The 1153433-nt window shown below is 37.7% G+C and overlaps 10 protein-coding genes, 5 long non-coding RNA genes and 1 pseudogene across 70 annotated transcripts; 8 read left to right on the top strand and 8 right to left on the bottom strand.

Moving 5' to 3' along the window:
• Positions 1–22577: 22577 nt before the first annotated feature.
• CCNA1 (cyclin A1) lies at positions 22578–32288 on the top strand. 8 transcript variants are annotated; one of them, XM_082435231.1, is made up of 9 exons: positions 22578–22930; positions 23735–23920; positions 26813–27059; positions 27247–27371; positions 28116–28339; positions 29447–29651; positions 30609–30722; positions 31587–31720; positions 32027–32288. In XM_082435231.1, the coding sequence occupies exons 2-9, from the start codon at positions 23756–23758 to the stop codon at positions 32076–32078; spliced, it is 1266 nt and encodes a 421-aa protein (XP_082291357.1). In that variant the 5' UTR covers positions 22578–22930; positions 23735–23755; the 3' UTR covers positions 32079–32288. The 8 variants fall into 8 exon arrangements, with proteins under 8 accessions (XP_082291357.1, XP_082291355.1, XP_082291354.1 ...); XM_082435229.1 differs by having other exon boundaries at positions 23732–23920; XM_082435228.1 differs by lacking the exon at positions 22578–22930 and adding an exon at positions 23082–23235.
• Positions 32289–183862: 151574 nt separating this feature from the next.
• Positions 183863–187515, bottom strand: LOC309647854 (TIP41-like protein pseudogene; annotated as a pseudogene). Its single transcript has one exon. The product of its transcript is annotated as a TIP41-like protein pseudogene (transcript).
• Positions 187516–208626: 21111 nt separating this feature from the next.
• On the bottom strand, positions 208627–211902 carry LOC309647909. The gene is made up of 2 exons (XR_014256388.1): positions 209299–211902; positions 208627–208984 (listed from the first exon to the last, which is right to left on the bottom strand). It is a non-coding gene; the product is annotated as an uncharacterized lncRNA (long non-coding RNA).
• A 47-nt stretch (positions 211903–211949) lies between these two features.
• On the top strand, positions 211950–242210 carry SERTM1 (serine rich and transmembrane domain containing 1). Of its 2 annotated transcripts, none has more exons than XR_014256333.1 (3): positions 211950–216289; positions 218106–218170; positions 230715–239610. XR_014256333.1 is itself a non-coding variant. In XM_082435779.1 (3 exons), the coding sequence occupies exon 3, from the start codon at positions 239614–239616 to the stop codon at positions 239935–239937; it is 324 nt and encodes a 107-aa protein (XP_082291905.1). In that variant the 5' UTR covers positions 216040–216289; positions 218106–218170; positions 239436–239613; the 3' UTR covers positions 239938–242210. The 2 variants fall into 2 exon arrangements, 1 of the variants encoding a protein (XP_082291905.1); XM_082435779.1 differs by having other exon boundaries at positions 216040–216289; positions 239436–242210.
• Positions 242211–315656: 73446 nt separating this feature from the next.
• On the top strand, positions 315657–323423 carry RFXAP (regulatory factor X associated protein). 2 transcript variants are annotated; one of them, XM_082435760.1, is made up of 4 exons: positions 315796–316430; positions 319897–320004; positions 321964–322153; positions 323129–323423. In XM_082435760.1, the coding sequence occupies exons 1-3, from the start codon at positions 315948–315950 to the stop codon at positions 322072–322074; spliced, it is 702 nt and encodes a 233-aa protein (XP_082291886.1). In that variant the 5' UTR covers positions 315796–315947; the 3' UTR covers positions 322075–322153; positions 323129–323423. The 2 variants fall into 2 exon arrangements, with proteins under 2 accessions (XP_082291887.1, XP_082291886.1); XM_082435761.1 differs by having other exon boundaries at positions 315657–316430; positions 321964–323423.
• A 12659-nt stretch (positions 323424–336082) lies between these two features.
• Positions 336083–394872, bottom strand: SMAD9 (SMAD family member 9). Of its 5 annotated transcripts, none has more exons than XM_082435704.1 (6): positions 394677–394872; positions 358588–359253; positions 352762–353019; positions 348908–349129; positions 339629–339885; positions 336083–336721 (listed from the first exon to the last, which is right to left on the bottom strand). In XM_082435704.1, the coding sequence occupies exons 2-6, from the start codon at positions 359027–359029 to the stop codon at positions 336578–336580; spliced, it is 1323 nt and encodes a 440-aa protein (XP_082291830.1). In that variant the 5' UTR covers positions 359030–359253; positions 394677–394872; the 3' UTR covers positions 336083–336577. The 5 variants fall into 5 exon arrangements, with proteins under 5 accessions (XP_082291830.1, XP_082291833.1, XP_082291832.1 ...); XM_082435707.1 differs by having other exon boundaries at positions 358618–359253; positions 394677–394840; XM_082435706.1 differs by lacking the exon at positions 394677–394872 and adding an exon at positions 394569–394633.
• A 3504-nt stretch (positions 394873–398376) lies between these two features.
• Positions 398377–402263, top strand: LOC309647895. The gene is made up of 2 exons (XR_014256374.1): positions 398377–401380; positions 401689–402263. It is a non-coding gene; the product is annotated as an uncharacterized lncRNA (long non-coding RNA).
• A 1289-nt stretch (positions 402264–403552) lies between these two features.
• On the bottom strand, positions 403553–442869 carry ALG5 (ALG5 dolichyl-phosphate beta-glucosyltransferase). 5 transcript variants are annotated; one of them, XM_082435722.1, is made up of 10 exons: positions 442672–442869; positions 438264–438435; positions 437859–437905; positions 435695–435763; positions 431013–431105; positions 427108–427221; positions 417730–417789; positions 412886–413037; positions 405835–405920; positions 403553–403759 (listed from the first exon to the last, which is right to left on the bottom strand). In XM_082435722.1, exons 2-10 carry the CDS (start codon positions 438400–438402, stop codon positions 403644–403646), a joined length of 876 nt encoding a protein of 291 aa, XP_082291848.1. In that variant the 5' UTR covers positions 438403–438435; positions 442672–442869; the 3' UTR covers positions 403553–403643. The 5 variants fall into 5 exon arrangements, with proteins under 5 accessions (XP_082291848.1, XP_082291845.1, XP_082291846.1 ...); XM_082435719.1 differs by lacking the exon at positions 442672–442869 and adding an exon at positions 441812–441976; XM_082435720.1 differs by lacking the exon at positions 442672–442869 and adding an exon at positions 441812–441945 and having other exon boundaries at positions 438264–438404.
• On the top strand, positions 405927–435688 carry LOC309647889. Its single transcript, XR_014256366.1, has 3 exons — positions 405927–412685; positions 415553–415696; positions 431225–435688. It is a non-coding gene; the product is annotated as an uncharacterized lncRNA (long non-coding RNA).
• Positions 442870–443146: 277 nt separating the features above from the next.
• EXOSC8 (exosome component 8) lies at positions 443147–449510 on the top strand. Its single transcript, XM_082435754.1, has 11 exons — positions 443147–443194; positions 444317–444353; positions 444603–444666; positions 445458–445531; positions 446598–446643; positions 447351–447456; positions 447545–447590; positions 447802–447898; positions 448201–448321; positions 448549–448655; positions 449294–449510. The coding sequence occupies exons 1-11, from the start codon at positions 443178–443180 to the stop codon at positions 449407–449409; spliced, it is 831 nt and encodes a 276-aa protein (XP_082291880.1). The 5' UTR covers positions 443147–443177; the 3' UTR covers positions 449410–449510.
• Positions 449422–489305, bottom strand: SUPT20H (SPT20 homolog, SAGA complex component). 26 transcript variants are annotated; one of them, XM_082435600.1, is made up of 26 exons: positions 489166–489305; positions 486878–486973; positions 483559–483594; positions 482844–482902; positions 482304–482370; positions 479734–479863; positions 478641–478744; positions 475775–475891; positions 475597–475650; positions 473255–473394; positions 471312–471468; positions 471154–471210; positions 468251–468322; positions 466918–467075; positions 465396–465422; positions 464801–464833; positions 464120–464237; positions 463460–463562; positions 463168–463326; positions 461140–461446; positions 460436–460590; positions 458085–458140; positions 456071–456187; positions 452225–452330; positions 450681–450784; positions 449422–449922 (listed from the first exon to the last, which is right to left on the bottom strand). In XM_082435600.1, exons 2-26 carry the CDS (start codon positions 486878–486880, stop codon positions 449782–449784), a joined length of 2580 nt encoding a protein of 859 aa, XP_082291726.1. In that variant the 5' UTR covers positions 486881–486973; positions 489166–489305; the 3' UTR covers positions 449422–449781. The 26 variants fall into 26 exon arrangements, 24 of the variants coding, with proteins under 24 accessions (XP_082291726.1, XP_082291718.1, XP_082291709.1 ...); XM_082435592.1 differs by lacking the exon at positions 489166–489305 and adding an exon at positions 488911–489077 and having other exon boundaries at positions 461140–461209; positions 463460–463559; positions 479734–479860; XM_082435583.1 differs by lacking the exon at positions 489166–489305 and adding an exon at positions 488797–489069.
• Positions 475859–478516, top strand: LOC309647903. Its single transcript, XR_014256382.1, has 2 exons — positions 475859–475968; positions 476303–478516. It is a non-coding gene; the product is annotated as an uncharacterized lncRNA (long non-coding RNA).
• Positions 489306–489377: 72 nt separating the features above from the next.
• LOC309647875 (uncharacterized protein) lies at positions 489378–910066 on the top strand. Of its 7 annotated transcripts, XR_014256336.1 has the most exons (8): positions 489378–489515; positions 550941–551046; positions 680283–680326; positions 685559–685625; positions 792418–792490; positions 887544–887644; positions 899103–899197; positions 909983–910066. XR_014256336.1 is itself a non-coding variant. In XM_082435781.1 (4 exons), exons 1-4 carry the CDS (start codon positions 489447–489449, stop codon positions 851076–851078), a joined length of 318 nt encoding a protein of 105 aa, XP_082291907.1. In that variant the 5' UTR covers positions 489378–489446; the 3' UTR covers positions 851079–857383. The 7 variants fall into 7 exon arrangements, 1 of the variants encoding a protein (XP_082291907.1); XR_014256335.1 differs by lacking the exon at positions 887544–887644; XR_014256337.1 differs by lacking the exons at positions 792418–792490; positions 887544–887644 and adding an exon at positions 697418–697526.
• LOC309647899 lies at positions 558272–604962 on the bottom strand. The gene is made up of 3 exons (XR_014256378.1): positions 582662–604962; positions 570791–577325; positions 558272–570580 (listed from the first exon to the last, which is right to left on the bottom strand). It is a non-coding gene; the product is annotated as an uncharacterized lncRNA (long non-coding RNA).
• Positions 877290–911526, bottom strand: POSTN (periostin). Of its 4 annotated transcripts, XM_082435578.1 has the most exons (23): positions 911362–911495; positions 909968–910066; positions 906271–906335; positions 904397–904554; positions 902098–902262; positions 901009–901155; positions 900347–900488; positions 898964–899176; positions 897853–897987; positions 896546–896694; positions 894853–894989; positions 894134–894264; positions 893487–893617; positions 893278–893380; positions 893102–893169; positions 892335–892380; positions 889305–889385; positions 886143–886232; positions 885378–885467; positions 884542–884619; positions 884077–884160; positions 879651–879692; positions 877290–878094 (listed from the first exon to the last, which is right to left on the bottom strand). In XM_082435578.1, the coding sequence occupies exons 1-23, from the start codon at positions 911478–911480 to the stop codon at positions 878057–878059; spliced, it is 2511 nt and encodes an 836-aa protein (XP_082291704.1). In that variant the 5' UTR covers positions 911481–911495; the 3' UTR covers positions 877290–878056. The 4 variants fall into 4 exon arrangements, with proteins under 4 accessions (XP_082291704.1, XP_082291706.1, XP_082291705.1 ...); XM_082435580.1 differs by lacking the exon at positions 884077–884160 and having other exon boundaries at positions 911362–911526; XM_082435579.1 differs by lacking the exon at positions 889305–889385 and having other exon boundaries at positions 911362–911526.
• A 38406-nt stretch (positions 911527–949932) lies between these two features.
• On the bottom strand, positions 949933–1121585 carry TRPC4 (transient receptor potential cation channel subfamily C member 4). 4 transcript variants are annotated; one of them, XM_082435554.1, is made up of 11 exons: positions 1115520–1121585; positions 1066200–1066604; positions 1036328–1036846; positions 1000703–1001039; positions 984048–984187; positions 973709–974022; positions 966641–966836; positions 963018–963212; positions 952603–952644; positions 952388–952477; positions 949933–950900 (listed from the first exon to the last, which is right to left on the bottom strand). In XM_082435554.1, the coding sequence occupies exons 2-11, from the start codon at positions 1066575–1066577 to the stop codon at positions 950178–950180; spliced, it is 2934 nt and encodes a 977-aa protein (XP_082291680.1). In that variant the 5' UTR covers positions 1066578–1066604; positions 1115520–1121585; the 3' UTR covers positions 949933–950177. The 4 variants fall into 4 exon arrangements, with proteins under 4 accessions (XP_082291680.1, XP_082291679.1, XP_082291681.1 ...); XM_082435553.1 differs by lacking the exon at positions 1115520–1121585 and adding an exon at positions 1114254–1115356; XM_082435555.1 differs by lacking the exons at positions 1036328–1036846; positions 1066200–1066604; positions 1115520–1121585 and adding an exon at positions 1026362–1034236.
• Between the last annotated feature and the right edge of the window lie 31848 nt (positions 1121586–1153433).

Here is a 1153433-nt window from a genome sequence, read left to right as displayed (position 1 = left end):
TATCAAAGAGTCAACAATTCTGTTCTCCCATCCCATTGCTTGTAGCTTCTACTTTATTTCAAGTATTTGACTATGCACAGAGCCCTGTGGCATGGTTCCAGGTCCACGCTGTGCACCAAATAACAGCTTAGAGATATTTTTCTTGATGAAGAACGCTGGTCTATAGTCCAGAACACTGGACTACACATACGGAATTTAAATTGGGGAAACTTTAACTCTGTATAAATCTGGAAGATAATACAAAATCATATTTTACTGTCCTTACTCTCAGCATGACATTGTTCAAGGAACAAACTAAAATGAGTTACTCTTCTGTAAGAAGAAGCTTGACTAAGAACGACTATTTGACTTCCTGTGTTTCTGGTGCAGCACAAACTCTCAGTTCCAGACAGGCTGCTGTGGTCTAGAAAGAACTTTTCACTGGGCTTCTGGAGAAACAGAATAGAGCTCCCCTCTAGAACTCATTAGCTATACCAGGATCTTGGGCAATCTCTTAATCATTCCGAATCTTTTTTTTTTTTTTAAATTAATTAATTAATTTATTTTTGGCTGTGTTGGGTCTTCGTTTCTGTGCGAGGGCTTTCCCCAATTGCGGCAAGTGGGGACCACTCTTCATCGCGGTGCGCGGGCCTCTCACTATCGCGGCCTCTCTTGTTGCAGAGCACAGGCTCCAGACACGCAGGCTCAGCAGTTGTGGCTCACGGGGCCAGTCGCTCCGCGGCATGTGGGATCCTCCCAGACCAGGGCTCAAACCCGTGTCCCCTGCACTAGCAGGCAGACTCTCAACCACTGCACCACCAGGGAAGCCCCCATTCCGAATCTTATATGCAACGTTGTGCTAACAATAGTTATGAAAAAGGTGTTTTCCGTAGTGGCTGCACAACTTTATATTCCCGCCAAGCCTTCCCTTTCTCCACGTCCTCGCCAACACTTGTCATTTCTTATCTTTTTGGTACTAGCTACTCTAACATGTGTGAGTTTATATCTTTCATGTGGTTTTGATTTGTATTTACCTGAAGATTAGTGATGTCGAACACCTTTTCATCTACCTATTGGCCATTTATGAGTCTACTTTGGAAAACTGTCTATTCAGACCTTCTGCCCATTTTTTAATCACATTTGTTTTGCTATTGAGTTGTATGAGGGTTTTTTTAACATATTTTGGATAGTAACCCTTTATCAGATATATGATCTGTATATATTTTCTCCCATTTTGCAGGTTGCCTTTTGATTTTGTTGATGGCTTCCTTTGCTGTGCCAAAGCTTTTTAGTTTGATGTAGTCCCACTGGCTTATTTTTGTTTTTGTTGCCTCTGTTTTGGGTGTCAAATCATTGTGAATGATCTTAATGCCACTGAATTATGTACTGAAAATAGTTCAAATAGTAAATTTTATGTTATGCCTGTTTTACCACAACAAAAAAAAATCACAAACCAAGATTAACCTTGAGTGTGTCTTTCTATAGATCAGCTTGCCATTTCCACACCTAAAATGTCCTTTCTGATATTTGTTGTCAATTTCTTTGCCTCTGTTTTGAACTCTACATACCCATCTGACCATGCATGAGCCAGAATCATGCTTGAGCCGTTAACGGCCTGACCATCAGGCTCCCTCCCTTTTAATCTGGCTTCATCTAAGTGCCTGAAATGGTACCTTGCCTAATACTTGCACCCTCCATTTATGTCCCTAACTTTTCCTCTGCTTGTGGTTGGGGGATTGTATGTCATGCTCTATTCTCTCCCCCTGGCTTAGCTCTCCTTCCTATAGGGCCTCAACTTTGCTGCCCTGTTTGTTCACCATCAACAGTGAGGGCTGACAGAACAGATGCGAGTGCAACACACATCCTCTGCCTCATTACTATCCCCAGATCCCAGCACACATTTGTTACATCTGTGAAGTCTGGCTGGGGTGGTGCTTGAAATAGCATTCTCCTTTTTTCAACAGATTGAGACTTTTATAGAAATATTGATACTTAAAATTTAGAATGAAGTTATATATTTACCATATTCTTCATCTATACCAAATGCTAATTAAAAATCTCAACTCATTTATGATAAAGAACACTACATGACATATGTTGGCTGGAAATAACTATATCCCCATTGTGGTGACACATCTCTACTGCAAGGAAACTGCTGGATCCAGATATTCTCCTCTTTCTCCTCCTAGACCATTGAGTCTGCAATGCAGTCTGAAAAATAACTGGTTATTATGAAACATACCAAGCCATAATGTGACTCTTCATTACTAAAGAACAACAAATTATTATATGCTCAGCTGGAGAAGGCATTGCTTTGAGAGGAAAATCTTTTGATAATGAAAGTATTCGTGACTTGATAATACATCCTGACATCTCAAACGTGTTTTTAGAATGATTGTGACTCCACAAGGAGTAAATAAGCTTGGTGCCATTTGGACATGTCATTAGTTATTAGAAAACTATTCAGGGAAGCAACCCCTTTCGTATTCATGCACCCATGCACTTGTGCATGCATTCCACAAACACTACTAAGTGTCTACCACCGGTCAAGCACTGTTCTAGGACCTATGGGTATAGTGACAAACATATGAGGGTAAGTGTGAGGTTCTTTTCCTTTCCTTTCTATTCTTGGAGTTTATATTTGATCTTCATTTGAGTTCTTTTTGACCCCAGGCTCTCCAAAAACTTTAATTTTCTGGAAGTTGTTTGAGGATGGCCACCAAGGCCAGACACAATGGAACCTCCTCCACTCTCAGTCCAAACAGCCCTATTTCTCTTTCTTAGGAGGTTTCTCTGACTCCTGAGACAACGTCCCACATCCATTCTGAACAATGTCCATAGGTAAAGTCTTGTGAAAAAAAAATCACCTTCTTTAAACTGTAACACAAAGTGTCTGCCCCCTAAAATAGAATTGGCTGCTCTTTTCACTTTCTGAAACTCTATCAGGAAACCTAAGTAATCACTAGAATTCTGAAATTTGAATATATTCAAATTTAATATTTAATTTAATATTTTTAACTTTGGCTTATGTGACTCATAAAGCATTAGAGATATTAGCTTTACAATCTTCCTTGCAGAAAAAAAATCAATTTTCTTTTGGTCTCAGCTGTATAAATTGGAAATTGGCTGAAGGGATTTTAGCAAAAGGCAAATCTATCATTATCAAATTAGGAGCATTAGTAAGAAACTACAACAGAGACTATATTTTGGTTGTTTATACTTTCGGTGAAACTGTGTAAAACAAGATCATCCCTCCTGGAAATAAAATTTTAGAGAAGCAGGATAATTTCAGGATCTATCGAGTCCATCCCACTTGAGGTTTTTAAAAAAATAATTTTTATGAAATTCTAATCATCATTAATACAGGAATGCTAAGTTGTCAAGGAGTAATTAAAAATTTGTCCAAGCCCAAAGAGATTGCCTATTTGGCAACTGAAAAAGGAGAAATTTCCCTTTGCGGCTATGAATTAGGAAAGAAAATTTCTAAACCATTTAGTTTGCAAAGATGTCTTGCATTCTCTTCAGGAAAAGACTGGGACTTGATATCTACCTGATGATGTAAAAACTTTGAGATTTTTCAGCAAGATGATAATAGTACAAGCTCCATAAAGCGCTGAGTAACAGGCATATCAATCCTACCCTGGCACTGAAAATACCAGACAGGAAGATTTCCTAAGTATATTAGTTATCTTGTTGCTACTATAACAAATTACCACAAATTGTGTGGCTTGAAATAGCACACATTTATCCTCTCACAGTTCAGCCTCTCACAGTTGAAGGCTTGTACCTTTGACCAGCATTTCCCCATCTCCCCAACTCCTCAGCAACAAGTAACCACCATCCTACTGTCTGTTTCTGTGAGTTCGACTTTTTTTTTTTAAGATTCCACATATAAGTGAGGTCATACGGTATTTGTCTTTCTCTGCCTGGCTAGTTTCACTTAGCCTAATGCCCTCTAGATTCATTCATGTTGTTGCAAATGGCAGGTATTGCTTGTACAGCAACTCCTTCTCAGCTGGAGAGTCTCCTGACACTCTTACCAGTTATAACCAAGGAAGTGAGTTGGGGTGGGTGTGGGCCTGTGCTTGATCTTAAAAAGATAAGCTAGCATCTCACTGCCCAGAATGACAGGACAAGCTGCACAGAGAAGGAGGCTTGCAGTTGAATGGAATTTCATACCACTTGCTCTTACATCATCTTCTGCTTGTCTACAACTAAGCCCTGTCCGATGGGGGAGTCAAGGTATCAGGGGTAAGAAATCACTAAGATTATAAGATGTGGTTGGAGCAGGAAAAATATCCTTTCACTTCTACTTAAACCACAACATGCTTAGATATCCCAGAAAAATTTTGTTCTCACCTTTGCAATATGCCAACTGTTCTAAAATCAGTAGCACTTGACCCAGTTTGGAAATATGAGGGTGGATGTAACAGAATGGGACAAAAGGACATGTAGGTAGGGGAGTGAGTATTGAAAATGGTATGTGGGCTGGAGAAGGAATTAAAGGACAATGAGGTATTGATCAACTATGCAGCTGCTATTTGCTAATTAATACGATAGCTGTGAAATAAGAAAAGAAGTAAAAAATGTGATATCAAGTTAGTGATTATTTCAGGATGAAATTATTACTAGAATAATTACTAGTATGATAATTATTTGTTTTAAGCATTGTTTTTTACACAAAATCATGCTCATTAACAACTTTAAAAAGTGACATGATTCCAGTACAGTCCGAAGCTGATAATTGATACTATAAATATCTTGTAACATAACTAAAAAGAAATGTGGATTTAGCTATAGAAATGTAATTACACTTGCAACTTCTTTTGAGAGATTGGTATTTGAAATGCCAATTTGAAATGCTTCCAATTATTTTAAAATCTGTTTTTTGTTATATGACAAATTTGAGGAAATTTAAAAGTAATATTAAAATGTTTAAAGTTAATGGAAATTCTAAAACTGCCTCATAAATATTTTATTAAAATCTGTGGAATGCTAATGTATTTTAGCATTCTATGGCTTTAAAGCCCTCAGATCCAAAGCCCACAGATCCAAAACATGCATCTGTAAAAATCTCCCAATGTGTTATAAAATGTCAGCAAGGGTTCCTTGCGTAAAAGGCACCTAGCTGTTCAACCAATCAAAATTTGAGCACAGTACTTTAGGAACAGAAATTCAGAGATCTACCTCTTCATGCTTTTCTTTATGCTGCAGAGTTGGACATAGCCTGGAGGATCTCAGAGCAGGATGGATGTTTCTTAGGACATTAGATAATCATACCTATTATTGCAATAGAAATATTGCCAAGGAGAAATATTGCTGGCAGGTGAGAATTATCTTGGATGACTCCATAGTCCTCATCTTTGTTAGGCTGAGAAAAAGAAATATAACCAGTGGGTTTGAAGTTGATGGAATTCTAGGGGGTTGATTTATTCTAGCCAAAAGGGAGACTCATAAACCTAAAAATTAAGGTATTAATTTACAATGGGAGCAATAACAGGCAGGATAATTCGGTACCTGCCATTGGTTAAGGGTACTCTGTCCTGAAATCCGCTCAGAGGAGAAAATACGAGGCTGAATGCAGAGGTGGAATAAAGGGAATGAGGGGTTGACCAACAATGAATGCTCTTTGCAACACTGGAGACACATTTATCCAGATACTGGCTCCTTTTCATCGATCTGCTGTTATCTTAGGTAGCTAAAGGGCTGTCTGGTCTCCACAGTACATGTACATTACATCTCTAGTAAGCTCATTTGGCTGATGATATATATTTAAAATATTTTGAGGTTGGCTGATCTCTTTAGCACTTTGTTAGTTCTCCACGTTTTTCATGTTGGATGGCCATATTTTCTGATATTATCCCTAATTTTTTAGATGTTTTCTTGTACTGCTCTACAGACTGGTGTTCAATTGTATCTTCGTCTTCAAGTGGAAATCCCATCTTATGATTAACCTGCCACATAGATGGCACAAGATATATCTAAAAGGCAAATCTAACCATGTGACTGCCCAGCTTAAAAACACTTCAGTAATTTCCTGCTGTCCATGTACTAAAGCCTAAACAACTTAGCATGCCTGACCAAGTGCTTCCTGAGCTGACCCGTGCCTTTCTCTCAAGCCCTGTCTTTAGCAGTGGCCCCAGCCCCTCTTTTTTCATGCTAAGGCCACGTGAAACTTTTTTGCGGTTCCTCTAACATGTTATATGATTTCACACGGATCCTCTCTGCACACACATGCATCCTTCCCTCTGGCACGCCCTTGATTCCCCTGCTGGCTTGGAAATACTTTTTCTATGAAGTCTTCTCCATTCTCCTTGGGTTTCAGAATCAATCACTCCCTCCTTTGTTCTCCTAAGTGTCTAGACTATTTCAATCACAGCATCTCTAACATCGTGCTTCCTGTACTTATTCATATATCTGTCCAGACAGCAAGCCGTTTTGTATCTCCAGTGTCTGGCACAAACCCTGGCACAAAGCAAGTAATCAATGTTTGCTGAAAACATGAATAAAAGTCTTAAATTTATAAATTTGCAGCCTACAGTACTGAAAGATACAAAAAAAAAAAAAGGGGGAGAAAGAGGGAGGCCACATGTTAAAATCTTTGAAGGATGAAGCCAAGGACTGCTCACATATAGGATGATTCCCATGACAGGAGAAAGTAATGTGATGGAGGAGAAATTTATGAAGGAGATTAAATGCTTTGATAACCCTGCCAAATTTTATCCCCTAAATTATGATGTTATAATATTTATATAGATTTATCCATATTTTCAAAGTTCTTTGTTTACTATTCCTTCTTTTATCTCAGTTCTTCCTTGTGGAATAATTTTACTTCTTTCTGAAGTAAGGAAAATGTCTTTCTTTTGTTCACATTCTTGAGTCACATTTTAGCTAGGTAAAGTACTCTACTTTGATGTTACTGTCTCTCAGCATCTTGAGGATATTATACTTTTCACCCTATTCTGACTTCCATTGTTACTTTAAGAGGTCAGCTGATTGTCAATGTTTCAGAGATAATCTGTTTTTTTCTCCAATTGTGCATTTCTTTTTACTTATCCTACTTGGGATATAGCGTGCTTTCTGAATCTGATACATATACACATACATATATATGTAAAGCTATGTATCATACATATTAAATTTCTTATACATATAAGAAATTATATATATGTTAAGAAGTACATATTAAAATAATTTATTGAGATGAAATTCATGTAGCAAAATTAACTATTTGAAAGTGAACAATTTAGTGCCCTAACTCATATTTTAGAATATTGTCTCTGCCCTATTCTGTTTATTCTCTTTCAGGAACTCCAAGTTATCTTCAAATTTTTTTTTTTTAATTTATTTATTTTTGGCTGCATTGGGTCCTTGTTGCTGCGCACACGGGCTTTCTTTAGTTGTAGCGAGCAGGGGCTCCTCTTTGCTGCGGTGTGCGGGCTTCTCATTGCAGTGGCTTCTCTTGTTGAGGAGCATGGGCTCTAGGCACGCAGGCTTCAGTAGTTGTGGCACATGGGCTCAGTAGTTGTGGCTCGCAGGCTCTAGAGCGCAGGCTCAGTAGTTGTGGCCCATGGGCTTAGTTGCTCCGGGGTATGTGGGATCTTCCCAGACCAGGGCTCAAACCCATATCCCCTGCAGTGGCAGGACGATTCTTAACCACTGCACCACCAGGGAAGCCTTATCTTCAATATTTTTATTCTATCATCTATGATTCTGATCTCTCTTTTATTTTCTCTCTCTGTGCTATATCATGTGTAATTTCTTTAGTTCCATCTTTGACTTCAATGTCTCTTCAGCTGTGACTATTCTGCTGTAGATAATATTTTTTCTTGTGATGAGAAATTTTAAGATCTACTTTCTTAGTAACTTTCAAATATGCAATACAGTATTATTAACTATAGTCCCCATGCTGTATATTACACCCCCACGACTTATTTATTTTATAACTGGAAGTTTGTACCTTTTGACTCCCTTTACCCACTTCACTTACCCCCCTCCCCCATTCTGGCAACAACCAATCTATTCTCTGTATCTGAGTTTGTTTGTTTTTTTTTTTAAAGATTCCACATATAAGTAAGATTATACAATATTTGTCTTTCTCTGCCTGACTGATTTCACTTAGCATAATGCCCTCAAGTTCCATGTTGTTACAAATGGCAAGACCTCCTTCTTTTTTATGGCTGAATAACACTCCATTACACACACACACACATATATATGTGTGTACACATCTTCTTTATCCATTTATCTATCCATGGACACATAGGTTGCTTTCATCAATGACAATATTTTTAATTTTTGGAAGTTATATTTGGTTCTTTTCCGAACTTCCTGGTCATTTATGATACTCTGCAGTTCTTTACTCATATTTTTGGTACCTTTAGAGGAACCACATTGAAACTGACAGCTGGCCTCTGTAAACACTTATTTTATATTATCCATGTGATAATTTCAATATCTGAAATCCTTTGGTATCTTATTCAGCCATGACTTTTTGCTCATGGTGACTTATTTCCTCATGTTTTTTTTTTTTTTGCCATTTTATGTTGGTGTCACCAGTAAAGCCCATTAACAATGCCTGGGGAATAAAAATAGAATCTGGGTAATAAAATAAAGTCTAACCTTTCTTTCCTTTGTGCTTAGTCTAGTTTCACTTGCTCATAGGTGCTGCGCCTTGAGCCTTGCACATCAGACCCGAGGTCCTGGTGCCAAAGACTGCGCAGGCACCTCGGCTCCGTGGGCAGAAGCGCAGCTATGACACTCAATCCAAGATGGCGGTGGGGCCGTGTGCAGAGGCGCTGTGCCCACCCAGCACTGTGATCTGGAGCCTGAGCAGCGCAGCTGCCCCCAGCCCCCCAGGAACCCCACCCCCTCCCCGAGATCCCTGTAAAGCAGCCCTGCCCACGGATCGTCGGGAGACCATGTCCTCTAGAGCCAGAGCTCACACCTCTCCATTCTTTTCAAAGACTAAAGCCTTCCTTTGCTTCTGAACCTAAATCAGTCTCGTTCTATTGGCTCCAACAACACTGGGCAGAGGGACCCTTGCTGGGGGCCGACTTGGGAGGGCTGGTAACATTGGGAGCTCACATTTGGCTGATTTGGGGAACCCTAAGTTCTGAGCTGAGAGTATATATCTCCATAGAAGGCCTGTATTTGCTTCTGCCAGGTGCTCCAAGACACTGCCAACCTTTAAATGTTTGGTGCTTCCTGGGTGCTGTAGGTAGTATGATTTGAAACACAAATCCAAGTGAAAGGGCCAAAGTTAAAAATTCTCAGGTGAGAATTCCTGGGTTTTATATTAGTTTTTTACCCAGAGCAGGAGTCAGAATACAAAGTTTCCTGTTTTTCTCCCTTTTCCCAGGGGCAAAAAAAAAATTTTTTTTCTAGTTCACCATTTTAATGAGGGGGAAGCCTTTTGAGTTCACTAGTGTCTTCTGGGGCCTGAATTCTAACTCTGCTTTGCTCAGGTCTAAGGCCTTCCTTCTTATTCCCAAACAATCATTAAAACCCAAGGTTCTTTTTACTATATTTGAGATGTTTTTGTGGGGTAATAGTTAATTTTGCAGTATGTGCTACATCACTGAAAGGAACTACAGTCTTTGACAGTGGACATACCTTCTGGACCATTTCATATTAAATATGTAAAGAAATCAGGAATTATGACTTAAGAACCATATAAAGTCTGGTAATAATTAGCACTTTTTGATAAAGAACAAAAATATCAGCTAGTTGATATATGACAAAAGTTAATGTATGTAATGAAATTCTGAGAATTGTATTTTAGGATAATACAGATAATATGTTTATTCTAACATGATAGCCACAAGACTACTAGTGCAATTTGGTACTAATGAATATCATTACTCGGTTGGGGTGTTCAAGGTTTTAGGTTTAGCACCCTAAAAATGTATCTTTTTATATATTGTTAAAGGAAATTGGCTTTGATCCATGAGTATGTATGTATACACTGAGAGTAGTTCACAGTAGAACCTGTTAGTTTAAACCATGTGAAGCTAACATATATCTTCCTTGAAAAGAATTCCACTAAAAAGGAACCAACTGTCCCTTAAAGGTCATTTAGTACAAGTTCCATCTAATATCAAATTTGTGGTGTTTCATAGAAATTCCATTCTTACCAATAGATTGGTGAAGGTATGCTACTTTTTAGATTTTGACACTTACTTTTTGCAGATTGTTATTAAATGGAGGAAAACCAGCCACTTTTCATGTTAATATTCTAGGAGCTCTACATCAGTTTCTAGTCCAGCGGTAGATTAACCAGAACATCTCTTAAAGATATCTAGTTTAGATTTACTCTGGGGAACCACTAACTCATTCATATTGAGCCAAAGGGAAGCTGGGAACAGACAGACTCAGGAGCCAGCTTCTCTATTTCAGTATTTGTAGAACTCACCAGGGAGTCACGGGGAATCCTCACACAGCCTGGGGGAAAGTTCCTTCTCTGTAAACATGAAAGCTGAAACACATGTAGATTGTTAGGGTGCTTATTAATAAATGAACGCAATGGAATAATAATAAGGATGATGATGATGATGATTAAAGAAACAAGGCTCTAGTTCCCTGCTGTTCAGATCATCTTGAGGTCAGCTGAGGCCTCATGGCTAGATTAGCTTTCATATATTAGTCCCTTCTTTATGTAAGATCCCTAGGTATTCTCTTATTTTGTATGTTCTCGGGTATACATTTTATTCTTGTCAACCTGAGGATTATAAACCAGGAGACAGTCTTTTTTTTTTTTTTTTTCTTATCTTTTGGCTGCGCCACGTGGCATGTGGGATCTTAGTTCCCCGACCAGGGATTGAACTTGCACCCCCTGCATTGGAAGCATGGAGTCTTAACCACTGGACCACCAGGAAGTTCCTCGGGTATATATTTTAAATAATTTTTAACAATTAATTAATTTATTTTTGGCTGCGTTGTGTCTCCGTTGCTGCGCACGGGCTTTTCTATAGTTGTGGCGAGTGGGGGTTACTCTTCGTTGCGCTAAGCGGGCTTCTCATTGCCGTGGCTTCTTTTGTTGCGGAGCATGGGCTCTAGGCGTGCTGGCTGCAGTAGTTGTGGCACGCGGGCTTCAGTAGTTGTGGCACGCGGGCTTCAGTAGTTATGGTGCACAGGCTTAGTTGCTCCGGGCTCAGTAGTTGTGGTGCACAGGCTTAGTTGCTCCGCAGCATGTGGGATCTTCCCAGACCAGGGCTCGAACCCGTGTCCCCTGCATTGGCAGGCAGATTCTCAACCACTGCGCCACCAGGGAAGCCCATTTTAAATAATTTTTGTGAAATTTATCTGGCATCTAGGTGTTCTGCTGCAGGAGGATTTAAAAACACCTGTCTACCCTCTTGCCAGAAGCAGACTATCCCAGCCATCTTGTATCCTTTATTTTTGATTCTTAGTAGGTAACTGTCATGTTTTTGTTAAATGCAATAATAAGCACATCTGTCAGATCACTGTTAAAAACAAAACTGAGAGAGATTCTATCAGCTTCATTTCTGAGCAGTAGTTTATCCCAAATATATGTGTTTTCTCAGCTGACCTTTTTGTTCAGTGTTTGACTTTGGAATTTCAAGAAAACAAAATAAGTAAGAGAAATAATGTCAAAACAGCCCTTTTAATTTTCTTTCCAAAGTAACTTTAGATAATGCATTGCCATTTGTAACTTGGTCCTTTTTCTGGAGTTGTTTTCTTTGTCTTAGCAAACAAATAACAACAACAACAACAAAAATCTCTGATGTCTCTAAATACTCTATTTTTCCTAGAGCTTCTATGATATCTCTGTAGTGTAAGTAAATCTGAAAAGCTTTGCGGATAAATGTTTGAAAATGAATTTTATATCATTTCTAAAATCTGGCAAGGGAAATTATCTCTAAAGATATCAATCTCATTGACTTGGAAGCTTAATTAAACCTTAATCACCTTTTCAATATTTTCATTGTTGAGGAGTGCATGTTCCCATAAGGTAAAGAGTCAGCCATCTAGAGCTTGAAAGATAAATATATAATTTTCATAAAGGTCCTGAAATCCTTAGACACTGGTTGAGCAATAACACAGAATTAAATAGAACTGTCAGCACCGAATCTATCAGTGAGACTGAGAGTCATAGCCGGTGACCTGTGCTCCAGAGGGAGGAGCTTGGGCCCTTGTGCAAGAGAGGGTATTTGAAAATGTCACTGTTTTAAATCTAGAGTTTAATACAGAATTTAAAACAATTGGTAGGATCGATTCACAGCCGCTATTAGAAAAGTAGGGAGGAGATTATAAATTCTGAGGACAGGAGCCCATGTCTCTCTTGTGTACTGTTGGCTTCCCAATACCTAAGAAAGTTCCTGCCACAGAGTAGGTGCCCAATAAATGTTTGCTGGAAAATAGATGGGATGAATACAGAAACAGGAAGGGACAATAAAGCTTTATAGTTTTATGTACAGTTCGGATTCTCAGCTGAGAGCCTTCCCATGAATCCAAATTCTGCCCATTTACAGCTTAACAGTAGGAGAAGACTGCAAGATTGTTAGAGAGAAAATAGAAATCACTATTTTACTTTCATTCTAAATACGTTCTAAAAAATACTTATATAGACACCCAGAATGGATAAATATCAGGTTAATTTTTAGAAATCAGATATAAAAACATAAACTAAAATGTTTGGTAATACTTATTATTTTGTGAAACATCCTAGCAACTGCAAAAATATAATCAATTGATAAATTACAAGTCAAACTTATCATTGTAAGGTATTATATGAAAGAATATATTCATTCAAACTTTTTAAAAGTTCTACGAATATGTTAAATCAAAGGTAGCAGTAAGGGCTGGATTTGAGAGTATTTTAGAGGCATATCTAGAAAGCTACTAAGGAAATCAGAAGTTTGGAGTTATGCCTATTTCTGTTCTGAGAAACAGTATTTCATAATAGTAAAATAATTCCTATTTATTATATGTAAAATATAATGAATTTCAGTTCTTAAATTATAAGCTTTTTCCAAAGGTAACATGCAGTGTATTTTTTTTGTCCCAAAAGAACATAAGAATGTTCAGAAAAAAATTGGTGTGCAATTTTGTTTTTACATAATTCAGATCCCTATCTCTCCCCAAAAGTGCACTTTCAAAGTGGAAAATGAAGAGAGCAGCTCATAGGAAAAAATGATTAAACAAAGTCTTTTTGATTAATGACTTAAATCAAAATTTGAATGGATATGTTTAAATCAGTTCCACCCTGAAAAACCCTTAGAATACTTTGCTACAGATTATTAATTTATTCAAATGGGTTAGAATTTGCATTTTATTTATCACATAGAAATCACTGCTATTGTTGAGCTGACAGATGGTCAATCCTCAACAGATTGCAGTTTATTAGAAGGAAAGAGGAACATTACACCCCAACATATCTGGGGAACATGCCCAGCCCTGTTCCTCCAGCTTCAGAAGCTTTTCTCCTTTATTTCTCTCAGTGGGATTCAATTCTTTTTCACTGTTCCTTCCTCACAACTGCTTTGGTCTCTGCTTGAAATCAACAGAAACTTTAATCTGAAGGTCAGAAGTTTTCATTTTGCTTATTCCTCTTGTCTTAGCAACACAAGAAATTTGTTTTTTTCTGTATTTGTTCAGTAAAAGGATACAAAGCCAGCTTCCTACAAAACGCAGACAACTTAAAAATGGTTCAGTTCTAGTGGGATAGAATACTGACTATGGATTCAAAGTAAACAAAAAGAAACAAAGAAAATATCTACTATTTTCATCACCTCGGATATTGCTCAGAGTATTATTTCCAAATCCCATTTATAAAGTACACATTACGTCATCACTGTTTATTTGAACTTGTTTTCATTAACTGGGTAAATAAATTTCCTGGTTATTTTCCCAAAGGGCTGGCATAGCAACACTTGGTTAGACTGATCTCTCTAACTCCCCAGCTTCCTGTCTCTCCCTCCAGCCTGAATTACAAACTCTCCACTTCTCTCTTTTTAGCACCTGTTTCTGCCACCTTCAGTAAAAATTTGTAGTTTGTTCTAAATGAATTCTCTTGGGTTTGAAAGCCAAAAATAACTCATAACTCTAGCTATATATCATCTATATTCATTGAAATTGTAAAGATTTCTCCCAGAAAATTTCTACTTGAAAAACCTATCATCTTAATAATGTTCCTAATGTTATCCCCAGCACATCTCTAGAATTTTTAATCACTAGAGTGTTCTTGCTTTATCAAGTAAATTAATATACAAAGGAAAACGCTATGGAATCTATTAAAAAATAATCCTACTCAATTAAGGAGACTACAGAGAGAAATGATTTGTTTCCCATAATATCAAGAAGCAGAACTGTGAGCACACTGCTGCATAAATTAACTCTTCTTCTGGAAAGCAGAAGGTCGTTCCTACAGATGAAGTGCTTCCTTCCGTCAGGAAGCAGGAAACAAAACAATAGATCCCAAAGAAGGACGGATCTTGGGTGCTGATGAAATACTGGTAGAGAGATGAAGATTTCACAAACACTGGTACCAATCTGAGAGGTGAGTTCTCAAATCAAGGAAGGAGGGTATGAATTTGGTCACAAAATTCAACATACAATTTTAGTAACAAAAATAAAACTTAAGCTGAAATTTATATAAACGATTATATAAGTCCAGCATTCAGCAAATCCAAGTAAATAGTTACAGCTATAAAATGAAATGGTGAAGGTTTAACTCACCAGGTGAACAGAATCCAACTTGATCTTTCAGTTGTGCTGGTTCTATCTCTGGATTATTGCCTGATCGGGGAAAAGGAGGAACTTTTCATTTTAACAAGGAAAAATGCAATTTCTGGATGAATTTTCCTTGTTCATTTATAAATGGGTCTTCTTTATGAATCACATGGTGAAGTCAATACTTCTCATAGAGCCTACACTGAATAGATGGTTTTGTGTCAATATTTATTTGTGCACTTTATCCCAAATTATGGTATAAGAATAACTTAGGAGGAAGCTAGACAAGATAAACTTTCACATTTGCATATACAGTAGAATTAGACTGTCCATGATGCCTCAGTGCTCTGTGACTGTTCTCAACCATCAAATATTCTAATCCTGCATTGACCAATATGGTAGCTGCTAGCTAGACATAACTATGTAAATTAAGGTAAAAATTCAGTTCTTCAGTTGAACTGGCTACATTTCAATGCTCAATCGCTATACTTGGCCACTCATTATTGTATTGGACAGTGAGGATATAGAACATTTCCGTCATTGCAGAAAGTTCTATTGGACAGTGCTGTTGGTCTGATCCTGTAACTCACCTGGATAATTTACTTCATTAATAATGATTTTTTTCTTATTCAGCAATTAATATTGTTTATTATAGGAAATTCAAAAACTATAGATATGCCAAATGAATTTACTTATAATCAGCTAATCCTATGATGCACAGATAACTACTAAATACTTGGTATTTATTGTTGGTGCTTTTTCTAAGCATATAAAAATTTTTAAAAATGCAACATACTAAACACTGTTTTTATACTTTTATATCTCCTAAAATTATGAACATTTCTGTATGTTATTTTAAAAATCTACATTATTTTACATGGTTGCATAATAGTTATTCAGACTACTGCTATCTTTGTGATATCTCTGCTATATTTTATTTATGATCACTTTCTTAGGTAAATCCTGGAATTAGAAGTCATGTGCGTTAATTTATTTCTGAAACTTCACTTTCAGGAGCTGAATTTTGAAAGAGAGAGAAGTCTGAACCCAAGTGTCCTCATCTGTGTAAAACAAGATTTAATGAAATAACTTCCATCCCCTTCCAGCTTTCCAAGTCTAAGAATGTTTTCAATGAGTGCCAAAATCTGAAGTTACTAAAGAGGAAAAAAGAAACAAACACATAGGCTTGAGAAAGCAAATTTAAGAAATCAGTATGTTTTCTCTCTTGGACACATACAGTATTACATGAGTTCAGGGATTTGGGAGAGCAGGGAAAAGATATGACCACAGGGTGGCAGTAGCACACAATGAGCTTTATTTCGGTGCTGCTTTGAGAGGTTTGCATGGGGGGCGTGGAGGGGTAGATGGGAAGTTCCACCAACCATGACACCGTCAGGAAACAATGGTGTGGGGTCACCACCCAAAAGAAAAAGAGAGCAAGGGCATTCCTGGGAAAGAGAGGAAACGGAGAGGGAAGTTACATGTCCAGTGGTGTCACTCTGCAGCACGATGGGGCAGAGAGCTCCAAAGGGCAGCAGGGACTTGGGGGCTTTTAAAGTCCCAGGGTTTGTTTATCTAAGGCTAACAGATGCTGGGTACAGTTTCATAGGACATGCAAAGCAGGCAGGCTCTAAATGACTAAAACCTATGCTTATTGGGGGTGTATTTAAAACAATTGGATGTGCCAGAATTTGAGTTTAGGACTGGCCGGCTTTTGAGCTAATGGTCCTGGCCTGCTGTGAACAAGTTAACAACACTGGGCCAACATACACAGGCCATCTTTGGCTCATTTACGTAACAAGTGTAAATTACATCTTATTATTCAGTCATTTAATCTGCAAACATTAAATGCCTACTCTGTTCTGGGCACTGTGCCTGGAGATCCTACAAAGTTGAATAAGATGCAGTCCTTGACCTCAGGGGGCTTATTGTCCTGGAAGAGGGCCTCTTGAATGGAAGAGTGATACCCTGAAACAGCAAATGGGAAGCTGTGGATCTTTTATTCTTCATGGGTTTTCCTGGTATAATCATGTAACTGCTAATTACAGTGGGGATACTAGACAAACACTTGAAAAATGTGTTACAATCTCCATTACCTTCATCCCCATCATCACCCCCTGAAAACAGGTGCAATTCAATATTATCATAATTCATATATACATAGGGATGGAGATGGAGGGTCCTGGGCAGGTATTAGGAAAGACTTCTATCATTATGATGTACAAAATTAAACTTGTTCTTCACTTCCTTTTTCCTCTGAAACCAGTTAATCTGGCATTCCTACTTCTGTCAACCTTACTATTGCTCCATCAACCTGACCTAGAAATTGCAAAATTATGTTTGCCTCCATCTTCTCCTTCAAAACAAACATACAGTCAGTTGCTAAGTCATGTGGATTCCACACTCATGGTGACTTTATTGAGCCTCTTTTCCTTTCTGTGCCCACAGCATGGTCCTGGTTCAGGTGTTCATATCCTCCAGCAATTGTTTCCTAACGCATCTCCTACTCCCAAATCCTGGGCTATTCATTGCTCTCAGATTGTTTTCCTATAAATATAGTTCTAATGTTGTCATTCCTCTGTCCAAAAGTCTCACAGCAAACTCCTCACTCTGGCACTCAGGACCCTACATGATGATCCCAAAGATTCTGATCGTCTACTATCACCAACCTGTATTCTTTATTATAAACTCAGGCGCCACAAAGCACCAGCATTCCCCAGAACTTGTTTTGCAATTTCTTTCTCTGTGTCTTTACTCATGCAATATTTTCTTCCCAAAACAATCACCCCAAACCCTGCTTATCAAAACCGGATCTAAATTTCAAGGCTAAACACAAAAGCGCCATCTTCAGGAAAACTTTCCTGATTTTCTTAATTAACTGAAAACTCACCTGGACCTTAACCAGAACTTTCTCTGGACTTCTTAGACAACAGCCTCACTCTACCTTGTGGGTAATCATTTGTGTATTTGTTTTCTTCCTCTGTAAGACTGAACTTTGAGCAAGACTATTATTCACTTATGTAACCCCATGTCTCCCCTATGTCTATCACAACAATTAAAATGTGTTGCACTCTTCATTATAGAACACAATGCACTTCATATGGACACAGTGGTTTTGACTGACTGTTGACTAGGCAAAAGGTTCATTAATGATAAAAATTAATTCTGGTAATATGGACAAAAACACTAAGCTGCCTCAGTTAGTCAAAATATATTAGATGCCTAAGAAAGAACACATATACACGCAGTCAGCTTTATGACTCATTGCTATAAGGAAAAGTTATATGTGATTGAGATATTTTTTATCCAGATAGAATTTTCATATAGTGAGGACTATATGAACTCTTTAGGCTAGATAGTCCTGATAGTAATAAAAAAGGCATAAGAAGCCTGCAACAAGATTTTGATTTTTTTGGTCTTTAGCATGAAAAATTTTGTTTTGCTAAAAATCTAAGTTCAGAATGGGAACCAATCTCATTTGTTGCGACCACTGTTGATATTAATTTACAGATGAGCAATAAAAGGACTGAGGTAATGCAAAACAAATTTTACAAATATTCTGTGATTTACCGGCAGGAGGATTTAATTAACAAAAATATTAATATGCAGAAAATATTAATAAATGATTACTGTAGTGAAGAGGACATGAGCCTGTTTTCAGATATGGTATTCATCCAGACAAAGTCACAGACAGGTGATGTGAAGATTCCATAACGTTTTCAATTAGAGATTCAGAGAATTGGAGATAAATGTAAAACACAGGAAATCTATTTTATAGAATTAACAGTGTCATAGAACTGATGGTAAAATAATTGATTTTCACAGAAAAACTGGTATAAGCAGTACTATAAATTAAAAAGATATAGCCAATAAATGACAGCTAACTTTAATGATGCAATGGCCTCATAACAACATATGGGTCATCAGATGAATTTTAGATCTAGGAAAGGTTGGGTAAAATCCAGGTTCTTGACTTCCTCTAATAATAAACTGATTTTCAGTAAAGATCTGGCAACTCAAAACTTTTCAAATTATTTAAACCACAATGGTTCCATCGTCCCACTGAAACTTATTTTCCCCTTGGTACAGAGTTTTGGGGAGGTTACTGCCAGAGGCCTCAAGTCTGCAGTGATGGGTATCTAATTTTAATAGTGCACCCCTAGGTGAGCACATTACTGGGGGCTGACTCACGGTTACTAAAGTCACCAGAACCAGCTTCCTCTCACCCAGGTTGCTGGGAAGTGGACTTCTTCATGAGATAGTTGCTGTGGAGTCTGCCCCAGAACCAGGAGAGACAGTCTTGAGGGGTATTTTGAGACACCACAGTTTATTGCTTTCCCTTGGGAGACAGTGGATAAACACTGCTGAAAATTCTTGTCCTTTGGGTTTCCCCTTTCTAGAATAAATGTAGACTATACCATCTGTCCTGCAAAAAAAAATTGTTTACTCTAATCATCTTTATTATCAGATCTGGATACTGCTTCCAAATCTCCACAGCAACATGCATTCTTCCTTTTTGCTAAGTTCTTACTGCTCTGTTCATACATCTGTGTACCCATGATGAAATAAACACTAATTATGCTGCACCTTATATAACAATCTATTTACCTTCTCCTTGTCTCAATAAAAAGCTCCTTGAGAGCAGGGATCCTTTTTAATTGTCCCATATCCAGCTACTGCCTGGTATAAGATGGATGCTCAAAAAAATATTTGTAAAATGAGTGAATGAATAGTAGACTTTGGCTACTATCATGTATGTATTCAAACTATTTTCATTCAGAGAAAGTGACTTTACAAACTTCAGTGAAAACTAACTTCACCTGTTACGTATTAAGGGATCCACTTTGCACCACCCAAGGATATAAGCTTCCTAAGGAGGTAAATTTTTTGGCTGCTTCTCAAACTGGACTCACTGGATCCTTTGGTCAAGTGGGCTAAAATGTCACAAATCGCCTGCCATCCCCCGCATCTGTCCCTCATCTTACCACATAGTTATGTTCTAAATTTAAATGTATATTGAGAATGGCAGAGGCATGACCATGAACAGGCAAAATAAGTCCCTAAAAGGGACAGAGGTCCTTAAAAAAAAATAGCTCTTCTACTTTTTCATCTCTTTTTCATCCCTATGCTGAAAATCAACTTGATTTCATACAAATGAATGAAAACTGAAATGTTTGAACAGAAGGTTAATTACTAGCTACAATGAGCAAATGGAAGAGAAGTAATAACAGCTTCTGAACTGCCAGGTAATTGCTGGCAAACAGAAAACACTGTCTTTGAACTGAAATTTGGAGGGGGGAGGAATCAGTTTTAATAGGACTTTGGGGATTTAAAAATCCCTAGTAAAGAATTTAGCTGTCATCCTTATCATGGAAATTAATCCTAGCATCAAAACTAGCTGAGCACTGAATATCAGGCAGGAAGTGCTGACCAAGTAAATTTTTAAACTAAGAAATTGTTATATTAGTATATAAGTTATATCAAATACTTTAGACATTAAAGATGTAATTATAATAAAATGTATTGTTCACTTCTCAATATATTAACAAATAGTTTATGTAATTACGCAGACATTGAAAATCTACTCGACTTTGAGTCCTAATTCTGATTTTGTTACACTAATAGCAAAATTATTGATATAATTATGAATCTCACTAAAACTGCATAATTTGTGAGAAAGTCCTTTCTTTCTCTCTGCTCCTATTTTTCCTAATTATAAGGCGAAGTTTTCCATTTAAATTTTTTATAAAAATTGTGCACCTATTAGGTGAGTGTGTTTTTATGCCATCAATCATTACTTGTTCAAATATTTAGTGACGATTTTTTAAAAAAACTCTGGAAATCCATAAGTATTGCACAAGTTATATAAATATCTGAATTTATATGTATGCACATATAAAAAAATACATAAAAGTTCACCTGAATTACTCTCCAATTTAAGATCTGAGCAGAGGACTTCAATGATTTAATACTGAATTCTAAGGCAGCACAACAATAAACTCATAAGCCACATATCATTTCGCTTTGCCAAGTTTAACAAAGTGGATGGAGAAAGAAGAAAGATGGTAACATGTAATGATAATAATAATATTTCATATTCATTAAGACCGGATTAGGCTGCAGCTATTCACATGAGAGAGGGTAGGGGAAAACAGGTATGAAATAATCCGAGGGTCCCATCTGGTTAAGAGTTATTTTCTTTTTAAAAGGTATTTTTCAGACTAAAGACAGCTGAGAGGCTCCAGACACCTTAGTAGCCTCCTCTTCTGGTCCTGACCAGATTTGAGTCAGGACACCCAGCTTCAAAGAGCTGCGTCTCCAGAGGCCAGCGCTACCCTTTCCTTGCTTGAGCTTCAGTCTCAGAAAAGAGGATCAAGACAACAGGCTCCAGGAACAAACATTGCACTGGCTCCTTTGTCTTGGAAGAAAGGCAGAGCATGAGGTTCTCGGTCACTTTTGTCAAGGAAATCAGATCAAAAGGGATGTACAGAGGGTCAGGTCACGTTGAGTGCACGAACTCTAGTCCTGCCAAAGCAACCCTGGCTCTTGGCAAAACTTGTTCCTGAGTCCAAAGTGAATCCCCGCCACTGAGGCCTTCAGCGTCCCCAGAAATCACAACAGTGTCGTCAGATGGAGGAGGAGTCCCAAGAAGACTTTCAAAAGCGGCGCTAGGCGGGAAGGGAGCAGAAAGGCTCTTTTCCTCCCCCAGAGAGCAGTACCTTTTTACAAAGCCCAGCACTTGGTGCCTGCCTACATCTGTTGTCGCAATCAAGATGTTACCATAGCTCCTGTGTTGCCTTCATATTCAGAGGCACAGGAATTGCAGGGTGCACAGGGATCGGATCGCTGCTTCGCAATGAATGAAAGTTGGTGATAAACGTAGAGAAGTTAGTTTCATATTAAACAAAATCCATTTCTGCTCTCCTCCTGCATCCAGCACTGATTTCCAAGATGCTTCCGAACTGCCCCTTAACATCTGACTCGAACAAACGCTTTCATCCTCACTTTCTGTAGAATACTTCAATTTTCCCATTAAATTAACGCATACCCAGCTCACTGGGTGAACACATTAATAAATACTTAAGAAAAAATTTTTGGTAAGATTAACAATCATTTCCATTCAAAATAAGGTGATAAGTAACCAGTTCTTAAAACGGCCATTTGAATGGTTTTAGTGGTCTGCTTTAGAAACTTTGGGATGAGTGTTTAAAAAAATAAAAACACACAAAAGCAGTAACATATGTAATATGTGTGTGTGCACGCGCGCATGCACACACGAATATTTTCAAAAAATAAAGATTCTTCTACCTGTCTTGCCAGTTACCTCTGCAGGTGCCAGGCCTCCCTAGTTTCCAAGGACCTCTCTTCCCTTCCTGAGTGGCCAGGGCCCCTTCTCCCTACCCTCATCTCTACCCCAAATTATGTCCCCTGCTTCCTCCCCACCTTGCCATGGACCCCGATCCAAGGATTCCCTCCCCACGTGGCCAGGCTCCCCCCACCCGCCCCTACCTCCGAGGCTCACCACTGTTCCCCTCAACGTCCCAGGCCCCATTGCTGCCACCCGCGTTCCTGCCTCTTCCTGGGCCACTATCTCCGCGTTCCTGGACCAGCTTCACGCTGTGGCTGCCGAACCGGTCGGGGAAAACCTCTCGTGGGGACTGCGAGCACCACGTGCGACCCTAAAACCCCAGATCTCCTCTCCCGCCCTGCCGGGTTACATGCACCAGAACCCGGGCCAGCCAGGAGCGGCCTCTGGTGCGCAAGGGCCCAAAATGACCGAGGACACGCCGCCACCACGAATTAAGGGGCCCCGGAGCAAACCAGGGGCCAACTCGCTGCTACTTGGCCTCTCTCTGGGAGGAGGTGTAGGTGTGTGAACCGGGGAAAGGGAGCGAGCCGCGCTCTCAGGCGGGCGCGGTCAAGTCGCCGCGGCCTGCGCAGCCCCGAGGGCCCTGCGTCGCTCTCCCGAGCCAAGGTTCTCAGGAGCGGGCCGCGGAAAAGACGTTAGCGGGAGGAGTTAGCGGCTGTTGGGAGAACAGGTTCAAGGAAACAGTCCCTTCCAAACCCCGGCCTTCGCGGGGCGGGCCTCCTTCCTCCCTTCCAGACTTCTGCCACAAGAGGCGCGGGTACCCACGGCGACCGCCCGCCCGGGCACGCCCGAGCAGGTCCGGGTAGGAGGAGCCGGGGTCCGTCGCCGGTTGGCCCCACCCGGCCCTGAACGCCCAGGGGTCGCGTGCATCCACCCGGAGCATGCCAGGTGAGGGGACGCCATAGCGATGCGGCCTCAGAACGCGCACGCCCCCTGCGGTTGGCATGGAAACGGTCCCCGCGAGGCCCGGGAGCTCCGCTGATTGGCCGATTTAACAGACGCGGGGAGGGGGTCTTGAAAGTAAATAGCTCTGAGCGCTGGGCCACCGAAGCTGGGACTTCGGCGCCCAGACTGGAATCTATTAACATCTCGGTCTTCTTCCGCCCCGCCCCGCCCCCTTCGGCGGCTCCTCATTCCCAGTCTTCGTGTGCACTTGCTAATTGTTGGAGACAGATGTATAAAGATATAAGACGGTGAAGAGCGAGGCCCGCTGTGGGTTCCAAGCAGGTTTTGGGGCCTTCTGTCTTGTGGGAGGAGGGCCGCGGAAGAGCACCCTGCTTATCACTTGGGAAAGGGACGTACTTTCCCACAGTGATGTATCCTGGGTCATTTGTTTGCAGGCAGCGGCGTGGTGGGGTGACGGATAAGCATCATAGCCGGAAAGACACGGGCTTGTAGGTTTGGACTCCCAATTAACGTGGGGCTTAGTGTCTCGGCTTGGAGGTTTGTCAGATGTCTCTCTCCTTCCAGCCGTCAACCAGATCTTGGAAGAAAGCCTGGAGAGATTCAAATCACTGTTTTGGTTCAAAGCAGCTTTGATCGCTTGCACTGTGACTTAGGCCCTTTCAGCCCTAATAATTGCAGGGAAGATATCTACAGTGCTCTCTCTTCTGGAGATTCGCTGCATTCCTGGAGCCCCTCGTGGAAGAGGTTGACTAACCGGCTTGTCTGTTTCTCCTTCCTTGCTAGCAGTAGCCTGTGGAGACTGAGGCTATGCATCTCAGCAGCTCCAAGAGCGGAGTAGTGCTGGCTCCAGTGTCCCGAGGTCCTGATGCCTGTCAGATGATAACCAGAGCCCAGCTTGTCCAGGATCCGCCACAAAGAACAGTACTAGGGGTGCTAACTGAGAATGGGCAGTACAGGAGGACCTGTGGCCAGGTAATGCCTGAGAAGAGCCGGGAAGGCTACTCGTTGAGAAGGGCTCTCATGTCTTGGTGGGAGGTGGGTTTCTCTTGAAATTTTACCTCCAAACTCTTCTTGAGTATTCAACCATGGAATCTGGACTATAGGGACATTGACTTTTTTTTTTTATTTAAAGATCACATTGTCAGGTCCCTTTTCCAACTAGAAACATGAATAATTTTCTTTGTTATTTTGCCAATATCAAGGAAATAACACATACTGTTTAGGTCAAGTATGTGTAAAGTCAGTTAAGTTCTGGGCTAAAAGGGAATGTGAATGCCCCAAAATAAACTATGGAACTGGGGATCTTCCAGATTGGAGTGGTATTCAGATTGATCTAGGCTGTGCCTGAAGCATCCTGGATAACCTTTGTTAAGCTCATTGGTGATGGTGTTAGAATCAGGATTGGATCCGGCTATACTAGATAACTTCCAAATGCATGCTTCAAAAGTCGGCTTCTCCTCAGGACAACGGACAGTTAGGCAAACGGATCATGGGCCATCTGATATCAGTTGCTTGTGCTTAACTGATCATAGGTACCTCCCTTAACAGACTGTAAACAAATTCAGGCACTTAAAATGCGAATGAGGAGTTTGGATCCTTAAGAATGAATTTTGAAATTAAAAAAAATATTCCTCAAGTATGTTATTAGACAAGCTTCTCATAACTGTGCCTTAAGCCTGTACTGCACATCTATAGTGGAATGAAGTTGGCAATAGTACAGTGGAATAGGTGGGCAGGTATTCTTTCCATTGTATAGGTGAGAAAATTTGAGAGGTTTAAGAACCCGCCCCCCTCAAAAAAAAGTCATGACGGAGGCCAGATCAGAAGCCTCATCTACTGACTCCTCTACTGACTGTTCAAGGCATCTGTGTTTTGGTGGCATCTGGTTATGGGAGAAAATTACCCAAAGTAATCTGTTACAAGCTTTGGAAAAAACTGAGTAAAGGTGGTTTTAACAAACTTAATTTGCTTAGCGATGTTTACTTCTTTAAACTTGAAGTCTAAAACCTCTCATGAATTGGTAGTTAATCCTATGCTCACTTTAAATTCCTAACCGTTAGCTAACCTCTATGTTGCCAGGCACTACCTCTACATTTCCCGGTTCTATTCCTCTACAACCTTCTTATAGAAACCTTCTATTTTATACTTTCCCTTCTCTCTTTATCCTCCAAAGCCTCTATCTCCATCCTTCCTCTCAGCTAATAACTTTATATCCTATTTTCCTAGAAATATAGATGTAACCAGAAGGGAATTTCCACATGCTCCCATGTATCATATACTCTGCCATCCCCCTCCTGCTTCATGACCCATGTGTCCCTGCTCTTAAGTTATGTGAACCCCCATGTGTGCAGCACACCTGATGCCCTCTTGCCTCTTCAAGGATATCATTCCATCAGCTCTTCTTTCTCAGTTTTCTCTTCTCTACTGGGTCAAACCCAGAAGCATGCAAATATATTGTGATTTTTTTTTTTTTTCAGTCTTAAAAACCTTTCATCTACAAAGCTCTTGGCAGCAACTGTCCCATTTACGGCAGTGTTTCCTGAGAGTTTGTCTACTGTAAACTCCATCAGGCTGAGGATTTTGGACATCAGGTTTTCTGCTGTATTCCCAGTGTTTAGAATAGTGCCTAGCCAGGGTAGCACGCAAATGTTTGTTGAATGAATACTCTGTCTCAAATTCTTCTCTTGTTGTCTTTGACTCAATTCTTAATCCTTTCCTTACTTGACTGATTGGCAGCATTTGACACTATTGATCACTCTTTATTCCTTGAAATAGTTTCTTCTCACTCAGCCTGGAAAACACGGCTCTCTCCTGGTTTCCCACCTAGCTCACTGGCCACACCTCCTCAATATCTTGGTTCTTCCTCATCCAATATCTAAAAGCCTCTAGCTTTTGCCAGGGCTTAGTATTTGATCTGAATCTGCACGCACTCCCTTGGCAATCTCTTCAAGTCTCCTGGCATTAAATACCATCTATCTGTTGATGACTCCTCCTTCTAGCTCCAGTCTGGACCTCTCAGCTATGTTGCAGGCTCACATGGTGAGCTGCCTACTTGATGTCTCCACTTGGATCATGCAGTAGGCATCTCAAACTTAGGCAAAACCAAACACCAACCCTGGCCCCAGACTGCTCTTCCCAAAGTCTTCCTCATCTCAGTAAACGAAATATCCATCCTTCCTGTTATTCAACCCCAAAACCTTCGTCATCCTTGACCCTTCTTTTTCTTCCACCCCACATCTAATTTGCTGAGAAAATACTATTGGCTGTATTTTAAAAATGTCTAGAACCTCATTTATTATTCTCATTATGTCATATAATAAGGTTCTACATCTTATAGGAGAATTTATGCGTAGTATGCATTTCTAAAATCATCATGTTTCTAAGTACCTAGGTTTAAATGGGACCTTTACAGGAGCCTGTTGACTAAAAGTTAACTATTTAAGGAGGACAATAGGAACTCAGTAACTGTGTGTCAAGAACCTTGCTGGGTTGGTATAAAAGCCTGTCATGCTACAAGCACAAAAACTGATTTACAATTTTCCACCCACATGTGGTACCTAGTTCACTTTGGAGAAGAGCTATAGTTTTTCTTTTTTTCTATAATCTTGAGTTCCCTTTGATAAATATGTGAGGAAGATGACAAATTTTAGGTAGCTCCTTTCCCAAATGTCAGATGTAGACAAAGATAAGGGCAAAGTCATCCTTTGGAAGCTTCATTTTCTGAAATTCAATTGCAGACATAGATATTTCAATTTAAGATTCCTCTCATCTTTCCAGCCTGCTGGTTTGAGTCACATGGGTTCTTAGCACCTATGAGGGCTACGGGGGGGGGGGCCTCTAACAAAAAACTTAACCCTTTTCTAGGGGATCACAACACTCAAGTGTTTCTCTGGGTCAGAAAATGTCTTCCCTCCAGCTGGAAAGGAAGCGCTGTCTGACAGCAGGGTTCAGGTGCCAGCCAAGCAAGGATTTGACATGTACATGGATGAGCCTGAGCAAGGGGACAGAGACAGCTGCACAGGGCGAGAGGGGATGGCATTTGAGGATGCCTATGAAGTACACACCAGCACACTCAAGTCAGACCTTCACTTCCTGCTGGATTTTAACACAGGTAATGGGACTCACCTGTGGCTGATGGTACCCTGTCTTTGTAATCATCTGCAGCGTTTAGTAGCATATAACTAGCAAGAGAACACCCTGAAGTAGTAACTATTTTCACAACTGCCTGTAGAGGGTTAGTGGATGGAACTAGTTTTTAAATTAAATGTTCTTACCTGATAATGTTGAACCCCCTGCAGTTTCCCCTATGCTGGTAGATCCATCTCTCCACTCCCAGTCTGAAGATGCATCAGATTTTGGTACAGATGTGACAAATGTGACTGAATATGCTGAAGAAATTCATCAGTACCTTAGAGAAGCTGAAGTGAGTTTTCCCAACTTCTCCTTCAATTTCCAGCACCCCAAACACTTCATATTAAGATAGTTATACACTCTTGGCCATAACCACTAGTGAATGGCATTCTTGTGACATCTAAACATGAGAACATTTATGAAAAATAATAGTTGTGAGGTGAGTAGCAGTTATCTGGACTATTTCTCTTTGACTCAGAGGGTTTGTATGTTAAGTATTTCACTCTTGGGGATAACGATTATTGCCATTTTCCCCCTCCTTTAAGTCATCTGTTAACTAATTGCATTACAGAACCAGAATTTCACACTTTCTTCCATATCATGGTAAAGATGTATCTGGCTCTTGACTGAGTTTCCTGCTAACCTCTGCTCATGATATTTTTAAAGATTTATTTATTTATTTATTTATGGCTGTGTTGGGTCTTCGTTTCTGTGCGAGGGATTTCTCCAGTTGCGGCAAGCGGGGGCCACTCTTCATCGCGGTGCATGGGCCTCTCACTATCGCGGCCTCTCTTGTTGCGGAGCACAGGCTCCAGACGCGCAGGCTCAGTAGTTGTGGCTCACGGGCCTAGTTGCTCCGCGGCATGTGGGATCTTCTCAGACCAGGGTTCGAACCCGTGTCCCCTGCACTGGCAGGCAGATTCTCAACCACTGCTCCACCAGGGAAGCCCGAGATTTTTAAAAATAGCAACTGTTCTGTGGAGTAATCTTTCTAACATAGCAACTATTTGAATATCAAAACTCTTTCCCCAAACAGATAAGACACAGGCCCAAAGTGCACTACATGAGGAAACAACCAGACATCACAGAAGGCATGCGAACGATTCTGGTAGACTGGCTGGTTGAGGTGGGAGAAGAATATAACTTTGGGGCAGAGACTCTCTACCTGGCCGTCAACTTCCTGGACAGGTTTCTTTCCTGCATGTCTGTTCTGAGAGGGAAACTGCAGCTTGTAGGAACAGCAGCTCTTCTCCTGGCTTCGTAAGTGTTCTTCAGCTCCAATAATGTGAAACTTCAGCCTGTCAAAACACTTGATTTCCGTTCCCATTTATTGGAGAAATGCAGTGCTTGATAAGTAAAACTTATTCATGCCTCCTTTGATAGAATGTCATCATTTTTACAGTGTTTACTGAGAATCTGAATCTTACCACATGTTCACTCTTCAATTTGGATGTTTAAGATCCTCTTAACAAGAATTACAATATCATGACTAAGGCAGCCATCAGCTCAAATTCAGGATCCAATTTAACTATTTTGTGGTGTAGTCTTTTGGCTGTATTCTAGTATGAGTAAATGTCCTATTAAAAGAGATTTTGGTTATATAAAACCCTTCTTCATGGTCTAGCAAGTGACTCATAATAACACAGTTTATTTGGTTATAGTGAATAAACTATTTTAGCTGGTTCTTGTTACTATCAATCATTCATAACAATATCTAATTGTGTAGAAAAGGGCTAGGTTGCGGCTAATCTTCTTTTAAATAAGTGACCTGCTACTGAATGGTAGTTTCCTTTCTATTCTTCTGGTCTCAGACATTATACTTACTAATGCCTAAAATTTTGCAAAAATTTCCCTACAGAAAGGAGAAACAAAAACAAAACCAAAGAATTGATAACAGTGAAATTGTATCATTATCTATCTCTTGGATACATAGCATCTTTTGCTAATTCAATAGAGAAAACTGAACATGATCTTACAAAAAAATCTAAGACCGAAGGAGTTTTTTCCTACCATTGTGTTCAACATAACATTCTTTTCCACAAGATGATTTGAAGTCTATAGAATTAAGGGGAATTTACCCACATGTCTGTCATTCAGAATCTTTCAGCATATGAGAAGCCAAAACCTAAAATTCCCAGTTGGAAATTGTTTCTTTACTATCCCATAGCAGCAAGTACAACACAGCCTTGTCATACTCATGTTCTTGTTCTGGAAACGAGCTCCTCCTCTTTTCACACCTGTACCATTTCGTGATTTGTAAGTGATACTTAAGTCTGCAAGGGCCATGTGAGAGGCATGGTTGTGACAGCACAAGAGGGAGAGCACAGGGTCAAAGCTTTACTTCCCCAAACTCTTTCCCTTCTGTAGGAAATATGAAGAAATATATCCACCTGAAGTAGATGAGTTTGTCTATATAACTGATGATACCTACACAAAACGACAACTGCTGAGAATGGAACACCTGTTCCTGAAGGTCCTGGCTTTTGACCTGACAGTGCCAACCACCAACCAGTTTCTCCTTCAGTACTTAAGGAGGCAAGGAGTGTGTGTCAGGACTGAGAACCTGGCCAAGGTAGGCCACGTGACTTCCAAGAACTTCAGTGCCAACTGGATAAAAAAAGCAGCCTCCTTCAGTTCTTCCTTCCTTTTCAGTTCTCTGCCTTGGGCCCAGAAAAGCTTTTTGGCAACTGGAAGAGAACTAATTCTAAGAACATGACTTCTGCTTACGAGACATTACTAGTAATCGTGTTTGGCAGACATGGGTTGTCTAATCACCCAGGTCTTAGAAAAAATTTAAGCTTGGAAACTGTTCTCTTGTTATATACAGACCACATGCAAGCAATACCTCTTAGGTTTACAGAATGGGAACAAGATAAATATGGCTCTATTTGGCTCTAATCTCATCCTAACTTGTTAAGTAATGAAGCACTATTTGGTCATTTGGAGTTCTAGAACTTTAGTTGAAGGCACTAAAGTATTGGTTTGGAAAACTTGGTTCCCGTCCGTAATGATCTAATATATCTGGTATTTATATGCTATGCAAAGAGTAATAAGGATGTCTCTATAAAGTTCCCAATATGTTTCTTTTAATTTGATAAGTTCCCACTGGTACTGTTCTAGCCTCTGCACTGCATGTATTTGCCTGATAAATTAATAGCTTTAACATGGACATATTTTTGCCTTTGGATGAAGGCTCTAGTCCGCTCCAGTGGCCAGAGCAATGCTACTTGACCAGCATAAACCTGCACTACTAGTATAAATAACCCTCACGTATACTGTACGGTTAGGCCAAATACTTGCCTATCCATTTTGAAATTTACTTGAAATTTATTACAATGTAAATGTTATTCTGGTTATGGACAGGCATAGCAATTATTAACCCAGTGAATAATTTTGAGCATCTATTTCTGCACTCATCACTAGATGCACACTGAACAAAGATGACAGTTTGTCCCCTTGACATTTCTAGGTTTGCTTGTAACCTTAGTCAAATTCCTAATTCCAATGAGATTTTCTCTCTTGTGCTTAGTATGTAGCAGAACTGAGTCTCCTTGAAGCTGACCCATTCTTGAAATACCTTCCTTCACTGATCGCTGCAGCTGCTTATTGCCTGGCAAACTATACTGTGAACAGGCACTTCTGGGTAAGATTCTAGTTGCTTCTTTCTAGATGAACCTCAAGGCCTATCTAAAGTCTGCTCAGTAACCCTGAAGGCTTAGAATGGGCTGGCCTCTTATGAAGGAGAGTTAGTTAGCTTAATAAGGAACTGGTTGCCTTACCAGCAGACTACAACGTGCTGCTGAGTACTGCAGGTCAGTCTTCATGGCTTGGACTCAGTGGCGTAGCTCACTGGGAGCAGAGGTTGCAGAAAGTCAAGGGGATGGTGGTGGCATGCTCATTGAATGGAAGCAGGTCTGGAAACCTCAACACCCACCTTTATGCAAGGAGGGCTGTTGTAGTGTAAGCATTGACCACTTCAAGGCAAAAGATGCTGACTTTTCCCCTCTGTGTAAAATAACCTGGGTCTAATTAGGATGGTCAGAGGTTGTATCAGGCTTTCAAAGGAACAGGGCAGTTAGCATTGCTTCTTGGCTTGTGACGGTTGGCAAGATTAGAGATGGGCCCCTAAGATTTGGTTCTGAAGGCTCACTTTGTGCTACAAGAGTGGGGCATCTACTTTTATTTTTCTAGAATTCTTGTTTTTCTGAATTTGGCTAAGACTCATTCATATTCTATTTAAATAAAGTGTACAGGTAAGTAGAGGCTCTTTAGAGGCCAGTAAAAAATCCTGCTCATGAGAGAATAAACTGTGCCCAAATTGAGCATTATAATTGTACAATATGAGCAAATTTAGAACTCTGTTTTTCCTAATATCTTATTTCTAAAGTCTCTGAGGAAGGATTACAGTTTCTTTTGAGATGAACATGGATACTTACTAAGATTTCAGATTTCTCATATCTTATAAAGCTATATGATGCAATTTTCTTTTGTCTTTTGTTTTGATTAGCCAGAAACCCTTGCTACGTTTACAGGCTATTCATTAAGTGAAATTGTGCCTTGCCTGAGTGAGCTGCATAAAGTGTGCCTGGGTATACCCCATCGACCTCAGCAAGCGATTAGGGAGAAGTACAAGGCTTCAAAGTAAGCTCCTGAAATTCTCTTATCTAGGCTCACTATTTAAAGCTTTAACGAGTGATAGTAATTTCAGAATTAAAAATAGAACAAATTGTATATCTGGTGCTAGGATGGAAAAGTAAGGTTTCATGTCAAATCAAGAAAATCAGTTTGGAGGGGCCTAGATTTATAATTTGTCAGCGTGTAGTACATCTAGTCAGCTAGCTCCTTCCCTTCTGTTAAAACTACTAGAAAGTTTTCTGTGGCCCACATGAGATTTTATGAAACCAAAGTCCTTGGCTTGAGCTGAACTTGCTTTGGGTCTCATTTCAGGTACATGCACGTGTCTCTCGTGGAACCACCTGCAGTCCTTCCTCTACGATAAGTTTCAGAACCGAAGCGCTTTCAGAACTTAATCTCCAGATCAACAGAATTGGTCTTGATTTTTATAGGTTTCTGCAGGTTGGGTCAAACTAGTGTTGCTATGATATAGATGACATATTTTTTAGAATGTAAATGTATTGAGGTTCTCTTAGACATTGGTAGCTTGTAATATAGTCTAAACTTCCTAAAGAATAAACAACTTGCCTTCTGACCACATGTTAGGCTTATTTACTGATTACCATGGCTGACACACTTGCCTGGAATTTTAGTTGAGAGTATTACAAATGTCATCTTTATTTCAAGAATGCTTCTGTGTTGGTTTTATAAATCCGGCATGCTATTAGGATGAAGTGTTCTGAGGAATCCAGAGACTTTCATGTGTGGTAAATAGCTACTCTGAGACTCTTTCCTTCCTGTCTTTTTACTCCTCATGTAGCTCTCCATAAATTGGCAAGGGATGAACTCCAAGCCTAAACAGATTAGTGAAGGGATGTAAACAAGCACGGTCTATTCTAGTTTCCCCTATTGGACCCTAGGCAGTAAAGACAGTGGGTTGAGGACTGAATTGGTCAGGTAACTCTGAGGGGTAATTTACATGTAATTCTAAGTCAGAGAAATGATGCTTACTTTGTAAAGGGATACCATTATGTCAACGTCCAGTTCTGATTTAGTCACCCATCAAGCATATATTTTAGCCCTAGAGGATGGTCAGAGAGGTAGAAAAAGAAAATTTTACCAGAGGATGGGACCTCAGAATAATTAAGCTAATCTCTCATATTCGTCCCTTGGAAGATATCCACGCTAAACGCAGCTCAAACTCAAATTATTCACGATCCTACTGTTCAACTCACTACACATTCATATATGGCTCCTTTCAGCAGCACTGACATAGTACATGAGATGAGGAAAACTGAAGCAAAAACACACTGTTTCAACTTTCTTTTAAAGATTGGTAGGCAAATCAAGAGTAGACTTGGCCTTGAGGGAGAGTGGTGCTACTGGGAATTGAATAGAAATTTTGTTAATCTCCAGATTAGTAGCCCTGGATTGGTAGGCCCTGGAGGCACACTGGCCTTCTGGCGGTGTGTGTTCTGCCTCGAAGAAAGGGATGATGTGGGGATTCCCTGGTGGCGCAGTGGTTAAGAATCCGCCTGCCAATGCAGGGGACACGGGTTCAAGCCCTGGTCCGGGAAGATCCCACATGCCGCGGAGCAAGTAAGCCCGTGCGCCACAACTCCTGAGACTGCGCTCTAGAGCCCACGAGCCACAACTACTGAGCCCGCGTGCCACAACTACTGAAGCCCGTGTGCCTAGAGCCTGTGCTCCGCAACAAGAGAAGCCACCACAATGAGAAGCCCACGCACCGCAACGAAGGGTAGCCCCCTCTCGCCACAACTAGAAAAAGCCCGTGCGCAGCAACGGAGACCCAATACAGCCAAAAATATATAAATAAAATAAGTAAATTTATAAAAAAAAAAAAAAAAAGAAAGGGATGATGTGGATTTAGGCCTTTAAAATAATGGCATAGCATCTCATTTCAGCCTTATTTTTCCTCTCTTTTCCTCCCCGGCGAGCACTGAAAGCAAGAGCCAGGGAAGTGGGAAGATTGACGTATCTGTTTGGAGTGGACAATTTGATGTGGCAGTTCTGACATTTAGGGCTAGAGAAGGGCTGGGAAAGATGCAGAACGTTGAGATGATACGTCAAAGTAGACTGTCTCACAGAAATAAAACGTAATAGGGGTTATTTTCCCGATGCCTGAATCCATCTCTGTCCTCGTGATCCGGCTGTCACTGCCTTGGCTTAGTTCCCGTCATTTCTCATATGCACCCCTCATGGTAGCAACCTCCTGATGGCTCTTCAGTTTCCTTTTCCCTGTTTCCAGGGTTTTCTGAAATGAAGTTGATGGCATCTCTTTCCTGCGTCTAATTCTTCAATGCCGCATCACCACCGGGATAAGATAGGGGGCATGCAGGCTCTTGAATGAGCCAGACCCTGCCCACTCCGATCTAACAGCTTCTGCTTTAGTTAACCCATGTCGAGTCCCTTCTAGTTCCCTGATCGCCTTGTCCTGCCTTCCTTTACTCCCTCCCACACGCTGATCTCTCTCTCTAAACATTTCCCACTTCCCTTTACTGCTTGGCAACCTCCGAGGTGATTCTTTAGATCTAGCCTTTGGCCTCACAACCCCATCAGCCTCAGGGTAAATGTCTCTCACGATAACTGGCTGCTACTTGTTTTGTCTCCCCTCCTAGAGCACACATTTCATCCCTGTCCTCCTAGCATCTGGCTTCATCCTAGAGATTCAATAATATTTTGTTGAATGAATGAATGGATTATACCTTTTATAGGCAATCACTAGCCCTCAATTTAATCAAATCTAAAGTGATATTGCTGGGAAGCATAAAGCTTTTCAAAGTACATTTGGATAAAATGAGTTTAAAAGGAAAAAATCGCAATTGGAGGTAAGAGTATATGGTATCCATGTATTGTACAAAGTTCACTCTCTTCATAATTCTTACATTCATTTTAGTATAAGAAACCAGATGATAAAGGAAAACTGTCATTAGGGTCTTGAAACAAAAGGCATGTCTTAGATGAGAATGGGGAACACAGTGGCTGTTCTGAGAGGCACATCCAGGGCTCTGCTGTCTTTACATATTCCTCCATCTGCCTTAGAGGATTCACAAGAGAAGTCTCCTAAACACTCTTCTGAACACTTTCTTAGCACCGTACCATAGTCAGGGCCTCTTCATATGCAACCCTCCTTTCTCCCTTCTCTCCTTCACAGGGGTCGGACCAGCATCATGATCTGAAGGCTCTCCCTTCCTCCTCCAGTTCCTCCCCTTTTTATCTCATAGGTGGTGTGTTCCCCCAATAAATTTCTTGCACATCTACTCCTGTCTTGATGTCTGTTTTGGGGAGGCCCCAGACTCACCCAGAAGCCTAAGAGGTAGGAATAAACGGTATTTCCCAAATGTACTTGACTAGAGAAAATGTTCTTTACACAAACTTGTCAGTGTTTAAAAGGACACTAATGGGGGCTTCCCTGGTGGCGCAGTGGTTGAGAATCTGCCTGCTAATGCAGGGGACACGGGTTGGAGCCCTGGTCTGGGAAGATCCCACATGCCGCGGAGCAACTAGCCCCGTGAGCCACAATTACTGAGCCTGCGCGTCTGGAGCCTGTGCTCCGCAACAAGAGAGGCCGCGATAGTGAGAGGCCCGCGCACCGCGATGAAGAGTGGCCCCCGCTGGCCGCAACTGGAGAAAGCCCTCACAGAAAGGAGGACCCAACACAGCCAAATATAAATAAATAAATAAATTTAAAAAAAAAAAAACTTTAAAAAAAATAAATAAAAGGACACTAATGTTTCAAAGAACATGGATCAGAAATGCTGTCCTAGGGAAAAAGGATTAATGTTTACCCAAGCTGATCTACATTTTAATTTCTATGTTATTTATAATTTGATTTGTACAGATATGTTTAAATTATCTGTTAGTAAATTTTGTATAATTCTTTCATAGTCTTATCCAATTATTTCAGTGTTCTGAACTTAAAGAATCCTTCAGATTATATTAAGGAAGATTCCTAACTGCTTAGATGCAATTGATATTATAGCTGTTGCCCTGGTACCCAGACAGAGGAGGGGTCACCCAGGCAAGCAACAGCTGTCTTCCTTGGGTCCCCTGGGGGTAAGCTGTTAAATGCCATTAATGCAAATCACCAAGATAGTGACTGACTATATATTAAATATTGACACAAGAGGGATTTCTGGAATACTTAAAAATGTCTGAGACGTTCTTAGGCTTTTAGTGATTCTATTATATTATCCCATTCAGGAGAAACTAAAGTTATGATTACTAACGTCTGACAGTATAGAATGCTAAAAATTTATACCCCTTTGGCACTGGCTTTTTGAGAGGAATTGAGACCCCAAGGTAAATATAAGTATTATATATAGGAGAATCCTTCGGGCATTGTGTTTTGAAAATTATTCAAAGATTCTTAAAATTATCTGTCCATTGACAAATATTGAATGAATGGATAAAGAAAATGTAGTACATACATACAATGGAATATTATTCAGCCTTAAAAAGAAAGGAAACTCTGACACATGATACAACACGGATTAACCTTGAGGATATTACGCTAAGGTTATGAAATAAGCCCATCACATGAAGACAAATACTGTATGATTCCGCTTCTGTGAAGTACCTAGAGTCGTCACATTCATAGAAACAGAAAGTAGAATAGGAGTTGCCAGGGGCTTGGTAAGGGGAAATGGGGGAGTTGTTGTTTAACAGATATAGAGCTTCAGTTCTGCAAGATGAAAAGGTTCTAGAGATGGGTTGCGCAACAATATAAATATACTTAACACTACTGAGCTGTACACTTAAATGTGGTTAAGATGGTAAATTTTATGTTATATATATTTTTCCACAATTTAAAAAATATAATCTGAGAAGTTTCACACTGGTGTTTTTAAGCATGAATATAAGAATAGTCCATCTTGTGGGAAAATACCAGCTCCTTAAGAGCAGAAATGCTATTTTATTGATTTTTGTATCCCCTACTGTTTTGCTGCTCAAAGTGTGGTCCATGGGTCAGCAACAGCAGCAGCATCTGGGGAGCCTGTTAGAGATGGACGACCTTGGATCCCACCGCGGATTTACTGAATCTAAACCTGAATTTTAATAAGACACCCAGGTGATTCACATGCACACTAAAGTTTGAAAGGCACTGCCCTACAGCACCTAACTCAGAAATGTAAGAGTTTAGTCTGTTGTTTGCAGACTAGACTCTACAAGATGTGATAAATGCATTCAACTTCTTTGCTCTAAGAGTTGCCGTCAACTCTAGACCTCATCATTACATATCTGCTAGAAATAAACAGTGAGCCAAGATTTATATACATTTAAGGTGGGATTTTTAAAAAGTAATATTCTATTTGATTCTCCATCCTGCATCTGGAACAAACACTGAACTTGAAGACGGAGCCAACTGCCACCCTCCCACTCTCTTTTGACCACTTAATGACCTCTATGTGGCAGTATAACTCTGAGAATGTACAGAAAAGTCAGCATTTAGTCTCTAGATAATGATCATTCCTGTGCTCTGAAATGTTCATCCCACAACCAAGTAGCAGAAGAAGACGATGGGTGAGGCCTTTGCTTATGGGGGGAGGCCCTCAAAGCTTTTCTCTCCTCCTTCCCTTCCTCTCTCTCGTTAACTCAAGAAGCCAAGCATCCCAGATCTGGCCGTATCATGGTACTATATACTCGACTGCCCCCCTACTTCAACCTAGGATGCTTAATGAGAAAGGAACTCCACAAACTATGGAAAGCTCAAGCTCAGGATCCAGGAGCTCTCATGGCTCCTTCTCCTGGAGCAGCCCTGCGCTTGGGTCTAAGGGGGTGGGCGGATGGATAGGCCTCAGATGGAATCTTCCAGCAAGCCTTCTCCTTGAGCAACACCTCGTGGTGTGCCCTGTAACTACTATGAGCCCCAGGTGTTACCGTATTTGCAGTAGTGAGAGTGGAGGATCTAGGCAAGAATGGTTTGTGTCCACAGATACGTGTGCAGTGGTTGGAGGCATCAGCAATTAGTACATTCTCTGACCGTTAAACATGCTGACCTATCACGCAGAGCTTTTGTAGCTCTGGGCTGGAGAGACTAGCCACTGCATGTGTTAACGGGGTGACAGTGCCTGAGAATTCAATGCTACACTGGCTGGAAAAAGAATTACTATCTTGCATTTTTATTGTATATACACTTTTCAAATCACTTTCAACTACGCCATCTCATTTGATCCTCACAAGATTTTGCGAGCATAAATAAGACAGGCATTATTAGCCCCATTTTACAGAAAACTAACCCAAGTCTTGGCAAGTTTAGAGTTAAGTCTGCAATGGTAGTTGACAGCAGTGGCTCAAACCCACTCACTTCACTCATTCCTTAACCACAAGCAAATAACTTAATGCCTCTGGGATGCAGTTTTCTTATCTGTAAACAGTAATGAAAATAATTGGGTCTCGCCCACAAGGTGGATGATACACCTGACGTCTATAGCATAGTGGCCGCCTGCACACAGTAAGAGGCGGTAGCCATTAGTTACTGTGATTCCTGCCAGAGAGCCCACAGCTAATGTGCGATTACGTTAGAACTGGGACTCAAACCATCTTCTTCTGGTTCCAAGTCCAGCAGTGTTCCCATTATGCATCAGCATGAGAGATTTTAGACGCAGCTCAGGCTTCATCTCCTTCAAGATGTATTCTCTCTCCCATGGCATTTCTGGCCACGTGTCCCACCGCTCCTTCCTAGTTGCATTCTGTACATCACTAGCTCACCACGCTGTGTATAAATCTCCTAGACTCTAAGCTCCCTCAGGACTGGGACCACGTCTCATTTGTCTTGGTATCACCAGAGCTAGATCATTGCCAGCACATAGTAAGCACAGTCAATGTTTGTTAACCTTAACTCAAGGATGGCACCCTGATACGAATTTTGATAGGAAGCAGTCTTCTGTACAACATTTGCCACAGAGATCACACCGTATCCCTCTGCCTGTGTTTCTTCATTCTGTTTGACCCCCTTTTGTCTTTTCCCCCCCCTTTTGTCTTTTATCTCTTCTCCTAGAGATCTATTTATTAGCTACGCCTATAATTCTCCAATTCTCATGCAGTGTTTGAATAAAATCACAGTTTAGCTCCAGCTGTGTAGATTTCTGCAACCCAATATAAAGCTCCTGCCTGCTGCTGAGAAAACACACAGATGAGATTTATAATCAGATTTCAGGGGAATGTGGCATGTTGTCAAGGTTTCATTTCTGGCCAAAAAGGAGGGAGGAACTGAAAATGGGGCTGCCAGAAGATGAAAATGTCAGGTAGCGTGAAACTCAAGACTCTAAACAATTGGAGGAGGCTATGATTGTCTTTGTTGCTGCTGTTGTTTTGGCTTTTTGTCTAATTCAAGAAAAGTGAATTATACTTGAGCAAATCAAAGTCACTGCAGATTATACATATGAATGCATATCTATAAATATACAGAGATATACATGCATATATGGAGGTATATGTACATATGGCTTTGTTTTCTGGAATTAGAAATTTCCATCCTGTATAGCAAAGCCTTGATATATAAGCCCATCTTCTTATTTAATCAGTGTTATTAATATTAATAAATTATTCAAAATGCTTACTATGAGATAATAAAAGTCATAATCATAACCCATTGTCAAGCAATAGCTATTGTATACAACGCATTGAATGACGTGACCATTAGCCATTTACTAAATGGAGCTCCATTCTAATAAACAGTTTTAAGGAGGAATTTCATAAGCTTAGGGGAGCATTTCAAGGCAACAATTCATTAACTAAACATAATCAATCTATCTTTTCCTTCCATATTAGAAATCTTATCGCTTTGGACGATGTATTGGAAAAACAGTTTTTGCTATTTTTGCAAGTCATCATGAGAAGGAAAACATAGTAATTGCTTAACTTCCAAACTTCCAAAAGGATGTAATAAAATATTTAGTGCTACTTTAATATGTGAAATACACGAATAAGGGCTCTTTAGATTGGTACAACTATTTTTAAGCTCTTCTATCCTTAAGAGAATAACAACCCTGCTTAATTGAAAACATTACACTCTCTGTATTTCCTTGGTTTGAGAAAATATAAGCAGATTTGACTTCACATTGTTTTGGTAAGAGCATAGTCAGCTGATGAAAGGTGGGCTGTGACCTGTTAGTCAATGACAGCCTGAGCTAACCAGGAGATGGTCAGGGTAGTTTTAAAATCAGTGGGTAACACAGTCTCATGGTAAAGTCGAGTGATGATTTTTTTCAGACACCTAATGTTGCAAAAAAGCCACAGTATTAATTTTTATTATAGTTGTAATTTAAACTGGCTCTCCAATTTTGAAATGATTACATAAAAGCATTGATTGGTGCCTAAAACACATTTGCTCAGGTGAAGTGAGCAGTTTTTAAATAAACAGCTTACATTTCCCTCACTTTAGAAAATAATGAGAGAATACAGTCTCCTATGCATTCAAAGCTTTGATGCATTTGCCTTCATGGTAATATAGTATCACTTAGTTTCTGATGATGGATTAGCTGTGCCTTAAGGAAAAAGATAGTATTTTCTGTGAGTGACCTTAACGACCTCAGCTTCAGAAGAAGAAATGATGAAAGCATTAACACCCAAGTTCTGCATTGAATGGCCTTGAACAGGTCCTGCTTTCACTGCCTGGTTAGAAAAACTTGGCTGAGAGCAAGAAGTGCTTGTAATCCTTTTAGTTGTCTTTTACCTACTGTTTGCCCAGAGGCTAGGTTTAATTTGAGTGATGGCTCCTGCGGTCTCAGTGTATGTAACTTTGATTGAGGTTAAGGAAAGAAGGAAGAAGCATTCCACCAGGCAGGTTTAGGAGGAGATGTCTAAGCTTTAAGTCACCTGCGAGATGTTAGAACACAAAACTTCAACAGAGAGTAAAATAAATTTGAAGATCTAATTGGGTTTATTCAGTGATTCATGACGGGGAGCATCCCATCTAGCAAGTAGAGAGAGACTCCCAGGAGTTGTACAGAGTGAGAGGCTTTCAGAGGCAGAAGGAGGGTGGGGCAAGGAAGTTAGCAAAGAAAAGAGAATTATTTTAAGCCTGGACATCTTGGAGGGGAGGAAATGTAAGTGGTCTTACCTTGCAGACTACCTCCTTAGTGCTAATCAAAATTTCCGATTGATTGAGTATAAAGGTCATAATCTCGAAAGAGGCTGAAACTGCAACAAAGTCTTGGTGTGCTGTCCCTGGGAACAAAGGATTCTGTTTGCGGCTTGTTAATTTTTCTTGTAACAGGGACTATCACGAGAGAGAGTTCTATGTTTTAGGAGTCCTGAAAGACAGGATTCCAGGCCAATTTAGAGAAAGAATGTGGAAAGAAAAAAAAGATTCCAAGAGAAAATAATCTAAGCCAAAAACTCTGATGAGAAGCCAAGGGTACAGTTCAGAAATGCTGTTTAAAGTATGAATAATAGGCTGTTTTAAAGCCCAGTCTTCAGGAAAAAACTCTCAGAGGAGCCCTGACCCAATCTTTATTTTAGACTCACCCTGTCCCTAGATCTCTGAGTTGCTGTCATTGTACATTGTAGAATACCAGTATGATATTGCTACAGAAGAAATGGTCAACGTCTCACTGGATCAACTGGGAGTTTCTCATTTCCTAGGGGAGGTAAGAACATGACGAGGTGAGGAAAGGAATTTAGCCAGTGATGTGCTAAATGTTTCACAACTGGCTCCCAGGGAGGTTGCATATATATATATATATATATATATATATATATATATATATATATATATATATATATATACACACACACACACACACACATATATTTATTATAAATTGTACAAATGTAAAGAATATGTAGCACACAATTTATGAATATATAATAATAGAATATATAATACTCTTCACTCTATATCCCATATAGCTAAATGATTAAATGATTCTTATAGAATACTTTTGTTGATTTTTGCCAAACTCTTGCATCCATGGCCGATCTATAGTTGCAGTTGAGAAATGGATATAGCTCTTACCTGAATGTTGGTAGATATTTTCATTTAAGTCAATGAATAAGATTATGTAAAACAAGAAAGATGTATGTTGGAACTTACTTGTTTGTCAATGACTTTGAGTACTGGAAGAATAGTTCTTCAGTTTTTTATACTATTCACAATGCAATGACCGAACATATGACACATTTAAAAAGTTTAATCTGGATTATTTACATTGTCTCTATCACTTTCTTAAGTGCAAACCAGGGATTGGCCAACTTTTTCTGCTAAGGGCCAGATAGTAACTGTTTCAAGCTTTGCGGACCATATGGTCTCTATTTCAACTATCTCTTTCTATACAACTCTGCCATTGTAGTATGAAAGTAGCCATAGACATGTTGACCTGAAACAAACAGACTACAAGATATTTCTCTAGCAAAGATGGGTTTATGCAGAATCAGCAGATAATTGCAATTTGGGGTCTGCAACCATGGCGAGCCGAGTACAGGTCCCTGCACGGACTTACACCACATTTCAAGCACTCAATAACCACATGTGGCTAGTGGTTGCCACACTGTACAATGAAGCTGTATAATATACATAGTATGTTGCACTAAAGGAGTATTAAATAACAACATAATAAGTGGTGACACTCAATCAGAGGTTGCCTTTGCCACGTTTCATTCATTCATTCACTCATTTATCTGATATTGGCTGAGCACCTAGTTCACAAGCAAGTGTAGGGACAGAAGGAAAACTAATCCATGGTCCATGCTTTCAGGGAATTCAGAGTCAAGCAGGAGACATAAGAGAACTGACAAATAAAAATAATTAGGATGGGGAAAGTTAAAAGTGCCACAAGAGAAGCACAGAGAGAGAAAATGCTATGGGGCTTCAGCAGAGGGAGAGGCTCTATCTAGCTAGAAGATCAAGGAAATTTGGGGTCATTTAAACTGAAAGAAAAAAAAAAAAAAAAGATGGGTAGAGAGTAGGCATTCAGAGTTATGGAGAAGGGCACTCCAGGCAGAGGAAACAGCTAGAACAAAGGCATGGAGGTGAGCCAAGCATGGAGTGTCCGTGAAAGGTTCTCTAAGCTTGGAGCTTAAGATGAGTGAAGAGAAGGAAGGTGAAAGGCTTGAGGGGAAGGCAGTGGACAGTCATTACAGCCTATGAGCTAGGGACAGATGCCATCTTCTGAAGTTTACTCTAACAATGCCATACATAATTTGAAAGAAATATTGAGAGATGGTGACGGGACATCTGGAATCCTTTGGGTGAGAGGTATTGAAATCATGAACTAGAAGAAGGAAAATGAAAATAAAAAGGAGAGGACGGGGCTTCCCTGGTGGCGCAGTGGTTTAGAATCCGCCTGCCAATGCAGTGGACACGGGTTCAAGCCCTGACCCAGAAAGATCCCACATGCCATGGAGCAACTAAGCCCGTGTGCCACAAGTACTAAGCCTGGGCTCTAGAGCCCGCGAGCCACAACTACTGAAGTCCGCGTGCCTAGAGCCTGTGCTCCGCAACAAGAGAAGCCACCACAATAAGAAGCCCGCGCACTGCAACAAAGAGTAACTCCTCCCCCCCCCCGCCCCCCCGGCTCGCTGCAACTAGAGAAAGCCCGCGCGCAGCAACAAAGACAAAAGAAAGGACGACGCAAGAAATACTATTAGAGGTTGAATGAATATGATTGGCAACTGCATGGAATGAGGAGAGAAAAGAGTTGGAGATGCTGGGGTGTCTAGTGTAGTATTGATGCACTAACAGCAGCAAACAAAGGAAATCTGGGAGGGAAGATGATGACCCAGTTAGGGACATACTGAATTTCGTTGATAAATTTTTATTGTTGAAATAAATAAGTAATAAAGATATTTGATCTTCTTTTAAGTACACACGTAGAGAGGAAATAAACTAGTGTTTAGGGAAGTTGGGACTCTTTCCCCTCAGCATCTATAACTTCAGGCAAGCAGCCCCACATCTCTGTGCATCACTCCACTGACCAGTACTGATCATTTTTTGAGGTCAGATCTATATTTCTTTCTATTATCTATTAATCTTGCTTTAAGTCTTTAATAGAAATGTTGCTCCTCTGCCAAAAGGAGGAATGTATCAGGGAGGGTACATTCCCTGGGGTCCCTAGCTAGAATACATGAGAAATGCAACTGCTAACCTGAAAAAAAGAGGGAATTCAGAGTCCTTAGCCTGCATACATTTTCAGGGTCTGGTTCCAAATGCATGTAAGTAAATTGAGGCATGCTTCCCTGGAGAAAAGAGACATTCCCATCCGCCATGTTGCATAACCTGAGGGCATCAATTCACATCACATAGTATACTATGTTGTATACCCGGGGTACAATGTGAACAGTTCTTCCTGGTCCTCTCCAACACTGCAATATTGGAGAGCTTGCTGCTGCTCTCATTGGTATCATATGATTAATGGGGTTGGGCGGGGAGTAGAAAGGAATCATGTTACCCTTTGTTCTTCATTTTAGGCAAGACTAGGAACCTAGGTTTTTAGGTCCTTAAAGATTGCAGGGTACTTATCAAAGAAGTAAAAGTAATATCAGTGCTATAGATACAGTCCAACATTATTTTCAGAACAGATATTGCCATTATAATATACTGATATTAATACTAACCAGGGATCCAAGGATTTCTGGACAAATTCTCTTCTTATCAATAAAGATAGAGTTGCCATTGCTGTAATGTTCTATGGGGTAAGCACATTCTGCATCTGCCTGTCTCCTCCACAAAAGGGCTTATATATCTAGAGAAGGTGAGGTCTTCCGTAAGGGAAGAGGAAGATTATAAATCTTCATTACTCAATGTAGGACGAGAAATTTTAGATCCCAAGATAATGCAACAAAAGAGTGATGATAGTGTTTGTTTTCTTAGGCTGTTGATGTGTGAATATTATTGACCAAAAATTTAATCCTGGTATCTTGGGACTGTAGCAGAATTCTAGGACTTCATTTCCTAATGTCTTCATTACAGCTGTAAATCTCAAAATAAATACAATCCTTACAAGGAACACATCAGCAGCTGGGGTAATGAAATGCTACTTGCCTTCTGCTAGGTAGACTTAAATTAAGCAAAATGTGTGCTCTTCATTACATAATAATTCTTTACAGGCAAATGTTTCACAGTAAAAATCTGCTCCTTTTTACCAAAAGGAGCAACTTATCAGGGAGGGTTCCATCCCTGGGGTCCCTGGGCATGTGCATGGAGATGCTCAAGCTCAAATGCAAAAGATAAATGGGACCTGATATTTTTGGGCTCCTGGAGCCCCACTAATCAGATGATTGGGCACAAAGATGGGTTTTTTCTTCTCAGATTGGAAATGCATTTGCCATGGAAAATCAACCAAATAATCAACAAATATTTATTGAAGACAACCATCGTCCTCGTTGTCATCAACTACAACAAACATTTATTTGTGTGGGTAACATTACCCATACAAGGGGTGAAAAAGCTGTAAGACATGAATTAGGCCACAGAGGATCAAATATCTCTAGTAGGGGAAACTAGATTTTAAGATGTAAATTTCAACGGAAAGTATATGGTAAGAGACATAGATAGACATAGCCACTTTAGTGAGCATTATTCTAGATTCTATGAGACACTTAATAAGAAGTGTAAGAACTAATTTCTGTGCTGAGGGAAACCACAGTTTAATTGGGGAATGGGCTGAATATAAAACAGTACGAGAACAAGAGGATATTATACTATAAAGAGCTAAGTAGTAAGATGCAGAAAAAGGACCTGTGAAGATCGGAAGGAGAGAAAGAGAGCAAGCAATATGGCGTCGCTAGTCAGGGATGCCTCCCTAGAGTGGAGGGGGCTTTATGAGTCCTTTAAAGTCAGGGAGACTTTGAAGACGTGAAGGGGAGAAGGGAGGGTTAATGGCTTCAAGTGAAAATCTCCTCAGTTTTGCAGACCAACTTTGAAATGTTGGTCTGCAAAGCATTTATTCAACATTTACTCAGTGTCCTGATGGGGGGATCAGACTATTCTGAATGGGAGGTGAGGAGCAGGGCATTGTGCCTACAACTTTAGGCTCCACTGGCGGGCATGCTCTTGTGTTTGGGAACCAGTTTTTTGTTCATTCAGTAAACATTGACCAAGGGCCTCTCATGTGCTAATATTGTGCTGGGTGCTAGGATACACAGGCAGGACACGATACATACGCATCAAAAATATGGCAGAATGAACAGGTTTAATTACAATCTAACGTGATTGGATAAATGCAGGGATTTAGAGGAACACAGAGGAGAATTCCCAAACTCAGACTTGGGAAGTCGGGAAGAGTTGAGATGTGAAGGATGAATAGGGGTTAGTCAGGCAAGGGACTTGGGATTGGAGAAGGCATATCCAGGTGGCAGGAATGATGTGGGTAGCAAGCCTACCTGGCTGGGTTTGAGAACACAAAGTTGTTCTGTTCAGCTGGAGTGGAGAAGCAAGGGTTGAGGTTGGTGATATAGGCAGATGTCAAATGGTAAAATATTTCTAAGCTGTGTTAAGGAATTTGGACTTTATCCTGAGGACACTGGAGAGTCAGTGAATCATTTTAAACTGGGGATCGACATGATAGCATCTGTTCAGAAACCTCATCCAGGCTGCAGTAATGGAGAATGGATTGGATGGTCCAGGTTCAAAGCTGATGTTACTTACTGTGGCATGTTCACTCCCACACAAAATAAGAAGGGGAGAAGGAGGTGGTCCTGTCTCCTCCATCCATGCCTATTTGTCTACCTCTTGACTCAAGATTGCACAGTTTATTCTTAGGACCATGGAATTCTTATCCTTAGTATCTACAGGAAGGTTCTTCTGATTCTATCTGGATCCACCCCAGCAACAGGTAATGGCTGCTCGAATTTCTGTCTGCTCACCCTGAGAGCACACATAACAATCACAGGATTCAGCCCGATGATGTTGTGGAGAAGAAAACACCAGAGAATTGTAGTAACTCAATTTAAAGTCTGCTGAAAGCTTTAGTAAAGGCTTCTATGGCTGTTCAGAGAAATTGCATGAGGTAAGAAAGCCATCACCACAGTCACAGAAGAAGAGATGGTATTTCAACAAAATTAAAATGTTCTCTCAGGAAAGGCTCCATCATGCCCTTGAATAACTTTTGAGATCTTGAGGTAAAGGGAAGGGACATGTGTGATAAGAAACTATGTTCCGGTTATACACAGCATTCGGCTTATGTTCCAAGAGCTCCAAATCTGTTTTTTCTTTTCCTTTTTCATCTCAGGCGGTATAAGAGCAAAATTGAGCTTATTTCACAAACTGTACTTCTAGTAAAATTTTAAAGTACTTAAAAGGTTATTTTGAAAATGAGATAATAAAATGGGACATCTGTGCATTCTTTTTATTCTAGGATTCTGAAATAGTAAGCAGCCCAGAAGCATTCCAGGTTAGCAGAATCTGTGTGTGATTGCAGTTGTTAATATGCACAATTAAATGCTGATTCCAATCATCAGGCTGCCAGATATAAATACTGCTTGGGGAGGGTTGTCTTATAAGATGACAAGACTAATAGTGCAAACGTTGCAACACCATTCAAAGGAGGAAGGAAGGCATTCTGGAATTTTACTAAAAATAGGATGCTTGTAACTGAGAAAGGAAATTAGAAGTGCATGCTCTATCCGTGGAAGTTGACCATACATTCCATTCCAAATAGCAGCACTCACTTCCAAACCACTCTTTGAGCTAAAAGGAGCTTCAAAGGAGGAAGAATAAGAGATTGCTAGATCTTTTGTTATTTGGACAATAGATCCTTTCTTCCTTCCCTTCATGTAACTGTACAGCTTTAACTGAATAAATAAGAAATTAGTGGAACAAATAAATATGAATAAGAGGGTCTAAGCATAAGAAACAACGGTTGCATTTCTGCAATATTTAATGTGTTTTCTAAAACCAACACACACACTTAATTTTGCTCTATGAACAGATTTTTTTCAGTTGCATGTGGGGAATTATATTATTGTTTTGATCCATTACTTTTAGGTTCTTATCCCAATTGCATGAAACTACTTAAACAGAAGGAAACATGATCTTGGAAAGAGAAGATAGTCAGAGAGTTTAACTCTGACATTCAGACATGAGAAAAAGCATCTTATTGGAGAGCATATCCTACTGAAAAAGCAATTTATTTCTGGCACAACAAGGATACTAAACTTCCTTTTTGTTGGCACATTTAATCCATTTTTGGAATCCTTAGTAATTTTAAATTTCTAATGCTTGAAGCTAAGCCCAAACCTGAACACTTTCACGGGGATAAGAGTTGAAGAGGAGAAAGCACTTTGGAAAGTTCTGCAGCAACCCAGATGAGAGATGGTGGTGGGAAAAAAGGAGATGGTGAGAAGTAGACTGACTCAAGTTACATTTAGGAAGATGTGGTGCAGAAGAAGAGAAGAATCAAGGAGGACTTCCATGTTTTTGAGCATCTGGATGGTGGTGGTGCTATTTAAAGAGATGGGGAAGAGTTGTGCATGGGGAAAGGATAGAGCAGAGTGCAGATAAGAGTTCTGTCCTGACCTCCCTCTTTCCTTTCTTTCCTCCTCTCTCCCTCTTTCCTTCCCTCCATTCTTTTCTTCCTTCCAAGGAGGGTGGGAAGGCAGGTGGACAGAGGATGGAGCCCACACAGATGAGTATTTTAGGGGGTTGGGGGCTTTGTAAGGACTGGGCCTGCACAAAGAAGTTGTGAAGAGGCAGCCTGGCGGGATCAGGAGATTGACTACATAAGGGGGATTAAGCAAATAGTAAATACATCGAGGAAACCCGGAGCCGGGTTTCTCACTGTTGGGGAAGAAGGTACAAATATGGAAAGGGGGAAAGCTAGAATGAACCCTGTGGTGTTGGAGGGGAATTGGCTATATCTATGTGAATTCCAATGTGTGCGTGTGCCTATGTTTGTACCTATACATGTATGCATACTTCATATGTACACACAAATGTGTATATGCATATGTAGGTATATATGTGTGTGTTTGTACATTAATGTACATATATTTCCTAGATCTGTCCAACATCCATGCTGAAAAAAATACAAAGCAAAAGCCACATATTTCCCTGTGTAAAGCTACATTGTATAGTAACTGGAATACTATTCAGAGCAGTGGCTAGAATTAAACAGTAAAACTATATACAAAGAAATAACCTAGTGGAAGTGATGTCGTGCAGCAATGAACACATCTGACGCTCAGTTCTTGATTTCTAAAGAGTACTCTCCACTGAACTACTCAAATGAGACGCTCCTTAAAGAACTGGCTGACTCTAGGGCTGGGCAGGGAAAAGAACAAGATGAGCTTGCAACACCTTTTTGCACCAGAAAGTAAGGAAGAGCTCAAAGAATGATGGGGCTATGTCAATAACACACAGAAGCCGTCTTGAAGAGGCTTTTCCTGGTCAAATATGGGACAACTTGAGCATCAAAATAAGTAAAGACAGCCATGGATTACAATTCATTGAATAATAAGGGAATACATGGATGCACACTGATATAAATAAACAAATAACTGAAAGAAGATGAAGCTTTTCTTTATAGTAGAATGCCAACACATAAGTGTAAAAGGAATAATGGAATTAGAGAAATGCCATTTGTCAACCGTCATAGTAATAATTGATTCAGGCAAAAATTATTGATGATGCTAAAGATAGTGGGTGAATGTGGGATGCAGAAGGGGATTTTGTTATAGTCTCAAAGCAACTCCCTATGAAATACTCATTAATTACTAAGGGTGAAATGTAACTTCACAGTGGAGAAACCTGAAAGAAAGCTTCTTAATCAAGTAATCAAAGTTAAAATATGAGGAAACCTCAAACAAACTCATACTGAAGGACAGCCTGCAAAATGACTTACCTGTAACCTTAAAGGTCATGAAAGTAAGGAAGGACAAAGGAACTATTCCACAAAACTAAAATCAGAACTACCATATGACCCAGCAATTCCATTCCTAGGTATATATATATTAAAAAAAAACCCTCCAAAATAAAAACACTAATTAGAAAAGATGCATGCCCCTCAATGTTCATAGCAGAGTTATTTACAGTAGCCAAGATATGGAAGCAACCTGTGTCCATCAACAGATGAACAGATAAAGAAGACGTGGTATATATACAACGGAATACTACTCAGCCATAAAAAAAGAACAAAATTTTGCCATTTGCAGCAACGTGGATGGACTTGGAGGGCATTATGCTAAGTGAAACAAGTCAGAGAAAGATCTCTATGAGATCACTTATATGTGGAGTCTAAGAAATACAACAGACTAGTGAATATAACAAAAAAGAAGCAGACTCACAGAAACAGAGAACAAACCAGTGGTTACAGTGGTGGTGGTGGGGCAATATAGGGGTGGGAGCGTGGAAGGCACAAACTGCCGGGCGTAAGATAGGCCTAAGGATGTACTGTACAACACAGGGAATACAGCCAATATCTTGTAATAACTGTAAATGGAAAGTAAACTTAAAAATTGTATACAAATTAAAAAAAAAATTAAAAATTGCTGTTGGACTCAATGACAGATTCATGAGATAGCTCTTAAGCTTCTGCTCAGAAGTGATACATGTTCCTTCCTCTCTCATCTTATTGGCCAAAGTAAGGCATATGGTCAACTCTGATGTTGATGGAGAGGGTGTAGTATAATCCTTCCATAGAAAGGGACACAGCCAGGAGGGGGATGCAGCACCACTGTGTCTGGTGGAATCTCAGGAAAATACTGAAGACCCCAGGTACAAACCTTTGTTCCTTAACCTGAGGAGTCCAGATGTTCCAGGGCTGACATCCATGCCCTGGAAGAAGGCAAACCTGGACTACAGAAGGCCCAGGAGGATGGGCTTCGTAGGGAAGAGTAGCAAAAATGTTAACCAACAGTATAATCTCTATAAATTAAAAACAATTTAGCTCTCTCCAGCTTAAAAAAAAAAAAACCTGTATGCTTCCACTATACCATGTTTCCTCCCCTCTTTTGGTTGGCTTAAAAGTATTAAAAGTCTCCATTAAAATGCAATTCTTATCCAGAAGGGGAGGCTCATTAGGCCAGTATCAGCCAATATTTTAATTTGATTTAATTCACTGTTTTCCAAAGTTTGAGAAATGCAGCACCATTGCTACATAGATGATATTAGTAGCACATGGGTGAATATATTTTATTTTAACAGTTCTACATATATATTTCTCCTCATGTACGTTAAACTAAGTAACACATCAAACCTGCAACTTCACAGATATTATTGATTAAAATGAAATTAAGGGCTTCCCTGGTGGCGCAGTGGTTGAGAGTCTGCCTGCCAATGCAGGAGACACGGGTTCGGGCCCTGGTCTGGGAGGATCCCACATGCCGCGGAGCAGCTGGGCCCGTGATCCACAACTGCTGGGCCTGCGCGTCTGGAGCGTGTGCTCTGCAACAAGAGAGGCTGCGATAGTGAGAGGCCTGCGCACCGCGATGAAGAGTGGCCCCCGCTCGCCGCAACTAGGGAGGGCCCTTGCGCAGAAACGAAGACCCAACACAGCCAAAAATAAATAAATAAATAAATAAAATTAAAAAAAAAATGAAATTAAAACAATTATTTACAGTTAAAAAGTAAGTCATTTAAAATAAAAATACTAGGTGAATAACAGTGCAGGTAGTTTAAAGACAAAGCAAAAAATGTGAGGATGGCTGACAAATGACAAAAGTTTAGGAGACACCAACTTTGTTTATCAGATTAACTAGTTATTTCCCCACGGAAAGGGAAGGTACGTGGGGAAGACACGTTTGTACGGTAGTGGGTGTGAACGTGGGAGGGATCATGGAGATGTTGTTGAGTCTCTGGATCCCTGAGGTTTGAGAAGACATGTCACCACACGGGTCATAATAAGGGGGCCACAGAAGTTAAGGAGGACCACAGAAATGTGACATGGAGAAAAAGATCCCTGTTTCCTCGTATTATTGTGCAGAGATGGCTTGGCTCTGGTGTTTAGTGACCGGCAGGCTTTCTTCTAGGTGGTGAATGGCCAGCCTACTGAAGGAGGAATATGTCTTTGTAGACATCTTTGCAATGAAGACAGACACTCATTAGATTGAGATGATTTAGGTACCTGCCTATTGCAAAAGCTGCCCTGACATCCCCAAAGGCATTATGGCTGTGGCAGATTGATGGATGAGAATTCTGTGACAGTCAGGGTAGATGAACAGGAATCTTATTTTTCTGCAATACTAGCTTGAGGATTTAGCAGACAATAGCATTTCTCTTAAGGCTGCCATCTTACAACACCAGTGTTCATAACATCTTTGAAAATAAAATGCTCCAAGTTTGTAGAGGAAGCTGGCCTGTACTGAAAGCAGCAATAAAGAGTGCCTTTGAAGTCCTGTCTTTTCCAGTGTCTTCTGATTCTGGGTTTCATGCGAACAAAAGCCTTCCTAAAGTTCTCCCAAGCCTCCCTGGAGCCGTCCTCATTCCCCAGCGTGCTGGACAATAACGTCAGCTTGGGAAGCAACCTTCTGTTTCCCAACCCCAGGAAATGCCTCAGCTGTGAGTGCTTCCGAGCTCACGGCAGGGCAGGGGGACGTCTGACCTCCCAGTGGACTGAATATAGGAAAGAGTGCTCGTGACTTGATGGCTTTAGGCCAGTTGGTTATAAGGTTCAGACAATTCCCTCCGTAATGAGATCTGAACATCAAAGTTGCTCACTTGCAAATTAACTGCCCCAATTCGGCTAACATATAGAATGCCCTTTGGAGGAATGGCATTTTTCTACCTCAGGGTCAGAAAAACTGCATAATTAGAGTTTCAGTCTTGTGAATATATCAAGAACTGCCAGGCTGGGTCAGGCACATGCATTAACTAGCAGTGGGCCTTAGGTGGATACTCCCGTCTCTGGACCTTGGTTTCATCATTTTAAAGTTAGAGGTTTCACAGACTTGTGGTTGCCTAGGGGGAGGGGGTCTGGGGGGGGATGATTTGGGAGTTTGGGATCAGCAGATGCAAACTATTATATAGAGAATGGATAAACAACAAGGTCCTACTGTATAGCACAGGGAACTATATTCAGTATCCTGGGATAAACCAAGTGGAAAAGAATATGAAAAAGAATGTATCGATCTATCTGTCTATCTGAATCACTTTGCTGTACAGAGGAAGTTAACACAACTTTGTAAATCAACTGTATTTCAGTAAAATAAATTAAAAAAGATAAAGTTAGAGGTTTCAAACAGATAATTGTTAACTGCCCTCCCACTTTAACAAGCTATATGCCAGCACATTTCCAAAGGTGATCATCAATTTGTTCTAGTGTGTCAGGTGCAAGAAACTGGGGCTTAGGGAAGAAAAGGAGAAGATATTTATCTCTCACACATACAGAGGAAGACTTTGTGCATGTCTGGCATTAACCGTTCAAGGTCAGTCCTGTACAGGGTCATCTGATCTAGCAGGCATTTACTTGTGGGCAATGAATGAGCGAATGTTAACAAAAAGGAAGAACAAGTTTAGTCATCGAAGTGGCCTCTGACAATGGCATGGGTGGATCACTGCATCTTTTTACCCAAGCATCATTCAAAATAGTAACCTAAAAGCTTTCTTGTTTTGGTTTGTTTCCTGAAGCTCCTTTGATCTGTCCCATGTATCTGGGAAGACTCAGTCATTTCCTGCCTGTTTACTCTGAGTCAACTTGTACCCTAAGGAAATATGAGCTTTGCGTTCATTCTGCTTGAATGCATTGATATTTTGTGTGAGCTGACTGCCCATTTTCGGGAGGGGTCAACAGGGTGGCAGCCTTGAGGAATCAGGTACAAGCCCTCCTTCTCTGAAAGAACTAAGAGCCTGAATAAGAAACACAAATATCTGTTTCAATGAACTTCAACAATTTCAAGAGCTAAATCTCCTACTGCCTATTATTTTGAAATTTTCATTCTCTGCTCTTAGGTCTGCAAAGGATATATATTTATTCCTCTATTCATTCGTTTGTAAATAATTCAATTCCAGTTTGCTGCAACCCCTGTGTAGCACGAGGGGTACAAAGGTGTCTCTGCCACAGTCCCTGACCTGAGAACTCACCCTTGAGTTTGGGAGACAGCCATGTTAAGAGCTCATTAAAGAACTATATTAGTTAGTGGTGGTTGCCAGAGGCTGGGGGCGGGGTGTGGTGAAGGGGGTCAAAAGGTACAAACTTCCAGTTATAAAAGAATAAGTCATGAGGATGTAACATACAACATGGTGACTATAATAATAACTATAATAAAAACCATACAGTTAATACTGTATGGTATATTTGAAAGTTGCTAGGAGAATATATCTTAAGTCTTCATTATAAGAAAAAAAATTTGTAACTATGTATGATGATGGATGTCAACTAGACATATGGTGATGATCATTTCACAATATATACAGATATTGAAAAAAAAAGAATTATATTAGTCAGGGCTCTTGGTTTGTTCATGAAAAAAACTCAACTTCAAACAGCTCAGGCTTACAGGGACATTTATTAGATCAGGAAGAGATAGGGGGCAGCCAACATTCAGTTTTCTTTATATAATATTCTAAATTCTGGGTCTTCTTATTTTGAAAAAAAAACAGGATATTCTAGAAAGACGGGGATGTATTCTAAAAGAAAACCATAAACTATAGCTGAGAGTGGGTGCCCCTTATATATGGCACAAGTGCTTTAGCCTTTGCATCAACCCGCCATCTGCACTGAGTTTGCATATGTATTTATATCATTCCTGGTCACTCATTTGTATTTCTCATTTCTTCTCCTTAAGCATTTGAATTATTAGGCCCTTGGATGAGAAGAAGGTCAAACTGGAGGTGGGAAGACCAGTTGGTAAGCTATTGCAACACCATCTTCAAGAAAAGATGATGGCAAAGCAGATGGAGAGTCAAGAACAGTGGCGAGATATTTTGGTCATGGTGACAGAACTTGGTCAGTGAAGGATTATGGATTTTCACTTCTTCAAAGATATTTTTGGAAGCTTCTGCATTTTTTTCCTTTATGTATTTATCTCGAAGTTTATAGAAATCTCCAAGACATTAAGTCTTTTTCTTTCTGAAGGAACAAACCAAGACTCTGGAGAAGATAAGTCAGGAGAGGCCCGGCTAAGCATCCATAAACAGTAAGCTAGTCTAGGCCCAGGTGGAGTCCAGGGAGACCTGCTAAGGAAGGGGAGGCAGCTATTCTGCACTTAGGGAAGCAAAGCAAGATCCAGAGACTCAGATGTCAGACACATCATGTCAGGGGCCCAGGGAAAAACCCAGGCAACAAGACTCAGAGGCCTTGGCTTTGAGGGCAATGACAGGTCAGAATCCACTGAAGAGTCTGAGTAACAGTCACGGGATGGAAAGAGTGTGTGTGTGTGTGTGTGTGTGTGTGTGTGTGTGTGTGTGTGTGTGTGTGTGTGAAGAGGATCAAGCTGAGCCTCCGGCTGGAGGAATTAGGTGGGAGTGAGGAACTGGGGAGCCGGAAGCAAGGCATTTCTTGACACTTGGGGGATTTTCCTCTCTGAGGATTCTGCTCGTGTCTCCCTCTGTGTGTTACCTGCTGTTCTCAGGTCATTCCACCTAGAGACCTACAGACCAAGCCCAGTGGTCTGATTCTCCCCAAGGCAAGAGGAAGAAAGGAATCTCTTTCTTTGAGTCCTTTCATTATATATGGCATTTTCTTATTTAGTCTTCACAAGACACTAAGAAGAAGGCAGTTTACTCAGAGGTAGAGGCAGCTACCCATATTTGGCTTCCAGAGATTATTTTCTCTTGATTTCTCTGTTCTTGCTGGATTTCAGACCCATGGATTCACTCTGTCTTGCACATACTCTGTTTTCCACAGTACATTGTTTCCTGGGACCTTGGCTGGATCTCGGACCCAGAAGCTTCCTCAAAGTGGATGTGAGCGATGTTGCCTTGAGGGAGCAGAAAAGACTTCACACAGGTTCAGGTGACATATGAGGTGGGCCTTAAAGATGAGAAAGACATTTCAAGGTGGTGATAAAAGTAGAGAAAAAGGTATTTTAAGGAAAGAAAAAGGTATATGTAAAGGGCAACCAGGTTGAAGAATTTGTGTTTTTTCCTGAAGAGCTAAAGGGATGGAGGGAGCGCCCCAAGATTCTTTATAATTCTTCCCAGCTGTTTTCTGACTCTTCTTGGCCAAGATTCTCTTTCTTTTCAATTAATATCTGATTTAAAAAAATATTTTAGGTAGAGTAAAAAGAGATTCCAAAAAGCTTATAGTGTCCTTTAAGGGTTTAAATATTTAAAACCTATTTTAAATGTATAATTTTATTAGAGAACTTTGGGAAATTACTAATAATCTCACCATCTAATTATACTTACTAACACTATAGAGTATTTCTAGTTTTTTTTTTTTTTGTATGCTCAATGAACTAAATTGAAATCGTTTTCTACGGGCAATATTTTTATCACTTGCATCCTTAAATTTTTAATTATAATTAACGTAAATATCTGAGAACACTTTTGTTCTGTTGTTCATTTTTTTTTTCTCAAGTATTTGGAGAAAAATATTTGGCCTTTTAAAGTTGGAGATTCTTACTTCAGACAAATCCTGGGAAACGGCGAATGTTTCAAATGGTTCAAAATAAAGTATCAATTTTTGTCGATTTTGGATTTTTAGTGAAGATTAACTAGCACAACATGGTTCAATAATTCCATCTATAGCTGAAGTATATGTGTTAAATCTTCTCTGTCAATCTCTACTGAGGAGTTAATTTATCTTCGCTCTACCTTTCACTCCCTGTGTGATTTTGGACAAGTCATTTTACCTTTCTGTGCCTCAGCTTTCTCATTTTTGAAATGAAAATGATTTTATTTCAGACACCTTAGAAATGACTACTTATGTGTTTACGGCTATTGATGACAGTAGTAAAGTCAGAGGAAAAATTTGAATCTACTTTTCAGTAGAGATTCAGATATATTCTGAGTATCAAAATTTTAAATAATTTTGTTAAAAATAGATTTTTTTTAACAAATAATTTTGTTAAAAATAGATTAAGGTTTTCCTAATATCTTCCCATTGGGGAGAAAGCTTTCACCTCAGTTGACAGGATCAAAGAACGTTCTCCCTTCCATTAGTATGCAGGCACTTCTCCAGCAATCTAATCGACTTTGAAAAGACAAGGAATACATTCACTTTCTCACATTCATAGTCCCTGGAAATGAAAGGTAGCAAAATCCAGCACCATTTCTTCATTAAACTTAGGAACAGGGTTCATTCTTTAATTGAATTCTTATCTAATGAGCTTTAAGGCAACGTGAGAACTTGAATTTTGACGTTTATTATCTATGTTAATTAAGACAAAATCACAATTGTCTAGTTCTTGTCTGCCTCCTTTCACCCTTATATACTACATCACTTCTCACATCCAAAGTATGTTTATTGTTGATTAAATGATAGGGAGCATTTTTCAATTATATTATTTTTTAAATTGAGGTATAATTGACATACATCATATTAGTTTCAGGTGTACAGAATAATGATTTGATATTTTATATACTGCATATGATCACCACAATAAATCTAGTCAACATCTGTCATCATACATAGTTACAGAATTTATTTTTCTCATGATGAGAACTTTTCAGACTTTACTCTCTTAGCAACTTTCAAATATGCAATAGAGTATTATTAACTGTGGTCACAATGATGCACATTACGTACCCATGACTTATTTATTTTCTACCTGGGAGTTTGTACGTTTTGACTCCCTTCATCTATTTTTCCCATTCCACCCACAACCCTCCTGCTTTTGGCAACAACCAATCTGTTCTCTGTACCTATGAACTTGGTGGGTGTTTTTTGTTTTTTGTTTTTTGGTTTGTTTTGTTTAGATTCCACTTATAAGTAAGATCATATAGTATTTGTCTTTCTCTGTCCAACTTATTTCACTTAGCATAATGCCCGCATCTATGTTGTCACACATGGCAAAATTTCTTTCCTTTTTATGGCTGAATAATATTGCATTACATTTATATTTCACATTTTCTTTATCCGTGCATCCATTAATAGACACTTAGGTTGTTTTCATACCTTGGCTATTGTAAATACTGCTACAATGAACATGGGGGTGTACATATCTTTTGAAGTCAGTGTTTTCATTTTCTTCTAATACATTACCCAAAAGTGGAATTGCTGGATCATACAGTAGTTCTATTTTTAGTTTTTTGAGGAACCTCCACATCGTTTTCCATAATGGCTGCACCAATTTATGTTCCCACAAGCACTGCACAAGTGTTCCCTTTTCTCCACATCCTGGCCAACACTTCTTATCTTGTCTTTTTAATAATATTTATTCTAACAGGTGTGAAGTGATATCTCATTGTGGCTTTGATTTGCACTTCCTTGATGATTCGTGATGTTGAGCATTTTTTTATGTACCTGTTAGTCATCTGCATGTCTTTTTTGGAAAGAAGTCTATTCAGATCTTCTGCCCATTTTAAAATTGGATTATTTGTTTTTTTGCTATTGAGTTGTATGAGTTCTTTATATATTTTGGATATCAACGCTCTATCAGATATATGATTTACAAATTTTTCTCCCATTCGGTAGATTGCCTTTTCATTTTCTTGATGGTTTCCTTTGATGTGCAGAAGCTTTTTAGTTTGATGTAGTCCCAAGAGTGAGTGTATTTTATGAAAAGCATATATTAGAGCTAGAGGTATAATTTATCCCTCTTTCTTTCTCAAGGGATTAGTAATTTAGCAATTTAGCTCTTGGGTTGATGACTGGGTTCAGAGCAGAAGCCATGGTAAATGTAAATAGCAGTGATTTGAGGGTTCTAAAAGTGCTAGTTTTGGGACTTCCCTGGTGGCGCAGCGGTTGGGAGTCCACCTGCCAATGCAGGGGACACAGGTTGGAGCCCTGGTCCAGGAGGATCCCGCATGCCGTGGAGCAACTGGGCCAGTGTGCCACAAGTGCTGAGCCTGCACTCTGGAGCCCACAGGCCACAATTGCTGAGCCCATGCGCCACAACTACTGAAGCCTGCACGCCTGGAGCCTGTGCTCTGCAACAGGAGAGGCCACCACAGTAAGAGGCCCATGCACTGCAGGGAAGAGTGTCCCCCACTTGCTGCAGCTTGTGGGGGTGGGGGTCTGCACGCAGCAACGAAGACCCAACGCAGCCAAAAATAAATAAATAAATAAATTAATTAATTAATTTAGAAAAAAAAATAAAAGTGCTAGTGTTCAGGAAGAAGGTTGCCTTCTGAGAGGGAATAAATAAATGAGTTTACATGACTCTACACTAATGAGAATATATACTGCTCAAACAATAGCTGACACCAGTAAGACCTTAAGTAGTGATGCTTCAGTGAAACTTTCCAGGGTTTGGTGTAATGGGAAAAAATTACTGCCAAGCATTATGAAAAGACCGTCTTTATCTCTGATAACATTCTGAGTTCTGAAATATACTTTGATATTAATGTAGTCACCTTAGATTTCTTTTAGTTAGTGTTAGAATTGTATTTCTTTTTCCTTTTAACCATTTGTGACTTTTTATTTAAAGTGTTTTCCTTTTAAACAGCATACAGTTGGGTCTTGCTTCTTTTATATATTCTGATAATCTTGGTATTTTAATTGGGAAGTTTAGACCATTTCCATTTAATGTAATTATTGATTTTATTAGGTGTGCATTTATCATCTTGCTATTTATTAGCTGTCCATTCTATCTGTTCTTTATTTCCTTTTTTTCTTTCCCTTGTTGGATTAACTGTATCTTTAAAAATTATTTCATCTTTTCTCTTATGTTGTCTTATAAGTGGTAACTCTTTGTTCTGTATTTATAGTTCTGGATTGATGGTCTATAGTACACATTTTCACCTGTCACATTCTAGCTTCAAGTGAAATTACAAGACATCACTAATAGTAAAAGCAACTTACAATATATACTTCCTTTTCTCCCCTCCCATTCTTTGTGCTATCATTGTCATACATCTTCATTTTATACATATTATAAACCTCACACTGCCTTATTATTTTTATTTAGAAAGTCAATTATCTATAAATATACTTAAATAGTAAGAAAAAAACTTAAATATTTACCCCTGTAGTTGCCATTTCCAGCACTCTTCATTTCTTTGTATAGATTTACATTTCCACCTGGTATCATTTTCTTTCTGACTGAAGAACTTGCTTTAACATTTCTTCCCTTTATGTCTCTAATAGTGTGGGTGTGCTGATGATGAATTCATTCAACTTTTGTAAGTGTGAAGAAGACTTTATTTTGTCTTCCTTTTTGAAAGGAAATTTTGCTGGATATAGATTTCTATGTTGGCCACTTTTTTCTCTCAGTACTTTGAAGATGTTGCTTTACCTGTCTTCTCACTTAAATTGTGCCGTATCTTAAAAACCATTGTTTTGGGTTTCCCTGGTGGCGCAGTGGTTAAGAATCTGCCTGTCCTCTGGGAGGAGCCGGAGAGAACTGGAGGGTGATTGCCCCACCCACTCGGGCACAGGGAGCCTGCTGAACTCCCAGGTCAGTTCCCTGCCCTCCAAGGCCCCCCCTTTTCCCCTGGCCAAATTGGTCCTGGGGCATAAGAGGGAGGCTGGGGAGATCAGGAGAGGCAGGCAGTAGGGGCCCTCCCAGGCCAGAGTAGCACAGCCCCCAGGGTCTTTTCCAGACCTGGGGGGTCCTAAGCATAGGCCCCACCCACCAAACAAACTTCGCCCTTGCTTAGGCCCCACCCTCTACAGCCAAGGCCTTCCCCCCACCCCCTTTTTTTCCCTCCTCTTCTTTTTTACTATTGTGGTACTGATGTACCTTCCAGTTGTCGATTCATCTATATTTTTATTTTTATATTCTTTCTAACGTATCTGTTAGCTTCCTAGTCTAATTTTATTTTTTACTTTGTTATTGTTTTTTGGGGTTTTTTTGCCTCTCCACGCAGCTTGCATGACCTTGGTTCATGAGCCGGGGTCGGGCCGAAGCTCCTGCAGTGGGAGCTCTGAGTCCGAGCCACTGGACTAACAGAGAACCTCAGAGCCCAGAAAATATTCATCTGAGTGAGGTCTCACGGAGTTCCTCATCTCAGCACAAAGACCCAGACCTACCCAATAGCCTACAAGCTCCAGTGTTGGAAGCCTCAGGCCAAACAACCAGTAAGACAGGAGTACAATCCCACTCATAAAAAAAAAAAAAAAAATGAGACGGCAAAAAAATATGTCACAGATGAAGGAGCAAGATAAAAACCTACAAGACCAAATAAATGAAGAGGAAATAGGCAGTCTACCTGAAAAAGAATTCAGAAATGATAGTAAAGATGATCCAGAATCTTGGAAATAGAATGGAGGCATGAATTGAGAAAATACAAGAAATGTTTAACAAAGATCTAGAAGAACTAAAGAACAAACAAACAGACATGAACAGCACAATAACTGAAATGAAAAACACACTAGAAGGAATCAATAACAGAATACCTGAGGCAGAAGAACGAATAAGTGAGCCGGAGGACAAAATGGTGGAAATAACTGCTAAGGAGCAGAATAAAGAAAAAAGAATGAGAAGAATTGAAGACAATCCCAGAGACCTCTGGGGCCACACTAAACACACCAACATTCAAGTTATAGGGGTCCCAGAAGAAAAAGAGAAAAAGAAAGTGTCTGAGAAAATATTTGAAGAGATTATAGTTGAAAACTTCCCTAACATAGGAAAGGAAATAGTCACCCAAGTCCAGGAAGCACAGAGAGTCCCATACAGGATAAACCCTAGGAAAAACACACCAAGTAACAAAAATGAAATTCAAAGAAAGACTATTAGAAGCAGCAAGGGAAAAACAAAAAATAACATACAAAGGAATCACCATAAGGTTATCAGCTGATTTTTCAGTGGAAACTTTGCAGGCCAGAAGGGAGTGGCAGGATATACTTAAAGTGATGAAAGAAAAAACCTACAACCAAGATTACTCTACCCAGCAAGTATCTCATTCAGAGTCAATGTAGAGGTCAAAGCTTTTCATACAAGCAAAAGCTAAGAGAATTCAGCACCACCAAACCAGCTTTACAACAAATGCTAAAGGCACTTCTCTGGGCGGGAAACACAAAAGAAGAAAAAGACCCACAAAAACAAACCCAAAACAATCAAGAAAATGGTAATAGGAACATACATATTGATAATAACCTGGAATGTAAATGGATTAAAAGCTCCAACCAAAAGACACAGACTAGCTGAATGGATACAAAAACAAGACCCATATATATGTTGTCTACAACAGACGCACTTCAGACCCAGGAAACATACAGATTGAAAGTGAAGGGATGGAAAAAGATATTCCATCCAAATGGAAATCAAAAGAAAGCTGGAGTAGCAATATCCGTATCAGATAAAATAGACTTTAAAATAAAGACTGTTACAAGAGATAAGGAGGGACACCACATAATGATCAAAGGATCAACCCAAGAACAAGATATAACAATTATAAATGTTTATGCACCCAACATAAGAGCACCTCAATACAGAAGGTAAATGCTAACAACCATAAAAGGGGAAATTGACAATAACACAGTAATAGTAGGGGACTTTAACACCCCACTTACACCAATGAACAGATCGTCCAAACAGAAGATAAATAAGGAAACACAAGCTTTTAAATGACACAAAAGACCACATAGATCTAATTGATATTTATAGTACATTCCACCCAAAAGTGGCAGAATACACTTTCTTCTCAAGTGCGCATGGAACATTCTCCAGGATAGATCACATCTTGGGTCACAAATCAAGCTTTGGAAAATTTAAGAAAATTGAAATCATATCAAGCATCTTTTCTGACCACAGCACTATGAGACTGGAAATCAATTACAGGAAAAAAAAAAAACCTGTAAAAAACCCAAATACATGGAGGCTAAACACTGCGCTACTAAATAACCAAGAGATCACTGAAGAAATCAAATAAGAAATTTAAAAAAATACATAGAAACAAATGACTATGAAAACACAATGACCCAAAACCTATGGGATGCAGCAAAAGCAGTTCTAAGAGGGAAGTTTATAGCAATACAAACTCACTTCAAGAAGCAAGAAAAATCTCAAATAAACAATCTAACACTACACTTAAAACAAGTAGAGAAAGAAGAACACAGAAAACTCAAAGTCAGTAGAAGGAATGAAATCATAAATATCAGAGCAGAAATAAATGAAATAGAAATAAAGAAAACAATAGCAAAGATCAATGAAACTAAAAGCTGGTTCTTTGAGAAGTTAAACAAAATTGATAAATCCTTAGCCAGACTCATCAAGAAAAAAAGGGGGAGGACACAAATCAATAAAATAAGAAATGAAAAAGGAGAAATCACAACTGACACTGCAGAAATGCAAAGGATTGTAAGAGACTGCTAAAAACAACTCTATGCCAATAAAATGGACAACCACGAAGAAATGGACAAATTCTTGGAAAGGTACAATTTTCTAAGACTAAACCAGGAAGAATTAGAAAATATAAACAGACCTATCACAAGTAATGAAATTGAAACCATAATTAAAAATCTTCCAAGAAACATAAGTCCAGGACCAGACAGCTTCACAGGCGAATTCTATCAAACATTTAGAGAAGAGCTAACACCCATCCTTCTCAAACTCTTCCAAAAAGTTGCAGAGGGAGAAACACTCCCAAACTCATTCTGCAAAGCCACAATTACCCTGATACCAAAACCAGAAAAAGATATCACAAAAACAAAAATTATAGACCAATATCAATAATGAACATAGATGCAAAAATCCTGAACTAAATACTAGCAAACAGAATCCAACAGCACATTAAAAGGATCATACACCATGATCAAGTGGGATTTATCCCAGGGATGCAAGGATTCTTCAGTATATGCAAATCAATCATTGTGATATACCACATTAACAAATTAAGGAATAAAAACCATATGATCATCTCAATACATGCAGAAAAAGCTTTTGACAAAATTCAACACCCACTTATGATAAAAACTCTCCAGAAAGTGGGCATAGAGGGAACCTACCTCAACATAATAAAGGCCATATATGACAAACCCACACAGTGAGCATCATATTCAATGGTGAAAAAGTGGAAGCATTTCCTCTAAGATCAGGAACGAGACAAGGATGTCCACTCTTGCCACTCTTATTCAGCATAGTTTTGGAAGTCCTAGCCATGGCAATCAGAGAAGAAGAAGAAATAAAAGGAATACAAATTGGAAAAGAAGAAGTAAAACTGTCACTGTTTGCAGATGACATGATACTATACATAGAAAGTCCTAAAGATGCCACCAGAAAACTAGTAGAACTAATCAATGAATTTGGTAAGGCTGCAGGATACAAGATTAATGCACAGAAATATCTGGCATTCCTATACAGCAACAATGAAAAATCAGAAAGAGAAATTAAGGAAACACTCCCATTTACCACTGCAACAAAAAGAATAAAATACCTGGGAATAAACCTGCCTAAGGAGGCAAAAGACTTGTACTCAGAAAACTGTAAAACACTGATGAAAGAAATCAAAGATGACATAAACAGATGGAGAAATATGCCATGTTCTTGGATTGGAAGAATCAATATTGTGAAAATGACTGTACTACCCAAAGCAATCTACAGATTCAATGCAATCCCTATCAAACTACCAATGGCATTCTTCACAGAATTAGAACAAAAAATTTTACAATTCGTATGGAAACACAAAAGACCCCGAATAGCCAAAGCGATCTTGAGAAAGAAAAATGGAGCTGGAGGAATCAGGCTCCCGGACTTCAAACTATACCACAAAGCTACAGTAATCAAGACAGTACAGTATTGGCACATAAACAGAAATATAGATCAATTGTACAGGATAGAATGCCCAGAGATAAACCCCCACACATATGGGCACCTAATTTATGACAAAGGAGGCAAGAATATACAGTGGAGAAAAGACAGCCTCTTCAATAAGTGGTGCTGGGAAAACTGGACAGCTACATGTAAAAGAATGAAATTAGAACACTCCCTAACACCACACACAAAAATAAACTCCAAATAGATTAAAGACTTAAATGTAAGACCAGATACTACAAAGCTCTTAGAGGAAAACATAGGAAGAACACTCTTTGACATAAATCACAGCAAGATCTTTTTTGACCCACCTCCTAGAGTAATGGAAATAAAAACAAAAATAAACAAATGGGACTTAATTAACATTAAAAGCTGTTGCACAGCAAAGGAAACCATAAACAAGACAGAAAGAGAACCCTCAGAATGGGAGAAAATATTTGCAAATGAAACAACAAAGGATTAATCTCCAAAATATACTAACGGCTCATTGAGCTCAATATCAAAAAAACAAACAATCCAGTTAAAAAATGGGCAGAAGACCTCAATAGACATTTCACCAAAGAAGACATACAGATGGCCAAGAGGCACATGAAAAGATGCTCAACATCACTAATTATTAGAGAAATGCAAACCAAAACTACAATGAGGTGTCACTTCATGCCGGTCAGAATGGCCATTAAAAAAAATCTAGAAACAATAACTGCCAGAAAGGGTGTGGTGAAAAGGGAACCCTCTTGCACTGTTGGTGGGAATGGAAATTGATACAACCACTATGGAAAACAGTATGGAGGTTCCTTAAAAAACTAAAAATAGAACTACCATATGACCCAGCAATCCCACCACTGGGCATATACCCTGAGAAAACCATAATTCAAAAAGAGACATGTACCACAATGTTCATTGCAGCGCTATTTAAAATAGCCAGGACATGGAACCAACCTAAATGCGCATCGACAGATGAATGGATAAAGAAGATGTGGTAAGTATATACAATGGAATATTACTCAGCCATAAAAAGGAAACTGAGTTATTTGTAGTGAGGTGGATGGACCTAGAGTCTGTCATACAGAGTGAAGTAAGTCAGAAAGAGAAAAACAAATACCGTATGCTAACACATATATATGCAATCTAAAAATAAAAAACAATGGTACTGATGAACCCAGTTGCAGGGCAGGAATAAAGAGGTAGACACAGAGAATGGACTTGAGGACTTGGGGTGGGAGGGTGAAGCTGGGGCGAAGTGAGAGTAGCGTCGACATATGTACACTACCAAATGTAAAATAGTTGGCTAGTGGGAAGCAGCAGCATAGCACAGGGAGATCGGCTCCGTGTTTTGCTATGACCTAGAGGGGTGGGGTAGGGAGGATGGGAGGGAGGCTAAAGAGGGAGGGGATGTGGGGACATGTGTATGCATATGGCTGATTCGCTTTGTTGTGCACCAGAAACTAGCACAGTATTGTGAAGCAATTATACTCCAATAAAGATCTATTAAAAAAAAAAAAAAAGAAACCGCCTGGCAATGCAGGGGACGTGGGTTCAAGTCCTGCTCTGGGAAGATCCCACATGCCGCGGAGCAACTAAGCCCGAGTGCCACAACTACTGAAGCCCACGCACCTAGAACCTGGGCTCCGCAACAAGAGAAACTACTGCAGTGAGAAGCCTACACAGAGCAACGAAGAATATCCCCCACTTGCCGCAACTAGAGAAAGCCCACACGCAGCAACGAAAACCCAACACAGCAATGAAGACTCAATGCAGTCATAAACAAATAAATAAATAAATTTAAAAATTTTTAAAAATTTTAAATAAAAATAAACCCATTGTTTCATACACTTTGTCCATTTTATGTTTGCTTTAGGTGAGACCACAAATCCCTTCTTCTCTTATTCCATGTTGTTGGAAATATAAGGCTGGAACTAATTTTTTTTCTTTTTAAATTGAAGTACAATTGACTTACAATATTATATTAGCTTCAGGTGTACAACATAGTAATTCAATATTTTTATACATTGCAAAATAACCACCACAATAAGTCCAGTTACCATCTGTCACCAGGCAATGTTATTACAACATCATCGACTATATTCCCCATGACTCATTTATTTTGCAACTGTAAGTTTGTACCTTTTAATCTCCCTCACCTATTTCACTCATTGCCCCATGCCACGCCCCTCTGGCAACCTCCAGTTTTGGAGCTAAATTTTTAATTTAACTTAATTCAAATTATTTTAAATTTAAATAGTCACATGTAGCTAGTGGCCCCCACATTGATCAGGACAGTCTAGGGAATGAGGGGGAGATGAGCTGCCTAAAGTGGAACAAGCCTATGATTTGGTTTCATGAGATGTACTGAGAGTTGTACATTGGACAGCTCCCTGAGACTCGCTTCCTTGGCCAGTGACTTTGAGACTAGAGAGTGTTCCTGTGACCATGCTTGACAATAACTGCTTGATGATGAAATGAAGTCCATTACCCCTTCTTCATGGTTCTCTGCTAGTCTGAGAGCATTAATTTGCAGAAATCTGGTTTTCTTTCTCACTTCAAAGGGCTGTGTCTTGCTACTATTCTGTTATGACCCTGGGTAGAATGCCTGCCGTGGGAGCACTCAGGAAGTGCTTCAATTGACTGACAGGACAATAGTATTGATATGTTGCTGTGATTTTATGTTTATGAAATGAAAGCTCATCTCTTTCCATTTGTGGAGTTAAGAACTGACACTAGTAAATGCAACACTGAGCGTTTTCCCATTCATAAAGATGATTAACCCAGACAACTTAAAATCTTAAGAACAGCAGTTTTTGTTTTGTTTTTAAAATCAATTAGTCTCTTGTTAAGGACGCAAGTAGCACTTACCTGCTTAATTTATTTCAATTAAGATAGTCAGAGTTTGTTTGAAGAATTATAGTGTTGAGTCTCAGACTGTTGTCTAGTATCAAAGAATATTACGTGCTTTGATATGGTAGTTTATCTGGGCCATAAGTCTAGTGGTAGATTTTTCCTACAGTTGAGTTTACTGGAAGGAATACTTCTGTTTTTTGGTGCCTCCACCAAAAAGGTAGATAGGCTTGAAACATTCATTTATCCCCAAACTATTTATTATCTACTATGTTCCAGGCATTGGAGATAAAAACAATAAACAAAACAAACAAAAATCTCTCACTTCATAGATATTATATTCTAACTGGAAGAAATAGTCAATAAACAAATAAGCAAAATATTTAGAATGTGAGATGGTAATAAGTGCTATGAAGTAGAATAAAGCAGAAGAGGGGAGTAGGGAGTTCCAGGATGGCTGCAATTTTAAATAGGATGGTCTAGAAAGCCCACTGAGAAGGAGATATTTGAACAGAGGACTGAAGGAGGTGAAGGAGTGAGCCACTCATATATTTGGGTAAGAGCATTTCTGGTAGAAGGAACAGCAACTGCAAATGCCCTCAGGCAGGAATGTGCATGGCACACGCCTGTGCAAGCAACAGCAAGGGAGCATTTTAGACCTCGGAATACAGCTTGGATTTTCCAACTGTGAAACAGACTCTGCCAACCTCATCATTCATCCTCTTACTATTATCACCCATGCACTGTACTGTCTTTGACTAATTTATAACTTTATGTATATATGAATTTATTTTTTTATACTCTGTTATTCTAAAACTGTTTTTGATAACTTGTAACTAGACCTTTGTCTTCTCTTTTCCCTTGAATTCAACTATTAGAGTAATTTTCCTAAAACACCATTTTAATCTTGTTTCTCCCTTTCTCAGGAACCTAAAACTGCTTATTTAATCAATTTCAAAATTTTGATTTTGTTGTTCAAAGTATTCTGTCAACTGGTATGATATCCTTCATACACCCTACCTCCAAATTTCCCCTCTATATGTCATGTTTATTCCCATCCATGCATAAGATCATGCTGGTCCCCTTGCCTTGAGTTCCCCTCATTTCTCATAGCCAATTCATTTTGTACATATCCTTAAAATCAAAACTCACATCTACCTCACTTATTTATTTAAATTTAAGCATATATTATCTTCTATCAACCAGGCACAGAACAACTCGAAACCTATGTGATTAACATTAGCCCTGAACGACTGATTGCTTTCCTTTTCCTGGACTCCTACAGCAATCTAAGCTATACAGCAGAACGTTATATTTCATGAAATATTCTTGTTATGTTTCTATTTTCAGTACATCTTTTCTCCAAGGGTAAGTTGCAAATCCCTTGAGGGCAGCAGCTTTGTCTTATGTTACTTTGCATTTTCCACATGCCTAGTATAGTAGAAGCAAATTAAATATTTGTTGATAGATTGATTTTATTCTAAAGGGTTTTTAGAAGCTGTCACAGCAATCTTCTGAAGATCTTCTTTTTAAATTATATTTCGTTACCCTCCCATCTTATTGATTAAGTAAATATGGCACTGTGATAAATGGAGAGTATTTCACTGGCCAGAGGGGTCATCCAAGTCTTTTGTAAAAATGGATGAAAGATGTACCATCCACTTTCTCCTGCCAGTGAATGGCATTTTGATATGAACAGAAACTGCAGGACACTGACTGCTTTAACAGTGATAGACGTGGTCTAAAGCAGATGATATTGAGTGCTGTGCTTGAGATGAGCACATCCATCATATCTCCCTCTCCGCAGTGGGTGAACAAATCCCGAGGTTCCCATTGTTCACGATGGGACAAGACACATCTTCCTCTTTCCTAATGCAGCAAGACAGCTGTGTAAATTTTCATGGCATCTTCGAGGTATCCACAGAACCATGCCTTATAAAATGATCATATTCTGCAACTAGGCTCCAGCCACGCTGGGTTCCTATCTCTTCCTCAGCTATGTCAAGCCCTATCCTACCCTCATGCCTTCTACATTTGCTGTACTCCATTCCTGAAATGCTCTTCTCTCAACCCTGCAAAGGTTCATTTTCCTTCTTCAGCTCTCAGCTCAAATATTGTCCTTTAGGCAGTCTCCCCTGACCACTTCTTTTTTTTTTTTTAATTTATTTATTCATTTATTTATGGCTGCATTGGGTCTTTGTTGCTGCGCACGGGCTTTCTCTAGCTGTGGCAAGTCCGGGCTACTCTTTATTGCGGTGTGCGGGCTTCTCACTGCAGTGGCCTCTCTTGTTTCAGAGCACTGGCTCTAGGCGTGCAGGCTTCAGTAGTTGCGGCATGTGGGCTCAGTAGTTGTGGCTTGCGGGTTCTAGAGTGCAGGTTCAGTAGTTGTGGCGCATGGGCTTAGCTGCTCTGCGGCATGTGGGATCTTCCCAGACCAGGGCTCGAACCCGTGTCCCCTGCATTGGCAGGCGGGTTCTTAACCACTGCGCCAACAGGGAAGCCCTCCCCTGACCACTCTTATTTAAAGAAGATGTCCTTCCCCGTCCCCTACTAACACCCCCTATTTTTAGTACTGTTATGTCACCTCTTTATTTCTTTCATAGTATGTATCCCAGTCGAGGTTGAGCAGAGATCTGATGCTTGGTAGGCCCTCAGTAAAAATTTGTTGAGTGAAAGAACAAATGAGCTATTGTAAAAATAGCCACATGTGGTTTACCAGCATCGTTCATCACCCCATGATCCATAGGAAGAGCGATGTACACAATCCACATGTGCAGCGCTCAACTCTCAGGAATTTCTAGTTTTAGTAATTACTATTGCTCTTATTTGTACAAATAGGAGTAAAAAAATTAAAATGAGAAATGCCCTATAGATCCATATCACTCTCCAGTCCTGTTTTTTGTTCCCTAAATAGCCTTAGCTTCTCTTAATAACCTTCTGGTTATCTCTTAGCTCTGTGGGTTTAACTCTGATTAAACTCATTTAGTCTTTCTCTCAACCACAGGGCAGTGCTAATGTGAATCAGAATCCTTCATGTGTGCTGTGCTTTACTGCACATAAACCATTTGCATCTTTACAAGAGCTCTGTGCATTGGACAGAGCACGCAGCCCATTGAGATCCATTGTATAGATGAGGAAGAGGTTCAAAAAAATAAGTGACTTAACTAAGGTCACACAGGTAGAAAATGAGAGTGAAGGCACAGAGGGGCAAAGGGAGGCTCTGGCTGCATTTGGAGGTATGCTGTCATGGCATCTGAAAATCTTATTGTCAGCGTCTTTCTGCATGGTGACAGTGAGAACAGACCATGAGACAATCAGGTCCCCATCTGTGGAATGGAAATCATCAACACCCTCTACTCCTGTCAGGATGGTAGCAGTGGTGGTTAGTTCAGAAAAGCAGAGTGTTTCCATGCTCTCAGCCACTTGTATTTGGTTTTCCATCCTTCCCTGGCTGCCCTCTATTCCTTTTGTCAGTAGGCTTGCATTTATCTTAAGTTAATCTGGGCATTCTGCCATCAGCCTATCTTTCTGGATGTTCTTTTCTTATTAATTTAAGAGTACATAATATGATATCAAAAGATGTGCTTTGATATGGAAACAAAATTTGATTTTAAAGAAGACACTCCCAAATTACAATGATCCTAAATAAGATTTTTGAGACTTCTTCTATGACAGAATTACCTAGGGGAGAGATAGGTCTAAGAGCATGTCCTGGTAGAAGAAAAAATTTATCAAGCTCACCAGAAAGATGATGTATGTCTGTGATTGCATGGACATGCATATTTTATTGTGCTGGTCTGTAGATGGAAACAGTGGGTGTGTTACTGAAAGGAACTTGAGTAGAATTGAAAGGAATGATCTCAGACAGCCTGCTGAGCCTGCCAGGAAAGGGATCTTTCGGCTCCTTTAATGCCTGTCTGAAATTGGCATGTTTCGGGGGTGGGGAGGGTCTGCCTCTCAGGCCATGTAACAACTGTGCCCTGAAGTCACGTGATCGGTGACTAGCCCAGCCCCTTCATTGGCTGGGGTCTTGAGTAAGTCACCTTTCCTTTCTGGGTCTCAGCTTCCTCCTCTGAGGAAACAGCATCACTGGCTACCCTCTTTGCCATAGTTGTGGGGATCAAGTGGGAAACACGTGCCAGACAGAACACTGGCATCCATTAAAATTCACATAGGAAGAGGCTTTCTTCACGTTATTAATGCAGAGGTAGGCTTGCTCTTTGTTAGTTCTGCTAATGACTTCAATGTGTCCCTTTGGTATTTCTTCAGCTCTGCCTTTTAACGGTCATTTCATTTCAGCTCAGGATATGGAAGCCGCTTAAGGATCTTGCTCTCATCTGTGCCTTCCTGTGTCTAGACTAGTGAGGCAGACTTGCATTAAATATAATTTTGGTGCTGGCAGGCCAGCTGCTGTCAAGGATATCATGGAATGTGACCTTACATTGCCTATAGATGTTAAATACTGCTTGTAGGTGACCCAGAAATTCTGTCCATGTCTCTAGTCTGCATACTAAGTCTCTTCATCAATCAGAAGCAAGCATGTAGGGTAATCTGTTTTGCTGAAGGTCCCATAGGAATTTGTTGCTATTGCTGACATGAGAAAAAGGCAAAAAAGAAAGGCCAATTTATTTCCAGGCTTTTGCATAGTAGCAGATGTTTCCTGTGCAAAAGTAACATCAAAGCAGCATGTTATATTTGCATAGTATCATATGGTTTTAAAAAACAAATGTTGTTTTAATAATTACACAAGGAATTATGAATATATTCTCATTAAAAAATTTCAAACATAGAAATACGTAGAGGCGATGGTTTCCTCTGGGAAAAGAGGGGAACTTCAGGTGATGTGGGAGGTGTCGGTTAAAGGACACTTCATTTTAGATTTTATATTGAAATTTTAGGGTGAGTCCTTTCATAGTTTTTTATAAGCATTTGAATATATATAGGTACAGATAAAAATATATAAAGAAAATTTTATTTATATAAGTGGAATTATACTAAACATGTTGTTTAGCAATTTTCTTACTTACTTTGACTTGAAGAGTTTTCTAAGTCATTACAAAATAAACCTGCTGTATTGAAAATATATAGCTAATATAAAATAAACAACAAGGTTCTACTGTATAGTGCAGGGAACTATATTCAATATCTTGTAATAATCTATAACGGAAAAGAATATGAAAAAGAATAAAAATATACACACATAGCTAAATGGCATTCCCAGAATATGCCATAATTTAATTGATCACTTCTCTATATACAAACACTGATTTTGGATTTGTTGATATAACAATGTTGCCATAAGCATCCTTGTGCATACATCTTTCTTCACATGCACCAGTATTTCTTTCAATAGGATAGAAAACTGGAAGTCTGCTGAGTAAGACTCAGTTTCCTTTCCTGTAAAATTGGTTTACAATAACCTATACCTCAAGGGTATTTTGAGAATTAAAAATTAAAATTAAATGTTCAAAGTGTAAATGCAAGTCCATTCTCTCTCTCAAAGTCTTTTTTAAAAATTAATTTAAAATACTTTTTTCCCTCACTTTTCTCAGGATCATTTTTACTCCTCTCTATTCTATATTAAGGTGTTTGATGTGCAGAAGAATAAGTCAAACAACTATTTAAGTTCTTCTCCTCTGCCTTCAATTCCATTCTGTTCCTCTTGAGAAGGTGCAGAGTCCTCTGAAGAGTGTTGTAGTTCTGCATGATTCTGCCCTCTCCTCTCCATCTCTGTTTCCTCTTTCTTATCCTTGCTTTGTCTCTTCTTCCCTTCCTTTCTTTTCATAAGCAAGATGGAGACAGCCAGCTGGGTAACTTGTCTATATGAGGCTGGGGGAAGCAGAAGGCGAGGGGTGGAGCTGCTGGGGTGTAAAGATGCAGGGACAAGCTGAGAGCTGGGGCAGGACCAGAGCTGAGTCTAGGAGCCAAGTGCAAGGAGCCAAGTCTAAGATGCGTTAGCATTTAATGGTTTAAATGAATCCCTTGGATGGGCCCATTACCAGCTTCTCAGGATGTAATGGAGCAGGCTGAGAGGGTACAGACAGAGGGGCCAGGCAGCGCAGGGGATGTGCTGAGGTCTGGCAGCCCAGGGAGCCGCTTGGAGCTGGGACTTGGTCTCTCATTTGGTTGCCTCAAGCCCTGGTGTGCACAGTTCTCTCGGGGCAAGCCTGGCCAAAGTCAAGTAGAGGAGAAGGATTTGTTTCTAGTTCTTGTATGCTATCTTCTGCAACATTCCAATATGTTAACCTGTTTAAACTCCCCTGTTAAATGTGAGCATATGTGACAGTGTTTTCTCCCTTAAACCTTTTCCTCTCCCTTGAAATGCATCATTTCTTAATATCTTGCATATATGTTTTGAAGGGAAGGACTAAAGCCAGGTTGCAGTCTGTAGGCTCAGGCCACCTCCGATTAAGTGAGAACACCCCTGCAGATGTTATAACTGGAGGTGTGGGGTCTGAAATAGCTCAGAAAGCTGACCTCTGTTTACAGAGCTTGGCACTCGCCCCGAGGCAGTGTATGTTAGCCAGCAGGATAAAATAGGTCCTGACCCTTTCCCTTGTGGCTCTTGCTGCTCTACATAATGATGCCCATTAATTGCCGAGAAGGTGATGAAGCAGAGACCTCTCTGCAGACATTAACGAGAGACGATTTAAGCTGCTGCTGACTTTAGATGTTAGCACCACTCAGCCGGTGTCTTCATATGGCTGCACAAATTTCTCTTCATTCATCTGTTTTATTCCCCGAGGAGGCTAGGGTCATACACATAGGCTAGAAGTCCAGAAGGGACTTCACGGGATCAGTTTGCCTTGTCCTGACTAACCAGCCCTTGGTGTGTTTAATAAACACCCTTTGATATAAACAGAGAGGAAGAGGAAACATGGCATATCCAGGCTTAGCTCTTCAATCTCTTAATTCTTTCCTCGGAAACTCTGCAAGTGAATCCATGCTGTTCATTACGCTCCCCCAAGAAACACGATGAGCTATTCTTTGGGGCCAGATTTTCAACCTACGGTCCTCTGAGAATAGTTCCCATATTGTGGAAGAGATGAGTACGTGGTCCAATGAGTCAAGAGGGATAAAAGCACAATCTATTTGAAAAAAAGACATGGCTTGGTGGCTAAAGAATGTGAATCCAGGTTTATCCCGTATATGACATTTAACTCAGAGCCTCAGGCATGCCATTTTATGTTACAAAAAACTTAGGAAGTGTTACAGCTGCTTAGGTGCTGGGCTGTTCCCCAAATTTTTGCCTTCAACGTGCTTTAGATTTTAATTCAAAGTATGGAATAACATGGCCACAAAATGCTGATGGAAGTCTTTGGCTTCTCAATTGAATTGAGGCAACTTGGGACTTTCTTACATTTGTTTCTATGTTATCCTTAAAAAACACATGCTACTCCTCTGCATCTCATCGTGATGACACAAAGAGCTCTCTCAACATTATCCTTGACTCTTCTGCCTCTTTCATCCCAGGAAAACAAAGCTTTGAATCGCTTCTGTTCCTGTCTCCTTCTTTTTATCTTATTTCAATATCTGTTTTCCCACCAGTCTTTACATCCAGAAAATTCTCCCACTTTCTTCCCAATAATAATTCTTCCTACCTCTAGTCCTCCTATTTTATTTCACTTTTCAAATTTCCTTTGCCTGTTTAAAATCATTTAAAGATTTTTCATTTACGGACTGGGGCATGATTGTTTTCACCAATCATGATAAAAATATCTCCTTTAGCTTTTAGTACCTAGCACAGTACCCACCATATGCTACATGGTCCATAAATATTTTTTGAATAAATGAATGAATACCTGCCCCTTCACAAAAAGCACTTGATTATAAAATGTAAAATGTGAATCATGGATGCATGCCTATTTATTGGGATAATAATGATATGACGTCAAAGTTGCATTGGACTCTACTTTGCGAGAAGCACATTGTTGCCTCTGCCTGAAGTGCCTTTACCTCACCCAGGGGCTCCCCAATTCCTCACCCCGACCACTTCCTACCAGTCCTTTAGGACTTGGTGTGGGGGGACTTGGCTTAAGAGGACTCCTCTTTTGTGCTTCCAGAGCATACTCTGTATATCTCTATCTAGCTCTTATCTCATGGGACTGGCATTTCCTCCTGTCTCTTTCCCCTCATCCCAGTAGACTGAGTTATTCTTCACTGGCTCGCTGGTGCCTCACAAGTGTCCTGAGACACTGAAAGCAAACAGTGCATGTTTGGAGAATGGATCAGTGAAGACTTTTGAGAAATGTGAGTGAGTAAGAAGGGAGATTGGAAGGCTTTTAGAAGAGGGACAAAGAGACTAGGACATGGGACTTCCCTGGTGGCAGAGTGGTTAAGAATCCGCCTGCCAATGCAGGGGACACAGGTTCGAGCCCTGGTCCAGGAAGATCCCACATGCTGCGGAGCAACTAAGCCCGTGAGCCACAACTGAGCCCAAGTGCCGCAAATACTGAAGCCTGCAAGCCTAGAACCCATGCTCCTCAACAAGAGAAGCCACTGCAATGAGAAGCTGGCACCCCAACGAAGAGTAGCCCCCGCTCGCCACAACTAGAGAAAGCCTGCGCGCAGCAATGAAGACCCAATGCAGCCAAAAATAAATAAATAAATAAATAAAATTTATTAAAAAAAAAAAAAAAGAGAGACTAAGACATGCTTTTTGAGAATGGGGGCAAGAGCCAATCTGAAGGCGTCACGAATTTTCAAGAGATGGAGGAGGCTGTCTCAAAGTCAGAGACTGAGGGGTGAGAGGTGGAGAGAGCACGGTCCATTTGTTCAGATAACTCTAGCATGTACCATCTTGGCGTTTCTTCTCTACTGTGTGTTCTGTCCCCACCACACATGGCGGCATGGAATTATCTTCTCTTTTCTTACTTGTGAGTGCTCTATGAGATCTTCAGCTCCTTCAGGCAGGAAAGAATAATGTCCCAGGGTTGCGTTTATGTGTGGTTCTGTGGCCAGGTGCTGAGTAAAGACTTGCTATCTCCTTGATCAGTGTTTCCTGATGGCTCCCTTCAGGGACAAGGGGCACATCTGTTGTAGGTGACCTGTCCTCCAGAGGTAAGTTTTGCTGGCAAATGATTGTTACAATTATGCTTATCCCTACCACCCAAAGACTCTAATTACACCTTGAGAAGCCAACGGTGCAGAATGTTTGAGTTTGCATTTCCTGACTTTGCTGCTAGGGAGAGAATTTGTATGTGTGGACATTGATTTGGATCCATATAGATCAGTAGTTCCCCTAGGGGCCCATGATGAAGGTAGCTGTATGTATGTGTGTGTGTGTGTGTGTGTGTGTGTGTGTGTGTGTGTGTGTGTGTAGGGGAGTGGTACTGGTATTATTTTCAAGATTTCAAAATCTTGAATCTGTTTGCTTTCAGTGTCTCAGGACACTTGCGAGGCACCAGGGAGCCAGTGATTCAATGGAATCAGCCTGTTTGTGTGAAATAAGATAATACAGTCTAACTAAACAATGTCTTTCTTGGCTGTGGACTAGAATTCTATTTGGGGATAGAAAATAAAATTTTATTTCATTATAGAGTGTAGAAAGGATGGATACCTTTTAAAGCCAGAAAGATTTGTGTTCAATTTGCAGCTCTGTCATTTTCCCACTGTGTGACCTTATTCAAGTTATTAGCCTCTCTGATTCCAGGTTTCCCCGCTGGGAAAAAGGGAATAATACCTACAAGTCTGGACTGTTGTGAGATTAAGTAGAATTCTATTTGCAGAGTGTCCAGTACATAGTAATTACTAAATAAGTGGGAGTTGTGAATATTTTGATGACCACTGTTCTAAACATTAAACTTATATGTCCCATTCTGATCAGAAGCTTCAATAGCTTACAGCCCCACCTTTTATTGTTCTCTCTGTGCCAGGTCCCATGTGGAGGGATTTTCATAAATTATCTCATCTAATCTTCATAACAACTCTACAAAATAGGCACTACTGCACTGCTATCATCCCCACTTTCTAGAAGAAAAAAAACAGAGGCTGGGAAGATCTATAATTTTCCTAATCACGTTGGTAGTAGATAGTGGAGTCAATATTACAGTACAGCTCGTCTGACTTCAGAACCCTCTAACAAGTGTGATTCACTGAGGTCCAATCCTACATGTCTTTTAAAATTTACCCCAAACGGGGAAGGCAGCTCTTGTTAAGAGATACAGTTTGCTATTTAAATTCTTTTAAAACATGGGGGTTACAAGGGGAAAAAAATCATGAAATGGGTCTTAGGTGATGAAAAGGTTGTGAATGGCTGCTTCAGATAGAGCAGAAATACTCTTGCCTTTAGAAGAGTTGGAAAGAGAATAATTGAAATAGTGTGAAAGAAACACTAGGACCGTAAAATGGTTCAGATTAAGTTTTCTGAGTAAGAGACAAGCAAAAGCAACAGAGCCTCCAATATGTTTCATTTCTAGGAGATAACCTAAACCGTGGAGGGGCTTGATGTACACAAGCTCCAAGATGAGGAAAGTGGGACAGCTTCTAAAACCCAAAGCCCAGGATGTTCACTTACAGTGGTCGACTCAGCCAGGCTATTAACATGCCATGCATAACATTACTGGATGTGAAAGAAGTATAATGAAATTATTATTTATCAAATACTTCACCGCTTGCAATGTATGGGTAATTAATCCACATACAGCTAAACAGTTGGGAAAAGGAATTACTAACTTGTGCCTTCTCTATTCCTGAATGATGGACTGCAAGGTCATTTGGGTCTCTCCATGTGACGGGGCTATTCCAGGCTCTTGCATTATTACAAGTCTATAGCATTAGATCATCACAACTGAAATGCAAAGAGGTGGGTATTATTATTAATTTGAAATCAAACTTACTGAGGTAAATGAAGGGCGAATGAAGGAGGAGGAAACCAAGGTGTCTTTTATAACGTAGTGTCCAAAGCTACACACCATCACTTCTGCTTAATTCTATTGGAATCAGAAGTGAGTCTCTAAATCCAGCCCATTTTCAAGGGGAGAGGAATTAATTTACACCTTTTTAATAGAGGAGTATCAAAGAATTTGTGGACATATTTGTAACTACCACATGAAGGAAGGTTCAAAGTTCATTTCTTTCCCATAAGGATATCCAGTTGTTCTACCATAATTTATTGAAAAGATTTTCCCTTCCCTATGGTAGGCATCATTAGTTCTATTGGGCTGGCCAAAAAGTTCGTTTGGGTTTTTCCGTTAGATCTTACAGAAAAACCCAAACAAACTTTTTGGCCAACCCAATATTTTCTTTTCCAAATGAATAGCACTAATGGTTATATTTCAAAAGCAAACTGAATTTTTTAAAAAGTCAAGTCTACAGCAAAAATGATTAAAATAAAGTTATATGTATATAAGTGAAAAAATTCAAACGATGATATTAATTTCTAATAATGTACTTTCTGTAAGTTTGTATTTTAAATTGTAATAGTTAATACAATCTTGGGACATTAATGTTGGAAGAAATCTAAGACATTAGCTAATTTATCTCGGTTGTTTTATGAATGTAGAAACAGAAGTGCTGGGAGATGAAATGAATGGCTCAGGACATAGGAAAGATAGAGGCAGATCTAAGAATCTTAGCTATTTTGTCTCCTGACCTAGTAATCTTTCTAATTTATCAAAATGTGAAAAGTCCTTGACATGAAAAGTCTTGGTCTTGGTTTCTAAAACTATCACCAAAGTCCATAAGAGGCACGTTTAATCTCACCTTGTTAATTACATTCCTGCAGAGCCAGTCTTGTTTCCTCCATTCCTTCCCTTATTCCCAGATTTGTTCTGTTCCATCCAACCGTCCATTCACTTATTTATTAATTCACAAATATTTGGTGAATGTCTCCTGTGGGCCAACCATTGGTCCAACTGCTCAGGATTCAAGTAATAAAAGAACACAATCTTCACCCTCAAGGACCACAGAGTCTACCTTCCTCCTGTAAGCAACAACATATCATTTCTCTCCATGAGACCAGCTTTTGGACCCCAAGGCCATTTGTCTATCAGGTCATCATCCAGTGTATTAGTCTGCTCAGGCCACCATAACCAATACCATAGACCAATACCACAGAAACTTACTATCCCCTAGTTCTGGAGTCTGAAAGTCCAAGATCAGGGTGCCAGCACAGTCAAGTTCTGTTGAGGATGCTCTTCCTGGCTTGCAAATGGCAGCCTTCTTGCTGTGTCCTGTCCTCACATGATGAAGAGAGTGAGGCCACGAATCCCATCATGAGGGCCCTACCCTCATGACCTAATCTAACCCTAATTACCCCCAAAGACCCTTTCTCTAAATACCATCTCATTTGGGGTTAGGGCTTCAACATATGAATTTGGGGGGGGGGAGATAAAATCATTTAGTCATAACACCCAGAAACCAAAATCTCTGAGAAAAAAACTGTATTTCCTAAAGTTATGGGGATTGCAAATGCTAGCCAATATTCCATGTGAAGGAATTGCAGAGTGACAGAGGACTTCTGTCACCAGAGTAGATTTTTTTCCCCCCAGCTTTTACTAAACTTCCTAAAGAAATCTGCAAAAGAAAATGCTAGGACTTTGAGGAATTAGTCATAGAATGTTTCACTTTTAGCTTTCATAACTGGGGTCAATATCATATGTGTTGAGTGGTTGAGTATGTGTTAGATATTTGAGTTGCAAATTGGCAATTCATTCTGGCACTGGAATTAAGGTGCTTCAGTGGGATGTGAGCACAAAAATCACTCCTGTTCCTTGAAAGGCTGCTTCTGCAGGAGAACTGTACATTATAAAGCTTTATTCTATGCCTTTTATGATCCAACCATCATCAATGCATGGAAGGAGGAGGGCTTTGAGATATGCCATGTGACAATAGTTCCTCTCTGCGTCCTCCACGTCACAATTACGGCTGCCACCGGCTGTACTGTACTCTGCAGGGGCATTCACTAGCAGAACCTCATGACGTGGTCAGACGTGGTTAAGGTGAGTGAAGAGTTTTAGTAAATCTCACCCATGGTTTTAGACAAGAGAGGTCTATTACTACAGTTGGTGCAGTCCAGACAGAGTGTAAAGTCCACCCAACAGGGCTGCTGCTTTGATGATGCAGCCACCTTGTGATAAATACCAGCGGCAGCTCAGTGGAGAGCACAGAGGCAGAGGCTGCTGGGGGTGGCTTCACCTGAGTTCTGCTGTGGGTGGAGGATAAAAACCAAAAGTTAATTGGCCAGATTATCTCTTCATAGAACTGGAAGGAAGAATGGAAATTAAGCAAATGTAAATAAGAAGTTTCAAATCAAATCTGATCTCTGGATTTGTATCAAAGGGCTAAGGAATACAACTCTCATTACAAAAGAGGCGACTTTTCCCCTGAGAATAGTTTGTGACATCCCCTATGAAAGGATAAGAGGGTTCTTGGTGATAACACAGAGACTGACTCTGGAAAGGAAAGGAATTTATCAAATGGACACTGTGTGCTCACAGAATCATTGAGAGAACCAGGCTTGAGGCTCTGCAGCCACGAGTCACCATGGGTCACCCTGGGGAACAGGCTAAGAGGGAACACTGCTTTGCAGCTGCCAGGCGTTGGATGGGGCAGCTTGCTCCCTGCTGCCGCTGGCCCTGGACTTCGGGACACCTATTACCACTGTTACCAGAAGATTCCCAGAGTTCTTTCTCCTTTGCCATAATGGCTCCCAAGTCAAAGGCTAGGAGGATGGGGCTGATTGGTGCCTAGGTCACCTGACCAGGCCTAGTTGCAAGGGGGGCTGGGAAAGTGAGTATCTGGCATTTCCAGCTTCCAAGTGGGACATAACCCCTGATTCTGTCTAAAACACATATGGGGTTGGGGGGGATTCACCAAATACAGGAACAGAGTTCAGAAACTGGGCAACTCTCTTAAGAAAAAAGTCATATTAGTTTGAAAAGTTCTAGTTTCTGATGAAGGAAGAAAAGAGGGTAAGTAATGGCATCTAAATGTAGCTAATGACTGGGGGGACTGATTAACTAGGAGAAAGTTCTCTGCTCCCAAAAAGGATCTGGGAAGGACAGAGTTCAGTGGCTCTCAGCCTTGACTTCAATTAGGATCACCTGGGGAGCTTTCAAAAACTGCTATTACCAGGACTCCACTCTAGACTAATTAAGTCAAAATTCTTGGAAGTGAATGAAGTGTTAAAACCTCCCTAGTGATTCTAATGTGTGGCTAGGATTGAAACCACTGAATTACACCTAAGGTACCTGGAGAAGAGAAACAGGTGGGCAGGTGCTCAGAGAGGGCATCGATCCACAGCCCCTTTCAGCAAGTTTGGTGTTTTTCTGATCGGAGCTACTGAGTGACAGCAGGAATCATCTTGTAACTCATCGTCATCTTTAAAGGCCTAACATGATGCAGACATGTGAAGCTTTTTCAAACCTGAAAAACATTGTTGCACGATGAAGAAAAGCTCTCTTATCCAGGCAGTGGAGGAGGGAAGAGGGCAGGGACCTGTGTAGGTCAAGTCCCAGCTCTGGGAAGCTGTGGGCTTAGAAACCAGAGCCGGAGCCCCCCACCCAAACTCTCCTTCATTTGCTTTAGAATAATTCACTCGTCTACGCACATGAGCAGTGTGGGTGGAAAGTGAACAAAGCCTGAGTTTGGACCTTAGAAGAGATGCCCCAGTGTGCTCAGCTGGGCAAAATGCTCCAAAGAGTCCTGGTAGCCTGTTCAGGAAACTCAGGGGGAGGCAGCAGCAGGACGAGCTGTCTCAGGGCTGGATGCCTTTGTGAATCACACAGCCTTTCTGGCCCAGTGCAGCCTTTGGCTCAGCCAGGAAAGATCTGGAATACCGAATGCCTCTGGGTTTATTTAAGAGCACTACTCGGGAAGGAGGGAGGTTTGGAATCCAAGTGAATTTCCACAATACTAAATTTGCTCCCTGATTTCAGACTAGTTGGAAGATGAAAGGAAATCATTTAGCAAAGAATGTGTATCAGGGAGCCGAGCATTTAATGAAAAAGCCAGTGGTAGCAAATATCAATATTTGCCTTCCAAAGCAAACACCTGAGAGGAAACGTTTGGAGCAAGACGGGAGAGGGAGAGGCATTGATAGAAGCAGAAGGTCACCAGCAGGCCCCGTCCCACCCAGCTGTGGCCCAGTGCCTTCATCAGTCTCTATTTGCTGGTTAGGAATGTGATGTATGAAGCCACTGCCAGCAGAGATGCTGTCTTTGCCCTTTGTGCTGCCCCTTTAAGGTGGTTTGGGTGTAACCTTGGAGGGTAGATTCTAAAGGGCACTGTGCTGATGGATGCTTCCAATTCAACTACCTGACAGCCACTGCCGGTGAAACCACCCAACTGCTCACATGTCCATGTCTGCTTCCATCCTCTTTTGAAACATAAGAAAGTGGGGCTGGAATTAATAATGACAGCAGGAGCTTTCTGAGTGTTGTTTTATGTTTTCAGAACAAATTATTGGCTGCAAGAGCAGTTTGAAAAAAAAAAGACCATTAAAAGGATTAATGGAAATGCACGGTACTAATTAGGCTGCAGTGGTACAGAGCACTGAGAATTGCTGGCCCTTTTAAACACCTCTTACTTGACACTTGAAATTATTTAATTTCATCAATTGGAGTAGGAAAAATGGGCCTTCAAAAGAGAGTGATTTTCTTCCATATTTATAATGGTAAGGTTTGTGTTTGGCACATAATTTAACAAATATTTATTGATTGTCTGCTATTGGTTCAGGATGAACACTTCAAAGTCCTTGTTCTTGCAAAACTGATATTTTAATGGGAGAGAGAGAACCTTAAACTATTAATTTCCATCAAATAGAGTTAGTCATAGCATTGAGGTAAGCGGTGAGAGATGAGAGGCTATGAAAGCAGGGAGGGCAGACGGTACGGAAACTGGACCCTAAACTGATATCTTCTTTTAAGGAAAGAAATGGCATTCTGGGTGGTGTGTGTGTATGGGGGGTGGGTGGACCTCAAGCAGTTTGTTATTTACGCAGCCCAGAGTGCAAGTCAGGAAACGGTGGGATGAAGACAAAGACCCAGGAAGGGGCGTGTCTCTGCAGGCTCTCTATGCCAAGCTAAGCAGTTTGGATCTTTCTTGGTACATCAGAGGATCTTGAAATTCAATTGCATGAGAATCATTTAGAACCCAACACATATTACCTTAGCCAGGTGATCAAGGTCAACATCAACACAGATAAATCATGCTGGGGGTATGGACCCTTGGAAGGATGTGATGAAAGTGGCACATTGCCTCTGTGGTCTGCTTCCCCAAAACCCGTGACCCCTGTCTAATCATGAGAAAACACCAGACAAATCCAAACTGAAGGACATTCTATAAAACACCTGACCAGTACTCCTCAAAACTCTCAAGGTCATCATAATCACGGAAAAAAAATCATTTAGGATTTTGCCACTTGAAGTGTGGTCCCTAGACCAGTTCCCCTGGGAGCTGCAGCTGCTTTTTTCATGTTAATTAATCAGTCAGCAGATCTTCTGTGCATTCCAACAGAGCACACTGCCAGCACTGATGTAGTGCCTTGGTTCTCAAGCTCTGGTGTGCATCCGAGTCACCTGACAGCTTGTTAAACCATCTCTAGGTTTCACCCCTACCGTATGTGACTCAGTAGATTGAGACGGGGCCTCAGAATTTGCATTTCTCTCAAGTTCCCAGGGATGCTGATGCTGCTGGTCTGGGGACCACACTTGCAGAATCACTGGTGCAGTGGTCACTGTTCTGCACTGCCTGCCCAGACGCCCTGTGGGACTGAGGGACTTATTGCTCCTGCCTATGGGGATGCCACTGGCTACAGCTCTTGTCCCCTAGCTGTCGGCCCCTTTAGGAATTGCCCACAGCTGAAGAGAGCTTTGGGCCTAAGGTTCTGCCCCTTCCCTAGCACAGCCTGTATACAATAATTGATGGATAAAGCAGTATAAAGGGACCCCTCACCCCAGGGTGAAGACTCAGAAGGGCCATCTCAGTGTCAGAGTCCCTGAGGGGTTGACTACAACCCTTGTCAAGACTGCATTGCTCCTCAACTTTCCCCCCAGCTTATACTGTGGCCACATAGGCGCTCCCGTATGACCATCAGGAAAGGACAAAAGCAGACCTTGGCTCATGGGTAGGTTTGCTTGGTGGGAAGGAGCAAGACAAAAAACAAGCACAGCTGCAGGAAACCTACTCAAGGGTTACCCTGAAACACAGTGGTGAGAGGAAATCCTCCCAATGGCAGAGTACACTGACAAGAGCAAGTCACATAGCCAAACCCCAAGTCGGAGGGGCAGGGCTGTAGACTGCATCTATGGGAGGCACTCAGAGCTACCCAGCAAAGGAGGCAGGTGCACGATTTTATTACAGGAGAGTGGTGAAGAATTGGGAACAATTCAATCTGTCAGAGGTTGGGTGGACAGTACAGATATGCAAACATTTTTTTTTAATGTTCATTATGTACATTAAAAAAATTTTTTTTAACATCTTTACTGGAGTATAATTGCTTTATAATGGTGTGTTAGTTTCTGCTTTATAACAAAGTGAGTCAGCTGTACGTATACATATATCCCCATATCCGCTCCCTCTTGCGTCTCCCTCCCTCCCACCCTCCCTATGCCACCCCTCGGGGTGGTCACAAAGCACCGAGCTTATCTCCCTGTGCTATGCAGCTGCTTCCCACTAGCTGTCTATTTTACATTTGGTAGTATATATATGTCCATGCCACTCTCTCACTTCGTCCGAGCTTACCCTTCCCCCTCCCCATGTCCTCAAGTCCATTCTCTATGTCTGCATCTTTATTCCCGTCCTGCCCCTAGGTTCTTCAGAACCTTTTTTTTTTTTTTTTTAGATTCCATATATATGTATTAGCATACGGTATTTGTTTTTCTCTTTCTGACTTACTTCACTCTGTATGACAGACTCTAGGTCCATCCACCTCACTACAAATAACTCAGTTTCGTTCCCTTTTATGGCTGAGTAATATTCCATTGTATATAAGTGCCACATCTTCTTTATTCATTCATCTGTCAGTGGACACTTAGGTTGCTTCCATGTCCTGGCTATTGTACAAAGAGCTGCAATGAACATTGTGGTACATGACTCTTTTTGAATTATGGTTTTCTCAGAGTATATGCCCAGTAGTGGGATTGCTGGGTTGTATGGTAGTTCTATTTTTAGTTTTTTAAGGAAACTCCATACTGTTCTCCATAGTGTCTGTATCAATTTCCATTCCCACCAACAGTGGAAGAGGGTTCCCTTTTCTCCATACCCTCTCCAGCATTTATTGTTTGTAGAGTTTTTGATAATGGCCATTCTGACTGGTGTGAGGTGATACCTCATTGATTTGCATTTCTCCAGTGATTAGTGATGTTGAGCATCCTTTCATGTGTTTGTTGGCAATCTCTGTATCTTCTTTGGAGAAATGTCTATTTAGGTCTTCTGCCCATTTTTGCATTGGGTTGTTTGTTTTTTGATATTCAGCTGCATGAGCTGCTTATATATTTTGGAGATTAATCCTTTGTCAGTTGCTTCATTTGCAAATATTTTTTCCCATTCTGAAGGTTGTCTTTTCGTCTTGTTTATGGTTTCCTTTGCTGTGCAAAAGCTGTTAAGTTTCATTATGTCCCATTTGTTTATTTTTGTTTTTATTTCCATTTCTCTAGGACATGGGTCAAAAAGGATCTTGCTGTGATTTATGTCATAGAATGTTCTGCCAAAGTTTTCCTCTAAGAGTTTTATAGTGTCTGGCCTTACATTTAGGTCTTTAATCCATTTTGAGTTTATTTTTGTGTATGGTGTTAGGGAGTGTTCTAATTTCATTCTTTTACATGTAGCTGTCCAGTTTTCCCAGAACCACTTATTGAAGAGGCTGTCTTTCCTCTATTGTATATTCTTGCCTACTTTATCAAAGATAAGGTGACCATATGTGCGTGGGTTTATCTGTGGGCTTTCTATCCTGTTCCATTGATCTATATTTCTGTTTTTGTGCCAGTACCATAATGTCTTGATTACTGTAGCTTTGTAGTGTAGTCTGAAGTCCAGGAGCCTGATTCCTCCAGTTCCGTTTTTCTTTCTCAAGATTGCTTTGGTTATTCGGGGTCCTTTGTGTTTCCATACAAATTGTGAAATTTTTTGTTCTAGTTCTGTGAAAAATGCCAGTGGTAGTTTGATAGGGATTGAACCTGTGGATTGCTTTTGGTAGTATAATCATTTTCACAATGTTGATTCTTCCAATCCAAGAACATGGTATATCTCTCCATCTGTTTGTATCATCTTTGATTTCTTTCATCAGTGTCTTATTGTTTTCTGCATACAGGTCTTTTGTCTCCTTAGGTAGGCTTATTCCTAGGTATTTTATTCTTTTTGTTGCAGTGGTAAATGGGAGTGTTCCCTTAATATCTCTTTCAGATTTTTCATCATTAGTGTATAGAAATGCAAGAGATTTCTGTGCATTAATTTTGTATCCTGCTACTTTACCAAATTCATTGATTAGCTCTAGTAGTTTTCTGGTAGCATCTTTAGGATTCTCTATGTATAGTAACATGTCATCTGCAAACAGTGACAGTTTTACTTCTTCTTTTCCAATCTGGATTCCTTTTATTTCTTTTTCTTCTCTGATTGTTGTGGCTGAAACTTCCAAAACTATATTGAATAATAGTGGTGAGAGTGGGCAACCTTGTCTTGTTCCTGATCTTAGAGGAAATGGTTTCAGTTTTTCACCATTGAGAAAGATGTTAGCTGTGGGTTTGTCATATAGGGCCTTTATTATGTTGAGGTAACTTCCCTCTGTGCCTACTTTCTGGAGAGTTTTCATCATAAATGGGTGTTGAATTTTGTCAAAAGCTTTTTCTGCATCTATTGAGATGATCATATGGTTTTTATCCTTCAATTTGTTAATATGGTGTATCACATTGATTGATGTGCATATATTGAAGGATCACTGCATTCCTGGGATAAACCCCACTTGATCATGGTGTATGATCCTTTTAATGTGTTGCTGGATTCTGTTTTGCTAGGATTTTTGCATCTGTATTCATCAGTGATATTGGTCTGTAATTTTCTTTTTTTGTGATAACTTTTTTTAAAAAAAATTGTTTCTTTTTTTTTTTAAATTTTTATTTATTTATTTATTTATTTATTTATGGCTGTGTTGGGTCTTCGTTTCTGTGCAAGGGCTTTCTCTAGTTGCGGCAAGTGGGGACCACTCTTCATCGCGGTGCGCGGGCCTCTCACTGTCGTGGCCTCTCTTGTTGCGGAGCACAGGCTCCAGACGCGCAGGCTCAGTAACTGTGGCTCACGGACCCAGCTGCTCCGCGGCATGTGGGATATTCCCAGAAAAGGGCTCGAACCTGTGTCCCTTGCATTGGCAGGCAGATTCTCAACCACTGCGCCACCAGGGAAGCCCTTGTGATATCTTTGTCTGGTTTTGGTATCAGGGTGAGGGATGCCTCATAGAATGAGTTGGGGAGTGTTCCTCCCTCTGCTATATTTTGGAAAAGTTTGAGAAAGAAAGGTGTTAGATCTTCTCTAAATGTTTGATTGAATTCGCCTGTGAAGCCATCTGGTCCTGGGCTTTTGTTTGTTGGAAGAGTTTTAATCACAGTTTCAATTTCAGTGCTTGTGATTGGTCTGCTTATATTTTCTATTTCTTCCTGGTTCAGTCTTGGAAGGTTGTGCTTTTCTGAGAATTTGTCAATTTCTTCCAGGTTGTCCATTTTATTGGCATGTAGTTGCTTGTAGTAGTATCTCATGATCCTTTGTATTTCTGCAGTGTCAGTTGTTACTTCTCCTTTTTCATTTCTAATTCTATTGATTTCACTCTTCTCCCTTTTTTTCTTGATGAGTCTGGCTAATGGTTTATCAATTTTGTTTTCCTTCTCAGAGAACCAGCTTTTAGTTTTATTGATCTTTGCTATTGTTTCCTTCATTTCTTTTTCATTTATTTCTGATCTGATCTTTATGATTTCTTTCCTTCTGCTAACTTTGGGGTTTTCTTGTTTTTCTTTCTCTAATTGCTTTAGGTGTAAGGTTAGGTTATTTATTTGAGATGTTTCTTGTTTCTTGAGGTAGGATTGTATTGCTATAAACTTCCCTCTTAGAACTGCTTTTGCTGCATCCCATAGGTTTTGGGTGGTCGTGTTATCATTGTCACTTGTTTCTAGGTATTTTTGGATTTCCTCTTTGATTTCTTCAGTGATCTCTTGGTTATTTAATAGTGTACTGTTTAGCCTCCATGTGTTTGTATTTTTTACAGTTTTTTTCCTGTAATTGATATCTAGTCTCATCGCGTTGTGGTTGGAAAAATACTTCAAGCAATTTCAATTTTCCTAAATTTACCAAGGCTTGATTTGTGACCCAAGATATGATCTATCCTTGAGAATGTTCCATGAGCACTCGTGAAGAAAGTGTATTCTGTTGTTTTTGGATGGAATGCCCTATAAACGTCAATTAAGTCCATCTTGCTTAGTGTGTCATTTAAAGCTTGTGTTTCCTTATTTATTTTCATTTGGATGATCTGTCCACTGGTGAAAGTGGGGTGTTAAAGTACCCTACTATTATTGTGTTACTGTCAATTTCCCCTTTTATGGCTGTTAGCATTTGCCTTATGTATTGAGGTGCTCCTATGTTGGGTGTATAAATATTTACAATTGTTATATCTTCTTCTTCTTGGATTGATCCTTTGATCATTATGTAGTGTCCTTCTTTGTCTCTTGTAATAGTCTTTATTTTAAAGTCTATTCTGTCTGATATGAGAATTGCTATTCCAGCTTTCTTTTGATTTCCTTTGCATGGAATATCTTTTTCCATCCCCTCACTTTCAGTCTGTATGTGTCCCTAGGTCTGAAGTGGGTCTCTTGTAGACAGCATATATATTGGTCTTGTTTTTGTATTCATTCAGCCAGTCTATGTCTTTTGGTTGGAGCATTTAATCCATTCACATTTAAGGTGATTATCGATATGTATATTCCTATTACCATTTTCTTAATTGTTTTGGGTTTGTTATTGTAGGTCTTTTCCTTCTCTTGTGTTTCCTGCCTAGAGAAGTTCCTTTAGCATTTGTTGTAAAGCTGGTTTGGTGGTGCTGAATTCTCTTAGCTTTTGCTTGTCTGTAAAGGTTTTAATTTCTCCGTTGAATATGAATGAGATCCTTGCTGGGTAGAGTAATCTTGGTTGTAGGTTTTTCCCTTTCTTCATTTTAAGTATGTCCTGCCACTCCCTTCTGGCTTGCAGAGTTTCTGCTGAAAGATCGGCTGTTAACCTTATGGGGATTCCCTTTTTATGTTATTTGTTGCTTTTTCCTTGCTGCCTTTAATATTTTTTCTTTGTATTTAAAATTTGATAGTTTGATTAATATGTATCTTGGCATGTTTCTCCTTGGATTTATCCTGTATGGGACTCTCTGCATTTCCTGGACTTGATTTACTATTTCCTTTCCCATATTAGGGATGTTTTCAACTATAATCTCTTCAAATATTTTCTCAGTCCCTTTCTTTTCCTCTTCTTCTTCTGGGACCCCTATAATTAGAATGTTGGTGCTTTTAATGTTGTCCCAGAGGTCTCTGAGGCCGTCCTCAATTCTTTTCATTCTTTTTTCTTTATTCTACTCTATGGTAGTTATTTTCACTATTTTATCTTCCAGGTCACTTATTCATTCTTGTGCCTCAGTTATTCTGCTATTGATTCCTTCTAGAGAATTTTTAACTTCATTTATTATGTTGTTCATCATTGTTTGTTTGCTCTTTAGTTGTCGTTGTTAAACATTTCTTGTATTTTCTCCATTCTATTTCTAAGATTTTGGGTCATCTTTACTATCATTACTCTGATTCTTTTTCAGGTAGACTGCCTATTTCCTCTTCATTTGTTTGGTCTGGTGGGTTTTTACCTTGCTCCTTCATCTGCTGTGTATTTCTCTGTCTTCTCATTTGGCTTAACTTACTGTGTTTGGGGTCTCCTTTTTGCAGGCTGCACGTTCATAGTTCCCGTTGTTTTTGGTGTCTGCCCCCGGTAGGTAAGGTTGGTTCAGTGGGTTGTGTAGGCTTCCTGGTGGAGGGGACTGGTGCCTGTGTTCTGGTAGATGAATTTGGATCTTGTCTTTCTGGTGGGCAGGACCGCGTCCAGTGGTGTGTTTTGGGGTATCTGTAAACTTATTAAGATTTTAGGCAGCCTCTCTGCTAATGGGTGGGGTTGTGTTCCTGTCTTGCTAGTTGTTTGGCATGGGGTGACCAGCACTGTAGCTTGCTGGTCATTGAGTGGAGCTGGGTCTTAGCGTTGAGATGGAGATCTCTGGGAGAGCTCTCGCCAGTTGATATTATGAGGGGCCAGGAGGTCTCTGGTGGACCAATGTCCTGAACTCAGCTCTCCCACCTGAGAGGCTCAGGCCTGACACCCGGCCGGAGCACCAAGACCCTGTCAGCCACACGGCTTAATTTCACACAAAAGTTGATTCAGCTATCTTCGTGGGACAGCTCTCCTACGTGGCTCTCCTATAAGTGATGCTTCCAGGTATTCATCCTCCTTTCCCTTGTGACTATGCTTTCTCGGAGTCCTTTGATTTCAGCTTCCATGGCTGGAGGAAAGATAACATAGAAGACATTTCCCTTGGCAGGGATTATTTCAGTAGCTCTGTCTTTGTTTCATCCTTATTCCAAGAGAGGCATTCAGTTCAATCCAGTGGTGCCAGTCCCCTCCAAGTGAACACTGCAACAGCGAGTCCTCTGCACGTGCTGGTGACACACTCCTTGTGGTGGTCTCTCTGACCACCAACGCCAGGACCACGACCCGTTGGAGCAGCTCTAGTAGCTGAAGCGGGTCAAGACCGCAGATGGTGAGAGTGTGGTCATTGCCCTGAGTGTGGACACAGGCTGGCAGCCATGCAGGCAGAGGCCATCCAGAACCGACCTATAAACATCTGGTTTTTTTAAATATGGAAAGCATCATGATGTAGATTTGAGAGAGTATTACAGGGATACAGAGAAAGGGCATTTATCCCAGTCTGGAGTGTGTAGCACGATAAGGAAACATTCTGTTAGGAAGTCACATCTGAAATAAACGAATAGGCTAACTCCAGGCAGAGTTATCAAGGTGGAGGATGAAGATCTGGGGAGTGTCAGAGATGAGGTTAGAAAAATAGGGAGATGACTAAGTCTCGCTATATCTTGACGGCCTCAAAAAGGAATTTGAAATTTATTCTGAGACACTGGAGAGCCACTGAGGGGTGGTAAGCAAGGTTCATGATCAGACATAGGTTTAAAAATAATTATTCTGGCAGCAAGGTGGGGGATGGTTTGGAGAGCAAAGACTGGCAAGGAAACAGAGACATGAATGTGCAAGTCCTGGCAACAGTTCAGGCAAGAGATGGTGAGAATAACAGTCCGTCTCCCTTAAGAACTCAGGCTTCCTGAGACAGACTAAGTCTGAATCCTGTTTCTGCCATTAAGGTCAGGGGCTAAGCCTTGCTAAACCTCAATTTCCTCATCTGCAAAATGAGTATAATAACAGCACCTCCTGATAGGGTATTTGTGAGGGTTGAATCAGAAAATGCCTAGAAGGGAATTAGCATAAGCACTCAAGTGTTAACTGTAGCTGTTATTTCTGGAGAGCGTGAACTGGTACAGAAGTAGGAGGGCTTGAAAGGAGGGAAATTGCCACCTGCCGTGAAGGAACATGAAGGAATGAAAAAGGAGGTGGAAGGATCACCCAGAGCGCGAGTGTGGAGGTGGAGTTGATTCAGGCCTACAACCTGGCTCTGCTCTTAGGAACATCCATCCCCAGATTCAGTAAATATTTCCTGGGCACTGACTCCGTGCCATGCAGCGGGATCTGGCCGTGACCCACACATGAACACAAGACTCTTGGTGTTAAGTGATCTCCTCTCAGGGTCTGTGACATTGTAAAATCACTCCAGGCTGAAAGCATTCATTTGGCAATGTCTTCCTTTTCATCCTGTGTGGGCTCTACTGTACCAGTTCATGTCTTCATGATAAGACAGTTAATAAAGTTAAGAGAAATAAATATATTCTGTCCTCCCTTAAAAATCACCTGTGGGAGGGTTGTAACTATCCGAAGATATAAAGGTGTTGCTTGGAATTCAAAGCCTTTCAGCTGTTTGAGAGGTTCTTCGAATCTTAAAAGCAACCACGGAAGTAGTTGCAAGTAAGTGACCTGCTATTTATCTACATGTGTTTGCAAAGTTCAATTAGTTTAAATACTTCATTGCTGCTCAGTATGATTTTGCGTGGGTTTTGCTTTCTGTATATGCAGGTACATTGCTGATTCTTAGCTGTTGGGACTAATAGAAAATAAAAAAGTTGATGTGAACTACAGCAAAGCATTTGTCCTGTTGGGAGGGTTTCTTATTACAAACCTGTGCATTTGGTTCTGTAATCTTTCCTCATGGGCCAAGCATCACCTTCTCTGCTGGTGTAAGTATGGGCTGCTTTATCTGTGCTACAGGAATCCGTGTGATGTTCATGATATCAAATTTAATTGTACTCCCCCAAAACCCTTCCATTGCCATGTCACTTGCCTGTGACAATACAATTATTGTTACAACAGTACTGTAACCAGTAAGCTGCCTGGAAATGTATAAAGAAAATTGTATCCACACACTGTCCCAGCTTTCCTTCCCCATGAGGAAGGACCTGGGAGATTAAGGACACACAGGACCCTCTTTTTCCTCTGCATGCATCACTCTCTCTGCGAGCCCACCCCAGGCTCCCACCCAGCTTTTTGAATTGTGCTTCCCCGCAAAGCACAGCTCAAGTACCATTATCCCTGTGCAGATTTCTGTGCTTCAGTCTCTTCCTACAACACAGTCTGTGTGCTAGACTGCCTCTGTGCTGGAGAGGGGAAGGTATGGAGGCAGGATGGGAGGCCAGTGTGAAATAAACAAAGACCAACCAAATCGGAACAGGCAAGGGCTGTTTATTCAGAGCTTGCTGTAGCAAGGAAGCCAGCCATCATCACTGAGACACAAAGGTAGGTAGGCCACCTACCTTTTAAATCCCAGCTCTGCCATTCACCTATTGAACATGAGGATAATAATAGTACCTACCTCATGGTGTACTATTAATTGTTAAATGTAAATTAAATTAGTTATTATAGTGACGTGATTAGAACAGTTCCTGACCCAAAGTCAGTGTTAGCTATTCTTGTTACCCTGGAACAAGGGTGATGTCATTAGCTGACAGCCTGTCAAGAGGGGACCAGGCTTTGAAGCAAACGTTGGACAAGTTTGCACCTCCAGGTGAGGCTCAGGAGCGAGACTGATTTTTCTCTCTACCTTGTATACTCCCAAGGGCACCACAGCATGTGTACTTGCTAAGGAATGAATGTTTGTGCCCCCTCAAAATTCATATGTTGAAGCCTTAATCCCCAATGTGAAGGTACTTGGAGGAAGTGCCTTTGGGAGGTAAACAGGCTTAGGTAAAGTCATGAGGATGGGGTCCCCACAGTGGGATTAGTGTCCTTATAGAGGAGACCAGAGAGCTTGCTTTCTCTCTCTGAGTACATGCACCAAGGAAAGGCCATGTGAGGATGTAACAAGAAGATGGCTATCTGCAAACCAGGGAGTGGGTTCTCACCAGACACTGGACTCTGCCAGCACCATCATCTTGGACTTCCCAGCTTCCAGGACTGTGAGAAATAAATGTTTGTTGTTTAAGTCACCCAGTCTATGGTATTTCATTATAGCAGCCTAAACTAAGATGGGACTTCCTCTTGTTTTGGTTAAGGCATCTCTTTTAATTTGTAATGGTTACTGTACCCCACCCCCTAAGGAATTAGCAACACTACCCCTCAGGCAAACAGCATTATTGGTCTGAAAAGTTAAATTACCAGTGCCATGAGTAAAATGTAAAATGAGTAAAAAAGTAAAAAGATTGACAATTTTCGTCTTAAAGATATCTTATATGTGTTTAGTGCTTTACGGCTTACAAATAATATTTTGTTGATAGCGATTTCAGGCAAATAAAATAATTGTTTTTGACTGCTAAGGAATGCAGAGCATGGATACTAAATTACAAATTCACACAACCCTTTCTAATACCTAGTTTTCAGTTAGTTAGCATCCTAGAACTTTAAATTCACACTGGTATTTTCCACTGCCATTTCTAAGCAGCTGATTTAGTTTTCAAGTATGACTCATAAGCACATATTAATGCTAGTGAATTATTTACTAACTTTGAATCTTATGAAAACATCTTGTCTAACCTATATTTATTTGTTTATATAAGATCTACTTTAAAGTCTTTCCGCTGATGAAGTGAATGGCAAAGCATCTGTGTATACATGTACTTTCTCAAGTACTGTTGTTACCAGAGTTGCCACTAGACCCTTGCTCAAAACCTACCAACCCCTCTCTTTAACAGAAACTAACATATATCTTTAAGTCACAGGGTTTGGACACAAAGAAAGGAAGCTAAAGAAAGAGAAAAGCAAAAACCAGATAGAATCATTTGAAACCAAGACGGCGACAAATCTGACCTCCAACAGACCCTGATTTTACTGTCCTACACTGATTTTACTACATTAGCAAACTGAATGACACATCTACAGGTGGCCATGACCAGAAGTCACTGACCAAAAAAGGAAGAAAATAGGTAGCACCCCATTTCCAGGAAAGCCCCACCTCTTTCCCAGAAAACTAATGCATAAGCCTGCCCATCATTACTCTCACTCCTCCCACCATTGTCCTTACTCCTTAAAAGCAAATCCCTTGGCCAGACTAGCGTCCAACTGGGGGTCCATACAACCTAATTAGGTAATGCTATTTTCTATCCTTTGATCATTTCACTGCAGATAATAAGAAAGGAAAGGATGTGGTAAAATCCAAAGAGAATCTTAAAAATCAACCCCCCTTTTATCCCTGTGAATTGTAGTCTTTTATTTAAAAGAGATTTAAGAAGCCTGATAATTTATTCCACACATGTGTGGATGAATTGTCATCCGTAGTATGGATAGCCTTGCTCAGAAAATAAACACATGTTAAATGCTAGCCGAAGTGTCATTAATTTTCCCAACAGTCATAAACATATATTAAAGATGTAATGAGCAGAAATTTGTTTTACCATCATTACGTAGAACAAGAAAGATGGACCTCTTAAAGAGGACATTAAATGCCTACTGAATAAAGGCCAAAATGGGCTCTGCTCTTCCCTTGGAATTTCTATTAGGCTAAAGAACATACAGCAACTAACCATTCAATTTGCTGACAAAACGGAAGCAAGCAAAATTCTAAAATCATGGTGATTTAATACATTTGAAGAAATGTATCACATTCTTTATATTTAAAAAATAATCCAACACACCTGTGGTTTGGAAGTGCCATATTTTCCAGCATTTTAGCCAATATTGCAGTTAAGTTGCCAGGCTATTTCACTAAGGAGTTTTGGTGTCCTATGTCTCTGGATTCTTACCCAACCATTTGAAGCTGGTGCTCCTGTGATTAAAACCATTCAGCAAGGATGCTTTTCTAATTAAAAAGAATTTTCCTGTCAATTAAGTATTATCTTTTCATTTACAAAAATGTCAAAATTCTTGGATGTTAGCCTGTATGTGCAGGTATCTTAATAACAAGGCAAATAAATATTGATTGAATCACCAGCTGATTAAATGAATCTGTCTCAATTCTGCTGTTCCTTTCATGGCTACCAGTGAAATTAGCTGATTCCTAGATGGACTTAAAATTCCAGCCATATAATCTTCAGGGTGCCTTGACTTTGCTTAGCAATAAGAAAAACAGTAATTTTGATGGAGTTGCTAACTCTGGATAAAAGGAAGAGCTTAGCTTTGTCACCCTTTGGTATTTTGTCTCAAATGTGTAATGTTTGCCCTTTTATTTCAAAAGAGGATTTATTTTACCCAGAGTTGATTAAACCTCATGGATATTTGCAGTTTTCAAGGATTCACAACACTTTCTTCTCCATGTATTTGCAGACTTAGTTCTTCCCTTTCTTGTGAATCTTCTTCTTCAGTCTGTCCTTTGGCCCACAGTGGACGAGAGCAGAAAGAAGTGGAGATAAGATTCAAACAAACCTATTTTGCAAGTTGCTCTGGACTGAATATTTGTGTCCCTCCAAAATGTGTATGTTGAAATCCTAACCTAGGTGAGGATTTTGGGAGGTGGGCCTTCGGGAGGTGATTTGGTCATGAGAGTGGAGCCCTCATGAATGGGATTAGTCCTTACAAAAGTGGCCCCAGAGATACTCCTCGTCCCTTCTTTCCACCACATGAAGTTATAGCAAAAAGATAGTGTCAAGGAATGGGCTCTCACCAGACCCTGGACTGGCTGAATCTGCTAGCACCTTGGACTTGGACCTCCCAGGCTCCAAACTGTGAGAAATACATTTCTGTTGTTTACAAGCCATCCAGTCTCTGGCACTTTGTTATAACAGCCCACAGGGACAAAGGCATGGTTGAGGAGAGCTCTGGTGAAGACGTAATGGAGGCGGCTGACAGCGTTGTCATAGCTAAGTTTGCTGGGCTACTGGAGTTCTGCATTCCCAGACTCTCCAGCGTCACATAGGGAGTCCCACTCGGGCACACTGGAATCAGTGACGGCTACAGCTTTGGCAGGCTTTCTATTAGACATGTTCGGCCAAGCTTGACTTCAAGAGCAGGAGTCTCTGACATAGTCTGATGGCCAATTGAAATTTAGAAAATTTAAGCTTCGTGAAAGTGATGGCATACGACCTGATTCTACAAAACGAATACTAATACCTGATAGTTGCTCTGATTATTAACTTCTGTGAGTCCTGGAGCTGAGTTCCCATCTAAATGTTTTTTGTTGTTGTTGTTTAATTTACTTTGGATGACTGTTAGTTTACATATATATGTATCTGTATATATATATACATACATGATCCATAAAAATAATACTCAACCTCATCCAGAGTCCTTTGCCTTTACCAGGAAGGAGTAAAAACAACCAATAATCTGGGTAAATGCCAAGGGCTGTGGATTAATGAAATTAGTGGATTAGTGACCAATATTCTATTCTCCCATATCAGTAAACAAAACCTCAGTGCAAATACCTTTCTCTTTCTGTTAGAAGAGGCAGCCTGTTTAGGTGGCAAGCAAGAACCCAGACCCTGTGACAGGATAACAAAGAGGTGACAAAGGCTCTAGGCACAGCAGACCAGGGTTTGAATCCTACCCCAGCCTCATATTACCTGTGGGTCCTTGGGCCAGTAACTTAACCTCGCCATGCTTTAGTTTCCTTATCTTGTCTGGAAAATGGGGATATGAAAATACCTATCTTTAGGATTGTTCTGAGTATTAAATGAGATAGTACTGCCACAGAATAAGCATCCAACAGATATTTGCTTTTAAAAAGTGGATTCCAATCCTTATCATCTAGAAAACATCTATTGGAAACAGCTTAAAATTATCACATCTTCTCCTGACTGGCAGTCTGGGTTGGAGGGCGCCCCATGCTTGTTACAACGGTGGTATGAGAGCCCCAGCGAAAGAGTTGGAATTTAGAGGACGAACATTATTCATGCATGAACATGATCTCCCAGGGAGCAACAAGCCACGTGGCAGCTGGCTGATTCCTTAGCTTCCCTGGAAAAGGAGAAAAGTACAAAAGGTGGCCTTTTTTGCATCAGTTTTCAGGCAGGAAGATCAACCCAGAAATCCCACAGACATGGAGAATCAAGCCGTTCAAGGTCCAATAAAATGCTAGACCACCCAATTTTCTTCCAATTGCCCTGTCAGTCCTTGCATAATTAACCAGTCCAACTGATGATAAGGTCTCCCTTCTTGAGTTGCAAAATAGATGGAAATAAAGGAAAGGAGAAAAGCGTATAGCTACATTCAGGCTCTTCAACCTTCAGCAGCTTTTATGGCTTTCCAAATACTTTAAAAATGTTAATTGACATGCTGGCTTTTTTTTTTTCTTAAAAAAAATTAAACTTTACTGATATCTAATATATCGATTGATGCTGGTAGCCACACTTGTCTGTACATGAGTTGTGTTATAATGGTAAGAGAAATCTCCTGAGAGGAATTTGTGTGCTGTAGGGTGACACACTGTTTTTATTTATCATCTTTCCAAGCAGACTAAAGTCATAGCAAAGGTGTACTCCTTTGACCTAATATAGGAAGATACAGAAATAGCACAACCATAGTAAATTTGTGCCAGAGAGAAGAAAATGTTTTCCTTCCCAGTCCTTTCTGGAAAGCACCAAAGACTCCTCTTCCCATGAGAATAGACAATATCTACTCACGCATTTGGTCAATGAGAAGATTGCACTTAGGCCATTTGATAACTGTGCTTTCAACATGTACACACACTCCCACTCGCCCCTCTGCAGACTCATAACTCTTCTGGATTATTTGTTCTTGGAGAAAACTAAGCACAGAAAGGCAGGAGACATATCCCAGGGACATAGATAAATACGCCTAATTATAGACTGAGCTATTAGCATGACATGAATTGCAGTTTCTGAAAATGATCTGACAGCCGGAGAAAGCTCCCCTGTCACTGGCCTCGCCTGTGTGTTGGTGAGCAGGGCCCTGCAAGGAGCAGTCACTGCTGTGACACACTTCCTAGCTGGTTCTGCAGCTCCCACGCATCAATGGCTTCCCCTTTGCTTTGCTCATGAAAATGAGTTCCATATTTCCAGTCACTTCTTTTTTTAGGGACTGAACACAGCTGCTGGCTGTGCTTTCCTGGGTGTTGCGGATGTTTCTCAGTTTACTAGTCAACAGCTAACACCCAGGTGGACACAGCTGAAGGCAGAGTCCCATTTGTCCAAAGCCCACCGCTCACCCCCCAACGGAGAACTGAAAATCCGCTCTGCAGCACCTCCTACTCCAGGGAGATTTCCCCGTCCTTTATTCCTTTAACCCTCATCATTCATTTAGATCATATCAAACACTAGTTCATGCTCAAATTCCCTATGTTTGGTGAATACTAAGTGAACATGAATTCGTCTTCTCTCTGGATTTTATTTTATAGCATTAGGACCAATGATGAGATTTCCCCCCTCTATTTACAAAGCACCCAACCCTGTCCAGAAAAAAAGGTGAAGGATTTTGGTGCTTGGGCCTGGACCTGGCATGTGTGGTGTATATACATGGCAAATGGGGTTTTTCACAAATGTGAAATGGGTGCTGAGCCTCTGGTTGAGTTTATTTGGGAAAGAGGCTCTTAAAATATTCAGGGACCAGTTTGGAAACAAATACAGACTATGTGGAATGGAGTGGGAGTAGGGGTTACATCTGTAAAGGGGTAGTATTTAAACATTATTAATGTACTCTCTTTTAGCCTGCCTGAGTTATTCACCTTGGTCTGGGTTGGCCCAAGATATCTATCTAAATGCAGGGATGGGGAAGGGTTTGAGAAATATTAGAGAAAGATTGCAGAGAGAAAGCTGGAGGTAATATTTAACTGCTCCCATGCAAATTGGGATTTCACAACAGAGCAATAGCCTCGAAAACCAGGTGGCTGTTGTGATAGAGAATTTGCTGAATGCTTTTACATATTTATTCTCACTTGCTTTTAGTACGTCCATGGCCATGCCTGGAAGAATTATATTGCCCGATTTTCCTCTAGTGAGAAGACAACCTTTCTGTCTTTGATAGCAAAGCTAGAAGCCCTGATAGCCGATGACATAAAACCCCAGGGTTTGGGCTTAGAGAGGCAGGGGGTCTCTTCTCACCAGCAACTGGGAAAGGAGTGAGACCCTCCCTTACACACAATTGGACTCTATTCTAGGGATAGAAGCAGAGAAAGGGGGAGGGGAAGGGCTACCTAAATGACTATGTTTTTTTTCTTTTTTCTAAAGTACCTAAACATTAGCTGAAGGGTTGCACATACAAACACAATAGATCAAATTTAAACTGGATTGGACAGTTAGTGAACCGTGTTCTTTCTAACTAGTGGGTAGAGACTTGGGAGAAATGCCAGGTCAGAGTCCTGCTAAAGGGTTTGGCAAATGGGCAGATTTATGCTCCTCATTTGCAAGAGAGATGCCATTATCTTTAGGACATGCTGAGACATTCTTCCCCTTTGCCAAATTCTAGTACCTCTGAGAGTGACTTGCTTTTTATTGCTTTTCTTTTCATCCTTTCTTTAAATTTTATTTACTTATTTCTTTCAAAAGATCCATCCTGCATCTCTTTGAGGAAAATGAAAGCTCATATTAAGCCAAATATAATAAGCTGCACTATAAATAACCCGGATACTCTACCAAGTTAGACATGCGTTTACAATCATTCGGGCTGTCAACTGGTTTTGCTCAGAAGAAGCTTCTGGCTGAGTTTATTTGGGAAAGGGGCTCTCTTGAAATTTCTACGGACAATTTTAGAAACTAATATGGAATATGTGAAATGCAGGCTGTGACTTATGGTGCTTCCACAAACAAGCTTGTGTCGTTTGTGGAAAGATGACAGTGACATGTTTCCCTAATGCCTCCAAGCCTGATCTTGGGGTCCTGTGGGTCCTGGTTCTCAGACACCCCTTCCCTTGAAAGGAGGCAGTGACTCAGTTCAGAGTCAAAGGCACCCAGGTTTGATTAGTAGCCCCCTCATTTCATTGCACTGATGTCATTAGATGAGACAATCCATGTAGAATTAAACCTTCCACAAATGGAAACTGTTGCACTTGTGATCTTCATTTTTTACATGGTAACTGAGTACTGATCAAAGGTAATTTGAGTTTTCCTCAAATAGCAAATGTTCAAATAAGCAAAATTCTCTAGCCAACTTGCTTGTAAGCATCCATCCTGTACTCCTGGGGTCCCAGGGTCAGAAGTCCAGGAAAATGGCAGATTTCATGTCCATACATATGACAAGGTGATGACAGGAAGAATCATAATTGCTAGCATTTATTGAGTGCTTAGTGTGTGTGAGGCCATGTCCAAGCACTTCCCAAGAACTCTCTCATTTAATCTTCAGAGCGACCCTATAAGTCAGGTACTATTTATCATTCTCATTTTATAGATGAGAAAACAGAGATTGGAGATATCAAATAATTGCCCAGGATCAGCAGCCAGCAAGTGGCAATGCTACATGAAAAGTTAGGAGATGATAGTCAGGTGACCACAGAGCCTAACACCTAAGCAGTCAATAACCCCAGGAAAGTCAAGAGACAATCTCCTGTCTCATGTTTGGTGGGAGCCTGTTGTCTTGTCCCTCTCCACCATTCTATGGGCAAAAGGACCCTAAATTGAACTCTGCTACAAATTAGATGTGCAGAAAAAATACAATGTCTTTTTTGTGTGTACGACCTGGTCTTTCCACTGGTAAGCAAGGACACAAACAACTAAGGGTTCCACCCAGAAAAGCTGTGAAAACTAAGATGTAGATTGGGCAGAAAGATAAAAAGAGAAAGTAGGTTTGGGAGGGTCCACTGGGGGACAGGAGGACTTCTGAGCTGCCAGAGAAAAGCTTAGGAATTCTACGTACTCATGAAGAAGGAGAGAACTGTACAGAATGGATGATGGCCAGAGGGAGAAAAGTAACAGGCACAAGAGCTTCCCTCATGTAATCTGGGGATTCTTGAATGTACATGTCTGTGCTGTAAGTAAAGGCTCTGCAATCAAAGAGAGGAGAGATCCAGGAAGGAATATGTAGGATAGCTTCTATTATTACTATAAATATCCACTCCTATTTGTATATCACTTTACAGCCTGTAATGTCCTTTCATATAATCTCACCAGATACTCCAGCAATAATTGTTCCAACCTTAGGTCCTTTTCCATGTGGGTCACTGGAAAGCAATTAGCACGTGTAAAGAAACCAAGATGGCAGACACTTCATGCTTCAAAGCTAATCATCTCCCAGTAGTTTTATTTGTTCATTTGTTTTTATGTAAGTTGTTCATCGTGAATAGAACTGGGGACAACAAAGGTTACAGCATATAAAACCATCCTCGGTGACATTAAAATGCTGATCCTTGTCCTTTGGGGAGGCCCTGCCTGGGACAGCCCTCACACATGGTTCCAAAGCTTGTAAATGAATCACAAGACCTTCAACACATCAGGGTCTTTTATAAGGGAAGCACAAACAGACCCCAATTAAGAGTTTTCTTATTGTTCTTCCAGGCTGGTCGCAAATTTGAACAGGTTTCAGTCATGGATGGTATTGGGTGGCTGTGACATATGCTATTTTGCAAAGGGTGCGTACAGTTAACCACCGACTTTGTACACATGGATTACCCAGATGGTGAGGATCACACTTTCCCATCCATCTGCCTGATCACCCTGAGGTCAGGATGTGTGCTTCTCCTTTCAGCCCCTCTCCTCCACCCCAACCAGCTGGGAAGATTATCTTTGGTTTTCAGTTACCCACTAAAATGCTTCCTTCCTTGGGAATTCACCGCTCACATTAAGCAGTCCCTACCCCCACCCCTGCCCCCGCCTCTTATCAGATGATTGACAAGGCAATAAAAGAGGTGAAGTAGTGATTATTTTACCGAGAGTCAGAGGGAGCAGCATATACAGAGCACCACTTGATTTAAATTGGCAGATTTCCACTCGGGGAAATTTGCCAAACACTGGCACAGATCGAGCTGCCTGCCAGTGGGGCCGAGTTCCCAACACAGTTGGCTGGTGGCAGCGACACATCCCGAAGGCGGCTCCAGCTGTGGCCGACTGCAGTGCTTCCTGCTGTAGAGAGAAGTGCTTCCTGGCCCTTCAGAGAGCAGATGGGCCCTTCATGGGACCAGACGCAAAGCCACCTTTCCCTCTTTTTCCATATTCCCCCATGAGTCCAGTTTTAGGGGTTCTACTGCCCACATGCACAACTGTCCTGATTGATGTTTAAAAGCAATACACACAAATGCCTCTCTGTCTATCTGTCTATATGAACATATATGCATATGTGAATATGTATGCATAAATATATATGTGTGTGTGTGTGTATATATATATATATATATATATATATATATATATATATATATATATATATATATATATATATATGAATCTCAAAAACAGTTTTGTCAAAAGTGAGACTATGAGTCTTGATTAAAATCTCATGTTAAAATAAATGCTGGAGAGGGTGTGGAGAAAAGGGAACCCTCTTGCACTGTCGGTGGAACTGTAAATTGATACAGCCACTATGGAGAACAGTATGGAGGTTCCTTAAAAAACTAAAAATACAACTACCATATGACCTAGCAATCCCACTGCTGGGCATATACCCTGAGAAAACCATAACTCAAAAAGAGTCACGTACCACAATGTTCATTGCAGCTCTATGTACAATAGCCAGGACATGGAAGCAACCTAGGTGTCCATCGACAGATGAATGGATAAAGAAGATGTGGCACATATATACAATGGAATATTACTCAGCCATAGAAAGAAACGAAATTGAGTTATTTGTAGTGAGGTGGATGGACCTAGAGTCTGTCATACAGAGTGAAGTAAGTCACAAAGAGAAAAACAAATACCGTATGCTAACACATATATATGGAATCTAAAAAAAAAAAAAAAAAAAAAGGTTGTGAAGAACCTAGGGGCAGGACAGGAATAAAGATGCAGATGTAGAGAATGGACTTGAGGACATGGGGAGGGGGAAGGGTAAGCTGGGACGAAGTGAGAGAGTGGCATGGACATATATACACTACCAAATATAAAACCGATAGCTAGTGGGAAGCAGCCACATAGCACAGGGAGATCTGCTCGGTGCTTTGTGACCACCTAGAGAGGTGGGATAGGGAGGGTGGGAGGGAGGGAGATGCAAGAGGGAAGAGATGGGGATATATGTATATGTATAGCTGATTCACTTTGTTATAAAGTAGAAACTAACACACAATTGTAAAGCAATTATACTCCAATAAAGATGTTAAAAAAAAAACACCTCATGTTAAAAATTGTTGATGTTCTTATCTTCTGCTGGTTCCCAGAAAATGAAATACTTGCTCTTCTCACCTTTGCTCATTTCCACTTAAGCCAACACACCCTTCTTGCCAGGGACCAGAAAGACAGCCTCTTTGATTCACACCTGTATGTGATAAGGTTTTCTCAGAGGGGAGCTAGAGGCATTGCCCAGAACTTCCCAGGGGCTTGGAGGAAAGCGATTTTAAAGCAAAATTGTTCATGCAAAATAGCTTGAGTTTGTATTGGGAGAGGACAGTAACCGCCAGTTCTAAGTTCCTTTATCATGTGTTTCTTCATTCGTTCACTCAGTGCATATTTATCAAGAGCTTGTTCTGTACTACCCTTGAGGGCACAGACAAATCAATGTGAGACATATTCTCCCAAGGAGCTTATAGTATAAATGGGGGAAAGAATTCCTCTAGTACCACCTTAAATCACCCACTCTGTGCTTTTCAAAACACTTTCACATCACTGTCCCCTTTGATCTCGTGGAAACAGGCAATGCTGGCATTTTTCTCCTCTTTGACAGGTAAGGAGACCAAGGCCTGTTTAGGTTGTGCTGTCAGTCATCGGTGGAGCCAGCACCAGAACCACTCACTAACTGTGTGACTCAGGGCAGGTTCCCTGACTGCTCAGAGCCTTAGTTTTCTCATCTGTAAAAAGGATCTGAGTAATACCTCTCAATAAAGTTTATAAGGTGCTTGGCACCATGCCTAGCACATAGCAGGTGCTCAATAAACAGTAGTTATTCTTAGAAATGGTGGCTATTCTAAGACAGAGTCTTAGTTACTGCTGCTGTTATGAAGATACTGCTGTGAAGATGATGGTGCCATATGGGCCTGGCTCTCCTTGGATTCTCTGAAGCAATACCTACCTCACTTTTAGCCCTTGGGGTCACAAATGGACCTTAGTTGAGAGATGGTAAAGCAGGTTTAGTGGGCGGAATCCTCATCTCTTTTTTGCAATCCATCCCATTGCATGCATGTGTGTGCATGTGTGTGTGCACATTCATACTCAGGGCCATCTCTAGTCACCATCACTTCAACCCTTCTCCAGCTGCGGTAGAAATGGGGTCAGGTAACTCCAAGGAGAAGGCAGATGTGCCATAGGAGGCCTGCAGGGACCTGAGTGGTTGTTAGGTTACCATCCTCCTGAGACTAGTCTGCTTCCTCTGGCCAGGAGACTCCAGAGATTCAAGCGGACTTGGAGTCGTCCCTGCTGGTCAGTCTCCAGTCTTGAGGTCTTTGCTTTTAAGGTCCCCCAGGAATGTGGATCTGCACCAAAGCAGATTTGCAGTAAACCTGGGAAGACTTCCTGACCTTGATTTCTGTGGCTGGGCTGACCCTGGGCGGGAGAAGGAAGCCAGCAGTGGGGTAGGACCAGGGCAGGAGTCCCTGCACCTGCCTTTGTTTCCTGGATACCAGACAAGGCTGGAGATCAGTGGGCTGTGCTTTAATAGAAGGAGGTATTTCAGGGGTTTTTAAGTGAAAAGATGGAGTGCAGGATGGATAGGGAATAGTTCTGTGAATATAATGGTGATGAACAAGGTCGTGCTCACAGCCAAGGAGGTTTGAGATGGCAGGAGAGGATTCCTGACACAGCCTCAGTCAGCTGCTCAACTCTAAACCTAGTAACTATTTTTCATGCATTTGCTCAGAATTTGGCAAAGAAGCCATTTTCAGTTCCACTCAACAAATATTTACAGAGCACTTACTATATGCCAGTCGTGGTGCTAGTTATGAAGATACAGTAGTGAATGAAGCACACAGGGCCCGTCCTCATGGAGCTCACAGTCTAGAGGAAGATAGAAAGTGAACTAGTAATGAAAGTGTGATGAGTATTATTAAAGGCAAGTATATAGAAACACACACCCGGGAATAACTTGAGAGACCCTACAGCCTGGTGTTTAGAGTGCGAGCTCCAGAGCCAGACAGTCTCCATGTGAACCCTGGCTCTGCTATTTGCTAACATACTTAGATACTTAGCCTTGCTTAACCTCCTGTGAAATGGGATGGTAATAATAATATTATTTACTTCATAGGGTATTGTGAGAACAAATATATAAATGTGTATGTATATACACATTTATATATGTATAAGTAATTAGATCAGTGAATGACACAACATACTAAATACCCAACTGATGTGAGTTATCATATGAATTTTTCCTTGGTTTAGTGGGTCATTCTTTTTTTTAAAAGTTAATTAATTAATTAATTAATTTTATTTTCTTTAAGAATCATATCCTTATTAACTCTTTTCATGGTATTAACTTCAGGATAAAAGGACAAAACCACTTTCTGTCTCAGCTATAGATAGTTTTATTCCTGACAATGTTGAGGATATGCATTTTGGTTGAGGGTTGGAACAAAATTCTAGTTACTATCTTTTATGCAGAAACAAAAGAAAGAAGGATCAGTTTTCTGAGAGTCCAGCAAGAAGAAGGTTTGTGAGTGTTATCACTCACTGGTGACCTAAGGCCAGCCCCCAGTCCTAAGTACAAGTGGATAACCTGAGAGCCTCATAGGAAGTTATTAAAATGAGCAAGTATGATGGATAAGACTCTAGAAATTGGCGTCAAGCATAGGACTGACTAAATCTCATCCTAAATGTGACTGAGGCATTTTTCAGAGGGAATAAAGGCTAATTAATAAAGATTGGCTATTTTTCTTGGAATGAGCATCTCAAGGCACTCAACTCACTGAGAGAAAAAAAGTGGTATTGACTCAGCCTTCAAACCAGATATTGATGGGGCACCAGAAGCCATCCACACAACACAAACACTTTCTTGTCATTTCCTTGTCAGCAGAGAGAACAGAAATCTGCCAACATTATAGTCAAAGATCTTGCAAGACTTTCAGAGAACCCATCAGAAGTGTTCTCTGAGGAGGATGTAGCATCTTAGAACAAGGAGCTCAAGTGCATTTCCCGGTCACTCCCAGAGCTTGCACCACCCCAGAGAGCCATGGCTGAGATTAGAAGCCCAGGTTTCAACCCTCTAACTCAGAGGACTTTCTTCTCCTTTTGTTTCCATACATTAAAAACTCTGATATTGTCTTAGTCAGTTCGAGCTGCTATTAACAAAATACCATGCACTGGGTGGCTTAAACAACAAACATTTATTTCTCACAGTTCTGGAGGCTGGGAAGTCCAGGATCGAAGTGTCAGCAGATCCGATATCTGGTGAGAGCCTGCTTCCTGGTTCATAGACAGCCATCTGCTTATTGCATTCTTGACTGGTGGAGAAAAGAGAGCTTCATGCTCTCTTGTGACTCTTATAAGGGCACTAATCCCATTTATGAGAGTCTCATCCTCATGATCTCATCTAAACCTAATCACCTCTCAAAGGCCCTACCTCCTTATACACTCCCATTGGGGGTTAGGTTTCAACATATGAATTTTGTGGGGACATGAACAGTCCATAATAGATGTATTCACTAGTCACCCAGTTTTAGAATTTGGAAGGACCTTAGAAATGCCATAATCCAAACCCTTTGTTTTACAGATGAGGAAACTGAAGTCCAGGAAGGGTATAACTTTTTTAGAACTTCATTTGGTAAATGTCAGGGCTGCGATGAGAACCCAGATGTCACTTGCTTTGTCCACACCTCCTTCTGCTACCTTGGCTATTGTTTGCCATTTGCAGGCTAATTCTCTGTCATTTCCAGGCTCTGTGCTTGTTAGAAGCAACTGGAAGGCATGGACGATACCATGGGTGATGTTTGCTGTCAGTCAATGGTTTCAGATTCACAAAGTTAGCACTGTCTGGTTGGGTTATTATTTTTAAATCACTTGATCGCTAATGGTGGGCAATGTTTATGGCTGTGTGGTTTTAATAATCAGGCTTTCCTCTGGTAGAGTGTTCCCCCTTCTCATGGCTGCTTCTTCTTCAGGTCAACTCAAATGCAAACCCTGCCCTGATGTTCCACCTAAGCAGACCCAATGCTCCTTGTTTGGGGGTTCCATCTGCTATTTAGATCTCTCCATCAGGAACCATGAATCTTAGTATCATTTTTAATTTACTTGCCTGTCATCCCATTAGATCATATGCTCCATGGGATCAGGGGCCACACCTTTTAATTTTGTTTCCCTGGAGTCTAGTCTGTTTGCTGAAGAACAGTTCATCCACCAGAGCAGGAGGAGAGACAAAGAACCTGGCCACTGGCTCAGAAAATCGTATGAGGTTGTAGGAGCACATGAATGTTGTCTTCTGGTCTCCTCTGCTCGCTCTGTGAAATGGAAAGCACGGTCTCCACCTGAGAGTGAGGATGGGGCAGGGGGAAGTTTGGAGGTCAGAGGAGAGAAGAGAAGGTGTGAGGTTATCAGGAAAGTGAGAGAGGGAATGGGGGGAGTGGTCTAGGGGTGAGGTGCTTGTCTAGGACAGCAGGTGAGGGACTGGACCAGGGAAATGTCAGAGCATCTCTAAGCAGCACTAGGGCCCACTCGAGGTTAGGAGTCATGAGTTCCAAGTGAGACCACAGACAAGGCTGGATGTGTTTTCCGGAAGCAGTCATTATGCAGCTGAAGATTCAGAGTTGATAGAGGGTTGTACTTAACAAGGGTCAGGGTTTTGCCAAGCGACAGCCACAGTGGACAGAGAAGTAAGGACGCAATGGAGTAATGCCAGTGAGTCATTATAAGATCGACCATTCAGTTGCAGCTGGGTGGGAAGCACAGTAAGAAATGAGGGGGTGAGAACAGTGGTGGGTCCATATGAGAGTCAAACAATTATTGAGATCAGCCTGCTGGTGGAGAGAGTGAACAGACACCTAGGGGGAAACTTAAATGGCTGGAGGATTCACTTCATGGAGGCTGAAAAGGAAACAAATTCTCCTCTTGAAATACTGTCACCAAAGGCAATGCAGATGGTTTGGGGCCATATTTCAGGGAGCATGACTCCCATAGGTTCTTGTCCAAAGAGTACAAGATTCTTCTTGTCTCATTCTTTTTTTCACTCTTTTGTTCATTCCACAAATGCCTATTGAGACCTAGCAGATCACAGTCCTGAGACGTGTCAGGGAAGACGAGTCCCTGCAGGCAGGAAGGCCACACCGGGGCAGAGGGTGGGGAAGCTCACAGAGCCAGGCATGGGGCTGGGTGCTTTCGTGCATTCCCCCACCTTTCTCTAGAGTATTATCCACCCTGTTCTACAGATGAGGAAACTGAGGTTCAGGGAGGTTATGTTACTTGCCATAGTTCACCCAGTACGTATACGTGTGGGGCGCTTAGACCCATCTTCAGTTCTGTTAGGCTCTTTGTGCTACAGAGAATCAGGCCACCGCATGGATATCCCCAGCACACTTGAAATGGTCCCTGTATTTATCCCATACGTTCCTCCAAGTAAGAAATTTTTTTGTGATCTCCCCAAATTCCAAAAGAGTGGTGGATCAGAGTGGTTTAGAGCAGTGGTTTTCAAGAGCTGGGCTGTGGCAAAAACAAGAAAATAAAGAAAATGTAATGTTCATCTGTACAGGACAGAAAGGACTGCTGAGTATGTCCTTTGACTAAATAACACTGGTATTAAGATATCCTTTAGCTTAATTCCTTTTTGCTATGAAAACATCTGTCTTATTATGATATGAAAGCAAACAGTAGATAATAGTTTGCCTGCTTGCTTCTTTTGATGTCCATACTAGGCAGAATAAATAGTTGGCACTAGATTAGTCCCATCATGGTTTTGGTCATTTTAGCAGTCCATGAAATTGAAAGTCTGGGAACCACTTGTTTGGAGCAAGCAGAGTCCACGAGCCTGTCCTGAACTGACCTGGCAGGGTCTGCGGGGACAGGCGGGTCTTTGCTTTGTGGCTTCTCTGCCTTCCCTGAGTTGATGGAAGTGATGGAGAGACTCTTGGGCTCGGGAACCCTTCCTTTCCTTAGTGTGTGTACAGATCCATGCCTGAGTCAGCTTCTATCTCATCTACCCTATAAGCAGATCTGAAGTTAGCCTGCTCTCTCTTTAGTCTCTGAATGCTCTGAGGATGAAGTGTCCACAACCTGACATCAGGGTAGACTCTCTCAGGCTGGGGCTGCCAGGAAGATTCAAGGAAAGGGTGTGGAAATCAGAGCTCCCAGCAGCTGCTGCCTGCTGGGGACAGTGAATGCCGGCCCCACCTCCTAATCAGAGGTTTGTTTCCTGATGGTGCAGCACTGAACATGCTGGCCAGTGTTTCCTTGGTGCCGTGGTAACCAGCAAGCAGACCCACAGCAACTAGACATTGGATAGTGAGCAGCTCCAAGGTGAAGGAAGTGATGTTTCTTGGACCAGCTGTGGAACACTACCTTAGCCTTGCTCGTTTGGGCTCACAGGGACTGTCCATCACATCCTAGTGAGTAAAGATGAAAAGATCAGAGAAGACCAATGACTTCTGCTCAGAAAAGGCTACTGAGTAATGGCTGTCACAATGGTTTTCTTAAACCAAGTTGCAACAGGACATAAGTTGCTAAGCTTGAAAGAAAAGTCTTTGTCATAGTTGTTTTCATCCTTTGTTTCTCTCACATTCTCTCCTTCATTAAAATCAATGTCATCTCCTTCTTCTTCTTCCTTGTTTAGTTTATGGACCTCTTTTAATTTACGCTGCTCATAATACACAGTGTAGTGTGGTGGCCCCGAGTATAGGATCTGGATTTCCAGGATTTTCACCCTGTCACCAATACATATGGATATTTTGAACTCGGGCACATTATTTAATTTCTTAGGGATCATTTTTTGTCTGTAAAAGGAGATAACAATAGCATCCATTTCTCAGGTGTTGTTGTGGGTATCACGTGAGAAAATGCCGGTGAAGCACTAGAAGTGGTGACCACAGAATAAGCATGCAATAAATGTTAGTTTCTGTGACTACCTTTAAAAAGTACAGAATATGCAGGGAATGGGTTGTACAGACTCATGTCAACAAGCATTTATTAAACACTTATCATCGTCTTGGTGTTTGAAGAGGACGGCGGAACTGCAGATGAAGTCTTTACTTCCTGGTGTCACGCTATTGGTGCTACTGGTTTTGCTCATTGTTTAAGGTATGACTTAATCATCGCCTCCCGAGAGTCCTTCCCTTGGGTTCCTGGTTATGAGGACAACCTCAAGATTACTGCCCCTTCTTGCTTTACTATTTTAACCCCTCAGCCAGGGATATAATTTCAACAAGGCAAGTTCCTAGTTTGGGTAGCAAATTAGAGCTTTGGGGAAACCACTTTATATACCCAAAGTCAAAAAGTACCCAAGTGACCTGAAAAAAAAATCAATGTAGCTTTCAAAACTCTGTACATTATTCTAGCAACACAGACAGAAAATCTGACTAAGTTACTTTTCCTAAAACACCTAAGCCTGTCTTATAGAATAATTCAGTTCTCAGCTTAGACCCAGCAGTACTATTTACTTCTCTTGGGACAGAAATGGTTGCACTTAGAAGGAATGTTGTATTTGCTCAAAAGTAAATACTGCTGTAACTCCAGTAGCACATGAGGCCTGAGACACAGGGGAATATATACCTGCTGGCTCTGTGAGGTGTACAAGGGCAGGGAGGGAATACATTTGGAGAGCTGCAGTGTATCGAGTGACCCTGAGCAGACACTGCCTTCCTACTGTGTATCCTCATTGACAGAATTGCTTACTAGTTTGGAAACTCGATAGCCCACTGCTTCTGTTTTATCCTACGAATTTTACCAGGAGAGTTCATGTTGCATTAAAGAAGTTAGCTTTTCTTCCAATGCTTTAATAACATTTGTTCACTAATGCAAAATGAATCAAAATTTTAATTCACTCTCCGATGCTCAGTAGCATGTCCATCTTTGAATACATTGATTTTAACTTTGTTTTAAAGCAAGATGATTGTGCTCTCATAAAATCATTGGAGATGCGGGGCTCTGATCGATAAGCTTTTACCATGAAGAACGACTTTCATTCCAAAGAAAGTGCCACAGCTTCACTTCAGTGAAATTCCAATAAAATGACCCATTCAACTGATACAAACTTTAGACTTGCTCTTTGATTTGAAAAATCTTCACAGGAAAAGAAAACCAAGTGAAAAGATCAAGCAAACAGAACTTCAAACATTTTGTCTTGAATACTACATGGTTAAAGAGAGGATTTTGTTTGTGATCCATGCGGAAGAAAACAGGGCTTTTATGATCAACCATGAAAATGGTACTCAATGAAACATGTTCTTTTAGGGTTTTTAAAAAATTGGGAATTCTGTAAAAAGTGGTAGTATTTTATTTCAATTACGGTATATAAAAAGTCCCTAAGCTTCATGAATTCTGCTTGTGCATTTTTATTAATAATTATATTAAAATGTAATCTCAATTTCATAATTTGTTTCCTTTACTTTTTACTGTTTTGACAAGGATCAGCCTTCCTCACCCTCCAAAAATGCCATAGGCTTCATAAACAAGGATCTTTTCTTAAACTTTATTTTTGTATACAGTAAAATTTACTCTTTGTGGTGTAGAGTTCTGTGGGTTTTGAATAATGTATAGAGTTATTTATCCATCATGATACAGAGCAATTTCATCACCTCCAAAAATTCCTTTTGCTGCCCCTTAGTCATCAACCCTCCCCACTCCCCACCCCCTCAATCCCTGTCAACAACTGGTCTGTTTTCTGTCTCTATAGCTTTGCCTTTTCCAGAATGTCACATAAAGGGAATCATATAGTATGTAGCCTTTTGGGTCTAGACTCTCTCACTTAGCAAAATGCTTTTGGGATTCATCCATGTTGGTATGTGCATAATCTTTTGTATCTTGTTATCGCTAAGTAGTATTCCATTATATGTATAACCACAATTTGATTTTCTGTTTACCTGCTTATGGAAATTTGGGTTGTTTTTAGTTTGGGGGCAGCTATGAGTAAAGCTGATTATAAACATTCATATACAGGGTTTTATGTGAACATAAGGTTTCATTTCCTTTAGGTATATACCTAGGAATAAGGATTATTGGATTACTTGATAAGTATATGTTTAACTTTATAAGAAACTACACAACTATTTCCCAAGGTAGCTGTGCAATTTTGCATCCCCTTCAGCTATATATGAGAATTCTGGCTGCTCTGTGTCCTTGCGAGCACTTGTTATTGTTAGTTTCTTTATACTTTATACTTTCTAATAGGAATATAGTGGTATCTCATTGCAGTTTTAATTTGTATCTCCCTATGGTTATTGCTGTTAGTATCTTTCCATGTATTTATTTCCATCGGTATATCTTCTTTGGTGAAATACCTGTTCAGATCTTTTGTCTACTTTTTTTTTTTTTTTTTTTTTTTAAAAACACCTTTATTTATTTATTTTTAATTAATTTATTTATTTTTGGCTGTGTTGGGTCTTCGTTTCTGTGCGAGGGCTTTCTCTAGTTGCGGCAAGCGGGGGCCACTCTTCATCGCGGTGCGCGGGCCTCTCACTATCGCGGCCTCTCCCGTTGCGGAGCACAGGCTCCAGACGCGCAGGCTCAGTAGTTGTGGCTCACGGGCCTAGTTGCTCCGCGGCATGTGGGATCTTCCCAGACCAGGGCTCGAACCCGTGTCCCCTGCATTGGCAGGCAGATTCTTAACCACTGCGCCACCAGGGAAGCCCCCTACTTTTTTTTATTGGATTGTTTGTTTTATAATTGTTGAGTTTTGAGTGTTCTTTATATATTCTGCATATGTCTTTGTCAGATATATAATTAGCAAATATTTTTCTCCTGGTCTGTAGCTTGTTTTTTCATTCTATTAAAAGTATCCTTTACAGAGAAAAAGGTTTTGATTTTGATAAAGTCCAATTTATTGCTTTTTTCTCTTTTATGGATTATGCTTTCGTTGCTGCAGAAAAACTCTTTTTCTAACTCAAGGCAAGGATCTCTTTTTAGTGTCAAAAAATTTTACAACCCTCCAGGGAATTGCAGTTGCACTCTTTAGTATCCATTAATTGAAAAAATACGTAATGACAAAATTTTAATTAATCACTACAGGTTCTATGCTTTTAAAAAATGGGGATCTCTCCACCTCCCACAGATCTGAACCCTCAGTATCATATGCAGATGCAGGATGCTCACCATTCTAACTGAGAATGTCCCACTCGACTTCCTCCTGCCTCCCTGCATCAGCTAGGATTCTGTCGTGGCAACAGAATCAGACTCTGGTCTTGCTTAAGTTTATCAGGAGTTCATAGAATCAGTGAGAAGGATAGAGAACAATGTTTGGAAACAGACAGGTGATTCCAGCAGTTTCTGGAAGCCATAACTACAACCAATAAAACAGAGTATTAGTCTTGCTCTGCCACTAGTATGCTCAGGCCATGATGGCTTTCATTAATTAACTCCTGCTGTTTTCAGACTCTTTGTTCAATAACCCAATATTCAAATCCCAGACAAATTCCCCTTGTAGCTGTTCATTTGTTAGGATGTGACACTCAACTATAGATGCCCAGGGAGTAGATTTATGTCATAAAATCGGGTCCTGGCATCAAACACTATGCGATCATAAAACGTCCTTTGTTCATTGAAACAGGAAGCCAGAAATCCATATCAGTGTTCAATTTAACTCCACAAACATTCATCAAGGGCCTACATGAAAATACCCACAATGTTGTGGTGGCTTGGGGCACTGTGACTCTTCCTAGGAAAGTCAGGGTAGGGTTCACAGACGATGTGACATTTGGAAGGATAAGTAGGGGTTACCAGAGGCAGAAGAGAAAGAAAAGATTATTTCAAGAAGAGAAGGGTGAATAGTTTACTGTAACATGGGGAGAAGGTAGGGGGAGTGAGTGGTTGGGAAGAAGATAGTGATAATAGAACAGAACCAATTGTAGGAGCCCAAGTTTGGACTTTATCCTATTAGCAAGATGGAACAAAACCCCAAGCTGGCTTTTGGAGTGGAGGTGGGGGACTCAGGGAGTGAAGTGATCACAGAAATTGCTAGAGCAATAAGAAAGCCTGGATTTTCTTATGTGTTATCTTTGAGATACAAGAATTGCTATTGTTTTGATAATGTCTTCCTGGCAAAGGACCGGATGGAATATCAGAGAACTGCAGAGTGGATGGGACTTTAGATATTGTCCAAAGGTAGCTAACTTCTCTATGCTTCAAAAAGAGAAACTGAACCCCAGAAAGGTGCAGTGATTTACAAAGACATTTACAGTAATGATCCAAGGTCTCTGCCATGGCCAAGGCTCCCAGTGGCCTGGGTCACTCCCAGTGGCAGAGCTGGGTTCATATTGAAGTAACTGACTTGATGCTCCTGGCTCCTGCTTTCCAGGAAATGTCACAGTGGGCTATGTAGAACACTATTCCTATGAGATATCTGCAAGGAAAGAGTTCTGGCGTCACGTAAGTTGGGAAATGCTACAGACCCACCCTCCAGAGTGTATTAACATAACGGAAATTCTAAGGAAGCCCACAGTAAAGGAACTTGTTTAGCTCTTTTTGACCAAGGTTTCCCATGTTTATTTGCCTACAAGATCACAGTTTGCCTAAAACCTATTAAATAAACAATTATTGGGCTTCCCTGGTGGCGCAGTGGTTGAGAATCTGCCTGCTAATGCAGGGGACACGGGTTTGAGCCCTGGTCTGGGAAGATCCCACATGCCGCGGAGCAACTGGGCCCGTGGGCCACAACTGCTGAGCCTGCGCGTCTGGAGCCCGTGCTCCGCAACAAGAGAGGCCGCGATAGTGAGAGGCCCGCGCACCGCGATGAACAGTGGCCCCTGCTTGCCGCAACTAGAGAAAGCCCTCGCACAGAAACGAAGACCCAACACAGCCAAAAATAAATAAATAAATTAATTAATTAATTAAAAAAAAAAGTGCATGTGAATTTAAAAAATTAAAAAAAAAAAAACAATCATCTGCTTGGTGGTTTGAGTCACAGTCCAAAATAGGCTAGGAGATAATGAAGCTACAAACTAGAAGCAGAAGTCCTAGGTGGTTACCGCTCCTAGGAGGGCACACAGGGAGAATGAAGCTCTTTAAGGCTTACACTCACCAGGCTCTAAAAACCAGCAAAACTCCTGTTTTCCCGGAAACACATAACTGATTAGCTTTCTTTTACTTTTATGAAACAGACAAAAGATAAGTTATCAGTAAGTTAATATTGAGTAATATATGTATGAACTAATCAGGACATAGCTTTATAATTATATAAGATATAGGAAATTGTGGGTGAACCTGTCCCAACTTCAGGCCACATTCCACATACACATACATACAGACTTTTCTTCTTTCACTTCATGTGGGAGATAACTATGAGTAAGATACACTGCTACCCAATAAGGAGCTCAGGATAATTTGGACAGGGGGTCATAATTTTCTTGGTTTTAATTCCCATTTAAAAACCTGGAAAATCTGGAGAGCCCAGGGCTCTTCTCCTTGCAAACATACTAGTCACAAGGTATGAAAGAAACATCTAATATCAAGCAAAAAGCAATGGTAGCATCTGATGCCTTTCCTCCAAGGTTCCCAACATCTTTCCAGTTTTGGCTCAGGCTTTCCTGCCATCATCTGTGGGTCTCTCCTGTGGGTTCTACTGCCCATTCCGCTGGCAGGAGCTTCTCTCAGGTGGGTCTCTGGACACAGCTTCCTGCCAGCACGCCTCCTGGCCCTCTGCCTCCTTCACGCTGTGCATTCATCTGGAGGTCTTCCTGGGCATTACCAAAAAAGAGTCTGAAAATCTCTTTCCTCTAACAGAGCCACTGCCAAGCTTGTTCAGAGGAATAAATGGCTAGATCAATGGGTTTCTCTTCCTGCATCGGTTTGGTTGAGTGTCTGCCAGGCACTAGGCTAGGTGGTGGATACAAAGGTAGATAAGACACTGTTCTTGCCCTTAAGGACTTTATGGTCTACGGGGAAAAATGTCACACTTGCAGACCATTTAAATTATCTGGCAAGTGCTACAGTAGAGATATAAACAGAGTGTCTGGACACCTGACCTAGCCTTGGAGCTGTAGGAGGACACCTCCTGGTTCCAGTGTAATTTCCTCTGCTGGACTATGGCCCGGCACCTGGAGTACAGATGGTCACTGAAAGGCGAGACTTATGTCCTCAAAGAGAACACATTCAGATTTGGATTTCTTTTTTCCCTGACTTCACTGTCACAGACGCCATGCCCATCAAGGGTAACACTCTCCTCCCCAGAGGACTTGTGTTCTTTCAAACCCTAGAGTGAGTTGGAATTCTCCTTTCAAAGGATCACATCTAGCTGTGTCTGAGGGTTGGCTCAGCCCCTGGTGCTTATCTGTCCCTTCCCTTGAGGCACCAGGACAAAAACACTAGCCCTCTCAAACCCACCATTGTTTATATTGCAAAGAAAGATTAAGTAACATTCAATGTAACTGCAGTGTAAAATTCAGTTTTATATTGCACTCTAAGTTTGTAAAAGCAATCATCAGAATATGGTGCTCAAGATACTATTATAAAATAATACTTTTTAAAAAAAAGACATCAGAAGCTACATATGCAAATAGCTGTCATTCCTTTTAAGATGGTTCTGCTGGGCAGTTATAAACATAAAATATGCCATAATAGCATTACATAATCTCACAGAAAAATCAATCTTACTACTTTCATAAAATTTTTATCCTGTTTTTTGACCCAAACAATATTACTGAGTATGATCACCCATCTTATTTCTCTGACATTGATTCCAAATTACTTCTGATTTTTTTCCAGAAATAAAGTCTGATCTTATTAGATGGAATTATAATGTCCCTCTTTTGCTTAACATTCCACTGAAGCTGGCTTTCCATTGTTCTTCAGATAAAGGTTAAAATCCTTAGCATTATGTGGTAGATTGTATTATTGTTACCAAATATTTGCTGCTCCTCCCATCCCATTGACAAACGAGACGTGAGTGGAAGTGCATATGCCGCCAGTTCCAGACAGATGCTTTGAAAGCTGTATGGTAGCTCACCAAGAGTCTTTCCCCTCTGCCATAGAGTAGGTATATCCTGTTAAAAGTTGTTCCTTTAGCTCTTGTCCCTGAATGGAAATGTGGAGCAGAGTCTCAGTCAGCTTCCTATGAACACATGAACAGAGCAGTAAATAACCCTTTGTTGTATGAGCCAGAGATTTTGGGGATATTTGTTATCACAGCATAATGTAGCCTATGCTGACTAAGACACATGCCTAGAAGGCCCTGCATGATCTGCTGCCCTCATTTGTCCCAAGCACACCTTTCACCACTCTCCCTCTCTTCACCATATTCTGTGCCACCCATTCTGACCTTCTCTGTATTTCTTGAAACTCTAAAGCCCTTCCTGCTTGAGGACCTTTACATGTTCATTTTGCTTGGAATACGATTTTTTGGCTGCATACTACCACCCCTTCTACCCCCTTCCCATCGCAAACGCCTACTCATTCTTTAAGTCTCAGGGAAGCTGTCTTTACCTTCTCCAGAAAAAAACATGAAAATAGTTACTATAACTGTATTCCATATGTTCAAAACTGAATTAAAGACATGGAAGATACAGAAAAAAGACCCACATAGAACTTCTAGAAATGTAAGCTACAACGTCTGAAATGAATAAAACATCAGATAGCATCAACAACAGATTATATATTGCAAAGGAAGGGGTTACTGAACAAGACAGGAAATCAGCAAGGATATAGATGAATTAAACAACACTATCAACCAACTTGACCTAACACTGACCCAACAACACTCTTTTCAAGTTCACACAGAACATTTACCAAGATAGACCAGATTCTGGGCCATAAAACAAGTCAATAAATTTAAAATAATTCACGTAATACAAAATATGCACTCCAACACAGGAATTAAATTAGAAATTGAAGCAGAAAAATTATGAAAAATCTCCAAATATTTGGAAACTAAACAACACATTTCTAAATAACCCATAGGTCAAAGAAGAAAGCAAAAAGGAAATTAGAAACTATTCTGAACTGAATGAATGTGAAAACACAACATATCAGGTTTTGTGGGTGAACTCAGGGGGAAATTTTAGTACTAGACACTTTTATTGGAGAAGAAGAAATGCCTCAGATCAATGACTTCAGCTTCCACTTTAAGAAACAAGAAAAGGAAGGGCAAGTGAGAACCAAAGTAAGCAGAAGAAAGGAAATAATAAAGACCAAGGTGGGGGAAAATCAATGAAATAAAAAACAAAAAAAAACATAGAGAAAAATCAATAGAACCAAATGATAATTTTTAGAGAAGATGAATAAAACTGACAAACCTCAAACTAGGATGATCAGAAAAAAAGAGAGAGAAGACACAAATTAAAAATATCAGGAATGAGAGAGGTGACATTACTATAAGCTCTACAGATTAAAGCATAAAAAGGGAATATAATGAACAACTTTATGCCAATGGATTTGAAAACTTAGAAGAAATGAACAAATTCAGAAAGACAGAAATTAACAAAGCTCAATCAAGAAGAAATATAACCCAAATAACCCTATTAGACATTGAAGACCTTGAATTTTTAATTAAAAACTTACCAATAAAGAACACCGCAGGTCCATGTGATAACACTGATGGATTCCACAAAACATTTAAGGAAGAAATAATAACAATTTTATAATCTTAAAAAAATGAAGAGGATGGAATAATTCCCAACTCATTCTATGAGAACAGCATTACTCTGATACCAAAACTACATAAAGACATTACCAAAAAAGCAAACTATAGACCAATATCCTTCATGAACATAGATACAAAAATTCTTTTAAATTGTTAACAAATCAAATCCAACAAAAAATAAAAACAAATATACACCATGACCAAGTGGGGTTTATGCCAGGCATGCAAGGTTGACTTATTAACCAAAAACAATCGATGTAATTCCCCATATTAACAAACTAAGAAACAAAACAAAACTATATGATCATCTTAAGAGACATAGACAAGGCATTTGACAAAATTCACATCCATTCCTCTCAGCAAACTTGGAGTTTGCTCCAAGTTTGGAGTAGAATTGAACTTCTTGACCCTGATAAAAGTCATCAAAGAAAAACATACAAGTAACATCATACTTAATGATGAAAGACAGAATATTTTCCTGCTAAGATCAAGAAGACAAAAGGATGGCCACTCTCACCACTTTTATTCAAGATGTACTGGAGGTCTGGCCTGTACAATTAGGCAAGAATAAAAAATTAAAAAAAAAGAAAACTGGAAATCTCACACACTCTTTGTGGGAATGTAAAATAGCACAGCAACTTTGTAAACCATTGACAGAATCTTATAAAGTCACACTTCCCAAAGGATCCTACTCTCCTAGGTATTATCCAAGGGAAATGAAAGCATACATTCACACAAAGACTTGTACACATATTTATAGCAGTTTTATTCATAATCACCAAAAAACTGAAAATACCCAAATGTTCTTCAGCAAATGAATTATAAACAAAATGTGGCATATCAAGACAATGGACTACTACTTAGCAAGAAAAAGGAATTAGCTATTGATGTATGTAATAACATGGATAAATCTCAAAATAATTATGATGAGTTAAAGAAATTATGAATGAAAGGGGAAAAAAGTACATACTGTATGATTCCATTTATATAAAATTTGAGAAAATGCAAACTCTATAGTGACACAAAGGTGATCTTTGGTTTCTTGGAGGGACCAGAAAGGGGCCAGTGTGAGGAAAGGAATAGAGAAACTAAACTCCATAAGTAAGAATTCTGTTCTTTTTTATTTTTGTATCCCCAGTGCACATTATTGTGTCTGGCACAGAGTACATACATAATAAATAGTATTTGAAAGAATAAAAATGCATGTGGAGAAACATTCCATGACTAGCATAAATGATTAAGAGTGTAGGTTCTGAAATCAGATGAATGATACTAGCCCACAAACTCTGAAAAACTGTGAGTGTAATTTAACCACACTATACATTTAAAAATATACTAAAAAGGAAGAAAAGATTACCCACATCTCATAGGTGATTGTAAGGATAAGGATTAAATGTGATAACTTACTTATAAGTCTTGGCACAGGATGGCTGAACATAAGGAAATCAATCAATATAATACATCACATTTAATAGAATGAAGGAAAAAATGATAAACAAGAAGAGGATGCCCAGTTTCACCTCTTCTATCCAACATTGAACTAGGCGGTCTATCCAGAGCAATTAAGCAAGAAAAAGAAACAAAAGGCATCCAAGTAGGAAGGAAATAAGTAAAATCATCTCTGTTCCCCAATGACATTATCCTATATAAAGAAAACATCAGAGAATCCACAAAAAAACTATTAGCGCTAATGAATTCAGCAAAGTTGCAGAATACATGATCAACAAAAAAATCAGTTTTGTTTCTTTACACCAGCAATGAATAATTTGAAAATAAAATTTAAAAAAACTATTCCATTTACACTAGTACCCAAAAGAATAAAATACTTAGGGATAAATTTAAACAAAGAGGTGAAAGACATTCACTGAAAACTACAAAACATCACTGAAAGGTATAAAGAAGAGCTAAATAGATGGAGAGACATCTCATGTTCATGGATTGGAAGACTTAATATTATTAAGATGGCAATAGTATCCAAAGTGATCTACAGATTGAATGCAATCTCTATCAAAATCCCAACAGCCTTTTTTACAGATGTGAAAGCCATGTGGATTTGAAAGGGGCTCTGAATAGCCAAAACAATCTTAAAAATGAAGAACAAAGTTGGAGAAGTCATACTCCCTGATTTCAAAACCTACCTCAAAGCTATAGTCATCAAAACAAGGTGGTATTGGCATAGCATAGACATACAGATCAACAGAATAGAATTGAGAGTCCAGAAATAAACCCATACATCTATCTCAAATTGATTTTTGACAAGGGTACTGAGACCATTCGATGGAGAAACAACAGTCTCTTCAACAAATAATGGTGCTGGGACAACTAGATATCCACATGTAAACAAATCCTTACCTCACACTGTATACAAAAATTAACTCAAAATGAATCAACAACAAAAATATAAGAGCTAAACCCATAATACTCTTAGAAGAAAACATAGGAGTAAATCTTCATTACTTTGGGTTTGGCAATGGATCCTTAGATATGATATCAAAAGCTTAAGTGAGCAATAAAAGAAAAAAATAAATTGGACTTTAAATTAAAAACTTTTGTTCATCAAAGGACATTATCAAGAAAGTTAAAAGAGAACCTATAGAATTGAGAGAATATTTGCAAATCATATATCTGATAAGGTCTAGTACCCAAAATATATATAAAAAACTCTTACAACTCAGTAATAAAAAAGATAAGTAACCTAATTTAAAAAATGGGCAAGGGAGGTAAATAGATATTTCTCCAAAGAAGATGTACAAAGGGCCAACAAGCACATGAAAAGATGCTCAGCATCATTAGTCATCAGGGAAATGCAAATCAAAACCACAATGAGATACCACTTCACACCCACCAGGATGGCACTAACCAAAAAAAAAAAAAAAAAAGGAAAATTAGTGTTACCAAAGATATGGAGAGAAATTGGAAGCCTAACACATTGCTAGTAGGCATGTAAAATGTTCTAACTGTTACAGAAAGCAGCTTGGAGTTCTTTTAAAAAATAAATGTAGAATTACTGTATAACCTAGTAATTCTTCTCCTAGGTATATACCCCGAAGAATTTAAAACAATACATACACATGCATGTTCATAACAGCACTATTTGCAATAACCAAAGCTGGAAACATCCCAAATGTCCATCAGGGGATGAATGGATAATCAAATCATGGTATATACATACAATGTAACATTATTTAGCCATAAAAAGAAATGGAATACTAATAGATGCTACAACATGGATGAACCTCAAAACATTATGCTAAGTGAAAGAAGCCAGACACAGAAGGCAGAATCATGTTGTATGATTCCATTAGGTAAAAAATCCAGAATAGGTAAATCCATAAGTAGAATGCAGGTTGGTGGTTGCCAGAAGCTGGGGGTGAGAGGAGTGAAAAGTTAACTGCTTGATGGATACAGATTCCTTCCAAGGTGATGCAACTAGAACTGTTTTGAAACTAGACAGAAGTGGTGGTTGCACAACATTGTGAATCCACAAACGTTGCTGAATTGTTCACTTTAAAATGGTTAATTTTTTGTTATGTGGATTTCTTCACAATTTTTAAAAAAGTGTTTGACACAGTGCCTGGAGCACTGTAAGCTCTTGAGAAAAAATAACCATTAGAATTTTATTGTAGCTTTATCTATAGTAGCTGAAAATTAGAAGCAACATAAATATGGAACATTAGGTACATTAAGGTACATCCGTATATTGAAATATTCTGCAGTCATTCAAAAAACAAGTAAAAGGATATTTAGTAATCACGGAGAATAGTCAGTGTGTTAAGTTCAGTATTTGTAAGCAGAAACACCTCAATAAATATGTTAAAAGTCTTGTTCACCACACTTTACATTCATCTCAAGTTTTATGGTAGCTCTCCAAAAGCCAAAATATTCAATTTCCCAAACTAGAACACTCCAAACCCACATCAATTCAGGATTAAATGTATTTTCATATCTTAGATTGAATTCAAGTCCAGAAGCTGAGATTTGAAATCTGATTTCTACCATTTGAACCTGAACTTGCCTTATTTCCTAGAGTCACGACTCCCTTTGTGTATCAATACCATTCTTTGTCCTGCCCGCTCTTGACTGCCATCGTTCTTCTCTTATTCTCCCCTAACAAGGATATTTCTCCTTACTTCTCACTTCTGACTCATATTTTATCCACCGTTCCAGTCCTATTACTTTCCAGAGGAACCTTCTTTAATCCCAGCCCCCTGGCTGTCCCTATATGTCCATGGCTCTCTAGAGATCGCCCAGACTTCTCATTCTGTCTGGTGTTGTGATTATTCCTGCACACGTCTTATTTCCCCTGCCAGACCAAGGCTGAGACCTACTCATATTTGTAATGCCTAAGGTATCTGTCAGAGTGCTCTGCTCTGATCGTAGTAGGTGTTCAATAAATGTTTATGAAATTGAATGGAATTTCTGAAACAGATGGGTGACTTATTCAGATGCCAGGACATAAATGCAAACTGTTTCCTGTAGTGTCTATGTTTAATCAGACACTGCTCTGCTCTCTGCATGGTAAGTGCTGCCACATGTTTATTCAATACAACATTCATCAACACTAAACTATAATGTCACTGGGACATGGACTGGGCCACCTGGGGATGATTTACAATTTATGGACAAATCACCATTAGCATTTACCACTTTTCACTTGACATCACCTTCAAGATCCCCTTCCTTCTCTGGTGCTCATGCATTCAGAGGGCTCTTCTCATACTCACATGATCTGACCACCAGATTACTAGACACTCTGATCAAGTTACCTTCTAACATATGGAATATAGAGGTTACAATCCACAAATTAAAGGTTAGTAATGTCCCTTGGTTTGCTTTATTGAGTTTTCAGTTTGACATTTGAATAATGAGGGGGTCTCCTTAAGGACTAGAAAGCTGAACTTTTTTCTCATACATTAAATTTGTGCAGAGCTAAATTTAGGGCAGACTAGTGGGATGGATTTGCTGGGGTGACAAAACATTACTGTATTTTAAAATGGTGCCTGTTAATTCGTATTTTTGGTGAGCTATAACTTGCCTTATTCCCTTGGGACTAGACAGCACCCTGTAGATGAAGTAATAATAGAAATGATAACAATAATAAATAGAAATAATAGTAGTAGAACTAGTAATAATGCAGTAGAAATAATAATAATAATAATAATACTCCTCAGCTGACGGATTCTATGCAAGTTGCATGTATGCCTGTAGGCAACACCACCAGCCCAGCATGCTGACGACTGGCTCACATAGGCAGTTGTGTTCAGCAGAAGTCTGAAGCCATATAGTACCTCACTTAATGCTGTTTACTGGAAGTGAGGTATTATTCATTTTAATATCTAAAATGGAAAACTTTTAATATGCCTCCCAAGATAATCTTTGATTCCAAAACTAGCAAAAGAAAATGGAAGAGAGTTTCACTGGCAAGAGAGCCAGAAAGAACTTTTAAACAGATTTTGAACAAGGCTCTTTTGCCTATAGTCATGTGACCTCTACACTTAGTGAGTAGAAGGGACTAATATTACAAAGAAGGAGGGGGTTCTACGGAAGCCCGTGGGCTCTGAATTCAGAACTGCATCATTCAAATCCCATTTCTACCACTTGGGAGAAACTGTGCGTGTCTTTGGGCATGTTACACAAGCTAAGTCTCAATTTTATCACTTGGAAATTGAGGATAATAATGCTACCTACCACACAGGATCGTTACGAGCATGAAATGAGATACATCAATATAAACGAATCAGTACTCAGCATGTAATAAGCGCTCAGAAAATATTAGCCCCTTGTTATTATTCAATTATGAACAGAAAAATTATGAAATGGAAGATAGCTACAAATAAGTTAAACTGTTATGCTCTGTACATTTAATATATCTTTTCTTCTGTGATAGAAAAGCAGTTTCTTTCTGCTCCGCTAAATGTGTTAAACAAATGTTTAAAGGGGTTTTTTAAAGGCACCAAATTATTAGCCTTCCTGAAGTGCACACATGCCTCGGTCCAACCATGAATGTGCTCAATATGGCTCACTGAGAAAAGAAATAAATGTTAAAGGAAACTAATCTCCAAAGATAACAACTTGACAAAACAAAACAATAGTTCCAAACAACTTTGTATATTAAATCAACAGGACCTCCAGGTTACTAAATCTCTAGCAGGCCAGGCCATTTTATCCACCAGAAATGATTAAACCCCAACAAAACACGACCTATTCCACATTGCAGATCCATCATTGTCATTTCAACTATCACTTGATTATATCAAAGAATCTTTATAGGCCAGCGATCCCAAGCCTGGGTAATCCAAGACAAACAGCTTTAAAAAAAATCGTTTTAAGTGTCTTCCAGGACAACCCTCATTAGGCCTGAACAGAAGAGGAACGAATTAGACCACGTTATTCCATTTCTCAGTGTGTGCCTAAGCCATCTTGGAAATGATTCATGGGCACCCGGATTTGTTTTTGAAAGACAGGGGGAGTAGAGAAGTGGAAGGACCCTTCCTTCCTTCGGTACTGCCTGCCTATCTGATCTTAAAACAACTGCTGTTTTCTTACTTGTCAAACCTGGGTAACAATTTTAACTTACTTACTTGGTATGAGGTTTAACTAAAATAATATATGTGAAAGTGCTTTTGAAACTGTAAAACTCTTGTAAAGTGTTGGTTACTCTTGGAGAGAGAAGAGCTCTCTGCCCCTTTTCTCCATCTCACCCTCCAACACCCACATCCACACCTATGCTCAAACAGACTTGCTCCAGACTTTCCATTAAGACTATGAATCTTTCACCAACACCCACTTGCCTTGGTCTTCTACCACCATTATAGCAGTCAGGATCCAAGATGAATGCATAAGAAAGAGTTGGGTCCAACACCAGTTACCCTGATCAAAATTTCCAGTATAAAAAGAAATCTAGCTCTTGGCTGTTTTGTTTGTTTTTGATGATTTTAATAGGGATTCCTTGTACCTATTACCACTCCTACTTTCCAAGGTTCTGGCCAATCATACACCACCCCAGAGAACAAATAACCAAATGGGATCCAAAGTATCCATTTTATTAACCCCACAATCTCTCATCATCTCCAAAGGAGAATTCTAGGAAAAAAATAGAAGAAATGGCTTGAGACCAGAAGTCACACTGGGGCTTCCTACTTCCTCCCCCACTGAATGGAAGACGCTGAGGCTCATGGAGCATGTGTGACCTGTCTTACGACTCAGGTTCGTGGCTGCCAGCCTAGCTGCATGAGAAGCACTCAGAGATATTGTGTGTTTTCTACGTGGAGTGAGACGACACAAAAAACCCAACTTTCACAACAGGAAGGCACATGTCGTGATTTATTTTTCCAGAAAGGAATGAATATGGGTCACGGCTGGCTGATCCATTTCCACTCTCTTCCCTGACACTTCTATGGGCAAAGACATTGCAGGAAAGGAGGAGGGACTGGCATAAACGAAGCTTTAAAAGACATAGCTAAAAACATGTAGCCCTCGTTTAAATTCTGATTTGCACCAACCAACTGGAAGAAGACATCTTTGAGGCAAATTGTGACATTTGGGTATGGAGTATCACATGGTATCAAGGAATTACTTATTTTTTTAAGATAATAATGGCAAGAAAGACATTTTAAAAATTCTTACCAGTTAGAGATGCATATTGAAGCATGTAAAGGTAAAATGACGAGAGTCTAGGTTTTAAGTTAAAATACTGCAGTTAAAAAAATGATAATGGGAAAAAGGAATGAACAAAATGACAAAATACTGACAATTATTGAAGCTGGTTAATGCATACTAAGGGTTTAGTATGCCACTCTCTCTCCTTCTTAAATTTTTTTTTTACATTTGAAAATTCCTCTAATTAAAGCTTGTTTGTTTTCCAATTAAAAACAAAAAACAAAAAAAACCCGTGAGGACTATGGGTATAATATGTGTCTGTTGGATGGAGAAGTCCAGTAGGTAAACATTGCTTGTCTGTTCTAAGTTGTTTGCCTTAAATTACAGGAAAAGCAAGGCTTTGAGAGCCTGCCTTTAAATCATCTTCATTGAATATAAAGTATTTGAAAAAATATTTTCAGTTTTAAATTTAAATTTCAAATGTTTTCCCTTTGGATGGAAGGTAGTATATTAGTCAGTGTTCTCCAGAGAAATAGCACCAATAGGAAATAGATAAATATAAATAAATAAATAAATAAATTTATATACATAAAAGATTTATTATAAGTAGTTGGCTCACACGATTATGGGGGCTGGTAGTTCCCAAGACTGACGGGGTGAGTTAGCAAACTGGAGACCCAGGAGAGCCAATGATTTAGTTCCAGTCTGAATCTGAAGTTCTGAGAACCAGAAGAGCTGATGGTGTAGTTCTACTCCAAAGCTCAATAGCTTCAAGACCCAGGAAGAGCCAATGTCCCAGTTCAAGGACAGTCAGGCAGGAAAAATTCTCTTCCTCTAGCAAGGTCAGCCTTTTTGTTCTATTAAGACCTTCAATTGACTCGATGAAGAGAGCAATCTGCCTTACTCAGTCTACCAATTCAAATGTTAATCTCATCTAGAAACACCCTCACCGACACATCCAGAATAATGTTTGGGGAAATGTCTGGACACTCCATGGGCCAGTCAAGTTAACACATAAAATTAACTATTGCAGAAAATAATTAATATTTACAACTCCAATTTTTTGTCTGAGAGCCATAAGTACTATGGTTCCATCGGCCTTATAAGTCATATATATTAGTCGTATATTCTTATTACAGAATTGAGAAGAAACAACTTGATTACCTACTTCTTAAGTTGTTAAATGATCAAAGCAATGTTTCCTATTTTAATTACAGAATAAGTTTTACATTTGAACTTTCTTACTTTTCCACTCTACTAAGCCTCTTTCTTTCAAAGAACGCCTCTCACAGGAACTGACAACTGAGTATTCAAGCTGTTTTTACACTTTCAGCTCTGGATGATATTTTGATGAAAGACCTGCAAGTACATCAAGTTACTGCCCAAAAGCTTCGTCAGAAGTCTGGATCTAATGGTGCTATTTTCAATGGTCTCTGAAGAGGTGATAATTAGCTTTCATTAAACATAATAAATATTAATGTAAGTCAGAAACAAAGTACAGACAGAATTGTATTATACACATTAATAATGCAAGGGTTTGGTCTGTGGACTATATGGAGCTCCTCAGGAATGATAAATGGTTGAAGACAACACTGAGAGTCTCTGGTTTACACAAAGGAAGTTCTCTTTATATGTGCCAGTACTGAAGACTGAAATAAAATGAATAGTCTAAAAGTACATTCCCAGATTTCTGCTTAGCTTTGAATTCAAAACTGAGGGGTGTTCAATGTAAATATTTTTTGAGTTCCATTTCTTTAGCTTTGTGTATTATTTAAATGTTTAAAAAAGCAGTCTAGGGCTTCCCTGGTGGCGCAGTGGTTGAGAATCTGCCTGCCAATGCAGGGATCACGGGTTCGAGCCCTGGTCTGGGAAGATCCCACATGCCACGGAGCAACTGGGCCCGTGAGCCACAACTACTGAGCCTGTGCGTCTGGAGCCTGTGCTCTGCAACAAGAGAGGCCGCAACAGTGAGAGGTGTGCGCACTGCGATGAAGAGTGGCCCCCACTTGCTGCAACTAGAGAAAGCCCTCGCACAGAAACGAAGACCCAACACAGCCAAAAATAAAAAAAAAATAAATAAATAATTAAATAATTTAAAAAAAAAAAGCAGTCTATATCGTGAGGCCAGGGAATTGCATCAAACAATACCAAATATGTAGAGACTTAAATAGCCATTTATAAGAATACATTGAGGTGAGGAGGGATGGATATCTTCATTGAGGAGGGTTCTCAGCAAAACTCACATGAAAGTTTAAAATTGGAAAAAAATTAAACCACAATTAGTTACCACTACATACCAGAATGGCTAATGAATGACCATATCAAGTGTTGGTGAGGATGTGGAACTCTCATGAGAAGGCACTGATTGAGGAAAGGCTGAACCCAGGTACCTGGCTCTCCCTAGAATTGAGAGTCAGAGTGGGGGCCGGTCAAGATCAGTTAGAATCCAGTTAGACTGTTGGTAACAAATTGGAAAATCCCTCATACCCCATCCATCTAGGGAGAGATAACAAACTTTCAGGGTGTCACCATGATTACTCAATAGAAGAACATAAAAGTTTCTAATAACCTACTCCATTTACTTAAATGCTGTAATCTAAAAATGGATTCCACATTGAGAGTTTATGTGGAAATAGTCTTTAAAATCCAGTGGAACTTTCAACAGATGGTGCTGAATATCCATTTGGAAAAAAGTGAATCCTGAGGCTTACTTCATACAATATATAAAAATGAATTCAAAATGGATCTTACACCTAAATGTGACAGGTAAAATGATCAAGGTTGCAGAAAAAAACATTGGAGAATACAATAATGACTTTGAGGTTAGGCAAAGATTTCTTAAACAGGATATAAAAAGCACATATCAAAAGAAAATAATTAGATAAGTTGTACTTCAGCAAAATGAAAAACTCTTGTTCATCAAAAGCCACCATCAAGAAAGTAAAAAGGCAAGCTACAGATGCAAAGAACATATTCTCAGTAACATATGTAATCGAGGACTTATATCCAAAGTATAAGTATATATATATATATATATATTTTTGAATTGTATTTAATTAATTTATTTATTTTATACAGCAGGTTCTTATTAGTTATCTATTTTGTACATATTAGTGCATATATGTCAATCCCAATCTCCCAGTTCATGCCACCACCCCACTCCCCTGCTTTCCCCCCTTGGTGTCCATATGTTTCTTCTCTGCAACTGTGTCTCTATTTCTGCCTTGCAAACCAGTTCATCTGTACCATTTTTCTAGATTCCACATATATGCGTTAATATATGATACTTGTTTCTTTCTTTCTGACTTACTTCACTCTGTATGACAGTCTCTAGGTCCATCCACATCTCTACAAATGACCCAATTCCGTTCCTTTTTATGGCTGAGTAATAGTCCATTGTATATATGTACCACAACTTCTTTATCCATTCGTCTGTTGATGGGCATTTAGGTTGCTTCCATGACCTGGCTATTGTAAATAGTGCTGCAATGAACATTGGGGTGCATGTGTCTTTTTGAATTATGGTTTTCTCAGGGTATATGCCCAGTAGTGGGATTGCTGGGTCATATAGTAATTCTATTTTTAGTTTTTTAAGGAACCTCTATACTGTTCTCCATAGTGGCTGTATCAATTTACGTTCCCATCAACAGTGCAAGAGTGTTCCCTTTTCTCCACACCCTCTCCAGCATTTACTGTTTGTAGATTTTCTGATGATGTACATTCTAACTGGTGTGAGGTGATACCTCATTGTAGTTTTGATTTGCATTTCTCTAATAATTAGTGATGCTGAGCATCTTTTCATGTGTCTCTTGGCCATCTGAATGTCTTCTTTGGAGAAATGTCTATTTAGGTCTTCTGCCCATTTTTGGATTGGGTTATTTGCTACTCTAATATTGAGCTGCATGAGCTGTTTATATAATTTGGAGATTAATCCTTTGGCCGTTGATTCATTTGCAAATATTTTCTCCCATTCTGAGGGTTGTCTTTTCATCTTGTTTATGGTTTCCTTTGCTGTGCAAAAGCTTTTGTTTCATTAGGTCACATTTGTTTAGTTTTGTTTTTATTTCCATTACTCTAGGAAGTGGGTCAAAAAAGATCTTGCTGTGATTTATGTCAAAGAGTGTTCTACCTATGGTTTCCTCTAAGAGTTTTATAGTGTCCAGTCTTACATTTAGGTCTTTAATCCATTTTGAGTTTATTTTTGTGTATGATGTTAGGGAGTGTTCTGATTTCATTCTTTTACATGTGGCTGTCCAGTTTTCCCACCACCACTTATTGAAGAGACTGTCTTCCCTCCATTGTATATCCTTGCCTCCTGTGTCATAGATTAGTTGACCATAAGTGTGTGTCTTCCCTCCATTGTATATCCTTGCCTCCTTTGTCATAGATTAGTTGACCATAAGCGTGTGGGTTTACCTCTGGGCTTTCTATCCTGTTCCATTGATCAATACTTCTGTTTTTCTGCCAGTACCATATTGTCTTGATTAAGGTAGCTTTGTAGTATAGTCTGAAGTCAGGGAGTCTGAATCCTCTAGCTCCGTTTTTTCCCCTCAAGATTGCTTTGGCTCTTCAGGGTCTTTTGTGTCTCCATACAAATTTTAAGACATTTTGTTCTAGTTCTGTAAAAAATGCCATTGGTAATTTGATAGGGATTGCATTGCATCTGTAGATTGCTTTGGGTAGCATAGTCATTTTCACAATATTGATTCTTCCAATCCAAGAACATGGTATATCTCTCCATCTGTTTGTGTCAACTTTGATTTCTTTCATCAGTGTTTTATAGTTTTCTGAGTACAGGTCTTTTACCTCCTTAGGTAGGTTTATTCCTAGGTATTTTATTCTTTTTGTTGTAATGGTGAATGGGAGTGTTTCCTTAATTTCTCTTTCTGATCTTTCATTGTTAGTGTATAGGAATGCAAGAGATTTCTGTGCATTAATTTTGTATCCTGCAACTTTACCAAATTCATTGATTAGCTCTAGTAGTTTTCTGGTGGCATCTTTAGGATTCTCTATGTATAGTATCATGTTATCTGCAAACAGTGACAGTTTTACTTCTTCTTTTCCAATTTGGATTCCTTTTATTTCTTTTTCTTCTCTGATTGCCATGGCTAGGACTTCCAAAACTATGTTGAATAATAGTGGTGAGAGTGGACAGCCTTATCTTGTTCCTGATCTTAGAGGAAATGCTTCCAGTTTTTCACCATTGAGAATGATGTTTGCTGTGTGTTTGCCATATATGGCCTTTATTATGTTGAGGTAGGTTCCCTCTATGCCCATTTTCTGGAGAGTTTTTATCATAAATGGGTGTTGAATTTTGTCAAAAGCTTTTTCTGCATCTATTGAGATGATCATATGGTTTTTATTCTTCAATTTGTTAATATGGTGCATCACATTGATTGATTTACGTATACTGAAGAATCCTTGCATCCCTGGGATAAATCCCACTAGATCACGGTGTATTATCTTTTTAATGTGTTGTTGGATTCTGTTAGCTAGTATTTTGTTGAGGATTTTTGCATCTATATTCATCAGTGATATTGGTCTGCAATTTTCTTTTTTTGTAGTATCTTTGTCTGGTTTTGGTATCAGGGTGATGGTGGCCTCATAGAATGAGTTTGGGAGTGTTCCTTCCTCTGCAGCTTTGTGGAAGAATTTGAGAAGGATGGGTGTTAGCTCTTCTCTAAATGTTTGATAGAATTCACCTGTGAAGCCATCTGGTCCTGGACTTTTGTTTGCTGGAAGATTTTTAATCACAGTTTCAGTTTCATTACTTGTGATTGGTCTGTTCATATTTTCTATTTCTTCCTGGTTCAGTCTTGGAAGGTTATACCTTTCTAAGAATTTGTCCATTTCTTCCAGTTTGTCCATTTTATTGGCATAGAGTTGCTTGTAGTAGTCTCTTAGGATGCTTTGTATTTCTGCAGTGTCCATTGTAACTTCTCCTTTTTCATTTCTAATTTTATTGATTTGAGTCCTCTCCCTCATTTTCTTGATGAGTCTGGCTAAAGGTTTATTAATTTTTTTTGTCTTCTCAAAGAAACAGCTTTTAGTTTTATTCATCTTTGCTACTTTTTTCTTTGTCTCTGTTTCATTTATTTCTGCTCTGATCTTTATGATTTCTTTCCTTCTACTACCTTTGGGTATTGTTTGTTCTTCTTTCTCTAGTGTAATCTGCTGTTTTTGGATGGAATGTCCTATAAATATCAATTAAATCTATCTGGTCTATTGTGTCATTTAAAGCTTGTGTTTCCTTATTAATTTTCTGTCTGGATGATCTGTCCATTGGTGTAAGTGAGGTGTTAAAGTCCCCCACTATTATTGTGTTCCTGTCGATTTCCTCTTTTATAGCTGTTAGCAGTTGCCTTATGTATTGAGGTGATCCTATGTTGGGTGCATACATATTTATAATTGTTGTATCTTCTTCTTGGATTGGTCCCTTGATCATTATGTAGTGTCCTTCCTTGTCTCTTGTAACATTCTTTATTTTAAAGTCTATTTTATCTGATATGAGTATTGCTACTAAAGCCTTCTTTTGATTTCCATTTGCATGGAATATCTTTTGCCATCCCCTCACTTCCAGTCTGTATGTGTCACTAAGTCTGAAGTGGGTCTCTTGTAGACAGCATATATATGGGTCTTGTTTTTGTATCCATTCAGCGAGCTTGTGTCTTTTGGTTGGAGCATTTAATCCATTCAAATTTAAGGTAATTATAGATATGTATGTTCCTCTTACCATTTTCTTAATTGTTTTGGGTTTTTTTTTTTTTTTAGGTCCTTTTCTTCTCTTGTGTTTCCCACTTGGAGAAATTCCTTTAGCATTTGTTGTAGAGCTTTTTTGGTGGTGCTGAATCCTCTTAGCTTTTGCTTGTCTGTAAAGCTTTTGACTTCTCTGTTTAATCTGAATGAGATCCTTGCCACGTAGAGTCATCTTGGTTATAGGTTCTTCCCTTTCAACCCTTTAAATATATCATGCTACTCCCTTCTGGCTTATAGAGCTTCTGCTGAAAAATCAGCTGTTAACCTTATGGGAGTTCCCTTGTATGTTATTTGTCATTTTTCCCTTGTTGATTTTAACCATTTTTCTTTGTCTTTAATTTTTGTCAGTTTGAGTACTATGTGTCTCAGCATGTTTCTCCTTGGGTTTACCCTGCCTGGGACTCTCCTGTGCTTCCTGGACTTGGGTGACTATTTCCTTTTCCATGTTAGGGGAGTTTTTTACTATAATCTCTTCAAATATTTTCTTGGGTCCTTTCTCTCTCTCTTCTCCTTCTGGGACGCCTCTAATGCAAATGTTGGTGCGTTTATTGTTGTTCCTGTGGTCTCTTAGGCTGTCTTCATTTCTTTTCATTCTTTTTTCTTTATTCTGTTCCACGGCAGTGAATTCCACCATTCTGTCTTCCAGGTCACTTATCTGTTCTTCTGCTTCAGTTATTCTCCTATTGATTCCTTCTAGTGTATTTTTCATTTCAGTTACTGAATTGTTCATCTCTGTTTGTTTGTTCTTTAATTGTTCTAGGTGTTTGTTCTTTAATTCTTCTAGGTCTTTGTTAAACATTTCTTGCATCTTCTCCATCTTTACCTCCATTCTTTTTCTGAGGTCCTGGATCATCTTTACCCTCATTATTCTGAATTCTTTTTCTGGAAGGTTGCCTATCTCCACTTCATTTAGTTGTTTTTCTGGGGTTTTATCTTGTTCCTTCATCTGGTACATAGTCCTCTGCCTTTTCATTTTGTCTATCTTTCTGTGAATGTGGTTTTTGTTCCACAGGCTTCAGGACTGTAGTACTTCTTGCTTCTGCTGTCTGCTCTCTGGTGGATGAAGCTATCTAAGAGGCTTGTGCAAGCTTCTGGATGGGAGGGACTGGTGGTGGGTAGAGCTGGGTGTTGCTCTGGTGGGCAGAGCTCAGTAAAACTTTAATCCGCTTGTCTGCTGATGGGTGGGGCTGAGTTCCCTCCCCATTGGTTGTTTGGCCTGAGGCAACCCAGTACTGGAGCCTACAGGCCCTTTGATGGGGCTAATGGCAGACTCCTGGAGGTCTCATGCCAAGGAGTACTTCCCAGAACTTTTGCTGCCAGTGTCCTTGTCCCCGTGGTGAGCCACAGCCATCCCCTGCCTCTGCAGGAGACCCTCCAACACTAGCAGGTAGGTCTGGTTCAGTCTCCTATGGGGTCACTGCTCCTTCCCCCTGGGTCCTGATGTGCACACTACTTTGTGTGTGCCCTCCAAGAGTGGAGTCTCTGTTTCCCCCAGTCCTGTCGAAGTCCTGCAGTCAAATCCTGCTAGCCTTCAAAGTCTGATTCTCTGGGAATTCCTCCTCCCCTTGCTGGGCCCCCAGGTTGGGAAGCCTGACGTGGGGCTCAGAACCTTCACTCCAGTGGGTGGACTTCTGTGGTATAATTGTTCTCCAGTTTGTGAGTCACCCACCCAGCGGTTATGGGATGTGATTTTATTGTGATTGCATGCCTCCTACCGTCTCATTGTGGCTTCTCATTTGTCTTTGGATGTGGGGTATCTTTTTTGGTGAGTTCCAGTATCTTCCTGTTGATGATTGTTCAGCAGTTAGTTGTGATTCTGATGCTCTCGCAAGAGGGAATAAGCGCACGTCCATCTACTCCACCATTTTGAACCAATCTCTTAAGTATGTATTGTTTTAAATATCACAAATCTATAAGGAAAAATTCAAAACACCTAACTAAAAACGGGTTAAATAAGTTTAAACCACAGTTAGTTACTGGTGCATGAAAGGATGGCTAAAATGAAAATGACCGACACCCCAAATATTGGCAAGGATGTGGAGGAATTGGAATTCTCATATACTGCTCAATGGAGTTTAAAATGTTACAATCACTTTGGAAAACAGCTTGGAGTTTCTTATAAAACTAAATATACATTTACTATATGACATTGTTCCAGCAATTCCACTCAGGTATTTACCCAAGAGAAATGAAAACATATGTGTACACAAAGACATATCTACACATATGTTCATAATAGTTCTATTCAGTTGTTATTTATAATAGCAAAAATTGGAAATAAATGTCCATCAACAGATGAACTGATAAACAAATTGTGGAACATCTATACAAGACTACTGTTCAGCAATGAAAAGGAATGAACTACTGATATGCCCAACAGCATAGATGCACCTCCAAAACATTATAGTCAGTGAAAGAAGCCAGACACAAAAGAGTACATACTGTACAATTCTATTTATATAAAATTCTAGAGCAAGCAACTAACCTCTACTGACAAATCAGATCAGTGTTTGGATGGAGCTGTGGGTGTGGACGTTGACTGCAAATAGGCATGAAGGAACTTCTGGGGGTGATGGAAATGTTCTATATCTTGATTGTGGTGGCAGTTACATAAGTATATATGTTTGTCAAAACTCATCAAACTGAACACTTAAAATTAGTTGATTTTATTCTATTATATAAATTATATCTCATTACAAATGATTTGTTTTTTTAAATTGGCTAACAACTGAAACAGGCACTTGACAAAAGAAGATTTCCAAATGACCAATAAGCATATGAAAATATGCTCAATATCATTATTAATCAAGGAAATGAAAATTAAAGCCATGATGAGATGTCAGTACACACCCATTAAAATGGCCGAAATTTAAATATCTGACAAATTTTGGCAAGGATGTGGAGTGAGGGGGAACAGAATATGGCACCCAAAGTATGCTAACTTTCAGGGGAAGCCTAGAAGTTTTCAATTCAGTGTGAATGACCGTCTGGAGGGGATTCCTGTACAGAAAATGAGGAGAGTCAAGAATATCCCATGAGTTCCTCTCAAGGACCTATTACAATTGATATGTTCAGATTCTGGGCTAGAGAAGAACTTGGTCCCAAATAAGCAGAATTTTCAGTGGTTCTCATTTGCTCTCCCCAATGGCTCACAAAGAGTGTCTTTACCAACAAAGTGTTTCCCTCCTGCCACGTATTTCTGTCTTAGAGCAAATCTGCTTTATGAAGGCAAAGTTTATTTCATTCCTGTATCAAACAGAGCACAACCAGATTCTGTCACCCCATAGTTCAAAGTATTGCATTTTATAATAGTTATTTGAGAAAGAAACCCGTAGAATTAAAATTCTTCTCAAGAGTGTAAACTGCTAAAAGAATTGGCCGTGAAAAGTATTTGACAAATATATATTTTTCTCTTTTGAATTCACTAGCACAGAATCAATTTTACTTTGTGAATGTCAGTTTCTGGAGTAGGATACAGGTTTCTCACATAGTTCCTTTACCCTCTGAAACACTAGGGTTGCTTAAATATGAGGAATAACGAATGCAGTATTTGAGCAAAGATGTCAAGGAGACCACTTGAGTATTTTCTGTGTAATGGTAAATATCTCCATCTAGGGTTTCTTCCTTTTTGAAGTAGAATTGATTGAATTTTTTTTAAACACAATGAGTTGCTAATAACTTATCACCAACAACATGCCTTGAAACATTCACCACATGTGCTCTTTGAGCCCCTGCTTCCATTCAGCAGGCATTTTTAAAGAGGAATGTCTAACCCAGTCCTTTGTAAACTGGATATAGTACCAATTATATTGTACATTTCCTGAAAAACAAACAAACAAAAAATCCTAATGTATGAGATCTTCCATTTTCTTTAGGGAAAAATTATATATTACACAAAAGAGCCCTAGTATTTAATGAAAAAATTTAAAGTCTCTTATAGCGTGTTCCATAACCAGCCAACAACTCTTTGCTCTGCCCCTTTTCCATTTATCTCTTCCCAGATCACATCTGTCCCTATCCTCCACCTGCAAAACAGACTGAATCTGAGATGCTACCCAGTTCATGTTTTTGTAGTAAGCATTTTTGAGCACTTGGTATGTGGCAGACCCTTATTTGCTTGGACTTTCACTTAAAGTACCCAGAATAGGGCCTATCAGCAATTTTGTGAAATGGATTCTATCCTCAGAAACATGATATGAAAGTGAAGAAATATGTCTAGATTGTGGTTTGATAAGTTGTTTATAATCTAGCAGCAGCGTGCTGTTGGACTGGATCTAGGCACGGCAATATGGATTGCACTGTGTCGGCATTTCTCTCTGCAGAGAGAAAGCAGGTCCAGAATCAATATTCATGAGCTCTTCCTTTGGTTTTCTTGATCGGCAGAAATCTGTTTTCTTCCAATCTGCATTCCTCCCCCAGGCTCTGTCAGTCTTTAGCAAGGCCGGAGATTGAATTCCCAAATATCCATGATCTGTCTGTAGGTTAAAATTGCTATTCACATCTGTCAGCTTTTGCTTACAAAATGATCTTTCACCTTCCCAGAGAGAAGCCAGTTATTTCAAGGCAAGGTGCCCGTCACCTTGAAGGAAATATTTTAAACCTGTTAAGCAAATCAAATAAAGGAAGAATTCTGTAGGAACATAAGTGAAACAAGATGATTTTAGTAAGAGTCTTTAACTTTAGTCACTGCTAGGGACTTTTGGAGTCCAAATACTACTTTAGAATCTTTCCACCTGAATTTGAGATAGAACTTCTGTTTCATTTTAAAAAATAAACAAATTTCTATTGGATGTTCTTGTGTACTGTGTGTTTCTTTAGTAAAAAGGAGTCTCATATTAACAAGTCAAGTGTTTGAACTTTACTGCTGTCATTAGTGGTATCTTTACTCTTTCAGCAGAAGACACCCAAGCATTTAGAGCCCAATGGATCTTTTAAATTGATGCATAATATGCATATGATAAAGTATGTAAAGTGCAGATCTGCTTAAAGATGGAAATACAAGGCAGGTGGGAAGCATTTTGTTTGTAAAGAAATTCCTTGTGGGTCATTGGGGAGAGTAAATGAGAACCACTGAAAATTCTGCTTATTTGAGACCAAGTTCCTCTCTAGCCCAGAATCTGAGTGAAGTAGAAGGTCTCTGGGAGGAACCCATGGGATATTCTTGACTCTCCTCATTTTCTGTACAGGAATCCCCTCCAGACAGTCATTCACACTGAAGTGAAAACTTCTAGGCTTCCCCTGAAATTTAGCCCATTTCTCCAATGAATAAAACTAGTTGTGAGGCAGTTCTTTTTTATAAGCTTTAATCTGCTTGCCTTCTGCTTTCTGTCATTGTTTCCTCCCATTTCTGTTCCCTAGAAAAACAGTGAGTAGATCTTTTCTTTTTCGTACACAATTACCTCTCAGATATTTGAAGGCAGCTAATGTGTCTCCCCTTAAAACTTCCACAGGCCAAAGTCCCCTGGTTCTTTGAACTGTCTCTTAAAGAACACTTCTCCCCTTCTTGGCCATCTTGTCTTAGAGGCTTTCAACTTTTCAGTATCCATCTTAAATTGGGGTGCCCAAAATTGAAAGCAATATTCTGCTGTAATCAGACCAGTGGGAAACCCAGCGGGATTAGCACTTTCTGTGATTTGGACACCACCATCCTATTAACATAATCTGGAATTTTTTTTAATTTTAGCAACTACATCAGTTTGTTGGCTCCTGCTATGGACAAAGCAAAACTCTAAAATCTTTTTCATATAAACTGGTGCCAAAACCCATTTCCCCATTTAGTAGTCAGGCAGTTGTTTTTAAAGGTAAATACAGAATAGAACACTGGTTTTGCCTATCATTCCAACCTGTCAAGACTATTTCGAATCTTGATTTTATCATCAGTCTTATTCATTCCCTTTTCCAGCTTTCTGTCACCTTCAAACTTGATAAGCGTGTCTTCTATGTTTTCATCAAGTCACAGAAAAAAATGTCAAACAGGACAGAGCTCTGCAGCTTGCCTCTGTAGATTTCCCTCCAAATTCATGAACTTTTCCACCAAATATTTTGGAGTACCTACTATATACCTGAAACCATGTCAAGAGAAAAATAGCTAACTAAAATATATATATAAAATTTGGTCTCTGAAAAAACAAAACAAAATAAGATATAGTCTCTTATTTTAGATAATTTTTTCATTTAATAGATTGTACAATGCTGTTGATATTTTTAGGCCGAGTATTTTAAAGCAACAATTATTCTATGAAACTTTGATTTTTTCCATTACATCAGACACAAGAATACCCTGGAGACTTGGTCAAGCACCTAACTAAGCCAGGATACCAGGTCTCTGGTAGATCTCTATACCTAGAATGTTATCAAAGGAGAGAGTAAGTTTGACCAACCCTTATCTTAGTAAAACTGCATGGACCCCTAGTGATCATCATATTTTTTATAAAATGGGGCAGCAAATATAGTCCAGCATCTACTAGCTGTGTGACCTTGAACAAATACTGATTTCTCTGGCACTGAGTTTCTACATCTGCATTGTGATAAGAACAATGAATACATCACACAATTGTTATGGGAATGGAATTATTTGAATATGTAAATTATCATTAAAAATTAGTTTCCTTTCTCCTAAAAGTTCACCATGTGACAGTCTCTTCAAGAATTTTTCCAGACCTCAATCTTGTTAGTCTATATTCTGAATTCAATTACTTCGTCTTTTGCAAAGTAGGGTAACATTTCTCTGTCTCCACTGTTCAGGCCTTTCCTCACTCTCCGTGACTTTGCTGCGAGATCTTAGAAGGCTGAGATCACATCTATGGCTCCTTCTGGGGCCTGGGATGTTCTTTTTCTGGCTCTAGAAATGAGAATGCTTCTTTTACGTGACTAAGTCCCTTTCTAAACGGCTCCTCAGTTATGTTGGGCTACAATTTCTTTGTTACATGTTTTTCTGCACTTTTCTATTTGAATTCCTCTCTCGTCTCTGAAAACCATGAAAATAAAAACAGGAGCTAAGTGATTCTGCCTTCTTTCTGAGATTGAGTAACTCAGATTAGCCATGCTAACTTTAAAAGCTTATGGATCTGTTAGCCTTTCTAACTTTAAAAGCTTATGGATCTGTTAGCCTTTCTAACTCTAAAAGCTTACGGATCTGGTAGGCTTGCTAACTCCAAAAGCTAATGGATCTGTACTTACAGATTTGATTTCCAACTACGTGTCAGGGAGTAAAGTCTCACAGTTGGTGCTACCCAGTGCTCTTCCAGAGTTTAGTTGAGAAAACTAGTATTTGTAAAGGATTGCCTGAATGGTATGTAATCCATACACCTCTCTAATACTCTATTGCTTCCATCTTCCTGCCCATCTCCCAAATGTTGTTTGTATATTCTTAGTAACATTGCTCAGCTTGATAATATTTACATTTTGTTCAGAAACATAATTCCCATAGTAGTTTAGTAATCATTCTACAATTAGACAAATTCAGTGCTCATTACTGGCCCCTTCCCACCATGGTCTCTCTATCCCTGAGTTCTTCATTTTGAGTCTTTTAATTATCTGGATTTTTTGTCAGCTTGTTTCTCCAAGAAAAACCCTCGTATACTCAATTCTGAGCTGCTTCTCTCCTGAGAAGGTCTGCCTGTGTTCGTTATACTTGAATGACATCTGCACTTGGTATGACATTCTTTGGTCACACTACTTTCCACATGTCTTGATATAAACTGTTCCACTGTCTTCACCATGGAAAAGTCTAAGGCCAGCCTGATTTATCTCTTCTTACAGGGTATTCTCTTTCTTTCTTTCTGGACCGATTAAGAATTATTTCTTTTTCCTTAAAGTTTAGTAGCTTAGCTCTGATATGTATCACTGTTGAACATTCTGTATCAAAATTTTCCAGAATCTAGTAATCTTTCAACCTGGAAACTTTTCTTTTGTGTGTGTGTTGGGGGGGAGTGTTGGGGGTTCTCTTGTATTTTATCTTTGAATACGTCATTTATTCCATTTTTTTGGTTTCTATACTTCAATGTTGTCAATGATCTTTATGTAGGACCCTCTTGTCTATATTCTATAACAGCTTTTTCCTACTCTCTCTACTTTCTGTATTTTTTAATCTTAATTTATAGTGATAATCTCAAGCCTTTCCTCTAATTGTCAGAATTTAATTTTAATGGAGTCTGTTCTCTTCCTTGATGTTTTAGTTTTATTTATTAGTCATTTTAATACTCTATTTCCTTAGTTTTACAACTTTTCTTCATGTCATTCAGTTATTTTAACATCCTTGTCTTTTAGCATGTTAATGTTTTTTATTAAGTTATTCTACAGCAGAAGCAATTGTGTTATATTTCCATCTGTTCCTTGATTTATGTTTTCTCTGAGGTCCAGTGCTTTGTCTTGTGTATCATGTATTTCGGGTTTTTTAACTTTAGCAACTGACATAACAATTCTGCCTACAGCATACCTCGTTCTATGCATTTTGCTACAAGTTTTGTGGCAACCCTGCATTGAGCAAGTCTATTAGCACCATTTTTCCTACAGCATTTGCTCACTTTCTGTCACATTATGGTAATTCTTACAATATTTCAAACTTTTTATTATTATTATATTTGTTATGGTGATGTGTGATCAATGATTTCTGATGTTGTTATTGTAATTGTTTAGGGCACCATAAACCATACCCATGTAAGATAGAAAACTTAATTGATAAATGTCATGTGGTCTCTGCTCCACCAACCAACTGTTCCCTCATCTCTCTCCCTCTTGGGCCTCCCAATCTGTGAGACATAACAATATTGAAATTAGGTCAATTACTAACCCAACAATGGCCTCCTCCTCAAGTGAAAGGAAGAGTCACATGTCTCTCACTTTAAATCAAAAGCTAGAAATGATTAAGCTTAGTGTGGAAGGCATGTTGAAAGCTGAGATAGGCCAACAGCTAGGCTTCTTGTGCCAACGAGTTAGCCAAGCTGTGAATGCAAAGGAAAAGTTCTTGAAGGAAATTAAAAGTGCTACTCCAGTGAACATATGAATGATAAGAAGTAAAACAGCCTCATTGCTGATATGGAAAAAGTTTTAGTAGTCTGGATAGAAGATCAAACCAGCCATAACATTCCCTTAAACCAAAGCCTAATCCAGAGCAAGACCCTGGATTAGCTCTATTCAATTCTATGAAGGCTAAGAGAGGTGAGGAAGGTGAAGAAGAAAAGTCTGAAGCTAGCAGAGGTTGGTTCATGAGGTTTAAAAAAAGTCATCTCCATAACATAAAAGCACTGATGTAGAAGTTGCAGCAAGTTATACAGAAAATCTAGCTAAGATAATTAATGAAGGTGGCTACACTAAACAACATATTTTCAGTGTAGATAAAACAGCCTTACAATGGAAGAAGATGCCATCTATGGACTTTAATAGCTAGAGAGGAAAAGTCAATGCCTGGCTTCAAAGCTTCAAAGGACAGGCTGACTCTCTTGTTAGGGGCTAACACAATTGGTGACTTGAAGTTGAAGCCAGTGCTCATTTACCATTCTGAAAATCCTGGGGCCCTTAAGAATTATGCTAAATCTACTCTGCCTGTGCCCTATAAATGGAACAACAAAGTCTGGATGACAGCACATCTCTTTACAGCATAGTTTACTGAATATTTCAAGCCCACTGTTGAGACATAATGCTCAGATGAAAAGATGCCTTTCAAAATATTACTGCTCATTAACAATGCACCTGGTCACCCAAGAACTCTGATGGAGCTGGACAATGAGATTAATGTTGTTTTCATGCCTGTTAATACAACATACATTCTGTAGCCCATGGATCAAGGAGTAATTTCAACTTTCAAGTTTTATTTAAGAAATACATTTCATAAGGCTATAGCTGCCATGGACAGTGACTCTTCTGATGGATCAAAGTCAATTGAAAACATCCTGGAAAGTACTCATTATTCTAGGTGCCATTAAGAACATTAGTGATTCATGGGAAGAGATCCAAATATCAACATTAATGGACTTTGGAAGAAGTTGATTACAATCCTCATGGATGACTTTGAGGGGTTCAAGATTTCAATGGAGGAAGTCACTGCAGATGTGGTAGAAATAGCAAGAGATCTAGAATTAGAAGTGGAGCCTGAAGATGTGCCTGAATTGCTGCAATCTCATGATAAAACTTTCACAGATGAGGAGTTGCTTCCTATGGATGAGCAAAGAAAGTGGTTTCTTGAGAGGGAATCTACTCCTGGTGAAGATGCTGTGAAGATTGTTGAAACTGTTCCTGAAAGTGGGGTCCAACTGCTCATTGCTCAAAAGCCAATAAAGAGGCAAGGTTGGTGGAAAGGATAGTTTGCTATATTTTGGATGCTGGCAACTAGGAAGTGGTGTTGGGGGAGGGCTGACTCCTGTCCAAAGCCTGACTCTCCCCCCTTTCCTGCCCCCAACAACCAGTGGAAAAGAGGTTTTATAGATGGAGGGAGGGGGCTACATGTAGAAATAGCATAACCAGCTCTGACATTCATCTTGAAATTGGCCATGTGGTGATCTGATGAGCATCATCTTGATTGTTTTAAGTACAGTTAATCTTTAGTTCCAGGGTCGGTTTTTTCCCATTTCCTTGAGGCCAATTCTCGGAATTGTGGCAGCTTACGTCATGGCTACAGTCTGGTGGGAGTTTCAGTATCTACAAGACAGCTCACAAGTTATGGCTCGGAATATTATCTATAGCCCCTGAGAGGGAACTAAAGGTCCTTGACTATGCTTAAAGACTAAACAATTATTATTTGGTCTCCTTGACTGTTTTCCTTTGTTTCTGCATTTTCTCACTTCTCTGATTAAACTTATTCTTTGGCTAAAGTTTTTCCCAAGACAAAAGGCAGGCAGAGGACCATAGGGTCCTGCTGTTTCAAAATGACAACAAAGGATTTACAATATTACATAAACTTAGTTGATAAAGCAGTGGCAGAGTTTGAGAGGACTGACTCCAATTTTGAAAGAAGTTCTACTGTGGGTAAAATGCTATCAAACACCACTTCATGCTACAGAGAAATCATTTGTGAAAGGAAGCGTCAATTGATGTGGCAAACTTCACTGTGGACTTATTTTAAGAAATTATCACAGCCACCCCACCTTCAGCACCCACCACCCTGATCAGTCAGCAGCCATCAACATCCGGGCAAGACCCTCCACCAGCAAAAAGATTCTGACTCACTGAAGAGTCAAAGAATGGTTAGCATTTTAAACAATAAAGTATTTTTAAATTAAGGTATATACGTTTTTCAGGCATAATGCTATTGCACACTTAATAGACTACATTATAATGTAAACATAACTTTTATATGCCCTAGGAAACCAAAAAGTTTGTGTGACTCGCTTCATTGCGATATTCGCTTTATTGCAGTGGTCTGGAACTGAACCCACAGTACCTCTGAGGTGTGACTGTAATTGCTTTGTGACTCCTTTTCATCCAGCTCATTTTAGAGGGATTCTGTCTAACGTTCTATTATTCCTGTCTCCCTTCCCATTCAATCCGACTAGAATATTTTCTACTTCCAACCTAGTTAAGGACTTAACATATTATATTCTGCTTACTTTTCTATGGACTGAGGTAGCGGTGGGAAGAAAAGAAACTATGGTCTGCATTTTCCTTTGAGATTCTGTTAGATGTTTTATACCTGAGTTTGTGCCACTTAATCTGGGAATGCATCTGATGCTCAAGGAGAACATCTTTACGCTTTCCAGCCTGTGGTGCTCCAGTGCCTCTCCCTCAGACAGAGTCAGCACTTTACAGGTTCATCTGTTTCTCTTTAGCTGTTACTTCCACTATTCTTCATTCAGAGGGTACACTCTCCTCTTGCTTCTCTCCAGATTTGGGGATACTTGTGTGTCATCTCAGGATTTTCTCAACATATTAATGTGCTACCTGGAAAAGGGGCAAGTTAGGAATGTAGCTGTATAGCCCTTCTATGCTTTGCTCCAAAATCTGTGTCTTTTCTTAGTTGCCAGGTTTTTAAGTGTATTGCATTGGGCTTTCCCTTCCCCCCATTTCTTGTTAGTTTTTACTCTATTTTGCTCATTTTGTTAGGTATTAGGGAAGGAAAACCCTGGGGTGCCATTTTAACCCTGCTTTGTGTTGAAAGCCCTCCATTCTGTCTTTTGGAAGACACACAGCAGAGATTTCTCTCCAGCCTCAGGACAGGGATGGTTGAACTTCCAGGCAAACAGTCTGTCTTTATCCTATGGATTCTGAGGACTGAGTAACTGATCATGCTTGTCACTTAGAATCTAATATGAGACCCATTTTTAGCAAAGTGAACAAGATCACAGCACATGTATTTCGGTCCTTTCCGTATATCTGGCTTCATCTTATTTTTCTTATCCTTATTTCCCTTTATTTTCTCACTTTTAAAAAGATCTTGTTTCACTGTAAGTGTCTCTGTGAATAACCTCAGATCCTTTAGGGAAGAAGGTGAGGTACAAGTATTTAAATAAACAGTCGCACCAACATTCCTCTCCGCCTCCCTCAGGGTGATAGGTCCATTTCCTTGCTCTGCTAGCTTTGACTTGGCTCAAAAACAAATGCTTTGTCGTTTTCGTCAGCATCCTTTGAGAGCTAGGGTTGCTTTAGCTCTCTTGACATTATTCTTAAGGTTGATGCCAAAATTGTGTTTGTTCTTGGTTACATGCCCTTCCTTCCATCTGAACTGAAATACAATTTACTTCTGCTTTTCTTAAAATATCTGCTTCTCTTTGCATCCTAATACAGCTTAAAGATCCACAGGCAGCACAGGTACAGGGTGGATAAGATACCTGGATATTAATAAACTATCTAAAAATACTTGTAGCAGAAAATTTTTGAGACTCAAAGCTATCGGGCTTTGAGAAGAAAAGCTGTATGTGTTTGATATGCCATCTGAAGCCTGGGTAATAAATAGGAGCAGGAAAAAAATATTTTAAAATTCTAATGTTTGCTTTATCTTTTAAAAATAAAATAAAAATTTCAGAGAAAGTTGATATCCCTTTGACCCTACCTTTATCCCAATCCCATCTGTGCTTCAGGCTCCCATCATCTTGAATTTGATGTATTTATTTGAGTCTTTTATCAGCTTTGTATACTTAAGTGTGTCCCTAAATAGTATTTAAATCCATAGACTAGGAATTCATTTCTGTGACTATGGATGGATTACTGTGCTCCTGTCTAAGGCCACCCTCACTTTGAACACTGGATTCTCCCAGTCTTGCTTCATCAAGAATATCCCTCCAGCCATTATTCCTTTGTCTTTCCCGTGTCATGAAAATTTCCCTCTCTACTGGATTGTTCCCAATGGCATAAAATGTGCTTAAACATTTCTATCTTTAAAAAAGTCTACTCTAACCTACGTCCCTCCTCTGGCTGCCATCACATCCCTCTGTTCTCATTTAGCTCTTCATCTGTGTAGAGACATCTGTCTCTAGTTCCTCTCCTGCTGTTTTCTCACATCCCCACCGGAGGTTTCCATCCTCACCGCTCCACCAAAACAGCTCTCATCCAGCCATCATCCTGAGTCCTCATTTCACTTAATCCATCTGAATAATTTCACAGAGTTGATCACTCTTGGCTTCTAGAATACCTTCTTCACTTGGCTTTCAGAACACCCCTCTCTTGCTTCACCCACTCTCTTCCTGCTTCATTGTCAGCTCTTTCTGTGTCTCCCCAGCCTCTAACCAATGGGATGCCCAGGGCTCTTTTCCTTCTCTCCTCTCTCCATACCCCTCCCTAAACTGTTCCGCACAGCCTCGTGGCTTCTCCACCATCTATACACCAATAACTCCTCTAATTTGCATGTCACTCTCCATTCACAATTTTATCTGCCGGAAGAGAAAAATCTCTCAAAACATTGCAGCACAATAGATATCTAATCCCTTTCTTCCTCTGGGGGATATTCCTCCTGCAATGGTCTTTTTGTTTTGGTCGCATTTCTCTCTAAGTCTGCCGCACATTTTCACCCCAAGATCTCCTCTCATCTGTCTCCTGTATTGGATTTCTTGTTTAATGATCCACAAAGATTTCACTTTCTTGTTTTATTTTCTCACTTCCATAGAGCATAGTCCCTAACTGCATCTGTAGAAGGAGGTAAAATGTTTGAGATCTTTGAATGTCTGACTATGCCTCCATGCTAACCTCACATTGTTTAAATATTTGGCTTAGTATAGATTCTAGTTTAGAAATTATTTACCTCAGAATGCTTTAAAAATTGCTCTTTTTTTTTTAAAGCTTCCAGTGTTGCTGTTTTCCTTTGTATATGACTTTCTGTGGGGTTTTTTGTTGTTGTTGTTTTTTATTTTTTTCCTCTTTGGACATCTTAAAATTTCTCCCTGAGGCCAGTGCTGAAATTTTGTGCTGATATGTTTTGATGTGGATCTTCATTCTGCCATTATGCTGGGGACTTGATGGCTCTGACATGCTGAGGACATGTGTCTTCTGGTTCTGGAGAATGTTCTTTAATTATAATTTCCTCCTCCTCCATTTTCTTTCCTTCTGTTTCTGGAACTACTGTTATTCCGATGTTGGACCTTCTGGATTGGCCTCTAATTTTATCATTTTTTAATATTTTTCATCTTTTTATCTATTCTCGACTTTTAGAGATTTCCTCTTCCTTATTGTCTAAACCTTCTGTTAGACTTTTCATTTCTGTTACCAAATTTTTATTTCTAAGCTTTTTTGCTCACCAAATACTCCTTTTTAAAAGCATTCTGTTTCTGCTTCATGGTTGCAATATCTTAATGTTTTTTAAAAAATATTTCTTCTCCAATCTTGCCTCTTATCTTCTTTAATTTCCTTTTCTAATTTTTCTTTAGTTATTGTGGGGGGAGGAGGAGGAGAGAATTTCTGCTTTTCATGTTGGAGACTTTCCTCAGCTTGTGGTCACTGGATTTCTGGTCATATTCAAGAGTGGGGCAGTAAAAGCTGATTGGAGGCTTTGAATAAATCAGTGAGTCTGCAGGTGATTTGGCTGGGCTGTTTCACTCAGAGACGTGCCACTGTCAGTATCTATAGATCTTGTCTCTTAGCAAGTCAGAACTCCTAGGGAATAATCTTCCAATTTCTGCTTTGAAGACATAAACCTGGCTGCTAGAAGAAAGAGAGGAAAGGGGGCACTCACATTTCAGAATGTGAATTTTCACTTATTTCCATATTCAATATTGTACCTTTTCCTTCCATTGGATCTTGCATCCTACAGAGTGCTGGTTCACCTTCTCCAGAGGGTTAGAAAAGTGCCTTCTCCTAGCTACGAACAGAGAATGGATTATGAAGATCTACTTGCTCCCGAGTGAACTTTCAATCCATCTTCTTTTTTTGGCCTCTATCTTTCCCTCTGCTTTCGGTACCTGGTACTACCAATTTCCAAGCCTTTCTATGATACCAAAATATTGTTAGTGTCCTTCTTCCCTTCTTTCTTTGTCCTTATGGGGTTTCTAATTTTTTTTTTAATCCTTAAAATGTTATTTAGTGAGATTTAGAGAGGTGGTGGAGGGAAACCTGTGCTTTCATTCTATTGCTTTATTACTTAAACATTAATTTTTAATGATGTCTTCTCTCTTATAGATCTTTGTAATTTTGATATAAAAAAGTTTTAATATCATCTTCTATGAATTTATGTTGTATTTAAGAAACCCTCCCATCTCAAGTTTATAGGTTGTTTGTTGTTGTTGTTGTTTTGTTTTTTTTGGTTTTCTGTTAATAGTTAAAATATTTTCACAGGCAGATTTTCTAATCCTTCTGCAATTACTATTTAAATATGATGTGAATATTTAAGAGTATTTTATTTCCATATGAGAATCTAGTGTTTAAATATCATCAATTGAATGATTCATCTTTCTCATATTGATTTTAATGCCACCTCTATTATATTTAAAGTTTTCATATATGATTAGGTCTATTTCTGACCTTTGTGATCTCTTATTTAGATCTGTTTGTTTCTGCTTAAGTATCACACTGTTTTAATACTATAGTTATTAATGAGTTTGATATCTGGCAGGGCAAAGCCCCCTCCCTACTTGTTCTTTTTCTCAATTTTTGTTTGGTTATTCTTAGGTATTTACTATTTTGTACAGATTTTAGAAGTAGATTTAAAATAAGCAGATTTAACATAAGGTGCCATACAATTTTTCTGGAGTGATATTGATTGGAATTAGTAAACCAACTTATGACATCATCAAGTTTTTACATCTATAAACAAATATACCAGTCCATTTATTTAGGTTTTCTTATTTCCATCAATATAATAGGTTGAACCATATGGAGTTACCCATACTTAAAAATTTTTGACTTACAAAAAAAGAATTTCACATAGTTCAATCTACAGTTTAAAAGTACTCCAGAAAGCTCTTACACATCTTTTGATAGATCCATTTCTGTTACTTTTTTTTCTTACTATTGCAAATAGAGTTTTGTCTTGTTATGTTTTCTAATTGTTTACTAGGAGTACTGTTGATTTCGTTTCATTAATTTTAGAGCCACCAACATTCTGAACTAGCTTGTTAGTTTTAAAAACTGATTCAGAGATAGTTTTCCTACTCTATTCCTTACTTTCTGGGAGCAATAAAAGAGGAATAATCATTTTCTGCAGGCTTAATAAAATTCACCCGTAAAATCATATGACATGAGTATAATTTTATAGGGGAAATTTAAAAAATCAAAGTTTTAAATTTATTCAGGTTTTCTACTATTTGAATCAATTTTGGTAATCTACATTTTTCTAAGTGTTTTTCATTTTATTTACACTTACAGAATCATTGGCATTAATTTGTAATATTCATAATTTTAAGAAGTCTCTATTATATCTGTAGGTCTGTTACTTTATTGTTCTAAATTGTTTAACTTTCCTCTATTGATCAGTCTTGACAGAACTTTGACTATTTTATGTCTTTTCAAAGACCTAGCTTTTGTTAACTACTTTAATTTTCTTGTTATTTTTGATTAAATGCATTTTTGCTTTTGCTTTTCTAATTATTTTATTATAATTTATTAGGTTTAATTCTTAATGTTCTTTAATTCCTTGAGTTGAAAATAGATTATTTCTTTTCAAGCCTTCTTGTTGTCTAATAAATACATTTATATATAAAAATTTCCATTTAAGTACTGCTTTATCTGCATCCCATGAATCATTAATATGTATTTTTGTTACTATTCACTTCTAAATATTTCATATTTAATCCATGAATTAATTATTGGCATTCTGAACATTCTTTTAAAAGTTGATATCTAATTTTATTATATTGTTATCAGAGAGTGTGGTCTGAATGATATTAAGTGTTTGCAGTTTGTTGAGTCTTCCTTTGAGACAGAGGTCTGATCAATTTTTATAAATGTTTCAGGTCTTGAGAAGAATGTGTATCTATTTCTTAGGCACAGAGCTCTATATATCTATTACATCAAGAAAGTTTACAGTGCCATTCAGATCTAATATATTTGGATTATATTTTTGTCTACTGAACTTTCCAAGAAGGCATGTTAAAATATTCTATGATTATTATTGATTTATTCATTTCTCTGTGATTTCCTCAGTGTTTGCTTTATATATTTTGAGGCTAAGTTATTTAGGATAATAGAGTTTTCTTGGTGGGTTAGTCTTTTGATTAGTATGAAATGTCTTCCATTATCCCTATTAATGCAACTTGCTTTGAGTTCTATTTGGACAAGTATTAATTTCTCAAACCAGGTATCTTTGGTTAGTATTTCCCTGTTATACCTTGTTCATCCTTTTATTTTCAATCTTTTCTTCAGTGTCATTTTACTTCATAAAGCTGTATTTTAAAAAATTTATCAATTTCAGAGTCTTTTAGTTTGTTGTTTTTTTTTAAAATTTATTTATTTATTTATTTTTGGCTATATTGGGTCCTCGTTTCTGTGCGAGGGCTTTCTCCAGTTGTGGCAGGCAGGGGCCACTCTTCATCGCGGTGCGCGGGCCTCTCACCATCGTGGCCTCTCCCGTTGTGGAGCACAGGCTCCAGACGCGCAGGCTCAGTAATTGTAGCTCACGGGCCCAGTTGCTCCGCGGCATGTGGGATCTTCCCAGACCAGGGCCCAAACCCGGGCCCCCTGCATTGGCAGGCAACTCTCAACCACTGCGCCACCAGGGAAGCCCGAGTCTTTTAGTTTTAATGAATGAGTTGAACCCATGTGCATTCGTTTTGATTACTGAAATGTTTGGACTCATTTCTACCATTTTGCTTTTACTTTTGTATTGACCATGAGTTCTCTTTGCTTTTTTTTTACTTCCTCCAGTCAGTGAATTGTTACAATCTAATAACTCATATCTTTTTTAAAATTATGTATAATTTTAAGCTTTTATCTCAGATATTTCCTTTTTGCCACATTCACTTTGATCAGTTTCTGGATTTCCTATTAATAATGTTATAACTTTTTAATCTATCCACCATCTGTCTTAAATTATCTTCCCTGTTTTCTATCTCAACTTCTCACGGCTGTGTTCATCAGTTCTATCTTCTTGTTAGGTAATTTTCTCTACAACTGTATTAAATCCACTGTTCATCCTATCTCTCCTTTTTAAAAAAATTATTGAGATTTTCAAGATTTCCAGTGGTATTGTTTTTTATATCTGCTTGCTCTTGCTACATAACCTTTCCTTCTCATTGGAAGGATGCTAATAGTTTTTCTAAAAAAACTCCATGAACAGCTTCAGCATGCATATTTTACAATTCTTTGTTACTTCTTCAATATTTCTATCTCCTTGGGTATGAATTCTCCCATTTGTTACATAAGTTGACTACCTCTCAATGATGCAATTCCTCATGTGTTTGTTACTTTTGTCTGAGATCTTACCTCATACAGGAACTTTTTTTCTCATGCAAAGTCCTCATCTCATGTGTTTTTTCAGTTGCCTCAGTGAGGTCCTCCAGGTTGAACAGAGACAAACCAGTCTTCAGTTGGAACCTTGCAGGCTTTATCCATGTGAGGAGAATTAGTGAGGATGTCATGTCCACATACCGTCTTGGCAAAGATGTTCTCATGGCTGTCTCTCTTTTCTTTCAAGATCACAAAAAACTGGCACAATTGTGGCCATGTCTTGCGGTTTCAAATAAAGTTAATTCAGGCCATTTCACTGTTAGGAGAGCTATCTGGCACCCAGCTTCATTCTGGTCTTTTGCCACAAGAGAGCTACGGCCATCAGCCACTTCTTTGTGAGCCCTATAATACTCGAACACATTTTCTGCATCCACTCACTTTTTTCTGGGAGCCCCATGGCTTCAATCTCCACTATGGCCCCTTTAGTATTCCTGGAACATGGAAATTCCTCTACCACCCCTTTTAAACAGAGTTATCTATTTTAAATATATTCCATATATTCCATATCTAATTTGTATAATTAAAATACTGAGTATATTTTAATATTTAAAAAATATATTTCATTAAAATTCCTATTCTCTGAGAGCAAAAAAGAGATGATTTTGTAGTTGCTCACTCAACCATATTAATTGATGTCCAAATCCACTTACCAAATATTTTTCTTTTAAGAGTATTATATGTTCCAAATAGTTCTTATTTACAATGATAAGAAGACGCATATAGCAACTTTGGAATAAGAACTAAGCTCCACAAAACAAAAGCAAAAGCAAACAAAAAGATCTGAAGAATCACTATTATACTTTTGTTTTATGAAATTTTGAAATATCATAAGAATGCCATTTGTATCTCACAGAAGAATGGTATTTAAAAAAAATTTTCCTGTATTAGACATTATTAAATACAGATTTTCATGGATATTTTCATATACTTTTCATTATTATATAGTGTCAAAGTAATTAAAGCAATGGATATTTTTCTAACAGTCTGAAATTATTCTTCACTTAATAACAACCGCATATAGATATATAGTGTTATTATTGATTTTTGTCAAGGATATCTTACCCTTACTTTAAAATTTCACATCTATGTATCCAGGGAAATTTTACTTGGGACATTACAACTCCTTCCTGCAATAAAGGTTTTGTTACAGAATGTATTTAGTGCACACATAGCACGGTTCTCATGTGAACTTCTTTTCAACTTTATAGTGGACAAGGTAAACCTGGTCTTAATGACTTTCCATATACTACATGTTTTTCAAAAGAAGAGGAAAAAGGAAAATCTTAATTTTTTGCTTCATGACTTGCTCACCCAAAAAATAAAAAATAAAGATTTTCTTGCTTCCTTAAAATCTAGACATTATGGCTTCAATACCTTTATAATTCAGTTTTGTGGTTTACATTTTAAGCACATAGCAGAATAAAAATCTTATGATTCCCAAAGGATCTACAGAGTAATCCTTATTTGTTCTACTGAATATTACTGGATTTCTATTTATGAATCCCAGATACAAAATGAGATTCTAAAAATGGTTTGAGGGCTTTCATTTCTTATCTTTTTAATGTCTGTAGACTTCAAAGTGATAACTTGTCTTTCATTTCTGGTATTGATCATTAGTGTTCTCTCTCTTTTCTCTTGATTGGTCTAGCTAAGCGTTTGTCGAAATCTTTTCAAAGAACTAGTATTTGACTTTGTAAATTTTCTCTATTGCCCATTTTCTACTTTTTAAAAAAAAGTTTTGCTCCTATATTTATTATTTCCTACTTTTTGTTTATTTTTAGTTTAATTTATTCTTCTCTAACTTCATAACATGGAACTTCAGGTGACCGATTTTATATTTTTCTTTTTTTAAAATATAGTCTCTTAAAACTACACTTTCCTCTACTCAGTGCTTTAGCTGCATTTCACAGACTTTGATAGGTTGAATTATACTTATCACTGAATTAAAAATACGTTCTAATTTCTCTTGTATTTCTTCTTTGATCTGTGAATAACTTAATAATGCAATAATAACGGTTCTGTTTAATTTCCAAGTATTTGTGTTTTCCTCTGAAATAAGATTATTCTTACTGATTTGTTTCAGACAATATATTTTTATGATTTCAATTCTTTTAAACCTATTGAAACTTGTTTTATGGCCCAACATATAGTGAGTCTTGAAGAATGAACTATGCATTTGAAGAGAAGTCTATTTTGCAGTTCAACAAATGGTTCTATAAATTTTAATTAGATCATAGGGATTATAGGGTTGTTAAAATCATCTATGTCTACTAATTTTTGAAGTCTAGATGTTGTATCAATTGCTAAGAAAGGAGTCCTAAATATAATACTATGTGAAACTATCTATCTTTTCCTTTATTCTGTCTATCTTTGCTTCATGTACTGTAAAGCCCTATTGTTAGGCCCATACACATTACAATTACGTCTACCTGATGATTTATCTTTCCTCATAATGAAATATCCCTATTATCTCTGCTGATATTCTTTGTCTGGAAGTTTATCTGATATGAATATAGCCACTCCAGCGTTCTTATACTTACTGTGTGCAATCTTTTCACATCCATCTATTTTCAACCTGTGTCTTTCAAATTAAAGTACTTCTCTTACGAGCAACATATATTAGAGTCTTGCTTCTGTCCATACTGACAATCTCTGCCTTTTAATTCTAGTGCTTTAGATCACTAGCATTTAATGTAATTATTGATATGGTTGGATTTAGGTCTACCACTTTATTATTTGTTTTCTGTTCGTCTCTTCTGGTTTTTTTTGTTCCTCTAGTCCCCTTTCCCTGCCTTCTTTTGGATTAATTAAATATTTTTTAGTATTTCTGCAATGGGCTAAATGTGTTCCCGAAATATGCATATGTTGAAGCCTTAATCCCCATTGTGATAGTATTTGGGCATGGGGCCTTTGGGAGGTAATTAGATCATGAGGGTGGAGCCCTCATGATGGGATAAGTGCCTTTAAAAGAAGAGATTCTATAAGAGGTGATCTCTCTTGGCCAGCTGTTTGCAAACCAGGAAGAGGGTTCTCACCAGACCCAAATATGCTCATGCCTTGATCTTGGACTTCCCAGCTTCCAGAGCTGTAAGAAATAAATGTTTCTTGTTTAAATCACCCAGTCCATGCTATTTTTGTTCTAGTGGCCTGGACTAAGACAATACTATCATTTATCTGTTGGATCTTTAAACTGTACCTCTTTGACTCTTTTATTTTATTTATTTTTTCTTTTATTAATATTTGTAGGGATTACAATATATGCACCTAACTTTTCATATCTACTAAGAGTTAACATGGTTCCATTTCCCATAATATGTAGAAATTCTACACCTATATAGGGTCCTTTAACCTCCCCATCACCAGATGTCTTTTATGAGTCAATTGTCATATGCATTACATCTACATATAGTAAACATCCCCCAAGACAATGTTATAATTTTTGCTTTAAACAGTCATTTTTAGAGAATTTAAGAAAATAGTCATTTATATTTAATCAGATATTTGTGATTTCTGATGTTCTTCATTCATTTTTTAAAATCCTGACTTACTTCTGGTAAATATATAGTATCTATTTTCTGTACACTTGTGACCCATGGATTGTTCCAGCAAGGCAGATTGCCTCTCCTACACCTTCTGATGGGACTGTGGGCAGTGGCAGCCATAAGGACAGTGGGGTGGAAAGAGCCCTGGGGGTCTTCCTATCTATGACTTGGGCATCGTAAAGTCCGGTAGTTGAACTCTGATCATGAGGGTTTGATAATTTTCTTTCATTTTATAGTGAAGTATTAACTCTATTTACTATAGCTGATTTTAAAAATCATTGTTTTAAATTTGGACTCTGTATTAATTTTTAAGTTCTGAACTAAAAAAAGTAAATAAAATTCAGGCCCCTCACATGTTCCAGTTTTCCTACCCTGAAGCCTGTCATTATTCTATTATTCTGAGTGTTTGCAGAGGAGAGGAGAAAAAACAGGTTATAGTTATCTCACTATAGATTTATAAGGAACTGGTTACCTCTAGTTCCTTATAAATCTTAATTAGAAAGGTTTCATGGTAATGCTTTCAGCTTACCTAATCCATTTCTTCCTTGTAAAGCTTTTAAACTTTGCACAGTCAGGAATGGCTTTCATCTGGTGCACTAACGAAATCAAAATAAAAATGCAGATTGAGCTATCAGCTACTTAATACCAGTAATCCTAGAAGTGCAGAGCAGCAGGTGAATAATGATAGAGGACCAAAACTGGCAGAAGCGGAAAAACAAGCTGTATGTAGTTCACCAAACTTCCCAGGATTCTTGACAACAAATCAATTCACCCTACCAAATGCTTTCTTGAGGACCTAATTTCTTCAAGCCATTAAGAAATTCAAAAAAGAGCCTGTGTTTAAGTATATAATTATATTTTTGCACTGCATGTAAAGACCGATATTAAATCATCATCTAGTAGCATCTTGTAGGTATAATAATGTTTCCACCCCATCCATGAATAATCTGTGGGTGTCTTAAAATGTAGTGCATTAACATAAAATTTGAGGTATAGTAAGGCCAACAGATTGGAAGACAATTGCCTGAAAAGATAGTTTGTTACTCACAGTTCTCAAGAGAAGGTGTCATGGCATGCCACAGTGGGCCACACAGGGAAGCGTCATGGTTGGTCAGGAGACAGAGGGAGAGGGAGGAACTATGGGCAAGAGTCTTTATTGTGGTTTCCATGGAAGGAACCGGTGAGTCAAGGTAAACAGGCTCAAGATTGACTAGTGTGAGTAATTTCAACAGGCTCTGGGGCATAGAGGCTTCTCTAGTTGTCTGGTACCTGCCCCTGGGGTGACTAGGGCAGTGGGATAATGGTCCAGAGTGTGAGAGCCTAATAAAGGAGGTGGTTGGGGTGTGGGCTCTAGATTGGTTGGTTTGCATTTGAAAAGCACACTTGAGAGCCAATTGTCTACTGTCTCTAGCACCTGGCTCATCCGGGGAGGGGCAGCCCTCCAGGGTCAGCTAGGTCCCCGAAGTCAAAGTATCAGAATACAGAAAACAAAAGACATGGTTAATACAGTGGGCGCTCAATATCCATAATCCCACTCATCTCTGTGCCACTTTGCAGTTCAGTCAGTTTCCAAGCACAAGCTCAATTTCTACATTTCAGCATGTGTACTATTTACTCAGCCCTCGGGGTCTCAGAGATTACAGTGCAAACAACGGAAGCTTTCTGTTGACTTAAAAAGCTAGATAAAAACAATAGCAGCTCTGAAACAAAAGTTAATTCTCTACATTTTCATGATAATGCATTTGCTCTAGAGAGTGGAAGTTGCATAAAATAGAAATATCATTGACATAAGCGCTTGAAAAAAGCTCAGAAAGCCGCAATTACACACAGCAGAAGTGAGAGGGAAGAATTTTCACATTATCATTTGCTTCCAATATCAAAAGCAGCTATACCTTCTCACCATCAAATTAAAATAAAATTGCAAGCATTTCAAGATATACTAGAAATATTAACCTAAGGATTCCTATGAGCCATAGGGAGAACCTTAACTCCCAAGGGATAAGCTTGACAATTCTCCTTTCTCCTCAGTCCCAAATACATCTCACTCAGGTCACAGTGTATTTCCAAGAGTGCTGGCTGAAGCCCTGACTTGTGGGGAAGGGAGCGGGGTGGGGTTGGGGTCAGGTGGTTGAAGTCTTGCCTCATTAGTAGCTAGGTATTCAGGGTGGAGACTCCACACGTAGTATGCTCTGGTTTTATAGCCAGACTTCAGGAGTTTGAAGTATGTATCTTGCCATTTTGTTCATGCTTTTACGTGACACGAGATAAAGAAAAGAGCTGAGATTTTGAAGTAGTGGTGCTCAGGACCCTTCCCTAGAGGAAGCAGGTAAACCCTCCCAGAGAGCTGATAAGTGACCAGTGGCTTTTGGAAATCCATGACTGAGGCTTATGAACACCAAGCAGATCCAAACGTGGCTCTGGTAACTGTGGTTACACAGTTGGCAGAAATGCCAAAAGGAAATACTGTGACAAGACAAAGGAGGCTGCCTCATTCAAGTGAGAAAGAGAATTGTAAATTTCCTGTGATTTGCAACATCACAATGATGGGCTGTTCCTGTGGAACAAAAAGGTGGAAAATCTGACCTAATGGGGAGGTTGGGAACAAGGTTCCTCCCTTCTCTGAGTGATATGTACAGATCTGAACAGTGGAGAAAACCTGGCAGGTAAATAGAAACAGAGTTGGCCAGTTTCCTCCCTATTTGCTAACTTCCCAACAATCTGCAGATTGCTACTGTCTCCATCATATGGAGGGAACAAAGGCTTATGGAGGTTAATAAGAGACTCAAGATCAAGTACCTAACAAGAAAGTGAAAGAAGTCTTATTTCATATCGCAGACTCTTCACTACAGCGTCATTGTCTTTCTGGCCGTCAATTAGCCTATTAGAAGCATCATTCCACTAGAACACAGAGGATAGTGTCTACTGAGATATTTAACACCTAACCAAGCATACTGAAAAAAATATCTTAGAATTCGTGGAATAATTTTTATACTGGTAAAAGGACAAAACTTAAGTAAGTAACATTTAGCCAGAAATATGGAAGTTTGATAACTTCAGTTACCAAAGAATTAAAAATGCTTACAGAGGATTAAAAATATACCAGATAAAATGAAAACTCAGACAGCTATTTAAATAAAGGCTCTCTTTAAATAATAATGTGGCAGGACTTCCCTGGTGGCACAGTGGTTAAGAATCTGCCTGCCACAGTGCAGGGGATTCAGGTTCGATCCCTGGTCCGGGAAGATCCCACATGCCACAGAGCAACTAAGCTGGTGCGCCACAACTACTGAGCCTGCGCTCTAGAGCCCGCGAGCCACAACTACTGAGACCACATGCCACAACTACTGAAGCCCACACTCCCTAGAGCCCGTGCTCCTCAACAAGAGAAGCCACTACAATGAGAAGCCCGCGCACCGCAATGAAGAGTAGCCCCTGCTCGCCGCAACTAGAGAAAGCCCGCGCGCAGCAATGAAGACCCAATGCAGCCAAAATAATAATAATAATAAATAATAATAATAATGTGGCAATAATTATTTAGCTTTAAATTTTCTCTCCGACACAATTCTCTACCCTCCTCTTTAGAGATTTTACAAAAAGCAAGAAAAATATCAGTGAGGTCAATTATTGATCATAAAGTTGATTGCCTCTTTATCTCTGGTCTTATAAAACTGAACAAAATGGCAAAATACATATATTTCAGATTTTTAAAGTCTGAGCTTACAAATTCCTTTTGCATTTTCCCTTTCCTCTAATCTCTTCTTATGTTTCAGCCACAAAGATATTCTTTTTGTGATATCTTCACTACCCTCAAGAATCTATAAATTCTTGTGGCTAAGAAAAATCTACACAGCCCATCATAATGGAAGGGGGAGGCATGAGTGGTGGGCCAGAGAACAAATTTTGAAATGCAGATCACAACCCACCTCTTCCACTCACCCAGCCTTCTCCAGCCACATCACAGGCAAGCACCACTGCTCTCTTGGGCCACAATTTGAAATCCTAATATAAAAGGCAAAATAAGACTTCAAAATATTTTCTACATTTTCTCTGTCTTTTATCCCACAATTTTTGAAAATTTAATTCTGACGGGAATGTAATGAAAAAAACTGACTATGGTTGAACACATCCAAGAAATATGTTTTGCAGAATTCAACTGTCTCAGAGTTTACATGGCTGAATTCTTTTTAGTCAATCATCTTATTTATTTTAACAATTTTCTAAATTGGCATATTTATTTGTCTTATTTTACCTTCAAAACTACCCTAAAATTCCTAAGTTTTAAACATTCATGTTAGCATTCCTGTTCTCGTATTCAAAATATAAGAGGATCGTCTTGGGATTGATTGCAGTGAAACACTGGTAAAATCTAGACAGTAAACAAAAATACTAGCACAGAATGCAGACTCAAACCCAGAGAAAATCTGATATGTTTCCAAAATACATTATTTAAGCTCCCTATACTTAAAAGAATTCTCTTGTTTTGTTATTTGCAGTCAGTTCTTAAAGAATTCAGAAATTGAGAAAGTTGGTAAATTAAGGTTGTCAGAAAAGGAGTCCTTAAAAATATGTGGTTAAAATTGGGAGGAGAAGGTACACACTCAATGTCAAGGAAGATGTCCTAGCATCATTGGATTATTATAGAATCACTTAACAGTATGGTTAGAGGCTTGTAGCCAGAAAAGATCTCCAGACTGCATGTTGTAAGGAACCATGTTATTCTGGCACAGCCAAAGACCAGATGATCTGTTAAGTCTTTCTGTCATTTAACTTCTCCAATACCATGATATGCAGGTGTGTAAAACCCTTATATAAATTTCTGGGCATTGCAAGATATTCTGAAGGAAGAATGAGAGAGAAGAGCTCCATTGATCTTAAGGAAACTCGTGTCTGCACATATTTCAAAACTAAAGCGATTTCCAGCTTTCTGATCAAATGGATTAAGTTTTAGTTGCATCCATAAATTCTCCTGAAGAGTCTGGGGATTACAGTGGCTTAGATACCTTTAAGATTAAAAGAATAGTTTGGGAGAAATGGTAGACGGCTCTGGGAAGAAGGCCCTTGGCCAGCACAGCCCCCTGGGGTTCTGACTCAGGCAGGTGAAGTTGGCTATAGTGGGTTGATTGTAAATTAATTTCACATTATCCCCAAAGTAGGTCTTGATCTCATGTGCATTTTGTCCACAGTTAAGGAAGTCATCATTTTCTGAAAAACTCTGTTTACGGCAAATCAAGAGTAATCCAAATACATTTTAAAATTACATAAATAGAAGTAATCAGATTTACCCTAATGCTCCAACTCATTTTGGGGCTCTCTAAGAAGATGAAGCCCTTATCCATTTCCAGGCTGGACTTCAGCTTGCTGTCTCACTGTATATCCTCCTGCAATAACTCCTCCAGAAATCACTTTTGCTTCTGAAAGCTCAGTACTTGGGTTTATTATTCTAAGGTCATCAGGGAATTTGTAAACTCCTTAACTGTCTCAACATTTAGCTTTTGAAAATCAGTTTTAAATCATCCATCACCACTGATTAGGAGGGAACACAGGATGGGGCCTGGCCTGACTCCAAGTCAGCATCAGAGTTGTATGGGGTCAGGTCAGGACAATGGCCCTGCAGCCTCTAATCCCAGAGGGTTATTTCTCTCCAGCCAGTTCTACAGACATTAATTTGGACAGACCTGGAGTTCCCTCACCTCTCATTTTTTTTTATAACATCTTTACTGGAGTATAATTGCTTTACATTGTTGTGTTAGTTGCTGCTGTATAACAAAGTGAATCAGCTATACGTATACATATATCCCCATATCCCCTCCCTCTAACCCTCCCTATCCCACCCCTCTAGGTGGACACAAAGCACCGAGCTGATCTCCCTGTGCTATGTGGCTGCTTCCCACTAGCTATCTATTTTACATTCGGTAGTGTATATAAGTCCATGCCACTCTCTCACTTCGTCCCAGCTTACCCTTCCCCCTCCCCGTGTCCTCAAGTCCATTCTCTACGTCTGTGTCATTATTCCTGTCTTGCCCCTAGGTTCATCAGAACCACTTTTTTTTAGATTCCATATATATGTGTTAGCATAAGGTATTTGTTTTTCTCTTTCTGACTTACTTCACTCTGTATGACAGACTCTAGGTCCATCCACCTCACTACAAATAACTCAATTTCATTTCTTTTTATGGCTGAGTAATATTTCATTGTATATATGTGCCACATCTTCGTTATCCATTCATCTGTCGCCTCATCTCTATTTTTTTTAAATGGACTTTTGGGATTTAAAGGTGAAAGGGGTTAAATTCTTAACTTGTATTGGGATAATATCAAAGGACACAGCTAAATAAATGATTCCAAACTAAGGTCTTGTTCCAAGTGCATACTTTTAAGACAATGACATATATGTTCTTGGGCTTGCCTCATGACTCTAAAGTAAGGATAAATGAACCCTCTGAAATTATACTTAGAATTTTGCATATGTCGACTATGTGCAATTTTCATCAGAAACTCAAAAAGGTCTCTGGCCCAAAAATGAGTTAAGAACCACTGCTCTGAAGGAACAGTTGTTTCCCAAACAAATAGTGGGATCATTGAATTCAATTCTGCAAATAACTGAGCCATCAGAGGTCAGAAGTCTAAAATGGGTACACAGGGCTGCATTCCTTCTGGAAACTCTAGCAGAGAATCTGTCTCCTTGCCTTTTCCAGCTTCCAGAGGCTGCCTATGTTATTTGACTTGCAGTCTTTTCCTCCATCTTCAAAGCCAGTAGTGGAGCATCTTCTCTCCTCTCTTCTCTTCTCCCTCTCTCTTTTAGGGACCTTTGTGATTACATCAGGATCTCCACATCTCGAGATCCTTAACTTAACTCACATCTGCAAAGTCCTTTTTGCTGTATAAAGTAACATAGTGACAGGTTCTAGGAATTAGGATGTGGACATCTTTGGAAGGCCATAATTCAGTTCTGGACTACCTACGGTCTACTGCCCACCTTTGGGCTTGGGCTGGGGTGCAGGAAGGGGTCAGCTTTGCCTTCTGTGTTCCCATGGAGTTATTGCCTCTGTGTCTATAGTACCTGAGGGCGGTGGTGGTGGCAGGCATCCTTTACCCTTCAGTGACTGTAAAGATAATAGCTTAGACACCAACCTCCAACCTCACTCCTGCACACAAACTTCTTGAATAGCTCTGACACAGCTATATTGTGAAAACCTCTTACAATGTGTCACTGAAGTGGATCATTTTGAACCCTACCAGATCCATCCCCCCCAACTAAAAAAACTAATAATAATAATTCTTAGTGGATTAAATAGCTAAATGCGAAAAGCAAAATTATAAAGCTTTTTAGAAGGGAATATAAGAAATATCTTCATGACTTTGAGATACGAAGGAATTTCTTAGATAACAAAAATCTCTCATAATAAAATGAAAGGGTGCTAAATTTGACAATAGAACATTTCCTCATTGAGCCACTATAAAAAGAGTGAAAAGATAAACCACAGAGTAGAAGAAGATATTTGCAGCACACATAATAGATGAAGGATTAGTATGCAGAACATATAAAGAACCTCTGTAATTAAAAGACAGACATGCAATTTTTGAAATATGCAAAATTCTTGAACTGGCTCTTCACAGGAAAGGAAACCCAATAGCCACTTACATGAGGGTGAATTCAACTTCATTAGCAATCAGAGAAATGCAAATTTATACCACAAGGAGACACCACAATATGCTCATTAACATTAGCAAATATCAAAAAGACTGAAAATACTCGACATACGTGTTTGTGTAAATGTGGAACATCAGATACTCTTATTTACTGCTGGTGAGGAGGTAAATGGGAACCACCACTTTGGAAAACAGAGTGTTGTTATCCAGTACGTTGGAAGATATATATACCATATAACCCAGTTACTCCATGTTAGGTTTATTCTCTGGAGATATGTGTGTGTGTGTACAGGAGAATACATATACAAGTATGCTCATAGTAGCATAGTTTGTAATTCCCCAAACTGGAAACAACCCAAATATCCATTAACAGTAGAATGGACGTATAATAATATACACAGTGGAACACTATACAGCAAGGAAAATCAGTAAACCCAATGCTCCCTCGTTCTATTTGACATTTATTGAACTTTATTCTAGGAACTGAGCCAGAAAGTCAAAATAGATTAAGACCAAACCCTCCCTTAGAATAACTCACAGGAAAAAAACCCCCAAAAAACAAGTAAACTAATACTTACAGTTGAATGTGACACTAGTAAAGCATTACACTCAAAAAGAATGCTTTATAGACATCTCACTGCATCTTTCCCCCCCTCTTTTAGCTAAAAAAACCTCTTTTCTCCTCACTCTTCTCTTTGAAATTAAAACAGAATCAAGTTGAGATGTATAGTATATTAGAAAGGGAAAATGGTAAATTCCAACACCAAGAGCAAATCTGAATGGCTCAAATCCCATAGACTTTCAGAGTAATTTCTATGTTGTCTTATGATTAGACATAGCCATGTCTTTCTGGAGCAATTGCTTGCTGTTTAATCTTATGGGCTCTGTGAATCATGAAATTAATCAGGCCTCTTTTATGAATTGGCTTCTAGATGATTAGAATCAAATTTGTATCCACCCCAGAAGCATAGATGATGCATTTTTTTTCTTTTCCACATCTTTATTGGAGTATAATTGCTTTACAATGTTGTGTTACTTTCTGCTGTACAACAAAGTGAATCATCTATATGTATACATATATCCCCATAACCCCTCCCTCTTGAGCCTCCCTCCCACCCTGGACCTAGAGTCTGTCATACTGAGTGAAGTAAGTCAGAAAGAGAAAAACAAATACCATACGCTAATGCATATATATGGAATCTAAAAAAAACGGTACTGATGAACCTAGTGGGACGGCAGGAATAAAGACGCAGATGTAGAGAACAGACTTGAGGACACAGGGGGTGAAGGGGAAGCTGGGACAAAGTGAGAGTAGCACTGACATATATACACTACCAAATATAAAATAGATGGCTAGTGGGAAGCTGCCGCATAGCACAGGGAGATCAACTCGATGCTTTGAGATGACGCATTTTTATGTCACATTCCTTGATCTCTATTTTTCCCTTTTCCTTTTCATCTGCTTCTAATGTACCTTATTGTATTCCATTACCTACATTTTATACATAAAGGCAAGGATGACGCATTTTTATGTCACATTCCTTGATCTCTATTTTTCCCTTTTCCTTTTCATCTGCTTCTAATGTACCTTATTGTATTCCATTACCTACATTTTATACATAAAGGCAAGAATAAATCCTTTCCGTAACAAGCTAGGCAACAGATGAATGAGTAGTATGGGATAGGATAGGTTAGGGTAGGATAGAATAGAATATTGTCTCATCCTTCTTCCACTTGCTTCCAGGAACAGCAAGCGTTTTGAGGGAGGAGACTATATAACCATCGTTATCACCCCAGCATAATGCCAATCACAGAGTAGGTGTTTGAGACCATGTTGCAAGATATACAAGCTCAGAATCACAATCATTTACTACAACAAATATTTATTTCTTATTCACTTTATATGTAGTCTGCAGGTCAGCTGGGCTCTGCTAGGCTTGGTACCACCTATTTCTCATTCTGGAATCTAGGCTGAAGGAGAAGCCATTACCTAAGACCCCATACTGGGGGCTGGCTTCAGCCATGCCATATGATGACATTTAAAGCTTCTGTTCAGCCATAACAAAGGTCATGCCTGGTCATTCCCATTGGCCAAAGCATGCCAGGAGAGGGGAATCATGACCTGTGAATATTCAATAAACATTTGTTAAATGAGTGTTGCAATCGTTACAGTGGTAGTTTAGCTACAATACGTGGTGAGATTCCTGTGCCATGAACAATTGCTCTCAGGTAAACAACACCCCACCCAGCCCCTAGATTTGCCTCACAGAAGATTAGTTGTGGAAGAGGGATGAATCCGAACAACCAGAGCAAAATATTTCCTCTATCCCTCATAGTGCAATGAGCAGTGCCAATGAAAAGTGAGACAGGAGAGTTCGGAGGCTGATTAATTCTTAATCTGTTAGAACAAACTTCACTGTGCATAAGAATCACCTAGGGAGCTTGTTAAAAAATATAGATTTCCACTGACACTGAATCTACAAGACCAGGAGCTTATGTTTATAAACTCTCCTTGTGTTTCTGAAGCACAGCCTGTTGTGGGAAGCTTGCTCTAGAGTCGGGGCAGCTCTGCCTGAGAGGCAGAAGACTTCTCAGGCCCCGGCACTCTTGAGACCCAGGAAGGAGCAGCCTGTCTTTCCCTCTACCACAAGGAGACATGTGGGGAAGAGCCGGGTCCAATCCCCTGGGCTCGCCCCGTACCTGAGCGTGCCTCTCTTACCGTGGAATTGCAGACACTGTGGTGATCTGTGTCCAGGTCTGAACAACCACCTGAATGTTGGGAACTCATCTTGTTTGCCTTCACATCCCCAGTGCCAACCCAGGACTTAAACAGAATAAATGCCTATTGGATAAATTAATGTCTCCTTAGTGATCCCAATCCATCCCAGCAGTAGTTCTCAGACCTTAGCGTGGGCAAAATCAGCTGGGGGACTTGTCAGCAGATCACTGGCCTCACCCCCAGAGTTCCTGATTCATGAGATCTGGGGAGGGGCCGAAGGGCCAAGCACTTGTATCTCTAACAAGCTCCCAAGTAAGGGGCGGTGCAGGCCCATACTTGGAGAACACCTGCCTTAGAATTCTGAACTTCAGCTTTTTTACCTATCAAATTAGAAAAACAGAACCTGCTCAAAAGCTTAACCTCTTAATAGGCTTCAGAATTTCACACCACTTTGCCTTGGCTTTAAGTGTCCAATCATATCAGTCCACAAACTTAGATGTGACAAAATCTATCTTTAGTACCCTATTACTGGATTCATTTTAGTTCAAAAGGCCCCCGAGGGCAGAAATCTTTGGTCCCTGCTGTATCCTAAGAACAGTCTTGGCACGTAGTTGACTGCCTTAGAAATGTTTGCTGGGTGGATGAACGAGTGATCCCAGCAGCAGCCTCTGGTCTTCACGCCTCACCTGGTCTAGTAGTCAGGCAATGCCCTGCTGCTCCTGTAGCCAATGATGCTGGTGGGTGTGATTTATGGTATATGTTATTTTTTTTTTTGCCAAGAGTGAGACCGAGCTCTCGCTCTCCTCAGCCTGGGGCAAGGTTCTTAGGAGGAAGATGCCAGCTCTCTGCTTTCAAAAGTCTTGGTGGAAAAACTCTAATTCTCCAGCCTTTCCTTTTTGAAAAAAAAAATTAAGTAAAACTACATCTCTTACAAAACAGAAGACTTTGGCTTTTAAATTTATTGTTTTGGAGGGCCTCCCTGGCCATCCAGTGGTTAAGACTTCACCTTCCAATGCAGGGGGTGCAGGTTTGATCCCTGGTTGGGGAGCCAGGATCCCACATGCCTCGCAGCCAAAAACCAAAACATAAAACAGAAGCAATATTGTAACAAATTCAATAAAGACTTTAAAAATAGTCCACATCAAAAAAATCTTTAAAAATAAATAAATAAATTTATTGTTTTGGCTTTGAATTTCATGCACCTAATTTGGAACTCAAAGCCTAAAATTTGACCCATTTTTCACAATGGATATTTTTCTGTCCTTGCAGAGCAAGAAGCTTCAGCCTTACTTTCGCAAGTAAATGGCCTTAGACAGGCCTTTTATTTATAGCCTGTCTAAAGGGCTCTAAGTAAAAGGAATGAAAGAAGAATGCATCAATTAGTATTTCAAAATAGTATCCACCTACACTTTATTTTGTTTATATCATATAAACATGTAAGATATCATATTACATGATCATCATCTTACATGATTATATGATCGTATTACATCAGCATCATAAGCAAACAAAATCCCATAGGAAATGCTCCTTTAGGTATAGAACTTAAATGCCTTTTGAAGAAGATGTGGTAGCATCTAGCAGCAGAGGGGATCCATCCATCCTTTGACAGTCTTTACTGGTGGACCCTGGGGGTCTCACAAACTCATTAACAGTGCAAATAGGTCATTTCTACTCAAGGAATTTCTGAAGAGAACATTCTGTCAGGAAGCCCCCCAGTCACAGCCTGCTCTGTGGCAGCTGTAATGTAAGTACTGTAAGTAACGTTGTCAGAAAGGTAGGTTTGCTTTCATGTCAGGAAGAATGAAAATGGGCAACAACAAGATTTGCAAAGGATCACGCCTCCTGTTGCCATCTCTGTCTTGCTATTAACTCAGCTGAAGGGAACTCAGTGCCCAGACCAGGAGAACGTGAAGGGAAGTGAGGGAATGAAGATGTTCTGAAATATGGGTGCCCTGGTGTGTCTGGGTCCTGCTTATCCCCAGGGTGCCCCAACTGTAGGTTTTGGAAGCAGCAGGCAACTCTGTAAACACTGACTTAAGAGGCTGGAGGAAGGGACTATTTATTGCATGTCTGTCACATACTGAGCACTCTGCAGGCATTATCTTATTTAATCATTAAAACAGTTCAAATGCAAAACCAGTGATGCAGGGATTGTGCATTTTGCAGATGAGGAAACTGAAGTCTGTCACTTGCCCAAGATGACACAAAGCAAGATCTGAACCCTCGTTTGTAACTTCAAGCCTATGCTCTTTCCATGACAACACAGATCTCTGCCTTCAAGGATCAAAGAAAGAGAACAGAGCAGCCACGACAGATGAGTGGCAATCAGGGAAGTGGGCCCTTGTCAGATGCCACATCGTGTGCTGGGCTTCTTGCATGATAACGTGTCTGGTTTTCCTTCCCAGAGATGCACGTCAGTGCAGGAGCTGGATGGGGACCCCGGTGGAGCAGTCAGAGGAAGAACCCATATTCTGTCTCGTGGTGAGCTCCTCCTTCAGAAGTGTGAGGGAAGGCAGATGGTTCAGGATACAGGCCATGCAGAGGGGGATGAGCCCGCAGAGAGGCTTTCCCTGACGTTTCTCTCAGGGAATTTCTGAGATTGGCTTTAGACCACCCTCCCTCACCAACTCAACTCCCCAAGCATGTGGATCTTTAAATAAAGCTCAAAACTGGAGATTCTCCAGGAATGGGAATGAGAGGAGGGCAGGGCATCCTGTTTATATCCAGTTGTAGAGGGGACTTTCCTTTGGCGCTGAAGAAAGCAAACCAAAACAAAATCCATCTGTTTATTTGGAGATCCTCATCCAAGTGAGCAGGGACAGTGTCAGGATAAACACTCTTTAGATTTCATTTGGAAAAATCTACTCCGTCAGTCTCTCCACACTGAGACCTCAGGTGACCTCCCTGACTTGGCCAGTTTCTCAAAGGACCCACCTGGGAATGGGAATGGCAATAGCCTTGAAAGTATGTCCAAGCTCAGAGGTAGCCTGTCTGAGAGCTTCCTGAACCTCCTTCCTTGATCTTCACTGTGCCTCCCCAGGTCAACCTGGGCAAGGAGAGGCGGGCTCACATTCTGGCAGGTAGAGAACAGCAGTCTCCAGCTGCTGTGAGGGCCACTCAGCTCCTGCAGTGTCCTTCTTAGAGCTGCTCACTCTGGGAACTGCGCCCCTTCTAACAGCAACCTCTGCTCCCACATGTCTTTTCCGTTCCGGTTGCTCCATTTTACATCAGTCTTGCCTCTACCTTTCCATGTTCCTGCCTCATCGGCTCAGCTCTGTTTGATCTAATCCAGAGAGATCTCCCTCTAGACCAGTGGTCCCCAACATTTTTGGCACCAGGGACTGGTTTCATGGAAGACAATTTTTCCATGGACCGGGGTGGTGGGAGGATGTTTCTGGGATGATTCAAACGTATTACATTTATTGTGCACTTTATTTCTATTATTATTACATTGTAATATATAATGAAATAATTATACAACTCTCCATAATGCAGAATCAGGGGGAGCCCTGAGCTTGTTTCCTGCAACTAGATGGTCCCATCTGGGGGTGGTGGGAGACAGTGACACCCGAAGTGTGTTACTTTTGTCCAGTCTACTCCATAATCTCGTTTTGGTTGCTGTCACTGCAGAACACCCTGCTTCACAAACACAGGATGTTGGAAATGGAAGCAGGCTTTTCAGTGCTTTTGTGGCAGTCTCAGGACATTCCATCTTGACTTTAATCCAGAATGTAAGGAGATTGTCAATGTAAGAAGTTGTCTCAAACGTACTTTTAAGGCCACTGTCATTTGCAATCTCAAGCAGTTGATCCTCTTCTAGCACGGACAAAGTCGATTCACCTGGCTTATTCACAAATGGGTCGCGGATCCATTCCTTCCCAGTTCGGGGGTCTTTTGTGGTTGAGAAGTAATGATTAAACTTCTTTGAAAGCTGAGATAGGTGATCATGCGCCAGCTGGGAGAAAGAAGGCCCTGGCTCAGTCTATTTCAAAGTCTCTGCTAATGTCTAAAACATGTCAAAAATCCCAATGTTCACTCGTCGCCCCCATAATTCCAGTTTGGCTTTGAATGCAGCCACTTTATCTGCCGACTTGAACACAGTTGTCGTTCTCCCCTGAAGTGACAGATTGAGTTCATGGAGCAGGTTGAATATGTCACACAAGTAAGCAAGTTTTGCAACCCATTCTGTGTCAGTGAAATGTGCTGCCAGTGGTGACTGTTTTTCTAAAAGAAATCTCTGGAGCGGTTCTCAGAACTCAAAAACCCTGGCCAGTGATCTACCTTTAGAAAGCCATCTCACTTCTGTGTATAAGAGAAGACGTGTGTGCTCTGCGTCCATCTCCTCACAGAGCTGCGTGAACAGACGTGAGTTAAGGCCATGTACTTCGATGTGGTTGATAGTTTTAATCACATCCTGCAAAACGTTGTTAAGTTCAGTAGACATTTTTCGTCTAGCCAGCACTTCTCTATGGATGACACAGGGCATAGACACACATTCAGAAGCGACCTCTTCGACCCGAGTAGTGAAACCAGAAAGCCGTCCAGTCATGGCAGCCACTCTGTCCGTGCATATACGGACACAAAATGACCAATTCAGTTTTCCTGATATGTAATCATTCAAAGACTTGAATAGTTCTGCAGCTGTGGTGTTGGTTGGCAACAAAAGTGCACATAACACACCCTCACACACATCCTCCTGAAAAATATATCACACAAAAACAAGCATTGTTGCCTTGTTGTCAACATCGCTAGACTCGTCAACCTGGATTGCGTACCACGGTGACTCATTAATCCTCTCTAACAATTGTGCCTCAATATCCTCTGCTATTTCATCAATTCATATAGTTATGGTGCTAGCCGAAAGAGGAACACGTGCCACCTTTTGAACTGCAGTCTCTCTTAAAAGTTCACGACAAATGTCCTTAGCAGCGGGCAGGATCAACTCTTCACCAACAGTAAAGGGCTTCTAAGCTTTAGCAATGTGGTTAGCCACTAAGAATGATGCTCTCAGTGCAGACACATTTGATGAAGTGGTGGCCTTCAATAATTGCTTCTTCTCTTCGTGTTCACATTTTTTTCTTTTGAAAAACTCCAAAGGCTTGTCTTTTAATGCAGGGTGCTTGGTCTCCATGCGGCAAAGCAGTTTTGAAGGTTTCATGGATTTGTTGGATAGAGAGTCACCACATATTATACAAAGCGGGCTTGGAGAATGTGAAATCACCTGTTGCAATGAACCCATAATTTAAGTAGGACTCTTGGTTTTTTCTTTTAAATGCAGCTTTCTTTTTGTTGGCAGTATTAGAGTCTTCTGCTCTCTCATCATTGGGTCTTTCCCCCTTTTCAAAGAAGCTCTCCAGCGACATTTGTCTTTTACTCATTTTGGCTAGGGTTAGCTTGTGGGCTTACCAAATCTGTGACTGAGACAAGTGTGCAGTGCAGGAAAGAGGCGCGGATGGAAGTGGTAAATAAAATAATGGGCGGGCCGTGTGCGGACTAAAATAAGTGTCCGATTCTGACTTAAAGCCTTCCACCAGATGCAGCTTTACAATTGAAGTACGTCAACTCACTTGCCACTATAAAACCTGCCACCAGATGCCCCTTAATTGTCACTTGCCGCTCACTGATAGGGTTTTGATATGAGTCTGCAAGCAATTGATTTATTATGGTCTCTGTGCAGTCAAACCTCTCTGCTAATGATAATCTGTACTTGCAGCCACTCCCCAGCACTAGCATCACTGCCTCAGCTCCACCTCAGATCATCAGGCATTAGATTCTCATAAGGAGCGCACAACCTAGATCCCTCACATGCGCGGTTCACAGTAAGGTTCGCGCTCCTATGAGAATCTAATGCTGCCGCTGATCTGACAGGAGGTGGAGCTCAGGTGGCAATGTGAGCAATGGGGAGCGGCTGTAAATACAGATGAAGCTTCTCTCTCTGGCCTGCTGCTCACCTCCTGCTGTGTGGCCCAGTACCAGTCCGTGGCCTGGGGGTTGGGGACCCCTGCTCTAGACACTGCTAGCATTCCTCCAATATTACCCCAAGCTCCTATTGATTTTAGTTGTTCCTTTTCTTTCCTTCATGGAACACCCATCTCTCTTGTCTGGTTTCTTAATAGCGATCCCTGCTATGGCTCTAAACTATCTGATACTAGTCAGTTTCCCTTGAAGTTCAATGTGGTAAGGTTCATATTCCCTTTCACAAGTTTTGGTAACGCAATAGGATAGAAACAGAATGGCTTTGGAATCAAATACATTTATAAATTGGATGAGTTTGGGAAAATTCCATACCTTCCTGAGGCTCCATTTCCTCATCAGCAAAGTGAATGTGTGAATGATTACTTCACATGGTTGTAGGAAAGATTAAATGAGATAAAGTGCGTATCACAGTGCCAGGTGGCCAGATATATGCGGGGAAACTTATGTCCTTTTCTCTTTGTCTTCAAAATACTATATGTATTCCAAAAATGTCATGGTTCTTTCCCTGAAATCTGTCTTCCCCACCCAACAACTCACACTGCATTGCTATCGAGTGGGATTTGCAAAGCTAGTGTTCCAGCAGAACTCCCTGCAGGCTCTATGTTCAGGAAGAATAATTTCTTCGATTTATGTCTCCCTGGGCCTGCATATCTGAGAAGGACAAGGGGAAAATTTCAATGGCCTGCTTGTCAATAAACCCTTTTCTATAGAAGACTTCTATTTTAAAATAACAGTTACTGATTTTTAAAATGGGTTTAATCAATGGGGTAAAACCACAAACCACTTTCACATTTGCACTCTCAGATTTCCTCTGCCCACCCCTTGATGACAGCTTATGTAGAGTCCATAGCTGTCCTATCAATTCCAGCTACTTAAAAAAAAGTCGTATTTAGTACTAACTGACTTTTGGATATTAAAAGGTTTGATCCCATCTAGTACCAAAACTTGAAGCTCACAGCCAGTTCATAGCTTCTCCCCTCCACCTGCTACCAGCTCAGGGCTCAGCTTTGGCTCAGAACCCTGCAGTGGGCAAGAGCTGATATAATGACTTTTGCCCTTTCTCTGCCTAATCTTCTGGCTCTTTCAAATCAGGGAAAGGGAGGCAGGCAAAGGCTAAGGCCACTGGTGCTCTCTCTTGGCTAGTGCTAGTTGGCTGCTACACCCTCCCATCTGGCAGGCATATATACAAATGCTGCTTTTGTCATGGCATCACTTAGGGTTCTTTGGAGCCCTCCCCCTGCCCCCGCTCCACCCCCCCCCCCCAGAACACTCTCATTTCCTGACAGGGACAGTGAACTATTCAGCAGACATTTAGAGACCTCCTTCTCACTTCAGTGCCAGCCCCAGGCAGCCCATCCCAACCCCGCTCAGGGCAGCAGTCACTCAGCCCAGGAGTCAGCACTTGGAGCAAGGTCCCATCAAGACAGTTCAAGCCTGGTGACAACTGCCACATTCTCTAGGTCCTCAAGGAAGTCTTGTGTCGTTCCACAACAAATGGGAAAGGCATACCTCACTCCTCGCCCCATGTCGGTTGGTTAATGGGCTTCTCCAGCTGTCCTCCTACCTTCAGTGGATTCCAGACAGAAGTCAGTCATGAGTCTTTATGTTCACAGATGCCCCTGGAACATCTACGGAAACCCATGTCAACCTCTTGCTGCCCTTCACTTCTTCCACTTCAGTGCACCTAGTTGGCCCGGCAGTGTCTGTAGCTCAGTGAGTGTAGAGCCAGGAGTGAGAGGCCAAATGTCTCTCCTGTCAGGCACCCCCCAGTCTTGGTAAGCTTGTCTCTCAGACCCACAACTTGGCTTGGAGGTTGGAAATGCCTCACTAACACCCTAGGCCAATATAGCTGCCTTTCCTTGATGACCATTTCTCTTACATAGGCTGATGGTGGCTGGAGGTAGGGGACAGGGTTGACCAAATCTGATATCTTTGAGTAGGTCTGGTCTAGATGTGTCCAGCACTTCTCTTTAGACACCAGAAGCAACTTTTGCCTATTTTCTCAGGTTTAGGGATTCAACTAAAATTCCAAGAAAACAGAAAATATAGTCCCATTCAGCATCTTGTATAAATTTAAATAATAAATGACATCATAATTACTGCTTATATGCCACATACAAGCTATACTTTAATTGTTCTTAAGATACAACTAAAGCAAGATTTTAAGACAGAACCCAATTATCTTTCTTAATTCAATCTTTTAAAATGACTATCTTATGAGAACTTCCCTTTAATTTCTGCTTTATAGAATATAAAGCCTTCTGTATATGATAAGAGTCATTTAGTTCAGCAGTTGCTATAAGCCAGTCATGACAGTAACCTCTCTTATTCAGCAGCACATACACGTCAAGCATATACTACATGCTTGATGGATACCTATAATTTGTAAAAACAACACTGCAAAGTGGCTGTTCTCCTGCCATTTATTTCATTTCACAACTGAGGAAAATGAGACTCAGATTAAGAACTGGATCAAGGTTACACATCTAGTAAAGATGCAGCATGGAATTTTGCCTGTCTGACTCCAGTGGGTAGAGTCATATCCGTATCCATGTTACAGCTCAAACAGCAGCTTACAGCTCTGCCTATTTTTAAAGTCGCAGAATAATAGCTTTTTAAGATAAGATTTCCCAACCTAGAATTCACCAAACACTATTCAACAGGAGGTAAAAATGAGTACTGGAGAGAGGGCAGGGTAAAATAAGTTTGAGAAATGGTGGGTTAGTAAAGTTAAATACTTTTATTTACTGTACCATTTCTTAGAGACAATTTTTAATGTTATTCTTTGACATGTAAAACTGCATATATTTAAGGTATACAACTTGATGTATATATACATTGTGAAAAGATCACGAAAATCAAGCTAAATAACTTATCTACCACCTCTACAAGGTACAATTGTCTCTGTGTGTGTGTGTGTGTGTGTGTGTGTGTGTGTGTGTGTCTTGAGAAGATTTAACTTAAGATCTATCCTCTTACATTTCAAGTATCCAAACAGGATTGTTAACTATCATCACCACACTGTACACTGAATTGCCAAAACTCATCTTGCATAACTGAAATTTGTACCCCAACATTTCCTCATTTCCCCCCTTTCTTAGAGACTTTAACATGCAGATGTATATTTTGACTGGTTGCAGGGAGTGAGGGAGAGATAAGCAGTAAATCACAGTGTTTCCCAGTTTTATTGTCTGCATGTCTTATTCCCTCATTTAGGACAATCTTACTGACCTCTTCTGGAACAGAACTCTGTGGCTCTGTGACCCACTGGATCTGTGCAGAGGTTGGTGGAAGATGAACACCTGGAGTTAGACAGGCTCTGCCATGTGGCTCCATTGGTAGCCTGGGCTTTGCCAATTTTTTATTGGTGAGCTCTCCCTCAAAATATCCTTTTCCTAAAACCTCTATTCTTTAACCTTGCTTCTTCCAGATCACTGACAAAACAAAGACAGAGAAAGAGGACACAGCCTCTCTTCCTTCCCAGCACATCCTTCTATGTTGCCTTCTGTTCCGTATATGGTCCCACGGGTGGCTCAATTGTCATCATGGTGAAACCAGCCCCTACTCATCCTTCTCCATGACACTTATTCTTCTGGACTTTTCAAAATAAGAAATAAAGAATCTAATAATGCTCAATCTTTAAAGAAGGAGATTTCTTTAACTTAAAATGAATTTGATAATCAGGCTTTCATTCAAGCTCCTTTAGGGCCCTTACTATTTTTTTTCCTTTTGTGTGTATTTGGAAACATTTTTCTGATATGCAACAGAATAGTCCTAAAGCATAATTATGTGAGCATTTCTTTACTCTGATCTTCCACAGTATAATATTCTTCCTTGGCCATAGCACTCACCTGCCATCCTCTCCTATTGGGAACCCACCCCACTCACTCCTGTGGCCCTAGGTTACCCTCTTTAGAGGTCTGCAACTTGAATTACATCAATTCCACTTACAATCCATAATGCTCAAATTTGTTTTAAAATAAAATTTTAATATTAGAATAGTTTTAGATTTATAGAGAAGTTCTGAGGGTAGAACAGAGAGTTCTCATATACCCCATTCCTAGCTCCCCAATTATTACCTTACATTAGGATGGTAGGTTGGTCACAATTAATGAACCAATACTGATACATTATTATTAACTGAAGTCCATATTTTATTCATATTTCCTTAGTTTTTACCTAATGTTCTTTCTCCTCTCCAGGATACCACAGTACATTTAATTGTCTTGTGTCCTTAGACTCTGCTTGGCTGTGACAGTTTCTCAGACTTGCTTTGTTTGTGATGACCTTGACATTTTTAAGGAGTACTGGTCAGATGGTTTGTAGACTGTCTCCCAGTTGGGGTCTGTATAATGTTTTTCTCATGATTAGACAAGATAACGAGTTTTGGGGAGGAAGATCAAAAACTGCCATTCTCACCACATTGTATCAAGGGTATGAAAGTAAGAAATAACCAAAAACATGACTTATCACTCTTGATGTTGACATTGATAACCTAGCTGAGGTGGTGTTTGTCAGGTATTTCCATTGGAAAGTTTCTCCCCCCTCCCCTTTCCATACAATATTCTTTGGAAGGAAGTCACTACGTGAAGGTTATACTTAAGGAGGAGAGAGTTTTGCTCCAACTCCTTGAGGGCGAGTATCTACATAATTTATTTAGAATTCTTATGCATAGGAGACATATCTCCTCTCTCCCATTTATTTATTTATTTATTCATTCATCAATCACATATATCAGTAAGGACTCATGGATGTTTATTTTATACTTTGGGCTATCATCCAATATGATTTTGCTGTTCAAGTTGTTCTAGATTTGCCCATTGGGAGCTCTTTCAGGTGGCTCCTATGTCTCTTTTACATACCCCACCATTGTGTGGTTTTCCTTCTTCCCTCCCTCCCTCCCTCCCTTCCTTCCTTCCCTCCACTGCTTCCTTACTTTCTGACACTATACGTTGCTCCAAGCTCATCTTCTGTATTCCCTGACATCATGCTCTAATTTGCTCTGTCACTTTTCTCCAGATTCTGTGCCCCTGTCTCACAGTGCTTAACTTAGAACCACAATTCCTATGGTAATTAGTATGTTTTTGAATAAGTACAATGATTTGACATGACAGACTATTCCAGTAAGCTTTAATGTTAATGAAACTGCATTTAGAGAAGATAAGAATTAGGTTCATTATGAAGTATTTAATTTATACAGCCAATTATAAACTGTATGCATGAATGGAGAGAAGAGAAGAGAATGGAAAAAGAGATAAGCCAAACTAATTTCTATTTCATTTGAAATAGTCAGACACCTACAACTAGATACCTACTCCCTCCCTGCCTGCAAACTTCAACGAAGTGGTGGTTCCACTTATCTCTGTCCTGAGATCTGGCTGGACAGGAAGTGAGGAAGGCCTAGGTTTCTCCAAAAACTCTACAGGATAAATATTCAAGGACTGTTGAGAAAGGAATCATCAAAAAAATAAGGTTACTGCAAAAATACAGCACAGTTTATCTGTTTTATTTTAAAACATTTGGTCATCAAACCAGGGAATCTTTGGTCTGACATAATACAGTTTACCATGGACCATTTCTTATTGTCTCTACCCCGTTCTAAAACCTTCCCACTCAAGGGGCTTCCCTGGTGGCACAGTGGTTTAAGAATATGCCTGCCAATGCAGGGGACACGGGTTTGATCCTTGGTCCGGGAAGATCCCACATGCCACGGAGCAACTAAACCTGTGGGCCACAACCACTGAGCCTGAGCTCTAGAGCCTACAAGCCACAACTACTGAGCCCGCATGCCACAACTACTGAAGCCTGCGTGCCTAGAGCCGGTGCTCTGCAACAAGAGGAGCCACCACAGTGAGAAGCCTGTGCAAAGCAATGAATAGTAGTCCCCGCTCACCACAACTAGAGAAAGCCTGCACGTAGCAACAAAGACCCAACGCAGCCAAAAATAAATAAATAAATAAATAAAATAAGACCTTCCCACTCAAACCCTAATTTTCATTAAATGGCTTACTATGATAGTGAGCAAAGGAATGCTCAGTATCACAAAATCTGATGGTCAACAACTGACTGAAAGTTTGAAGAAGATTGAAATTGTTCTGGCGAACTAATATATATGGCAGATTAAAGAAGTGTTAATTGTCAACATTATATTGCAAGAAAAAAGCAATATAAGATTTCCTTAGGAACATTTCCATTTTCTCAGAATTATGTGTAATAATGTGCCCCTATTAGAAAGTCCTGTAATCCCTCCATGGGCCAAGTTTCAAATCAGATATCAGAAAGTTCACACTCGTGTTAATCAAAGCTTCCAACTTCATTCAAATTACAATTCTTTCTCCTCCCTCCAGGTGAATCACGTTCTAGGGGAGAAAGGTATTACCAGTTTCTTCTCTCTTTCTAGCTACTGTCTCAGACCCCTCTGAGGTTGTAGGGAAGAAAGATTAGGGAAACAGGAAAGTTCCTTCTTACCTGGTGCTGTCTTAGCTCGCCTTACATTTTGAGTCTGAGTGATGTTTAAAGGTGATGCAGTCCTTCTGTATGCTTTTGTGGGTCCTTGGACTCCTTTCCCCCCATTCACCGGAGAACTTTCATCCACACTTCCCTTAATGCCAATGATAACCCTATTCCAGCTCACTTTACTCCTAGGAATTCATCAGTCTGCCTCTAGGTACCCTCCACTGAGGCCCCACCACTTCTCCAGGTAGCCCTATTAGACAGGACTTAACCCACAATGATCATGGAAAATTCTTGTGCTTCCTTTTCTCTGACAATCTTGGAATCCAGGCTCACCCCTTTGGCATCCACCTCTTCTTCAGCTCATCTGTCATCAGCTACCCAGGCTATCACTTATCTTTTGGTCTCAGAGGGAGTTAGTCACCAGTATACCATGTCCTTCTAATTTCAGAAAAATTAAAGTGTGTGTTTGGAGAGAGGTGAACCATCTCTAGGGACGACTAATACAGTAGCACCATGATTTAAACAAGGTCATGACCATCCCCAGTCTATCAGCCTCATCCTCTGATGGGCTAAGGTGCCACATCCTTATGACAACACCCAGAGGCAGAAAGAAGAACCTTATTTCCGTTGGGTCTCCTTTCAAGATAGAAAAGGAAAAGTTTCCCAGAAGCTGGCTGTGTGACTCCCCCTCCTCAGTATCACATTCCCAAGCCTTGGCCTGTCACTGGCAAGAATTATTACTGTTCTGGGGCTAGTGATGGGACTCACCTCCCAGGAAACAACTACCCACTCAGAGAAGGGCAAAAACCTGAGCAAATCTGGATTCTGTTAGAAAGAAGGAAAGGGTTGTCGGGTGGGCAACCAGTGTGGTCGCTATGACCTTGCCTTCCCGTTTGTGGAGATGGGGCTCAAAGTTCTGGAGCAGCCCTTCTAAAGAATGCCCACCCCAAAGTGGCCTTCAGACATCTAAGGCTTCTTTCAAGGCAAATTGAGAAGTCACCATCTTTCAGAGATCTCTGGGAGAGAGTTCCACACACTCAGAAAATCTCTCCACTGGAAAATCTTTCCCATTTCCTCCAGATTTATATTCTTTTAAATAAGGACAGAGCCTTTAATTTCTCATAAATATTTACTGCATTCTATATGAATAGCATCCCCTGGAGCATAACATAGAATTCAATATTGCTGGGGTTCCCTGGAGTTGCTCATCAAGGAAACCATCAAATACAAGTGTTATTGGGGATATATGTTGACTAAGGAAGCACTCTAGCATAAATGAGTTTTGATCAATATATACAAAAACATCACACTTGGTCCATAACAGCTTTGACTGTGGAGAGAAGGTAATAGAACAATGGGTCTCTGATGGGGTCATTGCCAGCTAGTGCCTTTACTGAATTAGGAAAAGGCACCTCTTCCTCTGAGGTGGCAATCCCACTAGATGGGGCAGAGCCCAAGCTTCCCATGACCTGTGGCTCTGGTTATGGAAAGCTTTTGAAGAAAGGGAGTTTCCACCAAGAAAAGGAAAAGGTACTTAAAGGAACAGCAGGGATGGGGAAAGTATTTTGTTTGGAGTTAATCTGTTTCCTTCCATTGTGGAGCTACCATCTCATCATCCAGATGCATTGAGGCCAGACTTCTGTGAAGTCTGGAGCTTGTACATATTTTTTTACCCACGTGGCTCATCTTAGGACTACATCCTAAGCTTTCTTTTCTTCTCACCCCACATATTCTCCCTGAGTTAATTCGTCAACTCTCCCAGGTTTGATTCACATGTATCCACTGAGGACTCCCAATCTGTATATCCAGCCAGCCCAGGCCTCTCTCCTGGACTCCAGATTCATCTATCCAACTGTCTACTGGTGGCTTCACTGGGGGATAGAAAGGTGGGTTTAATGATTTCATTATGTTTTTCTGTATTTTATAAATTGTCTTATAATTAGCATATGTTTCTATGATAATCATAAAAACGTTATTAATTGAAAAATAACATAGCAGACATGAGAAATGTTACTGATTCTTTACTGTGTCACTGCTCTGTGAGAGTTACTAAAGGGTTGTGCTAAAGGGTTGTGTTTATTCTGGCATTTAATCTCCTCTACAATAGTAAAGAGTGGGCGTTATCCTCTTCACATAATAGATGAAGAAACTGAGTCTCAAAGAAATCACGGTCACACAGCTAACATATTACAGAGCCTGAATTTGCACCTAGAACTGTCTGGCTTCAAAAGCTTTGCTTTTTCGAATGCATGTGCTCTCCCAGCAACAGTGCAGACTCAGTGGGGAGGAAAACAAAAACAAAGCAAAAGGAACCCATTGCTAGACCTTGACCTGTATTTCTAGATGCCCTATAACTATTCTAAACATTTATGTAACTTCATGAAGTTATTCAATTGATCAACTAAAAAACACTTTAACAGTTCAAAAAGATGTATTGAGCATCTGCTTTATGTCAGGCATAGTGCAAGGGGTGGGGGCACAAAGATGCATAAGACAGAGCACACGTCCTTTGTCATGGGAGGGGGCATATAAACGGATAGTTGTGATATAACTTGATAAGTGATTAAACTCAGGAAGGCTCTGAGGAAAGACACCTAGCTCCCTGGTGTTCAGTGAAGCTTTCGCAGGCAACAACTGCTGAGCCAAGTCCAGAAAGATGAGCAAACTAAGAATGTGCATTTGGGAGCCATCAGTAGACAGGTCACTGTGGAGGTCCTGAGTAGATGTGGAGGCCCAAGGAGCCGATGTGGACAGGGAAGTAGAGCAGTTGAGAAAGGAACTCTGGGAAGAACAAGAGATTGGGGGTGGCCAGAAGAACAGGGACTATGAAGGAGGTCAGTGAGGAAGGGTAAGAGAGGAAGAAGGAGAATTGGCAAGAGATTTTCCCCCAGAACCCACGAGAGTAGAAAATTCCAGGGAAGAGGGAATGACCAACAGTGTCAGATGCAGAAGAGAAGTTTAATAACAAGAGAGCTGAAAATTATTGTTCAGATTGGATGTTATGACAGCCATGGATGGTCTTTGTCAAAGAGATGTTGTCAGGAGGTGAGGACAAAAGACAGACTACAGAGGGTGTAAGAGTGATGTAGTGTAAGTGCTGACATGAAGATTTTTTTGATTGTAATATAAGTGCCGGACGTTAGGCTTTTGATCGAGGAGGCATTCATTTCAAAGACATCCATCAAGAGTAAACATATTGCATGCTGTATGACACAGCTACTAGCAAACCAACTAGATAAGGAACCAGGCAATCCCCACCCATGAAGTACCTCTTTTAGAAGGTCTAGGGTAGCCTAGATAACTGATGGCTTGAGTGACCTCGCTTTTCCCTTCCTGCTCCCTAATTCCCACTCCTGCGTTTCAACTTTTTCAATAAAGAGTGAGCCTGTGCAACCCTAGACACCCTACCCTTGGACCTTAATAAAGGCAAGTCCAAGGTCCACACTTCCTCCCCCTCCCTCTATCCAAGACCTCGTTGTGTGGCCCTGGGTGTTCCATGTACCTTTCGGATTTGTGGGTAATAAATCTATTCTTCAAAGTTCCCCGATGGTTGTTGCTGAGGTGTGTCCTACAATCATAATAAGAACCATAAGGGCTGGTCCAGTCACAGCACTGGTGTGGTCAGGGAAATGTCTGTGGGGCTCATCACAAGCAGTATGGTCCCAGGCGAGGGTCTCAGGCATTCCTAGCCCATAGTATCACCATCAATAGGCTGAGACCAACACAAATGAATGCAGAGATCAAGAAGTAGAATAGGCAATGTGAATTAACTTTTCAAGAAGCCTGGTTGTGAAGTGAAGGAGAGATGGGGGCAGTAAAGGGACCATGCAGGCTCAAGGAAAAGAGTTTGGGGGGTTTGACACTTAAATACATTTTTATGGATTATGGAAAAAGAGCCTATGATGAGGAAAAGCTTGAAAATATAAATTCCAGTAAGGTAATTGATAGAACAATGGCATTCAGAGAGGAAGGAGGGGTTACTCTTGTACAAGAGTAAGGATATGTCCTTTGAAACTAGAGGGAGAAGGCAAGGATGAGCATAGGGACAGTAGATAAGTTAGTGGATGAGAATGGCAGCAGCGAATAATCCAAAGAGTGAGAGGTCTGGAGGCCAGGGGCTAGGGAGGGAGCTGGAGGATTGTGGATGTTTGTGACAGACACCAAGGGAAATGACTGAGAGCAAGGCTGACCATGGGGAAGACTTCAGATGTGTGATGGCAACAGTCTCCAAAGTACCGTGATGTTTTTATCTAGCAGTGTTTGATTGCCCCGAGGCAGGAGAGTAGAAGATTTGGGGAATGATCTGGGGCTGGTGGTGTACCTCAGAAGGAAAGGTAATCAAGAATGTTGATGAGGAAATGATTCAAATCATCAATTACAATGTCTGGTCTGAGTAGGGACATGAGTGAGGCCAGATAGGGCTGAAGACCTGCTTCTACTCTCTATCAGATGACCTTCCACGGGGAATTTAACCAAGAACCAGGAGCAGTGCATCTGTGATACTCAAACCTTATCACAGCGATCACTCTCCCTAAATTATTAAAGGCCATCAGAAATCCCCCTCAAGGTCAATCTTAATCAAGCCTGGCTGTACATCAGAATTACACAGGGAGCTTCTAAAAAAGACATATGGAGATTCCAATGACAATGGTCTGGGATGAGGCCAGGGTAAAGGTATTTTAAAAAACATCCTAATGTTTCTAAAGTATATCCAGATTTTTGAGCCATTAGTTTGGATAACCAACCTCCAGTTATCCATGTCAAGGGCAAGTTGAGAGAGAATTGCAGGGTCTGGGAGGAACACAGATAACTGAATTCTATAGGCAACCCCAAATCTCATTTATGCTAATGGCTTCAGCCTTTTTTTTTTGTAATTACTTATTGTTTATTCTCCTCTTACAAAAAGACACTTGGAACACATAAATATAAAATGGTGTATGTCTTGATTAGCAATGGGCAAATATAAGTTTTCTTGGCATTCTCCACAGGAACAAACTAATGAAGTTTTCAAAAGTACACTCATCCAATCCACCTCCCACCTTCTTCTATAAAATGGTCAATTCTACAATTTTTAACAATGGATTCTCAAAATAAGTAATTTAAGACTGACTCAGGGACTAAGACATCTGAATCAAGTTAAAAATATATGTGTAATATGATGCTGCCCAGAAATCTCTAATTCAACTAATAAATATTATTACAGTTTTTCATTTTTTATAATTTATATGACTAAAGAGTCTGTTCTGTTCAAATCTGCATGGCAAATAAAATAAACAGTAAAGCAGAGTACAATATATACACTTTTCTGTCCTAAGAGAAAACATTAAGTACCGGTATATTTAACATACACTGAACATGCCATGTATTTTCTTAAAGCCAACAAAGCCTGATTTCCTATACATTGCAGGTGATGTAGCAGAAAGCAAACAAATACCCAAATCATTTGTGACCAAATTTAGCTAATAAAATTAGCTAAAAAAACAATATACACAACAACACACCAGAGTCTGAGTAATGATGAATATCCAACTGTATTTGTTTCACTAAAATTTATCTTCAGGCTAATATCTGAAGAGTTTTGCTAATACTTACAATTAAATATCCTTCCTTAATGATTTATGTATCAAGTGGAAATATGTACAACAGCTGTTTCAAACCAGAAAAAAAGGGGGTAATTCTTTTCCCCTGCCCTTTAAATAAAATATTTTTTTAAATCCATTTAAAGTTAATTTCTTACTTGGTGCTTTATAGCCACTTCCTACTTTATGGAGACCATTTTAAAAGGCAGAAAAGAATATAAAATGTTTAAAGGGTCACCATCAAAATAACCAAATGGATTTCAAATTTACTTTTGTAAACTTTCTGTACTACTTAGATCTTGTACTAATTACTTACACTTTACTGGATCCCCGATAATGTTAAAAACATGAATCTTTTTTTTTTTTTTTTTTTTTGGCCATGCTGCGCAGCTTGCTGGATCTTAGGTCCCTGACCAGGGACTGAACCCAGGCCCTTGGCAGTGAAAGCGTGGAGTCCTAACCATTGGACTGCCAGGGAATTTCCCAAAACATGAATTTAAAAAAAGAAAAACTGGCTTTTAGATTTTAAAATAAGCCCCTTCCTCCTCCACAGCTACCCTTCAAATATTTTAAGCAGAAAATTAATCTGGTTGCTTTAGAGACTGATGTAATTTTTGCTTAAACTGTAACACTTAAAACTTTTTAGGACCAATATCAAATTCAATATCCAAAAGATTTATTCACTCTGAGGGTGCGTGGAAGGTGTAAGTAAAAAACGTCAGTACAAATAGAACCACACATAAGAAAAAGCACCTAAAGATGGAGGAGAGACAGCTCTGACATCCTGTCAGTGGCAAACCATGATTGTGTGTTTCCATGGACATAACACCTTAAGTTCTCCAAAAACCTAGTTTGTTTCTATGTCTGAAACTTTCTTTAAACTTCAAAAGCCAATTAAAATTTAGGAGGGTAATTTTTTTTTTAATTTCTGGGTATAGATCATTTGAGATCAATTTCCTAGGAGGCAAGTCATGACTCCCCAGAAGTGTGAATAAACATCAAAAAAACCAAGGTAAAGAGCCACTACATCAACGAGAACAATTAGGAATCATATGAAAGTCACAAGGTGTTACGATTCACTGATTTAAAGTAACTTCCTCATGGTAGAAGATAGTGTTTCATGACAGATATAGGTTATGGCCACTGCTTCTGAGAGATACACACATCACCCCCTACTGGTGAGACCCCACTATGTGACAATTTAGAAATCTGAATTTAACTCCAGAAGATATAAATTTCTGGAATATGAATTTGAAGACAGAGAGTACAACAGCAGTTGAGTGGAAACTGCCTGCGACACTCTTTTATTTATTTATTTTTCCTTTAAGGCTACAGAAAATCTGCACATGGACAAGGCAATTAATTCTCATAATAAAAATACCCCCTCCAAATAGCCCCAAGGTCTCCAGTCAGATTGCACGGTCAGTATATGCTGTAATAAATTCTATTCCACAGATGTACATTCTTTTGAGTCTGCAGGGTTAGGATCAATTCCTTCTGGAAATATTAGCTTCTCACAAACTGCCTCCTTTATTGGCAAATACTGTGATATTTCATTAGGTTCCGTGAAGAGGGAAGGTGAAACATGCATTAAATTAGCAATTTTGCTCTCTCGTGAGGTATATTCTCGTAACATGTAGGTCTTGTCAGCCTCATGGTAAAGTCTTGTGTCATTCATCCTAATAAGCACCCCATCAATTCTCAAGAAAAACCGCAACAGCAAGAAAAAGCTAGAAGGCATTACTCTAATTTTCATACTCAGGTTTGAAACTCCATGATCATGAAGTTCATCCTCAAACAGGAGAACTTCTTCAAAAAACTTAATCTGTTCTCTGGCTTTCAATTTCTCTGTATCTATATGATCTGTTGTAGGTACAATCTTTAGCTTAAGTGATTCTCCAAGTAACGTCCCCTTATAATCTGTTGTATAGGTCCAATCATACGGTTTCACAACCTCCTTACAGTGCTCACCCTCCATCCTGCTTTCCTGCCACTCTTCAGCACAGGCTACTTTAAGCATTCCTTGGTAGTTGTTCACACATCTTAATGCATCTGTAGCACTGAACTCAATCCCAAAGCCAGAGCCATGCTGGATTCTTAAAACGTTGTCTCCAAACATCATTTCAGGGAGAGATGGCATATGCAATTCATCAGCTAACTTCTCCACATCCGCTGACTTCATTATGTGGGTCTTGGACGCCGTCAGCTTCCAGGGCCCGAAGGAGAAGTCCTGGTGGCTGCTCTGGAAGCCGTGGATCATCACGGCCGCAGCGGGGCCCGCGTGGGCCACACGGAACAGGCTGGAGCAGTGGCGGCAGCGGCAGCCGCGGCCGACACCGGGCTTCAGCCTTTTTATTTTTTTAACTAGGTGGTAATTAGTACCAAAATCAACTGTCTTGATTTTCTTTCCTTATTTCTGTCACTCATGATAAAATAGAGGTGCTAATTAACAGTGAAATGGCCTGAAGGCAGCCAAAAGGCAAGAGAAAAAAGGGAAAGAGAAGTGTGTGGTTCCATAAATGGGATCTTTGTCCTTGTTAGCAGGTTTAACATGCATATGGTCTTTACCATGCGCCAGGCTCCATTCTAAGAATTCCACATGTAACTCATTTCTTCTCACAACAACTCTATGAGTCAGGTTCTTTCATTGTGCCCATTTTACAGCTGAGGAAACTGTGGCACAAAGATAGTACTGTAAAGTCATAAAGCTAGGCACTGGTGGGGATGACACTGCATGCACGCTATCTGATTCCACAGTCCTCCTTTAACCATTACACGTATGTATTCAGGAAGCTAATAAACTCATTAAGAAAAGGAGAATATATTAAAGAAAGGAAAAGTCAGAGAACTCTGTGGTTATCATTCAGAAAGTCAAGACACATATATATATATTTTTTAAATTAATTAATTAATTTATTAATTTATTTTTGGCTGTGTTGGGTCTTCGTTTCTGTGCGAGGGCTTTCTCTAGTTGTGGCAAGCAGGGGCCACTCTTCATTGCGGTGCACCGGCCTCTCACTATCACGGCCTCTCTTGTTGTGGAGCGCAGGCTCCAGACGCGCAGGCTCAGTAGTTGTGGCTCACAGGCCTAGTTGCTCCGCGGCATGTGGGATCCTCCCAGACCAGGGCTCGAAACTGTGTCCCCTGCATTAGCAGGCATATTCTCAACCACTGCGTCACCAGGGCAGCCCAAGACATATATTTCTAAATGGATCTTGAATGCTAATTTTTTTTTCTGGCTGTATCGCTGATTCACAATGTGGCAACAGTTCCTGAGCCAACACTTTAAAGAAATCACTTTTTCAGATGCAAAACTAGTTTTTTTGTTAAATTGTTTAGTACCTGAAAGGTAATACAATTTACCTTAAAGCTAAATCCCTAGGTGAAGTGGCTGATAGATTATTACCATCCTCCTAAAAATATCTGCTCAAATGAACGGATAGATTATAAGTAAAATTTCCAAACTCTCTGCTTGTACAGATTTCCTCAATAGTAAGATTTCCATCTTGCCTACCTCATCTGTATGCATTGCACCTATCAGGTAACAGAACCTTCATTCAATTAGGGTTTTATTAAACCTCCATCATGTAGTTAATTCTATCTCTTTCAAAATGTCAGAATCTACTGCCTCATGGAATGCTGTGTATAGTCAGTTTATAAGTTATCTAGGTGTTCATGGTGTGCTTTGCTTTTGCTTTCATGTTAATTAAATTACTCGTATAAATTATTGCAGAATGTCCCAGATGATGGAGATCAGGCAAATGCCAGGGTGCTCATTAATATTTCCTCAACACTTGCAGGAAGGAAAGCATTGCTACTTGTCTCTGGTCCCCTCTCTCCCAAGTGGTTCTCAGCCTTGGCTGCGCATCAGAATTGCCTGGAGATCTTTAAAAATTATGGATGCCTGGGTCCCACCCCTGGAGATTCTGATATCATTGATCTGGGCATTGGAATAAGGAATTTTAAGAGATTTCCAGGTGATTCTAGTGTGTAGCCTGGGTTAGGAATCCATTCCTCAGGAGCTAGCAAGACTGTGGGTAAAAGCAATAAATGAGAGGAGGTATATCTTTCAAAGCCACCCGCATTTTTTTTTTACACTACGTGACTCACAAATCTCTGGGGCTGTCACCCTCTCTCTAGCTTGTAGAAGTTTTTTTGAAATAGGTATAACCTTAGTATTTTATTTGAATTCAGTTCCTTTGGGTAATTGTACTGTGTGCTTATAAAATGTCTGAGCGTTTCGCTTGAGTCACTGAGACATCGTGTAAACCAATAATTCTTTAAGACCCACTCGTGTATGCTAGGAACACTGAAGCATTTTAATTGGGAGATTTTGCTTCTGGTCCAGTGGTTCAAAAGTCAGAGAAGCATATTTTCAAGCAGACAGGCTGCTGTGAGAGTTCCTGCAGTGATATGAAGTTACATACCTGTATTTACTTAATAGCACATATCCGTCTTACTTATTATAAGTAAATGTAACAGATTCAACAGATTTTGAAGAGCAAAAATACAATGTCTTTACCTAAAACAATGACTAAAAGACATGCATGTCTTCCTTCAACAGTTTCCCACAACCCACCCTGAGAAAGAATAGGGAACGTCACCAGGGAAATGACAGGGTGTCCAGGAGACTGTTTACTGTCACTGAGCATAAGGCCCTTTCACATTCAGACTCCATCCCCCCTTTAACAGCATGTGACCATGAGCTAATTAGGTAGCCCATCTATGCCTCCATTTTGTCATCTGCAGCATGGGATAATAGTGGTCTGTAACTCATGGGCTGATGTAGGTTAAGTAAATTAATACATGTAAAATTCTTCGAACAGACTTGGGCACCTGGTAAGCACTCAAATATTAGCTAAAATAATGCTGTTTTTTCAAGACCCTAGGATTGGAAGCCATCAATTTCACCCAACAATTTAGCTACCTCTGTGAGAGGTGGCAGAACTGGCCCTGGTGGACACAAGGGGCAGGAGACTCAAGGACCCTCAGCCGTAAGCTTCCGCCTTCTTCCTCTAATATTTAAAGGGATCAAAGAGGCATCTTCTCCACCTACTGGTTCCATTCACCTGTCTGAAATTTATTTTCCTCACTCTTCAGAACTGCAGGCTCCATGAAAGCAAGGATAATGTATGTTTTACTCACCAATATGCACCCAGTAATTATCCTGGGGTCTGGCACTCAAGAAGTGAGCAACGAAGTGTTGATTAATCTGGAAGTCACGGTAGGGTAATATATTATCAGCTACTAACACTTCAGCTTAAATCAGACCATGCACTTTAGTTCTGTCACCTAATGGTTTTCAGGTGTGTACAGATAATGAATAAATTGTGACGGGAGAAGGGAAAGGCTCGGGGGGTTGCATGGTCTCATTTAAGCTGAAGTATTTCTTGCTCTTCTTATAAGGACACCATTCCTATTGGATTGGATTCCCAATCCACTAGGGCCTCATTTAACCTTAATTGCCTTCCTAAAGGCACATCTCCAAATACTGTCACAATGGGGTTAGGGCTTCAACATATGGATTTGGAGGGGGAGACACAATTCAGGCCACAACCCTAGGGTTTGCTGCGCCTTGTACATGAGGAACAAGCTCTCGAGTCACGGTTCTGCAGGTGTGGGCCAGCAGCATCAGCATCACCCGGGAACTTGCTAGAAATACAAATTTGGGAGCCGGCCCACATCTAATGAATCAGAAACTCTGAAGATGGGGCCCAGCAAACTGTCATAACAAGCCCTCCTGGTGATTCTGATGCAGATTAAAATTTGAACACCACTATATTATGTTAAAGTATCAAAACAAAATTAAATCAGCCCTGCAGCCTAGTAATGTGATGTGGTGAAAAGAGTTACTTAAAAAAACTCTTTGCAACAACCCTGGAAGGTAGACAGGGAAGATACCATGAACTCTATTTTTGTATGAAGAACCAGGGGCACAGTGCTGTCACTGAGTTACCCAAGGCCACCCGTTATCGCAGAGTAGAAGCAGCAATCAGGCTCAGGTCTCCTGATTTACTGTCAAGACGGCCGGTGCTTCCTACCAATCTCCTCTGATAAATCCAGTTCTACAAATCACAATCCGTGGTCTTTCTATTTTCTCCTTTTTACAGTTCTGAGTGTTAGTAAACTCCACATCTACATCCATTATTAGTCACATTATTATTTTTCAAATGAAAGCTTTCTTCTAGCCATGACTGCGTGGTCAAAATCATCATTGATAAATACAGCACAAGCTCACTAAAATTAATTTAGGATTGGGTGTCTACAGTTGTGAATCAGATGCAGAGAAATCTGAATGCATCCTTGGAACACTGTGGACAAAATCAATGAACAAAAATGTAGCAAGCCAAAAGTAGTGTTAGAGCTCTGGGCGAAATTTGAGAAAGCAGAGAGAGACCATTGAAGACGTTCAGTCAGCACTTTAAGGAGATGTATTGAAGTCTGGTCCCTCTCTACCAGGAACATCCTTTGGCTTTTGTTTCCTTCTGAGAAAATCTCCACCTCCATCAGCCTACTCCAGGAAGTCTATGATCTGTGAGAGCTGAATGCAAACCCTGGGGAAATCAACAGTTGGGGAAGCCAAACATTGCCTGGGAAACTGGCAATGGTGAAGAAAATTCTGGGGTTAGAGCATAACAGGAAAATGACTTCCTAACTGCTTCCAAATGCTTCCCATACAACGCCTTTGCGGCATGCCAGGTTGTGCTGGCTGCATCCACACACAAAACAAACCAAAGCAAACCGTAAAATGCACTTCTGTGCCCAGAATTTTTATTGGGATTAAGTGCTCATCCCCTAAATTTCTGCTACTAACTTAGTGACTTGCTGGTTTACTTAAGGTAGAACGTCATCTATTTTTTTTTAAACATTATTTTTGGAGTATAATTGCTTTACAATGGTGTGTTAGTTTCTGCTGTTTAATAAAGTGAATCATCTCTATGTATACATATATCCCCATATCCCCTCCCTCTTGCGTCTCCCTCCCACCCTCCCTATCCCACCCTCCCTATCCCACCCCTCTAGGTGGAAACAAAGCACCGAGCTGATCTCCCTGTGCTATGCAGCTGCTTCCCACTAGCTATTTGTTTTACAAGTCATCTATTTCTACAGTTTAAGTATAGTTTAAGGTTTGGTTCTCAATCTTTCCCGCACATTTGAATCAGGTGAGGAGTGCTTAACAATCCCACATCCAGGCTGCATCCCAGGCCAATTAAATCTGAGTTCCTGGGGTTTAGTTCCCCAGGCATTAGTATTTTGTAAACTCCCTTGGTGATTCCAATGCACAGCCAAGGTCCAGAGCCACTGCTCAAAAGTACTATTTTCTTTTCTTCATCCCTCTCACAACAATTACAAAAAAGATACAAGAAAGGAATTTAATCAAGAAAGAAAAATTAGAAAAATTCACCCCTTAAAGAATAAAACAGAACTGAGTGGTAATTATATTATTTTCAGCCCTCACCAGATAAATGCCTGTGTTAAATCCAACTTCTTTATGTCATTGTTTTATTCCCCAGCATCTGGCTAGAATTTAATATAGAAAGAACAAAAGCAAAATTACAGAAATCTTTCTGTAAGATGTGTCTCCTAGCAAGGGAGGAGGGACATTGATCAATTACACCTTAAGAAGAAAAGTAAGTGGACTTCAATGCAGCTGGGAAGGTTTCCAATAGACATACACTCTTGATTGGGCTCAAAGTCTTTGTCCTAATCATCAGTCAGGTTTTTTTGTTTGTTTTTTTGTCTTTTGGGTTTTTTTTTAAGTATAGTTGATTTACAATATTGTATTAGTTTCAGGTATACAGCATAGTGATTCAGTTATTTTTTCTGATTATAATCCATTATAGGTTATTACAGACATTATATATAATTCCCTGTGCCATACAGTAAATCCTTGTTGCTTGTCTAGTTTATGTATAGTAGTTTGTATCTGTTAATCTAATCTGTCCTTCCCCCCTCCCTTTCCCCTTAAATATTGCCATTTGCAGCAATGTGGATGGACCTAGAGAATATTATGTTTAGTAAAGTAAGTCAGACAAAGAAAGACAAATACTTTATCACTTACATGTGGAATCTAAAAAAAAAAGAGTCATCATCAGTTGTTTTTGATTATCCCTGAGAACACTGGTTTTCCCAAGTCTGTCAATGAAGGAAAAAAAAACTGACTAGTTTTACCCTCTCATTCTTCCACATCCTTCTGAAGAAAGACCAGCACTGTGTTTTAAAATCTATGAAAGGTTATGCAGAATAATCCTGGAGGAGGAGAGGATGGAGGGTGACACCACTGGAAGCAGGGAAGCTTGAGGGAGATTCCATGAGCTCCTTCTGCTCCTGTACTGGGAAAGGCAATAGGGCGGTGGCACATCCCTCCACTCCCTTGTCAAGATGCTACCAGGTGGCAGAACTTCTAAAGGGGTGGATCAGGAATGCTGTGGACGGTACGCTGGCTGCTGAGGCCATGGAGGTGTCACTAAAGACCCATGCTTGACCTTGACCCAGAGCAGCAGGGCTTCCACCCTCCAGGACCCCGTGGGCTTGGACACAGTCCAGTGAGGAGTGAGGGGGGCTCTTTCCCAGACGCTGAAACCCCTCTGTCCACCTAGACATAAAGGAAGGGGTCTCCATTATGCCTGAGATGGAATTTGATGGTGACCTGGTAGGATGGGGGCTTGAAGATTAATCTTGACTTAAGGGTTTTAAAAGAATGTTAAATGTTTACACTCAAAATTGTAGAGTAAAATTCACACCAACTATCCTGGTGTTTCACAGACTGACCTAGTCTCAAGAGCTGAGGGCTATAAGCATCAGGACACATGTAAATTCCAGTTCCAAGACTGAGTCACTCGTGTAAAGAGAATGGACTTTCTAAACATCCAGTGCTGCCCACTTTTGGAGCATCGCCAGACTTTTCAGGATAGGCCTGAGACACAAAGATTTGTCGTCAAAAGTCCAGGAGTACAGTATGTGCTTGAAAGACATAATTTCGTTTTTACCTCTGGCAGTTTCTCTGGGTACCGGAATGCACAGCTAAGCAGGGAATGTGTACGTAACCTGAGGCTTCCTCTCTATAAGCAGATTTCACTTATTCATCCAATAAACTTTTACTGAGTTTCTACTGAAGGCCAGTGCTGGGGAATAAAACACTGAGGGCTATCCTGGCTAAAGTGGGATTTAACACAGGCATTTACATCTGTTCTCTCTTTAATTCCCACTAAATGACAGCTGAAGACATAAACCATGGCAAGAAAGAGGACTGTAACTGAGGAACAGTCATGAACATGTGGCCACGAAAAAACAAACAGAGGAGAAGCAGGTGACGTTTTAGTCCAGAGATCGCTGGAATCCACACCAGCAGAAGTGGAAACCGAGAAGCAAAGTGATTTTCCCACAGAAGCTCGGAGCAAGTCAGGAACGGGCAGTACCAGCTGCCTCTAAAAGGAAGGGCAAAAGTGAGGCTGAAGACAGCAAGATTGGTTAAAATAGTATTATATTTAAGAAGCACCTCTGCCAAAGACCAGAGGTTTACTCTCTGGAGAGGGTGAACCAGAGGTATTCTGTACAGGAAACACAGAGCACAGCTGACGGCGGGTGAGATCACTGTCGTAAAAACAAGAATTAGGCAAAAGTTTAGGGACTTATAAGACCCCTGCCTAGCCCACATCATCCACAAGCCTTCTACACCACTGGGAGCCAGGCTCAGGCCCCCTACGCAGGAGAATGGAAGACAGTTCTGGTCAGCCCGAGACAGAATCTGACCAGCCCGAGGGAGAAGGATTGGGGGCCCCTAATGAAACAGGGCAGCCAGATCACCCTAGAGTGAAGCCCAGCAGTGAACAAACAGGGAAGTTATTTTCACACAGAACTTCCAATCAACAACTGGATGGCCTCATTCTTAATTAGGACCAGACAGGCAAGGATTGCTGGATGCTTGAGGATTAAAGTAAATAAATAGGGGAAAGAAGATACTCAGAGGAAATAGAAACAATGCAAGGAGAAGATAATTTAAAAAGAAAGCCTGTCATTAATATCTCAGAGACATGAGACTGCACCAATGAAATAAGAATGGAAGGAAACAAAGAATAAATAAAATGAGAGTGCTCTTAAAAGTCTGAGTAGGAGTTTGCTAGATTTAAAGATGGGGAAGGCAATTTGAAGGAAAGAAATGTCAGGTGTGAAATCACAAAAAAAGAGAAACATCAGGGCAAGGGCACTCACGTATGGAGGAATAGCAGGAGTTACAACTGTAGAGTGGCCAGATCATTAGGACCCCGTGGGTCAAGGTAAGGTGTTTACTCTGTATTTGATAATGGGTTCTAAGCAGGGAACTACATGAGTTGAATAGCAGCAGTGTAAAAGATGAATTGAAATGGGTCCTGAGGAGGGAGGAAGAGTGAGGGCACTAATTAGGAGACTCTTGCAGTAACCCTGCACGAAGCAGAATAAAGCAGCGGCAGTCGTGAAGGAAAGGAGAAAATGGATTGCAGTTAGAAAGAGAAAGGATGGAGGGCTGAAAATGAGAGGGAGGAGACTGTGATGACTCCCGGGTGACCTCTGACTTAGGTGGACCAGAGGGCAGAGGTGCCAGTCATCAAGATAGGGATACAGGAAGAGGACCAGATTGGAAGGGAATACAACTCAAACATGTTGCTTTTGAGTTGCTCGTAGGACGTCCAAGTGGACATACCCAATAGTTAGGCACTTGGGTTTGTAGCTCAGCGGAGGGATGTGCTAAACTGATCACTGCACAGGTGGCAACAGAATGTATCCACGTGAGAGAAGTCACCCAGAGAAGACACAGTAAGAAAACCGCAAGCCCAAAGATGGATCCCTGGGGAACACTGACCTTTAGCGAGTAGGTGAAGGAACAGGAGTCACAGAAAGATAATGCATGATTCATACACATCCAAACCTGTGACTCTCTTAAGAAACTGTGATTTCGTTACCCCAAATAGCTCTCTGCTAGTCTTTAGAATCCATGATTTCACTGAGTTCAGGCAGTTTAGGAAAGGAAAAGGAGAATGAATCCTCTCCCCCTGTTGGCTGTACAAGACATACATGAAGAAAAAATGACTCCCGATGTATGGGCAATGGAACAAATGATGGGCATAAGAAACCCAGGAAGAACGTTTTGGGGAGAAGATTGTGAGTCCCATTTTTGATAAAAACTGGTAGTGGTTAGGGGAGGACCGTAAAGAAAGCTTATTATCTTGATCACTTCATGCAATGAACATGACTTGTACAAATCACAGCAGAGTCTCCCAACCAACCTTTTCTTCCTTTCGTGGCAAGTATCCCACATGTGGCAAGTGAACTCAGCCTTCCCATGTTTAGAAAACATAGTTAAACATATCAGTGTGTGCATGTGGGCTAAATGGGTTTGTTGCTTTTTGAAACAAGTCTAGAGCCTTTATTGAGAAGATCAGGTTGAGAGACTAAGGCAGGAGGGCACTATTCGGCCTTCGAGCCATCATCCATCGGACACTTACTCCTCTCTTTAGGGAGGACAAGTAAAACTCACAGAAGTTTTAGAAAATTCCACTCCTACCTCAGAATCTCTATTCTTCTGTCTCTGTAGCAGTGGGTTCAGTGGAGTAGTGCATATGAAGAAAGAAAATAAGAGAACTGAGAAGAAAAAAAAGATCCTAAGACTATCCATTATTTCTTGGCACTGTCAGAGCAATCAGAAACAATCAACAAACACACACTAAATATGATAGGTTGCTGTCAGGAAGGCAAGACATGCAACATGCTCTGCCCTGCATGACAGTGAATTAGACAGTGAATTCATTTTTGAAGGGAAGCTAAACCAGTACCTCAAGAACAAGAACAAGGAACCCTGTGCTCCAGACCTTAACTGGCAAGTGGTATAAGCTGGGGAACATTCTTCTTCCTTGCTCAGAAACCAGACTTCTAAAATAAGGATTGATAATAACATTGACCCTGTTCATAGGAAGGTTGTTAGGATTGACTTAGAAATTATTATAAAATTACTTTGTAAATATTGTATTAGATCAGAATACCTAACTCCAGGCAACATATCTTTGCAGTTGAAATAAAGTTTGGAACTTCTTAGACTGTTCATCATTGCCATAAAAAGAGAATGAAATATAAATATATTAGCAAATATTAAAATCCCTTTGCCCTTAATGAGTTAATTTGGAACAATGGATTACATTGCTCACTTAGCCACACAAATCAATACAATTTCAGTTGAGTTACATGCCAAATCCAGACAATTTTTTAAAAGACACTTGATGGTTTTCATCAAATAAATTAACATCAGTTTTAGAAATGTGGGTATAAGAATATTGTATCAGACAGAGTCCTGACAGGAAACAGAATCTAAATCAGGTGGTTCAAGGAAATTTCATAAAAATGTGGGCCAAGATAAGGAACTGACAGAAGATGTTGATGCCCCTAGAAATTAGCCAGAATAAGTGGTTACCACTCTTGGACCTAGAGTGATAGGGAAGATAGGACATTTCAGGAACCAATGGAGTTGAGGAATCCAGATTTTGCCAGAAAACTCTGCCCAAAGCAGGGATGGAACAGGGAAAACACAGCACAACCTCTCTCTCCCACCACTTACCTTATTCACATCTCATTCAATATTTTTGTTTGATTATAAAATCGCTGCTGGTTCAGATCACTAAATCCTAGTGCTGCTGCCTTTGCATGACAATCAGTAGATCACAGGCTTACAGAGTTGAGGCAGAATTAGGTATTTGGGGAACTAAATACAAATGCAAGGTAACAGCATAATTGGGTTAACCTTGAGAAGCAAATATATTCATATTAAACATCAGTACTAAGTCCTAGTCATTGGATTCAGGAACACAAAACAGTTACTCTAAAATGGAAAATCCAGTTCATGAGTTGAGATATTACCTGTTACACCTCCCAACCTCCAGTCTCCTACTGGTGCTGACCACTGGTTGAACCCAAACAGAAGCCAAAGAGTCAGGAGTTGCAGTTCATAGGGTCAGCCTCCTAGGGCACAGAGGAGGGTTGAGAAGGGCACAGAGTGGACTGAAGGGGTGGTAAATGGAGAGTAACCAGCATATATAACCCCCATAATTTTTAATACATACTATCAGCCCAGCTTTAAAAATAAGGTTTGTGTCTTCCGTTTAACTCATTTATGAGTCACTGAAATATCCTACTCTACATTATTCTTATGGCAATGCCAACTGGCAACAAGTTCTATGTGGGCCCGGGTTTTAATTAGGTATTCACTTGACTGTAAATAGCAAAAAACCCAGTGACTTAAATAAGTGAGATTCACCCAAAAGAAGTTTGGAGGCAGTAGGCTGCTAGCACTGTCAGCCCTCAGAGACATCAGAGCCAGAGTCAGCCATTTTGGGGGCTTTTTACTTCGTGCATTTCACCTCAAGGTTGCAAGAAAGCTGCTACAGCTCCAGACATCATGCCTTCAAGGAAAGAGGAAGGCAGAAAGGAAAAGAGCAATGCCAGTTGCATCTGTCCATTTTTATCGGGAAAGCAAATGCTTTCCTAGAAAGCCCAGCCAAATTCCACCTTTGTTTCATTGGCCACAACTGCAATACACTTCTAACTGCAAAAGAGGCTTTATAAGCATGTATTTAGGTTAATCTTTCCACTCTTAATAAAATCTGGCTTCTGGCAGCAAGCAGGAAGTGGGAAGATATTCAATAGGTAATATTTAATAGGTAACAGATATCATTTGTATATTTTATAGTTTATTACATTAGCTACTCAAAAGAAGCCCATTAATACTTATTAAACATTAGATAAGAAAAAGCAATGTTCACTTACTCTTTTGCTTCTCTAGTTAATGAGCCAAAGGGGTAGTGAGCCTGTCATCTGAAAGCCATTATTCTGTCAACCACCATCAACCCATTTCTTACAGCAGATGGGAGAACTGATTTAAAAGAAATATCTCAACTCAAGAAAATGACTTTATCCTTCTTAGGATAATTATTTTGTGTTCTTGAATCCTAGTCATTACTAGGGCTTATATTTAGAACTAATATATTTGCTTCTCGAAATTAGCCCAATTATGCTGTTAACGAATTTGTATTTAACTCCCAAATATACCTGCTTCTGTATCATCTCTACAAGACTGTGATCTACTGATCGCTATGCGAAGGCAGCAGCACTGGGATTTAGAAATCTGAATCAGTAGAGGTTTTATTTTCATTAGAAATATTGAATAAGATGTCCCTGGATGTACCATTTTGATCAGTTACAAAATATAACATGCCGTAGACCAAGAGATATTACACTCTACTGCCTTATAGTCAGTGATCCTACTGCTCATGTTAATGAGTAATAGTCATTATTCATTAATAGCCAAGTAACAGTCATTTAACAGAGGAGGGAGCACAGAAACCACATTTCAGACGTCACGGTGACAGTGATCCATCCCACTTGTACATACCCAGGATGGTGTGTGGCCTTGAGCTGCTGTCATTTCAGTGGGTTTTTTAATTTTTTTAATCATTTTTTTATTCTGCATTGCATCTATTATTCATGTGAATCCTAGGGCAAAGCTAATCTTCCTGCCACATCACCTTGTTGTTCTGCCATACAACCTTTCTGGCCACTTCTGCCCCAGAGCACTCTTGACGGAGCATTTGTTATACAATCAGCCTACAATGTAAACCTCTCCTTCTGGGATTAACTTGCCACTGACTCCCAAAGGGGAAGGAAAATCATATTTTAGATTGCAGAGTTTAAAATCTGAACAATTCAGGTACATTCAAAACATTGAGACAATAACATTTCAAAGGCAGCCTGATACAAAACCCTAAATGATATTCAATTTAGTCATACTGTTTTATGTTTTAGTTAATCAATATTGTTGACATATAACAGAAAAAGATTCCATGGTCATAGTGAGCCCCAGGAGACTGTAGGCTATAACTCTTGTGATACTTTAAAAATTAAAAGTTTGAAATGGGGTTGGATGGTCATGAAAGTCAGTCCTTCACATATTATGGGCAAAAAACACTCAGGCATCTCCTGAGATTCTTCCTTAAAACACAGCTAGTAGGACATGCCACCATTTTCCCTTTTTTCTTTTTTTTTTTAAACATCTTTCCCTTCCTCGATCCTGCTGCTGAGAACATGGCTGAAGCTCTTAGCACCATCTTGGATCATGGGGACAAAGGTCACATCTTAGGGATGGTGGGATAATAAACTGGAAGGAGCCTGGGTCCCTGAGGACCTCAAGGAGTAGTTCTGGGCTTTCCATTCCCAGATCCCTATGTGAAACAGAAACAAGCTTCTCTCCTGTGGGTCTTTATTATTCACTGTCAAACACAATGCTAACAGCTAAAAGCTCAGGTAATAACAATAACAACAGCTAATATTTATTGCCCTCTGACTTTGTCAGATACTGTGCTGAGCACTTTATTTGCATTACCATCTTCAACCTTCAGAACAACCTGTGATGCAGGTACTATTATTTTACAGAGGAGAAAACTATAACTCGAGGAAGTTAATTAACTGACCAAGGCGATGCAGCCAGTAAGTGGTAGAAATGGGATTCAAGCCCAGCCATCTGACTCCAGCACCCATGCTCGGGTCATTAACCATGGTGGGGAATATCTTTGTGACTATGACTCATGGTTCCTCTTTACAGTACATCTATTTCATTTCAAGCAATATTTTTTGCCTCAGTTTTTGGAACTTCCCTACTTCCAAACACCCTACCTGTTAATCAAATACTTACTTTAATAGGTTACAATACTCTGTGTTATCCAAGGTTAAGGAAGACGGATGAAATTTATTCTGATGGAGAATACACATAACTGGCTTGTGCTTTGTAGCAAAAGACATAATTTCATTTTCCTAACTGCTGCACAATGGGGAAAAAAGAAGTAAAAGACAGAGACAACATCTTGAAGAATGATTCAGTAAGGAAGGATGTGGTCAGAGAACAATCTGCATTCAGTACTGTTCCAATGCAATCCTCCACAACATAATATTTAAAGTACTTTATAGGTCAGCAGCCTAAATCCTTCTTTAAAAAGAAATTGTCATTATCCCTAAAAGGAAAATACATTTACTCCATATTTAGGGTGGGTTGGTACTTAAGGTCATTTTATACAAATGACATTTTTGTTGATAAAGTCTAGGACAAGGAAACCCAGTTTCTATGTAGGTACTAGACTTTTTTCTGGACTCAGGGTTTTTAAAGATAATTATGGTATTGGAATGTCCAAAGAGAAATATGGATGAAGGATGAAAGAGATTGGAAATTAACCCTTTAACCTTATTCCACATGGCTAGAACTTCATATCAAATGCTAGGCTTCACAATTTAAGGCTCAGAATTTTGAGAGAGAAGGAAGTCAAGAGACCATAGTCTGGTGCCTTAAATAACGGAGGGAAATTGAGGTCCAGTAAGGACCTGGTCAAGACTACACAGTAGGAAGAATGACAAGTAGAAGTCAGAACCCCGAACCCCTAACTGAGGCTCCATCCACTAGGCCATATGGCTTATGAGAGACACAGAGAGCTTGGAGAGCCTCAGAAAAGGCTGAGGGCTGGAAAATAGGGTGTGGAATGAAAGGTCAGAGGATCTGGGATTAGTTAACTTGAAAGGAAGAGACCGAAGGGATGCCTGAATAATTTCTCAGAACAACAACAACAAAAATCTTCTTATCTCTCCTAATGAGATAGATAATAAAAGTTTTCTCCACAGTGTTGCCCATGCTGTTCTTTCCATTTTAAATGTGGCTTTCCTTTACTCTCCACCTACCCAAATATAACTTCCCTTCAGTGTCATTATAGAAGACCTAGGTCTTTCTAAACCTTCCCCAGATGAGTCCATTAACATTGAACTTTATCTTCTCAGGTTTCCTCCTTTAGCGCTTACGGTTGGGACCACAAAGATTGTCACATACATTGTCATTATGACTAAATGTTTCACTGGGGTGTTTCTCCTTTGGAGAAATCTATCCCAGTCCTTCAACTTGTAATCCTTCTGTCATGTAACCCTCCATGGAACTTCTATCATGGTTAGGATTGACCTTAGACTAGATACTCAACACTTGTAGAATTTAATTAATCTATGGCATTGTATCAATAATTTATGTTAAATATAAAATATATTTTTCTAATGGTGAATGTTATCATTAAGTAGTATACAAAATATACTGTAAACTTCCTTAAAAACAGATATATTATCTATCTGGAAAATTTAAGGTCTGAAAGCAGAAGGATGCATGGATGAATTACAATCTTTTTTCAAGTCTGAGCCTTATGATTCTGTCATTATGTACATTGAATTAAAAATATGTATTATAGATCCCAAATATACTTCATTTAGAGATGGACGTAGAGGTTTCAGCTATCTCTAACATTGATTCAAACCATTGCAAGTCTAGCTGATGAATTAATTGATGAGATATTTGTCATGATTTTTCTGTGGCACATAAATAAATAAGTTGAATGGTTGATTCAATAATCATATGATTAGAATGTTCTAGATCTATCTAAGTAATGAGAATCATATGCTAAAAGCCACATATATTGCTCTGATGTTACAAAAGATGATGGATTATAGATGTGTTCACTCTTTATGACTCTATTACCTATAATATTTATAAAATATAATTTTTTCACAAATTTTTCTGTAGACTTTTTTTTCAATTTTCTTATTTGTACTTACGCATTTACTGAAGTAAGTGATATGCTGGAGAAGAGAGGATACCACTAAATAACCTTGGCAGATGAAAAGAGAAAATCCCTTATAAGAGACCACCTTGCTGCATGCTTTAAAAGATCACTCTTACAGATCTCTACTGCTGTTTTAACTAACATCACTCTAATCTCATCCTTCCAAGCGTTCTACTTTCACTATAAAACATAAGCACGGGGACTTGTCCTTTTGTTAGCATGTAAATCTATTAATATAATAAACATGCTATTTGGGATAATGAATTACCTGATCTCCAGTGGAGCTCATTAAACTGTTGCCTCTCAAACTGCCTTCCTAAGGGGCAGACCTCTTTAAAAAATTAATGGGAGTCATGAATTGAGTTTGTGAAATATGTAGCATCTCCTTTCAGTAACAGCTACAAGTTTCCTATAGACAAAGATGGTATTTGGCTCACTCTGGGAGGTTTTCTTGTCTAATAATGTTAAAATAATACAATTTTAGAATAAGTAGGGCTTTTAAATGTCATTTTAAAATGACATTTTAAATGCTTAATGAAAAGCAAGAACTTAAGTGTCTTTGTCACTTCACCATATTTCAGGATTCTACTTTGCCTGATTTAAGGTCACTTGAAAAACAGCCATGCTTGACAGCAGGATTTGAAAGGTGGCAGTGTCTGGAATAGTTCTCTCAATGCCAACATGGATCCACAGTGAAGTTAATGAAGCTGACCCTTCAGGGTCTCTCCCTTGCACAGAGCTATGAATGTCATGAGCTATGAACGTCCTAGTGTCCTAGAAGGGACCAGCAAGCAAGGTTCTAATCAGGAAGCATTCCTATGTATTCATTTCTGGTAAGCTGCCTAAAGAGATCTCTGAATCTTCAAGCCTTCCATAATTTGTTGTGGTTTATTTCCTCATTTTAACGAAGATCCCTTTTATAACTTTGTATTTTTTTTCTTAGAGGCACCCCAAAATCATATGTTTCAGGCTCTATAAAACCTAGATCTGTCCCTGTCCAACAGCAAGAAGGATTTCATTGCAAAGGAAATTTGTTGCAAAAAATCTGTTTAGTTGACATTTTCTAACTAAGTTTCATTAGCTTCACCAAGGCCCCCAATGTAATTTGTGTGAATATAGCCAAACGGTCTGCATAAATCATCATTTGGATATCCGGAGTTAAGGACATGAACACTAGGCCTCAGGGGCAAATGAGAGCCCTAGTTTAGATATAGCACCACGGACTCATAACAATAGGTGGATCAGTGCAACAAAAATGACCAAGCAGATGTTAATTCCGATCTTACTACCAGGTAGGAAACTCCTACAGGGTCTGCATGAGGTTCTGGCACATCGAGTAAAAGTCAAGGGAAAAGGCATAATCTATCCTGTGTCAAACAATAATCACTATTGAGGCTGCAAAGAACAAAGAGCTTCATTTGAGGTCTTAGGAATTGCAATTCAAGAGACACAGACTCCGATAAAACCGTTTAGAATGTTCCTGGAGAATAGAAAGAGTTGGGGGCTTATAAATGCAAAAGCCACCACAAGGTTGTTCAAGAACTATGACTGACTTTGATACAATAAAGGAAACATTTGACCTTAAGGGATAGGCTGTCACAAATTATTTTAGAGTAAGGGTCGGATAAGCATCTTGAGTTTCTGGAACACTGGGCAGATGTTCTGGGTGCCTATGTTAAGATAAGAAGTGGTCCAAGTTCAGATTTCTCCAGTCCGAGAGGTGCTTGAGTCACATGTCTTTAGTGCCCTCCCAGCTCTATTTTAGATATGTCTCTTGTCAATACCAACTCCATTTTGATTTTCCTTTTATACCTGAAATCTCTCAGCAAAAACTGAGTTCAGAGACACAGAAAATTCAGCAGTCAGTGCATACCATGACAAATAACGTGGCACAGAGATTCAAGCCAGTATGAGAAAAAAAAAAAAAAGGTATCAAAGACTCACAGGGCCCTCTGAACACCATGTATTCTGCTGAATCTATTCTGCTGAGCTAAGGCATCACAAATTGTATACGAATCCACTTCTGATTCACTGATACTTGTCAATTATCCTGCAAGAGATGGGCTAAGAGCACATAAATGGTCGGCACCCAATTAGGAAAACATATTTCTCTCACTTTTAATTTCATGACTTAGTAACATGTCCTATACTCTAGAAAATTCACCTACCTTAATAACAAGGATATGGCAGTCCTCCACTGTAGTCAAGATGGAGTAGGTTGTTTTTAAAAACAAATTATTTTAAGGTAACTTCTACCATCTGAATGAAATAAATTTTCAATATTTAAAATAAATCTTTTTCTAATATTCTCCACAAAACTTAAAAAGTCAGAAGACAGTCTCTCCCAAGATAAGAAGTACAACTGCTCAGCCCAATGGGTAAAGGCATTGGTGGTGGGAGATGGGGGGTGGGAAGGGGTGGCGAGGGTTGGAGACAGGGAGATAAAAGATCAAGGTTAAAGCTTGTGAGAAGACTCATTGACTTTCTCAGGAGAAACTGGCTATTAGCCAACACCTTAGGACAGCAGTACTCCAAGTATGGACCATGGACCTCTGAGGGTCCCTGAAGCCACTTGCAGAATATTTGAAAATTCAAAACTATTTTCATAATAATAATATTATTTGCCTTTTTTCATTGCATTGTTTTGCATCAATGGTACAGAAGCAACGATGGGTAAAACTGTTGGTGGCTGAACACAAATCAAGGCAGTGGCCCCAAACTGTACCAGTATCATGTACTAGTTTAATGTGAAATCAGTGTGCTACTATAATGTACATTGTACTTCACTGCCACTTACTGGTAGGAGAAAAAAAAAAAAACCAGAGAAGAGTTTCACCTTACAATGACTGTTATGAAGCAATATAAATTATTAACTTTATTAAATGTAGGCCCTTGGATGTATATCATTTTTTATACTCTGTTTGATGAAATGGGAAGTATGCAAAAAGTACCTCTACTACATACCGAAGTATGATGGTTGTCTCAAAAAGAAGCACTTAGATGGTTGTTCGAGTTGTGAACTAAACTAGCCACTTTTTTCACAGAATACCATTTTTTACTTGAATTGGTAAAGAATCATGTTTATTTAGACTTGGGTATTTGGCAGACATTTTCTCAACAATGAACCAGTGAGACTATCACTTCAAGGAAAACAACTGACAGTTTTGTTGCCAAGGATAAAATTCAAGCTTTGCAGTGAAAATTAGAATTTTAGAAAAATTGTATCTGCCAGTGTAAGCTTGGCAGCTTTCCAATGCTCAAAGACTTTTCTGATGATTAGTAACATTAACAAATATAACATTTTACATTGTATAATGAAATATGTCAACATTTGAAAGAGCTGCGTAATTCAGTGAATCAATATTCCAAATGACCAATGCATCATGTTACAAAATGCATCATATTACAAAATATATGGGTAAAATATCAATTTAAAGTACAAAATAAACCAATAAATTTTAGTGTAACAGAATTTGAAAAGTTCATGGATATGGCTTCAGATTCCATAATGCAACTCACTTTTCAGAAACCAGCATTTGGTGTCACATCTAAGACTAGCCACAAACTATCTGAAAAGGTTATTAAAATACTCCATTTTCCAAGTATATATGTGGGATTTCTTAAAACATATCAACCAAAACAAGACATCACAACAACTTGGTAGTAGCTTTAAAATATGTCCACAGATTCTCTGACAATCCTCCCCTCAACAGGTGAATTCTGAGGGTCAGACCTTTTTTATTGAAATATAGTTGATTTGCAATGTTGTATTAGTGTCAGGTGTACAACAAAGTGATTCGGTTATACATGTATGTATATCTATTCTTTTTCAGATTCTTTTCCCTTATAGGTTATTACAAAATATTGAGTATAGTTCTCTGTGCTATGCAGTAGGTCCTTGTTGGTTATCTATTTCATATATAGTAGTGTGTATATGTTAATCCCAAACTCCTAATTTATCCCTCCCTGCCCTTTCTCCTTTGATAACCATAAGTTTGTTTTCTATGACTGTGGATCTATTTCTGTTTTGTATGTAAGTTCATTTGTATCATTTTTTTTAGATTCTACATATAAGTGATATCATATGATAATATGTCTCTGTCTGGCTTACTTCACTTAGTATGATAATCTCTAGGTATATCCATGTTGCTGCAAATGGCATCACTTCATTCTTTTTTATGGCTAAGTAATATCCCATTGTATATATATACCACATCTTCTTTACCCATTCCTCTGTCAATGAACATTTAGGTTGCTTCCATGTCTTGGCTACTCTAAGTAGTGCTGCAATGAACATTGCGGTGGTGGGGGGTGGTACATGCATCTTTTTTTTCTTATTTGGCTGAGTTGGGTCTTAGTTGTGGCATGCAGGATCTTTCATTGCAGTGCGTGGGCTTCTCTCTAGTTGTGGCACGTGGGTTCTTTAGTTGTGGCACGCGGGCTCCAGAGCGCACAGGCTCAGTAGTTGCGGCGCACGGGCTCAGTTGCCCCATGGCATGTGGGAACTTAGTTCCCCGACCAGGGATCGAACTTTCATCCCTTGCATTGGAAGGCGTATTCTTTACCACTGGACCACCATGGAAGTCCCACAGGTATCTTTTTGAATTATGGTTTTCTCCATATATATGCCCAGGAGCAGGAGTGCTAGGTCATACGGTGGCTCAATTTTTAGTGTTTTAAGGAACCTCCATAGAGTTCTCCAGAGTGGCTGTAACAATTTACATTCCCACCAACACTGTAAGAGGGTTCCTTTTTCTCCTCACTGTCCCCAGCATTTATTATTTGTAGACTTTTTGATGATGGCCATTCTGACTGATGTGAGGTGATACCTCATTGTAGTTTTGATTTGCATGTCTCTAATAATTAGCGACGTTGAGTATCTTTTCATGTGCTTTTTGGCCTTCTGTATTTCTTCTTTTCTGAGGGTCAGACTTAATGACTCATTTCTAGCAAACAGAATGTAACAAAAGTGACAATGTGTGACTTACAATAGTTCATAAAGGCACTGTGGTTTTCTCCTTGCTCTCTCTCAGAAAACCTGGGGGAGGCCAGCTGCCATGCTGTGAGGACACCAAAAGATTTGAGAACCTTAGCCTTCAGTGACAGGTCAAAGGATCAAGCCAAACGTCTGCATCTTGACAATGTGAGGCAAATATTCCCTTTAGGTAACTTCGAGATTCAGCTACTGCCCAACAGAGAATCAGTCTTCTTGTGGATCATGGATCATATATTATACCAGGATTTGGGTAAATCCAGCCCACTGTCTGCTTTTATAAATAAAGATTTATTGGAACACAGCCAGGCCTATCTGTTTACATATGGTCTGTGGCTGCTTACAATAGCAGAGGTGAAGTTGTCACAAAAACTCTACAGCGTACAACCTGAAAAGCTTAAAATAGGTACTATTTGGCCATTTACAGAATAAGTTTGCTTACATTGATGTGCTTTGATTTGCTCTGTTTGTGCAGTTTGTACTCATTTTTTCCCAATGAAATTTCAAGGTATGGCTTTTTCTAGGGATCAGAAACTTTCTCCTCTCTCCCTCTTATCCTTGTCTAACCAACACCACAGATGAGTAACTGATTCAATGCCAGAGGGTGGTTGGTTAATATTCCAAATGCCATTACACTGAGGGTTAGTTTTCAATTTATAAATTTTGAGGGTACACAAACATTCAGTCTATAGCAGTAATCAAGGAATTTTAATACCATATAAATTTGTTTCCCACCATCATCCATTTAAAAGTACATAAAAGTGCTTTGTAAATTGACGGTTTACATCTTCCTTTCTATTTGAACCTGTACTTCCAGTCTACGTATCCTCCCTGGCAACTAAATTTTATATTGTATTTTTGTACTCACAAGTTTTGTATTCATCACCTTCATTTCTCTGCAACAAATATATAGAGTTGACCCCTTGAACAACATGGGATTGAACTGCTCAGGTCCACTTATACACAGATTTTTTCAATAGTAAATATGACAGTACTACAGGTTCTGGGGTTGGTAGAATCCCAGGATGTGGAACCGCAGATATGCAGAAACAGTGGATAAGGAGGGCCAACTATAAATTAAACTCAAACGTTTGACAGTGTGGAGGGAGGGTGCCCCTAACCCTCCCATTGTTCAAGGGTCAACTGTCTATAAACTGAAGTTTTAATATAAGTTTACATTTTCTGTGAGCATAAGGCTCTAAGTGTTAAAAATTTTCTTCTAGATCAATTACTATTATAATTATTATCAATGTACAATTGACAAAAATTTTCATATATTAAAGCTTTTTACCAAAACAAATTTATTTTAAAATTTTATAAATATTAAACATAAAAACTAATATTTTATTGAAAGTTCTTCTCTTAATAAAGGAGGACACTTTTTTCTAACTAATTATTTCATCCATAGGTGAATTTACTTGTTTCTAGATTAAATTATATCAAATATAGGCCATCGATTATATTATTATTTTCCATAGTAAGATTTGGGATCAGTGAGGTATATGCCTTTCTCATGTGTAGTAGGAGTAGGGGTATTAGAAATGCCTGTGAGTTCTCAGGGGGATCAATTTAAGAAAAATAATCAATATGAAGTTGAAGTTTTCCTTAAAACTATCATTTGCACAAGTTCTCTCTTGGAAAGCCTTCCTGTACCTTATGGGAACCGAGTCTGAAGCTCACTGAAGTGAGGACCCGTGAAATCTCAGAGGGGTAAGGAGAGAAGTGAGGACAAGAGTGAATGATGGGGCTTCCCTGGTGGCGCAGTGGTTGAGAATCTGCCTGCCAATGCAGGGGACACGGGTTCGAGCCCTGGTCTGGGAGGATCCCGCATGCCGCGGAGCCGCTGGGCCCGTGAGCCACAACTACTGAGCATGCGCGTCTGGAGCCTGTGCTCCACAACAGGAGGGGCCGCGATAGTGAGAGGCCCGCGCACCGCGATGAAGAGTGGCCCCCGCTCGCGGCAGCTAGGGAAAGCCCTCGCACAGAAACGAAGACCCAACACAGCCAAAAATAAATAAATAAATAATTAATTTAAAAAAAAAAAAAGAGTGAATGATGAACAATCACAAGAGGTAGTGACAATAACTGAAAAGGAAAGAAAAGAACAGAAAAAGGAACAGTAATAAATTAAAAAACAGGATGTCATCAGATTTAGTTCATACTTACTCAAGTACCAGAATTCAAAAATCATGTGGCTCTAAGAGGACATTAAGAAATTTAAGAAATGTATACTGCCTATTTTTAGGGAAATATGGGCTCCCTTCTCCTCCTCCTTCCCCCAAATATGGTATATGCATAGAGGAAAAATAAATCACATTCTGTGGAAAAAAAAAAAAAGAGTGGATGATCAATTGTGAAAAGCTGTAGGGCCACTGGTTTGGAGAATTGGTTAAGTGGAAGTTCATGGTGAAGTAGGAAAAGGAAAACCAAGAGAAAGACAGCAAGAGAATGGGAAATAAAATTTGTTTTAAGAAAAAAAGGAGAGAAAACAAGAAAGGCAAGATGGGAGTGTTTGCACACTGTTATGGGGGGGACACAGGGGGAAGTACCAGGACCACAGCATGTCCAGCAAGGTCTGTTTTCTCAGACATCTTCATGATGACCATCTACTCCAGCTCAAGTCTATCTTGTTCACGACTGTGGACAAGTTCCTGGCACACGGGAGGCGCTCAAAAAAGATGTGTTGACTAATGGAACGTATTTATGAAATTTAGACTGCAAGGCACTATTCAGGGAAAGCTTTCTCTACCTATCTGCCTTGACTATCAATGTAAGAAGTGAAAATACAATTACTATATTTATAGTTTTGGAGCAACTCTTCCCGATTTTTGTAACATGTACTTTGTATAGCAATACCTTCTGGGGTTCTTCTAAAAGACATTTTTAACATATGAAAATTATAGCCCACTCTGCAATAGTAGCCCTATGGGGTCTGCTGCTCTTCACTCCCCTTCCCCTGCAGGGTTTGTGGAAATCTCATGCTTTCCTATTCTGCACACATAATACTCTGCTCATATTTATTGTGCTGAAAGAATCAGATCCAATTCTGTTTTCTTCTCTTTTTGACTTTAGAGCACATTTGCTCAAGATGCATATTTTCCCAGGCTGCTGATTGCTGATTTGTTTTCACCTGGATGTCTGGGGAGGTGGTGCCCACACACCAACTCTCCACCTGACAGTCAACACCACTCACAGCCACTGCTCACATCACTCACACCACTGCTGATGAGGATTCCTCTGAGCAAAGCCACAAAATAAGGCAAAGAATAGAGCAGATGTGTTTGGCTCAGAACCATTTCAGTAACGATTTTCTATTTTCTTGCAGATGATCAACTCTAGTATTGTTAAACTATTATACTTCTGGGTTTTTAACTGTTTTTCCACAAGAGCAAGTATATTTTCATCACCTGAAGGCTCATGCCTAAGTAGATTTTCCCAACAGTATTTGAGGGTTGGACTGAGGCATGGAGAGCAAAGCTATTGTCAGACACTGGAAATTCCCAGTGACAGACACTATGGGATAGAATTCAGCCCAAATATTTCAAACCCCTTTAGCTCCCTGCCTTCACCTTCCCTCCCAACCCTATTTCTTGCTAATTCTTTCAAAATTAGCTTTTCTATCCTAACAGCCCAAGTTGCCCTTTTGCTGTTATGAAATTACAAACCGCGTCAAGGCAAGCCCATCTCTGAGAAGTACCTAAGAGGCACATTATGAACTGCAAAGCTCCCACGGAGCAATTTGAAATGATGAATATCCTTTTCAAACATCCTTTTCAAAATTGCACATGGACTTCAGCCAGTCACAAGACAGAGATGTGGAGGATGCGTTCAACTCCCCATCTGCTTTTCACATTGCTCAGCACTGATTTATAACCCACAGTAAGTCACTTGGCCACACAAACGTAGCTGATGGGCAAACGCAGCCCCCAGCATCTAAGAAAGAAAAGATGGGTCCCTAGCATTAATATTTTTCTCCTACCTGCACCCCGATGTGACTCACTGCTACTCCGAGAAGAGTTCTACCCACTAGTCTCAGAAGAAGAAAAACACCAAACCCTGAGGTACATTTTAGACTTTGAGAAAATAAATAAAGCTCTGTAGGGATAACTTCAGACTTCTGCTTCCATTAAAGCAGCTTCAGTGCATCTTCTCTCCCTTCAAACACAGCAGCATGCGTAAATTCGTTCCTTCCTGTGTCAAGCCTCATTAACAGAATCACTTTTTTTTTTCTAGAATGTGTACCATTTACTGGCTAGGTGAGACACATAGATATTTCCTTTTGCACAAGCCATGAGAGGGCACTGTATGTTGCAGGAGATAAAGTGAAGGCTGCGGCAATGAATGCAAGTAACCCCAAGGCACGACTAATGTAATTTCTGAGCAGAATCTCAAAGCGGGCAGACAAGACGACCATCTTACTCTCCACTTTAGCCCAGCCCCACCTCCTGTAAGAGCTGAAGGGTAACAGAAATTATGCAAGGTCGTACTCCGGGGCCGCAGAAGGCAGATGGTGAAGTGAGAATGTTTGCTGCCATTTTGGCCGCACTGCCCCCGGCACTCTTCACACTGGCTGCCCACCAGGACATTCCCTCGTGGGAATGTTCCATTAGACAGTCCCTTAGAATGTCCCTGGGACCTCTCACCGCCATTTTCTATTATCTATTCCCCACCCTCCCCGCCCTTGTGTCTGATTTGTCTGCCCTATAACCAGCTCATCTCCTAAGTATCAGACCTCTAAGAGTTCAAATTTAAGAACGAACTCATTTAATCTGCTCAGGTGCTAGTGGCTAATGCAGAGAAAAACACCTCTGGCTCGTCTTTCCCTCCAGGGAATAGAGTACATTTTAAACAGGGACTTCTTATAAACCATTATTTTCCAGCCCAGAGGAAGGGTTCTGCTGCTGGGAAACTTCAAGGAAGATAGGAAAAGAAAGGACATCTTTGGAGAGGCAGGTCAGTGACTTCTGAGATATACTATTTGACAGCTGTTTCCTGTGTCCTGGTCATAGCATCACTGTAATCTTTGGGACCCTTTGGTCATATGGAATAGTCTTATCCTGGTTACCTCAAATAATAGGCAAGTTATTGTAAGGATATACATTGAAATGAGAACCTGGAATTTCAAGGGAACCCAAGAATAGCTATGGCTAATTAGTTTCACAGAAATGGAAATGCAGTTTGGAAAATGGAAAATACTTCCAATTCAAGGAAAATCTAGAGCTTGGAGAGCAGGGGCTCATCCATTCCCTCACCATCATGGGGACTTAATGCCTCTGGCTTCTGCTTCCTTGCAGCTGTCAGCCAACCACCTCTTCCTCTCCTCTGCATGTGCTTTGACATCTGCTAGATCACAACTTTTGCTTATTCATAACTCCTGCTTACTCACAATTTCAGCCTACACATAGCCCCTGGGCGTGTGCTTTTAGCTTCTGTTCTGGATTCTAACTGACCCACTCACATATTTCCAGTTTGAATGTCCTAGAAGGAGAACTTACCCGGATCAGTTTATTAGCATTGTGCTGGTTGAGGTAGAGCCTTAGTACCAGGCCTCAGCCAAAGCACTCTTATTTGCTAAGAATCAGTTTGGCTGGTTTAAGGGAAAAAAAATTTATTGAAAGGATATTGGATTTTCAGAGAGAGGCTCAGAAAATGAACAGAAACAAAGGGAGGCTGAGAAGCCAGAATCACAGCCAAATCATACCTCCAAATTAGCTGAGAGCAGACACTACTGCCATCACTGAACAGGAGGAGCTGTAACTTGTAACTGACACCTGGGCACTGGAAACCAGATCTCACTGCTTGTCCCCCTGCCCTTGCTGGCCCTGGAAACTGGACATTGTTGCAATCACTGCCAGAAAGAGCCCTCCTCATCGCAGTTCCCTGTGTGACCAAGTCCCAATTCCAGGTCTAAGGAAGGTATATTTGATTGGCCAAGTCTAGGTCACATACTCTCACCCCAGCTGCATGGGGGTTGGGTGGTGATGGGAGAGCAGGAAGGAGTATACGGCCTTTCAGGCTTCATCAGTGGGAGATGGGCTCTGCCTCTCACCGAGTCTCAAACAGTGGCTAGATGATGGGCACCTAAGAAAAAAATGTGGACATCCATCACACGAAGCAGAGTAAGTGAGCTCTGCTTAGGGGAGCAGACAGCGCTCTTCACTCAGCAGGGGGCTGTGGGCAAGGAGGGCCTTTTGACTGGCCAGTGCAAGACAATCTCATGACCAAAAGAGCACGGGGAATTCTTTCATGTGCACTGTTTGAAGCCTCACAAGGCACACTTATATTCAAAGTAGGTGTTTATAGGTCTGTCTGCCTGGTTGGTCTGTAAGCATTTTAGGGCAGAGACTCTGTCTTCTTTATTTTTATCTCCCTAGTGCCCGGGGCACTGCCTGGCATATAGCAGATGCTCCAAAAATGTCTGACGAATTTAATAAGACCGTGGTCCAGGAATTTTTCCATAGCATTAGATAACACAAATTTCTCCATGCTTTTGGGAAGACCATGATTTAAACAAGCAAATAAACAAGAAGGACTATCGAAACATCATGAAAAGGCAAAAGAAGTAAGAATTTTTATGACCCACGCTCTCCTCCGAGTTATCAGTTCCTTCACAGGGCATAGATCTCTGAAATTGTGGCAGATGGAAAGTGGGAACTGCTTGAAAAAAGAGACATGGAGGCATGAGAGAGAGGATGGAGTTTGGGAAGGAATCATTAAAAGGGGGGCAGAGATGAAGGAATCAAGGAAAGGAAGCAGAGAGTTAGTCCAGGGAGTATTAGAAACAGAATGTAAGTTTCCTGATAACCTAGAAGGAAATTAGAGAACAGACAAAGTAATTCTGAATGCTGCTTTCATGGCAGCAAGGAAGAAAAGATGGAGCTAATATTTTTAAGCACTTATTATATGCAAGACAATTGCTAGGAATGGTGTGTGTGTGTGGTGTGTGTGTTTAACTCTCACAACAACCTAATAATGTGGACACTTATTTCCATTTTATAGATAAGGAAAATGAGGCTTAGAGAAGTTAAGTGATTGGCTTAAGTCACAGAGATAATAAATGACAGCATCAGAATTTAATGACTCTCCATCTGATTCCAAATTCCACACTTTTTTGTTTCACCAATCCATCTCTCTCTGAATAAGACAGAAAAGGGTTGCGGGAAAGATGGGATGACCATGCTTGCTAGAAGCTTGGAACTATGTCTCTAAACTGTGCCTGCAAACTCCCAGGACCTTGAGTGGTACCTGACCTACTTCTGAAGACTTTCTTTGGAAGCAAATTTGACAATTAAAATTTTTTAGATCATTTGTATATGAAATTAAAAAAAATAAAGACACGGGAAGCTTTGCCTCCCTATCAATTTTGAAATCGCTTGTGGCAATTTGTTACAGCAGCTCTAAGAAACCAAGTTCAGGACATACCAAGAAAACCCTTAGAGATTATTTATTTATTACTTACTTCGTATTGAAATGCAATTGGTATATAGCAAAGCAATGATTTCATGGAAATTACTGCTTATGATGAGTCTAAGTAAAAATCTAAGTACCTAATAGAGCAGGTGGTAGATGGATATAATAAAATTCATGAAAGTGGCATGTGAACGGGTAAAGTTTAGGGTACAAATGCAAGTGTGCTGGGAGAGAAGCAGGTCTCAGAATCTGCCCTTTGGACAATGCAGCTCATTCCAGCATCCTGCATTTTAGATCCTATATAGAAAGATTCATATAGAAAAGGTTGACACACAGACAATTCTCCTGGAGAAGGAAAGGGGAGAGATAGAGCCTTTGCTCACTTACCAAAGGGGCCTCAGAGGTAAGCCCGCCACCCCCATCCATCTCTACCTGGAGAACCACCGAACATGGGCACAGCTACCATGACCCCAGGAGCTGGGCACTGGTAGGTGGCAGTATTTGTGCAAATTTATATGGTCCCTGAGACTTGAGCAGCATTTTTAAATACTGATTTGTACGATTTGCTTTCCTGGCCACAGGGGGATGACGTCAGGGTGAATGCAGCAGGACAGGCAGGCAGGGACAGGCAGGGACTGGAGGAGAAGGTGGCCACACCAACACCTCCCAGGGCTCAGCCCTTCGCAGGCCATAGAGCCACCTGGACTGTTGACTGTCAAAGCGCAAGAGACCTCAGGTATCAAATAATCCAAGCCTCTCACTTTCCGGTTGAAAAACAGGAATCCAGAATCGCTGGATTCCTGTTTTTCAGAATCGCTGGGTGAAGGTCACAGGGCTGCCTAGTAACCGGAGTTAGTCATATCAGTTAAAGGCTCCCTTTCCAGAGTTCTTTTAAGATGTATGACTCTCTCTAAGCCAGTGACCCAACAGAGAGTTTTATGATTGCCTGTCTCCCTGGCAGTGAGAGGAACTGCAATCCTACTCAGCTCATCTGATGATCAGGCAGAGGATTCAGAGGGGAAAGAAGAGAAACGCCGAAGGAGAGACGTCTGAGGCGCGGCCCACAGGACCGGGCGAGGGCCCCATACAGCTCACAGCTGGGCTTGCGGTGATGCACCTGGACTCGTGGTTTGGACGGGGTGCTGCGCGGACTCATAAATGATAAGAGAAGAAACTTGGCAGGGAGTAGATGCTTTTGCCTTTAGACAGAGGTCCTTGAGTCTCCAAGGAAACTGCGTCCCCTCCCTCGGTACACACGCGCGCACAAAAGTTGGGGGCACCACACCTGCCTCCCCAGATGGGGCTCCCTGCGCAAACGCCTCCTCCTCCTCCAGGATTTTCCAACGCCGGCGCAAGCTCCTCCCTCGCCCGAGCGGGGCTCCAGTCCTAGCCCCAAGCGCCCGCCCGAGCGGCGGCTGGGGGGCGGCGGGGAGTGGGTCCCGCTCGCCGTCATTGGCTGTGCGGCTGGGGGCGGAAGGAAGACTTCGGCTGCGCCCGCCGCCCCAGTGAGCCCCACATTCCCGCGGACGGCTTCGCGGGCGCGGATCGGCGGGACCCGGGCGCCCGCGAGGAGGTCGGCGCAGCCCGGTCCCACCCCGAGCGCGGGAGCCGGCGGAGCAGATCAGCGCGTCCCTATCGGCAGGTCAGTGAGGGGCTCCCGACGCCGCCCGTGAGCAGTCGCAGGGGAGTGGGCGCCAGGGACGCCCCGGAAGGGGGCTCGCCCTCTGCCACGGGCGCCCTGTCTCCCCCCCTGGGGCGGCCTCGGGTCGCGGAGGCTCCGCTCCCTCCTGAGCCGCCTCGCAAACTCTCCCCGGCTCTCAGCGGTTTGGCTCCTTGCTCTGGACACCCCCGAATCTGTCCCCTTCGTGCCGGCTACGTCCTTACTGCCGGCTAGCAGCCTCCGCTGCCCGGCTCTCCCTGTTCTCGGGGTGACTTCATGGGGCTACAGTAGGACGCAATGTCCTTGGTCCCGGGATGACCCGCTTCTGTCCCGGACGCAGGGAGCCGGGGAGGTCTGCCCTCGCGTCTGCCGCTGCAGAGGTTGATTGATTTCCCTGTGCAAGTGCAGATAGTTCTGCACTTTGCGGAGCGTGTCTCTAGGTGCATTCTGATTATTCCTGCCTTTGTGGTGTGTGCGGTCACGCTTGTGTGTGGCGCCTACCTGGATTTCTGGGGTCATCCGTCCCTTCCTGGGGACTCGCTGCGCACACACTGACAGCCGCTTTGTACCTTACCTTGCTCGCGTGAGTCTTTTCACCTGTCTCCGGCGGCTCCAAATCCGGTTAAGTTCTACCTGGCGCAGAACATCCTGGCGTTCCCCAGCCGTGGTTTCCCGAGCTCTTGGTTGTAGGAAAACGCACCAGCTACCTTTCCCTTTTCCCTGATCTGATGAGACGCTGGAATCCTGCGTTTCCCTGCCGAGGTGCATGGATCATGGGCAGATTGTTTGAGTTCTAATTGAGGAGGGAGGTGTGTGATGTGCCGTCCTGCGGGGAGTTGAAGGACCCCTTCATTCACAGAAACATCCTGTTGAGTACCAGACCAGGTTAGCGGGCTGCACCTGCTCGCTTTCCACCGCCAGACGCCTGGGGCCCCGTTGGTCCCGGGTGGTGTCAGACTCCAGAGACAGGGTCCGTTTCCTATTGTCCTTCGTTTCCTCTGCCCGTTAAATTTCCTTCGGAAAATTCTCTGCTTAAGTATTAAGCACTTGGGTGGTTCTTTGCGGAGGATAATGGGATCCGATGGCTACATGACGTCTCAAAGCCATTGCATTTGGTTCAGTCCAAACTCCAGGTGCAAAGGGCGGGAAATAGGCAGCGATTACCTCCTGGGCAGTCCCAGGCCGACCCGAGGGACCATGCCCCAAGATCTTTCTTCTCAGGTGCTTTTCACTTTAGATTTTTCAGATTTATTGTCAGACAATTGCCTATCAACGGGAGAAGAGTCAAGATAAGCAATACTCTTCTTCAAAGGTTTACCTCATAATGCAGTCTTGCAGCCCAACGCATCCTTAAAAAAAAGAAAAAAAAAAGCAGTATTTAGCCTGTGTTTTAGCTTATTCGTGATCTAGCTCCTAGACATGCTTAAATATATTTTGTGACTAAACTGCTTTATTTTGCTAAGTATAAAGGCATTTTGCCCCACTCTCACCCCCCGCCACTTACACCCTTTATAATCAGCACGTAGCTCATAGGTAACGTGAATGGGCTCTTGAAGTGTGTGTTAGTGAGACTGTCTCGCATTGACACCACCCCACAGAGCACGTCCCAGTCACCTTCAAGTGCTGGGCATTGTGGGGAATGGGGAACCATTTGCCAACCTCAGAAGTATTCTGGGAATAATGAGTTCCAGAAAATGGGTGGGGTATTCCATTTTTGTGTTTGTGTTTGAAGTTTATTATTTATTTGGCTTTTTTTTTATTTTTTATTTTTTTACTATTTTTGATTCCTCTACATAAGGCAAAGTGCTTGAAGAGCTCACCACACGCACATTTACGGTTCTCATTAAAGAAGCCTCACGTAAGGTAAGATCCATTCTGTTCTCCCTGCTGTTGGTTAGTTCAATTCAACAGATTTTACTGGATGTCTGTGATGTAAAGTGATAAATAACGGTATGCCGGTGTGTGGCTTCAAATCTATCAGAAGGTTTATTTGCAGGCTTCCTGAGTTTCTTTTTTATTTTTATTTTTTAATGAGGGCAGATGAAGGATGACAGAGCTGATTGGTGAGAATGATTAATCACACTAATCATTAAGTAAACTTGGAGTCATACATTTTTTCGAAGAATGAAAGATTAAGCCATCACAGGCAAAATTCTCTGATTTGGCCTCTACTCTAGATCAAGTCTCAGCCCATTTGATAATATTTCTTCTCTGGGCTTACTCTTCTCTCTGTGCTTGTAAAGTCTGTAGAATTTATATTTAACTGTTTTATATTTAAATATTTTTTTAAGATTTACTTAGTTATTAGGGAAAAGCAAAAAGTGAAATTATGGCTGAATTTTTGTATTTTGCTCGTTTGGGTTTTTTAAATAGTAATTTAAGAACCTGGAAAATTATGAAAAGCCTTTGACATCAGGCACTGGTGTAGGTCCCACTTGCCTGGCTCCTGACACCCATGAACCATTCAGTAAACATTTGTTAAATGAAACTAGAAGCCAAAAAGTAGTGTGGTGGAAGAATCTTCTTCAAATAGATATATACGGAACATATTGTATACTTACATTACTACATTAATACAAAGCATCACAGACTTAACTTTTATAGACTATTTCATTATTGTTCATATTGACAACTAAAAAAACAATAAAGCCTTCAAGTTAGTTAATGGAATTAGGGAACCCAACAGAGAGGAAGCTCAAATTAAGTGCCTGAGTTGGCAGGATCCCTTTTAGCTAACAGATGTACCTACAGAAATCAGGCCAGAGGCTTAGATTCAGTAGCCCATGATACCACATGTGGACTAGCCTTCGACGCAGAACTGGAAAGTCCATCTGTGCGTCCACTGGACTTTGCAGGTCCAGGGTAGCAGGCTACCGAGCCACATTCTAGGGCCTCATCACCTGTGATTCTGATTTGTGGCAGATATCTCTGTGGGAGAGAGCGCTCTGAGATGCTCAGTCGCGTGACGCAAAACGCCTTCTTCAAGAGTTCCTTATGAATAGAATCCGTGCTCGCACTTGCATTACCAGGAAATAGTTATTATTTAGTCTACACTAAGTTTTGGAAACAACAACCACAAAAAAAATGGAGATTCTGAGTAGTCAAGTAGCCATATACAATTTAACAGTATCTCTAAACACGACTTGGCACAATCCAGCCAGAACAGTGTCAATATTTCAATCCTCTGAATTCATATCAGGAACAGGATAGACTGTCATTAATATTTCCTGAGTTCCTAACTTTTAAATTATTATTTATTAAGTTGTATTAAGATGGGAGATCAGTCGGTCCAGACTTATGATTTGTATTATGGGCTTGAACGTTGATGCTGATGCTGTTACAGGCAACAGTGAACAGGTCTGGAAATTGTTAGCCTATAACAGTTGTTAAAAAGCGTGACTTAAGAAGGTAACAGCCCTGAATACAATTTTTGATGGGAAACAAAAGCATAGGTGGCTGTAAGAACCTGTTTCGGACTCAGAAAGACAGGAAGATGACTTAACCATAGTTAGAATACTAAAGTAATTCATTCAGGGAACATTTAACATATAGATTCCCTGCCCAGGGGTAGCCAAGACAGCAGCCTTCCTGATTCATTTGTCACGGTAGTCTAGTACTGATCAACAGTGCCTGGCTATCTGTCAACTGTTGCCAATTAAGCTGGTTTGGTTCTTACTCGCTTTCAATTTTCCTATGACCAGGATTATAACAGAGGGATTTATCTTCTCATTTCTTAAATAGAACATTCAGAACATGCTGTAAAATGCAACTGTAACAGAAAGTGCAGTCAAGTTCTATTGGGCAGGTTGACTTACTGGCCTCAGCCTGAGAGTCTTAAACTTTGAAATAAAAGGTACATATGAATCATTTCAAAGGCTTGTGTTAAGTGTATACGTTACAAAAAAAGAAGGAAGAGGAGGAAGAGAAAGAGTTCTGGGTTCAAAAATCAGTTATGTTTTCACTGCATAAGCTATAATTAAATTTTATTTCTATTTCTTCATGAAAATACCCATATTGTTTTTCTGATTAAAATTCAATTCATATTCTTTGTACCAACATTCAAATACAGACATACACAAAACAGAATATGAACATACCCATAATATCACCCGCTAACAAATCATATGTTAACAGCTTGGTGCATAACCTCTTCTTTCCTTTAGTTTAGTTTAGTCTGGTTTGGTTTGGTTTTGCACGCCTCTAAAATTGTGGACGCATGTGTAGTAGCAGTGGCCGTGCTAGTAGTTTTTTTTTTTTTTACAAAAACAGAATCATACTATGCACGAGTCTGAAGCTTACTTTTTGACTCTGCCATACATCTTTCCATGCTAGAACATATAATCCTTTTGATTACACCAGAATCCTCCATTTGTATGACTCTTCCATCATTCATTTAACGAATCCTTGACTCATGGTCATCTTGGTAGCTCCAATGTTTAGCTACAGTGTACATCTTTGTGCATGTGCATCTTAAATTTGTCTGATTTTTTTCCCATAGGGTAAATTATCAGAATTCATTATTTATATTATTAGCCTATATGCCATATATTTTTGGGTAAAAAAGGAAGCACTCAATAATTCATCCAACAAGTAGTAGATATTCCCCACTGTGACCCAGAGTGTCTTCTATATGCCCAACATATTTTTTGCACTTAAAAAACAATTTTTATTGCTATTTAACATTCATAGAGAAAACACACAAGTCATAAGTACATAATTTATAATTTGTGTGTTCAACTTGAACACACTCATATAAATGGAATCCAGGTCAAAAAATAAAATATTTACCAATCCCCTCCTTTGTGCTTTTCACGTGCCTTGGCAACCAACTGATTATTCTAACAATTACTCATGAGAAAGTCCTTCGTGAGTTTGTTGACCTTGATTTTCATAGTCGAGTGCTAAATTATGGGAACTACGCCTTTAAGATTGACAGTGGAATATTGACTGATGCTTCTCAGACCTTCAAGGACTCCTTGTCAACAAAATTGGCCTGGTTCAGCTGAATTAGTTTCCAAGATCCTTCATTCTGTCCTCTTATCACTTTATCATCCCTAGCAATTTTGGTCTTATATTTATCCATTTGATCCTGCTTGGCTCATATTTGGATTGATATGATAAATTAAACTTTGGATAACAAAAGAAACTGAGTAACTTGTTTTTCATTTGATTTCCTCTTGTTGGCCACCCAGCTCAGATGAGTATGGATGGATTTAGAGTTGGAAAAGGAATCCTGGGCTCTCAGTTTGTGGTTTCTGTCTCCAGCTGTCTCCTTCTGCCATCCTTTGTCTTAAGGAGTACAAATAATGACCTTCAAAATTTACTTAACTTTTGGAGACCTCAGTTTCTTGATTTTTAAGGACTTCCAGCTCCTCGATTCTATGAAAAACGTTTTCCTTTAATGTTGTGGTTGTTGTTTCTTGTTTGGTTTTTGTTTTGGTATCGTTAGATTTGTTTTTTCACAGAGGAAAGTTAATATTGAGTGACCGTAAGGAGAGACGGAATGAGTTAGATACATGAAAAGTGTTTTGAGTTAGTTCCACAATGAATGAGAAGAGAAAATATTTGCTTCTTTTCCGCCCATGTGTTTTCATTCCTCGTACTATTCTTCTAAGAAGCTGAGGTCTGGATCAGTTTCCTCGCACGATACTGCTGATACTGATCACTCTCAGGCTGAGCACAGCAGTGAGCACAATACTGATCCCTGCTCACATCACCACGGCTATGATCTAGATGAAGTGCTACTCAAAATACAGTTCACGCACCAGCGCCAGCCCTTGAATTGTTAATTACTCATTCACCATGAGAGATGGAACCTGAGTCAGAATATACATCAAGTAAGGTACTAAGAACACTTTTTAGTTTAGATGACTTTTTTGTTAGTAAGACCTTCTTGATGAAGGAAGCAGTGCTTTGCAAGTTCCTCTTCTCACAAGGACTCGTAACCCATATAATTCCTGAGGGAGCCAAGTGGCTACTCTGAGTGGCATTGATCTCTAATGTGGGACTTTGTAGTTAAATTGAGAAATTTATAAAAATGTAAACATTTTCTCCTTCTGTACTGATTTTCTATTGAAATTGGGGTTTTTTTGAGGGGAGGTTGTGTTTATCCTTGAGATAGAGTGACTAACAGCACCACGGTACATGATGTTGCTGAATGCAGTAAATTATAATACCCTTCCCTACAATGATCAGCGTATTGTCCTTGACCCTTTTTATCTCCACAGACGAGCACAGGGACAAAGGTTGTGATTATAAGGGACTTGGTAATTTTCAAAGGATGGGATTATCATAGAATTTAACTTAACACTTTAAATAAAAAACAATTCATCTTACTTCCACATCCAGTCACATCTTCACTGACTCACTGTGGTAAACTCCCTTTTGATTTTTATTGTGCTCTTCAGAATACATTCGTTCCAACCACTCAGCTATGTTCATGATAATGTATTTCAGTATTAACAGCAGATTCCTCCATCCTTTCCTCAATTATCCTGGTGGACACCTGACTTAATAAAATCTTTGTTGAATATTGTTGAGAGACACAATCGTTTGATAAAAGTATGGTCAGAGTTTCCTCTGGAGCCTGGAACTATTAATTTTATTGCCATAACTAAAATATTTATAAATTTAGTGAGTATTCATAATTTTTCTTTACTATTGAATAATTACCCTTCGACTAATCAATATGAATTAATACAAGATCATGTATTCATTCATTCATTCAATAAATATTATCGTGCAACCAAAAATAGAACAAATAGGGACTACCTCTCCAAGAAGCTTCAAGTTTCTTCATTTCTTTATCCTTTCAATCCTGCAACCATCCAACAAATACTTATTGAGCATCTTTATACCAGAAACTGTGCTGAATCATGGATAGAAAGATGAATCCTTGGAGAGACCTTCAAGATGGAGGAGGAGTAAGATGTGGAGATCACCTTCCTCCCCACAAATACATCAGAAATACATCTACATGTGGAACAACTCCTACAGAACACCTACTGAATGCTGGCAGAAGACCTCAGTCTTCCCAAAAGGCAAAAAACTCCCCACGTACCTGGGTAGGGCAAAGGAAAAAAGAAAAAACAGAGACAAAAGAATAGGGATGGGACCTGCACCTCACGGAGGGAGCTGTGAAGGAGGAAAGGTTTCCACACACTAGGAAGCCCCTTCACTGGCGGAGACTGGGGGTGGTGGGGGAGAAGCATCAGAGCCAAGGAGGAGATCACAGCAACAGGGGTGCAGAGGGCAAAGCGGAGAGTTTCCCACACAGAGGATTGGTGCCAACCAGCACTCACCGGCCAGAGAGGCTTGTCTGCTCACCTGCGCTGGGAGCTGAGGTTCGGGCTTTGGAGGTCAGATCCCAGTAAGAGGACTGGAGTTGGCTGTGTAAACACAGCCTGAAGGGGGCTAGTGCACCACAGCTAGCTGGGAGGGAGTCCGGGAAAAGTCTGGAACTGCCTAAGAGGCAAGAGACCATTGTTTCAGGTGCGCGAGGAGAGGAGATTCAGAGCACCGCCTAAACGAGCTCCAGAGATGGGCGTGAGCCGCGGCTATCAGCGCGGACCCCAGAGATGGGCATGAGATGCTAAGGCTGCAGCTGCAGCCACCAAGAAACCTGTGTGCAAGCACAGGTCACTATCCACACCTCCCCTCCCAGAGTCTGTGCAGCCCGCCACTGCCAGGGTCCCGTGATCCAGGGACAACTTCCCCGGGAGAACACATGGCGCGCCTCAGGCTGGTGCAACATCATGCCAGCCCCTGCCGCCACAGACTTGCTCCGAACTCCGTACCTCTCCCTCCCCCCGGCCTGAGTGAGCCAGAGCCCCGAATCAGCTGCTCCTTTAACCCCATCCTGTCTGGGCACAGAACAGACGCCCTCAGGTGACCTACATGCAGAGGCAGGGCCAAATCCAAAGCTGAAACCCAGGAGCTGTGTGAACAAAGAAGAGAAAGGGAAATCTCTCCCAGCAGCCTCAGGAGCAGCGGATTAAATCTCCACAATCAACTTGATGTACCCTGCATCTCTGGAATACCTGAATAGACAACAAATCTTCCCAAAATTGAGGCGGTGGACTTTGGGAGCAACTGTAGACTTGGGGTTTGCTTTCTGCACCTAATTTGTTTCTGGTTTTATGTTTATCTTAGTTTAGTATTTAGAGTTTATTATCATTGGTAGATTTGTTTATTGATTTGGTTGCTCTTTTCCTTTTTTTTTTATATATAGATATATTTTTCCTTTTTTTCTTTTTGTGAGTATATATGTGTATGCTTCTTTGTGTGGATTTTGTCTGTATAGCTTTGCTTTTACCATTTGTCCTAGGGTTCTGTCTGTCCTTTTTTTTTTTCTTTAGTATAGTTTTTAGCGCTTGTTATCACTGGTGGACTTGTTTTTTGGTTTGGTTGCTCTCTTCTTTCTTTCCTTCTTTTTTTTTATTACTTTTTAACTATTTTATTTCTAATAATTTTTAAAATTGTTTATTTTGATAACTTTTATTTTATTATTTTTTATTTTTTTCTTTCTGTATTTTTTTCTCCCTTTTCTTCTGAGCCATGTGGCTGACAGGGTCTTGGTGCTCTGGCTGGGTGTCAGGCCTGAGCCATTGACGTGGGAGAGCTGAGTTCAGGACATTGGTCCACCAGAGACCTCCCGGCTCCACGTAATATCAAACAGTGAAAGCTCTCCCAGAGATCTCCATCTCAATGCTAAGACCCAGCTCCACTCAACGACCAGCAAGCTACAGTGCTGGACACCCTATGCCAAACAACTAGCAAGACAGGAACACAGCCCCACCCATTAGCAGAGAGGCTGCCTAAAATCATAATAAGGTCACAGACACCTCAAAAACACAACACCAGACCCAGTCCTGCCCACCAGAATGACAAGATCCAGCCTCATCCACCAGAACACAGGCACCAGTCCCCTCCACCAGGAAGCCTACACAACCCACTGAACCAACCTTAGCCACTGGGGGCAGACACCAAAAACAACGGGAAATACGAAGCTGGAGCCTGCAAAAAGGAGACCCCAAACACAGTAAGATAAGCAAAATGAGAAGACAGAGCAACACACAGCAGATGATGGAGCAAGGTTAAAAACCCACCAGACCAAACAAATGAAGAGGAAATAGGCAGTCTACCTGAAAAAGAATTCAGAGTAATGATAGTAAAGATGATCCAAGATCTTGGAAATAGAATGGAGAAAATACAAGAAATGTTTAACAATGAGCTAAAAGAACTAAAGAGCAAACAAACAATGATGAACAACACAATAAATGAAATTAAAAATTCGCTAGAAGGAATCAATAGCAGAATAACTGAGACAGAAGAACGGATAAGTGACCTGGAAGATAAAAGAGTGGAAATAACTACCACAGAGCAGAATAAAGAAAAAAGAATGAAAAGAATTGACGACAGTCTCAGAGACCTCTGGGACAACATTAAAAGCACCAATGTTCGAATTATAGGGGTCCCCGAAGAAGAAGAGAAAAAGAAAGGGTCTGAGAAAATATTTGAGGAGATTATAGTTGAAAACTTCCCTAATATGGGAAAGGAAATAGTCAATCAAATCCAGGAAGCACAGAGAGTCCCATACAGGATAAATCCAAGGAGAAACACACCAAGACACATATTAATCAAACTACCAAAAATTAAATACAAAGAAAAAATATTAAAAGCAGCAAGAGAAAAACATCAAATAACATACAAGAGCATCCCCATAAGCTTAACAGCTGATCTTACAGCAGAAACTCTGCAAGCCAGAAGGGAGTGGCAGGACATATTTAAAGTGATGAAAGGGAAAAACCTACAACCAAGATTACTCTACCCAGCAAGGATCTCATTCAGATTCAACAGAGAAATTAAAACCTTTACAGACAAGCAAAAGCTAAGAGAATTCAGCACCACCAAACCAGCTTTACAACAAATGCTAAAGGAACTTCTCTAGGCAGGAAACACAAGAGAAGGAAAAGACCTACAATAACAAACTCAAAACAATTAAGAAAATGGTAATAGGAACATACATATCGATAACTACCTTAAATGTAAATGGATTAAATGCTCCAACCAAAAGACATAGACTGGCTGAATGGATACAAAAACAAGACCTGTATATATGCTGTCTACAAGAGACCCACTTCAGACCTAGGGACATATACAGACTGAGTGTGAGGGGATGGAAAAAGATATTCCATGCAAATGGAAATCAAAAGAAAGCTGGAGTAGCAATTCTCATATCAGACAAAATAGACTTTAAAATAAAGACTATTACAAGAAACAAAGAAGGACACTACATAATGATCAAGGCATCAATCCAAGAAAAAGACAGAACAATTGTAAATATTTATGCACCCATCATAGGAGCACCTCAATACATAAGGCAAATGGTTACAGCCATAAAAGTGGAAATCGACAGTAACACAATAATAGTAGGGGACTTTAACACCCCACTTTCACCAATGGACAGATCATCCAAAATGAAAATAAATAAGGAAACACAAGCTTTAAATGACACATTAAACAAGATGCACTTAATTGATATTTATAGGACATTCCATCCAAAAACAACAGAATACACTTTCTTCTCAAGTGCTCATGGAACATTCTCCAGGATAGAGTATATCTTGGGTCACAAATCAAGCCTTGGTAAATTTAAGAAAATTGAATTCGTATGAAGTATCTTTTCCGACCACAACGCTATGAGACTAGATATCAATTACAGGAAAAAATCTGTAAAAAATACAAACACATCAAGCTAAACAATACATTACTAAATAACCAAGAGATCACTGAAGAAATCAAAGAGGAAATCAAAAAATACCTTGAAACAAATGACAATGAAAACACAACAACCCAAAACCTATGGGATGCAGCAAAAGCAGTTCTAAGAGGGAAGTTTATAGCAATACAATCTTACCTCAAGAAACAAGAAACATCTCAAATTAACAACCTAACCTTACACGTAAAGCAATTAGAGAAAGAAGAACAAAAAATCCCAAAGTTAGCAGAAGGAAAGAAATCATAAAGATCAGATCAGAAATAAATGAAAAAGAAATGAAGGAAACAGTAGCAAAGATCAATAAAATTAAAAGCTGGTTCTTTGAGAAGATAAACAAAATTGATAAACCATTAGCCAGTCTCATCAAGGAAAAAAGGGAGAAGACTGAAATCAATAGAATTAGAAATGAAAAAGGAGAAGTAACAACTGACACTGCTGAAATACAAAGGATCATGAGAGATTACTACAAGCAACTATATGCCAATAAAATGGACAACCTGGAAGAAATGGACAAGTTCCTAGAAAAGCACAACCTTCTGAGACTGAACCAGGAAGAAATAGAAAATATAAACAGACCAATCCCAAGCACTGAAATTGAGACTATGATTAAAAATCTTCCAACAAACAAAAGCCCAGGACCAGATGGCTTCACAGGCAAATTCTATCAAACATTTAGAGAAGAGCTAACACCTATCCTTCTCAAACTCTTCCAAAATATAGCAGAGGGAGAAACACTCCCAAACTCATTCTACGAGGCCACCATCACCCTGATACCAAAACCAGACAAAGATGTCACAAAAAAAGAAAACTACAGGCCAATATCACTGATAAATATAGATGCAAAAATCCTCAACAAAATACTAGCAAACAGAATCTAACAGCCCATTAAAAGGATCATACACCATGATCAAGTGGGGTTTACCCCAGGAATGCAAGGATTCTTCAATATACGCAAATTAATCAATGTGATGAAACATATTAACAAGTTGAAGGAGAAAAACCATATGATCATCTCAATAGATGCAGAAAAAGCTTTCGACAAAATTCAACACCCATTTATGATAAAAACCCTCCAGAAAGTAGGCATAGAGGGCACTTAACTCAACATAATACTGACAGAAGCTGGCTCGAACTCACACAGTTACTGCAGCAGAGGGAAGGGATGTGGCAAATCTCACACGGAGTCTTACATTTTCTACCCAGAAGTGACACATGTCACTTTTCCCCAAATTTTATTGGTCAAAACAAGTCATGTGGCCACCCTAATTTCAGAGGGGGTGGAAACATGCAGCCCTACAACATACCTGGACAGAGGGAAGAATGGCAGAAACATGCAAACATCACCAAGGACCATAGGTCTCAAATTTATCCCTCTTTCACTTCCAACCTCTCCAGAGAGAAGAAATGTAATGAACATAAAATTTGGAGACATAGGGATATAGATTTGAATGCCAGTCCTGCTTCTATGTGGCTGGGTGACCCTGGGCAAGCTTTTAAATTCTCTGATCCTTAATTTTCTCATTGGTTAAAGAAAGGTGAGGTATAATAATAACTAGAGTAAAGAGCTGTGAAGATTAAAGAATATACACCTGCACCATGCATGCGCACACACACACACACACACACACAACTAGTATATGCTTTTATTTAATACATATTGGCTGCTGTCATTCATTTTGTTGTTGTTTTTCCAAACTAGTTTGTCTGGACATTCCTTCTCCTATACAAGAATCCCGGGTCCACCTTTCCCTGCCTGTCATGTTCTGTTCCCATTCCACAATGATTTGGGGATGCTCCCACCATCCCTTCCCCTCTACTTCCCACAACTCTTCTGGCATGATGTGCCCCCTACATCCCAGGGCTCATGACTGAAATAAAAGAGAACTTAGATGTAAGAGCAGTGAGTGATGTGTGAACGTGTGTTTCTGACCAAGGCTATTCCTACAATTGAATAAAAAGCACAGGGCACACAACCTTAAAGGGTAAGGTGAAGAGCTCAACCCTGATAAAGGGCAAACCAAAGTCTGTTAAATCTTGTATAAGATACTCATGATTTCCATGAGTAAAACCATATTTATTTATATTTTTTAAAAGAATGTGTAACTCTTTTATATAGGTCATCAGTGTAGCAGTCTGTTTTCTACAAATAATTACTTATTATTCTCCAATTTGACCTCCTTGCATTTTTAAGCTGAAATACATTCTGGGAGAATCTGAGCCTACACTTGTTTACTGCATCCATATTGTCTTTGACAGATTCTGGTCTTGAGTTGTTATCTCATATGACAACAGGCTGCCGGGGACTTGATTTCCTCCCACACTTGATAGCCTGCCATGTCATTTTGTTCCATGTTACAAGGAACATGTAGACATTCTCTTTGTTAGCCAGACTTTTGAGTTCATTGTGCTGCCTGAGAGAGAGGGAGAGAGAGAGAGAGAGGATGCATGAGAGAATATTAAGGCAAGCTCTGCTGCTCTGTTCACACAAAGGATTAGCAGGACCGTGGAAAGTCCCACATGGGAACTTGCTTTCCTGATGAAGGACACAATGTCCTCTTTTCTGTCTTCTGCCTTCCCTGGTGAACCTGGAAGTCCTGGTAGAAGAGTAATTTCAGAGCCATGAGAGAGCACTTTGTCTCCTTATAGGGTTGGTGTTTTATATAACCTCTGCCTAAAATCTGACTCATCTGGTACTCATCAATTTAGGGTACCTACCTAGAGCCTCAGTCATATGATTGCTGATGACTGATGAAAAGCACTGTTAACATCAATGCTCCATATTTTCTTTTCATTTGCAGCTGCATTTTGCGACAACTAGATTCATTCTTAAAATTGTTTATTGGCTCCTATTTCAAAAGATACTGGACCCTGGACTGTAAGAGAGTTGATGTGGTTGGGTTTAGCCTCTTGCCACACTAGAGGATTCACCCAAACCAGGGCAGTCAGAGAGGTGGTTGATAGTTTTAAGAATTGTAAGGAGTGTGACTTCTTTAATCTGCTGAACTTGGTGTTTGAAGACTGTTTGGTGCTTACTGCCTAAATCAAGTCTCCCACTTGTACTGTGTTTATTTGCTGCTCGGGCCCTGTGTGGAACCTGGAGCTCACTGGCTATTGGCGGATCTCAGTGAGCTTCCCCAGAGTCCACCCACACATTAGTCCTCATTAGGAGACAACTCTCTCTCGAACCTTGAGGGCATTTTGCTAAGTGAAATAAGTCAAACCAAGAAAGACAAATACCACACGATCTCACTTATACGTGGAATCTAAAGAAACCAAAAACAAAAAAACAAGCTCATAGATAGAACAGATTGGAGGGGGTAGGGTGTGTGTGAAATGGGTGAAGGTGGTCAAAAGGTACAAATTTCCAGTTATAAAATAAATAAGTCATGGGGCTATAACATACAGTATGGTGACTATAGTTAATAATACTGCATTGTATATTTGAAGTTGCTAAGACAGTAGATCTTAAAAGTGCTCATCGCAAGGAAAAAAATGTAACTATGGATGGTGGCAGATGTTGACTTATTGTGGTGATCGTCTTGCAGTATACAAATATCAAGTCATTATGTTGTACACCCCAAACTAATACAATGTTATATGTCAATTATATCTCAATTTTTTAAAAAGAAAGAAAACTACTCTCTCTTGACTCAAGATGGCTCCAAAGCCCCTCCCTTTGACTGGGTATTTAAACTGCAAGAAAGATATCCTTGACCTCATCTGAAGACGACTGATGATGTAAGATGAACATTACTGGATCCCATGATCCTGGAGACCCAGATTGAGATTCAGACCAGTGGATGGTGGCAGAGTGAAGTCATGAGCAAGGCTGGCTGGCCAGTCACCATTCCTGGTCTTCAGGCAGCATCTCCCACCACCATGGGTCCAGTTCCCTTGGACATATTAAACTTCCTCTAACTCATTCTCTGATGCTTCACCTCCTGTACCTGTGGATTAGTGGGCAAGATGGTAGCAGCAAATATTTGAACTTCTCCAATGCCCATTGAAGAATCAAGCTTAATCAGTGTATTTCTTTAGAAGCTTCAGACATTTTGGCTGACTTACTACATATTATACTAAGCATATTTCTTAATATCCTCGGGGATAAATCATTTTTCCCCAAGTCGTATGTTGAAAAACTCCAATCCTACTGAAAAGTTGCAAGAATAATAACAATGGACACCTATACGTCCTTTAACTAGACTAGTCAGTTGTTAACATTTTAACGCATTTGCTTTATCATCCTTTCTTTCTTTCTGTATGTGTACTTATTTTTTTATTTTGGCTGAACCATTTGAGAGTTAGCTGCTGAAACTGTGACACTTTATAATTACATACTTTGAACATGTACTTCCTAATAACAAGAACATTCTCCTATATCACACTTAGGAAATTTAATATTGATATAATGCAATTATACAATGTACAGTCTATGTCCAGATTTCCCCTGTTATCCTAATAATGTCCTTTATAACAATGTTGTTTTTTCTTTTAATTGGTCCAAGGATCTTTCATCACATTAGAGGATAAATCTTGAAATCTGCATCCTACTTTTTCTTCTCTGATTATTCAGCTGACTACTAAATAATGTAATATGGCCAAAACTGTATGTAACCAGAACTTAGCCTGCCTAAGCTGCCAATTACTAAGCATTATTCTTTTTAAATATCCATTTCACTGTGGAAAGCATCATCATATGTTGACTGCCAGCCATGGAAGAATGAGAGAACTTATTTAGCAAAATTCATATGTACGAATTATGCTAAGCACTGGGCTAATATCCAGAAGGGATGGGCAATGTACACACTATGTAATCAACTAAGGTTCTATTTGTAGTTGTATTATGAGGGACGATGGTTCATTATTTCAAGTAAACACTATGCCTTGGTTAAAAATATCATCATGTAGATGACTCCATGAGCTTGAGTCCCCGCTGGGAAATGCAAGACTTAAAACACTTATACGTACTTGTCATATTCCAATCCATTTCTAAGGAATAGGCTACAACGCATCTTAGTTTAAACAAATACATGATTAGAGTTGTCAATAGAGAAATATAAATAGTGGCCTGTTTCATTAGTTTGCTAACACTGAAGTTCTTTTTAGACAACCTATGTCATCACTTGTTTTTTCCAGATTGTACCTGTACATGTTATTTTATAGATAGAGAACGGTTATTAGTTTTTGGCATATTCTTAAGTGCAAAATTAGAGAAGTGGACATATTAGATAATTTATGTTCCTCTCTTCCATATGCCTCAATTCTCAAGATATTTTAAGTGGAAATTAAGTTTGGGGCTTAAGTTATGTAGTGAATGAAACATTTACTATAGATCCATTCTTATGTTGAAAATTTACAAGACAAATGAATATTTACAAGAGAACGTACACAAAACAATAGACATTTACAGAAACATACACAAACAGAAAGGTTTTCACTGAACACATTAACCTGGATGCCAATGGGAGATGAAGGGAGATGGAGTGAGGAATTCAGAGAAAGAGGGATCAGTGGTGACAATTAGCCACAAACAGAGGAATATGTATTTAAAGAGGGAGGTAACAGTAGAAACAAGAAAAGAAGGAGTGGCATTTGTTGGGAGTCATACAAGCTCTCTTATTTTCTTCTTATACTGTGTGGCACCAGTGGCCCATGGCTGCCCACTTCTGAGGAGTCTGCTTAAATTTAGGGTGGACTTCATCAAATGCTTATAGAAAACACATATTTCCAAGCTCTTCCCTGTTTCCTTAGAGCAGCTTTAGAGGCACCCAAAGGCCTCTGGAGCGTGAGAGAGTAGACTGGGGATACCTTGTGGTCTACCTATAAAGGTTTCAAAAAAAGAGTTATGACAATCGCAAAATTAAGTTTACGAGAACAAAATCTTCCCACCTATCATACTCTGTAAGGAGACTGTTAAGAGCATTTCCTGATTGGACAAAAACTATATTTGATACAAATTATTTTAACTATGGAGACAGAATGAAAGACAACGGAAAAGGAGGAAAGACCATTCTCCAACCAGAGCATGGTTGAATGAGAATTTCAAAAACATGTCTAGTATAATTAAAAATAAGCAAGCTTTTGTGTATACTAATGCTATAATTCAACCAATTCTAGCTGCTCCAAGAATAAAAAGTATTTTTTCTTACTACTCTTCTAAAATATTAGAAATGATCCGAGCTGAGTAGAGGGAGCGAACTGAACCCAAAAGTCCTCATTAAAAATGCTGTAACATCTTGAAAGGTTGATCTTTCTTCTTAACCATCTTTCTTCACACTGATTCATTTCAACCTTGCCTATGATCTTCATGTCATTATTTCTTTGGCTGTTTGTTTTTTTCTCTAAATCAAGTGTTTAGCCAATAGCCTTTTCTCCTGCTCCCTAAAAATGACTTTCATTGTTTTGCTACTTCTTAACCAGTTCATGCTTCCTTCATCCTTTAAGTTGCCACTTTTCTCATTTTGATTTAGACTAAGTGTGTTACCCAAGATGGGTCCAGTTTCCCCAGAGCGCAGGACACAGCCCTCCTTGGTCTTTTCTAGACATAATAAAAGAATCATGAAAAATACTATGCCTAGAACTGGTTTTATATTTGACCTTTTTATCCAGAAAATTATCCACTTAAACTCTTTTTCTAAGGGAGTATCATTTTAAAATAATTATTCTTACTAAGGCAGTGATTTGGACATAAAATCTTCACAAGAAATTTAGATACAGCAAAAATTTATTAAGAATAATAGTTTGATTTCCCCAGGAAAATACTGCTATATAAATGCAAGGGAAGTCATATCTATCAATATAATTACTTTTTAGGCCATATAAAGATAGATGGTCAAAACAGTTACATTCTAATTCCCTTCTGAAATACTTTCTTGTGTGTGTGTGTGTGTGTGTTTTTTTTTTTGTAGCTTTACTCAATCTACACTGTTTTGCATGTCAAGAAATGTATATTCTGAATGTTTGTGGATTATACCTTATGTGGATAACTAACTTTTAAAAATTAGGGCAAAATAATTAGTCTAACAGAAAAGTATTCTGAATATAGTATAATTTAATTATTTTGCTGAGCCCGAGGCTAATCCAGAGAGATAAAAGTAATCACCGAGGTAAAGAGAGATAATAAGAGATTGGACTGAATCCAAAGCCACCTAAGGACCTACCCTAGAGATTGACTTTTAATGTAAATTACAGATACCAAGCTGTTACTCTGACATTTCTTTAATTTTCACCAAAGTACCATAAAAAAGTTCTGATTACATTTTCTGATCATTCTTTTGAACCCCAGATAAAGGACTGTTCTTTTTAATTTTTCTGGCTGCCATTGTCCAGTCTAGACCATGAATTCCAGGGCTTATTCAGAATCTTCATCTCTCCACACTTCTTTTCATGAGATGGTTCTCGAACTCTATGAGATAGCAGATAGACTCAGTCTTTTTTCTTTACTTGCTTTTGTTTTTTATTGCACTGATACAGGGAATCACAGTGAGATTCTACTCATTTTCACACAAAATTCTTCTCTCAAAGCATTGTATTGATTAAGTAGGAGCAGTTCTCAAATAGGCGAATACATGGATGGACTTAATCAGCTCTGAATAAGCTTAGTAGTAAGATAATAAACTTTATTTTCCTTATTGCAAGCCTGAGGTAAGTGCTGCCATTGACTGCAAGTCAAGGTTTACATTTAGAGAAGAGTGAGTGGCTAGTCTGCATTGTCAGCACCAGTCTTCTCTCACCTAGCACAACCGAAAAGGCCACTAGACAAAGAGAAAGTGTTAAGGGAAAAGATAATCATGCAAATTGTAAAGGAAAGCTCAAGGTCTTGTATAAAACATTTAACATGTAACAAGGTCTTGTATAAACATGCTGTTTTCTAAGTAGAACTAAAAACAGCTGTGCTCAGATGTGACAGTTTCCCTTCTACATTCTGGAGATGGTAGTTTCTGTATTCTACAGAGAAAGAAACCCAGTGTATCATCTAAAACTATTCATTACATTATACTATTAAATTTTACATTTGTAGACCAGAAAAAGCCTTTACCGTATCACGTTAATACTTTATCAAATCGTTGCTAATGGTTTGGGAGAGCACCTTTTGGAGAATGACACAGCAGGGCTTGATAAGGATGAAATGTTGATTTGACATCATAACATCTAGGGGACTCTTTGAATAATGTCTGCAAGGGAACAAAGCAGCTTGTCCCAGTTTTCCACAACAAAAAAAACCTTTCAGAGAGTTGTTATTCACATAGAAATGTATTTAAATAAAGGTCAGAAACTCAAGAGATTGCTGTGACAGATTTGAGGTTGACTATAGGCAGAGTTTTATACACGTTGCATTGTAGAAGTCAAGGCCCTGGCAGAGGCTCTGCCCGCAGGCTGGCGGCCAGGGGTCTGGCGATGCTTAGGTGAGAGAACTCAGAGTTGAGGACCTGTCAGCTCTTCTTCCTTTTACCAAGCAGCAAGGTACACACCAGAGAGTATGCTTTGTTCCTCCAAAACTTTACAGCCCTAATCACCCCATGGGAAGGAAAGCTTCCATTCTTTCAGAGGAGTCACAGTGGCCGGGCGCTGAGTGACATGGAAGCAGAGACCCACCCCCCTGCCAAGGTCTGACTTATCCGTGCGGTCCCTCCATCTCCCCACCCCGCTGGGCTCATGGTGAGATTACAGTCAGTCCTTGCTCACTTCAGGAGGTGACTGCCTTTTGTAGATTTCTTTTCAGCACAGTTCTTTATTCCAAGAGACAAAGGGAAAGCTGGCTGACCATGAACTTAAACATCTCCACAGATCTTCATTTATAATATTGTGATCTCACTGTCTCATTTTCCTTTCTCAAAAATCACTTTCTGAGAATGGCTCAGAAAAAAAGCATCACAATCCCCACATGGCTTTAGGTGCCACCTGAAATGAGAGTCTGCTGTCACTGCCCCTAGATAGGTCAAGGCTATGCATTTAAGATGAAGTCGCTTTCTTCTTTCCTTTGAACCCAATCTGTTTGGGAGAAACAGCCCAAAAAGCAGCATCTTGAAACACACTTGTTTGATTTTGTTTCCACAGTACCGTCTTGGGCCTCATTCACACTGTCCCATAATAATTCCTGCTCTACCTCCCTTACAAACACATACAATTTGGATCGTCCTCAGCATTATACATAGACTGTCAAAACATTCACCAGAGAGAAAGAAGATTTATCAATTTTTAAAACATCTATAAGAAAATGAGAACTAATGTCATCAAATTAAAATGATTTCTAACACTGCATATGCTCTGTTGTTTCAGAGTAGAAGAGTGAAACGAAATTCGTATATCTGTCATTTTAAATTAAGAAGTATTCTGGAAGTAATATTAAATCTAAAGTATTGGGGGTAGGATGTTTAGAGAAGATACTTAATTGTGAAATGTCAAATAAGGACACAAGGTTTCATCTGTTCATTTCTACCATCTTCCAATGTCACTTGGAAGATCAGATGCTTTCCCCAAATCTTAACCTCATTTGCTATAAACTATTCCATAGACACTTGAGGCTCACAGTGGGCTTTTGTCTGAAAGAAGGTGATCTTCAGGATGTGAAAAGTACTCTTGGAATATTTACACTGTAAAGAGATACCTTTGTTTTAGCAAGTGGTCTGGCAGCCAGTTGTGAGCCCTGCCGTTGAATTGCTAGTGACATTATCTGTGCCTCCAACCTCACCTCCAGAAAATGATACAGTTCTGTTTAGTGAAGGTGCTTTTAGAAAAATCAGCCAATTCCAGCTGAATTGATGACCTGCACGTGTCAGAATTATTGGACTAGCAGAGACCTGGAAGTTCCTCTAGTCTTTCTAGGCATTGAGAAATAACTGTCTACCGGCCCTTTACTTGGATGGCCTTTTATTATTTTCGAAGTATGATTTTGGACACGGTATCACATCCTAACTTAGGATCTCGTGGAGAGGTAGGAAAGGTATCATTGGACAAATGGGAAAACTGAAATATCAAGACTGAACTGTGAGCTTGTTCAAAATAAGTGGCAGCTGGGAACTAATTACCTGAGTCTCGTCATTTTCTCTTCCTACAACATCTGAGGAAACTAAGAACGCTGTTCAGGCATGGGTTCTTGTCACTCCTCTGTCACTGACTAGCTGTGAACCCTGAGTAAATCACAATTTCTTTGCTGATCAGTTTCCTCATCTGCAAAATGGGAATAATAATTCCTGCTCTACCTCCCTTACAAACTAGTTTGTGTGAGGAACAACATAAAATGCACAGCCCCTACCTTCTTGCCCATTCCAGAAAAAGACGATGTAAAATCATTACTACCAAACGATAGGAAAATTGAGACCGGATGGTATAAAGGGTGAGGATGGGCAGAGCTGAAAGTCCTGGCTTATCTTCTAATTAGATACAATTCTTTTGTCAAATCGATCAGCTTCTTTGTTCTCAGTTTCCTCAGCTAGACTTAGGAGATCATACCAAAACATCTTGAAGATTTCTTTTGACTCAGCCCATGAGAGTCTTTCCTAGTTTTCTTGCCTATACATCACGCTGTCTCTGAGATGCTGCTGTTTTCCCTAAAGATGAGCGGCTAGAGCATTTATGTGCTGTATAAGACAAGGTATTGCCAGCTCACTGTAACACATGTGCAGTCCCCCTGTGATTCTCTCTCTCTCTCTTTTTAAGGATTGTTAGGAGCCTGTAGCAGCCTAGTGGAATTAAAATCACCAGGTAAAGTTTAATGAGGAGTAGGAGTCAAATTATTTTAGGAAGTACTAAAACTGCCCGTGGCCTCCTCTGAGGAGTCACTAAGATGATTAGCCTGCTTGACTGCCGGCAGGGCAGCCCTCTCAGAAGGGTCCCCTCCTTCCCAGGGATCATAAGTGCCACTCAGCCACAGCCACAGCGGCCACTGTCAGCCCCTCAAGGAATCAGCCACTTAATTAGATTTGGGGAACGGAAGGGAAAGGCAAGCTTTCAAGGTAAAATGCAGGGCAGAGGTTAGGGAAAGGGAAAGCCAGGGCACAGTGGATATTTTCACATTAGCGTTTCCCTACATGCGATGCAAGGAAATTGGAAATTTACAACAAAATGATCTAATGCCATAAAGAGCTAGGAAGAGCATCTTTTCTGGATTTGAGGAAAGACAGTCATCCATCGGGAGGGATCATTCTTCCTCAGGCTGCTTCCCTCACACCCGCACAAACTAGGCAAAAGCTGGCTATGACTTCCCCAGTCATGGACGCGAGGGTGTCAGAGGCACATGGCACCCGCACCCACGCCTGGAGCCTGAAGAATCATGCTCTGCCCCAGGGCTACCTGCCTGATTCAGTCCACTTTGTTTCCAGTGTTCCTCACAGGGACACTGTAAGGAGGGGGAACATGGCCAAGAGCATTTCTTTCTCTGCACCCATTCACACACACACACACACAACACACACCAAACACACACCACACACACACACACAAACACACACACACACACACAACCCACACACACAGTAAACTCATTTTGGCCCAATCTTAACAATTTACAAAGTGCTTCCCTGTCTATTATCTTGATCCCTGCGTAACACAGTGAGGGAATGGGGCAGGTACTATATACCATTTTACAGATGAGAATAGTGAAGCTCAGAAAATGTAGGTAATTTGCCCAACTTCCCAAAGATAAAGGAGAATTCAGGCCTCAAACTTAAGTCTCCTGACAGCAAAGCTAGTACTCTTTCTACCATTCAGAGGAAATCCAACCTTTATTCTTCTAAGTTAATCTAAAGGTTTTTTACTGAATGCCTAAAATATGCAGAACAAAGTACAGAGGTAGACCGAAAAGAAAAGAAATATGTAGAAATGGCCCCCAAGCTCAAGAAGATATATTTTTATAAACAAATTAGCAAATTATGAAAAGCAAACTTACATGTGCAGTGATTCTCCAAAGCGTACTAGAAGGAAATACTGGTCTGGAATTATGCTAGTGGGCTGGAGAGTGCAGGGAATTCATTTTCTGGAGGAGGAAGGTTTGGAGCTAACTTTTGGGGTCCTATTCTCAGAGCATGCACTTGGAGCATCTGTTGAAATCTCAGCAGATGGAACGTATCAGAAATATATTTTCCTTTTTATTTCATTTTTAGTTCCTTGGAGAAACCTGGCACCTAGGGTACTGTGGAGATCAAATAAAAGTGCATTTTTATATCATCATTTGTAATATAAAGACAGAAACATTACTTGTTCCTGGGGAAATTATTTCATTCTTTTCCCTCCCCGGTGGATTTTATAATTAAGCCTTTGCTGAAGTGAAAACTGGAAGTGAGATTCAAAAGTAATTTTTTCTGAATAATGCACTCAGTTGTTTTGGGTTTTTTGTCTTTGTTTTTGCAGTGATGGACACCTGATACCCTGCTGCCTTTGCTTGGAAACCGAGTTTTGTTGTACTGATTTAACCACCCTCAATGTTTGCTGATGCTAGCATGACAAAAAGAATGCTGATTCTGTCCCTGTTGACCCCTGTGTGAAACTGACTTTTCATATACTGTGCATTCTTTGACCTTCCATAAAGATGTCTGAACCTGACTCTTCATCTGTATTCTCGGGGAGTATGGAGAATGGAACTTTCCTCGAGCTATTTCCCACATCCCTGTCCACATCGGTGGACCCGTCCTCAGGCCACCTGTCAAATGTCTATATCTATGTGTCCATATTCCTCAGCCTGTTAGCCTTCCTGCTTCTACTTTTAATCATTGCCCTCCAGAGGCTCAAAAATATCATCTCCTCCAGTTCCTCCTACCCGGAGTATCCAAGCGACGCTGGAAGTTCTTTCACCAACTTGGAAGTCTGCAGTATTTCCTCGCAAAGGTCCACTTTTTCAAACCTTTCCTCCTGAAGAAATGTAAGAATCCTTCAATGCTGCGGCCCTCGGGGAGTTTTCCCTTGGGAAGTGTCGCATGAAGTAGGTGCCTCAGGAAAGAAACGCCCATTTTGTTCTTTTCCACTGATTAGACCCAGTTCTCCTTCTCCTTCAGCCCTGATTTCTTTTCCTGTTCATGATGCTTTTCATCGTGAATGCCAGAGTTGATGCTGACAGAAATGCATGCAAGGTGCAGAATTTCACCCAGACTTCTTGGTGAATCTGGGGCTGGCTTCTTCTCAGTGGGTCAGGCCACTCTGTTGGACACCCGAGGCAGAACTCACCTGAGGCGGCCTCGCAGAGGATGCTGGATCAGGGCTCTGCACTTGGCTTCTCTTACAAAACCGTAAAATCAACGGAGTCAGCAGAAACTGGCTAAGTGAAGTCTGAGCAATGTGGAAGATATTATCCATATTTAAAAGATAAAGTGGAAATACCAATTTAAAAAAAAAGAGTCAATTTAGATTTCATGTATAACATCTCTAAAACCGGGGGCAAAAATATTTTAAATGTTTTCTAAATCACATTTATTGATGAATTAAGTCATATGTGGAAAAGTTCTGGAAGACTTTAACTTTTAATGGCGAGACAAATATGTGTTATAATGCCATTTGTAATGTATTTCTGCCTCTTGGGTTTTTACCTACTTATGTTATAGTCATAATGCCCCTACATGGTGGAATTCTTTGTGATAATTGCTGTTGCTATTACTAAGAGAAGCGCCAGAACAGACGCCAGGCCGTTTATTTTATATCTGTAATTCCCATCAATGGAATCACACATATGGAAAATACTCATTTAGTTGTATTTTGTACAGTAATAACTCCTCGCAGTTGTGTATGTTCCTTTATTCAGTTTCACAGTCTTTATAAGTTTAGTGCAGAATTATAGTAAGACTCCGAGATGTCAGATGTTTGTTCACTCACATTAGGTTGCAAAACTTAGAAGACTCAATAGCTAATATCCGTGTTATTATATACTCCATGAATGTTACAGGTCTCTGATAACTTGTTGTTGTGTGTTAACATAATACTCTACATTAGGATTCCAGGATGTGGATTTATGTTTAAAACTGTAAACACTCACGTTGGGTAGCTGCTGGGAGCTTAGTGATCCTGGGGCTGCCATACTGTGGTCAGCCAAGCACACCTGAACTCGGGCTTTGTCCATGAAATGAGCCACATGCATGAACATAGACATGGAATATGGAGGGAATCAAGCTGCCCCTAACAACCCAACAAAGCAAGCAAACTGTGGCTTCTTAAGAGTAAGAATTTTAATTTAATTTTTAAAATAAATGGTCCACGGCATAAACACTGAATGTATTCAGCCTACGAAGCCCACTGCATCAACATGCCCCTGTCTGCCCATGGCAACTGGATCTTTCTTGTCCAAAACATTTACTAATCTTAAGTGGTGGGCCTTCAACCCACCCTTTGGTTTGGTTGTGTGGCATCTCCATCCAGAACTGGGATGGGATAAAGAATCCACCATTTCCACAGGGTCTATCTTTGTCATTCTAAAATGCTGAGAGAAATGCGGATCGGTAAGTGAGGATCAGAAGGTTTTTTTTTTTTTTTTTTTTTTAATCCATAAGCCTCACTTAAATCAGACCACATTGAAAGGTTTATATATATCAAAAATGTCCTCAAACACCATAAGACCTGCACAGAGTTGCTGCCCTAAAATGTATAATTAGTGAAAATTTTGCCTTTGCTGTCATTTAAAGCATGGCAGTGTGTTAGAATGTTATTATGTAGTATAAATGCTGGACTAGAAAAACTCTGCTATTTTAGACCATTATAGCATTCTGTGTGTGTATGTGTGTGTGTGTGTGTGTGTGTGTCTGTACACAACACATTCTCAGAATATATAATATATATATTCACACACTCCCAATTAAGAGTTGTGTGAAAGCTGCACAGGATTACAGAGGCATCTATATTACACTTTTGCTCTTTGATTAATCTTGTGCTATTTTGGTTACCAAGGAAGAAAGGACTTGGATGAACTGATTTTAAAAAATAAAGGAGCAAATTTGCCACACAACAGTACAATCTTAGTATGATCTGTTCTAAGGGGTAACTTTATACTCTTTCCTTCTGGAAGAGATTTAAAGGCTTCTAAAAGTAAAACTAACTTTTTTTTAAAATTTGCAGTCACACCCCCCCTCCCCCTCCCCCTGCCATGATGTTTCTAGCTCTCAAGGTTAATTAGAGTGATTGGAAGCAACATTCAAAGATGTAAAATAGGATTTGTCATTCCCAGCTTGTCAGGATAACAGATTGTACAACTTGAGATGAATTTGTGTTAAGAAGTTCAGAAAGGTTGGAAGACTGGTTTATAAATAAAGAAATCAAGCCCACTGAAAGCCTGGCTCTTCTCTTATTGTTTGTTCTCAGTGAGGTGGTCCGCAAGCTTCTCTCCTAGGGAGGCTTTTCCTTCACGTCCTCTCTGAAGCAGGGTCAATAATTAGTGGCCCAAATGTCAGCCTCTCCCCACCTCTGAAGGGTCCCCTCCCTGTGGGGCAGTGAGACCCACACTTCCCTGATCAGAAGAATCACCTGGATGCCTGGGAAATATTCAGGTTCTGGGGCCACAGTCCAGACCTCAGGAGTGGAGCCAGGGAGCTGGTATTTTTAACAAGGACCCGGGTGATGCTCATGGTCAGTAGGACACTGTGGCAGAGACAGGGTCGCATGTATTGCTCACGTGTATCTGTGGAGGACAGGGAGGTCTTGCCCCTGGACCGCTGCCTAAGTAACTGCTGTCCCTCCAAGCAAAGTGTCCCCTCGCCCCTCACACGGCTCACAGCCCTGCCCACTGGGGGCGACGGGGCTGAACTCCAGGCCACCTTCCTAGGTGGAAAGCGGCTGCCATCACACTGGGCTCCGTGGAAGAGGGACGTAAGGAAAGTCACAGCCCTTCTTCCCCGCAGCACCTCTTTCACAAGATCATGTGCCTATAACAGACTAGGTTAGAGGACTGGGGGGTCACCGATGAGATTTATCAAATGAAAGAAAATGTTTTACACGGTATCCAAACTAGACTATCCCCACAATCCAAAGGAAAACAACAGCACATGAATGAACAGCGAATGAAAAGGAAACGTTCTCCAAGAAAAATCCCAGTGTCTAGACTTGCTGCCTGAGGTTTGCCTTTCCCCACTGAAGAGGCTCCCACTTCAGACCAATGCCAGGTCCCCCTGTCCTTTAGGAGGCCCTCTAGGATCGGTCCTACTTGGTACAACACACAGAACCCAAGCTTCAGCACTGCACTTCCCAGAGCCTGAGTTACTCAGAACAGGGTGTGCGCGGAGGCAGTAGTTCCCGTGGGTGGTTGGGGGGAGGCTGAAGCGGAAGAGTCCAAGGGGAGCTCTGGGGCTCCCAGGCCAGCTCCCTTCGGTCTATCCCCCTGAGAAGGCAACTGTGCTCTTTCTTCCCGGTTACCAGTGGGCAGCTCTCAGAATCCCACGTGTGTGTGTGTGTGGTGTGTGTGTGTAGCATACACTCTCACACACACACAAACCTCCCAGGAACAAACAACAATTCTCAGTGTTCAAAGACAACACAGTTTACACAGGCCACTGACTTCACTATAACCCTGCCCTCAACAGTGAGCGGAGCACACTAGCTCCTCCTTATCCATTCCTCAACTTCAAAACCATGCCTAAACATCTCTATTTTGTAAGAGACAATTCCTAGTAATGCTCCCTTCATTACAACAGAGCTCACTGATTCCTGTAGTCACTTCACATCTGACTATGCAGAGCCCTCATCAAACCATTCCAAGTACTGACTGCTGTTCTTTATCTTAGCTCTGATCCTTTCTGAGGGAGGGTGTGCCACCCTGAACACTGTAGCGAGACATCATTATCCTCAGGTATTTATTAAATAAACAAGTAAGTCCATTGTCACTAAGCATAACAAGCAGATATAGTTCCTTCCCTCAGGAAGCTTATAATCTAGTGAAGAAAATACAGAAACAAATGAACAAACAATATGTATAATTACAATTACAGTTAGCTCTATGAAGAGAATAAAATGGTGAAATGATAGACAAGAAGGGAAACTCACTTAAGATATGGTGGTCAGGAAGGGCCTTTCTGATGAGATCACATGTAAGCATTGAAACACACTGGGAAGAGTATTTTTTCAAAGGGAGTAGCATGTACAAAGGCCCTGTGGCAGGAAAGATCTCAGCTCTTGTGAGCAGGAAAGTCAGAGTGCTGAGGTGCACAGCACGAAGTTGGAGTGGTGGGCAGGGGCAGATTACACAAGGCCTAGTAGGTTAGAGTAGGAATTTGAGTTTTATTTGGAGAGCAGGGGGAATCCATAGAAGGGTTTTAAGCAGAGAAGTTAAATAACTGAATTTATGTTTAAGAAAGATTACTCTAGCTGCTTGTGGGAAACAGACCAGAGATGGACACAAAGTTCTATTCGGATCCACCCTGGGTGGGGTATGGGAGTGGGTGGAGAGTTGTTCTCCCTGCTACAAATATCTGTTCATCTTCTAGCCATGGAAACGGTCTTAGCTTAGAACGAGTGTTACCACACAACTCCCTTCCTCCTCCACACGCTCACCTCTCTCCCTCCCTCCCTCTCCCCTCCCTCCTTCTCTCTCTCCCTCTCCTTCTCCCCCCACCTCCCCACCTTCTCAGATTCCCCTCCTCTCCTCTCCTCACTTGTCCCCATTTGGCCCTGGTCTAAAGTCTTTCAATCATTTTCAGTCCATGTAACTCTTACTCCAGTATTTTTAACGTGATGTGTGCCTAATGTTCCAATAAAACTCTAATACTGCAGTAAAGTTGAAGTGTTTAAAATTTTGCTACTTTTAAAATTCCATTCCTGAAAAAGCAGTCATGCTTTATCTCCTATATGGCTTATTCTTTATGATTCTAGCCTCTTGTGAATAGTTGACATTTTTGGGTAGTTTATGCTCAGTTATCTGCCTGCCCTGTTTAACTCACTCCATGTGCCATGGAACACAGGGTGTGGATTCAGACAGAGGCTGTTTCAAATCCTTAAGCCCTAATTATTACCTCTGTGACCTTAGGCAACCTCTCTGAGCCGCCATGATCTTAATAACATAAAGAGAATACTAACTTCCTTACAGGTTGTAAAAATTAAGCAGAAATGGTATGTAAACCATCTAAAACCACATTGCTTAATATGTGCTGAGTAGTACTGTGTGTGCAAATATCAAGCAAACACTGGGTAGAACTTTTGGCTCCTGACAGTTCAAATACCCCTGTGTTATCCCGCCTACTATCTACTCTCTCTACCTTCATGAATTTAATTCCTCTTCCAGTCTTCTTTCTTTCACACCTCCAACTTAACCTTTCATTCATTTGGCCCTACCAGTTCTGCTGTCATCTTGCTTCCCTTACTCCCTCTCTAAGCTCCCGTGGCCTCAGCGAAGAAGCACGAGGCCCTGTTGACTTATTCCAGCCTATCCCCTTCCCAAGGTCTGCGGGCTTTGGGGACAGAGTCATGTGTCATAATGTGAGCAATAATGGCGGAAAGACAGTTCAAGAATGAAGCCTACTGGTGAGCACCGTGTGACGTATGAAGCATCACGAATATGCTGGAGAGATTTGGGGTTACAGTCAAAATTGGAATCACCCTAGGAAAGTCAGGGTGGGATGAGACAGTGCCTGGAGATGTCAGGCAACACGGTGCCTCTGCATATTTGCCCAAATCATCCAGTGTTGCCCAATGAACCAGTACCTCTGGACTCCCAGTATGTGCTGTTTAGTTGCACACCATATTACTGGTTCCCAGACTGTCTTTATGCCCTTATATTTCGAGGAGTCTTTGTACTACTTCTCCCTGGCATTCAAGAATGTAAACTTACTGAAGAATTTTTGCACATTGCTACTTCTGGAGTATTATATTTCAAAAAAGTATTTTACAGTTTCTTTATAACAAAATCCACTCAACCCCAAAGCTGTAGTAACTCTGATAATTCAGAAGCTAATTCAAGATCTCCCAGTGACCCAGAATTATCATTATAAACAACATTTTTAGCTCTATAGGCATAAATGCCAGTCCGGAGGGAGTTCTGGTTAACAAAATGCCAGATTCATTTGTTTACTATAATATCAGTTGTAATAATATTAAAAGTATCTAAACATGCTTACTACTAGCAATAAAAGTAAACTTATTTAGCTCAAGACCGTTATTCAAGCAGGAATAATAATAATGACAAATAACATTAATTGCCAACACTTACATAGTCACTATTGCATGTCACTCTTTTAAGAACTTTGTGTATGCACTCCTAACACTCCTTGCAGTAGATACTATTATTATTCCCATTTTACAGATGAGGAAACTGAGGAAAGTCACAAAGCTAGTGAATGGCAGAATAATCAGGACTCCAAGCCAAAAAATCAGGCTTTAAGTTCCTCAACTTAACTACTGCTCTTTACTCCTCTCTTCCTTTCACTCAGAAATCGTCATTTTTAATAGATATATTTGGGAAAATGTTAACTCACAAAGGTGACTGAGGAATAACTATATAACCAAATATTAAACTTTGCAATATGTCCCAGGCCAGTATAAATGTGTACCTGCTGAAAATGGAGAGAAGAACACAGGCTATTGCTGTCTTATCTAACCACGGACACAGGTCCCACACAGCCTCCTTTCTCACACACGTGCCCAAGCTGGAGCCAGGAACACTGAGCAGGGGCCCTACTTCCAGAGCATGGACACGAAGACGTCTCAGCTCCACAGCAGCTGGGAGCAGAGAACACACATACAAGGCACACAGAGAGCCCCTCCTTGGGGCAGACTCATTCCTAATGAAAAGAAGAGGTATTCATTCCTTCAGCAAATACTTATTGCTCACCTACTATATGCCAGGATTGTTCTTTGCTCTTAGGGTTCAACAGTAAGCAAAACAGACCAAAGCCCTTCAAGAAGTTTGTATTCTAGTGGAGGAGACAGACAATAGCATGATAAATAAGTAAAATACATTGTAGGTCAGATAATTTAAGTGCATAGGAGAAAAAATAAAGTAGGAAAAGGAAACATAAAGAATTGAGTGTAACTGGAAGTTTAGACCAGGTGGAAAGAGAGGCCTTTCTGAGACGATGCTATTTGAGTTGCAAAGAGCATCTTTTTGAGCTATCTTTCCCCAAAATGAAATTACATCCCAAAGGATGATCATCTGAGGATTACAGTGTAAAAATAATTATTGAGTCTCTATTATTTCAATCACTCAGAGTCGGCCAACAAAAAGACCACAAATCAAAACAGAGTTTTCACAGATTTACCTGGGGAAAAAAAAGGAACAACAACAACAAAAATTCCTCACACATCAAATTGACCTCTTCTTCCTCTGTCTTCCATCTATTGATTGGGTCTATATGCTCTGCTTATTCACACAGAGGATAAACATATGAAAACAAGTGGTTGCAAAGTTAAAAATGATATTAACCATTTGCTTTTGCTATCCATTTCCAAATGTCTTGGTGATTTTTTTCACTTCATAGACACGAATGCACACTTTTGCGTCATGCCAACCCAGCCTCAGCTAAATGGTTAGAGGTGGGAACAAACTGCTATTAGAATTTACAAAGCCATAAAATTAGCTCTACTGGAAGTAAGTATAAGGTACAGCAAACACACAGAGGAAGAAGCCTGCTCCAAGTTGAGGACGCCTGAGCCAGCTCTTCGCCATGTATATGGGCGCTGAAGACGGCATTCCTGCAGCAACAGAAGTTCAAAGCCGTGGCGGTCAAGAGGGCTTAGTATGTGTGAGGAATCATACAGCGTTACATGCCGTTAGCATATAACACACAGACAGGAAGGCAGATCAGCACTGCACTGGCTTCCAAAGTGTCTAGGCCCTCCGCTCCTGGTGCAGCATCTTAATTCCTGGGGTCCTGGTGTCTGAGTGGCATCTCCAAGCCTGTAGCTCAATACCCGTTGCAGCACTTTTACAGGGTGGAGAGAGGGAACCTGAAATCCAAGATCAAGGACAAGCGGCCATGCACAAAGAGACCATCCTCCTCGCCACCTTCCTACATACACCTCCATCTCTGAGGATCTGAGGGCGAGCTTCCTGCTGGACCCCAGGATGACAAAGTGGCTAGTTAGGGCTCTTGCAGGGCGTGGTGGGAGATGGTCCCCACCAGCCAGGACGTAAACCATCAGGCCTTGTCTGCCACAGGAGGCTGGGGCATTATCCTGTAGCTGGGGGCTTGCTGTGGAGCCCTCATAAGCAGGGGAATGACATGACCATACGCTTCCTGAGTTTTTTGAAACTTGGAGTCATAATACATATGAAAGTGCTTTGCAAACTTTAAAGTCTTTTTTTTCCAGCCATATGATGGCATAGTGATGTTTGCAGAATGCATGAGGAAGTGAAAGACAGACCAACCATGCAGGAACAAATTCCCTCTACTCCCAGAAGAAGGGCAGCATGAGAACCCTGAATCCCATGAGGAGAACTGATCACAATGATTTCATGGGCATCATCCAAAAAATCGGTGGCAACGACTTGAATCAGAGGCTAAGAATCTTTCCACGTGTCAATTTCACCCTGGAAGCTCTAGAAAATACTCTTTTGCTTAGAAAAGCCAGTGGAAAGAAATCAGGCTGAGAGATATGTAACCACAGCTTGGATCACTGAGTTTTTGAATTGAGAAGGAGTTTGATAAGGCAGGGCATACCATATGTCATGAAAATGTTCATGAGGACATGAGGAAAGTAGTAATAAGCCAAAGAACCCAATAAATTGCTGAACAGGGAAAAGCATCCTATTCGGTTCAGTAAATCTGGCATCTTTGAGACTTTAAACCTCTTGCTGTCTGTGCTAGGGCAGCTCTCAATCAGCTGTTCCATATAAATATCAGAGTCTTTCAAGCTTATTTGTACTCTTTGCTTCAGTGATCCTGCAGGCAATTTATCCTACACTGTTTATAAGGCTAAATGAAATCCACAGTTCTGCCTGAATTCTTTTTCCCCTCTAGAGATTTTACTGCCTCCTGGTTTGGGTTCCCTCCAAATTGTGAGAATAGTGTATTCGGCTACATCCTCCCTCCCCCTTCCTTCTGATGCTGTCCTTCATTAACCCCAAAGGTTCCTCTTCTCCAGCGATTCCATTGGCTTCCTCAACTCTTCCCAGGAACAAGCAGCCTCTCATTCAGGGAGTTGTCTGCCCTGTGCTCAGAATCCACAACACCAGCTGGCTTGTTCTTCTGCACCCTGGGCCACTTCAAACTGTCCTGACTGTGATCCCAGCAAAGCCAATGTTCTAGAGACATTTATACTCCAGTCTATAAAGGTTTCTCCATAGGATCTGATTTTCAATTACACTGCCATGAGAACTTATTGAAGGAGGAAATTGATTTATGACATCATATGCATGGTCCCATCTTTTGTGACAGAGCTCACTACCTGATATAACTTTACAAAAAACATTTAGCATGATCAGCTTTGTTTTGGTGGTGGAATGGCTTTTTCTTACTCTTGATACTACCTCTGTTCCAAAATATAACTAAAATATGTGTAGAAATAGTTCACTCTAATCTTGATACCACTCTTTCTTCCTACATTAATGCCATGTTCAGCATATCAAATCTGACACAATAATTTAGCAAAGGAATGTCATCATGTATGAAGAGTAGCATTTTTAAAGGTTGTTCTTCTCCTTATGATACGCTCTCTTATTCTCTGGATGGGCTTCCCTGGTCCTAACTTAAGTTGTGGGGAGAGAGCAAATAGGAAAGATGTCAAGACCCTGGGAACATGGCTCCAGAAACCAAGGTTGCTAGGAACAGGCAGAGCAGTTATGGAGGGAAATTATCTAGTTTATAAAGAGTGGTTCTTAGGAGGGCACTTGAGTGAGCCAATGAAATGGTCCAAAGCAGCAAGGGGACCTCAGCCTTCACCCTCTCTCCTCCTCATGTCATCTAGACTATGCAAAAGATCTGTCACCACCTCCTCTGCTTCCATTCACTCATCAACCTGCTGCAGTCTGGTTTCTGCAAACACACACACACACACACACACACACACACCTTTTACTAAAATCGCTGTGCTCTTTGAAGGTCACCAACAACTTTTTCGTCATTAAATTCAGTGGACACACCTCTATCCTTCCCCCCTGCCACGAGGACTCCCTGCAGAGTCTGACACAGTGCTGAACATCCCCTCCCGAAAACTCTCTCTCCTCCTTGCTTTACAACCCCACACTCCCCCGGCATTCCTCTGGCCACTGTTTGCCAATCGTTTTCTCTGCATCTTTTTTCTTGACTCTTCTTTTAAATGTTAGTGTTCCTCAGATATTTGTCATTGGTCATCTTTTCTTTTCATCCACAATCACATCCACTCCCATGGAGTCACTTCTGTTTACATGCTTATGACTCTCAGTCAACCTACAGTCCAACTACCTCCTGGCCCAAACTCAGCACATCCAACCCTGATGTCCTCATCTTCCTGCCCTCTGCCCCACAGCCTGCTCCCTCTCTGATATCTTCCATGCTTGGCTCCTCCTACTGCCTCACCCACATTCAAACAGTCTCAAAAGCCTGACCAACAGATCTCCAAAGATCTCCTGAATTCACTCACTTCTCCCCAGTACCATTGTTCTATTGCAGGCCACTTAGCTCCAATCCTTAATTAATTAATTAATTTAATTAATTAATTCTAGCTTCCACAGTCATTCTCCTCCAATCCCTTGTCCAATCTGCAGCTAAAGTAATGTTAAGAAAATTCAGATCTGATCCATCATTTACCATCCTTCAGTGGCTTTCCATTAAAATAAAGATAAAATCTCTCCAGTGGTTGGTTGTAAAGCCTTCAGGCAATGTCCCTCTGTTCTTTATTTCTTACAGCTCCCCCAGCCTTCTCTTCGCAGTCAGTCCTGCGCACATGCTCCACCCACCCCAACAGGTAAGGAAGGACCTGCAATACCCCCCCAACCCCCCACTCCCCTCCCATCTTTGCACAAGCAGCTTCCTGTGCCTGTAAACACTAATACCTCTCCCCTTCCCTAAGGCCTGGCTAGATCATACACATCCTTTAGCTTATCACTTAGATGTCAGTTCCTCTGTGGGTCTTCTGTGACCCTCTCAGGCCAGGTCAGGTATTCCTTATGGGTTTCATACCGCTCCCTGTTGGTAAATACACAGCACACATCACTGTGTTGATTCATCTGTCTCCCGGGCACATGATACTCTAAGCTTGCAAGTTATCCTCACAGCCCAAGGCCCAGCACATGAGCTTCCCTCCATAAAGAGCCCACAAATGATTGAGTGTCATCTAAGAAACACAGAATTAAATTTCCCTCAGGCTCATTAGTAATTCCATACAGAATTCATTTAGAGTAACAAACAAAATAAAATTCATTTAAAAATATTTGTTTATAAGCTACACAATACCTCATAAAACGAGTGAAAACAGGAAAAAAAATCTTAGTTTAAATGGTTTTCCCAACTCATTTAACTGCATAAAGCTCAGAGTAGCCTCTTCCAGTGTTTGCACTTCCCAATCTGCAGGCTGCCCAAGGCTTTGGACCTGTTCCTTTCAGCTTCTACAGGCCAGAGGAGAATATTCACACTCCATCCTACGCCCTCCCTATGGACTGTATGCCCCCAGCTTCACTGATTCTCTTTTGGGTCCACTTTCTCTTTGCCAAAGGAAGCTCTGTGACTCAGCAGCTTACAATCTGCCTTCTTAAACAAGTAGACTTTTTGCTCAAGCAAACACAATTAACCACTACATACCACACAACAATCAAGTTAGAAAAACACTGAATAGATCTCTGTATAATTAGAAAATATCTCCTTATAAGCTGCACATAGCTAGAATCATAATGTTTTTTCAGGGTTAGATGGCAATTCAGCCACGCTTGGCCACGTTGTCATAGTGAATGCTCAACTGCAACAAAGAATTCCTCATGAAGGAAGTGTGCTACTCTGATTTCTTTCTCGCAGGATAAAGATGCTGTTTTACCAAAAATAATCTATACCTTGGCATCCAGTGAAATGCAAATTTGATGAAAATAAAAGACTCCATTAAAAGCAAGGACAAGAAAGCCTCTGGTTCATACAATGTGCAGATTGAGAACTTTGGTGGATTTTAGAAATGTGGGCTACAGGTTGTGTGCTGAATGCATTACTATAGGTTTTATAGGTGGTCTGTTCCTAATACGTGTGAAAATACACCCTATGTAAAACCCTTAATATTTACTGCAATCACTGTACAGAGTTTATCCTAAATTTGTGCCTCTTTGTACTTCCCGACAGTAGGAATACAGAAAGTTGAAAGATTGGTAGCCTCAAAGATTTTTAAATACAGATTTAGAAGGTCTGAATATTTTAGGTCCCCGTTATATAGGTTCTGTGATTCACTAAATAATTACTCCTCACGGATGCAGACCCTGTCCTCAGGTAGCTCACGGTCTGGTGGAGGTGGGGAGGAGGGGAAGGAAAAAGGAAAAGGAAGAAACAAACACAAGCTAAGTGTCTGCTGCAGGACAGGCACTATGTAAGATGTTATATATAATTTCACTTCATCCTCACGATGACTCCATGTGGTTGCGATCATTAGCTCTGTCAGAGAAAGAAGGAGAGGCTCAGAGAGATCTGTTCCCTAAGATTATCCTGGTGGTAACTTGCTGCAAAGCAATGTGATAAGAGCTGTAGGAGCAGGAGAAGGAGGCAGGCCCACGTAACTGAGTGGTGATGATATCATCAAGTGGGATAAGAAATAGAAAGGTGGGAAGGAGGTCTGCAAGGTTGGACATAATGAATTTGGAGGTCCCAATTTTGATGTCTCTGTTGACGAGGTCCTTTAGACAGCTGGAAATACGGGTCTGGAGTTGACAGGAATGCCAGGCTGAAGACATGAATGAGATTCCCTAGGTGTTCTGTACAAATCCAGAAGAGAAGAGGCTAACGACTGAACTTTGGGGTTAAAACACACATAAAATAAAATAAAACTGATACACCTCTAGCCAGGCTAACTTAAAAAAATAGACAGAAGACACAAATTACTAACATTAAAAATGAAAGAGGAGCCAACCCTCCTGATCCCTATTATCCTTTTAATGATCCCATGGACATTAAGAGGATAATAAAGGAGTATTATGAACAACTATATGCCTACAAATTTGATAACCTTTTTTTTTTTTTTTCTAAAAGATTTTTCACCAATCCTGAATCTTTAGAGCAATAGTATCAATGGCTTTCATAAAGGTAATTCTATGGGAAAGCCAAAGAAATTATGCCAGGGTATAAATATATGTGGTTGTATGAGTTACTCAGAAAGTAATTCTGGGTAGAACAGTAAATGCGTAGTGAAGTCTTCTTTTGATAACCATACATTTGAGGTGTTCTTGGTAAGTATGAACATAGTCATTTCATTTGCAGTTTAAAGACATACCCCTGTGCTTTGGTCCTGTGAAAGAAACAAACTTAAGTTCATCTCAGTGTGGAGATGCGCTTCTGTTTGAGGAGTAGGTTGGAGGAACACTGAAAAACACAGCCAAGATTTTTCTTAAGAAGTAGCTTTATATATATTCCAGTGCAGAGAGTAAAATCCTCAATACTTTATAAGGGAGTATGACTCAATTTAGACAGAAAACTGTTAGAAATGAAGTCTGATCTCTTTGTAAAAAGTGAACTATACCTTCAACTTGGCCATAAAGTAATTTCAGTGAATAACCATTAGAATTTTTAGCTCAATGATATAGCTTTCTGATTTATACCTTAAAATGAACTATATAAAACACATACCTAGCTAACATAATGAGTTTATTCTCAAAGTGGAGTTATTAAATACAAGCCAATTGGTTGAAGTATATAAACTTACATTTATTCCTTTTGTTTGGAATTATTATTCTGTGGTAGATTTTTCCCCTTTTCTTTCTTTTTTAAATTGTGGTAAAAATCCCTTTTGTTTTGTAATAATCTAGTGGGAGGAAATGTATTGAATTAATTATGAGTAAAAGAACTCCTGGAATCAGACTAGATTTTAACCCTAGATGTAATAATCTACTCAACCTTTTGGAGCAGTATATGATACCTACTTCATAGGATTTCCAAAAAATTAAATATCATACTAAAATTGCTCAACGCAGTGCATGACCCAATAAATACTACTTCTATAATAAAGCTTTAAAAAAAAAAGGCACGTAAAAGGAGAGGAATCCAGCAATAAGATGAAGGAGGAGTTGTGTGAAATGCAAGGAGTGGGAGAACATGGTGTCATGGAATATAAACTGCAGAGTAGAAGCAGGTGTCCAAAGAGGGCTGCATCAACTTTGACTTTCAGTTTGAAAGAGCCTGGCTGTGTTATAGGCTGAGAAGGAGCCTGATGGAGTGGAGAGGCAGAAGATGGACCAGAAAGGGGACAGTCTTCTCTCCCTGGATGGCAAGATCCATCTAACATGGCAGGCCCAGGTTTGTCTTTTCACCCCTTCACTTCCAGACCTAGCAAAGGGCTGTGTATAGCATTTCAGAAATGTTTGTTGAATGAATGAATGAACGATTTAAATAATTAATACTTAAAAGATCCCAGAGAAGATGGGAGGAAATGAGATGCAGAGTGCAGATGGTTGAGATCAGCCCTGGTCAAGAGGAGGGTCATCTCTTCCTTTGAAACTGGAATCACTAGCACTGAGAATGTTGCTAAAACAGAAGAGACACTCAAATGTTTGTGGATTAAATGAATGAAATTATATGTAGGGTGTTATCAAAACATAGCTCATCTCATCAGTGTTCCTTAATTTCATAGTTAGAAAATTCTATTTAAAAAAATAATAAGTCTAGTAAACTAAATTGAACTTTGGTCATCAACAATGGTTTTGCAGTAGACATGCTAAGACAGCCTTCTCTTGATTTTTCACCATGAATAGCAGAAGCCTTTCTCCGTTGATGGTTTAAATGTTATGCCTAAAAAAGGAAACTGATTATTGAGCATTGTAGAAATTAGGTTATTTTCAAATACGATGAAGATTCTCATGTTGCTATAATGCAGGATATATTCATGCATAAATAAAGATGAATGCATAAAAATAAGAATGAAATGTGGAAATTTGCTCTTCTAACTTGGTGTTAATACAAAGGATGAGGATAGAGACCACAGGAAGAAAAGAGAGAGATTGTTAAGAAACTCTTTTGAAAATAAAAGAATCCTGTGACTGAGAAAAAAGAAATATAAATTCTGTATATTTAAGAAATATAAATTCTGTAGAGAATTTAGAAATCCCTTAGGAGGGTTTACCTTTTCCATTTGTGTCCTCCAAGTGCCATCCAAGGCAACTGGGTAACCCTGGCCCCCAGATAAGAGCAGATTCTGCACCACACAGCTCTCTGTCACAGAAATGCCAGCCATCACATTTCCCTCTGGATTTGAGTTTTCTACTCTGACTTGGAAAGTCTGCATTTCCGCAGACACTGGCTTCTATATTCCAGCTGAAATATCACTTTGTTGCCTGTCCAGGATTCCACTAACAGGAATGCAAAGCCAGTCATTTTCAAATGAAGTGACTGTTCCTACAGGTTAGGGAACACTGGAGAATCGTGACATCGTCCCAAATTGTTCAGTGAATAAACTTGTTTAGCTATTTTCCCAGATTCCTAATCAAACACCAATTTTCTCCCAGCCCCACCCCCACCCAATATTTGGATAATAAGGGATGATAAAAGAATGTCTTTTCCTTCCATTCCCATTGTCCCTACACGGTCAACCAGAACTGAATAATTGCAATAACTTGGAAAACTACTACAATTTCCAGACTGTTTTCTCCCAAGTCTGATCCAGTCTGTACCACACTGCCAGAGAAATCTTCCAAACATATACATTATTCACCATTTCGAAGCCCTGCTCAAGAACCTACAATGGCTCCTACTGCCTTCCACATCAAGTCTTTAATTCCTTTGTGCAGCTTTTAAGACCCTCAGAATTTGGCTCCATTGCTACTTATTTATACTCCTGCCCTCCCAGGCCCCCTCCTCATGGACAGAACCATCTCCTTTCTGCAGGGCCCTGATGCCTAGCCTGTCCTATCTCCACTCCCCTACCAGTTGATATGTCTTCCTCCCCCCTCCAACCCCCTCCCAACTCCTCCTACATCCCTCCAGGGCCAAGTTAAACGCTACGCCTTCCACAGGGTTGCCCAACTCTTCCAGTGCCTGTTGAGCACTCTTCCTGCCAGGGGCAGACAAAGTCAAAACTAGGTAATATTTGGGAGGGGGAGGGTACTTAATTGTGCTTTGTTTGGAAGGCCCGTTTGGAAATATGTCTTAAATTTCTTTCTGTGTCTCCTATATAACCTAGGGAAGGGCAAGGCAAGTAGTAGATGTAAACACTTGCTGAGTTCTTGATTGTATAGTGTGTACCTGTCCTTTAGCTCTGAGGCCACAGAACTTTATCTCTGGTTGAATGTCAGCAGCTGGAGAACCGGTTACTAACATTCTTACTACAAACCCAATTGTCACATTACATCTTTAGCAAATGCAAATCTATAACTGGTTGAGTCAGAGAAACTTCTGTAACTTCATTCAGTGTTAACCAAAATGTAATGTTTGCCTCTGGCAAGTTTCACTGTTTTCTCATTTATGTGCAGTTGGATTGGAATCCGTGCTCTATTTTAAAGGTGATAAAAAGCTAATGAGAAGAAATGATGGGGGAGTTTATGGCTGTGGAACTTTAAGTTTCGGTCAACCCCAACTCCTAAATTCATGTATTCATGTTGCCTGAAAGTCTTTCCATGACCTCATTTAGTGTCTGTTTAATACTTTTGACTCCTTGAGGAGAGACATGACTGATGTGGAAAGAAAGGGAACTCTGGACTCTTGATTTAACTTTAAACATCTTCCTTCCTCAGATGCTTACAGAAGTTCCAGGCCTTTCCTAGACTCTCCTCAGTCTGTTTCTTCAATCATTTCAAATATTAGAATTAGCTTCCCCCTGGATTTTTATTCTAAATGTTAATGATACATTAACAGAAAAACCAGAAATAAATAGCGTCATATTTTTGGTTTTCTGTGATTATTTATGTCTCTGCCTTCAGAATGAAATCATTTCCTTCCTGCCTCATCAGAAGGCTGAATTTAGGTAACAGAGTGTAGCTGTGGACCTAAGCGAGATTTCAAAACAGAAAAAGAATTTCACAGCTGACTATGTTTGTCTCCATTGCCATTACCAGTCTGTCTTTGTTGAATGCTGGCCCTGTGCTCCCTGGAAACCACATATTCCTCCTTCAAGACCCAATTCAAATGTCTTTCAGTGAAATCTCCTCTAGCTCCCCCAGGCAGAGTTGGGCCTCTCTTCTTCATATTCCAAATATTTATTGAGCACCTGCTTTCCATTACTCAGTCCCTTATGCTCTTGCCATAATGCACTTTCTGGAGTCTGTCAGTCCATCTCCTCTCACTCAACCTGCACAGGGTGAGTAGTAGTACGTTTCACTCACTTTCGTACCCACCTGCACGATGCCTAGCACGGCTCTGTGGAATGATTTACACCATAAACTACAGGAGGCACTGGTTCCAGAGAAGCTGCTCGAGTAACATCAAAGATGGATGGATCAATTCATCTGGGCTGAGGTTTCGAAGTGGAAGAGTCTGTTTGGGCTCCTGGCCACCAGCAATGAAGGGAATGGATGGGGAAATGGAGTTGAAGGCCTGAGAGTTTGCGCCATCAACAGAAACCATCTAAATAGCTCCTGAATTTGCCTTCTATCGCCTTTCAATTACCACTGCCTCTGACTTCTTCGGGCCTTCCTCCTGTCTTGCCTGAATTTACTAATGAGCTTTAAACTGGTCTCCTTAACTCTAGTATAGGATTCTATTACTCCCTAGTCTCCTGTAATCCAACATGACTATGGGCCGAATCTTTCTAAAAACTAATCCAATATTCGTTTGCTTAAAATCCTTTTAGTACTTAAAATCTTGCAGTCACACACGCACACACAGGCATTCACGCGTGCATGGGCACACAATACGCACATGCACACACATAAGGCCTTCAGTCTGAAATCCAGATCCCTTTTTGTGATGTTCAAGTCCATCCATGATCCAGCCCTTCCTTTCTTGTCACCGTGACCCCTCCATGCACACCCTGGTCTCAGTAGCTCTAAGCTACTGGAAGTTCTCTGAAATTTCCAAACTATCATAACTTGATGCCTTGGCGTACGATGGTCCTTCTTCCTGGAACAAAACCCACTGCATCAATAACCCAACTTTCAGGTTATAGCTAAAGAGGCACCTCATTGGAGATGCTTTCCTTGACCACTGCCTGCTGCCTGGCTGGGTTAGGTACCCAGTGCACGAGCTGCCACACCACCCATCCCTCCAGCTCAGAACGTCTCACGTGGTGTTGCACCTGTCTGACTCCGCCAGGACACTGAACTCCTTGCAGACTGGCCCTCCTTATTTGCATCTGTCACTGCCTCAGTGGGTCCTTCCCTGGCCATCCCACTTCAAAGAACACACACATCTGTCTGTGAACACACACACACACACACACAATTTTCCCTGTTCCCATTCCCTGCTTTATATTTCTCTCCATAACATCTATCACTTTCTAATATACTATATAATTTACTAACTTATTTTGTTTACCACCTATTTCTCCACTAGAGGTAAACTGCAGGAGGGTAAGAATTTGAAAGCCCATATTTTTCTGAACTGTCTTCAATTTCCCTGGTCTTATAATTTCCATTCTACCTGGCTCTAATGTTGAGTCCCCAAGAAATAACCACTCGCACCTTTCCCAGGGAAACTGCTGGGGTCCTTTTGTTCTTGCTTGTGACTACCCATATCACCAATATTCTGTTTTGCTAAAAGTTGAAGGCCAGAATGCTTGAAACTGCTCTGGTTTCTGTTGCCAGAATTTCTATTACCTGCTCTCAGACTGACTCCTTTTCTTCATCACTTTGAAGCAGCTGCTTTAGAGGTTGTCTTCCTTGCTGCCCATCAAGTTAATAAAGAGAAACCTTTTATTCCTCTATTTGTTTTTTGTTTGTGTGGATTTTCTGCTTATTTCAACATGTCTTGTCTGTTTCCTCCACTGCTGGATTCGGAGAGTCTAGAACAATGCCTGACAGAGAGCAGGTGTCTATGAAATATTTGTCAAATAATAGAATTTGTATCTTCAGTGTTTTCTATGACACCTGGCACATAATAGGCCCTCAATACATGTTAATTAAATAAACTAACAAAGGACTGGAAGAAACAGGGATGCAGAATTACATCAAGGAAGTAGATGAAAATGCAATTCTAGATTCCTTCTTTCTCATATTCTACACCTAATCAATCACCAAGTGGTCAGTTCACTTCTTAAAAAACCTTCCTAATATTTTCTTTTTTTCCTGCCACTTCTACTACTTAATTCATGCCCCTGTTATCTCTATCCTGGACTATTAGTTCCCATGCCTTCGGTCTTGCTCTTCTCCAATCCAGCCTACTCTTAGTGACATTGCTAAAATGTGTCTAGGAGTATCCCTCCCCTGATTGGTGAATCCCACTATCTGAGGGATCGAGTTTAGATTCCTCTGCAAGAACAAGGCCCTTCATGACCTGGTTCCTTTCCATCCTCCCCTTCTACTCTGCTTCCACCCTACTCCACATGTACTCTGCACTCTTGCCACTTCCAGACTACTGCAGTTCTTTAAGGAGCTCTTTTGCGTTTCTGTGTCTCTGTTCTCTTTGCTTGGAACAGTGCTCATCTACTTTGTATACCTGAGGAACTGTTGTTTATCTTCCAAAATTTCGCTTAAATGTCACTTCCTCTTTGACCCCAAGTAAAATCTGTTGCTCCTTCCTACGCTTTTCAAGGCCCTCATCACCCTGTAAGTGTCATCGGTTGCTCCTGTGTCTGTCTTCCTCCATCTCAGGACTATGTCTGATGCACCTTTGTATATACAGAGCTCAGCTCCATGGTTGGCATCCAGTAAGGGGAAAATAAATATTTTTTATTACAAAGACTTACATACTAAGCTAAATGAATCAAAGTCCTGCTTTGTGGAAATTAGTCAATTTTTAGCCTTTATGAAGCCCATCTGGCATATTTCAAATTCTAATGACAGTTATGGATTCTTGGTTGAACCTTCCTCTGTGGGTTTCATGGTCAATGATTTTTAAGGATTTTCTTCGGTTAAATTTTATGTTTTTATGCTAAGAAGCCCTTTCCGAGGCAGACCTTTTCACCCACATTTTTCTCCTTCTGTATTATGCACGGTTTATACAACTTGTAGAAAGCCAGGTTGTTTTATAGGTTCAAAACCACAGGGTAATGTTCCTCGTTTTGTACCTGATTCATTCTACACGGTGATATTAACGCTCTGGCAATTCTCCTGAGTTGTCACTGGGACTCGGCTCACTGCTATCCTGAAGTTAAAGCTGAGAATTTGAGCATGGGCTTTTTCTAAACCGTAAGAAGATAGGCTTAGGGATTTTAAAAAGACTCTCAGCCCATCCTCAAAAGCTGATGTTAACATGAAGAGTTATTGCCCCCATCCCTCATCTTAGTTTATGACATAAATTATACTTTTGGAAGTTCCTGCAACTATTATTGCCTCTTCTTTCTGCTTAAAAAGCAAAATGGAAAATAAAACAATGAAAAATACAATTAGCTTAAAGATAATTTACCAAAAGAGAATTGATAATATTAAGCAAACAAGGTAGAATTAGATTGAGTTTTATCCCAAGAGTTATCTGTGAATGCAGAGTCAAGGAAAAAGACAAAATTATATTCAGGAGGGAAGCAAGATTGGAATTCAGAAGAGACAGGATGGGGTAATGGAGTGAAAGGGCAAGACAAGGGCACTGATGGGCAGCGAGGATGATGGCTTGAAGTGTCAAGAAAACAAAGCAGATCAGAGTAGGTGAGACTCAGCTACTCAGGAAAATAAGTCATGAATATTCCATGTTGTAGGTTCCTATCTAGGCACATTTATTAAAGGTACCACACCAAATTCATCACCATCTGTGTACTCAGGGTAGCGTGCTAGGTCAGAGCCACATCACACGTCATGTCTTATTCTCAACTAACAGCACAACTTCAGTGATTCCACAGCAAATCCAAAACATTGAAATATAGTCAATATCATCCCTGAATTATATATCTGAAATAAGTCACATTATAAAAAAAATATTTCAGCAAGACTGAAAAACTTTGAAAGTACAACTATTCTGTTATGAATCTTAAAAACTTGGCTGTGCAGAGACAAAATGAAAATGATCTTCAACCCGAGATGTTTAGAAAGGTAATGTTTTGTGGGTTAAGGACCACTTGAGCAGAAATGAGAATAATTGGCTGAAGGAGTTTCAGTGTTGTCTGAATAGAAAACGTGAATTTCGACTAAGCACTTTCATTAGTGAAGTACTCACCCACGTCCACTGTGGAAATTCTCTGGGGTGGGTGGGCTTTCTCACGCCAGGCACTGACTTCCTAGGTTTGACTGCTACAGGCTGCCATCGCCATCTGGGGGGAAGCTGAATTGGAAGCCGGTGACTCTAATTTACTCATGTGATAATTTGCCTGGAGGTTTCTATTCCAAATGGTCTCCCAGCTTCCCTTCCAGGACGAATTAAAAGCAGCTAATTCACCACTCCTGGACTTGACTGGAATACCAGAATCAATGGACATGCTCTTTCAAGGGAGAAGAGCCTAATTTTGGAAATGTGAATATTTTAGGGGCGCCGTAACATATATCTAAGGATGTTTCTTTCTTCCTGGTGAAACGTGCGACTTTCTATAAAAATATCCCAGACCCAAGCCTTCCATTTTCTCACACAAGGACACCTGGCCTTTTGAAAGGTTGTGTCGCTCTTGTGACAGAAGAATCTGTAGCATAAAGAACCCAGTACTCTCTGGGGAGTTTTTCATTCTGAGAACACATGAAGGACTCTCCAGTTCTCTCCCCCTCACAAATACTCTAAAACTGTGCCGTATAGTGGAGTGGCCACAAGCCCCTGAAATGGGCTGGTCTGAATTGAGATGTGCTGGAAATGTACAATACATACCAGATTTCTAAGACTTAGTACCAAAAAAATGTAAAACATCTCATTAATAATTTCTTACATTGATTACTTGTTAATATGATAATATCCTATCATATGATGATATATTAGATCAAATGAAAAACACTGCTAAAATTGGTTTTACCTGTTTCTTTTTTTTAATGTGGCTACTAGAAAATTACAATTTTATATGTGTCATGCATTATATTCTTACTAGACAGTGTTCCATTAAAATTGTGAAAATCCAACCCTTTCCTAACTACTAGAGTCAGACGGAACCCAGCAGGCAAGCCAGCTTTGAAAGGCTGAGCTGGAAATTTAGATTCTAGATGCTGAGATGAAGGGTCACACAAACAACAAAGCAACAGGAGTTACCCTGGTAAGCAAGGTGATGGGCAAAGAAACAGGCAAATAAACCACGAGGCCCAGGTTTCCATGGGTGTTTCAGGATGGAAGCTCTGGTTCTCAAATTGTGGTCCTTTGACCAACAGCATCAGCATCAACTTGGAACCTGTTAGACATGCAAATCCTCAGGTCCCATCCTTGACCTACTGAATCAGAAACTTTGAGAGTGGGACCCAGTAATCTCTGTTTTAATAAGCCCTCCCAGGTGATTCTGACACACTCTTGATTTTAGAACCACTTCGATATCTCATGTAACATCTGCCTGCTCTGTGGGCTGCAATGAGTTGTCACCCCACTGAACAAGTGAAGAAGCTGTGTGATAAAGAAATGAAGAAACTTGCCACAATCATGTAACCTTAAGTGGTTAAAAAAAAAAAAAAAATCAGGCTTTCAGTTCCTAAGTTTCTAATCCTAGGGTCGATACACTTAATCAGATGTAAAATCAATAAGAAAAACAAAAAGAAGAGAAACAGGGGATCTAGATCAGTGATTGTTAAGTTTTTTGGAGTCACCAACCTGAGAATCTGAGGAAACTCTGGTCCCTCTTCCACAAAAATGAACTTTAATGCAACACTGATATAACTTCAGGAGCCCATTCGACCCCTTGAGGGTCCTGCCTGCCTTCAAATTTATAATCCCTCATGTAGAAACCCAAATTGGATGATGAGTCATTCTTGGTAGTAAATTAGTCCCCCTTTATAGGAATAGGGTTTTGCATGGATAATGCTTCCTACTAATATACACTGAAGGAAAAATTTTGTCTTAAATGTTTGCTAGTTGAGAACTGTGTTTCTTCTATTGGCTTAACTGGGAACAAAATGCTCATTAGTGGCTTATAACCTCAACTGCCTTTTAGCAGAGGAAGTAGCAGTCACGGAACTGATCCTGAAATCTAAAACAGGCTGGGTCTTGGGGACAGAGGGCCACGGACCTTGGTCACATTTGGCTGTAACGTCAGAGTTTTGCTACAAAACGAGTAAAGGACCTTGCTTGTAGCGTCTGTCTCTGCCATTTGAGAATAGTGTTAATGACAGGAATTTCTACCTGTGATAGCTTTGGAGCAAATCAGGCTGAAAAAATTAATGTGCAATAAACGTGCCTTTGTGTTGGCAGCACAGAGGCTATTTGCAGAGCCTGAAGCTGTTTGATAAGCACAGCACAGCTCATTTTTAACCTGACTTGAAACTTTTATAATTTATTCCCAGACAATGGTGATCAAATGCTTGGGGCTTGTGGTAAAGGAGAGGCTGGTCTCTTTTTATCCACCTGCAAAAATAAAGCTGAACATTTGTTCCTTCATAAAAGGGAAAGTCGGTTGTCTTGAACTGTATTGGTAAATCCTTATTGTTTCTTTAATAAGTAGTTCTACATTTCAGAAGATAGGAAAGTATCAAGGGTGAATACATACGTCTATTCATTTGGCATTATGCCTTGAAGTCACAGGCAGTCACTGATGTAAATGGATTGAGTTCTGAAAGTCTGTACTTGGGAAATTTTTTCCATAAAAAATATAAATAATATTTATTACATATATTGGCCTTGTTTTTTTCTAACTACATGAAATATTAGTTTAAACATGTCTTTGGAATCACCCTGCAAAACCTAACCATTATTCATGGCACTATTTCCATGGGGCAATACAATTAATGTTAGAAACCTATTTAAACCTACCACTGGCAAAAAGAGAGACTTTTACTACCTTCTGTGACTCTGGAAGACAGATCAGGGATTTTTCTTTTCATGGGCTCTGGTGGAAGCACTTTTTCCTTCCCTCTGACAGCTAGTTTTACAAGCGGGAGGGAATTCGCCCCCTGGTGGTGATCACATATAAGCATGAAATATTCATAAACCAGGTGTTCACTCATTACAAACTGCTTATGCATTCCTTCACTCCTCCACCATGAGATTTTAAAATACATCTTTATATCTCCCCAAACATCTAGAGCATTAGCTTGCATCTGGGAGACAATCTGCAAGTTTGTTGAATAATTATTAAAGACACTGACTCTTCAGTGACAATTGAACAAGACTGAATGACATTCTTGCAAGCTCCTGGCATAAAATCATAAGCAAAAGGGTTTTTCTTCCAATATGAGTGCACCAATATAGGGTTTACTTTAAAGTGGTTCCCAATAGTACTAATAAATTTCTAACAAACTAGTCCCTAAGTTGAAATTTCTGTGCCCAGCTTTTGCAAACACCACACCTTACACACACACACACACACATACACACACACACACACACACACCCTACATATCACATTTAATGTTCCAGTTAAACTGGTCTTCTTGTCATTCCCCAGACACAATTTTCACTGTCCCTCCCCCTTTGCCTTTATTTATGGTTTTCCTTTGGCCCTACTGCCTAGAAGGGATTCCCTTTTTCTTTCTATATTGCCTTAAATCTCATGGTCTAACACTCCTAACTTCTAGCAATATGAAGAAAAATTATTCCACCTTTCTTTCCTGAGATATATTGAGAACCTAGAATATCCAATGCTGGGGACATCGTGATCTCTCTTGTCTTAAAAAATGAAAACAGGAAACAAATCAAAAACATTTTGTCTGAACTACCCTGCCTAAGTAATTAACACCTTCTTATATTTTAGCTTATCTCTAATTTCCTATTTCACACAGTCCAAAACTTTATTATATAACATCTTGTTCAGATGTTTCTAAACTAGATGATAAGTTCCTGCGCTGAAAACTTTTCCTAAACTTCTCGTATTTCTTCATTTATTAATTCACTCCAGGGATTGCTTACCACATTTATTCATTCGTTTACCTAATTAACTCATTCAATGAGCACCTATGAAACATAAGTCAGATATTTTGATAATATATTGGGTTTATTGTGCTTAGTACAGGGCTATTTCTCATTATGTGTGAGATGGAAGGCTTGTTGCTATAAAATCAAACAAGAGTAACCGTTAAATGGTGTTTGCCAATATCCTGACATAATGATCCTGGTTCTGCTTCAGTTTAGCATAATCCCCTTACGTCTAGTTGAGATCTTACTGTATGTGTCAGCCAAGAGGTGTAGTGGGGAAAAACATGGACCTTGAGGAACAAGAGTGGAGATGTTCATGCCTGAAAGCTTCAACTTTTCACTGTGAAACATGGTGCGATGTCACCCGCTGAGAACAAAGATGGCAGCAGGGAGTTTGGGACTTAAGGAAAAGTGAATAATCCCTGGGAGGAAAGCAAGAGACTGCTCCCTAGAGAAGCACGAAAGGATTGCTTTGAGGGTCTCACTGAGATTTGGGGACCAAAAACATATAGTAACAACAATCTGTGTTTTCCTCCAGTAACATTCAGTACCTAGGGATACGGGCAGAAAAGACCAATTCTACGTTTAGCCGAGGTCAGGACTTGGAAGGCTGATACCATTGGAGGAAACAGTTGGAAAGAGACTTGTAGTCAGGGAAGGGAGGGAAGCGATGAGGCGAAGAGGTGCCTGAGGGACTGAAGAACTCAGTGGGGCACGGTGGGTGAAAGTTGGACCACTAAGGAGCTGTGGGCAGAGATTATTTTTGTATTGGAGCTTCCAGCCTCAGAAATGAAGCTGTTCTTGGTGAGAATGAGGTTGAGGATGGGTTGCTCATGGAGAATGGAAGTCCAGGTTTTGTAAGTTAAGGAGGTGAAGTTGAAGCTTGATGGATTGCTCACCAGATGTGAATGCTGTCTATAACTACGGCAGGAGCTCTGGAAGTCACGACTCCTGTGAGTCAGGTGCCAAAATCTTCAATAAATGAAGACTGGTGGGATGGGGAGAATGGTAGAGCCCCATGGCCATGAAACCCAAAGAAGGGCTATTAGAAAAATGCAAAAGGGAATTTTGCCTATTAGTGAAGCTTAATTGGTTTATAGTTTGTTTCATTCTATGAAGCTGCTTAACTTTCCAATTTAATAAATCAAAAAACGTAAGTATGGCTGATAAGTGTGCCAACTGAAGAATGTCTCTAGCCATCCAGCTCTACAAGGATTGATTCATTAACCACTGAAGTTGCTGACCTTTAATACACCTTGAAAGGAGTTCAGGGTGGACATCAGGAATGAGACACTCTGTGCTCTGGGAAAACTGACACAACAGGCCTTTAGACAGTGTGATAGTTTCAGAAGAAAGTTTTATGAACCCAAACTCATGCATCTTCCCATACTTAGAAAAGCCCTAAAACCATTAACTAAGGTGTCGGTTCTTCATGACTAGCAACAAACTTCTACTGGGATGTGTGCTTGGTTGCTTGCACCCTCTTTGCCAAACTCACATATATACTGACCTCCCCTCTTACCTCTTGGAACAATTTCTCAGAGTTATCTGAGAGGCTATCTCCTGGGCTATAGTCCTCAGTAAGACACTGAATAAACTCTACTCACAGCTTTTACACTGTGCATTTTTTTTAAAGTTGACAAGTATATCAAACGTATACAAATTCAGAAATAAATACTTAGAAAAAACTTAGTTCTATTGTTTTCTTTTAATGAGAGGCAATTTATCAGCCATCATGCATTTCCTATCTCATTTAAAAATATCACAAACTGACATTTTGCTAATGTATTACACTTACTCAAAATCATATTTTGTTTTATCTAAGCTTCGGGTAGCATTTAAGTGTTGTCCTGGGAAACTTGTTTACAAGGATTAAGCCCAAGATTAAATATTTTAATGACTAGATGGGGGAATGTTTTCTTTCTGCATCACTTCTCACCCAATTTAGGATATAAAGTATAAATCTTTTTGCAACAAACAAAGCTCCTTGAGAATCAGAGTCTGATTTCAAAACTAAGAAAATGTCATATTAAGTTTTTAAAACTTAAAACAGAAGGATAGTATGGAAACTCAAAGTGATAATGTTAAAGGTTAGGCATAAATCTTTATTTCTTCATCCCCTATAGGAGGAACTATAATCTACTGGTTAGAATTTCATTATAAGTGATCTCTATATTGTAAGAGAGCCCATAGAGAGGGCTGTCACCTCCATCATTTATGCTCCTTTAAATTCTCAAGAATATCACTGGACTTAGCTAAATAATAATCAGGTCACTACTGAGAATTGTTCCTTCTCAGCTAAGCAGTAACCAGGAAAGATCAAGGCATATAGCTACAATTCCAAGTGCATAAGGCACAAGCAAGTTGTTCTTCCAACTGTTCCCTTAAACGCTTGTGGATTTTTAGTGCATGGAACTGAATTAAATGGCAGGAATTTGCAGAGATAACCAGCCCAGGTCTCTACAAAATAAGGAAGGAAAAAAAAGAGGGAGGCAGTGAACCCCGTTAGTATCAAGTCAGACATTTTGGTCGGGGCTGGGCAGGTTTGGTGAGGAATGGAACCAGACAGAGGAAGGGGCTGCATGTCTGTAGAGTTGGAATGGTGACCTGGTCCTGGCTGGTGCTCTCAGAGTTTCCACAGGACTATCCTGACGTGAACTTGAGCTTCCTGTTAGGCCCTTGAACTATGCAAGAATGCTTCCCAAGTGATAACCCTGGACTCCTATGCCTCAGCCCAACTCTACACCTGCTCCTCTAGGCAAACTCTCCACCTCATCCGTCACCTCATCCCTGTGAGTAACTTCATGGAACACATTAGTTATGTGCCATGCATACTAAATTAAAATCTCTTTTAGGCCTCATCCCCACCAGCATCAAATGGGGTGATGTTGGTGTGGAGTTCCCTTGTGTCTTTGAGAAGGCTGAGGTTTACTTGAAGGTTAAGTCTTCATCTTTGCCCCTTCTGCTGATTCCCCATGTGCATGTGATGGGAGTGAACCATGAGAAACCTGAGAGCTCTCTCAAGATCGCCAGGAATGCCATCTGAACCACCAACCACAATGGCTCTCCTGCCCAAGATTATCCATGAAACTTTCACATTGCGGAGGACTCGCCATCACAGTCCATGCCATCAACGCTACCCAGAGACTGATGGTGGCCCCTCTGGCAAACCACGGTGTGAGGGTCATGGTGCTGTCCAGAGCATCATCCTTGCAACCAAAGGCACTGCCAAGAGTGTGTTCTGGATCTGACCTGCCATCTAGAGAAAGCTGCTGAATTCGACAACATCACAAATGTGGTGGAGCAGGTGTCAGAGGGCCCCTGAAGAGCATCCTGGGCAACACTGAGGACTAGATGCTCTCCTGTGACTTTAACAGAGTCATTCACTTCTCCACCTTGACGCAGGGCCTGGCATTGCCCTCAGTGACCCTTTTGTTAAGCTTATTTGTTGGTATGAATTTGGCTACAGCAACCATGTGATAGACCTCATGGTCCACGTGGTTCCAAGGCATAAGGTTTCCCTGGAAAACAAGCCTAATAGCCTTGAGGTAGAGAGAGGTTCTCAGCTGCTGAGAAGTCCTTGCCTCACCTCTAGCCCCCACCACAGTGAGAAACTCCCATCCCCCACACAATTCCCATTCCAAGCACCTGAAGAACCCTACCTTGTCAGGTACCATCAGCACAATCAATGATACACTGTACTCAGAGGAGGGAAATCTACATGAGTTCCCCTCTGAGAATCACATCCAAGCTCTTTAGTATGGCCTTTCTCTTCATAATTGAGCTCTCAGATTACTTTTCTGTGCTCACTTCAAACCATTCATCCAACCCAATAGCCTATACTTCAGCCATATTGACCTATTTGCTGCATTCTAACAACTCTGTTTTAGTGAACACTATTTCCTTTCCTTGAATGCTCTTTCTATGATCTTTGGCTACCTGATAGATGACAGCTAATCTTGAGGTAATTAATATAACAGAGTGTCAAAGAAGGAAGTCAGAAAGGGCTGTGGAAGAAAGGTCTTGATAATGAAGAGTTAGCAGTATATTATTACTCACTGATAAGCAAATCACTGATGATTATTGGTTGTGAAATAGCTAGACATATGATGTTACTGAAGAGGCATGACCCAAATGTCACCTCTTCTTCATTGTTTTCCCTATCCCCATTCCCCACCTCCTAATAAAATATCTTCCTGCTAGAATTATTTCCTCCTCTACTATAATGAGACGGCCAATCCATCACTTGTGAGTTCTTTCATTCCTAAGGTTCTAACAAAGATATGAAGTTTCTTCCCTTCTAAGGTTCTCATTTCTAAGGTTTACTTAGAAGGATTCCATTCCTTCCAGCCTCTTCTCTGAGTCCTTATAATATTATATTCATCTTTCCCTCTTTATTGGGGTCTTCCAGTCTATCTACAGTTATGTACAGGTGCCCCCACCCTGAGTCACTTGACCTTAGTTCCCTTCTAGCTAACATCAGTATTTCTAAACTTTCTCACCCAACAGTTCCGGTGGGCAATATACTGACTGGTATGTCCTCTGTTTTGTTATTAAGGTGTTTCTCCACAGCCCCTTTCAGCTTCCTCCTTCATGCTTTCCACTGTTATCCCAGTTCCCTCAAGGTCATTTAACCAAAAAAAAAAAAAAAAAAAAAAAAAAAAAAATTGAGATACCAAATGCAAAGGCCTTACTTTAATTTCTATTTGACATAGATGATCTGTCCCAGCTCTTGAAATGCTCTCCTCTCCATCGTCTTCTTTCAGGACACCACAACGCCCCTGTTTTCTCCTATCTTTTCAAGCACACCCTTCAGACTCTCACTTGGATTCCTCCCTCCTCTTCCTCCTTCACCCTAGATATACCCTGGATTCTCATCTCTTTAACAGATGTTTTACTTTCACAATTTTAGCTATGATTCCTGTATGGATTAGTCCCGTATGTAAGCCTTGACCTCTCTACCAAGCTCTGGTTCTGACTTCTGTCTGCCTATGGGATGCTTCCACTTATGGATACCACCAACACTTGGTACGACACCTCTACAACTAATTTTCATTAACTCTTTTCCAAAGACACCTGTGTGTCTATGTCTTAACATTTCCCTTCCAGAAGAACCACACTGAAACCATGACCAAGAGATAAAGAGCTCTGCTACTTTTAAGGGCTTCCAAAAATGATAATTTCCTAAGCTTCTTTGGCAAACAAACTTTATAAACCAGGCTACAGAGAACTGAAGGAAAATGACGATCCTTTTAAATCTTAAGGTAGAGTTCTGTATTTTAAGGCTATAGATTTAAAAAAAGGCTAATTTTATAAGGAAAATCCCTTTTAGGGAAGCACATAAAGAGATTTAGATAGATTCTTTAAAAGACAAGATAGGCTTAAGAGTACTTACCTTAGAGGGATTATTTATGTAAGATATAAGGCAAAAAGAGATCTTGGAAAAATAAGATGCTGTATGAATGCAAAGATTGTTTCACTCTAATTATGTTAATTTAATTCATTTACTCCATGGGGATCATGCTTAAAGATTTCAAAAGATTTAGTCATCTGCCTCTGTTACAGATTTACTTTAACTTTTATCTCTTCGGCTATCTACCTTTTCGTCTAGAGGCTTTTGGTACAAAATGTTTCCATTAGAAGAAATATTTGACTAACCCTTTATAATATGAACAGAATAACATCTATTCTGGATTGCTAGCTGTTCTTTGAATAATAAATCTTCCCGCAGTTAAAAATGGATAATTAAGGTCTGTTTTAGAGACTTGATTTCAGAGAAAGGAAGCTCAGTAATTAAAGTGAGAATGAAAAAATGAAAATGAAAACTGATCAGGAGTGAATAACAATTTTCCACTTCCATTTAAAGGAATCTCTCAGGCACTAAATTTTATTCACATTGCCACACAGGCTACTCAAACTATTTATCTGCTTTCCAAATCGTCTCAGATTTTGGGTAAAGGAAATGTAAGCTATGTTATTTTGGCTCTGTAAGATAAACAGGAATGAAAAGCAATTCAAAAGTTCATGTTGCAGTGGAGGCTGAGAAAGAGGGAAAAAAGAGCAAGGATGTGTTGAGCAGGAGAAACTGGCCAAGCCCCTCTGCCCATTTCCTCCCCACCATGGCCTCTTCCTGGGAGAATCCCAGGCAGGCAAGGTCACTATGCCAGTTTTAAGGTTGCTGTGTCTTCAAAACCCATCTGCCTGTCAACATCCTTAAGCTGGCAAGGAACTGCTAGTCATAAGGGGCTGCTGTAGGTCTCCAGGACAGACTGTTCTACAAGAGGACCAAAGATATAACTAACCGCAAACAAGGATGCCCTTTATCCACTCTCATGGCGTGGCACTCAAATACATTCAACACCATCGTGGCTTTTAGGTCAGCCCTAACAACAGGAGAGAGGCACCCAACTCCTGTGAGAGAACCCCCAAACACCTGAACCATCCTCTCCAAGAAAATCTCAAAATCTCATGGAAACTACCAGGAGAGGACCACAAGATGAAAATAAAGCTCTCTTTTTTTTTCTAGACTAATAACGTTGACATTTCCAACGACAATCCACAGCATTCATACCAAACTAAATTGATTAATTATCTCACTTGTCACCTTCATAAAAGTTTAAGTTCTACTTGAGATGACTGGAGAACAGCTTAGCAAAAGTCAAACAAACTAAAACCAAAACCACTAATTGCTCATTATCAGTTGAAGGAGTTTAATTTTTAATATAACCTCTATTCCCTAAACTCTGTTTAATGAAGAAACTAAAGTATTAAAGACATCAATCTGCATAGGTAAGTCTTTAATACTTACAAAAAGTCTAAAGATAATCAAAACAGCCTATTATTAAAGGTTATATGTGGGAGAGTTGGGGGGTTTGATGATGCTCTTGTGGACTCCAGGTAGGCTGGCTCTAAATAGTGTTTGGTTGCACATCTGTGCATGTGTTCAATCTGTTTGGTAATCTTAAACACTCTATCTATGTCAACTGTTGTATTTATATTAACTTTTTTTTTTTCAGATGATAGCTTTGAGTGGCATACAGAGGTATGGCTATCTTTCCAAATGATTTTTGTAAAATATAATAGAAGGATTGTGTCCAAAGCATTGGATAGTTTATTTTTGTTCCACTATTTTTTACCATACATGCACAAACTCAATTGCAATAATATACTTGAAACTTCTCAGAATAATTACTTCATTATTTTAATGTCTGAGAATTACAAATTACTGAATAGGACACAATTCCTGATGCCACAGAGGGCAGGGAGGTGAGCCCAGAGCTTCTGTGGGTTGGCTCCAGCCAGAGCCCTGGCAGGGCGACATGTGGGTCTGAATGGCAGCTGCCTCACTCCAGGCAACTAGGGGTTGCAGGTCCTGCTTCATGGAAGCAGAGCCTTGCGGGAAGTATGTGCAGACCTGAGGCACCTCCCTGTATGTGTAAAGTGGCAGCTTGGACCCCCAGTGACAAGTCCCTTGGGTGAAGTTCCTGCATAGCCACTGGGAGTGGGGGCAGCTCTCCCCAGCATGGCCGCTGCTCCCCAGCCCCGCAGAGTTGATCCCTTATTGAGAATCCTGATTTATTTTCTAATCTAATTTGACACTCGCTTTTAACTGGCAAGTTTGGACCATTTACATCTATTTTTATTGCAATATCCTTGAAAATATTTCTATTGTTCTATTTTGTGTTTTCTATTTGTCCTGCTATTTTGATGCTTTTTCTCTCCCTTCCTTTTTTCCTTTTGATTCCATTTTTTAAAGTTACCTAATTTCCTTCTGAAATGTTGAAAGTTATTCACTATATTTTTATTTTATTTAACCCTTATATATAACTTAAAATTAAAGTTAATATCTCCACCTTCCTCTAACAAATAAAAGATCTTAGAAAGTTTTAACTAAAACCACTTGCTTGCCAGATACTCTTACCCCATTTCCATTTCGAACTTAATTTTTTTTACCTGCAAAATTAAATATTTTTGTCATAGACTCAACATTTTAGATTTAACCATATGTTAACCTTTGCTCATCATTTCTTCTTGCATCTCAGACACACCTTTAGTTTCTCTTTTCTTCTTCCTAAGGTAAGTTGTTTAGAAGCTTTAATGAGGATCAGTTGGTAACAAACTCCGAATTCGTTTGCTGAAAATGTCTTTATTTTGCCCTCATTCTTGAATGCAGTTTTAACTAGATATATATTACCAGATAGACAATTCTTTTTTTTTTTCAGCATTTTGAAAATATTGTTCTCCATCTCCGTTGTTGATGTTGAGAAGTCAGCTCTCTCACTAATCAATAGAGTCCCCCAAAGGGTGGTCCGTGGAGCTTGTTAGAAATGTATATCTCAGACCCCAGCCTAGACCAACTGAATCAGAATGACTGAGATCCTCCAGTGTGTATTTGTTAAGTAAAATCTCTTAGAAAATGTTCAAGACAAGTTATATTACTTAGATTTTCATATTGCAATGTGTTTCTTCGACAGAAAGATCCCCATGTTATATTTTTTGTCAATATGCAATAATTTATTTCTTAAATGCTTCTCAGTGAAGAAACAGCCGAGCTGAAATAATCCAAGATCTTTGACTTTAAAATTAATAGTTATATTCATAGACTGCACGGAAAAGCCGTTTTCTGATAGTTCAGGGACCTTTCATCAAATTTGGTGATTCAGTGATCTCCACAGAAAAAAATGTCAGCAGTTTGGGAATACTGGAACAATAGCCTCGTCTGGGCCCCTCCGTGCTTCCCCTCCACTGGCAAGCAAGAGAAGGATAAAAAGCTTGAGCAGAAATAAAATCAGACACAGAACCTAATGGGGGAAGAGGCATATTTTTCCTTACCATGCTGATGGATGAATGGGAAACTTAAGACTTGAGTGTTTTAAAAGCTGGTGCTTTTAAGACTAATTATCTGTAATGACAATATGTCTGCCTGCTATGTAAATAAGAACCTGGAATCAGACACGTCTGTCATAATGAAATGTGACACGAGGGAGATTAGACAAAAGCTTTCTGTACAGTGAGATCTTGGATAAACTCTTCCTCCGACTAATAAAATGTTCAATTGTTTGAGATGCTTGCACTGAGACTGGGATGGCAACAGGATCAGATTGTTGCAGGAGTTTTGTATGGATGAGTTATGCAGATCCAACCTGACTAGTTCATGAAAGCTCAGTGGAGGCTGTAAAAATCTATCCGCCAGCCATCGCCATTATCTGCGTAGGGTTGAGGGATCCACAGGGAGCTGAGGACTAGTACCTGACGTCATTTTATCGGTTTATTTACATAGAGGAGCTCTTTCCGAAGAAATCCCTTTTTTCTCTCTCTCTCTCCATCCAGAAACCCTCATAAAACAGGCAGAAACTATTGCGACCTGAGCCTTCCCCTGCCTCACTCCCTCTTTCTCCTGTAACTTCCACCTTTCCCTTTCAGCTGGCTCTTTCCCATGAGCCTAAATCTGTACACATGTGTCTCCCATCTCAAAAAAGGAATTAACAGAAAACAAAGGAAGTCCTCTTTGAATTCTGCCTACCCACTTGGCAACAAGTTTCTCACTCTCTCCCTTCACACTCAACTCACTGAAAGAGTGGTGCATTTCCATATCCTCCCTTTCATTCTCAAACCCGTTCTAGCCTGGCTTCTGCCTGGATTCGGCTGTGAAATTCCTCTTGGTAAAATCACCAACAGCAGCAAGGTGGCAATGTCTTAGTCCTCACCTGGTTGGCCATCTCCAGGGCACCCAGCTCCACTGATAACTCCCTCTCTTCTGGAGTTTCTGTACTCCCTTGGCCTCTAGGACCCCACTTCTCCTGCTGCATCTCACTTCCACCTTCTGCCCCCATCTCCTCTTCGTTGATCCTCCCATTAAACATTGGTAAGCCCCAGACTTCATTATGGGGCCCCTTCTCTTCACACCCACAGCCTCCCCACAAGGCTGAGAATCCCAAAATCTGTTATGTGCTGTTCAAACTCCTTCTTCATCCATCCTCACATAGATGTTCCACAGACACCTCAAATTCAATGTGACCAGAAAGGCTTTATTAAAAAAAAAAAAGAAAAAAGAAAAACAAAAAGGGTTTCCTTCTGTATTTCTTATCCTCTCAGTTACTCTAAACAGTAACCAAGAGATCAGCTTTGTCTCTTCTCTCTTCCCCAAAGTCTAGCCTCAATATCACTGAGTCCCATGGACGTCCCTCCGTCTTACCTGTCCCCTCTCTCCATTCTCAGTGGCACCACCGTAGTTCACATACTCGTTATCCCCTGGCTGGAATACTGCCTCCTAACCAGTCTTCCTGTCTTTATATTTGCTCCCTTCCAGCCCATTCACTTTACTCCCACCAGGGTGATCTGCTAAAGTTGCAAGCTTCAATCTGTTGTTGAAACCCTGCCTACTGGACATAAACTTATGCACCCTCCCAGATCTTTCAGCCTCCCTGTCTCCTCAACCATGGCCACTTCCAACCCCTCAGCACATGCCTGTGGAGATCTTCTTCCTGAACCCAGGGCCTGGAGCTTCTAACTCCCCTCCACCACTTCCAGACTCAGAGGAAGCACCACGTGTTAGTCCAGGTCCTCTGAGAAGCAAATGCCAAGATGCGAATAGACATGCAATGCAGACCTGATCCTGACAGAAGGAGAGAAGAATGGAAATGTGGATGGAAGTGTCCTAGACTGCAGTGCAGTTCTAAGGAAATTTTGGCAGGGCCACTGGGAAGTCCTCAAGCTAAATCTCCTGTGAGAGGAGTCCCCTGTCTCCTAGGAATAGATCTGTCTTAATATTTCTGCTATGATCAATCACTGGGGCAGAGAAGGAAGTGTGGCCTCTGTACAGCACAGCATATTTTCAGACCCACCAAGCAGTACTGTTGGACAGACGTGGCAGCAACCCAATGTATGATGGAAGTGGCACATTTGGGATGGGGCTGGAGCAGGTCCAAAACTATGAGTAAATTACCAGTAACTTCTGGTCCAGGCTGCCATGCTACCTACTTCTACCGTATCAATGCCTCGCCTTCAACCCATGGATTTCCACTGACCAACTCTCAGAGGAAGAAAAGACAGGACTGGCTCACAGATGTATCAGAATGCTGTGCTGGTGTAGCTGGAAATGGACAGTTGTCACATGATAGCCCCAATTGTCAGTAACCCTGAAAGATGGTCTGATGTGGATGACTGACCTTGTCCAGCCAGTGCTTGTGCAACAGGCCCATGACCAGACCAGGGGTGACCAGGGTAGCAGGGATGAAGACCATGCATGGGCCTAATAAAAAGGGCTTCTTGTCTTATGGCCAATCTGGTTATAGCCACTTTTGAGCGGTCAGTGTGCCAGCAACAGAGACTGAAGCTGTGCCCTCAACACATCACCGTCCTTTGAGGTGTCATCCTACAGCCTAGCTAGTGGCAAGTCATTGACATCAGAGTTTTTCCACATTGGAGGAGAGAGTAATTATTACTCCATACCAACACTGATACAAATTGTGGATGTGGGGTTGCCTTTCCTTTATCATCACCACCACCAAAGCGCTTACAGAACACTTCATCTCTCAACATGTTTTCCACACAATGTTCACTCCAACACGGGACCTTTTCTAGAGCAAAGGAGGTGCAGAAATGGGCTTGTCACCAGGGGACTCACTGATAATACCAGGTATCCCACCACCTAAAAGCAGCCAGACCAACAGAATGATAAGCAGCCTGTTGAAGGCTTAGCTATGGGTCTAGTATCTTGCAGGGTTTGGTTGCTGTCTTCTAGGAAGTGACATACTAGCCAAATCAATAGCTGATATATAGCATTATGCCTCCAACAGTAAGAATATATGGGTCTAAGAACCAAGTGAAGTAGAAGTAGCCTCCTCACCACACAGGGGTCCATTTGAAATATTTGTGCTTTTATTCCCTATAATCTAAGGTCCTGCACAATTAGAGGTCCTAGTTCCCAGGGAAGGAGCATTTCTGCCTGTGTGAATAATGAGTTTCTTTGAACTTAAAGTTAACGACTACCTGACCACTTGGGGCTTTCATGCCAATAGTTCAACAGGCAAGGAAATGATTTACTGTCTGATTGATGTAATTAAGGAGTTGGTGTTGACCCTCCACAAAATGGGGTCATAGAGGATAATATCTGAAACCCAAGGGATTCACTAGGTCTCTCTCAGCACTGCCATGCCCACTGATAATGGTTAATGGAAAATACAGCAACCATGACCCAAAAAGTACAGGACAAATAAAGGGTCAGTCCACTTGAAGTTCTGGGTCATTCCAGCAGGAAAGCAACTTAGACCAGCTGACAGTTGGCCGCAGGTAGGGAAATACAGAATGTCTGATAGAGGAGAGAGATGATAAATGTCAATTAGAGCCTCAGGACCAGCCCCAGTACAGAAATTGTAGCTTATTCCACCAACCCACTTGCCTTAAGTGTTTCTGCAAATCACAACTAGTCACCATCTTGAAGGCGGCTCTGTGACTGTTTGACTTGGGGAAGCAGTGAGCGCAGCCTGTTCTCACAACAATGGAAGCCCTGTAGTGTATGAGGGAGCCACACACAATGGAAGGTCACAAGCAGATCTGAGGAGCACAAGAGGTCATCTACATAGGGCACATCCTATATCGGCCATTTGTTCTGCCACAATGACCAGTTCCATGTGGGCTCACGCAGTCCTGCTGTTAAGGCAGACACCTGGAGTCTCTGGTCCCTCTTCCTATTCCTAGACTCAGATGAAGCACCACACTATGAGGCACGGAACCTGGCTCTCCAGAAGGTGCCAGATGATGCAAGCCAGAAGTCCAGGGAGTTAACATTCTGCAGGTGAACTCTGTTCGATGGGAGACAAGAGAAGGGAGGGTGCTAGCAGATGAACTCCCTCTCCATACACCCTCTGACGGACAGCTCTGAGACACAGTTCTTCTGTACAGCCTACTTGGGGGTGTTTCATGTGGCTGAGAAACTGGCTGTTTCTTCATGAAGCAACAGCCAGCTCCATAACGTAAGACATTGCGTTAGCTCCCATCCGTCCATGACTCATTTCACTTTCCCTCTATCACACTCCCTGACATTACCCTTCCCAGGACAGCATTAGCATTTAATCCTTGCCTCGGGTTCTGTTTGGTGAAGAACCTGGGCGAAGTCTCATTTCACTGCTTACTCTACCTAAAGAAATCCTCAGATACGGCTTGCTGACATTTCCAGTCTCATCACGTGATGGTCCCCTCGCTGACATTTCCAGTCTCATCACGTGATGGTCCCCGGATCTCATCCTTTGGTAAACCAAGCAGACTAACTGACAGGTTTCTGAGCTGCCCCCTTTTTCACAGCATCTGCAACTGCTCTTTCTTCTGCCTGGACAGTGCTCCCCTAGCCACTCCCTCTGTGAACTTCCAACCATGCCATGAATCAAGTTGGACAATAGTCAATCCAGTACTTCACAAAATATCATTAAAATGAATGAGAATATTTAGAAGCCTCTTTTGAGTCTCCTTACCTTAATACTGAAAGATTAAAAAGACAAAAAGCTACACATGATTGGATAAACACTAACTCTTCCTATTATGGTAAAAATACTTGAAGTACAAGGAAACAAATATGGAGACAATCCAAAACACATTCATTTATCAGCAAATATCACTGAAAGATTCTCAGCAAACACTGCTTAAAATGTAAAAAGATAAATGTTAAATTGTAAATTATAGCAGGTTTTCTGTATATATAGAAAAGAGTAAAGATATTCCTAACAAGTCAGTGTATGAGATTTCTAGTCGGGTTCAAAAAAGAAATACAAAAATAATTCATTTTCTTATGGACAACTAAAGGAAAACATGTACCAAAGAAGATGTATTCTCAACAGTAACTTATTTAATAAAAACAAGCTTTATGGAAAAATATGCTTAATGGAATAGCTACTTTAAGTGGAATAAAAATATTCTGGGATAAAGTCAAAAAGACATTTCCACATATGAAACCCTGCACTGCTTCATTCATAGTCAAGATGTTACAGCAAAGAAGTTGAAGCCAGAAGTGCATCAAGTGCTAGAGATGTCAAAAATATAGTTACTTTCTATGAAGACAAGACCTTTAAAATAGAGTAGACTCTTTCACAATACTTTGTAATGATGTGGGGAATAACCATGATAATCTTTTGAATGACACAGAGGATTCTGGGGGGTTATTTGTGGCAAAATACATAAAAGCCTTGTTGACTATCAAGGTATTATACAAACACCATGCTACAAATTTGCTCTCTTTCTCTGGGATGACAAGTGGCTGTCAGGATATGCTGTTTGGAAGATATTTTCAAAGACATAAACACCCTTAATCACTTCCTTCAAGGTAGAGCTGCCGTTTTGATAATTTTGATTTCAATAATGAGTTGAGAAAATAACTGCTTCTTGAAAGAAACATACTCTGGGGAGAGTATTTTGAAAAATAAATGTTTGAAATTATTTCCATAATTACCTGATGAGACAACTGAAAACAATGTGTGCTGTCTGTAACAACTCTCTTATGTGCTCACTTTTAAGAAGTTGAAAATAAATATTTCAAACCTATTTTTAAATCATCCACATGTGAGATTTCAGTTAAACTATATCCACTTACAAAAATACAAAAAATTCAGGACCTTTTGATGACTTTGAACAAACAGTTGACTGATATCAGGGAAGATGGACATCTGGTGGGCAATTTTCAACTAAAATCTTTGCATAATCAGTGAATGGAATTGAAAAACCAGCATCACGACCCAGCAGGCACAACCAACCATGAACATCTCCAATTTGGATATACGTATCTTTGTGAGGTATCTTTTTCACTAGGGCCACCATTAGATCCAACTATGGAAAGAAACTGAACTTACTATAGAATAATTATTATAGAAGTTAAAATCATGTTTTTCAAAAACAATGTAGCATATTCAATCACAGGGATATGCACTGAAAATTTTTTAATATAATTGCTTATTTCATCTTTGTCTCATCCTTTAAGAATTTCATTTTTTTTTCTGTTTGGTACATAATTCATGTATATAATAAATAAAAATACATGACTACTTGGCAACGATTTCTTGGATATGACACCAAGAGCACAGGGAACAAAAGAAAAATAGATAAATTGGACTTCCCCAAAATAACAAACTTTTGTCCATCAAAAGACAATATCAAGGGAGTTCCCTGGTGGTCCAGTGATTAGGACTCGGCGCTTTCACTGCTGTGGGCCCAGGGTTCAATTCCTGGCCAGGGAATTAAGATCCCGCAAGCTGTGCAGCACAGCCAAAAAAAAAAAAAAAAAGACAATATCAAAAGAGTGAAAAGGCAACCTATATAGAATGGGAAAGAATATTTGCAAATCTGATAAGGGATTAATAGCCAGAATATATTTTTTAAAACTGCTGCAACTCAACAACAAAAAACAAACAACTCAATTTAAAAATGGGCCAAGTACTTGGATAAACATTTCTCCAAAGAAGATATACAAATGGTCAATAAGCACATGAAAAGATGCTCAACATCACTAGTCATTAGGGAAATGTAAATCAAAACCACAAAGAGATACTACTTCATATCCATTAAGATGACTTATTTAAAAAAAAAGGAAGAAAATAACAGGTGTTGGTGAGAATGTGGAGAAATTAGAACCCTCATATATTGCTGATGGGAATGTAAAATGGTGCAACCACTGTGGAAAACAGTATGGCAGTTCCTCAGAAAGTTAAATATAGAATTATCATATGATCCACCAATTTCATTTCGAGGTATATACCCAAAGAAATTGAAAGCAGGGACTTGAACAATACCTGTACACCAATGTTCACAGCAGCATTATTCACAATAAGCCAAAAGGTAGAAATAACCCAAATGTCCACTGACAGATGAACAGATAAACAAACATGATATATACATACAATGGAATATTATTCAGGCTTAACATGGAAGGATATTCTGAGACATGCTGCAATATGCATGAAACTTGAAGGCATTATGCAAAATGAAATAAGCCAGACACAGAAGGACAAATATTGTAAGAGTACACTTATTTGAGGTACCTAGAGCAGTCAAATTCATAGAGACAGAAAGTAGAATGGTGGTTGCCAGGAGCTGGAGAAGGGGAGAATGGGAAGTTATTGTTTAATGGGAACAAAGTTTCAGTTTGGGAAGAGTTGGCTGCACCACAATATGAATGTTCTTAAAGTCACTGAACTGTACACTTAAAATGATAACTTTTATGTTATGTATATTTTACCACAATACAAAAATAAAAAAAGAGTCCATGATCAAAATGTATGTATATCTGAATGATAGACAGTAAGGGTAGATGATGGAGGTTTCTTTATCCTCAGCACAACACATGTTCAATTAATTCTTGTGGAAGGAAGAAAGGGAGGAAAGAAGTTTGTCTTGGAAATAAGGCATGGAGGCTTATTTCCTGTGTATCTCTTTGAAGGAAACAACTATTGGGCACCTTGAGTGATACCAGCAATATATTCTCTTAGTACATAGAGACTTTTCTCAACATCTATCCTGTCCTTCTCCTCCTTTCCAAATTCTGTTCTCACAGTGTTTTCAACTTCACAGCAGCTGTCAGATTTGCAAATGCTAAGTGGAACTTCTGATAACTGATAAGCACGCTGCAGTGAATGTGGTAGGAGAACTCTGTGCCCTGGTTCCTAAGCACGCAAAAGGAGCTACATTCAGGCAAAAGTCTCCCATGGAACTTACATGCAGAAGAAAAGTCTATCCATGTGCCTAATACCACGCAGGAATGACTGTCAGGTTCAGTGAAGTAAGTATGCAGATCCAAGATCCGGAGCCTAGTTATGAGGAATTACCATACACCAACTTTGCCTGCTCAGTCTTCTTCCTCCAAAGTCTATGTTTGGGACCTTATTTTAATTGAAATCTTTGGAATTAAACGCTATTAACAGTATGACAGACAATATGGGGTAATTCTTCTAAAAGATAATGAAATTTAAAAAGCCTATAATACTTTCAGCTTAAAATTTCATTCTATGCCTAGGGCAAGTGTCAAAGGCAACAGTCTCCTTTTATTAAAGATCACTTGGAAGATAGATAATATTTAGTATGTGTAATGATAAATCTACAAAGAAAAAGAAATATCAAAAGGCTGCTGTTAGAATCTGTGGTATCCCAATGTTTAAACACTGAAAAACCAGTGCTAATCTTCAGATATAGAAGTTAGTGGAATTCTTCCTTTAAAAAAAATGATATTCTGACAGTACATTCTTATATAAATATTAATGCATTTTCTTTTACCAAAAAAAAAAAAAAATGACGTCAGCAACTCTGCTAGCTAGGATACAAGATTTAAATGCATATGGGGCTTCCCATATGAGCAGTGGTTGAGAATCTGCCTGCTAATGCAGGGGACACGGGTTCGAGCCCTGGTCTGGGAAGATCCCACATGCCGTGGAGCAACTAGGCCCGTGAGCCACAATTACTGAGCCTGCGCGTCTGGAGCCTGTGCTCCGCAACAAGAGAGGCCGCGACAGTGAGAGGCCCGCGCACCGCGATGAAGAGTGGCCCCCACTTGCCACAACTAGAGAAAGCCCTTGCACAGAAACGAAGACCCAACACAGCCAAAAATAAATAAATAAATAAATAAATAAATAAATAAATAAATAAATAAAAAGAAAATACACATAATCAACCATTAGGAATAAAAGATATGAAAATATTTTTTAAAAAACGCATAGGGAGGAAATAAAATGTCATGGGAATATGGGGTTGAAGAATCCTTGTTTTACCATTATTTTAAAGTCTCCTCATTAGAAGAGCATATGGCAGGGACCACATCATTTTTGCTCATTTCTATATCCTCAGAACCTTTCAACAATGCCTGGCACTCGCGGTAGGTATTTTGTAAATATTTGTTAAATGTATAAATAAAAGAACAAAGTTAGGCATCTATTAACTGTATTTCAAAGGAAAATTACCAAAATAGGCCACAAATTTGTTTACTTACAGAACTGAAACTCCATCTCACTAGAATGACATGCTTGGAACATGACTAGCTAGCGGCAGAGTCTAAAGGTAGACTAGTCTTTTCATTCCTCTCCCCTGAAATTTGTGCTAAAATCACTTAAGCTTAGAGAGCCGAGCGGAGCCTGACCCTTTATACTATGATATCAAGCTTTTCTCTAGCCATTGCCCAACAGCTAAAGTAGGAAATAGGAAAGTGGAGGATGGGGGCCCCAGATCTCCTCACCCACTAGGAAGAATGGAAGAGGGAAAACTTCAACAGAAGTGGGAGCAGATGCTGAAAAAGCAAGGAAGAAGAAGAGGGGGATACAGGAGGACTCATCCTTACCTGATCTGAGGATTCACCACCGTTTTCACAATTCAATTCATCCACTCTGAATTAATGTTCTCTAGGGTCCTTTTCAATACTAACTTTCAATACCAAAGAACTGAATACAATCTTAAATATTTCTTTTCTACACCGAATGTATACCATACTATTGAGCTTAAAGGAGATGCACTGCTATACACCAAGACAAAAACAATGTTTCATAAAATTAGGATTGTTTTTCCAACTACAGTTTTTTGGGTAATACGTAGTTACATTCCAAGACTTTTTAAAAAGACTAAACAACTTTTATGTTACTGAAAAAGAATTAAATAACTTTCCATGTTTGCTCAAAAACATGTAAGAGAGGGAAAAAAACTGTAAAACAAATAATATTAAGCTCCAGAAAAGAGGAACATTGTATTTGTTTTTAAATGTGTTATAAAAAGTGATGATCTAGTTAGAAAGCACTGGTCAGTGTATATGGTAGAAAAGCAATGTCTGTTCTTCTGCCATTTCTTCAGTTTTAGTAGAGCCAATGTTGAGATTTATCAGCAGCAGATTAGTCAAACCCATCTGCAGGATTTGCTAATTCAGTCATGAAAATAAGCACAGAGTTCAGGTATCAGGGAAGAATACAATGGTATTTCCCTCTTTTATGTTGCAAGTATTTAGTTTTTGTTTTGTTTTGTTTTGTTTTTATGAATGAAAAGGTAGTTTAATGTCAAGAATATATATCAATAGATTTTTTTATACATCTTTATTGGATTATAATTGCTTTACAATGGTGTGTTAGTTTCTGCTTTATGACAAAGTGAATCAGTTATACATATACATATGTCCCCATATCTCTTCCCTCTTGCGCCTCCCTCCCTCCCACCCTCCCTATCCCACCCCTCTAGGTGGTCACAAAGCACCGAGCTGATATCCCTGTGCTATGCGGCTGCTTCCCACTAGCTATCTATTTTACATTTGGTAGTGTATATATGTCCATGCCACTCTCTCACTTTGTCCCAGCTTACCCTTACCCTTCCCCGGCAAATATTTAGTTTTCACAGTAATCTTTATGGGGGTGGGGAGAGTTGAAAGTGAAAATGAGAGCTGTTCCCAAGGAAATAAGTGCCTTGTAGCCTATTCAATATAAGACGGGGTGCCCTTCTTCCAACATATACTCAGCAAATGCATGCTGATATTTTCCTCACCTGGGGTATTGTGTTCGGAATCTATTTCTATACAGCAGAGACTGTTATACTGGCCAATCCTTTCCAAAGTCTATCTCTTGAGAATTACAAAGAATGTTAATAGATCCTACAAGCAAAACAAAATCTGTAATCAAAATGTGTGAAAGACCCTGGCTGAAAGAAAATTAGAATGGTTTCTTTGCTCCCAGTTTTTCAGACTCCCTTAATATGCTAATATGAATAGAGAATCTTCAAGAAGGGGATCTAAAAAGCAGTGTTTTCCAAAATTTTTGGCAGCTTTTTTCCTCAAAGCTTCCCTCTCCATTTGTGTCAGAAAAGGCAGCCCAAGCCCTTCTTATCTCTAACTCCGTAGTGGAAATCAATTCTCGTATTACTTCCCTATTCAAAATCTGTCAGCAAGTTAAAATACTTCAGGGTATTTTAACACCAAATTCTGATTTGGGCCTGTAAATATGGCTCCTGCCTAAATCTGCAGCTTCTTCCCTTACTTCTCCCCAGTTCAGCCCCTAGAAGGTGCTCTGCTCTCTCTGGGCCTTTGCAGTTATGCCCCTGCTGCAGAACTGCCAGCCACCCTGGGAAAGGCTTCTCTGCCCACCCTGGGGTCTGCGTTTCTGATGCTTGTGCTTTGATGCCTCCGTTCTCCCGACTGTTCACTTTTGTCTCTCACAGGCCTTCTGCATCACAGGTGCCCTATAAATATTTGTTGAAGAAAGGGATGGATGAGTGATGAGTTTTCACCTAACAGAAGTGATGGGGAGGGGGAAGGGAGGAGTTTAATGTCAACAGGATGCTAAAGAACACTGCTATTCAACTCCTGGTTTTCCATGTGATATATTGTATGCAGCCTCTTTGAATCACCAAGGAACTGGCCAAAACCCTAACCATTTACAGTAAAGAGAAAATTTCAGTTTTATTTTTAACTATATTAGACATATAAACATCCTACAGCGTAATATCTACACACTTATATTCTTCCACCCACGGGTGAGTCACCCTTCTAACGATTCTACTTTTCCATTACTACTAGATTCCCTTTCTTGACACTTGAGGACTAATTAGCAAGAAGCTGATTTTTTTTTTCAGTATTGTTTTTTTTGGGGGAAGGAAAAATAATGATTCCAAATAAATATCAAACCACTGTAGAGTGGTACACTTATGCCTTATGAAGCTGGACATACAGATCTGATTGGGTATTCGGGGTTCAGGATTTAGGAACTGGGATATTGCTCTGCAAATGAGCTAATATCACCAACCATCTGTGACTCCATAACTCCACGGCTCCACCCATGCACTTGGGCAGTCCCCAGAGTTGCGCTCTCAACGGCCTGCTAACACCACTATCAAACCGCTAATGGATTTTCCTGCTTCTCTGCTCGAGTACAATGGAAGGACTCTGTGCTAAAACTTCCAATTAGTAAGAGGGAAAAAAAAAAAGTGCAATAATTTTCTGAAATCATAAACTGGGAGGTTTACTTTCTACTTCCTCATTCTGTTTTCTTTCCCTCTCCAGTTTAATATAGTTTCAAAGTCAAATTTAAGACATGTCTTAACTTACTATTTATATGGATTATGGTAATCACGGCTGCATTTATGCATAAAGTAATCATCTATTTGTTGTGACCACCTATAGCGTGTGCTTCCCTTCTCAAAAATAATACCACTCCTACCTATTCTGAAAGCCTGAAAAACTGAGAGCTGGAGTCTAAGATAAGACCTGTCTTCTTGGAGAAGTCTGTCAGGTGTGGCCTTATGTAATATAATGCTTTATATTAAAATAACATTTGACTCATATATATTCACCCAAGTCTGAAGGCACTAGATACCTAAAGGGTCAAATTGTTTGGAAAAATAAAACTGTATCCCTAAAGAGTTCACTTCACAGTTTTGTTTAGTGATAGAAGTGGTTTGAATTTTATATATATATATATATATAAACAATATATATATATATATATACATAATTCATTTTTGTCTGCCCATTTAATCTATCATAGTGCTAAGCACTTCATAAATATTTGGTGAATTGAATAAATCAATATTCTTGACACTGACAAGAACTTAATTTAAAAAAAAAAATGAAGCAAAAATCAGAACATTTGTTCTGCAAAAGATAGAATTAATTGGTGTTAAATGTGTCAGAAACTTTGATTCACTGTGGCTTAGAAAGATGGCCCCAGAGTAATGGGATGAATGTGTCCTGATCCTGGGATAATGCAAACAAATTGCACTCAAAGAAGCAGGTTGGGTTTGATTCTGCTCTCAACATACAGGCAGTGTCTGGCCTGGTTTGTCTGACACCATATCTCTATACAAGTTAGTGAACAGAACACTGACTCTGGTATGATCTTTGCTTTATATACACTGATTTAACACTAGTTCTCTCTTTCTGTATTACCCATCCTGAGGCAAAGCAAAATATTTCTAATTGAAAACATCACTCATGGCTCCTGAGAACACTTACTCAAAGATGTTGTGGTAGGTTGAAAAATGGCTTCCTAAGAGATATCCAAGTCTTAATCCCTGGAATTTATGAATGTTACCTTATTTAGGAAAAAAAAAGTATGATTAAGTTAAGGACTTTGAGATGGGAAGGTTATCCTGGACTATCCAGTTGGGCACTAAATGCCATCACATTCCATTAAGATACCTTAAATGCTTTAAATGTATCCTTATAAGAGAGAGATTAGAGACAGACACAAGGAGGAAAAAGTAATGTAAAGATGGAGCAGAGACTGGAGTGATGCAGCCATGAGCCAAGGAATGCTGGCTGCCACCAGAAGCCAGAAGAGGCATGATAGTGTTCTTCCCTAGAGTCTCCAGAGGGAGCGTGGCCTTGCCAACACTTTGATTTCAGACCTCTAGCCTCCAGAACTGTGAGAGAATAAATTTCTGTTGTTTTAAGCCACCAAGTTTGTGGTCATTTGTTATAGCAGCCACAGAAACCTGTGGTGTAGTTTTCCCCCAAAGAAATTATAGACTAGGAACGGCAATAACACAGGTTCATAAATGATAGTCCTTGGGGACTATTACAGAATTACTCAGAAGGATTTTTCAAAGATATGCCCTTGTGAGTCACCATGTCACTAATGCGGCCCTCAGGTGTGTTGAGGAGAAACAAGGCTGAGAGGAAATGGTATAGACCCAGCTTCCCACCCAGCATTCCCACAGCACTGTGCCTTCAGTGGGCTGCAGGTCTGCTACAAGAAACTGATCCTGCAAGCTTCAGTACTGCTGGTAAGTTCTTGAGGGGTCAGAGTTCCTCAGTCACCTCCAGCCATGAGCAGCTTCAATGTGAAGTTCCTTGAAGAGTGGCTAACGCAGAGTGGGATCTGATGAAGTTCCCTGTGGAACCCATACTGTTCCATGGTGGCCATCAAGAACTTGAAGAGATCATCATTTCAAAAGTCTTGGTTAAGAATTGAATGCAAGCAAGAGGGAAGAGATATGGGAACATATGTATATGTATAACTGATTCACTTTGTTATAAAGCAGAAACTAACACACCATTGTAAAGCAATTATACTACAATAAAGATGTTAAAAAAAAAAAAGAATTGAATGCAAGTCATTCAAGCATAAAACCTGTTAAAAAGAAGTTATATTCACAGAAACAAACTCCAGTTTCTCAACGAAAAGTTTTTTAAAAAATATTTTTGGAGGTTTTCATTCTATTTCTCTTATCAGACTTATATAATATAAAGAAACTATAACAAGTTTTTTCTACCAAACCTCCCATGTACTTGTCAGTGAAAAAAATGTTGCCTGCCATATCAGTAAACAAAGGATGCTGCAGCCATCAAGCCATCACATTACAGCCACCCCACAGTGAGCCCCGAGGGAACTCAGGATAGAAACAGAAAGCCTGCCATCAAGCAGTCAACTGCTGCAGCCACCCCCAAAGGTGCACCCTGAGGAGACTCGGAATGAGAAAGCACAGGATCCTGGCCCCAGATAGCTGAGGTGCATATCAGAGGAATGATTTCAGTGAGCCCAGACTCTTGCATCTTCCCATACATAGAAAAGTGCTAAATTCCTTAACTTGAGATACCTAGTTTTCTTTAATTAACAGTAACCTTTTGACTACCTGGTCTCTGTTGCAAAAACTCCTATGTATCCCGGCTCCTCCATTACCTCTTTGGAGCTGTCCCTCAGAGCTATCTGAGAGGCTGTGTCTGGGCTTAAGTTTTCAGTTTTGTCTGCCAAATAAAACATAATTCTCAACTTTTAGGTTTTGCATTTTTTTCAGTCGACATAGTCATCCTAAAATTCCCTCTTGTTTATCCCCAGTGTGCCATAATATCATTTTTCTGTGTGTGCTAGGATATAAAAAAAGGTTGAGAATCACTGATATAGATATTCAAGTGGCTAAAATCAGATTCTTGTAGAATATCTACATTGCAGAAGAGGGTGGTGAAGAAAAGACACAAAGGGAACAGGTATCCAGCATTTGGGAGACAGATAAATGCCTCAATCTGCCCCATGAGGTTGAAAATTTCCTCAAAGGAAGTGGGTTTCAATGCTGGGCCACCAAAACAGATGATAAATGTCCACAACAGGTCAATGATGTCAAATGTCAAAGAAAAGTGAAATAAAGACTGAAAGGTATCCACTGGATTTGGTCATTAGAAATCACGGGAACTGCTGGCAAGATCAGTGCCAGGACTGACATGAAAAGGCCAGCCACAGGGAGGGGAGGTGTGAATGGGAAGAAAGGAGCCGGGCACAGAAAGAATAAACTGTTCTTTTAAGGTTATCATCGGGCACAGAAAGAATAAACTGTTCTTTTAAGGTTATCATCGATGGTAATGAGAGAAAGATAGTGGAAGGGGAGGGGACCAAGGATCAGAGGCACTTTGTGAACTGTGAGACTTGAGTGTGTTTACACTTTACAGGTAAATAGCCAGCCCAGGGGAGAGTTTAAAGATGCAAAAATTGTAACTGTGGATGAAGGGATACACTTGACAGTGAAAAGCTCCTGAAGGAGCTGGAGGGGATGAGACTGAGCCCAGGTAAAATGGTTGATCTTGGGCAGGTTGAGAAGGCAGCAAGGATGGGGAAAATAACTTTATCAACCAGAAATTAGGAAGTTGAAGTGGCTCCAGCTGGAATATTTCTTCTCTCTGTTTCCCAGGGATGTAGACTGAAGCATATGAGAAATGAAAAAACGCCATTGGGTTTGGTGATTGGAAGGTCCTTTGTGACCTCTGCAAGGGCAGTTTTAGTGCTTCATTGAGCAGATATCTATCATACTGGTGGACGGAGCACTAGACTGGAGGTCCTGACACAGGAGTCCTGGATTCTAGATGTAGCTCTTCACCAAATTAGCTCTTCATAATTGAAAGCACCTTTTGGGGACCTGTTTCTCCAAAATGAAAGGGTTGGATGAAACGATGACTACATGGTCATGTCCAACACTTACAATTTTTATCTACTATATATAAGGAACAAGGCTGGCCATAGTATGAAATATAAGGGTGCAGTAAGAGGCAAGGATTGGGCCCTCAGAGGCATCATTGCCTCGAAAAGCAAATTATTACTAGTAAAAAGTCATCCTGCCAGGGTCAAGGTCACGGGTCAGGGGAAAAGCATTGAAATTTACATTTGAAGGGAAAATATGTGACCAATTTCTGGTATGATTTTTTAAACTCCTTAGTATCAAACTTGGGCTGAAAATTTCAAGACTTTGACCACTAACAAAGTTATTTCTCAGTATGAAAAATCTGAGGAAAGAATGAGCCATAAATTTAGGGGTCTTACTAAGTGGAAAGATTTGTTATTGATTTGAATATTCTGAGTCTGTCCTGTGGGATGTTTAGCACAACACACTTGATGGAAAGTTGTGATTGCACATGTCATATTTTTTAAGACAAAATAGATCTGCCAACTCCTGAGCTAAAGGAACAGAAAATATAAGCACACATAATGAAGACTAGAAATTTGATATAAAAAAGTATTATGTTGTCTGATACATCATCCCACCAACATGTTCATTATAATGCATTCTTTTGTTCTATCCTATTCAGAATTTCTAGCTGTCTGTTTGTACGTTGATTTTACACCTCCCACCACAAAGCTTGGAGACAATGATGAGTATCTTCCCATACTCTAAATGATGCAGTATGAGGAGGAGGACATTTCTATTTCTTTAATCTCTATTGAAATGCTCACATGGTTCATTTGTTCAGTTCCAATTCTTTGGTGTCTTGTCACTCCTTTTGAATATACTGATGTCTAGCCTGAGCTCCCTATCCCAAAAGGGATCCTTAGTATATCTCTGATTAGATTGCAAGGGCTACCAATTAAGCTTTGAAGAAGAGGTATGTTCAAAGGGGGATGGACTATTAATCTAGAGGTGTGTCTGTATCATTCTAGTACATCATTATCAAGACCAAATCACCCACCATCAGTAAATAATTGTCCGTTGTGATAAAGTAGTTTGTGGTCACTTACCTCCTCCCCCTCCCCAAAGTCCCTGCTTCTATGTCTAGCGTCTCCAAGTTTCTTAATAAGAGCCCAGATTAAAAGCTAGACCCCTTGCTTGGTATCATTTCTGAGCTTCATAGGAATGAACAAGATGAGATGAAACAAATCCAAGGAGTCAGGGCAGGTCCTGGTCTCTGAGGAAGTGGGTGCTGAAGTAATGGGCTAGATCACGAGCAAGAGCTAAGCTCTCTTTCCTGGACAGAGCAGACGAAGCAGATAGTAGGCAGCTATGGACCAAAAACTGCACTATGGGCTAAGGAAAAGAGGGAAAGTGCAGGGAACATTTAGTCTGGGGTTGGGGGGATACAGGTATAGGAGGCACAGTGTAGAGAACTGATGAAAAGTATGGCTTTATGATTTATTGTTTATGGGAGTGAGAAGGAAGGAAAAGGGAACAGAATGATGATTTCCAGGTTTTTAGTTCAATGGATGAGGTATTTGCTAACAACTGAGATACAGAATAAAGAGCAAAAGTGAGTTCGTAGGGTAAGATAAAGAATTTAGTTTGGAATATGCTTGAGTGGCTGTGGGATATCCATGGAGGGATGTAGATCTGACAGTAGGGTGTATGAGACTGATACCTGAAGGAAAGGTCTCCTCCAATGTTCATTACGGCACTATTTACAATAGCCAGGACATGGAAGCAACCTAAATGTCCATCGACAGATGAATGGATAAAGAAGATATGGTACATATATACAATGGAATATTAGTCAGCCATTAAAGAAGAATGAAATAATGTCATTTTCAGCAACATGGATGGACCTAGAGACTATCATACTGAGTGAGGTAAGTCAGACACAGAAAGACAAATATCACATGATATTGCTTATATGTGGAATCTAAAAAAATGGTACAAATGAACTTATTTACAAAACAGAAATAGAGTCACAGATGTAGAAAACAAACTTATGGTTACCAACGGGGGGAAGGGGAAGGGAGGGATAAATTGGGAGATTGGAATTGACATATAAACACTACTATATATAAAATAGATAACTAACAATGACCTACTGTATAGCACAGGGAACTCTACTCAATACTCTGTAATGACCTATATGGGAAAAGAATTTTAAAAAGAGTGGATATATGTATACATATAACTGATTCACTTTGCTGTACAGCAGAAACTAATACAACATTGTAAATCAACTATACTCCAATAAAAATTAATTAAAAAAAAAAAAAAAGAAAGGTCTATCTGAGCTGAAGGTATTTGGAGTCACCAGAATCCGAATGTATATTATTAGACCTAGGAGAGCAGAAGACAGCAACCAGAGAGTATGGACCTGAGAGGAGAGGAAGGTCATGAACGGAATTCTGGGGAATACCATGGAAAGGCCCACAACAGCAGTGGTAAAGGAGGCCAAAGATATTAGAAAAACTAACTAAGTTGTCTGAGGGAAAACAATTTCTAGAAGAAATTCACATTCCACAGAGAGGACTGATAAGCAAAGGACTGAAAAGAATCCATTGAATTTAGCAATTAAGAAGTCATTGGGAAACTAACTGAGGGCAGATTGATAGAGTGTGTGGCAAGTTAGAGTTTAAGATATTTGAAATGGAAAATTCCAATGATGATAAAATCCAGTGGGGAGAGGGGCATGCCTAAGGAGTAGGGCGTTAAAACGGAAAGTAAAGATCAATAGAGTTAAGGTCACAGAACATAAAACCAGATGTGTGGTTGAAATATTCCAGGATGGCTCTTTGTGTAGCTGGGAATCACTGAATGAAGTACCAAAATCTCCCGGGGAATTTGCAGATAGCTGGCCCACCAATTAAAAGAGTTAGGAGGTGGGGAGAGAGGGTGGTGTGGTCACAGTTTCTAAGCATTAAACGAGGACAGGTACTGCCATGAGGGGATGGGTAAAATAATGGGAATCAGCAAACAGGAGCCTGGTTGATACTGAATAACCCCACTCTCCACCACCAGCAGCAGGCCTGAAATATCAGGTGTCAGAGAACAAGTCCTTCCTGTCGGAAAGAGCTGAAAAAGATATGGCATCTTGTAGGAAGGAAGGGTGAAGTGAATGTTCTGTGAAGGTGTTAAAGCAAAAGAGGGGATTCCTTAAAATAGAATATGATTCCCAAATACCTAGTCATAAGGACTGTGGGCCAATAAAGTGTGAGAGTCAGAGGGAAGGGCACTGAGCTGAAGAGTAGAGGGTACACATGGAAGAGACGGGAGGTGATGGGAATGAGATGAGGAGGAAGCAGGGATGGAACCGGTTGACCTCAATACCCAGACGCAGGCACAGGTTGTTTGGGTGTCTGAATGGACCTGGCATTCCACATGGACCTCGCTGAGGTGGGAGGGATGGGTTGCACCTCCTAGTTTCCTGGCTGAGTTTCTTTGCTTCCTCAGAGAAAATGGTTAGAAGGAGAAATGAGATTTGGCAATTGAGAGAGTTTTGTCCTTAGAATGTGACAACTAAAAAATGTTGCTTGCCATCCTGCTCTACAAGGATTGAGTCATAAGCCACTGTAGCTGCTGACCTTTAATACACCCTGAAAGGAGGTCAGGGTGAAGATCAGGATAAGATACTCTGTGCTCTGGGAAAACTGGCAGAACAGGCCTTCAGATAGTTATATATTTTCAGTAGAAATTTTTTATGAACCTGTATTTTTGATCTTCCCATTCTTAGAAAAGCACTAAAACCATTAACTAAGATTACTGTTTCTTGGTAACTAAGCAGCAACTGTCTACCAAGATGTGTGCTTGGTTACATATACCCCCTTCGCCAAAATCATATAGATATATGTATACTGACCTCCCCCCTTACCTGCTGGAAGAGTTCCCCAGAGCTCTCTGAGAGGCTGTCTCCCTGGCTACAGTCCTCAGTAAGACACTGAGTAAACTTAACTCACAGTGAGTTTTTTTTAAGTCAACAGATGGTAAAGTGAAGAATGCTATAAACAGATACCAGCAGTCCATCTCAGCATTTGCACACCCTTTCTATCCCCTCAGGGTTACTTTTTTCCCCGTGAATCACTATCATGGCACCTTTTTATAAAGCTGGTTTTCCTTTGCCAACTTGGCTTCTTTGAAGATAGATCGACTATCCCATTTTGATGCCCAGAAGCCAAGGAACAGTAACTGATAGGGGTGGAGAGGGAGGAAAAGGGAGGTCAGTGAATGCCTAAGAGGGCAGCCTAGATGGGGAGAAGTCATCAGTAGAGGAGGTGCTTGCTTTTTTCTTTCATTCCATTTTTTTCAAATTTGCAACAGTGCGACAAGGGTCAAGAATGAATTCTCACTACTCTTAGCGTCCCGTTTCCTCTTTCTCATCAAGTTTCCCTTCTTCCAGAACCCTCAAAAGTCTCCTCCACTATCTCCCTTCCTTCATGCACTCCTTCATGTTCATTGAGTATATTTGCTTGGGCAAAGCCCTGAGTTTGACGCTGAAGGGAGTATATCAAGATGTCCTTAGTGTAAAGGGACAATGACAGCTGAGAGGCAACAGGGAGAGAGAGCCCTGGAGATGGACTAAGAAGGCCTGGGTGTGAGCCCTAGCTACTCCATTAGTAATTTTAGGATTTTGGAAAAGATACCTAACCTGATTACCTATCCAATGGAGATAGTAATACATACTTCAGAAAAATTTTATGACAATTAAATAAAATATGTCAAAGTACTTCTGAAATTATAAAACCCCATAGGATGGAATATGGTAAGTGGAGCGAGAAAGGTCCCAATAGAGTGGTTTGGATAATATTCATAGGAGAGAACACACCCCCACCACACATGACTGCTGATATTTTCCTTATGCTTTTACTATTTACAAGATACAAATCACAGCTCCACGTAAACAGTCTCAGAATTTCTTCTCAGGTCAAGTAGGCCAACAGTCTGTTCAGTGGTATTTTGTAAGCTAAAATTGTAAGTCACAAGTAATTATTCTTTTTTCCTAGTAAATGGCTTAAATTAGGCAAGATTCAAATAGATAATTTTATGTATTGAATCATGGGATAGATAAACAGAAACTTCCCATAGAGATAGGAAAATCTTGTATATCTTTAGCCTCGAAGAACTTCTGATGGTGACAACATAAATGTCACTGTGAGTGAGAGTTGAACTTTTTTTCATGTACTGCTATCTTAAAACCCCTTATACCATTCTAAAGTTCCTTCCAACCCCCAAATCTGAATGCATGAATAATTTTTGAATTGCAGCAAGTTTTCACACTTGTGAGTAAAAGCCAACTCCATTACTATTTTATAATCTGAACTTTTGTTTCAATTTTTTGAAAAGGAATGCTGATTCCAGTCCAAGAAAGGCATTTTATCTGAATTGCTTAGGCACTCTTTATTCATACTTGTGAATCATGGGCGCAAAAACACAGACACAAAATCTGTCAGAAAATGTGAATGTCTTTAAAAACACCTTTATGTGAGAAATCATTAACATAAGATGGTGAGGTATGAAGTAAAATGAATTGCATAGATAACAGCATAAGCAGACATTACTCTTAAAGCAACTTATGAAGGATTTGCATTTATTTAAATGAGGCAAACAATTGCTAACATGTATTGAATATTTGCTTTGTAGTAAGTACAGTGGTTGCCACTATACCCTTATTAATTCACTTAATCCTCACAACAACCCTATGGGTTTGAGGCACCACCAACCTGTTTTCCACAGCAACTGTACCATTTTTTTAAAAAAACTTCCTTTTAATGTATCTAATTCGAAATGTTTAAAGAATGCAACAGTATTTTGATATTACAGTATTAACATAGTGAGTGATTAAAGATCTGCACATCTTTGTAACAGTAACACATTAAGTTAAAAAATTACCTCAGAATTGGTAAATACAAAATTGTCAAACTCCTAGAAGCAGAGAGTAGAATGGTGGTTGCCAGAGGCTGGGAGGAGGAGGAAGGTACTGGGAGGTATTAGTCAAAGGGCATGAAGTTCCAATTATGAAAAATCAGTAAATCCTAGAGATCTACTGTAGAGCCTATAGTTAACCATAGTGTATTGTATACTGAAAAATGTGCTGAGAGGGCAGATCTTATGTTAAGTGTTCTTATCATATATACATTAAAATAATAATAGTAATAATAAACAAAGGGGTGGGAGGAAGCTTTTGGAGGTGATGGATATGTTTATGGCATAGATTGTAGTGGTGGTTTCATGAGTGTATACTTATCTCCAAACTCATCAAGTTGTATATCTCAAACATGTACAGCTTTTTGTATGTCAGTCAGACCTCATTCGTTTTTTTTTTTAAAGCAATTTGTGGGATGATAGTTTGAGACTGAATATCTTGTTTTCCAACAACTTTTCTCCCAGTAGTTTTAGCCTCTAATGATGATTCTTGCCTGAATCAATTACGACAGTAGTAATTAGAGCATGGTGATTTTCTAGTTCTGTCATTTTTAATATGTCTTATTTTTTAATATTCAGCAAAATATCTGGCTTTCAAAAGTAAGAACTCCCTTAGAGCACATGGAGGCTTCTCAGTGTGCTGAGAGTATAAATTTCCTAAATTTGATGTATCTGAATGCTCTACAGAAGGAAGAACAATCTTGTTGTGTTCTAGAATAAGCACATATACACAAAAGTTGTTGAGAGACTGCGTCCTTACTCTGCTATTATAAAAGTGCAAAAGTCTGATGATCTGGCCATTAATATGGATGCTTCTGCCTCTGGAGAAGGTGATCAGAAAACACAATAAAAACAGGACTATTCATGCTGCCATAGTTATAAATCACATTTTCAATCAGGCAGTTCCCTTCCGGACAGTTTCATTTAGTTTTAGCCTTTTCTTCTCAGTCACATGTGGATCATATTCTAGATGAATTAAAACCTGCTAAAAATGAGAATGGCACACACAAAGCCCTATGACTCATAGGGGATGAACCCCTAACACGATGTGGGAGCCCACGTCGTCCTCCACTTACACCATCTTTTTATTGATGGGCATCATCAAACAGCGCTGAATGCTTAATGTTCTCGTGTTTTCTGGTGTTGTACATCTTGGAGAAAGATTATCGCTACAACGAACAGCCTGAAATTTCAAGCATGCTCTTTCCCTACAATAGGTCGCTGCTCTGGAACTTTAGCGCCTGGGCTGAGTAGGAACTGTGCTCAGCACATTTCAGCCCTCCCACCCGCACTCGCTTTGCTCAGCTCTGGAATTTCTATCGCAGCTCCCACAGCGGCCATGCACACCTGACTCAGGTTACAAGGAGGCCCTCAGAACCTTGAAAGTACCATCCTATTTCTCCTCTAAGAGATGTTCTCTTGGAAGGACCAATCAAGCTAGGAAATAAAATGAATTGTCAGGAAACTAGAAGCATCTCCACCCCTCAAAAAAATAAAGGTGTCATACAGCAACTTCCTGATTGTTTCTAGTTATTTCATATTTGGAACATTTAAATGCCTGAAATGATGGTGGTGATTTGCTTCCTGTAGTGCAAACCCATATTTTAAAATATTTTATATTTATAGATAAATAAAGGATTAAAAATATATATTTAATATTTTGTTATTTATATTTTGATATGGTCAACATTTGGCCCATTAACTTTTTTTTGAAAGGGTAATTTTTAAAAAAGATCTAGTTAAAATGATATAAATATTAGCATGGAGAGTTTGTCTAAAGAGTGAAGATGGCCTTCCTCTTATGGACAGGTATTGCTGTCACATAGTTTGGGCTTGGAAACTATGAGAAACCTTACGAAATTGTTGAAGAAGTGGAAAAGCCCCTATCAACTATATTCCCAATTCCCAGCCCTCTGTGTGCACACCGTGTACCTTCACTAAAACACATGACTGACATCAGGAAAGAAGTCAAGTTAAGTACTAGTCAGGACTCCATTGGATTTAACCTAACAAACTAGCTTAAACAAAAATCGACTTTATGGCCTTCCCTGGTGGCGCAGTGGTTAAGAATCTGCCTGCCAATGCAGAGGACATGGGTTCAAGCCCTGGTCTGGGAAGATCCCACATGCCACGGAGCAACTAAGCCCATGCACCACAATTACTGAGCCTGTGCTCTAGAGCCCGCGAGCCACAACTACTGAGCCCGTGTGCCACAACTACTGAAGCCCATGCGCCTAGAGCCCGTGCTCCGCAACAAGAGAAGCCACTGCAATGAGAAGCCTGCTCACTGCAACGAAGAGTAGCTCCTGCTTGCTGCAACTAGAGAAAGCCTGCTCGCAGCAAGACCCAACACAGCCAAAAATAAATAAATAAATTTATTTTTTTTTAAATCGACTTTATTGGCTCACAAAAATGAAAAGTCAAGAGGCACATTTGGCAGGGTGGATTCAGGAGTTCAAACAATGTTATCTGGACTCTGTCTCTCCTTCCTCAGCCCTGCTTTCCTCTGTGTGTAGCTTCACCCTCAGACAGGCTTTTCTCATGCACCAAGAATGCTCACCACCTACTCTCCACTTACATAGTACTTAGAGGCAGAGATTTCAGAGGAAAAGACACAAGCTGTTCTTACCTGGCATCTAAATATACATGATAAACTGTAATTTAAGAAGAAACAAAAACAGTCTGCTCATAAACTATTTGTATTTATATTTGCTAATGGGAGAAGACTTTTGAGGAGGTGGTAGTTGATGGCAGAGGGGTGCATGAAAGGCACACTTTGGATGGTGCATTACTCTTTCTGCATCATTCTCTTCACCTTTCAGAGAGTTTGTGATTATCTTGCACTGAATATAGCACAGGAAAATATCATTAGTGCAAAATTATGGGTAAACATAGTAGTGCTTCAAAATGTGAAAATACTGCGCATGTAAAGCAAGATCCTTCCACCTCAATTCTCTTACAGAGAACAGTCTTGATTCAGCAAAATTGTACAATTCACACTTGTTCCTTTGATATTCTCTGACTAGGAACTGTGTGTCAAGTCAATTGATGAGTGTGTTTTTGCCTGAAATGGAAATTTAAAATAACAACTGTAATATATTTATTTAGTGTGTTACTGGGTAAAAAAAAAAAAAAAAAAAAAAGACATTAAGCTAGAAAAAAAAGGAGTAATTGTCTAAAAAGTGGTAGAATTTTTCAGGTTATTAACTGAGCATACATTATGTGAGATAAATATGTATTTGAAGGATTATAACTGAGACTTTTCCACAGTTGATGAAAGATATGAATCCTTAGGTTTGGGAAGCACAATGATCCTCAAGCAAGACGAATCAAGGAAATATACACCCAGACATTTCACAGGGAAACTGAAGAACACCAAGGGCAAGGAAAAAGTTTTAAAAGCAGCTGGAGAGAGAAGACAAATTACTTACAAAAACACAATAGCTAAGTTGACAACTGACTTCTCAACAGCAATAACAGAATCCAGAAAACAGTGGAATAATACCCTCAAAGTTCTGATGGAAAATAATTGCCAATCTAAAACATATACCCAACTAAATCATACCTTAAGAATGAGAATGAAACAAGGACATTTCAGACAAACAGCAACCAAGAAGGTTTTCAAACTACTCTCACTAAAAAACTTATAAAGGGTAAAATTCAAAAAGAGAGAATATGAGATGCAAGAATAAATGGTTTGAGAAATATCTGAGTTTTTAAATTTACTTGTGCATTTTTGTAAATGAATTAGTACGGTATATGCCCTCCTTGTTATGCAATTAGTAACCTTCTACACATACTCATCTTTGCTTTGCCTTGTTTGCTTAACTTATAACCTGGCAGTATTTTCTCAGCAGTATAAAAAGCTAGTTCACAAGCACTTTTCAAGTCTATGATTGTGTCATGTTTGCTATTGTCTCACTGGGGATAGCAAGCTGCACAGCCAAGGTGAGAGTCAGCATGGGAGGAAACAGCCCAAAGCTGTGGACAAAGGGAACTGTGAGCAATCTGAGGGTCACTGCTGCAGCATTCTACTACCTTGCGCAACACAGATCCTATGATGTTGGCTCAGATGCCTGGGGTTCTGCAGGATTTGGACCAAAGATCTTGGCACACAGCTGCCTCTAGTATTCTATCCTTCATTCTGTAAAGGTAGAGACAGCCTAGCAATATTGAAAACATTTCAATCTCTCTACACAGTAGGCCCTCACATAGTTATGCCAGAGCCACTGCATAGAGGGACTGTGTGTTTTCTGAAGCCTGTAATGATCTGCAGACTGGGTCAGACCTCTTGAGAGCAATTTCTCAAACCACTTGTAATTAGGAATGGAGAGGGTGGAAAGATACATCACCTAATAATGATGTTAATTAAATAAAAGTGCTTGACCCTTTGAGGATAAGAAAGTACAGTGGATAGGTACGCTGGAGCTGTTATTTCCTAGATTCTCTTTCATGCCTTGTTCTGTGTTAGCATAGGCAATGAGAGACATTTTGCTAGAGATTCACAAGGCAGAAGTGAAGTAGGGGCCATCTTTTTATGCTCAAAAGTTTGGGGCAGGGCACAAGGCACTCAGGCACATCATCTCACTCGGTTGATGGGGGCGGTAGGGGGGCCCACAACTGTTCAGCTCCTACAGGATCCTTCCTTAGCTTCTCCAACTTTCAAGTCAGGTGCACGTTTACCTCCCGGACAAAGGGCGCCAGCACCTCCTACAGGACAGCCTCATCATCACGGGTGGAGGCTAAGTGACCAGTGTGCATTCTAGTCCTTCCCCGGGTGCTTCAGTTCAGCATTGCAAGTTCCAGTTCACATCCGTCTTCCTTTCCCAACCATCTGCCCCAAGCATGTCAGGCCCCAGCACCAGATACAGAAACAATACCGACTCACATAGACTTTCTAATCAACTCCCACAATGATATAAGGTCAATGTGTTTGTTATCTATGGCTGCACAACAAATTACCTCAAAACAATAGAAATATTTACTGTTTCACACAGTTTTTGTGGGTCAGCAATCTGGAAGTTGTTTAGTGGGTACTTCTGTCCTATGAGGTTGCAGTCAAGATGCCAGCATCAGGGAGTTCCCTGGTGGCACAGTGGTTAAGAATCCGCCTGCCAATGCAGGGTTTGAGCCCTGGTCTGGGAAGATCCCACATGCCGCGGAGCAACTAAGCCCGTGCACCACAACTACTGAGCCTGTGCTCTAAAGCCCGCGCTCCACAACTACTGAAGCCCATATGCCTAGAGCCGGCACTCCGCAAGAAGAGAAGCCACCGCAATGAGAAGCCCCGTGCACCACAACAAAGGGTAGCCCCTGCTTGCCTCAACTAGAGAAAGCCCGCGCACAGCAACGAAGACCCAATGCAGCCAAAAATAAATAAATAAATAAATAAATAAAATAAAATTAAAAAAAAAGATGCCAGCAGTGGTCTGCAAACTTTTTCTCTGAAGGCCAGATAACAAATACTGTCGATTTTGTGGGCGATACAGTCTCTGTTGCAACTACTCAATTCTGCTGTGAAGGGGCAAAAGCAGCCATGGATAATACATTTACAAATGTTTGCAGCTGTGCCCCAACAGAACTTTATTTACAAAAATAGGCAGCAGGCTGGTTGGCGTGGTGAGTCAATCTGCCAATCCCCGATCTAAAGGTTTAACTGTGGTGGGGGCATCTGTTCCTAAAATGGCTCACTCGGCAATTTGATGCTGGCTATTAGCAGGAGATAGTCCCTCATCTCTCCTGCTCAAGTGTCCCCAAAACACAGTGGCCAGTTTCCCCCAGTGAGCGATCCAAGAGAACAGACAGAAGCAGCAATGTCCTTATGGCCTCATAAGTCACACATTATCACTTCCGTTATGTTCTGTTGGTCATACAGACCAAGACTAATACATTGTGGGAGGGGTCTACACAAAGGCACAAATACCAGCGATCACTGGGTGAGGTATCTTGAAGCCTGGTTACTGTATAGTCAATTCCCCAAAAGAAATAATATCCCCCCTGGTTTTGCCTCTCTGGTCCTACCCTGACTGATACAGGAGATAGAATAGTATAAACTTTAAATGCTAACAACAACAACAAAAAACAGTCAATATGGAAAATTGCTTCATTATAGCCCAAGCAAGTTCTAAATTAATTCTAAATGCCCATACCTAGACATGCCTTATCAAAAAAAAAAAATTAAAAATCCTACAAATATCCAAGTAGAGAGCAGGAAAAGCAGCTTTCCTTAAAAGGACCAGAATTAAGATGCTTTCCCCAGACTTCCCTGAAACACTGAGTTCCTAAAGATAATGGCAAATTTGTAAAGATTTAGAGGGAGGAAATGTAATTAAGAATTCTATTCCCAGCCCAAGTGTGTTCTTATGCAAAGACAAAGATCTAGAAATTAAACACCTTGTGGATACCCTGCTGACTGAGGAGATTCAAAATTAAGAACAAAAGAATAGGAAAACCAAAATCAGTTAAGTACCGGGACTCAGGCATAAATAACTGCTGTAAATACGATCACAAAATTCATTATAAAAGCAAAACTATTGAAAATAAAGAAACAGGGTTAGAGAATGAGTAAGTAAGAGGGATCCACCCCTCTGATTAATGATACAAAGCCCGGGAATTAGGAGAAAAAAAGGATGGAAATAAAAGCAGATGAAATTGCCTCTTGCATGAGGAAGGAAAAAAATGCCGACATCTACACCAAGGCCTGAAAGAAAAGCAGGAGTTGGCCAGAAGAATGGTGGGTTTTCTGGTGGCCACAGCAGAAGCCCATCCACTCTGGCTGAGGTAAACAGCAGTTTATGGGAAGGATATCAGGATTTCATAGAAGCAGTGAAAGGGCAGAAGTGCCAGATTCAGAAAGAGAAACAGGCAACGCTGGGGGCTGGTCACCAAGGTCATCTGCACTGGTATCAGAGCATTGCCCCGGGATGCAGGCGCCCTAACCAGGTGTCTGCCCTTGTGTCCTTCTGCCCTGGACTCGAGGTCCCCAAGGAGAGAGCCTGGTTGAAGCCGCCCGCTGCTGGCTGGAGGAAGACAGGACTTTCCCTGATGGCCCCACAGAGACAGCGCACCAGCCAGAAGGGGTTCAGGAAACCGAAGACTCAACAGGAAGAGGGTGGGGGTCAGCGCTTCCAAAACAGTAACTGTTCCCTCCCTCGGGGATGACCGACCTGGGCTGGTGAGGGGAGTGGAAGCAGACCACAAAGGGCCTTGTAAGTCATGCTGAGAAGTGTGTCCATTTTCCAGATGAAAATGGGAAATAAATGAAAGCTTTGGAGCAGGAGAGTAACAGATTCCATTTAGATTTTAGAAAGACGGCTCTGGCTGCTGAAAACATGCAAACCCGTGCACCAAACTGGTGTGGCTTCCAGCAGCCTAAGGTCGCATGTTTGGAACAGTGATGAGTTTTTGCCTGGAAAAGCTCCAGGTTACCAAAAGAACTTACCCTTTGTTCCAGCCAACAGCTGAGAGAGGCCCCTGACCTCCCTTTTCTGAGACTATTTATTTTAAAAGCTTCAATTGTAAATCCTTCTTATGTCCTACAGAAAATTCTGCCTGTACCTCCCATAGCCCAAGAGTGTCTTTAAGGACCTCTAAGCTGTTCCTTTGAAATGTAATCCTAAGGACAGGGCCTGTCTCCCACCCTCTGTGGGAGGGTATACTAACTTCAGCAAATGTGTTAGCAGGCACTGATGGCCGAATCACCCAGACAGGAACCACTTACCTGTTTTTTGTAATTTCTTCACATCCCTGACTCTGCTCCAGCCCCCACTCACTCCCTCTCCCTACTCCCTCACTCTCCCTTTAAAACACCCAGTCACCTAGGCACAGGTCAGAGTTGAACTTGGGATACCCTGGGGTCTCTCCTTTATTCCAATAAAATCCATCTTTACCTAGTGTCTGGTTTTGTTCATCTTTGACACTGCAATGTGGAGACAGAATTGGAGGGAGACTAATTGGAGACAGTTGCAGAGATCCCTGTATAACAGGAATGGCCCAAACCAAAGTAACATCTCTGAGTGGTGGAGGAGCACATGAGGGCTCAAGAGAGGAAATAAACTTAAGATCAGTGGATTTTGGTAACTGACTCTGGGGACCAGCCAAGAGAGCCAAAGTATCAGAATAGTGAAAAAAAATTTTATGCTGAAAAACTGTGTTCCCTACCCCTCCAAATAATTGATATGCTCTACGCTATCCACTCATAAGAATGAGGGAACTGGTCATTTGGCTCAGAACCAAATTTAAATCTCATTCATAGCAATAATATGGACTCTTGTCATTTGTGGTTTTCTTTTCCTTGATCCTGACTTTTACCATCTATACTTATTTTATTGTTATGCTGTGTATATCCTTTTTTGGTAAGGTGTCTAAAATACCTTAAAATGACAAAATAACCAAAGAACTCATCAGTCCCATATCCTCAGTCAAAACCATTTTCCCCACTCTATGACCTAAATCACAGCAAGATCCTTTTTGACCCACCTCCTAGAGTAATGAAAATGAAAACAAAAATAAACAAATGGGACCGAATGAAACTTAAAAGCTTTTGCACAGCAAAGGAAACCATAAACAAGATGAAAAGACAACCCTCAGATGGGAGAAAATATTTGCAAACGAAGCAACTGACAAAGGATTAATCTCCAAAATATACAAGCAGCTCATGCAGCTCAATATAAAAAAAACAAACAACCCAATCCAAAAATGGGTAGAAGACCTAAATAGACATTTCACCAAGGAAGACATACAGATGGCCAACAAATACATGGAAAGATGCTCAACTTCACTAATCATTAGAGCAATGCAAATCAAAACCACAATGAGGTATCACCTCACACCAGTCAGAATGGTCATCATCAAAAAATCTAGAAACAATAAATGCTGGAAAGAGTGTGGAGAAAAGGGAACCCTCCTGCACTGTTGGTGGGAATGTAAATTGATACAGCCACTATGGAGAACAGTATGGAGGCTCCTTAAAAAACTAAAAATAGAACTACCATATGACCCAGCAATCCCACTCCTGGGCATATACCCTGAGAAAACCATAATTCAAAAAGAGACATGTACCACAATGTTCATTGCAGCACTATTTACAATAGCCAGGACATGAAAGCAACCTAAATGTCCATCAACAGATGAATGCATAAAGAAGATGTGGCACATATATACAATGGAATATTACTCAGCCATAAAAAGGAATGAAACTGAGTTATTTGTAGTGAGGTGGATGGATCTAGAGTCTGTCATACAGAGTGAAGTAAGTCAGAAAGAGAAAAACAAATACCGTACTCTAATGCATATATATGGAAACTAAAAAAGCAGTACTGATGAACCTAGTGGCAGGGCAGGAATAAAGACGCAGACATAGAGAATGGACTTGAGGACACAGGTGGTGGAAGGGGAAGCTGGGATGAAGTAAGAGCGTAGCATTGACATATGTACACTACCAAACGTAAAGTGGATGGCTAGTGGGAAGCTGCTGCATAGCACAGGGAGATCAACTCGATGCTTTGTGATGACCTAGAGGGATGGGATAGGGAGGGTGGGAGGGAGGCTCAAGAGGGAGGAGATATGGGGATATATGTATACGTATAGCTGATTCACTTTGTTGTACAGCAGAAACTGACACGAGCATTGTGAAGCAATTATACTCCAATAAAGATGTGGAAAAAAAAAAAAGAAAAAACCACTTTCCTGTCTTCCTCACTTACTAATGGTGCCATCCATTCCCCCATAACTAGCTTTCAGACCTCATCAACTAGCAGTGACTCTTCCCCCTGCCTTTCCTTTGTTGCTCACAATCAGATTGTCTGCATGTGAAGAAATTTTTAAATCAGTCCCCTCCTTTTCATTCCTACTTGCTATGAGTTTAATCTTTTCTTCTTGCTTAAAAATTCCATTAGCCTCCTAGCCAGTTTCTTCACACCTTCTGACTATGCATCATTCCCATATTAAATTCTGATTATTTTTACTTTTCTGTTTTAAAACTCTGATGATGCACCAGAGCTAATAAATTAAGTTCAAACCCTTCATTCTGGCTTTAAAGATTTCCTCTTAGTATATTTTACTATAAAAAAAGCTACAAACACTTTTAGAATCTCCTAAACTGAGTGCACATGTGGGTGAGGTGGGGGGGTATCTACTTTTCTTTGCTTCATGTTTCTTTCCAGGTCCCAGATACCCCTGGCCTCTCACTCATGGAGGGGGAGGAAGAGTGAATAATGCTAGTGGCAGATGTGGGAGCTGTAGCTCAATGGTTCCTCCCTCTCCTGGGTGTGCCTGCCTGCTGAGAACATGCACTCTGGGCCTCTCTTAGACTTGACATAAGCTTGCTGTAGAGAGGCCTTGCCCCTGGGAGGGGAAGGGACAAGGGGAGTGCTGGGATTATGCAGGATGGACAAGCCCCAATCCAGTTCTGAGGTTTGGCATCAGGAATTCCATTGTTGCCACACATTTGAATGAATTTGAAGACCAAGACTAAAACATATGAAAATTGAGGCTTCTGGAGGCTGGAGGAATTGATTGGTATAATTTCAGTTCTGTGAGGACTATACCAAGCTCAGGCCATGCAGGGATTTTTAATCTTTTCACAGTTTTTCACAGCTAATACTTTGTGCTTGATTTTTCATGAAGTTGGCTCTTAGCTGCTTCAGCCAGTGTGAATGAGTTTAAGCCTCGGCTGCCTGAAGATTTTGATCTGCTGGCTTTGTATACAGGCAAGGGCTCTCTCTATATTGCCTGGGCTGCAGGCACTGACCACTTCAGGTGATCTAGAACATTAGCCACACAGGCCTTAGCAAGCAAACCTGGGTTGAGGTAGAATTTACTCTGTGGGTAGCTGCAGATGACCTTGAATAATACATGCCCAGGTAGGTCTATGCCTGAAGATAGGGCTGATATAGGGATTTAACCATCAGGAGACAGCCTTTGAGTCCCAGTGAAGTCTTTGTTGCCTTGAAAGAGGCAGAGTTTCAGCAGCATATTTTCCTGCTTCTGCTGTGGTTTTTAAATTTTAATTGTTTTTTTTTAACTGAAGTATAGTTGATTTACAATGTTGTGTCCACCTGTGGTTTTCAGCCAGGTCGGTAAAGATAGGTAAGTTCCACATGGGTCACTGAGCAATAGCATATGAGATTCTAGCTTTAAATTGTTAACATTAAGCTCAGATAGGTAGTACCAGATCTTACTGCCCAAATTCTATTTTACACTCAGAGCCAGAGGAATTAGTCTTAAATTTATGTTTCTTGTCAACAGTCTCGAGTCACCCCCAACTATGCAAACTCAAGATGGCCCAAATTTGTTAATTTCATGAGTTCAAGCCAAGGCTTTAGATTTCAGACTGAAATCATAGGCTCAACCATAAAAGGATGGTATATTTACAATAAGAACAAATGGGCATCCGTATTGAAAAAAAAAATGCCGTCTTCTTAGATTATACTAGAGAAATAACTGAAATAAATTATTGCTGACCCAAAGACAAATAAAAATGCTGACCATTTTAAAATACTGTCTCTAGGGGGACATGATTGCTCAAAATCTCACAGAAAAACTGGAGTGAAAAACGTCAGTCTTCATATCAGAACATAAGCATAGGGAAAACTAAAATAAAAGAAAGGAAGAGACAGATTAAGCTGGAAGAATATTTCTTAGGAGTAAGGTTTAAATCTTAGAAGATATATTAAACAGAAATTAAACTAAAATGAGACCTCAAAGACCTTTAGATATAAAAGGAAAAGAAAAACACACTAAGGTTCTAACTGGTATTAAAGAAGGTTTTAGATAGAGGGAATATATTTGGTTGTTACTAGATTAGAAACAGTAAATCAAAAAGTTTCAAAATTATCCTGCCAAAATCTGTTATGTACTGAATTGTGTCTCCCTACAATTTACATGTTGAAGATCTACCCTCCAATGTGACTGTACTTAGAGAGGTTTTTAAAGAGGTAATTAAGGCTAAATGAGGTCCTAAGGGTGAGGCCCTAATCCAATAGTCCTGGTGTCCATATAAGAAGATGAAAAGACACCAGGGATCCTTCTAGCTCCATGTGCACAGAGAAAAGCCCATGTGAGGACACAGCAAGAAGACAGACATTTGCAAGCAAGGAGAGAGGCCTCAGGAAAAACCAAATCTGCCAATACCTTGATCTTGGACTTGTCAGCCTCCAGAATGATGAGAAAATAAATGCCTATTGTTTAAGCTACCCAGTCCATGGTATTTTGTCATGGCAGCCTGTTATAGGCTGAATATTTGTGTCCCTCCAAAATTTATATATAAAGGTTGAAGCCTTAACCTCCAGTGTGGCTATATTCAGAGATGGGGCCTCTACGGAAGTAATTAAGGTTAAATGAGGTCATAAGGGTGGGTGGGGACTTGATCCAATACGAATTAGTACCCTTATAAGAAGAGACAGGAAAAGGCCTGTGCTCTTGCGCTCTCTCTCTCTCTCCACTAGCACAAAGAGGAGGCCATATGAGCACACAGTGAGATGGCAGCCACCTATAAGCCAAGAGAAAAGGCCTCAGAAGAAAATCTATCTTATTGGCACCTTGATCTTGGACTTCCCAGCATGCAAACTCCTTAGCAGGGAAGACAAGCCTTTCCAAAACCTGGTTTCTATGTACTTCCCTGAATGGTTTCTTGATACCATGCAGGTACCTCTGCATCCTGGGTGCCAGTTGTACCTTCCAGTTGTAGGCCTCTGAGCTTTATAAACTTTATCATATGTTTCTTCTGTCTGTCATGCCCTTTTATCTTAGTCCATGTAGATCTTGCATGGCTCAACTTAAGGTATCTTATCACTTCTTCTCTGAAGCTCTTAAGTCTTCCAGGTAGAATTACCCATGCATTCATAGCACCTATAACATTTTATTTTTCTTAATATTTTGTCAGTGCTTATTAAATTCTAAGTGAGTGGTTCTCAAACGATGTGATGTAGGCCCCTAGAAGGCATTTTGCAAATGCAAGGAGCATTTTTGGTTGTCATAAGATTGGAGCTTTGGAGAACTCTACAAATGTTCAGTGTGTAGGGCCAGGGATGCGAGATGCCTGCAATATGCAGACAGGCCGGTACCAAAAAGGAACTGTAGGCATCATGTCCAACTTCTGAATGTTCTTCTGGGCTTCCATGTAGGTGAAAAACTTATTAATTGTCTGAGTTGAGATTCAAATTCTGGTTTATATATAACCAAAAGTATGAATTCATGGTATTAATGTATATTGAACTCACAGGAATGTAACTACCATATAAACTGAGGAAAGAATGCATTTGGTTTTTGTTCAGAACTTTACCAAGAGTTGTTCTCATTACAGAAAGCCAGGTCACCAAGAGTAGCAGCATGGGTGATATTTGAGTCACCAAAACAACACAACTGCATTGGTCTGCGTTTGTAGCTATAGAATCATGGTGATTCAAAGCAAATGTACAAATTTCCTCATTTAGCTCTTCTTTCAAAATGTCAAATATAGATTTTAAATATGGACAAGTATTCAGTTAAATATTAGAAGCTGGGTTTTACAGTTTTTTGTACAAATGAACAGTCACCAACGTGCCTACTCTGCCAGCGTGCTTTTTCTCATTAAGCCGACAAACACATCAAGATTAAGCGAGCATTTTACAAAGCAACATGTTGATTAAATTGGAAGAGATATATATTTCTATATTTAAAGAATACTAAAAACTGCAATACTGTCCCTGGAACGTTTGACAATGTTCTATGCAGAAGGAGACAGGTCTCATTGTTTTCTACAGAACAACGTAAATGATCACAAAATATGGCATGCCACACAATATTCAAGAAAAATTAGTCTTAGCTGTATAAAAGATAACTACAAAGAGGAAGAAAAGATCATATTAAATCATTTCCTCTATTCCACTGCAATGCTGCTTTAAGAGGGTTACAAAAGACACTGAAATCAGCTGCATGATGTAAACGAGTAGATGAAAGCATCCTTTATGATAAACAAGCTTTACCATTTGCATATGTAAAGTTTCCAAGGCCTGAAAAAATTGTAGCAAAAATGTCATTTTCAAAATGACTGACAATGAATACAAAAGAATTGTCAATATTTGAAACCCTCAAAATTACTTAAAAGAAAAAAAAACTTTTCCAACATCATTACTTATTTAACAGATGGAGAGTCAGTAATGTTAGTTCAGAGCCAATTTAAAAAAGAACCACCAAATGTTTTTACAAAGTCATTTCATTATTCATTAGCAATACTTAATTACCAAGAATCTTAGAGAAAGAGGCCACAGATCAATGAATGTTTAAAAGTAATCCCTTCAATGACAGATTACCCATAATTTATCAAATGTCAATGAAGAGTTTGAATGTCTTGTCCAAATAAGATGGCTCTCCAAGAAATTTTTTTTTTTAAAGATTTGGCTCACATTATGGACTTATGTGGAATTTTTGATGTAATCAATGAAAAAAATAAATATCAAATTTGAAATACTGCAAAACAATGAGGTATATCTTTTAAGCTATATTTGCAAAGGTCTTTCTCTTTATTCAATTTATAAATATTTAAATTTATATTTTGTATATAATATGCATATTTTTTAATATACAGAAAAATTGAAAGACTAGGACAATAAACATACTTATCCTCACTACCTAGATTCAAAAATTTATTTTGCCATAATTGCTTCCTATACGTATGTATATTTTAGCTAAAACATTTCAAAATAAAATATACATATCATGCCACTTCATCCCTGTATTCTCAAGCATAAATCTCCTAAACATAAGGGTATTCTCTTACATAACCACTATGTCATTACCACATCAAAAAAATTTTGGAATAATTATCTAATGTAACCTAATACTCAGTCCATTTTCAAATGCCTCCAACTGTCCCCTAGATACCTTTGATTATTGTTTTTTGTTATTGTTTTTAAGGGGGACTCGAATCAAGTTTCACATATTGCATTTGTTTGTTGTATTCAGTCTCTTTTAATCCAAAACATTTGTCGACCCTATCTTTAAAAAAAATTTTTTTTTACATTGACTTAGTTCCACCAGACCAGTCATCTTTTAGAATTTCCACATTCTAGATGTTTCTGATTGTCTCCTCATTGTGTGGTTTAACTTATTCCTCCCTCCCTCCCCTATAAACAGGAAATTATAGGTTTCATTCGATTCATGTTAAACATTTTTGGCCAGAATACATCCTATGTGATGCTGATACTTCCTATTTGCTCACATAGGAGATCGGAGAGGTTGACTCTACCCCTATTACTAATGCAATTACCTGGGTTAGAAGGGGCAGTCAGATCTCTCCAATGTAAATGCACATTTACAGTGTAAATGAGGTCCCTCTTAAACTTAAAGGAAAGGGGATCAATCTCATTACAGTGCAGGGAATTATCGTGGCTTTTTCGACAAATCGAATATTTTAATATAACCTTGTTCACTGATGATTTTTATACTTTCCAGCTTTGCAGCATAATCTATCTAACATGAGGATAGATGAAAGGATACTGACTCAGAAACAGATTGCTCTCATGTGGATGCTATGATGATTAGATTTAAAGATCAGTTAACATTTTATAACACCAGATGGGGTGGTTTTAAGCAGATGTGGAACATGTTAGCCAGAATTTTCAAGAAAAATTAATTGAGCTTCAAGACTTTGAGGACAAAGCATGATTTAATCAGTCTAATTTAAAAGGTTTGGGATCCAGCTAAGACTTTCACACCCACTTGTCTAAAAAGAAGCTAAGTTATGGCAGCATTTTCTACTACCTATATAGTTGAGAATGGTTTCAGTCCGTGCACTTACTATAAAAGTCTACAGGACATTTTAAACTAACGTTAATAGACAGTACAAAATATTAAAACAGACATCGGAAACACAGACATGTCCTTGAATCTTAAAGAAAGGTACTGTTTTCAAATATTTCATATTTTTATATAATCTAAAAATTTCTAAGTAGTATGATAAGACATTATGTTATGAAATTTACATTTGAAACTATGTATTTATTTTTTGGTTACTTTTTTTTTCCCCTGTTTAATTCTGATACTCAGAGTCCCCAGAGGCCTAGCACAATCTCTCCATAGCCTTTTGTATGAATATGCTCTAAAATTAGATAATGGTGATGGCTGCACAACTCCATAAATATATTTAAAAACACTGAATTGTATCCTTTAAGTGGGTGAACTTTATGATATAGAAATATCCCAATAAGGTTTTTAAAAAAGAATGATTGATTGATTGAATAAATCTTAAACTCATAGTCCCCATCCTTGACAAATCATAGGACTTTATCAAATGTTCAGCCAATTATGATTTTACACTTTCATTTGAAATTCTAGGTATTCTCAGAATATCAAACATACAAATACATTTTATATCCAAAGCAAAATATAAATTACTATTTTATTTTAACCATCAGAACAAACTTTATTCAATACACCAACTCAGCAGCATAGTGTAAATTCAAGAGAAGGGAAATATTGACTTGTTTTTTCCTATATTGGTAACTTACATTAAGCTCAATTAAACAACAAATGATACCTAAGAGGTAAGGGATAACTTGTCCAGGGTGGATCCCTTGCAGGCAGAGCTTCATAGAAACCTGTTTCAGCCAACTACATAAGAAATAAACCCTGGTCAGTCTCAAGGATTGGATCCTGGCACCTGATCTCACCTGGGAAGGAGCTGGTGCTTCCCTAGCTGAGCTGGCAGATTAGGGCTGAAGCCAAGGTTCTGCAGAGTCACACTACCTTGGATCTTAATTCCTCACTATGCCAGGGGAGGGGCTGATGCTATCCTATGCTTGCAGTTTAAAGCTCCATAGCCTAAGGGTCTCAGTTGGATTCCTCTCCCAGAGTCTAACATCTGGCCCTTAGAAGGCAATGGGCAACAGTGGTTTGACACAAATACTATTGCACCCCATGCCCAGCTTGACATTGTTCCAGAAGGCTTGGTGCCTTTCCAGCTTGGTCCTTTGCCTTTTTGACATACCATTAGTATACCCTTATCCATCCTAAATATATTTCTAGAAAGACTACTGGAATGGATAAAGATTTTAAACATTGTTCAGATTTTTAAATTGAAGCACAGTATTGTGTTAGTTTCAGGTATACAGCAAAGTGATCTAGTTATATATTTTTTTCAGATTTTTTTCCCTCATAGGTTATTACAAGATATTGAATACAGTTCCCTGTGCTATACAGTAAATTCTTGTTGCTTATCTATTTTATGTATACTAGTTTGTAGAGTCAAATTTTCATATTTATTTACTTTGTTAAAGAAAAGAAAAATCCAAGATAGCTTTTTATCATATTGAGAAAATACAGATGTACGAATGTATAGTGTTGAACATTAAACATCACCTTAGAGTTACTGTCAAGCTAGAAGTTACTTGACAATTACTTTCCCCCCTTTTTTTCCTTTTGGAAAAATTAAGTACTTCTGTTATTAATCATTGGTTAATAAACCTGGCACTTTGGGCTTCCCTGGTGGCGCAGTGGTTGAGAATCTGCCTGCCAATGCAGGGGACACGGGTTCGAGCCCTGGTCTGGGGGGATCCCACATGCCGCGGAGCAACTGGGCCCGTGAGCCACAACTACTGAGCCTGCGCGTCTGGAGCCTGTGCTCCGCAACAAGAGAGGCCGCGATAATGAGAGGCCCGCGCACCGCGATGAAGAGTGGCCCCCGCTTGCCGCAACTAGAGAAAGCCCTCGCACAGAAACGAAGACCCAACACAGCCAAAAATAAATAAATAAATTAATTAATTTAAAAAAAAAACCTGCTGTCATTTATTAAATACTATATAACAGGAATTTGTACTAGGATTTAAACAGTACTACCCTCAGTGATATGCTCGTAAATTTTTTAAAACAAGTTAACTGATATAAAGAATGTTTAGCACACAATTTACAATTAATGATACAATACATAAGACTCTTATTTATTATACTTCAGTATGACTTGCCATTTCTTGCAAAATCCACTATCAGTTTTTATAATTATTTCACCAACAATAGTGTCACAAATTCAAACAATAAATAAATGCTTGACTGATTTTTCTCTAATACAGCAAGGAAGTTGCTCACGTTATTGACCAAGAGTGTAGTTCTGACATGAATGTTGGCGGAGATTTTGTTTACATTAAGGACAAAAGTGAAACAATGAAGATGTATGCCAAAACTTCACTTGTTTTTCAATGACGTAAGCGACTTTTTTGCTGAAATAATGAGAGTTGTCAAAAAATGAAAGAATATTTCCTCAGTTGGGGGGAGGGGGTATTGACAATGTGACAGCCCCAGACATGAAACATTTTAAGTTTAATCTTCGTTAACATTTTTACTATTACTTTCTTAAGTCTGGAGACAACCAACAATAATTCAAGCCTGCTTTGTAGCATTTGACAATTTCCATGGTGTAAATATTCCCACCATGGCTGGTTTCAAGTTACCAACATACCACTGAATGCAGAGTTGGGAAGAAATATGCAGTATCATACCACTAACCAGTATTTCCACATACACATACAATAGACATAAATAATCTTACCAGCAGAGCTAAGAGTAAAACAATTAGAAAGAGATGAGTTTCAAGTTTTTTAGCCTTTGTTTCTAACATAATTTAACTGTAAATTTATGGAATTTAATTTTTAAATGAATTCGTGAAATTTTAACAGTGGGCACTCATCAACTGGCTCTAGCACACAACCAACCGACTGCCCGTTTTACCACTGAGAAAACTGAAGCTCAGAGAGGCAGTCACTAACTAGTCCTGGTCACACAGCACAGTGCCAGCCAGGTCGGTCTAATTGCAAACCTTCTCCCTTCCACCGTGCCTCTCCTTCAAATGTAGCTGGTGACCGACCCACACATCAACACCCAAACACTAACGTCAATGGATTGGTCATTTGTTGGATAACCATTGCTTTCCTTTCCAATAGGTGGAATGGGAACTCTGACCAGGGCAGGGGGAAGAAATAAAAGGAAAGAGCACATCTACCCGACAGTTTTGCTCAGGACATGGCAGGATCCGACCCTTCCCGAGACGTGGCTGGGTCAAGATTCAGCAACCAGCAATCGTGTGACAACTGGTAGAAATGATAGATCATTGTGTGGGTTTTTTTTTTTTTTAACATTTGTCATTCAGTATTCCTTTTCACACATTTTCACTATAGTTACTGAAAACGTTATTTAAGACTTACCTTAGAGGTCACAGCAAAGGTCAAGTATTAAAAATCAAATAAGTTTCCAAGAGAGAAAACGGTTTCAGGAGTAAATCATTTAGTTCTCCACACAAATACTCCTTGGCCCCCGGTCTGGTCCACTCCTTCTCCACGGTACCATTTTCAAATCGGCCGCCTCTGCCTTCCTTGACTGCTAATTACTGGGGCCCGGTTGTGACACTGCCACATCCCAGCATCACATCTCCGTTTTCAGTCAGCTTTTCAGTCAGAAATATTTTAATGAGCGTCCTGACGCCACATAAGATTGCTCAGGAACAATCTGAATTTACATTGTGGAGTTCCAGTACAAAGTGCTTTGAAACGTTTTAGGCAGAGTAGGTTCCAGGCAAAAAGCACCTCAAGACCTCAAGTGCGCTCAGCAAACCGGCGGACGCCGGCGGTGCCCGCGCGGCGCAGCTTCTCCCGCCAGAGCCCACAGCACATGCGCAGTCAGACCCTCCGGCGGCCGCTCAGCTCCGCCCCTCGGAGACGCCGGGTTCCCTGAAAGGCACAGAGCGTAGAGACGCTCAAGCGCGGGCTGCAGCCGCGCAGGCGCAGTCGGGGCGCCATCGCGGAGCCAACCAGTTTTCCTCTCGCGGGTACCGGGTCGTTGGTTTGCTAAGTGCAGTTGGGCCCGGCAGGTGCTGAAGGGTTGGGGTCGTGGACCCCCGCCAGGTCTCAGCAGCACGGAGGTGCAGGCTGTCGCCGAGGGCGCGGGGCCGGGCGCCGCTAGCGGCGCGCTCCGCCCCGGGGCCCCCGCCCCTGCCCCCGGCCAGGCCCGGGCTCCAGCCCCCGTCCCAGCCGCGGCCTCGCAGTTCACCCTGCTGGTGATGCGCCCCTGTGGAGGGCCGGACGAGGCTGTGGCCGAGGGCGTCCTGCGGCAGGCTCCGGCCCTGGGGGGCAGCGCCGGGGCGGGCAAGCCCGTTCGGTACCTGTGCGAAGTGGCTGGGGATGGCGAGGAGGAGGTGGGGGAAGACGAGACAGACCTGCTGGACACTTCGGACCCCCCGGGGGGAGGCGAGAGCACGGCTAGTTTGGAGGATCTGGAGGACGAGGAGACCCACTCTGGGGGAGAGGGCGGCAGCGGTGGAGCCCGGAGACGGGGCAGCGGCGGGGGCAGCATGAGCAAGACCTGCACCTACGAGGGCTGCAGCGAGACCACGAGCCAGGTGGCCAAGCAGCGCAAGCCGTGGATGTGCAAGAAACACCGCAACAAGATGTACAAGGATAAGTACAAGAAGAAGAAAAGCGACCAGGCCCTGAACTGCGGTGGGGCCGCCCAGGCTGGCAGCGCAGGAAACGTCAAACTTGAGGTATCAGCTGGGGTCTGGGGGAGTGGGAGGTGGAAAAAGAAACCCCACTCTGGCCGCCTACCGCCTCCCAGATGCGCCAGGTTGCTGTGGCTGGACTTGTGGCTGAGAGTTAATGAGTACTTGCCCTCAAGTACAGTTTATACAAACATATGCAAAGCCTGAACGGTTCTGGTGCATCTTTGTGAGAGATGAATAAATCTCAATGAAAATGATGTGACATGTCAGCAAAGCTGTCGTTTCAAAGATGTAGGATATGGGCTGGAAGGGCAGATAGTAAATGATTGACCTGATTCATCACTAGAGGAGCAGGCAAAGAGACTTAGGAACCTGCGTGAAATTGGTACTTTGGAGAAGATAATCTCTTCCTGTTTTCACTACCGTATTCTCGGTATCCTTTTCTTAGTATACCTATTCTTAGTACCCTGTTCTCAGTACCCCTATTTAGAGTACTCTTTTAGTGTTCTTAGTGTTATTTTCTCAGTTAAACCTATTCTCAGTTCTCTGTTTTTAGTACTCTGTGCTTAGTACTACTGTGTTCTCAGTGTCCTGTTCCCAGTTGATATAGTCTTAGTATCCCAATTCTCAGTAAATAAGCCACTTATTACAGAATAAAATAGTCATTTGTCCCTCTGTTTGTCCCAAACGTACCCATTCACTTCAGAATTCTTTACAGAGAGAGGAGATAATATACTTCTTTTCAAGAAGGAAGTATTTTACCTGTAGCAACTTTTTTTTTTTAATTGCCCAGCATTTACATCTACAGTTTGAGGAAAATGTACAAAAGGCAAATAGATACTGAATTCGAATCTCTCCCTCCACCCCCCCACAAAAAGAGCCTTAATAATTTTCCTATTCTAAAATAATTTGCATGATTTTTTTAGGGAAGAGAATTAATTGCTATAAGCAACAAGTAATAGCCGTTTATCTTACAGTATGGGACACTTTACCAGTTCTGAGGAATCAAGAGCTGTAAGTCTTTGTTGAACTGAGTGTAAAGAAAATAACTAACAGGGACAGGCAGGATACATTAAGGGCCAACTGTGTACAGTGGTGCTTTAGTAGTGGAGAGGACAGATCATTGTAGGCTAAGATATTCTAGAAAGGCTTTGCAAAGAAAATACAACTCAGTATAAGCCAGAAAGGACGGCTAATAGTATGTGCTTAATCAGCTAAGTTTCTTAATGTGCCAGGCACTGTGCTAAACTGTAAATGGAGCCTCACACCCTTCAGCAATGAGATAAGTACTATATTTTACATACGTGGAACCAAGGCACAGCGAGGTTAAGTGACTTGGCCTAGGTCATGCAGCCAGCAAGTACTCAAACCCAAGCAATCTGGTTCTAGAGCCTTCACTCTTATCCCCACACTATACTGCGTCCCTAGAATTTTGGTGATGAAAAGAAAGAGAATACATTTTAATAAAGGAAGGGAAGTGGGAATACAGAAGGCACTTTTGGGAAGGCAGCAAGGGGACCATTCTAGCTAAAGCAGAATATTTATGTGAAAAATTCACAAAAGATAAATTTAAGAGTTTGAAGCCAATTTTTGTATGATGTTGAATGCCAGGCAATGGATTTTGAATTCGGAGTCTTCAAAAGAAAGTTCCTAGTTAGGAAGTAACAGGGGCTCCTACTCTGATGGGGTGGATTAAAGTCAAGAGCCTATAGATTTAGAGATGTTTTAGGAGATGATTATAGTAGGACTGGTAGGTGGTGATGGGGTCTTCTGCCACAGTGTGAGCAGCAAGATTAGAAATTAAGGTATTTAAAAATCAGTACTTCTTACACAAATCAAGGTTAAATGAGAAACAAATGTATATAATATTTAGTCGATGTATCTAAAAATTATGCTGTGTGAGAGACACATAAAGGAACCAGAGATGAAAGAACTGACCTGTGGGATTGATCATTATCATTAGATATCTAAAAGACTATCATTTGGAAGAAGCAGTAGACTTATTTTGCATAGTTCTGGAGTAACCAGGACTCTTAGGTGAAAATCAGAGGGGTTATGTGTTTCAGCTCAACTTAAGTAAACGCTCCCTACATGTTAGATATTCAAAACCAAATAGGATGCTTCAAAAGTTGGTAACTCCTTAGGACAAAAAGTGTTGAAAATTTTTGAAAAGGGAATTCCAACACTTGTAGAAGTTTGAACTAGATGACTCAAGTTTATTTTCACTACAAGCTTCTGTGATTTTGTGTTATTAACATTCAGAATGTACACAGTGCTGTGTGTGAGGTTGTGAGAATGTAGGGTACTCCACCATCAATTTTGGCATCCCATTTCTTGTGCAGTAAAAATGAAGCATAGTCCCATAAGTAGTTAATCCTATGGGGAGAGAGGAAGGAAAAAGTTATTTTTGTTTTCTCTGGGTATTAGATTCCTCTTTTTACACTTTTTTATATTGTGAGGCTTAAAATGTTAAGGGATTGAACATTTTTTTTAACATCAGATTGATAAACTTCTCATAGTGAAAGAGATAAAGAAAGGGAGTATTCTAATAGACAACTCAGAGGACATTAGAAAGAAGGTCAAGAGAAAAAAACAGCTTCAATAATAACCAAAATGAAGAGCAGACTAAGAGTGAATTCATACGTGCCATGGCTTATGTGACTTTATATTTAGTCAGAAGTTTTGGATGTGGTCAGTATTGTATCATGGTTTTATAAGAGTCAGAATGTTTCAGTGAACTAACATTTTGTTAGCCAGGAAAATTGTATTTAAGATTTTATCAGGTCAGTGGGGATACATAGTTGGTAGTAAGCGCTGCTGATTTTGAGGAAGGATGTCTCAAAGAGTATGGTGTTATTTTAGGACTTGCCTGTTTTGTCTACACCAGTGGCAGGAGATTACTAATACCAGTGCTTTCCAGTCTTTTCAAAGCCAGTTTGTCATTTTTCTCCTGGTGACTTCCAAATTTTGAAATCTTTGTGTATCAATTGCTTCTTTGAGTAATATTTTACTCCCCCTCCCCTTTTGCTGTTGTTAATTTGTTTGTTGTTGTTTTGTTGGGCAAAAAACTATCAAGAGTGTTGCATTAGCACTACATAAATGGCCTTTGAGTTCATATATTCCATCCAAAGGCAGGCCAGCTTTGGTTTGACCTGGATAGCTTTATCTGAAGAGAATGTTCAGTTTCCACTTGGCACTTTTTTGTAATATTGAAAATCGCTCACAAATGTTAAAATAGGTCCCCTACCCTACCCTACTATTGATTTTTGAGATCTTCTGGAGACTGAAGATCCCAGGTTGGAAGTCCTGGAGGGAGAGGGAGTGAGGCATGTTATATAAAGTTAACTGCCAACACTTTGCCTAATGACTTAAAGAGGGACTTTCTCAAAGGCTCCCAGGAACTGGGCAAGAAGAGAAGCAAAGACCTGTTCATTACATCATCGAAATGCCTCTAATCATGGATTATTATATCAACATTTAATCCTATTTGCATTTTTATCTTTTATCCCAGGAAAGTGCAGATAATATACTCTCCATTGTTAAACAGAGAACAGGATCTTTTGGGGATCGACCTGCAAGACCTACTCTTTTAGAACAAGTGTTAAATCAGAAAAGACTGGTAAATATCTGTTTGTAAAGTAGTTACAAATCTAACAGAAGTTGTTTGTTATAAATGGAACTATTTAGCTTCTGAGATCTTAAAATTTGTTAAACTGGTCATCAGAATAGAATTGTGGGGGCTTCCCTGGTGGCGCAGTGGTTGAGAATCCGCCTGCCAATGCAGGGGACACGGGTTCGAGCCCTGGTCTGGGAAGATCCCACATGCCGCGGAGCGGCTGGGCCCGTGAGCCACAATTACTGAGCCTGCACGTCTGGAGCCTGTGCTCCGCAACAAGAGAGGCCGCGATAGTGAGAGGCCCGCGCACCGCGATGAAGAGTGGCCCCCCACTTGCCACAACTAGAGAAAGCCCTCGCACAGAAACGAAGACCCAACACAGCCAAAAATAAATAAATAAATAAATTAAAAAAAAAAAAAAAAAAGAATAGAATTGTGCCTCTGCCAGTACACGTTGGAATCTCATAAAGACAAAATTACAAAATATAATTTCACTACATAAAAATGAATATTGTAGTTAAAAATAGTGGTAAAAATAAAAATGCAAACTTGAAAATACATATAGGAAAAACATTTGCAACAAATATGTAAAAGACTGTGGTTGGTATGGTTGACATTTTTATCACACAGGTGAGGAAAAAATTTTGGCCTCAATACATTGCAAAAAATATAAACAGAAAAAAGCAGAATGCTTCCCTTATATGATATGGAAAGATATTTCATATCAGTAAAAATCACACAATAAACAGTACAATAAGTGAAAACTATTTAAATGATAACACTCAGTGATGTTGAGGGTTCCATGAAAGGGACTCATTCTGCTGATGGCATCTTGTATTAGGACAGCAGTTTAGAAAGCAGCTGGGCGGTCTGTATCAGGAGTCCTTAAAATGGTCATCCCTTCACTCAGAAATCATACTTACTGTGAAGACATTCTCAGGAAACAAATCCTAAATATGGATAAATTAAGCATAAGGATATTTGCCAGAAATGTTTTTATCACAAACAGTAAAATGGTAGTTTAAACAGCCTCAATGTCCAACTGTCTCATAACAGCTAAGTAGACTTTAGTACATTTACTTAATAAAGGTTGGGCAGTCTTTACAAATAAATTTTAAAGAAAAGTAATAAATAGGAAATATACTATGCTGTAATATTAAATTTTAAAAATCAGTATTTAATGATAATGTTTCCACCTTATTTGGTTTATCTTGTTCACTTTATTAGGTTCAAGGTTTTTTTACCTTCATCAATTTATATAAGTATTTTATTTTAATAAAAACATATTAGCCATAGTCTATTATATTTGTCATATGAGTATAACTATATTTAAAAATGGTGAGTGTATAAAACTGTGTTGGTTGTTTCAGAGCAGTTGTATTTCTTTTCTGAAATTTTGGTAATGTGCTAATATTACTTTTATTATACATGTATACCTATATATACACACACATACCTATACACACAGACACATACCATTTTTAATTTCTCAGAAAGACTTAGTAAGCTAGTGGGAGGAACTTGAGTTCCAGTACTAGTCATACATGTATGTGTTTCTAAACTGGCATTTACCCATGTTCACATGGTGTGCCTTTTCATTTCCTTTTTTTTCTTGCTGTAATCCAGTGCTGTTCTTGGCTCTTATGTTTCGTAAAGGGTATACATGCTGGCATATCATAAAAGCATTTCCTTTGTGTGCAAAATCACCAATAAGATCAGGCTTCACCCGTGAGTTTTAGGTTTTAGTATTTGATGTATGACATCAAATTTTACTATTATTAGTTTGCAGTTTAATTGCAGTACATCAGATGCAGAAGTGAATTCAATTTAGGCATGTTTCGTTTCGTAAGCATATTGTATCTTGTGTAAGGATATAGCAGAGTAATTTTATAGCATGAATATGATCTAATCCCATAAAAATAATGCTATTAATAAATATATTTTTTATTTTTCCTTTTTAAGTCATTACTAAGAAGTCCAGAAGTGGTGCAGTTTTTACAGAAACAGCAACAGCTATTAAATCAGCAAGTTTTGGAGCAAAGACAACAGCAGTTTCCAGGAACATCAGTGTGAGCGAATTTATCAAGAAGTCCTACACGTTTTTTATCTTATTGTAGTGGATGGACATATTTTTATACTAAAGATAAATGGGGTAAGATTTGCCAGTAGAAGGTAAACAGTCATTTTCCTGTGAATGTATGTGTGCATTTGGGGACAAATAAGTATTGCACGTTGTGCATCTAATCCTTTCAGATCACTGTGGATTTGAAGAAATCAGCTTATCTTTCCAAAGTAATATTTAATTACAATGTTTTTTTAAACAAAATGTTTCTCTTCAGTCATTGTTACTGAAGGTAATGAAGCAGTTGCTTTCTGTGGAAGTCACGAAGTTAATAGATATTAATCTTGAATCATCTAACTCAGTGATTCTCATCAAGGGGCAGTTGGAAACATATGGGTATGTTTTTGCTTGTCACGGCGACCTTGAAAACTGCTGGGTTTTAGTGAATGGGACAGGAATGCTAGGTGTCTGGAATGGTCCTCCACAACTAAGAATTATGTTACACGCAATGCCAATAATCCCCGTTAAGAAACACTGAGAGCTACTTGTGATGATAAAATGTAGTTGGGGCACCTAGAACTGGGTTCTCGTAATAACCTTTTCTTTGCAGTTAAGACTGGAGCTGTCAAAGAGGTAAGCATATTTTCTGTGTATAAGGAAAGTGATCATTGTTAAATAGCTGTGAGATTAGGATGTGCATCTCCTTTCAGAGATGTGCTGGTAAAACCCGAGAGAGATTAACCAAGTACCCTGGAATGAGTGCATCTCCTAAAGTTGGCTTCTCTATTTCTTGTTACCTATTAGTATTGATCTCATTTAAAACAGACACTCTTGTGTGTTGAATTTGTGAACAGTACAAATGTATCTCATCCCACCAATGTCAGGACAAAATTACTTTTTTATACTCATTTTTTTTAAAAAAAAGAGATCCTGAATATAAGAATAACACTCCAGCATTTTGTGTTTTTCAAAATTGAGCTATTTTAAGATTGTGTTATTCCTAAGTAATGTTCAAAGAGTGATGGGTAATCTGGATAGATACTTTTTTCTTGTATTTTCTCCTAGGAAAACTTTTAAAAGGCAAAGCTTACCAATAAGAGTATCAAGTCAAATGTCAAGAAAGTATTTCCAGTGTTAGGACAATAAATGCATGTGCCTCAAGTTAAACTGTGCAAAAATTTGTTAGTTTCTTGGGTTTTAAGCTCTGAAATATATATCAAGTTAAACTTAGTCATGGCTGTTCTAAGATGTACTTAAGGACAGAAGGAATCTTTATGTTCATTTTTATATGTGTTTTATACCTGCATATCTGTGCAAAAATGCTTTTACCAGAATTATTCATTAAAGTCCAGTTACTGACCTTTGAGTTGTCCGAGTCACTTATTCTATTCTTTAGTTGCTCCGCACCGGATACAGAGGAATTCATTTCCATTTGTTATTAACTGTTAGCTTGTTTTCTTACTTATGGTGTTGGGAGCTTTATTGAATCCCTAGAGTATAAGTTAACTTTTGTAGTAAAAAGAAAACAAAAAAACCCAGCTTATCCTTCTTCAAATGGAACACGAGGATTAGGAAAGGAGGGAAAGTAATAGGCCAGTGAGAGCTGAATTAAAAGAAAAGGAATTGAATTTATATATATATATATTACATATATATATATATAATATATATATATATAATATATATATATAATATATATTATAGAAAACAATAAGGTTTTTACATATTTAGGGTAGATTTATTGCAATGTGTCCCCAACTTTTTTATCCCTGCATATATTTATAACTCTTGTCATATGACTTTGCTGTTCCTCCCACCGAGAGGTTGAGTTTATTTACCCCTTAAATCTGGAGGACTGGCCCTGTGACTTGTTTTGGCCAGTAGAATACAGAGGAAATAATAACATGGCAGCTCTGAGTAGACAGACTTCCAAAGGTTTTGAACACTTCGGCTAGTCCTTTTAGAATGCTACCCAGCTGCCATGGTAACAAACCCAGACCAGCACAACCTGCAGGATAATGAGACACATGGCCCAGTCACCTCTGTTGTACCAGCCAATAGCCAGTAAACAATCAGATATGTGAGTGAGGCTGTGCTAGACTAGCTGTGCCCCAGCCAGCCTGCTGGCTGACTGCAGGTGCATTTGATCTGGTCCAGACTGGCAGAACCACCCAGCTGACCTGTAGACTTGTGGGCAACAATACTTATGATTGTAAGCCACAGAGTTGTGGGATGGTTTGTTATGCAGCATTCTTGAAACAGTAGGTAACTGATACACCTAACTGTATAGTTGTTGCTGTGTAACAAATCACCCCAAAATTTAGTGGCTTAAAAACAATTTATTATTATTTCTCACAGTTCTGTATATGATTACTATGGCTTTAAATAACTCTGCAAAAGCTTTCAAGGTAGGTGTGGTAGACTGCACTTTCCAAAGATGGCCACAACAAAATCTCCTATCCCACATGTTCTTATGTGATGTGGCCCATTAAGAACTAGATTTTATTTTTCTGCCCCCTTGAGTTTGAGTAGGCCCTGTGACTGCTCTAACCACATGACAAAGTGATGTTATCCTAGTTGATTTGAGTCTAGAGGAAAGGAGATATAGTAAGTGTAGATATGGTATGTTTGCAGTAATAACGTAAAGGCATTCACAGCTTGCATGTTCCAGCAAAGTCATCTGCTATTGTAGACTTGGGGAAAGGAGCAGAAAGAAGTCATCTGCTAATATGGAGTGGGAGAGTTGATAAGAGGCTGTAGGAAAAGGAAAAATTAGAAAGACATTGAAGTCTGTGAGAAAGATGGTTAGTAGCTAGTAGCCTGCTAATAGTCCCCTGATAACTTTTTTCCTTCTTTCATAATAATAGAAGTTTTGGTTGGGAATGTACCCACCTAACAATACAGCCGATTCTCATGGAATGTCATGCGAAAGAATCCAGACACAAATGATGTGTGGATGATTCAATTTGTATAAAGTACAGAAGCAGGTGAAACTATTATTGTTAGAACACAGAGGAGTGGTTTCCCTTTGGGTGGGGATAGAGCCTAGAAGGAGGCATGAGGAGGCTTCAGGGGTTCTGGTGATGCTCTCGTTTTGTCCTGGATGCTGGTTATGCATGTATGTTCTGTTAATGAAAGGTCAGCAAGCTATGCATGTATGATTTTTGTACTTTTCAGTATATATTTTTTATTTCAGTTAAAAAAAATTTTAAGACTGTTTTTCAGCTGCCCTTGCAGTTGGGTGTGGCCGTGTAAGTTATGGCCAATGGGCTATGAACAGAGAAGATGTGTGCAACTTCCAGGTGGTGCCCTGAAACAGGAGACAGGCAGCCCATTTCCCCTCCTCCATCCTGCTGCGTGGAATGTGGACAGAGCAGCACATCATCTGTAGACCAAATGAAGGTAATTCATTGGGAAAGCCAGAACAAGAGAAAAAGAACCTGTGTCCTTGGATGGCCTTGGGGAGCAGAGCTACTATCCTAACCTGTTTTGGACTAGGGACCTCCTGTTTTTGGACTACTACATCAAAGAGAGATAGAATTTCTTGTGTCTGCCATGGCTAGTAAGGTGTCTCTGTTATATCCAGCCAGGTCTATATCCTCAATAATACTGTGTGTAAAGGGATTGATGAGTTGGGCATTAAAGGTTTGGCCTGGAAGCCAGGAGCCTGAAATGGCAGTCTGCAGTCAGGTGACAGTATATCTCAGGGCTCCACCAGCCATAGAGGAGGAAAGATAAATGGCAAGCTTGAGCTCAGATTCATTTAGAGGAATAAGTGGCGGAAGTTAGGATGCTTTACTCTCAGGAATAGAAGCTAGAGTTCTCGCTGAACAGAGAAGAAATGAGGCCAACAGGGAATGTAGTTTTCTATGACATTGCAAAACAAGTGTAGGAAGAATCAGAGAGCACGAGGTACTTCAGCCAGGAAACTAGCAGTATTCATTACAATGAATGAGCAACTGCCCCGATCTTTATTACACTACTCTGTAACAGTATTATTTTATAGATGCAGAAGCAGGCTTGCAGAGGTTAAGCTGCTTGCTCAAGATCACACAGCTCTTGGACTTAAATCTAGTAAGCAGTGTGATCTATGTACATGATCATGATGAGGCCAGTGCAGTTTGAACGTGAACTTTACGTTTACCAGTGGATGCACTGTCACTGGGCCATGAGAATAAAGCCTTTGTATATTAAGACTTGAGTTTTAGAATGTGTTAAATGACAGATTTTATTTAAACCAACCCTTATTGTGTTACTTTAGAACACAATTTAGAAGGTACTTTCCTATGTGCTAATTCCTTTGAACCTCAAAACATGGCATGGCAAGTATTGTCCCTGTTTTTGGATGAGGAAAGAAAGAGAGAAGTGACATAAATAACAGGTCTTACTATTAGAGGCAGAGTTAAGATTTGAAGCTAAATCTTCTGCCTCCGAAAATGATGCTTTTGCCACAGTAGAATGTTGTTGCTAAATCAGCAGCTATCACTTTTAAGTACCTAGTTTCGCACTCAGTAGGCACTTCAGTAAAGGCTAAATTTTTAAAAAACTTTCTGTATGCACACGTATATAATTTTATATAAATACAGGAGTGTAATCATATCGTATATATGGAGGGGTGGTTTTTTTTTGGCTTTCCCCTTTTGTTCCTTTTTGTGGTTCCCCCACCCGTCTTCCATGTATGTCAACAACCCAGCAGGGATTCTTCTTTTTTTTATGTTTCTATAATTTTCTATAGATACACATATATACACATCTTGCAACTGTCACTGTTACATAAAAATGTGGGTGTATTATACACATGTCAGTATACTGCTTTTTTACACACCAGTACCGTGTAGAAGGTCCCTGAGTCACTTGCGTAGCTCGAACTCATTGCTTCAGTGGCTGCAGAGCAGCTCATGATGTGAATGTACCATCATATTCAATCATTCCACTGTTGGTGTCTGGTTTTCTGCCACTGTGAGCAAAGCTGCAGCAAACGTCCTTGTGGTGTGTCCCTGTGTAGTGGTGTTTACTGCTGGTTCTCTGGCCTTGGGGTGGATTCTCAGGAGTGGGATTGTTGGGTGGAGGGAGATCCACAGATACCTGTTTCCTTTAAATAGATCCTGTTATATTCGTTTCCCCTCAAAAGGCTGTATCACTTCACGCGCCCATCAGCAACAAGGGACAATTTCTTTTCCTCGCATTTTTGCCAGCAGTAGGAGTTACTGTTCTTTTTTAACTCTTGCCTTTCTGATAGCTATGTACTGCTAATTGTTAACACTTATTAGTGTTTCCCTGAATGCTGGTAAATTTGAGCACCTTTTCACATGCTTGTTGGCTACTTAGATTTGCTCTTCTGTGAATTGCCTCCTCGTGTCTTTTGTCTATTTTTCTATTAGGCTCCTTTTTTCTACTCAGTGTGCAAAAGTCTGGTGACTATTATAAAAATTAACCCTATGTCGTATTTATTTATTTTATTCCACTTCTAAAATTGGTCTGTTTACCTTTTTATGGTATTTCTTGCCATGCAAGCTTTCAATTTTTGAATATTTGAACATATCTGACACTTCTTTTATGGCTTCTAGGTTCTCAGTCTTGGTTTAAAAGGTCTCAATTTGCGATCTTTCAAATGATTGTTGATTTACAACTTCCTGTTTCTTTTTCTAGAATTGGAAAATATAATTAATACGGATATTGGCAGCTAGTCCTGATTTCCTTTGTGTAACTAATTGACATGGAAATTTTAGTGTTCTTATCATCATCACTCCCTCAGTTTCTAGCTTTAACTATGAAAATGAGTGTTATAATCATGACTACAGATGCTGTTGAATGGTACATACATAGGACCTGTATTCAGATAGCAGTTTATTTGGAGATAGGCTGAACTGTCATTTGTTTAGCAGACTTGCCTCACTATAGGAAAAAAAACTGATCAAAATACTGCCTTTATTGAGTTTACAGTTAATATTTGCAAAACATTTTAGTGAGAATACTTGACATGTTTACTAATTAGATGAGTTGATCTCATCTTCTAATCAGGACATGGGCTACTTTCCCTATTATCCTTAACATGTATTACTCCACCCTCTAAATAATAGTTTGTACTATTCTAATGCATCGAGATAAGCTTTTTTATTATTATTATATACTGCAGCAAACTAAATAGATCTTTTCTCTTCGTAGCTTTACCCTAGTAATATTGAAATGCATGTAGCCTTTCTTAAGGTGCATTCACTGAGCACAGATACTGATTTTCATGAGCTATTTGTAGTTTGGGCTTAAAAGGGCCCAGGAGTATATGCAACAGGAAAACAAAAACAGAGAGCTAAGGAAAACAACCAGAAAAGATAGTTATGACTAGTGAGATTTTCTGTTTGTTTTCCTCTCTTATATATAATTGCAACTTGGGTCACATACTGTCCTCAGTTGGAGACCACTGTCCACTAATAAGATTTTACACTGGTTGCCTTTGAAAATCTAGTAAGGAGCAGGATATATTAACATCAAATATTTGCACAAAAATTTATTACTATTATGGTAATATATCATATTAAAATACACATACACACCTGTACTTCACCATCATGTTGATTAGAACCATCTGCGGCAGTGATGGGTGATTGTGACAGCATTATTTCTTTTCAGAAAATGAGGGACCCCGAGGCTTAGAGAAATCAGTATTTTTCTAAGATCACCAAAAGTTGTCTGCCAGTATGGAAACTCAAGCAGTGTCGTGCTCAGAGACCCTGTTTTCAGGCTCCTGTCACATTTGCAGAGCTGGCCTTTTCTTTCTAAAATAGCCTTCAGGACCGGGACACCTTGCCTTTTGTGCCAGTGCGTGGACCCTTGTGGCCTGGGATCTGCCTGTCCAAGACAGCCACGTGTTCCTCTCTTATCCAGGTACCTGTCTCTCTTCTTACGTTCAAATGCTATGTTACCGTGTTTCCTGTGTCTCTTCTATTTCTTATTCACCTCTCCAGTGCCAGCAACAATCAACATTGCCCTTTGCTTCCTAGTCCCAGACATTTGCTACCTTTAAATGGGGTTTAAAGTCCATCCAGGACCTCACTTTCTTGAACACTTCCTGCTTTGTTAGCAGTTGGAAAATGACCACATCCTCTGCCCAGGCCAGGCACCGCCCATTCCGAAGGGCAATGAGAATTTAAAACAGAGATGCACAGAGTAATTCTCAGGTACCCAGTTTGGAAAGGAACGTGGGGTGCTTTCTGACCAGCAGAGCTCTAGGCTGTCTGGACTCTTCTCTGGCCACAAGATGAAGGTCAGAGGCTGGGATCACCACAGCGGTGGTGGGAACAGCAGTATCCTCAGAGGCCAGTGCTGCCTTACTGCCTGCACCGTACCTCGCTGGGAAATGTCATAGCTCGCCTCTGGTGTCAGTAGGAGGTGGCAATTGAATGCTTTACCTGTAGCAACCAGACTGGCAAGTCTTCCCACGTGGTCTGGGAAAGAAAAGTGTTTTGAACAGAGATCTCTTAAACAGCGGTTTCACTGGCAGAGCAAATGGAGCCGGGGTACTGTTCAGAACCAGAGTGGCAACCATATCATAAATTGTAGGTGCTTCCACTGGTCAGGATGGCCATCATCAAAAAATCTACAAACAATAAATGCTGGAGAGGGAGTGGAGAAAAGGGAACCCTCTTGCACTGTTGGTGGGAATGTAAACTGATACAGCCACTAGAGAACAGTATGGAGGTTCCTTAAAAAACTGAAAATAGAACTACCATACGACCCAGCAATCCCACTCCTGGGCATATACCCAGAGAAAACCATAATTCAAAAAGACATGCACTCCAACATTCATTGCAGCACTATTTACACTAGCCAGGTCATGGAATCAACCTAAGTGTCCATTGACAGATGAATGGATAAAGAAGATGTGGCACTTATATACAATGGAATATTACTCAGCCATAAAAAGAAATGAAATTGAGTTATCTGTAGTCAGGTGGATGGATCTAGAGACTGTCATACAGAGTGAAGTAAGTCAAAAGAGAAAAATACCATATGCTAATGCATATATATGGAATCTAAAAAAAAATGGTTCTGAAGAACCTAGGGGCAGGACAGGAATAAAGACACAGACATAGACAATGGACTTGAGGACATGGGGAGGGGGAAGGATAAGCTGGGAAGAAGTGAGAGAGTGGCATGGACTTATGTATACTACCGGATGTAAAATAGCTAGCTAGTGGGAAGCAGCCGCATAGCACAGGGAGATCAGCTTGGTGCTTTGTGTCCACCTAGAGGGGTGGGATAGGGAGGGTGGGAGGGAGACGCAAGAGGGAGGGGATATGGGAATATATGTATATGTATAGCTGACTCACTTTGTTATACAGCAGAAACTAACCATTGTAAAGCAATTATACTCCAATAAAGATGTTTAAAAAAAAAAAAATTGTAGGTGCTTCCAAACAGGCATGCCTGTGCTTTGCGATGAGAAGCTACTCCCACCTGAGGCTTCTGGATGAAGCAAAGAAAAAGTTTCATCAACATTCCACATGTTTATGACTAGTTATCTAACACACCACCCCAAAGCAGAGTGGCTTACCATAATCACCTTCCTGCCCAACCCACAATGTTAAGGGTTGGCTGAGCTTAGCTGAGGGGTTCTGGTGGTCGGGCTTGGGGTGTCTCCTGAGGCTGCATTCAGATGGGCGTATGGCTGTGGTTGGTACATTCAAGACAGCTTCTCAGCCTCCAGAGCAGGGCTTAGCAAACTGGGACACCCCACCCCAGGCCAGATCCAACCCGCAGCTCATTTCTGTACTGCCGCAGGCTAAGAATAGTTTTTACAGTTTTAAATGGTTGAAAACAAATCAAAAGAAAATCATCTCATGATGTGAAAATTACATGAAATTCAAATTTCAGTGTCTATAAGGTTTCATTGGAACACAGCCATGCCCATCCACTTACACATTGTTTAGGGTGGCTTTTGCACTACAATGGCAGAGTTGAGTAGTTATAACAGTCACAAAGGCCACATGGCCGGCAAAGCTGAAAATATTTACTGTCTGCCCCTTGATAGAAAAAGTCTTCTTACCCCTACTCCTGAGCCTCTCTCCACAGGCATCTTCATTAAACATCAGTGGGTTATTTTTAGAATGTTTAGTTTTCTTCTTTCTAAATGATGAGGTTAGAGAAAATTTAGCCTGTCACTTGCAAACATTATCTCCAAATAACATACTGCAGGTGTGAGTAATTTCTGGCTTAAAGAAAACAAACCTGAATATAATTTTCATTATATTCACTCCATTTAACATCATCTTTCAGATTACTGGAGTAAATCTGAGGCCATACATAACATTTTTATCAGATGCATGCAAATAATGGAATCATCAGTGATCATACAGAGATAAACGTTCAGAACTGTTACCTTTTTTATACTCCTTGTTAACTTGTTACATCAGAATTCCTATGCATCTTGTCTTTGCTCAAATTCACATTTTGAAAATAAGTGCTTAGAATAAAAACAATTTTAACAGTTTAACTGTCAAAGTTATCTTCCCTTGCTACTGCTGTGCAGCTGAAACTTTGCAAACTAAATCATAAGCATGTTTCTCTCATCCCCACCAGCTGCAGCATGGTCACTGGACATGTAATTGAAGGCTTGCAATTATTTTTATTTTGAAGAGAAGAAATTAAATAATTGCTGATTTTAAAAAAGGAGAATGAGACAAATACCATTTCTGCCTTTATAATGTGAACCCCAAATGCCTTCCTAAACAAACAACAGCTGGAAAATGCTGAACACGAATAGATACAATCCTTGCCCTTAAAAAGCTCCCAGCTTCATAGAGACAGATGGACAAGAAAACAATATGGTGCAGGAATTGATAACTGACCGTCGATGAGCACGAATTATGATGGGAGCACAGAGATCAGGCACCTAGGCTGGTTTAGAAATGTCTTGGAGACTTGCTAAGGGAACTGATGGGAAGGAAGGCAAGGTGTATCAGCCCAGAAGCTTTCCTGGGTACCCATCCAGGGCCTGATAGAGGTGTCATTGCTTGGTCCCCTGGCAGCCTGTCACAACTGATAGCACACTGACCTTTATTGGTTTACTTGTTCATTTCCTCCACAGATGATAAGCTTCTTTAAGGCAGAAACTGTGTTGTCATTGCCATCTATGGTGCCTGCCTGGTAGTAGCTGATGCACAAGAATCGTCTAATAAACGAATACGTGGAAGTTCCTAGGATGATGAAAATATTCCTTCTCTTAGATGGGCTAATGTTTAAAGACAATATTTTATGTCTATACAGTGATATATTTAAAAATCTGTACTAGTTAGTGGTTGAAGTGCCAATACCAAATTTTGGTTGCAAGAACAGGGTCAGGAACCATGGGAGATGCAAAGACAAGCAAGACACAAACACTGCTTTCCATAAACTTACAGCTTCATAATCCTCACCTGTATCGAACCAGAATAGCTTGTCTTTCATCTGTTTACACTTTGGAACTCCACAAAATATTTCTTTTGACTAAAGGGCTCCATTTCTTTAAAAATAAAAAAAGGAAAACTTTGATTAAGTTAAGGCAGCTAAGTTTTCTCAAAATATTTATGTATTTAACCCCTTCCATTTATAGACTGGAAGGAAATTTAAATGGAGGGAATAGAACATTTACATTTTTAGATATGTTCATATTCCTCCTGGATTTCATCTTAGTTTTTCCTCAGTTGCCTTCTTTAGCACCTTTCTAATAGGTAATATATAGCAATGTACAGATGTATGCAGTAATAAAATTGTTCATTCTCTCCTATATACTGTAATATCACTTAATATTTGCTAATATCCAGAAAAAAAGCTTCTATGCATATCCTTTCTAAAATTACTGCAAAGTATCTTCAAAGTTCTATATTCTTTTCTATTTTATATATGAATATATATATTTTCTATTTTATATATAAATGTGTATATGTTAATTCCAACCTCCTAATTTATCCCTCCCTGCAAGGTTCTATATTTAATGCCAGTTATTCTGAGGTGTTTAATTCAAAACTGTTACCTAATTTCTCTATAGGATGTTGGATTTCAAAAACATCCTATTTTCAAAATAGGATGGTTTAAGATCATCTTAAGGACTCATATGCAACAAATCCTTCTATGACGTTTGCAGGGAAAAATGAGCCAAAAGACACATAGGCACAGTATTCTTTATTATAAACAATCAGGTAACAGTGTAAGTGTGAATTTGAAGGATAATTGAAGCCTAGCTACAATAATCAAAAACATTACTTAAATAGAAATGGTTTCTTTTTTGTTGGTTTGTTTTACATTAATTTGAACTTAACATATGCCAGGATCACCTAATCTTGTCATATAGTTCAGCTGTTAAATCCTTAATAGAAAAAGATGAAATTTGGAATGCATGTTATATTTTGCTTTATTTGTTGACTATATATACCAAATATTCAGGACATACTCAAAGTTAAGCAGGTGCTTAAAGTCTAGCAAGTGGTACTTATAAAATGCTTTTGTTGCTGTGATGGGGGTATTCAGTTCCTAGGAAGACAATGAAAAGGAAATTCTAAATGCTAGGTTGTTGTACAACTTCTCCTGATTTATACTGAGTGTAAAAAAAAGAATAACAAAACATAAATGTATTGAGAAGTGACATCTTAATAGTTCCAAAGCACTGGCAGGTATTAAAATATCATCTAACTAAAACAAACTTTTCACATCTCAAATTTTTAATAAAAAAACACAAAAAACAGGCTTGAACAACACCATAAATGTTCTGGGTCTTGTGAGCAGGCCAGATGTTGTTATTCTCTATTGCACAATCCTTGTCTATGGCAACCTTAAACATGTTTGGCTGATGCAATTAATGGCTTAGCATGTCCACTTTGCTCACTATCCTATAAAAGAATGCTATGACATTTTTTGGATTGTCTATCTCAAGGAATGAATGCTAAATGAGCACATTTAGAAGTTTGAAATCAAATACTGCATTACAATTTTTAACAATTCTTGCCAGCAAAAATGTTAAAAGGCTGATTTAAAATGTGACTCTTACAGTGACTGAAGGATTAACTTCTCATCAATTCTAAATTCTCTGAATTTCACAGTATCTTAATAAAGGCTTTTGGTGAGATAGGACTGGTAATGATGCATACGTACCACTTTAATCATTTATTTTTTGAAGAAATAATTTGGATTCACTGGAATATTTTGTCCTGGTTTCCCAAAGCTGCATGAAAATTCAATGTATTTTTTCATGTCATTTATAAGCAACTAGTACCGATTAATCCTGTAAAGGTATAAGACTACCAGAGGAGGAGTTTGACCACTGATGGAGAGATTCAGAAAGCTATGTTTGCTCTCTGGAGCCCAAACCACGTGTACCTAATGCTCTTTCATGCAACAGTACTTGTATGAGGATGACTTCACCATATTAATGTCTTTTCCAAGAAAAGGGGAGATGGGGAATTATTGGAAAATAGGGAAGCAAAAGGAGAAAAACCCAATTTTGAGACACAGAAGAAAAGTAGCATTTATCCAAGGAAGTCTTCAACCATTACTTGATTGCTCAGAAGAGAAGGGAAATCAGCTTCAAAATAGAGATAATTAAGAAGTCAATTATACTTTTTTTCAAGCATAAGAAAGATTGCATGGTTTGTTTTAAAAGTTCTTGAAACATGAAGATGATTCTACAAACAGATTTACTCTTAAGACTTACAGCTCCAGAGGGCTGGGACGGGTCTCTTGTTTACACTCGATTCTACAGTACCTAACATTGTGCCAGGCACATACATAGTTGATGCACCAATATACTACGGAGTTTGCTAAACACTAAATGGCCCACCTAGATTTAATGTACAATGTAATATTTTCTACTGTATATGGGGAAGCCTCTATTAGGTGACACTAGTCATTACAAGAGGTGACAGCAGTAGCTCACACATATATCTTTTTCACATGATCATTCCTACCTTGAATACAATTTAATGAGAAACAACTACTATGCACTAATGCTAGAAAGAGTTGAGACAGAATGTATAAATGAAGAAACCTGGATCACTGAAGTACCGTCTGTTACAAGCATAATTACCTTCTTAAATTACACATTTTAAAAAGAGTGTGAAATATTTTTCCAAGCAATGCAGTGTTTAGTGGGTGGGAATTATTATATATATATGAAAGTACCTAGGAATTTGGGAAATTTTCCTCTCTTTATCATCCAAGGGTAAATAAGAACAGGTTTTGATGTTGTGGATACATTTTTTAAAATGTCCTGTTATTCAGGACCACTGTTCCTCAGAAATGATAGGGATTGTGAAATTATTATCTTACTTGGGAAGTTATTTCCAGGTATGAAGCTTTAGTTTTAGAAGAGGCTACCACATATGACCAGCAGATCATTTAATCAATAGAAACACTAAGTTAAATAACTCAAATTTGATCACAGCGGTGTGTCTAGATTTTCTCAAAGGCTTCACCACTGTTTTAGTCATCTGTGAATAGTTAATATTTGCCAGCATGTGAGGAAAATGTGGCAAAAGGCATGCCCTCACCTAGAGACTTTGAACGTGGGAATGTGAGAAGGTATAAGTAAACAGGGTGCTTTTGTCCAATGCTCTTATTTTACTGCTTCCGCACACAGGACTGACTGACATACATGGCCGTAGAGCTCACTGTGCAGACTCAGAAATCTGCAGAGCTGCCTGACATGAATCACCAGGAAAACAGGAACCCGAGATTTCCTATGTGGAAAGCAGGCATCTCTGTGGGTGATTCTCAGACTAAGTTCTGGTCTTATTTTGCAACTGGGGGATATAGCTCCTTTCATGCTATTTTCATATTTATCTTCCCATATTAGACTCATTCATTTTTTTTACAGTGGTAGATAATGAGGCAACATGACTCTCAGCTTCACAGTTTCTTTCTTTTCCCATCACAGTTTAATCTGTTTAAAATGTACCGTTCATATCAGCACAATAGTCCAGCTATAGGTATTTCAACTTCAGAAATAAAGTTTATGTGACTTACCTTATGTAACTGATTTTACAAGCTTGATTATTTTTTTTTTGGCCAGTAGCACTAACAGTGAGGTTATTTAAATTTTACGGGTTTGACAGCTTTGTTTTGTCCTAAAGTGTTATTTGCTCTAGTGCTGCTAGTACCTGATTTTTGCTACGTAAACAGTTTTAATATTTTTCCAGATTGGCCACACAACATGCCTTACATGACATGGTGGACTAAAGCTGCCTTTATTCTACCAACACCCTTCAAATACTGTTCCTACAGTTGCCTCTCATTTGTTCTCTCCCACAAAAGAAGCTGCTGCTTATTACAGTGTAGGCACAAAAAACCTGCTTTTCTAATTGCACTGTACTGGCATCAGGTTAACTAGAAAGCACAAAACAAATGGTGATACAAAATGTGAATAGTATATATTATATGTATTTACACATGTACTTAGAAACTTCAGTTAGTTGCAAATCTGAAATGATATAAGCCACTGCCTGCAATAGCATCTATCCTATAGAAATGTGGATTAAGACAGGACTGTTAAGACACTGAAGAAATCGGGTTGTGTGGAGAGCCCATTTGAGTCAGAACTTTGTCCAACCACTGCAGTGGTCCATGAAGGTGAATCTCAATCCAGCAGGGCGTGCTCGTGACATCCTGGCGATGATACTCGGCTCCCCAACCCTGAAAAGCAAAAACGGAGCGGAGTGGTTGTGCCAGACTTTACAGGCAGCCTTCAGAGGCCCCAGCAGGCCCGGTGGACACAGCCCACCCAACCCGGGGCAGCTCCTGGGACCTGAGAACGTGAACTCCACGTTCCTGCAAGTACAGCATGACTTTTGCATCAACCAGATACCCTGAGTCCCCATCCATGGTTTCCTCCTGGGTTCACAACTAAATTCATGGACCTAGAGAGGGCCTGGGTTCTAGCCATGCCGGAGACCCTGGCAAATCACTTCCTCTTCCACAGGGAAAGGAGCTTGAACTCATGTTCACCCCCTTAACGCTGAAGACCCGTGTTCTGTACAAAGTGGTTGCTCACTACAGACCAGTGACTGGATCTGAACGTTGTAAAGCGAGGGCTGAGGGCGCTCTTGGTTATTCAGGATTGATGAACAAAGCTTGTTTCTCCTCTCCCCCGCTGGCTCACTTCTGGCAATTTGCCATTTGTGACCATCCATAGGAGAGACAGTAAAAATAAAGACAGTAAGTTCAGTCAACATCCACCACCTCACATGGATGCAATTTTTTCTTGTGATGAGAACTTGTACATTTCTTTTACACTGATCATCTGTACTTATATTTGCTAGGGATTTATGTTTTTAAAAGTCCCTGCAATATAATTATAGTTTATTTTCTGTGAATTGTGTAGTTTTATGAATTTAAAGGTTGCATATCTGAGAAATACATCTTGCTGATCTTAGGAAAATAAGATTTCTATGCAAGCTTATGTTACAGTGAAATAATTACGTCTGAGATATTGGCCTTTTATCCTAATTTGAAAAACACAGGCCTAGAAAAAAGTAACCGCCAAGTCAAATGGTTGTTCGTTAATGGCAATTTAACGCCCTCTGCTGGCTCTGAAGCATCAGAACGTTTGAAAAGATTTTCAGGTATTTAATTGCCTGACAGTGTGAAAATACTTTTAAAGCTTAACAGTAAATTTGAATAAAACTGCTTTGTCACCATGAAAGAAATGGATTCAAGAAGTCATTTTTTCAATTGGAAACTCTATTCTCGATTCTTATTTTTAAAATAATTACTAAAATTATATATACAATAAAGACATAATGGACTTCCCTGGTGGTGCAGTGGTTAAGAATCCGCCTGCCAATGCAGGGGACACCACGGGTTCGAGCCCTGGTCTGGGAAGATCCCACATGCTGAGGAGCAACTAAGCCCGTGCACCACAACTACTGAGCCTGCGCTCTACAGCCCGTGAGCCACAATTACTGAAGCTCGCTTGCCTAGAGCCCGTGCTCTGCAACAAGAGAAGCCACCGCAATGAGAAGCCCACGCACCACAATGAAGAGTAGCCCTGCTCGCCGCAACTAGAGAAAGCCTGCGCACAGCAACAAAGACCCAACGCAGCCAAAAATAAATAAATAAAATAAAATTAAAAAAAAAAGTACAGAAAAACAGGACACATTTTTTAAGATAATTTTGAAGGATTAATAAATAAATTTTACTTTGAAAAAACCTGGAACAAGCCATACTGATTCCTATATGACAATGGGAAAACTGTGTACATATACTCAGTTTGATAAACAAGCTCAGATTTGGAAATATTAGAATTATTTGCAAGTGCTTTGCGAGGGATGAAACAGCAGACGATGAAACTGAGGTCTTTAGCTTCAACGTGCAAATCCAGTTTTTTTCCTTCCCGCTAAGTAACTTTTCCTCCGTTCTCCAACCTTCACATCAATTTTAATAAAATCTAATTTGATAAATTCAACAAATATTCATAAACAGAACATCTACTGCTGTCTCAGAATTAATCACAACCCCCATAATGTTTCTATCCCAATTTGTTTATACCTTTATAAACAGCACTTAATTCATACTATCTTGTATTAGAGTCAGTTCTGTCTGTTTTGTAGCTTATTTATAAATATGACTGCTCCATTTGCCTGTATGCTTTGTAAGAGTAAGGAGAGTGTCTTATTTGATTCAGGTAAATTCACCAACATTTACTGAGTGACCACAGGTGCTCAGCAATTTGAGGGATGGAAGAATCTCTGTAGCATTAAGTCCTATACAATTATCATTGTCACTTTATCTTATGCGTTAAAAAAAAAATCAGATAACTATCTTAACTCGGTTTTCCTCCAAAAGTAATATGCTTAAGAATTTTCTTAAAATTGCTAAACAAGAGATTTCATACTCATGGAGAAGCTCTTCCAAAAAACAATTGACATATGTACACTACCAAATGTAAAATAGATAGCTAGTAGGAAGCAGCCGCATAGCACAGGGAGATCAGCTCGGTGCTTTGTGACCACCTAGAGGGGTGGGATAGGGAGGGTGGGAGGGAGACGCAAGAGGGAGGGGATATGGGGATATATGTATACATATAGCTGATTCACTTTGTTGTACAGCAGAAACTAACATACCATTGTAAAGCAATTATACTCCAATAAAGATGTTAAAAAAAAAAAAAAAGATAGCATAGCTACCTTGTTTGATCAGTTGTTAGTTAGGGGAGCAGGGATTTGATTTGAAATCTGTTCGCTTACAAAGCTCATGCTTTTCCCAGCTAAGCTGCTGATCAGGAAAGCTGTACATTGTTTGGTAAAATTTGGACTCTGCAGTTTCCCTACTCTTGCCATTACCTGTAGGTAGAATTTTGACTTCTAGGATATTGTTTGTTTTACTTTTACTGTAAAATTTATAATAAAAATTTAAATTAAATTTGTATTTACTTTAAAAAAAAAAAACAAAAAAAACAATTAAATAGAGCACCCCCACCCCCACCCCCTGGCAAACTGCTGTCTACTTGCCCTGGCTGTCTAACTGCCACGTCAACCAAAGAGTGCTTTTGGTTTTATTTTTCATTTTCCATCTTACCATCGGGAAGCAAGCACTCCTCACCTTGACAAAACTCATCCGGATGGTGCACATCTTAGTCAACTCATAAACGACTTCAAATCCGTGGTGGACAGACTGGGCGAGCAGCTGAGCGAACAGCTGGTTGTTGAAGACCTTGAGGCTGCAGCCGCTGGGGATCTTGCAGACGGTGGCCGGGTGAAAGCCGTGCTGATAGTTGCAGTTCCGGCTCTGCACAAAGATGCTGCTGTCACTCACGCACTCGGCGTAGACCTCTCCCCCGACGTAGTACAGGTGCACGCCTACGAGGCAAACACAGTCTTCCAACACCAGCACCGACTTTTCGCTTGGATGCATCACCCTTCCCTTCTCATCCACCTCTGTAACCTCAAGAGATGTGACTAGCAACTGTGAGGTTAATTTTAATATCACCAATCATCAATTAGTACCACACGTGCCCCAAAGGCTGACTTGCTTTAATTATCATCTATATTTTTTCCATGAGTCCATTTAAAAATGGATTGCAACCCAGGTTTACGATCAGGACCAAGAACACAGAAGTAGGCTCTCGTGTACTACTCCCATCACTTGCTCAATCTCACGCTTGTTCCTTCTAAAAGGAAGATCTCATAATATTAGATGCAAAATAAATACATAATGCAGAACACATCAAAAAAAAAAAAAAAAAGAACTGGACACAGATAGTACCATGGTAATACTTAGGTGCATACACTAAACCTACTTCAGAGAGAACAATAAATGAAGTTTAAATTTTATTTCACCAACAATTATAAATCCATTTCTCTTAATAAATACCTCAAAGAGGCCCATTTTATTTTAAAGCTTATCACCTACAGTTATAGGTCATAGAAACAATGCCTCTTTTTACCTACAAACGGTGAAATTTGTGCCACGTTTTCAGATAAAATATAAAAACTCACAATCAAAATGTAGTTTATGCTACTTTATCTCACATTCTTAGAGCTGAAAGGCAAAGCGTCCTGAGAACGCTGCTGCTCAGAGTAAATTTCAGTTGTTGCTTTCCCTCCCAATGTCTGGGTTTAAGATTCCACATAAATTTATAACAAGGGACTGGGGTTAGGTGAGATGGAGATGTTCTAGTCTAGTGAGTATTAAGCACCAGAACGATTGTTCCCCAACCTTTTAGCAGGAACAAAGTGCTCCAGCACTAAGTGTCAACATGACTGTAAGTACAATCGCTGTGCAGCGGCAAAAGGGGTTTGTAGAAATGATACTGAATGTACTTACAGTGATAGACTTGGGATCTTTTAAAAATAAAAATAAAACATTTAAAAGTAATAGAATTGAAGACCTCCAGGGGTTCTCAGACCCTGGTGTGCATAACTCCGCATTTAGAAAACATTTCGGACACAGCCGCAGCAATGGAGGCACTTCTGCATTATACTTCCCGCCAGCTTTATGGCTTCCTTTTCTGATCTCCTTTCCCTTAATACAATTTTAGAGAAGAGTGGTTTTCAGTATTAGGTATCCCAACCACAGACTCCAACACAGTCTGAAGAAATGGACCCAGGGTCACAATGATAAAGCACAGCTCTTGATATTCAGGCCAAGGTTCCCCTCTCAGCACCGAGATCAGACCAGCTCCCCTTCCTCTGCTCAGCCTTCCTCTCCCTTTTCTTCCTCATCTCCATCATTCTTTCCCCTAAACGGCCCGGGGTTTGACACCCGTGGCCCTGGCCGTGAGGAGAAGGCAGAAGGACTGTCCTAATTAGCTGGGACATAGTTACTTGGCTGCAGCGACATGTTGGAGGTTAGGCAGGGGCAAATCCAAGCAGACTTCCTTTAAAAACTCCCAGGGGGAAGGCCTGCCTCTGGGGTAGCTGTGAGTTTTTTCAAAGTGAGAGCGAGCAGGTGGTAAAAGAGCCAGAACATGAGGCTGCTAAGTGTTTAGTATGTCTTTGAATTGAATGACCTTCAAATATATAATTCTCCCAGAACCTATTAAGGAGAACAGATTTTTGTTATCTGACTCTGGTGTTTATTTAGGGGAGGATTTTCAGTCCTGTTAAAGTCTCATCCGCAGCCACAGACATGCTGGCAGAGCACGGAAAGCAGAGAAAAGACTGAACGAGGAGGCAGTAGTTTAGCATCCTGAGCGAGAAGAAGGGGCAGAGCCAATGGGATGCACCCGCAGAAGCCGGAGCCAGTCCTCAGTACCGGGACCAGGGGGAATTCAACCCCACTGCGAAGGAGGCTGGATTTGGGCTAGAGACAGCGGCATCGAAGGAGTCAAGTAAGCAAGGGATTTTATTTGCATCCATTTGACAGGCCAGAAGAGTGGCTTCAAACCACATGTGTGAGATGCTAGATCGCCACAGAGAACAGTGAGCAGTAAGGATTAACGCCCAGAGAAGGTGCTACCTGAGACAAGAGAGAAGCCCGGCGACGGGGTCCTCGGGCAAGTTGTACCCACACCTCGGACTACCTCTCTTCTCAGGCTGCATCTTTCTTCATCTGAGTTTTCCATCTGTGTGTGCCTGCACCCACCCCTTAGGAGATTAGGGAGTCTGGAGTCCTGTGTGGTGGTTAATTAGGACTCTTTGGGCTTGATTTGGATCTGCTGAGTCAGGCTGCAGGTAGGTCCCTTCTGGCATCTTCTGTAGCCTTGAATGACAGAGGTGATGGAGGGGAGGCGGGGAGGACAGCGGCTTAGTTAGGCTGGTGAGTGGGTTCCAATGCTGTGGAACCTACTAACAGTCAGAGGGGGACGTCCCGAAGTGGAAGGAATATGCAAGGATCCCCTCCGGAGTGGGAGTGGGGGTGGGGAAATGATATCCCTGCGGAAAGTAGATCTCATCACCCCACAGCCCAGCTCAGAGAACCCTGATGCCTCTCCACTCTGCTTGGAAAACACCCTGAACTTATGAGCACAAACTCAACACCCTCCCTGGAGTTGGTAATTGATATTCCCCTTGGCTTTGCTGCCCTCTCTTCTGCACAACTATTTTATTTTTTTCCCATTAAAAAATGCACTGTTTATTGAAATACAAGTGAACTATCCAACTAAACGCTGTGAAGAAGTGTTAATCGTACTGACTTAGAAACTCTATGAAATGCAGCGTGACATTCTCTTGAGTCCAGGCCATCTAAAGTAAGATCAAGATTTCAAAGGAACCCAAAGGCACAGGGCCTCACCAGTCTTTACTCCCCATCAAAGACGCACAACTATTCTGAAATCTGCTGACTGTCAGGATCCTCTGGAGCTTGAAGAAAGTGCATATTTCTGAGGGTAATTAATGACGATACTCTCAGAAATTCCTTATGTAGTTAGACGTATACTTAAATACATGGGAGAAAGGATACGAGGTCTGAGATTTGCTTTAAAATACTCTTGTAAAAATACTGTGATGGGACTGGGGAAAAGAATGGTACAGAACGTGACTCATTATTGAAGCTGGAGATGGTCACATGAAAATTTATTACATGACTCTACTTTTGTGTAAGCTTGAAATTTTCCAAAATAAAAAAAATTTTTAGTGTATGATCAAAAAATAACATAAAAGCAAAGATTTCCAGATCTACACCGGGGCTTTGGTCCAGAGGATGGAGGTGGGCCCGCCCAGGACAGTGCCTGCAGCTGTGCACTGCACAAACCCAGGGTGTGCCTCAGTCTTCCGAGATTTGTACAGTTATTAGAAGACTCCTCCAGCAGATGGCAGAAACTTCTCTTGAGAAATGGGTTCCTTCCAGTTCACACAAAGCCACTTCTGGGCTGGTAGCAAAATCAGTCCCCTAAAGCTATACTTGAAGACTTTAAGTCTCTCTGGACAATATGATGAACAAGCAGCTTTGGTCCCAACTGACCTACGCTGAATGCCCACTGTGCACTCGCACACTCGGCAACTCTGCCAGGGTGGGTGAACCGTGATGCTTTCTCTCTCACCACTACTTCAGTGACCCCAGCATGCCTGGACATGCCCGGTCCCACCCCATCTTCACAGGAGCAACAAGACCCACTAGAGGAAATTTATAAAATACAGAGATGCAAAGAATAAAGATCGGCCACAAATCCACAGCCCAGAAATATTCAAAGCTAATATGTGTCATATACCTTTCAGTCTTTTATGTACACATTTTAAACAAAATTAGGATCATCCTCTACAGGATCTTTTATAACCTTTTTTCACGTATTAAAATAGTGTGAACATTTTCTCATGATATGAAGTATTCTGCAATGCCCTGTGTAATAACTGCAACAGTATGATATTCTGTGTTAAAATTTTTTAGGATTTGCTTTTTCAGGGATGAGAAACCTTATACACATTCAAAGGCAGAATGGAAAGGACATTTTGAGACTGGGAAACTAAATCCATTGAGAAAGAAGCAATCCAAAAATCACCCTGAGGACTTCCCTGGTGGCGCAGTGCTTAAGAATCCGCCTGCCAATGCAGGGGACACGGGTTCGAGCCCTGGTCTGGGAAGATCCCACATGCCGTGGAGCAACTAAGCCCGTGTGCCACAACTACTGAGCCTGCGCTCTAGAGCCCGTGAGCCACAACTACTGAAGCCCACGCGCTTAGAGCCCATGCTTGGCAAGAAAGAGAAACCACCACAATGAGAAGCCCGTGCACCACAACGTAGAGTAGCCCCCGCTCGCCGCAACTAGAGAAAGCCCACGCACAGCAAGGAAGACCCAACGCAGCCAAAAATAAATAAATTTATACATAAAAAAAAAATCACCCTGAGATGCAGACCCTCCTTCTAAGGAACTGACAAACCAAACCCTTGCCTCAGGATAATTCCTTTCATAAAACATGGAAGCATTACTAGGATTCTACAGAACAAGCTGAGATGTGCAAGAAAATAAAGATTCATTAAAAGGTGAAAAACTAATTCCAAGAGCAATTCAGTGATTTGGAATCTATGATAATTATGTTCAGGGAAGGTCTCGGTTTGCCTCGGTAAGTTCAATCCCTGGGGCTAATGCCTCAGGAATTATCATAATTACCCACTCCTTCTCCCATGAGAGGAAGAACAGCCAGCAGCCAGGACACACGCAGCATGTCTGCAGCTGCAAAGGAGAAACCTGCCCGTCCTACTCCAAGTGTCCTTTCACACCAAGAACCCGGCACAGGCTCATTACGAGGGTCAATGGCTCTGACTTCAGTTACAGCACAAATCATAGGTGCTCAGAAATGACAGTGCCATTGATTAGGATTATATTAAGTTGTGCATTTCTAAGAAATATAATCCAACCTCAATGACCTTAAGAGCAGCACATGTATGTCCATGCAGTCCGTTCAAAACTGCGGTTTTCCTCATTATTTGGAAATCGGGGCCATCCTAAAAGCCACTCTAAAAAAGCAGGCACATATTATACTCCAGTGATCCAAGTTGGCTATTACATCACTCCCAAAACATCAGGAAATAACCTTCACTTTATTTTGCGCAGTCACAGATAGGTATGATATGTCAGCAGTTCTTCATCTTTTTTTCTGCAAAGATCCTTATAATCCTCCGATGGAGCTCTGTGTAACTCAGTGAGGTACTCCTTTTCTAGAATATTCTTGTGGGGAAAACACAAAATCTTCTCTGATTTACATTTTTAAAGTAAATCATTGTAAAATTTCATCACTTTAGTACTATGAGGGCCTTATTTCAAGATCTCAGAGGTGATTCTGACATATCATGCCTGCAGCATATGATAAGTATTTTCATTCCATATCGAAAGACTCAATTCCTCAAGCGCTGAACTAAGAGGGGTGCCGAGATGAAAAAGCAGGAGGGTCCCTCCCCTCCAGCAGAAGGGAGCAACTGGACCTTACAGACAGAGCCATGGGTGCAAACCCACATCACTCGTGGGACCATGGGTACGCTGCTGAATTCTCTGAGCTTCCATTGCCTCATCCATAAAATGGGACTAAGAAATCCTAACTTGTAGGGTGACAATAAAAATAACATGAGTAAGAGTCTGCCAGGGTGCCTCAAACACATTAGGGAAAATCAGTGGGGGCAGCTATCAGTCATTTGAAAGAGTTCAAGTGGTCTGCCTGGTTTTCAAGGAAGAATATGGACAGACTTCATGTAGAATGCACTCTTCCAGGTTCTTTGAAGTCCTGCCTCTGATACTGAAGCAGCAGCTCCTGGCTATTCTAGTGCTAACTAGCCTACGGCTTTTTAAAGCACTTGGCTAGAGAGGTCAAAGCAATAGGTTTGTTACTGTTGTAAGGATACAAATAAAGGCTTGGTACCAAGCCTGCTGCCTCACAGTGCATTGCATTAGATGGAAAGCAGGATGAAAGAGCACGGGTGAGTCAGCATAAACCATCACCGCCACACAAAACAACTCAAAGTACATGCCCTGCTGACCGGTGGTGGCATGAACTTCCTTTAGAGGACCAGCCATCTTCCCTAACTTAAGTGGCAAGGAACACAAACCGGAAGTGACCTCAAAGCAACTGATAACTACTGAGGGGAGAAATGGCCCATCATTAACCATAATAAAAAGATTTTTTTTGTAGATACCTTCCACCCTTGCCCCACCCCCCACCCCCCTACAGTCTCATCTCGATATAACAGCCAGGGGATCCTTTTGAAGTGAAAACTCAGATCTATAAACTCCAACTTAACTCCATCTTCCTATGTCACACAGGCAAAGTTAAAGCACTCTACATGGCTTCTAGGCCCTGAGACCGGGTCCTGTCCCCGCTTCTTCTATGACTTCCTCACTCCCTTGCTCACTCTGTTCCGTTCACTTTGGCGTCCCTGCTATTCCTCACTATGCCAGGCAGGCTTCAGGGCCTTTGTACCTGCTGTTTCCCTTTGCTTGGAAAGCTTTCCCCACTGGTACCCACACTGTCGATTCCCTCTTTAGCTCTCGGCTTAGATGTCACCTCCTTAGGAAGCCTGCCCTGGCTACCCTCCCCATTCCCTTTCCCTCCTTTGTTTTTCTCTGGACAATTATCATTTGACGTGTGTGTGTGTGTGTGCGCGTGTATTATTTCTTGTTTGTCTTTCCTTAGTTGTAGGTAATCCACGAAGCCAGGGATTTTTGTTTTGTCTTGTTTGTTTCCCATTGCTGCATCCCTAGTGGCAGAACCATCTGGCTAAGATTAAATGCTCAATAAATATTTGCGAGATGAATGCATAGCTGTGAAGTCTGAGTGCCTCTAGTAACTAACTCCACAGAACACGTTAACTTGTTCACTAACCTCAAGGTGCATCTGGCTGCAAACTTACTCAGGCTGGTGCTCCAGGAAGCCATGCAGCTCAGAACCAGAAAATCCACGGGGGCCCCTGAGAGAGAGCCCCCTGACCTCACAGAAAACCAATAGCTCTGCTTTGAAATATTCCATGCCATGCTTTATGGCATGGCTTGTAGCCCCTTAAAAAATTATCTTTTCACATTAGGACAATTCCAAAGCAGCTTTCTGAGAAAATTGTGCCTTGGGGACCATGTTGAGGGTGGAGTGCCCTTCCATCCAGGTGAGCATTTCCTAGGCTTGCTGGTTTTTGTAACAGGTCATCAGTCCTGGCTCTTGCTCCTATGTTTTTTTTTTAACCCTGTGGATTATCTCTCAATTACTAACATGACACCAACCCTGTACATCTGTCCATCCACATCAGCAGCACCTTGAACAAACTACTTGCAGAAAGTTTCCCAGAAGGTATTTAACAGTCCTTGCATATTTTAATTCTATTTTTAGATCAAGTGGCATAAGTAGAAGTCTAATATGCAGACCAATCTGTAAAGCCCTATAGCAAACAGCTCTACAACATTACGTTTTAACGTTCTACCTTTAGATTTCACGTGAAGATTCTTATAAAAATCATTTAAAAGTAAAACCATACCTGAGATATTTAAGATTTCAGTCAAAATATTACTTCCTTTGAGGAATGACTATGTTTCCTCCTTTGGGATAAAAGTTACATTACAGATTAAGTTTCCTTTTTCTGACCTCCAGAGGAAAAGTTTAATCACAATCACAATGGTTACAATTACAATGGTAACTCTTGGAGATGACATACGTGTATTCTTCTCTCCCACTCACCCCCAGGCTCCTGATTTTCTATTTTTCATTTATCATTTCACTGTAAAGGTTTCTTGTAAGCCACCTCAAAGCTACTATGGAAAGATACAGGATAAAATAAACAGAAAGTAACTTTTGCCATTAAGAGTCAACGTGAGTGAAGGAACTCAGCCTGCCTCTAGTCAGTGGTCTGTAGGTTTACAACAGGAGACATTTAGGAGGTACGTTAGGAAGAATACAGGAAGCATCATAAGTGAAATATTGAATCTCCCTTGGAAATTTGAAATAAAAGGCTCGTGGCTACTTCCCAAGGTGGTATAAGTGCTAGACGGGGAGAGAAAAGATCAAATGACTCTGAAGGTTCTTTACACCTGTGATTCCAGAGTATAACAGTGGACAACCAGGCACCATTCAGACACTGCCAACTATTCGAATAGAAAAGAAAAGAACTTAAAATCCTCAACGAGGCCTCATGCTCAGCTGGGATTGGTCATGCCAATGAGACAGGCTCCAAAAGCATCACAGCCAGACCCCAGTGAGGCCTGTGCTTATTCCGCTGTTGTAACAATGCCTGGACACAGGAGAACCCCAATCCCCTACCAAAGGCTTCCTGACATTAATAAGTCAACGATTTTTTAAACTGCCTAGCTTCTCAGTCTCTAAAGGTAACTTCACCTGATATAAATAATCATCCAGCCAGAACTCCTCTTCTTCAGAAGTTATCCTATTTAGCATTTCAGGCAATTCAAAAATAATTCAAAATACTTCTCTTCAATAATACCATCCTGGGACTTCCCTGGCGGTCCAGTGGTGGTAAAGAATCTGCCTTCCAATGCAGGGGATGCAGGTTCGATCCCTGGTCGGGGAACTAAGATCCCACATGCCATGGGGCAACTAAGCCTGCGTGCCACAACTACAGAGCCCACATGCCCTGGAGCCTGCATGCCACAATTAGAAAAAACCCGCATGCCACAGCTAGAGAGAAGCCAGCACGCCGCAACTAAGACCTGACGCAGCCAAATAAATAAATGAATAAAAATAATAATTTCATCCTGTTTTCATATTTATCATCTTGTTCGTCTTCCTAATACCCACCCTACGCCACCCCCCAGAAGATGCTGTGCCGACCTCAGAGGTAGAGACACTAAGGTTACAAAACCTCCCATGCTTTTCCCAACAATATCCCCAGAACAGTCTCCCAGATCCCAGCCCTGGGATCATCCCACTAGGCCATGCAGCCAATCCATGGCTTATTTCTATTTTCACGTTTTAGCTCAGAAGAATATAGGAAGGAACTACATGTTGCTTTTACCCTTTCCTATGTGTCTTCTGGTATTTTCTATCGTTGAGTTTCTGTTTACATTAGAAAGAAGTCCGAGACAGAATCTGTTCCTGTTATTTGAAGGGTCTGTGAATCCATCAATAAGCACACTTCGGGAGGAAGCCTGGAACGTCTCCCCAACACGGTTGTTCAGTTCATAGTAGGCGACTGAGCACCAGTGCTGTGGCTCCTCGTAGCAAACCGGCCGAAAATCTGAAAGAAAACGGACCAGACAGGACATCACTACTGCCACGCTCGTGCCTCCCAGCTCACGACTCCACCAGGAAACTGTGGTTATCGCTGTTCACCAGAAAGTTGGCTGCAAGACCCAGCAGGCTGCTGTGTGATCTTTACAAACCTGCCTCTCTCACGGAAGCTGTTGGCAGGTAGCTCATCTGGTCCACGTACCTGTGCACAGGGGCCACCGCCCTCGTGATTCTCCCATGGTTGGAGGCTTTGTAAACATGTTTACTAGAATTGAGGGGCCAGGCAACAGCGATGTGAGTGGATCCATGTAAACTTCATCCCCCCTAAAGGAAACACAGCTAAAAGGAAGCTGCCAGGTCACCTCATCTTTACAGATGACAGCATCTTACTGTTGCAGTGCCAAACTGAATCCCCATGGCAAAGAGTATCCTTTTCTAACGACCTAAAGCTGAAAAAAATTTGTTCGAATATGTAAAAATCAAACCAAAAACACTGCATAGGATTTTATTTAAGAAAGAAAAAACAATGTCCACATGGACTCACATTCTCCTTTGTGTACATATGGGATAATTATGGCATAAAAGTATTTTAAAGGGAGAGGTCTATTTCATTAGGAAATCCATGAATGTTATGTTTTCACCCCAAATTTTTCCAAGTTAAGTTGCCACTAACCCAAATTTGGAGGTTTTTTTTTTCTTCGCCACTCACATTCTTTCTCTGCCTTTCTATTGATTATAGTATCTTTCTTTTCTTTGAATATTCTAGTAATTCTTGTGTCTAGAGTGTGTTCCTATACGCACTAAAATATGAACTTACGAAACAGATAAATTAGGGGGTTATTATGTGATTTCCAAATGGACCTTCACTTATGAAAGAATTCCCTCTGAGATACTTTAGATAGTAAAGCCCTTTGACCTTCCCTGCTCGGTGTGGTTCCTGGAACTGCAGCCACTGCATCACCTGGGAGCTTGTTAGGAATGCAGATTCTTGAAAAGCATCCCAGATCTGGGGAATCAAAATCTGCATTTATACAAGATCGCCATGTGGTCTGTATGAACATTAAAGTTGAGCAATATTTATCTAGCCTATTGCAGGACACAAATAAAATTATGTAAAAACTATATACATATTTTGAAGTGCACTCCTCTAAGCCAAATGAGAGACATTACTATAAACCTACTCTAGTAAAGAAACACAAATGGGACAAAATTACTAACTTCTTAAATACCTAATTCCATACTAAAACATCCAGAACTACAGACTTCTAAATGTTCAGTTAAAATTTAAAATTTACTTGTTCTACTAACCAGGATAACCCACAAAACATTCACTCTATGGGACTGAGGAATGCCAAAGTCAAAATGCGAAACCACGCTATCTGCCCCTGAAAACACTTATGAAACAGCAGGCCGGCACGTTTTGTTTTCTTTTGCTTTTTTCTTTGTTTTCCAGAAGGGAGGTGGTAATAGGAAGTACTCTTGGAAAACAGCTACATTTGGCTGTTCATCTGCCAGGTGACCTCTGTTCGGCACTGACAGTACTAAGTGACTCTCAGCTGTGGCATTTACAGGTCAGGCATTCTGGGTCCCTGGGGCTTTGGCGGCATGATAAGGCGGGGGTGGTGTGTCAACTAAAAGAAAGCAGTAAAACAAAGGAACATCAGACTGATAGACTACACAAGGACAGCTTGAGTCAACCCTTTCTGCCGCTAAACTCCTGGCTTTGGTGGAGAGTGTCACTGCTACAGAGAGACCACTAATGTAAGGGGGCCATTCTACGGTGACACTGGGACAGTCCTCCAGGAGAAACTGGTGGTCCTGAGCCCCTCACTAGAGGGTTGATTCGCTGTCCCTCTGACTTATGAGTTATTATTGGGTTCAAATGACTTGATGATGAGATCTTCAAATCTAGGAGCTATTCTCCTAGCTTTTCTCTATAGTCTGTTATCTGGCTTTCAAAACAGAGAACGCTAAACCTCCTTTGAAGTTAATTTAATTTTCAGTTCCTCTGGTGCCATGGATTGTACAATGGCCAAAGGGAAACTCTGACTCAACACAGTTCAAAATACGGCCCCCAAAACACAGAATGGCTGAAACCTGATTATAAGCTTGTGCCCAAGGCATGCTGAGAAGGGCTCTTCTCCCCAAATATCAGTTTTATGATCAGATGATCATAATTAGGCAAATGGTATGCATTCAGTAGATAACATGTTATCAGAAATTAATTCAAAACAATAAAAACTCCTGAGGCAGAGAGAAAACTCTTTATCGAGGACCTCAGAAGAAATGATTCCTTCTGTCTACATTCCTAATGTCGGTTCAGAATGGTCTTGTTATGTTAGCAGTGGAGTTCAACGGCATTAACTCCACTGCCTTTGTTGAACTGAATCGTCCATCCAAGTAGTTCTCACACTTAAGTGGGCATAAAAATCACCAGTGGAACCTGTTAAAATGCAGATTTCTGGGCCCACCCCCCGAAATTGTGAGTCAATAGATCAGTGGCTGGATGCAGCCATGCAGGTTTTAACAGGCATTGCTGATGATTCTAATGCACGTGGTCCACGGACCACACCGCAGTGCCAGTGATAAGGCATTTCCCTAAGAGAAAATGAACTGTGACCCTGGTGCAAAAGTTATAAAGGGGGCTCTTTTGTAGGTCCTTGAGTCGATCTATCTACAAAATTAAGGGGCTGAACGTAGAGTTCATATGACCCATCGGTTCCATTCCTAGGTATGTACCCAAAGGAAGTAAAAGCAGGGACTCGAACAAATACTTGAACATCAATGTTCATGGCAACATTACTCACAAGAGCCAAAGGTAGAAACAACCCAAATATCCATCAACCAATGAATGGATTTTTTTTAAATGTGGTATATCCATACAATGGACTATTGTTCAGTTACAAAAATGGAGTAACTGATACTGCTACAATGTGGATGGACTGTGAAAAACACCGTGCTAAGTGAAATAAGTCAGACACAAAAAACTCCACAAATATTGTACGGTTCCATTTATATAAGGTACCTAGAATAGGCAAATCCATAGAGGCAGAAAGTAGATAAAAGCTTACCAGGGGCTAGAGGAAGAGGTAATGGGGACCTACTGCTTAACAGGCACAGAGTTTCTGTTTGGGGTGATGAAAAAATTTTGGAAAGAGATCGTGGTGATGGTTGCACAACAGTGTGAATGTACTTAATGCCACTGGATTGTACAGGGATAAATTGGAAGATTGGGATTGACATATACACACTACTATATATAAAATAGGTAACTAACAGGGACCTCCTGTATAGCACAGGGAGTGTTACTCCATACTCTGTAATGGCCTATATGGAAAAAGAATCTAAAAAAAGAGTTGATATATGTACATCTATAACTGTTTCACTTTGCTGTACACCTGAAACTAACACAACATTGTAAATCAATTATACCCCAATAAAAATTAAAAAAAGAAAGAAAGAAATTGATAACTGCTCCAAAATGGGTAGAGTCCCGATCAGGTTAGAGGGTGGGCAGGGTCCAACGGTCCGCAGGAAACTGCTGTGTGAGCTGCAAGTGGCAGCGCTGCTTTTTACGATGGCCCCGCCTACACAACCGTGTTGGGTACTGTATCCCGGGAGACCGCGGCTTTCACTGACCTGAGTGCTGGAAGGGGCTCTCCGGCTCGGAAGGGCTTCCCGGGGAGTGAGGGTAGCCGGCCGTGCACGGGGACTGCGGGAACGGGGGCCCGGGCGACGGAGGGAAGGCCGGGCACGGAGGCTGCTGGAAGGAGTCGGGGTAGGTGGCGTTGTGAGGCATGAGCGGCTCGCTGTGCAGGGACGCGCTGCGGAACTTGGCCAGGAGGCTCAGCTGCGGGTTGTACTCGCTGTGTCTGGGCACAAGCACGGGAGGCAGAACTGGGGGGAGGAAGGAACCGGTGCGTTAGAACCTCGGCTCATCCGCCCAAAGGAGAGTGGACGCGGGTTGCTTTTCGTCTGTCCATTTCTGGGTGATAAGCTCCTGTTTTTCCTTTGGGAACCACCTGCCCACCATTCTGTGTGCTCATCGTGACACTGTCCACGAAGGTCCCATCTCCTCCTCAAAAGAGAGCTTGGGAATCAAGCTGAAGCAATGGTTTCTCTCCTCGCAGCCAATTAACGAGAAGTTTAGCAGAGAATCGTTCTGATGTCAGTGCTCTAAAAATTGCCTACTCGTTCCCATCGCAGAAATGACCAGAGCTGCCCTAATTACCTGGCCTTCTGGAGGCCTGACTGTTCACTGCTTCCTTTGATTTTGCCAATAAAGTGTTTTTTTGTGTGTTTTTTTTTAATGCAAAATCGCTTTCTGTTGCTCACAATGAAACCCCAAGTCATGCCCAGAATATTTTTACTTCAGAAACCACGGCGAATTACTTACTTAGATGACCAGCCTAAATTTTTAGGCTCCGTACTGCTGGTTAAGTAAAAACATTCTACTTGCCTTTAGCAGAAAGATTTAAAGGTAACTAAAAGTTATAAAGTAAAAGATAAACAGTGAGTAGTAACAAAAGTGAATAAGTAGAAGATAAGCAGTAACAGAGAACTTATAAATAAAGTCTGTTCATTTTAGTATGTTTCCTTCTGGGTTCCATACTTTAAAAAGGACATTTCCCTCCTGATTCTATACAACAACAGGAACAGATGCAATTCTCAAGGGCAAGCATTGTCCAGGCATTCCTAGCTCCTACTGACTTCTAAAGTGTCCCAAGGCTTGGCAGAAAGAAGCTATTCCATGAAGTATTGTTGAGGGGTGACCTGGTACCAACATAAGTTCTAGAAAGAGAAGCAGGGAAAACAGAGGCACGAAGTGATCAAAGAAATAATAGGTTAAAACGACTCGGAGCTAAAGAAGGATCTATGTCATCAGATTGAAAAGAGCCACAGAGTATACAGTCTAATTAATGAAAAAAGATCCAGACCTAGTCATACCATCTTGAATTTCAAACATCTAAGGACAAACTGAATATTCTAAAAGCTCCCAGAAGATCACCTCAAAGTCACCTACAAGGACATGAGAAACTGATTTATTACTTCCCATCACCAATGCTGGACAGTAGAAGGCAATGGACCAATGCTCTTCTAAGGGGGAATAATTCTTACCCCCAAATCCCACAATGGAAACTAATAGAATAGCCAAAAGAATAATATAATTAATATTATATTAACTTATATAATAAAATAGAAACCAAAATATAGATTGAGAAGAGGAAGAAAGGAAAAAGGTAATATAAATTAGCTAAATCTTCACCTTTTATGTTAGAGTCAATGAAATTAGCTAAAAGTGATAAATTTGAAAAACAGATGTATAAGCATATTATCTAGAGTTATCTTCATATTTTTTTAGTAATAATGGAGAGAACTAGCAAAAGAACCAAGCAAGAATGATTAAAAGAGGTTGCTTCTGGAAATGGCTGAGGTAGCACTTGTTTCAAATCACACTATGGATTTGTTATCACATGCAAGTATCAATAAAAACTTTCATAGAAAGTAAATGTTTTGGAGTAAACAGACAACAGTTACAATACAATAACAATAACATCCATCACGAAGTCCACCATTTACCCACTATCATACATTTACCTCTTCTTAACAAGCAATAATTTTCAGTTCTATAGGTAGAATATAAACTCCAACAGGTCAGATGAAAAGTTTTAAGCTAAACCACTACAGAGATGAGGGTGGCAGAGAAACAATGACTTCTTCCTCCTTCAAAAGCCAGCATTTGTATATGCCTTATGACATGATAGAACAAATACTCAACATCACCGTGCAAAAATGACCTGGATGATAAGCCATTCAATTTCCTTTTATGTAATCCATGAATATACAGGCATACAAAAATGCCTTGCCTCATGAATACTCTGAAAGTGAGGGGCTGACATGGTAAATGACATATGACTTATTTTCCAGTGATGCTTCTTGATCACAGTGTTAACAAAGATCAAATAAACACTCATTTTTCTTTTTTGGATGAAGAATTCAGATACTCTCTGTGACTGCAGTTCTAATGTAAGATATCTACAGTGTATTCTTAACACTGATAAACAGCCTCCCTCATATCTGAATGCAGAGACTTTCACTCCACCGTGGCCTGCAGATCTGAGGCACCAAAAGAAAAGAAAGGATGCATTTTTCTTTATTGAGGCAAATATCTTGATAATGTATTTCTATCATCTGGGTAAAACCAAAGGCAGTGAAGATTTGTAAGGAAAACTGATGGTATCATCCTGGTTGTATTTTTTTTTTTGAATTTTTATAGCATTTGTATTTTAAGGAGTTAGGGCAAATACATTTTTTTTCTACTTGATAAAAAGAAAATTAGTACTTAAAAGGTTCAAAAAATATATCAATTGAGTGATTTTTTTTACATAAATAAATTATATTGATTTTCAGGATTTAACAGCTGAAAAAACCTTTTCTGCTTCCACTGGAGGCAAAACTGAACAAAATGTTAAATAGAGAGAGCAGCATTTCTAAGAAATCTGTTGTCAGCATTAGAGATCACCTATGCTACAAAGATGTCATTAAATAGAATTTGTTCAATTACCGGATTCTTGTAATTCAGCCTGACAAGCTCAGTTTACCTTAGGTTTGCTCTGATCATATTTGTAAATACTTTGACTCAAAACACAGCTGTCTTAGCCCCTTAGGGCTGCTCTAGCATAGACTGGGAAGCTTAGAAACAACAGAAATGTATTTCTCACAGTTCCAGAGGCTGGGCAGTCCAAGATAGGGGCACAGCCTGGTCAGGTTCTGGGGAGAGCCCTCTTCTGGGTTGCAGGCTGGCTTCTTCTCACTGTGTCCTCACACGGTAGGAAGGGAAAGGGGTCTCTCTGGGGCCTCTTTTATAAGGACACTAATCCCACTCATGGGGGTCTAGCCTCATGACCTAGTCATCTAAAGACCCCGCCTCTTAATACTATCACCTTGGGCGTGAGGTTCTCAACATATGAATTTTGGGGGGACACAGACATTCAATCTATGGTAATAGCTATTTCTAATTACTCAATTCTATTTCTGCATCACAACTGCTGCTTGCATATATGACCTAGTGAGCTTACAGACACTGGTATCAATGTGATGCCACCTTTTAAATACCACACTATCTAAGCATTACCCTGGGGGCAGATAATGGAAGGAGTTACTGCGTATAAGGAACTGCAGAGCAAAGCTGAGAAAAGCTTTTGTATCTTTTTCAAAAGTCATGTGGTTCTGATAGAGTGTGGGCATTTTACACGGAGGAGAAATTATACTCCTGAAATAACCTCCGGTTGCATGAAGAAAAATCATTATGAGCCCTGAAAACATTTTTGCACGGCTTCTACCAGATGCAAGCCACACAAAGTGAGGCCTGAGGACTGAGACTTTACCAGCTGCTGGGTACCAGTCTGTGGGAATACAAGTACTGAAACTGACAGTTTGTGTTTAGAAACTTTAATAGCCACTTGACAGAGTAATTTTATATCTGTTGAAATGAATAGTAAAAAATATTGAGCTTGTATTTTGTAAGTCTTCTAAAAGTTTCATCTGCCTAGTAATTCATTTGTATTGTAAAAATACTGATATTTGAGGGATTGGAAATTTTTTAAAAAACTGGTCCTTCACTACAGATAGTTTGAAAAGCACTAAAATTGATTATTTAAGTGGTTGTGTGAGTGTAAAGAAAATCAGAATTCAGCCTTCAAGGTTCCTAAAACGGGTGGTCAAAAGATGAGAGATTTCAAAGGCAAAACTTCAGTTTTATGATAATTAGGGACCCAGCAAACTTGGTGCACATTAGCATCTTCATTGTTCTCAAAATACTGACTTTAAGCACGGCCAGAAAGCTAGATGTAAAATCTGCCTTTTTCTATTAAAAGATAAAAGTTAGGAATAAAAAAAAAAAAGGTATAGCTTAAACATTACCTTAAAATCAATACAATCTTTGCCCATCCTTCATTTTGGAAACTCAAACCTAAAATATGATATGAAATCTACCTGCCATATGTAAAAACATTCACACTATCATTCCTGAAAGAACCTCACATAATATGAAAAATGAAAACATGAAATAATCCTTTAAAATTAGGGTTTCAAGTGTTCAAAAGGAAAGCCAGATACATTTTACAAGATACTTCTTAGAAGATACATTTTATAACTACATTACTCAGGAAGAGAAAAATGATTCCTTGATAAACATTTTTCATGGGATGTATTCTGAATGCTTAATATAATTCAAATCTTAGAAACAAAAGAGAAATCAAGTCATTTCTGTCATAAACTCGTTGACGACATTTTTTTAAAGTAGGCAAAGAAAGCTCAGAGAGAAGCAGGAAAGAAGAGGAGAAAGCAAAGACCTACGTGATCTAGGGGAAAGCACATCCGATTCACCAGGAATGTGGGCCTTTCTCATCACAGTCTCCCCTGTATCCGGGGTGATGTGACCGTGAGAAGCATCCACGCTCAGGCAGGTGACTTCCTTGACAACAGTTTAACAGCATGATAGTGGCATTTGGGAGCCTGAAAGGTCACCTCACTAAGACTGCTATAGGCTGGGCATGACTTAGCCAGGACGGCTGCAAGGTTAACTGAACCTGGGAGGGGGCCAGGAGGCAGGCTGGACTCCCCCCACCACCTGCCTTCCTACCTAGAACCGCCTCGTAATGGACATGGGCCAGTTCCCAGAGTGCATGTGCCAGCCCTTTGGTCTCCTGGAATGGGGCAGATGGCCAGTCAGGGAGAGGAAGCTCCCACAAAAACTGCACCCATCGAGCCATAGGAACACTCCATCCAAAGAGAAAGGTAGTCAAATTGTTACAGCCAGTGTGAAGGAACGAAGATGAACACCAGACTTCTCCAAAAGGGTGTGTGTGTGTGTGTGTGTGTGTGTGTGTGTGTGTGTGTGTGTGTGTGTGAAATATGGGTACACAGACACACACACACACACGTATGTGTGAAGAGTTTTAGGAACAACACCTTCCTATATTCAAAGCCATATTTAAGAACAGCCACCAATCTCCCCTAACCGCCACTGTTTTCAGTCTTGGAAGGATTTTCAGCAACTCTCTCACTGGCTGTTTTCAGACCCAGGTAGGAGATATCTCCACTTACTTGAGCTTGGGGAAAGTGCAGCCGGTTTAGCTCAGCACAGCTGAGTGCAGGAAAGGGGGATGGGGAGGAGGAGGCTTATTTTTTTACAGTTGATCATGTCGAGGCCGTATTAAGAGCTTTCAAGAACTGGATGATGACTCCAAAATGCATCAAAATAAAACTGCGTTTTTCAAAATCACACAAAGCTTACAGGTACACTGAAATGAAAATATCTTCTGTCTAGATTGTTCTGACTACAAAATTTGGATCAGTTCCTTCAAATCGAACCTCCCTCTCTTCTCTCCCTCTCTTGCGGTAAGGGTGTCCTTCTCCTGCCAGAGCCCCATGTTCTCCACCATCTGGGACACACCCGCTTACCTTTCACAATGAACCATGAAGGAAACCCACCTGGCGTCTCCACACGGCGGTAGTGGTAGGGGTTAATGCACACCTCTTTCTGCTTGGAGCCAAATGGGAACTCACAGCACTCCAGTGGCTTCAACTCATGGTGAGACTGGAGATCGGGCCAACGCCACACTCGGCAGTAAATGACGTGGGGCAAACCCTTGCGGTGGGACACCTGCAGCCGCCCATCCAGGGAGCGGGGAATCGTCACACACTTGCTGGGTTGCCCTGGGCAGCTGAGCGCCCTCTCCAGCTCATCCATGGCTCCTTTCTTCTTCTTTAGCTTCTTCACTAATGAGTCCACCGCCTTCTCTGCCCACTTTTCCTCTTCATCTCCTTGCTTCCAGCCGAGCAGTCTCTTCACTGCTGGGCTGGTGAAGGAGAAGAGGGAGCTGATGGGGGTGCTGGAGTGCATAAGAGGGGGACCACAGGCGTCCAGTACAAACAGGAGCTGGACCCAAGGCCCTTCACTGCCTGCAGGGCCCAAGTGAAGTGAGCAAGGACGCCTCCCGGGATGTCATAGGTACCAACTCTCCAGGGACGTCATAGGTCTTCCCTTTCTTCTGGAAGTAACTGTGACCAATGCAGGCTGGAAAGTGGGTTGACTTTCTCCTAAGCCCTGGGATGGGCTGGCCAACTCTGAAAACAAAAAATAAGACTTCAGTGAACTTAATCAGGATAATTTTCAGAAAAGGTTAAAGGTTGGATGTAAGAGGGAAAATATTCTTCAAATGTTCTAGACTTGAAAACTCTCAGTCACCTTTGACTCTTCCCTCTCCTTTATTCCCTATATCCAAGTCTTGGTAATTCTGCCTTTGAAATGTCTTTCAGATTTTGAAGGTTTCTCTCCATTTCCACATATCTGAGCCCTGCCCCATGTCACCACCCACCTTGATCACTGCAACACCTTTGAAGGAGCTCCCCTCTTCCAATTCTAATCCATGTACTACCAAATACAATTTTTAACATGCCATTTTCCTACTTGAGAAATTACAGTGGCTCCATGGTTTCCCAAGTATAAATGTCTCTGCTTGGGTTTCTAGGGTCTTTTCTCAACATGCTCATGCCTCTTCCTTTCTAATTTATAGTTTGCACAAGTGATCCATCTTCACTGTACAAAATATATATAAATGAAAAAGAAAAAAATTAGGATCTCTAATCATCTCACCACTCATATATTCTTCCAAACTACTTTATAGTATAGTGGTTCTCAAAATGTGACCCAAGGACCCCTGGGAGTCCCAGAGTCCCTTTCAGTGGGCTGTGAGGCCCTCTCTTTTTCAACTACACATCTGTGTGCGCTAGATTTTCCCCATGTACTTGACCCAAACAACAAATCACAACAGATTGTATTCAGGAGCAGATGTGAGAATCCAAGTGTCATATAGTAAACCAGGCATTAAACAGATGTGCAGAAATATAGAACAATAACACTCTTTTCACTATTTGGGGGTAAAATCTAGTTTTTTCAAAAAAAAGTTTATGTTACTATATAATGAGTTTACTGTTGTCTTTAATGAGTCAGTAAATTTGATAAACTTCTCAGTTTTAATTACTAAAATGGTAAAAAAAAAAAAAAAAAAAAAAAAAGATATGAGCCACATCAGCAAAGGTTCTTTGGAGTTCTCAATAATTCTTAAAAGTAGAAAGGGTTATGGGACTTCCCTTATGGTCCAGTGGGTAAGACTCTGCACTCCCAATGCAGGGGGCCCAGGTTTGATCCCTGGTAGGGGAACTAGATCCCACATGCATGCCACAACTAAGATCCCTTGTGCCACAACAAAGACCCAGCACAGCCTAAATAAATAAATCTTTTTTTAAAAAAATAGAAAGGGGTCATAAGACCAAAAAGTTCTAGAAGTTACACATAGTCACATACATAAACACGTACACAAAAAAGTACTGCTGTCACATTTGTTATTCTCCCTGAAAATCAGCTGAATTCTTCTTTGCCCTCTCATCCAAAGGAGACATTCTTTCCCAGTTATTCAACAGTCCCATTTAAATTTCCTGAGGTAGAACTGCATTTCCTCTTCTGTGAAATAGCTGCCTTAAACAAAACTCTCTCCTTCTTCCAGATTTTAGAAACCAGCTCCCTTGTTAATGTTTAAAGTAGCTGCTGGTAATATTTTGGAGAAAGCTGACTCATTTTAGCATCTTGGCATCAATCTAGCTCATAATCTCCAACAATAGCTCATTTAATATGAATTAAACATAATTTTCTCCTTTGCTTCCCTGGGGGGAAAGCTGCACCTTTCTCAGTACAATTACATGCACATCTTGAACAAAGGTGCTATCACAACGTCTGCTCTTGTGAAAACCATCAGGCAGCTCTGCGAAGAGGATGGTGGTTACACAAAAATTGGTGGCATTCAATAAATATGAAGCAACACATGCATCGCTTTATTCCTTGTATAGACTTTAGTTAGCACTGTATAGAGAAAGGTAAACTAGGGTGAAAAGGAGACGTTAAGGGCTCGATAGCTGTTCTTTTTCTCTTGGCAGTTTGACTTACACTCAGTTTTATTTGGAAAGGTTGATTTTGTGGCTTAACAATCATGAATTTATAAAATATAGTTAAGACACTGTGTTCGAGCTCTGTTTACTTAATCGAGACAGGCTGCATTAAAGCAATGGTTGAAGAGGGTCAGGAGCTCTAAAGAGGAGAAGTAACACGACACAGAATAATCTGAACCCCCAAAGAGCTTTGAATTCTGCTTAGTTTTACATAGGATTTGTTATTAGTAAATTGTGGCATAAATCTTTAAGCTCAGGCCAGCAGTAGAAAACAGCTATTTATAAAGATGTTCAGCAGAGTTAAACTAAATATACCCTTTAAAAAACTTTTACTCCATGAAACAAATCACAGTTCTTTAAACCAAGGTTTGCTGCTGCTGTTGTCGTTTTAACTGTGGGTTCCTATCTATTAACGGCCTGGGAAATCAACGTATTGGAACACATAGCTTTTGTAAAAATAACAAAGTAGACCATATTGCAGGGCAGCTAACAAAGAAAGAAAAGGCATTATTCTATTTAAATGTTTCATTCAGAGGTAGGTGTTCTGTGTGTGTGTGTGTGTGTGTGAGTGTGTGTTTGTGTGTGTACATGTGCATGTGTCGAGGGTCACCAAGCAAAGTTTGTTTGTTGTTGTGGGTTACAGTCAAAAAACGTTTGAAAAGCATTACCCCTAAACCATACATTTCCTCAAACCATGTCTGTGTGAGGTTCACCCTGATGAGTGACTTTCGGGGCCAATGTCCCTCCTTGTCCCCTGGGGAAATCTTAACTAGTCAAGAATCTAGGATCTGGGAACCCTGGCTCTGCAGTTTGATCTCTCTGCCACATTTCAAATCTTTATGAGCCTCACCGTGGCTCCAAAACTATGATTTTACTGCTACAAGACAGCTCCTGTCCCATAACACAGAGCCCTTGCGTTGGGGGAGGCCCCAGAGAGTCAAATTTAGAATCTCAGAGTAATAAGTCAAATTTGTAATAGTGACCACTGGATAGGGAAGGAAAAGAATACAAAATATCAAAAAGTTACAGTCTTAAGGAATTAAATTTAATATCTTGTTAAAACCTATAATGGAAAAGAATCTAGAAAATATACATAGTACATATAAAATAATATATATAGTGTGCATATATATATGTATAAGTGAATCACTTTGCTGTATACCTGAAAATAACACAATATTGTAAATCAACTATACTTTAATAAAAAATTTTACTAAAAACACAAAGTAAATTACAAATGCATATATTTAGGTCCTGTAAAAAAAGTTAAGGTTTAGTAAAGCTGACTGGGTCCACAGATGTTCAAAATATGATTCTCTACACTTGCTTGATATATTTTTTAATAGAAAAACTAAACGTAAAAAAAAAAAAAAAAAAAATCAAACTTGGAATCTCACTGACACTAAGGCTTCCGGTTCTTGTCAATGTTAATAGTTCTTATTTGTCCAGGGGTCAGGTTTAAGGTTCACAAAGGTTATCCTCCCATTCTCATTACTATAATGCTTATTATTATTATTATTATTAATTTTTCTTGGCGCATGGTTGCTTTACAACGTTGTGTTAGCCTCCACTGCACAACAAAATGAATCAGCCATGCACGTACAGATCTCCCCTCCCTTTGGGACTTCCCTCCCATTTAGGTTACCACAGTGCATTAGGTAGAGTTCCCTGTACTACACAGTATGTTCCCATCAGTTGTCTATTTTATACATAGTATCGAACATTCCTATAATGTTTTAGCCACTAGTAGAACAAAGGGTCCCTGTTTATCACCAGCCAGTTGTCACACTGACAGCGACAGTGTAGGGCCCCCACCTCGCCCAAGTTTGTTCAGTCGTGTCCACCTGGTTCAGAATGGCTTTCCATCCTCAGATAATTTAGGTTCCCGTAGACTATGTGCTCTAACCTAGCATGACGTCCTGAAAACACCACTGGCCAGGCTCACCGTAATAATTAGCACAAGCACCCCCCGGGGGGGGGTCATTGTAAAACTCACAAAAATAGGAAGGGGGGTGGTGTTACTCATGCTGGTCACTACTCCATTCCTATAAAGCACAAAGAAGAATGAAACAAAATGAACTATAAAGATGAACGTACATGGAGAATTCATACACAAAAACACGACCAGATGATTTCTACAAAATATAACAAGAGCTACGGAGGAGAGAGGCAGGAGGTGGTATAGCAGGAAGAGCCCTTGGTCCAACCTGGGGGGTTCTGGAAGGGTTCCAAAGATGATCATTGAGCTGCACTTAGAAGGATGTAAGTCACAGTTAAAAGATAAACTCACTTGGCAGATAAGGGTAATTTTCTCAAGTTTTTTGTGGTTAAATTCTCACTTTTGTAAGAAAATTGCGTATCGCTGTCATGGATCAACTGTGTGATCTCGGGCGAGTCCTGTGCTCTCTCTGGGTCCTCTCATTTCCTCCTCTGCGGATCAAGAAGGGGCTCGGTCTCACTGGGAGGGTCTGTCTGGGCGATGGGTCCATGACTCCGTGTCTGTCGTGTCACATGGGATTACACAACAATCAGGTGTCATCCCACACATGGGATTTTCTTTTTCCACTTCGAAGTGAAACCAAATGATTTATTTGTGCTAAATGAATGCAAATAACACATTCAGGATACACTTCTTTGTACGCTGCGCTTGCTTTTACTGGGCGAAACAAGCAGTCCTCAATGTTAATGTGCTACTTTCCTCTATACCTCTTTCCTGCCAAGTGATAATGTGTTTTGCAGCCATTATGCCAAGATATTCCTGTAATGTTCATTTCAAATAGTATTTTCTGATAGCATTTTGCACCTTTAAAATATTTGTTCGACCTCTATTTTAGGGGAACACAAGAATGGAAAAGGAAAATAGCTGTATTCCCTCAGCTGTTGGTGCTACGTTGCTACCCCTGGGGAGACCGAAAGTAACACCTTCACCCATGAAGCTACACCGCATGGAGCCAGGCAGAACAACTTCTTCTTTCCGAGGCTATCAAACTGGCCCTTTCATGACAAATGCCATCTACCAACACAGCACAGGGTCCACTTTTCTCTCCACCTTTTTGTTTCTTTCTAGCATTATTTTTAATCACCCCTGGCGAATAAGAGTGAAAACGTACACTTGGCGTGACTGTGTCTGCCACCACTTTCAGTGCCTTCATCAAGGCCTTGATGCGGCCAGACATCCACAAGTGTTAACGCCAGACATCCACAAACGCCATCTGTTGACCATTAGAGCTTTCCTTCTTTGGGCAGAAGGAAGAAAGCACCACGACCATGCCTTCTCCGGTTCACTCGTGGTCCACTTCACGCTCTCACAGCACAAAAACAATACTGTACTCTCTTTTTCTGGCATCTGAGTTTTACAATAAACCCTAACTGAGTGAGCAAAACAACTTCTCATTTTCAAGTTTTTTAAATAAACAGGACCACTTAAAAGAAAGCAGCACTGGCCACTTGCACACTCCACGATTTAACTGTGCATCATTCCACACTAAAATCCAATTTGCCAGGCTGGATAAAAGTCTGGGAGATATGAGCCTTTTATTTTTTAAGTTGTCCATTTAAATCCAACTCCTGTTAGCAGTTACTCAATCTTATTTCCACTTACTTGGCCTCACTGGAAGATTCAACTGGTGAATTCAATCCTGAAGAAAACATAATTCAAAAATTACTGTTTAAGATGCATACATTGGTTGTCTGCTCAGGATATGGAACCACTGAACAACCCCTCATGGGCACTGCTTCTTGGTCAATGTGGCCAAGAAAAAACTACATCACCTACCAGGCAGTGTACCCCAGTCAGCCCGGGGTGTCCATGGGTTGCAAGGGCCACTCCAGAAACATTCATGACAGAACACTGTTATTTCATTATTTGTTTTGTTTTTAAATTTTTCAACCTTATCAATTTTGACCCTCTAATCCACGGCCAGCATTAAGTATATCTCGGTATCCCCTCCATAAAACAGTTTACTATGGAAATTTAGAATTTGAACACACTTGCCAAAAGAACTTTTTTTTTTTTTTGGCTGCACCGCAGGATCCTAGTTCCCCGACCAGGGATCGAACCCAACCACTGGACTGCCAGGGAATCCCCGCCAAAAGAACATTTAACCTCCTTAAAAGAAGAGACTGTTTCCTTGACTACTTCTACAGCACTTCTTGTACACCAGTAATTGATATGGCTTTCCAAGTGTAAAAAGAGACCCAGAAGAATGCTATCTAGAAAATAGCTGGCTATTATTATCACTGTTGGCACATGTATATCATGTCTTATTACTGCACACACTTGAGGAGAAACCAGGCTTAAAACACACACACAGGGACTTCCCTGGTGGCGCAGTGGTTAAGAATCCGCCTGCTAATGAAGGGGAAAACGGGTTCGAGCCCTGGTCCAAGAAGATCCCACATGCCGTGGAGCAACTAAGCCCGTGTGCCACAACTACTGAGCCTGCACTCTAGAGCCCGCAAGCCACAACTACCGAGCTGCGTGCCACAACTACTGAAGCCTGTGCACCTAGAGTCTGTGCTCCGCAACAAGAGAAGCCACCACAATGAGAAGCCAGCACCCCAACGAAGAGTAGCCCCTACTCGCCACAACTAGAGAAAGCCCGTGTGCAGCAATGAACACCCAACGCAGCCAAAAATAAATAAAATAAATAAATTAAACACACACACACACACACACACACACACACACAAATACATAGACGTATATTTGATTAATTCAAATTTTTCCTCACTTAAACTAGCCTGTCATCTCTATATGTTCCAAATGAGTGGCAATCACAAGTTTGTATTGCAAGGTATAAGTAATTACCTCATACACATACCAGTTTAATGTCATTGGATAAACATGCCAGTTGGTGGATAAACATGGAAATGGCGTCATGATTTCACATGCCAGGAAAGAGGCTTTTCTAGCTGTAATCAGAGACTTCCTACAAATCTGTGAGAGGGCAGTTCGCATTCACCAATCTCCTAGTGAGCGTCTTGTTGCAGGAGTAGAATACTTCCTGCCCACAGTGTCAAAGGAAGATGACAGACATGTGTCCTTATAATAGGGGCCCCCATGATGGAATTTCAGAGCACCTATGGACCTCTAAACTGTCTGCTCATTTTGGGTGATTGTGCATATATAGATTTTTCTAGGGAGATAATTCATAGGTATTTTTCTTCAAATTCTTAAAAGAACTTGTGACCACCAAAAGATTAAAAAAAAAAGAAAAAAAGAAAGAAAAAAAAGACCCACTGAATTAGAAGAGGAAAAGGATAAAGTATGAGAGAGAAGGGGAAGAAGCTGAAGAGGCTGAAGAGAATAGCTGACTATTCTAACTAAATTGGGTGCTGGGGAAGGGTCTTTAAAAAGACTAGGAAGAGAATTCTAAGAAGATGGCAGAGTATGAAGCACCAGGAATCTGTCTTCCCACCTGGACAATTATTACACTAGTAGAATCTAATGTAACTATTTTGGAACTCTGGAGTCATTTGAAGGCAGGCAACTTCAGGGGAAGTCTTGGATGGTAAATTGTGGCTAATATGGGCCAATTTCAGTTCTTAGCACAAGAAGAAGTTACCTAGTCCATATCCCTTGGCAGCAGCCTGCACGGCTTCCACAGGGAGCTAAGGTAGGCAAAAAGGACCAGGCCCTCCAAACATCAGGTACCTGTGCTCTGATCACCGACTGCTGATCCAATCACAGAGATGCAGACAAACCGGAGGGCAGCCGTTGATCTTGCACCTCCCACTGGTGCAAGCCCCTTCCCCTCTGGCTGAAGTGACTTCCAGGGGATTTAAAGGGCTGACACTTTTTCTCCACCTCACCCCCTTTTAAGTTTCTCTTTTTCTCCTTTTGGAAGCCAGACATTAAAGACTAGGACAACTTAAGGAACTAGAGAATGAAGAACAAGCTAAACCCCAAGCTAGCAGAGGGAAGACAAGAATAAAGATTAGAGCAGAGATAAATGAAACAGAGAAGAGAAAACCAATAGAAAAAAATCAGTGAAACCAAACTACTGATTCTACAGAAATAAATATGTTATAAAAGAGTACTATGAACAACTGTAATCCAACAAATTAGATAACATAGATGAACTGGAGAAGAAACAGAAAATCTGAACAGATCTATCACTAGAAGGAGATTGAACAAGTAATCAAAAAATCTCCTGACAAAGAGTCTGGGACCTGCTAATTCACTGGGGAATTCTACCAAACATTTAAAGAACTAATACCAATCCTTCTCAAACTTTTCCAAAAAATTGAAGAACAGGGAACATTTCCTAACTCATTCCATGAGGGCAGAATTATCCTGAAACCAATGCCAACAAAGGCACTACAAGAAAAGAAAACTATACCAATGTCCCTTATGAACATCAATGCAAATATCCTCAGCAAAATACCAACAAACTGAATTCAGCAGCATATTAAAAGGATTATATACCATGACCAAGTGGGATTTATTCCTGGAATGCAAGGATGGTTAGACATATAAAAATCAATGTAATATACCATATTAACAGAAGGAAGGGAAAAAAAACACATGTCATCTCAACTGATGCAGAAAAGGCATTTGAAAACATTTAACATCCATTCATGACGAAATGCCAACAAACTACAAATAGGACACTATGTCAACATAATAAAAACCATATATTAAAAAACCCACAGCAAACACCATACTCAATGGTGAAAGGCTGAAAGCTTTTCCTCTAAAATAAGGAACAAGGCAAGGATGCCCGCTTTTGTCACTTCTATTCAACATAATACTGGAAGTTCTACCCAGAACAATTAGGCAAGAAAGAGAAATAAAAGGCATTCAAATTGGAAAGGAAGAAGTAAATTTATCTCTGTTTGCAGATGATATGATCTTATATGTAGAAAACCCTAATGAGTCCACACACACAAAATCTGTTAGAACTAATAACCAAATTCAGCAAAGCAGAAGGATACAAAGTCAACATGTAAAAGTCAGTTGCATTTCTATACACTAACAATGAACAATCTGAAAAAGAAATTACAAAACAATCCCATTTACAATAGCATCAAAACAAATAAAATACTCAGGAATTAACCAAAGTGGTGAAAGACTTGTATAATGAAAACTATAAAACACTGCTGAAAGAAATGAAAGAAGACATAAGTAAATGGAAACACATCCCATGTTCATGGATTGAAAGACTTAATACTGTTAAGATGTCAATACTACCCAAAAAAATCCCAATTTTTTGGCAGAATAGAAAAATTCATTTTAAAATTCATATAGAATCTCAAGGGACCCTGAAATTCGGGTCTTTTGAGCATGAGCTACCCATTCTCTTTGCTTGGCCCTGCAAGAAACACTGTACTTTCCTTCACCATAACCTAGTGTCAGTAGATTGGCTTTGCTGCACATTGGGTGAGTGGACCGAAGTCTGGTTTGGTAACAAACAGAGAGGTGATAGTGCCAGCTTCTCCAGAAGCTGTGGAATGAGAATTCCAGGCAAAAGTTCTAAGAGGGTTGCGTAAGGGTGGGGAGAATTTGGTGAGTTTGGGTAGCTGAAGGAAAGCCTGTGTGGCCAAGGAGGAGTGGGCAAGGAGGTGAGGTGGGAGGGGTGGGCTGGAGGCAGCTCATGTTGGACTTTGAAGGCAATGTGTGGAAAATGGATTTTATTTTAAGTGCAAAGGGGAGCCTTTGAATGGGTTTAAAAAACAAAGAAGTTAAACTACCTGATGCATTTTTAAATGATCACACTGGCTGCTTATGTGGAGAAAAACAGGATGGTAAGAAAGCAGGGAGACCAACTAGAACACACTACAGTACAGGTGAGAGACCGTGGGAGACCTAACAGGGCGGTAGCTGTTGAGGAAGGTGGGATCAGTGGAGTGTTGTTTTGTGTTTTTAAGATGGGGCTTCTAGAGACCATCTTACGCATTGAGAGAAATTAATCAGTAAAAAAAGGAGAGATTCATGTTGCAAAAGATAGAGGGAGTGGGGCCACAGAAGGGAAGAGGGGAGAATGAGGGCAGATTCAGTTAGATTTGTCCATCTGGTCACTGGAAGAATGGGAGCATTACCTCTGAAAAAGTCTAATGTCTTGATTGAAGCTTGAGTTAAGACTGGGAGGAGGAGGGATGAGAGACTTCAGGAGCAAGGAAAAGGTGGGAAGTAGGGAGAGGGTGGGAAAACAGGAGTGTGCTCTGAAATACAGATACAAAACAAAAGGCAAGCTCCTACAGGGGCCAGCATGGCTGACAGACAACAAAGCCGTTGTAGGGTCCCACTCCAAGGAGCTTCAGAAAAAGTCAACCTACTCTCGGAAAAGAAGCATTCCTCATTGCTCAGACTGAAACCTGGGTCCTCTACCAGTGGGCTCTTTTCCCTTTATGATACAAGGAGGTGATCAGAGCTGGATAAAGAAGCAGGGTAGCCAAGACGGTACTTGGGTACTTATCTATATGAATCACAAAAATATCACAACACACTCTCAAAATATAAATTGGTCACATTCCTACTAAAGTAGGCAGTGCCCTCAAGTGTGAAAAAATAACACTTTTAAATATTTTTTTGTGATGATCATGCCACCCAGCACCTGGAAATTAGGAAGTCAGAGGAAATTCTGAAGTGGTAATACAGAGGATACATGTTCCTTACAGAAAGGAGTGATTTACTTGATTGCCTTTTGAACCTTTAATATAATAGTTTCGAGGCAGGGACTGAAGATAAATACTTTCATTACTCTGAAAGGATACACAAGAAACTGATGACATTAGATGCTTCTGGAAAGAAAATGGTGGCTGGGGAGAAGGGTGAAAGACATGTTACTTCTGTACTTTTTGAATTCTGTATCAACTGAAAAACACCTCCAGAGTCAGAAAAATCCCAATAAAAAACCTAGAAGAGAAGAAGAACTGCAAAAATTAGGAAATGTTTTGCCCGTTATTTTTCCAAGCATTGATTCTGCTTCATACTTCAATTTCTTTCTGTATAAACCTTTCATTAACAAAGATTGATTTTCCCCCCACCTTTCCTCAACAGATTTTGAAGCAGAGCCATATGATTACTCTCTCTGAGATACCTACAGATCTTGGTTCAGCTCTTGTTAAAATGACAAGAAGACTGGATTTCCAGTATCCATTCAAAAAGTAGTGTGCTATTTACTCTAAAATGTGGCTCCATGTTTTTTTACTCCCAAGATAAGTCTTGCATTCCCAGTTAGACAATAGGTAGTGAACATCTTACAAAGAGACAACCCATTCATCAGGAGCTCTTACTTGTCTTAAAACTTGAATTATATCACCAGAACTCAGCAGAGAGACAAGATAACAGAAAAAAAATAGGTCTTTAACTCACAGTAGGACCCAAATAGGGTTGCAACAAAGTAGATTATGTGTTACTTAGAGCCTTTTCTTAATTTAGACCAAATTCTAACATGCTTTACTGTTTGTATTAGAATGTTTTGATTGAAATTTCATGTATGCACAAATGTATATCATCACATTAGACAGTGCAATTCTTTCTTTCCTCCCTCCTATATTTGTAACTCTTAGTGTGTTTATAAAACATTCCACATTCTCAAGGAAAATAGAATCAAGGCCAACTATTTCAGCATGGATGATTTATCAATTACAAATTGAAGATCCTCAGAAATCTATTTTTACTGAATTGTTTATAAACTGAATAACTGTTGCCCTTAAAAAAACCCAAACTTTCTGTACCTTAGCAACCTCAAAAAGATACAACACAAGGCATCTTAAAGGTGCCCTTACTCCAAGCAATTCTGATCTATGAAAATCTGGCTTTGCCACAAATATAAATTTGGGAGAGATTATTTGCCTTACAAAATGACTCATTATAAATGTAAAAGTATGCTGCAATTTACAAAAATCTGATTCAGCTTCTTCAGGAATAAATACCCTTTCATTCAATAAATATTTACCAAGTTGTCTAGGTTGCAGTTCCTCTGGTTAACTGTTAAACTTTACATATTTTCTTCTAAAGGTATATCTAATAGAAACAATCTAGAGTCCTTAGTAGAATTAAGAGAGTTCACATTATATGGCTACTTCTAAAATACAAGTCTAACTTTAAAAAAATGTATTCTGTACACTTTGAAAAAAAAAATGTATTCTGGCCACCTTATCATCTAAACATTTTCGTTAGGCACTACAGAACCCCATTGTTAGCAAACTGCAGAGCAAATCAAATTAGCTTTGGGGACGCTTTATCTTCTAAACTCTTTGCCCATCAAAACACCAAACATCCTTAAAACTTTAAGAATTTTACAAACTTGCCAGCTTTTTTGTAAGCAATACGGTATTACTTTACTGATGTAGTCAATAAACCACTTTTAAAAAATGCTCCCAGTGTGTCCTTCAGAAAACTGTATTATTCTAAATATCAGATGATATCCATGTAGAATAGCTTAGCTCAAATTCAGAAAAGGGATATTTCCCTTTTTCTAAATAGATGTTTTGAAATTGTTTTTGTAGGTAAGGAGGTATATTTCCACCTTCTGGTTGTTATAAAGTCACCCCAGGACACCTTGGATGTCATTTTTTAACCCTGATGAGTGTTTAGGAACAATAGAAGTGAGTTCCCCTCCAACACGTCCATCCTCCTTCTCTCTCTGTCTCCCCTCCCCCCATCCCCGTTTCTCAATAAATGTGGTTCAGCCCAACTATGGGGAATGTGCTGTGGTGACACAGCAGAACAGTGCATGACAACCACACCACGCAGAGGACAGAAACATGTTTTTTCAAAACTCCCTATTTTTCATTCAGAACTTCTCATATATCAACACAAAAGTAATGCGCAGGGGGCTTACTCAAAAAAAGAATTTTTAATTTATTTCCGTAACTCCAGCCTGTAATTATGGTAAACACAGGTGATCTTTCACTTTTCCTCTTTCCACTTTGTTCCTCTGAGAAATGCGTATCTACAGAAGAATGAAAGGCCATTTGCCTGGTATGACCAAAAACATCTTGCTACCTTCCCTGGTGCTTAGGTGCACTGCTAGGAGTAGGGGTTATTTCTAAAGAGCCCTCTAAACTATCCTGCAAAGCCATCCTGAAGTAATTCTCAACATTTTCTTTTCTTTTCTTTTCTTTCTTTCTCTCTTTCTTGCTTTCTTTCTTTCTTTTCCTTCCTTCCTTCTTCCTCTCCCTCCCACCCTCCCTTCCTTTTTTCTTTCTTTCTATGAGGTACAAGTGACTTATTAGTTCCAGGTGTGCAACATAGTGATTCAACATTTTTATAGATTACACACCATACTAAGTTGTTATAATATCATCGACTATATTCCCTGTGCTGGACATTACATCCCTGTGATTTATTTTATGACTGGTAGTTTGTGCATTTTCATTCATTCTTTGATTCAGTCCACAAACCTTTGAGTGTCTACCATGCGTTAGGTGCTGTGCTGTGTGCTAAAACTATACAACAGCTTCCCAGATTCAAAGTCTTCATTACCTAAGGAATTAAAAGCATCTAAGTCAGGACACAAGGCCATTAAACTGCTTCAAAATATTTAGAGTCTTAAAAATGCAATGAGGGATATTTGGGGGGATATTTTTGGCTTTGCCAAATGGTTTATGGGGAAGTGTTGCTTTGTTTTCTTTTATTTTTATTTTAAACATAGGTGGCAACAAGTGATTTCATCATAGAGAGTCTAAAACTCTGGGCCAGCACAGAAGCAATCTATTTTCTTCACTGTGCCAGGCCCAGTGAGACCCACAATCTGTAACTGGCACCCCACAGGACAGTTTCCCTGTTCCCTAGACCTGTGGATGGACCGTGAGACATGAACTTAAGCTGCTGCAACTTGTTAGGTTTTTCTCCAGGTAGAATCTCTGAAAACGTAGATGCGATATAACTGAGGAAACGACACCATTTAGAGTCCTAACATTTCTGTGCTGTAAATTTATCTACTTCTGCTGCTCCATTGGGCATCTGTCAACTGCTACTGTCCCACCGTGCAAGCAAGTGCTTCTTTAGACCTACGGTTAGGATTCTTGCCCTTGAAAAAGAATTCCAGAAACTAAAAACAAAACAAAACGAAAAACGGAATCTGTGCTGGAGTCAAAGTGAGCTCACCCATTGTAATGAGCTCTGTACATTTTCAAGCTAGAAAAACTCACATCCAGAAGAACGAAAGGGTGCAAGGCGGTGTTGGGAAAATTTTTGTCAATTATGATGATAATATCATTGAAATATACACAACATGGCATTATTGGGTGACTAGGCTTAATTGTACCATTGACTTGAAAGATTAAGCTGGAGGGAAGTTCACCTCCTATTGGAGTCACCCAGGCCAGACAGACATAAGGAAGGAGCCTTATAAGATTATGGCTGATGGCCCATTAACCAAGAGGATAGCTGTGAATAATGAAGTCAATCATTGTGCAGAGCAAAAATTCTTCCATTGTAGATTTAGTCACTGAATCTAGACTAACAAGTAGATTTTTATGTGCTAAGGAGTCATGAAACACAGCAAGAGCCAAGAGGAAGTGCCCCAGCATACGGAGGCACTCCTCTCCCCCTGGCAAGTGTAAAAACAGCAGGAAAGACATTCTCAACCTTACAAATGATGACAAGACCCACAAACTAACTAAACTAAGTTCTTACTATGACGCCTTAGATGTCAGGCTGGTTCTACAAAAGGACACATTTTGACAAAATCAACCAAAACTTTTCATCAAACAGCCTGCTTATACTTAACTGATCCTTTGAGCTTTAAAATTGACATCACCGCTGCCCATAAAAATTCCAGTCTTTTTAGAATGACCCGTGTCATACTACATCAGGGACAACGTACCTGTTTTCTCAGTTGGTTAAACTGTTACTTAGCAGATAATATCTCAGTGATGCTTAACTTTAAAATCAAGCATGAAGCCACAACTGAGGTAGATCACTATTTGCATACTTGAGCAGCAAAGCAAACAGAGTAATAAGTGAGATGTAGTTTCAAACAAAGAATATGTGAAGACATTTGCCAAGCAAGATCTCAAACAGAATACAGAACAACTCAGTGTTCTCCAGTCTTCTGGAAATCCTGGCACTTTATTTGGCTAGAAACTTTTAGTTGTAAAAGTAGAATGTAAGTAAAAATCATTAACATGTCCTCGCTTGATTTATTAAGTTAACAGACTTCTTGTTGAAAACCTAACTTTGTCTGAAATACCAAGTGTTGATAAGAACGTGATTAACAAAAATTGATAGGCATAGGTGGATCGGCACTTTGCAAACAATTTGCTATTATCTTGAATAATTTCAACTTAAGCAAATTTGAATTTGCTTAAGTTGAAATTTGCATATCTTTAGACCTAGCAACTCCACAACCTGATGTATGTCCTAGACTAGTTTTCAAACCTCAGGTAGAAATGGTTAATAAAATCCAATTTATTGGCTCTCTATCAGTATTTTAAAAAATAGACTGGGTTTTATCAGAGTCATTGCTCAGAGTAGGGAAAAGTACTATATCTTGAAGTTTTTGAAGTGATAGATAGATACACAGATACACAGAGAGAGAGAGTGATTTGTGTATATGTCCTGTTGGGTTATAGTTAAAACCAAGTGAAAGGCACTGCCCTAAATGACACTACTGCATATACGGTAATACTTATATAGCAGCATTATTCAAAATAGCACAAATTTGGAAATAACCCATCCATCAACTAGAGAATGAACAGATAAATGATGGAATAATCTCACAGTGAAATATCATACAGTAATAAAAATATACTAACTATACTGAGGGTTGATCTTAGAGATAAAATGTTAAATGAAAAACAAAGTAGAGCCTAGAAGACTACACAGAGTATGAAATCATTTTTATAAAGTTTAAAAACAGATAAACAAAAATTAAATATCTCAGAGATACATACATGTTATCAAATTATATTTTAAAGATCAAAGCAATGAAAACACAAAATTCAAGCTATTAATACTTGAGGCAGAGGAGAGGCACAAGAATTCCCCATCTTTCCTGCCTTGCCCTGCCCAGTCTCCTCCTTTCTCTCTCCCTTCCTTTTTTCTTTAATTAAGGTAATGAGGGCATTTTCGCCCCTTGATTTTAAAAGCATTTTGTGTTCACGAAAAAAAAAAAAAAAACCTAGAAAAATATGGAAAATTTCTTAAAAAGAAAGTCCCAAAACGACTGTTCATTCACACAGAAGTGCTAATCATTGTTAACATTTTTATGAATTTAAAACTCTTTCTTCTAAATAAAAATATTGTAAAATAGGGTTAGTTCAAAGATATGTCTTATATTCTGCCTATTTCAATGAATGAAATATTGTAAGCATTTTCACGTATTTTGTTTTTAAGGTTTTGTGGTAGCCAGAGTAATATTCAGCTTTCAATTTTAACTCTAAGTTGCATTTTTATTTCACTTACAATACTTTCTTGTGCCATAATTAAAAAAAAACAAACAGATTTTGAGCACTCCCTGTACAGATTTTACAGTTGGTTGTCAACAGTTTCAGAGTAATTGCTAAAACAAAACCAAAATAAACCCAGAGGCATTTTGCCTCTAGTCATATCTGAATCAGTCAAGGCCTTTTACAATTCTAATTATATAAGTTGCTCATTAAGCTATTATTCTTACAAAAGTTAAAACACAGATAAGATTAAATTTCATTTGATCATCAACCACAGTTCCCAAATCCTCATGTCCTTCCTGGTATAACTACTATTACCTCTTTGGGCTTATTTTTAGATATTTTCCTCTTCATATTCACATGTAGATAGGTCCTCACCAAAAAAATATAGTATTAGTTTGAATTTTTAAAAATAGTTAATCATTCTGCAACTTGCCTGAGGGTATTTTCTATGTTAGTATTATATAAATATACTTCATTCTTTTAAAATGCTGCATATAGTATTCCATATTATGACAAACCCCTTTTCTGCTTAAGCCCAACCTGCCATTCAAAGGAATCTACCAGAGTGGGAAATCTACTGATAAAATAAATTCATGTTTACCTGCTTGAAAACTGGCATCAACTTAAAGAATGTGGGGTATCTTGAGAGGATGTGAAATGGTATCTCACTGTAGTTTGATTGGCATTTCCCTAATGATTAATGATGCTGAGCATCTTTTCACATGCTTGTTGGCGATTTGTATATCTTCTTTGGAGAAAAGTCTGCTCAAGTCCTCTGCCCATTTTAAAGCTGCATTGTTAGTCTTTTTGTGTTGCACTGTAAGAGTTCTTTATATATTCTGGATATAGAGATTCTGAGATACATGATTTGCAAATATTTCCCCCTTTCTATATGTTGTCTTTTTACTTTCATGATAATGCTCTTTGATGCACAGAAGTTTTTAATTTTGATGACGTTCATTTACTTTTTCTTTTGTCACTTGTGCTTCTGGAGTCCTATCTAAGAACTCATTGCCAAATTCAAGGTCATAATTATTTACCCCTATGTCTTTTTCTAAGAGTTTTATGGTTTTAGCACTTTTATTTAGGTCTTTGATAATTTTCAGTTAATTCTGTGTGTAGTGTGAGATAGGAGTCTCACTTCATTTTTTTGCATGTGGATACCCAGTTATCCCAGCACCATTTGTTGAAGAGATTATTCTTTCCCCATGGAGTGTTTTTAACACCTTTGTCAAAACTCAATCAGCCACAGGTCCACAGATGGTTGGTTTTATTTCTGGGCTTTCAATTCTATTCCATTGATCTAATTAGCCTTACGCCAATACCACACTCTCTCTTTTGATTTCTGTAGCTTTGTAGTAAGTTTGAAACCAGGAAGTGTGAGCCTTCCAACTTTGTTCTCCTTTTTCAAGATTGTTTTGTATTTTATTTATTTTTATGGTTTATTGTCTCTTTTCTCCCACCATGACATAGGCTCTATTAGGACGTGGATTTTTGTCCATTTTGTTCACCACTGTACCCCAGGCTCCTAGAATAGGGTTTAGCATATAGTAGATGCTTATATTTGCTAAATGAATGAATGAGGTCCTGAGAAGACAGAATTGTCCACAGCTCAGAGAAAATGGTGGGGGTGAGAGGAAAAAGGAAAAGAGAGGAAGATAATACCATGGTTGAGCAATTCCTGTCAGAGAAGAGTTGAAATGGCAGGAAGGCAGGTGGTTTAGGCTTGGGCTCTGGTGCCAAGGGACCCTTTCAAAGCCATATTGTCAGTGGGGCAGGAGCAGCTGGAGCCATTCTGGTGTGTGTCAGTGTTTAGTAATTCACATGTACTAAAGCTAAAAATCATTTTGTTACTATCACATTGAACATTTTATATTTTCCAAAAACAAACCATCAGATGAGATGAAGCAGAATAACCATAAATTGTCTTCTCTGAACTGAGAGGGAAAAGAGCTTTTGCATCTTATCTCAAGTGTCTCCATAGCTTTTAGGATACATAAATAATTATTTTTGATAAGTTTATGTAGTTTTACAATCATATCAGAAAACATACCCTGCAATGCAAAAGTACCATACTGACCTTCTAAAAAAATTCCAAACGAAATCTTCATTAAACACATTTATCACATTTAGTTAAATTAAAAGAGTGAGCAGTGACATCAGCAAGCCTGAACACTATTGTTACTAATGGGACAGAAGCCAGTGAAGAAAAAGCAGCGCTAGAATATGTGGTGCAGTTCAAGATAAATGCTTTGGCAATTTTCTTTGATGCTCATTGCTTTCTTTTTCCATGTAAAATTTTTAAAATGTAAGTAATTAAGGACGTATGAAGAGCACCACTACTGTTGAATATATATTCTGTAAACTGCCACTGAATAATTTCATTTTTCCTACATAACAGCAAACACTGCTGCTGTGAGATGAAGCAATCTATTGCCACTCCACAAATTAAGCCATATGGCCCCATCTGTTTCTAGGTTCCAAGACAGCACACCTACTTGCTAATAAAGAACCTGTTAACCAGAGGATGCAAATAGGCCTCTTATTTAACATTTTCAAAATCAACAAGGTGTTGTTGGTATAATTTGGCAGAGAGTCTGATTTATTAAGGGAGTGAGATATGCATCTCCTCATCTGATAATGATTTAAAACAATATGTGAAGTATATAAGCTGCCACTAAAATGGCACAGCTCTGGGATTTGCCAGGTGCTAATCGCTCCACTCAGACCCTCAGGGAAAATGTACAATTTCCCCAGGGCAGTCATCCCAGGTTTAATTATATTCTGGGAGTTTTATTCCCTGGACAGAGGTGACAGTCTGGAGAGAGCTTTGCCTCAACTTGGTCTTCAACTCAGCGACTAAAAGACCATGGAGAATTCACCACCTCATCTGCAAAACCCACTCCGGGAGGCAACACTGCTGTTCATCTCTCAAATCCAGCTCACGTGACTTCCCCAGATGAAGTCTCTTCTCAGTCAGTAGCTTATACACATTACTATTTTCACTTTGGATCGTAATTTATTTGTTCATCTGTCTCTCCTCTATTAAACGACAGTCTTTAAGGACAGAAACTGTCTTATTCATCTCTGTAGCTCCAATCCCTCCCATAAAATCTGCATTTAATAAATATTTATGATTATTTGTGTGACAGCACTATGTCACCTAGTGCTGGTGCCTGGCAAATGGTAGCTGCTTAATAAGTATTAATTACTGGAAATTTTCTTTACTCAAAATTGCACTTGTTTTCCTCTTTTTTGACATCTTGCTGTTGGAACTCAACTCAGCCTCTTACCATCCTAGACCAGTGGTTTTCAAGGAGGGAGGAGGGGTAATTTTACCCCCCTTGGGTCACTTGGCAAGTCTGGAGGCATTTTTGGTTACCACAACTGGGCTGGAGGGAGTGAGTGCCATTGGCATCTAGCAGGTAGAGGCCAGGGAAAATGCTAAACATCCTACAACTCAGAGGACAGCACCCCACAATTACCCAACCCCGAACACCAGTAGAGTCAAGGCTGAGAAATGCTGACCTAGGCTTTCATTTCTTGAAATTGACTCCTGGTCATTCTACTCTATTCCTACTCTTTCTCTCGTCTAATCTATTCTTCTGAAAAATCCTTTCTTCTATTTGAGGTATAATTGACATATAACATATTAGTTTCAGGTGTGCAAGACAATGATTTGATATTTGTCCATATTGCAAAATAATCAACACAGTAAGCCTAGTTACCATCTGTCATCATACCTAGTTATATGAATTTTTTTCTTGTGATGAGAACTTCTAAGATCTACTCTCTCAGCAACTTTCAAATATGCAGCACTATACAGTATGATCACGTGTCACCATGCTGTACATCACATTCCCAGGACTCATTTATGTTATAAATTATACCTTTTGACCCCCTTCACCTATTCTGCCCCCTCCCCCACACCCCACCTCTGGCAACCACCAATCTGTTTTGTGTATCTATGAGGTTGGCTTAAAGTTTTGGGTTTTTGTTTTTTTTTTGATACCACATATAAATGAGACTAAAAATATTTACTGTCCTTATCCTGTTCAAAAGGTCTTACACTTTTTAAAATATCTTCGTTTTTCAGTTAAGAGTTGCTGCTGGATTTTCAATAATACTATCACCATATTAATATGTCAAAAGCAGAACTAGAACCAAGTTTTAAAAATTCTCATTTCTAATCTACCTGCATTACAGCTCTCTTTACTCAAACGAAAGCTTTTAAATGAGGACACTGAGGAGCACAAAACAGACCCTAGGGGACGGCAGCTGATTTTTCTTCAGTGATCCACATTTCTAGAGCTACAAAGACCACATGGCCCTTCTAATTTCATTTGCAGCGCAACTGCTGTGTCACCGAATGTTATATCACACACTGGACTGTCATCTCTTTTGCTGGCTAGATATCCTCTAATCTAACCATGATTTGTTTAAAATTAATGTGACTTAAGATCGGTGGGGTCTTAAAAACAAAGAATTTTTTTAAATATCTGCTTTTTTTTACTTATATGACTGTATGTTAGGAAACTCCACAGAATTCTTAAATGTGAAAAGTAATATACACAAATAAGTGGAAAATACATATATATATAGTAGTTTTTTAGACTCTTTCCATTAAAAATCACATTCCACGCAAATCATATATCTGATAAGGGATTCATATCCAGAATATATAAAGAACTCAACAACAACAGAAAAAAACCCAAACAACTCAGTTGAAAAGTGGGCAAAGCACTTGAATAGACATTTCTCCAGAGAAGATATATAAGTGGCCAATAAGCCTGTGATAAGGTGCTCAACCTCATTAGTCTTTGGGGAAATTCAAATCAAAACCACAATGGGATAACACTTCATACCCTTTAAAATGGCTGTTATCAACAAAACAGAAACTAACAAGCATTGACAAGAATGTGGAAAAATTTGAACCTTTGTGCACTGTTGGTAGGAAGGTAAAATGGCTCAGCAGCTGTGGAAAACAGTTTGGCAGCTCCTCAAAAATTAAATGTAGAATTTCCATATGACCCAGTAATTGCACTCCTAGGTATATACACAAAGGAATTGAAAACAGGTACCCAGACACTGATTGGTAGTCATACCAATGCTCAGAGCAGCATTATTCACAATACCCAAAAGGTGGAAACAACCTACGTGTCCATCAACAGAAGAACGGATAAACAAAATGGGGCATACATACAATGGACTATTATTCAACCTTAAAAAGGAAAGGGATTCTGACACATACTACAACACGGATGAAACTTGAAGACGTTATGCTAATGAAATGAGCTAGACACAAAAGTATGATTCCACTTACATGAAGTAAATAAAACAGGCAAATTCATAGCAACAGAAAGTAGAATAGAAGCTACCAGGACTGAGAGGAAAGGGAAGGGGGCATTTTTGTTTAATGGGTACAGAGTTACAAGTGAGAGGATGGAAAAGTTCTGGAGATGGATAGTGGTGGCGGAAGCACAACAACATGAATATACTTAATGCCATTGAATTGTACACTTAAAAATGGTAACTTTTACGTATATTTTACCACAAGAAAAATCTTATTCCAAATGTTATGATAATTTGCTTCATCACTACCTTCAAGGGATTTTACAAATAAAGTCTCCTTCTGCCAAAATTAGAGGGTTTTTTAAAACTCTAATTTTGAGTTGGAAAATAATGTGCCATTGGTACATGGAAGCCTTGAAAGAAACTAAAATCCCTAATAACATAAAATGCTGGGAAATCTTCGCACACAGCCCAGGCCCAATTATGTAGGTTACTCACCTTTCAATGGCCCACACTCACTGCAGGACCGTCATAGTTTTGTGCAGTCCGGGCATTCTGCCTGCCTTTCAGATCCTTTCTTCCACTTAATGCCGAATCATGTAAACATATCAATTTTCTCTGACAGTGGTAGTTTGGGGCAGCTGGGGAAGAGGGGAGTACTGTTTTAAAAATAACATTTCCTTCTACATGAAGAAAAAGGGGAAAATATGGAACACTCTCTAGAGAGATTATTTTTAAAAATGAGATCTACTTTCTATCTCAGAACCAACCAAGAGCAAGTTTATATACCGCTAATTGATATTATTGAGCTTTATTTTCTTGGAATCACTTATTCTCATATAAAACAAATAACTAAATTAAACAAACATCCACAGATTCATCAGCTGTGAGCATTTTGAAAGAAAGCAGAAATATAAATTCCTTTTCATGCACTATCACATCCGATATTTAAATTTGTGTTAAAACCTACTAATATTCCAGAATCTCTATGACTTCAAATCTATTGGAAGGTCCACACAATTTGAAATTCATTCTTCCATAAAATTGACTTTATAATCCTTCCTGGAATAGGACTATAATAGAATCTACTGCATGGGAATATTATTGGGTTAAACAACTTTACCTTATACTACACAACTAAATACAAGAATATTTGAAGTTAATTTCTAAATATATTTTTTATCATCACTCCTGGATTTGGGTATACTGTGGCCCAGAGGAAGTGACATATGATCACTTGATTCTCATCTGATAAAAGCTCAGAGATATATCAAAACCTTCATAATGCATAAGACACACACTCAATCTCACTTTAAAACAGAACCCCTGCAACAGCAGATTGGTTTCTTTTTATATTAATACTGAATTTCACATAAAATAAAGGCCCTAACTACAAGTGATATGTTATGCCTAAACCAAGACATGGTTATACTAGGCAGCCTTGTGTTCATGATATGAAGTGCTAAAGTAAGCTGATGTCATTGGAACTTATGCTTAATAAGCCTGTGAGAAGTCTTAACCTATGTTCACTTAAATCCCTGAGACACAGTTCTCTTGGCATTCATATAGTTTGATTTTTCAGCTAGAATGTCAATGTTGGTTAGACATCATTTATTAAATTTCAGATTCAGAATTATTCTGGAATTAGAATTATTGGAGATTTAGAATTATTTCTTAAAATAGAGAGACAAGAAACATTTTTTATTATTGCTCATTACCATTTCTTTTGGAGACAGAATTATTATTCCATTGCCTATTTGGTATTTTATTTATGCCAAATGTTGTAAAAGAGAAGTAGAATAGGCATTAGAGCAGCAAAGAGGTGTGAAAATGAATAAAGGAAAACCTCATTCACAATGGAGTCAGGAAGCCCTGAACTGACAGCTCTCATAGCAGCTTACTTTATAGACCCCATCAAGAAGAAAGACATATCCCAGCAGGATGAAGGAAGATTTTCTCCTCGCCCAGCAACAAAGCAGCCAATGAAAAACTGCTGCAACTCAGCCAATGAGAAGTCACAACAACCCCAAACTCTCACTCTCCTCCAGTGAACTTTCATTCAAAACAGCCCTTCCCAACTTCCTCATTTCCACTATAAAAGAATGCTCCTCTCTTTTGTTCTCCAAACTTGCCTACAGTTTTCCATAGTTTGCATGTCCTTAACTGCAATTCTTCTGCTATTCCCAAATAAATTTGACTTTGCTGGCTAAACCACTTACGTTTTGTTTTAAAGGTTGACAGAGGGAATCTAAAGAACACACCTAATCGTGTGGGTCACTTTTAAGGTAGACTTAGAATGCTACATATTTTTTCCATGTAGTTTTCTGAATATTAAGAGCAAGATTAAACATTGTGTAAGAGTAAACAATTCATAACACTTATAAGAGAATGTCAACACTACCTTGGGAAGATTACCGCATAAGCTTCTAGCATTCCAACCTATATCCTTTACACTGTCAGCAAATGCTTGGAAATACTGTATTATACTGTATATATCACCCCATAAGTGTGATATTTTATTATTCAAGTTTGGAAGGGCCCACAGTTTAACTACTGATTCCATGAACAAGAGACTACATAATGTAATGGATTGAAAACACAGGAACTGGAGGAAGAAGACTTGAGTCTGAATGTTAGCTCCATTGCTAATTAACTGAGACCTTCAAATTAACCACTTCAATCCTGTTTTCTCCTCTGTAAAACTGAAACAATAATCATTACCTTTCATACTGAGAGGATGTGTACAAAAACAATTTGAAAACTGTAAACTATGTAAGGACACTCTTTTTTTATTATTAACAGTTATACTTCTGCTTATTCCTTATGCATACCTCACTGTACAAATAAAATGCATCCCCCCCCCAAAAAAAGGGAAAAAAAAGAAAGAAAAACAATCTAATAATGGATCAGAGGCAAAGAAAGAGAAAAAAGGGAGGGGAGGATAAATGTTCACATCAAAGAAAAAAAACAGTGTCTCAACTATCTCAACGTATCAGCATTTCATTAGGAATTAAAAATATGACATATTTTTCTTCCTGATCAGCTTCAACTGCTACTATTCACCCAGTAGAGCTGATGGATAGAAATTTCTGAGCCCAGGGACTTCCCTGTGGCCCAGTGATTAAGACTCCCTGCTCCCACTGAGGGGCCCAGGTTCAATCCCTGGTCAGGGAACTAAGATCCTGCGTGCTGCACCGTGCGGCCAAATAAATAAATAAATAAATAAAGTTCCATGCTACACTTATTTAAAAAAAAAGAAATTCCTGAGCCCATAATATACACTTTCTATATAAGTCCAGAATTCCAGGATCAGACAGAAAGAGAGGGAAGGTGAGAAGATAGATGGACCCTCAAAGAGATGGAATGAAAACTGCACAAAACTTGACTATCCAGCAATTGTCTCTGTACAATTGCTGATAATTGAGAACAAGCAACAAAACAAAAAAGAGTTCTACCTGCCAAAACAAATGTGTTATCAAGCCTGTACAAAAAAGATCACACAGGATCTATTTGCAATTATTTTTGACTCAGTTTAAACAACAAGCATGTTTCTAGGATTCCCAAGCTTACAGCAAATCAGAGCAGCAAACGGAGAGGGAAGAGGAGGTGCTACTAGCAGGTAGGACAGCAAAGTGAAATCAAAGCTGGCAGCTTGATGCCAAGGAAGGGGACCAAAACAAACAAGCAAACAAACAAGCGGAAATCAAAAAAAAATCTATTAAGAAACAGTCACCAAATCTCCAAAAGCCCAAGAGTTTGAGGTCATCGCATTTGGTTAACTACCATCCCCTCCTCTGAGCTCCAGAGCTGCTTGTGTGCAGTTTCCAAAGGCGGCTCCTCAGGATTCTGGAGATTGGAGGGAGCCTTGGGCACAGCAACAAGGGATGGCGGGAGGAGACGGACACCAGGGGAAGGGGGGGCCCAGGACTCTGTCTCCCTGTGGATACCACCTTCCACCAGAGTAGCCCTGCTTCACTCAGCTTTACTTCCTGAGGCTTCCTCGATGAAAGGGTCTGCTGGTTAAAATGATTTTTAAATTATTTGACTACTACTAACTCCAGAATCCTTCAAAGCAGTATATCCGAATGTAGAAATGGAATCTATTCCAGGCGTTGGGGAGAGGGAGTGATGAAGAGGCAGAACACAGAGGATTTTTAGGGCAGTGAAACCATTCAGCAAGATAGTACAGTGGTGGAGACAGGTCATTATAACCTTGTGCAAACCCACAGGACACACAACACTAAGAGTGAACCCTACTGTAAACTATGGTCTTGGGGTGACAGTGTAAGCCCTACGCTCTGGTACAGGCTCTCAGTAGCAGGGGAGGCTGTGCACGTGTGGGGTCAGAAGGTATACGGGAAATCTCTCGTACTTTTCACTCAATTTTGCTGTGAACCTAAAACTGCTCTAAAAATAAAGTTTACTAATTTAAAAAAAGAGAAAGAGGGCTTCCCTGGTGGTGCAGCGGTTGAGAATCCGCCTGCCAATGCAGGGGACATGGGTTCGAGCCCTGGTCTGGGAAGATTCCACATGCCGCGAAGCAACTGGGCCCGTGAGCCACAACTACTGAGCCTGCGCGTCTGGAGCCTGTGCTCCGCAACAAGAGAGGCAGCGATAGTGAGAGGCCTGTGCACTGCGATGAAGAGTGGCCCCCACTTGCCACAACTAGAGAAAGCCCTCGCACAGAAACGAAGACCCAACACAGCCAGAAGTAAATATAAAAATAAATAAATAAATAAACGAGAAAGAAATAGATCCTGTTATGCCTCTTAAAGCACCATTTTTCTCCCTGTGCTCCCCACGTGCTGGTAGCACCACCCTCTAACCACTAGTCCAAGCTAGAATGCAGGAGCTACGCTTGACCCAGAACAATCCCACGGAAATTCTATTCCTTCCTCTCCCTCCATCCCATACCCCACAGGTCACCGAATCCTGCGATGGGCCCTGCCACACACTTCTTAGCCATGTCCCACTCTGGATGTCCTCAGTGAGTCTGGATCACTCCAGGCAGCTGTCTTCAACCGTGCCTCCCCCCTCAGCAGCCCACCCCCCAGAAAGCACCCTCCCTGTTGGGCCCTCATGCGATGTCATTCCGAGTCCTCAGTGACACCTTGCTGTGAGTCTGCAGCCGAATGGACAGTATCTGTTTCCAGGGGTGGGGATTAAACATGCTTTGTTTGTGCTTTAAAATATTTTTATCCAAATTTCTACTCTGGGTATGTATTTGCGTATTTTATATAAAACAACAACAGTAAATATCATTGCGGGGTAGGGTATGATTTGATGCTTTTGGCGTTCAATTTCAAACCAGGCTCTTCACAACCTGGCCTCCCCAACTACATTCCCGGCCTCACTAGTTCTCGCTCCCTTTGACCTTGACTCCCTCCCCTCTGCCCAGGAGGCCTGTGTGCAGCCACCTCCTGCTCCGCCTTCAGGACCAAGATGGAAGGCGACTTCCTGGAAAGCTTCCCTGCGGCCCCAGATAGCAGCATGAATCGCCTCCACGGCTCCTCTGGGCTTCCCCAGCACCTGGCACAGACCTTCACAGTAGCACCATCACTCCTGACTCCTTATATTTGTTACTTGTTTTCCCCAGAGATGTCAAGCTCCTTCTAAAGGGCACAGGCTGTGCCACGGGGTGGTCAGTACAGCCTAACACCAGGTCTGGACTACAACAAATGTTGCATGAATAAAGGTAAAATCCAGTTTTATCAGTAACATGAACTATTTTATTATCAAGCCCTATGTAATCAGTCTAACTGCTGACCTGAAACCCATTACTTTGCTGATGTGATACAATAAATTCTTCTGAAGGGCAGAATTACATAATGTGTTCCCTCCTTCCTGTGCATGTAACAGTCTATCTACTGAAGGTGATGTTACAGAGAACACCAACCTGTACTTGAATACCTGTAAAGTGTTCAATGGCTGTGAAGAAGATTTTAAATGTTTTTAAAAATGATGTGGGCAATTTAAAATGTTTTCTTGATATGCATGTATTGTGGGAGGTTGAGTTTCCTGGCCACAGGCTGCCTGAAGGATGAGATTAAAAACCGATGGAGGAGAATCACTAATGAGCTGTGTAATGCATTGCTGTTCAGATAAGTGCAGATTTTTACTGGCCAAAGGCATTCATGGTGTATCAACCATCTCACCAGCTTCACCGGATGCGAATGTGGGCATTCAGATGCACTGTACCACTTCAACTGGTCTTCACCTCCCTTCAAACACCCCTTTGATTATGTGATTTGCCTGTTCAAACCCTTTAGTATTTCTTTTTTGACCACAGGACAAAATGGAATCACTCTCCTGTGCCTACAGATTAAAATCCAAATGTCTTCTCCTTCCTTCCTCCTTACCCTATGAAACACCAACCTATCTTAGGGGAGGAGAAAAGGACATGGTTGAAGGAAGAACTAAATTTATCAAGTAGCAATGATGAACCAGGCATGGTGCTAGGCACTGGGTATTTCAAGATAAAATATGGTCCCTTTCCTGTAAGATATTACAGTCTACAGGAGGAAACAGAAATCTAAACACATTATTACCAGACACGTGACAGGTGCATTATTATAACTGTTATTAAAAGGGCTGGGGAAGGTTTCCGGTAGGAGGGGCCATGCAAACTTCCTCAGCCAGTAGAGAATAACTGGGAAAATCAGAGCGGTAAAGGCCCAGGGATGCCCTCAGCATTCTTAAATTCCAGGCCCAGGGATGCCCTCAGCATCCTTAAGTTCTCACAGGGACTTACTACCAGAACCTCTATTCCCATTATGCCTTCTATTTCACCTCTGGTTAGAGTGCTGAGCCCCATATAATACCGTCCTAATTATCCTTGTCAAGAGTGACTCAAAATTCACACACAGTTAAAATGTAATTCTAACCAGGAAAAATTAGAGAAATCCAAATAGGTCAATTTTTTGTATAAAAAAACTTACTATTGGGTAAACAATTTGATATCTGCTTTCCTGACCTCTCTCTCTCTCTAATTAGGCTAAGAAATCCTGGATACCGGGATTTTATTTTGTTATGCTACTTTATGTGGTTACCTTTTATTTAAATAAATTTTATTTATTTATTTATTTTTGGCTGCTTTGGGTCTTCGTTGTTGCGCCCGGGCTTTCTCTAGTTGCGGCGAGTGGGGACTACTCTTCGTTTTGCGTTACACGGGCTTCTCATTGCGGTGGCTTCTCTTGTTGTGGAGCATGGGCTCTTGGCTTGCGGGCTTCAGTAGTTGTGGCATGTGAGCTCGTAGTTGTGGCTCGCGGGCTCTAGAGTGCAGGCTTCAGTAGCTGTGGCGCATGGGCTTAGTTGCTCTACGGCATGTGGGATCTTCCTGGACCAGGGCTCAAACCCATGTCCCCTGCATTGGCAGGCAGATTCTTAACCACTGCGCCACCAGGGAAGCCCATGGTTACCTTTTTATATGGTCCAGACCGCCTGGTTTGGGGTCTCATAGGCAGTGTAGGTACAAAAGGCACAGAGTAAATAATGTTGAATGAATGACCAAGTGTATCAGTTCCACTTTCTAGAGCAACTACTACATCCACAAAATCACATTTTATGACCCCCAAACATAATCAATACAGTATTTTTAAAAACTTTTTAAAATGAATATTTGCAATCAATTTAGATCAATGATAACACAAAGGTGTCATCCTTTGAAATAACACCCAGACACCAACTTGCCATTGTTTGCAAACATCCAACACCTAAGGACTGCTCTGTGTAAACACATAATAACTAATAAATCCTAAGGGAAGCATTTATGTACACAAGGGTTTGTCTCTGACAAACATCTGATCCAACTTCTGCTCCTAAAAATGAAATCCTACTACCCCTAGGATATCAGGCAAGAATGATATAAAGGCATCAACAAGTGAAAGAAAAGCACTTGGGACCTAAAATCTTTTTAGTTTATAACATTTTCTCATTTTTCACATTCATTGGCTTCTAATAATCACTCATATCATTAATAATAATCACTCATGTCATTAATCCCTGGTGGTCCCACTTTATGAACAAGTCGTGTGCATTTCAGTGTGGTCATTGGGAAACTGGAATTCATTTTCCCACAGAAACAATGTTGCAAATGCTGATAAATTCCCTGGCCAGCCCACCAGGACCCTCTCCACTCCCAGTACACGTAGCCTCTAATACTGCTAAAACCAGCCCAAATAGGTGACATCCACCTTCGGCATCTGCCGACCTGCTTTCTGCTGCACCCTTTGCCCAAGCTCAGGCACCTCCAATCCTCACAACTGTCCTAAGGCACCAACTTTTAAATGACCTACTCTTTCTCCTTTCTCCTCCTACCAAACTCCAATTCTCTCATGTGTGATTCTTAGCAAAGAAAAAAAGCAAGATGAATGAATAGATTTGTAATCAAGTGCGAATAATAGGAGATATCAAATATTCTACCAAGAGATGGAGAACTCTGATGGAATCTGTCATTTTTTTCTGAGTTATTTTCTGAAATGCGTTACCACCAAGTCAATTAAATTACATACAAGTACTCAGAAAGCAACTCGTAGCACTTCAGATGAACTCTACCATCCATCAAACGCTCCTTAAAAAAAAAAAAATCTGCAAATCTGCTCTAAACCTTCCAAAGCCCATAAGGGCTCGGGACAAAATCCTTCAAAGGCTTTTGATAAACTGCCTCATCTACCTATTTCACAATGAACTGCATTTTGTAAAAACAAACTGACTCACACACACAGTAACTAAAGCAAATCTACATTTGATCAGTTTCTAAGCAGTTTAACAGATTAAAAAAGAAAAATATTAGGCCACATGGAAGAAGATGCCCCATGGGTTAAGAAGGGTTTGTGAAGGCACGTGGCCCCCTCTATCTGGGGATGTGCTCTCGGAATCGGCCGGGTGAAACCGCTGCTCCCTCACAGAATGTTCACACCTCCACCGCCTCCAAACCCTAAGCTGTTTCAGAACGAATCCCCAAGGCCATCAACACATCTGGGTGGCCCCCAGAGAACATGTGAACTCTGCAGATTATCTGTCCAGTGGCTAGAGAACTGGATGGCCACCCCTGATAATCCCAGTGTCTGTAAGCAAAGACAGCTTTGCACTACCGCAGCCCTAAACCCATTTCATGATTGAGGAATACACGTTTCCTATGTACAGTCCCTCAAAGTTAAATGAGAAAAAGGGGAAAGGAAGTGGTCAGATATGAAATATTAAATTTCCCTAAGGGAAAATTCATATATAAAAATAATCCCCACCAGTGATATCAGATAATCAGGAGAGACGCAGAGAGAGAGAGAGAGAGAGAGAGAGAGAGAGAGAGAGAGAGAGAGAGAGAGAAAGAAAGAGAGGGACTTTGATATTTAGTATTTCCCCCTGAAAAAGAAAATCAAAACTGTCTTCTTGGAAAAATCAGAACTTTGTAGGACTCCTTTACACTGATTTCATGGGTTAAATTTTTGTCTTTGAATTAAATATGGTTTAGGGAATGAAGGGGGAGAACCAACATTTCATCAGTGTTTAGGACTTCTGAAGTGACACAGCTTTGTATACACACATTTATAATTTGTCTCTTAATATTTATACATTTTCATTTTAAGTTTTGCATTTAAATTTTATGTCATAGTCTCTCTGGTTCTTAAAAAACTGGTTTGAGTTGATTAGATTTCCCAACTAAAACTGTATAATGGACTATATTATATAGGCATGATATTTATACACAAATTATATTTTTTGCATTATATTAACTCTATTCATTCTGAACCACTGAACAGAATACGATGCATGTTAATATGGGATATAGTATGGTTTGGTAATGTAATGAGCAAGGCACAGAAGGGAGATTCAGCTCTCTGACAAGATTAATAACAAGATTCTTTATACATCCTAATCTGACCAGAGCAGAAGCTCATCTCAGCAGCAGTCGGCTTTTTCTTTTGTGAGCATAGTTTGAAACATGTACACTAAAAACAGTATCAATTTTTCTGTGGCTATTGCTGGGGGAAGGGGGTCAGCATATCGTGTTAGCAATTTTCTGTGGAATCCAATTAGAGTTTCATTGTGGTAGCCATATCATATTAAAAATCTGGTCTTTTTTTTTTGCTAAATGGTTTCCATTGTGTATTTAGTGAATCTGATATGGAAAATTGCTAATGCAATAAGAGTATCATATAAGCTTTCCTGATTGTAATGCTCAGCCATAAGATTCAGGAGAAAGAGGCTCAACTGGGCTGGGGTGAGGGCTTATTCTCCACAGCCTCTTAACACGTCCTCAGCTCAAGTTCAACACTGGCTTCTTGAAAGATGGACCGTTAAGACCTATCGTTTAGGGGAAACTCCTTTGCAGATTTTATTCCAGACGAGACCATGGGTTCAGTGAAAGACGTGTCAATTAATTAATATTTATTGACTGAGCACTAAGCAGGGCACTGTGGTGGGCATGAAGGGAATGAAAACGATAGATAAAAACACAGTCCGTTCCTTCACAGATCTTGAAAGGATTGTCTGAGGATAAGAAATAAATTAGCATATGAGTAATTCAACAGCAGACAAGATGGGCAAGAGTGCAAAATGTCAAGAGCCACAGGTGCTCAAAGGAGGACACACCTGAGACCAGGGGCATCAGAGGAGGACACACCTGGACAGGGCCGTTAAAGATGAGGAAGATGCTGGTAGGTCTGTGGATTTGGTGAGAGGTCGGGAAGCAGGGGAAGGCATTCTAGGCCTTAGCATGGAGAAACGTGCAGAGGAGAGGAAAGCCAGGGTATGCAGGGGAAATCACAATTCTTTATTTTAATTGCAGCATAAAATATGGAAGAAGTGGGAAGATAAGCCTGGAAAAGTGGTCTAGGGTCAGCTCAAGGCTGATGCAAAAAGAGAGTAGTGGGTGGTGTTCAGGATGGTTTGGGGTAGGAAGTGTCAGGCTGAGGTCCACTGGCAAGAAGAACATCCAGCTTCCATGGGTCTGATGGCTTCTAACGCTAACAAACATCTTAAAATCTTAACTTTAGTTAGCTCACGTTTCTTAAGAGACATCATTTATCGGAATATTTATTTTAAAATGTTAGTTTATGGCCAAGGGATATTTGTTTATTTTTTGTTATGCCCCTACTCATGACATGAACATTTACTAGGTTAACAGAAAAAAAAAATTCTGAGGTGCTCATACTGTTATAACTACTTACGAATTTACTGTTTGCTTTTTTTTTTCCCCTTTAGAATAACTTTTCAACTCCCTGGCAACAGTAACCAAGGAAATATAAATCCAACAGCCTAGAATTACAACTATTTGAAGAGATTCATGCTTTCAATGTACTGCTACATTTACTGTTTTATTCTGGACTATTCCGTGTTTCTGAATTCCTCATTAAATGTTAGAAGTGATAAGCAGAAAATCTGCACTAAGCTTCGTTAGAACTTTAAAATTCAAGGTAGTATGTTTTGTAAATTAAAAAAAAACTTCTTCATTTTCATAACTTTTAGCTTGCCTTGTATCAGAGTATATTTTGTGGATAAGTATTATTTCCAACATATTAAAGCCAAACATGATGAAATTGCTCTTTTATTTATTGCAGAGGGAATGTCAGATATAAACTAGTTGTCTAAGTTCTATAGTGACCACTTATTAAACACCAACTCTCCAAATGTGGCAAAGGAAACTGAACTCTCATTAAAAAGAATTAAACTATTTGTAAAATTGAAATTGAATATTTTAATCTTTATGAAATAATTTCTTGACAGATTTTTTTTCTCCTCCAACTGACCACGTGATTAGAAAGGATAAACAAATTTACCAGTTGTTTATTACTTCTAGAATCCTTAGCAATGTTTCATTAACAACAAAAACCCCTCTTCTTTCTCATTCCATGGTCTTGGGCAATCAGAGATATAGTAGTTGACATCTGTGAATATTTTCTGATTACTCATTAACTGGGGATATATAAGAAAAAGAAAAAGATTTTAAAAGGAGAAAAGTCAAATAGCTCATGCTGACTTTATAAGACTGATGACAAAGACGTGAGAAGTGCAAAGTACTTAGAGGTTTACCCTAAGATTTGTTTATGTCTTTGATTTTTAGCAAACAAAAAAATGTAGTGATAAAAATGAGTTTGCTCAGATCAAGAATACATTGGCATTCTCTTAAACATAGCTTGAAACCACAGGGTTCAAGCAAAAAACAGCTCTGGCAAAGATAGCCAGTCAAGCATAAAAATGGGAGTTGGTTGTGTCAGAATAGATTAACAAGCTGAAGGCTGTCTGCTAAAGACAGCAGTCTTGCCATCAATGAAGGCGATCATTGCCACTGAAAGTTATTTTTCTGATATATTATTTGAAGCTTCTATCATAATGTATTTTAAATGCTCCTTATTTATAAATGATTACATCATTTTCTTATCTGCAGTATCCTTCTTGGATAACCACAAACTTGAGAGCGGTCCAAAATCCTGCTCATGGTTTCCTACAAATATAGGGACACTTACTTACTGAATTGTCTATTTAGAGTTAGGAAAATGTGTTTGGATTTTACTTTTACTTCCTTTTTAAATATAGATCACTATTTCTAAAATGTAAACATCCAATGGCATTCTCTGACACCGACAGGAATACCAAGGCAGAAGATATGTCTGTAGGATTAACATGTCACTCACCCAGAAGGATGCCCAAATGCTTGGCTCAATTATGGCCAAGGAGGTAGCATTATTAAATGCCTTATGACTTTACAGCTATTCTCTATTATTCCTGTTCAACAACGCTTCCAAAAGATTATCCGAGAAATCTGGCAAGCCACTGAAACGGTACTTGTAAATTGGATCCATTAAAAGCAATCCACAGTGTCCTGTGGGTGTGTATCCGACTGTGAATTACTGGGCAAAGGATTTACGCGCAGTTTTATTCCCAAAGTCGATTTACATCATTTGTAGGTTATTTCTCACGCGTACCAGTTCCAGCCCAGAAACAAGTCAACGGAGTATTTCTAAACTATCATTTCAAATTTCCACTGTCAAGAGTGGGAAGAGGAAGGCACAGTAACGGGAAGACTTGTCAGCGATTAGCCATCCATAAAAATGTGTCCCGTCCCCCCGCCGCCGCGCCCGCGCTCCTCCTTCCGATCACAATGCTGGCGTCAGTAAGTCTCCTGTATCTGTTCCCCACCTCGCCCCCCTCCCCTCTGCGGAGAGTTGGCACCGAACAGCAGACGAAGGAAAAGACAAACACCCCAGCTCCCAACACAATCCAAGCGCTAGCGCAGAGACACTTGAACAACATTCCTAACTTTTCTTTTTGCTCACTTCGCGTGTCTCAAAGGTAAGCAGAGTAAAAAAAACCCTACGAGATACAAGGCCTGGGAGGCCAGCGGAGTCACATATACTACCCCGCACCCCGGTTTCTCCACTGTCCTCTCCCTCCGGCCACAGCAAACAGTTACTCAGCGGCAAATCGGGGTCTCCACGGCGCCTGTCCTCGGTGCTCGGCCCCTCGCGGTACCCAAACCGCGGGCTGACGGCGAGCCCCCATCCAAGCCCCCCGCCGCGGGCCAAGCGTCCTCTGACAGGTCCCAGGTGCCGGCAGCCCCCGCGGCCGCAGCCGAGAGGAAGGCGCGCGGCCGTCTCCCCGGAGCTAACCCCCTCCGGCCTCTCGCCCACCCCGACCCACCCCAAACAGGCCCCACCAAGAAATACAGGGATGGAGAGTACAAAGAGCCAAGCCACACACCAAAGAGCCTCCAAGACCTCCCTGTGGAAGAAAAACTTCGCCGCACACGCATCCACACACGCACACGCCCAGCGCGCGCCGGGGAGGGCAGCTCTTACCTGTTCCCCGCGGTGCCGTTCATCCCTCCCCCCCCAACCCAGGTCTGGCCGCGTCCCCTCCCCCGCGGTGGGTGCCCCGGCCGCCCGCTCCGAAAGCCGCACACTCACCGCCTGGCTGAGCGCGCCCAGCGCCTGCAGGGCCCGGCGGCGGCGGCGGCGGCGGCGACCGAGACAGCGGCTGTAGCGGCGGCGGCGGCGGCGGCCCCAGTCGGCGTCAGTCAGACTGGAGCCGCGAAGCCTCATCGCCCGTATTAGTGCGCCGACCTGGAAAGCCGCCAGAAGCCCTGCTCGCAGGCCCGCCCCCGCCCGCCGCCCGCCGCCCGCCGCCCGCCGCCCGCCGCCCGCGGCCGCTGCCGCCGCCGAGCGCCCGGACCGCTCCGGGAGCCCGCGAAGAGGGGGAGCGCGGCGCGGCCCGCGGCCACGTGCGCGGAAACCCGCGGCGGGGGCGCCTCGGGGAGGCCCGCGCGAGGGGGCTCCTAGCCCTGGGCTGCGTCTGCGTCCTCCCGCGAGACCCCGGACTCCCCTCGGTCCGCGATTAAGCTTCCTCGGCGGGGAGGCTCCCGCCAGCGCGGGGCAGCTCGCGTCTCTTCCCCGCTGCGCTGAGACTTCCTGCCTCCACCTGGAGCCCGAGGCCGGAGGGCCGTTACCAGAACTAGAGATACGGGACCAACAAATCGGTTTGGACCACCCCCCCCCCCCCCGCACCTGAGTGACTCTTTCTGACCTGTCTCTGGGCCCTGAGGGTTGCTGTTATTTGCTGTTTGTTTCTTACTTGCTTTGCAGAGTAAAGGGGATCATTACTCCCACCGAGAGCGCCAGAGTAGCTGGTTTGCCCTTGCATAAGCAGAAGAAAAGCTACTCACTCTGAGTGGTGAGTGGTGGTTAAAACAAGCCATATAATTTTGTGGGTTGTCATTTCCTTACCCGTATTTATTTGCTTAACAGCCTAGCATATATAATATATACTCTTGTCTAATCTAATAAAGATAAAACCTTATGGGCCGTGAACAACGTTAATGGACAGCCTTCCTTGCTCATGGCCTGGCTCCACCCCCTGGATAGCCGGCCTTTGGAGGTCACTGTGGCCTCCTCCAACTCACTCAGAATTTGTTTAGGAAATGCCACCAACATACTGATGGCCTCTGATTCCCCATCAGCCAGCAGCTCTTCATAGCAAAGGCATTTACTGTAGAGATGAAAGTAGAAGAAAGCCACACGGGACAGTATTCAGTTTGCTCTTATGTGTAGAAAAATGAGTCCTCCAGAAGGTCCTGATACCCCTGAAATGCAAAGCCGTGAATTTAACTGCTTTTTCTCGTTCTCAGAGCACTGAGCTTTCTTCCTGTGGCAGATGCCATGTTTGCATTATCATAATGTTGTCAGTTGAGCAGTGACCTTGTGTAAAACAGCATTTGTGGTAGAATTTAAATCATCTTTCTACACCTGGCCCATTTTCCTCTGCTCCAGGCTAGGTGTTAAGTTGGAGATTGTTCTGGGTGTGAAACTCCAGGAAACCTTTGGACTGCTAAGAACTACAGGTTGCACTTCCTGTGCACTTTATTGCAGGTAAACTAATGAGGTCACACAATTGATAATATGTGGCTTACTTTTTCTTTCTTTTAATGTTATTAAGAAAAGAAATGGCCCAGCCACTGTCTGTTTCCTTTGCTTACGTGCATTAGACAATGCAGAGGACACAACGCAGAGCAAGAAATTATAACCTCTGCAGTACTGGCTTGTGCTTCTGGCACAGTCTTTTTAAGTTCACAGAATTCTCTGGGCTCTTGGCAGGACTTGGATATTCAGATTTTTTGTGTGTAGTCTGCTTTTTCTGTACATTCTCATTTACATACCATGAAATTTTGGCATCGAGAAGTTAGCCTGTCACTTATACAATGCCTATCACTTATCCCTCAAACCTAGTATAGCAGGTTAATCCTTTATACCCAAGAACAGTAAGATCTGAGTTCCAAGGAGAAAATACCCACTCTGGGAAGGAAGGCTCAGAGCTGACACTCCATATTTCAGAAGCTGAATATCCTTGGAATAGGAAATCCAGACTCTTTGCTTTATTTTTCCCTCTTGATTTCTTGATCGGCTGCAATTTTATTGCTTGTTAGAACTTCCACCAAAAAAGTACATAATGGGAATCATGTGAGAGCTGAGACTCAGTCACGGGTTGTGATTTGGTAGAAACACCAGTAAAATTTTGGTTTAAGACCTGAAAACCATGGCAAAGCGAAGCTGAATTTTCTGAATTACAAGAACTCTCCCTTTTCTGAATTACAAGAACTTGGCTGAACATGAGCTCCTGCAGCCCATAAAGAGGTGGTAGGAAGGGCAGCCTCCTTACCCATGAGAAGGTTGGTTCTTTTCACTTGTCATGTGCCCAACATAGGACAAGGTTGTGAGAAAGTCTACAGTAATCCATAGATGCAAAGATCCTGCTTTGTACATCTGTTGTACCTTATGTTTGATCCAGCATTATAATGGTTCCACTCAGAGCCATTGGAGTTGCTGCCTGTACACCTCTCCCACTTCTAGTCTCCTTCCTACATTTCATCTGTAGCTCTCCACTTTTCCTGCCTCCCCCTTGAATTTTCCTTCAAGAGCCATCTTAACTCCATAACCATCATTGAACACTTTCCTGAGTACCAGGTGCCTGGACTAACCATATGGACACAGAACAGAGGCCCTCAGTAAACTCGGTCTCACTAGAGAGACCCACATGCCGATGATTGTCATACAACTTCATGTGTCGCTTAGGGCCATGGACACGGAAGGTGTCAGGGAGGTCTCCACAGAGGTGAAATTCAGCTACACCTTGAGAAATAAGTATGAATGCCTACCAGCCAGAGAGCCAGAGAACCACGCCGCGCGCCCACCCCCCTCGGTGGATGCAGCCCAGTGGGTGCTGGCTTTGAGGCAGAGTGCAGCCTGGATTTCATCCAGCCGCCTTGGCCAGATACTTGGATGCAGACACAACTTGCACGATCATAATGAGAGCCCAAAATGCCTAGAGTGTGCCGAATTCCATGAGGTTTTGAGTATGAAAACCTCAGTTTTTCTAGAGAATTGTCAAACTATTTGATTTCAGTGCTGTTCCAACATTCTTAGAGGTCAACAATGACATTTCAATAATTCAGTGAGTTTTCTTGATCCTCATTTTTAAAAAGTTTTGAGATACGCCTTTATTATTTTAATTGAATTTATGTTAATATTGGAATTCATTCAAATTGGTGCTTGGTAGCATGCTGTTTAGGGACTAGGTGAGACTGACTTTCTTTTTTTAATTGTATTTATTTTTGGCTGTGTTGGGTCTTCGTTGCTGCGCCCGGGCTTTCTCTAGTTGTAGCGAGCAGGGGCTTCTCTTGTTGAGGAACACAGGCTCAAGGTGCGTGGGCTTCAGCAGTTGTGGCGCACGGGCTTACTTGCTCCGCGGCATGTGGGATCTTCCCAGACCAGGGATGGAACCTGTGTCCCCTGCAGTGGAAGCACGGAGTCTTAACCACTGGACCACCAGGGAAGTCCGAAATTTAAATTTCTAACATATATTTCCTATAAGAAATATAAATAAGGTTCTACCTAGGGGCAGGACAGAAATAAAGATGCAGACGTAGAGAATGGACTTGAGGACACGGGGAGGGGGAAGGGTAAGCTGGGACGAAGTGAGAGAGTGTCATAGATATATATACACTACCAAATGTAAAACTGATAGCTAGTGGGAAGCAGCTGCATAGCACAGGGAGATCAGCTCGGTGCTTCGTGACCACGTAGAGGGGTGAGATAGGGAGGGTGGGAGGGAGACGCAAGAGGGAGGAGATATGGGGATATATGTATATGTATAGCTGATTCACTTAGTTATAAAGCAGAAACTAACACACCACTGTAACGCAATTATACTCCAATAAAGATGTTAAAAAAATTTAAGAAAAAAGAAAAGAAATATAAATAAGGTTCTATTCTTGTTGGAAGTGTTTTTTTCTGAAATGATTATTTTTGAAAAGTGAGTGTGATAAAATTGCAGCTAAAACTCAGCTGTCATGCACTGATTAATCATCAGAAATGGTGAATGTACAGGTATTCGAGAAATTCAAAAAACTGTATGGGATTGACTAAACTGAGGATTTTAAATTTTAAAATCTCAATTTATTTCTCTTTAAATAATTGGCCTGTGGAAAGAGAAAAGTAATCATAGTTGGAAACATTAATGGGTCAAACTCTTACCCCACCTACTTTAGTATGAGAATCTGTCACCTTCTGAATAGGGCTTGCTTTTGACAGATTCTGCTAATACTTCTTTTATCTTAAAAAAGACAGATTGGGCACTAGTTGCATACTTAACTTATTGATTCTCCAACTGTGGGTCACAGCTCCCCAACTGCGATGCCAGAAGATTGCCTAGGGGATTGCAAGGCCTGTTACCTCTGTTTTGCCCCTTTTCCCTCCCTCATTTGTAATAAATTGTCATATATTCCACTACATATATTTAGAACCACATCAGACTGTTTTAGTATTTGCTTCCACCACCAAACATAATATAAAACTCTTGAAGATAAAGTCTTTTGTATTTGTCAATATTCTGCTTACCATGTATTTTCTTCCTTCCTAAGGTTCCAAGTTTCCTTCTTTTGATGTTTTCTTTCTGTTTAGAGAATTTTGTTTAGCCATCGTTTTAGGGTAGGTCTGTGGGTGTCCAGTTCTCTAAGCTTTCCTTCATCTGAGATTGTCTTTATTTCCCCTTCATACTTGAAGATTTGTTTTTTGCTGAGTATGAGATTCTGTGTTGACAGTTCCTTACTTTTAGTATTTAAAAAATATTGTGCCACATCCTTCTGACTGGCATAGTTTCTGATGGTAAATTCAGTAATTCTGATTGTTTCCCCACTATAGGTAAGGTGTCAGTTTGGTTTTTTTTTGGTGGCTTTCAAGATTTTTTCTGTCTTTAGTTTTCAGAAGTTTAATTGTGATGTGTCTTGGTATGGATTTCTTAGGGTTTATCCTATACGGAATCTGATTCTGTAGATTTATGCCTCTTGCCAAGTTTGAGGAGTTTTCAGCCAGTATTTCTTCAAGTGTGTTTTCCACCCTTCCAGGGACTCTGATGATACTGTTAGATCTTTTTATAGTTTCACTGAGCCTTTTTTTTTTCTTCTGTTTTTTCTCTCTTGATCAGATTGAGTAATTTCTATTGTGCTATCTTTGAGTTTACTGATTCTTTCCTTTGCCACCCCCATTCTGCTGTTGAGCTTATCCACCAAGCTTTTAATTTAGTTATTGTATTTTTCAGTTCTAAAATTTCCATTTGGGGGACTTCCCTGGTGGTCCAGTGGTTAGGACTCCACACTTCCACTGCTGGGGGGCACAGGTTCTATCCCTGGTCGGGGAACTAAGATCCCGCATGCCGCATGGCGTGGCCAAAATTAAAAAAATTAAAGATAATAATAAATAAATAAAATTTCCATTTGGTTCTTCTTGACATTGTCTTTTTCTTTGCTGAGACTTTCTTTGCTGAGGCTTTCTACTTTTTTCATTAATTTCAAGCATGTTTGTAATTCTGTGGAAGCATTTTTGTTACGGCTGCTTTAAAATCCTTGTCAAATAATCCTAACACCTCTGTGATCTCAGTGTTGGCATCTCTTGATTGTCTTTTTTCATTCAAGTTGAGGTTTTTCTGGTTCTTGCTTTAACGAGTGATTTTCTTGTGAAACCTGGACATTTTTTTATTATGTTCTGAGACTCTGGATCTTATTCACAACTCTTGTTTTAGCTGACACTACTCTGGTGGAGAAGGGGGAGCACCGTCTTGTTATATTGCTAGGGGAGGTGTAAGTACAGGTTCTCCCCTTGGCCCCCATTGACACCCAACGGAAGGGGGACTATTTATTATACTTGGGCAGGGGTAGGAGTTCTGGCTCACTACATGGTCTTCATTGTCACCACAGCGCAGTGGGGTGGCCTCATCACTGCGGGGCCACCAGAGGAAGTGCCTCCTCTGACGCCATCCCTGGGAGGGGGTGGGGCTGCTGTTACTGCAGAGGGGAGTGCAAGGCCAGCTTCCCCTGGTGCGGACTCAGGATTGGCTTCGGGGGATGAAAGTCCTGCTCCCTGCTGGGCCTTCTCTGACATCACCCAGGTAAGGATGTCCAGGTACCTGATTCCAGCCTTGTGAGGGTGTGCATCTTGGCTCCCCACTCAGCCTTGGCTCTTGTCAGCAGGTGTGAGGTCACCATTCTTTCCTGTAGTGTTTGGTTGTAGAAGGGCAGTTATTGTCTAGAGGATCAAATCTGGGAAGGTACTGCTTTTTGTGACCATCAAAATACTAATGAGTTTTACTTCAAAATCAGTGAATTCCAAATGAGTCCTATATTGGATGGACATAATAAAATCATTAGTTTGTAGATTTGGTGCCTTTGAGTTTGCACAAAAACAAAGCAACCCATTAGACTGCTTCTTCAGGAGATTTAGCTGTCGATAAAATGGATAACCTCATTCATGTGATTTTTTTCTTGGACAAATGAATTGTAATGCTGGCATTATCTAACCATTTGGGAAACCTTTATTGAACAATCACAATTTAGGATGCTATGGAGACACAAATAAAAGGAAAGGTTTCTGCTCTTGAGTAAATTATAACAATAAAAAAAGTGGAAAACAGAACTGGAGAATCAACTGTGAATCGTGGAAATACACAACTACATAGAGACATAGAATTACAGATGTCAAGAAACATGTCATCATCCAGACATAATCTTGAGTCAAATAAACTCCATGTATTCATATTCTATAAGAACAAGTCAGGGGCTTCCCTGGTGGCGCAGTGGTTGGGGGTCTGCCTGCCAGTGCAGGGGACACGGGTTCGAGCCCTGGTCTGGGAGGATCCCACATGCCACGGAGCAACGGGCCCGTGAGCCACAATTGCTGAGCCTGCGCGTCTGGAGCCTGTGCTCCGCAACAAGAGAGGCCGCGATAGTGAGAGGCCCGCGCACCGCGATGAAGAGTGGCCCCCACTTGCCACAACTAGAGAAAGCCCTCGCAGAGAAACGAAGACCCAACACAGCCAAAAATAAATAAAAGTTAAAAAAAAAAAAAAAAAAAGAACAAGTCAGAAGATAGAAAGTACTGTAAATGGTCATGTTGTCTGATTGTAATGAGATTGTACCCTCAGTTTTAATCATGGCCCATGATCCTATTTCCTGCTTTTATTTCAGTAGAAGCATGACAGTGGCTACTGGTGTGATCTTGGGCAAATCACTTGTCTAACACTACTTCTTCGTTTCTGAAATGTGGGGAATCATACCTGTATGATAGAGTTGTTTGATCAGATTAAGCTAAATAATGCACATGAAATTCTTATCACAGTTCCTTGCACATAGTAAAATGACAGTAGCTGATATTTTTGCTTTTGCTATGGCTGCTTGCTCTTTTTGTTAGCAGGCTCTATAATGTCAACAAGTTAAACTACGTTTTCTCTTACAGAGTGCCCCCGAGTCTGAACTACGCTGTTAGCTTAGGTGAACCTGTGCCTAGGAAGATAAACTGGCATCAAGGATATCAGAAACCTTTCTTAATAGGGCTCATGGGTGAACTACATAAAAAACTATTGACCCTTTTCCTGAAAATTCCTCTCATGCTTCAAACATACATTTTTATCACTAGCTTACAAAGAACAAATTATTTTATTGTCTTATTATAGTTTCATTAAGGATCTTATTTTTGGCTCAAGGCTTGTAACTTTAAATTCTTGTTAATGCTCACGGTCATTTTACTATTTGTTTTCTCTCATTTCTACTTGCATAAGCCTTGTTTTGTTCTGTTCATTTAAGTGACTTAAAGGCTCTCAAAATCTGGTAGTGAATGAAGTTTGTTTATTTACTTGATCGATATTAAGTGTTTATGCTAAGCACTGTACTGGGAATACTAATTTGAGTAAGAAATGGTTCCTGTTTTCAAGGAGCTTGTTGTCTAATGCAGATGTGACAGCGTCACTGTTGTTGAAACTACTGGAGAGGAGTCATCTTTAGCTTATTTACTTTTCCATGTAAGTCTTGTCTTTAAAATGTTGTATTTCATGTGCTTCTGAAACTTTCTACTTACATGTCCCCAGTTATCATACTGTCAGAAACTGAAGTAGCATACTCATTAAAGAGTGTAGGCCCTGGATCCGGACTCTGTGGGCTAGGGTCACAACTCTACTGTTTCCTACCTCTGTGACCTTGGGCAAGTGACTGCTTTGTGCCTTAAGTTTCCTCTCCTGTTGTAAAAGTTAGGTGAGTTATTATATACTAAGTGCTTAGAACGGTGGTGGGCAGACAGTCAACACTCAGTAAATGTTAGGTATTATTATTTTCTCTAAAACATCAGAAACAATCTAATTCTTATTTTTAGGAGTTCATTGTTTTATAACTGCTATTTTTTAGTCTTTAGTTTCTCAAAAACACAGGCTTCTGATGTTATTAATACATTTATTAATATCGCAAAACTTTCTCTTTTTAATAAAGAATTTCCAATTTTTATTAACATTGAACTCAAGAGGGAAGGGTTGCCAGGAGGTAAGAAAAATTTGGAGGGAGATAAATAAGACTGTATGAGAAAGTGGATACCTTTGTGAGCAAGCCTATATCCTTTCTTTAACATAATTTCCTAGACTTTTATAGAATGAATTATGGGTTTAATATTGATAAGTTTATATATATTTAAACATTTATTTTTAAATCCCTGAACACTTACATGATTGTGGTTTATATTTAAGTTCATGAGAATAAGGCACTTTAGAGTAAGAATAATCGCTTTTGTCTTCTGTTTAAAAATTGTATTTCTCAGAATCATAATGATAATTAATCTAAATGAATAAAATTGCTAAAGCAAAAGAAAATCTGACTTTTGTTACAAACACCTTAAAAATTTTTGTGTCCAAAAGAGGTATAAAGATTTTTACTGCTGGCAGTAAATTCTTTAAAATTATCAAAAGGCAGACAATGGAATAGGTTTATTCCAGCTTTATTTAAAATTTTAATTTCAAATGAAATAATGGGACACTGATGGATACGAATACAACCAAAGACGGCAAATAACCTAATTCACTTTCCTGGTTTGTTCAAGCCTCCAGGCACCAGTCAAATATCGAAGTCGTATAAAAAGTAAGTCCTTGCCCATCTGTAGCCAGCTCCAAAATGGAACTAATTTAGAACCTGTGATTTAAAAATAATTAAAAATAAATATATTTTCAGGAAACATAACAGTTTAAAATTGTATTTTAGAAGTCACGACCTTTGTGAGCTTCTAGTCACCTTAATTTAACTTACATTATTTATATTATATATGTGTGTCTGTTAAACAATTCCTTTGTACATTTAAAAATGATTTTCAGGGGCAAATCTTCATGTTTTACACACTGCTTTTCAATCTCATGTACTACAGAGAATCAGATACACCTCTATACATAATACAAGTACAGATTAATAATCTGAGATAAGAAAGCCAAGACAAAAACCCAACTTTTATTCTAATTCTACCAAAGACTCTCAATCAGATAAAATAAATATATCTTAGCTAGGCCATCTTCTTGTCCAGTGGTTGTCAAATGGCAACATGCCAAGTGCAGTTGACTGCATGAGATTTGCCTCCTTGAGCATGTCTTAAAAGCTTATATTCCTTGAGTTTACCCCTTGGAATTGTTTCTTTGGTGAGTCAGAAGCAGACCTGCCCTGCCCTCCAATTTCAGGTAACTGGCATGCTGGGTGGTAGAGTGATGTGGTAAAGACCACAGGACGATCACTGACAATTTCCAGATTGAAGCCCAAACGCTCTAGCTTCTTTCTCTGTTCCTTTCTTCCCCCCTGCCCCGCCCCCCCGCACAAGCTTTACTGAGGTGTAATTGGCAAATAAAATTGAAATGTATTTAAAGTGTACAACGTGATGATTTGATAGCCATATACACTGTGAAATGATTACCACAATGAAGTTTACACATCCACCATAATTAATTTAAATCATGGATAAGAGATTTAAAATATCTTCAAAGCCAAAATGAGTGGTTTCTCTAAAAACAACAGAAACAAAACACTTTGAAGTGAAATAAAACTTGGGAGGATCTAAACTGTGAGAATTTCAGATGGCCCTGCTCTAGTGCGGAGGGACCAATCGTATATGGCTGAGGGTTTGGGGATGATTAACAGAAAAACTGCTCACTAAGTGCTGGTTAACGAGATTTAATACTCAACTCTCTGAGAAATGCAAGTGCGCAACTGATAGAAAATGAAACATATTTTTACTTTTCCCCACTTCAGCTTCCCATAGAGTCTATGCTGGGCACAGATCAACACAAACATGTCGACTGAGCTGATCCTGACGGGTCTGAGGCATCCTTTCACCTGCTTCCCATCCCCTTTGATCTAGGCCGCTACTGTGGAGATTAGTCAAACTGCTGTAAACTCAATATGATTCAGCAAGACTCCAAGAGGTCTACATAGCTTGTATGATTTCCAGACCGGTTCTTAACCTTTTTCTGTCCCTAAACATCTGAGGTTGCTAACTTCAACAGTGACTTTTCAAGAGGAGGCCATGCTTACCTGGGGGAGAGGTGACTTTGAAAAAGTCTCCAGTTAACTGCTCCTACACTGTGTATTAATTTAGGATCATTCTAAGGTAAGCAAAGGAGAACACTAGAATATATTTTAAATTCTAAACAGTGAGAGACGTCTAAGCTTTTCTGAATAGAAATTATTCGGAAGTATGATAGATTTCACATTTTAAATCTTAGAAATCTTTACATTTTTGGATATATGTACAGATGTCAGTTAAAAATCGGCTGTGAATGGATTATGGACATTTGGAGTAAAAACAACTAATTCCTCATTTAGCTTTGCACAGTGGTTTGTAGGTGCTCAAAACTCAGAGTTAATGAAGTAATACTAAAAAAAAAATTGGTATTACAAACAATAAAGTTTATCTGAAGACTATTCACCTTGCTTCTAGCCTGAAATCACCATGATCCTGTCTACTGTACAAGTTTTTACTGAATTTCTTAGGCAAACCAGTAGGCCTAATGAAGACCCTAAGAAGAGACTAAAAAAATACAGAAGGCAGTAAGCCAGCTGGAGGAGGGTGGCAAGGATTAGTAGGCAGTACTGTCTATGAAACTGCCTCTCTGAGTTAGGACAGCTGAGCTGGGGTGATAGTAAAGCCAGCTGACTTCACTGGACAACTGTATGGTCTGACATCTTCCCCCACTTAAGATCAGCTGTAATGTAAACAATATACTCACCTTCAATTTCAGTCCAGTTGACAGCAATTTCTGCTATTGGGATTTTAAAGAACTGTGCTATGTAAAGCAGTTCTACATCAAATGCCCTGAAATAGAAAATACATTGCTATTTATTTTTAAAAAGACAAATAGAGTGTAATTAAATCTCTACCTTGGCATGTTTTAAAGAAGCTTACACAGCAGATATAAAAGCTTATATTGTAAAAGTGAAGGCCAGATAAACATAAGGTCAAATAAAAGCAAAGTAGTTCAGGAGCTTCAAGGCAAATGATATAACATCGCGTGTCACTGCATAACATATAAATGAGAAATATGGTGTCTCTGTCACAACTCAGAAACTCCCAGAGGTAAAAATGGCCTCCTGGGCTCCAAGAGAAAATTTAATCCTGGAAATTTTCAAGATTGATGGTTTTCAAATCCCAACCTTAACTAGCTCAAGAAACAGAACTGATAGCATTTTCAACGGATTCAGAGAGCTGGTAAAACAGAACCTTGAGAAGCACTAGGAGAGAATGTTCTCAATCACTTTAGAGCTGCTTGATTACATTCTTCTACCACCAAAGAAGCAAGGTTTCTTTTCTAAGTACGGGGTCCCTGTGGCCTGCCTTCCCTCTTCCCCTCCCCAATGCTGTCCTGGACAGTACAGTCCTGGCAGCTGGTGAAAGTGAAAAGCCAGTTTACGCTGGCCTGAAAGGCCTTGTGGGTATAACTACATATATACATAGGAATTAGATACGTTGTCTCATTTTAACATACACTTAAAATCATCTCTAGTCTGAATTCCCAGCTCAGCCTGCCTTCTACCTAGGAAAGACTCTTTCTTAAAAAGCTCCTCTTCAATCAGCCCTTTGGTTTAGGTCGAATCTGCTTTCCTTAACATTTTTGAATCCATCCTGACTTAGAAGTTTTCCTGGATTTTTACAAAATTCTCTCCACCAGTTGCGTCCTTTCACTGGCATTAAACTCAAAAAGAGAAGCACCACTGCCTGTGCTGCACTTCATGCTTTTACTTGTCTCGAAAAGCACTACAGTCTTTCACTGTTTTGCTTTCATTCGAGACATGAAACGCCCCACTTTCTAGACTGCATGGAACACACTTCAAACTTCCCAGGCTTGGTTTTAAAATATGAGCACAAACAAGAAAACGCCTAAAATCCACTTCTATCTGATTTCCCTGATTCCAGACAATCTGAATTTGGGAGTTTTGTTTTCTTGGCTACAATACCACCACCATCCATTATGCAACTAGTTTAAATCCCAAGTGTTTGGATAATTCAATATGAAAACTATTTTTTTTTTAAACACTTAATGCTTTCCCTTATCCTAATAAAATATTTACTTAAGATGATAAAACCATCTACAAAGGTGTTCTTTGTGTTTCTAAAAGGACTAAGTAAAACTTCCGCTAAGTAGAATTGTGACACTCATGAAAGAAGGAAATAATTTGAATATTAACCCTTAAAACTTTCCTTTAACATAAACCAAAAAATTACCTAATGGGCTGCTGAGTAATGCTATTTAATAATCTGATCAAGATTATTAAGTATTTCTCCAAAGATATCATATAGAATTAGTGACTTATCAAAGACACAAAACAACATAAAAATGATGAATGAAAAGGAGTGGGGTAAAAACCCACTGATTAACTGAAATACAAATTAAATTTTTTTTGTATTAAAAAAAACTGAAAGGGCTATTCATCTTATAAACTATTATTATACCCTTCTCCCCTTAAACATTTTAGAAGACATGAGATGTTTATTTTAAAAAAAACCCAAAAAACAACAAAAAACCACAAAACAAAACAACAAACTGCAGTTCGTATCACCATATTACAAATAAGAGACCAATCTGTTACCAAAGCAAACATTATAATTAAAATACCAAGTACTTCTGGATGGAACCTTATGCCAATTAAGAGAAGCAGCATAAGGGTTATTCTCCAACTGAAATGACTTATTGAGTTTTTGTAAATGTGGGGAGGGCAGAGTCACCACATTTTCTTTTGTTATTCAGTGTCTGATATAGCTGTTACCTCAGGAACAGATGTATTTCTGAAGAACAGAGAGTGTGTTGAGACTCTGCTAAACATGGCACACACACACACCCTACTGCTCCCTTCTGAAATCCCACTAAAATTAAAACGACAATGATGGGGTAACCATACGAGAACAAAAAGAGGAGAAGATGAGAGTAACAAAAAAAAAAATGTGAACGTTGCAAAGTAGCCAGACAAGTGGTAACTAGAAAGTAGACAATGGCAGAGGGAGAAGCCCAGAGCAGGTTAATGGGCACCACAGAGCCCCCGAGGCTCAGGCATCAAGGGCCCAAGTGACCTCTGTGAGTGGAGGTGCAGGTGGGCTGCAGACCGGAGGGCTCGCTGAAAATCTGTATGAGAGTCTCCTTTCTTCCAGCCGGTTCTGTGAATGCTGGCAGCCAGGATCATATCTCTTAGGCAGCAGATTGAAGGATCCCACTTTAGTGAAAATGACCAGCCCAAAACATAGTGACAGCTGGGACTTACCCACACAAAATGGCCCCACTAGTTTAATTTGTAGTGAAATCAGTCAGTCAGTCAGTTCTCTGACCACGCATCCAGCTGCTGATGAGCTAAAATTTTTAGCACCGTACTAAAGATATCTGAGGATAAACTTTAATGATAAAAACAAACATAAAGAAAAAAACTGGAGCAACAGAAACAACGCAAGGAAAGAAGAAAATGTCAAAGTGTTAGTGGAAGCTACTGTAGTCATGAAAAACAAGAACAGATTTAGAAAAATGAATACCAGAATACAAGAGTTGCAGGAAATTGAGGTTTTGATAGCAGAAATAAAAATTTAAAAGGAGGGTTAGATGATAAAATTGAGGAAATCTCAAAAGAAGAAAAATAGGAAGAGGGAGAAAATAAAGGATCAATAGGGAAGCTCTATATCTGTTTTATAAGAGAGAAGAGAGAAAAGACAGAGGAGATCATCGAAGAAATGAATAAAGGACATTTCTCAGAACTAAAGGACACGGGTTTCCAGACTTAGCCTCCTGAGTACTCAACAAAATGCATGAAAAAGAGCCACATTAAGCCGCTGAATCATGACATTTCAAAACATCCTGAATAAAAGGCTTCCAAAGTGGGGTGGAAACAACATGCCATAGACAAGGAATCAAGATCAGATTATTGACAGAACTGGACTTTTCCACAGAAACACTGATGCCAAAGACAACAGAGCAATGCTTTCCAAATCCAGAGGAAAAAGGATTTCCAACCTATAGCTCTTTCTCCAGCTAACTGGTAAACAAGTGTGAGGGTAGAATCAAGGCACGTCTCTACATGCGGGGTCTCGCAGTGTCTTTCTCATATTTTTTAGGAGGTGTAAGAGAGGTGTGCTCTACTAAATTAGGATGGAAACCAAGGAAAACAAGACCTAGGACAGGAGCTGCAGCAGGCCAGGACACAACTAGAAAGGAAGAGCCGACGAGAAAGGCTTTCCGTCTCCAAGAAAAAGATGGAATTGAGGCATAATCTGATGTGTCTGGGAACTTATGCTCCTGTCAGAGAGTGAGGACAAGGAAGTGTTAGATCCACAGTCAAGTAATGCCAGCAAAAAACTCCAGTTATTACCTTTAGGAAAACAAAAAGTACTACAACTATGTGGGTCGTATAGTCCCATTGCATGCTACAGCTCAAGTCTGAATTCTCTTTACCCAGCTATAATGATCAATGCTGAGCTAAGCAAATATTATTTTAAAACTGTATTAGGAGCATAACTGTGGAGGGTGTACAGGAGTTTAAGAGAACGAAATACTTGTCCATTGATTTCCTATTGTGGAACTTAATATCTAAAACTGAAAAACTGAGACATAGCTATGCAGACCCATTGTTTTCAATGTGAAAGCAAACACCACAAACAAGCAGTAAAGAGATGAAAGTGACTAGAATGAGGGAGCAGGAATGGGGGATGGACGGAGATGGGGCAAAGGACAACTGTTTTCTTGTTATAAGCCTGATGGAATGACTTTAAATTATAAACATGAATACATTGATTAAAAATTAAAAAAAATTCACTAGAAGAAAGTACATTTCAAAGAATCCATTTAAAAAGTTATTCATAAATTGGGTCAAATTATACCTTAACATTAAATGCAAAGAATTTAGGTGAGGTAGAGTTCAGAGGATGGAGATTTTATATACATATTTATATTTAACATTTAACGTTACCCATACTCAAGTAATTCGGAATCAAAGAGATGCCTGTAGTCTTTTAACTTCAGCAGTACAGCGTATACCTTGAAGTTTTGCAATACCTAGAAACTACTTGACTTGGATTCCCTGAAAGTTACGAGAAAAATTTCAGTGAATCTTTAGAACAAGTCCTCTTAAAAAAACCGTCTAAGGAGACACTTATATGGAAATGAGTAGATGCACAATTTGGTTTCTAAAACTTATGCTGCATAAGAAAAAAAATATCTGCTCTTTAGTCTTTCTTGATTGAAGTGAAGGAACAGAGATGTTTAAATAAAGACAATGAAACATTACTGTGGTGAAGGGTATACTGCTAATCAGGTTGATACATGTGTATTTGGTGGTTCTCCTTTATGGGCACAACATAAACATAACTGGACCCTAAAGAGAGATGTGAGAGGCTAAAATTTTAAGTCAGGTCAATATTATTCCAATCAAATTGCAAATAAATAATTAAAAAGGCATGCACATGAACATAAAATTTAAAGAAGAAAAAAATAAAAACATGTTCTTAAACTTAAAAAACCCATAAAACCTTGGAACAGTGCTGGCCAATATACTAGCCACACGTGGCTGGCTCCTGGGCAACTGAACGTGGCTAGTCTGAATTGAGACGTACTGTACTCTGAAGACACGGTACAAAGAAAAGCACGTAAAATAGCTCAGTATTTTTTTCACACTGAGTGCATGCTGAAATGACTATGTTTATATTGTGTTCAATATAGTATTAAAATAAATGTCACCTTTCTACTTTTTAATGTGGCTACTAGAAAATTTAAAATTACATATATGGCTTGCATTTGTGTCTCATATTGTATTTCTGTTGGACAATGCTGCCTTACAACAATCCTGACTTATAACAGTCCTGACAAGGAAACTTCATGATTTTTAAGTCATCAACCCTAACCCTAATGTTCTCCATTTTTAAATCCTTCCTTATGAACTACAAAGAACCTAGTCCTTTGACCATAGATGGAGACATAACATCTGACTGAAAAATATCTAATGCAGAGGGAGGGCTTTATTTCTAGAGTGGCTTCTTAATAAATAAGATTCTCTGATTTTGTAGTCCATTAACTATCAATATATTTTATTCTTTAACATAATAGAAACAGGCGTCTAAATTTTAAAACCAAATATACATTACTTAAAAATTTTTAATCTAGAAAAAAAGATTTAAAAACATGTTTGATAATTTTAATTCTGAAACTACAGTTTCTTTAAAGTTATTTGGGAAGATTATATGACATCTATTTCTATGGAGATAACAGATCTTTGCAAATCGACACATGAAAGTTATAGAGACTATAAAAATGAACATCTACTGGAATAATTATGCAGACTCCCACCATGAACAGAATTCACACAGAACCCAGTACTAACAGTAAGTATTCTTTCAACAGTATTTATTGAGTACCTATGATGTGCCAGGCACTCTCTTTGCTATACAATAAGCAAAATCAGATGGGATTCTTGCTCTTGTAGAGCTTACGTTTTAATAGAGAAAAAGAAACATTACACAAATAAAACACTACAGATGCAACAGGTGCTACGAGAATGGCTTATGGCACTGCAACGGCATACAATCAGGGGCATCTGATCTAGTACAGAGAGTGAGGGCAGGTTGTCCTAACGAAGATCTGAAGGATGAGGAGACCCTGACCGAGGGGCAGTGGGTGGTGAGAAGGAAGAATCCGCACATGGAGACTCAGGTGGGCCAGACCGTAATATCAATACTGATACTGCCTATTGGTATCCCTCTCAAGGCCCTGGAAGGCACCGAAAGGCAATGGGAAGCAGAATACGTGCATCTGATTGATCACTTCTAATTTCTGAAGGGTCCCCTTGGACTGCAGCATAGGAATTGTCCTGGATCGTGATGAAGATGAAGAGAAATGAAGGGACATAAAAGCTCAACACAACAGGCCTCGGTCATGGGCTGGATATACGGAGGGGCTGTGGGGAAGGCTGTAATGACTCCAAGGTTTCAGGCTTCTATGTGACTGTTATTCCCTAAACAGGCTGGGAGCTGAGGCGAGGTCTGGGACAAAGAGAGGCCGAATGCTGCTGATAGGTTCATTGAGACGGTAAGTGGTCATATTAAACATGACCACTGGATTTAATGATAGGAGGGTAACTAGATGTTTAGATGGGAGGATGGGTGAGGAGTGAGTGGGAAGCGAGAAGATGGGGACAGTGAATATGGACCACTTTTCCAAGAAAAGGTTCACTGTGAAAGGAAAGAGGGCTAGAGTTGGAGGGGTGCTGGGGGCAGGGGTCAATGGAGAGGGTGTTTTTCTAATGGCAAGAGAAATTTAAACTTGAAGAAACTGATGGGCAAGATGTGGTTGAGAGAAAAGGCTAAATACACAGGAGAGAAAATAAGTGAACAGGATTGGGTTGTTAGAAGGTGGAAGGGGATGCAGAGGTCCAAGGACTGGTCTTAGGCAGGAGAGGGAACTTACTCCTGCAAAAGAAAGGAAAGAAGAGAAAGTGGGTACCCTCTTCTGCTTTGATATGTCTGAGCTTTTTCTTTTTTCTTTGAAGGAAAAAAAGGAAGCTTAAGGAAACAGGATGTTCTCAGGCCTCTCAATTTATACTGTCTACAATTAAGGTAAATATATAACTTTATACCCTATGTTTGGTTTGAGATAAATAAGAACCAAACCAGTAAAGGTACAGATTAAGTTTACATATATAAGTGCCAATTTTGTTTAAACCTGGATGTTCATTATGGGAATACAGGGCTGCTGCCCATTACCTGGAGAAACTTGTGTATAAGATACACCAGACACATTCCGGTTAGGAACCTACCATCGTTCAATGTGGAGAGATGAAAACGTCCGTGACGCTGCTTCTCGAGTTAATAATTTGAACCCACACTGTGTGTCCCTGATTCCTTTGACACAAAGGAACCACACCAGAAAGTGGAACCCATACATGAGAAGAGTACGGAAGTAAGAACGCTGAAACAAAGACAAAATATAAATGACTTTTCTATTTACCTATAAAGGAGACATTGAAAACACCTGGCTGTAGACAACTGCAACTTAATATTTAATTGACTGGGTAGATCTCACACATGAACGCCATTGTTCCATTAGCTGCACGGGCAAAGTCTATTCTAGAAACTGTGAGGACGCCTAATGCTTGGAGCTGGACAGAGGCTAGAAAGGTAGTTACTCACTTCCTGGAGGTGGAGTCAGACCAGAAGAATCACAGTGCCTGTGAGAGTCAGGGCTTCAGTGCGCCAGAAATATACCACAGCAGCTGGAGGGCTGCGCTGAGCCAGGAGAACATCCCATTCACCTTATATTTTGTGCCCCAAATACATTTCAGTTTCAAAATAAGCTGAGTTACCAGAATATCTTGGAAAAATGAAACACTAAGATTTCAACCTGAAGTATGATACCTAGCTAATGAGAATACGATAGAAGAGGTACAGCAGAGTGTCACAGACTAGAAAGGAGTTTGAAACAAAAACCCAGTGTCTCTAACTATGACAGATATTTCTGATTAAATATATTTTAACAGGTAAGTTCTTTAATACTTTGGATATTAAACTTAAGTAGTCTAATCCTATCTGAGAATTCACTATTGTTATTAGTCGTTAATTTTATTATTAGTAGTAACATGACAGATATTCTATTATTCATTAAACAATGCAAACTTTAAAAAAAATCATTAATTATCACTGAATTCAAGACTTTCATATTTAGGACTAAAAAAGATAAGATCTCTTAAAGTTTTCTATAATTATGGTAATAGACCCATGGAATGATATATTACATATGCACATAAGCAAACCAGTAAGAGTCTATGCAGAATATTTAATATCTCATCCTACTAAATAAAAGTCCTTTCCTCCTTCTGGCTTTTTTTTCATAATTGTAATCTTTAGTATTGTTCTTCATTCACATGTCTTTTTCTATCACCATGGAACAAAATCATGACTCAACAGTGAAAAAATGACGGGAGAAAAGCCATGGAACTGAGCAGGCCTATATTTGAGTCCTGGGTCCATTAATAATTAGCAGGCTGTGGGATTCCCTGGTGGCGCAGTGGCTGAGAATCCGCCTGCCAATGCAGGGGACGTGGGTTTGAGCCCTGGTCCGGGAAGATCCCACATACCGCAGAGCAACTAAGGCCGTGTGCCACAACTACTGAGCCTGCGCTCTAGAACCCGTGAGCCACAACTACTGAGCCTGTGTGACACAACTACTGGAGCCCACGTGCCTAGAGCTTGAAAGCTCACTTTAACCTCCTGACCAGTTTCACTTGTGTATTAAATAGGGCAAGAAGGGAAGGAAGAATAAAATACTTATCTATAGGGTACGTAAAACAAACTCTTTGAAAAGCTCTAGCACTTCTCACTGATCACCTAGAATCGTTACTTATGTTTTGATGTAAGTATGTCTTACCTCTCTAAGCAGATAGGGCAGAAACCTCATCTTAAAATACTTTGGGAATCTCACAACAGATTGCTCAGTGCCTTCCATTTAAAATATTTCCAATAAATACTGGTTGACTGATTAAACCTCCAAAAGAGCATTTATGCTTAGGAAAGGAACGAATAGAAATCGAAAGATAGAAAAATAAAAATTAAAAGGTAGAAAAATAATACCTATAAACTATTCTCCTTGAATGATTTAGATGAGCTTACTAGTAACCAAATAAAAATATTCATGACTGCTTTTGCTTGGATGTTAATAGAAGATTTTTGTTTGTTTTAGGATAATAGCTATTTTTTAAAAAAACAGAAACATGTTGAGTTCACATGAGGACTTTAACTTATTTGATTTCTAACATATTGAAAAGCATAACAATATAATCCACAAACAACTGGAACTTTCTTTAATTTTTAACACTTGGCAAAATATCTTAGAATTTAGAAGACATCTAAAAACATACTACAGGATAGACTTATTTAGTTAAATGAAGGTAACAAAGTCATAGAATAGCATTATATGAACTTCTGAAGTAGATATTTAAAAACATTCACTGCTTTAATATTAACAATCATCTCTAATGTTTATGAAATGTAAACAAGGAATTCAGGTGAAATTTAAAGGTGACTGGTAATTTTATTATCTTAAAAAGAGAAGTTAAAGAAGTCCTAAGACTTAAGCAGACTCTTCAAAAAAAGATCTAAAGAGATCAAACAGTAATGGATTCTATTTTGAATCCTTTAAAAATGATAAATTTGAGAATACCCAGACAATATAAACATGACTGTTTTAACTGTTATCCAGAACACATGGGCATATGAACACTTTTAAGGATGCCTGAAAGACTCCAATGGTGCGGTATCATGCATGTTTGTCTTCCAAGAGAGCAACAGGACAGACGGGAGGATTAACTGAGAATATGTGTAAAGGTATTTAGGACAGATAAGACTGAAAACTACACAGTTAAGCTACTGAAGTTGCTGTTTACTATCTTGGTTAATTAATACTTCTATAATTTTCTCACTGTCCACAGATCGATCACCATGCAGGATTTATATTACCTATGGCACATTAAGAGAACACCCGAGTGGCTGAGAAGTGGAAGGCCACGCCGCAGTTTCTTGGACATGTGGCAGATGGTTGTGTTGCCCCTTGGAGATGACCTTCTATAAGACAGGTATAGTTCTGTGAGAATCACTGGACTTGAACTACAAGCCTACTCAGCAGGAGTTATACGTAGCGTCTGCAGAGGACAACTGCTGATCTCTAGTCAGTGGACCAGTTTACCCTTTCTTTCTAGAGTAGCAGCCAATTCTGTAGGGTCCAAAAGCACTATGTCAGTAACTAAGTTTTACAGATGGAGGAATGGATGGATAGATGACAAGATAAATTATAAACGCATAGATCCTGGAACAGATCCCTTGATGACTGGTTAAAAGCATCACTAGGTAAAAGAAGGTTCAGACCACAGCACAGCCTCATCTTACTATTCTGGAAAAAATTCAAAGAGTTTTCAACCAGTGGAAGTTCTAAGTGAAAAGAATTTGCACCGTTAAAAACAAAATCAAAAACCACAGTTCTTTTCTACTGCCACCAACAATACAGGTCCCAATTATTTCTTGCCTAGATTACTTCAACTGCTTCCTAATTACTGCCTCCTATTTCTCCAACCCTTTTTCCTTTCCAAGTAGATAATCCTCTTTTCCCCTATCTATATATATATATTTTTAAAAAGGACCAAATTTACTCACAAAACCCTTAAATTAACATCAGTCTATTTTCATTAAGTGTTTTTTACACAAACAATTATACTGTATTTACAATATCATACTGTTTTTTCTCCATACAACCTAATATTTTAGTATTTCCCAACATGATTATACCGTCTCCATTATCATCTATTTTATCACTGCATGACATTTCATCCAGGGGAAATATGTACACTTTCTAGTGTTGGGATTTAGTATTTTATAGTTTCTAGTATTTCACAGTGATAAATAATGTGCTGAACATTTTGCACATACACTTTTTCTTATCTCTTGTGTATCAGTAAAGTGATGAAGTTGGACTAGCTAATCTCTAAACTCTCTTTCAGTGTTAAATTTCTAGGAGTTTGATATTCTCTATGGTTAACAGATTAACCTTTTTGAAACACCAATAACAGTCCATAGGGTTATAGAGTTACATTTGGACTAGATGCTGAAGATGTTAAAATAATTTATTTCTTAAAAAAAGGAAAGTTCAGGTTTCCACATTTGAACAAAATCCTTAAGGGATTTTATGACTCTGCCATCAGTATATCTTGGGAAAAAAATTAGAATTTTTTCATGTCCTATTTCAGAATCACTAAGGGAAAGGTTCAATCTTTTATGCCACTGGTTCTCAGACTCTGGTATGCATAGGGTGACCTGGGAAACTGTTAAAAAGGCAGATTCCTGGTCCCGTGGCTAGAGTCTGATTTAGTGTCTGGGATTGGCCTAGGAACATGCATTAAAGGAAAAAACAAACAAACAAACAAAACACCCCAGATAATTTTGACCTTGCACTGAAAAATATTCTTGATCTACTTGACCAATCTAGTAGATGAACCGTTAAGAATATAATGGACAATTATGGAGCTTGATACATTAGGTCTACGTTTTTAAGTGAAAAAATAATTAAAATAAAAAATACTGCATAGAGTAGTTCCTTATTATATTTTTTTCCTCAAAGTTACTCCAGCTTCTTAGCCTAATCTGTAAATTACAACCTGAAGAAGTTAATGTCTTCAGTGATTTTTTTGAATATACGAAAAAGGGCAGTACAACTTTATAAATCTGAAGGTATAATGCTTTTCTAAGAGGAACAGTTAAAAAAAATTTAAACTTTGAGTGAAACTTAAAATATAGTACTTAAGTGTGCTGACATGAGAAAAACTAAAGGCAAGTTGATAGGTTCGAAAATGCATCATTTGGAGAAATTTGCCTTATATAATAACTGAATGGGGACTCTCTTTGTGTCTTAAAAAAAAGAGCTGCTTGTATCCAAAATCAAAGTGAAGTCTACATCCTCCCTGTATACTCATGAAAAAAAAAAAAAAAATCAATTCCTAAATATGTTAATCCTTTCTTCTGAAAGGAACCTCATTTTTATGAGATTAAGTATGAAAGGTTATCTCATGCTAATGTGTACGTAAAAAAGGAAAAAACTGATCCATGATGAAAGCCTCACCTGAGCAACTGATTCTTTTTCCAAATGAGCTCGAGATCCACATGCAATAGCCATTTGATCCTGAGGAAAAAAGCAATGAAATAAGTATCATTAATAAAAATATTTATTTCCAATGTGAATATCTCATTTTTTAGAAACTATTTTTTTAAAAAGTAACATTAAATATCTTTAAAGGTTTACTGAGGAATTCAGAATATGTACAACTTAAACAAGTCTAATTGTATCTACCAGGATGACACTATTCAGGGCTAAATATAAGAGGCATGCATTATTTCAAAATTCATATATTTAAGTGATTTTTCTAATTGAAAATACTGTATCAATATAATTATAAGAAAAATTAGTAGTATTAGAAAGAAAAGCGTTATCTGTAGATGGTATGATTTTATATATAATCATTACATTATGGAAAACCCAAGAATATCAACTGAAAACCTACTACAAACAATAAGAGAATGTAAAAAGAGTGGGCACAAAATAAATATATATATAATATTTTAGCCTTCATATGTACAAACAGCGATCAGAAGATATAATGGAAGAAAAGACAGTATTTATAACATCAATAAGAAAAACCTATAAACTTTACAAGAAATGTGGCAAGATCTAAATAAAGGAAAGATATAAATGCAACCAAAGGAAACAAAAAAATCCAACCACAGAGGGCATACCATGACCATGGATGAGAGGATGCACTGACAGCACTGAAAAGGCAATGCTCATTAAGCTAATCTTTAAATTTAATGCCATACCAACGAAAACATAAAAATAATTTTTCATTGATTGAGACAAGCTGATTTGGAAGTTAATACTGAAAAATAAAGAACCAAGAAGAGCCAAGAAAATTCTAAGAGTGACGAAGGACTAGCTCCAGAGGATTTAAAAATACATCATAAAGGTAAAATAATTAAAACTAAGGTACTAGAATGTAAATAGATAAACCTATGGATCAGAATCGAAAGGCCAGAAACACACACACAAAACATATGGGTACTTAAGAGTATGATAAAGATGACATTTTAAATCAGTGGAAAAAAGATGCTGTGGGGCATTCTGGTAGCCATTTGGAAACCAAATTAAATTGGACCTGAGCCACATACTGACTAGGACATATTCCAGATACATCAAAGATTTAAGTGTAAATCAGAAATCGTTTTTTATATGATCCCAAGGAAGGCACAAATATACAAAACCCAGAAGATTAGATCAACTTGACAATAAAATTTTAAAAATTGTTGTGAGGCAAAACAAGAAAAATACAACCATATTAGAAATTAAAAGACAAATAAGTTGGGGGAAAATACTGGTACTTTATATTACAGACAAAAGGCTAATTTCCAAAATACATAAAGTGCTCCTACAAATTATAAAGAAAAATACTCAACAACTCAGTTGGGAAGAGGTGAAGGTTATGAATGAGAATTCACAAAAAGAACAACTGAAAAGATCCTCACCTCAATCATACTTATATCAATACTAAGAAAAATGCAAAGAACACCTATCAATTTTTGCCATATCGTGCATACACACTCTACATAGACAGCAATTTGAAAACCGTTATCACAGTTACAAATATACACATAATTCGACCCAGCAATTTTACAACTAGGAATTCTTCCCGTAATAAACTTGCATTGTGTAAAATGACATTCATGTAAGGTTGATCACTTCAGTATTGTCTCAAGCAGCAAACCTGTACGTCCACCCAAAGGGACTAGCTGTGAAAGAATGAGGAAGCACTTCGATGTACGCATATGGCTCAATCTCCTAGATATGGTATTAAATGGAAACAACAGAACAGTGGATAGTGTGTTACAATTTGTGTTTAAAAAATAAAGGATACATATATACATCTTCTAGGTGGATATACAAGAAATGGATGACACTGTTAACTTCTGAGAGTAACTTGGTGACTGAGAAATGAGGGGCAGAGCTAGGTTCACTGGATAACTTCTTATACCACTTGAATTTTGAACCATTAATCAAAATAAATAAAATTAAAAAGTGTTCATTGTAAAGAAATTGGCAAGCATATAAATTTACATGTATATGAAAAAATTATTATAAAAAGTCATGCATAATCTCACTACCTAAAAGCAGCCACTGATAACATTTTGTATATTTCCTTGTGTTTTATTTTTTTTTTTGCCTTTCTCAAGTTCTATTTGCCCCAGTCTAGAAAAAAACTGGCTTAGGAAATCGCTCCCTGTATGCTAGTCCCAGTAAGGTTGCTGGGAAGAGGCATATAGGCGCTATCTGTAGGGACAGAGCTTAAAAAACATCACCTTTAGGAGTTAGGATTTGAAAACTCTCTGAAGTGACAAATCCTAGGTAGAAAAGAAGGTAAAGGACCTACAAAGGTCCAGGAGGCAGTGTATTTCCTTGTGTTCTTTTTTTCCCCTCTGTATTTAAAAAACCATAGCTGAAATTTACTCATGTATACCATGCTTTTCTTCATATAAAGTAACCTAAAAAGTTCTTACATTCAGGTTCATTGTTTTTGAGCTTTTTGTTATGGGTATTTTCAAACATACACAAAAGTAGAGAGAATAAGAAAATGAAGCTCCATGTACCCACCACCTGGCTTCAACAATTACCAACACATAGCCAACTGTCAATCTTGCCTTCTCTGAAGCCCTTTACTACCACCCTACCCAACTGGGGATTATTTTGAAACAAATGCTAGGCATCATATACTATAAATTAATATATATTTCAATCACAATACCACTATCATACTGAAAACATTAAGAATTCCTTAACACCATCAGATATACAATCAGTTTTCAAATTTGCTCAGTTATCTCATAAATGTTTTCAGTTTTTTTAAATCAAGAGCCAAACAAAATTCATACAATTTGGTTGGCATTTCTTTTATCCCTGGGTTCCTCCTACCTCTTTTAACTTTTTTTCTTATAATTTATTTGTTGAAGAAACCATGTAATTTGTCCTGTACAGTGTCCTAGATTCTAAATTTAGCTGACTGCACCCCCCTGGTGACATTTAACATGTTCCTCTGTTATTTCCTATAAACTGGCTGTTAAGAGTTAGAGGCTTGATAAGATTCAGGTTTATTTTTCAAGAACTTACAGTAGTGTTGTATGTCTTTCTTTTTTTGTGTCAACTGTAAGGGCAATATAGTATTTCACCATATAGATTAACCATGGTTTCACTATTCACCTACATGTTGGTAGGTGAATTCACCTAATTTCATGTTATTAGAAAGGTGTCTAAAAGAACGTCTTTGAATGTAAAACTCTCATTGTATTCTGGATTTCTTCCTTTGAGAAAGTCATAGAACTAGAACACTAAGTTAAAAGTATGAGTGTTTTTAATGTAAATGGGCCAAATTATTCTTTGAATTACCTTCCCACTGAGTATGATATTGACTATTTCATCAGTAGTTCTTGTCAGTTCTAATTATTTTCATTTTAAATTTGTGAACATGATAAGGGGAAAATATTACCACATATAATCTAATTTCCTTTTTTTTTAATAAAAGGTAAACATTTGGAGAGCTTTTATTAGCCATCTATATTTTCTTTTGGAAATTATCTGTTATATACTTTGCTTACTATTTAACAGTGGGAATAATTTCTTCCCTTCTTTTTCTGGCAGAGGTATTTTGCTCGGGAAGGGAGAGAATGGTTTTTCTTAAGGAAGAACCACATTGAAAGTTCAACAGTATATGGCAAATGAGCTTTAAGTCTGAATCCAAAAAGAGCAGTAACATTACTGAGCAACCGGTAAAAAAGAACATCCTCCCACCTTTCAGGGACTAAGTAGAGTTAAAATGTCACTTAAACTAAAAACAAATAAAAAACAAAAGCTTTCATTTAAAATCTCCTTTTCTTTCAGGGTAAGTCTCTAAAAGCTTTTAAGAGAGTTTTGTGTATCTGTCATTCCAAATAAGAACTGAATCCCTGATAACGATTTATCAGGTGGAATTCATCTAAGCAGCTTTCAGAGTAGTTAGCTATTCTTCAGGAATGAAGGATATTCTTGTTTTTAAAACTTCCCATATTAGAAAATGTATGTAGACATGGAGTCTCTTTCCTTTAAGCCTCTTTCAGAGTTTGGCTGAATTTCTTACTTTTTTTTTTTTTTTTTTTTTTAATTTTATTTACTATGATAGCTGGCTTTTAAAAGTGGTAAAAGATGGTACTGTGTTGTATTCTAGAGAGAAATGCTTCATCAGAATCTCTCCTATTACTTTTTCAGTTAAGTGTTTTCTCACAAATTCACTGGACAGAAGAAATAGACTAGAAGAATTAGGTAAATCCAATTTACATTAACAATTATAAACAGTAACATCAGAATTAGTTCTGAAAATAAAGCACAAAATGTTAACAATTAGAGGTAATGGTTGTTAAGTGCTGAACACATGCTAAACACTCGACATACATTTAAAAAATTTTAATCATTACCTCAGGATTATGAATTTGGGCACACTGTCCTTATGTCATAGATGAGGAAAGTGAGGTGGATGGATTAAGTTGCCCAAGTTCACATGGAATTTGAATCTAGGTCTATTTGAACTCCACGTCCAAAATTAAGAAACATAACGGAAACGGAAATGGAAAAGGGCACAGGCATTTGTCCGAAAGACAAAACTGATTCCAAATGAGGTTGAGATATAGAAACAACGTTGAAACAATTTAGAAATTAGTCAAAGTCAGATAGTAAGATTAGTCATATTCACCCAATACGAACAGAAACGAAAAAGTTGATACATGAAGTAAACCAGTGAGTTAAGAAAAAATTTTATTTATTTAAAAAAAAAGTTTTGATTAAAACTATTCCCCCCCTCTTTTCCCTCAAAAGCAATATGAGTTCACTGTTAAAAAAAAATAAAATAAAATTAATCTAAAAAATTGAATAGATATCCATCCATAGTTCCTCCATCCAGAGACAACTGATGTTACCGTATTACTTTATAGATAGTTCCATATATAGGATGTTTAAAATTTGCTTTTTTCACTTAATCATGTATAATGAATAGCCATCCTATATAATAATGAATTTAACCACTGTAACTTAATACTGGACATTTCATATTGTTTCTAGTTTTTTTCCTCTTATTAAAAAACACTGCTGTATTTAAAAAAAAAAGCAAAAACCCTTGGCAATTTATTTTTATACACATTCTTAATTTTCCTAAGATAAATTTCTCAAAGTCTGGGTCAATGGATGTTAAATTATTTAAAGCTTTTGATTCATATTTCCAACTTGTTCTAAAAAAAATTGTATCAGTCTCCAGTCTCAACAGATAAATTTGGCAACATTCATTCTTTTTCTCCCTTTTATTTGATGAAAGGTGCCTTGTTACTTTCCTGCCTTTTAAATTAAGAGTATTTTCGGACTTCCCTGGCGGTCCAGTGGTTAAGATTTCGCCTTCCAATGCAGTGGGTGCAGGTTTGATCCCTGGTTGGGGAGCTAAGATCACACATGGCTCGTGGCCAAAAAACCAAAACATTAAAAAAAAAGAGCAATATTGTAACAAATTCAATAAAGACTTTAAAATTTGGCCACATCAAAAAAATCTTAAAAAAAAAAAGTTAAATAAAAAAATAAATTAGGAGTATCTTCTCCTGACAATCATGAGGATATTAAATTTATGAAAATTTCTGTGGTTAGGAAAAATTGTGGTTGTTAAGATCAAGGTTTCAATCTTCTAGAACAGGGGTGGGAAACTACAGCCCATGGGCCAAAGTCAGCCTGCTGCCTGTTTCTGAATGACCTGTGAGCCAAAAATGGTTTTCAAAGGGTTGTTAAAAAAAAAAATGTTGCAAAAGAGACCATACATGGTCCACAGAACCTAAAATATTTACAAGCAGACCACAGAGATATTGCGGGTTTAGTTCAGACCACCGCAATAAAGTGAGTCACACAAATGTTTTGGTTTCCCAGTGCATATAAAAGTTATGTTTATACTGTAGTCTATTAAGTGTGCAATAGCGTTATGTCTTAAAAAATATACATCCTTAATTAAGGCAGTATCTGAGAAGCGCAATAATGCAAAAATGCAATAAAACGAGGTATGCCTGTACACTCTAGCCCTTTACAGAAAGAGTTTGCTGTTCCCTAAGAGATAGATACACACTTTCAAACTAGGTTCACTGGCATTAAACAAACACTTGCTCTGATAGGCAGCCCTTGCCCTTCAAAGGTTTGGGAACATACTTCGTGATCTGCTGACAAAGACTGTTGTGAAATTTTATTACATACAATCTACCTCTTTTTAGGATTTCAAGACTACCTTTTAAATTTTCTTATTCTCCTTTGTTTGATTTTCACAAAGATCTCAGAAAAATGCCTGTGTAACTGCCTGGTCTATAAGATGAATGATGTGGGAAATGAAGGGATCTCTTTTGGAAGCCTGGTCATCTTCCCATATATTGAGAGGGTGAAACAAATATACGAGGCTCTTAGACCTGACCACCTGGTCCACAAAAAAAGGGAAACAGTAATCATCACATTCTTTTGTTTCAGGAACAACCAAGCCATGAATACACATATGAAAATGTCGGTGTACCAAACCTTACTTGGCCAAGGGAACTTACTTACCATACTTAGGACAAGGGAACACACAGGGTCATTAGTTAGCAATCACTCCAGATTGAGTTGTGCGTGGTTAATATCTGTTTCCTATAGTTTTTCTTAATGTAATTTTACTCCTTATCTCTTTCATATCCATTACCTTTAATTATTTATGGCCTTAAAAACCTAAAAGCCAAGCTTGTTGAAACTATGTCTAAATGAGAATTTAAGATCCAAGTCATGGCCTAAGGACTTACTCTATGATTATGGAATAAGACATCTTGTCATCTATTTGCCCCTTCATGGGTTTTTTAAATTCTATTTCGAATAGTTAAGCCAGTAAACAAGTGATCATTATATACTTTGCTTAAAAAATTACATAAAATCAAGCATATTTTTATTAAGAGGTAGAATAACTACATGTTAGGACACTGAAAAGCTAGGAGAAAAGTTTTGCACTTAAAAAAGATACGAATAAAATACTTGGAACTAAATGTAAATCCCTATTTCATTTGTTTGTCATACAAAGCTCTACTTAAATTATACACATTTACAATAGTTCCGAACCTTCAAAGAACAATTACCTTCAGAGGAGGAAGTGCAGGCAACTTTTTAAATTTTTTAAGTTCACCATGTAAGAATAATCAGACTAGAATATGTGACCTGGTTACTCTAAGAGGATTTACAAGTAAGAAGTACAGCTGACCCCTGAACAACACAGGGTTGAACTGGGCCTGTGTAGGGAGGCCGGGGGTCGGCACCCCTAACCCCCTTGTTGTTCAAGGGTCAGCTGTAGCAGCAAATTTCATATTGTTGCAATTAAAAATAAAATCAGCTGAGAAGAAAGAAAACAGCAGAAGCCACTGAAGAACATGCTGGGGAGCCTGTCAAACCAATGCTGTAAAAGACATTTAAGTTAACTTCTGCCATCTAGTGAGTCAGTCGTGTATCCACTATAGGACTTGACTACTTTGAAACCCATGTTTCTGTTTCATTATTTTCAGAACTATTCTAGTCAATTTTTATTAGTGTTTAAGGGAATATACGTGAGGCAGTGCTTATGGAATTTGTGGCTTAAATGAGTTGAGAAGGGAATACCAATTGCATTAAAGGTAGAATAAGAACCTATACCTTGAGAAACTGAAATTAAACATGCTGATGTATAATATGGATAAATTAAGAGCCACACTTCCATTCCTAAACAAAACAAAGCAAAAGAAACACAGAAACAGAAATAACAACTGTACCAGTATAAGGATGGGAGTCAAGGTTCAACGGCAACTGCTATGAAAAAACTGGTCGTATGAGGTAACAATGTCACGCTGTAACCAGATCTTCACCAGCTTCGGTGGAAAATGACCAGGATGATAAGAAAAAGAAACCTGCTATTTAAAAACTGGAATAACTACTGACAGCCCAAACTAGAGAAGACACATGGAAAACAGCTTTAACTCTCTGGAGGGTTGTCACTAAGAAGTAGAAATAGACTGTTTTGTGCAGCTACAAAAAACAGAACCAACCAAAGGGGCTGATTAAAAGGAGACAGATTTGCATTTAATGTCCAGAGGAGCTTCACAACTGAGTTGAGATGGATGCGCTGCTTGGGCATCACTAGAGCTACACCAGCAGAGACTGAAAGTTCACTTGTCAGTTATGAAAATTTTCCAATACTGGATAAATAAATGAATTAGATCAAAGGTGCTGGGTGCAAACTACAGCCCATGGCCAAATCTGGACTGCTTGTTTTTGTAAATAAAGTTTTATTGGAACACAGGCACAGTCATTCATTTATGTACAGAGCTGAGTAGTTACAGCAGAGACTGTATGGCTTTAAAGCTGAAAATATTTACTATATGGCCCTTTATAGAAAAAGTTTACCAACACTTAATTCAATAATTAAAAAGACTCCTAATTCCACTATGCAAGTTAGGCTCAGAGTATAAGCTTTCTGAGAGCAACTGACTGTTTACAAGCTTTGTTAGAATCAGTAGTAGATAGGAGTCCCAATTCAAAAATAATGCTCGCTGGGTTGACTGGAACTTTAACCACCTATCATTTACCTGCTTTCCACCACCTCCAAAAAGTGTTATATGATGCATATTGATAACAATTCTTAATAAATTGAGTTCAAACTAATTTAAATGGGTCGTGATACTTTTAAATAACCAGGCATACCCTGAGGTGCTGTAGAACAGGCTGTGAATTAACAGCTTAAACATAATCATATGCTTTAGTTCTTTAAAACTCAACATTTATAGTAACAATGCAGTAAATTGGGTTACGATTAGGAAAAAAGATGACATCAGAACTCCTTTCCTTTTCAGAGGGCCTGGATTTACAAGAGGAAGGTTCAGATTTTTTTTCCAGTGTATGGTTTGGTTCACCCCCTAACTTTGGCTGAATCATTTAATTTTTCTTTGCCCCACCTCAGAATGACATAAAGGCAGCTAACAATCTGACACCTTCCACTCTCCCTCCCACTCTTGGGTCCCCAAGGTAGAGAAATAATGTGGGAGAAACATCAAGTCTCTGTAGATTCTCTGGAGAGAACTTAGCTAAATATGCATGATAAATATTAAAACTCTGGTAGAAGTAAAGCAATTTAAAATTGAGAGAGATGGACAGAATATTAAATAAGTAATTGTCAAGTGAATCTCAGAAAATCAGCAAATGTTTATAATAAAATATTAGCTCTGCTGTGGAACTGTATACAGGAATTTCACACCAAAAAAAAAAATTTCCCAATTGTTTAACTTATAGGTAAACATCATTTTAATTTTACTTTAGACCCCCTCTATTCTTTAATGAATATTGTTTAAACTATATTCTTATACTCACAGGCCAAGGCTGTAGATCATTCAGTCCTTTTTCTAATTTCTCAATATCTGGAAACTTTGTGGCTCCATCAGCATCTGCCATAAGGATCTTTTTTCCTCGAGAACTGAATACACCCTGGATTTTAAAAATTTCAACGAAAAGAAAGTTGCTTAAAATCAAGGTTAAATTCGGTGACATATCAGTTTGTTAAATTTGGTGACATATCAGTTTGTACTTAAAATATCCAAGAATTAAATATTAGGTATGAAATGGCAGAAAGAGGCCGAAGTTCACTGAACGCAAATTACATTGATAAGATCTTTCCAAAAGTAGCTAATGTCTATTTCATGATTTTAAAAACTTTGTGAAGTCATACTATTAATACCTTGGAAAATATCAAGATAAGAAAATAGATTTGGATAAGTTAAAGATATGCTGCATCAGTAAGAATAAAAATGTAAAATACCTATCATAAATATTATATCTGTATTGTATATGTATTATGGTGCATAAAAGGGATCAGGGGTTCCTTACAGCAGCATATGAAGAACGAAACATAGATAGCTTTGCTATGAAATACATCATAACATTTTAGATCTTCAGTATTTTTTATTATGGGATCTGAAGTATTTTAAATTAATTGTTGAATAAAGAAATGTGGAACGTCACTAAAATTTAGAAAGTATGGATATATTCAAATGTTATTTTGTTATTTGAGGCATCTGACACTTAGCAAAATTATGCCATTCAATTTTGAATTGATTGGTCTTTTGGGCAGAATATGGCTCTACGAGTGTATATTTCACCCAGAAATAAACTATGCATCAACTCTTCACTTGATCTTAGCCAAAAGGCCAAGAAGTGATTTATGCATCAACTCTTAATTTCATGGTGCATTTGAGTGAATACAGTGTGTCTTAAGTGTAAATATATTTATGGTTTGATACAGAATACAGCTTTGATGTCACTCAGCAGTGTGACTATAGATAAGATGTACGTATACAAATCTAGACAGAAATTTGATCAATTATTGTATAGTATAAGGCTACTAATTAGTATCTGTAATTTTTTTTATCATATCTGTTAGAATATGGGTAAAAAAAGCAGAAATAAAAATGTTATATTTAATCTATAAACATCACATATTAAGTTTTAGAAAAGAGTAAACATTGCAAGGCACAAAATCTGTAGCTATAAGTTTGAAATAAATAAAAACAATAAAGGACTAACTATTTCAATGATACATGATAAGGCTGAACTGTAGGTTGTCATGCAATATTAATGGAAAATTGCCTTTGCCCTCAAACTTGTTTCAGCCACCTCATCTTGTTTTTTTAAAGGGGGCTTCTGAATGCCTGCTACTCTCACATCCTATCTGGATGGCCTCCACTTCACTGCTAGACTTCTTGGAAAGAGTCTAAGTCAGCTGCTCCCATTACTGTCCATTCAGTCACACCCTCTCCCCTCTGACTGTTCTTTCTGATTTTTCTTCTTCCTCATGTGCCTCTTTGCCCCAAGGCTTGGTTCTTGGCTCTCCTTTTCTTCTATACCCTCTTCCTTGCCAATTTAATGGCTTCAACTCTCAGCTGATACATGTGGATGACTCTCACACCCTCTCCACCAGGCTATTCTGGATACCACTACTTGGCATCTCAGACTTAGTGTGGCTCAAACTCAACTAAACACACTGTCTCTTAAACCAGCTCCTCTCCCAGTGTTTCACCTCTTCTCTCACGACATCCTCCTCCTCTCAGGTACCCAAGGCTACTTACTGGTAACTCACTGCTCTCTCCAATCACCTGACACAATTCTACCTCTCATATTCGTCTTTTCCTCTTCCTCTGTTGTGTCACCATCATAACCCAAATATTCATGGTACCTTGCCTACACCACTGCGCTGGCTGCTGTCCCTCTGTCAATGGTGAAAGTCTAAGAGCCCCTAGCCTAAAGTCTGTGATCTACACTCACATAACCGTCCAGCATATCTCTAAAGTCAAGCCTCATGTACCACTAGAAGCTCCTTTGTTGTGTCTTTGTTCATGTTCTCCTCTGCAAGCTCCCTGCCTCGACTTTTGCCTAGAGAATTCCTAATCCTCCTTCAAAAGTTCATCCAGAATTTATCTCCTGTGGGAAGTCTTTGCTGCTCCTCCCAGAGCATTTATACTGAAGCATTTGTAACACTAGTGAACTATGATACCTTAAGGACAGGACAGGTATCTTTCTTTCATCTTGGCGTCTCTAATGAAGTACCTGGCACTTAGTGAGCACTCAGATGTGGGCTGAATAAATAAATGAATGGGTGCATTTAAAGCCCATGATGATATTGCATCAATCTTATTTTCTTTTTCTCCCTTCTGCATATCCTGTGACCCTGTCAGGGCAAACTCACTGCTTCTAGTACATATCCCAAGAGAACCTACTTTTCTGTCTTTTCTTGCTCTGCTGACTGGCACGTTCTTCTCTCAAATCTTTCTCCATACGGGATCAGGGAGGTGAAGAGCACGATTTCATGGTTAAATTAACCCAAACCAAATCTTGCCTTACTATCTATGTGACCTTGAGTAAGTCACTTTACCTATCTATGCCTCAATTTCCTCATCTACGTAATCAAAATAATAGGACCTAACTCACTGAGATGATGTGAGGAGGTTTAAATGTGATAATTATGTTGAAGTGGTAAATTTTTGCTGTCTAGCTCAAAATAATCAGTCAGCAAGTGGAAGCCAGTGTTCACCATCGTTGGAGGCCTGGCTTCAGGGACATATCTTTTGTGAAGTTTGCTATTTTCCTCATGTGCCCAAGGTTGCTAGTTACCTACCTAATACCTATTCTTTTCTTCTTCCTTACAAATGGAACCCTGATTTGGCCGAGAATGAAAATGTCAGAAAAAACATCTCTCAGCCTTCCTTGGAAATAGGGGTGGCCCTGTGACACTGTTCTGGCCAGTCACTGGGTGGAGCTTCTGGGAAAGTTCCTCAGAAGGGGCAAACTAACTGGTGTGCGTCTTTTGCCCTCCGCCCTTCCTGTCTGGAATGAGGAGGTAATGGCTGGTGCTCCCGCAGTCACCTTGTGTGCAGGTGGGCAGGAGGAAGAGGGAGTGAAAAGGCAGGAAGCTGGGTTCCTGAGGACACAGAGTTGTTGAATGAGCCCTGGACTGCCTACATCTAGACTTCTTTTGGAGGCACAAAATAAATAAATTAACCTCTATGTCATTTAAGGCACTGTTGTTTGGATTTTCTTTCACATATCTTGCTTTTAGATCTTTCTTTCAGTGTATCTTGATTCCTACCTGATATGCCTCTGCTCAAAGTAACCTCTTCTTTCCTGGAACTTCTACTGTACCTCATCTGTGCCTCTCTCATAAGTACAATCACTTTTTGTATTAGACTGTAAATTACATCAGGAGTGACCATATCAGATTTATCTTTTCTTTTTCGGTTGCACTGTGCAGTTTTTGGGGATCCTAGTTCCCAAACCCCTGCAGTGGAAGCACGGAGTCCTAACCACTGGACCACCAGGGAAGTCCCAGATTTATCTTAATTCACACTACCATGTTTTGCATAGCACCTTCATATAGGTTAAAACTCAATACACGAAAGCATTTTGTAAACTGCAAAAAATCATGTAATCTTATCTGGTAACTATGTCAAAGACATAAGAGACAGAGGGCAATGTTTTCAACTTTGAATAAGATAAACATTTTCCTGAGTCACCCAGTATGTTATAGATATGGCACGATATTTTTTAATTTGATCATATTATATATACATATATGCATGAAGTTATTATTAAAAGCAATTTACCACTAATTTGAAAGACTAGTATTTAACTAGCGGGCTGTAGAACATACACGTACTGTAATCTGCAAAAGAGGTTATTCAAAATACCTTTATATTTCAAATAAAAATATTGAAATTAGGTATTACCATCCTAATAGCTCCGCCTTTCCCACGATTCTTCACCAGCGTTATCACTCGCACTTTGTCACTTCCATATTTCTGGCAATATTTAAAAGCTACCTGTCAAATTATATAAAAGTCAGAATAAAATCAATTTGAATTCCAAGACAGCAATATAAACTGGGTCTCTGATTTTGGCTTAAACACTGCTATTCTAATTGCCCTCTCCTTGTGACTAGATTATACCCACCGCACATTTTGGTGGCTGAGAGGAGTTGTTGAATTCCTGGTGCCAAGATCCGACACTGACCTACTAGGTCGAAGTCACAATTCACTTTCTTGCAGAGGAAACACCAGAACAGGTGTTCTGACCTGACTACTAGGTCGAAGTCACAATTCACTTTCCTGCAGAGGAAACACCAGAACAGGTAGTGGCCACCTCTTATTCGCTTGACTTTTTTGCCTAGGCTACCAAGCTGCTAGAAAAAATAAAAATAAAACCCACGCTCTAATTGACTGGTACACATTTATGATTGGGCTCCCAATACTGCCTAATGACCTGTTTACTTGTCAGCAACTGACCTTATTCCCCAGAGAAGCTGTTCGTATCCTAGACCATTTTCCCCAAATCTTCTCACTCGAATTCCTGGCTCTCAGCAGATAATCATCCATGATCTGTCCTCTTCTGAATCTTCAATCTCTTCCTCTTTGCTGGGTCCTCAGCCTCTAACGTGCTCAAAACTCCAGCATCTTAAACATTTTCCTTTGACTTCACTGTTATCTTAAGCGACTGCCATTACTCTTTGATCTAGTATCAAAGTCAAGAAATGGTGATCTGTATTTGCTATCAACATCTCTTTGTCCCTCATTTAGGCTTCAAGCCATTGGGGTGTGGCTCATGCCCTTTGCTTTTCCACATCACCCTCCGCAGAACCTCCTCATCAACGGCACCCTTGTCTTCTGACGCTCATTTCCATAGGCAGTCGTGAAGTTATTTTTTTTAAATTTTTATTTATTTTTGGCTGCGTTGGGTCTCCATTGCTGCGTGCGGCCTTTCTCTAGTTGTGGTGAGCGGGGGCTACTCTTCGTTGCGGTGCACAGGCTTCTCATTACAGTGGCCTCTCTTGTTGCAGAGCACAGGCTCTAGGCATGCGGGCTTTAGTAGTTGTGGCTCGCGGGCTCTAGAGCACAGGCTCAGTAGTTGTGGTGCACGGGCTTAGTTGTTCCATGGCATGTGGGATCTTCCCGGACCAGGGCTCGAACCTGTGTGCCATGCATTGGCAGGCGGATTCTTAACCACTGCACCACCAAGGAAACCCCCGTGAAGCTATTCTTATCTGGTGTTTGCACTCCTGTCTTCAGACTCAGCTCAAACACCATTTCTTCTTCCTAGCTTCCACGCCCATTGTCACCTTCCCCAGGGAAAAAGTATAATTCTAATAAGTATTCCTAATGCATTTTCCCATTCAACTGTTACTTCTCTCATCTGTAGATCTTCCCACTAGGCACAGGCTCAAGACTCCGGGATGCCTGAAACTTTCCTGACTTCATTATTATTAATAATAAAAGTCATGGAACCGTGATCTATATTTGCTATAAATCACTCTGCACCACTCATTCATTAATGAACTGTAGCCCCTCCCCACCTGGCTATGAGCTACTTAAAGCCAAGGATTAATATATATATATGTGTGTGTGTGTGTGTGTGTGTGTGTGTGTATATATATATATATATATATATATACTTTTTTTTTTTGGCTGCTTTGGATCTTGGTTGCTGCCTGCAGGCTTTCTCTAGTTGTGGCGAACAGGGGCTACTCTTGTTGCGGTGTGCAGGCTTCTCACTGCGGTAGCTTCTCTTGTTGCAGAGCATAGGCTCTAGAGCACAGGCTCAGTAGTTGTGGCATGCGGGCCCTAGAGCGCGCGGGCTCAGTAGTTGTGGCGCACGGGCTTAGTTGCTCCGCGGCATGTGGGATCTTCCCAGACCAGGGTGATCCCTGTGTCCCCTGCATTGACAGGTGGATTCTTAACCACTGTGCCACCAGGGAAGTCCCAAGGATTAATATTTTAGTGCCTGACACACAGCCTGGAATTAATTAATCTCAGTGAACAAGGGTAGCCACGGTCCTTTGTACATACTCTTATTACAGGACTGTGGTGGCACTGTTAGCTGCTTACCCAACAAACAACACCTCCTTCCTTGCTCTTTTGGCCCCAGTCTGCATAGTGACAGTGTGTGCAGTCCTAGGAGATGAATCATGATTGGTCCAAATCCTTGTTACCATGTATTTATACTTTCCCAGCCCCTCTTGCAGGCAAGGGTGGCCATGTCACCAAAGTTCTGGCTCATGGACTCTAGGGGAGGTCTGCTGGAGGGTGGGAGCTTCTTGTGAAGATTTTTATTCCTGGTTATAAAAGGAGAGAGGCACACAAGAGAATTCTTAATGTCCTGACTGTCTCAACTGCCTCAGGATCAGTGATGTTTGGAGCTGTGCCCATTTGATGATGAGGGAGTGTGTGGTAACTGAAAAGACGTGGATCCAGCCATTTGACACTGTCCTAATGCTGAAACAACAATGTCCAGACCTTCTGGCGTATGAGATAATCAAACACCTTCTATTACATAAGCTCCCCTCATGAGACACTTTCTAACTGATGAAAATATCGAACATATTGTGCTCTATTTATCTGGAGCGTGTCTCCAGTATTAGATGTGAAGTCCTTGAAGGCAGAGGCACGGCTCCATCTTTGTATTTTAGCACCAGTCCTACTCCTTGACTCATGTTAATGGCTCAAGAAATGTCTATTCAGAGAACATTTACTTGAGTTGCTGATGTTTGTTCTGGGGTGGCAGAAAGCATGATAGTCATCATAAGACCCAAACCAGGAAGATGAAGTCACTGGGCATGTAGCTGAGTGCACTGAAAGACACCTGACCAGGCGAGGATGAGGGCTCTTTCTAAAGGGGACGTGATCTGGCTTTGAAGGAAGCAAACACCACTGAGGCCCACCTGCTTGGCCTATACAGACACTGACACTTCACAGTATGCCCTGCAGAACACGGCAGCAGCTGACACTTGCTCACCATTTGTGAATTCAGCTCACATGGAATGCTTACCTTTCTGGCATCTTATGTTATTTGAGGGTAATAAATATCTCTGTACAAATGCAATAGTCTCTTATTCTGTACTTTGGCATAAATTTTACCCCTTAGTTTAAAATTCCTTAAGAACAAGAACTATATCTAAATTTTTTCCCAGACCCCTCGGAGAGTGAAACGTGTTACAGGAAGACAATAAATACTCAACTTAGGGGAAAAGAGTTTCTTTTTCTTTTTTTTAAAAAAAACTTTTACAAACTATGATTTCAAGTTTTCTGTTTCTCCCAGGAACAAGTGCGAACCTCTCCCTCTTGGATCCTTCCAGAGAGCAGCCTGAGACTCACATGGCAAAAGGCCTTGAAGGAAATACTCTTCAGGAAAAGCTGCTTCTTCTCAGCTGGGCTGAGGCTGCTCTGTCATCTCAGCAGTAGATGCCCGATGCTGACTTTCTACACCACTCCCTTCATATGCTAATAAACTGTTGGACAGTTGGTGTTCATCTTTCATGTCATACTATTCCAAGTGCAGCACCTACTCTTCCTAACACAGATCCACCAGTACTTCCAGGTCTCTATGCCTTTGTTCACGTTATTTTTTCCCAATTTGAATGTACCATCCTCCATGTTCCCAGTCATCATCACCCTTAGGGGTTTAGTTCAGAAGTCACTTCTCTTTCTCTCAAATTCTTTTCAGCATCTTTCTCTTTGGCTCCAGTTTTACCTGCATTACAGAAATTGGCGCCGTGCTGCCCGACTGTCCTGGGGGCTCCTTACACCAGGGGGCAGGCGCGTGTACCTGTGGGGTCCAGCCAGTGTCCAGCACTTCCTGCACAGCTGGAGTTGACCAAAATCATAACTGATGAATAAATCAGGTGAACAGATATTTCCCTGTATATTTATTTTAAGATCTATTATGTTGCCATTTAACAGGAATATTAATAGCACCGTAAGTGAATCTTTTATTATAGAAACATGAGTGTCAAAAAAACAAAATGTGAAGCAGCTGTAATAACAAAAATACTTTGATGTTGGAGAGTAATTTATCAGGATCACTGACAAGATTTAATACATGTACTACTGCAGGATTAATGCACCAGGGCCCAGCAGTTACAGGTCTAGGAATGCAGGAAGGAGAGAGGATAAACCCTAAGATACTGTCACCCCATGGGTCAATCTAGAAGGGACTGTGGGGTAGGCCAAAGGACATACCCAATCCCCAGGGGCAGATATGAAGGTGTCTTCCTATTTGCATGACTACTTTAGAAACCATAAGTTAAGGTGGAGCATACAGAAAAGAATTATGCTTAGAATAAAAGGAACCATAAACTGGTGGGCAAAGAGGGTTCCCCAGAGGCCAAGGTGAACTGTTGTTATGTGTACTCTCTCCCTATTTGGTGACCTTCCAAGCTTCCCTGGTCTCAAGGAGCAGTGGAAAGGCAGGTATGTTTTCCAGCTTCCCATATATGAAATCTCTCTGCTTTTTCTACTACCCACTTATGTTAAATGGAGAGTATCTGGCACACCTTTAGGGTTCTCTGACGAGCAGATATATGATTTTACATTTGCAAATTATTCCATCTGTTGGCAATTCTAAAAGCAAGTTTACTTACCTTTGAAGTCTCGTCTTTGCTGCCATCATCAACTACTATTACTTCATAAGTGAACGCAGGATCTTGTTTCTGCAAGAAGCAAAAATAAAATACCACAATTTGGCATGACTGCCATCAAGATTTCTAATAACGTTGTAAAGAAGTTAAGAAACAACTGTTTTACAAATAACCCAATTGAAAAATGCGCAGAAGACCTTAATAGACTTTCTCCAAAGTTGACATACAGATGGCCAGTGGGCACATGAAAAGATGCTGAACATCACTAATTATTAGAGAAATGCAAATCAAAACTACAATGAGGTACCACCTCATACCGGTCAGAATGGCCATCATTATGAAGTCTACAAATAAATGCTGGAGAGGGTGTGGAGAAGAGGGAACACTCCTACACTGTTGGTGGGAATGTCAGTTCATACAGCCACTATGGAAAACAGTAAGAATGTTCCTCAGAAAACTAAAAATAGAATTACCATATGATCCAGCAATCCCACTCCTGGGAATATACCCGGACAAAACTATAATTCAAAAAGATACATGCACCCCTATGTTCACAGCAGCACTGTTCACAATAGCCAAAACATGGAAACAACCTAAATGTCCATCAACAGATGAATGGATAAAGAAGATGTGGTACATATATACAATGGAATATTACTCAAGTCATAAAAAAGAATGAAATAATGCCATCTGCAGCAACATGAATGCAACTAGAGATTATCATACTAAGTGAAGTAAGTCAGAAAGAGAAAGACAAATACCATATGACATCAATTATATGTGGAATCTAAAATATGGCACAAATGAACCTATCTACAGAACAGAAACAGACTCATAGACATAGAGAACAGACTTGTGCTTGCCAAAGGTGGTGGTGGGGGAGAGGGATGGACTGGGAGTTTGGGGTAGTAGATGCAAACTATTACATTTAGAATGGATAAACACCAAGGTCCCAATGTACAGCACAGGGAACTATATTCAGTATCCTGTGATAAACCATTATCAAAAAGAATATTAAAAAAAAGAATGTATACATGTGTATAACTGAGTCATTTGCTGTACAGCAGAGATTGGCACAGCATTGTAAATCAACTCCACTTCAATAAAAAAAAAATTAAAAAAAAAGAAACAATTGTTTTAGTGTTGATATGTATAAATATGAACATAAATATAAGTGCACAAAGCACATAAAGGAAAAAGGCCAAGGACAGAAAGGAGACCAGAGACTGGGTGGGAGTTGAGGGTGAACAAGGACCAAATCTCTGTGGGCCTCCCGCGCTCCCCTGGCTGCCCTCCTGAGCGCCACTCAGAGGCTATGAGGTATACAAGGCAAAGCCATGAGGTCTGAAGTCAGGGGTGCAGGTTCCACGTGGCTGTGCCACTTCTTAGCTTTATGACCTCGGGCAAGTTAGCATTTTGGGCCCGCAAAAAAACCCACAACCTAGTCCACATGGCTGGTGTGCAGATTACACATAACAGAAGAGGCAGAAACTCAAATATAATAAGGGCTCAGTCCTCTTCCTCCTTTTTTCCCTCTTTCGATGAACCTTCTCTTTTCCCTTTACCCAAAAAAACCTAAAACAAAGTAAATCAAAACAAGGAGTTTTCTAAAAAAAAAGAAACAGCCATAAATCTTACTTATTTTCTTAAACTCTCCAAAGGGATTCCAATGGCAGCGGATACAAAAGAGGGGCACATGCTACTTTTCTTCTCTTTATGCAGAGAAAGCAGAGGAAAATAAATGAGGGGGGGACTCTACAGAATAATAAAGACATATAAAATGATTTCACTCTAGTTATAGGTCTTTTTCAAATAAACATCTTACTTAAAAGTCACAAAAGCAGAAACAGCATTGTGCTGTCATACAAAGTCTGCAGACACACTATCACTCAATTTTAAGTATATCATCAGGCAAGAAAGGATCAAAGGGGGGAGGCAGAGTCCGTAAGAGGAACATCAGCTCTCCTGTTTGCTCTGGAGGGAGTGAGCTGTCGGGCTTGCCTGCAAATGCCTGACGGCTGGCAACATGCTGAGCGCAGAGGCCAGGACCACGATGGCCCGAGAACGGCCGGCACTGCCTCTCACAGTGGATCTAGCCTGGGGTCCACAGCTTGATGACCTGCTCTAGTTTTAATTAGACCCCATACTGGACGAGAAAACACAATACCTGTCTCTCCTCTAGATAGCCCAGAGCTTCATCCATCATTACAGGCACTTAAAGAAAAAAATATATGTTAAAAATTGCTTTTGAAAACGACTTGCCCAGTCCCAGAACACAGTTTACATACGGAAAATGCCTGAATAACCTAACAAGTCCCTCCTGGACTGTCCCCCAGCGGCCACTTCCACCTGGAATGTCTGTCGTCTGTTCCCTCTTGCTCATCACTTCTCTAGAACACTTCAGCCCTAGACTTGACGTGGCTGCTGACACTCATTCTTCTTCTTCTGAGCTACAACTACCAGCTGCGCACTCTCCACAGCCCACATGTATCAACGCTCTGGCCAAGTCCATACTTTAAATTTCCTTTTCTTCCCAAATTACCCCTTACCAAAAAAATCGAGTAGGGCTTACACCGTTTTTCTTCATTGTATGAAGGCACGACCACAGAAAGCTGCTTGGTAGGCGAGTCCCGTATGCTGGGTAAGGCTTCCCTCTGGCCTCTGGCATTTAAGAAGAACTTCTCATCTTCTTGTCGATGAAGGTGTGGCATCTCTGTAGCAGTTATAAATGCAACAAAGGAAATCTAAAAGCGGATATGTTAATAAGAAATTGTGTTTTGTTGACCTTTTTAAACATTTGCTACATTAGAATACATCATTTGCATGATTTTTTCGCCCTGGGGTGAAATATTCAGTTTTAGTCCATTAACAATGGTCTGGAGGTGACTTCAAAATTCAAACCAGTCAGTCCCCTATTTGTGAACTGATTATTATTGCCCTTTTTTCCCTAACTAAGCATTTTCCCTAATGCTCTAGGAGGCTCTTTGTCTCCTCTCACCTGTCATTCCCCAGCCTCTGTCACCCCAGATCTAAAAGGGAACAGTCATTACAGAAGTGTCATCTACTCTGAGATGCCCTGAACTCCCAATCCCTGGTACACACACAGCGAGGCCCCAACCCACTTGGAGCCTATGTGATCGAGGACACACTGCAGGTAGAGCTTGTAGGTGAGGGCAGACCTCCCATCTGAGACCAGGTTGACCCAGGGTAGGAAGGGAAGAGTCCCCCAACCCCCAGAGTAGGGATCAGTAATGCTTAAGAATATATTCTTGATACTTATCCCAGATTTGAATTCAGAATACACTATTTTTTGGAGTCAGGCATCAAACTTGTAGGCTGTAGGCACCATCCCACTGCTAACATTATATAACCCCCTTCCATATTCAGTGGGGACCTAGCCCTGGAAATAACCATTCTTTGTAACATTGTTTCCATTGGTATACTTTCTGCTTTCAAAACAATCAACCTACCAACTTTTGGAATGCTACTCATTTGTACTTCAGTGGCCATTTATAATATTCTATTGGGTACATACTGAAATTGAATATGCTTCTGATTAGTATGAATATGAAGGCAGTATCCAGACTAGTGGTTAAAGAGTTCCTGCTCTGCACCCCTAGTGTCCAGATGGTGGTTTCTAAGTTCAATTTCCTACTAAAAGTAACCAATGCTCCTAAGAGGAATGGCTGATTCAGGTCCAGGGCAGGAAATGTACAATGGTGGTCAGAGACGGGAAAGCAAGGAGGCTACCAACAATCATGACAAAGTAGCCAACTGACAGGCTCCCATTGGCCTGTGAGGGGGAAATTTTAAGCAGCAAAAAGAATAATTAATGCAATGTATTAAAACACATGAAAAATTTTATATCACGGATTCATAATGATACTAAATATAAAAAATTAGTCACCTTTGTAAGATGCCAGGGAACCATCTCATTATTTTGAAAACTTGCCTTTTATCTTACCTTTTATATATGAAAGATATTTCAGCGTTATCGAATAGCTGAGGATGAAATTTTTTTCATTATAAAATTCCAGGTAGTACATGAAGAAGGAATGATACAGTCAGAATATTCCACTTTGCAACCCACAGTGAAATACTGGATTTAGGCAGTGATCATCAATGACTGCTAAACCATTGGGTTAATGACAAACTTTATGATCGGTGGGTCAAGCTAACAACTCCTGAACCCAAGAATCCCTCTTAATACCAGAGAAAATCAGAGATTACACACCTCCTGATACGACACAAAAGGAAGTAATCAGCATCACTCACACACTTCTTTTGATTAAAACACTCAAACATGCATTTCATCAAATCTCTAGATGTAACTAGCAGTTTACAGGAAATTCAGGGAACAGAGTAAGATGTTAAAAGTCACTTAAGGGATGCAATTAGTAAAATCCAGATTGTGAGAAATTCTACAGGAAAAATGACCGCTTATTAAAGAAAAGAAAAAAAAAAAAGGGAGGAGAAATTGTTATAGTTTAAGAGACTTGAGACATACTAACCAAGTGCTACGTGTGTGTGAATACTGAATGGAACAAACCAATTTACTAACACATACATGAGGCATTTGAACTGATGGGGTATTTGAAATCACTGAACAATGTTAAAAAAAAATCTGCAATAACCTTATTGTGGTTATATTTTAAAAAGGGGGTCCTATCTTCGGAGATAAATGTTTAGGATTTACAGATAAAATGTTATGCCTTGAATTTGCTTCAAAAGTAATTCAGAAAGGAAGTGGGGTGAGGAGACAGTGGGGAGATACATGTATGTGTGTGTGTGTGTATGTGTGTATATATACACACATATACATATATATTAATTAAAAAAAAAGTTCCACTAGTTGGGTAACATTTGCATACCAGCTCATCAGCTTCCTCACCAAAGGAAGCTAATGATAACATTTCTGTCAGCACTGTTTTAAAGATCAAATGAGATAATCCCTGTTGAATGCTGAATACAATACCCAACATACTGTAAGTGCTCAATAAATAAGAGCTCTTATAACCACTTCCAGCTAATAGGATCAAATACTTCCAGTACAATCTCATAACGTACACATTTAAATCTGTGCAACACAGTCAACACAAGGCAGATTCAGTCTAGGATTCTGTCAAGCTCTGTCCCACCCAAAACCTGAACCCCCCCCCGCCCAAATCTCCATATACTACTAAGGGAAAGAGAGGACTCCTCTCTCACCCAGACACAAACCCTAAAGAAGTCAGGATACACCACTTTTTCTCTATCTACACTACTTCTAAGCCATAAATTCTGGTCAGGTGGCAAAGTGGCCTTCCTGGCAATGCTATCTAGGCTGCTAACCTTAACGTCAAGGAAGCGGAAAACGCTCCATTTACTAACTAGAGGCAGGCCCATTCCAACTATATGGGAGAAAATTCACTTGGCAAATTTCCTATTACCTATGGATCAGCAAGTGCTACAATGTTTCCGCGTTTCCACAGTAACGGCAAAGAAAATCGGAGTTTGAATTCCCCTGTACTGTCTCTTTTAGAGGCAGCAAGCTTACGGTGTTGAATTCTAGGACATAACGACCCCCAGGCATACGGTAACACCAGGCCTTGTCTATCTTGGTCTTCCTATGTCCCTAGTGGGTCTTCCTGATCCGCTGATTTATCCAATCTGTAACAGATGGCTCTTGTCAGTGCTATCAACACTTTCTATTTGCTTAACTACAGCAGGAAAGGGAGTGTCTAGAAAGCACTTTCTGGGGGCTCAAGACCTCCCCGATGGGGCCAGAACTACAGCGATTGCAGACCCGGGAGGAAATCCTGGAGAGGTCGAGGCTGAGAGGGCGGGTGGGCAGAGTCCGGGGACCAGGGGGTGACATAAGATAGGGTGGGCATGTCCCAGTAAACACAAGTACTAGGCTCTGGGCACGCAGGGATATGAAGCTCTAAAGTAAACATAAAGAACGAAGAAAGGGGGTATGAAATTCTAGGAGAGGAAATTCTGGGGTCAAGGCTCAGATGGAAGTATGGTGTAAAGGACACGCCCAAGAGCCGGCAGCGCGGAGGAGAGGATGCCTGGGGGCCGAGTCTCCCGGAGAGCAGTGAGCCCAGGCCCGCGTCGGTCCCCAACTCCTCTCCTCACCAGAATCAGGGCTACGGCCGCCAGCGCCGCGCCGAGCACCGCCAGCTGCAGCAGGAGCGGAACCATCCTCCATGCCGGCGCCGCCGCCGCCGCCCGCCCTATCCCGCGCCTACACACATGCGGAAGTGCGGCCGCGCAGCCCCGCCTCCCACCCGCAGAAAGACCCGGCCGGCCGGGCGCCCGCCGCCCACAGCGCCGCCGCGCGGCCAGACTCGGCCACGACCCCGCGCCGCCCACAGCGCCCCCGCGCGGCGAGGCGAAGAATATGTAGTTGTATGGGAGGCGCTCAGTCCGTTTTGGGGAGGACGGGGGGCAGGCGCTCTGTTCCACCGTAGTTAAGGTTGCCAGAATTGGCAAGTACAAATTCAGGATGTCCACATAAGTTGAATTTCACATAGGCAACGAATCGTTTTTTAACAGCATTATTAAAATAAAACACACCATATAACCCACGCATTTGTTTTTGGTATATTACATTAATTTTTTAAAACTCTGATAAAACATAAAATTTCCCATTTTAACCACTTTATGTGTACACTACAGTGGCAGTAACTGCATTCACAATTTCCTGCAACCATCACCACCATCTATTTCTAAAACTTTCCCAGTTCTCCCCCAGCTTCTGGTAACAATAACACGAACTATTTTGGGTATACTCTTTGTTTATCTGACATTCAAACTGAATCGGATGCCCTGTATTTTACACGAGGGAGATGGAGGTCTTGAGCCACGACACAAGCTACAACAAAAGCTGCTCATTTGGAGCCCGCTCCCGGCACCTACAAAGGTAACCTGATGCGGAAAACGAGGGCACAGAAAATTTACGTAATTCTTCGGTGCTGGAGCAGGGAGGCTTTTACCTGGGAGAAGGCAAGCCCAGGGCCCAGAATAAGAAGGAGGCGGGAAAAGGACCCTGAAACATCGGAATTATGCTCCACATTCAACACTTGATTCTTTGCTTTATATAAGGTCGGTTTTCTCTGAAACTCTTCAACCACCAGTCTCTAGACAGGCACTCATCACTTCTGTAATAGCCGATTCGTCAAAACGCGTCAAAGTCTAGGAAACCTCGAGGGGCATCTGGCTAGGGGAAGTCTAAGCAAAGGCAGGCTGGAAACCGTCCCCACGCCGCCCGCTCCGCCCACTCCACCCTGCCTTCTAGATATCCGGCAGCGGGAGAAGGGCGCAGGTGTCAGTACTGAAAGTGCGAAGCGGCACCGCAGAGCCGGCGGAAGGGGCGGTGCTACCCAGGCGGCGGCGGCGCGCGCGCAGGCGCAGGCGCAGACGTAAGACGCAGACGCGCAGACGCGCCGACGCGCAGACGCACAGAGACGCCGACGCGCAGACGCAGACCCGCGGGCGGAAGATGGCTGCCGGGTTCAAGTGAGTGGGGGCGGCTGGCGGGCGCGAGTTCGTACCGTGCCGGTTGGCGGCTCCCGTTACCCGGAATTTTCTCACCGGGAGACCCCCCCTACCTGGTTCCCACTTCTTTCCACCACGGAAGCGGGCGGCGGGCGGGAGGACTGGAGGTGGTCGTAGTGAAAGGAAAGGGGGCGTCTTCCCGCCGGGGAGGCGAGCGCTGGAAGGGGCTGTGTTGAGCTCGGTACCCGCTGCGAGCGCTGTGGCTTGGTGTGTAGTGGACCTGCAGCCCCAGGGGAGCAGTTGTAACTTCGTGAAAGTGTTCTGTTAGAACCACCTGCGACACTGCTCTCCCTCTCCCTTGAAACTTATTTCTAAAAACGTTGTTCCTCGTTCGGAAGGTTTTACTTAAGAGTTTTTGCTGCCGCTCTGGAGAAGCCTGTAGATTTTCGTTCTGAGTCCAGTTTTAAATAAATAAAACAAATAAGATTCCAAAGGAAACCAATTGTACAGTTATCTGTTTGTATAAATTCCAAGTTTATGATATAATGAGATATACATCTATTTTAGAATTAACTTTCTTAATTAAGATCTCCTGGGGAGCTTAGTAACTAACTCCTGGAATTTAGAAGTAACGAGGATTCTTACAGGTACCTTCGACAACTCTAAAGTAAAAACGAAAACATTTACTCTCTGTGGTTGTTAAAGTCGCAGGTACGGCTAATATTATAATGGTTTATTGCCAACGGTCATAATTGAAGAGTATGCTAAATTTCAGTCACTGGATAGTGAAAACAAATATGTAACTCTTTTTTTTCCTGCCCACCAAGAATCCCTGCTTCAGAGTGAGAGTGATGTTATTTTCACACCTGTATTAATCCTCTTCTAAAGATGCCCTAGCGTTTTGGGCTCCAACCCTATACTTGTTTACAGCAAAATTAAGGACAGCCTTTGAGTGTGGTTATTGCAAAGGTATCTAATTTTTATAATTAGCAACACGTGGCAACATAAACGTTAGAATTCCTGAAAGAAACTTAGTTACAAATTTTGGAGATTTCTGCTCCATCACCACACTATTAAGACTTTTGCCAATTTCTGGATTTATATTGATTTACTAATTTATCTCATCTTTAACATGTGTTTCAGAACTGTGGAACCTCTGGAGTATTACAGGAGATTTTTGGTAAGTAAAGGTGGTTATGTACATTTTTTGCCTTTTGATAATGATATCATGTGCTTTTTCCATAAATACAAATATCAATCATTACATTGCACACCTAAACTAATATGTCATACGACAATTATACCTCAGTTTTTAAAAGACAATTTTCAAGTAATTCAAATTAATTTGAATTAACGAGGTTTAGTGTATTTTCACTGGTGTGTATAAAATATACTTGTAGATGTAATCTACTTTAATATATTTATTTAGAAAGAGAATTGCCGTCCTGATGGAAGAGAACTTGGTGAATTCAGAACCACAACTGTCAACATAGGTGAGGGTATTTTGAGTTCTAAAATAGAATGTTGAAGTTGCCTCAGTTCTGAAAATAGAAGTTTTTTTTAAAGTAAATTTTTCTTTGTAAAGTTTTTTTAAACTCACTGTCCTCTCAGTTGTTATGCTCATGTTAAATTTTAAAGTAACTGTAAAGTGTTTTCCTGCCTTCCTCCGTTCAGAACTTCTAAGACATGGTTTTCTTATATATCTTATATTTATTAAACCTTCTGTTGCAAACATGGAATTTCCCTATTTTACCTATATGACATTCCCAAGTTTTAGCCTCTAAGCCATTTAAACAGTATTTCAGACAAATTCTACCGTGTCTAAGGGATTACAGTGATTTTGTGTCAAGAGATTTAAATCTTTGTAACAGCCCTGTGATTGAACAACAAATGATTAACTCACTTCAGGGACAATGAACAATCCTTAGACTGGTGCGGCTGTCCCTTGAACGACGAGGGGGTTGGGGGCGCCGGCCCTCGCACAGTCAGAAATCCGAGCGTAATTTTACAGTTATGGATCGGTGCTCTGTAACCGAGGCTCTGCATCCTCAGACTCAACCAACCGTGGATCGTGTAGTACTGTGGTAATATTTATTGGAAATAATCCTTGTATATAGGTGGACGGGTGCATTTCAAACCCATGTTGCTCAGAGGTCAACTGTAATTTTAAAAAGACTCAAGCAAGGAATAAATTTTCATAAACAACTTAGATTTGTAGCAAGATGAAATCATATGTAGAAGACGAAAACACTTTTTCATTTTGTTTAAATACTTACCTTTTCAGGTTCAATTGGTACTGCAGATGGTTCTTCTTTAGTGAAGCTGGGAAATACTACAGTAATTTGTGGAATTAAAGCGGTAGGTTTACTGTATATATTACTAAGATTTGAGTTACTAAATTAGCTTCATATATTTATTAGATTGTAATATACACCTATAGTTCTGCTGTTGATTAGGCAATCAGGTGTCAGTTTTTTAGTATTTGTTTTCATTTCCGAAGTTTTCACCTTTGAGTTTTAGATAATACAACCCAAGTTTAATGGCTCTTAATTACAATTTATGAACATTCTCAAATGTGCTGAAATGGAACAATTTAAAAAAATCCTCACCACCTTTACTTTTTAAAGAATTTGGTTGTAATTTGAGAAATTGAGAGATTTTTGGTGACATATTTTTATCTAGGGATGCCATTTAATCTGTGCAAATGTGTAGAAATTGCTCAAAAGAAAAGCTTGAGGGAATAATAGCTACTATTTACTGAGTATTTGCTATGTTCCAGGTACCTTATGTTAGGTGTTTTACAGAATTATCCAGTTTAATCCTCAGAATAATCATTTGAAGTATTTCTCTCTTCATTTCCTATTTTACATGACGTTCAATAACTTGTCCAGGAACATAAGGCTCATAAATAGAACTTAGACATAACTGACTCCAAAGCCTCTGCTTTTTTGACTACACTGAACTCTGAGTTACTTAACCTAAGTTCTTTCAATAACTGGCCCAAAGTCTCTCAGCCAAAAGGTGTGGGTCTGACTTTTGAACCAGGTCGGTAATTCCAGGGCTTTTGCTCTTGACCATTATACCATCAATTCCTAAATCGGACTGTGTCAGTATCACCTGGGGTTTAAATTCAGATTCTTGGCTACTGAATAAGTGAAAGAGAGGGTGGGACAGAAATCTAAAGAGCCCCAAGTAATTTTGATGAGTAGCACTACCATCAGCTGCCTTCTTGCCTTGCAGAGCTAGTGAGGAGTGGTCCAGTGTTCCTAGAGCCCCTGACATACGTTCCCAAGTTCATCTTCCCAGTAGATGCTCATGATGTAGTTAACTAGCTAAGATGGTCTTTGGTAGAGCCTTCCATAACTGACTTCTTCACAATTTTTTAGTAGCTTCTTTCATAGGAAACATTTGTCTGCTTCTGTAGGAATTTGGAGCACCACCAACAGATGCCCCTGATAAAGGATATATTGGTAAGTTAAATGGCTTCATAAATTTAATACAAATACTTTAAGACAGTTAATACTATTATTATAGTTAAATCTTAGTAGGTGAGTTGAAGAAAATTATTCATAAGCTTCAGACGTCCCTGAAAAGTTTTGTGTATGTTTATGTTAGAAGATAGCATAATAGCAAGATACAGAATTTTGTAAATACCTTTTATCAAACTTGTTTGATCACTTTTGGTTTACACAGATGTCATCAACCAAGAAAATAGATTCTCTTAGGCAAAGGGCTGTAATTGCAAACTTTTCTGTTTCCATAAAGAATTTTCCTTTATACCACTATGTGGTTTTTTTTCTTAACTTGGACCATCTTTACTTTATGGTAGGAACCAACATTTTAAAAATGCAGAACAGTTGGTATGACTGGAGGGGCTATCTACTGTTACAGATTGGGGTATTTTGAAAGAAACCTAGAAACTTTCATGAATAATTTAGGATTGAGGCTGTTTCTTAAACACGTTTTTTTTTGGCTGGGCGGTTATTTGTGTGGGAAAAAATAAATTTTATCTAAGCATAAGAGTCTCACAAAGATGAAAAAGAATATGATTGATGTGTTACAATGCTTTCCACTTGGAAAGCCTATCTATGCCTACAGTTGTCTTTGCCGTGGATTGATATTATCTTTAAAACTAAACGAGAGGTGAAATTTGGTTCATAGCTGCAGTTTCTTTCAGTTCCTAATGTGGATCTATCACCTCTGTGTTCCTGGAGATTTCGGTCTGGACCTCCTGGAGAAGAGGCCCAGGTGGCTAGCCAGTTCATTGCAGATGTCATTGAAAAGTAAGATCATCATGATAAAATGTGACTACCATTCATTTTAGAGAGTTTTTGAACTTTCATTTACTGTGTTCTATGTCTTCAAATCAAGTTCACAGGTAATTCAGAAAGAGGACTTATGTATCTCTCCAGGAAAGGTAAGAGGAATAAAGAAGCTATGAACTTTTATTAATTCTGAAATGTTTTTTTGTGGGGGAAATTTAATTTTTTTTTTTTTTTTTTAAAGTTTCTGAGCCTTGAAGGTTATCTTGATTGTCTAGCCAAGGGTGTGGTTTGTAAGTAGAAACAAATACCACGTTATAGCAATCAGAAGGCTTTAATTTCCACTTTGTGTAAACTCTATTTTAGCTTGCTTGGGTTCTATACTGTGATCTCATTTGCCTCAACCATGATGGAAACATTTTGGATGCTTGCACCTTTGCTTTGTTAGCAGCTTTGAAAAATGGTAAGCAACCTTAATAAAAGGGAATGTTCCTACTTATGTGTTAGAATGTTCCGTTTTGGTAAAATTTCTCAATAAATTTTTAAAGGTTTTTGTTAAGACTTACCTATCATTCATGTGTTTCTAAATTAAAGAAAAACATGTTTGTATCTACTGTATTTGCCTTAATTGTCCTAAGATATATTTTTTAAAAAATAATACTTCTGGACAAGTTAAATAGAGGGAAAAGTGAATTAATGAAGCACAGAATGCCTTTTTGTTTCTTTCACTAGAGGGACTGACTTTACATATTCGCCTTTTTCTAGTACAGTTGCCTGAAGTAACTATAAATGAAGAAACTGCTTTAGCAGAAGTTAATTTAAAGAAGAAAAGTTATTTGAATATTAGAACTCATCCAGTTGCAACTTCCTTTGCTGTGTTTGATGAGTAAGTTAATCAGATGTATTAAAAGGTTGTATATTTAATTGAAGGGAGGACAAAGATTCTTACAAGTAGTAGAATTTCAGGTTGCTATTAACTTTTCTGGTTTCTACCAGTTCTGTCTAGCTCCTTACTTAAGCTAAAATGCAGGTAGTGAGTTTCATTTGTACTTTTTTCTAAAAATTTGTCCCATGGGTTGATAATTTATTTTTTTTATTTTATTTTTAAAATAGCACTCTGCTTATAGTTGACCCTACTGAAGAGGAGGAAAACCTGGCAACTGGAACCTTAACAGTAGTAATGGACGAGGAAGGCAAGCTATGTTGTCTTCACAAACCAGGCACGCACTTTCCTTCCATTGCAGTACTAAACATGTAGATGAAAACTCAGCATGAGCTTCTTTATATTAGGGAGGGCCAAATGGAATGTGGGATGTTTTACTGGTTTATGTAATGTAAATTTACTATGGTTTCTTTGTTACTTCAGATGCCTTGCATTTTTATATTGTATGTCAGTGATTTTTTTTTTTTAATTTTTATTTATTTATTTATCTATTCATGGCTGTGTTGGGTCTTCTTTTCTGTGCGAGGGCTTTCTCTAGTTGCAGCAAGTGGGGGCCACTCTTCATCGCGGTGCGCGGGCCTCTCACTGTCGCGGCCTCTCTTGTTGCGGAGCACAGGCTCCAGACGCGCAGGCTCAGTAATTGTGGCTCACGGACCTAGTTGCTCCGCGGCATGTGGGATCTTCCCAGACCAGGGCTCGAACCCGTGTCCTCTGCATTGGCAGGCAGATTCTCAACCACTGCGCCACCAGGGAAGCCCTGTCAGTGATTCTTAAACTTCAGGAGGTCTTGTTAAAACATAACCTGCAAATCTTGAGACCACACCACTGGTTTATATTCACTTTTTTTGTTTTATGTCAATAACTTGACATGATGTAGATCATGTAAAAATAAGTGTTGGCACAATAATTTTTCAGGTGGAAGTGGACTGACTGGAGCTAAACTTCAAGATTGTATGAGCCGAGCAGTTACAAGACACAAAGAAGTAAAAAAACTGATGGATGAAGTATTTAAGAGTATGAAACCCAAATAAACAACCACCACATTTTCAAAACAGATTTGTAAAAACTGTATTTGTTACACTGTGCACAAACCTTTTATACTAAATAAATATCAAACTACATTCTTCTGAAAGATGTTTCTAGTATTTCTTAGGTCACTTCTGTATTATGTACAGTGAAACCGTTTTTAAAAAGCAGTGACTTAGGCAAACCCACCCTAATGGTTCATTAAACCATTTCCCTGTTTTTATTTAAAAATCGTAGGGTTGTGCTTCGTATAAAGTTTGTATATCTAGCAATGTAAAATACTGACACATGTTAAAAAACAAAAACGAAGTAGAAACTCAGAATCCTTTTGATTCAATGCTCTTACGTTTTAAAAAAGAAAGAAAATAATGCAAGACTCAGAATTTTGGAGTGGTTGGCGTGCCTCTCTTCGTTTTACTTCTTGACTGGCTGCCTGTATGCCGATGCCGATGTAGCTGAGCTGTCTGTGCTGCTGCCGCCGCCGCCATAGCCATCTGATGCTGCAAGAACCGCAGCTGCTGCAAAGCAGAGGGGAGAAACCAAGTTAGGTTCAAGGTAGGCAGGTGTGGAAAGATGCTTTTCCTGAGAGTGATGAAAACAACAAAACTGAAAGGGAGAAAGCACCAAGGTAACAAAAAAGGACTATACCACATCAGGACAATGCACAGTCAAACAGCACCAGTGGCACAGAAGCCTGCTGCGGGCTTTAAAAATGGCTCTTGGTAAACTTCAAAAGTATTTCTGTTACTTTGCCTGGCCAGTCTATATTGCAGTAACTCAGCAACTTCAGTTACCATTTTGTTGTATGATAGTTTATAGCAATATAAAACCACCCTGCAAATTAAAGAAAGTCAACTATAATATGCTGACTTCTAGAATAATGGAACAACATTCTTCTAAAACAGGTATGACATTTACAAATAGGAACACTGGTATACTTGCCTTCGTCTGCAGTACAGTATTAAAAAGTTAACCATTGGCACTTACAGCTATTTCAAAATGTACTGAAACTTATAAAAATGTATGTTAATGTGCCACCAGCACTTCAGGAAAGATTTTAAATTAGGAAAAGAGTATGACTTAAATGTACAAAATATTCAGTGCTCCAAGTTCACTGGCTAAAGTTGTCAGACTTTTAAATAAAATTTGCTAAATTATTTACCAATTACTGTATAGTCTTAAAAGACAGTAACATAAAACTAAAGTAAGGTATTTTGAAGTACTTTTGGAGCAGAGTATCTTTAAAAATGTAACCAGAGTGAAGTTGCTGGATTACTTGGATCTGTTGCTGCTGCTGTTGAAAGGCAGAGGAGAGCTGGAATCTCTGCTGAGGAAGGCTTTGCTCAGGTCTGTTCTCGGCAGAGCCAAGCTGAGACAACACTACAGAGAGGAGAAGGGGAAAGCAGGCCAGTCAAAAAGTTTGAAAGCTACCAGGGTTAGAAAAGGACAACACAGAAAATGAAATAATAGAAAAGTATCAGTATGATTAATCTTAAGTATCAAATCACAGACATTTCAGAATAAATTTAGTACAGACTCCTGTTAGTTGAGGGTACCATTGATGATAGAACTTCCTGGACATGGAAGAGAAGGGAGAGCATGTTGGCCAAAGCACTGTATCCCTCTCTTTTCTTACATCTCAATGAAACTTGATACTAGTGCTATTTTGTTGAGAAGGCTTTCTAGCAAAATGTTGAATACAGTATGCTGTTTTAAAATATAACCAATCAAGTAGGAAATGGAGTGGGAGAAATCCAAATTACCATAAGGACAAAACTGGTAGACAAGTGCTAAAAGATGTTACAATGAATGTCAGACTACACTATTAGCAACAAAGGTGGTGAACCCTTTTAGAGCTGAGTGAGATCAGGGATAAGTTCAACACTCTCACTGCTCAGTTGAGGACATTTCAGACCTGGATCGTTTGAGTGACTCACTTAAAGGTAATTAGTGGCACGTCTGGAGCTAGGAACATTCTCATTTTTCAGCCTACAGTTCTTTCCACTAAATTATACTACAGCTATTTTAGGAAAAAATAGCTTGTGGGGTAAAAGTTTATACTAATAAATTTCCATGTGGAAATTCACTGCCTCTAAATTAGAACTTTACATAAATTATTCCAAATTCGGACACTGGGAATTATACCGGATTCTAAAGGCATCATAGTAAGCCCAGTGATAATTCAAAATGTTAACATGTTCACTCATTAATCCTCAAACAGTATCTCAGTTTTCTTATACATGTGGCTTCTTGATTTTAATTAAATGTAGTTATAATTGCTATCTTCAATTGATGAAATAATCTTCATTAAAGGTGTATCTTTGATGCACCATTTATTACTAGAAGTGGTGAGCAATCATTTAGTACAATCGCATTTTTTTACAAGTGTCTTACAGAAGCTAAGCTACTTGACTATTAAGTCCTAATTCATACAACTACAAGCCACTGGAATGAGACAAAAGATTGTGCAATCTAGAAAAATGCAGTCTCAATAACCCAGGAAAAATAAAGAGCTAACAGCTTTAGAAGCTTCCTAGTAAGCTGGGTAACTGTGTAAAATTTTCCCAACAAAATTTAACATGAGGAAAACATTAACTCCTGTTAATATATGTAGGTCAAAGCACTTTAATCAATTATCAAAATAATGAAAAAAATCTGAGTGCCATCAATTAATCAATTTAATAGTTCACACATTAAATACAACTAAACTTTTTCCTTGTAACTGTTTGCACAAGGAAAAGAAATAGTTAAAATGGTGAGATCCCAAATAGATTAGATACTTTAAATAAATTCAACATATTTAGTTATGAAGATACCAACCAGCTGCCTGTGACTGCATGTAACTTCCTACTCCAGCAAGGTTAATAACTGCAGTGTGCTGAGCAGATAAGGCCTGTTCTTGACTGGTGCAACTTTGTTCAGAACCCTGAATAAAAAAATAATACGTGACTTGTACAAAAATAAAAACAATTTTGGATTGGTGGAATTAGTATTTTATTCCTGTATGAAAAAAAAAAATCAACATTAGTCTAGGTCTTGCAAAAAGAATGGCCTAAGGAAAAGACGTCAAAGGTATTTAGAATTAGCAAGAATAAGCTTATGGTATTTTGAAAGCAAGAAAATAAAACCTAATTTTCAGAACTGATTCTGTATTAAAAATAATTACTAAGGCTTCTATAAAGCTTCATCAGAACTTTTTTTTTTAATTGAAGTATAGTTGATTTGCAATATCGTGTTAGTTTCAGGTACAGAGCAAAGTAATTCAGTTGTATATATATACACACACATATTTTTCAATTATTTTCCCTTATAGGTTATTACAAGATATTGAAGGTAGTTCCCTGTGCTATATGTTAAATCCTTGTTGCTTATCGGTTTCCTCTATAATAGTCTGTATCTGTTAATCCCATACGCCTAATTTAAGCACCCCTGCAACATGGTAACCATACGTTTGTTTTCTATGTCTTTGTCTGTGGGTCTGTTTCTGTTTGGTATATAGATTCACTTGTATTGTTTTTTAGATTCAACGTATAAGTGATATCATGTAACATTAGTCTTGCTCTGTCTGACTTAGTTCGCTTAGTTTGATATACTCTAGGTCCATCCACATTGCTGTAAATGGCAATATTTCATTCTTTCTATTGCTAATATTCCACTGTATATATATACCACATCTTCTTAAGCCAATCATCTGTTGATGGCAGTTGGGTTGTTTCTGTCTTGGCTATTATAAACAGTGCTGCTATGAACATGGGGGTGGCATGTATCTTTTCAAATGAGTTTTCATCTTTTCTGGATATATACCCAGGAATGGGAGTGCTGGATCGTGTGGCAGCTTGGGTTTTAGTTTTTAAAGGAACCTCCATACTGTTCTCCATAGTGGCTGCACCAATTTACATTTCCACCAGCAGTGCAAGAGGACTCCCTTTTCATCTATTTAGGCCTGCCCATTTTTTGATAGGGGTGTTTGTTTTTTCAATATTGCTTCTATAAAGCTTCATCAGAACACGTCTTTAAAGCTTAAAACACTGTTTGCAACATAGTACTAGAACTTCTAGTGAGCACATTCAAGAAAAGGAAACAAAAAGGCATATAGAGTAAAAAGAAAAAATACCTGCCCTTATTTGCAAATGGCACTGACTAGGAAAAAACACCCTAATGAATCTACAAAAAAACTTCTAGAACAAGTAAGTGAGGTCAGTAAGATTGCAGAACACAAGATCAACATACAAAAACCAGGGCTTCCCTGGTGGCGCAGTGGTTGAGAATCTGCCTGCCAATGCAGGGGACACGGGTTCAAGCCCTGGTCTGGGAGGATCCCACATGCCTTGGAGCAACTAGGCCCGTGAGCCACAACTACTGAGCCTGCGTGTCTGGAGCCTGTGCTCCACAACAAGAGAGGCCGCGATAGTGAGGGGCCCGCACACCGCGATGAAGAGTGGACCCCACTTGCCGCAACTACAGAAAAGCCCTCGCATGGAAACGAAGACCCAACACAGCCATAAATAAATAAATAAATAAATAAATAAATAGCGTTCCCTTAAAAAAAAAAAAAAAAAAAACCAATTCTGTATACTAGCAATGAACATGTAGAAAACAAAATTAAAAACAATACCATTAACAATTTCCCAAGAACGGGAAAAAAAAGGAAGGGAGGGAGGGAGAAAGAAATAAAGGAAGGAAGGGAGGAAGGAAGGGAAAGAAAAAGAAAGAAGGAAAGAAACTCAGGTGTAAATCTATGAAACATATAGGTTTTGTATGCTGAAAACTAGCTGATTTTAGCCTAGATAGAGACATACTGTGTTCATGGACTAGAAAACTCACATAGTAAACATGGTAAGCCTTTCCCAAAATGACCTTTAGGTTTAACTCAATTCCTTTAAAAATCCCAGCAAAGTCTTCTGTAGATATAGATGATTTTAAAATTCATAAGGAAAGGCAAAGGATCTAGAACAGCTAAAGAATTCTGAAAAAGAAGGATAACATGGGAGGAATCACTGTGTCTGATTTTAAGACTTACTATATGTACGTGTATGTGTGTGTATGTATATATGTATGTGTGTGTGTATATATATACATAGTCTACAGTGATCACAACAGTATGGTACTAACAGAGTGACAGATATTAATACATAGATGGGTGAAACAGAGTAGAGAATACAGAAATAGAGCCACACAAACACAGCCAACTGACCTTTGACAAAGGTGCAAAAGTAATTCAGTTGAGGAGGATGGCTTTTCTAACAAATGGTGCTGGAGCAAATGGACATCCATATCACCCCATAAAATGAACCTGGACCAAAGTCTCACACCTTTTATAAAAATCAACTGAAAATGGATCATAGATTTAAATGGAAACTATAAAAAAAAAACTTTTGGGCCTAGGGCTAGGTGAGGAGTTCTCAGACATAATACCTAAAGCACAATTCATTAAAAAAAAAAAAACAAAAAAAAACCCTCAGACTTCCATCAAAAGATGGAAGCAATCCAAATGTCCATCGATGGATAAATGGATAAGCAAAATGTGATATATAAATACAATGAAACACTATTCAGCCTTAAAAAGGAATTTCTGACACATGCTACAACATGGATGAACCTTTCGGGTATTATGCTAAATTAAACAGGTCAGTCACAAATAGACAAATACTGTATAATTTCACTTATATGAGGTGCCTGGAGTAGTCAAACTCACAGAAACAGAAAGTTGGCTAGAAGGAGGGGGAAATAAGGAGTTGTTTAACGGGTATAGAGTTTCACTTTTGCAAGATGAAAAAGTTCTGGAGATTGGCTGCACAACAATATGAATATACTTAATGCTACTAAACTGCATATTTAGAAATGGTTAAGATGGTAAATTTTATGGTACAGTATTTTACAATTTTGTAAAGAAAGTGCAAATCAAGAATTTTATATCCAGCCAAGTAATCCTTCATGTGTTAATAAAGAAAAATAGTTTTAAATGTGCCCTTCCTGAGAAATGTAATAGAGGATGAGCATTATCCAATCAAGATTTGACTGGGGAATCTTTGGTGGAAGGACTGATAGTGAACATTACATATATTTAATTGTGAACTAAGAGAAACGATGAAGGTGGGACTCAGCAATCAGTAATTTTTAGTTTCCCAGATGATTCCGAAGTGCAGCAAAGGTTCAGAAAAACCTGAAGGTCCTTCTACTACTTTAATTTACTGTAGTTCTTGTTCAATTTCATTTTGTTTGGCAATATACAAAGTATTTGTTTTTGTCTATCTTCGCTCTGTTCTATGCTTCAAGATAAAAAGAACATCTCTTTTCTAATAAGAGACAAAATACTATCAAAAGCAGGATGATGAAGGGGTAGAAAATACATGGCCTATAGAGGCAGAAAAACCTGGACTTGAATCCCTGCTCTGCCACTCGATGTATGGTTGTGAGCAAGTTAGTCACCTGAATCTATTTCAGACTATGCAAGATGGAAGTGACATCATCTATTCAAGTATGGCTGTTGTGAGAATTAGAAATAGGCACCCAATAACTGATAGCTGCTATTGTTAATAAAGAAAAACCGCATATGAAAAGTTGGTTCAAACAATCTAAATAAAAACACTTGAAATATGCTTGGCATATACCAAAAAAGGTTATAATTCTATGATACAAAGCATATGGAAGGTAGAAAGGACGTACCTGCTCCCCTGGCTGTTGAAGACTAGAAGTTGTGGGTTGCTGAGGTTGCTGTGGTGTAAACTGAGAAAGCTGCTGCTGCTGCTGCAGTGTGTTAAAAATGAGCGAGCCACCTGGAAGCTATTAAGTATTTAAGCAAGAATTAATTAGCCGATTTCAGATTAAATTTCTTTATTCTACAAACATTTCTGGAGCATTCACTATGTGTCAGGCATTCTTCCAGGGACTGAGGAAACAGGTGAACAAAAATGGAAACAAAACAAGATTCCTGTCCTTAAAAAAAAGGAACAAATCGCTTTAAACACAATTTTTAAGTGCTGTTACTTTGGCTCTCAAATATGTTAGTAATCTCCAATGTAAGTCTTTCTGCTTCAAGTTAATAGTTAGCTATCCAAATATACATACTGCTTTTATTTAAGTCCTTTTATACATCAACACAAAACAGCATTAAATGCATTTGGAAGTATAAACAAGAAGCTAGTGATAATCAGAGATATATATTAAGAAAACTCGTCTCCTAAATTTGGTCTAGCTTTGCCCTAAACCAGAAATGCATGGATTTTTATATAACATAGCTAGGAATTCCAAAGCTGAAAAGGAAATGCATTAGATGTCCTTATTTAGTTTGGAGACATTACTTGCTCTGTCATTCTGAATCTAATTAAAAAAAAAAAAAAACTTAAAAAAAAGAAGTATCCAGAAACTCCACACTAAAAACTAAAACTATGCATTCCAAATGCATCAGGAAACAAATGGTTTTTCCATTTTATTCTACAGGAGTTTAAGTTAAAAGCACTTTGAAGTTTTGTGGGAAAGTCCAAGCAAATATCAAATACAGAACTCTTAGGTCTATATAGTCAAAAAAGGTGTCTCAGGTCAGAAGCTCTACACTCAGCACAGCTCACTGTTAGGTAAACCTGGACAAAGCACAGGTCAAGTGTTTCTTCCTCAATTAGTTAGATAGTAATAAATGTTGCAAAATATAATTTATAAGGTGGCTTTGCCCTTAATCCTTATTATCAGTGCTATTAAGGAATCCCACTCCTCTTAACACTGAAACTGATCCTTGTAGAAATTCCTACAGCAAAGTGCAGGAAAGTTGGCTAAATAAACCAATATGTCCATATCACAGTTAGATTATTCTTCAATTAGTCTGTAAATACTGACACTGTTTGCATATTGTGTACAGGAAATAAGTTTTAAGATTTAGTTCTAAATGTATTTCCTGATTTATTACTTCTGAGTATCAGGCTGGGTTGACCTGTTTGTTATTGTTATTTCCCAATAATCCATAACTCTGCCATTCTTTGTCTCCAAATCTTTATATTTATGTCTACCTTTTCTAAAAATTCTCTGTAGATAATCCTATCCATTTTCCAACCTACTAGCTTAATACTGAACTCCATCCTTAAAGGACTTAGCATAACACTCAGAATATTATAAGTTCACAACATGTACTAAATTCTTTACCTACAATCTCTTTATATGTTAACATTGATAAAATGAGTTAAGAAAAGTCTCACTACTAGACGCAAACTGTAATCTAACAAACATTTATTGACTGACTACTAGGTGCCTGGCACTGTGTCACGAAGTCATATTCTCCTCAGGAAAAGAACACACATACCTAATTTTAAAACTTTCTATTCACACAGAAAATCTACTATAAGCAAACAGCAATACCTACATGCATACATAAAAGTCTGTTAAGAGAGAAATTATTTCTAAGTATACCTGCTGCTACTATTGTAGGCAAGTTATTTTCCTTGGCAGTTGTCAACTCTCCCCTCTGGAACTAGTTCTTGATTCGGCAGTGGTGCCAGAGCCGATGAAAGTGCAGTACATAGGATACCAATTCTTTCCCCTTATCTACTTGAACATGCAAAGGTAACCACACCCTTAGAAGATTCTGGACAACCTCAAGACTTCAAATGCTGATATGTACAAACTTACATGGTTAAAAACAAACAAACAAAAACTATAAAAACTTTAATAAAAAGCAGTGTTTCAGGTTTACCTGGAGTAGATTTAAGGGCCTGAGACTTGAAGTATTTTTTAAACCAAATGGAACACCTATTAAATAAAACTCATGGTTAAAACAGGGAATTAAAACTTTATTATACTTGAAAGTATTTTATACTTTAGGATATAAAAATATAATACTTTAAGTACTTCCTGCACAGATGTGCTTATTTTCTATACTTTAAAAATTTCTTATAAGCAAAAACCCCCCCTATTTTCATCAATACCAAAGATGTGAGCACCAGATGTACACTATAATCTGTATTTCAGAAACTGAGACTTCTTTATAACTATTTTGACTGTTGGCTGGAAAAGTAATCTAGCAGTATGCAAACACCATAAATATAATAAAACTATCACTGTTGTGCAAATACATTTCAGGGACTGGCATCTATTTATATTCCTCAGTGCTAAACAGCATATGATAATAACCCTATCTCTGAGAAGCAGTGTGCTCTGTGCCGTTTTTTAAAGTACAAATGCTAATATTAATAATGCTAAAGAACGTTGCTGAATTTTGTGTGTAAGGATCAAGCTGAAAGTCAGGAAACGATGCGCTGTTAATTCTGAACTTATTCCCCAAAATCTGTGACACAACATGGAGCACATCATAAAGCAGGGGTTGGCAAACTCTTCCAGTAGGCTTTGTGGGCCACAGAGACTCTCATATACTCTTTCTCTTGTCTTTTTTTAAAAAAACAAACTTTAAAAAATGTAAAACTATTCTTAGCTTAGATGTGGGTTATAGTTTGCTGATCCCAGTCTCAAAGTATGTATTGTATATATTTTCCTCACTAAATATACCAATTCGAACACTAGTTAAAAATGTATCTAGTCCTCTAAGCAGATAATTGTATTAAAAAAGATACAGGGCAAATAATGCACAGATGACAGTATGAAAGTCTTGTATAAGAAATGGAAAATGCACAATCAGATAAAAATGTGACAATACTGATATTCCCTCCAGGATTCTCATGAAAAAAAAAAAAAAAAAAAAAAGACATAACTCCCTTTAAAGGTGGATGACATCTGTATAATGCTTTATAGCTTTCTAAAGCCACTTTCATATCACTTCATTAATAAATGAATTTAGAAATTTTTACTCCCATTTTAGAACAGATGAAACTGAGGCCAAGGGGGAAAAATTAAGTGACTGCTTTCAGACCCCACAGTTAGCATTTGGAGCCACAAGTAACTGGTAGAATTATATGTAAATATAAAATCCTAAATTCAACACTGATTCCATTTCCAGGGCTTCTGTCACTAGAGCATATTTATACATATTAAAATAAGAATATGAGCTAGAATTAGAAAATCACAGCAATATATTAACATGTTTAAATTATATTCTTTGGGTTCTCTTTCTCTTAACTCATAGAAAGTTTCGGACAAGTTTTTCTTACTATGGTGAGTTTACTTTTCCTGTTAATTTTTTTCTCAGTAGTAAGAAATCGAACTGTTCTGAGATATAATACATTCTCTTAAAGAGCATTAAAAAATGGCACAAGTCAGGACTTCCCTGGTGGCGCAGTGGTTAAGACTCCGCGCCCGGGTTCAATCCCTGGTCCGGGAACTAGATCCCACACACACGCTGCAACTAAGAGTTCGCATGCCAGAACTAAGGGGCCCGCCTGCTGCAACTAAGACCTGATGCAACCAAATAATTAGTAAATTAAAAAAAAAAAGCACAAGTTGTTAAAACTCTTTTCCAGTATACGTAATTATAATTATTACTACTACTGCAAGAAAACTACTACTAATGATGATAACAGCAAATATTTTTGAATGTTTATCACATCTCAGGCATAGTTTAAGCACCTCATCTGTATTTATTCATTCAATCCTCACAACTATGAGGTAAAGTATTATTATTATCCACATTTATGAAGAAAGTGAGGCACAAAGGTAACTTTGTCATGATTACACAGTTAGAGTAAGCTGCACAAGCAGGATTCAAATCAGGCATTCTGGCTCCAGAACTGAGGCTTTTAAATGCCATGCTGTGTTGCTTTTCTTGCTCACATACGTTTTCAAAATACATTTCTTTTACCTGGGACAGGACTACACTGATAATTATAAAAGTTACTTTTATAATAATCTTTGGAAGGTAAAGATAAAATTTGCAGAGACTTACAGGCTTACCAAGTTTCCTCACAGAGAAGTTCATAGCTAGATGGGTTTTTAATTCAAACACCAGAACTCTTAAAGCTTTTGAAAGGAGATATTTCCGACATAATACTTCATAAAATAAGGATGTTAAATGTTTAAATAATATCATTAAAATGGCATTTTTACATAAGCATGGACATTAATTTTATTAGAGGTTATTATTTCTAATATTCTGACCTGCTTGAGAAGCTGCCTGCATTGCACTGGGCAATGCATTTGGTAGCAGACCTCCTGAGGGTAGAAGGCCACTCAAGTTTATTCCTGTAGGAGTTATGGCACCAGTGTTACAGCCCAGCATAGGGTTTGAACCACTCATCAAAGCTTGAGCTCCACTGCAGGAGAATAAGACAAAGCATTAAACTAGCACTATAAAAGGGAAAATCAGCCACATAATTCCTTGGATTAAAAAACAAACCACTAAACAAACACAGATATTTCTGTCTTAAATGTCAGTTTGGAGGCTTAGTTTCATTTTTTTGCTAGAAAGTGACAGCAAGGTTGGCTAAAATTAAGTACTGTACATTTATCAAGTAAGTACTGTATATTTATCAAGTACTGTATATTTACTGTATATTTATCAAGTACTGTATATTTAAAATATAATTTGGAAGAGTAATGTCCTAATCAATGGTTTAAAAGATGGTAAAACAGAGGATAAACAGGAAAATCTAAGCCGCTGTCAATGTGTAGTAGTATCATCTTAGTGCATGTAATAGATTGATCACCTAAAATTAAAACATACTTGTTGAGATAGCTTCTATCCAAACTATTTTCTTTTAATTTCAATAATATGCAATTTGTTCTTAATTTCACAAATAAGAATTTCTTTAGATTGCTTACAGTATCTTAAAAAAAAAATCAGGGCATCAATGCAAACTTACCAAACAGAGCCCACTACATTGATGAAGTTAAGTCCAGCAGAGTTTGCCATGACTTGGGTGGCCGTGGTTCCTGTAGTTATAGATGTTACCATGGTGGAAAGAGGAATGGTTGTTACAGGCATTGCCTGGCTCAGAGACCTTTGCTGCTGAGCAAACTGAGTTAACAAAGTGGGCTGAGGGGTGAAGCCTGAATCTTGGGGAGTAGGGATAGCTGAAGGGGTAATAGGAGTTGAGCTCTGAGCATCAGGAGGGTGTGGGGTCGATGAAGGGGTTGGTGTAGGAGTAGATGGCTTAGGAGTTCCAGATCCTGCTCATTGAGAAAAATAAAAATTGCTAGTTTGTTATAAATGGCCAGTCCTTTTTAAAATAAGGTTAATGGAATCTTATTTAGCACTGACAATTTGTTCCAGTTTTTTTTTTAAAGCAGTTAACTGCAAGTGTTAATTTCTACACATGATACATGAGTGTTGCTACACTCAATTACAATTAAGGATGCAGTATATCACCTACAAATCCCATCAGAGATGCTATTACAGTAACAGTAAAAATATACATTTGTATTCTACCACAACACCCATTTAAAAGTTAGTTTCCTACATGCTACCTTTGGCCTATAAAGTTTAAAAGGACTTCAAATTAATTTTTGTTATTTACGATTTCACTAATTTAGGACTTCACTTAGAAATATTGCTTATTTTCTGTTAACAGTCTGAGATAAACTCTGAACATATTTAATAAATTACATATGATTAACAATCATATTTGGCACCTAGATATACATATTTAAATCCTAACACATCAAGTTTATCCTAACGAACAAATTTTACAAAACACAGTAATAAAGTAAATATTTGAGAGATAATACTGCATCTTTAACAGTAACTGTGTACTTCTGTTTAAATGTAGAATGTATAGAAAATCTGTTGTGAATGAAGTATGCACAGTTTATCAACTTTTTTTAAAAAAAACAAAAACAAAAAACAAAAACCAAAAAAATAAAACCAAAAGCTCTTGAGGTGTTTTCTTTTTTAGCTTTCATGTCCTGCAGAAAGAAAGGAAAGAAATGTGAATGTCCAGAAGCTGTCACTCAACCCTTACTTAAAGTAACAACTGTGTGCAGTAGATTAACATAATCCATACCCACAACATAAGAAGTGTGAATAAGACTTTCAGGAAATTTATAAATTTTTCTTTGTGCAAAACAAGAAGGCAGAAAAATTACACCTTTTGAGCTATCAAGATGAAGATGTTTACATCTAATGCAAAGACCACCCTGTCACTGTGCAGTGTACTAAAACTTTCAGCACACATTAGTTATTTATTAAAAAATCTAAAAAACTGGAATGCTTTTTTGCAAGTTGGTACCTAAATATCTCAGATATTTACTAATCTGAAGAAATTCTCCAAAACTAACGCTAGAATTCTCGAATAACTCTTCTTGATGTTAAAAAAAAAAAAAGTATTCAGTAGTAAAAATTACATTTTAATATCTTCAGATGCTTTATGATCATCCCACATTTTAGTAACTGACAACAATTTATAAGAGTGTAAGAGTGTTATTGAAAAATCGGCTTTCAGTTTACTGTATCACCACCTTGGAACTAGTTGGCTTCTTACATTTACAAAGATAAGACTGCAGCAACAACTCTTATGACTTTTTTTCCGTATCAGCTGCATAGTTTACATAAAATGTAAAATGCCCAAGGGTACACTGGAATAAAAAATAATTTGCAATCTTATTGCCACATTTAACTACCAGATTATTTTTTTCAGGAGATGTGTAGGTTGCAAGTCTATAAGAAAGGTATACACGAGGTGCATACATAAATACAGAAAAACAAATACAATTACAAAACATGTAATACATACGGTCAACAAGAGATTGGCATGAAGCTTCTCAAAACTTATACATTTTGGGTAGACAGTACATTCAGATTTCACTATTTCACTGGTCAAAAAGAGCCATCTTAAGAAACACTAATGCAAAAGCTTATGAAGAGTTAATGAAGAATTTAGGTTATGACTTACTTTGTGATGAACTGGCAGGTGACAGGGCAGCTGGAGAAAGCATGCTAACTTGACTGAGATCCATGGATGACTTCCGAGAAAGACTTGGTGGCTTAGAAGCAGGAGGAGGAGTTGGAGATTTAAGAAAGCTGCTGACCTGTTGTGGTGTAAAATAGTTACCTAGAAGAAAAATACAGAAGTTGTTTCCTAGATTTACAATTTAAAATTCTGAGTAAATCAAAATATGAGTAACTGGATTATGATCGTCTGTTGTTTCTTACTCTAGATTACAAAAAACTAAGGAATGTAATACCTGAGGAACTATTTCCTGAGCTTGAGGGAAGTTTGATGGGTGGAGGTCGATGTTTTACTCCCTTCCCCAGTACTGAAGACTGAACTGACAGGGTCTCAGGCTGCTAAGACAGTGACATTAAGCATACTCATTAAAATTAAGGTCAAATCAGAAATTCACAAATTAGTAACACTATTATAACTCCTGGATGAAAACACGGTTTAAAAAACTGCAATGTACTTTCAATGGTTATAGATTGGGTATTACAGGTGTTTCAAAAAAATATAATTTCACGTAAGGAGATCCATGAGATAACTTACAGTGTACACAGGATGAAGGAAAGATTTCTGAGTAATAAGGTGGGGAGAAAGTTTGAGGCAGAAGAGCAGAGTAAGATGACAGCAAAGCTTCACCCTTAAATCGTCTCCAGAAAAATAGTAACTGTTGACGCCAGGTGGGTGATCAGTATACACAGATGTTCATTACACTTTTTGCTCTACCTCTGTGTACATTTGAAAGTTTCAATCATAAAAAGTTAAGTAATAAAAAGAAAATTAAAAGTAAAACCAAAACTAAACAATACCCCTATCCCTCATAAAACAGCCCTTAACATTTCTCAGATTCCTTGAGAACAATTAGGCAGAAAAAAGTAACAGCACAAAAAAAGCTAAGCAAACACACTTCTGTTTCCTTCCCTGGCGAAGGCTGACTCAAGCTCGCTGAGCCACTGGAGCTATGCGACATCTTCACTGGACATTTGGCTTCGTTCTGGACCAGTTCCTGGTACTGACTGACTACTCTGAAATATTAGGGGGAAAACAGGTAATGATTAGCTAACTCTATTTTAAACATAAATTTACTACATAGGAAATGAATAGTAACTGTTAATGAACCAAGTTCTATCAAAAATAACACAAAAATTAAAATTAGACAATTTATCTTTGATAAAAGCACATTCTTCTAATATTTTCAATGACAAGCTAATGCTGAAAACATTTTGCTAATTAACAATCTAAAGATACTTTCAGTATCTTGTCTCTAATACAGAAATTACAGGGATTATTTCACCAATAAGTAGCCAAAAGAACTACCCATTGACTCTCACTTATATTCTGATTAAACTGTTACCTAGAAATCATTTTCCTTAGCTACTGTAGATATATCTAACTTCTCTTATTTAAAATAAAGCTACATTTTAAACATTATCCTTTTGTTATTTTCCTAATTCTATTTAAAAATCCTAGTAATACCTAGGCATAATTAAAATCAAAGCTTTGACTTCGAATGGAGTAGTCTCTACCCTACAAGAGTGAAGTTTATCATATCCATCCAGATCACAAATAAAGATGCAAATATTTTTACCTCTCAGCATCAGTCTTTGATCCAATAATGAACCTAAATTGTTTTTAAAAAAAGAAAAGTATTAGATAGACTTGTTTTAAGAAGCCCTGAGATTACTTTTGAAGACTTCCATATTTTAGTGACAGTAATTTTATAAATTGAATTAAAATCTACCAAGATATCATGAAAACAAAAATTTTAAAATACATTAAAAAATAGGAAGCAATGACCAAGTTTTGCATGCATTACAAAATAATTCTGTGAATAAGTTGGCTGATTTAATTTAAAGGAGATTTACTTTGGCAGAAAACCTATGTTTCAAAACAAAATCTGGGCTGAAAGCTACCAAGTGCTATACACCCTTACAAGTGTCTGTCCTACAGCAATATTCACTGAACTACCGTGTACAAGGCCTTTGGCCTTCCTCTCACTTTAACCTTTGATTTTGGAAGACATTATTAATGTCTACATAGCAGGACCTTAGAATATATTTTAGACAAGGAAGATGGTTTATCGCCAATTTAAATAAAAAGTCTTTATCAAGTCTTAAAAGAGTTTGACATTTATATGATTTCTTAACATATTAAAATAGTGAGTTTGTTTATTTTTTAATTACCAATTTGAATGATCATCTGTGGAGAAGCTGAAATATAAAATGTAAAAAAAAAAGAAAAAACTTGGTTAATGCAGCTCAAACTTTGACTTCATAGCTATTAAATCAAGTAATCTATGAATATGGGAGAAGGACTAGAAGGTAATAAACCAGGCAGCATTTCTGCAGCAACGTCCTGATGTAAAAGGCAAAAAATTCAATCCTCTTCTTGTCAAACAAATCTAATCAGTTGGCTTTTTGAACAATTTTTTTTTTTAATGAGAGAACATATGCCCTTGTGTTTGAGAAAAGTTAATAACTATTTTAAATGACCAATGTGTATCTTTAAATGGAAGACTACAAAATACAGCTAATCAAAATATCTGATTTTTCTACTTAGCATACAAAAATAAAAACTGCTAATGTGAAAAAATTAGCTGAGGATTCCCTGACTGCTGTTTCCTCCCATTGACTTTTACTTAGGTATTGGTGAGGTTACTCTTTAAAATCCATTTTTCTGCCGTAGTTTCAATTAGTATTTTGTAAGGATTTAACATAGAGCTGGCTGGCCCCTGCTTTTTTCTGCTGAGGTTCTCTTTATTTTTCCTTCTTTTCAAAACAGCATCAACTTGATTAAAAAGCAGAACTAATAATAAAACTAACAAGGAAACAAAACTAAATACTGGTACCTTGTAGTAAATACATGTAGCCCGTAAGTTTAGGAATATCAACTTCAGTTGGCCCTCTATATCTGCGGATTCTGCATCCCCAGATTCAACCACCATGGATTGAAAATACTTGGGGGGAAAACATTCCAGAGAAGTCCCAAAAAGCAAAACTTGAATTTGCCACGAGCTGGCAACTATTTACGTAACATTTAAATTGTATTTATTACTTATTTACATAGCATTTACACTGTATTAGGTATTATAAGTAACCCAGATAAAGTACATGGGAGGGATGTACAGAGGTTGCAAACATAACACCATTTTGATATAAGAGACTTGAGCATCTGCAGATTTTGGTATCCAAGGGGGTCCTGGAACCAATCCCCTGTGGATACCAAGGGACAACTATATATGTATTTCTAGAGCCAGTAACTACGTTAAGCACTGAGTCTGTGTCCTTACAGGCAGTGCTGAAATATCAAGCATTTTTAACAGCTTTTACATTTAATTTACAGTAAACTTGCTTCCCATTTAAACAAATTATTGCCTGGAAGCACTTCATGCTCACAGAGGTTAAAGTCATAAGTGGCAACACATAAATATACCAAGAGGGATATCACGGGCATATCTTTCAAAGCAAATATAAGAATAATTTACAGCACAGGTTTTTTTTTTTTTTTTAAAGAAATTATTATTTTAAAGAACTCTTGGACAGCATGGTAACTACAATTTAAGTTTACTTAGGTCTGCTGCCAAATCTAACTGGAGTATTTAACTAACAAAACAGGGAAACTTTTATTCACTAATAGTTCATCAGTAGTTGCTAAATACATTCTGATGGCTTATTTTGTCAACTGCCTGTATTTAACAGAACTCACTGGGATGGAGACATCTGACTGTCATTCTCTTCATCTTCTTTACATGGCTGTATTTTACCATAGTAAAGTGGATCACCAAGTGACTGCAAAATGGTCAGCTTTGTTTTCTGATATGGATTACCAGCTTCACATTCAAATATATAGTCATCTTTTACATCCTGAAAAAGACCGAGCATCCCAAGTAAAAACCTTCTCCAGTAAATAGTCAAAATTAACACAAATCAGGAGTAAATAACACACTAACTTGCAGCTTGCAATAAAAAGACACATGGAACATAGTTCTTAGACCTATTTAAAAGAAAAAAGCCTACGGGAAAGAAGCCCAGGATTATTTTTTCAACATGGTACTTTGGGAACAAGAGTTTCAATGGGATATTAAGTTAACGAAGCCCTAGTGAAATGTCAGAATTTCATATACTGAACATATGAATGCAAATATTAAATACTAAAAGGATAAAACTTTCAAAAGCAAACCTGTTTCTATTTGTCATCAGTCTTTTTGCTACTGCACATACCAAATGTCTCTCATGGGACTTCCCTGGTGGTCCTGTGGTAAAGAATCCACCTTCCAATGCAGCGAATGCGGGTTTGATCCCTGGTTGGGGAACTAAGATCCTACATGTTACGGGGCAACTAAGCCCGCGCGCCACAACTACTGAGCCCGCATGCTACAAACTAGAGAGCCCACGCGCTCTAACTACAGAACCCACGCACCACAACTAGAGCGAGAAAACCCGCACGCCGCAACTAGAGAGAAGCCCGTGTGCTGCAACGAAAGATCCTGCATGCCACAACAAGGATCCCGCGTGTTGCCAACTAAGACCCCACACAGCCAAAAAGAAATTAAAAAAAAAAAAAAAAAAACTCTCATTTCACTCCTAGATTCACATAATTAATTATGCCTATTAATTATGCCACATAATTAAATATGCCTTTAAGAAGTCACTGCAATTAGAGAAACATACACAAAACATTTCTCTGTAAAGATATCCCTAGAATAACTTACTAATTATTAATTTGAAACAGAAAACAAATCAGAACTACCAATAGGGGACCAAAACAAAAGTAAAAATGCAGTTATGCATTAAAATTGTCCTTAGGATGGAAACCGTATTTTATGAAAAACAAAACTAAATCGTTGTTCCTTTTTTTTAATTCACTGAACTCCCAGAAAGTTCTTAAAAAAACAAACAAAAGAAGATTCCAAAATAAAGGCTACTATACTTTATGTATAATAAATTCAGATCCCAGATTAGAAACAGCATCATTAGAAATGGAGACTGCAAAAAAAAAAAAAAAAAAGAAAGAAATGGAGACTGCAATGGTTACTTACATGGGCTGGCCAGACTGTTGGTTGTGAGTCATCAGATTTGATAGATTTTTCCACTTTGGCATATTTTTCCACCTAAGCAATCAAATCAAGAGACATCAGATATAATGAAATCAGTATTATGACCAAAGAGAAAAACCTAAGTAACTTAACACAATACACTGAAACGGGGCAGGACCCTTCCCCAACCCCCCCACCACCGCCCCCTGCTTTTGTCTGTGGAAAAACTTTAGCCAAAGAATAAGTTTAATCAGAGAATTGAGAAAATGCAGAAACAAAGGAAAACAGTCAAGGAGACCAAATAATAATAGTTTAGTCATGGAACAAAGTCAAGGACCTTTAGTTCCTCCTCAAGGGCTACAGATAATACTCTGAGCCCTATCCTGTGAGCTGTCTTGTAGATACTGTAACCCCACCAGGTAGAAGAAGTTAACTAAATGACGACCAGGCTGTAGCCATGACATAAGCTGTCACGATTCCGAGAACTGACCTCAAAGAACTGGGAACAAACTGACCCTAGAAGTGAAGATTAACTGTCCCTACAACAATCGAGATGATGCTGGTCAGACCACTGATGACCTATTTCAAGACGACTATCAGAGCTGACTGTACTGTTTCTGCAGGTAGCCCCCCCTCCCTCCGTGTACAGAAACTCTTGCTCCCTGATTGTCAGGAGGGGGAGTCGGCATTTGGACAGGCATCTGGTCACCCCCACAGCTGCTGGCATCCGAAATAAAGCAAACTTTCCTTTCCACCAACCTGGCCTCTTTACTGGCTTTTGAGTGGTGAGCAGCCGGACCCCACTTTCGGTTACTATACTTTTTAGCACAAGAATTCCTGAATCGCTAATAACACCAACTACTTATGCTTAAGTAGTTTAAAATTCTCCTGATGTATATTCAATTAGACCAACTGGTTTTACAAACAAAAGGAAATGAAAATCTCTTTTGCCATTAAATAAATGTAATAAACACAGCTGCTGTTTTGGACAGTGCCTCTTCTTTATGCTCCGTAAGGTGATATCACATTTGACTTTTAGGAAAACTGGGATGTCAGAGAGGTGATTAGGACCAGGATCTGGATCATTTCCTTTGGCTGGGTCTTCAATGGAAGAGGAATTGTCATGTAACAGTGTGGACAAAACTAGGAAGAGACTAGGGAAGTTACATTAAAATTGGTAAAAATTTTTGTAAATCTTTTCCATTTTCTAGTCAGACTTGAACCATATATTCCATGTATCTCCTAGCAGTCTGTGTGAACCAAAAGTTCTCATCTTCCTGGTAACCATGATTCTAAGAGTAACAGATTCACTTGGGCATCTGGTAAAAATTCAGATTCCCATATCCCTCCCCTGGAGACCTGATTCAGTAAGCAGGTCTGAAGTGAGGGTTTAAATGTGTATGTTTAACGGGTATCCTAGATGCTTCAACTGATCGAGTTAGGCTGAAAAACTTTTTATTAGGGCTTTGCTACTCAAGGCATGGTCTGTGGACTCCAGTGCCACCAACCAAGGAGCTTTTCAGTATTATAGGATCTCAGGCCCTAGCCCAGACTTGTTGAACTGGAACCTGCATTTTAACAAGCAACCCATGTGATTCTTACGTACATTAAGGTTTGGGAAGCCCTGATTAAATATCCAGACTGCCCTCCGAAGCTAAATTCCGCACTTTGGTATTTACACTAAACAGCTCTTCTCAGGCCACGTTCCTTGAGGGGCGCATAAGTTACTGAAAGATGATGTGGCTTACTCTCTTGAGCTGCATGTACAGTGTAGTTCTGATGCTTCTGACAGTTTTTTAAAAATCAAAGGTAGTAAGAATTATACATGTGCTAGCCTGGGAAGGATGCACAGAGCAAACATCTGTAAAAATAACTGACCAATTCTAAAGAATTGAGTGAATAATAAAAATAGGAGAAATGGGGAAACAAAAGAAATATGGGACCTCCCATCAAAAGATCTCTTTCCTGGGCTTCCCTGGTGGCGCAGCGGTTGAGAATCCGCCTGCCAATGCAGGGGACACGGGTTCGAGCCCTGGTTTGGGAGGATCCCACATGCTGCGGAGCAACTGGGTCCGTGAGCCACAACTACTGAGCCTGCGCGTCTGGAGCCTGTGCTCCGCAACAAGAGAGGCCGCGATAGTGAGAGGCCCACGCACCGCGATGAAGAGTGGCCCCCGCTTGCCGCAACTGGAGAAAGCCCTAGCACAGAAACGAAGACCCAGTACAGCCATAAATAAATAAATTAATTAATTAAAAAAAAAAAAATCTCTTTCCTGTCTTTGCTCATTTATACTTCATGCGTTTCATGGGCCAGCAAAGAATACCACCCAAGGTTCCTAATCTTTGCTACTGCTCCAATATTATTAATTTTTAAATTTAGCCAGTGAGAAAAGAAGCATTATCAGGAAATTATGATGAAATATTATGAAAAAAATCAGAGTCATTTTATGCATATTATGTAATATGTACCATCTTTTTACACATTTTGAAATACTTTGGTTATTATTCCTGCTCTAAACACAGACATATATTAAGGAGTTACATTTTTAGACAAGTTAATGTGAAAGAAGAATAGCTTCTGAAAATGAGCAATTGACTTAAGAAGAGTCTTAGCACAAATAGAGAGAATGAACTAGTGGTTACCAGTGGGGAAAAGGAAGGGGGGAGGGGCAATATAGGGCTAATGGGGAAAAAAAGGTTATTATGGGATTATATAAAATCACATGTGTGAAACTTTTGAAAACTGTAAAGCACTACAGAATTTAAAGAATCTTTCATTCAATAAAATAAATAAATAAAATAAAAAAAGAAGTAGTAAGAGTCTTTGTTTTCCCAAAGTTTAAGCTACCATTAGTCAAACTTAGGAACCTTACATGAAAGGACGTGCAATTCATGCACTGACTTACATCCACTTCAGAAGGTATGGCCAAATTACAGGGACTCCGTTTCCACATATCTACACACTAAAAAATTAAGAAGAGTATAAATAAATACACTGAACACTGAAAATAAGGCAAGGCATTTGGCATAATATATATATATATATTTTAAAATATATACTTACGTTTCCTGCTTTAGAAATTTTGAGGTCATAATGCTGACCCGCTTTTCTTTCCTTTCTCTTTTGTAAGAAATCAAGTAATTTTAGCTGAGGAGGAGGTGGACAATGAGACAGATCCTGCTGCCGATTCAGAGAGGACCTGGAATATCTCTTGAAACACCTGAAATATTAAGAGATTAGAACTACACAAAGCTAATACAAGAAACCCAGAATAAACATGGTTTAAATTAGTAGGTGTTAAATGTGTAATTAAATCACAAATAGCTGTAGAACACTGTCACTTGCCAAGGAATGTTCTAGGCACTGGTGAAATAAAAATGGACAAGACTAACAAAATTCCTGCTACCACGGAGCTGACAGTCCAAAGTGAAGACATACATATACAAGTAAACAGGTCAGATCATTCCAGATAACAATAAGCAGTAGGAGAAAAACCAGGGTACTGTGGTGAATACGTGATAGAGAGGGCAACATTCGGGAAGGGAAGGACTCTGAAGAAATGATGCGTGAGCTGAGACATGGCAAGAAGGAACAAGCTGTGGAAAGATCAGGGAAGGAACAGTTGAAGCAGAGAGAGAGAATTTTAAAAGGTGCTGAGGCAGGAACAAAGTTGGCTTATTTTTAAAACAGAAAAATGTAGGTAGGACTAGAGCATCAGGGTCCACACAATGGGAGATGAGGTCAAAGAGCAAGGCAGGGGCCTTGCAGATGAATGATAACGCGTTTAGACTGAATGTGAAGTACAATGGGATGGTTTTAGAGGAATTTAATCAAGTGGTGGCATGGTCGGCTTTGAGGTTTTCAAAACATTACTGTGGTTTGCTTACATGGCGAACAGACCAGAAGCGAGCGAAGGTGAAGTAGGAAGACCAGTTAGGAAGGATTTTATTGCAGAAGTTAAGATGAAGATGATGGTGGCTTGGCTTAAGGCACTGGCAGTGGGCGTGGAGAGATGTGGACAGAGATACTAGGAGACTTTACAGGACTGCTAACAGATACTATATGGACTTATTTCACTATTTCCAAAGCCGTACCTTTTCCCCAGAATATATTATTTCAGTAGTAAAGCAGGGAATTTAGAAAATGGGTAGGTTATTTCAGCCCCATCAAACTTGAAGAAGATCCAAAGTGGGCAACTCAAACAATTATGCGAAGATAACTTAATGATGAGCCTACTATAACTGCAGACCAAATTAATATGCATTCTTTTACTTTATTAACTAGAAGAGATAGCTAAAACATTCTAAGACAAATTACCATGTTATAAAAAGGCATTTAGTTAGAAACTGACTTCTCAAACTGTGATCATTTTCCCAGATCTCTAAAAGAAGTTATAAGTTGTATCTTTAAAGGTAATATTAACAAAAATTCAACTGGTATTAGCAAGTGATAAATTATTCTTTCTGCTCATACCTGTCTCTTCTCAGAATTTCTATCTTTTTGGTGAACAAACTCTGAATTTATAGGTAGTTTGTTCTTCAAAAGAATGCAGAAAATGCATCACTTCAATATAAAGCAGAGTACATATTAAAAAAATCCTAATTCTTACACAATAAAAGTATTTAAAGACAATTAAAAATCCAATTTTAAAAAATCAAGGACTTCCCTGGTGGCACAGTGGTTAAGACTCCACACTCCCAATGCAGGGGGCCCAGGTTTGATCCCTGGTCAGGAAACTATATCCCACATGCATGCTGCAACCAAGAGTGTGCATGCCACAACTAAGGAGCCCGCGTGGTGCAACTAAGCAGCTGGTGAGCCGCAACCAAGGAGTCGGTGAGCCCCAACTAAGACCCAGCACAACCAAATAAATAAACAAATAAATGTTAAAAAAAAAAAAAATCAGAGCACTTTTATTCTTTAAAGGGAAAAGATACCATAAATGGCAAAATTTAGAGGTACCGCTCTAGCTCTCTTTTGGTTTATCCTTCCACAAAGGTAATTACCGTTTCATTGGGCGCGTGTTCATCTTTTGCTTGTTATAGAGCAGCCTGTTCGCAGCGCAGGTTACAGCTACAGAAGGATCAAGACACAGTGGTTCAGCTGTAGCTAGAATCAGTTGGCTCTCAAGCAAAAGTTTGTCTTCCTGAAATATGTAAGAGCATATATCAATAACAGATTTAAGATTTTCAAATCATACGTATCACTTAATCTAGAGATATTCCTTGGAATATTTCTGCTAAGGAGTACAGTAAAATACAGTATTTCAAGTTCCAACCTAAGTGTGTAAACTTTAGAAACTTGACAGCATAATGAAACTACTAATGGAAATTCAGTAATTGGTACAAGGTGGTCAAATTATAAGAATGCCTATCCATTAGCCCAACAAATATTTACTAAGCACCTACAATGTGTAAGACACTGTTCTAGATGGGGGGAATAAATCATGAAGAAAACAGATAAAATCCTCTGTCCCCACAAAGCTTACAGGACCAAGATAGATAATAGCACTTTCACTAAGTGAGATAACAGTCCCATTCTATACTCAGCTTAACTTCATTACAAGAATAAAAATGACTCCACTAATACTGTATAAACTATATACACCAATTCCAAAGTTTATACAGGCTTTTTACCAGTATCATTTAACTTACTCTAGTGAATCCTATTTTTTCTTTTTTTTTTGCTTAAACTCTGAAATATTTTAATGGCTATTAACTAAATTTTTAAAAAGTCAAATGAATCAATTAATTTCTGCTGAATAAAAAATTTTGCAAAAAAGAAACATTGCTTCTTTCACTAGGTCTATTCAACTTATTATGGAAATTTTCAAAAATACACAAAACAGAAATATAATGACACCCACGTACCAACACCCAATTTTATTTAACAACCACCCCTCTTTTTTTTTGTTTTTCTTTGTTTTCCTGGAGTAATTTTAAATACATTTTTGACGTTGTATTATTTCACCTGAAAAACCCTTCAGGACACACTGCTAACTGCTAAGGACCTCTAATATCCAGTCTAGATAAATTCCCATTATCTCAAAAGTGTATTCTTAGTTGGTTTGTTTGAATTTGAACTCAAACAAGGCCTACACATTGCATTCGGTTTTTATCTCTCAAACATTTTTTAAAAAATATTCTGTAACGATCATCTCTTCCCCCATCTTTTTTTCTTTTCTCATGCAACTGATTTGTTGGGATTTGAGCAACTGCTTCCTCAGGGTATCATTTAACTGGGTCTGGCTGGTTGCTTCCTCATCCATGTCATTTAATGGTTTCTCTTACTCCATAAATTACTTTTAAACTGTTGGTTAGATGTAGAGGCTTGATTTAAATTAAGGTTCTATTTTTTAAACAAGAGCTCTTCAACAGTACTACTGTATACTTTCTCGTCCGCCACGCAAGGAGGCACACAAGGATTGACTGTCCCACTTTTACACCAGAGGGTTTAGTCAGACTATAGGTTTTTCACATCTAAGAAATACAGCCATCTAGATTCATTAATTCATTAAGACTTCCAAGTTGATGACATTTTAAAAAGTCTATCATTTCTTTTACACTTGTTAGCTGAAATTTTTCTAAGGAATTTTCCTTGAAAAGGCAGAATAAAGGCTTTGGTCTCTCCCATTATTTACCAATCTTCAGAGTAAGAAATCAATGCCCTAAGAACCTCCAATGATGACCAGTGAGTTTGTTTCTGAATAGTCTTTTAATAGCTTTTAACCTTCTTGTAAACGAAAAGATTACAGCCCAAACTACAACACAACACTTGATAGTTACTGATGAACTGAATCTTATTTTATAATCATATTTCACAGCTAGAATAATTCTCATTAATATTTTCTTTAGTTTAACTACACCTCTTTACAGTAACAGAAAAATAAGTGAACACTCTTGTGAGCGGGCACCTCACATATCCTGAGCCAGCACTGGAGGACTAACTGGCTATTCCCCGGGTAAGAGAGGTCCCCTAGGGCTACAACCAGTACGATGGCAAAACGACAGCTAGGTCTGCTTTAGAGCCCTAGATGACAGAAAATCAGCATCTATTTGTATCCACAACAAAACATTCTGTGTGAGAGGGGATACAAAACTATGTTTCACATTGGGAGAGGTCAGCCTCACCCTATTATACGATGCTCTAAAAGCAACTGGGACTGAACTGTTTTAGTTCCTTGAAGGATTACTGCATCTTTGTAGAGACCCTTAACATCTAAAGCTCATAAATCAATCCCAAACTTTACTCCTAAATAAAATTACGAGCAGAAAATATCTTTTGCTTAACTTAGTAAATATTGTTTCATCCTATATATTACTGTTTGGGATTAAAAAACAGAACTAACCTGGGTCCATTTATGGTTATCACTTGTTATTGAATGTACATCACAGATTAAAGTCTAGAATAAATAAAAGTTAAAAAAACACATTAATGTATATAGGCATACAGACATATGAAGACATTTAATAAGTAAAACTCCAAATAAAATCTGAAATAATACTTCTTAATTAAACATTCCTTACCTGCATTGTTGGACGTAAGAGAATGTGCCTACTTTGGTAACCAGGAGATTTCATGTTACTGGACTGCCTGTAGTCACGTATTTCTGCTATGACACATCCACAGTGAAAAATATTAACCTGTTTTGAGTGAAAACATATAAGTAGATGTCATTTTTCAAAAGCCTAAATAAGTGGGTTTATATTGAATGTTTCAGGTTCTTCACATTCTTTTTTTTTTTTTTTTAAAGAAATTCTTCATTTTTATTATTTATTTTATTTATTTATGGCTGTGTTGGGTCTTCGTTTCTGTGCGAGGGCTTTCTCTAGTTGTGGCAAGCGGGGGCCATTCTTCATCGCGATGTGCGGGCCTCTCACTATCATGGCCTCTCTTGTTGCGGAGCACAGACTCCAGACGCGCAGGCTCAGTAATTGCGGCTCACGGGCCCAGCGGCTCCGCGGCATGTGGGGTCTTCCCAGACCAGGGCTCGAACCCGTGTCCCCTGCATTGGCAGGCAGATTCTCAACCACTGCACCACCAGGGAAGCCCAGGTTCTTTACATTCTTATGTAATGTTTCTGACCACTCACATACTCTTAAATGGAATTCCTTGGTGGATTTACCACCATATAAACCCTTTAAAAGCAACTGTTTATGTTCATCATGACTCAAGAAGCAGTTTAACACTGTTTAACTGTTTCCTAGTAATAGAATGACATCTGGCATTTGTATACTGTTAATGTTACAGACCACTGGTATCGCTGTTTTTTTCTTTTTTTGGCCGTGCCATGAGGCTTGCGGGATCTTAGTCCCCTGACCAGATATCGAACCTGCATCCCCTGCACTGGGAGTGTGGAGTCTCAACCACTGGACCGCCAGGAAGGAAGTCCCTGCTTTTCTTCTTGACACTCACCGGCTCACTGTTGTACTCTGCTAACCTTGTCATTGTTATAAATTGTCAATAACCATGCCAGAGTTTCAGCTTACAGATACAACTGCTATATTTGCTCTGCTAAAATTTCCAGAAGATAGGCTTTACTAATAAGAGGAAGGAAGCTAACATTAATTCAAATAATAATCTCTGTTAAAGATACTGTTTTTTTGTCCTTTTTCTAAGTCCAAAGGTAAGAATCTCTGTCACTCAAGTCTTGCTAATTATCACTTGCCATAGTCGCATATGGTATTGTGTGTTTTCACCATTCTTAACTCTTAGTGGGTACTGTGACCTCCATGTTGTCAGTCATTATTATGCTCATGCTTTTTAACCAACATTTACTGAGCCACTACAATGTGAACTGTGTGTCACGCACTGTCCAAGAAGCTTCATAGATAGAGTGGTGAGATACTTGCTCTCAGTGTGGTAAGACAGGCAATAAACATGTAAACAAATAAACAAGGTAACTTGAGACAGTGAATGCTACAGAGGAAATAAAATAGGGAGGGGCTTAATTTAGACTGTGTGCTCAGACAGAACTCTCTGAGGGAGTAATTTTCAGCTGAGACCTGAATCACAATAAAGGGTCAGACATCTGGAACAGATGAGCAGATGAATAAGATAGGTATAAGCTTGGTGTGTTTTAATATGGCAAGAAGCCACAGATGGCTGGAGTGTAGTGAGTGGGGATGAGAACCAGGAGGTGAAGACAAACAGAAAGGCAGGGGTTTTGTACACTGAGAGGACACTGGAGAACTTCAAACAGGGAACTGTGTTGTTGTTGTTTTCTGTTTTTGTTTTGTAAGCTTAATCTGGTTGTCTGTGGAAAACTGATTTCTAGGGTTCTAGAATGAAAATAGGAAGTTCAGGAAGGTAACTATAGAAGGTCATGACCATGTATTTTGAAGGTACAGCTGACACTTGCTGGTGGACTGAATGTGAAAGGTGAGAGTATAGTTATCTGTCAGAATAGAAAGACTGGTAATAGAACTGGTTTGAGAGGTAAAAATAAAAAGCTCCGTTTTGTCATGGTAAGTCTGAAGAACCTAATCTATATCCCAGTAAATATGTATGTTTGGAGCTTGGTGGGATGGTCATTGTAAGAGAGATAAGCAAGGGATTAACTGTCATTTTTTTAAACTCATTAAGCTGTTTGAGATCATCCAGGGAGAGGGTGTTACTAAAGAACAGAATCCCTAGGACTGAACCCTGAACATATTTATGGGGGAACAGAGATGACAGTAAAAAAGACTGAAAGACTAGAGGGACGAGAAAAACCAGGAAGGTGATGTCTCAGAAGCTGAAAGAAGGGTGTTTCAAGGAGGAAGTAGTTATTTACACTGAACTTTGCTAAGAGACCAACTAAGGTGAGAACAGGAAAGGATTTTCTTAGAAGTTGAAAGATGGTACAATATGCTTATATTCTTTACTAGAGAGAGGAAAATAGATAATAGAAGAGAGGAAGGTTAAAGCTGCAAGACCTTGAGAAGGAGGAGAAGGATCCAGAACATAAAGTGGAGAAGATGCCTTAGGAACAGCTTATTTCATCCATTTTAACAGGAAGGCAGGCAGAAAGTGTGGACAGAGATGTGGGGATGCTGGGAGGAAATGGGAGTTCCCATCTGATGGCTTCTTTTTCCTCAGTAAACTAACATAGTATGGCTGGAAAGCCAAGAAAGTAAGCAGTTTTTTCCATAATTTCTTGATTGTAGCTATAGGGAGATTTCCAGTGGATGAGTTAATTGTTATAACAATTTTAGAAGAATCAACTAAATCTATACATTTCAGTACAGCCTAAAGAATAAATATTCCACAATAAACCAATTTTCATATAGCTAGGTACAATGTCTCATTTCATGTTCCATGCACTAGTGAGAATACAACTAAATACCCTTCATCACAAAACAACATATATCTGGCAAATCTAAGGACATTTTAAAGAGAAAAATTTTGTACCTGAGATTTTTCTAGGAGATCAACCAAAATAGGAGGTAATTCTTCTGCATCCAAGTATTCAAGTAATTCCCCTTCTTCATAAGGCAGTCGAATGGTCTCAGAATCTTAATTTTAAAACATAAAGTTTCAGAAAGTGATCAGCCTCACCAAAAAGCCTAGGTAATAATTTAAGTAACTTCTGATAAAAAATAAAAAGAATAAAGCCAAAAGCTCTCCTAAAGTCCTTCTTTATTTAAGTCTCAAAAATAAATCACCTTATATATTGCTAAAAAACTTGATAAACTGTACACAGTTTTAGAGCAGAAAGGAGAAAACACCTAATATACTATGGAAAAACGTCTGGCACAACAATCACAGTACAAATCACAGCCAGCAGTATAGTAAGCAGAATACGATAAAATTCCAACATCTGTTAACTAAAAAGTTCCTTGAAGATTGCTTAATCTAATCTGGAAGTCAGAGTGATAATCTGGTATCACTTCTGAAAAATGACTACTTATAGACCAAAATTCTCTTGGTGTTATACAATTAACAACCAACACAAGAAAAAATTCTTAACTAGGTAAGTTCCTTGTAGAACTCATAGTATCATCACTGTATCAAAATTTAAATGCCTCTTTAGTGAAATCTAAGAGTATTTATATTTTAAAACTCTATTTTCATATTCACATTAATAGGAATAAAATGTTGAAAACTATTCAAAAGGCAGTGAATCTGCTTAACTTTGAAAGCTTCAGACTCAAAGTATATTCAAAGCACAGAAGAAAAACATACGTTAAAACACCTGATGCTATCTTAAATATATAAATAGCAACAGAACGAAAGGAAATTTTGACAAGTATTTTAAAATTATGTCTTTTATAATTTAACTTCAAAGACCTCAGTCAGAATACTTCTCAAATTCTGGAAGGCTAATCATACTAGAGGTAACTTCTAATATTCTAACAAAACACCATAAAGAGAACAATTTGGAATCAAAGTCTTCTTTTATCAAGTCATCTCTGATCTGAAGGTTAAGAAGCTACTTCTAAAAGACAGCACATCCCGCCTAGCAGAGGGATTTTCGTGGCTGCTGCCCTCTGGAAGTTCTTACCTGATCCATTTTTTCCCCTGAGCATCAGAGAATATCCCTCATTTCCTGGGTATAGGTTGACCACTAAACATGACAATGTCTCCTGCATAACAAGCTTCTCTAACAAGTTCACATTTCTTCTTAATTTCTGCTTTAAAAAGAGGCAGAGCTCATGAAAATAATCCAGCATAACAAAGAATGCAATCATTTAATAAAATCAGACCTGAGTTAATCTTTGATGCTCCTTCCACATCTGTGTAAACTTAATTTTGATCTATTACTATGTTTTAGGCAAATGAATTAATATCACAAAGAAAAACTAGTGATCTATATATAAAATAAACACACTTAAATACAAAATATGTACCTGAGTACACAAGTAGCAAATATTAAAAATATTTAAAAAGGAAAACCATTAAATGCAAATATTTTTTAGAAAGATGCTATAATGTATAATTAGTTTCTATTAAGTATAAATCTACATAAATAATTTGGGGCATTTTCTTTGGTTGTACTGTTACAGAGCACATTTCTTAAATATTTTATGGCCTAAATTAGATCCAAACAAGTTCAACAGCTCTAATCAGCTGAAATGTTAAACCCAAAAATATCTAACTGGTTAAAAGGACATAAGTAATTTAAGTAATTTTCTGTAAATTCAATTTAACAGCTCCTTAGAAACCACTTCGCTAAAAAAAACAAAAAACTATCAGGGAACCTAATACACATACATCAAAATCTATTATTTTAGAAATGTATATGATTTAAAATGAAACCCACTTATAGATATAATAAATCCTTTCATCAAATCTTATTTGTGAAAGATATCAGTCAATAGAATATTTTTCATATCAAAAAACAAATCCATTTTGAGTATATTTAACATGCATATATATATATAGTCATATGCAGAAAGAAATTATAAATTCTTGACCTATAGTCACCATAGAATCAAAAAACTGCATTTTGAAAATAAATTTTTAAAAAGCAAAGCAAAGCAACTTTTAACCACATTGATGCGAAGTCAGAAAATGTCTTTCTTAAAGGACCAGACAGTACTTTAGTCTTGTGGGCCATACGGTCTGTGTTGCAACTACTCAACTCTGCTATTTACCTCAAAATCAGCCACATACAAGACATAAATCAAGGGGTGCTGCTGTATTCCAATAAAAGGTCATTTACAAAAACATGTTTGGGCCAGATCTGGCTGGTGGACAATGGCTGTCAACCCCAGTTTAGAATCTTCTATCTTAGTTCTGTCTCTGAGGCAATGGATATGCTCATTATACTGACTGTGGTGACAGTTTATGGGTGTATACTGTGAAAATTAATAAAAGGAAACCTCAACTAAAACTGGAGTGGGGAAGGACTGCAGAGGGAGCTCTCCTGCCCCACCACTCATCATCAATTACCCCAAACAGGAAGACATCAGTTACTGATCCCACCAGGAAGAGAACTACCTTGAACTCCCAAACAGGAAATGCAACTACTTTACTTCCCCAACTAGGGGAAGGGAGACTTTCTTCTTCCCAGCAACAAGTTCAGTGAATGGGAAAGGACTGCAGGCCAGCCAATGGAAAACACCTGCAGCTCAGCCAACAAAAAGCCGTCATTTCTGGCACTTTTATTTTCCTCCAGTGAACTCTCATTTTTTCCTTGCTGATGATTTTCTTTCCTTGTCCTGCCCTCCTTACAATAAAAGCCTTCCATGTTGTGCAACTCCTCAGAGTATCTCTGCCAGATGAGATGTTGCCCAATTCATGAATCGTTTAATAAAGCCAATTAGATCTTCAAATTTATTCAAATTTTTTTTTAATACACATCAAAACTTATAAAATGTATACTTCAAACATACTCAACTTATTCTATGTCAACTATACCTCAACAGAATTTATGGAAACCATACCATAAGATTTACTCATGGTTTCACAATCATTTTTCTCCTAAAGATTTTAAAGGTTAGATACTACTGGAATTCCACTAATTTTTTGCCTAAGAGGTATTCATTTTTAAAGACAGACAACAGAAGCTCAGTAGAGCCCTTTAAGGCCCTTACGACCTGAGGGTCCGAAAGATATCAAAAAATCAATTTCTATTACATTTCTACTGCCCACACTTTCATGCTAAATAAAAATGAATTAAGTTAACCTGGGCATAAACTAATTTTTCTGACCAAATTCACCTTTTATTATCACATCTAAATTTCCTACATATCCTGTAATAGTTTTAACTTTCCAGTGCAACTCACCACGAAGAAATAGGTTAATTTTCTCCTGTCTTCAGTCTACAAATAACTTCTCAGGAAGAAAAAGATGCAGAAGATAATATATATGGTGGCTTTGCTTCTTCTAACTTCCCAATGAGATAGTCTGTTACTCAGCAAACATGGTTCCCCTCTGCTACCTAAGTAGGTGATCCCTGCCTGGTGCCAGATTAGCCAGAGGTCTGGTTTAGCTGCAGAACTGGCTAGTCTGGTTAGAAAAGATATCTGTTCACTAACAAAAATATAAATCATTCAAATCTAATTCCTTCAAATTTCCTTCTTCCACTACATTTAAAAAGTCGTAATAACATAAAAAATTTATACTTACCTTAACCTCAGGCTCTTTTTCGCATTCTTCAATATATAAATCATAAAGTTTTTGAAATATAGATTTTCTAAAATTTAATAAACAAAGGCAGTATACAAAGTAATGTTAATATAATAATCATAAAATAAACATTTTGAATTTTCCTGTAATTTTTCCCCCAATTTCCCAAAAACTGGGGGTGAAGTGGGGCTAGATATGGTAGCTAACATCAACCTAGAAATTTCTAATACAGTTGACCCTTGCACAACACAGGGGTTAATCCTCGTATAACTTGTAGTCGGCCCTCTGTATCCGGGGTTCCTCTGCATCGACAGGTTCAACTAACCACTGACCATGAAGTACAGTAGTGTTTACTACTGAAAAGCATCTGCAAGTAAGTGGACCTGAACAGTTCAAACCCACATTGTTCAAGGGTCAACTGTATATGCAAAGTACCCAGAATATAACATTTCTAGCTCAGTGTCTAGGAAGAATGAAATAAATGATGGCAATCATCATACTTCTGTGAGTCTAAGATATCAATTAATTAAGCATTCATACCTTCCACTAGATAGGTATTTCCTTTTAGGAGGTCTCTGTCGGGCACTTTCAATGACATACTAAAAAAGAGAAGTTTAAGAAAACAGCTTGTCTTTTGCATACTGCATGAACAACTGTATTAATAAATCATGTAAGGCTAAAAAGGCTGTTCAGTCACTCAAGTCTCTGATGCATATTAAATCATACCTTTTAGGGAAACCTACTTAATTTCTAAATATATGTTACAAACAAGTGAAATTTAAACTGTACTAAAATTTAGCACAATATTTACTTGCTATATTATAAGCAAAATCATATAGTTTCACCACTGTGATTTCACAGGTTAGCAATATTTTCAATGTTTTATGGTTGTTCAGAATATGCATAGCATACCCAATTACAAGGACTCTATATATTTGAGCTATTTTCCCCTTTAATTGAGCAGTTAGAATATCTGTTAAAACAGAAAACATAATTTTAGAAACTCTATGTCCTTGTTCAAATGTTTATTCCACTGTATTATTCAATTTCTATTCCACAGCATTACTATCTGAGCATTCCAAGTATCAGACGATCCAAACATCATCTGGTAGTTTTTATGTATTTACAGAAAAATTTGCATACTCGTCCTAATATTAACGTACTCCTTTGACAGTCACATACGAAAATCTCTTAAAACTGAGTTCTGTCGATTAAAGACAACACTATTTCAATATGTAACTTAGTCACGCCTCACCTCCGCACGATCCAAAGCTAGTTCTAAAGCTTGTTGCTGTAAAAAGTAAATAGTGTATTTGGTAATATTAGTTATTTTCACACAAACATACTTTAATATACATATAACATTTTCTAATTAAGTGTTTAAATGTGTTTTATTTTCTAAAACAGGTCTAACATTTTTCTTTATTTCTCTCCTCCACCCACCCCACTGTATACTCAAGATATAGCACAAAGAAATTATATGCAGTCTCAGGCACCTGATTATGACCACAAAGCAGTTAAGAAATGCTACCATGATTTTCTCTGGCCATGCTTGTGCAGCTGATACAGGGCTGAGAGTTGGATATGGTAACCACTACCATTTTATAAACATCAACATTTTAAGAGCACCATTCAGGAAAATATACTGGCCATCAGGTATGCAATTAAAGTGAAGCAAAGACTAAAATCCCTTAAGCTGCTAGGAATCCTGAAAACCAAGGGGGTTGTTATGTTGGTACCTAATATCAACTTAGAAATTCCTAATATTATGCAGAGAAACTATAATACAGTGTTTCTAGGTCAGTGCCTACCAGAAATAGAATAAATGAAGGCTATGCTTAGCATGTTTTAATGAATTTAAGATACCATCAGTTATATGCCTGAATTATTATTTAACATTAAGAAAAACGTGCCGCCAATTATAACCGTAAGATGTCACTGATTGTAGACACATTATCACTTCAGTAATGAAAACGTAAAAGCAAATGCATCTTAGAAATGATGAAAATATAGTATTATTATTACATGTACAATTTGAGATTTACTAGTAGATCCCCATCCTTCATTGATTTCTTAGAGACCCTTATTGTAAGGCAAGAGGGAGAAATAAGAAGGTTAACTGTCTTCCTCATTTGTATAGCATTCTTCTGTAATGATACCCAAGAATAAAAAGTACTAGATTTAAAAAAAAATTAAGCAAATACACCACCAATGATTTCTTTCTAGTTTTGTGGTTTGGGTATCACACAGAGTTACAGCATTTTTCATTCACAATGACAGTCATTTTTAATTTCATTGAGAGGCAAAGAACTTTTTTTTTTATTTACAAGAACCTACATTTTTCTGTTTTATTTTGCAGACTCCAATACTTCAATCTACTAAGTTGCATGGAATAAAAGCTCCTAGCACCCACCAAAATCCCAAGAGGGCAGGGAGAAGAATAAATATTGCCAGACTTTGGAAATCATGAAAAGGTTGAAGTGACCCTGTCCTCCTAGTCCTAAGGACAGAGAATACATGATTACAAAAATAGCTGGCCTTTTTTTTTTTATTTAATAGATCTTTATTGGCGTATAATTGCTTCACAATACTGTGTTAGTTTCTGTTGTACAGCAAAGTGATCAGTCATATGCATACATATATCCCCATATCCCCTCCCTCTTGAGCCTCCCTTCCACCCTCCCTATCCCACGTCTTTAGGTCATCGCAAAGCACTGGGTTGATCTCCCTGTGCTATGCTGCTACTTCCCACTAGCTAACTATTTTACATTCAGTGTGTATATAAGTCGATGCTACTCTCACTTCGCCCCAGCTTCCCTCTCCCCCTCCCCCCCACCCCGTGTCCTCATGTCCATTCTCTACGTCTGCGTCTTCATTCCTGCCCTGCCACTAGGCTCATCAGTACCTTTATTTTTTTAGATTCCATAGATATGTGTTAGCATATTTTATTTGCTTCTCTCTTTCTGACTTACTTCACTCTGTATGACAGACTCTAGGTCCATCAACCTCACTACAAATGACTCAATTTCGTTTCTTTTTATGGCTGAGTAATATTCCATTGTATATATGTGCCACATCTTTATCCATTCATCTGTCGATGGACACTTAGGTTGCTTCCATGTCCTGGCTATTGTAAACAGTGCTGCAATGAACACTGTGGTACCTGTCTCTTTTTTTTTTTTTTTGATGTGGACCACTTTTAAAGTCTTTATTGAATTTGTTACAGTACTGCTTTTGTTTTATGTTTTGATTTTTTTGGTCCCGAGGCATGTGGGATTCCTAGCTCCCCGACCAGGGATCGAACCTGCATCCCCTGCACTGGAAGGTGAAGTCTTAACCACTGGACTGTCAGGGAAGTCCTTAGCTGGGCTTTTTAAATAGCAATAGAACCCCTACATACCAAGCATCTAAATGGAGTAAGTAAAAAAGTCTAAAATATGCCAGTATTTCAAAAGATTGTTAAAATAAATTTATACCAATTTAATTTATTAAAATATCTTATGGGCAGATTTCAATGAAACTGTTTCCCAGGATTCAAGATGAGATTCTTGAGAATAAACTATTTTCCAACATAAAAACATAACTTTGAATATATACTCTTGACAAAAACACAAGTTTCTTTTAATTATTTTGGCCATAAAAGCTTCAAGTAAGTTTAGATCAAAAAATTATAATAAACACAATCAAATGTATACTCTAGGACAATTTCAAATAGCCAGTCTTCTCAAGTAAATATTTAATCTTCTGATATCAAACTTTAAAAGCTCCAGTGAGATATACTTGCATATGTAAACACTAGTATCGTTTATTCACTATTGCGTTCAAATACTTAAGAGGGAAGTGACTGGTGAATACGAATGCAAAATATAAGGCAAGGTCAGAACCCCACTGTGACAGCTTTTCTCTAACAGGGCAAGGGTATACACGCAAGATCCCAAGAAGAGAAGATATATGTTTTCTGATGTTTATCCAACATGGTGGTTAGTGTTCATTTATTCTCTGTCAAATGCTGCTGTTTCTTTAGAACAGAAAGTGATTTTTTTCTCCTTTGTCTTTAATTCTTTAATGGCAAGAGTTAAATGCCCAGCACTAAGTATGTTTACTGACTCTAAGTGGTAAGCAGAAATCTGCCATTAGAAGGTTAAAACTAATGCTGCTTAAATGTTATTTGCAGTAAGCAGGTTACATTTGTTGTTAAAAATTTTTTTTAAATCTAAATTAAGAGGAACTTTAAACTATGAGAAACCTATGCCCCCAAAACTATTTGTATTTATACCTATCCTTCTTGCCAATGATTTGGACTACAGTAAAGTAGACAGAAGTAATTATTTTTTAATACTTCCCCAAAACAAGGACAGATAGATTATCTGTGTAATCTGGATATGATTATAACACTGAGTTGAGAGATGAGCCCCCTATTTTGTAGAGAAGATTTTGCATGTGATTGCTAAGTAATTTCCCAGTTAGGGTAACTTGGGCAGCTTACGAGAATATTTCTGTTTCATACAGATACCTTTATGGAGATGAAGGAAGAGAACATTCTAAGAATATTAACATACTGAGCTGTAGCTTACCATTGTGGTATAAAATAGAGGTCCAAAAAGGAGAAAACTTATGTGCGTTGATGAAGTGGGGTGAAAACCGTACCTTTAGAAATCAGTCTTAGAGTACTGAAAAAGCAAAAATAACACAACCCCTATATTAACATAAAGCTCTCAAGAGATATGAGATTACTTAATAATTAACAAGGAAAATTATTTGAGGCATATATATTTCTAAGACCCTTTAAAAATAATTAGTAACAATAAAATTCATTATATGACAATCTATACACTCATTGTTGAAAAGTTGTAACTAGGTAAGGCAAAATACAGTTTGCAAGTTAAAATCATTACTCAGTTTCTTAAAAATGTTTAACACCCAGGAGAGAATGTTTTTTAATTTCTTCTATCATCACAGTTGCTGCTTTCATTGTTACTCTGGATGATTTTAACAGCCTGCCCTCTGGCCTTGGTCACTGCACAGTTCACTTTACAAATCATACATTTCATCATACCTGCTGATAAAAGTCCTCTAATGATATTCCCCCAAATGCCCCAGGCTACATTTTCCAAGGCAGCTCTAATTCTTCCAGCCTCTCACCTCTTCAAGCAAACAAGATACACTCCTGAAGAACCTCATTCCTCTAACACACAAGCTCTCATCCTGGCTGCACAAGAGAGTAACCTTGGGAACCTTTAAAAAGTGGGATACCCATGCTCCACCCTCCAGAGATTCTCATTAATTGGTCTGGAGTAGGGTCCAGGGATCATCATTTTTGGAACTCCCTAGGTGATTCAAAGGGGCTGCCATTTGAACTCGACTGCTATATCCTCTCTGCCTCCCACAGAAATGGTATGTTTGCTCTGAGAGTGATGCTAAATAAAGCTTATTTTTAATCTAATTCTTTACCTAACTCCTTGTAACCACCCCTGTGTCTACACACAGCTGAGCACATCTTTAAGCGACAGAAAACACTATTTTCCGTGTTAAATTGTTTTGGTTCGCTCTGGGTGAACCCAAAGCTTAAGTTTTGCCAGTTCAGGTTTGAAAAAAAAAAAGGAGGGGAGGGGGTGAAAAAAACCCACAAACCACCAAAAAAGACAAGCACCATACAGGTTTCAGGAATAATCATTCAAAAAACGAATAAGACAGTAATCCTACTCTAGAAGAGCTCATGAAAGATTTAAGATGAATTTACGGTGAAAATTTTCTGACCATTGAATCTAAAGATGAAGATACACTAGGTATAGGCAAAATGTGATGATGACTATCTCTTGTCACTAAATTGAGGGGGATGGTGGAGAGGAAGGCTTAGTGAATTTAAACTAAGTGCTAAAAAACCCAATAACCACTTACAAACCAAACATTCTGACTGTATACAGAATTTACTAGAACCCTGAGAGAAAACCATTGTAATTATCGTCTTCATTTTACAGAATAAGGCTCTCAGAACTAGTGACTTTCCCATGATCACACAACTAGACTGGAACTCAGACCTCTCTTTTTAATATTAAGATTCTTTCTCCTAAATCTTACAACCTTCCAGACCACTCAATCCAACACCCATTTTTAGATTTTTGAAAGCAAAACATTTAAAGTAAGGCCTCGATTCTGCTCAGACTAATAAAAATTTTTTTCTTAATTTTGACCTATTTTTACATCATGGTTATCACCTATCGTACACGGTACTCAATCTGACTCCGAAAATCGCGCTAATCACTTTCTATTGGGAGTCCTACCAGGGACTTCATTGTACGCAGCCCCTCCCTGGAGGTGGTTATCAGAGATGGCTTCCAGGGGCAGCTATTCGCCAAGCTTATTTCTGAAATCCCGAGAACCACGGCGAGGACCAGTAATCAATCCTAAACGTCTCCATCAATCCCACTCATTTCCCCGATCGACATGAGTCTCCTCCAACTGCTCAAGCATTTGTTTACAACTCAGACTTTACCTGAAAAACGCCCCAACGCCACAGCGCAGCGAACAGCCTTTATTCAATATGGACACCGAGAACCCCGCCCCCAAAGAAGCGCTACGCGCAATTCTTGCGAGTTTCCGGAAATACCTGTAACTGGAACCCAAGAGTCAAAACTAAGATGAAAAGCGTGGCTTGGCAGCACCGCGAGAGGCAACGGAGGGACCGCCGGGAGGGCGGCTGGCTCGACCCGGCCCACCGCGTCTCCGGGGACACCACCTTCCTCCCGCGGGCTCCGGACGCCGGAAGCGGCGAAAAGCCACTCGGGAAGCCGCTCGCTCACCTCTGACCCCACCCCGAATCTCGCGCGGCTACCCCGTCCCCCGCAGGCGCGCCGCAGCCCACCTGTGCGGGCCGCCGCCTCAGGATATCGCCGCTGGCTCGGCCAGAATGCGACGCGCCGACCTCGGCGCCGCGCTGCCGACTGCGCGCCCGCCCGCCGCTCGCTCCGCACGCCCCCTTGCCCGCGCGGCGCCACAGCCCCGCCGACCGCCTGTTACGGCGCCCGCGCTTCCGATTGGCGCGCTGGGCGGGCGACCACGGGCGGAAGTGGTAGAGGTGGGAAGGCGGGGCCGCGGCCAGGAGGCTCGACGCCAGGATGCTCCCGCCTGGGGCTGGTCCCCGCGATGCCTTTCCTGACTAAGGCCCGGTGGTGGGGCGAGGCCCACGAGCGCTTTCGGTGGCCCGGCATCCAGGTCCGTAAAACGAGAGGTAGCGTATGGCTCTTTGTGAGGTAGGGATCCCTGTTGAATTTCTACAGTGAAAGAAACTTGGAACAAGTTTTCCTTGCTCAGCCTATCCTCATGAAAGGGAAAGACACCATTTCTGTATTTACTAGTGCAGGCCTTGCAGCCTATGATAGTCTATCAATCAAGTGCCAATGAATTTAATGCCATAAAACAAAACACCTCACTGAAGAGTTGTAAAGATTCAGGAACGGAATAACCAGAGCGCATTGCAATGTCTGATTATAATTCTGCACCTTTAAACAACTTTGGTTGTTTGGTTATAAACTTTTAAAAAATGATTATTGAAGTGAAGCTCACAGAATGTGAAATGAAACATTTTTAAGTACACAATTCAGTAGCCTTCAGTACATTCACAGTGTCGTGCAACCACCAACCATACTGGTTCCAAAACATTTTCCTCACCCCTGTTAAGAAATTACACGTTATGCTTCCCTCTCCCAGACCCTAGCAGACCCCAATTGCTTTCAGACTTTAAGTATCTACCTAATCTGGGTATTTCACGTAAATGGAATATGTGACCTTTTTGCATCTGTCTGCATTCACATAACATAATGTTTTCCAGGTTCATCCACCTTATAGCAAGTATCAGGACTTCATTCTTTTTATAGCTAATATTGCGTCTTATTTGTATGTATATACCCCCATTAATTCATACATCCAGCGATGGACATTTGGGTTGTTTACACCTTTGAGCTATTGTGAATAGTGCTGCTATGAATATTTGTGTCGAAGTATTGTTTTGAGTCCCTGTTTTCAACTCTTTCCGGTATATACTGTTAAAGAAACCTGGAATCTGACAGTAATTCAAGAGGTAAAAAAAAACAGATTTTATTCAGGAACTGTTGCAATAGAGAGAAGAGACTTTAGTATAGTACTGGGTTCAGTTACAAAAACAGCATAGACAAGTAAGGATTTATAGCCAAGGTGGGGCGGGGAAACTGGGTGGAAATTGCCTAAAAGGAAATATCAGGTGTAAGGGCTAAATTCTGGCCAAACCGACTTGAAAGGATTCTTAACTGAAGGCAGACCAGGATGATCAGCTGTTAACGGTGGGGGGATGAAGAATCCGATCAGATATTGAGGGTGATCAGATACCCCGGTAGGGGTTCTCTCTAAACTGGCCTAGCTGGATTCTTACTACAACTGGTTGATGCAGATCCCACAAGACCGATACTAAAGTAGAGGCTAAGAGGGCTTAGAGGAGCCTGACTAAAGTTTAGTCAAGGAGAGAGTCTTTGTCAGTACCCAGGAATGGAACTGCTGGGTCATATGGTAATTCTGTGCTTAAATATTTGTGGAGTCAATAAACTGTTTTCCATAGTGGCTGAGACATTTTACATACTGATAGCAATGTATGGCAGTTCCAGTTTCTCCACATCCTCACCAAAACTTTTGTCTTGTTTTGTTTTTGATCATAGCCATTCTAGCGGGTATAAAATGGTATCTCAATGTGGTTTTGATTTGCAGTTCCCTGATGGCTAATGATATTAATTGAGAATCTTTTCATGTTCTTATTGGCCATTTGTATATATTCTTTGGAGAAATGTCTATTCAAGTCCTTTGCCCGTTTTTAAATTGGGTTGTTTGTTTTTTTGTTAAGTTATGAGTTCTTTATATATTATGGATACTAGACCCTTATCAGAGATATGATTTACAAATATTTTCTCACATTCTGTAGGTTGTCTTCACTTTCTTGCTAATGTTTTTTGATTTTCAAACTTAAATTTTTGGTGAAGTCTAATTTATCTATTTTTTTCTGTTGTGGATTGTGATTTTGGTGTCATATTTAAGAATCCATTGCCAAATCCAAGGTCATAAGGATTGTTGAAAACCATCTCTGCACTTCGTTTTACACAAAGCAGAAAGTGAGTTTATCACAAGGATTTCAACCTGCAAGCCAAGAAACTCAAGGCTATGGGAGTGACGAGTTCTGAGTTGCTCACAGATTATAGAGTGTGTATAGCGTAAATGCAGAAGTAATTTGGCTTTTTCAGCTGATCCTTATTTGGATCAGGGTAGTTGTGTCAGGAAAACAAGGAAGTCCAAAGATAGCATGAGCAGACTTGGTCTTTGGGGATTGGCTGGCATCCTCTGCTGATTTCTGAGGAAGGCTGTAAATTCCTGCAACTTACATTAGGTAAGGTAAAGTTTCATTTTTCTTTAATGCACCTGTGTTGTCCAACTCCATTTTGTCCCCAATATAAGTGACTCCATTTTAGTTTTGGTTCTACAGAATTCACCCCTATATTCTTCTAAGAGTTTTATGGTTTTAACTCTTATATTAAGTCATTAATCCATTTTGAGTTTATTTTTATATACATTCTGTGGTAGGCATTCCATTTCATTCTTTTGCATGTTGTCCCAGAATCATTTGTTGAAGAGAATATTCTTATGCACAATGAATGGACTTGACAACCTTGTCAAAAATCAATTTGCCATAGATGTATGGGTTTGTTTCTGGAGTATTACTTCTACTCTGTCCATCTATATGTCTGTCCTGTGCCAGCACCACACTGTAGCTTTGTACTAAGTTTTGAAATTGAGAAGTGTAAGTCCTCCAGTTTTGTTCTTTTCCAATATTGTTTTGGCTCTTCAGACCCCTTGCAATTTTATATGAGTTTGAGGATCAGCTTTTTCATTTTTGCAAAAAAGGCAACTGGGATTTTGATAGGGATTGCATTGAATTAATATATCTCTTTGACAAGTATTGTTATCTTAAAATATTAAGTCCTCCAATCTGTGAACATGATGTCTTTCCATTTATTTAAGTCTTCTTTAATGTTTTTTCCCAATATTTGTAGTTTCCAGTGTACAAGTCTTTCATCTCCTTAGTTAATTTATTCCCATCTATTTCATTTTTTTTTCTGAATGCTATCTTAGTCTGTTCGGGGCTGCTATAACAAAATCCCACAGACTGGGTGCCTTAAACAACAGAAATTTCTTTCTCACAGTTCTGGAGTCTGGGAAGTCCAAGATCAAGGTGCTGACAGATTTGGTTTCTGGTGAGAGTTGTCTTCCTGGCTTGTAGAGAACTGCCTTCTCCGGGTGTCCTCATGTGGTGGTGAGGGAGAGAAAGGCAGCTCTGGTGTCTCTTACTATAAAGATACTAGGCCCTCTTTCCAAAAACAATCACATTGGGGCATAGGGCTTTAACATGAATTTTGGGGGAACACAATTTAGTCCATAGTAAATGCAATTATAAATGGAATTTTTACTTAATTTCCTTTTTGGATTATTCATTGTTGATGTATTAAAAAAGAACTGATTTTTGAGTGTTGATCTTGCACTCTGAAAACTTGCCAGATTTGTTTATTAGTGCTAATACTTGTGTGTGGTGTGCGTGTGTGTGTTCTTTAAGGTTTCTTTATATAGGATCGTGTCATCTGTAAATTGAGGAAGTTTTACTTATTCCTTACAGTTGGGATGCCTTTCATTTCCTTTCCTTGCCTAATTGCTCTGGGTAGAGTCATTCCTTCATTTTGAGGAATTGGCTCATGCAGTTGTAGAGACTGGCAGGTGTGATCCATAGGGCAGGCTGGTAGTTTGGAAACACCAGAGCACTTTGTAGTTTTAACAACGCCTGCCCTCAGGGGAAACTAGTAAACCAGAGCCTAATCTGCTGGTTTTATTAGGGCCTAGCTGACCTGGGGGAAAGGAGATACCCAATTCCAGCCCACTGTAGCCATGTGTCTCACCTGTGGGTGGGGGAATCTGAGAAACACTTGTGAAGTTCACAGTTCGGGGACACAGGCTCACTAAAAGACTGAGACCTAAGCCAAGGGCTGTAGACTGCTTCCCCTTCCCAAACCTTACCACCACATAACTAAAGGCCTATTTACAGCAGTTCCTTTTATCCAGTACATCATGTCTAGCTATCAAGAAAAAATTACAAGGCATACTAAAAGGCCAAAAATACAGTTTAAAGAGATAGAACAAGCATCACAACCAGACATAGCATGGATGTTGGAATTATCAGACTGGCAATTTAAAGCTATGGTTAATGAGGTACAAACGGTTACGTATAAAATAAGCTACAAGAATATATTGTACAACACGGGAAATATAGACAACATTTTATAATAATTATAAATGAAGTATAACCTTTAAAAATTGTGAATCACTATATTGTACACCTTTAACATAATGTATATCAACTATACTTCAATAAAGAAATAAAACTATGATTAATATGCTAAGAGCTCTAATGGATAGATAGCATGCAAGAACAGATGGGCAATCTAAGAGAGATGAAAATCCTAAGAAAACTGAAAAGAAATGGTGTAGATAAAAAAAAAAATGCAACAGAAATGAAGCATTCCTTTGATGGACCTATTAATAGACTGGACACGGCTGAGGAAATAATAACTAATGGTTGCCAAATAACCAACCATTAGGTGGAAGAGTGAAAGGGAACTTTATAAGGAATGGATCAGCCTGAAAACACCTGGTCAATCTTAACAATACAAAACGTGAGCTGATCAAGTATTATATGCCTCCTGATGTAGTGTATTTCATATTATTACTATTTATGAATTATGTTCATAAAAACAGAAATAGAATCTGAATTTAATCAAGCCCCTAGGTCTAACTACCAGTTTACTTGAATAAAGGCACAGAGTAACTTGTTAAAGTGACAACATGATAATACAATCTGCCCAATACATAGTGTAGTAAACCGTAAGAAAACTGAATGTGAATTGGCTATGTGATATTAAGGAATTACTATTAACTGTTACAGGCTGAATTGTGCTACCCCCCCCCGCCCCAAATTAATATGTAGAAGCGGTAATGTCTAGTACCTCAAAATGTGATTTTATTTGAAGATAGGACCTTTAAAGAGGTGATTAAGTTAAATGAGGCTGTTAGGGTGGGCCCTAATTCTATATGACTGGTATCCTTAAAGAAGAGATTAGGACACAGATTGAGAGAGAGACACTAGGGATGCCAGCACACAGAGAAAAGACCTTGTGAGGGTACAGCGAGAAGGGGCTATTTGCAAGCCAAGGAGAGAGGCCTCAGAGAAAACCAACCCTGCTCTCACTTTGATCTTGGATTTCAGCCTCCAGACTCAGAGAAAATTAATTTCTGTTGTTTAAATCCCCTAGTCTGCGGTATGTTGTTATGGCAGCCCTGGCAAAGTAATAAAATAACATTAGGTGGAATAGTGATTTTTTTTTAGTTATGAGAATAAGAAAAATGGACTTTGTGTATTAGAGATGCAAAATATAGCATTTACAAGTAAATAAGTAAATAAAAGAAAAAGAAAAAATAAACAAAATTCTGTTAGGATTTTAAATCCTATTTAAATTAATATGCCAAGTATAATTTTATACACAAACTCAATTACCTGTATATTTTATATTCCTTGAAAAAAAAGGAGGCAACTTCAAACCTGTAATAAATGTTTAATATGTCCAAAAAATGTATTTCAAAGTTTAAGCTTTGGTGGATAAACGGTTATCTAGAACAGTGCCTTAAAATTTTTTTATTAGTCTTTTAGGCTTAATTAAATAAAAACTTTAATAAGGTTGGGAGGTAAGAAAACAAGATTTGTCATATAAAAAAAATTCAGTACTATAAGATTTTTATTTAACCTCTTGATCCTACATCTGATAGCCTTTCTCCCACACTGAAAATGTTGGTCCCCAACTGCATCAAAATGGTGATTGTTTTGTCCCACATAACATTTGCAACCATCTCAGAATAACAACACTAATGCTACCATCGACAGTATAATCACTGGAACATTTAAAGATTTTTATTGAAGGTTTTTTTTGTCCTTAGACTATATACTACTGGAAATGCATATACAAATTATGAGTTTTTTAAGTCGTTTAAAATAATTTCTTTCTGGTTGGCTATGTCAACAACTTGATACACAGAAATATTTGTTTTTGCTTCTGTTTTTAGGAATTGAAACTTTTTTTAGTTCTTAGGAATTATTTTATAATTTATTTTAATAAGTATTTAAAATAATTGTATAGTTACAAGTAAAATCTATAAAATAAGATTAAACTCAGAAATTTTAGTTTCTATTCCAGTTCCTTCATCCTGTTCCTCCCTCCCTCAATTGGTAACCATTATACTTTAGGTTTTTGCTTTATTTTGCTATTTTAACATGGTATACAATATAATAGATATAGATAAATACTTATATCTCCTGTTACTAATACTAATGGAAACTGGTAAATAAACAGATAGAATTAAACATTTATCCTGTTTTTATAAATCACTGTACCTCAAGGGATTCAGTTAACTCATGAGTGGAAATTTCTTTTTAAAGAAGAATAAAGGCTAATAAATGCAGAATTGATAGGATCAGATTTTCACCATTTTGAAACTCCAAATGAAATAATTTACCTAGTCATTGATTGGTTGCTAACATCACAAAAAGAGAAACTAGAAAGGAGTCTTGCAAAAAAGCAAAAAATCCAGTCATGCCTTTTTGTAGCTAACTAGTTATTTACAAAAAATAAAGAAGACAAAGGAACATGTTAAATGACATTACAGGGATACAGTCAGCCAGATCCAGAATATAGGAAACTCTGCAGGACACATAACAGTGTTTCCTCACAAATATATCAAAAGGAAAAGAGAGAGGAGTGGGAGAACCAACAAAGAAATTGTTGAAAGCAAACTATAAAAATTTGAAATAATATAGAAATTTGAACACTGATTACATATCCAAAAATATTAAGGAATTATTGCTATTTTTTTAGGTGTGATAATGGGACTGTGGCTTGTTTTTTTAAAAGAATCTTTATTCTTTAAAGATATATCTTGCAAGAATAAATACTGAAATGCCTATAGATGAAATGATATGTTTCAGATTTGCTTCCAAATAATTCATGGGGACAGGAGTGGGGGAAATGGGTGTGGGTTTAGGTAAATCAACATTAGCCATGAATTAGTCATTGTTGAAACTGGTGAATGGGGGGCCATTATACCCTTTTTTTGTACTTTTGTACATTTTTTGGAAACACCTACCAGCTGTGCGGGCCACACAGTGGCAACAGGAAGGCCCAACAGGCAGGGCTTTCTCTACTGCCTGTCTCCTCCTTGCTTAGCTACTTTCCATACTTTCAAAACACAGATCATGTCATATCCCCGCTGTTAAATTTTTTCATCGAGCCCCCAGGGTCCACAAAATAAATTCTGCATCCTTAATATGATAGTAAAGCCCTCAGCAGTCTGATTCCACCCATGTTTCCAGACTGAGTCTTCCACAATAACTCCTTTGACACACTGGTGTCTTATTAGCTATCTCGTGATGAAATATCATTTCTTTCTGTCTGTTTCTCTCTAGTGATGTTATTTTACTTTGCATTTTTCTCCTCAGTAACTTTTCTGCTGAATCTTATATTGCTTTCTAGGCTACATAATGTTATCACTTCTGCCACTTTCTGGGATTCCTCAGTTGGAATTAGTTTTTCTGATCTCTCATGTCCCCAAATGCTTTATTTTCATCAACATGGCCTTACAGTTCACTCAGCTTAACTATACTTTAGACAGGCTTCTTCCCTCTAGGCTCATAACTTCCCTTTTCTTAGAGCATTTACTTCTGACAACTTGTAAATTCTTTCTCTGCCCCTTTGATGTGTAATTTTTTTTTTTTTAGAATTGATTTTTTTAATGGCTTTAAAAAAATTGAAGTATAGTTTATTTACAATGTTGTGTTAGTTTCAAATGTACAGAAAAGTGATTCAGATATATATATATACATATATATGTATATATATGTATATATATTAGGTACACACATAGGTATCTATTCTTTTTCAGATTCTTTTCCATTATAGGTTATTACAAGATATTAAATATAGTTCCCTGTGTTATACAGTAGGTCCTTGTTGTTTATCTATTTTATATATAGTAGTGTGTATCTATTAATCCCAAACTCCTAATTTATCCCTCCCTCTCCTTCCCTTTTAGTAACCAAAAGTTTGTTTTCTATGTCTGTGTGTCTATTTCTGCTTCGTAAATAAGTTCATTTGTGTATCAATTTTTATTCCACATATAATTGATATCATATGATATTTGTCTGTCTCTGATTTACTTCACTTAGTATGATAATCTCTAGGTTCATCCATGTTGCTGCAAATAGCATTATTTCATTATTTTTTGTGGCTGAGTAATACTCCACTGTATATATTTACCATACCTTCTTTATCCATTCATCTGTCAACGGACATTTAGGTTGCTTCCATGTCTTGGCTATTATAAATGGTGCTGCTATGAACATTGGGGTACATGTATCTTTCGAATTAGAGTTTTCGTCTTTTCCAAATATGTGCTCGGAAGTGGGATTGGTGGATCATATGGTAACTCTATTTTTAGTTTTTTAAGGAACCTCCAGAGATGTAAATTAAAAAAAAAAAAAAGCCTTTAACCTCCTCTCTCCCATAGCCATCCCTTTGAAATGTAATAATCAAGGAAGATATGCTCCCATCGCTCATTGTCTGCTGGGAGAGTAGGAGCCTAACCACCGTGGGTGCCTAGCTCCAGGTTGTAAAAGTACCCCCTGTCATGAAGATAAGAGAAAGTTTACTTTTCCTTTGGGTAAGGCCAGTTAACACAGGTGGTCTACAATGTCCTCACCCCAGCTCTTAAAACCTTTCCTACTATAAAATTCTTTGCTTCAAAGGACACAATCAACAGAGTGAAAAGGCAACTCATGGACTGGGAGAAAATATTTGCAAATCATATATCTGATAAGGTGTTACTATCTAGAATATATTAAGAACTCCTATGACCTGACAACAACAACAAAAACAACTCGATTGAAAAATGGGCAGAGGAGGAGCTTCTGGTTTGGTGAAAGCATCCACATGCCAGGAGGGTAGGGCCACCCCAGTTCCTTGGGGACAGAAGCTCCTGCTCCTGGGACTCTTCCATACTTCATCCTGTGTACCTCTTCATCTGGTTGTTCATCTGTATCCTTTACAATATCCTTTATTAATAAACTGGTAAACGATTTTTTGGTGATTCCTATAAGCTTATTCTTCTGGATCATCATTTGTGTCATTTTATCAAGAAAGAGGTTATTTCAAGGGCTTTTTGAATCATGAGAGCTAATAAGCTACGTAAGGGATTTTTTTGAAACACAAGAGAAGGCTGTTTGGAGAGAATGAGAGAATAAGATGAAGGTGATGGCAGGACCAGTGCCTAAGATGAGTTTGTAATAGTTTCTCAAGTTGCCTTGAAAGATATCTGCACTTTATTTCTGCTTTTATAAAAATTGGAAGTCAAACGAAGAATATAGTATGTGATAGATTGATATGTTTTTCATTACTTGAGAACATGGACTATTTTCTCTCCTATATATATATATATTTTTTCCTCTCCTATATATTTAGCTGTTTTGGCTTCGAATCTTCATAGTTCAATCAGTGTAACATTGAAGGAAGCCTCTTAGGTTTTACTGAAGACTCAGCCATGTTTTCTTTTTTATTGACTGCACTGGAACTAAATATATCTTGACAGAGAAAACACACTGCTTGCCACCATTTGAAGTACCCACTGCCCATGGACATAATTGTCCATCAACCCTATAGAGATCTGTCAATTTATTTGGAAGGCCTGCAAATGAGATTCATTCAATGATAAATTCTCCTAAGAAGAAGCTGGAGAAAACACTGAAAACAAATATACTTCTCTTATCACCTACCTTAGCATCCACTGTGGCTAGTTCCATGATAGAAAACAAAGGAAAATATTTTATGACAAGTGGCAACATTTCTGACTGATTTTTAGCTGTACCCTTAACAGGGAGTAGATGTGTGTGACGTGCAATTATTCAACTGTTACTCTGTGTGTGTGTGTGTGTGTGTGTGTGTGTGTGTGTGTATAATACTGAGAAGTTCATATCCTAATATACTACATTTTAAAGTTTTAAATGATGTCATCAAGACTCTGTGTTGTACACCTACAGAACCAACATGCATGTCATAAATATTGCTATGAATGCTAATAACCAGCTACATGTTGGGTAAATGCATTTAGGTTTAGAAATAACAAATTATTGGGCCATTTGCTATATTTCTAATTGAAAGGCTTGGGGGAATGTATAAATACTCTAAACTCTTACTTGCTGTGGAAAAATTTTACTCATCACTGAATTATTACTTGGCCTTTGAAAATCATTATTATTTGGCTCCCTTGGAGAGATGGACAATTTACCTAATATGGACAAGTACTTTCCTCCCAAGAGGGAGTAGTTTTACTAGCCTGTGCCTCAGAAGATCAGAAATATCTGGTTTCTTTTAGCTGGCACTGGTTTCAGGAGAGTGTGTCTGACTTTCTCCCAAGGATGATCCTGATAAAGAAAGAAAGCAATGGAAAAGAAAGCAGGAATGGAAAACAGAGTTACACAGCAGGCCCCAGTGCAGAATTTGACTTTCTGTCTCTGCCGCTTTCTTCCTTTCCTCAGGCAAACTTACTGAACCAGTACTAGTCAAACTCTGAAGATCTCAAGGACTTGCTCTGGTTCGTGCTTGCATCTCTAATGCCTACTGAAATCTGAGTGCTTACTGTTCATTCATTCATTCAAGAACTATTTATTGAGAGCCTATAATATACCAGGCATGGTTCTAGCTGCTGGCAATGTTAATACTGACCAAATAGCCAAAAATCCATGTTCTCATAGAAATATATCCTAGTGGGAAAAGACAGACAATCAAAAAATAAGTAAGAAGAACAGATAGTATGTTAGATGTATCAGTGTCCTGCAGGCAAATATCACCAGGAACACACCTGTAGTTGAACAACTTGGGTTTATTGTTGCAGTGAGGGAGAACTATCACCACAGGGAACTGTGGGGGAGCTCAGTAAGAGGGTGTTAAAAAGAACCTATTATAGGATTTAGGCCTTGGCTGGATAACTTTGGGGAGGTTCTAATAAGTAGAGATTTTCTTTGGATTGCATGTTGTCAGAAAGCAGGGACAATTTTATAATTGTGTCCTTGCCTGTTGTTGACATTCTGTGAGATTGTTTATGGCCAACAGGAGAACACCGTGGCCTAGCTGTGAATATCAGGCCAATTTCCAGATTTCAGGGATTTTTGCTTTCTCAGATGGTAAGTGCCCTGAAGAAAAAAAAATAAATCAGGGAGAAGAGATAGGGAGTTCTGGATGGTGCTAGGTGGAGTGGTTTTGATTTACAAAAGGATAGTCAACAAAAGACTCCATGAGTAATTAACATGTGTGCAAAGATCTGAAGAAGGTGAGGAGGGTGAACCCACAAGTGAAAGGTGGGGAAATGAATAGAGGGGAGAGGGGAAATTCTTGATACATTCCAGGAACTGTAAGGAAACCATGGGACTAAATGGTTAGTTAACAAAGATAAGAGAAATGACCCAAACTAAGGTATTGCTGCTAGATACAGAGTGCCTAACCAGTTTATCCAGTACTGAGTGGAGTTCAAACTGACTTTAGCAGGTCCTGGGTCAAGACTGGACCACTTTTTGGTATGCTAATTAGGGGTATTGATCCAGGATTGGGTAAGTCTAGACCGGATTATTTTAAAAAGCAGGTTTAGGCAGACTTTATCTCTCCAGCATTGTCTAAGAGCAGTTTCTCAAACAGGTGATGAGCTTTGTGCTGACACAGAGCATTCAAACATTTGCTAAATGCTTTAACTCCAGTCATGGGACCTCCCTAAACAGATTCCACATAGAGAACCTGAAATCATCTTAAAATGTGTGTTGCATGAGAATGAATTCTGAGTTATGAAAATGCTTCTTCTAATTTGTAACTAGACAAGCTCTCTCATAACAATACTTTAAACATTTACTGTGTAAATTTTCACACGTTAATCTCATTGAACATTTTAACTGCCTTAAGAAATAGGGTAGGAATCTTTCCATTTATATGTGGTTCACCCATATGAAATTGCTATATTTTACCATTTTTAACCTACAAAAATGGCAGTTACATTTGGTCCTACCTAAAAGGTGAGGAAATTGGAGAAGTTAAGAAAGGCAAAGGAGAGTTAGTGGTAGAGTTTCACAACTCCTATACTTACGTCTCCAGCCAGGATTACTCCCCTGGACTCCATACTCATCCACATCTCCTCTTGAACATCTATCTAGTAAGCTTCAAATTTAACATGGTAAAAACTGCTCCAATCAAAAGATACAGAATAGCTAAATGAATTTTTTAAAAGTATATGCTCTTTCACTTTAGCTTTAAGAATGTGTAAAGACTGAAAGTGAAGGGATGAAAAAAAGATATTCCATGCAAATAGACACCAAAAAAAAAAAAAAAAGCAGGCTTAGTTATATTTATATCAGACAAACAGACAAAATAGAGTTTAAGCCAGAATCTAATAACAGGCAAAGAAGGTCATTATATAACGAAAATGGGTCATTCCAAGACAATATAACATTTGTAAATATATACCCAACATGGGAGCACCTAATTATATATAACAAATATTAACAGACATGAAGAGAGAAATAGATAGCCATACAGTAATAGTAGAGAACTTCAATACCCCACTTTCAACAATGGATAGATCTTGTAGATAGCAAATCAGTATGGAAACATTGGTCCTAAACTACATGTTATATCAGATGAACTTAACAAACATATACAGAAATATGAACTTAACAGACATATACAGACCATTCCATCCCAAAGAAGCAGAATACACATTCTTCTCAAGCACACATGGAATATTCTCTAGGATAGATCACATGTTTGGCCACAAAATAAGTCTTAATACATTTAAGAGATTGAACTCATATCAAGCATCTTTTATGAAATCAGAAATCATTTATTAGAAAACTGGAGAACTTACATGGAGATTAAACAACATGCTTCTGAATAACCAATGGGTCAAAGAAATCAAAAGGGCAGTCAAAAAATATTTTGAGACAAATGAAAATGGAAAAGCAACATACCAAAACTTATGGGATACAGCACAAGCAGTTGTAAGCAGTAAGTTTATAGGAATAAACACCTACGTTAAGATGCAAGAAAGATCTCAGATTAAAAAAACTTACTGTATACCTCAAAGGACTAGGAAAAAAATCTAAGCCCAAATTTAGTAGAAGGAAGGAAATAAATTTAAAAGAGTAGAAATACAGACTAAAAAAGACAATAGAAAAGATCAATGAAACTAAGAGCTGCTTTTTTTTTTTTAAAGATAAACACAGTTGACAAACCTTTAGCTAGACTCACCAAGAAAAAAAGAGACTCAAATAAATAAGAAATGAAAGAGGATACATTGCAACTGTTACCATAGAAATACAAAGGATCATAAGAGATTACTATGAACAATTATATACCAACAAGTTAGACAACCTAAAAGAAATGGATAAATTCCTAGACACATACAACCTACTAAGACTAAATCATGAGGAAATAGAAAATCTGAACAGACCAATTGCTAGTAAGGTTATTGAATTAGTAATCAAAACCCTCCCAACAAATGAAAGTTCAGCACCAGGTGGCTTCACAGAATTCTACTAACCAATTAAAGAATTAATATCTAATATTCTCAAATTCTTTCAAAAAACAGAAGAGGAGAGGACATTTTCAAACTCATTTTATGAGGTCAGCACTATCCTAATACCAAAGCCAGACAAGGACACTATGATAGAAGAAAATTACAGGTCAATTTTCACTGATAAACATAGATGCAAAAATCCTCAACCTAATATTAGCAAACCAATTCAACATTACATTAAAAGGATCTTACACCATGATCAAGTGGGATTTATTCCTAGGATGCAGGATGGATCAACATTCCTAGGATGCAGGATGGATCATCATCTGCAAATCAATCGATCATATTGACAAAATGAAGGATAAAAACGATATGATCATCTTAATAAATGCAGAAAAATTATGTTGCAAAATTCAACATTCGTTCATGATAAAAACTCTCAACAGACTGGGTGTAGATGGAACATACCTTGATGTAATAAGGGCCATATATGACAAGCCCACAGCTAACATCATAATCAATGATGAAGAGTTGAAAGCTTTTCCTCTAAGATCAGGAACAACACAAAGATGCCCATGACACTTTTGTTCAATATAGTACTGGAAGTCCTAGATAGAGCAACTAGACAAGAAAATAAATAAAAGGTATCCAAATTGGAAAGGAAGACTTAAAACTGTCTCTATTTGCAGATGACATGGTATTATATGTAGAAGACCTAAAGATGTCACCAAAAAACTGTTAGGACTAATAATCAAATTCAGTAAATTTGCAAGATACAAAACCAATATACAAATATCAATGCATTTGTATACACTAATGACTATTAGGAAGAGAAATGGAGAAAATAACTCCATTTAGAATTGCATCAAAAAGAATGAAATACCTAGGAATAAATCTAACCAAGGAGGTGAAAATCTGTACACTGAAAACTACAAGACATTGATGAAGTAAACTGAAGACATAAATAAATGGAAAAATATTCTGTGCTCGTGGATTGGAAGAATTAGTATTGTTAAAGTATCTATACTACCCAAAGTGATCTACAGATATATTACAATCCCTATCAAAATTCCAATGGCATTTTTCACAGAAATAAAAGAAACTCCTAAAATATGTTTGGAACCACAAAAGACCCCAAATGGCCAAAGCAATCTAGAGAAAGAAGAACAAAACTGGAGTTATCACACTTCCTGATTTCAATCAATATTACAAAGCTACAGTAATCAAAACAGTATGGTATTGGCATAAAAAAAGACACATAGATCAATGGAACAGAATGGAGATCCAGAAATAAACCTATGCATATGTGGTCAATTAATTTACAACAAAGGAGCCAAGAATATACAATAGGCAAAGGACAGTCTCTTCAATAAATTGTGTTGGGAAAACTGGGTAGCCACACGTGAAAGAATGAAACTGGACCACTATCTTACACCATACACAAAAATTAACTCAAAATGGATTAAAGACTTGAATGTAAGACCCAAAACCATAAAAGCCTTAGAAGAAAACATGAGGTGAGCTCCTTTATAGTGGGCTTGACAAGGAATTTTTGGATTTGACACTAAAACCAAAGGCAACAAAAGCAAAAACAAGTAGGGCTCCATCAAATTATGAAGCTTATGCATAGCAAAGAAAATCGTCAACAAAATGAAAAGACAACCTATGGAATGGGAGAAAATATTTGAAAGTCATATATCTGTTAAAGAGTTAATATCCAAAATATATAAACAACTCATATAACTCAGTAGCAAAAAACAACCTTATTAAAAAACCAGCAGAAGAATAGAATAGACATTTTTCCATGAAGACATACAAATGGCCAACAGGTACATGCAAAGGTGCTTGTCATCACTAACCATCAGGGAAATGCAAATCAAAACCACAATGAGATATCACCTCACACTTGTTCGAATGGCTATCATCAAAAAGACAACAGATAACAAGTGTTGGTGAGGATATGGAGAAAAGAGAACCGTCATGTGCTGTTGGTGGGAATGTAAATTGGTGCAGCCACTATGGAAAACAGTATGAAGTTTCCTGAAAAAATTAAAAATAGTTCTGTATGATATAGCAGTTCCACTCTGGGTATATATCTGAAGGAAACAAAACCACTATTTTGAAGATACATCTGCACCCCTATGTTTACTGCAGTATTATTTACAATAGCCAAGACATGGGACCAACCTCAGCATCCATCCACAGACGAATGGATAAAGAAGTTGTGGGGGGTGTCTCTCTCCCTCTCCCTCCCTCCCTTTCACTTTCTCTCTCCCCCCTCCCTCCATAAATGTATATATATATGTAACTGTGTGAGGTGATGGATATTAATTAGACTTATTGTGATCATTTTAAAATATATCAAATTATGTTGTACACCTGAAACTAACACAATATTATATGTCAATTATATCTCAATAAAACTGGGAGAAAAACATGGTAAAAATTGAACTTCAAATTCACCAAGTCTTCTCCTGCCATCTTTCCCATCTCAGTAAATAGCAACTCCATCTTTCCAATAGCTCAGGCTAGGAAACTATGGCTGTCTTTAACTTCTCTCATTTTCTCACACTCATATTTAGCCATCAGTAAATCCTGTCAGCTCTGCTTTTGAAATATAACCAGAATGTGACCACTTCTTACCATGCTGTCCAAGCCACCACTTTCTTTATTCTCTATTATGGTAATAGCTTCTTAACTGGTTGCCTGTTGACATCTGCTTTCCATACAGAATGACCTTTTTTAAACATCTAGATCTGATTATATCACTCCTCTGCTGGAAATGTTCTGATGACTTCACATAGCCAAAGTCATTAAAAATCCTACAAAACCCTTTATTTCTCACACCTCCATGACCTTTTTGATCTCATCTTAACACATTTCTGCCTCCAGGCCTTCACATTTGTAGTTTCTTCTACTTGTAATTCTCTTCTTTAAAATTAAAAAATTCCAATTGTAAATACTATGTATTTCTAAGAGATCATTTAATAAGTAATCATAATATCAACATCACACTATAAAAGTAAACTATAATTCCATAATATCGTCTGATACACAGTGTTTACATTTTCATAGTTTTCACAATTAAAAAAAAATTGTTTGTTCAAATCAGGATCCAAACAGGGTCCACGATTGCATTTGCTTAATATGTCTCTTAAGATACTTAAAAAAAAAAATTATTTATTTACTTTTTTGGCCATGCCCTGCGGCACGTGGGATCTTAGTTCCCTGACCAGGGATTGAACTCATGCCCCTTGCAGTGGAAGTGCGGAGTCTTAACCACTGGACCACCAGGGAAGTCCCTAAGATACTTTTAATCTATGAAGTTCTGTCTCCATTTTTTCACGTCCTTTGTTTGTTTAAAAAAAAAAAGATTGGACATTTTGTGGGGTAGAATTTCTGATATTCTAGATTGATATTGAACAATATCAAACAATTGATATTGTTTAACATGTTTATCTCCTTTTTATTTCCTCTAACCAGGTTATTAGATTAGACCTGGAGGCTAGACAGATCCAAGTTTGATTTTTTTCACAAATATTTCATAGATGTGTTTGTATTTTGCCTATTGTATTACATTGATGAGAGGTTATAATGTCTGGCTGGCTCCTTTTTGTGATGTTAAGACTTCAGTAGATTTAGGTATTGAATTAATTCAATGTAGCCACTAGGGGTCAGGACTTTATTTTAAAAACAAGCACTTCATTAAAAAAAAATGCAGTGCTCACATAAAATTTTTTTTAATTAAAAAAAAAGCACTTCATGAAGGATCTAGGCTTAAGTTTTGTAAAAGAGTGAAAAAAATCTATATTAATGATGTGTCAATTTTAGGAATTTCTGGATAAAAAATTTTTGACTCAAATATAAATGTTTGCTGCTTTAAAAGTTTAAATATGTTTTTTGCAATATAATCTTTCTATTTTTAAATCATTATCACTATGCTAAAATTATGTTTCCCAGATTTAAATACTCCTGTACTCCAGAAGTTCAAGTCACTTTATATGCTTCTTTAACTGTATATAGTACTCTGGTTATAGTGGAGAAACAGGAAGATAGGACAGAAGGAAGAATACTGGTGAAACCAAACATGGAGTAAAAAGCACTGAGCAGCAAAGGAGAGGAGGAAGTAAATTTACATATACGTGGCTACAGTGGAAACCTGAAACTGCTTCCTCTCTGGGGCTGTTCTCAGGCCCGTTTCCCAGTGCTATCTCCAGAACTTTGTAAGAAACATGCCTTGCTATGGGTAGCCTTGTGAGTCCAAAGAAGTTCTTCAATTTAATCATTTAAGAATTTTGATTGGGGATGCTGCTATGTGTTGTTTGTGTTCTTCACAAGTGGGAGAAATTTAACTCAGTGATGTAACTGTTATGGTAAATTACTGGCCAAAAACCTCATGCCAAAACAATAGATGAGTATGATAATAATAATATATACATTTTTAGAATCATCCTATAGGGGTGGAAAAACATGGACTAACCCAGAGAACCCAGGGTTTAGATTCTGGCACTGCTTTACTATGGCGTCTTGTAACATGACCACTTTGAGCTTCTGTTTACCTGTATGTAAAGTGGGACCAGTGAGACCTAGAGCTGCCAGGGTGGTTGCAAGGGTTGGGTTTTCTTCTTATCTCATTCATTGCTTCTATTTAGTTTCCCTTACTGGATCTTTGCACAGTCCCAACCTCATTTCTTTTTATTGCTGAATATTCCATCATATGGATATATCACATTTTATTTATTTATTCATCGATTCAGGGTCATTTGGTTTGTTTCTACTTTTTGGTTATTTTGATTAATGTTGTTATAAATACTCTTGTATAAGTTTTAGTGTGCACGTATATATTTTTCTTCTCTTGGGTATTTATCCAGGGATGGAATTATTATTAAGTCATATGGTAACTCTGTATTTAACCTTTTTAGGAAGTGCCAGACTGTTTTCCAAATTGGCTATACAATTTTACATTCCCACCAGCAGTGTATGAGGGGGCTCCAATTTCTCCAAGTCCTTGCCAACGTTTGTTATTGTCTGTCTTTTTGATTACAGCCATCCTAGTAAATGAGCAGTGATACCTCATTGTGGTTTTGGTTTGCATTTCCTTAATGGCTAATGATGTTGAGCATCTTGTTGTGTGCTTATCAGTCATTTGTATATCTTCTTTGGAGAAATGTTTATCCAGATCTTTTGCCCATCTTTTAATTGGGTTATTTTTCTTTTTATAGTTGAGTTGTAAGAATAATTTATATATTCTGGATACTATTCCTTTATCAGATATGATATGTAAATATTTCCATCCTTTTTGTGGGTTGCCTTTTTACTTTCTTGGTAGAGTAATGTGAAACACATTAATTTTCATGACATTCAATTAATCTATTTTTTTCTTTTATTCCTTGGGCTTTTGGTGTCAGATCTAAGAAACCATTGCCTAATGTAAGATCACAAAAATTTTTGCCTGACTTTTCTTCTAAGAGTTTTACTAGTTTCTCTAATTTTTTCCTTGGAAACTATTGATAAGATCTTCATATTTAGAAGAATTTTTCCCCCCTGTGCACTCCCCTGGTGTAGGTAAATGTTTAACAACTGGCTTTCTGAAAAAAAAAATGCATGCATATCTTTGTGTACATAAATTATTATAAATTTTACTTTTTAAAAGGAAGTGTACTAGGCAATTTACAAGTAATAATAAAATATACAGTACTTTGTATCAAAATTTCACATACCAATCGATTATCACAGAATGCTTTCATTAATTTTTGCCAAGTTCTTGTATCCATGACTAACCTATAGTAGAAATTCAACCATAATTTGATAAATTGAATTTCATCTCAATCTGTTAACTCTTTCCCAATAAATTTAATATCATTAAATCTGATATGTGACCTACTGTTAAATGATTTCTCACCTGAACAAATCAGAGTTGGGAAGAAATTCACAGTAGCACATCATTATACAGTATTTATATCATATAGATACAATAGAAGTAAATAATGTCAAAAGCAAGGATAATAACAAAACATGATGAGTTTTAAATTTTTTTTGAATTTTATTTAATTTTTTTTTTATACAGCAGGTTCTTATTAGTCATCAATTTTATACACATCAGTGTATACATGTCAATCCCAATTGCCCAATTCAGCACACCCCACCCCCACCCCCCCGCCGCTTTCCCCCTTGGTGTCCATACGTTTGTTCTCTACATCTGTGTCTCAATTTCTGCCCTGCAAACCAGTTCATCTGTGCCATTTTTCTAGGTTCCACATATATGCGTTAATATACAATATTTGTTTTTCTCTTTCTGACTTACTTCACTCTGGATGACAGTCTCTAGATCCATCCACATCTCAACAAATGACCCAATTTTGTTCCTTTTAATGGCTGAATAATATTCCATTGTATATATGTACCACATCTTCTTTACCCATTTGTCTGTCGATGGGCATTTAGGCTGCTTCCATGACCTGGCTATTGTAAGTAGTGCTGCAATGAACATTGGGGTGCATGTGTCCTTTTGAATTATGGTTTTCTCTGGGTATATGCCCAGGAGTGGGATTGCTGGATCATATGGTAATTCTATTTTTAGTTAGTTCTATTTAGTTGGTTCTATTTAGTTGGTTCTAGTTTAGTTCTATTGTTGGTTCTGGAAGGAATCTGTCATACTAAGAGTTCTCTTCTCTAACCTAAACTTACATTCTACTTCCATAGAGGAGTCTCAACCATCGCAAGGTCTATGGCTCCACCAGATTAGGACCAGGGGGTTAGCTATAACTAACTAGTCATAGGCAGTAATCTGGGTGGCAGAAACCTAGGACCAAAGTCACTGGATCTACCTAACCCCTAGGAAAATAATGAAATGAGCCTGAGTCAGGAACTGTGGGGCCAGTACAGGAGTCGTAAAGGCTGGGAAGAAAATAGCATTTCTAAGGTTGGCTGCTAGAGATAGGAAGGATTAGGCAAGGCAGAATGCTGCCCTGAGGCTCCTTTAAAAATTCTGATTTCTGGAGCGGGAGGGATCCAGGTTGCTGGATCTCTTAACTTGGGAAAGCAGCTCTGCCCAAAAATATCTTTTCCATACGCCTTGGCATATTTTGACTACTGACAGATGAGCTAATAGTTTTAATTTTGTTGAAAAGTTTATTTTGTTTTAAAATAAAAACAGCTTCTGGAACACTGAAGGTAGGGAGATACCAAATCACTCAATGTGCACAAATATGATAAGACTGTTTTTTCTGCATTTCTGCAGGGTTCCTAGTTCCCCCAAACTAAAACTAAATTGAGATTTTCTCTTTCAAGTAACTATTTCACAAAACTCAAAATTCTAGAGGTATTTTATCTCATTAATGACTATATGAAATTTATAAGATATTGAGCTTTTAATTTTAATATATGCATCATTAGTTTAAAATAATATTATATATTACAGTATAAGTCCACTAATTTTATTTCTATAATTCATTCAACCAACTATTTAGACAGCACTATTATGTACCAGAAGTTGTATTGTAGGCATAAGGATGAAAAGGGGGGCTTCTGTTTTGAAGGATCAACTATGATATAATTCTATATATATGGTAGAATGTATTTGTTCATATGGTAATGTGAACAAAAAAGAAGACATTTTCTTTGGAAAATATGGGAAAGTCCTTTCTCTAAGTACATGAAAACCAGGAATGTGATTACTGTAAGAAAATTGGGGGCTCATGGGTCATGTATTAAAAAAAAATACACCAAGTCCATTAAGAAGAAGATTGGGGGAGCTTGACTCTTAAGCAATAAGATTATCTTAAAATTTAAAGGGATTTGTGTATGTTTGTATTCTATCAATGGCAAGAGAGAGATTCCCATACCAGAAAGAGAAAATCTTTGTTATTGTTTAATAGGGTGCCTGAGTATGTTGAAGAGAAGGGATTACAAAGAGTAAACTAAAGAGGGAAGTAAAATAGCCCGTGATGAGTACTTGGAATGATTGATGGATAAACACTCCAGTGTTGTTTATATTTGCATTGGGAAATATTTTAAGCACCTGGATTTTAGTTAATCCTATTTCCCAAGGCAGTAATGTTCTCCATATTTGTATAGCAACCCAAGGAAACCAAACAAAGATAGATTGCCAGCACAGAGGCTAAATCAGGCATTACTCTGAATCAGAGTTACAGAGTTAAAGTTGTCTGTATTGGAATTTAAGCAACATGTCTTTCCCCTTTAATCGTCCCATACAGAAAAGGTTAATATGAGTGTGATAAACGTTAACTAGAAGTTATAAAATACTCCATGTTGAGTTTTATGAGAGAGGTGTCAAGATGGTGAGTAAAAAGGACTTTGTAAGAGAGAATGTTATAAAGCTGTTGAATGCTGGAATGGGTTATCAAAAGAGATTGTAGAATTTTCATGTTGTAAGAGCTTTAAACCTTACAATGTAGATCCATTTAAGTTAACAGTGTTTTTAGAACAACCTCTGACTTTGTGCATGTGGTTATCCTAATGTACTTTCTATGACCCAATTCAATCAGTACTTTCACTAAGAAGCCTTTCCTTAGCTATCCACAAAGGTTTGATTATTTCTTCCTTTGTATCCTCATGTCATACTATCACAGCTCCTATAAAATGTTAGGACAATTCTTTATGTAGATTTTACTAGATTATAGTTCTTATAGAGCAGATACTCTCTTATTTATCAGTTGTATTTCAAGTTTCCAGTTGAGTGCCTGCAAAAAATAGATAATCAGTATTAAATAAATCCCTTACCTCTTCCATTCTACCTAAATTGGTCATTTCATTGTCTAGGAACTGGCTCTGCCCATTCCAATTTCTTGTGTTTATGTCATTTCCCTTATTTTGGAATGCACTTTCCTCTTATCCATTTGATTAATTCTTATGTATCCTTCCAGGTCCAGCACGAGTCTCACTTCTTTCATAGAGCCCCCAGGAGATTAAAGTCTTGAGTGACCATTCTTTCCTTGGAAATTCTAAAGAATTTATTTATAGGTTTGATAGATTTTTAAAAAATGCATGCCCCATGACTCCTCAACTAGTTTTGAGCATCAGGGATCATGCCTTTTCCCTCTTTGTTACCCCAGGGCCTGGCACAGTGCTCTATTCAGAGTAGCTGGTCAATAATAAATAATACTTGGTAATAAGGGAGGTGAGAAAATGGCTAATCTGATCACTTACGGAACTTTCTGTTGAAGACACTAATGTTAAATCTAGTTTCTAAAATCTGCACACAATGGAGAAACAGGATCAACATTTCGATATTATAAAACAAAGGGACAAGTCCGCATCCCTCTTCCAGAACACTTGGGGCCAGATTGTTTTGGAATTTAGAATTTTTCCTTTTCACTGAGGTAGCACTTCCCATTAATATTTCACAATAAGTGGGTAAATAAAAACATCAAAGACTGTAAATATCCTCATGCTAGTTCAGATCAGGTTTGAGTTAATAAAATGAACCTTGATAATCTGAATTGCATAGACTGTGAAGTCAAATTATTTGCTTGGTGATTAACCTGCAAGTCGTATTGTTGACCTTGTAAATTGTTCGTAATCTGAAGTTTAGCCTTTGTAGTTTACTTAGTATTCCTTTTAATTTCAATGAGGAGATGCCATTTTAATATAAATGTCACAAAAAGATTATAAATCAGGATCTCAATATTCAGCAGACAACTGTTCTGTTATTTTGGGGTGAGAATTCTGGCAAGAGTTTTTAAGGCTCCCTGTTCAAAACAACTACTTGTTTAGATAGAATGAGCTTAAAAGACAATAAACTTCAAAATGTGCGAAAAACCTCTTAGTTGATTGACTCTCTAAGGATCACACTCATATTTTTTATTTTTTAAGTGTTTAAAGAGGATTTAATTTCTAAGTAAACTGCATTTCTATATACCTGAACTATATACGGTATTTTATATTCTCAGCATCTACTCTTCTTGGCTAGAGTTCATTATATTTTCTAATCCCACATTCATGGATTTAGTTGAGCAATCTCTCTTGGCATGTATTTAGGTCAGTTTATTTGTTCACAGAAATGAGGTCATTGTCATATGGAAGCATTTATTGTATTATTTAACTAATAAATTGGAACAATGAAACCTAGAAAACATTTTTATCAAGTTAAAATATCAAACCACACAGTTTTTTCCTTTTCACTCTTACCATAAAATTGTTCCTAGGAATTGTGCTATTATACAAAATCTTTTTCCAAACATGATTTTTTTTAAATATTGAAAAACAGGCTCTGATAGGGTGGACCCCACATAGGATAGTAACTTAAATGGACTTTTAAAAAACAACTTAAAAGAGGATCAAAAGAGAAAATGGAGGAGAGATTGGAAATGGTAGTTGAGAGGAGGAGGACGAAGTGCTGAATGGTGAGGAGCCTGGATTGAAGACAGTGGCAATGGATTTGGGAACACCTTTTAACATGTTACCAGGAGCCATGTGATGAAGGGTGACTGAGGGTGCTTTTAACCAGACCCTATAAAGGGTGTGACTCTGAAAATAGAAAGACAGCATCAGACCTAAGAGACCTTATTAAAAAAGAAGCAACAGACCATAACAATGGGTCAAATGTAGTTGGCAAAGGAGAAAGGGAAGCTTTGGTAGAAATGGGGAAATTGGGAAGGGATAATTACTAGTTGAGATTAGTGATATGCTAAGTTTTCCTGTAAGTTTCAGACCACTAATACACAGGTTTTGTGTGTATGTCGTGGCCTATCCATGAAAGAATAAGAATGGCCATGTTGACAAATACAAGTTGGCCTTACCTCTGTATTGGAAACAAGCCAGTCACTCGACACACACCTCTCCACAGATACCTGAAGGCAGTGTAGTGTTAAAAAATAAAATAGGCCCATTAAGTGTTGACTAATTGGGAACCTTATCACCGTTATTTAGCTGGTTGAGGTTAAAAAAGAAAGAACATAATTTCTGTGACACTGTGAAGTATATAATGGTGGTGAAATATTTTCCCTTCCCTAAAAGTGACTATGGCATCGCTGTGCTGTGTGCTGTGTGGAGATAAATTGGTCAAGTTCTTTTTCTTACAAGAGACAGAAGTCTAACTTGTACCATCTTAGGCAAAAGAAGAGAATTTATTGGCTCATATAACTGAAAAGTTCAGGGATTCACTGCTTCAGACATGACAGTCCCCAGTTATTTAAATGATGTTTTCAGGCATCTGTTTCTTTTTTCTATCTCTTGACTCTGTTTTCTTTGCTGTTGGCTTTGTTTCTATGCCAGGTTCTCTTTCAAATGATAGGAAAGATGGTCCCAAGTATATTTGGATCAAAATAGCCCTTATAACTCTAGGGTATTCTACTCTTTTTGCATCCATATCAGTCCCTTAAAAAAAAAAAGGAGACCCCAAGTAACCTTCCCTGGAGTAAGTACACCAACCATTGAATCCTGGGGAACAGGAGACTCTGATTGGCAAGTCTTGGTCTTGTGCCTGTTCCTGAGATGAGAGAGGTGAGGTCTGATGATTGGCAGCCCCCACTGGAATCACATGGAATGGAGGAAGTGGGGCTCCTGAGAGGAGAGGATGTGAGGCTGAAAGCATCCTCAAGTGAGCTTAAGGCTATTGGTAGTATAGAAACATTCAAAGCAAAAATAAAAATAGTATTGGTATCTGGTAGATGCGGAAGTAGAGAAACCCAGTCAATGCTCATCAATTACAGAGGGATTTAGGAAAAACTCAGAATGATTAAGGACTGAGCTGAAGCTTGAGGAAAGCAAAAGTCTAGTTAGATAATTTCTCTGGACAGTACCAGGGATCTCTGGATAGATTAGCAGTTCAGAATGACTGTGAAGTTATTGACAGTTTTGATCTGTGGCTAAAAGACTTAGGCCTGACTCTGAGAAACAAACATCTGGCCAACCTAGGAGTAAGACTTTGTCTTTCTTACATGTGGGTAGCAGCAGGCAGGTCTGTGTTGAATGGAACAGAACTTTATCATGTGATAGTGACACAGCAGATGATATAAGTCTAATAGAGATGAAGTTAAGTTCTAGAGGGTGAGGAAAAGACTTGCAGAATCACACAGGTACTATGGGTTTGGGAAGTCAGAGAAAGAGTAAGAATGGGGCTAAAGACATCTTGGGTGGATCCGACACTAAGGCAGAGGCAGTTTGCTTCCCACCTTTCTGTAGGTTTCCTACTGCCAGAATTCCTCCACTTGGTCAGCAATTACACAAATTCTAGGCCCCTTCCCCAAACCACTTACTGAGTTGGGGTTTCTGAGCAGGGGGGTGGGAATGAATTTTTTACAATGCCAGGCAAGCCTAAGTTGCTCTAAGGTCCATGGCCACGGGGAGGATGAAGACATTCATTTCTCACTGACTCTTAGGAGATGTATGGGCCGAATGGCCCAAGTCTGACTAGAAAATGGAGAAGTTTTACAAAGATATTGTAAGTTCTTATATTACATATCTTGTCCAGACTCCTTCCAGTTTTGTCCCTTCTGTCACATGACAACACCCATTTCATTAAATACCAAGACAGTAGGGAAAATTGTGGAGCTTATTTTCTGACTGACATCCTGAAGTTCCCAACACCTTTCAAGGCTTTTCAACACGAAATTTAACAGAGTGCTTTTGAAGAGTCCTTCTCATTCTAGTTTTATAAATCAGAGAACTGGGATTTTACCATAAAGCTGTAGACCTGAAGGTGTGTGGAGTGGGGAATGCAAAAGGAACAATACTCTTAAGTCATTTTGGGACTCACAGTAGTGTGGGCTGGTCCTAGTGATGTTTTTCTAATGAATAGAATACTGCTAAAGTGATGGGATGTCAATTCTGAGATTAGGTTATTAAAAACTCTGACTTCCATCTTGCTGTAATGTATACTCTTTTGCCCTCCCTGATGAAGCCAGCTGTCATGTTGTGAGCTGTCCAGTGGAGAGGCCCACATAGCAAGGAACAAAGGCAAGCCTCTGGCTAGCAGCTCATGAGGAACTGAATACTATCAACAATCACATGAGTGAGCTTGGGTGCTTCCTCAGTCGAGCCTGTGATGACTGCAGCCCCAACTGACACATTTATTGCAGCCTTTGGAGTGGTCTGAAGCCAGAGAAAGCCCAGATTCCTGATCCACAGAGACTATGAAATTAAAAGGTACTATCTATGCAGCAATAAATACCTAGTATGCTGGGCAAGCAACACATCAATCCCAGGCATTGGGACTATTGGGAACCCCAGTGGAGTTGATAAACCATGTCATAAAAGGAGCAGCTGCAGGATAGCTGAGAAAGAGCAAGCAGTTGAGAGTCTAGTGATGGCCTCAAGAGACCCCCAGGGAGGTGTATAAGATATATATGAAATATTTGCCAAATTCCCCATTCTCAGAGGCTTTACAGCATGGTGAAAACATAATAAACTCTATGGTCAGAAAGAAGTTCAAAGCCCAAATTTGTTATAAGTTACTTAAGTTGTCTTAACCTTAGTTTTCTTCTCTGTGAAGTAAGACTACCTCTTATTTAGAGGATTAGCTGAGGTGCACATGTAGCACTGTGCCTGACACATAGGGACTCATAACACATGGTCTTTACTGGTAGCTTGAACAATTTTTTCTCCTTGTTGAAACTTTTTCCAGTCAGTATTTATCTGATTGATGTTTCTAAGACACCACCCTCATTTCTCGTTTTATCTTTCTGGCTACCCCTTACCTTTGCTGCTTCTTTATTGTTTGTTTTCCCCAAGATTCCACATTGGTTTCCTCTTCCCATTTGCCATACTCTTCCTGAGCAATATTATCTCCAAGGAAACTATTCTTTCTTTTTCCAAAGTTCCTTCTGGTCATAAATAGGAACCTCCACCAACACTTTCACACATTTAGAAGCACTCATCTGGGAGCAAGCTTTCATCCTCTCCATACCTCTGACCGACTCTTATGCCCAGCAGTGGGAGTGACTTCCCTTTTTGGTGAAATTGGGAAAAGGGGCTCTGTGTATAACCCTAGCTTTTGGTGTGCTAGAGTTCTCTCTCTCTTTTCCTTCCTACCCCTTCCTCTCACTCTTCACCTTCCGTCTCCAGGTCTTCTCTGGTATTCTCTTCTTGAAAGTAAGCATATCAGGCAAGCCTGGAATTGTCTGAATTGAGCAGATACGTTCAATATTGTTTAACATTAAAGAAATATAGAGTCAGATTAAACATTGTTGACATAAATGCTTTAAGAATTCAAAGTGTAAGATTATGGTATTTACCATTTCATCTCAGATAAGAAAGATTAAGGAAGGACAGAGTTTTATTTGTAATCTTATGTTATAACCTACAATATTAAGACTATGTTAACCTCAAGGCTTATTCAATTGTTTGATATAGGAAATTGTGCTGGATCACTGAAGTTATAAACTGTATTTGTCCTAGGAAATTGAATTTGCTCACCAGCTGTGTGATAATTAACCCACTGACTATGACCTCATTGATTTTACTAAAGTTGACCTTATCCATATTTAAACTTTGCCTTATCCTTATTTAAACTTTGTAAATTCCCTTTAGATAGGAAACTATTTCAGACTCTGTCTAGATATTTCTTCTTGCTTGTTGTGTAGTTAAAATAAAATGCCAAATCTCATTCTTACACAGTACCACATGAGTCCCAATCTAGTTTTTCCAATAATAATGAGTGAATTTTGATTTCTATCTTTTTTTCATATTTATTGATCAATTTTGAATCTGGAGAGGATGGATATGATAAACTGGTCTTTTTAAATCCCTGGAATAAGTTAAATTCACTCGGGGACTTCTTTTCATTGTAACATGCCACTTGGTAGTAAGGTTGAAGAGGAGGGGATGAATAGCCCCACTTAATTCTAACATGGGCAACTACCAACATTTTAGAAAAGACATCACCAAGATGGCAACATAGGAGGATTCTGAATTTTCCTTCTCCTGCAGACACACTGAATATACAACTACACATGGATTATTTCTCTCTGAGAGGAATACAGAGCTATTTGAGTGACTCCTACACATCAGGCAACTGAAAAAATACCAACATCAAAATGGGTAGGAAAGTCTGAGACACATTCTCACCATAAACCCCACCCCTGGCACAGCATGTTATAATCAGGAGGGAACCCCCAATATCCAAACCTAGCTTCTTGCTGAGGAGCTAAAGGTGTGAACCACACATATAGCACCCCAACCTGTCCCTAAGTCTGCCACCCAAGGGACAGGACCCCAGATCACCTAGCTCTGAGAGCCAATGGCTCTTGCATTCACAAGTCCCAAAGGACTATTACAAACAAGGAAACACTTGTTAACAGGCACGCAAGCACTCCCAATGGCTATCCCTCTGGGCTCAGTGCAGAGGAAGTAGACAAAAATGCCCATCTCCCAGTTTTTCCTGGAAGGGGTTTAACTGCATACTTTACCAGCTGCTGTTTGAGGGTCTGGCTTCTGTTTAGCTCACATCTACGTGCTGACTGTGATCCTTCCTGAAGCCTGAAAGAACTGGAGGGCACTTTCCCCCCCTTTGGCTCACTCCATCAGTAAAACCAAGTTGTCAACGGCTCTCTGGAAGGAGCTTGTTTCCCCAACTGTTACGGCTGCCTCAGGGGACTGGATCCCAAATCACCTACATCTGGGAGCTGATGGGGCTTGGCATTCATGAATCCTCCAGGACTGCAAAAAGCAAAGTGGTGGTTCTATATGGGTACACAGATACTCCCAGCAACTATTCCCTCTGGCTCAGCACAGAGTAAGCAAAAACACCTACTCCTGATTTATTTCTGATAGGGGCTAGACTGCATATCTAATGTTTTCACTTTCCCAGCTGCTGCCTGAGGGTCAAGATTCCAATTAACCTCTTTTGGGGAGCTGAAGGTGTAGGCAGTTAGTAGTCCTCTGGGAGCCTGAATAGGCATATGGGTATTTCCCACGCTTTGGGGACACTCACAGGTCTTGCAACACCCTCCACCACTGACAATCACTAAGAACAAAGAGGAAGCTTGGACAATCACAAAGGTTTGAGAGGCAACAGGAGCTCAGTCTGGGCTGATTGCCAAAGTTTATCTCCTATACAAGGCCAGAAAGTCAAAACAGGGAGAGGTGGCTGTTATATCTAATAGGTGTTATATTTAATGCTCAGAAACTAACACAGAGAGTCAAGCAAAATGAAGAAACAGGGAATTATGTTTAAAGCAACAACAACAGAAAAAGAACATAAATAAATCTCCAGAAACCAATCTTAATGAAATGGAAATAAGTGATTTACCCAATAGAGAGTTCAAATTAATGGTCACAGAGGTGCTCAGTGAGGTCTATAAACAAATCATAGAGCTGAAGAATACAGTAACTGAAATGAAGAATTCAATGGAGGGGTTCAATAGCACACTGGATCAAGTGAAGAAAGGATATGCAGACTCAAATACAGGGCAGTGGAATTCATCCATTTAGAGGAGCAAAAGTAAAAAAGAATGAGAAAGACTGAAGATAGCTTAAGGGTCTTATCGGACACCATTAAGCAGACCAACATACGCTGAAGGAGTTCATCGCCACTGGACTGACGTTACCAGAAATGTTAAAGGGATTTCTTCAAGCTGAACTGAAGGACACTATTGGTAACATTGGAAATATGGCAGTATAAAACTTATTGGTAAAGGAAATATATAGTTAAATTCAGAACTCTAATGTAATGATGGTGGGCAAACCACTTAAATCTAGTGTGAAAGTTAAAAGACAAAAGTATTAAAAATAAATATTTAACTACCATAATTTGATAATGGATACACAAGGTAAAAATACATAAATTGTGACATTAAAAACAAAAAGGTTGGGTGGGGGAAGAGTGTAAAAATGTAGGGCTTTTGTATGCATCCAAAGTTAAGTTGTTATCAGCTTAAAATAGACTGTTATAATGATAGGATATTTAATGTAAGTGTCATAGTAACTGCAAAATAAACCTATACAATTACAAGAGGAAAACTGAAAAATTCACAAATAGTAAACAACATGCTCCAGAGTACCCAATGGGTCAAAGAAGAAATCAAAGGGGAAATAAAAAAACATCTTGAGACAAATGAAAATGAAAACACAGTATACCAAAACATGTGGGATACAGTATAAACAGTCCTAAGAGGGAAGTTTATAGAGGTGAATGCCTACATTAACCAAAAAGAACTCAAAAACAATCTAACTTCACATCTTAAGGGACTAGAAGAAGAAGAACAAAGTAAGCCAAAAATTAGCAGAAGGAAGAAAATAACAAAGATTAGAATGGAAGTAAATGAAATAGAGACTAAAAAGACAATAGAAAAGACTGATGAAACAAAGAGGTGGGGTTTTTTTGCAAAGATAAAGTTGATAAGCCTTTAGTTAGACTAAATAAGAAAAAAGAAGACTCAAAGAAAATTAGAAATGAAAGAGGAGACTTTACAACTGCTAACACAAATACTAAGGATCATAAGAAACTACTATGCATAATTATACACCAACAAATTGGACAACCTGGAAGAAATAGATAAACTCCTAGAGACACATAACCTACCAAGACTGAATCATGAAGAAATAGAAAACCTGAACAGACCAAAAACTAGTAAGGAAATTGAATCAGTAATCAAAAACCTCCCAACAGACAAAAGTCCATGACAAGATGGCTTCACTGTTGAGTTCTACCAAACATTTAAAGAAGAATTAATACCAGTACTTCCGTAACTCTTCTAAAGAATAGAAGAGGAGGGCACACTTCTAAACTCACTTTATGAGGCCAACATTACCCTAGTACCAAAGCCAGAAAAGGACACTACAAGAAAAGAAAATTACAGGTTAATATCATTGATGAACACAGATGCAAACATTCTCAACAAAATATTAGCAAATCGAATTCAACATTGCATTAAAAGGGTCATACACCACGATTAAGTGGGATTTATTCCTGGGATGCAGGAATGGTTCAACATCTGTATATCAATCAGTGTGATAAATACCACATTAACAAAATGAAGGGTAAAAATTATACAATAACCTCAACAAATATGAAAAAGCATGTCACAAAATTTCACATCCATTTAAGATAAAACTCTCAACCCAGTGGGGAGAAAGGGAACGTACATCAACATAATAAGGGCCATATATGACAAGCCCACAGATAACATCATACTCAGTGGTGAAAAGCTGAAATCTTCTTCTAAGATCAGGAACAAGACAAGGATGCCCACTCTCACCACTTCTATTCAGTGTAGTACTGGAAGTCCTGACCAGAGCAGTTAGGTAAGAAAAAGAAATAAAAGTCATCTGAGTCAGAAAGGAAGAAGTAAAATTGTCTGTATTTACAGATGACATGGTATATGTAGAAAATTCTAAAGACTCCACAAAAAAACTCTTAGAACTAATAAATTCAGTAAAGTTGCAGGATACAAAATAAACATGCAAAAATCAGTTTCTATACACTGACAATCAACTATCTGAAAGAGAAATTAAGAAAATAGTCACATTTACTACTGCATCAAAAAGAATAAAATACTGAGGAATAAATTTAACCAAGGAGGTGAAAAACCTGTACACTGAAAACTATAAGATGTTGATAAAAGAATTTAAAGAAGACACAAATAAATGCAAGGATAGTCCATGCTCATGGAATGGAAGAATTAATATTGTTAAAATGTCCATACTACCCAAAGCAATCTACAGATTCAATGCAACTCCTATCAAAATTCCAATGGCATTTTTCACAGAAATAGAAAAAAACAATCCAGAATTTGTATAGAACCACAAAAGACCCTGAATAATTAAAGCAATCTTGAGAAAGAAAAACAAAAAAACTGAAGGCATCACAGGTCCTGATTTCAAACTGTATTACAAAGCTATAGTAATCAAAACAGTATGCTATTGGCATAAAAAAAAGACACATAGATGGACATGAATAGAGAGCCCAGGGATAAACCCATGTACATATGGTCAATTTTCAAGACGGCAGCAAGAATATAATAGGAAAGGATAATCTCTTCAACAAATATTGTTGGAAAAACTGATATCCACATGCAAAAAATGAAACTGGATCCCTGTCATATACCATACATAAAAGTCAACTCAAAATGAATTAAAGATTTGAACATCAGACCTGAAACTATAAAATTCCTAGAAGGAAACACCAGAGGTAAGCTCTACATTGGTCTTGGTGATGACTTTTTGGATTTTACACCAAAATCAAAGGCAGTAAAAGAAAAAAATATACAAGTGGGACTACAATAAACTAAAAAGCTTCTGCACAGCAAGGGAAGCCATCAACACAATGAAAAGGCAACCTATGGAATGGGATTAGATATTTTCAAACCACAAATCTGATAAGAGGTTAATACCTAAAATATATAAGGAACTCATATAACTGAAGAGCAAACCCCCAAATAACCCAATTAAAAAATGGGCAAAATAGCTGAATAGACATTTTTCTGAAGAAGACATACAAATGACCGATAAGTACATGCAAAGGTGCTCAACATCACTAATCATCAGGGAAATGCAGATCAAAACCCCAATGAGATGTTACCTCACACCTATTAGAATGGCTATTATCAAAAAGACAAGAGATAACAAATGCTGGTGAGAATGTGGAGAAAGGGAGCCCTTGTACACTGGAGGTGAGAATGTAAACAGTGATTTTGGAAAACAGTATGGACGTTCCTCAAAATATTGAAAATAGAAGTACCATATGATCCAGCAATTCCACTTCTGGATATGTATCCAAAGGAAAAAAAATCACTGTCTCAAAGAGATATCTGCATTTCCCATGTGCATTGCAGCCTTATTCACAATAGCAAAGACATGGAAACAGCCTAAGTGCCCATTGATGAATGAATGGAAAAGGAAAATGTGATATATATACACAATGGAATATTATTCAACTTTGAAAAAGAAGGAAATCCTGCCATTTGGGATAATATGCTTGAATCTGAGAGGCAGTATGCTAAGTGAAATAAACTAGGCAGAGAAAAACAAGTCCTGCATGGTATCACTTATATGTGGAATCTTAAAAAAAATAATCAAACTCATAGAAACAAGGATGAGAATAGTGGCTGCCAGGGGGTGGGAGATGAGAGTTTGGTAAAAGTATAAAAACTTTCAGTTATAAGATGAATAAGTTCTGAGGATCTGATATATAAAATGGTGACTATAATTGATAATACTATTTTGTATAATTTGAACTTACTAATAGAGTAGAACTTAAGTGTTCTCACCACGCACAAAAAAAGAAAGGTATATATGTGATAGATGTGTTAATTTGATGGGGATAATCCCTTCACAATGTATAGATATAGCAAGTCATCACATTGTACGCTTCAAATATAGTACAATTTTGTTGGTCAATTATACCTCAGTAACATGAAAAAAATAAAAAAGAACCTGTATTTCTCAAGGGGCCAAACTGGCTTTGGCCAGTTTGCAGCCGATCTTCCAGGATAAAATCTAAATTCCTTAGAATGACGCATGTGCTCCTCGGTGATAAAGCCTTCCCAATATCTCTTCCAGTTTCACTTCCCTTACGTTGTCCAATACTTACTATATTCAAAGACTGTGAGCATGGAGATCATGTTGTTTTATACACCACATTATCTTAACACTTGCTTTTCTCTCTGCTTAGAATACCCTCACTCTTATAGGCTTTCCTTAACTCTTCTTTTCCCTTCCCTTGCAAAGTTTTCTTTAGTGCCTTATCTGAGCTTGTATCTTCTGTAACACTTGTCTGTAGAAGTCATAGCAGTGTTGTTATTAAAACACATAAAACTGTCATGCGTTCCTTCTCTGGACACCATGCTTTTGCAACCTGCTCTAGCCCTCCTTCCCATGGGGTAAGGAGTCCATAAGGCCAAGAGGATACGTGGGTAACTGAGTCCCTGGAATTTCCTCTGCAAGTGTTCCTGAGCCTGCCTCTGGGGCTTATTCTGGCCTCGTCCCAGTCTCCATCTTCCTGAGTGTGGTCTGCCCCACTGGTATGCACACCCATGTGCCCAATGGGTAGCTGAGGGCAGTTGTTGCCTATGGAGAAGGATGCTGGCTCTCCCCTGACTGGCATATTCTGGTGTCGAACTGGGAGGAGTCCTAGGTCATTATGAGACTATATACATAGAGAATATATATGATAGATAAAATAATAAGTAACTCAACAGTTTATTGACTGAATTTTATACCTCTTAAATGTTTAGAACTCTGCTGTTGACAAAGACGCTCTCCTTGATCAACTTTAGTCAAGTTCCTCTTAGCCTTCCTCTTGACTTGGCCTCCATCTTGGGCCCCCTCCTCTTGCTGGGCCCAATTTTACCAAGAATCTTGCTAAGTCAGTTTACAGAAAATCTCCCCACCTTTGATATCCAGTCACCCTGGCCTACCTTCAGCAAGAATCCTGTCAAGTTGCTTTAGCAAGAATCTCTCTACTCTTAATGTCTCTTTCCTCTTAGTAATTTTCCATCCACTGACATTCTCATCCTATTCTTTGGCTATAAATTCCTGCTTATCCTTCTTATACTATACTGAAGTCTCCTTTTCCTCGATTGCAATAGTTTCTGAATAAAATCCTGCTTTACCACTTTCACCAGTGTTTGGCTTCAGATCTCTTTGATGGTTTAAGAATCTTCATTTATATTCCCCTCCAGACTCCACAGATATTAGGGGTGGGCCTTTTTATTGAGCATTCATTATTTGCCAGTCACAATGCCAAGTGTCATTTATCATATGATCCACACAATTGCCAATTTGTAGGTCCTATTGCTGACCTCAGTTTACACACAATGAAACTGGGACACAGATGTTAAGAAACTTTGTCAAAGGTCTCCTAGCTCAGAAGAGTCAGAGCTGGGCCTGGAATGGAGCTACTGCCTCAGAGATTGAACTCTTAGCTTCTATAGGGCTATGAAAATGGCAATTGTGATTCTCATTTATTTTGAAGGGAATAAAACAGACTCATTAACCACAAGTAGTGAGGTTGTCTGGAGAAAATAATCGTCTGGGAATCTGCAACAAATTGTTCAGACTCCAAGATTTGCCTTCTCAGACCTGAGACTAAACTATCATATGACCCAGCAATCCCACTACTGGACATATACCCTGAGAAAACCATAATTCAAAAAAAGTCATGTACCACAATGTTCATTGCAGCTCTATTTACAATAACCAGGACATGGAAGCAACCTAAGTGTCCATCGACAGATGAATGGATAAAGAAGATGTGGCACATATATACAATGGAATATTACTCAGCCATAAAAAGAGACAAAACTGAGTTATTTGTAGTGAGGTGGATGGCCCTAGAGTCTGTCATACAGAGTGAAGTAAGTCAGAAAGAGAAAAACAAATACTGTATGCTAACACATATATATGGAATCTAAAAAAAAAAAAAAAAAAATTGGTTCTGAAGAGCCTAGGGGCAGGACAGAAATAAAGACGCAGACCTAGAGAATGGACTTGAGGACACGGGGAGGGGGAAGGGTAAGCTGGGACAACGTGAGAGAGTGGCATGGACATATATACACTGCCAAATGTAAAATAGATAGCTAGTGGGAAGCAGCTGCATAGCACAGGGAAATCAGCTCGGTGCTTTGTGACCACCTAGAGGGGTGGGATAGGGAGGGTGGGAGGGAGACACAAGAGGGAGGAGATATGGGGATATATGTATATGTATAGCTGATTCACTTTGTTATGAAGCAGAAACTAACACACCACTGTAAAGCAATTATACTCCAATAAAGATGTTAAAAAAAACACAACTGCTTGCATTATCCTGTAATTAGTTCTGCCTTAAGTAGTATAACTGCATAATGGAAAGAGTGGGTAATCTTGTTCAGATGGGAGTTTCTTCAAATAAAGGAGCAAAGAAGTGGAAGGAATCTAGTTGAAACCTGAAAGGAAGTAGCTCTGTATCATTTAACAAGGAGTGTTAATAGGTGTGGGAAAGTAGCCTTTTGCTTATCTTGAGATGGAATGACAGTGCTCAAGAATTCCATCAACATATACATATCTTTACTCCTCAGATTTAGAATGTACACTACTGGCAGGCAGGATCCACACTGTGTCTTTAAATACTCAGTGTTAGAACAAATCTTTAGCCACTCAAATGTTAGAATTGTCATCTAATTTATAACATCATTCCTTGTTGGAACTTGGCCCTAGTGGAAACTTTACAGATCTGCAGGCAAACCTGGGTTTGTGGTTTGCTTCTTTGCTCATCATGTTTATGTTTGTTCCTAATAAGATCAGTTTTTAATTTGAGAAATCACATCTTTTTTGGCTCTTCACATGACCGTGAATGTTACAAGCTCCTGATGATTTGTAAACCACAGTATACAGCAGCTGAAATGCATTAGTTTAATAATAAATACAGGGGAAAGTTTGATCTTATAAAGTAACAATTATGCAAATATCTCAGACTGAATTGTGGTCCTAATGGTCGTAATGTTTCAGCCGCAGCTGGTTTTCCCAATGTACTTCAAGAGATGTTTTTTTTTTGCATGTGATGTTAAAATTCCAAATTATTTCCAGGATAATTCAGTCTCTTTAAGATTTTCCTGCTTGCCCCTTACATGGTTTATCTTTCACAGTATTGCTGCATAGCTACCTAAGCAAAGCATGGAGGAAATCTTGACTCATAGATGGAATCAGCAATGGAAAATTCTGTGCTATCTCAATCCCCTAAGTGAGCAAAAGGAAAAGTATTTAGAGAGACCATCAAAGGACCCCTTGGAGGTAGATAAAGCTACATAGCTATAGAGGAAGAATCAACCGTATTGACTGCTGCCTCTTAGGTATCCCCATAGGTATTCCCAGTAGACACCCGCCATTAGGCGTGTACATGTCACAGGCATCTCAAACATAACACATACAAAACTGAATTCCTGATCTTTCCCTGCCCCAAACAGACCCTGCCAAGGTCTTCTCCATCTCAGTTTACGATAACTTTCTCCTCCTAGTTACTCAGTCCAAACATCAAGAAGTCATCTTTGTCGGGGTTTTTTTCCATATAGAAAAAGAACCCCGTTGGCTCTACCTTTCAAGTGTATCCAGAATCCATAACTTCTTATTCTTTCTCAGCCTGATCCGAGCTATGATCACCTGAGTACCTAGATTATTGTGGTAGAGTCTATGTGTGCTTTCTGCTTCCAACCTTCTCATCCTTCCTTCAAGCTCTTTTCCACACAGCAGTCAGAGGGATTCCATTAAACCTTCATCAGGTCATGCCACTCCTCTGCCTTAAACCCTGTAACCATTCTGCATCTCATTAACAATAAAATTTAAGTCTCCTCTCCTCTACTTCCAGTTCTCTGACCTCATCTCCTATTGCTCTATCCTCCAGCATCACTAGCCCTCTTGCCGTTTCTCAAATACTATTAGTGTGTGCCTGCTTCAGAACTTTAGCACTTGTTGAAATGTTCCTTTAACTCCATGTCGTTGCTCAAATGGAATTTTCTAAGTGAGGGATCCCTGACTATTCTGTTTATATTTGTAACTGTGTACAATACTCCTTATCCCCTCCACTGTTATTTTTCACCACAATTATCTAAAGTAATTTAATTTACTTGTTTCTTTTATTTATTTGCCCCCACTAGAGTATAGATTCCATGACAGTAGGGGTTTTCTTCTATTTGTTCACTGCTAGAACCCCAGCAATCAGAACATTATTTGGCATGTAGTAGGTACTCAATAAATGAATATTGAATGGATAAACAAAGATGTGAATGAACTGTGCTTAAATGTGACTGTGGCTTCTTCCCTCCATTGTTTAATTCTGGAACTATTGCCCTGAGCACGGAGAACAACAGCCATGCCCAGATAGGTGTTTATGTATCAGAACACATCTAAGCTTAAATGTTAGTAGGGGCAAAGGAAAATCATTTTATATGAATTGATAAGTTCTTCTGTCTGCATTACTCCTTTCTTTCTGTGACAGGGATAACTGAGATTGACCATGAGGGATTTTAGAGGTAAATATGAGACTTACAGGTAAAAATCAATTTTATCTAGAATTTTTGAGTCAATTCTCAGACTAAGAATCAACAAATGGTTTCAAAGAAATGCAGCAGGAAGCCTCTGGTAGTTTTTTTCAAGGTTTATATGAACAAATCCTTATGTGTGCAAGTGTTGTGGGTAGTTGTGCTGGTACTGCAGGATTGGGGTGAAAAATGTGTATTTTTAAACTTCTGTGATCAATTTGGGTTGGAAATGTAGCACCATACTTGGCTGCTCCATCTTCATAGTAGGTGGCATAATGGCCCTAGACAATCATTGGTGCAGAAGATGCCTGTAGACGGGGAAGAGTGTAAAGGACCTAGGAAGGTTCTATTCAACTTACACATTAATAAAATGACCATCCTTCCTTTTTCCCCCCTTTTTGGTTTAAAAAGGTCTCCCTGCCATTTTGTAAATTTTTTGTTTGTTTTTTAGTTTCTTTATGATAATTTATGACTTTTCTGGGTTTTTCATTAAAATTTTACATGTTGAGGGGCCCTGTTTTAAATCCCATGATTCTCTTGTGCCTAAACTAAGTTTCTGAATTATATCATACATGGGAACTGTAGCCAGGAGTTAAAAACCTGGCAGTTAAAAACTTGGATTCAGTACAGGTTTTCCAGCATTCCCTGGAATCATTAACATGACCCTTGATGGGTGGGGGCTCCCTCTCTCTCGTTGCCAGTTCCTGGGGATTTCAAAGTTGAAAGTTGAATAAATACAGAACTGATGATGTGACTTTGTTTGGAAAATGTGTAATTTTATTTCTACATATTTCAGTTGTGTACTTTTTTGGTGACCAGTATAAAGCTATCAATATATTTAGAAAAATATCTACATATAAATGTGTGCATACTTTAAAAATACTGTGAGCTCTAAAACATAAAATGTTTTATTGTCGTCTGTCTCTATGTGGTGGATTGCAGTCACTTTTGTTACTCTACAAGAGATTCCCAACCTGGGAACAAAAGCATTTTCATGTTGATTGTTGAAGATTGATTCAGGGTATGGAGAGATGAGTTAATGACAAAGAGCCAAGAATGGGAATTTTTTGAGAAGCTGTTATTGTCCAAGTACTATGTTAGGTGCTCCACTCACCTTGATCCATTTAATACTTCACAGCAATCTTATCAGGTAGCTGTTATTTCCCTTACTGGGTAAGGAAAGTAAATGTCAAATTGCATAACTGGCCTAAAGTTGTGCAGAAATTGTTGTTGAGCTCGTATTCAAAGCTCCTAGGCTTGTATAACTCTCAAGTTCATGTTCTTTCAACTTCATCAGGCAGAAATGGGAGTTCCAGGAGCTTGAAAAATAAAGATTTTCTTGTTTCCTGGCCCAGTCATTGACTCACTTGCTTCCCTAGCCCTCACCTCTTCCTGATTTATTGAGAATCATGGTTCCATCTCTTGGGCTTTTCCTCTGCCATCTCTTTGGTTACTGCCTTATCAAATTTAGTCAAAGGTTCTTTGGTTTTTGTTTTTTTTAACTGCTGGTTAAAATGAAATGTCTTTTTTTTTTTTAAAGCTGTCCTTTAAAAAAAAATTTAGTTTTCATGGAATCCTTTAAGTTAAACAGGGAATAAGGTTCCACATAGAAGTTCTGGTAAAACTGGCTAAACAAAGGATTCAAGTAAGATTTAACTAAAGTACAAAGGGAAACCAGACTTAAGTGGTTCTGAGCATTTTCTCAGAAAAATTGGGTCAAGAGCTAGCATGAAAAGCTGTATCATTTGAAAGGTATTTCCCCCTTTTTATTTTCAAGGGAATTCACATCAAAGATAACAAAAAACCCAAGATTATTTTGTTTTATGAGGTATGGTAAGGTGATGGGACAGGAACTGAGTATACTGCCAACAGGGCAGTAGCACTGAATGTGGGGAGGCAATGGCAGGAGAGCGAGGTGCGGCTTTGACAGCTGGTATTCCCATTCTTCATTACGCTCTCACATCACAAGTTTCTGATCTGCAACAACATGGGGGGAGAGAAGCAGATAGTTTGAGGTATGAGTGGGCATAGAACGTTATAAGGTGCTTTAAAATAGTTTATTCAGCTTTTATAACAAGTGTGTGAAGTGGGTAGCATAGTGTATCACTTGGCCTTGCAGCGACCCCCAAATCTCTGTGGCTTCAAACAGCAAAGCTTATTTGTCATTTACATTTAATGTAGGCTGTCGATGAGCTGCGTCTCTGCTTCCCATGTCCTCTTCACTTTAGAATCCGGGCTGAAAGAGCATCCTTACACGCATACCATTCTAATAGCAAAGAGATGGGATAAATGTCACATTTCAATGGACAAAACATGTCACATGTCAGGTCCAAAGACGGTGGGGTGAAAATGTATATTCCTCTCTCAGGCAGATAGTAATACAATATACCACTGGCAAGTTTTATTATTGTGATCGTGCTTCTCATTTTACAGAAATGGAAACCAAAGCATAAAGAATTTAAATTGCCCAAGTTAAAATTACTGACAAGTGGCAGAGGCCAACTTGGAATCTCACGTTCTGACCCAAGGCCCTTACTTTTGTATTATACCGATAAGAATGGCAACTTCATCTGTCCATCCATCTTTGTTACCATTTGCCTTGAGAACAGTTTTCCTCCTAATGACTTCCTAGAAAATTTATGTAGTTAACCTAATGTACATTATGCTTCCTTCCCTTTCAGTCCTCCAGTAAATGGCTTTAACATAAACCTTGAAATGCAAATGAGTTCTATATGAGAGAAGCATTTAAAAAGTTACACATAGTCCACTCTTGGATGAAAGATTGAATTAAAAAATAAAATCCCTTTTCAACACTGGAACTAGATTAACTTAATTGTAGTTTAGTAAAAATTTGTCCTAAGTCTCATATTTCTTTGTATCAATTAAAACCAAATGTAATTTATTGTGGTGGTTGTGTGGACATTTAGTGATAAGGAATTTTTCGCAAGGACCTCCAGAATGAGGCGCATTATTAACTAATGTGGCGATATGACCCTGAATTGTTTCCAGTCTTGCATGAGTTCTCTAAACCTCAAGCCAACAGGGCTGCTGACTTTTCCCAGAATCCTTAGATTTCTCCATTTTCTGGTCTCTGGGTCTTAACTTAGTGTATTGTTGCCTCAGCCTGAAATGCTTCCAGCCTTCTCCACCTTCTCCGTCACCCAGGTCTAATCCTAATAATCTTTCAGGCTCCATCCTTAAATGCTTTCTGCACCAGGCAGACTTTTCCAATCTCATCAAATACAAATATAAATCTTAGTAAAAAACCCAAACAATGCATTGCTTAAACTCCAGTATCGCTTCTTACTCTTTTGCCCAATACCGTTCCTCTAAGAGAGGTGCAAAAAATAGTTTTAAAAAATTGCTATATTTGCTAACTTGAAAGTTTTCTGGGCAGTGTGTGGAGCTGATGTATGTTTTTATTTCTTCAACAAATAATTATTCAATGCCTTTCACTGCAAGGCACAATTGACTTGCCGAAGGTGACATAGCTATAGAGTGACAGATTCAGGACTGAAATCCAGAACTGCCTGACTCCACAGCCAGTACTCTTAACTACTACATAGATATCAAGAGCTAGAGATTCTTGAATGCTAGGTGGCTTCACTGTTGGGCAGATATTAATTTTCTTTCTTTCCCTTAAAAAAATTGTATGAAGTATTGCACCAATGCCTTTTTAGGCTCCTATTTAGTCTTAGTTTAAAAATTGCCATTGAAACCATTTTTTTCCCCTATGAATCCAAGATGATCCCATTAAAAGTGAAATAATATTTTCTGGGTGGACTGCATTGATTAAATTGTATTCCCCAGGGATAGATTCAGGTTTTGTGTGTCCTGAGCTTACACAATTTTTTTGGCCCTCCTTAAGAAAAAGAAGATAAAAGTATAAATATAAAAATAAGCCTGACATATTTAGTGTAGGAAAAGAAATCATGGTAATTTACATGAGTGTTAGAGGTTCAACTTTTTTTCTAAGCTGAGACAGTGTACCAGATATGCTTACATAGACATGCTTCCTTATTGCCACCTGGCCACCTGGCTTCTCCTCCCCACCCAGGATGCTTCAGAACTCCTGGCCACTCCTAGCACTTATGGCAGCCCTACACATGAGGCTTTATTCATTTCCTGGTAGGTCTCCCTCTGGTCCTGGCAATTCAAAAATGATGATCAAATGGCACTGGTTTTAGTCTCATATGAGTCTTTGAGTTAATTTTTGGACTTCTTGGTACCTTTCCCCAAGAAATGGAGATATTTTAATAGGAATAGCCTTTTGCAATACAAGGATTTATTTATAATTAAAAAAAAATCTTTTGGCCATGGCACTGGTTGGACTGTCGTCTTCATAGAAGCTATTTGGCATGAATATAATTTTTTTTGGAAATACTTAAATAGAATACAAAATAAATAATGAAAATCGGTTCTTAAATAAATAATGCTGTCACTAAGGGATTTAACTGAGGTTTATGTGGCTCAGACACTATGTTCAGAATAGTATCACCTAGAATCAATTCATTCCATTTTTAAAAATCTTGGAAATGACTAAGTTTTTTTGAAGGATTTAAGCCATTTTTTTCCTTTAAGCTTTGTTGAAGTATTGGCTCCCGCAAAGACAATGAGACACCACTGGAAATTAGGTTTTTGGTGTAGTATTAAAAAATGGCAGCAGAGGGCCTCATTGCAATATGCTAGATTTTTCTTTCTTCATGAAAGAACTTTTTCTCTCCATTGCTCTTCATCTGTTGTCTCATTTTGAAGCGTGCAGTATGTTTATGTGAAAAAAAATTGTTTTAAATACCAATTTTACTACATTGGGAATGTAGGGTACAATTTAAGCCTTAAAAACCATTATGTTTTCTCTTCATTCCTGGAAGATGTTGAAATTTTGATATCTTTCTTCACTTCCTTCCACAGCAGTAAGGAATTGTATACTCTCTTTTGCTTTTTCTTTCAGGCTGTTACTCTCTTTATTAAGACCATCCAATTTGTTGGCAGATTATTATGAAAGCACATTCATGCAAATTATTTTACTTTATTCAAAGATGAGAAAAATTACATGGCAGGAGTTCATAGTATAATATCACGCTTATTAATCTTCCAGTTGCCTTTCAGTTAATTGTGCTCAAGTTCTAACAAAGTTATCTCCTATAAGAAAAAAAAAAAAGCTGTAGGTTATAGCTATGTCAGATGTTCAAAAGGAATGGGGTTGAGTACAGGTGACCCATTAATTAAGCCTGCCTTAATTATTCTATGGGCTCATCTTGTTATTAGTTTGACTATGGTCAGGAAGGGTAATGGCACAGAAAATAAAAATACTGGTTGAGCTACAGTTCAGTGTACCCTGAATGGATAGACGTGGGTTTCCACTTAATCCCAGTGAGTTCCTTTTTAACACTATTGTCTAAGAGAGAGTGTCTCCAGAGAACCACAAATATCTTTGATAATAATGGGTCCTGTAGTCAAATATACCTGTTTTTGGAGTCTTAACCTGGTTATTATAATATAATTATATAATTATGTTAATGGAGACTTTTTATCTTATCCAACCATCATTTACTCTCACTAAAAGTACATTTCTAAAATCTTGCTTAAAAAAGAAAATTCTAATCATCCTTTAGAAAGGACTTGTTTTTAGATGAAAGAGAATTTCAGAAAAATGGATTATTGTTCATTGCCAGCTTTCAGAATCCTTGCTTCTTGAGGAGCTTGAATAATTTAACAATTAGGGAATATAAACATTATATAAGAAAGGGCTAATATTTTATTGAGATTAGATGAACATTTAACATTATATAGAATCATAAAAAGATTCTATGGGGGATTTCCCTGGTGCCGCAGTGATTAGGAATCCGCCTGCCAGTGCAGGGGACACGGGTTCGAGCCCTGGTCCGGGAAGATCCCACATGCTGCGGAGCAATTAAGCCCGTGCGCCACAACTACTGAGGCCGTGTGCCACAGCTACTGAAGCCCGTGTGCCTAGAGCCCATGCTCCACAACAAGAGAAGCTACTGCAATGAGAAACCCCACGTACCACAGCGAAGAATAGCCCCCACTTGCCACAGCTAGAGAAAGTTCGCGCACAGCAATGAAGACCCAACACAGCCAAAAATAAATAAATAATACAATTTAAAAAATGAAAAAAAACCCTACAAAATAATTCTAAAAAAAAGATTATATGGGAACACATAGCATAAAAATATAAGCACTATATAGAAATATTATATAGAAATGTTATATAGACAACGGCCCCCATATAAACTTTCTATAGAAAACGTATAAACATTGTATAGAAAAGGGCCAATATTTTATTGAGTTTAGATTAACATTTTACTTTGCATGTATTTATTGTGATCCTCAAAACAAAATGCTGTACAGCAGAAACTAACACAACATTGTAAAGCAATTATACGCCAATAAAAAAAAAATGCTAATAATGATGGCTACAAGTTAGACAGTTTAGAACACAGCCCACTATTTACTTTTTGTGATAAAACGTGGTATAATAGATTCTGATTATGTTTTCTGATAAAACGTTATACAGCAATAAAACTGGACAAAATTATCAAAAACCACTATTTCGGGGCTCTTGAAAACGACCAAAGGCATACAACAAATTGAGAAGCAATTTACTCATGAAAAAATACTGAATGTCAGATATGAATGGTGGGAGCCTCTGGCATTCTTGCTTGGGACTTCTCTCATCCACACCCACCCCCAAGGTAGATCTGAGCAGAACTGAACAGGGCTCTGCAGAACAAGAAAACAAGAAGCTTCCTTGCCAGAGAGGGCTCACTTGGTTTGGAGCAGAGTATGGAAAACCTCATATCCAGCAGTGTTGTCAGTAAAGCACAAATTTCGGTGGCAAATGAATGGGAGGACCAATGGCTCAGGTACACTAAGGTTGTAGTCCTGGCTGGGGCAAGCAGGGGACTAGCGGACTAGCCTGAAATTTAACAGGGAGATCTGGGAAATGAGGCAGCCACAGAGGGCTTTGATACATTCTCCATATATCCACTCAGGAGAGACTGGAGAAGGCCCCCCAGATCAACATATCCCTGGCTAAGCATGAGACCGTACTCCTGTGCAGAGTTGATGCTAGAAGGCCTGGTGGGAAGTAAAAGCCAGGGCAGTCTTGAAAACCGATTGGTTAATTCAATGGCAAAACTTTCTTTAAGCTATTTAATTAGGGTTAAAGGCCAAGACAGGATTATATAATTTCTTCTATTTTTGTAAATTCTTTAATTTCTAAATATTTAACCTAGAAATACACTAGAATAGGAAGAGTCTTTTAATCTTTGAATTGTCGATCTCTGAAATCTCTTTCCCCACCTACAAAATAGGATTCTTAATTACCTTTACTGCTTCCTTTAGTTTTAGATCAATAATATCAATAGAGAACTTTGGAATGTTACTAATGCTAGTATTTATTGAGCACCTATCATTAGCCCAATGCTGTGCTGACTTTGTACTTTTTATGTCATTTAATTCTACAATCACCCATGGTAATATTATCCCCATTTCTGGTTGGGGAGATTGGAGTTTATGCAGCATAAATTACTTTTCCAAGGTTACAACAGCTAAGCAGCGGAGTAGGTGGAATGCAACTTGAGACCATCTAGGTTCTGAATTCATATTCTTAAATACTAGGCTAAAGTTTCAAATGCTGGTGCTAAAAAATATAAAATATTTTTCTATGACTATAATAACACAATCTGATAGCAATCAAATGACCTTATGTAGAGTTATTGGTACATTAAGCAGGTATATACTTTAACTTCCTAGCTGAGCCTTTAAAAAGACCTTTATATTAAGGAGGCTTTCAAACAGATACAAAAGTAGATAATAATATTATGATCCTTCATGTATGTACCCATCACACAGCTTTGAGCTTTTTCTATGAATGCTAAAATTACTGCTTGCCATGCTAATTTTCACTACTAATTTTTAGTAATTATAGACTAATTATAGACTAATTTTGGGAAATAATTATAGACTCATTTTGGTAGGGTAAATACTAACAAGTTTTAAATTTGCAATTAAATTTTTTCAATAATGGATTTTACTAACTTGTTATTCAATAAATATTTCCTTTTGAAATGGACACACTCATAATATGTTTTCATAAGTAGACAACTCAGTGCAAACAGCATGAAGAGTAGGAGGAGCAGGCAGGTGGAGGTATTCCATTATTTTGCATAATGGAGCAAACAACTAGAATGCAGTAGGGTGGAGCTGCAGAGTTTGGTTTGTTCATCCTCTATTTCTTTAAGATGTTGTCTACGGACTTTGTGGGTCCATCAGTGACCAGTGAGCTAGTCGTCTTCTTTTTTTTTTTAAGACTAATTTTTGGAGCAGTTTCAGGTTCGCTGCAGAAAAGTTGAGTGACAAGGATAGAAAGTTCCTATATATAACCCCTGCCCCTACATGCACAGCCTTCCGCACTAGGGACATCCTCCGTTAGACTGGTTCACTTGTTATAATCGGTGAACCTACACTGACACATCATTATCACGCAAAGTCCATAGTTTAGATTAGGGGTCACTCTTAGTGTTGTACATTGTATGGGTTTTGACGAATGTATAATGACATGTATATACCATGATAGTATCATACAGAGTAGTTTCACTGTTCTAATGATCTGGGCTAGTCTTTTGTTCACCACGTTTTCTCTCATATATCAGTACTGCTTTTTAATAGTATTTCTAATCATGTCATGGTTTTCAGTGACTCTAGGGGTAGGTTGCTCACTGACAAGCAGTTGTAATTACTGTAACCTCTGCCCTGTGGTTTGCAACAGAGGTGAGGTGGCTTATGGAACTGGAAGGAATTAGTAGTATGATCATACCTCATTCTTTTACTCCACCTACAGAAATATTTTATGCTGCACAGAACATTTAACTGCTTTATTTTAAAATTTAGGTCCCTCGAATAGACTGTGGTATTTTAAGCCATATGTTTCTGTAATAGTCTCTTAATTCCCCATTTCAAATCTATTTACAATAACTCTGGCTCCTGACAGAAACCATTTAATAGTTCTGCCTCTTCTTTGGCCTTGTACTTCTGTCCCATATTTCAGTAGTGAATATCATTGCTAAAGCTTTGATTTATTTCTGGGAAAGTCTTCCTGGCTTTTTCTGCCTGGTTTCCTCAAGAGGTTGTAAGCTATGCATAGCTAGACTATTTTCACTTTATTTGACAAATTGTTTGCATTAAACGAATATAGAATAATTTTGGTTACTAATGTTTGACTTGCTCCTTTCCTAGGCATCTGTATTCTGGTATGCTTAGAAACTGCATTTTGATTATTCCCGTAAATTCTTTACCATGTTGTGTCTTGGCCCTTTAAACTATCACTCTAATTGGCTCTTCAAGAAAACTCAAAATCATAGATGAAGTAGGTCATCTCCTTTGACTTCTTAGTAGGCAAGCCCACTCCAGAGTAGAGTTTCAGACAATATTCCTCTTCTACTCTGTAGCACAGGTTGCCATGTACACAGTAGAGTTGTAAGAATCCCCCAAATTCTTTTCAGCTAGAGTTATCACTGCTGTACTAGATGGGTTTTGCTCAATGTTAACATACTTGACAAGTTGGTTTTTGTACAATTTGTGGAACTTTCAGATGACTTCAAATGGAATGTTTTTCATTTTATAGTATAGGTCTTAGAAAAGACAGGTCAAACATCATTTAAGAGCTCAGATTCTGGGGCTAGAATCTCAAATTCTAACTCTAACACTTAAAATCCTAGGAAAACTGAGCTTCACGTTTTTTCATTTGCGTAGAGGAGGTAATAATACCAAACAGACAAAGTTTTAGCTACGATTAATTGAAATAATGCATACAAAGCCCTTAACTTGGCTTAGATTGTAGCAATGTAGACTTTGACTATAAATGTATACCTGGATTACAGAGTCTTTTTCTCCTCTCTGGATATACTAGTCACCCTCTGTACCCCAAAAGCACTCCATAAAGTGTTTTTTTTTTATCATAGATTTACAGTACCTTGTTACCCTTATGTCCAGAGACTGCACTAGCTTGGCCTAGAGTGGATATTGAGACAATACATGTTGAATGAATAAGTACACTTCAGCCTAGAGTGCCTGCCCCAAATCCCACCCAGTGGGCTTTGTCATTATGTCATTCTAACCATCACCACCATCACCACCATAACCCTATCATCCCCATGGTATTCTTTTGGTCCAGTACTAACTGCTAGGAATACAAAGGGGTCAAAAGACAAGGTTCTTTCCTGTAAGGACTATAAAATTGAGCTAGGATGACTGAACATGGGCAAAAGTTAAACAAAAACAAAACAGAAAAGAAATCATTCAAAGTAGCACATGTTAAGTGTTCAATGAGAGGTACAGGCGATAACTGTGGGTAGTATTTTTTTTTTTTTTGAATGATGAAAAGCACAGGTTTACAACCTCATAGTCTTATCTTACATTTAGTCATTTATTTGGTGTGTGGTTTTGCTGTTATTATACTCTGTTACTGAATTTTAAAACTACTCTTTCATCCTTGAGAGCAGTGTAAGTGAAAATGCATAGAATGTGTTCAAAACAGTGTCTGACATATTGAAATCAATCAGTAAATTGTAGATAACATTCCTATAGGAGAGAAGGCCATCTATGAGGGCTGGAGGAGATTTCATAGGAGAAATAGAAAACATAGTAAGGACAGTTTCTTTTTTTTTAAATTAATTTATTTTTATTTTTGGCTGTGTTGGGTCTTTGCTGCTGTGTGCAGGCTTTCTCTAGTTGTGGCGAGCAGGGGCTACTCTTCGTTGTGGTGTGTGGACTTCTCATTGTGCTGGCTTCTCTCATTGCGGAGCACGGGCTCTAGGCACGCAGGCTTCAGTAGTTGTGGCATGTGGGCTCAGTAGTCGTGGCTCGCAGGCTCTAGAGTGCAGGCTCAGTAGCTGTGGCACACAGGCTTAGTTGCTCCACAGCATGTGGGATCTTCCCGGACCAGGGATTGAACCCATGTCCCCTGCATTGGCAGGTGGATTCTTAACTACTGTACCACCAGAGAAGTCCAGGACAGTTTTTAAAATGTCTTCCTTACACATTAACTCAGTTTTCTGGAATCAGTTTGGAAATAATGGGGCACAGTGGTAGAGAGTGGGCAGGAATATGTGGTGAGTTACTGAATATCAGGTGCAGAATTATATTCTCATTAATTGAAAATTTTGGTTAATGCTCCCTAAATAAAATGTAGCATAATTTTTATGTATTAACTTTCTGATATCTGAATTGAAATTCATATGCTTCCCTGTCAAAGAGGTAACTGATTTAATCAATGAAAATCTGTAAAATGGAACAATTTTGTGAGATATCATTGCAATCAAAGCTCTTCCAATCAATACCTTTGTGATTATTATAATAGGTCCCTGGAAAGCAACAGTATCTTGATGACACTTTCCAAAAACTATCTGTAGTGAAACTAGAAGAAAAGATTCATTTTTAATGTTATATTTATTGGACTAGGTAGTTCCCACACATATTAAACAACTCACAGAGTAAAAGTAGTCTACAGTAAAACATGTCTCTTTTCTACTCCTTTTCTTTAGTTCCCAGGTTTCCCTTCTCAGAGGAAATCCCTGAGGTTTGTTTTTCTGCAGATAAGTATCTAGAGATATTTCTCTCTTTTTAAACACAAAGATCATATGTAATATGCACATTCTTGAATTTTCACTTAATTTTTCTTACTCGTTTTATATTAATTCATAAGACTCTACTGCCTGAAACATGACATTTAAAAACAGGGTTACTCTAGTAAGGTGCTACTGTGATAATAGCTAGCTAGCATATATTGAGTACTTATTATGTTCCATGAAATTTACATGGATTGTCTAATTTAATTTTTATCATGACACTAGGGAGTAGGTACCATTTTTGTGCCCATTTTATAGAAAAGAAAAGTGAGGTTTAGAAATATTAAATATCTTGCCTGTGATCACACAGCTAATAGGTTGTGGAGTTAGGATTCAAATCAAGGCAGTCTGACTCCAGAACCCACATATGAAGTGTTCTATTGCCTCCCAGATTTCATACTCTTCATTTTCAGGAAGACAACTGTGTTCATCATTGTATACATAAATAGCAGATAGCGTGATTAGTAACAATGATGGTGGTGATGAAAATGACTAAAGCCTCTGTCAGTGCTGACGGATGTCTGAGAAGCTGGCGGTTCTGATGGTAGCCCGGGTGGCTCTGGGGACTGAAGAGGGCAGATGGAGCCGCTGCAGTGTCATCAGGGGCACCAGCAACTACGGAGCTGCAGAGTCAGAAGATGCTACCACATCTGCACATAATAGTTCATGAGGTCTTTATAACTACCCCATGAGGGTGGTATTATTAGCCACAAGTTCTAGATGAAAAGCTGAGGCTCAGGTAAGTTGCCCTGTCTCACACAGCTGGGAAGTGACAGGACCCAGTCTCAAAGCCAGACCCCAACACCTCCTGGAAAGGAGGCATCTGGTAGGCACACCAGCCTTGAAACCCCAGCTTTGTGTCACTTATTGGGGTGGTTTCAAACTTTCCCCCTCTAAATGTGTGTAACATGTTTTAGTGAAAGTTTATGAGAAAGGTCAATATGAAATTGAAGTAGGAGTGGGTATATCCTTGCCACCCTCTTAACATGGGTACCTGCTTTCCTTCTTGTGGCATCCTCCAAGGGAGTTCCATATAATCAAGTTTGAAACTGTCATTTCTCCTTCTGGGATGGAAATTCTGTCTGACAAAATCATGTTATTGAAAGGCCTAGTCTTCATTGATTAAAAGGCTAAATGGAGTCTGGTCAGGTTCCATGTAAACTTCTGTCTCAGTTATGCTCTTGTCAGATTAATTTGGATTATACTGTTGTTTCAAAGGACATAATCTGGAGCTAGAGAAAGATGTTATTGCCTCTCTTCAGAGTGTAAGCAAGTGCTTAAGCATTCTGAGACCCTAATGTAACTCTCAAGATGATTGTGGCCTTTGCAGGCCTTTGTTCAAGTGTCTGTCTACCACAAGGTCTCAAGTTCCAACAACCCAAAGGACTAGTCTTTGCTTTGTCCAGCATGGTGGATGCTAGGATAGAGTCTATATTGCTAACTTTTAATTTCAGAAATATTTTGTACAAAGCTTCCCTCATCTGCTATTGTAATGTTCTTATGAATATCCAGACTTTTACTCCAAGACCTCTGGCTTTGGTCCTGGCAGTCTGGAGTCTGTGAAATGTGTGCTGCCAGGTATGTCATAGGACATGCCTATACAACTGAGCAGAAAGGCAGGCTGTCATGTGGAACCAAATGAAATAATAAAGGAGTCTTATAAGTCTCAAAGGTCCCATCAAAATTCTTGGATGGAATTACTTACACCTGGCAAATGGAAACACAGCTGTGTTTTCAATTATTTTTTTAAAAATACCCATTAAAATACTGGCAATGGCAGAGCAAATTAAAAAGTTAATATAATTTTTGGTTAGACAATACTTTTATGAAAACCCATAGTCATTTCTCATAATTGACACAGTGAAAGAAGCCTCGGTTGTAAGTTGAGAACTGAGGAAAAACTTAAATCAAGCACTGGACTGTTAATTTAGTGAATATGTGACCTTGGGCCAAATAATATTTCTGAACCTCAGTTTCTTCTTCTGTAAATGGGGCTGATACTCTCTCTACTTCATCTGTTTTTTTTTTTAATTTTTATTTATTTATTTATGGCTGTGTTGGGTCTTCGTTTCTGTGCGAGGGCTTTCTCTAGTTGCGGCAAGTGGGGGCCACTCTTAATCGCGGTGCGCGGGCTTCTCACTATCGCGGCCTCTCTCGTTGTGGAGCACAGGCTCCAGACGCGCAGGCTCAGCAATTGTGGCTCACGGGCCTACTCGCTCCACGGCATGTGGGATCTTCCCAGACCAGGGCTCGAACCCATGTACCCTGCATTGGCAGGCAGACTCTCAACCACTGCGCCACCAGGGAAGCCCCTTCATCTGTTTTTTGTGCTTGAATGAGATAATATGTAAAAGCTATAAAGTACTCTACACATAAAGTATATTAAGTATGATTTCTAATGTGCAAAACTTAAATGCATAAAATCATATATAGACGACATCCAATAGATGCATCTTTTCTGTAACATTTCAAAGTAATTGTCCCATCTTTGGACATTTCTGGCAATGGTCCCATATTCTTTCGGATGCAGGCCATTCTATATTTGGTAAGTGTCCCAAGTCAGTTTCCTTTTGAAACAAACTCAGAGGAGGAATTAGGGTGCAGGTCATTTATCAGATCATCACCTGGGGAAGGGAGGGAAGGAGGCAGGATTGGGTAGAGGGAGAAGTCAAGCCGTCATGCAGTCCCAATGAAAGCTTCAAATGAACCCACGGCAAGCTCAGGTCTGCAGTGACCTGTCAGAGTTGTCATGAGTTTGAGGTAGAAGGCTAGACAGTTATGCCCTCTTATTGACTAACCATTGGATCTTGGGTCAGCTGAGGCAATCCTCAAAAAGGGTTAAAAACTGAAGGTTATCTTCTTTCCTTCTTCAAGGGGAACCTGGGCATCACTGCACTTATCAGACCAGCCTTGTAGATAAAACATTCTGCCTTATATTGAGTGGGAACCTTCCTCACTGTGCCTGTCATATAAGTTACTCTATTCTGAGTCAATTCCAAGTCTTACCAATATTTTCTAACATAATTCTTTACTATATTCTGGAAGCACTAGTGCTATACTACTGATACATACACATATATACATATATATTTCACATATACATAAGTGACATATATAAATTATATATAATGTATGTTATACACACATCTCAAATTTATATTTATACACATATTCATGTACATATATCATATACACATATATTCTGAAAACATGGACTTTGAGTGCTCTGAGAGTATGTTGTTAACAACTGGGTGAATGATGCGCCACTGTACTCAACAGCTAGATTTAGTAACCGTAATGATGCCTTTTATTGTAGACAATAAAATGAGTCTGCTCTCCAGGAGGACCAGGTTGGAAGATCAGGAATTCTGTTTTGGGTGTGTTGGGTATGAAACTCTTTTGAGACATCCAAGTGAAAATATTGGGTAGGTGTTTGAATGTATATATCTGGAGCTTTGAAAGGAAGTCTACACTAGAGATAAGTAATTGAGAGTTGATGTTTATATAGTCATTGAAGCCAGAAAGCAACATTTCCGTCACATTCCTGCAAGTCAATAATGAACTGGGGCTGGGTTTCCCTTTGAGATGGTAGATTTTTCCGTCATTGGAGGGCTTTTCCTGGTCTGTTTCACTGGATTAGGTTACCTGCCTAGCTCCTGAGGCACTGGGAGTGCAGTCACGGGTGTAGGGTGGGAGGAGAAGGGGACCCATGACTGGAGACTTGAGGAAATCCAACATTTAAAGGCTGGTAGATGAGGAGAAGTCTGGAGCTGAGCTAGAAAAGTAGTGGCTGGAGAGGTAAAAAGGTAGAGTCATAGAAGTAAGGAGAGAGAGAAGTGGTCAGCATTCTAAAATTCTTCAGAGAAATCATGCCCATTGGAGATGGAGATAATTGATGATCTGAGGGAGGGTGGTTTTGGTGAGAGTAGAAGCCAGACTAGAGCGGGTCGAGGAGTGAATGAGGGGTGAGGAAATGAAGGAAATAATGTGCACACTGCTTTCGAGAAGGGTAGCTTTGAAAGTGAGGACACAGATAGGGATTAGCTGGAGTGAAGTAAGGTTGTATTGAAATGGGGGTTAAAGAGGTGGGCCTGGGAAGGATAGTTGGAGGAAGAGAACTAGAAATATCCCTCATACATCAATGCTTTAAAAATCCTCTTTCAATTTTAAGTGGTTTAAACTATATTCTGAAACATTAGAGAAATGAAAAATGAGTGTTAGCGCTTTATTAAAAACAAACATAACCGGGCTTCCCTGGTGGTGCAGTGGTTAAGAATCCGCCTGCCAATGCAGGGGACACGGGTTCGAGCCCTGGGCCAGGAAGATCCCACATGCCACGGAGCAACTAAGCCTGTGTGCCACAACTACTGAGCCCGTGCTCTAGAGCCTGCAAGCGACAGCTGCTGAGCCCATGTGCCACAATTACTGAAGCCTGCACACCTAAAGCCCATGCTCTGCAACAAGAGAAGCCACCGCAATGAGAAGCCTGCGCACCACAACGAAGAGTAGCCCTGGCTCTCCGCAACTAGAGAAAGCCTGCGCACAGCAACAAAGACCCAGTGCAGCCAAAAATAAATAAACTAAATAAATAAATAAGAAAACATTAAAAAAAAAAAAAAAAAACATAACCAAAATAGTTGGCTTGTGGGCAACTTATGTCAAATTGTACAGCTCAAATTGAAAAGGAGGTAAATATAAGAGAATTTTCTTCTTGAATTATTCAGACCAATGATTCATGTGTTCATTTTGCTTTTAACTAAGAAAATCTTGTCTGGCATGCTACTTTATTTATCACTTGAAAGGAGAAGTCTTGTAATTTGTCTCACTTATTATCCAGATAAAGTGTCTTTGACAAAAAGGAGAGGAGGTATTTTTGCATGATCCTAATGCAAAGATGGATTCTCTATCTGACCCGGATATACTACTTCTAAAAACTGTTATTTTCTTATATATGGGATAGGAATAAAAGCAAGGATTTTCTCCACAGAAACATTTCGCAGATTCTTTTCTTGGGCACAGATATCATTTAACCGCCTGGCTCTATCCTCCATCTGCTCAAAGGAGGCTCTCAACCCCAGGACAGTTCTCTTAAGTGTCCCTGTGACTCCCCAGGGAATGTTTCCAGGTGCTGGGCAATATTTTACAACCTCGTGCCACTCCACTGGGTACTTCAGTCTGCTCTTGGCATGATGTGGTAGCTGCTGGGGGTGCTGCCCAAACCTACTGGCTTGCTGCTGATTTGTCTCACTCCAGGAAGAAGGTGCTCCAGAGTCTAGTGTTTTCCATAGACCATGGCCCAAAGCCCTCAGGGTGTGATGATTTATGCTGGAATGGGAGAATGGGACTGAAGGACTCTCTCTCCTTTTGTGTTAAGATCTGTTGGAGGGCTCACAGAGCAGATTGTCTTAGGCCCCACCATATTCTGAGGGAAGCAGCTTTTTCTTACCGCTTATGGTTCTTTTGCCCTTAGAGTCAGATGTGTGTGTTCAGAGGCTGGGCCAGAGATAGAGATTCCCTCCCTATATCTATCTTTGACCAGAAGGGTCATCAGAATCAGTGGATTCTCAGGTTCACCTGCTGAATCATTATTTCCATAAGTTTGTTCCATGCATGTTCATTTTCAACAAATCCTACCTATCTGTCTCTATTTATCTATCTATCATCTATCTTCCTATCCTCTATTATCTGTTTGTCTATCTATCTAATCTGTCTACCTTAGATTGAATGTTTGTGTCTCCCCCAAATTCATGCATTGAAATCCTAACCCCCCAAGGTGATGGTATTGGGAGGTAGGGGCTTTTGGGAGGTGATTCAGTCATGAGGGCAGAGCCCTCAAGAATGGAATTAGTGCTCTTAATAAAAGAGGCCTGATAAAGCTTCCCTTTTCCACCATGCAAGTTTACAGTGAAAAGATGGCCATCTAGGAAGTTAGCTCTCACCAAATGCCAGGTATGCTGGCATCATGATTTTGGCTTTTCAGTCTCCAGAACCATAAGAAATAAATGTTTGTTGTTTATAAGCTACCCAGCTTATAGTATGTTGTTACAGCAGCCAAACAGATGAAGACACACGCATATACACACTCTCTCTCTAATCTATCTTAACTTATTAATCCATTCATGACATTTTTATCTATATTTATTGAGCATATGCTATTAACATAACAGTGATGCATTAATTCTTCGGAGAATTCCTCCAGGGATTTTTTTTTTTTTTTTTTAAGAGTACATAGTTGCAATAGTGATTGGGAGCAGTGTGTTTCAGTGTCGGTTTTTCAAAATTATCTGTTACCAACAAATGGGAAAAGCTGTGATCTATAGAAGAAAAAATGTGCAGTTATATTTCCTCCATGTATTTCCACTAGCCCACTGACTGAAATTGAAAGTGCTTTATTACAATGGGTGAAAATTTGGAGAGAATCAATCATTCTGCATAATCAATCTGCACAATATTGCATCAGAGGCAATAGCAAACTGAACTACATACAAAGCCAGACTTCATGCTTTGAGAAAAAAAAAGAATAATTACTATAAGTGGGACTTTTAGACAAAATTTCCAAATGACATATAGGTAACATGGAAGAAATAGATATTTAAAGAAATTTTTTAGCGTTTTTTTTCCCTTGTCTTTCTGAAGGATGACTTATCGTGGCTTGGAGGAAATTTAAGGAACTGAAACATTTAAAGAAATAGATTAGATATTGGCAATTACTATGAATAAATGAAAATGGTTCATAGCACAGAAAATATCTTGGAAGATTGTGCAGATTTAGGAAAGAAAGTGATCAAGACTCAGGTGATGCCCTGAATAACAGAGTCATGTAAGAAAAGTAGGAAAGAACAATCAATATGAGAATACAAACTCTGAGAGCTAAAGTGTAGTCTCATGGCCAAGAATTCTCATCAAAATCCTTATGAAGATGTTTCCCCTTATTTTCCTTATAACATCAATGTGTATTTGTGTATCATATACGTACGATTGATTCTTTCATTCCCTCAGAGAACTGGAAAGATTTAAATACTTTGCACTTTAGAATATTACATGTCTTGGATGTAGCACCTTTGTTCTATATAGTGTGTATGCTTTTTCTTCAGTACACATAATTTTTAAGCTATATTTCTCTTTTTCACTCAGTTGTCTTTCCTATAATTTAAAGTCATAAAATTGCATTGGTTTTTATTTTCAGTGCATTAAGCCCTCATAGAAAGACTGTTTTATTTTTTTACTTGTGGAAATTTCTTGCTGTCACATTTTGGCATTCTTCCACGCAATAAGCAGTTGTGTAGCACTGGCAAGTTTCCATATATCTAGTTCTAAAGAAATGTACCCTTCACTGTGTATCTACCATTTCCTCTTGACCCGACCTTTCTCTTTGACCTGGCTTGACTTATCTAATTGTGATTGTGGTGCCAAGTTCCTTCTGCTTGTGACCCACCACACACACATACACACAAATCCCTGGGAGACGTTGACTTTTGGGGGGTAGTTATAAAGGTAGAATGAAGAAGTTGGAGAGTAATGACAGGAATCGAGTAGATATTGCAGAACAAATTGATTCAAATGACGAGCTACTCTCATTAAACATATTCTGAGTAGGCGACATAATAGATTCACTTCTTTCCTTTTCATGTGGCAAGTGGCTACTTTTGCACACTGGGGAGAAGAGTCCATGTCTGTTTTGTTTCCTGTCCTTTGATTCAGGCTATTCTATATTGCCAAGAACCAGAAAAGGCTGGAGCCATTGTGCGCTGACATAGTCCTCGGAGGTCCGTTGGGAATAGTGGCAGCCAAATTCTTCCCAAAATGGAGGCAGTGCGGTTTCTGCTGGCCCACCAGTGTCCGCCTACCTTATTTAAAAACCTATTTACCTTCCCCAAACTGCAGATGAAATACAGAGCCCTCTCCAGTTTCTGTCATCATCACCATCTTAAAAAAACATGGTTTCTTTTAGTGATCCAGCACTGTATTAATTTTTTGCCAGACAGAAAGAACACTTCTCTAGCCTTCTGTGAAGGTCTTTTTTTCTCTCCAGTCAATCCATAGATTCCTTTTTCTATAGTGCTGCCTGAAATATCACTGATTTATGGTGAATTTAATTTTAACCACCACATCTCCTCCTCCCTTTCCTTTGTTCCTTTGTTCGTTCGTTTCTTCCTTCCTTTTTCCCTCCCTCTCTTTTTTTTCTTTTATTCAATACATATTTAAGGTCTATTTGCTTAACACGCCAGGTACCAGGGATGCAGTGGTGAAAATGTAACACCAGGAAGCTATCGTCTAGAAGGGAAGAAAGATATTTTGAAAATTAGTAAATTGTAGTTGTAATAAGCACTGCAAAGTGCAATAATATAAGTGTGAATAACAGGATGAAGTAACCTGCCTGTGGAAGTGATGTTTAAAAGGAGAGCTGGAGAGTGAGTAGAAATTATTGGGACAAAGGGTACGAAGGTAGAGTCAGAATCCACAGGAGTGTTTTCAGGCAGAGAGAATGGGATGTGCAAAGGCCTTAAGACCCAAAGGAGCAGGGTTGACTCATATCATAAAGAGGCTAATGAGGCCTGAATTCAGAGTGAGTGAAGTGAGTCTGAGATGTTATGCAGAGGCCACACGGACCAGGTTGTCCTAGTTAAGAGTTGTAAGGTTTATCCTATTGTAAGAGGATACCTGAGATGGAACTAAAGAAAACAGAGACACAATGCACACAGATATTTAAGAAGGATAAACTGTTGTTCTAATATTGTCAGCAATTTGATTTTTAAAGATGAAACTATCAATTTATCTTCTTGGTTCTGGGGAGAACTGTTTTAGTGTCTTAATCACGATTGTATAAGACAGGCTGGAACCTGCTCTTCCAAGGGAAGTGTAATGGGAGATATTTTTGCCAAGGGAAACACCTCATTCCTGCTCTATAGAGAGTCTTGCTGCTTCTCCCCAGTGATCTCAGGCCTGTGGATTTAGACAGGAGGGTGAAGAGTAGACCCACTTTCATAGGAGTCATGGGCATTTCTGGGTGGAAGAGGATTATGATCCCTCTTAGAGTTCCAAGTTATTATACCCCATCTGATAGATTAGGATAATGGAAAGAATGAAGAGCTTCCTCTCCCTTTCATCCAAAAGAATGTATCAGTGCTGTAGTCTGGGTCTGGTCAGAACACAGAGGCATTGTGTGCATTCTGAATAGGAAGGGTTTCAAGACAGGGAAATCGAGGCTTATGCAACTGTTGAAAGCACTGCAGGAGCAAAGGGCAGGAAAGCTGCACTGATGATCTCATCCCACAGCAGTGATTTCCATGATTCTGAAAGAAGCTCAAGTTACTTTGATCCTCATGTCAGCTCACGTGTCTATCTGCAACTGCCTGCACCTGCCTCCAGAGGGTAACAGCCTCTCCATCTCTTCTGCCTTCTAGATCTCACGCAAATGCCTCTCATTGGTAGACTCTAACTTATAATCATACAAGGAAGTGGATTCTGGAAACGGAGTTCCCGGTTTGTGTTCTGTGATGCATAAGAGACCTTTGGAGAGGGTGACGATGATGTCAAGTTGACCAAGGGACAGTCCAGCCCAGATGGTGACCCTGGCTCAACAGCAAAGCCTCAGCTGCTGTGAGGGAGATAGGGTTCCCAGTAGAACAGGCTCCCACTTTGAGAGTGTGGATGTGCCTCCTTGAGACTTCCTGTAATAGCCAGGGTTCTATGGAGAAACCAAACCCCAGTAGTGTGTGTGTAGAGAGAGAGAGAGAAAGAGAAATGGAGACAGAGAGAGATTTATTTGAAGGAATTGGCCCATGTGATTACGGAGGCCGGCAAGTCTAAAATCTGCAGGGTGGGCCATCAAGCTGGCAGAATCCCCTCTTGCTCAGGGGAGGTCAGATTTTGTTCTAGTCAGATCTTTATCTGATTGGATGAAACCCTTCCACATTATGTGGGGCAATCTGCTTTACTCACAGTCCACTGATGTAAATGTTAATCTCATCAGAAACACCCTTGACCAAGTATCTGGGCACTGTGGTCCAGCCAAGTAGACACATAAAATTCACATCACACTTCCCTTTCTTCATTTATACCTGAGAAGTTCCACCACTGCTAGATGCTGTTCTGAAATAAACAAAAAAATTTTAATCAATATGCCCCAAATTAAAAATTCATGGTCTTTTTATGTATATATAGTTCAGTCCAACTCTTTTAAAACAGAGTGTGATAATTATTTTTTCCCCTTTCACTTAGATTTAGGAAAGAGTAGAGACATCTCTTTGTGCTGTACCCTCTCAATATTCAATCATTCATTCATTCATTCATTCAGTCAGTCTTTCAACAAGTATTTATTGAAGATATAGGCACTGAGGCTAGTGCAGTGATATGGATAATAGATTAGATCCAGAAAATAACATGTTAAGCTAGGGAGCCACACAAACATTTTGTGGTAACTTGTGAAAAAGAATAAAGGAAACTGTAAGTGCAAAAGATATTAGATTTATAAGCTTGCAAGAGCTGATCCAAGAAGCTTTATAAAAGAGTAAAATTTTACAAGCAAATTAAACAAGTGAAAGTTTACAAATCTTAGCAAATCATGATGTCTGCAGACCTGTTCCCTGAATAATCAAAGATGAGTCAGGACAATTGTTTATTCAAACAATTTAACGTTGACCAACTAACATAGTTTATTTAGGAAGCAAATGCCTTAGTAAAGAATATACAGACCATAATGCATATTTAATGACTTTTTCATTGCTCCCCCAATATCATTTCCTTTGTAAGAAAGATCCTGATTTTACCGACTACTGTCTTGCCAACTACTGTGCTTTTCAGGAGGATAACTGCCATGGTTGATGGAGGATTATTATGTTGAGAAGTTGCTGAGAGGGTAGTTTCTGGCCATATGAGAGTGCACATTTCATGGCAGTATCACCAACTCTATAGTATGAATAAAATTGAAACAAAACTGGCAAGTAGATTTCTAAGAGAGTTCCCAATGACCCTCACCCTTATATAATACTCTTCCCTGGGGGTGTGGGTGGCACCTGTGAATATGATGAGATGATTATATTACACTATACGGCAAAAGGAAGATTATCTTGGGTGGGCCTGGACTAACCAGGGAAGCCCTTTAAGAGTGGAGAGTTTTCTCCGGCTGGTTCCAGAAGTCAGAGTTTCAAGGCAGCAGAGACATACTCCTGTTGGCCTTAAAGAAACAAATGCTGTGTTATGGAAAGGGCCACTTGTCAGGGAACAGTGGGAGGCCTCTATAAGTTACAGATGTCCTGGTTTACAGCCAACAAGAAAACAGGGACCTCAGTCATTAAACCTCCAGGAACTAACTTCTGCCAACAATACAATGAGCTTGGAAATGGATTTTCTTTTTTCAGAGCCTCCAGATGAAAACTCAGCTCAGCTGACCCCTTTATTTCTGCTTTGTGGTTCACTTAGTAGAGGACCCAGTCACACCATACCGGACGTCAGAACTACGGAATTGTGAGTGAATTAAGAGTTGTTGTATTAAGCTGCTAAATTTGTGGTAATTTGTTGTGTAACAAAAGAAAGTTAAGACAAAAAGGAAAACAAAACAATATCCAAATTTTATTTCTTTTGGATGTGATATTGTGCTGAAATTGGTCTTGTGGTTCCATCGTTCTATTCAGGTCATGTACAGTAAGGTATGATCTCATTGGTGAGGTGACATAGCTGGAGGTGGGCCTCCCATAATGGAAGGGTGGTTCCTTTAGGAGAGGCCCACTTCAAACCTTGTAAAATCGAGGAACAAGTTAAAAAAGGGTATTTTCCCCATAAATTTTCTGAATGTGTGGGTCACTATTTGGGTCACTATTTTTTTTTATCATTAATACTTCTATGAACATGGGGTTTAGAATAGTCAGCTAATTTATTAGTTAGTTCAAGACTTGATAATACTTCAAACTCAAGTATGTGACTCACATAATCACTTTGTAATGTTCAGTTTAGAGCTGCTGAGGGCTAATTCTTTTTTTTTTTTTGTAAAATAATTCACTTTCTAACTGGTAAGCCATAAATCATCTTCAAAACCTTTTCATAAGTTCAGTATAATAGTTTGAATAATCAGAATTATATTTATTTCAAGAGAGGCTGAATAAATGATACAAATGTGAAAAGTTAGAGACTCCTTGAGAAAAACGTAAAATGCAAATCTAACTTTATACATTATTCTTTTTTTAAAAAATATTTATTTATTTATTTATTTTGGTTGCATTGGGTCTTAGTTGTGGCACACAAGATCTTTGTTGCAGCATGCAGGATCTTTTTAGTTGTGGCGTTTGGGATCTTTAGTTGTGGCATGCAGACTTCTTAGTTGCAGCATGCGGGCTTCTTAGTTGCAGCATGCGGGCTTCTTAGTTGCAGCATGCGGGCTTCTTAGTTGCAGCATCCATGTGGGATCTAGTTCCCTGACCAGGGATAAAACCCGGGCCCCCTGCATTGGGAGCGTGGAGTCTCACCCACTGGACCACCCGGGAAGTCTCCTGTACATTATTCTTTATCTTCTTTCCCTATTATAAAACGTTTAAATATTTAATTCCTTGAAATTCTGACACTGATCTCTATACAAAGTCTTTCAGCTCTGCTATCATGCATTATATATTTAGAATAATTGCATATTGTATTAAGACAGAATAGATCAACGATCTTTAATTACTTGTTAGCTAGAAGGTTAGAGCTGCAGCTGTGGTTATTCTTCTCCTTTTTCTTCTGCCTATGACTCAAGATCCCTTATCTCAAAACCTCCTCTCACACTCCATACTCAGACCCTTCGCTTCATGTCCAATCATCTTTTTCCCTTTAATTCTCATCCTTGACCTTTCCTCACCCTAATTTTCCATGAGCTTTTCCTAGCTTCCTCCTTTTAACCATTATTTTACCTACCTTTTCTCATAGACCATTTCTTTCCATCACTACTGCCCTCCCACCCCCCAGAAATTAATTTCTTTCCTCTTCTCTGTTTTTCTTTTTGCTAAATAGTTACTTAACTCTAGAAATGTATAAATTCCACACAGAGATTGGGCCAGGATGTAACTGATTTATACAAGTAAACCTCTTTCCTTATTTTCCTCTCTTATTAAGAACCTTCTCACATCCTCAACATAAATGATGAATACATCCAGTTTAATCAGCCTACCTTTATCTTCTCTCTCAACTTCTAGCTCTTACTTCATCACTATAAATTGCTGAATACCTGTGCGTAATACCAGGGCTAGATTGTGCAAAAGTTGGGACATTCAGAATGTTACTTAAGAATTTTACCTGCATTTTCTAGGATCCTATCAGAGATCTGCTGAAAAAGAACAAGAGAACATAGGGTTCTGCTGGATCAGATGATACCTTTGTGCACAATGGCATAATCAACCATGTGGGTGCAAAGCTTAATGAGGAGAAGAGACCTTCATGCAATTTTGAGTGAAGGTGGCCTTTCCTGTGGAAGGTTATAGCATTGTGTCAAGGTTTATGACTACAAAAGGGATGTGTGGGCTGCATCCAGCCTCAGCTCATCCCCTTTGCTGGGCCATTTTGTGCAGTGAGCAACCTGCACGATTGTATGTGGCCTGACTGGGAAGTGTGACTCCAGTAAATGTAGAACAAGCAGAGGATAAAGAGTAAGGTTTATGTTATGAAATGTAACAGCAATTCATATTTCCTTGGAAAGAATTAAAATTTACTAAAAGTCTTTTTCAAGCCAAATACTGAAAGTATAAGGAATGATCATTAAGGTTTATAATAAATTAGGCATTAGAAATGTGTATTTCAGTAGGAAATGAGAGTAAAATTGGGAAAGTAAAGGTAGGTAGATGGGGTATAGAATACTGTTCAGCAAACTTTTTGTTAAAATGCCAGGTAGTAAATAGTTCAGGGTTTCTGGACCATATAGGCTCTCTGTTGCAACTTTTAAACTCTGCTCAAAAGCAGCCATAGAATATTTGTAAATGAACGGGCATGGCTGTGTTCCAGCAAAACTTTATTTACAAAAGCGGGCTGGGAGGGGCTGTATAGAGTATTGAGAGAAAAGGGTTCACGGAGGCATTTGGTTGGTGTGAATCTGCTGTTGATGCAGAAAGAGCTCTAAATCTGAGTAACAAGTGTTCATAAATTATCAGACAGATAAATTCCACACAGGTTGAAAAAGAACCTTTTGATAACCAATTTGAATTTATAGATCTACAAACACCAGGAATGGAAGTTTTGTCAGGCATTTATTTCTGTTAAATCTCCTGTAATATATACACTTGAAAAGATTAAAAACTGGACTAATAGACTATATTTCACATAAAATGTTACTCTTTAAGCTTCTTTTTCAGTGCTCAATTTAAACAATATATAATGGATGTATATTATGATCCTTTGGGTCATGGTGAATTTTATTCCCTTTGCTTCATAGCAACTAGCTGATATCAGAACTGACCTTTGTTGCAGCTGGCCTTGCTAATGGAACTCAGATGGTTTGCTCAGATAAGTAATACTTCGGGGAAAATTCATTGTAAGCAAAATACTTGAAAAGATATGAGAAAGGGCAACACTTGGGCTGTAAAAACAGACTTTATATTTCTCCATGGAAAAAACTTTATGGTCCTAGCATTTTACTCATTCCCTAATTATCTAAATATGTTATTCCATAACATAAATATTAAGATATTTTTGCTCTTTGAGGGCAAATTGCCCTGAGTTATCAAACTCTCAGATCTTGAAAAGGATCAGTCTTGAAAAGATCCTTCTCCTTCTCCTTCTCCTCCCGCCCCTCTCCTTCTTCCCCTTATCCTTTCTTTTCTGTGTATCTGCTTTCAGGATGAATATAGACTGTTCCAGCAAAGTCTTTATAAAAACTACGTGAAAGAGGTGAGCGGTGATGGGTTATGGGCAACTGGACATCTGGGCCTTCGTGTTTTCTGCATGGAGCAGAATTCCTTTGGCCCCACCAGCCCTCCTGTATTGTTTATTGTAGTCTGTAACCTCTCCTTTCACTGAAAGGGGCAAATTTATGAAGGGGTTCACACAGCTTTTCTGGTTTTTAAGGCAACTAAGGCCAGCTGGAATACACTTTATTCACTGTAATACACTTTATTTCATTAGATTTTTATATTCCAGTGAAAACTGGCTGTTAAGAGGCCTCAGAGGCAGGGTTTAGATTTTGATTGTTATTTACCACTGCTAGAAAGAAATTAAACAAATTCTAGTGAGGACATAGCTCGGTGAAAAGAAACCTTTCTCTTCCATAGCACATTGATGAAAAGAAAGCTCAAAGTTACAAGGATTTTCTGAATTCCATTGACTCTTTACTGCTAATTAGTAGCATGACTTATTTGAGTGCGCTTGATACTTGCTTTGACTTGCTTTTAATATCACTCTAATTTCCCATGGAACCTTTTTGTTCTAAACTTGCTGCGGATAAATATACAAACTATGGACACGACCAGTCTTGTTTATTTATGAAACAAAGTTTTGTTTTTATTATGTTTGGAGTTCATTTCTAGGCAGTTAAAGGAAAGAAGTAATTAGTACCTTCTTCGAAGGCCATTTTGAAATTTTATGAAAAAAAAGTATGTGATAGAAAATCAATCTGGGAATGCAGTGGGTGAACTGATTCTAATCCTACTCAGTGTATGATGCTAGATGGATTTTCTAGTACTGGTTGTGGGGTGGGGATGGCGTATTTCTATGGGGTTGGAGACTAACAATTGTAGCTTGTATGCCTTTCCTGTCTGTGTGGTCTCTGGAACAAGTAACCTAGAGAGAGTGTGCCACTGAGAGGGCTAGCAGGGATGAAGCTAATGAATATTCAACAACGTGGCTCTGCTTATCTCCTCAATGTGATTCAGATGTGATGCGAGAAAAAGGTGAATGCAGGTTGTTGGTGAGAGGAGAACTACAATTTCATCCAGTACTTGAAAGACGTTAATTTCCAGCAGCATAGATATTTGTCAGTGACACCTTAGAGCATTAGTTCAAGTCTGTGCATTTATTAAACGGTTCTTTTTTGAAGAACCACCCCAATGGCTGCTAGACATAGAACTCTGCTGCTCCAAGTAAATCACTGGTTTACACCAGATCTTGACATTTACAGCCCATCTAGCATAAGATGCTATAAATATAGGTTTTGGTTATTTACTTTACAGTAGAAATATTCAGTGTATTATGAATTTGTATTTGTTAAGACTTGGGGAACCTTTTGGTTAAGATTTCTTCAGCATATTTGCTGCTACTGAATTTTTTTTTCCCTTTTGGTTCAGCGAAGGTGATTCCTTTAGGCCCTGTGACTAATTTCCCTAGATCCAGAGATTATCTAATGAGTTCCTCAGAAAACTTTGGAACAAAATTAATTCAAGATTTACTGAGTGACTAATGTAATCATATCTCTGGGGAAATAAGCTGACCCCTAGTTTACTGGTTAGTTGCAAAAAATTCTGGCAATGAACGGAAACAAGGATAAACATCTATTATTTAAAAAAAACCCATCAGGGACCCTTGATGTCCATATGAAACATAAACAGCCTCAGTTTTAAAGTTTCCTCCCAAATAATGACATTTCTTCCTTTGCCATCATAATTTATCTGTTGATAAAATTTACCATGTGTATTCATGAGAATATGATTTATAAGGTTAAGATGTAGACTGGATCTTTATCATGTAAAAGCTTCTAATGGATTGTTTTTGGAAGAGTAACCGTGAAAAGGAATGTTTGCTTAGAGCACAAGTTGGGAAAACATATGTAACCATGAAGGATATTACTGGAATACAAGAAAAACTAACATCACCAGGTTCATCTGTTTCAAACTTTGATGCATCAGAAGAAAATCAATCTGTGATCCAGAAGGCACTTTAAATAGTCAAAGGATATTTTTTCCATGAGACATTTCATATTTGTGCTTAGATAACGCTTCAAATATTTTGAAAGAACATAGAAGTGCTATGGAAAAAAATCACTCTATTTTTTACGATCTAAATGATCGTAACTCATAGTCCTGGCCAGGATTTTGTTTTCTTAAAACTATTGCCTGCACATATAATGATGATTGATATGGTAGTCCTTAGTCCATACATATGTATGCTGTGTGTGTGTGTGTGTGTGTACGTGTATGTGTGTATAACTTGCATGTGTAAAACCGGTCTTTTTGCACTTTATGAGTTTAACTTGGAATCCAATTCTAAGTGTTTATCTTTAAGGCCTACAATAACAGAATTTGTGAAAATTAGAATGTACCCATAGTTTAACACAAGTCCTGGGACAAGATATGAAGTAGGTGAAGTTCATCTTCACTGAGATTCCATCTCCATCTATAGGGGCTTTACTCTTTGAAGTTCTGCCTCTGGCTGGGGAAAACATGCTGGGCCACCAGAAGAGAACTGTCCGGTGGGTATTTGTAGCTTGGAGAGTGGTTTTTGAACCAACTGTCGACTTCCTATACTTATTTTCTCTCTCTGCCATTTTGAATTTCTCTCTCTCTCCCTTTATCGTGTGTTAATTTCTTAGCGCATGCATTTTATTTTTAAAATTTTATTTTATTTTTTCATTAGATATAATCGACAAATAACATTATATTAGTTTCAGGTATACAAACATAAATTTCTTTCTTGTGATGAGAACTTTTGAGATCTACTCTCTCAGCAACTTTCAAGTATATAATACAGTATTATTAACAATAGTCACCATGCTGTACATTACAACCCCAGGAATTATTTATCTTATAACTGGAAGTTTGTACTTTTGACCACCTTCATCCTTTACCCAAACCTCACCCCCTGCTTCTGGCAACCACCATTTTATTCTCTGTATCTATGAGTCTTTTTTTTTTTTTAAGATTCCACATAAAAGTGAGATCATATGGTATTTGACTTTCTCTGTCTGATTTATTTCACTTAGCATGATACCCTCCAGGTCCATCCATATTGTTGCAAATGGCAGGATTTCCTTCCTTTTTATGGCTGAACAATATTCTCTATCTATCTATCTATCTATCTATCTATCTAACTATCTATCTATCTATCTATCTATCTCTCACATAGTGAGGATAAACTTTCATCCATTGATGGACACTTCGGTTGTTTCCATGTTTTGGCTATTGTAAATAATGCTGCAATAAACATGGGGGTGCAGATATGTCTTCAAGGTGGTGATTTTGTTTTCTCCTCATAAATATCCAGAAGAAGAATTGCTGGATGATACGGTAGTTCTATTTTTAATTATTTGAGGAAACTCTGTACTGTTTTCCATAGTGGCTGCACCAATTTACATCCTCACCAACAATACACAAAGATTCCCTTTTCTCCACATCCTTGCCAACACTTGTTATTTCTTGTCTTTTTGATAATAGCCATTCTAACAGGTGTGAGGTAATATCTCTTTGCAAGTCTCCGATTTGCATTTCCCTGATGATTAGTGATGTTGAGCATCTTTTCAGGTACCTGTTGGCCATCTGTATGTCTTCTTTGAAAAATGTCTATTTAGTTCCTCTGCCCATTTTTTAATCAGATTGTCTGATTTTTTGTTATTGAGTTGTATGAGTTCTTTATATATAGTTTTGGATATTAACCCCTTATCAGATATAAGGTTTGCAAATATTTTCTTCTTTTCAGTAGGTTGCCATTCCATTTTGTTGATAGTTTCCTTGGCTGAGCAGAAACTTCTTAGTTTGATGGTATCCCACTTGTTTAGTTTTGCATTTGTTGTCTTAGCTTTTGGTCTCAAATTTTTAAAAATCATTGCCAAGATTGATGTCAAGGGACTTATTGTCCATGTTTTCTTCTTGGGGTTTTATGGTTTCAAGTCTTCCATTCAAGTTTTTAATTCATTTTGAGTTAATTTTTGTGTATGGTATAAGACAGTGACCCAGTTTCATTCCTTTGTATGTGGCTGTCCAGTTTTTTGAACTCCATTTATTGGTGAGACTGTCCTTTCCCCATTGTATAGTCTTGGCTCCTTTATTGTAAATTAATTGACCATATATACATGGGTTTATTTCTGGGCTCTCTATTCTGTTCCATTGATCTATGTGTCTGTGTTTATGCTAATACTATAATGTTTTGATTACCATAGCTTTGTAATACAGTTTGAAATCAGGAATTGTGATGGCTCCAGCTTTGCTCTTCTTTCTCAAGATGGCATTGGCTATTCGGGGTCCTTTGTGGTCCTATACATATTTTAGGAATGTTTCTTCTATTTCTTTGAAAAATATCATTGGAATTTTGATAGGGATTGCATTGAATCTGCAAATAGCTTTGCATAGTGTAGACATTTTAACAATATTAATTCTGCCAACCCATGAGCTTGGAATATCTTTCCATTTATTTGTATCTTCTTCAAATTCTTTCATCAGTGTCTTATGGTTTTTAGTGTACAGGTCTTTCATGTTTTTGGTTGAATTTATTCCTAGGTATTTTATTCTTTTTGATGAAATTGTAAATGGGATTATTTTCTTAATTTCTCCTTCTGCTGGTTAGTGTATAAGAATGCAACAGATTTTTGTATATTGATTTTTGTACCCTGAAACTTTACTGAATTTGATTATTAGTTCTAACAGGGTTTTTTTTTGTGGTGGAGTATTCAGGGTTTTCTATATATAATATCATGTTATTTGCAAATAGTGACAATTTTACTTCTTCCTTTCCAATTTAGATGCCTTTCATTTCTGTTTCTTGACTAATTGCTCTGGCTGGGACTTCCATCCACTTTTATTCTTGAACTTAGTAATTTTGAGCCTTCCCAAATGCATGAGCATCTCAAATGCTCTTTTCTTCTTGATCTTTCATTCAGAACATATTCCTCGTTTCTTTGTTTTCCTTGGCTCTCTCTTTTGGTTTGTATGTGTTAGAGAAAAGGACCACCTCTCCCAGTCTTTTTGGAGTGACCTCATACAGGAGACAAATCTTATCATTCAACTCTTTCCTACCTCTTGGTTGTCTCTCAAACCTTTTTGTTTGTCCAAGCAGCCTGCTTTGTTCTTAATTGCTCCCAGTAGTTGAGAGTGTGCCAAGACCTGTCAGTGTCCCAAAGGGGAGGATCTTAGTCAGCATCTAGATGCAGGCTGATTGGAAACTGAACCCTCAGGCAGTAGTTTTTAAAGTGTGCAAATATACCTCTTTCAGGGGAAGGCGAGGAGAGAGGCATTTCATTCTGTTCTCTCCGCACTGAACTCTGGCGTGAATCAGTTAAGAAGTGTTTCTTTGTTTGCTACCATCCCATTGAGCCTGTGAACACAAACCCTGCTGGCCATTAGAGCCAAAGTATCAAGGAATGTTTCCTCTGCGTAGTAGCCACAAAAACCTGGATGCCAGATATGTGCACTAGTGTGTGCATTTTAATGCAAGTACATACAGAGAAAGAATACGAAATTCCCCCTTTATCCCCCTACCCTCCACTTCCCATTCTCCTCCCATCACCACTGTTTACATTTTAGTTGTGTATCTTTTCAGTCCTTAACATGGGCACACATTTTAAAAAATAAATATACTTTGACTCCAAATTCTACTATCTTTTCATTTTATAAATATTAGTCTAATCAGTTTTTTTCAAAAAGAATAATTACTATCTTTTAGGTAAACATATTAGTCTACCAACCAGAGTAAATATAGCCCTTGGTGTACAGAAATTGACTTCGAGTTTCAAAAGTCTCTTCTTGCTAGACTACTCATGTAAAACTCTCATTACACTTTATGTTATGGGCAACTTGTAAAATACTGTAGTGGGTTAAATGGTGTCCTGCCCCTCCCCAAAGGGTTTGTCCATGGTCTAAGTCCTGGAACCTGTGAATGTCACCTTTTTTGAAAAAAGGGGATTTGCAAGTGTAATTAATCTAAGGATCTTGAGATGAGGTGATCATCCTGGACTACCTTTGTGGGCTTTAAATCAAATGACAGGAATCTTTATAAGATAGACATCCAGAGGGGAAGGTGTACACAGGGGAGAAGGCAAAGTGAAGATGGGGGTGAAGAATGGAGTACTGTGGCCACAAGCCAAGAAAGCCAAGGGATGCTGGGCGCCACCAGAAGGTGGAAAAGGCAAGGAAAGATTCTCCCCTACGGTCTCTAGAGGGAGTGCAACTCTGATGACATTTTGATTTGAACTCTGGCCTCCAGAACTGTGAGAGAATAAATCTGTCATTTTAAGCTACTAGTATGGAGTCTCAACCAAGAAACACAGAAGGCTCCAAATAAGAAAAGAGTTTATTTGGTGGTGGGGAGCCGGGGGGGGGGTTCTTAGGAATTGCAGTTTGCAAGACACAGATTGGGGTAGAACCTGAAGAGTGTTTCAGGGAAGAGAAAGAGTCAGGGGCTTATAAAGGCAAAAGCTACATGGTTGGTAAAGTTGTCTGGCAAGAATTATGATTCACTGTAACAGAAGAAAGGAAATATTTGTCCTTAAGGGATAGGTTTCCATGAGTTATTTTAGGGTCAGCATCCAATAAGTATCTTGAGCTTCTGGAATACTGGGCAGATGTTCCGAATGACTGTGTTAAGATAATAAGTGATCAAAGTTCATATTCCATCCTGCCTGAGACATGCATAAGTCACACTTCCTCAGTCGTTTCCCAGCTCCATTTTAGAGAACTCTCTTAGTAATACTGACTCCATTTTGATTTTCCTTTCACAGTGGTAATTTGTAACTGCAGCTGCAGGAAACTAATTCAAACACCAACGCCAAAATACCATACTTCCATTATCTAGAAATAGAAGAGAATGAAGCAATTGACTCACAAATTTCATTCCTAAATAAGCAACACGTACAACTTTTATTGTTATAAAACAATATCCCAAGAATTATTACTCTAGTGAGCTCCTATTTGAACATCTGTATAATTACCTGACTATAGCACTGAAACTAGAAGATTTGTTTCTGGATTAATAAGAAAGACTTGTTAAATAGCAATAACAAAATACTAAATTAACATTATCTAAGCCTTAAAGATAGACGTTTGAAATTAGATTTCAATTAAACTCATAAAATGGAAGCAATTTATTAATAAGATTTACATTTACACAATGTATATTTTTAAAGCACTACGTTGAGAATTGTACATCTATCAAGTTTATATTTGAGCTATTATATAGACACTTAACTAAGGGCAGTAGAATGAAAAGATTAAAAAATCAAAATTATTTTAGCAGGGCAAAAAATTCCTGCTGTGTTTTATTGGACTTGTTAAAAACAGCAAATTTACTGTAGTTACACTATTTATAATTAAATAAAATGGAAGTGACAAAAGATTTACATTACTATAATCACTATCTTAAGAATTATAATTCTATCAAATTTCCATTTGGGCCATTGTATATTCACTTAATGAATGGTGATAAAATTAAAAGAAAACAAATACTTTAGATGAAACTCAAAAGAATGTATTCCTGTGGTCCTGGCATCTTCAGAAGTCTGCTTATTGGAAGGCTGGGTCAACTCTGAAAGTGACACACTTCTATTTTCAGGTTGCAGGACAGAAAACAAAATCCAGTGCTTGGTGGAGAGACCTTTATCATTGCCATTTGAGGGTGTGCTGGGGTAGGAAAATCACTTGGTGGAGACAATTCTTGGGAATGTCCGTACAAGCTTTCTAGGGGAAAAAGAGGGACAGGAGGTTCTCTTCTCAGACATTGTCCCCTGACATCCTCTGCAGTATCTGGCCTCTGACTGAAGGATGCAGTGGAGGTCCAGAGTCTGGGCCAGCTGTGTCCTATTCTGGTGGGAGCAGTGAATCAAGCATAGTTAAATGACTGATTATCTGTGGTGTCATTTCTACTGGATTCCATTTCTGAAGATGGACTTTTGGGTTATCAAAAGAAGGCATAGTAAAACTCACAAGTTCTGTTGATTCTGAGATTCTGGCAAGCCAGGGAGCATCAGGAGAAGTTCTGCAATGCACTTGTGGAGGAATTGCTTGATCAGGATAGATTGATCTGGTGGAAGGATCCTTTTCCTATAGTTCTTCTCTCATGGGGATGATGTTCCTGGATCACTGAGCCATACCAGTTATATTAGTTTGCTAGAGCTGCCAAAACAAAGTACCACAAATTAAGTGGCTTAAATAATAAATAGGTATTTTTCTCATAGTCTTGGAGGCTAGAATTCCAAGAACAAGATATTGGCAGGTTTGGTTTCTTTCAAGGCTCCTTGGCTTTCAGATGGCTACCTTCACGGTATGTACTCACATTGTCTTTCCTCTGTGTGTCCACACCCCTGGTGTCTCTCTGTGTGTCCAAATTTCCTCTTCTTATAAGGACACCAGTCAGATTGGATTAGAGCTCACCCTAATGGCCTTGTTCTAACTTAATCACCTCTTTAAAGGCCCGACTTCCAAATACAGTCACATTCTGACGGACTGGAGGTTAGGGCTTCAACATATAATTTTGGGGGGACACAATTCAGGCCTTAACACCAGCCTAATGCTCCTCCTTCTTTGGTGATCTGGGAACCCAGAGAATTCTCTTGATCCAGATTCACCGGGAGACTATTTTTCAGCTCCACTCAGCACCAAGGTTCAAGATATACATTTTTTTTTTTTCCTGAGGATCAGGGATGATTGGTATAGCAGGTGCTGTGCTCCCCTACCCAGATTCCTGAGGCCATTCCAGGACTGTCTCTTCTGGCTGGCTTCAACTACTAGCATTGCATGAGGCTCTCCATGCTGTAGAAAGCTTTTTTCTTCATGAGCATGGCAGGTTGGACATGCCGAAGAATTAACAACTCTTGGGAGCTGTTCACAACCAATGACTGAGAGAAATTGGTATTTAAATATTCCGGGTTTTTTGGCCCTCAGGTAGGATAATTTGTATCTATATTTCCCAGATATCACACTAAGGGATTAAACTCCAGTTACCCACTGAGATATTTAGTTTGATAATGTACTCTTTATTGAGTGTCTTCTCTTCCCTATCTCATATCCTCCTTCCCTCCGTTGTTTATTGCAACTCCAAATGAATATTTTCATTTAAGTGTTTTCTCTGGGTCTGCTTGTGGGGGGTGGGAATCCTTAACTAAGGCAAGTGAGACAGGAAGTTGTTCTAGAAAGCAGATCTTCAAGATGGATTCTAGAACAGAATCACTTGACACCCAGGTTGCAGCAAAGACCCCATTGCTAGTGATAAGTGGTGTGGTGATAAGCACTGGCATATTGTAGCTTTATGATCACTAAGATTCTTATTGTGATGAATTGGGATGGGATGAGGTGGAAGGGCATGCACTGTCTCATGCAGTATCTCTGGAATTTGAGAGATGGTGACATTGGTGATTATCAGGACTATGGATTTGATCAACTGCTGTTAAATGACATTGGCATGTCATATGAAGAAAGAAAGAAAACCACACACTCAAACTAGCCAGTCATGAACCATGGAAATTGTGTGAAAGCCAGAAAATCTCTTTGGGAGTATTTAAGGAAGCTCTAACCTTCTAAAGCTAGAGGACAGATTGTGTTGAGAATTAGGCCCAGTTATCTGCCTGTGAGAGTAGTAGAATTACAAAGAAGGCTGAATAACAGCTCTGGCAAGTTTCTTTCTAAAATTAGGGATCTGAAAAGAGTGGGACCCTGATATCTAGAATGGATTGACTTGAGAATCTTGAACTCCTCCAAGAGCTCCATGAACTCTTGGACTTACATAGGTGTCCTACTGAATTTCTCCAAGACTTCCTTAAACTCCTGGGCCTGCAGAAGTTGGTAACTCCTTTTACCACTCTCAATCCTGCTTTGCCTGGACATCATGCAGAGTCCTTACCTGAGGCAGATGTTTTACAAGATAATATGCTTGCAAGTATCTTACCTCAAGATTTGCTCCAGCTGCCCCTGCGGTAGCAAGGCCAATAACTGGGGTCAACCTCAGCATAGCCTCACAGGGGAAGTACTATCTCTGATTTGTGAGGAAAGGGATTATTCACCAGATGAGTTGCAGGACCTGGCTAAAATATATTTTCAGGAATCAGGAAAATGTGCCTAGAAATAAATCTTGAGAGTGCTGTACCAGAAGTTACAAAATAAGGCTGGATAAAGGAGAGTTTACTGATATGAGTATTCTTACATGACTCAGGACTGAATATCCTGGCAAGGACACCAGGAGTCAATTAAAATAGTCTGCTTGGATGGTGGGGATGCTGAAACTGCCATGGCAGAGAACTGAAGGAGGAGTCAAAAGGCTCCGAGAGGTGGGCATGTTAAAATGGATTTGCAGTCTTTGCTTTGCATGGTTCTGATATGCATGAATTTCAGTTACTGCAGTTCAGTTAAAAACTACCAGTGCTCCAATAGCATAGTTCAAATTTCAGTTATCAAGATATATTAACTGTTAGCAATTGCATAAAGCACAGACTTTGCTGCTAGCTCTTCAATGCACAAATCACTATGCAAATAACAGATGCACATTATGATCAGTGACCAGTTATATCACTTTTTTCAGAGTCTATAGGTAATTGGTCATGGCACATCTGTTAGTTCGCACACAGATGACAAAAGTAGAGTTGTGTTGTCTCTTTCTCTCCCAGTGATAAAGCTGTGTAACATTTTACCAAAATGGATAATTGAAAGAGGGAATTGGCCATCAAAAATCAAGCACAGAAAAGAAAAAAAAAACAAGTTATAATACTAGAAGTGAAATTTTAATCAAATGTAAATGGGGTTAAAGAAGAAATAGCTAACCATGGAAATATGACACCACCTCTATTTAAGAGACTCCAATGTGCAATCAGAGGAACTTAGTGAAGGCAGCCTTAACAATATAAATGAGAAAAGTGGTCATGACAGAAAGGATGAAGATATCTCAGAGAAAGGATTGCCAGTGAAAAACTTCTCATTCATGGAATTCTCAGAGATATTTCATCACATTGAAAGAGGGAAGGATAAAATGCTGGAAGTGGATTCAAACTTAGAAAGTAGTATGACAATTTGCCAAGGCATGAAAAGATCCTTGATTTATATCATAAGTTATAGACAGAAAGAAGAAGGCAAGTACTGTTCAAATACTCTTGATAGGGTTTTTTTAAACAAAGAAATAAAACACTTCAATTCTCAGTGTTTTTACTAAAGACAAGATAGAGAGGTAGAGGGACACCCAATGAGAGTTTTGTTGTACATCTTTAAGCAAAAAGATCAAGGATAGGTGTTGATGTCAGCTGCCAATAACAACAACAAAAATCCTGATGCCTTATCCAGTTTCCAGATCTGAAGCAGTTCTCAGACCCAGAATTGATTCAAGGGAAAGATGGGCCTTCCTGATGAACTTTGCAGTGCCTCAGCAAGCACAGACAGTAGTAATTTCCCCAACCTTTTCCTGAAGAGACGGCCATTTACCAGCGTAATTGTACACTAATATTAAGTAGTTACAATTAAGTAATTACACCAAGATTAAGCCTGTTGTAATTTGTTATCTTTTTTAATCAAAATTGACTGGTTACCACTTTGAAGAAACAGTAACTAGATGAAGTGAAATTAACATAAAAAAGTTTTTTGTAACTATGTAGGGTGATGGCTGTTAACTAGACTTTCTGGGATGATCATTTCGCAATATATACAAATATTGAATCATTACGTTGTACACTTGAAACGAATATAATGTTATACGTCAATTATACCTCAATTAAAAAAAAGAAAGAAATTCATATGGGGACAGAGTACATCTGATTGGTGCAAGGGATGGACGCTTGCAGATATGGATAGTTCTCCATTCACATCTGTGGGAAATCTTGCTCATTTACAACTGCTAGTATCTGTATCTGTGACTAAGGCTCTTTTTCCTGCTCCTGTGGAGAGCTGCCTGTACACATGACAGACTGGAAATGCCAATGAACTCACAATCCCTGGAGGGCAGCCCTCAATCAGTGACTCTCATAAGCAGGTGTTGGACAATTCTGAGGTATATATTTTGCATGCATTCTCGGAGTTTTCTTATGGGATTAATCTTTAACTGCTTAATGTGGTAGTTGGTGTAGTAGCACAGCCCTTAGGGGATGCCTTCTTTACCCTGTATTGATTTCCCATTCCTTACCAGTGTTATTTGTGTTTTCCAACTACTCTTACTTGAATTCCTGTCTCAAGACCTGCTTCTGGGAGAATTTTAGATAAGACAGTTCCTAAAACCTTATATATATACTTATATTTCACTTTATCAATATACATAGAGTAGTTACAAACTATAATACCAGTGTTGCTAACAATAAACCTAATGAGAAAAAGTTTGATTTCTTGGCACTGTTTTTGTTCTTAGACAAGATCACACTCATGATGTAAAATCAGAATACTATGTTAAAAAACATACATGTAATTTGAATTAAAACACATTGACCCAGGATTTATAGTTGTCAGAGATGATGGTGGGAGGGAGACTGTATCTGTTTAGGTTACCATTTTGCCTGGAAGTTCAATGACATGACATTTAAATTATCTACAACATTGTTTTCTAGTTGAGTGAGATTGCCAGAGGTCAAATGAGGAAAGAGAGGGTGGGGATGCAAGGAAACAAGGCTCACAGCACACAGAGTTGGGACTTAATGACAATCCTGTGAGTCACATCAACCGTTTTAATATCAAAAATTTAGGGCTAAGGATATAGCATATTTGGTTTTTTTTTTTTCACTAAATGGCTGACCACGTTCAAAGATGAATGATAATATAAAATGAACCAGCATAAAGACTGAAATAGCAATGGAACAAAACAAAACAAAATGGAGACAGAGAATATATCTTATAAGAGGAATTATCCAGGGGAACAGAATAAGGATTAACTCAGAAATAAGAATTCACTTCAACTTATAAAAGTCAATGTTTTCTTTCTATACTAACAAAAACCAACAAGAAAATACAATAGAATAGAATGTCATTTGCAAAAAGAAAACAATTCTGTGTTATATAGGAATTAACCTAATAAAGAATGGACAAGAGAAAAATCTGAAAATTCAATTGAAGGATATAGAAAATATCTAAATAGATGAAGATCTGTGATATCTATCTATCTACCTATCTATCATCTACCTATTTACCTACCTCCCTATCTTTCTTCTTCTTCTCCTTCTTCTTCTCTCATTTCCCTCCTCTTCCTTTCCCTCCTCCTCCTCTTCATCGGCCCCCTCCCCTTCCTCCTCCTTCTTTACCATCATCGTCATCATCATCATCATCATCTATCCATACATAGATACGGGGCAATTGAAGAATAAAGATATCAAAATGACAGTGGTGATGAAAAAGATGAAACTATGAAGTAGTAAAAAGAATACAGAATGAAGGAAAGGATAAGCCATTGGTATAGTAGGAGAGGACTCAGCAAACTGAAAGCCAGAGGATAATCTGAGAGACAGAGAGATTGGTTCCTAGAGATTTATCAGTTCCCGACTGCTTGTCAGGTAACAGTTGTAGTTCTAGACCTTATATATCCTTATGATAAGCTCCATTTTTCTTAAGGTGGTCTGAGTGCCTCTGTTTCCTTTTTAAAGAAACAATTCTCCTTAGGATCTCAGCTCATTATTATTATTGATTGATGCAGGCATTCAAACTTTGATATTATACATTTACACTCCTTTATCTATTTTCCTTTTTCCTCATTGTATTTTATGCTTTGCACTTACCATTTATTTTTTCTCTTCTGTTTCCTTCCATTCTTTTACTCTTCATCTCAAATCCTCAATTCCAGTCCATATTTTATATATGTTCTTAGCTTCTTCCAAGATGTGTAGTGTCATAAGTGTGTTTTTAGTTTTCTTAAATGGCATCTAGGGAGGGCAGTGCTCAGAAAAATCTGCATCTATATTCTAAGTTGAATATACATCTAACATTTTTGCTTTTTTTCCCAACTCTTTTAAAGGATGAATAGCAATACTATACAATGTCTGGGGATACATACGTTGCAGTCATATAAAAATGTCTGAAAAAGACAAACACAAATTTGAACAAAAATTACCTCTGGGAAGGGAGAGAGAGAACAGGATTGCAGAGGGCTGCAATTCTATTAGTAATATTTAATTACTTAAAAATATGAATCAAATATGGCAAAAATGTTAAGACTTCATGGAGTTTAGTGTTCATTCTATGATTCCCCGTAATTATCTGCATATTTGTAACATTTCATAGTGAAATTATTCTTAAAATAATAAAGAAGAGCTCCCAATTTTTTTGGTGGGGAGAGGTGAGTTACTAATACATGCAGAGTTAAACCATAAAAAAGCCAGGTGATACTATAAGGCAATCCAATAGAGATCTCACGCACTTCTTTGATTCCAAAAGAGCACAGCACATAAAGAGAACAAGTTAAAAGGAAGGAAATATTGCTGTAGGCTTATTCATTTATTAAATAAACTTGAATAGATATGTGGTGAGCATTCCAGATAACAGAATAGTTATTATAATAACTTACCCAAAGGATTTTAATGTTTGTTGGTAATATATAAATCTTGGGATTTGACAGAAAACAGACTTCTCTTTATTATCTGCAAAAGTGTAGATTTTATATAGTGAACAATCATGCCTTCGCTCACTCATTCAAAAAACGTTTACTGCACATGAGGTGTGTGCAAGGCAAGGTGAGTATGGAGAAGATTGGCATTTTCTTCAGCAATCAAGTAACTACTCCAATACTCAGTACCAGCGATTTTGAATGAGATTATAAATTGATAATACAGGGATATACTTGTATTGAACTTGAATCTTCATTTCAGTTATCTTATTAAATATTTGATGTTGCTGAAGAAGGTATAATCTGTCACTAGAAGTTACTTCCTTACAGGAGTTAAGGAAAAAGAGTTTATGGAATATTTGAACTTATTAAGATTTTAGATCATAGCATCCTTCTCACTTTTATTAGGTTAGGAATAATGAATCATTCCTAAATCTGGACTCTCTCTCCTACTCTACTTAGAGTGGATTAAAAAAGCAAGGAATGTGCTACTTCAACAGGATCCAAGTCAAAAAGAGTCAAAATGTCCTGATTAGTATTAAAAATACTGATGACTGATGAAGACATGGCAAAGAGTAATAAGTCCAAAGATGGTCTCAGAGAATAATGATAAGCAGTTCCCTAAATTTATCTTCAGATACAGAGTAGCTAAATCATGTAATACATTCCAAGCCTGAATATACATGAAGTTGCTACCAGATACTGCCTCAGGGTATCTCAACTCTGAGTAATTATAAATTTCATTTCTTAGGAGGAGTATGTGTATTCAGTTGGAAATAATTTCACCTCTTATAAATAGACCAAAGTAAACCAAATTGGTACATCCCCAGAGATACTGAACTCAATAATATACAGTTTCTTTTGTTTTTGGAGAATTCTTCTGAAGTACAATACGGTGTTAACCACTTAATTTCTTAAATGTCCAGAGCTCTCAGACAGGTTTGAACTTATGTGGTACTGACTGAAGAGCTGTGGGGAGAATGATTTCCAGGCTGGTAGGAAAAAGTGCAGGAATCAAGTGATCAGTGCCCACCGTGTGTCAGGGGACAGAGTGGCAGCCTGTCTCATCTGGCCCCTGGATACTAACAGAGAATGACATACAGGTGCACAGATTTTAATTTTGATATGATTCGTAGATAAACTGCAACCAAACAGTGGAAATGATTTTGAGGAGTGAATAACTTCAGTATTTTGCTAAATGAAATCATAAGCTCAATATCGATCATTTCCTTTGTTCCTATTGAAGGCTTGCTAACTCATCCCTCTGGGCGGAGCACAAGCGCTGTCCTCTTCCTGAAGTTGTCCTTGATACCATCATGAACTGTGATATTTCCTGAAATGAACCACTGTAACAATTTATTTGTACTCTTTTGTGACACTTTTCACAATCTGTCTTTTATTCATTGTTCAGATATACTTTTTCCTAATTACTCTGTAGTGGTAATACTTTCTGGCATTTGCATAGTTTTGATAGCTTTAAAAGTTTACGTATTTAAAAATCTATTTACGTTGTCTTTATCACTTCTCACATAGACCATATGATTCAATAATCATTCCCATTTTACTGATATGAGGGATGTGAGGTGGTACAGTGGGCCAGCATCAGAAGGCTTGGGTTCTAGCTTCCACTTTATTACTTATGAGACCATTTACACACGTGAAATTCTAGTTTTCTCTTCTGAAAAATACGTAGGGGTGATGCAGTGCTGTGGAAGTCCGTTGCATGCAGCATTAATCAGATTTGATAACCTTCAAACACCATTAAAGTGGCATTAATTCATCACCATGGAGAGATTGTAATCTGAGGGTAGGAACTGTGTTCCTTTTTCATCTTAATACTTAGCACCTAATACACAATAGGTGCTCAATAAATATTGGTTAAATATGTGAATACAGCGGGGATCCTCAAACTTCTTCTGCAAAGGGCCACGTAGTGAATGGCTTAGACTTTGTGGGCCATGTGGAGTCTGTCGCAACTACTCAGTGCTGCTCTTGTGGTGCAGAAGCAGCCACAGACAATATATGAATAGTGAGGATGGATGTGTTCCAATAAAATTATTTATGGACACTGAAATTTTAATATCATAGTTTTTCATGTCATGAAATACTCTTTTTAAATTTTTTCAACCATTTATAAATGTAAAAATAATTCTTAGCTCATATGATGTACAAAAACAGATGGTGGGCTGGATTTAGCTTTCAGGCTATAGTTTGCCAATCCCTGGGATAAAATATGAGTATCAGTTATATTAGACAATTGGATCTTATTTTTTTATTTATTGTGGTAATTACATGAGCATATTTGTGTAATATTACCTAAGACAAGAATATTTAATCATTCACTATCATAATATTGTGAGGATAAGAATTGTAGTTAAAGGAAAAATTGAACGTGCTATATTGAGTTAAATATAACTATCTTTCTTGTATTATGGTATGTAGATTTTCATCACATATTGTGGATTTTTAACTCATTTCTGGATTCATTTAAAAGTATATTGGAAAAAAATGAAAAGGAAAGTATTCATTGTGGAACAATTGATGAGGCAGTAAGATGTTGTAACCTGCTTGGTGTTACAGAAAGTCATGAAACTGTGCAGACTTGGTCCACTGCAAATTCATGCTATGTAACCTCATTCGGGCTCTTAATGCTTCTTGTCAATAAAGAATGCAACATTCTTTATTCTTTGCTTGTTAAATTCTTATTTCATTCCTCATGGCAGCTGTTTTCGATTTTCTACACATTTCAACTTCCAATCCTATGACCTCTCCCTCACTCTAAGAGATGACCCTTGCTCCTCTTGTACATGTAATCTAACATGAACTCCGGCAACTTTCCCCACCTTGTCCTCAGATGTCTCTATTGCCACTCTTTCCTGATAATCTGTACCCTCTGTATCTTCACCTCTATTGTAGGGGAAAAATATGTTTCTTCTTTTTCTATGACTAAATTGTCACTTGTGCTATCTAGACCACGATTTTTTAACCCTTTCCATAAAATTCTTCAGTAAATGATCTCCTCTCTATCTGATGTTAACATCTCTCTGCCTCTTTCTCTTCTTTCTATAGTACAGGTCTCATTCAGCTTTTCTGCACTGGTGTGACCTGCCAGCAGGCATCTCCTCTGATTGGTCGAGCTTCTGTTCTCACTGGGAGGCGCCTGAGCAGATCACCTCCTCACCTCTGCTTTAAAACATACAATCGAAAAAAATTCATACAAAAACTAATCACCTCTTGAACCTTCTGTTTATTTAAGACTACTGTCCAGTCTCTTTTGCGATCACCCACAAAAGAGTTGGTCTTAAACGTATGGACTATATTTGATGCCTCCATGACTTACTCCTTTCGTCCTTGCAATCTGCCTTTCCCCTTCTCCATTTTTTGAATCTGTTCTCAAGAATCACCAATGAGCTTCCAGGGGATAAATGTAACACCTTTTTATTAATAATAATCTTCTTTTACTTCCTTAGCATTACACCTTGATAACTAATGTGTACTTCTTGGAAACTTTTATTCTTTGGCCTCTGGAAGATTTCATTCTTCTTACCCCAGATTGTTTCTTCTTTAAAAGTGTTAGTTACTCTTTTTCCTCCCTGTCAAAGATTGGTGTTCTCCAAAGTTATATCCCTGTCCCTCTCTTTTCCTTTCCAACCAAATTCTATCCTATTACCTTTAAGCTGATGTTTTCCACCTCTCTCTATCCCTCTCTTTCAAAAGCTCCAGTTCTGTGTGGTACGGGGTCTGGTGGACATCTCCACCTGGATGTCTTATAAACACCTCAAACTCATCATGCTTAAGACTGAATTCATGATCTTTTCATCCAAATTATCTCTCACTCTCCTAATTTATTTCCTAATTTTTATAAAAGAGGAGTAATGAAATCTTGGCACCTCCTTGATTGATTCCTTTTTAGTGTCTCCCAGAGATAATCAATCCCCAAATCCTGACAAATTCACCTTTGGAATATTTCTGACATCTTTTCCTTTCTGTATTTCCCCACTGCTACTACCTTATTAGCCCTTAATCGCTACATATTTAAGAAATTGGTGGTGTTCTCTTTATTGGTCTCATTTCTTACAGTCACCCTTCTCCAATGCATTTGGACACTTTTCTAAATCTTTGGTTTATATTATTTTAAGCTCAATTCTAATAGCAATATTGGAGAGCTTACTGTGTGTTAGGCACAGTTCTAAGCAGTTTATATGGATAGACTTAATTAAACTTCACAAGAATCCTTTGAGATAGCTATTAGTATTACCATTTAACGGTGGAGAACACTGAGCCTCAGAAAGTTCAGCAACTCACTGAAGATCGCGTAACTTGCAAGACAGAAGATCAGGAGTCAAACCCTGGATGTGCACGTGAGTGCGCGGGGGAGAGGGAGCAGTGCCTGGGCTCTTAACCACTACACTGTAATTCCTTCTGTTAAGTGACTGAGTCAAGCTCACACTCACTAACTTGGCTTTCAACTCTCTGACCTTCAGCTTCTTTTAACTTCTAGAAATATCTAACATAAAACCAGTTTAATGGCTCATCTGTCTTATTCGTAATTCTCATATGTATACATTGGATTTTTGGTCCGCATGGTCCTATTTACATTATTTTCTTTAACCCCACCAGACTTCCCCTCCTCCCCACCAAACCGAAAGTCTTCAGTATAAAACATCTGGTTATCTTTCAACACTTACTTAAGCACTATGGAGTCTACCTCACTCAGGAGTGACTGTTGTGCTTTGCTACCAATTATACTTATTTTAAATACATCTGTAATTACAACGTATTCGGTTACTTATATTTCACATATCATATGTTGGGTGGTTTTTTGAACATTGAGGTTTATGTATTATCTCCTCTACTAGACTATACTTTATGCATGTTTTAGAGATATATTAAATAGCTGTAAAATAATTGAAATGGGTCAGATATATTTTCTGATTATTATTTTTAAAAGTCTAAAAATTCAGTTGAAGAAAGGGAAAGAAACAGTAGCTTTCCCCCAAACCCCACATGATCTCAGATTATGTCACAGTTTCTGGTTTTTGTTTATTTATTATTATTATTATTTTTTAAAGTCTTTAGAATATCCTTTATTTATTATTATTATTTTTTAACATCTTTATTGGAGTATAATTGCTTTACAACGGTGTGTTAGTTTCTGCTTTATAACAAAGTGGATCAGCTATACATATACATATATCCCCATATCTCCTCCCTCTTGCGTCTCCCTCCCACCCTCCCTATCCCACCCTCCCTATCCCACCCCTCTACATGGTCACAAAGCACCAAGCTGATCTCCCTGTGCTATGCGGCTGCTTCCCACTAGCTATCTATTTTACATTTGGAAGTATATATAAGTCCATGCCACTCTCTCACTTCATCCCAGCTTACCCTTCCCCCTCCCTGTGTCCTCAAGTCCATTCTCTAGGTTGGCGTCTTTATTCCTGTCCTGCCCCTAGGTTCTTCATAATCATTTTTGTTTTTAGATTCCGTATATATATGTTAGCATACAATATTTGTTTTTCTCTTCCTGACTTACATCACTCTGTATGAGAGACTCTAAGTCCATCCACCTCACTACAAATAACTCAATTTCGTTTCCTTTTATGGCTAAGTAATATTCCATTGTATATATGTGCCACATCTTCTTTATCCATCCATCTGTCGATGGACACTTAGGTTGCTAGGCTATTGTAACTAGAGCTGCAATGAACATTGTGTTACATGACTCTTTTTGAATTATGGTTTTCTCAGGGTATATGCCCAATAGTGGGATTGCTGGGTTGTATGGTAGTTCTATTTTTAGTTTTTTAAGGAACCTCCATATTGTTTTCCATAGTGGCTGTATCAATTTACATTCCCACCAGCAGTGCAAGAAGGTTCCCTTTTCTCCACACTCTCTCCAGAATTTATTGTTTGTAGATTTTTTGATGATGGCCATTCTGACTGGTGTGAGGTGATACCTCATTGTAGTTTTGATTTGCATTTGTCTAATGATTAGTGATGTTGAGCATCCTTTCATGTGTTTGTTGGCAATCTGTATATCTTCTTTGGAGAAATGTCTATTTAGGTCTTCTGCCCATTTTTGGATTGGGTTGCTTGTTTTTTTGATATTGAGCTGCATGAGCTGCTTGTAAATTTTGGAGATTAATCCTTGGTCAGCTGCTTCATTTGCAAATATTTTCTCCCATTCTGAGGGTTGTCTTTTCGTCTTGTTTATGGTTTCCTTTGCTGTGCAAAAGCTTTTAAGTTTCATTAGGTCCCATTTGTTTATTTTTGTTCTTATTTCCATTTCTCTAGGAGGTGGGTCAAAAAGGATCTTGCTGTGATTTATGTCATAGATGATACAAACAGATGGAGAGATATACCATGTTCTTGTATTGAAAGAGTCAACATTGTGAAAATGACTATACTACCCAAAGCAATCTCAGATTCAATGCAATCCCTATCAAACTACCAATGGCATTTTTCTCAGAACTAAAACAAAAAATTTCACAATTTGTATGGAGACACAAAAGACCCTGTATAGCCAAAGCAATCTTGAGAAAGAAAAATGGAGCTGGAGGAATCAGGCTCCCAGACTTCAGACTATACTACAAAAGCTACAGTAATCAAGACAGTACGGTACTGGCACAAAAACAGAAATATAGATCAATGGAACAGGATAGAAAGCCCAGAGGTAAACCCACGCACCTATGGTCACGTTAATTTTGATAAAGGAAGCAAGAATATACAGTGGAGAAAAGACAGCCTCTTCAATAAGTGGTGCTGGGAAAACTGGACAGTTACATGTAAAAGAATGAAATTAGAACACTCCCTAACACCATACACAAAAATAAACTCAAAATCGATAAAAGACCTAAATGTAAGGCCAGACACTATAAAACTCTTAGGGGAAAACATAGTTTCTGGTTTTTAGCTGCTATTGAATCTCAAGTACTGCTACCACAAGAATGGAGAGTTTTCTAGTAATTCTGATTTGGAATAAACAGGGAGTACAGTACCAAAAATCTGGCTTGAAAATCTGGTCTTGTGAAACCTCTTGTCCCAGCGCTTTAGCTTTTTTGTACCTCTTGCTAAATCATTTCAAGTGTGGTCACCATTTCCTATTACCTAACTAGTTGGAACTCTAGAATATTAGTTCTAAAACCACACACAGAATGGATGGAAACCAAATGTTACAAGACTAAAAGCTATTACAACAAAACCTCCTTGACAAATAGAGCTGTCAGATTTGTGGGATGATGTCATTGCAGGGATACAGCAGGATGATGAAGAAGCACCAAGCTAAAATGATGCAGGGCTGTATTTCCCTCCTTTAGTGACTCCAAATGCAAGTTGCTCTTGCCCTTGGAAAAGTGGTCTAGTTGGAGGATACAGCTTTGGCAAAATAAATTTTGACTCAGTTTTTCCCAACTAAGCTTGAGGCTAGTCAAACTAAACCCTCATTATCAGAGGCTCTTTGAAAATTCATATTGTTTGCTGGTTTTATGAGGGCCACAAATTTCCTCAAATTAAATTCAAAATGATAGCAAGAGCTACTAAGCTTGTGAAAGTCTAAATTTGCTGATACTTACCAGTGTTTTTAATACCAAGCCAAGCATTTGTCCTGTATCTACTAGGTGCATTCTTGAATGGAGTTTCTTAGCTCTTCTCCCACTTTTGATGTAGAATAAGCAAAATGGAGAACTTCTGCATTTTACGGTTTGTATGGCATCACAGGCACCTTGTAGATTCCAGTAAATGTTTGTTAGTGCTGCCATTTTAAGAAGCATACTGTCTGTAACACTGATCTGTGGAAGAACACATTGTCAGAGGGGAATGGGAGCAATCCCTCTTCCTATACATGGGGTTCAAGAGATTCTATTCTAGTGTTTAGCTAATTCAGATGTTGTGTCCCATTCTAGTTGCTTTTTCCTGAGTTCTGAATTTTTCTGCATGCTTTTTTCCATTTTGATATTCTATCAAAGGTCCTAGGTTGGAAGGAATAATGTGAAAAGAAAGGTACAAATAAAGGGTTTGGAAGGTTTCAGAGGATGGAAAGATGAACTTTTGGTGGAGATGGAGGTTAAAGAAGCCTCTATAAATGAATCAAACATAGGAGGAAGAAAGATGTGGGCTGATAGTGTACTCTGAAGTTACAGGTCAGTGTTTGATAAAACTAGGTATTTTGTAAACTGAAAGGATAATCAGCATAATACCTTCTAGGAAGATATTTCAGGCCAAATTTAAGCACATAGATCTACACACCTCACAAAACTGCTTTAGGTATTAGCCATTGGTCAATAGAACATGTTTTCTGTCATCTACCAGCTTAAAAATAACACTCTCCTTGGGAGCATACTCTGAAAAGGATTGAAAGCAAAAAACAAAAACAGGTTTTACTGAGCTCTGACCGCCACAGCAACAGTCAGCTCTACCCACCACCAGAGCCTCCCATCAAGCCTCTTAGATAGCCTCAACCACCAGAGGGCAGACAACAGAAGCAAGAAAAACTACAATCCTGCAGCCTGTGGACCAAAAACCACAGTTACAGAAAGATAGAGAAGATGAAAAGGCAGAGGGCTATGTACCAGATGAAGGAACAAGAAAAAACCCCAGAAAAACAACTAAATGAAGTGGAGATAGGCAACCTTCCAGAGAAAGAATTCAGAATAATGATAGTGAAGATGATCCAGGACCTCGGAATAAGAATGGAGGCAAAGATTGAGAAGATGCAAGAAATGATTAACAAAGACCTAGAAGAATTAAAGAACAAACAAAGAGAGATGACCAATACAATAACTGAAATGAAAACTACACTAGAAGGAATCAGTAGCAGAATAACTGAGGCAGAAGAACGGATAAGTGACCTGGAAGACAGAATAGTGGAATTCACTGCTGCGGAACAGACTAAAGAAAAAAGAATGAAAAGAAATGAAGACAGCCTAAGAGACCTCTGGGACAACATTAAACGCAACAACATTCGCATTATAGGGGTCCCAGAAGGAGAAGAGAGAGAGAAAGGACCCGAGAAAATATTTGAAGAGATTATAGTCGAAAACTTCCCTAACATGGGAAAGGAAATAGCCACCCAAGTCCAGGAAGCGCAGAGAGTCCCATACAGAATAAACCCAAGGAGAAACACGCCGAGACACATAGTAATCAAAGTGGCAAAAATTAAAGAAAAAGAAAAATTATTGAAAGCAGCAAGGGAAAAACGACAAATAACATACAAGGGAACTCCCATAAGGTTAACAGCTGATTTCTCAGCAGAAACTCTACAAGCCAGAAGGGAGTGGCATGATATACTTAAAGTGATGAAAAGTGAAGAACCTACAACCAAGATTACTCTACCCGGCAAGGATCTCATTTAAATTTGATGGAGAAATCAAAAGCTTTACAGACAAGCAAAAGCTAAGAGAATTCAGCACCACCAAACCAGCTCTACAACAAATGCTAAAGGAACTTCTCTAAGTGGGAAACACAAGAGAAGAAAAGGACCTACAAAAACAAACCCAAAACAATTAAGAAAATGGTCATAGGAACATACATATCGATAATTACCTTAAACGTGAATGGATTAAACGCCCCAACCAAAAGACATAGACTGGCTGAATGGATACAAAAACAAGACCCATATATATGCTGTCTACAAGAGACCCACTTTAGACCTAGGGACACATACAGACTGAAAGTGAGGGGATGGAAAAAGATATTCCATGCAAATGGAAATCAAAAGAAAGCTGGAGTAGCTATACTCATATCAGATAAAATAGACTTTAAAATAAAGAATGTTACAAGAGACAAGGAAGGACACTACATAATGATCCAGGGATCAATCCAAGAAGAAGATATAACAATTATAAATATATATGCACCCACCATAGGAGCACCTCAATACATAAGGCAACTGCTAACAGCTATAAAGGAGGAAATTGACAGTAACACAATAATAGTGGGGGACTTTAACACTTCACTTACACCAATGGACAGATCATCCAAAATGAAAATAAATAAGGAAACAGAAGCTTTAAATGACACAATAGACCAGATAGATTTAATTGATATATATAGGACATTCCATCCAAAAACAGCAGATTACACGTTCTTCTCAAGTGCGCACGGAACATTCTCCAGGATAGATCACATCTTGGGTCACAAATCAAGCCTCAGTAAATTTAAGAAAATTGAAATCATACCAAGCATCTTTTCTGACCACAACGCTATGAGATTAGAAATGAATTACAGGGAAAAAAACGTAAAAAAGACAAACACATGGAGGCTAAACAATACGTTACTAAATAACCAAGAGATCACTGAAGAAATCAAAGAGGAAATAAAAAAATACCTAGAGACAAATGACAATGAAAACACGACGACCCAAAACCTATGGGATGCAGCAAAAGCGGTTCTAAGAGGGAAGTTTATAGCTATACAAGCCTACCTAAAGAAACAAGAAAAATCTCAAGTAAACAATCTAACCTTACACCTAAAGAAACTAGAGAAAGAAGAACAAACAAAACCCAAAGTTAGCAGAAGGAAAGAAATCATAAAGATCAGAGCAGAAATAAATGAAATAGAAACAAAGAAAACAATAGCAAAGATCAATAAAACTAAAAGTTGGTTCTTTGAGAAGATAAACAAAATTGATAAGCCATTAGCCAGACTCATCAAGAAAAAGAGGGAGAGGACTCAAATCAATAAAATCAGAAATGAAAAAGGAGAAGTTACAACAGACACCGCAGAAATACAAAACATCCTAAGAGACTACTATAAGCAACTTTATGCCAATAAAATGGACAACCTGGAAGAAATGGACAAATTCTTAGAAAGGTATAACCTTCCAAGACTGAATCAGGAAGAAACAGAAAATATGAACAGACCAATCACAAGTAATGAAATTGAAACTGTGATTAAAAATCTTCCAACAAACAAAAGTCCAGGACCAGATGGCTTCACAGGTGAATTCTATCAAACATTTAGCGAAGAGCTAACACCCATCCTTCTCAAACTCTTCCAAAAAATTACAGAGGAAGGAACACTCCCAAACTCATTCTATGAGGCCACCATCACCCTGATACCAAAACCAGACAAAGACACTACAAAAAAAGAAAATTACAGACCAATATCACTGATGAATATAGATGCAAAAATCCTCAACAAAATACTAGCAAACAGAATCCAACAACACATTAAAAGGATCATACACCACGATCAAGTGGGATTTATCCCAGGGATGCAAGGATTCTTCAATATACGCAAATCAATCAATGTGATACACCATATTAACAAATTGAAGAATAAAAACCATATGATCATCTCAATAGATGCAGAAAAAGCTTTTGACAAAATTCAACACCCATTCCTGATAAAAACTCTCCAGAAAGTGGGCATAGAGGGAACCTACCTCAACATAATAAAGGCCATATATGACAAACCCACAGCAAACATCATTCTCAATGGTGAAAAACTGAAAGCATTTCCTCTAAGATCAGGAACGAGACAAGGATGTCCACTCTCATCACTATTATTCAACATAGTTCTGGAAGTCCTAGCCACGGCAATCAGAGAAGAAAAAGAAATAAAAGGAATACAAATTGGAAAAGAGGAAGTAAAACTGTCACTGTTTGCGGATGACATGATACTATACATAGAGAATCCTAAAACTGCCACCAGAAAACTGCTAGAGCTAATTAATGAATATGGTAAAGTTGCAGGATACAAAATTAATGCACAGAAATCTCTTGCATTCCTATACACTAATGATGAAAAATCTGAAAGAGAAATTATGGAAACACTCCCATTTACCACTGCAACAAAAAGAATAAAATACCTAGGAATAAACCTACCTAGGGAGACAAAAGACCTGTATGCAGAAAACTATAAGACACTGACGAAAGAAATTAAAGATGATACCAACAGATGGAGAGATATACCATGTTCTTGGATTGGAAGAATCAACATTGTGAAAATGAGTATACTACCCAAAGCAATCTACAGATTCAATGCAATCCCTATCAAATTACCAATGGCATTTTTTACGGAGCTAGAACAAATCATCTTAAAATTTGTATGGAGACACGAAAGACCCCAAATAGCCAAAGCAGTCTTGAGGCAAAAAAATGGAGCTGGAGGAATCAGACTCCCTGACTTCAGACTATACTACAAAGCTACAGTAATCAAGACAATATGGTACTGGCACAAAAACAGAAACATAGATCAATGGAACAAGATAGAAAGCCCAGAGATTAACCCACGCACCTATGGTCAACTAATCTATGACAAAGGAGGCAAAGATATACAATGGAGAAAAGACAGTCTCTTCAATAAGTGGGGCTGGGAAAACTGGACAGCTACATGTAAAAGAATGAAATTAGAATACTCCCTAACACCATACACAAAAATAAACTCAAAATGGATTAGAGACCTAAATATAAGACTGGACACTATAAAACTCTTAGAGGAAAACATAGGAAGAACACTCTTTGACATAAATCACAGCAAGATCTTTTTTGATCCACCTCCTAGAGTAATGGAAATAAAAACAAAAATAAACAAGTGGGACCTAATGAAACTTCAAAGCTTTTGCATAGCAAAGGAAACCATAAACAAGACGAAAAGACAACCCTCAGAATGGGAGAAAATATTTGCAAACGAATCAACGGACAAAGGATTAATCTCCAAAATATATAAACAGCTCATTCAGCTCAATATCAAAGAAACAAACACCCCAATCCAAAAATGGGCAGAAGACCTAAATAGACATTTCTCCAAAGAAGACATACAGACGGCCACGAAGCACATGAAAAGATGCTCAACATCACTAATTATTAGAGAAATGCAAATCAAAACTACAATGAGGTATCACCTCACTCCTGTTAGAATGGGCATCATCAGAAAATCTACAAACAACAAATGCTGGAGAGGGTGTGGAGAAAAGGGAACCCTCTTGCACTGTTGGTGGGAATGTAAATTGATACAGCCACTATGGAGAACAATATGGAGGTTCCTTAAAAAACTAAAAATAGAATTACCATATGACCCAGCAATCCCACTACTGGGCATATACCCAGAGAAAACCGTAATTCAAAAAGACACATGCACCCGAATGTTCATTGCAGCACTATTTACAATAGCCAGGTCATGGAAGCAACCTAAATGCCCATCAACAGACGAATGGATAAAGAAGATGTGGTACATATATACAATGGAATATTACTCAGCCATAAAAAGGAACGAAATTGAGTCATTTGTTGAGACGTGGATGGATCTAGAGACTGTCATACAGAGTGAAGTAAGTCAGAAAGAGAAAAACAAATATTGTATATTAATGCATGTATGTGGAACCTAGAAAAATAGTACAGATGAGCCAGTTTGCAGGGCAGAAGTTGAGACACAGATGTAGAGAATGGACATATGGACACCAAGGGGGGAAAACTGCGGTGAGGTGGGGATGGTGGTGTGCTGAATTGGGCGATTGGGATTGACATGTATACACTGATGTGTATAAAATTGATGCCTAATAAGAACCTGCAGTATAAAAAAACAAACAAAACAACTAATACTAAACTTTCATTGGGTTATTTGTATGGAAATATGTTAATATAAATGTTTCAGACATTACATGAAATTTCTAAAAATCTTATATTTGTATTTGTATGGAAATATGTATGGAAATATGTTAATATAAATGTTTCAGACATTAAAAAAACAAAAACAAAAACAAAAACAAAGAAACAGAATAACAAAACAAAAACAAAAAACCCCTTCAACAACTCTTCAAACTCCATAAGGCTACAGTACACTGACTATGAAAACCTGCAAAATGCCTATCTTGTGTGTATTTTTTGCCACAAATCTAAGTTGATATTATTTTAGACAGTTCAAAGGATCATAAAATTTAGTCTCTGATTTTTTTTTGAATTTTTAAATTTTATTTTATTTTTTTTATACAGCAGATTTAAATTAAACTCAGATGAAATAAATGTCTTACAAATGAGGTACGTGCAGAACTCCCTTTAAATACTTAGAGACACAATAACTTACTAGTTAAAATACAGTGACCGTCGAAAATAAAGGCATTGTGTAAGTGTTTCCAAAGATTGACATCTTCTAATTTAAAAGGTTTTCTAGTTACAGTCACCTAGCTGTCCTTAGCTCCCTCAAGGCTAAGGGATGCAGCTCTGTTAGGGGAAAGTGACCACCAGGGCTTATCGTAGGGACCTCAAGCACTGCAAAGAGTAAGAGAGGACAGAGTTTGGGGCCAAAGTTTGTTCAAGAGAGGTGACTAAACCAGCTATATTCATGATTAAATTAGAGGGGCAGTACTGTGGTCCAGAACAGAAGACTGAGCAAAAGGTTGAGAATCCAGGAGGTTAGAAATGGAATAGAATGTGGGGTCAAGTTGAGGAGTTCAGTGTAAGTCTGTGGACTGAGCCGATGAGTCTGAGGTTGTTTCTATTGGGTACCAACCACATGGCTTCTTCTTGGATTGGTCTGGTTTACAGACATGGGGGATGGGTTCATTCATTTACAGCTCTTTAAAATTTTTTTCTTTACTGAGGTATAGTTGATGTATAGTATATAAGTTTTAGGTGTATAACATAGTGATTCACAATTTTTAAATGTTATACTCCACTTATAGTTATTATAAAAATTGGCTATATTCCCTGTGCTGTACAATATATCCTTATAGCTTATTTATTTTATACCTAGTAGTTTGTACCTCTCAATCCCCTACTCCTATCCTGCCCCTCCCCCCTTCCCTTTACCCACTGATAATCACTAGTTTGTTCTCTATATCTGTATGTTTCTTTTTTGTTATATTTATTAGTTTGTTTGATTTTTTAGATTCCACATATAAGTGATATCCTACAGTATTTATCTTTCTCCATCTGACTTATTTCACCAAGCATAATACCCTCCAAGTCTATCCATGTTGTTGCAAATGGCAAAATTTAATTCTTTTTTATGGCTGAGTAGTATTCCACTGTATATATATACCATATCTTCTTTATCCATTCATCACTTGATGGACACTTAGGTTGCCTCCATATCTTGGCTGTTGTAAATAATGCTGCTGTGAACAGTGGGGTGCATGTGTCTTTTCTAATTAGTGTTTTCGTTTTCTTCGTATATATACCCAGGAGAGGACATACACCCATTTTAAGTGTGCAGTTCATTGAGTTCTGACAAATGTCTATGGCCATGTAACCACTGCCACAGTCAAGGTGGAGGACATTTCCATAACCCCCAAAGTTCCCTCATGATCCTTTTTGACATTCTTCTTCCTCACCCACTCTGCCCCTGGCAAACACTGATCTGCTTTCTGTTGTCATAGATTTGCTTTGTCTTTCTAGAATTTCATGTAAATGGAATCATACAATGTGTACTCTTTTGTGAGTGCTTATATCACTCAGTATCATGGTTTTAAAATTCATTCAATTGTTTTGTGTTTCAGCAGTTCATTCCTTTCCATTATTGATTAGTATTCAATTGCATGAATATACAACGATTTGTTTATTCATTCACCTGTTCACATTTGAGTTGTTTAAAGTTTTGGGGTACTATGAACAAAGCTACTCTGAACATTTGTGTTAAAGTCTTTGTGTGGACATACGTTTTCATTTTTCTTAAGTAATTAACCTAGGGGTTGATTTGTTGGGCATATGGTAAGTGTATATTTAACTTTATAAGAAACTGACACACTGTTTTCCAAAGTAGTTGTGCATTTTACATTCCCATTAGCAATGTATGAGAGTCCCAGTTTTTCTTGGTATTATAAATCTTTTAAAATTTTAGTCAGTCTAGTGATTGTGTAATGATATCTCATGGTGATTTATCCTGCATTTCTCTGACGTCTAATCATTTTGAGCATCTTTTCATGTGCTTATTGGCTCTTACTACCTTTTTTAAGTGGTCTGTTCTAATCCTTTGTCCATTTAAAATATATTTAAGTAGACAAAATATTTAATTATCTTATTATAAGTTACAAGAGTTATTTATACGTCAGCAATACATAATATTTTTCTAATTTAAAAGTGCTGTTTTTCTGTTCAATTAAGATTGACAAACCCCTGATTTAATTCAACAGTTCCTGTACTTTTGTTTATATCTAAGTCAAGTACAGCAGTTAGCCAGGTGGAAAATCATGTCATGAGGCAAGAAACTGCTGTAAACTGCTTCTTGATAATTGTCTATTCCTTTTTCAGAAGATTTGAACCTGTCATAAATATTGTGTAGTAGAATTATAAAAGAAACACATCAATGAGTAACTTACACAAGCCAGCTCTTCCATATGCTTTGAACGATTCAATAAACAATCTTGTATAACAACTAAAGGGAACTGGATTGATTGTAGAATGCTAGATAGCACATAAATTCCTGTAGTTAAATTGGTGAGCAGTGTAATAATACTGAAGTGTATGTAAAAATAAGGGCATATAAGACCTGGAGTAAGAATAATCTCTCCGAGTCCTTTCAGAGAGCAAGCATAAGCCACTGTGATGCTTCAGAATCTCATTACCAATGTTGAGATACAGTGAATTCTTATACTCATAGTAGCTATGTTCTGTAAAGTTACCAAGCATCGAATTAGCTCCTAAGGGTCCATATATCTCTCATAGTATATAATATTTTTTTTTGAATTTTATTTTATATTTTTTATACAGCATGTTCTTATTAGTTATCTATTTAACACATATTAGTGTATATATGTCAATCCCAATCTCCTGATTCATCCCACCACCATCACCCACACCTCCCCCCATCCCCCCGCTTTCCCCCCTTGGTGTCCATACGTTTGTTCTCTACAGCTGTGTCTATTTTTGCCTTGCAAACCGGTTCATATGTACCATTATTCTAGATGCCACTTATATGTGTTAATATATGATATTTGTATTTCTCTTTCTGACTTACTCTACTCTGTGTGACAGTCTCTAGGTCCATCCACATCTCTACAAATGACTCAATTTCGTTCCTTTCTATGGCTGAGTAATATTCCATTGTTTATAAGTACCACATCTTCTTTATCCATTCGTCTGTCGATGGGCATTTAGGTTGCTTCCATGACTTGGCTATTGTAAATAGTGCTGCAATGAACATTGGGGTGCATGTGTCTTTTTGAATTATGGTTTTCTCTGGGTATATGCCCAGTAGTGGGATTGCTGGGTCATATGGTAATTCTATTTTTAGTATTTTAAGGAACCTCCATACTGTTCTCCATAGTGGCTGTATCAATTTACATTCTCACCAACAGTGCAAGAGGGTTCCCTTTTCTCCACACCCTCTCCAGCATCTGCTGTTTGTAGATTTTCTGATGATTCCCATTCTAACCAGTGTGAGGTGATATCTCATTGTAGTTTTGATTTGCATTTCTGTAATAATTAGTGATGTTGAACAGCTTTTCATGTGCCTCTTGGCCATCTGTATGTCTTTGTAGAAATGTCTACTTTAGGTCTTCTGTCCATTTTTGGATTTGGTTGTTTGTTTTTTTAATACTGAGCTGCATGAGCTGTTTATATATTATGGAGATTAATCCTTTGTTGATTCATTTGCAAATATTCTCTCCCATTCTGAGGATTGTCTTCTCATCTTGTTTATGGTTTCTTTTGCTATGCAAAAGCTTTTAAATTTCATTAGGTCCCATTTGCTTATTTTTCTTTTTATTTCCGTTACTCTAGGAGGTGGGTGAAAAAAGATCTTGCTGTGATTTATGTCAAAGAGTGTTCTTCCTATGTTTTCCTCTAAGAGTTTTATAGTGTCCGGTCTTACATTTAGGTCTTTAATCCATTTTGAGTTTATTTTTGTGTATGGTGTTAGGGAGTGTTCTAATTTCATTCTTTTACATGTAGCTGTCCAGTTTTCCCAGCACCACTTATTGAAGAGACTGTCTTTTCTCCATTGTATATCCTTGCCTCTTTGTCATCGATTAGTTGACCATAGGCGTATGGGTTTATCTCTGGGCTTTGTATCCTGTTCCGTTGATCTATATTTCTGTTTTTGTGCCAGTACCATGTTGTCTTGATTACTGTAGCTTTGTAGTATAGTCTGAAGTCAGGGAGTCTGATTGCTCCATCTCTGTTTTTTTCCCTCAAGACTGCTTTGGCTATTCGGGGTCTTTTGTGTCTCCATACAAATTTTAAGATTTTTTGTTCTAGTTCTGTAAAAAATGCTATTGGTAATTTGATAGGGATTGCATTGAATCTGTAGATTGCTTTGGGTAGTATAGTCATTTTCACAATATTGATTCTTCTAATCCACAAACATGGTATATCTCTCCATCTGTTGGTATCATCTTTAATTTCTTTCATCAGTGTCTTATAGTTTTCTGAGTACAGGTTCTCACCTCCTTAGGTAGGTTTATTCCTGGTATTTTATTCTTTTTGTTGCAATGGTGAATGGGATTGTTTCCTTAACTTCTCTCTCTGATCTTTCATTGTTAGTGTATAGGACTGCAAGAGATTTCTGTGCATTAATTTTGTATCCTGCAACTTTACCAGATTCATTGATTAGCTCTAGTAGTTTTCTGGTGGCATCTTTAGGATTCTCTATGTATAGTATCATGTCATCTGCAAACAGTGACAGTTTTACTTCTTCTTTTCCAATTTGTATTCCTTTTGTTTCTTTTTTTTCTCTTATTGCCATGGCTAGGACTTCCAAAACTATGTTGAATAATAGTGGCAAGAGTGGAATTCTTGTCTTGTTCCTGATCTTCGAGGAAATGCTTTCAGTTTTTTACCATTGAGAATGATGTTTGCTGTGGGTTTGTCATATATGGCCTTTATTATGTTGAGGTAGGTTCCCTCTATGCCCACTTTCTGGAGAGTTTTTATCATAAATTGGTATTGAATTTTGTCAAAAGATTTTTCTGCATCTATTGAGATGACCATGTGGTTTTTATTCTTCAGTTTGTTAATATGGTGTATCACATTGATTGATTTGCGTATATTGAAGAATCCTTGCATCCCTGGGATAAAACCCACTTGATCATGGTGTATGATCCTTTTAAAGTGTTGTTGGATTCTGTTTGCTAGTATTTTGTTGAGGATTTTTGCATCTATATTCATCAGTGATATTGGTCTATAATTTTCTTTTTTTGTAGTATCTTTGTCTGGTTTTAGTATCAGGGTGATGGTGGCCTTGTAGAATGAGTTTGGGAGTGTTCCTTCCTCTGCAATTTTTTGGAAGAGTTTTGAGAGTGGGTGTTAGCTCTTCTCTAAATATTTGATAGAATTCACCCGTGAAGCCATCTGACCCTGGACTTTTGTTTGTTGGAAGATTTTTGTTTTAAGTTTTTAAAATTAATTAATTGATTAAATTTTGGCTGCATTTGGGTCTTCATTGCTGTGTGTGGGCTTTCCTTAGTTGCGGTGAGCAGGGGGTACTCTTCATTGCGGTGTGCAGGCTTCTCATTGTGGCGGCTTCTCTTTTTGCAGAGCATCGGCTCTAGGTGTGCAGGTTTCAGTAGTTGTGGCAGGCGTTGTGGCTCACTGACCCTAGAGCTTAGGCTCAGTAGTTGTGGCGCAGAGGCTTAGTTGCTCCGCGGCATGTGGGATCTTTCCAGACCAGTGCTCGAACCTGTGTCCTCTGCATTGGCAGGCTGATTCATAACCACTGTGCCACCAGGGAAGCCCTCTTGGAACATTTTTAATCACAGTTTCAATTTCATTACTTGTGATTGATTGGTCTGTTCATATTTTCTGTTTCTTCCTGGTTCAGTCTTGGAAGGTTATACCTTTCTAAGAATTTGTCCATTTTTTCCAGGTTGTCCATTTTATTGGCATAGAGTTGCTTGTAGTAGTCTCTTAGGATGCTTTGTATTTCTGCAGTGTCCATTGTAACTTCTCCTTTTTCATTTCTAATTTTATTGATTTGAGTCCTCTCCCTCTTTTTCTTGGTGAGTCTGGCTAAAGTTTTATCAGTTTTGTTTATCTTTTCAAAGAACCAGCTTTTAGTTTTATTGATCTTTGTATTGTTTTATTTGTTTCTATTTCATTTATTTCTGCTCTGATCTTTATGATTTCTTTCCTTCTACTAACTTTGGGTTTTGTTTGTTCTTCTTTTGGTAATTCCTTTAGGTGTAAGGTTAGATTGTTTATTTGAGATTTTTCTTGTTTCTTGAGGTAAGATTGTATTGCTGTAAACTTAGAACTGCTTTTGCTGCATCTCATAGGTTTAGGATCATCGTGTTTTTGTTGTTATTTGTCTCTAGGTATTTTTTAATTTCCTCTTTGATTTCTTCAGTGATCTCTTGGTTATTTTGTAATGTGTTGTTTAGCGTCCATGTGTTTGTGTTTTTTACGGTTTTTTCCCTGTAATTTATTTCTATCCTCATAGAGTTTTGGTCGGAAAAGATGCTTGATCTGATTTCAATTTTCTTAAACTTACTGAGGCTTGATTTGTGACCCAAGATGTGAGCTATCCTGGAGAATGTTCTGTGTGCACTTGAGAAGAAAGTGTAATCTGCGGTTTTGGGATGGAATACCCTATAAATATCAATTAAATCTAACTGGTCTATTGTTTCATTTAAAGTTTGTGTTTCCTCATTAATTTTCTGTCTGGATAATATGTTCATTGGTGTAAGTGAGGTTTTAAAGTCCCCCACTATTATTGTGTTCCTGTCAATTTCCTCTTTTATAGCTGTTAGCATTTGCCTTATGTATTGAGGTTCTCCTATGTTGGGTTATAAATAACAATTTATAATTGTTATATCTTCTTCTTGTATTGATCTCTTGATCATTATGTAGTGTCCTTCCTTGTCTCTTGTAACATTCTTTATTTTAAAGTCTATTTTATCTGATATGAGTATTGCTACTCCAGCTTTCTTTTGATTTCCATTTGCATGGAATATCTTTTTCTATCCCCTCACTTTCAGTCTGTATGTGTCCCTAGGTCTGAAGTGGGTCTCTTGTAGACAGCATATATATGGGTCTTGTTTTTGTATCCATTCAGTGAGTCTGTGTCTTTTGGTTGGAGCATTTAATCCATTTACATTTAAAGTAATTATCGATATGTATGTTCCTATTACCATTTTTTTAATTGTTTTGGGTTTGTTTTTGTAGGTCCTTTTCTTCTCTTGTGTTTCCTGCCTAGAGAAGTTCTTTTAGCATTTGTTGTAGAGCTGGTTTGGTGGTGCTGAATTTTCTTAGGTTTTCCTTGTCTGTAAAGCTTTTGATTTCTCTGTCGAAACTGAATGAGATCCTTGCTGGGTAGAGTAATCTTGGTTTTAGATTCTTCCCTTTCATCACTTTAAATATATTGTGCCACTCCCTTCTGGCTTGTAGAGTTTCTGCTGAGAAATCAGCTATTAACCTTATGTGAGTTCCCTTGTATGTTGTTTGTTGTGTTTCCCTTGTTGCTTGTAATAATTTTTGTTTGTCTATTTTTGTCAATTTGGTTACTATGTGTCTCAGCTTGTTTCTCCTTGTGTTTATCCTGCCTGGGACTCTCTGTGCTTCCTGGACTTGGGTGGCTATTTTTTTTCCCATGTTAGGGAAGTTTTCAACTATAACCTCTTCAAATATTTTCTCGGGTCCTTTCTCTCTCTCTTCTCCTTCTGGCACCCCTATAATGCGAAAGTTAGTGCATTTAATGTTGTCCTAGAAGTCTCTTAGGCTGCCTTCATTTCTTTTCACTCTTTTTTCTTTATTCTATTCCATGGCAGTGAATTGCACCATTCTGTCTTCCAGGTCACTTATCCGTTCTTCTGCCTCAGGTATTCTGCTATTGATTCCTTCGAGTGTATTTTTCATTTCAGCTATTGTATTGTTCATCTCTGTTTGTTTGTTCTTTAATTCTTCTAGGTCTTTGTTAAACATTTCTTGCACCTTCTCGATCTTTGCCTCAATTCTTTTTCCGAGGTCCTGGATCATCTTCACTATCATTATTCTGAGTTCATTTTCTGGAAGGTTGCCTATCTATACTTCATTTAATTGTTTTTCTGGGGTTTTATCTTGTTCCTTCATCTGGTACATAGTCCTCTGCCTTTACATTTTGTCTTTCGTTCTGTGAATGTGGTTTTCATTTCACAGGCTGCAGGATTGTAGTTCTTCTTGCTTCTGCTGTCTGCCATCTGGTGGATGAGGCTAACTAAGAGACTTGTGCAAGCTTCCTGATGGGAGAGACTGGTCACATAGTGTATAATGTTTAATCCTAAAAGAAACACACTCTAGTATATTCTATTATCTTTATCTTACAAAAGAGAAAATAAGGTTCAAAAATGTTAAGTGACTTGCCTGGGGCTGCCCCACTAACAGGTGCCAAAGTTGGGATGCAAAGCCATCCAACTGGCCACAGAGCTGGAGCTTCACCACTGTTCCTACCATCTCCATCCTCTGGTCATCTCTGTGTTAGAGTGAAACAGGAAAGCAGAGCACCACCTTGTTTGACCTCAACTGGGAACTAGTGCTTTGGACAACTCAAATTTTTTTCTACTCTGAGCATGCTCATGAATTATCACAAAAGTGATTTTTTTTAGTGATATTGATTTGGGGGTTATAAATAACTTTTAGAAAGTAGGTGAATTCACAATTATTGGACCTGCGAATAGTGAGGATTGACTATATGAGAATATAAATGCACACAGTCACACACAATCATATGCAGTTTTTGGAGGGGCAGAATGGGGGGAAGGAGGGTATCAGTAGGGTACCAGACATAGTCTCTGAACTTTTTTCACCCTTTCCTAAATTGGATGCCGGTGAGATTCTTTGGTCAGTTTTTGATCTCTGGCTTATGTTCTGACTGTGTCTATATGGCTGGTTGACTTTTTGTGGATCAAAATGAAGCAATCATTGGCTAGTAGAGCAACAAAATCTGGGTCATATAAACATCTAATCATTTACTTGTCCATAGTATAGCCTCACATCTCAAATTAAGCAAATGTTGGTAGATTTGGTAAGTCATAGTGATGTAATTTGTATCATAAAGCACAGGAGAGTTTCACTAGCTATTATGTCTTTGCTTTTCTCATTTCTTCATTTGAGGTCATCAAAGGTCTGTATAAGAAGATTCCAGTTATTTTCATAGTTCAGTTTGAGAAATGAGGTAATGACATTTGGCAGAAACATTAAAGCTATACTAACTTCATACAAGTGCTAACATTCAGAATATTATTCCAGACAACTTGGACATAGGAAGCAATTGGAAGAACTCAACAAACCACTAAATTGGAGTAGGGGAAATTTCTCAAAGTGGAAAATCATTTAGGTATAAAATCTATTATCTTAGGTTGTTCCCCTCATTCTTGCACCCCTCTCTTAATACTTTGGAAAAGAGAATTATTTCAGAGTTAGCCTTTTTCACTAAGTTTTGATTTTTTTCTAGAATATACTGGCTAATTTTTTTTCTAATCTGAATATTTTGATATTTTAGAGTAATTTTATGATAAATTTTACTTTATCTTAATGTAGTGTTTATTATATTTTGAGTAAGAATTAATTTTATCTGCTAATAAATGTATATTTTAAAATAGGTTTATGTTTGCAATTTATGTTTTAGAATAAGCTTATACTATTTTGGTTTGAAATTTATTGAACATTTAATTTCTGGTTTGTTTATGAAATCTGTGTAGTTTAAAATCAAATACAAGTATTTAAAAAATACCAGAGTTGTTATTTTGCTTATTGTACTGCATCTTAATATTGTACTGCAATATCCATTTGAATAGGAATACTTAGCTAGGACTACTGACCACTGCCAACTCTGGAACTTTTGTTCACTATTTAAGTAAAAATTTTTATATTAAGGACTTTGAAGGTACTTCTGCACAATTGGACTACAAAATAATATGTGTTTAGGAAATATAATGAATCAATTATTGAATGAATGAATGAATAAGTGACTGTTGGCTTTTTATTTTAAAAATAGAAATATTTCCATGTCAATGTATAAATCTTAGGAAATAGAAATAACAATTTTTTTACCTGCAGCTTGACTATTTAATAATTTAATTTGATTTAATAAGCATTTATTTAGTATTTAAAGAGACATTTGTAGGCATTAGAGATCTGAACATTAATAATGCATTTTCTTTGTCTGCTAGTGGTTTATAGCCCAGTAGGAGGATTGTACAAACCACACTGTACAGTGAGGCAAGTGCTCTATTGGTGTCACAAGGAAATATATCTGTTATGAGCTGTAGTAGCAGCTAAAAATATAAGTAAACTTTCACAAAGGAGAACTTAAAATTCATGAGGCATAGAATGGGGAAATGGTGTGTATGGGGGGAAAAGGCAATTTAGACAAAGGAAACAACATTTAAAAAAAGCACAAAAGCATAAAATATGTGTGTTTGGGATTATGGCATTACAGTCCCAAATAGTACATGAGTAGGGGTTTGTGGAAGATAAAATTGTGAAAAAAATAAGTTGGGATAAAAATGAAAGTGGTTTGACAGCCACATTTAGATTCAATCTAAGGCAACATGAAGACTTAGAAGGTCTTTAAATGATAGTGGACCCAGTCATATTTGTGTTTTTAGGAGACAATTCTAGTGATATTATAAGGGATGGATTAGAAAGAGGAAGGGGCTGGAAACAGGGAGACCAATCAGGAGGCCGTTATATTAGCCTCAGTAAGAGAGGATGAGGACCTCAACTAGGGCTATTGGAGAGGAAATTAGAGAGGAGGGAATAGATTGGAGAGACTTGTTTAGGTAGAATTGTCTAGGAACAAAGTCATAGAGTAATGAGGGAGCCTGAGGAGCCAAGGAATGTTTGAGAAAGCATTCTTGATAGAAGGGAGAGGAAAAAGGGCACTTGACGGAGTAAGGGCAAGAAGAGGAAGGAGTTAAGTCTATTTTTTTATTTGTTTGAGAAAGGAGGGATGATAAGTTTGTTGTTGCTAAGATTGGGACAAAAAGCCCTTGGAGAGAGAATGATCAGAAGATACAGAGGAAAGAGACATCATGAATCTCTTTGGTCACTTGTTAGCTATAGGTTGGTTCAGACCACACAGAAGGAATGTGACAGTGTATGAGCAACAGTCTAGAATCAATTTTTGATTTGATTATTTGCCACATTTAATTCTACTTTATTTTATCATGGATCACCTTGCTATTGACCCTCATTTCTTATTTTCTCCTACCTAGTTCTCTTATCTAGTTCTGGCCTACCCCACGTCTTCACCTATGGCTTCTCTTCTTGAACTCTGATTAATATTCATCTGACTGTAGCTAACTGAAAGAGAAAAAAGGAATTTACTATGAGAGTACAGGGGTGTTTTCTAGAACTCAAAGATGAGAAGGGGCTGGATCTAGTTACTAAAAACCCAGGAAGATCCTTACTTATAGACTCTGAATATCTGCAGCATTCTTCTTTCTCTCTTTGAAGAATGGCTTCTCGGCTTTGTTGGAGCAAGGTAGAAGATGCCAACCCCTAGTACCCAAGATTCTCTTGTACATGGTCCAGCTACATCAAGAAGGACTAACTTCTTTCTTTCAGCCCCAATCTTAACTAATTGTCACGGATTGGGTCAGGTGCACAAGCCTGCTCCAACCAACAGTGGTCAATGGAATGGTCCCATTGTACAAGCATGACTCATGGGAGATCACTCTATGGATATGTTAATTGGGGTTGTGAGAGGGATTGCTGTGTTTAGAGTGTAGATGTTGGGCTGACAATACAACGACTCATTGACACACTGGTATAACTCTATACCTCCCATACCTAGCTACTAATTCCCATTTATATAGATTAACCATTAAAATGTTAATGGTTATCTATATAAACACTTGTATATATAATATGTAGAATATAATATAATAGGAATATTATATACTTTCTATATAAAGCAGAAGTATTTTTTAGTAATAACAAAAGGATTCCTTGCCTGTGAAGACCAGGACATCATCCTAGTCTTTCCACTCCAGACTGTACAGGAAATTCCTTGTTAAATTACTGAAAACCATTCTCAGACAAAACTTTTTATAATCCTGTCATCAATTAGTCTTCAAACAGCGGGGATCTTCTTCTTCTTTTGTATAAAACCATATGTTTTTACTGGAATAATGAGCTAGAAGTAGAAATTCATTCCAACCTGTGATTCCAGGCTTTCCTATAACTAAAACATTGAAACTAAGCCTTTTATTTGACCACATGAACCTAAAGTAATACAGACATTTCTTCTAAGAGCTCCTAGCACAGTGTGGTGTGGCCAAGCTGCAAAGTTCAGTTAAATGACTGATGTATTGTTTTAAATTCCCACCTCAGAGTCCACAATAATTAGTGACATTTTATAAAGTATCTTTTTTTACAAAATCTGGTGATCTTTTCTGTCACTTCCTGCTAGACTGTAGACTCAAAATCAGTAGGCTCTTGTTCATTATTGTAAACCCCATCCTTTGAACAGTGCCAGACCTGTAGTAGGTGTTCAATATTCTTAAAAAATACAAGGAAAGTTTATGGGAATAAAAGTATCATTATAAGTAATATCATTATAAAATAGATATTTAAAATCTTTAGTTCATTTCTAAAACATCACTATGGTATTTGTTTCTGATTTTGTTTGGACTGTGCTCTTGGTCCTTCATTCCACCCCAGGCAGGAGAAGGTCATGTCAAAGAGAAATAATTATAATAATTCCCAAGCCCAGCAGTGGGACCTTAGAGGTAGGAGTAAATGGTTACAAAACTGGGAGCAGAGATTACTCCCTTACTTATTTTTTATTTCTTTTTCTGAGGGTAAACTTTGGGGCCAGGAATGTCTTTGCTTGAGAAAGGCCTTCATCTTCAGAGAGCCGAAGGACTCCAGGTTGAGGGCTTAGGGAAAGGAGCAGGATGGGGCTGATATCTAATAGAGCATCTTCTACTTAGAAGACTCGCCATAGATATTTGCTGCATTAAATAAATATGTCTCCTAAGGCCTGGATTTACCCTAGGTTGTAAGAGAGTGTAGGAGAGTTAGCCTTGAGATTTCTATACAGTCCAGCCTGTCTCACCAGCATTGAAAATCAAGTAGGCATTTGTAACTACTTTAATATAAAGAATGCCTCTTTGATTGATTAGAGAACTCTGATATCTCATGGATACCTAAATATCAGACCAGAGATCTGGCTGACTTGCACATATAGTGGAGTCAAGGGAGAAACTAAAATGATGTCTGATGTCAGCTCTCTGGTCCAGAATGAATGCGTTGGCTTTAGCAATTTACTAAATTGCTCCTGGGCTGAAAGAGTTTAATTTCTTCATCCATTCTAAAACCATCCATTGTCTATTTACTACATGCTAAGTCCTGGGCTTTGCCTTAAGAATACTAAGAAAAATAATACCTATTTCCTATCTTTAAAAGAATCATAGTCTAGAGAGAACGAGAGACAGAAATCATATACATCCAGCCTCACTAGGATATGATCAATAGTATAATGAAGTTAAAGAGCTCTAAGAACCTACAAGAAGGAGGGAATAATGTTGCATGGGAGAAATGTGGGAATTAGGAAAGGTGAATTAATGCAAACTCTTAACTTTCTGTCAGCTTGTAAAGAACGCACAAGGAGAAAATAGTTCTAACTTCTATTGTACTCTTCTTGACTTATGATTGGGTCTACTGCTAGATGTTTTGGGGATGCTAGGGCAGGAGGGGTGGGTAAAAGCAGATACATTTTGACTCTGATCATCTGATGTCTGTTAGGTCTCAACAGGACCCCTTGAATTGAAACTGAGACTTGAATTTCAGAACTTAATGCAGTTCCCCATGACCCCCAAATCTGGCTCACATATCAGGTGTTTATAGGTACTATGGACTCCAAACTCTCATACTTCCCAAATACAGTCTCTTTCAACTTATAAAAAGCAAAGCGACTGGGAGTGGGAGGAAACCTCAGGGACAACCCAAGATTGGGGAAGGAGGCACTACTGCTTCATCAAGTCAGGGACACATTAGGGGAGACCACAGACCATTAAGTCAACTATTACAGTTAACTTCTATTTATATCAAATGTAAGTAAATAATAGTGTGATGACAATGTTTGGGAAATGACTTGGCAATCTCCCTGAAAAATACGTTGGTAGATCCAATCTGCCTTTACAATGGGGGGACCGGCACCATATTAGGGCGCCTCCTCCTTTTGTGACAAGCGAAGCCTCAGAATATAGAAAAATGACAATATTATTAAATTAAAAGTGAATGCATAGGTCAACAGATATTTATACCCAATAAAAGCCCAGGAGAAAATCAATCTTTAGTCATATTTTTAAGTCCCTTATATATGATGTATTTGCTGTTTGCTGACTGAGTTTATCCGCCACTTCCACACTCCCATCCCAACATGGGAGTTGAGAGGGTACAAAAGATGAACCACTTGCAGGGAGATGTGCTCTGATTCATCAGCAAAACCACAGATGCTTTAGTTTGAAAAAAGTACTTTTCATATGGCAGAAACTTTTTGTGCCGTGATTCTGGATTTGCCTTTTAATACACCGTCCATGGATGCCTAGTGGCGTGACTAATGACAGAAGGTGTCAGAACTACCTTCTTGACCTGCAGAGGTAGCTCCCTTCCCCAACCCCGGTCAGGAAGACAAATCATTTGTGGGGAACCTCCTTCCTAGGAGAAACCCTGGGGGCTGACTGAATCCTAAAAGGCGTGGAGACATGGATCACATTGCTCTTGCCATTTTTTTTTTTTTCCTCAGACAGAGAAAAACACATCCAGTTTCTGAGGGACTGAGTGACAGTGAGAAACAGGCAGTGGAAATCTGGCTCTGCAGCTACGTACTGCTATGCATGCTGTGGGTGAAGTTTGCTTTGCCCATTTACAGGGACAATTGAATTCAGAGGAAAAAAGTTTATTTCAAATCTTACATTTGGCTCCGTTAAATCATTAACTTAAAAGCAGATGCCCTTGCATACTTTCCTTGAATTTCAAGAATACAACCAACAAATCAGACCAATCGGAGCTGGGATTATGCAACATTCATTCACTCATCTATTTATTCAACAAATATTAAATGTTTTCTGTGTGACAATGAAGGACCCTGGCTTGGACAGAAATGGTTACAAAACACCATACAGATGATTGCTAGGAGATACTTAGTAAAGAGATGAAAGGCAGAGAAAGCAAGGAACTCCAGGCAGAGGACCTGGTGAAGAATCTAAGTGGGAAAGGGCATGGGGAATGGAAGAACTAAAGACCAGAAATAATTGGAGAAGCAAAAGCAGTGAGGCAGGTGAGATGGGTAGATCATGCAGCACACTACTGCTCATTTAAGGATTTTGGTTTCTTATTTGAAAGACAATGTGAAATCATGGGAGGATTTTTTGTTTGTTTTAACTTTTTATTTTATATTGGAGTATAGTTGATTAACAATGTTGTGTTAGTTTCAGGTGTACAGCAAAGTGATTCAGTTATACATATACATGTATCTATTCTTTTTCAAATTCTTTTCCCATTTAGGTTGTTACATAATATTAAGTAGAGTTCCCTGTGCTATACAGTAGGTCCTTGTTGGTTATCCATTTCAAATATAGCAGTGTGTACATGTCAATCCCAAACTCCCTAACTATCCCTTCCCCCCGGTAACCACAAGTTCATTCTCCAAGTCTCTGAGTCTGTTTCTGTTTTGTAAATAAGTTCATTTGTTGTCTGTTTGCAGGATAATTGTTTAAAAAGGTAAAACTATGATTTTCATACAAATATAAAATAAACACATGTCAAAGGTATTATTTAACTCACTAATTAATGAAGAAATCTGCAAGATGTTCCATCTGGTTCAAAGGAAAGAATCCAGTGTATATACACAACATAGGCTATCAGGAATGCTGAAATGCCCCATTATAGGCATTAAGGAGTCATTATCACACTTAATTAACTTATACATTTTGGAACTCTTCAAGGCTCTGTCCTGAGCCATTTTCATCTCTGTGTCTACGGTCTTGCCTTGCTTGATCTCATTTACTTCCATAACCTTTATGTGCCATTTATCTGCTGGACACTACCAAATTCATGCCACCTACTTGTTATTTCCACTGGCTTGTCTTCTAGGTTCCTGAAAACTAAGGTATAGCGAACAGAACTTGTGATCATTTCTCCCTCCATATTCCCAGTGGCTCTTCTCCCAGATCTTCCTATCTCAGCCCATGACACTCTGATACACCAGGTTGATCACGCCAGAAAGAGGAAGCCCTCTCTCATGCCCCTCTCTCCTTCTCCTCTATATCAAATCTATCACTTATATACATTTCTTTCCATACCCACTACCACTGTTCTGGTTCACAACTCCACTGTCTCTTCAGTGCAGTGCATTCTTTATCTTCTCTTTTTTAAAAAACATCTTTATTGAGATATAATACCCATACCATTAAATTCACACCTTTAAAGTTGTACAATCCAGTGGTTTGTATTATATTCACAGCATTGTGCAATCATAACCAAAATCTCAGTTTAGAACATTTTCATCACCTAAAAAGAAATGCCGAATGCATTAGCAGTCACTCCCCATATCCCTTCCTACCCCTTCCCATCCCCAAGCAACCCCTAATCTACCTTCTGTTTTTGTGCTTTTGCCTATCCTGGACATTTCATGTAAATGGAACCCTAGAATATGTGGTCATTTGTGACTGAATTTTTTCACTTAGTATAAGGTTTTAAGGTTCATTCATGTTCTACAATGTATCAGTACTTCATCACTTTGTATGGCTGAATAATATTCCATTGTATGGATAAAACACATTTTGCTTATTCATTCATCATTTGATGGGCATTTGGGCTATTTCCACTTTTTGACTCTTATGAATAACGCTGCTATGAATATTTGTGTGCACATCTTTGCATGAACATTTATTTTCATTTCTCTTGGATATATATTTTAGAGAGGAGTTGTTGAGTCATGTGGTAATTCTACGTTTAACATTTTTGAGAAACTGCCAAATTCTGTTCCAAAATGGCCACACTAGCCTTACATTCCTAGCAGCAATGAATGAAACTTCCAATTTCTTTATGTTTTTACCAAGACTTGTTAATTTTTTTTTATAACTATTGAAGGCTAGTGGAGATGAATTGTAAAGATAAAATCTCATTGTTGTCTTGATTTACATTTCCCTAATGATTAATGATGTGGGCTGGGCATCTTTTCATGTGCTTAATTACTATTTGCATATCTTTTTTGGAGAAATGTCTATTTTTAATTGGATTATTAGGTTTTTAAAAAATTATCCAGTTGTAAGTGTTCTTACTATTAGCTTTTATTATTATTATTATTATTGAGTTGTAAGGGTTCTTTATATATCATGGATACAAGTTCCTTATCAGATGAATGATTTACAAATATTTTCCCCCATTCTGTGGATTGTCTTTTCACTTTTTTGATGGTATCATTTGCAGCACAGAAATTTTAAAATTTTGACATATTTCAATTTATCTAATTTTCTTTTGTCACTTGTGCTTTTGGTGTTGTATGTAAGACCTAACCCAAGGTCATGAATATTTACCCCATGTTTTCTTCTAAAAGTTTTATAGTTTTAGTTCTTATCTTTAGGTCTGTGATCCATTTTGAGTTAATTTTTGTTTTAATTTAAAACAGAGGTCCAATATCTTTCTTTTGCTTGTGGATATTGATTTATCCCAGCCCTATTTGTTGAAAAGATTATTCTTTTCCTATTGAAATCGTCTTGGCATCCTTGTCAAAAATCAACTCACTGTAAATGCATGGATTTGTTTCTGAACTCTCAATTCTATTCCATTACTCTATATGTCTATCCTTAACGCCAGTACCACACTGTCTTCATTATTGTAGTTTTGCAGTAAGATTTGAGATTGAGACGTGTACTTCAAATTTGCTTTTGTTTCCCAAAATTATTTTGGCTAATTTGTGTCCCTTGAATTTCCATATGAATTTTAGAACAGGTGTGTCAATTTCTGCAAAAAAAGGCAGCAAGGATTTTGATACAAATTGTGTTAATCTGTAGATTGATTTGGGGAATATTGCTGTCTTAACAATATTAAGTTTTCTGATTCATGAATATGGGGTATATTTTCATTTATTTGGATCTTCTTTAATTTTTCAACAATATTTTGTATATTTTAGTGTATTTCTTGTACTTCCTAAGTTTTGCACTTTACTCCTAAATATTTTATTCTTTTTGATGCTATTATAAGTTTTTCTTTATTAATTTAAATTTTGGACTGTTTATTAGTAGAAATAAAGTTGATTTTTTATATTGATCTTGTATGCTGCAACCTTGCTGAACTCATTTATTAGTTCTACTGGTTATTTTAGTGCATGTTAGTACTTTTATGTACAAATTATGGCAACTGCAAATAGAGATAGTTTAACTTCCTCCTTTACTGTCTGAATGTATTTCATTTATTTTTGCTGCCTAAGTATTCTGCTAAAACTTCCTGTACAATTTTGAATAGAAGTGGTGAAAGTTCACACCCTTGTCTTGTTCCTAATCTTAAGGGACAAAGCATTCTGTCTTTTACCTTTAACTATGAAGCTAGATGTTTTTTGTAGATGTTCTTTATTGAGTTGAGGAATTTCCCTTCTACTCCTTGTTTTTTGAGTGTTTTTGTTATTGTGAAAGGGTGTTGGATGTTTTCAAATATTTTTCTGTGTCTATTGAGGTGATCATGTTCTTTATTTTATTAATATGGTGTCTTATATTAATAGATGTTTGGATGTTAAACCAACCTTGAATTTTCAAAGTAAATCCCACCTTGTCATGGTGTGTAATCCTTTTTTATGTACATTCGTCCCTTGATGATCTGAAGGGGATTGATTCAAGGACACCCTGTGGATACCAAAATCCACAGATGCTCAAGTCCCTTATATGAAGTGGCATAGTATTTGCATATAACCTATGCACATTCTCTTGTATACTTTAAATCATCTCTAGTTTACTTATAATACCTAATACAATGTAAATGCCCTGTAAATAGTTGCCAGTGTAAGGCAAATTCATATTTTGCTTTTTGAAACTTTTTGGAATTTTGTTTTAGAATAGTTTTGATTCATGGTTGGTTGAATTCATGGATGTGGAACTGTGGATATGGAAGGCTGACTGTATTGCTGGATCCAGTTTGCTAATACTGGTTGAGGATTTTTATATCTATGTTAATAAGAAATGTATTTTCTTTTCTTGTGATGTGTTTGGTTTTGGTATCATGGTAATACTAGTCTCACAGAGACCTTTTCTTCTCTCTCCTCTTCTCTTTTTATGAGGAGTTTGTGAAGAACTGGGATTAATTCTTCTGTAAATATTTGATAGAATTTACTTGGGAAGCCATCAGGAAACTTTTAAATTACTAATTCATCTTTCTAATTGTTATAGGTTTATTAATTAGCTATTTCTTTTTGAGTCAGATTTGGTAGTTTGTGACTTTCTAGAATTTCCCCCTTTTGTTTAAGTTACCTAATTTGTTGGTATTTTGTTCTTAATAGTGTTCTCATATAATCCTTTTTAAAATTTCTGTTAGGTTTGTAGTTATTCCTTCTCTTTCATTCCTAATTTCAGGAATTTGAGTCTTCTCTTTTATCTTGGTCAGTCTAACTTGCAGTAGCATTTTTACTTGCCTCTTAATTTCTACTCTGATTGCCTTCTAGTCCATTCTTCATGCAGTGTCCAGAATAGTCTTCTAAAAATGAAAATAAGATCACGTCATTTCCTGCTTACAAACATTAACAGTTTTATATTTAATTATGATAAAATAAAAGCCTTTTATCTAAGCTAACAAGATCACAGATAATATGACCCTTGACTTGCTTTTGAACTTTATCTTGTGCCATTTCTGTTCATTAAATATGCTCCTGCCATACAAGCTGCTTTTCCAAGTTGTAAATATGCTGAGTTCTTTCTTCACCTTTGGCCCTGAATTTGTTACTTCTGTCTGAAATGCTCTCTTTCTCTTTATTAAACTGGATAAATTATATTAGTAATTTTCATTTTGGTTTAACTATCACTTCACATAGAGACTACCAAATCTAAAGTAAATCCTTCTTATTATTCTATCACAACACTTTCACCATTTATAATGATACACTGTGGGGTTATTGGTTTAAAAATTTTCACCCATACTGGACATTAAGCTTTATGAGAGCATGGCTCATGTTAATATATAATCAAAGACTACCATAGTACCTTGCATAGGGAAGATATTGAAAAATACGTTTGAATAAATAAATGTGAAACTTATTATGAAAATCTAGTGTATCATTCCATTGATGATTTGAGATCATCATGGTATATGCAGTTATGTAGCTATTCCCTGCCACTTTTCCAACCACTGGGAGGGAGTGTTATATAGATGTAGAAGCATCAGCCTGCCAGCCAGGAGGCCATCAGTTTCTAACCTTGATTCATTTCTGCCACTCAGTCCTGATCAAGTCACTCAGTCCCTTAGTTTTCCCTTTGATTAATTAGAAGATAGATGAAGAATGTTCCTTAATAACTTAAGTAACCAATTTCAATCTTTCTGGATTTGTGGTGGCTGAATACTCCATAAACTAGAGAGAAAAATTAATTTTTTTAGTTTTGTTTTACTCAATTTTTGGATACAATCACCTTCGTTATAAAAGTGGGAAAATTTTTTTCGAGAGTTTTCAGAATGTTTTCTATGTTAAGGAAGTTTCAATGTGCATGAAAAATACTTCTTATAACTTTTTAACATTATAAAAAGTTTAATTGTTACTGTAGAAGAATTTCCTTTTTCTAGGGCTTTAAGGAAACACTTGAATGTGACCTATATTGCTGAAGCAAAAAAATGTGTTTTAGAAAACAAGAGTTCCTCAAGTCCTTCAACTGCTGCTCCCTATTTTCTTGCTAGTATAGTTTATAAAGTATATACCCATACAAATGTAGAAGGTAGAAAGTTGAGGTACTTTGAAATTTTGCTTTTGCGTACTTTTCCACTTTTGCTTTTTGAAAATTTTTTTCTCATTTTTTACTGACCAAATGCCTCATAATGTTATCTCACATGAAAGAAAGACACATTTTACTCTTGCTTCTTGATGCTTAAATAAGAAATTGAAGTGATGTTTTGGCATCTGAGTGAACACATAATGTAGTCAGACGTACCAATTTCTCACACTTAACTTTGCATTTACAAATCATGACTTTCTGGTGAAGTCAGTTTCTTAAAATGTTTTGGGTTGCCTACATGTTATAATCTCACAGGTGAGATTCAAATCTAATCGTCTTCAATTGGGAAGTACCTGACAGAAATAGGGACATGAAAGATGTTTTCACATTAAAAATAATTACTCTTAACCAGTCTACTTTTTCCTAGAAAATATGGTTTTGAGAGTAGACTCTGATGATTCTGGAACATACTTGAAGAAATATTTTTAATGAAGCCCAAATATGTTTGATATAAACATGAAAGAAATATTTTAAAAGTTTTAGTCTTTCTTATCTAATGATAAGAAATCCAATAAGTCACTTATTTTCCTTTTGCTTAGTTTCTTTTTCTAAAAAATTGAATCCATCAGATTCTTCCTTGTTTTCAAATTGTCTGTGGAAACACTGAGAGCAGAGAAACTTCTCTTTGTACTTATTCCTAGGTACTCATAATTCCATGGCAGAATTTATTAACCTGTATTTTCTTCCATTCGCCAAGGAAAAAATGTAGCTTTCTAAATCTCATTGAAGATATTTTGTCTCCTTAATGTTGCATTTTAAAAGTTTTTTTTAAAAATGTAATTGGCATTTTAGTATATGTAGTCTTGAATCATTATAATACACTGCAAGGTAAATAGTCAGTCTTATTTTAATGTAAAAAATGAAAGATTAGAGCAATTAAAGGATTTTTCCCGAGGTCAAAGCCAATAAAAACTAAAGTAATATTTAAACCCAGGTTTGTGTTTAACCAAAGTCTCTTTTATTTTTAGAAGTTCTATTTTCTTCTTTATTGGGCTTTTAAAAATTTATTTATTTATTTATTTATTTTTGGCTGCATTAGGTCATCATTGCTCCACGCAGGCTATCTCTAGTTGTGGCGAGTGGGGGCTACACTTCACTGCGGTGCACGGGCTTCTCATTGCGGTGGCTTGTCTTGTTGTGGAGCACGGGCTCCAGGTGCATGGGCTTCAATAGTTGTGGCATGTGGGCTTAGTAGTTGTTGCTCGCGGGCTCAGTAGTTGTGGCTCGCAGGCTCAGTAGTTGTGGTTCATGGGCCCTAGAGCACAGGCTCAGTAGTTGTAGTGCACAGTCTTAGTTGCTTCGCAGTATGTGGGATCTTCACAGACCAGGGCTCGAACCCGCGTCCCCTGCACTGGCAGGCAGATTATCAACCATTGTGCCACCAGGGAAGCCCTCTTTATTGGGCTTTGTGAGTCAGAAAGGCAAGGATCTGATTAGCAAATGGTCGATGCTAAGAAGGACTCTGTTAATGCGTCTTATTTATGAAAAGAATTTGTGAACTCTATGCTGTGTTTGGGTCTCAGTGTACTTTGAGAAATTTAGTTTAGTTATAAGTTTACGGATGATCTGTAGTTCATCTTGATGGAATATGAGGACCTTATCTCTTCTTCTCTTTGGAAGAATCATTGTAACCATAGAAAAATTATCTCATTTGCTGCAATTAAAAGAAAAATGATTCTAGATCAAAAGCTCCAAGAAAGCAGGGTGAGAATCAGTTTCACTTGCTTGTAGATGCTTTTAAATATTAATGCTAATAAAGGGCAATGAAGTGGACATTTGTTACTTGTTTAGTCCACACAACATCTAAACTATTTTCTACTTGGGAGAGCCTCCTCTTCTTGAGTGGGATAGAGATGATCTCTCTTACAAAACCTGAAAATGCTAGATATTCACTCTCTCTTGTACCTCCATCATCGCACACAGCCGTGAAAGACTTTGAGGACATAGAGGGCAAAGAGAGAAGTGATAGGGAACTCTTACTCTTGGAAGTGACATTAGGAATGGTTATAAGGTCAAATTTCTAATGTAGGATGAGCATCAGTGCTGGTGGTATTAACAACTCGTGCTCCTGGCAGAGAAGTTAGAGCAGTGAAAATTGTAATATCTAGTGCTTACTGGAAGGTAAAGTTTTTCTCATCAGTCCAGTGCTGTGGCATATTTATTTATTTTGATTGGGAGAAAATATTTGTAATACACATAACAAAGGATTATTCTCTAGATTAAGTTTAGACTAATTCTGTAGAAGAACTTCTACATATCAAAAAGGAAAAGACCAACAACCTAGAAGAAAAATGATCAAAGAGTATATATAGACAATTTACAGATGAGGAGACCCAAATGGCAAATAAGCCTATTAAAATTGTAAGAATAATGAGATTATCTTTCACATCCTCTAGAATGGTAAATATTATATAATGTCAGGTAACCCTAGGAGTTGGTGAGGATGTAGGAAAGGGGCTCAGTTAAAAATTACAACTGAGAGTATGAATTGGTATAGCACAATTGGAGTGCCGTTAACCAATATCTAATAAAGTTGAAGATGAACATACCTTCCATTCAGCAAGAGCAACTGTCCCAGGTTATCTACGCTAGATAGCTCTCCAATGTGGCAGAAAGAGACATGCCAAAATATTCATTACAATGCTTTTGCAATAGCAAAAAGGGAAATAATCTAATTGTCCATCAGTCTAAGAACTAATAAGTATACTCTGGTTTATCATTATGGTGGAACCATACACAAAAAAATGAAATGAATGAACAAGGTCTACATGTCCTCAACATGGATGAGTACCCAACATATTGTTTTTTAAGTATGTCACAAAACATATTTTTTATATAAAGTTTAAAAACACTACAATTAGTTGTTCATAGGTACATGTATATACAGTCCATGCATAAAACATACCAACTTCAGAATATTGGCTAATTTGGGGGAGGAAATGAGGGGACTCATGGGGGGAATTATTTTTTCTTTAAAAATAAAAAAAACAAGAAAAGTGATAAAGTATGAACATCTGTTTACGCTTGATTGTGGGTACACAGATGTCTGTTATATTACTCTTCTATTTAAAATATCTCAAATTCAAAATTAAAGAAAAATCTGCTTCAGGTACTTTAAAATGATGGAGAGGTGTTAACCTCATTATTAAAATAACACTAAAGGCCATCTATTGCTAGACAGTTAAAAACTTATTCTGATGGTTTTGCTTTCGTCTGTTCTCTGCTTGAAGGATCACATTTATTAAATATATGGTGATTTTAGAATATAAATATTTACATTTTTTATGTATAAAAATAAATATACAGATATACATACCACACATACATACATATGTTGTTTGTTTGCTTTAGTTAGTAGACAGAACTGATCATTTTGCGTAAAGAAAGCTGGGTACTTAATCTCTTTGAGGCTTAGCTTTATTTTGTTCTTCCCAAACTTTTCTGCCACCTAACTTGAGAAAAGATACACTATGTTGCTTAACTCATTGGAGATGCATTTCTTATATATAAAATTTGAATACCATTAATTTATCTAGAAGTTTGTAAGCATTAAATAACATCATGTATGCAAAAATTCTTTTTAAACTCTAAAAAGCTATTAAAGATAGATGTTAGCATTTTCTTTAATTTCTGTTTCAATGCCTCTGGACTGAAAACCAAAAAATTCATATACATTTCTGTATTTATTTATTGCATGTCTAGTGCACAAAGTACAAAATTAATTGCTGTCATTATATCAAAATTTTTAAAAAGTAGCAATTACTCAATACTTTTGTCTGTAGAAAGCCATGATAGTGACCGAAGAAGGGGAATTAACTTGTGTGATTCTTTTTTTCTTTTTTCCCCCTAGAAAGAAAGTATAGACTATTTGATGGCAACATAAAACTCAGATCCTGCTTTTGTAACATAAATTTCAAAAATGTAATGATTTCCTAGCAAACTGCAAAGTGAAAAAAAAAAAAGTTCTTTGAATAATAGTATGTTTTTTAGTGTGGGTCTTTTGGTGACAAATCCTCTTAGCTTATTTTTTTAATAGAAAAAAAAATCTGTATTTTGGCTTTCATTTTTGGCAGCCATTTCTGCTGGATAGTGAATTCTAGATTAGCAGCGTTTTTTTGTTGTTTGTTTCAGCATTTAAAAAATGCCATTTCATTATCTTCTAGATTCCATAGTGTCATTAGATAGTTAGCTGCTAGTCTTGCTGTTGCTCTCCTGGAAACAGTGTCTTTCTTTTCTCTGATTGCTTTTACGCTGTTTTTCTGTCTTGGAATTTCAGCAGTTTGTTATGAGCCATGATGTGTTTGTGTTTATTTTGCTATAGGCTTGCTGGGTTTCTTGAATCTTTGTGTGGCTATCTTTTATTAGTTTTGGAAAAGTCTTGGCTATTATCTCTGTAAATATTACTTCTGCCTCAATTTCTTCCATTCCTCTACTTTTGGACTTCATTTTACATGTACATTAGAGCTTTTGACTGTGTCTTAGATGTTTCTTATGCCCTGTAGGTTGGTTTGTTTGTTTTGTTTTTTGGTCTCTCTCTCTCACTCTGTGCCTCAAATTGCATATTTTCTATTGGCCTATCTTAGAGTTCAGCAATCTTGCCTTTTTCTGTGTCCACTTTGCTGTTAAGCATCTCTCACTAGATCTTAATTTCAGATATTATATTTTTCAGATCCAGAATGTGCATTCGATGATGTTATTTCTGCCAGAGATGGTATCTCCTTTACTCTGTTAGACAGATAATAGGAGGAACTATCACCTCAATCCAACCCAGGATTGACCTGGCTTGGTTTGGGGTTGTGATTTTTGGAAGACCTAGGAATTAGTGTTTTGACCGTATGCCTTGAGCATTGCTCTCCCAGTTTTGTGACTGAGAATCTGAAAAATCACCATATTTTCAGCCCTGAGAAACTGGGAGATTCAGTTGTGCCTTTCAGATTTCTTGAGCGTAATTCATTGGTTTCCTATCACAAGTAGTTCCAAAATAAGGCAAAGATCTTGCGGGAGAGACCATCAGAGTGTTTGAGGCAGCCTTTCTCACTGTAGTGGACTTGAATTTTACTTTATTTCCAGCTTAGAACATCAGGTTCTTGTGCTACTTCAGAACTCAAGAAATATCCTTTGAGGGAAAACAGATCATGATTTCAGAGTTACTCTAGTTTCTAATATATCATTCTAGTCCATGTGAACTCCAAAGGCTTCACTTATTCCTTTTCCTCAGTAAAATACCTCTACCTAATCCAACCTGGATCCTCAGGACTGCTCTTAAAAATCAGCATATTCCCCTCCAGAGACAAAAAGATTATCAGCTCACTTGGGAAGACTAGAATTTTAGTCCTTCTAGTCTTCTTTGTTTTCATAGCTCAGTAATGATTTTAAGAATATAATTCTTGTAATTCATCTATTTTTTTTCTAGCTGCTGCAGCAGAAATGTTGACCTGCTGCCACCTACTATATTCTACTCAGAAGTAGAAGTCCTATTGCATAGCTTTGGATTATGTTTCTAGAAGCCCAGATTCAACTCTGGTTTATAACCATCACAGTGTTTCTTCAAGACATGCAAAATTTTCTTACAGTTCTTCTTCCCCACCCCTACCGCCCACTTCTCGAAGAGTCTACTTCTGTTGCTTACAACAAAGAACCTTGACTATCGTAATAGAGGTCAGGGATGGGAAAAGAAAGTGTTGAGAGACTCACTCATAAGAAGACTGAGGTTGGGATAATGAGGCCACACAGTGTGTGAGCATTTCAGGACTGGAGGCAAAGCAAAGTTCCATGATTTTCAGCAGCACATATGAGCCTAATTCTAAATAGACCAAGTAGGAGCAACCACATCTCTGTGGAAGCTACGTTAGGGTATGCAGTGACCAGACAGGCCAGGGTACATCTTAACAGGCACAGTGAGAACAGAGGTCAATGCTCTGACTAAATAGGATGAGTTGGGCAATGAGAGAAAATCATAAGGACCAGACACTTCCTACCCTTTGCTGATTGGAAAGTTTATCTCATACCTAGGGGCCATGTTGGGAAGAAATCTAGAAATTTCTTCCAGGGAAAGCACAGATCTGGAAATAAGTAATTACTCTAAATAGACTATTTTCCAATAAAACCACCAGGATACATTTAGTTGGCAAAGTTGGAAAGGCAGCTTGAGAACCAAGATGAGTTAAGTAATTTAAAATACAGAAAATCATATTTTTGCATATCTGAGTATATATAGAGACTGTAGATTTCACCCCTTTGATAATACATGGTGAGACATAGTCTAATGCTGGTGCAGGAAATAATTTTTTCCTTTGGCTGTGGTAGACAAGAACTAAAAATTCAGTTCAAGTTACTGAAAATATGTGTGATTTTATTAAACATGAATTTTACTAGCAAAAACTTTATTATTATTATTTTTTTGCCTAGTCACATTTTCATCTGGATAAGTGAACGCAAAAACATTTGCTTACTGTGAAGTAAATGCTTACAGAAAACACTGTAAAGCCTATCCTCTGACAAGCTTCTATATAAGTAATGTATGCACTCTAAGCATACCTGTAGTTTTTATACTTACTGCTTTCTGTCATTTAAAAATTAAACTTGGAATTTTTTTTGTCTGCCCCACCTCCAAAAAAGCTGGTGAAAATAATAGTAGATAATCTTTCATTGATTTAGATTAGAGTTTGAATTATAAAAAAGGAAGATAAAACTATAACACGATATACCTCCTCATTTATCTAAGCAGTTATCTACACAATAGACAGACTAAATGAAAATACCAAAGCTCTTTTGTTTGGGCTCTTTCAGAGAACAGAGAAACAGTTTACATTAGTGAATGGAGGTTTATTCTAAATGTAACCTGTTTACTAAATGACCTGGACTTAGAGGTGTACAAGTAGGAAATGACTATCCCCCAAACTCCTCCCCCCTCCCCCCAGCTTCAAAAATGCTCTACCACGTCTCCCTGCCCCTGGAGGACAGCTCTGCAAGATCCTATAACATTTAGTAAATTGCAGCTTTGATGATTTCCTTATTTTCAAGTAATATACTAAGAATATATATACTAAGTAATATACTAAAAATATATCCGGCCCAGACACCATTGAAGTTTTAATCTCATACCCAATTTAAAGTTTCTCCCTCTCCTCACACAGCCTCTACTCCCACTCTTGCCCAGCTAGATCTGGGGCTCAAGGACTAGTGAAACAGGAGGTAAGGGGCAGGGCACAACCTTTAAAAGAATGATATAGCCCGAGAACTATTAACTGATTAGAACCAAATAGGTCCAAGATGGCGGACCAGTCGACTTCCACTAGACCTTAAGGATATGCTCATTGTAACACACCAGCAAGCTAAATGACACACCCACAGGTGCCATGAGAGTTCCAAGTCTGACCATAAAGGTCAAAAAGTAGGCAGTGGCCTAATTTCTGGAAATCCCCACCCCTTCCCCAAAATAGCTGGAATACTCCTCCCACTCATTAGCCTATGAAATTACCCACCCCTATAAAAATTGACAACCCCATACCCTGGGGCCACACTCACCTTCTGAGACGGCCCACACTCTGTCTGTGGAGTGTGTTTCTCTCTAAACAAATCTACTTATTACCTATCACTTTGTCTCTCACTGAATTCTTTCTGCGAGGAGACATCAAGAACCTGAGCTTCATTAACGCCCGAGACCGGGTGTGTGATCTCAGTTAAAAGACTGTGGGTTCGAGTCCCAATCTGGGTTTTGGCTGGGTTGAAGTCCCAATCTGAGTTGCACGATTTCACTAGTAGTAATTTTTCCTTCATATGCCTCATCCTACCACTCCCCCTTATGGTTGGTTGAGGCTCTAAGCAAAGAGAATGGGGGTTAGAGGAAAAAGGATAACACCTTTTACTTAGCCGGGGCGTTTTCTCCTTTGGCTCACACTGGCTGAACATCCAGCCTTCCTTAATTGCAGGAGTCCAGATGCTGTCTCCTCAGTGTGATATATTAGAAGGTTCTTCTTAGACGCTCTCATTTTGACCCCCAACCTCCACACTCTCCCAGTCCCTAATGCAGGCAGTGTAGTTTATAGCGAATTTATTGTAATGCCTTTTTGCACTGAGCCCTATTTTACGGTGGAATTCCCTGTTTGGCATCACCTTTCTTGGATGAGGTCCTTCAAGACACCTTTGCAAGTGCCGACCTGTCCTTTAGCTTTGAGAAAGAGAGAGTTATTTAGAAAACTTAGGGAGGTACTTTGGCATGATAGGAACTCTTAACGTAGATTTAAATTAGCAGCAATCAGTATTCCATGTTAATTCTTTGGGGATTGAGAAACAAGCCCATTTTAGTCCTCCTACTTATTTTTCCATTCTAAGATTGAAAGATTTCTGTAATGCTATATCTTTAGTTTTAAAACTTATACGTGGTTAAAGGGGCAGAGGAGACAAACACAAAATTGGTCTAAAATTTAAAAGAATAGCAGGTAGCCTGCATTTTTTGGAGGGGTGAGAGGGAGTATGTTTCCTCAATTCTTAACACAATAAATTTTTGACATGTGTACATGAATTTAAAATATTCCTACTTAATGAATTGACTTTTTGTTTCCTACTCACCTTTAGACCCTGAAAAATTATAAATAATAATTGACATGTGGGTTTAAATAAAGTTAAATTTATCTGACAGAGGGTTTCACCCCAGTCACTGAAGTTTCCTTTGGACAATGTTTTCTTTTTGCCATTTTACCTGCGATTCCACATATGTTGCCACAGAGCACTTTTACACACTTTTTTCCCCCCAGAAAATTATGCTGTATAGAATAAATCTTAAAGAAGAGAGTCTATTATTCTCAACTTTGAGGCAAATTCCATGCATCAAACTTTCCTGTGGTAAAGCCAGATACAAATACAGAGCAATTAAATGACAGAAACAAGAAACTCAGGGCTTGACCACATGTATGGTGTTCTTCTGCTTTTTGGGAATTTATTTAAGCAGTTGATAACTGTTTTCTGGAAAGAAAACCTTCCACAGTATGCAATGCATTTATCATTCATGTGTCATGGGACATATTTACTTGGGCAAGGATTCTTTTGAGAAATTAAGACTCTCTAGACCCAAACAACTTGAGAATAAATCCACCAAAGGCTTGCTTTACTTTTTAAAAATTATGTGCTCAGTTTTACTAGTCTTGGAAGTATTCGTGTATATAGGACGTGTATACACGTATATGCTATACTTTATTATTATTATTACTCAGTTCTTTTGCATGTGAACATTTTGTTTCTAATAAACTAGAAGGACATTTTAATATCTATGAAAAGAAATAGTAATTTGCAATATTTTATAGCCTGATTTATATAAGTTGAACCAAATAGCTTTCCAACTCTTTAACACCCACTCCAATGCTATAATGAAAATAATATTAATTATAACTCAGATTCTTGAGTGCTTTCTGTATGTTAGGAGTTGTTCATAGCAATTTGCATGTATTTAGTAACTTAATCTTGACAATGACTCTGTGAAGTTGATACTAATATTATTTCTGGATTTTTCAGCTGAGGAAAATGAAGAATGGAGGAAATTTCTCGGTGTCATAGAGCTAGTGTGTGACTGAGCTTGGATTGGAACCAGGGCACCTGTCTCCCAATTTTATGTTCTTAAGTACCACACTACACTGAGGTTGTAAGATGGGAAGTAGATATCAAAAACATTTTGATCGATCAGAGTCAGTAACAATCAGTAGATTTATATTAAGTCTTTTGTTTTGATTTCCACTTCTTATTTGCCTTAGAGTTGGCATTTCGATTACCTGTTTTCATGGCAATTTTGAGGAAAGGCACACAAGATAAAATGGAGAACTAAAGCACCACTCTTAGAGCAGGGATTGACAAAGATTCCTTCAGAGACTACTAGTACCACTTATTAAAAATACTTTTTATCCTGACCCATGGAGATTCTGATTTGGCAGGTTGGAATGCAACTTAGGAATCTATATTTTAAATCTCCCCTGTAGGTTCGGGTGTGATGTAGATAGTAGAATTCCAGTTCAACCCTTTGAAGCTGTTACATGGTTGTTGTTTTAGTTCACTGAACTCTACTACATTACTTAAACTGTAATCTGACATTTAAAATTTTAACTCATCTCTTTAAATAGATTTATTTTAAAAGTTTAATTAAAGAGATTAATTTTTGAGCATTTTCTCTGAAGGGACTAATGTAGGGTTGCTCTGGTGAGAGCAATGGTTAACTGGAAGTGTACTTCGTATTACTTTCCCTTCATTCAAATGTGTCTTTGTTTTCTTTGCTGTCTTATATTTCTGAGACTACGTACGTCTTACAGTTGAAGGTTATGTGTAAAGCATCTCCCTCCACTTTTCTTTATTATTAAATCAGTGGTGCTTTTGACCTAGGGAAACAGACTGCTTCTATCTCCTTGTACCCTGCACTTTCTTCCAAGAAATATAGCAACTCTTCATGAGGTTTGTGTTGGGGGTCAGAGTTATAGGAGCTGGATTTAGTGTGGCAACAGGGGCTCTGGAAATCAAGGTCAGTGGTTAAAAAAGCTGCATCTAGGAGGCGGGAGTGAAATCCAGTCCAGGTAAGATAAACAACTAGGTCATCACTCCAAGTGGAGAGTCTAAGTAAGAGGGAATGGGAAGGAAACAGAAGAATCAGACTGGGGTGAGAGAATACCGAGTGCAGAGAGGAAGGCTGAGCAAAAAGCATTTGTAAAGATTTTTAAGGGTGAAATTTATCAGGTACTCACAACCTTACCTTTGCATGAATAGAGGGTCCTGGTGGTGCTTCAGAACTCCACCTAGAGGGTTGAATTTGTATAAATGGAGGAGATGAATTGTACTGATGAGAATCACTAATCTACTCTTTATTCATTGCATATGGAAACCAACCACTCACTGTTTTTTTGTTTTGTTTTTAAACATCTTTATTGGAGTATACTTGCTTTACAATGGTGTGTTAGTTTCTGCTTTATAACAAAGTGAATCAGCTATACATATACATATATCCCCATATCTCCTTCCTCTTGGGTCTCCCTCCCACCCTTCCTATCCCACCCCTTTAGGTGGTCACAAAGCACCAAGCTGACAACCACTCACTGTTGAAGTATAATTGAATGGGGTAGGGCTCAGATTCATATATTTACGTATATTCATATACTGCTCCCACTCCTCTACAGGAATCAGGAAGTGGACAGTAGTAAAAAGTGAATCCTGAGCCAAAGGAAATGTGTTTTCTGCATCACCAATATTCTCTTGGTGCAAGTAATTTTCAAATTGTAAGTTGCTGCTCATGGCCCCTAGAATCTACAATATCTAGTGTTTCCAGGTAGAGAGAGAGGACACATGCTTTCTCCAGCACCTTATTTTCTTTCTTGCCATTGGAGAACTTGGCTGTCTACATCAGTGCTGACTGATCTTTCATAGCATATTTATCAGACTACATAGGATTTGGAAATTGTGCTTACTCTGAAAGAATAAAAAGGGTTCTGGTACTAAGCCATCTATCTAAGAAGGACACACACGCAGGAAGACCCAAATGATATTTATGCCTGCAGTGGGAGAAACACGTAATAAAAAAAGCCTAGATAAATTTGTAGCAGGGATTTTATTTTTACAACTGGAAGCTTAAGTAATAGTTCACACTTAATCTATCAAATTCTATGGTCAGGATTGTTTTCCAGGGTTTTTAAACACTTACTACAATAGATTTTCATTTTAGGGGGAGAATATGAGAAGGGAAAAAAGTAAGAAAAAGTCTTGAATTTCCCTAAGACTCTGTTAACTTAAGAAAAATTAATGCTTCTTGGGCTGATTAGTAGGGTTTTTTTTGGGGGGGGGGGTTATTCCTTATTTAGTAGAGAAAGAAAGAATATATTTTTGATCCATTAGGGTTATTGCAAGAACTCACATTTCTAAATACCATTTCAATTATAATAACTGTTAGTTCATGTGATTCATAAACTTAAATATGATTTTTAAAAACCATTTTTCTGTGTATATGATTAAAAGTTTCCAGACATATAAAAATATAGGAATGCATGGCTTGTTGTATCAACTTTTCTTAAGTATTATCCACCTTATCTCATTAAGTCCTGAAGTGGCTTGCTAAATACATTTTTAATAAAATTTGTAATCTCCTGATGTGAACTGAGTAGACAACACAGATTTGCCAAATTTATATAGTGTGTTAATCAGTAAGACATTTGACTTAACATACATGTGAGTATAGAATAGATTCTTTAGTGAAATTACTCAGATTGCAATTACTTATTTGCCTGTTTTCTATGTAGAATATTTGAATATTGAGTAAATGCCCTAGCTGGTAGTTATTGGTCCTTAAAAACCAGATGTACTTTTTCTCTTTATTGACTGATTTATTTATTTTCACAGTTTAGTCCTTTTGATAAAGTTTTTCACTCTAATGTTTGGAATTTCAAATAAAGCTCTCTTAGGTTTCATTAATGTCGGGAGATAGTTGCCTGTGACTCAGAGATCTGAGAGAATTTGAAAGGGAAAAGCCAGTAAAGTTTTTTTTTTTTTTGAATGGATTTACTATTTCCACAGAAGTAACAGCAGCTCTCTTAGCAGGCCAATTTTGTGATGTGATTCTGGAGGTTGTTTCTGAGAAACAAAGCTCTAATGATTCTGATGCTTGTGACATGGATGAAGAGGTAAAAAGGGTATTAGAATGTTGGCTGTAGTGATTGGCCCTGATTATCAAGGTGATTTAGGAATGCCTTCTTCATGAGGGCTACTAGGAATATACCTGAAACTCAGGAGATCTTCAGAGTCACTAAAGTGTATTGTCATGTCCAGTTATAAAAGCTAATGGAGGACAGCCTCATCCACCAGAGGGCAGACAGCAGAAGCAAGAAAAACTACAATCCTGCAGCCTGGGGAACAAAAACCACATTCACAGAAAGATAGACAAGATGAAAAGGCAGAGGGCTATGTACCAGATGAAGGAAAAAGATAAAACCCCAGAAAAACAAGTAAATGAAATGGAGATAGAAAACCTTCCAGAAAAAGAATTCAGAATAATGATAGTGAAGATGATCCAGGACCTCAGAAAAAGAATGGAGGCAAAGATCGAGAAGGTGCAAGAAATGTTTAACAAAGACCTAGAAGAATTAAAGAACAAACAAACAGAGATGAACAATACAAGAGCTGAAATGAAAACTACACTAGAAGGAATCAATAGCAGAATAACTGAGACAGAAGAACGGGTAAGTGACCTGGAAGACAGAATGGTGGAATTCACTGCTGCAGAACAGAATAAAGAAAAAAGAATGAAAAGAAATGAAGACAGCCTAAGAGACCTCTGGGACAACATTGAACGCAACAACATTTGTACTATAGGGGTCCCAGAAGGAGAAGAGAGAGAGAAAGGACCCGAGAAAATATTTGAAGAGATTATAGTCAAAAACTTCCCTAACATGGGAAAGGAAATAGCCACCCAAGTCCAGGAAGTGCAAAGAGTCCCAGGCAGGATAAACCCAAGGAGAAACACGCTGAGACACATAGTAATCAAATTGGCAAAAATTAAAGACAAAGAAAAATTATTGAAAGCAGCAAGGGAAAAATGACAAATAACATACAAGGGAACTCCCATAACGTTAACAGCTGATTTCTCAGCAGAAACTCTACAAGCCAGAAGGGGGGTGGCATGATAGACTTAAAGTGATGAAAGGGAAGAACCTACAACCAAGATTACTCTACCCAGCAAGGATCTCATTCAGATTCGATGCAGAAATCAAAAACTTTACAGACAAGCAAAAGCTAAGACAATTCAGCACCACCAAACCAGCTCTACAACGAATGCTAAAGGAACTTCTCTAAGTGGGAAACACAAGAGAAGAAAAGGACCTACAAAAACAAACCCAAAACAATTAAAAAAATGGTAATAGGAACGTACATATCGATAATTACCTTAAACGTGAATGGATTAAATGCTCCAACCAAAAGACACAAGCTTCCTGAATGGATACAAAAACAAGACCCATATATATATGCTGTCTACAAGAGACCCACTGCAGACCTAGGGACACATACAGACTGAAAGTGAGGGGATGGAAAAAGATATTCCATGCAAATGGAAATCAAAAGAAAGCTGGAGTAGCAATCCTCATATCAGATAAAATAGACTTTAAAATAATGTTACAAGAGACAAGGAAGGACACTACATAATGATCAAGGAATCAATCTAAGAAGAAGATATAATAATTGTAAATATATATGCACCCAACATAGGAGCACCTCAATACATAAGGCAACTGCTAACAGCTATAAAAGAGAAAATCGACAGTAACACAATAATAGTGGGGGATTTTAACACCTCACTTACACCAATGAACAGATCATCCAAACAGAAAATTAATAAGGAAACACAAGCTTTAAATGACACAATAGACCACACAGATTTAATTGATATTTATAGGACTTTCCATCCAAAAACAGCAGATTACACTTTCTTCTCAAGTGTGCACGGAACATTCTCCAGGATAGATCACATCTTGGGTCACAAATCAAGCCCTGGTAAATTTAAGAAAATTGAAATCATATCAAGCATCTATTCTGACCACAACGCTCTGAGATTAGAAATCAATTACAGGAAAAAAAACGTAAAAACTCAAACATATAGAGGCAAAACAATACACTACTTAATAATCAAGAGATCACTGAAGAAATCAAAGAGGAAATCAAAAAATACCTACAGAGAAATGACAACAAAATCATGATGATAAAACCTATGGGATGCAGCAAAAGCGGTTCTAAGAGGGAAGTTTATAGCTATACAAGCCTACCTCAAGAAACAAGAAAAATCTCAAATAACAATCTAACCTTACACCTAAAGGAACTCTAGAAAGAAGAACAAACAAAACCCAAAGTTAGTAGAAGGAAAGAAATTATAAAGATCAGAGCAAAAATAAATGAAATAGAAATACAGAAAACAATAGCAAAGATCAATAAAACTAAAAGCTGCTTCTTTGAGAAGATAAACAAAATTGATAAGCCATTAGCCAAACTCATCAAGAAAAAGAGGGAGAGGACTCAAATGAATAAAATAAGAAATGAAAAAGGAGAAGTTACAACAGACACTGCAGAAATACAAAGCATCCTAAGAGACTACTACAAGCAACTCTATGCCAATAAAATGGACAACCTGCAAGAAATGGACAGATTCTTAGAAAGGTATAACCTTCCAAGACTGAACCAGTAAGAAATAGAAAATATGAACAGACCAATCACAAGTAATGAAATTGAAACTGTGATTAAAAATCTTCCAACAAACAAAAGCCCAGGACCAGATGGCTTCACAGGAGAATTCTATCAAATATTTAGAGAAGAGCTAACACCCATCCTTCTCCAACTCTTCCAAAATATTGCAGAGGAAGGAACACTCCCAAACTCATTCTATGAGGCCACCATCACCCTGATACCAAGAACAGCCAAAGATAGTACAAAAAAAGAAAATTACAGACCAATATCACTGATGAATATAGATGCAAAAATCCTCAACAAAATACTAGCAAAGAGAATCCAACAACACATTAAAAGGATCATACACCACGATCAAGTGGGTTTTATCCCAGGGATGCAAGGGTTCTTCAATATATGCAAATCAATCAATGTGATACACCATATTAACAAATTGAAGAGTAAAAACCATATCATCATCTCAATAGATGCAGAAAAAGCTTTTGACAAAATTCAACACCCATTTATGATAAAAACTCTCCAGAAAGTGGGCATAGAGGGAACCTCTCTCAACATAATAGAGGCCATATACGACAAACCCACAGCAAACATCATTCTCAATGGTGAAAAACTGAAAGCATTTCCTCTAAGATCAGGAACAAGAGAAGGATGTCCACTCTCACCACTATTATTCAACATAGTTTTGGAAGTCCTAGCCATGGCAATCAGAGAAGATAAAGAAATAAAAAGAATACAAATTGGAAAAGAAGAAGTAAAACTGTCCCTGTTTGCAGATGACATGATACTATACATAGAGAATCCTAAAGATGCCACCAGAAAACTACTAGAGCTAATCAATGAATTTGGTAAAGTTGCAGGATACAAAATTAATGCACAGAAATCTCTTGCATTCCTATATACTAATGATGAAAAATCTGAAAGAGAAATTAAGGAAACACTCCTTAACAAAAAGGATAAAATAACCAGGAATAAACCTACCTAGGGCGACAAAAGACCTGTATGCAGAAAACTGTAAGACAGTGATGAAAGAAATCAAAGATGACACAAACAGATGGAGAGATATACCATATTCTTGGATTGGAAGAATCAATATTGTGAAAATGACTATACTACCCAAAGCAATCTACAGATTCAATGCAATCACTATCAAAATACCAATGGCATTTTTTACCGAACTAGAACAAAAAATCTTATAATTTGTATGAAGACACAAAAGACCCCGAATAGCCAAAGCAATCTTGAGGGAAAAAAATGGAGCTGGAGGAATCAGACTCCCTGACTTCAGACTATACTACAAAGCTACAGTAATCAAGGCAATATGGTACTGGCACAAAAACAGAAATATAGATCAATGGAACAGGATACAAAGCCCAGAGATAAACCCATGCACCTATGGTCAACTAATGTATGACAAAGGAGTTAAGGATATACAATGTAGGAAAGACAGTCTCTTCAGTTAGTGCTGGGAAAACTGGACAGCTATATGTAAAAGAATGAAATTAGAACACTCCCTAACACCATACACAAAAATAAACTCAAAATGGATTAGAGACCTAAATGTAAGACCAGACACTAATAAAACTCTTAGAGGAAAGCATAGGAAGAACACTCTTTGACATAAATCACAGCAGGATCTTTTTTGATCCACCTCCTAGAGTAATGGAAATAAAAACAAAAATAAACAAATGGGACCTAATGACATTTAAAAGCTTTTGCACAGCAAAAGAAACCATAAACAAGACAAAAAGACACCCCTCAGAATGGGAGGAAATATTTGCAAATGAAGCAATGGACAAAGGATTAATCTCCAAAATATATAAACAGCTCATGCAGCTCAATATTAAAAACAAATAACCCAATCCGAAATTGAGCAGGAAACCTAAATAGACATTTCTCCAAAGAAGACATACAGATGACCAAGAGGCACATGAAAAGCTGCCCAACATCACTAATTATTAGAGAAATGCAAATCAAAACTACAATGGGGTATCACCTCACAACAGTTAGAATGGGCATCATCAGAAAATCTACCATCAACAAATGCTGGAGAGGGTGTGGAGAAAAGGGAACCCTCTTGCACTGTTGGTGGGAATGTAAATTCATACAGCCACTATGGAGAACAGTATGGAGGTTCCTTAGAAAACTAAAAATAGAATTACCATATGACCCAGCAATCCCACTACTGGGCATATACCCTGAGAAAACCATAATTCAAAAAGACACATGCACCCCAGTGTTCACTGTAGCACTATTTACAATAGCCAGGTTATGGAAGCAACCTAAATGCCCATCGACAGACGAATGGGTAAAGAAGATGTGGTACATATATACAATGGAGTATTACTCAGCCATAAAAAGGAACGAAATTGAGTCATTTGTAGAGATGTGGATGGATCTAGAGAGTGTCATACAGAGTGAAGTAGGTCAGAAAGAGAAAACCAAATATCGTATATTAATGCATATATGTGGAACCTAGAAAAATGGTACAGATGAACTGGTTTGCTGGGCAGAAATAGAGACAGAGATGTAGAGAACAAATGTATGGACACCAAGGGGGAAAGCGACGGGGGGGTGGAGGTGGTGGTGTGATGAATCGGGAGATTGGGATTGACAGGTATACACTGATGTGTATAAAAGGGATGACTAATAAAAAAAAATTTTTTAATAAATTAAAAAATAAATAAAAATTTAGATTCATCATAAAAAAACCCAGAAAATAACTCATGGCTCACTCTCTAGCAAAGTGCATAGCTCTCAAACTTTCACTGGATATATTTTATATTTAAGGAACATAACTGGATGTGTAGTATGTCCAAATGTGTAAAAGTATAACCCATGTTTTAATAAAGTCTGTAGTACACACTTGTGATGCCAAGGTTTGGGAGAATGGGCTTTCAAATTTATTTCAAATATTAAAAATAAACTTGATTTAGAGAGTGAGGAAGGACTCATGTGTCTTTAATGTAAAAATTTGTTGGATATATCCTCAGATTATCTCACTGCTTCTTTTTCCCTGTACAGCCTCCTAATATGGATATATTTAGAGATATTCTGCATTACCAAAATGTTGCAAAGTCACAAAATTCACTCCTACTACAACTTAATGAGTCTCCTCTATCTTGCCTAAACCAACCTGGTCTTCCCCATTTTAACTCTTAATCCTACCTTGTTTAAAACTTTGTCTGATCTATGCAAGAGGGAGGAGATATGGGGATATATGTATATGTATAGCTGATTCACTTTGTTATAAAGCAGAAACTAACACACCATTGGAAAGCAATTATACTCCAATAAAGATGTTAAGAAAAAAAGCTAATGGGTAACTATAAGTAGGATGATCAAGATTAACTCTCAGAATATAATGTTTGGATTATCACCTAAAGAAGGACCACTGAGTGGCAGAAGTGTCAACATGTTTTAGAATGATTTCTTATAACTAGGTATTTTAAAATATCATGAGAGAGGATCTGTATTTTAATAAATGAATTTATTACTTTAAAATTAATCACATTTTATGACATATTTGAGTTTGCTTTTTTAAAGGCTTTATTTTAGAGCATTTTTAGGTTCACAGCAAAATTAAGAGGAAGGTACAGAGATTTCCCATATAGCCTCAGCCTATCCACATACAAAGCCTCCCCATTATCAACATCCCCACGAGAGTTGTACATTTTTACAGGTGATGGACCTACATGACATATCATAATCACCCAAAGTCCATAGTTTACATTACAATTAACTCTTGGTGTTGTACATTCTGTGGGTTTGGGCAAATGTATAATGACCTGATTCCATCATTATAGCATCATACAGACTATTTTTATTGCCCTAAAAATACTCTGTGGTCCGGTTATTCACCTCACCCCTTTCCACCAATTACTGGCAACCACTGAACTTTTACTGTCCCATAGGCTTTTTCAGAATGTCATGTAGTTGGAATCATACAGTATGTAGCCTTTTCAGATTGTCTTCTTTCACTTACTAATGTGCATTTAAACTTCCTGTCCATGTCTTTTCATGGCTTGATAGGTTACTTCCTTTTAGTGCTGCATAATATTTCATTGTCTGGATGTACCACAGTTTATTTATCCCTTCACCTACTGAAGGACATCTTGGTTGCTTCCAAGAAATATTGGTCTATAGTTTTCTTTTCTTGTAATGTCTTTGTGTGGCTTTGGTATAAGGATAATGCTGGTCTCATAAAATAAGTTAGGAAGTATTCCCTTTGCTTCTATCCTGAAAGAGATTGTAGAGAATTGGTTATTTCTTCCTTACATATTTTATTGAATTCACCAGTGTACCCATCTGTGCATGGTACTTTCTGTTTTGAAGGTTATTAATTATTGATTCAATTTCTTTAATATATACAGACCTATGTAGATTGTTTATTTCTTCTTGGGTGAGTTTTGGCCAGTTGTTACGGGCTGTAGTTATCAGCTCACCCAGAATCAATGGAAAGGAACACAGACTTACCCCTTCTGTGGAAGGAGTGGTAATATCACATTAAAAGAAGAACTTGTGAAATGAGAGATCTTGTTGTGGCCATCTTGGAAAATACAATGTAATTAAGTTTAGAGATATTTGTATAAGTCAATAATCCTAAATTTGTATAAGTCAGTAAACCTAACCAAAAAAATGTTTACTTCTTGCTTTTGCTCTATGTCCAAGGTTGGAGATTGCTTGTTATCACATCATCACCTAGGCTTTTCTGCCTGATACATATATGAACCTAGTTTAAAGAATCAATTAGGTCTACAACAGTTGTCTCTGGCTCCTAATTTCTTCTTTTCCAGAGGTAGTAATTTTTTATTTTTCTGGAATATTCTTTTCTATTTATCTCCATATCTCTAAATAACATGCTTGTATTGATACTTCTTGTTTGCTCAGTTTTAAGCATTATCTGTTGATTTTCCACTAAAGAAGATGAGGATTTACCTTTCTTTAATCCCCTTCCCTGAACACATAAATATGCATTCCCAGACCCCATCCTCTTCATAGAATTACATTGTAATTTTTCTTAGATTAATATATTAGTAACATTATATCATATTGCATTATTATATGTTATAATCTATGTATACTATTCAGATTTAAGCCACATTGTAAAATATAATTATTTCCCTTTCTGCAGAACTTTAAAAAAATTATTTAATTTTGGAAAAAATGTCACACAAATGAAAAAGTGCATACAAGTGTGAAGTTTAAGCAAACATTTATGTAACAATCAGCCAGGTCAAGATAGAATATTGTCATTACCATACCTACTCACATTTTTCATTCTTATTCTTAAAAATAACCATTATATTGATAATAATAATCAATTCTCTACTTTGCTTTATAATTTTGTCACCTAATGTGCATTCATAAACCTAAGTCTCATCTTGCCTGTTTTTGAATTTTATGTGAATGGAAATATAAGATATTTATTTTTTCTTTGTCTGGCTTCTTTTGCTCAACATTATGATTGTGAGGTTCATCCATGTTGTTTTGTATAGCTGCCATTTGTTAATTTTTACTGAAACATATTATTTTATTGCATGAATATATTTCAGTTTCTTCACTCACTTTATTGTCAGTGGGCATTTAGGTTGTTTCTTACTTTTGACTACTGTGAATAATGTTATTAGGAACATCTTTTATATGTCTCAGTACATATATATGCATATTTATATGGGCCATATATGTAGGAGTGGAATTACTGGATATAGAATATGTGTATCTTTTTTTTTTCTTTCTTTATTTTTTCTTTCTTTATTTTTGGCTGCATTGGGTCTTTGTTGCTCTGCACGGGCTTTCTCCAGTTGGGGCGAGCGGGGGCTACTCTTCGTTGCGGTGTGCAGGCTTCTCATTGCAATGGCTTCTCTTGTTGCAGAGCACGGGCTCTAGGTGTGTGGGCTTCAGTAGCTGTGGCTCGCGGGCTCTCAAGCACAGGCTCAGTAGTTGTGGTGCATAGGCTTAGTTGCTCCACGGCATGTGGGATCTTCCCAGACAAGGGCTCAAACCCGTGTCCGCTGCATCGGCAGGCGGGTTCTTAACCACTGCGCCACCAGGAAAGCCCCTAGAATATGTGTATCTTTAACGATAAACTATTTTCCAAATTGGTTGTATCCATTTATGCTTCCACCAGCATTGTATGTAAATTCTTGTTACTCTACATCTTTGCCAATATTTTGTATTGTCAGTCTTTTAATGTTTGCTAGTTTAGTGGGTGTGAAATGGTTTAGTTTGACTCTCCTAAATAATAATAAAGTTGAGTACCTTTTCCTATGTTTATTGGTCTTCAATTTTCTCTTTTGTGAAGTGCCTGCTCAACTTTTGTCCATTTTTATTTGGACTATTTCTCCTTCACATTTTAATCTGGAAAAACTACTGTTTTTGATCGAGGCATAATTGATATATAACATATTCATTTCAAGTGTGCAACATAATGGTTTGATATTTGTATACAGTCACCTCTCGATATCTGCAAGGGTTTGGTTCTACGGTCTGCCTCAGATACCATAATCCACAGATGCTCAAGTCCTGTAATTGGCCCTCCATATTCGTCTGCATCCGCGGATTCAACCAACGACAGATTGTAAACATGGTATACAATCCTCAGTCGGTTGGATCCATGGGTATGGAACCTGTGGATTCAGAGGGCCAACTGTATATTTATTGAAAAAAAATCCACGAATAAGTGGACCTACACAGTTCAAACCCATGTTGTTCAAGGATCAAGTGTTCTGTGAAATGATCACCACAATAAGTCTAGTTAACATCTGTCACCATACATAGTTACATTTTTTTTTCTTGTGATAGGACTTTTAAGATCTTTCTCTTAGCAACTTCCAAATATGCAATACAGTATTATTAACTATAGTTCCCATGTTGTACATTACATCCCCATGACTTAGTTATTTTAAGAAGAATTCTTTATACGTTTTTGTTTTTTTTTTTCTGGTCCTACTTACAGAGAGGAAAGTGGGGCTCAGAGAGATAAAGTAACTTGCTTAAAGACACACAGCTAAGCTTTATACGTTTTGAGTAAACCATTTTTTGTTTATATATGTTGCAAATTGTCCCACTCTGATCTATCTTTTCACTTTCTTAGTGGTGTCATTTGATGAACAGTAATTCTTAATTGTAATTAGCCCTATTTATTGATCATTTCTTTTATATTAAATGATTTTTATGAATGAAACATTTTCCCAGTACAATATCATGAAAATAGTATACTGAATTGTTTTCTAAAGCCTCTATTTTATTTTATTTTTTTTACTTTAGCATATAAACCTATCTTTCTTTGATTTATGTGTTTGGCATGAGGCAGGGATCGAGTTAAATTTTTTTCCTTATGGCTAACCAGCTGTCCTAGTCCTTTTTATTGAAGATAGCCTCTGAAAAGTTGCCATTGTCATAAATCAAAGGTCCATATTGTATGGGTCTGTGTCTAGGTCTCTATTTATTCCATTGTTCTATTTGCAAGTCTTGATTTTCAGTAGAGTAGTCATCCTACCTTTTTCTTCTACTTTAGGATTGTCTTAGCTATTCTCGGCCCTTTGCATTTCCATATAAATTTAAAAATTATCTTGTAAATTTCCCTGGTACTTTTATGTGGATTGCATTAGATCAATTTGGGGATAAATGATATCATTATAATATTAGTATTCTAATCTACAGTTATGATTTGTATATTTATATAGGTCTTCTTTAATCTCTTTCAATATTGTTTTAAGTTTTCATGTGCAGAGTCTTGCACATATTTTACTGGATTTATTCCTGGTGTTACATCTTTTAGATGCTATTGTAAAAGTATGTTTAAAAATTTTATTTTCTGACTTGAAGTTTTCCATGTCCTATAGAATAAAATAGGTTTTTGAATGTTGACTGGGAAATAGTAGCCTAGCAAAAAGTGAACTAGATGATGCAGAACAGATACTAGGCAATTGGAATTTGTCTTGCAGGAATCCTACACAAGGGAGAGTCCTCCTGCTTCACTCAATATTTCAGTATTTATATTTTTATGTTTTTATAAGAAAACACAGCTCCCCTGTATTAGTTTCCTATTTTCACTGTAACAAATTACTACAAACTTAGTGACTTCAAACAATACAATCTTATAGTTCTGGTGTCCAGAGTCTAAAATTGGTTGGTAGGTTTGTGTTCCTTATGGAGGCTCTAGGGGACAATCTGTTTCCGGGCTTCTTTAACCTTCAGTAGGCCATTTGCATTCCTTGGCTTGTGGTCCCACGTCACTCTGACCTCTCATTCTGTTATCACATTTTCTTCTCTGACACTCACCCTCCTATCTCTTAAAAAGATTGTGTGATTACACTAGGCCCATTCAGATAATTCAGGATAATCTCCCCATCTCAAGATGCTTAACTTAATCACATCTACAAAGTCCCTTTTGCTATTTAAGGTGACATATTCACAGGTTCTGGGAATTAGAAAGTGGAACATTTGCTTGAAGTGTACTGCCAAAATATTTTGGAAGTCCCTCTGGACAATTATTGTGACCTTAATTTCTGGACCATCTAAGTGGCAATAGAAATTCTAGTCTGTTTGGAATATTTTGTACTTACACAGGCTTCAGTTCTTTGTTCAAAATATTCTGGGTTTGTTTAGTCATTATATCGTATAGTCTTTTTGTGTCTAAATGTAAGACAAAATGATAGATTTTACTAGTAGAACCTCATTTATAAACAACCAATTTTGTCCTTTCATTTGAGCTTCAAAATGAAGCTGCATTTTATGTGCTTCCTAATGGCAAAAGGATTGAATTCTTACCTTTTTTGGTCTGGGGGTAAATGCTCAAGTGGCCAGTTGCAAGCCTGACATTTTATTGTGATTTCATATTTGAATTCTAAAAATGTATGTGTTGTTCTATATTAAGATTTAAAATACAATAATATCAATACTATATAGAACTATTTATAAATTATATTACATAGCATATCCTTCCCTCAGATATTTGAATATAACTGAAGTTCTAGAAAGATAAGTTACACTTAAACTATGTCTCTTTGTACCACCTGACATCGCACTGAAAATTCCATTTTTTTTTTTTTAACCTGAGATTAAAAAGCACAAGTGCAAAAGCATGGGATTTGAATTCAGAAGACCTGGGTGCTGCTAATTACCAGCTGTGTAATCTTGGGCAAGTCATTTGCTGTGGTCTGAATGTTTGTGTCCTTCCAAAATTCATAGGTTGAAATCCTGATGCCTGATATGATGGTATGAAATAGGGCCTTTGGGAAGTAACTAGGTCATGGGGGCTTTGCTCTCATGAATGGGATTAGTCACCTTATAAAAGAGGCATCAGAGAGCTTGCTACTCCCCTTCCCTCATGTGAAGATTCAACAAGAAGTTTGCAACCCAGAAGAGGGCTCTTACTCCATCATGCTGGCACCCTGATCTTGGACTTCCAGCCTCCAGAACTGTGAGAAATAAGTTCCTGTTGTTATAAGCCATCCAGTGGTATTTCTTACAGCAGAAATTGGTATATTCTTATAGTAGCCCCAACAGACTAAGACTCCATTTAACCTCATCTGTAAAAGGGGAATTGTAGCAACACTTACTTCACAGAGTTGTTATGACAAGGGTGGAAAAGGTGCTATGTAAACTGCAGTGACTCTAGTTTTTGTTATTCAATATTTTTGCTGAAAACAAAATCTGATTATTAAGGACTTATCTAGATCACTAGATAGAAAATCCAACCCAAACTGGCATAAGGTAACAGGGGAGTTTATTGGCCCACATGACTCAAAATTTCAGAGGAGCATCTGATTTAGTAGTTTGATCAAGGGGCTGAAATGCTGTCATTGACACTCGCTGCATGTCTCTCCAGCCTGCTCTCCTGCATGGTGGTTTCATTCTACTTTCATGTGGTGTCAGCATGGCTGTCAGTAGCTCTAGACCTACAGCCTCCTATGTTCAACTCCAGCGAAAAAGAGCATAGCTTCCTCAGAGTTTCTGCACAAACTCTAGGATTTACTCTAAATTGGACCAATTTGAGGGACATGCCCATCCCTGATGTGGCCTGATTTGATCATGAGGCTAGAGGGGCTGAACCAACATGAATCACACAGTCCATCCCCAGAGCCTGGATGGGACCTCTGAACCACAAGTACCAGGGGTGGCAAAGCATTTAGGGTGTTATAACCAAAGAAGGGGGGTGGTTTCTAGATGATTAAAAAACGTCCATTCCAGGGGCACTTAATATTTCTGAGAGGATGTCATTTTATCCTTAGTTTGCCCTGCTCAGGAGAGATAGCTTTCATGGAAGAAACTTTGCCTTTTTGCTTTGAAATATTCTTCTCCCTCTCTTTGTTTATTCGAATCTCATAATTATAACATGCTGTATATCTTTTCTTTCTTTCTGGCAACCAGTTTTCCCCATCTGTTTTTTATTGAATGATGTATGGCAAAGCCACATTTTCCTAGCTGGGAAAGCTTGACGAGCCTTCTCTATGTCTTTGCGCATTCTGTTTAACACATTCCTATTTTTAGATTTTTGGGAAGATTTATACATGTGACTGGTAGCCAGTATTAGCTCTTAAAGCTCTTTCTTATAAAATTTAAAGTTTCATTTATTCTTGAGCACTTTTCCAAGGCTACTTAGGATATTGTTCTAAATCTGTAAAACTTCAGCTGATATAGATATAATGTTTAATATTTTATGGTTGTATTATGAATGAGTTGTATTTTTTGCTATCTAATTCCATTTATATTTACTTATTTTTAAATTAATATTAATGCATACAAGTAAAACTTAATGACTTTTTTTTCCTGAATAATGCTGAAATTGGTCATAGGTAGCCTGCAAAATTTCGCAGTATCAGTTCTACTAGGGAAAAAGAAAAAAAATTTCTTTAAAACTTGCACACTATTATATAGCATATCGTTATACTCTACAGTTTTAAATGATAAAGCTGAAGAATTCAATTTTAGAAAGAAGCATTGGAATCTTCAGACTCTAACACAGTACATTGTTACTCCTGGTAAATTTTACTGGAAGACAGCAACATAATTAGATTATCGGTGGTAGTACTTTTCTTCTAGTACATTTTCAAATCCTTGCAGAGGCAGTTTTTGATGTTTTGTTTTTGGCTAGATTTGTGTTTTGATTTGATACTCTCACTCAGTAATTAATGTCCTTTTGGTAACATTAAGTATTTGTGAATAAATGCATAAATAATTTAATTGACCAAAATAATTTCCATTTTTATAAAAACATAATTAAAAAAAAACTCTATTCAGTTCCCTTCCCATCATCCTGAGAGACAGTCCGGCAAAAGGGTAGGAGAAAAAAATCTGAAAACTTCTCTGGGATTTCCCTTATCTAAGCACACTGCTTACAAGAATCAGGTGCTGTGAGGTGCTTCTGTACTACTGGATTTAATAATATGCGTTGTTTATAACCCTGGGTCCAGCAATTCCTATCATGTGGCCTTATGGGATTACTTAATTTTTCTGTCCTCATTTTCCCCATCTCTAAAGTGGGGATTATAATATTACGACTTTGTAGGATTGTGGTTAGGATGAAAGGGGTCATACCTATGTGATACTGAGAAGAGTAGCTCTATAGTACTGAGAAGAGATAGTAAGTACTCTGCAATTGTTGACCATTATTACAAAATGGAGTAGCGGATGGCAGGGCTCTGGGGTCAAACTTGTTTGATCTCTTCCTAATTGTGCCATTGGGAAATATATTTCATTTCACTGAGTTATAATTCTCTCATTTGTGAAATTGGTATAATAATGGTACCAAAGTCAGGGTTGTTGTAAGTTTAAACAAGATAATATATACGAAGTACTTTGAATAATGCCTGGGGTATATAAGCACTCAAAAAATATAACCTATTAGGAGCATAATAGGTTTGTTGGATTATAAACTCCACAAGGATACATAGAAGACATTTACTTAATTCAATTTGCATAGATTCTATGAGAGAAACGATGGATAAATACTTCCAAGTAATTAGGTTTTAAATTTGGACTACCCGTGCTTTACTTTTTTCACTCCATTACCCAGGAATATGGTAAGTGGTTGAATTTTTCTAACAAATATAAGTAAACACACATGTACTAAATGTGAAACAGTTAAATAGAAAAGCCCTGTGTTAAACTAGGCTCAGCTCCAAGAGAAAATGGATCCCGAATCATATAAATATTTGTATTAAGAGGGAGGAAATCACGAAAAACGAATGAGCTTTGTGGAACAAAAGAATGCAGGAGAGTCTCAGAGAAATCCCTTAGTATAGACAAGAGTATATTCACCTAAGAGTCACTCCCTCTGCAGCTGTATAGCACAGAAGACATTCACAAACATTCAAACAGTTTGTATTGGAACGCCCTAACTTCCATAGTTCCTGGGTTATGCAGATTGGTGCAAAAGTATCCAGAAAGAGAGAAAAGAAATACTAGCATACAAGTGATAGAAATATACTCAATGAACTACATATAGATGAGGCAGTAGATCCATACTTTGGTAACTGAGCTTTGAGCAATTGCAGACAATACTTCCTTCCTCCCTCCCTCCCTCCCTTCCTTCCTTTCCCTCTCTTTCCTTCCCTCTTTCTTCTTTTTCTTTCTTTCTTTCTTTTTCTTTCTTTCTTTTCTTTCTTTCTTTCTTTCTTTCTTTCTTTCTTTCTTTCTTTCTTTCTTTCTTTCTTCTTTCTTTCTTTCTTTCTTTCTTTCTTTCTTTCTTTCTTTCTTTCTTCTTTCTTTCTTTCTTTCTTTCTTTCTTTCTTTCTTTCTTTCTTTCTTTCTTTCTTTCTTTCTTTCTTTCTTTTCTTTCTTTCTTTCTTTCTTTCTTCCCCCCTTCCTTTCTTCATTCCTCCCTCCCTCCCTCTTTCTTTCTTTCATTGATATATCAGCATTTGTATCAGGAAAATGACCTGCCCAGTGGGAACTGGCATGGGGAAAGCAAGCCTCCAAAAAACCAAAAAGTAGATGCAGGCTGGAAACTGCTGGGATGACATAAGGAGAGCAAGATCAGGACCAGGGCAGTAATATGATCCAAATTATTCATGACCAAGGGCTTTATAATCTATAGTGGGTGTTTACTACATACCAGGCATTGTGCCAAATGCTTTAGACATACGATTTCATTTAATCTTCGCTTTAAACTTTTAGACACTGTTTTTGTCAGTCCTATTTTATAGTGAAGCAAACTTTTCATTGTTATTTCAAGGTTAGGAGTGGTAGAGTTGGAGTGAAAATCCAGGCATTCTGAATCTAGAATTCATGTTTTAACAGTTACTCCATATCAATCCATTATAGAAGAGGAATTTGTAAATGTAAAATAAAGTCATGCACACACTGTAGTTACAGTCATGCTTAAATTAATTGCTAATGAACTACTTACAAGTAACTTTACAATTCAGGTTAAGTTCTTATTGAATGAACCCTTTTGTGGTTGTTATAAAGTCCTGAGTTAAAAACACTGCCAATATCTTTCATAGACATAGACACAAAAATCCTTAAGAAGATACTAACCAACCAAAAGCAGCAGCATATAAATTAATTATATACCTGGGTTTTATTCCAGGGTCTATCCTGTGAACGAAAGAGTGGCTTAATATTTGAACATCAATTAAGGAAAAAAAACCCCTACATGATCATCTCAGTGGACACCAGAAAAACCATTTCACAAAATCCAATATCCCTTTTATGATAAAAAACAAACAAACAAAAAAAACCCCTGCCAAACAAACAAAATACCCACTAAAAATCTGGGTATAGAAAGAAATATCCTCAGTCTGTTAATGGTATTTATGAAAAAATGTATTGTCAGAGCCAGTTTTAGGGGCTTGGACCTATACAGTCACACAGAGTCCCGTGTTTAGCAGGGCTCTGAAGCCATCTACCTGAAATTCTTAATAATTTTAGCTTTGAGCCTGTGTATATTGTACGTTAAGTCTAATGGGACATTGGAACATATATGTGAGCAGATCTTGTTCAATATGCATGTCCATTGTTTCTGGCTGCCCTAAATACATATAACTTGTGCGATGCTTCCATGAACATAGAATTCTTGTGGACTCACAGTGGGTGGCAGGTAGTTCAGTGAGAGTCAAAGCAAGTACAAGATAAATGTATTTTGTTACATCCAGGACCCCGTATGCAGGGGTGCTGACAGCCCTGAGGAGATATGCTTTCCATTTGAACCGGAACTTGCTTCAAAAACACAAAGAAGACGACATTCTAAGAAACACAAACCACCAAGGAACTACATCTTTTCTTTCTCCTGCTATAATAATTTCAAACACTTATGCTGAACATGAGGACATAGAATGAACTTTTAGAAGAAAACATAGGAGCAAATCTTTGTGTCCTTGGATTAGGCAAAGATTTCTTAGATACAAGACTAAAAGCTTGAGTCATAAAAATAAAAAATGATAAATTGGATTTCATCAAAATTAAAACTTTTGTGCTTCAAAATATACCATTGAGAAAATGGAGAAAAAGCCATAGACTGGGAGAAAATATTTGCAAGTTTATATCTAATATTTGCAAGAAAACATCTGATAAAGGATGTGCATTATATATATATATATATATATATATATATATATATATAAATAAACTCTTAAAAGTCAAGAATAAGAAGACTAACAACCCAGTTTAAAAACAGGCAAAGATTTGAATTGTCATTTCAGTAAAGAATACATATGGATAGCTGAGAAGCACATGAAAATGTACTCAATATCATTAGTTGCTAGGGAAATGCAAATTAAGGCCACAGTGAGGTACCACTACCCACCCAATGGATTGGCCATTTAAAAAAAAAAGAAAAGATTATACCAAGCATTGGGGACCATGTAGAGAAACTGGAAGCCTTGTATGTTGTTGGTGGAAATGTAAAATGGTATAGTCCCTTTGGAAAAGTTTGGCAGTTTCTTAGTTGAACATACATTTACCATGTGACCTAGCAATTCTACTTCATTTCTTTACTCAAGAGAAATGAAAACCTCTATCCACACAAAGGCTTGTACACAAATGTTCATAGGAGCATTAGTCATAAAGGAGAAAAACTGACATAATCCAAATGTCCATCAACTAGTGACTGGATAAACAAAATGTGCTTTATCCGCACAACAGAATGCTATTTATCAATTAAAAGGAACGAAATACTGATACATGCTACAACATGGATAAACCTCAAAAACATTGTGCTAAGAGGAGGGGAAGTGCAAAATACTGCATATTGTTTGACTCTATTTATAGCAGGAAAAGAAAATGTGTAGTCATAGAAAGCAGATCAGTGGTTGCCTGGGGCTGGGATAGGAGCACAGATTAACTGTAAATGTTCTTGAGAGAATTTTTTGAGTGATGAAAATGTTCTAAAACTGGATTGCAGTATTGGTTGTACAACTCCCCAGATTTACTAAACAAACTTATTAAAAATTACTGAATCGTGCACTTAAACTGGGTAAATTACATGATATGTAAATTATTTCTCATCAAAGCTGCAAAAAACACTGCTGCCAACACAAAATGCCAAGTACTGTTGAGTAACCCCAACCGATGTACCCTAATGACATGTGTTTACTGTTTTTATGATCCAGTTAGGGAAATACAGAACCCTTTTTTTTTTTTTTTGAGAAACACTATTAATGAAAATAGTGAAGAAGAATCTTCTTAGTAATTCTTCTTAATTCTTCTTATTAATGAATCTTCTTGAGTAGATGGTATTTATCCTAATTCTAGTTTTTCCTATTCTGAATATTGTTTAGTGTCTACTGTGATACTCAATGATATTTGTACATGTGATGAATTTTATGCTATTGGAAAAATGATGTCTCTCAGTATGTCTTTAGGAGCAGACGCATGTCGATAATGGGAGTAAATGAATGCTTATTAGTTCACATATTCACTCAGTAAATATTTATTGAGCACCACTATCTGCTAAGCTCTGGAAAGAAGGAGTTATAGACCAACAGACCAAGAAGTCTTAGCAAGGTTCAGAAAATCTATAGCCACAATCTGAAAACTTGCACTTCGTTCATGAATTGTGAGTGTGTTTTAAATATCGGCAGCAGGATTTCCTGTTTAAATCTTGACTTTGTAATGCTATGAGTAGGTGTGTACATTAGGTTCTCTAATATTAAAAGGCTGTTCATGGTAATGTCATTTAAAGAGAAAAATTTAAAAACACATTTGTGCTTTTCCCACAAATATCTTTAAACTTTAGTGTTGAATCACAATTTTCAAGAGGAAAAGATTTTTTTTTTTTTTTAAAGTATTTTTTTTTTTAATTATTTATTTATTTATTTATTTTTGGCTGCGTTGGGTCTTCGTTTCTGTGCGAGGGCTTTCTCTAGTTGTGGCAAGCGGGGGCCACTCTTCATCGCGGTGCGCGGGCCTCTCACTATCGTGGCCTCTCTTGTTGCGGAGCACAGGCTCCAGACGCGCAGGCTCAGTAGTTGTGGCTCACGGGCCTAGTCGCTCCGCGGCATGTGGGATCTTCCCAGACCAGGGCTCGAACCCGCGTCCCCTGCATTAGCAGGCAGACTCTCAACCACTGCGCCACCAGGGAAGCCCGAGGAAAAGATTTTTAAAAGTATTTATGAGGTATTAAAATGATAAAACCAGAAGGACTGCAGCATTTATGAATTATGATGGAATGTAATGTTGATTACTACACAGCAATTAATTTATATAATTTTATGCCTTGATAGTTCAGTCTGGAGATAGTAGTACATTTTTGTAGACTTATTGTTCCCAGAAGAATTTAGATGGGCAAGGCTGCCAAATGTCTATTTGATGTATTTATTTGAAATGTTTCATAATTCAAATATTAAGTGCTTAGAAAAAAATTAGAAATTAGGAAAAGCTATATATCAATCATACACTGGTCCTGGCCAAATAAATGATTATGACTTGAATATCTTTATTCAAATTTTAGTCATTTTCTTTTATATATAATTTCTTTATATGATGCAATCATGTTACATAAGTGCTAAACAGCTTCTGTTAACTAGTCATAATTGCTTTTCATGTCATTAGGTAGACTTTTGAAGCCACCCTGTAAAATAGTTGGGTAGTCATTGAGTGCAGGTTCCATAGTTTACTTAACTATTTCTGTATCACTGATCATTTAGACAGTCTTCAAATTTCTACATATAATGTACATAAACCTTTTCTGATATTAACATGATTTCACTGAGATAGATTTATAAATTAGCAGATATTTTATCATTTTGATGCATGTTGCCAAATTAGTTTCTACATGATAGTATTTTCTAAGCTAATGTATATAGTTCATTTTCTCTTTTGCAAGTTGTTCATGTCCTTTGATAGTTGAACTTTTAGTGTCTTAGTATTTCTCTCATCAATTTGTAGGTCATTTATGTGATTAAACTGGCTACAAATACATTTCCTAATATGTTGTTTATCTTATTATTTTGGTAGTATTTTTTTATTTTGTCAGAAAAATGTTTACCTTTCTATCTAGTCAAATTTTCTAACTCATTTTCTTTTTTCTAGGTAATTTTTTTCCCATCAACTTTATGAAAACTCCTTAGGGAGAGTTAACTACCATTGTGCTGTCTTTTGGTTTTTCTATATTTGATTTTGGAATGTACTCTCTATCTTACTGCATGGTGTTGAGTTGAAGGGATATATGTTTTTTCCATTTAATTACTAACCAATTATTCCAATGCCATTTGCTCTATAATTTTTCCTCTCTGTGAATTTCTAGACATCCTTGTCATTTGCAAAATCTTTACATATAAAATAATCTGTTTCTGAGCTACTTCTGATATATTAAAAAGGCTGTTTGTCTATTCTTACAGCAGTACCAAAATATTTCTGAAGTCCATCTGGAAAAATCATAGGTTAAAAACAGGAGGAAAAAATCCCCTAGAAATTCTCTTTCTTTGGCCTTTCACTCATTCTCACTTCATGCCTAGTATACTGCCTTGCATAAGATAGGCACTCAGTAAATATTGGTTAATGATTGAATGAATGAAAAGTAAGTTATAGAATGGGATTAGCTTAGCATGATTTTGAAAATTTTTAAATGAGTATCTCTCAATGATATTTCAATATATGTCTCAGCTGATTTCTCAATAACCTATAGCTAGAGAATGAATTCTAATGAGGACCTAGCTGATGGCAGTCTGTTATGAGTGGCTGGCAGTGGACTTCTGGTAGACACATTTGTCACTCTTGCATTATTTGACGAGTTTAATCTGGATTCTTGACTGGTGGAGGGCCATTTATCTTTACAAAGAGGTATGGGTGGCAAGCATACTTGAAATTGTGGTACATCTATCTGAAATTTTTCATGAGTTTTCCTAAATAATGTTTCATGGGACATTGCTAGTGGTATGTACCCCATTTCCTAGCAGTATTTAGGATATCTAAAACATGGGATAAATGCACAGTTATGTTAAAAAATTTAAGCAACAGAAAATATGGGTCAAACACAAATTTATGTTAAAAATAACTTTAATTAAAAGAAATCTCATATTACGCTCCTAATATTGAGCATCTGGGCAAATTTCTGGATAACCATTGGCAGACATAAATAAATAACAACTTTCCCTTTAGTAATATATAAAGCTTGTAATTGTTTCTGATTGTCACCATGAACTCACATTTTCCATTTTGGGTACACCTTCATTACAGTACTCCTTATCAAACGGAAGTAATTCTGCTGGCCTCTGCTGGTCTATATAGAGCTTACACCAAACTCTACATTTTCTATCTTAAGAGAAACTCCATATTAAAGCCAATTTCATGAGATACTCATCTAAAGAAGGATGATGTTTAGGGTCTGCTGCTGGTTACCCATGGTTTGAAAGGGGTGAGAGAAGCCTAATGATTTTGAAGTTAAAGGTATTGACCTCAGTAGTTAAAATGAAATCTCAAAGAAGCTTATTTTGGTTTTAGAAGGTAGTTCATTATTGTTCCCGTTTTTTAATATCCACATTAGGAGATGGAGCAGAAAGGTCCCAACTTGATAGGGCAGCACAGAGTCAAATGAGAATAAATTAAGGAGGTTTTATTTACAAAGGGATTGTTTTCAAAAGTTTGGACAGAGTGTAGGAGAATCACAGGAATAATTCATAACTTGGAGTAGGAATGGTAGGGGAGCTTTATTTACTCCTACTTGAGAAGGACTAAGGGAGGACTACACAAGGAGAGGGTTGTGTAAACAAGGCAGTCTTGAGAGGTACAGTGACCTGGGAGGATACAGCCAGGGGGATAAATACCCTGACTTACCTTTCTCCCTCTTTCTTGCCTGATTGGGCTGTTCATTGGCTAAATCTAATAAGAAGCCAGAGGACGTGGAAACCTGTTGATGTCATCCATAGAGGTCAGCTTCTTGGGGCTAGAAAGCAGAATGGAGAAAGAATTTGGAGGAGGAAATGGAAAAGGGTCAGATGAGAGGGCAGGGGTGAGGACTGGACTTACCTGCTTTGCATCATGTCACATGCATGTTCTACTGCAAGGAGCCTCAGCTGTGGAATGAAGTTGTGATAATAGTATCTATCAGAGAGAATCTGAATGTTTAACAGTATAGATATGCTTGAGGGCACTGTGTATTAGCCATGAGATGGACTGTTAAGTAGCTATTTATTAAAGAGTTCTTAATGCTTGGGAAATGTTTATAATATCATGCTACTTATCATTCTCAATTATATTTCCAATAATATGAGTAGAAGGACAGAAATATATCAAAATGTCGAGTGACAATCTAATGGTAATGATGGGTGATTTCTTTCTCCCTACTTTTATGTTTCTTATAATTTTTTTTGCAGTGAGTGCATTTAACTTTTATAATATAAAAGTAATCATAAACATGTTTTTAAAAATTTGTTTCTTTATGTTGCCAGTTATGTGAGCAAATGTAAAATGTTTGACAATCAGCTGGAGACATTGATGTGTTCCAGTCTCTCTTTGTAGAGAATAAGAAGAGTAGAGAAACTATTTTGGGAGTCGTGAAATTTGAAAGCCCCAGAAACATTTATATTTATTTTATTTCTTTTTAACTTTTATTTATATATATAAAAGTTTTCGGAAGAAGAATGATTTTTAATATTTTCTTCTTTACAGTTCAATGTGTTTTCAAAGTGACTATAATGAACATGGCATTTTTTGTAATTAAGAAAACCCAGTATATATATGTACATAAAAATATATGTATAAATTGGTCATGGTGGGAATAATTAAGCAGTTAAGTACATGAAAGTTTATTTCTTTTATGTGCTTTGAAAATAATTTTTAAATGCATTGTAATTACACTTATTGTATTTGGCTATTTTAATAATAGAGTATTTTTGGAGAAGCAGATCCATGAATAGCCAATCTCAACCTTGTATGTTACTCAGGTGAAAACCACATAATTGAGATTTTCTTTTGCTTCCTGAAGACCTAATGCAGGAACGAGGGATGGAAAGAGAGAGAAAAAAACTTCCTTTTTTTTCTCTTGTTATCTAAATGCTAAGTTACCACGCAGGGTAAGTAGTTGGTGTGAGCTTTAGAAGAGCAGAAGACGTTAGACTCATTAAGAAAGTTTGTTAAGAAAACAAGTATTACCCTCCTAGATAATACTAAGGAGCATGGGAAGAGAAAAAGGGGAGAGGTCAGCTGTTACTCCTTCTTGTTTCCTCTTGGCTGATTTCTTCAAAGATATTCTGATAATGCCTAATGGACTCTCTTATCCTCATTTCTTTTTGCTCCCTGCCAATTAATTTCCATCTTCTTTTTCTTTTAATCTAACTCTGTCTCAATATCAATTTCTTTCTCTCCCTCCCTCTTATATTTTCTTTTTCTACCCGTCCCCGCCCCCCCACCTCTCTTTCTGGATCTTTGTCTTAATATAGGTGTTTGTTTCCTAAGGCTGTGTAACAAATTACCATACACTGGGTGGCTTAAAACAACATCAATGTATTCTGTCACAGTTCTGGAAATCAGAGTCTGAAAGAAAGGTGCCTGCAGGGTTGGTTCCTTCTGGAGGCTCTGAAGGAGAATTTGTTCTGTGCCTCTCTGCTTGCTTCTGGAGGCTGCAGAAATCCTTGGTGTTCCTCAGCGTGTAGAGCGTTACTCCAGTCTCTGTCTTCCTTATCTTCAATCACCTTCTCCTCTGTGTGTTCTCCCCTCTCTTTTCTTGTAAGAACACTTGTCTTGGGATTTAGGATTTGCCCTAATCCAGGATGATCTCATCTTGAGATTCTTAATTATAGCTGCAAAGACTCTTTTTCCAAATAAGGTCACACTCACAGCTTCTAAGTAAACATATCTTTTGGGAGGGCCATCGTTCAACCCACTACAATAGGAGGCCTTTTTCTGGCAACATTTCTTTCTATTTTATAACTATTCTCTCTCCTTAATTCCTACCTTCTTTTTTGCTGTCCATCCCTCTGCTGTCTAGGACTTGGAACCTACAGTCTTTGCTGCAGAGTTTCATGGAACACTGCTCTGCCAGATACACTGTCTAGAAAGATCTATGTTCAAACCAGTTTAGGAAATGCTGCGTTCTGTATCTTCCTGTTTGAAATTCATAACACACATTACCATGTTAAGGGGCCAAGAAGTCCTTCAGTCCTATTATTTCCTAAACCATGAAGCTCCTTCAGCATCATAACGAGTGGAATCTTGTGATATTGCTTTGTAGAACTTTGGGAACCACCATGGAACAGGTTCCCTTTCCTCTAGTTGCAGCACTACTTTGGTAGCGTTAAAAAAATCCATTTCCTGCATATCTCTGAGAAGGTCTCAGTTTTTTTTTTCAACTCTTTCTTATTTTTTTGGTAAAAATTATTACATTCTTCTTAAAATTTCTACCCCATATTTTTGTAGGTGACTGCTAAGTTCACATCTCTAGGTTTTACCTGGAATAGATAAATTCTCTACACTTCTTATCCAGTATCAGCCAAGAATGAACAATTCCTTTCTTTTTCCAGGTTTTCCCAGTGATGTTTAAAACTCTTGTTTTCAATCATTTTTCAAAATAACAGCCTTGAAGCATTTAAAATGAATTTTTATTTCAAGGTTCCTATGGAGAGACAGAAGAAAATAACTGGTCTAGAACTTTTAATATCGATATATGAACCCATAAATCTATAAAATTTTTAGTAAATGGCTTGTAGAACAAACCATACTGTACCATTTAAGCTTCAGAAAGAAAATGTTTTAGGCTTCATATTTAGACACATGGTTCAGGCATTTAGGCTACTCTCATTACCCATGGGATTTCCTGCCTGTTTCGAGTTGGTGTTGGAACTGTAAAAGGTACTAGGCAATAGCAACACTGATATTTCTGAGTCTCATTCGTCTTTATAAATTCCATGTTTTATTGTTAGTTTTCCATATAACTATGATAACTTTTCTTTCTATAGCACAAAAGCAAAGAGAAGTTTAACCTTTTAAAATACCTATAAAATAAAATTTAATACAGACTTTTTTAGAAAGTAAAAATATTTCTCTTTGAGAAGTAATATGCCTAAATTACAGTGCTCTTCAGAACTATATAACACCAAAGACTGCCTGGTGGCTGAGACTTTATTCCGTAGATAGTCTTAAAGCCTTTAATACACTGAAATACTGACAAATTAGTCAGTGTATCATGTAACCATCTAATCCTCAGATTTTCCATTATCATAGATGACACACACATTTGGTTTTCTGTACATAGACCATTACTGCATTTATTCCATTGTACTTGAGTCCATCTCACAAGCTTCTGGTTCTACCCAGGCACAGCGCTTTGAGTGGTTTGCCAAGTTCTTACTGAATACATAGGTGTTTGCTGAGCCCAGTCTGACAGCTGCTGTTCTCGTTTAATTATTTTGCCAGTGACTCGATAACTCACTTTGCCATTGGCTGGAGTTTGCATGTAGTCTCACTTCTTACAATTTTATGAGTATGGAAAAAAGCCCTCCTATCCCAGTTAAATCAACTGAAGGGAAATCTTACCCTAGGGAAAGAGGGAAATACTGCATATAGAAATTTGCCAAAATTGTTGATATATCTATAAAATATGAGAATCTTTAGACATAGAGGTTAATAAAAAGTCCATCAAAATGCCATTTGGGTAGTGATAAAGCTTAAATTTGAACTTAATTTCTCCTTCTCTCCTGTAATCCCATTATTACAGAAGCTGACTGAAAAAAAGGTGACCAAATTCCAAGGCATTTCTTCATGGAGACGAAACCTCCAAATTTTCTTTATAAGTAAATTGGGGATAGAGCTAAGTAGATTGTTATAGACCCACACAAACTAGGTATGGTAGATTTATTGGATTGGTTATTTACTTTTATGACTGTTGGGAGACAATTCTCTATGTAGCTCTCCTTTGTCTGCACATCTTGTAAGCAAAGACACTAAATGCCCTTTTGTTTCACACTATTCTTTTCAAGGATATTCGTGTAGAGAATATCTTTGAAAGATAAAGATATTGTCCTTCTCTCTAGCAGACCACAGATGTGCTTATTTTTCAGTACAATAATGTCTCCTTCCAGAGCAAAGATCAGGCAGGTTTGCTTAATGCCTGTTATAGAATCTTTGGGTTACCTAAACTCAGCCTTCCTCAGCTGCGAAACTGATCCGCTGTGTGTGTGGTGTCTACCTGGCCTACTCTGCATCATCCTTGTGGGATTTGAGGACCAGGGGGAAAGACACAACCATAAAGCTCAGTTTCCATGAGTAAATATGACTTATATCTCTGACTCAGGAGTCTTTTCTCAGATCCATTAAGTGTCAATTCTTTAGGCTAGCTTTCGAAGGCAACTTCACTTCCTCTATTTCCAAGGTTTCAGGGGGCTGATCATAATTGCCCTCTTCACTGTTTCATAGTACTCAACTCAACTCAGGTAGGTTTTTTTAAATTGAAAGACACCAATATAATGCCTCATTTATTTTATTAGTCAAGTTAGGCTATGTATGCTGTGATAAAAAAATCAACCCCCAAATCTCAGTGGATAAACACAACCAAGGTTTATTTCTAGCTCACACAGCATTCGATGAGAATTGGATAACTCTCTAGGGAAGCTTCATCTTTTATCCTCTACATGATGATTGATTCAGCTTATTCCCATTTTGGGTGTTTGCACCTGAATTTGTATACTCCTCATGGCAGAGCAGGGGATGAGAGTAAGTGGAGAACTCCCACCCACCTTTGTGTGCCTTGATGCGTATCACTTTCTGTTCATTGGCTGGAACTAGTCACATGGCTCTACCATAGGGGAGACCATGGGCATTCAGTAAACAGTAATGTCTCTGTTGCCTTCATGGACATCTTTGCAAATATTTTTTAAAAAATAGGTTGACTTGCTTAATTATTCTCATGTTGGCACTGCATTTTTAAAAATTATTATATTCTCATACCAAATTTTAGTAACTGCTATGTGTGAATTCCTACTTCCTGAAAAAAGGGTCTTTGCTGTTTTTGTCTGATTATTCTTCCAGATAAAATTCAAAATTCTTTTTGGGACATTAAAATTCTCTAAAAAATTTTGGCATTCTTATTGGAATCAAATTAAAGCTGTAAAGTAATTTAGGAAGAACTGATATTTTTATGATATTAATCTTTCAACAAAGAAACAGGACTATATTCTAATTTCTGTAGCAATAAAGATTTATAATTTCTTTTATGAGTCATATACATTCTAAAATAATTATTCACAGGCATTTTATGTTTTTAATTGTTTCTCATGAATGTATTTCTTTCATCTAATTACCTCATACATTCAATTATGAGAACTGAAATATGTTTCTTGAAAAGATTGATGAGCTAGATAAACCTATGGAAAAGCTTAAGGAGAAAATGGAGAAGAAAGAAAAACAAAATAGGAACCAAAAGGTAAATAATTATATACATAAGTATAAATAATTAAAAAATATAAAGCAAATATTATGAACAATCATATATTAATTTAAAACCAGAACTGATGTGGCTACATTTCTGGAAAAAACAAAATGCTGAAGTTAGTTCTTAGTCAAACAGAAATAGAAATAGGAAAGAAACAGAAAACTTGAAAAGAAATTGAAAATAAAATAAAATAAATTGAAATGGTAATCAAAACAATCTCCTCTATAAAAACACTAGGCTAGATGATTTTTTGGGCTAGTTCTACCCAACTTTCAAATAACATGTAGCCAATACCACCTTATTTTAGGTTGTCCAAGAAATTAGTAAAAAAGGCAAAAAATTGTTTGATACTTTTTACAAGGCCAGTATAACTTAGATTCCAGATACCAAAATCTCAAAGACAGAAAAAGAAAGGAAAATTATAGGTCAATTTCATTTATGATTAGAGATGCAAAATCTATAGTAAAATCATACAATAGTAATTGAATGAACTAAACTTACAGTTTTGGCATTTTGATGAATGATTTAAAGCATATAGTAAGATAACTATAATGGTAAAATACATTGGAACTAATAATATCTTGATTGTCTAACTCGTTTGCACATGTAGAGTTAACCGGGTGCCTCTAAGTAAAAGAATAATGGGGAAAATTAATATTAATGTGATAATACTCAGAAAATGACAATATGAGTGACTCTACTGATTGTGTGGTAAATCCTTTTGCAATCAGTCGGTTTCTGATTCATTGTTTTCAACAGTATTGGGTAAGGACCTCATTGAGTTTCCAGCTGATTGATCATGAAAAATAATTTTTAATTTTAGATCACTGTGTGGTTTTGGTGAAGGAGTACAAAGAACTGAATGACATTTGCTAAACAAACAAACAAAATTCCTTTCATTATCATCTGTTTATGTGACTAAAGTTTCTTAGCTCTTCATCCCTATAAAAGTGGAAAATAGAACTGATGCTGAGCATTATCTCATTCTAGCAATTATTAATATTCTATCTGGATACAGTAACTAATTGGAACAAAAAATACCTTTACCCGTTTAATTAAGAGGTGTATAAACCAATCAAATTTACTTTTATGTTAAAAGATATTTATGAAAATTTGTAGCATTGTTTTGAAGAATTGCACATTAATAGTAATACTAACAAATCCATTCAAAAGAAAGTTTTTTAACCCAGTTTTGTTCCCTATGAGCTCTCCCTTTATGTCAAAGGGAGAACTGGGACTACTCTTCAATTACTGAGCTGGGACTGCTCTTCAAGAAGCAGGCTCTAATATGCTTGAGAATCTTATTATGTAGCTGGATGGAAAAGCCCTGTCCCATAGAATGAGGGTGATAAGGGCACCCTGATCCTGTGTGTTCCAGCTAGGTGAGGCACAGGGCATCATTCAGAAGACAGAGAAACTGTGAAAACTAACCAAAGGGGAAGTTGGGCCCCATTGTGCAATCAGGATGACATGAAGTTGACATGATCAGAGACAGAACTTAGTCTTCTGGAATCAATAACTCATGAATAAAACCATGAAATGAGGGAAATTGTTACTTTTGCACAGCCAACTAGCTTTTGTCTTTCTTTTCTATAGTTTTTTGAAGTACAATCTTACTGTCTACTCTTAAAGCTGGATCGAATTCTTGCCTTATTCAATGATGCTCTAAGTATAAGATTATTGAGTGGTTTGGTTCAAAACAGTCAGACTTTCCATGAGTGTAGAATTCAGGCAGAATGGGAATATACCTGTACTTCTTCAATCTGAGTTAGAGGTGAGGGCTTTTAATTATAATAAGAGTCTGAGTACACATTTAATAACCTCATTACTCAGTACAAAAATTTACTATATACATGACAAACTGAATTATTAGGCTTATGAAATTGAATTAGAAATAAAAATTTCATTTTAAAAGGAACTAGGACTATAGTTATTAATAAATCAAGCATAATTGCTGAATTATGTCAATGATATTTGAAAGCTGGATGTATACCTTGAAAATATATAGTTGTGATGTCCTCAGGTTGCAAGGATTCCTGGAAAGGCTATTCCTGCCTTTGGATAACTCTATACTTAACTAGTTCCAGTGGGATATTTAGCATTTGTCTATATCTGTGGGGCAATTTAAACTTTTGACATTTTTACTCCCATGATGGAACCTTTGCTAAATTAACTAGACCGAGCAGAAATTTGTTCCACCTGCTTTATGAAAATAGTCTCATTCTGAATTGTGTAATACCAATTTTAAAATTACATTATTCATTCATGATGGGGTTAAGAGAGCAGGCTTCAAAGTCAGACTGCTAATGTTTAAATTCCAGCTCTACCATTTAATAGTTACTTCATCTAGACAAGTTTCTTAACTTCTCACAGCTTCTGTTTTTCTCATATGTAAATCAGGAATAATAATTAGATTAAGTAAAACAACACATGTAAAAACACTTAGCCTAGTGGGTGGGCCAGATAAATTAGTCAATAAATACTAGCTAGTATTATTATTGTATGTAGTCATCTATTCGTTTATTCCTTCAGCCTATATTTATTGTGTTCCTAGAGGTGAGGTGCCTGGAAGTCAGAGATAAAGACTTTGCCCCAGTTATCAATGAACTCACTGTCCAGTTTAAGACAGAGACAAGTAAAGAAATGAATACAATTCAGTGTCTAAGCAGTAAGACAGAGAATGTTATGAGCCACCCAGCCTGGGTGGGAAGTGGAGGCCATGATTACTTGGAGGAGGTGATATCTGGATTGAGGTTTAAAGGATAAGTGAGATTTATAGGGCAGTAAGTAACAGTGTTGCAAGCAGAGGAAATAGGATTGGTGACTGAAAATATGTCTGAATATGACTCATTCATGTAAAATCTTGTCTTAAAGTTTATTGATACCATTTATGTAAAATAGGTAGCTAGTGGGAAGCAGCCGTATAGCCCAGGGAGATCAGCTCAGTGCTTTGTGACCACCTAGAGAGGTGGGATAGGGAGGGTGGGAGGGAGATGCAAGAGGGAGGGGATATGGGGATATATGTATATGTATAGCTGATTCACTTTGTTATAAAGCAGAAACACACCATTGTAAAGCAATTATACTCCAATAAAGATGTTTAAAAAAAAAGTTTATTGATACCATTTGTAAAATCGTTTGGTATTTTATTTGTCAACCTCTGTCTCTCACATTCCTGTTTTTAACTTGAATCCTACTGGACCATGTGCTTCTTGAGATGGGATGGCCCTTCAGTGACTAATACAATGGCTGGCACACAGCAGGAAATAATAGGTGTTTATTGAACTGAATGGAATGAAATCAAGTCTCAGTAGGGAAAGTCTTTTGGAAGTAAAAGTACAAACCAGAATTTCTAATCCTAGAAAGTGTTAGTAAGGGAGAGATTAATTACAAATATATAGTGTATTGCAGTGGGGAGGTAACTCAAATTCAGATCGAAAAAGCCAGCAACTCTGTCTTTTTGAGGCAAGGTAATCAAAATACATTTTTGGAATATATGCTAAGTTTAAATACAAACACAAAAAGCATTTTAAAAGTAATCCAAGTAATCCAATCCACCTACTGAAGCCCGTGCACCACAACTACTGAAGCCCGCACGCCTAGAGCCCATGTTCCACAACAAGAGAAGCCACTGCAATGAGAAGCACATGCACCGCAATGAAGAGTAGCCACCGCTCGCTGCAACTAGAGAAAAGCCCGCACAACAATGAAGACCCAAAGCAGCCAAAAATAAATAAAAATAAATGAATTAAAAAAAGAGCAAGCAAAATTTCCAAGAGTTACCATGGCATTGATTGAAGCAGCTCAGATCAGCTACTAACTTTCCTATAGAAAGCACTGACAGTGAATGTCAGGGTGGAGATGGAAGTGAGAAAAGGGCTGTGGATAAACACAATCCTGAAATATCAAATGCACCATGTAGCAGTGGCAGAAGGAGAGTCAGAGAGATGATGTGGGCAGACATGGGAGAAGACATGGAAATGCACTTGAAATTAAAAACCTCTTTCCTGCCTTTCTGGTTTGTCAGAGAAAATGAGTTTACCATATTTGGAGACTGCTGTTGAGACAAAAGAGGAAGAAAGAAAACAAAAGGTTCCTAAAAATACTAAAAAGCCATTAATACAGGAGCAAACAGAAATTAGGTGAAACAGCAGGCAGAAGAGGAAATCTAAGACTAGATCTTATGAGGGAGATGGGGAAAGAGATGGACTAAGGGCATCTGGTAAAGTTCCCTTCAGCACACTGTGGACTCTTTTAACACAGGGGCCAAAAACCAAAACAAAACAGAAACGTAATAAACCCACTTTTCTCTCTTCTTTTGGTGAATATAAGTGGGTGGTGGCAAAGGAAAGGTGAAATGTGGTTAGGGAAAAACTCAGGCTGACCTTGAAGGAGCTGCCTTTAGGGACTCACACTGAATTGGAGGAATTGTTTGAATTTCAAATTATCCACACTGGATTAAAATAAATTTAAGATTAGTTAGATATTTAGCAAAATCCCTGAAAACACGGAAGAGCCCAGTCTTGCTTATAAAGATTGCTCCCAGTCCCAGCTGAAACTTACTTTTCTCCAACGCCAAGTAATAAGGCCTGAGGCTACAGTAAATAGAACTATGAAAGTATAGTGTAGAAAGGTATTCAAGAACAGTTCATTCAGATTCCATCAGATCAAACAGCAAATGTTGACTCAGTTGCTCAGTCACACTTCTTGCATAAGCAACATACAAATGAAACAAAAAGTAGTATGTCTATTTACGTAGCCTGGGGTCTACGTAAATAAATTGCAGTAAATATATTAGGGGAAAAGTGGGGGGAAAAGAAAAAAAAATCATTGAAGACAAAATACATTTGAAAAAATTATTTTAAAAGTAGACATCACCCAGGAAAAGAAGAAACTTCTTTGTGAAAGCATCTAATTATTAAAGAATTTACAGGAAATATGAACTTAACGAGTTAACCTCAAAGATAAGACTGTGAAAGATGACATGAGTGGAGACATTTAAAATAGAGCTGGAGCAGCCATTCCAGAGGAACTGCCTGGTACATCCTGTTTTCTGAACCAATGAACTGGGCCAAACCGCCACCATTCCAAGAAGGCATCAAGAATAAGAATATCCTGTTGAAAGGACCAATAAAAGTGAGCTTTTACCTAGTGACCACTTCACTTGAGTGATCAGTGAAGTACAAATCTAGCTTTACCTCTTTCACTAATGAACACTTTACCTGATCGATTACCTCATCTGGCACCAATAAACCCTTCTTAAAAACAACTTACCTCATCTCCTTCTCTTTTCCCATAAAAACGCTGAGCCCATCTCCTGTAATTAGGACACTATTTGGGTTTCTACCTAAATATGTGTACCTTGAATTGCAACTCTTTGATCCAGAATAAATGCTTTGCCTCTTGAACTGGAACTCTTTTTGTTGTTGTTGTTGTTTTGCTTTTTTGGTTGCTGTATTTTTAGGTTGACAAGAGCATAAAAATAAAAAGATTTCCCAGAACAGGAGACATGTTTGTTAATTAACTATTGAGAGATTGAATGAACAGTAACAAAGTGTTAAAACTGAAGCTACCAAACAGATACCAAAGTGAATGTGAGCCACACTGTTCTAAAGAATCTTCAAAGTGAATTATTCAAGGACCAGTTCTATGATCCTTGAACTCCCTCGCTCATTTGGAGAATATAAAAGAGCAGAGTTAGAGAGTGGATGTAACTACAGTATTATCAACAGCAGGCCAAAAGAGCAGGCAACCTGCCCCAGAAGACCACCTAGGAGGGTGATGAGGAGACTCCACACTTGAGAGCAGTTACAGGGAAAATGGCCAGTGGGAAGAGAAGCACAGCCCACGTCAGGGGAAATGTGGTCAGATAGGCCCACCATGAGGGCCCACAAAAGCTCGCAGAGGAACCCATGGGAGAGAGAGTGAATTTTTGACACATGACAGGCTCAGGGAGTCCAGGGTAGTCCTAGGACCACCCACTCACGAAGTAGGAACTTTTCTATCCTACTCCCTTGCCTATCTTTCCTTTCACTGGCTGAGTGGAAACTACTGCCAAAGACCTAGGAAGAGGTGAGCCGAGAAAGAGAAGAGAAACCAGCTATCATCGCCTTTGTCTCAATCAGACACCCTGCCAATACATGCCTTAGGTGGCCAGGAGAGCAGCCTACCTTCCAATAAACATTAAAGACAGTTCATTACTGTCTTGAACTAAACAGATTACATTTCTGTAATATATTCAAGTGACCATAGAAATATTTTACATGTAAAGTGAAAAGAAAATCATGAAGTCTGGTGAGTTTTTATCCAGTGGCAGGAGAAATATTTCCCCCATTAAAATGGAAAACCAAGAACGTTGAGCTTTAATTGTATCCCATGTTGTTGTTGTTCAATGTAATATAATGATTGTCACTTATCTCTTAGTAACTTTTCTGTCCTCCCTCCACTCTTCTCCATTTGGCCAAAGCCTCAGTAAGGAGACTGTGCAGATCTGATCCTGTATCTGTGGAGAGGGGAAATGATAACCTCTGTTCAGTTGTGTTGTTTTGAGCATGTAGGAAACCCAGTGGGTATATCTGGGTGATTCGATATCGTAACAAGAGGCCAGCTTTCCCAAAGAAAGGGCAGGGGAAGGAGGAAGAGGCTGTTTATGGATCTAGTATGTGTCTTCTGTAGCTGTCTGAGTCCCTACATAGGCTCTGCAGCAAACTTCCAATCTCAGGTTTGGAACACAGCTTCAACAATACTTTTGAAATTAAGGTGAGCAGAGTGCTGGGCAACCATATTTTCCCCCGAGCTGTTTTTTTGCAACTTTAGTTTAATTTTTAGACAAACTGTCTGCTCCAAAATTAAAATAGCAAAATGTTTGTGGGAAAAGCATGTGTGTACTAAGCCAATGGTATGGTAGAGCACGTGTTGCCCTTGGGAATGCCAGCAAGCTCATGTTCTATCAGCCTCATAATTACCTTGGTGATTTTATCTCATGCCAATTTCTGGCATTTATCTTCCGGACTTGGAAATGTGATCTCGGCAGCACCAAGATCAGATCCATTTCATGGGAGGAGATGCCCAGAAACCAAGTTCAAAACACTGACATCTAAAGCCAAAACAGTAACTTGACAATTTACAATGAGAAAAGAAAAAAATCTCAGGGGGGATGGAATGCTTGTACGGGCACCACTGCTCTTTTCTCCCTGTGGTCAGGCAACCTGGGTAATAAAATTATAAGCAAAAGGTACTTTTTAAGAAGGACTCAGCATGAAGGGATATTAATTGTGGGCTTCTGTGGTCCCAGCAGTGCTCGAACAGGGAGGTGGTTATGAAGGTTTCCCTTCTAATCTATTGATTAGCTGCACAACTCTTTTAAACATCTTCCTATATGCCAAATATTTCACAAAAGCAAATGTTAAGAAAAGGCGTACAGCATCTCAAATTGCAAAAAGTACTGTTTATGTATGAAAAGAAAAACTGTAAGGAAATGTATTAGCATAGTAAAACAATGATCTCTGCCGTTATAACTATTTTCTTCTTTATAATTTTCTATAGTCACAATATTTAAAACTGTTGTATGTGGTTTTTTAAAAAATTATTTTGATATAGTTTAGTTTCATTTGTTTCTATTTGTAAAGTCCCATTTAAAAAGGAGAAATGAATCTCAAAATTTTGAGAAAAGGAAGGGAATTTTTTGAAATTTTTGCGTGCCTTTATACTTTACAAAACCCTCTAAATATTTCAAAGATTTATTGAAGACATGAAGAAAGAAAATGAATGAGTACAAGCTTTATACTATTCTTCATTGCAGATGAACAGTGTGCTAATTTTAGTTCTCTGTTTACCTAAATCACTCTTTCACCTTCATCAGATTTTTTTTTAAGGCTCACACCATGTCCCAAGTCATTAAATCTATAATGAAATGAAAGAAAATAATGGAATAGAATGTAGCACTCAAGCATTCTTTAAAATGCCAAAGCTTTTATTTACAGCAGTTGCAAATTTCCTTAATATCTCAGGGCTACTGGTAGAAATGGAATTCACGAACAAAGACAAATCAAGCCTCCTAAATGGCAGCCAACTTTTTTGCCTGGTGTGATTTCCATTTTTCCCTGGCTTATATTAACACCAATTATACTTATATACATTTCTTCTTTCAAATAGCACAGTTTTAAGCCTGCAGCTCTAAAAGTGGAAGGATAAACAAAAGCTTAACAAGAGTCTTCAAAGTAGCCTTTGTGTTGGACTGTGCTCCCGCCTTCTAATTAGACTGTTTCCTGAAGGTGGAAATGTTGGGGCATTCCTGAACCCTGCAGGGACTCTGCTTCGCTTCATCTAAGGTTAGGCAGGCAACAGACGCCCTGCCCTCTGTGAATCCCACAGACTGAGACAGACCAGCACCACGTGGTCTCCACCAGGAGTCTGACTGTTTGGAGAACTTCTTTCCTACAACTTAGCTTAGTTTTCTCTGGAGCAAACTTGGTTCTCAACAACCCGAACAGGACTGGTCCAAAGTGAAGAAGGGAGTGAGAGGTACCAAGTGTTAAAGGATGACAGGGAGAAGAAAAAAGAAAAAAAGAGGTACTGATGGGTAGTTTATCTTATCCCTGGCTCCCTTTCTTGAAGCAATGATTCTTCTAATTCTTTTAATTTTTTTTGAGCTGACAACCATCTTACATGAGCAAGAGATATTAATGCTAACCATAGATATAGATTTTAATCTTGAAAACCAGAAAAAAAAAACTTCTGACAAAAATAGCCTAGTATGTTTAATGACAAATTTGATAACACTGTACTGTATGGTAATTTGGAATAAATGGTAAGCAGTTCATAAAAGCGACTGTAATTTCTGTTACTCTCATAATGTCAAAATATTTTTACTTTAATCTTTAACTTGTGACTTCTCTAGCTTCTATTACCATGATCAATATTCACAGTATTCCCTGAATACCTTGTGCCATTTAATCATCCTATGTGTGTATGCACACACACATGCCATACCACACCGACACTCCACACCACACACTACGTATAATTTTCTTGGCTTCTGCTTCTACTCCCATCACATTTCAGGGCATCATCCTTTATCCACACATCCATGTTCTGTATTGGCCATTCTGCTCCCTCCGATGGCCTCTGCTCCATGTAGGGAACCATGCAGATGCTCAGTGATTTGAGGGAGCAGAAACACAGGTCATGAGACTATGGACTCCCTGACCATAGAATGACAGCATGATTACTTTACTCAGGGGTAGGAAGAGAAGATTCAGGGGGAGTGATGGTACAGGAGAGAGAGCAACATTTGAGGAGGTCAAGTAGGAAAGATGGACATTCAGGTCAGGAAAATGGCATGAACAAAGGCCAGGAGATGTAAGAGTTTGTCTTGTTCAGATATGAGTTGAATTATGTTCCCCCAGAAAAGATATGTTGGAATTCTAATGCCCAGTGCTTTAGAATATGACCTTATTTGGAAGTAGGGTCTTTACAGAGATAGTCAAGTTAAAATGTGGTCCTTGGGGCGGGCCCTAATCTAATATGACTGGCAGCCTTATAAAAACAGGGGATTTGGACACAGAGACAGACACACATAGAGGGGAGATGATATGAAGAGACACAGGGAATATATCATGTGAAGACAGAGGCAGAAACTGAAATTATGCTGCCATCAGCCATGGAACATCTGAGAACACCAAAAGCTAGAAGAGGGAAGAGAGGATCCTTCCCAAGTAGCTTCAGAGGGGCATGTCCCTGCTGACACCTTGATCTCAGACTTTTGGCCTCCAGATCTGTGAGACAATAAATTTCTGTTGCTTTAATCCACTCAGTTTGTGGTACTTTGTTACAGCAGCTCTAAAAAATGAATACAGATGGCTATAGGTATTACACTACTGGTGCTGCAGTGTAAGAAAGATATGCAGGATCAAAGTCTTAAGGTCCTTGAATGCCATTCTAAGGACATTATATTTTACTCTGCAGGCACGAGTCACATGGAGGAAAAAAAAAGATCAACTAAAGCAAATGTTAGCCATCAAAGGTATTACAGAGAGAAATAGCATGATCAGATGTGTTCCAAGAGATATATTTGTAGGTGCTCTGGAAACTAAGTTTCTGTAAAATTGGAGTTATCATTATGTAGACATTCTGGCAACAGGTGGTGAATTAGAAAGGTATATAAAAGGTGGAACAGAGCCTAGATGGAAAGCTTTTGACATAATTCAGGCAGTGAGGAAGTGACTTTGTACCAAGGCAGTGGCCATTAGAATGAGTAGGAAGAGGCAGTTTTCAGACACATTGTATAGGATGACCTAGAGAACTTGCTGACAGATGGATGGTTGGTTTTGAAAGAATCTGAATTGAAAATTCCTTTAAGTGATTCAGATGTCTTGGCTACAGGATAATGATTAACCAGAATAATGATCAAAGAAGAAGAAATATATTTAGAGACAAGGAATTTATATATTTTATTATTGTAGTTTGTTAGGAAATCTCTTCTCACCCTAATATTCCAAAGATATTCCCTTCTGTTAGCTTTGTAATTGATACTTTGCATTTTGACCTGTGAGCTTTTTTGTGAAAGGTCATTTCTGTCCACTGTTTCCTTTATTCATCACAGACAACTTCCCATCCTAAAGAGCTGTCTCCCTTATGGCCTGCTTTATACACTTCTCTTTCTATTCACTTAATCTATGAATTATGATCTGGTCCTTCTACTCATTTTGTAGATGAAGAAACTAGCTGGAGAGGCCACAGAGCTGTAGGATGACAAGGATTCTGGTGGGTGTCTTCTTAAATATCTAAGAGGAGCAGCTGTTTTGGCTTATTCATATATTTTAAAGTATAGATTTAAGGTTCAAATTTTCAGGATATTGCAGGTGGGGATACCAATATTCTAGAAAAGTGGGCAAGGATACAAATAAGCAGTATATAGAGGGTAATCAAAATAAACTCCAGGTACTTCCCTGGTGGTCCAGTGGGTGAGACTCCACACTCCCAATTCAGAGGGCCTGGGTTCGATCCCTGGTAGGGGAAATGGATCCCGCATGCATGCCACAACTGGGTGTTCACATGCTGCAACTAAGAGCCTGCATGCTGAGACTAAAGATCCCTCATGCCACAAGGATCCCGCATGCCTCAACTGGGACGTGGTGCAGCCTAAATAAATAAATAAATAAATAAATAAATAAATAAATAATAAAATTAAAAAATTTTAAAAATAAACTCCACTGAAGAATGATTTAAAAAAAAAAAGATATCTAGGATTCTTTTCCCTTCCTTCACTCCCCTATTCTCCAGGAACATTTGACAATATCTGGAGACAATTTCAGTTGTTATAAACGGGAGAGAGGGTGGTGTAGAGTGTTCTTACTGGCTACTATCTAGTGGGTAGAGAACAGGATGTGCTAAATGTCCCACAATGCACAGGAGAGCCCATCACAACAAAGAATTATCTGTCTGCAAGTGTCAGAGTAGTACTGTGGTTGAGAAATCCTGATTTAAAGAGATCATTCAGAGCTTGAAGTAGCAATGGCCCAAGGAGGTAATATAAAGTGGCAATTGTAAGGATGAGGAAAATCTGTTTGGAAGTATCCCTGTGTTGGAGGCTGTATGAACTGATAGGGGTGCCCTTTACTGGGGACGTAGCCTTACAAAGAAGCAGAAGTTCCAAGACTGGAAAGGCCAAACCCTACATAAAGCAGAAGCATGTATATATTGTTATATACATGCTTTGGGGTTACTAGAACAGGTCACAAAAGATGACCTGCAGTCACTCCGACTCCTTTAGAGAAGCCTCAGAATGCTTGCCACGCTGACACTCTTTTTCTGAGTGATTCTTTGTGCATATGTTGCTATGCAATTATCTTAGCCTTTTTGGACTCCTTTAACAAAATACCATGAACTGGTAGCTTATAAACAATAGCAATTATTTTTTACAGTTCTGGATGCTGAAAGGCCAAAATCAGGGTGCCAGCATGGTTGAGTGAAGACTCTCATGGGTCACAGACTTCTCATTGTATTTTCACATGGCAGGCTCTATTGGACCTCTTTTTTTTTTTTAATTTATTTTATTTACTTATTTATTTTTGGCTGTGTTGGGTCTTCGATGCTGCACGCGGGCTTTCTCTAGTTGTGGCGAATGGGAGCTACTCTTTGTTGGGGTGCGCGGACTTCTCATTGCGGTGCGCAGACTTCTCATTGTGGTGGCTTCTCTTGTTGCTGAGCACAGGCTCTAGGCGTGCGGGCTTCAGTAGTTGTGGTGCATGGGCTTAGTTGCTCCGCGGCATGTGGGATCTTCCTGGACCAGGGCTCGAACCCGTGTCCCCTGCATTGGCAGGAGGATTTTTAACCACTGCACCACCAGGGAAGCCCTGGCCTCTTTTCTAGGGGCACTAATCCCATTCATGAGCATTCTGCTCTCATGACCTAATCACTTCCCAAAGGCCCCACCTTCGAATGCCATCACAATGGGATTAGGTTTCAACATTTGAATTTCTTCATTGGAGGTTGGGGGGAAACACGAACATTCAGACCATAGCAGCTCTGTTCCCTGAGGATCTCCTTTCTCCACCTTCCCCACCACTGGCCTCTGCTAAATTCCACCAGACACAGTTTCCTCACTCTATAATGTTGCCAGTTGTGATATCCAAGAGCCAAAATATTTCTTTTGGCCATTGGTAGATGCCAGTAGAATCAAACCCATCAATGAGTGAGTTTGAATTCTGTACCTGTAGTGCGAGACTTAGCAACTATGCAGGAAGAGGAAGTAGAATCTTTCCTTGTGTGTCAAATTAAACTGAAGTGATTAAGGAATGGTTCAAAATCTGAAATCAGCCAGGGTCGGTTACCAAAGGCTCAGACCTGTAGGATAGCAGAGATAGAAGTGACAGACGGCATCTCAGTAGCCAGGTTAGTACCACTAAGTGGGGGAAAAGAGAACCTGAAAGAGAGGCAATAACCAGGGTCCCATGGACAGGTTTAGAACTCAGGGTGGGAATCACTGCCCTTTGCCACCTCTTTAGGTCTTGGGTGGGTAGATAATGACAGGCTTAGTCAATTAGTGGTTGCTGGCTTCCAGGCTAAGACAGGGTCATCTCTACAAATGCCTGTGACAGTAACTTTGGCAGCAGACAGGCTGCTGGATGCTCTGGGGAGTCTGCCTCGCTCCAAAGCCTGTGCACTTTCTCCTGGACCATAAAAATATTTCAGAAAAGAATTGTGACAACCTTCAACATCTTAGGTGCTGAGTCTTTAGAGACAACTACTCCCATATTCAGTGGATGATATAGTTCTTTGGTTTTCGTAAACATTATTAGACTTAGGTTCTGGAATATTGCTAACAGTTTTGGAATATTTGGTGATGATTCTCAACTGTAATCTAAAAAACTAGATGTCATCATTATCATTTACTGAATGTTTCTTATATGACAGGCATGGTTCTGAATTCTTTGAATATATTAACTCTTTAAATTCTGATACAGCGCCTGTGAAGTTGGCACTATTTTTTAATCTCCAATTGTACAGGTTTTGGAACTGAGTTATAAAGAGATTATGCAATTTACTCGTGGTCACGCAGCTAGCAAGTGGGAGACTAGGATAGAACCTAGGCAAGTTTGTGTCCAAAGCCTCCTATCTCAGTGCTGTTGGCTCCTGGTGGGTAGCATCTTAGTACTCACGCCCACCTGGCCCCATCAGGGGCTAGCTGTATCCACTCCATCTCATGGGGTGCTAGGTGTATGTATTTTGGCTTTCAAGTTCTGTGGCTCTCCTCCCTCAGTAACTGGGTGAGTACTTTGTGAAGGTAGGAAGAGTTCCTACTCAGATGATGACAGCTTGGTTAGCTGGCTAGGACTGTGACAACAAAGCCATTAGACATTTGAACCATGGCCATGGCAGCAATTGCTAAGGCAACACCCCATTCTTGGAACGCTCTTAGCTTGGCGGCCCTTGGCAATCAGATTCCTCTCTCCATCTGCCTTCCTTCCATTCCTTCCTAAGCTCCCCCACTTCTGTTTTCTCCCTGGCTTTATTTCCCTAGTCTTATTCTTTTCTCTCTTGACACTGACCTTGATATCTGATCTAGAAGGTATGTGATCTCTCATTTAAAATAGCTTCCAAAAACAATTCCAGTAGAAAACCCAACTTCCCCTCCCTTTAGGTAGAGAGGATTCCTCTTTAGAAATACAGTGTCTTGTTCCTATCCCCTGGCTCTGTGGGAAAAGTTTCAAATTCCATTGAGGGGAAGGTTATCCCCTTAAATATTTGTTTTGTTACACTGGGTTGATAGAAAGTTATAAAGAATCATAAATTCCCTTATAAATCTCTAAATAGGATACAGTTAGAGCAGTTCAAACAGTCCCTATTTTGCCATACTCTCAGAAACAGATTGTGAAGGAGTTCAGGACATACCATCCCCAAATATGCTGCTTTGGCATCTTGACTACTTTGAGTTAAAGGTACTTGGAAATCAGCAGGTAAAAGAAGGGCACTCTGACCTCCCCTTTTCTTCCTGAAAGCAGAAGATGAAACTCCCATTTAAGAGATGCCCTCCCTATACCAGGAGGAAAGAAGCATTCTTATCACCAGAGATGTGGAGTCGAGAAATCTGTACAAACAGACCTTGTCAAAATAACTCTTATCTTCCTTTAGTCTACCCATATATTTTAGTTACTTTTCTACAACTGCTATTATTTTTTAATCTGGTATATAAGCACTTAGACCTAGCTGTTACTGAGTCCAGCTCATACTGCTTGCCACATGCCAACAAAGTGCTGGGACAAGGAATAGTGACTTTATTTGGAAAGCCAGCAGACCAAGAAGATGGTGAACTTGTGTCCCAAAGAGCCATCTTACTTGAGCTAGAACTCAGGCTTCTTTTATACTAAAAGGGGTGTGGCTGGTTGTCGCAAACTTCTTGGTGCAGGAATCCTTTGTTCTTGTAGCCCTCCATGTAGGTCTGGTCAGGATGTTCCTATAAACCTCCAACAAGACAATTGTTATTTTCTGTTCTGCAACTTTTTATCTCTGTATGAATGGAAAATTGTTATACCTTTAAAGGTCAGAGCTTTGAGAATGGCCTATCATGTATATTTCAGGCTATAGACAACATTCTATAGCAGAATGTTGTCGGCAGAGACAGCATGACTAAGCACAGGCAACAGAGCACAAAGGTTAGAGCTAAAGAAATAGATCCAATATGGAGTCAGGTTTGTTCTTCTCTGTTACATAGCCACTTCTTTGGGTCTTCATTTTTCTTGTGAAGACTCCCATGTACATGTGAAAATTACTAAATAAAATTTGTATGTTTTTCTCCTGTTAATGTCTTATGTCAGTTTAGTTCTTAGGCTCAGCTGAAGACCCTAAGAAGGTAAAGAAGAAATTTTTCCTCCCTCACAGTGGAACAATCCTGGGTAGAGGAAAGGAGTATAGAGTCAGACGGATTGGAATTCAAATCTTGATTCTACCCCTTGGTATTTGTTGCTCTTGAATAAGTAGCAATGTTTTCTGAGTCTCTGCTTATATCACTGATTATGATCAGGTGGTCACGAATTTTGGCGATAAATCCTTCCATGTGAAAGGGGCTTTATTAGCATATGGCCTCCCTGGCCCCCAGCATCGCTCCGGGGGAGGAGTGGCTTACCGATGGGTGGATCAGGGAGAGGAACTGGGCCTGCTCAATTCAAGCCATTCTCTCCTTGCCCTCCTAGCCCCCCATGAGTGGTGGGTAAATGGGACTAATGCCAGGGCTCAACACTTCTAGCCATATTCTGTCACTAAACACTCATCAGTAATGAAAGTGATATTTCAAACTTCTTCTGGCTTAACTGCTTTTTAATTGATTCTGATCTCTCACCAGGAAAATTTATCGAGTCTCAAATTCTAGAAGAGAGTCAATATATTTCTAAGTGACCAGTTCTCAAAAGTGCTTTACAAATGTTAGTTTTCTCTCTCTCACTCTCTGCCTTTCAGTTGACTATTCTACCAAGTCCTACTATCAGTGAGTCCTGATATATGTCTAAATCAATCTTTTCTCTCACAGCCTGTTTCCTCTTGTTCAGTGTTCAGAGAAAATAAACGGATGGTGGAAGGAGAACAGCTGGTGGCAATTTCTTTGAAGTTTTTTAATCAGAAAATTCCCTGGTTTATTTCATTTGGCTTCTTCCTGGGGCATGACTGTTTAGGTTGAACATTTAAACATCTTTCTCAAAGCTTCCACTAAAGATTTGCAACCCAAAGGGTATGAACTTATAAACTAAAAACGTTAGTGGGAATGAAAGGTAAACCTTAAAAACAGCTAAAATAAAGATCTTACAATGTATTAAACCGTGCCTTTACATAGGCTTAGGAAACTAGATATACTTGTCCTTGGGGATCATTGTACTAATGACACATCCCTGCATTCCAGGACACTGAGGGGACAAGCAAATGAATAATAGTTGTTACTGTATCACTGGGAATGTTGTTTCCAGAGTTATTCTTATGCCATAGATGAAACTTTTAAATTATTCACACTGCTTTGGTTTAACTTTTTATCTTAATTTAAATGCTTGTCACCTCTATAAATTCAATTTATGCATAGTCTGACTATATTTAGGTCAAGTGAAATAAAGAAGTGATAGGAAAAGCCCTACAGATGAGGATTAAACAGATTTCTTATTTGGATTGATCAACTTGATTGTAGCGGCTCATGTTTCTTCTATAACTGTTACTACCTAGTTTCCTTTTTACAGCTACAAACTCAGTGAGGAATGAGCAGAAAAAGATAAGGTCACACAGGGATACCAAGTATTAAAAATTCCTATGTTCGAATGTTCTCTCCCTCCACTTAAGTTTTAGCCCCTCCAATACAGTCTTTACAGTTTACAAAGTGATTTTTCTAAGTATTAATCTGTTTATGTCACTCTCTGGCTTAAAGGTGTTCAGTGACTTCTTGTCTCCAGCAGGGTCAAGTTCCAGTTGGTTAGCTTTGCATAGAAAACTCTGCAGGAACTAACCTTCTCTCATCACCACATCGTCCCCCAAACTTGATACTGTCAAAGTATTTGTGTTTCATTGTGTTCGTTGTGAGGAAGAGAAACATCCTTGGTTCCTTTCATTGGTAGGTTTTATGGTGAGGATGTGTGGGGAAGTACGAGAAGTCTCACAGTCTTTCCGCCAGCCTCTCAAGGTGCAAGGACTGTCATCCCAGAAGAGCCCACTTCACTCAACAGCAACTCCATAATGAGATCCTCAGAAAAGGGCAACCGTGATCTCTCTTATAAGTTTCTCTGTCTCTACCTTTCTTTCTACTTGATTGTTCTTCCTGCTCTTTTCCTGACTGCCTTTGCCAGGGTCTCTATCTTGTTTTGTTACTGTCTGCATGTGACCACAGAAGAGCAGTGTAGGAGTGATAAATGGGCATCCTCTCCTGGGTGACTTGGGCAAGGGCCTTTCCCTAAATCTCTGGATTTTGTTCCTTGATAATGAGACTCAAAGGAGGAGATTGATGAGCTCCCTTCCAAGGAGCTTGTGACCAGGCACTGGACCAGGTACCTAGAAGGTCCTGATGGGCAGCTCTGCTAGGGTCCACATGATGACTGTGACTTCTCTGTGACTGACACAAGTGCCATTCCTTCCTCCCTTCCCAGTGAGTCTTGAGATGAATTGGAGAGCCCCACCAACCTTTACTCAGAACTCTTAGCTTTAAAAATAAACAGAAGCAGGGATAAGACTGGGGTCCCTCTGTCCCTAGAGAAGACCTGAGTTCCTATGCCAAGGTCAGAGTTCAATGGGGAGGTGGGAGGAAAATTGTATTTCTTGGGTCTCTCAGATATTGGTTCATAGATGACCGTGATCCCTACAACTCTTACCACAAGGATGAGGGGGAAACAGATACTGCTCTTTGGTTTTCAGTCTGAGACCACCATCACTGAGACCCTTGCCTAGCCTTCGCTAGCATGGGTACTTTTTGGGTCCCTACAAACTCCACTGTCGTGACCTCCACTGCTAAGTATATTATTAGTATAGATGTATTGTCTATGTGCACTCTGGCCCAGCTTCACCCCCAGCTCCTGACTGGAATTGCTGTAGTTAGGGCCACCTTAGTGGGGTAAGTAGAAGATCCTGAGCCTACCTGACTATCATTGCCTGGTGTCATTTTCTCCTCAAAACAGTATTGGTTGCTTCCTGGGGGTGAAAAAGAAATAATGGCCTTCATTGCCAAACTTAAGGGAGCCAAAGGGAAACTATTTTTCCATTTAATAGTTCTGTCTGACCTGTGTTCAAGGCCTTGGTGCTGCCCTTTGTGCTGGTGGAACTGACATTGTGACTGTCACAGAGACTATTGGCCAAGCCAAGGGACGTTGGTATGTGGCAGTTTATATGTCAAATGCATTTTTAAACCATCACTTTCCATCCAGATGATCAGGATCAATTTGCCTTTATATGGTTGGAATGGGTTGTAATAGGCCTTTAATGTCCTCACATAAGGCTACACAAACTCGTTGGCTACCTGTGCTATGATCTAGAAAAAGTCCTATTCCCTGAGGGAGCATTGGCCTTCTACTATATTGGCTTTCTGGTGGGCCCAGACAAGGGCACTGCCCAATAGGGGCTGGACACCCTGTTGACCCATATGCAGCAACACAGCTGAACCATTAATACAGACAAAATAGGAGGACATAGCCCACAAGTGATATTCCTGGGTATAATCTGGGAAGGGGCACAATATCTCATTCCAGAGGAGATAATTACAAAGCTTTTGGCCCTCTCTCCCCCCAAAATAAAACTCAATAACTGAAGGGCCTATTTGGCTACTGAAGTTCTCACACACGCCACAGATTTTTTTTTTTTAATACAGCAGGTTCTTATTAGTTATCTATTTTATACATATTAGTGTATATATGTCAATCCCAATCTCCCAATTCATCCCGACACCCCCCGCCACCGCTTTCCCCCCTTGGTGTCCATACGTTTGTTCTCTACATCTGTGTCTCTATTTCTGCCTTGCAAACCGGTTCATCTGTACCATTTTTCTAAATTCCACATATATGCGTTAATATACGATATTTGTTTTTCTCTTTCTGACTTACTTCACTCTGTATGACAGTCTCTAGATTCATCCACGTCTCAACAAATGACCCAATTTCGTTTCTTTTTATGACTGAGTAATATTCCATTGTATATATGTACCACATCTTTATCCATTCATCTGTCAATGGGCATTTAGGTTGCTTCCATGACCTGGCTATTGTAAATAGTGCTGCAATGAACATTGGGGTGCATGTGTTTTTTGAATTATGGTTTTCTCTGGGTATATGCCTAGTAGTGGGATTGCTGGGTCATATGGTAATTTTATTTTTAGTTTTTTAAGGAACCTCCATACTGTTTTCCATAGTGTCTGTATCAATTTACATTCCCACCAACAGTGCAAGAGGGTACCCTTTTCTCCACACCCTCTCCAGCATTTGTTGTTTGTATATTTTCTGAAGATGACCATTCTAACTGGTGTGAGGTGATACCACATTGTAGTTTTGATTTGCATTTCTCTAATGATTAGTGATGTTGAGCAGCTTTTCATGTGCTTCTTGGCCATCTGTATGTCTTCTTTAGAGAAATGTCTATTTAGGTCTTCTGCCCATTTTTGGATTGGGTTGTTTGTGTTTTTAATATTGAGCTGCATGAGCTGTTTATACATTTTGGAGATTAATCCTTTGTCCGTTGATTCGTTTGCAAATATTTTCTCCCATTCTGAGGGTGGTCTTTTCATCTTGTTTATGGTCTCCTTTGCTGTGCAAAAGCTTTGAAGTTACATTAGGTCCCATTTGTTTATTTTTGTTTTTATTTCCATTACTCTAGTAGGTGGATCAAAAAAGATCTTGCTGTGATTTATGTCAAAGAGTGTTCTTCCTATGTTTTCCTCTAAGAGGTTTATACTGTCCAGTCTTACATTTAGGTTTTTAATCCATTTTGAGTTTATTTTTGTGTGTGGTGTTAGGGAGTGTTCTAATTTCATTCTTTTACATGTAGCTGTCCAGTTTTCCCAGCAACACTTATTGAAGAGACTGTCTTTTCTCCATTGTATATCCTTGCCTCCTTTGTCATAGATTAGTTGACCATAGGTGCATGGGATTATCTCTGGGCTTTGTATCCTGTTCCATTGATCTATATTTCTGTTTTTGTGCCAGTACCATATTGTCTTGATTACTGTAGCTTTGTGGTATAGTCTGAAGTCAGGGAGTCTGATTCCTCCAGCTCCATTTTTTTCCCTCAATTGGCTATTCGGGGTCTTTTGTGTCTTCATACAAAATTTAAGGTTTTTTGTTCTAGTTCGGTAAAAAATGCCATTGGTATTTTGATAGTGATTGCATTGAATTTGTAGATTATTTTGGGTAGTATAGTCATTTTCACAATATTGATTCTTCCAATCCAAGAACATGCTATATCTCTCCATCTGTTTGGGTCATCTTTGATTTCTTTCATCATGTCTTATATACAGGTCTTTTGTCTCCCTAGGTAAGTTTATTCCTAGGTATTTTATTCTTTTTGTTGTAATGGTAAATGGGAGTGTTTCCTTAATTTCTCTTTCTGATCTTTTGTTGTTAGTGTATAGGAATGCAACAGATTTCTGTGCATTAATTTTGTATCCTGCAACTTTGCCAAATTCATTGATTAGCTCTAGTAGTTTTCTGGTGACATCTTTAGGATTCTCTATGTATAGTATCATGTCATCTGCAAACAGTGACAGTTTTACTTCTTCTTTTCCAATTTATATTCCTTTTATTTCTTTTTCTTCTCTGATTGCCATGGCTAGGACTTCCAAACCTATGTTGAATAATAGTGGTGAGAGTGGACATCTTTGTCTCATTCCTGATCTTAGAGGAAATGCTTTCAGTTCTTCACCATTGAGAATGAGGTTTGCTGTAGGTTTGTCGTATATGGCCTTTGTTATGTTGACATCGGTTCCCTCTCTGCCCACTATCGGGAGAGTTTTTATCATAAATGGGTATTGAATTTTGTCAAAAGCTTTTTCTGCATCTATTGAGATGACCATATGATTTTTATTCTTCAGTTTGTTGATTTGGTGTATCACAATGATTGATTTGCATATACTGAAGAATTTTTGCATCCCTAGGATAAATCCCACTTGATCATGGTGTATGATCCTTTTAACATGTTGTTGAATTCTGTTTGCTAGTATTTTGTTGAGGATATTTGCATCTGTATTCATCAGTGATATTGGTCTGTAATTTTCTTTTTTTGTAGCATCTTTGTCTGGTTTTGGTATCAGGGTGATGGTGGCCTCGTAGAATGAGTTTGGGAGTGTGTCTTACTCTGAACTTTTTTGAAAGAGTTTGAGAAGGATGGGTGTAGCTCTTCTCTAAATAGAGAAGAATTGTAGAATTGAAGAATGGTAGAATTCACCTGTGAAGCCATCTGGTCCTGGACTTTTGTTTGTTGGAAGATTTTTAATCACAGTTTCAATTTCATTACTTGTGATTGGTCTGTTCATATTGTCTGTTTCTTCCTGGTTCAGTCTTGGAAGGTTATACCTTTCTAAAAACTTGTCCTTTCTTCCTGGTTGTCCATTTTATTGGCATAGAGTTGCTTGTAGTAGTCTCTTAGGATGCTTTGTATTTCTGCAGTGTCCGTTGTAACTTCTCCTTTTTCATTTCTAATTTTATTGATTTGAGTCCTCTCCCTCTTTTTCTTGATGAATCTGGCTAAAGGTTTATCAACTTTTTTTATCTTTTCAAAGAAGCAGCTTTTAGTTTTATTGATCTTTGGTATTGTTTTCTTTGTTTGTATTTCATTTATTTCTTCTCTGATCTCTATGATTTCTTTCCTTCTACTAACTTTGGGTTTTGTTTGTTCCTCTTTCTCTAGTTCCTTTAGGTGTAAGGTTAGATTGTTTATTTGAGATTTTTCTTGTTTCTTGAGGTAGGATTGTATTGCTATAAACTTCCTTCTTAGCACTGCTTTTGCTGCATCCCATTGGTTTTGGATCGTCGTGTTTTTGTTGTCATTTGTCTCTGGGTATTTTTTGATTTCCTCTTTGATTTCTTCAGTGATCTCTTGGTTATTTTGTAACGTATTGCTTAGCCTCCATGTGTTTGTGTTTTTTATGTTTTTTTCCTGTAATTGATTTCTAATCTCATAGCATTGTGGTCAGAAAAGATGCTTGATATGATTTCAATTTTCTTAAATTTACCAAAGCTTGATTTTTGACTCAAGATGTTATCTATCCTGGTGAATGTTCCGTGTGCACTTGAGAAGAAAGTGTAATCTGCTGTTTTTGGATGAAATGTCCTATAAATATCAATTAAATCTCTCTGGTCTATTGTGTCATTTAAAGCTTGTGTTTCCTTATTAATTTTCTGTCTGGATGATCTGTCCATTGGTGTAAGTGAGGTGTTAAAGTTCCCCACTATTATTGTGTTCCTGTCGATTTCCTGTTTTATAGCTCCTTTTTAAAATAATTTTTATATCTTTTTCTTGGATTAATCCCTTGATCATTATGTAGTGTCCTTCCTTGTCTCTTGTAACAGTCTTTATTATAAAGTCTATTTTATCTGATATGAGTATTGCTACTCCAGCTTTCTTTCGATTTCCATTTGCATGGAATATCTTTTTCATCCCCTCACTTTCAGTCTGTATGTGTCCCTAGGTCTGAAGTGGGTCTCTTGTAGACAGCATATAGATGGGTCTTGTTTTAGTATCTATTCAACGAGCCTGTGTCTTTTGTTTAGAACATTTAATCCTTTCACACTTAAGGTAGTTATCGATATGTATGTTCCTATTACCATTTTCTTAATTGTTTTGGGTTTGTTTTTGTAGGTCCTTTTCTTCTCTTGTGTTTCCCACTTAGAGAAGTTCCTTCAGCATTTGTTGTAGAGCTGGTTTGGTGGTGCTGAATTCTCTTAGCTTTTGCTTATCTGTGAAGCTTTTGATTTCTCCATTGAATCTGAATGAGATCCTTGCTAGGTAGTGTAATCTTGGTTGTAGGTTCTTCCCTTTTATCACTTTAAATACATCGTGCCACTCCCTTCTGGCTTGTAGAGTTTCTGCTGAGAAATCAACTGTTAACCTTTTGGGAGTTCCCTTGTATGTTTGTCATTTTTCCCTTGTTGCTTTTAATAATTTTTCTTTGTTTTTAATTTTTGTCAATTTGATTACTGTCTGTCTCAGCGTATTTCTCCTTGGGTTTATCCTGCCTTGGACTCTCTGTGATTCCTTGACTTGGGTGGCTATTTTCTTTCCCATGTTAGGGGAAGTTTTCGACTATGATCTCTTCAAATATTTTCTCACGTCCTTTCTCTCTCTCTTCTCCTTGTGGGACCCCTATGAGGTGAATGTTGGTGCGTTTAATGTTTTCCCAGAGGTCTCTTAGGCTGTCTTCATTTCTTCTCATTCTTTTTTGTTTATTCTCTGTCACAGCAGTGAATTGCACCATTCTGTCTTCCAGGTCACTTAACTGTTCTTCTACCTCAGTTATTCTGCTATTGATTCCTTCTAGTGTATTTTTCATTTCAGCTATTGTATTGTTCATCTCTGTTTGTTTTTTAATTCTTCTAGGTGTTTGTTAAACATTTCTTGCATCTCCTCGACCTTTGCCTCCATTCTTTTTCCGAGGTCCTGAATCATCTTCACTATCATTATTCCGAATTCTTTTTCTGGAAGGTTGCCTATCTCCACTTCATTTAATTGTTTTCCTGGGGTTTTATCTTGTTCCTTATTCTGGTACATAGTCCTCTGCCTTTTCATTTTGTCTCTCTTTCTGTGAATGTGGTTTTCGTTCCACAGGCTGCAGGATTGTAGTTTTTCTTGCTTCTGCTGTCTGCCCTCTGGTCCACCCCACAGATTTTGATGGCAGTTTCCTAGGTCACATCAGGCCTCTTGTCCAGTTCAGAGGGTTCTGATGGATCCTGACTGCATTTGAAACTTTTTAGGTGTTTGACCTAGCCATCCCCATATGATTCAGGCTACATATTCCAGACCCTACAAGACCATATTTATTTTCTGTTTAGGTTCCTTAAGCACATTGCATTTGCTCTGGATTTTCCGCCCAAGCTACACATCAATGGCCCAATCATGGGGCATGTGATTGACTCTCCATGCTCCATAAAATTCCTAAGCCACATGGTGGAACATTTTAATGCATAAATAAAGGATGGGCTTAAGTGGCTGGTGGGTGGGGACAAGATAACCCCTGCCTGGATCACACATTTCAGGCAAGCAGTCTGGGGTCTCAGTTTTGTGATTTCTATAAAAGGTACTTCTCATTTGCATTGCCTGTTTGACCACCCATTTCCTTCAATTGTGTACCTTTGTTTTGTAATCTGACACCTCACTCTCTATGGGGGACCCTATAAAGGCCTTTCACCCTGTTCATCTCTTTCCTGAAGGGATCACGTTGGCTATTAAGCAGCAAGGGATGGAAGGCAGTGACTTCCTTCTTCGTTTACTCTACAGGTGCAGAGAATGTTGTTTGGTTTTTGCTTTTTCCAATAAGTACTTAAAAAATAATGACCATCAATTTGAGGTGTTGAGTTCAACATTTTCTTTAATGTACCTTTGCTTTTTGCTCTGCATAGCCCAATGAGATGGATATCTGTATATAAAATAGAAATTTTTACTGAACCACAAGGAAATCCAAGCCAGAAGATTTGGGTTCACTACCCTGGTGGTTGGATTAAGGGTGCTATCCTTGTCTATGGTACTGGACAGATTGCCAACATCACAGTTAATGGGGAGGAGTCCCCCCAACTGGTAGGACTTGCACTTCTTGGGATCCAAGATATCCCAGATATGGTAGAGGGAGGGGAAGGGGATAGGTATGTCACCTGTCTTTGCTGTCTCTCACAGGGGAGATTGTGTGGCTCCTGCTTCACCAGATTCACTGATATGTCTGTCACAGGCAGTTGCTGCTGTTCTGAATTTGATGAACCCTTGGATATGTTACCTACCACTCAATCTTACAGATAAACATCTGATTGCTGTGCTACTCAGTACAACAAATGGACCTTTCTCTATCTATGGAACATTCTGATACCTCAAGTACCCAACTGTTAATCTAGACCTGATGCATTGCTGTAATTAGACTCTGACACAGCAAGCGTGAAATGCTTCCCTAAATGTCAACTTGCTCCTGTCAAAGATGGAGGCGACTGGGACATCTGTAGGAGGGGGTGCAGGATCCACTCTTAGGGCTATTTTGGCCATGATGATGATGGCTTTCTCCTCCTCTACACTTATCCCCACCATTACTCAGGGGCATTGGCAGGTAGTATTACTGACTCTCTGTTTCTGTGTACCCTCTGGGTGGTTATTTCCACTGTCCAGGTCACCCTATTAGAAAAGGTTTGCACAGCCTGTCCTTGGTTTTGCTGATTTTATGTATTGTTTTTCCACTCCCAATTTCATCTATTTCCACTCTTGTCTTTATTATTTCCTTCCTTCTGCTTGCTTTGAATTTAGTTTGCTCTGCTTTTTATAGTTTCCTGAGGCAAAAAGTTAAGCTATTGATGTAAGATCTTTTAAATTTATTATAATGAGATCTTTATTTTTAAATATAATATTTTTAAAGCTATACATTTCTCTTTATATACTGTTTTAGCTGCATCCCATAAGTTTGGTACATTGTGTTTTTGTTTTCATTTATCTTAAATTATCTTCTAATTTTAAATCAGAGTTTTTATTTTTCTTTGTGATTCTTTTTCTTGTAATTTCTTCTTTAACCCATTGATTAATTAGCAGTATGTTGCTTAATTTCTACATATTTGTAAATTTCCCAAATTTCTTCCTATTATTGATTTCTAATTCCATTCTATTGTGACTGGAGAACATACTTTGTATAATTTTAATCCTTTTAAACTTATTAAGACTCTTGTATGTCCTAGAATAAGGAATATCCTAGAGAATGTTTTGTGTGCACTTGAGAAGAATATATATTCCTTAGTTTTTGGATGGAGTGTTCTGTAGATGTTTGTTAGGTCTAATTGGCTTATAGTGTTATTTAAGAATACTATTTCCTTATTGATCTTCTGTCTAATTCTATCCATTATTGAAGTTGTGCATTGAGGTCTCCAGCTATTATTGTTGAATTATCTATTTTTTCCCTTTAATTCCATTGTGTATTTGAAGGGCTGTATTGTTAGACACATATATGTGTATGTCTTTCTGATGGATTGATTTTTTTAATGTTATTAGAAAACATCCTTTACCATGAATAACAATTTTTGTCTTAAAGTCCATTTTATGGACTTTGTGAGTATAGCCATTCCTTTTCTGTTTTGGTTACTGTCACATGGTTTACTTTTCCTATCCTTTTACTCTCAATGTGTTTGTGTCTTTAAATTATATCTCTTATGGCCTACATATAGTTGGATCATGCATTTTTATTCATTTGTCAGTCTCTGCTTTTGATTTGAGTGTTTAAGCCATTTACATTTAATGCAATTACTGATAAGGTTTACACCAGCTATTTTGCCATTTGGTTTTTTTATATGTCTATGTCTTTGTTTCTTTATTCCTCCATTAATGTCTTCTTTTGTATTATATAGATATTTTCTATTGTATCATTTTAATTTTCTTATCATTTTTTCTGCTATTACTTCTTGCCCCCAGGGATGACAATTAACATCTTTATATCTATCTAGTTTGGAGTAATACTAACTTAATTTCAATAGTATACAAAAACTTTGATCTTGTATAGCTCCATTTTCTCCCCCACTTCTTTGTGTTATTATTATCATAAAATCACATCTCTAAACATTACATGTCCATTAATACAGTTTTTTTATTGCTCTATGCAGTTGTCTTTTAAATATAGGAGAAGAAAAGAACTGCAAATGAAAAATACATTTATACTGTATTTTATATTTACTTATGTAGTTAAATTTGCTAGGGTTCTTTTTTTTTTTAACATCTTTATTGGAGTGTAATTGCTTTACATTGTTGTGTTAGTTTCTGCTGTATAACAAGGTGAATCAGCTATACATATATATATATATATATCCCCATATCCCCTCCCTCTTACTTCTCCCTCCCACCCACCCTATCCCACCCCTCTAGGTGGTCACAAAACACCGAGCTGATCTCCCTGTGCTATGAGGCTGCTTCCCACTAGCTATCTATTTTACATTTGGTAGTGTATATATGTCAATGCCACTCTCTCACTTCATCCCATTTGCTAGGTTTTTTTACTTTTTTGTGTAGATTCCTGATTCTAGTGTCCTTTCATCTCAACCAGAAGAACTTCCTTTACTGTTTCTTATAGGACTACACATTCTCTCAGATTTTGTTAGTGTGGGACTGTCTTAAGCTTTTCTTTGTTTTGAAAGGATCATTTTGCTGGATATTACATTCTTGGTTAGAAGTGTTTTTCTTTCAGCACTTTGAAAATGCCATCTCACTGCCACCTAGCTTCCATCATTTCTGATGAGCAATCAGCTGTAATTCTTATTAAATATTTCTTGTAAGTGATGAGTCACCACTCTTGCTGCTTTGAAAGTTCTCTCTTTGTCTTTGTCTTTTGATAGCTTGATTATGATGTATCTACTATGGTTTTCTTTGAGTTTATCCTACTTGTAGTTTGTTGAGGTATTTAGATATGCAGGTTAATTTTAGATGTGCAGGTTTGTCATCAAATTTGAGAAATTTCAGCCATTATTTCTTCAAATATTCTTTTTGTTCCTTTTTTTTTTTTCCTTTTTTCTCCCTTTGGAACTCTTGTTACGCATAGTTGGTATGTTTGATGGTATTCCAGTAGCTTCTGAGGTCTTTTCATTATTCTTCATTTTTTATAATTTCTGCTCCTTACAGTGGATAAATCAGTTGGCCTGTCTTCATGTTCATTGATTCTTCTGCCAACTCAAATCCATTTTTGTGCTCTTCTAGTGAATTTTTCAGTTCAATATTGTACTTTTCAATTCCAGAATTTCTCTACAGTTCTTTAATATTTTATATATTTTTAGTTATTATATATTTAGTGAGATATTGTTTCTCATACTTTCACTTAACTCTTTAGGCATAATTTCCTTTATTTATCTGTAATAGTTGATTTAAAGTTTTTGTCTGGTAAATCTAAAACCTGGGCTTCCTAAGAGATGGTTTCTATTGACTGTTTTTCCTGTGTATGTGTCATATTTAGCTATTTATTGCATGTCTCATAATTCTTTTTTGCTGAAAACTGAACATTTTAAATAACATAATGACATAACTCTAGAGCTCACATCCCCCCTTTAGGGTTTGTTGTTATTAATATTTATTGTTGTAGCTGTTGCTGCTGCCTGTTTACTTGTTTAGTGACTTTCCTGAACAAATTCTATGAAGTCTCTATTCTTTGTCATGCATGGCCACTGAGGCCTCTACTCGGTTAGCTTTGTAGTCAGTTATGATTGGATAGAGATATCCTTAAATGCCCTGAAACAGTACATCTCCTCTCCTTTGTTGAAAGGCTTTGTGTGCAAGTTGGGGGCATGCCTTCAGTGTTCCAGTAGTTTACAACCTTGTCTTAGCTTTTATTTCCTTCTTGTGCAGAGACTCAAGGTCAACCTGGGGTGAGAATTTTCAGATATTTCCTGGCCATGCTCACAGCTCTGCTGTTCTCTGTTCTTTTACGTGATGGTCAGTCAAGTGTGGCCATAATGGGGACACAGGAAAGTCTCAGGAAAACAAAATTTATTGTACTCACAAGTTCTATAAACAGGAAGCATGGAACGCCACACAGGATCATGTGAGGAATACCAGGTTTTGGTCAGGAGACAGAATTCAGAAGTGAGGGGAAAGTCTAGGTCAGAGCCTTTATTGGGGTTTTCTATGGAAAGGCAAGACAGGCCAGGGTAAATAGCCTAGGATTGAGTAGTTTAAATAACTCCAGTGAATTTTGGCCTATAGAGATGGTCTCTTGCTGCCAGTACCTGGCCCTGGGATGATTAAGGCCTCCTTGAGCTGCACATGCCAGATAGAGGATATATAGGTCTGGACTGGTTAGTTTGCACATCAAAGGCATGCTCCCTCCCAATCCTTTACTATATCCAACAATTGGCTAGTCCCAGGAGGAGCAGTCTCTCCCCAGACAGAAAGATTCTTACAATGTCAAAACATCATAATATACAGAAAATTAAAAATATAAAAAATACACCTGCATATTCATGTGGCCTTCTAAATTCCCAGATAATGTCAGACCTTTTCACAGCCTACTATAGATATCTTATTCCCCATTTTTTTCTTTTAATTTTTTTGGTCAGCCCCTCATTTGCCCTATTTTCCCTACCTTAGTCAACCGTGATATTAAACAATTGCTGCTGATTGTTGTCAATAAATGCCCTGGGGAAAGCCTATTTACAGTAAGCTCTGAGTTATACCAAATAAAGATGAGTCCCGCAAGTGAGGGCTTCTAGGGAGCTAATAGCCAGGTCAAATAGTAACAAATCTCTAGGAATAGGGATTTTTAAAAGAAGATCCAAACCTATTTTTCCCCCTCCAGTGCCTGCTAGGTTTATGGTTTTCACAGCTACTATAATTGTGAGTCTGTTGGTTTTTATGGCTACTGTGAAAATGGGGAGAGGAGAATGGGAATAGTGTGAGTTAAAATGCTAAAAAGCCTACTGTTCCTCCTGATATTCAGTGTTTTTCCTTGAATAAATTCTTCTCGTATTGTTGCAAGCTTTCAGTTAATTTCCAGAGTTCTGAAAATGTTGATTTTAAAAAATGTTGACAATGTTCTTATTACTTTTATAGAAGAGCAGATTTTTTGAGATCCTTACTCTGTCATTTGGGAAGTGCTTTTCACCAGACTTTTTTTTTTTTTTTAAATAGTCTGGATGTGTTATTTTTAGAGCTATCACATCTTTCAGATGATTAAATTGATATAAGGAAAACAATATGGCTTTTTTTTTCAGTTTACATATTGTTTACATACTGTTGAATTAACCATTTCCAGGAATTCTCTGAACTTTATGATAACATACATTGAGTTTGAGATATTAAAATTGATCTGCCCTTGGTCACAAAGTAACAGACATGAGATAATTTTTCACTATTTCTGTGCAACATGCATAGCTTCTCATCAATCTCTGCTACTAAAGATGAAAAATGGCCAGCCCCATAAAGCAGTTCTCCTTTATTCTTCAATGAGAGATAGATCCCCCCTTCCAATACAACCTTCCCCCATTTCCTCTTCCTAGGTAATATGTATTTACCAGCCTTCCAGAGATAATTGCTTTAGTTTTCCAGCTCAAACGAGGGACTTGAAAAGTGAATATATCAAGTAAGGTAGATAAAAAGGTAGGAAGTGCCAAGAAAAGTAAGTGGGGCAAAAAATATTGAGATAATTTAGATTTCTGCGGTATCTCTCAAATTATTCAGATCATTGCTTATTCCACTTATGTTTAAGGCTAAGTCTATGTAAAATCTCTCTCTCTCTTAACCAAGGGTATAACTTGGTCTTTCCAAATAGAAAAGTAGAAATACTTTTGAAAATGAATCAATCAAAATTTGAAATTATTGTGTTAGCTGAGTTTAAATGAAAACTTCTCTAGAAAACCCCATCATGGAATTGCCAATGAAAGCAGCAGGAGGTGCCAAGCTGTTTGAGAGGACCTCAGGCATATTTAGACTTATTTGGCATTGGTATTTGTTTCTAATCAGTCTGGGAAGTGGTGTAGTGGAAAATAAATCTGAGAGGAAGTTTGCCAGAACAACCAAGGGAGACTCTGGGAACAATCAAAGCAGGCTAAGCTGCATAGTTTCTGATATACCTTCAGGACACTCTGTACTCCTTCTCTGAGCTATCACTTAACAAATGAGGGGGACTGTTTTCTTCCACTTCAGATTTTATGTTGGTTTGGAGATAGATTATCTCCACCAGCATTTAAAATGCCTCATGTGCAAAAGCTGCAAGAGAGTGGTTATCACTGGGTTATTGTGTATCTGTGCATTGTCAAGGGGAAATTTCCCTAACTGTAGTAAAAGTTCCAAGGCTTGGGTTTGATGAAGGATATATGAACAATGATTTGAAGGGGGAATGAAGACCATTTACCAATATACTAGTCATGTGGCTGTTGATCCTTTAAATTTTTCCCAGAAAAGATGCTTTTAATATTTTAAAAAATCATTTAAAATTGCTTTTAGAAGAACTGTTAAGATATCAGGTAGATTAATTTACCTAATAGTATCATTCAAAATTGCATAGGTTTTTTAGTTTTGTCCCAAAAATATAGATTTAAAAAGCTATAATTGTTTTGATATCTATGTACTGATACTCTCTGCTGTGTAGCAGAATGAAATGAGTCTGGGTCACACTTGGTTGAAAATATCATTCTATTTCTTCTTTACCATGACTCTTTGAACAAGTTATTTAACCTTCTGAATCTTAATTTCTCTTCTTTTAATGTGTCTGTTTTAAGGACTAAATTATATTAAATGAAAGTATTAGTATTAGTTTAGTTCTTGACATACAGTGGGCACTTTATAAAAGTTATTTTGAATCTGAATCTAATCTCTATCACTCTTCCCTCCTCATCTCCATGGACTATCTAAATGGCAAGTGGAAATCTTTTTCTAAATCATCTTTGTAATAGCAGGATTATTAAATGGCCTTATTTACCACCAATTTTGTTTAGGACGCACACTTCTTCCTCCAGCCCTTTGAAAAAGTAAGAAGAGTAGAAATGCGCATATATCCAACCTATACTAAGTTTTGGGAGTTAAGAAGACAGATATTTATTGGCATCTAACTCATATTGTTGGCACATGCCTAGACCAGACCATGGTAGATTGTTCCATAAATATTCTGCTTATGACTGGCTCAGCTTCAGGCTCCTTGTACATTGCCGATGGGGGAGGAACATTCTTTCTACAAGCCCCAGCTTTCCATGTGGGAGAATTTCTATGACAGTAAAACCGGTGTTTTATTGCACCCTCTAGTGAGATATCCCTGGGTGTTTTATCCCATCCTCTCCCTCAGTGCTCCCAAAGTGACTGGTGACTTTGGAAAGAGGAATTTTGCATATATAGCCTAATTATGTCCTTTTCTATGGATTTTCCTACAGAGAGCACACATTCTGTCATGCACTTCCATTCCAGACTCTACCCCTGTTGAGGAGGTTTACCGCCTTCAGCACTGCCTGTGACTGTTTAATTTGGGAATCCAGTATTAGGAAGCTCATGATTACTGAACACCTAAGCCACATTCCCTAACCATTAATAATGAAATGGGTATTTTTTTCCCTCCTGCCTAAGTCCTGCTTCTATCTCTCAATTATTTCTGAAGTTGGAAGAGGAAAAGATGATTTCATTTATTAGCTTTCTAAAACCCCAGTATACATTTAATCACATATCTGCCCATGTGCTAGCCTCTATATGTATAATGGTGGATTTCAGACTATCACCCTCAATCTATCTCTGTTATTTCCGTATATTTCCAAGACGTTGCCTCAAAACGTCCATACTCTAGATGTAGCTGTCACTTGGTACCCAGTCTTTGTATTCTTATGTTCTAGCTCCTATGTATATAGAATTGCTCCCTGAGAAGGCTCATTATTGCCACTTTATGTTATGAGGACACTAGTTTACTCCAGGAAAAATATCTTCAGATGTGTCTCAAGCTGCAGTCCTTGAGTTGCCAACATGTCATAGGATTCCAGGCAGCAGTGGGAAGAATGGCTTCTTCCTCAATTCCATGCCTCAACTTTTGAAAAATTTAAGTCCCAGAGAACCTCTTCTTGGGTCCGATATCTTACAGAATCTTTCATGTCAAAGAGTTTAATCATTTTTGAACCCCATTTCACTAATCGTAGGGTCTTAAACATAAAACAAGAGTTCTACTGGGAACAGACATCATAGTACCCCTGCCACCTTCTCCTTTCTTAGTATTAGACTCGAACCACAAGCTCCCTTCTCATCTTCTACTTACAAATCAGAAGCGCCTATGTATATCACTTACTGCATATATGTACCTTGGGTGTGGGTGTTAGAGTGAGGGTTGATGAATGATACAACACATGAACTCCAATTTAGCCTATGTTAAACCATAGATTACGTATTTTACTTGTTACTTCTTTCCAGTGTTCCCACTAAACACTATTGGATGTCTGCTACTATTTTTGAAGACAAGTTGTATATGTCTGTATCTCTATAACCTGATATATATTTTTTAAAATGTATACAAAGAGGCACAATATGTCAGTAGTTTGATTTTCTATATTTACCATTTCTTAGCCAAGTGAATTTTGGTCAAAATTATTCTGTAAAAATAATAATATTTGTTTCATTAATAGGTAAGTAGAGAGCCACAAAACACATTCTTGCTCTCCTGGTTAGGTGCAGGTGTCTGGAGGCATCCCAAGCCTCAGGTTTTGCAATCCAAAAAGGATCAGAGACCTAAAATTGCCACCCTTTTTTCCCTTTGACAGACTTCCTTTAATTCATGAAATTGGTTTCTTGTGAGTCTGAGAACTTGCTTTAAGGTGGGGTGTGTATGCACCCAGGAGTGAGAATGAGAGACATGAGCAGAGCAATGAAAAGACAGCATGACCTAAACGTCTGGAAAGTAATTTCTAATCCTTGAGTTTCTCATTGGCATGAAAAATAGTTAAAATGACTATTATAGATTAGCCCTTCCCCAACTATTGGCTACATACAAATAAAGTAGTTTTCTAGTAAAATTAAAAACACAAGAGAAAAAAATCTCATCCTAAAGTATACCCACATTTTCCAATAGATTTTAAAATGACAACTAAAAGTATTCTGCAATTATTTGCATATTTTACATTGGAAATATGATGGAAAATGCAGTTGCTGGAAAACAAAATAAGGTGCAGAAATATGTTCTTTACCATGGATAAGTATTTATTTAGCCTTCTCTCTCCCTCTCTCTCCTTCTCTTTCTCTCTCACACTTTTTTTTGGCCTGGAATTTCAGTAGGGACAGTGAAAAGCTTATGGAAATGGAAGTCAGAATATCTCCAGTAATTGAGAGGGAGGAAAGGGCAAACACAAGTTGATAAATAGATTTTGAGGGATTCTCCAGTAAGGTATCACAAACCAAGTTAAAAGTATATCAACACACAATTGGTTTTATTACAGCTGGTGTTTGAACTAGTAAATATTAATTAAGCCCCTGTTATGAGCAAGCTATTTTACTGAGCACTATGGTAGACAGAAAGATGTTAAAACGCAGTCAATGTCTGTAAGGTCATAATCTAGAACAGTCGTTTATAAACCTTTGAATAAAGATAAGCATATAGGTTGTATTCTATTATACTATAGATGTATAAGAGTTATTTCAAAGTAGCACATTAGTAATTGACAAATAAATAGTAAAAATAGCAAATGCTTAAGAGGAGATATAAGGAAAAAAGGTACCACTGCCTTCTGTAGTGAGTTAAGATAATTCTAATAATATCCACCATTACTCAGTACTTACCATGTGCCAGGCAATGTTCTAAGGACTTCACATGTGTTAACTCATTTTATTCATATGATAACCCTATGAGGTGGAAGTAATTACTATCATTCCATTTTGCACCTGAAGAAATTGAGGCCAGAGAGGTTGAGTAATTTGCCTAAGGCAGTGGAGGAGACAGAATTTCAACTCCGCTGTCTACCTCCAGAGACCATGTCCTTACTTGCTGCTCAGGACTCTGTATGAAGGGTTTTAGTTGCTGATCCTTCAAATTCATGTGACCTGGATACACACAAGCAGTTTACTTCTAAAACAACTACGAATATGAAATGCATAGGACAAATCATACATTATCTAAATTAGTTTTAAATGTACATTTTTGAAAAAAATCAGTGGCCAGCCAAGGTCATTTGGTCATTTATGACTATTGCCCATTCCTTTAGTCTCTATATTTAAGAGCTTCTGCGGGGGGGTGGGGGGGATATACTTGGGTAATCTCTTGGGGTTGGATGGTGAGATCTTAGGAACAGCTCAACAACACAAGACAACCACTAAATTGTTAAACTTGAGCCAGGAAGGAACATTTTACATTTCTTGAGGTGGATGGGAAGGAAAATGAGAAGGAAGAGGAAGTCAGTGAGAAGCACGGGCAGTTAGTGGGAAGATGAGAGGCTGGGAGAATAGATGAGGTGCCAGCTAGAGAAGGGACCAAGATAGTACCCCTAAATCCCATTCTTGTCAGAGAAATTTTGAAAAAGTATATCTGAAAGATGAATTGTAAAATTGGAGCTATGCCACACCCTTCTAGTCTTCTGAAATCTTTAATAAAACCTCCATTGCTCACACTTACCTGTGTATGATTTTTTAAAAGAAGATAATACTTGTTTTAATTCTTTTGAAACCAGTAAAGTGTATGAGTTCACAATTTGGTTGACACAGTGAGACACCGAGACAGTGCATGTGGAAGCAGATAGAAGATGAAGGCAGAAGGGGATCGTGGGAACCTTTAACACTCCCACAAGTTGTGGGGCTGTGAGTTACAAGCAGCTTTAACTTAGAGCCATGCTTACTACAACTGCACATGTGGTGTTTTGTCCCAGATTTTTTTTTTCTGTAGTGCCAGTCAAAACCCCTGCTTTAGCGTGGTTCTGAGAGAGCTAACACTAAAGTTGTTCTCATTTTTTAGTGAATTCCTTAAAGGTTGAAATGATCACTTTCCTGTCTCAGTTCTCCTTTATCAAAAAATTTCTCACAATTCTAGTCAGAATCGCCAAGCATCTTTTCAGGCTCCATTAGCATCTCTCTTCCTTTTAAATTCTGTATCTTTTTTTTGCATCTCACCCAACAAAAGGGAGTCCTAAGCAGCCTCATCTCTTTCTCTCAGATATGGTTAAGAGGCAAAAGCTTGTGCTGGGGCTCGAGGGCTTAGATTCAGGTTTTGGCTTCAGTTTCTACGTCTACAAAGTAGTGATCCGAGCTCTGCTCTGGTGAGGATTAAAAAAAATAGTGGGTAGCACTTTGTAAACTGTAAGTAGCTATAAAAATTTAGATATTATCTTAAAAGAAAAAGATAAATATTTTAGTCAAAACATTTTCTGGATTGGACAAAATAACCCATCTCTTTTCCCTCATAAACATTTTGGCATTGGAAAATGGATACTGGGGGAAATCTTATCTCCTTGGTGAGTGAATTGACCTGGGCTTCAGTCTTTCACCCTTCTTTGAAGAAGGGTCAGAATCTTTAAATTTTTACTGAGGTGACTGAAAAAGTAAGTTGCAAAGTGGGGTGATGTGGAGTTCTGAGGAAGCATGAGGAAGCACAGCAGAAGACAACTGACGTTTGTTAAGAGTTAACAGCTTACACTAATTTTTGATTCTTTCTTTATTCTTTGCCCAATAAGATGTGATTTTATTTAAATGGATGTGAAAAGATTTATTTGGAAAAACTATGTTGTTCTAGTTGTAAGAATTTATGTGTCAGGAAATATTTATCCTTTTGGAAATTGGGTGTTAACAGCCATTGTTAGTCATAGAAATATTAGTGCGTGTAATATAATTAATCTGATTTATATATCTGCACAATTCTTTGAAATTCACAGAATTTAAAAAATAAATCTTTCTTTTCACATTTAGAAATCTTCTGACATCTTCAACTGCTCTGTGAAATCTACTATGCTGTAAGTAAAGCGATTTTTCATCTTTTGGGGAGAGAATGTCTTGTTCTGCATTTGTCACATATATGCATCATCATGCCTTCCAGTTTTAGACCAAATGGATAAATGTCACATATTTTAAAGTAAATATGCAAACAACTTTCAATTATTTGTTTTCTTTCTTCATGAAAATTTTCTTATTGGAGGCATAATTTCAGAGGTGCTTCCATAGCACCTTTTAAAGTTTTTAGAATAAATTAACAAAGTAGATGTAACGATCATATGAATAAATATTCGATACTTTGGGGTATGAATAGTGTACTTGTCAGGATGTAGGATGTATAGAAGCACTGTTCCTAACTAGTGAATTTGCAATTGAGGAATAAGAACGTTGAAGGGAGATGGCAAAATCTGGTAGGATACATTTGTGGTTTAAATAAAGTTTTCTTTAAAAAGTTTTTTCACTTTGTAGAGATGTGAAAAGAAGGTTTCTTCTCTCCTAGCATAAAAGGGAAAATATTTAGACACATGGGTCCCAAGAGCCATTTATGCTCAAAATATTTGCTCAAAGCCATGTTCAAAATATCTCTGGCATTATGAGGTCCTGGAAAACTCAGAGCGTATTCTTCTGATTAGACCTGGGATGGTGTCCCGGTGGCCCTGTCATCCTTTCCTCTACCTGGCTGAGGCACACTCTCTGTACAGTATGTGCAGTGCTGTTTGGCTGCTGCTTCATCGCTAACTGAAGTCAGCGGCACATGTGGGCTGGCCTCAGGAGGCCTGGGCCCGTGGAACACTGTCTGAGTGGACTTTTCCACTCGATGTTTGGTTTGGCCTGGTCCACGCGTTGTCTTGCCAGTCCTGCAAACTCCTCTCAGAAGTCAGTCATCCCGGGATGGGAAATATTCCTCATGCTGTTGTGAGAGAACTCTGATCTTTCACTATAACCTGGTGGGATGTCTGTTGGCCAGACCGAAGTATCCAGAAGCCAGATTTTTTTCCCTGCGAAGAACGTGTCTGCAGTGGATGGTGTTTTTACTAGTAAAAGTATTTAAGGTTGTGCTGTGGGCCAGGTTTACCCACTTAAAAAATGAGAAACTCATAAATGTAGTACTAAAAACCCCTCCACTTAGAAATAATGGAGGCAATGACTATTCCAGTTCAGCGGCCAAAGTAAAACATAAGGTATGGTACAAGATGTGAACTTAGAAACAGAATTGTGTGTTTAGGTCTATAGCCTTACAGAGTTAGCAACATGTTCTTCTATAAAATGAACCTGACACATGGGTACACACAGCTGTGCCAAGGGCGTAGTGATCTTGGCACCAGCGTAAGGGCCTGTCTCACCCCTCAGCCCTCCTTCACACCTGTGAGGGTGGATTGCTTTTTATATTTCATCCCTGTGCCCAGATCTCTCATTCTTTTGATGCAGTTGTGTGTATGGCAAATGAAGTCCACAAGTTAAACTAACAGATATCTGTTTCCTTTTATCTGACATTGTACTGGGCATGTAACCTATTATGGTTCAAAGGAAGTACACAGATCCTATGTGTACAGATCAATAAATTTTCACAGAGTGAACACACTCATATCACTACCACCCATGTCAAGAAATAGAACAATTGTTGGTACCCCAGGAACCCCTCCTGTGACTCTCACAGTCACTACCCACTCTTCCTCTCCATAAGTTATTTCCATTCATCCTCTTGAGGTTTATATAAATGGAATCATGCAGTATGATGATTTTTGGGGGTCTGGTTTTGTTCAAAATTAAGTTTCTGGAATGCACCCATTTTATTGTAAGTAGCAGTATTTTGTCATTTTTCATCATAGATAACCTTCCATTGTATGGATATAGCAAATTTTTTGGTCCACTCAACCCTAAATAGATTTTGGGTTGTTTCCAGTTTTGAGCTATTATAGTGCCACTGTGATCATGTCTGTATAGTTTTTTAATGAACATAGGTGTGCATTTCTGTTAGCTATCAAAGTAAAAGTAGAATTGTTGAGCCATATGATATGTGTTTTTCAGTTGTAGAAGACATTACTGAAAGTTTTCCAAAGTGGTGGTGTCACTTTGTGCTAATCATCAATGCATGAGAATTCCAGTTTCTCTACTATTGTCAATCTTCCTAATTTTAGCTATTCATAGTTGTGAAGTGGTATACTGTTGTATTTCTCTAATGACTAATATGGATGTATGAGTTTTCATATGTTTAATGGTCATTTGTATGTGCCCCATCCTCTTTTTAATGATTTTTCAAGTTTTCTATGGGCTTAATCTTTTTCTTATTGATTTATAGGTGTTCTTTGGTTATTTGGAATCATTTCCTTTGTTGATTATATTTTCTTCCACTCTGTGCATTCCTACTATCATAATTGTGTCTTTTGATGTAGAAATGACTGTGTGTGTGTGTGTGTGTGTGTGTGTGTGTTTGCATACTGTATAGGAAATCCTTGTCTATTCCAAGGTTATGAATATATTCTTCTATATTATATTCTAGAAGCTTTACTCTCCTCTCTTTTATATTTATATCTACAGTCCATCTAGAATTGATTTTTGAACATGAAGTGAGATAGGTGTTAAGATAATTTTTTTCCATATGGAAACCAATTGATTCAAAACCATATGTTGAGATGACATCCTTTCCTACACTGCTCTTCAGCATTACCTTGTCATAAATCAAATGTCTATATATGCATTTTTGAATTCTTGATTCTATTCCATTCATCTATTAGTCCATCTTTTTTTGCCATTACTTCATTCTTTTAATTACTGTAGTTTTAGAATTTATGATTTCCTAAATTGTAGTTCTCTAAATTTGTTCTACCTCATTTTGCATGAGCTGTTTTTGTCCTTTTGAATTTTCATATGTATGTTAGAACCAGCTTGCCAGTTTTCACAAATAAAACTTGCTGAGATATTTTTTTGGATTTCATTACATTTAGATCAATTTGGAAAGAATGGACATCTGTACAAAATTGACTTTCAATCCATGAACATGAATTATTCCTTCACTTATTTGATCTTCTTTACTTTCTCTTAATAACATTTTTTTCATTTTTCTACAAAGTCACACATATTTTGTTAGATTTATTCCTGGGTATTTGTTGTTTTTTGATGATTGTCATAGATTGGGTCTTTCAGAAGCAGATGAGAAAAAGTTTAGTGTACAGACTATTTATAAGGGATCAATCCCTGTGGAAGGGAGGAAAAGGAAGCAAAAGTGGGCAGAGAAAGAAGTCAAACTGCAATGCAAGCCTGGAAAAGCCTTGGTTAACCCCACAAGGTGTGGGGAGCAGATACAGCCCATCACAGATATCTCTGGAGGGGCAGAAATTGTCAGACCTTTATACCCTGGCAGCAATCAGTCATTGGGTGTGGACTACCCCAGAAAGGGGTACTCTTGTGTGAGGTAGCTCTTTGCAGCTGAGGCACCCTTGAAGGAGCCCACAGAACTTCAAGAATCTGGAATAATAAGCCCTTCTTTGGAGCAGGATCTGGGTGGTACATCTCTGTGTCCATCTCAGTCTACTCCCTGTGGTGTGTCCATCACAGACTACTTCTTATGTTGCTCAGATCCACTTCTTCAAGTACGTTCTGGCAGCAGCTCCACCAGAATCTGATGACCTGTCTCCCTGGAGAAACTTAGAAGAGGAAGGCTCATAGGAAGACCTATAGCCCCCATCACTGCAGATTGTGTGGGGCTGCAACTGATTCTCATTGTCTCCCTCTTCCATTATCCATCTTAGATTTCCCTCAAACTTAGTACTACCCCAGCTCATCTTAATGAATTATCCTGAGGAGGCTGAGTTCCTAGTCTCCATGCTCTTGTCAGGCTGAAGTCTTTATACTTGTCACAACTAGGCAAGAGAATCCCAGAGATGACCAAAAGTACCCACGTCGCCATAACTGTAAAATAGCAATGCTACCTCTTTCTTATGCTCAGGGCCAATTATTCCTGTTAAGGTGGTGATTCTTCTTGTCTGCTAGTCCCTGGTGGTGCTATAGCTTGGAGTTGAAAGGAACTATTGTTTTGTTCTGTGGTGAAAGTGTGCTCTCTTTAGAGATCAGGACCTCTAACCCTACAGAGCTCTGAGCTTTGGGGATGGGAATTCCAAAGTCCTTCAGTGGGTCATGGAGAGTGATGATAAGCAGACCATCACATGCCCTGGTTCCCATGCTCATGTATTCTTCCTATTAGGTGCACGTTACCACCAACAGTTCTTTAGTTCAGTATATACACTGCTTCACAGAGGAGGGAATTCTATCCTCATGGTGGATTGCCTCTAAACTGGCACATTGACTGTGACTTTCAGCAGCAACAGGAGTTTTTTTGGTGGTGTAATATGTAATCCTAACTTTCTGTTGTCAGGGTCCACTCTTGTACCGCCTTTGATGTCAAAACGGGTCATTTGTTCTGATGCAATATTATGTAGGTCCCATGTGGTGGAGCAAATACTCTATAAGCGTTTACATAGTGGTGCTAGCTGAGGCTTGAAGTGCAGGAAAAACAAACCCATACCTAGAATATGTATGTATTTCTCTGAAATCAAGTCATTGGCCTTTTTAGGAAGTAAGAAGCCCATTTAGTAAACTTGGCCCCATACGGTGGAACTTGGCAGAACTCCTTGAGGAATAATGCCCTACTGGGGCTTAACCTTGGCCTCTGCTGCTCTGAGGTTGGGCATTCAGTGGCAGCAGTAGCTAAATCAGCCCCAGTCAGTGGGAGCTCACACAGTTGGGCCTCCATATCTTTCGTCTCAGCCACTCCATTCATGTGCCTGTTGTGGCTTTGTGGTGACATCACTGACACTGGCTGGTGTCACCAGACTAGGTCATTTTTTGTAGTTGGCTGTTTCGTGCCTCTCCTGCAGTGGATGCTCTTTGATATGCTTTAACATGTGACACAAAGGTCTTCACACTGTGCTCGCTCCCATATGTGCATCCACACGTCTCTACCCCACACCTCCTTGTCTCTATCTTCCAATCTTTCTGCGTTTAGGCCCCAGCTGGACAGGCTATTCTCCATCCATGAGTTTATATACATTCTAACCTGGGACTATTTCTTCACACAAAGAGGATGGCTAGTTGCTCTGCCCAGATATCCAACGATTGAGAGGATTTTTGCTTGCACTGTCGTTTAAGGATGCTTCTGAATAAGACTAGTGAAACTATTGTTCATGTTTGCCTTGCATTACATACTGAGCTGATTCAGCTATAAAGCTTGCTTGTGTCTTTTCTTTCTCTTTCAGATGGTAATAAGAAATCCTCTATGTGGTCATAGGTCTGAGCTAAAGGAGGTGCACAGGAACAATATTGGTGAGTGACACTGGGATCTGGGCTCTTTCTGTAACTTCCTTATGCAATCTGGTTCTGCTAGTGCTGGATCCAGGATATACCATTTCCATCTTGTGATGGACTGTTTCTGAGTCTGCCTGTCCTTATGACTTACCAGGTCTGACAGAGCCCAGCTCATGATATGCATTTCCAGATCCATGGTCACTTAGTATTCCATGGTCAGGCATTTAGTCTCTACCAGAGATCAATAAAATTCTAGGATTCCCCCCGCCCCACAATGGTGTATAATTCTACTGAAGATGGTATGGATTTGCTCCAGAAAATCAGAGGACTACATTCTGGGGCTTGCTATAAGCTCCATGTTTCACGTGGCATCTTTTCCCAACATTGGTATTTCTAATACCATAGCATCTACTGAATCATATGGTTCAAGGGGCAGAACTGCTTGCACCCCAGCCTAGACCTGCTGCAGAGCCTTTGGTGCTCTGGGTCCCTCTCAAAGCTTGAAACATTACATGTCACCTGGTATAGTCAAAGTAGTGTCACCAGGTGTGGAATATGTTCCTTCGGGAACCAGGAAAGGTTATCAGGCATTGTGCTTTCTTCTTTGTGATGAGAGACACAAGATGCAATAATTTGTCTTTTACTTTGGAGGGGACTTCCTGACATGCCTCTAATCTCTGAATTCAAAAACTTTACTGCTCTGGAAGGCCCAGATCCTTATCCCAAGTGTCCTGGTCTCATTCGCTCCTCCCCCTGCCCATAGTAAGAGCACTGATCTTGGCATAACAGACCTAACATGTTTGGGTATTTAATTTTCTCTGGAATTTGGCTGCTCTAACTCCTAAATCCTGGTCCTGGTCCTGATCTTTCTTTGCCCTTTGCCTGCAGAAGATGAGACATTCTTTTTGAGCTACCAAGGAGGTCTGGTGTTTTTCACACTTACCTTTCAGTTGCCTGTTCATCCCTTGGATGTTTTCATTATTATTATTTTTTAGGGTGTCAATGACATGCAGCAATAGCCATCTAATCCCATTGCCCTTATAGGTACTATTTCATTTGTTACTTCTCAAAACCCTGATGTTTGCATTAGGTAGTGCATTCTTCTCCACTGGCACACTACCCCAGTGATCACCTGTTATAGTTTTAACAGTTGGACCAGCACCTATGTCAATGGAAGCCTTTGCTACTTCCAGTCATGGGGTCCTCAGTACCTGTTGAGCAGCAGGTGATTCAGCACTAACACCTCATCTTATTGCCTACTTTCTAGGACTTTCCTGGTACCAATTGTTGCAGGTTGGTATGAGTGGATGCCAAGATGGAGTTTGGCATATAGGTTTTTTTCCTTTTTTTTTGAAGTACAGTTGATTTACAATGATGTATTAATTTCTGCTGTATTGCAAAATGACTCAGTTATACAAATACGTTCTTTTTCATATTCTTTTCCATTGTGGTTTATCACAGGATATTGAATATTGTTCCCTATGCTATACAGTAGGACCTTGTTTATCCATCCTATATATAAGAGTTTGCATCTGCTATTTGGGATTAGCAGATGCATATAGGTTATTTATTAGTGGTGAACATCTGTGGAAGAGAGGGAGAGGAAGCACGACTGGGTAGAGGGAGAAGTCAAACTTTAACATAGCTCTGACAAAGCCTTGGCCAAACCCAAAGGGACCTGTGAGTAAATACATCTCATCACAGTTGCCCCTGGGTGGTGATCAATTATTGGATATGGATTGCCTCAGGAAAGGCGTGCTCTTGAGCAAGATGGCTCCTTGTCAACAAGGAAAATTCTCAAGAGGCTGGGATAGGAAGCTCTCATCTTCTGACAGTACTGCTGGTGGCTGGTTTAATAAGATTTTCATTAAGAGGGGTCCTAATGGCTTGCATCCCGTTTACCACACTGTTTTTAATAAATAGTACCATTAAAATTTTTTCATTTTTGAATTGTTGATTGTATATAGAAATACAATTGATTTTTAAATATATTCTTTGTACCTAGCAACCCTGCTAAATTTACTTGTTTATGCTAATAACAACTTTTTATGTGGATTCTTCTTGTTTTTTTCTATTATTTATTTCAAGTGCTAAGAAATATTTATAAAAATTGACTGTACACTGAGCCACTTATTGTCAGTACATTTCAAAGGATTGAAATCATACAAAGTGTGTTCTCTGGTCACAGTTAAATTAATCTAGACATCATTAAAAACATTCCTAAGTGTCTGGAAGTTAAGGAATACACTTACTGATAACATATGGATCAATTAAGAAGTCAAGATGAAAGTTAGAAGATATTTTGAAGTGTATGCTAATAAAAATAAGATGCATTAAAACATGTGGGACAAAGCTAAAGAGGCAAATTTATAGCCCCAATTGCATACATTAGAAAGAAGGGTGTTGTGGGCCGGTTTCAGCCTATCAGTAATAAATGTGTGGTTGAACCCGCTCTTGCAGTTCTTGTTATAATTGCAAGATGCCCGCCAGCGATAACCATCAGGAAACTTTGTAAAAATAAAGGTTTATTACTTACAAGACCTGGAAATTACACTGCACGTCTGGGTCCACACAGCAAGGTCATGCATAGAGAGAGAGACCACAGGGGCCTGGGGTTCTACTTTCATTGGGATTAAGGATGGGGGCCTAAGGGTTTCACGGACTCACTCTTTATTGGTGAATTTAAAACATAAGAGCCGAAATTTTAAGAGCTGGAAGAGAAAAAACCAAGTAGAAATCAACCAAGATCTCTAAAACAAAGACACCTCCATGTGGGGAGACATCCTGGCTCTATCTAGTGTGTGCCTGGCAATGTGTTTATTTGAGATAGTGGTCTTTGAAGTGAATGCCTTTTTGAAGTGGATGCATCTGCAATCTAAGTTTAAGTCAGGCACTTGCATTACAAAAAACAAACAAACAAAAACAAAAAAACACAATTTTCAGGGCTTACACTACAAAAGGCCAACATTAATGATCTAAACATCCATCTCAACAAATTAGAAATAGAAAATTTAATCTAAATAGAATAGAAGGAAATAAATATTAGTAAATACAACAGTATTTCTGCTATTGTTTTAGTGGTTGCTATAGAGATTACATATATCCTTGACAAAGTAAATCTACTATAAAGTAGTGTTTTTATCACCGTGTCAGGACCATGCATCTCTAGCCTTTCTTTTGTGCTTTGAGGACACATATTTTAAACCCCAAGAAATTCATGTCATTGTTTTATAAGTAAATAATCATTTAGATTTATCCGTATATTTATTTTTTCTATTGTTATTCATTTGTCTCTCAATTTCATAATCCTTGAGTATGCTTTTATCTGGGATATTTTTTCTTCTGCCTGAAGAATTCTTTTTAGTAGATTTTTACCTTTACTTTATTTTCCTTTTTGAAAATTGTTTTCCTCAGGTGTAGAATTTTAGGTCAGCAGATACTTTTCAGCCCTTCAAACATGGCATTCTGTTGTCTTATGGTTTTCATTGTTCCTATTGAAAGTCAGCCCTATTCTTTGAAGGTACTGAATCTTTCTTCTCTAGCACCTTAAAAAAATTTTCTTTTCGTCTTTGTCTTTCAGCAGTATTACTATGACTTTTATTTAGCCTGCTTGGGCTTCATAGAGCTTCTTGGATTTGTGGATTAATGTCATTATTGTTTTTGTAATATCCTCAGTCAATATCACATAAGATACTCATTTTGTCTCACTATCTCCTCTCCTTCTAGGTCTTCAATAACTCATCTGCTAGGTCTTTTATACAACTTTTTTTCCATCATTTTCCCCTTCTGTTCTTTAGTCTGGGTGCTTTCAATTGACCTAACTTCCCATTCTAAAACTCTTGTCTCCTATTTAATCTGTCTATACATTTCTTAATTTTACTAATTGTTTTTTTCAATCTAGAATTTTTAATGAATTTCAGTTTCTGGTCAATTTGTCCATCTTCCCATCTATTTTCTGAAAACATTAATCACAGTTATTTTAACATCCTTGTATAAGAACTCCGAAGTCTGCATCATCTGAAGTCTGTTTCTTTTTTTTTTTTTTTTAATTTTTTCTCAATTTCTGAGCATTTAACTCTCTCTTGGCATGCCTAAGAATTAAAAAAATTAAATACCAGATATTGGCATGAAAAATTACAGAGATAATTTGTGAAGTTCTGCTTGATGTTATCTTTGTCCAGAGAGGATTTAATATTAATTTACTTAGAGCAGGAACAGATCACCTTTACCAGGTCTTGAACCGAGCTGGATCAATGCTGGATTTTTATGTGAGCTCTGCCCCTTAATCCTAAAGTCTGGTCATTTCAAAGTCTTTTCTGGAGGTCTGGGGTGTTTATCCGTGCCATCTTCTTTGAGGGCCTCTGAACTCCAATTTTTGTCTCCCCAGTCTCATTAGATTGTTCAAAACTCAACTCAGATTCTCAGTGTTTTGGCTACTGTTTTCTGCTTTTTTTCTCAACCTCTTAATCCTGCCCTTTTTATAGCCTAACAAATATCTTGAAGGGAAAAGCACCACAGTATACTTCCACTTCTCCCCAATATCTTGAATACTTAAATTATTCTATCTTTAAACACAGCCATTTCTTATTCTCTGCAACTTTTAAAATTGTTTCAGACTAACCCTGTGAAAATACTGCTCTTCAACAAGCCACTCCACCAACGTCAGGAGCAGGAAATTCCAGAGGTTTTTTCAGTGAGAGGAATGTACTAGGTTTATTGTTGTATTCCCAATACCTTCCTCAATACCTGATACATGAAGGTGCTTACAAATTTTTTCAGTGAATGAAAATGTGCAGGAGAAGCATAAATCAGGCCCATATTCAGGGGATATTTTTCATCTAATGAGATAGCTAAGACTTAGTCAAAAATTCTTTAATGCTTAGATTAATTCCAACATATTTAATATATAGACTCTTTCTTTATAACTTGAATTCTCTTTTATCTTTTTCCCCCTCTGTAAAACATTTGGAACCTATTCTACAATTTATCCCTTAGTGTTATATTGTCTTAATAGTATGTTTGATGTTATAAGCTGGGCGATGTATTTGTCATCTTAGCATAAGGTAAGCTCTAGAAGACAGGCCCTGTTGTATTTCTGCTACATTCTTCAAGGTATCCCAAGCAATGCTAAACACCTTGGTGACATTGATAATTCCTTCTTTAAAGTAATTAAAATTAAAATACTATATTCTAAGCTTGAAGGATTCAAATAACATGTATTGCAATGCATATTTTTTAAATTAAAAAAAATTTTTGGATGTGTATATTTTTGATGTGCAGTAGATTTTGATGTGTAGTGGTTTTCCGTAGGCTGCATTCAGAGCACTATGTGTATGAGCAAGTGTCCCAATACTCCATCAGTGTCATTCATATATGCCACCATGGCCTCATGAGAGGAGGACAGAATCATTGTGATTAAAAAGTAAGGAGATCTGTTAATTGCGTGCTTGATATGACAGATACCATGATTATTATTTTAATAGATTGCCTCATTTAATCTCCATAATAACCCAATTCAAAGACACTATTGTTATCCCAATTTTTAGAGGAAACTGAGGCAGAAAAAGGTTAAGTTACTTTCCCAAGGTTATAGAGCTAGCAAGTAGAAGAACTCGGAGAGTGATTGTGATAGCATGTGGCCTTAACAAAATATGTTACATGGTTTTACTCTCCACTTTGAATTCTCCAGTTCCTGGTCCTGATAATGAAGGAGAAGGAGGGAGAGATGTATGATTCAGTTTACTGTCTCATTGCCCTCATCACAGCAACACTGAGAGGAAGGGAATGAATTCTTATTTGAAAGTTTTCTTTCACCCTAGGTATATATAATTATCTGTAGGAAAAGATGTTTTAAAATAAGCATGAGAATTTGGTTCAACAATGTGTTTCTTTCATATTCTGTGTTCTCTTGTTTCTTAATTTTTCACAGGAAAATTTTACCATACTCAAGAAATATATACACAATGTTGAAAGTACCAAAGAAGAACCCTAAAAGTATTAAATGGCATAAAGTCTGTAAGGACAGACTAAAACATTAGGCTTCTTTAGTTGGGAAGAATAAATGCTAAGTGGATGTCCTCAAAGTCTAGAAAATCACGGAGGTTATTTTTTGGATTAAAAAAGAACAATATATGAAAGAATAATGTTTGTAATATCTGAACTGTTTATAGGGAGGAAAATCATGGGTTTCATAGGGAAGAATTAAGAACCAGTTAGCCAGATGGAGGTGACAGAGAAGTTCATTTTCACAGAAATTCAAAATTGGAAAAATGAAGATTGTGATGTGCTTTGTTTTTATTGGATTAATTATGAGAAGAGAGGAGAGAGAGTGAGGGACATCTCTGTTTCAGAATTACAGAGATTAATAATATCCTGAGGATAACTGGCAACTTAACAGATAAAGTTACTGGACACATAATTTGGGTGTTGCAACTGGAAAAAGGTTTTTGTGTGTGCTCCAAACAGGGTAATGCATATCTTCATGATATTGCTGGTTATAAAGTCTAGGCATTTCAGGAGCATGGGTTGTAAGAGAATAGTCAGCGTTGGTCTGCTTAAGGTGGTATAACACTGGCCTTTCATTAAATCAAGTGATCGTCAATAGCAGATTAGGGCAGTGAAGAGGAACAGAAAACCATACTGAGGAGTTGTTAAGTCTTTTAAGTTTCCTTTATTCTGTATCTGAACATTAGTGTAAATTTTGCAAATGATTATATGTCAAAAGGAAGCTTTGGAATTTCACTTTAATGAAATTTACCGACAAACACACATTTTTTTTCAACATAGCTTTTGTAATTTTTTCCCAGAGCGCTGCATGAGACAAGTTCAAGCGTTACAGAATAATGGAGAGGGAGGAAGGGAGCAAGCAATTAAAAAAAACTCAGTCATCATAATTACTTAGAACAAAGGCAGTTTTAAGTTATTTCATTCTACTAGTCGTTTAGTTCCATTGGTAGAATTGACATTCTTGTTTTTTAGTCATCGCTTTAAATCTTTTAAGTGTAACGCGATTTGCCAGGTGATATGTATTTTTCATGGTCAATTTTGGAATTAATATAAAGTGAATTAAATTTGTTAACTTTCTGCTGTCTTTAGAATACACTCTAGTATTGACTTTAGCTATTCTACTTTATTTGGAATACTTTTTTAATAAAACAATTTTTCCTATATGCTTAATAATTCTTATGATTTGGTGATCTGCTTATTTTCATTTATAAACTATATATTTAAGATATTTAACAGCACAGACTGAAACATTTGAAATTTCTATTCTTCATGTTCACACTAGATTTTAATGTAAGGGCTCAGAAATGTGAGTAATCATTTGTCAGGGACACATAACTCTTGGAATGCCTACCAATAGGAAGAGAAAAAAATTCCTTACAGTCTAAAATTCTCTGAAGATTATACTGTGCTCTTCACCGTTACAAACTTACTCCACTCCCTCTTGCTCTCCCTCTGTTAGCATCATGATTTTATTTCTGGGTTTAATAAGGAATATGTAGGAAGATATTATTTAGAGATCAAGAGAGGTGTTAATGAGATAAAAATTACACTGTTTTGCCCTTTTACCTTTTTCCTCTTTTCTCTCCTTGGCATAGAGCACACATACTAGCTTGTTTCTCTCTTTAGCAAGAGACCCATTCCAGGCTTCTCTTCTGGCCTTTCATCCTGTAGTTTGGTTCTCTCATGTCACAGCACTTCTCTTAAACCCTCTACCTAGTATTTTGGTTTTCTTCCAGAGTTCATAATCTCTACCTTGTTCTCATCCCTTCAGTTCATCATAAAGGGCATTTCTGAGTTATAAATGGGAGCTTAGCTTATGTATGGGGTGTGTAGTACCATAATTATTCATCATAAAATTTGCGATATCAAGGATGTGCATTTGTATTAATTGCTGCAGGCTAAAGAAAGTGGCCAGGAAGTGCAGGCATTTAGTATTGCTTTTCTGTACTTGGATATACAGCTTCTTTTCTTCTCTTTCTTCTGCCTTCTTTGGTTAACAAGTATCAACCTTCAATGACTTCATCCTTTACTCATATAATCACTTAATTAATTTAGCCCAATGGATAGTGTTGGCATATTAGTGATGACTGGAGCGGTATGACATAAAATCCCAGATTCTTTAAGTTTGAGGTAACTTAGAAGTACTGTAGTTAAGTCTGTCAAACTAAGGTAGGGTTTTATAACTTGCCAGATGGCCATCTCATTCTCTTTGAAAACTTTCACATTATTCAATTTTCTGAGAGCACTTGTATTTTGAACTATATTCCATAAATTGAAGTGAGATATGTCTCCATATTATTTTATCCATTACACAACTTCTGTTATGACATTCTCCAGAATAATTTTAACTGTCATGGGGAATCATTTTAAGTTTTGAATTCAGCTCATGTGAATTTAGGTTAATCTCATTCTCCTAAATTTTTTTTTTTTCATTTAGTACAGTTATGGTAAGATTCAACAGTGAGTATCAAAATAAGAGTAACATAATAAGTTAGGAAGTGATTTCCTTCCCATGTAAAAGTCGGTTAAGTCATGTTATGGGTTGCTTTGCTTCACAAAGATTTAGGACTCAAGTTTTCTAGCTTATTGTTTTTCTGTGATAGCCTCCATTCCCAAGTTTGCCTCATGGTCCCAAATGGCTTTTCCCCCTTTAGCCATCATGTTCATGTTCTAGCTAGCAGGTAAGAGAGAAGGATGGAGAAGAAATGAGAGAAGACCATGCACCAGCTGCGTTTTAAGGAAAGTTTTTAGAAAGTACCTCAAGAAACTGCATTATATATTATTGACCTGAAGAATCAGGTCATGTACAGGAATATTTATTTCAGGTAGTCAAATGCCCAGTTAAAATGTGCTCTATTACTGTGGGAAAAGACCAGAATAATTTTTGGAAAACAATTAGCATTCTCAAACATGTAGGGTTTCTAGACTCATAAGTATTCTGGTTGCCCTTTTATAGGTGAATTTAAGTTTTAATTGCCTATAGTCCAACTAATGAACACAGTAATCTAGGCTGAATACAGTGGAAATTTACATGCCTTGATTTTCAACACAGCCTAAGATAGTAGCTCTTTTGGAATCAATATCTTCACCATGAGTTACAGTTAAGGGTAAGTAAAAAGTTGTTCTCTGCCACTCTGGCTTCCCAATTTTGTGATATGCAGGACGTCCAGGATGCTTTCAGGTCACTTAACAAATTTTCATATATTCTCTGAAAGCACTGGAGTTGATTCTCCTAAGATTCCATGAGAAACTAATGAAGGAATATGCTTTTTATTTTCTTCCTAATTGGTTTCTTTAAGGTGGATATTAGACCACTGTCATCATTATAATTACCTGCTGTGTTATAGTTACTGTGTTAAGCACTTTATACACATTATAACTTTTACTACTTTCAACAATCCTGTAAGGAAGGTATTTTTGTGTCCTTGTTAGAGATGTGCATACTTATGTCCAGAGATTTAAGAAACCTACCCCAAATCTCAAAAGAGGTAGCTGAGTTCGGATTCAAATTCAACTCAAAATCTGTGTTTTTAATCACTATGCTATATTGATTTTAATCTTCTGTCTTCTTCTCCTAAAATAAACATTGGTTAAAAAAAGAGACATAGAGTTTTCCATTAAAGATAAATATATATTTTTACTTGAAACATTACCCTACTGGCTACATACACACACCACACACACATACATGTACAAACACATTATGTCTCATGGCAGTATAAAATATTATTTTTATGGGCATTTGAATTATTGTTAAAGCTGGCTTTTGGATATGTTTATAAGGCAAGATTTATAAGTTTCCGAGATGAAAACTTTTAGAACTTCAGTTATTACCCATGGATTTTTGGGCTTTGTGAAAATATACAGTACAGAAAATTTCTGCAAGTCCAGCAGAAATCAGCTTTATGGGGATAGACTGGGTGGAAAAATTAGTGGAGAATATAAAGCCACTGCAGACTCCTTGGATTACTAGTGGATTCGAAAATGAACAGGTATTGGCATGAGCAGTAGTTTGACTGCTTGTTATACTTTACTCTCTTCTCTGGTCACATTACATGATGTAACCGGGTGAATCAGAAATTGGATCTGTATGGGGAGATGTGGGTGACCACAATTCCCTGCTAGTCACTGCTTCTACGGATGAGATATTCCAACGTTCCCTGGAATCATTCTGGAAATCAACCAGAACTTCAGATTTGTTAGGGAAGTTTGCTAAAATGCTTACGAATAGAGCATATAGTGCTGATCTGAGGCCTGTTCCAGACTTCTGCTCCTGACCTCCAAGTAACCTTGTGGGTTGAAGCCCTTTGTCTTACAGAGCTGCTCACTGTCCTCGCTTCAGAAAGGTACTGTGATCTCCAAGATGTTAGGGTTTTCTCTCAGGGGCGTCACTATCTTAAAATCTACCGTCTGTAAGCCTCTAAGGCCTGGTCTTTATCCACATTTTCTGTTTTATGTAGGCCTGCATTTATGAAACAGAACTGATCCAGTTGGTGGGATTTACTCATGAATGAGAGATAGGGCTGATATGTCCACTCTCTCTATTCTTTCAATGCATGGTAGTTTAAAACATTTTGGTTTTATTAGGTATAGCAGTTTTTGACTTAGCCACAAAGTAATTTTCTCTTAGTGTAGATTTTGGGCCACTAGCATCAGAATCACCGAAGGTGCAGATTAAAAAGGTAGGATCTTAGGGACCACTCAAAACTTCTGGAATCAGAATGTCTGGAAGTAAGGCTCAAGAATCTGCATTTTAAATAATTTCCCAGGTGATTCAATACTCACTAAAGTTTGTTAACTGCTATCAAGTGTTTGACAGAAGGTGTTTGACATAAGATGCTTCTAATTGAATTTTTTCCCTCTTATTTTTATGAATTCTTTCCCTTTCTCCTTATCTCTGTCTTCTCTCTTTCCAAACGTAACAGAAATTTTTGGAAAAATCTGTGACCCATAGGGAATTTCAAGTTCTATTCTACAGGTATCTTTTGACATTCAGTACCTACTGGATCTGGAACTGATCATGTACGTTGGGGATCCTTAAATGATTTGAGACTCAGGGCACTGCCACTTTTCTCCTGGCCTGAAGGAGCTTCCCTTTCAGTCTTCTTTGACATCACCATTTCCTTCCTCTCAGATATTAAAAAATAAATGTCATGTCTTTGGGTTACATGGTGGCTTTAATACTTGCCCAGTTACAGGGTACATGGCAGGCATAATGTTCTAAAAATATGTAATACCACAAAATATAACAAGCTTAAGATAATTAAATAGACAATACTTTATATTAAATACTATCTGCTTTGGTGAAGAACCCAATTCTTAGATTACAACATTTTGACAGTAGAATGCTTTATTTAGATTCTTGTGGTTTGAGGTTCAAAGGTGAGGAAGAGGGGAAAATGCAGTCGTTGTCAATAAATTTCTGTTAAGGTGCATCAGTGTTACTTAGGAAAGAAGAAAGGTTCAGGAAGGTATTCATACCTTTTCACAGTGCTCAATAACGGCATGGACACACTGATTTCTATGCCTAGGTCTAACAAAAATAGTTGTGGTGCATTGACTGAATTTGACATAATACGGTAGTTGTTTCCATGAGATGGTAGCCATAAATATTGGCCTTCACAATCAGTATATCACATTTCCCAGACTGTGATCATTGGCTCCTAGTGAGTATATGATCAAAGTTGGTACAATCAGAGTGAATCTAGAGCTTTCTGGGACCTATTGGAAAAGTGGCTCCCTTTTTCTGCTTTTTCTATGAAGATGTGAGATGATGATTGCTATGGCTATCTTGTCTCCACAAGGTGAGTTGGATAATGCAGCCACCCTAGAGAAGGCAAGGCAAAAGATGGAGAGAAAGAAACCAGTTTGCGGTGACATTATTTAAACCCCTGAATCAAAAATTACTTGAAGGTAAGTGTATGCCTGACATTTCCAGTTATATGAGCCAATACATTCCCTTTTATTGTTTAAGCCAGGTTGTTTTTGAGTGTGTATGTTTTCTTCACTGGCTGCTGAAAGAGTCCTAACTTATTTATCATCTAACAATGCTCATCACACTTCATTGTTATTGCTTACGTAAGATCTGACTTTCTTGCTAGACTATAACCTCCATTACCTTCCATTACATTCTATGATCTATTTTGAGCTAATTTTTGTGAAGGATATAAGGCCTGTGTCTAGATTCATTTTTTGCATGTGGATGTCCAGTTGTTCCTGTGCCATTTGTTGAAGAACCTATCTTTGCTTCACTGTATTGCCTTTGCTCCTTTGTCAAACATCAGTTGACTGTATTAATGCAGGTCTATTTCTGGGCTCTCTACTCTGTTCCATTGATCTATTTGTCTATTCTTTCACCAATACCATACTGTCTTGATTATAGTAGCTTTATAATATGTCTTGAAGTCAGAAAGCGTTATTACTCAACTTTATTCTCCTTCTTCAATATTGTACTGGATATTTTGGGTCTTTTGCCTCTCCATATAAATGTTAGATCAATTTGTTGATATCCACAAAATAACTTGCTGGGAATTTGATTGGGATTGCATTGAATCTATAGATCAAGTTTGGAAAAATTGACATCTTGACAATATTGAGTCTTCTTATTCATGAATGTGGAATATTTCTCCATTTATTTAGTTCTTCTTTGAATTACATTCATCAGACTTTTGTAGTTTTCTACATGTATATCATGTACATATTTTGTTAGATTTATACATAAGTATTTCACTTCTGGGGGTGCTAATGTAAATGGGATTTTTAAATTTCTAATTCTACTTGTTTATTCCTAATATGTAGGAAAGTGATAGACTTCAGTATATTAATCTTTTATCCTGCAATCTTGCTATAATCGCTTATTACTTCCGGGAGTTTCAGTTGATCCTTTTGGGTTTTCTAGACAGATGATCATGTTACCTGCTAACAAATACAGTTTTATATTTTCCTTCCCAAGGTGTACACGTTTTACTTCTTTTTCTGGTCTTATTGCATTAGCTATAACTTCCAGTACAATGTTAAAAAGGATTGGTGAAAATTTCCTTCTATTCCTAGTTTACTGAGAGTTTTTTTTTTTTAACACAAATGAATGTTAGATTTTGTCAAATGCTTTTTTTTTTTTTTGCATCTAATGGTATGTTCATGTGATTTTTCTTTGTTAGCCTATTGACGTGATGAATTAAATTAATTTATTTTCAAATGTTGAACCAACCTTGCATACCTGAAACAACTCCCAGTTAATGTGGTGTATAGTTCTTTTTATCCATTGTTGGATTTGATTTGCTAATGTTTTGTTGAGGTTTTTTGCAGCTATATTCATGAGAGTTATTGATCTATAGTTTTATTTTCTTGTAATGTCTTTGGCTGGTTTTGGTACTAGCGTAATGCTGGAATTGTAGAATGAGTTCAAAAGTATTCCTTTTGCTTCCATTCTCTGAAAGAGACTGTAGATAATTGATATAATATCTCTTTTAAATATTTGGAAGAATTCACCAGTGAACCCATCTCATTCTGGTGCTTTCTGTTTTGGAAAGTTATTAATTACTGATTCAACTTATTTCACAGATATTGACCTATTCATATTGTTTATTTCTTTTTTGTGTGAATTTGGGCAGCTTGTGTCTTTTAAGGAACTTGTCCATTTCATCTAGGTTATCAAATTTGTGGGCATAGTGTTCTTCGCTGTACTCCTTTATTATCCTTTTAATGTGCATGGAATCTGTAGTGATGTCCCCTCTTTGATTTCTGATATTAGTAGTTTTCCTCCTCTCTTTTTTTTTGTCTAAGTTAGCCTGGTTAGCGGCTTATCAATTTTGTTGATAAACAAACAAACAAACAAAAAAACACCAGCATTTGGTATTGTAGATTTTCTCTATTGATTTCCGTTTTTCAATTTGATTCTGCTCTAATTCTTATTGTTTCCTTTCCCTGCTTATTTTAATTTAATCAGCTCTTCTTTTTCCAGTTTCTTTAAGTAAAAACTTAGAATATTGATTTTATATCTTTCTTCATTTCTAATATAGGAATTCAATGCTGTAACTTCCCACTGAGCACTTTCTTTTGCTGCAAACCACAAATTTTGAAAAGTCGTACTTTCATTTTCTTTTAGTTAAAAATATTTTAAATTTCTCTTATGATTTCTTCCTAGACCCATATGTTATTTAAAAGTGCACTGTTTATTCTGCATGTATTTCGGGTTTTTCTGCTCATCTTTCTGTTATTGATTTCTAATTTAATACCATTATTATCTGTTAGTACATAGCGTATGATTTCTATTTTGTTAATTTGTTAAGGTGTGGCTTATGGCCCAGAATGTAGTCTATCTTGGTGAATGTTCCATGTGAACTTGAGAAGAATGTGCTTTCTGCTGTTGTTCAATGAAGTAATCTATAGATGTTAATTATATCCATTTGATTGATGGTTTGTTGTGTTCAACTATGTCCTTACGCATTTTCTGCCTTCTGGATCTGTCCATTTCTGATAGAGATGTGTTGAAATCTCCATTTATTATAGTGGATTCATCTACTTCTCCTTGTAGTTCTATTAGTTTTTGCCTCATGTAGTTTCCTGCTCTGTTTTTGGACTCAACCATATTAAAGATTGTTATGTCTTCTTGGAGAATTGACCCTTTTATCATTATGTAATGTCCTTCTTTATCCCTGATATAACTTACCTTGCTTTGTAGTCTGCTCTGGCACTTACTTTTTAGAGCCTGTCTAAAAATGGAAAACTATTGCCTCTAGGAGTTATTGTGAGATTTACTGGGCTAATGAAAATAGAGCACTTAAAACAGTGACTAATATGTTATAAACATGCAATAAATGCTCACCATTATTATCAATAAAGTGCTTATTACGATGTGGGTACTCAAGAATTGCTATTACCTTATATTTTAACTCACAGAAACATTTTCATAGAATCCTTATTCATTAATTTCTTAGGTGAGTTATGATAGTGACTTAGTCAAAGATCATAGTGAAGGAGGGGTCAGATTCTATACAGACTTTGAAGTTACAACTGATTTATTATGAGGTATGGGAGGAGCCAAGGATGCCTCCAAACTTTTATAATTTGAGTACTAGAGTGAATGATATTGCGTTTTCTGAGATGAAGAACACAAAGCAGATGGGATTTTTTTCAGAGGAAACCAGAAGTTCTCTTTTGATCATTTAAATTTCAGAAATCCATTAACTAGTAAACTGGGTACAATAAGGGTGAGCATGTAATTGATCATTTCAACCATGACACTTTTGAGAGTGACAGGGACTACTAACTGCTGGGAATCTAAGACAATGGGCATAAACTTGAACTGTCCCAGGGGTGAGTGGTCACCTTGGATATAAAAATCTAGAATTTAATGGGAAGAGTAAGCCTAGAAATATGTGTGGAAGTCAACAGGGTACAGCGAGTGTTTAGCAGTAGGACCAATGAGATCATGTAGGTAGTGAGTATATATAAAGATGGCAAGAGGTGAGAAGATCAAGAACTGAACTCTGGCTGGTTGAGAATAAATTTATAACAAAGAAATAAGTACTGTTGTGAAAGAGATCTGAGACACAGAATACCATGTTACATAAGATTAGCAAATGGTGAAATTAAATCTAGAGTAAAGACCTGTCCTTTTACTTAGGTTACTTACATTACTATAGGTGAGAAACAAGAACAACACTTTTGGTAAAAACGTACATATTTGGTAAAAAAATCAAATACCACTATATGATACAAATCAACACAAATCAGAATCCTCCTTCTGTACTACTTCGTATGACATAGGCTTGCTCTGAAAGGGCAATTATTTTGAACTTTTTCTCTGCCCTTTATATTTCTAAATACTAGGTGTAATGTGAATATAATAGCACCTACCTCATAGGAATGTTTAGGAGATTAAATACAGCAATACATGTAAACTGTAAGGACTAAATGTTTAGCTGTTATTGTTACTTTTTTTTTTTAATTTACGTTTATGGAAGAAAAGGCTAAGTAAAGTGGTTACTCTGCTTAATTTCTGTTGATACTAGAGAAAAATACTCTTGACACATATTTGCCATAAAGACAAAAACTTTCAACATAAGGATTTGATCACTTGGCAAATGGACTGGATAACACCTACTTCTCAGTGGGATCTTAATAATGGTTAAATTATAATAGCAGTTGAAGAAAATCTTATGAGGCTGCCTTCAAGCATTAACAAGTTAACCCTTATTTATTAGGTTTAACAAAATGTGCAGCTGGAAAACTCCACTGTTCTTACCAAAGGAAATCAATGGAATATGTCATATATTAAACCACTCCCAAAGGCTGCATATTTGAGAGCTCTAAAGATCAGTTTTGGCATGTACCATAGTTGATTTAGCATGGAAGAATGTTTTCTGGTTCTGGCATTACTTGCTCATGATTCTTCTGCATCTCTCTGTATAAGTCTATTGAACTGCAAAGAGCAAGTTAAAAAAAAGTAATGTACCATAAACAAAACGAAAAGACAACCCTCAGAATGGGAGAAAATATTTGCAAATGAAACAACTGACCAAGGATTAATCTCCAAAATTTACAAGCAGCTCAATATCAAAAAAACAAACAACCCAATCCAAAAATGGGCAGAAGACCTAAATAGACATTTCTCCAAAGAAGATATACAGATCGCCAACAAACACATGAAAGGATGCACAACATCACTAATCATTAGACAAATGCAAATCAAAACTACAGTGAAGTATCACCTCACACCAGTCAGAATGGCCATCATCAAAAAAATCTAGAAACAATAAATGCTGGAGAGGGTGTGGAGAAAAGGGAACCCTCTTGCACTGTTGGTGGGAATGTAAATTGATACAGCCACTATGGAGAACAGTATGGAGGTTCCTTAAAAAACTAAAAATAGAACTACCATAAAACCCAGCAATCCCACTACTGGGCATATACCCTGAGAAAACCATAATTCAAAAAGAGTCATGTAACACAATGTTCATTGCAGCTCTATTTACAATAGCCAGGACATGGAAGCAACCTAAGTGTCCATCAACAGATGAATGGATAAAGAAGATGTAGCACATACATACAATGGAATATTACTCAGCCATAAAAAGAAACAAAACTGAGTTATTTGTAGTGAGGTGGATGGACCTAGAGTCTGTCATACAGCGTGAAGTAAGTCAGAAAGAGAAAAACAAATATCGTATGCTAACACATATATATGGAATATAAAAAAAACAACAACAAAATGGTTCTGAAGAACCTAGGGGCAGGACAGGAATAAAGACGCAGACATAGAGAATGGACTTGAGGACACGGGGAGGGGGAAGTGTAGGCTGGGATGAAGTGAGAGAGTGGCATGGACATATATACACTACCAAATGTAAAACAGCTAGTGGGAAGCAGCCGCATAGCACAGGGAGATCAGCTCAGTGTTTTGTGACCACCTAGAGGGGTGGGATAGGGAGGGTGGGAGGGAGACGCAAGAGGTAGGAGATATGGGGATATATGTATATGTATAGCTGATTCACTTTGTTATAAAGCAGAAACTAATACACCATTGTAAAGCAATTACACTTCAATAAAGATGTTAAGAAGAATTCTAAATAAAAAAATTAAAAAGTAATGTAATCAGCATAGCAAAACAATACAGACTTCCCAATTCACTTAGATTTGCTTTCACAGTTGTAGGATCAGATTTTACCAAGTTTGAAGAACTTGGCCAGTTCAAAATACATTAACTTTGTGTCAGTAAATTTGCCTTTTTTTAGTATTCCTTTTAGGAAAAGCTACCAATGATAGTAATTCTGTTTTAATTCTGAAATTCTCATGTACCATAGATATTGGTAAATGATATCAAGTTTAGCTCAGTGGAATTAGATTTATTTATTAGATGTGTTCTTGTTCCAAACTTAGCCTGGTCAAAGGGTAAAAGGCAAAGAAGTAGGAAAATAGAAAAGTTTTCTTTTGAATGGCAATGCCAGACATTCAGTCTCCTGTGGTTGTTCTCTTGAAGAGATACCTTCCCATTTTTATATGTTTACATGTGGGTGGGCAATAGCACTCATTGTACCAATCACAGACTTCAGTGCCCAGAATCAAAATAGTTTATATTGTTGATAGGTTATTATACTGGACTTTGGGAGATTAGGTTCATTAATTTTGAACCACTCAGTACAGTAGGTGAATATCATACTCCACATTGTCAGTTTAGCCTCTTGGCTGTCTCAACTGTGGAACCCAATCCTAAATATAAACTAAGCAAAAATGGTCACTAAGAAGTCAAAATTGTATTTGCAAAATCTCAGTACTAAACCTCACATTTTTATTCTAGAGGCTCTCATTCAGAGGTTATATAAATGAACTTGCTTTAGACATGAGAAATGAGGGTTGTATGGTGTAGTAGAAAAACTTTTAGAGGTCGAAATGATAAGGTTTGTTAGTGAGGGGAGAAAAAAATTCATGTAAGTTAACAGAAGAACTATAAAAGTCTAGAATGTTTGGGCTATGAAGTGAAAGAGAGCATATCTGTATATCTAAAACTTTGATGCATCCCCTTTTAGAACAGAATGTTAATTTATGCTTAGGTGAGAACTGGTAATTATTAGGACATTGCTGTGAGTTTTTAGGGCCAAAAGAATAGCTAGAGTTTTTAGGGCCAAAAGAATGCTGTTCTAGGCACCTTCCCTTCCTCCATACAAGAACTAAGTGCTAGACAAGCTGGACACATTTCCTGGCCATGCCATGTCCTTTCATGCTTTCATGGGTTTGTTTATTCTAAATTCCTTTTGTGGAAGCTGGACTCTCTATTTGCTGAACCCCTGCACATCTCTTAGAGATCAGCACAAACGATTTTCTGACACTGAATTCTCACTCCCTTCTGACGGAAAGTATATCTAACACTAAACTTCAAAACAAAACAAAAAAATCACACACACACTCATTTATATATGTATATATATATTATGTTGAACTAATGAAATTGTATTTTTGTAGGTCTTTATAAAATCAAATATTGGCAATTTCATAAGGTTCTTTGCCCTTTGGCCATGCTGATTTTGGAAGATAAGTGCCAATGCTTCATGAATAAATGAACAAATAAATCTACTTTTGCTAAATTTAGTATGTTTCACTATTGCCTATATTATATGGGAATTTTAGAATCAAAACAGGAAAGTGATTGTCATTGGTAGACACTTTCTCAAATGACATACACCTTAGCTTGAAATCCCACTGCCTGGAAGGCAAACGTTGTTTGTAATACTTAAAAAGATCTAGAAAGCCATATCCTTAAATAGATAATAGGGAATAGAGGAGAAAATACCTACATACGCGTATGTATGCATTAATCTTGGTGTAAATCAATAACTTCCATTAGACTCTGTATCCCAAAGTATTATGATTATTTATGCATTTATTTCTCCTATTATGTTATGAATTCTTAAGGGAAAATGCTATATCCTATTAATTTTTGTAGGATATTTCAGTTAAAACAATGAGCTTCCAATGTTAGAAAACAGTGCTGAGACAGTAATTGTATTGATTATGCATTTATATTGGTACAACCTATTTGGGCAATATTTGCCAAGAGGTGTAAAGGTTTCCTTTAAATCTCACCGACCCATAATCTCACTTCTTCTTATATGCTAGTCTAATATAGTCATCTGAAATATGGAGAAAATACAAGTGATTAAATATATTTATGGCACTGTTACTTAAAACTGTAAAATACTTGAAACAATATAAAGATTTAATAGTAGAGCAATGTTTAAGTTAATTATAATTTATCTCTTCAGTAATATATCCTATAATGACAAAAGTGATGATTACGAATGTTGTGGAATAATAGCAGAATAATGATAACAAAGAAAAATATAAGTTATAAAATTTTATGGTGTTTTAAAGTAACACATTTGTATATTAAAAAAAGACCTGAAGGTTATACAAATATATGGTCATTGTTGTTTTCTTTGCATTTGAAGGCAACTATTTTTTATAAAATATTATGTTTATTTTGTAAAAAAAATTGTTGAAATTATTTCTATAATTAAAATAAATATAATTTAAAAACCCTAAAATTTGGGATCTAAACTCTGTAAATGTAAAACTAATGCAGGAAAATGTTGCTTATTGCATTGCTACTGTCTGTTTCACTCTCCTTTTTTCCCCGATGATCTGTATAAATGGGCATTCTCTGTATCCTTTCTAGACTTTTTGTCCTTAGCACGTACCATCACCCGCAAATTATTATTATTTTTAAAAACTTATTTTTCGAACAGTTTTGGGTTCACAGCAAAATTCTGAGAAAGGTAAAATTTCCCATATAGCTCCTGCCCTCACATAGGTATAACCTTCCCCGTTATCAACATCCCCCACTGGATTGGTACATTCGTTGTAATTGATGAGCCCACATCATAACAATTAACACATCATAATCACCTGAAGTCTGTAGCTTCCTTTAGGGTTCACTCTTGGTGTTGTACATTCTATGAGTTTGGACAAATGTGTAATGACATATATTCATCACTATACTATCATATAGAATATTTTTACTGCCCTAAAAATCCTCTGTGCTCCCTTCCTTCCCTCCATGGTAACCACTGATCTTTTTATTGTCACCGTGGTTTTTGCTTTTTCTAGAATGTCATATAGTTCGAATCATATGGTATGTATTTCAGTTTCTTCATATACTTTTATGAACATATAATAGGAATTTGTCATGATGTATATCCTCATGGATTTCTTTCTAAAATAATCTCGTTGTTTACCTTATCTCTTTTCCAATGCCATTTGATGCATAAATCTTGATATGAAAAGGTCTATTTTAGCTCTTTTGTTTGAAACTTCTTGTCCTATAAAACAGGTTTTCTCAATGTACATTAGCCAATACCCTCTATAAAATGTTATTTGTAATTTTCCTTTTATCATACTGAAATAAAATTCATAGTTAAGGTAAACTGCCTACAACATAATTTAAACATTTATGAATATAATTCTCTGAGTCTAACTTTAATATAAAGAGAAGTAGAAGAACACTAATTTATAATAAAATAATAAGTATTTTAATTGAAAATATCTGAGCATAAAAACACAGGAAGGTCACAGGTCAATCTGTATAAGAAGTACAGGAAAGTGAAAGAAGAAAGGCATGAATATAACTAGCATGAAAACTGTTACAATAAGTAATACATACTTTTTTGCATTATGATAAGAAAAAATGGGGCATGACCTTCATTGAATTATTGGTAGCATACCAAGACCAACTACAAACAGTAGAACCAGAGTCAATAAGAAGGTATGATATTCTTGAAACTAAGCTGGGCCTTATTTATAGGTGTACTGTCACAATTGTTCCCCATATTATGACATAGGGGAGAATAGTGACTTTTTTTTTTTTAGAGTTTTAAAAAATATTTGTGTTTATTCATTTTTTTGCTTGTTTTGATTTTTCTTCCAGTTTTATTGAGATATAATTGACATACAGCACTATATCAGTTTAAGGTGTACAGCATAATGATTTGACTTACATACATCATGAAATGATTATCACAATAAGTTTAGTGAACATCCTTCATCTCATATAAGATACAAAAGGCAAAGAAAAAAAGGTTTTTCCCTTGTGATGAGAACTCAGGGTTTACTCTCTTAACAACTCTTACATATAAAATACAGCTGCATTTTTTTTCCCCCATAGCCAACATCGTTCTCAATGGTGAAAAAATGAAACCATTTCCTCTAAGATCAGGAACAAGACAAGGTTGTCCACTCTCACCACTATTATTCAACATAGTTTTGGAAGTCTTAGCCAGAACAATCAGAGAAGAAAAAGAAATAAAAGGAATCCAAATCAGAAAAGAAGAAGTAAAGCTGTCACTGTTTGCAGATGACATGATACTATACGTAGAGAATCCTAAAGGTGCTACCAGAAAACTACTAGAGCTAATCAACGAATTTGGTAGAGTAGCAGGATACAAAATTAATGCACAGAAATCTCTTGCATTCCTATACACTAATGATGAAAAATCTGAAAGAGAAATTAAGGAAACACTCCCATTTACCACTGCAACAAAAAGAATAAAATACCTAGGAATAAACCTACCTAAGGAGACAAAAGACCTGCATGCAGAAAACTGTAAGACGCTGATGAAAGAAATCAAAGATGATACAAACAGATGGAGAGATATGCCATGTTCTTGGAGTAACTTTCTTAAGATTAGCATTCCTTCTAACTTGAACTCCCACTTGGGAGGCGTACATTTAGTCACTGGTACTTGAAAGAGTATGGAGGGCATGTCCTTTGATATGCAGCTGGAAATAAAGGATATATTGGAAAAATAAGAAGCAACACAAGAAGCTATCAGAAGTAACATAGTGAACATCTGGGACAGTATCAGAAATGAAAACAATAGGCAACTCAGCATACCTTTCTAATCTCTGTTTAAGTTTTGTAAACAAGTTTGAAAACAATATAAAAATATAGGGTAGCAATAATGTTAAATATTTTTAAGCTGCGTTTGTTAATGAAATTCAACAAGAGTCCTATATTTCATGGATGTTGCTAATTTAATAGTCCTGCTCCTATGTCTGCTAAAAGAGATCTCAAGTCTTCTTTGATATGTATATGCAGTTGTTTCATTGTTTTGCAGTAACTGCACCACAGTCTGAAACCTTGCCTATCTAGATAATTTCTGTAGGATGTGGTTGTATGTGGGTGCCTAGGCAACACTATGGGCAATTTCAGCATAAACATTTCCTAAAATAATAAGTTAAAGTATGCATTAAGTAATCAGTAATGCTGGCTCTTTGACTGGGAATGTATGGAAACTTACCCCAGTTCTGTGAAATATTCCATTCAACAACATGACTAACCTTCAATAAAGTCTTCTAACTTGACTTTGATAGAAAATATGAAGAAAGAAAGCCCCAAAATGTGAAAATAAAGGAAATTATTCATAAAATCCTTATTGCAATCCCTCCCCCAAGTAGTGAAATAGTTTTTGTGTGTTTCAGAGCATAAATTTCTAAATTCTAATGAAAATATTCATAGTTCTTGTACTTCAGAATCCCCTTTATTTAGGAACATGAAGTTTATAATTTTTCAGATAGAACATTACATGACAAGGTTTAGGAAAACTTAGTTTTTTTGAGCTGAGATGTAGCATTGCTAGATAAGCCCTAATATCCCTAGAATATGGGAGGCAGGTCTTGTTGGCAAAATATGCTATATATTTTGTTGTACATGTAATATATAATGTTAAACATTATAATTATTGTTATTATTATTAGGAGTAGTAGTATTAGGAAGAGTGGAGTCATGAATGGAAATTAACTAAGTCTTTATTAGAAGTGAAATTTGGAGAGGAATTATACTGTGGAATAAAACATTGGATAGGGTTCAAAGGATGGAGGAAAGGTCTTGACTGGGAGAGATGTTTTCCCTCAGCTTTACTGAGGTATAATTAACATATAATATTGTGTAAATTTAAGTTGTACAAGGTGTTGATTTGATTTGATAAACATATATATTTTTTTAACACCTTTACTGGAGTATAATTGCTTTACGATGGTGTGTTAGTTTCTGCTTTATAACAAAGTGAATCAGCTATACATATACATATACCCCCATATCTCCTCCCTCTTGCGTCTCCCTCCCACCCTCCCTATCCCACCCCTCTAGGTGGTCACAAAGCATCAAGCTGATCTCCCTGTGCTGTGCAGCTTCTTCCCATTAGCTATCTATTTTACATTTGGTAGTATATATAAGTCCATGCCACTTTCTCACTTCGTCCCAGCTTACCCTTCCCCCTTCCTGTGACCTCAAGTCCATTCTCTACATCTACGTCTTTATTCCTGTCCTGACCCTAGGTTCTTCAGAACCATTTTTCTTTTTTTTTTTTAGATTCCATATATATGTGTTAGCATACGGTATTTATCTTTCTTTTTCTGACTTACTTCACTCTGTATGACAGTCTCTAGGTCCACTCACCTCACTACAAATAACTCAATTTCATTTCTTTTTATGGCTGAGTAATATTCCATTGTATGTATGTGCCACATCTTCTTTATCCATTCATCTGTCGATGGACACTTAGGTTGCTTCCATGTCCTGGCTATTGTAAATAGAACTGCAATGAACATTGTAGTACATGACTCTTTTTGAATTATGGTTTTAAACTTATATATTTTAAAACAATTATCACCATAGCAATTAGCTAACACCTTCATCATGGCACATAATTACCATTTCTTTTTATGGTGAGAACATTTAAGATCTACTCTGGGAGATTTCTTAAACCATCATTTACTCATGAAGCAATTCTTGTCATACTTTTCCTTTGGTTGAGGATTTTTCTGGTATACATTTAATCTTCAAAAATATTTCTAAATGAATTATGCAAAATACATTGTTTTTATTGTATTATTGTAGGTAGAGTTCCAAAGCTGTTCTATTCCATGACAAAAAGAAATTTTCAGTGGAGGATGTAGGTAGGGGATTTTAACCTAGTTTATAAATCAGCAACTTTTTTTCAGTGCATAATTTCCTACAAGTCTGTACAAATTGTGTGCATCTATAAAACTTTAAGATTAGGGGAGGTGGTGGGGAAGTGGCTGGCTGCAGTTGAAATAGCCCTGAAAGTTACTCCTGCCAAATTTCCGCAGCTTTGTAGCTAATGAAAACACAGACTAATCTGATTGGTATAGATCCCTGTTTCCTTCCCTTTTGCTAACACATATTTTCCACAGGAGCATATGAACAGATTCATAGTTCCTTCAGATATTATACGGAAAAACATCTATTAACTGGATTGCATGTGTAAGCATACACAGGTATTAGAATGGATAATTTAGAATAGATCATGTGCTTTGTAGTTCACGTAGGTGGAATTAATGTACCTAAATTCCCTATATGTGAAGAGTCATTATACCAAAAATATTTAGAAGAGGCAGACAGAATCAGCTCCAGTTTTTCTCTCTATATATGTTTTACCCGTAGGCAACTCAATTCTGATTTAATGTCTTTTTCCTTTCTGTGTAAAGGAGCTAACCTGATAGGTTATAAATTGCAGATGCCCAGCTTGCACTTTAGTTTTTTACTGAGCCGCAAGAAAACTATTAACGTTATTAAATGATTGGCAAGTACCTTCAAGGGATTTGAAATTTTTAAACATGAAGGAAACCTTGAGGGAAGATTTAACCAACATTTTATTAAATCTATGGAATTAGCCTGTTTAAGGTTGGCCCTTGGCAAAATTGTGAGACATTTGCTTCTAGGGAAATAACCTATTGCCTTTCCCTCCCCTTTAGACCTCCTTGCTCTCCTTCCACCCATGTCAACAAATCAATTCCCTCCTATTTTCTGGGTAGCCGCCAGCATCAAAATCTGTACTCAGTTGTACACCAAGGTGTGACACACTCATAAAGCTCTAAAGTTTCTTCTTTCCAGAGTGACCCCGTGTTAATAAGTGTAGCCAAACACTTTTGGGGGCTTTTTTATGAGCTGCAGAATAAGGAAGAGTAGTTGAAACCAGAGTTTCTAAAAGACTGTCCAGGGAAACTAAGTCTTAAGAAATTTTCTTAAAGAGGACTCCATGGTCATATGTTTGGGAAAGATTATTTATCCCTTCGTTGGAAATTCAAAATTCACCTTAGGATAGAAAAGACTCTGAGAAGATTTATGAAAAAAAAATTATCTAATTCTGTTTAACACAGCATTTGGCAATTGCATTTGATCATGAAAGTTAACTATCATTTGTTTCTTTCTGTATCACATATTAATAATTATCAGAATCATCGGGTCATGGAATGCATTACTGGAAATGCTGGTTTAACAGCTTTGTCTATGACCTCTGAACTCACATTACTATGACATTCCTGGGATAGACTATGTACTTGTAGCCAATGATCTTTTCCACAGAAGACAGAGAGAATAAGTTTGTTATTTACTAGAAAGAAGACTTTTCTGACATTGGGCATAATTTATACATTGAATGAATCATCTGGAGAAGCTCTAAGGACTTTAGAATAATGGATGATTTTTAATCTCTTTGGGCTAATCTGAGGTGTGAGATATTGTATTGTGCTTATCACATGAGGCCCAATACATGTACATGAGAGATCACAAAGTTTGTTGTAGAGAGCATTTATTTCACTGGACTGTATTCATGTTTTTAATGCTCACATAAATACTATCTTCCTCTGCATTATGTTACCACAGAATTTACCATCATCTAATATATTATATATTTTACTTATTTATTTTGTTTATTGTCACGTCCCCATCCCTCAACTGGAATGTAATCTCCATGATGACAAGAAATTTTTTCTTTTTTTTTTAATTTCTGAATTTTATTTTATTTTTTTATACAGCAGATTCTTATTAGTCATCAATTTAATACACATCAGTGTATACATGTCAATCCCAATCGCCCAATTCATCACACCACCACCACCACCCCCCCACCACTTTCCCCCCTTGGTGTCCATATGTTTGTTCTCTGCATCTGTGTCTCAATTTCTGCGCTGCAAACCAGTTCATCTGTACCATTTTTCTAGGTTCCACATATATGCGTTAATATACAATATTTGCTTTTCTCTTTCTGACTTACTTCTGGATGACAGTGTCTAGATCCATCCACATCTCAACAAATGACCCAATATCGTTCCTTTTTATGGCTGAGTAATATTCCATTGTATATATGTACCACATCTTTATCCATTCATCTGTCAATGGGCATTTAGGTTGCTTCCATGACCTGGCTATTGTAAATAGTGCTGCAGTGAACATTGGGGTGCATGTGTCTTTTTGAATTATGGTTTTCTCAGGGTATATGCCCAGTAGTGGGATTGCTGGATCATATGGTAATTCTATGTTTAGTCTTTTAAGGAACCTCCATACTGTTCTCCATAGTGGCTGTATCAATTCCCACCAACAGTGCAAGAGGGTTCCCCTTTCTCCACACCCTCTCTAGCATTTGTTGTTTGTAGATTTTCTGATGATGCCCATTCTAATTGATGTGAGGTGATACGTCACTGTAGTTTTGATTTGCATTTCTCTCATAATTAGTGATGTTGAGCAGCTTTTCATGTGCTTCTTAGCCATCTGTATGTCTTCTTTGGAGAAGTGTCTATTTAGGTCTTCTGCCCAGTATTGGATTGGGTTGTTTGTGTTTTTAATATTGAGCTGCATGGGCTGTTTATATATTTTGGAGATTAAACCTTTGTTCGTTGATTCGTTTGCAAATATTTTCTCCCATTCTGAGGGGTGTCTTTTTGTCTTGTTTATGGTTTCCTTTGCTGTGCAAAAGCTTTGAAGTTTCATTAGGTCCCATTTGTTTATTTTTGTTTTTATTTCCATTACTCTAGGAGGTGGATCAAAAAAGATCCTGCTGTGATTTATGTCAAAGAGTGTTCTTCCTATGTTTTCCTCTAAGAGTTTTATAGTGTCCCATCTTACATTTAGCTCTCTAATCCATTTTGAATTTATTTTTGTGTATGGCATTAGGAGTGTTCTAATTTCATTCTTTTACATGTAGCTGTCCAGTTTTCCCAGCAACACTTATTGAAGGGACTGTCTTTTCTCCATTGTATATCCTTGCCCCCTTCGTCATAGATTAGTTGACCATAGGTGCGTGGGTTTATCTCTGGGCTTTGTATCCTGTTCCATTGATCTATATTTCTGTTTTTGTGCCAGTACCATATTGTCTTGATTACTGTAGCTTTGTAGTATAGTCTGAAGTTAGGGAGTCTGATTGCTCCAGCTCCGTTTTTTTCCCTCAAGATTGCTTTGGCTATTTGGGGTCTTTTGTGTCTCCATACAAATTTTAACACTTTTTGTTCTAGTTCTGTAAAAAATCCCACTGGTAATTTGATAGGGATTGCATGGAATCTGTAGATTATTTTGGGTAGTATAGTCATTTTCACAATATTGATTCTTCCAATCCAAGAACATGGTATATCTCTCCATCTGTTTGTATCATCTTTAATTTCTTTCATCAGTGTCTTATAGTTTTCTGCATACAGGTCTTTTGTCTCCCTAGGTAGATTTATTCCTAGGTATTTTATTCTTTTTGTTGCATTGGTAAATGGGAGTGTTTCCTTAATTTCTCTTTCAGATTTTTCATCATTAGTGTATAAGAATGCAAGAGATTTCTGTGCATTGATTTTGTATCCTGCAACTTTACCAAATTCATTGATTAACTCTAGTAGTTTTCTGGTAGCACCTTTAGAATTCTCTATGTATAGTATCATGTCATCTGCAAACAGTGACAGCTTTATTTCTTCTTTTCCAATTTATATTCCTTTTCTTTCTTTTTCTTCTCTGACTGCCATGGCTAGACTTCCAAAACTATGTTGAATAATAGTGGTGAGAGTGGACATCCTTTTCTTGTTCCTGATCTGAGAGGAAATGCTTTCAGTTTTTCACCATTGAGAATGATGTTTGCTGTGGGTTTGTCGTATATGGCCTTTATTATGTTGAGAGAGGTTCCCTCTATGCCCACTTTCTGGAGAGTTTTTATCATAAATTGGTATTGAATTTTGTCAAAAGCTTTTTCTGCATCTATTGGGACGATCATATTGTTTTTATTCTTCAATTTGTTAATATGTTGTATCACATTGATTGATTTGTATATATTGAAGAATCCCTGCATCCCTGGGATAAATCCCACTTGATCATGGTGTATGATCCTTTTAATGTGTTGTTGGATTCTCTTTGGTAGTATTTTGTTGAGGATTTTTGCATCTATATTCATCAGTGATATTGGTCTGTAATTTTCTTTTTTTGTAGTATCTTTGGCTGGTTTTGGTATCAGGGTGATGGTGGCCTCATAGAATGAGTTTGGGAGTGTTCCTTCCTCTGCAATTGTTTGGAAGAGTTTGAGAAGGATGGGTGTTAGCTCTTCTCTAAATGTTTGATAGAATTCTCCTGTGAAGCCATCTGGTCCTGGACTTTAGTTTCTTGGAAGATTTTTAATCACACTTTCAATTTCATTTCTTGTGACTGGTCTGTTCATATTTTCTATTTCTTCCTGGTTCAGTCTTGGAAGGTTATATCTTTCTAAGAATCTATCCATTTCTTCCAGGTTGTCCATTTTATTGGCATAGAGTTGCTTGTAGTAGTCTCTTATGATGCTTTTTATTTCTGCAGTGTCCATTGTAACTTCTCCTTTTTCATTTCTAACTTTATTGATTTGAGTCCTCTCCCTCTTTTTCTTGATGAATCTGGCTAAAGGTTTATCAACTTTGTTTATCTTCTCAAAAACCAACTTCTAGTTTTATTGATCTTTGGTATTGTTTTCTTTGTTTCTATTTCATTTATTTCTGCTCTGATCTCTATGATTTCTTTCCTTCTACTAACTTTGGGTTTTATTTGTTCTTCTTTCTCTAGTTCCTTTAGGTGTAAGATTAGATTGTTTATTTGAGATTTTTCTTGTTTCTTGAGGTAGGATTGTATTGCTATAGACTTCCTTCTTAGGACTGCTTTTGCTGCATCCCATTGGTTTTTGGATCGTCGTGTTTTTGTTGTCATTTGTCTCTAGGTATTTTTTGATTTCCTCTTTGATTTCTTCAGTGATCTCTTGGTTATTTTGTAACGTATTGCTTAGCCTCCATGTGTTTGTGTTTTTTATGTTTTTTTTCCTGTAATTGATTTCTAATCTCATAGCATTGTGGTCAGAAAAGATGCTTGATATGATTTCAATTTTCTTAAATTTACTGTGGTTTGATTTATGACCCAAGATGTGATCTATCCTGGAGAATGTTCTGTGTGCACTTGAGAAGAAAGTGTAATCTGCCCTTTTTGGTGGAATGTTCTATAAATATCAAATCTATCTGGCCTATTGTGTCATTTAAAGCTTGTGTTTCCTTATTAATTTTCTGTCTGGATGATCTGTCCATTGTTGTAAGTGAGGTGTTAAAGTCCCCCACTATTATTGTGTTCCTGTCGGTTTGCTCTTTTATTGCTGTTAGCATTTGCCTTATGTATTGAGGTGCTCCTGTGTTGGGTGCATATATATTTATAATTGTTCTATCTTCTTCTTGGATTGATCCCTTGATCATTATGTAGTATCTTTTCTTGTCTCTTGTAACATTCTTTATTTTACAGTCTATTTTATCTGATATGAGTATTGCTACTCCAGCTTTCTTTTGATTTCCATTTGCATGGAATATCTTTTTCTATCCCCTCACTTTCAGTCTGTGTGTCCCTATGTCTGAAGTGGGTCTCTTGTAGACAGCATATAGATGGGTCTTGTTTTTGTATCCATTAAGCGAGCCTGTGTCTTTTGGTTGGAGCATTTAATCCATTCACGTTTAAGGTAGTTATCAATATGTATGTTCCTATTACCATTTTCTTAATTGTTTTGCATTTGTTTTTGTAGGTCCTTTTCCTTCTCTTGTGTTTCCTGCCTAGGGAGGTTCCTTTAGCATCTGTTGTAGAGCTGGTTTGGTGGTGCTGAATTCTCTTAGCTTTTGCTTGTCTGTGGAGCTTTTGATTTCTCCATTGAATCTGAGTGAGATCCTTGCCAGGTAGAATAATCTTGGTTGTAGGTTGTTCCCTTTCATCCCTTTAAATATATCATGCCACTCCCTCCTGGCTTGTAGAGTTTCTGCTGAGAAATCAGCTGTTAACCTTATTGGAGTTCCCTTGTATGTTATTTGTCATTTTTCCCTTGTTGCTTTCAATAATTTTTCTTTAATTTCTTTAATTTTTGTCAATTTGATTACTATGTGTCTTGGCATGTTTCTCCTTGGGTTTATCCTGCCTGGACTCTCTGTGATTCCTGGAGTTGGGTGGCTATTTCCTTTCCCATGTTAGGGAAGTTTTCAACTATAATCTCTTCAAATATTTTCTCGGGTCCTTTCTCTCTCTCTTCTCCTTCTGGGACCCCTATAATGAGAATGTTGTTGCATTTAATGTTGTCCCAGAAGTCTCTTAGGCTGTCTTCATTTCTTTTCATTCTTTTTTCTTTATTCTCTTTTGCAGCAGTGAATTCCACCATTCTGTCTTCCAGGTCACTTATCCGTTCCTCTGCTTCAGTTATTCTGCTATTGATTCCTTCTGGTGTAGTTTTCATTTCAGTTATTGTATTGTTCATCTCTGTTTGTTTGTTCTTTAATTCTTTCAGGTCTTTGTTAAACATTGCTTACATCTTCTTGATCTTTGCCTCCATTCTTTTTCCGAGCTCCTGGATCATCTCCACTAACATTATTCTGAATTCTTTTTCTGGAAGGTTGCCTATCTCCACTTCATTTAGTTGATTTTCTGGGGTTTTATCTTGTTCCTTCATCTGGTATATAGCCCTCTGCCTTTTCATCTTGTCTATCTTTCTGTGAATGCGGTTTTTGTTCCACAGGCTGCAGGATTGTAGTTCTTCTTGCTTCTTCTGTCTGCCCTCTGGTGGATGAGGCTATCTAAGAGGCTTGTGCAAGCTTCCTGATGGGAGGGACTGGTGGTGGGTAGAGCTGGGTGTTGCTCTGGTGGGCAGAGCTCAGTAAAACTTTAATCCGCTTGTCTGCTGATGGGTGAGGTTGGGTTCCCTCCCTGTTGGTTGTTTGGCCTGAGACGACCCAACCCTGGAGCCTACCCAGGCTCTTTTGTAGGGCTAATGGCAGACTCTGGGAAGGCTCATGCCAAGGAACACTTCCCAGAATTTCTGCTGCCATTTTCCTTGTCCTCATGATGAGCCACAGCCACCCCCTGCCACTGCACGGACCCTCCCACACTAGCAGGTAGGTCTGGTTCAGTCTCCTATGGGGTCACTGCTCCTTCCCATGAGTCCTGATGCACACACTACTTTCTGTGTGCCCTCCAAGAGTGGAGTCTCTGTTTCCCCCAGTCCTGTCGAAGTCCTGTAATCAAATCCCACTAGCCTTCAAAGTCTGATTCTCTAGGGATTCCTCCTCCCGTTGCCAGACTCACATGTTGGGAAGCCTGACATCGGACTTAGGACCTTCACTCCAGTGGGTGGACTTCTGTGGTGTAAGTGTTCTCCAGTTTGTGAGTCACCCACCCAGCGTGTATGGGATTTGAGTTTATTGTGATTGCACCCCTCTTACCGTCTCATTGTGGATTCTCCTTTGTCTTTGGATGTGGGGTATCTTTTTTTGGTGAGTTCCAGTGTCTTCCTTTCAATGATTGTTTAGCAGTTAGTTTTGATTCCGGTGCTCTTGCAAGAGGGAGTGAGAGTACATCCTTCTACTCCGCCATCTTAAACCAATCTCTATAGTATAGCTTTAAAAAATACATATATACAAAATCCTCTTGATCTTGAAAAATATAACAGATGATTGAACCTACCTTTGCGAGTTGACTTTGGAAATGAAGGAGTTAACTTTTAGCATTGTTTCTAGCTCTAGGGTAAGTGCAGGGGTATATGAAAAATGCAGCCATAGTTCTAGCTCGTAGTAGTAGCTCTGTATAATCTCAAATAATGAGATATCTCCTGGGGCCAATTCAGATCATGTTTGTGGTACCAACTGTCATTTCTCTTGTCCTATGAGATGATCCCTGTATGGATGATGACAGACATCAGTTTTTAATAATGCAATGGAAGTTGAATTCTCCTGACCAGATGCAGGAGATGTCAAACCTCTTAGCGTGCCTTTTTATACCCTCTGGCACATAATTTGTAATATACTAATAAATTGGTATATAATTTATATTATGAATTTACTACAGATTTTTTTTCTATCTGGATAAATCTGTTTATACATCTCGAGTTCCACTGAAATTATTTATGTTTGACACTATATTTAGATTAAACATGTGGTACCCTTTTAATCTCAATAAGGAGGATTCTAGGAATATATATTTCTGGTGATCTCTAAAACTATTCAGTCCCTGTCTATGACCAATGGCAGCATGCGTGTTTTGGGAGGTGACTTCCACCATTCTCCTAAGGATTGAATTCAGTGACATTTTAGCTTACTACTTTGTATTCGAGAATTATAGAGGAGAAAAGAAGGATTGAGAGTCTGTTATGCGTGCTCTTCAACATCAATAGCTTTTGGTTCCATCTACTATAGCTCTCTAGTTGTATAAACATGTGATATCAGTTATAGTTAACTTAATCAGTGTTAGTTAATCTATGATTAATTATAGTATTCTTAGTGATTTAAAATAACGTGTCAGAATATGACACAAAAATATGAATCTCCTACTGCTATTATACTTTACAAAGAATGGACCAGACTAATTCTGTAAAAGGAAAATGCCTTTGCCTAAAAGAGATGTTTTCATTAATTGGGGGCATGTTAACACGAAATTTGACACAATCAGCATCTTGATGTAGTGGAAAGAACATTAGACTCCCAATTAGGAATCCTGGGTTTTAGCCCCTGCTCTGTCATTAACTATGTGTTTGCCCATTGACAAACTCCAGTCCTCTGTTTATATGATTTCTTTCTTATGCTTCTCTATCTTTAGTGTCTTATGATTATGAATCATATTGATTGAATGAAAAAGGAACACATGTCCAAATTTGGCTTATGTCCACATGTGGATAATCTGTTAAAATTGCTTCAGGTTTTTCAGTACAAAAAGATGAATAAGGAATTTTACTTTTTCTTTTAATGCCAGAGAACCCTCATAGAGTAGATGTTCAACTGCTGTGGTAGAGAATGTTGTAAATTTTGTCCCACCAACAGCTCGACTCTCTTGACATGTGTTTTATTTTTGCTGTTCAGGGGTCTTTTGAAGTTTCTTGGAAAGAACTTTGGTGCTCTATGGAGAGACAAGCCAGGACAAGCAAAGTTAATAAGAGGAATGTGGCATACGTGCTTCAGGATGCTAGTGCTGCTTGTCATTCTTTGCAAAAGACTCTTGAAACTTTATTTAGTTGCTGGGAAGTGAGGCCCGGAGTTCATCTGTTCACTGAAACGTTAAGTCCAGAGTAAAGAATTACTGTCATTTTAGCTAGTACCTCATTTTGTATTCTTTAAAATATAAACTGTTCTTTTCTTAACTGCTTTTACAATCATTTTTATGACTATGATCTGTGTTGGAAAACACTGGGGAAAATAATAGTAATCTGAATTCCAGGTCTTTGGGCACAGTTGTAAATCTATAGGTGTTTTCTGTTTGATATGTGCTTTTTAAATTTTTTTTTTTTTTTTTACTTAATTGGAAAGCAGATCAGGAGCAAATAATGTGTCGAAAACATTTGCAGTACATGATATATGAGCCAGAAATGGGTAAGGCTAGGGATAGGTTTGTTTGATGTGCAAAAATCCATTTTAACATTACATAAAAAAACCCCACAACTCTTTGATGTAGGATATTGGGTGTCTCACTAAATGTTTTTCTGTTGAAATAGATAAGACAACAGGCTCTGGACTCTAGTTCTTGGATTATTCTCTGTGCGGGTATAAGCGTGTCCTTTTTCTTCTGAAACTTTTAGACAATACTTTCTAGATCTGGCCTTTATTCATTTTAGACACTGGAAATACTGTGTCTAGTTTATACCCTGAGCTGTGAGCACAGTCTTGGTGAAGAAAAGTGAAATAATGACTAAAGGTGTCTTGAAGGAACTCACAATCTACTTGGGGAGCAATATTAACACAGCTTAAGCAAAACTTGAGCTCTACAAGATAGTGTTAAATTGTGGACCAAAGGAATTCTGGAATATGGGAATTCAATTAGGTCTCTACTGAGATTTCCTTTTATTGATTTATCTTCATTGTTGATATACAATATAGGTAAATTTTTCAAATAATTGAAATTTACCTTCTTGATATTTTAACTTAAATTATTTTGATAGTTTTTATAAAACATGTAACATAATCTCTTCCTAAATAAAAATCTTCCCCTGGTAAGTTAAGGTAATCATTATGGACATAGATACTTCGAGCTAGAAAAAATTTAGAGATGATCTAGTCTAATCTCTTTACTAGACAGCTGTGGGAACTGAATTTCAGAGAATTTTCCAAGGGAGAAAAGGAACTAGAACTTAAACTTTGCTGACTCTCGGGATTTTACTCTGGTATGTCTTCCAGGGTCTCTGATGTGTTGAAGGCTATTTCTTTTCCCATGGTAAATGATCCTAGACTGTTATGCTTTTATGGTTGTTGTCTTTGTTATTTATGGTTTTTATTACATTTTTCTCTGCTGTCAACCCAACAGCAGTAACTTTCTAGGACTGTGAATGTGCCCGATTTGGACTGGGAAATGGGTTCTAATTAATTATCTCCAAAATAAAGCCAATAAGTGCTATGAACAAAGCGGATAAATTTGATTCCATGGATTTTGGAAGATTTTGGCACTTGGGTCCCCGTTTTCTGCTTCACTCTAAGTTCTGTGTTCATCCCGGGTTACTTTATCATCCACACTGATGATGGATTCAAACCCTGGATTCCCAGTTCCTATAGTTCACGCTCCATCCCTTTGACCACTCTCTTGACAATTGTCCCCAACTCCCTAAACCCATTTTCCTTTCTTTGTCATGATAAGCAACTCTCAGTTAATCCAGCTGTCTCCTTTAAGTCTCCACCAGAAAGTTTTTGGAAAGTTGGATAGCTCTTTCCAATGGGTACTGCCTTATATTCAAAGTCTCCAAACTCATTTGGTATTTTAATACTATGCAGAATTTCTTCTATATCTTCCTAGACAATTTTTATCTTATTCTTCAAGGCTTTCAAAATCCTCCCCCTTTTCAAACATGTTTTTCGCTTACTTTTGCTCTCACATTCAATGGGTGGTTTTAATCCACAGAAGAAAAGAAGATGTCAGGTGAGGGCATCCTTAACTTTCTACCACCAACCCTGAAATATATCAGCATTTGCACCCTTTGTTCCCTTTCCCCCTTTGGTTAGTGTTTGTGTTGTAAGGTTAGGATCTAATTTTATATTAATTTCCCACATGAGTAAATTATTATTTACTTAAAAATAAATAATGTATTCATTAAATATGAATAAATAATTATAAGGAAACAGTACCATGTATTAAGTCATTTTCCTCATACTTTTAAAAATGTCATTTCAATAATTTTTCCTTTTATGCCAGGTCTGTTTATGAGTTCTTTATCTGGTTAATTAGTCTATTTTTCTCTCACCCTATTAATTATCACATAGTTTAATTACTACACCTTTTTTTTTTTCTTTGTAAGTCTTGATATCTGGAAGGGTAAGAGCTCCCACACTGTTCCTTTTTGCAAAATGGTCTTATCATTATCAGGGTTAGAACAATGTTGTCAAGTTACATGAAAATAACTTTTAGGGATTTTGGTTGGAATAGCACTGAATATAAACTCAATAATATATAGTTTATATATTAACTAGGGAGAGAGCTGAAATCTTTATAACACTAATTTTTAAAAAAATTTTAATCCATTCATATTTTATTTGAGTACTTCTCCAAACTAAAAGGTCAGCTCAGGTCAGTTCCCAAACTGATATTAGAATAATAATATTAAAACAAAGCATAGAAAATTAGGTAAAATAATCAAAAGGCTACACTTGTGATGTGGAAAATAGTAACAGGTAACATGTCAGACATGCTTGCATGGTGGTGTCCTGAATATCACCGAAGGAATATTTGTTAAGATAATACATGACACATTCTGATACATTCTTTTTTTCCCCTTAAACTAATGACACATGTTGTTGCTGCAAAGGCAATTAAATAAAACTTTCCCTGAAATTCCCTTTCATAACACCAGATGGTGCCTCCAATTATGAATTGGTTCTAAATAAAGAATTCTTCGGAAATGCTATAGAATAATAGCACTAAAGGAAAATTTTAGATGATCTAGCCACTACTCTCCTCCCACCCCCACATTTAACAAATGAAGAAGTTCTAAAAAGTTAAATGGCAAGTGACATTACCAATGTCCCCCAGGTTTTTTTGTTTTTGTTTTTTTTTTTTTTTTAACATCTTTATTGAAGTATAATTGCCTTACAATAGTGTATTAGTTTCTGCTTTATAACAGAGTGAATCAGCTATATATATACATATATCCCCATATCTCCTCCCCCTTGCGCCTCCCTCCCACCCTCCCTATCCCACCCCTTTAGGTGGTCACAGAACACCAAGCTGATCTCCCTGTGCTACGCAGCTGCTTCCCACTAGCTATCTATTTAACATTTGGTAGTGTATATATGTCCATGCAACTCTCTCACTTCGTCTCAGCTTACCCTTACCCCTCCCTGTGTCCTCAAGTCCATTCTCTGCATCTTTATTCCTGTCCTGCCCCTAGGTTCTTCAGAACCTTCTTTTTTTTTTTTTTTTAAGATTCCATATATATGTGTTAGCATACAGTATTTGTTTTTCTCTTTCTGACTTACTTCACTCTGTATAACAGACTCTAAGTCCATCTACCTCACTACAAATAATTCAATTTTGTTTCTTTTTATGGCTGAATAATATTCCATTGTATATATGTGCCACATCTTCTTTATCCATTCATCTGTCAGTGGACACTTAGGTTGCTTCCATATCCTGGCTGTTGTAAATAGAGCTGCAATGAACATTGTGGTACATGACTCTTTTTGAATTATGGTTTTCTCAGGGTATATGCCCAGTAGTGGGATTGCTGGATTGTATGGTAGTTCTATTTTTAGTTTTTTAAGGAACCTCCATACTGTTCTCCATAGTGGATGTATCAATTTACATTCCCACCAACAGTGCAAGAGGGTTCCCTTTTCTCCACACCCTCTCCAGAATTTATCGTTTGTAGATATTTTGATGATGGCCATTCTGACCGGTGGGAGGTGATACCTCATTGTAGTTTTGATTTGCATTTCTCTAATGATTATTAATCTTGAGCATTCTTTCATGTGTTTGTTGGCAACCTGTATATCTTCTTTGGAGAAATGTCTATTTAGATTTTCTGTCCATTTTTGGATTGGGTAGTTTGTTTTTTTGATATTGAGTTGCAGGAGCTGCTTGTAAATTTTGGAGTTTAACCCTTTGTCAGTTGCTTCATTTGCAAATATTTTCTCCCACTCTGAGGGTTGTCTTTTTGTCTTGTTTATGGTTCCTTTGCTGTGCAAAAGCTTTGAAGTTTCATTAGGTCCCATTTGTTTATTTTTGTTTTTATTTCTATTTCTCTAGGAGGTGGGTCAAAAAGAATCTTGCTGTGATTTATGTCATAGAGTGTTCTTCCTATGTTTTCCTCTAACAGTTTTATAGTGTCTGGCCTTACATTTACATCTTTAATCCATTTTGAGTTTATTTTTGTGTATGGTGTTAGGGAGTGTTCTAATTTCATTCTTTTACATGTAGCTGTCCAGTTTTCCCAGCACCACGTATTGAAGAGGCTGTCTTTTCTCCATTGTATATTCTTGCCTCCTTTATCAAAGATAAGTTGACCACATGTGTGTTTGTTTATCTCTGGGCTTTCCTGTTCCATTGGTCTATATTTCTGTTTTTGTGCCAGTACCATACTGTCTTGATTACTGCAGGTTTGTATTATAGTCTGAAGTCTGGGAACCTGATTCCTCCAGCTCCATTTTTCTTTCTCAAGATTGCTTTGGCTATTTGGGGTCTTTTGTGTTTCCATACAAATTGTGAAATTTTTTGTTCTAGTTCTGTGAAAAATGCCATTGGTAGTTTGATAGGGATTGCATTGAATCTGTAGATTTCTTTGGATAGTAAAGTCATTTTCACAATGTTGATTCTTCCAATCCAAGAACATGGTATATCTCTCCATCTGTTTGTATCATCTTTAATTTCTTTCATCAGTGTCTTATAGTTTTCTACATACAGCTCTTTTGTCTCCTTAGGTAGGTTTATTCCTAGGTATTTTATTCTTTTTGTTGCAATGGTAAATGGGAGTGTTTCCTTAATTTCTCTTTCAGATTTTTCATCATTAGTGTATAGGAATGCAAGAGATTTCTGTGCATTAATTTTGTATCCTGCTACTTTACCAAATTCATTGATTAGCTCTAGTAGTTTTCTGGTAGCATCTTTAGGATTCTCTATGTATAGTATCATGTCATCTGCACGCAGTGACAACTTTACTTCTTCCTTTCTGATTTGGATTCCTTTTATTTCTTTTTCTTCTCTTGTTGCTGTGGCTAAAACTTCCAAAACTATGTTGAATAATAGTGGTGAGAGTGGACAACCTTGTCTTGTTCCCGATCTTAGTGGAAATGCTTTCAGTTTTTCACCATTGAGAATGATGTTGGCTGTGGGTTTGTCATATATAGCCTTTATTATGTTGAGGTACGTTCCCTCTATGCCTACTTTCTGGAGGGTTTTTATCATAAATGGTGTTGAATTTTGTCAAAAACTTTTTCTGCATCTATTAAGATGATCATATGGTTTTTCTCCTTCAATTTCTTAATATGGTTTATCACATTGATTGATTTGCATATATCGAAGAATCCTTGCATTCCTGGGATAAACCCCACTTGATCATGGTGTATGATCCTTTTAATGTGCTGTTGGATTCTATTTGCTAGTATTTTGTTGAGAATTTTTGCATCTATGTTCATCAGTGATATTGGCCTGTAGTTTTCTTTCTTTGTGACATCTTTGTCTGGCTTTAGTATCAGGGTGATGGTGGCATTGTAAAATGAATTTGGGAGTTCTTCCCTCTGCTATATTTTGGAATAGTTTGAGAAGGATAGGTGTTAGCTCTTCTCTAAATGTTTGATAGAATTCGCCTGTGAAGCCATCTGGTCCTGGGGTTTTGTTTGTTGGAAGATTTTTAATCACAGTCTCAATTTCAGTGCTTGGGATTGGTCTGTTTATATTTTCTATTTCTTCCTGGTTCAGTCTCAGAAGGTTGTGCTTTTCCAAAAATTTGTCCATATCTTCCAGGTTGTCCATTGTATTGGCATATAGTTGCTTGTAGTAATCTCTCATGATCCTCTGTACTTCTGCAGTGTCAGCTGTTACTTCTTTTTCATTTCTAATTCTATTGATCTGAGTCTTCTCCCTTTTTTTCTTGATGAATCTGGCTAATGGTTAATCAATTTTATTTATCTTCTCAAAGAACCAGCTTTTAGTTTTATTGATCTTTGCTATTGTTTTCTTCATTTCTTTTTCATTTATTTCTGATCTGATCTTTATGATTTCTTTCCTTCTGCTAACTTTGGGGTATTTTTGTTCTTCTTTCTCTAATTGCTTTAGGTGTAAGGTTAGGTTATTTATTTGAGATGTTTCTTGTTTCTTGAGGTAGGATTGTTTTGCTATAAACTTCCCTCTTAGAAATGCTTTTGCTGCATCCCATAGGTTTTGGGTTGTCGTGTTTTCATTGTCATTTGTTTCTAGATATTTTCTGATTTCCTCTTTGATTTCTTCAGTGATCTCTTGGTTATTAAGTAGTGTATTGTTTAGCCTCTATGTGTTTGTATTTTTTACACATATTTTCCTGTAATTGATATCTAGTCTCATCTTTCACAAGCCTTATTATTTCCTTTAAATTCCAGCTGCACAGAACTCCATATTAACCTTGATATTTTCCTTTGTTACTCCTCACACCTACTGAGTTCATTGATGAGTGCTATCAACTCTATCTCCAAAACTATATCCAAAGTTCACTCACTTTTTATCTTCTCCACTGCTTCCATTCAAGCCAACCTTATCTCTGTCTTCACTGACTGTAATAGCTTCTGATTTCCTGTTTTCATTGTTTCCTCCCTATAATCCATTCCCTACATAATAGCCAGAGTAATCTTTGAAAAACATAAATCACTATATATCCCTTTTGCTTAAAATCGTCTGGTAGGAAATAGAATAAAAACTCTTTACTCTGGCTAATGTAGCCTGATAGAATTTGATTCCCGACTACGTGTCAGGTCTCTCTTCTTTTTGGTCAATACATTCCTCTGGCTCATTCTTGGCTCCTCAAACACATCAAGGCTTTGTCACTTTTTACTGCTTCCTCTGCTTCAAATTTACTTTAACCTGCCAAATGTAAGAAATGGAAGAGCAGAGGCCTTGTGTGTCTGGCCCATGCCCCTATACCCAGTTATCTAAGTGTTCAGTAAATACTTGTTGAATAAATGAATGTATGCATTCCTTTTTGATTCCTCACATGCACTGGGCTCATCTCATTTATTTCTCTTTGCCTAAAACATCTTTCTCTGCTTTTCTCTCACAACCTTTCCCACCTTTGCCTAAAAACATAACCACCTAAATATTAGTTTGGTTTTATCATCTGGCTAGCTTTCCTCCTCCATCCCTACCCTGCCGTCTTATTCAGGGAGTGATGGGAATTGTAGTCCCTGCTATGTATCTCTGGATACATTGTATGTACTCATGGTATATCAATATCTTTTCTACAAGATTATAAATCCCATGCAGCAGGGGTTGCTTTTTCCCCACTTCATTTGTAGTGCCAAGCACTGTGTCTTGTTCATGGAATAATTGCTCAAGTATCTGATGAATGAACAAAGGAGTAAATGAATGAATAAATCTGTTTTGAATTCCCAGAGGCCCTTTTAATTTTATTTCTGTCTCTTATCTGTGTTCCATAGTACTATTAGTATCTGAAAAATAACCTCTAGAGAGCAAATTGCTATATTTCATTTGCTATACCTTTTATCCAAGAATCTCAGAGAAGTTAAGAAATATTATCTGAACAATGTCTATTTTTCTGACTTTGTAGTTTAACTATCTCCAATGACGATAAGTAATAACTTGTTGATGGGAAAAAAAGAATATTTCTATAGAATTAAAGCACTAATATCTACCATTATTTTTTTCTAGACCACATCAACCCCTTTTAATGACTCCAGAATGTCCTGACTCAGGGACAGTGAGACACTTTGGACCACTGAGCAATTCTATTGAAGTAAATATTCAGCAATTTTTTTTTCCTTTGGCCCTGCCATGTGGCATGTGGGATCTTAGTTCCCTGACCAGGGATTGAACCCATGCCTGCTACAGTGGAAGCATGGAGTCTTAACCACTGGACCGCCAGGGAAGTCTTATTCTGCAACTTAGAATCTGCAAATGTTCTAAATTTGCTATCTCTCCTCTATTACCTGAAGATTTTCTCTGAATGATTCTGGCTTCTTTCCTTGTGCCTCCGGCTTCCTAGCTTATTCTTTCTTGGGTTTCTGAATACTTATGCTAGCTCATCTGTTGAACTGCATTTTGGACCTGGATGCAAGGTTTAGGTTTGCATCTTACTTTTCTTTTCTTTCTTATATACAAGCTTTGAACCTAGCCATTGTCACAACCTAAGTCCCCAAGATGCAGAAATTTTCCAAAAGAAAAAAGTATTAAGAAATCTAAATTAACAGAAATATGGTTTCTTAATTGTTACTTATATACGGTTAGTTAGAAATTTACGGTTTTTATAAATATAACTAGTAAATAATCGCTATTTAAAAATGGTTCCACAAAACCAATCATCCTTATCTTTGAGATTTGAATAATAAAATATTATCAGAATTACTCTCTACATCAAGTTTTAGCAATTAAATAATGAAAATTATGAAAAAGGATTACGTAATCATTAGAAAGATACTGAAATCACACCTAACTGTGTGAGAAAAACTTTATTAACAGACTGTATACCAAATCAAAGCAAAGTTTAATTTCAGTATTAATGATGATGATGATGATGATGATAAATTAGTCTGGTACTTATACTAATGAAAACAGGTTTAGTCCAAATAGAGTTATGCTTACTTGACACTCTCAAATATGGCATACCGGAGTTATTTTTTACCTTGGCTTCAACTAAAATTGTTTCTTCTAGTTTTCAGAAGGAAACCTTGCCAGGAAACAGTTCCACTGTCTAAATTCTAATGAGTTACTATGATCAGTGAGCCAATTTTTCTTTAGCCTATGTAGTATTTTATTGGTAACATTTTAAAAGCATAACGTATATTTAAATTACCACTCCTCCATTTAACCAGACCTAATAAATTTACCTCATGTTATAAACTACTTTAAGAGTAGTTTAGAAACAAGCTTTGCATTTTAAAAATTGCCTAATGGTCAAACATGCACTGGCACTCAATTTTCAGCTAGGGTGAAATGATGCATCAGAGCAGATACATTTTTCCTGATACAGAATAGTGCTCAGTAAGTAGAAATTACCATTATCCTTATTCCCTGCCATTATTTATTTTCCTTAATGACATTTTCTTCCAGTTGACTTTGGATAAGTGAAAATTTCTGTTAGAAAGTTCATTTTGGTAAAGTCCAGAACAATTAATAATTGGATATAAAATCTTGTAAAACTGCATATTGTTGAAACATTGCAACAGTTCTGTGGGTTGGGGGTGGAAAGAGAGGTAGAATGGGGAGGAAGATTGGAAATTTTCACTGGAATAGCTACTTCTACAGAGGCTTAGCAAAAAAATAAAAATAAAAATAGTTTCTTTAGAATGTGAAAATAGGTAGTCTAGGGTAGATTTTTTTCTAAAGGGAGAAGACCTAAGAATCCTGGAGAGTCATTAACTCAGTTGTTACTTTTCCATTGCCCTGTCAATGACTGAGTGAAGACAATTCTGGTGATCTTTAACTTTAGCATAAATTGTTGTATTTTCCTTTACCTATACTCTGAATCCTGTCCCCTTCTATTTCTGAGGGACATTGCTTTATGGATTATTGTCTTTGTTAAACATTTTTGTTTCTATAACTTCTTCCTCCCAGATCATAGGAATAAAGTACTCTCTTCCAAAACTCCAAACTCCGTATGTCCAAATCCTACTCTGTTCTTCCTGCCCTTCTTTACCTTCAATCTAGCTATATCTTGCTTTCTTTTATTTCCTTCTTCGAATCCATTATACATTTTATTTACTTTTCTTGCGTTGTTGCATTAGCTCGGATTTCCAGTATAATGTTGAATAAGAGTGGTGAGAGCAGACATCCTTGCCTTGTTCCTGATCATAGGCAGGAAAACACTAATTTCTCACCATTAAATATGATGTCAGCTGTAGGGTATTTGTAGATGTTCTTTATGAAGTTGAGGAAATGCCCTCTATTTCTGGTCTGCTGAGAGTTTTTTTATCATGAATGAGTGTTGGATTTTGTCAGATGATTTTTCTGCATGTATTGATATAATCATATCATTTTTCTTCTTTAGCCTGTTGATGTGATAGTTTACATCAATTGATTTTCAAATACTTGAAATAAATCCCTCTTGGTCGTGGTATATATCAGTAATTCTTTTTATATATTGTTGGGTTTGATTTGCTATTATTTTGTTGAGGCTTCTTACATTTATGTTAATGAGAAATGTTGGTTTATAGCTTACCTTTCTTGTAATGTCTTCACTCTTCGTATTAGGGTAGTGCTGGTCACATAGAATGAGTTAGGAAGTTTTCCCTCTGCTTCTATTTTCTGGAAGAGATTGCAGACAATTTGTATAATTTCTTCCTTGAATGTTTGATAGAATTCACCTGTAAACCCATCATGATGTGGTGCTTTCTGTTTTGGAAGGTTATTAATTATTGATTCAGTTTCTTTAATAGACGTGGGCCTATTCAGATTGTCTAATTCATCCTGTGTAAGTTTTGATAGATTGCATCTTTCAAGGAATTAGTCCATTTCATTTAGGTTATTAGACTTGTGGTTGTAAAGTTGTCCATTATTTTCCTTTATTATTCTTTTAATGTCCATGAGATCTTTAGTTATTTCTCCGCTTTCTGATATTAGTAATTTGTGTCTTCTTTTTTTGTTAATCTGGCTAGAGGTTTATCAATTTTATTAATCTTTCCAAAGAAGTTGCTTTTGGTTTTGTTGACTTTCTCTATTTATTTCCTAAATTCAACTTCATTGATTTCTGTTCGAAATTTTATTATTTATTTTCTTCTGGTTACTTTATATTTAATTTTCTCTTCTTTTTCTCTTTTCATAAGGTAAAGGTTTAGATTTTTGATTTTAGATCTTTCTTCTTTCTAATATATGCATTCAATGCTATAAATTTCTCTCTAAACTCTGCCTTTGCTGCATCCTACAAATTTTGATAAATTATCTTTTCATTTTCATTTGGTTCAAAATATTGTGTACTATCTCTTGAGTCTTCTTCTCTGACCCATGTTTTATTTAGAAATGTATTTTTTAATCTCCAAATATTTTTGAATTTTTCAGCTATTTTTTTCATTATTAATTTCTGGTTTAATTCCATTGTGGTCTGAAAGCATACTTTGAATAAGTTATATTCTTTTAAATTTGTTATGGTGCGTGTATGACCCAGAATGTGGCTTATCTTTGTTCCCTGAGAGCTTGAAGAGAATGTTTATTCTGCTATTGTTGGGTGAAGCATTTTATAGATGTCAGTTAGATCCAGTTACTGATCATGCTGTTTAGTTCAACTATGTTTAAAAATTTTTTTTGCCTACTGGCTCCATCAGTTACTAAAAGAGGATGTTGAAATCTCCAACTATAGTGTAGTCTAACCTTTCTCCTTGAAGTTTTATCAGTTTTTGTTGATGCTTTGTTGTTAGATGCATACACATTAAGAATTATAAAATTTTCTTAGAGAATTGACTACTTTATCATTATGTAATTATCCTCTTTATCTCTGATCATTTTTCTTGATCTGAACTCTTCTTTGTTTGCAATTTATACAGCTGCTCTAGCTTTCTTCTGATTAGTGTTAGCGTCGTATGTCTTTTCCTATCCCTTTACATTTAATGTATCTGTTGTTTCCTATTTAAAATTGGTTTCTTGTAGACAACATATAATTGGGTCTTTTTTTAAAAATTCACTCTGAAAATCTCTGTCTTTTAATTGGTGTATCTATATCACTGACATTTAAAGTGATTATTGACACAGTTGGATTAATTTCTGTCATATTTTTACTGTTTTCTATTCATTGCACTTTTTCTTTCTTTTTTCTTTTTTAACTTCTACTCTTTTTCTACCTTCTATGGTTTTAATTGAACATTTTATGTGATTTTTTTTCTCTCTTCTCTTAGCATATCAAGTTTACTTAAATTTTTTTTTAGTGGTTGCCCTCAAATTTTCAGTATAAATTACTACTAATCCAATTTCACTTTCAAATAATACTATACTGCTTCACAGGTACTTATAACAGAATATTCTCAGTTTCTCCTTTCCATCCCTTATAACATAGTTGTCACTGATTTAACTTATCCAAAACTTATAATCACTGAATATATTATTATTTTGAAAAAACGTTATCAGATCACTCAAGAATAAGAAAATATTTTACTTTGCCTTTATTTATTCCTACTGTAACATTCTTCCTTTTTAAATGTAGATCCAAGTTTCTGACCTGTATCATTTTCCTTTTCTCTGAGGAGCTTCTTTTAACATCTCTTGCAAGGCACATTTACTGATGAAAAATTTTTGTTTTCCTGAGAAAGTATTTCTCCTTTACTTTTGAAGGATAATTTCACTGGATAGAAAATTTTTTTGTTGGCAGTTTTTTTTTACTTCCAATACTTTAAATATTTTACATCACTCTCTGCTTGTTTGCATAAAGAGAGGTGTGATATAATTTGCATCCTTGCTTCTCTATATAAATAAGGTGGTTTTCTCCCCACTGGCTTATTTCAAGATTTTGTCTGTGTCTTTGACTTTATACAGTTTGAATATGATATACCTAGGTATAGGCTTTTTTTTTTTTTTTTTTTGTATTTATCCTGCTTGGTTTTCTCTGAGCTTCCTGGATCTGCTTTGGTGTTCATCATTAATTGTTGAAAATTCTCAGCCATTATTACTTCAAATACTTTCTTCTGTTCTCTCTTTTTTCTCTTTCTGGTATTCCAATTATGTACATGTTATGCCTTTTGTAGTTGTGCCACAGTTCTTGGATATTCTGTTCCAATTTTTAAAATTCTTTTTTCTCTTCACTTTTCAGTTTTAGAAGTTGCTATTAACATTTCTTCATGTTCACTGATTCTTTCCTTGCTTGTATGTAGTTTATTCATGAGCCCATCAAAGTCATTCTTCATTGTACTGTAGTGTTTTTGATTTCTAGCATGTCCTTTAAATTCTTAGAGTTTTCATCTTTCTGCCTACATTATCCATCTGTTCTTGTATGTTGTCTACTTTTTATGTTGGAATCCTTAGCATATTAATCATAGTTGTTTTAAATTTTTGATCAAATAATTCCAACATCACTATCATATCTGAGTCTGATTCTGATGCTTTCTCTGTCTCTTCAAACTTTTTGTACTTTAGAATGCCTTGTAATTTTTGTGAAAGCTGGACACAATGTACTGGGTAAAAGTAACTTAGGTAAATAGGACTTTAGCATAAAGTGTTATGTTTATCTGTAGCTGTAGGTGTCAGGAGCTAAAACTTCCTCTAATGACTTTGTTGTTGTCGTCACTATTACCTTTGGGTTCCCTTTCTTCAATAAGGTGCTGTTCTTTCCGTTGTAATCCCCTGTTATTATAAACAGGAGCCCTAAGATGTGGTAGTGAAGTGTGAGGGGAGAGTAGGCATTCTTTAGACCTATGATTAGGTCTCAAAATTTTAGTGAGCCTGTGCCCCTAGGCTGTGACTTTCACAAATGCTTCTTAGTGTTTTGTCCACCCTTAAGTGGGGCAGGAAGGCTAAAGAGGATTGGTGTTGAGTATTTCCCTTCCTCTAGGTCTGTTAAGCCCTGTTTAAATCCCAGTCTGTTTGGCCCTGGTAAAATAGTTTTGCCTAAGAAGAATAGAATAGTCTGGGCTTATTTCAGAATGGTTATTTTTTGTTCTCCTGCTCGAAGCATGAGGGAATTTTTCTCTGATATTCACTGAGAGTATCTAGTTGGCCTCTTGAAGGTAAAATTCACTAAATTGTGAGGCCCCACCCCTCCCATCTGGGCACTCCTGGAATTTTTAACTCTCAGACTTGTCCACATTGAACTTATAGCAATTCATTAATTGCAGTTTAAATTTTCCCACCTTAGTAATAGTTCCTACAGAGATTTCTGCTTCTGGGTTTCTATTTTGATAAGTTTTGATTCCCTGTATCTTCCTGTTTGCCTCTCCAATTTGGCGGGCAGCGGTTTGCCCTGTGACCTCACTTCTTTGCTTCATATTCAAGCAGAGCTGTTGGTTTGCCGTTTGTTGGGCATTTTTATTGTTGTGAGAATGGGAGTGATGGCTCCCATGTTCCTTACATGCTGACTGGTTCTTCCCTTCCTTTAAACACCAAACTTATTGAAAAAGTGTTCTATACTCACTTTTTTTTCTCTATTTCCCATTTCTCGTCTCCTAGATATCCAGATTTTGCTGTCACCGTCCAAAGATATGGCTCTTAATAAGGTCACTAGTAAACTTTTAATTGCCACCTCTATTCCTCTCAATTACTCTGCTCCAGTCCAAGCTGCCTCTCAGACCTAGACTAATAAAATTACTTTAACTGGTCTCTTCACTTACAATCTTGCCCACCCCAATCCAATTTCTGTATAATAGCTAGGTGTTTGTATTGTTGGAGTTAAGATATGGATTAATGGGAAAAGGCTGGCATACACAGCTGCTGTAAATTCCCAGTTTATCTTAGCTGAGAATACAGAATTTAACAGAAATGAAATGACTACACTGAGCAGGAGCAAACAGCCAAATATCTTGTTCTTTGATTCCTAGCTGGTGACAGTTTCCAGAATGGTAGCATCCAGTTACAGTTGAGAAAAAAGTCTAACTCTTCCACTGCCGCTGTCTGACTTTTACCATATAAAACAAGCCTAAGTTATATTGCTGGATACAAGCATTTCCCCCCCCGCCTATTATATAAACAAGACATTTAAAAAGTTTTAACTTTATGTAGCTATATGTCAGGGGACTTGAAACATGTCCAATAACTGATTTATAGCAATTTTTCACCATGTAATTATTTTAAAAAAGGATAGTTGTGTAGTGAGGGGTGGGTGTTTAATATTTTTTGGAAACATGTAACTGTTATTTCCTTATCAAGGTCATTGAATGACATAAAGCAGAACTTCCTTAAATTCTGTTGTATTTGTAACTAACTTATGCAATTAATTATAGATCAAAAGAAATTTACTGTTTTGAGAGTCTAATTAGACAATTTCATTGGGCGGATGAGTTTTAGGAAAGATGATTAGAGAAAACAAGGATGGTACATATTTACTGTGCCTTATTGTCTGCATTTTTCAGAAATATGATGAGCACATCATTTTATAAAGTATAGAGTGGATGACTTTCATGTTCTAAAGTAAAGATGGAGGTTTGAAAAACATCAATATGAATTTGCTTAATGAGAGTCATTTGACTTCTATTTTTTGTGGCTGCATGGGCCTAGGACTCAGCATGGTGCCTTTAAAATAGTCAGAATTCTCTTTATGAATGAATATAAATGTACTAATATTAATCAACAGATATATAAGTGTATATGTTGAATACATGAATATATTTGTTGACATAGTTGTTGAATAAATTGATGACAAAAAATTCACAAGAATTAAAAGAAAACTGGTGTACTTCTGGTAAAGTGAATCAGTAGAATTTCTAAAACATTTCAAATTATATACTTTAAAATGCACAAGTAATCATAAAAATTAAAAATGGAGTTGCTCTTTCTTTGAAATTTACTTGTTATTACTGCCTATCATAAGTATCTGTCACACAATTCATTTTTGAATTGAAATCAAGTTAAATTCAGTAATCCCACAGAAGCAACAGGATTGGATTAATGAACTGTTTATAAATATTAGATTATATTTGATTTCTTTATGAATAGAAGTATTGGAGAAGTCAGTAAGTTCTATTCAAATCTAAAGTTTTCATTCTTTAGCAGTAAATGAGATAAAAATACCACAGCACAGAGTATTTGTGAGGATTAAATAAAAACATGGGGTCATGTTAGTGTAAAAGTGTAAAAGTTTTGTTAATTACTTTATTCAACAGATATTCATTGAGTCACTTTGTGCTGGGGATACTGCAGTGAAAAAGATTACAAAGTTCCTGATCTCATGGAGTTTATATTCTCATGGGGCAATCCAAACAGTAAAAATGTAAATAAAACTGATAATTTGAAATAGCCAAAGATTACTGTGACAAATAATCTACAACTAGAACTTTTATGCTATATACTATTTTTAAAAACCCACATTTTCATGAAAATATTATAGGTACAAATTTAGAATTTACTGTTGATTCTTAAATCATTGACTACAGAATAGAGAAATACCCTGATATGACATTTTTAATTACAGTTTTGGCCAACAATTCTTTTACACTGTTTCCTACAAGTAGACATCATAGGATTGAACAATTAGTTGTTTACTTTTCCAATTCTTTTGCTTTTTTATGTTTTAAGAAATTTTTATTTTCATTTGGTGTTAAGCGTTTTGACTCAGATGAATAGTATAATGTTCTCAAAATTTTTCCTTAGACTACATAATAATAAAACTGAGGCACTCTAAGACACAAGATAAGCTAAGTATAGGATCATGTTTGTAGAAATGAAATGTTGCTGATTATATTCACGTGCTTAAATAAAAATGATCTAGTAAACAAACTAAAGAAAAAGAAAGAAAATATGCTCTATTTTGTGCCTTACATTTTATCTTTTATTTAGTTTGTTGTTTGTTGTGTGAAAATTTTTTTTTTCTTGAAATATAACTATTCTTAGTGAAGAGAGATTACATCCCCTGAAAAAGTAGAGTTGTTACTGAGGAGAATTCATCCTCCACTCTATGCCAAAATGATGTGCAAAAAATGTTCTTGGTAACAGAAAAATGAACTATTACATCCCCTTTAGCTGGCAGGGAAACTGCCAGATAGAGATATTTTATAAGTGGAAATATGTTCACGATATTTATTGGAAGATACCCTACATAGTCCCTGAATTCCTGAGAATTTATTAACATGATTTGTTTCCTCTTCTTTGGAAAAAAGCTGTTCCACACTCTCTATCCTTTCGATGTATAAGGAAAAAAATCCTACTTTATCACCCACATTTTGGGTTTTCTTGAGGTTACTCAAGGTTATGTAAATAGAGTCAGTGTTTGCTTGTTTATGAGAAGGCTAATTGTAAAGAAAGGGATCTCATTTACAGTGTTAGAGACTCTTTTTTCCTCTGAATGAGGAGTGGCCAGTGTGATGCTCTCACTCATTTATGTCTGACCTGGAGCAAATAACCGTAAATCAAATGATTAGGTCAAGGCCTTTTGATTTTCTGTGCTACCACTTATTCATATTTGTCTTTGATCAGGGCATAAATGAAAGGTTATTTTGATACTAAATTATCAGAATAATCTTCAGTACAAAATATTTAATAACCCATCTCTTGGCTATATGATCACTTATTTTTCTGAGAGCCTATTTAACTGTAGGTTTTAAAGCCTTTGAAAATTTTGAGTAAAAGGGAAAAAATGCAGTTAGTAGAAAAAAAGTTTTTAAAAACTCAAAACAAAATTGATATTCTCAGGAAATAACCTAGAATACGTTAAAAGTAGAAGTAAAGTAGTACAGAAAAGAAGAAGGAGCTTCCGGAAATTAAAAATTTAGAGCAGGAATGAAAAATTTAGTAAAAATTGGAAGATGTTAATGAAATTTTCTAATAACTAAAACAAAAAGTATAAAAGATAGAGTATTAGAGAAAGAATAAAGGATATCTAGGTATATGCCTAGGAGTGGATTGCTGGGTCATATAGTAGCCCTATTTTTAGTTTTTTAAGGAACCTCCATAGTGGCTGTATCAATTTACATTCCCACGAACAGTGTAGGAGGGTTCCCTTTTCTCCACACCCTCACCAGCATTTACTGTTTATAGATTTTTTTTTTTTTTAAATTTATTTTTGGCTGTGTTGGGTCTTCGTTTCTGTGCGAGGGCTTTCTCTAGTTGCGGCAAGCGGGGGCCACTCTTCATCGCGGTGCGCGGGCCTCTCACTATCGCGGCCTCTCTTGTTGCGGAGCACAGGCTCCAGACGCGCAGGCTCAGTAGTTGTGGCTCACGGGCCTAGTTGCTCCGCGGCATGTGGGATCTTCCCAGACCAGGGCTCGAACCCGTGCCACCTGCATTGGCAGGCGGATTCTCAACCGCTGCGCCACCAGGGAAGCCCTAGATTTTTTGATAATGGCCATTCTGACCAGTGTGAGGTGATACCTCACTGTAGATCTGATCTGCATTTCTCTAATAATTAGTGATGTTGAGCATCTTTTCATGTGCTTTTTTGGCCATCTGTATGTCTTCTTTGGAGAAATGTTTATTTAGATCTTCTGGCCATTTTTGGATTGGGTTATTTGTTTTTTTAATATTGAGCTGCATGAGCTGTTTATATATTTTGGAGATTAATCTCTTGTCAGTTGCTTTGTTTGCAGATATATTTTCTCATTCTAAGGGTTGTCTTTTTATTTTGTTTATGGTTTCCTTTGCTGTGCAAAAGCTTTTAAGTTTAATTAGATCCCATTTGTTTATTTTTCTTTTTATTTTCATTGCTCTAGGAGGTGGATCGAAAAAGATCTTGCTGCAATTTATGTCAAAGAGTGTTCTGCCTATGTTTTCCTCTAAGAGTTTTATAGTGTTTGGCCTTACATTTAGGTCTTTAATCCATTTTCTAAAAGATATATGCACCCCAATGTTCATTGAAGCACTATTTACAATAGCCAGGACATGGAAGCAATCTAAATGTCCATCAGCAGAGGAATGGATAAAGAAGATGTGGTACATATATACAATGGAATATTACTCAACCATAAAAAAGAACAAAATAATGCCATTTGCAGCAACATGGATGGACCTAGAGATTGTCATACTGAGTGAAGTAAGTCAGACACAGAAAGACAAATATCATATGATATCACTTATATGTAGAATCTAAAAAAAGGGTACAAATGAACTTAGTTACAAAACAGAAGCAGAGTCAGAGATGTAGAAAACAAACTTATGGTTACCAGGGAATGTGGGGAGGAGGGATAAATTAGGAGATTGAGGTTGATATATACACACTACTATATATGAAATAGATGACTAATAAGGACCTACTGTATAGCACAGGGAACTCTACTCAATACTCTGTAAAGACCTATATGGGAAAAGAATCTAAAAAAAGAGTGGATATATGTATATGTATAGCTGATTCACTTTGCTGAAACTAACACAACATGGTAAATCAACTGTACTCCAATAAAAACTTTTAAAAAAAGAATAAAGGATAGAAGAAGTAGATGGTCAAGCTAAGAGTTCTAGTATACAACCAATTGCCCTTTCAAAAAGAGGCTAGAGATTATGGAGAGAAGCAAAATAGAGACATAATACAAGGAAATTTCACATAACCAAAGTCATGCTTTTCTAGATTGAAAAGTCCTAGTAAGTATTCAGCACAGTCAATGAGAAAGACTCATGCTGAGCCTCTTCATTGTGAAAGTCCAAAATACTAAGGAGAAATTGAAGATCCTAAAAACTTCCAGAGAGAAATAAAATAGAATACATATTCAAAGGAACAGGAATCAGAATGACTCAGATTTTTAAACAACAATGGTAACTAGTGGACAAAGTATCAAGTCTGTCTTGGACAGTAACTTTTCAACCTAGAATTCAGTATCCAGTTAAACTGTACATTACACATAGAGCCAGAATATGACCATTTGAGATATGGAAGTTCTAAAAACTATATCTTCCAAGTATTCTTTCTCACGAAGGGAACAGATGATCTCTACAGTGAAAGGACAGAGAGGAAGATGAAAGAGGAAAAGTTGGGATCCAGAAAACAGTGAGTGCACAGGCTTTGGAAATCTCAGAATGATGGTAAAGGGAAATGCTATGGCAACAGCTGAGCAGCAGGCATAGTGTGACAATGGCCTAGGCTGGAGAAGAGGAGAGAGTGCTCCTGGAGCAAAGCACTCGACAAAAATAAAATGGAACTGATGGATTAGGAAGTGTGTTTGATTATATTGGGAGGAGCTTTATAGTTCAGTCAAAGAATTTGGGAAATAATTAGTGATAGATGTATAAAAAACAAGGCAAATTAAAAAAATAGCAATTAATTCCAGGAGAAACAAAATTTTAGCTCATGATGTGGATCAGCTGTGGATAATATTTAAGTCACATTAATATGAGCTATGACAATTGATATAATATTTGTGGTATTAGAAGGGGTGATATTGGGAGAGGTAGTAACAGAGTAAGAGAGAGAAAGATTGTGATTACAGGAATATAAAGCAGCTAAATCCTCATCTTTCATAACAGGGAGCTGATAGATAATACCTGAAACCGTCACGTCAAGTAAAAGATATGTAAGCCTGTCATTTAAAAATATGGAGACAAATACCAAAAAAAATACCAAAAAAAACCAGCTGAAGAGGACTGAAATTAGTTTCCTTTGGAGACAGCCTGGGGAGGTCTGAATGGGTATTCTAGAGACTCCTTTTTTTCATTTCAGTATTACCTTTGTAATGTTGTAGCATTACCTTTAAAACTAGATGCATGAATTATCTTGATAAAAATGCAAATACATTTAAAACTATAATAAAAGAGGGTGTGGTTAACCTCTGAGTTTTTATTCTGATTTGTCTTTGTCTCTGGCCATCGTGCCCCTGAGTTTATGTGGTAGTCAATTATTTGCTGATACTTGTTTAGCACTCTGCCAATGAAATGCAAGGAAGTGGTGTGAAGTTAGTAGCCAAGTTAATTCTGGCTCTGCCATCTTTTTTATGTCCTTGTGTTGTGGCACTCAGAATTGCAGGATTTACACTACCCGCTGCTGGCAGCGCCGCAGAGAGAGAGCTCTCAGCTGTCAGCCCCCGTGGGGATGGCCAGGGCTGAAGAGAATCAACCCGAGACAGTTTGCCAAGTTGCTTCATTTTCCTGGGCCTCAGTTTCTCTCATCCTTTTTTCACTTCACGGAGGTGATCTGGAAATCCCATCACAGACTCACATCCGTAGAAAAATGTTGTTGTCTGTATGGGAATAAAAAGAGACCGGCAAATATAAATTTGTTACCTAAATGGCAAGCTCTATCCAGTTGTGAAAAGAATGGTTATATCAACTTGGAAGACTTCCTGGAGTAGCACAGGTCTAAATACTTTGGGTAGTTATTGTGTTACACAGAGGAGGAGAAGAAAGGAGCAAGAGGAAACTGATCTTCTCTCTTCAACATTCTGGTGTAGAGTTTGAGGCAGCCACTGAACCCAATGCACAAACATTGTTTTAAATTACTAGTTAAAAAAATTGTGTCCTCCTGCTGTAAGCACAAAAACTGCTATGATTACCACCACATAACTATAATCTAGAGTTTAGGCCTGAAGTCTCTTCTAGGTTAGATGCACAAGCACATTTAATCAAATTGTCAAGTTGCTGTTTTCCTGAGCAGCCCAGGATTTTCCAAAAGGGGAGGCAAGTCACTAGCAGAAAGGCTGGAGCTACACATCCTCAGTGAGGTGCTATTTCTGCCAATCACAGAAAATTAAAAGTTGAATGAGACCCACAGCTGAGAAATACCAAGTAAGGTCAAATTAATAACATGTGGTAAGTAGTGATGATTCACATAGCTGAGCTTCATCTCTGGCCTTCAGGGAATAAAGAGCTGTCCAAATGAACAAAAGAAGCAGCTGCTAAATTGGTAGCAAATGAGGGAATGTAAGGCTTTCCAGAACTCAGACTTCTTGTAATAGATAAAGGAGCACGCAATCATGAGCCTGTCTTCTTGAAATTAAAATGAAAGTGACTTGAATTTTGTATTTTCAAGTAGCAAAGTGATTACTATAAATCTTGAACATGAATATAATTTCAAGGATTTTTTGTATTATCAAAGTGTTTTCAAAAAATACAGATAAGTGAAAAAGAAAATAACTAACAAAATTTAGTATATATCTTTTCAGAACTTTTTCTACTCATAAACCAACTTTCATCAAGATATATACATCATTATACAGTATTTATTAATTTTTTCCTAGCTGTTTTACTTTTGAATGTCAATTTCATTCTTTAAGGACAAACTTAAAATGCTGCAAATGTGGCAGGTAACTAGAATATCACTGATAATTTATTTATGAGATTATTGGCCTTGTAATGCATCAGAGATATTTTTTATCTTTTAAAAATTTTTTAGGATAGAACATAGTGTTAACCAAACCTAATATGGGATTTCATTATGAGTTGTAAAACAGCTAAACTTAAGAGCAAGCATAGCCTTTTAATCTATCATTCTAAATGTGGGAGACTTTCTGAAGCATCTGTGATATCTAGTTCATGTGAATATGATATGCATAGCTTATTATTTATCCAAGTTATAAACCTGATGAAGTAGTCTCTACTCCTTAGGTGAGTCAATTGGGTAATAGTATTTTTAACATGAAAATAAGTTTCAATATAAATATATTATTAAAAACTTAGAATATGTGTGTTTTCTAGACTCCCAACTTATGTTTTACTCTAAGAAACATGTGGTTACTATATAGATGTCGATACTGCATGAATGTGTTCTCCATATACCTCTTTCCTGAATACCAGAGGCTCTTGGCTGACCATTGTTTTTCTTTGAAATAAAGAGCAGTAACTAGGTTAATATATTCTGGGATACAAAAAAAAAAGGCATTGGTAAAAATCCTGCTTTTTCTACTAATAGATTTCCTTGTAATACAACTTTAGCTTTACTTGAGGTGTGATAGAGATGGGATTAGTTTGTGTGTGCATTTGTATATGCAGCTGAATAAAAACATAGCTCTTGGGTGATTATCTTCTCCTGGTTTTCTACTGTTTCCTTTCTCTTTTTAAAAATAGGATTCTTGCTCATTAGAAGGAAGTTATTCTTTTATCTCTTTTACCCAAATTACCTTTCCTCCTCTATGCATTGATGAGTCAGGATCATATGTGATCATTTATCAATTCATTCAGTAAATTGATTGATGGCTCTGTGCCAGGTTACCCAATGCTTTCTTTGAAATTTAATGATTTCTTTGAAGAAAAACAGCCAAGTTGAAAGAAATCACTTTCAATGCCTACTCTCCTGGGGAGGAGAAAACACAAAGGGTTCACTTATGTGAAAAATAGTGAAGAAATTGACTATGTGAAAAATTTCTTCATTTTATATTAGGAGCAGCAAGAAGTAGTTCATATTAACTCTTCTTCAATTAATGACATCCCAGATATAAAAACAATAGAATGTATAATACATCAATGTCCTTCAGTCAAGATTGCAATCAAAGTTTTGTGTGTGGTATTGTTTATTGATATGAAATATATCAAGGACATGCATTTATTGTTTTTACCCATTTCTTTAAGCACTAATATATTTTTGAAAGGCTTTATGCTTCAGGATATATTAAGATGACATGAAGTCCTGTACACTACTGAAATGCTTTATTGATTTCAGTTCATATATTATGACATTGGTCCTAATTCTCAATATCATTATGAACAAAAAACGAATGAATTCAGCAAGTTAACTGAGAAGTTTGCAATCCACAACACACAATTTCTTTGAATAGTTTTGAATTTCACAACATGAGAACATAGGCCCAGAGGGAGCTAGAAAAGATGAGGGCCAACAGATGATGGAGTATTGGATTTTGGCCCTGTGTGGATTTCAGGTCCTAATAGTGAAAAAAGGAAAAATGGGACACAGTTCATATATAGTCTTCATGTGAGATGTCGGCGAAACTTAACTTTACTTTAAATAACAAATACCTTTTGCATGCCATTTGATGTCTTACCAGTGCTTTTCTCAGAAATGTGAATCATCTCTGGGTGGGTCCCTAATTTGAAGGAGTTCCAGTCCTCAGCCTACCTGCAGGGAAGTCAATAGCCATGTGGTGTTAATAAAGCTGTTTCCCTTGGCTGTGCCTTTGACTGACTGTGGAAAAATGATGGGTAGTGAGACGATGGAGGGCTGCTTGCATTCTCTTCGTACAGTGGGCTGAGGATGTATATTCTGGCACTGCTTCTTTCCTTGAATGTTCTGCCAGAGCATTTCTGCCTGAATCCACTGAGACCAAAGATGCCATGTTAGGGAGAAATTTCTTTTCCAAGCTGGATTAATCATTGACCTTTTCACTGAATTGCAGTTCTTGGTGACTGTGGTGGAGAAGCTGTTGAGAAAGGCTTGTATGTAGGGATTGCCTTTGACTCCCCTTCCCCTCTTTTTCTCCACCTTTAGTCATCCAGTCCTATGAAATCGATTTTTCTCTCTGAGAATCAATCGGCAATAGACATGGCCTTCAGATAAAGATTAGAATATTAGCTTTATTATTACTAAAGCTGGATTGGAAAGCGAAGCTTGAATCTGTGATCAGAATGAGACTTCCTGATACTTCACCCCAGGTCTAGATCTCAGGGCTTACCTGGGGAAACCACTGCATGTCATACAGCCTGCTGAAACCCCTGAAATAAAACCTGGGAACAGGGGTATATAAAGAGATGGGCCTGATGGCCTACCTCAAAAAGGAAGGAAGTCCTGCCATTTGCGACAACATGATGGACTTTGAAGGCATTGTGCCAAGTGAGATAAGCCAGACAGAGAAAGACAAATTCTGTATGATCTCACTTATATGTGGAATCTAAAAAAGCCAAACTTATAGAAACAGAGAGTAGAATGTTGGTTACCAGGGGCTGGTAGAATTGGGGAGATATTAAAGAGTACAAAATTGCAACTAGAAGATGAACAAGTTCTGGAGAGCTAATGCACAACATATGAGTATCGTTAACAATACAGTATTATATATTGGGTTAGCCAAAAAGTTTATTTGGGTTTTTCCATAAGAGGTAATGGAAAAACCCGAACGAACTTTTTGGCCAACCCAATACTTCAGAGTTGCCTAGAGACTAAATCTTAAATGTTCTCACCACAAAAAAGAAATGATAGATATGTAATGTGATAGAGATTTTAGCTAAAGCTACTTAGGTGGTAATCATATTGCAATGAATAAGTGTATCAAATGAATACAGTATATACCTTAAACTTATAAAATATATCAATAATTAAATAAAATAATTTTAAAAAGGCAGACCCAGGGCTCTGATATGGTTTGCTTACTGTATGGACTCAGTTGGGAGGAGGACAATGATCTCTCTGATGTGTGGGTTTGTCCCCAAAGCTCACTTCTTTTTTTTCGGTGTCACCACCTGGAAGTCACAGTCCAATATTTTCTTTTTTTGTTGTGGTGTTTTAATTTTATGGGTTATTGGTGGGAAATGTGGAGAGAAGGAACAATAGTGTACTCCCATATTATTCTCCTCAGTCATCAACTTAGGTCAGGCCTTCAAAGTATCTACATTGATATTTATGACTATCCTGAATGCACTTAATATTACCCACCAGAATAGGTGTTCTTTTATAAATATGATCATGTCACCACTCAGTTAAAATTTCCCAGTTGGTTTTCCATAGTTGCTTGGATATAATCCAAAATCCTTGCTATCTTGCCACAGTGTCCTAGGCAGCTTATAATCAGGTCCCTGACAAACTGTTCAGTCTCATTTTTCATCATACTCTCCTGGTCAACTTTTGCCTCAAGCTTATCAAACTCTTTGCAGTTTCCCAAACACCCACGTCTTTCTCTGCTTCTTTGCCTTCACTTTTGCTGTTGCCTTTTCCAGAAATACCTCCCCCTCAACTTCCTTTTACCTAGGTAGATCTTACTGAGTCTTCACAGCTCAGCTTAGGCATAATTAGCTCCTGTTGGATACGTTCACCCCTTCCTTATCCAGAGTTTTCATTGTTTTAATGCTTGTTAAATTCTCAGATGTTCTTTACAATAAAAACTGCCTTGATTATGATAGCAATAGGCAAGCAGATTATTTATAAAATTCTTGGTAGCTTTAGGATATTGGAACAATGCTTCCTCAAGAAATAATATGTTTGTTTTTCTGTAATTCTTTCAAAATATAAGTAAGCTGATTTTAATGAACTTGTCCTAGAGTTTGTGAAATAGTCTTAAAAATGGTAATAAAAATGATATTTTTGTTATTCAAATATTGAGATATTCATTAATGATTTCCAAACACTCATGAAGACAAACATGTACCCTGGCCCAAAGGTTTGGATGGTGTGATTGTGAACTGGGTTTCTTAGGAATTCAGTTACATGCTGCATCAAGGAGTAAAATGAAGGGATCATCATACAGGAAACAGAGAATATGTAATGTTAGATTATTCTAAAAGTCATCCTTAAACCTTTCTGAGACATTAAATATTTAACACAAAAGAAAAGCTGCACAACCTGTGAGAGTGAAAGAGTTAAGAGCTGATTTGTTGCACTCAGGTTGAAGTGGAAAGCGACTGCCTGTTTTAGCCTTTTGACTTAACATTAAATCTCCTCGGGGAAGAGGTAAAATGATTTGGGGGATAACTTGACTCGTTCATCTTTGTGCTCAATTTCATCCAAACAGGTAAAAATATTTGCCTGGTGTATATTATGATATGATTATCTGAGGACTGAAAAATGTGGTCTGAATTATAAAGACTGGATTTCTAATTTTTAATAAAACCTTCACTGTTTCACAGTTTTTTTTCCCCTAACTTACAAAGAGCTTTTATAATCATAAGAAAGTGGTTTTATTCATCCATCCTTTACAAATACATACTGAACATCTATTATGTGGTGGGCAAAAAAATCATGTACATATAAAAGCATTCTATGGTTTGGTATATAGGAATATAATTACATTTATTCCTATTTCCAAAAATTTCTTGTTAAATTCTGTTGTGATCAGGAAACGTGCTGTGTAAAATTTCGATCTTTTAAATTTATTAAGAATTACTTTGTAGCCCAACACATTCTGTCTTGGTGAATATTCCATGTACACTTGAAAAGAATGTGTATTCTGTAGTTGTTGAAGGTATAAATGTGTCATTATATAAAATGGTAGATACAGGTCTCTTTTATCTTTGCCTTTTTAAATATCTCATTGTTCAATAAATTACTGAGAGTATTTTTAAAGACTTCAACTATTATTGTGAATTTGTCTATTCCCTGGCTTACAGCTTTTTTTTTTTCTTTTTGTATGACAGTTGAGATAACTACCCTGTGAAAATGTATGGCAGCTTTTAACATCTTTCACACAATAAAGACAAGAGTCAGTAATTACAAGTATTAAACAGTGATGAAATACTCTATGGATATGCCAGTTAAAGTCACTATATTCATTCATACATCAAACCATTTTAGAACTTACTTTGTGCCAGGTCACATGGTAGATACAGATAACAGACATATTCTCCACCCTTGAGAATCTCCTTCCCCAGATAGATAAGTAAACAATATAAACACTTACAATATTATATATTCTACAACAGAGAAAGTAATCATTACAAAAGATAATGCTTATGTAATTGTCAAATTCTATTTAAATAAATCCAAATTTATTCTAATACCTCAAGTTACATTTAGACATTCCATGCCTGGCATAATGAGAAATATCTTAGTGTTATAAAAAACTGTTGGACTTGGTGCTAGAGGTGAGTTTGAATCTAGACTCTGTCATTAACTGTTTGTTTAACCTTGGGCAGTTGCCCAGCTGAATCTCAGTTTCCTCAATTATAAAATGAAATAAATATTAAGACATGTATGAAGTAGTTTTTAAGATTAAGTGAAGAATGTTTAAAAGAACTCTAAAATGCTACCAAGTATAAGATATCATTAATAATTCTAATGTAGGTTGTGCCATGGTAGTTCGAGTTCACAACATGTGAATTGATTTATGCATTAATGACATACTGCTTACCACTCGTATTTTTTCACTTTGGCTTTAAAAAGCAGTCAATTCAATAATATACTCAGATAAAATGTGCACTATATTGGAGTGATTAGAATTTGACTACACTGCTTATAAACTTAGCAGTTTGTCTGCTGAGAGCTGAGGCTTCTGTAGCTAGGAGGAACATTAGAGAGAACCTACTCCACCTCCCTTGGTATCAATAATGATACAGACTCAAAGCATTTAAGTGACTCTCCCAAGTTTGCACAGTTAGGTAGTATAAGGGCTGGGTAGAACTCTGAGCCAGATGCATGGACTCTGAGACCAATGTGATTTTCAATATACAATTCTGCTTTTCTGGTTTGTCTGTAGTTGGCAAGTATATTCATAATGCTGTGACTTATTACATAACTTCTAGTATAAAACTCTGGTTCTAAGAAAGTCTACTTTCATATTAAGTATGCTATAAAACTGATATAGATGAGCTTGGAAATATACTAATGGAACTGAACTGATGAAAAATGTCAAAGTATTTGCTCTACTACACACAAAATGAAATGGTAGTTATCTTAATTGTTTTGAATAAGATTTCCAACTTAATTGGAAATGTGTAGATAAGGGATAATTTAGAGGAACTTTTATGACTTGACAGCTCATTTAGATATATACCACCATCATCTTATCTAAAATTTAATGAGACTGAACTTGAACCTATCCATTCTTTCAAATGAATTTTCATTCTCAACTCCTTATAATCACTATCATTTCAGCCTTTTCAGATAGAAATCTTATGATATCTTTGATTTTTTCTTTCCTTCCCTTGATTCCTATTTTTAGTACTTAGGCCTTACTGCTTCCTCTCAGTTCTCAGGTCTAAACTTTAGTAGTGGCATTCCATCATCTTACCTCTGGATTATTAGAGGACTGGGCTCCCAGTACTTTTCTGTGAGATAAATATCCCTAAAATATTGCTTTCATCTCTTCTCTTAAAAATTCATGTTTTCCTAAAGTCAACGATTTAGCCTTTGGACCACTGCATAATCTGTGCCAGTCTTATCTGTTCAAGTACTATATCCTGTGGTTTCCCCACACACACACTCCTAATTGTCATCCTTGGTTATCACATACAATGATGCCCTGTCCTCAGAACAATCTCTGCCCACTGGCAGCATCCCATCTCCAGCACCTTTATCTCTGCTTGATGGCTTCCTCCTGCATCGGAGAATTTGCTCAGCTGCAGGCAGGTACAACCCAATGCAACTTTCAAACAATGGTCAGGGCTAGAAATCAGTGCAATATGTCCCAGGTTCCCCATCCTTGGTGTTGGAGTGAATGATTCTGAAGTTTTTCCACATGGTATCTGTATAGGCAGAACAATGCACCCCCCAACTCGACCCCCCTCCATCCCAACCCCACCACCTTGCCAAAGATATCCACATCCTAATCTCTAGAACCTATGAATATGCTACTTTACATGGTAAAAGAGACTTTGCTGATGTGATTAAATTAAGAATTTTAGGATGGGGAGATTATCCTGAATTATCTAGGTGGTCTCAATGTAATTATAAGTGTTCTTATCAGGAAAAAGAGGGAGGCAGGAGATTCAGAGAAAGAGATGTGGTAATGGAAGTAGAATGATGCCATTGCCTGAAGGGGGCCCTAAGCCAGGGAATATGAGCAGCCTCTAAAATCTGGTAAAGTCAAGGATTTCTCATACAGCCTCTGGAAGGGATACAACTCTGTTGCCACCTTGGCTTTAACCCTATAGGACCCATTTTTGTACCTCTGACCTCCAGAATTGTAAGATGATAAATTTGTTTTAAGCCACCAAGTTTGTGGTAAATTTGTTATAGCAGTGATAGGAAGCTAGTACGGTGTCAGAATTCTCTAGGAGAATTAAGCTACAGTTGGCTACACTTCATTGGCTTCTGTCCATTCTCTGTGTCACTTTCTCTCCTTCCTCACACGTGCTTCCAGGCATCACACTCAAACTACCTCCCGCTCAGGGTCTGCTTGTGGAAAAATCTGAACTAAGACATCATTCTCATTTCTGTCTTCCTGTTTTGCCAACTTTTTTCTTCCTGCTCAGAAAGCTCCCTTTCTTCTTCTTACCTTCCAGTTCCATTTTCTTCAAGGCCAAGCTTATGGGTCACTTCCTTTCTCCTACTCCAGCCCACAAAACCCTCATCTTTTCTTACCTTCCTTTGCTCTGGTCATGAGCATAATTCTTATTCTCTTAATGTTTCACATGATTTTTCTTTTTACCCATCCAGTCTACATTTAAGATGCTGAAAGTCTCATTTCTTGTGAGAATGGACCATGTTAGATGGATGAGGCTACCTGAACTGAATAAGAACTTGAGTCACTCTAAGTCAGATTTAAAGGTAAATGTTTATTGAGGGTCTTTTGTATTCTTCCAGTTTTGGAACAAAAACAAAAAAAGGCCCTCTCCTGTATTCCTGCCCAAAGAGAGCTTACATACTTGTGTGTTTGTGTATCAGAACACATACAACAACAAAACAAATAAGTAAACTAGATAGTATAGTAGATGGGGATAATGGCTAAAGAGAAAACTAAAGCAGGGGAAAGAGGATTGAGGTGGGTATGTGATAGTTTTAGATCATGGGTCAAGGGAAGGTCTTTCCTCACTGAGGAAGGTGAAGACTTGAAGGAGGAGAGGGCGTAAATGCAGAGGATATCTTGGAGAATGTTTAAGGCAAAGACAATAGTAGAGAAAAAGCCCTAGACTGAAACATGCCTAGTGTGTTTGAGGAAGAGAAAGTTCCTCACACTCTATAGCAGAGTGAGCAAGGGGAAACCAGTAGTGGATAAGGTCAGAGAGCTCATGGAAGCCAGATCTATGTAGGGGAAATATACTTCTCAGTTTGCATAGAAGATGCCCAGTTTATGCCTCTTGTCCTGATATAGTTATCAGTAGTGCCTCTTTTTCACTCTGCTCTGAGGCCATTGTAGGGCTCGGCTTCTATGCTGAGCATGATAATAACTCATGGAAGGGTGGTTTCTCATCAGAGGAATGGCATGATTTGATTTACACTCTATCAGGATAAATCTGGCTGCTGTACTGAAAAAGAGAATAGAGGAGTGCTTCTATTTTGGGGGTGGGGGAGGAAGCAAGGTCATCAGTGGATGTGAAGAGAGGCCACAAGATGTTGGAAGTTCGAGGAGAAAGGCGTGGAATGGCTGGAAATTGAGATTTGGTGGGTCTGCAAACATCGGTAATATCAAATCCAATGCTATGACAATGAGGGTGAGTGGTTGAGGTAGCATGAAGGATGATGTCATTGGGGGAGAAGAGGGTCAAGATACAGAGAGCCAGAGTGTTGGAAGGACATCTGTATTCACACAAATATAATTAGACTCATGTTACAAGATCTGTATGATAAAGTAATGGCAGTTAATAGTAAATGCTCTCTGATACAGAATATAATTTCAGATGTGATTTTCTAATATGCTCTTCAAATGCCATCTGCAGATAACTAGAAGAGAATTAAAGAGTGTTAAGTTACAAATGGAGGCTCAAGGGAGGCAGTATGGTGCAGGATCAATTTTTATGTCAGCACAATAGAGTCACTTAATGTCTCCTCTGTAGTTAAAATTCAGCTGTACTGGTTCATTACAGTTCTCATCTTGTGAAAACAACTGGCAACAAAAGAAAAAAGCATTGGATTTAGTTTTCCAGTATAATTGCACACTATAATTTAGTTTCCAGGCAATTTGTTCTGAAAACTTGGAAAAATAAGCATAACATTAATCAGTATGGTAGGATCTGGGAAATCCTGATGATGGTGAAGATTGACATCATCTTTTATAATTTACTGAATTACTATAAATTGTAATTACAGGGTCTGTGTGGTCTTCATGGCATTATGTTGTTACAGTCATAAGCAACCCTGTGAGGTAGGTGTATTTATCCTCATTTTAGGTGACAAACTAAATTTCAGAGAGGTTAAATGAATTGCCTGAGTGACTCCACCACTTCTGTCTGATTCTACATTTATTTATTTAATCAACAAATATTCATTATTCATTATGTGGCTATGCTAAACACCAGGGTGGACAAGAAACCCTCACAGTCCTGGCCCTCATATAGGTTATAGTCTATCAGGAGAAAATATTTGTGGAACATGCACATACTGTAAAATTATACAAGAATCTGTTACATTCATGCTATCGGAGAAGAAGGACTTGACAAATTAATCAATTTACTAAACTCTAATCTCAGAGTTTATGTTGCTTAAACCCTCTCTGCATTCTGAAGCAGCACTGTCCTCCTGCTGTTAGCAGGGGTATAAGCGTCTGTAAACCTTCATGGCATTTGGAGGCCAGTACCTTCTGTTTTGAGGGCATATTGGAAGAGACGTGGAGAAATGTTCCCTCATGGCTTTTGAGTGTCTATCAAGGAGTACATGTTTAGGGAAATGAGGTGTACTGTGTTAGGGTGAAATGCCTATTCTAGTGACAGAAGCTCTCATGTGTTTCTTAATGTGTTTTGTACGTGTACATGTATGTGTGTGTGTGTGTGTGTGTGTTCTGTGTGTGTGTGTAGTATGGGAAAACATCCAAAGTGTGGGGCCCAACAGAGGTCCCTCTCCTAGCTCTAAGGATAGTACTGATAGAAAATATGACTGGAGAATTATGTAAGACCTTATCATAATCACATCCAAAATGTTGGTTTTCATCATAAAAACAATGAGAAACCATTGACATTTGTTAGGATCGCTCTTGTTGCACTGAGGAAAAGAGACTTAGAGGAGAAATAAAAGTGATTTGCAAGGAAACTAGCTAGTAAGAGAAAATGGTGGCTTGGACCAGGGGAATGGAGATAGAGGTGCAGAAGTGTCTATTGATCTAATATTTAGGAGGTAAAATAAACAGACTCACTGATAAATATATATGAGATGATAAAGGAATGGAGAAATCCATGACCACTGTATAAGGATGGGCGGTGGCGCCATTTCTGAGATGGGAAACTCCGGAGAAGGACCAGGTTGGTGTGCAGGTTAGGGCTGTGTTAAACTTTGGGGAAGAAAAAACTTTGAAGTGTTGATTTTGAGAAAACTGAGTGGAGATGCCAAGTAATCAATTGGTTATAAGGGTCTGAATTTCAAAGAAATATGCATGTATATGCGACTCACCCATGTGTAGATGGTAGTTGAAGTTACGGACACAGATGAGCTTGCCTAAGGAGAAGGGACAAAGAGAACTTGGCACTGATAACTTAGCATTGAAGAGCACTGAATCTCAAGGCTAAGCATTTCTCACTATTCCCAGTGCTACAAATTTTAGTCTAAATTTGCCATCATCTCCAACCTGGCTTACAGCATCAGCCTCCTAATTGTTCTGGAAGTGACAGTGGAGAACCAGTCAGATACCAACTGTCTTAGTCAGGCTAGGTGTCTTAAATAACAAAAATTTTTCCTCCCAGTTCTGAAGGCTGAGAAGTCAAGATCAAGGTACTGGCCAATTTGGTTCCTGGTGAGAGCCCTCTTCCTGGCTTGCAGATGGCCACCTTCTTGCTTTAACTTCACATGGCAGACAAAAGCTCTCTCATATCTCTATTTATAAGGGCACTAATTCCATTCAGGAGGGCTTCATCCTCATGACCTAATTACCCCCCAAAAGCTCTGCCTCCAAATACCATGGCATTGGGCTTCAACATGTGAATTTTCGGGGATGTAAACATTCAGTCCATTGTATCAACATACCCTCTGCACCCTGAGGTACTCGGTGTGAGCCATCACTTGAGAGCGTCACAGAGAAATGGGTACCTTGTCAAATGGGTAATTGACAAGTTAAGGCCAAGATGGCGAGGGGGAAGCTAGAAAAAGAGAGTGAGTACTCAGAGGAATTTTCGGATTATACAAAGGTAATTCCTGATGGCCCAGTGACAGGGTTTGAAAGGTGGAACAGGTGTGATTGGAGTTTTTGATATTAACTGATGAAAATAATGAAATGTATGGCAGTTTAGTGTCATCAGTCTCTTTGAGAGAGAATACTGGGCTGCGTGTCCAGATAACATTTTTCCAATGGCAAATTTGAATGTAGTTCTTCTGCATTTCTATGCATCGGTGTTCCAAAGTCACCAGACATTTACTGAGTAACTTTTTATGTTAGTAGTTATCAGACTTCACTATGCATGAGACACACCTAGGGAACATCAACGTGTGGGTTTCCATAGTCCACCTGAAAGTTTTTGTTTTGGAGCATGAGGAGTGAAGCCTGTGAAGCGCTTGAACACACTACCTGACACCAGGGCAGGTGGTTTGCCTCGGTCTGTGAGGCAGGCACTGTGCTAGTCTGGTGGAGCACATAGAAGTAAGAGACGTTCCACGCTGTCAGAGGACTTAAAACAGTTTCAAAGTCTGGGCTAACAAAGCCTTTCCAGCACTTTGTAGAATATTTATTTGAGATTAAGTATAATTAAAATATACTATATGTAATACAAATGCTTTTTTGCACCTGTGTAAACTTTCCTGTTAGACCTTTATTTTAAATGATTCTATCATTATTTTCAGTTGTTACTATATTGCACAAATATGGGATTATATCACCATCTGATGTTTAGAGTTTCTGAGCATTAGCACTAAATGAAGTTGGCATTCCATATTTGGTTATTGTGCCTTTTAAAAGGGAATAATTTGGGATCTGTATTTGATATCTGGTGGGTTTCTGATTGATTATTATCTTAACTATTCAAACGTTTTGAGACGTCTCATTCAAACTTGGTTATGTTACAAAGGCAGTTTGACGAAAACAGAGTAGTTTAACAATTATATATTTGATTTTCTTCTCCAATAAATTAGTTACTTTACCAACTGAAATCTAGGTCATGCTCATTCTGAAGGAATTGTCTACACATATTGATGGAGGAACTATATTTTTTTCTGTCATGACTCAGATTAGAAGATGATAGGATGAGAAATTTCATACTAAGTGTGGATTTAAATGTTATTCATTTAAAATTCCTTGGACAAATAACTCTAGTCATTAAATATAAATGATTATCAGGAAAACAATTTCCTTACTGGGAAGAAAAAGTTTATTTCTAGTTCTGAGGAGCTCTTGATTCAACTGTCTCTAGAGAGGACCTGGTGAACTGACAAAAGTTGGACAAAGTGAAGTCTGGTTAGTGAGCAAGGGTGGGTGATAGAGAAAACAGTCCAGACATCTGGATAAATGTATCTGGGAAATGAGAGAACCAATAAAATAAAATAATAACAGTGTTTCCAGTGTCGAAAGAGAGAGCAGATGTTTTAAAAGTAATGAACTTCAATTTGATGAAAATTGTTGTGTTACTTTCAGACATAGTGGGCTTTGTTCTCATTGGCGGAGTTGTCCAGAGACTAGAAGAGGGCATGGGGGCCGCTGCAGGAAGGGCTGTGGCCTGCCTCTGGGCAGGTGGTCTGCGGCCTGACCCAGTGAGCTGTGGGTGAACACATCTGACATTCAAGGACACACCTTATGTAGATAATCTGCAGGTGATTACAGCATGAACCAATAATATATAGTCCCAATAAAAATTCAGTACAATGTGTTTCTAAGTAGAATGTATTTAATAAATTGGAACATTCATTATTAAATTCTCAATCTTCTACTATTTAATTGACAAATTCACTACTAAACATGGAATGTTGTGAGTATTGTACATATTGAATTCCAGTCCTTTCTCTTCCACCCACTGTGTCTGGTTCTAAGGCCCAAAGAGTACAGGTCCATTACTGCCCCTGCTCTGAGTTCCCCAGTAGAACATGACATAACAAGTCTATGGGGATTAACTGCTCACCCACAATATTACTGTTAGCCTTATTGTCTCCATCTTAGTTTATCTTTACGGGAAGCTTTGAATCCTTTAGGTAAGTCTATAGAATAAACTTCTGATTACTTTTTTAAATCCAGGAAAGATAGCTAAAATAAATGCTAGATTATTGTAATTTATTTTAGGCTGCATTTTGCATCAGTATAAGATAATCTCTTTGAATGAGAATGGGAAGCTATGTAACTTTTCTTAATCTATTTTAGTCATTTTCATAGTGTGATTTCATTACTGTTTTCAAAATAGTGCAAATTACAAAATGTCAAACACACACACAAAGGTAAGTACAAAAGGACATTCCAAATTACAATGGAATGTAATGACAAATTACAATATAGTAATACTATACTGGATTTTTTTATGCCATGGTTTTTGTCCAGTAGCATTTGAAATCTAGTCTTGACTATAAATGTATATATGAAAACTTTGTATATTCATATTTTTTATGTATCACAGTGGAAAATATATGAACAGTTGATATGTATTATGTAGTCAAATAATTATACAACCTTGCACAAGTCACCTAACTCTCCTGCCAGAAACATTTTTTAAAAGGTCATTCATTTAGATATTTCTTCCAATTGTTTGATATTGCCTGTCGAATCTTTGGTGTGACAAAGATTTTGGAATTATAAATTTTGAGTGGACTTTCAGGTTTTCAAATATAGTAAAATTATAGAGTAATGGAAATAAAATAAAAAATAAACAAGTGGGACCTAATGAAACTTCAAAGCTTTTGCACAGCAAAGGAAACCATAAACAAGACGAAAAGACAACCCTCAGAATGGGAGAAAATATTTGCAAACGAATCAATGGACAAAGGATTAATCTCCAACATATATAAACAGCTCATGCAGCTCAATATTAAAGAAACAAACAACCCAATCCAAAAATGGGCAGAAGACTTAAATAGACATTTCTCCAAAGAAGCCATACAGATGGCCAAGAAGCACATGAAAAGCTGCTCAACATCACTAATTATGAGAGAAATGCAAATCAGAACTACAATGAGGTATCACCTTACACCAGTTAGAATGGGCATCATCAGAAAATCTACAAACAACAAATGCTGGAGAGGGTGTGGAGAAAAGGGAACCCTCTTGCACTGGTGGTGGGAATGTAAATTGATACAGCCACTATGGAGAACAGTATGGAGGTTCCTGAAAAAACTAAAAATAGAATTTCCATATGACCCAGCAATCCCACTACTGGGCATATACCCTGAGAAAACCATAATTCAAAAAGACACATGCACCCCAATGTTCATTGCAGCACTATTTACAATAGCCAGGTCATGGAAGCAACCTAAATGCCCATCAACAGATGAATGGATAAAGAAGATGTGGTATATATATACAATGGAATATTACTCAGCCATAAAAGGGAACAAAACTGGGTCATTTGTAGAGACGTGGATGAATCTAGAGACTGTCACACAGAGTGAAGTAAATCAGAAAGAGAAAAACAAATATCATATATTAACGCATATATGTGGAACCTAGAAAAATGGTACAGATGAACCGTTTTGCAGGGCAGAAATTGAGACAGAGATGTAGAGAAGAAACGTATGGACACCAAGGGGGAAAAGCGGCGGAGGGTGGGCTGGGGTGGTGTGATGAATTGGGAGATTGGGATTGACATGTATACACTAATATGTATAAAATGGATAACTAATAAGAATCTGCTGTATAAAAAATAAAATTCTAAAATTAAAGGAAAAAAAGAATGAAATTAGAACATTTTTCACATCACATAAAAAAATAAACTCAATGGATTAAAGACCTAAATGTAAGACTGGAAACCATAAATCTCCTAGAAGAAAACATAGGCTGAACAGTCTTTGACATATATTGCAGCAATATATTTTGGATCTGTCTCCTCAGGCAAAGGAAAGCAAAAATAAACAAGTGGAACGTAATTAAGCTTAAAAGATTTTCACAGCTTTTAAGGAAACCATCGACAAACCGAAAAGATAACCTACTGAATGGGAGAAAATATTTACAAACGATATGATCAATAAGTGGTTAACATCCAAATTATACAAATAGCTCATATGATTCAGTATCAAAAAGGCAAACAACCCAATTAAATATGGGCAGAAGACCTGAATAAGAATTTTTAAAAGGATACATAAAAATGACCAACAGGCAGTTGAAAAGATACTCAACATTACTAATCATCAGAGAAATCCAAATCAAAACCAAAATGAGATATCACCTCACACCCGTAAGAATGCCTATGATCAAAAAGACCACAAATGACATAAGTTGTCAAGGATGTGGAGAAAAGGGAACACAAGCATGCTGTTGGTGGGAATGTAAGTTGGTGCAGCCACTGTGGAAAACAATATGAAGATTCCTCAAAAAACTCGAAATAGAACTACCATATGGTCCATCAATTCCACCCCTGTGTATATATCCAAAGTAAATAAAAATACGAGTTCAAAAAGATACGTGTACCCCAATGTTCATAGCAGCATTATTAATAATAGCCAAGATATGGAAGCAACCTAAGTATCCATCAACAGATGAAGGGATAAAGAAGATGTGATATATATATATACGTATTAGAATACTGTTTGGACGTTAAAAAGAATGAAATTTTGTCATTTACTGGTTGCCAAGGTCTATGGAGAAGGGGAAATGGGAAGTTGTTAAATTGAAATTTCTTGGGTGTATGCTATCTCTAAACTCATTAAACTGTATACATTAAAAAAAAAGACATAAATACTTTCTAGTGTAATTTATAATCTTTTCAAAAATGCTTTCTCCTAATGCAATTTTCCTTTTGATAATAGGAAAATTATTTTCTTTACATAGCTGCAGATAATACACTGAGTAAATCTGACTTACTTAGGATGAACTTTGTTCCTTAAAACCAAGAAATATGTATTTTCATAACTATAGTTATTAGTTAGCATTTTGCCTGATTCAGATATTGGAAGGCTGCCCTGTGAGATGAATGATAACTCCATGGTTTCATAGTTTACAAGTCTCAGTGACAGACATGGAAAATTCTTGTTTTCTGTCTCAAAGTAGAGTTTGAGTCACCTCTTAAGGTCTTCATTTCTGCCATTTACCTGCCTGCCCTTTACCTAGACTCAAACCAGTAGGATGGTTTTTTCCTGCTCCTCCCCTTCCCCTTATACCAGGCAACCTGAGCCTGATGAGAGAAGGTGCATCTTCTTCCTGTGCTTTCCCTCACTCCACAATACGAACAGTCTCATCATCTAATGCGATTGCCCTCTGCCAATCTTGTCTTATTTGGCACCCACATCCAGCAGACCAATCTTCCCGAGCACCAATTCACAGCTACATGAGCCCAAGGACCCTGGGGCCTTCCTATTTCTTGAAGAAAACTTTCAGATTTCAAGTTCACTAATGTTATCATTTGTACCTATCTTCCCTTTAATGATTCTCACATAGCCCCCTGCTCCTGCCTCAGTGGTCAGCTGCTCCAGTTCCTACTCTGTGCTTTGCTCTCTCGATGCTGTCCCTCCCCTCCCTTCCAGGATGTTGACATCCTCCCAGCATTTGGGATCGGGTTACCTCTTCCAGGAAACCCTCCCAGATTTCCAGTCCAGGATGATTCATTTTTCCTGATTCCCTTCTTTTCTAAATACTGGAAAACTTACTGTTCCTGCCACTAAATTGATAACCAGCATTTGAGAGGGAGGGTGGCAGAGGGAAAACAAACATCTATCGAGCATCTGTCATGAAGCACTACACTGGACCCTTACATATGTGTTAGCTAATTGTCACCATCTGTGGAAACAGAGGCTAAGGGAGATCAAGTGATTTTTATATGGGCATGGAGTTGACGAGGTTTGAATCCAAGTCATCCAGCACCTAAGTTCAGATTCTTTTTATATACCATCGTAGCCAATCACCCCTCGTACAGAAAATGCAAGATAGGGACTGTGTCTTTGATTTGGAATTTCTACTCATTTTTCATTTTCCTACTTAATGAGCATTTATTTTGCGATAGACACTACTGCATATGCTTTGACGAGATTCGAATGATGATGATGATAGTGGTAGTAGTACTTAACATATATATAGTAATGATTTTGTGCCAGGCACTATTCTGAATGATTTACATATTATACCTAATTTCTTCTTTGCAGTGAGTCTATGAGGAGGAAGGTTCTAGCATTATCTTTCTTATACTTGAGGAAACAGCTATAATGAGGTTAAGGGACTTGTCCAACATCACACCACTAGTAATGGGCAGCACTGGATTTGAACCCAGGAGCCTGGTTTCTAAGCACAGAACTACACTCTTCCTCAAGCAAAAGAGACCTAATCCCTGTCCTCAAGGTGACAAGACACATAGGCTCTATCAGTTTATTCTTATTTCTATCCATGAATAGCTATTTAGGTCAGTGCGTAATAGGCATACACGTTTTCTTTATTCTGTAAGATTTGGATACAAGATTCTATTTATTCTTCTGTATATCTTAAATAAATGACAGTTTAAACAGGTGGCTTTTCCCTCAACCTATAAAAGGCCAAACTTCAGATCTGCCTTTCAGATGCAAACCTTCCCTAAGACATCATTTGTCCCATGGCCCTGGCAAGGTTTGAGTAAACATTCATTCATTGACTAACGTCCACTTCCCTCAGGTTGGCAGAATCCACAAACAATGTCAGCAGTAACCAGTTTTGCCATCTAATTTGAATTAGATCAATGATTTTCATGAAGACTTTTTTTGAGTATGAATATATATACTCTCCAAATTGCTTGCTTGTATTATCCAATCCCAACTCAAACAAATGTTGACTAAAAAAAGCACTTGGTAAAATAATGAATAGCTATGTTTAGCAAACTTTGCCGAGGACACCCACCTGGTGAGTTCTTTCCCTCATGGCTTGAAAGCTATTGTTAAGGAAGAGCAGAGAGATTTTCTCACTCCTGGCTGGTGGGAAGTCTGCCCACAATTGGATGACATGGCGGCCAGAGCTCAGACTCTCAAGGCATTGCTGGCTTCACTCAGATACTGTGAGAAATGTGAAAAGGGTACTCTTGTCTTTCCAGATGGCTTCAAAACCCCTTTGCCACCTCAGGCAGTGTCTGTATCTACTTGCAGTCCCTGACTCGTATGTTGGGGTGAACTTTTTTTGGTACTCATCTGTATAATAATAACAAAAACTATTTCCAGGCAGAAAATCAGCATTTTTGTGGGTGCATTTTGTGTTTGGAGGCCATTTTATTCTCTGGGTTCTAGAGTTATGGGCACATTTTGAAGGATATCCTGGCTGGGCTTTTGTTGGTCTTTAGCGGTAGGGTACAACACAGAAAACCATCCCCATCTATTCTTTTCTAGAAAGAACAGTTCTGTTAGAAGTACCATTTTTAATTTCCACACCTACCATGAGGCTCAGTAAATGAAAGAGGCAAGTAACATTTATTAAATATAAGTACCCTTCATCAATTACACTAGCTCTTAATAAACTTTAATTATTCATAGGACATTGAGAAGCTATATTATTGTATTCACTTTATAGAGGCACAGAAGAGGCTCAGAGAGTTAAAGTTGCCTAAAATCAGCATATATGGGGCAGTACAAACCTAATCCAAATTAACTTTAACCAATAAAAGAGAGTTTGGGAGCACCTGTGCCTGGGGAGGGCAGGGGTAGAACTGAAAACAAGCACAAATTCATTCAGAGTCATGAGTGTTTTCTCTCACTCTCATTCCCGCTCGCTCTCCTCCCTCTCCAGCCTTTTTCTCAGCTGCATTTTCCTCCGTGAGTCAGCCTAGTTCTTTGCAACTACACATGGGCCTCCTCCATGAAAGGCAGTTGATAAGGGGGCTGGAGGCTGAGTTGCCATTAGCAACGTGAGACCTTGCTTGAGAGCCCTCTTTTCTCTCAGCCTCATCTGTAGTTGAAGGGCTGCTCTCATTCTTACATGCCCACCCAGGGACCATACACACCCTTCTTTCTCATCTCATCTCATCTTGCTTCCATATATGTTCCCTAATAGTTCCTGATTTATCCATAGCTCCAGGCACTAATGACAGCAGAGAGAGCTGAACTGCAGTTGCCTGCCTGAGTTTCCCTGTTTGGAATATAAAAGCTAAGCTCCGAACCTGAAAGGGAAAACAAAATCGCAAATAAAAAACACTACTGTCAAAGAGCTTGCCCCGCACATCTGTGCTGGGGAAATGTTGAAAGGATGAAAGCAAGTCACTTAACTGTGCTTCAGTTGAAATTTACTGCTTATTTCCAGTTGGCTTTGGCATTGTGCTCTGATAAGTGGAAATGAGAATTTCTAGGATTGTTTCAAGTTGCGAAGGTGGCACCCTATCAACACCTGGATGGTCAGCTGCTTATACCTTCTCCAGCTCGCGCAGCCTGGTCAAGTGGCCCCTTTCAGCTGAGCACTCCTGGAGAGAGTGTTTCTCTTTTAATGTCTGAAAAAATCACTTCAAGGAAAGGGCTCCAACTGACCTGCTTGGGTTACAGGCCTATTTCTGGACCCCTCACTGCATTTAGGGTCATAGGATACTGTGATTGGTCAGGCCTGGGTCAGGCTGGGGGTTCCTCCTGGTGGGCTATGCACACATCAAAAGGTTTTCGGAAAAGTGTATGTAAAATTAAGGCTGAAGATAACATTTGGAGCTCCACTGACTCTTTAAACAATAGTTTTGACATGTTTTAGTGGTAATGGTTAACTCTCACAATGTGTCTAAAGATAATAATTGATTTGTTATAAAAATGACTATTTAATTCCAGTCATAGCTCATTGCTCAAGTGAATTTTTAGAGAAAATAAGATGCCTCTTCCAGCAAATGTGCTTTGGGATGAGATCACCACAGGAAAAATTAAAACTCAAAAATTCTCCTGAGAGGTAATCCTACTCCAATTTATAGGAAGAAAATGTTACTCTGTGGATCATTAATTACAACAAAGCAAAATAAATTTCAAAGAGAGTCATTATACAGATATTTTCACAGAAACTTATTTTTCCATTGACATTTAATTTTTAGATAGCAGGAGAACCTAAAATTTTTTCAAGGGGGGAGAATAATTTCCATTATTATTACTCCTGTTGTTGATGCTTCTCTTGTGTAAACTTTTTCAAAATGAAAGTCTTGCTAAGGCTTTAGGAATTGTTGGTAAGGGAATGTAACTGAGCATGAAAAGAGAAGAAAGGGACTGGTCCTACACAGGCATGTGTACCTTGAAAATTTGACAGCGTCTTATGTTTTTTAAAAATACAATTCTTATTTCAAATGAATGTTATAAATGACCAATTTTATGTGTTTTGAGGTGATCTCAGTGAGATGAATGCAGCATGAGATTCAGATGAAGGAAACTAGTAGGCAGTGTAAAGTAACTAAAACTTTCCCCTGTTTTTTGTCAAGACAGGATATTTTTCCCAAGAATAATCACTCTTCAGCCATGGTCAGGAGGATGCTAGCAAACTAGACTCTGAAAACTCAGACTGCTCTGGAGAAATCATTAACCTATCGTAACTGTGGTCAGACTGAAGACAAACTGAGAGCATAACTTTGTCCAAGACATACATCCAGGCCATCTGACATATCCTGGCAAGGGGGGGTGTTGTTCTTTCAGAGCTAAGGTTTAGAATAGGCCTTGATTCTAAGCTATCTACAGGTACAAGCAAGACCAAGATGGGCTCTCCAACTTAGTTCTGTGGCATCTCATCTGGTCCTATTACTTTAACTGCCCCTTTAGAGAACTTACTTTACCTTGACTAGAAGGATTAGTGCTGGAGTGGGAAGAAGTGGTTGGACTCAGAATGTATTCTGAGGATAGAGCAGAATGATTTGCTGATGAGTTGGGTATAGGATGCAGAGAAAGAGAGGAGTCAAGGACGACCCCAAGGCTTTAGTCTGAGGTGTGGAGTTATCATTTGCTGATATGAAGAAGACTAAAAAGAGGCCGGCTGTGGGGGCATGATTAGAAATCCAGAGTTCAGTTTTGGATACATTAAGTTTGCTCACACTCGTGTGCACATGTACATACTCACACTGAAGTAGAAGTGTTTGGATAGATAGTTGGGTAGATAAGTCTGAAATTCAGGGAAGAGGTCCAGGTGGAGTGGGAGTTGTTAGCATATAGGTGGTATCTAAGGCCATGGGACTACATTAGGCCACTCAGAGACCCAGAGAGTGAATTTGCATGACCTTCAGATGCAATAGATTATGAGTGAAAAAGTGTGGGGAGAACACAATCTCACACTATCATTAAGTTATTTATATCAAATCAAGGATTCATTCATCCTCGTTCATTTATCTATTCATCCACTAACATTTATTTAGCAAATATATATTTAGTGCTCAGTCAGGCACTGTACCAGGTACCAGGGACACAGTGAGGAAAAACAGTGACATACTTGCTTGGACAACTCTATACTATAAAACCCATCTCTAGTGTACTCCAGTGTACCAAGACCATTATGATACCAATGACTACCTTTTAATAGATATTTTTACCTTTAATACCTATTTCTTCTTATTTTCATATTTGTCCCTAAAGAATAATGATAAATACCATATTGTTAGAATTATTGGATATATAGTTATAAATGCTTTCTTTGGTTATATAGTAGATGTAGTCCTAATAATCTGAGTGGAAATAAGATTTTGAAAATTCAAATTTTAAAGCTCTGAGGGGAGTTTAGTTTTTTAAAAAATAATCTTGATACTTTCAAATCTTAGAAAATAGCATATACTTCTTTTGGTCTCCCAGATACAGAATGCTGAGTTTGGAATTTCTGGCTGTCTTTACTGAAATAAAATTCGGGGGAAAATGAATTCATTGTAGTATAGGCCAGGAGTGTCTGAAAATAAGTTAACTGCACATTTTCCATATAGTTTATAAAATATGGTTTCATGACTCATGAGACAAGGTACTATTTAGTAAATCCACTGGGCTGAGTAAACATGAGTTCCTAGAAGAGATGGAGTCGAAGATAGAGCAGGAGGTTAACATGAAGAAAATGTGAACGACAATGCTTACTTCCGGTATAAAAACCTGCCATAGTCTGATTGACATTGACCCATAGCCTGATCTTTTTCTCTTATAACTGAGGTTGTTTCCCAAGGGATACCCAAGCTTAGGCCAGAGTCTCTCCAGCCAGACTTTTTTTTCCTGGCTCAAGAGAGGCTGCCATCCACTCCCATCCAGAAAGTGAAACATTAATGACTCTTCATGTGAAAGGATATAAAATTATTGGAAAGAGAAATTGGACAGATGCTCTGGCCATTTTCAGATATTTATAAAACTGAAGTCCAGTTAAGGCTTCTCCAGCAAGAGGTCCTACTAAATAGATCAGAAACCACTTCCATCTGATTTTGGCTATAGGCCTTATATTCCTAATTATTGGTGATTTTTAATCAGTTCAGACAGCTAACTAGTCATGTCAGTGAGGGGAAAGAAACACAGCACACACACAAATACACAAAACAAAACTGGTTAAGATTTGACTCATTTGATTTTGATTTATTTGATTTATTTGCTTGGACATTTGTTTAAGTTCACCTGTCTGCTGCAAGAGGTTACACGTCTGCCCCTGTGGGCCCTGTGGTGGCAAATAGGTCTCCAGCCTTTCTCCCACCCAGATGATCCCAGCATGTTGTCAGACCTAAGAGGCACAAGCTAAGACATCTTTACTGCCTCCCCATTGCTCATGCAATGAATTTATACTTTATAGCCTGGCATTCAAAACCACCTTACAAGGTGGCCCCCAAGTACCTTTTATTTATTGAACAATGTTTTTAAAGTCACTGCGACACACTAGGCATCGTGCTTAGAGCTGGATATAGAGCAATGAACTAGAGAGACATGTCCTCATGGGACCTTATAATCTACTGTGGCAAGGCAAGCATCAAACAGTCACGCAAATGATTAATTGCAAAGTGAAAACAAGGACACACAGTGAAAACATTAAAAGGGCCCTTGGCTTTGGCAGTTAGGTCATTGACACTGGTCTCTTAAGAGTGTGGTTTCAGGAGCAGAAGACTGGTTTTAGGAGTAAAAGGGGGAATCTAGAAAACACACAGGCTTTGGAGGGAGAGGAGTATGAATTCTGGATGCACCAATGCCTTACTGAGCTATGGCCTAATTCTGGCTCTATTTCTTTACATTTGCTTTGATGTAGTATATGCCTTTCTTTCATTGTTTAGCAGTTAACACTGGAAGTAACACTTTTCCAAAAACTGTCCACAACATGGGACCAAAATAAATCCAAAGTTCTGCTGCTCAAGCTGGGGTGGGTGGGACTGTTATCTCCCCAGCAACCGCCAGTTCCTAGAATACTTGAACCTCAGCATAGAATACGCTGTGACATCCCTGTTGTCAGAACACTGGGTGTGTACTGTCTGAAGTCAATACATCAAGTACTTTTGCTCATGAGTAAGGAATACCCTTGAATTACTCTGATATAACTGACTAGCTAGCTCTAAGATGTGTGCGTTCACATGTTTTTATAGTAGTTTTGAAGAAAATTTCTCTCCTTAAGACAATCATCAATATCATCTTCCTAGTTTGGCAATGGGGAATCTATCTATCTATGGTTGGACAGTAGGACCTTATAGTTCCTATTCTTACTCTGATGTGAGGGACCTTCTTTGGGGATTTCATCCTAATTAATGCCATTATGACTGTAAGGGACATGAGTTTTAAAGCTCTGGACTAACTAGATACTAGCAGGTGAGAGCAGGCTGGAACATTAAAATAAGACATTATTAACTGCTTAGTGCAAACAAAAGGGAAATAACCAGAGAGCAGCATACACCTAGAGAAGATGTTTTACCAGACAGATTCTGTTCATCCTCACTTGTAATTCCTACAGTGATGACCCTCTCTCAGTCAGTCGCCTGACCCTGTAGGGCAGAGGGTGCCTTAATGCCACCAGTTTATTGAACAAGTTGAATTCTAGGTGCGAAAAGACAACAACATTGTTTGTTTTCACCACTCTCTACTAAACCTGCTTTGTCAAATAGCTCTTTCACTGTGCCTGGGACTTGGCCAAGTGCCGTGATGTTTCTGGTTATTGTTAAACAATAAAAGGCCCATTACAGTGTAATCATTTTATCCCACTCTCTAATTTGGGTTCAAGTTTTAATACTGCCCCAGCTCAGGCACGTTTCAGGCTTAGGAGACTGCAGTCGAAGGGAGTTACTAAGGTCAGTGTCTTTTCTGTTTTTTCATCTTGTCTACTCATTCTCCATCATTCTGTATGGCACGCGGCTCTTCTGGGTTCAGAGCAGGAGAGGGAAGAGACATAAAAGTGGAAAGTCTTACCTGAAGTGAATCCGGTGTTCATGCCCTCTGGATGTTGCTAATTCAAAATGATGATTTTTGTTGTCGCTGATGTTGTTGTTGTTATGGAGTCTTTTCTGATTCTTTGGAGGTCCCCGTCTCAGTTCCTTTGACATAGTAGATACTTCCTGTTGTTAATTGCTTGCCATCTTCCTCCAAGACCTCTGGATTCTGCTGGTTCCTCCCATGCCTCCGGGCCTTCCTCTTTAGCAGTCCCACTCAGGATAACTCAGCCCAGCTTCTTTCTGGGGAGTCCACATCTGGCCCTAGGATAGCTCACACAGCCTTGAACATACAGGCCATTCCCATCTCTGCCATCTTTCCTTGCTCTTATATCCCAGGACAATTGGTTAACCTAATGCCTTTCTTTTCAGGAATGAGACTAATTTTAGCCCCCTCGCCTGTCAAACTTCAGGGAACATAACACAAGTTATCCAAAGTTGTTCTGTTCCATGGCTTAAGAGGAGACTGAGGCATTCCATTTCCTCTCCCCTGGAAGATGAAAAAAAAAATGCACTACACCCTGACAATCTCTGTAAAGGAATCCTCACTACCACCATACTCAAACTCTTTAAAACTTCTCAAATAAATTCATCTTCTTTATTCATTTAGCCTGGAGGTGGGTGATGGCTGAGGCTAGAGGAATCTGCTTTAAAATTTCATAGATCTCCCTGCATAGGTGACCCAATTCTTTGCTTTATGATATAAAGGTAGTTGTTTTTTTTTTGTTTTTTTTTTTGTTTTTTTTACTTCTTTCTTATTGAGTCCTCATCTGAAACTCTGAGAAAACATGAAATGTTACATTTAACATCCATTGTCCAGGGGTATTTCAACATGAGTCTAGATTTCATAAAGTCCAAAGTCAAGTTTGGGGAGGCCCTAGAAGAGATGGGATGCCCCTCTCCCACTTATTTAAAGTCTGCCTCTGAAGTTCTGATGTTTTATCTATGGATCTGCTTCTTCTTCATTGAATCACATGAAAAATGCCTTCTGTTCTGGGAGACTCCAGTGCCTTTCTTTCTTTCTTTTTTTTTAAACATTTTTTTTTTATTGAAGTATGGTTGATTTACAATATTGTGTTAGTTTCAGGTACAGCACAGTGATTAAATTATATATATGTACATATATATATGTATCTATATTCTTTTTCAGATTCTTTTCCCTTATAGGTTATTAGAAAATATTGAGTGTAGTTCCCTGTGCTATACAGTAGGTCTTTGTTGTTTATCTATTTTATATATAGTAGTGTATATATGTTAATCCCAACCACCCAATTTATCCTTCCCCCCACCCTTTCCCCTTTGGTAACCATAAGTTTGTTTTCTATGTCTGCAAGTCTCTTTCTGTTTTGTCTCTATCTTTTGAAAGATAGTTCATTTCTGTCTTTTTTTTTTAGATTCCACATATAAATGATATCGTATATTTGTCTTTCTATGGCTTACTTAGTATGATAATCTCTAGGTCCATCCATGTTGCAGCAAATGGTATTATTTCATTCTTTTTTATGGCTGAGTAATAGTCCATTGTATATATATATATACCACATCTTCTTTATCCATTCATCTGTCGATGGACATTTAGGTTGCTTCCATGTCTTGGCTATTGTAAATTGTGCTGCAATGAACATCGGGGTGCATATATATTTTTGCATTATAGTTTTTTCCAGATATATGTCCATGAGTGAGATTGCAGAATCATATGGTAGCTCTGTTTTTAGTTTCTTAAGGAACCTCCATACTGTTCTCCATAGTGATCTTTCTTTCTTTTAAATCTCTGTGGGATGATGGTATTAGAGTGCAATGCAATAAAACTCACAGGTGGGCAAAATCACAATAGCAACTAGTTCTCTTGCTAGAATTATTTCCCTCTCACCTGTTCATGTGTTCATCTTCATGATGTTTGGCTCTGGTTAAGGCTGTAGTAGATTGTCTCAGAACAGCATGAACAAAGCTAACTGGTCCACAAGGGGATTGCAGCTGGCCTCATGATTCTCTAACAAATTGAGCCAGACAGAAACAGCCTCCTCATAAGGGAATACATTATCCTTACCTCATGGTTGGAGTTAAGACAAAAGAAATATTTAAAAAAATCTAATTAGTTTCTAACAAATTGCCAACATTAAAAAAAAAGGTCTCTCTTAAAAGATTAATGTTTTTGGAGATGCTTTTCAAGAAAATGGACATGGAAAGTACTTTCATGGAACAAATTGTTTCATATTCTGTAGTACTTAACCAGTATCCTAACTTTCCAATGAGCCTTGCCTTATACCATTACCACTGTTATTGGACTCATGTCCTTCACAACCTTACTGACTGCTTGGAACTAAGGCCCTCCCTGTTCCCTGTGTTGAGACTTGCATATGGAACCTCTAGGACCCCCTCGACTGGATTAGATCCCATTCATATTAATAATATACAAACCGCATCTGAGTTCAGCTTGTCCCAAACATCTATTCTTGGAAAGTTTATTCTCTACTCCCTCCCTTTATTCTCTGCTTCATGCTTCTAAGATTTCAGAACACCTGTATCTGAGCTATGGCACTATAAAATTATCATTAGCATAGCATATCTGGAATTTCTAGGAATTTGGCAGGGAAATCTCATTGATGAAAGGGAATAAAATAGGTTGAAAGAAGTACTATTTGAAGGTCAGTGTGTTTTGGTAGAAAGAACAAAACCTTGTTGTTGGACAGATCTGGGTTTGGATTTCAACACTGCCATTTCTAATTTTAGCAAGGTTACTTTGCTACATTGAACTCCAATTTCTTCATCTGTCTAAATGAGGTTTATAATAGCTAGCTACTACCATGACTAATGTGAGAATGAAATAAGATAACATATAGTGCGAGCTCATCACTTTTAGTGCACATGTACAAGATGTCTAATAAGTATTTGTCTTCATGCTAACCTAGAGTGTGGTCTCTAGCGGTGTTCTGGGAACTCAGATTTGGGCCTAACCTGTTCAGTATTTTTACCAATGACTTAAATGAAGACATGCTTATAAAATATTTAGATGACATAGAAATAGGAATATATAATATAATTTACAAAGTTAGACTGGAATAATTAGACACAATTTTGAAAGAATAGAGGTCTCGGTTTGCAGAGGAAGAAGTAGAGCAGTTTATGTGAAAGTGAATTAATACTATAATTAATACATTTAATGTTACTGGCTTATTGAAGGTTTTCATTATACTCTTTGGGTATAAAAGCATGAAATGGGTTTATTTCTTCCAGTACTGGCCCCCAACTCTGTTATTCAACCTTTTCCCCCCCTGCTAAATGGTAGGTCCCATAAGAGCATCTTGGGCACCAGCACAGAAATATAAAAATAAATTACTAATTTGGAGACAGCCAAGTTTCAGCAGGCAGGATTAAGGAGGTTTTCTGTTAGAAGGTGTTGAGAAGTGTTACATAAACGAGGCAAAGGTGGCCTCTGTGTATTGGCCCCTCGGTTGTTTATTTCTTCCCTGTGGGCTGAGACCTGTTAACTCAAAAGCCACTGGTGCCAAACTCAAACTTTTCCACATCCAAGTATTTAAACAATTGCCCTACAAGCAGATTTTTAACCATTTAGAGTCTGCCTGTTTTGCCCACCCTGCAAAATCTTGCCACACACAGTTGCTAGCAATAGATAAGCCCCAGGACATAAAGACCAGAACTGCTGCTGCCCTCTGGAACTCTCTAATCCAGAGACTCCCACCTTGTGAGCATGTATCACCTAGACCTAAGGTCCCTCTCTAATCTCTTTCTCCCTCAGGAGTTCCTTTGTCCTCCTCTCCTACTGCAAGGGGACCCCTGCACCATAGCCTCTGGACAGACTTTACTGTGAGGGATTTCCCCCACATGCAAACCTGTTCAAGCATCGCTCAATAAAGCTTGCTGTGGGTTACTGCCTCTCATGGTCATATCTTTTTTTCTTGATCAGCTCCCAAATCCTTCTAACATCCTTACCTCTAAAGGTAAGGTTGGAGAGGAAACAGAAGTTAGCTGGAGATGTTGAGATATATTCTATAAAGATTGCAAGCAAGAGAGGACATGTGCCCTTTTATATTTTAGGAAGTTCTCTCTGGCTGTAGTGAGGAGGATGGGTGTAAGGGGGCAGGAATAGAGGCAGAGATACTGATGTCATAATCAAGAAAAACGATGTTAAAGACCAGAACTAAGAAGAAACGGTATGTAGGATTTGGTGGCCAACCAGAGTTTGGGGGTGGGTAGGTAAAAGAGAATGAAGAATCAAAGTGACTCTAAGATTTCTGGCTTGGGGATCTAAAAACTGGTGCTGTCATTAACCCTGGAAAAGCCAGTTAAGAGAAAGAGCAGATGTGAGAAGGATGATCAGTCCAGCTTAGGGTCAGGCAGTTTTCATAGGAAGAAAGGAGTTGAATCATGGAGAGGATGAATCTTCTCAGAAGAGTGGCAGAGTGAGATGTTAAGGGCACTGAAGACAGACACCTAAGAAATGCTAGGATTTAAGACACCTGCAGAAGAAGATCAGGAGTCCACAAATGAGGCTGGGAAGGAAGGATGTGAGAGGTAAGGAGAAGCTCAGAATCGAGTGCTGTTGCAGAAGCCAATAGTGGAATATTTCAAAAAGGAGCAATGATCAATTAAAGGCAAATGCCACAGAGTTCAGATCACAGACGGACTGGAAATTGTCCATGGAATTTTGGCCGCCTGGAGGATGTCTGGACTTGTTTGAGAGAGAGAGAATTTGTAACTCTGATTACTTCACCAAGAAATAGACATTACATGATTAACATTCATGAGTAATGATGATAGATGTGAATAATTGTTAATATGTCATGTAATTGAAATGGTTACATCAACCATGTGAAGTAAATATCACATGGTGATAAGTTAATAGAAATGTATAATTTTCTGCATCTGAGAAAATAGCACTCATGTATTGATTCATCTGAAATTTGCATTTGACCTAGAAAATTTAAAACCCCCTGGTGATATGAGACAATATGGAAAACAGGTGCTACTTTCATTCACATTAACATATGTGCCTAATTATGATTAGTGCCATAAAATGTGTTTGAAAGAAGAAAGAATTTTCCATAAGAGTTCATAATGTTTTACATCAGTACACATTTAATTGTTGCTGTAGATATTTTATTTTTTTTTACTATGGTGATTTTTAAACTCTATGTTTAAGCAATAAAAATTGCAGTAATGATTTTTCTTCTTAATACCCTTACTGTATTAAAATATTTGCATATAGTCATATTATGTCAAATGATACTATTGCTTGTCTTTTCTTCCCAAAGAACAATATATAGACACCATTTCAAAATAATACTTTATCATTATGTTTCCAACTGTTTTCCTTCACCCAGAGTTTTGGCTCCAGTAAATATTTCCCTTGCACTTGAAAAAGTGCTCTGGATTGTATCACCATGTCAGTTACAAACCACTTCTTAGTTCTGATTTTTCTTGAGGGAGGAGAGTGGAATCATATAAACTAGAAAAATCAAACCATCTAAGAGGGGACAAATAGGGATGCAATGTTACTGTGGTAAATATTTCCAGAGTCTGCCTGAAATATTCTTCCTCTCTACTCCCCACCCCCATTCCCCATTCTTTACCTTGCAAATCTTTATTTATTCTTTAAAACAATGCAATCATTCTGTTTTCTCTGTAATATCTGCCCTGTCTCACCTAGGCAATATTGGTTGCCCCCTTCTTGTGCATTTTAGTACACTCACCACATTGTTTTATTGACATCTATTTGTATATTTGTCTGTTTCTCTAAACTGTGAGCACTTTGAGTGTCTTTTCAAAATATATGTCAACATCTGCCCAAAGTAAAGGAAAAATCTAACAATTATTTTAAGGAAAATCTTTCGCTCTTAATTGCTTTTGTTACCCTGTACAATGACACTTGTAAATAGCAAGGAATAAAACTAAAGTTTTAAATTCCAGTGTAACAGATGCAATTTATGACCTTCATTCTAAATCTGAAGAACAGTCAACACTTAATATTTCCTTTAATTATGTTTTTGGTAATACTTTTTTCTAGAAGTAGTTTTTAATGAGTTTTTGTATACCGCTTGGCATGTGGAAATTAAAAAATGAATTCATTATTACCATTTAAAAATTGTCGATAGGTATTTTTTGGAACTAAATGAGGCAATATATTAGAATCCCATTTAAAACTCTTCTAATACTCTTTAACCTATGACAGTTTGTCTTCCATATCACATATAGTTGTATTTACATAAATGTGTTTACTTGGTCCAGAAATAACCTCAGGTGTTACTTCTTACCTGATAGGTGTCAGGACTTGACTACAGAGAATTCTTCCACTCAGAGCCTTAGGGGCCAGTACAGTGTATCACTGATACAGTAGAGTGGTTATACCATTTTGTTATTGTTGTTGTTAAAGATAAACAAACAGTAGTTTGTAAATGTGTTCAAGTTTCTAGATGTGAGAGAATTCTGCAGGAATTATCTGCTATCAATATTCAATAAGCTTAAGCTATTGCTAAATGTTTGTTCCTCAAGATCCGTTTTCAGAGAGGGTAATAATCTTGCCTAATATGCTTTATGTTTTACAAACTAATACTTATAGCAAAGCATGCCAATGATAACTTTCTGTTAAGTCATTCAGTGCTGTCTGTCTTCAAAATAAAACTTTATGAATCTATTCTCAACATGTGTGGTGATTCGTAACACACATTTCTCTTCCTCTAAGCCCTATGATTAGTAACAAAAGACTTTTCTATTGTCATGTAACAATATAGGAGTTTATGTAAATTCTGAAACATGAAAAAGAACAAATCCACAAATTGTGTTTTTAAGGGCCCAAGGAACACACTCACCAGTTCAGCATGGATGAGGTTCGGGTCATAAAGTGAATCTTTTAATTTTCTCAAGTCAATGCCTAAGTTATATTTATCATAAGTGTGCGAGACAAATTCTTTCCTTTGGTGCATTCCAGTAATATAACGGATAAGGTATTTCATTTTGATCAAAAAAACAATTTCAACTTGAAACAGAGTATGTAACTAAAGATTGAATTGAACTTAAAAAAGTAGTGAGGGAAAGTAGTAAGTGATTCTTTCTTACCTTAGCAAGGAAGAGGAACCTCTGTGTAAGATGTGGTGAAATGCTTCCTTCTTGGGTGCCAGCAGTGGGGAGACCCGGCTTCCAGGCAAACCCCTTGTTTGGGGGGAAGGATGTAAACGGGAGTCAGGGAGTCAGAGCGCCTCTTCCATTTGGTGCCGAAAGAGGTTCCTCACAAAATGTTTAAGGTCCCAGGTGAAAAAAAACGAGTATCCTCTGTGGAGAAATTAATTAATGTTAAGAACCATCGTTTATACTGGGATTATGATCTTTTTAATTGGTGGTAAAATGTATGGTTTCTTTTATGAAATGAGAGTCATAGCGGATGCTAGGGTGTTTTGTGTCTAGTTTCTTTCTCCTCCTCCTTCTTCTTTTTTTCTTTCTTCTTCCTTCTTGTTTTAATGTTTGTTTTGTACATCCTAGCCTGGCAAAATAAAAAAAATTCTCATTCATATCAGTGCATAAACTTGATTAAATTATTTACCTTCTCAGAGCCTGAGTGAGATCACTAGTAAATTGGGGCAATAATAGCACTCATTTATAGAAGAGACAAATAATTGAGACTATCCAAATCAGAACTGACTGTGTCTTCTTCCCAATCCACACCATTTACTTAATTGTATCTTCAAAACCTCTGTTATCTTGTAAGGTAACAAACTCACAGGTTCCAGGGATTAGGACGTGGACATCTTTGGGGAGCCGTTATTCAGTTTACTACACTCATGGTTATCTTGCACACAGATCTCTCTTAAAAATAAAATTCTAGGATAGAAAAACACATTTAGGATAATAATAAAGACTAACATGAACATTTTCTGAAATATATGTAATACCACAACAGACTGAAGAGTCAAAAATACAACTTTGTGTCCCCTCTCACTTGGTGAATGTATGCAAGGCAAATACTTAGGGCTTATCCAAACATGATATGTGAGTCAGTTTTTTTTTTTCCCATAAGATCTTTACTAACTTGATACTTTTGTTGAGCAAACTGGTTAATCTTTACCCAGTGTTGAAATATCACTTCTTATGTCTATTTAGTTAATGTACTTTGGGGTAAAGTCATGGTACTGAAAAACAAGAAGTCACTGACCAAAAAGTAGTGTATCATTCCCAGTACTGTTTTGGCAAAAAGATGTAAATTGAGCAGTTGTTAAAGTGTAGTCGCTATATGTTAGGAAGTTTATGTTAACTAATCCAAAATGTTAAATTTAGTGCAAGAGCAATCCAAACAAGCCACAGAAGAAATCATATTGATACTGACATCCAGCATTTTAAAGTACTTAAATATATTTTCAAATCACTGTTGCATCTGTGATCTCCATTTACACCTACATCATCTTAAAGAGTTTCAGAGAAGAGTCTTAGAGAGGCAAACCTTTTCTCCCACAAATCAATTCCTTTCCAGCCCATATTACTTTCTTAGCAAAAACTATCTCAGAGACCCTTCTCCCCAGTGCTGGCTGAATATACTCTATTCCTCATGACTCCATCTCTTCCTGTTCTTTGCTTACAACTGGTGGGACCAATGGAGAAACATGATCTAAGTTAGGCAATTATATTTTTTCCTCCAGGAACTTGGAGTTTGGAAAGACTTGCTCATTTAGTTGTGGGTATGCAGTTTGTAAGGATGTATGAGTGAGGATGGTCATATTTGGGCCATGTGCTGGTAAATAAACCTGTGGAGCCAAGATGGAGGGAAAAAGAAGAAAAATCAGACAGAAAAGAAGTCCAAATGAGTCATTTGGCTACAGAGAGAGAAAAGTGGAAAGTAAATGCCTTGATTCCCAACAGTTTTATTTCCTGGTTCTAGTTCCTCAGTTTTTGATGCATTTCACTCCTTGGGGTTCTATGAGGTACCTATTTAGTCTTCCAATAAATGTATTTTTTAGGTGTATTTAAGTTATTTGCATTCAACCATCTCCTGACTAATATATGGGGGAAATCTAAAGCACAGACAGGTCAAGGACTTAGAAGGTACAAAAGCAAGTTATCAATAGTGTATATGTGTCAATCCTAATCTCCCAGTTCCCCCTCACCGGCTTGGTATCCGTACATTTGTTCTCTACATCTGTGTCTCTATATCTGCTTTGCAAATAGGTTCATCTGTACCATTTTTTCTAGATTCCACATATATGCATTAATATATGATATTTGTTTTTCTCTTTCTGACTTACTTCACTCAGTATGACAGTCTCTAGGTCCATCCACGTCTCTACAAATGACCCAATTTTCTTTCTTTTTATGGCTGAGTAATATTACATTGTATATATGTACTTACTATGTATAAAATAGATAACTAATGAGAACATACTGTATAGCACAGATAACTCTATTTAATGCGCTGTGGTGACCTGAATGGGAAGGAAGTCCAAAAGAGAGGGGATTTATGTATATGTATGGCTGATTCATTTTGCTGTACAGAAGAAACTAACACAACACTGTAAAGAAACTATACTCCAATAAAAATTAATTAAAAAACAAAAAGCATAAAACAAGTGCAAAAGCAAGTTATCAGAAGAGCTAGGAATAGACCCAGGACTTAAGGTCTGTGTTTTTGAATTCCATGCCAGGGAATCAATGGGCAAAATTAGGGGCAGGGAAAACTAATCCCTCCGAGCATCCATCTGAACACTTATGTAAGGGCTCTATGTTTCCTTGAGAATTCTATGACTGGTCTTTAATTTTCTATATACATTTTCTCACATGCTTGTTTTTGTTACTCAGGTTTTTCAGGTTATTGATTCCTGAGCCTAATTCTTTTATGGAGGTTAACTTTGTAATCAGAATTGGAGATGGCATCCCTATCTTAAGTGTATAAAGTGCATACATTCCTAGAATTAGCAAATTGGGCAAATGAACATCATAAAATTTAACATCACTACCATAACAGAAAAGTTCTAATGATATAAATGCCATATATTCTGTTAATATACCATAAATTCTAGAGGTTTAGTACAGTAAAAGCAATTTATTTTCATATATGAAATATTCACAGTTTCCTTAGTATACATTCCTGAGATTTTCCATATTAAAATGAATATTAAAACAAGGCAAAGTTCAATTCCTCTATTTTCCTACCAACTATTTATGAAAATAAACTACTGAATCTAATTCAGAAAATATGGTTACCATTTGAATTCCTATTTTGGAAATATAAAAGAAGTGTTGAAAATAAAAGTGCAATAAAATTTACTGTTAGATCTGACAAATAGTTATATAGAAAAATAATTTATTCAAAAGTATTTTTTACGATTAACTAGAATGCTTTTAAAAGTGAAAATTATAATCATTCATTAAGACAATTTTGATCATTTCTTTTCCTGGAATTAGAAGTTTAAAAACTTATTTATTTTCATTTGTTTGCAATTGTCAATTGAGTTAGGCTGGCTCCCCATTCAGAATAATATTCTTTTTCTACTACATAACAGACCTGTCTATTTCACTCATGGAACTAAAGATATGCATGTGCCCGCACACACACACACACAAACGCACACACATGTATAGATCAGTGTGAAGATATATATATATACATACGAGTATATTTTTAATGAAATTTGAACATAATTTGCTTTGACATTAAAATGTTTTTAAACATTGAGAGAGTTTTTGTTTATGCTTTTGATTTCGCTTTCAAATTATTATAAAAAATCACAGCTAATAAGTTTTTTTCTTTACTGTAATTTACTGAAAGTTTAGGAAGAAAACAGAAAAGTTTCACAAATTCTGTGTCTTGGATAAGCCTACTGACAGGAAAAACAAAAAAGGCAATTTAAGTGTATGACCAAATATTTTAAACAATTCGGAAAGCATTCATTTATTTCAAATACAAAGGAAGATTGGGACTTAGCCATGGTTTGCCAAAAATATAATTAACAGAGGTAAAAATAAAACCCACAAATGGAAGATGGTGGAGTAGAAGGACATGCGCTCACTCCCTCTTGTGGGAGCACCAGAATCACAACTAACTGCTGAACAATCATTGACAGGAAGATACTAGAACTCACCAAAAAAGATATACCCAACATCCAAAGACAAAGGAGAAGCCACAATGAGATGGGAGGAGGGGCGCAATCACAGTAAAATCAAATCCCATAACCTCTGGGTGGGTGACTCACAAACTGGAGAACAATTATACCCCAGAAGTCCACCCACTGGAGTGAAGGTTCTGAGCCCCACGTCAGGCTTCCCAGCCTGGGGTTCTGGCAATGGGAGGAGGAATTCCGAGAGAATCAGACTTTGAAGGCTAGTGGCATTTGATTGCAGGACTTCAACAGGACTCGGGGAAACAGAGACTCCACTCTTGGAGGGCACACACAAAGTAGTGTACACATCAATACGCAGAGGAAGGAGCAGTTGACCCCATAGAAGACTGAACCAGACCTACCTGCTAGTATTGCAGGGTCTCCTGCAGAGGCAGGGGTGGCTGTGGCTCACCATGGGGACAAGGACACTGGCAGCAGAAGTTTACCTTAGTGTGAGCCCTCCCAGAGTCCTCCATTAGCCCCACCAAAGAGCTGGGCAGGCTCCAGTGCTGGGTCGCCTCAGACCAAAGAATCAACAGGGAGTGAACCCAGCCCCACCCATCAGCAGACAAGCAGATTAAAGTTTTACTGAGCTCTGCCCACCAGAGTAACACCCAGCTCTACCCACCACCAGTCCCTCCCATCAGGAAGCTTGCACAAGCCTCTTAGATAGCCTCATTCAACAGAGGGCAGACAGCAGAAGCAAGAAGAATTACAATTCTGCAGCCTGTGGAAGGAAAACGACATTCACAGAAAGGCAGACAAAATGAAAAGGCAGAGGACTATGTACCAGATGAAGGAATAAGATAAAACCCCAGAAAAACAAAGAAATGAAGTGGACATAGGCAACCTTCCAGAAAAAGAATTCAGAGTAATGATAGTGAAGATGATCCAGGACCTCGGAAAAAGAATGGAGGCAAAGATCAAGAAGATGCAAGAAATGTTTAACAAAACCTCAAAGAATTAAAGAACAAACAGAGACGAACAATACAATAGCTGAAATGAAAAATACACCAGAAGGAATCAATAGCAGAATAACTGAGGCAGAAGAACGGATAAGTGACCTGGAAGATAAAATAGTGGAAATAACTACTGCAGAGCAGAATAAAGAAAAAAGAATGAAAAGAATTGAGGACAGCCTCAGAGACCTCTGGGACAATACTAAATGCACCAACATTCGAATTATAGGGGTCCCAGAAGAAGAAGAGAAAAAGAAAGGGACTGAGAAAATATTTGAAGAGATTATAGTTGAAAAATTCCCTGATATGGGAAAGGAAATAGTTAATCAAGTCCAGGAAGCACAGAGAGTCCCATACAGCATAAATCCAAGGAGAAACATGCCAAGACACATATTAAACTATCAAAAATTAAATACAAAGAACAAATATTAAAAGCAGCAAGGGAAAAACAACAAGTAACACATAAGGGAATCCACATAAGGTTAACAGCTGACCTTTCAGCAGAAACTCTGCAAGCCAGAAAGGAGTGGCAGGACATATTTAAAGTGATGAAGGAGAAAAACCTACAACCAAGATTACTCTACCCAGCAAGGATCTCATTCAGATTTGACGGAGAAATTAAAAGCTTTACAGACAAGCAAAAGCTAAGAGAATTCAGCACCAGCAAACCAGCTTTACAACAAATGCTAAAGGAACTTCTCTAAGTGGGAAACACAAGAGAAGGAAAAGACCTACAATAATAACCCCAAAACAATTAAGAAAATGGTAATAGGAACACACATATTGATAATTACCTTAACTGTAAATGGATTAAATGCTCCAACCAAAAGACATAGACTGGCTGAATGGATACAAAACCAAAACCCGTATATATGCTGTCTACAAGAGACCCACTTCAGACCTAGGGACACATACAGATTGAAAGTGAGGGGATGGAAAAAGATATTCCATGCAAATGGAAATCAAAAGAAAGCTGCAATAGCAATTCTCATATCAGACAAAATAGACTTTAAAACAGAGACTATTACAAGCGGCAAAGAAGGACACTACATAATAATCAAGGGCTCAATCCAAGAAGAAGATATAACAATTGTAAATATTTATGCACCCAACATAGGAGCACCTCAATATATAAGGTAAATACTAACAGCCATAAAAGGGGAAATTGACAAGAACACATTCATAGTAGGGGACTTTAACACCCCACTTTCACCAATGGACAGATCATCCAAAATGAAAATAAATAAGGAAACACAAGCTTTAAATGATACATTAAACAAGATGGACTTAATGGATATTTATAGGACATTCCATCCAAAAACAACAGAATACACATTCTTCTCAAGTGCTCATGGAACATTCTCCAGGATAGATCATATCTTGGGTCACAAATCAAGCCTTGGTAAATTTAAGAAAATTGAAATCGTATCAAGTATCTTTTCCGACCACAACGCTATGAGACTAGATATCAATTACAGGAAAAAATCTGTAAGAAATACAAACACATGAAGGCTAAACAACACACTACTTAATAACCAAGAGATCACTGAAGAAATCAAAGAGGAAATCAAGAAATACCTAGTGACAAATGACAATGAAAACACGATGATCCAAAACTTACAGGATGCAGCAAAAGCAGTTTTAGAGGGACGTTTATAGCAATACAATCCTACCTCAAGAAAGAAGAAACATCTCAAATAAACAACCTAGCCTTACACCTAAAGCAATTAGAGAAAGAAGAACAAAAAACACCCAAAGTTAGCAGAAGGAAGGAAATCATAAAGATCAGATCAGAAATAAATGAAAAAGAAATGAAGGCAATGATAGCAAAGATCAATAAAACTAAAAGCTGGTTCTTTGAGAAGATAAACAAAATTGATAAACCATTGGCCAGATTTATGAAGAAAAAGGAGAAGACTCAAATCAATAGAATTAGAAATGAAAAAGGAGAAGTAACAACTGACACTTCAGAAATACAAAGGATCATGAGAGATTACTACAAGCAACTAAATGCCAATAAAATGAACAACCTGGAAGAAATGGACAAATTCTTAGAAATGCACAACCTTCCAAGACTGAACCAGTAAGAAATAGAAAATATGAACAGACCACTCACAAGCACTGAAATTGAAACTGTGATTAAAAATCTTCCAACAAACAAAAGCCCAGGACCAGATGGCTTCACAGGTGAATTCTATCAAACATTTGAAGAAGAGCTAACACCTATCCTTCTCAAACTCTTCCAAAATATAGCAGAGGGAGGAACACTCCCAAACCCATTCTACAAGGCCACCATCACTCTGATACCAAAACCAGACAAAGATGTCACAAAGAAAGAAAACTACAGGCCAATATCACTGATGAACATAGATGCAAAAATCCTCAACAAAATACTAGCAAACAGACTCCAACAGCACATTAAAAGGATCATACACTATGATCAAGTGGGGTTTATCCCAGGAATGCAAGGATTCTTCGATATACGCAAATCAATCAACGTGATACACCATATTAACAAATTGAAGGAGAAAAACCATATGATCATCTCAATAGATGCAGAGAAAGCTTTCGACAAAATTCAACACCCATTTATGATAAAAACACTCCAGAAAGTAGGCATAGAGGGAACTTTCCTCAACATAATAAAGGCCATATATGACAAACCCACAGCCAACATCGTCCTCAATGGTGAAAAACTGAAACCATTTCCACTAAGATCAGGAACAAGACAAGGTTGCCCACTCTCACCACTATTATTTAACATAGTTTTGGAAGTTTTAGCCACAGCAACAAGAGAAGAAAAAGAAATAAAAGGAATCCAAATCGGAAAAGAAGAACTAAACCTGTCACTGTTTGCGGATGACATGGTACTATACATAGAGAATCCTAAGGATGCTACCAGAAAACTATTAGAGCTAATCAGTGAATTTGGTAAAGTAGCAGGATACAAAATTAATGCACAGAAATCTCTTGCATTCCTATATACTAATGATGAAAAATCTGAAAGTGAAATTAAGAAAACACTCTCATTTACCATTGCAACAAAAAGAATAAAATATCTAGGAATAAACCTACCTAAGGAGACAAAAGACCTGTATGCAGAAAATTATAAGACACTGATGAAAGAAATTAAAGATGATACAAATAGATGGAGAGATATACCATGTTCTTGGATTGGAAGAATCAACATTGTGAAAATGACTCTACTACCCAAAGCAATTTGCAGATTCAATGCAATCCCTATCAAACTGCCACTGGCATTTTTCACAGAACTAGAGCAAAAAGTTTCACAATTTGTATGGAAACACAAAAGACTCCGAATAGCCCAAGCAATCTTGAGAAAGAAAAACGGAGCTGGAGGAATCAGGCTCCCTGACTTTAGACTATACTACAAAGCTACAGTAATCAAGACAGTATGGTACTGGCACAAAAACAGTAATGTAGATCAACGGAACAGGATAGAAAGCCCAGAGATAAACCCATGCGCTTATGGTCACCTTATCTTTGATAAAGGAGGCAAGAATATACAGTGGAGAAAAGACAGCCTCTTCAATATGTGGTGCTGGGAAAACTGGACAGCTACATGTAAAAGAATGAAATTAGGACACTCCGTAACACCATACACAAAAATAATCTCAAAATGGATTAAAGACCTAAATGTAAGGCCAGACACCATCAAACTCTTAGAGGAAATCATAGGCAGAACACTCTTTGACATAAATCACAGCAAGATCCTTTTTGATCCACCTCCTAGAGAAATGGAAATAAAAACAAAAATAAACAAATTGGACCTAAAGAAACTTCAAAGCTTTTGCACAGCAAAGGAAACCATAAACAAGACGAAAAGACAACCCTCAGAGTGGGAGAAAATATTTGCAAGTGAAACAGCTGACAAAGGATTAATCTCCAAAACATACAAGCAACTCATGCAGCTCAATATCAAAAAAACAAACAACCCAATCCAAAAATGGACAGAAGACCTAAATAGACATTCCTCCAAGAAGATATACAGATTGTGAACAAACACATGAAAGAATGCTCAACATCATTAATCATTAGAGAAATGCAAATCAAAACTACAATGAGATATCATCTCACACCAGTCAGAATTGCCATCATCAAAAAATTTACAAATGATAAATGCTGGAGAGGGCGTGGAGAAAAGGGAACCCTCTTGCACTGTTGGTGGGAATGTAAATTGATACATCCACTATGGAGAACAGTATGGAGGTTCCTTAAAAAACTAAAAATAGAACTACCATACGATCCAGCAATCCCACTATTGGGCATATACCCTGAGAAAACCATAATTCAAAAAGAATCATGTACCACAATGTTCATTGCAGCTCTATTTACAATAGCCAGGATATGGAAGCAACCTAAGTGTCCATCAACAGATGAATGGATAAAGAAGATTTGACACATATATACAATGGAATATTACTCCGCCCTAAAAAGGAATGAAACTGCGCTATTTGTAGTGAGGTGTATAGACCTAGAGACTGTCATACAGAGTGAAGTAAGTCAGAAAGAGAAAATCAAATACCGTATGCTAACATATATATATGGAATCTAAAAAAAAAAGAAAATGGTCAGAAGAACCTAAGGGCAAGACGGGAATAAAGACACAGACCTACTAGAGAATGGACTTGAGGATATGGGGAGTGGGAAGGGTAAGCTGGGACAAAGTGAGAGAGTGGCATGGACATATATACACTACCGAACGTAAAATAGATAGCTAGTGGGAAGCAGCTGCATAGCACAGGGAGATCCGCTCAGTGCTTTGTGACCACCTAGAGGGGTGGGATAGGGAGGGTGAGAGGGAGGGAGATGCAAGAGGGAGGAGATATGGGGACATATGTATATGTATAACTGATTCACTTTGTTATAAAGCAGAAACTGACACACCATTGTAAAGCAATTATACTCTAATAAAGATGTTTAAAAAAAGGCAAAAAAAGAAATAAAACAAAATTAAATTAAATAAAAAAAAAGAGAATCCGAAAAGAATAGATACATGAAAAAAAAAAAAACGAATAAATGAGGGAATATTTTACTACATGCAGCAAGACTGACCAAGGATGGGGGTTTTTTGTTTGTTTGTTTGTTTTCATTTTCTGTTATGAATGTTAAACATTGCTTCAGTTACCATTTTGCTTTATAACAAGTCAATCCAAAATTTAATGACTTAAAACAACATTTATGATGATATCTCACAGCTGTTTGTGTTGACTAGGATTGGCAAGGTAATTTTCACTCAGTGTCCTTCCTGCACATGTAGCTCAGATGGCAAAAATACTCTTTTCATGATGTCATTACAATAATTATAACAAACATAGGTAGTATATTTTCTATGAAAAAAAAGAAAAACAATTGAGGGGATACTTACATTCCTAGATATCAAAATATCAGTCTCTCTTGATTAGATCATTTCCATCGTCACACTAATATACTTAAAAATAAATAATGTACTTTAATTTCCCATTAAAACTACAATATGAACCACAGTAAAACTCATTTCTTTCCTCACAGCCTCCTCTATGAACTTACCCTCTATCTGCTCCCTTACTTTCCTTCATTCCTCTGGTCTCTACTCCCTTCCTAGTCATTCACTCACTCTTCACCCAGGCTGGCCTCCTTGCCCGTTACTCCATGAAAAATGCTTTTGTCAACGTTAGCAGTGACTTGCCCAGTGAATGCTCTTCAGTCCTTATCTTACTTGACTTCCCAGCATCATTCAATGCAATTGATTGAGCCTTTCTTTCTGAAAAAAATCTCCTCTCTTACCTTCAGGTACACACAATTTTCTGGTATTTATTTTCTAATCATCAGTCTCTGCTTCATAATCTCCTTTGCCGGCATCTCCTCCTCTATCAAATGCTAAATGCTGGAGTTCCTAAAGGCTTGGCTCTGGGTGTCTTTCTAACCTCCTTCTGGACTATCCCATTCATGTCCATAGCTTTGACTATCATGTATATTCAGACATGTCCAAAATTTTATAAATGCCACTATCACTTCTGATCCCAGATCCAAATTCACATATTCAGCTGCTTATCTGACAGCTCTATTTAGTAGTTTCAAACTTAACTTGTCTCAAACAGAATTTTTGACTTTCTTTCTCTATCCTTCCAACCTAATCTCTAGCCACTCCTGCCTCCCTCATGGTGCTCTCATCACACTGAATTTGTGGCCGGTCTTTCCCTCTTAGGACACGCAGAACAAGCTGTCCTCTGCCCAACTCCTTCATCTTGGTTGCCTTCTCATCCTTTGGCTCTCAGCTTAAATGCCCCATTCGCAAAGAGCTCTCTCCTTAACTTGCTATTAAGAGAGTGTTCTTGTATTTTTATTTTTTAAATCCCTGCATCCCATTTGTTTCCTCTGATACACTGTTCTACCTTCTGAAGTTATTTTACTTCCTATTTATTAACTATTTCCATCCCTAGAAGGTAATGATAAAGATATCTCTCGCTGTCGTTTTCACCTAGCACTGTAACTACCTTGTCTAAAATGTATTGAATGAATGAACAAATAAAAATCAAAACCTATAGCACTGTGATATTAGCCCAATAGATATAGTACATGTGTTGGACTATACATAGAATATATAAGGTTCGAGCATGACCAGATCCCCAAATACATTCCAGATAGATTAAAATATTTTAAAATGATACTGTTAAGAAAAACTATATTAATAAAAGATGCTGGATATAAAAATGTTGTATAAAAGATGTATAAAAGGAACCAAAGGGGCACTGTCACATATGATTACATAAATAATTTAAATCTTAGAAGTAAAAAGTCAAAAGAGGGAGAAGGAAAAACTGAAAACATATTTACAACCAGTCTGATAATAGAGTTGACTATTATATATATACATTTTAAATTTTGTAATATATATGTATATGTATCCTTTAGGGACCTTTGAGGAGAGCTGATCATCCAGAAACGGTTGTAATGTTTGATGGCATTTTGAATCTCCTCTTTTGAGGAGAAGGTCTGTACCTTTTCATTTATGTGAGGGAAGTTGCATTATGGTTAGCAAAAATATTGCTATTGTTATTTGGAAGTTTAAGTGTCGGATTAGTGACTCTATGATGTAGAGTAGCCACAAGGGTGGGGTGTGATACATAATGCAACTGGCTTATGACACACCCACTCACACTCCCTTGCAGCACATCTTCCTGGAGAAATCAAAGGCAAAAGACTGGAAAGAGAAAAGCTATATTTATCAGATTGCCCTTCAGCTATGGTTGTACCTATGACCTAGGTTTTAGCCAGGTGGGCATTTCCATGGTGGCAGTCATGAGTGAAGAGATGGGATATCCTGGCAAGAATGGTGACAACAGAATCTGATTCTTCTTGGGTTCAAATAGTGGCAACAGTTTCCTTATTTTGTTGCTTCCTGATCATAGGTCGGGGTAATGGCAGTGGCTGCTTCTTTACCTAGAAAATGTTACCATGTGATTCTGGGACTTACTAAAAAGTGATTCTCTATACTTTTACCTCAGTCGTACCAAAGATAAAGGGAACTATATAATAATTTCCCTCAAATTAGCTAAAGTGGATTCTGTTGTTTCTAAGAATGCTGATTAATATACTCTTGCCATGTTTACTGAGCAAATATTTATTGAGTCCCTAGTATGTGCCAAGTAAGACAGCAATTGACAATAAATGTAATAAGTAAATTAGGTAGTGTGTTAGAAAGTGTTAAACTATAAGGAAAAAAATTTAAAAGTAAAGTAGAGAAAGGAGAGAGGGAAATGCAGAGGAGGTAAAAGTGTGGAGAGCAGATTATAATTTTAAAATATATCATCAGAGTAACTTTCATTGCAAAGGAGGGATCGAGCAAATACATGAAAGAAAAAAGAGATTAAATCATTCCAAGCAAAGGAAAGAGCAAGTGCAAAGGCCCTGAGTTGGGCATATGCCTAATGTGTTGGAGAAACAGCAAGAGGTCAGTATAAAGTGAGCAAGGCAGTGAGATCAGAGAAGTAACGGTACACCATCGTAAGAAATTTGGCTATTTCTCTAGTGAAATTGGTAGTCTCTGGAGACTTAAGATGTGTCGCCTTACTTATATTTAAAATCATCTGATTGTTTTGTTGAGAATAGACTGCAGTAGGAAAAGGATAGAAGTCGGAGATGAGTTAGGAACTATTGTGGTAATCCAAGTGAGATAGGATGGTGGCCTCTGTCAAGGTGGGATCTGTGGAGGTGTGGGAGGTGGTGGATCTGGATGCATTCTGATGTTACAGCCAATAGCATTTTCAGAGAGATTGGATATAAGCTGTCAGAGAAAGAGGACATAAGAATGACTTTAAGAGTTTCAGGCCTGAGGAAATTTAAGTGTAAAATTGCCCTCAGTTGAGCTGGGTGGAGTAGTTTATGTCCAATGGCTCTGTCAAGTAGGCAGTCATTGGAATACAGCTGGCATTTAAAGTCTCGAGTCTGGATGAGATCATCAAAGGAGGGAGGGAAGATGGAGAAGGGGTCCAAGACTAAGCCCTGGGAGACTCAGCCATTAGCAGTAGGAGAAGAGGAGCTAACCAAGGAGACAGTAGGAGCAATGGGTGAGGTAGGAGAGGTGTCGCTGAGAGGCTCATGCAGAAAGAGGGGATGAGCACCTGAGCTGAGTGCTATTGCAGAAAGATGAAACTTGAGAATTAGCTATTTTAGTTAATAACTGGGAAGTCATCAGCAACCTTGAAAATAGTCAAAGGAGAGTGGTGGGTAGGGTGGGATTCAGAGAAAATAGGTGGTGAGGAGTTGGAGACACTGAATACAGACAAATTCTCAAGGATTTTTGATACAAAAAAGGGAAAAGGAAATGGGCCAATAACCCACAAAGGCAAAAGTGATTAGTCAGAAAAAGACCAGTGTTCAGGGTTGGAAACTAGATACTGGAATAAGTCTTTTGCTTTAGCTACTCAGCAGGGCTTGCTACAGAGTAGTTATACAAGATGTTGAGCAAAGCTGGGATGGGTGCAGGTACTAAATGGCTGTGTGAGACCCAAGATCACAAGCAGATAGTGGTCAACTTAGTACCTCAGCAGACAGGGACACTTCAGGGACCATTATGGAACTGGATTAGAATGAAAATCAATAAAAATCAATAAAAAATTATCTGACAAATATGAAGCTATTTAAAATAATCAAAGAAAAATATGGTGGTGGCAAGCAAGCTCTATATTTGAACTGAGATTTAACTGAGAGCTTCACCCTAGAAGCTAGCATGTTATAAAGCTCTCACTATCCAAAAATGGGAAGTTCAGAAATTTGTCAAATATACAAGCACACAAAAAGAGTTAAGCAAACAAAAGACACATGTTCTTGTTTAAACAGAATAATATATTCAAATCATTTTAAATAAATTTAAATAATATTTTTAAAATGAAATAATAGTGAGAAAATTGCAAAAAAGCCTAGGTAAAAAATAACAGGTCATTGCAATTAGTTATTCTCCTGTATCTTCCTTCATTTACTAACTCATGTATTCATTTGCTCCTGGACACAATGATCACAAATTTACCGAGTGACCACTGTGTGCTATGCTGGCTGCCTGGGAGAATGCAGACCTCCGCAGCCCATGATTTCTACTCTGGGGGAGCTTGAACAGACTTTGAACATGAAAGCAGCATACCAATACAAATGTTAAATAAAATTACAAGGCAATAAGGCAGTTGATGTTTTAAGACAGCATGTAATAGTTCTCATTTTCCTTTCAAAATATAATATGAATAAACATAAGACTTACCATGGCTCCTTTAGCTCAGCCAGACTTAGGTCATCTTCCCCTCCTTTGCTTCCTAGATGCATAGAACTCTTTATGACACAGATTTAATTTGATAGAGTAATTCTTAAAAGGCTTAATCCTGCTTCTCTCAAACTAAAGTCATTGTACTTAGGCTGCTTGGATGAATTAATTATGGGCAGAGACCAGGATACTAATTAATATCAAAAGTGGAGACATATACATAGAAAACATATGAATTGTGATTTGAAGCTCATTATGACTTTCTCTGTTATCAGTGGTCATGCTGAGTAAAGTTTTTGATCAAGCTTGTTATCTCCAGGAAATAAAAAGTCATGAAGGCATACGAACATGGTTTCGTCCGTGTTTAAGCCTAATCAATCCCTCCTCTAATAAGTTAACATGGACCTAAGGTGCTTCTGTTGTTCACGAGTGAGATTAAAATTTTAACTTCAGAAACCATTAAGTAATAAAAATGCATGGTAAAAGTCAAGCGTTACCACTTTTAAAAAAAAGAGAGAAGAAAAAGAACAAGTTGTAAGTCTGCTAGAAGGAAAAAATGGAAGAAAACAAGCAAAAAACTCAGTTAACCTTAAAATAGTAAAGAGATAAGAGAATTAGTTTTATCTATATAGAATGAATTGGAGGGGACTAGTAAGAAAAGAAATATGAGGTGACAAGCAAGCAAATTCATTTAGTAAACTGTCACTTAATAGTAATTATGTTTTTAAACTAGAGCAGGAATTTGGATAAAAATACTTCTAGTAGTGGACAAAATACATCTTGTTCTTTGGAATTATTTCACATAATTTGTTTACAAATAACACACAAATAAAGATTCAGACAGATTATACTCAGCTTACAAATTATACAGAGATCAACTCATGAACTATTTCCCATGATTTGTACCAGGTGTTTTAACCACTGTTTCTGTAATACTCACAGATAATGCTGAATAGCACTTTATGGAGGTACCATGATAAGAAGGGACAGAGGAAGCCTAAATTTTCTTTTGTGTGTGTGTTTGATAAAAGGGGGTGACTTAAATGATATCCATTTATTCTTTATTTTGACAGTTAGAGCAGCACTATAATGAAATAATTTTAGAAGAAACATTAGCCATTACTGCTAGAAGATTTTTTCCAAAAAAATTTAAAGAGTTAAAACTCAGTAAAATATAGTCCATGTAGCAAAAGAGAATGCAAAGAAAATATCAAGGAAAACAGATGAGGTCCTAAAACATGGATAACTGCTGTGATATAATTTTAAATATAAAATATGGGCTATATTAAAATATAAAATTACCAGAATATTTCTTTACATTTCTATGATGGCATTACAGTGAGTTTTATTTCTTCTTTACACTTACTTGTATTTTATGCATTTTTTAAACTTTTAAAAAACTGAGATATGATTGACATATATTGAGAAGTTATCACCATGATAAGACTGATTAATAATCATCATCACACATAGTTACAAAATTTTTTCTTTATACATATTTTATAATAAGCAAATATTATTATCAGGAAGAAAATCATAAAATACCTGGCCTTTAACTCCAACGAAATAATTAGATTTAGAGTGTTTATTAAGTGAGTAGATTTTATTTTGCTAAAAGGCCAATATTACTGTCCTTACAACACAAAAATAATGGCAAGTGGCAAATACAATTGATGTAGGGCTGTGCAGTTTAATCCCTGTGTTTTTGGTAAGTTGTGACATATCCACTGTAAGTTAAGTTTGGCCCTTCTGAAGGAGTAAAATACATTTGATGGGTCATAACAGCATTGCTCTGGGCATGTGACCAGTAGAGAGTGAAAATCAAACAAGACCTTCCAAGTAGTTCTGCTTTTTACAAAAATACATCTTGTAACAGTTTATTTCTACTTCAATGGAACATACAAATCACGTCTTAAAAGAAAGAGGGAAAAAAAGTCAAATGCTTGGAAAGGCAATTGTGTTAGATGAAGAGAATTGAATCCTCTGCGGATTTTAGAGCATCTTTTAAGTTGGCCTTTTACAATCAGTTTTTGAGAATATTTTTCAGGAAGATGGAGGGGAAGCCTTGCTTTGGTGCCGTGGGGCTGGTGCAAGTCTTGGTTTTCTGGGGGCTGGGCTAATCCAGGAGTCAAGCATGAAGATCCTGTTTGCTCCCAGGGCAGCTTGTTCTCCTCTGACACATCCTTGCCCTTTGAGGAACAGAAGGGAGTAACATGTTTTACCATAATTCCTGGAATCTCTCTGCCTAATGCCTGGGTATCACCATTTCTCAGGCCTCTGGGCAGATGCTGTGTAGCACCCATTAGGAGCATGGTATTGAACTTTCTGCTGCCTAAGGCATTATCAAGGAGTCAGCATCTTTGATTTTCTGTTTTCCTTCTGAACAGTTGGCATAAACATGAGAATAAGCCACAATGTCACTTTGTGCAGCAACAATGACCTCACTCTCGACTTGTCTGCATAACTATGTAAATGCAACTCTTATAATATACATATTTGAAAAACCATAATGAGTCTTATGTGATCTGGACCTGCTTCCCATGAAGCAAATCACTGGAGATATGCAGTGAGGGATGTGTGGGAGAAAATGCTTCTCCAAGTCCCTAAGAATTGAGGCAAAGTATTCTGAATTCCATGAACTAAATAAAGTCTTTGGATGTAGCACCAAGTGGTACATCTATGTGAGCCCCTGAAAATCTTCTTTTGATTAATATCCCCCTTTGGGCCTCGGCCGTGACTCTGGCAGTTCTGTCCCTCCTGCATCATCTCATAAAAAGCCAGCATATTTTAGGTTTATATCAGTGCCTTGTACATACACCACCCAAGTAATGCACACTTAATTCATAGATGTGGCTCTGACAAGTATCAAAGCTTCACACTTTGTTTTAGGTATGTCTAATTCAGCATATTTTTTCATAGTTTTCCTGTGACTTGACTTTGCTAAGTTTGGAGGGGGTATTGAGTGTGGCCTCTGTGGATAGATTAGATAACTGTTAGATCCCTCCCAGCCCCGAGGTTCCATAATTCTATGGCTTGATACTTAACCCACAAATCCCTCAAAATATATTTCAATTGTTTCCTCTTTCTTCCTTAGCTTTCCCCTACTCATCAGTAAATATTTAAGAAATAAATATCATGAAATTTTGCTGTATGTAATAGAGAACCAAAATGACAGTGCTTTAAGTGGATAGAAATAAATTTTTTCTCACGTGGAAGTTAGGATTTAGAGTTCAGGACTGGCGAGGTGGATCATTTGCTGTCTGGAACTCAGGCTACTTTGAGATTTCCACAACGTCATTCTTAGGGAATAATCTTCAATCTTGTGGTCTCAGTGGTACCTCCAGCCACCACATCCATGTTTTAAGCAGGGTGGAGGAAAGGCAGAAGTGGCCTGCATTTGCCTTTAAGGTATGTGTTGGAACTTACTTACATCATTTCCCTAACATCCTATTGATCAGAACTTTCCACAGGGTCACAGCTAGCTGCAAAGAAGGCTGGAAATGTTATCAACTCCCCGCCCCTCTCCCTGCCTTTCTGCTCCCCAAGTAGCCGTGTGTTCAGCTTTAACTGAGGATTTCTATTATTGTTGGCAGAAAGTTAGAAAGCTTATTAAAATATACATAGCACAGTCAGGCACTACACACACACATACACACACACACACATGAGTTTTCATAAAACCTCATCATTTTGAACTCTTTAGCATAGAGAAGAAGATGTATTTTCCAGAAGCCAATTAAAATTTGATTCAGTAACAACCAATTGCATACCTCTTTTGAATCGCAAGTTAACCTAGTGTGTAAGTGCATTAGCTTATGCCTTAGATGGCTATAGTGTTGTCAGTTACCCCTGTGTGATATGAGCAAGTTAATCTCTGGAATTCTCCATTTCCTCACCTGAAAATGGGTATAATATATATAAAATAACTCACAGTACTGTCGCATTTAAATGATACAATTTATATAAATCTCTTAAAATAGTGTTGGATACATAGCAAGTACTCAATAACATTAGTTTAAAATTTTTTTTTAAATTCTTAAGTACTGTGACAATAAAAGTTACATGAGTCACATTCTCTCCACTAAATGACTTATATGGCAGGTCAGATGTACTATGGAGAAGAAAAGAGTGAAAGTAAGTGGCAAGAAACTTTTGTAATTCTTATCTGATTGTATGAGCTTGAGCAAGTTACTTCTCTTAAGTCTGAATTTATTCATTTGAAAAAATGGCAACATTTATAATGTGTCAGTTTCTTGAGTATGACAAAGTACATGATATACTTTGAAAACTCTGTTTTAAGCTTAATAGTAATATAATAGCTGGTATTAACTAGTATTAATTCACGCCTAATTTGTCCTGAGATTTATACACATATTATCTCATTTAACCTGTATAAGAATCCTGTAATATGGTATTATTAATTCCATTTTAGAATGAGAAAAAGGAGCCTTAAACTTCCAAGATCACACAACGATTTGTTGGAGGACCTAAGAATTCAAACCCAGGTATGCTTATCTCTAAAGCCAATATTGTACAATACACTCTACGGTGCTACTAACAATGGAGTGGTTCAGTACACGGGAAAATGTGCTGGGAACAGTGGATGGTTTAATTTAACCAGATCATAGTGAATATAGGGGACTTGTGGAAGTCAAGACTGGAGGGTAGGCTGGAGACACTATTTGGAGAGCTTTCAGTGTAACAGTGATGATTCAATACTTAACTGAGAAAGAAATGAGGAACTATGGAGTATTTTTACGAATATACAAGCTGTGGCTTAGAAAGAGTGGAATAGATGAATTAAAGAAGGAAGAAAGATGAAAAAAAAGCAGGGAGATGACTAAGAGGCTATTTTAATGTTCTGCTGTGGACAAGATCTAGGGCACTGGTCGCGGGAATACATAGTGAGTCTGTGTCTAGGAATGTTGAAGTCCTCACGTATCATTTATTAAGCAGTGTGTTCAAAAGGAAGTCGTTATTGTGCCATTTTAAGACAACCCTCCCATATTAGCAGGAGGGCACCAAAGTTATAACACAATCAGAATTCTGGGTCTGCAAGAGCTCTACCTGAGCCATACCTTTGCCATATTTTCCCTGCTTGTGACTTACCTCTTGTTTTCTCTGGTTTGCTTCAAATCTGTCTCTGACTTTGGCACCTTTAGTTTTTCTGGCCTTTGACCTGTGTGTTGTAAAATGTAGGTATTACTATTATTCAGATATGGTGAGGTCAACAGATAAGGAAAGGATTGCCATTGAAAAGATTTTGTTACTCATGGTATCCAAGTGAAGGGAGCACATCACACCATGCAGGAAGCACCAGAGTTAGTTAGGAGGCAGAGAGAGTGAGGGGAAAATGTGGGCAAGAGCCTTTACTGTGAGGGACTTCCCTGGCAGTTCAGTGGTTAAGACTCCATGCTCCTAATGCAAGGGGGCATGGGTTCCATCCCTGGTCGGGGAACTATGATCCCACATGCTGCATGGTGTAGCCCCCAAAAAAAGAGCCTTTACTGTGGTTTCCACAGGAAAGACAGGACAAGCAGATTTAGGTTTGGCTAGTTTGAATAATTTCAGTGGGCTCTGGGGTGTCAGGGCTCTCTCTAGTTGTCTGGTACCTGGCCCTAGGGTAATTAGCACAGAGGAATTATGGCCCAGGGTGTGAGAGCCCTATAAAGGAGGTGGTTGGGGTGTGAGTTCTGGATACATTGGTTTGCACAAGAAAGGTGGACTTTCAGGCCATTCCTTTACTATTTTAAGAGTTGGCTAAAGGGAGGGACAGTTCCTACAAGGTCTGCAAAACCCCAAGATGTCAAAGCATCAAATACAGAAACTAGAAAGTGTGGTTATTACACTCTGACCCGCTGCTTTTCCTCCTAGCTCATAATAGATCTTTTTATCCTTCCCCCTTTATTTTTTATTTTAATTTTTTAAACATTTATTTATTTATTTATTTATTTATTTATTTATTTATTTATTTATTTATTTATCTTTTGGCTGCATTGGGTCTTAGTTGCAGCACATGGGATCTTTTGTTGTGATACTCAGGCTGTTCGTTGTGGTGCACGGGCTTCTTTCTAGTTGTGGTGCATGGGCTCATTAGTTGTGGCAAGTGGGCTCCAGAGCACAAGGGCTCTGTACTTGTGACGCTAGAGTTCCAGAGCACGTGGGCTCTGTAGTTGTGGCATGCGGGCTCTCTAGTTGCCGTGCACGGGCTTAGTTGCCCCACGGAATATGGGTTCTTAGTTCCCCGACCAGGGATCAAACTGGCGTCCCCTGCATTGCAAGGCCAATTCTTAACCTTCTTGACCTATTTTTTGAGCTTTCTGGCTTAGTGAAAGGCATATATTAATGGGCAGGAGGAAGTGGGGAAAGTAGTTCCAGTGAGCAAGGTCCCAGACCAGCATAATGGCTAAACACTTAGGTCTACAGTGATGAAGACAGTGAGAAGTAGAATTCAGATGTATTCAAAATGGTGTGTCACAATCTGTATGATCTGTGGCACTGGTTAGTAGTTAACATACAGAATTGGTGTATGTTCTATACAATCCTTTATTCAGGAAAGTAATGCTACATTAGAAATTGTGGGGAATACAGTCTATTCTCTACGTTGACACCATATGACTCTGAGTAAGTCACTTTGCTTCAGTGGCTTTCAGTTTTCTCTTTTATAAAGAAGGTATTGGATTAGGTGAGCTGTGAGGTCCTGCTAGCTTCAGCATTCCATATGTTAATGCTAACACAAAAATAAAATTATGAAATACATATGGTGCAGTATTTATAGGCATTTCTTTTCATTTTTAACTTGATATGCTAACCAGACAGACTCTTAGTTTTCAGCTCAAAATATTCTATTACATCCCTCATCCTTCCCTACAAAAGAAGTGCAATGTTAGGGAATTTATTACATATAACATAACATGTGTTTATGGTTCAGTATGAGAGAACCCACTGTTTTTTCCCCCCAGTTTTGGGTAAAAAACAGCAGCTTAATCAGCGATTACGAATTCTAAGCCCAGCTTTCCATTTACAAACAGTGAGGCTGAAAGCTATAAACATTCTGACTTCTGCCTGGGGAAGAGTTGAGTGTTCCAGCAAACGTACATTACACTGGAAAATCCAGGATTCATTTTTAGTGTCTCCGTAACATGCTGTTTCCATAAGTACACCTCAAGTTCGCAGAATGTCCTCAGGATTTGGGGTGGCACTTTTCCTCACAGGATTCACACTGCATCCGTAGAACTGGGCACATTGAAATCAAGTTCTAAGAACTTGTTTGACATTCTCTACTCTTTTTTGGTTGAAACGAGGTGGGAAAATCAGTCTATTGACTTGTAAAGCCTAAGATGTTGATCTTTATTTCAAATTTTTGTTTTTATAAAGCACTTGACACATGTATTTACATCTTGAGTGAGGAAAGGGAGGGCTGCTTATTTTCACTGGCTCAGTAGCAATCTTTAAATTCTTATTATAATCTCAATGGTCAAAACAGGGGAAGGCAAGTGGTAGCTTGTGAATGGTGGTAATGAGGAGAAGTAGAAGGAGGGAAGAAGGGAGCCTAGTTGAATTCTCAAGTACTACTTATTTGGTAATGTTTTCTTAACTTGGATTATAGGAAAGCTCAATAATATTGCTCTTATACTTGTAAATTGTTAAGAGAATGTCTTGAAGGTCAAGTGTTCAGAAATGCAAAGCAACAGATTTTAATGATAGACTTTTCTGTATGAACAGTATGGTCCCATGTTTCTCAGCACCTCTAGGTCAGGGGTGATGTTCCAAGGATTTTTTGAAGATAGAGAATAAACATGCCCATTTCCCCAGAACATCAGTTTTTACTTGTTTATTAAAATAAACGTTATGAAAATAAAAGTGTCTATATTTAAAGTAAAACAAAAAATTGAATAAAATTTCCACTAATGAGAGGCCTTTCTGGTTACACCCCCTCACCTGAGGGTCATTACAGTCCAGCCATACCTGGGTATCTGTGGGGGGGTTGCTTCCAGGACCCCCATGAACACCAAGATCCATTGATGCTCAAGTCCCTTACATAAAATGGTGTAGTGTTTGCATACAACTTACACACACCTTCCTGTATACTTTAAATCATCTCTAGATTTCTTATAATACTTAACACAATGTAAATTCTGTGTGAATAGTTGTAAATACAACATAAACGCTGTTTAAATAACTGCAGGCACACAGCAAATTCAAATTTTGCTTTATGGAACTTTCTGGAATTTTTTGCCCAAATATTTTTGATCTGGGGTTGATTGACTCCAAGGATATGGAACCCATGGATAGAGAGGGCCTACTGTATTTATTCTTCTCTGTTGATAGTGTAAGAGTCACCAATCTAGACTATCCCTTTTACTTTAGAGTTTAGGAAACTGTGCCACAGAGATGTTAAGTTGCCATGGCAACCCAGATCTGCAAATTCTGATACTATTCATTCATTTGTTCAATAAATATTAAGCGTCCACTCACTATGTTCAAGGTACTCTTATTTGGTTTTGCTGTCAGACAGGCTCTACCCTCCTGATACCATGATGACAGAACCATGCTCCAGACCTTACAATATCTCATTTTCATATCTAACATGAGAAACAAAAATCTGTTTTCCACAAATAACAGGAGGATTTTATTGCATTGTATCAGGCCTGATTGGTTCATGTGCTTATTACAAAACCAATCACTTTCTGGGGGATTGTAATGCTTTGATTGGCTTATGCCAGGTCAAGTGTTGCATCTCTTCCTGGTAGGGGGGAACTCATTCACAACGCCTGGTCAGAAAATAGAGGACAGATTGGTTGCCCTGAAGGAAAAATGTGTTTTGATTACGAAGGGAAGAGTGACTAGATTCTAGGTGTCAAAAATACGAGGGACGCAACAATAATACTCCTATAACAATAATGATGATGATTACTTTTATAATTTAAAGAGTTTAGTTTTTCGTACTACTATGGCAGAGGTTGTAATTTGGCAGCCTTTGGGCCAAATTTAGCCTGAATAGTGTTCTTAAAAATAAGTTTGAATGGCTTTAGAGGAAGCATGCTTCCACAATTCACTCCTTGCTGTCTTTTGCTTCATTCACACATATTACTTATGACCTATGACTCCATTAAAGAGGGACTCTAGGGACTCTTAAAGATCATAATTAACTAATAATTATTTTAAGAATGGGTATCATCCTATATAAATAAACATGATACTTTCTGTTACCTTAAGTGAGTTGCTAATAACCTCTTGCCTTTCCATGACGTTTTATGTATCATTATTTTGAAATTTAGCACAAGTTAGCAAATGGATCCATGGGAAAGGCCCAAATTTTGTACCAGAACACTTTCTCATCACCCATATGTTCACTCCTCATAACTTTGACAGTTTTTCAAGCAGTCTGTCCCTTTCTGCCACTTCTCATTAACTTTGAGTAAACAGAGACTGTGCCTGGAATAGCTCACAGGTAGGGTCTTTCTCCGAGCAATATTATTCAGTGTCACACAGACTATAAGCCTAGTAGAATGTGAACTCCATGTGAGCAGGAACTTTCTTCTGTACACCATTCATTCTTCAGCTCCTGGAATAGGATCAGGCATAAAGCAAGTACTCAATATTTACTAAGATGAATGAATGAGCGACATGTACCTCGTATATGAGGCCAGAGTAAATAATGTGGAGATAGTTGTCTTTCCTTCTTTGTTTATCTTCTTCTCAGTGTAAGAACTTGACATTGTTGTCTTCCTTGTTTATTTTCCTCTCCTGCTAGCAGGAGTCTTAGAAAGAACTAACTTCTGTTCTTGTACCATACCAGTGATTTCCAGTGTACACTTGGGCCAGTCTGGGTTAGTCAGGGGAGGGTGAATGTCATCAAAGAGAACTGTGTTGATGCCGAAGGATATTGTACCACACTGCAGACAGAAGTTTTATTGCAAAATTCTGATATTATGGGGTGCACTAAGACCAAGACCAGAGGAAGTGGTGTCTTGTACATATTTACAGTTGCCTATGTGTTGAATAATTTCACCCTGTGTAAAAAAAGATATGTGTTTATGAAGCTGGGACTTATATACTAGAAGCTGGACTTCCAGGTAAAGACCTTATTATTTCAAACACTTCATTTCCATCTGTATAATCCTGGTGTGGATTTGGGGGTTCAGAAGCTTATTCTCTTCTCTATCTTGGACAGTGTGACTGGTCTCTCTGCCCTGTACCCTGCTGGTGCTCTCTTTGTTTTGTAACTTTTATATCAGTAAATTCTGTCCAATTTAACAAAGTTGTGCTATGTTTGGTAGTTCCATCAAGCCAAGCCTAAAATTGACATTTAATGCAGTGGTTATATAGTCTGGCTGTGTTGATCAGCTTAGATGGTGATAAGCTTCTTCCTTTTTATGTTCAAGCAATATGAGAAGGACTTAAATCATATAATGGTTGATGTAGACTGAAATCAGAAATACTCTGAATGAGTTTCTCATTTATAGACAAAGGAATCAAGGTTAAGTGACAGAAGAAATTCAAACTGGCCTTTCTAATTCTCTAATATAGTAATATACTGAATAGTTAAAGTAGAAAATTCATATATACTTTAAATATGATGAGACAATCATTCAGTTTTAGTTTGGCAATTAACACAAAGTTACTGCTCTTAGAATATACATTTTCTTCTAAAGATACCATAATGCTTTTTATATTTTAATGGTAATCTTGAGGGAAAAAAAGGACATGTCTTTTAGTTTGTTTATAACCACAATATCCAAGTAATGATACTTTAAGGGAAACAAAGACAAAGATAATTGACCACAGAATTGAATACAGAATTCCTTTCTGATAAAACAAAGCCACTTTTTTGGATTAGTGGGAAAAGAAGTAACAAAACAGTTTGTGTCTCTGGCTATTATATTCTTTTAATTTAAACATTCAGTGACTTCCTGCTCCAGTGAAAGTACTAACAAACACCATGTTGAGGTTAGTTGTACAGTGAATCAAACTCTAAAGAAACCAAGAGGAAGGGGACTGTTTGGATCAATCACGTGTGGATATAAAATGTGGTATAAAAATAGCTTTTAAGAAAAATATTTGATAAATACAGCAGATGTTTATAAAACTGAGTTTTTAATATACTTTCAAACCAAAGCACACTTTCATTTCTTTCTATAAAACAAAGGCTTCGCCTCCAAGTTGAAGCTATAATTATGTATTTGCAAGGAGGAAATACAATCCAGGTTTCTGAATAATGCGATTTTTAAATCCAATTTACAGAAATGAGTATGACTACCAATTAACAATTGACTGAGCTCCCACTAAGTGCAAAGAAATGACCTAGATTTCTGGGCATCTTTTGTTGGTTGTTATCTCCAAAAGAAGTATTCACCTCTAGTTTAAAAATTTATCAAAGAATGGAAACAAATGGGGTCACTTCTGTGACGGGCCGCCTCTAACTTCAGCATCTGAGTTTGCTTTCAAGCTAATCATGGGTTCTGCCTGCAGTGGGTTGGGTGGGGAGTGAGGAAGGGCTGTGGGTTGTGGGGACTATGGAGATTGTGGGAAGATAAATGCACAGAAAGGCAAGAAAGAGTTCCACAAAATTAGAGCTGGCAATGACATGAGTTGGTAAAATGGGAGATCTCTCCTGGCATGTGTGTTTTCTTCCACCATGCCTTGGTCTGGGCTTTGCACTCTCATCATTCCCACACGGCGTTGGATGCCTGGCCCTCACTTTAAGAAAAATCCTGATTCAAGGGAAATTCTAGATGAGCTTTGATGTTCTGAGTACATGGCTGATACTTTTTGTCCTACTGTCCTTCCCTTCATGTTGAGTATTTCCTCTGCATGTAGGTGTGGTTGAGAAGCGAGATGTCCAACAAGACACCAAATGTGTGTGGCTGAGAATGCTACTTTGTTCAGGGCTGGTTTTAGGTAGTGCCTTTTCAACTTGGTGTTTAAAGACATTTAACAATTTGACAAAAAGTGAGAAGTTTTGGCAATACTTTTATTGTTTTCAGATATCTAATTGTAGTTCATTTGTAGACCAAATACCTGCATGGTGGTCTGTATTTGCTCCCTGTCCTTTCATATGGTTTCGAGTAATTCAATATATGTAATTTTCAACTCACTATTGCCTCTTAAGTCTTTACTTTCATCATTCAGTGTAGAATAGATACTCTCCAACTTCACCATTCCCATCCAAGTAATGTAAGCACTTGTAAATATTGCTTGTAAAAAAAAATTAAAAATTTTAGACCTATTCTATTTGCTCAACTTGACTTGCATTTAACTCTAGCCTAAGATAGAAACCAGGTTCTCAAGGGCTAGTATCTTTTGCAGTTGTTGATATCTATGCCCCAAATTTGATTGTGGATCAAGAGAGTCAGATAAATTTGGATGTTAGTAATGGGAAAATTTGAGGGTAGCATTCATTCAACATTCTCAGCACAGCATAATCAGGGAAGAAATCCCTTTGTTCTCTTGGGGGAATTTCTCAACTTCCTTTCCCAGTTCACAGAGTTATGAGTCAAAGCATAAAAGAATATTCTAACTTGGCTCCATCTGTGGCCCTTGCCTATGTTCCCAGCTTTCTCTCCACTGAAATTAAGATGTCATTCTAAGAATTATGTTTGTTGCAGATTATTTTTCTCTCACCAAGAACTACGCATAAGCCCTCTTTTTTAGTTGTGCCATCTGTATTTTCCTCTCAATATCGTCAGTTTCTGATAATGCCCAATTGCATACAAATTACTATTTGATTGAGGATACAGTGGTTTTTGCATAAGTGGCAGAACTACAGTTCTGTGTAACATCCAGCTCAAGCTGCATTTCCTCCTAGAAACTTTGGCCAGCACAGAGAGCTATTCTTTTGATGCAATTAATACACATATCAAAAAAAGGGAGCATTTTCTTCTGAACACACACAAATATTACTACATAGCCCATCACTTAAAATAGTACTAATAAAATAGTTTAAGCCAAAACATCATTAGTAAAGCAATGTATTTTAGAAGAACAAAGAAACAAGAGATGATTTCAATTGAGAAGTCTTCATTGAAAGATAGGATTTTTAACAGGGCATTGAAAAAAAAATAGCATTTTACCAGAAAGAGAAGAAGTAGAAGAAACTTCTGGACATAGTGCATAAAGATATATGATGTTTTAGGGAATTGGGGACACTACAGAGAGCCTGAGCATACGTCAGTGATAGAGAGTGGTATGGTTATAATGGGAGAGGAAGGCCAGAGCAAAATCTCTGTGGAAGATTTTGAATGCCATGCTACAGAGTTTGAAACTTAGACAATGGAAAAAATCTTTAAGATTTTGTTAACAGAGAGTGACAACTTTTTTGTTTTTGGTAAATAACTTTGCCGAAAACAGGTGACACATTCAAATCAGGTAATTGAAGAAAAGTTTAATACAGAGATTCTGTAAAAGGTGTTGGCAGAATTTATGAAAATCAAAAGAAATACAGCCTCTAGGACTTGAAACTGGGGTTAAGGTCAGGGTTTTACCCTCCACAGCTCTAAATGATACAATCTGGAGAGAGAGAGGTGTATAGAGAGGGCCACCTGATGGAATCAAAGACATCAGGCCAATACAAAATCTGGGTTCACTCTCCGCCTACTCTGAACTCCTACCAGCATTTCCCATTGGTCAAAACCAACAGAAAGCTAAAGGACAAGAACTCTCGTTGATGTATTCCACATACTTCAGCTTCCAGGGGGACAGATCAATGTGGAGAAGTGTGAAGAGTAGATTTGAAGTGACAAATGGGAGAGTCAGCAGAGCTGCAATTTGAAAAGTAGTTTGGGATGGCAAGAGAATGAGGAGGGCAGTCAAGGAAATGAAAGAAATTATTGTAGTAGTCCAGGCAAAGATCGTGAGTCTGACACAGAGCAGCATTAGTAACAATGGAAGAGACAGGAAGGGCAGGATAGATGGTATATGGAGATAAACTTACCAAGACTTAACAATAGTTTGCATGTAGGGGGGGAAAGAGAGGAACAGAACAAAGATGACTGGTGGGTATACTCTTTCCTTTCCCCAAAATACAGGTTACAGAAGAAAGGATCAGGGACAAAAATGAGTTTAAGTGGGGTTCAGTGAAAATTGAACATTTGTCTCTGGGCTTGGGAAAAGAGATCAGAGCTGGAGAGGTATATTTAAGCATAATTTACTCCAGAGTTGACAGCTGAACTATGTGAATATTGTCCAGGGAGATAACTTAGAAATGTGAATCAGGCCAAGCATAGGACATCGGAGAATGCCAGCATGTAAGGGGGCAGTAATATGAATTGGTTGAGGAAGCCAACAAACAGTCATCAGAAAGTATGGGAGCAAAGCAGGCAGATACCGAGGCAGGAGCCAAGGGGTGACAAAAATTTCAACCATCAAAAGTCATAACTTTTATACATGCTTTATAGTTAGAGAAGGCTTGGGGAGAAGATTCAGCCTTGTTTTCTTCAGTGTAGAATTCTGGATGACTTTGCTAGTTATGATTATGTGATATTTCTCTTTGGAGAGTAGGCAGTAATTCAATTTCTTGAATAAGTTTCTATTGAGCATGTACTTTGCATTGAGCTCTGAGATAAGCAATACTGATGATATAGAATTGATTTGAAATACACTGTTGCTCTCCAGGGACTTATAATCTTGTTGAAATAGCAGAAGGCAGTATATATATATACAGTATATATATATATATTTTTTATATATATATATAATATAAGGCTAAATTGAATTGTTTTAAATGATAAAATATATGGCCCAGAGAATTCTATTGTTGGTCAGAAAAAGGGAGAGACTTGTTTTACTTGGACATGTAACAAAATATGCATCAGGATCTCTAGCTTCCTGTTCACCAGAATATATTAAGACCACCACAGAGAAATACTGCTGACATTACTTTTGTGTGACAGTGGTTTCTTTTCCACTACAAAATTTGAAAAGGCTAAGTTGAAGTGTGAGTTAACAATAGAACTGCTTGTGATGAGTAAAATGTGAAGGAGAAACTTGGACAGAGACAGGCATATGGGGAGAACTCCATGTGAAGATTGGAGGTATGCAGCCACAAGCCAAAGAACTACCAGAAGCCAGGATAGAAGCCTGGAACAGAGCCTTAGAGCCTTCGGAGGGAGCTGTCCCTGCTGACACCTTGATCTCAGACTTCTAGCCTCCAGGACTGAGAGGTTCAATTTCTGTGGTTATAGGTACTCAGTTTGCAGTACTCCGTTACTTTGTTACAGCAGCCCTAGCAAACTAATGCACATCTTATCCACATCGAGAATTTCAACTGCCATTATAAGCCTACCGTTTTCCAGGGAGGAGATTTCCAAAGTGTGTGCCTCTGAACACTGGTCCCTGGAGAGGCTCCATGGAGAAGTGCATTATGGCTACATATCTGGAGCTCTGCAACACATTGTAAAAAATTGTCTCTCAGTAATCCTGCAACCACGAGGCCAGAATTCCTCCCATAATTGACTAAAGAACATTTTTCATTATAACATGTCTTGAGACTTTTGTTCTGGAGATATGCAGCTCTAGTGAAATGAACTGCAGCCTTTCAAATTTATTGTCATTTGATTAAAAAAACCTCCTATTACAAACCAGATGATGTCATAAATATGTTTTAAATTAACATTGTTTTAAGAATTTGGAAAAAACTAACACTCTTTGTAATAACCTGTAATGCTTTTGCATTTCCCCAAGCACATTTTGCTAACTGCTGCTTTAGAGACATCTTGACAAACATCATTTCCAATGTGGCAGGCTGTGTTCTAAAGCACGGAATTACATTTTTGGATCTCCAAAAAACACAATGACTTTTACTTAAAGAGTGGCTTGTCTCAATTTATCTCTGTAAATAAATTAAATAATTGAAATAATTTGAGGTGAACACATTAGCCTAATAATTGCAGTTCTCCACCGAATTTTCTTTTATAAACACTGCTTTAAAATAAGCATATTATTGGGAGGAACTCAAATGTCAAGTTTTCCTTTCTTCAGGGTAGCACCAATCTCTTGCTAGTTTTTGCCCATCATAATTCTGATAAACATCAAGTTATTTTCTTGGGAACATTTCCTTTTATTTTCAACAAGAGGACATTTCCCCTAATCAGCATCTTAGAAGTCATCCAGTTCTGCTTAGACTTAATTGGTGATCATTTTATTTTGCACTCATTTTACACAGTTACATTTTTCTGTCTTATTTTCAGTGTTTTTGGTTTGGTTGTTTTATGTGTATATGAGCTATCTGTTATATTCTATCTGCTTGAATTTATTGCTAATTTGCTCCATTGCCCTATACTGATGGTATGGCAACTGAATGGACTGCTCTACAAGTGTTTCTTCAGCCACAAAGATACAACTTTAGGACAGAATAAACAGGTAAACACGACCACATAGACACTGAGCAATAATAATCAGTCCTTAAATCAGGGTTTACTCCTTTAAGACATAACCTTTTCCATTGTGTTGTAATAGTACTTTGTGAGAAATTTTTGTACTGGAAATATTAGGAGACGCCCATAGCTTTGAATACTTTGTACTTCATATGAAGGCTTTGGCTCATGAAGTCAGCAGAGTTGGGTTTACTGAAGGAAAATTACTATTCATCACCCCATTATTTTCTAGCTGAGTGAGGTAGCTTTAAAAGAAGTCTGGCATTGCCTCACACATAGTGAAAGAAAGCCAGCAAGGACAGAAAATAATTTCCAACTCTCTGCCATGACCCTGTGGGTCTCATGTCTGTAAATATGGATGTTTCAAAGCCAATAAAAACAAATATATAAAACTCTTGGTCTTTTATGCATTAGTACTATGGACTATTGTTAAGGAAGAAAGAGCATAGCAAACTAGGCTTGTGGTAAATTTTATCACTAAAGGTTCTGACTCTAAGGTCTAGTATTTTGTTAACCAAACATCTTTAGACTAAATATTCCTTCCTAATCATTATGTTCTGCCCACAATGAAGTTGCTTTGCCCTTTCCCAATCTAGACATTATTCAAGGGCTGTAGTGTGTAAGAGCATTTATCATTTTGCTCTTTTAGCACAGAGGTGACTTTAGCCATGTCTGTACTACTTGGGGGTTTCATTTTGTGTGTTTTGAGTTTCCTGAGTCTCTTATGTTCTTTAAGCCCTTCTTTGTTTGCTTTGCTACTGGGCCAAAATTTTAGACTGCAACTGTTTCTAACTCAGTTGGCCAGGGACTTGGCAGCATTTGAAGGTCAACCTTCTCAACCTCCAACTGACCCCACATAGTTTTCACATTCTCCCATTGAGTGGCCAGAGGCTTTGGGGCTGCATGTGATGGACTGAGAAAGCAGGAACCTCATGTTGCCCATGGATTCATGTCCCTGTCTTTGTTGATAGAAATGAATTCAGCATCTTCTTCACATTGCTAACCTAATTTCTTTCAAAGAAATATGCAGTACCTTGTTATAATGCTGGGCAGATTACTTAGCTTTTGTTTTGTAGAGGGCAGTGAGCAATCTGGATGAATTTTACAAGGGATGTGTGTTTATGGATGTGCATGTAGGTGTGTCTCTGTGTGTGTCTGTGAGTACTTGATGGAGTGAATGAAGGAGGGAGGGAGAGGGCAGGAGAGAGAATGAGGAGAAAGTGGTAGCTGCAGTAGGGAGTGGACATTGGGTAAAAGAGCAAGGGTGTATAAAGGAGATATTTGAGAAGATTGCTCATGCACAATATATTGGGTTGGCCAAAAAGTTCATTTGGGTTTTTCCCTAAGATGTTACAGAAAAACCCAAAGGAATTTTTTGGCCAACCCAGTATTTCCCTCCTCTATTTCCTCAAAACAATTTTCGTAGAAATCTGTGCTTCTTTATTTTCCCTGGTTTTTCATTTTGAAAATTAAAACAATTGAACACTGTGTACCCTTTATATAGATACACTGGTTTCTATGATTTTGCCACATGTGGCCCTCTCCATACACACATTTTGTTTGGTGAATCATTTGAATGTACATTGAAGAAATCATTTCACCTCAACTCCAAATACTTAACCATACTTAACTTCTAAGAATAATGATTCTCCTATGTAACCATTATTACACATAAGAAAATTAACAGTAATTCAAAAATATCAAATGATATACATCTCATAACCAAATTTCTTCAATGGTCCCCCCAAGTTGCTTTTATAGCTAGTTGTTTTTAAAAGCCAAGATCCAATCAAGATTCATATCTTGCATTTAAATTGTTATACCTCTACAGTATATTTTCACCTAGAATATCCGCCTGCCCACAGCAACTATGTTTTTTCTGACAGTAACTTTTTGAGACATTCAGGACACTTGTCCTGTGTAATGTCTCACATTCTGGGATTATCTGATCATTTTCTTTATGATTAGATTAAGGTTAAACCTTCTTGGCAAGAATTCTAGATGATGTTGTGTAATTTTTATTGTATCACATAATGACCTGATGTCCAACTATCACTTGGGTAAGTTGTTGAATGCTAGATCTCCCCTTTCTAGTTGTAAGCAATTTATTGGGCAGTACCTTGAGTCCATGTAAAAATTCTGTCTTCAACAAATTTTCACTCAATAGTTTTATATCCTTGGTGAGTTGATTATTATATTGGAGGCTATAAAATCCATCTTTAAAAAGTTATTTCAGTCTTTCTACGTAGATTAGATGTCTCTCTCTCTCTCTCTCTCCTTTCACCTATCTCTATTTACTTATGGCGTCCCTAGGTTATTATCTATAACCTTTATTATTTTTGATGCTCGAATTATGCAAAATATTTCCAGTTAGAGCCTTCAAATTCAATACTTTTTCTGTCGTGGTAAAAAACACATAACATAAAATTTACCATCTTAAACTTTTTAGGTGTAAATTGTAGTAGTGTTAACTATACCCATATTGTTGTGCAATTGATTGCTAGAACTTTTTCATCTGGCAAAACTGAAACTACACCCTTTGAACAACAATTCTTATTTTTCCCCTATTCCCAGCCCCTAGCAACCACCATTCAACTTTCTATTTTTAAGAGTTTGACTATTTAGATACCTCTCTTAAGTGGAATCATGTACTATTTGTGTTTTTCTGGCTAGTTTATTTTACTTAGCATAATGTCCTCAAGGCTTACCCGTGTTGCAGCATATGACAGGATTTTCTTCCTTTTCTTCTTTCTTCCTTCCTTTCTTTCTTTCCACTGAAAAACATTCCACTGTATGTGTATACCACAATTCCTTTATCCATTCATCCTTTAGTGAACATCTAGGTCACTTCCACCCCTTGGCTATTGTGAATAATGGTGCAATGTACATGTGTGTGCAAATATTTCTTTGAGATCCTCTTTTCAATTCTTTTGGATACATACCAAGAAGTGGACGTTTTAGTTCTTTTTTTTTATTTTATTTTTTATCTTTCTTTTTATTGGAGTATAGTTGCTTTACAATATTATGTTAGTTTATACTGTACAGCAAAGTGCATCAGCTATCCGTATACATATATCCCCTCTTTTTTGGATTTCATTCTCATTTAGGTCACCACAGAGCACTGAGTAGAGTTCCCTGTGCCATACAGTAGGTTCCCTTTAGTTCTTTTTAGATTCTAAATATTAACCCCTTATTAGATAAACGCTTTACAAATTTTTTTTCCCCATTCCATACGTTGCTGTTTCACTCTTTGATTGTTTCCCTTGCTACAGAGAAATTTTTAAGTTTGGTGTAGTCCCATTTGTCTATTTTTGCATTTGCTGCCTGTGCTTTTGGTTCCAAGAAATCACTGCCAGATCCAATGTTATGAAGCTTTTCATCTATGTTTTCTTCTAGGCTTTTAATAGTTTCAGGTCTTAAAATTAGGTATTTAATCCATTTTGAGTTAATTTTTGAGTTATATGGCATAAAGTAAGGGTCCAACTTCCTTCCTTTGCATATAGATATACAGTTTTCTTAACCCCATTTGTTGAAGAGACTGTCCTTCCCCACTGTGTAGTCTTGACACCCTTGTTGAAGATTATTTGGCCATATACTAAAGGGTTTATTTCTGAGCTATTTATTCTGTTCCATTGGCCTATATGTCTGTCTTTATGCCAGTGCCATGCTGTTTTTTTTGTTTTTTTGTTTTTTTTAAATTTATTTTTGGCTGCATTGGGTCTTCGTTGCTGCATGCAGGCTTTCTCTCGTTGCAGCGAGTGGAGGCTACTCTTCATTGTGGTGCGCGGGCTTCTCATTGCAGTGGCTTCTCTTGTGGAGCACAGGCTCTAGGTGCGCAGGCTTCAGTAGTTGTGGCGTGCGGGCTCAGTAGTTGTGGCGCATGGGCTTAGTTGCTCCGCGGCATGTGGGATCTTCCCGGACCAGGGCTTGAACCTGTGTCCCCTGCATTGCCAGATGGATTCTTAACCTCTGTGCCACCAAGGAAGTCTCCCATGCTGTTTTGATTACTGTTGTTTTGTAATATGCTTTGAAATAAGGAAGAGTGAGACCTCTAGCTTTGTTATTTTTTCTCAAGTCTGTTTTGGCTATTTGGGGTCCTTTGAGATTCCATATGAATTTTAGGATTTTTTTTCTATTTCTGCAAAAAATGCCATTGGGATTTTGATAGCAATTGCATTGAATCTGTGTATTGATTGGAGTAGTATGGACATTTTAACATATTAAGTCTTCCAATCTATGAACATGGGTCGTCTTTCCATTTATTTGTATCTTTTTTTTTTTTTAAATCAATGTTTCATAGGTTTCAGTGTGCAAGTCTTTTGTTTCCTTGGTTAAGCTTACTCCTAGGAATTTAATTCACTTGATGCTATTGTAAATGGGATTGTTTTCAATCCCATAACTTCCTATTGGATTATTCATTGTTTGTGTATAGAAATACCATGGATTTTTTATATTGATATTTTATCTTGCCTCTTTGCTTAATTCACTTACTGGTTCTAACAATTTTTGTTGTTGTTGTTTTTAGAGTTTTCCACATGTAAGATCATGTCATATGTGAACAGAGAAAATTTTCCTTCTTGTTTTCCAAATTGAATGCCTTTTAATTTATTTTTCTTGCCTAATTTCTCTGGCTACGATTTTCAGTACTATGTTAAAAAGAAGTGGTAAGAGTGGGCATCCTTGCCTTGTTCCTGTTTTTAGAGGAAAAGCTTTCAGTTTTTCATTGTTGAGTATTATGTCAGCTGTGAACTTTTCATATATGGCCTTTATTATGTTGAGGTAATTTCCTCCCATTCCTAGTCTGTTGAATGCATCCATCATGAAAGGCTGTTGAGTTTTGTCAAATGCTTTTTCTGCATGAGTTGAGATGATCATGTGATTTTTGTACTTCATTCTTAATGCAGTGTATTACATTGATTTGCAAATGTGGATTCCTTTGTATTCCAGGAATAAATCCCACTTGGTCATGGTGTATGATCCCTTTAATGAGCTGTTGAATTCAGTTTGATAGTATTTTCTCTTCTTGGAGTATTAGGTTTTGGTATCAGGGTAATGCTGTCTTCATATAACAAGTTTGGGAGTGCTTCCTCTGCAATATTTTGGAAAAGTTTGAGAAGGATTGCCTTTAATTCTTCTCTAAATATTTGGTAGAATTCACAAGTGAAGCCATCTGGTACTGGGTTTTTCTTTGTTGGGAGGTTTTTGATTACTGATTCAATCTCTTTATTACTTTTAGATCTGTACAGATTTTTTATTTTACTCTTCATGATTCAGTTTTGACAGGTTGCATGTTTCTAGGAATTTAACCGTTTCTTCTAGGTTATCCAATTTGTTAGGGTATAATTATTTATAGTAGTCTCTTATGATCCTTTTTATTTCTGTGGCATCAATTGTAATGTCTCCTCTTTCATTTCTGAAATTTGTTAGTTGAGCCTTTTTTTCTTCCTTGGTTAGTCTAGCTAAGGTTTTGTCAGTATTGCTGAGCTTTTCAAAATACCAACTCAAATATCAACACTTTTACAGTTAAGTATATTTGCCTGTGTATTTTGAAGCAACATCATGGGGGGAGACTGGGTGACATATAGTAGTTTCCATTACATTAGGATCATGCTTTTAAAAAATTCTCTCTAATTTTTCTTGAGAAGCAGACTACATGAATGAAACATAATATCATAAGAGAAAGATATTAATGCAAATGTTGAAAAATAAGCAAAAGACCAACACCAAGGTGATGCTTAATAAAGAATATGTTCCAGGGGTGTATGATCAGGTAAATAATACCATACCATCTGGAACCTCAGAAAACTGTGCTATTTTGTAAACAGTTTTGGTGGATATTTTATCTTGTGCTTTCTCAACCTTATCTCAGTCTGCCTCTTCTTATCCTATGGTGACTGACTTTATCTGGACCTAAGCCATCATATTCACAGATTGCCAGTTTCTCTCCAAAGTTCTTGCCATCAACAGCACCCGTAACCACTGATGTTTATTTCCATGTGAGTTCTGTGCTGTTGTTTGAACTATGTTGTCTCTGTAAAGAGTCCTAAAATGACTTCATCTATGAAGGACAATACTTCGTAGTCCATTTGTGGGACCTTGCTTCCCAGGTTTCTTTTCTAGTCTCTTGTGTATCTAATTTGCCCTTTAGTCACCTCATGCTCCACTTGTAGCCTTCTCCCAGCACAAATCCTATTCTCGTTCTATTCCAAGTGTTTATCCCTGATTTGGAAGTTCTGGAGGAATAACCAGGGACCATATTGTATGGAGCCTTGAAAGACTTAGTAAGAAATTTAGATTTTTTTGTTCTATTTTTTTATATCATAATACCTACAAACACTAACATGTAAGAAGGAGTAAGGTCCGTGTTGTATCAGCTCTCTCTTTATAAGGAGTATAACAGGAGAATACAGGTAGAACTCTTTGTTTATTTTTTTATTTTTTATTTTTTTAATTTTTTCGCCGTGACATGTGGCATGTGGGATCTTAGTTCCCCCACCAGGGATTAAACCTGTGCCCCCTGCAGTGGAAATGTGAAGTCTTAACCACTGGACCCCCAGGGAAGTCCCCAGATAGAACTCTTTGAAATGAAAAACAGTCTGGAAACCTTTATAAAGAAACCACCATGTTTTATCATATTTGAGTCGTGTTATATTTGGACAGTATACAAAGATGATTAATGGTCTTAGATATGACAAAATGAATATGTTACTCTAAGTAAAATCCCTGCTTGTAGTGAAGAAATGATAAAAACAGATGACATTTCAAATCCTTTAATCCTAGGCTCAAACTGTGAGTGTGAGTATGTGTGTGTGTGTAAAGGAGGGAGAGAAAGACATAATTGAGTTATTCCTTCTCAGTAAACCATTAAAGGCAAAATCTGTGTAGAATTTAAATGTTCATTGCAAATAGACACTTTCTTTTCTGCCAGGATTGTGAAGAAAATAAAACAGTAAACAAATAATAGTAATGATTTTTTAAAATAATTAATAATATAATTTTAACATCAGGATAAACTCATATATCATGTTGTGATTAACAAAAATATTTCTGATGCCAATTGTGTTTCTAATCTCTGATAAGATCATTAACCCCTAGAAGGCAGGAGCAATGGTTTATAAATTGTAAAATACTGGATATTTATAAGGAATTATTTATCTTCCATAGCAATGCCTTATATGTAGTAGGTGCTGAACAAATGTTTTATTATAATTAAGTGCCTGATGTATTCTTAGCATTTTAGAATTTTTTATTTAATATGAAAACAAGATTTTATGAGATGATATTCTTTTTTTGGTCCCTGAACAATCAGGTTTATAGTGGATTTTGTGTCCATGTTTAATACACATATACCTGCAATCATACATTGCAGTACCTGATATGTTGATATATTTGATGAGCTCTCCTTCTTGAAAATATTTCCTTACTTGGTTTTCATGACATTGTACCCTTTAGGTTCTCTCTCAATTTTTTCCTGGGGCTACTCCCAACCAATAATGACATAGCAGAGATACTAAGGTAGATCTGTTCCTGGGAGACAGGGAGCTCCTCTGATTCTGGCTCAAGGACTCACCTTCAGCCTGGCCGCAATATTTGTAGAACAGTTTCTCTTTTTTCTTTTGCTGGCTTTGAAGAAGCAAGTTGCTATGAATTCTACAGCTATAAGAAAATGAATTTTGCTAACATCCTAAGCCATCTTTGGAAGCAGATTTTTGTCTACTAGAACCTTCATATTAGAATGTAGCCTGGCCAACACCTTGGTTTCAGTCCTGTGAGACCCTGAGCAGAGAATCCAGTTAAGTTATAATTAGACTCCTGAGCCACATAATAAATATGTGTCATTTTAAGCCAATAAGTATGTGATAATTTGTAATGCAGCAGTAGGTAACTAACATAAGAATTGAACATATAAAAGTTGAACATACATGCAGCAAACATTTTGGCCCCTAAATATATAATGTAATACCTGAGAAATATGGGGAGAATAGATAAATCAAAAATTGATGTGAAAAGTTTTAACATTTTTTTCATAAAATGAACAAAAAATTTTAAAAGATAACCAAAGTTATAGCAGTTTAAATATAATCAATAAACTAGTATATATATTTAGGTCACAGTCTTTTATCTAAAACTCACAAGACCAGATGAATTTCAGAATTTAGATATTTTTGGTAATAAGGTAAAATTATATAATACATATGCTATATATTATATGACATCCCTGGTGGGATCTAGCACAGGATTCCATAATCAAAAATTAATATTTCTTCAGCTAAATAAATAAAAACTAAATAAAGACATACGTAGCTGCTTATCAGTTCAGGATAGGTTTTGTCACTGAATGCATTCAGGTCAGCTCAGATTTCCCCACCAAATGAGTTTTAAAAATATTAATTTTAGACCCTTTCAGGTTATAGAATTGCAAATAAGAGATTACAGGCCTGTGTTTTATATATAATATTACATCCAAAAATAGAATCCATATTCTTTTTGAGCATGCGTAGAATATTTACAAACATTGTACATTTTTGTGTTATGCTTTTAAAAAGTCTTCAATATATTCTAAGGAATCAGTACCAAACAGACCATGTTTTCTGACCTCAGTGAAATAAAAATTGAAGTCAGTAACAAAAGAATAGTTAAAAAAACAAACGAACCAAACAATAAAAAAAAATTCCTCACGTTTGGAAATCAAATAAACTATTAAATAAACTTTCAGTAGAATAGGAACTTACACACTACCAAATGTAAAATAGATGGCTAGTGGGAAGCAGCCGCATAGCACAGGGAGATCAGCTCGGTGCTTTGTGTCCACCTAGAGGGCTGGGATAGCGAGGGTGGGAGGGAGACGCAAGAGGGAAGAGATATGGGAATATATGTATATGTATAGCTGATTCACTTTGTTATAAAGCAGAAACTAACACACCACTGTAAAGCAACTATACTCCAATAAAGATGTTTAAAAAATGAGATATTTATGGAATGTAGCAAGCAGAATTTAGGAGATTATTTTTTACCTCAGATATAGTTATAAGAATATAAATAAATTGAAAAATAAGATACAAATTGCACTGAAAACCTAGAAGAAAGGGCAACAGGGAAAAAAGGAGAGAACAATAACAAAATCAACTTCCCACTCAGCCCCTCTGATACTATCCCGACAGGGAAATTGGAGCACCAGCTGCTTCTGCCAGGCAGCTGATGGAAGATTACCTCCCTCTTTAGGTGGGGGAATGGACACAGCTTCCATGTATTTGGAGTGTGGATGAACTCCCCACCTGGCCCGCTGAAACTGCCGGAGTAAAGCAAGTATTGCTGAAATTGTTAGGTTGCCCTTTCCTCAGTTTCTTGTCTAGGGGAAACAGGCTTTTCTTGGAGCTTATTTTATCTGTGTGTTGCCTGTTCTGTGTTGGAGGCTTCTACGGCACTTTGACTGGGAGACAGCAAGGAAACTTAGGGAACCCTCTTACCTCTTGTTTTTCTTCAAATTCTGAGGTCCTTAGGCTGTCAGACTTTTCCATGACAGAAATGGAAGTTTCCCAACTTTTACTGTTGAGGAAATTGGAAGGTTATCTCATTCCCTTTTCTGTGGTTCATGTTGGGGGAGATGTTTCCAAATCATGCTGATCTATTGATATTTTCATGAGAGACTCTGGCGTTGTTACTTCCAGTTTCTGCTTTCTCCAGGACCCAGGGATGCTTTCAAGGAGGCTATGGTGGAAACAAATACAGCATGTTATACTGTACTCAGTTTTACCCCTGTCCCCTCTGGTTCTTTCTTGGAGTGAATTCTTTCCAAGAATTGCATGAGAGCAATAAGACTTCTATTTGCCTGGAGCAAGGTTTCACAACCTCAGCACTATTGAGATTTTGGACTAGATAATTATTTTTTGAGTGCACTCTCCTGAGTGTTGGATGATATTTAGCCACATCCCTAGCTTCTACCCACTAGATGCCAGTAACAACCGCCCCCCCTCCACCTTTGTAATAGTGAAAAGTCTCCAGACATTGAAAAATGTCCCCTGGGAAGTAAAATTGCTGGGTAAGAACCAGTGATTTAGCCTAGATTTGCTAGACATACCTAACATGTCTGAATACTATTTGAGTTTAAGGTATGATCTCCCTGTAATGAATTCTGCAAGTAATGAAAGCCCATTTCCACCTTTATTTTGAATATATATTCTTACTGAGTTGAGTAGAGATGGGAGGTGATTATTTAGAAAAGCCTATCTACATTTTTATAGAAAAGAGTCCTCCACAAGCACTGTTGTGCTTTGACCAAGTTGTTTATTAACATAGTTCAATAAATTCAGTGCTCACTCTGTGCAGAACAGAAGGAATGGTTTTGGTAGTGTTATAAGTTGATACTCAAGAGAACATCCGTAGATGATTCTCTGAGGAAATGCAAACTTTCCTTGGGAAATTTATGCAGCCTGAGAGTTACTGAAAAGAAATTGTTTCTTCCATTAAGGGCAGACCTAACTGAAGGGGAAATTTCAAGAAAATAGCAAGATTTTATTTCCTTTATTATTTTCGATGTGTTCCTATCTCTATGCCCTAGCGTACCTACCAGCTGGAAGAGATTTGTGTCCAATATCGTGACTTGATTTCTGGGAGCCCCAGAGGCCTCTCTAATCTCTCCTATATTTGCTATTTTCTTTGGAAATTAAATATTTTTTAATATTTGGGAAGCTTTTCATGGAATTTCATTTTATCCCCCAAAGAATCCTATGCATTTATAGGCATTCCAAGACATAATATCATTCTAAATTGATGTGCCAAAAAATAATAAAAAATAAAATGCCTAAATTGAATATAAAACCATAAAACACAACTCATTCTGAAATGATATGCCCAAGTTGATTTTTTAAACAAAACAAAACATATTAAAGCACGATTTGCACAGTCTGTTGCTTGGAACAAAACACAGATACCACCTGAGCCTAACTCTCCATTCCCAGTGTTAGCAGTTAGGAAAACATTTTGTCTCAGCATAGAATATGGCCTTGAGTTGTCACCTGAGAGGTGCCTTGGGATAGGCTTGACCAGCAGACGGTACATCCTGGAAATCTAGGCACACTCATGAGGTAAGGCAGGGACTTAGGCGCCTACCTAAAAAAATCTAAGGGATGAACAATAGTGCAGTTTAGCAGGACAGATAACAACTACAGAGCATATGACAATGTATGTTATGGAACAACCCAGGAAGCAGGATGATATTTCTAAGTAGGCAGAACAGCAGAAAATGGTGCTGAGGCTCTTGGTGTCAGGCACACAAGCAAAGGTCCCTATAGATATGGTCATATAGCACATGTAGGGTATATGATCTGGGATCTAGTTCCTGGTGGGATTAGAAGATGGCAAGATCTTGGAGGAATGGAGTAATGGGAAGGTTGTAGGGTAAGAAATCTTAATTAGAGAGGCCAGGAGATATAGTCCATGGGATGGAAACGAAGTGGGGTGTTATTGCAAATGCAAGGTAGAAGCCCCGTTTACAAAAATTGTGTGGTCGAAGTAAGCCTATAACTCATGTGAGTTATTGAACTAGTATTTCTTAATTTCCTTATATCATATTCAAGATTGGATTGATGTCAGATCCTGGACCAGTACTTAGCAAGTGTTACCCTTAACCATGGAGGGATAATTCTATGAGAGTTGTCAATGTAAAATTGCACTGGACAAGTTAAACAGGCAAGGAGGATGTTATTCAAGACTACTGCAAAAGGAGAGAGAGATTGAACTCAACTCCACTGAAACAAAAGGCAGGAGAGTTTTTTTTTTAAATCAAGAACAAATATTGCTTTTTTATTTAATGAAGAGAAAGGTATGTGTAGCTAAAAACTAAACAATGTGGCAAGTAGCTTAAATTTTAAGTTTTGTTCATAAAAATTAGAAAATGTTAAATATCTTACGGGATAACTTAAAATGAGAATTGACTAAATTTGTATTAATATTTTATCACATGATTAATAAAATATTTCTTAGCTACCTTATAGCTTACACAGAATTTACACACATAAATTTTGAAAGAAATTAAACAAAACTTTGTCTACATGTTTTATCTAATATGCTGTAAAAATTTCTGGTATTTCCAAAATCATTCTAGTTATATTTGAAAGAGTAAGCATCAGTAATCTATGATATTTAAAAGGCAGGAGAGGGTTTTTTTTAAGTTAATTTTTTTATACAGCACATTCTTATTACTTATCTATTTTATACATATTAGTGTATAGATGTCAATCCCAAATTCCCAATTCATCCCACCACCACCACCATCCCCCCCCCCCTGCTTTCCCTGCTTGGTGTCCATACATTTGTTCTCTATGTCTGTGTCTCTATTTCTAAATGGAAGGAGAGATTTTAAGCACTGGTGCAAGCTACTAAAAAACTACTAGAGGATTTTCGGGTGGGGGGGGGTGGTAGTTGGTCTATGTGATCAGGCCATCTGTGTTTGTTAACTGGTGCTTACTGAAGTTAGACTACTTCTCTCCCACAGAGACTAGGAGGCAGGAACCATATATATGTATCTTTTTTCTGTTTTTAATTTTTAAATTTTATTTTATTTACTTTTTTATACAGCAGGTTCTTATTAGTCATCAGTTTTATACACATCAGTGTATACATGTCAATCCCAATCGACCAATTCATCACACCACCACCCCCAGAACCCTGCTGCTTTTCCCGCTTGGTGTCCATACATTTGTTCTCTACATCTGTGTCTCAATTTCTGCCCTGCAAACTGGTTCATCTGTACCATTTTTCTAGGTTCCACATATATGCATTAATATACGATATTTGTTTTTCTCTTTCTGACTTACTTCACTCTGTATGACAGTCTCTAGATCCATCCACGTTTCAACAAATGACCCGATTTCATTCCTTTTTATGGCTGAGTAATATTCCATTGTATATATGTACCACATCTTCTTTATCCATTCGTCTGTCGATGGGCATTTAGGTTACTTCCATGACCTGGCTATTGTAAATAGTGCTGCAATGAACATTGGGGTGCATGTGTCTTTTTGAATTATGGTTTTCTCTGGGTATATGCCCAGTAGTGGGATTGCTGGGTCATATGGTAATTCTATTTTTAGTTTTTCAAGGAACCTCCATACTGTTCTCCATAGTGGCTGTATCAATTTACATTCCCACCAACAGTGCAAGAGGGTTCCCTTTTCTCCACACCCTCTCCAGCATTTGTTGATGGTAGATTTTCTGATGATGCCCATTCTAACTGGTGTAAGGTGATACCTCATTGTAGTTTTGATTTGCATTTCTCTAATAATTAGTGATGTTGAGCAGCTTTTCTTGTGCTTCTTGGCCATCTGTATGTCTTCTTTGGAGAAATGTCTATTTAGGTCTTCTGCACATTTTTGGATTGGGTTGTTGGTTTTTTTACTATTGAGCTGCATGAGCTGTTTATATATTTTGGAGAATAATCCTTTGTCCATTGATTCGTTTGCAAATACTTTCTCCCATTCTGAGGGTTGTCTCTTCGTCTTGTTTATGGTTTCCTTTGCTGTGCAAAAGCTTTGAAGTTTCATTAAGTCCCATTTGTTTATTTTTGTTTTTATTTCCATTACTCTAGGAGGTGGATCAAAAAAGATCTTGCTGTGATTTATGTCAAAGAGTGTTCTTCCTATGTTTTCCTCTAAGAGTTTTATAGTGTCCAGTCTTACATTTAGGTCTCTAATCCATTTGGAGGTTATTTTTGTGTATGGTGTTAGGGAGTGTTCTAATTTCATTCTTTTACATGTAGCTGTCCAGTTTTCCCAGCACCACTTATTGAAGAGACTGTCTTTTCTCCATTGTATATCCTTGCCTCCTTTGTCATAGATTAGTTGACCATATGTGCATCTCTGGGCTTTCTATCTTGTTCCATTGATCTATGTTTCTGTTTTTGTGCCAGTACCGTATTGTCTTGATTACTGTAGCTTTGTAGTATAGTCTTAAGTCAGGGAGTCTGATTCCTCCAGCTCCGTTTTTCTTTCTCAAGATTGCTTTGGCTATTCGGGGTCTTTTGTGTTTCCATACAAATTGTGAAATTTTTTGTTCTAGTTCTGTAAAAAATGCCATTGGTAATTTGATAGGGATTGCATTGAATCTGTAGATTGCTTTGGGTAGTATTGTCATTTTCACAATATTGATTCTTCCAACCCAAGAACATGGTATATCTCTCCATCTGTTTGTGTCATGTTTAGTTTCTTTCATCAGTGTCTTATAGTTTTCTGAGTACAGGTTCTCACCTCCTTAGGTAGGTTTATTCCTGGTATTTTATTCTTTTTGTTGCAATTATGAATGGGACTGTTTCCTCAACTTCTCTCTCTGGTCTTTCGTTGTTAGTGTATAGGAATGCAAGAGATTTCTGTGCATTAATTTTGTATCCTGCAACTTTACCAAATTCATTGATTAGCTCTAGTAGTTTTCTGGTGGCATCTTTAGGACTCTCTATGTATAGTATCATGTCATCTGCAAACAGGGACAGTTTTTCTTCTTCTTTTCCAACTTATATTCCTTTTATTTCTTTTTCTTCTCTGATTGCTATGGCTAGGACTTCCAAAACTATGTTGAATAATAGTAGCGAGAGTGGACATCCTTGTCTTGTTCCTGATCTGAGAGGAAATGCTTTCAGTTTTTCACCATTGAGAATGATGTTTGCTGTGGGTGTGTCATATGTGGCCTTTATTATGTTGAGGTAGGTTCCCTCTATGCCCACTTTCTGGAGAGTTTTTATCATAAATGGGTGTTGAGTTTTTTCAAAAGCTTTTTCTGCATCTATTGAGATGACCATGTGGTTTTTATTCTTCAATTTGTTAATATGGTGTATCACATTGATTGATTTGCATATATTGAAGTATCCTTGCATCCCTGGGATACATCCCACTTGATCATGGTGTATGATCCATTTAATGTATTGCTGAATTCTGTTTGCTAGTATTTTGTTGAGGATTTTTGCATCTATATTCATCAGTGATATTGGTCTGTAATTTTCTTTTTTTGTAGTATCTTTGGCTGGTTTTGGTATCAGGGTGATGGTGGCCTCATAGAATGAGTTTGGGAGTGTTCCTTCCTCTGCAATTGTTTGGAAGAGTTTGAGAAGGATGGGTGTTAGCTCTTCTCTAAATGTTTGGTAGAATTCACCTGTGAAGCCATCTGTTTCTGGACTTTTGCTTGTTGGAAGATTTTAATCACAGTTTCATTTTATTACTTGTAATTGGTCTGTTTATATTTTCTATTTCTTCCTGGTTCAGTCTTGGAAGGTTATACCTTTCTAAGAATTTGTCCATTTCTTCCAGGTTGTCCATTTTATTGGCATAGAGTTGCTTGTAGTAGTCTCTTAGGATGCTTTGTATTTCTGCAGTGTCTGTTGTAAATTCTCCTTTTTCATTTCTAATTTTATTGATTTGAGTCCTCTCCCTCTTTTTCTTGATGAGTCTGGCTAATGGTTTATCAATTTTGTTTATCTTCTCAAAGAACCAGCTTTTAGTTTTATTGATCTTTGCTATTGTTTTCTTTGTTTTTATTTCATTTATTTCTACTCTGATCTTTATGATTTCTTTCCTTCTACTAACTTTGGGTTTTGTTTGTTCTTCTTCCTCTAGTTCCTTTAGGTGTAAAGTTAGATTGTTTATTTGAGATTTTTCTTTTTTCTTTAGGTAGGCTTATATAGCTGTAAACTTCCCTCTTAGAACTGCTTTTGCTTCATCCCATAGGTTTTGGATCATCGTGTTTTCATTGTCATTTGTCTCTAGGTATTTTTTGATTTCCTCTTTGATTTCTTCAGTGATCTCTTGGTTATTTAGTAATGTATTGTTAAGCCTCCATGTGTTTGTGTTTTTTATGTTTTTTTCCCCTGTACTTCATTTCTAATCTCATAGTGTTGTGGTCATAAAAGAGGCTTGATATGATTTCATTTTTCTTGAATTTACTGAGGCTTGATTTGTGACCCAAGTTGTGATCTATCCTGGAGAATGTTCCACGCACACTTGAGAAGAAAGTGTAATCTGCTGTTTTTGCATGGGATGCCCTATAAATATCAGTTAAATCTATCTGGTCTATTGTGTCATTTAAAGCTTCTGTTTCCTTATTTATTTTCATTTTGGATGATCTGTCCATTGGTGTAACTGAGGTGTTAAAGTTCCCCACTATTATTTTGTTACTGTCAATTTCCTCTTTTATAGCTGTTAGCAGTTCCCTTATGTATTGAGGTGCTCCTATGTTGGGTGCATATATAATTGTTATATCTTCTTCTTGGATTGATCCCTTGATCATTGTGTAGTGTCCTTCCTTGTCTCTTGTAACATTCTTTATTTTAAAGTCTATTTTATCTGATATGAGTATTGCTACTCCAGCTTTCTTTTGATTTCCATTTGCATGGAATATCTTTTTCCATCCCCTCACTTTCAGTCTGAATGTGTCCCTAGGTCTGAGGTGGGTCTCTTGTAGACAGCATATATATGGGTCTTGTTTTTATATCCATTCTGCAAGCCTGTGTTTTTTGGTTGGAGCATTATTCCATTCACATTTAAGGTAATTATCGATTATGTATGTACCTATGACCATTTTCTTAATTGTTTTGGGTTTGTTTTTGTAGGTCCTTTTCTTCTCTTGTGTTTCCCACTTAGAGAAGTTCCTTTAGCATTTGTTGTAGAACCGGTTTGGTGGTGCTGAATACTCTTAGCTTTTGCTTGTCTGTAAAGCTTTTGATTTCTCCATCGAATCTGAATGAGATCCTTGCCGGGTAGAGTAATATTGGTTGTAGGTTCTTCCCTTTCATCACTTTCATTATGTCTGCCACTCCCTCCTGGCTTGTAGAGTTTCTGCTGAGAAATCAGCTGTTAACCTTATGGGATTTCCCTTGTATATTATTTGTCATTTTTCCCTTGTTGCTTTCAGTAATTTTTCTTTGTCTTTGATTTTTGTCAATTTGATTACTATCTGTCTCGGCGTGTTTCTCCTTGGGTGTACCCTGCCTGGGACTCTCTGCACTTCCTGGACTTGGGTGGCTATTTCCTTTCCCATGTTAGGGAAGTTTTCAACTATAATCTCTTCAAATATTTTCTCGGGTCCTTTTTTTCTCTCTTCTCCTTCTGGGACCCCTATAATGCAAATGTTCTTGTGTTTAATATTGTCCCAGAGGTCCCTTAGGCTGTCTTCATTTCTTTCCTTTCTATTTTCTTTATTCTGTTCCATGGCAGTGAATTCCACCATTCTGTCTTCCAGGTCACTTATCTGTTCTTCTGCCTCAGTTATTCTGCTATTGATTCCTTCTAGTGTAGTTTTCATTTCAGTTATTGTATTGTTCACCTGTGTTTGTTTGTTCTTTAATTCTTCTAGGTCTTTCTTAAACATTTCTTGCATCTTCTCAATCTTTGCCTCCATTCTTTTTCCGAGGTCTTGGATCATCTTCACTATCATTATTCTGAATTCTTTTTCTGGAAGGTTGCCTATCTCCACTTCATTTAATTGTTTTTCTGGGGTTTTATCTTGTTCCTTCATCTGGTACATAGCCCTCTGCCTTTTCATTTTGTGTCTCTTTCTGTGAATGTGGTTTTTGTTCCACAGGCGGCAGGATTGTAGTTCTTCTTGCTTCTGCTGTCTGCCTTCTCTTTCTTTTTTTTCTTAAGCTTTATTTTTTTAGAGCACTTTTAGGTTCACAGTAAAATTGAGAAGACATTACAAGATTTCCCAAATAACTCTTGACCCTAGATATGCATAGTCTCCACCATTATCAACATCCCCCAACAGAGTGGGACATTTATTACAACTGATGAAACTACGTTGACAAAACATAATCATTCTACGTCCATAGTTTACTTTACAGTTCACTCTTGATGTACATTCTATGGGTTTGGACAAATCTATAATGACATGATTCTACCATTATAGTATCAAATGAAGTATTTTCACTGTCCTCAAAGTCCTCTGTGCTCTACCTATTCATTCCTTTTCCTTCCCTAAACCTTGGCAACCACTGATCTTTTTACTCTCGCCATAGTTTACCTTTTCTCAAATGTCATATAGTTGGAATCATACAGTATGTAGCCTTTTCAGGTAGATTTCTTTCATTTTCTAATATGCATTTAATGTTCCTCCATGTCTTTTCATGGCTTGATAGCTCATTTCTTTGTAGTGCTGAATAATATTCCCATTTTCTGGTTGTACCACAGTTTACTATCCATTCATATATTATAGGACATCTTGGTTGCTTCCAAGTTTTGGCAATTATGAATAAAGCTGCTATAAACATCGTAGTGCAGGTTTTTATGTGGACATAAGTTTTCAGTTCCTTTGGGTAAATGCCAAAGAGTGTGACTGCTATATTTTATGGTAAGAGTATGTTTAGTTTTGTAAGAAACTGCCAAACTGTCTTCCATCATGGCTGTACCATTTTCCATTCCCAATAGCAATGTATGAGAGTTCCTGTTGCTCCACATCCTCACCAGCACTTAGTGTTGTCATTGTTCTGGATTTCAACCATTCTAATTGGGGTATAGTGATATCTTATTGTTGTTTTGATTTACATATCCCTGATGATATATAATGTGGAGAATCTTTTCATATGCTTATTTGCCATTTGTATATCTCTTTTGGTGAAATGTCTGTTAAAGTCTTTGGCACATTTTAAAATCAGATTTTTTTTCATATTGTTGAGTTTTAAGAGGTCTTTGTATATTTTGGATAATAGTCCTTTATCAGATGTATGCTTTGCATATATTTTCTCAGTTGATTGTGTTCTAGTTTACATTTCCCTGATGATTAGTGATGTTGAGCATCTTTTTTTTGTGTCTGTTGGCCATCTCTATGTCTTCTTTAGAAAAATGTCTATTCAGATCCTCTGTTTTTTAATTAAATTGTTTGTGTTTTGCTATTTATATCTTAAATCTTTTGAACTTCAAAAAGCACCAGTTTTGTTTACTCATCTAATTATGTTGGAAATTTCTGGATATATTTCACCTTTTATTACTTTTTTAAAACAATCTAGGCAGTCTCCCATTCACACTTATTCATGGTATACACTGATTATTTATGAATACTTATAAGATCTGCCTTTATCCAAAAAATCTGCTATTAACATATGGGGATGTGTTATAGGATTATCCAGGATGTTTGGTGAAAGCATGAATTTTTTTCAACCTAGAGGTCTGAAAAAGGAGACTGTGACTTCAATTGGAAAAAAAAAAATTATTGTGCTAACATAAACATGTGTCTCATTATAAGCCTATTGTAGACATTCAGTGATGATTGCTCACAGGAGTGCCATGCCACGAACACACATTATAACATGGATTTCAAACAAGAAAATCTATTTACATCTACAGGCATAATGGCTAAAATAGTACTAACACATGTGGTTCTTTATCCAAAAGTACTATTGCATTTCATGGGACAAATGAACAGAAAAATGCAGCCAACATTAAGAAAGATTTCCTACAAGTGTTCTAGAATAAATTGTTTACACGTTTTTATTTTACCCTTCCACAGTTTTTTAAACAGAAATAAAGTGTGGGAAAAGAAAAGAACTTCAGAATAATCCCATGTCAAGTCTAATTTATATTGTGGTGTCACCTAGTTTGGCAGAAATATCATAACCAGACACAGTTGTCATTGTCCAAATATGCTATTCTTAATGATGTCCTGAATTGTAAATAATAGAAAAGCATGTCATTTCTAAAAATATTTTATTATCACAGAGTTTTAGTGATTAAGAACACAGCTATTTGACATTTAACTAATGATAAGTGATAAATAACCGCAAGTCATTTTCACCTACTTTTAGACAAATGCATCTAGAACTTACCATATATTTTTTTTTAAAGTGCCTATCCTAGTTCTAAATGAATATTTATATTTCTTTCTATCTTAGGTATTTGTACTCCCCTGGATCCTTTTTATCTTTGGAAAGAATTCTCCACTTAATCTCTTTTGTCAGTTCACAATTCTTTAACGAAATGAGTGCAGTTAGTGCTGTTTTTTAATCATCATACTCCATTCTTATGTACTTGCTTTTAATGAGGAACATTAGGGGTATGGCCTGTAGCCTTTTCCATTCTTTGATCTAGTAAATTAACAACTTACATACTCATAAGCTGTGGCAAAGGCCCTTGCTCAAAATCTGCCAGCTCTTCAGGCCCAGATCACATGTCATGTGAGCAATGCACAGGTGGAGCGAGGAAAAGAGAGACTCAGAGCCATGGAAAATGCAGAGAAGCCAAGAGAGAGGCTAGCTGTTGAATCATTAGGGACACCCACAATGAATATAATAATGAAATGGGCTTGATCTCCACATCTCAGAGGATTATTTCGTATTCAAATCGTGTTTGCTCTTTCTATTAAAATAGAGACTGTTGCAATTTAGAAATAAAGTAGACTTTAATGATGCTGATATTATTAACAAGAAAACCAGAGTGGGAAAAAAGATTGAAATTTTCCCCTTCCTCAGCAACAACTTTCTTGTCCATAAAGAGTTATGATAGAGTGCCTATAAGGTCACTTCTGATGTTGAATTTTTATAATTCTCCAAGTATGTAACTATAATAATTTATGTTCAAATCTGCATTAAAAAAACTTGTATGTTCATTTGATAAGGTGTATAAATTCAGAATCTGAGCCCCATTTTTTTTACATATTATTTTTTCTCACTCTACTTCTGTTTCGTCCCCAGTTTCTTGTCTGAATCTTCCATTTCTGAATCTCTCCAAATACAGAACAAGCTTTGCTTGTCATTCCTGGCATTAGAGATCACTGTAGCCAGCAAGTTCTATCTTACTGCCCTCCTTCTGGAAGGGACTCGCCAATGAAGTTCACTTTGTTAAGCCTTCAATGAATACCTGGGAGGCTGCTGTTCTTTATCTCTTGAAGTATGATTGAGGAAAGATTTAAGTATAAATTTCACACACAAATGAGGCTGAATATGGACTTTTCAGTGTTCACAGTTAAATGAACAGAAAATTCCTACATTATTTTTTAAATTTATTTTATTCAAGTATAGTTGATTTACAACATTGTGTTAATTTCTGCTGTACAGCAAAGTGATTCAGTTATACATATATATACATACCTTTTCATATTCTTTTCCATTATGGTTTATCACAGAATATTGAATATAGTTCCCTGTGCTATACAGTAGGACCTTGTTTTTATCTGCTAAACCCTTTTTATTTTTATTTTTTAATTTTTATTGGGGTATAGTTGATTTACAATGTTGTGTTAGTTTCAGGTGTACAGCAAAGTGAATCAGCTATACATATACATGTATCCACTCTTTTCTTAGATTCTTTTCCCATATAGGCCATTACAGAGTATTGAGTAGAGTTCCCTGTGCTATACAGTAGATTCTTATTAGTTGTCTAATTTATATATAGTAGTGTGTATATGTCAATGAAAATAAAAGATTAAGAGAATTGAAATCATGAAAGTGTAGTGTTTGTAAAGAACAGAATGCTTTAATTTTGTATTGTTTTAAACAAATAATATGATGTTTTAATTTTTATTATGTTTTATTTCATTTATGTCTATGTTTTACTTATTTTAGTATTTGGCTTCTGAGTATAAAAGGTGAAAACTAGGCCTAGAATCAATTCTGCATCATTGGTTTGACTCAGTCACATACACATTGAATATTTATTTGAGGCTCATTGTCTCATATGTTTCTTCTTTTAATTTTTATTCATACAGTAAACAAAGCATTTTTTTTCCAGAGGTCTTATTCTACCCTAAGTTCGAAAACTATCTGCATCATATTTTTATCATGACTTTGTCACATTAGATTGGCTTAATTAATTTCTGTATTATTTTTGAATCATATTTCTCTTTACTAATTCTTTGCAGAATTTCAACAACTTCCCTTTCCATATATAAATTAGAATAGAGTACAAATGAACGTCAATTTTATCCATGAAATAAATTTAAAAAGATAACTTTGGTTTAGAATGGGAATACTCTTTCTCTGTCTCCCTCTCACTCTCTTGTTTGCCGTATCCAGTTAGTTGCCAAGTCCTGCATCTTCTACATTTCACTTGTCTCCATCTCACTCCTCTACCCTATTCCTATCGCCTCTTTCAGGGTCCTTTTGTTTATTGTTTAGGTCATTGAATATCCAAACTATCTCTCACTTCAATTTTTCCCCTTCCAATTCATTCTAGATACACCTGTCAGATTAATGTTCCTGAATATCTCTGCCCTACTGAAAAAACGATCAATGGCTCACTATTTCCAAATTTAAAAAAAAATGTATACAACCCAGCCTGACAAAGACTCAAATCTGTCTTTTTAATTTTTTCTCTCACTCTTCTTTAGATTTCCTCTGAATTAGTCAAGTCAGGTTAATTATACTAATTATAATATCTCTCTACATTTTGTGTAATTTTCTACCTCTATTTCTTTGTTCACGTTCTAATTTTCCCCTGGAAAATCTCCCCCTTCCCATGTTTTGTTGCCCTAATCATCACTACAGTTGGGGCCTAGATCACATAAGGTCCAGCCAAAGGCTGGCTATGAGCTTTGAATTCTCTGCTCCTCTTTAGCAGCTTTAACTGTATTTTTCGTCACGACACTCATTACTCTCTGGATTGTATATTAACTGCTTGTGTACCTAAGGACCCTCTGGAAGACCACAGTTCCTTGAAAATAGATTTAAGGTTCCTTTATTTTGTGTTTAGATTGTGAAATACTTCTTTTGTTATCTTCTGAAGTGCCCAGATACTCAACAAATATCTGATATATGACTGAGGTACTCCTTGGATTAATGAATAAACAAATGAGGAAAAGTAGTTTGAAATGGGCACTTGAGGATATTTTGACCTGATGGTCTTGCTTCTCCCTCTAAAGCAGTTACGAGATCGTTACCATTGGCAGAGAAGAATGGGAATGGAGAATGGAGTTTTAGGTGACACTTGAACATTTTTAAGAACAGTTGTAGCTCGTGGTCATGTTATATTTAATAAAGGAAAAACAGTAAATGTTGCTTTCCAATGTGGTTAGGGAAGAGTTGGAAACTGAAAGTGCAGGTCAATTTGGTTTGTAAACTTTTTCTAACAGCAGTTTTCTGTTAAGCTCAGAATTTGAGGCAGTGCATGATGGAAGAATCCTGCAGGCTTAATTTAAAAAGCTGTTTTCACCATACCAGAAAAATAGACATTTTAAAGATTTAAAATAACTGCAAATGGATAGCATAGGGGAATGTAGCCAGAGACCCAAGGATATAATTGATACCATAAAAAAAGACTCACGATCATCAAATAGACATTGGATACCTAACTGGACACAGTGAATTTATATGGCTGTCTGCTCTCTCTGTACTTAAAAAGGGGTCAGGAGATACAGTAAGCTGTTGAGTCAGGTTAGGCAATGGACTGGCTTAAATTATCATCGTTAGAAGAACAAGTTCTTTGAACAGGGGAGATGGATTATCTCTTCTGGAGAATCAAGGTGTTATTTGTTAAGTTGTGTCTCACTATTTCTACCTAAGGACAATAGATTTCAATTGATTTCCCTTATTGGATTCGTGTATGAGTGATGCTTAAAGGAACAGTGGTTGTTAATGGACAGAGGAAGGAGGAGACTACTTTGGTCATTCATTTCAAGGAAATAAGTTGGTGAATCTAGCTCATCTGTCATGCAGGTGAGTAGTTTCTGGGTGACCTATTTTCAGATTTAGTGTCTTACCTTCTTAAGAACACCACAAGGGGATGACTGCAAAATGACTTGCATTCATGCAATGGGTACAATGGCCGTGTCATTTTGAGAGCCAGAATTCATCAACTGTATGTTACAGAATTCACATTTATTAACCGATGTGTGCCAGGAACTGTGTTATGCTATTGCCCACATATTAAATCAATGAAAGCTAGACCGTCAGCTCAAAATATCCTCAAGTGCCCATTTCAAACTACTTTCCCTCATTTGTTTATTCATTCATCCAAGGAGTACCTCAGTCATTTATCAGATGTTTGTTGAGTATCTGGGCACTTCAGGAGATAATCAGTTGATCCTCAAATAGTTCTATATTTTAATTTCCATTTTGTAAACAAAGGAACTCAGAAAAGATGAAAAATAATGAGGAAAGGACAATTTTCTTGCTATTATCAGTAACATACAAGATTTATATGCTGCTTTGTCATTCATATTTTCATTTGAATCTTGGATTAATCAAGTGGGATTGGCAGGGCAGAAATTTTGCAAGTGAGGAAAGCGAGGCATTGCCCAAGTTCACCCAACATGTAAATCACTGAACCTAGAAACAAACACAGATCCTTGGACGGTTTGATAATCCTCTTCTCTGAATCATACCAAAGTGGTTAAAACCAGATGAAATAGAAGCAGGCAGCAAAATTTGAGGAAGAAAGCTTGGACAAAGGCATTCCTATCATGAATAAAATTTGCCTCTGGATTAGGCTTTTTTTTTGAGAGCATGCTGGCATTTGCTTACTACCCTCCATCAAAAGTGCAAGTCAGGTCACTGTGCTTGAACTGTGTGCTGTGGATCTGTGTACTCTACTTTAAGTAGAGGGATCATTCGTAGGAGAAAGACCAGCTTTGCAAAAGAGACTAGAATCTCTACTATATCTGAGAATATTAGAGTCACTGGAAATGTTCAGCCTGGAAATGAAAAGTTTTGCTGGGAAGAAGCATATCATGTGGACGGAGCAGAGTAGATTCATTCTCCAAGCCCTGTGGGAAGGTCTAGGGCAGATGGATAAAATTACAGAGAATGAGCTTTCATTTTAACACTGAGAGTAACTAAACTATTTTAACCTCTTGAAGGATGTGAAGGAGGTTTTGTTGTAAGATATCAAGAGAAGACTAAACTTTATGAGCAACAACTATATCAAACACTAATATCATTGGCTGACATTACTACTATTATTGAAGCAATGCTAACAGTATAATATAGATATTTATTTGTACCTATAAGTGAGAAACTGAAGTTAAGGGAGGTTAAGTAATTTGCTCAAATACACAGCTAGCAACTAGCTGTAAGTCTTTTGTTCTAGTTGTGAGGTTAGACTAGATGACAGTTTAAACAGTAAGATGTTGTAATTCTATGAAACTCTCTCTCACTTGAATGCCTCATGAAGAATCAACTTAAAAGTCACCCAGGGGTATGACAAATAAATAGACCACTATTGACAATGAAACACTAACCCCTTCATGAACCAGTGGTAGAGATAGGCATAGGTTCAAGAAATTAAGAATAAAGTGGCAACCACTATCTGCCTCATTCCCCAAAACATGAAGTGAGAGAAGGCACAGACCCAGCAAGGGTTGCTTGTGAGTCATGGGACTGGTTTTTCAGTGGAAGAGATGTTCACTTGTTGGTTTAGTAAACAAAGAGCTGACAGGGGAAATATGTAGCTGGAAAGTAAGAAAAGGGAAAAGCTAGAAAAAATTGCTCAGGTGTGTACAATTGATTTAGTTTCTGATAGTTTTTTATACATATAAAAGGCAAAATAGGGATTCCCTGGTGGCGCAGTGGTTGAGAATCCGCCTGCCAATGCAGGGGACGCAGGTTCGAGCCCTGGTCTGGGAGGATCCCACATGCCACGGAGCAACTAAGCCCATGCGCCACAACTACTGAGCCTGCGCATCTGGAGCCTGTGCTCCGCAACAAGAGAGGCTGCGATAGTGAGAGGCCTGCGCACCGCGATGAAGAGTGGCCCCCACTTGCCACAACTAGAGAAAGTCCTCGCACAGAAACGAAGACCCAACACAGCCATAAATAAATAAATAAATTAAAAAAAAAAAAAAAAAAAAAAGGCAAAATAGCAAGACAATGATCCCTGTACCAGGCCAAGAGTCAAGAGACCTTGACTTTTGTCCCTAGTAAAACTTGTTAAAATGTCTAATCCTGGTTCTGTTGATTATGTCTGTGAACTGACTCTGATCCAGTGCGCATACTCTGCCCCAGGCCTATTTCCATCCCCTTGTTTCTTGTGTACACCGATAAAAGACCCTAGAAGTTAGCACTGGAGTGAAGATTTTAAAGATTTCAAAATTAAGGTTAGCTGGTTTAGCGAAAAGTGTAAGTTCTTCCTTAGAACAATAAAAACATAAAGTTATCAGAACTATGTGACTCCCAAGACATCTGAAGACTAGCATGTAAAAACAGGCCGTTTACAGAAAGAATTAGCACATAGCTTCAGCTACTTATACCATGGACCCAAAATAACAGTGTCTGACACAAAATTGTGTTTCATTTCTCTCTCATGTAAAAGTTGGAGGAAAGCAATTCCACTGTGTTTCCAGAGACCCAGGAGATGTCATCCTGTGGCTACACCATCTCTGCTGTGTATCCTTATCCTCACAGTTTTCCGTGGTTCCTTTCCACCTTCACCTCCAGGTACTGGGGTGGAAGAAGGGAGAATGTGATGACATGTCTCTCCACTTCAAGTTTCAGACATCCTATTAGCCAGAACTTGCTCACATGCCACATCTATCTGCCAAAAGAAACAGAAATCTAGTCTTCAGAGTGGTCATGTGATCCAGATAAAAATTCTATTACTATGAAAGGAAGGAATGGATTAATGAGGTAAGCGAGTGTCTTTATGGAAACCTGGCCACCCATGAATAGGCCTGGTTTCTCTCTGTATCTCTCTCTCTTTAACACTGTAATTTTTGATAAAACCACACTCTAGTCATTTTCTAAAAAGTACACATTAGTGTTCTTGCTATACAGACATTCTCAATGTTTCATTTGGCCAATATATTAAAGGCAGCCTTTGGGGAAGGCCATATGGGTGTGTTTAGCTGTGGTGAGCCAGTCATTTTCGTAAAGGAAATGTATTCACAATGGAAAGACATTGCTGAGAGAGCTCAGTATGTCTCAGACTGACGAATGCTTCCTTTTGCAGGCTCCATTAGACACAGGAATATTGCGGGGGAAGGGATCAGGTGGGGGAATCTGATGCTCTAATTAGGGAACTGATGACGTATTTTAAATTTTAAATAATGCCCTCAAATAGGCCAAGAAAACAGGCTTTTCATGATGTAATCATGAACTAATTGCAATCTCAATGGTAGTTGATATTGATTAGAGTGGAGAATGATTAGGAGACAAAACAGATGATATAAAAATGTTGAGAAGTAGCCAGTATTAGGTAGGGAAAAAAACCCTGAAAACCCCAGTAATAATAAAAATGAGGAAATACAAGGGTTCACTAAGGAGTCCAAAGCTGGCAAAACTACTGTTTCTCCAGAAACTTCAACCTGATAGAGCCCACTGAAAAAGTGATATTCCATTCCATACATTTCACAATATGTTTATGTTCTTTTATTTCAACCTTAGAAAATAAGAATATCCATGTTCTGAACAACGGTTCATTCTGAGTGTAGTCAGCCTTTGGCAATTACATTCAGCAGCATTTTTAGGAGAGTGTTACATTTCATGATGATATTATCAGAGATTTGGGATTATTTAAGTTCTTCTTGACTATGCTTTATATCTCTGAACATTCAGAAAGAGCTCTTTTTCTCGCCAATGGAAGCACCTGAGAAAATAAAACCTTTTGATTTTTTTATGGCTCATTCCAAATGTTTTGCTGCAGATGACATTTTATTAAACTTGGATTCACTAAAAAGGAACCTTATGCTCACACAAAGATGGCTTTCATTCTGCTTACAACCATAAGTATACATTGCATACATATGTGCAGATGCCACACAAGGGAGAAATTTACTAATTGTTTAGTAATCACACACATACTGTGCTGAATATATATAAAAGTGTTGGCTCGGCAGATTGTCTAGTGAGCTGTTTCTTGTTTGAATTGTAGGAAACATTTGAATCTATTGTCACATTTGAAAAAAACCAGCAGAGTTTTCTCCTCAAAAGTTTTCAGTTTCAAAGTCCAAACAACTAGGGTGAGAGCTGCTTTTGTCTCCAGTTATGTATATTTTAAATCAGCTGTTAAGTAAATACTTTCTGATGAGATTTTCAAATAATCTCTAGTTAAGATTTTCTTCTTTTCCCAAAAATGATGACAGAAGCTACTTATTCCAATTCTATTTCTCTCCAACCCTATGTGTATGTGTGTAATGGCATTTTTATTTTTCAAATTCTATAAGGCATGAGTACTTATTATCAGCATTTTAATATTTATATATCTTTTTAGCCAGGATTTTATGGTAGTGGTGAAGTGGGTTGTGTTTTTTTTAATTAAAGCAGTAGTCTAATTTGAAAAAACTAAAGGTGTTTGTGGGTTCACTGTGGATTGCAATCTATTCTGGAAGCAGTCAGCTGGAAAAAAAACAAGAGAGAGCAATTCCAAGTTTCTGACCAGTATCTTTAAAATATAAGGACCTCATTTCCCTTAGGGAAACAATGAAACCAACTAACGGTAAAGTCACTTAGAAAACAAAACAAAGCAAAAAAACCAAAAAAAGATGAAAAGAAAAACCTTCAGCTGAGAACTTTCACAAGCATTTGAACCATAGGAATCTACTTTGAAAGCGTAATTTAACTAAGTCTGTTTCTCCTTAAAAATGAACCAAGATAGTGTGATATAATTTATAGGTAAAATAAATTGTAATCTTGAGTTTTTTGTTTTTTTTTGTTTTTAATAGGTTTATTTATTTATTTATTTATTTATTTTTGGCTGTGTTGGGTCTTCATTGCTGTGCACGGGCTTTCTCTAGTTGCGGCAAGTAGGGGCTACTCTTCATTGCAGTGCACGGGCTTCTCATTGTGGTGGCTTCTCTTGTTGTGGAGCACAGGCTCTAGGCACGTGGGCTTCAGTAGTTGTGACATGTGGGCTCAGTAGTTGTGGCACACGAGCTCTAGAGCACAGGCTCAGTAGTTGTGGCGCACGGGCTTAGTTGCTCCGTGGCATGTTGGATTTTCCCGGACCAGGGCTCGAACCCATGTCCCCTGCACTGGCAGGTGTATTCTTATCCACTGTGCCACCAGGGAAGCCCAAAATCTTGTGTTTTATGTGGTTAGAATTTGAGAATGAATGAGAGTAAGAGAGTAAGCAAGAACAAGCCTTGGGAAAGTACATCCTCATTATTGTAGGTTAGTTTTTTACAGGGGTAAAAAAAAGAATATTTCTCTCAAAAATATTTGATATTAGCTAGCATACTTTAAGCATAGAGATTTTTGAATTCTAAATTCAGACTTATTAAATCAGCCACTCCCAATGCTCTGTTGAGAAGTAGTAAAAAGAAGCAAAGAATTAGCAGGCTTAATGATTGGCTCTCTCCCATTTCTTCTCCTTAGCCCTCTGAAATCACTGTTGTATGCAAGCCAAAACTTAGAAAGAATAGAAAGCTCTCCTGTGAGAGTCAACTATAGCGCTGCCCAGCAAATGCCCGTTCTCTGCTCCCCACTCTTCAGAAAGTCCTCTGGTCACCTCTGCGCACAAGTGCTTTTTCTGTAAGGATGGATCCTCTGACATGCTAGGCAGAGACCAGCTGTATTCAGCGAACACTAGTTCTTTTCTGTTACAAATATCTAAACTACAGTGCCCCAACCCTAGATGTCTTTGACATTGGAATGCTGTTTCTTTGGTCAAATTGCCTACTTCTGTCTTTTCCCCTTGAAGTCTAGATCCTTGAATTCTGAAAGAAATTCTGTGAATCTGTAAGTATTGGTTCTTCACTTGTGAGCTGCCTGCTCATTTACCAAGGCCCCCTGATTGCAGAATAATGCAGCAAAAATATATAGGACCGGATCCTATCAGAGACAGTGTGGCCAGAGAGAGATACCCCAGCCTGCATGTGCGGAGGGACCCACTTAATTCAGGCAACCTCTATTTGTGGAAAGCTATACTGAATTATACAGAACTTCATTCCAAACATGTTGATAATTAAGGTATTTTAAATGAGAAAGAGAATGCAGGCCTGCAAGGGGATATAGACAAGTTAGGTGATCTTATTAGCAGAATTGATGGCAGAGAAAGATTGCCTACTTCATCTCCTTTGGAGGGAGTTGCTTAACAGTTGAGTATCTAAAGTCCAAGTGGCTGATGTCTCTGCTCTGATCACCCTGACAGGAGCTCCTCTGCATCTGATCCTCTCCATCCAAAGGCAGCCTTGTCTGTTCCCTTTGTGCCTTGTTGGGGAAAATGTTGGAAAACACAGCCATGAGGTAATAGACTATCTCAAAAGAAGCAGGGTCTCTTAATGGAAATGTCTGAGCTGTCGAGACTGTCAGAAAATCAAGATACTGTTTTTTGCTTTTTGTTTTTTTTGGTACTGTTTTTAGGACAAAATGAAAGGTAGACACACACACGTGCATGCACATACACATACACCCCTTTGTTCTTCTCACCAGAAAAAAATGTTGAAATTAATACAAACAGGAAAGGAACAAGCAGACCTTTGACAAGACTTCTATTGCTCCCATTGCCAAATGACTAAAGTATGCAATAATGGAAACTTGGGAATTAAAAACAAAAAAAGAACACCAACAATAAAACTCACCTCCTGCTCCATTAGTCAGTAGTACCCAGTGAACATTTAAGATCTGAAAAAATTTCTTTGACTTAAAAGCCTACTTCACCTTTCAAAAGGGAAAACCAAAAGGCTTTGCTATTTCATTGGTGTTTCAATCCCAAAGCATTGGTTCTTACCAAGGAATGGGGTTCCTCATTCAATATAAATATCCCCTTTGAGGTAGATGTTTGGCAGTTACTCCTGAACTTTTCATTTTGAGTCAGCTGGGCAGAGTTTCTACATCCTATTTTCCTCCCTCAGATGGAATAAAATTGTTTCAGATTATTTTTGGTTTATTCTTGTGGTAAAGATATGACATCAATACTTTGGACCTAAAAGGAAATTCCATATTTGGTTTTCCATGGCTGATTTAAAGATGCAAAGGGTCCTGTGTGGGCCAGATCTAATCCTAGACCAAACAGACCTTCCTGCTCAGGTGGTTTGGAAACTAGGCTGTGGTAAGCACTGACTGATTTAGAGGCTTCTCTTAATCCTGCTACTTCCTGCCATACATCAGGGGCTGCCACCCTACGTCATGTGTGTGTCTGGGAAAGAACATGGGTGATACAACCAGGGTAAAATCTAAGACAGTGCTGAGCAACTTTTAATTTTTTTCAAATTGCTCAATAACCTTACACACTCCACCCCACCTAACCCCCAAAAGGTTATCTGACCTTTTTCTTTTTCATTCAACATGAATCAAAAGTGTTTGAGTCCCATGGGCTAACAGTAAATTCTTATATCTTAGAGTGTCTTCATTGAATAGACAGATTGCAGTGGGAGAAGTTGGCACTCATTTAAGGTGATAAAATTATGGTATTAGGCCACCTTTAAGAATTAGTAAAAGGGACTCAGTATTCTATTATTTATTCTGCAAATTTATTTAGTTTTTCAGATTAGGAAGTTGAGGCTTAGAAAGATGAAATGACCATGACTCACCTAAAGAGCTTCCCCAAAGTGGTATAGTTGGAATTAAAGTGTGTTCCACTGTTGGCACTATTCACACAGAGATGTACTTGGCACTGTGCCTGGGCACTAGAGACACATTGCTGGATAAGATAGTGCTACTCCCAACCTCCTTAATCGGAGTCTCTGGTGATGGGGCCACCCACCTTTCCAAGGTTGTTTCATGTCCTTTAAGCTTTAGCTTAGCAAGCCAGTGCCAATTGTGTCCAAAACAGCTGGGTGCTGAGGCGCTCTAGCTACTCTGAGAAGTTGTCCTGCTTTGTGCTGGCTCTCAGAGCCCTCAGGTCAAGCCTGCTGTGGATCTCACCCAGACCCCTGTCCCAGAAGCAGTGTCAGTGTTTATGGCCCATGGGATAATCTGTTCCTTAAATCTTTAGCCCTAAATCATAGGCTGAGTTTATTTTCCCTTGATCTTTACTGGAGGAAATAATTCATTTGGGATTAGATCAGAAACCTGTTGGGCAGGATGCATGTAGCGTGTATAGATAAAATTCCTTTAGAGATAAATTTTGCTTTTAAATCCTTTCCACCTTTCCCAGAACAAATATTAGTTATTCTACTTATGCTCTTTAACATCATGCATTCATATATTGTTTTATAATTATCAATTTCCACATACAACTTTTCTTTTAATCACACTCATATTGTGTGACGAACATAATCTCTTTTACAGATTAGAGACTGTAGATTGTAAGCTCCTCCAGGGCAGGAACCTCACCTATATTGTGTACCATTGTGTCTGCATGGCCTGCCACATTGTACATGCTCAATGATTATCTGTGACTGAATGAGGAAATGAGGAATGAGTTTCTCAGGGTCCCACAGTTGACCCCTGTGACCTTTTATCACTGATGAGCTGTTATTCAACTTCTGCTTAAACACATTTTGTGATGAGAAATTCGTTACTTTTCCAAGGAGCTGTGGTGTACGTTTTTATTTATTTTTTGTTGTTGTTTTGGTTTGGTTTGGTGCCTGCACAGCTCCCTACTGTCCTCTCTTCTACTCAGATTGATTCAGCTGATGTCAGTCGTGGTTGCTGCACTTTTAAGTGTAGGCACATGACTCCCCTAGGGTAAGTCTCTCAGAGCATCCATCCCCCCATCTATGGTGATCAGTCCAAGAAGTGACACCTTGGGACTCAAGCAGACTCAATCACGGTTCTCAATAATAACTCATGAATGGAAGACGAGAGATAGAGCTGCTTTCTTTTCCCTGTAATTTCAAGCTCTGGTACCCCCTGTACTTCCAAGCTCTGGTACCCCCTGTACTTCCAGTGGCCCTCTTGGCTCTCATTCAAGAGGCCACCTGAGAAAGAAACCAAACACAAAGAGATGAATGCTCAGAAATGAGAGCACTATGACACTGTTTGAAGCTCTGAATGTCCTGTTCCGAAAGCTTACTCCACCCTTGGCTTTCTCAAGTGTGTTGGTCAATAAGTACCCCCATCTTTACTTTTTCATTTTTCAACTTGCGAACAAAGGAGACTTGACTAATATGGCAACTTATCCTATAACGATACAGTTTTGACTTTTAGCATGTTTTTCTCTGTGGAGCCCAGATGGTTTTTTGGACACAGAATAAGTGTGGCTCTTCTTTCATATAACAATGTTTCTAACACTTAGAGGAAGTTACTCTCTCTTTTCCCTGGCATTTGCCTAAGTCTTCTCTTTACCAGGCTCTGTGTTCAGTTCCTTCAACTTTTCTTCGTGTGATACAGTTTCCCATACCGTCTTAGTTGCTAGTCTTTGAAGATGTCCTCATTTGCCCACAGATGTCTTACCATAAGGGAGAATTAAACATACTGGTAAGAGCAATATAGAGTAGGATGACAATTTTCTTTTTTTCATACATTGTATTCTTTCACTGCCCCTGAGGATCTCAGTGGTCTTTTTTTCTTTTTTTTTGATATCGTGGTCCATATTGATTTTTAATAGAAGTATCACCAGTTAAAACTCTCAAGTCTGACACATTTGTTGATAATAAATTATGTCTCCCATAATTTTCAATAATTATTCTTTCTTTTTAAATGATTTTACATTTATTTCAAGTCTACTTTCATTTAGTTAGATAGGTTCTATCTTTTCTACTCATTGAGATCTGTCTTGAGTCTATCAGGAATTGTATTTTCTATTTCCTTTGACTTTATATTTTCACAGCTATGTTTAAAAATTGTGGTTTTTAATTTTTATTGTGTGTTAAAAGTTTTAAAAAGTTAAAAACTTATATGGCAGAATGCTATTTATAAACCCAAGCTAGTATTTAATAGTTTTCTTAGGTGAATGTAAAAACTAGCAGATTTATTTGTAAATATTACTCTCCTAAATCTTTATTCACCTTGAAGCTCCACTAATGACTATTAGTGCAAAAATGCGATTTCATTCAGCTCCTGTCTGGGAAACTAGAAAAAACAACAACAACAAAATTGCTTCTTTGCTTTATTTGCTAAATATTTTGCACAGTGCTTATTTTCTATCATTTCCCATATTAAGTGTAAGAGGAGACTCATTGGTACATTATAAATAAGCAATTAATGCTGAAAAGGGAGCCACTTCCAAAGCTAGCGTTTCCCCAGGAAATAAAGAAGAGATGAGATCAGTACCCCAGAGAGTCTACAAGTGTCTCTGTATGTCTTCTGTCTCCCTCTTTTTGCAGGATCAAATGAAAAATTGAGAAAGAATGCAGATAATTGAAATATACACACGTTGCCTTAGTTAGCTCAATGTTTTCACACAAAAAATATGCTTGACTTGAATAGTATTATTAACCTCCATATTTTAGTCATCATCTTCTTGAGTTTTAAAAGAAGGAAAAGGTAAAAAATGAAAGGGGAAGACATTTCTTTATGCACACACACAATGTGTGTGTGCATAAAGAAAGGGCACCTTGATAACACGGAAGCAGACATGCAGCTCAAGTGCGTTAGTCTCTGCAGCATCTTTTAACTTAAAGCAGGCCTCCTTAACAAAGAGTTAATTTTATTTTAAATTCAATTAACTTTAGAAAACCAATTTAATAGAATTTTTTTAAAATTTGATCTTGACACGTGCTTTTGGGAAAAAAAATTTCCCAAAGGACTTTTATTAACAAAAGGTTTTTGAAAGAACAAAGGAAAATGAGTCACTGAAATGAGATTGACAGAGATACCAGCAAACACTTAGAAATGGCCCATCATTTTGTATGTACCTCAATCATTAACTTGCAGTAAAAGGAGGAGAGATTTTTTTTGGTTTTTATTTGTTTGTATAGCTTTTGCTTCAAGTATTTTTTCATTAAGCCCCAGAACACTCATAAAAAATGACCAGTTCTCTCTTTCAGTGTTCCAGGTTTTTCTCCATCTAAGCTACATTTTGGTGATGCAAATGTATCCATGCTTTGTTGTGAATGGAGCAATATTTTTTTAAGTTTGTTAGACCTAATCTATACCTAGATTGTTTCAAAGCACAATAAACTGAACCTCACAAAGCTGGTGCATTGGAAAGGACTGTGAGCTTTGGAGGCAGAATTGATTTAGAATCCCAGTGCTGCCTACTACTTTGTGATGCTTGGGAAGTTATCCAACATTTCTGATTCTCAATGACCTCATCTGTAAAATGAGAATAGTTAACTTCCAGGGTTGCTTTGAGGATTAAATGAAATAATTATAAAAATTACCTAGCAGGGCTCCTAGTGCCTGGTTCTTACCATTAAGAAGCAGCAGTATTATAATCTGTATTCCTATTCTGAGGAAAATATTACCTTGCAACTGAGTTTTATTATGTTATTTTCCTTAATTATTATTTACAACCTAATTTTTGTCAGTAACTATGATTAGAAAGCATATGTGTAGTCAACATTTAAAAGTGATAATATTTTTGTTTCTTAATGGAAAATCATCAATTTTGAAGTTTCACTTAATTTCCTGAATGTATATTTAGAAAAAGATCAATTCAAACATTGAAAATATGAACAATTTTTAATGAGCAAAATTATCAATTTGTTTGCTGAATCTGAAGTGTCGACTCTATGCTCTTCCAAGAGAAAAAATAATGTTTCCAAGGCTTTTAGTAATTTTTAGTTGTGAAAAGGATACATTTTATTTATAAACACATATTAGGGAAAAAAGTGAGCTTCCTGTCTTAGTTTGCATTGGTATGGTTGAAAAATAACTTTCTGTATGACAATGTAATATCCATAGATGTAAATTTTTCTCATAAAAATTTGTGATTGAGAGCACTGTATAAAATGGAAACATATTTCATACTTCTTTGACATCCACACTACAAAATCCTGTATTATAGTAAGACATAAAGTCCTTTCAGAACTTAGGTTAACTAAACACATGTAAGCTCCAAGATATTTTTAAACTAAATTTGGTGCTAGGTGAGCAAATGCCAAAATTGCTAGATGATCTTAACTCTCTTTCTAAAGATTCAGTCTGTACAGGTCATAGTATGTAACGACTACTCTTAGTGACACATCTAGCATTACAGGATTTAATTTTTTGGCTATGTGTGTGGCCTATGGAAAGTTTAAATATTGTATAGAGAGATTATAATAAAGATCAATTAATTTATCAGGGGAAGATGATATTATGATGATTGATCAGATACATTTTCATTTTACTGTATCCCAGGTTAAAGCTTCAATCTCCACCCTGGGTTTCTGCATTGATATGGGTGGATTTTCCCTCCTTATAAAGCTGGATAGGGATATTTTCAAGCCTTTTTATTTCAGGTTCACTGAAACAAAACCTTAAGTGAGTAATATAGATTTAAATGAAGATTCTGTAGGACAGAGAGAGAGAGAGGGTGACACATCCCATACCATTTACTCTCTCCCTCACTAAATATTTTTATTTTCTCCAAACTCACTTCCATCACACTACCACTGGTATTCTTCATTATCTTCTCTTTTGTGATCTTTTGTCCCTTCTCATTGGCTCCTTTATTTTGTTATCCAGGTTTTTTCCTCAGAACCTCGAATCCTTTACCCTTTCTTGTGCAGAACAACTTCCTCACAGCCTCTTGTAAGGCAAGCAATCCTTTCCATCACAATTGGCTTTTTAATTTGGCTTTGAAACCTTTCTTCTAAATAAATACAAGGCTTTTCCTGAAAAGGATTTTGTTTTCTTTTTCTATTTTATTACAGTTTCTTCCTTCACATTATGACATTACATATTCTTTTTTTTTTCAAATTCTATAGTTGGGGATAGTTGTAAAACTTAATTTAAAAAGCGGGACCTGGAGCCTACTTCTCCAAACTCATTAACATTATCCTGGATCCAAGCCCTGAGCATTTTAAGAAATTTACCTGTGTGGGGCTACCTGTAGTGATAAGACATCAAAAACTTGTATCTAGACTTTACTTATTATATGGTAAACTTTAAAAAAAATTATTTTATTGAAGTATAGTTGATTTACAATGTCGTGTTAATTTCTACTGTACAGCAAAATAATTCAAACTTTTATCTGAAACTGTTTTCCAAGTATAAGAGTTAAAAATAAGTGCTGGTCTAGATTCAGTTTAAAGCACCTTTTGTTATAACATTCTATGATGTTCACCACCATCACTCTCTTGAAAAGGAAGGAAGAAAACAATACATTGACAGGATTTCTTGTTTAACTGGCGTTTAATTGAAACTGATTTCCATGAGAAGAACTTGACTTAAAGCCTGTATGCATAATGTGCTAATGTGCAGACAGCCTCAAAGGTCACAAACAGGAAGAAACAGGAAGAAACTTGGAAGCAGACAACAACTTCTAATGTTCTTCAACATATTCCCTGTAGAATTTTAGTTTTGTTATCAGGCTCTTCCAAGGTTGCCTCCAGATGTTACATAGCAATCTTTTTATTCAGGGAAATATGACTTGGAATGTGACGGTTTACACATTTTGTATACAGACATTGAGATCAAAACATCAGGGACATGTCAGCTCAGTTTTACAAAAATTGTCTCATAATATCTTACTGAAGAAGCCTCTTCTATCCAGTGTCCATACTCTTCAGCTATCCTCCTTGAAGTCTTACATAACCTTTGACCTAAAGTCCAGGTTTAGAGAAGTGGACCAGTAGTTAAAGACTTATTCAGTCATGTTTCTGGCTTTTGGGATTTATAAACTACTGGTTAATTAATAAAAGATTCAAAAGAATACATACTCACAATTAATTGTACAGATAATAGAGTACCTAAGAATCTATCAAAACATAAGTAGGATTGTTAATAATATAGCAGAGAACAGTTATATCCCAGGTTCCATGCATTTTTTCATGAAAGGTAGAGACAGCTGTCAGGTTTCAAACCATTCAAGACAGAGACCCAAGCAAAGGCATGGAGAGTTTGAAGGAAAATAGACAAATGTGACTAAAGAAGATGCTATGCTAGTAGGTATTGTAGTGTTAGTGTCAATTTAAGATTAATGCATGTTAATGGGAAAGAAATGATGACAAATTAATCTCCTTCTCCTTCCTCCATTTGACCAGTACGATTAAGTAAATATTTGTCTTAATATCCAGATAACATTTAAGCAACCTATATCAATTTACTTATATTAATGAAATCTGCCCCCAAAAAGCCAAGAAGAAAATCCAAAGGAACCAGAACATTGATTTTCAACTCCAATTCATATATAATTAATTTAAGATATTGAAGCAGGAGATTTTGGGGGAAGAGATTGAGTTGTGTTAAGTGGGGAAGGGAACAGAGGAAGAGAAAGAGGATCACTTTTCTTGGACAGCTGCTCTGTCGCAGGGACCGTGCCAGTTAGTGACCACATTAGCTCCTTACTATCTCATTAGAAGCAACATTAACAGAAAGGAAACGAGTCCTTACCCCATGTGCTTACCTTTGGCTTACCACACCATGATTGGCAAGGCCCTAGGAAACCTCTGAGATGATAGTGAGAACGTTCAACACAGTATTTACTCTAAAACTACAGACAAGGTCTAGCATACGGCTTTGATTTCAGGCAAACGCTTTTTTAACTGGCAGCTTTAGGGTTTAGAGAGGACAGTAGTCTCAGATGTATTTATGTGCTGATTTTAAGGTGTTTTCATTGACTGCTCTGAAAGCTTTCAGTTTCTCATTCACAGGCAGATGGATGACTCCTTAGGCTGCTCTTGAATGTTTTCTCTGTCTCTGATCAGGGTGAACTGAAAGAAGCATTTGGTAGAGTGAGATGTTTGCCCTGGCAGGAGAACCCAGAGATTTCAACAAATAAACACGTGCATCTGTGAATGGATTGATGATTATTTTTTCTCTGAAGTGATTAAGAGCACAGTCCTAGTTAATTAGTAGCTGGGGAGGGCGGGAGGAAGGGAGGGAGAGAGAGAGAAAGAGAGAGAAAGTGCAAGTGCGATTGGGAGGGAGAGAGGTTATGCTATTGGTGCAGTTCTCGCGTTTAAACTAAAGTACGCCTAAGGGTTGAGGCAAAAATAAGGTGAGAAAGAAAAAAAATGGAACTCTTGGCAAGAAAACAGACGTCTGGTCTCTCTGTAAATGTTTTAATCGGCTGAGCTCTGACTGATCATTAGGGTCAAAACACCATCTTCATTCACATAGTCCTGATGATTTCAGCCAAAAATGGGTATGGTTTATGTATAAAAAGAAATAAAAATATTTTTTGATTCCTGGTTTGCCAACATTAGTTCACTTTTTGGTCACTTAATTAATTAAATTATTCAACAAATATTTCTTAAGCATCTCCTTATGCCAGGCAATGTTCTAGGCATTGAGGAGAGAAAGACAGAATAATGAACAGGACAAATAAGGCTCTTATGGAATATATTTTAATGGAGGCTTTCTCCATCTTTACTAAAAAAAATTCTTCCAAATCTCTTTAAAAAGTAGTTGTAATCTACATTTTGTATTTCTTCCCTCTTTCCCTAATTTCTCTTCCACTTTTGCCAATTTTAATCCAGTTTATAAATATTTTAAAGGGAAGGAAAAGTGGTTTATAAGTTAAGTACTACCATTTAGGACCTTTGACTCTTTGTGCTTAAAGTATAATTATCTTTTTGTCCAGGGAAGAAGCGCTGCATTCCTGTGGTCCTGGTTTATTGCTGAAATGCTTTCACAGGTTCAGTGGCATCCGCTGTCGAGCGTTGGTGCACCTTCTTTAGTCTGCATTACTTATCTCCCTAGGAAATCCTGTGCAGGCCACAACGTCTGTCTCCTTAAATAGGCTGTCAGGTCCTAGATCTATTTCCAGACTGGAATTCCCCCTCCCATTGCCCTTAAGTCTTTCTAAATCTTTCCCAAACACTGGGAAACTCAAAGATGGAGGGGAATGTTGGCTCTACATGATTGTATCTGTTGTTTTGCAATTAAATATATTAATCTACTGCCTACCATTTTTCTTCAAGGTATTCACACTGGATTAGACCACAGTTTACATTTTCTGTCAGCAAATTTGTATTTTTCCTGGTACTTGAAGGAGTTAGTGTTTATGCTACTCAAATCATGGGGAGAAACATGATTAAAATAGGTTGAATTTTGCTCAAGCCAGGAATGAGTTGCAAATTAGAGGCAGCATAACATGGTAGTTAAGACCACAAATCCTGAGGCCTACTGTCCTAGTTCAAATGCCAACTGAACTTAGGCACACAGTTTGCTCATTTATCAAAAAGAATAATAATACTATGTACTTTTCATGATTGCTGTAAAAGTTAACTTAGTTGTCACATGTGAAGCGCTTAGAACATTGCTTGGCTTATTCCAAGCCCTATTTATAAGTGACGTTATTATTTTCATTATTAACAGCAGCCTTAAAGTCCAAGATAGGGGAAGAGCAATTCTGAACTAAGAAGACACAAAAGTTTAAGCCTTTACAGAATAGGTTAAAGTTTGGAACTGACTTACATGTTACCTCTGATTGCTTTGCTCAATGCCAAAATAGTTACTATGACACCAAATAGAAAACTAATTTTAATTAATAATGAATGTGATCTCATAAAAATAAATAGTATATTGACTGTCCATTAGGGTAGAAATGATCTAATTGACAATTTGAGTTTCCTCTTCTGTGAATTGCCTTTTCATATCCTTTGGAAAGTTTCTGTTTTGTGTTGTCTTTTTCTCATTGCTTATAGGATTTCTTGGTGTACTCTGCAAATTAGGGGAGGAACTCCACCTCTCTGGCCTAATTTTTCAATGTGATGAAATGTCCCTGGAATTGACACTCTTTGCCTACTCTTTATTCTCTCTTCTGAATGATTTAACGCACTAGTGAGAATAGAAGTATCTAAGCATACTCTGTGCCATCCTTTCTGAGTCTCTCTTTTCATGGATTTTCATGGAGAAAAAGAGTGCAGGACACATGCACAGATCTGCTCTGCACCATGTAGCAAGCGTCTTGTCCTTGTGGGGGAGGCCTGTATTTATCCAGCTGTTCCAGGGCCAGGTAGGTAATTCTAACTCAGGGTGAAGTATTAAAAAACTCATTTGACTGCAGATCTAAAACCATGTTTGCTTTATTGTTCAGCGTCCTGATAAGAAAGAGATAACCACTCTAACCAAGTCTTTTAGGAGAGTTTTAAAAGACACCATTTATAAAGATATGGACAGATTAGGGAAACCAACAAGGGTGGTAGTACCCCAGGGATTGCAAGAACAGGAGCCATTGCTATAAGAAGATCTGAAAAGAAAGAGGGTAGGGATAACCATCAAAGTGTGGAGAGCAGATATATGGAGAATGTATGGTAGAAACTATGTAGATATAGGGGACAAAGTCCTATCTCTTATACGAACTTCTCAGGGTAATGCCAGTTTGGATATACTCCAGTATACTCCAACCTGAAATCCAGAACACTAGTCGCCATCAGTGCTCTTCATGTGCTTATTTGCCATCTGTATATCCTCCTGGTTGAAGTCTCTTTGTGTCTTTTGCTTATTTCCCAGTTTGTTTGTCTTTTCACTATTGAATTCTGAGATTTCTCTATATATTTCAGATACTTGTTCTTTGTCAGATATGTGGTTTGCAAAAATGTTCTCTCTGGAGCTTCTCTTTTTATCCTCTTAATAGGATCTTTCTCAGAGCAGAAGTTTTGAATTTTGATGAAGACCAGTTTATCATGGTTTCCTCTTAAGGATCATGCTTTTGTTGTCAAGTTTAAGAACTTTTTGCCTAGTCCTAGATCGAGAAGATTTTCTCTTTTTTCCTGGAAGAGGAAAAAAGTTTTACACTTTATGTTTAATTCCATCATCAATTTGGAGTTAATTTTGTATAAATTATGAGAATTAGGTTGAGATTCACTTTTTTGCCTATGGATGTCCAACTAATCCAGCACCATTTGTTGTTGAAGAAGTTATCTTTCCTATACTAAATTCCTTTTGAACATTTGTCAAAAATCAGTTGTACATATTTTTGTGGATCTATTTCTAGCTTATTTATTTTGCTTCATTGACCTGTGTGTCAGTTTCTTCACCAATACAACACATTCTTGATTACCATACTTATATAATGTCTTGAAATTGAGTAGACTGATACCTCTCACTTTATTCTACTTTCTCAAAATTATTTAGGTATCCTAGTTTCTTTGCTTTTCCATATAAATTTTGGAATAATCTTGCTTACATATACAAAAATCTTGTGGGGATTTTGATAAGAACTGCATCAAACTGTGTATCAATTTGAGGTGAATTGACATCATTACTGTGTCAAGATGAACACAGTATGTTTCTCTATTTATATCTCCTTTGTTTTCTTTCATCAATAGTTTTCAGTATACAAGTCCTGCACACATTTTGTTAGATTTATAACTAATTATTGCATATCTAATTTTTTATCTGAATTATCAGTTTTAGCTTTCCATAGTGTTATGCCCAATTACACCTCTATTTTCTACTATGTAGACATAGCTGTTACATCTAAGAAATAAAATTCTTCTTAAGTCTTAAAAATAAGACTTTTTTCTCTATATTTTCGATTGTGGGCTGACACACATTTTCAAAGCATCTGAACAGTATTTGAAAACTGTGTTACTGTCTTATTGTTTATCAAAGCATTCCCTTTTCTCTGGTTACCACTTAGGAAAAGCAAGCTGTATTTAACGTTTGTTTTCTCTAGTGTCTCTTCCGTTAACTTCGTTTAGCTTGAAACCAAATAGGGTTATTAAACTGATATTGTTTTCTTCATTTTAAAGTATGTAAGAAAATTCCTCTCTGAATCATACATTTTCCAGAAAATTTTGATAGCTAAGTTTCAAAATACCACCCACATCTTTAAGAGAGGGACATGACTAACAAAAGACCTTCATATATAATTTAGAGCCTATATCCTGAATCAAAGTAGAAATTTTAATGTTCACTGCTTCAAGCTTTCTTCTTGCTAACTAAACACCATGTGAAAATTGCATAAAACAGACTTACTGAAGTAATTCACTCCGTAGAGAATACTATTTTTGTCTTTTAAGAACAAAAATGCTGTTAAGGGTTACTCACTTTTTCACTTACTCCTTTGGAATGTTATAGTCAGACATTGAACATGCAGAGAAAGTTCCACTGATTGTGAATCTTGTTATCCCTCTCAAAGTTCAAATTGTCTTCTAAGTAAAGTTAGGAGTATGTTAGTACAGACATAATCCTCAGTAACACTTGGCTTTTCAGAAACATAAAAAACAACAGAAGTCTGGCCCATTACTGAAGCTCCAAGTTAAAAAAAAAAAAGTAATATTTTATATGTAGTAACACTTTATGTTTTCTCTTGGTTTCTTTAGGAATAGATAAGTGATAATGTCAAGTTTTTCCTCTTCATTTTTAATAAAAATATTTCTAATGATGTAGACATGTTAAACATTTCTTTAAAAATTTCTTAAATTTCTTCTGATTCCCTAAAATTTGATAAATCAAAACTCTCTAACATTGTATTGGAAGTGACAGAATGAAATTTGCAAAAACCCCAATACAAAATTAATTCTTGGAGAGACCTTTTTATTTAGTTCATTAGTGCAAAGTTGATATAGCTAAACCTGAAAACCACTGATAAATTGTCGTGTTGTCAGATAGGCTGACCAAAAAAAAAAATTAACCCAAGAGTATGGATTATGGAACATTGGTATTGCAATAATTTATGACTTAGTTTTCTTACTCTAAAGAAATAAACAAAATTTAAGCTTAAGATATAAATCAAAATATATTTTTTTGATTCTATGAGAATGAGAAAAGAGAAGAAGAAAGGACAAAAACATTTTTACTTTAAATGGATTGATTAGGGAGCAGCAAATCAGACAGACCTGGTTCAGAACTTTGGTTCTGTCTGTCATTTACCAAGTATGACTTTGAGCAACTTATAATTTTTCTATATGTAAATGCACTAACAATACCTTCATCAAAAAGTTATGGACATGATTAAATAAAGCAGTGTATTTGTCTCATAGTGAATGCTCAGCTGGTAAGTGTATCTGGTATTATTGCTATTTCCGTGTAAACTAAATGATTAGCTAAATGTCATTTTTTCCCTTTCTGGTGACTTATACTATAGTAAAACAGTTGGTGAGTAAATTTCCTAAAATGTTTCTTCTTGCTCAGTCAAAATACATGGTAATTAGTGTGATTAAACAGACTAATATAGGTATAATCAGTTGAAGCTGGTATGAAGGAAACTGAAGAATTTCTAAAATCTTAAAAAATACCATTTTTTTCAGGGAGAATTGATTTCTGAAATCTGAGTAATTATAAAAAGACAGTAGTCAATAAAACCAATGGCTCGCAAATCCTTTACTCTACTTTTGTAAATCTTTATGTTAAAGTTACCTGTGCCTAACAATAGTTTAAGCTTATTATAAAACTTTATAATAAGAGCATATAACCATATTGTTGGCTCAAGATTCTGGTTTGCTCTGAGCCTTTAAGATGTTATTTCATTAATACGTGTAGCGCCTATTTTGAAAAGTGATTGGAGCAAAATTTCCTTTAAAGACAACCCTAAACAAACCATAAACTCTGAGGAGAAAAAGGAAAGGATTAGATTTCCAGCCCACTGGAGTTTTTCTTATGTTAAGGTGGGATGGCCAAATCTGAAGATTTGTATAAGTGTTTTGGTTTTTGTTAACACTGTAATGAAAAGTAGAGTAGTCTTTGATAACACAGAAATACTTCTCTAAACACCTTGTTTTCCAGACATATTTACCTAATCTCAACTCTTCTTAGGATAGAGTGGTGAGCATGGAAATTTTGCATTGTTTCTTTTTTTTTTTTTTAACATCTTTATTGGAGTATAATTGTTTTACAATGGTGTGTTAGTTTCTGCTTTATAACAAAGTGAATCAGCTATACATATACATATATCACCATATTTCCTCCCTCTTGCATCTCCCTCCCACCCTCCCTACCCCACCCCTCTAGGTGGACACAAAGCACCGAGCTGATATCCCTGTGCTATGTGGCTGCTTCCCACTAGCTATTTTACATTTGGTAGTGTATATATAAGTCCATGCCACTCTCTCACTTCGTCCCAGCTTACCTTTCCCCCTCCCTGTGTCCTCAAGTCCATTCTCTACATCTGTGTCTTTATTCCTGTCCTGCCCCTAGGTTCTTCAGAACATTTTTTTTTTTTTTTTTTTAGATTCCATATATATGTGTTAGCATACAGTATTTGTTTTTCTCTTTCTGACTTACTTCACTGACAGACTCTAGGTCCATCCACCTCACTACAAATAACTCAATTTTGTTTCTTTTTATGGCTGAGTAATATTCCATTGTATATATGTGCCACATTTTCTTTGTCCATTCATCTGTCGATGGACACTTAGGTTGCTTCCATGTCCTGGCTATTGTAAATAGAGCTTTGCATCGTTTCTTATTTCTTGTGTACCTTTCTATCTGATGTGCCTCTTTCAGTTTTGGACACCTACACAGTTGGGAAATACTTGGGAAGAATTACTTCCAATTCTTTGCTTTTATACATCATTTAACACGCAGATCAGAGGACTCATAGCTTTATGTGACCAAATCACTGATGTCTTTTTTTTTTGCCTCCCTCAACTCTCCCACTGGCCATGTATTGTGATGGAAAACTTAATTTATAGTTTTAAGATCCATAAAGACTGTCTTTCTCTGCCAAATATTTCAATTTCACCTAAAAGATTCTGTTTGGCACTACAATTGTCTCTTCCCTGATGTAATCATCTTGAGAGTAAAGACTGTATCTTATCAATATTATCCTGGCATGCCTACCACCACTGCTGAACGTGTAGTTGGTTCTCAGTAAATTAAAATTTAATTGAGGATGGAAGACATACAACCTTGGCAGATTCCTCCATTTATCAAGATCTAAAGCATATTGCATATGCCATTTCGCATAGCAAATCAAATATCCTATGTACAGGCTGTTGCAAGCAAAAGTTGGAGACAGGGAAAAATCCAATAACACTGACATGGAAAAGAGTCCAATAGCTCAGACTTAGTTCACATAAATATTCCTGTAAGGGGTGACCAGTGGCAGAATTTCATATAGTGGCTTCAGTCTATGCATACAGAAAACTTCTTCCCTACATCTATGTTATGCAAAGATGCCCATAACTCACTAATCCATACACTCTTACTGTGAGAAACTTTTGCTTTCAAATTATACATTAAAGTTATAAACAAATTATAAATGCACCTGTGGTATGTCATTCTTTTCATTTAACCCAATTTTTCTTAATTTCAATGTCTCAATCAGTTTACAAGAAGTAGTGAAATTCTATTTTTTATTCATTTGGTGATGAGCAAGGAGGGGGTGAGAAGGATATTTCAGATTTCTTACTAAATTACACAAAGGTCTGTGTGATGTCTTAGAAAAGTCTGAGGAGAAGCCTGGGAAACTTGAAGAAAACAATTTTGTAAGCACAGGAGATGTTTAGATATGCAAAATTTTAGATAAAAATAAGGATATGAGCCAAGAAGTGTTTTAATTTCATAAAAACTAAGAGATAAGGAACAACCTCCTGTAACTAGCTTAATCCTGGGAGGAAGAAAACAGTGGCTTAAGTAGAAATGATGCACCCAACACTCTTCCCTTTTGTGGAAAGGCCAATGACTTGTTCTGGAGGCATGTGTAGATTTTAAAATGTATGTTCCTTTCCCAGTTCCCTATGTTTTTTTCTTTAAAGCCTCTAATTTGCTGTTCCTGTTTCAAATCACCTAGTATACTACTGCTGCATCCCTCCCAGTGATGTTCCCTTGCTTCTCATTTTTCTCAGTTTTTTATTGTAGTCTTCCTCTTGTGATCCTTAGACTAACCGGGAAATCTCAGACCATGGCAGGGTCAGACATCAAGAAAATAATGGTGGTTTGAGCCATCCCTATGGTGAAGAATCAGAAGCTTCAACTATTATTTTGATCCTCTTTACTCAAAAGGAACTCTAAAGGTTTTAGTCTTCGATGATACCTGTATAGCAGAAAGCCTAACAGCGTTTGTTATGTGTTCTGTGCAATGGAAGTGATACTAAGTAAAGAGAAGATTCAGCCTTGCTCTCTAGGGAGCTGAGATCTTGTTGTGAATAATCACATTAACTAAAAAATTGAAAACTTCAAATTAATATGAGGAAATCCAACATATGAGTGCTGAATATGTGAACCAAGATGAGGGTGGGCAACAATGAAGAGCTGGGAAGATATGCTTAGCAGTGCACCATTATATGCTATGTCTGCCATACAGTTCAGTAAATGTAAATAAACTCAAGGGCACAGATAATAGTACAATGCAGTAAAGAATTAGAAAATGATGAGTTTTGTTTATTTGTTGTCATTGTTTTTAATGCAACTTATTTAATTGTAGGTTTATATAATTTACTTTTACTAATGCCTATTTTTAACAACCAACTCTTAAAATTCCTGAAAATTTAACAATTGGTTCTCACGAGCTGCTATGAGCCAGCACCAGCATGCCTCTGACCTTGTCTACTTTCTTGTTTTCACTGATTATGGACTATTAATTGTGCATCCATCCTTAAGATTTAACATGTTCAGAACTGATTAAGTTATCAACATTTTAACTGCATAACTTGAATACTACATGTAAGAGACATATACTGGGGCCAATTATATTAGGAATATAATATTTTTAATAAAAGGGAAAAAACTTTCTGTGTAAATAAATCGTAGTAAGAAAGTAGCCACAAGTGGCCCCACAAATTAGGACATTGCTTAATATGTAATATATGAGGAGCAACAGATGCACAAATTCTATAATTTCACACATAAACTATTGAAGTCTCAGTCAACCAAAAATAAAATTTAAAGTGATGTCTGGCTAGCAGCTCCTTTCCATCCATTTATTCAGAATTTTAAAATATGTACTGTACTTCAAGGACTCTGCTGGGAACTGGTTTATAAGGATTATATGAATGTGGTAGGAGAATTAGGAAACATGTAACAGACAGCTGCACTATTATAAGTCCTCTGATGGAGGAATACAGGTGCTATAGGCATACAGAGGGCTTGAAGTGGAAGAGTTTTAACCCACATCATCACCAACACAGACTCAATCCTGCCACTAAATACCAGCAGACAGCCTTTGGCTAGAATAAGACTAGAGTAGGAGAGAGCCAGATTGTAAGCAAAATATATGAGAGCGCTCCAGATAAACTGGGCTCCAACTGACACTGGGCATATAATGGCTTCCAATAGATCTGAGCAAACATTCTACTGCATGTGAGCAGAGAGTGATCTTGAGTCAATGGTTATCGTACAATCTGTGAGTAAACTCCATGAATGTAGCTCTCCTTGTATGAGGATGGATGATGAGTGAGGAAAAATTATCCCCAAACACATGGTCTTTCAAGAAGGGCTATGCAAGGATGTACAAGATGGTAATGTAACTCTTATTTGGCTGGAGTATATCTTTTGTAATATTTTATTCAAGAAGGGAAAGAGGAGACATTTTCAGGTCTTTAAATATCTGAAATTTTCTGTTGCTATTTTTAATAAATCTAGATTGGCTGGGTGACCAAAATCAGGTGCATTCAAAACTTTATGTTTGCACTAAAGGTTTCTCTATTGTTATCTGGAATTTTGGAAGAGTGTCTGGGGGAGAACTTGAGTTTTGTTCTTTAATAGATCCTCACATTTTTTGCATGTTCAATTTCTGCATAGATGCTTGGAGGTATACTTTTAATCTTTTTGGAAGGCTGTTTTCCAGGATGTGTCTCACTTGAATGGTCTTTTTCAGGTATTATTTTTTAAACTCGGGGATGTTTTCTTCATTGTATGTTAATTATTGAGTCTGGTTCAGTTGCTCTGTTTTCCTACAGGAACATTGCCATTCATAGTTTGCACTTCCGTTCCCCATTCCTCATTTATGATTTTAAACTTTTTTCCTTTTCCTGTAAAGTCTGGTGCACCATTTTATGTTTATTGTCTACATCACAATTGTATTATTTCAAAATGACAATCTGTTCTTTCTACTTCAGTACATATTTGATTCTGCTATACAACAGTTTCCTTGAAATCATTGATTTATCTTTATTATTACTTCTATGAACTGTTCAAACTGGCCCATTCATTTGAAATATTTTCCCAAGTTACATTGCTTTTGTCATCAATTTGCGTTTTAAATTGTCTTCAAAATTTAGCCCAAATCCAATCAAATGTTGAATGAATCATATCTAATTGTTTAAAATTTAGAATGATACCAGGATTTTTAAGAAAGCACAGATTTTAAACATTAAAAAAAAATACTAAGTGAGAATATCTGCATACTAATGACTGATTCCATGTACTTACCCAGTTCTTATTGTGGTCTCTCTTCCTTTTTTGGATGCAGACAAATTGTTAAACCAAGAACCTTCCCAAATTAGAAACACAAAATACCATTCGGATAAGTCAATTCACACTGTGTTCTGCAAAGTAGTTTGGACTTTCTCACTCAGTAAAATCTGTAACTCAGAGATGTGGGAAAATAGCTCTTACTTTTGAAACACACTAGAAATATAATTTATTTTGATTTAGATTCAACCTGAACACTCTGGCTTGTTAATTTTATTCCTAACTTATTTTTTCTCTTTTAAGGGAAAACATAACAATTTAGTTGAACTGAAACTCTTGACCATATAGTAGTCGTTAAAATTGTGCATAAAAACAATCACATATTGATTGAATATTGTGATTCAATGGAAAATGTTTTGATATTGACCTCATACTTTAAAAGTTGGCTCATGAAAAAACATTAAACTTATGAAATACATTTTCATCCTTCTGCTTTTATATCCAAAGCACATTAATTTTTTCATCCATTTTCACTTCGTCCCCTCCCGTCTCAAAGGACAGGGAGTAAGGGCTTGACAGCAGTGCTAACCTTTCCTCTCTTTTCAGGGGGTTAAGAGCATGACCTTTGTTATCAGGCAGACTTGGATTCGGGTCCTACTCCACAATGTATAATGTGTATAGCCTGGACAAATTATTTACCCACCCTCAGCCATAATTTTCCCATCAGTAAGTGGGGCACTCTAAGAACTTGTTAAGATGCTTCTGTAAAGTGGGAAGGACCCTGACTGACAAGGACTGTCACAGAGCAAGCACATGGTAGCTGTGCTTATTACAGCATTCTTTCCTGTTTCCACGAGAAATTCATCCCTTCACATACAGTTTCTCTTTATAATCTTTGTTAATTCTCTCTCTGCTTTTCCTTCTTCCTTTTGAACATACGCAAGTTTCTCTTGTGAAGAAAAGGCTTCATGATCTTGTTTTTCCAAATGTTTGTCCTAGTTTTTTAAATTTCATTCCCTTAAATGGGCTTTTTCGCCCATGTGGTTTACACCTGCTATCTCCCCTTGTAACTTACCCTTTTATTTTATCAACGTCTGTGTATTGGATTCTTACTGCTATTATTACAAAGTATCACAAACATAGTGGCTTAAAGCAATACAAATTTATCCTCTTACAGTTCTAGAGATCAGAATTCCTTCTGGAGACTCTAGGTGAATCCTTTCCTTGCCTTTTCCACCTTCTAGAGACTGCCTGCATTCCTTGGCTTGTGGCTCCACATTCCTGTGACCCCTGTTTCTGACATCACGTATTGCCTCTCACACTGATCTTCTTGGCTTTCTCTTATAAGAATCTTTGTGATTACATTGAATCCACCATAGTTATCTAGGATAACTTCCCCATCTCAAGACCCCTAACTTAATCACACTTGCCACGTCCCTTTTGCCATGTAAGGTAACATATTCACAGGTTTTAGGGATTAGGACCATACTTGACCCCTTTTCTTTCCCTAGGTATGGAAGAATTTCTTTTTGTTTGTTCTGTGTGTATGTATGCATGCATAATAACAATTAACAAAGATTAATGCCTCAAAATATACCCAAGTTCATATGTAATTATAGTAAAGCATTCACTGTGGGAATATTACCAAGGCAACCAAGAATAATTTAAGAGCCAGACAAAAGTTCCAAGAGAATGTGATATTTAAGTGTATCCCATCCACCTTCCTTATCATCTAGGCCAAAGGATGAATTCTGTAGCTTTGGAGTTTAGCTCACAGGACTAAGGATCGTGTTTTTGTACACTCTGGTTAACAGTGTATTTGAAATGTAGTAGACAAACAAAAGACCCTACAGCTTAAGCTTTGTTAATTTTGCAGTCAATATACCTCTCCTGCTTTTGTTTGCAATCAAAATGAAGTGAAGATTCTAACTAATGGGTATTTTCCTCATTTACAATCCTTAATGTATTTTGTTTTGTTTTACAAAAATATTGAATTATCACTCGTTCTCTTACAGTGATATTTGTCTCAATATCAGTTTTGTTCCTGATGCTTCCATGACTCAAATAAGACAAAATGATGATAAATGTAACATTTTGAAAATATTTAAACAGAAATTATATGAAACATGTAGTAGAAACAAAGCACATGACTCGAAGAGCTATGAGGAAGTTGACACATGTGAGACATGAAGCAGTGACAATTTCATCATAAGGGCTGCCTGAGTGATAGTGTCTATAAGTCATCATTAGTTACATTATGCATTTTGATTTCAGAGATGTTAAAATGTGAAGAATATGTGCATCTTAGAATTGATGAAATATGACAATTCTCTTCATGTTTGGTTTACAGCTTGGCTTTCCTACTGAAAATGACTTTTTTTATTTTAATGACTATTGATTAGATGGCTCAGAATAAAAATGGAAACCAAAATAGACTTTGAGGGCACAAGGGTGCTAACATAACAAGTAAAGGTAGCAATTCATTTGTGATATATTTTAATGTCCCATGAAGAGAAAAATGACAAAAATCAAAAATAAATGATGGTCTCACCAAATAGAAGAAAAAATTAAAATAATTAAAATGCTACTTTAGGGGTATTATTACTATGAGGGAAAGGTGTTAGTATATAATACATCATAAAGTGAAAAAAGAATTATAAAAAGTGCCACATTATGATTATATATTTTGTGGAAATATAATAGATCAAAAACATGTGAACCATGAACATTTGGATAAATTTATGGTTAATGTTTTAAAATTTTTGTTTTAACACTTAGAACATGTATTACTCTGTAGTTTTCTTACCATTTAATTGAAGTAAATTGGGATATACAAATGTATGCAAATCATACATGGTGGCTTTTCACACACTGAGTACGCCAATGAAACCCAGCACCCAAATCAAGAGACAGAACACTATAAATACCTCAGAAGAAGCCCAGCCCCCTCCACCCCCTTCTATTCACTACCTTGTAATAATTTACAGGTATTAATGTCAGTCATAGGTAGAGGCCTGTGTGAACATATATGTATTATGTTAACATACAAATCTCTGAATTCTCTTTGTGGTTATACTCATACACGTGCAGTACACCAAGTTCCAATTACTAAATTGAATCAGTATTTGCGAATGTACTTTGTAAACCTAAAATACATAGTGCAAATGCTAGTGATTATTATTTTATACTTCTCTGACCTCATGAGCAAAGACCATTAACTGATTTAGCTTGTGATTTTCTTTCATATCTTTTTAGTTAACTGATATTTATTTTGCACATTTTCAGGTTGATCATATAGTTCCCAGAATCTATCAGAATACAACTGAAGGCTCTTTCTTTGATGGCTCTTTCCTGTTCCAACATAGTGACCAAAGATTTGGTCATTTTTGTCTAAGTGGATGACTAGGCTGGAAGGATTACAGTTTAGCTTGGATGCTCTATTCTTAAAGAGTCTGTGCTTGTCAGCCTCCCAAAGCAGTCAAGTCAGAGACCAAATCCCCGTGAGGCTGTGCACACATGTAAATGATATTTGCAAAGGATATCAGAATTAATGGATATGAAATTCATGTTAACAGTCTCTCAGCTGGAGAACTAGCCTTCTGGATGGACAGTTTTAACCCAATAATTACTTCTCTGGATTTCCCCAATTCCTCTAAGAGCAGAGTATTTTCAAAACTGGAAGACAGCCATACATTATTCAAAATCATGATTCTCAAACTTTGAATTAACAAAGTACAACTAAAATAAATTATGCCAATTTTGAAAATGTATTAAATTATTATATATGGTAAACATGAAAGGAAGTCGGTTATAGGAAGATTGAATATATTAACCACCAATAGATAAACAAGTGTATCTTTTTACTTCTTTCTTTAATAAAAATTTAGTATCAACAAATAAACTATGGGGCCAGCTTTGTGTCAAAGAAGAAACCTTCTACAGAACTTAAAAGGCTTTAAAAAGAATGAAGTAGCCCTATATATACTAATATGGAAGATGTTCACAATATATTACCATTTCAAAAAAAAAAGATTGGCACAGGAAGTAAGATTAATATGTTACCTTTGATGTATAAGATGAATAGATAGATGATAGGTAGACAGATATGTAGATAGATAGATATAGACATGCTCATATATGCATAGCATATTTTTTTAAGACTACACAGGAAATTTGGAAAGAATGGCTAAGTTTAGGAAGGAGGTTTACTTTCTAAAAATATGGGCATTTGTACTTTGTATTTTATGCCATGTATGTTCATTACCTCTACAAAAACATACATTGAAAAAAGGAACACAGAATACTCTGTGCTATAGAACTTAGAACCCTGAGAGCAAAACCAACCTATAAACCCTTGATTCAAATATTTAAACCTTGCTTCCCACTGAAGTTGTCTTTTCTCCATTTTATCACATTGCTACTCAGGACCACAAATCTTTCATAAAAAATTTTTGTTGACTTCTTCCCTAGTGCTTTTCCAAATGCATGTTAATTAGCGTCTCTGACCAATCACTCATGTCGTAAGGGTGATAGAATCAAGTATATGAAAAGGCAGTGGACTCAATTAATGAACATGCTTTGGACTCAAAATAAGTTCTTTGTTTCAGTTGATGTCAGAGCCTGTAAACAAAGGTCAATAAATCCATCACTTAATCAGTTTATAATTGTTTCACACGTTATGTTACACAAAGAAGTGGTTGGTATTTCCATGTCTTATAGGCTTTGTTCTGGATTATTCCATGGTGAAAACTTTGGTATTTGTCTTTGATGCTTGGTATTCTGCTATGTAAGAGTTCCTGTTTTATACAATCAGACATTTTTATTAGAAATTTTATTTACTATTTCTGAATTATTTATTTATACCCCAAAGAAGATTCAATAAAAGATAAATTACCTAACCTAAACAAAAATTTAAAATTTAAGAGATCAGTAAAGTGAAACACAATCAGAAAAGGTGTTTATTTGAATTTTAACATAATTCTAATTTTGACCATTTGGTTCCATATAGTAGAGGCTATGTTTTTAACAAATGAACTCAACTTCATGGTGTTATTTTTCTCCTTTCTAGATTCTAAGAGGATATAGTCAATTAGCGTCAACTTAACTGAATATTCCCAAAGAATTATCTTTTATTTTGTATTTTGGACATGCTCTCCAAATTTATGCCAGATTGTTAATTCTTCCTGCTCTCTCACTCACTCACTCTTGTGAACCTTATTTTTCTACCTCACTGCGGCCTCCTTTTTTTTTTTTAATCTGGTTTCTCATGCAGCTCTTAGTTTTATTTCAAATAAACAAGAAGGCCTCAAGGATGCAGAGAGGATAAGAAATGGACTCACCCAGGCGTTTCAAAAGTGGGAAGCCAGGAGACATAAAAATTGATCACTTTATTTTAAAAATTTTTTTACTCAATTTTTCAAAACTGAAGTATAGTTGATTTACAATATCATGTTAGTTTCAAGTGTATAGCCCAGTGATTCATATGTGTCTATATATATTATATATATATATATATATATATATATATATATATTCTTTTTTCCTTAACATGTAACATTGTATTGCCCAAGAGGAACTAAAATTTCTAAGTACTTTACTGTGGTTTTATTCTAAGTTTTCCCATAGCAAGATGCATGTTCTTTTAGAAACCAACTACTCAGCAAACATATATCATGATGATAAATAATTCTGAAAACACAAGTTTGGGATCAATAAACTAATCAGAAGATAACAGAATAAGAAGTAGAACATATTCTTTCTTTTCCTTTACCCCTTTCTTGCAATCTGAGGGTGAGAAACAAATTCTCAGTGTATTTGTAGCAAGTAGATGATTCAGTTACCTGTTGTAAATTTGAAAAGAACACAAGATATGAAGAGATAGCCTGAGCGGGAAAGCAGAGGTGAATAGGACACATATTTTGAAGGCTTAATCAGTTTTGAAAATGTATATATAGGACTGTGCCAAAGGATATTTTTGTTGTCGTTTTGCCATATTATTTAAAGGGTGAAATACCTTAAAACATTTTTTTTTGTTTGTTCTAGTAGTAAGACCAAAAAGTATGCCACATCAAAATATGCAGCGATTCTTTCACTTGGATTAGCCAAACCATAAGGAATAACAGTGTTCTTCAAAAATGTGCAGCCTATTTTGAAGAAAATATGGTTATCATTAATGTTACATTTTATTTTCCTCCAATCTTCTATCTGGTTCAAGTAGTGAATTTTAAATTTTTGTTTGGTAAGTTTATTGCAAATGTGCCAAAATTTGACATCTGCAATTCTTAGTATATGCTATGTTAAGAAAAACAAAGTGTTCTTTTAATTAGGTATGATTTCAGACCCATAAGGAAAACAATGAAGTAATTTTTTCCTGTTGCTTCCCAGGAATGGATATTCCCCCAGTTCAGTGGTTCTCAAATAGGTTGGCGTAATGGACTTAAGATTCAGCTGGGGAATGTCTATAAATTGTAAAACCTTCTTTTTTCTTCCCAATTCTCCTTCCAGCTTCCTTCTAGCTATTTTGCTATACTCTATGTTAAGAACAATTGTCAGACATTGTGCTATGTCTGGGACTACAAGGTTCATGAACCTTTGCTCTTGCCTTCCAGGACCTTCTATTTTCTTCCAATTTGACAAGAAAACCAATGATATGATACAGTGGGATGAGGGCTATGATTGGTAAAATGTACTTTATGGAATCAGAATCCAAAACAAATGGATTAAGGAAAGCTTACCAGAAGAAGAGACACTTGAGTTGAGAGCTGAAAAATATTATCTAGATATAAAAGCATTTTTTATGTGTAAGAGTGTATGTATTTATGGATATGATTTGAGTATTGTGATTATTGCAGAGAACATTCTAAGCAAATATGTATTCTAAGCGTATACAAAAGTCTGGAGCAGAGAGTCAGAATATATTTAATATGTCACTGTTGTTTGGAAAAACGGTGCATAATAAGTGAAGTGGGAGGAGGTGTTCAAGAGGTAGGGCTGACTTGAAGAGGTAAAATAAGGAGTTGAGCATTTATTCTGAAAGCTTAGGGATAACTTTTTATGGTAAGATATGGTTGTATTTGGGATTTTGAAAGATACTGATAACAGAGAAGTAAGGCTTGAGGCAGTGAGAGGCTAATGTAGTAATCCGGATGAGAGACTATAGTAGAAAAAAGTCATATCCAAAGAGAGGTAATGAAGAAAAAACAGAATATTGAATTCATATTTACTTCAACTGGATGTATAGAACATTTTAATGAGGTTTCTTCGATACGTTTTTAAGCTGTCTACCTCCCAGAAAACTTTCATTGACAGCTTGTAATACTGTCTTGCTTCCTATAATACAGAATCGTTACTGAATCATTTCAATAAAAAAATAAAAATAAAAGCTTTTCCTTAAGAAATCACTTCCCTTGACTCCTCAGCCCTCTCCAAGTACTGCCTCATTTTCTGTTCCCTCCAAAATCAAATTTTTTCAAAAACGTTGTATGATTCTGCTGCCTTCGTTCTCTTACTTTTCATCTTTTTGTCAATCCATTCTTGGCTTCTGCTCCCAATACTGCCCTTGCCAAGGCCCACAATGATATCTTGTTGGAATATTCAGTGAGCACACTTCTGCCATCCTCTTTCTCATTGTCTTACCATTGATCAATGCATTCATCCACTCCGTTTTTGAAACAACCTTCTTCCCTTGAAACTACGATTTTGGTGTATCTCCCATCTCTGTTGCTACTCTGTCTCAATCTTGTTTCCTATCTCCCCGTCTTCCAGCTACTGAATCTCCAGCTACTGAAATTCTTCTTTCTTTTCTCTGACTTGTCTCCTAATCTAATCCATTTTTTAATTTCAAACAACAGCAATGTGACAACACATGTATAATTTGTATCTCCTCTAGTTAGAGTATCTGCTCTGAATTCTAAATTCCTTTGTCCAAGAATCTATTTGTTATATCCACTTGTATGTTTATAGAGGTCCCAAGAGTTATCAAGTCCAAAACTGATCTCTTGATCTTTTTTTTCTCCCAGGCTTTCCTATTTTATTAAAGGGCACCATCACCCAGCCAGTTGCTCAAACCAGGAACCTGGGGATCATCCTGATTCCTTTCTCTCCTTCCACCTTAAACCCAATCCATTGCCAAGACCTGTCATTTCTACCTTCAAAATATGTTTTAAAACCATCATCTTCTCTTCATCTTCATTGCCACTACCTTTGTTCAAGCCACCAGGATTTCTCATCCAAATTGCCTCAGTAGCTTTCTAACTGGTCCTCATTTTTCTTTTATAGTAGATAGTATGCCAGATGTTCCTACCTCTACTCCATCCACAAACAGCCTTAATGAATCTTTGCACCTACTTTCTGCTTTTATAAACAAATGATAGTCTTTGTCTTCAAAAACAGAAAAGTAATACCTGCTCTTATACCTTCCTTTTTGTAAGTTGGAAGAAATATTCCCTATTTGTCTTTACTTCTGCCTTCATAATCATCACCATACATTCTTTCATACTTGGATGGAGTACCTGTAAATATATTAGAGAATGAAATTAAATAACTAAACATTAATTTTTATAACTCTTTATTTTAGTAGTGATGCATAGTAAAAATTTTGTAACATAAGAAGTATAATTTTACAATTAAAGATAATTATTTTTAAGATATTGCCAAAAGTTTTATTTTTGCCTATGCATACATATTTTACTTAAATGGATCCATGCTGTATATTCTTTGTAGTAACCTGTTGTGTAACATATTATTCTATTGTTCTTCTGATCATTCTGCCAGGTCCTTCAAAAAAATGTATCAAAACATTTTCTGCCTGGATATTATTCTAATAGCCATAACTTAACCATTCTCTTGAAGTCTGACATGAATGTTATTTCTATTATATTACTATAATATATATTTATATTAATATTATAAATGAACCTGTAGTAAACATTTTAGTAAGTGTGTAGTATGGTTCTCTGATTATTTCCTTTGAATAAATTATTGTAAGCTGAATTACTGGGCCAGAGTATTGGCATGCTTCTAGTTCAAACTGATCCGTAGGAAAGCTGGCCCTATTTATGCTTTTACCACCAGAGTATGAGGGCACCCAGGTGAGCTGTCAGGATAAGGGTGAGGGAAAACAACCAAGTAAAACCACATCTTGCATAGAATGTTAATATAGTTACTATTATAAAATATTTTGTAACTTCTGTAATATGAATACTGAGTTAACAGAAAGTTAACTATTATATTAGGTGTGTGGTGACTACAGTCACAGATTTCAGTGCTAGTTATTAGGGGAAAATGTCTAAAACTCATGAGAAACAATAGTATCCTACTAAGCAGACACTAGCTGGTATAAGTCTAGTTTGTGACTTAATATAGGTTTGGTAGTTCCTTGGAAATATGCCTTTGGCCGATAAGTTAAATCTCATGTTTTTGGTGGTGAGTGTTGAAAATAAATTCCAACAAGTATGTTCTAAACTAGGAGAGATCATTTCCTCTTGAAATTATATGATATACTCTATTAAAATATTTTATAACTGGAAGGATAAAAGAAGTTGATAGTGATTTTTTAGATTACCATGGTGTAAATAAAGAACCCCTAAGTATGAAAAGAACAGAATAAGGCCTTGACGAGTTTTCATAATTAATGTATGTCTTCATATGCTTCTTATATTCTGAGGAATGATTTATGTTCTAAAAGATTAAATTTTGCTTTAAAAAATGTAAGAATCATAAATTAGACATGGCTGACATTTCCTTACCTGGATTAAGGAAACCTGTTTAGAAAAAGCAATGAAGGCAGGTACAAGGGACCTCAAGTAAAGAGGCTGTTGGTGCATATGATGGGAGCAACCTCTACAGTAATAGATCGAGCGGGAGCTACAGAAAACTCCAGCACCTTTCATCTCCTGCTTTGAGAGAATTCTGAACTATCATTAATCCTTTGGTATCCCGGAACTCAATTTTACCTAACCATATAAGTTAAAAGAGCACCATACTATTAAGCTCTCATGTTGCTCATCCAAACTTCACTCTCTCTGTGAAGCATGGACTCTCCTATGTTACCTTGCCCTTTCTCTGCTGACTTCAGTACAGAAGTCCCCAGCATGTTACACATTGTTGGACATTGTGGGAGCTTTTTCCTGGGAGAGATCTGGCTCTTTATAAAGTCAAGTGCATTCTTCTTACCACAGTCTCCAGCCCACAGTGACTGGTCCAAAGAGTGAACACATAAATCATGGCAGATCAGTTGATATCCTTTCCATGCACTGAAATATAAAACCATTCTTTCTTCTGGGGCTTATAGACTAATATTATCAGTACCCATGTTCCATACCATGGGTACAATCAGAGACAAAAACAAAAACAAAAGCCCAGGAAGAGCTAGAGCTTATTCGCATTGAGTTTCTTGTTCCAGTTCCTAAGGCTCTGGTCTGCAGCTCTTTTTTTGAAACTTGGGAGCTATTTGTTTATGCTTACTAGCATATAAACTAACAATTTCATTGTTTGACTTGACTTATTATGAGTGGTCTTTCCATTGTTTACAAGTTAGTGAATCTTGAATAATATACACATGAAAATATAAACTAGAAAATTTAGTTTAAAAAGTAACATGTAATATTCAATTATATAATATGAGAGCATAACATTTAATTTTTTTCCTAGCTCCTATTTGTAGTGATTCATAATATTGAAAGAAATGGCATATTGCGTTAAACTTAGTAGCATTCTGACTTCTGTATTCATGCATTTGTATGTGCTCTGCGCACAGACCTGACAAGTATTTATTATCATGCTTATGAATAGATAACAATTGCAGTATTTGTAGACTAAAATTCTACAAGTTTAAGAATTGTCAGGAGCTTGTATTTATGCTTGGTCTGTGTTAGTGAGATATGTTTCATAATGGGGCCATCATTTTTGCCAAATTCAGTTGTTCATTAACAACACTCTATTAAAAGTCAGATAATCTCTCAAAACCCCCAAATGGTCATTTCAAAGTAGTATTTCTGTGTGAAATGTTCTTCTTTCTGAAGGAAAGAAAAAGGCCATCTGGAGTTCCCAGAACTGTGTTCAATCTGACATTGATCATGAACTTTTTCATTTTATAAACATAAAGAATGAGCAGGAAGATTCAGCAGGAAGCCCAAGTTCTTGTACATGGGAAGGGCTAGTATACACAGGATCTGATGATGGTTGGCTAATATGAAGAGACTATGAAGGAGAACTTAAATAAAACTTATAAACTCTTAGATGTTTTCCTGTGAATAATAATGACCAACAGATGTGTACAGATGAGCAACAGCTTGAGAAGATTCTGACACCAATTTTTCCCTCCAAATGCCTTGTTTACAGCCTAATTGTCTAGAAATGGCTATTAAAGATAGAGAGAAATTGGACTAATTCACAACTGGAAACACTGTAACTTTGATTTAGGAGAAATTGTTGAAAAGTATTCAATAAAATTTTGAGCAAATAAATATATTTATTTCAATCATCATTCATTAAATATAACCTATGTGAAACACACCTAATTAGGAACCACAGGGATGTCAAAATGAAAAAAAAGTAGCACTGTCTCTAAAATCTGAGGTTTTATAGGAAAGATAGCACAAATATATAGCTTTATGTTTGCTGAATGAATTAATGCAGGAGAGATACAGTATGAGGTTGGCTATAACATGTGACAAAAGAGGGTTCCACTGAAGCCATATGTGAAATCAGAACAGGAATGGATGGTTTGCTGGGCTCATCAAGAGGGGTGCCACGGACAATATGGGACTCCAGCTGAGCCTTCAACATGAGGAGGAATGAAACGTGGTAAAATTTAGGAGTACTTCAATCAGTTGGTATACCCAGTGTTTGTCAAGTTGAGTGTGAGGTTAGGTTAATTTGAAGGGCATTGTGTATGCCTGAATAAAAGTTTAAACTTCCAGAGTTAAGTGAAAGTGCTAAGTTGCTAAGCAATGGAGTGACACCATCAGAGTTGAGTTTTAGGAATAAAAATAAGTTAGTTAATCTTTTAAACATGAGATAAGACAAGAAACACTAGCAGTAGGATGCCCAGTTGAGAAACTATTGCTATAGTCCAGAAAATAAATCATAAGCCTCCAAAGGATAGTAATGGGATTCAAGACCAGATTCAGGGAAAACTGAGAAAAGAGATTCAGCCTGTCATATCATTAAGAGCTCCGACTATAAAGCCATACTATATAGATTCAAATTCGATTTCTGCTCCTTACTAATCTGGGCAAATTATTTAAACTCTCTGTGATCCAATTTCCTCTTCCCTAAAATAGAGATAAAAATTATACCTACCTCATAGAATTGTCAGGAGGATTCATACAAAGTTCTTAACAGGTTCTGTCATATAATAGGTGCCAAATAGGTGTTACTTATTTTTAAAATAATTCTTATTGTTGTATAACTTCTGGGTTCCACTAGAAATGTCAGATTGCCTGGGTGGTGGTTGCTTATAAGTGTGAAATGGAAAGTCATAGGAAAGCTGTTTCCCAGAGTGAGTTCATTAAGAAAAAATATATACTAAGTATAACCAAGTGGCGAACAAGAAAAATGGAAACATTTATTAGAACAAAGGCACAGGATGATGACCTAGCAGTGGAAGAGGCAGTAAGTATATGACCAGAGAGGCTAGAAGAATGAAACAAAGGATTTGTGCAGTGCAGATGATGTAGGGCATTTTGGGAAACCAAGTCCAAGAATTAGAGATAGGTGTTGAATTTCCCCTTTTTGACGTTCATCTCTTGTGCAAGGGCATGTCTACCTTCTTTACGGTCTGCACAGGCTCCTACTTGAAAATACAGGTCCAATTAAGGAGATGACACTTTGTTATTACTCCTAATTTTTGCTTTTTTGTAATTGTATTGTCTATGCCAGCCCTTGTATAAGGCAATGGGAGTATACATGTGACCAAAACATAGATCACTTTCGTGCTAAGGAGATGTGAGTGTTTTATGTAACGCAAGCTCTGGGATGTGTAAGAGAAGTAAGAGCATGAAAATATGATGTATGGTATGTGTAGTGTAGGCAGAAGAGGCGAAGAGAAGCAAAAGAAAAGCCTTGTGTTAAAATGAAGAAATTATTAGAGGGATATGCAAAGAGAAGGCATTTTAGATCTAACAGATGGGAAAAAAGGTGGCGAGAAAAAGCAAGAATAACTGAAATCATTGCAGACTGGAATCAATGATGAATAAATGAGGCAGTGAGGAGGTCCACAGAAGTCTGAAAAAAATGTTGAGCCTCTGGTATGTGTAAGCATTTACATGTTCCTTACCATTTACATACGCATCCCATTAGCCATGTCTTTTCAATAGAACATGTGCAAATATCCATTTAAAAATGTTTTCTGATTATAAATATCAATGGTAGAAAGTGTATACCATACAGAAAATGATGAAAAGATTATAAAATACCTGTAAAACTACCTTGTTGATATTTTGAGTAATATTCTTCCAAAATTTTTGCAGTTATTATAAATAGACTTATTCACAAATTCAGTACAGAAGCTTAGTATGTGAAAAGCCCTGTTGTAGACATTAGGGATATAGCTGTGAACAAAACAGATAAAGATCCCTACCCTCATGGAGTTTATGTGAGGGGAGGGGAATACATAATAAACATCAAATATTATCAATAAATCAATAAATTTTTTAGTATGCTTGAGGGTGATAAATACTATGGGATAAAAAAAAATACATAGGGTAAAAGAGATTTTAAGTGCCAGGATTGGATCAGTCTGCAACTTTAGATAGGGTAGTTAGGGTAGATCTCTAACTACCCTTTAGATAGGGTAGTTAGAGATCTACCCTAAGAGAAGGAGATCTTGAGAAGGAGATATTTGAGCAAATTCTTGAAGATGAGCAATATTTTATATATTGTAAATTATTATACTGTATATATATTATACTGTATAAATAGGTTTATATGATACAATTTCCTTTTAAAATTTTGTATTGTATAAAGTTTTCTGTCTTTAAACACATTTAAAAAGCTGTCATAATCTAATCTGAACATTCAGGTTATTTAAAAAATGTTTTTTGTGGTTATATACGATGTTAACGTTGGGGGAAATGGGTGAAGAGTAAACAGAAACTCTCTGGATATCTTTGCAACTTTCCCCTAAATCTAAAATTATTTAAATAATAAGTTCATTAGAAATATTTTTGTTATTGTAAGAAACATGAAGACATTCACACCCAGAAATCTTCGTACTTAAATACCAGTATAGTTTTAGGAATTATTAGATCAGTGTTGATATAATTTTCAAAAAGAATATGCCAGCAATTCTCCCATGTACTTCCATTTTCATCAAAATTTAGTATTATTTTTAGATTTGCCCAAATTTAGTAATATGTTTTGAATATTGGCCCTTTGGGGATGATTGTGTTGTGGTTTTTATTTTTGGCAGAATAGGACTGAGAAAACACTGAGTTAGTTTCCTGCTGCCACAGAGACTTGTGAGCATGGATATAGAACCTTGTTCCCAAGGAGGGCGCATGGGCCAAATGGCCAGGATGAGGTGGGAATGTGTACACCTTGGGTATACTGATGAGCACTGAGCAGCAAACAGATCCAACTACATCTAAATAGGAGTTGTCTCCAATTTCCATGTGTATACAGGCAGTCCAGTACCTTTCTTCCATACCTTGAGATTACTGTACTGCAAATGCCAACTGGAACTAGAGACTGTGCTGGATACCTAAGAAGTAAGTGGAAGAAAAACATATGCACTCAAATCTATATGTCTTGAGAATATTTACAACTGACCAAAGATTAAGTTTTCTGCCAATCGTAATGAATGTGACTAGAAATAGAGACTAAGTCATCAATAAGAAAAATAAATTCTATTTCTTAGACACCTGAATTGAAGGCTTTAAAACCTCTTATAAACAATACCACCTTTAGAAATGATGTTTCAAATTGGGCTATAGTTCTACAGATGCAGGTACCTGAGGAAGACTGTTCTCTCAGCCCCCATCACTGGCATATCCAGTGTTTGATAATAGTTTCCAAAAAGAAATGAATGATCATTTCTTATGTCTTACTGATTATATGCAAATTATGTAGAATTAATGTTACTTTAGTTAATACATTGGCATTCCTTTCCTAGTGCTGAAAGCATGTGAGAATTCTAAATTACTAGAAATGGATACAAAGTTATCAACTAATAAGCAAATCTCTTCAAAGCAGGGATTACATTTGTGTTAAAGGGACTAATTTCTACAAATTATTTAGTTCCAACCAGGTGGAAATATATGAATTAAGTATGTGATTTGTGTTTAGTGTAAAATTACAGAAATATTTCCTAACTTGGAGTCTATTCCAAAGGTTGGCATTTTTCTTTCTGTAAAAGACCAGGTAGTAAGTACTTTAGGTTTGTGATCTATCTGTCTCTGTTGCAATTCTTCAACTCAGTCCTAATAGTATGAAGGAAGCCACAGACAGTATATAAATGAATATACATGTCTGTGTTCCAATAAAACTTTATTTACAAAAACAGGTAGTGGGCTGGTTGTGTCCATAGTTCGCTTATCCTTTGGCTTACACTCAAACTAGATTAAGCTATTTTGGGTTTGGTAGAACTCATAATTACCGCTAAGATTATATGACTTTTGTATTTAAGGGAATGCAGTGGGTTAACTGTCCTATTTCTCTGACCTATGCAAAGGCATGGCTGTAAACAGGAAGATAATAAAGGACTGAGGAAATTACCTAAATAATTCATGCATAAAAGTATTTCTCATCAAAGACTACTGTAGCATAAACTGTGTTAATTTTTACTTCAGTCTTTTCCTACTCTTTGCATTAATTTTTCCAATACAGTTCCTATGTTTGGCAATAAAACTGCTTAGGCAAAACTGTCATAGTAAAACAAGACCTAGGGATTTTATTTTCTTTTTATGCTCATTTTCCTGAAGATGTAATTACATTGGGGCTAAGAAGATAGTGAATACCAGAGAGCAGCTTTGGGTCTGCAGAGATAACAATGTAGTAGTTATGTATGGTTCCAGCAGGTTCTTTGCTGTCTTTGTCTGATGGCTGCGTACGTGGACCCCATCCGTCTAAAGTGTGTGAGAGATGATCATTTTATTGTAGTAAAGGAGAAGCAAACAGAAATTGTGGCACAAATATTTGAAACTCAGGTATTGGTGATATATAATGAACTTAAGAAAAAATTTAATTGAGCTCTCCTAGAACAGGAAAATTAATGATTTCAATTTTTTTTTAACTAAATGGTATATCGTTCTGCCATATTAAGAAAAAAATCCAGGTTGATTTTTATAATAGAGCCTTAACCTAATAAATAGTTTCTAAAGTTTAACAAAATTAAGTTGGGATTAATTTTCAGGAATAATTCATTCAGGAAGGACTTATTAAAATTCCTTCAACTGAGCTGGATCCTTAATCTACACATTGTTTACTGACCCTGTTTCTGTCCAGTTTTTTTTTTTTTAATTCTCATGGATTATTTCTTATATTTTCAAGCTAATTGTTCTTACCAACCCCTTGAAGGTTGTAATTATGGAATTTTTTGATTTATCTTTCATGAAGTTCCATAATTACCTTTTATGTTTCAGATTTTTTTCTGTATTTCCACAACTTTTTTGTGAGACCTCATTAAAATTTAAGAAATTCATTAGTTAATGACTTTATTGCTAAAAATGAAAGTCATCCAACAGCCTTATTCACATATGGTCTAAGTTTTCCAAGTGTTGTTTTTAGAACCTAGGTTGGCTAGAAAATTACTAGCCTTTTCTCATCATATTGCGTAGAAATCTCACCAATGAATATTTAACGTTTGTAAAACATTACAAACATTAATGTTTGTAAGATGTTTGTAAGACCTTTCAGAGACTCTCAGAAGTGAAGACAATGAGGCTATTTTCAATTAACATAAATAAGTGCTTAAAACTTTAAGAAATGTTATTTTCAGAGTGTATAGATAAAAATAAATAACTGTTTAGATGAATATAAAAAGAAATCTCAATAAATAAAATTCAATTACCATTTTCCTTTAGACAATTTTTTTTTAACTGTCTCTCTAGCATTTTTTTTTAACATCTTTATTGGAGTATAATTGCTCTACAATGTTGTGTTAGTTGCTGCCGTATAACAAAGTGAATCAGCTATATGTATACATATATCCCCATATCTCCTCCCTCTTGCGTCTCCCTCCCACCCTCCCTATCTCACCGCTCTAGGTAGACATAGACAATTTCTTATCTGTGTATATGTGAGTGCATGTGCACATTGAATAGCAATGTTAGTAGCTGTAAGATATTTCATCTTGAATTCTTTTTCTGTTACTTATGATAGATCTGTGTGCATCCCATCAACATGTTTCCATCTGGCTCTTCTTATGATTAACATTTTCCAGTTGGCTGCTCCTATTTAGAGTTGCAGTTTATGATTATGAAATGGAATTAATATAACTAAATTAAATTAGAGAAGATCTTGCACTTGCAGGAAAAGTGGAATAGTAGGAACCAGATTTACTCTCCTGACTAAAACAATTAAAAAAAAAAAAACAACAAAGAAAAATTTCCGAAGAATGGTATTCAAGAATGGTGTCTGGGCATCAGGCAACAAATGACAGTGATGCCTGAGAGTCAGGAAACAGGTGAAGTGAGCTCTATGATTGTCCCAGTGTTCTGTTCTGAAAGACTTGTCAGGTTGCAGTACAGGAAGGGAGAATCCAGGGGGAGCCTGGCTGACTCATGGAAGTGATGAGATAGAGCTGAGTGTAAAGGGAGACTAAGAAGGCTAGAGTTCACAGGACAGAGGACCAGTGTAAAGAGAGCTGCACAGAGAGAGAACTTTAAAGATATGCAGAGGGCTTCCATGAGTATTCAGCAGGGTAATCATCAGCACATGATTAGAAATATTAGAAAATTATTAGAAATAATTTATTAATTATTAATCACATTAATATTAGAAAACTAATAGAGAACAGAGGATAAAAACATCTGAAAAGATTAGAGGAAGCAGTACCTCACATTCACACAAGGCCTAGAATAACACGTGTTCCCACCAGTCAGATTGGAAAACCTCATAATTCACTGGGCATTGGGAAAAGTACTCAGAAGGACCATGCCTAAATAGCAGGGAATAATTAGCCGCAGACTATACACAGATCAGGCACTGCCTAACAAATCTTAGGAGCAAGACCCGAATGGACTAAACTGTTTCGAAGAAACTTAACTACATCCTAGAACAATATTCAAGAATATTTGTAGGAATGCAAAATATCTAGCATCCAACAAGAAAAATTTACAGTGTCTGGGAACCAATCAAAGTTTACTAGCATGCAAAGTTATATATGGGGAATAATGAGGACAAAATTCAATCAGTTAACTGACTCAGAATTGGCACATTGTTAGAATAACAGAGAACTTTGAAATAGTTACCATAATTATATTCCATATGTTCAAAAAGTTATGGAGAGACATGCAAGATATAAAAAAAAGCCAAATTGAGTTTCTAGAGATGAAAACTATAATGTCCAAAATGAAAAATTCAGGGAATGGATTCAGGGTCAAGTTACACATTGCAGAAGAAAGGACTAGTGAACATGAAGACATAAAATTAGAAACTCTCTAAAATAGAAATGCACAGAGAAAAAAAAAAATTAAAAATCAAAGGGGCAACAGTGAGCTATACAACAACTTAAAAGTAGTCTAATATATGTAGTTAGAATCCCAGAAAGGAGGGGACAGAACAAATCATTGATAACTGAAGAAAATAAAATTTGATAAAAATCCTAAAATCACAGATCTAAGAAACTCAGTACATCCTAGGAACAAAAACATAAGATAAACCACCCCAATCCACATCATAATCAAATTTTACAAAACCAATGGCAAAGAGGGTAAAAAGCACATATTAAATACAGAGCAAATAAGAATGAGACAAGCAAGAAAACAGTGAAATAACATCTTTAAAGCATTATAAATCTAAAAAGGCAATCTGGAATTGCATATCCTGCAAAAATATTTTTCAAAAACAGAGACAAAATAATGATTTTTTTAGACAGAAAAATTCAATTTATTGCCAGCAGATCTGCACTAAGAGAAATGTTAGGAAGGGGAAAATGATACCAGATGGAAACATGGATCTACACAAAGGAACAAAGAACATGAGAAATCATCACTACACGTGTAAATAGATGTTTTTCTTATTATTTCAATTTCTTAAAAAGATAATGGAACTTTTAAACATATTTAGAAAGAAAATTAGAAAGTACTTTGAATTTAATTTAATTTAATTTTTAAAACATGTGAAATGTTGTGAGAGACCACTAAGGAATACTTAGTGGGGGAATTTATACCACTAAAGTATAGTATTAGAAAAATGAAAGTTTTTAAGTCAATGACTTCAGCTTCTACCTTAAGAAATTAGAAAATCAAGATCAAATTAAAACCAGATAAAGCAGAAGAAAGACAATAATAAAGATAAGAGTGGAAAATAGTGAAGTAGAAGATAGGAACACAATACAGACAAACATACAAAATCAAAAGCTTATTTGAGTAAATCAATAAAATTGATTGATGGCTAGCTAGATTGGTTAGGAGAAAAAGAGAGAAGACACAAATTTCCAGAACTGGGCATGAATGAGGTGACATCACTAAAGATATTTAAAGGATAATAATGGAATATTTTGACCTACATTGTGCCAATAAATTTCAAAATGGTGTAAAATGGACAAGTTCCTTGAAAGACACAAACTACCAAATCTCATTCAAGAAAAAATAGATAATCTGAGTAACCTTATACTTATTAAAGAAATTGAATATTTAGTTGTTTCTTTAAAGAAAATTGTAAGCCTTGATGATTTCACTGGTGAATTCTATCAAACATTTAAGGAGGAAAATATTATCAATTCTATACAAAACACTTTCTAAAAACTGAACAAAATTCTTCCCAACTCATCTTGTGAGGTCTACATTACCATGATACCAAACTCAGACAAAGAGATTACAATAAAAGAAAAGTATAGACCAATATCTCTCGTGAACATACATGTGAAAACTGTTAAAGCTTTCATAAATTGAATATATCATGACCAAGTGGAATTCATCCCAGAATGAAAGAGGTGAATGGAATGAAGGATTTACATCCAAAACATTCAAAATTAATTCCATTCAATTCACCATATTGTCAAACTGAAAAAAAACAAAAACAAAAACCCACATGATCATCCCAATAGATGCAGAAAAATCATTTGGTAAAATTCAACATTCATTCCTGATAAAAATTCTCAGCAAACTTGAAATAGAAGTCACTTTCTTCAACCTGATAATGGAGAACTATGAAAAAGTAGTGATGCTAACATGAAACTAAACATCATACTTAAGGCTAAAAGAATGAATGAATGTTTTCCCTCTAAGATCATGAAGCAAAAAAATGCCCACTCCTGCCATTTCTATTCTAAATTATACTACTATTCAATTTCAACCAATGAAATAAGGCAAGAAAATATTAAAGGTATTAAGATGGCAGAGGAAAAAGTAAAATTGTCTTTATTGGAAGACAACATGTTTGTCAATGTAGAAAACAGGATGGAATCTACAAAAAGTCACTAGAACTAATAAATGAGTTTAACAAGTTTGCAAAATACAAGATCAATACACAGAAAATAAACAGCAATTGAAATAAAAACAATGCCATTTATAATACCATCAAAAATATCAAGTACTTAAGGAAAATCTACAAAAGATGTGCAAGACTTGTACACTTAAAATAATGAAACATTGGTACGGTAATTAAGGAATACCTATACAAACAGAGAGATATATTTTGTTCATGGTTTGGAGACTCAATATTGTGAAGATTTTGATTATCCCCAAATTGATCCATAGATTCAACACAATTTCAAAGTCCAGCAGATATCTCTTTTTTTTGGTAGAAATTGCCAAACTGAGTAAAAAATTCATCTGGAAATGTAAAAACTTAAAATAGCCAAAACAACTTTGAAAAATAGGAGCAAAATTGGAGTACTAATTCTAACAGATTTATTGATTTATTTCAAACCAGGCATTGTGACATTTCAGTTAAATAGACAAATAGATGAATGGAAGAGAATAGAAAGAAACAGAAATATGTACACAAATATATGGATTTTTGACAAAGGTATAAAAGGAAATCAGTAGACAAAGGATAGTCTTTTCAGAAAATGGTGCTGGAATAATTGGCTTTCTATAGAAAAAAAGAACCTCGGTTCATACCTTGTACTATAAACAAAAAGTAATTCAAAATGGATCATATGCATCAATGTAAAACCTAAATCTAATAAAAACTTCTAAAAGAAAACATAGAAAATTTTTGTGACCTTTGGTTAATAAAAGATTTCTTAGATATGACACCAAAAATACAATCCATAAAAGGAAAAAAAAAGAAAATAGGCTTTGGTATCTTCAAAAACAATGCTAAGAGAATGAACAGTTACGTCCCATGCTATTAGAAAATATTTTCACCTTATATAGCTGATAAAGGACTTGTATCCATGATATATAAGGAACTCTCAACTCAATAATAATAATTTTTTAAAAAACAACTCAAAATTGGCAAATGATTTGAACAGACACTTCACCAAAGAAGATATACAAATGTCAAATAAGCAGATGAAAAACATACATTAGGGAAATGCAAATTAAAACCACAATGAGATACCACTACACACCTATTAGAAAACCTAACATTAAAAAGACTGACCATGTCAAGTGTTGGCAAGAGAAACAGGAACTCTCATGCACTTCTGGACGGAATGCAAAACAATAGAACGCCTTTGGAGTATGATTTGGCAGTTTCCTAAAGCTTTAATCCTATACCTTTCGTCTGGTCCTGCCATTCCACTCCTACATATTAATCCAAGAGAAAGGAAAGCCAAAGAAGAAGCCATGCATACTATGTGATTCAGTTTAAAAAAGGTCTAGAAAATGCTGTTGTCTATAGTGACAGAAAGTAGATCACTGGTTGCTTGGATACTATGGTCTCAACAGAAATCTCTATAAAGCAATATTTCTCAAAGTTAGGGTGGTGGACCTTGTGCATCAGGACTGACTAGAAGGGCTTATTTTAAAATTCAGCCTTAAATTTAATGCCACTTATGCAGAGGATGGTTAGAAAAAGAGCTGAAATAAAGTAGTGCGGAGTAAGCACAATTTCAAAAACAGATGTGTTTGCTCTATTCAAGTTTATGCTTGCTGGGTAATGGGCATGTGGTAAGCTGATTGATGGCCTGATTTAACAGTACAGTGCAAAATAAGAAAAGTTACGTAAATTCATTAAGCCTCATGTTTTTCTTATGAAACTGGAGATAATAAGACTCTTGAGAATTTTTAAAGGAAAAAATATTGTGTGTAAAAGCACATACTACTCTGCAGCTTTGATTTGTAGAAAGTGTCCCAGGAAGATTGATATCTATCTACCTATCTATCTATTGATCTATCTACTTACCTATTTTAAATTCTTATTTTGCAGTTTTAAATTATTGTTTATTTTCATATGTTTTAACCTTCTTTCTTTTTATTTGTATTTGTTTATTTCTATTTTATAAATAATTTCTCTTTAAATTTTATCTTTATATTTGCTTATGTCACTTGGCTGTCTTTTCCCAGAGACATATGCTAGATTTTTGTATGTATACTCTCAAATACTGATTTTTTTTCTCCTATGGTACAAAAAAACCCATCAGGGCCTTAAAATTAGAGGTAACAGTCTTTAAAAAAAACCCTCGGTTTCATCCCTACTGTCTCCGATGACCATGTTCAAAGTCGAACTTTGCAACACCTGGTTCATTATCAGATGCAAACCCTGAAGGGAGCTAACTGAATGAATCCATATACTCTTTGTTCTATGCAATCAACCTGTGATCTTCCAGAGCATTATTAACAACATGCTGTCTGTCTGGAATAGGCATCTGTGTTGATGATGATGTAATATAGTCTACCAGCACCATCTTACGTAACCACCTCCTTTGAATCATTTTGGTTAAATCACAGCCACACTCTGTCCAGTTTAGATTGTAGTCCAAAGATTCTCTACATGAGTACTGAGTTGGTAGGACATTTTGTTTCTTGGCAAGGGCTCTAAATGCTAGACATAAATCTCACCACCGTCCACAGTAGGAAACATTCTGGAAAACCCAGGCTATCCAGGACTTCCGCAGTTAGTGGCACCATTAGAACTTTATATCTCGCTTCCTTACCTCAATTGCTCCTCAAAGAACCAATGCTTTTCAGCTACCTCAAATCTTTTCAGATCCTTTAGTATTACTCTAGTGCTTGAGCCTCTGATCCAAGAAGTATCTTTAGTTTGGTCTTCCTCAGTTTTATAGTCTCTCGATGACCAACTTTCAGTGCATGATGTAATTTATCACACTATCACTAGTCAGTTTCTCAGCAGTATGGGTTCTAGTCCCTGTCTGCTCTTATCTCTAGTCCAGGATAAGGATGACATTTGTTGAGATCTGAGTAGATCAACCTGATCTCTTTATCATTCTCAGCAAACAAATATTTTTCTTCCCCTCCTTTTTCATGCAGTAGACCCTTATGTTACTTCAAGTCTCTGTTAAGGGCATCTCTTTGGCTCCTTCTATGTTAGCCTAAGCCTAGGAATAATTAATTGAGGTATTTGTGCTCCTGTAGTGCTGTTTATTCTTCTATTATAGCCCATGGTACATTGTGGATTATTGATTTGTCTTTTTACCCTTTGAGGACAGTAGTTGTCTAATTCATCTTTTGAATCCTCATAACTTAGCACAGTTCCAGGGTTATATTATGTACTCAGTTGATGTTTAATTATTGCTTCATTGTATAATGATTATTTATATATCATAATAGTTTTAAAAATTTGAAAAACACTAAATTCATTCAATTTCCTTTAATGAGTATTTGTTATAAAAAAAAAAAAAGAGGTATAAAGTCCTGTTCCCAAGTCCAAACCTCTTATTAACTTAAACCTTGAGTTTTTTGAATTACCCAATTTGAAGTAATTCTTTTTATACCTGAAAAATGGATTTATTGAAATGTTTGAGATAAAAATATGTATTGCAAGAAGCATAAGACAAACATTTCAAGAGTACAAAATTAGTTGTAGAAATAACATAATTTTCTGGTAAACCCACATTGTATTACAAATGTGCAAAGCTTTTTGATGTAAAAGTTTTGGTTTTGACATTATTTTTTTTAATACTGAGCACCCATTTTTATTTATCCATTTCCCGTTGAGAGGTAACCCCTTGCATGCATTTTATCTCTCCATTATTCAAGGTTCAGTCTTCTCAAGGGGTAACAGCTCACCACTCTGAGATCTGAACTGTAATTAATCCAGTGGCAAGGATTTTCTCTCATGGATTCCAGAGTTAGCCAGAAATTTTAATGTCAAGATGTAAAAGCCTGTAAGGTGTTAAATTTCCCTCAGATTCTATCCCACAGGAGGCTAAACCCAGAATTTCCCTCCTGTTTCTCATTCAGAAAAAAAAAAATACTATATTTGCATTCAGAATTGTTCAGTGATTGCTTTTTAGTGTTGGTGGTTCATTTCTTCATGTCAGCGTAACTCTCATATTTTTCCTTTAAGATCAGGTTGTTGATTTAGGGCTTTGTAAACTTTGTTGTCTGGTGTCTGGATTTTCACTGAGGACGATCTTCCCTTGATCGTCTTCTAGATCCTGATTAGGAAGAAGGGAGAGCATATAGATTGTAAATGTGATGAAACTATAGTGTTTAAGAATATGATATTTTATGCATAACTATATCTATAAAAGACCATCATTTCTTATAATAAATGTTAGATTATGTTTTCTTAATAATATATTCTGGTTATGATGATGAAACCAAGTCCTCTTTTGATCAAAGGTATATGAAAATAATAATTTAAAGTGATGATTTTAGTTCCTTAGAAAATTTGGATGAATTTGCATGTTTAGAAGAAATCTGTGATAAAGCCTTCAGTTAAAAATTATGTGTACAACATAAATGTCCTGCGTTAGATGAATGGATAAAGAAGATGTGGTACATATATACAATGAATATTACTCAGCCATAAAAAGGAACAAAATTGGGTCATTTGTAGAGATGTGGATGGACCTAGAGTCTGTCATACAGAGTGAACTAAGCCCAAAAGAGAAAAACAAATATCGTATATTAATGCATATATATGGAATCTAGAAAAATCTTACAGATGAACCTATTTGTAGGGCAGGAATAGAGATGTAGACATAGAGAACGGACATGTAGACACGGGGGGGGGGGAAGGGGAATGAGGGGCTAATTGGGAGATTAAGTTTGACATAAATACACTACCATTTGTAAAATAGCTAGTGGGAACCTGCTTTATAGCACAGGGAGCTCAGCTCGGTGCTCTGTGATGACCTAGTTGGGTGGATGGGGGGGGGGTGGGAGGGAGGTCCAAGAGGGAGGGGATATAGGTATACATTTAGCTGAGTCACTTCATTGTACAGCAGAAACTAACACAACATTGTAAAGCAATTTTACTCCAATAAAAAATAATTATGTGTACAATTGAGTCTTTAGTTTCAAATGTCTAGATTGGACTGGGTTAAAATCAGATATGCCTATAATGCATTTATAAGCCTTCAACTTCTTTTGACTATTAGTATATAATTATCTTAGAAATTCCAAACATGTAATTATTTTAAGTTCCACAAGGGAAATCTTTGAGTTTTGAATGCATCAGAATGTAAGGTAACCTATGTGGAAGATTAGAAAATGCACATAAATAAAGTTACAAAGAAAATCATAGTGCATGGGTGATATATACATGTATATAACCTACACATTATATCAAAATTTTGTACATACCTTTATTAATTATTTTCTGTATGTGTACAGTAGATACAGTTTTGAATTTATTTTTGTCTCAAACTGTAGCCTCATTTTAAATAATAGTTTCACAGAGTTCAGGTCTACCTGCTACCTATTTTTGCTCGACTCTGGTATTTAAGGGTTTCTTTTCAAATTAATTCTACTTGAGTCTACCCCAGTGGTTCAGTATGTCTAGCACTTTACATGAGTATAATTGCCTTTCTTTTAACATTTGTTTTTCTTATATTTTATTAATAGTGAAAGATTTATTTTCTGATTCGTATCATCAAAATACTTTGCTCAAAATAAAATGTATTAGAATACTCTCCTTTTCTTTGGTTTGTCTTAATACAACAAAAGGTTTGTCATATATGCAAATTACCATAGTCAATATATTTACCTTGAATTCTTCTGTTGGCTTGTATCTTCCTCACAGGTGTGTCTGAAATTAAATAGCTTTAGTTAAAAATACTTTGAAATTATGGCTAATATGAGACAGGAAACCATAGTTGAGCAGAAGAGTATAAAGTTTTAAATAAACATCACGTAAACATGTAGATTTCTTTTGGAATAGTGAGACTTTTGCACTGGCAACAAACAGACATTTGTTTTCCATATATCATAATGAATGTTTACTATTTGCAAAACATATTGTTTTATTAGGGCATGTAGCACCCCAGATGATGTTCCATATTTGCATGGAGTGACTTACATGACTTTTTCACCCTTTTTATGAAAAGCATCACTTTATGATGAAAGGATGTCTAACATTCTATAAAGTTTAGCAGAAGTATCTTCCCAGAGATATCCATGCATTTTTTCCAGTCATTCCTATTTGTGATGTATCAGACTTCTGCCTCTGTAAAATTCTCATTGTAAATTAATTTATGATCAACTTATAATACATGAGGACAACAAAATATCATAACTCTAGAAATATACCAGTAAGCAATTCAGGAAATGTGTGCCAACATACTCCCAAATTTAATTCCAATCCTACAAGACCATTTAAAATTTAAGTAGCTAAAAATAATAAAAGCTTTCTTATTTTAGAATTTTAAGTGTCTCATAACAATGCAGTTTTTTGTTGTTATAGTTGAAAAATACTTCCCAATTCCTCATTTTTCTTTTAACTCATTGACAAGACCACTTGGTCAACCTAAATTCACATTTTCATTCTGTCGTTGGACATTTGAGATCAATGAGTAAGTGTGGTCCCTATAGCGGCTTTGTTTCTCTGCTTACCTTCTTTATTTTTTCTCCAAGTTTTGACTTCTTGATTTTTATATATCATCTATACTCAACAATGAAGTCAAAATTTTTGTTTTATATATGTATTCAGTGCTCTGAAATCCCATAAAAAATAAGACATGAGACTATCACCAACAGTATTTTGGGCTGTATAATATCAAGTTTTAAAAAAAGGGAAAGAAACATTAAGCATTTTTTGAAGAATTCTGTTTCTGTCTACATAGCACATTTCCAACATGTCTTCCCCCCCCCAGAATATAAGATACATAACCATTTAACACACTATATTAATACTATAATAAAATACAGAACTATAGAAAACCTGATTAGATTGGATAGTGAGGGAAAGTTTATGTGAGATAGAAAAGTCTGAATTATGGAATATGCTCCAGTTGATATATTTTTCTTAACTTCAGGTTTACTTGATCACAAAAAATGGCTTATGAAATAGTGTCACGAAAAGATGGATCCAGTCTTTAAGCAGTGAATAAAAGCATTGTTTATAATGACTTATTAAATTCCAAAGAGCGCTTATTATGCAATTTAAAACAAGATTTCGACATTACTTTTCAAAACAAGCACTTACACTCAGATTTTCTTCTATAAATTTGGCAGCATCCAATTAATATATATCCAATGAACTAACTTGTTAATTTATTACTATTTGGCTATGATAAAATCAAAATAAGAAGTGTTCATTGTGACAAACAAACATCTCTGGAAGAAAAGCTTGATTAAAGTGCAGAAAACCAGATTTTCTCTCAGTGGCTCTCTGCCATCTCAAACTGAATGACACTTGTATTAGGTCGTGTTTAGAGAAGCGAAATGTGGCAAGATAAATCAGTCATTGAACAATCCCACAAAAATGCTCCTCTCCACCGCATGTTTCCTGAAACATACAAAATGCTTCAGCTCACTTATTTGCAAGATTTTTGCATTTTTACATGGCTATGACTTTGGAAATTTAGAGTGTAAAGTATTACGTTGTTGACCATGTTAACGTTAATTGACCGTAATCCTGATAGTAGCTAACATCACTGAGAGTTTATATGCGCTGAACATTATTCCAAGTGCTTTTCATATATTGATTCATTTATATGTAGGTAACATTACTATCCCCACTTTTCAGATTAAGAAAGCAAGGCAGAAAAGCATCAATTTATAATACAAGTTAGTTCAAGTTGGAACCCAGATTGGAAGCCAGACCTACAACCTGATCCTCTGTTCTCTACAGAAGCCATAAATCTTTACATGTTATACAGGCAGATTTGTCAAAACCTTCCCAGATAACTTTTTGTTGTTGTTCCTTTCTCCATAGCCTATGACTTTGCTGTTCTCCCTTAATTACTTTAGTAGTTTCAGTAAATGTAGTTCTATCTAAGACAAGAGTGAAAAACTCTACACATTTTATGAGAAAAATTTTTAGTTAAGTGGTCTGAAGTGTTTCAATGACAGATCATAATATTAGTACCAAACTGACCACTTAGCCATGTTAATAAGCATGACCTAAATGATTGAGGAATACACTCAGTTCATCAAAATGTACTATATGTACCACAATATGAGCAGTTCAGATAGAAAACTCCAAGCTTTGAGATGAAGATCACATTTACCTATAGATCAATTATCAATACTCTGAAAGAAAAAAAAAAAACCAATCTTGCATGACATAATCTTTATTTACACCAGCTTCTTTGTAAATTGGTGTCTCTTGGGATCTAGACAAGAGACACTTGTTACTCAGTGTTGACCCAATGGTTGACCCAATGGTTTTAAAGGGCTGGAAGAAAGAAAACTAGCATGTCCACTAAGTGTCCAGATATTAGTAACTATACTGCTTATATTGTCTTTCTTATGAGAAAAAAAAAAAAAAAACCCTTGGAAATGTTTTGATAAAAACTTATGTTGTGACATTGACAAAACCAACACGTTATGAATATGTGGAGAAACCAAATACTGGGAACTAAAGGAATCAACCTTTGGGATGAACATAAACCAGAGTTAAAGAAAGATTCCATTAGCAAAAATCAGAGTATCTTATTCTTGTAACAGGTATTATCTTCTCTTGGCTGAAGTTAGTCTTCAGTACTTAGTTCGTTATTTATAATGGACTTGTTAATGGGGGCTTATTGAAGGGGAGGAAAACATACTTACCGAAGTTTAAACCTAAATAAATTAAAGCAATATATATACAAGTGCAGTTACTAATTGGTTCATTCTCTACAAAGCACTGCCATTCTACAAAGCCGCTTACTATGGCAAGGACTGAAAAAAAAAAAGAATTCAGCTTAATTTTCATGTCTTCACGTCTTCCCTCAAATCCCTACCTTTTTCTAGTACAGTGTTAAGCATTTAGAGGTAGATGAGTAAATTCTGTATTAGATCTCACAGGAATCTGGTTCTGTTGTGTCTTTGGGAGTGTCACATATTCCCTACAGTCTGAAAGGAAATCTTGTATTTTTCAGACACAAATTTTTCTATTGAGGGGAAATTCAATCATTGGTTCAATAAAAATTATCTATTTTTACTATCACTGAACAGTATCAATACTATGTAAGAGATTCTACCTATATAAAAATAAAGAATAAGGAAACAATAATTGCCAAAAATATACACGGTCCCAAGAGAATTTACAACTTCTTGGACGTAGTACTACAATTTTTAAAATTTTAAGCATAAAACCCATTGGGACCATACTTTGGATAAACATTGAACTTCAATTTAGTGTTTATCAATTCACAGTATATTTCAAAGAGCATATTTGATTTTTCTAGATAATTTAAATACTTGTTTCTCTAAAACAATTTCTTACCTTAAATTCTTTTATTGTTAAGAAAATGAACTAGAAATTAATTTATTCAAATACCAATTACCCAAATTATACTTTATTAACATTTACTATTTCTTTGAGTAATTACCATTGAGAGTTTGTGTAAGATTTTGAATTCTTTTTTTTCTTCTTTCCTTTTAAAAGTAGGTCCTTTTAACGCCACAGGCAGAGAACATTCCATATTTTAAATATTAAAATTAATTTCATATGCAAAATAATTTACAGCTCCAGGTATAGATTATCACTCAAACTGTTAGAAGAAACAGATAACCCATTCCCAAGTATGTAGTTTTGGAAAATAAAAATACTAAATGCAATTTTTTTTGCTAGATCTATGCACTTAAAAAATTCATAAACATGCCTCTTATTATTGATGGCGCAGTGAATACATTTTTTTAAATATAAAAAGTATTTCAATTTGGGCTTCTTTAAATAACTACCAATTTTTAAAGTATCCCCCTTTCACATACTAAAAATATCTTTACGGTTGTCTGTATCACAGCAAAAAAATATTCACTGCTCCCCATTGAACTTTTTAAAGACTGTTTAAACTAGTAATTCTTTCTTTATAACGCTTACTATAACGACCATTGACCCAATCAGTCTGTTAAGACAGACATGATGTTGTCTTTTTTAACCTAATTAAAACAAAACAAAACAAAACCTGAATGCTCAGTCTTTAAAAAGTTGAAAATCTCAGTTATCAGAACCTGTTAAGTGGGTTAGTTGTTTCCCTTTTACTAACCTCCCTGAAGCAGTCTTTTAATTTCTTCATCTTCAAATAAATGACCATCACCACCTTCAATGAATTTGGTGACCTTGGTGACCTCTGAGAGGATACATGTTTATAGCAGAAATTGGTTTATGTAATAAAAAGGCAGGAGATGTGATGTGATATATAATGGCATCTGCCCAACAATGAATTCCAGACCAACACTTGGTTCTTTCTTGGTTTTTAGTGTTACTTTTTGATAAACCAATTTTCTTACAAAGTTGTTGAACACTATATAGCAAATATAGAACAAAACAATCAATATGACTGTCATTTGAGTTTCATTCCCTATCTTTGGACTTTTTTCTTGTGTTGGTATGGAACTAGAACAAAGGAATGAGATAGAGTAGAAAGTGTAAGAGGCTTCAAAGATTATTTTAGACTTTGATATAGATAGCTTAAAGAAATCCACATTCTTATTCTTCTAGACATACTGACCTTCTTGCAACAATTTCTTCAGAGTTTCTTCTGTTTCTCCACCACTAGTTGAAATTCTAGTGTATTTTATTTCAGGACCTAAAGGAAAGACAAAAAAAAAAAAAAAAAGGTTCTGAAACAAGGCTGGTCAAACTTCCTCTGTAAGGGTCACATAGTAAGTAATTTAGACTTCATGGGTCTGTGGTCTGTGTTGCGGCTATTTAACTTTGTCCTTTAGAGTGCAAATAGCCATAGACACTGTGTAAATGAATGGTCACACTGTGTTCCAATAAAACTTTATTTACATAAGTAGGTGGCATGGGCCATATTTGCTGACTGCTTGTTTAAACATGGACCGCCAGGGAATTCCCAAGGACTTAAAAAATAGCTGAATTCAGAATTTTAGGCTAATTCACTGATGGAAGACTGATACAGAGGTTTACTGAAATTATTGATCAGTTGTTCTATACAAACTTGCATATTATTTTGGTGTGTAGATGTGTACGTGTAGACCTTAAGATTAAAGGAAAATTGAAGGAGGGAATGGTTTTTCTTCTAGGATTTAGTAACTCATTAATAAATAGCAAAGTGAAGATAGTGTATTATATAATACACATGCATATTCATAATAAAAACACATGCTTATAGATTTGTCTCAAAATTTCCAATTCAGAGGAAAACATAGATTACATATTTAGGATTAGTATTATTTCTACCAAAAAAGAAATAAAGTAACTTCAGTAACCACTAAGAAAATGACTTAGTTTCTTTAATGATTCTTATAGAGATATTTTAGGATTAAATATGGTTTGCTCTTTATAATCCAGGCATAGTTCATATACAGAGTTAAAAATTACCTGTAATGATTCGTTCTTCTCTTGTCTCTTTTTCAGTTATTGCCACAGGCACTCCATCAATGATTTTGGTGTATTTTTTAATAATTGGCTCTGAAATAGGGGAAGAAAATGCATTTGATTTATCCCCTTATGGCGTCTAAATGGCCATAAGCTAGACGTTTTAATGATTAAATGTATTTCTCACAGCAGTGCCATTCAGAATTCAATCATAATAATTTTGGGGATGTATCTCAAATAAATTCATATAGCAGAGGTCTAAAAGGTAGTGGTTATGTCCTGAATCTTGGGTAAGGGAAAGAGCCAACTAGCAAGCTAACACTCCGTGTCATACTTGTCTCTTGACTGCGGAATGAGTGTTCAGGGAGAATCCAGGGAATTATACATCATTAGAATGGGAATCTTATAAGTCCTAGAAGTGACTTATTAGTCAGTCTTATAGAATGGCCACTCTTTCTTCTAAGTACAATATGTTCTTTTGTATTGACATGATTGTTTTCATTATATTTCATAATCATCCTTGCATATGCAGAGTAATGACAGTTTTGTTGGAACTGGTGAGTTAATGGTTAAATCGATTCCAACTATATCCATTAAAAGGTAAACTATGTTTTAATTGATTGGCTAATAAGAATCCGTAACTGAGAAAGTTTCCCCACAATTTATATAAAACAAAAGTCCAAGAGAAAACCTCAGATATTCAATATATTTAAACCAACACTGTTTGAAAATGTTCACAGTAGGCTACAGGAAACACACAGAACGCACCTCCATGGATCACTTCAGTTACTGTTTCACCTTCTTTAATCAGTCTGAATTCAGGTTCACCTTCAATTTTGACCTTTGTTATTGTGGGTCCTAAGGCATTGTTTTAGGAGACAAATTATCATGTTAATGTAGTCCTTTAAATTTACCAGAACAGGAAATTTATTTAAACATTTGGTGTTGCTCAAATTTCAAAGTGGTTTCCGGCTTTATGAAATCGGTTTTAAACAGTTCCCATTGTCCTCAAATTAAGCAGTATTTATGAGAACAAATGACTCAGTCTATCGGTGTGCTACTAAAATAACTTTCATCTGCTTTAGCATTTAAATTGATGTTTAATTGATCCATTTATTCATAGTTGTAAAGTATGATCATGCAAAATATTATATGTGACTATACATTGTGAATCATACAGTATGTACAAATTTGAGTTGCTCTAATGATAACTAGTGTAGATCTTACTTTACCATACTGATATTGTCTATTACTTTCTTTTCTTGTTAAATTTTTAATTTAATTTTTAATCAGTCAATATCTTACATATTTTATCTAATGGGCATAACACTGAACATCAAAAAAGCCCAACTTTATGCCTACCTTTAAAATATGAAATTCAGGTTTTATGAGAAAATAGATTTGCGTACTTACCTTCTATTTGTGAATGATGCACATATTTACTGATTAATAGTTAAACAGTCCTTCAAATGCAAAAGTTAAGTGTTGCATTTGACTTGCAAAATGATTTTGCTCCCAGAGAAAATCATTTTGAATGTTAGAAAGCAGATTACTACATTAGTTAATCAAGACTGTTTCTTAGAGGAGAAGTTCAGTACATTTAACTCATACTGTGACACCCTTCAACAGTTGAATATAACTATATTTGCTTGTCTTTGAGAGGGTTTATTTGTTTGTTCAGAAATTGTCAATGTACACCATTACCCAGAATTATATAGTCTAGGACAATCTAAAATAATGAAAACAAGAGTACAGTTTATTCAAACAGTAAGTATTTCGCACCATAATATTTGATCTATGTGGTTAAGGGACACTGAGTATCAAAACGTAAGGCCAAGTTTTCAAGGTGTGGAAACTTCAAAAAGAAAGAACAGCTAAGGAGTTTAAGAACAGGAAATGAGTTAATAAAATATCCCAATAGACATTTCTTTAGTAGAGCCTCAACTGGAATTTCAGAAACATCGTCTATCCTTAAATTCTATGAAGGCAGGGATTTACTACCAAAAAAATTTTTTTTTCATATTTATTCCTGGCGGGCACCTACAAGAGTACACAGCACAATACGTGCTCAATACGTATTAAGTTGATTTATTCTTAATTCTAAAATTTGGTTAGGTACTGTTTATAAGAAACATCTTAAAATTGTGTCTTGGGGTCTAATTTATTTAGTAAGAATTCAAGAGTTATTGATGAATCAGCAAAAGTTCAAACAGTGAGAAGGAAATGCCAACAGCAATTCTAGAACTGGACAATTGTAAATGGCTGCCAAGGTAAGTATTTGTCTCCCTCATTATGTTGCACAAAGTAAAACTTCCAAATTTTTTAACTGAAGAGTTGTTAATGCATAGGTGACTTGAAGCCATTTTTCATCTTAGTTCCGTTCATAGGAAAAACTCAAGTAGAGCTGATGCTTCATTGTGTTCCTAATTGAAGAAAAGTAATACAATAGAATCCTGCTCACAAAGATTGGGAAGATAAATGGGTTGAATGAAGAAGCTTGAAAGAAAAGAGAAGAATCTTTGAAAATAAAAATAGTACATGTGAATGATTTTTACTATAGAAGCTGTGTACAAGTGATTATACAAAATTTTAGGGAATCTAATTTTTAAAAAAGAGTACAAGAATTTAAAAATCAAGGATCATTTTATCATTTTTCATTAAAATGATCAAGAAACATTTTCTCTACAAAAATTTCTGAGATTTAACTTCTTAAATTATGAAATTCTCTTCATCACTATATAAGAGCAATCAAATACTCTAATGACAATAGGTATGGTATTTTTTTTTAAAAAGCACAGATTCCAAATACCTCAATTTTAAGTCTCAAGAATGTATAAAAATATAGATAACTAACTAGCTAGGAAATACACTTTTACATACATACTTCTAATGTCTAAGTTTTAAGTAATGACTCACTTTTAGAGGAATCAAAAGTATTCAAGAAGTTGCCATCTCAATTCGTAAAATGAGAATACCCAAATCAAAGATAATTACAATAATAGTTTTCTTGAGATTCAATTGAGGATATCATCTATTCCTTTTTTGGAAGACTGTTTTATTCTTCTTACAGAATAATGAAGAAAACCTGGTCTTTCTTCTGTGGCCAGTCACCACAGTAAGATTCTTAGACATGGAAATAATTCTTAAGTTCCGATCCTTTAGGAGTAATTAAAATACGTGAAATGAAGGGGGCATCAGAGATGTTGGAGTTGGCTAACATACACAGTAGGGGGAGAGAGAAAAGTAACTTTATTTAATGCTCTAGTCTGAAACATCAGGAGATAAGTATATATGTAGGTATATATGTCTATTTAATGTGTTATATATGTATACATATAAGAATATGTAATGTATATTATATATAGACACACATTCAGGGCTGGAATTAAGGATTCTAAGGTTTGACTCAACTGCACCAACTACTTATTTCCTCTGTTTCTGGTGGTTTAATTAAAAAATATATCATGTGTGGATGTACATCTTAAAAGCTTTCTTCAATATACAGCTTTTGTGCTCTCAGGTTGTTGAATCAAAAATGCCTGCACTTTTTGGAACACATCGCAACAGTATAAAAGAGATTTATGTGAGGAGACTGGAAACAAAACTATAAAGAGTATACTCTCTAAAAGAGTCTAGGTGCAGGAAAAATAGCTTAGGATTTATTTGTATAGTGAGTATCTGGGTACTAGTGCTAATGCAATGGTAAATTAAGTTCAAATGAAATCAAATACAAGCAAATGTACTGAAAGTATTAGGAATGCACCATCTACTCTGCTAAATAACTTGCATTCCGCATTCTGCTGTTAAATGAGCATGCCATTGATATAGAAATATTTAGCATGTTAGTTTCAAAAAGAATGTAGATACATTCATAGAGATCAGTCTATTATATGGATTTTTTAAGGAACCATGTATAACATTGATTTTTACCTTCTGTTTTGATAATAGGCTGAAGACTGCCTTCAATCACTTTAATTTTTGGTTCCACAACTTTGGTTATAATTTTAGTTGCTGAAAGTATAGAAAGTGGAACATAAATGATGTTTACATAAAAACAACCTCAACGAAATTGTCTCTTTTTTTGGGTCTTTGTTGGGTACTGAGGTATCAGATGTGGTAATATGTTCAGGCAGTCAGATACAGGAAATACTCATGGTAATTATCTAGTATCTTCTCATGTCCAGATGATGAACTCTGAAGTCCAGTGACTTGGATTTGTTCCAGTGAAATATATACTTGCTAAGTGAGGAATTCTATCTAGAAATCTATCATTTTGAACTGCACTACTAAAGCTCTTTACCTTCTTTTGTACTTCTTGAAAATATTGGCTGCATAGCAACAAAGACAAATAAACATGATTAATTTCATGCAATTCATAATATCTTAAATTGCATTGTTGGATTCTTTCTCAATTAGAAGAAGACATTGAAAGAAAAAGACTCAAAATAGTTTTCATGCATTTGATAACAGTGATACAGAAAGGAAAATACAAAAATAGTTCAGAATACTTAAATGTAAAAATGGATTCCAGCCAGCCAGACATGAGCTCTATGCAACAAATATGATATGATCATATATTTAAATATTTAAGTTACAGGCTAAAATGGCTTTAATTTTCAGCTTTATCATCATCATCATCATTTTTATACTAAAAGCTATGTATTTTGAATGTATGTCATCCATCCAACTGAAATAATAATAATGTGCAAAATATATTTCAGATAGCAGCCAACTATTTGGTTGGCTCTTGGTTGTATAGATTAACTGGAAGTGTGCCTCTGGAGCCAGATACCAGAGCTACTACTGGCTCTTTATCATTTCTAATTAGAGCCTTAAAAGATGGATTCATTAGATAAAGCACTAAAGCTATCTGTGCAATCATAACAGACTGTATTGAAACATTAGAGGTGAGATATTAGCACAGTCTGGATTTCTGTCACATTCTCACTTCAGGTTTCTGAGATGTTTATCTGTGTCAACTCTTTGAATTAATATGGATTCTAGAGCTTAATTGTGACTGTGTCTCGGTTATTTCAGATTTTACATATTGAGATCTCAAATTATGAAACTAAAATATGTCAAATCTTTGTATCCAATTATTGATTCCACAGGTGGCCTGGCCACAGAGGAACCTTTCCATGAAGGTCAAATTCACAGAGGTCTCTGCTGCTACTATCAGAATGGGTTAATTAATTTTAGCTTAAATTTTCACTTCATGTTAAGGAACTTGAAGTTTAGAATGTTTATTGGGGTCCTAGTTTTGTTTCAGTCTTGCTTTTCTGAAGACTTAAATAGATTTGACAGATCACAGGCTGAGGATTAAATACTGATTTTCTTCCTCTGCACCTCAAATGTCATATATTTGACAACACATACTAAAGAGCATTTTCCCCCCTGACAATTTAAAATGTATGGTATTTGGGGGACAAGAATAATACATAGCAAGAAAATTAAAATTTTAGAGACAAGTCAATAAAGGAACATGAAAATGGAATCTTTGGTTTAATTAGTCTCAACCTCTGTTTGAACTATGCTTCAAAATAACAGCATACACGGAGAAGAGTTAAAGAAATATTCCACATCAGCATGTAAATCTCAGAGCTCTTTCAAGAGCTGTGAGTAAGTAGGTAAGATTCATTAGACTTGCATAATTGCATAAACTGTAGCTTGTTCTCTGTGAGAACAATTTAAGGAGAGGAAAATAAAGGAATTATAATATTTTGGCTCAATGTAAGCAAAATATTGCATTGACATATAAAAGGTAGTGGACCTCTCATGGATAAAGTAGAAAAGGTAAAGAAATGTAGTGCAGATATACATTTTTAGTGGAGGAAGATGACATAGCATTTCTGATGAATAGAGCCCATAAGCATTCTTTCATTTTTTATAAAATATATCTTTAATAAGATTGTATACTTCCATACTGGAATCTAAACCATGTTGAATTATAAGTATTCCAACTAAGTCATTGAAACAGTGCTGAGCTGGCCTGATACTAGGATTGTTTATGTTATTATTACATAATTAAAATCAGTAAGAACAGCAGACCTTTTGTTTTGCTCCTTACATCATCTTTACTCCTTTTCCATATCTAGTGTAAATATTAAGGAAAATTTTCTTAATTAAATAACAGGATGCTCATGGTATAAAATAGAATAATTCTTGCCAAGATAAATGTGGGAATTGAAGCAATGCTTTAGCTACTGATGCATTTTGAGTGTTGAATTATAGAGTCAAAACAAAATGGAAAGAATTTCTGTTTTGAAAGCTGCAATGGAAGAGAGGAAAAAAGACAAAGGAGGAAAAAGCCACATTGAAAAAGAAATACTATGAGTTACATTTATGAAAATGAAATACCTTTGCCATTGTTAAGAAGTAGAGGTTTAATTTTGATAATCTGGTAGAGTCAGGAATAAAAGAATCTCGGAATCTAGAAACTCTAGGTTTATCACCTGACAATTTTTTTGTTCCTTCATCCAATTTTGAATGGGGAAGAGTTTTTGAACCACCAGCCCATAAATATTAGACTTCTCTGACAGCCTGCCCTTAGATGGCTGAGGTCTTGAGAGTGGAATGAGCTACAAATCTTTCAGCAATGTTATTTCTGTGTCCACATATTTGAATTTTCAGATAGCTCTCGAGTGCCTTTTAGCTAGCTCTCCTCTTTGTATGTTTGTGTGTCTTTTTTCCACTGCGTCTTTGCCACGCTAGCAGTTATATCTATATCAAGCTAGCAGATGAGTGAGGAAGTGGTTCATTGGAGTTGAAGGGTATAGTCAAGGCTGAGAGGTCTCATCCAGACCTCAAGCCCTATTTCAAGTGAGATGAGATTTGCCATTGTTTGGAATTCTAAATACCAGATTATCAATCATCTCAGTAAACACAAAGAAAATTATTGGGTTTTCTTTTTTTTTTTACATCTTGCCATTTATATGTGACAAATATTCATTATTTACTTACTGTAGACAGTTATGGGGATTTCTTTGAAGGTGCTACCACGAACAAACTGAAAATAAACATTATATTTAGTAACATGAAATGTAGTAGTTGTATTAACAAAATCTTGGCACCATGATTTTTAATTTTCACTGAAGTAAAGACAGTGAAGCTATCATTATATTTAGTAAAAATGAAGGCTTCATATAAATCATCTTCCAATTTCCTACTCTTGGGCAACATGGCATAAAATGGTTGGATTTGTTACTCAGAGTTTTAACAATTATAGAATAGCGAATCCCAAATTAAAAGTTCATTAAATAATACTTCCTTTATTGTCTGGTGCTTTAACCCTACCAATATTCAACCCAATATTTATCCTAGAATATTCCTTTACCTTTATTGTGATTAGTGACAATTTCTTATAAGCAAATATTTTATCTTTCCCTTATATTCTGTAGCAAAAATATTTGATAATAGAAAAATTATAGTTTTTTATCTACATGTCTTATCTTCCCTGCTGGACTGTAAACTTTTTGAATAAAGGGCCATATCTGATTCAGCTTAATATTTCTCATAATACTTAACATTCTGCTTGGCCCCAAGTAGCTTTTATTAAATCCTCCTTAAATAAAACCATGAAGAAATGATGCCAGTGTACCATTATAATCAACAAAGAGCAATGCAATCCCAGTGTACATCTACTTATTAATGTATACATTTCTAGTTTCTTATGTTAAACCTGCAATGTCTGTTCAACACATTAGAAACACATGCAATAACATCTGTACCTTAATTTGGATGTATTTGATCAGTTTATTAAGTATTTCCAGCAGCTGATCATTTCCAACAGGTGTGTCTGTGAAGAGGAATATTAAATGAATATTGTAAGAATGGATGAAATAAAAATCTAGGTTTCTATTGAAAAAGAGTTATGTTTTCATTAATCAGTTCAATAATTACCAACCTGCTGGATAGAGGAGTTTATCTACAACATGAATGACACCATTTGTTGTCATGATGTCAGATTCTTTTGATTTCAATTCATTTACCAGAAGTGTATCATTCACCTATTAAAACAGGGGATAATGTCAATGGGAAATTTAATGAAATATGAACATTACGATAATGGGATAATAGATTAACACTCTCATAGATTCATACTAGAGAACTTACTCCTTTCAGATAGATTTTGCTTCCTTGTGTGGTCTTTAAAATGTTAGTAACACCAGGTTCAAATCCCTTTCCAATGAAAACTCCTGGTGTCAGGTGATAAAGGATGATGTTTTGAAGAGCATTTTTGTCCCCTAGGAGGAAAAATATATATTTATTTAATAACATGTTATATATTTTGACATTTTGATATTATGAGGACGAAGGAGAAAAATATTTCCTTGTCTTTATTTTTTCCACACTGTAATTTCTCATAATGTCATTGTTCTCTTAATGTGATATCAGAGCTATGTCAAAACATGCAGTCCCTTCAATAAGTTCAATCAAAATATTATCCAACTTACTGGGAGAAAAAAGTCAAATTATTTTTGAAATTGTGACTACTTCTTTCTTTGTCACCTAGTTGTGTGGCCTTTAATAGAGACAACATAAGTGAACATCTAGTCCAACAACATTATGGTAAGCAGTGAATTGAGAACATTTATGAGTGACCCTCTAATTATTCCAAATGGAATTAAAGGAGACGAAGGCTAGCTGTGAATAAGAAAGAGGGGACACTTTGGGGGCTGATATCTGGGCAGGAACGCTTGAGGAAGAAATGAGATCCTGAAATCAAGGGGCAAATATATCTGGTGTTCACTTCTACTCACGAATAAGAATTTCCTTTTCTTCATTAGTCATTCCCTTAAAGGCATCGTTGGTTGGCACAAACAAGGTCCAATCTCCAGGCTGTGTCAGGAGCTCTTTCAAGTCTGCAGCTTCAAGTAGGCTGAGGAAGGTGCTAAGGAGGAAGGACATATGGACATATGTTTATTTTATTAGATTTAATCTAGGTAAGCCTACCCACCATGCATGAAATAGAGTAGAATCCCTATACGTGGAAGCATGAGAAAATGGTTCATACGTTTTCATATGTTTCAAATGCAATTTACTGTTAAAGGTTTATCATGGGGAAATTATTTAAATATACATATGATTCTTAAATTTCCTAAACTCTGTTTTCCCCCCTATAAAACTTGGCGAGGTCACACTTTATTTAATATTCTGCAAAATAGTCTTTGCTAGAATATACTATCATTTTTTAAAAACTTAATTATAAAAAAATTTGCAAGAAGTAGTTCAGTCTATTAGGTTGATTTTTGTTTGTTTGTTTGTTTGTTTTTTACTCACCAAATCATATTATGCTGTACCAGGAAGAAAAATAGTGTTAAGAACATATATTAATTTTAAAAACATTTGTATAGACTTTTTATTCTAAATTCTGTTCTCAGCAATACTGAATACCGAATGGATTTTGGAATACTTACTGTGAAACAAAACTATGCCAAAAGCTCTTATTCTCTTGTGGAGGTGAAACTAGTAAGCTTACCTGAAGCGCTTATCTTGTTTCAGTTTTTCATGGAGGGATTTCTCTGCTGGTTTGATGATCTCTCGGAATATGTGAATGGCACCATTTCTTCCTTGCTTGCTTCCTCTCACCATGCATGAATTTTCAATGCAGACAGCCTAGCAAAGAAATAAAGATACAGCTGTCCATTTCCTTACTTGAAATTCCCTATGTAGAAGAAGCTACATAATTGAATTTCTGGATGGGCTCTTCTAAGAGGTCACCTGACTTCTAATGCAAGAAAAAACAGTTTCTCTCCTCTGTTTTTAAGGTCTTGTACAATCTGACCTCACTTTTCCTATTCAGCTAGGTCTTCCACTACTAGGCAAGCTACCCTATGTGTGGGACAGGTAGTTTCGTCAGTAAATTTAAAAATTCCATATAATTCCACTTCTACATTTCCTGTCATTCCTCTCTAGGTTCTAATCATTCTTACAGACCCTCTTTAGTAAACTTTCACCCTTTAACTTTTTAAGACCCTCTTTAACCATAAAGTTTCGTGACTTTACTGCCTCTTGTGATCTTCACAAATATTTAGTATATTATCTTGACTGTAAGACCCTATCAATTTTAAGTCAAATTACTGATTAAGTTATAGCATTTCTGAACAAATAATATTTATATATGTATCATTTACAATGTGGTGCATTTTCTGCATCATTTAAAATGTGTGTCTTGGCCTTGTGGAACTATGGTGCACAGCACTATGTGTCATGTTTAGTTCAAGGTAATGCTTGACTTCCTATGAATTCTTTTTAGCTGTAGCTGCAAGGTTTCCCGGACAGAAACTGAACAGCACCACTAGTAGCACTGTAATTCTGATAAGCAATATTTTCTAGAAATTTTCCCTCAGATAAAGCACATTAGAACCACTTACTAGAAATCTTTATGTGCCTATAAAAGTTTATCCTTAAAGCCATTCAAAAGAGATTCGGTGGTTGGATGATGGTCGTACATTAAAAGATCATCCTAAACATTGGATTCAATATAAAAATTACCTTGTAAACAGTAAAGTATGGTACTCTATAAAGCAAAAGCTTATTTTAAAGGAGTTTTAGTGATTTATGGAATTGAAATAATGCTTTAGAAAAAGTTATTTATAATGAAACAAGTGCAAATTATCAGAATTATTAATACACAGCACTTTTTGTATACTTTCCTCAAAGTCTTTTCAAACAAGCTATTCAGTTCCCTGATCTTCCTATGAATATTTACTATTAAGACCACATTAATAAAATTCTAAGGAACATTTGTTACAAGAACAGTCTTTCGCAGATGTAGAGAATGGACTTGAGGGCACGGGGAGGGGGAAAGGTAAACTGGGACGAAGTGAGAGAGTGGCACTGACATATATACACTACCAAATGTAAAATAAATAGCTAGTGGGAAGCAGCTACATAGCACAGGGAGATCAGCTCGGTGCTTTGTGACCACCTAGAGAGGTGGGATAGGGAGCGTGGGAGGGAGACGCAAGAGGCAGGAGATATGGCGATATATGTATACGTATAGCTTATTCACTTTGTTATATAGCAGAAACTAATACAACATTGTAAAGGAGTTATACTCTAATAAAGATGTTAAAAAAGAAAAAAGAAAAAAGAACAGTCTTTGACAAGGGCACGTCATTTGACATTTAGGCCAGTGTGGATATTTTATCTCATTCAGAGTCACTTACTGTGCGATACACGAAGACTCTGAGCTGTTTGCCTCCAATGGTCTCAAGTTTTTGTCCATTGTAAAGCTCATTAAGGCCAACTTTTACTTTCAATATGTGATTCTGAAGAATTAATTTAAGAAGACGCTGATCCATGCTCAGAGTATCATCTATAAGTAAATTCATTACAAAAGAATATTATTTTGTTTATAAAGCAATAAAGTTTCTCCTGTAAGAGAAAATCATGAAAATGGGTAATCCCTACCACTATAGATCTTACGGATCCTACACTTACATAGTATATGAGTTGACTATATGCCAAAAACTAAGAATTCTGTGCACAAATTAGAAATTCCATGAGCTATTTCATCAAATGACTACAACATGATTCCAAGCAATCCAAACAATGGGTTTCATCTCTGTGAGGGCCACATGGTTTTATGTGGTCACTGACAAAAGTTAAACTCTAAGCCTGGCCAAGATTTTCTCTGAGAATCTGATGTCCATTAGTCACATGAAAAACTACTGACGAATCATTTCTAAATTTATTTTTATTTATGGAGAGAGAGTTGAAGCATGTAACCTCTTAAAGACGGGTTGATGTCAACATGTATGGATATTATTATTACAAAAAGGAAAAACAGCATTTCTAGGAATTTGAATTTTCTTGTTAATAATTTTCTATGTCACAACCTAGTATTTGGAAAAACATTAAAAAGGTGATACTTATTTAGCTTTTAATTGCTAAATTTTGCCTAACAATTTAAATATGTCTTTGTGAAGTCATTTTTTTCTGCAAAAAGTGTCAGGTTGTATTAATCTAAACACAGTCCTTGAATAGCAGCTATTAGGTCAAATACTTGTAATAATAGTTCACATCATAATATGGAAGTGTATCATATTCTCTTGTTTGTATTTATTTATAATTTGATACCTTACTTTCAAATTCTGAGTTGCAAAATGCACCTACATATTCCTAAATATTATTATGTTGGTGTTTAAATAAACAAATCAGATTTATTTTTCTTAAGATCTGTTAATACATCCATTATGTGTGCTGGAAATATGATCAGGTTCACAGAACAACTGAAGACTCCTTATCACAAACTTTCACTTCCTGTAGGCTATTATCTATTATAATGAAATGTTTTGAAATGAAGGACATTTTAATAGAGACTACATAGTGCTAATGCATTGTATGTGTAGCTGGTAAAGAAACTAATCAACACCTCACAAAATATCTATTATTTCTTAATGCAAACAATCATGGTGAAGAAACAATGTGTGTAGAGGAGGAAAGAGCAGGAATGACAGTGTCCAGTACATACCAGAAAATGCATTATTCACGGGTGCCAGCAAAGTGTATTCTCCATCTGGCCTCAGAGCAGATGCCAAGCCTAATTGGGCCACAAGGTCTGTGAAAGTGGTCTGCTGATTTCCAGCTAGCTCAATAACTTGTTTGGCTGTAAAATAAACCATCACCATTCAAACAATGTCATCGTTGTTATTACCATCATCATGAAATTAGTAAATCAGTTCTTGGCTATTTTCCATGAGCTATTTGCTGTACTGGCAATGTGACATCCTGCCTTTCCCTAGTAAGAGAGTTCCAGTTTCCCTTTTTTGGGGTTGATGACCAAAGAATTTCAGAAGGACAATATCTTTCTGACTTCTTGCTTTGCAGTTTTCTTGAATTCTTTATTACTTGCCTCTTATCTCTCTGCTCTTGTGAGTGCCATAGGTCTTTCATTTATCCAAAAGTAACCATTTGGTTATATCTTCCCTTCTGTTTTCAAGAAAAACTCTGGCACTGTGATAATCTTTATCAATATTAGGTATTAGAAGTAAGTCAGGCAGAGAAAGACAAATATCATATGATATCGCTTACATGTGGAATCTAAAAAAATGGTACAAATGAACCTATTTACAAAACAGAAATAGAGTCATAGATGAAGAAACCAAACTTACAGTTACCAAGGGGGAGGGGGGGAAGGGATAAATTGGGAGATTGGGATTGACATATACATACCACTATATATAAAATAGATAACTAATAAGAACCTACTGTATAGCACAGGGAACTCTATTCAATACTCTCTAATGACCTATATGGGATTAGAATCTAAAAAAGAGTGGATATATGTATATGTATAACTGGTTCACTTTGCTGTACAGCAGAAACTAACACAGCATTTTAAATCAACTATACCCCAAAAAAATTCATTAAAAAAAAAAAAGAAACTCTGGAAAGCCAGAGGTCAATGCATGGAATGACCATGACTACACAAGCTGCCTATTTAGTACTCAGCTCATTGTTAATTTTGTGTTTGTGCTTCACATGGCATTCCTTATACTGCACATTTATTTTCCATGGGCCTACTCTTAAGGCATCTAATTGGTAAACGATAGTAGGTAGAACAATATGAAACTGTTGCTCACCAGAATCAGGAATCAGGACCTGATCAATCAAATGGATAACACCATTATTTGTCACAATATCTTTTTTGTTCACCATTTTGATTCCATTTACTGTTATGCTGTCACCATCACATCCTATCTCAATTGTGTTTCCTTCCAGAGTCTCAAATACTGCTCCTCCCATGATAGCCTCGGAACACTGGAGGGTGTTTAAAATGTGGTACTTCAAGAGAGCTGGAGGACAAAGTACAAAGAGTAAGCTTTCAGATCAAGGAGAATAGCATTTGACCCTTAAAAGACGTGTTTCACTGTGGAACTAAGTATTCCTAAGAAATATAATATATATAAGACCTAAGTATTGACCTAAGGTTTTAAAATTCTGTTTATGTTCTCAAAATGTTTTTTCCATCAACTCTACAATAAAATTAGCTCAGCTCAGTAGGAAGTAAGAAGAAAAGAAGATCAGCTGTATGGAAATATTTGTGTAGTTCTAGAAAATGTGTTAGATCAAGTTCCCTCTATCATAAGAAAGGACTTTCCGATGGGAACACAAGAATAATTCCTCCTTTCAGAAGGCCTATAAAATTATTTGCTAGTGATACCTGTTCCAAACACCCAAGCAGTATCTTACATCAGCTACTCATGGCAGAACAGCTGTACAGGCATACTTCATTTCATTGAGCTTCACTATTTTGTGCTTTGCAGATACTATGTTTTTTGGTTTTTGTTTTTTGTTTTTTACAAATTGAAGGTTTGTGGCAACCCTAAAGGCAACATCTAGAAAATATCCAAAATAAAGATGATTTCTTGAAGGACTTCTGAAGGGATCTGTGCCTAAACTGTCTATATTTGCACCAAAATATCTCATCATAAATTGGTTAAGCCAATTTGGGGTAGGCTGAGTAAGCAAAATGTGCTAGTCACAATGTAAAATCTAGTTGAAACTAAAAAGGAGACTGGAAAGAAGCCAAGTTCTGTGTATCAATAGGTAATGACCAAAGAGAACCATGCAATTTTCTCAACTCAACTTTAGTGTAAATTTAGAATTAAAAGCATTGAACAATATGTATACAGTATTAAAGTTTGATGATCTAATATTTCTTTTCAACACTTTCTAATTATTTTTAACATCTGCTACTTAGTTACTTGAAAGCAGTGCAGAAGAATGTGATCTTTAGGATACCCTGATTATTTAATTACTTTAATTATTAAATTAATTATTGAATTACTTTGCCTACTCTTTCAAGGATTTTGTTTTTTAAGATTTTTATAGTCCACCTCAGAATAAAAGTTTTTCTTTGCCTTTGCTTATCAAAGGTGATAATGCTGGCAGAACTTAATCTCTTTTTCATTTCCTTTCTTGGAATTCTGGGAGGCTTCTCCTAGAGAGAGACAGTTAAGTACCTTCCGAAGCCACTTTGTCTCCCATGATCCTTTCTAGAACCCCTCGTGGAAGTCTCTCAAAAGCTTCATTGGTGGGAGCAAAGAGTGTGAAGTGACCATCTCTTCCAAGGGCCTCCAATACATCAGATGTGATGGCAGCTGCCTGAAACACAAATGTGCTTTTTAGAGGCTGGCACATTGCAAATCCAGAAGAAAATTACAATACACTCAGTCTGGGTGGACATGAGGGAGTTGATTATATAGAAAACTATAGAAGTTAGATATAACTCTTGTTAGATCTTTAAAATATTATCTTTTGGCACAAACAACCATGTCTTTTCAAACTTTCCTCAAACTGTATGTAAGATGGGGAATTCTGCCGATGCTTGTGTGACTGAACAATATACAGCAGTAAATGTAATAATTGATGAATTCATTCTAAATGCACTAAGTACACTACAGTCACGAAACTAATCATTCTTTATCTATCATGTCCACATAAATAATATTACTTCATATAAGGAGATGATTTCTTCTGTGTAAAATGAAAACCTTTTCATTTCAAGAAATATATTGGTTACATGGCTGCCAGATTTAATAGCTTTTTATAATTATTTTAGATTCTGAGGGAATGAGGAGGAATTTCAATGGCCAAGACAATCTGCTATTACTTCTGTACTTACTCTAAAAGATGAGAGGTCATCTTCTGCTTCAATAAAGTCCTGAATTGAGGTACCGATTTGTGTAAGGACACGGTCGATGACATGCACAACGCCATTTGTTGCAATCTGGTTCCCATGGATGATTCGAGCACAGTTAACAGTGACAACCTAATTATTTGAGAAAATCAAACTTTAGAAGTCACAGCTATCTGTTGACCACTGAGACTGCAAGCCCCCGTTTCCTATTTTTCATGATTACTGGTAAATGTAACATGAAAGAACTGACATTCTGAATGTAAATTCTGAGGGTGAAGACTTACTTACATATTACTATGTCCAAAAAAAAAAAAAAACCCGGGAAAAAATGCAACCAGTTGAGAACCCAAGTCCAGTTACACTTAACATACCTAGAAGTGCAAGGCAAATACATTTTTTTTTGGTTTAAATTATTGCTTTTATTCCTCTCTTTCTTTCAAAGAGATAGTCATACACTATTTCTAATGTAGGTCAATGAGTTACATAAAGAAGTCTAATTAGTCCTTAAAAAAAAGTTCTGAGACAGAACAAACAATTATTGCATAAATATGATCAGTTCTATTTCAGTGATTTCCTAAATATTGACTCCTCACTGACCCTTTATTTCCTGGAACTCTGACTGTTGAAAGAGCTCTATGACCCTGGTTGGAGGTTTCCCACAAAGACTTTATTAAAACACACAAGAACCTAAATCAATATAGTAGCCAGAGGGTGAATAAAAGAATACTCATTCTCTGATTTTTCTCTGATAAGTTCTCTGACAAATTCTTATTTATTATTTTTTTCTGATTATTAGTTTTTCAAACACATCAAATACTAAAATTTCCTTTTGTAGAACATCTAAGTCTACTATCAATGAACTATCGATTTAATTTCTTCCTCGCAATCACTCTTTAGTAGAAATCACTCACTGAATTAGAAATTTACATGCTCTAGATGTAGGGAAAAGTCATGATAGGCACTTACATTATATTCACTAACTTTTTATTATTTCTGTGAGCCTTATATAAAAGGTATAGAAAAAAATTAAGGGCAATGTTATTGAGAAAGGTACTTTTTATTAATGAAACTTACCCCATTAGGATAATGGTTAATGAAGAGCCCCAAATTGTTATACATTGAAGAAACAATCATGCCGTTTTTCAAGTCCTTGGTCAACATTCTCTTATTAACCATGTGGCTATGTAAAGCATTCAATAATTCAACATTTACATTGCTCTCCAAACCTCTACGGATATCCTAGGAAAAATTGAAATGACAGAAGTTTATTTTATTATAGTTAATTATTAAAAATCTTATAATCACACTGTTTCTACTCTCTTGTTATTTTCTCATTGAATTACCCAGACGGTCAAACCAAATTGACATAAATAACTTAAAATTATACTATTTCAAATGATTAAGAAATTTTGTAAGTAGAGGTACTCAGTAAAGGGTTCCAGATCTTATAGAGCACTTGGACATTTTTAGAGACAAAACAAAATTTTTAATAAATGTGTTGATGAAGAGATGATCTTGCTGTAAAGGCTTAGGGAATATGAAGTTATCAGATATTTAAAGTACTTTGAGTGGAAAACAAAATAAAAATGGCATTATATTTTTATACAACATCAGAGTTTTAATAACCGTTTTATATTTATTCTATAACAAATTCAAGAATTCAACCATCCTGTACCTTTTAATTTATCCAATACCACACTATATCATACTGTACTTGGTGTTATGAGAAATACAATGATAAGTAAGGTGAAGTCTTGACCTTTGAGGTACTTATTCTATAGCAGCAGGCAAAAATAAACACAGTAAGATAAAGGACGGAAGGAGAAAAAAAATGCTTTCCAGGTCAAATGAAGATGGCTGGCAATTCAGGTTTGGAGACAGGTCTTGCAGGGTAGGTAGACAGGGTAGGGATGGTGTGATGATCATTCTAAGTCCAGCTGCTGGCACAGGGTGAACGTTGGGAAAGCAGAAGTTGTCCAGTGTGGTTATTGTATGCCTTTACGTTTCTCAGATAATATTAAGAAAGACATTTTAGAAAAGTATATGGGACCATAACATAGAAGACTTTTAATGCCCAAGTAAAGAGTAAATTAAACTGGCAATGGGGAGCCATTGAGGCTTTTGTGGGCTTGGAATAAAATGATTAGCCTGGGCTTTAGGAAGGTTAATCCGGTGGTAATGCGTAGCAGAAAAGAGACTATTATGAGGATGAAAAATGGGATATGGGTGACTAACAGTAGTTTCTAAGAACTGGAGAGAGGCAAAGTAAGGATGACTTATAATTTTCAAGTTTTAACTCTGAGACTGGTACTGCCAATTATGGAAAAAAGACAGCAGAAAAGCAGTTGTTGATGGGGAGAAAGAAAGTGGCATCTGTTTTAGATAACGTTTTGTTTAAAGATATAGATGGTGTATCCAAGGAGAAATATTAAGATAGATGTTAGAAATATTCTCCTGGGATTCAAGAAACACAGATTCCATGGCTCTGTGCATAAAGTGAAAGCTGAAGCCATCAGAAGTACATCTAAACTGCAGAGTATAGTTCCTGGAAGAGACCTTAATAAGACCTATTCTTAAGGCAAGGAAGAAGAGGAGTCTGCAGAAAGGACCAGAAAGGTGGTTAGCGATGTGGTCAAAGACAACCAGAAGAGAGAAAGTTCTATAATGCAAGCAATTAACCTCACAGTTAATGCAGCAAGAGAAAATCTAGAAGAATCTGCCTAAGTTTTACTAAATATTGTATGACTCTAGTAGTAATTATCAGTTCATCTTCATATCAAGTAGAAAGTAGGAATATATTTCTATACCAGTTTTACAGATTTGTGTATTGTCATAATTTAGTGTGTTGTAAATTAGATTATGCACAAAAAAAGCCTGAAAATTAAATGTATTGTTTACAACCCTTCAATTTAAATATCCACACACGTTTATAAATCTGTCAGTCTCTGAACAGCCATATATATTTACATATAATTAAAATAATAAGTATATGTATAATATAGCTTATTAAAAATTTTAAATTCCACTAGGCTTCTTAACTTGCCTTTCTATGAGATATGTCATTTAAAATTACCTATATTTCTTCACAACCAAAAGGGGAAGAGGAAAGGAGTAAAATAGAATAATGATAAAGTGCTTGTTCAATCCACTATTAGTTTGGCTTTATTAGTCCATGAGCCTACTGGGGTGTTATTCCATTTATGGATGTATTAAAATGATTTCCTCCTTACCCTCAATGAACTCATCCTTTTATGTATCCTCATATATGTACGACAGAAAGATATACAATTTCTATTCATTTCCAAGTTAGTAAATCAATTAAAGTATACCAGTAGCAGTAAAAAAATTTATATTAATAAAAATAATGAATTACAGAATCCAGGTTGTCCCAAGCCTCGTTACTTGGTGCGAAGTAAGTGAACGACCCCTTTCCTTCAATCTCTTCCCTCAGTTTTGAGAGATCAGAATAACGCTGCGTGGTGGTGGCTCCCACAATGCCCAGGGTCCCATAAACATGATCAATAGGCATAACTGAAATAATCAAGAGATGAATAAGTACTTAGGAAAAAATTTCAAGAATGTTATTTTACAATAATTTAACCTTTACACAAAGCCCCCCAATATATTAAATGATAATTTTAGCAATACAGTTCTATAAATCATCAATTTTATGTGACATTTGCCTTTTGAATGTCAAATAATAAAGTACTACTGAAAAATATCATTCCATATATCCTTGGTCTTGAGGGAAAATGAATTTTCAATTATTATCCTTTTTTGATGTTTAGTCTATTTACATGTCAAATCTGCTATGTCAATATGGTTCAATTTTAATTATTAGTAAGTATCTTTGATTATTTCACTGAAAACAACAAAAGTTCCTCACTTCTCACTGAGAATGGCAAAGGTAATTTTTTTTTTTTCATGTTGGCTTAAAGCTCCTAAATAGTATAATACTGTTAGGTATAGGGGTATAGTTATATAGATTTGGGTCCCTAAAAGAAATATGTAGACCTGCTTCTTTTCATCATAATTTCAGGAAGGAAATATATAAAAATATCTAATACTTCTAGAATATATCTTCTGAACTTCAGAAGAAAGATTAATATATGAATGTCAGCCTGAAGTTTGGGTGCAGCCAACTTATTTTTTATGACTCTGTCTTATTTAAAATTTAATATGATTTGGATCATATCATAGGAGAAATGGTTATTACCTTTGTGAATATATCAAGACTAGGTACACAATTAGTAAATTAAATCACAAAATCAGGATTTAAAAACACCCCTACAGGATGGGAAAAATGAGTCAAACATAACAGTTAAATGTCACAGGGTTCCATTTAAGTCCCACGCCTAAGTTAAAAAAAAAAAAAACAAATCCCAGTGAAGACTTGATTTGACAGCATTCATTTAAAAAAGATCTGTAATCAATTTTAATTAATTAAAAATTCAGCATGAATTAATGATATGACATGGTTACCAATAACATTAACCAAAATTCAGGAGCCCACCCACCCCAAACTGAGGTATTTGTCTTAATATTTTCTCAGCTGCCTGGACACACATAGATAGTAGACACCAGTCTTGGATCACAATCAGAAGAAAAAAAATGACTGGATTAGAGGCTTTTCATGGGTTGCTGTCAATTGCAGTAAGGACTCCAAAGTCTATATCACATTCAAACTGGGGGCCATGAGCGCAGAGAAGAGAAGATTCTGTTGGGGAAGAGAGGGTAGCTGGAGGAAGGGTGTGATGATTTGTGTTAACTATCTGAATGGCTGTCATTTCAAAGAGGAAATAGATGAACTAATTTTTCTCTAGTTGGCAAGTTACAGGAAACTAACTTTCAATCTGAGAAACATTATAAAATCAGAGCTGTTGAATCAGAGAAGATGATGCCTTGCCAAGTAGTCAGCCCATGTTCCTAGACAAGTTCAAAGAAAAGGATTTTGTAGTGGGGATTTTTGTTCTTGAAGGAAAGTTGAACTAATTTAAATTTAGAATAAGCTTCTGTTGTCCAGCATCTAGTGTATATGATGTATATATTAATACTTTATCAACATGATAAAGTCATGATTAACACCAAGATATGGGGGATATATCTTGGATTTATCATGGTGCTAAATACACACACACACACACACACACACACACACACACACAATTGGCTTCACTATAAGCTACTTCAACTCTTTTTCCTCAAACAAGACAAATTCCTCATTTAATTCAGTAATTGAAACTTTACCTGCTGGGCAGCCTTTCATTCCTTCCATCCTCATATAACCAGGGCAGCATTCATATAACACAGTCCTATACATTGGAAGAAAATTAATATTAAAATGGGAGAACTACAAAGGATACATTTTGACATAAACTTAGCAAAACATATTACTTATTGCCTTGATTTATTGAGAATTTAGAAATCCAGTTTTTTTGTTTGTTTGTTTATGACATCAAGGTATTTATATTAGCTTGATTTCTCTCTATAACCTCATGGCATGGTGGAAAAATTCCAGGATCTTGAGCCAGAAGAATGGAGTATGGTTCCCAGTTCCACTACTTAGTTGATGTGTGACCTTGAGCAAATTATTTAATAAATTTGAGTCTCAGTTTCCCCAACTATTTAACATGAATGTAGTAGCTAAAATACTTATTCATGGGTAGTTGTGAATCTCAGATAAAACAATGCTTTGGAAATAATTTTGCAAACTATAAATAGCTGTAAATGTTTATTAATATAAGGTTATTAGGAACTAAGACCATCAGAAAAATTTATTAACTCACTTATAGGTAGTAAAATATGGAACTATAGATGAGAATAAAATTTCTGGCATGGAATATTGGCTTAAGGATAGTTAAAAGATAAGAATATAGAGATAAGTGGGAAATTAAATTTTCAAACTGTTCTCTAATTTTAACATAATTTCAAGAATAGTTGGTATTGGAAACATATACAGACTGTAAGAGAGCCTTATGCAAATATGGTCCCTGAAGTAATTTTATTTACATGGATACCCATAAAAATAAATGTGAACATTTGGATACCAAGGGATTGATTAAGAATTGCTTATACTTTAGCTTTAGCATATATCATAAACAATAAGAATGAGATACATAATTTTTAGTTCGGGACTAATAATACTTTATGTAAAATAGTAAATAGAAGAAGAAATTGCTAAAGTTGCAAAAATTTCTATAACACATGCTAATGTTAATGCACTATACGGTATAGAATTCCAAAACAGGCAATTGCAATTTCAGATGATACTTGAACAATACAGTTGTCTGAGTTAATGCTTTGAAAGCAACGACAACAAAAAAGTAGTTTTTCCAGGAAATTTATGCTACACAAAACTCAAAGTTCCCATATTGTCAGTAGGACAAATAAGAGTAAAAAAAAATCATGACTGTGCATATCTCTGTAAGTGGGAAATTTATCTTCATTTTCTGAATAGTATCTAAAATCTCATGGAAATGCCAACTGACAATGTCACTGACATTTTTTTGAAGGAGGTCTACAAAATACTATATTATTGAGCCAATATATATTGTGGGGAATATCTTTTTTTTTTTTTTAAAACATCTTTATTGGAGTATAATTGCTTTACAATGGTGTGTTAGTTTCTGCTTTATAACAAAGTGAATCAGTTATACATATACATATGTTCCCATATCTCTTCCCTCTTGCATCTCCCTCCCTCCCACCCTCCCTATCCCACCCCTCTAGGTGGTCACAAAGCACTGAGCTGATCTCCCTGTGCTATGCGGCTGCTTCCCACTAGCTATCTGTTTTACATTTGGTAGTGTATATATGTCCATGACGGGAGTATCTTAAACCTAGGAAACTTCCTGTTTTTCATTAGACCCAGTTACTTCCCCCAAATCCCCAAAGCAGCTATTCAAACAGAAGATAAACATTTCTGTCAACTGATACATAAAGTCCTAAAGATGACTTTGGAAATTTTAGCAGCTGCAACAGATGACAAATCAGGCATTCTTCCTGTCAATGTTACTGATTCCTTTGGTTGTTTGAAACTAGCAACTAGCATTTACATTTATTCCAGAGCACAGATGTTAATGTGTTTGTGAAAATGAAGTTAAGGGAAATAAGCTAATATAATTAAACAAAGGAGACACTGTTATATTTCTGGTGAAAAGCCAGACTTCAAAGCAGGAATTTTTTTTTCTTTTTTAATGGAAAGCAAGAAAGAATCTTGGCATAAGCTTTGTACAAGCATTGGCATCGCTAACATATTTAGATGGTTAAAGTAAGATTGTATCGGACTTCCTTAACTTCCAGGAAGTGTGTAATAAAGATTTTCCCTAAATATTTCAAGGAGCAGGTCCTTTCTTATGTAGTTAGTGTGCCTTCCAAATAAGCCTCATGGTAACCAAAACACAAAGAAGAAAGCGAGAAATATCCAGAGTTTTGGAGTTCCCAACTGGGGCCTGACCTAACTCATGGCCAGGATCCTTGTAACTACTGACTTACACTGTAGTTGTGTGAATGATCCACAAGTCTAGCAGATTTATGCAAACTAATAAGAATAACGTCCAGGTCAAAAAGTAACATCGGTTAAAACTCTGTTAAGCCAACATGTGGGAACGGGCAGCAATGTCCTGTGGGGTCCTAGTCTTGGTTACCATGGGGAGGCACAGTCCAGATAAGGTTATATGCCTTGAATACATGATTCTTAGTAAAATAAAGAGAACCCTATGCATTTTAAATAGGGATCTGCACACGCCTCCTTTTCACACCAGCATATACCCAATTTGCTTAAAATAGTTTAAATTTAAGTACAATTAATGTTATGAGTTAGAGTTACTTAGTAATTTCACATTAGTTCATTCATTTTACCTTCAGAAACTCTCCAAGTATTAAATCTGCATTTCACAGGCAAAGAAACAAGACTCCAAAATGTTATGTGATTCCACAGTTAGTATTTGTAACCAATATTATTAAGTTAAGAATATGTTTTTTAACAATCCCCCAATCCTTCCACCTATTCAGAGTAACTGAAATTTAATGTTGATGTGCTTCAGATATTCTGGTTCTCAAGTCGTCCTTCACTGAGGTTGCGGTCCAAAGTAATAAGAAGCAGGCAGGAGCCATTTCTACTGTTTAATTGACTGAGAATGACATCTTTAATTTTTTTATCTATAATTCAGCTCCTTCATCTTAAAATGAAGAATCTGCACCCCATGAGTACTTATCAGCCTTTATATGTCTAGGATTATATTTCTTCTACCAATATTTATTAATTGATTACACCAATAAGCTATCAAGTAATAAAAATGTTTTCCAACTCTAGGTGAATCAGTGAAATATATAACTAAGTTGAAAAGTGATCATCTTTTTGGCTATTGAAATAGTAATATAGTGGTGGGTTTCCATTATCACCTTTGGGAACCCCTGGGGATCTGGCAGTTTGGGATGGAATGACTGGATTAAATGAAGATATGAAACTTAAGTCCTTTCCAACTTTAAGCTTTGATGAAAACTCTGGGGTAAACTGGTGTACTTTATATAATTCCTAAATGACTGTAGGCAAACATTAATTTTTACCTGAAAACCCTGGTATTTCAGATCACTTTGTTCTTCTGGCATTTTTTTAAATAAAATGAGGAAACTGAGGCAAAGAGGTTAATTGACTTGTCTAAGATAAAAGAGACCAAACCAGGAGTAGAAATGACATAGTCAAACTGTCAGTGATTCTATACCAGATCACATGGCCATTGCCATAGATTCAGGAATAACATGAGTTCCACTAGTAGAGGGAGAAATTCAGGGAAAATTTCTTTATTCGTATGTGATCCATTTTTTTTAAGCTCACAATTTTGGAGAGTATTTTCGAGAAGATCGTGTGTATGTCCAAGGAAAGGCATGGGCATTGTGGTGTTGTCTTTGGAACTGGCACATTAAGGAAAAAAATGACACTTACGTTTTCTTTCCACAGATGGCACCTTGATACCAGTTCCTACAAGTGCTGAAGTATTTCTTTTTGGTGCCCAAAATCTGTTGAAGGGCACAGACATTTGGGCTGGAAGATGGAAGGAAAGAAAGTTAATGTCCTAATGACAACTAGTTTTTCATATCTACATGTCAGGTAGTAAAAAAAGAAAAAAGAAAAAAGTTAATATGTGGATTCGATTATCAAAGATGCAATTCTAAAAAAAGATGTGATTCTAGTCAGCACAAATCTCCTTCTGATCCAATCCTACTGAATCATTGGAAAAACTAAAGTCTATGAGAGACAGAGAGAGAGAGGAAATTATACATCTCTGAGAGTAAAATGCCATTGTTTCAAAAGTTAACCTAATAGAATTAAACAACGTGTCTTATTACTTTTAATAGTAGGTAATTCACTGACCCTTTTAAACCAAACATGTGCTCATTTAGGGTTTGGGGGTGGCTTAGGGCTCTGGAACAATGACAGATCAGACAGCAAAATAGACAAGTTTTACTAAGTCCAAGGACACTGTACTCTGTAATTTTCTAGGTAAGCAATCACAGAAGTAAATGAATGCTAAGATTAACTTAAATAATATGGCTGCACAAAGGAAAATTTATTGCTTTGCCTGGAAGTAATTAGATTAAGACATCCTCTGCCAGAATTTTAAGTGTTTTTCTCCCTTAAAAAGAAGGAAGTCTTATTTGCTCTGTGAGGCAAGGGAACTTCGGAGCATTATGAACATCTCTCTGAGACATTGGATGTAGTGCCAAGATCCATTTCAAAAATTAATAATAAATGGTTGCTTAAGTTACTAAATTATGTCTGATAACTTTAAAAATGCTAAGTTGAGTTTATTCTAAGAAATAAAGTTTTTGCAAATTGTACAGAATGCAAGATTTAAAAGCATTCTTAAATGCTTCAAAAAATTCAGGAAACTGGTTACATTACCTATTGTTTAATTTTCATAATAAATGAAATTTTCCCTAACATAATGTGAGATATTTCAAAGCTGTTTACATAATGAGAGTCTCCAATAGATTCTTTCATCTTGAAAACCTCATTCCAGAAATTTGGAATCAAATAAAAACACAAATAAACTGAATCATAAAGAAATGCCCTGTTAAATGTTGTTAATTACATTAAAATCTTACAATGTTTCATAAAAAGCAATTATACACAAGTTTTTTGGACAGTAATCCTTAAAGTTTAAGACACATACATCAACCACAGAATACTCATTTTTTCCTTTTTTCTTGTTACATGGTAATAAGTAGAAAGAAAAAAAAAAAAAACCTGAGGTATAAATAAGGAACTATATGTAGAATTGTACATACAACAAGCTAAGGGAAAAGAAGGTTTATAAAATCAAACCACTGACTTACCCCTGATCCCGGCCCCTGATACGGCTGTGAGCCAAGATCTTGTCATAATGACCATTGGCATTTGCAGGGTTAACCACAACGAGCAAGAACAGAGAAAATGTGGGTAAGAGAGGAATCATCTCTAGTCTCTCCGTTGCAGTTAGTCCACGAAGAGAACTGGCAGTGGGCTTTGGAGAGCTCAGAGTTTATATACATGGCAGAGTTCTGGGAGGGAGCTCTGTATCAACCTGGGAATCTGAACTCTCTCCAGAAGGCATCAGCAACTTCAAGTCGCCAGCTAGAATGTGCTTTTTCAGCTATGTTTCCTGAGCACACTGAGCCTCTTTTTCTTCTCATTATCAAAAGGATATTTATTTTAGTTTTGTATTATTTATCTTTCTCTTTATTTTTACTACCTGACTCATTTCATGTTCATATTTCCGTTTTATTCTTTTGTAATTTAGAGGGTTTTTATGGGAAATGATTTTGTTTAGATTTTAAGGATCATTCTGTAATACATCCCTTTCAGAGTGCATGTCCCTGTGCTCAGTGACAGTATGACTTGATCTTATCACATCTTGTCATATTCAGTTCACGTCAGAACTGAAAGATTATGTTTCACCAGATAACAAAGGTAGATGTAAGTTGGATAATCACAAGGCAGTAATGGCTGTTGATTAAAAACAAATGTTGAATGGCCATAAACTCTCACAGAGTATGGGACAAGAATTTTAACTTGCTGCTGAGACATGTAGGAGGGATCACATTTTCCTTGCAATGTGTAAACTGGGGGGATCCCTCCCATTTCACTTCTCTTTTCAGATATCAAGGAATAGATAGAGTTAACATAAATCTGGTTCTGGTAAGTTTCCCTAACTTTTGAAGCAAAGCAGGAAAGAAAAACATGTGTCATTTTGTTTTTTCATTACATACAGGGCACGATGTTGACCATTTCTTGACAGCGCATCTCTTGGTAACCACCGGACAAAAGCATCCCCTGTTGGAAACAAGTATTACCAATCTAACTGCAATAGAATAATGCAATACGTATTAAGAAACAGGGGCATTGCCAGAATCCTTCTTCTTCTGTTTTATCAAGAGTAACCAAAGTCTCTTAATGTTACACAGTGCAATTCCTAGCCTAGGGAATATCCACTCTCACCACTCCACACATGATACGTCAACAATTAGCTAAATAACTACAATGAGTTTCCCTGGATAAATAAGTTACACACTATCCTAAAGTGAAAGTGTAATTCAAATATGTCTTGTTGCAAAGTGCTCCCGCTGTAGTGGCCCATCAGAGTTGTTTCCCCACTGGCAATATAGAGAAATTTTAGACTGAAACTCCATGTTGCCCAATTGGAAGGTCTTTTAGGGAAGGCTGGATTAGGCCAGAGAGGATTCCAAGTATCAGGAGAGTTATATTAAGCTTGCTATAGGATTTTGTCTTGGGGCACTAAAATAATTCTGCAATTTGCTGCTAGTTTAGTAAGAAAGCATACAATGAAATAATAAATTCCAAAATATGTTTAGAGGCTTCTTTTCAATTTGAAAATCTTGACATTAAGGTATAGAAAATGAAAGAGCAATTCAAAAAGAGAGCTGGAGAAAAGATGGTAAGGGGTAAATTATATTCTTTCCCTGGTCCCTTGCAGGAAGAAGAGAATTAATCTATTACTTATATTTCTCTGAATGGAATTACTCTAACTTTGCTCGTATGTCACTGTTTTGCTTTATACAATAGGTTTCTATTACTCTTATGTTGCGCAAATAGTAGGTGGTCAGTAATTGCTTGTTGAGTAGAATGGAGAGGTTTTTTGAAAATAAGTTCTATCTGATATCAGTATATTAGCTATTAGAACATTATTGATAACAGTTATATAAAAGTCTTCAATTCTAGGCTGTTGAGACATTATAAAGTAGATTGCTTATCTTCTAAGATAAAACAATAGAATTTTGGAATTACAGGAAACAAATCAAACCCAAAATACAGAAATCCCTGCAACATTATCACTGTAAATAGTCATCCACTCTTTACTGAGATGCTCTCTAAGATTAATGCAACCCGTTTCATTTTAGACAGCTGTAACTGTTAGTAAGCGTTTCTGTAATGAAGCTGAAATCTGCTCAGATCCAATGGGATTTGATTGGAGAGGAAGGAATGAGGTATAGAGAGAGATATAGACTTGGAAAATATGTATCAAGAGTGAAAAAGTTATTTAAATATGGTCCAGAATGATAACAGATGGACTTAACTTTGAAGATAGGGGTGAAGGCAGAATTAATATCATGTCATGTTACCTACTTTCTTAACAGCGCCTATAAATTGAAAATATATCGATTATTTTAAAGAACAATTTTGACCTGTGACCTCTGTTCCTGTGACCACAGTTTTATCCACTGGAATCAATGGCTTCCATTCACCCTGACTCCTTCTTTGGTACAAATGGACAAATAATTGCATGAGGAAAGTCGTGAAAATGGAAATGCATTCATATTTCAAAAGATGACTTCTCCTTCCTGACAGGAGGTAGAGGTTTACTTTTTGTAAAAAGCATTGTATATGCTCATACTATAAAAAGTATTCTTAAATCTTTCTTTTCAGAGTTTCAAATAATTGAGTCTTAAATGTATCCATCTCGAGCATCATATTTGGAAGTCAACAAATGCTAGCCCTCAACAAATATTTATATTCAGGGTGAGTAATGCCATCAAAGAGGATCTTGAAAATGAAGGCCAGATTGTACATATAAATTTCATGTAAATTCAGAGGTTGGAGAACATTCCAAGAGAAGGAAAATTTTAGAGTAAATATATTAAAAAAAAAAAAAAAAAAGGCACTGCAACTTAAAATGCTGAGCCCATCCCAGAAGGGTGATATTATAAGATATTACATAGTGGGGGAAAGTCCAAGCAACTACTTTAGCCAGGATCCTGACTTCAGGGAAGCTAATATGGAACCCTGGTCCATAGCCAACAACTTGGGGCAGGGTGAGGGAAGGAAATAGTTCCAGAGAATGGGAATACTGTCTAAGCTGTAGAGAAAAGTTTAAACATCTTGAGAGGGACACAATTATCTCCTTTCTGAGCACTCATCAAGGGTTAATCTCTCTCTTTCACTCCACACAGGACCCTTATTCTTCTGCTTCATGAAAGGATCCTGACCCTGGGTTGGCTATGTAATTTTCTTAACAGTTTGGAGGAAGTTTGAAACCTTGGCAATTAAATCTGACTTTCAGGGTTGCAAAGTCTGACCCAGAACTGTAAGTCATTAATGAAAAAGAAATGGTTTATTACACAACCGAGGAAAAATAATGTGTTCAAAAGACAGTGACATTTGTTTCTAGCTATCAGGATGCTAATTTACTGGCAGTTTGCAAATTATCCAGTGGATCTTTGTAGCAGCCTCGTAGCCTCTGGAGACTCTGGAGACTGTGATGTGATTAAAGTATCATGCTTACTATCACCAGCATGTAACCAACATTAAACTTACCTAACAATCTCTGGGATTAGACATGGCCTATGGATTCAACAAACCTGGATACTCAAGCCAAGAGTGGATTTTTTTTTTTCTAGGAACCATACTTTTTTCCCCAGCTTTATTGAGGCATACTTGACAAATCGAAAATGTATATCTTTAAGGTATACAACGTGATGATTGGATACACGAATACATTGCGGAATGATTACATACCAAACTATTGGATTTTTAAAACAGAATTTCCTTGGTTTTGAATGATCCAGAGTGGTTATTTCCCCCAGATAATTTAAAATCCCCTGTTTTTTAAATGTGTGGTCTGTGGGATCTTGGCATTTCTTAAGTACTACTTTTCTTTCTTATTGGCCCATTTGGAAACTACAGGTAATAGAATTTACTTCTAAAAGACGATAAGGCTTTGAAGTTACTGCCACACTTTCTTGGGGGCACACTTCTCAGTGTCCAAGCACCTTGGCCAGTGAAGTGCGTAGCCTTCCTTGGTACCTGGGTTTGCAGCCTTGTAAACTGAAGTCCTGGCAAAGACCCAGAGATCTTCGCTTCCTTCAAGGGAGAGAAAACCTTTTGTTAAAATAATTAGATTATGCTGAACTCAGTCAACAGTAAAAGGAATTCAAATTAAGCCAAAAATTAAATTTTGTGATTTTTTTCCCCGAATTAAAACAATCATAAAAGCCAAAATAAAATTGAACATCAATGCTCAACTTAAAAGAGGTCAGAAAGGCAATATATAGGCTCAGATATTTGTGGATGACACATTGTAAAGCCTATAAGAAGTGTCACCTCCCCAGCCATCCCCCCAGTGTATTCCCAATGGATTTCCTCCTGTACGCCCTTAGATCTTCAGGGATGCTCTGGCCAAGCAGAGATAAGATAATGATATCATAGTCAAAGAAAGAGATGACTAACTGGACACCAAAGTAAACATTAAATGATGTCTCTTTAATGTTAATTAATTTAGAAGCGAGCGGGCTTTCTGTGATAAACGTGGGTAGTGTGCCATCTTTCCTTTATACATTTAGATTCTCATTTTCTTTAAGAGCCTATCAAGTGACAGATTTCACTCTCATACTAACTAAACAATGTAACTATTTGTCCTTAGTTGAGCTGGGTGTGTATTAGCAGCATTTTTTATTAGCAGTATTTACTTGTATTTCTCTGGAGACATCTAGTGGAGAAAGTACAGTATATGTTTCAAGAAGCATAGATACAGTCTATTATGTTTTGATTAAAATAATAATTAATATGAAATTGATATGAAAAAATTTAAATAATCTACATGCATTTCAAAATGCCAGACAACTAAAGATTAATAATAGTCTCTTTTTTTTTTTTTTTGAGTGAAGCCATCTTTATTTTATTTTATTTTTTAACATCTTTATTAGAGTATAATTGCTTTACAATGGTGTGTTAGTTTCTGCTTTATGACAAAGTGAATCACTTACACATATACATATGTCCCAAAATCTCTTCCCTCTTGCATCTCCCTCCCTCCCACCCTCCCCATCCCACCCCTCTCTGTGGTCACAAAGCACTGAGCTGATCTCCCTGTGCTATGCGGCTGCTTCCCACTAGCTATCTATTTTATGTTTAGTAGTGTATATATGTCCATGCCACTCTCTCACTTTGTCCCAGCTTACCCTTCCCACTCCCCGTATCCTCAAGTCCATTCTCTAGTAGGTCTGCATCTTTATTCCCGTCTTGCCCCTAGGTTCTTCTGACCATTTTTTTTTTTTTTTTTTTAGATTCCATATATATGGGTTAGCATATGTTATTTGTTTTTCTCTTTCTGACTTACTTCACTCTGTATGACAGTCACTAGGTCCATCCACCTCACTACAAATAACTCAGTTTCGTTCCTTTTTATGGCTGAGTAATATTCCATTGTATATATATGCCACATCTTCTTTATCCATTCATCTGTTGATGGACACTTAGGTTGCTTCCATGTCCTGGCTATTGTAAATAGAGCTGCAGTGAACATTGTGGTACATGATTCTTTTTGAATTATGGTTTCTCAGGGTATATGCCCAGTAGTGGGATTGCTGGGTCATATGGTAGTTCTATTTTTAGTTTTTTAAGGAACCTCCATACTGTTCTCCATAGTGGCTGTATCAATTTACATTCCCACCAACAGTGCAAGAGAGTTCCCTTTTCTCCACACCCTCTCCAGCATTTATTGTCTGTAGATTTTTTGATGATGGCCATTCTGACTGCTGTGAGGTGATACCTCATTGTAATTTTGATTTGCATTTGTCTAATGATTAGTGATGTTGAGCATCCTTTCATGTGTTTGTTGGTGATCTGTATATCTTCTTTTGAGAAATGTCTGTTTAGGTCTTCTGCCCATTTTTGGATTGGGTTGTTTGTTTTTTTGATATTGAGCTGCATGAGCTGCTTTTATGTTTTGGAGATTAATCCTTTGTCAGTTGCTTCATTGGCAAATATTTTCTCCCATTCTGACGGTTGTCTTTTCGTCTTGTTTATGGTTTCCTTTGCTGTGCAAAAACTGTTAAGTTTCATTATGTCCCATTTGTTTATTTTTGTTTTTATTTCCATTTCTCTAGGAGGTGGGTCAAAAAGGATCTTGCTGTGATTTATGTTATAGAGTGTTCTGCCTATGTTTTCCTCTAAGAGTTTGATGGTATCTGGCCTTACACTTAGGTCTTTATCCATTTTGAGTTTATTTTTGTGTATGGTGTTAGGGAGTGTTCTAATTTCATTCTTTTACATGTAGCTGTCCAGTTTTCCCAGCACCACTTATTGAAGAGGCTGTCTTTTCTCCACTGTATATTCTTGCCTCCTTGATCAAAGATAAGGTGACCATATGTGCATGGGTTTATCTCTGGGCTTTCTATCCTGTTCCATTTACCTATATTTCTGTTTTTGTGCCAGTACCATACTGTAACTGTAGCTTTGTAGTATAGTCTGAAGTCAGGGAGCCTGATTCCTCCAGCTCCGTTTTTCTTTCTCAAGATTGTTTTGGCTATTCGGGGTCTTTTGTGTTTCCATACAAATTGTGAAATTCTTTGTTCTAGTTCAGTGAAAAATGCCAGTGGTAGTTTGATAGGGATTGCACTGAATCTGTAGATTGCTTTGGGTAGTAGAGTCATTTTCACAGAGTTGATTCTTCCAATCCAAGAACATGGTATATCTCTCCATCTATTTGTATCATCTTTAATTTCTTTCATCAGTGTCTTATAATTTTCTGCATACAGGTCTTTTGTCTCCTTAGGTAAGTTTATTCCTAGATATTTTATTCTTTTTGTTGCAATGATAAATGAGAGTGTTTTCTTAATTTCTCTTTCAGATTTTGCATCAGTAGTGTATAGGAATGCAAGAGATTTCTGTGCATTAATTTTGTTTCCAGCTACTTTACCAAATTCATCGATTAGCTCTAGTAGTTTTCTGGTAGCATCTTTAGGATTCTCTATGTATAGTATCATGTCATTTGCAAACAGTGACAGCTTTACTTCTTCTTTTCCAATCTGGATTCCTTTTATTTCTCTATCTTCTCTGATTTCTGTGGCTAAAACTTCCAAAAGTATGTTGAACAATAGTGGTGAGAGTGGGCAACCTTGTCTTGTTCCTGATCTTAGTGGAAATGGTTTCAGTTTTTCACCATTGAGGACGATGTTGGCTGTGGGTTTGTCATATATGGCCTTTATTATGTTGAGGAAAGTTCCCTCTATGCCTACTTTCTGCAGGGCTTTTATCATAAATGGGTGTTGAATTTTGTCGAAAGCTTTCTCTGCATCTATTGAGATGATCATATGGTTTTTCTCCTTCAATTTGTTAATATGGTGTATCACGTTGATTGATTTGCATATATTGAAGAATCCTTGCATTCCTGGGATAAACCCCACTTGATCATAGTGTATGATCCTTTTAATGTGCTGTTGGATTCTGTTTGCTAGTATATTGTTGAGATTTTTGGCATCTATGTTCATCAGTGATATTGGCCTGTAGTTTTCTTCCTTTGTGACATCTTTGGTTTTGGTATCAGAGTGATGGTGGCCTTGTAGAATGAGTTTGGGGGTGTTCCTCCCTCTACTATATTTTGGAAGAGTTTGAGAAGGATAGGTGTTAGCTCTTCTCTAAACGTTTGATAGAATTCACCTGTGAAGCCATCTGGTCCTGGGCTTTTGTTTGTTGGAAGATTTTTAATCACAGTTTCAATTTTAGTGCTTGTGATTGGTCTGTTCATATTTTCTACTTCTTCCTGGTTCAGTCTCGGCAGGTTGTGCATTTCTAAGAATCTGTCCATTTCTTCCAGGTTGTCCATTTTATTGGCATATAGTTGCTTGTAGTAATCTCTCATGATCCTTTGTATTTCTGCAGTGTCAGTTGTTACTTCTCCTTTTTCATTTCTAATTCTGTTGATTTGACTCTTCTCCCTTTTTTTCTTGATAAGTCTGGCTAATGGTTAATCAATTTTGTTTATCTTCTCAAAGAACCAGCTTTTCTTAAATTGATCTTTGCTATCGTTTCCTTCATTTCTTTTTCATTTATTTCTGATCTGATCTTTATGATTTCTTTCCTTCTGCTAACTTTGGGGTTTTTTTGTTCTTCTTTCTCTAATTGCTTTAGATGTAAGGTTAGGTTGTTTATTTGAGATGTTTCTTGTTTCTTAAGGTGGGATTGTATTGCTATAAACGTCCCTCTTAGAACTGCTTTTGCTGCATACCATATGATTTGGGTGGTCGTGTTTTCATTGTCATTTGTTTCTAGGTATTTTTTGATTTCCTCTTTGATTTCTTCAGTGATCTCTTGGTTAGTAAGTAGTGTGTTGTTTAGCCTCCATGTGTTTGTATTTCTTACAGACTTTTTCCTGTAATTGATATCTAGTCTCATAGCGTTGTGGTCGGAAAAGATACTTGATACGATTTCAATTTTCTTAAATTTACCAAGGCTTGATTTGTGACCCAAGATATGATCTATCCTGGAGAATGTTCCATGAGCACTTGAGAAGAATGTGTATTCTGTTGTTTTTGGATGGAATGTCCTATAAATATCCATTAAGTCCATCTTGTTTAATGTATCATTTAAAGCTTGTGTTTCCTTATTTATTTTCATTTTGGATGATCTGTCCATTCGTGAATGTGGGGTGTTAAAGTCCCCTACTATGATTGTGTTCCTGTCGATTTCCCCTTTTATGGCTGTTAGTATTTGCCTTATGTATTGAGATGATCCTATGCTGGGTGCATAAATATTTACAATTGTGATATCTTCTTCTTGGATTGATCCCTTCATCATTATGTAGTGTCCTTCTTTGTCTCTTGCAATAGTATTTGTTTTAAAGTCTATTTTGTCTGATATGAGAATGGCTATTGCAGCTTTCTTTTGATTTCCATTTGCATGGAATATCTTTTTCCATCTCCTCACTTTCAGTCTGTATGTGTCCCTAGGTCTGAAGTGGGTCTCTTGTAGACAGCATATGTATGGGTCTTGTTTTTGTATCCATTCAGCCAGTCTATGTCTTTTGGTTGGAGCATTTAATCCATTTACAGTTAAGGTAATTATCGATATGTATGTTCCTATTACCATTTTCTTAATTGTTTTGGGTTTATTATTGTAGGTCTTTTCCTTCTCTTGTGTTTCCTGCCTAGAGAAGTTCCTTTAGCATTTGTTGTAAAACTGGTTTGGTGGTGCTGAATTCTCTTAGCTTTTGCTTGTCTGTAAAGGTTTTAATTTCTCTGTTGAATCTGAATGAGATCCTGGCTGGGTAGAGTAATCTTGTTTGTAGGTTTTTCTCCTTCATCACTTTAAATATGTCCTGCCACTCCCTTCTGGCTTGCAGAGTTTCTGCTGAAAGATCAGCTGTTAACCTTATGGGGATTCCCTTATGTGTTATTTGTTGTTTTTCCCTTGCTGCTTTTAATATTTGTTCTTTGTATTTAATTTTTGATAGTTTGATTAATATGTGTCTTGGCATGTTTCTCCTTGGATTTATCCTGTATGGGACTCTCTGTGCTTCCTGGACTTGATTAACTATTTTCTTTCCCATATTAGGGAAGTTTTCAACTATAATCTCTTCAAATATTTTCTCAGTCCCTTTCTTTTTCTCTTCTTCTTCTGGGACCCATATAATTCGAATGTTGGTGCATTTAATGTTGTCCCAGAGGTCTCTGAGACTGTCCTCAATTCTTTTCATTCTTTTTTCTTTATCCTACTCTGCAGTAGTTATTTCCACTATTTTATCTTCCAGGTTACTTATCTGTTCTTTTGCCTCAGTTATTCTGCTATTGATCCCTTCTTGAGAGTTTTTAATTTCATTTATTGTGTTGTTCATCACTGTTTGTTTGCTCTTTAGTTCTTCTAGGTCCTTGTTAAACATTTCTTGTATTTTCTCTGTTATATCTCCAGGATTTTGGATCATTTTACTATCATTATTCTGAATTCTTTTTCAGGTAGACTGCCTATTTCCTCCTCATTTGTTAGGTTTGGTGGGTTTTTGCCTTGCTTCTTCATCTGCTGTGTGTTTCTCTGTCTTCTCATTTTGCTTAACTTGCTGTGTTTGGGGTCTCCTTTTCACAGGCTGCAGGTTCGTAGTTCCCGTTGTGTTTTGTGTCTGTCCCCAGTGGCTAAGGTTGGTTCAGTGGGTTGTGTAGGCTTCCTGGTGGAAGGGATAGTGCCTGTGTTCTGGTGGATGAGGCTGGATCTTGTCTTTCTGGTGGGCAGGTCCACGTCTGGTGGTGTGTTTTGGGGTGTCTGTGGCCTTATTATGATTTTAGGCAGCCTCTCTGCTAATGGTTTGGATTGTGTTCCTGTCTTGCTAGTTGTTTGGCATAGGGTGTCCTGCACTGTAGTGTGCTGGTTGTTGAGTGAAGCTGGGTCTTGGCGTTGAGATGGAGATCTCTGGGAGATTTTCGCTGTTTGGTATTACATGGAGCTGGGAAGTCTCTTGTGGACCAGTGTCCTGAACTTGGCTCTCCCACCTCAGAGGCACAGCCCTGATGCCTGGCTGGAGCACCAAGAGCCTGTGCTCCACATGGCTCAGAATAAAAGGCAGAAAAAAAGAAAGAAGAAGATATAATAAAATAAAGTAAAATAAAATAAAGTTATTGAAATAAATATAAGAAAAAAATTTTTTTTAAGTAATTAAAAAAAAAAAAAAAGGACAGACAGAACCCTAGGACAAATGGTAAAAGCGAAACTATACAGACAAAAATCACACACAGAAGCATACACATACACACTCACAAAAAGAGAAAAAGGGAAAAATATATATATATCATTGTTCCCAAAGTCCACCTCCTCAATTTGGGATGATTCGTTGTTTATTCAGGTATTCCACAGATGCAGGTACATCAAGTTGACTGTGGAGATTTAATCCGCTGCTCCTGAGGCTGCTGGGAGATATTTCCCTTTCTCTTCTTTGTTCGCACAGCTCCCGGGGTTCAGCTTTGGATTTGGACCCGCCTCTGTGTGTAGGTCGCCTGAGGGCGTCTGTTCTTCGCTCAGACAGGACGGGGTTAAAGGCGCAGCTGCTTCGGGGGCTCTGGCTCACTCACGCCGGGGGGAGGGAGCGGTACGGAGGAGGCGGGGCGAGCCTGCAGCGGCAGAGACGTCGTGACGTTGCAGCAGCCTGAGGCGCGCCGTGCGTTCTCCCGCGGAAGTTGTCCCTGGATCACGGGAGCCTGGCCGTGGCGGGCTGCACAGGCTCCCGGGAGGGGCGGTGTGGAGAGTGACCTGGGCTCGCACACAGGCTTCTTGGTGGCGGCAGCAGCAGCCTTAGCATCCCATGCCCGTCTCTGGGGTCCGCGCTGATAGCCGCGGCTCGCACCCATCTCTGGAGCTCGTTTAGGCAGCGCTCTGAATCCCCTCTCCTCGCGCACCAGGAAACAAAGAGGCAAGAAAAAGTCTCTTGCCTGTTCGGCAGCTCCAGACCTTTTCCCAGACTCCCTCCCGGCTAGCCATGGCGCACTAGCCCCCTTCAGGCTGTGTTCACGCCGCCAACCCCAGTCCTCTCCCTGCGATCCGACCTCCGAAGCCCGAGCCTCAGCTCCCAGCCCCCACCCGCCCAGGCAGGTGAGCAGACAAGCCTTTCCGGCTGGTGAGTGCTGGTCGGCACTGATCCTCCGTGCGGGAATCTCTCCACTTTGCCCTCCGCACCCCTGTGGCTGTGCTCTCCTCCGTGGCTCTGAAGCTTCCCCCCTGCCCACCCCCGTCTCCGCCCGCGAAGGGGCTTCCTAGTGTGTGGAAACCTTTCCTCCTTCACAGCTCCCTCCCAGAGGTGCAGGTCCTGTCCCTATTCTTTTGTCTCTGTTATTTCTTTTTTCTTTTGCCCTACCCAGGTACGTGGGGAGTTTCTTGCCTTTTGGGAGGTCTGAGGTCTTCTGTCAGCGTTCAGTGGGTGTTCTGTAGGAGTTGTTCCACATGTAGATGTATTTGTGTGGAGGAAGGTGATCTCCGCGTCTTACTCTTCTGCCATCTTGAAGCTCCTCCAATAATGGTCTCTTATATAAAATATTTTAAAGCTGATTAGATTCAAATCATTTGATTCAAATCAAATTCAAATTAGATTTATTGTGGTCACCACAATAAATGTTGTCAAATCCGGATAAAAAGTGAAAAATCTGGCCTCATTTTTGTATGTATGTAGCTGAAGAATGAATTGCTTCATTTTTTTAATCTGAGTTGTTGTTGTTGTTGTTCTATGTTGACATAGGCTAATGACAGGAATAAGGACTCGTGACTGACTTTTCTAATTCAAGTAAATGATTGGAAGTAATCACTTCCACAGTCTATTTTCACTTATTGGTTCGCCCTCGCATTTATACGTCCCGTATTTTTTATCTCTGGCCTGCCTGATGATATTGACATGTGCTTTTCGTCTTTTCCTTCATTTAGATTTGGATGACTGTTTCAGAGGCAATTAAGACCCTAGTCATCGTCTGTCTCCCACTTACAGATAACTTCAGTATTCTTTCAGATCAGATTGTAAGATGAAGGGATGGATAAATTGCTGCTATTAAAAGAACTCTGTAGACATCTATCCCTTAAAATACTAGACTTTCAACATCCCACCTGGCACTTTTGGTCTGCTGAAAGAATGGTCTGAATTACGGTAACACCATCATTCATAATCATCCATATATCACCTCCTTCTGTCCCTCTGAAACAGGAATATTCTCAGGTCTCATACTTAGCACTCTATCTGCTGATATCTTCTCTGTTTATTTGTCCATGTCGACAATGTCTTCAAATCCTCATCTTCTGTTTGCAGTGTTTGTACTACATGGTCTATATTCTCTCTCTCTCCACACCTGAGAAGTTTCTTGTACTTCTTCCCAGGAAAATGCCAACCAAAGTTGAGTTACTTCTCATTTTTCAACTATAATCTGTCTGCTATCCACAAAGACATTGAATATATTCTGCTCTAAAATAAACTGTGTTTCTCCACTTCTCCAGATATTGATCTTATATGATGAATTTTACTATTGGAGATTCTTTCTTCTTGCTCTCTTCATATATCATGAGAGCTCCCACTTTCCTTGCTCAAATTTACTCAAAAATGTCACTTCTTCTCTAAATACATGCATCTGATGAAGGTTTTTATTCACTACAATTTTCTTATATACAAATTAATCTTGGGGTACTGTGTTAGCACTGTAGGGGAACAAAAATGGAAAAGCCCTTCTATTCTTATTTTAACCAATGTCCAAAATTCATTTTTATTCTTGTTCCCAGAGATACCTGTACTGTGGAAAAAATGGAATTAGACAAGTCATAGGACCTAAAGTTATGTCTACATGTACAACCTACACAGGGGTTTGGGCGTAATAGCCTCCCAGGATATAATGAACAACAAAAAAGAAGGTGACTTTATTAGAAAGAGTTCTAGGGAGAAAAATCATTCAAGTGGACATGTAGACTAATTCTATGGTTCTTATTCAGGAAAAAAAAAAAAAAGGCCTATAGTAGTTAATGGAAGCTTTTACCTTAAATGAGAAAAGAATTTTTGATTCTTTAAGTCTGCTTTTAATTTTCATAGAAACACACTCACAAGTTGTACATTTTTGCCTTTAGCAAATCATTTTCAGTTTAAGTAAAATAAACTCTTGAGCATGCGGACATTGGTTAAAAAATAACGGTAACAGATATTCATTATAATGGATATATTCATGTACATCAGCAGTGTTTGGAATTCATACACAAAGTAAAATGTGGGAGGAAAACGTTATTTGGGGTGGGCATTGGTAGTGCTGGTACATATAAGAAAATTTAATAGCCAAGCAGTGAAAAACCATAGAGGCTGTAAATAATTCTTCAGTCTGAGAGACAATTTTGGGAACTTCAGTTTTAAAATAGATTATGTTAATTCTTCAATTGTATTTAAGCATCTATCAGTACATGTCTTTGCCATGCAGCAGTGGCTTTTTCTCCAGCTTTTTTCCTCCCGCACCCGACGCCCCACCAATCTTACCAAGTTAATAGCCAAAGAGTAATTGTGAAGAACAAACAAATCATTTGCCCAGAATGACCTACATTTTGGCCATTTCTGCTTTATCAAAAGCCCAGTTGAAGGGAGGAAGCTCAGTTAATTTCTCTGGGAGTTCCAGTTACCTCGTGCTGCCTAACATGCCAGTCTAAATTTAGGGGCGTAAAATAGCAACCGATTTATTACACTCATGGTTTCTATGGGTCAGGGATTCTGACAGTGCACAATGGGGTTTGCCCATAATCCATGCAGCTCTGTGATGTCTGCAGCTTCAGCTGGGGAGACCAGGATGGCTGGGGTAACCCCAAAGACCACCGGCTGCCACCTGGAACCCTTTGTACTGGAGGAGGCTCCACTTCCAGGTTGGCGTCTTCACACACGTGTCCAGCACGTTAGCAAGGAGGACTGGAAAGCTGAGCTCAGCTGGCACTGTCAGCTGGAGCATCTCCCCATGGCCTCTTCAGCATGGTGGCCTCAGAGTAGTTGGACTTCGTACATGACAGCTCAGGGATCCACATAACAAACAGAATATACATGTTTTTTAATGAGCTGACTCAGCGCACATGGTGATCTTCTGCCACATATGCTAATGATTGAAAGTGTCACAAATTAACCCAAACATAAGAGAAGAGCTCATAGACTCCACCACTCATGGACAGGAGGATAAAAATACTTGTGGCAATGGGAGAATGGCGTTTAGGCCCTGGGACTTCTGGTAGACCCTGAAATGCCTACAGAGTCCTCTAATCTGTAGTTAAATTAGATAATTATGTGGAAGTACTATATATCTAATACTTTCATTTTCTATTTTATTTTTAGAAAAGCATCAGAAGATCATCATGCTGATAGTGCTTTAACTTTCTGTACTCCTGGATTACATTTCTCTTTAGAATTTTGAAGCTTGGATGAAATAGAGTGTAAAACACCTATCCACGCAGGCAGGAAATGCTTTGAACTTTTTGAAAGGACACGGTTTTTAATAATGGAAGAAAATTTAGAAAATATTTTTGAAATCAGGATACAGAATTCTAAACTGCATAACTTTAGTATTTGAGCATCATACTGCAGACTTAAATGTCTGACCTCTAGTGGTTGCAACTACTTTTTGCAACTGTAAGGAAGATGCATTTCCTTCAGAGACGTGACTAACCTAATTCCTTTGAGATTTTATTGACAAAATAACAGATCCAGGACGTAGCAGATGAAAATATTTTTGGTATAGTAACTAAAGTCCTAAAAAATGACTTTTAACTATATATTCAGTGCTAAACCTTTAAAAATGTGAGGGTTTTATAATTACATAGGGAAAAAAATATTTTGACCATTTTCCAGCTAACTTGAGCTCTAAAGTACTATTATATGAAATGTCTAGATTAGTGCTTGTTGACCCTAACTGCACATTAGAATGCCCTAAAGAGCTTTTAAAAACACTGATAGCCAGATCACCACCCCAGAAAATAAATAAATCAATACTTTCCCGAGAAACAATAATAAACAGTCAGGATTGAGAACCACTGGTTCAGATGTTGTGACACAAAGTAAATTAATTTTGTTGTTCCTTTTAAATTATTTAAAGAAATTCTTTCAGCTTCTAATTAATTTAGCATGTAAAATTGCTTGAAGAGATAAAATATTTAGAACTCAATACAAAGATGGTATTTTTTGACATTAGTTCAACATAAAGCAATCAGATGAATTTTAGGATTGCTTTTGATTGAGATAGTGTTATATCACTACACACACAGTAGAAAGGGGTGAAGGTGAGATGGATCATGTTTGGGGTTTGGCTACAGACTGGAAGTCACCCCAACCACAAAATCTAAAGCAGAGATGAGAATAAAAGGCTGAATAGGAAAATTCACCCTGCGTATGTTCTCAGAGACCAGCAGATACACTCTTTCCTCCCCTTCTAAATTCTTCATCCTTCTAATGTCTTCCACTGTCTGATATAGTCTGAAATTCTACTGCATGAAAGTCTTCTTTTTTTTTTTTTTTCACAGTTTTATCTGTTAAGATACAACTTCTCTGAGAAGCAGGAGTAAAACTTCAATGGATCAGCTGTTTATTTCGGAAAAATGAGTTTGTGATAGTTCTGCTTGATTTCAGATTCTAAGAAAAATCAGGAAAAACTGTAAGTAAACTTATGACTGACACCATATTGATCCCTTAGCAAAGATTATTTCCTTTTTATTTCTTTTCTTTTATTCCTCTCTATAACCTTTGCATTGGATCTTTCTTCTTTCACAGAAACTTATACATTACTGTTAAAATTTAAAGGGAGTTTGGATATTAATAAAAGTAAAAAGACAGAGTAAAGAAATTAAAAACTTAAAGATGAGACAAAGAGAGACACAGTGCCATATATATATATATATATATATATATATATATATTTTTTTTTTTTTTTTTTTAAAGAGGCTGCTACTGGGAGGTTAGATGGCCTCGGTTGAACCCTTGATTATCCAGTCTTCAGTAGTGAGATCATTGGGAAAATTGCTTAACATCTCTGTGCCTCAATTTCCTTAGCTGACTAATCAGCTAATAATATCTGCCATTTCAACCCCTCAGAGATGTTTCAGGAGTTATTTTTAATGTAGGAGAGAGTTTTAAAGTAAATAACCAAATAGAGTAATTCCTGTGCCTTTTCGAGGTTGACGGAAGTGAATAATACTCAACATTGCCAATTCTGTTTTTATGTCGAGTGAGACCTTCAAAAGGCAGTAAGAGATACCTATTTTTCAGTCTTGACAGGCATGGTGATTGACCTCAAGGAACTATCCTGCAGTAGCACGAAAAATATCAATGAAATGTCCAGAGTTATTTTTCTTGAAGTGGAGGGTGTGTATTGTACAATTTTTATACTGTACAGCAGGTGAAGGAACATTTAGAGTTAGAGGATTAAGACACTTCTGGGGGGAAGAAAATACACAGAAGCACCTACTCAACCTACACAGATAATCAACTCTGGGGAGATACAGGGAGAGAGCGAGAGCCCAGCTGTGGAGGAGAAAGGGCAGGTCAAATGGACAAAAGACAAAGTACTTGCTGAATAAGTTCACTGTTAGGGTTGTACAGTTAGGTCATGATGACAGTGAAATGCTAAACTGACAAGTTTTCAAAATTCAATGTATCCAACTTAAAAAGAAAAAAATATGTATACACATATAGGAATATTATTCAATAATGTATCAGGATGATATACAATAACTTTACATATTTGTTTGTAAATAAATGTAAATTGAGTTTTAAAAATCCCTTTTTAGTGTTTTGTCTAAAAAGTTACAAGATATTTTGTTGTTGATGCGTGATTTGGTTTTTGATGTTTTATTTTTGGCTGCCAGGAGACATACATAGTTGACACTAACTTAAAAGTAAAGGGTACCTGACAGGGTTTCTCTTCTGCTGATGTACCCTGAAAAAGCAATGATCCTTTGTATCCCCTTTTAACATGTAAAATGCACAGTTGAAAAAGGAGTTTCTGATTATTTTGCACGATGACTTTGAGGGTCAAGCTTTATATAACCTTATTATGATATTGACTTCCATTGTAGCTTAGGTGTTCTGTTTAAGGTCTTTGCAGGACTTATCTATATGCCACAGTGTCATATCAAGAGAAAACTAATCCTAGGAGTGTGTCAAGATCACTGTTGCTATTTCTGTTGGGGATCATGTTACCATAGTAATATATTCCCTGTGGCTTATAAAAGACTTATTTTCCTTAAGTGCTATTTTTATTTTATTCAAAATGAAATAGAGATAAAATTATAAAAAATGTTTTTCTTTAGCCTTCAGCCTTAATGGTGATTTCAGATAAAAAGGATAAAGGTAATCAATGCATATCTCTTTTTAGCAACTTTCTTTTACCCTGTGTTTGCTCCTCAGGCCGGCATCATCATTAGAAGGATCATGCTAATGGAAATTAGGGCCTGTGGAGATTTTGTTTTCCTTTTTAATTTGTGGTTTCTTGAGAGGGGGCAGTACTCTCGATTCCACTACTCAAATTTTGTCTAGAGGTCAAGACTGATGATTCCACACATGCACAAAGAGGGTATAAAGACATGTATTACTTACATAATAAAGCTTTCTCTGGAAAGCAGGGCAGGCTCCCAAGAAGGTCCAAAAGGGATTTGAGAGAGTAGGAAGGGGAAAATGACTTTGACTTTTGTTGGAGTTAGGGTATGGGGCCAGGGTCAGTGGTCTCACATTCGGCCCTGGGTTTGCTCTTGAAAGAGAGGGAGAGATAGTGGAAAAGCCCTTGGGAGTACTTGTGGTCTTTCTCATTGGCTTATCTAGATGCCAGTTAGGAGGGAAAAGGGAGGGGCAGGCTAGAAAGCTCTGCGCAGTCAAACATCAAAAATAGAGTCAGACTATTTATAGTCTTTTTATTGTATCTTTATATCTAAGAAGATAGTAAAGACATGAGATGAAATAATGCAGTGTATGCAAATGCATATATATACAGGAATACAAATATCAGTAAAAGACAATGACAATTTGCACTTGTTAAAGATTACATGTATGATTGGGAATGGTTACTGTGAAAACATCACAGGATACTTTTCTGTACCAACAGCGAAGACAGGTGAAGCTTAGCCTGATTTTAAGCAGTGCTCTCCACTTTCCTACTCCCATTTTCCTGCTCCTTTCTTTTTCTGCATGGAATTGGTGGATTGAAGATAATGATATTCATGAAACATTCTCCGCATAGGGAACGTTAAGACTCCTCCCTTGTTCTGTTTCATTATTGTTTTCTTTTTTTAAAAAACTCACCACATATGACATTCCTCTTTTTCTTATAGAAACTCAATTAACTGCTAATATGTGTGTGTAGTGGGAAAAATGTACAATGTTTTGTTTTGTTTTGTGTGTGTGCACATTATCAATTTACACAAGTAGTATTTTGCTATAGATATGTATATTTTAAACTCAACTCAATACCATGCTTTAAAATCGATCCATGTAACTATATGTAGATTTAGTTTGTTACTTCTGACAGACACGTAACATTCAATCTTATGCTTATAGGACATAATAGGTATCTATTCCCTTTGTGACAGACATCTAGAAATCTCTTCTTTAGCCTACACACTTTTTATAATGTCCTAGGCTACCATTCTGCCCCCAAACCCACACTTGAATTTAAACATATTTTCTTCTCCAGGGATCTATCAGTGTATTTGTGTGTGTGTGTGTGTGTGTGTGTGTGTGTGTGTGTGCACGTGTGTGTGAGACAGAGAAAGATTCTGGCATCTTTCAACCTCTCTCTTGCTTCGGTGGCCTCTGTAAGTTGAGTTCAGGCAAAAGATCCACCAGGCTATGTTTGTTTACCGCATTTTTATACCTCAAAGAACTTTCAAACACTTGACTTCATTTGATTCTCATAATTCAGTAAGTCAAGTGCTATGATTAACTCCACTTTATTGCTAAGGCAACTAGCTCCTGGTGAAGGTAAGTTAGAATAAGACCTAAATGATGGATTCTGGAGTAATACTTAAAGTCTTCTGACTTTGCACACTGCTTTAGGTTAGCCAGAATAAGCCACTACCGACCAAATTGTGATAAATGGGCCCCAGGTTGCAGTAAACTTTTTATTAGATCTCTGGTGCTTAGTAATACCCAGAACAAATTCTACAAGGAGATGAAATACTATAAATTATTACAGAATGTAAATTCATTTTAAATTTCCTGAATTTGACTTGATATGAGTGTCATACAACATAGTATGATCTAAGCATGATTTAATTATACCTATGTGGTATTAGCTTACCACAGGATCACATCAGGTTCTGAGCAACCCCAGTCAGATCTCATATGTTTATACAGGAAGCTCTAAAATATAGCTTTTAATCAGCATTAGGTGTCACTCAGTATAATTCCTGAAGGCTGGTCATGTGGATAGGACTTAAGATGCTGGCTTAGGAATCTGGAAACTTGGATTCCAGAGTTGCTTCCATCTCTAACTTGCCATGTAACCTTGTGAATATAATTTCACTTCACAAAACCTCAGCTGAAATTAGAGAGTTGAAGATGATTTGAAAGATTCCCTCCACCTTGAAATTCTACAGCTACAGTACGTTGTTAATTTAAGTGAGATAACAACTCTTAAATATTCCTCTGAATAAGGAACTCAAAACAATAATTTATATCTTCATACGTGTTGCTACAAGTCAGAAGCGCCAATGCTTCTCTATGTTTTTGACAAATAATTTTTATAAATGTCCGTGTCTTCATGAAAGCTGCAGGTGAAGAAGTATCATCTGCTCCTTTGTACATGTCTGAGATTCCTTTCACTTGTAGCATCCCCAAATTTAAGCCCTGGGTTCCCATCAGCTACCATGGACAAAAGACAGCAGGAGTGAGAAGCTCAAAGCGTGTAGGATGTAAAAGAAAGACGGCTGAGAGTTTGTTTCTAACAGTAGAGAATGGGTGATGCTCTTCTGTAACACTCAAGCAGCAACTACACAGATTCTCCTCGCTGTGTGACATTGGCAACTTTTTAACCTTTTAACCCTCAGTTTCATCATCTTTACATATGTACGTATATTATTTGGATATATTTAAAGTGAGCATTTTTAAAAGATCTGCAGCATCTGAATCACATTTTGTTGCTTTTGTTATTATATTTAGTATTAATATCTCTCATAGGGAATTTCATGGTACTGATAAACAAAGAGAATGGAAAACTCTTTAAAGACCATTACAGTAAACTTATGCATCACCTGAGTTTGTTGCCATTGCCAAACTTTTCCCCACTGGGAGGAATTATCTTTGATCATTTCCCCTGAGCTGGGAGCCAGGCTGTGGTTACTCCCTGCCTATGACACAGACACGCACGCGCCAGTGTACAGACTTACACTCAAATACACATTCCAAGGTCAAAATCACATTGAAGTCATGCTTGGACCACTCTCTTTTTGATTGGAGTTCACAATTTTCCCTCCCCTACTCACAGGCAAAGCATTTAGGACCTGGACACATCACATTGTGTCTCTTCTGTAAAAATTCCCTCAGAGATGTCCCCTGCTTCTTGACAGCGAGTGAAAGTTTGGAAATAGATAGGTTGCTACTGTAATAACCTGTTGTAATAACCTGTATTAGAAGAGTTACAACTGTGACAATTGCCATTATTTCTCTACTTGAGTCAGGTTAAGAGAGACTTCTTATACAAGGAAAAAGCCATCATTTATCCTGAGAACTAGCAGCCCGAGAAAGTGAGAGGTTGCAGGATGAGAGCAGAGAGGAATAGACAAAGGGCATCTGTGCCTCTATTTGTTCTCTTCCAACCAGCCAATAACCAATTCTCTTCAATAGCTGAAATCACCCTGCACAGGGTATGACAAGAATACAACAGTCATTTGATTTTAGAGTCAGGCAAAGGCTGTGTATCAAAAATTTCATGATAGAAATCTTAAAAATACGACACTTCAAAAAATGCAAACAAAAGCAGCATTTGTTAACTTTGCTCTCAGATCTAATTTATACGATAACACTTTGTAAGACATCATGTTATGACAATAGACTCTCCTTTGACTCTATGTTGAGACACTTATTTCTCTCTCTTTCTCTTTTATTTTTTGCACACAAAGCTAATCTTGGCTTCTGTAGGTTTTGATTTTTCATCTGCTGCTATTATATGAATCACTTACCCAATAATCAGTCTCTACAATTATTATTGTTGGTGATGACATGTATCCATGAAACAGCATGAAAGCTCAGGAAAGACAGAACAAATGTGAAAAGTTAGAGTAGGCATAGCTCGTTAAAATCCCTCTACCTTCATTAATGGAAAATGCAGTAATTCGTATGCATCCTTAATGAAATATGCACTTAACGTCACACGACACTCCATTATTTTATCACATAGATCACGCCGGCTAATTTCTGGGGGCATTTCTCTGGACTCACATGGTGACTCTACAAGTCTATGTTCTGTGGAGGCAGAAAGTGAAGGAAAAAAATCTTTCCTTTTGTTTGTGTTTATAGAGTGGTTCTCTGACAGGTTCTCCATTGTGAGAGAAAACAACTACCGTGATGGTATATGCGTAAGGGACACTAGACTTAATTTCCTCAGAATTTTATTTCTAGTAGAGTATTAATATGTAAGGCAAACAATGTAACTCCAGCTAATGGAAGCATGGGGACTTGTGAATAAGAAGGAACACCTTGTCCTTCATTTACTGTGACTATAAGAACCAGCCCAAATACAGTTTTCTGAAAATCAGTTTGGGTTCTTAATGAAAGTAAATCTATTCTGCCTTTCTTTTCTCTTACTGTCAAAGATGATGATAGAATCAGAAGAGCATGGGCTTTGGGATTAAAAGTAGCCCAGTTCAAATCTCAGCTCCACTACCTTTTAGCTAAGAATCACATGGAAAGATCATAAAAACTGTATGATCATCAATTTTGAATAACATGGGAATGGAATTTATCACATCTAATTCTTGTGAAAATTATGAGATAAAGTGTTTATCCCAAGAAGCATTAATTTTTCTTCTATCTTCTTTCTCCTCCCCTCTCTCCCTCCTCCTCTCCTTCCTTCTCCTGCTTCTCTTCCTTCTTCCTTCTCTTGGAAGTGAGTTGCATATGTTAAAATCCATCTTATTCTCCAAACATGGTATTTGACAGAGGGCAGTGCTAATTTTTTTCAGTTTCTTCTTCCTTCACCTACCAAACTTATTTATTAACAACCTTTATGAGTTACATTAAATGAAATATGTGTGAAAGTCTCCTGGCATAAGTAAGTGTTCGAAAATAGATTTCTTTTCTTTCCTTCATTTCTTTGTTAAAATTTCTGTAAAAACTGTGATTTTTAGAAAAACATTGAATTTATATGTATTTTACGATTCCTACTTCTTTGACTTATTGACAGAGGAAATTGGGGTGGTTAGTAAACTTGGAAGTGTGAAGGAACATTGCAAACTTTATTATAAAATATTTGTTAGGCATATCCTAATATCTCGAACACTGTTCTAGGCACTAGAATTAGGAGTGAACCAGATTGATAAAGCCCCTGCCTTATGGAGTGGTATTTTAGAGAGGAAGAGGCAGACAATAAACAGAGAAGGAACAAATAATTTAATGGCTAGGAAAAAGTTTAGATAGTCTAATGATTTTTGAAGACTATAATAAAAATTGGGAGCTAGAAAATAACCTCATAAAAATTGCACTGGATCGATTAACATCTTTTGAATAAGTCTGTGTCACTGTCTTAACCAATCTCTTTTTTTTTCTTTCCTGGTTTTCAGCAACAATTTTTATGGTACCAAAAAATGCTGATTTCAGTTAATGCTTTCACTCAACAAATGAATAAATCTACCATTATCTAGGACTCCTGGTTAGACTCTTTAAAAATTTTTTTAATTAGAAGAAGTTTTTAATTGAAGTGTAATTTAGTTAATACAGTGTTGTGCTAGTTTCAAGTGTACAGCAAAGTAATTCAATTTTACATATAGACTCTTAATCTCTAATAAAACCTATTACATGCCTGCGCACCTGGGCTAAGCTTCTCTCAGAAACACAATTAATCAAAGATAAGGCTGATTTTTCCCAGAAGGTATAGTAATGTGAGTAATGTTTCCACTCTCTTCCCAAATCCACCAGGAACTTGGAAAATCAATTATTTGAGGAAATCGTGCAACACACCAGAGCTGCCCTATTTTCTTTGTTCTTTTATTTTTTTAACATGTTTATTGGAGTATAATTGCTTTACATTGTTGTGTTAGTTTCTGCTGTATAACAAAGGAATCAGCTATACATATACCTATATCCCCATATCCCCTCCCTCTTGCATCTCCCTCCCACCCTCCCTATCCCAGCCCTCTAGGTGGTCACAAAGCACTGAGCTAATCTCCCTGTGCTATGCCACTGCTTCTCACTAGCTATCTATTTTACATTTGGTAATGTATATATGTCCATGCCACTCTCTCACTTCGTCCCAGGTTACTCTTCCCCCTCCCTGTGTCCTCAACTCCATTCTCTACATCTGCAACTTTATTCCTGTCCTGCCCCTAGGTTTTTCAGAAACTTTTTTTTTTTTTTTTTTAGATTCCATATATTTGTGTTAGCATACAGTATTTGTTTTTCTCTTTCTGACTTACTTCACTGTGTATGACAGACTCTAGGTCCATCCACCTCACTACAAATAACTCAATTTTGTTTCTTTTTATGGCTGAGTAATATTCCATTGTATATATGTGCGAAATCTTCTTTATCCATTCATCTGTTGATGGACACGTAGGTTGCTTCCATGACCTGGCTATTGTAAATAGTGCTGCAATGAACATTGTGGTACATGACTCTTTTTGAATTATGGTTTTCTCAGGGTATATGCCCAGTAGTGGGATTGCTGGGTCATATGGTAGTTCTATTTTTAGTTTTTTAAGGAACCTCCACATTGTTCTCCATAGTAGCTGTATCAATTTACATTCCCACCAACAGTGCAAGAGGGTTCCCGTTTCTCCACACCCTCTCCAGCATTTATTGTTTGTAGATTTTTTTGATGATGGCCTTTCTGACCGGGGTGAGGTGATACTCCTTGCAGTTTTGATTTGCAGTTCTCTAATGATTAGTGATGTTGAGCATCCTTTCATGTGTTTGTTGGCAATCTGTATTCCTTCTTCGGAGAAATGTCTATTTAGGTCTTCTGCCCATTTTTGGATTGGGTTGTTTGTTTTTCTGATATTGAGCTGCATGAGCTGCTTGTATATTTTGTAGATTAATCCTTTGTCAATTGCTTCATTGGCAAATATGTTCTCCCATTCTGAGGGTTGTCTTTTTGTCTTGTTTATGGTTTCCTTTGCTGTGCAAAAGATTTAAAGTTTCATTAGGTCCCATTTGTTTATTTTTGTTTTTATTTCCCTTTCTCTAGGAGGTGGGTCAAAAAGGATCTTGCTGTGATTTATGTTATAGAGTGTTCTGCCTATGTTTTCCTCTAAGAGTTTGATGGTGTCTGGCCTTACACTTAGGTCTTTAATCCATTTTGAGTTTATTTTTGTGTATGGTGTTAGGGAGTGTTCTAATTTCATTCTTTTACATGTAGCTGTGCAGTTTTCCCAGCACCACTTACTGAAGAGGCTGTCTTTTCTCTATTGTATACTCTTGCCTCCTTTATCAAAGATAAGGTGACCATATGTGCGTGGGTTTATCTCTGGGTTTTCTATCCTGTTCCATTGATCTATATTTCTCTTTTTGTGTCAGTACCATACTGTCTTGATTACTGTAGCTTTGTAGTATAGTCTGAAGTCCGGGAGCCTGATTCCTGCAGCTCCGTTTTTCTTTCTCAAGATTGCTTTGGCTGTTCAGGGTCTTTTGTGTCTCCATACAAATTGTGAATTTTTTTGTTCTAGTTCTGTGAAAAATGCCATTGGTAGTTCGATAGGGATTGCATTGAATCTGTTGATTGCTTTGGGTAGTATAGTCATTTTCACAATGTTGATTCTTCCAATCCAAGAACATGGTATATCTTTCCATCTCTTTGTGTCATCTTTAATTTCTTTCAACAGTGTCTTATAGTTTTCTGCATACAGGTCTTTTGTCTCCTTAAGTAGGTTTATTCCTAGGTATTTTATTCTTTTTGTTGTAGTGGTAAATAAGGTGTTTCCTTAATTTCTCTTTCAGATTTTTCAGCATTAGTGTATAAGAGTGCAAGAGATTTCTGTGCATTAATTTTGTATTCTGCTACTTTACCAAATTCATTGATTAGCTCTAGTAGTTTTTGGTAGCATCTTTAGGATTCTCAAGGTATAGTATCATGTCATCTGCAAACAGTCACAGTTTTACTTCTTCTTTTCCAATTTGGATTCCTTTTATTTCTTTTTCATCTCTGATTGCTGTGGTTAATACTTCCAAAACTATGTTGAATAATATTGGTGAGAGTGGGCAGCCTTGTCTTGTTCTGATCTTAGTGGAAATGGTTTCAATATTTCACCATTTAGAACAGTATTGGCTGTGGGTTTGTCATATATGGCCTTTATTATATTGAGGTAAGTTCCCCCTATGCCTACTTTCTGGAGAGTTTTTATCATAAATGGGTGTTGAATTTTGTCCAAAGCTTTTTCTGCATCTATTGAGTTGATCATATGTTTTTTCTCTTACAATTTGTTAATATGGTGTATCACATTGATTGTTTTGAGTATATTGAAGAATCCTTGCATTCCTGAGATAAACCCCACTTGATCATGGTGTATGATCCTTTAATGTGCTGGTGGATTCTGTTTGCTAGTATTTTGTTGAGGAGTTTTGCATCTATGTTCATCAGTGATATTGGCCTGTAGTTTTCTTTTTTTTTTTGACATCTTTGTCTGGTTTTGGTAACAGGGTGATGATGGCCTTGTAGAATGAGTTTGGGAGTGTTCCTCCCTCTGCAATATTTTGGAAGAGTTTGAGAAGGATAGGTGTTAGGTCTTCTCTAAATGTTTGATAGAATTCACCTGTGAAGCCATCTGGCCCTGGTCTTTTGTTTGTTGGAAGATTTTTAATCACCGTTTCAATTTCAGTGCTTGTGATTGGTCTGTTTATATTTTCTTTTTCTTCCTGGTTCAGTCTCGGAAGGTTGTGGTTTTCTAGAATTTGTCCATTTCTTCCAGGTTGTCCATTTAATTGGCATACAATTGCTTGTAGTATTCTCTCATGATCCTTTGTATTTCTGCAGTGTCAGTTGTTACTTCTCCTTTTTCATTTCTTATTCTGTTGATTTGAGTATTCTCCCTTCTTTTCTTGATGAGTCTGGCTAATGGTTTATCAATTTTGTTTATCTTATCATAAATAAGCTTTTAGTTTTATTGATCTTTGCTATTGTTGCCTTCATTTGTTTTTCATTTATTTCTGATCTGATCTTTATGATTTCTTTCCTTCTGTTAACTCTGGGCTTTTTTTGTTCTTCTTTCTCTAATTGCTTTAGGTGTAAGGTTAGGTTTTTAATCTGAGATTTTCCTTGTTTCTTGAGGTAGGATTGTATTGCTATAAACTTCCCTCTTAGAACTTCTTTGGCTGCATCCCATAGGTTTTGCTTGGTCGTGTTTTCATTGTCATTTGTTTCTAGGTATTTTTTGATTTCCTCCTTGATTTCTTCAGTGATCTCTTGGTTATTTGGTAGCGTATTGTTTAGCCTCTATGTGTTTGTATTTTTTACAGTTTTTTTCCTGTAATTGATATCTAGTCTCATAACATTGTCACGGAAGCAACCTAAGTGCTCACTGACGGATGAATGGATAAGAAGATGTGGCACATACAGACAATGGAATATTACTCAGCCATAAAAAGAAACGAAATTAAATTATTTGTAGTGAGGTGGGTGGGCCTAGAGTCTGTCATACAGAGTGAAGTAAATCAGAAAGAGAGAAACAAATACCGTATGCTAACACATATGTATGGAATCTAAAAAAGAAAAAAAAAAAAAGGTCATGAAGAACCTAGGGGCAAGACAGGAATAAAGATGCAGACCTACTAGGGAATGGACTTGAGGATACGGGGAGGGGGAAGGGTAAGCTGGGACAAGGTGGGAGAGTGGCATGGACATATATACACTACCAAACATAAAATAGATAGCTAGTGGGAAGCAGCCGCATAGCACAGGGAGATCAGCTCAGTGCTTTGTGACCACCGAGAGGGGTGGGATAGGGAGGGTGGGAGGGAGGGAGATGCAAGAGGGAAGAGATATGGGGACATATGTATATGTATAACTGATTCACTTTGTTATAAAGCAGAAACTAACACACACATTGTAAAGCAATTATACTCTAATAAAGATGTTAAAAAAAAAGAGGGTAGATATCATGTTAAGTGTTCTTACATGAATAAATAAATTAATAAATCAATTAAAAAAAAGAAGAATCAAGTAAGAGATTTCTAAACTACTATAAAGTAACAATAATCTAAATGTTGTGGTAACAGTACAAGGATAAACATATATCTCAATGAAATAGAGTTGAGAGTCAAGAAATAATTCCACACATACATGTGTGGTCAACTGATTTTTGACAAGAGTACCATGACATTTTGATGAGGAAAGAATAGTATTTTCAACAAACTATGCAGAGGTACAGAGGTAACTGGTTAACATCTTACTAAGCAGAATAAAGTTGGACCCTTATCTCACTGCATATTTAAAAATTAACCCCAGATGGATCAATGACCTAAACATGAGAGCTAAAACTATAAAAATTTTACAAGAAAACATTTGACTACGTATTCATGACATTTTCACTAGATTCTTAGACATGACACCAAAAGCATATGCCACAAAAGAAAAATAGATAAATTGGACTTCATCAAAATTAAAATTTTTTGTGCTTCACAAGATACCATCAGTAAAGTGAAAATATAACCCATAGAGAGGTTGAAAATATTTGCAAGTCATATATATGATAAGGGATTTGTATGTACAATATATTAAGAACTCTTAAGATTCAATAATAAAAGACAAATAACCCAATTAAGAATGGGCAAAGAATCTGAATTGATATTTCTCCAAGGAAGTTATATCAATGGCCAAGAAGCACATGAAGAGATGCTCAACACCATAAGTTATCAGGGAAATGCAAATCAAAACCACATAAGATACCACTTCATACCCACTAGGATGGCTAGAATAAAAAACTTTAGAGAAAGAATGTTGATGAGGAAGTGAAGAAATCAGAATTCTCATACACTGTTGGTGGGAATATAAATGGTTCAGCCACTGTTGAAAACCATCCTGGCAGTTCGTCAAACAATTACATGTAAAGTTACCGTATGGCCTAGGAATCCCCCTCCTAGATACCTACTTAAAAGAAATGAAAACATATGTCTACACAAACCTTACATGCAAAAGTTTATAGCAGCATTATTTATAATAGCCAAAAGGTGGAAACAACTCAATGCTCATCAGCAAACAAATGGATAAAAACAAAATTGTATATATATAGAATGGAATGTTACTTAGCCATACAAAGAAATGAAATACTGATGCATTTTACAACATGGATGAGCCTTGGAAACATTATACCAAGTGAAAGAAGTCAGTCACAAAACATCGAATATGTGATCAAATTCATATGAAATTCCAGACTAGGAAATCTATAGTGACAGAAAGGAAATTAGTGGTTGCTTAGGGTTGGAGAGGAGTGGGGTGGGAAGATAGGTCGGTGATAGATAAAGGGTACAGAGTTTCTTTTTGAGGTGATGAAAATTTTCTAAAATTGACTGTGGTGACGATTACACATATCTGTGAATATACTAAAAACCATTGAATTTTACACTTTAAATGAATGAATTATATGGTATGTGGATTATATCTCAATAAAACTATTAAAAGAGATAATTACTCTTCAGATGATGGAGTAACCTGAAAATTTATTATGATTGAATATAAAGCTTTTTGAAAGATAAAATGTAAAACTCATTAGAATTTCATCGACTTGTTTGGCTTTAGAAAACTTGAGGAAAAATGACCCATTTATCTCCTGCAGATTGGAGGTTAGGCTATTTAAAACCATTAAGCGAAATTCTAAAAAAAAAAAAAAAAAAAAAAAAAATCCTCTTTTTCAGAATTGAAAGGACTCACTCCTCTTTAATTCTATAGTACAAATGTGATGATTTCCACATCTCTTTCCATCTCTACTTCAAGAGAATTTTGTCATGACAAACTCCTACATGAAATTCTTTAATGACTTTCAATTGTACCCAGGATAAAAACCAACTTTTTCATAACTATTACTCATCTTTAGGAACTGACGTAGACAACTCTTGTTCTCTTTACCCATGCTGGGTTGGGTGCTCCCCCAGATGCTCCCCAGGGACAGCATCATGCTCATCAGACTGCATTGTTATTTCCAGAAGATTAACGTTTTTTTAGTTCAGTGACTCTTTGGTTTATTTTTTTATTCTCAGCATGTATTGCAATGCCTGTCACAAAACGTGTGCTTAATCAGTGTTTGTGAGTGAAGGAATAATTTTTGCAAAAGGCAGTTGACTCGGTGACTGGGTAAAAATACGAAGATGCTATTTGATCAACTTGTCACCAATTAAATAATTTTTTCTAGGCATGAAATTAAACACTGCATCTTTTCTGTATTTCTTATTACATTTCTACCACAAAGAAAACTAAAATACATACCTCATTTAACAAAATAGTGTCTTTTCACATGGCTTGCTGGATGATGAAGAGAAAGAAATCCAGTCTATAAACCCTGACTGCTAAGCACCAGCTGTCTGGAGAGCAATACTGTTTCTAGTGTCTTACACTGTGAAACATTAAGTGAGATTTTCCAGACTTGACTTTGTGAGCTCCTCTAGAAGGTATACTTCATCTTTCTATCCCTGTTGTCTGCCACAGGGCTGAATCTCTAACTGTGTGGAGGGCAATAGGAAATGATAGAAGGTAAAAGCAAAATTAACGATCTACATCACCTTATGAATTGAGTTACAATTTCCAAATTTGTGCTTTATAAAGTGGCAACTTTGAATTTTATTGGAAAAGAATTCCAACTGTTTCCATTGCTTAAGCAATTCAGTTACTTGCCATATTTCCGTTAGAGAATCAAAATATTGGGGTATTATATAAATCATTATGATTCAGCCAAAATTCTAGTCCCTATTTTTTATTTTAGTTATTAGTGATAATTTTTCTTTCTAATGCAAGCCTGAGAAATGATTTTAATTAACATGGGAATTTTATGCCACACTGTTTATCATCTAATCATTATTTTTTTGTGTGCACTAAATTTCTTTGTTTAATGTGTCATGTACATTCTCATGTAGTTTTAATTTCATTATTCTAGTTTTACTAAGTTTACATTAATGATACATTACTTTTTTTATATCCAAATTATTCATTTGTTGTTGTTGGTGTTCACTGTTAAAGCCAAAAAGAAGCATTTTAAACAAATGATTGGTAATTTTAATGGTGCATACATACTAGCTTCAAATTTAGTGATTGTTCTTCAGAAAGTAGAGGGTTAGATCATAATTCAGCAATCCCAGGCTTTTTCAAACAGCAATTGGATTTCATGAATGGGTGCATTTGAAAATTTTTTGTGTTTCTGGTTTTCAGTCTCATCACAGCAGTTTTTCTCATTCTATATTTCTTTTCCATCTGATTCAGGAAGTTGGGAGAAATGCAATGGAATTGAAATAGTTTGAGTTTTTTTTCAAACTTCAGAAAAGTCTGGCTATAATTTCTGAGTAACTAAGTCAGTTGTTATGTCATAAAAAATGATTTACTAAACTTTCTTTTTGTCACCCCAGTTTCACTACTACCTGCATGTTTACCTGTCCACAATCCTTTTCTTCATTACCTCTCTATGTATGTGATCTCACTCCTCAAGATGACTTTTTTTCCGTAAATCTGCATAAAGTACTTGGAAAAAATAGAAAAAATAATATTGTTAGGTATAAAACATAATATAAAATGTAACATTATAAAGACTTTAGAAAAAAAGAACTGGAGAAGATCTTCATGATCTAGGCCTGGACAAAGGCTTCTTAGAATTGCCATAAAACATAAGGCTGAACATTTGCACTTAATCAAAATTTTAAAATTTTGCTCTGCAAAAAACCCCATTAAGAAGATAAAAAGATGAGTTACAGATTGGGAGAAAATATTTGCAAAACACATATCTGACAAAAGAATGGCATCTAGAATATAAAAAGAACTCTCAAAAAACTCAGCATTAAGAAAAAAGCACATAAATAATGTAATTAGAAAGTGTACAAAAGACATATACATATATTTCACCATGATGACATACAGATGACAAATAAGCACAAGAAAAGTTGTTCAACACATTAGCCATCAGGGGAATGCAAATTAAAACCACAACGAGACATCATTGCACAACTATCAGAATACATAAAATAAAAATTGGTGACAGCACCAAATGTTAGCAAAAATGTAGAGAAACTGACTCACTCATACATTGCTGGTGAGTATCTAAAATGGTACAGCCATGCCAGGATACTATGGCTGTTTCTTATAAAACTAAGTATGCAACTACCATACTACCCAGCAATTACCATTCTGGTCATGCCAAGACCTGTCCATGAATGTTCATTGCAGCTTTATTTGTAATAGACAAAAACTGGAAACAGCCCAGATGTCCTTCAATGGGTGAAATGCTAAACAAATTGTGGTACATCCACACCATGGAATAAGACTTAACAATAAAAAAGGAACAAACTACTAATAGTGTAACACCTTGGATGAATCCTCAGAGAATTATGTTGAGTGAAAACCACTAATCCCCAAAGGTTGCATACCATATGATTCCACATATATAACAATCTTGAAATGACACAATTATAAAAATGGAGAACAAGTTAGACTGTCAGGGGTTTGGAATTGAGGGGGGGTGTTTAGGAAATGGATGTGGTTAAACAAAAGGCAATACCAGGTATCCTTGTAGCCATGGAAATGTTCTGTATCTTGACTATGGCAGTGGATACACAAACCTATACATGTGATAAAATTGTACAGAACTAAATACACACACAAGCCCAGCTACGTAAGTACAAGTAAAACTGCAGAAATCTGAATAAGATTGGTGGATTATACCTACATCAGTATTATGCAGTATTGTACTATAGATCTGAAAGATGTTTCTGTTGAGGGGAAAATGGGTAAATTGTACGTGAAATTTCTCTGTATTATTTCTTACAACTTCATATGAATCTATAAAGGTCTGAAAAAAATTTTAAGTTTAATTAAAAATAAAACAGAAGAAATAAGCATTCACTGAATATTTTATGGTGTCTATTTTCGCCCACATTTCCACTTTCCTATTTATTTGGTACTTAGAACTTTAGAAAGATGACTTAGCATTGTTCAGTATTTTAGAGATCGATGGGACATTTTCATCCAGAAATTTCAAATATCAGCAGATGAAGTCTGAATGAGTGAACTACCCAATTTGTGGTCACTCCACAGCAGCTATGAAAACATGCCAGCTTCCTGCCTTCTTCCAGGCCACAGGGCATTTTGCATTGTGAATGCTGAAGCAACACGGTGAGTTATTTCCTGAGAGTAAATTAAACCTCTCTAAGTAGCTGACGGTCTGAAAGGAAGTCAGTGCAGATAAACTCTTACTCCCAGAGTGGGGAAGCCTAGATCATTATCTTCAGGCTCAGGAAAAGATAATCTTTAAGGAAAAAGACATTTGGTAAAACAATTAGACCTAAAGGCAACCATAAAAACAATAGATTAGAATTAATTAAAATCCTATATTAAAGAAAATTCTTTAAAGTTATAAATTTTTAGTCCAATTATGATCCAAGCCTGGAAGAACAGTATTTGCAAATGTTGGGGAAAGAGAAATATTGTCTTAAATAGCGAAAAGAAGTCCAGCATGGCTGAAGCTTAACGTGTACGAAAGAATGATGCTGAGAAATGATGCTGGTACCATCAAGTGGGGCCACTTTATTCAGGTCCTGCTGTGGAATCTGCACTTAAACACAAGGGAAATAGAGAGCTCTGCAAGACTGAACAGAGAGAAAAGTGAGCATATTTGCCTTTCAAAATACCTCATCGTCATTGTTTCTCAAGTACTCCTGAAAATCTCGCGTTTGACCCAATAAGTAGCTCTTCCAAAGAGCTTTTAGAATAGCCTATGAATGTGTTTCGAAAGGTAAAATAGCTAGTGAAGGACTTTCTTTGAATGGATTAAAATGTCTCTGCTATATTAAATGGCTCTACAAAAGGCTTCCATGATACCCTGCTTGATGAAAAACAAGTCGCTAAGTTATACGTATAGTATAATCCCATTCTTGATAAAAACAACAAAAAACCATAACCTATATGTATTCATATATTAATATATTTGCAAAGGCGAGGAAAAACATATGAAAAACAGAAAAGTATTAGCAGTGATTCCATAAGGAAATTGGGAATCAATGAGAGACGACAAATTTTAGCCCAGCCACATCAACGTTTTCTGAGCAGTTGAATATATAAGCTTTACCCATGAAATTCAAATGAAGGAAATACATGAATTGCGTGAAACAAATAGCACCACTGTCCAAGAGAAATGTACTGCAAATTACAAATGCAAGCCACAAAGGTATTTTTAAATCTTGTGGTAGCTCCATTAAAAAAAAGAAACGTGAAACTAATTTCATTAGTATATTTTAACCCAATGCATCCAAAATATTCTCATTTCACCATGTAACCAATATAAATATTAATATTTTGCATTGTTTTCATACTAAGTCTTTGAAATCTGGTGTGTGCTTTACACTTACAACCACATTTCAAGTGCTTAGTAACCATATGTAGATAGTAGCTATGATGTTGGACAGGGCAGCTCTAATGGAAACTGATGGTTTTGCTACTGGTGAATTTCTCTGCCAGTGAAGCGACAGCCACACTGTTTGTCAGCTCAGTGACGGCATGGCCATATCTAGCCCTGGTCCCATGGTCTCAATCTTGGTTCTGCTTCATATTTTCCAGCTCTATCCTGTATCAGTTAAGAAGGTTTAATATTAGTCAATACATTTTATTATTACCAGTGTGCACATAGAATTGTCACAAAATCTACAGGTTGAAGTGAAAGTACTGAACAATGCATTTTTAGAAAACAGTAAGAAACCAGCTTTAAAAAAAAATCTGTGAACACAGTTTTTTAGGGGAAAAATGGTAATATGATATTAACTCAAAATTTTAGCCATTGAAAATTTGAACGACTATAAATATTTTCTACTGAAGGAGAGGGCAAAGAAGAAATAATTCCACAAAAATAAAAATTCATTAGCCAAGACTTTTATGACGTGGTGTCTTATCAGAATATCTAGATGAAGAGTTTTTTCTTTAAGCTCCCACTCAACCACTGAGTAGCTGGGTAAATTTGAAAATTGCCATAAATGCCCTGAGCCTTAGTTTCTCCAGTTATATATGGAGAACTAATATTTAATACGGTTTTCAAATTTTACAAAAGTCACGTGATAACAATATATAATATTGTTATATTATATATATTATATATATTATTATATATTATATATATAATAATATATAAATAATTAGAATAAAATTTTTGAAGTTGAATTTATGGAGACTACCACCTATTTTAAATTTCTAAATTCTACAGTTACTGGACAGTCTGAATTTTGGAGACTATAGGACAAGAAAAATATACAATAAGGCTAAACTGAAGAAATAATTTTCAAAATGAGGAAATACAGTCATAAGCTTGGCTTTTAAAAAATTTGAGTCATTGTGAAACCATCCATGTGTCATACTTACAGAGACACATGGATGGTTTTTGCTAGGCTGGTTTTTTGGGTTACTACCTAAACTGTTGAAACTGACAGATGTCTAAACTGTAGAAATTCTGCTGCAAACACAATGCACAAATAAGTGAGAATGAACGGATTTCAGTACTTGATGTCTGGTCTTCAACAGATAGTCATGGGACTGGACAATCATTCACTCAATCAAATCACAGAATTATGAAGGGTTATTGAACAGTAGAAGAGTGCATTTTTATGCCACTGGTTATCTATATTCCTTCCACACTGGCTGAAAAATTGACTGCTTCTTTGAGAATAATATGATAAGTTTACTACCCTTAACTCTTCATCAAATTTTTCTTTATACTCCAACAGTTACCCAAGAAATTTCATTGTTTGCGTTTGTGTGCTTGATGACTGAAATATGTCAAGTTGCTATCCAGGTCAAGGCAAGAAAGTGAATATGCTTTCACAGTATTTTAATTGCCAGCCCGTAAATAAAATATCTAATTTAAGAATTTTTGATATACAAATATCCAACTTATGAAACAGTTACATTTTGAGGAGGATTATCACTTTGAAAAATAATCATAATTTTACAAAATAATTCACCACCATTATTTCTTTTTTTACAGAGCTAGTTCCCTACTGAAGTTAATATAGATTTATTTACACAGATATTTTCAGGAATATATTCATCACAAACAGTGGAGAACATCTTTATAGCATTCTTTCTTGTAAATGGGTTTTCCAAAACATACCTATGGTTAAGTGAAGTGCTGTGAACTGAACCTAATTCTACTAAAGTTATACTGAATTTTCTAGATCCTTTTCCACCCAACCCTGGCAACAAATAAGTAAATAAATAAAGGTGAGCAACAAGAAGATCAAGAGGGCATGAAGACAAGATACATTATTTACACAAATCGAAGCATGATGTCAAATCTCTCTCTGGTGTCTAGGAATTTCTGTTGATAGAAATATGAATAGAAATCAGAAGCAGCCTCAAATTACTCACTTAAAAACTTAAAAACACATCATCCCTTTACTTTGCAATTCTGCTGTTGTTTTATGTTTTCTTATTCTTTCCCTGCTGTTCCTCTTCATTAACACTACCTAATATAACTACATATTTAGAATAATATCCAATTCTAGGATATCCAGTACAAGCAATATCCAATATTTTGTTTAAACTCATAAATACCTCTGTCAGTGACATCCGAGGATTGTTAGAAACCATCATTTCTGGAACACTGAAAAGCAGGGTGTTAACCTGCTCCGAAGAAATCCTTCTACTATCACCATGTTTACCTGTAAAACATCAGCACCCTAACCTGATATAAATAAGCTACTGGGAAAAAATTTTTGGTTGCTTTTATTGGTGTTGGTGTTATTGGAAGGAACAGAGGAAATTTGGAATTAAATTTCTGGTAAAGTATGTATCATGGTGATATATATGATGTTTACCTTTGGGGGAAAAATATACACACACAACAGAGGCAGCAAAAAAGGAATAATTGGAAAATACCGCACGTATTGAGAGTATGACTGCAATTCCCCTACTACTATATGTCTGACTTAGAACAACTCGAGTATTTCACTGTCTCCCAGGGCTTATTCTGAGTCCTAACATATTTGAGATAAAGGTGTTCCTGAAGCAGTCAGAACATTCGTTAGGCTTATTGTGTTTCTCTAAACCTCCCTGGCCCATTCCTAAATCCCTAGGACAAAATCCAGATTTAGGAATGAGCAGCATGTCAGTGCCTTTGGCTTTCCTGAAAACTAAAATCTAATATTTCAAGTTGAATTCTGATATCCCATATCAAATCCATTTAAAAAACTCTACTAACTTCTATAATGTAATTGTCTAAAGAGTCAAATACATTACCTCTTTAATTTTGCATATTCCTTTTGCTTTACAAGAAGGGACACAAATTTATGGAGTTTACCAAACTCATTCTCTCAAACTGTAGCATTTCAGAAGTGGCAACAGTATTGTCTATGTGTACACACTGTTTTGCGTGGTCTGCATTCTGAGAGGCAGTACAATAAAGCAGTCAAGGGCGTGGCCTTGAAGAACTCATCATGGCTTCATCACTAGCTGTGCACCTCAGCTTAGTTAGTGCTTGCCTCGATTTCCTCATCCAAAGAAGTGGGGATAAGAATAGTAGCTACTTCAGAGGGTTGTCACGAGCAGTACATGTGTGTTAGTACACGCATAGCACATAAGACAGTGGCTGGCATTGGTATCGCTGTTAGTTCTTATTTTTGATGTACGGTAATCAGAAACTGGGTTTTGTAATACTACGCAGTTTTTGGTCAATGCTAAATCATATGTGATTTGTCTAGTCCATGGAGGTAATTTTTGATGAAACAAACTCAGCATGTTTCTGTTGATTTGAAATAAATGCTATTGCATGTGGTGAGGAAAATTCTATTTCCATGGTGGCTTAAATAGATACAAGTTATAGAATTTAAATTTTAAGAAGTTGCCAGCACCTTTTTTGATATTAGGTGAAAACACTTCCTTTCCCTTGAATGAGTATAACATAAGGTAAATTACCTTATAAACAATAGAAGAAACAAGCAATGAAGATTTTTCCCCATGGGGAAAACTGTATATCTATACCTACTGTTAAAATTAATAATGATTTTTGGGTGATTTTAATTCTAAAGAAATACCAGTCACTGGGGTAAAGAAGAAGAAACTACTAGGTTTTTGTACTTCTTTTGAATTACAAAAATGTTGCACTGATGGAAAATAGGATTTAACTTTGCTTAGATTTAGATTATTAGAATGAATTCATTTTCATCTGGATGTTATGAACATGCAGTCATCTCGCTTTGTTTAAGGTGCTTAAATTGTTCCAATTTATTGTTATTCTTTTCTAGAACTTTGGCACATTTTTGAAATTCCCTTATTCACAAAGCCTCATATTTATACTGATTGGTAGGTGAATCTGAAAAAGGTCATTAAAAAAAACAACATTGAAATAAAAATCATTTTCTAACAAAATGCCATTAAAAATCATCAGTCATCAACATTTATTAAGACGAACATTTCCTTTACTTACTGAAAGGAAAAACTGGGCAACCTAAAACTCTAGAAATTATACCTGACTTTCATTTTAAAAGTCTGAGCTTGACTCTGTGAGAAGGAGGCTTGTTTGCTTAAACTGTGTATGATAATGTTTTACATGTTCTTTAAAAAAAATTGGATAATATTTGTGTTTTAAAGCCAAACTGTAGGGCTGAGTGAAAAGTCCTTGCTGAGTAACCATCTCTAGAGACCCTAAAAAATTGTGAAAAGCTCTAATATTTCAGCTACGTTGTTTTTTGCATATAAAAATATCTATTATAGGAGTCAACTAGCACATATTGAGTCACATTTGTTTTAATTGAAAAAGAGAGCTAAAAATTTCCTGTAAGTTATTGCAACAGTACAAGAATACAAGGTGCATTTATTTATTAACAACAACAACAAATTGTAAAACAAATTGTGAAAGCAAAAGCGGGCTACAAAACAAGGGTGTTTGATAGCCTTTGCCTTATTTAAACATGACATGTCGATACGCCCCAGTTGATAAATGCTATAAAGTGTACGTTAGCATTGGCTCATTCATCTTTAAACATCCCCCACCCAGTGCACTATATAAAATGTGTGTTATGGATGAGAAATGCTTCCTCCGTCAAGTATCACAATCTTGTGGTCACGTAATCTTCGTGGGTGACCATGTCTGTGAGGTTTGCGTCATAGTCTACACTGCAGTCCTCTTCCTTTGAGTGTTTCTCCTTTGGTATGATTGGAACCGTGTCCTCCACCACCACCTTCTCTGACTTGAACGAACACACTCTCTTGCCCACCTGTAAACCCAGGGAATCCGTATTTCTTTCTCGATGATCTACTAATATACACTGTTCGCTGAGACCTGGGATGTTCAAGTCACCCCGGGAAGCTAACCCTCGAGATTCCAGTTGGATGTTTGTCTCTAGTGGTGCTTCAGCTTGTTGACGAGCCACCTCTTCTGAAACGGAGAAGATTTGGTTTGCATTTTGCTCGGCAGCGTGTTGTTTTGATCGTCTATGAAATAACCCGAAGTTTTTGATATCGGTCACAAAATTCACTTTTCTCTGCTTCTCCCTCGGTGGCTCCTGCACCACCAGGGCGGAGCCGTTGCTGATGGTGTGTCTTTCGGAGGCGATCGCTGCTGATCGTGGGTGAATCAGGGTGGTTAAGTCGAAGAGGCTAAAGTTCTTTTTCTTGTCCTTGATACTACCTTCGTTATCACTCTTTTCATCCAAGTCTGCGGAGTTAGAAGAATCCTTCGTGCCCTGAGCAGATTGGACCGTAGAGAGTTTGGTTCCTCTTAGTAACCCCAGAACTTCAAAGCGGAAGCTAGAAATGTCTTGCTTTAGTTCCTAAGTGAAATGGAAAATGACGAAATTAGTCTGTGACCTAAACAAATAAACATTAGGAAACATCATCTGCTTGTTTCATATATGGATCTGACATGTCTTCATTCATTTTTGAGAGCTAGGCTGTCCACTCTGCTGTGGTTCTGTTTAGAATTGTCAGTTTTCCCAGGGGCACTTGTATCTATTTGTTATCTCCTAATTTCCCCATGGGAGTTCTGTAGTAATTGGAGACTTCCTATGGTTGATGTAAAAAGAAACAGGAAGAGTTTTCTTTCCCACCACTCTGTAGTGGAGTATGTTGGGTTTCTTTGGAACTACAGTTTCAAATTCTTTCTCTCCAAAATACTCATCTGCTTTCAAGTCATCTTACATTGTCTCAGGGACATTTTGCTGTCCAAGGGGATATCTAAAACAAAATAATTAAAGTGGAGTCTACCCTCCCAAGAGTTGGCAGTTAGTTTCAATTGTTTATTACCTTGGAGTTGATTTTATCCCAACCTCTGGGGATGAAAAATCAGCCACTAAATCCTGGGAACTGATTCAGAACACACAGCACTTCCTAGATTCATCCCTTTATCTTTTGGGGCAGCTGAATTCTCAGTCCTAACCTGCTGGTGGCCTTGTGGTGGCCTCCTGCCTCCAGTCCGTCTCCCAAAGCATCAGGAATCGTTTAACTCCAAGATTCAGAGGTGTGACAGCAAAGAACGTTTTGGATCCTAGCCAACTTTCAATCTGTGCTTTAAGTTTTGCAATTTCTCTCTCTTCTTACCTAACTGGCTGCTCATATTTATTCTCTGTTAAGCCTGCTGTTTTTCTTTGTCAAAGGTCTCCTGTAGGGTTTTTTATTTGTTTGTTTTTGCCTATGAGATCTTACTGACTTTAGTCAGTCTTCCAAAATCTCTAGCAACTCATGCAGGCTAACAAAGGCATTTTATACACATGATATGAGCAAATATATACTTCATGTATTCTACCTTTCTTCTGTGATAGAATTGAAAAAAAAAAAAACTCAGGGAGAAAAAGCTACATTTATAAGCTACAGTTAAGCTCAAACCTTAAATTTTCTTTTACCAAAGCCATGCGGAACACAAAGAAGGTTTTTGTTGTCATTGTTTTCAGAACGTTGGTTACTAAGTGTTTCAGGTTTAGAAATCAGACTGACATTTCCAAAAGTAAAGCTCACTCAGTAGAGTGTGGCTGGGATCGGCAATCAGAATGCCACAAGGCACTAGGATTTTCTCTGCTTCCGAATAAGTCCCCTCGATCTTTCAGATTAAGTCTGTTTGAAAGCAATGTACTTTGAAAAGAAATTTTACCACTTTTTTTTTTTTTTTGTATATAAATCAATAGGGCTTGAATTTAAAAATCAGAAGACAGACAGGCTTGCTCAGAACGCGTGGTCCAGTTTCCAGCTCTGGTGTTAAAGGTGCTGCACCTGGTTCCACGCTCTGCGGAATCTGCCTTTTGGCGACAAAGATGAAAGTGGTTACCTTAAAGTTCTCCTCAGTCAGACCTTCTTCAGTTTTGGCGTCTCTAATCATTGCAGCCACGTATCGCTTTACCAGGTTCCTCATAACTTCCTGAGGCATTTGAAAACAAGAGGATTGATATTCAGTGCATAAATGTGAATTCTCTCTTGAGTCAGTTCCAAAGAGGAGATTGTGCTTTATTTTAATGTAAGTGTCAAGATATAAGAATAACTTACTTGATATTGGTGATGTCTTCTTAAATTATCAGCAGCTCGCCTCTGAAAAGGGAAGGGACATTTACTTTTTGGTTATAGTGATATTGTACCATTCTATAAAATAATGCCTGGTTCTTTTAATCAAGAATATTATTTTCCTCATTTCTGCAAAGTGGGAATTTTGCTGGACAACGGACAATAAATAGCTAGAGAGAGTGCTTCACATGAATCAAAAGAATGAATGAACCAAAACAACAAAGGGCAAGGTTATAATTCCTATGGCATTTAATATATAGAATAAGTTAATGATGATGGCAAGATTGTTCTTTTAATATGTGATGAAGAATTAAGTAATCATACTTAGTATGTATCCCAAATCATTTTAAATGATCCTAAGAGATACAGATGGGACATATCAAACACAAAATAAATGTCAAATAAAAATAAAAATTTGATGGATAAAAATCTAGCATTATAACAATATGAAGATCTTCATCAATATCAACATAGCAACATTAAGAATTTAACCATGATATAAAACATGTAATCAGAAACACTGTTAGACAGTGAACTCCCCAACACTTAATTTCAAGCAGATGTACATTAAGAGGAGATTGCTGTTTTAATTAGATGGTTGAATTTAACAAAATAAAATAGAAGGTTCTGTTCAAAGATAGGGTTCATTAGATTTTAAAAAAATAAATGTGACTCTGAGCTATCATTTTGAAGAGATCAGAATGGTTTGGGAGCAGAGCTGGTGTTAGCACACAGCAATGATTATGGAGTGTAAAATGGAGAAAGATGTTTAATGACTAAAAAATGTCCATTATAAATTGAGTTAAATAATAAATGACAAATTATATATTTGCAGATTTCACTAGTATTCTAAAGATACTAGAAAAAAAGCTATCATAATCCCAATTTTATGCATGTCAAATAAATATCAGTATCGATTCTTAAGGAAGAAAACTAGCCAAAGTAATGTAAAATAAAAATTCTTCTGTTACAAGGTAATGAATTTGGTAAATTGTGAGAAAGCAAAAGAGATAACATATCTTGGGTTTAATTAAGTCTTTTGATCTTGTTCCTTACTAAATACTTAATCATAGGCTGCTAAAATGGAATTTTGAAAAGGGCTGTGCATATATCACTGTGAAATGATATTAGACAAAAAATCAAACAATTCAAAAGAAACTCTTTTTTTCTCTTTCGGGCAGTAGGGGAAATTGGCATTTTCACTGGCCATGAGAAGGGATTTGTGTTTCATGACTATTAGTGACTTTTAGAAACAGATGAGACCATGCTTAACTTTCTAAAGGCCACTAATGATTGGAATACCATTCAATATTACATGACTCTTAAGAAACAAATTTTCAAATGATTATGGTATTAATTAAAAGACTGGGAAATTTGAAACTCATACAAAACTAGAACATCTTGAAAGAAATAGAGCATGGGAATTTTATGACTGGGCCACAAGATGGAGGTATGTGACTCCTGTTGAGACACAGATCAGCTGAAACCAGAGACAAAAGCACTTCTGGAAGGAAACAAGCCTTCCAGGTCTCCTTCACTATTTTTTAAGTGAACACAAATACAAAAGCAATCTGTACGCTAACTTCTTTAGCACTCTGAGTGTAAATATTGTACAGGAGATCGTATTCCATGGTTTAAGTAAATAGAAACTCTGAATTTAATATAGAATTTAATCGACTCAATTTTTATTATCTTGGGGTTCTATAGCATTTCGCTAGTTTCGTCTGCAAAAAGCCAATAAAAACTAGTCAGCAGAGAGCAGTTTGAAATCATGAGTTAACTTTAAATTTCCTTAATGCAAAACTAAAACTAGGGATGACAAAATCAGAAAATTATGAGTAATAAGTGAAAATTATCATGATGCATTTTAGTATTAAAATGAGCACAAACTGTCTTCCCTTCAGTAGAACCTTACTCATACATGAATTTTAAAATTGTAATGCAAATATAAAAAGATCAAAGATCACACTTTAAAAACTAAATCCAGGTTTATTTTTCTAGGAAAAAAAATTTTTTAAGCAAAATAGTCTGGCCGAAGGAAAGAACATAGAAAAAGTTTACTATGATAACAGTAAAAATCTATTCAATATCCATAGCCCGGGTTTAAGTCTAAGTTAATATAGTTAATTGTTTTTGACAACCAATTTGTTTCCACAACTAGATGGTCATACTACAAAACAGTTTTTAGTCTTGTGAGATTACATCAGCCAACTGAACTTCACTATCCTAGGAAGAAAATAAGAATGGATGCAGTTAACCATCTTCTGAGTACTGAAAGCAAAAATGAATGCAATGAATTCACCAGTTCTTATTGACCATTACTATCAGGGCTACCTGTGTCTATTTTCTTACTTTCAGGGAGGTAATGTGGTGTGATGTTAAGAACACCTGGGACTGAAGGTGACTAAGCCGGAATGAGGAATTTATCTCTGAGACCCTCTCCCTTCCACATGTTTTATTTTGCAAGGTAAAGATAAACTCACTGAATGATTTTGAAGATTAAATGAGATAAGAGATTTAAGGCTTCTGTTACTAAGGAATGTTAGTTCCTGTCCTTTCTCCATTATTTTCCCTTTGTGATTAATATTATGATTTAACATACCTAAACAATATGTTTTAAAAAAATATTCTTGAATCACAAAACCTGTGGATAGTTTAACACATATTGCGATTGCCCCTGGAAAAGTAAAAGAATGTACTTAGGGGTAATTATTTTTCTTTGTGTGATTTGCATGGCATTTCATGCTTGAGAAGAACATTTACTTTAGCTAGAGAGTTGGATGCTTTAGCCTAGGCAATAGAGATTTGGAGATAAGAAATTCATATTTAAGTGATAGGGTGAAGGGATGGTCCTGGTAAATATGGATGCATGTAACACAAATTCTGTAGGCAGTTATTTTTGTTTTATTAAGACTTTATTATTGTTTAGAGCAATGCAAGATTCACAGCGAATTGTAGGGGATGGAACAGAGATTTCCCTTAAACCCCTGTCGCCACACACTCTTAGCTTCCCCCACCATCGACATCCCCAACCAGAGGGGTGCCTTTGTTACAACTGATGAACCTCCAATGACACATCACTATCACCCCAAGTCCATAGTTACATTATGTTCACTCTTTGTGTTGTACATTCTGTGGGTTCTGAATGGAAAGGAGGGGACAGTAAGAGTCCCAGGGGGACAGGGAATGTTGAGGGGAAACAGAGCTGGAGGCCTGGTGCTGGGGTGGGCGCATGATGACTAAGATTTCTAGCCTGGCTGCTGAGATGTTGGTGCTATTAGAAAAATAATAAAGAATTCAATTTGGGATATGCTGACAAAGGACATTAAGGTGGAGATGCCACTGTCTATTTTATATTTGGGGGGAAGGTTAGGACTAAAGAAAAAGATTTGAGGATTATATGCATAGGTGCAAGAGTGGATACAATCACAAGTCCACATTTCTTGGCATTGCTAAAGGGAAACTATCATGAACAATAAAATCTTCGATAAATTGTGAATATATCTAATAGGAATGCATAAAATATTCCTTTCTTTTTAAATTAGCTTTCTTAGGCTAATACTAAAATTAATTTAATTATCTAAATTCTCAGAATCTACCAAAGGTCAAGGAATACAAGATCGGGTTTCAAATTTCAATACATGACGACTGACATGTAGGCATTAAGAACAGACATGTTACTTATTAGAACCGAAGAGCTGGTCTAGTCTCATTGCCTCATTTATAAGCAAGGAAACCAAGGTCCACACAGTTGAGTGAATAACGAAAATACTACAATGTTCTAAAGGCAGTGCCAGTTCTAGAATCCCGGGCTAGAAATTACTCTTTCCTCCTTGCTTTTTTGATCAAGTAGACACTAAGAGACATATGAGAACATCTGCTCTGCATCCTATGACTTTGCCTCTTTCTCCCAACACATCTTAGTTTGGGGATCAGCATCCTTTCCAGACTGGATCCTCATTTATTTGAATAAAAATTAACCACAAAATGCACGGCATATGTTGTACTAGTTTCCTAGGGCTACCATGCAAAGTACCACAAAGTGGGTGGCTTAAAACAACAGAAATTTATTATCTCACACTTCTGGAGGCAGAAGTCTCGAATCAAGATGTTGGCAGTTCCACGTTCCCTCCGAGACTCACAGTAGAACCCTGCCTTTCCTCTTCCTAGCTTCTAGTGGTATCTGTCAATCTCTGGTGCTCCTTGGCTTATGCCTGCACAATTCCAATATCTACTCCATCACCACAAGACGTGCTTCCTGTGTTCCCAGGTCTTCAAATGTTCATGTTCTTATGAGGTCTCTCCTCCAATAGGAGCTCATCTTAACAAATCACATCTGCAAAGACCCTGTTTCCAAATAAGGTCATATTCTGAGGTGCTGGGGATTTTGAGTTCAAAGTATCTTTTTTGGGGGAGACACGATTCAATCCATAATATATGCACTCTTTGCCATAAACATAATGATCATTTTTGGCAACCGGTGACATCATTAAATATTTATAATAGAGCTGCCACCAACAATACCTCGTACGTTTGCAACCTCTTGGTTGGGTAAAGATCAGCTGCACTTCAAAAGGATTTACTCTCATAAGGGAAAACGTTACATCTTATAACTCTCACTGGAAGTGACTAAGAACAGAATGGACCAATGTGTGTTTATAAAAGTAATATAATGAAGGACAGTTCATTAAAAAATACCTAAGTGGGTAAGAGGTATATAATTTTTTCAAGCCATTCACATGTTAAACTTTGATTGATAAGTGATCTGCAATGACTAGGGGTTCTCTATTTTTACTAAAAAGTAATGAACGAGGTAGAATTATAGCATAGTAGACCTGGGTTAGGAATAAAGAATTTTCTGTGGATGAGTTCATGTTTACAGCGTTACTGAGAAATTTGTGGAGTTGCATTTGGCAGCTTTTTCTAAAATAACTTGGGTTGATTTTCTGTTATGTTTAAGAAAAATGGGCCACATGACTGATCAGGGACCTTCCTTCCCTAACTTGATGTCTAGGAAAAATATTTTGGAGGAAGACATGCACTTTAAGATGGCAGTTTTCTCCACGAATTATATCGGAAGTCTGGCACGGTTCTTTGGCAGGGTGGCTTTGAACGCAGATGCCCAGGGCACACCTGCCCACCACATTAGCAGATCTCTCTCTTTGCAGGTTCCTCCTGATTTGTTAGGACAAGACAATGGCAGTATTTGGATCACAGAACTAATGATAATGGAAACGACCAACTAGTGAGAAGCCTTGCTGCCCAGAGGTAACTTCTCATTTCAGTAGCAGTGTCAGGTTGCTTTAGAGCAGGAAGGGTTTTGCAGCTATGAAAGAAAGGGCTCTGGGGAGTCCATGGTGACATTTTGTCACTCTTTATCTCTCGTTTTCCCGGGTCCAATATGTGGAATGTCAGGCTCACTCCACGTAGCTGGTTCCCTGCTGTCAATTGTCAGTGCCGTTTTCTCTCATTTCCACTCTGGTTTTGGTCTATCACTGATTTTAAGCCCATGAATTATGCCTTTTATTCTCTGCTTTGCTGAGTGAATCCCTGAAGGGGGGCAGCTTGCTGTGCTCTTCTTTATAAAAAAACAAGTAAAAAGGCAAGGGGCCATTTCAGGATGTGATCCCTCTGTAAAGATTGTAGTTTGGCTCATTTATAGATGGATCTATACATATTGTTCTCTATAAACATACTTTCTAAGCATATAAAAATAAATGATATAAAAAGCTGAAGGTTGCCTTGTCAAAGCAAGTATTCAGGATCTCACTCTTGAAATACCAAGAAGAAATTTGTTCCTCTAGATTCCCACTTAGGAAAGAAAATTTAATTGAAAGGTCCCATCAGCAAATCTTACAGCAATAAATTAGGGATTGAGAGGTACCCACGGATGAACACAGTCATATCTGTAAGATTTGTTGGTAGGCCTGTGAAAAGTCATGAAGATTAAGGGATGACACATTTTGATAATTATAAAACATGAAGTCTGAAAGGCAAGTACTATTAGCATTTTTTCTTTAGTAATGCTAGGTGATATTAATCCATTCACTGCTCCTAATTCTCTTGCAGTGACTTAACTGAATGTATTTCTGTGGCAGCTGGTCAGGCATGAGTATCCCATCTGTGACCCCAGAGTTGAGTGATGCTAAGGGGCCCTAACAGAGATGGTGTTTCGTGTTCCCCTCACTATGTGTTCCAGAGAAAGTGGGAAACATAAAACTAGAGGTTAAAACCATTTTTTAATGATTTTGTTAAAAAACCTAGTAGTTTTTTGGTTCAGTATATTGCCCATTAACTTTAGCATTCTATTTGGAAACCTGGTCTATGGCATTAAAAATGATTCATATTAATTAAACACTGGCAGGATATTATTGCATATACATCTTTTTACTTTAAATTATCTAGACCTCTTGGACAAGTACAAACATTGGCTTTTAGTTTAAAAAGCTGAGCTAGATACCAATGCTTTTTTTAACAGGAATTTCTAATTAAAGTTACAGGCTGGAAGTGCTTGTTAAAATGGAAATTCCTGATGATTCTAAGACACACTAAAGTTTGAGAACCACTGTTTTAATACCGAGAAGGGTATTTGCTGATAAAATGTGTTAAAATTCAACAAATAATATAAAAAACCAGGAGGCTATAAAATGTTGCTTATTTTATGATTGTACTTTCAATATGCTGCCTCTTTGGTGGGATTTTCATGATTTCACAGAAACAACACATCTCTCCATCATGGGCTTGCTCCCACAATAAAAGTGTTGTTCAATAAAGCATTTCTGCTTCATTTCTGCTTTCTTCCATAAAGCATTCCAAAGGAAAACTTAATTTACTTGGAGTTCCCAGTCACCCATAAAAGGAAGTCCAAAGTTTAAAAAAAAAAAAAAGTTAATGAGTTTTCAGAGCTAGTTGTATCAGTTATTACCCATAAATCGCAAGATAAGATCACCAATGTTGGGCTCCCAGACTGTGGCCAATCAGTAACTCTGAGAGCACTGGCTTCAGGCTTGCAGGGAGGGATCAACAGGGTAACATTCAGGCAGCTGCTGGTGACAGGAGTATGTGAAGCACAAGTGAGAAGGTTTAGAGAAAATGCCTCCAAGAATGTACAAACTCTACCTCCAGGTCGGCTTTAATTTTCTCCTTCACAAATGTGAAGCAAGTTGGAATGAGAGCAGAAGGTAGGCCAGCCTGTTAAACATGGGCTTTGGGACACAGGAATCTAAGAGGCCGCGGAAAACAGTGGTGGGATCGGCAAAAGCTGTTGCAAAAAATCAAAAGGTGGACACACAACATGGAGGGTATTGTTGCAAGGTCATCAGAGTTTTCAGGGAAACAAGAGAGGGCAATGAAACGCACATGGGATGGGGAAACAAAAGACCCGAGTTTTCCCCCAGCTCTGTCACCTAAAACACTGCACAAGGTAAACGAGCTCTTTTTTAAAGGAAATAGTTGAGCTAAATGATTTCTAAGGTCCCTTTGAAGTGTCATGGGGGTCTTCTAAGCCGTGCCTTCGTTATACAAAGTGACTGCCAGTGGTACTTCAAAGTCACCTTTCAGTTAATGGATGTGTCTATCTCCTTGTCTTCATCTGTCTACACGATGAACTATCAGGTGGATTAACCAAATTGAAATGAATTCACAGCACTCACTTTTGGAATTGTTTTCTCATTTAACTCCTCCATTAATATTACAAACTTCTTCTTAATTTACTTTTTATTTATCTTACATTTTTCTTTGCAAATAATATTATTTGCATATTATTTATTTATTTCCATCTAAAACCTAAATGTATAAAACTCAACTAAGAGTATGCATACCACAATACGTCCTTCTCATTCTGGAAATGCAGTCTAGGTAAAAGGTAAATGTATAGCACTGAGTTTGTTTAGGTTGGTGCTTTACCCAAGCCTCCGCTTGGCAGAGAAGAGGCAGGACTGAGAGTAGGAAGAGAATGGAGAAGAGAGAGGTGACTCACAATATTGATTTAGTTTGTCATAAATTCCCAAAGCATAAAAATATCCCTTACCAAAGGTTAGTAAAATTTATATGGCTAAGGAAGAAGGAGTGACTTGAGGTCCCAATTAATTGTGAATTATCTTTCTGTGCACCAGCTTGGATCAAAATATTCAAATTTAGACACAGAGACATTAAAAAGAAATTTGTTTTTCTGACCAGGAATGTATAGAAAAGAAGCTCTTTAACTTATACCATTTACCCTTTGAATCACTGTTTTCATAGGAAAGCCCAAGTCAATGTTAAGCTCCTCTTTGCATCTAAGAAATGATGGTAATATACTCCTAAAAATATGTCAACAGTGGGAGGATTCTGGGGGACGGGAGAGAGAGTTGGAAGTCAAATTCTTAGAGTGGTCCTCCATTATTTTGGTGGCAGCACAGATGGCGCTCTTAAAATATTAGAGCAGGGCCCTATATTTTTTTTTACAAGTTCCATGGCATCTTAAAACCCAAGATTCCTTCTGCTATTGCCTAAAATTAAAATATTAAAGACAAATTTCTTTTGCGTGTGGCTTTTATTTGGGGGCCCAGAAACTCTTTTTCAATTGAAATACTCCTACGAGAGAAAGCATAATAAGATAGTACTAATAATTAATATCTCTTCAAGGATTGATAAAATAAATTTCTTATGAATTTAAGAATAAGATGAGAAAAAGGACAAGTATATTGTGATATGGAAGGGAGTAAGCCAGAGTTCGGCATCTCTGAAATCTTTTCCTGTTTATCTCAAGGAAAACATGAATTACTTCTCACACTGTTCTCATGGCCTCTTGCATATAACTATACGGTAATGTTAAATATGTCATGCAACATGTATTATAGTAAGATGTTCTCATATCTGTGTCCCCCACGTTAAAAACAATGCCCTCAAGGATGGAAAACATGCCTTCGTATATCTCCTCCCACGTCTAATTCCTAGCTCAGCTCCTGGCACGTGGAAAATGTACAGTAATTGCTTATTAAACCCAAATCATTATATTTATTTAATGAACATATTTTTTTAATAAATTGAACTTATTTTTTAAGAGGAAAATAAAACACTTGGAGTACAATAATTTTGCTGTAGGTCAGTGATAAACTCTGTAAATTAGTATGAGGATTGCAAGGTAAGGCTTCACCATAATCTGACTTCCATTTCTAAGATCAGATAGACACCCAATTTCCAAGTTCACGGAGTGACGGTTTCTAGGAAAGACTATAACTGCCTCTCCTAACCACCCTCTGTTTGCTATACTCCCTTGCCAGTCAATTTCTCTTTAGAATTAGAATTGTTACAGAGATGACAGGACAATCAATGCCACTTTCAGGAGAGAAAGCCCCATCTGATGCTGATAACGATGCCTGGTGGGCAATGAAATTAACGAAAAAGAAGGATCACTATGGGCGTAGCTAGCAGTCATAAACTAAGTTAAATAAAATTAAAAATGAATTAATTTTTAATTAAATAACTGATATTACTTGATTCTAATATAAAGTCATATTAGAATACTTCCAAAGCAATTTCTCTGAGAAGGTCCAAGTGACTAATGAATGTTAAGGTATTAATTTCTAAAGCATGAGAACTTTGAAAATTAGGAAATTGAGTGAGAAAGAAATCAAGAATGACATGTCAGTGGTTTGGCTGGAACAAAACCTTAAATCCATGCCTTTTCTGTTGGAGTTGCTTGAACTCTTGCTTTCCAATATGAAAGAAATGTCCCAGGGAAGTATAATCTTCTAGTATAACAGGGGCATGGATCTGAACAATCCTAATAGTTTTTACAAACACAACTTCTTGGCATTTAATATAATTGGGAGTTAGAAGCAAAATGTTGACAATCGAACATATTCTGAAATCACTGCACTTGAATATGGCACAGCATTTTCAAGTTATAATATTTGTTCAATCACTGAATTGAGAACTTTTTATCAAGCATTCTCCGCTCTGTGCGGGGGCCTAGGTTAGGCACTAAGAATGTGAGGTATCTGAAACAGATCCTTTCCCTTACAATCCAGAGAAACAGACAATGAGTCAGTCATGCCACAGGTAACCTGAGGTTATAATTCTGAATAGAGCTAGAAATTAAGGTTCTAAGAGAGAATGTACTAGTTCTCCAAGCCTTGACTGGTGGGTTTGGAGAGACCTATATACAGTGTGGCTCCTATTAAAATAACAGTGACCGCCCTCAGTGGAGGAAATGGGTTTGTGAACCCATAGTTAACCATGGTTAAGCAGGCAGTTTCTTAGACACAGTAGCTGTGCAATAAATGTGCACCGAATTGCACCCAGTGAGAACAAAAAGAATAAAATGCAAACGTATTCAATAAGGAATACAAACATACTCAAGCACACATTTGAAAAAAAACCAAACAAACAGTAATACCAACACGCTGTGTCCTTACCCCTATTGTTCCAAAACTTTCTGGCTTTCTTCTCATCTTTTTCTTGCACAGGTGTGTCCATATCCATTTGATCAGGTACCAGAGAGACTTGGGGCTTGGGATGACATTGAAGGGAGTAGGCAGGGTACCTCCTTCTTCAAAATAACTCATCCAAAGCTTTGTCCGAGCAAATTTCCATTCTATATCTGCATGGTCCTGAACAGGAAAACATGACAAGTGCTGACAGGTTTCTTAATTAATAAGGTGAGATAAACCTTACAGAGAGCCTGTAACCTGACTTTGAGTGGCTCTTGGAACATTAATTAAATTGCCTGTAAAAACAACGCTGACTCCCAGAGATGGTCATCTAAATTCAGAGAGTGGCTTAGCCTGGAAAGGAGTCACAGCTCTCTTGTCACTTTTCATCTTTCCCACTTGCAGGAAACAGACATTTACAATAAATCCATGCTAAAGAGACTGCAGTGATTAGTTATGACTTGAAGATGAATCTTCATTTACTGCACTGTAGGCTTACCTTAGCTCAGTTTCATTAGATTCTGGCCACAAGCAGGGCTTTAGGTCTTACCCAAGGCCTTGAAATCCTGCCTAGGTAGGTGCCCATGGCTCATACTTCTGGTGTTTCCAGTAAAAGTCTTACTTGATATGTTTCCATTTGAATAAACCTTGTCCACCTTTAGGCAACAGGCATAAACTCAGAGAGAAGTTCCTCTAACAGATGTACAGTAGGGTCTCTGATACAGCATTGAACCCTGACGTAACCTTGGCCAAATTGTACCAGGTGAGAGTATGGCTAGGGGTTGCCCACAAGCCTGAGGCATCCCCCTAATTATTTATTAATGATTCTGCTTTGTTAATCTCCTGGAAGAACTTAGGAACATTTGTGGCAATTAGATATGGGGCAGCCAGTCTCCTCTTAAGTTAGCCACAAATCTTATTTAAGCAGAAAATCTGGGAAGTAGGAGGTGGTAGAAACTAGGCGTACATACAAATTCAAAATAGTTCATTTTAACCCATTAATATTATTAAAAACCCTTGAGTTTTAGAGTAGGAGAAATCAGAGTACTTCATTCTAATCTTCCTAAATTGCTGTGTGCTGATGAATGCATATGTTGTTTATACATTCTACTCTGAATAATATGGATTTTAGTCTAGACACTGGACAGCTCGTGCTTTCAACAGAAGTCACCGTATCTAGAAAATGCATGGTCTTCATTTTTGCTTAGCAAACGATCGAAAGATCAATGTACAGAAGCTACAGCTTCCCCTGTCTTTCCTCTCCCATTTCTACTTCCTTCCCTATCTTTCTTCCCAAACAAGCTTATAGATTCTGCATTAATGAAGGAAAGTAGATGTTGTTTGCTGCCGCCACGGAGACTGGGACTGAGTAAAACTGGCTTCAGGTAATAAAAAGGCAGCCCCGCAGGTGAAGTGTCGGCCTGTGAGTAGCTCTGCTCCTTCTCATTCTCAGGGAGTCACAAGTTGAGGATTATCCTGACCTCACTATGTTCTCTTACTGCTGTCACAAAGCAGACTCTTCCTTTGGGATTCTGAAAGGGTCTATAACAACATCTACAGTGGTTAGAAAAATTGAAGGTGAGAAGTTTCAGGCTGGTGATGACTATAATCACCTCTGCTACCCATCTTCTAACTCTTAGTTAATGTTTAAAGCTTAGCTTAGGTATTTCCTCTCCTAGGAGGCAGCCCCGACTCTCATCTATCTCAGCTGTCTCCTCTCCCCAGCCCACGTTACAGTCCTCTTTTCTGTACCTTTATCACATTCTCCAATTCCTTTTCTCAATATTGAAATTATTTATTGAATTTTTTTGTCCATCCTGTATTACTTTTTTCTCGAGGGCAGGGACTTCGTTATTCTGGGTATCCCTAAAATCAAGCATATGTCTGGCATATACTAGGTGCGCAATAAATATTTGATCTATGAACAAAAGCGCGAGTGAGAAGCAGGCTTTAGTCGTGGTCTGCATGATCGCTTTTGCCTTTCAACTGTTACATTTTCTTCTTCTTTCATGCTTTATCCTAGAGCTCTGAATTAAGGGTAGCAGGACAAAAAGAGAAAGACCTCAGGGTAAATTCTGCTATTGTGGCACAGGCGAAAATCAAATACTTGGCATGTTCATGCTCCAAGGAGGCATCACACGCAGGATGTTGGGGGTACACCTGTCTCAGGTTCTCAGTGCCTGCTCTCCTCTCAAGTAGCTTTAGAGTTTGGGCTAAACAAGAATAGAAATTTGAAGATCGTTCTCATCTCTACAAGTCACCTAGAAAGACACACCCCACACAGGAGCAAAAAGAAAATATTACACGGTTCCTGAATAATGTTCTCTTCTTGATGAAATTGATACATTTAATGTTTTATAGGATCCAAATTGTATATACAATTTCTCTGTATATAGCTTGATAATTAGAGGCTTTCTAATATTTTTGGAAGGGTGGTCTGGAAAATAGAATCCACATTTGGCAAATGTGTTGACTAGAGGAACACAGAGCTTCTGAAACAAATATACGTATATATTTATGGACTATCTAAAAAGTTTAAGATTTGTGAGATGCTTAAGTGAAGTTCCACAGATTCAGATATTCACCCGCAACTCCTCGGACCTAAGTATATTCAGTGGGAATACTCTAGTCTTGGAATCAGTAAATAAAAATCATTTATTTTTATGTTTTATGCAGTTTTTCATCTGTGACAGGTGTCTTGCTTCCATAAAGACAGTATAATTAAAATTAGGAGTGCTGCTTCTCAAAATAACAATAATAACACCCCAGAGGATTAGCAATAGATTCAAAGATGCAATATAATTGCAGTTATTTATGGAGTAAATGGGCAGCCTGTAATTATTCTTATAAAAGGCTGCTTGTCTAAAGTATACATATGAAAGACTTAAGAAATATATTTCACTCCAGTATGGGTTTGCTTTGTCACTATTGCTAATGGCCATAGACACAGATCACTAGTATGCAAGTTGAAGGGGATAAAGGACTTTGCCATTCTTGTTCATTGCCGTATTTCTAGTTCTTAGGACGGTACCTGGCAACAGAGTAAGCACTAAATAAGAATTTATTGAATGAATGAATAAATAAGCTAAGTTGTTTGGATTCTAGAGTTTCAAATAAACACATATGGTATTGTATCTTCTGCTACAGCATTCAGGGTTACTCCTCTCTGACTTTTTCCTGGGCTTTAAGAAACTGAAAATCCTGTGCTTTTTCACTCCGACTCCTCTCTGGGCTAGCTCTTGTATCTTGCCAAGCTAGCATGAGTTTGCTTATATCAAGATTGTAGATTAGATGGTCAGAGACAATGCAAAACCCAAAGGGCACTGCATAGAGATGAGTTGCCTGTTCATAATCAGTACCTCACCTACTGTTTGCCATAGCCAATGACTGCCTGGTAGGATAGATTTAGTATAATCACCTGTAATATGAAAAAACTAAAATAGTATGTAGCCAAGTAGGGTAATAGTGCTTAGAAATATCAAATTAACCATTTATATTACAATTCTGATTCATCTCATCAATAGCAATTATAGATTGTATTTCCTATGATAATAGGATGGAGTATAGCTAGGAACGACACATTCTAGGGGGGAAGTTATTCAACTTACAGCAATAAGTTGGTAAGAATTATTCATCATAGCTATTAACATGTTAAGTAGGACAACCAGAGAGATGATGTTGTATGTCCCAAACATGGTGGCACCAACAAACTCGGTGAATTCATGCTGTGCTTTGACATTGGTCACATATAAGTTGATGAGCCCAAATATTGACCAAAACAGGGACTGGAGTGTCTCAAATAACCTGGAATAAAGATAAAATGACATTAATAGCTACATTAATAGAACCATTATACAATAAGATAGAATGATAGAACATGATTACTATGAGGTTATAGTTGATTAATTTAAAAATAAACTTAATAAAAAGAATTAAAGAAAATTGTTCCCTTATACTAGCACAAATGTGTACTTAATTTTCTCAAGAGCTTTGAAAACTATTTAGTTTCCTGGCCAGCAATGACAAATTGGACCCGCAGCATGTTTTTGTATAGTCATTGAGTTAAGAATGGTTTCTACTTTTTCAAAGGGTTGGAAAAAAAAATCAAAAGACAAGTGATATTTTGTGACATGTGAAAATTATATAAATTCATATTTCAATGCACATAAAGTTTTATTGAAACACAACCATGCCAATTCATTTATACACTGTCTATGGTTTCTTTTGTGTTACAATGACAGCCGTGAGTAGTTGCAACACAGAACATACGGCCCACAAAGCCTAAAATATTTACTACCTGTCCTTTTCATAACAAGTTTACAAACCTGTGTCCCAGGGCACTGAGTGACAGTTAATAAATAATAAATCTGCAGGCTTAGTCTTTAAAAAATGTAAGTTCTTTTACCTGATTTTCCTTTTTGATTATAGAAGGATTAAAAATAATGTTATCATTATGGATTTCCACATTTACAATTAAAATTGCACAGAGTGAATCCTGTATGATGACAAAATGTCTCAGAATGGTCAGATAATAAGATTTGCTAATTTTCAAATTTCAGGGAACATTTTCTTCATTACTTAACTTACTCCAAAAACGGAATAAGATGAAGAGTGTCTGAACCCAAATGAAGAATTGTTTCAGTAGGACCATTATGACACCTTAATGTAATAAAAAGACAATGGAACTCTTATATTCTTTGAGAAATGGTTAAAAAAAGACTGTATTTAAGTTATGTCGTGAAAACAAAAGCACAATTATCTTATACGTGGCATGATGACTAAGGATGTGGGATTTCAGTGGTCAAATGCCCCAAGGAGAGCAAATTCATACGAGGCCAGGGGACAGTGGTATGGCCTGATGTGAAAAGATGAGCTTAAACTATCAGATTTCCTCTCTGTGAAAGTTTACCTTAGAAATATCAAGAGACTGAGGTAGTCATTAAAAAGTACTGAAATGACAGGAGTTATGATGTAGAATTAGGATCACTGGAATTATGAGAAGCCAAAGGTTTGAGACAGCACAAACTAAGAAACAGAGAATTGAGAATAAATAAGCCAGATAATAAGTAAACCCTGAAGAGAATACATGTGGAGTAGCTAAGTCATGTTAATATCGGTTCTCAGAGGAAAAAAAATCCCATGGTCCAGCTCTACATCAACTCCTGCTCTTCTTGAAGCCAGGTCTTGCTCTAGGCTCTGCCCTTGCTAAGATCAACCCTTGCTCAGAGAATCAAAGGGCTGGATTCTTGTACCAAACTCCTGTTACTTGAAACAATCCATGAATTTCTGATCAGTATGACAAGGAGAATCTAACTAAGGATGCCTTAACTGGTGTTCAGGATTTCTTTTCTTAAATTAATTGGTTTTTTTTTTAAGTAAGCCATTTCATATTTTTAATTGTATAATAAAATTTTAACTATAGGATATGAAATGTAATGGTTTCTTCACTGAATTATTTTGCTAGGGCTGTTCAACTCTCAATGGGGCAAATTATCATAAAGGTTTCAATGTGATCAACCTCAATCAGACCTTGACTTGCTGGCAGGGATGTACTTTGTGAAGAGTTCACCATATATTCTTAAAGGACAACCAGATGTCAGATTCTAACAATATCAGGGAAAGTTTAATATAATTCATTGGCCTCAGACAAAGGCCACTAGAAGGTATTCTTTGAAAACTTTCTCAGAAAAAAAGTAAATTTGACCCAAGGCCATGAGTTCTTTATTTTCAGTAGCTTTAGGGAGAATTTCTAAGATTAATGACAGTGCCATTGGATTTAATGTGAAATGATTTTGTTCTTCCTTTCTAAACAGTGCATATTCTCACTGTGAATATACAAATATAATTCAACTGGTTTTTCCCTGACCTCAATAGCAGTTCAGAGAGAGAGTAGAAGTTACATGAGTGATATAATAAATTATATAAAATGTTGCCACATAAATCCCATAACAGTTACTTTTCTAAATGTTCAAATAAAAAAGTGATGTAGAGTAAATGGATTGTTATGGTTGAATAATTCTGATCTTCTTCTACCTAAATAAGAACTATTCATCATTAGGATATTAGCAGACCCTTTGGCAAAACATTTATTTGCATATTTAATTAAAATTTGAAAATAAGAAAATTCAAAACAGGATGACATTTTATGATTAACTCTGAATTTCATTCTTATTTTTATTTTCTTTTCATTTTTTCCGTTGAATGAATCAGAAGTAAGATTTGCAGAATAGTTCCACTTAACCAAAATATATTTAGTTTTAGATGAATCAAGACCCTGTTATCAAGACACTGGTGTTTCTTAGCTAATTATTCTTTTATTACATGGATTAAAAAATCAATCTAAGTTAATATTTCAAAGCCATTGTTCTAAAATTGTTTTCATAATTATTGATAAAAACATTGCCCATAGATTGAAGGGCCATTAGCATTAGCTGCATCACATTTTAGGTTGCCTTTATGTGGCAACTATTTTCGTAATTCTATGGAAAGATAAGGACAGAAAGCTTTCCAGGATAATGGCACCCTTAATTAAATCACACTTTGCATAGAATCTTGGTTAAAGACTAAGACCTGGCAACTTCTATAGCATTGCCATCCTAAAGATGTCTCTTGTTTCTTGAGGCTATTTTTCAATTTCTACTTTTAAAAATGAGCTTATTCCCCAGTTAAATACTTACAACTAGAGAAAGAGAACAGGTAAAAAGGTCATGTATTTCACAGTTGCATTTCCCTCTATCTTTGAGATGAAATCGATGAGGAAACATAAGTTAATACAAGACATCTGACTGTTTTATTCTTAGTTTATAAGGAATTAAGTAATATTAAAACAAAGTACGACTTCAGTTGGCCAGTTTCAATTATCAGAAATACAGCTCCAATCAACATAAAAGGCATTTTCTTAATGAGAAAATATCTGTCACAAGGTCCATGCCTCTGTATTCATAAGAGAGCCCCGTACCCAGAGACTATTGGTTTAAAATTCTATGCAGAATAATTTCAGTGATTAAATATTTGGTTTCTTTTAGTAACATGTAGTTCTTCCCATGTCAAAGAGAAAACAACCTGGAAGCATTCAAGGGGCAGGAAGAAGTGTCCACTTGCTGGTGGGAAAATGCACAGAGAGACACAGAAGACAGATCACAGCCTATTCCCACTGGGAGCTCACAGTCAGGAAGGCATCTTGGAAAAGGTACATCTGAGATAAGTTTTGGAACACAAAATAGAACTTTGCCAAGTGAGAGGGCAGAACAAGAGCCTTCTGGGATGAGAGAAGAATAGGACATATTTAGGGATTGATAACCCATTAGAAAATGTTGAAGAATAAAGTGTTATTTGGGAATGGAGAAAGATGAAGCTAAAAAAGCAAGCAAGGGGCAGATCATTGAAGGACCTGGTATGTCAAGTTAAGAAATTTGACTGTATCCAATAAGGAATGAGAAACCATTTAGGTATTTTAAATAGAGGAGTGTCAAGATTTTGGCTTAGAAAGATCATTCAGGCAACAGGATGTAAGACGTATCAAGGAAGGCAGGGACCAGGGGCAGAGGGACTTAGATTTAGGCAGGGTCAGCGAGCGAGGGAAGATGGCCCCGAGACAATAAAGAGTAGACATTTATTGACTGACTGCATGTGGAGGGGGGGGAGCAGAAAGAGGGATCTAGTATAAAACACAAGTTTTTGATTTAAGTATCTGAAATGGGTTGTGGTAGCATTGACTAAGAAAGGGATTTGAGGAGGAGGAATTAAAAAGTTGTGAGAGAGACTCTGATGAGTTTTCTCTGATTGGGTTTAAATGTTTAGGAGATTTGCATGGAGAGGCATTCGAAAGACAGTTGGACTTACAGATCTTGGGGAGAGAGGCCCATGCTAGTGATATAAATTGAATATAGGAGTCATCTCTTAGACATATAGGGCCAAATCCATCAGATGAGTTTTCACAGAGATATTGGAACAGGGTCAGAGGATAGTTACTAAGGCAGATCACTATTTAAAAGCAATCACTGAAATATAATTATTAGAGGACCATGAGAAAGATTAGAAAAGTAATAGATAAAGTATTAAAACATAGTAATATTAAAAGTAAAGGAGGGCAAGATTTTAAAAATGAAGCTGTTAAACAGGGTCAAATGATACAGTTTAAATAGGATACAAAGAGATAAATGTCCATTGATAGTAGTGATATGGAGCCTCCAGCTATTTTCTAGAGCAAGAACAAGGTATCTTGTTTAGGCTTCTTTTCAGGGTTGCTTGGATGAGAGGAAGGAGAGAGACAGGAGTAGCAGCCAATGAGAAACAGAGTTCAGAGTTTCAGCATACATTTGTGCCCTGACTGGAAGGAATTATAGAGAGGAACCATGTGAATACAGCTAAGGAAACACTAGATACTACTACTAATAAAAAGCAGTGGAGTGGATAACATTTTTTATCACATTATATGACAAGCACTGTATTAGGTAATTTACATTAATTTTTTTTTAATTTTCATAGGGAAGACATGAGATGGGGTAATAAAAAGAAAAGGTTGAAATTTGTGGAAGTTGCAGAGTTATAAAAAGAAGAAGATATAGTTATAACTGCAAGCAACAAGTCATACTAGCAGTTACTCTTTGTGAGTAACTTTGAACAAAAATAATTTGTTGCTTGCAGGTTTACATTCCATTATCTGGAAAAGAATTCAAGTAGAACACCTGGTTTATTTGCATTGAATGATTTGGACCTATAATATTGGAGTGATATGCAGTTATCTGTTGCTTTTCATGGTAATAGAGAAAACCATTGGTAAGGATACACTAAAAGAATACATAATCCAAGCAATTCAACGTGTTTGTTTTAGAATAAAATTTATATTAAATATTTTGCATCAGATTCTCTAGCCATATTCTTCTGAGACAGATATTAAAATTAGCTCACAATATGTCAGCATTTACCACAAAACCAGTAACAGGGCAAGGGGATTCCTGAGAATCTCACGGATCATAAATTAGGATGGGGTTAGATAGAACCTTGTTAACTACAGATGAATCATATGTCTGAGAAGGGGTTGGGTCTTGGAACCTGAGCTGTTCCCTGAATTAAAGAAGACCTGAGGAGGGAACTCAGTTCTATGGGCTGTGTGGAAGTTCTTTCTGGAAGACAAAGCATGATCAGAAGTATGTGACCACAAATGTCAACAGGGTGGTCTTGGCAAGTAGTCGCACCAGGGCACATAGTGCAAAGTAACAAGGGAGTTGTGAAAGATGGCGCATGCAAAATGGCTGTCCATCAGAAATCCAGGAGGCCAGTCAGCAGACAGGCACTATCCAGGAACTTTGTTAGAGGCAGAATTTGAGTCTAAGAAGGGGGAGGTTGGTGGGATCTACTACTGTGAATCCCTAGTCCCCGTTGCCAGGAGCAAATTGCCACGTCAAGGATCACGAGCGAGTGGGGAAAGACAAGTTCTGATATCAACACTGAGACACAATCCAAGGCTATTCCTCACCAGGCTATTGTTGCAAAGGGATTTCACTGAATTCCTCCTGAACTAGGTGAGAAAAGAGCGTGAGGAAGATGACAAGGCTGGGTAAACTGGTCGGGCTGGAGAACTGCTTAAGTCCAGGAGAATAAAGAGGCTGGAGCAAGGGATAAAGTGACAAGGAGAAGCTGGGATGACTTTTTGTTTTCTTTATGATTCATGGTTTGTATCAAATCGATTTCTGAAAGGATTTGAGGCAGCTAAGGCTGCGATGAAAACTTACGTGCAAATAATCAGACGTTAATGAATTTAAATGGGGTTTTAAATACTGGGATCAAAGGTAAAACTGATACAGAATTGAGCCAACAAGATTATTTTAACCAAAAGTGACTTAGTTTACAGGACATTATTGATTTCCTCCCACTGGAGAAACTACTGTACTCTCTCAGATTACATAAAATTCTAGAAGGGCCGATGAATGGCCAGCTGACTTTCAAAGTCATCTACAAAATCACCATGTGTTCCCATGTGGTTACTGTGGAGAGGAAAATCACCTCACTTCTTAATCCATCTGCCAATTCACTGTTTATCATAGTGGGAAGGAAATGGACACAGGCAAGTAGAGGGGTTTTCTATCAGAACTGTGTGAGCATGAAACACCGTGGCCGTGAACCTGTGCTGTCAGCAAGCCTGATTGTCAGAATTACTGGAGCTTGACACCGAGCAAGACCTGACGCTCCTCAGCTGTAAGGGCACAGAGGGTTATATGTGCATCATAATCATGGCTTAGGTTGGACTATTAGGGATTTTGGACTATTTCTCCATGCCTAGATTTTTGGTTGGGGAACCCGAGAATCAGAGAGACATGTGAAGGAACTTTAGTATCTGGAAAACACCTAAGCAAAGATTGAAAAGCATTTGGATTTTCTTCCTTGATTGGTTTTCCATATATTCTATCTCTTACTGTGCTTGTAAGCTATCACTAGGCACAAGTTTCTTTCTATTCCACATTTTAAAACAGTATACATAACTGTCTTTTATAGGAGGTCATTTAAAAGAAAAGACCATTTTACTAAAACTTAAAATAAATGTACTGGATATTTCTGTTTTCCACACTAAGCACAATTTTTCTTTGCAACCACTTGTCACGGTTCAAATTCAAAATGTAATACACTCTATATTCTGCCCAACGTTCCCAATAGAAAAAAAAGTCTGCGAGACTTACGTTGAAAATGCATTATTCTGTTTTTCACATCGTATGCCTTTGCAGCTTAACCCTTTTGTTTCTTCGTAATAGAAGTACAATTGATTTAGGCCATTGGCAAATGCTAGCAACACAAGGCAGTAGATGAATAGAAACTTCAAAATGTCCAGGAGCATTCTTCCCAGAGATATTTGCAGAGGCCCCAGGTGAGAATTTGCAGTAAACAGTGAGATCAGTCGCAGGGAACTGAATATATTTGCAATAGCAAATAAAGCTTCAGCCACAAGTGTGGGATGCCACATGTCCCAAGATTCTCGTGGATTAAGAGCACTATACTGGAGAAAAGAGAGAGACAAAGGGGAAATAAAATATGAAACAAACACATACATATAAATATGTCAATCTCAGAACAGGATGATTTTTCAGGCAGCTTCAGCACCACGGCAGCCTACTGGCAGGAAGCTGATGTTTTCCGTGATGGTGGCAGCAATTCTAATCTACAGAAAAATAAGAATTTCCTAAAGGAATTTATAATTGTTGAGTTTCAATCAAAGTGACCTCCCGGGTCTGTCCTTGTCATTTGTAGTATTTGCTAACCTGTGAATTACATCTGTCCTTGATCTTTCCAGTGGGACTTTTAAAAAAGAAAAGGAAAATGTTACATAGGAAAAGATAGTCTGTTTTATATAGGGAAAAAATGGCAATATCATAATAACAAAGAAAACTACATTTTAAAGGAAAACTGCTACATTTTGAACAAAATCAATGGCTTTGCTTACTATGTTCGACACACTTGCCTATTCTAGAGGAATGCATGCTGGATACAAATTACATATAAATGAATGGAAGTAGTGGTCTGTTGTCTTGGATATAGTAATGAGTAACATAGGTATGACGATTAATATTTTGTATCTGTTATATCCTAAATGTACATAAAACCTAACCTGGAAATCATCCTAGCAGTCAATGAATTGCTAATTTTTAATATTTCATGTGTAGAAAGTGTGATATTTGTCTGAACATTCCCTAATTACATAAAATATGTGATTTGAGAAAAATATTTGCTACATTAAACTTTGACCAGCAATTATTTTAAAGGTATGATTTAATTAAAACGTCTGCTTTGAACTATCTTGATACTGGGCTATATAAAGAGCACAGTGAAATTTATCCCTTGTAGTCTTGAGGTAAATCTGTACCCCTACAAGAAAAAAGGTCAGATACACTCTTTGAAATATTACATTGTGAACATCTATTATTACACCTGTATAAGAACTGAACAAGTTAAATTCTCTTCTTCATATACATCACTAAAAATACGTCTAGACAATTGCAACTTTTTCCTAATGATCATGTAGGGAAAAGAAATTTACTTCTGTATGAGTCTCTCAGAATATTTCCATTCTTTTTATATTGCATTGTATACTAAAGACCTTTACAAATGTTAATTAATTCTCTTGAAGCTAATAGATGGTATTTTTAAAATCTCCTTGGGGAGAAAATACATCACAAGCTCTTGATTTTGTTCAACACTCAGACTCCTGCTTGAGTGACAATTTAAAACAATCAAGTTTGAACTAGAAGGAAATTATTTTCTATTTTTGAATCCTCATAACCGTTCTTGAACATTCCCATGCATGGCTTCAGCATAAAATAGCTAATGATTGAGGATACAGAAAAAATTTTTAATTTAAGATTTTTATTCATTATAATGAGTATCGGAGTGACAGTTTGTGGTATCAAACATCACCTAAATCTCTCCACTCCCCTCCCCCGGCATATTATGCCACCTTTTCCTTCAAAGACTACGATAACATTCACCTTCCTTTTTTCACTTCTCTTGAAAGACACATGTATTTTAGTAGAGAGTATCTACCCTTCTGTTGATGGTTAATTACATATTTCTCCTCTCTCTCTCTGTCTCTCTGTCTCTTTCTTACTTATTATGGCTTAGAACCGTATCTCAAAATGTACAAAACACTAAACAGTAAGCATTCTTAAGGATGTAATTGTTTTCTTGGAATTTCTCACCACATTTAACACAATGTCCTGCGTGTAACAGGTGCTCAAGAGACATTTTATCCCATCAAGTATTCATGCATAGTCCAGTGAGGATGACAAGGGCAGCTAATTATAATAAAAATGCTCTAAGAGATTAACACAAACTGCTGTGAGAATAGAGAAGAGAAAGTGATACAGTCTGTCTGGGGCTGATGGGGCCAGCAATGAATAGAGATTACATGTTGTTCAAGCTCTAAGGGTCCCTCGATGTTATTGCATCTGGTGGAGATGCTGTTCCTTGTTCTACTTCTCACAGCCAGTTTGTGGCCGTTGGATGTAGAATCCATCGTCACGTGGTCACTGACCCCAGCTCTATTTTTGACTTACTAAGCTTTAGAACCCTCTTAGCAACTGCTCTCAGCTGGGACTTGCAAAATCAGAAGAGGAACGTTTCCCATTTTACAAATCAGAGATGTTAGTTTCTGCCCCAATATAATTACCCAAGACCGTTTCAGAGTCCAGCACTTCTCTTAATTGTTGGGAAACAACGCTACGTAAATATGTTCACACCTATGCATGGCCGGGCTTGCTGAGAAATATATTGTATTGGGGTTAAAGGATGTTTGAATGGCAAATGAGTCTTGGAAATTAAAGATAGAGACCTCCTGAGAGATTTAGAAATATCTCCCCTGGAGCCATCTGTTTACCGTCTAAGGATAATAATTCTAAGGGACCTTTGCCTCCCCAGAGAGAATTTGTTTTCTTTAGAAAGTTAAGGTCTTTCTCTTTTCTTCTCCAGGGGGAAGATGGGCAGCGGGCACAGCTGCACTATATAAGCTCTGAGATGCATCATTTCCCAGTTCCTCTCCTGTGGTACAAACTCATGGATGTGAAGGGCACATCTGGCTCTCATCGGTCGCCCTGTGGAGGCTTGGAGCACAGGGAACCAATGCCAAGATTCTTACGTAAGTAAATAATTTGTCTGTTCTCTGACCCAGAAACCTTGTTTCCTGTTAGTAAATGGAGATATGAACCTTTAGGGATTATCTCTTGATTACATTCTTTTAACTTCACTTTTTAATTTTTCTTCTACCATTCTCATCTATGTATATTTGCTTAGGTTTTTAAATATAGGCATTATTTTACAAAAGCAATTCTAAAAATTCTTACAAACCATACTGTTCTGTGAATTTGCAGAGAAAAATGGTAATTCTTCAGTGATTAAATGTATTTCCCACACCTATCATTAGAAATGAAAAGATTAACTCTAATTTTAAAGTTTTCTTTGGCTCTATTTTCTAAAAACTATTCGCAAAATCTATATTAATGTTTCATCTTTCCATGTTTGCCTCAAGCCATAGTGATGACTCTTGTCAGTATCCTTTGCAGGCTCTTCTTCCTCACTTTCCCCTTAAACGTTGACTTTGCTTTTCAAACCCCTTCTCTTCTCATTCTGTCTATTCTCCCTGGATGTTGCCTGTGATTTCAACTGTCATTTATATGCTGGTGACTCCCGATTCCACATCTCCAGCCCAGAAATCGCACCTTACAATCATAGTCTATATTCTCCTGCCTCTTGACTTCTCCTCTTAGAAATCTCACAGGTGTCTCAAACTCACAGGCCAGAATTGAAACGCATCATGTTTTCATCCTCAAGCTCCTTCTCAGTTTATGCTTTCTCATCTCAGTGAATGGCAGCAAATCACCCAAGGCAGCATTTGATGTTGATCTGATAGTCTTCCTTTCCAAACTTGCAGCCTCTAAAACTGAAATCTTAGATGTGCTGCTTACTCCTCTACATTGGTATTCTCATTGTGAAAAAAGTTCCTCTATTTCCCACAGAAATTATTATAATAGCCTCCCAACTCTTCTCCCTGCCTTGAACCTTGTCCCTACTTTCCTCTAGAATCATCTTTTAAAAGGGTCAATCAGATCATCTCACATCTTGCTTAATGTTCTTCAATGACTGCAATGTCCTCGGGATGAAATTCCGATTTTCCAATCCGTCACATGAAGCCTCTGGAATCTCGGTCGTGACTTTCTTTTGAGACTGACCTGCCACTTATACCCAATTAGGTATTTACTACTCTGGCTCAAACCTTTAGTGCTGGCAATTCCCCAAATTACCCTCACATTCTCATCAAAATACCTTTCTATGAATACTGGACCCTTTGTTTAGAATGGATTTAAATTCTAATTATTTTGATTCTTTGGCTATTATTCAGTTATCAAATATGTGTTGAGTGCCCACTCTGTGTCAGGAGCTAACTTCAGGGTTCACAGTGGTAATCAAACAAGACATAATTCATGCCATGCAGGCTTACAATATAGTGAAGAAGACAGACATTAAATACGTAATGCCACTCTTTCCCTTGAGAAGTACTCTCAGACCACAGATGTATAGACGCTAGGATCCTGCTGACCAAAGCTGGTAGTTCCATGTTAGACAGAGATCAAGAGCTATGTACACACCTATAGCCCTTCGAGGACCAGCAGTTCCTGCTTTCTTCTTTCTCTCAAAAATTTGCTTTCTAGTATAAACCTACCATAGTTCGGCTTTGTCTTAAGCCTTCATTTCTATTTAGATTCTTTTTAAGAGACTTGGTCCTATGCAGACCTATGAAATAGAATATTTACCATTGAATCACTTGTCAGATTTCCATGCAGGGAGCTTTGTCTAACGCATTTTTGGTACTGGACATCTAGTATAGTGTTTTATATATGATAGAAGCTCAAAAAGCATTCTAGGGTGAAGAATCACAGCCACATTCAAAAGCATGGTTGTTAGAAAAGATGGATGATTTGCGGAAATGTGAGTATCTTAATATAGTTGGAATACAGAGGGTTTGGGAATAGTGATAACTCTAAAAGAAAGATGAAACCAGGTCATGAACACCTTAGCAGAAGTGTTAGGAGAGGAAGATGGATTGCAGCATAATATTGGGTCACAAGCTCCTTGAATATAGGAAAAGTTCATCTTTATAGTCTCTATAGTCCAATGCACACTTATAAAAATCAAGTAATCAATCAAAATGGGTAATAATTAATTTAATGCAAAATGAAAACATTTGTCATGCAAAATTAAATAGAAAATGTATGCTGGTTTTAATGTCTGATTTATAAGGTGAAAACCTTTCCCTTTCTATAAGTTGGTTAGATAATTAAGTAGTGAAAGACAATAGGAAGGCATATGATTTTCTCCTGTGGTGGATGATACTAGATTAAATAACTTGGATTTAAATATCTACAGCTCTCTGTCATAAAACTAAAGAATGTTTAGAAAAGTTAAAAAAAAAAGAAAAGTTCATAATTTGGAGAGTTCCCTACAGTTATAGCATCTGTGAAATGGAAACATTTGCCTTCTTTCTAACTGATAAAAAGAGGGATCGGTGAGATAAATACTTAGCACTATTTAGACGAATGGTGCTATGAAAAACTCCAGCAAGACTGTTAAAATAAATGATCTTATTCCTAATCACTGTGATTTTTGAAAATATTATTTATATTACACAGTGGTCGAGGCATAGGAATTTAATCATTTCTGCCAAATGGCTGAAGATAAATATGAGACAAGTTGTACATAGGGACAGGGACTGGGTAAATTTAGGAGAAAACCAGTCCTAATGCAGATAAAGTAACATTTTCTAAGCGTTCCCAGACATCAAAAAGCTCTGAATTAACTAACATTTTATACATGGTGAGAAGAGGAAATGGTTGACAAACCTTTTCCTTCAAAAAATTAAGAGCAAATTAAAAAAAAAAAAGCTACAATCTCTGAGCTGTGAAATGCTAATGAATTGAGGCATTTAAGGCAGCGCCACAAAGCCTTGCACAGAAGGAGGACAGTACTGAAATCTCATGAACTTCTGTGCTGTCTTTGTACAATATAATGCTGTTGCTTTTTTTTTTAATAAATTTATTTATTTATTTATTTATTTATGTCTATGTTGGGTCTTCGTTTCTGTGCGAGGGCTTTCTCTAGTTGCGGCGAGCGGGGGCCACTCTTCATCGCGGTGCGCGGGCCTCTCACTATCGCGGCCTCTCTTGTTGCGGAGCACAGGCTCCAGACGCGCAGGCTCAGTAGTTGTGGCTCACGGGCCCAGTTGCTCCGTGGCATGTGGGATCCTCCCAGACCAGGGCTCGAACCCGTGTCCCGTGCATTGGCAGGCAGACTCTCAACCACTGCGCCACCAGGGAAGCCCGATGCTGTTGCATTTTAATAAAAATTAAAAACTGAGTGTTTATATTAAGCTCTATTCTATGTGTTTTTAAATGTAATCTTCACAAACATTCTCTGGGACTTGATTATTCCTGTCATTTTACAGGTAAGAAAGTTGGGGCATCGATTAAGTAACTGACTCCACATCACACTGGTAGGAAGTGGTACAGGCAGTAGTCACATCAAGTATGGATCATAGCCCAGACCATGGCTTTGGCTAGAACGACCCTTTTGTATGTTAAAAAAAAAAAAAATCTCCTCCAGGTGGATGAATTACAAAAGGATGAACGAAATAAGGAAGAACTGCCCTTCTGCCAGACCTAATCTAAGAGGTTTTCCCCCTGAAGACCAATTATGGAAGAGTTTCCCTCTTTGTGGGCTGACAGTTCTTTTGGTCTGGATCCATGGCTTGGCCAAAATCACCGAGGGTTAGATTTTTGCTACCATTTATGCACCTGCAGGCAGAAGATAGAACCTGGGCAATTTCAGTTGAGATCCCAGTTATAACTCCTTGGTCATCTTGCCTGATCCATGAGAAGTGAGCTATTTGCTAGGGAGAAGCATCAAGATGATTCCATCTACCTCATCTTTCATAATAACAAATCAACTACCTTGTGAATCTTACCTCCTAATTAAAATCTAAAACTTCTCCTGTGTCCACTGCTCTACTTCAGGCATTCATCATCATTTGACTCATCCTCTGTTTTTTAAACCTCATTAATGGTTCCTCTTTATTTATAGGGTCCAAATTCTATAGCACGATTTGGAAAGTCCTTCCCATGCTCTTCCCGCCCCCATCTCCCTGGATCATCCCTCTGAGATCTGACCTCCTTTACCCTCTCAGACTTTTGCACGTTTTGTCTCTTCTCCCTGGAATGCTCATGCATGCTCATGGACACGATAGATGCCCACTCACTCTGTCCTCTAAATAGTTTCAGGACACTGCCAGCAAAATTTAGTTCCTTCCTTGATGCCAGCATGGCCCCTGTTGTAGACTTTATCACACTGTAAGGTCTTCATGTGTATTTCTCTTTCCTTACTGAACTGCTTGGAGACAGGGGCTATATCTCAGGCATCTCTGCATTCTCAGCAAACAGATGGAAAGCTGATTTCTTAGTGTGACCCCATAAATTCTTATTGCTTGATTCACACATGACTGTTTGCCTTGTTTATAGCAGTCTATTTTTGTACACAAATAAAGCACCTTTTCCTGAAATAGCAAGTTGTAAGTTATTAAAAATTAGCATAAAAATTGAATGATAGAACAAAAGAAGATGAAGAAGGGTGAATCGGCAAATCAGCATGACATCACAGACTCCCAAAGTAAGTGCTCTTTTGACTATTATCATCATTTAACAGATGATACAGTTGAGGCCCACATTAAATAACTTGCCCCAAATCAGACAGGTTGCAAGTGGTAAAGGCAGTCCTAATCCAGAGCTAGACTCCTTTTCAACTAAAAAAAAAAAAAAGCAAATGAAAAGACACAATAAAGACATTACAAAAGGCAAGTCCAGTGGACCAATAATATATGAAGAAGGAGGAAACAGCAGTAGAAGAGAAAGGAGAAAAACTAATCATGCATGTTTACTCTGTAACCAGCACTTTAAATGTATGCACTCATTTACTTCTCATACTAACCACATAAGGCAGAAATTGTTATTCTCCTTATTTTATAGGTGAGGCACAGAGAGTTGAAGAAACAGACCCAAGTTCACATAACTAGTAAGTGATAAAAGAAAACTGAGCCCAGGAAACCCAAGTCTAAAGTGCAGCCATTCAGGACTTCCCTGGTGGCGCAGTGGTTAAGAATCCGCCTGCCAATGCAGGGGACACGGGTTCGAGGCCTGGTCCAGGAAGATCCCACATGCCCCAGAGCAACTAAGCCCGTGTGCCACAACTACTGAGCCTGTGCTGTAGAGCCTGTGAGCCACAACTACTGAAGCCCACGCGCCTAGAGCCCATGCTCCGCAACAAGAGAGGCCACCACAACTAGAGAAAGCCCACACACCACAAGGAAGACCCAACACAGCCAAAAATAATAAATAAATACATAAATAACTTTATTTAAAATAAAAATAAAGTACAGCCATTCAAACACTACCCACGCAACTCAAGTTTTTGTCACACAAACTAATCATTCAGAAAGAACATTTCATCATCTATATTTACAATCCTAACTGAACTCCTATGGCCAAAGCACATAAACAAACTATGTATTTCCCGAAGAGTCCATAGTATTTACATCATTGTCATCAGAGGTAATTTCTGTCTACTTTTCTATCTCCCTTTTCCTCCCCTTTTTCCTTTCTTCTTCATCACTTGGGGTGGGTGAGTTGAATTTATAACATAAATTTTCCCTTCGTATAGTATAAAGAACAATACAGGTGAAAATTTTACAACATTTTAAGAAAATTCAAATCCAGTATTTAAACCATTAGGCCAAAAATCCACAAGTATCCATTAATTCATGTAACTGTACCCAGTATATACCAGAGGTTATATATATACACATACACATATATATAAAATATATGTTTTATAAGTAAACACTATATAAATAAGACCTGTAAAAATATTATGTTTCTTAGTATAAATATTGTATGAGAGAGGATCCTTTTGGCATCAATCCCATGCTTCTCTGAGCTGCTGAATAGGATTTTACAGTCCAGGCCTATTCAAAGTGTCTTCCTTAGACCAGTTACATCAATATCACCTAATGAATTTGCAAGAAATGCAAATTTAGGCCCCTCCTTAATACTCCTGATTCCTGGGAATGGAGAAAAGGAATCTGTTTTAGCATGCTTTCCAAGTGATTCTTAGCACCTGAAAATTTGAGAAGAACTGCTATAGTCATGTAATATCAGAATTTTATAAGTGCACAGGACCACAAAAAACAGATGTATTACTTTTTAGTAGAGAGATGTCCAAACCAACTTTATAGATATACTTAAAGATCATTACAGAAGAAAGAAGAATTGGAAGGATATTCACTTCAAAACAGATGTCCATCTCCTACACAGATGCAAAACCTCCTTGGTTAACACAATACCTTCTGTCATCTTCAGAAGGTCTCAAGGCCATTCACCTTAATGCAGATAGGAAAAATTATCAAATCATGTTTCCATTCTTAAAACACAGCTTGCTTTCCATGGAAGTGGTAGAAAATGCTTTTTCTTAATGTTTATATGAGCGTTGGAAACATTTTAATTGAACAATTCAGGAAACAACTTTGGGCAATTTTGACCCTGTTATAGCTGAAAATTGCAGGAGTCGACTTAGGACAAGACTAAATGAATAAGAGTTCACTTACATGTTAGCATTTCCTAGCTCAGCTCATTAGATGGCATGAATTATTCATGTACAGCTCAATTAAACACTGTCTATTTTTTTACTAATTCACTCATCATTTTGACACAAATTTTTTTAAAAAGGAAAAGGAAAGAGGGAAAAAGAAAGGCAGGAAGGAGGAGGCAATAATATAATACTTTGGTTTGAAAAACATCCCCCAAAGTACAAAATAATCCCAATTGTCATTGCAGAACAAAAACATTTTATGTAAATTATGTGGTTTGGGATAAGATTGATGTTGTAAGAAATGCGGGGGAGTAATGGGTGCGTGAGATTTCAGCACTGTCATATTGAATGGGGTGAGAAGAAAAAAATTATATTCTGCTCTAATTATATCAAACTATATTAGTTTAAACTGAAATAACAATTTCAATGCTTTGAAAGAGTAATATTTTGATCTGTCTATGTAATTTCATCGGTTAGTTGTAACTGATAAAAATAGATTTTGGTTGCCGAAATTTGAACAGTGTTTGAGGTAGAATTTCATTAGAAATGGAAAGGATTAGAAACGAGAGCAGCTATTGTGAATCATTTTGAGGCATCATTCAATTTAGATGCAAGAAAATTGGGTGACAACTTCTATTTAGAAATCTATTAAAATTTGTTTTATGACTATAAACTGTGTATTATCTATGTCTTTTATTCCTATCTCTCAATAAAGTCATGAGATGATGAATTTCACATACAGATAATGCTCTAGGTAACATTATTAATAAAAATAATAGCAGTGAAAGGTGCATCGATACTTATCAGAACTTATGCTTTACCAATAACATAAACAATAGTTACCTTTACAAATGCAACGATTTTCAAGGAGATTGTTGCTAGATATAAGGAGTTCATCACAAAATCCATTAGATTCCACCAATCGTGGATGTAATCTTGAAGTCCACCATCCCACATTTGTTTAATTTCTCCCCATATAAAACCTGCAATTATAGAAAGATTCACATAAGTGTGATTTTTTCAATCAAATCACTAAAAACAGAGATCCATAATTAGGAAATAGAGAATCTTGGAGCTTCAAGAGACTACATAGTTACTCTAAATGCAACACCTATTTTTATAGGTAGTAATAATTGAATCCCAGTCAGATTTTAAAACTTTCAGGACATTTAGCTAATTTGTAGAGAATTCTCTTGGGGCAGCTTCACTTTCTTTTATCCATTTGATAAATTGATAAGGTTGTGCAATTTTGAATCAAACTATAATTCCTCTATACCTATATATCTTTCTCTGGAAAATATCATAACGTTTATTTGTAAACAGATACTTGAAGATATTTTTCCTCCCAAATCAAAATGACTCAAAGATTTATGAAAAAACAGTGTATCTAGTGAACATAACTGGCTTAATGCCTTTAAGCAGGGCACTTTGTGTTGTTTTTGTAAGCAATTAACACCTTCAGAGATCTGATTTCAGTTCTGGACAGAAGATGATTATAACATTCATACTTCAATAAAAGACCTTATATCTAGCAGTAGCTTTAAAGCTATATCCAGAGAAAACAAAAATCACTTTCCTTTATTATGGTCATGTTTTTAATAGGAAATATTTTATTTTCAAATATTAGAAAGCACTTATAAAATATCACTGTATATCATTATTCTATTTACATAATCTCATTAAATTTTTATAAATCTATTTTTACAGCCTAATGATGAGAAAGAAAGATATCAAAATATCTAGAATCAGGAAATATTAAAAGGATAAATATGATTTTAAAGCTATATTAAAGCAAGAAAACAACAAGACTTTTAAGGTAATGATAGTTTGAAACATCGAATGTGGGTAGCACAGAGTTTCATATCTGTCCTACACTAAAAGCAAGAAAAAGTCATATAACTATAGAATTATGACTTTTCATGAATCCATCAGAGAGGTGAGAAACCAAGGAGCCTATATCTCAAAGACAAACAGGTTCCTGTAAAGAGAGTGACGAGGTGAGCATTAGCTCCCCTGCGGCAGAGTGCAGGGTAAGACACACTGGCATCATACAAGAGAGAAGGACAATTTCAGAAAACCTTCTTAAACAAACTTCTAAAGGCTGAGTGTGAGCTAGTGTGAGAGGACAGAACCCCTGGGACACAGACACAGCAGGGCATCCACTCAGTAGTAAGCTCATCTCCATAGACCTCACCACTGCTCAAGAGGCTGGTTCTGGGGGGAAGGCACAAAGCCCTACCCAAGCTCCTCTCCCCTACGAAGCAGAACATGTTAGCCCTATGGGAGAAGCAGAAAACAGTCCAGGGCCTAGAGTTTATACTAATATCCTTAGAGGCTTCCTACCACAGGAGGAAGGTCAGGAAACTGTCTTTGGCACGTGACCTGCACAGTTTTACTGCCTTGAGAAGGAAGATTTGGATCATTGAGAAGCTCCACCCCTGATGCCCAGGTGTAGTTTTACCTAAGTCTGACCCTAGACCCGGACAACAGACAAGCTTCCTGCCTCACATCACCAGGCTGACAAACACCGAGTAAGAAGCAGAAGCTGACAACCACTGGAGGAGTGGCAAACGTATGGGTAGAAAGCCCCTCAGAGGCAGAGGTGCTCCAGGAAGGCCAAAAGCTGTGGGTGGAGCAGGAATTCTGATAATAATCCTCTTCCCCACTTGTCTTAGTCTGTTCAGGCTGCTATAACAAAGCATCATAGGTGAGTTGTTTTATAAACAACAGACATTTACTTTTCCTAGATCTGGAGGCTACAAGTCTAAGCTCAGGGTATCAGGGTCAGGCTCTGGTGAGGGCCCTCTTTCATGTTGCAGACTGCTGACCTCTCTTTGGATCCTCACTTGGCAGAAAGAAAGCGAGCTAGCTCTCTGGTCTGTTCTTAGAAGAGCACTAATCCCATTCGTGAGGGCTCCACACTCATGACCCAATTGCCTCCCAAAGGCTCCACCTCCAAAAACCATCACATTGTGAGTTAGGATTTCAGTGTGTGACTTTTGGGGGGGACAAAGACTTGCAGCCCATAACACCACTCTAAGCAGAAGTGTATGGTAGGCTGAAACTGATTGTAGCAACAATGAAACCCAAACCCAGCTCAGCTCCTGACTATATTGCCTCAAATTCCTGCACTAATGTTCTAGCAGAAGAGATATGCCCATTTTCAAGCATAAATGCTATACACTTCTGTCTAGCCTTCTGCATAGGCAGAATAAATACCCTCACAAAATACACGCATACGAGCACATGAACACCATGTTACATCATACTCAAACTGTTCAAAAAAAGATAAAAGAAAAATTATTGAAGGCATCACAGGGAGGGGGTGGGTGGAAATAAAAGACATGTTGCATACAAAGGAAGAAATATAGGACTGATATCAAACTGATTATCTGAAACCATGCAGGACAGACTGACATCATTAAAGTGCTGAAAAGAAAAAAAGTCAATCCAGAATTCTATACACAGCACAAATATCTCTAATAAATGAAGGGTAATGGAAAACTTTTTTCAGACAATCAAAAATTCAGACAGAGACCCATGCTACAAGAAATGCTAAAGGGATATTTTTTAGGCAGAACATATATGATATTAAACAGAAATTTAGGTTTACAAAAAGAAATAAAAATCTCTATTCAGGAACTGTTAAAATGAAAATAAACATAAAATACTTTTTTCTTATTTCGAATTGCTCTAACAGATCATTGACTGCATAAAGCAAAAATAGCATATAGCAAAAATGTATTGTGGTTTATAACATGTATAACATATGTAAAGGTAAAACATATGACAACATTAGCACAGAAGATGAGAAAGAGGAATTAGAAACATACTATCATAAGGTTCTTATACTACATGTAAAGCAAAATATTATTTGAAGTTAGACTGTGATAAATTAAATTTTATGTTGTAAATCCTAGGGCTTTCTCTCAAAATATTTTTAAATGCATAAATAGCCACAAATGTAAATAAACATGGAGTTATAATAAACGATCCAAGAACAGGCAGAAAAAAAAAGGGAAAAATACAGCAATACATGGGGCAAATAGGAAAAACAATAGGGTAGATTTTAAATCTGTCAATATCAAAAATTACATTGAATGAAAGGTGAGGTCTAAACACACTAATTAAAAGACAGAGATGTTCACATAGAATAAAGATGCAAAACATAACTATATGACAATTCATCGATAGGTTAAACATAAATGAATAACAATGATACCATGAAATACTAATTGAAAAAAACTTAGATGGTTATATTAATGTAAGACTAGATATATTTCAGAAGAAGTGTTACTGGGTATGTACAGGGATATAACAAGGATAAAAAGGTCAAATCACTCTGAAGACAGAACAGTCCTAAATATGAATGCAGCTAACAAAATAACCTGATAATGCAAGATGCCATAGAATTTAAATATAAATAGAGAAAGGTACAATTAGTTAGAGACTTTACTATTCCTCTCTATAAGTAAATGAATCAGTAGGCAGAAGTTTAGTAAGAATATAGAAGTTCTGAACAGCACTATCAACAGTCTGAAAATAGCAGAAGACATTTTTTTCAAGTGCACATGGAACATTCACTAAGATAGGCTACATAACTTCAACATATTTATACATGTTGAAATGTTTAAATGTTTACCATGACAACATAGTAAACAACAAATCAATTATAAAATGTATCTCAAAATCCCCAAATATTTTGCAATTAAATAATATGCTTCTGATAACTTTTGGTCAAAGAGAAATTAACAGAATAATTAGATAATATTTTGAAATGATTACAAATGAAAATACAACTAAGAGTTCTGTGATGCAGTTAACACAGTACTTAGAGTAGAATGCTTAATTAGAAAACAATAAAGGTCTCAAATCAGTGATCTCAGCTTCAACTGTGACACTGAAAAGAAGAGCAAATTAAACCCAAAACAAACAGAAGAAAGAAAATTTTAAAGCAGAAATCAATAAATTTTAAAATATAAAACTTGAGAAAAGTCAATGAAAACAGAATCTAGTTCTCTGAAATGGTCACTAAAATTGATAAAACTCTAGCTAGAATGGTCAAGAAAAAAAAGAAGATATAAATGATCCATATCTGAAATGAAAGAAGGGGCATAAATACAGATCTTACAGACTTCATAAGGATAAGTGATAAAATGAACTTGATACTCATTAATTTCACAACTTAAATGAATTGGACATTTTCCCTGAAAGACATAACCTTCCTAACTCACGTAAGAGGACATAGAATAACCTGAATTGTCCTATATTCATTAAAGAAAATGAATTCATAGTTAAAAACCTTCCAGCAAAGAAAAATTCAGGTCCATTTCCTTCATGGTGATTCTACCAAACATTTAAGGAAAAAATAATGCCAGTGCTAATCAAACACTTACAAAATTACAAGAAAAAATGTTTGAAAAGTATGTATTATTCTGATAAAAAGTCATACAAAAACAATACAAAGAAAACTACACACTAATAACCCTTTGAATATGCATAAAATCCTCAACAAATATTAGCAAATTAAATACAGTAATATATAAACTTAACAATAAATCATGACCCAATGCTATTTTTCCCAGAAATGCAAGATTGTTTGAAAATTTAAGAATCAATCAATGTAATTTGTCACATCAACAGATTTTTGGGGAAAAAAATCTTTTCATTAAATGCAAGAAATCTTTTCAATAGATACAATAAATTCATTTGACCAAATTCAACATTCATTCACGACAAAAACTTTCAGCAAAGTATGACTAGAAGGAAAATGTCTTGATTTGATAAAGGACATCTATAAAAATCTAAACTACCATCATACTTATTTTGTAAAGGGCCAGAAAATAAATAACTTAGGCTTTGCAATTAATGAATGAGTGTGGCTTTGTTATAATGAAACTATTTATAAAAACTGTCAAAGGGCCAGATTTGGCCTGCTGGGCCTCATATCTTGATTGTGGTGGTACTATATGATTGTATGTGTTTGTCAACATTTTATATACCTGTGCCCTAGAAAAAAAAAATTAAAAAGTAGTGGTACAACTTAATGTTAAGGCAGCAAAAATTATGAGAGATTGATGTCGGACAATGGAAATAGGGATAGATTAAAAATAAAGAAATATAATAAAGTATCAATTGTGATATATTGCTGATAGATGTGTTTGAAAATTTGCACGATAAAACTTTGGAAGAAATAAAAGTATATTAGTCCATAATTATTTAGTGAGAACTAGCAATAGTTATTTAATATTATTAATAAAGTTTTATTTTTAAATTTTGTCACATTTAAATTAAGAACCCAGATGAGGACTGATTTCAGTTGAATTAAATATAGAGTGCATTTTAAAGTCTGCTGTAGACCACAGTTTTATTCTAGATTTGTTGTTTATATCCAGCTTCCCCTTTGAAGTTTCTTTCATAAATAAATCTCTCTTGAGAACTCAGATAAAATTGGGCATATTTGAGGAGGTGATAATGATCACTGACTCCTTATTGAAGAAAGGAATATATAAGATCTGAATAACATGTGATACACGCACTGATTTTATAGCTTGTGGAAAACTTACAATTTATATTATCCAATGAGGAAAAATGCTCAGTACTGATGGAACTACTCTCCTCTCCCACATTCGTGGTGCTTTTTCCTACTGAGCCTGTGTACAGTCTCAGAATCCAGCACGCAACCACAACCTACATAAGAAATCTAAGGCCACCAAAGGCCGTGTGACTAAAGCCAGTTAATGGAGAAACCAGAACAGGATACCAGTCTCCTTAGGCAGTGCTCTTAGACAATATTTTCTTACTCCTGAGATTTCACAATGGAGCTTATTTGTTTTGTTTTGCTTGAAACTTTGCCAATTCCCAGAGATGAGGCGATGTGAGCATTGCAATCGTTGATTGAACAAATGCATTCAAGTTCACTTTCATCAGAAGGCATAGTGATAATGCCAGGTGAGTGAAGTGCCAGGCTCAGCTCAACTAGTAATCAGCTTTGTAATCTTAGCCAGTAGTCTCGTCCTTCTAGGTTTCAGTTATCTCACTTCAAAAAAAGAAAGGTTTGGATTATCACAGAATTCTATATATAGAATCATACAAGAAGTATAATTCTACCTTAATGGTATAAATAAGCCAGACACTGATTCTTCCTCTTTGAATTATCAATATTCTATGAAAATCAGTCATCACAATAGCTGACATGAGAGATTAAAAACTGTTCTGTACCAGAGGGCACACACCAGCTTTGATCTGCCCCAGAAAGCAGAAATTGGATCTATGATATGAAAGTTATAGAACGGAAACTTCTTGCACAATGTAAGGGGGATTCTCTGTCAAAGTTGTCCCAAAACTGGAATGGATCACCCTTTGGGGTTAAGATTCCAATCCAGAGCCTGGAATGTCTTTGATCAGTCATATTCCAGAGAAATTCTAGCAATGAGTGGAGAACTGTTCCATTGGACCTCTAAAGGTCATTCCAACTTTATGAATTTGTGATTCTGGTGTTTGCAAATTTTGTATGTATTTTAAAATGAAATATATTTAAAAATACCTACTAACCAACAAGAGGGTTTATATTTTATTTCCCTTTATAGATAAATTGTATCTCTTTTTTTGCTTCTACCCAACTGGAAAGCCAAATGAGATTATTAACAGTCACGAAAATACAGAACTTCAAATATTTTGTGGGTAATTATGTAAAAGAGTAAAGACACCAAAAACTAACTGCTTTAGAGGGGAAGGAGTTACGAAGAAGCAGTTAGGAGCTCAGTAGAAAGCACCATTTTAACCTGGAGCTCCTTAATATCTGAGCAGACTCTGTTCCTATTAGACAGGTTCAAGGACATGACACTTGAATAGATGACCTCTAAGGTTTCTGAAGAAGAGTCAAAACAAAAACTCACAATTTGGATATATTACAGTTCCTTTGGAGTTCAAAGAATAGACATAAAATCTAACTTTCTGAATTATACAAAAATTATATTACTTCTGACTTTGGAAAGGCACAACTGTATGGAAAATACAGAGATCCTGATGAAATTGAGGACTTAGCCCACTGTTTTTTTAACCTGAACTGTAAATAAGACTGTCAGTCAGTGCTGGTTGGCTAATGGGGTTTGGGATCTTTTGTTTTCAAAGCACCAGATTGTAGGATCACGTCCTATAGCTGTTTGGATCACTTCCTGTATCACCACATACTTGTTTAATGACATTGATTTCTATTTGTTATGAGCACTTTAGTGAAATACCAAGTTTCCTCTATTCTGGCAATATTCACTGAAATTTTAGAAGAAACAAGCCTTTAGAAAAACTAGAAGGTGCTATTAACTGGCTGAAAAATGCATCCAGATAGTAAACTATTCATGGTAACTAAAAAAAGACTGAAGCAAACAAAGCTTGAGGGAGCTTCTGTCAGAAAATGTTTGTGCCGTTCCCACAATGGGAACATTTCAAAGTTATTCTCTGCTGTTTATAAACAGATGACATGATTTCTCAGCGTGGTGGTGGAAGTCTAATTACAAGCATTGATGTAAGACTGCAGGGACCAACCACGGAAAGATCGCAGTGCAAATGAGTCAGAGAACTTCCTTTTAAAAATATTTGTGGATGCCTGGAAGTTTTGACTATTTTTTTCTACCTTTCCCATAACAGTTTTCACCAGGGCCATTTGAGTATTCTGTTATATCCCATCATGTGAAGCTGGCTGTGGGGAGGCAGACCTCCGATGCTGCATTTAGCAGCCTCGATTTCATGTGAGAAATGTGTAATTCTGCACACAGACCTCTTGCCTCTCCTTTCTTGCTGTCAGTATTAACACGAAGAGTAAATAACCCCAAGTAAAGGGCAAGTCAGCTTTTCACCTACGACACATCTGAGGGCTTTTTACAGCAGCCCCAGAGCTAGTCGAGGGATCTGGCCTTGGAAGTCCCTTGACAGAACACTGAAATCCATGCTGTGGCACCAAATCAATGAAGATAAAGGCAACAAAAAAGAACTCTTCTTCGCTGGAGGGTTTCTTTCCCTCCCCAAGTCAGGAAACAAAAAGGCAGTTTCTTGTCAAAATTCTGCTTTTGTTCAAAAAGAAATCTAAATGCAGTTATTTTACTCAGTAGAGACTCACATTATGCCGGACCCATAAGAGGCACTAAGTTAAGGGGCAGCTGCTATGGTCTCAGTGTTATTCTTAAAACCCAGACAAAGGTAAAGAGCCTCAAGTATCCACTTTCTGAAGAGAGCGTACAGAAAACTGTAGCCCTTCCCGCCGGGGCTTCCTAAGAGGGATGAGGACCATATCTGCTACCAACCTCCTGCCACACTGTAACCCATGGGTTATACAGAGAGAACGCTGGGAAGAGGGGACCAGAGAGCCGTGAGCTCAGGGCACTGCAGGTCGGGTGCTAGCGACCTCACCAGCACCGCCACCTCCCTAGGTCAAGTGTAGGAGACTCCACGAAAACGCCTCAGAAAGATGGGGGATTTCTGCAGGGAGAAGCTGGCTCTTAACCCCTGCCGGGGCATCTTCCCAAGCACTTGGCCTGCTCATCTCTCACTTGGCTTGCACTTCAGGGAAAGCAGACAAACAGTGGGTCTCAGCTGGGCAGCTGGCAGCAGCCTGACCCCTTGCCATCTGAGGTAGCAAGGTTTTGTGATCTCTTGGGGGAGCGAGGGCTTATCACAGGAAGAAGCCGGGCTTTAGCCATCTTGTTCCCCTGCCCTTGCTAGGGTCACAGGACCCATAAAGGGGCCAACTGCTGGTTATGAGAGTTGCCAGACTGGAAGATGTCAGGCAGAGCTGAAACTCGGATTCGGAGAACTAGGTAGTGTGCAGGTACACAGGACCCTCTAAAGAACACTCATGGACCCATCAGGAGAGTCAGAGGGTCAAGACCTGTCACATAGGCCACTCAGTATTAGCCAGAGATGCAGACAACCAACACGGGAAGAGCTGTGACCAGGGTACCAAGGAGGTAAAGAAGACTTTTAACTTTTCCTGACATCCTGCTTGCCTGCAGAAACCAAGCAACGGGGAGAACAGAAAAAGTTTGTGTCCCTCCTTCCATTCCAGTGTTGGGGTTGAAGGATGAGCAAAAAATGAATATTTCTGGGTCCTTTGATACATGTGTCAGGGCTTTGTGGGGAAGAGGAGAGCTTTAAACTGATGGTAAGCTTTGTGTTTTAAACTGAACTGGGACTACTTTTTAATAACTCAAAATTTCAGGAAATTGATGATATCTACTAGACAGATAGTGAAGGGAAAGAATATTTGGTGTAGGGTGGTTGGGAAGAGTGATTGAAAAAGGTTAAACCATTTCATGTTTAGATTCTAATGAGTCTCAATTCCTCAATAAAGCTGAAATCGGAACTAAATATGAAACCTGCATAAAATTTGGTTTCTAGAATTGTTTCTTAATCTTTAGTGTTTAAAGACCTCTGAAATTTCTGATCAGTGAACCAAGGGGAGAATTCAAAATCTAAATTTTTCATAAAAAATTCACAGTGATTATGATTATAGTCAGCACACCACGCTTCAAGAAACGCTGACTTAAAGGGACAGTGCATAGTCAAATATGTTTAGTTTGAAGACATCTAAAAACCCTTAAATTACTACAGTTTTGATAGCATCAGTTTAACATTTAGAGGAAAAAATATTAGGAATATACAATTAAGGAAGTACATGTTTTGAAACTGTGCCAAGGAATGATACAATGCTAGTTTTCGATTAAGATGTAAAAAATGTAGAACCTTAGAATTCTAGCTCATCTGATTGCTTACGACACAAATGCAGTAACTTAAAAATCAAGTAAAATGTTTCTGTCAATGCAGTATTAGACTTTTTATAGGATTTCTGTTTAATTTAAAAATTTCCATGAGAACTAAGGCATTATATATTTACGTAGGTGGAAAAACAATGAATAAATATTCCTCAAGTCTTTTCTCAAGTCACCTTTTCAATGAGTGGCAGTAGTTGCTTAATAAATATTTTTGAATGAGTGATTATTAATTTTTCACTATGAAGATTACCACTTTCCACCTACTATAAACTTCTATTTTTAAAACAATTATGTGCAAAAGAAATATAATTATCTCTTTATATTTCCTGAAGACCCCCTACACACACACATACATATACACACCAATGAAAGATTAAAAATTAATGATATCCCTGGAAGCAAGGAAATTTAGCTTTAGGTCCTAGCAAGTGAACATGGAAACTAAAAAGGAAGCATCTCAAGGTCATGGCAAAAGACTTTATTCTTTCTTTCTTAGAATAGAAATTGCTTCTGTCAGTATTAGGGAACCACTTATAATGCATGTGTTTTAGAACAGAGATGGGTGGTGGAGATGAAGATGGAGGGTCCTGCTGATGTGATGCTGATGGCAACGATAAGTTCGCTATGTTAACAAGCATCACATTCAATAGGAAATTATATCAAGTGTGTATCTCAAAGAGCATTGCATCTTTAATAAATCAGAAACGTGGTCCACTCAAATTTGACCTGTGTAAAGACTTAAGTTCGTAAACAGAGGCAGAGAAAATAGGAAAGAAGTCAATGTATGGAAACTTGAGTTCTTGGGCTGTTTTTGCCCCTTTAAATTCCATTTCTCACACTCCAAGGGCAGTACTTATGGAGGATGAAGTCTCTAGCTCTGGAGTTAGACTAACTGGAGTTTGAATCTAGTATCTACCATTTGTTAGCTCCTTGAACCTGGGAAAGTGATCTCACTTTTCTAAGCCTATTTCCTCTCTATTAAATGAGATACTAACATCATTTATTATGAGTAAAGTGGAGTTGACTATGAAGTTCAAATAAGAACACACATTTGAATCACTTAGCACAGTGCCAACTTTCTTAGTTTCTATTGTTATTACCACCATCACTACTATTACTATTATTGTTATTCTGAACTAACAGAAACCACTTCCAGCTTACCTCAAATCTTTTACTCTGACCCTCCCTCATTTCCTATGCACTCCTCTTTTCCTATCTTTTCTCCTCTTCCCTTGAACCATCAGAACCACAGTCGTCAAACATTCTCCCAAGGCCTGTAGATTTCACTTGTTGGTCACCAAATTTGTATTGCATGTATGACCTAAAAGACTTAATTTTCTCTCCAGTAAAGAAGTCAATACTCTGTAATGGCTTATCTGGGAAAAGAATCTAAAAAAGAGTGGATATATGTATACGTATAACTGATTCACTTTGCTGTACACCTGAAACTAACACAACATTGTAAATCAACTATACTCCAATAAAAAGTATTAAAAAATAGAAAAAGAAGTCATTTGGTCAGCAATAGTATGTGCACACTGAACAATTTACAACTATATGAATATTTTATTGTTTGAGATTTTACTGTGTTAGTCTTGATAAGTCTTGGTAAAGATGACTTTAAAATTTCTTCCTCACAGAAAAACAGGAAAATGAGAATTCTATGTCATGCTGCAATGATTATCTGGTTTTCTGGAAAATTAAAATATCCCTTTAAATTAATAAACAGATGTTCTGCAGCTGTGTTTGAGTTGTCCATATGTGTCTGCAGCTAGTTTGCTGAGGTGGTTAGAACACCTTGCCAAGGGAGAGAGTGGGGAAATCTATAGACTTGTTCCTTATAATTCTTAATTTGGGGGAAGATGGATAATTGAAAGGTGAGGCTGAAAATACGAGTACCTGAAGCCATGTGATCTTAATGCCTATTAGACAAAAGATGAAGAAATGGTCATAGGAAAGAAAGAATATATATAGGATTGTTTGTTCCTGAGTATTTATCTAGATGTGAACGTGATCACCATTTTTCATTTTCCATTTTCAATTTGGCAGGCCTTGTTGAAATTTTCAGATTTGTTAATATCAACCCTTTAAAAGATAAAAATATAAAATAAATTATGAAAATGAGAGGCCAATTTTGTTGCAGAAAAATTGTTAAATAAGTATGTATTACAGGAAGGACATAGAATCTGGATCTTATGAGCAATTCTTAATTTATGCCTAGAAATTCACTAGAAGCTATTTTTAACAGAGCTCATATCTCTTCCTCTGATATATCTTTTCCTCAGTTCACCATTCTCATCATGCTCGGCATGCACAGATTTATATGCTATGTAATTATGGCATATTCTTAAGCACACACATAATATCAAGTCACTTCGGCAGCCATTCGGCAGTATTCTCATTGGGAACAAGGTATTTCCTGCTTTATTAATACGATAGCTTTCATTAACATTCTACTTCTTTGGTGGAAAATGTTATCAATTTCATATTCTTTTTGCTAAGTGATAACATAAGTCTACATCTGGATGTTTCATATATATGCACGCTTTTCTTTTTTTGCAGGAGAATAAGCTATGACACAAATTTGATTGTTACAGTTGAGTTATAATGGATTCTGTGGAAAAATCCAATCTAGTTTTGGGAAGGCTTTAAAAATTAGCATTCAAAAAAATTTTTTTTCACATTTTACTCCACATTATCTCCAGAAACAAATGACATCTACTGGAGTTAAAACTTCTGCTGTAATTTAGATGAATTCTCATAATACGCATTCTACATATAACATGCTATATTTAGTTTGCATTTAAATTCTATATAAAAATGAGTTTCTCATATGAATATTATATTCATTTCATATCCTTAGTATTATATTGTTAAAATCAAACCCTTAATAAATTAAGAGCCTTGGGGTCATGACACAACAGAAAATAGAAGTAGCCATGTCTCTAATCTGACCCCAGGCTTCTTTTAATCCATCACAGTCTTCCTGGTGATACTTTCTCTCTAAACAATTGAAAAGCATAGCTCTGTTATCAGGCCATATGCATGCAGGATGAAACTGTTGTTTTACTTTTTACTCTAGTTCAAATGGGTAATTTGACAATCTGAGAAATATACTGGTGTCTATCTGTCTAGAATCTACCTTTCTACTGACAGAGTTCTAACGGAATTATCTGTGATTAGTTTTCTTTGTTGCTTAAAACTGTATCTCTCAAGACGGCCAGAATCATAAGTTTTATCCCTGTATCAGGCTTTTAAATTTCTTTGCTTATATGCTAAAGTTCATCCTGACAGCAAACATAGGTAAGAAGATCTCTAGAGGTTATTTGATGGGAGAAAAGAAGAGTTGATAACCTTCAGTCTGAAGGAAAAATAATTCGAAAAGCTTTGCAGGAGATGAGCTACAATTTATCAATGACACTACAGCGAAAGGATATAAGGACCACTGTAGATTCTCTTCTAAAGATATCAAACTCAATAGACTTCAATTTATATAGTCAAAAAGATGTTGAACTTCAACAGGAAAGAGTGAAAATGACACAGAAACATTTTTCTCCACTGTACTAAATCACAAGGTATCTGGATCTGTAATGTTGTATAAGTTCTTATTGTTGAAACACAGCAAAGTATATAACATGGAAATTCCCAAGCAAAAACCATACTTCTTCAGATAAAGGGATTGATTTGAGAGGATAAGCTTTAAAGTTAGAAAAATTTTCTATTCAGAAAAGTTGAAAATTTATGATATAAATATATAAAACAAGTAAAGCAAAAGTCTTTTTGCCAGGATAAACAAAATGAGAGGTATCAAAGGAATCATTTCCCTTAAGCTACAGTATCATAGGTCTGGAAAACATCTGAAAATGGAAGGAAAGGAAGTTTAGTAAAATGAAAAAATATTTCTTTACAAAGCAAGCAGCTCACAGAGGTGACATGAGTTGAAAACCTAAGTCGGTTCAAGAAGACTTGAGAAAAACCCATGCACACAGCTTCATTCAGTCACTGGGAATATTAACATGATGAGGGAAACACAAGCCACACTCTTCTCCATAAGTCGTGAAGTCTTGTTATTATAAGCCTAGAGCCTTACAATGCAGGGACCATGAAATGTACAGTCACTCACTTTACCAAACAGCAGGACTGAGTGAGGCAATATAGAAGGTTCATTAATATAGTCATCAAATGAGACCATGCTTTTTTTGCATCTATCACACTTCTGGTAAGAGGTTAAAGGATTCCTACCCTGTTGTCTTTAGCCCTCTTCCCTCCACCCATCCCCTCTCCCCACCAACGAAAAGATCAATTTTCTCTGCGCCAATAATGATAGGTCCCCAGGACAGGATAATAGGACACAGTGGGACTGAAGAAGTTATCACTCTGAATCTTTCATCTTATTGATGAAAACACAGAAAATCCTGAGAGATTGTGTCCATCCATAATTTAATAGCCTCTCAGTGGTAGAACTTGGACATGTATTCAAATCCAGTTTTCTTCTACAGCCAAATAACATGGAGAATACCCCTTATAATCATGACTCTAGCAAAGCACTTAGAACTCAGTCTTAGATATGAGGCACTCAGAATTCACCAGGCTTGATGAATAATCTGTTTTGACAGATCTATTTGATATAGAAACATTCTTTTTCTCATGCTCCGTTATTTAAGCAAGATGATCATTCATGGGTATTTTTTAAATTCTAGAACATCTCTTTTCATCCTAAAAATTCCCATATAAATGAACTCACTGCAGCAGGATATCTTCAGAAAAGGTTGCCTTTAGCAGCTACTTCTTTTGGCTGGAACTGTAGTTCTCATAATTAAATTTATACCTTATTTAACCATTCAGCTGAGATTTGGATATGGTTTCTTCTAGCCAATTTTCATGGAAAATTATGTTACAAGTTTTGCATGTAGGAGGCAGCCAATGACTGTTTTACTTGTATGAATTATTCAAAGTTTGGAGCTTCTAACTTTCATATTATTTACCATTTCTGATATTATATCACATATCTCATTGTTTGTTTATTATCCATTTCTTCCAGTAAAATTTAACCTTCATAAGCAGAAGAGATCTTTTCTTTTTTCTTTTCCTTTCCTTCCTTCCTTCCTTTCTTTCTTTTTCTTTCTTTCCTTCTTTCTTTCTTTTCTTTCTTTCTTTTCTTTCTTTCTTTTTCTTTCTTTCTTTTTCTTTCTTTCTTTCTTCTTTTTTTCTTTCTTTCTTCTTTCTTTAATTTTTGTTTCACTATTGCCCTGTACTGCCCTTAATCCATAGAAAGTACCCTACATATTTTCATTGACTGCATAAAGAAAAGACTAGAAATATTATATCTACTTATGCTGCATTATATCTATACCATTTTTCAAAGTGAAATGTTCTGTGTTTCACTTGGGACACCAGGATTTTTAGACGTTCAATATAAGTTACACACAATGGGAAATGTGACTTCCAAAATCTTCCTTATGAATTGTTCTCAAGAAATTTTCTATGAAGAAAACTTAATCAAGAACAGATTCCTACTGTGAGATATTTAATTTAAATGGATACAGGTAGGATAATTTTATATTTAATATCAATTGCTATGTCACAATTGTTTTATTCAAAAAGACATTTACAGACTATATAAACCTTCCCAAGATCACACTTTACTTCAGATTGAGAATGTATTTTATTTTAAAGTTCACTTTAAATTCTATCACTCTGGGAATTTCTCTGGGAGAAGGGTTATTTTTTTATTATTAGAAATATTTGTAAAACATCAAATCTTGTTCCTAAGAACTTTTCTTGTTGTCAGTATTTACAGTATTTGTAATCTTTAAAAAGTGTATCTATCTCAGATTCAGATACTGTCTTTTTTTTTTCCTGCCTTTTCCTCATTTTACAGTCTCTCCAGCCGTTTTGACAGTTAACCCAAACTGATCTTCTGAGACTGTGAATCATTAAATTTGTCACATATTTGCTAATTACTAAGTGCTGAGATGGATATAATATCAGAGAGGTTTAAAATGATGAGCTAAATTGAGAAAAATGTGATTTCTCAGCAAACCACAGTAGGATAGAAGGAAGAATACTTAAAATTTAAATTTTAACTATGACTTCAATAACAAGAGGAAAGGAAAACAAGGTTTTTACCAGCTACTTTGAGGTTTTCTACCTTACCATGATTTGCTGCAGATCTAAAACAAAATTTCTTTCTATGAAAAGAACAGAGAGAGATGGATGATGTCCTACTGTTTAATTTCCTATTATTTTGCTTTACTATATAGTTTCAAAGATAAACTTAAATGAATTGATTTTAAAAAATGGTTACAGTTATTTTATGTGCAGAATCACCAGTTCTGCAGAGTAATTTGTACTTTTAGAAGGTGTATCTGTTAAGAAAATTAAAAAGATTATTTACATATGGCTAATGAGACATGTTGAAAGGCTTCAGAAGACAAACATACTAAAAAAAAAAAACCCCAGAACCCAGAGAATCAGTCACGGGACCTGAAGTCATGAAAATCTGGAATTCTAAAACCTAAAGTTACGTCTTGTAGGCTGCATTTGGGGGCAGGTCCACCGCAGTTTGTAAAGTGTTTATTTAGCTTTGAGGATTAGGACTTGGAGCTACAACGGTCAGAACCTGTTTTAAACATTCCTATGCCCCCAACTTTAATGAATATTCTTTTCTGAGCAACAAAATTCCATGGCAGTAACACGTTCGGATTATATTTTCTATAGTATCACATTTACCCAGGACCCATGGTAATATCATCCACTCGACGATGGTTGGTGGTGGACCTTGCCTGTTCAAGTCTGACCTGTCGATGTGCTGAGAGGCAAGCAGCAGCAGGAACAAAAAAGTCAAATAAGATGCTGTGTGGCAGATGAACTTGATAAATGGCTTTCGGATGAACAGTCCGAGGGGGCTTTTGGGAGCTATAAGGTAGCACACAGAGAAGACGGGAAAGAGAAGTCCTATTATGAAACACGTCACCATCTTCATGGCCCAGTGTCTTCTCCTCCAGCCGGGAAACTCATCGTACCAGCGAGATGCCAGCAGTTGTTGACAGTTGGGCTGAGCAACAAACTACAGGGAAAGGAAAGGAAAAGTGAGAGTCAGGGTTACACGCAGGGGCTCCAGCTCATCAACAGGAACACAGTGTTATCGTTCAAGTTACAAGTTCTGTTCAAAACGTAAAATAATTTTATGTTTACACCATCATAAAGTGCTTTAAGCCGTTCTGTGAACAAAGCTCATTTATTGAACATTTTATACCCACGGCAAAGTGCTGAGTGCTTAGCCAGACACAACAGGGGTCAAAATACTATGGCTGTACCTTAGGAAGCAAAGATAGAGCTGAGGACTAAGAATATCCATAGGATGTATTGATAACTGAACAGAGCTGTGTACAAAGATATACACATATATATGCATATATAAGAATTGTGATATATATATAGGTATATGACATGAAGTAAAAAATGGTACTAGTGGTTATTTCTTGGTTTAGTGGTTATTTTCTGGTTAAGACATTATACTTTTTTCCCATTTTTATACTGGGTGTATTTTTAATATTTTCTACAATAAACACATCAGAAAAAGTAAATATATTTTTAATTGGGTTGAGGCAATAAGAAAATCATAACTGAAAGCATATTACATTACCAGGATGTAAATCATCATAGCTGAATTTGGTGGAAATAAAGCAAATACCCTACCTAAGTATAATCAATTACCACATACAAAACATTTCACAAACATGACATCATTTTTATCCTTCCAACATGTTTGAGATGTAGCATAGATCTTACTCTATTTTAAGGACGAAGATGGGGGGCTTATATGAGGGCTATAAATTTATTCAAGAAGATTACATATCTAGTAAATGATGAAATGTATGGCTATCTGGTCCAAGATTCTTTTTTTTCTGTACATGATCTTTCTCATTGACACTGACAGCTAAGCATTATATAAATTCAGAGGGAGTTTTCTCTTCCAGATGGAATGGTCCAAAAATGCTTCCCAGTGGGTCTGCGCTCTGAAAGGGGAGATTTGTATAAGCAGAGAAGAGAAGGGAAGGCAAGGCATGCAGGTGAGAAAGTGTATAGTGTGTTTTAGGGATGCCCTATGGACACTTTGGACTGTAGTAGAAGCTTTAGGCCCTTGTTAAGGGACTCAAGAAAGTTCTGTTGGCATCAAAAATAGACCCACCCTAGAAGCAAACTGAACACCTGGCCCTTTCATGGGACTCTCCCTGCCCCAATATTTCCTATTTTTCTTCTTCAGTCTTAGACTTTATGGATCTCCTTTAGGAGACCCTTACTTGACCCTTACTCTTTTCTGATGGGTACACAGAAAGTGGCTTGATGATCATAAACAAAAAGCTGTTTGAAAGTGAAAGGAGAGACGGGTGATTGATTAAAAGAGCAGTTCAATAGCTGAGATGTGCAATCATATGGGCTGGATGTCAAATGAGTTCTCATGCAACTGTTTCTCTTCATTTTGTCTTAGATATTGTGTTCATGAAAAGATATAGTGGGCAAAGCCACATGTATAAATGGAATTAAATGTATAATAATAGGTTCAGCAAGTACAACTAAAACAAGATAAAACTGCATTTCTTCAAGACTGGGATGATGGGGCTCGCCTCACTATTTTGTAAGTAATTTATGAAAGTAAGCTTCAAGCTCCGTAGTTAGTAAAGTTAAATTTTATAATCCAAAGAAGAGCTTTTCTTAACACATTCCTTACCTATTATTTTGGTCAGAGTCAAGTGTTTGAAAGTCACAATAGAGCTTTTGCTGATATATCTGTAGAGTACTGGTCATTAACAAGTTCTGTTCTCTTAGTTAGTTTCCCTCACCCCCGCCCAACACACACACATAATCCTTCACGTCATCATTTTATACACAAAGCATAGTCTACCATCTTTTTGCTATTTTCTCATATAAAATATGTTCTGCAGTTTTCTTCATTAGAATTTAGCATGAAGACCATAATAGAAGGGAATTAATGAAACCTATGAAAAATGCAAGATATAATGAACAGTTGCTATAATCTCAGTAATTCTCACAGATTGAAGAAACACTATAAGGGAGTAAGCGCGAACAACACATCTGACTCATGCAAAAAAAAGTAAAAGAAAGGGATGTACTTTGTTCAACACCGTCTGGGTGAATTCTAGGACTAACATACTCTGCCCTTCTTAGCCCAGATCTCATTAGAGCATGAGACACCCCAGGGCAATTGAGCAAATAACTTTATTGGGAGCACTTAAGATTTGCTTGGAAAAATATTTCCGTTGCCTAATACACAAATATAGACCGTGTTAAATTTCCTAGAAGAAGCAAATCATTTAATCCTCATAGAACACCTGCCATTGCCAAGCACTCGGTTAGCCTTAATTTTTACTAACGCTTTTTCTTAAAAGATCTTTTTCTTTAATTATTGGAAAGTATATATCTGTGCTTAGTAAATGAACAGTGTACAGAATTTTTTACCAAACACAGACACAGTGAGGTTTACATACAGGTAAAGAATAGAGGCAGGATAATATAAGAAGAGCAGGAGTGGGTGTGTTTAATACACAAGTTTCCCAAAATGTAGATATTATTTGGCTACAAATTTGTTCTAATCTTAGGATTGAAACAACTGCAAAAGTATTCCTAAGAATCGCTATAGATCTAAATATTCTCACAATGGTTTTACATCCTTCTTCTTCTACACCTGTTTGCTGCATGTCTACACCAGCATTCTCCAAATTGTAGCCCATTCATTAATAAATATTTCCATGAAAAAAACAGTTACCAAGTTAAAGATTAAAAAAATTAAAATTTTATATTACAAAAATTTTCACAGCGTTTAACTGTTAAAGTAGATTAAAGCACTTCATTTCTCTCATGTGTTCCTTCCTTCTTTCTTTCCTTCTGTTCTTTGCTTCCTTCCTAGATGCTTCCTTATTTGTACTTTGTTTTTTCTTTGTCACCCCTCTTCCTGCCTTTTTTTCTCTCTTTCTCCCCGCCTCCTCGTCTCTTGGTTTCCTTGGATTATTTAGAGACTACTCAGCTGTACGCCAACCCCCTTTGAAGGACCCCCTCAGAGGGGGCCACCCTATCTCTGTGACACTTGCCATTGGTGTATTCCAGCAAAGCCCTCTTCAGGTGGGCCCTCACATTGCCTGCTGGGAGCGTAGAGGTCGCGCCTCCTCTGCCCCATCTTTCTATTGCACGGTGAGTCACGGGAACCACCATCTTCTTTACCATCCCAGGACTGCGGGAGGTGGGGTTTCTTTGAAACACACCGTGTTACAGCCCCTTCTCTCTCTGCAGTTGTTGGCCGATTACTAAACGATTCCTGCCATCACATTAAAATTCATATTACAACATTATAAACATTCAAATTCACATTTGTGCCATGAAACTAGAAAGGACACTCTAAAAAAAGAAAGATTTCCTCTCTTTCAATAACCTTAAAAAAATTTTTGAAAACCTAATCTCATGATTATTTATAAAACTGTTGAGTCATGGAATTTTAAATATTGAAGAAACTGTGAAGATTACTGAATCTAATCTCATTTTTACAAATAAAGTGAATTCCAGTACCAATGATTGAAAAACAACTACTCAAAGTATTAAAACACCCCAAACCTAAAGAAAACAAATAAAAAATGTTGAAGAGAAAGGAGATAAAGCTGAAAAGTGAAAACAAGCAAACAAACAAAAAACAAACCCAAACAACCGAGAAACCTCACTGCTATGTGGCAAGGAATTAAAATATTAATTGGATATGGACAAAATAAGATGAAGAGAATTCAAAAATTAATGGAGCTCTGATAATTAAAATAACTATGGATTAGATTTCCTATTTGTTTTTTTCTTCATCTTTTTAGTTTTTCAATATATTTTTCTAGTTTAAAATTTTGTATCCAAAGTTCAGACTGTGGCCATATTCTCTAAACAAGCAAAATCTAGATTCTGGAAGCAACCAACCTGGCACCTTAGTGCATCTTGACTAAGTCAGATAGTTACATGGGAGTTTCTATTGGCTGTTGGACGATTATAAAGAGAGTTGAAACTTTTGGGTTGAATGAATTAAAGTGATTTAGGTAAGGGCTTAAAAAGGACTGCAGATTCATATACATGCCAGTTTCCTCTGGGTCTTACTATTTACTTCTTAGAATTTCAAAAATAATCTATATCCTTTGGGGTTTTATTTCCTCTGCCCAAGAATGTTTTTGGACAACTCATTTTGTAATGTGGATAACAAGGCTTAAGAATGATTTGTAGGCAGAAGAGCTTCAGGGAATTACTTTGTCCATAACTGAAAACCCTTTTTTCTTCTACTTCTGCCCTTAACTCCCTTCATAGCTGCCAATGGCCTTTAACTGTCTGGGCCTTTCTCTGTTTCCTAGAGATAGCTCTAGTTGTGTTCCTAATTAAAACAATTCTCCAGTCTCCTTGAGCATGGTCATACTGCATAACTAATCACTCACCTACTTCATTATTCAAAGCATCATTTTCATCTGGTGCTCTCTAGTTTGATTAAGCCCACAGTATTGTGCATCATCTATGAGTGGGGCATTGGCTAGATAAGTGGGGAGAGGACCGAGATCTGTAAGAACCAGATATATCTTTCTTCTAGGATCTCAAAATCTGTTGCGTACTGATAACGTGACTGGGTAACTTAAATACAGAGCATTACGTGACTTGTTAGAAAAGAGGTAGAACGTGTAGGAGGAATTATGCCCAAAATGAAATAATCAGGGAAGATTGAAGAAAGGAAGCAGAATTTGCTAGTTAGCCTGAGATAACAAGTAGAATTTTGACAGGCACAGCTTGGTAGGTGGATGTGTTTTAATTCAGATTTAGAGACTATCATGTTAAAAACTTGAGGATGGAGATAAGCAAGTTCAGATGAGCAATCCCTTGTTCTAGAATGTTACATTCAATGGTGAATATGCTAGAGATGTAGTATAAAGGGATACTGCGGCCATATATCAGGATACAGATAAAAATGTTTATTGAGGCAATTTCTCAAGTCTAAGTCCTTGCTGCTCAGTGGAGGCCGAGGCTGGCAATACCGAGAGACAACTGTACGATCACTGATAGTCTTATACACAAATATATAAAATTTATTCACTTTCATTGAATTACAGAGTATTGCACTTATGCCAACTTTAATATATTTACATATTTTATAACCTAATTTTAATGAATATAATGTCACAAGATGGGAGATTAGTTTAAAAAGATTTCTATAAGAAACTTACACTGAGAAGATAATAATAATTCAGGCATATGGAATCCAATAAAATAACTAGTTGACTGAGTTTTTATCAGTGTCTTTAAAAGGTAAAAAAATTAATGAAGATTTAATCATATCTGAGATGACATTGGCTAAGAAGCCTGAGATTAGTCAAGAAGACTGATTGATAAACTTTAGGTTCTTTCCTCCGCAGGATATTGGCCTACAACTCCCCTGGCTCTGTCAAGTCAAAGAATCTCCTATCCAGTCATCAAATCACATGATTATTTTCCTTGGACAGGCATGTCAAATTCAGATTTGCAGATTGGAATTCAAGGAATAACTCAAAGCATATCACTAGGGCACCACTTCTGATGTCTACATATCCAGAAGGGAAGATGACAGCTAAACTCCATTTGACAGTGCTGGTGAGGCGGGGGCAGGATTCAACTTCTTAAATCACTTCTGGGCCTAAATTCAAAATTGGTTTGGCAACTGAGCTAGGATGATGAGTGGGCAATAACGGGAAGCAGAAAATGCAGAGACAAAGGAAATATGGTGGGAGGTGATAAACCCAACATTGAATACATTAAACTATTGAACTTGGCAAACAAACAAAATGAGATTTTGGTAGTGGGAAGGCAGAGTCAATAGATATTGTTAGTTCTTTGAAAATCACAAAGGGCAGCAGTTGGTAGAAATTCCACGTCTCTTCACCAATAACCCTCTTCAGGGTGCGCATGAAGAGTTGTTTTAAACTATCATGGAAAAGAGATGAAAAACCGCCAGTCATTTCTAAGTGGCTACCTAGATGCTTTCTTAAAAATGAAGAGAGATGTGGAGGCAGACAATTATACAGTTGTTTTTTTTTTTAAATCTTTATTGGAGTATAATTGCTTTACATTGTTGTGTTAGTTTCTGCTTTATAACAAAGTGAATCAGCCATACATATAAATATATCCCCATATCCCCTCCCTCTTGCATCCACCCTCCCTACCCCACCCCTCTAGGTGGTCACAAAGCACAGAGCTGATCTCCCTGTGCTATGTGGCTGCTTCCCACTAGCTATCTATTTTACATTTGGTAGTGTATATATGTCCATGCCACTCTCTCACTTCGTCCCAGCTTACCCTTCCCCCTCCCTGTGTCCTCAAGTCCATTCTCTTTTGAAGGAACCACCATTTGACTGTTGAATCATGTAGGTGAGTAATAGGTGAGAATGGTAGATGGAAAACAGAGGACAGCTTGTTCCTGGTCCTGGCCAGCCCTCAATGGGCTGGTTTTCCAGTCTCTGATGACAGTTTCTGCAAGAAGAGTGGCAGTTCAGAAAGCGTGGTCCCCTCTTAGTCTCCTGGAGGAAAGCCTACTGAGGACTAAACTCTGCTCTATTATCTGCCATGAGGACAAGTATCCAAGAGGCAAAAAGAGGCACTACAGGAATGAATTCTAGTTGCTCTTTTGAGATGAAAGGATACAGTCACTCATCTTTCCCCTTTTCTATCCCTTTTCACATAATTTCAAGACCAAGTATTTCTGAGAAAATTTTAAAAAGAGACTAACCATGGTATGTGTGGATAAGAATTTGGAGAAAATGGAACTCTCATACATCGGCCATCAAAACGTAAATGGTTGGATTTCCCTGGTGGCACAGTGGTTAAGAATCTGCCTGACGGGGCTTCCCTGGTGGCGCAGTGGTTGAGAATCTGCCTGCCAATGCAGGGGACACGGGTTCGAGCCCTGGTCTGGGAAGATCCCACATGCTGCGGAGCAACTAGACCCGTGAGCCACAACTACTGAGCCTGCACGTCTGGAGCCTGTGCTCCGCAACAAGAGAGGCCACGACAGTGAGAGGCCCACGCACCGCAATGAAGAGTGGCCCCCTCTTGCCGCAACTAGAGAAAGCCCTCACACAGAAATGAAGACCCAACACAGCCAAAAATAATAAATAAATAAATAAAAATTAAAAAAAAAAAAAAAGAATCTGCCTGCCAATGCAGGGGACACGGGTTCGAGCCCTGGTCAGGGAAGATCCCACATGCTGTGGAGCAACTAAGCCCGTGAGCCACAACTACTGAGCTGGCGTGCCACAACTCCTGAAGCCCACGAGCCTAGAGCCTGTGCTCCACAGCAAGAGAAGCCACCACAATGAGAAGCCCACACAGTGCAATGAAGAGTAGCCCCCGCACACCACAACTAGAGAAAAGCCTGCACGCTGCAATGAAGACCCAATGCAGCCAAAAATAAATAAATAAATAAATAAATAAATAAATAAATAAATGTAAATGGTCAACCACTTTGGAAAACAGTTTGCAGGATTTAAAAAAAAAAAATTTAAACTTACACTTACCATATGATGGGCTTATTCCAATTCCAGGCATTTCTCCAAAAGAAAAGAAGGCATATTGCCATACAAATACTCTCATACAAGTGTCATAGTAGCTTTGTTTTTAATAGCTAAAAAGAAGAATAATTCAAATTTCCATCCACCAGTGAATGGATAAACAAAATGTGGTATATCCAGGATGTAACGTACAACATGATAAATATAATTCACATGGCTGCACGTTATATATGAACATTGTTAAGAGAGTAAATCCTAAGAGTTCTCATCACAAAAATCTTTTTTCTATCTCTTTAATTTTGGTATTAATAGGAGATGATGGATGTTCGCTAAACGTATTGTGATCATCATTTCATGATGTACGTAAGTCACATTATTATGCTATGCACCTTAAATGTATACAGTGCTGTATGTCAATTATATCTCAATAAAACTGGAAGAAAAAAATGTGGTATATCCATGCTATGGAGGATTACTCAGCAATGAGAAAGAAGGAACTATTGATGTTCACACATGGCTGAATCTCAAAATAATTGTGCTGAATAAAAGAAGCTGGAGGCCAAAAGAGAATATGCTGTATGATTCCAGTGACAGAAAGCAGATCAGCAATTGCCTGAGAAGGGGTTGGGGGGCGTGCAGAGAAAGATCATAGAAGGGCAAAAGAAAACTTATGGGGGTGACAGACACGTTTACTATTTTAATTGCGGTGATGTTTTCACAGGTGTACACATATTATAAAAAATTACCACAGTATTCACTTTAACTACGTGCAACTTACTGTGTGTCAATGTTACCTCAATAAAGTTGTTCAAAAATGGCTGCCCCTATTTTGCTGGTGCCAGAAAGCACATTCAGAATGATCTGCCTCCAATCTGTTACCAGTCTTACCAAGTTGGCTTCTTTCTCTTGGATTCGTCTCATTTTAATTTCAATTCCACTACCATGAGATATTATCATAACATCAGATATCATTATTTCAGACTTAAACTAGGAGGAAAAAAAAAGGTCTACTTTCTGCCAAAGCCTATTAGCCTCTGAGTTCTTTCTCCAACTAACCTATGTACCATACCGCTGAGATGAAGGGCCTTGCAAAATGCAAATTTAACTGTGTCTCTTTCTCAACTAAAAGTCTGTACTGTCATTTCATAGTCTCCAGGAAAAAGTCCCCAGTTTATGTAAGGCCTACCAGGCCCTGAGCTCCTTTACCATAAGACTCCTTTCCTCCACCTTTGCATATTTATAGTGCAGGCGCACAAACCCTTCAGAGTGCTCTGACCATGTCTGGACCTTTCTTACTGTTGTACGGTTGCATGTGCTGATACTTTTGCCTGGAATCATCCATCTCCTATTTTCTCAGAGTAAATTCCTGAGTCTTCCAACTCAGCTTCTATTCATCTGATCACGCTTATAGTCAACTGTTCTTTTTCTCGGTACTGATATTGTTCCTTGAACATACACCTACAATTGCACTTCTTCCTCTTATCTCCTGCATCTTAATCATGGGTTGGAGTGAGCTATTTGACAAGAGTCTGTCATTTTTCATCACTTGATCCTTCGCACCAGTGCCTGGCCCTGAGATGTCAATGGATGTTTTCTCAATTGAATTAACTGCTGAACATAGCTCAGGGTTTATGAATCCATTTAATTAGGCACTAACCGCTCCTGTAAGTTCCACGGAAAAGCCTGGTTGAAATCATTAGCCTCAACAATAAGAAGGGCACTTTATATTCCTGCGCTTATTTCCAGAAAATACAAAGTTAGCTGCCTCTCTTTCTTCTGAATATAATGTTAATTAGTCCAGGCAGCTTCCTAGGAGATCCATGGTGTTGCTTGAGTATAGGATGAGAAGGCTGCCTCAGTCTAGGTTAGAGGCCAGTTCTTAGAAGCTATTGAAAATCAAGTTGTTCTTGCAAAATACATCTTTACAAGGAATCCAGAGGCAGAGTATTTCAAGAAGTTTCCAAGGAAATATATTTCAGAGAAATGTAGTTCATTTCCATGAGAATCAATGAAAGAGGGACGAGAACTTGAAGTGGCGAACATGGTCTTCAGGATTCTGTGATCCTCTTAACAGTGTTTTAAAAAAGATAATAATGATATTCTTTTCTCTACCTTGCTCTTTTGTGCAATCAGAGGTATGCACGTCTGATGTGTCTGATGAAAAATGTAAGAAAAAAAAGATAAACCAACCTCAAGGAACTCATTTCCTTGACTACAAAACCATTGGTGATGCCCAAACATTGGGAAGAAGTAGCAATGCTGGACTTTTATGCAAAAAAAAAACGCTGATGTTAAAAATGCATACGTATAAACTACAAATTTTTAAAAATCATTTTTAGTCTCTATATGGAGGATATTTACTGTTCACTATTCATAGAGAATTGAAACACTTTAAAAGTAGATTTAAAGTTTTATTCTCCTATGTCATGAACATATATAAGACAACATCTATGGATAGGTTAAAGCAAATTGTGTATTTTGACTTGGAATTCTCCATACCCACTATCATTCTGTTCCGAAAGGTAATTATATCCCCAAACTTCATTTCATCAAGTTGTTAAGCTTCTGTAATACAATCTGTTTGTAAATTAGGGATTGCCTCTAAAAGATTTTCAGTAGTTATCTTTAAATATGACAAGATGTGAACATTTCCTACGCCAGCACCAGTATCCATTCCAACCTTCCCCCACTGCCCCATCCCACCACCCATGCTACCACAATGCGATTCAGGTGGTCCTACGGATGGTCATCCAATAACTCTTGGTCCTCCTGCTAACCTGGGATGCCCAAAATTGCGTACCTCCTTTCCTAGCAGCAGAACCAAGACTGTCCCTCTAGTTCTATTTTTATTTATATATTCATAGCTATACTTAACTAGAAAGGGTCTGATTATGAGATGAAAAGAATTCATACAAAATGACAGTGAATTGCATTCACCTTAATCTTTCATTTGCATTTAAGAAATAATAAAAGATAGTGAATGACAGAAATTTAGGTCCCAGAACTGAAGGAACCTTGCCTTTCTGCCCTGGGTTCTTCCCACCACGTGTCTTTGGTCTGAGTCTTCTGATCTAACTGACCCTGGCGAGGAAGGGCAAGCAGTCCGCATGTCTTCAACCTTCAATGCTGGCGCCCTCTCTATCCTACAGTAGGGATTAGATTTCTTGATTCAAACAAACGAGAAGCTTCCATACTTGTTAGTAAATAGAGTTACAATCTCAGCAAAAATAAAGATAATGATAATTACACAGAATGCCTCTTTTTTTTTTTTTTTTTGGTACCTAGACTTTCAGTCAAAAGAAATGAAAGCTATGAGGAGGTTTACAGATGCTCAAGAATTTCTTGCTAAATTCTTCCCTAGAGGTGGAAAGTCCATTTGATGGCAAGAAGAACCTATCTGCTTCATGTCATCTAGACATATTATTGCCAACTCTGAGTAACTATTTAACCAACTCCAAACATTTATAATGCAATTTCTGGTGCATCATGCATATGAGGAAGGTAGTCAAAATGTTTACTTACATTTCTGTCAGGATAATTTTACTTTACCTAAAACATTGTTAAAAGCTGAAGATGGTTTGAATTCTTTTTCCTTTTACTAAATTCAGTAAGACCACGATACATATTCTGGACATTTCCATAGGCACCTCATTCCCTAATCCCAAAAGGATTCAAAATCACAATAGGAATTCAAGAAGGGAAGATTTTCATATCTATTCCCAGAATTTAAGAACAGTGAGTAAGGGTCTACAAAACATAAGATTTAAATAAGAAGACCTAATTTTCAGTACATCATTTATTTAGTTAGTTGAAAGTTAAAGTCCCCAAGAGTGGCAAAGAAACTTCATTTTTCTCTCTCCATATAAATAAATGGCATCCAAGTAATCTTGGCCTTCTCAGTACACTTAAGATAGGTTTCTTATTTAGCAAAGCACTAGAAAAACTTTTATGACCTAATTTCTTGGGATTGACATAGTCTCGCTCTTCATCTTCAGCATGATAATCTTCTGTTGTGTCTGTACAATTTACGAGTCTGCCCAGAGAAGGAAATGTCCTCCTCCAACTGGAGCGAAGTCCAAGGCAAAATTTTCCACCCCAGGACATTGTGGAGGCAGAAAACACCGGGCAGGGAATCATGGGGAGTCTCTTTTGAGACAGTTTTCCACAGTGTCACTGCAGTCTTGGCCTCAAAAGGTGGCTATATGTTTAAAGATCGAGAATATTTTTGAGTTGGAGATCTGGAACATTCACTCATTATCTAAGAGGTGATAATATCTTCTGGTACTAAATGTCAGTGTCCAGACACTGCCCAAAACCCAGATTTGAAAGGAATTGAGAACATCACAAGGATCTGCCAATTACATTAGAGAGATGTCAAATACAAAGAATAAATAAATAAATAAACCCCCCCCCAAAAAAAGATAGTCTTATCCTTGTGAAGAGTATGGAATTAATATTTAACAATATTATTGATAATAATCACTGTAGAATTACTATATAAGTGACAAAGGCAAAACTTTGTATGGGAAGCAACTAAAGAATGAAAAATTACATCCTCTTTCATCATTCATTTTTCCTCCTTTCACATACATACTCAAGCTCCAGAAATCCTCTGTCCCAAACGCAACATCCTCATTCAACCACTTCAGTCACCACCCCATCTTCTTCTTCTTCTCTGGCCGGGATTCATTCTGAGAAAGCGGTCCAGGATCACCCTTCATAGTGGTGGGCTTTCTATATATATTTTTATATCAGCATCAACTATAATATATAATATTATAGTTAACTCTTTACATCCAATAGAAATTGGTATATTTATCTCTGTATACCTCCATACCAACTTGATACTATTTATTTCTGTATCTATAATGCTTTGCAGACTTTCTGGTACCAAGATGATTCTTGAGACATAGTTTTAGAATGAATGAGTAAATATATGAATGGCAACAGTAGAAAGACTGACTTTATCCACTGCTTTCAAAATTGTGTCTAGGTTATTTTACGGCTTTCATGCTGCTATGTAGCATGGAAGGAGAGGCTGAGCCTAAACATATGGCTGAAGGCTAAAGAAAAAAGGGCAAACAATACAACATTCCTTCTAAAGGAAGTCAAAGGTCTATAGCACAGTATGCAACTGGCTTTTCTACTCTGTCCTAAGAATTAGGAAGAAAATTATTTTCTCAGTAAATAAACATGATCATGATATATGGAAAAGGAACTACTTACTTTAATTCTGTTACAAACTAATTACCGATTTCTGACTCTTGCTGGATTATGAGATTTCTACTCTCCTGGTTTATGTAAACATTGAGATAAGACACTGATCCCCGGCTCATGCATAAGACTTGTGCCTAAGTGTTGATTGTGACTGTATTTTAATAGGCAATGCTTGAAGAATAAAGTTAATGAAAAAATGCACAAAACTTTTTTTTTTGGCTGCTGGTTTGAGTTTTAGAAGGAGCTTCTTATTTATGTTTTTCAGATTTTGAGAAGATAAGTACTACCCCTACCCCCGAGAAAAAAGTAGTTTATAAAATTTTCTCCTTCTTATTTTTCAACTATAGTAGAATTCGTTTGATAGCTTTGGTGTGAAAGTTATTTGTTTTCACATCAAAGAGAAGGATACGCTTAGAAATATAAATACCAGATGATTATTTCCTAGCAAAATATACTATTCAATGTATACAGTCTGCTTATCAATCATGTTATTTGTCCCTTCTCCTGTTAGAAAAATCTTCAGCTGATGAGTAGCCTTCTTTATAGGGCTTGAAATCTGGGATGTATTTGACACTTGGATCCTACTTCAGTTTGGACAAACTACATTTCAAGTGCTTAACTGCCTCATGTAGCTAGTGGCTACGTACTGACAACACAGGTCTAGTTTTTTCAAATTAAAGACTAACAGATATCTTTTGAAATTAAAAAAAAAAACTCTAAGAGGATCACTGAGTACTGAATGCAGAGAGCCAGCAGCTCTTAATAAAAAGTCTATTCTAGAAGAGAGTGACTGTACCTACTTCCCTGACAGACCTTCTCTCCAAAGGGTGACAAGCAGGTAGTCAACTGGATTTAATGATTTCTGCACGTCTTCACCCCCATCCCCCAGTGCTACATGGTGCAGAGCATTTGCACTCCTCTCTCCTCTGTATAGTGTCTGTTCCTTGCAGTGCTAAAAAGAGATTGAATAATGCGGCTCAGTAAGATTTCAGAGTGCAGCATCCAGTCGCAGACCTCTGTTCTGAGGATAGACTTTGGAGGCAGGCAACCCCGTCTAGGCGATGAGATGGCCTGACGGCTCCCACTCATTTCTCATGGGCACCCGATCAATAAGCAATCCACTGGTGTTAGTTGTTCCTATTTGAACATGTAAATAACACTGGGGTAGTCCAGCCTATCAGTCAGTGCCATCTTTGAAATGTAACATTTTTTATCAGGAAATCAGGTTACTTTCCTCCTTGCTAAGATTATCTTTACGAGCACGGGTGGGCTGCTCAGTTTTGATTTGGGAGCACTTCCTCACTGGGTTGGCCTGGGAGAGGTCCTGCCAAAGGGACATTTGGAGACCCTAAGGGCCCTGGAGGAGGTAAGTCTAGAGATGGGTGACAGGCCAAAATGGATAAGATGGGGGCAAATTAACAAACATCTCAAATGTCCGGGATCTTAAAACTGTAAATGCCTGGCTTATTATTTATCTGCTTTTATTTCTCAAAGGAGAAAGAAATATGTGAGGTTTGTTTTGTAACATTTATGAGGCACAAGATTGAAAAAGCTGGATGAAAAGCAAAAACACCGGTTCACATACACACACTCTGTGTCAGACATACCAAGATTTGTCTTTCTTAGAAAGTTAGAGTGGAAGGTACTTCAAAAATCATCAAGCCTCACCTCTTGGCTTTACAACCAGGAAACTGAGGTCCAGGAAGGTCAGATGAATTTTCCAGAGCCACAGAACTAGTTAACGGCAGAGGCAAAGGTAGTTCCCTCTCAGGTGTGGTGCTGACTGGAATGCAGGGTGAGGGGCAGGAGCTCAGGATGCAAGTCAACCCCCGAATGAAGTCAAAGTTGCAGATCTACAATCCCAGCTCAGTAGTTATAGACTTTGGATAGTGGCAGTGAGATGGTAGCGATCTACCATCACCTTCTGCCATTTTGCATTCTTTTATGTAGATAATGAAAGATACCAAGTCAGTAATACTGGTTTAAGCAAGTTCTAAAAATTGAATGAAATAAAACTAAGCATTCAGTTCCAAAGTACCGGCTTTGCGGTCAAGAGGGCTTTTCGTTTCTTTTTCTTGATCTTCTGAGTCCCTGGGATTGTTGCAGATGCCGTTTCTCATGCTCTAGATAACTAATAACCTTGAAAGAAAAAAAATAATCCCTCCAAAGAGAAATGAGTATTTCCACTGCCTAGCCTCTTAAATCTTACTTGATGTTTTCTAAATGGAACTAAAAGAATTTCTCAGAGTTAAAGGATCGAGGGAGAAGAGTCATTTTATGTGGGAGGAGATGTAGTAGTTTGGATGTATATAATCAGGGGCAAAAAAAAGAAGAGAAGCCAGACAGAAGAAAAAAAAATCCTTGGGTGCTTTGTTTTGTAGTTTAGCTTTTCTCAAACTTTCCAGACAGGGCAGAAATTCTAGAAGGTCAAGGAGAGGAATCACTTATTGATCCTAAGGGTAAAAGGGGTAATTTTCTCTGCTAAACGAGAGATGTGCTCAGGAAGATGAGAAGATGAATGCAGTAACCAAGCAGTGACCACATTTAATAAGAATCTGTGCATCCCTCACTTCAATTTCAACACTTACATAGGAAGTGTCCGGGTTCATCCCTGTGCATCCTTTTCCCTAGCTCCAAGGATTCAAGCAATCACTGAGAAGTACGATTTTTTCCCCTACATTTCTATTTCTCACTCTCTCCTCTTACCACTTAGCCCAAGCTACCATCATGTCTTATCTGAAACACTTCAGTTATTTTCCCCGCTCTATTCTAAACACGGCACCTAAAGAGATCTTTTCAAATCACACATTTAATCATGCCACTTCCCTGCTTAAAGCCTTTTAAAAACTTCTTGCAGCTTTTAAGATGAAAACACGTTCTTAATGAGGATCTGGCTGATCTGGCTCCTGCCCCACCACTCCACAGGGTTTTGCAAACCACTCGCCCTATGGTTCTCTGTGCTCCGGTCCCTCTGGTGTCTCCATCCCCACAGAATGTGTCCCAGATGATGCTCGCTTAGTCTGCAATGCTATCCATACCCCCAATCCCTGCCCACCCCACGCCTGTACCTCTTTATCTCCCATTTCTCATTCAGTCTGTCTGGAACATCTAGACTAGTTCAGACTGCCTGCTGGCATGGTTATATACCCGCCAATACACTCCTTCATTATACTTTTCAAAGACTGCCCTCATACACTTATTTGGGTAATTCTTTTTTTATATTATTCTCTTCCACTAGACTACTGGGTATATAAGGGCCAGAACTATACTTGTCATACTCACCTCTGCATTTCCGATGCCTAACAATGCCTGGCCTGTGTAGGTGCACCAATAATATTTGTTTAGTGAATGCTAAATAACTACATGTATACATGCATAAATACATGAATGAGAGCAATGTGATTCTTATCTCTCCTCCCCTAAAATAGTTCTCAGTGTCCAAATGAATTTACAGAACTCTCACGGCCTGAACGTGAAAGCTCTTGTCTATGCTTAACTTTCAGATTTGTCCACCCTTTTCCTGGGACCTACACCTGAATATGGCTGGATGGTATAGTATGAGCCACCTGATGTCAAAGCTGAGAGAGACATGCCATTTGCAGGCTAGACATGCATATCACCTGTGCCAATATATAGACCTATAAGGAAACCAACAAGGTAAATCCTTTTAGCTAGGGTTGAATAAGGAGCAAATGAATACAGAAATCTTTCGTTTCATAGATAATAATAATGTGGTACTATATTAAGTGTGTAGGCTCCAGAACCAGAAAAAAGACCTGTCTTTAAAATGAAGATTATAAAAATAGTGGCCGTGTTTTTTGAAGAATAAAATGAAACAGAGTCTAAGAAGTGCTTATCATAGTACCAGGTGCAAAAATATTACTTCTTTCCTTTCTCTTGCCTTCCCTTACCTATGCACATGTCTGCATTGAGGCATTACACAGCTCAAAGCAATTTGCAAGTACTTCTGTATTCACTCCCAACTCTGCAAAGGGAGAAGTGGGTTTACTAAATTGGATCATGTGTTACTTACTCCAGGCATTGCATTTGACCTTATAATAAATTATTATTCACTGGATCATAACATCATAGGCAGTTTCGACACACAAAACTCCTGAGAGATTTGCTGATTGAAATGTGATCTTGGTAATTATTCAGAATTGGCAAATATGAGAAACTGTCTATCTTTCTTCTCTTATAACTGTATATGGAGGTTTGACTGTGGCCGGAATTGAAATGCTGACTAGGAACTATCCTTGCCAACCTTTGTATGACACAGCAAATGACTCAGAGGAACTGTGGGAATGTGCCTCGGCGTCCCGGTCCTTCTCAGGAGCCAAGGTCAAGCCCTAGGCTTCCTATTAATTTTTTACACATAGGCTTATGGTATGTTCTTAAGAGCTTCTAGACTTGATAAACCTTTGCTGGAATTAAACATATTGTTTTTATGTGTTTGTGTGTATTTTTAAGATTAAGAAGAACATGACACATTTTTTCTCTTTTAGCTGCAAATCAAAAGCAGAGAACAAATACTATTAAAAACAAATTTTAATTTTTTTCCAAGAGAAAGTACCTTCTGTGCTTGCTGTGACTTCTTGTATAGTCTCCTAGATGAGGTAATTGCTTGGGCTATCACTTTACCCTAAAGGTCTACGGAGATTTTACATATTAAACAAATATAAGAATTACAAGTAGGAAGATGAACAAGTTCATTAAAGAGTGGGTGCTTCCTGATATAGGAGAAAAAGAACTGGAAAAAAGTTAAATTGGTGAATGTATTTGATTATATTAGTAGTTTTCCTAAGGAGTGTAGAGATACATTTCTATCTTACTACTAAAAATTCCTAGTAAAGCCTCTAAGTTACTCAATTTCAACTAAATTTTCAATTAAACTTTGAATCCTAAAATTACAAATCCATTCTCCTCAAGCTATTCATTTAAATGTACACTTCTATTTCATACCAGCATCCTTCAAGCACGGATTTCTTTACCATACACTTGCCTACAAGGGGTGGTTCGTGAACTATGCTTATAGTTCACTGGCTTTGAGTTTCTAGCCAAGTTTTATATAAGAAAACTTCAAAACTGATTTATTCTTTTTCAAAATAAAGTTGAACTCTGAACCTATATAGTATATTTAAAAAGTGATTGATATGAACTCTGAATCTATCTAGCATATCCAGGAAGTAGTTAATACTATGCGTATGTGGTGGGGCATGTGTGTGGGGTTTACCCTGAGGATTTTAAAGACATTACTGGTGAAATATAAACTTTGATTCTTAAATATTTTTGACATGAAAAGTCAGATAAACATCTTAAAAAAACACAGTCTCTCTACTTAAGAGCTATTTTTAATTGTTACACATCTCAACAAGCATGCTATTTTTAAACTAGGAAGCTGGAAAAAAATTTATTTTTAAATTGTCCTCTGAGTTTATTTTCCTCATAGCTGTTTCTCTTGGGTACATCTAAGTTTTGTGGGTTTTTATTTTATTTTTGGGTTCATATAGAAGACTACAGTAAGAGAGAATGGTAAAATATAGACTGAATATATGTTTATACACAGATGTACACTTTAACTCTGACATGGTGATGTAGGGTAATGGTAAAATAATACATATAGGTGGGAAAAAATCAGTACTAGGCTGCCCAGTAGATAAAAGCTTATTTCTATGACAATATTTCACATTCACCATGTTTTACAGGGAGCTATGAGAGAGAGACATAGGTTCAAGAACAATTTTCAAAATTGTTAATAGAATTTCCTCCTCATCAGTGAATTACCATAATTTAGAGATTTAAGATAGTTTATACTGGAGTCTTTCACAAAAAATGAACAGCTAATAGATGAAAGTATCAGAAAATAGTTTTAGAACAGAGTACTACTGCTGTTTTACAAAGTATTTAAATATATATTTTAAATACTATTGGTTCATTATTATTATTACTAAAAGACAATCAGTGAAGGCTGACCCCTGGATGATTCACATGGCAAACTAGCAGACAAGGACTTTAGAGCACCTATTATTACTCTGCTCCAGAAGGCAAAGAAATATATGGTCAAAATAAATAAAAACATAAGAAATCTCAGCAGAGAAAGAGAAACTATATAAAAGCCAAGTGGAAAGCTTAGAGCTGAGAAATAAAATATCTAAAATTTAAAAATATTACTGAATGGGCATTACAGTAAAATGGAGATGACAGAGGAAAGAGTAAGTCAATGTGATGAAAGATCAATAGAAATTATCCCATCTGAAGAAAAAAAAGAAAAAAATGAAATAAATGAATACAACCTCAAGAATCTGTGGAACAATATCAAAAGGTATCATTGAAGCCTCAGAAGAATAAGAGAAAGAGAATGAGTCAGCAAAAGGATATTTGAAGATAACAGCCTACATTTCCCCCAAATTGGTGAAGGAAATCAATTTACAGATTTAAGAAGCTCAGAAAACCTCAAACAGGATAAAAATGAAGAAAACCACGTTAGGGTACGTAATATTCAAATTTCTAAAAAGTAAAGAATAATAAGGCAATCTTAAAAGTTGCCTGAAAAAAAAGGCACATTACATAGAGGGAAACAGCAAATTAAAATTATTGCTGCCTTTTCATCAGAAATTATGGAGGCCAATAAAAAGCCTGAAAGAGAAAGGCAAAAACTGTCAATGCAGAAGTCTATAATTGGCAAAAACCTTCTTCAAAGATGAAGGAGAAACAAAGACATTTTCAGATAAAAGAAAACTAAGAATATCAGTTGGTAAATATGCTAAGAATTCTTCTGGTTGAAAGGAAATGATTCCACAGGAAAACTCAGATCATCAGGAAGGAATGAAAAACATAAAATGCAAATAGATTAAAAAAAATTTTTTTTCTTATGATTTAAAAAATGTACATGCCAATATTTCAGGCAAAAATTAAAACACTGTCTTGTGAGGTTTGTAATGTATGGAATGTTCCTGTAACTAGAGCATAAAGGTCAGTTGTATGGGGTAAATGAGCCTGTTCTGGGGCAAAGCTTCTACATTTTACATGAAATTATACAATATGAACTCTAAATAGATTGTGAAAAATTAAAGGCATTGTAGTAGACATAAGAATGGCCCCCCAAAGATGTCCACATCCTAAGTCCCAGAACTTGTAAATATGTTATGTTCCATGGCAAGGACGAATTAGGTGGCAGATGGTATTAAGATTGCTAATCAGCTAACCTTAAAATTGGGAAATTATCCGGGATTATCCAGGGGGGCCCAATGTAGTCAGAGGGTCTTTAAAAGATGAGAAATGGAGGTAGAAGAGGAGGCCAGAGTGATGCTCATGGGAAGGACTAAACCTTTTGCTATTGCTGACCTTAGAGATAGAAAAAGACGTTCATGAGCCAAGGAATGTGGAAAGCCTCTAGAAGCTGGAAAAGGCAAGGAAACTTGAGTCTCAACTGTAGCTTCCAGAATGAATGAGGCTTGCCAATACTCAGTATTAGCCCATGAGACCTGTGTCAGATTTGACATATAGAACTGCAAATAATACATCTGTGGTGTTTTAAGCTACCATACAAGCAGCAAGAGAAAACTAATAAAGCAGCAAGAGAAAACTAATAAAGGTATATCTTGCAATTCTTAAAGCAGCCACTAAAACACAATGCAAATATCTACCATGGATCTTAGGAGGAAAGAGTATTCCAGATACGAGCCATTCCTGGTAGAGCGAAAGCTGATTCTGTTCTTGGCTTTGGGCTTGACAAGCTGAGCAATAAGGCTGTTATTTTCTTCTTCTCAAAGAAGTTGAATAATATCACAGTATTAAGGCATTAAATCTTATGCATCATATTTATGGAGGCGTCCTCAAGCCCTGAGACAGTTTTGACTATGTTTTCCAACACTTCTACCTGGAGTGGTTATTGGGTTGCTTAGTATGAAATTGATTAAAATAAATAAATATAAAAAGGCAGCTGAATCAGCACTCTCCAGAACTGATAGCTGAAAGTCTGATCCTGAGGAGAGAGACTTCAAAACTATGTAAAGGACAGATTTCTGCTATACTTTTATATAGGCCTAAATAGCTATTAATATCAGCATTTTAAAAAATCCTAAACTTACAACTAGATCATAGAGTACAGTAACTGAGATTCATTCCAAAGCTCTGAATTATAAAGAAAAGGTTATGCTCTGTGAATTTTGTTTAAAAAAGAGATAACATTGTACATTTTCAGCCAATGATTCTCATATGAACTGATGACATTTTAAACAAAAAAATGTTGCCACTTAAAATTCAACTCTATGGAATGTTATTAGCATTATTTTTATATCTCTCCATTCTCCAGTATCCTTGGATAACAGACTTGCTTGCATATTCACTCATTGCCCTTTCCGAAATGGGTTGCCAAGATTTTCAGACACCCAATCCACACAGTCACCACACAGAAGCTAGATTACTGGCCTTATCTCAAAGCCGAGGCTGCTTATGTGTCCTGGGATACTGATTATTTTTCCTTAACAGAAAAAGCTGCAAAACTCAAAACTCTGCCTCTGGAGCCAAAGACCCAGCCAGAGTTGTATTAGCAACTGGTGGTCCATGAAGAAATGATAAAACAGTAAGCAAAAACAGAATGGAAAAAGATGAGAATGTACATAGGAAGGACAAAAAATAAAAAGGTTCAATACAACAATATCTCAGTTATATGTTAATAGCTGTTACAGCTTCCTGGCACCTAAACTGTAATCACACGATCAATGCTATGTGTGTAATATTTACAACAATGCTTGTTTGAACAGATAAAAGTCAATCTGTATAAGGAATAAAGATAGAAATTTATCAATATTATTAAAAGCATTTTATTTTATTAAAAATTCATTCTTTACTTAAAATAATTCAAAGCAAACTCATACAAAACAATTGTATTTTTGATATGTTTGCCTAAATATTATTTAAGTAGTATCTCCCCTTCCCTACTCCCAAGGGAGCTGTCTACTGTTTTTGTCTCTCCTTGTAGAATTTACCAGTGTCATTAACATAGGGGGGCAATCAACAGAAATTACACACAAAGCTTTGTTACTTTCTTCTCACCAATGATCAACTTATTGTGCCACACAAAATCCTTTAGAAGGACTACTAACAAGGTATTATAAAAATGCATCGACTGGCAGAAAAAACATTTGTTGAGCTCATATACCACATGCCGGTGCCATCACAGATGCTGACTATAGCAAAAAAAAAAAGAAAGAAAGAAAAGCACAGTTCTTGGCTTCAGGAGCTCACAGTCTTATGAAGGGGAAAGAAATGTAAAAAGGAAATTATAAAGTGGTAAACGTGCATGCTCCAGACATAGAAGAGGGAGTGCAAACCCAGCCTGAGAGAGCAAATGTGGGACCTTTCTGAAGCCGAGGCTTAGCATCTTGAACAGGGAGTAGGATCCAGCCAGAGGCAATGGTTGTATTTCAAGGTAATAAAATAACGAGAAAGTTTACAGGGGTAACGTTCACAGATCACAGCACAGGAGAGGAAATAACAGCAATCTGGAATTGCTGAGCATACAGCAAAAGTCAGGAGGGGGTGAGAGATGAGTCTGGGCAGGAAGTCAGCACCCAGATATCATCTATCCTGTTGAGGAGACTGGGTTTTATTTTATGGGATGTACAAAGTAAGGGATAGGAAACCAGGTTACAGTTTTAAAATAACATAATAGAGCAGCATTATTCACAGTAGCCAAGAGGTGGAAACTGCCCAAACGTCCATCAATAGATTGTGTGGTGTGATTTTGGATGGAACGAGATTGGAGCCATGGAGCAGGGAAACTGGGTGAGACACACTAGTCTAAAACTTCATTAAAGAGGGCAGGAGGAGTAAGGCTGGAAGGGAGGAAATAATTTGGGGAATATTAGGGAATATAATGGGCAATAAGATGGGCTCAGGGCTGCCAGAGAGCATAAGTGGAAGCTGCAAGGCTTCTTACAACCAAGCCTGGGATGTTACAGAAAGTCACTTCTCTTGCATTCTATCGGTTCAGGCAGGTAGCCAAGGCAGGATCTGATCGAGGAGAAGGGTAATTAGAGGGCATCTCTCAAATGAAGCCATCTTTAATCTACCACATCAAACTTTGGGAGGTGATGCATATAAAATAATCAAGGAGTAGTCTCAGATTTCTAGCATGAGTAACTGGGAAGGCCTTATACTCGAACAGAGACGACAGAAGAAGAGCCAGGCTTAAAGGGGAAGATAATGAGTTCATCTCTGGGCAACAGCAGTTTGAGAAAATAATAAAGATTATATGGATTTATACATTTAAACCATGATTAAATTTCACAGATTTTAGGAAAGCCATGATCCTGAGGATTGCTGATCCCTTTACAACCTATTCTTTGTCATCTTCTCTAATCTCAACTCCTGCCACTCCTCTAATTTATGATCATTTATTTAGCACTCCTATGTCCCAAGCACTATTCCAAGCACTAGACTTTCACTGATAATGAAGTCAGACAAGATAACAGATATAGGTGAAGAAAGACAGATAAAAATAATTAAACACACAAATAAACAGAATATTTTCGGGTGTGATAAAGGCCATGAAAACAACATTGTGATGTAAAGGGAATGCCTGAGAATAAAGGGTGAAGGAAGAGGGCAGTGATTAGGCGGGTATTCTAGATCTTTGCTGGGAAGGTGATAATATGAACTGAGACCTGATACAGAAGCCATCCATGAGTGCCAGGCAGAGCGAAAGGCTAAAGCAGAGGCCACAGGGTGGGAACGAGGGCAGAAAGAATGAAGGGATTCTTTAAAACTCCTAGAGGAAAACATAGGCAGAACACTCTTTGCCATAAATCACAGCAATATTTTTTTGGATCCATCTCCTAGAGTAATGGAAATAAAAGCAAAAATAAACAAATGGGATCTAATTAAACTTAAAAGCTTTTGCACAGCAAAGGAAACCATAAACAAAACAAAAAGACAATCTACAGAATGCGAGAAAATATTTGCAAACGATGTGACCGACAAGGGCTTATTTCCAAAATATACAAACAGCTCATAACAGGTCAGTGTCAAAAAAACCAAAAAAAAAAAACCCAATCAAAAATGGGCAGAAGACCTAAATAGATATTTCTCCAAAGAAGACATACAGATGACCAAGAGGCACATGAAGAGATGCTCAACATCACTAATTATTGGAGAAATGCAAATCAAAACTACAATGAGGTATCACCTCACACCGGTCAGAATGGCCATCATCAACAAATCCACAAACAATAAATGTTGGAGAGGGTGTGGAGAGAAAGGAACCCTCTTGCACTGTTGGTGGGAATGCAAATTGGTACAGCCACTATGGGGAACAGTATGGAGGTTCCTCAAAAAACTAAAAATAGAATTACCATATGATTCAGCAATCACACTCCTGGGCATATATCAGACAAAACTATAATTTGAAAAGAGACACACACCCCAATGTGCATAGCAGCAGTATTTACAATAGCCAGGACATGGAAGCAACCTAAATGTCCATTGGCAAAGGAATTGATAAGAAGATGTGGTACATATATACAATGGAATACTACTCAGCCATAAAAAAGAATGAAATCATGCCATTTGCAGCAACATGGATGGACCTAGCGATGATCATACTGACTGAAGTAAGTCAGACCGAGAAAGACAAATATCATGTGATATCACTTAGTGTGGAACCATAAAACGTGATACAAATGAACTTATTTACAAAATAGAAACAGACCCACAGACATAGAAAACAAATTTATGGTTACTAAAGGGGAAGGGGGAAGGTATAAATCAGGAGTCTGGGATTAGCAGATTCACACTACTATATATAAAATAAACAATAAGAACCTACCGTATAGCACAGGAAACTATATTTAATATCTTGTAATAACCTATAATGGAAAAGAATCTGAAAAAGAATATATAAAGAATACATATATAAAAGAATATATATGTATAACAGAATCACTTTGCTGTACCCCTGAAACTAACACAACATTGTAAATCAACTATACTCCAATTTTTAAAAATGAATCAGATGGACCTTAATTTAAAAAAATAGTAATGAAGGGATTCTCCATCCTCCATCCTCTTTTTGGCCTCCCTGCATCTGTACATGGTGTTTCTTCCCGTAATGACTTTTTGTAACTTCTCTGCCTGGATGACTCCTGGTTTTCCACGGAAACTCAATTAAGCCACTTTCTTCTTCAGGAAGCCTCCCCTAAAACCTTCAGACCAAATTAGGAGGCATTTTCCTGGGCTCCAGGAAGGCAGCTCTGCCACAGCCTCTAACCCACACTGTGACAGTTGTGTTAACCTTTCTTCCATCCCTAATAATCTGGTAGTTGTTTGAGGGCAAGGCATTTGTCTTTGATTTCAGCATCACCAGCAAGTAGCAAATAGTAAAGGCTCTCTTAAATAAGTGAGTGAAGGGGCTAATAAGGAAGGAGGACAGGGAGGGAAGGAGGAAAGAAAATGAGGAAAACATCATAAATGAGGAAGGTAGCATGTAAAACGTTAGTGCAATCTAGCTACAAAGGTATTTTTAGCTTACAGCCAGCACTTTCTGCTTGATTAAGTACTGCAGTACACACACACACACGCACACACACGGACTTCATTGTATTACCTAAGCGAGAATAAAATTCTAGGCTCTAGGACACTTCTGGAAGAAATCCAAACCTGGCCTAGGGCTTGCTGTCTTCTCATTTTGCTGTCCTCTGTCTCTGGCGTAGAACAGACACCCTGCACGCACATGTGGACTTGCACTTGGAGAGAGAAAGAGCAGCTCTTGGCCAGAGCTCCCTAAGCCCATCCACTAGGTTCCTCACATGTTTACTTAACAGCAGCTGCCAACAAGATTTCCAGCTCCCCCCATGCCCTCATATTAGAGGAGAATGTGGCAAAGGATGAAAAGTGGTTCTGGGCTGCGTGTTTCAGAGCCACCTGGGGGAAATCACTGAGCCCAGAGAATGCCATGGAGAAAAACAGCAATAGTGCCCCACATTTAAAACTGAAGTCGTGTTTTGGAATGAGGAAAAGCAGGCCTTCTTACAACATGCAGGGAGCTGGCAACGGGGCAGATGAAGGTAAAAACCATAAAGGAAACAGGTCTTAGTATTTTAGTATTTTTCTGTGGCAGCACAGGGCATGCCACTGAGTGCTCCCTAAAGCTGAAGGGGAAAAGGGAACGGAGTGTGTTCCCTTTGTGACTCAAAGAATAAAAATATGACCTTATGGGATTGCTTTCCCAGTTCTACATTACCTAGAAGCAATCTGTAAACACGCAGCTTTAGAATTCAGCTTCAGAATCATGAATCACCAAATTATAGCACAGGTATCATACATCCTAGAGGGTTTTACTGTATGTTTCTGTTTCCAAGAATTGAGACAAAAAACAACCCATCTTTATTGAGAAAAAATGTAAATATACCTCATATGGTCGAAGGAAAATGAGGGTAAGGAGAAGTTTAAAAGATCCCTCTTATTCCCGTAATTTATAAGGGATCTTGAGCAGGACTTTATGTTTCTGTTCCATAAAGTTCTAGAAGACAACCTATTGGGTTTTTGTATTTTCCAGGAAATGTGTGGGTTGGGATAAGCTGTTAAATCCATAATTTCAGAAAGTGGTGATTCTTAATTTTGTTTCGTGATGAGTGACAGAGAAGATATGAAACATTAAATAATGACCCAAATGAAAATAACCCTCAAATTTAAATGTGAATTTGGGGAAATTCCCTGGTGGTCCAGTGGTTAGGACTCCACGCTTCCACTGCAGGGGGCTCGGGTTCGATCCCTGGTCTTGGAACTAAGATCCTGCAAGATGCATGGCCCCCCCAAAATGTGAATTTTTTGCAAAAGGAACAAAAGAAATTGTTCTTCATCACTGACAAATGAAATGATCAGATCTGAATAATGAAAAAGAGCTGATATTATTGCTACCCTTGTTTGTCAATCATCATGGAGTCAGAAGCACCAGTTTTATACAGAAAAGTAATTCACTGGAGGACCAAGAGAAGGTTTCTAATTCACTGTGAAATTTTTCAAAGATACTATCATTAACCTAATGTTTTTTTAAAATTTTGTATTACACTGGACTATAGTTGATTTACAATGTTGTGCTAGTTTCAGGTGTATAGCAAAGTGATTCAGTTATACATATACATACATCTATTCTTTTCAAATTCTTTTCCCATTTAGGTTATTACAGAGTATTGAGCAGAGTTGCCTTTGCTATACAGTAGGTCCTTGTTGTCTATCTATTTTAAATATAGCAGTGTATACATGTCAATCCCAAACTAACCTAATGTCTTTAGTTTATGTCTGCGGCAAATGAAGGCTACATTGGAAAGAGTTGTTTATCCTGCTGACGCAACGCATTTTTATTAGGTGAACAGAAGAATATACCTCTTTAAAAATAAATTCCTGAATAGTTTCCTTTTTGTATTTATTAAAGCAGTATCAAATACAAGCTATGTTTTATATCTAACTTAAAGTTAAAAATTGCTATTTTATGTTTTGGAAGATATACATTTATCACACTCTAATCAGTGCAGTTTAAAAGGCTGAAGTTATACAATGTTGTGGACATATACAATTTCATATTTAATTCTGGAAGAAACAGAAACAATCACTTTCAGATATGAATTAGGAAAAGTGGTTTCATGTCATTAATTAGCTGTAAAGAAACTCATGGGGGTTGAATTCCGAGCTCTAAAATCCTAGTGTTAAATTAAATGCCTAATGACCTGTCATAGTTCTGTCGGCCGGGCTGACAAGTCCTGAACAGGCATTTGCTTCATCCATTATCCAGTGGCAGGTGCTGAAATGTTTGGTCCCCAGGAGGGGGCTGGGCTGAGGCCTTGGGAGCATTGATTGTGTTTTGCCTTTGCCTAGCAACAGCCGGTGTGGGCACTTGCTTGGAGGACAGAGAGGCAGGGCCCAGAAACTGGTCAATGAGTGTGCTCCGGAGAACAGAGGAACAGGAAAGTAAGCTAAAGAAATGCTGTTTTTTATCCCTTTTACAAGTCTCTTAATTATTTACGTCACTCAGTGTAGCCTCATGTATTAAAACCCTATCATATGTCTGGCATTTTTGATGAGCTCTGCTATGATAACAGTTCCTGATTCTGAGGTGTAGCATGTAGCAGTAAGGTTCAAAGGGCATACATAATCAACCACCTAAAATATACTTTAAAAATGCAAGGCAGAAGGACAAATTAAAATCAAGTGTGTAGTATATAATCTAAGTTACTTTTGAAAGCTGATAATGGAAGAATTAGAGCATGGACAACCCTAGGGTCTGAGATAAAGTTTATACATTATACATTTTTGATGAGAATGTCTTTTTAATATAAACAGTTTAGCATACTGATTATAACAATAGACTGTAAGAGGATAAACTTAAAATTTTTCCTATTAATTAATTAATTTATTTATTTTTAGCAGTGTGTATGTGTCAATCCCAAACTCCCAATTCAAAAGTGCAATTCAACCCACGAGGCCTAGATAAATATTCAGTACAAATATTAAAACATTTAATAATGAAGCCGCATTTGCTTCATAGCAAATGCACTTAGCTTTTTATACTGAGGGTCCATGAGGGTATAAGCAAAAACAATGATAATAACAGTAATAACTAAATATAATAGATAGCTCCTCTTCAATGGACAAATATACCAGGAAGTATGCCTAGATCTGGACTTGTATTGTCATGCTTCATCTTAACTACTGACCTATGAAGTAGGCAGTATTTTCCTATTTTAAAGGTGAGAAAACAAAAACTTAAAGGATAATTGGTCTAACACCACATACCTGATTAGGAGCAGAAAAGAGGATTATATCCATTTCACAGGCTTCATGTGTTTCATACGATATTTTATTTCAATGATACAGAGATGAGTTACTCGATACCAACAAAAAGACATCTTTCCAATAGTTCTCAGATGGCCAGAAATTTACCTGAAAGAAGGTGTGGCTACAGTATGCACACTCAGATGGAAAGTTTTTATTTCTCTATCACATGACAGGGGAATATTAATGTATGACCCCTTCTTCTCCATCTTTTCATTTCCTTAGGTCTACTTCACCTTTCTAAGTAGGATTTTTTTCCTACCTAAATCTTGAGTCTTACTTTGCAGATGATAGAGGAAATAAAGAAATGAAAGCCCTAAGAATCCTGTTACCAGCAAGATAGACCTTAAGAAGAGGGGAGGGCATCGGAGTCCGGGCAACTATAATAGGTGGGGTGGAGAGATGGGAAGAACTTGACAGGACCTCTGTGCTGTGCCACAAACGCAAGGACTTACTGAAAGTGAATTTCTGCATGTGGGGCTGAGACACTTGTTTCTAAAAGCTGCCCAGGTGCTTCTGATGATCAGTCACATTTGGTGACCACTGTCTTCTCTACTTGAGAAAGTCAAGGAAATCTAAAGAAGTTTTAATTCATGAGTTAAACTTCGATAGATAATTTCAAGGAGTACTCACTCAACCTTGACTGCACATGAGAATCATCTGGGTAGTTTTAAAAAAAATGCCACCACACTTCCAGGGGTTCTGGTGTAACTGTCCTGAGTGTTGGGATAGAAGCAGCAGTGCAGTGTTTAAAAAACCTCCCAGGCGATTCTACTGTGGTCCGGATGAAACCCATGACAATAGGCAAGCAATGTGAAACAGGGCAGAGGTCTTTTTATGTTAAGAGGCTCCTGGGTGGAAAGGCCCAATGGGGTAAAAGAGTACAATTGTATTATGAGTGTTTCCATTTGGCTGAAATGTGAACTATAAGTAGTGATGGTGAAAGATGAAATTGATGATTTAGGCAGACTTCATATAAAGCAGCGGTGACACTGGTACTTTACATGAGACAGTGAGAGAAACACTGCAATGCTTTACACAGAGCTCATATGCTCAGATTTATGATGACCAAACTGAGGGGTTCTCCAAGACTGTGGACTTTCAGTGCTATGCTGGAAAACTTACCCCTAGATTTACTTTTCCTAAACACAAAACAAAACAAAGACCCTTTAGTGGTGTGGTAGGCAATGGACTGAAGGAGGTAAGACTAAGGGCAAGGTGTTCAACTGGAGAAACAAAACGTGAGAACAAATAGGAAACAAAACAGCACTTGCAATAAAGCAGTGTTGCTGTCATAGCAAGAGAAACTAATGATTAATTTTGAGTTAGGAACTCAAAGGGAAGGCTTCCCAGAGAAAGTAGTATTTAAGAAGAGATCTGAAAAACATGAATGTTTTCAAAACAGTTCAAAACAGAGAAGAGAGAAAAAAGGGAGGAACATGGTAAATAATATCAAATCGAATTCAAATAACCCAGTATGTGTTAAGTAAAGTAAACTAAGGCAAAGGCATCACCATATTTACTTATATGAATGACTCTCGAAGTTATTTCAGCAGAAAAATCTCAGTTATGGGGGGGAACACTGTATGCAGTACCTTTTCTCATTTTTCTCCCCAGAAGTGCTCTCTTTGCTATTCTTCTATTATAGTTATTTGATGTCCATGAGACAATATCTCCATAGTATGAGACATTTTTTCCCTCCAAATTATCCATACTCTTATGTGGAATTTAACAGACACAAGAAAATATGAAAGGTATATTTTAGACATCCTAGACTTGAATAAGAGTGGAAAAGGAAGAAAACAAAAGGTTCAAAGACAACCAATGGTTAACAAAGGTCAGCTCTTCGTGCCCCATTTGTAGCAAATGCAAAGCTCTTACATGGCTGCCACCAGAATCCAATGGATTTAAGAGGAGAGAGCCATTGTTTGCCAACACAATCCCAAGGTTCTGACATAACAGCTAGGAAGCAACATTATTATTGATTTCTCTGTGATATATTTTTTCTTTTTGGTGGAGATGGGCAATGGTACATCCTTGAGGGTTGGTAGCTGCAAATTAAAATATATGTATACATACAGATGCTATTTTTCCTCAACCACTACCAGAAGCATCAAATGGCATCTGACTACAGATCTCCAGAAGGAGAGTCCCATGTAGATTTCAGGTACATATGGAACATGAGTGGTATTTTTTATTTGTTTTTAATATGAAATTCAGCCAGTAGCAAGTTTGAATTTATACTGCCATTTATTGACTCTTTTCTAATGAAATTTGAATTAAAAAGATTTGGCATGATAAACTTATCAATAAAGAGTTTATAACATAACAAAACAAAGCTTATGAAATACCAGAAAGTTCAGCCCTATGAAGTTTTAAGAAAACAAATTTCTTTTGCTTCTGCCCCATTCATTATATCACTGCTCTCCCATTACCCAGCACTCTTCTGGTGCCTTGCCCTTTACCTCCCCTTCTCTCCTATCCAGGTGACCCCTGGTTGTATTAGAGTTTTTTATCCTCTGTGATTCTACTGACCCTGAATTCTACCCCCTATGTATCCTTTCTGACAGGAGGTTTGTTTCTTGATTCCACAACAAGGAGTTTTGAATAAATCAAGAAACATAAAACCACAAATCTTGAGAGCTTTAAAGAGCTGTGTTATGGAATATTTGGAATCAATACAATGCATCATGCTATTGAAGGCATCTGATTGACATGAATCTCTTCATATTTCTCTCATTGCTCCAGGATGGGATAAAAAGGTATGAGTACAGGGCTCTCCAAATGTTGATTTATCTACTTCTTCTTTAACAATTTCCTTAATTTCTAAGAGAGAACCCAGATTAGTACCAAAGTTTAAAGTTAATGTTGCAAAATGGTTGACATACCTTCATGAAAGGGAAAGTAAATTTAAAAGAACATATACTGTTTCCTATGTAGAGATTATTTCTTTCACTTTAATTTGAAGAGCTATACGGGGAGTGACTACAGTCTTTTCACAAAAAATAATGTATTTCATTGCTTTCCATTATTAACCTAAACACTGCAAATTAATCAGGCAAAGAAACATGCAGGGAGCCTTCCAGAACTAAGAAATTCTGTAACTTCATTCAAGTGCATTCATATTGAGCATATTGAGACCAATTCACATAGAGCATCTTTTCTCTATCAAGTACTGAGGTAGGACTGGTGAATGAGACAGATGTGTTCCTGACATTCACAGCCTAGAGAAGGCAAGTGAAATATAGCAGTACAATGCGATCTAGAATGTGCATAATGAAGGCATTTATCCCAGAGACTGTATGGAGGGGGATTGCTTCATGGAATCTCCCTGGGGGAGCAGAGACCTGAGATGAACTTTAAAGACTGAGTAGGACTCAGCCATGTGAAGATGAACGGGAAGGTATTCCAAAAATGTAAGAGATGGACCAAAGACAAACCTCAATCTTTTGTAGACTGAAATAAGGAAAACTTGTGGTTAAATGGTAACAAGGCAAGACATTTATGTTAAAGCAGAGTTTCATTTAAGACACATTATCCTACTAGAAGATCTTAAATATTTTGAAATCAATAATTTCTGAATAATTCAGGAATATGTTTCATAAAACACAACTTAGGATTTCAAAGAATTTATATGAAAGTAAAACCTTATTCTCGATTTTATAATGCTATTAGCCATCCAACATTACTTTGCTCTGGAAAAACTGTCAACTCCAGGGAAATATGCTCTTTAATATTGAATGAAAGATACTCCAGAACAACTCTGTAAGAATTTTAATTTTTTTCTCCAATGTAATCGCAAAAGATTAAAATAGAAAATGCAAAGGCAGGGTCTTTTAAAAATGTATATTTTCAAAGACATTACTAATTCTTATTTTCTTATTACATGTTATATATTTTTAGCCTTCCTTCACCCTGCTGCAATGTTAGGTTCTATCACCTTCCAATTCCAAAACTTCATATGAGCAAAAAGTATAAGCATCTTGAAAGAAGTGTTAGAAATTATCAAATGCTTTCTATTGCTTTGCTTCTGACATATTTAGCTAGGGACTAAATTTGTGGCTTCTGTTCAATAGGCTTTGAAGTTGAGTTCACTTTGTATATTCCTAAAATATACAAAAGAACCTAAGCAAAGAAAAAAATGTTCAGTAGGAATGAACATTTTTCGTGGCTCAAGAACAAAACAGAGAACAATGTATATGTAATGCTTTATCAGTTCTAATGCATGCAATTACTTGTAAGTTTCTTTCTTTTTTGTGTGTGTGTGTATGATCCTTTTAATGTGTTGCTGGATTCTGTCTGCTAGTATTTTGTTGAGGATTTTTGCATCTATATTCATCAGTGATATTGGTCTGTAATTTTCTTTTTTTGTAATATCTTTGTCTGGTTTTGGTATCAGGGTGATGGTGGCCTCATAGAATGAGTTTGGGAATGTTCCTTCCTCTGCAATTTTTTGGAAGAGTTTGAGAAGGATGGGTGTTAGCTCTTCTCTAAATGTTTGATGGAATTCACCTGTGAAGCCATCTGGTCCTGGACTTTTGTTTGTTGGAAGATTTTTAATCACAGTTTCAACTTCATTACTTGTGATTGGTCTGTTCATATTTTCTATTTCTTCCTGGTTCAGTCTTGGAAGGTTATACCTTTCTAAGAATCTGTCCATTTCTTCCAGGTTGTCCATTTTATTGGCATAGTGTTGCTTGTAGTGGTCTCTTAGGATGCTTTGTATTTCTGCAGTGTCTGTTGTACCTTCTCCTTTTTCATTTCTAATTTTATTGATTTGAGTCCTCTCCCTCTTTTTCTTGATGAGTCTGGCTAATGGTTTATCCATTTTGTTTATCTTCTCAAAGAACCAGCTTTTAGTTTTATTGATCTTTGCTATTGTTTTCTTTGTTTCTATTTCATTTATTTCTTCTCTGATCTTTATGATTTCTTTCCTTCTGCTAACTTTGGGTTTTGTTTGTTCTTCTTTCTCTAGTTCTTTCAGGTGTAAGGTTAGATTGTTTATTTGAGATTTTTCTTGTTTCTTGAGGTAGGCTTGTATAGCTATAATCTTCCCTCTTAGAACTGCTTTTGCTGCATCCCATAGGTTTTGGATTGTCTTGTTTTCATTGTCATTTGTCTCTAGGTATTTTTTGATTGCCTCTTTGATTTCTTCAGTGATCTCTTGGTTATTTAGTAACGTATTGTTTAGCCTCCATATATTTGTGTTTTTTACATTTTTCTCCCTGTAATTCATTTCTAATCTCATAGCGTTGTGGTCAGAAAAGATGCTTGATATGATTTCAATTTTCTTAAATTTACTGAGGTTTGGTTTGTGACCCAAGATGTGATCTATCCTGGAGAATGTTCTGTGTGCACTTGATAAGAAAGTGTAATCTGCTGTTTTTGGATGGAATGTCCTATAAATATCAATTAAATCTATCTGGTGTATTTGTAAGTTTCACATTTAGTGTTTTACAATCTTTAATCAAGTGAAATTTTTCATCAATTTCTTCTAGTTTCATATTAAAATTATTCTAGTCCCTTAAAAAAAAAAGAGCCCTGAGTCCTAAACACGATACCCTAAAAAAGTGAGTTGATACTAGTACATGTGATTTCAGAATCAGTGGGAATGCACAGGAAAGAAGCTGTTTCCTTTGTTGTTCAGGGAAAAGATTGTTAATTACTTTTAGGCTCCTATGACAACTGGCCAAAGAACTACAGGAAAAACTCAAAGAAGCAAATTCAGGTATCTTCAATCTTAAGTATTTAGTAAGTAGCAATAGATAAAGCAGCCAGTGCTAATGTAGAATATTTAGGGCCAAGTTAAAAAAAAAAAAATGAATACATTTTTTTCAGAAGTTTCTTTTTCTCTTTCTTTTTCATCTTATATTACATACATGGTTTTTTCCAACTTTTGTTCTAGAACAATTACTATAATTCACCAATGAAAAGAAAACCAATATTTTCTGGAGGTAGAAGTAAATAGATTTTTGAGAACTTACTCAAAATCAGTGATGGCAGCAAAAAACAATTACACTAGGTGATAAGTGTAATAGACCTGAATTTTCCTTATTTAATATTCAAATCCATGGAACTCTAATGAAAAATGTATTACTCTTGTGCAATTTGCAATTGACTTCTTAACTTCTCATTCCTGACAAATCAAGAAACTAAGCCAGACATGAAGGAAGTTTTAGTATTTTCATCTGCTGTTGGACTAAAGGCTTTCCTTTATTAATAGCTTCTAATAATGTATTTTATTAGGATCGTACCTTATAATTTACTAAGAGCCTTCACACACATCCACTCATTTTACACTCCCTACAAATCTGTGAGTAAGATATTTTATATGTATAAAGAAATATATATATATAATCAAATATAAATATTAAGTCCATTAAGCAGATGAGAAAACCAAAACTCAAAGAGATCTGTGTGACCCTCTAAAGTAGCAAAACTTATAAATGGCAGAACTAGACCTCTTAGTGCAGAGATTCTAAAATTCATTAGTTTTACCATCACACACCATTAAATGTGTACATTTTAACACAGATGTCAAAAACCATCACTAATTATTAACCTACTTACCGCCACTCTTCAATGTGTTTCATCATCAGTAATCTGGCAAACAATAAATATCATCCACTTACAGTTAAACAGAAAATGCTTTAAACCCCCAACCTAATTTTGGAGTACCAATTTCCCTCACTGCCATTTAAATTCTGTGGCATTTTGATGGATAAAGTCTGGCAGAACTCACCTCTTTCTGACGGTACTTAATGGCCAATTTGAGTCTCGCGAGATCATTTCCACTTTGTTCTTCTAGAAGACTGTTGTCATCGCGGTAATTAAGAATGATTTCCAGCTCGCGGGAACTTCTTGTCTGATCCAGTAGGTCCTTAGCAAATTGTTTGCACTGTCGTGACAGCTCCTCGTACTCTGACTTGAATTCATTTTCCACCTTACTCAGTTCCTGGAGCTCCCAACTTAACTGAAAGGCTGTGAGAAAAGGGTCTTCACTGGACAGGGCGATGAGAGAGGGGCTGGCCAGGGCCTTGTAGATGTTGAGTCTGGAGCGGGAGTGGCGGAGACTGTCCACATCCGAGCTGGACACGCATTCGACGCAGTTGCAGCGGACCTCGTGGGGTCTGGGCACCGAGACGCCTTTCTGAACCAAAAGTTTTATTATCTCGTAATTATTTGTATGGGCTGCCAAAATGATGGGTGTAATGTCCGGAGTGAATTCAGAGAACTGCTTATCAAGGAGTATGGGAGGCACCTAGAAAGAAGAAAGCAGAGGTCGTGAGTAGTAACGCATTTGCTCAAGTGAATTTAAACAACGCGCTATAGCAGTGTTGAACAAGATTCGTAAGTCTTTTGCCAGGCTTTTTTTTTTTTTTTGCAGGAGAGCTAGGGCTTTTTTCTCCTCAAAAGACAATAGGAAATTAAACAAAAAATAGCTCTGCAATAGAATGACACATTATTCTTTGTTTAATCTGAATTGTGACATTTCATGATATCTTAAACTCAGTGCCTATGGAAACTCTTGATAAAAGACTTTCTTGCTCCCAACTTATTTTCTGGTTGACAGTCTTTGCTTTTCTTTCCCAGTGATATGGGCTCCCTAAATAATAAGAAAGACGCTACAAAATAGTTAATGATTTGTTTTAAACCCAAGATCTTCCTCTGCAATAGAAGGTTTTAAATTCTTCAGTCAGGTTTTTTGCTTGTTTGTTTGTGCTTTATCTTCTGCAGTCCTAAGACCCACCCTGCGATTACAGGTGGCAGCAGAACGCAGGAGTGCTAGCCCCTCTGCTTTCCGTTTTCATCCATTCCTTTATGGAGTATTTTCCAGATGACACGAGGTGCCCCATTCTAACATCGCTGTTATTAGAAATAAATGCTTTCTGTGGAAGAACCTTAAAAACATCATGCTAAGTGAAAGAAGCCAGTCACAAAAGGTCACATATTGTATGATTCCATTTTTATAAAATATCCAAATAGGCAAATCTGTATATGGAGAAAGTAGTGATTGCCTAGGCTTGGGGGCAGTGGAAGGGATGGAAGGTGACTGCTAAAGGATACAAAGTTTGTTTTGAGAATGAGAAAAATGTTCTAATATTGTAGTTATGGTTGCACAACCCTGTGAATATACTAAAAATCACCGAATAGTATACTTTAAGTGGGTGAATGTTATGGTATGTGAATTATATCGCAATAAAGCTATTAAAAAAGAAAAAAATAAGAAAGAATTGCTTCCCAATGAATCAGGTCACCAATGCACTTATCAATAATTTCCTTTGGGTTATACTCTAGGAATGGTAATGACAAAAATAATTTAATAAGCACTATTTAGTAGGCCTAAAGCACATCCACCTTCACTATTCATTATTTACATTTTATAGACATGGTATCTTGGTGAGTAAGTGGGAATCCTGCTATTTGAACCTAGGTCCATCTGTCTGACACCCAGGCCTGTACGTACTGCACTACACCCTGCTGCTTTACAATTTTTGGTTTAGTATTTCTTCCTGCTGGTGCAAAGTCATAGAGGCCTCTATGAAAATAAATGTTACATAAGGACAAGTTAAACAGGCATGGCAGAAAAAGTGATGACATGTCACATTAAAATATGCTGCTGGTTAAATATGATTAAAACCACAAAAGGATCAAAAGAAAACAACTATGTAGAGAAAAACGAAGGTCATATGAAACTTCAGTAGCACTACTTTTAAGTAGAGGTGTAATCTTTATATGAGAATAATTAAACTCACATGCTTTTAGTTCATCTGGCCATTTTGAATATCCATTTATTTCATAAGACACACTATATATATATATATATATATATATACATATTTTTAACATATTTAATATTTTATTTAATTTTTTAGAAGACAATTTACGAATTTCCCCCACCCCTTCCTTTAAGTTAGTGTGACAGCTTTCCATAATAAATGACTTAAAGGAAAGTTTGGTCAAGAATGGAATGAAATAGCAAACAAAACTCAAAAAAGCCCCAAATCACTACTGCTTTTTAAAAAAACCCATCACTTTCACCAGTTATATTCAAACAAAACACACAAACTATATATACTTATCAGAGAGTAGTCTGCTGGGACTCTGGCAGATCAGCCCAGCAGGCACACGTGATTGTTTATCCAGGTCCCAGAGGGTAAGCATTGCATTGAAAAATAACAATAAAACAAAAACACTTAAACAATTGCCTGTTATTTAGTGCTAATTACACACCTGAATCAATTATTACATGGAGTCTGAAAATTGGGGGTTTTCTTATTCTTCCATCACTTCTAAGTTTAGTAATCGGCATTCTTCTGTATGTACAATTTGCTCTCTTCTCCTCTTAATTATTGAGTATTACTCATGAACCCATGGATTCTTCCTTTATTTTATTCAATATATTTTGATTCATTGCAATAATTATTTATTTTGAACTTGTTATTGAGGTAGAGCATACATACATACAGTAAAATGCACAGAGATCAGTGTACAGCTAGAAACCTTTTTTAAAATGTGAACACACCTGTGTGACAAGACACAGACAAAAATCTAGATGAGGGCTTCCCTGGTGGTGCAGTGGTTAAGAATCTGCCTGCCAATGCAGGGGGCACGGGTTTGAGCCCTGGTCCGGGAAGATCCCACATGCCGCAGAACAACTAAGCCCGTGAGCCACAACTACTGAGCCTGTGCTCTAGAGCCCATGAGCCACAACTACTGAAGCCTGTGTGCTTAGAGCCGGTGCTCCACAACAAGAGAAGCCACTGCAATGAGAGGAAGCCCATGCACCGCAACGAAGGGTAGCTCCGCTCGCTGCAACTAGAGAAAGACCACGCGCAGCAACGAAGACCCAATGCAGCCAAAAATAAAATAAATAAATTCATAAAAAAAAAAATCTAGAAGAGTGCCTGCACCCCAGGGACCTCCCTCTTGTCACCTCCCAGTCATTCCATTTTGTAATCACAAATCTAACTGCTATCACCACAGATTACTTTCACATACTTTTAAACTTTATATAAACAAATTAAAGTATGTACTTTTTATGTCTAGCTTTCTCCGTTCCACATTAGCTCTTTGAAATATATTCATATTGTTAGTAGCAACCGTTTTTGTTACTTCAATTCTGCATATTTTGATTTATGAATACAGCACAATTTATTTACCATTCTATTTTTGATGATATTTGTGTGGTTTCCAGTTTGTGGCTATTCAGAATATTGCTCCTATGCACATTTTTGTCCATGTCTGTTGGTCTTCTATCTAGCAATGGAATTTCTGGGTCAAACAATTTTCTTAAGCAGTGATACCAATTTTCATGCCCACCACAAATTATACTTGGTATTCCCAGTTATTTATCGATCAATCTATCTATCCATCTATTAATTACACCATTCAACTCGTTAAGCAATCATTTTGAATTGGATTATTTATTATTATCAGGGCTGGGTATTGAATTTGTCTAAGGCCTTTTATGCTTCTCTGAGGATAATCAAAATTATTCTCCTTAGTCCTAAAAATATGGTGCATGTGCACACAAACCCACACACCTGCATACACACACACACGGTATAATACTATGCAAATGGTTTTAGCATACAAAATTAGTAAATTCCCTAAGGAGAGTATGAATAAAGCAAAAGGGAAATGAATTTAGAGAAGACATTATTTTTACTTGGTAGAATTAGAAAAGGATTTTAGGAGGAATTTAAACTTAAGATTGGTTGGAACTAGCAATGTTGAAAAGTTACAGGAAAATGACAACAACAAGAAGAAAATAAGGAAGATAGATTCATAGCACATACTTTTTTTAGAGTATGGGATAAATCATATAGAGATAAATAATCATAAAATGCCTCAGTGTAGATCAGGGCAAGATGAGGGAAGGTTTTGAATCGCATTATTTTGTAGACATTGGTGGAGTCATAGAAGAATTGAACCAGGAGAGTGATGGAGTAATTCCAAAGTATTAACATCACGCTAGCATATTTTGATTGTTGAATTGAGAAGTAGATGGGTAGAGGCAGATAACGGAGCCTGGTAACGAGTGCAGTCTGAACTAGGGTTGTAGCAATGGAAAAGGAGAGGCTGTGCATGTGACCCATCAAGCGGTGCTGGGGGTGTGAGGGAGAGCAAGCATGGCATAGAACAATTCGAAGCAAAGGTATCAGAAAACAAGAGGGGTCTAGGCCAGATGCCCTGAGATACCTTCCAGTTCAGATTTCACTTTCTTTAATGTCTACTTTTCTGGGAGGGAAAGCTGGTCAACAGAACTAAACAATTCAAAGTTCCATTACAGAATGGCCATGTGCTAATGGCACATTTGCAAAATCTTGCCCTGAAAGGGGACTTTCAGAGAAGTCCTAAATCAAGTAAGGGCCAATGACCTTTCCCCTCTCTTCTGTCTGTTAGCTGGCTATGAATAACAATTGATAAAAGGCCACTTCTTACTGACTTCATTGGAAAATGAGAGTGCCTGTTGCCTTGGAAGATGGTGATATTGAAGACAGGAAGAGGGCAGCAAGCTGAGAGACTGCTGTTTGCTGAGCTCCTGCAGCTGAGAAATTTATCCGTTGAGTAGCCACTTTGCTATCTACTAAATACTCAGAAATTTAAAGGAGTCTACAATATAAGGCATTTGATCTCAGAAACATTTAGAAAATGCAGAAAATGGGCTTGCTCCCTCTTTTTCATGCTTCATTCACCAGTCTATTTTCTGTCTCCATCCTGTGCTTCGCTTTATTCAATATCTTCTATATGCAACTCTCCCTCTTTCCTTTTGTGGTGCCAACGTTACAAGTGAAAAGCATATTTTTCTAACATTCAAATAAATAAATAGGTGACTAGAAGTGCTTGGTAGCTATTACCTAAAAATGGTTTTGATAGAAATATTGTATTTTTCCAAATTTTTCAAATTTGCCATTTGGCATATTTAAGGACAGATATGAAGATCATGAGGATAAACCTGTAGATAAAAATCACACTATGCTTGACTTATTTTAGCTGAAGTAAACTCTACAAACATAAAAACACTACACCCAGGCAAACATACATGCATGAAAATATATACTCACATACTCGTAAACAAACAACACACTTCACCATTTAACAAATTCCAACTGATTGAATTATACAGTTGACCCAGTAATCTACAGCTAAGTAGAAGAGGCAGTTAAAAGAGGATCTGGAAACCAAATTCACGTCCCTGTTTCTTATGTTGCATAGCTGGAAGTTTGCTCTGGCTTTTCTTCTGTCTAAGATTTATGAATGAGTATTTGTTCAACGTCTTTTTTCTCAACCTTATCATAACATTAGTTACATTATTAACCGAATCGCTTTCCTGTCACATAGCATTCAGAATGACTGACCTACACATAAGCTAATTAACACCCATTAATCAGTTTAAGTGATTAACTCTTAACCCATAAACTGATAGCTTTTCTCAAATTCAGCCAAATGCTTTACCTTGAAATGACTCGGCACCAGTCTGAGGCATATGTGACATTTTACCCAAACATAGAAATGTCTCTTTGTGACTAACATATACATTTTTGAACTATTAATGCTGAAGTATACATTTCTAGGAGAGAAATTCATCCTGGAGTGACATTCAACCAATTTAAAAGAATTCATTCCCTTGCATTCAGCATTTATTAAACTGGGTTGTATAAACTGCATAAAAGAAATTTACTTATATAATATTATTTGATGTATCCTAAATTATTAAGACTAAATAGATCCATATTCTAATCTGGCTGTACTCAATTAGTTATATTATCTTGTGAAAGTCCCTTAATATTTCTGTTATATGAAAGAGGTTATCCCCTGTAACATGAAATTTCTATGACTCAAAAACTATTTTTATACTCCAGTTGATAGCACAGTAATTGAAAATTTATGAGAATTCTTTTTCAAGTACTTCAATAAAAATTTGTTAAAATCTTTAGTTTCATCTTGCTTTTTAACTTTAATGTTTTTATATAATGTATTGAAACCTACATTTTTTGAAACTCAGGTTTATGAATATCAAATTTACCTCTCTCAGTCACCCAGACTGCCTTCTAATTCAAACCAACATAAGGGAGCTTCAACTTAGAGTTATATTTAAAAATTAATTTAACATCAGTTATTTAGAACTTGAAATTTTCATAAACATGCACGTACACACACATACATATATACTCATACATGAACTTGCACAAAAATCCAAAATATGGGGAAAATACAATATTATGTTCTGAATAGGAAGACCTAATATCTTAATTATATCGATTGTCTCAAAATAAATATGTGCATTTTATTCCGAATCTTTTTTACTTATGTTGTTTTGTTTATAACTTGATAAAACTATTTTATTACTTAATATGGAGGAATATATAACCAAGAGTTTCAAAAATTATGATATGAAGGCTATGATCCAAGAAAATATAGCAAGAAATACGGGATCAGTTGAATAGAATTTTGACCAGAATTACTTCTTTTTTTTTTTTTTTAATCTATTTATTTATTTATTTTTGGCTGCGTTGGGTCTTAGTTGCTGCACGCGGGCTTTCTCTAGTTATGGCGAGCAGGGGCTACTCTTCGTTGTGGTGCGCGGGCTTCTCATTGCAGTGGCTTATCTTGTTGTGGAGCACAGGTTCTAGAGCACAGGCTCAGTAGTTGTGGTGCACAGGCTTAGTTGCTCCGCGGCATGTGGGATCTTACCCGACCAGGGCTCGAACCCATGTCCCCTGCATTGGCAGGCGGATTCTTAACCACTGCGCCACGAGGGAAGTCCCCAGAATTACTTCTTATTTTATATGGGAACTTGATATGTGAAAAAGTAAAATTTCTATTCAATTGGAAAAAGTGGTTCATTTATTGAAACAATTTTCTACCCCAAACAAGCAAAATTAGTGTGTATCTCATTTCATAACAATGAATTTGAGACGGAGTAAATATTTAAATGTAAAAACAAAAAGCAACACAAGTTTAGAAAAAGAATTTTAAAAAATAGTTGTATAGTCCAAGGGTTGGGGAGAACTCTTAAAGCAAGATTGGAAACACAGAATATGGAAAACTACATATTTGGTTTTACAGTTCTCAAGTAGAATGACCCAAGATTTTCACAGAAGAAAATCAAAACGAAATGAATGAACAAACATAACAAAACAGAAACAGAGTCACAGATACAGAAAGTATGAACAAGTGGTTGCCAGAGACAAGGGGGTCGGGGGTGAGTGGAATTGGTGAGGGAAATTGAGAGGCACAAATGTAATATAAGTTATGAAATAAATGAATCACGGGGGTGAAATGTACAGCATAGGGAATACAGTCAATAATAATGTAATAGCTTTGTATGGTGACAGATGGTAACTAGACTTATCATGGTCATCATTTTATAATGTTAGAAACATCCAGTCACTATGTTGTGAACCAAGAACTAACATACGGCTGTAGGTCAATTATACTTAAAAACAAACAAAAACCAACAACAAACCTATGGAAAAAGAGATCAGATTTCTTGTTACCAGAGGTAGGGGTTAGGGGGAGGGGGAAATAGATGAAGGCAGTCAAAAGGTACAACCTTCCAGTTACAAGATAAATAAGTACTAGCGATGTAATGTACGACATGGTAAATATAATTGTCACTGTTGCATGTTATATATGAAAGTTGTTAAGAGAGTAAATCCTAAGAACTGTCATCACAAGGAAGAATATTTTCTTCTTTTATTTTGTGTCTGTATGAGATGATGGATTGTGATCATCATTTCACGATTATGTAAGTCAAATAATTATGCTAAACATTATCATAAACGTATATGGTGCTGTATGTAAATTTTATCTCAATAAAACTGGAAGGAAAAAAAAGGTCAGAAACATGAATGATCTCTCTCATTAATAGACAGGGAAAGGAAATATAAAATAATAATGAACTACAATTATTTTCCCAAATTTAAGGAGCTGATGCACCCACATTCATCAAAAGCAAGACGAATGCAAATTATAGCAGCCTTGCTGGAAAATTTCTGGCACTTACATAAATTCTAAGCACCATAGTGTTAGTTAGGGAACCCTTCCTACAGAAAATCAGGCACCTTGAGACTATGTATTTATTTCATCATTGTTTGTCATGATAGAAACTTGGGTATCACCTGAATGTTTTTCGAAAGAGAAAGGTTGAACAAACTGTGGAATATCTCCACATGAAATATTATGATGCTATTGAATATTTGAACTTGAATGCATGCTGTATGTATCAATTTGGAGGGTTGCCCCTGAGGTCTCATTTTGCCCTGTTGGAGAGTTGTAGCGTAGGTATTTACATAAAGGCTCCTTATTTTAGGTTCTTTAAACATTAGTTAACTTTATATCAGAGACTGTCCTTGGTATTACCTAATTATTTATTAACTACTTTATTTGATAAACAAAGACCTCTATAATCATGTCCCACCCTGTGTATTCAAACCTGAATTGTACTCCACCCTGAGAGGCATCCCATGGCCCAATCATTTCAGTGTCAAACTTTCCATTCATAGTTTTCTTGTTGACTTCTGCCTATTCCCTCCCACTTATCAAATTCTACCAAACCTTCAAGACCCAACTCAAACCTTATGATTTCTATGATGCCCTTTAGTAAAATTGAACTGTCATTAACCTGGCATTTTTTTCTTTAAATGGAGGCAGGGGAAAGGGAAAGTATTGTTATTAGCTTTTTACAAGAAGAGATAAATATCAATTTTTTAAAAGAGGAGTTTGTAAAAAAATAAAATAAAATAAAAAGAGGAGTTTGTGGGAAAGGTGAAGAATGAGAGTGCAGATTATGCAATTTATGATTCTCTTATCTCCTTTAAGTGCTCTCATACAAACTATTTATAATAACTTTACCCAGGCTTTGGTCAGTGATACATCCAGTATATAAATATAAATAATGTAACATTAATAACTATTTCTACTTTTTTAAAGTTAATATTCATTTTAAATTGCATTGGTTATATATTTTTATGGTAAGCCTATTTCAAGTCTACTTTGAATTCAAAATACCAGCAAATAGATATAGTTTGTATTGATTTGAATAGGTGTAGGACGCACATAGTGAATATACTTCTACAATAACTTGGATAATAGATTTATTTTAGAACTATGAAGCACACTTGAACCAAATGAACAAGGATCTGGCAAAAATCATTTCAACTCGGTGATACTGTTAATACAAATATGCTTGGAGTCTGATTACAGTGACACAAGTAACAACTAACATGTATGAAGCACTTGTCATGTGCCATGCCCCGTGCTAGGAGCTTTTCATGCCACATCTTAGTTAATCTTCAAAGTCATTTTTGGAATTAGATGTTACTGTAATCCTCTTTTGACAAATAGAATAGGCCTTTGAGAAGTGCAATAGTTTGCCCATGGTCACACAGAAATCCATGCAGCTTGACTCCTGGGTCTAAATCCGTCGTCAGTAAACTGTATGTGTTGTAAGTAAGGCAGCTGTGAGGTCCTGGAAATAGCTCAGGCATCAAGAGTGAGCATTACATCCTGCCTCAACCATTTTCAGTTGTGTGAGAATGACAAAGCCAGTTAACTTCTCCACATTTCCAGTTTCCCATTTTGAAATCTGGACATTTATTCAAGATATTTCTCCTTGTGGAATAAGACCTGGAGAAACATATATCAAAGGCTTCTCAAAGTTAATACTCATAGGGCTGCAGTGAAAATTTCATGTTTCAGGGCAACATGAAAGCATGTGTGGTATCTACAAATCACTAAATAACAGGGACTTGTGTTATGTGACAAGCCTAAGATTGTTAGGAGAAAGAGCATAAAACAGTCTTGTTCAGTTTTGCCAGACTGATTTGTTTCTCCTCACATAAACACAATCCCAATTATAGTGCTTGATTCATCTGAAAAGTAGAACAATTATTTCCTGGTGGGCCAGTTTCGTCAGTGTAGATGTCAAAGCTTGGAACGTGTACTTTCCATGACTGAAAATTTAAACTGTGTATCTCCTAAAATGGCATAGACTCTGTTGTATACTGCTATAGATATACCATAAATAATAGCTATTAAATATCATTTGCATCTTGGATAAAGAACTGGAGAAATCTATTTCGACTCCTAGGGCGACATCAAACAAATAGCAACTTTAAATCACCACCAGCTTTGGCTAGGTTTAATCACTAAAATAATGAGAAGATTGCTATCACTGACTCCCAGATCATTTAGTTCACAGACATCACTTTTATTTTTAAAACTCTCTCTCTCTTTATATCTGTTACATTGAAGGAGAATCTATTAAATGATATCCAAGTGAAATCTTTTATTGGTAGAGAACGTAACTCAACGGGCCAAGTGTATACTTAATTTTATAAGAATTACACAAATTCTCATCAGATATTCTCATTTTAATTTCACTTGACAGAGTTTATCACCGTCTCTTTTTTTTGAAAGTCACCAGTCCTTTGACTTCCATAACTGGGTAGTGTGTTGGCTCAAATCCTGGCTGTCCCACTAATGGTTTGTAGCTTTGGAAACATTATTTAACCCCCTAAACTTCAATTTTCTCATCTATAAAATGGAGATTATTATAGTCTTCACCTCATAGGGTTTTTTTAAGGATTCAAAAAGTAATACAGAATAATAATTAATATGAAAGTGTTTTGTATCAGTACATAGTGTTTGATAAAACAAAATCTAGTGTAATTACTATAATTATCATCATCACTATTATCATCATTTTCTCTGGTTGCTTTTTCTCAGTCTCATTCACTGGGGACCCTTCTATTCATTCCTTGAACACTGTTTCTTTAGGGATCAGACTTAGGCCCAGTGTTCTTCCCATTCGGCATACATGCACCCCCTGAAGGTTGGCTGTTCTCATGTTAATTATAGTCTATATGTGCCAATTTTTATTCTTCCAGCCTCCAGCCATTCAATAATACTTTGGGGCACCCATATTATGCCAGTCACTCTTCAAAGTTTGGGGAATACAGCAGTGAACAGAACAGACAAAATCCTCGCCTTTATTCTAATTGCATTCTAGAAAGAGAGGGGAGGGAAAGACACAACATGAATGAACAAGTGGATGCATAAATCAATGAATGAAGAAATCTCAAACGGTAAAGGCCATGGAGAAAAGTACGTTGGAGTAAGAGGAAATAAAGAGTGTCAGAGGCAAGGAGAGGCTGCTGCCCTATATAGGGTGACAGGGAAGTCTTACTGCTATGATGACATTTGAATAGAAGGCTGAGGAAATTCAGAGAGCGAGCTAAGCTTACATCTAAGGGCAGAGCATTCCTGGAAGAGAGAACAGCAAGTGCGAAGATCCTGAAGCATGAGTATGATTAGAGTATTTGGCCAGTTTAATGGAAGGACAGTTTTCTAGATTAATGTTTCATGCCATGACTTGCATAAACTTTCTAATTAATTATAATAATACGCAGATTACATTTTGGTTTTATGTAGACAAATTATCTGAATATGCTTTTTATTTCTTCTAGTCTTTATATCTTTTATTTTTACTTCTTTTTTGATTATTCAAAATAGAACCTCCAGTAGAGTGTTGTATGGAAGAACAATATTGAGAATCTTTATTTTGTTATTGATAGTAACATGAATGTTTTTAATATTTCACTATTCAGAATAATATAAGATGTAGGTTTTGGGTAGACTCAATCAAGTTAAGGAAAGTTTTTTGTCTATTTCATTCTTGGTTTGCTTAGTTGGTTTTTTTTTTTTTTTCTTAACATGCAAGGATAAACATTTTATCAAATGCTTTATTTTTTTGGCATCTAGTGAGATAATCATACATTTCCTTCTCCTTTACCTGTCAAAGTAACGAATTACATTAATAGATTTTTCTAATAATTGCTTTAGATTTTGCATTTAATTTTTGATGGACCATAATTTTCCTTTCTCACACTGTCCTCTTCTGATTTTGATGCCAAGGCTGTATCAGTTTCATAAAATTAGAAATGTTTGTGAAAGATTAGAATAATATGTTCCTTGAATGGTAGATCTCACCTGTTTTTCTTCATTGTTATTTAAAAAATATATTTATTTACCTTTTTTTAATCAATCATATTTATTTCAAATATTTTCCATGTTATAGGTTTTATGCAAATTTTTATTATGAAGATTGTTAATGTTATTTTCATCTCAACAAATTTATCAGTCTTTTTTTCCCCTAATATTGCTCTGTGTAGCCCAGACATTCATCCATGAAAATAGGTCACCAATCTTTGAGAATGAAAGCCATTTGTATAGGGTTTTGTATAGGCTAAATATCTGCTTTACTTTTAAGCTGAGAAAGTCTTGTCCACATGAAAACCCCTAACCCTTGCTAAAGAGATTTAGTATTTGCATCATATTTACATTAATTATAACATTATTTATTTAATCCATATGGAATTCAGTTGTTATTTGATATTTATTTATCCCGTGATAGATTTTTAAACTTTAAAATATTATTGTGATGATTGTGCAATATTTCAATTAAAAATACACTGTAATTTACTTAATCACCTCCATTTTGAATACATGAAAGAGTGGTTAAATATGAATACCCTTTTCTTTGGTTTTGCTTTTGCTAAACGTCGCTAAGTTGCTTTTCCAAAAGGATTTAGTTCCAACAAAAATAAAGGGTGCTAGTTTCACTATATAGATGGAGCATAAAATTCAGAAGATTGCATAATTGCCTTATTGTCCTTTGTTGACTTATTAGTCAGCATTAAATAGAATTATTTTTATTAATTTTTGTCTTATGTTTTATGAATTCCTTTCTCAATTTTTGATTTTATGATTTTATTTTAAACACACAAAGGAACACATACTGTTAAATTATTACAGAGATAATTTTGAAATAAAACAAATCTTTCAGAGGTTAAAAATCACATCAAGGTAAACCTTCATTTTTTCTGTTTTATATTTTTCTTCATAGATTTGTTTAAACTGTGCTGCACATGATTAATGTAGATTTACATGAATGAATAAAAGTTGATATAATTATGTCAAGTCCTGTGATTTGAGGTTCCAATCAAGGCTCCATGGAGTAAGAGATCTTATTTTATGTTAAATTTAAACAAATATTATCAAGCTTGCCTGTAATTTTCAAGTGCCCTGAGACTCTTAGGACGATGGGAAATATAGCACTAGATTTTGTCTGCCAAACTGAATGGAACATGTTTGGCAGGAATGTAGGGACAAATGACATGAATCCTCACATCTTAATCCACTCTGATTGAAGAACACTCAAAATACGGGGAATGTGGAAGTATAGGAACAAGGTCTCATCAATCCAGTACAGCAAAATTCCATTGCATGTTGTTGTTAGTACTTCAATTTCTTTAAAACATATATGCTTCAAGTGGAAAACTCCTTCTAAGAGCTTTTATCTGTCAAAGCACCTATTAAACAGAGAGGATATAATAAGAATTTCATATGGATGCTTTTCTGGCAGTGAGACATGCAGCAGAATTACATTGATAGTGTATCCTAATGGAAAAACCATGCTGATCCAAAACACCATGAATGAGGAGATGCAAATTGAAAATATGGAACCAGCAGTTGAGGTTAAGAAGATATTAGAGGCTACAAGTCAGTAAGGCTGTGCTGGGTAGAATTCTGAATGTCTAGCTATTATGAAGTGGGTGTGAGGTTGGATCGGTTACCTTGAAAGGAGCAGAGGAGATAAAGCTGAGTTGTCAGGTGACCTTGGCTCATCCACTAACTATCAGTGTTGCCTCCAGCACATCATTCACCAGCTTCACTTTTAGCGATAACAGCATTGCCTGTTTACCCACAGGATCAAGTCACCTTAATATGATGAAAGAACTTTGACAGAGTTGGAGTGATTCATAAATGTAAGGAGGAGAAAGTACCCTTTACTTTTATGATATTAAAAATGAAAACACAATTATTACAATTGTGGTGTTTATTTTTCTATTAATAATGGGAAATCAAATTTAAGAATACTAAATAAAATTTTAGATTTCATTTATGAACCCTAAAAGAATGGGCCTGTTGAATGGGTATAAGATTGCTAAATTTTATATCCCTTTCATTGATTACTATAATGGTAACAACTCTGTATTTATGCCTAACCTGCCCATATATTTAGTAACTTGTTTCTCGTTCACTGCCTTTTTCTGTTGTGATGTGCAGGAGCATTATGATCTTTGAGACAAGCATTGACTTTTTCCTATTACAAAAGCTATATACCCTTATTGCCTAAAGATTTTTAAAATATCAAAAGTACAAAAGGAAAAGCAAAATTCCCCCTAAATCCCACTACCCAGAGATATACATTGTCTTTCTCTCACCCAGATATACATGCTTTCTCTTTCTCTCTTTCTCTCTCAATATCTACAAAATTGGTAGTGTGCTTTATATTTTTTTACCAGTTGCAGGTTTTTATGGAAATACTGCAGTTACTTCAAGGAAGTCTGCGTGCTCCACATGGAACTTTAACTTTTTAAGATGCGGTGAGGCTTCTCAGAACGCAATACTTCACTTACAATCATAACACAGCATCGTGGTGAACTAGAGGCCCAATTTCAAAAAATATATATTCCCAGAAAATTTTATAATGAAGGTATTAATAATTTTGTTTTCATTCTGAATATGATCTAAATCAGAAGTGCTACCTTCACTAATGCCTATAAGCTCCTTGATGTTTGATTTTATCTTGCCAGATTGTTCTTTGCCTGCTTTATTTTCATGAGTGATGATGGGGGTTTTTAATCTGTCATGTTCATCCATCTATTCAGCAAACTGTTACTTAATACCTAGAATGTGCATAGTATTATGTAGCCAGGAGAAGAAAACAGGACTAAAATTTTATTTGGTTTGAAGAGTAAAATCTGCCTAAGGAATAGGCTGGTATTCATAAGTTTGAGAAGAAAATGAACTACAAAGACCATCACAGTATAACAGGGTGAAAAAGATTTTGTTTTTTAAAGACCCAAAATACAACAACCATGGGTAATTAAAGTTTTTATATGTATATATTAGTAATCACATGAGGGAAAAATTAAAGGTAAAAAGGCTTCATTAAGAAGAATGAAATAATGCCATTTGCAGCAACATGGATGGACTTGGAGATTATCATATTAAGTGAAGTAAGTCAAACAGAGAAAGACAAATATCATATGATACCGCTTATATGCAGAATCTTAAAAAAATGATACAAATAAACTCATTTACAAAACAGAAACAGACTCACAGACTTAGAGAACTTACTTAATGAATACCAGGGGGGAAGGTAGGAGGAGGGATAGATTGGGAGTTTGGGATTGACATGTACACACTGCTATATTTAAAATAGATAACCAACAAGGACGTACTGTGTAGCACAGGGACCTCTACTCAATATTCTGTAATAACCTAAATGGGAAAAGAATTTGAAAAAGAATAGATACACGTATTTGTATAACTGAATCACTTTGCTATACACCTGAAACTAACACAACACTGTTAATCAAATATACTCTAATATAAAATAAAAATTTAAAAAAATGAAGAAAAAGAAGAATTAGCAAGTTAACGCAAATGAGGTTAACAGTATGATCCATCACTGTCACACGATGTGTTATGTTGGTAAGTATCAAGGAAAGGCAAGGCCACAAAAACAGTCTTTCAGGATAAAAACATAGCTCTAAAACTAAGGAGTGCTACAGAAATAACTTGTTTCACAAAACTTCTCTTCTGAGATTGCATAAAAATAACTGAACTAATGCTTGGAAAAATTCGAGGATATGACAGTGTGAAACTAATGAAAAGAGACAGGTGCTAAGTCATGTCAGCCGCATAGCTGGACTTTCTCGGCAAAAGTAAAGTGATAGGCACTTAGTCCTCTGAATGGAATGATGGCTTTCCTCCATCCACTGATAAAGAAAATATTACCTAGATTTTTGACTGGGGGCTGAGAAATACACATGTGAAGGGAAAGAATCATGGTTTTTTTTCTTTCCTCCATTGAGTTTCTTTAGCTTGAATCTTGAATCTCGAGATACAACAATGAAACTTCAGCAATTTACAAGTTCTGTAGCAACCAGCTAAGAGACTTCTTAATCTCCACTTCAGTGTGTCAAAAATATTTACCAGGATAGGTGGAGTGGCAACATGCTACTAGAAGAAGAAAACTTTGGGGATTAATTCCTTATCTTTCATGCCTCAGATAAAATATACTGAAAAAGCTAAGTCCCAGGGAAAATCAAAACAGACTCTGACTACAGCACTAGTTATAGAATGAAAAATGACTTTCCCCAGCTCTTGACTTTTTGGATCAGATTTGTAAAGAATGGAATGTATCAGCATTATAGTGATCCCAAGATATTATTTTTGTCATTTTGCTATAGAATTAAGTAAAGAAGAAATCCAAAGAAGTATATCATGGTGGTTCATAAATTTTTGTTTACTTTTTCTTGGTAATATTTCATCTGAATTAGGTGACCTGTAAAAGATGCATTTGTACCAGGTAAAAATGGATAAATTTCATGGAAACTTGTGATGTTTATGGTGCCTTACAAAACCTCTGCTAATATGGTGGTGTGCAAAACTGTAATCTAATGAAATTAAAGGAAAATAATATAAAGTGGATGACTATTATTTTTGAGTTCATGCCAGATGTTTAAACTAATACTAATGTATTTTAAAAGGCCTCAAATATTCACCAGGTGGCAGTCTTTTCCTTAAGTGTGGTCAAAACAAATGATCTGCTTTACCTCATCTTTATTAAAAGAAATGTGACTTATGGCAGGAGATGTTTTGCTTTTATTCTCATAATATTGCATTTAAATGACCTGTCTCTTCTGAACACATACTCCCTAAATTATCCTTAAGGGAACCTGTTTATTCTTCCTTGAGATCATCTCTGATCATTTTCTTTTATCATGATTTTTCTTTTTCTTTCTCTATATTCAGAATGAAACTACATTGTATCAGATGATTAACAGCATGTTTAGATTATATGTATTTAGACTTCACTGTAGTCTTAGAAGCCTGGTCAATTTCCACTCTCCTAACTTCTCCACATCTCTGAGGTCACAGTCAAGCTTCCTGGCTCCATCCAACCTCTCATCGATTCACAATCCTCCTGACCATTATGTAGATATTTGGGATGCCTTGCCTTCGAGATTTCATCACCAGAATTCAGCAAGTTTGCCTCCTGTGGTCTGCATCAGTGTATTTGAAATCTAATCATGACAACTTAGAATCATGATGCAAATGTCAATCTTTAGACATTGATCAAATTAGCATAGTTGGTTCTGAAATGAATGAATGATGATAATAATAACAACAACACGAAATCAAATGTAAATACACTAGGCATTCACTTTACATGAAGTATTTCAAATTTTTAATTCTCATCAGAACTGTGAGAAATAGCCATTACCGTTTTCCGTTTTGAGTTAAATAATCACCACTGGGTCACGCAAATAGTAAGGGGTGGAGCTAAGACTTGGATTCCTATCTGTCTGATTCCAAACCTGATCTCTTTCCACCAGGAAACATTTCCTGTTACCCAAAACTAAACCTTGAAACATTTATTTATATCTGTATTCTTTCCTTGTTCTACAAAATGTTTAAGGCTGGAATTAAAGTAATGTTTATGGTAAATATTTCTATTTGATTCTAGACAAAAAAAGTGAATTTTAATCTTGGCTCAAGAATGAGTAATCTCAGTAATCTTTGGCAAGTTTCCTGAACTTCTCTAAATTTCACTTTCTTCATATCTCTAAGGTAATGGTTCCAGGAGTCTGTGTGTGTGTGTGTGTGTGTGTGTCTGTGTGGTAGGGAAGCAGGAGGATGGGGGAAGGGGGAGAGGGATGTAGGGTCAGTAAGATAAACTGTTCTCTGATTTCACAAAGTTAAACTTGAGTTTTTGCTTTTTAGTTGAGAGAACCAGGCAGTGTAGACTTGGGTTAAGGAGAACATGGTATAGTAAAGTAAAAGTCATCCAAAATAGGTGCTAGAACATATGATTTAATGAACACTACCTGCAAGTCAAACATTAAGTTTAGGCTGAAAAGCACTAAATAGAATATACTTGAAATGTCTTTCCTAAAGCTGGTAATTTAAGGCTCGACCAAAAGAATCAAAGCCTCCTCAGATGATAAAAAAGATTAATGGGCTCTGATACTCTAGGATAAAGTATGCAAGAGAAGTATGTTTAGCAACATTTAATATATATTTAATTTACCAAATAAAATTTTTTAATTTTAAGCATTTCATTGATAAAGCTAACAGTTATATGTGTGCAAAGCAAATATATTTCATACTGATTCCATTTAGGGTGAAGTGTATGGTTTATATGTATTATTCTGTACAAAAATTCTTCTAATATGTCAACATATTACACTTTCCCAAATCTACTGAATGTTTTTTATACACTTCTATCGTTTCACAGAAATATGATGGTACTGGTCTCTTTCTTCTTTTACTGATGTTAAGTTTCTTCAATTTTTGTGTCTTGTATAATCCAATATGGATAATTCTTAGACATTAAGCACTAGTCCCCTATTCCCACAAAAATATTTATGTAAATACAAATGGAGAATCAATCTTGTATACGAAACAAAATGGATGCGTATACATTTTATATACTGTTACTTTTATTTATCTTGAAGTTGCCATTGATTGCTAGATTAGATTCCTTGAGGTCAAGGTCTACTATGTGATCATATTTTAACAATATCTTGGTCACGGTAGGCAACCAAGGAAATGTTAAAGATAGTAGAATAAAGAGAAGAAATGAGAAAACACATGATTCCTTTACTGACGATTTGTTCACCCAAACCATTCTGTCGGAGACTTCTGTCTCTTCATCTTGAGTTGTTCTCCTTGCTGCTCTGCTCCGGTGGACTTGAAGGAGCAGAAGCCAGTGATTCTATACTAAGAATAATACAGTGATTCTACATTTGCTGGGTCTGTCAGTGTGGATGATGACATAAATAACCAGTTTCTCCAAGATAAATGTGCCTGTCGCTAAATATACATACAGATATGTATACAGATAGAGACACGTATGCTTCTCTGATTTAAAAATAATATATGTTCATTGTAGAGATTTTAGAAGAGACAGAAAAGCACAAAAAAGAAAAGCATGCACTTTATCCCAATATCCAGATCACTAATGGTAATATTTTACCATGTATTTGTGACAGGCCTCCAATGGCATCTAATGACCTTCACCTCCTGGTATTCATGCCCTTCCATACTGAATCAGGCTGATCTGTGTGAGCATTAAAATCATTTGAAAGTGAAAAAAAAAAGAATAATATAATGATTCGCTATTGCTCGTGCCTGGCACAGATAGTCAACCCTGTATGTGTCTTTGTCCCAGATAACCTTTAGAATCTCTTCCAAACCTAAGAAACTACCTATGATTTTAAGAAAAGCAGTTTCATTTTCCATTATTTTTATTATGAAGGGGGGTGTGTGCTTGCACAAGCCTGTGTGCGTGCATACGTGTGGGTGTAGACATATCTGTGTGTATCTGTGTGTGTATATGCGTATGTATGTCCCTCGGTATCTGTAGGGGATTGGTTCCAGGACCCCTGCCCTGGATTCCAAAATCTGAGGATGCTCAAGTCCATTATATAAAATGGCATAGTATTTGCATGTAACTTATGCACATCCTCCTATATACTTTAAATCATCTCTAGATGACTTCTAATACCTAATATAATGTAAATGCTATGTAAATAGTTGTAAATACAATGTAAATTCTATGTAAATAGTTGCCAGCGCAAGGCAAGGCCAATTTAAGTTTTGCCTTTGGGAACTTTCTGGAATTTGTGGGGGGGAATATTTTCCCTCTGCCATTGGATGAATCCAAGGATGATGCAGAACCCATAGGTATGGAGGGTGTACACACACACACACACACACACACACACACACACACACACATACACTTGTTGGTATTGTGAGGTTCACAAAGTAGGGGAAAGTAATACTATTTACATACTTTCAACATAATATTCTAAGAGGTGTGAAGAGGTGTACAGGATATGATGGTAGCAAAGAGAGATGTTGAATTCGATCAGGGCTTCATAATTGATCTCACACATAAATAGGAAAAGGATTTGTGTTGTCTGCAAAATAGCCTCCTCCAGTCTGGGAGGGTGGGTCTATCTCTGCAGAGTCTCAGCCGTCAGGTCCTCTCTGAGTTCCTCAACCTCTGTGTCAGACCCAACCACAGGACAATATTGAAATGCACATGGCTTGACCTGTAATCACCTCCCTCTTCCTAGCATTTTCTCAATGTGCCACCAGCGTGTCCTTATCACTGCCAGTTGTTTCCTACAAGAATCTAGGAGAAATCGAGGGAATCAGATAACCAGTTTTGTTAAATGTGTCAGAGTAGCATTGACATATATACACTACCAAATGTAAAATAGATAGCTAGTGGGAAGCAGCCGCATAGCACAGGGAGATCAGCTCGGTGCTTTGTGACCACCTAGAGGGGTGGGATAGGGAGGGTGGGAGGGAGGGAGATGCAAGAGGGAAGAGATATGGGAACATATGTATATGTATAACTGATTCACTTTGTTATAAAGCAGAAACTGACACACCATTGTAAAGCAATTATACTCCAATAAAGATGTTAAATAAAAATAAATAAATAAATAAAGTTTTACATATCTGAAAAAAAAAAAAAGTACTAGAAGATTTGGTCAGGAGCCTCTGGCTGAAGGAATTTCAGGATGATCCCGAGGAGTCAAGGACCTGGAGAGATCTTTCTATGCTGCTCCAGGACCAAGTTTTGCTCCTAGGAGGCGGCATGTTCTGAAGGGCTGAGAGTGCCAGACATCTCATGGCCAAAGTAACCAGGCAGTTTGACAAAGGAAGAGTAAAGTCCATGAAAACAGAGAAGCCTACACTCAAATCTCCCTTGGGCAAGTTATTCAAATTTTCTGAGCTTCAATTTCCTTATCAGTGTACTGGGAGGAATCCATTAAATAAATGTGAAAGTACATACCGGGCGGTCAAAAAAAACCAAGTTTGTTGTATCCCCTACTCATGTACTCATGCATTACTCCTCATTTAAACCCTATTATTTAATAACGACTGCTTCAACTATTGTTGAAGATTCTAAAGCTGGTTTTAAAGTCAGCAAGTATGCAGTCTGCAATTGTAGAGTCCACATTGGTTGCTGGAGGGGAGAAAACAGTTTAAATCCTTAGTTAGTGATGGTGACTTTGGGTAAGTTAACTTTTTATTTTTTTAATGGCTATAATAAAGAACTTATTACAAAGATTGTTATGAGGTTTAAATGAGATAACAATGTAGAATGGTCTTAAGAGAATGCCTGGCACACTATAATGCTCAATTATTATGAACAAGTTTTATTAGTATCCCTTGACCTACCACCACCATGGTAACATCTAATAGAAATTTACAATACACCTCAACCTATTTACTTTTTCAAATTATGTATTGTTTTTGAGGAAAATTACAATATACTACTAGTTGAGGATTCTCTGATATTTTGGACAGTGGGAAATAGACATAGTATAAGGTCTGAATAAATGCATAATTATTTCTAATTTATACTTTATTCATCAAGATATTATTGTACTAAAAATTCACATTTTTACCTGACGGTACCAGTAGTGCTTAAAAATTAAGCCTGTATCTCCAAATCAAGCAAATCTATATACTTTTCCCTGGGAGAGTCCAGAAACTGAAAAGAAATGTTGCAATTAGGTTACACATGTGACAGGGTTGAAGATTGTTCAGACTTAAACCCACCCTACTCCTCCATCATCATCTCATTTATGGGAAGAGAGGTTATGCATCCATTTGGTAAATTTGTAATTATGAATTTCTCTTACTCTCCCAAAACTACCCACTCTTTCTGGGTGGGTTTGAGCATTCTCTGAGAAGGCTAGATTCTATAAATCAGCTCTTACATGCTCAAAACTCACAGTTTGGAATTACTGTCAAGTGTTTCTAATACCTGATTCAAACATTAGAGACTTGGAATACTGATATATCTAGACATTACTTGAACCAGAAAATTATTGCATAAAGAATAAATTGTGGTAATAAAAATGACAATATTTTTTCTTTCTAAATGCTTGAAAATTGGTTCTTGAAAAGACCATTTAAAATTCTACATTACTTCAATCCTCACTTTCTTGTGTTTCAGATATTAAAGCAATAAAAACTTTACTCACTTTATATCTAATCAGAGCAGAAGTAACTATAATAGGTTGAAAGGACATTTTAAAAACAGTTTTGAGACATTCTAATCATAATATATATTTTTAAAATTCCTAATTATATTAAAACCTTATCTATTCAATGAATTACAATTGTTGAATGACATCATTTTTCCTCAATGATTAATTTTTAAATTATTACAATTAATGAAGTTCAATTGATATACTGCTTACTAAGACATCAAGTTATTATTTTTAGATTTAATCACAACATTTATAATGGATTGGGGGGTATTTAATAAAAATGACCCCCAAAAATCTTTTCACCAAAGCTCACATTTGAAAGGCTAGTTTCCGTCTCTCTTATTCTAACATAAACTCACTCTTCACACCAGCAGTAACACTTCACAATGCATTTGCTTTGAGGAATTTTTAGCCTCTTCAATGCACATATGTATTTTTAATTAAATTGAACTGAATACGTGTAAAATACTCAAATGACATCAAGCTGGAGGGATTTGCATGTACTGAGCTCTTTTGATGCCAGTGACATTAGTGTGTTAACTATCCAATCTTTACAGCAACTTGGCAAGCAGGGACTCTCATCCCCCTCTTATTTCTGAGAAAGCTGAGACTCAAAAGGCTCAAATAATTTGCCTGAGATTATAAAATAGGATTTATAGACACATCTTTCTCTCTCTCGACTCTTTTCACTATATCTCACTCCTTCCTTGTCTACAAACAGAGAATAAGGGCCCTGTCTTGTATTTTCTTATCGTGGTGTGGAAATGCCTCACTGCATGGAGCTCTAATGCTTGAGATTGTTTTTTGTACTTTTTTTCATTTGAGTTTCAAAAGGAGCTAAAAGCTTTTTGCTCTTGTGGGTTCCAAACATATTTAATGATGATGATGATTACTTTTACTTTCATAATAAGTGTGATATGCTGAGAGGAAAGAACAGAGAACATGGTTCAGGAGAATTACTTGTCTATAATTTGCTGGTCTTCAAGAAGAAGAAAATGTCAGTGTGTATTATTTTATGAGTCAGAATGGCCTGTTATCTTAATCCACTTCATCATATTAACAGTGTAACATAGTCCGTCTTTTAAAAATTCTTCCATTTAGGGCAGAATTATTCAGATTTCTTATGATTGCCAATTGCCAGTTGACTAAAGGCAATCTAGGCTCTGTGTTGTAATAGCATTTAAATTCCCTGCTGTGGAATAATAAGACTCAATTTAATTTTTAGACTTTCAAAGTACTTTTTAATAAAAATTACTTTATATTGATTTCTACTTTACATTATAAAGATCATATTTGGGGATAATTTTCAGCTTTTTCATATTAATGGTGGATTTAGACAATATTATAAACATCTTTCCTATTGATATTTTACATCCAGATATTAAGAAAGTATAACTGATGATTTATCTAGCTATGTCTCACAATAGGATAAGTATTTTGGGGGGAGAACATTTTTAATACTTTACTATAATTCTCTCTTGCTCTTGCTTTTACTCTCATACTCTCTGAATTTTGATAGTAACCAAGATTATGGTTATTATACATTTATTTAGTTTCACTTACTGTCAATATCCAGGATGTAACAAAAGCAAATAGAAAGGGGTAACCTCAAGTGTTTAACTACTAAGGAGGCTGAAATGTTTTCATTCTGCAAGGGGCAGCTCTAAAGACTAGAACAGATAGGCTGTCTTAGCATATACAACATTTAATAGGGACCATATGAAGTTCATGGGACTGCAGAAGGTAAATTACTTGTTCTGAAGTCCAGTGAGGAAAATCAGATGAATGTAAGAGATAAAAGTAAACTTTATCTCTTCCCAGAAGCCAGGGATATATTTATTAGCACCCATATCAACTAAAAAATGCCCTTTATTTTTAGCCAGCAGGGTATATTTTGATTTGGATATATATTTGCATTAACCTGCTAATGCCAATCTCCTATTTCACCCTTTGATTTCCTGATCACATAATGGGTACTGTTTCTAAAGTCACAAATTGCATTAGAACATCTACAGAAATTATTTTTTAAATCCCCTATGTGCACTGAGATGGAAAGAGAAAGGGTAAACAGTTAAATTCTCCTTTGCTCTCCCTGAACAGGGTTTCTATTTCCAGTAAGTGCATTTTTTCAAATGAAAATGAAGTCATGCACTCAAGAAGGTAAATTGCCAGTGCTGAACTTCTTTTCAGTGTATATTGTATTATTCATATATTTGTTTGTCAATAGGAAGGCAGAGAATATGGCATAAAACAGTAATAACAGTATATTATATTATTACATGTCACCTTATAAAACACTTTTACAGAATTTTAACACCACCAGACATTAAGAAGCAAGTAAATTAATTCTATGATTCCAATTAATAGCCAAGAAAACCAAGGCTCAGAATGATTTCCAGAGGCTTGTCCTGTTAGCAAGTGTTGAACAGGACTAGAAGTCAGCATTTCTGTTACTCAGCTCTGCTCTTCCCTGGCATTTCATAGCTTCTAATGACTTCTAATGACTCAGTATCTATTGAGCCACTAAATTATAAATGGCATCATAATGTTCAAGACAGAGACACAGCCTAAATATGTACCTCTAGAGGCTCTTTTAAATTTATATAACCCATATCTTAAAGTAGCATTATTAACTAATCAGCTAGAACCAGACAATGTGGTAGTTATCTTCTGACTCTTGAGTTCCAACAATGGTATTTCCTGGTTTTGTGATCGGAGACGTGTCACTTACACCTTTTTGTACCTTCATTTCCCCATCTATAAATGGGGAGAACAAAAGCACCAACCTTCACAGGATAATGTGAAGATTAAATGAGATAATGCAAACAAAATTCTTACCACAATTATTGGCATGGTGACAAGCTCAATGAACGTTCATCATTCAGACTGTCTCCAGGTTGGTTGCTAGCTATTAATTTATAGATTCTTTTGGTTAGGTTAAACCCTAAAGGCCACTGGGTCCATGGTTCCTTGCCCTCTTTTGTAAAATGAAGTGGCTGGATTAGATGGTCTCCAAGATTTCCAAGATCCCTCAAAATTTTAAAATCTGGTACTCTTTTTAGCAGAGCTTTCAAACCAAAAATTTCTTCAGTTGAAATACTCTAGGATCTTAACTGTTGAACTGATAAGTAATGTTTAGCAAAGTATTTTTCCCAAAGAAGGGAAAATATAATAAATATATTAGTGAAGTTGGGAAATTCTCATACATTAAATATCACTTAATCATTCATATTTAATCTAATTATTTGAAATCTCCTTAAAGTAAGGTTAGCATGGTAGAGTCCAGCACACCTAACACAAGGTAGACAACTATAGGTATTCTGTAACTGTCAACATCTTCTAAGTCACTGGTTCATAAAGTGTTGTCCCTAGACCAGAAGCATTAGTATTGAATATCACCTGGGTACTTGTCAGAAACACAAGTTCCAGTGACCCATTCCAGACCCGCTGTATCAGAGACTCTTGGGGTGGGATCCAGCAAACTATGTTTTAACAAGCCCTCCCAGAAATTTTGATGATACTGAAGACTTAGTACTACGGTCTGAGTGAAGAGTGAAAAAGAAAGTTCTGTTTCTGCTAAACATTTACCGAAGCAGCTAAAACTGAAATTGAATCTGGCCTTAGAAGATATCAAAGAGAAAGGTCTGCTAGAAATAATTAGAAGTCAAGTAACCAATCAACTGACTAAGAAAAGGGGCTAAGAAGCCACTGTCGGTTATTCCCTGTAGAGAAATAAGATACTAAGAAGGTTAAAGAAAAGTTTAATAAAATCATCAGAGAGTATCAGAGTAATGATTCTAGCAAGAGAGCAGCCCCAGTAAGAATACATAATGTTCCATCTTCCTGCCTAGTGTGGAGAACGACAGGTTCTCTGTGCTGTCTACTATATGGAAGAAGTAAAGTATTACTCTTTCTATTTTTTATAGTAAAAATGAAAATAAAACACTAAGAACTCAAAACCCTGGTTTATGAAGAAGTACATTAAATAGGGAAGGAAATACTTAATGATCTATGCCCACCTATTTATCTGGCGAAACCTAAATATCTTCATTAGATGCTGCACTGAGAAAAGTTTTTAACATACTAACAATCATAATCATTTAAACAAGATATGATGGAAAGGATAGACAATCAATGTCAGGGTGATAGGAAGACAGGTGATTTTATGTGTTTCAATGTCTTCCCTATCATCTGTATATCAATCCCAGACCCCTTTCTTAAGTCCAAAATTTCTAATTATCTCCTAGATGTTAATGTCAATAAATTGAAAACTGAGTATATCCAAGCAGGTCTCATAAACCCTACTTATAATCTCTATCTCAGTTAATGGAATTAACTTTCTCCAGTTATAAACCTTAAAACATAATATTTTGTATTTACCAAGTCCAGTCAATTTAATTTAATAATTACCCAAGGATTTATTTCTCTTTCATCTTTTCCATTGTGATCACCTTTATTCATATTCCCATGATATTTTTCCTGTTTCTCTTCACAACTAGACTCTAGAAAACAGGAATAATGTCTTCTCCCCAGTGCCCGGGCTAAGGCCTGACACAATAAGCATATGCAAATTGTAAACTGTTCCCTGGTGAATGTACTGGAAGAGTAAACAGATTAATCTGAATTCTCAAGCCCCTGTGATTTCAGGAGGCCATCACACATTGCATTATTTTCAGGAGAAAGAAATCAATTTGTGACAAATTTGTAAAAGAAGACTGTATTTCCTGATCCATGTCTGTCACATTTTAAGTTCTAAGTAAGTGTTCTAACCATCAGATTTGTATGTTTTTTTATATTAGATCCTCTTCCTTGACTCATCTTAAGACAAGTTATGTTAATCTTGTCCTCTTGGATATTAGTGTTCTCAGGTTTTAACACTCGGCTTCAGTGACCTCAACAAAATTAATGGTAATGTGTTCCAGGGTCTTTGGGGGAAGCCCATGAGACTGGAAATTAGGCAAAAATAGTAAACACAAAATGGCTTTCAATTATCACAAGAATCATCTAAGGAATTACAATTTATGAGAGAAAAAATTCCTGTCAAGAGTTTATTTGTTACCTATCAGACACTGGCTTATGGAAATTGTTATTCCAAACAAGGTTGGCCATACTTAGGAGATGCATTATCTAAGTAGGTCACAGATAAGCAGCCAAACTCTCATGGGGTTTGTCTGCCTTTCCTCCCCCCAGCAAGCCCTGAGGACTTCTTTTATGTGCTATACTGTATACCTTTCATGATGTAACAACCTCACTTTTATTGTACAAGATACCAGGCACTCTGAGGTAGACTGGAGTTGCTCTTTCCAAATTAGAAAGTTCAAACCAAAAGATGCAATGTTTTGTTGATTCTCAGTGCCTTCGCTGAAGAGGAATTCTAGAATGTGCAAATAGAAACGGAAAATTCTTGGCTTACAAACTGATACAAGAGAAATCTTCCAGAAACACATGGCCTGGGATATTTCAGACTCCTGGCAGATTGCAAACCTTTACTGCCATTTATTAATAATCAGGGTTCAGATCAAGTGCCTCTAAGAAGCCAGGACCCACTTGTCAGCCTAGAGTTTAGCTCAGAAGTTGAACATCTTCCAGCAAACAATCTCATAATAGCAGATATCTTCTCCAGACACCAAATTACTTTGGCCAGCACAAATGTCATTGACTAAAGAGACACTGAAATGTTTGCTCACTGTTCTCTAGACGATAGAATTAAGAAGGTTATACAGTAATAAACAGGGAAAACACAATCGCAATTTTGTTCTATAGACTTGTTGCAACCTCAAATGATCTAGGCCCACAGTCCCAACATCTGTCTTATGGTTGCCCTTATAGATATGAAACAACAGGGTGTACGATATAAGATCATTGTTATTAGGAAATGCAGATACTTTAGGGGTTTGATTGTGGAAGGAGTTTCAAAATCACGAGGTGCCTGGGAAAGTAGAGCCTGAACTTACACAGATAAAAACACACTCTTACTCATTCCTGTCTACGTGTCCTATGTAAAACTGCGATATAACATAACATATGCCTTCAGAGATTACCATTACCTATCCACCTCTGTCAAGGTTAGTACAAGTTTGAAAGGATACATGAAAGAAGCAAATCCTTCTATCAGGAAAGTTTTACCAATATGATGGGAAGGTATCCCAAACAACTGGATATGAAACAAAGAACAAAAAGCTAGTAAAGCAACAAGCAAAGAACTATTGTTATTGCCGAGTGTTGTTTTATCAAAGTTTGGGCTCAGGTAAGGGAAAGGGGTGCATGGTGGTGAGACATACGAATGGGCCGTAGAACACGAACTTTTGGGGAGACTTTTTCAGGAGACACCCAGCCATGAAGTTCTTCTCCTAATCGTGGTGAGGCTTCTGATCAAAGTCCTCCAGTAAAGCAAAGATAATAGTAGTTACAGGAGAGCTTGCTTTAAAGGAATGTAACGTCTCTAAGAGTCCATCATTTGCAGAAAATGTTTGCGCCTTATCAAATAGAACAGAAATTGCTAGAGCTGTAATAACACACATTTTTATAAGATTTTACTTTAAAGGACAGATTTGAGCCACTGAAGTACATGCAATGTCTCTGCAATTAGTCAGTGAGACTTGATGCAGGGAAGTGAAGAGTTCAGTGTGAAAGGATAAAGGATCAGAGAGACGATTCAGATCCAGACAGACAAATGGGAAAAATAGAAAATAAGGAAAAAATAGATTCCTTATTCGTTTCTGTCAACGATTTCTCCACTTCCTTAGTGGTAAAAAAATAGGGAGATAAGAATAAAAAATAGGAATAAAACCACATTGTATTTATAATTGTGTGCCATTTTGGTTTATTTTCTACCCGTGACGTTAAGATACAGCTACATTTTGCCATTAGTAAATTTGATGTAGTTAAGCCTACAGTCGGAGTTCAGTTACTTTTTAGTTATCTTTTTTTTCCCCTGCTTTTTAAAAATTTAAGTCTCAATTTAAAAGAATCTATTGGAGTTTGCTAAAGAACAATATCAGAATTATATGTACAACTCACTTCTGCATTAACATGCAGAATTCCAGAACAGGCAAGCAGGTTAAAAAGGAAACTAGCAAAAGAATTCAGCCTGTCACTGTAGAACATCAGAAAATGACACACGAGAGGAGAAACACCCACACGTACACAGTAGCCCCCCGAAAACATTATTGACCATTAGATAGAAATGTTTCCAATGTATGGGAAGCCACCATAGGCTACTTTGTTTTGCTTTGGTTCTCACTAAAGTCTGATTAGCCAGGGTAGGAGGTGCAGGTGGCGGTGACTTTTGGAGAGTATAAAATATGTACTTAGCAGTGGTTTTGTGTCATAATAGTTCTGATTTCAAGGCTAACATTTCTTAAAATTTGGGGAGAATATGACCATCCATAGTAACCTTCTGCAAGTAAAATAAACTAAAGCCAGTATTTTTGCACATACCTGTTTTTCTCCACTGGGCTTCTTGTGGTTCAGTAACAGCTCTACAGCTCCGACAACTTCTTTCCTGATGGCGTGTAATAGAGCATCTCCAACATAGACGTTACAGCTTAAGAGTAGTTCGATGAGCTCCAAGTTCTCATTTTCGATTGCAATGAGGAGAGCAGTTCTTCCAAGTGGATCGACGCAATTAATATTGATTTTAAAATAAATTTCAGCTTCCTCTAGGGATTTCTTGACACTTGCATAATCTCCCTTTTCCACGGCGTTCAAGTAGGCTTTCTCGGACGGTGAGAGCTCTGATTCTGCTCGGACTATCCTGAGAGGGATGCGGTCTCTGTAGGGGGCATTAACATTTCTTTTGTAATAGAACTGAGCCATGTTTCATGCCATGCTATTTCTTGGTCTCTGAAAGTGCAAACAAAAACCAACACACACAAGGATTAGTATCAGCACACTTTTGAATGATTATGCATCGCATTTAACAACTCACAATGAGGCCAATAACAACGATGAAACCGTAATTATTAAGTGAGAAGTTATGTTCCCTTTAAACAATGGAAATAGGCAGTAATTATTCAGTTATCTAGAAACACAGGTTTCAAAGTTCTTATTTAAGAAGAAAGAGAGGCCAGTATTTGGCAAGTTACTTATAAAAGTTACTTTAAAAGTAACGTCTGTCAGAGGTTGCACCTGTAATTTTTAAAAATTATTTATAAATTTATCATAAATATATATTGTTTTTAACAGAGAACCTTGAAAGGCAAAGGCTGTATCTCTGGGGTCCCCAAACTGGACCAGGGATTTTCAAGAATGTCAGGCACTGTCAGTTTTGCTCATCATGGAGATGCTGTTGAGATTACAGAATATCAATATCTGGGCAAAATGTTTTTCACTTTCATTTCTATTTTTAGTGTTTGTAAGAACTGACGTTACAGTTACTGTGAGTTAATGATATTAATGTCAATAAAATATCATACTGAGCCCGATGAGCATAATTTTATTTTTTTCCTCTTGTAAGTAAATTCGTTGAGGAAGAAAGAATGTGTACCAATGATATTAGTTATCAAGATGAGTCTAGGCAATTAAATTTCCAGCGGAAGCATTTAGAAAAGGATCAAATATATGGTTTATTATGAAAATGCTATTTTCTTAATTCTCTTACCTCCATATCATGAAACAATAAACCACAAGGCAGGAATACATTTACTGTAAAATGTAATATTATTTTGAAGTTACAGTAAATATACAGTTGAAGATGAGGAAATTATTTCAAGTAAATAAGAGATTATCGTCTTAAAATAGATTAATAAAAAAGTCCGATGTCGCTAGAAGTTATACTGATTTGGTTATCATCTTAGCGATACAAACTTACTGAAAAATGTATTCTGTTTTGAATATAATTTCTTTACTGCCGTTAGGCCCTGATTTCATACTTATGGTCTGAACTATTTTATTATTCTATGTCATTTATATTCAACCCACATGTTTACTTACATACATTCACTACATCAAATTAAAATGAATGGGGCATTCTAAGTACCTGAACATACATATTCATCTTAATTGATCTTTTTAGATCTAATCATTTTATAAGTAACTTAACCAGATTTGAATAATGCTTTAACTGTAGCTTGAACATGCATTGCATTAACAAACGTGCTTATATTAGTGTAATGTTCTCAACTTGGGAAAGTATGCATTGCTTGCATGCTACCTCAATTTAACAGTAATTTCAGTTATCAAATAGTTAAGTTTTATTTTTTGATGTCCAGATTATGCATCATGATTTCTCAAATATCTAGGTTCAGGATCTAATACACAAAACTGCAATTCCATAATTTCTTCCTTTCTGGCATATTAGATTCAGCACTTTATTAAGGCCTCTTCATAGACTAAGCAAAAAGTGGTAATCCTATAATCCAGACTATTTTTCTCAAATATTTCACATTTTGTTAGTCTTGGTGTTTTAAACGTATAATGACCAACTATACAGCATGATATAAATTTATTTTTACAATTGCAGACTAAGTGTGTTGTGAGTTCTTTAAATAGCAATATTACCTTTTTAGAGGAACATAAAAATTAATACTGGTGTTCAAATATATTAATTTTAGACATGCAAATTGCTTACTTGAAGCTTGATTATAATTTCAGTATTTAGACAATGCATTAACTGACTAGAATAACGGGAACAAAATTATATTATCAGACAACAAAGACAATTTAATAATCCTCCAGTATAACCAAAACTTCAAAAATCAACATCATTATTATGTTACATATCTCTTTTTAATTTTCTGATCCCAAATGCCCCATATATGCATCAGTGGTAACATTAAAATATTTGCCTTCGGAAGGCAACTGTCGCCCACTTCCCCAGCACAACTTTTCTATCCATGAAAGTGTGCGGGATCAAAGTTGTGGTTTTCACATGGCGATTTTATCCAGACTATAGTGTAAGTCTTCATAATGATAATAACTGCCATTTATATTCTATTTCAGCAGTATACATTTTCTATTACCTCACTTTGTCCTTACCCATGGCTCTTGAAAAATACATTAATTTTCGTTTTCTAGAGTTGAATCCAAGGTTTCCCACCAACAATATTTTTGCTTAAGACTAGTGTTTCATTGTAGCTTACCCCAAAATACAGGTTAAAATGAAAGTGTGAACATACATACACATACACAGTATCAGAAATTCGTGTGAATTATGGCTCAGTCAGGATTAGGAATCAGCTTAGAGGATGGAAAAACTGTATTTCATTTTATTTCATTTACTTTGTTTTATTAATGATGGTATCACATAAAATATTAGACAGTAAACAGCATTTGACTTCTCATTTTCAGAGTATAAGATGTTGGTGACAACGAAGGGATTGGAGGACAACATAGCAGATACTGGAGAATTTGTGCGAGAGGAGGGGTCACATAATGAGAAGTTAGACTTACTAAAATCTATTTCATCTAATCCAGATAACTACCATAAATGTAAACGATGTAAGTTTCAAAAAGAGTAATATGACATTGAGAGAAAGATATATTCTACTCAACGTTGTGTTTAAGATGTGAATTGGGCATGAGACTTTCCATTAGATAACCTGTCTCTCCATCTATAAAGTGAGGAGAAACAACAACGATGAAGGAATGGGTGAGGAAAATCAAAGAGTTAGTGCTGAGAAAGACCTTTTATCTGCTGTTCTCTTTTAACATCTTGAATTTGATAAAAAAAAAAAACAAAACAAGAATTCATGTTTGGAAGGCTACATGGATTTGAAATATACTTAAAATGTAAATACATAAAGTAAATAAAATTTAAATATTTACAATGGAATAGTAAAAGATAGAGAAAGAGAGAGAGAGGGGAAGAGAAAGAAGGAAGGTGGAGCAACTCTGATGGCTAAAAACTTAAGAAAGTCAGGAAGAGTATATAATTTTTCAGTACATCCACTTGTCCTTCTGGATTACTTGATGCAGTGATACTAACAGAAGGACAAAAATCAAGTTTAACATTTGAAAACTGTGATACACGAATGTAATTGCAAGGAGAAGCCGCTGATAAGGCTGACGGCTCCTGAGCTGACACTCTTATCCGCAACAACGGAATTGCTACTGGATAGAAAGTCTGTAAAACACCAGGGATCTCCCTGAAGCAAATATCTTGACCTCAAATGTGGAAATAAAAGCCTGTTTCTGATCCTGCACTTTCAGAATAAACTTTCTGGAGGAAAAAGATGTTTTTTCCCCATAAATTACAGAGTTCAACAGATCCTTTGATTTCAATGCCCCCTTTATGACACATAAGCCGGAAGTAAAATGGCTGCTTCGTCAAGTTATGTTTCAAAGACTTGGAAGAGATATGGGATGTGATGAAGAAAAACTCAAATCCCGCGATGTGAATTCTTAATGAACCCAACATTTATTTTCCCTAAATATGTTTGGGACTTAAGAAACAAAACTGTGGGAGAGCTTCACCTTGATATCAATCCCAAGAGAAATTTTAAAAAATTGTCCCTAGATATGAAAACCACAATCATCTAAACAACATGAAGATATGCAGGAAAACAAAAGTTCCAGATATTTATAGGGTCTGAAGGCATATTCCCTAAAGGATAAATTTAGCTGTGTGGTGCAAAGAACAGTGAACTTGAATTCCGAAGAACACAAAGGAAAGAAAATAGACAGAAATCTCCACTCTTGAGTATACATTATTAAAAGTAAAATAAAATTTTCCCAAACAACGTTGTTTTTTTCTTTTTTGCTTTTTATTCCCTAACTGCCAAAAGATACATTTCATACGCGTGTGACCTTATGACACAGTGAGAAATAAAGACTCTCATTTTTTGTTAGGCTACTATGGCACATATCTAAGTTGTATTTGTATTTTTTTTTGAAATCTGATATAAAATAACAATTTCCCAGATAACTTATTCACACTCAATCCAATTCGGATTTTTTTCTTGCTATTGGTATAGTATATTATCTCAATAATCTTTGATATAATGCATACTCCACATAAAAGCATAATGCTCTCATTTTTGCTATCATTCCTAACTCCAGGCCTTTTTCCTCATCATCTTTCACGTGGCTACACCAATATCCTTCTAATAATCTCACTGATGTTATCCTTGCATCCTCCCTGTTTAGTCTCCACAATGCCACGTGCCTAATATTTCTAAAATGTAAAGCTGATTCAATCACTCTCTCACTTTTAATCCTTAAATGACTGACAACCATTCACAGGAAAAACACTAACCTATTATGGAATACGGGACCTCCATGACCTTGCTTCTAAATGCCTTCTTTGACATATCTACCAAAGCAGTCCCTGGAAAACCTTATTTTACACTGACAAGAATCCCAAACCACTTGGCCACTACACTTTTAAGCATTTTCTCACACTGTTCTTTACAAGAGGAAAACTGTTCCTCCCCTGAGTCTCTGGCAATTCTTATCAAGTTTTAAAACCTTCTGTGAAGTATCATAGCCTCTGAGGATTTTTCTTCTCTTCCTCTTAAGGCAGAGTTAATGGCCTTTTTTATACATCTTCATAAACCCTGTGGACCTCTTAGCTTTAGAACATTTTTTTTTGACTGTATAAAAGATTGTGACTTATACAGTATTGCATCCCCAATGCTAAGCAGGTAGTTAGTGCCCCAAATTTGTTGATGAATCAATGAATTAATGACTATACTCTCAGAGTTATTCCTCTGTCATTTTGGGTAAAGGAATAAAATTAATAGGGTAAAATTGCTTCAATCACGTGCTGAAAAATGATTTAGCCCTTGTAGGCCCGTTGAAGGCAGCAATGCATAACCGGACATCCAGTCAACAGTCACGAAGCTACTGAATACCCTGGGAAAAATGCTTTCATTTTTTACCTATTTTTCTTCTCTAACTATCTTGCCCCCAAGATTTTTTCACCCATACAAAGAACTATAACTGTAATGTGTAAATCAACACATCTATAGCTCTCAGCTCTGGAATACACTTCCTATCACTACTACCTAAAAATCATCAGAAAGGCATTAGATTTTGGTCAGTTGGCTGATACTTCCAGGGAAATGTGAGCACAGAGGAAAAAAGTACAAGACAGCCAAGGCTAGCAAATTGAATATCTTATAATGGGAGAAACAGAGTTAATATACCTGTTAACAGGAGACTAAAATACGTGTATAAATATCTACAAAATTATAAAGAGAATATGAGAAAATCTGAGGAATAAGAGATCATCAAGAATAAGTAATTGGAGATACTGGCAGAATGACCATGGAATGAATCAGTAAACTGAAAGTTCAGATCGTGAAATTCTCCCAGTTAGGAAAAAGTAAAAGTGAAGAGAAAGAGAGAATGGATGTATAAGAGCCCAAATCTATAAAATAGCAATTGAATGAAGAGAAAATAAAATAATGGAGTGCAGGACATATTTTTAGTATTAATGACCAAGAATTTTCATAATTATAAAAGATGTAAGACCTCCCATGAAAAGAATCCATAGTACCACATAAGATATATAAGAATAACTCCTTCACAGATTAAAAGAAATTATAAAGGAGGAGAAAAAAATATCCCCTACCACATACATCATAAGGAATAGCTGTGACAACATTAGTTTTTGTTCTAGAAAAACTTTGCCCAGGGAAGATAAAACTGTAAACCAATAAATAACTCAGGATTTCACTATCCCCATCAAGAAATTCCTGCATGTAAGTTTATCTGAGATAACATCCCGCTCACCTGGGCAAATAGCTTCCTTATCAAACACTTTACTTATCAAGACTCTCTCCAGAACCCTCACTTGGCCAAATCTACCAATCCTAAATTAGTATGTCACAAATATTGCCCAATCTCAATCATTCTCCTCCCTTGAAATATCCACCTTAAACTCCTTGTACCCAGGGCAGAAAACCCTACAGATATTCTCCCCAACTGGCCCCTTTGGTGGCACTACACAGCTATATCAATGTGATGTTCTCCCTACTGCTGGGAGTTATAAAGAACTTATCCTTGCTTTACTGGAAAACTGTATGATAATATTTTGGGAGTCTGATACATAAAAAGAATAAAGAAACAGATTAACATCAGACCTCTTAACAACAAATTTGGAGGTTAGAATGTAATGAGGTTTTTACCAAAAAGTAGAAAAGGATAAACCCCCCAAACAGAATTTTGAAGCTAGAATTTCATATTTATTAAAATTATTTAAATGCAAGGAGGAATAAAATTAGTCTCATGCATAAAGCCTCAGAAGATTGCTCACATGAAGACCATATTTGATCATAGGATGGCACTACAATATATGGAAAGTATAGGTATAAAGAGAAAGATTTCTATGGTTTAAATAGCTGAGTTTGTGTCTGTTTTGCTCACTGATCTATGCACGAGGCTTAGAAAAGGGTCTAGTATGTAAAAAGTACACAATAAATATTTACTGAATGAATAAAGTATCTGCTGAACATCTGTATGTCAAATGTGTATATTAAACATTGGCAATACCCTGAAGCCAGGATCCTTTCACTCACGGAGCTTATGGTCCATTGGACGGGACCCACAAAAAATTAAAAAAGCAAAGGAACCAACAGCAAAATTACAGTTTTTAAGGGCTACAATGGAAACAAATGATGAGAGGGGGTGAAGAAAGATGGCAGGAGGGGGAGAAGATGGAGATCTACCTTAGGTAGGGGGCTCAGGGGTTACCTCTCTATGACGTGAAAGATGACAAAAAGCCAGCTAAGTGAAATTTAAAAGTGCAGAGAAGACCATGATGTTAAAACGATCTGAAAGTGAGAAAACAGTGAGGCAGGAGGAGAAGGATGCATTCTAGGATGTAAAACAGGGACAGCGCGTCTGGAGTATTGTGAGCAAAGGCGAGAGTGGAAGAAATGGGTTCTGTAGCCAGGAAATGCAGTGCAAGGATCTGGGAATGTATTTAAAACATAATAAGCAATTCTTGAAGGGCTTTGAGCTGGGGACGTACATAATCCAATTTCTGTTTGTTTTTATTTGTTTTTTTGTTTTGGGTTTTTTTTTTGGCCGCACTGTGCAGCATGTGGGACCTTAGTTCCCTGACCAGGGATGGAACACGGGCCCCCTGCAGTGAAAGTGTGCAGTCTTAACCACTGGACCGCCAGGAAAGTCCCTCCAATTTCTGTTTTTAATGGTCATTTAGGCTGCTGATTGATTTGGAAATGCGTAAGAGTGAAAACTAAGACCATCTGCTAATAAACCAAGTGAGTGCCATCAAGAGTTTATATCATGAAGGAGGAAACATTAACCCTTAGTATTAAGAATGCAAAACCCAGACTCTGATGGTGGTATGTTTGTGGAGATTTAAATGTCTGCTCATATTTTATTGAGTTTATTAGTATTTTATTAGTGCTCTGATTGAATATATTTCAAGTACTCTCATTCTAATCCTTTCCCATATCCCTATTTTTTCATACCTTCATAGAATGTGAAGATTTTAAGGAATACATATATCATTTTATAACAAGAATGTGTGTACACATATTGCTATTACTACATCAGAAACACTTTTACTTCTTTCATTGTGTCAAAGATGTCACTACTTGTGGACAGTGAAAGCATAAGTTGTCATAAAGGAAGCAATATTAAGAAGAAATGTGGGGGAAAAGCAATACATGTTGCAAAAAAGTAGTTTACAAGATTAAACAAAAGAAAGACGAAATAACCTAGTTTCAAAAATGAAATATTCAACAGCAAAATTTATTCAAAAGTCGCCCAGAACAACCAGATCCTGCAGTCCATAGCTGACCTTTAGTTTCTGACATTGTGTGTGGGCACGTGTGTGTATGTATGAATGGTAACTATGGTAATGGTGAGTCTTTTGAGCAAAACAAAAAGGAACAAATCTTGTAGTGATAGCAAAAGTAATATAAAAATGCATAAATTTGTATGCACATATAGAATTTTTGATAAATATATGACCCCAAAATTAAAAAAAAATACCCATTAGATTATTGCAGAGGTAAGGATACCATGTTAGATGTTATTGCTGTTGGTCATGGTGGTGGTGGTGGTGGTGTGTGTGTGTGTGTGTGTGTGTGAGAGAGAGAGAGAGAGGGAGAAGTAACAGAACACGTATTTCATAGTAGCATATCAACCAAGAAGCATGAAAAATCAGAGCAGGAAAGCAATAACAATAAACAATGTTGAGACAGTTGGTTAGAAGTTTTGGAAATAATTATTTAGTAACACCATAAGAGTGATTCAAAGTATATTTAAAAGTTAAATACTGAAGCAAAGTGACAGGAAAATGTCAGTAAATATTAACCAATCCTTTCGATGGGGAAAAGTTTTCCAAACAAAATACAATGGAGAGATGACCATGAGGAAGAATCATACTATGTATATACAGAATGCAAAAAATCTTAGTATGAAAACAATGTACAAAATTAAGAGCCAAAACAACTAGGAAAATTATTCAAAATAAATATGACTGAGAAGAGGTTATTAAATAGAAAAGAAAAATCACTAAGATTCAAAGAATAAAAAGAACAGCCTCCTGGGAGAAAAGGAAATATAACTGGAAAATATCATTTGAAGATGCATTCTACTTTACTGACCTCTAAAACTGTGAAGTCTACCAGTACGATAAAAGACATTGCACGTCAAATGTGATCACATTACATACAAAAGAATAAGCAGTACCAGAAAAGATGCAGTGAAAACGATTCTCTTGTTAATTGTTGGTGATAGTTTAAAGTGAAAAGGAATTAGAAATATGTGTATCACCCTTTTGAAAGGTTCAAGCCCGTTACCCCACGAACATCTCTCCCAGGAATCAACCCTGGAGCTGTATTTCATAAAGCAGGCAATGATGTATACACAAAAGGAAAAATAACTCTTATATAGGAAAAATAACTCTTAACATATTGTCAGAAAAAACTGGAGAGACTTAAAAAACAATAATTGTAAGCTAGTCAATTAAGAGCTAAATATCTATTTAATTAAAAAGTGTACCACTATTAAAATAATATGTATTAAAAGTTAATATTATGCAGAATAATCATATTATGATACGTGCTAATCATGGATAAAATTTTGAACACAGTAAAATTAATGTCTACAACAATGATAAAACCTGTAAGAAGGAGGTAACTACGCTTATAATTAAGAAAGGTTACCTATGGGTAATTGGTGATTTCTGTTCTTGCCTAAATTTTCTAAGTTTTGATAAGGAGAACACAGTATATGTTACTAAAAACAAAAACAAAACAAAACAAAAAAACCTCTTAATCACAAAGTAAAAGTTTACTATATAAAAGGAACAATCAGCTGTCCTTGATAATTAGCAGAACTATCATGTTTAAAAGGTATCTGACTTGTTTTCCATGACTGCAAATACTAGAACAAAGACTAATAGGTAGAGATTATAATGAAAAAGCTTTCTTCTCAGCTAAAGAGTGATCTATTAATGATAATATTTGTTGTCAAAGATTAAATGTGTTTCTCAGAGGTTAGTAAATTCCCTGTTGCTGACAGTATTCAAGCATGCAAGAGACAACTCAAAAGGGAAAATATACTGGAGAGAGAATTCAAGAACTAGACAGATGACTTAAAGTGGATAATCTATAATGACTATAGTGATTAGACTCTGACCCTATTAGTCCCTGCTTTTGTCATTGTCTCTGCCCATAAGCCATGTGACTTTAGACACATTACTAACTTTGTCATTCTTTCTATTCATCTTCATGTTTTCATAAAGCTCTATAATTTTTGACTTAATTTTTATAAATACAAGGTTATTTGTATTCTGCTTTGATACATTACTTTTTGCTCTTGGTTATAGACTGGGTATCTCCTCATTATATACAAATGAGTTTTCCAAGGAAACTGTTTTCAAACTTATTAGTTGTTTAGATAAACAAAACTGTATGAAGTCATTTCAAATCTACTTATTTTATAACTACAAAGAGAAATTAGCTTTTTGAAGATAACACAGTTTTTAGAATTTTCCATCATAGTCTTCATTCTAAATATTTATTATGAAGTTAATTTGGTTGTTTTTATTTCTAAAAAGTACTATTTTATTATTAAAACTAAAATATATTTTGTGTTTGGATAGTGAAGATATATAGGTTTACCGTCATGCTGGGGTTAGACAGAATGTTTTTATTAGGGGTATAATTTTTAAAATTCACACATGTATCTTTATTTGTTATACCTGTAAATACGACAGTCTACATTAGTTTTTTTCTTCTAAATGATAGGTTTTATATGACATTCATTTCTCATATAGCCTTTACCTGAGGCATTTGGAGGAAATATAAAAGTAGGAAACAGTGTTCCCTGTACTTATTGATTGCATAATTTGCTTTATTTAGCATTACCAAGAGAGCTCTTAGCATTTGGGGGGACACAACTAGACTCCCCTGCAACCACTGATATATAGTTCCTAAAATTTTTTTATGTTTAGAGGTTTAATCCATGAATGTTTCCCAATCCATTGTTCTCTGTATTCCTAAAACAACCTGTCCTGATACAAAAAGGAAAAGATAGGTTGTTTTGTTCTGTTTCCCCATTTTCAGTTACTGAAGATAGCATGGTGAGCCTATTATTAAGGTCCCAAGTTGTAAATCCTGAAGCTGATTTATTTATGTTAGTCCACTGCAATTTCAGGCAAGGGGTCACTTTTGGTGAAGCAATGTCCCCTCCTCTATCTGAAGGCGCATTCTTTTTGTTTTTTAAATTTTTTTTTTTTTTTTTTTTGATGTGGACCATTTTTAAAGTCTTTATTGAATTTGTTACAATATTGTTTCTGTTTTATGTTTTGGTTTTTTGGCCGCGAGGCACGTGAGATCTTAGCTTCCCGACCAGGGATCGAACCCACATACACACACCCCGCCCCCCGCACTGGGAGGCAAAGTCTTAACCACTGGACCACCAGGGAAGTCCCTGAAGGCACAACCTTTAAAGGAAAGTATACGGAGTGAGTGCGGGTGGCAGAGGGTGACCTGATCTACCAACTTGATCCTGTAGACAAACTAGTTAACCGGGGTACATCAGTTTCACATCTGCTTGGTGTCCACTGGAAATCCTTACTCCTTCATATGTGGGTTCCATTATTCAAAAAAAGATTTATTGAGGCTAATTCTATATCATACCAGGACTATTTTGAAAGCTGAAGATAAAAAGTCAAATAAAACACAATCCCATTGGGTGAATTTTATGGCACATAATTATATCTCAATATAGCTGTTAAAACAACAGCAAGAAATCCCTGACCTCAGGGAAGACACTATCTAGTAGAGAAGTTTTGTTGATAATCAATAATAAACACCACGTGGCAAGTTCTCCAGTACAGATTTATAAACTGTTTCTTGGGGATTCCAAAGAGAAAGCAGTTAGTTGTACCTGTGGGGCAAGAAATGCTTGTTAATGGAGCTCTATGTAAGTAAGTATTTAACTATGAGTAGGTGTCTCCCCAGTGACTATTGGAAGCAAGGAATTCCAGGAGGAGGAAGCGGTTTTTTAAAGGAATGGGGATGAGAAAGAGCTCCCCCATTCTATGCTAGTTTCTCTTCCTAGAATAACTGTTATTGTTCATAAGCATCCAGACTTTTACACAATGGCTCTCCTATTATGCCTTTTAGAATTTTGGTTACCCCAATTTTGTTCTAAATTACTTAGTGACCTTTATTATTCCCTACCAAATACTGAACTTTTTAGTGATTGTATAAATTTGGGGATTTGAAAGAACTATACAAAGTCACAGGAAAAGATACATTTCTGCGGCTCAGAAAAAAAATTTGAACTTCTGCAAGGACATGCAGCCACTTAGTGTTGCATCCAGAAAATGCTGCAAAATGGCGAGCAAGCAAAATGCTGATGGTTTCAGCAAGTAGTCAGAGCCAGACACGGTAAACACCTTCAGGATAAATTCTATTCCACATTCCCAACCGATTTTTGGTCTAGGCAGGTGGGAGTGAGAGTTCTATTAGATTAGGGCTGTTCCTTAATGAGGCTGGTCCCGCCATGTCCCTAGGAATTTTGTTCTTGCCTTACTGCTTAGATCTCCAAAGACCGAGTCTACTTTAAAACTCAGTCCCTTGTAACAACAAAAACACTGTTACAACCAAAACAACAACACTTACAGAGCACTTAATCCATGCCAGGCACTGTCCTAGATTTTACATGTATGAACTCAATCCTCAGGAAACCTGCCTGGATTAAGCACAGTTGATCAGTGACCCTTGGGATGGATAGTGAGATGCCTAACTTGACAAGGTCACAAGGGCTTGAGAAATGTGTTCCCTACGCTATGTCCAATTTTCTTCATCCCATATTACACATTTTGCTTTTCTCTCTGTTAATGAAATGGCCATTCAGTTTCCCAGTGACTGGGTTTTTATCATGTTCCCTAAATTTCCAGTGATGCCTTAACCTGTGTAGTTGGTCTCCTAATTCTGAACCTCAGATTCCTCATCACTGGCTCTCAGAAAGTCCTTCTGAGTCCTGACCAGCACTGTTGGACCTCCCCTAAACATTGGTCCCTCAGATCTTAGGCTTCTTTGCAAACTGAGCCTTGGCAGCCATATTAACCTATACTCAAGATAACGGAGGCCTATTTGTCACTCCCCCCGTTGGCTCTTCTCCTGTTTGGAGACTATTTCCAGGCTCACAGATGCCTGCTAAAAAGACCCCTGGCAAGTCATAGTCACCTCATCTCCTCCTTCCCATTCTCCAGTCACAGCATCTCAAATAATCTGGTTCAATTCACTATGAATGCAGCTAGAAAAAGAGAACATAATTTAGTCCTTTGCTCATGTGAGATGTAGCAATTAGTAAATAATTAAGTGTGGGTTTCACTCCCAATATTAAATTAAACCCAGAATGTTAAAGCTCAGTAGAACTGTGCTGCAAGGCGACTCTCACTTTCTTTGCTGTTTCTGGATAGTAATTCAGACTGAATAACAACCTAAAGGCACTTATACAATTAACAGAGAAGTAGTAGGCATAAATATCATAGAAGGCAATCTCTTCCTTTTGTCTTGAACTTTAAAATCTTTCACTCAATCTTTTCATGTCCTTTAAATTTACCAACTGAGTTTATTTCTATGCTGAACTCAAACATCAATTATGCAAATCAAAAACAAATTAGTTTTTTTAAAACTTGACTGCTTAGAATACTCTTCATAAAAGTTCATTATGCACAAGGGATTCAGAATTTCTTAAATACCTCCAACAAGTATAGTAATTACCATAGCAACTTAAAAGATTACATTTATTTGGCAAAGCAGGTTTTTTTACAGGTTATTTGGTTATCGTCCAAATTTATGATAGATTTGCCTTCCAGAGAATTTTGTTATTCTGTACTGTCATTTGCCCTATGACATTGTGATCATTTTTTAACGATATAAAGCTATATTATGATGTTTAAATACTCATCCTAGAAGTTTATCTTCTTAGTATATTGGCATTGAAAGATTTAAGACCACACTTAAAACAGCTTTTGTCAGCAGGCATGTTAGCATTTTCTTCCAAATTCAATTAGCTCTATGTCTTTGGAAATTTAACAGATATGATAGGATTACTTATATAAGTGGTATAGTTTATTTTCCATCAAGTCTTCATTTAAACTCTAACTAAATGAAGCTAATTTTCTTTAAGTCAGTGTTCTCCTGTTATTCTAAGAGTTGGCCTAAACTAATTTAAAGCATTGATTTCAGAAATGAGAAAGAGCTATGGTTTATTTCATAGAATTCTCCATTCTGACTCTGGCTCCATTAAAACAGCTCTTAGATCTCTGCTAATTTTCTCTGTTTCCTGGGGACCCAGCTGCCTTAAGGAAATTGAGGAATTAAACTACCAAGATCTACTCTAATTCTAATAGATATGATTCCACACCACCTCAGGTAAAACAGTTTGTTAGTTTTGTAAACATTGCTGATTTATTAAAATTACCATGAAATTGAAGCTGGGAGTTAATGTTTTAGTTGTCAGTTTACCATTCAAAATTACAATCCCAAAATGCCATGATATTAAAAACCTCACAGGCGCTCTGTATGCACTGATGGAACATCTAGACGAAAAGCTAAATAAAAATCTATTAATCAAATATTTTGTCTATAGAGTATCAGAAATTAGAATATGTATAAATATTTATTTTTCTTAAACCAGATGTTTAACACATTGTAATTATAGCCTTCTGCCACTGAAACCAACATTGTTAGTGTTTGGAAGTAAAATAATCATTATTATGCAAATTCTGTGACATTTTCTATATACATTTTACTGAAGATATATTATACTAGAAATATATTTTAGTTAATAATTATTTTAGATCTCCTCTTTAAATGTTATATAATGAATGAACATAGTGAAAGACCATCTTAAATGGAGGTAAACTTTAGCATCGATACCTAACCAATGCTGTATTTTTGGGATGTAGCAAAGCTGTAAAGCTTAACTTGCCCTTGGCTAAATTTCTGTGAAAATAATCTGATTTCTCTAGTTGACATATTTTTTTAAATTTTCTGTATACAACGGTTAATTTTGTGTCAACTTGGCTGGGATGCCTAAATATCTGGTTAAACATTTCTGGGTATTTCTATGAGGATGTTTCCAGAAGAGATTGGTATTTGTATTGATAGATTGAGTGAAGCAGATTGCCCTCCCTAATGTGGGTGGGCAGTACCCAGTCCGCTGAGAGCCTGAATAGAACAAACAGGCAGAGGAAGACTGAATTCGCTCTCTGCCTGACTGTTGAGCTGAGACATGGGCCTTCTCCTGATCTTGGAGTGGGACTGTGTTCCTGATTCTTAGACCTTCGGACTCAGACTGGAATTTATGCCACCAGATCCCTTGGGTCTTGAGCTTACAGATGACAGATAGTGGTACTTCTCAGCCTCCATAATTGTGTGAACCAATTCCTTATGATAAATATCATTTGTATCTACCTATCTATCTATCCATCTATCTATCATCTATCTCCTATCTATCTATCTATCTATCTATCTATCTATCTATCATCTATCTATGTATCTATCTTATCTATTATCTATCTATCTATCTATCTATGTATCTATCTATCTATCCATCCATCCATCTCTATATCTCCTATTGGTTCTGTTTCTCTGGGGAACCCTAATACCTTGCATCTTCTGCTGCCTCTTCTTTTGTCAAATTTTAGAACTCCTCTTGAGTGTCTGCATTTTGCATTTTTAAAGAACATAAGATTTGCACTCAGCAAGAGCTAATTTGTACACCAATGCAGATGCCTTCAACCAGTGTGGTCTACACATAACTACTTAACTCAGTTATGTTTTCTCATGTGTAAAATCAAGATAATACTGACTCTCTCAGAATCCTGTGTTAAAGGGCCAAGATAAAATATAATAAGCTTGAATGGTGCTTGAATTCTGAGAAATGCAAATCAAAACTACAATGAGATATCATCTCACACCGGTCAGAATGGTCATCATCAAAAAATCTACAAACAATAAATGCTGGAGAGGGTGTGGAGAAAAGGGAACCCTCTTGCACTGTTGGTGGGAATGTAAATTGATACAGCCACTATGGAGAACAGTATGGAGGTTCCTTAAAGAACTAAAAATAGAACTACCATATGACCCAGCAATCCCACTCCTGGGCATATATCCTGAGAAAACAATAATTCAAAAAGAGTCATGTACCAAAATATTCATTGCAGCTCTATTTACAATAGCTAGGACATGGAAGCATCTTAAGTGTCCATCAAGAGATGAATGGATAAGGAAGATGTGGCACATATATACAATGGAATATTACTCAGCCATAAAAAGAAACGAAATTGAGTTATCTGTAGTGAGGTGGATGGCCCTAGAGTCTGTCATACAGAGTGAAGTAAGTCAGAAAGAGAAAAACAAATACCGTGTGTTAACACATATATATGGAATCTAAAAAAAAAAAAAAAAAAAGGTCATGAAGAACCTAGGGGCAAAACAGGAATAAAGACACAGACCTACTAGAGAATAGACTTGAGGATACGTGGAGGGGGAAGGGTAAGCTGCAACAAAGTGAGAGAGTGGCATGGACATATATACACTACCAAACGTAAAACAGATAGCTAGTGGGAAGCAGCCGCATAGCACAGGGAGATCAGCTCAGTGCTTTATGACCACCTAGAGGGGTGGGATAGGGAGGGTGGGAGGGAGGGAGGCTCAAGAGGGAAGAGATATGGGGACATATGTATATGTATAACTGATTCACTTTGTTATAAAGCAGAAACTAACACACCATTGTAAAGCAATTATACTCCAATAAAGATGTTTAAAAAAAAAATCTACAAATATCTTGGAGAGATAGTTTGAGGTAATGTAAATATTCTTTCTCTCCTTGAAGTTTGCCTACTGATTTATTTCAGCATCCATTTGAGGCTCTTCCCTGAAGCAATTATTACCACAGTGCTCTAACGGTGATTTTTCTATTTCTCCCATTCCTACACTTATTACTTGAAATTCTACTTTAAGGAAAATATGTCCTTTCAACTCCTATTTATTTATCTATCCAATTATTTATTTATATCATTATGGATTTGTAGATATTTATTTTATTTTTGAGTTATAATACTATGATTTCTTTTGTTGTTCAAATTGTTTCAGCTTTGCCCATTGAGAGGTCTTTCAGATTGGCACAGGTATTCTTTTGTGATGCTCTTACACTTTTTATTTATTTATTGAGCACTTTGTTACTTTCTGACAATACAAGATGCTCTAGGCTCATCTTACATGTCCCTTGCCCCACTCTAGAAGTAACAGTTTTTCAAAGGAGCCCAGTTCCTTTTATTGGAGCATGTTATTTAGAAATTAATATCTAGGTGCTAGCTGTGCTTACTGCTAGCGGGGTGTCACTGATGTTCATTCTAGTACTTCCCTTTGCTTGCTTGTAACTTTTATTCTGACCATAAGAAGCCTGGCTCGCATATATTTACAACATATTAACCTGTGAGTGAAAAAATGTTGCCTGCCATATCAGTAAACATAGGATGTTGCAGCCATCAAGCCATCACATTACAGCTGCCCCGAAGGTGACCCCTGAGGGAACTCAGGATGGAAACAGGATGCCCACCATCAAGCCACCAGCCACTGCAGCCCCCCCCCAACAGTGCACCCCGAGGAGACTCAGGATGCGAAAACACAGAATTCTGGCCCCAGAGAGCTGAGATGCATATCAAAGGGATGATTTCAGTGAGCCCATCTTCCCATACACAGAAAAGCACTAAATTCATTAACTTGAGATGTCTCGTTTTCTTTAATTAACAGTAATCTTTTGAAGTTCCCAATACCTGGTCTTTGTTGCAACAACTCCTATATTATCCTGGCTCCCCCCTGACCTCTTTGGAGCCGTCCCTCAGAGCTAACTGAGAGGCTACGTTCCAGCCTTAAGTCCTCATTTTGTCTGCCAAATAAAACGTAATTCTCAACTTTTAGGTTGTGCATTTTTTTCACTCAATAAACCTATTTGTTGAACCTTAGTGTACACATAATATAGCTTCTGAATTACTAGACCACATCCCTGTGAGAAACAGATTTACCAACTAGAGCACAGTGTCTATGTACAGTTCTTTGTGTCTCAGCCTTGTCGTATCTAGACCAAATGTTAATTTCCAATGTTATTTAGATCATCTCCTTTCCTCCCCACCATTCCATTGTTTTTTAATGTTTACAGTCCAAGGGAGATTGATCATTAACAAATTACTGTGTGGAACAAAAGATGTAAAGCTTATGCTAGATCTCCTAAAGTGAATTAATAATGCATTAATAATTAATTAATAATAATTAATTAATAATTGCATTAATAATGATGAAGAAACACCCCGTAACCCAAATCATAACATGTAAATATTAATGAGTATCCTGGTACATGAAAGCCAATTAATATTTATCATAAAATATCATGAAATTGGCATTTGGTAAAATAATAAAATATTTGTTCACTCAAAGAATATTGCTGAGATTTTAATATGTATTTGACAATGGGCTAGTAAAGTTTAAGGTGGGTAAGGCATGGTCCTTCCTCAAAAGAAATATCTATATGTGAGTCGGTGGTGTTCTAGGGACATACACAAAAGGAAGTGGCTGTGAGGGCTCATCCAGTAGTCTCAGGGGAATTAATCGATACATTTGTAAACTCTTACAGCCTAGAGAGACTTTTAAGTGTGTGAGACTTTCAAGTGTCAACAGCTTTCAGGTAATGGAGTTCTGTTTGCAGGGTGGATTCTATTAAAATATTTGGAAATTGTTGTCTTCCTGCCAAAGATAAGGAACATTAAAATATTCTCAACATTGAAACAAAGCTCAAAGGAAGAGACTGCGCACAATGTTTGCACATAAAATAAAGAGAAAGAGGACCTGAGAAAATAGAAAGTCAGTGTCTTGTAGAAAATGTACTGGCAGCTCCAGCAATGCACTCTTTTGTTCTACAGCCAGGGCTATAAGAACACAATCGCTCAACTTGTTTATCTCCACCTGAATTTCAAGACTCAACTCAAGCACCACCTACTCTTGAAAGTTTCCTGACCCTCCCCCCTGCCAGCAACGGCAGGTTCAGGTAGGTTTTTTATTTCCATTCCCTACAGCTAGAGTCTCAAACTTTAAGCAAATAGATTCTCTGAGCATTTAAAATCTCCGCTGTATTCACTGGTTTTCTATTTTTGTCTCCCACCCTAGCTCCATCTATACATTAAGGGACTTAATATTATAGTCCCTCCTTAACAGCCTTTGCTGTTCCCTGTATTCCCACTACTTACCCTATAATAATCAGTTTTGTTTTGTCAAATAAGTGAATAAATGAAGATTGTGCGCTTGAGCTATTTACAAGAGCAGATGGAGATTAAGTACGCTTAGAATTTTTGTTAGCAACCTCTAGACAAAGAAGAGACTGCTCCAAATCAGGACTGCATGCAACACTAAAGCGGGTAAACAAATGAGGATAAACAGGCTGTCAAAAGCAGAATCTACACTTTACCAGAAACACTGCATTTTGTCACATTTATCAAAGGCTTCCCCTGAGTTTTTAGTTAAAGGTAATTGAATGGTAAAAACCAGGACATACTCTATGTTTTTATAAGTTTTTGTGTATAAAATATGCTTGTTAGCTATATAATAAACCCATGCATTTCTTTTCCACGTTATGAACATAATGATTCTCAACTCACCTTTAAAAAATCTTTTAAAAAAGCAAAGGAATCTCCTTCAAGCTATGTGTGAGCCCTATTAGAAAATTGTTGCAGCCCAGTATGGACCAAATGCACAAGTAGTTTCTCTTAAATCATATCCAACAAAGGCCTTTGCATCTAAGGAAACTGCATATTATAGGAGAGAGAGTAATAGGAGAGAGACTAATTTTTTCCTGTGTGAAGCTTAAAGAACTTCATAGAATAGGAATGAGTGCCATTTTGACAATAAGAAATGTGGGAAAGATATTCTAGATATATGAAAATTGCTCTGCCATTTTATTTGAAGTAAATGATTCTCTTGCATTTATGCGTTCAATAAATATGTATCATATAGTTAGTAGGTGACACGTATAATATGCTGAGAAAACTGCAGTAAGTGAGTAAGTCAGATATGGCCACAGTTTTCATGGAACTTGCATTTCATGATGGGGAGATAGAAACAAATTTAACAAAGTATCATGAAGATCATCAGGAAGTGTAGACAAATAAAATTGGTGATGTGATACCTAGGACCCATGTGGCTACTTTAGTTCCATTACTGCCTTAGGGGAAGTTTGTTGGCATCTGAATGACAAAAGGAGTGAGCTTGGGAAGATTAAAGAAAATGACAACATCATGGGCTTCCCTGGTGGCACAGTGGTTGAGAGTCCACCTGCCAATGCAGGGGACATGGGTTCGAGACCTGGTCTGGGAGGATCCCACGTGCCGCGGAGCGACTGGGCCCGTGAGTCACAATTGCTGAGCCTGCGCGTCTGGAGCCTGTGCTCTGCAGCGGGAGAGGCCGCGGTGGTGAGAGGCCCGCGCACCGCGATGAAGAGTGGCCCCCGCTCGCCGCAACTGGAGAAAGCCCTCACAGAAAGGAGGACCCAACACAGCCAAAAATAAATAAATAAGTAAATAGACTTAAAAAAAAAAAAAAAAAGACAACATCAGCAGAAGAAGGAAGAGGGGGCCAAGGCTATAAGGCTAGAAGAAAGTTGGTTTGTTCACTCTGGAGCACTGGGAGAAAGATGTGAAATGAATGCAGAGGTCATTACAAAGGCCATCAAGATATACCTCTTAGTAATATTGGACTTCAAGATCTCCTAGCTAATTGAGTATGGCTCCTGAGGACTACAATCTAGAGGCCACAAAACCATGAGCAAATGCAGAACTGTCTGGAAGGTGAAATCTAGATAGTAAGATTGTTGATGGCCCAGATGTTTAAGAAACCCTTTTTGTATTAGGAAGTAGGAATTATACTGGATGAGGGAATGGATTAGAAACTTCCAGAGAAAGACCACAGTAAAGACAGGTGACACTCACTGGGTGCTTAGTATGTTCTAGGTACTCTGCCACGTGCTTTATATACACTATCTCATTTATTTCTTACAACTCCAAGAGGAAGTAACTTTATTATATGCACTTTATAGATGATGAAACTGAAACTCTGAGAGATTAAGATATTTCCCTATGATTGATACTGAGCAGGGCCCTGTGGGGCTCCTGGGCACAAAGCCTTTCTGTGTCCCCCATTTCTTTGATCACAGGAAATAGCTTTCATTCAGCCTCCATGACCTTCCCTGAGTTCCAACGGACAGATTCAAGCAGTTGTTAATTAGGGAACAGAGGGGATGTTAGATCAGGGAGGAAAAAAACAGTCAAGAGAAACAATAATGCAGCCCTGGGACAAGGTCCTGCTTCCCCATCAACCAATACACACAACATCTTTGAGCTGTTTTGCAGATACTGAAACCCCCTCCAGGTGGGAGAAGTTAACGATTAACGATGGTATGCTGCCCACAAGCATGTAGACCCCAGACCAGTTGGAACCTGAAGGCTGATGATTCTGACTCCTGCTTACCTCGTCAGCAACCCATCAGAAGAATGTGCTGATCACGCCCTTTTTGAACGATTCCTGTAAAACTTCTCACTAGCCCTTCCAAGTTGGGAAACAAAGCTTTTCGAGGCAGGATTCCACTGTGGCTCCCTTTGCCTGGCAAAGTAATGAAGCTATCCTTTTCTACTTCACTCAAAACTCTGTCTCTGAGATTCAATTTGGCACCAGTGTACAGAGAAGCTGAGCGTTCGACATCATGATCATACAACGAGTAAGTGGCAGAATTGAGGTATAAACCCAAGCAGTCTGGCTCCAGATCACACACTCTTTATCCCTGCACTGTGTTGGCATTTCAATACAAATTGAAAAGAACTATAAAGAGTGGATATCAGTTCTTATTAAAAGAAAAAAGAAGTTATGACTGATTTATAAAGGGTCATTATTTTTATTGAGAAATAATTTTAACTAAAAAGATTTATATTGAAATTTATAGGTTGAAAGATTTTTACATCTCTTCAAATTTCACTTTGTGAATCTATAATAACAATAAAATGTTTGAGTATTTAAAAAAGTAAATAAAAAATTATCAAGATTACACTTGATAATTTGAAAAGAACTATAATAGGCAAAGTGAGTAACAATTGCAGATAGAATTCTAGTATAAGACATAATGCTTTACTCTTTCAAAGTGTTTTCACCTATATGAATCTTCCTAACAATCCCAGGAGGAAGTGTATTTTAGAGGTGAGGAAACAGGTGTGGGAGTAATGTGTCCAAGTGATTTCACACAAAAAGACACATAAAAGATAATGAAAATATTTCCACAAGGACATGTCTTAACAACTAAGAACTGTATTAATAAACTATAGATGAGAAATTATAGATATATGATTCTTTCAAAAAATGTTTTGACAGTCTCAAACTGTTGGTATTTTACTTTTACATGGCATAGGTTACTATAAATATATCATAAAAAGATCACAGAATTTCAAATCTGCAAGGTAACACATTGGTCTTCTTCTCCAACCCCCTTAGATTATTCCATCTGTGAAAGAATTCAGATTCCTACTACAGTTCCTACTGAAAATGGTTCATACTATTTTTATTATATGAGGTAATGAATACTACTGATGAGTACTTCTTGTTCTATAAGCAGGAAGCATTGTCTCTCGGTTGTGTATAACTTATTATTATGAATTCTTGCAACGCAAATATGCTATAGGCAACCCATTTCCATTGATGGCAAATTACATGTCCACTCATACAATAAAGTAAACATATCTTTACTGCTGCTACCATGTTGTATATACACTTTTTATATAAACACTTTTTCTTTACTGAGAAGTAAAGCCTTCACTGGAGGATTCTTGAGTTAGTAACTTCTCTTCCCTCAAACATAAACCCATGATGTTCATTTCCATCTGCCGTAAGGATGTCTATGTGTAGAATGCCTCCAATAGACACAAGGTTCTAGGGCCTGGCTGGAGAGAGATTCTTCTCTCAACAGTATGTGACCCTTAGGTTTTGTTCTTTTGTAAGGTATGTTTTGCACCATTTTGGAAGGTTACGCCTTTTTTTTAAAGCTGAGATTCTTGATAATAGTAAAGTAGTCTAGTATTACCAACTACATCCCAGATTCTGAAACCTAAGACTTAAAATTTGCTGTCATGAGACTTGCATTTTATATTTTACAACGATCATCGTGATAAGTCAGAAGAGCCAACCCAATGTCAACCAAAATGCCCTAAGAATGAAATCTTTCAGTAAGTCCTGGTGAGTAGAGCTCTTCTTGATGTCCTTCATGGAGAGAAATTCCATTCTCTAAACACTGTCTCACTGAGAAATAAAAACATTTTTTCTTGAGATCAAGGTAAATGCATCCTTAAGTAAAACTGAAAAGAATCAGAAGTGTCACAGAAACAAGGGTAAAATAAGAAGATGATAAACCAGAGAAAGAGTAAATTCATAGCATAACATTGGGAAAATGGAAGGGAAGTTTGATAGAAAGAATGAGGCCTTGATTGAGTTTGACAAGTTCAGTTATAAGCCTAGAGGACATTTATCTGGACAAAAGACTTTCTAAATAGGAAAATATGGAAAGATTCTGGAGTAGGTACCAGAGAAGTCCACCATACAATGTTGCTAGTATATAAGAATGTCAAACAATTAAGAATATTGCAACTCAGAGGTGTCAAGTGTCCTTTCCCTCCACCTTCATCTTTGATACATTGCATTGTTGTCAGTAGGAATATGGGCGGTATGATCTCCATATGCTAACTTCAATTTTAATACAAATCAAAAGATGGCCTCTTGATATTACTGTACAGAACAAGGTGATTATTGAGTTTAATTAAAGACAAAAGAAAAAACAAGTTAAGTCTGGGGGGTTTGTTACTGTTATTATTCCCCAGGCATTTACTGGTATCTCATCAAACCTTTATGGATACCAGAGAAGCTCAGATACACAGCTGCAACCATATATACTGGGCATTTAGGATACAAATAATGAATAATTCCTCGGACAACTGCAATGACATCTGTGTAGCTGAAAAATTCTTCCCTCTGTTTCTATTAACTTCTCAAGCCAATGCACGTGACCTATGAAAACTTTTCCTGTGTGGTCTTTAGAACCAAAGTGAGAGGTCAGCAGAATGATTATAACCGCTGCTCTTCCCAGTTGTACCTGATTAACAAGGGAGATGGGGAGGAAAGAATATGTCCTCTTACCAGTATTGCGTCTAAGCATAAACCCTTGTGTCTTCCTTTCACACCAGCAGGCTCTGGCCCCGTGGCCCGTGGACCCTCGCATTGCACCCCGGGAACCTCTCCTGACTCTGGAGCACTGGGACTTAGCAATGCACTATTCTTATTCTTCAAGAGCACTGGAATTGGAAGTCTCTATTCCCAAAGAACTGTCTAATCAACACTCCAACCATAGTAATGTCCATGAAAGGAACTGCAGAAAACTGCTTAAATCAGTTTACAGAAAAAATGATTTCTGGGGCACCTTATACATTCAGATGCTCTATGAAAAAATTGCAATTATTATATGTGCCAACTTCTTTCTCTGCCCTTTCTTCATACTTGATGAAGACTTCAAACTGAGTCAAACACTCCCTCTCCCTCCATCTCCCCTTTATATACAGAATTTGTCAAATTGCTACAATAATTCTTCTCACCTCAAACCCTTCCTTCCTGATGGCCATTAAAACTCATAATCTCTATATGCACAGAAGAGCTACTGATTCTTAGGAAACATTCCATTTGAGCATTCAGACTGGAAACTGATCAAAAACAAACAGTTCCCTAAAATATGGTTGCTTAAAAGTGTCACACTCACTTTTCCGCCTCTGTCAGCAAAATAAGAATAATGATGATAATGATGACGGTGGTGATAGTAGTATTGTTGTTTAATTAGTTGAAATCAAGAATTCCATCTAATACACCTGAGTAATAATCATAATCTTAAATTCTAGTATCTTTTTTAAGAAAAACAAATAGGCAATATAAAACAATGTGAATCATTGCACGCTAATTGAGGACACTTCGGTTCTTCCCCCTCTGTCACACCCATTCATGGAAAAGGCTCTGTTCTGGACCAACTATAAAGTACAAAGGGACTAAATTAACTTATGCTAACCCAACAGATGTCTGCTGCAATGCCACCTCCAAAGAGAAACAAACAGAAAACTCTTTTCATCCTTCCAAATCGAGTCATGAGCACTATTGCTCTCATTTGTGTCAATTCTGTTTCTGAAATAAATGACAATCTGTTTTAAAGGAGAAAAAACCACCTAGCCTACGGTGACTAATGAAAGGCTTAAAAAGCCCTTTGAAATAATAAGTTGAGATCTTCAATTAAATGATATAAATTTAGGTTTGCAAATTGTTGATCTGCCAATGCAATTTTTACTTATTTTCAAAAGAAAACTGACACCCTTTTGGTCATAGGAGGTGTCTGATTCTCTGATTACAGACTCCTTTCAGTCTGACAGGTGCTAAAAGGTCTTGTTCCTCTCACATCTATTTTTTTTCCTCTTCTACTACTTATTTAGAAGAACATTTCTAGGATTCTGCTCTCTTTTTTAATAATACAAAGGAAGAAATGAATATAACTAGGAAGGAAATAACATTCTATGAGTTCAAAGCTATGCTTCCCAATTATTATCTCAGTGTTATGTTTTCGAGGTTCACTGAAACACCTAAAGTCCATGACCCTTTAAAATGTCTTCAATGAAACTAGAATGGAAATGAAAACGTTGGCAGCCTGTCTCAGAAAATTACTTTTTTGAGTCTTTGGGAGGGGGGGGAGATGGTACCTAGTATAATGGCTAACATAAAAAAAAGAGGGATGTCCCACATTAACAGTTACATAACTCTAGAGAACTCATTATGATTGTAACTAAGAGTTTGGGGAAAACATTTTGGTGGCACTGTGATGTACCACCCAGATCCCTCTTCAGTTAAGGCTTTACTGAATCAACTGTTGCCAACGTGGACAGGAGACAGCTTTCAGCCGCCAGCCCCTTCACCTCACCCAAGGTCACACCTGCAGGGGTGGCATCACAGCAAATGATTAATGGATGCAGGAGTAGAAAGTCCGGTCACTGTGTCTGGGTCAGGTAAATCTGGAGTCAGGTTAGCCCCTGAGCACCCTATGGGATCAGCCGAGGTTACCCTCGAGTTTGCACCACAACTCAACTTGATGCTTTTGTCAGTCCTGTTTCCTTCCCTTCCCTTCCACTCTGTAATAAACATCTAGTAGGCCCTAACTTCCATTTCAGAACATGTGTAACAGAGAACTCAGCTTGCCACAGCCATCCAGGCTAGATGGGGTTCACACATCATAGCAATAAGACTCTCAAAAAGATAATGTCTTCTAGACGGTTCCTTGGTTTTGTTTCTGTGGGTTGTTTTTTTTAAAGTTTTTAAAGCAACAAAGTTTCAAAACAACAGAATACTTTAAGTCAGATTTGCTCTTAATTGGTTTTGAGTATTTTATATGTTTTTATGTAAGGAAAGCTGCTACTTAAAAAATCAAAACTTTGCCCATTGAGTTTGCCTGTGAAGATGAAGTATGTTACTGATAGTGGGTCAAAAATTATCAAGCCATTTTAAGGAAATCCTTTTCTATAAACCCTAACCCTAAACACTGTCACACTGAAATAGATTATTTTTCTCATCAGTTCCTAATTAAATTCTAGGATGGGTAAGAATGTGTTCTCATCATATTTCTTGCGTTAAGGTTTTTGCCTCTGAGCCCTCTCTTTGACATAGTTCCTATCATAGCATCTTTAGATGAGTACACAGTGACTGGGGATACACATTTATTTCTCCACCACATCTGGATGAATCCTGGATAAGTCCTACTCTCTGATTTTTTTTTCTTATATGTCCTATCTATTTATTGCTGCTGGAATAAAAACAAAGCAAAACCAAAAATACATGGGAATGTCGGTCACCATGAAATCCATTTTCTAATGACTGTTACCTTCTCAAAGTTGTTAGTTAACACTTTTGTTTCAGTCGGCTGACTTCTACTCTCTTTGGTGACTCTTGGAAGCTTTCAATTTTCCCTCATGCCTCCTATAAATTATTGCTTTTTCCTTCTCAGGAAGCAGCTGTGCCTTCTATTTCACTGTAAAATGTGGTCTATGACTGTCCCATGTCCTCCATCCATAGCCATGCCTCTCCCTAGTATTCGAGGCTTGGGATGTTCCTCTCTGTTAAATGCAAAATGTTTCACCTGTGTTCTTGTCCAAAATTCTGTTACAGTATTTACCCCTGCATCTTTGTGATGGTGTGCAAACACGATGGGCTTCTTATTCTTGCAAACTCTGTTCCTCCTCTTTCCTCTACCTCTTACTAGATGTTGATAACACCCAAGATACTGGCAGGGGTTACATAGCAAGGATGATGGTATGCAGCAGAATTCACTGGACAGTTTGACAGACAGTGACAAGGAAGCCAAAAACAAGTGGAAGATAACTTAAATGTTTGTAGCCTACTTGCGAACTTGTTTTTCGAATCAACACACGAGACGGATGGCATTCAGATGTGCAGCGTATTCCTATGCGTAATTCCCAGGACATTAATTTGTACTCAGGAGTGATATTATTAGGGTAAATATAAATATCCTCCAATGTTTAATTATATCTTTCTCAAACACTGCTACTTTATATTTAATAATGAATTATTTGCACCAAACTTGGTATTGATCACATAGGAATGCTACGTACAACGCTGAGATGAGAACCATTGATCCAGACCAGTGGTTCTCAGTGTGGGATCAGCAGCAGAGATGTCACCTGGGAACTTGTTAGAGGTGCAAATCTCATGCTGTACCCCAAACACACTGAACCAGAAAGTCCGGAACATAAGGCGGCAATCTGATGTACCCTAAAGTTTGACAACCACTGATCTAGATGCTAGAACAATATTTTTAAAGAAAACACTGAGTTGCAAAGTCATGATGGCAGGGTTAAAGTTGGGCCTAGAATATCTTTTTCCTAACTAAGTGATCTTGGGTGGCACGGTCTAGATAAATACTGCCTTGCATGCAGTCATTAATCAAATATATGTCAGCTGAATGACATAACTGAGATGATTCATTACTTCTTTTTTTCTTGTAACTAACATTTTCGAATTTTCATCTACTTGAAAAGAGAAAGTAGCAAACATTCGGTTGTATTCAATTGACCTTTTCTTTGCCCCAATGCAAATCAGTATATAGACAATAGGCAATATCTACTTTTCTATGTGTAGACATTTTAAGTATATCTTTATTCTTATGGAGACAGAAGCACTGAGGGGAAATTAACAATATACACACCAATATTCATATTCTAGACTTGCACATACTTGCTACAAGGCCCTGAGACTTAAAGCCTGAATGCCCTCATCCATGATTATAATTATAAAAATACTCTCTACAGAAGAAGAAACAGAGGCTTAAATTCAATAAATAACATACCCAAAGTGACACAGATAGTGACAGAGCTGAAATGGAAACCTGGTAAGTGTTGTACCATGCTCGTAGCTACTGTCTGTTATGACCCTAATAGAACTTATCTCATAAATTAAATAAGGTAATATGCAGAAAGATTTTGATATCTTTAACCACTAGTAGTATCATTGTTATTACTCCTAGGCCCACATGAAGAAGTCCCCAGGATTTCCACTAACTGGTTGCCTTGATACACTATAGCTCTGCATACCTCCTCCTGGAGCTATTACATACTTTCTTTTCCTCTGCTTTCCCCATTCAGGGAAGTCCTTGCCCCACTACAAAACGATGGAAAGGAATACAGCAGACGCCATTATTTCCTGGCCTCTAAAACTATAATCACATCTCTCTCTTTTAAACTTAAATAATATCATTAGGGTCAATGGCATTATTTGTTTTATAATGCAGGCATATCCAGGGCATCTCTAACTATTAGAGAGAGCACAATTTCAATGAAAAAGTTACTATCACTCGACTTAGAAACAACCTGTGAGCTTCAATGCTATTTTCATAATTAACTTTCAGTAATAAATTACTAGCTGTGATCCTGCCACTTAGTGAAAGATTATTATGCCCCTGGCACTGTGATATATTTATTTTATATATCTTACCAACTGCACTGTTAGCTAGGTATTTTTATCCTCAGTTTGTAGATGAGAAGCCTGAGGATTAAAAATACTAAGTAATTTCTACAAGGTTATCCAGCTAGTGAATGTGAGGGTCAGGACTTAAACTGGGGTCTATATAGCATCAAATCTGAGGCTTTTAATCACCTCTTCCCAAGCAACTGAGGTGGCTTAGCAAAATTCAAACAGCACACACTGTGAAAGTGTGTCATCACTCTAATATTTTTCTCAAATGCTTTTAACCATAACGTTCCATCAACTAGAAGATTGCATCTGCCTTGGGTAATTTACTGTAAAAACAATCAGATTTGAGCCTGAAATATGATCTTTTTGTTAGTCAGCTCATCCACAATCAATTTTCAGACACAAATTTTACCTAAAGCAGAAGTTTTGCAAACAGAAAGTAATATGCATTTCCTTGTGTTTTGATGTTTTTGTTTTACTCTACAACTTTGTTGACAGGTTATGTCAGTGAAAGTACCAGGAAGATAAATCAAATCAAATCAAAGAGAGGTTGATCCCAGAAGGAGCCACATCAGTTATTTAATTCTGCCTTTTCATTGTTACTGTTGTCAGGTGTCTGGCACTACAGGAAAAAATATTTCCAGCCATTTCAGGCAATGGGCCTTAGAAAGAGGCAATGCTGCAATCGAAGAGGATTATTAAACATGAGAAATCTCTAACGCAAACATTATTCAAAGAAGACAAATGTTTATTTTAAAATATTTCTGTGTTTCCTCAAAAAAATGGAACTACCATATGATCCAGCATTCCCACTTGTGGGTATATATTCCAAGGAAATGAAAAGAGGGTATCAGAGACATGTCCACATGCCCATGTTCATTGCAGCATTATCCACAATAGCAAAGACATGGAAACAACCCAAGTATCCATCAATGCATGAATGGATAAAGAAGATACACACACACACACACACACACACACACACACACACACACACTAGAATACTATTCAGCCATGAAAAAGGAAATCCTGCCATTTGTGACAACATGGATGTGACTTGAGGGAATTAGGCTAAGTGAAATAAGCCAGACAGAGAAAGACAAATACTGTATGGTCTCACTTATATGTGGAATCTTAAAAAAAGTCAAAGTCATAGAAATAGAAAGAAGAAAAGTGGTTGATAAGGGCTGGGATGTGTGGGTAGGGAAAATAGTGAGAGGTTGTTTAAAGGGTACAAACTTTCAGCTATGAGATGAATAAGATCTGAAGATCTAATGTATAACATGGTGACGATAGTTGATAAAACTGTATTGTCTAGATGAAATTTGCTAAGAGAGTAGAACTTAAAAGTTCTCACTAAAAAGAGAAAAAGAAGATAAATATGTGAGGTGGTGGATTGTTAACTACATGGGGGAATCCTTCCACAACGTACACATGTATCAAATCACCACAACGTACATTTTAAATATCTTACAGTTTTGTCAGTTGTACCTCAACAAAGCTGAAAAAATATTTAGACAGTTGCAAGTATGAATTTGATTGGTATCTGAAAGTTAATAATTGCAAGGATTAACTTTGTAAGAAAAATATTTTAATGTGATTCTTTAGATACTTTTCTATTGATGTCCTGCTGAGAATGATAAGGACCTCCTTCACATATACCATCCCTTCCCGTCCTTCCGTATCTTCCCCCAATGTTGATAATTATTTTAGTATTAGGTTGAATCATATGAAGTAGTCATTTTGTAGAAAAAAATCATCACGTATAGGCAGTTTCATATGGTCTAGCTATTTTATATTTTAGAAATAATATTTATAAATTTATATTTAATAAATAATATTCATAAATTTAAATACTGTTCATAAATAATATTCATAAATTTATATTTAATGTTCTGTTTTCATTTTAACTTTCACCTGCTGACTTCAGTGAGCTATAAATTTAATTATACATTTTCAACTTTGTAACATTTCCAGGAGGTTCTGTCACCAAAGTTGGCCCTCCATCTTTTGTCTAAAGTTTGATTCTACGGTTGAAAACCATTAAGATTCATTTGCATTATAATAGCTATATGAATATCATTCATTACAGAGTTGAGTATTGACCAGGGAATCTATTTTTTTTGTTTGTTTGTTTTTTGCTACTCAAGTAATTAATTCATCTTGAATCTGGAATTCAAGACAGACTCACTTAATTCTAATCACCATAAAAGCAAAAATTTTATATCAGTGGCTTGAGATGATGCATTGTAAATACTTCTGGAATGATGCAAAATAAAGTGAAAAATAGTTCAAATTGAGCTTAATTGTATATAAGGACAGGTGATTTACAGATGATCGTTAATAAGCACATGTGCATTTAATCAAAAATATACAAGAAGAATTTTATATTATGCTACACCTGTATGTCAACAGAAATAAGAATGGCCTAGGAGTGAGCAAACAGCTGGGGACAGTATGACTGAGATACCCATTTACACGACACTACAACTAGAAGCAAGAAAAGAAGGCAATAAGCTGGTTTTCTTTGCTGTGAGGATTTGAGTAAATCACTTGTTTTCTCTATGCTTTATTTTTTTCCTTTTTAAAAAGAAAGGTGCTATAAAAGAAAAAAAATGATACACTGGATTTCATCAAACTTAAAACTTTCACTCTGCAAATGATTTGTTTAAGAGCTGAAATGACAAGCCACAGACGTGAAGAAAATACTTGCAAACCACATCAGATAAATGACTAGTACATAGACATTTAAAGTACTCTCAAATCTCAACCTTGAAAAACAAAACAAGAACAAAAACACATTAGATAATGCACAAAAGACATAAAGAGACATTCCATGGAAGATTATATACAGATGCAAATAAGCACATATAATTATGTCTGATATTAGCCATTGGAGGAATGCAAATTAATGCCACAATGAGATATCACTACTAGAAGAATGGCTGAATTTTAGGATAAAAAAATAGTAATGGCATTGAAGTACAGATGTCACCTTATCCTACGTTCCCACATCCTTTTGCGGTTAAGGATGTGGAGAAATTGGATCATTCATACATTGCTGCTAAGTGTGCAAAATGGTACAGTCACTCAGAAAGATAGTTTAGCAGTTTCTTAAAAAAATAAACGTGCAGGGCTTCCCTGGTGGCGCAGTGGTTGAGAATCTGCCTGCCGATGCAGGGGACACGGGTTCGAGCCCTGGTCTGGGAAGATCCCACATGCCGCGGAGCAACTAGGCCCGTGAGCCACAATTACTGAGCCTGCGCGTTTGGAGCCTGTGCTCCACAACAGGAGAGGCCGCGATAGTGAGAGGTCCGCGCACCGCGATGAAGAGTGGCCCCCGCTTGCCACAACTAGAGAAAGCCCTCGCACAGAAACAAAGACCCAGCACAGCCAAAAATAAATAATAAATAAATAATAAATAAGTTAAAAAAAAATTTGTTAAAAAAAAATAAAAAAATAAAAAATAAACGTGCAACTAGCATATGACTCAACAATTACACTCTGGGCATGTATCCCAGATAAACAAAGACTTATGTTCACACAAAAAACTGTACACAAATGTTTATAGCAGTGTTGTTGGTTATGGTAACAATCTGAAAATAATCCAGATGTTAAGTAGAGTGTGGTTTATCCACACTATGGGCTACTACTCATCAATAAAAAGGAAAAAACTATTGCTACACACAATACAGTGCATCTCAAGAGCATTAATACTGAGTGAAAGAAGCCAATTTCCAAAGGTCAAATACTGTATGATTTCAGTTATCTTACATTCTCAGAATGACAAAAATATAGTGATGCAAAACAAATGAATGGTTTCTAGTGGTTAGAGATGGTGTCTATCAAAAAAACACACAGACACACACAAGTTAAAATATAAATCAAGAGGCAGACCTTGGAACAGTCCTGTTTAAAATAGACTTGAAAAGGAAAAAAAGATAAAGATTTGGTGAGTCTTCCTAAAATTGAGATTGATAAATATGGATTAGAACTAAAAAGGAAGGAATAACAACACTGTTTTCCCAGACATTGTACAATTGGATTTAAATCCAGTCCCTAAAAAGTTAATACTTTAGCAAGTGTTATAAAACCTGAAAAGGCTTGGAAACGTGATGTTATACATGCTAAGACTGATAAACAGAAAACTAGAGACTGTTCAGTAATTCATGTGGGTACACTGAGAAAATGCTTCAGATTTCAAACTTGCATTATATTATAGCATAATTGCTAAGAAACTATGTTGTGGAATTTGTCAGGTTTGGGTTTAATTCAGAGCCATACCACATAATAATTGTGTGACCTGGGAAAGCTGTTTAATCAACCTAAGCCTTTATTTTCCTAATCTGTAAAATGGGGATGATGATAGTTGTCCTGAGGCTAATAATATAAGGCAGGTAAACCAATCAGCCTAGGGCCTGCATAGCCTAATCACTCACTAAATGTGAACTCATGTTACTTTGCTACTACTTTCAGAAAAAAAGTTGGAAAACTTCATTCTAGCCAATATCAGAGCACCTTAAACTTCCCGTACTCTTAGCTGGTCCCAGAATCATTAAAAGCCATGTAGTTATTTAGCATGATAATTGTGTATTTGGGGAACTACAGTGTGACTTTAAGCTCCAATGCAATACCACAAAGCAAGAGACTAGGAGATTTCAAGAAAAATTGTATTAGGCATGTTGCTTTTCACAAAACACTTAAGAAAGTTGAACCCGTACGGTTAAAGTCTGAGCGACTTCATGGCTCCAAGAGGATTTCAGTCCTGAGAGTTTGTAATTATGCAGTTACAGAATTGTGTCTCAAAACTGATATTTATAAAAAATATATATATTCACAGAAAAAATTTTTTGGCCATCAAAAAACTTCAATAGAAAAATCTTTAATATACAAACTGCAATCATGGCAGCATCCATGGAGCATAATGGCAGACAGAGATAGCAGAAAAGGAGGCTGGGGTAGACAGGAATATATGAAAGGGAGAGGTATTCAGGTTCCTGAATTCTGCCTTTGTTCACACCATTCTTGTTTGTAAAAGCACTTGGTCTTACTACAGGGCATGTCAAAACATACAGAGATGGATGGGCCTTGAGGTCTTCACCAAGAAGACCAGAAGTAGAGCACGGTAGACCCCTCCAATTTTATACCCACCTCCCATTCCATAATCTATGTAAATGCAGATCCAGTTAGGAGACAACTGATCTTGAAGTCCTTATTCAAGAAAGCCTTCACGTCTGTGAGCAGGTGCTCTTGGTCATTAGTACTAATAAGAGAAAAGAGGCATGATGGCTTTCTGGCAAATCTACATGGTATGTAGAGAAAAAGAAACTAGTACTCAGGTCATGAAGAATTCAGGTCTAAAGTATCTGCTTTTTTACAGGTCTGTGGAGTAGAAATGAAGTGGTCCTCTGGGTTGGGTTTGAGAGATCCCAAACATCTGCTCTTTCCTCAAGGACTGTCTTAGATAAAGGTTATAACCCCAAAGTCCTCCAGATGACACCCCACAGCTTTTGGGGAAGGCTGATTACCTCCCTCCAGATATATCAGGAAACTGACTGAAGTCCCATCACAGCCCACTGCATGGGCCTGGATTCCCACAGTCAGATGAAATCTATGGGCTTCCTGGGCAGAGGATTGGGTGTGCAGCTATGGAGGCTCAGGTCCTGGATAGGAAGGTAGCCCCATGGGCAAGTGAGCTCAGCGGTCCTCCAGCTTGTCCATTTGTTGTCCCAGCCAATATGAAAACTGTGTTTCATCCATACCATGAAATACTACTAAGGAGTGAAAAGGAATAAGCTATTGATAAACACAACTACTTGGATGAATCTAGGGTTGGTGGCCAAGAGGTTCCACTGGAAGGAAAGTCCAGCTTTAGGGTGGGTTCTCCTGAAGCTCAGAGATGGTGTACTTGCTGTTGACCTTGAGATGAACTCCTTTCCATGGTGGTAGGTGTGGTGTTCAGGACCATGGTCACAGCCATGGCATCAGACTGTGGGCTGAGGGACAGGTTAGGAATGTCAGATCAAAAACCAAATATGCATCTCACTTCTGGGACAGGACCAACCAGATTAAATAGAATTTAATCTAACTCCTCACTCTCTTCTGAGCAAACACAATGGTCCTTTAGCCAGACCCTCCTCTAAGGCCTCATCATACTTAAAGCCATTTATGAACCTGGAAGGGGCTGTGGAGAAAACTTAAGGTTCTCCATGCCTGGAAGGTTCGTACTGACAACCTAGCACTCACTTGTCCGTCTGGAGCTGAGACCACGCTGTGTTTGCACTTAATGATGGATCCTGTACAGTCTATATTGGGAAGATGGCATCTTCCTCACCCACTTCTGAATCCCTTTTGCACAGAATAAAACTACAATGTATATTTTTTCAAAAAAGACAATAGTGCACATCTCAGGGTAAACAAGGTCTGATTCGGATCATATGAACACAACTAGCAGATATATTAATCAAATGCTGAATGATACTGATGAAAAATTCAGAGATAATATCTCATAGGTAGGTTCGGGTGACGTCTTAAGTTATATGAACTGGTTACTATAGTGTTGGGCGCATCTGCAGAACACCATTAAGGAAAAATTTCAGGCCTTAGGCAATTTTAGCAATAACAGTTATAACTAACACAAACAGCAGTGAGCGATGACACTTTCCCATCCTTGTATAATGGATTTCGTATGGAGAAATGAAGATAACTCAGAAAACCACAGGCCTGAAAAAAAAAATCTCACCTCAGTGACAAAGGGGTCAAATTGCTGCCGCATTATATTGCCTCTACTTTTTGTTCAGTTAATAGTGTGTTTGTTATTCAATAAGAAAGAGCTATTAGTTGGAACTTAATTACAATTGATTTGAGCCACATTAATACGGTTTTATTTAGAATTTATTATCTTATACAAAATAGCTTTAAAATGATTGTTTAAAATGGTTGTTCTAATGTCACAGACTGGGTCATTTTGCAAGAATAATGTTACTACTGAGCTAATAAAAAAAGCAGTTTAAACTTTCCGAAACTCCTTAGCAGTTGCTATATTCATCTCTCTGTGGGTATAATTATGTATCTATACTATACCATATAAGTATAATTTCTTTCTTTTAAACATTTTGACTCAACTTTTTGGCATTAAATTCAAAATATAAAAGAAGTACTTGTGTTTCTGACTATGATAGAATGGCATGTAGTGGACTAACATTCCTTCTGACAACGTTTAGAAAAGCTGGGTAAATATAAACAAACAAGCAAATAAATCTCTGTCTAAAGAAGAGTTCCAATTATCATACTAAGTAAAGCAAGTCAGAGAAAGACAAATATCATATGATATTACTTATATGTGGACACTAAAGAAATGATACAAATGAACTTATTTACAAAACAGAAACAGACTCACAGACTTAGAAAACGAACTTACGGTTACCAAAGGGGAAAGGTGGCAGGGATGGATAAATTAGGAGGTTGAGATTAACATATACACACTGCTACATATAAGACAGATAATCAATAAGGACCTAGTGAATAGCACAAGGAACTGTACTCAGTACTCTGTAATAACCTATATTGGAAAAGAATCTTAAAAAGAATAGATATATGTATATGTATAAGTGAATCACTTTGCTGTTTACCTGAAACTAACACAGCATTGTAAATCAACTGTATTCCAATATAAAATAATTTTTTTAAAAAAAATCAACTTAAAAAAAAAAAGAGTTGCAGAGCTGACTAGGATTTGAGGAGCCAATATCTCAGTTAGGGAGAAACCACAGAGAGATGGCCTGACCTTCTAAAAACTACATATCCCCTCAATGCATCTGCCAAGGCAAATACAAGTTTCTCATGTCCTGGTAAGAAGGGAGACAGATGGAAGTGAGTCTCACACTCAGCAGCAATTTTCTCAAAGCATTTATTAAAATCTTAAGCTTTGCAGGAAAATAAGTAAGACACTTAACAGAAAGCTGCTGAAATTTAGAGTATTCATCAATCTCGCAAAAATGCAGAGGAAAAATTCATATTCAGGAACCTTCAAGAAGAAGTGATCTATTAAATAGCCAAGGTTCTCAGACCCTGGGGCCTTATAACAACGGGGTCAACCAGGGGTTTATGGGCTTGCAAAGTCTGAAATTAGCCTCTCATCAGCTTAGGTTCTGGTTGGAGTAAGATGTTTACTCCCATTTTATCTGCCTGCCAGAGGATAGATAAAGCTATTAAAAATATCCAGATTACAGCACAGAGAGCAAAAATGTATGGAAATACATTAAAAGAAGAATTAAAGGAATACTAGAAATATGGCACAGACTAAAAAGGAAAAAAAAATGTGTAACTGGAGGTGTTAAGGGGGAAAAAAGGTAGGTGCAAAACTACCTATGAAGAGATAATGACCAAGAATTTTCCAAAACTGATATCAAGCCATATTTAAGAAATGTTCCAAATGCCAAGCAGCAGAAATCCAAAGAGATCACTTCGGTACATAATTGTAAAGCTACTGAAAACAAAAGACTAAAAGAAAACATAAAAGCAACCAAAAACAAAGAACACATTGCCCTCAAAAGAGCCACAATCAGACTGACGGCTGACGTTTCAGCAGAAATGATAGAAGTCAAAAGTCAATTGAGTGGCATAAGGTACTGGAAGAAAATAATTTCTAATCTAGAATACTATAACCAACGGAAATAGCTTTAAAAGTGAGATCAAATAAAAACATTTTTAATCAAACAAAAATTGAGAAAAATTTTTGCCAACATACTGACACTAAACATGCTGAAGAGAACTCTTGGTTGCCCACAGAGGCATGGTGGTGCTACAAGGAACAGAGGGCATCTAAAGGCATCAGGTGTAGCATCTGCAATTATAAAAATAAAAAAGAAAACCAAAATTTAAAAATAAAACAGATTTATAATTGTTCTTGAAAAAAATTAAAAAATTAAATCTATCCAGCTCAGCCCACCCTTCCACCAAATGCATGTATGTCAGCGTGTATAAAATTTTATTTTTTAAAAGATCAATATACTGTCCCTCAAGTTCATTTCCACTTTCTTCTGTGATAAGAAAGAAAGACGACTATAGCTTATCAATAGTCAGGTAAATGTTTTGCATTGGTTGGTCTTACACATATATGTCAAATAATTGGCAAACACTTTCAAAGTACTGCTGTGAATTTTAAGAAAATAAACTGAAAGTATTTGCTGTATGAATTAAAATTAAAGGGTTAAACTCTTTTTAAAATGAATGAGTAGTTATGATTAATAAATCAGTAGTATATCTTAAGTATTTTGTTATTTCAGATGAGACATTTAAAATATTCATATAGATCTTTATAGTGAATTCATATAATATTTATCCTTATGATTATGGTCAGCATTTATTTTAGTGTAAAACACAAAAATGGCCAGAAATCCCAGCACCATCATGTAATGACTTTCCCCTCATAATGGAGCAGAGCATACAACTGACCATTTTTTTTAAATACAATAGTTTAAACGTGCCCCTTGTATACCAAGAAAGAATGTAACAATGTGAAATTTCCTTTCTTAAAATCCTTTGCTTAAGTCCTTCTTGATATGAAATTTTCTTAAATATATTAGAAAGAAACTTTTATCTCTAACCTAAAGAAAGGAAACTAACAAGAGTATTTTATCAGAAGTCATGATTCATTAGAGGTTGCAATTAAGTTTCACCATGAACACAGAACCTTACCACAATTTTATAAATGTTCAGAGAAATAAATGTTCATCATACTTGCCATCTACATATGGAAGTACCCTGATCTGGTAGAGGCAGCAGGGAATGTTGGTTCCTATACGGCCATTTCTCTGTCATCAGCCTCCCTTCTATGAGGGAGCAGCCTTAAACACAGGACCAATTAGACAATTGAAGATGCTCATCTGCAGATATGAGGACGGATGGAGTGCAAACAGTAGATATTATTGAATGCTGCACTGGAAGTGAACCGAAGGGTATATGAAACCCTTTGAGCAGTCACTGTCTTTGTTATACCTGTTTATCCATTTCATTATGATTCAAATCAAAATAAATTCTGGCGGACTCTGAAACACTCCTAGAAGCTATTGAATACTGATGCATTCTATGAGCAGAGGTTATCTTTAATCACATTAAATAATTGACACATAATCCTTATATATTTTTATAGATGAGAAGATCTTGACTCATAAGATAGTAGTTCAGTTTTCAAATAACTCTCTTTAAATAAACTGAAACGAATCAAGGTTATATGGTTCAAATATACCTAAGTTATTCAACAGTGGATCATTTCAAATACTCAATTTGTTGGAAAAAAAGTGGTAATTTTAATATTTAATTGTTCCCAATATTTCAATTATAACAATGTAATAACTAGTAAGAAAATATTTAAGAAGATTAGAAAGTTAGGTTTTAAGATCTGGTTTTAGTGATTCACTGTTAAGTACAACTGACAAAAGCAGTTTTTGTTCTTCAGGTTAAATTTTTTGATATTTTATATGTTGGGAAAAATTCTTTATCATAATCACTATTATAATGAAATGTTTTCTCATTAAGGCTTCTTTTATTCACGAAAGGGCAAAATCACTTGCTGGTTCACTCTGTTCCACGAATATGCTGGAGTGCTAAATGAAAATACACGGTTCAGTTCTCTAAGTAGTTTGCACGTTACAAATCAGAATGTTAAGCTGTGAGGTTAAAATGAACCAGATAAGCAAATAAGTCTTTTCCTTCTGCCAACATTTTCTTTTTATACAGCACATACAGAGAGACATATCTTTTTTTTTTATAGATACAAAGCTATTTAATATCCTACAGAGCAATAATAACCCGAATATTTGAGTGTTCTTTAAAAATATTTTTTTCTCTTTAATTGTAGAGGCTATTAGAGGCTTAGATTAGAAATAATCAGGCACTCTGATTATTTCACATGATAACTCTCAGACAATAAAAACTTCTGGTAGAGTGGATAGTCCTAGGGATGTACTCCCCCAAACATGATTCTAAAAACATGAATGTAGTTCAGTGTACTCCCCTTTTTGTTCCCAATATTTAAGACCATGAGGTAGATGGCCTATTTCGAGGCCTTCAATACATGCTCAGCTCTAGACAGAAGAGCTTCCTAGAAACACTAACAGTGGATACTGAGAACTCTTAGATGATTCTAGGATGGGTTCACCCATCTAAGAATATCCTGAGCCAAAGTTTTTTATGTACCAAGGCAAAGGGATAGGCGGTGAGGATCGAAGTCAAGATACCCATAGCTCTAAAACTGGCTTCTTCTCTTAGGTTCGCTTCATTGGTTCAAAGGGCCATTGGGCAACATGTGGCTGTATCACCATGAATCCACCGAGACTTTGGAGAACAATTTATCTCCTGAAATACATCACCTTTGAATGGTAATTCAGTAATATCTATATATAAAAGGAAAGCACCATCTTTAACAGTGTCAATAATACTATTTAAATTTAACATACATTTCTGGTTGGAAACTCTAAGCCCTACTCTCATAGAAAACAATAATTGGAGGCAAGGAAGATGCATTTGGATTTCTTCCAACGTGACCTGATGTTATTTTTTGTTAATTCCAAATATAGACTGTATTTATTTTAGCATGACTTGTTATTTTCTTAATAAGTTTTCTATTTCCATGAGAAGAGATCAGGTGACAATACAACAGCAAAACATCTACACGATAACAGGGGACACTAGAACGTGTTAAGAGGCTTATGAGAATCCTTTTTGGAAGTCTTAAACAAAAAGGTAATATGTGCCTCTCTGTATGCTCAGCATCTAGTAGAGTGATTGCCATGCATTAAATAAGTCCTTCATGAAGCATTCTATATGTGTGTATATGTATCATATATGTATATAGTACTTTAAAAAATCATTTGGTAGGATTTGAGCATTTGCTTAAAAAAAGACTTCTGAATTAGATGAACTTCCAAGTCATTCATTACATATCTAACATTTCTACAGGGACACTAATACGTTGGCAAAAAACTTCTGTTGTCTTTTATAGGCTACTTTACCCTCTTTGCTAACAATTTTTATCTCCCTGTCTCTGATAATTACTCTGTAAGCCTCATCTTAAGAACTCACCCCCAGGAGCAATCTCCCACTCTTTATCATTCTGTACTATTTATATAGCATTATATATAGCTATATGTACAGGTTTACATATATACATATACAGTCCATACAGATGGAGATATATATAATTTATGCTTAATTAATGAATTTAAATGCAGGTTTTAAGGGCTGGTATATGTTTAAATGCAAATATATATATATATATATTTCCACACAGTTAAACGAATCCCAACATTGCTTGTCAAACTACAACTATCACAGAAGAGAATTCATTTAAAGTGTAGCCGTCAATGTGATCTTCAGGGTATACAGCTTGAAGATTTTATGTAAAGAGATCTTTACATAAAATGATAGCCATGCTTCACAAACAGTAGGGATGATTATATATAAAGCATGATGGATTCTCCGTCCTCACTCAGTGTACACTATGCTTCACGCCTGTCCTTTCATCCTTCCATCATATTTGGGGGGATTCATATTGGTATGTGGCCAGCTCCTTGAAAGAACAGCATATTAAAATACAGAGGTTGAGCATAGCAGCTGACAACAGTCACCCGTGCATTCATTTATTCCATTCACCCATTCAAAAAGCATATGTTGAACACTGATTATCCTAATTCTGTGAAAATGAAAATTATGATCCAATGAGCTATGAACTATTATCCTGGTATGCACAGGGCACTAGCTTACACAATTGTGTTGTTTCTCCACTGTCATTTAGAGGTAAAATATATTAAAAGTGTAGCAGACTACCTGAACACTGTTCATAAACTTTCATTTGTAAGAATTTTACTCTTAATGAAGTAGAATAAAAAGACTAAAGATACACCAACCACCCTCCAAAAAATAAAAGCTCATGCCACCCACAGTTGGACATCATATACTGTCAAGGTTTTGACATGAATTTTTAGCTTAATTTACCAAATCTAATCACACCAAAGAAGTCTCTGACTTTCTTTAGTTCAGTAGGTATTCCTGAGAAATACTTGTTTTGTCCTCTTTCAACTCTAATCACACTTCTCATGGTGTAATAGAACTAAAACTCCCTCCTAAGAATTTCAGCACAGCACCACTTAAACTAAAGCACATTAATAATATAATTGGTTATATAAATCCTGTGAAAATGAGCATTATAGAGTCACTAGTTGACTGAAAGTTATGTCCATTGAATAATGGCGGGTTATGTTTATAACATAGGAAGTAATATGGTACTCACTATATCACATAAGTGCAAAGTTATCATTATAATGGCTTCATTAGTTAAATAAATATGCTCACAATTCAGCAATGGAATTATAAAACTGAAATAAATTAAGTATGCTTAATTGCAAAAGCATAATATTTTTCTCAGTCTAAGTCACTTAAACACTCACACATTTTCTGAGCATTCTCTGGGTTTCTTAAAGGAGTTTACTGTCTAGTTCAGGAGATATACCTCTACCCATCTGCAAGGCAGAATATAACAAGGGTTTTGCTTGTGTTTATATGCGCGACACCTGGAGACATAAAGGAAACTTTCAAGGAGACAGTGATATTGAGCCAGGTTTTGGTACCTGGAGAACATTTTGACAGGAAGCAATAAGGGAAAAGTTATTCTGTACAGAGGGAGCTTTGCCAGCAAATGCGAAGATGAAGGTCTCATTTGTGAGTCACTCATCTGTTTATTCAATTATTCATTTACTAATATTCAAACAATATCTACTGAATGGATATCACTTCAGTGCTAATTTTTGTAATGGTATGACATATATTCAAAAAAGTTACTTCCTCAATTTTGACATCAATAGGTTTTTGGATTTAAGCACATTGGCTTTAAATTCAGGTGTAGGTTTAAAAAACAAAACCCATGGCAAGTTTGTTAAAATGTGCCACCAGCTGACAGATATCTTCTGGGATGCATGAAAGAGCGTTCCCCTCATTAAGTACCAAGGGACATGCAAAATAATTAAGAAATTAAAATGAAAACAAAACAAACACTTGTCTAGAAATTTCATATAACACTGATAAGGTGCAATATAAACCTGTCTTAACATGACTGTGTTTTGTACAATGACATTTTATCAACAGCCTGCAGATGTTCTAAAGTTTTGAATGACAATTTTTTATTTAGAAATTATAATCTCATGACTGTTTTAAAATGTATTACCTTGAATGCTATCCATGAAAATAAGCCTTTTTTTCTTTCCACGTATGTTACATTTAGATTCGAGAGTAAGAAAGGAAATAATTTTAAGAAACTAGCCTGAGCTGAGTAGCTCATCTCCTGCCTCTGCTTCCAAACCCATGGAGCTTTACTTAAGAGAATTGTTTCAGGGGGTTCCCTGGGGGTTCCCTGGGGGTTCCCTGGGGGTTCCCTGGGGGTTCCCTGGTGGCGCAGTGGTTGAGAATCTGCCTGCCAATGCAGAGCACACGGGTTCGAGCCCTGGTCTGGGAAGATACCACATGCCGCGGAGCAACTAGGCCCGTGAGCCACAACCACTGAGCCTGCGCGTCTGGAGCCTGTGCTCCGCAACAAGAGAGGCCGCGACAGTGAGAGGCCCCCGCACCGCGATGAAGAGTGGCCCCCGCTTGCCGCAACTAGAGAAAGCCCTCGCACAGAAACGAAGACCCAACACAGCCAAAAATAAATAAATAAATAAACAATTTTTTTTAAAAAAAGAGTATTGTTTCAAATTCTAGCCTCATAATGGGGGTCTAGCCTCATAATTATGTCCCAGTGTTATAACATTTGGAAAATTAAAGCAATAAATGGCTGCAAGAATCCAATGAGTTTATGGGTCTTGTTAAAAGATTACTAATTTTATTTTGGAGACCATAAGAATCAAGTAAAAAGAGTATTGGCTTTAGACTCGAGTAGACATGGGTTCAAATCCTGACTCTACCATAAAGCAACTTTGTGATTTTTTTTTTTTTTTTTTTAGTAATTTAGTCTTTTCAGATTCTTTAAAAGGTAGTAATAATACCTTAGTGTTAGGCTAGATGTGAAGATAAACGTGAGAAAAAAAATATTTTTCTAAGTTTCTAGCATAGCTCCTGGCATACCTTAAGTACCCATAAATAATGGCCCCCTCTCTCTTTTTCCTCCTTTCCTTTTTTCATAATAGTTCCTGTTTTCCGGTCTTAAGTAAAATTTACTCTTGATAATATTTGTTCAAGGAATGACTTATGGTAACTTTTTCAACAGATTTCAAAAACATAGCAAACTACAGGCAGATTGTAACGAATGCACATCTGATTCATTACATTTCACTTGCCATTTCTGAAAAAGAATGCAGTGTGCTAGATAAAGCCATCAAGCCACATTTTTAAATTAACGTTTTACTTAACATTTCTAATTTTATGAATAAAACTGTGCCCATGTGTCATCTGTTGCTTCTCAAGAAGCCGTTACTCAGTGACACTGCTGTGTTTCAAAGGAAACATTTTTATAAGGATTGACAAAACATACACTAATATTAATGGGATATCAGTTAAAAGAAAAGATCAAGTAGTGAAACTATTGTCTCTCTTTTATAACCTGTTTAAGTGAAACTGAACTTTCAGAGGGATCACTGAGATATTTTAAAAATGTAAGTATGTCAGTACATTTACTGAATAGTTCATGGAACAATGTAGTTTTAAATTGATACATTTTCAATGCATGTGTCTTTAATTTTCAGTTTCACAAATGAAGAGCTTCTTCTCCTAAATGTATTTTTTCATCCCAGTGTATTTTGGAGTACTAATGTTCTCAGAGATCAGGTCTATATTTGTACTGATTAAAAAGATACAGCTATGATATTACATCCCTGATCAAAATATTCTCAAATCTCTTAAAATATTAAGGTCCCAATGCATCTTGGAGGATTAGAACTAGAAAACATAAGGAGAAGAAAGATAGTTCTAAAGCAGTTTTTCATCACAACTAGATAGAAGCAAATGTCCAATTTAAGGTGGGTTGAATTAACAAGTTTTAATGTTTATTTGGTATGAGTATGTGTTGTGAGGCATGATGAAGCATAAATCAGGTGAAAAGACAAGGTTTTTGTTCTGAGCTGTCTCTTCATCATTTTTAATAAGAACCAAAATGCTTATGGTGGGTTTTCCATAGATATTAAAGAGGTGAGTAAACTAGTTTCAGTTTGGCCCAGACAGTACAACGTGGGAGGAAAAGATGCACATTAGAATCTGATCTCATAAAATGTTCAGCAATTATGATTTTGAAAAAAGAAAAGTTAATAGTTTATTATATTTCCCTTCATCTAGCTTGTTTTTAAAAATAAACCAGGCACATTTTCATAAGAAAATATTCAGTCCACAGTTTTACTTTCCTACCTAGTGTTTAGCATTTCTTCTATATCTTTATTTACAACATCCTTTATCTCTTGGAGCACTGATATTCACAATATTAACTACTGAACAAAAGTACGCATGTCTTTATTTTTGTTCCAATATATGAATTAATTAGAAAAGGCAGATTGTCAGTTTTCAGTTGCTAAATATAATGTGGATAATCTGAATTGCCATAAATTATCCTGGCAATTAAACACACAGGCATAAAACTATGACTATATTTTCTACAATATATTTGTGAAACTATTTTCAATTCAGTGGGGTTAATCAGTGCATCTCTAGAGGTTATTATTATACTTCAATAGTAATTTATCACATTTATAATAGGGTTTAAGTTTAAAAGTTTGAAATGTATGTACTGAACACGATATTCAAATTCCCCTAATCAGAAAGAATAAAAGCAATGTCTGGTGTTTCCTACTTATATAAAGTATGAGTTAATAAAGGTTATCTTATGTGGAAAGTTATTTGATGTCTTACCATTTTAATTATCAAAGTGGCCATAAAATTCATATAGAACTTTAATTTTCTCACGGTTTTCTCTTTGCATTTTGAACTTGACTTTACAGGAATAACTGCCACAGAAAAATAAATAATGTAAAAATTACAAAATGTTAAAGCTTATAAGTAATGGAAAATTTATTCCACCTCTTATATCTGTGAGAATGACCATTAAGCAAGTAAATTGAAACTTACTTTTCAAAACCCAAGATTTTCAGAGTTAATATTTGACAGGATTTACTAAAGAGACATGTTTCTTTTATCTGTTGAGCTGAGATAGATTATGCTTTGATGAATGCCCATGTTCCTTTAAGCTCTTACCTAAGTGGAAGAACTTTTCTAAATTTGCAATTACAAATCTTCTTGCTATGCCTTAAACTGTCTGCCTACCTAACTATATATTCATTCACTCAATGAATATTAAGTACATCTTATGTATCAATTTCATTAACCTGTTAGTACTTCTCCTTGTGTAAATTTCTTGGCACTTCACTCCACAACGGCAAGCTTAGCAGGGTAGCTGAGCTCTGATCAGCTCTACTGAAAGGGTCTCCAGCTCTGTGGTCTCATTCATGAACAATGAAAGTGCTTGCTTGCTTTCTACCTGTACTAACCATCCATTAATTCAAGACATTTGCATAAAATACTTTGATAAAGCCAATTTAACTTCTACCAACATACTGATTTGCATTAACTGCATTAATTTATAAATATAGTTTTTAAAGTGCTTCTTTAGCAATATCTTACTAAATTTTGATTCTAATATTAGAACTGCTACTTATCCCTTTATCTTATTGATTCTTTGCCTTCCATACTTAAAAGAGAGGTGTTTCTTGGTCTACTGTCCGGGTAAACAGAAGTAGGTATTACAAATCTAAGTTTAAATAGCCAACCATAACACAGTGATGACGATTTCAATGTTTTAACATATCCACCCACTCTTACTCTCCCTAATTCAGAATTTTAAAAAAACAAAACAAACACAACAAACTCTAGCTAACCTTTTCTCTTAAAGAATTTGTAATACGTTTTGTGCAGCAATTACCGTAATAGGAAATCCAGAAAGTATATGAGAATGGAATTTTTTTTTTTCAGTGTTACAAGTCTGTTTTAAATTTCCTTTTAATAAAACAAGTAAAACTTGCTTCTGTCTCCTCCTGCTCCCTTGGCTTGGTGCTTACTCAGAGTAAGCGACCTGCTGCATTTTTCCCCTGTGGATATTAACCGCGAAGGGCCACCCTAAGAAACCATGTGAACAGGATTACACCGTAGTGGATACAGCATAGTGAATACAGACAAGACACGGGAGCTCCCTTGTCTCAATCTCTCCCAACCGTCCATCCCCTTCCAGTATTCTCTAGTTACCTCATCACAAAAGGCAGCTGAGTTCTCAGCTAGAACAACAAGTTGTGCAGCAAACCTCAGTGATTCAGCCAAGTAGCAAACAGGGTCATTGGCTTAGTTGGAATTTCAGTTGCCAAGCAAACTAGGAATCCCTAGCCTGGGTCCAGCGACACGGATAAGTGTTTCTGTTTTTTGATGGAGAATGAAAATGACGCAGAGTATAATTGATCTACAGGATATTGATAACTATCCTTTCTTCACTACCCCGGTTTAGGTACCAGAATCTAAGGGCTCACTTAAATACGCCCAGGGGCCACCAAGATCTCCATTTTCCCTAAATGCATAAAAGGCTAAAAACAACCTTCTTTCCCAGCTCCATGTCGTGGCTGCTGCTGCTTTGAGTACCATATAAGTCACACTGGGGGTTCACGCTTTGCCCTCTCCCCTGCTTTAAAGCCGGCTGCGGTGAAAGGCTGAGAACTCCAGCTCAGCCCGGGTCCACCACAGAAAGCTTCACGGACCCAGTCCCAAGCCTTAAAGAGAAACCGTGCAGCCGGAGCCTCTTGAACTCGTAACCCCCCAGGGATGTCTGCCTTCCAAGAGAGAGCCGGCTTCCCAGGCAGCTTGAGAAACTTAACCGAGATCCCAGACAGCAGGCGAGGTATAGCTCGGGGCAAATGGAGCTCTGAGGCGACACCCTCTTTACCTGCAAAGTTGCAATCTTCTGGCTGAAGAGGGATCGAGTCAAGGTCGGCGGCGCGGGTGCTTTTGCCGGGTGAGAGCACGCCCGGCAAATTCCAGCGGGATTTCCTTAGTCTCCGCCGAGTTTTGGAGCATTCCAAGGAAAACGCACGAAGCTGGAGCCCACGCAGCTGGCACCGAACTGGGCGGAGTGAGGATGCTACGAGAGTGATGCCATGGGAGGCGGGGGAGGGGAGGCCCTGGCGGGGGAGGTGAGCTCCGGGGGAGGAGAACCTCGCTCACCCCCGCCCTTACGGACCCCTCCGGATAAAGTTAGCGTTCCCACGGCTGTCAGCCGATGAACCCAGAGGAAGGCACCCCTCCCTCCATCTCCGCCGGCTTCCTGACTCGAGGTCCGCACAGACCGGGTTCGGAGGGGACCACTCGCGAAGATGCGCGTCCCACGCACCGCTCTGCCTGGCGGTGGATGGGACCCGCGCGAGGGCGGGACCCCGGCTCGGCTGCCCAGGAATACCCTCCGCCTCCCGGGGCCAAATGTTTGGGGTGAGCCAAGTGTTTGGGGACAGGCGAGCTCACCACGAACCAGCGGTCATCCAGCCCGGTCGGTGGCCAGAACCCACCCAGTGATCCTGGAGGCGAGCCAGACACACCTCCAGGCTCCGGGCGAGCTCTGCAGGCTGCGCGACTCCAGTGGGCGTCAGGACCCGGCTTCTGCGCACCCTGCTCCCACCCTAGTAAACAAGCCCCCGGGCGGCAGGTCGCCTGACTTGAAAAAGTAACCGCCACCCTCACCCCGTAACTCTCAACGCTTCTCCCACTCTGGCTCTTCTGGGGTCCCGGCACCCGCTCTCCCGTCCTCAAGGTGTCAGACTTCCCCTGCAAGAGCAGGCGTCTGCGGCTTGCTACTAGTGTCAACAATGGAGACAGTCGCAATGAATAAATGACGAGGCAGCATTCCACCCACCCTCATCCAGCTCTGGCTTTGCAACAGGCATAGGAAATCAGTAAGTTTCCAAATATTAACTAAAACCCCAAACGCGCACCAGCCTAGGAGCGCGAAGTTCGGTGGCTTCAGGTGGGATGTACTGAGAGACAGAGACAGAGACAGAGAGAGAGAGAGAGAGAGAGAGAGAGAGATGCTCCCATCAGCGTACTGAGATTTCAGGATAAAAGTTATCTTTTGGCAACCACTTTAACGGTCACACCCGAGAAAAAGATCAAAGTGTTTAGAGGAAAAAGATATATATCGTCAAAGTTGGCAATAACTTACTTGCTTGCCACTGCGACGCGGTGGTTCCCAGCTTGTCACTCACGGAGGCTTGGTTGGTCACGACCCAGGGACTGGAGAGTCCATTCGTAAAACAGAGAGTGGCGTCCACGCGGAATCTTAGCTAGCGATTAGTGATTACCCGACTTGACACCCTCGGGTTCTACTTGATTCCTATTATCTTCCAAAAGCCCCGGGGTGGGCTGCTGGTCTCCCGTTGCGTCCCAGCAGATGCCTTGCTCCAGCTTCGCGCTTGTGCAACAGATGAGTGGCAACCCTTTCTCCCTGTCCCAGCCACACGCGTCGTTACACCTTCTGGGAATCAGTGCTCTGGCGACTGCGGGGAGGACTAGTTTCTGCCCAGGAAATATTCCCCCAAGGGAGTCAAGGATAGGCGGGACCCCTACGCAGACTCCAAAGTGCAACATTAGAGAATTTCCTTCTTGGCTGTCTTTTATATTTTCCTCCTAAGTTCACAAGAGTTGAGGGGTTTTTTGCTTGTTTGTTTTCTTTTTCTTTTTGAGTACTTACATGAGTAAAGAGGATATTGCTAGAGATCACCCCCTGGGGTGATGTGCATGTTGCTTTTTTTAAAAAATCACTTTTCTTATTTCTAAACTTTTCTTTCTCTCTAGCTTACGGCTCTTCTCATGGGTTTATCTCAAGCCCAGGCTTGACCCCTGTTGTAAATTTCTAGGTCATCTCCTACAGATACTGAGGTACACAGAAGCAAATGTGGTTCCTATAATATCTCTCCAGAAAATAATTAAAGGCGCAAACAACAAAGGGATTCCTTTCTTTCCTCGAATCTCTCTCTTTTTACTTCTTTACCACAAAAGTACTTTAACATTTTTAAACAGTTTGTAAAATGTTTTATGTTAAACAATGACATTTATGAAATATGCAGGAACACATGTATCTGTAGACACGGTAATGAACTTTATAATAAATACAAATCTACTTTCTGCCTAACAAGGGAGGGGGAGGACAGTATATATGAAAATCTATTTTATGCAATGGAGCAGTAAATATTTTTGTATTTTTTCATGAAACTACTTATATTCCCATTAATTATCAGTAATTAAAATGTTTTAATGCCTAAGAAACAAAAGTGAAGCTGAAGTTTATTAAGGTAATATTTTGTCTCAGCCTGATAAACAAAAGCCTACATATTTAAGTGTGTGTCTTTTAAAATAAACCCGTAACAGAATTCCACATACTAAGATGAGTGTATGCCTTTGTAATACATTTAAAAATACATGCAAAAGAAAGTGGATCAGTGACGACACATCCCCATTAAAGGCTGAGAACTTTACTTTGAACCTTAACCTCTGTACCAAATTATATGCCTGCTCCGGCCTCTCTCAGGATATGTTCTTTATAACAAATGCCATCTCTGTCATGATGTTGGTGAGACGCATTTTGTCAATTTCCCTAATTTGGCAGTTTTTCCATAAAAAATGTGCCTGTGAATCTACCATAAATACAAAACAGAAAGGAACAGCGAGGACAACCATCTGAGTAGGCTGTGTTTCCATGGGAAGAGGAATGTTCTATTGATCCCTGAGCCTCATTTGCAACACTTTCACGTGCTTATTGATTGCTGACCTCATGCCACCTGCTAAAATGATTAACGATTACAAGAAAGTTATTTGAAATCTCTATTTAAACAACACTGAACTGTGTATTCTACAGTCATTAGCAATAGAAGGACAATTTGCTTTTGTATAAATTTTAAAATACAAACGTGACATCATTCCACAAACTGGCATTCCACTTAAAATGCAATTCACTGAAGTCACAGAAATTTACAATAAAAGGTCAAATGGTTACTTGAAATTTCTTTTTAGTATCTTAGTCAGAAAAACAAGAAAGTGCTCATTTTGAAATTAGCAAGAGATAATTGAGTGACCCCAGAAATGATAGAGGTGAAACTATTCTCTACAATGCCTATTTATTCATAGCTAAAATGTATCATGGAACTGGAATTACAATTGTTTCAGGAACTTTCAACTTCTTTCTAAAAATTATTCTTCCACTTTGGAGTTGATTGTAACATGTGAAGAACTTTCTTCCAAAGCTGCTGTATCTCGGACTTAAAGGCAATCACAAAGAGAGGTTATCGGAAAAGGTATTTGGAAAATTTATTTTTTTACATGTGCCACTATCAGGATTTTATGTGATATACATATATATGTGATTTTATATATATATATAATACTCTCTATATAATGATGCCATCGTCATCATCATTACCTGATAATCGCCTTTACTTACCTTAGGCAAATCTGGGAAATAAGTTAGCATTGTCTTTGAAGCCCAAGTGACCTTTCTGCCTATGTGACCAGGAGTCTCCATGATTTGGCACTAGGCTCACCCAAGGCCCTTCACTGAAGGGTCTGATCAGCTTGCCTAATAGACTGTGACCCCTGCTCCAGGTTTCTGCATCCTCCAGTTGTAACTAGGCTTTGATCCAACCATCATAGACCATGCTATCATCATAACTGTTCACCCGCCTTTAAAAAAAAGTTATTTTCTATGTTTCCAAGTTTTCTTCAAAAACATTCATTTTAATGGATTACTATACATTTGCATGAAATACTTAAGTATTTCTCAAGTCTGGAAAGTATGGTTTGTTTTTACAGTATTATTCCTTATTCTGAGACTTTGATGAAAGCCTTTGTACGCATACTTTTCTCTACACATCGGATTACGTCCTCAGAGTAGATTTTTAGAAATAGAGCCACTGTATCAAAATGCAGGAATATCTTAAAGCTCATGATAGATGTTATATATGATTTATTGAGCCCTCATCAACACAGGGTATACGTAGTCTTTTTTTCCCTCTTTTCTTTCTGTATTTTTGCTGACTTCCTATTTTTTAAAAATGACACCTCAGTGTAATGAGTTGTATTATTAGACAATGTGAATTTCTATATATTATGCTTTTCTATTTGTTTCTTTTCTTGTGAGTTTATATATCTTTTTAATACTTATAGGGGTTTGAAGGTTTTTTCCCCATTTGATTTGTAATAGGTTACCACATGTATAGTAGATATTTCTCGTTTTTACTTATTGCTAACATCTTGGATAACGTTATATTTTAAAAACGGTTTAATTCTTATATACTTTTAACTGTCACATTTTTTCCTGAATAATTTCTTTTAGTACTTTAATATTCCTAAAGCCTTTTCCCTTCCCATGTTCACCGATTTTTTGAACATTTTAAAAAATAATTTTATTTTTCTGGAGCTGCTTAGTCATTAATTTTATGGACTCTAGACTCATGCTGCCTACGTTTGAAGTCCTAGTCCCAACATTCATTCAACAAATATTTATGGAGTCTGTATTAAGGGTGAAGCACTGTGCTAGGTGCTTAGCATACATCTGTGAATGAAACAGATAAGATCATGCCCGTGCAGAACTTATACTTTAGGGAAGACAAACAAAAAATAATAAGTATATTAAATAAATTATATGTGATATAAGAGAGGGATTGAAAGAGTGAAATATGGGGATTAGAAGTGCTGGTGGGGGCAGATGGTGATGGTGGGTCACAATTTTAGACACATTGTCAGGGTAGCCTTCATTATTATGGAGACATTTGAGCAAAGACTTGAAGGTTGGAGAGCTGGCTATGGGGATTCACTGGGGAGCAATCTTCAGGTAGAGGAGTAACCTGATCTGATTTACGTTTTAAGGGATTATTCTGGCTGCTTCAGTGAGAATAGACTGTGGAAAAACAAGGGTGGGAGCAGGGAGACCACTTAGGAGATGAAATAAGCTAGGAAATAGGGTGTGGACCAACTTAGATCCACTCGCATTTTCCAAAATGCTTGTGTGCGGGTTGTAAGAAGAGTTAAGGATGGTTATGAGATTTTTGACTTGAGTAACTAGATGACTCTAAGTAAATAATGTTGTGAGATGGAGATGATAGAGGATGGTATATGTTATTTTTTTAGAAAGAAGATTAGGAATTTGCTTGTGGACATGTTAAGTCTGAGATGGCTATTGGAACAGATAAGCTGTGTGACCTTGTACAGTGTTACTTAACCTCTCTCCACGCTGGTTTTCTTACCTGTGAAAGAGTGAAATCATTGTTCCTACCTCATAGGAACTTGTTATGAGGACCAAAGCATTTATATATGTAAAGCACTTATGGCAATTATCAACACAGCGTATACAATATGTAGATTTTGCCTATTCATTTCATTACATTGAATTCTAACATATATGGGAATTATTTTAGCATGCATTATTTAGTGAAGATCTAATGTTTCTCTCTGACAAAATAGGGAACCAGAACTATTTACTATAACTGGCAATTCATGAACAACTTCTTTCTTTCCACACTGGTTGATAATGTCACCTTTATTATAAACCAGATTCTTTTGCCAATGCCTCTTTCTGAGCTATCTACTCTTCTACTGATACCTCCATTTTTATGAATTAGTCCCAAATTTCCTTTTTTCTCATTCCCTATCCTTTTTGGAGTCGGTCAGTTACTAAATACCACAGCTGGAAGAATGGTGTTGGCTAGCTCCCCCATCAGTTCCCCATGTCTAGATGGGTACGGCCAGTGAAAGCCATAATTGTCCGGATGACACGAACTAATACCTGTAAAATGATAGTAGCAGGGATGAGCACATATACAGGCTCAATAATTGTTAACTGATGTCAGCATTATCAGTACCCATCAACGAATGAGGCTCTGCTGCCCCTAAGATGGATAATTGTTTACTCTCCTACCCTCAGCCTAGCACTCCATCACATATGGTACGTAGCAGACTCCTATCCCAAGTGCACTACTTATCCCAGAACTTCTGTGTTCTCCACCCTAACCTGGAAACATTTTCACGGCGTACAGTTCACCTTCATTAACTACTCTTGTAGCAGAGAAGAACAAACCTGACTCCATATTGGATCTATTCCTTTAGCTCTAACCCTTGTGCTCTGTTGCCTGTCTCAGTCATGCTGGCTCTGCACCTTTGTGAAAGAATGTGGCCCATAGCCTGAAATAGACATGAGAGCCCATTCTCAAGGCTCTGCCTCCCAGTCTTGATCTTTGAAGTTATAACACCTTCCCATTCATATAGAGATGAACATTGCATAACAGAAAATAATCTGTGTCTTGTTAGAGGTTTACAGGAACGTTGTGACAGCTGCAGGAACAAAGGATTCCAGCACCAGGAGGTTTGCAGCAGCCAGCCACAGTCCCTCCCTTTTAGTATAAAAGAAGCTTGAATTCTAACTCGAGTAAGATGGTTCTTTGGGACACCAGTCCACCATCTTCTCAGTCTGCTGGCTTTTTGAATAAAGTCACTCGTTATTCCTTGCCCCAACACCTTGTCTCTTGATTTATTGACCTGTTGAGCTTTGAGCAGTACATGCTTGGACTCGGTAACACTCTCTTCCACAAATTCTTGCTTAGTCATGTTCTGGAGGCTGAAGTCTTTTCCTAGATCTAGAACAGAAGTATATACCATTGGGGAACCTGAGAGAGATATTTTAGCTGCCTCAAGAAACAGAAGGAGTAGACTTGCAGAATCCCACTTTCCTAATGGTTACTAAAGCACACCAATACACATAACGCATACTAATTTTCAAAAAGGAAGGAGATAATGAGACCTGGCTGAAGGACCTTCCTCCTGATTTCAGCAGGATAGCTTTGCACAATTCCTAAAACAAAGCACTGGTGCAACATCAATTTTCTTGTACAATTCATGTTCTGTTCCATGATTTTTTAATTTAGCGGAAATCCTTCCACATTCTGGTGACAGAGCAACAGTTAGTCCTACATAAGATCAACATTGTTATGAAATCTCTTCTCTGATACATGAATTTTGGGAAAGTTAACGGAAGTTGTAAAAGAGCTGCTAGCAGATGTTATTTCAAGCCTGAACATTTTACCTGGTCTTTTATTTTATTTTTATTTTTATTTTTTAACATCTTTATTGGAGTATAATTGCTTCACAGTGGTGTGTTAGTTTCTGCTGTATAACAATGTGAATCAGCTATACATATACCCATAGCCCCATATCTCCTCCTTCTTGCGTCTCCCTCCCATGCTCCCTCTCCCACCCCTCTAGGTGGTCACAAAGCACCGAGCCGATCTCTCTGTGCTATGCAGCTGCTTCCCACTAGCTATCTATTTTACATTTGGAGGTGTATATATGCCCATGTCACTCTCTCACTTCGTCCCAGCTTACCCTTTCCCCTCCTGGTGTCCTCAAGTCCATTCTCTGCGTCTGAGTCTTTATTCCTGTCCTGCCCCTGGGTTCTTCAAAACCACTTATTTTTTTTAGATTCCATATATATGTTAGCATACGGTATTTGTTTTTCTCTTTCTGACTTCACTCTGTGTGACAGACTCTAGGTTCATCCTCCTCACTACAGATAATTCAATTTTGTTTCTTTTTATGGCTGAGTAATATTCCATTGTATATATGTGTCACATCTTCTTTATCCATTCATCTGCTGATGGACACTTAGGTTGCTTCCATGTCCTGGCTATTGTAAATAGAGCTGCAATGAACATTGTGGTACATGCCTCATTTTGAATTATGGTTTTCTCAGGGTGTATGCCCATTAGTGGGATTACTGGGTTGTATGGTTCTATTTTTAGCTTTTTAAGGAACTTCCATACTGTTCTCCATAGTGGCTGTATCAATTTACATTCCCACCAACAGTGCAAGAGGGTTCCCTTTTCTCCACACCCTCTCCAGCATTTATTGTTTGTAGTATTTTTATGATGGCCATTCTGACTGGTGTGAGGTGATACCTCATTGTAGTTTTGATTTGCATGATTAGTGTTGTTGAACATCCTTTCATGTGTTTGTTGGCAATCTGTATATCTTCTTTGGATAAATGTCTATTTAGGTCTTCTGCCCATTTTTGGATTGGGTTGTTTGTTTTTCTGATATTGAGCTGCATGAGCTGCTTGTAAATTTTGGAGATTAATCCTTTGTCAGTTGCTTCATTTGCAAATATTTTCTCCCATTCTGAGGACTGTCTTTTTGTCTTGTTTATGGTTTCCTTTGCTGTGCAAAAGCTTTTAAGTTTCATTAGGTCCCATTTGTTTACTCTTGTTTTTATTTCCATTTCTCTAGAAAGTGGGTCAAAAAGGATCTTGCTGTGATTTATGACATGGAGTGTTCTGCCTATGTTTTCCCCTAAAAGTTTAATAGTGTCTGGCCTTACATTTAGGTCTTTAATCCATTTTGAGTTTATTTTTGTGTATGGTGTTAGGGAGTGTTCTAATTTCATTCTTTTACATGTAGCTGTCCAGTTTTTCCAGCACCACTTATTGAATAGGCTGTCTTTTCTCCATTGTATATTCTTGCCTCCTTTATCAAAGATAAGGTGACCGCATGTGTGTGGGTTTATCTCTGGGCTTTCCTGTTGCATTGGTCGAAATTTCTGTTTTTGTGCCAGTACCATACTGTCTTGATTACTGCAGGTTTGTAGTATAGTCTGAAGTCTGGGAGCCTGATTCCTCCAGCTCCATTTTTCTTTCTCAAGATTGTTTTGGCTATTTGGGGTCTTTTGTGTTTCCATACAAATTGTGAAATTTTTTGTTCTACGTCTGTGAAAAATGCCATTGGTAGTTTGATAGGGATTGCATTGAATCTGTAGATTGCTTTGGGTAGTATACTCATTTTCACAATGTTGATACTTCCAATCCAAGAACATGGTATATCTCTCCATTGGTTTGTATCATCTTTAATATCTTTCATCAGTGTCTTACAATTTTCTGCATACAGGTCTTTTGTCTCCTTAGGTAGGTTTATTCCTAGGTATTTTATTCTTTTTGTTGCAATGGTAAATGGGAGTGTTTCCTTAATTTCTCTTTCAGATTTTTCATCATTAGTGTATAGGAATACAAGAGACTTCTGTGCATTAATTTTGTAAACTGCTACTTTACCAAATTCATTGATTAGCTCTAGTAGTTTTCTGGTAGCAACTTTAGGATTTTCTATGTATAGTATCATGTCATCTGCAAACAGTGACAGGTTTAGTTCTTCTTTTCCGATTTGGATTCCTTTTATTTATTTTTCTTCTCTGATTGCTGTGGCTAAAACTTCCAAAACTATGTTGAATAATAGTGGTGAGAGTGGACTACCTTGTCTTGTTCCTGATCTTAGAGGAAATGGTTTCAGTTTTTCACCATTGAGAACGATGTTAGCTGTGGGTTTGTCATATATGGTCTTTATTATGTTGAGGTAAGTTGCCTCTATACCTACTTTCTGGAGAGTTTTTATCATAAATGGGTGTTGAATTTTGTCGAAAGCTTTCTCTGCATCTATTGAGATGATCATATGGTTTTTCTCCTTCAATTTGTTAATATGTTTTATCACATTGATTGATTTGTGTATATGGAAGAATCTTGCATTCCTGGGATAAACCCCACTTGATCATGGTGTATGATCTTTTTACTTGCTGTTGGATAGTGTTTGCTAGTATTTTTTTGAGGATGTTTGCATCTATGTTCATCAGTGATATTGGCCTGTAGTTTTCTTTCTTTGTGACATCTTTGTCTGGTTTTGGTATCAGGGTGATGGTGGCCTCATAGAATGAGTTTGGGAGTGTTCCTCCCTCTGCTATATTTTGGAAGGGTTTGAGAAGGATAGGTGTTAGCTCTTCTCTAAATGTTTGATAGAATTCGCCTGTGAAGCCATCTGGTCCTGGGCTTTTGTTTGTTGGAAGATTTTTAATCACAGTCTCAATTTCAGTGCTGGTGATTGGTCTGTTTATATTTTCTTTTTCTTCCTGGTTCACTCTCAGAAGGTTGTGCTTTTCTAAGAATTTGTCCATTTCTTCCGGGTTGTCCATTTTATTGGCATATAGTTGCTTATAGTAATCTCTCACAATCCTTTGTATTTCTGCAGTGTCAGTTGTTACTTCTTTTTCATTTCTAATTCTATTGATTTGATCTTCTCCCTTTATTTCTTGATGTGTCTGGCTAATGGTTTACCAATTTTGTTTATCTTCTCAAAGAACCAGCTTTTTGTTTCATTGATCTTTGCTATCATTTCCTTCATTTCTTTTTCATTTATTTCTGGTCTGATCTTTATGATTTCTTTCCTTCTGCTAACTTTCGGGTTTTTTATTCTTCTTTCTCTAATTGCTTTAGGCGTAAGATTAGGTTGTTTATTTGAAATGTTTCTTGTTTCTTGAGGTAGGATTGTATTGCTATAAGCTTCCCTCTTAGAAGTGCTTTTGCTGCATCCCATAGGTTTTGGGTCATCGTGTTTTCCTTGTCATTTGTTTCTAGGTATTTTTTGATTTCCTCTTTGATTTCTTCAGTGATCTCTTGGTTATTTAGTAGTGTACTGTTTAGCCTCCATGTAATTGTATTTTTTACCGATTTTTTCCTGTAATTGGTATCTAGTCTCATAGCATTGTGGCCAGAAAAGATACTTGATACCATTTCAATTTTCTTAAATTTACCAAGGCTTGGTTTGTGACCCAAGATATGTTCTCTCCTGGAGAATGTTCCATGAGTACTTGAGAAGAAAGTGTTTTCTATTGTTTCTGGATGGAATGTCCTATAAATATCAGTTAAGTCCATCTTGTTTTATGTAACATTTAAAGCTTCTGTTTCCTTATTTATTTTCATTTTGGATGATCTGTCCACTGGTGAAATTAGGTTGTTAAAGTCCCCTACTATGATTGTGTTACTGTCAATTTCCCCTTTTATGGCTGTTAGCATTTGCCTTATGTATTGAGGTGCTCCTATGTTGGGTGCATAAATATTTACAATTGTGATATCTTCTTCTTGGATTGATCCCTTGATCATTATGTAGTGTCCTTCTTTGTCTCTTGTAATAGTCTCTATTTTAAAGTCTATTTTGATAGACTATATGGGAGTTGCTACTCCAGCTTTCTTTTGATTTCCATTTGCATGGAATATCTTTTTCCATCCCCTCACTTTCAGTCTGTATGTGTCCCTAGTTCTGAAGGGGGTCTCTTGTAGACAGCATATATACAGGTCTTGTTTTTGTATCCATTCAGGCAATCTATGTCTTTTGGTTTGAGCATTTAATCCATTTACATTTAAGGTAGTTATTGATATGTAAGTTCCTATTACCATTTTCTTAATTGTTTTGTGTTTGTTATTGTAGGTCTTTTCCTTCTCTTGTGTTTCCTGCCTAGGGAAGTTCCTTTAGCATTTGTTGTAAAGCTGGTTGGTGGTGCTGAATTCTCTTAGCTTTGCTTGTCTGTAAATGTTTTAATTTCTCCATCGAACCTGAATGAGATCCTTGCTGGGTAGAGTAATCTTGGTTGTAGGTTTTTCCTTTCATCACTTTAAATATGTCCTGCCACTCCCTTCTGGCTTGCAGAGTTTCTGCTGAAAGATCAGCTGTTAACCTTATGGGGATTCCCTTGTAAGTTATTTGTTGTTTTTCCCTTGCTGCTTTTAATATTTTTCTTTGTGTTTAATTTTTGATAGTTTGATTAATATGTGTCTTGGTGTGTTTCTCTTTGGATTTATCCTGTATGGGACTCTCTGTGCTTCCTGGACTTGATTGACTATTTTCTTTCCCATATTAGGGAAGTTTTCAACTATAATCTCTTCAAATATTTTCTCAGTCCCTTTCTTTTTCTCTTCTTCTTCTGGGACCCCTATAATTCGAATGTTGGTGCATTTAATTTTGTCCCAGATGTCTTTGAGACTGTCCTCAATCATTCTTTTTTCTTTATTCTGCTCTGTGGTAGTTATTTCCAATATTTTATCTTCCAGATCACTTATCCGTTTTTCTGCCTCAGTTATTCTGCTATTGATTCCTTCTAGAGAATTTTTAATTTCATTTACTGTGTTGTTCGTCATTGTTTGTTTGTTCTGCAGTTCTTCTAGGTCCTTGTTAAACATTTCTTGTATTTTCTCCATTTTATTTCCATGATTTTGGATCATCTTTACTATCATTACTCTGAATTCTTTTTCAAGTAGACTGCCTATTTCCTCTTCATTTGTTTGGTCTGGTGGGTTTTTACCTTGCTCCTTCATCTGCTGTGTGTTTCTCTGTCTTCTCATTTTGCTTTACTTACTGTGTTTGGGGTCTCCTTTTTGCAGGCTGCAGGTTTGTACTTTCCGTTGTTTTTGGTGTCTGCCCCCAGGGGCTAAGGTTGGTTTGGTGGGTTGTGTAGGCTCCCTGGTGGAGGGGACTGGTGCCTGTGTTCTGGTGGATGAGGCTGGATCTTGTCTTTCTGTTGGGCAAGACCGTGTCTGGTGGTGTGTTTTGGGGTGCCTGTGACCTTATTATGATTTTTGGCAGCCTCTCTGCTAATGGTTTTGGTTGTGTTCCTGTCTTGCTAGTTGTTTGGCATAGGGTGTCCAGCACTGTAGCTTGCTGGTTGTTGGGTGGAGCCTGGTCTTAACATTGAGATGGAGATCTCTGGGAGAGCTTTCACCATTTGATATTACATGGAGCCGGGAGGTCTCTGGTGGACCAATATCCTGGACTCAGCTCTCCCACCTCAGAGGCACAGGCCTGACACCCGGCCGGAGCACGAAGACCCTGTCAGTCACACGGCTCAGAAGAAAAGGGAGAAAAAAGAAAGAAAATAAATACATAAATTAAAATTAAAAGTTATTAAGATAAAAAAATTTTTTAATTATTAAAAATAAAAAAATTGAAAAGTAATTTTAAAAAAGAAATAAAGAAAGAAGAGAGCAAACAAACCAAAAAACAAATCTACCAATGATAACAAGTGCTAAAATCTATGCAAAAAAAAAAAAAAAAAGATGGACTGACAGAGCCCTAGGACAAATGGTAAAAACAAAGCTTTACAGACAAAAATCACACAAAGAAGCATAGACATACACACTCATAAAAAGAGAAAAAGGAAATATATATATATATCTATATATATTTAAAAAAAAGGAAGAGAGCAACCAAGTCAATAAACAAACCTACCAATGATAATAAACTCTAAATACTAAACTAAGATAAACATAAGACCAGAAACAACTTAGATGCAGAGAGCAGATCCCAAGTCTACAGTTGCTCCCAAAGTCCACCTCCTCAATTTGGGATGATTCGTTGTCTATTCAGGTATTCCACAGATGCAGGTACATCAAGTTGTTTGTGGAGCTTTAATCCGCTGCTTCAGAGGCTGCTGGGAGAAATTTCCCTTTCTCTTCTTTTTCGCACAGCTCCCTGGGTTCAGTTTTGGATTTGGGCCCTGCCTCTGCGTGTAGGTCACCTGAGGGCGTCTGTTCTTCGCCCAGACAGGACAGGGTTAAAGGAGCAGCTGCTTCGGGAGCTCTGGCTCACTCAGGCCGCGGGGAGGGAGGGGTACGGAGGAGGCGGGGCGAGCCTGCGGCGGCAGAGGCGTCGTGACGTTGCAGCAGCCTGAGGCGCGCCGTGCGTTCTCCCGGGAAAGTTGTCCCTGGCTCACGGGACGCTGGCCGTGGCGAGCTGCACAGGCTCCCAGGAGGGGCGGTGTGGAGAGTGACCTGGGCTCGCACACGGGCTTCTTGGTGGCGGCAGCAGCAGCCTTAGCGTCTCATGCCCGTCTCTGGGATCCGCGCTGTTAGCCGCGGCTCGCGCCCGTCTCTGGAGCTCGTTTAGGCGGCGCTCTGAATCCCCTCTCCTCGCGCGCCAGGAAACAAAGAGGCAAGAAAAAGTCTCTTGCCTCTTCGGCAGCTGCAGACTTTTTCCCGGACTCCTTCCCGGCTAGCTGTGGCGCACTAGCCCCTTCAGGCTGTGTTCACGCCGCCAACCCCAGTCCTCTCCCTGGGATCTGACCGAAGCCTGAGCCTCAGCTCCCAGCCCCGCCCGCCCCGGCGGGTGAGCAGACAAGCCTCTCGGGCTGGTGAGTGCTGCTCGGCGCCGAGCCTCTGTGCGGGAATCTCTCCGCTTTGCCCTCCGCACCCCTGTGGCTGCGCTCTCCTCCGTGGCTCCGAAGTTCCCCCCTCAGCCACCCGCAGTCTCCGCCCGCGAAGGGGCTTCCTAGTGTGTGGAAACCTTTCCTCCTTCACAGCTCCCTCCCAGAGGTGCAGGTACTGTCCCTATTCTTTTGTCTCTGTTATTTCTTTTTTCTTTTGCCCTACCCAGGTACATGGGGAGTTTCTTGCCTTTTGGGAAGTCTGAGGTCTTCTGCCAGCATTCAGTAGGTGTTCTGTAGGAGTTGTTCCACATGTAGATGTATTTCTGATGTATTTGTGGGGAGGAAGGTGATCTCCACGTCTTACTCCTCTGCCATATTGAAGGTCTTCCCTTACCTAGTCTTATAAATCAGACCATTTATGAAAAAGAAAAAATAGCATCCTGTTTTTGGTTAAAGACCCTTCTCCTTACCATTGTATGTCTTGATTTATTTGAGTCTTTACTGTTTTTTATAAGGATCATAAGTTTCTGAGAAAATAACTGAATGTTAAATGGAATGGCTCTTATCTTTCTTACAGTATCAAATGAAATAATATGTCAGGAAGTAATATTTAGGTTATGGGTTATGCCTAACTCATAGCAGGAACCCAATTACTGCTGAGTGTCAGCCTTTAGTTTCTAGATAATTGATTAAAAATACATAAACTGGGGACTTCCCTGGTGGCGCAGTGGTTAAGAATCCTCCTGCCAATGCAGGGGACACGGGTTCGATCCCTTGTCCTGGAAGATCCCACATGCCGTGGAGCAACTAAGCCTTGTGCTACAACTACTGAGCCCGTGAGCCACAACTACTGAAGCCCGCGTGCCTAGATCCCGTGCTCCACAACAAGAGAAGCCACCACAATGAGAAGCCCACGCACCACAACGAAGAGGAGCCCCTGCTCGCCGCAACTAGAGAAAGCCCGCGCGCAGCAACGAAGACCCAACGCAGCCAAAAATAAATAAATTAAAAAAAAAAGAATACATGAACTGATCAAATTACTTTGAAAAGTAGGTGAAATGGCCAATTAAGTGGACAAGAACACATATTCTACAACCAGACTGCCTAGGTTTGAATTTGAGCTTTGCCACGTAATCTTTGTATGGCTTTGGGCATACCACCTAACCTCTCTGCCTCAGTGTTTTGTTCCTAAAGTGGGAAATATAATATTACCTCCGCTGTAGGACTGGTATAGAAATCTGTGTAAACAAATGTAAAATAATGAATGTAAATTGCTTCTAGTACCTACCATTGTAAGTGTTGTATGTTGCTTTATTTTTTAGTTTACATAGAACTATCTTCGTATTCTGACTTTTCACAGATGGTGAAGCTATTTCCTAAAGTGTTAATAAAAATGTGGTCTATTCAAGAAAGTTAAGACTTATTTTGATGGAATTCTTGCAATGTATCAGTGCAGAACAAAGTAGCGTAGAGGTTTGCAATTCATCAGTGAATTCAAGCAGAGAAAAGAGCAAATTCAAGGACCTCAGAGCTGCAAGAGCAATTCAGTTCTGGATTGTCTATCCTTCCAACTATGCTGGAAAAGCTGGGTCCTGCTGTGTAGGAAATAGGACCAAACCAGGGGAAATTATGTCATAGAATAAATTCTGAGTTCCTAACTCAAAAAATAGCTTTGAGGTTTCAGCACACAGATATACATTTGTCCTCAAAAGTAGGAAACTTGGGTATCTTATCTTTTTTTTTATTTATTTATTTTTTTAAATTTTTATTTATTTATGGCTGTGTTGGGTCTTCGTTTCTGTGCGAGGGCTTTCTCCAGTTGTGGCGAGCGGGGGCCGCTCTTCATCGCGGTGCGCGGGCCTCTCACTATCGCGGCCTCTCTTGTTGCGGAGCACAGGCTCCAGACGCGCAGGCTCAGTAATTGTGGCTCACGGGCCTAGTGGGATCTTCCCAGACCAGGGCTCGAACCCGTGTTCCCTGCATTGGCAGGCAGACTCTCAACCACTGTGCCACCAGGGAAGCCCAGGTATCTTTATCTTTTATGAGTTCTTTATGATGCAAAGTTTTAAATTACTTCATGTTCTTTTCACGTATTGGATGTTGTATGGTGTCTGAGCACATGGGTTTATAGAGTCAGAATATCTGAGTTCAAATCCTGCCTTTACCCCTGTCTAACAAAGTGACCTTAGGCAAGAATAACTTAACCATTCTGCGACTCCAGTTCCTTATTTGGCAAATGAACATAAGAGTATTTGCTTTCTGTGGTTGTTATGATCATTAAATGTGGTGGCATTTATAAAGCACAAAGTAAGACTTCAATAAATGTAGTAAATTTGATTCCTTCTTTTCAATTCCTGAAACTTGTTTTAAGAGCTTCTAAGAAGAACAATACACAGAACACAATATGTAAACACTAAAACTATAGTTTTTATGTGAGCACAAATTATTTTTAACGGAAGAAAACCTATGAAAGTGTAATCAGCTCTACTTATGAAATGGACACAAATATTTCTCTGTAGCATAAGATAAAGATATGGAATTTAATTGTTCACAGTGCTCAAAAGCAGTCACCAGAGATTTGTCATTAAAGCCAACATCGGTATCTTGTTGGTAATTTCTGTATCAACCCTGCTTCCCTAATGGAATCTGGGAATTCCAATTTGTTTTATTCTTTCTGATCCCAAAGCAACGGCATTCCTTGTTAATAATTATATATGCCATCAAAAAAGTACATCCTTTTCTTAACATACCAATCATGGCACAAACTTCTCTGTTTTTTCATTCTTGAAGGAGCTCAAATTTCTTTTGCTGAGTTACTCATGACCCTGTATGATTTCACCCCTTTGTAGAGTAATCAGCTCATCCTAGTTTTCCCAAGACATTCTTGATTTTAGCACTGAAAGTCTTGCACCCACGGAAACTCCTCAGCCCTAGGCCAGTCAGGACAGTTGGGCAACATACTTCTTTGTTGACAATCCCAACCTAGAATAAATTCTTTTGCTTCTAAATTTTTATGTAATATGTTTAGCATGTTACATTCATTTGGTACTTCCAGAGTTTACATTTCGTCATATGTAAAGGGTTTTACTACCTCAGTAAATTTTAATTTCTTGAGGAAGCAACACCATATATATGAATCGTACATGTGCATTGAAGCCAGTATACCTGAATTCAAATACTGCTGGCTGTATCAGGTTGAGAGTTTTAATTAACTGTTCTTTAAATATGAAGTTTTCTTATCAACATCTGTTGTACCAGGTATGTTTCTCAGTCTACAAACTCAATTGAGGAAAAAAAAAAGTTTTCAAAATTATTATAAGACCAAAATAATATATAGAATCAAATATATGGTAAATCTAAATACAAAGTAAAACCCTATTTTTCTCTATAACAAGTTTGAAAACATTGATTTGGTCCATTAGAATATAAAACATGCAGATAATGTTGAAAAATATCTACTCATATTTAATTTATGAATTTATCTATCAATACATTAAAAATTATGTTATAGGAAATAAAGATACTTAGAAATATTGCTTTTCTCTGTTCTCATATTTGATGAAACAATTTAATTCAGATTCTTCACCTGCAACTTCAAGATAAATTTCCTAGTCACCATTAGAACCATTATTCAAGATATTTAACAGTTTTATAGAAAACCTTATTTTCATTTCCATTTAAACACTTGGAGATATGCTGCCCTTTTTAAATGCATCATGCGCTCTGTGCGTGATGTTGTCACGGGAAGCTTTATCTTATGCCTCAAGAATCCATTCACATAACATTAGAAAATTTTTTTTTCATCTCTTATACGTGTACTGCTGATCTCCACCAAACAGAAAAATAAAAACATGTAATGCTTTTAATAACATAAGGCTAATTTACAATATTATTGAACACAAATTATGAGCACATATTCCTAGAAATAATTACCACACGTGTATTGTATTTTTTTGACTTCTTTTTTTAACGGTGACTCTTTCACGAGTGAGCTCTAAGCATCCATGACTGGCATGGACTGAGGTTCTTTCAGATTAGTTTGCATCTCCTAGATATTACTTTTTATTTCATTCATCAGAATGAAATCATGACTCCCAATCCCACCAATGCATAACATGAAAAGCTACTTAAGGACTCTGAGAAGGTTATTGTTCCTTTTCTGGGTTATTAATTGAAGTATACAAATGGAAATAAAACAAAGATTCAATTGGACTACATGATACACGCAGTTGTGCTGACAGCTGTGTTAAATGCCAAGGTAGCTGTTTTCTGGGGGTAGTCTTGGTTATTCTTATTGCACCCATCTTCATATTTCATTTGGGAGAAGGTAAAGTAGTTATTAGTTGCTGCTAAGGACAAAATACTTAAAGATGGAGAGAGGGAGAGAAGACAAAGGGTGGGGGGAGAGTGAGAGGGAGGAAAAGACCTGGTCTTTAGATATCCCAGAAATAGTTCATTTATCCCTAGTGTGTCAAGCTCTCTGATGTTCTTTAAGAATGTAATAAATAAAAAAACAAATATACTCCCATTTTCACGGATGGATGCATTTTATTATTCTATCACCATGCAATGATGGTTTCAGATCAGTGGTGTCACTTTTCTGCCAGAGGTCCTTTGGGTTAAATTCAAATTAGCTGCTGTAAGCGTGGCCTCTGCCATGTCTCGTGTCACAGCCTGAAGCCAGCAGTGAAGTGCTTGTGGTCGTGATATAAGTGTTTGATATAGTGGAATATAACAAAGCACCTCAGCTTCTCTAGAGAAAGAAATGTTATGTTGTTGTTTTTTTGCTTGTTTCTTTTGGAGTATCTTTTCCATTTATGAGAGTTTTGCTGGTTCTGTTTGGAGTGTGTGTTTGAATAGCCAAAAGTGTTGTTCTTCAAAAGGAGAGGCTGGGTCTTTCTCAAGATGGACTTAATCCTCTCCACTACTTATGCATTAGCATGTTATGATTATTTTTATTGTTGAAATGTTTTACATTTCAGGAAAATTGTTGATTTGCTAAAGAATATAAGTACTTATTAGAGAACTACAAAAATATATTTGTAAAGATAATATTATCTTATTTCTATAACGTCAATTGGCATGGACAAAGTTTGGTTTATGCCACATATGGTAAACCTGTGTGGTCTTGGCCATGTTTGCTAAATTTGACAAACCTCAGGTTTCTCATCTGCAACTTGGAAGTAATAGTATCTTGCATGATAATCTCACCAAATTTTGATTACGTAAGTGAAACATTCTTACAAAATATGTAGAAGGATATCACAATTATCCATCTACCCTACACTGAAATAATTTTACAACTTATTTAGGCACATGAATTTTTTTACTTACTGTTCCAAATGTTATTTCGAGATTATTAACCATATGTAGTAGAACTAGTTTCAGAGGCTTTTATAATAAAATTCTATGTACAAGAAAAAGCTTGTTTTTTAGATGGAGTACCTTTTACTTTTACAGTGTTACTATTTAAATCTTATTCATGAAAGAAAGAGGAAGCAGATGATTTGTATTCAAGGATCTATGGTAAATAAAGATTTAGAAAGAACAATTTAATGAATTCTGGGATGGAAGGGAGTGGATGATTAAAATAATAATAGTTTATGTAGCGCTCAATGCAACAGAACTGTGAAATAAAGAGAAGATAATAAGCACCTGTTATCTGGAGCCTTCCTGTTTCTCATGTGGAAATCATATGTGCTTCCTTGGGCCACAGACTGCAGTAAGAAAAGATGAGGCTAAATTGGTAGTCTGGAAGACTAAAAGTAGCACACCTACCTGAGCAGCTCCAACTAGCACAACCATATGTAAGTGTGACATTAGTGTCAAGCATACCAGCTGTGCTGTGTGATCTCTGGGTTATTAATGACTGTGCACGGGGCATGTAACTCGTACTCTGAACCAAATTCCAGAATTCCTTTCTTCTGTTTTGATGACTTTCAGTGCCTCTTCCCAGTGTGATCTAAAACGTCTTCGTTTCTCAACTCTGAGCCGCCTTTCTGCAAATAAAATTAAAATAAAGAAATAAATACTATCAAAATGCATTTGATATTTAGAAGTTGTTAAGATGTCATACATAATGCTTTCAATTGTCTTTTCTCCCACTAGAATTGCAAGTTTTAAGGAGTTCCTTGGAAATATATGTATATGTATGGTATCAGTCAAGCAAAATAATTTCTACTGGAAAGTTACTAAGTTCACTATGGAGTACAGACATAAAAATCTTTTTATTTTCACACTAAATGTTGAAATGTTCTTGCATGTAGAAACTGGTAACGAACAGCCTTATAAATTGAAAGTAATACCAGGAAAAGAGAGAGAACTGTTTAATCATTTAGCACAAGTCATACTCCAAAAGGCAAAAAACTGGTCAAGAGAAAGTGAATTCAGTTTTAAGAATTAAAGTCATTTTGATTCAAGCAATACATAATTTTATTTTAAAATTCTTTGACGTGGTTTATAAAGGGACACTCTTTGGAGGACACACATTTTGTGTGTCCTGGCTGGCTCCCTTGCAAGACAGTTCTTGAGTAATAGGGCTCAGCTTTATTATTTGAAAAGTTCAGTTCAGGTCATTATTAGTGAGATCAATTAATCATTAATTTTCAAAGTTGATTATGAAAAAATGTTAACGGCAAACAAAAACTGTTTCTTATAATGAACAGTGAAAGTGAGCAGTGGCTGGATGACATGAGAATTGATGCAATAGGCCTCTAGATGGTGTTGTGGAGGAAATTTATGTTTCACACCTCTGTGTCCAGACACCACTTTTCCATATGGACACAAAAAATGTGATACAAATGATTGACTTTTAAAGTGATCAGCTAGAAAAAGCCCTAGGATACTTAACTCCATTTCTAGGTGTTACAGGGGAAGAAATGAGAAGAAATAAGTCCCTCAAGATCATATAATAAAACTAGTTAGCCCAGATGCCAATGCTCTAAAACAGAGAAAAAAGCAGCTGGCACATTATGAGTGGAAAGGCATATGTGAGCAAAAGTAGCAGAAAACAGGGTAAGTTGGTTAGTTATGGTGTAAAATACTAGACCACAAAATAGAATTAATAAAAGAGAAATGTGGATATTGCCGAGATGCAAAGAACCTTTCCACAGCCCAGGTCATATTCCCCTGATCATATCCACAAAATTTATTTTAACTAAGAACAATAAAACTGAAAGGAGTCTAGTATGCTTACTGGGACAATTGCAAGCTGCTCCTTCCACCCCTGCTTCTCCCACCACCGTCAAATCACTGTTACAAATGTTTTAACAGAGACATACTGACTTTATAGAGTAATGCATGCAAGCAGCAAACAATTCAATGATATGAATTTGCTTCTTTGCAAAATTACATTTTCTCTGATTAATTTGCTGATTCCCATGTATGCTAAGTATGATCTGTCTGACTTCTGTATCAGCCTGGTGATTCATAGTAAGTGTATGAGCTTATCCTAAAGCAGGAACTGCTGTTCTATTCACTTTAAGAAAATAGTAGCCTTGCTTTCCTTATACAATCTGTACACTTTTATTGTTTTCCAAAAACACTTTGTTCCATGTTTTTTTCCTTCTTTTAAATGAGCCCTTTTTAGCATGAAAGGTATCAAATGATAAAACATAGCAAAACAGTGTTCTTTCTAGCTTCTTTAACATAAAGTTTTGTTCCCTCTAAGAAGTCAGATAATTATAAAGATTTCTCTTGGAATCTGCATTTACCTTTTGAGAAATGTCTGTCATATCATCCATAATGGCACAGACTATGTGTTAATTATTTCTTAGCCAGAATAAATCACGAGATCTTGAAGTACTTCAGATGTCACAGTAGGAAGAAAAGGGTAGATTGACACTTGGCAAGCAGAAAACAATGTATCCAGAGAGAGGGAAAAGGACAGAGGGTACAACGGGACTGGTGACATAAATGGCGAAGAGAAATGGCTAGTGCAATCATTATGAAAACCTTTTTAAATGGAAAGGCATAGGTTTTTCCCATTCACCCACTCCTACTCCTGCACATACTGCAATTAACCAAATGCTCTCTTTTTAAAGGTGGAATTTCTACCTGTGGCAAATAACTTTTACATTCTGGACACAGGTTTTAGAATGTAAAGGAAAAGCTAGACCCAGTGCTGAAAAGATTTTCTCATTTAGTTTCAGCAAAATAGTTTTTTTTCCTAGAGTAGGATACTATTCAGTACATTTCTTTTACTGTATTTTCTAGGTAATTGTTATAAATTTGGTTCAGTGAAAAACAAGAACAGTGTTTGTTGGGCTTAGGAAGCCATAACTAATAATCATTTTTAAAGAACAGAAATTCTGTCTTCAGCTCTGGTGATTGAATTAAGGGCTAAAGGCAGCTGTCCGTTTCTGCCTTCTAAACTTATCTCTTTTTACAGTGCAAGGTACTCTTTCCTCTCCCAAGCTTTATAAACTCACACGAAACCCACCACTATCAACACAGAGAAGGGCATGTATCCCCTGGCCTTAATGGTTGAACAAAGGGATGGGCTTTTGACCCAGGATGGGCAAATTATTTCCTGGAATTTACATGTAATGAAAAGTGAAACCCTTCCTGTCTTCTGAAGCTTCTGGGATAAGATCATTTAAGTTTAGAGGCGCTGAGAGCCATACCTCCCACTTTGTGGAGAAAACAATGACTCTTCAGCCTGGTCTCCATAATCTCAGTAGAAGAGATTGAGGACAGCATTACAGAGAAGAGATAGAGAAAGAGGAAGATGTATAACGACAGAGAGAAAGATGAATACAGAGAAAAGGAGATCTAGAGGCAGCAATTGAGTTTCTGGATCCAGTTTAGCCTGAGAAGAGCTCTATATGTCCTCATCCTTTTTAGGTGATTCAGTGCATTTCCGTTTTATTGGTTGATTTACCTGAGTTTTGTTTTCTGTTAAACCAGTTTGAGTTGGGGTCCTGTCACTTAAAAAAGTAAAGTCCTGATTAACCAAAGGACAAAGGTGTAGCAATAGAAAGAGTGTAAGGACTTGAAAACCCATTAGAATATCAGTTCCACCACTTTTTCACTGTGATATGTGGGAAAACCTATCTCTCTTAATGTCATCCATTTATTAGTAAAAAGGAGATACTACACTTTGTCTCATAGACTTTCTGGGAAAATCAAAAGTGATTTGAAAGAGGAAGGGACTATCTAATCATTCTAAACTGAACTGAAAAGTCTACCCAGATCTTTATGTCAGAAAACTGAGCTGGAAAAGGAGGTGCAGTAGAGAGCAAAGAAAGAGTGGATCGATTGTGAGGTGCTGCTGGCTACCTCAGTGAAGATGCTTCATGACATGGTGTCATTGGCACTTTTGGGAATGGATATGCTTTGTAACAGGAAGCCCTCTTGCCCAGAGTAACTATTTCTGCAAGTTTCCTACAGAAATGGAGCCTGTTTCCTCTCGAATTATCCTATACTCTTCTTTTTTCCCTTAATCCTTTCCAGCCTTTTAAATCAACAAAACGGGGGTGTCCTCTTTTCAATAACTTTATTGTTTTTTTGCAGGCTTTGTGGCTCTTTATGTTCTTTAAGAAAATGAGCACTTGAAATCCATTTTAAGGCTCTTAAGAAAGGGTGACTTTTCCTTTCATTTTGCTTTGTATTTTGATCCATACCATTTGGTGACATTTAACGTAGAATATAAAAAATTTCTTCTATTTTATTTAGAAAGGGCTTTTACTTGGTTACTGTTCCTAATGTTTCTAGAAGGCTCAATACCCAAAGTAAATGAAGTGGGTGGATGTTTGCCATGTGTTTCTGGATATAAGCAATAAACCAAATATTACTCTATTTTATGAACCTAGAGAAAGTGATGCCAGTGACACATACGAATGGCATTTCACCTGTCGTATTATTTCATCGTTAATGGTTTAATGACGGCAATAAAGCAGAATGCTGGGCGATCACACTGTTTCCTCCAGGTTGCCTGTGCCTCAGCTTGGCTATCCTTCCTGTTCATCTGCTCTAACACTTTGGAGTAGAGGTGATGATTTTGCTTTTTTAGTCCGATTGTGTGGGAACAGCAAGAGGAGTAGAAGAAGGGGGGTGGAACAAGGTTGCTAATGGCTATACCTCCATCAGATTTAATTGTTTTTCCTCTTTTCAGCATTTCCTTTTTAGCACCCTCTGTAAGTCCTGAGGTACAATATCAATAGGTACAATGTAAAACAAGATGTGATTAATAAGGAGGCATGCTAAGATGACCCTCAGATTGCATTTCTAAAATGAAACATTCTAGATGAGTTCTGATGGGATTATTTCACATCGCATCACTTTCTCAACTGCTACTTGTTTGTGAAGCCCTTACAGAAGGAGAACTTAATCAGAAAAGCCAGAAACCTCTAAAAGCCAGAAAGGCAGAATTTTGGTGAATCAGAAAATGTCTGCATTTGGGTAACAGCAAATGAATTTTCTATACTCCAAAGTGAGTTACTTGTTGAATAAAATACTGGCTAAGGAAAGATTTCCATAGGCAAAAAAATGTGCCCCAAAAGTCACAATAAAATGTTGAAATGTGTATTTGTAGCTTATATTCAATAGCTAAAACTGGAAATCTATCAATAGCAAGTGAGTATGGATTTGTTTTCTGTATGCTTTAAATACAATCTTTATGTTGCTAATTCTTTATAGTATATTTCAGTGATGATGATGATGATTTACCTAATAGTATAACTAGTTAAATTATCTTAGTTTTAAGTTTCTTGTCTTAGAGAGTATTATTTCCTATTTTTCTCCCTTAGTATCAAGCACTGAATACATAGAAAAACTTAAATAGAGCTCAAGGAGAACAAAAATATATGAATAATTTTGATGAGGAAACGAAAACATAGAGAAGAGTTAGGTGTCTCAAAATCACATAACTTGTTTGTAATAAAATATGGGCTCTTAATATCTAATCATGTGCTTATAATAGAAAATTATTGATAAATAATGCTAATTTCCATGGTCTTTATAGCTGGAGGAAAAAAATACCTCCCTCTCCTGTGACTTGCTGAATAATCTAGGTAGTCGGATTTATGCAAACACATTCCAGTTCTAGAATATTAAGACAAATCATTTTTATAAAAATGATATTTATTTCAGATTAGAAACATGTGAGTTACACTTCTGGGAAAGCTTTCTCAACTAAATGGCTTCAGCCCTTCCCAGTATAAGGCCCTGCTCTTATATAGAAGGCTCAGTGGGATTTATCAATGTTTACTATTTTGCACATATTGTATACGTATTATCTACCAATATTTTAAACTAACACTAGCCCTGCAGGATTAATATTTCCATTCCCACTTTGCAGACAGGACAACAGAGGCTCAGAGAACCTAGGGGACAGTTTGGGGTCACAGAGCAGCCCAGTGGAACCACTCAGTGCCTAATGCAGATTTTCTGATCTCAAAGCTCCGTTCCTCTGAGCTGCGTCCATAGAGAAGCGTGAATCTCAACTCTGTCCACATCTTAGAATCACTTGAGGTGCGTAAAAAGAAAAGGACTCCTGAGAAGACCCCACCTACAACTGATTAAATTGGAATCTCTGTTGGTGAAGTCTGGGCACAAAACCCCGACAGGTGTGCACCCAGGTGTGTGAACCTTTGTTCTAGAAGATAAACAGGAGAAGCATTTGTTCATGAAGGGGAAAGAGCCATAAGAGCAATTTCTCATTGCCGTAGAGCTCTTAGGGTGGCCTATGATTTATCATCCAAATCAGGGCACATTAGAGAGTGCAATGAGAGGGCTATTAATAAAAAACAGGGACAACAAAAATAAACCAGGTCTGTCCTGGGCTAATGGATTGGTATTTCACTTTCTCTCTGACCCAAACTGAGTCCCAGGGCATTGCAATCCAATGGCAAGGATTGCTTTATTTAACTCTGCCTATTATGGCATGTCGCACAAAGGATACCCATAGTATTTGAAAGACAAATACGTTCAAGTCGTTTTTGCCTCTCTATTTAATAGAATATCACTCATTTTCTCACTTAAAATAATCGGTAAAATTCTATGAGGTGGAGGGAAAAAATAGTCATTATTTTCCAAAACCAAGAGCTTAAATAATATTTCCATTGTGAAAAAGCTTTCTAGACAGGTGCTATCTAAATGCCCTACTTAACTGCTCCATTTAGTAGACTATGTCATTTATTCTGAGAATTTTCAGAATTATCTTCCCATCTACTTTATAGATCTGGGTTTTTAGCTGAATTAAATGGACATAAGGATACTTCATGTATTTTATATAGCAAAATAATTACATTTACACTAAAAAAAAATAGGGGTGGTTTTGTGTAAATAACAATCCTAGGCAAAGTCCATAGGAAATAAGGTGACGTATTTTTGACGGATAATGAACTAATAATCCTTGTCATCCAAAGCAGCGGGCCATATCTGATCTCCATGTCTCTAAATAGCAATTCAAAAGGAACATGCACTGCAGTAATGTCACCAATATAATTGTCTTGAGATTATCTAAATCACCATAAGTAAGCTTCATAACTGGAAATATATGGCAAACTATTTATTTTGAATAAAAACATTAGAAGATTTAAATAGCAAGGATTTATTGTGCACTAATGTACACTTACAAGAAGCCCTGGGGTAGTCACTCATCTGAGCCTTTTTTAATCTTCCACCTTATAATTTATACTGCTAAATTAACATAGGAGCCAATGAGCTTTTCCTATACGCTACAGAGAATAATAGATCATAGAGGCCTTCCAGAGTATATAGCTCTATATAAAGCTCTGAAAAATACATTTAACTCAAATCTCTTTCCAATCATAAAAGTTGATTAATTCTTGATTGAAAACATAACTCTATACAAAGTAATGCTAAGTAAATTGTATTTTGTTCAGCACATTCCTTGAGAGTTCTACCCAGGTTTATTAAACAGTAAAAAACACCAACCTTTTTCTAGGTAGTAATTTCATATAATTATATTGTACTAGACTATTCAAGACACTGGTGGGTATATATTAGAGAAAGATCATAACGATAAATGATAAAAATACTTATTTAAGAAGAGAAGTATAAATTATCCATGCACATTCTATGTTTAGAGTAGAAACTAAGAAATAATTTAAACACGTATAGTTCTGGTCCTTCCCTGATTTCTGCTTTTGTCTTTACTTTGCCTTCTTAATGGCCCCTGCAGTTTCTGAATGCTTAGTGCTCTCTTACTCTTGGGAGAATAATATGCTTCATTTATCTCCACCGAGCAGATGTCTCCCAAATCTGTGCTTCAACACCTCTTTCTCGCCACTGTCCCTCCTTTGATCTATAATTTCATATTCCCAAGTGAAACTCTCACTGAAATTTCCCTTGCTAATATCAAACAATGAACCTACAAATGAATCCATCATAAAAGTTAGAGATAAACACAGTCTTTGATGCTCTTGTCCAGTAGTTTACACGATGCTCAATTTCCTTTTGTACAATCCTCACTATTCATCCTCACTATTTTGCATGGACTTCTTAACCTCACTGCCTCATATTTTTAGCACCCGCCCCCTGCCCCTGGGCCATGTTTTCTTCCCTACAGACACATCCTAGAAACATGCTCCTAGAGCATGCATGGGCAGGGGTGGGGTCATTCTAGTTAATTCCCTGTGATGGCACCCTTGACTTCACTGATTATGGTAATTATGTCTCCACTGTAGTCATCCTCTTCTGTTTCTCTGCTGGAAAAATTGCTATCTCCTTAACAACAGCAGCAAGGACATGCTTTTCTCTGCCTCAGTTCCAAAATTTAATTTCCCATGAATCACTGAAAGAGAAGTAAGACATTGTTTAGGTTTAGAAACTTGCAGTTGGACTGCAGAAATGATCATCAACCTACTTTCTTTGCCCTACTTCTAGATGGTGTGTGAAAAGCTGTCAGATGTTTTTTCCCATAAGAAATAAGGGCTACCATATTCCAATTGATCTAAATGTTATTCTAAACCAGTTTTATTTTATTCTTTTGAGTAATTTAATGAAAAGAAAGAAATCTAGCCATGTCCTAGCGGGGTTAAAAAATAAAGTGGAAAGCAGAATAATGCAACCACCCACTGTGGGCAGAGGGAGAGAATTTTATAAGATTATTCAATCTTAAGTTTTTTAGAGAGCCTAGTGTGCCATTATCAAGTCACATAAGGGAGTCCATTAAGACAAAAATCCAAGTTGTACCACTGAATACTCCATGTGCTAATAACATGTGACACCGCATGAACATTGTATAGTTAAATAATAAAACCTCATTCTGCTACACCTCAAGGGGTAGCAAGCAAAGTAACCATTTCTGCAGAGGCAGAAAGACTTTCATATATGACTTAACTTGGAAGTTATACTTCTCCAGAACAAAGGGCTGTTTATGTAACTTCGCCTCCACTGCACAGAAATAAGGGGGGTATACCTGGGTTGTAAACTATGGCAGCAAGAAATTTGTACTTAAAAGAGACAGAAATCCCTAGATTTCCAGAAATACTTTGATTTGTCCAGTATCCAATTAAGAACATGGATAGCCAAAGCTATATACATAGTTGATGAAGATGTTTTAATAAAATAATTATCTGTATACCTCTCTGCAACCTTTGACAAATTGCACACTTCATTCAGGCCATTCTTGTTCACCACAACATATATCCCAAGAATTTATCATAGTAACTAGTACATACTAGGGACTAAATAAATAATTCTAAGGAGATACTGAGAATTTTCTACAAATAAAGTCCTGATTTAAAAAAAGGGCAACACTTGGTATGGATGATACAGAAGATGACTAGCTGATAACATAGAAGTGACACGGAAAAAATAACAGCAGTCTCTTATATAGTGCCTATATGCCAGTTGAGAATATGTATGTAAATTTATTCCATTTTATAATAGGTATTATTATATGTGAGAAAAAATTAAAGGTATAAAAAGTAAAAATGAGAAGGGAACACGTTTTAGCTTGCATAGGATGTGAATGTTGTACAAGGGACAACCAGAAGATAACAAAATAACTTTAAAAAAGAGAGAATTCAGTGAATCAGTAAGGTACACAATTGATATGCAGTAATTAATAGCTTTCATTTATGAAATAACATCTGTGTAGAACATACAGTGAAAGATAAGACCCCGTTTGGACTACTAGCAACAAGGATGAAATATCTAGGGATAAAACTAAAAATGAATTAGCAAAACCTTTCAGAAGAAAATAAAGATATTAAAGAGGGAAAAATGAGAAGCTACATAAGTGCTTTTTGAAATATGCATAAAGAAACGCTGAAAGACTGCATGATAAACTCTCCGAGAACACAGAAGAGCCAAGAGCAGTTTTTATATGTATATGAGTTGTGGGCAATGTGGGAACTTGAACCATGGGGTCAAAGATGGGAGGAAGAGTTTATTTCTCTTTATATACTTTTTGGTCTTTGAATCTACGAGTGGATCACCCATTCTCAACCTAAGAAATAAGTTTAACCAAATCATGAGAATCTGTTTTATCTTAATAGAACAAAATTCTCAATATACGTATCAGCTAACAAGTGCCCAAAATTCACTGCCAATCAATCTTATACTCTTTTACATGCATATACTATAATGAATATTTTAGGTGATGGCAGTAATTTTCTATAATGAGTAGACAACAGATAGATCACTCAGTAAATTTTGTAGGAATGCGGACTTGCAAATAATTCTCAGTGCAGTGAATCTAGTGCTGATTCACTTCTTATCATGAGATGAAGCAAACTGAGGAATTTCAAAAAACAGTGAAATTATCTGATGATCAATTTTAGGGTCTTGCTTTAGAAAAATTATTTTTTTAAAAGCCTTTCAGAGGATTTCAGCAGGAACCTGTAAATATGTCTCTATATCTTTCCTGACATCAATTGGGCGATACTGAGTATACTAACTTCTTTTTTTTTTTTTTTTTTAAATTTTATTTATTTATTTATGGCTGTGTTGGGTCTTCGTTTCTGTGCGAGGGCTTTCTCTAGTTGCGGCAAGTGGGGGCCACTCTTCATCGCGGTGCGCGGGCCTCTCACTATCGCGGCCTCTCTTGTTGCGGAGCACAGGCTCCAGACGCGCAGGCTAAGTAGTTGTGGCTCACGGGCCTAGTTGCTCCGCGGCATGTGGGATCTTCCCAGACCAGGGCTCGAACCCGTGTCCCCTGCATTGGCAGGCAGATTCTCAACCACTGCGCCACCAGGGAAGCCCTATACTAACTTCTTTAGGAGTGGCCATTTCATGCTCAGAATCAGAGAAATGCACTAACTGCTAAGCATGTTTTTGACTAGAGTTTGCACAGAAATGATGAAATAACTCCCACCAGGAAACAACCCAGGGGGATAAGGCTCACAATGCAAATCCCCTGGTACCCAGGGAGGAAGTGGGTGTTTGGGGATCTTCAGGGCACTTAGTGAGAGTTACAATCTGGTCACGCTCTTCTTAAAGAGGAGCAAGGCGGATGGTAGCATCCTGGAGAGAGAGCCATCTCTCCTCGACCCATTTTAAGGAGGCGGACCATGGTGTTTCCACGTGAATGAGATTTTCATCTAATTAGGTGACTTTCACACAATGAGGTTACTCTTTATTAGGTCTAGAAAACACATTTATTCCTTTAAAAATTCACCTTCTAGATGAAATTAGCATTGAATGTAAGAACAAACATTTCGGATAGAATTAAGACAGCAGTGGAATTGTTACATAATTTTTCTCCAATTAACTGAAGGTCTTCATCAATTTTGTACAAAATTGAAACAAAATCTGTGACATGTGGAGGAATATAATAAAGTTCTAAGAGCTATAAAGCACAGAATTTCAAAAATTCAGAATGTTGAACTATTTTGAGATTACCATGTTCAAATGATTCCTTATATTTATTTGTTAGAAAATTGTTATAACATCTAATCAGCTGAAGAACAACATATACTTTGGTGCAACATAAGATTAATGTAAGACTTGGGAGCATGAACCCTGGAGTTAGATAGCCTGGGTTTAGATGCCTGCTCTGTTACCTCCTCAGCTGTTGAAGCTCTCTGTGCCTACCCTTCCTCATCTGCAAAATGGGGATTATAACGGGGTCTTTCTCATAGGGTTGTTGTGAGTATTCAATGAGTCTTTTTATGATTAAGAAATAATTTTTGTCTCAAGTGATCATATGGTTACCTGGCAAATTTGAGACATAATAACAGAGAAGATATTAGAGAGATGTAATTTAACATAGAAAATTCGAGAGGCAGTCAAGCACAGGGCTGTCATTGAGATGTGCTTGTGTTTGAATCCGAGTTGCTCTGCTTGCTAGATAAGTGCTTTTTAGCAATTTACTTAACCTTGGTGTGACTAGGTTTCCTCGTTTGCAATTCATTTGCAAAATGCATCTGCGGTAGCTACCTCATCGCGTTCTTGAGAGAATTTAATGGATTGATAAATGAACGGGTGCTTGAAATCGTCTCTGGTACATAGAATAGCTTAAATAAATATTAATAATACTTATTACAGTCCATCTCTTATACCGATACAATTGATGATTCAGTTAGTCATTTTTTCTATCTTAAAAATCAATGTAGATTACCATTTAGTAGTGATCAAGGTGAATGAAATAAAAAGGGTATGCTTATAACGTAAAGCTCTGTTCCAGACTGTGGTGTACGTGGCAGAGAGGTGTGCAAGTTGATCCACTGAGATACGGGAAGAAGCCATTAGAGTAGGAATTCTATTGAATAAGAAAATAAAGTTTCAATAATATTTAATATATATCTTGAATATAGTGAATGTAAAAGGATGTCGGGCCTCAAGAAGATTTTATAGACTGGTGTGAAAGTTTAGGAAGTTTAGAAATAACAGACATAAAAGAATAACGCAATCTACTAGAATGGACTGAATAGCCAGGACGTTTGATTTCTAGAGAAGTTCTGCCATTTCTTTCCTCTGTGATTCTAGGCCAGTCGGACTAAAGGTAGTCCCAGGATTAACAGCAATAGCATCACCTGGTAACTTGTTAGAAATGCAGATTCTGGAGCCCGTCCCAGACCTACTAGAGAAGAAATTCTGAAAGTTAAGCATTCTAGTTTAACAAGCCTTCTAGGTGATCCTGACGCATGCTAAAGTTTAAATTTTGGCCCCAAATTGTTTCCATCACTATTTTAGTTTCATTACGTGTTGATAAAATGTCTTAATCAGAAACTGTCATCTTAAAGAATAGCTCCAGCAATTCATATTTAGCATTTCTACTCTGTCTAAAGCATCTTATGAAATGTAAGGCATGTAAATTGATTTCTATCCAACAATCACAGGTTTTTGTCATCTAAATAATTGTTTCTGAGTAAAAGATTGCTTGCAAGACTCTTTGAGAGAAAACGTAGGAAAATTGAGAAATAAGATTTCAACATTATAAGGGATTATTTAAAAAATCATACCAGAATCAAATAATTTGACTTTTGCATTGCTCAGCTCAAGGATGGATAATTTTCTCCAAAAGTATTTTAAAATTTTTATTACTGTGCAAATGAAAAGTGTGTAAGAAGCTAACATGGATGCAAATAATTCGATTGATTGATTTCAGACAAATTATGTCTAAGCAATATACACAGGCAGTTCTCACTTTGCATCTGCTTATGTGGGACCAGAAAATTACTCCGGATGCTGACACCCTGCATGAGAAAATAGAAAGACTCATCAAAGAAAAAGAAGATATAAAATAGGGACAAATGAAAATTTTAGAACTGAAAAATGCAGTAGCTGCAACTTAAAAGGTTGACTTCACCAGCAGAACGTAAGGACCAGAGGAAAGAATCGGTAAACTTGCTCTCAGTAGAAAAATAGAAATGATCCCATCTGAACAACAGAGAAAATATAGAGCAAAAATGAACAGTATCAGGGACCTGTGAGATACATAAAGATCTAACATTTGTGTTGTCTGAGTCCCAGAAGGAGAAAAGGAAGAGGGTGGGGTTTTGAGTTCACTTGAAAGTATAACAGCTAAAAATTTCCCAAATTTGGCCAAAGAAATAAACTAAACACTCAAGAAGTTGAGCAAATCCCAAACAGGATAAACCCAAAGTAATTCCATTAATATCTATGAAGTATACATGCCAAATCCTCCTTACGGTATAAAGGCTATGAAGATGGATAAAGTAAGGACACTGCCCTACAGTGATAGTTTCCAGTCTTCTTAGGTATATAGAAATGTAAACATATCACTTTAATCAATCTGATAATTGTTATGGTGAATGTCTGTGCAGTTTGCCACGGGACACCAGAAGGAGGAAACTTGGATGAGAGGACTTTTAAGCTGATTCTCGAAGTATGAGCGCACCCAAAAGAAAGGGTCTCAGGAAGGGGGTGTAAGAGGGATTTACTGGCAAAATAAGAGGCATTGAACAAAGACATAAAGCCCTGAAACAATGTGGTGTAAGTATATTTTTGATATTACAAACTGCAACTTATAAAGTGTATAGTGGGAGATAAGACTAGAGAGATATTGTGTTAGACCCAATGTCGGCATTGGAAGATTTTAAATTAAGTAATGATAGTTGTTCTGTCTGAGGAACTTAGTAAGATGCTGGTAATCTCACCATTGTGTAACGTGAAGAGTAGAAAAGGACTGTCATTCTTCTCCAAAGCATCTTCATGACCAGCCTTATATGGCCATGGTAATCCATGTTTTGGATCAAGACATTAAATGTCCTTGCCAAAATGTACATTTTTATGGAAATGGTAACATAATAATTCACTATCTATCATTAATATTAGGGTCCTACTTTACCTTCTTGATTATCACCTGTACTATATAAACGTCCTATGGAAGCATCCTGTAAGCAAGCTTTGGTGTAGGAAAAAACAGGGTATTGGGATAATATTGGGGCATTTGAGTAGAAATTAATATCGAAGAAGAAGTTCTGGGAGAACAGGATGCCTAAATCCAAATATATACCTTTATAAAAATTTAGATATAATTGGCATATAACATTATATTAGTTCTAGGGGTACAACATACTGATTTGATATTTGTATGTGTTATTCAATGATCACCACAATAAGTCCAGTTAACACCCATCACCACACATAGTTACAAATTTTTTTTCTTGTGATGTGAATGTTTAAGATCTACTCTCTTATCAACTTTAAAATATTCAATACAGTATTATTAGCTATAGTCACCATGCTGTACATTACATCACCATGACTTATTTATTATATAACTGGAAATTTGTACCTTCTGGCCCCTTTAACCCATTTTGCCCACCCCCTGTCCCTTGCCTCTGGCAACCACCAATCCATTCTCTCTATCTTAAGGTTTTGGTTTTTTGTTTTGTTGTTTGTTTCTTAAACTCCACATATAAGTGAGATCGTAAGGTATTTGTCTTTCTCTGTCTGACTTATCTCACCTAGCATAATGCCCATCCATGTTGTTGTAAATGATGAGATTTCTCTCTTTTTATGGCTGAATAATATTCCATTATATAATGTATACTGCAATTTCTTTATCCATTCATCTAATGATGGACACTTATGTTGCTTCCATGTCTTGGTTATCGTAAATAATGCTGCAGTGACCATGGGGGTGCAGATGTCTTTTCTGATTAGAGTTTTCATTTCCTTCAGATAAATGTCCACAAGTAGAATTGCTGATCATAAGGTTGTTCGATTTTTAATTTTTTGAGGAGCGTCCATGCCGTTTTCCATAGTGGCTGCACCAATTTATATTCCCACCAACAGTGCATAAGTGTTCCTTTTCCTGTACATCCTCTCCAATATTTCCTGTTTCTTATCTTTTTGATAATATTTGATAATAGCCATTCTGAGAGGTGTGATGTCTCCTTGTGGTTTTGATTTGCATTTCCTTGGTAACAGATGATGTTGAGCACATTTTTATTGTTGCCCTTTTAATTGTTTTTTTTTTTTTTTTTTTTTTTGCTATTGAGTTGTATGAGTTCTTTATATATTTTGGATATTAACACCTTATCAGATATATGATATATTTTCTCCCATTTGGTACCTTTACATGGTTTAGTTTAATTATGGGTTCAATAGGTCAGAACGAGTAAATAAATGAGCACTGATTTTAATTTGTGAAGCCTGGAAAATAAAACCCTTTTAGGAGAAGGAATAATGAGTAGTTTGCTCCTTTTTTCCACAATGATTCCATTCTATTCCAAGCCACCAGTTCTGGTCTTTGTTGCTGAGCCTAGGAAATCTTCAAGTGTCTGTACTCTGCTCTTTCCCAGACTCCAGAAGAACAGGTTAATAATGTAGCTGAGACCAAATCATCAATTAGCAATTCATTGCAGGACATCTAGTTCACAGGACCTTAGAATCCCACCTCCTAGTTCAGGAGACACTAACAATTACATCTGCAGGCATAGCCTCTCAGCACATAGCCCAGAAATTCAATTAAATCAACATTTTGAGCTCTAGCTGTAACGTTTAAGTTACTGCCATACATCTGGTGTCCATCCAGGAGCTCAAACAAAAAGGAAGTCGCAGCTGACATTATTGATATTGGATCAAGCAAATAGTCTATTGTTTTAGGGGGAAGAAAACCCTCAATTAAACAGTGAGCCCTTGAAATATCACAGATCAAGCATGGACAGAATCATCAAAAGAAATTTGCTCATTTCTGGGAAGAAACAGTGATAAAAAGTAAACCAAAATGAAAAAGATACACAGGCAATACACACAGAAATCTGTACTTTTTCATAAAAGAAATTATAAAGAACATTTACTTGATTTATATTTCAACAAGAAGGAAAATTAATAGCATTTTAAAAAGTTATATGGAAGACCTCATACCTATTCATGGTCCTGTGTGTGCAGGTGGCTATAAATTCCTTCTACGAATATTTACTGAATATTTTTTTAATTGATTGATTGATTTTTGGCTGTGTTGGGTCTTCGTTGCTGCCCGCGGGCTTTCTCTAGTTGTGGTGAGTGGGGGCTACTCTTCCTTGCTGTGTGCAGGCTTCTCACTGCAGTAGCTTCTCTTGTTGCAGAGCAGGGGCTCTAGGTGTGCGAGCTTCAGTAGTTGTGGCGCACGGGATTAGCTGCTCCGTGGCATGTGGGATCTTTCCGGACCAGGGCTCGAACCTGTGTCCCCTGCATTGGCAGGTGGACTCTTAAACCACTGTGCCACGAGGGAAGCCGTTATTGAGTATTTAACTTCATATCAGGCACTATTCTAGCACCAGCATCGCATGTTGAACACGTCAGGTAAGATCCTTGCCTTCATTGAACTTACTTTCTTATTGGGATGGACAGAAATATGAAGATAAACATAGGCTTTAAATTATTTTTGAAATTGTGAGTGCTATGGAGAAGTTCACAATAGGAAGTGAAACTGGGGGTTAGTGAGGTGGGTAGAAAACTACTTTGGATGGTGGTCTGAAAAGACCTCTTCGAGGCGGTGAATTTGAGCCTGTATAATGAGTAGGGAATAGGCATTGCACTCCAGGAAGAGGAAGAATGAGAATAAACGCTGTGAGCCGGGAAAAATATTGGAACATTTGAGGGAAAGAAAGGAAAGCAGGGCATCTCGAGTACAATGCATGAGGAAAAGAGAAGTAAGAGACATCAAAGTCAAAGACAGGTCAGGGAGCAGTCCCCCTCAAGCTAGGCATCTGTTATGACTTACAGTTCAGTTTAAAATTGTGCAATAATAGTTTATCCCACTGCTACTTAAAAAAGAGGGAGATGGCTAGGTCAGCTCTTGGCTGGACCTCATATTACAAGAAATTTCTGGAGTTGACAGCTGCCTTCTACAGTGTGGTTGGCATCATAAAGCAAGTGTCAGAAGCATCGTGTTAGGATGAACAAGAGAGGATGATTTTTGTGGGATAATCCACTCTTCTTTATCTTTTTCTGAGACATGTTTACAATATCTCTTTGGACCGAGAAGCAGGAAAATTTCTCTGATTATGGAAGCATAAGATTTTGTGATTTAGCATGAGAGATTACTAAGATTTTGTGTAACAAGAATGTTTCCTTCTAAACATTGGATATAATTCCCATGGACTACTGCAGTTGCATTATGTGATTCCTGATTCCTGTTAACTCTCATATTTTACGATCATTTGAAACCTGGTTCTGGCAGTAGCAGGACTGAGGCAAGGAATGGTTACAATCTGAATGTATCTAGAATCAGTTAAGACTTCAGATTTTGGGAATAAGAAAAGTTCTCAACAGCTTGGTAGAACAATGCAACAAGATAATGGATGATATGTAGATGGAAGGTCTAGAGAGGCACCGAGCTTCCAAAAATCCTGCGTTTAAGGAAAAAATACCTATTCATGGAATCTCGGATTCCATGTCAGAATTCCAACATCTAGAAGAACTGAAAGAGGAAGGAGTCATTGGCAAAGGGATTTGGGAGCAATATCATGATGCAAGCGTGCTCTGGACTCTCGACCAAATGGAAACTTTGAATGAAGCATCCTGGTTCAGACTATAACTGACTCAGAGAACAAGCATATCAGCCTTCTCTGGATCTTTCAAAAATTTGGACATCAGTTGGAAAGATCACTCCACTGAAAGGAGAGATTTGATTAATTGTGAACTCGCCTTAATGATACTTTTTCTCACTCAAGTGAGGAGAAATGAAGACCGAGAATATTTTTTCAGGTTTATGATAGCCAAGTGGAGTGACCGTGACATATTGTTGTTAGACATAGAAAAGAGGAAAATGTTATATATATGGGCTTAACCTCATTTTTAAAATACAGCTTTAAAAATTTGGTATTGCCAAATATAATGGCTAGGCTCTCAATAATATTACTCAACAAGAATGAAAACAAACATGAAAATTCTCAATCATAAAGCTCAAGAGAAGCATATGGTATTCTCTGGGTTGCCTCTTCTGGTGTAGAACCACACAAGCTGGGGCAACGGTAATCTGGGGCTCCGTGTTCTCAGTGTACTGCACCCAAGGCAGAGCCTCCATTTCACAAAGTGGAAGAAAAGAGCCCCCAGTTCTTAACTGCACTAGCCAGGACTACAGACAGCTGGGGGCAAGATGAGAATCGCTGAAACCTCTTTCTTCCCCAGAAGATAACCCTCTGACCGGGAGCTGGGCCAGTGGGGGGAGAGCAAGGCTGTGTGCTCGGGGGCAGCAGTTTCCAGTGGACTGTCCCACTTGCTGAGCTGGGAGGGGGGAGGGAGGGTCTTGGTTCAAATACCACAGACTTGCCTTTCTTACACAACTCTTCACAGGATGCCTTGAATAGACGTTTCTTCATTTCCTGTTTGTCCTTAGGACAATTTCCAGAGCCTTTAAATATTGTTTTAAAAATGACCTTTATCAGCTTTTCCAGAGAACAAGTCAATGGAGTTCCTCACACTTTCATCACCCTCCGCCTTGCTGTCAATCCATCATCAATGCATTCTTTTCCAACTGTATGTGAATCCACAGTTTATTTTTTTAAAACATCATCGAATAACAGCACAAGTATTTATGCAGGATAATTATTCAGTCCATTTCTCTGTTTCTGAGAAAGCTTTAAGTAGACCAGTAAGTGAATTTTCTTCTTCTGAAATGTCAGCAGAGAAAGTTCTCTTTCCACTCCTGCAATCTGTGAGTATACTGCCAACAGCAGGTTACTCCTGGTGGTGTGAAGAGAGTTAGCACGATGAAGTTTGTTGATGACAGGCTAAAGGAGAAGATTAAGATATATACTGAACACCGAGCACTTAGTATTGCCATCAATTGTGTAAGTGAATTATTGAACGTCTGACTCAAGGAATAGGCTCAGGCAGGTCAATATCGAGGGTGTTGCATTCTTGGGCTCTCTTCACTACCACATCCTACTCTTCCTAATTCCCTACTTCCATTTAACACCTCCATTCAACATTTACAACTCATTTAGAATGTCCTGAGAAGGGCATTGGGCCAAGGTCACTCAGAGACATTTAATAGGGACACTGCTTGAAAAGTGGTCATGGTCCGTTTGATGAACTTGCCCTATGAAATGAGAATGGTAGGAGTGCTATTGTGTCGATTTTCATCCAATGCCTCTGTGTGCCCATGACAATCTGTTTTTCAGAGAAACTTATTTCATGGCTGTTTTTTTCCTGTCCTCTGGTGATAGAGATGAGGGTCCAAAAGGTGAAGAAAATTGCGAAGAAGCAGTT

This window comes from Balaenoptera physalus (assembly GCF_965194825.1).
Source record: "Balaenoptera physalus genome assembly, chromosome: 18".
Taxonomy (NCBI): domain Eukaryota; kingdom Metazoa; phylum Chordata; class Mammalia; order Artiodactyla; family Balaenopteridae; genus Balaenoptera; species Balaenoptera physalus.
This window is presented reverse-complemented; position numbering and strand designations above follow the sequence as displayed.

Excerpts from the sequence above, each read along its gene's own strand:
- CCNA1 (XM_082435231.1), top strand. The coding sequence starts at position 23,756 with ATGCATCTCAGCAGCTCCAAGAGCGGAGTAGTGCTGGCTCCAGTGTCC. Across the intron at positions 23,921-26,812 it reads ACAGGAGGACCTGTGGCCAG|GGGATCACAACACTCAAGTG; the intron begins GTAATGCCTGAG and ends ACCCTTTTCTAG. Across the intron at positions 28,340-29,446 it reads GCAGCTCTTCTCCTGGCTTC|GAAATATGAAGAAATATATC; the intron begins GTAAGTGTTCTT and ends TCCCTTCTGTAG.
- SERTM1 (XM_082435779.1), top strand. The coding sequence starts at position 239,614 with ATGTCTGAACCTGACTCTTCATCTGTATTCTCGGGGAGTATGGAGAAT.
- RFXAP (XM_082435761.1), top strand. The coding sequence starts at position 315,948 with ATGCGCCCCTGTGGAGGGCCGGACGAGGCTGTGGCCGAGGGCGTCCTG. Across the intron at positions 316,431-319,896 it reads CAGGAAACGTCAAACTTGAG|GAAAGTGCAGATAATATACT; the intron begins GTATCAGCTGGG and ends CTTTTATCCCAG. Across the intron at positions 320,005-321,963 it reads TGTTAAATCAGAAAAGACTG|TCATTACTAAGAAGTCCAGA; the intron begins GTAAATATCTGT and ends TTCCTTTTTAAG.
- SMAD9 (XM_082435704.1), bottom strand. The coding sequence starts at position 359,029 with ATGCACTCCAGCACCCCCATCAGCTCCCTCTTCTCCTTCACCAGCCCA. Across the intron at positions 353,020-358,587 it reads TTCATGGTTCATTGTGAAAG|TTCTGCCTCCCGTGCTTGTG; the intron begins GTAAGCGGGTGT and ends TCCTCCCCCCAG. Across the intron at positions 339,886-348,907 it reads CAGAAGACACATAGGAAAGG|GCGTGCACCTGTACTACGTC; the intron begins GTAAAAGCAACA and ends TTTGCCTCGTAG.
- ALG5 (XM_082435719.1), bottom strand. The coding sequence starts at position 441,877 with ATGGTTCCGCTCCTGCTGCAGCTGGCGGTGCTCGGCGCGGCGCTGGCG. Across the intron at positions 438,436-441,811 it reads CGGCCGTAGCCCTGATTCTG|ATTTCCTTTGTTGCATTTAT; the intron begins GTGAGGAGAGGA and ends ATCCGCTTTTAG. Across the intron at positions 413,038-417,729 it reads AAAAAGAATCAGTTGCTCAG|CGTTCTTACTTCCGTACTCT; the intron begins GTGAGGCTTTCA and ends TCTTTGTTTCAG.
- EXOSC8 (XM_082435754.1), top strand. Across the intron at positions 444,667-445,457 it reads AACCACAACTGTCAACATAG|GTTCAATTGGTACTGCAGAT; the intron begins GTGAGGGTATTT and ends TTACCTTTTCAG. Across the intron at positions 445,532-446,597 it reads TAATTTGTGGAATTAAAGCG|GAATTTGGAGCACCACCAAC; the intron begins GTAGGTTTACTG and ends CTGCTTCTGTAG.
- SUPT20H (XM_082435600.1), bottom strand. Across the intron at positions 475,892-478,640 it reads ATCTCCTAGAAAAATCTCAG|GTTAATATTTTTCACTGTGG; the intron begins GTACAAAATTTT and ends CACTCAAAACAG. Across the intron at positions 464,238-464,800 it reads TCAAAGACTGATGCTGAGAG|AGTAGTCAGTCAGTACCAGG; the intron begins GTAAAAATATTT and ends CTAATATTTCAG.
- LOC309647875 (XM_082435781.1), top strand. The coding sequence starts at position 489,447 with ATGCCTTTCCTGACTAAGGCCCGGTGGTGGGGCGAGGCCCACGAGCGC. Across the intron at positions 489,516-680,282 it reads TTCGGTGGCCCGGCATCCAG|AAATCTTCTGACATCTTCAA; the intron begins GTCCGTAAAACG and ends TTTCACATTTAG. Across the intron at positions 792,491-850,946 it reads ACCTAAGAATTCAAACCCAG|ACTAACCGGGAAATCTCAGA; the intron begins GTATGCTTATCT and ends TGTGATCCTTAG.
- POSTN (XM_082435578.1), bottom strand. The coding sequence starts at position 911,480 with ATGATTCCTCTCTTACCCACATTTTCTCTGTTCTTGCTCGTTGTGGTT. Across the intron at positions 896,695-897,852 it reads CGTGAATAATGCATTTTCTG|ATGATACTCTGAGCATGGAT; the intron begins GTATGTACTGGA and ends ATTTACTTATAG. Across the intron at positions 885,468-886,142 it reads AACTGAAGTGATCCATGGAG|AGCCAATTATTAAAAAATAC; the intron begins GTGCGTTCTGTG and ends CCCCTATTTCAG.
- TRPC4 (XM_082435554.1), bottom strand. The coding sequence starts at position 1,066,577 with ATGGCTCAGTTCTATTACAAAAGAAATGTTAATGCCCCCTACAGAGAC. Across the intron at positions 966,837-973,708 it reads CAGAATAATGCATTTTCAAC|GTTATTTGAGACACTCCAGT; the intron begins GTAAGTCTCGCA and ends TCTTTATTCCAG. Across the intron at positions 950,901-952,387 it reads TGACTGAGGAGAACTTTAAG|GAACTAAAGCAAGACATTTC; the intron begins GTAACCACTTTC and ends CATTTCACTTAG.